Source organism: Ambystoma mexicanum, chromosome 1p (genome assembly GCF_040938575.1).
Source record: "Ambystoma mexicanum isolate Mex_15411 chromosome 1p, UKY_AmexF1_1, whole genome shotgun sequence".
Taxonomy (NCBI): domain Eukaryota; kingdom Metazoa; phylum Chordata; class Amphibia; order Caudata; family Ambystomatidae; genus Ambystoma; species Ambystoma mexicanum.
Window position 1 is genome coordinate 1496363636 of NC_090921.1, and position 975175 is coordinate 1497338810.

General features: G+C 47.3%; 1 protein-coding gene across 1 annotated transcript; it reads left to right on the plus strand.

Annotated features, from left to right (window-relative positions):
* Nucleotides 1-472067: 472067 nt before the first annotated feature.
* On the plus strand, nt 472068-974279 carry NDUFS2 (NADH:ubiquinone oxidoreductase core subunit S2). The gene is made up of 14 exons (XM_069607180.1): nt 472068-472272; nt 557209-557315; nt 565418-565608; nt 591246-591366; nt 610457-610569; nt 671640-671714; nt 710379-710456; nt 710569-710654; nt 763882-764001; nt 771683-771812; nt 809512-809607; nt 855146-855229; nt 889889-889946; nt 973990-974279. Exons 1-14 carry the CDS (start codon nt 472184-472186, stop codon nt 974025-974027), a joined length of 1386 nt encoding a protein of 461 aa, XP_069463281.1. The 5' UTR covers nt 472068-472183; the 3' UTR covers nt 974028-974279.
* Nucleotides 974280-975175: the final 896 nt, after the last annotated feature.

Sequence of the window (975175 nt, forward strand, 5' to 3'; positions counted from 1 at the left end):
AAAGAAAAGTCTAAGGCCAAAAGCCTTTAGACTGTTGGACCTTCTACAGAAGACTCCAACCCAAATCCTAGTATTAGGAGGGAAACTCCTAAAGTAGGTAAGGTTAGATCTAAGAGGAATGGGAAGCAGGTACATTGCCTAGCGCCAGCTCCTCCACCCAAGAGGCCTAAAACCCAACCTGCTTCCAACAGAGAGGTGGTGAGGAACCCTGGAGGCCCCTCTAGATCTAAGGGAATCCTTTATAAGCACCCCTTGAAAAAGCCTAACACAGGTTCAGGAGTTGTACTGGTTAACCAGATCCCCTATAGATTTAAAAAGGAAGATGTTTCTCAAAGGGTTTGTAGGTCATATAGCTTGCAAAGGAAAACCTTTGATGTCACCATTGAGCACAGGTCAGGATGTCACCACCAAAATGCTGATGGTCTCTCTAGGATGTTTATAACCAACTAGAGGTAAGAGACTCATCCAGCAGTGGATTAGATCCTCCAGTCCCTTAGTCTGGGGGGGACCAGTGTTAGGGAGAATTCTCATTCTATGGCTAATTTCCCTTACCTATAGAGTCCCCCAGCAGCTTTGCTGGATTTGAAGGGTTTGTTTTTTTCTCCTGCTAAGAGTGAGACTCTTTTTCCCACTCTTAGGCATTTTTGCTATGTGTGTTCTAGGCTATTTTTGTGTTTAATGTCTATGGGGTTTTTCTCACCTCCATAGGAACTATCTTTATTCACATGTGTTACACAGCACCCTCCCTGCAGTGACACAGGGTTGTCGTAGCGACTCCCAAACATAGACTCCATACCCTGGGACTGACTACTGTCTCCCAGGGCATGTAAAGTCCCAAATGACTTTACTAGTCAATTTTTATGAACTAAACCAGTACAACCCATCTTATTATGGAGGTACTGGAAAGGGTTAATAGTTTTTCCCTCATGTTCATTTTTGAGAAGCTACCGTATAGCCCCTCTCTCAAAAGTTTCTGGCTGGTGGCAGTGGTTACTACCGTAAATATTGGACCGCAAATATTTTCCTATGGGATATTCCCATTGTTCGAGGCTACCACATTTTCTGACAGCCTCTAACATACTGCCGGTGTATTTTTATATTAACTTTACTCCGGTAGGTTTTATTTGCCAAGACTTTAATATAACTTCTTTCTCGTGTCTTTCTCTAAACTCCTAACCCAGGTCGGGGATCCTTTGTTCGTCCTTTTGGTGTGCTTCTGCCAAGAAGCCCTCCTTTCGGCGCCACTGAGTCTGGGGTGGGTCCATTGTATGGGAGGGGGAGTAGGACCCCTGGACAGGGTTGCCTCAGCAACCCATGTCGCACTCTATCCTGATAGGCTGGAGGGTCTCCCGCCAAGATGACCACTCCACTGTGTGAGTTACAGCTAGGCTGTATGAATGGGGATCTTTTTGCATAAAAACAGGGTCCTGAGGACTGGAAGAGAAAGACGTCGCCACTGGAACTAAGAAGCCGAAGAGGAGAGAAGCCAAAGACATCTGCAACAACTGAACCACCGGTGAAGCACTACTGCAGCGTCTCACCACTTTTCTCCACACGACGAGAGAAGATCTTCATCTGAACAAGCCTTCTTCCCTTGAGCTGGTGGGGCCAACCAGTTTGCCAATCGCCTTCCTGGACCTGCCTTGGTCGAATCACCAGTACCCTGTACTTGGAGGCCGGATAACCAGGCACTAGTCCACCCGGACCGCGATTTAAAGGAGCATACCTTTTATTCATCGGGCAGCAGCGCGGCTGGTTTCATCCCTGCGTAGTGCAGTAACTTGAAACCTTCCTCCACGACGAGAACCTCTCTTCCTCTGCTGGATCCCTCATACTGCAGCCACTTCTTCATTTTAAAGGTACATTGTTCCGCCAGGCTGCCCTTTCTGCGTGGTAGAGCTAAAGGTGTTTTAAATCCTTTACCTATCTGTTGGGTTGGCCGCCCCTCTCTTTTAACATTGTCTTTCAGCTTCTGCATCCACCTTTTCAAAATCGTTAACCAAAGACTTGACTGCAACTACAAGAACATTTTGCTCCTGGGCCCTTGCCCTGTACCACTGACTCTGGCACAGGCCTACTGACTCTGGCTAAATTTGTTAGAACTGCCTTCTCTAGATTACTTCTCAACTAGAACTGAGTTGGTGCACCTACTTCTTATAACCACCCTTTCCTCCCCACTTTTAAACCTTGTGAAGTGCCATTTTGCTCAGTTTTCATTTAAGTATTTTCTATACTGATGTACTGCCTTGCTTAAACTGGTTCACAAACTTATGGGAAGTGTTGCTAGGGTGAGTTAGAAGATATTTCTGTATAACTTGTGCTTTCCCTCCCTTATGAGAAATTGCTAGAGTGCCATTTGTGTTTGGTTTTCACTGTGCCGTTTTGCTCAGTTTTCACTCTTGCTCAAACTTGTCTACAATTTAACTAGGGAGTTGTGGATACTTCCTTTGACCGAATTTAACTTGCTTAAGAACTGTGATAGATGTGTTTAACTAGAAGTGTATAAAAAAAAAATATATATATATATATATATATATATATTCTTTTTACTACAAAGCTTTGGTCAGTGTTTCCTTGTTCCATAGTACTGAAGGCCTATTGTGTAAACCCTGAATACTGCTCATCTCCCTCTTGAGATACGTCTGACTGCTCAGCCACAGCTATGATATTTATTGCAATGATCTTTAACACTTGTTTCGCAACATTATAATAAGAATCCCTATTTCATGAAAAGTACATACACATGTGATATCAACAGTGATGTCATCAATGACATTTGTGATGTCATCTTTGATGTCCTGGGTTTTAGTCTTAGCAGTGCATGGTGGTGGCGTGAGTTATGGTTGCTTAGCTTACCATAACTGGCGAATTTCAAGGGTTTTTTCGGTTTTACTTGGAACCATAACGTCCCTTTGACAAAGTTTTTTCACTGAATTTCATAGGTTTTTAGTAGCGCAACTTAACCATAACGTCCCTTTAACAAAGTTTTTTTCATAAAATTTCATAGGTTTTTATTAGTGCAACTTAACCATAACGTCCCTGTAACATTTTTTTTAACTAAATTTTAAAGGTTTTTATTAGTGCAACGTCACCATAACATCCTTTTCAATAGATGAAGACCACTAACATCTTAGGTCCTCAAAGTGGGAACGCCGGGTGGTAAAAAAAACAAAAAGAATTTCCTTCCTACACCGGGACGCCACCATAGAAAGGGAAGGCGGGGTGTATAAAGAACACAACAGGGCATGAGCGGGGGGTGGGGGGGGACAGGGGAGACACATGGGCATGAGCGGGGGGTGAGAGGGAACAGGGTACAAACGGGGCATGAGCAGGGGGTGGGGGGGAAAAGGAAGGAAACACGGGGCATGAGCGGTGGTGGGGGAACACGAGAGAGACACAGGGCATGAGCAGCGGGTGGGGAGGAACATGAGGGAGACACGGAGTATGAGCGGGCGGTGGGGAGGAACACGAGGGAGACACGGGGCATGAGCGGGGGGTACAGGGCACACACGGGACATGAGCGGGGGTGGGGGGAAAGGAGAGAAACAAGGGGCATGAGCGGGGGGTGGGGGGAACAGAAGACAGACACGGGGCATGAGCGGAGGTGTGGGGGGCAACAGGAGAGAGACATGGGGCATGAGCAGGGGGTGGGGGGTACAGGAGACAGACACGGGGCATGAGCAGGGGGTGGGAGGCAACAGGAGAGAGACACGGGGCATGAACGGGGGTGGGGGGAACAGAAGACAGACACGGGGCATGAGCGGAGCTGTGGGGGGCAACAGGAGAGAGACATGGGGCATGAGCGGGGGGGTGGGGGGTACAGGAGACAGACACGGGGCATGAGCGGGAGGGTAACAGGAGAGAGACACGGGGCATGAGCAGGTGGGGGAACAGGAGACAGACACGGGGCATGAGCGGGAGGGCAACAGGAGAGAGACACGGGGCATGAGCAGGTGGGGGAAACAGGAGACAGACACGGGGCATGAGCGGGGGATGGGGGTTACAGGAGACAGACACAGGGCATGAGTGGGGGATGGGGGGCAACAGGAGAGAGACACGGGGCATGAGAGGGGGGTGGGGGGAACAGGAGACAGACACGGAGCATGAGGGGGGGTGGGGAATACAGGAGACAGACACGGGGCATGAGCAGGGGGGTGGGGGGGCAACAGGAGACAGACACGGGGCATGAGCAGGGTGTGGGGGGCAACAGGAGACAGACACGGGGCATGAGCAGGGGGTGGGGGCAACAGGAGACAGACATGGGCATGAGCGGGGGGTGGAGGGCAACAGGAGACAGACACGGGGCATGAGCGGGGGTGGTGAACAGGAGACAGACACGGGGCATGAGCGGGAGGGCAACAGGAGAGAGACATGGGGCATGAGCAGGTGGGGGGAACAGGAGACAGACATGGAGCATGAGGGGGGTGGGGAATACAGGAGACAGACACGGGGCATGAGCGGGGGAGTGGGGGGCAACAGGAGACAGACACGGGGCATGAGTGGGGGGTGGGGGGCAACAGGAGAGACACGGGGCATGAGCGGGGGGTGGGGGCAACAGGAGAGACACGGGGCATGAGCAGGGGGTGGGGGGAACAGGAGACAGAGGGCATGAGCGGGGGGTGGGGAGAACAGACACGGTGCATGAGCGGGGGGGTGGGGGGCAACAGGAGACAGACACGGGGCATGAGCAGGGGGAGGGAGGAACAGGAGACAGACACGGGGCATGAGCTGGGGGTGGGGAGAACAGGAGACAGACACGGGACATGAGCGGGGGGTGGTGGGAACAGAACACAGACACGGGCCATGAGCGGGTGGAGGGAACCGGAGACAGACACGGGGCATGAGCGGGGGGGTGGGGGGCAACAGGAGATGGACATGGGGCATGAGCGGGGGGTGGGGGGAACAGGACACAGACACGGGGCATGAGCGGGGGGTGGGGAGAACAGGAGACAGACACGGCACATGAGGGGAACAGGAGACAGACACGGGGCATGAGCGGGGGAACAGAAGACAGACACGGGGCATGAGCGGGGGGTGGGGGGAAGGGGAGAGAGACACACAGGGCATGAGCGGGGGTGGGGGGATGGAGAGAGACACACGGGGCATGAGAGGGGGGTGGGGGGAGGGAGAGAGACACACGGGCATGAGCGGGGGGTGGGCGGTAGGGAGAGAGACACACGGGGCATGAGCGGGGGTGGGGGGGAGGGAGAGAGACACACGAGGCATGAGCGGGGGTGGGGGAAGGGGAGAGACACGGGGCATGAGCGGGGGTGGGGGGAGGGAGAGAGACACACAGGGCATGAGCGGGGGTGGGGTGAAGGGGAGAGACACTCGGGGCATGAGCGGGGGTGGGGGGAAGGGGAGAGACACACGGGGTATGAGCGGGGGGTGGGCGGGAGGGGGAGAGACACACGGGGCATGAGCGGGGGTGGGCGGGAGGGGGAAAGACACACGGGGCAAGAGCGGGTGTGGGCGGGAGGGGGAGAGACCCCCGGGGCATGAGCGGGGGTGGGGGGGAGGGAGAGAGACACACGAGGCATGGGCGGGGGGTGGGGGGAAGGGGAGAGAGACACGGGGCATGAGCGGGGGTGGAGGGGAGGGAGAGTGACAAACGGGGCATGAGCGGGGGTGGGGGGAGGGAGAGAGACACACGGGGCATGAGCGGGGGGTGGGCGGGAGGGGGAGAGGCACACGGGGCATGAGCGGGGGGTGGGCAGGAGGGGGAGAGACACACGGGGCATGAGCGGGGGTGGGGGGGAGGGAGAGAGACACACGGGGCATGAGAGGGGGTGGGGGGAAGGGGAGAGACACATGGGGCATGAGCGGGCGGTGGGCGGGAGGGGGAGAGACACACGGGGCATGAGCGGGGGTGGGCGGGAGGGGGAAAGACACACGGGGCAAGAGCGGGGGTGGGCGGGAGGGGGAGAGACACATGGCGCATGAGCGGGGGTGGGGGGAGGGAGAGAGACACACAAGGCTTGAGCGGGGGGTGGGGGGAAGGGGAGAGAGACACGGGACATGAGCGGGGTGGAGGGGAGGGAGAGAGACACACGGGGCATGAGCGGGGTTCAGGGGGAGGGAGAGAGACACACAGGGCATGAGCGGGGGGTGGGCGGGAGGGTGAGAGACACACAGGGAATGAGCAGGGGGTGGGGGGAAGGGGAGAGAGACACGGGGCATGAGCGGGGGGTGAGGGGAAGGGGAGAGAGACACGGTTTTACTCACCGGATGGGGAGTATACCAAATCGGTGGCCGGAAGGCGCAGGACTGAACTATTAATTGAAGAGCTAGGTCGGGGCCTCCAACCTAGCCTCCTCTCTGTGAGGGCACAAGACCTTTTTAACGATATGACTCTCTGCTGGGTAGGACCAGGCAGAGAGACTGATCGCTCAAAAGGGCGGGGAGGACACGCCGCCACGAACCCAGCTGTAAAGGAAAAACAAGAGGTGAGCAATTGAGAATAAAGAAAGATCCCTTTCCCTCGATACTTCTTTCTAGTAGTACCTGAACTATGCCCTCCCCTTGTTTCAAGGCAACCGGAAACCACCTACAAGTAAGAGAGGAGAATGTAACCTGTCCTGACTATAGTTGTCAATTAGCTAAGGAAAATGGATAACCATACAAAAGAAAACCCTTACCACTAATGTGCTGTTGAATCTGTAATGTCCAAAGAGTTCATGACAACGGAAGTGTAAAATAACAAATAGGTAGGTTAGTTAGGGAAACTGAACCCGGGCGGAACGAGGGCCGCACTAGAGTCGGGTAGGTGGACTATCCGCAAAGCGTCCCTGTGTACTACTGAAGAATGAACAATGGAAGTCTGATTGTGGAAAGAGGATGGTAACAGCAACAGCAAAGGACACAATTGAGTTGGAGTGTTGCAGGTGGTATAGTTCAGCGACAAGGTACAATGAGTACAGGAAATGTGCTTGTTAGCAAGTGGTGAAAAGAAGAGTCTTACCGATGCCGTGATCACAAGGTTCCAAAAGCGGCAGGCAAAAGCAGTCAGTGAAAGAAGAAACAGGTCTGGTACACGGGTAAGTAGTTTTCCAAAAGCGGCAGGCAAAAGCAGTCCGTGAATGAGGAAACAGGTCTGGTACACGGGTAAGTAGTTTTCCAAAAGCGGCAGGCAAAAGCAGTCCGTGAATGAGGAAACAGGTCTGGTACACGAGCAAGTAACGTAGGATTGAAGACGGAACTTCTAAATACCGGGATGCAACTTTAATCAGAAGCAGCGTTTCGCCCGGTTCTGAGGTTTAAATCGGGAAGGAGAAGGCGGAACCGGACGAAACCAAGGCTCACACATCATCGCCTCTGAGCTGACAGCGGGAGGCGGAAAGCTGGGAATTGTAGTCCAAAATTGCCGCGGAGTGCTGTGGAGTGAGCCGAAGCCACTATTCTCCAGGGCAGTTGCCAGTGGGTATAGAATGGGTTTGCGCAATGACGCATACCCTTACGGAGGGCAATAACCTTCCTGCGGGCCTGCCGAGGCGTGACACACGGGGCATGAGCGAGGGTGGAGGGGAGGGAGAGAGACACACGAGGCATGAGCGGGGGTGCGGGGGAGGGAGAGAGACACACGGGGGCATGAGCTGGGGTGGGGGGAGGGAGAGAGACACATGGGGCATGAGCGGGGGGTGGGGGGAAGGGGAGAGGGACAAGGGGCATGAGCGAGGGGTGGGCGGGAGGGGGAGAGACACACGGGGCATGAGCGGGGGTGGGAGGGAGGGAGAGAGACACACGGGGGCTGAGCGGGGGGTGGGGGGAACAACAGACACGGGGCATGAGCGGGGGGTGGGGAGAACAGACACGGTGCATGAGCGGGGAGGGGGGGCAACAGGAGACAGACACGGGGCATGAGCGGGGGGTGGGAGGAAAGGAGACAGACATGGGGCATGAGCGGGGGTGGGGAGAACAGGAGACAGACACGGGGCATGAGCGGGGGATGGGGGGAACAGGACACAGACACGGGGCATGAGCGGGTGGGTGGAACAGGAGACAGACACGGGGCATGAGCGGTGGGGTGGGGGGCAACAGGAGATAGACATGGGGCATGAGCGGAGGGTGGGGGGAACAGGACACAGACACGGGGCATGAGCAGGGGGTGGGGAGAACAGGAGACAGACACAGGGCATGAGCGGGGGGTGTGGAGAACAGGAGACAGACACAGGGCATGAGCGGAGGGTGTGGGGGGCAACAGGAGACAGACACGGCACATGAGGGGAACAGGAGACAGATACGGGGCATGAGCGGGGGGTGGGGAGAACAGGAGACAGACACGAGGCATGAGCGGGGGGAACAGAAGACAGACACGGGGCATGAGCGGGGGGAGGGGAGAGAGACACACGGGGCATGAGCGGGGTGGGGGGAGGGAGAGAGACACACGGGGCATGAGCGGGGGGTGGGCGGGAGGGAGAGAGACACATGGGGCATGAGCGGGGGGTGTGCGAGAGGGGGAGAGACACACGGGGCATGAGCGGGGGTGTGGGGGAGGGAGAGAGACACACGGGGCATGAGCGGGGGGTAGCGGGAGGGGAGAGAGACAGAGAGACACATGGGGCATGAGCAGGGGGTGGGGGGAGGGAGAGAGACACACGGGGCATGAGCGGGGGGTAGGGGAGGGAGAGACACACAGGGCATGAGCGGGGGGGCGGGAGGGGGAGAGACACACGGGGCATGAACGGAGGGTGGGCAGGAGGGGGAGAGACACACGGGGCGTGAGCAGGGGGTGGGCGGGAGGGGGAGAGACACACGGGGCATGAGCGGGGGGTGGACGGGAGGGGGAAAGACACATGGGGCATGAGCGGGGGGTGGGCGGGAGGGAGAGAGACACACAGGGCATGAGCGGGGGTGGGGGGAGGGAGAGAGACACACGGGGCATGAGCGGGGGTGGGGGTAAGGGGAGAGACACACGGGGCATGAGCGGGGGTGGGCGGGAGGGGGAGAGACACACGGGGCATGAGCGGGGGTGGGCGGGAGGGGGAAAGACACACGGGGCAAGAGCGGGGGTGGGCGGGAGGGGGAGAGACACACGGGGCGTGAGCGGGGGTGGGGGGAGGGAGAGAGACACACGAGTCATGAGCAGGGGGTGGGGGGAAGGGGAGAGAGACACGGGGCATGAGCGGGGGTGGAGGGGAGGAAGAGAGACACACGGGGCATGAGCGGGGGTGGGGGGGAGAGACACACACGGGGCATGAGCGGGGGTTGGGCGGGAGGGGGAGAGACACACGGGGCATGAGCGGGGGTGGGTGGGAGGTAAGACACACGGGGCATGAGCGGGGGGTGGGGGGAAGGGGAGAGAGACACACGGGGCATGAGCGGGGGTGGGGGGGAGGGAGAGAGACACACGGGGCATAGGGGGGGTGGGGGGAAGGGGAGAGAGACACGGGGCATGAGCAGGGGTGAGGGGAAGGGGAGAGAGACACGGGGCATGAGCGGGGGTGGAGGGGAGGGAGAGAGACACATGGGGCATGAGCAGGGGTGGGGGGGAGGGAGTGAGACACACGGGGCATGAGCGGGGGGTGGGGGAAGGGGAGAGAGACACGGGGCATGAGCGGGGGTGGGCGGGAGGTGGAGAGACACATGGGGCATGAGCGGGGGTGGGGGGAGGGAGAGAGACACACGGGGCATGAGCGGGGGTGGGGGGGAGGGAGAGAGACACACGGGGCATGAGCGGGGGGTGGGGGGGAAGGGGAGAGAGACACACGGGGCATGAGCGGGGGTGGGGGGAGGGAGAGAGACACACAGGGCATGAGCAGGGGTGAGGGGGAGGGAGAGAGACACACGGGGCATGAGCGGGGGGTGGGGGGAACAACAGACACGAGGCATGAGCGGGGGGTGGGGAGAACAGACACGGTGCATGAGCAGGAGGGGTGGGGGGCAACAGGAGACAGACACGGGGCATGAGTGGGGGGTGGGAGGAACAGGAGACAGACACGGGGCATGAGCAGGGGGTGGGGAGAACACGAGACAGACACGGGGCATGAGCGGGGGTGGGGGGAACAGGACACAGACACGGGGCATGAGCGGGTGGGGGGAACAGGAGACAGACACGGGGCATGAGCGGGGGGTGGGGGCAACAGGAGATAGACACGGTCATGAGCGGGGGGGTGGGGGGAACAGGACACAGACACGGGGCATGAGCGGGTGGGGGGAACAGGAGACAGACACGGGGCATGAGCGGGGGAGTGGGGGCAACAGGAGACAGACACGGCACATGAGGGGAACAGGAGACAGATACGGGGCATGAGCGGGCGATGGGGAGAACAGGAGACAGACACGGGGCATGAGCGGGGGGAACAGAAGACAGACACAGGGCATGAGCGGGGGGTGGGTGGAAGGGGAGAGAGACACACGGGGCATGAGCGGGGTGGGGGGAGGGAGACAGACACGGGGCATGAGCGGGGGGTGGGAGGAGGGAGAGAGACACACGGGGTATGAGAGCAGGGGGTGGGCGGGAGGGAGAGAGACACATGGGGCATGAGCAGGGGGTGGGCGAGAGGGGGAGAGACACACGGGGCATGAGCGGGGGTGGGGGGAGGGAGAGAGACACACGGGTCATGAGCGGGGGGTAGGGGGAGGGGAGAGAGACAGAGAGACACATCGGGCATGAGCGGGGGGTGGGGGGAGGAAGAGAGACACACGGGGCATGAGCAGGGGGTGGGGGGCAGAGAGACACACGGGGCATGAGCGGGGGGTGGGCGGGAGGGGGAGAGACACACGGGGCATGAGCGGGGGGTGGGCGGGAGGGGGAGAGACACACGGGGCATGAGCGGGGGGTGGGCGAGAGGGGGAAAGACACATGGGGCATGAGCGGGGTTTGGGCGGGAGGGAGAGAGACACACAGGGCATGAGCGGCGGTGGGGGGGAGGGAGAGAGACACACGAGGCATGAGCGGGGGGTGGGCGGAAGGGGAGAGACACGGGGCATGAGCGGGGGTGGGGGGGAGGTAGAGAGACACACGGGGCATGAGCAGGGGTGGGGGGAAGGGGAGAGACACACGGGGCATGAGCGGGGGTGGGTGGGAGGGGGAGAGACACACGGGGCATGAGCGGGGGTGGGCGGGAGGCGGAAAGACACAAGGGGCAAGAGCGGGGGTGGGCGGGAGGGGGAGAGACACACGGGGCATGAGCGGGGGTAGGGGGAGGGAGAGAGACACATGGGGCATGAGCGGGGGTGGGGGGGAGAGAGATACACAGGGCATGAGCAGGGGTTGGGCGGGCGGGGGAGAGACACACGGGGCATGATCGGGGGTGGGTGGGAGGGAGGTAAGACATACAGGGCATGAGCGGGGGGTGGGGGAAGGAGAGAGAGACACACGGGGCATGAGCGGGGGTGAAGGGGAGGGAGAGAGACACACGAGGCATGAGCGGGGGGTGGGGGGAAGGGGAGAGAGACACGGGGCATGAGCGGGGGTGAGGGGAAGGGGAGAGAGACACGGGGCATGAGCGGGGGTGGAGGGGAGGGACAGAGACACATGGGGCATGAGCAGGGGTGGGGGGGAGGTACAAGAGACACACGGGCCATGAGCAAGGGTGGGGGGGAGGGAGAGAGACACACGGGGCATGAGCTGGGGGTGGGGGGAGGGAGAGAGACACACGGGGCATGAGCAGGGGGTGGGGGGAAGGGGAGAGAGACACGGGGCATGAGCGGGGGGTGAGGGGAAGGGGAGAGAGACACGGTTTTACTCACCGGACGGGGAGTATACCAAATCGGTGGCCGGAATGCGCAGGACTGAACTATTAATTGAAGAGCTAGGTCGGGGCCTCCAACCTAGCCTCCTCTCTGTGAGGGCACAAGACCTTTTTAACGATATGACTCTCTGCTGGGTAGGACCAGGCAGAGAGACAGATCGCTCAAAGGGGCTGGGAGGACACGCCGCCACGAACCCAGCTGTAAAGGAAAAACAAGAGGTGAGCAATTGAGAATAAAGAAAGATCCCTTTCCCTCGATACTTCTTTCTAGTAGTACCTGAACAATGCCCTCCCTTTGTTTCAAGGCAACCGGAAACCACCTACAAGTAAGAGAGGAGAATGTAACCTGTCCTGACTATATTTGTCAATTAGCTAAGGAAAATGGATAACCATACAAAAGAAAACCCTTACCACTAATGTGCTGTTGAATCTGTAATGTCCAAAGAGTTCATGACAATGGAAGTGCAAAATAACAAATAGGTAGGTTAGTTAGGGTAACTGAACCCGGGCGGAACGAGGGCCGCACTAGAGTCGGGTAGGTGCACTATCCGCAAAGCGTCCCTGTGCACTACTGAAGAATGTCCAATGGAAGTCTGATTGTGGAAAGAGGATGGTAACAGCAACAGCAAAGGACACAATTGAGTTGGAGTGTTGCAGGTGATATAGTTCAGCGACAAGGTACAATGAGTACAGGAAATGTGCTTGTTAGCAAGTGGTGAAAAGAAGAGTCTTACCGATGCCGTGATCACAAGGTTCCAAAAGCGGCAGGCAAAAGCAGTCAGTGAAAGAAGAAACAGGTCTGGTACACGGGTAAGTAGTTTTCCAAAAGTGGCAGGCAAAAGCAGTCCGTGAATGAGGAAACAGGTCTGGTACACGGGTAAGTAGTTTTCCAAAAGCGGCAGGCAAAAACAGTCCGTGAATGAGGAAACAGGTCTGGTACATGAGCAATTAACGTAGGATTGAAGACGGAACTTCTAAATACCGGGATGCAACTTTAATCAGAAGCAGCGTTTCGCCCGGTTCCGAGGTTTAAATCGGGAAGGAGAAGGCGGAACCGGACGAAACCGAGGCTCACACATCATCGCCTCTGAGCTGACAGCGGGAGGCGGAAAGCTGGGAATTGTAGTCCAAAATTGCCGCGGAGTGCTGTGGAGTGAGCCGAAGCCACTATTCTCCAGGGCAGTTGCCAGTAGGTATAGAATGGGTTTGCGCAATGGGGCATGAGCGGGGGGTGGGCGGGAGGGAGAGAGACACACGGGGCATGAGCGGGGGTGGGGGGAGGGAGAGAGACACACGAGGCATGAGTGGGGGGTGGGGGGAAGGAGAGAGACACACCTGGCATGAGCAAGGGTGGGGGGGAGGGAGAGAGACACACGGGGCATGAGCTGGGGGTGGGGGGAAGGGGAGAGAGACACGGGGCATGAGCGGGGGATGGGCGGGAGGTGGAGAGACACACGGGGCATGAGCGGGGGTGGGGGAAGGGGAGAGAGACACACGGGGCATGAGCGGGGGTGGGTGAGGGAACGAGACACACGGGGCATGAGCAGGGGGTGGGGGGAAGGGGAGAGAGACACGGGGCATGAGCGGCGGGTGAGGGGAAGGGGAGAGAGACACGGTTTTACTCACCGGACGGGGAGTATACCAAATCGGTGGCCGGAAGGCGCAGGACTGAACTATTAATTGAAGAGCTAGGTCGGGGCCTCCAACCTAGCCTCCTCTCTGTGAGGGGACAAGACCTTTTTAACGATATGACTCTCTGCTGGGTAGGACCAGGCAGAGAGACTGATCGCTCAAAAGGGCGGGGAGGACACGCCGCCACGAACCCAGCTGTAAAGGAAAAACAAGAGGTGAGCAATTGAGAATAAAGAAAGATCCCTTTCCCTCGATACTTCTTTCTAGTAGTGCCTTAACTATGCCCTCCCTTTGTTTCAAGGCAACCGGAAACCACCTACAAGTAAGAGAGGAGAATGTAACCTGTCCTGACTATAGTTGTCAATTAGCTAAGGAAAATGGATAACCATACAAAAGAAAACCCTTACCACTAATGTGCTGTTGAATCTGTAATGTCCAAAGAGTTCATGACAACGGAAGTGCAAAATAACAAATAGGTAGGTTAGTTAGGGAAACTGAACCCGGGCGGAACGAGGGCCGCACTAGAGTCGGGTAGGTGCACTATCCGCAAAGCGTCCCTGTGCACTACTGAAGAATGTCCAATGGAAGTCTGATTGTGGAAAGAGGATGGTAACAGCAACAGCAAAGGACACAATTGAGTTGGAGTGTTGCAGGTGATATAGTTTAGCGACAAGGTACAATGAGTACAGGAAATGTGCTTGTTAGCAAGTGGTGAAAAGAAGAGTCTTACCGATGCCGTGATCACAAGGTTCCAAAAGCGGCAGGCAAAAGCAGTCAGTGAAAGAAGAAACAGGTCTGGTACACGGGTAAGTAGTTTTCCAAAAGCGGCAGGCAAAAGCAGTCCGTGAATGAGGAAACAGGTCTGGTACACGGGTAAGTAGTTTTCCAAAAGCGGCAGGCAAAAGCAGTCCGTGAATGAGGAAACAGGTCTGGTACATGAGCAATTAACGTAGGACTGAAGACGGAACTTCTAAATACCGGGATGCAACTTTAATCAGAAGCAGCGTTTCGCCCGGTTCCGAGGTTTAAATCGGGAAGGAGAAGGCGGAACCGGACGAAACCAAGGCTCACACATCATCGCCTCTGAGCTGACAGCGGGAGGCGGAAAGCTGGGAATTGTAGTCCAAAATTGCCGCGGAGTGCTGTGGAGTGAGCCGAAGCCACTATTCTCCAGGGCAATTGCCAGTGGGTATAGAATGGGTTTGCGCAATGACGCATACCCTTACGGAGGGCAATAACCTTCCTGCGGGCCTGCCGAGGCGTGACACACGGGGCATGAGCGAGGGTGGAGGGGAGGGAGAGAGACACACGAGGCATGAGCGGGGGTGCGGGGGAGGGAGAGAGACACACGGGGGCATGAGCTGGGGTGGGGGGAGGGAGAGAGACACACAGAGCATGAGCGGGGGGTGGGGGGAAGGGGAGAGGGACACGGGGCATGAGCGGGGGTGGGCGGGAGGGGGAGAGACACACGGGGCATGAGCGGGGGTGGGGGGGAGGGAGAGAGACACAAGGGGGCTGAGCGGGAGGTGGGGGTAACAACAGACACGGGGCATGAGCGGGGGGTGGGGAGAACAGACACGGTGCATGAGCGGGGAGGGGGGGGCAACAGGAGACAGACACGGGGCATGAGCGGGGGGTGGGAGGAACAGGAGACAGACACGGGGCATGAGCGGGGGGTGGGGAGAACAGGAGACAGACACGGGGAATGAGCTGGGGGTGGGGGGAACAGGAGACAGACACGGGGCATGAGCGGGGGGGTGGGGGGGAGGGGAGAGACACACGGGGCATGAGCGGGGGGTGGGCGGGAGGGGGAAAGACACATGGGCATGAGCGGGGGGTGGGCGGGAGGGAGAGAGACACACGGGGCATGAGCAGGGGTGGGGGGGAGGGAGAGAGACACACGAGGCATGAGCGGGGGTGGGGGGAAGGGGAGAGACACGGGGCATGAGCGGGGGTGGGGGGGAGGTAGAGAGACACACGGGGCATGAGCGGGGGTGGGGGGGAGGGAGAGAGACACACGAGGCATGAGCGGAGGTGCGGGGGAGGGAGAGAGACACACGGGGGCATGAGCTGGGGTGGGGGGAGGGAGAGAGACACACAGAGCATGAGCGGGGGGCGGGGGGAAGGGGAGAGGGACACGGGGCATGAGCGGGGGTGGGCGGGAGGGGGAGAGACACACGGGGCATGAGCGGGGGTGGGGGGGAGGGAGAGAGACACAAGGGGGCTGAGCGGGGGGTGGGGGTAACAACAGACACGGGGCATGAGCGGGGGGTGGGGAGAACAGACACGGTGCATGAGCGGGGAGGGGGGGCAACAGGAGACAGACACGGGGCATGAGCGGGGGGTGGGAGGAACAGGAGACAGACACGGGGCATGAGCGGGGGGTGGGGAGAACAGGAGACAGACACGGGGAATGAGCTGGGGGTGGGGGGAACAGGAGACAGACACGGGGCATGAGCGGGGGGGTGGGGGGGAGGGGAGAGACACACGGGGCATGAGCGGGGGGTGGGCGGGAGGGGGAAAGACACATGGGCATGAGCGGGGGGTGGGCGGGAGGGAGAGAGACACACGGGGCATGAGCAGGGGTGGGGGGGAGGGAGAGAGACACACGAGGCATGAGCGGGGGGTGGGGGGAAGGGGAGAGACACGGGGCATGAGCGGGGGTGGGGGGGAGGTAGAGAGACACACGGGGCATGAGCGGGGGTGGGGGGAAGGGGAGAGACACACGGGGCATGAGCGGGGGTGGGCGGGAGGGGGAAAGACACATGGGGCAAGAGCGGGGTTGGGCGGGAGGGGGAGAGACACACGGGGCATGAGCGGGGGTGGGGGGAGGGAGAGAGACACACGAGGCATGAGCGGGGGGTGGGGGGAAGGGGAGAGAGACACGGGGCATGAGCGGGGGTGGGTGGGAGGCAGGTAAGACATACGGGGCATGAGCGGGGGGTGGGGGAAGGCGAGAGAGACACACGGGGCATGAGCGGGGGTGAGGGGGAGTGAGAGAGACACACGAGGCATGAGCGGGGGGTGCGGGGAAGGGGAGAGAGACACGGGGCATGAGCGGGGGTGAGGGGAAGGGGAGAGAGACACGGGGCATGAGCGGGGGTGGAGGGGAGGGACAGAGACACATGGGGCATGAGCAGGGGTGGGGGGGAGGGAGAGAGACACACGGGGCATGAGCAAGGGTGGGGGGAAGGGAGAGAGACACACGGGGCATGAGCTGGGGGTGGGGGGAAGGGGAGAGAGACACGGGGCATGAGCGGGGGATGGGCGGGAGGTGGAGAGACACACGGGGCATGAGCGGGGGTGGGGGAAGAGGAGAGAGACACACGGGGCATGAGCGGGGGTGGGGGGAGGGAACGAGACACACGGGGCATGAGCAGGGGGTGGGGGGAAGGGGAGAGAGACACGGGGCATGAGCGGCGGGTGAGGGGAAGGGGAGAGAGACACGGTTTTACTCACCGGACGGGGAGTATACCAAATCGGTGGCCGGAAGGCGCAGGACTGAACTATTAATTGAAGAGCTAGGTCGGGGCCTCCAACCTAGCCTCCTCTCTGTGAGGGGACAAGACCTTTTTAACGATATGACTCTCTGCTGGGTAGGACCAGGCAGAGAGACTGATCGCTCAAAAGGGCGGGGAGGACACGCCGCCACGAACCCAGCTGTAAAGGAAAAACAAGAGGTGAGCAATTGAGAATAAAGAAAGATCCCTTTCCCTCGATACTTCTTTCTAGTAGTGCCTTAACTATGCCCTCCCTTTGTTTCAAGGCAACCGGAAACCACCTACAAGTAAGAGAGGAGAATGTAACCTGTCCTGACTATAGTTGTCAATTAGCTAAGGAAAATGGATAACCATACAAAAGAAAACCCTTACCACTAATGTGCTGTTGAATCTGTAATGTCCAAAGAGTTCATGACAACGGAAGTGCAAAATAACAAATAGGTAGGTTAGTTAGGGAAACTGAACCCGGGCGGAACGAGGGCCGCACTAGAGTCGGGTAGGTGCACTATCCGTAAAGCGTCCCTGTGCACTACTGAAGAATGTCCAATGGAAGTCTGATTGTGGAAAGAGGATGGTAACAGCAACAGCAAAGGACACAATTGAGTTGGAGTGTTGCAGGTGATATAGTTCAGCGACAAGGTACAATGAGTACAGGAAATGTGCTTGTTAGCAAGTGGTGAAAAGAAGAGTCTTACCGATGCCGTGATCACAAGGTTCCAAAAGCGGCAGGCAAAAGCAGTCAGTGAAAGAAGAAACAGGTCTGGTACACGGGTAAGTAGTTTTCCAAAAGCGGCAGGCAAAAGCAGTCCGTGAATGAGGAAACAGGTCTGGTACACGGGTAAGTCGTTTTCCAAAAGCGGCAGGCAAAAGCAGTCCGTGAATGAGGAAACAGGTCTGGTACATGAGCAATTAACGTAGGATTGAAGACGGAACTTCTAAATACCGGGATGCAACTTTAATCAGAAGCAGCGTTTCGCCCGGTTCCGAGGTTTAAATCGGGAAGGAGAAGGCGGAACCGGACGAAACCAAGGCTCACACATCATCGCCTCTGAGCTGACAGCGGGAGGCGGAAAGCTGGGAATTGTAGTCCAAAATTGCCGCGGAGTGCTGTGGAGTGAGCCGAAGCCACTATTCTCCAGGGCAATTGCCAGTGGGTATAGAATGGGTTTGCGCAATAACGCATACCCTTAAGGAGGGCAATAACCTTCCTGCGGGCCTGCCGAGGCGTGAAACACGGGGCATGAGCGAGGGTGGAGGGGAGGGAGAGAGACACACGAGGCATGAGCGGGGGTGCGGGGGAGGGAGAGAGACACACAGGGGCATGAGCTGGGGTGGGGGGAGGGAGAGAGACACACGGAGCATGAGCGGGGGGTGGGGGGAAGGGGAGAGGGACACGGGGCATGAGCGGGGGTGGGCGGGAGGGGGAGAGACACACGGGGCATGAGCGGGGGTGGGGGGGAGGGAGAGAGACACAAGGGGGCTGAGCGGGGGGTAGGGGTAACAACAGACGCGGGGGGTGGGGAGAACAGACACGGTGCATGAGCGGGGAGGGGGGCAACAACAGGAGACAGACACGGGGCATGAGCGGGGGGTGGGAGGAACAGGAGACAGACACGGGACATGAGCGGGGGGTGGGGAGAACAGGAGACAGACACGGGGCATGAGCTGGGGGTGGGGGGAACAGGACACAGACACGGGGCATGAGCGGGTGGGGGGAACAGGAGACAGACACGGGGCATGAGCGGGGGGTGGGGGGCAACAGGAGATAGACACGGGGCATGAGCGGGGGCTGGGGGGAACAGGACACAGACATGGGGCATGAGCGGGGGGTGGGAAGAACAGGAGACAGACACAGGGCATGAGCGGGGGATGTGGGGGCAACAGGAGACAGACACGGCACATGAGGGGAACAGGAGACAGATACGGGGCATGAGCGGGGGGTGGGGAGAACAGGAGACAGACACGAGGCATGAGCGGGGGGAACAGAAGACAGACACGGGGCATGAGCAGGGGGTGGGGGGAAGGGGAGAGAGACACACGGGGAATGAGCGGGGTGGGGGGAGGGAGACAGACACGGGGCATGAGCAGGGGGTGGGGAGAACAGGAGACAGACACGGGGCATGAGCGGGGGGTGGGGGGAACAGGACACAGACACGGGGCATGAGCGGTTGGGGGGAACAGGAGACAGACACGGGGCATGAGCGAGGGGGTGGGGGGCAACAGGAGATAGACACGGGGCATGAGCGGGGGGTGGGGGGAACAGGACACAGACACTGGGCATGAGCGGGGGGTGGGGAGAACAGGAGACAGACACAGGGCATGAGGGGAACAGGAGACAGATACGGGGCATGAGCTGGGGTTGGGGAGAACAGGACACAGACACTGGGCATGAGCGGGGGTGGGGAGAACAGGAGACAGACACAGGGCATGAGCGGGGGGTGTGGGGGGCAACAGGAGACAGACACGGCACATGAGGGGAACAGGAGACAGACACGAGGCATGAGCGGGGGGAACAGAAGACAGACACGGGGCATGAGCGGAGGGGAGGGGAGAGAGACACACGGGGCATGAGCGGGGTGGGGGGAGGGGAGAGAGACACATGGGGCATGAGCGGGGGTGGGCGAGAGGGAGAGAGACACATGGGGCATGAGCGGGGGTGTGCGAGAGGGGGAGAGACACACAGGGCATGAGCGGAGGTGGCGGGGAGGGAGAGAGACACACGGGGCATGAGCGGGGGGTAGGGGGAGGGGAGAGAGACAGAGAGACACATGGGGCATGAGCGGGGGGTGGGGGAGGGAGAGAGACACACGGGGCATGAGCGGGGGGTGGGGGGGCAGAGAGACACAGGGGGCATGAGCGGGGGGTGGGCGGGAGGGGGAGAGACACACGGGGCATGAACAGAGGGTGGGCGGGAGGGGGAGAGACACACGGGGCATGAGCGGGGGTGGGGGGGAGGGAGAGAGACAGAAGGGGGCTGAGCGGGGGGTGGGGGGAACAACAGACATGGGGCATGAGCGGGGGTGGGGAGAACAGACACGGTGCATGAGCGGGGAGGGGGGGCAACAGGAGACAGGACACGGGGGCATGAGCGGGGGGTGGGAGGAACAGGAGACAGACACGGGGCATGAGCGGGGGTTGGGGAGAACAGGAGACAGACACGGGGCATGAGCGGGGGGTGGGCGGGAGGGGGAGAGACACACGGGGCATGAGCGGGGGTGGGGGGAGGGAGAGAGACACAAGGGGGCTGAGCGGGGGGGTGGGGGAACAACAGACATGGGGCATGAGCGGGGGGTGGGGAGAACAGACACGGTGCATGAGCGGGGAGGGGGGGCAACAGGAGACAGACACGGGGCATGAGCGGGGGTGGGGAGGAACAGGAGACAGACACGGGGCATGAGCGGGGGTTGGGGAGACCAGGAGACAGACACGGGGCATGAGCGGGGGGTGGGGGGAACAGGACACAGACACGGGGCATGAGCGGGTGGGGGGAACAGGAACAGACACGGGGCATGAGCGGGGGTGTGGGGGGCAACAGGAGATAGACACGGGGCATGAGCGGGGGGTGGGGGACAGGGACACAGACACGGGGCATGAGCGGGGGGTGGGGAGAACAGGAGACAGACACAGGGCATGAGCGGGGAGTGTGGGGGCAACAGGAGACAGAACACGGCACATGAGGGGAACAGGAGACAGATACGGGGCATGAGCGGGGGGTGGGGAGAACAGGAGACAGACACGAGGCATGAGCGGGGGGAACAGAAGACAGACACGGGGCATGAGCGGGGGGTGGGGGGAAGGGGAGAGAGATACACGGGGCATGAGCGGGGGTGGGGGGAGGGGAGAGAGACACACGGGGCATGAGCGGGGGTGGGGGGAGGGAGAGAGACACACGGGGCGTAGGGGGGTGGGGGGAAGGGGAGAGAGACATGTGGCATGAGCGGGGGTGAGGGGAAGGGGAGAGAGACACGGGGCATGAGCGGGGGTGGAGGGGGAGGGGAGAGAGACACATGGGGCATGAGCAGGGGTGGGGGGAGGGAGTGAGACACACGGGGCATGAGCGGGGGGTGGGGGAAGGGGAGAGAGACACGGGGCATGAGCGGGGGGTGGGCGGGAGGTGGAGAGACACATGGGGCATGAGCGGGGGTGGGGGGAGGGAGAGAGACACATGGGGCATGAGCGGGGTGGGGGGAGGGGAGCGAGACACACGGGGCATGAGCGGGGGGTGGGGGGGAAGGGGAGAGAGACACACGGGGCATGAGCGGGGGTAGGGGGAGGGAGAGAGACACACGGGGCATGAGCAGGGGTGAGGGGGAGGGAGAGAGGACACAAGGGGCATGAACGCGGGGTGGGGGGAACAACAGACACGGGGCATGAGCGGGGGGTGGGGAGAACAGACACGGTGCATGAGCAGGAGGGGTGGGGGGCAACAGGAGACAGACACGGGGCAAGAGTGGGGGGTGGGGGCAACAGGAGATAGGCACGGGCTTGAGCAGGGGGTGGCGGACACAGGACACAGACACGGGGCATGAGCGGGGGGTGGGGAGAACAGGAGACAGACACAGGGCATGAGCGGGGGTGTGGGGGACAACAGGAGACAGACACGGCACATGAGGGGAACAGGAGACAGATACGGGGCATGAGCGGGGGATGGGGAGAACAGGAGACAGACACGGGGCATGAGCGGGAGGAACAGAAGACAGACACAGGGCATGAGCGGGGGGTGGGGGAAGGGGAGAGAGACACACGGGGCATGAGCGGGGTGGGGGGAGGGAGAGAGACACAAGGGGCATGAGCGGGGGGTGGGAGGAGGGAGAGAGACACACGGGGCATGAGAGCGGGGGGTGGGCGGGAGGGAGAGAGACACATGGGGCATGAGCGGTGGGTGGGCGAGAGGGGGAGACAGACACGGGGCATGAGCGGGGGTGGGGGAACAGGACACAGACACGGGCATGAGCGGTTGGGGGAACAGGAGACAGACACGGGGCATGAGCGGGGGGGTGGGGGGCAACAGGAGATAGACACGGGGCATGAGCGGGGGTTGGGGGAACAGGACACAGACACTGGGCATGAGCGGGGGGTGGGGAGAACAGGAGACAGACACAGGGCATGAGGGGAACAGGAGACAGATACGGGGCATGAGCTGGGGTTGGAGAGAACAGGACACAGACACTGGGCATGAGCGGGGGTGGGGAGAACAGGAGACAGACACAGGGCATGAGCGGGGGTGTGGGGGGCAACAGGAGACAGACACGGCACATGAGGGGAACAGGAGACAGACACGAGGCCTGAGCGGGGGGAACAGAAGACAGACACGGGGCATGAGCGGAGGGGGAGGGGAGAGAGACACACGGGGCATGAGCGGGGTGGGGGGAGGGAGAGAGACACATGGGGCATGAGCGGGGGTGGGCGAGAGGGAGAGAGACACATGGGGCATGAGCGGGGGTGTGCGAGAGGGGGAGAGACACACGGGGCATGAGCGGAGGTGGCGGGGAGGAGAGAGACACACGGGGCATGAGCGGGGGGTAGGGGGAGGGGAGAGAGACAGAGAGACACATGGGGCATGAGCGGGGGGTGGGGGAGGGAGAGAGACACACGGGGCATGAGCGGGGGGTGGGGGGCAGAGAGACACAGGGGGCATGAGCGGGGGGTGGGCGGGAGGGGGAGAGACACACGGGGCATGAACAGAGGGTGGGCGGGAGGGGGAGAGACACACGGGGCATGAGCGGGGGTGGGGGGGGAGGGAGAGAGACAGAAGGGGGCTGAGCGGGGGGTGGGGGGAACAACAGACATGGGGCATGAGCGGGGGGTGGGGAGAACAGACACGGTGCATGAGCGGGGAGGGGGGGCAACAGGAGACAGACACGGGGCATGAGCGGGGGGTGGGAGGAACAGGAGACAGACACGGGGCATGAGCGGGTTGGGGAGAACAGGAGACAGACACGGGGCATGAGCGGGGGGTGGGCGAGGGGAGAGACACACGGGGCATGAGCAGGGGTGGGGGGGAGGGAGAGAGACACAAGGGGGCTGAGCGGGGGGTGGGGGGAACAACAGACATGGGGCATGAGCGGGGGGTGGGGAGAACAGACACGGTGCATGAGCGGGGAGGGGGGGCAACAGGAGACAGACACGGGGCATGAGCGGGGGGTGGGAGGAACAGGAGACAGACACGGGGCATGAGCGGGGGTTGGGGAGACCAGGAGACAGACACGGGGCATGAGCGGGGGGTGGGGGGAACAGACACAGACACGGGGCATGAGCGGGTGGGGGGAACAGGAGACAGACACGGGGCATGAGCGGGGGTGTGGGGGCAACAAGGAGATAGACACGGGGCATGAGCGGGGGGTGGGGGAACAGGACACAGACACGGGGCATGAGCGGGGGGTGGGGAGAACAGGAGACAGACACAGGGCATGAGCGGGGAGTGTGGGGGCAACAGGAGACAGACACGGCACATGAGGGGAACAGGAGACAGATACGGGGCATGAGCGGGGGGTGGGGAGAACAGGAGACAGACACGAGGCATGAGCGGGGGGAACAGAAGACAGACACGGGGCATGAGCGGGGGGTGGGGGGAAGGGGAGAGAGGATACACGGGGCATGAGCGGGGGTGGGGGGAGGGAGAGAGACACACGGGGCATGAGCGGGGGTGGTGGGACGGAGAGAGACACACGGGGCGTAGGGGGTGGGGGGAAGGGAGAGAGACATGTGGCATGAGCGGGGGTGAGGGGAAGGGGAGAGAGACACGGGGCATGAGCGGGGGTGGAGGGGAGGGAGAGAGACACATGGGGCATGAGCAGGGGTGGGGGGAGGGAGTGAGACACACGGGGCATGAGCAGGGGTGGGGGGAAGGGGAGAGAGACACGGGGCATGAGCGGGGGGTGGGCGGGAGGTGGAGAGACACATGGGGCATGAGCGGGGGTGGGGGAGGAGAGAGACACATGGGGCATGAGCGGGGGTGGGGGGGAGGGAGCGAGACACACGGGGCATGAGCGGGGGGTGGGGGGAAGGGGAGAGAGACACACGGGGCATGAGCGGGGGTAGGGGGAGGGAGAGAGACACACGGGGCATGAGCAGGGGTGAGGGGGAGGGAGAGAGACACAAGGGCATGAACGCGGGGTGGGGGGAACAACAGACACGGGGCATGAGCGGGGGGTGGGGAGGACAGACACGGTGCATGAGCAGGAGGGGTGGGGGGCAACAGGAGACAGGACACGGGGCATGAGTGGGGGGTGGGGGCAACAGGAGATAGGCACGGGCTTGAGCGGGGGGGTGGGGGACACAGGACACGGGGCATGAGCGGGGGGTGGGGAGAACAGGAGACAGACACAGGGCATGAGCGGGGGTGTGGGGGACAACAGGAGACAGACACGGCACATGAGGGGAACAGGAGACAGATACGGGGCATGAGCGGGGGATGGGGAGAACAGGAGACAGACACGGGGCATGAGCGGGAGGAACAGAAGACAGACACAGGGCATGAGCGGGGGGTGGGGGGAAGGGGAGAGAGACACACGGGGCATGAGCGGGGTGGGGGAGGGAGAGAGACACAAGGGGCATGAGCGGGGGGTGGGAGGAGGGAGAGAGACACACGGGGCATGAGAGCGGGGGGTGGGCGGGAGGGAGAGAGACACATGGGGCATGAGTGGTGGGTGGGCGAGAGGGGGAGAGACACACGGGGCATGAGCGGGGGTTGGGGGAGGGAGAGAGACACACGGGGCATGAGCGGGGGGTAGGGGGAGGGGAGAGAGACAGAGAGACACATGGGGCTTGAGGGGGGTTGGGGTGAGGGAGAGAGACACACGGGGCATGAGCGGGGGGTGGGGGGAGAGAGACACACGGGGCATGAGCGGGGTTGGGCGGGAGGGGGAGAGACACACGGGGCATGAGCAGGGGGTAGGCGGGAGGGGGAGAGACACAGGGGGTATGAGTGGGGGGTGGGCGGGAGGGGGAGAGACACATGGGGCATGAGCCGGGGGTGGGCGGGAGGGAGAGAGACACACGGGGCATGAGCGGGGGTGGGGGGGAGAGAGACACACGAGGCATGAGCGGGGTGTGGGGGGAAGGGGAGAGACACGGGGCATGAGCAGGGGTGGGGGGGAGGTAGAGAGACACATGGGGCATGAGCAGGGGTGGGGGGAAGGGGAGAGACACACGGGGCATGAGCGGGGGTGGGCGGGAGGGGGAGAGACACACGTGGCATGAGCGGGGGTGGGCGGGAGGGGGAAAGACACATGGGGCAAGAGCGGGGGTGGGCGGCAGGGGGAGACACACACGGGGCATGAGCGGGGGTGGGGGGAGGGAGAGAGACACACGAGCCATGAGCGGGGGGTGGGGGGAAGGGGAGAGAGTCACGGGGCATGAGCGGGGGGTGGGGGGAACAGGACACAGACACGGGGCATGAGCGGGCATGAGCGGGGGGTGGGGAGAACAGGAGACAGACACAGGGCATGAGCGGGGGGTGTGGGGGGCAACAGGAGACAGACACAGCACATGAGGGGAACAGGAGACAGATACGGGGCATGAGCGGGGGTTGGGGAGAACAGGAGACAGACACGAGGCATGAGCGGGGGGAACAGAAGACAGACACGGGGCATGAGCGGGGGGGAGGGGAGAGAGACACACGGGGCATGAGCGGGGTGGGGGGAGGGAGAGAGACACACGGGGCATGAGCGGGGGGTGGGCGGGAGGGAGAGAGACACATGGGGCATGAGCGGGGGTGTGCGAGAGGGGGAGAGACACACGGGGCATGAGCGGAGGTGGCGGGGAGGGAGAGAGACACACGGGGCATGAGCGGGGGGTGGGGGGGAGAGAGACACACGGGGCATGAGCGGGGGGTGGGCGGGAGGGGGAGAGACACACGGGGCATGAACGGAGGGTGGGTGGGAGGGGGAGAGACACACGGGGCATGAGCGGGGGTGGGGGGGAGGGAGAGAGACACAAGGGGGCTGAGCGGGGGGTGGGGGGAACAACAGACATGGGGCATGAGTGGGGGGTGGGGAGAACAGACACGGTGCATGAGCGGAGAGGGGGGGCAACAGGAGACAGACACGGGGCATGAGCGGGGGGTGGGAGGAACAGGAGACAGACACGGGGCATGAGCGGGGGTTGCGGAGAACAGGAGACAGACACGGGGCATGAGCGGGGGGTGGGCGGGAGGGGGAGAGACACACGGGGCATGAGCGGGGGTGTGGGGGAGGGAGAGAGACACAAGGGGGCTGAGCGGGGGGTGGGGGGAACAACAGACATGGGGCATGAGCGGGGGGTGGGGAGAACAGACACGGTGCATGAGCGGGGAGGGGGGGCAACAGGAGACAGACACGGGGCATGAGCGGGGGGTGGGAGGAACAGGAGACAGACACGGGGCATGAGCGGGGGTTGGGGAGACCAGGAGACAGACACGGGGCATGAGCGGGGGGTGGGGGGAACAGGACACAGACACGGGGCATGAGCGGGTGGGGGGAACAGGAGACAGACACGGGGCATGAGCGGGGGGTGGGGGGCAACAGGAGATAGACACGGGGCATGAGCGGGGGTTGGGGGGAACAGGACACAGACACGGGGCATGAGCGGGGGGTGGGGAGAACAGGAGACAGACACAGGGCATGAGCGGGGAGTGTGGGGGCAACAGGAGACAGACACGGCACATGAGGGGAACAGGAGACAGATACGGGGCATGAGCGGGGGGTGGGGAGAACAGGAGACAGACACGAGGCATGAGCGGGGGGAACAGAAGACAGACACGGGGCATGAGCGGGGGGTGGGGGGAGGGGGAGAGAGATACACGGGGCATGAGCGGGGGTGGGGGGAGGGAGAGAGACACACGGGGCATGAGCGGGGGTGGGGGGGAGGGAGAGAGACACACGGGGCATAGGGGAGTGGGGGGAAGGGGAGAGAGACATGTGGCATGAGCGGGGGTGAGGGGAAGGGGAGAGAGACACAGGGCATGAGCGGGGGTGGAGGGGAGGGAGAGAGACACATGGGGCATGAGCAGGGGTGGGGGGAGGGAGTGAGACACACGGGGCATGAGCGGGGGGTGGGCGGGAGGTGGAGAGACACATGGGGCATGAGCGGGGGTGGGGGGAGGGAGAGAGACACATGGGGCATGAGCGGGGGTGGGGGGGGAGAGAGACACACGGGGCATGAGCGGGGGGTGGGGGGGAGGGGAGAGAGACACACGGGGCATGAGCGGGGGTGGGGGGAGGGAGAGAGACACACAGGGCATGAGCAGGGGTGAGGGGGAGGGAGAGAGACACACGGGGCATGAGCGGGGGGTGGGGGGAACAACAGACACGGGGCATGAGCGGGGGGTGGGGAGAACAGACACGGTGCATGAGCAGGAGGGGTGGGGGGCAACAGGAGACAGACACGGGGCATGAGTGGGGGGTGGGAGGAACAGGAGACAGACACGGGGCATGAGCGGGGGGTGGGGAGAACAGGAGACAGACACGGGGCATGAGTGGGGGTGGGGGGAACAGGACACAGACACGGGGCATGAGCGGGTTTGGGGAACAGGAGACAGACACGGGGCATGAGCGGGGGGGTGGGGGCAACAGGAGATAGACACGGGGCATGAGCGGGGGGGTGGGGGGAACAGGACACAGACACGGGGCATGAGCGGGGGGTGGGGAGAACAGGAGACAGACACAGGGCATGAGCGGGGGGTGTGGGGGGCAACAGGAGACAGACACGGCACATGAGGGGAACAGGAGACAGATACGGGGCATGAGCAGGGGGTGGGGAGAACAGGAGACAGACACAGGGCATTAGCGGGGGGAACAGAAGACAGACACGGGGCATGAGCGGGGGGTGGAGGGAAGGGGAGAGAGACACACGGGGCATGAGCGAGGTGGGGGGAGGGAGAGAGACACAAGGGGCATGAGCGGGGGGGTGGGAGGAGGGAGAGAGACACATGGGGCATGAGCGGGGGGTGGGCGGGAGGGAGAGAGACACATGGGGCATGAGCGGGGGGTGGGCGAGAGGGGGAGAGACACACAGGGCATGAGCGGGGGTGGGGGGAGGGAGAGAGACACACGGGGCATGAGCGGGGGTAGGGGAGGGGAGAGAGACAGAGAGACACATGGGGCATGAGCGGGGGGTGCGGGGAGGGAGAGACACACGGGGCATGAGCGGGGGGTGGTGGGGAGAGAGACACGGGGCATGAGCGGGGGGTGGGCGGGAGGGGGAGAGACACACGGGCATGAGCGGGGGGTGGGCGGGAGGGGGAGAGACACACGGGGCATGAGCGGGGGGTGGGCGGGAGGGGGAAAGACACATGGGGCATGAGCGGGGGGTGGGCGGGAGGGAGAGAGACACACGGGGCATGAGCGGGGGTGGGGGGAGGGAGAGAGACACACGAGGCATGAGCGGGGGGTGGGGGGAAGGGGAGAGACACGAGGCATGAGTGGGGGTGGGGAGAACAGGAGACAGGCACGGGGCATGAGCGGGGGTGGGGGGAACAGGACACAGACACGGGGCATGAGCGGGTGGCGGGAACAGGAGACAGACACGGGGCATGAGCGGGGGGTGGGGGCAACAGGAGATAATAGACACGGGGCATGAGCGGGGGGTGGGGGGAACAGGACACAGACACGGGGCATGAGCGGGGGGTGGGGAGAACAGGAGACAGACACAGGGCATGAGCGGGGGTGTGGGGGGCAACAGGAGACAGACACGGGGCATGAGCAGGGGGTGGGGAGAACAGGAGACAGACACGGGGCATGAACGGGGGGAACAGAAGACAGACACGGGGCATGAGCGGGGGGTGGAGGGAAGGGGAGAGAGACACACGGGGCATGAGCGGGGTGGGGGGAGGGAGAGAGACACAAGGGGCATGAGCGGGGGGTGGGAGGAGGGAGAGAGACACACGGGGCATGAGCGGGGGGTGGGCGGGAGGGAGAGAGACACATGGGGCATGAGCGGGGGGTGGGCGAGAGGGGGAGAGACACACGGGGCATGAGCGGGGGTGGGGGGAGGGAGAGAGACACACAGGGCATGAGCGGTGGGTAGGGGGAGGGGAGAGAGACAGAGAGACACATGGGGCATGAGCGGGGGGTGGGGGGAGGGAGAGAGACACACGGGGCATGAGCGGGGGGTGGTGGGGAGAGAGACACACGGGGCATGAGCGGGGGGTGGGCGGAGGGGGAGAGACACACGGGGCATGAGCGGGGGGTGGGCGGGAGGGGGAGAGACACACGGGCCATGAGCGGGGGGTGGGCGGGAGGGGGAAAGACACATGGGCATGAGCGGGGGATGGGCAGGAGTTTCGAGAGCCACACGGGGCATGAGCGGGGGTGGGGAGGAGGGAGAGAGACACACGAGGCATGAGCGGGGGGTGGGGGGAAGGGGAGAGACACGGGGCATGAGCGGGGGTGGGGAGAACAGGAGACAGACACGGGGCATGAGCGGGGGTGGGGGGAACAGGACACAGACACGGGGCATGAGCGGGTGGGGGGAACAGGAGACAGACACGGGGCATGAGCAGGGGGTGGGGGCAACAGGAGATAGACACGGGGCATGAGCGGGGGGCGTGGGGTGAACAGGACACAGACACGGGGCATGAGCAGGGGGTGGGGAGAACAGGAGACAGACACAGGGCATGAGCGGGGGGCGTGGGGGGCAACAGGAGACAGACACGGCACATGAGGGGAACAGGAGACAGATACGGGGCATGAGCGGGGGATGGGGAGAACAGGAGACAGACACGGGGCATGAGCGGGGGGAACAGAAGACAGACACAGGGCATGAGCGGGGGGTGGGGGGATGGGGAGAGAGACACACGGGGCATGAGTGGGGTGGGGGGAGGGAGAGAGACACAAGGGGCATGAGCGGGGGGTGGGAGGAGGGAGAGAGACACACGGGGCATGAGAGCGGGGGGTGGGCGGGAGGGAGAGAGACACATGGGGCATGAGAGGGGGGTTGGCGAGAGGGGGAGAGACACACGGGGCATGAGCGGGGGTGGGGGGAGGGAGAGTGACACACGGGGCATGAGCGGGGGATGGGGGGAGAGAGACACACGGGGCATGAGCGGGGGGTGGGCGGGAGGGGGAGAGACACACGGTGCATGAGCGAGGGGTGGGCGGAGGGGGAGAGACACACAGGGCATGAGCGGGGGTGGGCGGGAGGGGGAAAGACACATGGGGCATGAGCGGGGGGTGGGCGGGAGGGAGAGAGTTACACGGGGCATGAGCGGGGGTGGGGGGGAGGGAGAGAGACACACGAGGCATGAGCAGGGGTGGGGGGAAGGGGAGAGACATGGGGCATGAGCGGGGGTGGGGGGGAGGTAGAGAGACACACGGGGCATGAGCGGGGGTGGGGGGAAGGGGAGAGACACACGGGGCAGGAGCAGGGGTGGACGGGAGGGGGAGAGACACACGGGGCATGAGCGGGGGTGGGCGGGAGGGGGAAAGACACATGGGGCAAGAGCGGGGGTGGGCGGGAGGGGGAGAGACACACGGGGCATGAGCTGGGGTAGGGGGAGGGAGAGAGACACACGAGGCATGAGCGGGGGAAGGGGAGAGAGACACGGGGCATGAGCGGGGGTGGAGGGGAGGGAGAGAGACACACGGGGCATGAGCGGGGGTGGGGGGGAGAGAGACACACGGGGCATGAGCAGGGGTGGGTGGGAGGGAGGTAAGACATACGGGGCATAAGCGGGGGGTGGGGGAAGGTGAGAGACACACATGGGGCATGAGCGGGGGTGAGGGGAAGGGGAGAGAGACACGGGGCATGAGCGGGGGTGGAGGGGAGGGACAGAGACACATGGGGCATGAGCAGGGGTGGGGGGGAGGGCGAGAGACACACGGGGCATGAGCAAGGGTGGGGGGAGGGAGAGAGAAACACGGGGCATGAGCGGGGGGTGGGGGGAAGGGGAGAGAGACACAGGGAATGAGCGGGGGGTGGGCGGGAGGTGAAGAGACACACGGGGCATGAGCAGGGGTGGGGGGAGGGAGAGAGACACACGGGGCATGAGCGTGGGTGGGGGGGATTGAGAGAGACACACGGGGCATGAGCGGGGGGTGGGGGGAAAGGGAGAGCGACACACAGTGCATGTGCGGGGGTCGGGGGAGGGAGAGAGACACACGGGGCATGAGCAGCGGTGAGGAGGAGGGAGAGAGACACACGGGCATGAGCGGGGGTTGGGGGGAACAACAGACACGGGGCATGAGCGGGGGGTGGGGAGAACAGACACGGTGCATGAGCGGGGAGGGGTGGAGGGCAACAGGAGACAGACACGGGGCATGAGCAGGGGGTGGGAGGAACAGGAGACAGACACGGGGCATGAGCGGGGGGTGGGGAGAACAGGAGACAGACACGGGGCATGAGCGGGGGTGGGGGGAACAGGACACAGACACGGGGCATGAGCGGGGGGTGGGGAGAACAGGGCATGAGCGGGTGGTGTGGGGGGCAACAGGAGACAGACACGGCACATGAGGGGAACAGGAGACAGATACGGGGCATGAGCAGGGGGTGGAGGGAAGGGGAGAGAGACACACGGGGCATGAGCGGGGTGGGGGGAGGGAGAGAGACACAAGGGGCATGAGCGGGGGGTGGGAGGAGGGAGAGAGACACACGGGGCATGAGCGGGGGTGGGGAGGAGGGAGAGAGACACACGAGGCATGAGCGGGGGGTGGGGGGGAGGGAGAGAGACACACGGGGCATGAGCGGGGGTGGGGGAAGGGGAGAGACACAGGAGGCATGAGCGTGGATGGGCGGGAGGGGGAGAGACACACGGGGCATGAGCGGGGGTTGGCCGGAGGGGGAAAGACACATGGGGCAAGAGCGGGGGTGGGCGGGAGGGGGAGAGACACACGAGGCATGAGCGGGGGTGGGGGGAAGGGGAGAGAGACACGGGGCATGAGCGGGGGTGGAGGGGAGAGAGAGAGACACACGGGGCATGAGCTTGGGTGGGGGGGAGAGAGACACACGAGGCATGAGCGGGGGTTGGGCGGGAGGGGGAGAGACACACGGGGCATGAGCGGGGGTGGGTGGGAGCAAGGTAAGACACACGGGGCATGAGCGGGGGGTGGGGGAAGGGGAGAGAGACACACGGGGCATGAGCGGGGGTGGGGGGAAGGGGAGAGAGACACGGGGCCTGAGCGGGGGTGGAGGGAAGGGAGAGAGACACATGGGGCATGAGCAGGGGTGGGGGGGAAGGAGAGAGACACACGGGGCATGAGCGGGGGTAGGGGGAGGGAGAGAGACACACGGGGCATGAGCAGGGGTTGGGGGGAAGGGGAGAGAGACACAGGGCATGAGCAGGGGGTGGGCGGGAGGTGGAGAGACACACGGGGCATGAGCGGGAGTGGGGGGAGGGAGAGAGACACAGGGGGCATGAGCGGGGGTGGGGGGAGGGAGAGAGACACACGGGGCATGAGCGGGGGGTGGGGGGGAAGGGGAGAGAGACACACGGGGCATGAGCGGGGGTGGGGGGAGGGAGAGAGACACACGGGGCATGAGCAGGGGTGAGGGGGAGGGAGAGAGACACACTGGGCATGAGCGGGGGGTGCGGGGAACAACAGACACGGGGCATGAGCGGGGGGTGGGGAGAACAGACACGGTGCATGAGCAGGGAGGGGTGGGGGGCAACAGGAGACAGACACCGGGCATGAGCGGGGGGTGGAAGGAACAGGAGACAGACACGGGGCATGAGCGGAGGGTGGGGAGAACAGGAGACAGACACGGGGCATGAGCGGGGGTGGGGGGAACAGGACACAGACACGGAGCATGAGCGGGTGGGGGGAACAGGAGACAGACATGTGGCATGAGCGGGGGGGTGGGGGCAACAGGAGATAGACACGGGGCATGAGCGGGGGGGTGGGGGGAACAGGACACAGACACGGGGCATGAGCGGGGGTGGGGAGAACAGGAGACAGACACAGGGCATGAGCGGGGGGTGTGGGGGGCAACAGGAGACAGACACGGCACATGAGGGGAACAGGAGACAGATACGGGGCATGAGCGGGGGGTGGGGAGAACAGGAGACAGACACGGGGCATGAGCGGGGGGAACAGAAGACAGACACAGGGCATGAGCGAGCGGGGGGTGGGGGGAAGGGTAGAGAGACACACGGGGCATGAGCGGGGGTGGGAGGAGGGTGAGAGACACACAGGGCATGAGCGGGGGGTGGGCGGGAGGGAGGGAGAGAGACACATGGGGCATGAGCGGGGGGTGGGCGAGAGGGGGAGAGACACACGGGGCATGAGCGGGGGTGGGGGGAGGGAGAGAGACACACGGGGCATGAGCGGGGGGTAGGGGGAGGGGAGAGAGACAGATAGACGCATGGGGCATGAGCGGGGGGTGGGGGGAGGGAGAGAGACACACGGGGCATGAGCGGGGGGTGGGGGGAGAGAGACACACGGGGCATGAGCGGCGGTTGGGCAGGAGGGGGAGAGACACACGGGGCGTGAGCGGGGGGTTGGCAGGAGGGGGAGAGACACACGGGGCGTGAGCGGGGGGTGGGCGGGAGGGGGAAAGACACATGGGGCATGAGCGGGGGGTGGGCGGGAGGGAAAGAGACACACGGGGCATGAGCGGGGATGGGGGGAGGGAGAGAGACACACGAGGCATGAGCGGGGGGTGGGGGGAAGGGGAGAGACACGGGGCATGAGCGGGGGTGGGGGGGAGGGAGAGAGACACACGGGGCATGAGTGGGGGTGGGGGGAAGGGGAGAGACACACGGGGCATGAGCGGGGGTGGGCTGGAGGGGGTGAGACACACGGGGCATGAGCGGGGATGGGCGGGAGGGGGAAAGACACACAGGGCTAGAGCGGGGGTGGGCGGGAGGGGGAGAGACACATGGGGCATGAGCAGGGGTGGGGGAGGGAGAGAGACACACGAGGCATGAGCGGGGGTGGGGGGAAGGGGAGAGACACGGGGCATGAGCGGGGGTGGAGGGGAGGGAGAGAGACACACGGGGCATGAGCGGGGGGGAGAGAGACACACGGGGCATGAGCAGGGGTTGGGCGGGAGGGGGAGAGACACGGGGCATGAGCGGGGGTGGGTGGGAGGGACGTAAGACACACGGGGCATGAGCGGGGGGTGGGGGAAGGGGAGAGAGACACATGGGGCATGAGCGGTGGTGGGGGGGAGGAAGAGAGACACACGGGGAATGAGCGGGGGTGGGTGGGAGGGAGGTAAGACACACGGGGCATGAGCGGGGGGTGGGGGGAAGGGGAGAGAGACACTCAGGGCATGAGCGGGGGTGGAGGGGAGAGTGAGACACACGGGGCATGAGTGGGGGGTGGGGGGATGGGGAGAGAGACACGGGGCATGAGCGGGGGTGAGGGGAAGGGGAGAGAGACACGGGGCATGAGCGGGGGTGGAGGGGAGGGAGAGAAACACATGGGGCATGAGCAGGGGTGGGCGGGAGGGAGAGAGACACACGGCGCATGAGCGGGGGTGGGGGAGAGAGACACACGGGGCATGAGCGGGGGGTGGGGGGAAGGGGAGAGAGACACGGGGCATGAGCGGGGGATGGGCGGGAGGTGGAGAGACACACGGGGCATGAGCGGGGGTGGGGGGGAGGGAGAGAGGCACACGGGGCATGAGCGGGGTTGTGGGGGAGAGAGACACACGGGGCATGAGCGGGGGGTGGGGGGGAAGGGGAGAGAGACACACGGGGCATGAGCAGGGGTGGAGGGAGGGAGAGAGACACACGGGGCATGAGCAGGGGTGGGGGGGAGGGAGAGAGACACACGGGGCATGAGCGGGGGGTGGGGGGAGGGAGAGAGACACATGGGGCATGAGCGGGGGGTGGGCGGGAGGGGCAGAGACACACGGGGCATGAGCGGGGGTGGGAGGGAGGGAGAGAGACACACGGGGCATGAGCGGGGGTGGGGGGAAGAGGAGAGAGACAGAGAGACACATGGGGCATGAGCAGGGGGTGGGGGGAGGGAGAGAGACACACGGGGCATGAGCAGGGGGTGGGGGGAGGGAGAGAGACACACGGGGCATGAGCAGGGGTGGGGGGGAGGGAGAGAGACACACGGGGCATGAGCGGGGGTGGGGGGAGGGAGAGAGACACACAGGGCATGAGCTGGGGTTGGGGGAAGGGGAGAGAGACACATGGGGCATGAGCGGGGGGAGGGAGAGAGACACACGGGGCATGAGCGGGGTTGTGGGGGAGGGAGAGAGACACACGGGGCATGAGCAGGGGGTGGGTGGAGGGAGAGAGACACACGGGGCATGAGCGAGGGTGGGAGGGAGGGAGAGAGACACACGGGGCATGAGCGGGGGTGGGCGGGAGGGGGAGAGACACACGGGGCATGAGCGGGGGTGGGAGGGAGGGAGACAGACACACGGGGCATGAGCGAGGGTGGGGGGAAGAGGAGAGAGACAGAGAGACACATGGGGCATGAGCGGGGGTGGGGGGAGGGAGATAGACACACGGGGCATGAGCAGGGGGTGGGGGGGAGAGAGACACACGGGGCATGAGCGGGGGGTTGGCGGGAGGGGGAGAGACACACAGGGCATGAGCAGGGGGTGGGCGGGAGGGGGAGAGACACACGGGGCATGAGCGGGGGGTGGGCGGGAGTGGGAGAGACACACAGGGCATGAGCGGGGGGTGGGGGAACAGGACACAGACACGGGGCATGAGCGGGTGGGGGGAACAGGAGACAGACACGGGGCATGAGCGGGGGGGTGGGGGGCAACAGGAGATAGACATGGGGCATGAGCGGGGGTGGGGGAACAGGACACAAACACGGGGCATGAGCGGGGGGTGGGGAGAACAGGAGACAGACACAGGGCATGAGGGGGGAGTGTGGGGGGCAACAGGAGACAGACAGGGCACATGAGGGGAACAGGAGACAGATACGGGGCATGAGCGGGGGGTGGGGAGAACAGGAGACAGACACGGGGCATGAGCGGGGGGAACAGAAGACAGACACGTGGCATGAGCGGGGGGTGGGGGGAAGGGGAGAGAGACACACGGGGCATGAGCGGGGGTGGGGGGAGGGAGAGAGACACACGGGGCATGAGCGGGGGGTGGGGGGAGGAAGAGAGACACATGGGGCATGAGCGGGGGGTGGGCGGGAGGGAGAGAGACACACGAGCATGAGCGGGGGGTGGGCGGGAGGGGGAGAGACACACGGGGCATGAGCGGGGGTGGGAGGGAGGGAGAGAGACACACGGGGCATGAGCGGGGGTGGGGGGAAGAGGAGAGAGAAGAGAGACACATGGGGCATGAGCAGGGGGTGGGGGGAGGGAGAGAGACACACGGGGCATGAGCAGGGGGTGGGGGGGAGAGAGACACACGGGGCATGAGCGGGGGGTTGGCGGGAGGGGGAGAGACAAACGGGGCATGAGCGGGGGGTGGGCGGGAGGGGGAGAGACACACGGGGCATGAGCGGGGGTGGGCGGGAGAGGCAGAGACACACAGGGCATGAGCGGGGGTGGGCGGGAGGGGGAGAGACACATGGGGCATGAGCGGGGGGTGGGCGGGAGGGAGAGAGACACATGGGGCATGAGCGGGGGTGGGGGCGGGGGAGAGAGACACACGAGGCATGAGCGGGGGGTGGGGGAAGGGGAGAGACACGGGCCATGAGCAGGGGTGTGGGGGAGGGAGAGAGACACACGGGGCATGAGCGGGGGTGGGGGGAAGGGGAGAGACACACGGGGCATGAGCGGGGGGTGGGCGGGATGGGGAGAGACACATGGGGCATGAGCGGGGGTGGGCAGGAGGGGGAAAGACACACAGGGCAAGAGCGGGGGTGGGCAGGAGGGGGAGAGACACACGGGGCATGAGCGGGGGTGGGGGGAGGGAGAGAGACACACGAGGCATGAGCGGGGGGTGGGGGAAGGGGAGAGAGACATGGGATATGAGCGGCAGTGGAGGGGAGGGAGAGAGACACACGGGGCATGAGCGGGGTGGGAGGGCAGAGAGACACACGGGGCATGAGCGGGGGGTGGGGGGAAGGGGAGAGAGACACGGGGCATGAGCGGGGGGTGGGCGGGAGGTGGAGAGAAACACGGGGCATGAGCGGGGGTGGGGGGGAGGGAGAGAGGCACACGGGGCATGAGCGGGGGTGTGGGGGAGAGAGACACACGGGGCATGAGCGGGGGGTGGGGGGGAAGGGGAGAGAGACACACGGGGCATGAGCAGGGGTGGAGGGAGGGAGAGAGACACACGGGGCATGAGCAGGGGTGGGGGGGAGGGAGAGAGACACACGGGGCATGAGCGGGGGGTGGGGGGAGGGAGAGAGACACATGGGGCATGAGCGGGGGGTGGGCGGGAGGGAGTGAGACACACGGGGCATGAGCGGGGGTGGGAGGGAGGGAGAGAGACACACGGGGCATGAGCGGGGGTGGGGGGAAGAGGAGAGAGACAGAGAGACACATGGGGCATGAGCAGGGGGTGGGGGGAGGGAGAGACACACGGGGCATGAGCAGGGGGTGGGGGGATGGAGAGAGACACACGGGGCATGAGCAGGGGTGGGGGGAGGGAGAGAGACACACGGGGCTTGAGCGGGGGTGGGGGGAGGGAGAGAGACACACAGGGCATGAGCGGGGGTTGGGGGAAGGGGAGAGAGACACACGGGGTATGAGCGGGGGGTGGGGGGAGGGAGAGAGACACACGGGGCATGAGCGGGTTGTGGGGGATGGAGAGAGACACACGGGGCATGAGCAGGGGGTGGGTGGAGGGAGAGAGACACACGGGGCATGAGGGAGGGTGGGAGGGAGGGAGAGAGACACACGGGGCATGAGCGGGGGTGGGCGGGAGGGGGAGAGACACACGGGGCATGAGCGGGGGTGGGAGGGAGGGAGACAGACACACGGGGCATGAGCGAGGGTGGGGGGAAGAGGAGAGAGACAGAGAGACACATGGGGCATGAGCGGGGGTGGGGGGAGGGAGAGAGACACACGGGGCAGGGGGTGGGGGGGAGAGAGACACACGGGGCATGAGCGGGGGGTTGGCGGGAGGGGGAGAGACACACGGGGCATGAGCGGGGGGTGGGCGGGAGGGGGAATGACACACGGGGCATGAGCGGGGGGTGGGCGGGAGTGGGAGAGACACACGGGGCATGAGCGGGGGGTGGGGGAACAGGACACAGACACGGGGCATGAGCGGGTGGGGGGAACAGGAGACAGAACGGGGCATGAGCGGGGGGGTGGGGGGCAACAGGAGATAGACATGGGGCATGAGCGGGGGGTGGGGAGAACAGGAGACAGACACGGGGCATGAGCGGGGGAACAAAAGACAGACACGGGGCATGAGCGGGGGGTGGGGGGAGGGAGAGAGACACACGGGGCATGAGCGGGGGTGGGGTGAGGAAGAGAGACACACGGGGCATGAGCGGGGGGTGGGCGGGAGGGAGAGAGACACACGGGGCATGAGCGGGGGGTGGGCGGGAGGGGGAGAGACACACGGGGCATGAGCGGGGGAGGGAGGGAGAGAGACACACGGGGCATGAGCGGGGGTGGGGGGAAGAGGAGAGAGACAGAGAAACACATGGGGCATGAGCAGGGGGTGGGGGGAGGGAGAGAGACACATGGGGCATGAGCAGGGGGTGGGGGGGAGAGAGACACACGGGGCATGAGCGGGGGGTTGGCGGGAGGGGGAGAGACACACGGGGCATGAGCGGGGGGTGGGCGGGAGGGGGAGAGACACACGGGGCATGAGCGGGGGGTGGGCGGGAGAGGCAGAGACACACAGGGCATGAGCGGGGGTGGGCGGGAGGGGGAGAGACACATGGGGCATGAGCGGGGGGTGGGCGGGAGGGAGAGAGACACATGGGGCATGAGCGGGGGTGGGGGTGAGGGAGAGAGACACACGAGGCATGAGCGGGGGGTGGGGGAAGGGGAGAGACACGGGCCATGAGCAGGGGTGTGGGGGAGGGAGAGAGACACACGGGGAATGAGCGGGGGTGGGGGGAAGGGGAGAGACACACGGGGCATGAGCGGGGGGTGGGCGGGATGGGGAGAGACACACGGGGCATGAGCGGGGGTGGGCAGGAGGGGGAAAGACACACAGGGCAAGAGTGGGGGTGGGCAGGAGGGGGAGAGACACACGGGGCATGAGCGGGGGTGGGGGGAGGGAGAGAGACACACGAGGCATGAGCGGGGGGTGGGGGAAGGGGAGAGAGACATGGGATATGAGCGGCAGTGGAGGGGAGGGAGAGAGACACACGGGGCATGAGCGGGGGTGGGAGGGGAGGGAGACACACCGGGCATGAGCGGGGGTTGGACGGGAGGGGGAGAGACACACGGGGCATGAGCGGCGGTGGGTGGGAGGGAGGTAAGACACACGGGGCATGAGCGGGGGGTGGGGGGAAGGGGAGAGAGACACTCAGGGCATGAGCGGGGGTGGGGGGGAGAGAGAGACACACGGGGCATGAGCGGGGGGTGGGGGGAAGGGGAGAGAGACACGGGGCATGAGCGGGAGTGAGGGGAAGGGGAGAGAGACACGGGGCATGAGCGGGGGTGGAGGGGAGGGAGAGAAACACATGGGGCATGAGCAGGGGTGGCGGGGAGGGAGAGAGACACACGGCGCATGAGCGGGGGTGGGGGGGAGGGAGAGAGACACACGGCGCATGAGCGGGGGGTGGGGGGAAGGGGAGAGAGACACGGGGCATGAGCGGGGGGTGGGCGGGAGGTGGAGAGACACACGGGGCATGAGCGGGGGTTGGGGGGAGGGAGAGAGACACACGGGGCATGAGCGAGGGTGTGGGGGAGGGAGAGAGACACACGGGGCATGAGCGGGGGGTGGGGGGAAGGGGAGAGAGACAGACGGGGCATGAGCAGGGGTGGAGGGAGGGAGAGAGACACACGGGGCATGAGCAGGGGTGGGGGGAGGGAGAGAGACACACGGGGCATGAGCGGGGGTGGGGGGAGGGAGAGAGACACACAGGGCATGAGCGGGGGTTGGGGGAAGGGGAGAGAAACACACGGGGCATGAGCGGGGGGTGGGGGGAGGGAGAGAGACACACGGGGCATGAGCGGGGTTGTGGGGGAGGGAGAGAGACACACGGGGCATGAGCAGGGGGTGGGTGGAGGGAGAGAGACACACGGGGCATGAGCGGGGGTGTGAGGGAGGGAGAGAGACACACGGGGCATGAGCGGGGGTGGGGGGGAGGTCGAGAGACACACGGGGCATGAGCGGGGGTGGGAGGAAGGGGAGAGAGACACACGGGGCATGAGCGGGGGGTGGGGGGAGGTAGAGAGACACACGGGGCATGAGCGGGGGGTGGGGGATATGGGAGAGAGACATAAAGCGTTCGTGTGCAGGCGGCAGATCCCACTCCTCGGCCCTCCGCTGGCCACCGTGTGCCGATGGCGTGAGCGGGGGGCTAGAGGAACAGGGGAGACACGGAGCATGAGTGGGGGTGGGGGGGACAAGAAGGACACACTGGGCATGAGCAGGGGTGGGAGGAACAGGAGACAGACACAAGACTTACTGTGCAGGCGGCGAGGAACAAAGATGGCGGGCGTCTCTGAAGCCAGACGCACTTCACGCTTTCACCGCATCCAATGAGAGAGCACGTCAGATGTCCACAGACATCACGCAAGCTGCTTGCCCAATCACCGTCCTGTCCGCGGAGCGAACAGGGAAGTGTGTCCGCGAAGCGAACACAGATATCACTTATTTTTTTCACTTACATTTTTGTCATTTTTTTAAAAACTACTGGACGGATTTACACCAAATAAAGCAAAGCACGCTTTCGGGACCAAGCCGCCGCTCCTGCCGCAAATTTGGTGTAAATCGTCCAGTGGTTTGGGCTGTAGGCGTGAGCAAAGATTTTTTCCATTATGTCTATAGGAAATAAAAAAAGTTTTGGGACCCCCCTATAACTTTGCCCCCCCCTGGCCGAATCCTCACCAAACTTTGCAAAAAAATTCAGAGTGACCCAAATACTTTTTTTGCAAAGTTTGGTGAGGATTTGTCCAGGGAGAGCAAAGTTATAAGCCGCCCAAAAACTGCTCTTCCTATGGAAACACCAACTTAACCATAACTACATGGCCACTACCGTGGCCATGTAATGTATAGTTGGTGCTTGCCGCAATCTATTTCACTATCAAGCATAAGCAAGCGTCACAATTTCTTTGCTTCTTGCGGTTTCTTGCATCTGTACACGTTTAAACTAACTGAATATCTTTATCGTGCATATGGCATATGTTTCTGCATCTTGACATCAACTGTTTCACTTTAGGCTCAAGATTTCACTTATCCATGGTATTTCGTCTCTTTGTCAGTATTCTTAGGTCATTATATCTTCTATATGTGCGTCAGTCTGATTTATTATGACGGCACCATTCGTCTTCCTTTAGTATCCTTTTGGCTTCTTCGGGTATTTCATTCTGACAAACGTCATTTTGTCTTGCCTGTAGATATGGTATTCTCAATGGGTACCTTACTATCAGGTTTTCTTAGGTGTCGGTACTTCAATAGGTGCTGTTACTCTGATCGGCCCTGGGCAGAACGCAACTGCAGCTCTCTGCTGGTTTATCTGTTCTCCATACGTCACATATTTTGGCGTGAAAGTACCTGGTACTTCGAAGGGGGCGGCAGGAGTGTGGATGGTGCTTGGCACTTCCTCTTCACTGGCAAGGTCAATCTACAAACAGAGGACACTGGCATGAGGCCTACCGATGAGAGACGGTAGACTAATTAGGAAAACAAGGGGAGAACTGACATTTCTCCAAGCACCTTGGTTTTGTTTCTATATACCTGCTGCTAGCGAGCCGAATGTCCACGGTTGGATTTGGGTTGCCAACCAATCAGAAAAGCCTGCCATGCACTTTTACATACAATGTTGTAAAGTATTATTCTGCTGCCATAATTTTTGCTGTAATCAGTGTGCTATTTATGTATAAGTAGCTCAGGGCGTGTCCTACAGACAAGGCACAGCCAATGAAAGACTAATACTCATGCATTCTATACGTAGATATGTTCCCCTAATCCAATTTCATCCCTCAATAGGTTTTTGTAAGATGATGTCATAGATGACACATATAGCATTATATAAACTAAATATAATCAAGAAGACATGTGATCCTGCATGAATCAATTTGATGAATGAGGATTAACTCTGCTTTCCTTCATTGAGATAAAAGCAGTATTTTAACATCTTCTTTGAGTCTGTCCGGGTATTTGTTCTGAGACATTTTATTGGCAATTCCATCTAATACAAACTAGAGCACATCACCACCAGTATACTGGGCCCGGGGCTCAGCTCTTGAAGACTTGCAGCCCGTGGAGGAAGAAGACGTCTCATGCACCCGATCGGCATGTTCATCTACCCGGAGCACCTTGAGAACCTCATCTGTTAAGGCATCTTCAAAGACAATGTTTCCTGCAAAAGGGAGCCAAAAGGTGGCCGCCGTTTGCGACCCCTCTGACTTCCAACCCCACAAAGGAGATGACAACTGGCAAAAACACAGGCCCCCATTGCCATGGTGGTGCCTCACACTCCGTCGAAGGAGAAAGCCGAAAGCAGGTCTACTTGCTTCTAGCACGTTAGCGAACACAGGTGCACAATCTGAACCAGCCTCACAGAGCACCAGATGGAAGCCCACATGGGCCTGCTTCCAAGCTGAGTCAGCCTTATGGTCCACCGGGTCCTCTATCGCAGTCATAGAGGACCGCCAAAATAAGGCAATATATCATATTTGTCCACAAATTCGGGGAGGAAGGAGTCACACCCTTAAACGGAGGCACATGTTCAGGGACCCACCATGCCCACCAACTCTTGGCCTGGAAGTCAGAGATCAGCAGAAGGCCCAATATAGAGATGGGTTTATACAGTCAGATTTTGGGATCAGAGGACCTATCCCCTTTGACAGGATCTGAGAAGCTCATGGAGAACCATACTTGAAAGGCCACAGCTTCCGCCACAGAACGGGGTGGGTACACCCCCTCAGCTTCATCATCCGAGTGGGCAGGACCTAGATCCCAACTACTTGCAAAATCTTGCCAGTCGCAAGAATCAGCCGGGTAACTCTCAACAACAACGGAAGGTTACTTTTTCAGGAAGTAGAAGTAACTCCTCTGGTTCTGACGGGGACTATTTCTGTCCGCCTTAGTACCCCCCATTCCACGGGTTCCTGCCTTTTTTAGGAGTCGGTTCATTTCGAGGCCCAGGCCCGGGCTGGTTCCCTCCGAAATACCAACAATGGGGAACCTACCAGAGGCAACCACGCCCCGCAGCAGGAACAGCAGACAACAATGGAGTCACTAAATCTTCCTATTTTTAATCTCTCGCAGACTCCGCTCTCACATACAGAAATGGCAATCCTAGCCAAGGGTTTGACGTTCATTCCAACTCACCCTACAGACTGGTTCATTGTGCAGACTGAGATCCGCAAATTCTTTACAGTCATTCTGTTTAAAATATTTTTTCAAGACACAGAGTATCCGCAAGATGAGGGCAACACAGGGCTTTGCCTCCAATCTATTTTTACACCGGAGGATAGTACTATGCCCATGGAACTACTTGCAAACCAAACACATTCCTATGAGATATAACCTCAAGGAACAAGAACGACAGGTGCTAAGTTCCCTTGCCAATAACCCCCAAATTGTTGCCAAACCGGCTGACAAGGGTGGGGGTATTGTCGTGATGAACTGTGAACAATATCACACTATGGTGATGGAGCTATTGAATTTACCAGGCAGTTATCACCAGCGGCGCAGAGATCACACTAAAGAAATTCAGAGTTTAATTCAAGAAATCACAAACTATGCGTGCAAATGCGCTTGGATCTCTCAGAAGGAATTTGAGTTCCTTAATAAAGCTCACGGATCGATTCCAAAATGTTATGCCATCCTGAAAAATACACAAGGATGCTGCAAATCCACCTGGCAGACCAAGCCTAGCAGGGTGTGGCACTATTCTAGAGCCCATCTGTCAATTTATTGACAAGTTACTGCAACCGATCAGTCAACAAACTGCTACCTACCTTAGGGACAGCACCTCAGTGATTTCGCTTTTTGAAAGTAAACGATTTGACCTCACAACTAGTTTGCTGGTTTCCTTTGACATTGTAGCGTTATATACATATATGCCCCATGATGAGGCCATTGATTGTATTTGCTCTAGTCTGACTCACTCGCTACCATCTTCCCAGGCACCAGTGGAATTGATAATGGAACTACATTATCTCTCACTAAAAATGTCTTTAAATACCAAGAACAGTTTTTTTAACAAACTCAAGGTACAGCTGTGGGGGCAGCATTTGCCCCGAGCCTGGCCATTATATTCATGGCATCATTTGAAGATACATTTATTCTTTCAGACCTCAATCCATACCATCAATATATTGACAGCTGGTGACGGTACATTGATGATATTATTTTCATTTGGCACAGTACCGCTGACAATCTCAATGCTTTCTTGATATGGCTGAATACATGCCACACCACAAAATTCACAATGACAACAAGTAATACTCAGAAATCGTTTTTGGACCTCCTCATTCAACATCAAGCCAATAAACGTATCTGTTTACTATACACTAAACGGACTGATCACAATACTTTGTTGCATTTCGACAGCTTCCACCCACAAAATCAAAAAGAAAGTCTTCCGTATTCCCAGTTTCTCAGGCTAAGGCGGAATTGCACCTTATTACCTGACTATGACCATCATGGCCATACTCTCAGTACTAATTTCAGACAATGGAGATATCCTAAAAAACAAATCTTACAAACGAGATAGGTTCACTCCCTGCGAAAGCTTTTTTGAACCTAAAATCATCACCACAAGACAAATCAGTATGTGCCTTGACATTTAGTCCACACACTTATATGATCAAAAAAACTATCAGGAAATACTGGCCTGTGGCTCAATTACTGTTACCTGAAGAACCACTGCTAATTTTTGCCATGAAAAGGCAGAAAAACTTGATGGACCAATTGGTCCATGCCTCTTCAAAAAAACTTTCCAGATCAATAACAAATAGCTGGGACCTACGAACCCTTATGGGCCATTTCCCTTGTGGATCCTGTTCGATCTGTATATTTGTGTACAAAACCCAAGCATTTACCTTTGATGGTAATACATGGGACCTTCGGCATCATACATATTGTAAAACACCCTGGGCCATATATTGCATTGAGTGTCCCTGTGGGCTCAAATATATAGGCAAAACAACACGGCCGGTTCATGCTCGCATTACGGAACACTGTTCTAGTATTCGATGCAAATCAATCAATTCGCCACTAGTAAGTCACTATATGCAATATGACCACTCAACGGAAGACTTACGCTGGTGGGTCATTGATGTCGTCAAAGATGCTGCTAATCCACACCAATCATTAACTAACAAGGAAGCACAGTGGATTGTTCTCCTTGATACAATTGATTGGGGCTTAAATGAAGCATTACCCATTTGGTAGCAGTCAGACCCTACTAAGCCATCTTGGGACTGTCTAGTCTGTGTTGGGCCACCAATGCGTTCAGACGTATTATTTCTAATCATATAAATTGCACTTTAATCACATTTTTCGAGCTCACTTCTTTTTATTCAATGGATCTCACAATTGGTGATCAGTACTTATTCCATTTATTTCTCTACATTTACAGGCATCATGTTGTACTTTGGTAGTTTTCCTTCATACTGCTCCAATTGGAGTCTTTGAGTTATCATTCTCATATGCCTTCTGTTCTTTGCTGAGCAGTTTATTCTGCCTCCTGAGTTGGCACGCTATGGGGGATCTTCACGTTCCAATCGTGACCTGTTTTCAAGCATTCATACTTGAATTTGATAACCAGTCCTCTTTTGCTGTCTGTGAATCGATCTACTTCCTCATTCTAAACCACCCTCAAACTGGTCTATCTCTCTACAGTTACTCTGTAGACCAGGAGCTTCCAATATTCGTGGAGTTTGTGCAATTGTTGCACCCATTCCAAAAACTTCGCCTGAGATATACACAGGTTAGTGTAATGTATTAATGCCGGCAGGACCGCAATTCCATGCGGTTACTATTTGAAATGTTTCTAGTCACTCGGGGCTCATTTCTAATTGGAACGCCCTGTTGTTTCTTTGACTTTCTTCCTGTTCACTCAGCGATCTTGCCCTGGGAGCAAATAGAGCAAGGCTTCCACTACTCTAAACTGCCTCACCATGAGGTACTAGTTGGAACAAATCTGATGCGCTTTACCTAGGTAAGTGTGTCTGACTGGCTGTTGTTATTCATATTTCAAATGGTTTATGCATGCAAATATAGCATCTTGCTCTTTTTCATTTCCTCATTTTTTCGTACAGCTAGATTAAAGTGATTATCCATGAGGCACGCAAGCACGCATTCTGGCTCATAGCAACTTTATCTTGAGGAGACAATATTCATAAGGCCATCATCGGACCCAAATGCTAAATGTTCCGACAATGATGTAGCGTCTTGGTAGGTAGTTCTGCAAAGTTTGTATTGTGTATCTTTGCACGTTCTACCTTTCAATTATACTTGATCAGTTTCTATATAAGGTTGGGACTACTGTGCAATATAGCAATATATTTTTTAAGCACTATTAAGTACATTTTTCACTCGTGTTGCTGCTACGCACTGAACACGTTGTTTCTTGTTTCTTATTTTTTACATCCGATTGGTGGTGGATGATTCTATTGCTGTTTAGTCATAGGATACAACCCCTGGGTAACCCTCTTCGGGGCATTGACTGCCCAGCTCCACATTTCAAATTATGATTGGTTTTGAGCTTGATACCTACTATATGATTATCTGACTTTATTTGTTTTTAAGTACATTATTTCCATTATTTGTTTTTAGGGGCTGTATAGAGTATTCCTCCTCCTGACGAAGGTGGTTCATTCTTCCTCTCTTACCAGCGAAACGCCAGTTCTGCCACTGTGCTAGCTTGGGATGTGAGAACACACCCTCAAGAAGAGAACGTGGCATTTCACGATCATAACCATCTACGACAGCGGATGGCATAGGCTCTCTTTTTTGCATCAGCCTCGTCTTTCGTTCTGACTTGTCCTGGTGAACACTATCCACGTTGCACCAAACTATTAGACGTTGGGCCTCATTACGAGTCCGGCGGTAACCGAGGCGGTTAAACTGCCTGGTTACCGCCGGACTCGTATTACCATTCCGCCTCCGTGACTCCCGGAAATACCAGGGCATTACGACCCTGGTGTCCCGGGAATTCCGGAGGCGGAATTCGGTAAATCCCCATTCCCATTGAGTCCCATAGGACTCAATGGGAATGGGGAAGTGGAAACACCGGCACGATCTCGTGATGGTGCCGGTGTTTCCACGTCCGCCTGCAGGCGGGCGGTGTTAAACCCGCCAGGTCAGACCTGGCGGGAACATCACCTCCCGCCTGCAGGACTCGGGATCGGGCGGTCCGGAATTAACAGTGGCGGCGGGTTTACCGCCACTGTTATTTCCGGACTGCCCGACCTGTAATGAGGCCCATTGTCTTTGTCAACTGACCGCATTGATGGACTGATGAAACCAATCATCATTTAGCCAGGGACATTTAGCTACATTTTGTAAGGTTAATGTTTGGTGCTTCACGTTCAATTCAAGTCTGCTGGTTAGAATTCGCACTATGAATGCATATGCACACCTGGTAAATATATGTTTGCTCAAGTCTAATTGCTTTAACTGAATTTTCTTTTTAGCATATTGTATGTGTTTCCGCTATCATCAGCTCCCCACCTGTGTTTTTTGACCCAGGTACATCTGCACATAAGTTTATTTATCTTTCTGTGCGTTTGTAAAATTTCGAAATACTTTGTCTTGAATATTTTTCTTAATTTTTTTTTATTTATTACATTTGTTACACGCCCAGACCCTCAGGTATCACGGCTAGGTTTCAGGAAGATTGTACATAATTATACAGTAATATTCACATTATTGCACAGTAGGTTTGATGGTTTCGTTTATTTTTTTTGGGGGGGGCAGTCAATCTAGCAATATGGTAAGCAACATAGTTACAAATTAATACAAATTAATACATAAGAAAAAAGTTACAATTCTATTTACAATCACTCAAGACTATTGCCCACTATATTAATTGAACAGCCATGTTTTGAGTGATTCTTTTGAAACCTGAAAAGGAGCCCTCTTCTTTGATGCTATTAGGAAGGGAGTTCCAGTGTTTGGGGGCTTAGTATTTGAAACTGCTACAACCCGCTTTGGTATTCTTGTAGTGAGGGATCTCAAGTAGTCGGTGGTTATAGGATCTGAGTGTTCTTATGAAGGTCTTTTTTTACAATACTTTATTCATGTATTTGGGTGCTGTGCCATCTTGGCATTTGTAGGATATGCACAGAGTTTTAAAGGTAATCCTGTCTGCCACTGGTAGCCAGTGGTGAGCTCTTCTGATCATCGAGATGTGCTCTGATTTTCTAATGCCGAGGGCTGCTCTAAGAGCTTTATTTTGTAAGAGTTGTAGTTTTTTTAGATTGGATTTGGAGGTGCCTAGTAGTAATACATTGCAATAGTCAAGACGTGACAGTATTAGTGCTCTAGCCAAAGTGACGCAGTTTGTAGGGGTGAGAAATTGTCTACTTAATGCAATTAGTTTCGCTGTATAGGAGGTGGTAGACGAGAGGCTGTTGATGTGTTTGTTCATGGTCATATTAGCATCCAGGTAAACTCCTAAAGTTTTGATCGAGACATAGTCAGGGTGGAGGGTGCAAACTCTAGGCTGCGAGTCCACAATGAGAATTTCAGTCTTCCCATCGTTGAGACAGACTATTTAAGGCCATCCAATTTTGGATGATCCCATAAATTCTGTTAATGATTAAGGTATCTTGAGTGTAGTTTCTTGAGAGAGGGTTGAGGATCTGGGTGTCATCCGCAAAATGAATGTAAATGACACCCATATCATCTAGTGCTGCGAAGAGGAGCTTCGTGTAAGCATTGTTAAGTGTAGGTGAGAGGCAGGAGCCCTGGGGCACTCCAATGAGGACGGTGATGGAGTCAGCGGCTTCCTTTCCCATAGTGACTCTGGAGGTTCGGTCGGCTAGGAAGGATTTAATCGACATAGTAGCATCCATGGAGAAGTTAAAGGGCCTCATTACACGGAAGGCGGTAAGGGTTAACGGTCACCGGTAATGCTACCGGTGACCGTTAACCCTTACCGCCTGATTACGAGGTCCCTTTGCAGGTTGGTACTTTAACGCCTGGCGTTAAAAACCAACCCGCAAAGGGACCAGGGTGCTAATTACGATACCGCAATGGGGCAAAAATGGGAATGGGGAAGGGCAATGGAGGAAGGGGGAATTACCGCCCCGCCAACCTTGGAATAGGGCGGTAATTCCCCTTTCCTCCAAGGTGGTGCCGGTATTTTACGGTATTTATTTTTAATAGCACCTTGGTCCACCGCCTACCGTGTAATGAGGCCCAAAGTCTTTTCCTAGCGTATTGCAAACTTTATCATGGTCCACTAGGTCGACCACTGCAGAAAGGACTAATAATAGGAGGATACATAGTTTACCGGAATCTCTGATGGCATCCATCTGGATTTTGAGGTCCAAAAGAGCCGTTTCTGTGCTATGGTTTGGCCTGAACCCGGATTGTCTTGAGCCAAGAAGTTGGTAACTTTCTAGATGAGATTGTACTTGATTATAAACTCTTATGTCAACGATTTTAAGTAGGAAAGGAACTGTCATTATTGGATGGTAATAAGTAGGTACTGTCGGGTCTAAGGTAGTTTTTTTTAGCAGTGGGGTGACCCATGCATCTTTAATACTCGCTGGGACCAGATTAGCTTTGAAAGAGGCGTTCATGAAATTGGTGATGATAAGTGTGAGTGTGTGGGCACATAATTTAACTATTTGTGCTGGGACAGAGTCTCCTTTGCAATTAGATGCTTTAAGTTTGGAGATGGTGTCACAGACTAGTTCTTGGGAGACTGGGCTGAAAGCGAAAAGAGGACTGGTGTTAACAGCGGTGTTGAGAGTCTGTTTGTCACTAAGGAGTTTACTTGCTAGTACATCCATTTTGGAGGTAATTTTAGATTGTAGCAGCTTGATTTTGGTTGCAAGAGCATTTTGTATGGTGGTGCACCATTCTTTGCTCGGTTTGGTGGGGTTAATGATTGGGATTGGGTTTTCCAATTCTCTTAAAATGGAGAATAGTTCTTTGGAATCGGACGCAGTGTTATTAATCTGTGTATTATAGGCATTCGCTTTGGTTGAGATTATGGCTGACTTGTAGCTTTTATTTGATAAGAGAAAGGCATTTTCTGAATCTGGCGTGGGGTTTTTCCTCTATATATATATGTTCTAGAGCATGTTTCTTTCTTCTAAGTGCAACCAGGTCCTCATTAAACCAGAAGCATGACCGTTTGTCAGTGCGTTTTGTTTTAGTGGTTATTGGTGTTACTGCGTTGATAGTGGAGGTGAGACAGTTTTTGTAGATATCGGCTCGGATACATGGGTTGTCACTAGTAATTGTCATGGAATCTAGTCATGGAGAGGGGCCAGTATAAGGGGGATGTCTGATTCGGGATGACTATTTAAATTAGGCACTCTATATATAACAATGAAGTCAATGGTGGTTTTATCATTAATAGCTAGTTTTCTATGAAGTCATTCATAGCCAACAACACTGTCAATGGGGCATGCTCTCATTTTGAGGTTGGTCCTAGCAATAATGGCAACTCCACCTCCCTGAGAATGAGTCCTGTCTGCTCTGAATATGGTGTATTCAGTTGGGATGGCAAGTGATAGAAGAGGGCCTGAGGCTTGGTGCAACGAGGATTCAGTGACGACTAGGAAGTCCAGATGCAAATCTAGTGTGAGATCATGAATTTCAGTGACGTGGGCTCCTAGGGATCGAGCATTAATAAGTGCACCTTTGAGGTTGGGGGTGGGATTCTGTTTAGGGGTGGTTGATTCAGTGAGATGCTTGGGGTGAGAGGTGAGGTGAGTTTGATTAGGTGAGATGTTGAGAGGAGGAGGATATGAGGAGCTTGGGATTTCGGTTGGCCTGTATGCATTACAATTGGCAGTGGTTCTATAACCATGCCTAAGAGTACAGGATCTGAGACAGTAGCATCTGATTTCACCCAAAATCGGGTGGGAGGGGTAGTTTCCAATATTAGGTTGGATTAGAGTTTGCTCTGTAGTGGGTGAATTGGATTGAGGGGTATTAGAATATGTACAGTCATGTAGGTTAGTGGTGCTAGTATGGGTGGTGACTGCTGGAAATGGTGGTGTGATAGGTAGAAATGGTGTGGGGCATGTGATTGGAAAGTGTTGGGGACAGGCAGGTTTGGATAGACCATTCTTGAAGGTTACAAACTGATTGCCCAAACAAAGTATTCTATTGTCAACGATACAGAAAGGAAACATGGTGATTAGAAGGCAAATTTGCATGGTGGATAGATATAGCACTATTAGCGGCAAAGCTAACATGTCCCTTAAGGCTACAATGAAGTACATCTGACTTCGAGGTACTAAATAGTAAGTAGGATTTCAAGACTGATTGAGGCAGTGGCTAGCTACTTAGGGGCTGCATAGGTGAGCGGCTAATCTGGCAATTGACACTGATAATATGCTCTTGGTACAAGCTAGTAACGCTAGTAGTAGGACACAGACAATAACATTCCTCAGTTAGCTAGACGTCTAAGCCTAACAGCAATACGGTAGTATCGGCCAGGAATATAATCAAGTTCAAAGTAAAGTATTTATGAGTTAGCTGGCGGAGCAGATATATATGAAATCCAGGTCACGGGTTCGGAAACAACGTACAATATTTATAAACACCAATTGGGAATCAAGATAAAAAGTGTTTAATTGAGCGATAATATACGCTTGTCTCCAATTTGGAGTAGCAATGAAAACCACAGTACTAAGCATGCACAGTTTAGCTAAAAGTAGAACGTATGTGAGGTGGGGGGCATGTTATGATCTGACGTTAGCTTAGTTCGTAGACACTTGTTTCATGATATATCACCACAGAGAATGAATAAGCTCTCTGGTGAGCGATTTTCCTTTTGATAGCACTTAATCAAAATATGTTGGTCTAAATGTATTTGTCAACCATTTCCTTTGTTTTCTGTGTTTAATACATGACATAGTGTACTCTATCACTCTGATAGGTATCAAACTTTCACAAAATTAAGTGATTAAATCACTGTGAGACTTGCTTAGTAAATGTTTTCTGTTTATTAATTATTTCATTAGTTCTGAACACCCTGTTGTTATATTTTCACTACTCCATATAGTTCCTGGGGTGAACAGAGTTCCTCTTTGTCTTCAAGGGAGAAGGTAGCCAGCATTGCTGACCCTGAGAGCACAGCTCGTAGCAATGGAAAGCCCAGAAGGAGACGCTGGAACGGTCCTCCAGCAGCCGATGCAACCCAAGAAAGACCCCCCACCCAAACCCGAGAGACAGGAGGAGGGAAAGCCGGTGGCCCCCAATCTTTAGAGTGAGCGGAAGAAGCCACCTGACAGAGACCCCAACCCCCCAGTCAGGCATGGTCACCACTGCCAGCGTGGCAGGCATTTGAGAAACCGGGGGAGGGCCTTACCAACCCCCTTCTCGCTTTATCAGGAAGGCCGATGGAAGAAGATGCCAGACTCCTGGACCGTGGGAGACACTAGCCCACCCGAAAAACCAGCCCGCAGAAGACCCAGCCAAGCACCTCTGGCAGAAGGAAGTCAGCTGGCAAACATGCGCAAAGCCGAGCGGAGGAAGCAACCTGACTGAGATCCCAATCCCCAGTCAGGCACAGCCACCACTACTGGAAAGCCGGAAGTAGAGAATCAGGGAAGACCATACCAACATCCTCACCGCTGTATCTGGAAAGCCGATGAAAGGAGAAACAAGGCTTCTGGACCAAGGCTAAACAGCCTGCCAGTGCTGCAGGAATCCACAGGTGGAGGGAAAGCAGGCAAGGACAGCACCCGAAGGAGGCCCTGTCTCCAGTCAGGCATGGCCACCACAGCCAGTGCCCACAGCCAGCATATGGTGAAGCAGGTAGGGCCTTACCAACCCCCTCTCTACTCCATCGGAAGACCTAAAGAAGTGGCCCAGACCTCTAGACCGTGGGAGAAAGTAACCCACCTCACGGACCAGCAAGCCCCTCAGGGGGCCTGAGGATGTTGCAGGTCCCAGGCTCAACCAGACCCCAAGAGCCACCACATTGCCAGATTACTGTCGCCGCCCTGCAGGAGGCGTCGCCCAGGATGGCACTGAACATCACTCTGCAGACCCCTGCTTCAAGGAGATCCAGTCCCTGTCAGAGACAGGCAAAAAAGAACTGGGAATTATGGGTAAGTAGGAGGTATATAGCTACAGAAGAAGAAAAAAGTTCCTGTATGGGAGGCGGAGTATCATAGGTAAGTACTATAACGAGAAAGAGTAGGAGTCATGAAGATTACTGGTAAGTAAGCAGAGCATTAATAACCATTTATGTATCTATCAAATGCATTTACTAGTAGTAATACGAATAGGTTAGTCTCCTTTAAAATGTATGTGCTAAATGTCCTAGAAAAAGTGAATATTACATTGTTATACAGTGCTTCATGTCGGATTCCTCATTTGCTGCATTGGAAATTGTTATTTGGACCTACATTAATGTACTCAATTTATCAGCCTCAGAACGATAAAGGGCTGAGTCAACCCTTTTGGAAATCGAATGATTACAGTGGCAGACCGCCACCCTAGCCTGATGAAGCACTTTATTCGCTGAACTATCCACCTCGATTCTGGCTGAATGATATGAAACAACTTAAAAAATGTGTGTTTAAAATTAACACAGTAGAACTATGTTGACACACACCTACCAACCAATCCCCTTGGATTTGAGTTTGTGAACTGCATTGAAGCCGCAAAACAGAGTTGGATATGAACATTCCCTTGAGAGTGAGGGTGAGAAGGGGTTAGTAAACAAAAGAAAACGCTTTGCGTCGTGGACATCCAGCTGGATTCGTATTAACCACACACAACATAAGAACTGTGAGATTGATATCTGGGTTACAACAAGCTGCAGTGCAGCACTCTGTTCAACCTCTGTATTCACACAACGAGAACCATATGTGCACTGATGCCTACACAGAACGGGGTGAGTTGAGGACGGAATGGCAGGCTCGCGGTACAAATTCCACATCCTTGACTTTTGTGAGCTTACAAAGGCAGACCTTTTCGTTATTTTAACATGAGCTTTGTTGGCCAACACTGCACAGGGATCATCAGACGCTGGATAAGTGCCGGTTGACGACTTGTTTTCTTTGGTTTATTCCGCTCGTTTTCGATATTTTTACATTATTCGTGCATTCAAGAATGTCGTTCTGTAGACTGATGAGCGGATAGATCAGTTACTGAGTGCACATCGGGACATTAGTTGGAAGCCTTCACTTCACAGCCAGCCCCATGTTTAAACTCCCGGATTGCACAACCGACTTCAGAATGGACGGGGAAAACACACTTCCAGTATCTGTGTCATGCTTTTTTTCCTCAATCAGTCTTCACGTTTGTGGTAATCAGGAGTCCAGTGCAACGATGCGCTTGAAGTCAGGTGTTGTTAGACTCAAGTAGAGGTCGTTTTGATCAGGTCTAAATAAAGCGGTCTGGGAGCTCCGTGGTATTAGTTCTCTCCCACTCTGGGGCCAATTCTGAGTTCACCATCAAGAGTGTGGAAATATGACATTCTCCACTCCAATTTCTAGCACCACCATTCTGAAGTGGGTGGAAGTATTGGAGGGGAGATGTCGTGCTTTCCAGCAGCAAAAGTTGCTAAAATCACTCATTAGCGGTCGCTCTACCAGCAACCTCAGCTTACTGTTTCCACCACCCAATATCCGTACGGGCGGCGGCAAAATGATAACTTCCCATTCCCATGGAGTCACATGACTCAATAAAGAAGAATAAAGACTTTAACATAGTAATTTTGGGGGTGTCTTCCTAATGTTGTGGGAGTCATCCTACTTCTTTGTGGTTGTTGGCGCTGTTCAGTACCTCTGGCAGCTTGCTTGAAACATCTTTTCTCATTCCTCGTGCATTCTCTTCTTCACTTATCTTGTGCTTCTTGTCATGCTGCTTCATATATGCCAACAGTCTGTGACCACAAATCTGTAGGAATCTTGACGTTTCCAAAATAATAATTAGCATAATGATGGCATCACAGGAAATGATGTCACATCAACTTGACCCGATGAAATGACAGGACATGATATCATGTCACATGAACTTTGACCATATGACATCTCAGGAAGAAATCAAACAAAAGGATTGCCTGTTGTGGTCTATCCCATCTCTTCAGCACATTACAAGAAAGACATTTACCAAATGAGTGACCTGTGAGCACTGTGAGCAGCTTCTTTCTCACTAACACAGATTTTCCTCTACTAACATACCAATAACAATAATATAATTCTCCATTAACTTTGGGATTTTAGAAGTAGTTGAAACCAGGTTAACAATTTATTAGATTACAAAACTTGTACTTCTTTAAGAATAAAACATTGTAATAGTTTTTCTTAAAACAAACAACATCTCTGTAAGTAAAAACAAGCAAATAAATAAAGTGATATTACTCTCAGTCAGTAAATAACATTTTGAATAAACTGTACCTTGGGTTCAATGAGATTTTCTTTTGCAGAAGACTAACAAAGCCTACATTTTTAACAAAAGACAAGTATAAGAGGTGTTAGAAAACCTAACTAAATAAATACGAATTAGAGAATTAGGCCCAAAATATGATAAAACAACATGTAAAACATATTGTGTATTAGAGTAGAGCACAAACAGGCCATACTATGTGGGAATTATGAACATGTTGGAATCTGTGAATCAGATGAGTTTGAAGGAGGGACACAAGTAGAAGCATCAAACACTGACAGTTTAGCACTGGTGCCGCTCGGTGAACGGTTCATTGGAGGCTAAAATAACATATCACTCAGTTGTTTAGACAGTCAGTACGATCTCACAAGATACAGATACACTGTCAGGATCCTGCAATAGGTCTTAACGGTGTCCCACAGAGACCTGTGGTAGGCCTGGGTAAAATGGGGTAAAAGAGTATCTCCTGAAACTGTTTATAGGAGAAATTGGGTATTATTATAAGTGTATTTAGTTTACAAAAAACCTTTTACACCGGAATTAAGCATCACCATAAAAATACAATAATAATACAATTCACTAGAAAAAAGTATGATACATAAAAGCAAAACAGTGAACAATAATACAATTAAAAACATAATGAAATTTAGATCAATCTTTCCACGTGATCTAATATATATAATTATTTAGCTTTGGTTTCTAGCCAAATATGGTGAGCTGCCACTGCGAGAATTAATATCTTTGCCAAAAACCACAATGGCCAAAACTGATCTGTTTGAATTTGTTCCAGCCCAAGAACATATTTGGTGTAACCTTTCTGATACATATTATTTCCTCTTATGCTGAAGTTAAGACATGGAGAGATGTTCCGATTTCTAAATGACAGAGGCGTTAGCGTCTTTGTGCGTAAGGCACCTTAGACCACTCCCCTGTTTGGGCATTAACGGGCAATAAGTTAAAAAGAAGTAAGATAATAAAACACATTAACTGTGGGTTTCTCACTATTAAAATATAATTAGATGGCTTACCCACTGGGAAACCCTGCTTAATATATTCCATGAAGGCACACTTAGCAGAAAGCTTATTCAAGTTAGTACTATAAGGACTCCATGGGAATGGGAAACCTGAAGCACCGGCACTGTTAGTAATGGTGCCAGTGCTTCAGTGAAAAGTACACTGGTAGAGGCCTGCACTCCTAGCAGGTCAGACCTGCCAGGAGTTCTGCGCCCCTACCAGCATACTTATAGTTTGTCAGCCCGGAAAAGGTGCCAGTACGTTGCTACTGGGACCTTTATTTCCGGATGGCCAAACTCGTGATGACGGTATATCTATTTCACTTTTAGCAAAGTTCAAATGCCAACATACACAGTGGTTTGCCCAGAAGTCCCTTGCCAGGTCTAGCACCCGGGTCTTTCATTGCAAATCCTGCACTAATGCTCTGATAACTTATTGGTAATCTTCATTGCTCCTAGTCCAACTCTTCTTTGTCGTAGTACTTATTTAAAGTGATCTTCCTTCTCATAGGACTCTTACCCACATTTGTTTTCATAGATGTAGCCCCTCACAGCCTGGGATATAAAGCACCTGTCACGTCCAATAATCTGCCTGTCTATGCCAAAGGAAAAGGGACAATCGCACCACTGGGGAGGGAGAGACAGGTGTCAGTATTGTGACGAGGAAGAGAAGCAATAGGAGTAATGAAGATTAACAGTAAGTAATCAGTGCATTGCATCCACGTCCCTCTTCCTCATCGTAGTACTTATTTATTGGAGTGTACCGAAGATCCAAGATCTGACTGGCACATACTTGTTCCGAAAAGGAATGGTCTTCTCCTGCACATCGGGAGCAGTGGCCATCCCATGGAGAATCATAAGCAACCTCCGGAGGTAAAAATGGGGAGTGTGGATGGCATCCTTCATGGAGATCAAGTGGGAACAGACCAAAGAGACGGGCACTAAGGATAGGCACAAATCCAGGCAGCTCAACAAGAATACTTCAGGTAATCCAAGGGTCCCTCACCAGGAGGACAACCCAAACCAGGGACAGCAAGAGAATAGCAAGTCCCAGGAAAACCTGGGAAGAAGACAAGAGGATTATGGGACATGTCAGGTGTTTTAAATTCCATGGGGAGGTGGGATTATGAAAAAAATTGTGAAAGCGTTCTTTTGTAAGTAGGTAGACCACCATCAAAAAGTACTGTTAAACCTTTCATTTCATGCACCACCCTTGCCTATCAGGCTTTAACAACATTTTGTTTTCTGGCTTGCATGTAACCGCTGTCTCCTCTACTGTTTAGCCAATCATAATCGCTTCTTCCAATGTTGGATTCTTTGCATTGATCTTTTTTTCTTGAAGCTTGAAGTCTTTTCAATAAGTCACTGATTCTGTCTTCCACAGTGTTTCTGAAGTTGCACAGAGTCACCAGTTCCTTTGGTACGACTGCACAGTCGTTGATCAATTCTTTCATGCCTTGTTTCTTGTGTAGAATCTAGTTCTGTGCAGCATTATGTTAGGCACATCAGCAAATCATGTTTGCATGCCGGCCTGACCACTGTAAAAACATCAAGGTTGGCGGGTGACTAGCAGACTTTTGAAAGGGCGGTGTCATTCCACGGCTAAATTGTTGAGAAGTATTGCCTTCTTCCGCTCTTTGGCATATTCTAACCCATCCATTGCTTTAATGTATACGTTGAATCATTTTATCCACCTGCCCATCGTATGGAAGGTGTGCCTGGACTGGGCAGAAATACTGCTGGGGCTTGGGCTCCCTGCATAATTTTGTTCTTACTGTGGTAGTTCCAGGTTAGGATGTAGATATCCCATCACTGGTCGCCAGAGTGGTGGTCTGCTTAAAAGTAATTCACCCACCTCAGTGAAGCTCCTGGAGTCAGCTCTTGCTAGAATAGATGTTTATTTAAAACGCCATCTCTTACTTTAACAGTTAAAAGGAGACAGCAGTTTTTATAATGTCTACATGAAGCAGGCCGAGAGAACCATTGCATTGGTGCTCTCCCGCTCTGTATCCTTTTTCCGTATGCACTTTGGGCCTCATCAGGAGTTGGGCAGTATACCGGTGGAAATTCTGCATAGCAGAATTAGCATTACCGCCGGGACCTGCAGCGCTAATTGCAACCTGGTGTGAACGCACACACCACTTCGGCAGTAACGCTAATTCCACCCAGTGAAATTAGCGACAAAACAAGGCACTTTGCCGAAATCCCAGCACAAATAGTGCTACCGCTGGCCCCTGTGGCACTAATAACGCTGGCACAATTAGCACCAACCGAAATAGCATCATCGCCGGAACAGGAAGCATGGTGGTGGCCATCTTTAAAAACTGATTCCAACCTGAATCATCCACATCCTGCAGCCATTCAACCCTAAAGGTCACTGGCAACAAGTCTCAGGCGCGGACCCAAAGAAAGGTGCCAGAAAACTGGCTCTGTAAGTCGAAATATAGTGAAGAAGAGCTCATAGTCCCCACAGATGAGGCAGTAGCACACTGCGAGGAGCTGTTTGGGAGCAGGCAGCGCAAAGTCTCGGGCCAGCGCAAAACCGCAATCTTGCTGGCAATAAGCCAGAAGGTAACCACCAGAAGGTAACTGCAGTAGGCAGTGCCCCGTGATGCAGAGGACTGCTGCAAGAGATGGAATGACCTAAAGGTTGGGGTTCGGGGACTCCTCTCCCAACACCGACAGAAGACCATGACAACAGGAGGAGGTACCACTGAGCCCCCAGTCTTCTCACCATGGGAGGAGAAGTACAGCAGTATCCATGACATGGAGGCTATTGAGGGAGTTGGTGGAGCGGAGGCAGGTACCAGGAAGCAGGAGGTGAGCCCCTCCCCCAATCCACACAGCAAATGAACATCCATAAATGTTAGCCTTAGCACAAAATGATGCAGTGGATAGGGACACTTGTCAACAGGCCCAGCTGCTGGGCCGGACAATCAGGGTGAAGTGCTGGGGTGCCACATCTGCCCCCTCCATAACAGCCTGGAGGGAGGGCACCAAACGCACCCCTGAGTGGTTGTGAAGTGTGAAGTTGTTGCAAGTGGCCAATCCAAGTGCAATGCACCCCACACCCCTGTTGGTGCTCTCTGTTCCAGCAGGAGTGTGGCATGTGAGCAAACACTACACCACGTAGTTGTCACACCAACATGTTGCAGGCCCACGTGCCCAGCCCCATGACAGTGCATGACCCCTGAACCTACATGGGTGCAGCAGGCCAAACACAAAACAAGACAGTGCACCACTGCTGGCTGCACAACAGTGTCCCATTGTGCCATGTCAGTGCCATAGACAAAGCCTCCATACCCACTCCCACAAGGCTTGTGTTGCCAGGCGAGGGGATGTAGGATCATGAAGACATATTACCGTCCCATGTGCTGCTATTACAAAGGATGTGCCTGTATGCTAGCACTTGACCATGAGAGCATGCCACAATATGCGTTACCCTGCAGGACCACATGCATGCATGGAATACCTAGTCGGCTGCCCCTGCATGGACATCCCTCCTTGACCGCACAAATAGCTGCGATCATTCTCACAATGCTGTGGGCCCACGCGAAGTCCCTTGAACAACCATGCCCATCTGGCCACATGGGTGGGGTGTCACTCTGTACAATAGCATATGTGACTTGCATGTCAATCCACGTGAACACACCATACCTGACAACATGTTATTTGTCCCCTACAGGCAGCTCTGGAAGAGTCCAAGTAGGACGAGGCGGCAGGCCCTCAAAGTCCACTACCAGCCCTGAAGGGCAAACCCATGCGATGCCGAAGCCACACCTTGCCCCAGCAAGACCAAGCCTGCTGATGGCAGCGCAGGCCCTGCACCAACCCCACGTGCCACCGGGAGTACCTCCAAAACAACTGCACCCACACAACAAGCTGCAGTAGCTGTGACTGAGGACACAACTCAGAAAGACTCCAGCCAAGTATCACAGAGTGATCTAGGGACACACAGCCCTGACAGCATGCATCACCGCTAGTGGGCCCAGACACCCCCTCATATGGCTCACTGTGCTTCAGCCCTGTATTCCGCAGAGTCCCCAACCCATCCCCCTATCTACACCAAGCCACTCCATCCTCCAGAGGCTGGACGACATGGAGAGGCAGCAACTGCAGATGAAGGCCATTGCAAACACACACTCACTCCAACTTCAAGCCATACGTAACTGTATACAGGGAGCGACCTGCAGAATCATCAGGTAAATGGAGCGCAACTGGGCACAGCGGCTGCAAGTACTGCCGCTCTGACCATCTAAGCCAGCGAGTCGGGGAGCTGACCGAGGGAATATCTGCTTTTGCAGAGTCCTTGCAACAGAGTCTTGAACTCACTCTGCAGCACATCCGGGGGCCAGGGTCCATATCCTCAAGTTCAGCCACACCCACTAAGGAACCATTGCCCAGCACACCAGGGCAGATGTCTGAATGTCATTTAGGCCCAAAGTCACTTGGGGCAGCCCTGAGGGAGAAGAGACCATGCAAGTGACAGTGTCCCACTTGTTGCCCACAGTGGGCATGTTGGTGTGTTGGTTCAGGGGTGTGGGTGGATAGTGTGTTGGGGTGTTGGTGTGGGGTGGGGGATGGGAGGATAGTGGGTTAGGTTGTTGGTGGGAGTTGGGGGGTAGTGTGTTGGTGTGGTGGGGGATACTGTGTTGGGGAGCGGATGGGGGATAGTGCATTGGGATGGTGGTTGGCAGTGGGGGATTGGTTTATATATTAGTGCACTTCAAAACATTAAACATAGTTAAACTTCATCAATGCAAGGACATTCCACATTGTGTCATTGTTGTGTTTATTCATTAACGTGAGTGGGAAACAGTGGTGCATGGTATGCGCCATGTCAATGTCTTATAAAGAATTGTCCATCAGTCCCTGGAGAGCCAGTCAGCCATCCCTGATATTGTCTCTGACAATGGGTGAAGATGCCTCTGCCACTGGTACTGCTTCCTCCTCCTCTGGGAGTGGCATGTCCATATCAGGGGGGTAGAAGGATATTCCTCTGGAGGCAGATATTGTGCAACATGGCGTGCACAAGCATGATTTTATCCACTTTTTCAGGTGTATAGATTAGGTCCCCTCCCTATGGTCCAGGTAGCGGAAACGGGCCTTCACGAGGCCAAAAATACACTACATACAGACACAGGTCCTGTTGTGAGCATGATTGTAGGCCAACCCCTGTGGTGTTCATGGATTCCGCACAGGTGTCATGGGCAAGGGCAGCTGCGGGTATCTGGAATCACCTGAATGGAGAGAGGCACAGCCAGGAGTCACAGTGTATTGTGTAAGGGTGGCCTTTCACGGCATATCCAAACCCAGCTGCAAGCAATACTGACGGAAATGAAAATAATTGCATAGCAGATTAACGAAACTAACAGCGCCATCCACGATATTAAACGGGACATACAGGAGGTACAGACCTGACTGAACGTGCAGGCAGAATGAACTACTGAAAATTAACAGTGCATCAGTACATTAGAAGGTAATTTTGACACGGCTGCCCCGATCTAGATGGCTTGATAAAAGAGGTGCAACGCCTGGGGCCAAAATGGAGGATTAGGAAAACAGGTCCTGGTGCAACAACCTCTGCCTGGTTGGCCTCCGAGAGCAAACTGAAGCTGCCAACCTGGAGTCCTACATCTGAGGCTTCCTGCAGGACACACTACGCATTGACAACCAGAGGAACTAAAGCCTTGAAAGGGTGCACAGGGCCCCTATCCTCAGCCCGCCGCTGGTGAACGACCATGCATCATAACGATACGCCTACTTAACTTTCAGCATAAACTTGCAATATTGAAGGTGTATCGGGCTGCTGGGACAGTGAGAGTGGCCAGCTTGGATATTCGGCTGTTGAACAACTACTCTATTGAGGTCTCACGCTGCAGGAAATTATTTAACCCCCTGTTTAATGCACTGAAGCACACGGAGTAGAGATTTTACCTAAAATTTCCAGCGGTCTGGTGTAAACAGCTCCATCGGCAGTGCCATTTCATTTGAAGACCTGCAAGAGTCCTGGTGCTTTTTGAAACAGCATGACTTGGTGACCACTGATTTTCCAAATGTAGATGATGGGGATGTGCAGGCGGGTGCGTGTCGCTGTATCTGCATTGCCAATTGTGGCCAAAAGGGAGATGGAAAAGAGTGGGCAGGGAGCCATCAGGCCCGGACCACAGATTAGAGGAAAATGAAATGAAAGCGCGATGGACCTGCATAGTGCATTGTGATCGGAGGGATATGGACGGCATGAAAGGGAAGAGGCAAGAGGAGGGACCACATGAGAGAGAGCACCCGATCGGAGGAAGACCACCTGAGAGGGGGTACCAACCGACCAAGCCGCGAGGTCAGGAGAGCACAGTCCAGATAATTAACAGTCTTGGGACCCCAAAAGACAGCATTAAGAGAGACGTGGACGAAAGGACACCGGCTTCCCACGCGGTCCCTTTCACAACACGGTCGAGGCCGTACACAGTGACGCGGAAGGCAGAGACGCGCTTCCGAGTTCACCGCCAACACTCACCTTCAGAAAGCGTCCCAGAGACCTCGAGGGTGCCAGACCTCTTCAAGACGGGGGTTCCTCGCGGGGTCCCGGACTTGGCAGGCCAGGCAGGCAACCCTCCTTCAAACCAAGAGAAAGGGGGCGGGGCTTATGGGGATATTTATAGAGAACCAAACCAAGTCCATGCTGATTGGCTACCTGGACCCCAACCCCTATATAAGGTAAAAACAAATGATGGACTGGGTGTCTCTTTGCCATTCTCTTCTAGGACTTCGAGAGAGAGAGAGCTGTGCCTGAGACGCTGTGGGCTTACGAGGACTAGCTGCAAGGTTGAGAAGCCACATCCATATTCCAAGAAAAAGAAGAAGCATTCTTGAACTTTTTGTTCCATTTGAATTCTGGTATTCTGAATAAAGGTTTTACTTAAGTTTCACTCCTGGCTGCCGTCCCTCATTCACACGCATTCTCGCTGATTACTCTGAACAAGCCTGAGATGATGGACTATGTGTAATTTGCCTAGCCTATTTCACTGCACAGGCTCAAGCGGGGGTCCCCGGACTGGCATATATTGCCGCACTGTAAGTGCCTTGCAGTCTCCATCTGATGGTAACATGATCATTCTGCTCTACATTCCCCTTTTTATTAAAAAATGTTCTCTGCACTGCGCACACAGGGATGGTACCCAGTGCACAGCTCACCACCCTCAGCCCATCTGACTCTCTCGCGGTTCCATAGTTCTCTCGTTCGGTAAGAGTGCCAACGCTCCCTTGACAGGACACTGGTATACATGGGGAAGGGAGACGATCACTCAATCCATCCCGGTAGGCCCCATGCATGGGCTATTCTAGCTCTGTATTGGGAGGTTCACTGATCCCAATGTTTTCTTCATTATGTTGGTTAGGAGGCGAATGCTTAGTTACATGCGGTATGTCCAGAGTGACATAATATTTTTGCAAGAGACACATCTTAATGCAGCAGAATCTGCAACACTGAGCCGTGGCTCGGTGGGAGTGGCGCATCACTCACCCTTTCATGGAAAAAGAGGGGTCTGCATACTAATCAGTAGGAGAATACTGTAAAGAATCCTATGGATCCCTCTCTGAACCCCTACATATAGTCTCCTCCCAGGTGACCTGAGGAAGGCAGACGCTTCTTGATCCCAACCCAAGGGGTGGTGTACTGCAGGAGGATCACCTGGGAGGTGACAGGGTCCGGAGTGGTGAGGAGATTCCGTGGGATGAGTATGTTTCCTCTAATAAAAAGATTCTTACCACTGTACCTAAAGAGGTTCTACACTGCGCAATCCTTGCAGCTAACTGTAGCAAGCTCCTAATGGACTTGCATAATGTTAAATTGGAGCGAAAGCTGTTCGTTATACCCAAAGTCTGATTAACAATGGAATAGTAGCAATCGCATATATCGTAAGAGATTCATACTTGCGTGAGAACCTAAAGTACTTGAAACCATTGTTGAAGTCTCTAAAGACTGTTACTGTATGACAGAGTGATCACGTGTCCCTAATTAACAAAAGGAAATGCTTCCTAAACATTACAGAATACCTAACATTGATTATATACGAGTTACAAGCTGCAGCGAGTGAAAAATAAATCAAAAGGCAGTTGCATGTGCCTGACTGTAATCCCCAAAGGAAGTTAGAACTAATCCTCTACCGTTATATGGGAATACAATTCATTATTCAACTTCAAACCTGAAAGACTGAACTCTATACTGTATCCAGAAGGGACATTCATCCTTGTTCTAAGAAGTAAAGAGTCTAAAGGATTGAAGAGAAGAAGAGAAGAACATGCATTGCCCAAGCCAAAATGTATTCCCTTTTCACAGTGAAGCCAATCTTGCCAAGAGTTAAAGAGCCATCTACCTACACTGTGAAGTTATTAACTGTCCAGTGGCATAAAAAAACAAGTACACCAATGTTACCTGAAGCTGAAAGAGTGGCACATAAGCTTCTGGGTAATTACTTGGGCTGATAACTGGGGGAAAAGTGGGAGCTAAGCTGGTGAAGGGGAACCACATACTTGTGAAGAATACTTGGAAGTAAAATATAACCTGTGGTGCCAAAGATGGCTGAAGCTAGAAAGGAGAGAGTCTTATGGGCAGAAGCAGTTTGTTTTTCTGGTATTCAATAAGATGCATGAGGCTAAGAGGCTGCCCCTTTTGAGAAAGTTATTAAAAGGAAGTGCCTTGTCAAAACCTAACTAATATTTCTGAGAAAGCTGTATCTCAAAGTGTTTGCAATGTGGAATCTTTGAACCACATGAGTATGGATGTAGAGCTTATCGGCCATATAGAATTCTGAAAGATGGGTGTGAAGAGGAAAAACAACCACTTTCTGAAGAAAGTCTGTCATCTGACAACTTATCTAAATACGGGAGGGGAGATCAATCAGATAACATGTTTTGTACTGGTAAGAAAACCAGTTACAGGATGCCTGTAGTATTTCAGGGTGAAACAATCTGGGCCCAGTTAGCTACCGGAAGTAAAAAGTCTGCTATACAAGCTAGTCTTCTTCTATCTAGTTGGAAAACTATTGGCTATAAAGAAATTAATTGTGCACATGGTCAAATAGAGGAACATTCATTAGCCATTCTTAATATTACCATTCTAGGGATGAATTCTCCAGTATTAGTAACAGTAATACCTAATCTGCCTACATATTTAGATTTTGGGTAGTGACATTCCATGCTTTAATGATTGGATTTTTCCAATAGCTCAAATGAAAGGAAAGGAAGGGAGAAACGTTTCACATTCCCCCTGTGATTCATGGGTCTGTGCAGATGTCTTTAACAATGATCCAGTCTGGGACTGGCAAGCTGGTGAACCTACTAAAAAGGCAGGGTAGGCAGAAGAAGAAGAGGAGGAACAGGAACCTGGACTGGGAGGTCAGGTCTTTAGAGGTAGGATGTGCAAAGAATCCTACGGCTTGTTCACTGAACCCCTATCTAAAGTCTCCTCCCAGGTGGCCAGGGCAAGGCAGATGCTTCCTGATCCCAACCCTGGGTGTGGCGTATTGTGGGAGGATCACCTGGGAGGAGACTGGGACCAGGGTGGTGAGGAGATTCCGTGGGATGAGAGACAGTATTTTTCCTCCAATAGGAAGATTCTTACCACTGTACCTAAAGAGGTTATGGCTAATTGTCATTTTATTGTCTCTCAACCTCATATGAGATCTAAAGTTCTGAACCCCAAAGTTATAAAATCAGAACAAACTATACCGAAAGAAAGATCCTTTTTGGTATCCCAAACTAAACACCTTTCTCAAACCCAAGGGTACAATGTAAAGGATTATGGAAATGTTGTCTTCACTAATACATCTTTCTCTGTAATAGCTAATTCTCACGGGCCTTCTGTTAAAAACCTAATGAGAATTAAATCTACCCTTATAAACAATGAAGAAGTTGAAAAAACTATCTTTTGTGGAAGAAATTACAAGTCCCAGAGTCCTAGAGGTACTGAGATGAGGAAGATGGTAGAAGAGGCATGTAGCTGTAGTAGTCAGGCAATAAAGCCTAGTAGCCATTGCAGTAGACAGGCAATTAAGGCTAATAGCCTACACATGAAGCCCATCATTGAACCTGTGAGGAATAAAAGGCCCCACCAGGAAAGGAGGAGTGGAAGGAGCTTGAATGAGAGCTGGAAGGCTGGCTGTAGCAGCAGTAGCACAGGAGAAGTACGAGGCTAGCAAATCACATGAAAGTGGAAGAATAGAAGGGACACCAGAGCTTGGAGACAGCAGATTTCACCTGCAAGCTCTAAGAGAGTCCTTTTTTTACCAAACTCTTAAGTGCAGAGGCTGTGCAATGGAAGATGTGCTGGAGGCTGAGTTTTCTCCATGTGAGCCTTGTTGCTGTGATTGCAGAGCCGTGGAAGTGCATGAGACAAAAGTCAGAAGCAGAATGCAAGCTGAGGGTCTGGGGATGAAAAAGAACTCTCAAATTAAGTGCCCGGACTGGAAGCACCTGTGCTGGAGAAGCGTGTGGGAATACCGATCTATGTGATTACTGCACCACGTTTACTGTGACCCCCCGAAAATGTCAACACTTGACCCACTTTTCACCCCATAAATAATCAGGTAGAAACCCCTGCAGCCCCCTTCTTCCATTATATACTGTGCCCATCCCCCACTTCTTCGGGGGTTGCAGTAAATGTGGCGCAGTAATTGTATAATACCGGTCCTCAGTGAGCCAGAAGCAGTAGAAGAGGCTGAGGAAGTCGGGAAAGCAGTACAACCCGTAACACCAGTGATTCTGAAGCCAGTGAGTGAAGCATAGCATTCAAATACAGTGTGCGAGCCTTGCATGTATCTGTAGCCAGCTCCTAATGGACTTGTGTAGTGTTAAATGTGAGTGAAATCTGTTTGCAATATCAAAAGTCTGATTAACAATGGAATTGTAGCTCTTGCGTATAGCTAAAGTACTTGAAATCATTGTGGAAGTCACTAAAGACTGTTGCTGTATAACAGAGTGCTCGCGTGTCCCTAATTAACAAAAGGTGACGCTTCCTAAACATTACTGAATACCTAACATTGACTATATACCAGTTAAAAGTTGCAGTGAGCGAAACATACATCAATAGGTCACATGTGCCCAATTGTAACCCTCAAAGGAAGTTAGAACTAATACTTTACTGTTACATGGGAATACAATTCATTATTCAACTTTAAACCTTAAAGTCTAATTGAAAGAGAGGTTGCATGTGCCCAATTTTGTTTTCACTTGAAAGGACTCTATACAGTATCCAGAAGTGACATTCATTTTGTTTCTCAGAAGTAAGTAGTCTAAAGGATTGAAGAGAAGAACAAGCATTGCCCAAGCCAAGAATCATTCCCTTTTCATAGTGAAACCAGTCTTGACAAGAGTTAAATAGCCATCTAACTACACAGTGAAGTTACCAGTCCAGTGGCATAAAAAACAAGTACACCATTGTTACTTGAAGCAGAGAGAGTGGTGCATAAGCTTCTGGGTAGGTGGGATCCAAGCTGGGGAAGGAGAACCAAATGTGTGTGAAGAATACTACCTGTGGTGCGAAAGACTGCTGAAGCTAGAAAGGAGAGAGTCTTCTGGGCAGAAGCAGGTTGTTCTTGTGGTAGTCAGGCGGCAGAGGCAAAGAGGCTGCCCCTTTTGAGAAAGTTATAAAAAGGAAGAGTGCCTTGCCTACCTGAAGAGGTTGAAGTGTTTTGTCAAAACCTACCTAATATTTCAACAGTACTAAGCAGTAGTGAACTATACTTGAACTGTGGTTGTCTATTAAGTTGTCAGCAGAGGTCACATTGAAGTGTTTTGAAGCAGTAACCTACTGTGGGACAAAGGTGCCTATTCTCATAGTACCAACAGTAGAAGTGTGGTTGTTGAAAATAGAAGCATATTACACCTTATTTTGAACTGTGACACATTATCTTGAAGAAGAGACAAGGTGCTATTATAACAAGGATTGCCATTGGTGCTATTTCTTTTCCTGGAAGTCGGAAAGGGGATCTTTTCATCTGAGAACAAAGTGTTGTTAGCAGTGGTTTTTAGTTTGATGATCTTTTTTCTTTTTCTTTTCTCTTTTCAAGAGTTGGTTAAAAACTTTTATTTTATTTTGATGGAGTTAACTTTGAATCCTGGGCAGGGATCTTACCCAGGACAGGAGAAGGCCATTCAGATATTGTATTTATATTGTTTAGCATGTTGTGTTGCTTTATAATTTCTTTTGTATGTTTGTTGTTTAATGTGAAGGCCAGTTTACCCATGCTAGAGAATGTTCCCTTAGCCTTTAGACTAGGTAGAGAATTGCGCTGTGGAGTGGGGCAAGCAAGGTATTTCCCTATTATATTTTTTCAATAAAATGGCATGAGAAATCTAGAAGCAGTTGTCTGCCTGGCATTACTGACCCGTCACAATACCTTTTCAGGTTCTTCACACACAGCCATACAGGGCGGGATGCTACGTTCGGGTCCAGGGCCACTTCCAACAACAGTCTATTACATTACTCACATTTTCTGCACCTAAAGCCGACACCCCCAGCCTTTTCTATGCATACTGGAACGTGCACACTATATGGGGGCTCTGACAGTGCTGGGGAGAGACTTTAATGTCATTTTGGACCCGATATTGGACCACCAGAGTACACACGTGGCCCCCGGCCATGCAACCCGCAAATGGGCCATCCTTAGTTCCCTCATTGACAATCTTATTCTACAGATGGGGGGTGGAGGGACTATACTTTGAATTCCAACCGACATGGTAGCTACTCTAGGATAGACTACTGGCTGGTCCCTTCAAACTTCACACACCTGATTCAAAGATGTTAGATCCTGGCCACGAACCTGTTGGATCACGCGTCGGTACTACCGTGGATAGTGTTGCCTCATGTCCCATGCCGACTATCGTCATGGTGACTGAACCTGAAAGCCCTGGGATACCCTGACCTTCGCGTGCACTTAGAGGTGGATGTACACCTCTTTTGACAGACCACCCTACTCCTAGAGTACACTGCGCATGAGTGCTGGGTGTAGCATTCAAAGCCTATCTGCGCAGACAATGTAAATCGCATCGGTCTCACAAGTTAAAGGTTTGGGGTGAATGGAAGAAGCAGTTAAGGGATAACATTCTGGACTCCCAAAAGCATCATAAATGCACCCAGGACACCCAAACCTACACACACCTGCTTAGACTCCAGACAGAACTTAAACAGATATCTCCGCCCGTGCCCAGAAATCTTTCACAAGCTGGTCAGAGACAATCTACCCGGAAGGAGTAGACCGTTGCACCTTATGGCACTTGCACTGTGGAAAGGGCAAGCGGCGCAAGTTATAGATGCAATTAGGGATCAGGGGCAGGTCTCTTGTGACAGGGGATGGCAACATCAACTCTCGGTTTGTGTAATACTATGGCACGCTCTACACTAACCATGAACATCATGGGGCGCAGCGCATTAGCACATTTCTTGCGACTCACACTCCCAAGGACCAGCGTGCCCCTGGCAGATACCCTTGAGGCTCCTATTTCAGCTGTGGAAATTATGCGGGCCATGACATCCCTCACAGCTTGCAAAGCATTGGGCCCAGACAGGCAGCCCGTCGACTTATATAAGGTGTTGGCGGACATACTCGCACCTATATTCTAATCAGTGTTTGCCAATGCTTGCGAATTTGGCAGACGCCTGCACACAATGTTGGCCCCTAATACCGTGGTCTTCCACAAAAAGGGTCACAACCCGATAGACTGCAGGTCATATCGGCCGTCTTCGTTGATCAATGCCGACACCAAGAATCTTGCAAAGTGTCTGGCACAACAAATAGAGGTGATCCTCCCACTTTTAATTCACAGGGCCCAAACAGGTTTTATGTGCCATAGACACTCTGCCGATTATGTGTGACGTTTGTTACATATCATAGCTGGAGGGGCTGCGGACGCAGTTCTAACATTCGACACTGAAAAGGCATTCGATAAAGTCCAGTGGGAGTTTATGTTTTTGGTGCTAGATAAATATGGGTTCCCGTCAGCATTCATAAGATTAGTTAGGCTTCTGTATACCAACCCAGCCCGAGGCCTCAGTGGTCACAAATGGGATTGCCCCCTTTGCCCTGCACACAGGCACGCATCAAGGCTGCCCCTTATCCCCTTCTAAAGGCCCTTACCATAGAACCTTTAGCTAGTAAGCTCCGTAATGACCCAGAATGGTCGAGCTTGCAGAGGGGGACGGAGGAGCATTGAGTGTCCCGATACGCAGACAACCTACTCATATACGTCAGTAACTGTGTAACCTCGCTCCCGCAACTACAAAGCCTACTCCAGGAATGTGGCCCTGTGGCTGGGTACAAAATCAATTGGGATACATTGGAGATCCTTCCACTGAGATCTGACATTCCATGGGACACTTGGGGGGGTCGTTCCGGTTAGGCTTCAAATGCAAAGCATCAAATATCTAGGGGTAAACATCAGCACCTCCTTGAATGAGTTGCTGGAGCTAGACTATCCCCAGACCCTGCATAAAATCAAGCAGGACCTGGCCAGGTGGGACACTCTGACCCTGTCCCTTACAGGTCAGATCTAAGCTTCCAAAATGAGCTCCCTGCCGAAGCTGGTATACTTGGCCATCATGCTGCCCGTGACTCTCACGCCGCCAATATTCAAAGATCTAGATGCACACATTTCTAAATTTGTGTGGAGGGGAAAGAGAGCGCAGGTTAAACTAGGAGTCCTGCAGACACCCAAGGGGCTTGCCCTACTTTCATGGAATGTGTGCTACCAAGCCACCCAGTTTTGATGGGGTAAGAAGTGGCTCAATCCGATGATGTGACCATCTGGTGGGTGATGGAACTGTCCTTGTTGGACATGTATTCCCCATAGGAGATCCTGGATATCCCGCCAACCGAGCTGCCAGACTGGATTAGTATGTTTTTCATTATAGGGCCAACACTCGCGCAGTGGCACAAGATGAGGTTGGCTTTGGGATGCCCTTTCATACTGTGCCAGCATGGGTAAGTATTAGAGCGCCCTAAGCAAGATACGATATGGCCACACGTCAGAGTAATGGATCTATATGATGGGGATACCCTGCTTTCCTAAGCAAATTCTGGGGATGGGGGACACTGATTGGCTCAGGTACAGGACCCTGTTGTCGGTGCTCAACACACACACTACCGAGCAGTCCCATCAGGCACATCTGACTACAGGCAAATCAGAAATGGAACAAAATGTGACTGATTTCCAGCATCTATGCACATTTTATGGCCTTTGTATTCCTAATAATGTAGAGAGGATTCACACACTATCTAACATGTGGCCTAGCGATCTCGAGATCACGCTAGATGCCGGAGATCTGTACAGTTTTTTCATCAGGATCCCTGAGGTTTCTTTCAATATTAAGAACAGGGAGATCAATTCAAGATGATTCACAGGATGTACTACGCGCCTAGCAAGCTATATAAGATGGGGTTAACACACACTCCAACATTCTGGCGGTGCTGTGAGGACCTGGGGGTTTATGGGGAACATCCTCTGGTCTTGCCAGCTGACAGAAACATACTGGAACATGGTTCACCGGCAGATAACATGCATTGCAGGCTCGAACGGGCTCCAGGCCCCGTGATTTGGAACTCAGAGGGATGAATGGCATGATGACCCCTTGATATACAAATGTATCCATGTGATATTGTTCACAGCCCGCAAGCTCCTGATCATTCAGTGGAAGTCTGATACTCCACCCAGAAAAGTTGCGTGGAGAGCCCTTCTGGCTAAATTGTGATTGAGGGAACGTAATGGTTACAAATGACTATCTGGCACTAGACATGAAGATCGCTTCTGGGAGATGGTTGATTCCTGTGTCTAATATGCTGGTCCTGGGGTGGCAGGGGGAGGGCACCGGCTCTTCGGTGAAACACAAGGCTGGGGTGGGTGGGATAAAGGATGCAGGAAAACTGTGATCTATTGATTCTGTTGTTGGGTCTATGATCTTTGGAGACAATTGGGATGCATCAGAGGACATCCCGAGCAGGACATGGCTATGGCCGTGGCTTAGTAGTAGACTCTGAACTCAGGCCTTCATACCCAAATGGGATTTGACACCAGGTATAGGGCGGGCCTGACCGTCAACTGTCTGCTATTTCTACCACACTGTAATCACTGCAGAGAGCATGTCCGAAGGTGAGAGGGGAGGACCTGGGGGTGTTTTTATTGGTTGTATTGGTTTGTTGCAGTGAGCACGGCATGTCTAGTAGTTCACACAAAACTGCCACATCATGGCTGCATGTTACTGGTTCACAATGTGAAACACCATGATGTTGTGACCGGTATCCGGTTCAATGCTCGAAAACATATTTCCGAAATACCAGAGGGACCCCCCATTTCTAAAAATAAAATGTAAAAAAAAAACTTTCGAAAAAATATTCTTCGGCTATTTTGTGCCGACAAAATGGCATTTCGAAAATATGGCATTAAAAAATGTCACTATAAACTGTTGTGATGATACTGCTGATTTGCTTACAAATTTTTTGTTATATGGTTTGAAAATAAAAAAAATATTAAATAAAAAAAGAGAACTAGTGCACGTACTACTTATGAAACTAATGGATTATGAGCTCAACTAGAATCAAACTGAGGGTCTGTCCAGCAGTATGTGCTGTGAGGAACCTGAGGGTGTCCTCACTTCTTTTTTCCCAAAATCCTCCTCTCAGATGGCCAGGGGAAGGCCATCGCTTTTGGATCCCGACCCTGGGGATGGATATGCTAGGCAGGATCACCTGGGTGCAGGGAAATTGAGGAATGGGGAGAGGGCATCCTTAGGTGAGACACAGTATTCCCCTTTCATAATGAGCCCTCTATTCCTAAAGCCTTTATGGGATATTGTGAACCCTTTTCCTTCTCCTTCCAAACTGTTTCCCAGAAACAACACCTTAGTACTGGGACGAATAAGAGACCAACGAGGTGATATGAAGGCATCATGAAGCAAGAGATAGACAACAGACTTAAAATAAAATGCAAACAAAAGATATCTATTAACTGAAATGTCAGGATGGTATAAAGCCTAACTTGCCCTATGCTAAGGTGGGATTTTCCTACCTGAACAAAACTAAGGAAAGTCTGAGTCAAAGAGTTCAACTTAAATGTCTGCCTGTATCCAAAACCTGTCCTTGCCAATAATGAAAGAAATAGTGATTAACACAAAGTTATGAGCTTCTTTCAGCTCTTAGCTTCCTTTTCAGCTCCCTCTCCCAAGTTCAAGAAAGTTCCAAAAACATTTCAAAATTACCTTTCTCACTTTCAAGGTAATACAGTTCCACACAATCCTCGTGGGTCCCCTTCCTCAAATTCCAAGCAACACAGTTCAAAAGAAAAGGGTCTTGAGGCTTTGTTCTCAAGACAATACTTGTACTTCCTCAGATGCCAGGGTTCCCTTCCCCAAGACTTTAACTTATACTTATTTTAGTATTTTCAAAAAGTGTAGCAACTCGAGGTCAACCTGACCCTCCTTCTGGATTGCATCACCAGTTCACTTGCAGTGCTTCTCCTTGGTTTATTTCACAGTGTCTTTGGTTCTCACAATTGAGGGCTCACTGGTCTAGACGCAGTTGTCAGGCCACATGGTCCACCCATCACAGGTTGCACAACCAGGATCCCTGTTTCTCTTTGTTGGCCTCTTGGCTTTATGTGCAGGGTTTACACTCCTCTGGCTTCTCCTGATTAGCCTCTTGGCTCTGCCAGAACGTGTCACACACCTCTTGCCAGTCTTTGGTCTTGCCACTCTGCATTTAATCATAAAGCTCACTTTGTGGTGGTCTTGTTTATGTTCCACCTTTCTATGGCACTCTTTCACACTTGCACTCTTTTGTATAGGTTGCTTTCATATGGGCACTTTCGGTTTGACTGTCCTCTGCTATGTGCTTTGCCCATAAAGGTGTACTTAATTCTGTATTCAATATGCTTAATTGCAAAGTTTCATTCAGTTCGGTATTCAACAGATGTTCAAGATGCTTAATTTCAAGTTTCCCTTTACTTCGGTTTTCAACATGCATTCGATATGCTGAATTTCAAGTTTCCCTTCAGTTCGGTATTCAATATGCATTGGATATACTGAATGTCAAGTTCACCTTCAGTTTGGTATTCAATATGCATTCAATATGTTTCATTTAATGTTTTTATTCAGTTTGGTACTTCATTACCTATTTGCAGCCTGCGGGGAGTGCCCCGGCAGTCAAGTGGCTTTTCCAGACACTCACTGGTCCTTGCCGTTGTCCCTCAGCGGGTCCTGCTGCTTCCTTTCTGCTCCATAGGTCGGCGGGCTAGCTTTGGCAAAGACCGCTAACATATCAGGCTGTCTTGCACAGGCTCGTAGTTCCGCAGCCTTCGCCCAGACGCGGATGGCATCCTCCTTTCTTCTGCTTGCTCGCAGCTCCAGCTGCTGGTTCCTTGACACTGAGGCTCCCACACTTGTGGCAGCCCAACAGCCTGACTTGCCTTGGGCTGTACAAGTTCTCTGGTCTGCTGGCCAGCGTCCTGGTTCCTCCACAGGTCCCACCACGGCTGCCTCCTTCAGAAAAGGGTCTCCTGCTGGTCTCTCCTCCACAGGCTTCCCTGTCGCTTTCTCTGCTGTTCTCTGGCTCTCTCTTTGTACACCTGCAACTACTTAACAGGTTGCAGGTGTAGATCCTCAATTGGGTTTGTCTGATTATGATTAAGGGGACATGCCTGACTCTCACAATACTCATCAGGCATCTTCTTCGCCCCATCCCAGAATGGTAAAAAGAAGATTTTGTGTTCATTACTCTCAGTCATCTCTTCCTTGTCCCAGTACTTTCAGAGGTTAAATGTGGGGCAATAAAGGGAGAGGTTTTGCATAGCCCATAAAGGTCAGGGGAGGGTTAGGTTGGTCTTCAATAGGGAAGTGGAAATACCATGTCTCGCCTATGGGCCCGACTCCCAATCCCCAATGATCCATCAAGCCAGGTGATCCTGAACCCCTAAGGTCAAGATTTAAAAGAGATGGCCTTTCCCTGACCACCTGAGAAGAAGATTATGGGGGAGTAGGCGTGATGTTAACCTCAGGTTTCTCACAGAGGACACATCCTCATTTCACTGGCACACACATATATATCAGAGACCAAACAGAGGTGCAAAGGATTCTTTTATTAACTCAGAGAGTTCCAAACCCCACTATGGTACTGAGACGAGGAAGGAAGCTATGGAGGCATATCAGAAACAGAGGAACAACCAGGCATGTCTGTCTAATGGAGTCTACCATAGTCAGGCAAAAGAACCTAATGGGCCATACCTGGGGTCACTTAACAGACCTGATGGATATAAAAATGCCGCTGCTCTGAGAGACAGCGAATGGGTTGGAGGAAAGGATGCTGGCGACCCAGGTAGCTGGAGCAGTTTTGCACAGGAGAAGGGGACGCCGTGGTCGGCTGTGCAAGGGTCCGGAGGTCCTGCTATTCGCCAGAGGGGGTATTTTGTTGTGGAGCACCCCTCGACCTCTGCCACCACAAAGGGAAGCCAGGAAAGTGGGCGTGCGCGTGGTGCAGACCACGAGGCAAAGGCAGAGTATGGAGAAGCCAGGAAACCACCAAAGCCTGAAGAAGCCCGTCGCAAGGGACTCCAAGAGGAAGAACGCTGCCGCGTGTGACCAGTGAATGTAAAGCCAATACACACTCCTACCGGGGCGCTCCAGTCATGTATAACAAAGTTCTTTACAAATATTGAACGAACAGCAAGTGATTGAAAGTACTGTTGAATAACAGAACAAGTATTGTCAAGATATCGAGTGAACTGAAACTGATTTAAAGTCCTTGTGAATGCTGCACAGAGAAACAAGTATTAAAAGCACTTGTGAATGCAGTAGAGAGTAAAAAGTCAATTGAACACTCATGGGTGAAGTAAAAGCTCAGTAATACATGAATCAGAAATCTAAGAATGTAATTTATGAAAGAAGTATTGCCAAAGTCAAGAAAATACCATGTGATGTATGAAAGGAAAAATATCTAGTATTGGCCCTAGGTTAAGAGGGGCCCTTGAAACAAATGTTAACAAGGTAAAGAAAATACCTAGAAGGGGGTACAAATTAGAGACCATGTGTCGGCCTGAATCAAGCAAGGGCCAATGAAACAAGTAGTTGTACAGCCCATAGAATACCAAGGAAGATATGAAGAGGACAAACTTAATGGTGGCCCAGAGTCAAGAGGGGCCTAGGCATTGCAATCTAAGAGACACTTGTGTTGAATAATAAAGTGCATAGGGGCTAGGCCAACCTTGGGACAGTGTGTGAAGAGCATGACACTGAAGAATCAACTAAACATCACTGTCAGATGGAACCAGTGGCTAAGTGTTGATGGAAGCAGTTTGAAGGGGTATTGGTTGCGTGACCTGTAATGGGTGGACCGTGTGGTCTGACAACTGCTCCTAGTATGAGTGCCCTATTTGGAAGAAACCAATGAAAGTAGGTTCGAAGTTAAGTTTCTGTGTTGCCACATCCCTGTGTGTGAAACTAAAGTTAAGACACAGAACTGTGTTATTTTTGAAAGTTTGAAGCTTTGAACCTTTTGGGAAAAAAAGCTTGACCTGGGAAGTGTCCCAGGGTACTGTGTTGATTTTGAAAGCTGGAAGACTTGAAGTCTTGGGTGAAGTAAACCCCCGACTTGAGAAGTTTCCCAAGGAACTATGTTATTTTTGGAAAACTGGAAGATTTGAACATCCTGGGGAAGGGAACCCCAACTTGGGAGGTGTCCCATGGAACTGTGTTATTTTTGGAAGCAAGAAGGTTTGAACTATTGGGGAAGGGAATCCCAATATTCGGAGAACTATGTTGAACTTGGGGAAGGGGAATCTAATACTAATCCAAGAGCTGTAGGGGACTCTGATCTTTCTTTTGAACACTATTCTTTTGAGGCTGACATCCCTACACAATGTACACAGTTAATTGTGAGGGCAAGTATAGGTTTTGGACACAGACATATACTTAAATGGGACATCCTGACACAGACTATCCTTAACTTCCGTTAGGTAGGGAAATCCCACCTTAGCCTAGAGCAAGTTAGGCCTTACTCAACTCCACATTTTAAGTTAAATAAACTTTCTTTAAGTATGAATTTCAATCTGTTGTCTGTGTCTTGCTTTGTTATGCCTTTACAGTACATGGATGTAATAAACAATGCCAATAAGGACTTTTGAGAAGATTGGGTAGTGAGCAGCAGTGTGGGTTACTAAATGAGGCTTCCCTTAGGTGGCTCAGTAGAACTGCAAACACTGTGCTATTGAAGGTACAACCGAATTTGGTATTTTCAGGATGATTGACAAGGAGGCTGAATGGCACACTAAGAGGATTGTGACAGTGTGACTTACAAAGTGGCAATAGATAAGGCAAGCCTTGGCAAAGCTAATAGTTCCCGCTTTTGCAGTTGTACATTATATTTTACATGTATAGGCAAGAATATGTCTCATGACATGAATATGTTATTATGTGAGCCATTAGCTTCTGTTTCTAATTAAATAATTTTGATATTTTACATCAGATGCTGCATCTTGAACAGCCGGCTACAGAGGCCCATAAAATGCTTTTAACCTCTTCAACATCTTACATAGCATCATCAATAATGGTAAAACACAACTTCTAGCCCCAATTACCCAGTGCCATAAATGAAGTACAGCAAAACAGCAAACTCCTCAACAATCCATTAACTACTGGGCCAAAAAGACCATACCACTCGGAAATAGAATACGGACCTCCATTATTTGTGAAATCATGTGTAGGTGTGAGTACCGGCCTTGACTCCAGTTACGAGGAAAACAAGCGGCTCATACCAGCCAGTGAGTGGAGGGGTGAACCGATAAGAGCCGGGCTGTGGTGAATGATAGACGCTGAATGGCAAGTTGAAATAAGTTCAGAGAACTACAAAAGTGTTGAGGGGAGACCAGCTGCAGAAGGAACCAGCACCACATGGGTGTTAACTCGAAAGACACTGCTCGATCCCCGTCTGAATCAACTACACTAACCAGAAGGCCGTAAGAGAGCCGCCAAGTTAGGTGAAAGTGGTCATACAGGAGGTCAAGCAAAATCCCCATACAGTCGAAAGCCTTTGACCTAAAAACTGTAAAGAAAGTAAAGGAAGTGAATCCGGCAAATGATTGAAAGCAAAGTGAATGTGAAGTTGGCAAGAGTGAACCCGGAAGAGGGATGCTAACGAGAAGGGGCAAGTTTAAAGTCCCAAGAAACAGTGTGTCGACAAACGTGAACCCCTATCGAGGGATGTCCACTGGAACTGTTTAAAAAGACATCAAACTTTGAGAATGGGTCCGAGCTCGAACAAGGGAGATCCAGGGGTGAAGCTATCACCCAAATGTTCATGAAAAGCCATGGTCAACCCGGTGGAGGGAAGCTGAAAGTAAAGAGGGGTCATCGCCTGGAAGAGGACGACCCGGGGTTGAAGAATCCTCACCCTAAGTGAAACGAGGAAACAAACTTATTTTGTTGAAAGGACTTTTGTTGATTGTTTTCGTGAACCTATCAGGCCCTCAGAAACAGAAGGCAAAACCACCAAAGGCCTTGAAACTGATAGGAACTGTTTTTGAGGGGATCTGACCCCGAAAGATGGAGATCCAGTGGTGAAGCCATCAACCAAAGTCCATTAAGAAAAGGATATGTTATTGATTTATGGAATACGATTTGTGAAGGGTCAGGGCCCGGAAGAGTGGAACCCAGGGGTGACACCATCAGCCACAGAAATCGTGAAAAGGAACTTTGTGATTGTTTGTTCGTTTTCTGATCCTCGAAGGCAAGACGCTTTTGTTGAAAAGAGACTTGGCCGTTGATGCTTCTAAGAAGTTGAAACCAGAACTGTCGTCTCGTGCTGGGGAAAGCTCGAGAATTGTGCTGTGCTCCAAAATCCCACCTTACCCTTTGCTTAGAACGTAGGGAAGGGAGACCAAAGCGAACTCATTCTGACACATTATTTGAGAACACTTCTTTCTTTTCTTGAAAACTATTCCACACCCTTTTTTTGTATTAATTGTAATGGTTTGGGAATAGGTTTCTTAGTATAGGCCCTTTTTATTTGAAACATCACCACTAGGACTGCCTTATTTTAATTTTATGGTCGACACTTGCTCACATTTTAGATTTAGGTTTGGATTAGGTGTTTATCCAACCTGCATACAGTTTAATAAACAACCTTGAAATGTGATCACTTGTGTCTGTCTTAACTGTTGCCACCATGGGTTCCTTACAGCGGGTATGTACTGCTTGATGAACATTGTTTGCAGCAAAATGACAATATCATGCTGTACGTGCAAGGCCAGCACCCAGTTTAACAGCCATGCCCATCGAAAAAGTGGGCATGAATATTAATTATTAATGATGTAAGGAGAATCCGATAATATGAGGGTCATATGCTCATTTATGGCTGAGAAGATTTGAGCAACATTCTTGTTCTAACTTTAACTGTTTAACGTTCAAACACAACCTAACAAGGAAGACACAAATTGCTTGGTACCAACTTTCTCTCATGCAGAAAATCAAGCCCTTCATCCCAGAAAACAACTTCAGAACTATGGTCCAAGCCTTGGTCCTCTCCCACCTGGATGGTGGCAATGCCCTTCTGGAAAGCCTTCCGACAACTACCGAGGCACCCCCGATATGTGTCCTGTATGCTGCAGCAAGACTCATCAAAACACTCTACAAATTTGCCCACATCACCCCGACCCTCGAACTGCATTAGCTCCTGCTGCAAACCTGTATCATCTTCACATCGTGTTGCATCATCTACAAGGCTGTCACTTTGAAGTCCCCAAGCTACCTCACTGAGCAACTCAGCATCTTCGGAGGCCTGCGATCCACCAGAAGCAAGAAAATGTGCAGGCTTGAACTCCTATGGTACAGAAAGGAAAGCTCCAGAAGACAAGCCTTCTCTGTCTATGCTCCAAGACTCTGAAACCTCCTTCCATCAACATAAGACTTGCCCCATCACTTCTACCATTCAGAAAAGAGCTCAAGACTTTCCGCTTCAATTAATGGCTCCTCCCTAACACCTACGTCCACACAACTTGCACTCCCCACCCTACCTGAGACTCAGTGATTTGCTCCCCACTGTATTCTAACTTGGTTGCTTGTAGATCCCTTGCTGCCAATTGTCCAACCTTGCCCTCCTCTGTGAGCTCACTACTCCCTAATCTCTAATCTCTGCTTCCCTCACTGTGCTCTTCCCCCTGTGATTGTAAAGCTCTCCATTGCTTCCAAGGCTAGGTCTGCACTCAATAAATTCCCTAAAAATAATGATAATAATAGAACAAAGGATGTAGACAATGGAATAGGGTGATGGAGAAGGACTAGGACTAAGGACTAGAGTAAGAGAATGACGAGGATTAAGCACAAGGATGACGTATAACAACTACCACAAATGAAAGGGGCTATGAAAAAGTGTTCTGATAATGACCTAGGATACAAAAAAAGAACTAGGATGAAGGAGAAGGACTAAAGACTAGGATGAAAAAGACGAACTTGGACTGATGGTATAAGACTAAGGACTACAATGAAGGAGGAAGGCTAGGACTACATTCTGAGACAAAGGACAAAGACTGGGATGAAGGACAAAGACTAGGATGATGAAGAATCACTCAAATTAAGGGGAATGGGAATGATTAAGAAATATAGACTACGACAAAGGACTAGAGTGAAGGGCAAGGAAGAAGGACTAGGATGAGGACAGGGATAAACGAGGAGGACTAAAATTAAGGACTAGGAAAAAGAACTACAATGGAAGCATATGACTAACATGAAGGGCTAGGATGAAGGAGAAGGATTAGAATGAATGAAAAGGACTAGGATGAAGGAGATGGACTAGAACAAAGGATAAGGACTAGGAAGAGGAACTGGGTTTATTTATACCTGTGGTGAAAAATGCTAACAGGTTAGGGAATAGTGAGTGACATGACACATAACATGGCAATCTGTGATGTATTTAATGCATGCCATTAGCATTGACAGTTGCTATGAAACCCGAATCATTGACTTCTTAACACAATTTCTCCCATATATCCTATCTGTTGCATTGTTTTGGCCACAAGATAGAGCTAAAGTACCAAAACCGAGAAGATGGTCAAGAGTAAAGCAGAGCAAAGGGAAGGCAGTAGAGTTCATAAAGTTGCCTCAGCTTGTTAAATTGTTAGACCAAACATGTTGAATGGGTATTATTGCATTCTACGGCATATCTATGTGGATATATGTGGGTATGAGACTTATCACAGTGGTGAGAGTGGGCAGGTGCACACTATGGAAGCTCTTTTTCGCTTGTCTGGTTAATAACAAACTAAAAAAGATATTAAGCGTAAAATATGTTCTTTTTTCCTAAAGTGCGGCCTACTTCCCATTCATTTTCCCATAGACAAACAAGGTCAATTTTTGTCAAAGGGCACAGACCAAATCACTGGATGGATTTGGACCAGGTGCAAAACAACTTGGGAAAGAAGAGTTGACTCACGATCCATGTGTGGTTTGGGGTTATTCCGAGCAGTAGTTATTTAAATATTTGACAGAGAAGGGGGTGCCCCCTTCTGAAAAATAGATAGCTATATCTCAAGGATTTACCCGAAACTGGGTTTTAAAAAAAATGAAATGACCGGCATCTTGTTTTTCTCTCGATGCGAGAGATATCCAAAGTTATCGTTCAGGATATGGGAAAATGAAATGCAGGAAAAAAGCTGCTTGCAGGTCAAAAAACATGCAAATGCCATCAGGCTAGAGGCGGAGGGAAGGGGGCCGGATAGAGGGCACCAAGTGAAATTTGGGAGTTGCAGGGGGTCTAGGGACTGAGTTTGCAACATTAATATTTCTGTAGCCTCGAATAGCCGACATCTGAAAGCAAACTGCGTTACAGAAACTGTATGTGTTGTGGGGGGAAGAGAGAGGACAGGGGAAGTGAGGAGACCATCTGGGGAGTGGGGGGGAGCTAGCACAGTGAGGGGGCACTTGATGAAGGCCTGGGGACCAGGAAAGCATTTTATTTTCCAGACGTTTTGCCGATATTCACGGCTATATTCGTGGCTAGAAAACACTACCGATTACAGCGGGCACGAGTCGTTCCGTGCCCGCGGCTATACATTTTGGGGTGTCTGTGTTTTATTTCTTTTTTAAAGTTATTTTTATAGGTATAGTGATGTCAGGGGTGAAAATCACTGTCCAAGACCAAAGGCCATGGTCAGTGATATGGTAGGTATTTGGGAGTCTTATGTATTTTGGCTGTGTGTTTTTAGACTTTCTTACATGTGCAGTTGAGCAAGTGATTTGCAATTTCCTCAAGAAAGTGACAATGTTCAATGCAACTTAGATATATCCCTGGTGTATATTTTATTCATATGTTGTAATATGTCAGTAGGATATGTAGTTGAAGATTCTTAAGCTAGTGATTATATAAAAATCAAACAAAACAGAACAAGTAACAAATGTTTATTTTTAACCAAACTGGAGTTTCTTAAATATGGGATGGACAAAGTATGAAATACTTAATCAATATGGAAACATTTTTGTTAGAGTTTTGTTTGAAAAACGATTTTCCAAATAATGTTTTCTTGGCTGCTGATGCCTTTGATGTTGCTAGCTCAGTGCAAACAGGATCCATTTACACTATGATGGCCCTTGTGCTTTTCATTGTGATTGTACTGTTGGTGTTATGCAGTAGGCATATGGATTTTGGGGCCCATTTTATCATAACAGTAGGGTCTATGCTCCCCATTTATTCATTTACTTTATTTGCCAGGTGTAGTATCTTTTTGGTTGTTCCCAACACATCCAGTAATTTATCTTGTTATGATTTCCAAGATGCATCAAGCTGTTTCTTCATAAGTTTAGTATATTTTCCCATGCGGTTGAGCATTATTTTGTCCTTTTTAGGTGTTTCAGCAATTTCTTTTGTCAGATGTGGTGTGGGATACTCATTCCGTAGTTTTTTTCTGGCTTTTTTGGCCAGTGGTTTTCTCAACCTCCTCATCAGGTACGCTTTTACTTTTGTTTGTGGCTTTCATTTTAATGACCTGGGATGAATGAGAGTGTCAGGGTGGAAGTTGTCTGCATTCTCCTTCTGATTTCACTCAGTCTTTGTTTTTTTTAAAGCTTTTTGATCTTTATCTTCACTGAAAGATGACAGAATTTCTGCCTTTTCTTCACTGGAGTGATCCTGCCAGTCAACCGAGCTGGGTGAGGATACTTTTTACGGTGTGCTTTCTTTTATCCTCTTTCTCAGTGCTTTTCTATTTTCACTTTTCTTTTTTTGTGGTGTAGTTGCGGTGTGTGGTCATCATGCGCCCTCTGGGCTTTCTTTTCACCCTTTTTCTCTTCTATGGCCATCCGTATTTCTGATCTTGTCAATGACATGGGAGAACTTTATCTAATTCTGCATGAGGGATAGATGCTGTGAACTATATCTGAAACTAGCACTTAATGCCTTCTGGATGGTCTGGCCCAAACTGGGCTGCAGCCTTTTTTGGCTTGCGTGTGATCTTACCTGTTCATTGTAGCTGTGAGCGTTTTTTGTGCAGAATCACCTCGACTCATTAAAGGTGCTTCCAGTGACAGCCAGAGTCTTGAAACAGATGTAGAAGTGGGGCACTCCATTCAAAGAGTCACCAGAAATGCTACAGAGGTGGCTTCATCATTTTTTGGCACTGTCTTTTTCCTTACCAGTTGGCCATTTTAACATGTCTAACCATGCAATCAGCAGCAGCAATGATGATACCATCTGGGTCCCCAATCCATCACCACCCAGGAAGAAAGCCAGAGGAATACAAATGCGTGTATACAGTTGGAGGTATTTAAGGTTAACCAACAGTGCTTTAAAAGGGAGCAGAGGATTTTCAGTGCATAGTGTGCAAGAAAATACTAAGATGTGGCCCTTCTGATGTTCCATCACAAAGATTGGGAACATCAATCATGATAAATCATCTGGTGCTAGTCTCTGGATGATGTGGATTATGCATATTGGAAATTGCACAAGCACCACAAAATAAAAAGGCTTGGAGCTCATGTATTACATTCATGGAAATTGGCACCACGTCCAGCAGCTGATTGCAGCAATGCGACACCACCAACACTGAATGAACCCTTGACTTCGGCAGCAGTGTCAACTTCACATGTTCCAATTTTACCGGCTTCCAATGTCTAAATCATGAGAGTCATGTGTGATCTATGCCACCAATGGGTAGCTGTGGGAGGTGGTGCAACTAAGGATTGGTCAATACTAGAATACGAGATTCATTGTTAGCCTTAATTCTTTTTTAAGAAGCAACTTTTTCAGAACTTTCAACAAAACAAAGATTATGTGTACATAGATGAAACACCTATGCATTACACATCATTTTATTTACATGTTCGGTTATAACAAAAATGTATTCCTTAATAAGAATGAAGGCTACGTTTGCAGAAGTCACACTGTGAATATGCTTACTGAGTTATTGATATAAACGTCTGTGGGCAAGAAGAGTTGACTCACATGTCAGTAAATATTTACAGCTTCATTTGCAGTGGAAACTCTGAGAGTGTTCATTTGTTGTGTTATTTAGAGCGTTCTTCATGACAAACTATTGTTTACCTTCTTACAGATTTCTATTTGCAGATTCACTAACATCTATATTCTTTGCATATTACTTGTCATTAAAAAAGAAAAATATGTAATGAAATCAATATGCACACAGGTTTGGGGAATCAGTGTATTTTCAGTCTAAGTGTGTAATATATTGCACATCTGTATTGCAGAAAATTATTATTTAACAGTAAATCCTGGGCGGGTGGGCCTTACCACATCAAGTAATGACCCGGGGCCCATAGTTAAATGTCCCACCAACGTGAGGGCTTTAATAAAGACTCTGGGGCATTACTTGACGTAGTCATGCCCCCCTGGCTCCGGGGTTATTGCTATTAGGACTGTGGCCCATTAGACTGGGGTAGTAATAGTGTGTTTATTTGTTTGCAAGACACACCAGCATTTTGAAACTGAAAGAGATTTCAGCCATGGAATGGTATACAAAGCCCGTTTACCCTTTCAATGGTTTTGACAACTCAGAATGTTTTTAGGCAATATTTCTGAACTTGTCCATTCCTTGGGAGGACGTAAACCAATTTGGCATTAGGGATAGATGTGTAAACTATATTTCAAACTAGCACCCAACACCTTTGCCCATAATGGGCTGCAGCCTTTTTTTGGCTTATATGTGGTCTTATATCTTCACTGCAGCTGTGAGCGGTGGTTGTACATGTTAGTATTTTAAAATATACAGTGGACATGGCCAAAAGATGTACAAACTGCTCATGGTCAAAGGCCATGCTAGTGAGGACCATTTATATATTAGAATATATAGTGTGCACAGTTAAAGATTGTGGCCACTGGTCAATATTGTGCTAAAGCCCATGGCTAGTGGCTGATTATTTTATATAATATTCAGTGAAAAAACATTGTTAAAGCGACGCTATGGTTGAGTTGCGCTGATAAAAACCTATAAAATTCAGTGAAAAAACTTTGTTAAAGGGACATTATGGTTCAGTTGCCCTAATAAAAACCTATCAAATTCAGTGCAAAAACTTTGTCAAAGGGACATTATAGTTGCCATTGGAGAAACACGTGTCGAGGGAATCAGTCACTAAGGACCTTACTATGAAGCAATATTAAGGATCCTATTCAAGTAACTACAAGTTCTCGCTTTGTGGAAACAACACTAAGGGAAGTAGCTAGCTACTAACTGGACCCTGAACAAATCAAGAAAATCAGGCAATAAGGACCTTACTATGGAGCAATATTAAGGACCTTGAAGACATTAATACTAACAAAGACCCCCTAACACTAAGGGAAGTAACCAGCTATTAACTGGACCCTGAGCAAATCAAGAAAACAATTAGGCAAGAAGGACCTTACTATGAAGCAATATTAAGAACCCTAAACAATTGAGTAATTTCAAAGACTTTTACGGTGGAATCAACAACAGCCAATAAACATCCATTCTCATTCACTTTGTGCTTCTGCTTGTTATTCCTAAACACATTTTTCCTTTTGAAATCTGTAGGCGCAACAAATAAGGTAATATACCTTTCTCTTTTCACTTTTCCCAAACATTGGGCAACCTCAATGACAATATTACTGTGCAGCCACAGCTACCTTACAACTTTAAAAGCTAACAATAGTGAGCTCGCTTTTAAGATTAGGTTGCAAACACTTTCATGGACGTTATAGTTACCTCGCACTAATAACAACCTAACCATATTATGGTTACAAGTAAAACTGAAGAAAAAAAAAGAAATTCACCAGTTATGGTAAGCTAAACAACCATAACTCATGCCACACAGTGCACTGCTAAGACTAACACCCATGACATCACAAATGGAGCTGTGCTACGACTACTGTGCCTGTCCGGAAAGTCCACCCATGTCTAGCGGACATCTGGGCTCATGCGCATCTCATCCCTGGGTCCTACGAACACCGCGCATTTTCGGAACTGTCTGCCGCACGTGTGTCGCACTTTTAATTAGTTTGGGGACTCCAACCCGATCCGTAGGACACCTATGCCCATGCACACAACGGATCCAGCGCAATAGGTGTCCTGCAGACAGCCGTCCCATTCGCGAACGTTTGCGGCATCACCATGTGACCGCACCCACGCTAAGCGTTGGTCCTTATTCAGGAACAGGGTCTGGGCCCCTGAACACCAAAGTGCTTTTTTGACCAATCTAAGGTGTTTTACTGTGAAACTACACCCTTGCAGAGGTACCAGACCAAGCCCCTGGTGAGCTGGACACTTTTTGAGCCCAGCTTGGTGTTCGAAGTGTACACGGGCTGCGCGACTGTCTGCAAAGTGCTCCCATGCACCCCTATAAAAGGCCATACCCCAGCAAGGAAAGTGCCCCCTACCTCAATGAGGCACACTCAACATCTTCCTTTCTCCATCTGCCCTTTCTTATCCCTGTGGTTGGTGCCCCTTTCCCTGCCCTCCCTACCTTTCCCTCCGTTGTGTGTCGTGTTTAAAAATAGAAGTGCCAATGAAATGGTGCAGGCTCTGCACAGTCTGAGATGTCTGCAGACAGCCCAGAAGTCTGTGGACTCCCAAAGGCATGCAGGGGGTGGCAGCAATTAAACCATTGCATTCATTTCCAGGACAAAGACATGGCTCTGAAAAGAGCCTTTTTGGGAGGGAGGGGTTTATGTTCTTGGAAGTTTTGAAGTGGCCAACACCTACTGCACACATGCTTCCTATGCTTGCAAGAACGGCTGCAAAGCATTTTGTATATTGCGCAAAAAAAGGTGATTGCCCGCATCAGTAAGATGGATGCCATCTCTGTGGAAAATGTTGGTGCTACAACATGTAATGTTTTCATTGTGGAAGGAAGGCATACCAACATCTCGCAAAAATACACTAACAGCCTTGTTAACATTGCGCCTGTCTTTCTCCATTTGGGAACTAAATGATGAAGAGCGTAGCCACATTTGTCTCTGGGCAATGCACGAAAAAATGACCAAGAGTTTGGAAACATGTCCATGACTTTCCCAAGTGTGCCTCCTTCATCGCAAAATGCAGAGAGATTCCAGTAACATGGCCTAAACTGTTCCCTTCACAATGAACAATACTAATGGCTGGATGATGCTGCATCACCAAAGTGGCACAAAGGGGAAGCAAATCCAGCCACTTCATGTCACTCACTCCATACCAGTGCACAGCCACATGAGGGAATCCAAGATGTGCAGTCACTCCACAGTGCCCTACATACACCTGCAACCAATATATCCACGAGTCCCCCAAAATCCACACACTCTGCCTCCTGAAAGACACAGCCATAGCCATCTGCACTCCTCTCAGCAAAACAGACCTTCTGCCACAGTCTCACCTTGCACACCACACCCAGGAAACCTCATTGACCAATCCCCTGTCCTCCACAGTCCCATTTCCATGACTGCCATCCACAAAAGCCCCAGATGTGGCACGTGCGATCCACATACTACCGCGATGTCCGCGGACATATCATGCAATTCACGGGGGTGGAGAACGAAATATTAACCTCTTAACCAGGGTAGGAGGTTTCCCCTTTCATGGTGGCTTTGAAAAGAGTTTCCTTTTTTTTCTTTTTTTGTAAAGGTGCTTGTAAACAAACACCTTTTATTTTGAACTTTTTGGGGGGGATCTCTTCTTTTCCTCCTTACTGCCTTACATCAACCTCTGCAAAGCATCCCTTAAATTCCGAAAGAAACCAGCGTTTCCAAGAATTGACAACCAAATGCCATCTGCACTAAAATAGCGCACACCAAGGGAGTCAATGTTGTCGCTGGAGAAAACAGACATCTCAGCACGCCGAAAAACTGTACCCATGCCTCTATTAACAATGCACCCTCCAACATTTTCCTGGGGATTGAAGACATTGGTGTTATTCCATTGTGCTCTTGGTAGTATTTCAGAAAAAAACAACTTTGCACCTGGGAAAGTGCAAAACTTTGCACTGATGTACCCAAAATGCTCTCTTCCACTGTGCACCACCAAAACATCAGGACTATGAAAGGGAGCCGTGTTTCTACAAAGAGCAAGCAGTGCCTGCAAATAACAGCAGAAAACACCTCTTGCCTTTGCCTACCTCTCCAGATCACAAACAAAGGAATCTCCCAGTATCCATCAATAACTCTAGCCATCTTCACTACACAACCAACACAGCAATGAAAAAAAGTATTACCCTCCCTTCCTGTAAAGCACACCCTTAACACTTGATTGGCTAATCCCCACAGTGCACTCCCATTTCCATGCCAGGCATGCTGAGAAGCCCCAGATGTAGCACGTGTGATCCGCGAACCACTGCGGTGTCCGCAGACCCTGTAACACAGGGGCAGCCCTTCTTCCCTTTCTACTTCACACTTTGCAGCACTCTCTCATTGGCTAGAGGTAAGCAGTCCCACAGCCATCCACCAATCACATTCAAGATCCCTACATCTAACTCTAGCAACTCAGTACAACACTGCAGATGTACTGTTCAACACTCAGAGCACAGGTCTCCTATGATTCCCAAGCACCTGCATCCAAAAGTATTGTAAAACTCTACAAGATTTCTACTTCCAGATTCATCCACATCTACACCCATCAACACAAACTACAGGTATGCATATGTTTTGTAATGTACATAGAAAATGAAAACTGCATGTATGTTACCAAAGCAAAGCAAGTACATAGATTGCATGCATATGAACCATCTCCTCACATCAACAGACAGTTCCTTACAATGCTGTTTGTTTTCTTGTACTGCCCAATAGCATAACAGCTGCAAACCACATATTTCAATTTCAGCACCACTGTCTGTGATTTTGTTAAATAAAATATCACATTGGTAACATTTGCACAGCACATGCAAGTGCAAGATCCTATGTGAAATGCCCAGAATGGACACAAAAAAGGGAAACTGCATGTATATTAGGAAAGCATACTAACACATGCATTGCACAATTGACAAAATGCACCATTGGGAGGAAAGCAAAGAAATGCATTGGAAACAGTGCTATCTGTAAATCTGGATACATAAATGCAACAACTGAAAAGAATGTCTGCACTCATGTAGCGAGCATCTAAGTGTGAGAAACTTAACACAATTCCACACACAGTAACATTCTCCTTTCCAATCTCTACATCTTTCTCCCGTTTTCTCACTCTACTATGACTTCCAGTATCCATTTCCAAAACAAATAGTGCAAAACCTTCTCACACACTTCATAACTGCAGCCCTATAGGGCACAGTTATTACTACAGCACTGGCCCCCATACCAACAATGCTAATACTCCCAAGGTCCCACTCGTATGCAGTGCTGTACAATTGCACACGCACACTAACTCTTACTGCCAACAAATCCTCCTACAATTTAAACAATGTGTCCCCCTACTGCTATTACTGTACCATTAACACACATACCCACTAACTTCCTTCTTTTGCAATTGCAGTGAAGAACCGCCTGATAAAAGCCAGTGCTGTCTCTCCTGGAAGATAAAACACAGAAGAACCCTACTCTTCACATCCCAAAAAGTAAGTACAGTACTGTTTGTAGTGGTCTGCCTGTTAATCGGACAGTGCAGTGTTGTTGTATTATAGCCTAGACAATGTTATCCAAGCCCACAGCACTCACTTCACGCTTACTCATTGCACCTTGCCAGGTCCACTGTTTCTATTGTCATCAGAACACCAGTATGTTAACACCCACTGGTTTCTTCAAGCACATTACACTGTCATGCACACTGAAGCAAACGTTTCCCACAGGAACAGACACACACATAGCATTACAACCTTCCCAACCAAAAGTAACAGCCCTTTGCACAATCACACTCCTCTATGTATACCTACCCTCATATTCATACACTAAAGCACAGTACACACAAATACATTGCACAACTTCCAAACCCACACTTTTCTTTTTTCTCCAACAGACACAAGACAATGGGCCTCATTACACGGTAGGCGGTAAGGGATTACCGGCACCGGTAAGGGCACCGGTGCCAGTAATCCCTAACCGCCCCACTACGAGGTCCCTTAGCAGGTCCCTACCCTAACACCTGGTTTTAGCAGGCGTTAAGGAAGGGACCCGTTGAGGGACTTCAGAGCTAATAGCGGGCCCATTATTAGCTCCATCCCCATTGAGCCCTATGGGGGCTCAAATGGGAATGGGGAATGGTTCCCGGAATGGGGATTTACCGGGTCCTCCAAGGTCGGAAAGACCCGGTAAGTCCCTATTCCGGGAACACGGACCCGGAATGCGGTAAGGGGGTAGTCATGGTGCTAATAGCGCCATGGCTACCGCCTACCGTGTAATGAGGCCCAATGCATACCAAAAAGCAACTCCATAGAAAACAATGCAGAAATCAGGGCAGATAAAACTCAAGCCATGCAAAATGGCCATCCACCTCTAGCAGACTTTGTACATATAGTTCAAACAAAACAGCTAATACAGTCACTAAGCAAAACGGAACCAGGTAGCAGGAAAAAAATTTGACTTCTCTTTCAAAATGTAAAACTGAAACTAAATATATTAAGAAGTATACAACTACCATTAGTGCTAACACTACTTCTACCAACGATAAAATAGCCACAAGTAAGCATTCCCAAAAATTAATTTTACAAAGAATTTTCCACCATAGAATCCTTCAGAACCTTATAAAAGCAGGGGAGAAATCAAACTCCTCCCTTAAAACTTACAGCAGAAAACTGATCCAGGAAGCTCTCATAGACAGTGCAATGCTGCTCAAAAGGAAATTATTTATATTAATTTTAAACAGAATGAAACCACTAACAAAATTCATTAGTAAACTACAAAAAGTACTTTGCAAAAGAGGCAATATCAGCATAGATAACTTTGCAAACGTCTGTGAAGGTGAGAGGATTTGATAGACCAGAAACAAACCTATAGTATGTATAGTATGTTGACCTGAAAACAATCGCATCATGTGACAAACATCGCAATCCTAGAATCACAATATAACCAGAGGGTGTCCATTTTGTAAAATGTCAGCCATTTGCTTTTTTCCTTTCTGTCAAAATGCTTTGCAAATGTATTCTATGCTTCGAACTGAGGCCACGGCATGAATGCTGAAATATTAACACAGACAGGAATGTCAAACTGTGCAGAAATATATTGATTTTCTCTCTCACTAAGTCCTTGAAGTCGAGCAGAAGCCGCACCTAATCAGTAGTCCAGGTGCCGGCTTGTCTTGCAAACGCTGTAGTAAAAGGCAGTTCAAACATGAATTGCATTCTCCTAGCGGTGCTCCTTCGCAGAGAATGGTATTTGCTGCTTCAGAACTGTCTGACCCTTAGCTCGTGAACCGAGACACACAGATAACGTAGTAAGGAATGTTTCCCTGCTAAGAACATGATATCTTTGCTGAGCTAAGAGCTCCATGTTCCCCATAACAGAAAGCTGTCTCTGCTGCTTTTGCTAGAATAACTATGTTTAGACTGAATGAAGAGTTGTCATAACATGTCATAATTGTCATGATTGTCAATCACTACAACATGTTTATGGGCCGATCGAATTGCCTTCGTAAAGATTATGGCCGTCATTACGACTTTGGCGGTAGCCATGCCGCTATTGGCGGCATGGCTGCCGCCAGAATCGGGTCCGGGTTCCCAGAATGTGGAATTACCGGGCCATTCCGAGTTCGGAGGGCCCGGTAATTCCTGCCTTCAGGAACCCAGGCCCGGACCTTTCCCATTCCCATTCCAGCCCCGTAGGGCTGAATGGGAATGGGAGAGGGAGCAAACAACGGGCCTATTACGAGCGGCCCGGTGTTTGCTCCCTCGCCCTCGCAGGACCTCGTAATCAGGCGGTATGGGGTTGATGGTGCCGGCACCTTTACCAGTGCCGTTAACCCCTTACCGCCTAACTTATAATGAGGCCCCATGTCTAATGTATATATATTGCTCCTTGAGCGTTGCTCGCTCTCTCGCATCTCACGGGGTCTGGGAACACACGTCGTGAGGTGTTGAGACCCAGTCGGCTGACTGACAATACTTTAAAATAAACCAGTCTTGTTTGGAAAACAAACCTCGTGTCTGACGTGTCACTTGAGTATATGGTTTTTGTGCCTTAGTTTCCATATGCAGTCTTTATGGCCTAGGAAATATGACGCCCGATTAGGGACCCTCCCACTAATGCTCTATCGTATATGTTGAAGTTGAAGAAGGCCAAAACGAGTCGAAGACTAAGCCGTCAAGCCGGGATCAGAAGGTGTTCGGGGCGCCCCTGTAGAAGTGATGTGAGACTCCTCCGCAGATCTGTACAGAGCCGATCCCTGATCGACGAGCAGCGCCCAGAGGGCATCAAGGTGAGGGTCCTGGAACGAGGCATATTGAGCCAGACACGCAGTCACAACGATTCTTGGTTGCATCTGTATACAGACGAATTGTGTCCTGAGTGACGAATTGGTTGATCAGGTGAGTCGTGCCCCGATTCTTAAACGTCCTGATATTGGTTGAGTGTTGCTCTTGCAAGATCAAACGCCCAGGGTAAGAAAAGGGTAAGAATTAACCATGCCTGGGAAATTGTCTTCCTGTTTAGTGAGTTTTTTTCACTGCGGTAGACAATCTTTGGAAACTGCCAGGTCGCGCCACCCGAGGGGTCGCCGGCACATGAGATGTACATAAAGTATTGTATAGGGGCAATAGTATTTAATGCAATTTGGCATAGGCAGACCAGACGTGTGTCAGACCTTCAGTGGCCTAATTATGGGAGCTTTGAATTAGCACGTATAGAACACATAGAATCTTGCTACGCAAAAAGGCCCGACCAGCAGCGTTCGATGTTGTAAGAGACAGGAGGAAGGAAGCTCATTTCCGATTGAGAAGTAGAGAGAATCACGCACGCAGACATAAAACGAATGTAGAGAAAGCGCTAGAGCATGATCAGCATCAGCAGACAGAAGCCATTAGGAACATGGACAGGGCTTTCCAATTAGATGTACAGAAAATATATCCTTCACAAGATTTACATGTATCGGATGAACTAATAAACAAAATATTGAATGAGTGAAGATGAACATCAAAGTACTTACCCAGTTGCACCTCCTCCTTATGTACCTCCCATTCCCGTTATTCCATCCGCAACTACAGTAAGCAGTTCCTCTCTCCATGTGCCTGTGACATTATTTCCTCCACCGCCTTCAGAGCATGAGTTAGCCACTTTAGCAGGCAGTTCTACAGGGATGGGGCCTGTGCAAGGAAGCAGTAGACAGACCCGTAGTACGATTAGCAAAAAAAGGAAAACAGTACTGAAAGAATGGGCAGAAACATATATTGATGATGGCAATGAAGTGGCTGTGCAAAGTTCCATATCTGATCATAGAGGCCTTGGTGAACAACAGGTATTGTTAGAATGCATGGGGAATTATCTTGTGAAAATATGGAAGGATTTGATCGATACAGTGGTACCACAAGAGTTGCGTGATTCAGTTGTCCTTTCGAATTTTCAAGATAATGCGAAGAAAGCACGAGAACACATAGGCCGCTTTTTTGTGTTTAAGCGAGAACTTGATCGATTGCACAAAGAATTAATGAAAAAAGATAAACTGCATATGTTGTATGTCCAGCAAAGGTTTTTTCTGCCGTTGAAACCTGTTAGTGAAGAAATATGAATTTGTACGCGAGATCCGCTTAGATGGATTACGGATGTCTCCATTTCCCCAATTGAAGTGCATGATACGTTTAGTCAGTATACACCAGAAATGCAGAGAAAGGTATTGCAGGTCATGGTAGTGTACCTACAGGATGATTGTATGAAGAACAGGATATGTTGTCCCGCTGATTTAATGACAATTTACAAAAGAGCATTTTCGCCTAAAACTGGAACGACTGCTTTTTCTCTTGATTTAGCTTTGTTGCTTAATAGGCGAACAAATGTAGAATCGCCTAGTTTGCAATTATCCATGAGGGAATTACCTCCCACGTTTGTCCCGAAAGTAGAAGTTGCTGCCGATGGAGCGACTCCAGCGCGAACGATAGAAGCTCATTATATCGCACAGTTTGTACATGTCCCTTTTTTGAGGCAAGAGGTAAATCCTATAAAGCAAACGATCCCTAATATTAGGAAGAACCCGTCAGGATTCTATAAGGAAATTGAATCTGTTTTGAATTCATCTGTTTTTACATTGAGTGACATTGATTTATTGTTTCCTGTGATTCTTCCGGTAGACATATGGAAACAGGTTAGAAATATAAATGATGCGCCGATATTAGGTGATACATTGGAGAATTTGACTGGAATTGATAGTGAGAGAAAGGCTGGAGAGAAGCCATTGCAAGTAATGTTGGCTCGCCATCGCAAATAGTAGAGAAATTGAAAACCTTGATACCCGAAAAGAGAATAGTTTGGGATAAATTGACTGCTTGTTTGCAGGGCAAAGAGGAAGGAGCGACAGATTATTTTAATCGATTTGAAGAAGTATTTGCAGATTTTAGTGGTCAAGATTTAAGTACTGAACCCGGGAAAAGATTGTTTGTTGATAAGTTTGTGCAAGGGTTCTTACCGAAAAGTTTAATAATGACATCTGAAAGTGCTTGGCAAGCAAAACACAAAGTGAAGTATTACATATGGCCCAGCATTATGAGAATAGAGTAAATTCAGAAATGGACAAGGAACTGAGGGACAAAGGGAATTTGAAAACAAGAGTACTGTTGCAGTAGCAAACAATAATAGAGGTGGTGGGAACGCACCGTCCAGAGTCCAATTTTCATTAGCATCCAACATGCAAGGTGGTCCAATAGGGATTAATCAATGTGCCTATTGTAGACAAGAAGGCCATTGGCGAGCACAATGCCCGCATATACAGGATCGAAATGGGACTTTACTGAGAAGACATAATAGAGGTCGTCCGGGAATACAAGGACAGAAAAGAAACCAAAGAGTGCCACAATTTTAGGATACCCAGGGTAATCAGAATCAGAACCAGAATCAGAACCAACAGAGAAACAGTACAAATGGTGGGAATATTTTTGGCAATCAGTCCAATGCATATTACTCTGGCGACTTTATATCTGACGATGTACTGTTCTACAAGGACAGCCCGAGACAAGGTTTGGAACCAGTATCTATTCCCATAGACCAGAAAGCGCCCTACATAGAAATGAAGGTTGGGAATAGGGAGCAAATACTTTTAGTGGACACAGGTGCACAAAAATGTTTGTTTGACCATCAGCGGGTTCCATATATACCACTGTCAGCGCATAATGATGTCTCAGTAGGTTTCTCAGTTACACCAGTAATTAGTCCAGTGTCACAACCAGTACCTATAACACTAGGTCCATTCACTCAATCCTGTTAATTTCTCTTGATGAAAAAAATTGCGGCGAAAATCTGTTGGGATTAAATTTGTTGAAGAAATTGAATGCAGTCATTTATTGTTCACCTGATGGAGTGTATTTGACAATTTCACCACAAAAGACTCCTGTATTGCACTTTTTATCTAAACCACTACAGACTGAATTGACGGCTTGTATATGGGCAGTGAACAATAATGATGTTGGTTGTTTAAAAGTAGAGCCAGTGAAAGTTGTTTTGAAAGAAGGTATTACATTGCTGCGTATTCCGCAATATAAAATTTCGGCCGAGGGAGAAAAAACGTTGAAATGCATTGTATCAGATTTGATTAAAAGAAACGTAATTGAAGAAACTTCTGGTAGTACTTGCAATAGTCTGATTCTCCCGGTTTACAAGAAAGGAGGTAATGACATATTGTACCATTTTATAATTGATTTTCGCTGAGTTAATAAAGTGGTTGATCCGCAATTTCCATTAGTCCCAGATGTAACTACGGTTTTGACTATGATCCCAGCTTCTGCATCGTACTTTAGTGTTGTAGATTTGAAGAATGTGTTTTTTAGTATCCCAGTGCATCCAGATAGCAGATATTTTTTCTGCTTTTACTCTAGGAGGCCGTTCATTTACATTTACACAAATTCCGCAAGGCTACACTGAGAGTACAAGCATTTAAAGTAGAGCATTAAAGGAACAACTAGATATACTAGAACTACCAGCAGGTTATGATTTATTACAGTACATAGACGATTTATTAATAGCAGCAGACACAGAAGAAATTTGTAAAAAAAGTACTGTTGCATTATTGACAAATTTAGCAGCACATGGACACAAAGCTTCGCTAAATAAATTCCAATATTGTCAAAAAGAAGTGGCCTACTGGGGCTACCTCCTTTCGAAGGAGGGAAGAAGATTGACACCAGAAAGGATAGAAAGCATCTCTGATATGCCTATCCCAAATATGCAGAAATAAGTCAGGGCTTTAATTGGCATGGCTTCATATTGTAGGCAGTGGATTGCAAATGTTTCTATGATCGTGATACCAATAGTGGCATTGACAAAGAAGGATGTTACCTTACCTTTGCCAATGAACATGGAATGTCAAGAAACATTTGACCTGCTCAAAGCTGCATTGTGTTCAGCTCTGGTTTTGGGCATGCCAAATATTGACAAGAGTTTTAAATTATTTGTGCATGAAAATAATGGATGTGCTTTGGCTGTTTTGACTCAGGAACAAGGGGGGAGTAATAGACCATGCGGTTACTTCTCTTTCACGTTGGATCCTGTTGCATGTGCTTTGCCGCGCTGCTTGCGAGCTGTTCCTGCAGCCGCTGTGTCAGTAAAACAAACCGAGGGTATGGTTTTAGGTCACGCTTTAACCGTCATGGTACCCCATTCAGTGGACGTTCTTTTAAATCGAACGCAGATGCAACACCTTACATCAGCCAGATTAACAAGGTATGAAATAGTTCTAATTGCACCACATATCCAAATTATGAGGTGTTGCGCTTTAAATCCGGCTGAGTTAATGCCCCCTCCCAATGACAAAGGGGGTGAAAAACAATTCCCCCATGATTGTTTAATGGTTACTGAACAAGAGACAAAAGGAAGAATTGACCTAACTGATACCCCACAGAAAGAGCCAGATGGAGAATTGTTTTGTGACGGTTCTTGTTTTAAATTACCAGATGGCAAATCAACTGCTGCTTATGCCATCACAACACTGAAAAGTACTATAGACAGCAAAATAATCCCATATAACTCAGCACAAGCTGCAGAAATAATAGCGTTAACAAGAGCATGTGAAATTTCTGTAAACTTCAATGTAAACATATATACAGACAGTCACTATGCCTTTGGGGTGGTACACAATTTTGGCCTATTATGGGCTGAAAGAGGTTTCCTGACATCACACGGAACCAAAATCCAAAATAGCACTTTTAATAGTGAGACTGTTGTCAGCACTTGCGCTTCCCAACCGATTAGCAATAATGAAATGTGAAGCACATAAAAAAGTAACATGTAACATTGGAAAGGGAAACGCATTTGCAGACAGATTTGTGAAACAAATTGCCACTGATTTACACACAAAAATGTATGTTGAAAAAATAGAAGAAGTACTCTACATGATAGAAAATTGAATTGCCACAGTTAAGGAAATGGAAGCAGAAGCTACTGTAGATGAAATAAAAAACTGGTCTGAGGGACCAGCAGAATTAGATTCTAAAGGTTGCTGGGTGGACAAACAAAATAACAGATGGATGTTGCCAAATGCCTATGTAATGGCTATGGTCACTATGGCCCACAGTCCAACACACATATATGCTAGAAAAAGGATTCAACATCTGAATTCTGAATGGCAGAATCCACACATTAGAAAAACAGCTGAAAGATTGGTTCAGAATTGTATGACCTGTTTCCAACATAACATTGGAAAGGGAACAGTTACGCCAGTAGGAAGTTTTGGCCCACTGTCTATGCCGTTTGAAGCCATCCATTTTAATTTCATAGAAATGGAGAGGTGCCAAATCTATATGTATGTCCTTGTGGTGGTCTGCGCATTTAGTAAATGTGTAGAGGCCTATCCCCTGAAAGATTGTACAGCTATGTCCACAGCTAAAGTCATGCTAAAAGAATACTTTTCCCGTTTTGGGCTACCCCGAGTCATATGGTCAGATAACGGCCCGCACTTTATTGCAGCCATGATATTGCAAATTTGTGCAGGTGTCCAGATTGATAAACGATTCCATAAGGCTAGACACCCGATGAGTGCTGGTTTGGTGAAACGTCAGAACGGTATCTTGAAAAACAAAATCAGTAAAATAAGTACAGGGAGCAATTTGAAATGGCCTGATGCATTACCACTAGCTTTGCTTTGCATGCGAAAAACTGTACAGGCATGGACTGGTCTCTCCCCTTACGAAATCGTGATGGGGAGACCAGCGAATGTTTGGAATGCCCCTCGGCCAAAACAGTTGAGGGATATAGAGTACCTATTACTTATTGATTACTGTAGACAATTGACTCAAAACTTGTGTTTGATTCATCAGCAAGTGCAAGAGGCTCTTCCTTTTAGATACACCGGCCCAGGTCATTGTCTGCAGCCTGGAGACTGGACGTTAATCAAGAATTTTGAAAGAAAATCTTCATTTGCACCACACTGGAAGGGGCCTTTCCAAGTGCTTCTGGCTACACAGACTGCAGTCCAAGTGAATGGACGCAAGTACTGGATCCACACAACACACATGAAAAGAGTTCTGTTCTCTTTGCCACATGAGAAAGAGCTTGATGATCGTTATGTCGAAAGAAAGACAGCTGCACTTGTTCACAAAGATATGATCACCAGTTCCCTGCCAGAAGTGCTTTCTAAGCCTGCGAAAGGGCCTGGGAAGATTGCAACAAAGATCGAAAGGCCAAAGGTGCCTCAACTTTGTCCGACTGCTGCCTCATCATCACGCAGTGCATCGCAAGCTGGCACTGATCCTGCATCTGGAAATGAGAGTGCATTGTTCATCGATCATACTGTATCTGCAGCTGTGAGGTACAATCTACGTTCACAAAATCGGAAGTGATCAGCTTTTGTTTTACCTTTGTTCCCAGCATGGATGAAGTGGGAACGGAGGCCTTGGGAAAAGGAGCGCATGAGCTGTATCAAGCTGGATCCATTGAATGCTCTGCCACGCGGTTTCCCGGTGCTACCATTGAAAGTGAAGGACCATTGCAACCTAGAACGGACAAGCGGGGGCATATGGTACCGACACTATCAAATTGATACTTGCTCCTGCCTTTTTGGAGCTCTGTGTAAATTCACATTAGCTTGCTGTCATCTGTTAAGCAGGCTACCCTGAACTGGCCTGAATGCTTTGCTGCTAACGTGTGTTGCTGTGGAGAACTTTCCTCGACAGACATTGAAAAACTTTTCCTTATATAAACATTACAGACAATGGCCCTCATTACGACCCTGGCGGAGGACCATGGTGCAATTTGCACCATGGTCCATGGCGCAAAGCTGCCAACTCCGCCATGGGGGTTGGCGGACTTACCGCCCCATTCCGACCTTGGCGGGGCGGTAAGTCCCCAATCCCCATTTACCCTTCCCCATTCCCATTTTTGCCCCATAGGGTATAATGGGAGTGGGGAAGGTGTTAATTACGCCACCGTAAATTACGGTGGCGTAATTAACAACAAGTCCCGTAGCGCCATGGATTTTTCCGCCTGCAAAAAGCAGGCGTGAAAATCACCATGGCGCTACGGGAACTCGTAGTCTGGCGGAAAGGTACGCCATGCTTTACGCCGGCGTAAACCCCTTTCCGCCAGGGTCCTAATGAGGGCCAATGCCTATATTTGCTTCTGTTCCCTCCTGTACCAATGCTGTTGATGATATAGAAATAGAGACTAAGCCTTTTCCTAGAAAGACTTGGTTTGGAAAGAATAATATGCTAATGATTATGATACCGCTTTGCATTTTGATTACACTGTTCCCAATATTTTGATATCAAGAAACTATACATCCTTTGAACTCTCTTTTGACTGCTACCAATGCTCCTACTACAAGCAGCCCAGTGCATGTGCTTTCTTATACTCTCCCCTCACAAGAAGTGAAACATAGAAAAGGGTATGACAATAATACATTGCTACTAATTATGAATATGACCCATGTTATCTTGAATAGGTCCAATTGTTGGGTCTGTTCCCATTTACCCCAGCACGGTGAAATAGGAATGGGTTGGTATGTACATCCTTTGCCACTTAATACTGCCTGTTACCCATCATTAAGAGCGCTATTCTTTGGAAAATGGAATGATAGTGTTACTGGTCAGTTTGATGGAACAACCATAAATGAATTTGAAAGATTGGTATTAGAACCGCTGTTCTGTATTTACAAGCAGAAGCAAAATAAACACGGTAACAGCAAGTCCAGTAGATAGGCTCTCTAGGCCTTACAAGTCCCTAATCACATTTAAAATGGCTCTGGTAGGAAACAAAGATGCTGTTCCTCCCTCCTATACTATTAATCATAGTCCACGTTCTGTCCCATTTTGCTTACGGAAGAAGGGTTCCCACCCAGTGGGAACATTCACTAGATGCTTGAATATTGCTGTGCTTGAGCAAGAAGAGAAACCATTAGATAGAGGAGGTTCTGTCTATTTTGTATATGGACATCAGGCCTATCCATGGTTACCTAGAACTTGGGAAGGGACCTGTTATTTAGGTATACTTTTACCTGGTGTATTTCTTTCCAAAACTTCTGAAATATCAAAACTATCTAGATCTCGGCCACAACGAGATGATACCGCAGGACAGATCGTAGGGGATATAGCGAAATCATTTATATCATTTTGGGCACAAGCAATACATTCATGGAATATAAGAAAACTGTCCAGGGTGTTAGAAAAAACGATAAATGGAGCTACAGATATACTCTATAATATGACACTGGAACAAAAAGCAATCAGATTCATTGCACTTCAAAATAGAATGGTGCTTGATATAATTTTGGCTGATCGTGGAGGGGTATGCAAATTGGTGGGGACAGCGTGCTGTGTATTCGTAAGTGACTCCTCCCCCACGATATTTGAAGCAATTAAGAAGTTGCATGTCCTAAGTTCTGAAATTCATGCTCCTACAGGTGGTTGGTTCACGAAAATTAAATAATTAAAGAATTTATGGCAATTAATATTTCTGATGACGATTACAGCAGTATGGGTAGTTCGGATTTGGACACGTGGTCCGATGAAGACGCAATGTATGGATGATGCTTTTGGCTTACGGCCAAAGTAGGGTTTGTTAGACCAGAAACGACCCTATAGTATGTATAGTATGTATAGTATGTTGGCCAGAAACCAATCACATCATGTGACAAACATCGCAATCCTAGAATCATCAATGTAACCAGAAGGCGTCCATTTTGTAAAATGTTAGCCATTTTCTTTTTTCCTCTCTGTCAAAACGCTTTGCAAATATATTCTATGCTTCGAACACAAACACAGTGCGAAGCCAAGGCCTGAATGCTGAAATACTAACAGACAGGAATGCCAAACTGTGCAGAAATACATAGTTTTTCTCTCTCACTAAGTCCTTGAAGTCGAGCAGAAGCTGCATTTAATCGATAGGCCAGGTGCCGGCTTGTTTTGCAAACGCTGTAGTAAAAGGCAGTTGAAACCTGAATTATGTTCTCCTAGCGGTGCTCCTTCGCGGAGAGTCGTATTTTCTCTTTCAGAACTGTCTGACCCTTAGCTCGTGAACCGAGACACACAGATAACGTAGTAAGGCATGTTTCCCGGCTAAGACCATGATATCTTTGCCGAGCTAAGAGCTCCATGTTCCCAATAACAGAAAGCTGTCTCTGCTGCCTTTGCTAGAATAACTATGTTTAGACTGAATGAAGAGTTGTCATAACATGTCATAATTGTCATGATTGTCAATCACTGAACCCTAGCATGTATGACATGTTTGTGGGTGGATCGAATTGCCTTCGTAAAGATTATGAGCCTCATCACGAGTTTGGTGGTAACCCTTAAATGCAGCAGTAGCGCTATTACTGCCGCATTTAAGGGTCTGCCAGATTATGACCTTGGTGGATTTCCCCCCAGCTTTCAGCTGGGGGGAAATCCGTGGCAAATTTGCCAATTTTTACCGCATTTACCGCCGGCAGGAAAACCGCCGGCGGTAATAGCGCAAATTTTCCCCATTGGGCCCAATGGGGAGTGAGGAATTCCCGAAGGGGCCCAATGGGGAATGGGCAATAACTGTTCTGACAAACCCGTGATCCGGCACTAATAGCGCCGGGGGTTTGGCAGTAGGGCTATTAGCGCCACCCAACTCGTGATGAGGCCCTATGTCTAATGTATATATATTGCTGCTTGAGAGTTGCTCGCTCTCTCGCATCTCACTGGGTCTGGGAACACACGTCGTGAGGCGTTGAGACCCAGTCAGCCGACTGAGAATACTTTGAAATAAAACAGAGTTGTTTGGAAAACAAACCTTGTGTCTGACGTGTCACTTGAGTATATGGTTATTGTGCCTTAGTTTCCATATGCAGTCTTTATGGCCTAGCAGATTCACAACACCAGCACAGAGCCATATTTCAATGAAGAGGCATACAAACAAGATCAAACAAACCCAATTGCCATACATAGCAGTCGGTGAGGGTATGAAAATGTAGACAATACCATTATGGGAGAAGAAACGCTGATTGCAAGAATATCCCCAGCAAACTTACAATCAACTCTCCATTCCATCGAACCAATCTGTCCCATCTGCAAATGGCTGTGCACCTCAATGTGTAACGTATGAAAACAATCTTTCAAATCTTTGCAGCAGTTCCTCAATCAGTATGTGAAAGCCAAAGACCAAATAAAATTTAAATTATTACAAACTATGGACTCCTGTCCAGTGCGCAAATACACAGGACTACGAGGACATTCATTAACCTGCATTTCCAGACCTGCTTGCAAAACCACCTTCTAACACATCAAAATGTTAGCAAAACACAATTCTACTGTACAAAATCTCATTCAGAGACTGTACTATGCATAAAGTCCTGTTTTAGCACTGGAGCATTTAAATGACATTCTTCTACATGGTACAGCCAAAGAACTGCTCGAAGAAGTAGACCACATCCAAAGCAAATATTTTGGAACTGAAGTGCACTTACAAAATACAGTAACTTTAGAAGAGAGTAGCGACAACCTTGCAGAGGCCAACCTTCTATTACACCAGGCGTACAAAAAAGAAATAGCCAAGTTTAAAAGTAGAAATGCTGAAGTACAAAAGCAAGTATGTATGTGTTTTGCCGCAGAAATGTTTATACAAAGAGCACCTGTAGTTATAACGTACAAAATAGAAGACAATGAGGAATCCCAATGATTCCAATTAGCTTTATATTTTATAGCAGAAAACAAATATGAAATTACTAACCCCTCAATACTTTGCACATACTGCACTGGAAAACTTGACAGTAGCCAAATGCCTTCACGGGCTATCACTAATAACTTGAAAATATTCCCACTCCCATAACCACTTGTAATCCAAACAGTGCACCCATTTCAAGCGATAATACGCCTTCAACTGAAAACAGCCAAGTTGCCTCCTTCTGAATTACTGAAAGGCATTCATGGCAAAGTAGCTTATATGGCATTAGTCCTTAAAGAAAATGTAGACACTGTAGGAGTGCACCGGCCAATAGATCAATCTTTGACTATCGTGGCAGCAACTAGTAGACTTAAACAAAGTTAGAGAAGCACTGCAATATCTTAACGAGTACAATGAATACTACAAAGAAATAAACATTTAAGAAAACCTGAGAGAAACCACTGAAATAATTCAGGTTTCCTCATCAACTGGCCAATTTGAATTCCAGATCCTACTACAGCCTCCAATATTTTAGACCAGTATACAATTCACCCACTGCACTCCAAAGACACCGTAGATGATGCACTAGAAACATATCAAATGCAGCAAGCCCAAGGATCTCCAATCAGCATATGGGAAAAAAGTGCAGAAGCACAAGCCTTTCCTCTACTTTTCCTACTGGAAAAGGTGGAAGGTACGATGAAAGATGCACACAAATAACAGCATCAGAATACCGCTCTTTACAAATGTATTCCATCATTGCTTTATTGCCATGCTGCACTTCATCTGTAATAAAACAATCCCCCCCCCCTTGGGGAAGTGGAACACCTCTTTTGGAGAAAAGAATATCAAGCTAGAGGAGCACCACACATCCAAATGCTTTTGTGGATTAAAGATGCTCCTAAATTTGGTCAGGACAGTGATGCCACTGTTTTACAGTTCATTCACAAATATGTCACTCATGAAATCTCTTCAGAAAGTGCACATTGTGACCTACATGCAAAAATTCTGCAGTTTCAAAGACACAAGTGTGGCAAGTATTGTGTATTGTCGGTGCAAATATAAGAACAAAGGCAAATACTACACCAAATGCTGGTTTGGGTTCCCTATACCAGTTTCAGCAAAAGGATAAGTAAACAGTTTCATGCCTTCTGTTAGACACAGTGTGAAAGGCAAATTGCCTAGGAACACATACTGCATAAAAAGAACCGAAGCATCGAAGTACATCAATGATTACACTGCAATCATTGCACTCCTATGGAATGCAAACATAGCTGTGCAGTACATTGCAGACAATTCCATTGCAGTTGCACAATATGTCACAGCCTAGTTAACCAAAGCTGAAAAATCAGAGCTCAAAGACCTCGGGGATGACATATCATCTGACAAAACATTGTCACAAAATGATACAGCTTTGGCATAAAAATGCTCTCCCATAGGGAATGTGGCTGCTATAAAGCCGCAGACCGTTTAACCGGCACAGACTTGTATGGGAAATCTGAAAACATAGTCTGGATAAACCTTGGTCCTGCTGCATCCAGAAAAAAAGTTCCCAAATCATACCATGGCATAGAAACAATAGCCAGAAAAACAACTTATTGGACACATACTAACCAAACAGGAGTACAGCTTTGGAAAGCATGTGCCTATACCACATAGCCCAAAACCTCTCATAAAAAAATAATATTAAACCAGATGAGAAAAAAGGTAAATTCATAGTCAGAAATTGTGAGGGCAGCCTGGTTAAACTTACCTAATGCAGCCTGATTAATCATATGAAGCTATCATTAAAAACTCCTCAACATAGAGAACTTTACTACATGTCCCTACTGCAACTTTTTAAACCATGCAGAAAAGAATATTTATTGTACACCCATGCCTCCTATGAAGATGCTTTGAACGCAAGTGAAAGCATTATAACAGATATAAACTTCACACAGTAAAAAACATATTGGACATTGAACGCCAACAAGAAGAAGAACTTCAAGCACAACTAAATGTAGACACTCCTTAGAGCAACCTTCTATTACAGGAGGCCAAGAACCACTTTGACAGCCACTCATAGCAAATGAGGCAGAATTAGCCATGACTGCAGAAGAAAACACCATGTGTCAGTATGAGCAATCAGAAGAAAACTTTGCTCTACTGAAATCACAACTGAACAATGAGCAGCGTAGCATTTTAGAAGTAACTAAAGAAATTGAACATGGTGTGCAGCACGAAACTAAAATGTGTAACTGTCAAAACTATAAACCTGTACTCCTTTATATAAGTAGTCAAGCTGGTTCAGGAAAAACATTCTAATTAAAAAATCATCAGCAAGTTCCTCCAACAATTGACAAGCAACAAGCGTTCAGCTGTTGTAACTGCCCCCACAGGTTTAGCTGCCTAGAACATACTTGGTGTTACTTTACACTGAATGTTACTCCTTCCAGTAGAACACCAAAACAAATTAGACTACTACCAGCTTTCTGCAGAAGCTGCTATGGAGCTACGCAGAGTTTTGAAACAAATGAAAATGCTCTTAATAGATGAGGTGAGCATGGTCTCCAAACTAATGTTGGCTTTGATTCACCTCAGATTACAAGAGGTCCTTAAAACAGACTACGAAGAACTGTTTGGATGAAGACACGTTATTGTTTTTGGAGATCTTCTTCAATTAACACCAGTGAAAGGTAAGCCTATTTTGAAAACCTTAGGACACAAACTGTGCCATAATATACTTGGCAGTATAGGAAATGTAAATCTCTGGCAACATTTCCAATACAGGGAACTAACTGAAAACATGCGTCAGTCTGCAGACCCCACCTATGCTAACATTTTGAAAAGCATTCAGATTGGTGTGCTTTCTAAGGAAGCACAGTCTACCTTAAATAGCAGACACATCCATGAGCTATACAGCCATAAAACATGTGCTACTGATGTCATGGAACAATTAGCACACAAAAATGTAAACTGTATGCACTTAATTCCAAACCCGTATGCAAGCTGTGCACAATTCAATGAAACAATGTTGAAAACGAAATGCAACCAATAGTGCAAATATACTCGACAGACAAACTGGACGTGCACGGTATGACAGTGAACAAGCCACAGTACGACTAAATATGTTACACTCACGAAGCGCTGGTCCCTTTGGTCTAGAAGCCGGCTCTGTGGCTCCATTCGGAGTGGTACCTTCAAGATGGTGGATCGCAGTACGAACGGTTCTGCTATCACCGTTCCAGTCCTCTCACGTTCGCCAGAGGTACGGCGTACCACTCACGTGACTCCTCATAGGACACTGAGACTTCCAGCTCTTCGCGTCGCTACTGTTCTAGCGGATGCTCCGTGAGTTCGCAACTAGGCAATCTCAATCCTCAGCAGAAACCTCTTACCTCTGACCATTACTAACCCCTCTTCTCTTAACTTTCCAGATTCTCTACTCAGCATTCTTTGCGGACACAAACCCCCCGGATTCATCTTGCGTCTCATTCTGAAACGCCACCTTTGAGTTCTCAAGCTACTGTATTCCGGGTAATAATAAAAACTCCCGTCCAAGTCCCTTTCTGAATCTTTCTTCGAGTATTGTAGGATTTGATTCTACGGGCTTACTCACCTTTACTTCCTTCTGACAGACTTGTGTTCCAGTCGCCCTCTCTGTGTCCCGTATTCTCGGCTTCTCTCCTGGTATTTCCAATCCGGCTGGTTAAGAGGTCAGGGGAATTAGTCTCTTTCCTGTTTTCCCCATTTCCCTTTCTGTACTTCTGCTATTCATCACTTCGCTTCTCATTTCTTCCCTCTCCAGAAGAAGTCTTCCGATACTCAACGCCACGATCGATTGGCGACATCAGCCTGCGAACCACACTCCAATCTTCGGATCCTGCGCTCGACCCGGGTTTTCTTCCCCAGAGGGTTTCCCTGACTGGCGCGTACCTCTGGCTCTGGGTTTTCCTACCAGGTAAGAGGCTGACGCGTTGGTCGGGGAGATTCTTGAGTTCAGCATTTGCTTCCCGTTGAACATATCAGTCTGCTCAGGTAAGACCTCCAAACCTATTTAATCGGGGGTTTCTTAAAGATCCATTGAACCTAGTCTAAGGATGCAGTAATCGTTAACAGTTAGCGACGCCCGAAATAAGGCTACGGCAGACTGATATTCAATGGAACAGCAAATGCAACAACTTATTGCCGCCATGCAAACAATGTCCCTAGAGATGCAGGCTCTCAAACAGGATAATGCTCAATTACGACAACAGGTTACTCGTGCCTTCTCAGACTCTCCCCCAGTAAGTTTGAATACAGGCAAGTTTGACGGAGATCCACACAAACTTAAGGAGTTTCTTGATAGCTGCACTGTGCAGTTTACCTTTAAGTCCCGCTTCTTCCCCACGGACAAAGATAAGGTTGGCTTTGTGATTTCACATTTGGCCGGACCTGCTTTGGCCTGGGCTACACCTTTAGTGACCTCTAATAATGTGATCTTGGACTCTTATTCTGCCTTCACCAACAGTTTGAAATCAATGTTCAGTAGACAAGAGATCTCAGTGTCCACGCAAGAAAGACTGTTAGATCTTAGACGAAGTAACAAAGACCTGCTTACCTATATCACACTCTTCAAACAGCTTTCCTCTGAGTTAGGATGGCCAGACGATGGGTTGCTCACCTTATTCCGACGAGGACTTTCGGACGAACTAAAGGATGAGGTAGCTAAGGTTCCGCGTCCGGCAAATCTAGCGGATATGATAACACTCATCATGCAAATCGATTACCGCTTACATGAACGTTCTTATGAAAAGAAGAAGACTAGAGGCATACGATCCCAACTCGATTATCCCTCCGTAACAAATAAACCTATTGCTTCTGCCGAGCCTATGCAAATAGGAACAGTGAGAGGACCCCTATCGGCAGCAGAGAAAGAGAGAAGAAAGAGTTTGGGATTATGCATGTATTGCGGAGCCTCATCTCATAAGTTACGAGATTGTCCTTTAGTTCCTCCCCGACGCACTCCAGCTAAGGGGTTGGGAAACTTCAAAGCCCTACCGCAGGGGGAACAACGGTAGGGGTGCAAGATTCTGATTCCCCAAAGAGAATCCCTGTAAATGTGGACTCGGTGGCAACCACTCAAAATATGGTTATTATTTCAGTTACTCTTGTTTTACACGCTCAGATGGTACAGAACGTACCTGCTCTGATAGACTGCGGAGCTGCAGGGAATTTCATTGATGATCAATGGGCCAATAAACAAGGAATTAACTTTATACCCAAAGCGATGGTCACTCCTATCCAAGGAGTTGACGGACATCCACTAAGTTCCGGTCCTATCCGAGAACAGACAGAACCTGTTGTCTGTCAAATTGCCTCACATAAAGAGACCATAACTTTCGATCTAATCAAGGCAGCCCATTTCCCCATTATATTGGGTCTCCCCTAGTTAAGGAGGCATAACCCCTTTATAAATTGGACAGCAGGTACTCTCTTCCTCGGCTCGGAATACTCTGTCAGCCATTGTTTAGCCAAGGAATCAGTTGGCATCTACATTCCGACTGAAAACTCGATCCCTTCACCAGAATCCTCAATAAACAACTTGGAGATTGTTCCGGAATGTTATTCTAAGTATCAGTCTGTCTTCTCCAATCCCCAGTTCCCTACTCTACCACCTCATAGAAGAGATGACGGTCACATTGAACTTCTTCCTGACAAACCCATCCCGTTTGGGAGAATGTACGTCCTTTCCCAACAAGAAAAGGTAGTCCTTAAAGAATATCTCCAAACCAATTTAAGGAACGGGCTCATTACTGAGTCGGTTTCCCCGGCCGGAGCCTCTCTCTTCTTCATCCCAAAGAAGGAGACTAATGAACTTCGACCTTGTATCGACTACAGGGGTCTTAACAAGATCACAGTGGCAGACAAATATCCTATGCCATTAATCCCTGACATCCTGGAGGCAGTTCGAGGAGCTTCCTCTTATACTAAGCTGGACCTTCGCGGAGCTTACCATCTCATCCGTATTGCCCCTGGAGACGAATGGAAGACAGCATTTCGAACCCCATTTGGGCATTTTGAATATCACGTCATGCCTTTTGGATTGGTGAACGCACCTGCCGTGTTCCAGCGTTTCATGGACCATCTATTCCCAGATATTCTATTCCATTTTGTAATCATCTACTTAGACGACATCTTAGTATACTCCTACTCTCAAGAAGAACACCTGATACATGTAAAAACTGTACTCGAACGACTGCAGTCAAATCAGCTTTACTGTAAAGCATCTAAATGTGAATTTCACCAAAGACAGGTAAACTATCTCCGGTTTGTGATGTCAGCCCAAGGCATTTCCATGGATCCAAAAAAGATCTCCGCGGTGGTTGAATGGCCTATACCTTCTAACGTTAAGGAGATCCAACGTTTTTTAGGTTTTGCTAATTTTTACAGGAAATTCATCCCTAACTTTTCGGATATCATTCTGCCCCTTACTCGACTGTTAAAGAAGGGAATTCCGTTTGTATGGGATAAATCCACCGAATCCGCATTTCAGACTCTTAAATCCTTGTTCACTTCTGCATCCTGTTTGATAACCCCCGACCAGAATAAACAGTTTTTTGTGGAAACTGATGCATCTCATCATGCTCTAGGCGCGGTCTTACTTCAACAAACCGACCAAGGAGATGAAAGACCAGTTGCATATCTTTCTAAAACCTTTAGTGCCTCGGAACAAAAGTATTCAGTGCTCGAAAAAGAATTGCTGGCTATAAAAAGGGCGTTTGAAGAGTGGAGACACTTGTTACTTGGTTCACCCTTTCCTGTAGTGGTACGTACAGATCATCAAAATCTCAGGGTCCTACAGAATGCACATACAACCAACAGTCGACAAGCACGTTGGGCATATTTCTTCCTTCCATTCCGGATCGAATTCACCATACTTCCAGGAAAACAAAACCAGAGGGCGGATGCTCTCTCTCGTAAGGACATTCCAGTCTCCCAATTCAGCTCTGAACAATTGTTTTCCAAAGCAAGATTCATCGCTGTCATCACCGACTTCTTAAGTGAATTGAGGACTGCATCGGTCTCTAACCTAGACACCTGCAAAAAGATAGCCAGTACTTACCATCTTAGCCAGAACGATTCTTTTTTCTTTCACAAATCACAAGTTTTTATCCCTACTTCAGAGCTGCAGCATGAAGTATTACGAATGTGTCACGACTCTCGGGCCGTTGGGCATCGAGGCGTTCAAGGTACTTTAGACCTAGTGCTAAGATATTTTTGGTGGCTAGAAGTCCACAATGATGTACAGGATTATGTAGCAGCCTGCATCGTTTGTTCCCAATCCAAGAATCCCAGGACCCCACCTTTGGGGCTGCTCACCCGGATGCCGATTCCAGAGAAACCTTGGCAAGTGATCTCTACCGATTTTATAGTAGATCTTCCTCCCTCACACAACAAGACCGCCATAATGATCACCATAGATTATCTTAAGAAATTGGCACATTTTACTCCCTTGAACAAACTGCCAGGGGCTGGGGAAATGTCTAAGATTTTTCTTTCGGAAATCTTCTCCAGACATGGCCTACCGGACACAGTGGTCTCCGATAGGGGCCCTCAATACACCTCCAAGTTTTGGGAAAGGGTTTGCCAAGTCTTGGGAATCAAGCGGGCTCTCAGCTCGGGGTACCACCCACAGATGAACGGACAGACGGAACGCCTTAACCAAACCTTGGAGACCTATCTACGGTGTTTCGTATCAGCAGCCCAAGACAATTGGTTGGACTTGTTGCCCTTAGCTGAATTTGCATACAACAATGCCCTTCATACAGCCCTTCATACTAGCCCTTTCCATTGTACTTATGGATTTCATCCGTCCTTTGTTCCTTCTGTCACCTTATCGCCTTCTAACTGTCCAGGAGTGGATGGCCTCATTTCCGAAATACAAGAAGGACATAAATTGGCTAAAGTCTCTTTACGAACGGCTCAAAATAGGGCCAAACGGACTTCTGATAAACATCGCCAAGACACCCCACCATTAAGCCCGGGAGATACTGTTTGGTTGGCTTCTCGCTTTCTTCCCCGGCACTTGGTCCCTTCTAAGCTATCCCCTAGGTTCTTCGGTCCCTTCAAGATCCTGTCGATGGTCGGTTCTGCGGCAGTCAAGCTCGATTTGCCCTCGTCATGGTCCCAGATCCATCCTGTTTTTCACCTCTCCCAGATTCGGTTGACAGTACCGGACCGATTTCACCGGTCAGACTGTACCCCTCCTCCTCCTATCTCTACCGATGCTGGCCCAGAATATGAAGTCGCCAGTATCTGTGACTCCCGTTATCGGAGGGGGAAACTACAGTTCTTGGTGGACTGGAAGGGGTACTCCCCTGCAGAAAGAACTTGGGAGCCAGCCTCAGGAGTTCATGCTCCACGTCTGGTCCGACGTTTCTTTAGGTTACATCCTGGGAAGCCAGGGTCGCCCCCCAGGAGAAGGGGGCATACTGTTACACTCACAAAGCGCTGGTCCCTTTGGTCTAGAAGCCGGCTCTGTGGCTCCATTCGGAGTGGTACCTTCAAGATGATGGATCGCAGTACGAACGGTTCTGCTATCACCGTTCCAGTCCTCTCACGTTCGCCAGAGGTACGGCGTACCGCTCACGTGACTCCTCATAGGACACGGAGACTTCCAGCTCTTCGTGTCGCTACTGTTCTAGCGGATGCTCCGTGAGTTCGCAACTAGGCAATCTCAATCCTCAGCAGAAACCTCTTACCTCTGACCATTACTAACCCCTCTTCTCTTAACTTTCCAGATTCTCTACTCAGCATTCTTTGCGGACACAAACCCCCTGGATTCATCTTGCGTCTCATTCTGAAACGCCGCCTTTGAGTTCTCGAGCTACTGTATTCCGGGTAATAATAAAAACTCCCATCCAAGTCCCTTTCTGAATCTTTCTTCGAGTATTGTAGGATTTGATTCTACGGGCTTACTCACCTTTACTTCCTTCTGACAGACTTGTGTTCCAGTCGCCCTCTCTGTGCCCCGTATTCTCGGCTTCTCTCCTGGTATTTCCAATCCGGCTGGTTAAGAGGTCAGGGGAATTAGTCTCTTTACTGTTTTCCCCATTTCCCTTTCTGTACTTCTGCTATTCATCACTTCGCTTCTTATTTCTTCCCTCTCCAGAAGAAGTCTTCCGATACTCAACGCCACGATCGAATTGGCGACATCAGCCTGCGAACCACACTCCAATCTTCGGATCCTGCGCTCGACCAGGGTTTTCTTCCCCAGAGGGTTTCCCTGACTGGCGCGTACCTCTCGCTCTGGGTTTTCCTACCAGGTAAGAGGCTGACGCGTTGGTCGGGGAGATTCTTGAGTTCAGCATTTGCTTCCCGTTGAACATATCAGTCTGCTCAGGTAAGACCTCCAAACCTATTTAATCGGGGGTTTCTTAAAGATCCATTGAACCTAGTCTAAGGATCCAGTAATCGTTAACAGTTAGCGACGCCCGAAATAAGGCTACGGCAGACTGATATTCAATGGAACAGCAAATGCAACAACTTATTGCCGCCATGCAAACAATGTCCCTAGAGATGCAGGCTCTCAAACAGGATAATGCTCAATTACGACAACAGGTTACTCGTGCCTTCTCAGACTCTCCCCCAGTAAGTTTGAATACAGGCAAGTTTGACGGAGATCCACACAAATTTAAGGAGTTTCTTGATAGCTGCACTGTGCAGTTTACCTTTAAGTCCTGCTTCTTCCCCACGGACAAAGATAAGGTTGGCTTTGTGATTTCACATTTGGCCGGACCTGCTTTGGCCTGGGCTACACCTTTAGTGACCTCTAATAATGTGATCTTGGACTCTTATTCTGCCTTCACCAACAGTTTGAAATCAATGTTCAGTAGACAAGAGATCTCAGTGTCCACGCAAGAAAGACTGTTAGATCTTAGACAAGGTAACAAAGACCTGCTTACCTATATCACACTCTTCAAACAGCTTTCCTCTGAGTTAGGATGGCCAGATGATGGGTTGCTCACCTTATTCCGACGAGGACTTTCGGACGAACTAAAGGATGAGGTAGCTAAGGTTCCGCGTCCGGCAAATCTAGCGGATATGATAACACTCATCATGCAAATCGATTACCGCTTACATGAACGTTCTTATGAAAAGAAGAAGACTAGAGGCATACGATCCCAACTCGATTATCCCTCCGTAACAAATAAACCTATAGCTTCTGCCGAGCCTATGCAAATAGGAACAGTGAGAGGACCCCTATCGGCAGCAGAGAAAGAGAGAAGAAAGAGTTTGGGACTATGCATGTATTGCAGAGCCTCATCTCATAAGTTACGAGATTGTCCTTTAGTTCCTCCCCGACACACTCCAGCTAAGGGGTCGGGAAACTTCAAAGCCCTACCGCAGGGGGAACAACGGTAGGGGTGCAAGATTCTGATTCCCCAAAGAGAATCCCTGTAAATGTGGACTCGGTGGCTGTCATGATCTCTGCTTCCAAAAGGTCAGGGTTTTCCCAACTCCCTTGGAAGCAGATCCATAACCCAGGTTCCGAGTGCCAACCAGTCCCAATTGGGACCTTTTGGACCCAGTCCTGGCGCCAGTGGCACCAGGCTCATAAATATGCCCAGTCCCAGCGCTGGAAGCGCCGGGCTCATAATGCTTGGGTGGACTTACCTGCAGCAGACCATGCTGCTTACTTGCCTGCCAGTTGAGCCTCTGATCCTCTTCTGTTTGGAACTACTTTTCCTGTTGGGTGGGGCAGGAGCCACTCCCTAGATTCAGAACACTGGAACTCTTCTGGAAAGCAGGAACTCTTTTCTTACCTAGGCGTGGCTGTGGAAGGAGACACCTAAGCACTACAGGAGGCTATTTAAACCACACCCGATGGATGAATCTTGCTTTGCGTTATTCTGCATCCTCTGCAGCAGAACGCTCATCGTGTCTTCTGCATCTGATCCTGGGCCTAAGGAAAAAGGCTTACCATCCTGAATCCAGTCTTCAGCAACACCTATAAAGACAAGAAAGAACAGGTTAGCATTACGGTCTTCAGTGAGAGCTCTTCACTTACCTGGTCCATCGGCTGTCACCAACGCCTCGCGCTGCATTCCGGCATCTGAAAGACAAAGGCTTACCTACTCTTCGTGCGCTCCGGAGGTCTTCACACTGCATTCCGGCATCTGAAAGACAAAAGCTTACCAACTCTTCGCACGCTCCGGAGGCCTTCGGCGCTGCATCCCGCATCTGAAAGACAAAACAAGGTGCGTTTAAAGACATTGGGGAACTTTAATACTCACGTGCCATTACTCCTTTCCACATCTAACCCAGTGGGTATTCCGGCACCCTGCAGCCGCTCCGAACTTGTACCTGCAAAATAAAAAGACAGTTAGAGCGCATCGTGAAGCAGGTAACAAGCGCTTACTTACGTGCTTCCAGGCGCTTCTATTCATCACACGGGCTCCATCTTCAACTCACTTCAGCCCGTCATCCGCCATCGCCGGAACCCTGCAAAACAAGAGACATCATTACTAAAGACTTTAAAGACATTAGAATTACTCGAAACTTACCGTTCGTGCAGTAAACGACGGACAGCAGTCCTCTGAAGTCAAGAGGCCTGCTCCCCTTATCCAGTGAAGAAACTGGTTACAGCACCCTGCCCCGAGGCAGATGGAGAGCACAGCGTTCACTTACCTAAGGTGAGAGCGTTAACCTTTGGGGTTCTACAGGAGAAGAGAAAGGGAAGAAGAGAGAGACATTCAATAACCCAGTTCCTTAATCCCATATTTTCTATCTGCAGACATCTTACCCTTCGAGTCAGACATACAGTGCACAGAGGTCCAGCCCAAAGAGCCAGCCGTGTGTTACACATCACCTTTGAAGATACGGTATACGCCCAGTCAAGACCGGCGCCTCTACGGGAATCAGGTGAGCGTTACAGAACGCAAAGCCTACCACAAAACTCCCGTCCAGGCGCTATGGAAACCTCGGATACCGACCAGCGAGCCCAGTTACTTGGGGAACTAAGGGCAGAAGTGCATGCAGCCCGTCAGGAAACAAACGCTCTAAGAAGGGAACTGATTATTTCCAAGGAGCGAACAGATGATCTCGCTAGACAATTGCTACAGTCACAAGCCGGACAGACCCCGTTACCCGCATCTGGGGGAAATCTTCCTTCTACATCCTCTATGAATCCAGTGCAGATCAACCTACCTGGGAATGTACCTCTGGCTCCGCCCGAACGATTTTCTGGTGACCCAAAGAGGTTTGCAGTATTTATCAGTCAGTGCCGGTTGCATTTCTTATGCCGGCCAGCAGCCTTTCCAACTGATCAAGCTAAAGTAGCTTTCGTGCTTTCGTACCTTAGTGGCAATGCGGCAGACTGGTCGATCCCTCTAGTAAATCAAGATGATCCGGTCCTCCATGATTTTCAAGCTTTTCAGCTCAGTATGGAAAAACTGTTCGCAAGACATTCACAGGGGCAGGCCTTGGACAATGAGCTTCTTTCGTTGCGACAAGGTAATCAAGACCTTTTGGCTTATATTGCGTCTTTCAACAGACTGATAGTGGAAACTCAATGGCCTGAGGACAAAAGGATTACGCTGTTTTATAGAGGTCTACGTGGAGAGCTCAAAGATGTGTTAGCCCAAGTAGTGAATCCCCCACAAGATTGTTCGGACTATATAGACTTAGTCATTCAAATAGATCACAGACTGCAGAACAGGAAGGCCGATCGTTCCAAGTTTGATGCTCGAGTATTTTCCAAACCGCCAACTCCTTCCAAAGGAGTAGACTCCGGGGAACCTATGCAAATAGGGGGTCTGAAAGGTCCTCTAACACAAAAGGAGCGGGAAAGGAGAAAACGGTTGCAATTATGCCTCTATTGCGGAAACTCAGGGCACTTTCTTCGAGACTGTCCGGTGAAACCTGCCAAGAAGGCAGTAGGAGCTGCAGTTACCAAAGTTACAAACTCTGAGCAGGGAAACGACCTCGCCCGACAAGAATAGAGGTCCTCTTGCCGAGCGTGAAAACCAGTTCCGTGACCTCGCATTTCGTGATACCTATGGTCCTCATTAGCCCTGATAATCCGGATCGATTACATGCAATTGAAGCTTACGTCGACAGCGGTGCCATCGGCAATTATGTGGATCATGAAATGGTTTTGAGGATGAATCTAACTCTTTGTCCCAAGGCTGTAAAGGACGTCATTACTACGGTGGATGGTACGGAGATAGCCTCCGGGCCAGTAACGCATACCACTCAAGAGGTGACGCTAGTAAGTCAAGATTGACACCATGAGAAGATCGTGTTCGATGTGATCAAGGCCCCTCAGTTTCAGATTATTCTAGGAATACCTTGGTTAGAGAAACACAATCCTCTGATCGATTGGCGAGCAAGAACGGTCCAGTTTCCAGAATGTGTCTCTACTTGTCACCCTCCACCTGGTGCTGCACTGGCAGCAATTTCTTCAGAGACTCCCCAGTTACCTCCCGAATACCTAGAATACCAAGATGTTTTCCGGAAGGATCAGGCTAACTCTCTACCTCCTCATAGGTCTTATGACTGCCAGATAGACCTTATACCTGGATCTACTCCTCCTTGTAGTAGAATTTATGCCCTCACCGAGCCTGAGAACCTTCACCTTCGACAATACCTGGATCAATACCTGGCAAATGGGTTTATTCGTCCTTCCAAGTCCCTTGCTTCTTCAGCTTTGTTCTTCGTTCCAAAAAAGGAAGGAGACCTTAGAACTTGTATAGATTGTCGCTCCCTGAACCAGATCACCGTTAAGAATAGATATCCGTTACCTTTGATCCCTGAACTCCTGGACCAAGTCAGAAAAGCATGCATATATACAAAGCTGGATCTTGGAGGAGCTTACCACTTGGTACGAGTAAAAGAGGGCGATGAATGGAAGACGGCCTTCCGCACCATGTATGGGCTATTTGAATATCAGGTCATGCCCTTCGGACTTTGCAATGCCCTGGCCGCCTTTCAATATTTTATGAACGATGTCCTCAGAGAGCTCATAGATGTGTGTGTTGTTGTTTACATTGACGACATCCTCGTTTATTCTTCATCGGAATCTGAACATCGGAAACACGTGAAAATGGTCCTCGAAAGATTGCGTCAACACAAACTTTTCGCTAAGTTGGAAAAATGTGTTTTCAACGTGACTGAAGTTGAATTCTTGGGATTCATATTATCACCTGGCGGAGTGCGTATGGATTCAAAGAAGGTCGATGCAGTTCTCAAATGGCCATCACCTTCCTCCGTAAAAGGTGTGCAAAGCATGTTAGGCTTCGCTAACATTTACCACAGGTTTATCCCCGAATTCTCTCGAATAGTCCAGCCCATCACTGCCTTGTTAAAGAAAAACAAACGTTTTTAATGGTCTACCGAGGCGGAACAAGCTTTCCAGGATTTGAAGACTAAATTTATCTCTGCACCAATCTTAAAACACCCTCGCCCCGAACTCCCCTACATCGTGGAAACTGATGCTTCAAGCCTTGCCATGGGGGCAGTTCTATCACAAAAGGACCCGGTAACCAATCAGTTGCATCCCGTGGCATTTTGGTCCCGCAAATTCTCGCCTCCTGAAATCAATTACACGATTACTGACAAGGAACTTCTGGCTATCAAGTCTGCCTTTAAGGCTTGGCGGCATTATCTGCTGGGGGCCCGACACACCGTTACTGTGATTACGGATCACCGAAACCTGCAATATTTGAAAACCGCAAAAGCCCAATCCTCTAGACAACTCCGTTGGGCATTATTCTTTGCCGAGTTTGACTTCATAATTACCTATCGACCTGGTACAAAGAACGGTAAAGCTGATGCCCTTTCTCGGATGGGAGTGGAAGAACACTTTATCAACCCTAAACCTGTACCAATCATTCCCGAACAAAGAATTCTGGGTGTAATCGCCACAGAATCCATAGAGGAAGTTAAGGATAAAGCCAGGCAACTTGTAACTCCAGCAGACATACAGAATTGGCATCTGCAGGGAAAGGACTTTGCAGTAAAGGACAACTTATTGTATTTCCAAGAACGATTATACCTACCCAGCACAGATTTACAGAAAAAAGTAATCTCTTGTTATCACGATTCTTTAATGGAAGGACATCCCGGTATGACCAAGACCTCAGAAAAGATCAAGCGCTACTTCTGGTGGCCGTCTTGGAAAAAAGATATCAGAGACTTTATAATGTCCTGTGGAGTATGCGCCCAAAACAAGAGTCAAAAGGAAAGACCAGCAGGCCTCTTACGCCCTATTGACATCCCACCTCGCCCTTGGCATACGCTTTCTATGGACTTCATCACCGATCTACCTCCATGCTCCGGATACAATACGATTCTAGTAATCGTGGACTTATTCTCCAAGATGGCGCATTTCATTCCGCTCAAAGGCTTGTCAACAGCAGCAACTCTGGCCCGAGAATTTCTCGAAAACATCGTCCGACTGCACGGTTTTCCTTCGGTTCTAATTTCGGATCGAGGTAGTCAATTTATTTCTCATTTTTGGCGAAGTTGCTGTCGGTCGGCTCAAATTGATGTGAGACTATCGACCAGTCACCACCCTCAGACCGACGGACAAACCGAGAGGACCAATCAAACTCTGGAACAGTATTTACGCTGCATGCTGCAACAAACTGAAAAAACTTGGAAAGACATCCTTTGGATAGCCGAATATGCCTACAATAACTCTGTCCATTCGGGAACTGGGAAAACCCCGTTTTTTCTTTTGTACGGCAGTCACCCTCGAACCTCGGAGTTGGATCCCCTCCAAGATCTTGAAACACCAGCAGTAGACTACCTGCATTCTACAATCACCCAAGCCTTTAAGGAAGCTGTTTCTCACCTTCACAGGGCTAAAGAACAATACAAGAAAGGAGCAGATCAACATCGGAAGGAAGCCCCTCAATATCAAGTAGGGGATCAAGTCTGGTTATCCACCAAATATCTACCTCTAAAAGGGCCACGCACATTCAACCCAAGATACCTTGGTCCCTATTCCATCACTACCATAGTAAACCCAGTAGCGGTCAAGTTGGACTTGCCCCCGCACATGAAGATACATCCGGTCTTCCACGTCTCTCTATTAAAACCCGTGCAACCTCAAACCCGACTAACTAAATCTCCAAAACCTATCCTAGTAGATGGAGAACTCGAGTTTGAAGTCAGAAGCATTCTGGACTCCAAGATCTCCAAATCTAAACTATTTTACCTAATTGACTGGAAAGGCTACGGCCCCCAAGAGAGATCCTGGGAACCTGCTGAATATGTCCACGCTCCTCGCCTAATCAAAAGATTTCACCGAACATTTCCTGACAAGCCAAAACCCCCGGAGAAGCCCGGTTTGGGAGGGGCCTTGAGGGGGGGTACTGTCATGATCTCTGCTTCCAAAAGGTCAGGGTTTTCCCAACTCCCTTGGAAGCAGATCCATAACCCAGGTTCCGAGTGCCAACCAGTCCCAATTGGGACCTTTTGGACCCAGTCCTGGCGCCAGTGGCACCAGGCTCATAAATATGCCCAGTCCCAGCGCTGGAAGCGCCGGGCTCATAATGCTTGGGTGGACTTACCTGCAGCAGACCATGCTGCTTACTTGCCTGCCAGTTGAGCCTCTGATCCTCTTCTGTTTGGAACTACTTTTCCTGTTGGGTGGGGCAGGAGCCACTCCCTAGATTCAGAACACTGGAACTCTTCTGGAAAGCAGGAACTCTTTTCTTACCTAGGCGTGGCTGTGGAAGGAGACACCTAAGCACTACAGGAGGCTATTTAAACCACACCTGATGGATGAATCTTGCTTTGCGTTATTCTGCATCCTCTGCAGCAGAACGCTCATCGTGTCTTCTGCATCTGATCCTGGGCCTAAGGAAAAAGGCTTACCATCCTGAATCCAGTCTTCAGCAACACCTATAAAGACAAGAAAGAACAGGTTAGCATTACGGTCTTCAGTGACAGCTCTTCACTTACCTGGTCCATCGGCTGTCACCAACGCCTCGCGCTGCATTCCGGCATCTGAAAGACAAAGGCTTACCTACTCTTCGTGCGCTCCGGAGGTCTTCACACTGCATTCCGGCATCTGAAAGACAAAAGCTTACCAACTCTTCGCACGCTCCGGAGGCCTTCGGCGCTGCATCCCGCATCTGAAAGACAAAACAAGGTGCGTTAAAGACATTGGGGAACTTTAATACTCACGTGCCATTACTCCTTTCCACATCTAACCCAGTGGGTATTCCGGCACCCTGCAGCCGCTCCGAACTTGTACCTGCAAAATAAAAAGACAGTTAGAGCGCATCGTGAAGCAGGCAACAAGCGCTTACTTACGTGCTTCCAGGCGCTTCTATTCATCACACGGGCTCCATCTTCAACTCACTTCAGCCCGTCATCCGCCATCGCCGGAACCCTGCAAAACAAGAGACATCATTACTAAAGACTTTAAAGACATTAGAATTACTCGAAACTTACCGTTCGTGCAGTAAACGACGGACAGCAGTCCTCTGAAGTCAAGAGGCCTGCTCCCCTTATCCAGTGAAGAAACTGGTTACAGCACCCTGCCCCGAGGCAGATGGAGAGCACAGCGTTCACTTACCTAAGGTGAGAGCGTTAACCTTTGGGGTTCTACAGGAGAAGAGAAAGGGAAGAAGAGAGAGACATTCAATAACCCAGTTCCTTAATCCCATATTTTCTATCTGCAGACATCTTACCCTTCGAGTCAGACATACAGTGCACAGAGGTCCAGCCCAAAGAGCCAGCCGTGTGTTACACATCACCTTTGAAGATACGGTATACGCCCAGTCAAGACCGCCGCCTCTACGGGAATCAGGTGAGCGTTACAGTGGCAACCACTCAAAATATGGTTATTATTTCAGTTACTCTCGTTTTACACGCTCAGATGGTACAGAACGTACCTGCTCTGATAGACTGCGGAGCTGCAGGGAATTTCATTGATGATCAATGGGCCAATAAACAAGGAATTAACTTTATACCCAAAGCGATGGTCACTCCTATCCAAGGAGTTGACGGACATCCACTAAGTTCCGGTCCTATCCGAGAACAGACAGAACCTGTTGTCTGTCAAATTGCCTCACATAAAGAGACCATAACTTTCAATCTAATCAAGGCAGCCCATTTCCCCATTATATTGGGTCTCCCCTAGTTAAGGAGGCATAACCCCTTTATAAATTGGACAGCAGGTACCCTCTTCCTCGGCTCGGAATACTGTGTCAGCCATTGTTTAGCCAAGGAATCAGTTGGCATCTACATTCCGACTGAAAACTCGATCCCTTCACCAGTATCCTCAATAAACAACTTGGAGATTGTTCCGGAATGCTATTCTAAGTATCAGTCTGTCTTCTCCAATCCCCAGTTCCCTACTCTACCACCTCATAGAAGAGATGACTGTCACATTGAACTTCTTCCTGACAAACCCATCCCGTTTGGGAGAATGTACGTCCTTTCCCAACAAGAAAAGGTAGTCCTTAAAGAATATTTCCAAACCAATTTAAGGAACGGGCTCATTACTGAGTCGGTTTCCCCGGCCGGAGTCTCTCTCTTCTTCATCCCAAAGAAGGAGACTAATGAACTTCGACCTTGTATCGACTACAGGGGTCTTAACAAGATCACAGTGGCAGACAAATATCCTATGCCATTAATCCCTGACATCGTGGAGGCATTTCGAGGAGCTTCCTCTTATACTAAGCTGGACCTTCGCGGAGCTTACCATCTCATCCGTATTGCCCCGGGAGACGAATGGAAGACAGCATTTCGAACCCCATTTGGGCATTTTGAATATCACGTCATGCCTTTTGGATTGGTGAACGCACCTGCCGTGTTCCAGCGTTTCATGGACCATCTATTCGCAGATATTCTATTCCATTTTGTAATCATCTACTTAGACGACATCTTAGTATACTCCTACTCTCAAGAAGAACACCTGATACATGTAAAAACTGTACTCGAACGACTGCAGTCAAATCAGCTTTACTGTAAAGCATCTAAATGCGAATTTCACCAAAGACAGGTAATCTATCTCGGGTTTGTGATGTCAGCCCAAGGCATTTCCATGGATCCAAAAAAGATCTCCGCGGTGGTTGAATGGCCTATACCTTCTAACGTTAAGGAGATCCAACGTTTTTTAGGTTTTGCTAATTTTTACAGGAAATTCATCCCTAACTTTTCGGATATCATTCTGCCCCTTACTCGACTGTTAAAGAAGGTAATTCCGTTTGTATGGGATAAATCCACCGAATCCGCATTTCAGACTCTTAAATCCTTGTTCACTTCTGCATCCTGTTTGATAACCCCCGACCAGAATAAACAGTTTTTTGTGGAAACTGATGCATCTCATCATGCTCTAGGCGCGGTCTTACTTCAACAAACCGACCAAGGAGATGAAAGACCAGTTGCATATCTTTCTAAAACCTTCAGTGCCTCGGAACAAAAGTATTCAGTGCTCGAAAAAGAATTGCTGGCTATAAAAAGGGCGTTTGAAGAGTGGAGACACTTGTTACTTGGTTCACCCTTTCCTGTAGTGGTACGTACAGATCATCAAAATCTCAGGGTCCTACAGAATGCACATACAACCAACAGTCGACAAGCACGTTGGGCATATTTCTTCCTTCCATTCCGGATCGAATTCACCATACTTCCAGGAAAACAAAACCAGAGGGCGGATGCTCTCTCTCGTAAGGACGTTCCAGTCTCCCAATTCAGCTCTGAACAATTGTTTTCCAAAGTAAGATTCATCGCTGTCATCACCGACTTCTTAAGTGAATTGAGGACTGCATCGGTCTGTAACCTAGACACCTGCAAAAAGATAGCCAGTAATTACCATCTTAGCCAGAACGATTCTTTTTTCTTTCACAAATCACAAGTTTTTATCCCTACTTCAGAGCTGCAGCATTAAGTATTACGAATGTGTCACGACTCTCGGGCCGCTGGGCATCGAGGCGTTCAAGGTACTTTAGACCTAGTGCTAAGATATTTTTGGTGGCCAGAAGTCCACAATGATGTACAGGATTATGTAGCAGCCTGCATCGTTTGTTCCCAATCCAAGAATCCCAGGACCCCACCTTTGGGGCTGCTCACCCGGATGCCGATTCCAGAGAAACCTTGGCAAGTGATCTCTACCGATTTTATAGTAGATCTTCCTCCCTCACACAACAAGACCGCCATAATGGTCACCATAGATTATCTTACGAAATTGGCACATTTTACTCCCTTGAACAAACTGCCAGGGGCTGGGGAAATGTCTAAGATTTTTCTTTTGGAAATCTTCTCCAGACATGGCCTACCGGACACAGTGGTCTCCGATAGGGGCCCTCAATACACCTCCAAGTTTTGGGAAAGGTTTTGCCAAGTCTTGGGAATCAAGCGGCTCTCAGCTCGGGGTACCACCCACAGACGAACGGACAGACGGAACGCCTTAACCAAACCTTGGAGACCTATCTACGGTGTTTCGTATCAGCAGCCCAAGACAATTGGTTGGACTTGTTGCCCTTAGCTGAATTTGCATACAACAATGCCCTTCATACAGCCCTTCATACTAGCCCTTTCCATTGTACTTATGGATTTCATCCGTCCTTTGTTCCTTCTGTCACCTTATCCCCTTCTAACTGTCCAGGAGTGGATGGCCTCATTTCCGAAATACAAGAAGGACATAAATTGGCTAAAGTCTCTTTATGAACGGCTCAAGATAGGGCCAAACGGACTTCTGATAAACATCGCCAAGACACCCCACCATTAAGCCCGGGAGATACTGTTTGGTTGGCTTCTCGCTTTCTTCCCCGGCACTTGGTCCCTTCTAAGCTATCCCCTAGGTTCTTCGGTCTCTTCAAGATCCTGTCGATGGTCGGTTCTGCGGCAGTCAAGCTCGATTTGCCCTCGTCATGGTCCCAGATCCATCCTGTTTTTCACCTCTCCCAGATTCGGTTGACAGTACCGGACCGATTTCACCGGTCAGACTGTACCCCTCCTCCTCCTATCTCTACCGATGCTGGCCCAGAATATGAAGTCGCCAGTATCTGTGACTCCCGTTATCGGAGGGGGAAACGACAGTTCTTGGTGGACTGGAAGGGGTACTCCCCTGCAGAAAGAACTTGGGAGCCAGCCTCAGGAGTTCATGCTCCACGTCTGGTCCGACGTTTCTTTAGGTTACATCCTGGGAAGCCAGCGTCGCCCCCCAGGAGAAGGGGGCATACTGTTACACTCACAAAGCGCTGGTCCCTTTGGTCTAGAAGCCGGCTCTGTGGCTCCATTCGGAGTGGTACCTTCAAGATGATGGATCACAGTACGAACGGTTCTGCTATCACCGTTCCAGTCCTCTCACGTTCACCAGAGGTACGGCGTACCGCTCACGTGACTCCTCATAGGACACGGAGACTTCCAGCTCTTCGTGTCGCTACTGTTCTAGCGGATGCTCCGTGATTTCGCAACTAGGCAATCTCAATCCTCAGCAGAAACCTCTTACCTCTGACCATTACTAACCCCTCTTCTCTTAACTTTCCAGATTCTCTACTCAGCATTCTTTGCGGACACAAACCCCCTGGATTCATCTTGCGTCTCATTCCGAAACGCCGCCTTTGAGTTCTCGAGCTACTGTATTCCGGGTAATAATAAAAACTCCCATCCAAGTCCCTTTCTGAATCTTTCTTCGAGTATTGTAGGATTTGATTCTACGGGCTTACTCACCTTTACTTCCTTCTGACAGACTTGTGTTCCAGTCGCCCTCTCTGTGTCCCGTATTCTCGGCTTCTCTCCTGGTATTTCCAATCCGGCTGGTTAAGAGGTCAGGGGGATTAGTCTCTTTCCTGTTTTCCCCATTTCCCTTTCTGTACTTCTGCTATTCATCACTTCGCTTCTCATTTCTTCCCTCTCCAGAAGAAGTCTTCCGATACTCAACGCCACGATCAAATTGGCGACATCAGCCTGCGAACCACACTCCAATCTTCGGATCCTGCGCTCGACCAGGGTTTTCTTCCCCAGAGGGTTTCCCTGACTGGTGCGTACCTCTCGCTCTGGGTTTTCCTACCGGGTAAGAGGCTGACGCGTCGGTCGGGGAGATTCTTGAGTTCAGCATTTGCTTCCCGTTGAACATATCAGTCTGCTCAGGTAAGAACTCCAAACCTATTTAATCGGGGGTTTCTTAAAGATCCATTGAACCTAGTCTAAGGATCCAGTAATCGTTAACAAAATACCTTAGAAAACTCTATCTCCAACACAGCTGGTTTGGAGAAAATGTTACCATTGTGTTTAAACTGTAAAGTAATGCTAAAGCGTAACCTTGACGTGGAGCAAGGTTAAGTTAATGGAGCACTTGGTACAGTTGTTGGCTTCCAGACATACCTACGTGACAACAGCATTCAGTTTGTCAATACCCAAGTTAAAAGGATAGGACGCACAACAGCCCGATTCCTTTTTTTCAATGACATGTATGTACGCAGAGAACAGTTTTCTCTGTCTCTTGCATAAGCAGTCACTATTCATAAATTGCTAGGTCTACCCCTAGATCAAGCAATAATTGACATTGGCAGCACAGACTTTAAAGAAGGCATGAGTTACGTAGCACTATCACGCCTTCGTACACTTGAAGGACTATTTCTAGTCAATTTTGACATTCCTTGCATCATAGAGTACAACAGACTACGTGCACTCTACACACCCCGTCTCAAAATGTACCCTGTTCCTCAAAAAGGCAAACTTTTAAAAGAAAACTAGTGCAAACACAACTTATACATGAACTCCCAACAGTACCACGAAAGAAATTAAAAGGAGCTGGTACTCCATAAATTACCACAACTACAGAAGGATGTACTGAAAAGGCAAATGCCTACCCAACTGCACAAACAAAGAGAACTACTTCTTCAAAGAAAACCTGTGGACTTCCATCAAATGACTCAGACACATAACTGTCTGGTCCATTCACATTTTCCAACACAACTGGTGTAAATTGCTATGCAAATGTAGCAATCAATGTTCTATTCCAATTGCCACCAATTGTTGAAAACATTTACTTAAAGAGCGCGGTCCAGTTATGTTTGCAAATGCTACTCCTTCAGAGAAATGCAACAAACAATCCTGACAACACTTACAGTGTCGCGGGAATAAGCCAAGAATTGGACTACTGTGCAGGAATGGTGAGATTCACTATAAACACACAAGAAGATCCACAAGAATGTCTAATTTACTTACTGCAAGTACTGTAAAGCAAAAACATACCTATAAATGAAATCTTCCAGATTTCATACATGTAGAAACATACATGCACTGTCTGCAGCCATGTGGTGCAGGAACAAGTCCCTAACAAGCGCTTTGTGGATGCATCCATACCTAACTGTGAATCCATTCCATTTCAACAGCTGGTACAAATGCAAACCATGGCATATTATGTACTACTTGCAATTCAGACAATCTTTCCACCTTACAGATACAATCACATAGACAATACGTAATAGTAATGCTTTTACGATACAATGAAGATGGTACCAAAAACAACTTCAAATTTACTAGCTTCACACACAGCCAAGTATCACTTGGCAAGAAAGCCTTCACAACAGTAGGCATAATCTACCACACGGGCACCACAACCAGTGCAGGTCACGCCTTCTGCGTACATTAAAAAGAAATGTGGTTGGTTATGAATGCAATGATACTTCCATTACTCTGAAGCGGAGATTACCAGAAAATATTGCAAATGCCTACTTAATATTCTTGAAACCAAAATGTACTCACTGATCTACAAAAGTAGCATAGCCTACTTCCCAATACCTACCATCACATGTGTAATTGCAAAAGAAAAATAACCTTCTACCCTCTAAAACTTGAACAATTTAGCATCCACCAACGGGGCCATGAAGACATCAGTTGCGCGGCTGTACAGTTTTTACCCCAATGATTATAGTCACAGAAACAACAACTGTACAAAGAACACATTAATATTGTTTCCCACAAAGTACTTAAAACGAAAAGTACTGAGTGTGAGGGTCGACAAATTGTCCTCATTGACCTGTGAAATGGCCAACTGGTAGAATAAGGCAACAACTGTCTAACAAGGCCATACCAATTCAAGAAATACGCAACTACATCTAACTACACCCATAGTACTGCAAAGGCACTTCACAATAGTGAAATATGTAAATCCACTGACAAGAATGAACGTGCTTGAAGACATTGGGCCTCATTACGAGAATGGAGGCAGCCATGCCCTTAATAAGGGCATGACGGCCTCCATACCGGGTTCCAGTACCGGGTTCATTCAATGAGAAATTACCGGGTCATTCCAACCTTGGAGGACCCGGTAATTCCTCATTGAAAAAACCCATCCCCATTTGAGCTCCCATAGGGCTCGATGGGAATGGGGAGGGAGCTAAAAGCGGGCCTGTTAATAACGGGCCCGTTATTAGCTCCCTGGTCCCCTTGCAGGACCCACTAAGGACGTCTGGTTTTACCAGACGTTCTGAGCGGGTCCCGCAAGGGAACCTCGTAATAGGGCATCCCGTAATGAACGGTGCCGGTCCCATACCGGCACCCTTCATTACGGGAGCGCCTGGGTCGTAATGAGGCCCATAACCTGCAAATCTGTGAAACTGTAAACAGTTAGAATACACCAACTGGTATCTAACTGCAACCATAATACTACAATATTACTTCCCATTACTACACAATTTGAAACCCACCAGCAAAAATGAAAGTTCTTCTGAGGAAACCCTTCAACACTTATTAAGTATAAACAACCGGAATACACCAACTGATATCTCACTGCAACAGCAGTACTACAATATTACTTCCAGTGGTCAAACTGCCAAAATCTCTCTCAGCAATCACAGTGCTACAAACATACCCACAACAACTTTCAAACTAGCAGCAGGTAGAATACGCCTACAGGTATCTAACTGCCCCCACAGTCCTGCAATATTAGTTTGCAATAGCACAGTACTTAGAAAACACCAACAGCCAGCAAACACAAACAAATGCTGCTAAAAAGAGGAAACAGATAAACAGTTAGAATATGCCAACTGGTATCTAACTGCAACCATAGTACCACCACTTCCAAAAGGAAAACCATACACCATTTCATTTCCTCCTACTGCAACAGTGCTTATAACTAGAAGACCACATATATATGCACCTTAAACATTCCTGTAAGTAGTGCACACGCCAATGACACAGAGTGTGCCACATAACAACAAATGGACGTAGAAGGTTTTTTTTATCCTGCATGGATTTTTTTTCCCACAGCACAAATGATTACGCGAAAAAACACAGGAACTGAGTACATTGCAAAGTACACTTGTTTAAAGCATAGTACTTGTGAAGTACTAATTATGGGGGTCCACAAAGCACACAAATGTCTGTAATTGAATGCAATACAACATTATGAAGTACCTACCCTAACATGTTATGTTTTCTTTTATCACAGACAATGAAACAATGATTTCTCCTGCATTTCCACATGCCACAATATTCAAATCTGCTATTGTCACTTCAACAGTATCTGCACTGTGTTAAAAAAAAAAGCTGCACAGTGCCTCAATACATACAGTGAGTATACCATTATTGGTATCATGCTTCTGTAATCCGCAAATTGCATGTTATGCACATATTTGTGCAATCCATATGCCAGTGTCACAATCTTGAGTGCATGCTGTATTATGCTGCCGTGGTTGTGGCCAGGCCCTAGACTCTTGAGTGTATGGCCTACAGCCTACGGCCATGCACCCAGTAGTCTAGGGCCTGGCCACAACCACTGCAGCATAATACAGCCATGCACCCAAACATCTGCCCACTGACCACAACCCACACAGATAACGCAGCCGCCTGAGGCCCTATCCACTTCAGTTCACATACTATTACAGTACTTCCAGCCAGTGGACAGATTCTTGGGTGCATGGCCACATCTGCCCTTGACCACAACCCACACAGATAACGCAGCCGCCTGAGGCCCTATCCACTTCGGTTCACATACTGTTAAAGTACTTCCAGCCAGTGGACAGGCTCTTGGGTCCATGGCCTTTGGCCATGCACCCAAGACTCTAGTAGCTAGCCACAATTACCACAGCATACTACAACCAAGGACCCAAGAATCTGCCAAGTGGCCACAACCCTCGGGCAGTCCAATAAGGCAGCTGCCACACACCCTGCCCACTTCTGTACACATACTATTACACTACTTGTAAACCAGTGAGCACACTCTTGGGTGCATGGCCTTTGGCCTTTGGCCATGCACCCAAGAGTCTAGTAGCTGGTCACAATCACCACAGCATAATACAGCCATGCACCCAACAATCTGTACACTGGCCACAATCCACACACATAAGCCAGCCGCCTGAGGTCCTGTCCACATCTGTACACATATTATTGCAGTACGTGCAACCAGTCAGCACATACTTGGGTGCAATAAGCCAGGCACCTGAGGCTCTGTGCACTTCTCTGCACATACTATTACAGTACTTCAAGAAGTGGGCAGACTCTTGGACTCTTGGGGGCATGGCCTCCGGCAGGTGTGCCGATGAGGAGAATCTCGGTCTTACTGGCATTAAGGCAGAGGTCATTGGTGGCACACCACTCCTGGATAACAGACAGACAGTCAGAGATGAGAGAAGGAGAAGATGTGGTGGAAGGGAGCCTGAAAATGAGTAGAGTGTCATCCACATAGCATTGAATGTTGGGGCAGAGAGCGGTAATGCAGTGGGCAAGAAGTGGCAGGTATTGGTTGAACAACCAGAGAGAGAGGTTAGACCCCTGGGGAACACCACAGGTAGAGATAGAGGAGAGGAAGGACCCAAGTTGGACCTGAGAGGGTCGATTGGAGAGAGGAAGGAGGTGAGCCAAGCCAGGGCCTGATCAGTGATACCCAGGTTATCACGGAGATGGTTGAGCAGGATGGTATGGTTGACCGTGTCAAAGGCAGAGTAGAGATCAAGTAAGATGAGGACACAGGGGGTGTTGGAGTCGAAGTTGGAGAGCAGGTCTTCACGGATGTTCAGGGGAGCAGTTTCCGTGCTTCTGGCAGCTCTGAAACCAGACTGATGGTTGTGGAGACAACCAACAGATTCAGTGTGAAGGTTAAGCTGAGAAATAGCCAGCTTTTCCAGGAGTTTGCCCAGGAAAGGAGTGATGGAGATTAGTTAGCCGGACAGGAAGGGTCGGCAGAGGGTTTCTTAAGAAGAGGGTGCACAAAGGAGTGCTTCAGGGGGGAGGGAAAGACTCCAGTGGCGAAGGAGTGGTTGCAGAAGTCAGCCAGAGCAGGAGCCAGAGTGTCAATGTGGTCCTTGATGGTTTTGGAGGAACAGGGGTGAATCTGTTTTGACGAGACTTTCATAGATTGGACTCGTCTAGAAACCTCATCTGGGGAGAACAGGGGAAAAGCAGAGAAGGAGGGAGGAGAGGTGTCTGCAGAAGGGCCAGAGGAAGAGCAGGGAGTAGAGGGAGAGGAACAGAGAAAGGACAGGATGTCCTGAGTTTTAGAGATGAAATGAGAAGCCAGGGCCGTGCAGAGGGCCTGGGAGGTGACAGGAGAGGTAGAGACTGCAGCAGGGTTGGCCAGCTCCTTGCAGATTTTAAAGAGTTCGGCCGAGTTGTTAGATGCCGCGGAGATGCAGGCTTAGATGTGGGCGCTCTGTTCTTGGTGTGGACAGCAAGCCGTTATTGTCTTTGGAGCAGGTGGCAGGCCAGTTTGTCAGAGGATGTACAGGAAGCACGCCATTTCCTCTCAGCCACCCTGCACTTGCATTTAAGGGTGGCGAGGTCTGAGTCATACCAAGAGTTGCACTTGGCTTTGGGTTTCAAGCAGATCCTCATGACAGGGGCTACTACATCAAGAGTATCAGATATGGCAGAGTGGAGCATGGAAAGAGCGGTGTCAGAGTGTGACTCAGCGAAAAGGAGAGAGAGGCATGAGAAAGTGGTGGCGAAAGCCTCAACTGACACATGCTTCATGGGTCGGATAACCGAGAAGGTAGGTGATAGTGCTGGAGTTGGCTTAGCCTGAGGGGTAGAGTGAGTTAGATGGGAGGAAAGGAGAAAGTGATCACTCCAGGAGAGAGGAGTGGTGAGAGGGATTGAGAGGGGGAAGTTTAAAGAGATCAGAACATCCAGAGTGTGCCCTGGAGAGTGAGTCAGGCCAGAGGGGAGAATAGAGAGTGAGAGAGAGTCGCAGAGGTCAAGAAAGAGTCCAGGGGAAGGATAGGAAGCATCCAGGTGGATGTTGAAGTCTCCAAGAAGGAGGAGTTCAGTGGTTGAGACCAGGAGGGAAGAGGGGAGGTCCGCCCACTCAGAGAGGAAGGCAGAGATCTGACTCGCTGGCCGATAGATGGTAGCCACAGTAAGGGAATGGCCAGGAGAGAGAGAGAGAGAGCCTGCAGATGAGGCATTTGAAAGAGGAGTAAGCCTGCATAGGAATGACAGAGGCATGAATCCACTCAGGGAAGATCAGGGATACACCCCCTCCGGAACGGTTGGATCCGGGAGCAGAGAGGATCTTGTAGCCATCATGGAGGAGTGTCAAAGCTCATGACAGAGCTGGCCGTGAAGCATGTATCAGTGGGACTGAGGGCATAGAGGTCAAGTTCCTCCAGGAGATGGCAGATGTTAGAGGAGTGTTTGACAGCAGAGCAAGAGTTTAGAGTGGCAATATGAAGAAGGTTGCCGTCCTTGAAAGACTTCCGGGGAGGGGTATCAATCAGATATATGGCCTGTGGAGGTGTAGAAGCAGCCCGAGGGGGGGCAGAAGAGGAAAGAGGAGAGGGAAAGGTAGCCAAGGAGGAGACAGCAGGTGGAGGCAAGGAAGCCGTGGAGGGGAGAGAGGGGACAGCAGGAGAAGTAAGGACATTGATGAGGCGCAGGAAGCGTCTAGCAAAGAGGAGAAGGTTGGCTTGGGGGCCTTGGACCAGGATGGTGCCATTCAAGTAAACATTAACGATGACCTTAGAGGAGTGGAAGGAGGTCACAAGGGCCTCCCACCGGGTGCCACCATTAATGGGAGAGGACGAGAAGGGGGAGAGCACATCGACGATATGTAGAGTCCTTAGGTCTGGTGACGGAACGACAAAGGGGATATCGGTGAAAGTTTGCCTGGAGGAGGCACTGGTATAGGAGACAGCGATAGGGAGGCCTGGGTTGGAGACCAGGATGTCCTTTTTAAACTTCTTGCTACCAGATTTAGTGAGGAGAGCAGAATAGTCAATAGAGAAGCAGTTAGAAAAGATCGGAGAGACAGGGAACACCATAGAGTAGGTAGGGAGAGGAGAGAAGAGGAAGGGAGTGGGAAGGGGATAACACTAGGGAAGTGTTACGCTCACCTGGTATCCACAGGGACGCCACCCAGCCGGGTTACTCGCTGGTATGCTTCTCAGCTTTGCCCTGATGTGGTCTGCGAGGAAGGTTCTGCCTGAAAACACAGGAGGAATGTGTTCAAGACTGACCGAGTGGGGTAAGTATCCTCCCTCCACCCCCGTATGATTTCAGTCCCTCTGGCGCCCTCTCCTCACCTTGTGGTAGAATTAGGCGTGCTCTCCGTCCTGCCTTCTTTGCAGGGGCGCGTTGTCTTTCATGGGCGAGTGCGGTTCAATTACTTCACTGACGCCGGCCCGTTTGATATTGTTCAGGTAGGTCTTATTGCTGTTCTTTAGTTTTGTTGCTATCCTGCATGCCTTTCTTTGTTTAAAATGTCTCTTTTTTCTCCCTTAGGTATGCAGAGCTTCAGCGCGGCGAACTGGCTTGGTTGAGCCCTGCTGGTAAATGATGGCGCATTAAGAGCGCTATGATGTGGTAAGTAAGTGCTATGCGCAGCGCTGAGATGTCTTGCCTTTGCTAACCTGTGTTTTCCTTCCTTGTAGGTCGCGGTGTTCTTCAGCGTGGGTGTGATGTCCGGAGTGGTGCCAGCCGAGAGACAACCAGCCAGATAAGCCTTTTGAGAAGTTCGTAATTTGTAAATGTCTCTACTGCTTTCTTTAATGTTACCTCTATCTTCCTCTTTCAGGTCGTTCTGTCCGGGAGGCGTGCAGATTCGAGGAAGCTGTTCTCAGTAGCTGCGAGTGTTTAAAGATGAAGACTGCAGATAAGATGCTGCTGCTAATGATGTTCCTTTTGCCTCCTTGCAGGTTCTGCTTCTCCGAGGTTCGAGGGATTAGCTGGACACGGTGAGCGTCACGTTGCAAGCTGCAAAGTAACGCGAAGCGTGTTGTCTTGCTCGGGTGTGGTTTAAATAGCCCCAACAAAATAGTCCAGGTAAAGCAGTCCCTGGGCTGCCACACCCAAAACACTAGATCGCATAGCTTTGTTCTTAGGAACCAAGCTATGTGGATGCCTCCATGTTGGCTGACAATACAATAAAGTAGTTCCCAAGCACATTGTTTTTCATGGTGTATGAGCCTGGTGCCATAGGCGCCAGGACTGGCCCCATGAGGGCTTTTGGAGAGGATGCCAGGCTCTAGAGGCCAGAGTCCTGACTCCACCTGGCCAATGGATTTGCCAGAGGGGGTTTTGGGTGAGGGTCGTGACAGCACTCCCCCCTAAGGCGCCTCCCATGGTGTTCCTTCTGTCTGGCCCAGGTTTGGTTGGGAAGTTCCAATGCAATTTCTTGATTAGACGTGGTGCGTGGATATTCTCACTGGGCTCCCAGGATCTATCTTGTGGTCCAAATCCTTTCCAATCGACGAGATAATTTAGCTTAGTCCTAGAGTATTTAGAGTCCAAGATATCTTTGACTTCGAATTCTGGTTCTCCGTCAACAAGTATGGGCTTAGATGGTGTCCCAATCCGTGTGCCGGGTTGCATTGGTTTCAGGAGGGACACATGGAATACCGGGTGGATGTGTAGATTAGGTGGTAAATCCAGTTTCACGGCTGCTGGGTTGATAATTGCCTTAATGGTATAGGGTCCTAAGAATCTGGGATGAAAGGTCCGGGTTCCCTTGATGGGTACGAATTTAGCGGCTAACCAAACTTTGTCTCCTACTTGATAATCAGGGGCCTTTTTCCGGTGTTGGTCGTCGAATCTCTTTTGTTTTTCTTTGGCATGAATAAGGTATTCCTTTGCCCTTTTGAAAGCCTGAGTAATGGTTGTGTGTAGAGTCTTTACCACTAGCATTTCCAAGCTGGCTGGAAGGTCTAGTTCAGAGGTACGTGGATGTCTGCCATAAAGGGTATAGAAGGGCGTTTGTCCCGTGCTTGAATGCAAAGAATTGTTATATGCCTATTCGGCTATCTATAGTAGGTCTTTCCAATTCCTTTCTTCGTGGTGCAGCATGCACCATAAATATTGCTCGAGTGTCTGATTGGTTCTCTCGGTTTGGCTGTCCGTTTGGGGATGGTGACTGGTAGATAGCCGAACGTCGATCTGCGCCATTGCACAACATTTTTTCCAGAAGGTTAAAATAAACTGGCTGCCTCGATAGAGACCACAACCGAAGGGAAGCCATGTAGCTTAACTTAACCACGCCCTCCAGGAACACTTTTGCTAAAGTGGGTGCGTCGGGAAGGCCTTTGAGAGGAATAAAATGGGCCATCTTCGAGAATAAGTCCACAACTACAAGGATGGTGTTGAACCCTTGGCTTGGAGGTAGATCAGTGATGAAGTCAAGGGAAAAAGTGTTCCATGGAACTGGAGGAATGTCCAATAGTTGTAGGAGACCAGATGGTTTTTGTTTCTGTGATTTATTTTGTGTGCAGACACCGCAGGACTGAATATACTGAATGATATCCTTACTCCAGGTAGGCCACCAAAAGTTCTCTTTCACCTTAGCTAGGATTTTGGCGATCCCAGGATGCCCTTTGATCAGTCAATCGTGATAGTTTGAAATAATATGCTGTTGTAATTCCTTCTTGGGTACATATAGGCAATCCCTAAAAAAGGGTAGAGGGTCCTTGATGGTATATTGTTCTCCTTGAGTTTGCCATGCGGGGTAGGCATCAGGATTCATTGTCCGTTGGATTTCTTTTCGTAGTTCTGCTTCTGTTAAGGCTGTCGTGATATCCAAGAGTTTGTCTTCAGCTATAATAGGTACTAGGTCTGGAGTTGTATATACTATTTCATCTATGCCCATGCGAGATAAGGAATCCGTCTTTCCGTTTCTGACTCCTAGTCGAAATGTGATTACATAATCATATTCGGCAAAGAAAAGGGCCCACCGTAATTGGCGCGAGGACTGGGCCTTGGCTGTTTTGAGATATTGCAGGTTTCGGTGGTCTGTGATGACTGTAGTGGTGTGTCTGGCCACCAGAAGGTAGTGCCTCCAGGCTTTAAAGGCGGATTTGATAGCCAGGAGTTCCTTGTCCGTGATGGCAAGATTAATCTCTGGAGGTGAGAACTTTTTCGACCAGAAGGCCACAGGATGGTGCTGGCTGGTTTCCGGGTCTCCCTGTGAAAGGACGGCCCCCATTGCGAGACTGGACGCATCAGTTTCAACGACATAAGGGAGGTCTGGACGAGGATGTCGCAGGATTGGAGCGAGGTAAACTTTTGTTTAAGTTCCTGAAAGGCTTCTTCTGCTTCTTCGGTCCAAGCAAACTTTTTATTGTTTTTTCGTAATAGTACTGTGATTGGGTGCACAACCTGAGAAAAGTCTGGGATGAACCGGCGGTAGAAGTTCGCAAAGCCCAGCATGCTTTGTACCCCTTTCAGAGACGTCGGTGAAAGCCATTTCAGAATGGCATCTACCTTGTGCACGTCCATTCTGATGCCTCCTGGAGTAAGGATAAAACCAAGAAATTCTACTTTGGTGACATGAAAAAGGCATTTTTCAAGCTTCGCAAACGAGCAATGTTGACGGAGCTTGGTGAGGACTGAATGAACGTGCCTGACATGATATTGTTCCGAGGCTGAGTGTACTAAGATATCGTCTATGTACACTAAGGCGCACACATCAATTAACTCCCTTAAGACGTCATTCATGAAATATTGGAATGCCGCAGGAGCGTTGCATAACCCGAAGGGCATGACTTGATATTCAAACAAGCCGTACTTAGTACGGAAGGCGGTTTTATATTCATCTCCTTTTCTGACTCGGTCCAGATGGTATGCTCCTCGAAGGTCCAATTTGGTATAAATCTGGGCATCTTTAACTTGGTCTAGCATCTCAGGGATAAGTGGCAAAGGGTAGCGGTTCTTCACTGTGATCTGGTTCAATGCGCGGTAGTCAATACAGGTTCTCAAGTCTCCTTCCTTTTTCGGTACGCAGAAAAAAGGACTAGCTGCGGGGGACTTCGATGGACGGATACATCTGTTTGCAAGGTACTGGTCTAAATAGGATTTCAAATGAAGGTTTTCTGGTTCTGTGAGAGCGTAGATCCTGCCGCAAGGGATTTGTGCACAAGGAACAAGGTTGATCTGACAGTCATAGGGCCGGTGCGGCAGCAATGTATTGGCTTGGTCCTTTTGGAAAACATCCTGGAAATCATGGTATTCACTTGGCAAGGTATTAGTTGCTCCCAGGGTTGATACTGTCGCTCCGGGAGTCATGGGGATACAGACATCGGGTTTCTCCTCTTGGTAATAGCAGGCAGTGGAGCAGTCACCGGGGAAGGTTAATTTTAGTGCCCGCCAGTCTATCAAAGGGTTGTGATCAACCAACCATGGCATCCCTAGTATTAGCCTGAACTGAGGTGCCTTGATGAGATCGAATGAAATAGACTCCCGATGTCCGTCCTGGCACAGCAAGGTTACCCTGGCTGTGCACTGGGTTACTGGTCCGGAAGCGATTTCTGTCCCATCCACGGTGGTTACCTTGTCCATAGTTGGCTTAGAACACAAAGGAAGCCCCATCTCTGCTGCAAGTTCTTCATGAATATAATTTCCAACTGCTCCGCTATCGATGTATGCTTCAACAGCATGCATTCTTGACGACTGTTAGTGGTTAATTAAGATCGAGCTTGGTAGTTTTCCGATTCCTTAGCTTCATCCTTCTCTGTGGCCCCGACTGTTCTTCTTGGGGGTTTGGACAGTCCTTCAGGAAATGGACAGTCCTTCAGGAAATGTCCTGGTTTCCCACAATACAAACAAAGCTGTTGTTGTCTTCTTTTGTTCCGCTCTTGTTTTGTTAATGGAGGCCGTATCCCTCCAATCTGCATGGGTTCTACAGCATTTTCAGGGACACGGGGTGTGTTTTTGTCGAACATACACAGTCCGAGGGTCCGTCTTAGACCGGTCTGCCTTTCGGTCCTGCAACCGGTGGTCTAGCTGCACGACCAGATTTATGAATTCTGCACAGTCTCTGGGTGGATAAGCCATCTGAACTAAGGGTCCTTTAATTCGCCTCATAAGCCTTGATGGAATAACGTGGTTCTTTTGTTTTCTGGCCACCTAGCTTCGGCAACCAGTCTGTTGAAGGTAGCAATGTACATTAACAAGTCCTGATTCCCCTGTCAGAGGGACAAGAGTTCATTGTCTACTGCTTGTATGGGTATGGCGAGCAAAAAGTGTTTCCATTTCTCTCTGGAACCCCCCAAAGTCATGTAATAGAGGATCGTCATGGGTTACCAACGGCACCAACCAATCTGCTGCACTACCACTCAGGTATGATAAAACAAAAGCTACCTGAGCTTGGTCATTTGGAAATGCTTCAGGCCTACAAAGAAAATGAAGACGGCACTGATTGATGAATGCTGCATACTTCCGTGGGTCTCCTGAGAACCTTTCTGGTGGTGCCAGGGGCACTGTTCCAGGTAACGTGATCTGTACCGGAGTGGGTGGTATGGCAGGGTTTTGCATCGTTGGATTGCTTCCAGGTAGAGGCATCTGTCCTGCCTGTGATTGCAAGTATTGCCTGCTAATCTCTTCAGTGCGTTCTTTGGTCACTATTAGGTCTCTCCGGAGGGCATTAGTCTCTTGTCGGGCAGAATGAACCTCAGCACGAAGCTCTCCTATTAATTGGGCCAATTGGACCATTTCTGATGACTCCATGGCGCCCAGGTGGATTTGTTATGGTATGCTTTGCGTTCTGTTATGCTCACCTGGTATCCACAGGGACGCCACCCAGCCGGGTTACTCGCTGGTATGCTTCTCAGCTAAGCCCTGATGTGGTCTGCGGGGAAGGTTCTGCGTGAAAATACAGGAGGAATGTGTTCAAGACTGACCGAGTGGGGTAAGTATCCTCCCTCCACCCCCGTATGATTTCAGTCCCTCTGGCGCCCTCTCCTCACCTTGTGGTAGAATTAGGCGTGCTCTCCGTCCTGCCTTCTTTGCAGGGGCACGTTGTCTTTCATGGGCGAGTGCGGTGCAGTTACTTCACTGACGCTGGCCCGTTTGATATTTTTCAGGTAGGTCTTATTGCTGTTCTTTAGTTGTATTGCTATCCTGCATGCCTTTCTTTGTTTAAAATGTCTCTTTCTTCTCCCTTAGGTATGCGGAGCTTCAGCGTGGCGAACTGGCTTGGTTGAGCCCCGCTGGCAAATGATGGCGCATTAAGAGCGCTATGATGCGGTAAGTAAGCGCTATGCGCAGCGCTGCAAAGTCTTGCCTTTGCTAACCTGTGTTTTCCTTCCTTGTAGGTTGCGGTTTTCTTCAGCGCGATTGGAATGTCCGGCGTGGTGCCAGCCGAGGGGCGACCAGCCAGGTAAGCCTTTTGAGCAGTTCGTAATTTGTAAATGTCTCTACTGCTTTCTTTAATGTTGCCTCTATCTTCCTCTTTCAGGTCGTTCTGTCCGGGAGGCGTGCAGATTCGAGGAAGCTGTTCTCAGTAGCTGCGAGTGTTTAAAGATGAAGACTGCAGATAAGATGCTGCTGCTAATGATGTTCCTTTTGTCTCCTTGCAGGTTCTGCTTCTCCGAGGTTCGAGGGAATAGCTGGACACGGTGAGCGTCACGTTGCAAGCTGCAAAGTAACGCAAAGCATGTTGTCTTGCTCGGGTGTGGTTTAAATAGCCCCAACAAAATAGTCCAGGTAAAGTAGTCCCTCGGCTGCCACACCCAAAACACTAGATCGCATAGCTTTGTTCTTAGGAACCAAGCTATGTGGATGCCTCTATGTTGGCTGACAATACAATAAAGTAGTTCCCAAGCACATTGTTTTTCATGGTGTATGAGCCTGGCGCCATAGGCGCCAGGACTGGCTCCATGAGGGCTTTTGAAGAGGATGCCAGGCTCTAGAGGCCCGAGTCCTGACTCCACCTGGCCAATGGGTTTGCCAGAGGGGGTTTTGGGCAAGGGTCATGACAGGAAGGACATAGGGCAGGGTGCAAGCAGAATGAGACAGAGACGAGACAAGTTGACAATTGGGAAAGACGACTGGCGTGTAGATTTAAATACTTTCACAATGAAACTTTAAGAAACAAGAGAAAACACACCAAAGTTTGAGAGTCCTGAATAGTGGGGAAAAAGGCCTAGGTTTCACAATGCAATTTTTTAAAAATACTTTCACAATGCAACTTTAAAAACAGGAGAAAACACACCTACGTTTCTGAGTACTGTTAGTATCCTGAATAGTAGGGAAAAGAGCCTAGGTTTCACAATGCAATTTTAAATACTCTCACAATGCAATTTAAAAAAAAGGAGAAAACACCCCGAAGTTTGAGAGTCCTAAATAGTGGGGGGAAAGGCCTAGGTTTCACTATGCAATTTTAAATACTTTCACAATGCAACTTTAAGAAACACGGGAAAGCACACCTAAGTTTGAGAGTCCTGAATAGTGAGGAAAAAGGCCTAGGTTTCACAATGCAATTTTAAATACTTTTACAATGCAACTTTAAGAAACAGGAGAACACACAGCAACGTTTGAGTGTCCTGAATAGTGGGGAAAAAGGCCTAGATTTCACAATGCAATTTGTTTTAAATACTTTCACAATGCAACTTTAAAAACAGGCGAAAACACTCCTACGTTTCAGAGTCCTGAATAGTAGGGAAAAGGGCCTATGTTTCACAATGCAATTTTAAATACTTTCATAATGCAACTTTAAAAACAGGAGAAAACACACCGAAGTTTGAGAGTCCTAAATAGTGGGGGAAAAGGCTTAGGTTTCACAATGCAATTTTAAATACTTTCTCAATGCAACTTTAAGAAACAGGAGAAAACACACATAAGCTTGAGAGTCTGCTATATGGAGAGGATTGCAGGGTTGAATGAGGGTCTAAAATCTTACCCGGGCCACTCCTACCTTCCTTAATAGCTGCTGGTTGATGGATGGCCATGGCTTCCCCTGCTCACACCTGCAGACACTGGCTGAAGCTGTGGTTTGAAAGATCACTTCAGCAAAAATGATCATACTTTTAGGCATAAACATGCAAAACACATTATCTTAGTGCAATTTTTGCTTTCACATTTTATTCTTAACCAAAAACAATGACCCTTGAAGGTCTGGGTAGTATCTCTATTCAGTTTTGTTAGTGATTCAAAAAATACCCACTTTACAACAAAATGTTACATGCAGTCTCGTGTTTAAAACAATTTTCAATAAACCAAACAATATATCCGTGTTTTCACAGCTTTTTCAATCCGAAAGTGTTTCTAATGTCTCTTTAAAACTCTTTCTCTTGTTGATCTTTACAGTTTAAAGTCCATAGTTCTCAAATGAAATCAAGGGACTATTGATCAAATAGTCTTTTATCTTTTCGTTGATGCGCAACGCGTTTCGGGCTCTCTCTTAGCCCTTCATCAGGTGCGACCAAATTCTATACTTCAATCTGATGTATCTGAAAGTTAAATATATATTTCTATTTAGACCCTCAGTTCATGTTCCATATAGCTTCACAATTTCTTTTGACTAAATAGACCAATGTACCTGTAATACTGTGGATCTCTCCCATCTGTCAGTCTCTAATACTTGTAACTTTCATTCCAGTATCGTTTATTAATCCACTTTTGTTTTTGTCTTGAATATTACGCCTGATCTGTAAAGAATGAATATGACGTGGTTTTTCTACATGAATTTTGAATGTTTATGAGCGGGTTTGGTGCTGGGAACAGTCGCTACATCATAGCGCTGTGCCCCAGTCACCCAACCCTAATTCAGCATTTTTCATGCTTTACTTTCATATCGTGTCCCCGTTGTCTCACCTGACTATGCGGACCGCTGTCGGCTACTTTCTTTGGCTTGCCGTACGTGCAAGCTCGTTGTCGTCCGCTCAGCACTGCCGCAAGCCGCTCGCGTTGCTGTCTCGTGCCGTTCACGATTTTAATTTTCTCCTTCCCTTGGTCCGCACTCTCCTGTTCCATTCAAAGCATGTGTGTCTCCTTGAGGTAGCTCCACGGTTGCCTTGATTGTGTTTCTTTGAACTCCCTAGATGAAGTCCCTTCTTGCTTTCTACCAAGCTGTCAACTGGCTAGTTTTCCGTAATTGCATGGCCACCATCTTGGAATAGTTTCAATAACTGTGGTTTAAATTCCTGTGGTGTGGTGGTTGCTTCTAGATCGTCGCTACAGAAGTCTAGGGATGTTGCTAAACATGATGTTTGTTATTTTAAGTGTTGCATGGCTCATTAGAGAGTACTCAAAAATGTTTTTTATTTTTTATTTATTTCATATGCATTTGTTTTGTACCAGCCCGATTTTTTACAGATACAATTCTGTACGCAGGGAGCTATTTAGATTCTTGCTGTCCGGTTGGTATTTCTGTGCTCTTTTATAGAAAGCAACTTAAATCCCAATCTGCGTTCATACCATTGGGTTGCATTGAGTTCAGTTTGTCGATCCAGTATGTTTCTCTTTGCAGAAGAATTTTGTTTAGATTTCCGCCCCTTGTTGATATTTTTATCTGTTCCAGAATGATGAATCTTATTTGAGAGATATTGTGTCTTTCTTTTTTGAAATGTTGAGTAACTGGTGATTTTATTGCTCCTGTCCTGGTGTTTGACTTGTGTTCGGACCACCTTATTTTCGCCTTCCTCATTGTCATGCCTACGTAATAAATTCCACATGGACATTTTATACCATAGATTACATTTTTTGAATCACAGGTTGAAGAATGATACAAATTAATTTTGTAACCTTTATGGGGGTGAAGTATGGTGTTGCCCGTTATTAAGTTATTGCAGTTGTTGCAATTGTGACATGGGGTTGTACCTTTATAGGTTTCCTGGGTTCGTTTTGCTGCTGACAAATCTGCTTTTATGAGATGTTCCCTCATTGATTTACTCTTGGAATAGGCAAAGAGTGGAGGTTCTGGAAAGAGTCTTTTCATCATTGGGTCTAAGGTCAAAATTGACCAATTCTTTTTGATAATTTTTTTAATTTTCGGGCTCTGTTGGGAGAAAGTGGTAACATATACAAGTTTCTCCTGTTCCTCCTTTTCTTTTGGTTGTTACGCTCCTTCTCTATTGATGCTGTTGGCTTTTTCAGCACATGTTGTGATAATGGATGGTTGATAACCTCTTTTCTCAATTTGTTCTTTTAATTCTGCTGTTCTTCTGGTGTATTCCACTTCTTCTGAGATGATGCGTCTGTATCTTAAAAATTGACTGAAAGGTATGCTTTCTATTGTCCTCCGTGGGTGGAAACTGTTCGCATGCAGTATGCTGTTCCTGTCTGTTAGTTTCGTAAATATTGTTGTTTCCGATTTGCCTCCTTTCTTGTATATTTGCACATCAAGGAATTCAATGGATTCTTTGCTCGTTTTAGATGTTAATTCAATCCTTGGTGCCATGTTGTTGAGATGCTGAAAGAATGCCAACAATTCATCATTTGAACCATTCCAAATCCCAAATATATCATCTATAAAGCGGAACATGCATTTCAATTTGTTTGTCCATCTTTCTTCATTAAAGATATTGGTTTCCTCCAAGTAAGCCATGTATGTATTCGCATAACTTTGGGCCATTGCGGCCCCCATGGAAGTTCCAGATATTTGTATATAGTATTTGTCCTCGAACATAAAGAAGTTATTTTGTAACACTATTTTGAGTAGTTTTAAAGTGAACAGCTTATCAGCTTCACAAACCGTGTCTGCTTTCAGTAGTAGCCACTCCATGGCTTCCAGACCTCCCTCATGAGTAATGTTGGTGTAAAGGCTTACCACGTCCATTGTGAAGAGGATATCTTGATCGTCATCTATTTCAACTTGATTTAATTTGTTCAAAAAATCATTTGTGTCTTTTATGTATGTTTTGAATTTATGCACTGAAGGTTGGATTGCCCTATTTACATATTGTGCCAATGGTTCAAGTAAACTGTTGTTCGCAGCAATAATAGGTCTCCCTGGTGGATGAGTCAGATTTTTGTGGACTTTCGGCAAAATATATATTATAGGCATCAATGGATGAAGATTCATTAGAAAGTTCTTGGTACGGTGACTTATTAGTTCATCATTTTCTGCTTCATCTAATGTTTCCTTGATTAATTTCTGTACTTTCTCCGTTGGGTTTTCAAAGATTTCAAGATAGGTATTGACATCTGCCAATTGTCTTTCTATTTCCATTTTATATTGTTCTACATTCATCAATACCAAAGCTCATCCCTTGTCAGCAGGTTTTAGTATTTAATTCGGATTTTGCCATAGTTTGTCAAGGACTTGTTGTTCTCTTTTTGAAAAATTTGTTTTCGATCTGTGCTTATATTTCAATTTTTCCAAATCTTTTAATACTTGCTTCTGAAACACATCTATTAGTGGATTCTGGATTGGTGGCATGAATGTGCTCTTAGGTTTCATTTCCAGATATTTACATTCCTGCTTACTTGTTGCCCATTCACATGTGTCAAAGAATAATTTCAATTTCATCTTGCGAGTCAATTTGAAAAAGTCCATTTTTTATTTCAACAGTGAACTGCTGTAGTACGGGACAAACAAAATACCTTTTTGTAGAGTTTTTTCCTCAAATTTACTCAGTCGGTAGTCTGAAATGTTGATTACTAACTTCTCTTTTGCAGAAAGTTCACTTTCCGAGATGGGTTTTTTCTTCTTGCTTCTTCTTGTTTTGCCCTGTCTAAAAAAGACGCAATGTTTTCTGACGGTGACTTCGTCGTTTTAGATGTCGATGGTGTTTGTTCGTTCCTTTCTAGTTGTTGTTCTTGCTCTTGTGGTTCTGATTCACCACTTGATGCCTCGGACGATGCACTTCCTGTTGTTGGAGTTCTCTTGTTATAAGGTGTTCTTCCACTTTTTGCGTTGTCTTTTTGCTGGTAATATTCTTTCCACGAATACACTATGTCTAACTTGTAGTCTAAGGTGTCCCTCCAGAATTTTATTATTTTTTTAGCTTCGATTTCCTTTTTGTATGAATCTAGTTTTTTGTTGGTTTCTTCCAATATAGTTACTAGTTCTTCTTTAGAGATTATTTTGACTAATGAAGTTTTTAATTTTTCAAGGTCCGCTTCTATAGTGATAAGTGATTTGGATAGTTCTTCAATCGTCAATAAGATTAAGTCCAATGAACATTTATTTAATATGAATCTCCACCTTTTCACAAATTCAGGATTTTCCTTGCAGGGCTAAGAGAGAGCCCGAAACGCGTTGTGCATCAACGAAAAGATAAGAGACTATTTGATCAATAGTCCCTTGATTTCATTTGAGAACTATGGACTTTAAACTGTAAAGATCAACAAGAGAAAGAGTTTTAAAGAGACATTAGAAACACTTTCGGATTGAAAAAGCTGTGAAAACACGGATATATTGTTTGGTTTATTGAAAATTGTTTTAAACACGAGACTGCATGTAACATTTTGTTGTAAAATGGGTATTTTTTGAATCACTAACAAAACTGAATAGAGATACTACCCAGACCTTCAAGGGTCATTGTTTTTGGTTAAGAATAAAATGTGAAAGCAAAAATTGCACTAAGATAATGTGTTTTGCATGTTTATGCCTAAAAGTGTGCACAGAGTATGATCATTTTTGCTGAAGTGATCTTTCAAACCACTGTTTATTCCGATTCTGTAGCCCAGAATCAAACTCTGTTTAGCACCTAAGTTTGTATTTAGTTCTAACAAGTAAGCATTTGAGTTTACATTAAGGTTCATAGAATTAAGGAGTGCTCCTCTACACCCAAATTGATCATTGTGATTTACACTACTGGCTGAAGCTGCCAAGTAGGAGCCGCCCTTTGCCTTGGGGCCCTTAGCCGCAGGGGCTGCTGGAAAGAGGACTGCCCCGGGGACGCCCAATCAGGGGGGGAGGGTGTGCTTGGAGGCGGGAGGGAGTGGGAACGAGGAAGTGGTTGCAAGGGGTGGGGAGAGGGAGTACAATGATATGATATGATATGGCATTTATAACGCACCTATACACAAGTGTTTCAAGGCGCGACGAGGCAGGGGGGAACAAGGGGAGACAAACAACGATCCCACTAAGCCAGGTGTCATTTAGATTGTGCAAGTGCAGGGTAGAGGGGAAGGGAAAAAGAGCAAGGGGAAAGGGAGAGGAGAAGTGCAGTATAGATTTAGTAGAAACAAGATAAATAATAAGGGCCAGCTGGTGGCAAGTGCAAGATAAGTGCAGACAAGTGCTGGGAAGGGGGGCTGTAGGGATACAGAGACAGTCCCACAGTGCAGGGGTTGCCAGGGAGGCAGCGCAGAAGAGAGTGGCTGGGCCACGGACCAGGATAGGTGATTGGCTCCGTTGCAGATTCCGTGCAGTTTCAGTAACATTAACATGGGAGAGGGGGAGATAAAGCAGAGGCAAAGAGGAAGGTTTTGAGGTGCTTCCGGAACCGGAGATGGTTCTCCTCAAGTTTCAGAGAGGCAGGAAGGCTGTTCCAGAGGGAGGCCCCTGCTGCGGAGAGAGATCTACCCCCCAGCTAGTTGCTTGGAGAAGCGGCTGACCCTGAGGGAGTTGGAGGTGGATGAGCCAAGAGCTCGAGAAGGAAGATATTTAGGAAGAGATGGTTAAAGGTATTTTGGCCCGAGGCCCCAGACGGCCTTGTGGACAATGCATAGGGTTTTTAACTTAATCCTCGCAGCCACTGGGAGCCAGTGTAGTGGTTTCAGTCCTGGAGAGATACGGTCCCTGGGCTTGAAGCCAAGGACAAGTCTCGCAGTCCTGTTCTGGATGAGTTGCAAAGGGCGGAGAGTAGAGGCAGGCAGATTTAGATAGAGGCTGTTACAGTAGTCCAGCTTCGAGAGAACCAGGGCTCTAGAGACAGTGAGCTTCTGGGGGAAGGAGAGGAAAGGAAGGATACCTCTGAGGAGGTGTAGCTGGTAGTGTGACTTCTTAGAGACGTCAGATATGTGATGAGAGAAAGAGAGTGTGGAGTCGAAGATGACCCCAAGGTGTTTAGCCTTGCAGGAAGGAGCAGGAAGAGGGCCAAGAGAGGCCGGCCAGAGAGCTGCAGGGAAGGAGGGAGTGGGTGTGTCGATGAGTAGAATCTCAGATTTACTGGCATTAAGGCAGAGGTCATTGGCGGCACACCATTCCTGGATAGCAGAAAGACAGTCAGAGATGAGGGAAGGAGAAGAGGAGGCCGAGGGTATCCTAAAAATGAGCTGGGTATCATCCGCATAGCACTGAAAGTTGGGGCAGAGAGCGGCGATGCGGTGGGCAAGAAGTGCCAAGTACTGGTTGAACAGCCAAGGAGAGAGGTTAGATCCCTGGGGGACACCACAGGTAGAGAAAAAGATGTCAGAGAGGAAGGACCCCAGTTGGACCTCAGAGGGTCGATTGGAGAGGAAAGAGCAAAGCCACACCAGAGCCTGACCAGTGATACCCAGGTTATCACGGAGACGGTTGAGCAGGATGGTATGGTTGATAGTATCAAAGGCAGAAGAGAGATCAAGTAAAATGAGAACACAAGGAGTGTTTGAGTCAAGGTTCGAGAGCAGGTCCTCACGCTTTCGAAGTGTGAAAAAAACAAGCCAAAAAACAATTATGGGGGCCCCCGAGGACCAGGCTGCTCTCAACCCGCTTTGGCAATAAAGAAGCGAGCGGGGAGTACAGCAGGTGGGTAGTCCTGGAGGACTAATCTCTTCCATCAATCAGGGGGGGTGGGTGGCTGGGAGGCTGGAGGGAGTGGGAATGAGGAAGTGGCTGCATTGGGTGGGGGAGAGGGAGCACAAAGCACAAAAAGAACAAGCCAAAAAACAATTATGAGGGCCCCGAGGACCAGGCCATTCTTACCTGCAGGGCGACCAGGCTGCTCTCAACCCGCTTCGCCAAAAAGGAAGCGAGCGGGGAGTACAGCGGGCGGGTAGTCCTGGAGGACACAATGGCAGCAAGGACCCGGGTAAATGTGACAGAGGTTCGCAGCTTCCTGGGCATGATTACCTACTGTGGCTGGTTCATCAAGAACCTGGCCATGCTGTTGAAACCTTTGAGGAGCCTGACGAGGAAGGATACCACCTGGCAATGGGGCCTCTTGAGCAGGTGACATTCGATTATGTGAAAGGGGCCCTCGCGGCTGATGATAAAATGGCATTTTTCGATCCGACCCGGCGCACCCATCGATGTGGTGGTGGACGACAGCCCCTTTAGTCTGGGGGCAGTCCTAATGCAGATGGACGTCAAGGGGCAAGTGAGGCCCATTGCTTATGCCAGTCGCGCTCTGTCATACACTGAGCAGAGGTACTCCCAAATTGAGCACAAGGCCCAGCAGTGCAGTGGGGGGCAGGAACTTTTTCGACTCTATTTGCTGGGGAGGCTGGTGATGGTGGTGACGGATCACAAGCCTATACTGCCCATCATGGCGGGCTCGTCCTCAAAGCCGCCAGCACGGATTGAAAGATGGATGCTGATGGAGTATGGGGTCTTGCTGTAGTACTGCCCAGGGGCAAACAACATGGCTGACTGTCTGTGATTCCACCTCCAGGACGGAGGAGATGGCATGGATACATCCAGCATCGAGGAGGCTTAAGAACAGGTGTAGCTTGTCGTGGAGTCGACTACCCCAAACTCAATGCCCATCCAGGAGTTGGAAAGGGCATTGGAAAATGATGAATGCTTCCAAATCCTCAGGGATGCACTGCAGATAGGGAAGTGGAAGTCAATCCTGGAAGGTTTGGGCAAGAGAACCCAAGAAGCTTGTATAACTCTGGAGCAGCTGTGGAGGTTCCGGGACGAGCTAACATTCACAAACTCAGGGTTACTACTTCAGAGAGACAGAATGGTGGTGCCTGCTCACAAGATACAGCAAGTGATTTAGCTGGCACATCAAGTTCACCAGGGGATGGCCAAGACCAAGGTCCGACTGCTGCTGAAGGTGTGGTTCTTGGAGAAGAGAGTGAAGGAGTTTGTGGGGGCCTGGGTCTGGAGCCAGGTGGCATCCCCTGTGCAGAGGGACCCCCCATTGAGTCCATGCCTCGAGGAACACAGCCATGGGAGGTGGTGCATGCAGACTTCGGGTCCACAGAAAGAGATGTCAATTTGCTGGTAGTGGTAGACCAGTGGTCAAGATACCCGGAGGTGTCATTCGATGATGTGGTGGTGGCACTGGCACTGGAAAAGATCTTCGCAACCTATGGTCTCCCACAGACTCTGTGCTCAGATAATGGACCGCCTTTCCAAGGGGAGAGCTGTGCCGAGTTTCTGAAGGAGTATGGCGTGCACCTCAGAAAATCACTCCAGTGTGGCCCTGCGCCAACGGCGAGGCGGAGCGATTCATGAAGACACTCAATAAGGTGTTTAGAATTGCCCATGGACAGGGTCAGTGCCTTCACAAGGACCTCTACCAGTTCCTCAGAGAATATCGAGCAACTCCTCACTGCTCGACTGGGGTAGCCCTGGCGGAAGCAATGTTCAGGAGATGCCCCAGGGGCCTATTGCCGGACTCAGGTGACCGTGAGCTGGCTGTAATTGACAACGTCCAGGTGGAAGAGGAGAGGAGGTCCCGTAATGAGGGCAAAAACATGAGAAGGGGGCTTCGACAGCACCAGTTAGACCCAGGGAATGAGGTGATTTTAAGGAATAGGCACCCCCGAGGGAAGCCATCAATGACATATGAGCCGAGCGCCATGGATGTTATTGCAATGAAGGGGTCGATGGTGACAGCCTCAGATGGGACTGCAGCGGTTACCAGGAATGCCAGTTTGTTCAAGAGACTGGGAGATGGCACATGGCTGGGGGCATCCTCGGGCAGAGATTGTGCAGAACAACCGCATGAAGGTGGTGGGGCTGGCTGCCCTCTGATTCCCCAGGACCTGCAAACTGGGAGGGGGGAGACCTGCCTGCCTAAATGACTATGTACTGGACCCCTGAGTCAAGCAGCCGGGAGCGGATGGAGACTGTGTTACTCGTCTGTCGTTATGGGTTGTTTGATTTGGTTTGCCACATGTTTGCGGTGGGTGGTGTTTTTTGTTAAATTGCTGTTTGTTGTTATGAAAAAGGAGGAGTGTGGTGTCCCTTTAATTATCACACGTGGCAGAGTGACGTAACTCTGTCGCGTGTGCATCTGAATAAATGGGGCAGGTCACGTGCCGTCATCAGAGCACACGTGGAGCCCGGACGAGACGCAGAGCCTCACTGGTCTGCTGTTCGCAGGGGAGGGAGGCCCACAGTGCACAGGGTGGCCTCCTACTAAGGGGCACCCTTCCACAAGAGTGTATCGTAGTCCGTTGGTGACTTTCGGACTGAGTGGCACAGGAATCAATCAAGCATACCGGCTAGATGGGCCAGGCCTACCACTTCTCTCTCCTACTTGTTGGCCCAGGTGGAACTTTCAAGGAAGTCCATGGTTGTTACACCTGTGGTATGGCAATTTTCCAGAACTAATGAAATTTGGGTGTATGGCCGATCTTTGTCACTCACTACAGAGTTTATATAGTTGGGGTATCAGGAATCTCCATCTTATAGTTCAAGGTTTTGGATTCTGTACATCCACGATTATATGGTCAATAAATTGCAGTCCTACAGTAAACCTAGATGTTTGTTTCAGGTAATCTTCAAGAACATGCATAATGAAGGGATCAGCAACCTGCTGATCTCCAGATGCTTGCCACTACAGTTCCCATGATTCTTCACCAAGGACTATGCTGGCCAGGGCTGATGGGGGCTGTTGTGCAAAATATTTGGAGAGCCAAAAGTGGCGGACATGTAACATATTGCTTGGGTCTATCTATATTTACATTAGGAATGGGACGAGGAAGCAGATAAGCTAATGACCTGATTGCATTCTGGTCATCGATATTTCTTGGATTCTGTCTCCCTTTTCCTTACTTTTCCCCCTCCTTTCCATCTGCTACCAATTCACTGAGATGTATGCCAGGTGCACAGGATGAAGAGTCCTTTGTGGCTACAGAAAGAAAGGTATTGTGAAGGTGGTTGCCTATCTGCAAAAGTGAACCCACCCCATAATGTACTGTGACGAGAACGAGCGAATTGGAGAAATGTATATTTTTGAACAAGTACTTGAGTCAATATTTTTTGTAAAAGGATATTCCAATTGAGTTCCTTAGTTTGGAGCTTGGACTTGTATCTTTAAAAGGCCAAGCAATGACTAAACTGGGGATGTTGTATCTAAAAAGTAATGTTAGCCCGAAATGCCAATTGCTTGCCTTGATGAGGACAACTAAAGGCCTGGGCAGGCTGTCCAAAGAAAAGGAATTTAACAATCTAATTGATAAGCTTTATATAAATATGGGCTAGACTCCAGACTTTAAACGTGGTACTATCCTTACCACCTTGCAATATATATAAAATAAAACTAAAACAGTGGGACTGGACCAACAACCATGCACACCTCTCAACCTTGAGAACTTATGCACATGCCATAAACGTTACACATTTGTATCTCACAGCACAAAGGTACTTGAGACCGTGCCCTAACCCTGCTGTTAGGTGGTTTGTGCTGAGATTAAGCATATTTCAACTACCTCTTTTTTCAAAGAAACAAGCTGGGGGTAGATCTCTGTCTTCGGCTGGGGCCTCCCTCTAGAACAGTCTCCCTGCCACTCTAAAACTTGAGGAGAACCATCTCTGGTTCCGGAAGCACCTCAAGACCTTCCTCTTTTCTTCTGCCTTCGCTCCCCGTCTCCCCTGCTGATCTGTTCTCTCTTGGCACTGTGCACCTGGCCATCCTCTGTCCTTCGGGCCCAGGTACCTGCTCACCCTGCCACCCTTCCGCACTGCCTCCGGGCCACCCCTTGCACTGGGGTCTGTATCTGTACCCAAACAGTCCCTCCCTTTTTCTTCCTGCACTTATCAGACCTACCCTGTCTGCTGCCTTAAACCTAGCACTTGCAAATTGCTGGCTGCATTACCACTGTTTGCTGCCTTTATTATTTATTTATTGTTATTTACCTGTTTCTCCTCTGCTTCGCACTTTCCACTTCTCCCTCCTTCCATGCTCTTTCCCCTCCCCCTCTCCCATGCACTTGCGCGTTCTCAATGTCACTGGGCCTAGTAAGATCGCTGTTTTGTTCTCCCCTGTTCCCCTGCCTTGCCTTGTGCGCTCTGAAACACTTGTGTACAACCTGGGGGGCACAGTGTGACATCCCGCTTCAGGATCGGACCTGTGGACCTGTCGCATTTGTAATAGCCGGGTCTCGCTTGAGACTGCTAAACACTTATTTACAGAGGGCCCTTACTTAGGTCCAGCTATCATGACTACGTTGGGTGGCTTTGTGCACAGTTATGAATCTTTAAAGCTGGACTCTTTGTGGACCTTCTGCCTCAATACAGAGAGCAAAAGGATACAGTTAGGTGTGCATAGACTGTGGCGTATCATTAAGAAATTGCTACCTAAGGATTCTCTTGGGGTCAACCTGGGCGTGATATTGTAAGAGATATTGATGTCAAGGATTCTCATAGCAGTTTTTAACAATTTTAATTAATTTTAATTGTACAAGTCCTTATTGACTCGTATTTTTTGTATTTATAATATTAAAGATCTTAAATGATACACATACATCAGGATTGGTTGCGCAGGGAATCCATATTAATTTTCATATCCTTAACTCTAATCGACATCCACGAAAGCAATGCTTATGATTTTTGTTCACCCTTTGACTGCAATTAGATGTACCTAGCATACTTAGGACGCCTGGTGACATGAGGGAAGGAGTTTACTGCTTGATTATCTAACATGTTGCTCCACTTGGTATGCCATATGGATAATATGATGTGCTATCCAATCTTGTATATTAGCTTGCTCTGATATTTTATTATCATGTGTCTAAATATGTTCAAATGATGTTTACATTTGTAAAAGTTTGAGTACTATATACAAATAAATAAATAAAATAAAAATATTGCATATGGTCGCTTCTCCAATAAGCAGGATAGCTGGAGTTTATGCAGAAAACGATAATCTCCCTCTGTGGGAAAAATGTATTTCACTTAACAGTTTTGGAAATGTGGAATGGTGTTTCGAATAATCCTTGTGACTTAATTTGTCTCTTTTTTTCTGAGCATGAACGTGCGGTACGCGAGAGGGTTAAAACCATATGTGTGCTCAAGGCCATGGTCCACCAACAGCATGTTACATAGTCCCTGGACACGAATCCGAGGTTGAAAGTAACCTTTCGAATAGCATCAGTACACAACTAGTTGTGACTCGTCTCCTGTCTCCGTTTTTATTTACCAGGTGATTTCCGAATGCATGGCAGTCTTCTGTTGCGCACAGTTCATTCCAGAAGGCTTTTGACAATTGAAGACGTTACTGGCTGGTGAACATCCGGGTGGATGCTCAGTCAAACTCAAAAAGCGTAATTGCCAAATGTGGAGCTTTTGGAAAATCTTTTAAACTGATCATCATATTTGCTGGAATACAAAGCATATGATTTATTGTGTGTAAAATTGCTCCCAAGTAATTTCTGCCCTTCAATGTTGAAGGAATGAAATGTTTACCATGAATTGACTTTTCACACTCAAAAAGGCAAAATATGCTGCGTTGTCACCTTTCCAGCACGTTGAAGGAGGTAGGCACATGCTGCTTAAATTTGACAAATGCAGCAATTTAAACTGTGCGAATGCTTCCTCCTTAACTATTTTCCTGAAGAACACCAAGCTTCGGCTTTTGTGACTGAACACCGCCCTCTTCAGTAAGCACTCCTTAGTTGCATGTTGTCTACAATACTGAGAAATTAAAAGACTTCCATACCCTGCAATTAATTTCCCAACTGAATTACCATTTTAAGCACATTTCATTTGTTAACTTTTGGTTGCCAGGAAAAAAAGAACCACACCCCAAATGCGAGATGTAAACTGGCTTCTGAGCGAACCTTAAACTGCGTTGACAAATAATGTTGTTTGGAAAAAAAATAGTACGTGAAATGAAAGTAACGTAGACATAGGAATTAATAAAAAATAACAGACTTGTCATACCATCGGATTGCATGAAATCGTGATAAGGGAATAACGAACCAATAGTGCCGGTGAGTTATAAACAATACATTTGTATCGTAGAACATGCAATATTCTACCAAAAATATTAAAAGTGAGGTGCTACCTCATAAGCACTACACCCACGTTTAGTTACGCTACAGCGGCAGGGCAGGATAGGGCCGGAACTCACCAGCACAGAGCTCCAGGAAAAGGCGTCTCGCCTAAATGACGTTTTGGGGAGAGCTAATCCATGCTTGCCAATTACTGCAAAACAGCAGGAGGTTGGAACACATGAGATGCAGGGGGTATCCAGTGGGCGGGTACTATGCAAAATAAGGTTCTCACAATCTTTGGCTAAAGGAGCTAGGCTCAACCAACTATCTTCATGGGCTTCCATGACCCACTCCGATAACTACAGTCTAGAGCATTTGCAACTGGTGAATTTGTCAAATGAAGGGGGCATAAATAATTTCCCTGAGTTGAACCCAGCGAGCATACCTAAACTGATCTAGTAAGGTTTTAGTATTTCTTTCCCTTATTTTAGTTATTTTTTTAAAATAATGGGTTGACGTGCATGTCATAGCAGAACGTTAAGAACATTTTTATAACAGGTGTTGATGATGGCTACCCCCAAAGAAAAAAAATAATAGGAAGCCTCTCAACAATATATGGCAGCATTTCCCCACTTTAAAGCAGGTTTTCCTCAAATCAGATCATGGGCACTGTCCCCTTCCATGTTTCTTGTGTCCATAGAAAGTAATGAGGCTGTTCTCAATGCATGCCAGCATTGCCCCTGTAAAACATGTTGATGCTGCTAGTGCCCAAACAAAAGGCATGTCTCAACAATATATGCTCACTCGGGCAACCTAGTGCCAAAATCAAACACTGCAAATAAACAGACTCCATAACCACTTCGGACATGTCAGAAGCCATCAGTGACAACATTATATGAGAATCAGGCAGGACATCAGCTGCAACCTCTTCAAGGACCTTACTGGCCAGTACCAGCCGTGGGAAAATGTTTTTACTGTATTTGAACATGTAGCACAGATGTAATATACCCTATCTTTGATGAAAGACAGAAAACATTTATCAAGCATTGTAAATAATGGTTGGGGAACGACAGAAAGTTGCTCTTGCACATGTCAATTTAGACGCAGTATTGGAGAAGTCTACAAGCTTTGGACCTCCAGAGGTTTTGCGTTACAACTTCCACTAGCCCAACCCAGCATAGGCAATGGTGAGGATAAATGGGAGTTATAGTCCAAAAAGGGTAGTGGAATGCCGGCTTCATACCTCGACACTAAAACCTTTACAACTTTTGATAATCAATTACATTAGCCACTCTGGTCCTGATTACTATGTGTCCTCACATCATGAAAGAGTTTAACAATGTTGACCCTTGCGGGCTACCCGCCCTAGCCTTTACTATTTAACATGGTCACGGCCTGCCATTTGATTTGTTATAATGAAGGAGTACGTAGTCTGTCATCTGTTGGTACACTGGCTTCAGAAATGCCCCTTATGATGCATGCTGTAGTCTTTGGTGGTTAGGGGTAAAGTCTCAATCAGACTACTCAAATGTCTTCTTTACATAGGGGACTGTTTTTAAAACCGAGTGATCAAGGTACTCATCATGGTGAATGCTCAATTAATACAAAGTAACTGATACGTAAGACTACTATGGTTGTAAATGGACAGTATTTTTTAATGCAAACTCCAACCAAGCTGAATGCACCCATATATGCAGCAAAATACGCTTTTTAAATTTGCATCTCTTACTTGCACACATGATCTGCTGTACCAGTGATGTCCCTAATGATGCCATAAGTGATGTTATGCGATTTCATCATTGGTTTAGGGTCCATGCAACAGGGGTATCAGTTAAGGTGGAGTATCTTACAGCGCCTGCTGAATTTCAGGGGGTTTGTGGCATTAAATTAGCACCTTAAGATCACTTCAACTAAGGTTTTTTCACTGAATTTCAAGGGTTTTGTTATGATATACGTTCAACCCTCTGTAATTGTAGATTTCTTTCAGATAACTTACCTGATGTCATATGATTTGTTATAAATATCTGTCCTTGAGCTATGCAAAATCAGGTTTATCAAGTATTTTACATTTCTTGTGTCTGCTAGATAAGAAGGGATTAATAATAGTGTGCTGTGACGAGAAAGACCAATAAGTGGTTATAGTGAAACTAAAGTGGGTAGTTGGGGATTGTGATGAGGAAGAGTGAGTTGGTACACACATATGCCTTAGCTATAAACAGAACTCCTTTTAAAGATGATCTATAAATAAGAAATGTATTGCCATTAGAATAATACACATATCGCAGTCTACAAAAGCACTGGGACGAGGAAGACGGATATGCTGATATGAGATCTAGATTCATGAACAGTATCCATAAAAATGAGTAAACACTGTATTAATTCAAAATTAATCACATGTATTGAAAACACTACTCATAACATGTGAAATTGTTGCTTTCTGTTTATGTCCACTTTAACCACTCATCACAAATCTAGATCTCATACTGATACAGACCTCTTCCTAAACAAGTACTTTAGTGGATCACAATTTCAATACAGCAACAACAAATAGTTTGCCAGCATAGCTGTCATACCGCCGAGTTCCTGGCGTCTATAGAGCCGCTGGCGACGCGGAACTTAGCTCCGTTCGCTTCGGCCACGCCCCCTGTTTCCTGGTTTCTCTTCCCCTGATTCTTATTGGTTGGGCGCTCCGCGGCCCGGTGTTTTAACCGGCCACTTCCGGGTCACGGATGCGTCGCAACGCTTCCTGTTTCGTCCGTTAGCTCTGAGTTGCTTGCTGCCTGTGGCTTTCTTCCGAGTTTCTCGCTTGTCTGCTGGTCGGGTCCTCGTACCCTGTCCGGCCCCTTCTTACCTCCTTCCCTCTTCCGCTAGTCCTATCGGCCTTTCTCTCACTCCTTTGGTTTTGCTTTCATTCGCCCGTCTCTCTTGCCCTCCTTCCAACTTGCTTACCCTCCCTCCTTCCCATCTTCACTTACCGCTTTTTCTCCTCTTGTCTGTTCGGCTTATTCCGCTCTTCTGTTTCCTTCTTCCTCTCGCTCTGCTCCGTTCCTTCCGTGTTCCAGTACCCTGCCTTGTCCTGTGGTCTTCCCTCGCCTACCTTCAGTATTGCTTGCTGTGACCTTCCGTGTACCAGACTCCGGCCTGTTCCCCTGGACTGCCTTTGCTTGCTGTATTTGTTACTTCCACTCCTAGCCTTGTGTACCAGATCCTCGGACCGCTTACTGGACTGCCTGAGTTCTGGAGTATTCACTCCACGTGTAGCCTCCAGACACTTTCCACCAGCTCTTACCTTTCAGGTATTCCTGGTTCCACGCCTCCAAGACACCCAACGATAATACAGGGGTTTTTTGTGCCTAAGGGCTTTTTCCCCTCTTGGTCGATCCCGGGGGTGGGGCCCCCTGGTCTCCCCTCTTGGGGGGGCACGGTGGCTTCCTTCCGGGGTCATCCCTATCTACATAAAAAAAAGGTGCCAGCTCGAAGAAAGGAAAAGAAGGGTTCTTGGAAGGAAGAAGAAGGTGAGGAGTCGGGGGAGGGGGAGATTTCAGAATCTACACTTTCGGACGAAGATATCACCGACACCGGTGACAATAGCCAAATTACATAAACATTGTATTACTCACTTACCTCCAATCACATGAAAATTAGTTTTATGCATTGTTTAGACTTTATGTAGTTGAGTATTGTGAGGGGTCAGAAATGTGAGACGGACAACTTGATGAAGGTTTTTCATAAAATGCCATTTTTATTAACTCTAAAGGGTTTGACAAATACCTCACTATCCCTACCCTGAAGAGGATTTCCCTATCAAAATAAACTTAAGGAAACACTAACAAAAGGAATCTGTCCCTCACACTTATACAGACATCAAACTCATAAAAGGAAATACATGACAATTAAAAGATACCAAATAAATTATATCCAACATACACCTATAACTGTAAATCCTTGTAACCTGGGTTCACCCCTCGCCCCCCCCTCCCCATCCCCCAATGCAGGATTTTCAATCACAAGTTCAAAATAGAAAAGTTCTGTTTTGTAAACAAGTTCTGATTATAAAGTTCTTCTGGCTCCAAATGTCTTCCAAATGGACTTTAACCAATAGTTCAGTACGACAACACGTCTTTGTCTTTCCAATTGTAGCAAAAAATCAACACTAACAATTCTACAATTCTCCTGTATCAACAACAACGTTTGCCAGGATGATTCCACAACAAATCATGAAAAACACTTTTGTGATTTTGCTACTACAAGTACTCTGTGCTAAGGTCGACTTCATATCATGAAGAAAGTAATTTTTAGCCACATGATGTTCAAAACTTTTTAGAAAAACATCGTAGAAGAAGAATAGCAGCCTTTGTGTGGTAAAAACAGGCGAGTAACTGGATTATAGTGGATTGTAGTTGGTTCTCCTTATAGTTGTTGGTGCTGCCTACATTTGTGCTTAGCTGCTCTGGGGCCTGCACAGGGCTCATAAAGTACTTCAAGGAAAGATGCAAACACTATTGCCAGGCGCTCCAAACAAAAATGTATTTTCAGTGTCTGTTGACTTCATAGATTAATTGCATTTTAATACTTAGCTTCTTGAGACTTTCATGTAATGCCCTCAACACGTATTTCCCCACTTTACATCAAGTGGTTCATCAGGAGGGAAGAAAGATTTTTACAATTGCTGAAAAATGAAATTGTGAACAAGAAAAAAGGAATTTTTTAAACAATGAGAAAATAGAATGTTTTAAACAATAGGAAAATGAATTATGCACCAGTTTATGCGATTGAGTAATTGTTCAACGGATATACATATCTTCCATTTATATGAGTTAACTGCATCAATGTGCATGCGGACAAATAGAGTTTCATCCTTGCAATGTATTCAAATTAAAGTGAAAAATGAACAGTTGCAAAATTTTAGTGCATTTGTTGTATATGCTGCAATTAAACTTTCGATTTGTTATAAATTGCCTGATTTTGAACCAGACAAACATTGTTCTAAAGAAAGGCAAACATAATCAGACATTGGGTTTTAGAAAAACCTTTTAAGAAAAGCCTACTTCATTGCGGTTTTGAAGACACATACAGATATATTTGTAGTATGCAGCTGTGAGCCATTGCTTTAGTTAGGAAGAAATAAGAAATGTGCTTTGGTCGGATCAAACGTACCTTACGGGTCCCGTTAGGGGACCAGGCCACTAATTACGGGCCTGCCATTAGCAGGCCCGTAAATAGCGCCTTCCCCATTCCCATTGAGCCCTATGGGGGCTCAATGGGAATGGGGAATGGCATGTTCAATGGGGATTTACCGGTCCCGCCAGGGTCGGTCTACACCGGTAAGTCCCCATTGAACTACATTGGTGCCGGACCCGTTATTGGTGGCAGTCATGGCGCAAATAGCGCCATGACTACCACCAATCTCGGAATGAGGCCCATTGTCTGTTGATATGTAGCTTTATATTATTTTGTGATCTTAACCAGGTAATCTACTGGAGTAGATATATAGGTGACATTCTTATGATATAATGTTGTATTTTACAGGAACTGTCCACAACTTTAAGAAACCTATGGGATACTTTTCATTGAAAACAAATGTTTTTAGAAAAACATGTTACGCATTCGTGCTGTTTGTTCCAGTCTTGGTTTTGCCACAGGCAATGAGGTTAAGCTCCTCTCCTCCTGAACACACTAGACAAGTAGGGCCTTTCTCCTGCCACTTCTGTTTTCCCACCTTCACATCAACAAACTGCTGATAATGTTTATTTCTTATACTTGCTTCTCATTTGGCTTGGGCAATGCTTCTGATCTTGCTTAACTATTTTCTCTTCCTTATTCTGGCAACAACAGTTACTATCTGCTTGCAACAATATTCTCTTGTTATTCAGCCAACATGATTTATAAACTTTTGAAAGTATTGCCCCCGCTTTACTTTGGCACGGCTGGTTATAATTTGGTTGTTTCTGTATTGCCCCTTCTTTATTTTGGCATTGGGATTTATAATTTGCTGGCTTTTGTTTTGCCCCATCTTTAATTTGGTAAAGGTATTGACTTTTAGAACGATGATTGTAATCTTTCTTTTCTTGTCAATTCACAAAGTTCATATGTGAAGCTAAGAACCTCGGGGTCATCTTCGACTCCACACTCTACTTTTCTCCTCAAATCCCTGACGTCTATAAGAAGTCAAACTACCAACTGAACCTCCTCAGAGGTATTATTCCTTTCTCTCCTTACCCCAGAAGCTCACTGTCTCTAGAGCTCTGGTTCTCTCTAGGCTGGACTACTGCAACAGCCTCTTTCTAAATCTGCCTGCTTCTACTCTCTGCTCTCTGCAACTCATCCAGAACAGGTCTGCCAGACTTGTCCTTGGCTTCAAACCCATGGATCGTATCTCTCCAGCACTGAAATCTCTGCATTGCCTCCAAGTGGCTGCAAGGATTACGTTCAAGACCTTCTGCATTGTCCACAAGGCCTTCTGGGGCCTGGGTCATCAATACCTCCAACTTTCCCTTTGTAAATACCTTGCTACTCAAGCTCTTCGCTCCTCCACCTCCAAGTCCCTCAGGGTCAGTCGCTTCTCCAAGCAGTGAGTTGGTGGTAGATCTCTTTCTTCAGCTGGGGCCTCCCTCTGGAACAGCCTCCCTGCCTCTCTGAAACTTGAGGAGAACCATCTTCGGTTCCGGATGCACCTCAGGACCTTCTTCTTTGCTTCTGCCTTCTCTCTTCCTCTCCCCTGCTGATTTCCTGTCTGATACTACACTGGTCACCTGGCTACCCTCTGATTTCGGGCCCAGGTCCTTGCCTGCCCAGTTGCACACCTGCACTGCCTCCCGGCAACCCTTGCACTTGGGTCTGTATCTGTAAATCTACAGTCCCCCTAACTGCACTTTTGGACACCTGCTGTCTGCACTTACCCTTGCACCCGCCAGCCGCACTTCTTGTTATTGTTATTGTTTTGATCCCATGTACAGCACTGCCCCTCCCCTCCCCTTTCCCCTGGCACTTTTCCCCTCCTCCTTCCCCCGCACTTGCGCAATCTCAATGTCACTTGGCCTTGTAAGATCGTTGTCTCTGTCCTCCCTCTGTTCCCCCTTCCTTGCCTCGTCGTGCCTTGAAACACTTGTGTATAGGTGCCATATCATATCATATTCCGCCAACATGCTTTCTTTATGTTAGTTCGGTATTCAAAACAACTGCTAGTGGTTGCATGGAGAGCGGACCGGGATTACCCTTCACTGGTAAACTCATAGGCTTTTGCACACACATCTGTCAAACTGCTGCCACTGCTGCCACTGCTCGCCCTGCTTCTTCTGCCTCTGTCTGCCCGGCAGGCTGCTTCTCGGTTCCTGCAACATGCGCTGAACAGGAACAGAGCTTCTCTCGCTCCTAGTGTGCACCGGTGCTCGCCTGCAACCGGGCCACCGCACGCCAGCAGGAGAGCCTCTCTGTCCGGGGGGAAAGTTTGCAGCAATGTTACTTCCCGCAACCTCTGCAATTTAGGTTATTAACCTGGCAAACCACCTCAGGACCGATATCCACTTCACAATTAGTGGCAGCTCCCTTCTTCCACTTCTGCTTCTCCTACAACTGCAACGGATGGTCTCTGCTATTCCACCCCCTTGTTCTAATGACCTGCATCTGAGGGGGCTTTATATTTATGTATTTTGTTTTATTTATTGGACATTGGTATGACGTTTTTATACACAAGTGTTTTCAGGTGCCACAAGACAGTGGGGTGGGGAGGGACAGAGAAGAAACAATAACAGTGTGGAATGATCCTACTAGGCCTTGTGACATTCGGATTGTGCAAGTGAAGTGACAATAAGTGCAGTTGGGAGGGGGCAGGTCAGGGAGGAAGAGATGGAATGAGAGAAGGGGGGAGAAGTGTGGGAAGTCAGGGCACCCAGATGCGGGCAAGTGAGGATGGGGCCCAGGAGGGCAAGTGTCAGGTGGAGCAAGGGGTGAGGGTAAAATAGTGCAGGAAGGGGTAGATCAAATACAGGCTGGTCAGGGAAGGGTGCCTGAGGGTAAGTGCTGATGAGGGGTACTGTGGTAGTCTGGATGAGGAGGGCCTGGCCCCATTAAGGCACATAAGGGTGCAGGCACCAGTCGCAGCAGCAAGGGGACAGTTTAGCAGGGGAGGAGGAGAGGGAATGAGGAGATGAAAAGGAAAGTCTTGAGAAGTTGCCCTATTCTTGATTAGTTGAAGAGGGCAAAGGGAGTAAAGAGGCAGATTGACGAAGAAGCTGTTGCAGTAGTTCAGCCTAGAGAGAACCAGTGCTCTGGAAACATTGAGCTTCTGGGGCAAAGTGAGGAAAGGAAGAATACCTCTGAGGAGGTGCAGCTGGTAGTGTGACTTCTTAGAGACGTCAGAGACGTGAGGAGAGAAGGAGAGAGTAGAGTCGAAGATGACCCCAATTTTTTTAGCCTCACAGGTGGGAGCAGGAGGAGGGCCAAGACAGGCAAGCCAGAGAGTGACAGGAAAGGAGGGAGCAGGTGTGCCGATGAGGAGCATCTCAGTCTTACTGGCATTACGGCAGAGATCATTGGCAGTACACCACTCCTGGATAGCAGACAGTCAGAGATGAGAGAAGGACAGGAGGTGGTGGAAGGGAGCCTGAAAATGAGTTGAGTGTCATCCGCATAGCACTGAATGTTGAGGCAGAGAGTGGCAATGCGGTGGGAAAGAAGTGCCAGGTATTGGTTGAACAGCCAGGGAGAGAGGTTAGGCCCCTGGTGAACACCATAGGTAGAGATAGAGGAGAGGAAGGACTCAAGTTGGACCTGGGAGGGTCGATCGAGAGGAAAGAAGTCAGCCAAGCCAGGGACTGATCGGTGATACCCAGGTTATCACGGAGACGGTTAAGCACGATGGCATGGTTGACCATTTCAAAGGCAGAAGAGATCAAGTAAGATGAGAACACAGGGGGTGTTGGAATCAAGGTTGGAGAACAGGTCTTCATGGATGTTCAGGAGATCTCCATGCTGCTTCTGGCAGCTCTGAAGCCAGACTGATGGTCATGGAGATAATCAACAGATTTAGTTTGAAGATTAAGCTGGGAGATGGCTCGCTTTTCCAGGAGTTTGCCCAGGAAAGGAGTGATGGAGATTGGGCGATAGTTAGCCGGGCAGGAAGGGTCGGCAGAGGGTTTCTTAAGAAGAGGGTGCACAAAGGAGTGCTTCAGGGGGGAGGGGAAGACTCCAGTGGTGAAGGTGTGGTTGTAGAAGTCAGCCAGAGCAGGAGCCAGGGTGTCAATGTGGTCCTTGATGGTTTTTGAGGAACAGGGTTGAAGCTGTTTTGACAAGACTTTCATAGATCGGAATGACTCCCTCTTCCTGGACTGGGTGGCACAGTTCTGGTTGCAAGTGCTCCACCAGCGGGAATGACTCCTTTCCCCTGGTTTTAGTAATTCGCAAACAAAAAAAGGGGTTACAGATCCTCTAACACTCTGCATCGGAAAGGTCAATATTTTGAATCCCTGGGGAATTACCCCTTCCCGTGGCCTATTGACTTGATCCTTCTTGCAGAAATGTTGACTTTTTGGCAAGGTCCATGATGTGAGGGTAGAAGGAGAGAGGAGTCGAAGAGGCTCCCAGGTTTTTTGCCTCACAAGTGGGAGATGGGAGGGGGCCCAAGGAGGGCGGCCAAAGAGTAGGAGGGGAAACAGGGAGCAGGTGTCCCAATGAGAAGGATCCCAGTCTTACTGACATTAAGGCAGAGATCATAAGCAGAACACCATGTATGAACAGCAGTCAGGCAGTCAGGTATGAGAGAGGAGGAAGAAGAGGTAGCGGAGGGAAGCTTCAAGGAGAGCTGTGTCTCATCAGAATAGCAATAGAATTGAGGAGAGAACGTGGCGATGGATACTACTCTTGACCTCATTGAGATCAGTATGGCTACTTGGAACCGCAATTAAGTCTCCTTTCACTATATTCAAAAGTCCCTCTCAGGTGTGGGTCCTCAGAACCACTAGACTGCATATTGCAGTTTAATGGCTCTGAGTTCCTCTTCCTCGTCCCAGTACTTAGAGCATTGTGGAACTTGAAGTCTGATTCTTTCTTCCAAATAACAAACGTCGACATTCATTTAACAGGCAGAGTACATTTAATAATCATTAGGGAGGAGTGTTAGAGGAGTTGATGTCTGGTTCAGATTTAAGGGATAGTTACACTTATCAGAAGTTAGGGTTTTAAAATCGAGACTCGCACTTATACTATTTCTCTGGTAGCCACAAGAGCTTTCGCTACCCTCAATGTGGACATCCTTGTGAAAGGAAGACTGACACTGACAACACTCCTTTACATATTCTAGTATTGTAGCAAATCTACCTTTCAGTAGAAGACAAATACTGCATCTCTCCTAACAGAATCCTCTTTTTCCCTTGGGACCCTTCTCCTCCCAGGGGATCCACCCAGCTAATACCACTGCTGGGTTAAGCTCAGGTAGCGGCTGCCTTCCCCTTGGTGGAGATTTTAGGTAGGGATTGTGTGAGGATTCATCAGAGTATTGAGATTGAGAATTAACAAAAAAGGAAAGATAGTAAGACACTATGTAAATCGAGAACCAGATAAAATAATGTTTTCTAAGTGTACCTTGCTGCAATCTGCCACTCAAATCGAAAACTCATAATGTTAAGAATTATTCAGATGATACTGAGACGAGGAAGAGTACATTGAACAGTGCAGTTCGAGAACCATGCACACACCCTATGACATAAAACAGGTTATCTCACTCTTCCATTCACTTTCCATGCGCTAAGAACAGCCTCTCGCATCCCAAGGAGAGCTCACATCACAGAAACAAGAAGGATCCATAAATGGCTCTCCATCAAAGACAGGATCTATTAAAAATTATTATCCATTACCAACAAATGCCTGAATAATGCCACACCACAGTACCTGAAAGACAAAATTGTCATGAAAACCTCATCCAGACCCTCAAAGACAGCCAACTTCTTTTGCATTACAGTCCCACGCTTCAACCTGAAAAGAGCTGGTGGTAACAGCTTCCCTGTGCAAGCAGCCCAAGCCTGAAACGCTCTCCCAGTTCATCTGTGCATGAACCAGTCTTTCGAAAATGTCAGGTCTAATGCCAAAAAATGGTTGTATATGAAGGATGCCAACAATCTAACTGCTCAGAGTTCCAGAATCCAACAAACACCACTCACGCTGTACTAAGCTCTTATCACATATGTTCCCCAGATGTATATTTCTATCTTCCATTTTTTTGATGCTTGCTCATGTCATGTTCATATCAACTACTTCCATTATTTGGATATATCTCTCATGTATTATCATCTGTATGTAACCACCATGTTCTTAAGCTGTCTTGTAATGCGCCCAGATACCCCACGGTGAGGTGTGCTTTATAAATCAATAAAAAAAAAAATAATACATTATGTGAAGGGCGAATGGAAACACTACATAAAACATGGATATTTGCACTCTTTTGGAAAAAGGTCAATAAAAACGGAGAAAAACACACGCTATTTTGCTTAACTTTGCGATTCAAACCACAATGTGAGCAGCACTTAAATCCGACATTAGATTCCAAAGTCACGATTTGTCAGAATAGTCATATAAGGAAAAACATACATAGAACATTCCTACAATTAAGTATTTGCGGCACCTGCTCTAAACAGCCAAATTGGCACTTAACCTATTCAAATATCCTTGATATAAAAAGAATAAAAACTGATTTTTACTTTTTGAAACATGTGTACAAAAACATCTGCCAACAGATGGGCCGAAGGTCATGTACATGGTATCAAATTCTAGCTCCAACTGGTTCATAGACACACCGATAGTGAATCACATATATATATACACTCCAGAAAACCTTATGCTTTCTCATTGCTTTGGAGACAAACTCAGATAGTCACAGTGCAAACTTTGACTGTCATGTTTGTACAAAGAGCACTTTGTCCTACCTTTTCACTGTTGTTCTCCCATTGTAGTACTTTGTGGGCTTCTTTTATATTAATTATTGTTATTCCCTTTTAAGGATTTTTTGATGCTTTTGTTTTTGTCTTTTGATTTGTCTTTTTGATTTTTTGCTGGAGATGGCAATAACCTCCTGAGGAACCCTCCAACAATAAGCAGATTGACCATGTCACTGTCCCAAAGCAGGCGAGTGGAAGAGACGCCACGAGAGATGGAAAAACGAACAGGGTTCACCAAATGACTGCAAACGAGCCCAAAACCACCAGGAAGAGCTGGTGATTCAGCCCAAAGACAGTGGGACCCCAGGGCATATCAGTGATCATGCCAAATACCAATAACAGTAGCAAGAACCACAGAAAGTGAGAAAGTGAAGATACTTACTGTAAACAGGGGAACAGAATTCAAACCCTTGTCCGTATGTGAATGCATGGAATGTAAATACATGGGAACGCCAAAGCAAAGTGTAGATCAAGAGGATATATTATCTAACCAAGTAAATAGACAAGTGTGGAAAAGGAAAGAAATCCCATGTGCATGCAAGAAACCCTGGTTGGAGAATATACTAAGCAATTACAAGTTTGTGAATACAAGAAGTCCTGGCAGGAAGGCATACCAGGCAATTACAAGAGTATGATAACTAAAAGCCCTGGCAGGAGAGTATACCAGTCAATTAAAATTGTAAAAGGAGCAGAAGCCCTGGCAGCAGAGTATACCAGACAATCGCAAGTGAATGAATCTTAGATGCCCTGGCAGGAGAGTACACCAGGCAATCAGAAGTGTGTAACTAAAAGACGCCCTGGTGGTAGATTACACCAGGCAATCACCACTGTGTAGGTTACACAAACTTCTAAATTGCATGGGCCCTATGATATAATAGAGCAGATCTCAAAACCCGACAGAATAATAAAGACTACCATGTAAATCTTTTTAAATAATTGAGAGATAATCCTATCGAAGATACTAAAGCAGTAATAACCAGTTTGTTCTCTCATGAATCAAGTAAAACTACTTTGATTCCCTCCGACCTGCCTCAAAACCAAAGTGAAGTATAATGGACCTCCTAGAACACTCCCATGCTTAAGACAAAGAAAGACCCAGGAGCCTTTTTTTCAGTTTAATGGGATATTACAGACGTCTAATTCCTGGTTTCTCATCCATCACGTCTTGTCTTACCCAAACTAAAATGTAGAACCCAAAAAGTAAAATGCTGAGAAGATCAATTGTGTTTTGACAAGCTTAACCACATTCTGTGTAGTGAACCTGTGTTGAAAGTGGCAGATTTCAACAGGCAATTATCTCTACAGACAGATGCTTCACACATTGACATGGGGGCTGTTCTTTCACAAGATCATGATGGCATTGAACATTCTATTCTCTACATCAGTAGGAAATTGATCCCACAAGAGAAGAACTATGCCACTATTGAATTACAGGCCCTAGCCATAATGTGGGCTATAACCTACCTCAAATACTATGTAACAGGAAGGAGGTTTAGGCTGGTCACTGATCACGCTTCATTAACATGGATGAGCATCTGCAAAGTCACAAATGCAAGAATCATGCACTGCTTCTTAGATTTACAGCCCTATTGATTTACAGTGGAACACAGAAAAGGAAGACAACAGGGTAACATGGACTTCTTTTCCTGTTTTCCAATAGGTGCTGAGAGAACCAGCGGCATTAAGGGAAGGGTATGTGATGAATCCAATGGAGTCACAGATCTCCGGGCGGTAATCTCCTCCCATGTGGCCAGGGGACAGCAGCCACTACCTGATCCTGACCATAGGGGCAGTTATATGAGGGAGGATCACATGGGAGGAGACAGCCTCTGGGGAGATGTCAAGGCTTCATTGGATGATACATGGTATCCCCCATTTGCCATAAAGACCTCTTGATACCAATACCCTAACAGTCTATTGCCACGCATCTATACCCCCTTTTAGGGAAAATAGAGAAACCTTTTCCCAAAGCCCTTTTAACCAAACATCCATCCCTGGACAAAACCGTAAAAGCTCCAAGACTGTCTTTTCCAGTTCTAAGTATCATCCTTGTAGAACTGGCTCATCATTTGGAAAGATCGCAAGTAATTTTTCAAGTAATTTGCATCAGTCAAAATCAATGTACTTCATCTCCCACAATTATCTAAGTACTAGGACGAAGAGGAAGAATAGAGCAAAACAAAGTGAAAAGAGCCTCACGTTCGATGAGCATGCCAGTTGTTTTCCCAATGCATCTGTGCACGGAACATTTAAAGATCGAAAAGGAAGGAGGTGGAGAAATATTGCACGACCAGGGCATGCTGCACACATGCCAGGAACAGAAGGAAGATGCCTTGCCATTCGGCAGCCGGAGAAAGCAATGCTTCACTTACCGGAACCTGAGGAAGGAAGGCAGGTATGCTGATTGGCAGGTGCGAGACGAACCAGAAACAACATCGAAGCAGTCCAAAGTGGGAAGGGGACGGCAAAGCTTAGCCACACAAGCACAAATGGGACCGGAGATGCCAGACAGAGCCATTAGTCAACCAAAGCAAAGTGGGGACCCCAGAGGGATTCCGCGACCGCGCCAAACACAAATTGTGAAACATTGAAACCACAGAGATATTAAAAAGAGTGTTTGGAAACCAAGAAGTGATATTGCAATGACGAGCCACAGCCATATATGAGAGTATAGCATGCAGTTTGGGGGAAACCAAGAGCAAATGTTGAAACAACCAGATATACAGAGCCAAAGAAGATATATACAACTGTGGAATTAAAAGAGGAACTCTTTACCTATGAATGTGAGAAGACCTGGCAGGCGAGTAAATCAGGCTGTCAAAAGTGCATAAAAAGTCCTGGCAGGGGAGTATATCAGGCAGTTGCAAATCTACAATAAGTCCCAAGAAAGGACTGTGTTTGTTAAATAAAAGAAGGAACTTTTGAAAGAAGGAACTACAAGCCTTTGCAACAAAAAGCATTGTTGAGCGCCATGAAAAACATAAAAGAACTTTTAGACCAAGAATCATTGGCATAATGTTGAAGAATCTAGGGGAAGAAAAATCACCCTCTGCAACTAAGGTTCTTGTACCTTGGAGAACATTTATGTTGGAGCTGTTCAATTTTTCCCATATGCATTATTTTTGCAATACCCAGGTTAAAGACATTTCCCTTTTCCCCTTATGATTTGGTTTGTAGTGTGAGGGTCAGGACAGAACGTTTGGACACAAATAATCAATCAAGGAAAGTTTTGATTTTGACATCCTGGCAAGGACAGATCCTTTGTTTTTAGTTTTAGGTAGGGGAAAAGTCCTTTCAGAGCAGTGTCAGAGAGGCATTTTCCAAACCCAGTTTTGTGAATAAAACTTTATAACCTAAAATATGGCACTTTTCTGGCTGCCTTTGATTCCTGACTCCTTACAATCACCTATGCATTTTATTTTACTTTCAATAAAATGCTAGTAAAAAATACTTTTTTAAAACAACTGCATTCAGGTTCACTTTTTCTACACAGGTTCCTTTTCAATACCAGTGTCTACCTGACGTAGTGTAAATGATCAGACTTACAGAGGAAAAGAAACAACCATTGCAATAGCCCAGATTGTAAAAAGTTTATACAAGTATTAAGCATGTTGCTAGCAGGTGGGGAATGGTAAAGTTTCAACTTCAAACTTCCTAGATTGGCCGAAAATACGGTTTACGGTTTGTGTAATAGGTACATTTGAAAACTATCTAAATGCCAGAAACTGTATTTATATGCAATGGGATTTTTCAATCCAGCATGGATTGTTTTTTCCCAATGATTACTACACCTTAATACAACAGTATACCGCACAATAATGCTGTATCAAACATAGTACATATAAGGGTCCAAAAAATTAAACATATGTGTTCAACTGCAGAAATTATATTTCATAATGTATGTTCTGAAACTAACTATTTTCTTTTGTTTAGAGACAGAAAAGCAAAATGTATACCCTTCTCACCATATTCAAATAACTATGTATAGCTACAACTAACATTATTCAATTTACAATATTCATATTCATTTCATATCGACTATACACAAATTACTGTGCCCATTGACAGTGTCCAGATCATTTGGGACATCGACAATATGGCCATTGTCCCAACAATCTAGACACTAGCCATTGCCCCAACTATGCCCTCAAAAATGTATACATTGACCATAGTCACAACTATACTCTTCAACCATGGTTTAACCTCACCATACACACAACTACACACTTTACCCATGGTAGAAACACTTTACACATTTGAGGAACAACTGATGTATTTTTATTCCAAACACAGATCTGTTACTCACACTATTTACTTACATAAAATATGTTCAAAAATACCTAGACACAGAACCCGTCTCAGTCCCAATGATGTCTGCGGACACATGTTTGTGTCCGCAGCTAACAATTTGTCCACGGACAGTAAAATTGTCCGCAAATTCGGTGGCACCCGCACAGCCATTTTCACATATAAAAACACCCCCAATTCCACACCCTTCCCACACACTCATTCATCCACAAAACAACCCCAAATGCATTTGCCAGAAATCTTTCTCACTGCGCTGTCTTGTCCATGGTCCGCGGATCCAATATGGTGTCAGTTTTAAAATGTTTGATGCAGGTCATGTTTTTCAATAACAATCAGCATGCGTGTTTGATGTCTGTGGACATCACGCCGACCCTCAATTGTCCCAGAGGTGCCGGCAGACACTGAATCAGGAAATAAGTCTGCGCACCGGATGCAAATATCACTAATTTTCGCACCTACTTTTGAACATTTAAAAAAAAACTACTGGATGGCTTCACACCATATTTGCAAAAGCACATTTTTGGGACCAGGCCACTGATTCTCTGGAAAATCTGGTGCAAATCCGCCCAGCGGTTTAGCCTGTAGATGTAAGCAAAGAATTTTTCAATGTTTGTCTATCCAAATTTCAAAGGTTTTGAGACTCCCCTATAAGTTTGCCCCCCCTTGACGAAACAACACCAAACTTTGCAGAATAATTCGGAGATGGGCATATACTTGTTTTGATGAGGAATAGTTGAATGGTGCCGAAGTTATAAGCCACCCAAAAACTGTTCTTCCTATGGGTTGAGCAACTTAACCATATCAACAGGGCTGCTACCGCTGACCCTGTAAAATATATATTACAGGGCCTGCGGTAGAAGCCCTTTAGTTATGGTTAAGTTGGTCAACTCATAGAAAGAACACTTTTTGGGTGGCTTATAGGTTTTCCGCTCCCAGACGGATCCTCACCAAACTTTGCAAATACAGTATATGGCCCGCTCAGAAAGAATATGTGTAGTTTGGTGCGATTTCGTCCAGGTAGGGCAAAGTTATAGGGGGTCCCAAAATGTGTGGAGATCCTCAAACGCAATGGAAATAATATTATGCTTGTGCCTACTGCCCAAACCGCTGGACGGATTTTCACCAGATTTGCGCCCGCAGCGGTGGCTTGTTCCCAAAAGAGTGCTTTTGTAAATTTGGCATGAATCCATCCAGTAGTTTTAATAAGAAATTGCCAAAAAGTAGGTAAAAAAATAATTTGTGACATCTGGGTCTGGTCCGCAAACTCATTTCCTGATTCGGAGTCCGCTGACACATCGGGACCAATTAGAGAGCAGCATGACGTCTGCGAATATCATATGCACCTGCTGATTGGCCAATTAAAAAACATGAGGCACGTCAAAACCATGCAACGGATGCCATGTTGGATTCGCGAACAGCGCCCGTAGTCCATGGACATCGCAGTAAAAACATATGAAAAGAAACAACATTGCACACTATCTCTGGGTAGTTGAGGGATGATGAGGATGCGATGGGATATGGCCATAAAAAGCCAGAAATCTGGTGTTTTTCCTTCTCTGATGTCCGCAAACCTCTCAGAGGGAGAAAATCTCGAGGGGGCTCCCAAAATATTTGAAAGGCTTATAAATTTGGTGTCGTTTGACGAATCTGCATAAAGGTTTGCAAAAAAGATTTTAGACCCAGATTTGAATGTCTTTGCAAGGTTTGGTGGGATTTTTTCAAGAGGGGGCAAAATTAGAGGGGGGGGCTCAACATTATTAGATGGCTTATAATTTTCTTGCCGTTTGACGAATCTGCACAAAGGTTTTCAAAAAGATTATAAACCGAACCTTGAATTTTTCTGCAAAGTCTGAATGGATTTTGTCAAGTAGGGGCTAAGGGGCTAAGTTATATGACTATTTCTTGTACCTATATTTTGACACTTTAATTAAAAAAAAACGTGGATGGATTTGCAGCAAACTCGTGCAAGGAGCTTTGCCATGGACCCGAAAGCATGGTTTTGCAAATGTGTCCGTGTTTTATTTTTTGAAAACGGTCATAAAGTAGGTACAAAAAATAGGGGTACACCTTTTGTGACTGAGATATAGCCTGTGGCCATGGGCATTGGTCAGGTTGTCCGGGTCATGCATGCAACCTGTAATAAAAGAATTAACAAGCACAGTCCATAAATGCTCAATAAGCATGTTAAGAAGTTCAACCATCCCAATGTATCTGAAGTGGGAGAGTTTCTTCTGCGGTTATTCGACGATATCCTTTGAGGGTGGATTCCCCTTAAGGAAGGAGCCACTCGCCGAAGAGATCCTTGAGGAAACTTGCAGTGATACAGCAGCCTAGACCTTTGCAGTGCTCTTCAATGATCGATTGTTTCCTCAATGGGGGAAGTCGTGGGAAGATGAGGTGTGCAATAGGCCTTGATGCAAAATGTTCACTGCCGTCATCAAGACTCTGTGGACTCTAAAGACTTTCGATGATGATCAATGCATGCCCAGTCAGCGGTCCTCTGGCCTGTCAGTGCTGCAGACGCAGCACGTACCTCGGGATAGCTTTGGCAATCGGGACTAGACCACAGGCTGGACCTCGTTTTTTCACTCCATTAGCATCCTCGGGGCGTCTTTGTTGGCTGTTGGTGGCGTGAAACCCACCAACAGACTTTCCCCAGCAACCAACGACCTTCTACTTTCAAAAGCGGTCAGCGGTGATGGCAAGGGAGCACTCTTTCAAATGTTCTTATGCAAGGTGGAGCTTTCTTGGTTTAGGGCATTGAGCAGCATGGCGTTGAGGTATCCCTGCTTCTGGGTGACATGATTCCACTGGGCTTCCAGCGGTCACAGAAATCTTCCAACCCCGGTTGATGCCAATGGATTTCGACGACACTCAATGTCCAGAAGCTCTCTTCAAGATTCTCGGCAGACCACTTCTTCGGACGTCAGACCCAGGGAACTGGCTTTCAGGGTGCTTTGATAAAGAGAAGAAGTTTCTGCACAATGGTCCCTCATAGCTCAGGGAGTGGTTTCCTAGCCAGGTCTTGTCTGGATCAGTCCTCAACAGATTCGACAGCTTTTGGATTACATCAAAGGAAATTAAGCAGCAATCTTCTCCTCCAGCTGAGTTTCAAGGATCAGCTTCAAGTTTCGACTTCAGCTTCTGAACAAATTAGTAAGGGAGAGGTCCCCAGATATACACATCTGTCCCACATTGGTTCACAGACATTGAGGCCATTCACTCCACCCAGATACAAGGAATGTGGATTGGAGCAAGCACCCAGCCTTTCAGCACACTACACTGCATTCATGTCAGTTTCAGTCAGGACTGTCTAATTCATTGTGTCACACACACACACACACACACACACAGAAACCAGACACCCATAACATGGAATGCATATTGGTCACACACTCCATTCACACAGGTACCACCCGAAGGGTATAACCACAACATACAGTCACTGGGAAGGCTGCAGCCAGTCTGGCCTGGACTTCCCCTCAAGTAAATACATGGTTCTTCCACCAAACAGCCAGTCAGGCTTACCAAGACTTTCAGAAAACAAGGGAACAGGCAATAGAAACCGAGAGTCCCCAGGGGCCATCTTGCCCTCTATCGGGAATCCCCTGATTCCTATGGCAGGGTCTGGGTATCCCAAAATGGAGGATACTTCGAGCTCCTGTCACATCAGCATGAAGCTGCCACTAGTCCATACCCTTTCTCTGTGGGCAACACACAGGTGCCCAAAAACATACACTAGCGGTACAGGGTTGTACTCCCACCCATGGATGCTATAAGGGTATCCCAAGGCTCTTTGTTCACCACAACCAAAAAGAGGAAGAGCTGCACTGCCAGGGGTCCCAACTGGACTCCTGTGCAGAAAGTAACACAGAACACACATGATAAGGGAGTACAGGTCAAGTACAGGGAGGCCCTGTCCTTCCAATGCATTTCCAGCATCACATCGAGTCTCAAGCCCTAGGCAGTTCAACCATGACATGCATCCCCAGCATGCGCTGCTGATAACGACACACATTAGTATGCATTTAAAATAATATGTTTCTTAAAGGAGGTTTACAGTTTTCTAATATATGTTAAAGGAGGCATTATTAATAACTTATATACAGTGATGTAACACAATTAAATGAAATTCACAGAAAAAAACGTTCTTAAAAGGAAGTTATGTTTACAAGTAAAACCGAAAAAACATCCATAAATTTGCCAGTTGTGGTAAGCTAAGCAAGCATGACTCATGCCACCACCTTGCACTGCTAAGACTAACACCCAGGACATCAAAGATGACATCACAAATGTCATTGATGACATCACTGGTGACAGCACTTATCTGGGCCACTTGCTTTTGTTCAATGAAATAACTAAGCCAGGCGGTTTGGTTCACTGACAGTCAGAATATGAACATTGAAAAGGTGCTATATATCTAGACGTTAACCTTATGTGATGTTCTTAAAGTACTTTCTGTAGGGTTTGGTCTCAGCTCATAGTGCACTACCAATAGTTCATAATAGTGGAGGGAAACATCTTTAGTCAGTGGACAAAGTGTATGAAAATAAGTAGTGGAACTATGTTCCTTGCTGGTCTGCACCCACTCCCCACAAACCCTATAACCACGCACCCTCCCACACACAATACCAACGCCCAAACACATTCACCTTCTGTTTAAGGGAATGTTCTGTGCAGTGCTCTGAAAGTGCAAGTTCAACTTCTTCCTACACTTTTATTTTGAAAAGAAACCATTATGGAAAGGTTTATTTTTAAGATAAAAGTATAGGAACAGTAAAACTTAATTTTAAAAAGTAGGGGAGCACCGCTCCCGCTCACTTCGATCACTGTCTTTAGTTGAAGGCAGTGGTAGACAATAGGAGTTACCAGTCAGTAGCATAAACTGTGGGTTACGGACACCTGGGTTAGGGCGGCAATCCCACAAGAAGCAAGAGAGGAACAGCCACAGCACCACTTCTCAAACTCCTTTTCCATCTGGTGCCTTTCCTTAACCATCTCACATTACACAATTTCAACCATATTCAGAAGAAAAGTCTTATACCTGGTTCTGTAATCATAATATCTGTGAAACCTTCTGTGGGACTGAGTTATTGATATTCTAAAACAGGTCTTTCGGGATCTCTGGATCTCTGGTCTAAAATATTCATGTCATCAATGAAGGTCACTTGCTGTGTGTCATAAGTAAACAGTATCAACACATTATATTCTGTATGTGGCCATTTGAATTCCTCTTCCACAACCTCAACATTAACAAAGCACAAGCTTTATCTTTAGCATCATCATATTTTTCTCAAAAAGCACCAAACACCTTTCTCCACAAATAATTTGAAGTTCTCTAAGATATGGACCTTGAAATATTGAGAATTCCAAACGTTCTGCATATTTAATAATCTGTTAGATCTGGAAGGCTAAAAATAATTAATCAAGACAAATGTATACTGCATATTGCGCACCAATCCCCAACGTCTAACCCAGCTCTAGGGGAAACTGTTATGCTCACCTGGGATCCACGGGGACGCCACCCAGCCAGTTGGTCATTGGTGCCCTTGCCAATGATTCCCTGGTGTGGTCTCGGTGTCGATGGGATTCCGCCTGGTTCTCGGAATCGGTGGGCTCTCCGTCCTGCTCTCTGGGCAGGGGCACGTTGCCTTTTGTAGGCGCGGGCAGTCCAGTTACTTCACTGACTGCTGCCCTTGTAGTGTCTTTCAGGTAGGTCTTACTGCGATTGATGGCGTCGTAATTCTTGCATGCCTTTTCTCTGTTCTAAATGTGTCTTTTTTTATCTCCCTAGGAGCGCGGAGTGTCCGCTTGGAGAAATGGATATGCTGGTTCTCACCGGGAGATGATGGCGCGCTAAGCGCTATGATGTGGTAAGGAGGCGCTTTGCGTAGCGCAGCAATGTCTTGTCCTCACTGACCTGTGCTTTTCTCTTTTCGTAGGTCGCGGTGAGTTCCCAGCGCAGATGGAGTTTCAGACCTATGCCGGCCGAAAAGCAACCAACCAGGTAAGTCTTTAAGCACTTTGTGGTTGTAATGTCTCCACTACCTCCTTTAATGATGTCTTCCTCCTTTTCTCAGGTCCTTCGATCAGGGCGGTGAACTCGACCAACAGAGCTGCTCAGGAGCTGCGAGCAGTAGAGGATGATGAATACAGGTAAGATTCTGCTGCTAAAGATGTTCTTGGTTTTTCTGCAGGTCCGGAATTCACCAGGCTCGTGAGAAAGCTGGACACAGTGAGCGTCACGTTGCTAGAAGCAAAGTGACGCGAAGCATGTTGTCTTGTTCGGGTGTGGTTTAAATAGCCACTATAAAGTAGTCCAGGTAAAGTAGTCCCTAGGCCACCACACCCAAAACACTAGACCGCATAGCTTGGTTCTAGGAATCAAGCTATGTGGATGCCTTCATGTGTCAAGGAGTTCCCCCTTTCTCACCTGGATCCGTTCTTTACCGGTGTCCTTGGACACTGCCTTCTTTCGGAAGGAACGGGTTTTGAAGAAGGCGGCCCGTGTCTCTGCCGAATCCAGAATGCGTTCAGTTTTCCAGGAGGCCGAATCCAGGAATCCAGGAATCCAGGAGGCAAGGTAAGTTTGTTAGAACTAGAATCCAGGAGGAAGAAGAAGGGGGGTTCAAGGAAGGGAAAGCGTAGTGGAAAGGAGAAGAACCGCGAGCTACGGAGCACACGTCTGGTCGCTACTTCGCAATAGCATTGAGACGCGCGGAGCCGCGGAAGGTGTGGTCTAGAAATAGAGAAAGGTTACGTCCAACGCATGGAGCGAGAAGGGAATGCGTTGGATGGCCATATTGGAGGTATTAATGTGTATAAGCCCATTGTGACAGGGACCATGAGGCCCAAAGGGGGCGCACCCTACGATTCATGACAGCATGCCTCCTCCGAAGACCCTTCCCTCCTGGTTTGCCCGGGTGGATGAGGTGGAACCTTCTGAGCAGCCGTGGGGCCTTGATGTTTGAGAGAGGTTCCCAGGTTCTTTCGCTAGGAGGATATCCTTTCCATTCAACCAGGTATTGAAGCTGGCCCCTTCTATACCTGGAATCACAAATCCGAGATACCTCATATTCCAATTGGTAATCGACCAGTATGGGAGGAGGTCTGGAGGGTTTTTGGGAGTATGGATAGTGGGGTTTCAATAAAGATGTATGAAAGACTGGATGTATCTTCTTCCAGGATTCAGGCAACTCGATCCGATAAGAAACAGGATTTATAATTTCTTTAATGAAAAATGGACCATAGTAACGAGGGGCCAGTTTACTAGGCCGTAGTTGTCGGGGTAGTAATTTTGAGGACAACCAGATCTGATCACCGACTGCATAAGACAGGCCAGGTCTTCTTCTGGAATCTGCATATTTCTTGGTCTGTTTCCTGGCCTTCTCCAAAAATTCCTTGGCTTCTTTATGTATGTTGACAAGGGTTTCGATCCAGGAGTCAACTGTAGGTACTGGTGTAGATTGGGGAAGAACAGAAGGTAGGACTGACGGATGAAATCCTTGACTGCAATAAAAGGAGCTGATCTTAAGTGCCGAATGGTCAGAATTATTGTAAGCGAATTCAGCCACGGGTATCAGGAGTGACCAGTCATCCTGGACCTTGGTGGCGAAGCATCGAAGATACTGTTCCAGGGTTTGATTGACACGTTCTGTGATTCCGTTGGTTTGAGGGTGGTAACCTGACGAAAGGGCACGTTGGATCCCTAAGAATTGACAGAGATGTTTCCAGAATTGTGAGATGTATTGAGGTCCGCGATCCGAAATGATCTTGGAAGGGAGTCCATGCAAACGGAATATGTGTTCCAGGAAGATTCCTGCTAGTTCAGAAGAGGATGGTAATTTACGCAGGGGCGTAAAATGAGCCCTATGAGTGAACAAGTCTATGGTAACCATGATGGTGGTGTACCTAAGGGAAGGTGGCAGTTCCACAATGAAGTCCATAGCGATAATCTCCCAAGGCCTAGTTGGCAATGTAGGTTCTAGTAGAAGGCCCGCTGGTTTCTTGTTATTGTGTTTATTTTGGCTGCAGACAACACAGGATTGAATGTACTGCCGTACGTCGGGTCTCATCCTAGGCCACCAGAATTGCCTTTGTATCAGACGGATGGTATTGGTGACACCACAATGTCCGGAGTGTAGGGTATCGTGACAGAGATTCATTATTCTCTGTTGTAGTCTTTTTGTAGGGATGACCAACAGATTGTCTTTGAACAAATAACCTTCCCGGACCTTTACATTCCAAGGATTTCTTTTGGATTTGTCCTTCCACAGATCAGAGGATTGGGTTTGGGCTTGGATTTCTTCGAGGAGGTTGACTGCCTGGGCCACAAAGATTGTGGGGGAAAACATCTGAGGATATGCCTTGTCTTCAGTGGGCTCGTAGTCAGGTCTTCGAGATAAGGCGTCGGCGATCAGGTTTTGTGATCCAGGAACGTAAGTGATATGGAATTGGTACTGGGCAAAGAAATATGCCCAATGCGCCTGACGACTGTTCCTACACTCCAAAGACTGTAGAATCTGGAGGTTCCAGTGGTCAGTACGGACCTGAACTGGATGTTTAGCTCCCAAAAGTAGATGTCGCCATTCAGTGAAGGCTTGGCGAATGGCTAACAATTCTTTTTCCAGGACTGAATAATGTGTTTCACTAGGAGTCAGAGTTCGTGTGAGGTAAGCAATTGGGTGTTCCAGTTTATCTCCTAATTCTTGTTTCAGGACTGCGCCAATGGCATAATTTGAAGCGTCCATTCCTACCAGGAAAGGACGGCTAGTATCGGGTTGAGCCAAGATAGGAGCTTGCGTAAACTCAGTCTTTAAACGCTGGAACGCCATATCTTGTGGTGTTGACCAGAGGAAAGGAGTGTCTTTCTTCAGGAGAGCAACAATCGTTTGAATTATCTCAGAGAAATTAGATATGACTTTCCGGTAGAAATTGGCAAGTCCCAGGAAAGATTGAATTTGTTTCATGGAAGTAGGAGCGGGCCAGGTCAATATGGCTTTTACCTTTGAAGGGTCCATACCAATTCCTTCTGGGGTAAGAATAAACCCTAGGTAGTGAACGGAGGTCACATGAAACAAACATTTTTCAGGTTTGGCCAGGAGTTTATGATCTCGGAGTCTCTGCAAAACTGCCTTCAAGTGCTCTTCATGTTGTTTAGGATCCTTGGAAAAGATCAGTATGTCATCCAGATATACAATAACAAAGAGAAACAGCATGTCAGAGAACACCCTATCCATAAAGCGTTGGAAAATTGCCGGGGCGTTAGCCAATCCGAAGGGCATGACTAGGTACTCAAAATGGCCAAAGGGTGTTCTGAAGGCGGTCTTCCATTCGTCTCCTTCCCTGACATGGATCAAATGATAGGCGCCCCTGAGATCCAACTTGGTGAATATCACTGCGCCTCTCAGGGCTTCCAGGATATCCGAAATCAGGGGTAACGGGTACCGATCCTTGAGGGTACATTGATTTAGCCCGCGATAATCAAGGCAAGGTCTGAGTTGCTTGGTATCCTTCTTGAGAACAAAGAATAGAGAAGCACCAGCAGAAGATTTTGAAGGTCTTATGTGCCATTTTGAAGGTTGGTATCCAGGTATTCTCTTAGGGCCTTCTTCTCGGGTTCGGAAACAATGAACATCCTGCAGAAGGGAATCACTGGAGAGGGTTCTGTATCTATTGCGCAGTCTTCAGGTCTGTGTGGGGGTAAGGCCTGGACAATGGCGGTCGAAAACACATCAGCATAAGCTTGGTAGACTTCAGGAACTTGCATGACATTGGATACCATTAGTGGTGTCTGTTGTTCCTTTGTTGGTTCCTTAGGGTGTGTTAATGGAGGTTCTAGGGATAGACAATGAGACATGCAAAACTCCGAGCCTAGGAATAGAGAACCCGCAGATCAGTTGATATATGGGTTGTGTTCCTGTAGCCAGGGCATGCCCAATACCAAGGGGTAATGAGCTGACTTAATAATGTCAAACCTGATCAGCTCTCAATGGTGATTTATTGAAAGCTGGATCTCCTTGGTCTGAAGGTTTATGGGTCCTGATGTCGATAGCCTCCACAGGCTGCATGGTGCTTCGTGTTTCGTAGGGAATCCGAGGTTTATCAACCCACTCATGATGGATGACTATTCCCATAGCTCTGCAGTCTACCAGGGCCAAAATGGAATAGTTTGTATTCTTGGATGGTGATAAAAAGGCCTGTAGTACCACCAAATTGTTTTGTCCAGGAGAGTTCAAGGATGGAATGGATGTGGAGCAAACATCTCTCTCCCGAAGCTCTGCTCCATCTAGGATCGGGAGCTGGCATTTCCCGAACGCCGAGGGGGTGCTAAAGGACACTCCCTAACCAAATGCTTATCTGAGGCGCAGTACATGCACAAGCCCGTATGAATTCTCCTCATTCTCTCTTGTGGAGATATGGGTCCACGAAAGGCCCCAATCTGCATGGGTTCAGATTCTGAGACTGGGCTTGGGTTGATTTCCGGTCTGCGGGTACCCTCAAATGATACCTTGGAAGGAGTTCCCCTGGATTTTTTCTTTTCTGACTTCCTTTCCTGGATACGGAAGTCAATCTGCATGGCAAGATCCATTAATGCCTGGAATGAGCTTGGTCGTGCCACTCTGGTCAGCTCATCCTTAATTTCTTCGTTCAATCCTCTCCTGAACAGGGTAAAACTCGCCTAAGTGGACCAGTCAGCTTCCTTTGACAGTTGTTTAAATTGGGTCACATACGTGAGCATATCCTGGGCCCCTTGCTGAAAGTCTAACAAGCGTTCTTGTGCGCTGTAGACCTGCTCAGGGCGGTCAAACATGTCTTTTAGGGCCCGTATAAACCCATCATAATCGTCCAGGAGGGCATCACTAGAGTTAACGAGGGGAGTGGCCCAAGTCAAGGCATTCCCGGAAAGGTGAGAGATTATAAAACCCACCTTGGCCCTCGGAGTCGCAAAATAGTAAGGCTTGAAGGTAAAGTGAACCAAGCACGAATCTAGGAATGCACGAAGGGTCTTTGCTGAGCCGTCGTATTTATCCACGACTCCGCCCAGTATAACACTCTCTTTTGTAGCAGAATACCTGGATAGGACCAATTGTTTGAGAGCGGCGTTCTCCGCTTTCAGATTCTGTACCTCGGTTGATAGTTCCTGCATACGACGCATCAAGTCCTGCAGGGCAACCTCCATGTCGATATCGCTTTTGATTGGGTGCCGTCTCAAACTTTCAAGGAGTTCCCCCCTTCTCACCTGGATCCGTTCTTTACCGGTGTCCTTGGACACTGCCTTCTTTCGGAAGGAACGGGTTTTGAAGAAGGCGGCCCGTGTCTCTGCCGAATCCAGAATGCGTTCAGTTTTCCAGGAGGCCGAATCCAGGAATCCAGGAGGCAAGGTAAGTTTGCTAGAACTAGAATTGAGGAGGAAGAAGAAGGGGGGGGGGTTCAAGGAAGGGAAAGCGGAGTGGAAAGGAGAGGAACCGCGAGCTACGGAGCACACGTCTGGTCGCTACTTCGCAATAGCATTGAGACGCGCAGAGCCGCGGAAGGCGTGGTCTAGAAATAGAGAAAGGTTACGTCCAATGCATGGAGCGAGAAGGGAATGCGTTAGACGGCCATATTGGAGGTATTAATGTTTAATAAGCCCGTTGTGACATCGACCATGAGGCCCAAAAGGGGCGCACCCTACGATTCATGACACCATGTTGGCTGAAAGCCTAAATAAAGTAGTACAAGTGGATACCAGGCCTTATTAGTGATCTGAGCCCTGATTCCACCTGGCCAATGGGCTTGCCAGTGGGGATCAGGGCTGAGGGTCGTGATAGCACTCCCTCCCAAGGCCCATCACAAGGTGTGTCTCCTGCCTGGTCCAGGTTTAGTTGGGAAGTTCTGATGAAACTTCTTGATCAGACGTGGTGCATGGATGTTGTCACTGGGTTCCCAGGATCTATCTTGAGGCCCAAACTGTCAGTAGCGCTCTTGCCCTCGTAGTGTAGCCGAGGAATTCTTCTCGCCAATCTACCGAACTAGTTGATACAATGAACAACCAGAACAATTGATTGGCGGAAAGATGGAATGCCAACGAAGAACCCAGAACCGCATGGAACAGGATACTGGGACGAGACGTCTTCTCAAGGTGTACAGGCAAGACCCCCAGACAACTGCAATAAGAGTAACAATCACAATGGTGCAATTCTATGCCAAAATGCAGACACCAAAAGAGAAACCAACCACTAACCTGTGCAGTTCTTCAGAGTGTCAGAATATCCCCAGGAAGGAGAAGAAGTAATGTGGAAGTGTTCGTGGCAAACCCGAATACGAAATGACAAGGAATCAACCAGAAGTGAAGGCAAATCAGGAAACAGGAGGCGGATCCAAGCAGATGTCCAAAGAGCAACACCTAACCCGACGGCACGAGGACGCCTAAAGGTACATTTAAGGCAGTCTCTAGTCCGTGTACCAGTGGTGCAAAGTTCCAATGCAGGAGTGGAAACCGTAAGCGAGAAACAGTACAAAAAGCTGGCCGGCAAGGTATAGTAAGTCCAGTGGCGGTCTGAGGTCGAAGAGCAGGGCTGGCAGCAAAAGTACAAAGGAGCAAGCAAGGCAGGTCCGTTGACGGTCCGAGGTCGAAGAGCAGGGTTGGCAGCAAAAGTACAAAGGAGTAAGCAAGGCAGGTCCGGTGGCGGTCCGAGGTCAGGGAGCAAGGCTGGCAGTAAAAGTACAAGGGAGTAAGCAAGGCAGGTCCGGTGGCAGTCCGAGGTCGAGGAACACGGGAAAAACAAGGCAGAAAAGACAAGAACCTGGATACGAGGAAATGCAAGCCGCTAGAATACAAGATTCAGAAGCGCCGGCAAAACGTACAGGCGTGGCTTAAATAGGAATCACATGAGCACAATACGTCCTTCAGCGTGCACGGTGAGAACTGAAAGCCGTGAGAGGACGCCATCGTCTCCATGCCAACTTCCAAGCTCCCGGCAGACGAGGTCTTAAAGGGACCGTAACCACCGTTCGTCGGCAAATACGAGATCCATAAGTATTAGGTCTCGTGGAAGCCGTGGAAGCCGGATAATTACGGCGTCCTAACACCGATGAGTTCTGCCAATACTTGACACAAACCCCTTCCAGTCGACGAGATAGTACAACTTGGCTCTAGAGCACTTAGAGTCCAGGATGCCCTTGACTTCGAATTCTAGTTCACCATCTATTAGTATAGGTTGAGGTGGTGTCTTGATTCGTGGACCGGGTTGCATTGGTTTTAAGAGGGACAAATGGAATACCGGATGGATTTGTAGATTAGGCGGTAAGTCCAATTTGACGGCTGCTGGGTTGATAATTGCCTTGATGGTATAGGGTCCCAAATATCGAGGATGGAAGGTCTGTTTCCCTTTGATGGGTACGTAATTGGCGGCTTACCAAACCTGGTCTCCTACTTGATAGTCTGGGGCCTTTTTCCGATGCTGGTCGGCAAAGTGCTTTTGTTTTTCTTTAGCATGAATAAGATGTTCCTTCGCCTTTCTGAACATCTGAGTGATGGTTGTATGAAGAGTCTTTACTGCAGGCATTTCCAAGCTGGCAGGAAGGTCAAGTTCTGATGTACGTGGATGTCTGCCATACAAGGTGTAAAAAGGTGTTTGGCCCGTGCAGGAATGTACGGAGTTGTTATATGCATACTCGGCTACCCACAGTAAGTCCTTCCAATCTCTCAATTCATGGTGCAGCATGCACCGTAAATACTGCTCGAGGGTCTGTCTAGTTGGTCCTCTCGGTTTGGCCGTCTGTCTGGGGGTGGTGACTGGTGGATAGCTGGACGTCAATCTGTGCCATTGCGCAACATTTTCTCCAAAAATTGGATACAAATTGGCTGCCTCGATCAGAGACCAGAACTGATGGAAAGTTATGCAGCTTGACAATGTTTTCCAGAAATACTTTTGCTAGGGTGGATGCGTCCGGGAGGCCCTTGGGAGGAATAAAATGTGCCATTTTTGAGAACAAATCCACGATTACAAGAATGGTGTTAAAGCCTTGACTCGGTGGCAGATCAGTGATAAAGTCGAGGGAAAGAGTGTGCCATGGAGCGGGAGGGATGTCCAGTGGTTGTAGGAGACCCGATGGTTTCTGTTTCTGTGATTTATTTTGTGCACAGACGCTGCAGGACTGAACATACTGGACAATGTCCTTACGCCAGATAGGCCACCAAAAGTTATTTTTTACCTTGGCTAAAGTTTCAGCGATTCCAGGGTGTCCTTCAATCAGAGAGTCATGATAACCTGAAATGATATGCTGTTGTAACTCCTTCTTTAGCCGGTCCCTGAAATAAGGTAACTGATCCTTGATGCAATATTGTTCTCCATGAGTTTGCCATGCGAGGAAAGCATCCAGGTTCATTGACTGTCGAATTTTGTTTTGTAATTCGACTTGTGATAACGCTGTTGTGATACCCAAGAGTTTGTCTTCAGGTATGATGGGTACCGGGTCTGGAGTTGTATACACCGTTTCATTGATGCCCATTCGAGATAAGGCGTCAGCTTTCCCATTCTTGACCCCTGGTCGAAAGGTGATCACGGTAGTCATATTCGGCGAAGAAGAGGGCCCACCGTAACTGGCGTGAAGACTGGGCTTTGGCTGTTTTGAGGTATTGCAAGTTCTGGTGGTCTGTGATCACTGTAATGGTGTGTCTAGCTCCCAGAAGATAGTGTCGCCACGCCTTGAATGCGGACTTGATGGATAGGTGTTCTTTGTCCGTGATAGCATAATTAATTTCCGGGGGTGAGAATTTTTTCGACCAGAAGGCCACAGGATGCAGCTGGCCAGTTTCTGGGTCCCTTTGTGAAAGGACCGCTCCCATTGCCAAACTGTAAGCATCCATTTCTACGACATAAGGGAGGGCTGGACGCGGGTGCCGCAGGATTGGAGCGGAGGTGAACCTTTGTTTCAGTTCCTGAAAGGCTCTTTCTGCTTCCTCAGTCCAAGCAAACTTTTTATTGCTTTTTCGTAGCAGTACTGTGATCGGGTGCACAACCTGAGAGAAGTCTGGGATAAACCGGCGGTAAAAGTTTGCAATGCCTAGCATGCTCTGTATCCCCTTCAGAGATATTGGTGATGGCCATTTTAGAATAGCGTCAACCTTATGTACGTCCATTCTGATGCCTTTTGGCGAAAGGATGAAACCAAGGAATTCTACTTTGGTGACGTGAAAAAAACATTTCTCCAGCTTTGCATACAAACGATGTTGGCGGAGCTTGGTGAGGACTGAACGAACATGCCTGATATGATCTTGTTTTGAGGCTGAGTAGACCAAGATGTCATCAATGTACACTAAGGCGCAAACGTCAATCAGTTCTCTCAAGACATTATTCATGAAATATTGAAACTCTGCGGGAGCGTTACATAAGCCAAAAGGCATGACTTGATATTCAAATAAGCCATATTTGGTACGGAAAGCGGTTTTCCACTCATCTCCGCTTCTGACCCGGACCAGGTGGTATGCTCCCCGAAGGTCTAATTTGGTATAGATCTGGGCATCTTTGACTTTGTCTAGCATTTCCGGGATAAGAGGCAAGGGGTAGCGGTTCTTCATGGTTATCTGGTTTATTGCGCGGTAATCAATACAGGTTCTCAAGTCCCCTTCCTTTTTCGGTCCGAAGAACAAAGGACTGGCTGCTGGGGACTTAGATGGGCGGATAAATCAGTTTGCAAGGTACTGGTCCAAATAGGATTTCAGGAGAAGGTTTTCTGGTTCGGTAAGAGCGTAGATCCTGCCGCAAGGGATTTGTGCCCCAGGAATAAAGTCAATTTGACAATCATAAGGCCTATGCGGCGGCAATGTATTAGCCTGGTCTTTTTGGAATACATCCTGAAAGTCACGATATTCATCTGGCAAAGTATTTGTTACTCCCAGAGTAGAGGCTCTAGTATTGGAAGTCTTGGAGACACAGGAGTCGGGTTCTGGGTCAGGAGAGTCGCAAGTTAAGGAGCAGTTGCTGGAGAAGGTTAATTTCCGTGCCCGCCAGTCTATCAAAGGGTTGTGAGCAACCAACCATGGCATCCCTAGTATCAACCGGAACTTTGGTGCCTTTATAAGATCGAACGAAATACACTCCTGATGTCCATCCTGGCACAGCAAGGTTACTACTGCTGTGCAGTGGGTTACTGGTCCGGAGGCGATTTCTGTCCCATCCATGGTAGTCACCTTGTCCCTGGTAGACTTAGAACACAAAGGGATCCCCATCTCTGCTGCCAACTCTTGATCTATATAGTTCCCAACTGCTCCACTGTCGATGTACGCTTCTACGGCATGCATCTTTGACAATTGTTGGTGATTTATTAATATCACGGGTATCGCAAAGTGTGAGGTCAGTGGCTCTTTCTCATCACTCGACAAACTAACCTCTACGGTTGCCGAGCTTGGTTTTTTTCCGATTCCTTAACTTCATCCTTTTCTGTGGCCCCGACTGTCCTCCTTGGGGGTTTTATTGGCCAGTCTTTCAGAAAATGTCCTGGTTTTCCACAATAGAAACAAAGTTGCTGTTGTCTTCTTTTATCCCGCTCTTGTTTTGTTAATGGAGGTCGTATCCCTCCGATCTGCATGGGTTCTACGGCGTTGTCTGGCCCCCATGGCGCATTGTCTTTAGGCCGAACATAAACTACTCGAGAGTCTGCTTTGGACCGGTCTGCTTTTCAGTCCTGCAACCGATGGTCTAGCTGCACGACCAGATTTATGAATTCGGTACAGTCTTTGGGGGATGAACTACCTGGGCCAAGACGTCCATTAATTCGCCTCATAAGCCTCGATGGAATAACGTGGTTCTTTTGTTTTCTGGCCACCTGGCTTCAGCAACCAGTCTATTGAAAGTCGCAATGTATGTTAACAAGTCTTGGTTCCCCTGCCGGAGGGATAAAAGTTTGTTATCCACTGCTTGTTCCTGGGTATGGCGAGCCAAAAGTTTTTCCATTTCTCTCTGGAACCCCCCAGAGTCCTGTAACAACGGATCATTATGGGTCACCAACGGCACTGACCAATCCGCTGCACTTCCACTCAAGTATGATAGGATAAAAGCTACCCGAGCTTGGTCATTTGGAAATGCCCCAGGGCGACAAAGGAAATGAAGGCGACACTGATTTATGAATGCTGCATACTTCCGTGGGTCGCCCGAAAACCTTTCTGGTGGTGCCAGGGGTACTGTTCCAGGCAGCGTGATCTGTACTGGTGTGGGGGTATAAGATAGTGAGATGGGATTTTGCATCGGTGGATTTCCTCCAGGCAGAGGAGTCTGCCCTGCCTGCGATTACAAGAATTGCCTGCTGATTTCGTCGGTGCGCTCCTTGGTCACTATTAGGTCTCTCCGGAGTGCATTAGTCTCTTGTCGGGCTGAATGAACATCAGCACGAAGGTCCCCCAACAATTGGGCCAATTGGTCGATTTCTGATGTTTCCATGGCGCCCAGGTGGATTATTTATGTGAGGCTTTGCGTTCTGTTACGTTCACCTGGTATCCACGGGGACGCCACCCAGCCAGTTGGTCTTCCCAATGATTCCTTGGTGTGGTCTCGGTGTCGATGGGATTCCGCCTGGTTGTCAGAATCGGTGGGCTCTCCGTCCTGCTCTCTGGGCAGAGGCGCGTTGTCTTTTGTGGGCGTGGGCGGTCCAGTTACTTCACTGACTGCTGCCCTTGTAGTGTCTTTCAGGTAGGTCTTACTGCGATTGATGGCGTCGTAATTCTTGCATGCCTTTTCTCTGTTCTAAATGTCTCCTTTTTTATCTCCCTAGGAGCGTGGAGTGTCCACTTGGAGAACTGGATATGCTGGTTCTCACCGGGAGATGATGGCACGCTAAGCGCTATGATGCGGTAAGGAGGCGCTTTGCGTAGCGCAGCAATGTCTTGTCCTCACTGACCTGTGCTTTTCTCTTTTCGTAGGTCGCGGTGAGTTCCCAGCGCAGATGGAGTTCCAGAGTTATGCCTGCTGAAAAGCAACCAACCAGGTAAGTCTTCAAGCGCTTTGTGGTTGTAATGTCTCCACTACCTCCTTTAATGATGTCTTCCTCCTTTTCTCAGGTCCTTCGACCGGGCAGTGAACTCCACCAACAGAGCTGCTCAGGAGCTGCGAGCAGTGAAGGATGATGAATGCAGGTAAGATTCTGCTGCTAACGATGTTCTTGGTTTTTCTGCAGGTCCGGAATTCACCAGGCTCGTGAGAAAGCTGGACACGGTGAGCGTCACGTTGCTAGAAGCAAAGTAACGCAAAGCATGTTGTCTTGTTCGGGTGTGGTTTAAATAGCCACTGTAAAGTAGTCCAGGTAAAGTAGTCCCTAGGCCACCACACCCAAAACACTAGACCGCATTGCTTGGTTCTAGGAATCAAGCTATGTGGATGCCTCCATGTTGGCTGAAAGCCTAAATAAAGTAGTTCCTCAAGCAGATGTCTTTCCTTACTGATGAGCCTGGAGCCAAATGCGCCAAGACTGGCCCCAAGAGGGCCTGAAAAGTGTATGCCAGGCCTTATTAGTGATCCGAGCCCTGATTCCACCTGGCCAATGGGCTTGCCAGTGGGGATCAGGGCTGAGGGTCGTGACAGAAACATAGCCTTCCTAACGACTGATGCATACAATTTTAATTGAACAAAAGGAAAGCTATAGTATATGTGCCAATTACAATCGAACATGGGAAGAGCTAAGAGGTGGTCTTAAAATAATACAACTTCACTCGAATCAAGTAGTATTAAATATCCAGAAATCATCAATTTTATTGAACAATTTATGACACTGTTAGTATTTAAAAAGACAAAATCATAGGTAAAAACAGTTACAATACATGCATATATAATCTGCAAATGTCTAATTGTACATTCCTACGTATCAAACAGTCTCAAAGACAGGATAGTATTAATATATACTGGTTTAAATCCTGACTATGGAGCGCAATTCAGATGATCCAATTTTAAAACGCTCTTGTCTATGCCCAACCTGAACAGGTTTCTGTCCTTAAGGGCTCAAATCTGCCAGACATTCATCATACTTAATGGTCTCTTCCATTCAGGGAACATCAGGAATTCCTGATGTCTGTGCTTTACTGATTCTGTCCAAAGCTGCACATGCATAATAATTGCATACCTGAGTTGAAATCACAAATCTAAAAATCTTGTATTTTAAATTATTTCTGTTGCAAATACATGTCCATGATGAGTTCAGCAAGCTTAGATCGAGGAGAAAAATTGAAGAATTTACACAAACCATTGTCAGCATACAATTGCAAACTTATTTTCCTTGTATTATTAATGGACTACATCAGAGCACAAGATCAGGTTGGACATTCTAAAAGGTGAGACTAAAATAATGCTTGGCATACATACTTCAGTAAAAATTCACCAGAACCACAAAATCCTCTTGCGGTGGATGTTGGTTTTTATAATGGAGAATTTCTCTTATGAAGTCCTTGACACAACAACTAGCTATTGTTGACTAAATTTGACCACATTATGGTTACTAGAAGAAAAAAAACATCTGTTTAATTAAGAAATTTGCAAAAATTCAGAACTTATCAGGAGTACAATGGGTTGACATCTCTTTTGCGTGTTAGTCCAGGAAAGCACAAACATACAGTAGTACATGAAGTAGATGCATTGCCACAATATTTATAATACCTGTCACAAGGACAGGAATGAATAACCAGGCCAAGACAGAAAATGTAGTTAATTCACTGTCTTTATTTGTGGGATTAAAATTCAATGTGGCCAAAACAATAGGGTTTAAACCTTGGCCTTAAAGTGTTGCTTTTACCCTGCGCACCTCTTCCTAGGATAATCCTTTCTTGTAATTCTCAGTATAATGTATCATAGGTTCTCACAACCTCTCCTTATAATCTCCTTGGGCTATTCCTCTTGTTAATTCTAGTATCAAGGTAAAACTGTTCCTCCAGTAGGTGTCACTGGGTCTGCACCACAAGTTCTACATAGCTGGGCTTCTCCTCTTCTCTGATTTTGGTTTATGTGGCTATCTCTCCTTTTTATTTTTGGACATTGGATGGTGCTTGCACCACCTATAAGTTGAAACTATTGCATCAGAGTGCAGATAGGGAGAAATTATGTATGAAGAGTGACACAGCTGGTAGGTGGTGTTTGGTTATTTGCCCACCCATGGACTGGCCCTGGCCATGCTAATTCCTATGTCCATTCCAACCCAGTTACTGCCCTCCCCGCCAAAACACCTCCTTGTTGTAACTCAGAGTTTGCTTTAATCAAGCTTTATCATCAAGTGTTGCACTCAAAGGCCTGCCAGTGTTTTTTTCAAAGCAGTCTTCTTGTAGTTAATGACTTATTGGAGATGTAAAAACGCAACTGGTGTAATAAAAATGCCTTAACCAGGTTTTCCTCCAGTCACTCGATGTATAAGCACTATGCATGTCCTTCACTGAAGTCCTATTACAAACAAGCCCTGCAAAGCCAACAGTTTTGGCTTGTGCATACGAATCAGGCATTTTCTTTCCAATGCCTACATAAAAGCCCAAACCTTTGTCATTGCCAATGCTCGTTTTCCCTGAATGATGGGGTTTTATATGGGCCACCAGCACTTCCCTTGCTTATGCTCCTGGCCTCTTCACCACCTCACTACTGTTGCTGTTCTGGCTCACTGCCATACCATATGCTCATACCTCCTCCCACTATGGCCTTCACAGCTTCTTAATAGTGGCTCAGCCCTACCTCACTGTTTAGTTTATTCCCAAGCCCATTTTCTGAAATATCCACAGAGTGCACCCATGCTTCGTAAATGGAAGCCAAAGATGCTGAAAATAACCTTTAGGTTTTCTAGTTATTTGAGTAGACAAGCGAGGAAATGTAAAAAGCCTGCACAACATGCTCATAACGAATTCTCTGGAAATGCGCATGGCTTTTGAATTTACACAAAAATGTTCAACAACCCGATGCTATTTTCACCCCATCCTTTCTTGACGACCTCCTAAAAGCTAATGCATCACTTACATAAATCAGACACTTCAACCGCATATCAGCCTCAATGATTAAGCCCATTTTCCAGTCAACAATATTTTTCCGACTCTACCATCTCCCTTTCTCTAGAAGACAAGGTGAATTTTCAAGTGCATGAAGATTTACCAGGTAAAACCCATTCTCAAAATGTTCACCGACTTCTGAACTCAGCATCTAAAACCCTAGTTCAGGCCTAGAATGCAGGGAACAAATGGTGAGCACCTGGTCATCATCCAGTTCTCCAACTTTGCACAGGCGAAAAAGCAAATGGGTGACCAGCAACAATTCTTCTGACTGACTGGTAGCACAAGGGAATAAAACACTCGCCCAGTCATTGATAACGCACTTTTCATCATGGACAGAATAGCCGCATCTGCTTAAACTCTTCAATTTCTTATTATTGTTCATACCATCAACCATGAGAATATGAAACTGGAGTCCCTAAATCCTTCCAGATTCTTGTGATTTATGGGTTTTAAGGGATACTCTCAGGTTTTATTTTCTTAGCATACTTTTAATATCTATATACAATTCATCTGAACATTGATTACACGACTATGCATAGCAGTTCACTCGGTTGTAGACAATTTAAACATCTGAACAGTTTACCACTCATCTTGCTATATGGAAAATGCAGAGAATTGGACGTCACGTTATCAATTAACTAAATACTTCTAAAACGTATATTTTGGCATCTCTATTCACCCTCCTCTCCAATAATGTAATACCACTTCAGGTTAAGCAGAAGCACTACAGATAAACACAAGGTAGTGTGCCCAGTCTATTCCAGTACCCGAGCCATTTGCAAAATACAACGGGAAAGTGTCCCAGATTTGATCTCAGAGGAGAAACACGATGCAGACTGATGCAAGCTGTGTGGTTGAGCAGCAACATTAGCATTGTATACACCCCGATTTTGGGGTGACTTAGGACACAGAACTAGAGCTGCTTCGGAATGGAATCCAAGGTAGTGCCTACATTGTACAATAGCTATAAATCCATTGAACTGGCAGACGAGAGCAATCCTGTCATTAACCAATGTAGAGAAATTGCTTCTTATACATTTAAGAGTCAATTAGGGGAACCAGGGGAGGACACGCCCCATTCTAAAACCCAATACCAGGTCCTGGGGAGACCTGTTGTGAATGACAAAGATCCAGAAGTCTGGAAGAGATCTCCCTGGTTTGGCAAAGTACCAGCCAGTGGGAGAGACAGAACCGTGCAGCAACGGGTGGGGGGGGGGGGGGGGGTGACCAAGCAGCAACGAAGATGGCAGCTTAGGTGCAGAGTTCCCTTGAACAGAGAGACAACAACCTAAACATGGGCACTTATCGCCTCAAACATTATCTTCGAGTTGTAAATAACAGCAGGTTGCCAATATAGACCTTTCCGAATCTGTACCAACAATAAACACTCTTACCATAATAGCGGTAACCTCTCATACGAAGCGGCGCAACAACCAAGTCTTCTCGGGTGTCCTTCAACATCATACATCTCCGAATTCTGCTGGTTGGCTTGCCGAGGTAGTTGGAGGGGGAAGTTTGCTGACATCCAGCCCAGCTCCGACACAACCTTCATGCCGGTAAGAATCATGATGTATCCATGAGGTGAATTCCTCCTTAACTTTGGTGCACTACATATGTGGCAGCCTCTCAATCGCCTCCGAGCCACAGCACTATCGTGAATGCTTTTTTTTGTCCTACCGGCATTGTTACAGCATTTCTGGGCCAGCTACCATCGCATACATCGGTTGTTGGAGCCCCTACCCCTCACACGCAGCTGTTTCTTTACCTCACGTCACCCAGCCCAAAGATCGTGTTACTTCCAGGCTTCAACTGGATATTGGTGGCCTACTCGATCCTGACGCTAATAGCACCATGGTCCATGCCAGTAACTTACCGACTCTGCCATGGAGAAAGGGGGAATTACCACCCCATTACAAGGTTGGCGGGGCGGTAATTCCCCCTTCCTCCATGGCCCCTCCCCATTCCCATTTTTGCCCCATAGGGCTCAATGGGAATGGGGAAGGCGCTAAGTAAGGTACCACAAATTGTGGTACCATACTTAGCATCAAGGTCCCTTTGCGGGTGTCATGATGCCTACCCCCGGAGCACCAGGCCAGGCCCAGCACCCCCGGGAGCAGGCATCACGCCCCCGGGTAAAAGCCCAGCGGCCCTTTATAGGGGCTCTTTGGACTTTGTCGTGGCACCGTTGGCGCCAGGCTCATGTTGAACATCAGTCCTGGCGCCATAGGCGCCAGGCTCATAAGGGGAAGTGTTTGGTGCACTTACCTGAAGCAGACCATGCTGCACACTCACCTGATGCAGACCATGCTGCATGAAGAACCAAGCCAAATGAGGCTTAGGAGGGACTATTTCTCTGAAGGAACTATTTTGTTACTTGGGTGGGGCTGTGGAAGAATACTCACCTGGAACTTCTTCCAAGGCTATTTAAGCCACACCCGGACAGCCACACATGTTTCGCGTTGTTCTGCATCCCAGCAGCTGAACGCTCACCGTGCCTGCTCCTGCACCTGGACTCCAGCCACGCCCGCCTCGAACCTGGAACACCTGTAAGGGAATAAGAGAAGAAAAAGGTGAAAACCAAGAACTATTTTAACCTTCTTACCTGCATCCGGAATCTTCACGCCAGCATTCCTGAAGGAAGACTTCCATTTAAAAGCACCGCGTTGCTCGCTGCAGCGCCGCGCTTCACTCACCTGTTCCCGAGACGCCGCCCGGCTCCATCGCGGCTCTCAGTGCCGGTCGCCACATCTCTGCACCGCACCTACGGGAGAGAAGAAGAGACAAAAGGTGAGCAAGGGAACACAAGAGGAAAGCCGGATTTTCAGCCATATTACTTACTGCCTATTCTTGGTGAGCCATTCCACATCTCGGGTCGGCGCCGGATCTCTGGCAGGTACCGCACCCCGGCCCCTATGGGGAAAGGACAAAAGACATTACTGGGGAATTATAAAGACATTTAGAGGGGTCGCCCTCAACTCTAACTCACCTGATTTTACCCCGGCTATTTAACCCCTCAACGCATCGCCTTTGTTCTGCACCTGAAATAAAGGACAGAAAAAGACAACATAAAAGGAGGCTCACACTTGAACTTTTGCATCTTCATACTTACGGCGTATCGCTCAGTAAAGTCAAGTGGATTTGCCAGCGCCATTCTGAAAACCAGTGAAGTAACTGGACGAACGCGCGCCCCTGCACCAGAAGCAGGATGGAGAGTTCATCCTTCCAAACCACAAGGTGAGCTTAAACCGGGGATTTTGGAGGAAGTCAGAGGAGAACGAAGGAGGATAGGGGGGAGCAAGCACATTATTCAGCAGACAGTTAATCCCCTTTCTCATCTGCAGAAGGATATTCCTACGGGCCAGACAAGCAAGATTTGGGGGTCCTGTTCAATCGGTGGTCCGAATTCTGCGCATCACGCTTGAAGAGGCCACAGCAACCCAGACCAGACCAGCGCCTCCGTGGGAGCCAGGTGAGCGTTACAGAACGCGAAGCCTTCCTACAAATTCCCACCCAGGCGCTATGGAAACCTCCGAGACTGACCAGTTGGCCCAACTACTGGGGGAATTACGGGCCGAAGTACACGCCGCTCGTCAAGAGACTAATGCTCTCAGGAGGGAAGTGATTGTAACAAAGGAAAGAGCTGATGACCTGGCTAGACAGCTTTTGCAAGGTCAAGCTGGACAAACTCCTTTACCCGGTTCCGGAGGGAACCCCGCTCCTGTGGTTTCCAGTAACCCGGCGCAGATTAATCTACCTGGAAACATGCTGCTGGCCCCACCCGAACGCTTTGCTGGGGACCCCAAACGATTCGCCGTATTCATGAATCAGTGTCGTTTGCATTTCCTGTGCAGACCTGGGGCCTTCCCTAATGACCAGACCAAGGTAGCCTTTGTATTGTCATATCTCAGCGGCAGTGCTGCCGATTGGTCAGTTCCACTGGTAACTCAAGATGACCCGATTCTTCGTGATTTTCAAAGATTTCAAGCAAGCATGGAAAGGTTATTTGCTCGTCACTCCCAGGGGCAGGCTCTAGATGACGAACTTCTATCTCTGCGACAGGGCAATCAAGACCTCCTTTCCTACATTGCAACCTTTAATAGACTAATTGTGGAAACTGGGTGGCCAGAGGATAAAAGAATCACGTTATTTTATCGAGGTCTACGCGGAGAACTTAAAGATGTCCTGGCCCAAGTTGTAAATCCGCCCCAAGAGTGCTCAGAATATATAGACTTAGTGGTCCAATTGGATCACAGACTGCAAAACAGAAAAGCAGATCGGTCCAAGTTTGAGACCCGGGTGTTAGTCAAGACCCACGCTAAACTCAAGGGGGCTGAAGCCTCAGAGCCAATGCAAATCGGAGGAGTTAAAGGACCTTTAACGCAAAAGGAGCGTGAAAGAAGACGGCAGATGCACTTATGTCTTTATTGTGGATCCTCTGGACACTTTTTACGAGATTGCCCGGCAAGGCCACCCAGGAAGGTGGTAGGAGCCGCTGAAAAAATCCATGAAACCTCTGTATCGAGAAACGACCCCGCCCGACAAGCGTAGGGGTCCGCTTGCCGAGCTTGAAAACAAACTGTAAGACCTCGCATTTCACTGTGCCAATGGTCCTCGTAGATCCGGAACAGCCTAAGCGGTTGCATGCAATAAAGGCATATATCGATAGTGGGGCTATAGGAAACTACATGGATCATGAATTGGTCTCCAGGATTAACCTCCCCCTGCGTCCTAAAACCAGCAAAGATGTCATCACCACAGTCGATGGAACCGAAATTGCTTCGGGACCGGTAACACATTCCACAACTGAGGTAACACTTGCAGGTCCGGACGGCCATCGGGAGGCAGTTGTGTTTGATGTAATCAAGGCTCCACAGTTTCAGGTTATACTCGGAATCCCTTGGTTAGAGACACATAATCCTCAAATTGATTGGCGAGCGAAGAGAATAACCTTTCCAGAGTGTGCACAAACCTGCTACCCAGAAAATCTGAAGGTCAGTCTAGCATCAGTAACCTCTGTCTCCATGCAACTACCTCCGGAATACCAAGACTTTTAGGACGTTTTCCAAAAGGAACAGGCCAACACGTTACCTCCTCACAGATCGTACGATTGCCAAATCGACCTGGTGCCCGGTGCACAACCCCCTTGTAGCAGGATGTATGCCCTTACTGAGCCGGAGAATCTGCATTTGAGACAATATTTAGATCAATACCTAGCCAATGGTTTCATTCGCCCATCAAAGTCTCCGGCATCCTCGGCTTTGTTCTTCGTGCCAAAAAAAGAAGGCGACCTTAGAACTTGTATCGATTACCGCGCATTGAAACAGATAACTGTTAAAAATCGTTACCCTCTGCCTTTGATCCCTGAACTCCTTGACCAGGTGAAGGACGCTTGCATATACACCAAGTTAGATACGGGGGGCTTATCATCTGGTACGAGTTAAAGAAGGCGACGAATGGAAGACGGCCTTCCGTACAAAATATGGACTATTCGAATACCAGGTGATGCCTTTCGGGTTGTGCAACACGCCTGCTGCCTTCCAATTCTTCATGAACGATGTCCTTCGGGAACTCATTGACGTCTGTGTTGTCGTGTATATCGATGACATTCTGGTGTACTCCTCTTCGGAATCTGATCACAGAAAACATGTCCGGGCCGTCCTTGAGAAATTGCGCCAGCACAAACTGTTTGCAAAAATGGTGGTAAAATGCGTTTTCCATACCACCGAGGTTGAATTTCTTGGATTCATTCTGACACCTAAAGGGGTCCGAATGGACTCACGGAAAGTGGATGCCATCCTCAAATGGCCAACACCTAGTTCGGTGAAAGGTGTCCAAAGCATGCTTGGTTTTGCCAATTTTTATCGCAGGTTTATCCCAGAATTTTCACGGGTGGTGCAACCCATCACTGCACTCTTGCGGAAGAATAAACGTTTTGAATGGACTGAGGAAGCTGAGCAGGCCTTTCAGGAATTAAATGCTAAATTTACGTCCGCACCTATTTTGAAACATCCGCGTCCTGATCTCCCATATATAGTCGAAACCGATGCATCCAGCTTAGCCATGGGAGCAGTCCTGTCTCAGAGTGACCCCGAAACCAACCAACTGCACCCCGTAGCATTTTGGTCCAGAAGGTTCTCGCCGCCGGAGATAAATTATGCAATCACCGCTAAGGAATTATTAGCCATTAAGTCCGTCTTTAAGGCTTGGCGGCATTATCTTCTTGGCACCAGGCATACCATCACCATGATCACTGATTACCAAAATTTACAATATTTAAAAACTGCCAAGGCTCAGTCTTCACGACAGCTCCGATGGGCTTTATTCTTTGCTGAGTTTGATTTTGTAATCACCTACCGTCCTGGCTGTAAGAATGGCAAAGCGGACGCGCTATCTCGAATTGGAATGGGAGAAATGGACACAAACTCAGAACCTGTGCCGATAATTCCCGAACAAAGAATCTTGGGGATAACCACTTTACAAACCCTTGAAGACATTCAAGCACGGGTAAAACTATTCCTGGACTCTTCAGCCTTGCACAATTGGATCAAAAGGGGGTCTGCCTTTTCAATCAACGATGGCTTACCTTACATCCAAGGACGTTTATTTTTGCCAGAAAAGGAATTGCAAGAACTGGTTATTTCCCGTCATCACGATACTCTGATGGAAGGACATCCTGGCATTGCCAAAACAGAGGAACAAATTAAACGACAATTCTGGTGGCCGTCCTGGCGAAAGGATATTAAATCTTTCGTGATGTCCTGTTGAGTTTGCGCCCAAAACAAAGGTCAAAAAACAAAACCCGCCGGTCTTCTTCAACCCTTAGACATTCCACCAGCACCTTGGCACACCTTGTCACTAGATTTTATCACGGACCTGCCCTCTTGTAATGGATACAATACTATTCTGGTTGTGGTGGATTTATTTTCCAAGATGACCCATTTTATTCCGTTGAAAGGATTAACTTCAGCTTTTGTTCTTGCCAAGGAATTCCTCGAAAATGTCATCCGTCTACATGGATTCCCGTCCATACTAATCTCCGATCGGGGAAGCCAGTTCATTTCTCGTTTTTGGAAAAAGTGTTGTCAACTGGCACAAATCGACGTAAGACTCTCAACCAGCCATCACCCACAGACCGATGGTCAGACGGAGAGAACGAACCAGACCCTTGAACAATATGTACGATGTATGTTGCACCAATCGGAGGGTAATTGGAAGGACATTTTATGGGTGGCTGAATACGCATACAATAACTTGATACACTCTGGAACTGGTCAGAGCCCCTTTTATACCCTATATGGACATCACCCTCGTACTTCAGACCTGCACTCACCTTTGAGCCTCGAAATGCCCGCAGTGGACCATTTGCATTCTACGATTACTCAAGCCTTCAAGAATGCTACTGCACACTTACAACATGCGAAAGGGAAATATAAAAAGAATGCGGATCTGCATCGCAAGGAGGCGCCTCCATACCAGATAGGGGATCAAGTATGGTTGGCTACCAAATCGCTCAAGGGACCTCAGACTTTTAATCCAAGGTATTTAGGCCCTTACTCGATCAAAGCTATAATTAACCCAGTGGCAGTCAAGCTAGATCTACCAGCTAACTTGCGGATTCAACCCGTCTTTCATGTGTCGCTTTTGAAACCAGTGCAACCAGGAACCAGATTAATAAAGCCACCAGAACCAATCCAGATAGATGGGGAGCCTGAATTCGAGGTGAAGAACATTTTGGACTCTAAGATCTCAAAATCAAAACTTTTATATCTAATTGATTGGAAGGGGTACGGGCCTCAGGAAAGATCTTGGGAACCCAGCGACCACGTACATGCACCTCGGCTAGTAAAAAGGTTCCATCGGAATTTCCCGAACAAACCGAAACCTCCTGGGGAAACGGCCTTGGGAGGGGCTTTGGGGGGAGTGCTGTCATGATGCCTACCCCCGTAGCACCAGGCCCAGCACCCCCGGGAGCAGGCATCATGCCCCCGGGTAAAAGCCCAGCGGCCCTTTATAGGGGCTCTTTGGACTTTGTCCTGGCGCCGTTGGCGCCAGGCTCATGTTGAACATATGGCGCCAGGCTCATAAGGGGAAGTGTTTGGTGCACTTACCTGAAGCAGACCATGCTGCACACTCACCTGATGCAGACCATGCTGCATGAAGAACCAAGCCAAATGAGGCTTAGGAGGGACTATTTTTCTGAAGGAACTATTTTGTTACTTGGGTGGGTCTGTGGAAGAATACTCACCTGGAACTTCTTGCAAGGCTATTTAAGCCACACCCGGACAGCCACATGTGCTTCGCGTTGTTCTGCATCCCAGCAGCTGAACGCTCACCGTGTCTGCTCCTGCACCTGGACTCCAGCCACGCCCGCCTCGAACCTGGAACACCTGTAAGGGAATAAGAGAAGAGAAAGGTGAAAACCAAGAACTATTTTAACCTTCTTACCTGCATCCGGAATCTTCACGCCAGCATTCCTGAAGGAAGACTTCCATTTAAAAGCACTGTGTTGCTCGCTGCAGCGCCGCGCTTCACTCACCTGTTCCCGAGACGCCGCCCGGCTCCATCGCGGCTCTCAGTGCCGGTCGCCACATCTCTGCACTGCACCTAAGGGAGAGAAGAAGAGACAAAAGGTGAGCAAGGGAACACAAGAGGAAAGCCGGATTTTCAGCCATATTACTTACCGCCTATTCTTGGTGAGCCATTCCACATCTCGGGTCGGCACGGGATCTCTGGCAGGTACCGCACCCCGGCCCCTATGGGGAAAGGACAAAAGACATTACTGGGGAATTATAAAGACATTTAGAGGGGTCGCCCTCATCTCTAACTCACCTGATTTTACCCCGGCATTTTAACCCCTCAACGCATCGCCTTTGTTCTGCACCTGAAATAAAGGACAGAAAAAGCCAACATAAAAGGAGGCTCACACTTGAACTTTTGCATCTTCATACTTACGGCGTATCGCTCAGTAAAGTCAAGTGGATTTGCCAGCGCCATTCTGAAAACCAGTGAAGTAACTGGACGAACGCGCGCCCCTGCACCAGAAGCAGGATGGAGAGTTCATCCTTCCAAACCACAAGGTGAGCTTAAACCGGGGGTTTTGGAGGAAGTCAGAGGAGAACAAAGGGGGAAAGGGGGGAGCAAGCACATTATTCAGCAGACAGTTAATCCCCTTTCTCATCTGCAGAAGGATATTCCTACGGGCCAGACAAGCAAGATTTGGGGGTCCTGTTCAATCGGTGGTCCGAATTCTGCGCATCACGCTTGAAGAGGCCACAGCAACCCAGACCAGACCAGCGCCTCCGTCGGAGCTAGGTGAGCGTTACAGCGGGTCCCTACTTTAATGGCTGGTGTAGACCAGCCGTTAAGGTCGGGTCCCGCAAAGGGACCTCGTAATCAGGCACTAATGGGTTAACGGCGCCACAGCCTTTTACGGCGCTGTTAACCCATTAGCGCCAGGGTCGTAATGAGGCCCAGTAACTATAATTCATGTCTATGGTCCCAAAGCCCCAAACCCCCTTTTTCTGCTCCAATTTTAATCTAAAGCTTGCACAGAAGAGTTCAGATAGATTTGTCTTACATGGAGATGTCAAGCAAGTTTTAGATTTTACCCTTGATCACAAATGTACTTCCAATTTTGTTAATTCCAAATCCCGTAATAGTTTTCTCAATTTGCTACATAATCTCAATCTGATTGACTCATGGCACTTTTGTCCCCCAGATACAAAAGACTCATTACACGGTAGGCGGTAACCATGGCGCTATTAGCGCCATGGTTGCCGCCGGTATTTTACCGTGTCCGCCTTGGTGGATGGCGGAATTACCGCCCTACTCCAAGGTGAGCGGGGGAGGTAATTCCCCATTCACCAAGGCACTTCCCCATTCCCATTTTTGCCCCCATAGGGCATAATGGGAATGGGGAAGGAGCTAATTACGGTACCGTAATTAGCACCGAGGTCCCTTTGCGGCAGCCTACTTTAACGGCTGGTGAAACCAGCCGTTAAGGTCGGGTCCCGCAAAGGGAACTCGTAGTAAGGCGGTAAACCCTTACCGCCTAACGTGTAATGAGGCCCTATACTTTCTATTCTCCCCCTCCCCATTCCTTTTCCGGATTAGATTAGATTTTTGTAAATCCTTTGTTAACCTCTACTATTATCAATTCTGAAATTGGTTCCGTAACCATTTCCGATAATGCGCCTGTCTCCACCACTCTAGAATGGATAACTATACCTAAACTGTCCCCAAAATGGAAATTTATCTCATTCCTCCTTAAAGACAGATCCTTCATTAACAAAACCAATTCTTTCATTGGAGATGTTTTTCGTCATAATCGCCCATAACATACTTCCATGCGCAATAATTGGGATGCTTTCAAAGTCTCCCTTCGTGGGTTTATAATTCAATTCTCAGCTACAAAAAAATGACAATCCGAATCCATTCATGACACATTATTAGCCTCAATCAAAGATCTTGAAAGGTTGTACTATGCTAACCCAGATCCTAATGTTGCAAAAGCTTTCATGAATAAGCGCATTGAATTTAACAAACTATGCACTGATAAAGCTGCTAACTCTATAAATCTAAATTATACAGTGGATCCAACAAAGCTGGAAAAATGTAGGCATCCTATCTTAAAAAGAAAAAAGAAAAATCACTCATCACTCATATCACCTCTCCCGATGGCAACAGACTAACCAACCGAAAGGATATAAATGGAGCCTTCCTAGACTTTTAATCCAACCTATATTCCTCTTATCCCTCTATAAGGACATTCAAAATCCATTCTTTTTTGGAAAAACAAGAAAAGCTTCACTGATCCCCTTGACCTTTCACCTCTTAATACACCTGTATCCTTAACAGAAATTAAACAAGCCATATTAGATCTCAAACCTAATAAAGCCCTAGGTCCCGATGGATTTTCCATTGACTTTTATAAAAGGTTTATTGAGTCTATTTCACCAAAACTCTTAAAATTATATTCTTACTTTGCTGAAATTGGTCAAAGCCCTGGTTCCTTTGGTGAAGCACTTCTTGTACTATTTCCCAAATCTTATAAAGAACCCTTGCTAGTTAAAAACTACAAACCTATTTCTCTTATCAACTCTGATTCTAAAATCTTTACTAAACTCCTAGCTAAACGTCTAGAAAAACATCTTCCTAAAAGTATACACATTGACCAATCTGGTTTTATCAAAGATTGTTATGCTTCTTCTAACACTAGACTACTGTTTAATATTCTATCTCACTCCCAGAATGTTAATGACCCCTTAGCCCTCGATGCTGAAAAAGCTTTTGACCATGTGTCTTGTAGCTTTATGTTCCATTCCTTAAAATGGCATGCTTTTTCTCCCTATTTTAACAATCTGATGTAAGTCCTATACTCCTCTCCTTTGACTCGAATTCTCATTAATAATTCCATCTCTCCCTCTGTCCAAATAAAAAGAGGTACTCATCAAGGCTGCCCACTCCCACCCTTATTATTTAACCTTGCTCTAGAACCCCTTTTACAGAGTATATGAACAAACACTAACATAAAAGGTATCTCCATTAATAACATAGAAATCAAATGATCTGCTTACGTGGACGACATCCTACTCTACCTTTCAAACCCTGCCTCCTCCATCCAGCAGTTAATATCTACCATAAATAATGTCTCCATTGTCTCAGGCTACAGATGGAATCTGAAGTTATGCCTCTCACTTGCGTTTGTACTTTAATCATTACTCCACTATTTGGATTGTTATGGCTATCTTCGTATATCAAATATATAGGACTCCATATTGTTAAAGACATTCATACTACAATTACCCTAAATAGCAACCTCATGATAGAAAAAGTAACTAAAATGCTCTCAGGATGGTCACCTCTTTTTTCATCTTGGTGGGGACGTCTTGATTCCATAAAAATGGTGATCAGCTCCATTATCTTCTACTCTTTATCTATTATCCCTGTAGCAATTCATACCAAATTCTACAAAGAAGTTGACTCCCTACTTCTTAATTTCTTTTGGAATCATAAAACACAAACTAAGACTCCCTAAGCTTTTCCGTGGAGTTACATTTCCCAACTTTCAACTGTATCATTAAGCCTTTGTACTAAAACAATGAACTACTTTTAAACAATATGGGACTCATCTTGAGGACGCCCCTTTATGGATCAATATAGAAGCTAATATCATTGGCCCGCTCTCACTTCTTAGTTACATCCTCATTGCCTAATATAACCTCATTTCATTGACTACATTTTTTCAAATCCATTTGGGATAAATTCTCTACCAACTCTTTCTCTGAAACTGATCTAGGTGACATCTTCCTCTGGTTCAATAAACACTGCTCTATCAAATCTGACCCCACTAATATTTATTGATGCTACTCATCAGGCATCATATTTATCAAGCAATTATTTCATAATTATGTAGAAATCCCCTTTGCACAGATTTGTATACAATAGCCCTGAATCAGATTTCATCTTTTACACATCCCTCCTCAAATCATTAACTAAGTCCTCACCCTCACTAATTCAAAAATCCTCTTCCCCACTTCTGACTTTTTTGATCAGTAATCCTTCTTGTATTATTAGGCAATGGGAGCTCGATTGGAACTTTCAACCTACCTCAGAAATGTGGGCTCAAATCTGGAAACTGTATCACTCAACGGCTATAGCTGCCAATCTTATCCAAACTCATTTTCTTTATTTTACACCATGCATTCCTTACACCCCTCAGAATTGCCAAAGTAGCAGATAACTCACCAAACAATTGCTGGTCTTGTCATGAGCCAGATGCCGATTTTCTTCATTTAATTTTTAATTGTAAATATATTTATGTATTTTGGACAAAAATCTGGTCATACCTGCAAAAGATTTTTCACTTTAAAGAACCTTTGCAATTTGCAATCTTATGATTGGCTCTACTGTTAACCCTTTTATACGCCAAGTTGAATCTCCTGCACTATTTAATGTATTCATCAGTATTGCTTATCATAATGTCACCTATAACTGGAAAAATACTTCCAACTTGTCTTATAACATCTGGTGGAATTCTATTTGCTGCACTCATCGGATTGAAAAATGTCATGCATTCTGTGTTGATTGTTTATACAAATTTAACGAAAACATTTATTCAATACCTTAACAATCCTGAATAAGTAAAATTAATTCTAGATCACTAATGTCCTCTCCTTCTCCTTTCCTATTGTATTCTGTCTCGTTTGTCTCCCCCTGTTTGTCTCATTATTTAATCACAAAAATATTTATCATCATATTTATCATCATATTTATCAGATTATCTTGTTTCATCAAACTTTATGGTTTTACAATTTATGTTTATAATACCTGTTAATGAACTTACCTAATCAAAATTATTAAACAAAAAAAAAAGAACCATGCAGCAAAAAACACTGTAGAAATGAAAAAACAAAAAAACAATGCAAGCTGGAAGACAAGAGGCTGGAAGACAAGATTCCCAAGACCTGTGAGAGGTCAAGAGGTGCTTTGAGAAAATAGGAAGACTGAAAAATGGTCCAGTCTGAGTAACCCTCAAAGAGACTTCCCAGTTTTGTCTCAAGTGGCCCAAAAATCACAAATCCTTAAAAGACGGTCCATTGGTTTTATTTGTATTATTTTAGCCCTAGGGCCATCCCTCACAGTTTTGTCTCCCTTATAATCCCCTACCTAGCCCTGGTGTTCCTAACTCCGGTTACTGCTACTGAATGGTGATCCCTACTATTTAATATCTGCATGGTCATCTAATCTCCCACAGAGACTTCCTAACTATCCCTGCTCTATCCAGTTGTTAGTATTCTGATGAGAAATTGGTATAGCACCTTGCACTTAAGTTAGCCAGGCTGGTTCACTCAATCCCACCTCTACTCTTATTGTCCCCGCGTCCACCTTACTCCACCCACCACTTTCCGGTCCCTCCAATGTATCACTCCACCTAACTCTTGCCTCTACCCTATGATGTTATTTCTCAGTCAGCCCAACAGCTCCCCTCTTCTTCACTGTTCCTCTGCTACTGTACACTGCTCATATGTACTACTCCTCCCCCCTTCTCTATCCCTGCCCACTCCACTCCACTCCTCCATCCCCTCCCACTCCACTCCTCCACTCCTCCACTCTTCCACTCCTCCACTTGTCTACTCCTCCACTCCTCTACTCCACTCCTCCACTCCTCCATCCCCCTCCACTTCACTCCTCTACCCCCTCCCACTCCACTCCACTCCACCACTCCCTCTCACCCCCTCCACTACACTCTATCTCCCCCTCCAACCCACTCCTCCACCCCCTCACACTTCCACTCCTGATACTCCTCCCCCCACTCCCAATACTCCTTCCCCCACTCCTGCTACTCACTCAAACACCCTTCTTTTACCCGGTATCCGTTAATTCACATTCACTCATTACACTAACGTCTACTCACTCGTTCTCCAAACATGCAAACTCACTCTGCAGTAACCTTGCATTGACTAAGCCAACACCTCACTTAACCACTGCATCCCGCCACCCTCAGCCACTCCTTACTTCCCCCTGCTGGTCTCTTTGTCCACCACTTCCACCTCTTCTGACCTCGGGCGAGCAACCTTCAACTTCCTGTTTCCTGTACCTTGCTTTATACTTCCCTGTGATTGGTCAGCTCTCTCTGACTAATCCATTTGACCCTACCCCCCGCCTCCAGAGGAAGTGTTACAGAGCAAGAAAAGCTTAAAAAGTCATTTTAAGCCCCACTCCAATCTCCATGTAGGGCCTCTGCTGGCAAGAAACATCGGTTTCAAATGCCCAAGTCTCTCTGGGGGGCTGGAGGGGGCAGACATGTCCACCTTCCCAATGTTGAGATTCCCCAAAGGGGGTCTTTCAGTCCCATGAGATGGTCTTTGGTGGTCTAGTGGTTCACTGGTATCCAGAGGTGGGTTTCTGCTTTAGTACAGGAGCGAAGTGTGAATGGCTTCTATGCTGTGTCACTGTTGTGGCTTATAGGCTGCCTCTCTGGACATGCTGTCTACCACTGCTGCTTTACAGCTAACAAGATCACAGGGATGGTTGTCCTCTATCGAACTGATTTTGGTCAACCCGGCTTCCTCTTGCCTCACGTTGGGCACTGATAGGCTAGTCTAATTCTTCGGGCTCCCTTTTTGAGATTTCCTGTAAAAGATAGACACATTCTGGGTAGCATTTCATTTTGAGAGGTATTGCGTGAGAGAAGGGTGTACTGCAAGTCAACATTCAGGCCGGTGCATAATGGGTATGAACTGGAGTCTCTTCAGGTACCCTCATCCCCAGGTTTGGGGCAGGCTCTGGGCCATTCCATAAACCTCCTGCCACCTTTCAAGAGGGGTTTGTGTCCCCCATAGACAAGGCTATGGCTATGGCCTGGGCACATTGTTTTCTATGTGCCACCAAGAGTTCACAAATTCCATTCCGAAATGTTAAGCCCTGGTCTAAAGACCTGGAACATTTGTGTTTTAGGTTAGAAGAAAACAGGAGGCTGAGGACTTGTTAAGATCAGGTTTTGGCTACAGAGCCGGTCAAGTGGCACAGCGAGTAGGGCCAAACTCAGCCTTTCGTCCTTCCGAGGTCGATAAATGAGCACCACACACCGTGGGTAATAATAAGCAGCGCTCAGATATCTGAGGGTTTGTAGCGCTATATAAATGCCAAATTATTATTATTACTTTGGTTGGCTACTCTTTTGAACCTTGATCTGTAGAATAAGGTGTCTCTGGATGGGCAAGCACTGCGAAGACTAGGTTATAAATTGTATGATTTGAAGAACTCCCACTAGAGTCATGGACACCAGAGAAACAACCCACTTGTGTTGTCCCATCCCTGATAGTGTTTTCATTGGAAATGCCCTTATATTGGGTAGAGCTTTCCCTGGTTCTTTTGATCCAACCACCACTTTCCTGACATAATGCAAAATAAACACTTTGTTAAACGGCAATCCTCGTGTCAAGATTATCATTGTTCAACCTTGCTACATATTGAGGAATAATCAGTCACATTTGGGAAATCAGGGTGTCATGAATCGCTGGGTGCGCCCCTTTTGGGCCTCATGGTCCTTGTCACAACGGACTTAAACAACTAATACCTCCAATATGGCCGTCCAGCGCATTCCCTTCTCGCTCCATGCGTTGGACGTAACCCTTCTCTATTTCTAGACCACGCCTTCCGTGGCTCTGCGCGTCTCAATGCTATAGCGATTAGCGACCAGACGTGTGCTCCGTAGCTCGCGGTTCTTCTCCTTTCTACTCCGCTATCCCTTCGTCGAAGCCCCCCCCCCTTCTTCTTCCTCCTGATTCTAGTTCTAGCGAACTTACCTTGCCTCCTGGATTCCTGGATTCGACCTCCCGGAAAACTGAACGCATTCTGGATTCGGCAGAGACATGGGCCGCCTTCTTCAAAACCCGATCCATCCGAAAGAAGGCAGCCTCCAAGAACACCGGTAAAGAACGGATTCAGGTGAGAAGGGGGGAACTCCTTGACACAGGGGAGACAATGGACTACCTAATTAAAACCTTACTACATAATCAATCTAGTGAACAGGTGTACAAAATACAGAGCTATTCTAAACAAAGAGGTACCCTTTGCATTCCTCCATGATGAAACATTGGATGTTTATGAAAAATCATCTTGCTGTATGGGATCGTCCAGAACAAACTTGTGTCATCCACTTTACTTACTGCAAAAATTCTCGCTTATAAGGTGTAAAGACTGGAGGGGGTTTTCTGCACTCCTGCCCTCTATATGGCAGAGTAGAAGCACAGAGCACCCCAGCCAAGATTCCGTATGCAGTAGCAATGGGCGAGCAATCAAGGCTTAAGCTCTCAGGAGGTGATGCTGGCTGGTTCCTAAGTACAATGTAGTCCCCAAGCCACCACAAAGGAATGTCCACACACTATGTTATGTGATAACACAGTTCTTTATATAAATAAGGTTCAATATATATACACAATCAACAGGACACTTTGTACTCTGGACTTAGCCCCTGCTATGTTCCATGGCAATAGAGAGATTGTAGAGGAGGAGCTCAGCACACCCACCTCAACCACTTCGCCCATATTGTATATAGGTTGGGAGCCAGTGTGAGACACCTGTGGTACCAGTGAAAATACAGATACCAAGGAGAATCCTGGAAGCAAGGTTCCCATTGAGAAAACCATACCTGCAAACGAGACAGTACGATGGCCATTTGAATGAAATCCCGGACGCAACAGGACAAATAAATGGCAAAGATGAATGGTGACGTCATACATAGCCGAGCTGACGTACATAGAAGAGATGCAGAAACTAGAGAATGCAGATATTCTATAAGGCATCAAGAAAGTTTTGAAGATAAGTGGGATCTTGGGTAAAAGATGAAGAAACGTAAGCTACAGGAAAGGTGAATATATCAAGCTGTTTTATATGTTTACAGATGCAAAGAAACGCAAGCAGACAAAACACTCTTGCCGCTAGCTTTATAGTGAATAGATTGCGGCATTCGCCAATGTGTACATATATATTGGAGTCAGTAAAGAATGGATGTTTCCACTACGTGTTGTAATAGAGCAGAGCTAAAGATGGAAGGCTTTTTTTCCAAAGCAGTTAGAAATCAAGTGAATTAAAAGTGAATCTCAGAAAGACGAGCCTGGATGAGTCAAGAAGCCAAGGCCGTATCAGGCTGGAATGAGCAGACATTGGATACAAATCGTGTGAAACGACGAAGCTCCTGTTCAGGAGGCACAAACAAAATAAGGAAGACGTCAGAGGTCTTGTAGTAAATAGTATTTTAAGACACTCGAAGCTCGAATTTGTGTTCTTCAGTCAGGTGGAGGGATGAAGTTGGACAAACATGATGGCCACACCTACGCATGAGGGCAGAGCGTGCCTTCACTTCCCTGAATTCCATATAGCAAGAGAACACTCCCAAGGACAAGTTCAAAGCCTTAATTGACAGCAGACCACTGAGTTGATGATGGATGAATATGCTAATTGGTGGGAAGCTACGGTCAAAACTAGCTCACCAGCACCTGGAAGCCCAGCCTGCGTGCTGCTAACGTAGGTGAAAAAGTACTGATGGATGTTAGAAGCCAACCAATGATAGAGGGCCGCATGATTAAGGGTCCCATAGTTGTGTAGCCAATGAGACGTTGTCTATTTAGTGATGTTCATAGTGACCTGTTTAAGGGCAGGGCTTAGTTGCCCCACCTAATGTTAGGAAACAAATAACTTTTTCACTGCCTGGGACGAGTATGGATCGTATACTTAGACATTCCCTTAGACCCTATCACACTTGCCACTAGGTTTTTGTAGTTTGTCATGTAGGATGGCGTTAGTAATACGTAGGTTGACGTCACCTATAACGATTTTTTGTTATAAAAGCAAGCTTTTTTTAGAATGAATTGACAGAGAATTTACGCTGAGACGTCCGTTGTACTCCCTGTTTTAGATAATTGATATTAAAACAGTTATCCTTTTGCCAACTACCTGAGTCGTTTCGATTGTTGATGTTTGAATAAATTCTGCATCTCCATCCATCTCCACGGTAATGCTACCTCATCTTAAAGGGCTGGAAGCTCCAGTTCACGTGGTAGCAGAGAGAGGACCCATCGAGAAAGTAGGCTTTGGGGTCCCGGAAATATTGCACAACCTCTGCCATTCGGCTGAAAGGACGTGAAGCTCCCTGTAGATAGCGGATTAGAGTAATGCAAGTCTTGTACCAGCTGGGTTGGACAGGTCTCTTGTTTTCAGGCAGAAACCCCTCCGGCGTCTATGGGAAGCTGAGTGGAAGGAAGGTTGGAGAGGCTACTGACGAGTCGTACGATCCCAAGAGTCAGAAGTTGAAAATACAAATGGTGAGTAAAAACTGAGTGAGGTGGCAAAAGCGTGAATGGGCAGTGGGTGAAGAGAATGATAAGGGGAAAATAAGTAACAGAGGAAGGCTGGGATAAAGTAACTTGAAAAATGATGAGCGTTGAATATTGAGTAAAATTGACTTGAGGAGAGACCAAGCAATTAAGAGGTATCGCGAGGTGAGACGACGATAAAGAGTGCGCCCTATATATCTGCGTTTTAAAGAACGGAACAGAAGGAATCGAACTTAGAGCCCTACTTAAGGGTGACATAGGAGACAAACTAGTTTAAAGACAGTTTGAAGAAGTTGATTCACATCCCATTGGTATATTTTTAGAGGGTTGGACAGTCTTAGAGAGAAGACTGAGAGATAAATGTGGCCGGTCACGTTTGTCTGTTTGTTTTATGTGAATTGAATATGGTGAAAAAACAATAGAAGAATTGATAGACGCAAAAAAAAAAGAACACGAGAATTGTGAATTAATTACTTATTTGTTGGTTTTGAACTAATGATGTTTAGTGAAAACATAGATTAAAGTGAACATTGTGATATAGAGTGTTTGGAGCCTGCGACGATTGGTGCACGCTCATATTGTGTTATTTTTCTGAAACGTACTTATGAATTTTGCAAAGAGTAAAGGACAGGAGTATTGACAGTCAAAAAGTGACGTGTCAAAATGGAGGATATTACTCAGCTTATACACCTCTGCAGGCAGTTACCCAAGCACGCACCCAAGCTTAGACAGTACAGTGCAGAGTGGGTTAAGGGTGCCAGAGACATAGGGGCTGATTCATGGAATTATTTGCACCAAAAAACTGTGATTTGTGCGCCATTCTGCCTGCAAATCCCTGTTTAACAAATGGGGATTTGCGGGCAGAATGGCGCACAAAGCCCCGTCTTTCGGCACAAATAATTCAATGAATCAGCCCCATAATGTTCATGCCACGGCCACAATGGGGATCACTATCGAAGGCAGTTTTGCAGCATATGATGACATATTTGCATGCTGCATATATGGGAAAAAAAAGTTAGAAAAGCAACTAGTGAGCTTAGAGCTCTGGAAGATGTACTAGGAGAAGAGTGAAGACCTGCCTCCTGTAGATTGGATACTTAATGTATGCAAAGAGGGGGTGAGGAGCCTTCCGCTCCACCCGACACGCCTGAAGCAGACGGCGATAGTAAAAAAGAGCAGGGGCTGTACCCATTAAGGGAGCTCTAAGCAGCAACAGGGAATACCCAGCATATGAATCGCCTGTGTAAAGCAGCGACGAGGGCCCAGAGAAATATATTGAGAGAGATGTAATCTCTAAGGTCCCGAGGGACAAGGAGAGACGTGATAAAGTGAAGAGTGAACTACCAAGTTCATCCTTAGACATAGGACGAGAAATAAAGAGATGGAAAGGAGAAAAAGATAAGACTGATGAGTTAGCACTTGTACAGAATGAATGGATGGATGGTCAGATTTTGCTCAAGCTTGATGGTAAGAGCATCAAGGACATGAGGCAAAGGGAAAATCGAGAGGAACAGAAAGTAAGAGACAACCAAATGCAAAGATACCGAGATGAAGCATTAGATAAAGAAGTAAAATGGTTGGATTTAGACCTCCCTATATCTCGGACGTCAGAAACATTGACACGGCTAAATCGACCTAAAGAGCGACCCCATGGTCAGAGGGGTGACATGCCACCATATGTAAGCAAGCTATGGTCGCTGCCAAGTAGAAGGCGGTGCAGAACCATTGTCCCTGCTATGGATAGGCAAATAATGGGTGACAAATGCAAGTTTGGGAGTTTACAGTTTCCTTTGTTAGAGAAGGAAGGTGCTAGGCCACAGTATATACCTTGACCACAGACAAGAGAAGGATAATTTGCGGTGCAGAACTCCCAAGTTGAATTTTGGCGCTGGGAAATGGGTACATGAGTTAGAGAAAATGACAGGAGAAAACAAGTTAGCTGTAGGGGACATTAAAGGTCTCCTGATTGCCATCCTTGGGGAGAGGGCTAATGACGTTTGGTCAAAGAGCAGGATATGCCAGTATTATTACAATAAGCACTGCTTATGATGGAGGACCCTTCAATAACTGTAGGGCGGCGGTTTGGAAAGCGCTTAGAGTATTGCATCTGGACATGTCAGATATGAATGCTATAATTATGCCAAGTGCTGCCAGACGCAGTACAGAAGCAGCTCATGAAATTGGTGGGCATAGAAGCAAAGTCGTAGTCAGAAATACAGCTGACTATTTCAAATTACTGCAGGCTTTTGCAAGTGAAGAATCGAAAGAATGACGATGCTAGGAAAAGTGAAGAGGCAAAGATAGTGCAGAAAAAACTATCCAAGTATGCCATTGAAGGGGAAATTGTGACTAGTGGAGATGGGTTGAGTTGACAGCAAACTACAAACATGCCGCAGGTAAATAAACAAAGGCAGTTTGATCAAGGTAATAATGATTTGCACCACGGGGTAGGTGAGGTTTTCGAGGTAGAAACATCCAGAATAATCAAAGTGGGTGTTAAAACACGCAGAGCAATAATCAAGGCATGCAGGAGGGGCAAATTAGAAGACCTGCGCCTATATGCTGGACAGGTGGTCTTGCACGTGTAGAAGTCTAGGAGTTGTGCAAAATGGGTAATTCTCAAGGGGAGGGGTTACAAACCGTACTCGCAGCAGAATGGTGATCGGTTTGTTCAGAATCAAACAGTGCAGAAGACACAAGCGCCGAGAGTGCAGGACAATTTTCAAATACAGCAGGCAACGATGACTCTGCCACAAGTGTAGTCACAGCAGTCACTTATGCAGATACAGCAGAGCCCAAATACAGGAAAATGAATGACTCCTAGAATAGGGGGTGTCACTGTTGATGGAGGGAATCCTTTCGCAGGTACAAGGATGAGAATATACCCACAAAAAAAAAGGACAGCTCATTGGGAGACTTGACGTGTTTGATACTATTGGTGACACCCATTCTTCAAGAGGAACCAAGGGTTGAGGTTAATATAAGAGGCAAATCTTTTTCTTTTTAGTAAAGACATGGGTGTAACACGCTCATGTATACGAGAGGGGACATTTCCGATGTCTGTGAATGTCATGAGTACTCAAGGGTTTACAAGAGCTATAAATAGAGTTCCTTTTTACTGACGCATTGCCAGTCTCTATAAGAGCGTGTTATGTCTGTGTCGTTGTTATAATCAAGACAGACACCTGTCAATGTATTAAGATGAGATTGTAATGACCAAGTTAAATTTGAAAAATGTATTCGCTGATGAAGGCATAGTGTGTTCAACACTAGGAATGCATTGTTTAAACGTGAGTGAATTTAGTTTGGCTTTTACAGGAGAGGTAGCTATACGAGGAGTGCCATTAGAACCAGAGATCTTCATTATGGGACCCACGCCCTTTGTATATTATAGTGAGATTTTAAAACCAGCGATGAGAGGTCACTTTCCTTGCAAGACATATCTTTGGCAGCTGCTGTGTTCGCCACTAAGAAGGCTGATAGCATAGTGATGGGATATTCCATGACTTTATTTGTTGAGCCTGCATTATTTGCCATTTTGGAGAAACCTAAAGGCACAATGACATCTCAAAGGGCTTCTGCCTACGAGGTGGTCCTTTCGAATCCAGCGATTAAAATAGTCAGATACAGAATAGTGAATCCTGCCATGTTTGTAGCGGAACCACTGGCAGAATGCGAGCAGGCACATGATTTTTCATATTATGAAGAGTTCTATGATGAGCTCCGTAAGGTGAAGAAAAAGCCTTGGCAGCTGGGAAGATTCTTTTTATTGATGGTTTCTGGAGAATAGATCAAAAGAATGGACAAAGATATACAGGTGCCGATATGGTAAGGCACATGGCCAATGAAGATTTTGGAGTTATGATAAATGCATGGCTACGGTCACCCTTTTCGGCATAGGCTGCAGAATTAGTGGCGCTGATTATTGCGCTCGAGAGACACTTAGACCAGGAAGTGAAGGTGTACAGTGACTCCTCCTAAGTGATGTCAACAGTACATGAAGGATTAGCATGTTGGAAGAAGAGGGACTACCTCCGAGCGGATGGTCTGCCAGTGCAACACATAGACTTATTGGACAGACTCATTAGAGCTCCCAGTAGCCATCGCAGTTGTAGAGTGTGTAGCTTATATTAAAAGGGTAGATTTTATCTCACGTGGAAATCAAAAACCAGATAAAGAAGCAAAATGTGTTGCATACACAGAAGTTATTATGTTGTTTGATGCACCTGACATGAATGGAAGCATGGTGATGATGAGTGTGCTTAACTGTTGTAATAATATGTTTAGGATTTAGTCGGGAGAGGTTCAAGGGGAAGCGCCTTAAGACAAAAAAGACTTGTGGACACGAAGAGTGTGTTCTTTGAACCCCTCTGAAGCATTGTGGCAACAAGACAGTACTGGTAAACCAGTGATGCCTGTAGCCTTATTAAGGGTGGTGCTGGAACAGCTACACTACCCTGCTCCCATTATTACAGAGAACCTCGCTGCAACGAGTGCAGAAGATTGGTTAATTCCGAATATAGCAGAACACATTGCATTTTATGTCCTAAAGCATATCGTAAGTCAAAAGTTTACTGATGGGCACATATTGCGCAGAATTAGAGGATTTATTCTGAGACCTAATGGTTCCCGTCAGCATTTGTATATCGACTATGTCGATATGCTGCAAGTATATAATGAACGTAGAAATATGACCAAAAGTAGTATGTCCTTTTTCAAGGTGGATTGAAGCTGGACCGTGTACACACCCAAACGCCACCTGTGCAGCCATTTTTTGTACGAGAAGTGTTTTCTAGATGGAATATGTTAAGTATTATGGTCAGATGATGGCCCTCATTTTGTACATGAAGTCATTGAGCAAATAAACTTGTTGCATAGTATAAAAAACACATTTTCATTGACATACAACTAGCAGACAAATAGGGTCTGTGAGAGACTCAATGGCCTGCTTAAGGAGAGAATAGCCAAATTAAAACTTACCCTGAAGAAAGGATGGTTATATTGTCCATCACTGGCATTGTATGCGTTGAGAAATCAGCAAGGTTCAGACCACCATCTTATCCCCAATGAGAGAGTGACAGGGAAGCGAATGAGGATACCTCTCACACCTCCATCTAGAACTAGAAGTGATGCCCAGACAAGAGCAGAATTTTTAGGAAAGGAGCTACGTGATTACCTTACATGTATGACTTCAAGTATCTCTGTCATTTCAGATCTGCTCAAGCGGCAGGGGTGTGGGGCAGCGCAGAACACAGAAGGAGAAGCTACAACAACCAGGGCTGATAAGTTTTGTCTTCCCAAACTTTTCTCCCGAGATGCAGTGTTAAAATTCACAACTTTACTAGAAGGTGGCACGAGCCTCGGTTTAACGGCCCCTTCATAGTAGAGGACGTTACACCGTCTGCAGTCAAAGTGCAAGGCAGACCACTTGGATTTTTGGAGACGTGAAGATCTATACTGGAGAACCCCCATCTCCCCACCCCTATCGGAAGCAAGCATCGGGGAAGAACCACAGCACGTGCAGACTAGCTCTAGGACGAGGAAGAAGGATGCAGAAGCTGGTAAATAAAGAATAAAGAGTATACTGGACTGTGGCTTATTTCGGGACACTCTTTTCAGTCACTAAAAACGAGGTTAAGAGAAGCTATTTGTTCTGGAGCCACAGGAGTTTTGTTGACATTGGACTGAGACATGCTTAAGTCTTAATCATAAGGGAGAGTATGCCAGATTTGGAATTTATTTTTGACGACTGGAAGAGGGAGCAGTACTCCAATTCATTTCTAACTGACTTTCTTTTCAGAGGTGCCTATGGTGGTGTCCAATGACAACATTTAACGGATCTTTCTTGCTGTTTTCCTGTTCATATTGCGCTCTTACCCTGCGCATGTGGGCAAAACTACTAGAGTTCATCTGTTCTTGCAAGATCCTAAGAATGGTCCATTTGCGAGAAGATTGCTCGCGGCTATTATTGAGCAGATCCTCAGCTTCCTGAGTTCAGTAGGGGAAACACAAATGACCCTGTCACCGGATAGTGCACACAGACTGGTCAGTTTAGTATTTTACTATCTGGTTGAGGAATGTCGACATCTTGTTGGGGTACAAATTGATGTCAGAACGTTCCTGAGAGACCTGAGAAACAATGCACCGCTTAATGAAATACTGAGAAACATCATAATCCAAGTGAACGGGTACTCTGAAAGAACACTGAGGACTGAAGGAGACTTTCAAGGAAGAAGGTCCAAAGGTCTACTGATTGAGGAACTTTGTTTCATGCTGACAGAGAATCTTCATGTCGTCTGGTCAAAGGCCAATTCGTGGCTTCCACTGGGAATTTGTGTTCATCATCATATAAGCCAGTTGAAGCAGATTAAGGAACTCTTTGAGCCGACTCAGCAGATTCCAGAAGTAGTGCATGATGTTGCCCCATTAAATATAATTTTTTCCTTCCTTAAAAGTAAAATGGGCAGCATCAGTAGCAACTTTGTTATGGCAGAACAAGAGAGACATCCACGATGTGCAAAAAGTTTGTGCTGCAAGTGGTCCTACCTATGTATAATCTATACTTGCATTGAGTTCATAGTGGTATCACTCTCACTTACAGTATGCACCGCTCACTATGTAGATACACATGAAGTTAAGATTCCTGTGTATCCTCCTGTACAAGAGAAGGGTGCAGATGTGGCAACTACTAGGCAGTCAAGACTTCCTGTAATTGTCCTTACTTTAGAGGAACACACAAGAGCACCTGGTCCAGTGATGCATAAACCTAGGTTACCTTTTAGAAAGAGGTCACATATGGAGATTATGCAAGCCATTTTTCTGCCTAAATCTTATGTGGATAGGATGACACTTCTGGAATATTCTCTTACACAGATAGCACATGTAAAAACACCCAGTCCACTGATTAATGTTTCTATGATTGGTCTAGTAAAGAAGAACTATGCTGACATGCTGCATGGGATGGTTAAAGAAGCTCGTAAGAAAAGAAGAGATCTACGAGAAGTGCTAGGGAGGATGATCATGAGCTAAATGATTACCTAGACAGTACAGTACATTTGGGGAATAACATTTGGTAGCAGCATATGAAGGAAGTAGGAAGAAGAACCTCGAAGGAGGAATGCTTTGTATGTGCCATCATGCTTTATAGCATGGGGAATTCTAATATCTTCATAGCTATTGAGATAGATGTCCAGACAGCACATTGTCTTTCACACATAGCACTCTGTCATACAAGAGGTCAGTTCATGAGCCGAGAAGCCTATCACATATGGGCAACTTAATGGACAGATCCAGATGAAGATGATTATATCCAGGATACAAAGACAAGGAATAAGGCGCAAACCTAGAATCTTGTGATCAGATACAAAAAGCCTGGAGTGAAGGAGCTGAAATCAGACAGGAAGTAAACAAAGAGTCCAGGAAAATCTGCAGAAGAAATGTATAGATAGTAGAACACAGGCCAGATGCAGATTTGGGGATCAGTGTTATCACCAGATGGCTGAGAAGAAGGAGTGGTTATCTGCAGAGCCTGGGTGATGATTGGTTGTTACCAGCCAGTCATTGACATTGTGAAAAATGGATGCAAGCCATTATGGCCGACACTTGCTAAACTACTGACCTGGGTTGAAGATAGAGGAGGACCCTTGCAGATAGTGCCTTTGGAGAGTGCAATGGTGTGCTTCAGAAACAATGGCACAAGAAAAGTTGGAGAGAATCAGAACTGTGGTCATATCTTTGATGTACCAGGAATGAAACTGAGAACAGCAGTGATCATGGATGATTATTGGGCATGCAGATCTAGAGCTTATATGAAGCTGGCCAAAGATTGGTGAGGACGATGTTCACTGGTGAATGTTCATGTTCCAGCGTTGGTGATTCCTAAAAGTGATTTGAATTTTGACAGTTTCCCGAAAGCAGATGCTCACCTGTCAAGATACACAATAATGGGGAAGAGAGGTCGACACTCTCCCCCGAACCACAGAAGCCGAATGAAGTTGAACCTCCCACCGTGGTTGGCACAGGTACCTCATATCTATAGTAGACAGAACACCACGTGGCAGCCAGTGGGGGGAAGAGGGTTAGGGAGAGGTTGTGGACAGGATAGGGAGTTTTAGGAACACCGGATAGAGGGTAAGGGGAAAATCTAGTTTGGATAGGACTGGGGAAGCAAAGGGGAAAAATCTACACTTACAAATAACTTGTAGCACCATCACCTGTGTGCTTTTCTTGTAGCCTACCATATACCCTGAAATGCTCTTATTACTTAATACCATACGCATTCAGTACTACTAGTTACCTTCCAAACATATCTCTTAAGAACACCTTAATACCTGTACCTCCGTTACCCTATGACATGACACATAAGCATTGTAAGTAGGATGTCACATACAATGGGAATGCTCCCAGGATGAAGACATAACACATGGCCCCCTGGGCTGGCATATGCAACACTTACAGACAAGAACATAAACGGTAATTAACATACAGAACATACAGATTTGCCAAGTGCTTTCTTTCAGCATGTAGTTTTCTCTACTAACACCCAGTTAGCAGCCCATGTCGGTTGGGAGTAATGTTGGGGATAATGTGGATTCTCACGTAACCCATGCGTAATTCACAACCCAGAAAAAACAAGGTTTGTGCTTCAAAATGGGGACTGCCCCGACCATAACAAGCACTAGGGCCTTCTGTTAACATGCTCATGGTCAGTGGGTGCATTCTTCAATGAAATAAAACCCTTCCCGCACTTATATTATGTCCGGGAGGCTCCTGAGCCTTCCCGGATGTTGAATGCAGTAGCCCGTAGCAGCCGCTGTGATCACTTCTCTCACCGCTGCGAAAATGCTCACGCCCGCCGCCTCCGCGTCCCTGCAAGTTTCATAAGCAAGCGGCTCCTGACTTCTCTGACGCAGCTTCGTCCTCCGAAACAAAATAAGCCACACCTGCCGTGCGCCGTGGGCCCCTCATAAACCGTTGGTAATCAAGATCAGCTGGCCCCACGCGCACACGGCAGTAAACTACCCAGCCTCCAAGGTACTGCTGGGGATTGTAGTCTTTGCTGTCTTCTCAGTGCTTTAGCCCTTTTCTGAGCCCATGATACACACGCTTGACCTTATTCCTGACATCACCTGAGGAAGAAGAGATCTGTGGAACTGATAAATCAAATGAAGAGAGAGACCTATTTCTCTGCCAAGTCAATAGAAGCCTTTGACTCCATCCCATATGAGCACAGACTGTTCAGCCAGACTTCGTCAGTATTCACACGTTGATCTTTATGCCGAGAATCAAGGTTGGAGCAAATACCAAATGGCTGCAGATTACCAGATGGGAATTGCTCCAGACGATCAGCACAACCATAAAGGTATTCAATGCTATCAGAGAAGAGATGAGAGCCATACACCTGATGACTCTTAAGAATAGATATGTACTGGACATTATCACAGCTATGGAGGTGTTTGTGCAAAAATCAGATAATCATGTTGCACATTCACACCTTCTCATGACAACGAGAATGGCACCTTGACAGAGGCCATACAGATGTTAACAAAGCTACACATCCAGATGATAGATGAAGTAGAAGACATTGCTGATGACAGCTGGTTCGGATCACTTTTTTCTTGGGTTCCACAATGATTGGCAGACATGTTCAAGTTCCTTGGAGCCCTGATCATGTTGGTGTTGCATGGATTCTGTGTGATCAATATAATAATCACACAATGCAAGAAGACAGCAAAGAAAGCCATAAGGATGAAGATCATGATCGATGTTGAATAAGGATGGACAGCCAGAGACTTGACAGATGAAGAAATCAGAGACTTTGTGAAGGCCAGTATCCATGCCCCTGAGTGGACAAAATTCCTGTATCCAAGGAACCATAACAAATGTGTGGGAAGATGGATCTATTGCAGTCCAAGTGGACAGTGCATACTCATGACTTGGAACAAGGATGAGCATGTGAAATCAGCTGAATGCCTGAAGGGAGTCATAAAGATATGGATCCTAAAGAAGAATTTCTTCAGACAAGGATGTCTAGATGTGAAGGATGATGGGAGAGTGGTTGATGAATCGCCCAGAGGAGGGAGTGTAGAGTAGGAGCTAAGCACCCTCACCTCAACCACTTCGCCCATATTGCCTATAGGTTGAGAGCCAGAGTGTGAGACGTGCAGTACCAGTGAAAATACCAATACCAAGGAGAATCCTGGAAGCAAGGTTCCCATTGAGAAAACCATACCTGCATACTAGACAGTACAATGGCCATTTGAATTAAATCTCGGAAGAAACTGGACAAATAAATGGCGAAGATGAATGGTGACGTCATACAGAGCCGAGCTACGTACATAGAAGAGATGCAGAAACTAGAGAATGCAGATATTCTATTAGGCATCAAGAAAGTATTGAAGATAAGTGGCATATTGGGATCAAAATGAAGAAACTTTTGCTACAGGAAAGATGAAGATATGAAACTGTTTTACACGTGTACAGATGCAAAGAAATGCAAGCAGACAAAGTACTCTTGAGGCTAGCTTTATAGTGAATAGATTGCAGAATGTGCCAAAATGTACATATATATTGGAGTCAGTAAGGAATGGATGTTTTCAGTGCGTGTTATAACAGAGCTGAGCTAAAGATGGAAGGCTTCTTTTCCAGTGTGTCGCAGTTAGAAATCAAGTTAATTAAAAGTGAATCTCAGAAAGGCGAGGCTGGATGAGCCAAAAAGCCAAGGCTGTATCAGGCTGGAATGAGCAGACAGTGGATACAAATCGTGTAAAAGAAAAAAGCGTCTGTTCAGGAGGCACAAGCAAAATAAGGAAGACATCAGAGGTCTAGTAGAAAATAGTATTTTAATATAGTAGAAACACACAGTCATGGGTTAAATCCCCCTCCTAGTCCGCTGAAGTCTGCTGCCGTCTGGATTGTCACAATCCAGACGGCAGCAGCCCTTCAGTGGACTAGGAGGGGGATTTAACCCATGACTGTGTGTTACACCCAATTGAAACCTTTTGACTTGAGATTTAGCTTTGCCACTAGCCCAGATTTGAAAAAGACACTGGTGTGTCGAAACACGTGTCATCTGTAAAGGGCATTTTTCGATTTAATACAATAAATCAACCTACCCAAATACACAGTGTGGCACTCATTTGAGGTGTGGAGAAGCCTTTCTAAACTTTTGCTCTAAGGGGTCGAGGTCACTATTGTCCCCTTTCATGCTCCACACAACGTGCGACACCTGCTTGAATTAAAACAATAATCAGGCGCATGGTAACCAAGTTGGCACCGATCAAAAAACCCCCGAGTTGTGGTACACCTTGAATGGCATGTGTTCCCTGAATGGGGAAATACCGGGTCCCCCAAGGTTGGAATGGCCGGTATTTCCCCATTCAGGGAACCCAGACCCGGTATGCCATTCAGGGAACCCAGACCCGGTATGCAGTATGGGGGTAGCCATGCCGCAAATAGCAGCATGGCTACCTCCAACCTTGTAATGACCCCCATAGACTTTCTCTCCTGTCTACTTGGTAATTCACAAGGGTAGCCTGCCTAAGCCTCTGTTCTGACTCTGGTCTTGACAGGTCAATAATTAGACGATTAGGGTCAACAAGATTTCCTTTTTTCTCCTTCCACCCCACACTCTCATTTGGTCATTGCAGCTCATCTAGAGTGCCACCCTCTATATACAAAGGATACCATGAGTCATGCAGATGGCACATTTCTTCCTTTATATCCTCAAACACATTTATTTCCTTCATTGCTAGTATGTCTCTACAGTATATTATGCACATATGAAAATGTGGGTTCACAAAACAAAAACGAACCTTGCACCCCTTGCAGAACCTACAGTCTGATAAGATACGAATGTTCGGAATAGATTAAACAAGATCACACGTAGGGCCTCTGATAAAACCTTTGCCAATGTTCTTTTATAGCCATTTTTATTACCGAGCGTGAGGCCCTTAAAGCAACAAATTCATGTTCCTCCATCCTGCCACGGGGTCCATAGGGTCCTCTTTGTTAACTTTTTCCTCCGCATGGGAGCAAGTAGATTCCTGCTGTCCGAGATGAGTTTGGGTCAAGCTCCCTGCTTGAGCTGGTCTTTTACTTTTTCCTACAGTTTGTTCTTGTTTGCTAATTGCTCTGTTATTCGCTCCTTCTGATGTTCTAGAGTGCTGTAAGACATTAAGATTTATTTTCTCCTTTTCATTCAGGAGTTTAGTCTCTGTGGTTACTCCTGCAGTTATTCCTTCATCCCCTTTGATTTTCCTTAAGCCCTCCTCTGGCTCCGACATTGATGCTGCCACTCCCTCTGCCTTTAGATTACCCATGGGTCCCTTAGGCGCGTGTGCGCCAATATTATCAGACCTCGCCTTGGCCCCCTTGGTCGCAGTGCTGTCCCCTGCCAGTATATTTGTCAAACATTTTGCCAAATTACTAATAACTCCCAAACATGTATCCAACTTTTCAGCATCCCTTTCAGACCTGTCCAAGAGCTATCTATATTAATCTTTCAGCTCCAAGTATGCATCAGAAAGTCTGTTTATGTGTCTTGAGAAGTATAACATGTTCTCTAAATTTTTGCTCATGCTCGGTACTTCAAGCTGTTCACCTCCTAGGATTAAACTTGAATCATGGGAGTCTGCAGTAATATGATTCTGGGAGGCAGGGTGACGAGGCAGACCAGACAGGCGTAACACCTCCTCTACCATTTACCTATTTTGACAGCCAATTATACCATCTACATACACCATACCGGATGAATTGCCAAAAGGTTGCCCGAAAGGCTGTCCCAACCGCAGGCACCCCAACAGTGTGTGTCTCAGTCTATCCACTGCGTACGCACATGCGGTGTAGTTACACAAAGGAACCCCGATTATCGTAGGGATAGGTGGAAGCTCTATCAGATGTTTTCTCAACCACCTATTGCTTCCCCTCTTGTTCCCCTCATCATCAGCATCTATACGGCCAACCAGGGTATTGACCAGTGTCGACATTGGCTCCATGGTTGAGCTAACCTCCAGATTAACCATATCTATGTCAGTCTCATTCTCTGAAACAATCATACTTGCTCTTTGGGTTTGACACTCCACCTTATCCACCCCTATGCCCTGTTCAGACAGTTCTCTGCATAATAGCAGTCAATTGAGCACTCCAGTGCTGCCAAGGCTGACTTGCCCAAGTAACCAGCAACGGCCACCACAGCTGCCAGATGCTGCACCCAGTTGGAAACCACGTTATTTTGCTGGACCACTTCAAAAGGGCTGCATTTGCATCATTGATGTTGTGTCAGGTCAGCTGCCACATGTTGTACATCAGTAGCTAAAATTACTACAGGTAGCCCTCTTCTTGGAGGCAGGCTCTCTTTCCCACTTACCCTCATCACCACCTCAGACCCATTTCTGTGGGCTAGACTCTCACCTTCATAAGTCTGTGCTTTTACCACAAGATTGGACATTGCTTTGCTAGCCTCAATGACACCAATAGCATTAGTGGTATTACCCTGCCCTCAGCGAGATCAGATACCCCACCCGACACTACATAGCCCTGGCACATAGCATGGCTCATGGGGTCACCTCTAACCTTCTCGCTTCTGGCCACACAATTAATCGTGGCTTGCCTAGACTGTTTTCCAGGTTGTCTGATTGAAGCGACTCCCCTGTGTGTGATGGTCTTCCGTACACAGAGAGTTTTGCCAACATGCTGCGTTTCTGTTTTTGGTTGCAGCCTTCTGTCAACTCCCAGCTGCCAACTGCCAACACAGCAAACACAGGAATCCCAACCATCAACAAGCTGGAGTGGGTGGTAACAGATAAAGGTTAAGGAGGAATGAGGGATGAGAACGAAGGAGGGTTCAAAAGTGGGATTTATTTTTAGGACAGCTGCCACTAGTCTTTGCACAGTTTTTTGGCAGGTAAGGAGGTGGAAATCCCTGTTTTCCATTAGGGTGTTGCTTTGCTTGCACTCACTGAGAGTCACCCAGAAGCCAATATCCCCCACCATCCAACCCTCCACCACTTTACCGCAGCAGCAGCAGCACTCAGGCAATGGGACCTCCACTCCGTTCACCCCCGAGCCACTCCTTTTCTCAGCACCTTGGCACCAATGTGTTCAGCAGTCCAAAACCAGCCTCAGCCTAGATGTTTACTGGCTCATTTCCACTTTTCTGTGCCTCTGTGAGGCAGCATGGAGTGTACACGAGCCTGCAAGGTGAAAACTAGAGGAAAGGACATACATCAAGCCGCACTGCAATCAGGAAGAACCAGGAAGAACCACAAAAAGCCGCTTCCGACATCAGTGCCTTTAGCTTTGGGTTTCGGTTATCTACTCTCAGCTGTCTCTTCCTTCCCTTTAGATATTACCTCATATATTTTAGTTGCCTGTTCAATTATCCATTCTAGTGGTTTTGTCCCTGTCGAATTCACAGATTAGCGGAGATATGATATCTCGCTGGAGCCCATAAAAGTAAGCAGTCTTGAATTCTACTGAATGAGGGTTAAAGGTCACACCAAAGCGTGAGAATACCCTTTTTAATTTAAAAAAAAATTGGCAAAGTGAATCATTTGGCTTGGGTGTCATACTACAAGCAGCCCTTTTGGCCTGTTGATTGGAATGATAGGGTGAGATTTGCCATCTAATCTCTTTCTCAAAATCCTCCCAGGACAAGTTTTGTTGCTCATTGAGAACTCGAATGAACCTGGCAGAGGCACAGTCTAACGTTGTCCCTTCTAACACTCTTTGACTCCCCCTTCATCCCTTGTCTCCCATCTCTCCTCATCTGAGATGCTTGGGTTGAGGCTTAAGGTTGACAGGTTTCGTCGGGCGGAGTAGTCCTTCTCCTTTTTCGCTGACAATAGCCTGCCACGGAGGGAAGCCACCGCGACTGCTGAAGGCACAGCGAGTCCGTGGCTCCCTCTCAGGGATCAAGCCGTAAGCAAGGGAAAAAGCCAGATGGCGGAAAAAACCCTTGTCAGGCACGACGATGCGCTCTGTTCCACTTCCAACTGGATCTGGTGTAGAGGTGAGTAGCTGAAGTGAAAGTTTGTAGCTAGAGGAGACGTGAACTGGAGCAGGAGAGGAAGAACTGTTCCGGACTGGGAGCAGGAAGGCGTGGACGGTGGAGAAAATCAACAGCGGCTGGACTGAGGAGCAACAGGAAGAGGAGAGAGAAAGAGAGAGAGAGGGACGAACCGGGAAACCAAGAGCGAGAAACCCAGAAGGGAGATACGGGCCCCCGAAGGAAAGAGAGGACTCGATCGGAGGACCGGAGAAAGTTGGTAGAAAAGGGGTAGCAAGGGAAAAGTGAGCTTTGTAAAGATACGAAGCCCGAGAGGGAGAGGAAAGGCACTAACGTTCCGGACGGAGTGTCAGCTGAGCGTAAACCCAGAAGTAGAGGAAAGAATCCACAGGGGTTGCAACACAGGGTTGGCTGGGAGAGGGAGGAGTAAATACTCCGGCGGCAGGGCGTTGAGAACAACTAGAATGGCAACTAGAGCCGTGAACAGAGAGGAAGGTATACCGACCTCTAAACCTCCGCTGCCACCGATAACGCGGAAGTATCTGCCAGTCACGGCGGTGGCCAATGACAAAAGTAAGGTGAAAATAGAAGCCATATTGTGCCCTAGAAATTTGAAGCATCTGAAAAATCGCGTTCATGACTTGAAGATGATCTTCAATACAGCTATCTGATCTCTTTTAAAATGGTTTGATCAAATCCTTGATAGACTTCATTATTTTTAATGCATTATGCAGTATATCATGGGATGTGTCATTCTCCCCTCCCTGTTCTCTTGTGGGAGAGCATGTGGGTGAGCAGTTGTGTGGTGGTTCAGTCTCGAACACTGGATAATAGCCAGGCCTTGTCGAGTAGACAGTTGCTGGCAAGTTTCCCTGACTAAAGCTGCAGTTAAATTTAGCTTCAGTGAACGTGGTGCCCTGTAGCTTTTCTTGGGATTCAAAATTTGAAATTTGTCACTTCATTTCTCTGCACTGAGCATGAAGCACTTTAGTGATTACCCCTTGCAGTTCATTAACTTGTGTCTGGTAATGATCAACTGTTTTGGTTTTTAAATCATTTTCGTTCAACAGATTAAATATTTAATGTTCCATTGCTTGCAATTCCATAGCTTTCCCACTGCCATCCTTCCTAAGTGTTTGAATTTCTGAAATTGCCACGTCTCTATATTTTCTGACACTGTCTAACACAGTTTTCACTTGTATTAATTCTTCCTCACTCTCTGCAAACTGTTTGTCTTTCAGAATCAATTATGCACTGAGATCGTTACATTTAGTATGAAGCTGCTTGACCAACTCTCTATGTTCCAAATCTGATTCCATCTGTTTCAACCGTTCAGGCCCTGCATCCAAACTACACTGTAGTTTAGCAATGAGATCAGAATCTTTTCCTTGCAGCCTAATAAGCTTGCACAAGATAAACCACAACTTTCCACATGACCGGATAATGTAGTCAACCTCTTATTTGGGTTCTTTTGCTTGAAATATTCAAAGAAGACATGTTTGTACAATACCCCCCTTTTCAGAAATCAGTTTTGGGGGTTTCTTTCTCCATTTCAGTGTTAATCCTGTTCCACCAAGTTAACACATTTTCAGATGACCATGCATTAAAAGCAAAAAATTTTGTCTCGAGATAACTAGACAAATCCTAAAGCCCAGCTTTTATTTCCAACATGTTGGGACCCAATGCCAACAACACAATAAAAAGAAATTCTGTGATCGGCCACCAGGGGGCGCGCGGATGAGTCGCCTCTCCGTGTGAGCGCTCTACACAGGGTCCGGAAAGTGGCAGTGAGCCCCCACTTCGAGACCCCCCCCAGAGCTGATTTTTGACCAAGAGACGTGGGAAGGTGTCCCCCCCACCTGAGAGAAAACCCGGAGAAAATCGGAAGCGGCATCGTGGTGAAATTAACGCCGGCGCTTTGAGGCCTTCGGCGCGGCGTGAGTTCCGCGGAACTCCCAACCCGGGCCTGCGTATACGCGGGAAGTGCCGCCCTCTGAGTCTGATCCGGCGCACTTCTCGGTCCTCCGCGTGGAACCGGCTGCGCACCTCTGCCAAGGGCGGTTGATACCCCCACCGCGACACGGTAGGCGGACCCCTCACCCCCCCTGCAAAGCTCAGGAGGCCCTGGTGGCTTGGTCCTTCACGTCCCCCGCGTTGGCGGGTGCTAACGTCGCTTCACGACCCGGATGCTGTGGGAGGCCTCCCTTTATGGACCCTAAAACCAGGCTAGCGAAATATACGTTTTCACCAATTGCCAGATCCCCAGGGCCCTCCTTGATTTCTATAATGTCGACTGCAGGATCCGAGGCCACCGCGACCAAGGCGGATGTTGCTGATTTGCTTGCCGAAATGAGGGGCATGCGAGCAGATATTGGCAATAGGATAGACAAGATCACGCAGAGGATCGACAAAATGGACGATAGGCTCGAACAGGTTGAGCACAACCAAACATCTCTGAATGTGCTGGAAGCACAGATGGATCACCGAATCGCAGATATATCGGACAGAGAGAATGAACTGCGCCTTAAGGTCGATGACCTCGAGAACAGGGAGCGCCGGAACAATATCCGAATATTTGGTCTTCCTGAGAAAGAGGGCGAAACCGAACTGGACCTGAAGCAATCGTTGCATGCCATCCTGAAGCTCCTATACAACGATGACTCAATTGACGCGCCTAAAATTGACCGCATCCATAGGGCCGGAGGTAGACCGGGGGCCCCGAGATCGGTCCTGGCCCGATTCCATAACTATGCGGACAGAGCGCGAATCTTGGACAAGGCCAGAAGCGCCCCACAGCTGTCCTTGGAGAACTCCGTCATTTCACTTTTTCAGGATTTGTCATCCCTCACGTTGGCGATGAGGAAAAAGTGCTCTCCGATCACGAAAATGTTGAAAGACAAGGGCGTCAGGTATCGCTGGGGGTATCCATTTTCCCTCACTTTCGAATGGGAAGGCTCGACAATGAGACTTGTCTCGGAGAAAGACATTGCTGACTGTACGACGGATCTGCTGGGTGCGCCGGAGGGTGCTCCCTCTCATGAGGATCAAGGATCATCTGGTGGTGAATGGAAAGCCAAGGCTTCGCGGCGAAGAAGGATTCCAGGCTCTAGAAAATACAGAAAAATGAACACCTCCCAAGATATGGAACATTGACAGGGTGCCTGAGGTACTTTGACATACTATTTGGTTAGAGGTAAACTGGGAAAATTACTCCACCACGGAGGTTACGAACTCTCATGTGCGAGTCGACCTCCCTATATGTGACTGACTGTGAAAGGTCGCCTCCTCCAAGTGTGAGGTATTGTTAGCTCGATGTCTCGCAGATGTTAGAAATGTGATAAGGCATAATATCTCTGCTCCGCTAGCTCCTGGGGGAGGGTAAATGTCTCTGTTACTGAATTATTGTTATCGTTAAGTGCACACAAAAGTTGGGGGCTCACTGATATATATTATCCTATTATGATAGGACCGCCTGTTTTGCGGTCTTCACGGGTGGTCCGAGTTCGGCTGGGTGATGTCAACCTGGGCGAATCGGGCGCCGAATGTGTTGGGGACGGGGAGGGGGGTGGGGGAGGGGGTGGTTGGGGAACACACTTCTCACACTGATTTTGACACGACGTACACGCAGACACACCTTGCGCACACCGAGGCCCACGATATGCTCCAGACGAGTTGGTCGTCGGTCTCCATGGGATTCTCTGGGAACCAATCCCATCACGACGACCCATGCATAGCGATGGCCGACAGGAAATGTGCCGTGGCACAGAGGGAATGGCCGCCCACGATCAACAATTACACTCAAGATGGCACTCACACCCCGTAGGGACACATTACGCATTTGCACACTCAACGTCAAAGGCTTGAACTCTCCCACAAAACGGTCGATGGTGGCCAGGGAATTTAGAAGGTCGAATGTAGACATCTTGTTCCTTCAAGAAACGAGATATCGGAAGGGAGAGGAGAAAGCCATCCCATCACGTGATATCGGGCTCACCTACTGGAGCTCGGGTATACTCAAAAAGGCAGGGGTGGGAATTCTGGTTCGTAAATGCCTCCGAATGACAACCCTTGACATATGGACGGACAATGAGGGGAGGGCGATCACGGTTGTGGGCAATATAAGGGGCACGACGATTACTCTGGCCACACTCTATGCACCCAATCAAGGGCAAAATCGCTTTCTCCATAGAATCTCTGAAAAAGTCTTCAATATGGCTAAGGGATACACGGTCCTGGGCGGAGACTTTAACATATGGATGGATAGCTCTATTGACAGACAGACCAGGGCTGATGCTTTAGACCCTCCCAACACTCGAACTGAGGCTGAAATTAAGTCTACCCTTGATCTTTATGGCCTTGTAGACAGCTGGCGACATCTACACCCGTCGGAAAAAGGCTTTACCTTTCACTCCCTCCCCCACGACACACTCACACGCATCGATTATATCTTTCTCTCTAACGATCTTCTACGTGTACTGCAAGCTGCCACTATATACCCCTCCGCTTGGTCAGACCACGACATGGTCACAGTTGACATATCCTGGGGTGAGCTGTCGCCGCGCAACACAAAATGGAGGTGTAATGACTCCCTCTGGGCCGACCCGGTCTTTAGAGAGACCTTTGAGATAGAGATTGAGCAATTCTTTCCGACTAATGATACTGGGGAAGTAGGGAAGGTAGCTGTATGGGAAGCAGCCAAGGCTACTTGGAGGGGTATCCTTATAGGGGAGGGGGCCCGAAAGAAAAGGGAACGTACAATATTAGAAAGGGGCATCAGGGAGAAGCTTGCTGTGGCACAGAATCTGGCGCAGACCACCCCGGCTGATAGACCAAAGTACTTAGCTGAAACTAAGCAACTTAGAGAAGAATTGAGGATTCTTATTGCTGGCAAAACGGCCCAGACCTTGCAATACCTTAAACAGAAATACTATGAGAAGGGGGACAAGGCAGATGCTCTCTTGGCGGCCCGCCTCCGTGCGCAGAGAGCAGAGAGATGGGTCGACCAAATTGAGAGGAATGATGGCACCCTGATAGATACAACGGTCACATCCCCGAAGGACATACAGGAGGCATTTGCCTACTTCTATGAGGACCTATATATGTGTGACCCCCCTCCCCCTGTGGGGAGCGTGGATGCATATCTTGTGGGGGCGTGTCTCCCCGCCCTCACGGGCGCGGAGGCCGAATCTCTAGACGCTCCGGTCACTGGGGAAGAGGTGGAAAGTGCCATCAAGAGGCTGAAAATAGGGAAGGCCCCGGGGGAAGATGGATTTACACCGGGTTTCTATAAAGCATTCTCCACCCTCCTTGCACCCTTCCTAGCATCCTTGTTTAATCACATTCTTGACACTGGGCAGGCCCCTCCGTCCTTTTCTCGGGCCCTATTGGCTGTAATTCCCAAGGAAGGCCGAGACCCTAAACACTGTAGCTCTTATCGGCCCATCTCACTTCTTAACATCGACGCCAAGGTGTATGCTAGGGTCATCGCGGCTCGGCTCGAAACATATCTCCCTAGACTGGTGCACTCTGACCAGGTTGGCTTTGTTCTAGGCAGGCAGGGCGCAGATACCATGCGAAAAACACTCCACTTATTATACGAGGCACAGGGAATGGAGGGGGACCCATTGCTCTTATCACTTGATGCTGAGAAAGCTTTTGATAGGGTGTCCTGGGACTTTCTAGAAAGAGTATTGGTCTCATATGGGTTGGGATCCAGACTCTGCCGTGCCATTAGAGCATTGTATGCCTCCCCTACGACATCGGTGGCGGTGAATGGGGGATACTCACGTTGGTTCCCCCTTGAAAGAGGTACGAGACAAGGCTGTCCACTGTCGGCGATATTGTTCGTCATGTCCCTTGAACCGCTGGCGCAGAAACTAAGAAATGACGGTAGAGTCAAGGGCATCACGGTGGGAGAAAGAGAGTACAAACTGGGGCTATATGCGGATGACATCTTGCTTCATTTGACCGACCCCTTGGCCTCAATCCCAGCTGCGCTTGAAATAATTGAGGAATACGGCGCGCTGGCCGGCCTAAAAATCAATACGGAGAAATCAGTCCTCCTCCCGATTGATAAGAGTAGAGATTCTGAGATCGCACGCTTTGCCCCGTTGGGAGTCCAAGTCAGCCTCACTACCCTCCGTTACTTGGGCGTTAATGTTACCCGTGACTTCGATTCCCTATATGGTGCTAACTTCCCCCCACTGCTACTTGCCTTACAGAAAGATAGCCAACGGTGGTCTAAACTCACAATCTCCTGGATGGGTCGTTTAAATGCCATAAAGATGGTCTTTCTCCCCAAGATATTATATTTGTTCCAGATGCTCCCCGTTAGGTTGCCCCCGGAATATTTCGTAGATGTGCGAAAAATGTTTTTGTCCTTCTTGTGGCAGGGCCAAAGACCCAGAATCCCAAGACCCTTACTCCAGCTCCGCAAAGACAACGCGGGAGTAGGCCTCCCGGACATGGAAACATACTACAGGGCGGCGCAACTTAGAGTCCTTGTCCCACACTTTAGGCAACGCTCGGAACCCCAGTGGATAGCCTTAGATAATTACCACCTTCGTCCCTTTATTGTGCCTGAATGGTTATGGGTCCCCAGATCCCAGTTACGTGAAAGTGTTAGATCTCACCCTATCCTAGGTACATTATGGGCTATTTGGAGACCAGGCAAGAAAATGGTTGGAGTCACGACGTGGCCATCCCCCCTGGGTCACCTTTGGTCTCCAGGGATCCGTGACGCCATACCGGAACCGGGAAGCTACGAAACATGGTACCAGGCGGGGCTGGAAAGAGCAGGCCAATTATGGCGTGGGGGAACCTTCGTAACTATACAAGAGCTCCAGGAAGCGCTTGGCATAGGAGCACTCTCGGTCTTCCTCTATCTGAGACTCAAAGGGGTGATGACAAGGCCTGTATGGAAAGACCAGCTGCAGAGGGACCTTACCTCTTTTGAGGCGATCCTTGATCGATGTACAGGCTCCAGTGGTCTGATCAGTGCTATGTATTCGGCCATGATCGAGACTGACATCTCCCCTTCTTTGGTGCTCAAGGGCAGATGGGAGGCGGATATGGGCAGACAGATCTCCGAAAAGCTGTGGCTACACATCTGCAGACGCACTGCGAAGTCCTCAATATCCTGCCAATACAAATTGCATGCTATAAAACTTTTGTATAGATGGCAGTATGACCCGATCAGGCTCGCCAAAATGTACCAAGGTGTTAGTCCATACTGTTGGAGGGGTTGTGGGGAGCGGGCTGGCTACTGGCATATGTGGTGGGGGTGTACCATGGTCCAGACTTACTGGTCGGAGGTTCTTAGCTGGATCAGGGACCTGGATGATGAAGAGAGGGTGAAGCAACCAATGTTTGTCCTCTTCGGTCTGATCGAAACAGGAGACGACGTTGTGAAAGCGCCTAGGATGGTGCAGGGCCTCCTGATGGCTGCGCGAGCTTGCCTCACCATGGTTTGGAAGCGGCCCAAGCTCCCTAGTAAAACCGAATGGCTTGGGGTGGCACAGAATCTCTACAGAATGGACTGCCTGACCGCTACGTTACGCGGAGATCGTACTAATGTTGAAAGTGCCTGGTCTGAGTTTAGAGCCAAGCATGCCCCGTAAAGACAAAGTGTGCAATACATTGTTGTGATTTGTGCCAATAATAGTAACAAATGAAGATTTTTGTTGTGGCGGCTCTCTGAGTTGCGTTATGTGTAATGGTCGGTCATCATACTCATATTCGAAGTTCTCTGGTGTTGTCTCGCTGTGCAAGGAGGTTTCCCAACCATTTATTTGGAGATATTAGAGAAGGGGGGGGAGGGGGGAGGGGGAGGGGTGCGACTGGGCGTTGTTGTTCTTGTTCACTATACTGTTCACTTTTCAGGAAATACTGTACAGGATTTATGTTGATGATACTTCTCTCTTGTGCTCTTTCTACTTATACACTGAAATTTCTTCATCGCAATGTAAGTGAATGTTCAACTTGTATAAACTCAATAAACTTTGAATTTAAAAAAAAAAAAAAAAGAAATTCTGTGTGAACACTGCATGATCACTGCCACAGGTCAGGTAAAAAACACACAATATGACTATGCTATACTATGAAAAGCCATGCCCACTATGCTTTATCACTTCCCGGCCAACGCACCATAAATATGTTTGGGTATTTTGTGAGCCCCAAAGACAAAGGACTACCTGGTGTTATTCCGATATTGGGACCATGAGTGGCAAGCTAAAAACCGGACCTGGTGCACACTAGGGTACAATTTCTTTACCTTAGTGGTATTGCATTGGTGGTATTTTATTGGTGGTATTTCATTGGTGGTAGGGGCTCAGAATAGACTTACCAGGTCGCCTGGAAACTGTACTATGGGGAATCAGCTCTCTATGATTTGTCCAGTTCACAGTGTTTTTGGTGTACCTTGCTTTTTACTGTTGGCAGTAGTAAAACTACCTCCTTAGCTTTGTACCTGTCTATAGACCAGCACAAGTGACTAGAACACACAATAAACAGACCAAAGCTGTTCTAATTCGTCTCAAGTACTTTATAAGCAATTGGGGTTTATGAGTAATACAGAATGACATGTATAATGCAAGATGTTAATTATGAAATTTTATGCAATACAGAAATGAAAGCGTACATTGCTATTTCATATTTTCCCTTTTGCAGTGATGGCAGATTGTATTCTTCAGGCTAAAACATAGCTACAAGCATATTTCATAGTAATGTTTCCCCCGCGATAAAGAGTTTTTTCCCACAACTTCAATCACCCTTTAGCGATAGTTGGCTGCTATCTTTGGCCTTGAAACTTAGCATTTGTCTTGGCGGCTTAAAGCCTTCAGATATGTTTGAAATCTGCTTTTTGTACAGTGAGGAAAAACACATGGAAATAGCTATGTTTGTAATTGCAAAAAGCTACACACACGTCACCACTTGTACTTTAAGCTCACCTAAAGAATGCTTGAAATATTCACACCAGCAGACTCAGTGAGGAACAGTTTCAGTGTGCCCTCTGTCTCAGAATGGCTGTCTCTTTCTCAGCACACCCTCCTTCCTCTGCAGCAGGACAAATGCAGCAAAACACTCTCCAGATCCTCAGTCAGCCAAGGCAGCATGATCCTCTGAGAGACATTCCTCTGATTCTCGCTGAACTTCCCTTTTTAAAGGCCTCTCTCTGTGATCTGCCCCTTGATGTATGTTTTCCTACAGAAAGTGTAAGCATTGCCTGCCCATGACTGTAATGTCACATGCCAATCAGGCACCACCTCCTCTGGCCAAACCTCTAGAATCTTCCAGAGAACACGTGTTTTGCCTATCACATTTCTACAGAGATTCAGGACAGCAAACGGGTGCCAAAAAGTCAAATTTCTCTATACTGGCCTCCTGCAACAGAACATAAACAACTGAGCTACATTGAGCAACGTGGCTTTTCACATTCCACATCTTCATTGCAGAAGCAGCTTTACTTCTTGCATTTTTCAAGCAATGCCACATAGCCTGTGCTTGCGAACCCATGAATTGGGACAATTTGTCCCAATGATCTGCACCAATGTTTTGCACCAATGAGCTTTAGACTATGAATATTAGCAAGGTATTAAAGATTACTAGGTTAGGGGTTATTAATTGTTACTCTTATGCTTCATTGCAACTCAGTCCATGCTTATACCATGGTGTGGTACACTATGCTACGCTATGGCTACCATGCAAAGCTAGGTTCACATTTTTCTTTTCACAGTACTGACGCACACCAGACGCACACCAGAGTCTCACACGTCTTGCTGTCAGAGTCTGAGTTGTTGATGAAATTCTGTCCTGGTTGACATTTCGAGCCTCTTATTCCCTACAGAGCATCAAAAGAGATCTATGAAGCAGGGCAGTGTGGGTCCAGGTGATGTTCAGGGATGAGAAGGTAACTTGAAACCAGGGGAGGGGTACATTGCAGCAGAGAGCAGAGGAAGATTGGGAGCAGAGGAAGATTGAAACAGGAAGATTGAGAGTGGGGGAAGATTGAAAGCAGAGGAAGATTGAGAGTGGAAAAGTTAAGGAAAGTGTAGGAGAGTGAGTTAATGCAATTGGTAAGGGGAGAAGACAAGGGCAAGATGGTGGGAGGAGAGGAGAGGAGGAGGAATAAGAAAAAGATGGTAGAGATCAGGGTAAGCAATACACAGGCATAAAATGGAAGGACAAGTGCCACCTGGGTAATTGGAAGCCACCTATTCCAATTGCAAAGTCTATTTTTATGTTTGTGATTCCTGCAGAGGATCCACCTAGACAATCCCAGAGGGAGACAGGTAAATAAAGCATTTGTCTTTAGGCCATTACAAGCAGCCAGTCGGCTACGAGAAAGAAAGGGTCACTGAACTCTACTGACCATCTTGCCATATAGGGACACCTCAGCTAGGGAGGGAACAGCCCACAAGAGACAAGAGAGGCAGTTTTCCTTTTTTGCAAGCCCATCTGCAGCCTTTTAATAAAAACCCTTTAACCTCTTTGGGAGTTGGTGTTTTCTTGTGGCCATCTGTGACACATAATGTTGGGTTTGTTTTAAATCTAGTAATATACATACTTATGGGGGAATACGGCCTTTGAAATCTCTGGTACTTAGCCAATAATATTCATTTGGGTGGACATAGTTGTGTCAATGCTAGCTTCATGGGCTTTCCCTTGCCTTGAAATGTTTAGTGCCTACTACACCCTTGATGCAATCGTAGGCCGTGGATTAGCCCAACATAATTGTACAGTCACAACTGTGGTTTAATGGTTAGAATGATAACTCTTAGGCAGTTATTGAACAAGAAGCCACAATTTGCCTTTTTTACCTACTCCAATTGTGGTGATTAACCAAATGTACACACCACGAATTTAACATGGATTCCAGAGAGCAGCAAGCCTTTCTGCATATTTAAATTGTACTTAAAGAGCTACAAACGAAGGCATTGCCCTGTGTGCACTTTCTGCAACATTTGTAATATTGCACTTTGTTTGATCCATTCCTATAATCATTTCAGAGGCAGTCCCTTGTAAAATGTAAAATATAACATCATGATTAGACACATTTTTAACTGGAATCAACCCAGAAAGAGTATTTCAAATAAATAGATGCATGATTGCACATACATTTGGACCCATCAATACGACTACGTGCATTCATGTCTGATCAAAGCTACCATTAATGTCCTTGAGGAATTTTGTTGAAATTACTTCCTCTCACAATCTGAGATTTCAGAAGTGCTTTATTTTTCTCTCACTAATAAAAATGCATTCTACTTAATGCTAATATAATTAGAGAACTGAACTCTGTTTCAAATACGTCTGTGTCACATCATAAGGTTTATTAAGTTAAAGCTATAGTAGCACTTCTCAGATATATGTCCTCACTATGAAAAATTAGGCATATAAAATGCCTGGAAGCATAATGTTGTCAGAGGCTCTGCCTTTCACTTGGTTGTGTTCCAGGGGACTTTGCTTACCACAGCAAAATAGCAGGGGACACAGCTGTCCCCTCCAATAAAGGTCCTCAATGCATGTCTCTCGCCCAAGCGGAGACACTTCACCTTGAAAAATGGCTAAGTAGGTTGGGGAAAATGGACAACTTAGTATTTTCTTTCTGACCAGCTCAATTTAAGAGTTCCATGTGTTAAACACGTGGCAAAAATGGCCGTTTACACAAAAAAGTGGTGGTTTTGCCGCTGCAATCCATGTAATGAATGCAGTGGACACCCCTGCAACCTCTGACCCATTCTACCATTTAAGGGTAGCAAGGTTCCATTCATAAACTACACACATTTTCTTCTCTTCACAAATACATTGTTGATCAATTTGGCCATTGACTTGGATCCAATTGGTCTGCTTTTTTTCTTTACTTTGAAGTGTGTGATGATGCTCTTGATTAAATTTGTAAACATGGTAACCACTGCTTGACAGTGTTCTGCTGCCTACAATTCAACAAATTGGCATTTGTTTTCTGTTGCCACCTTCTGACCTTCTTCCCACGTGACATCTCTCATATGACACAGGTCCTGCTTGTTACCAATTAAATATACTACTTATTCGCAATCTCTAAAATTGAATTGAAAAGAGATTGAAACGTTAGAAATAATATTGGAACTGTCAACTGATATTGAATTATAGATTTAAATATCACTAACCTGGGCAGACTGCAGTCCACAACAGAGACAAATGGCAGAAATTGGAGAATCCCCCGTGGGAGTCTTGCTCCCTCTCTCCCTGCAAAGAATGCCAGTGAGGAGGAAGGCAAGACCCCCAGGGAAACCCTCTTGGGGAAAAAAACCCTGAGTGGCTGCTACTCTCCGGACAGGACTGTAGAGGCCTGGACGGGTCCCTCTAGGCGAGCTGGAACGCGAAGAGGATCGGAGACCTTTCCAAGGAAACAAGACAGAACAGGTAAGGGCCAGCAAGAAAGACTGCGAGGGAAGAAGAGCATTGAGTATTGGAGATGTGACGTACAAGGAATTCAGAATGGGGTCCTTAACGTGGTGTGGATACTCTTGGAGATGTCCGGATATCCAAGGAGTCTGTTCAGTTTTGTTAGAGCTGAAGTGCTAAAGCGAACAGAAATGGAAAGGAGAAAGTGTGAGGTACAGCGGGTGAGAGAGGGCTGGAGGGGAAGTAGAGTTTAGTTGCACTCACTGACAAGGGCGGAACTCCCGACACAAAACTAATGGTGAATGCAGAATACGGCCAGAGAATATGCCTATGGGTATGAGATGCATCGAAAGGGCAGAAGTGAGATATAAGAAGGTAATGAGAGTCTGGAGTTACAGAAGGTGGAAATCCTAGAGGCAAACTTACGGAGCGTCGGTAAAGGCAGTAGCGACGCGTATGCTAGCAACACTTCCTTCCTTATCAGTAATCACGTGAACAGGTACGGGTACGTCAGATGTACGTGAAACAACTGGACCGTTGTCTTCCATATGAAGAACCGTCGCTTTGGGAGTCTCCATGATTACGTTATGAGCCGTTCTTCCTATTCTCCTGCTCTGCCACCATGACCAACGTTGATAATGTGTAACAGTATGACCCTTCCTCAGGGGAGGTGAACCCGGCTTTCCAGGATGAAAGTGATAGACCTTTCTCACCAATTTGGGGGCATGAACCCCCGAAGCAGCTTCCCACGTCCTTTCTGAAGGTGAGTATCCTTTCCAGTCAATTAGGAACTGAAGGCGACCTCGTCTGTATCTTGAGTCACAGATGTTGGCCACCTCATATTCCGGACCTGTCTCAGTGTTCACTGGTGGAGGGTGAGTCTTAGGTGTCAGAGCAAAGCGGTCCGGAATAGATAACTTGATCTGGGAGACATGAAAGACTGGGTGAATTCAAGATCAGGAACAAGGCAGCTCTAAGGGACTGAAAAACCGAGGAGACAGTTTGGAAGGAACCGTATGTTTGGGGAGAAAACGGGAAGCTAGCCAAATCATTTCTCCCTTCTGAGGTGAAGGTATCTTTCAGCGATGACGATCCGCATATCGTTTGGCTCGATCTTGGGCTGCTTTCAAAGATTGGCGGGCCAGTCGATGACCTTCCTGGATGTCACAAACAATGCGGTCAACTCCCGGGCAATGCGTTGAAGGAGGAGAGATGGAGGATAAAAAGGATGGGTGATACCCATAGGAGCAGTAGAAAGGGGTAGAGTTCAATGCAGAATGATACGCATTGTTGTATGCAAATTACGCCAGTGGATGTAATCCCAACCAGTCATCTTGGGCTGAGGATACAAAGCAGCGAAGCTACCCTTCCAACGTTTGATTTAAACGTTCTGTCTGACCATTGGTCTGTGGGTGATATCCGGAACTGAGGGATCTCTTTATTCCCAATTCACGACACAAATATCTCCAGAATTTAGAGGTATATTGGGGACCTCGATCAGAAACAATCGTGTCCGGAAGACCATGTCGGGAGAAGATTGCTGCTAAAAACACCTTTGCCATCTGTTCTGCACCGGGAATCTTGGTAAGAGGAGTAAAGTGAGCCAATTTAGTAAGATAGTTAATAGTTACCATAATAGTGGTATGTTGAGACGAGATTGGTAGATCAACAATAAAATCAGTAGAAATATACTTCCATGGTTGATCTGGGATAGGCATTCGGGATAATAAGCCGTAGGGTGGAACTCGAGGAGTCTTGGACTGTTGACATACTACACAGGCAGAAACATAATCGCGGACATCAATTCTTACTGTAGGCCACCAGAAATGTCCAGAGATCAGTTCCAAGGTATTTCGAAACCCTCGATGTCCAGCAGCTCTGGAGTCGTGGCACATTTGGGGCACCTCTTTTTGTAAAGAGGCGGAAGGAACAAGGACTTGAGCCTTGTGAAAGTAATAGCCTTGAGTCAACTTAAGCAGGTGATGTCCCACTAGTTCTTCACAAGTCTGTCTATTCTGTGACGTTGCATGTTTCAGATCTTAAAGAAAGTCAGTTATCATAGCTACAAATTTGGCTTTAGCGAATAGGGGTTCTGGGGTGAATTTGTACGGGGAGAAATCTTTGCGTGAAAGAGCATCTGCACGGAGGTTTCAATTCCCCGGGAAGTAGGTTAACTCTATCCTAAATGGCAAAAGAAAATGGGCCCATCTCGCTTGTCTGCTGTTAGTCGTATAGGCTTGCTGCAGAACCTTGAGATTCTGGTGATCTGTGCGCACCTCAACTGGGTATCTTGTTCCCAATAACCAATGTCTCCACTCTTCAAAAGCTGATTTAATAGCTAATAACTCCTTTTCAAGGACAGAATAATTATTTTCCGAATGGCTAAATGTCTTGGATAGGTAAGCTACTAGTTTCGCATCTCCTTGATCATTCTTTTAGAGTAAAACCGCCCCCAGCGCTTGGTGGGAAGCATCCGTCTCCGCCACAAAAGGTCGATTTTGATCTGGGGTTGCCAATATCTCTGCTGAAGTAAAAAGGTGTTTTAGCCTTTCAAAGGCTTTCTGTGCCTCTTCATCCCAATCGAAGGAGATCCCCTTTTTTAGCAGCCTAGTGATAGGTTGAACTGTTTCAGAGAAACTGGGGATGAATTTGCGATAGAAATTTGTGAAACCCAGAAATCTCTGGATTTCTTTTATGCACATTGGTGGAGGCCAATCCAACACTGATGATACCTTTCTAGGATCCATAGAAATCCCTTGAGGAGACAGGACAAATCCTAAATGTGTTACTTGTCTTTGATGAAATTCGCATTTGTCTGCCTTGCAATATAGTTGATTCTCTTGCAGGCGAGCCAACACCAAATTGACATGACGGATATGTTCTTCTTTGTCCTTGGAGAAAATCAAAATATCATCGAGATATATTATGACAAAGTGAAGAAGGATATCCGAAAATAGATGGTCCATGAATCTTTGAAAGATTGCCGGTGTGTTGACCAGGCCGAAGGGCATAACATGATATTGGTAGTGTCCAAAAAGAGTACAGAAAGCCGTTTTCCATTCATCTCCGGGAGTAATTTCTGATGAGATGATAGGCTCCTCTAAGGTCCAGCTTAGTATAGAATGAGGCCCCTTGAACTGCCTCCAAGATGTCGGGAATCAGCGGCATGGGGTACTTGTCTGGAATAGTGATACTGTTCAGACCACGGTAATCTATACACGGTCGTAATTCTTCTGAATCTTTTTTTGGAATGAAGAATAATGAAGCTCCGTCAGCAGAATTGGATTCGGAAATCAGCCCGTTTTGGATGTTTTGTTGAAGGTACTCCTTCAAAGCGGCCTTTTCTTTGTGGGATAGCACATACAAGTGTGGGACAAACAATGAGAGACACAGTACTCGGAACCTAAAAAGAGAGTACCTTCTGACCAGTTGATGAAGGGATTATGTACTCTTAACCACGGGAGACCCAAGATAACCAGAAAATGGGCCGTTCTGATGAGATCAAATGCCATCGTTTCTTGGTGAGTACTCACCGAACAGTTTAAAGGTATGGTTTGTTCCCGGATGTGACTGGAACTCAAAGGAGTCCCATCAACCCCTTGAATCGGAGTGGCTAGGGGTTTGGTTACTCTAGGAACCCCTTTCTTGGTTGCCCATTCATCGTCTAAAAAGTTCCCAGCCGCCCGCCATCAATAAGTGCAGGGACATTCTTTAGGATAGTATTCTGGAGGGTTATTGTCAAGGAAATCACTACCATAGGTTGATCAACAAACCCAATGTCTGCGAAAGATTCATTTCTAGTAGGGGAACCCTGTTTAAAGACTCCTACCGTGGTTCCCCCTATGGTAGGGGTTTGGCGTTTCCCGAAACCTGGGATTGGTTTCTACAAGGTGGTACTAGGGGGCAGTCTCTTAGAATGTGTACTGAGGAACATCTATACATACACAGTCCTAAGGTCTTTCTCCTCTCCCTTTCTGTGTTGGATAAAGGACCCTTCATAGTCCCAATTTACATGGGCTCTTTAGTAGAGACTGGCTTTGTGTTTCCGGGAAGAAACTCAGAATGGGCTTGAGGGCTCTTACCCTTCTTTCTCTTATAATGGCGTTCTTGTAACCGGTAGTCTATCTGCATGGTAATAGGAATCATCTCGGTCAAATTTGCTGGTCTAGGAATCTACTGACAGCCCTCACCGAAATAAAGTGATAAGACCATAATCTGGCCATCCGATCTCAGAGGGCAATTGTTTAAAGAGCGTTATATATGAAATGAGGTCTTTTGATCCCTGTTTCAAATTGAGTAACCTTTCTTGTATGGAGACCGAAATTTCTTTTCGACCAAACATGGTCCTTAAGCTATTAGTAAAGGCAGGGTAGGAATCAAGGATGGCATTTCCCGAGGTAACCAAAGGGGTAGCCCATGCTAATGCTGGACCCGATAAATAGGAAATAACAAATCCCACCTTATCTTTCTCTGTGGGAAAGAATCTGGTTTTAAATGTGAACTGAATAGTACAGCTGTCAAGAAACTCTTTCAACTTGAGCGGGTTTACGTCAAACATTTCAGTGTGAAATGTTGACGGTGAAGTTTCAGAAAAGGCATGATCTATCTGCTGTTTTAATTGTGAATTATCTTGTTTTAGGGTCTGCATTTCTAATGACATGGACTGCATTGCAGCCATGAGTTGTTGCATCTGTTGCTCCATTGCTGATCGCTGTCCGCAATGGCAAGCCTATACCTTAGGGCATCCGTATCTGTCAACTGATATTGAATTATAGATTTAAATATCACTAAGCTGGGCTGACTGCGGTTCACAACGGAGACAAATGGCAGAAATTGGAGAATCCCCCATGGGAGTCTTGCTCCCTCTCTCCCTGCAAAGAATACCAGTGAGGAGGAAGGCAAGACCCCCACGGAACCCTCCTGGGGAAAAAACCCTGAGTGGCTGCTACTCTTCGGACAGGACTGCAGAAGCCTGGATGGGTCCCTCTAGGCAAGCTGGAACGCGAAGAGGATCGGAGACCTTTCCAAGGAAACAAGACAGAACAGCTAAGGGCCAGCAAGAAAGACTGCAAGGAAAAAAAGCACTGAGTATTGGAGGTGTGACATACAAGGAATTCAGAATGGGGTCCTTAACGGGGTGCGAATACTCTTGGAGATGTCCGGATGTCCAAGGAGTCTGTTCAGTTTTGTTAGAGCTGAAGTGCTAAAGTGAACAGAAATGGAAAGGAGAAAGTGTGAGGTACGGCGGGAGAGAGAGGGCTGGAGGGGGAGTAGCGTTTAGTTGCACTCACTGACATGGGCGGAACTCCCGACACGAAACTAATGGTGAATGCAGAATACGGCCAGTGAATATGCCTAGGGTATGAGATGCAGAGAAAGGGCATAAATTAGATATAAGAAGGTAATGAGAGTCTGAGTTACAGAAGATGGAAATCCTAGAGGCAAATGAATGAAGAGTACTACTCCATTTTCTTGTTGCACACGTCAGCAGAACTTTTTGGAATATAGATATATATTTTTTTTACAAACCTCTTCATAAGGCCCAGTAGATCATTTTCGTTTTTATTTTCTGCCCCCAAGTAGTTGTGCATGCTATCCTGTGATTTTCCTTTGGGGATATGGGCAAACAAAATTACGCTGGAAACACATAACAACTTTTGATTTGGAGGAGTCATCGGTCCCATATTTTGAACTCTGATATTTTTACTAGATACGGCTCAATTCGCCTCTTAATTGTACCTTCCAAGCAGTGGTCAACCTAGTGTACAAATGTTACGGCATGGACATTACCGCACAGCCTGCAATCTGTGATATTCAAAGCTAAAGATGTCAATACCTGTACGTTTTATCCTATCTGCACAACAATCAATGCCTTGGCTAGATTATTTTACCATATGAACGTTTTGATTCCCAATATGCGGCAGATACCCTTAAGGAACATCCCTGTCATTCCATAATCATTTTATAAAGATATACAAAATAAATTGGATAAAGTTGCTATCAATGACTTCTCTGCAAAATTAGGCACTGTGTCAATTGTGTACCTACAGTACTTTCAAATGAGATCATTCTTCTTACCTGATGGTCCACATTTCCACATGAACCACACTGAGTCGACCCATTTTTTGACATAAAGTCATCAAACCTATGGAAGCCTGAACTCCTTTACCCATAACTTCAAAATTAAAATGTAACTCTTCCCACCAGGAAGAATACATTACTTCATCCCCCCTCTTGCATAATTCCCTGTGACATCTACTAGAAAACCTAACATCTCCTGCCGACCATCTCGACCTGCCCATGGTCTGATCACCACACCATCACCTTTGACATCCTGTTGGGCAAAAGGCCCTCCTTCTGCCACACAATGGCAGGAGGAGGGCCAAACACCCTTTCATCTTCATGCCCTTTATGTCCCACTAGGATTAAAGATGAACTGCATTTTTATTTTTCATTGTCCCACAAATTTCTTTGAGATGTCCCATTGGCGTAAACCAATGTGGTTAATGACTAAGGTAAGAACTATCTATGCTGCTCTGAAACTCATGAAACAATTTCCTTCCCATGCAATTTTTGAGGCAGTTGTAACCTTTTTTAAATTTGCTTTTAATAAAAGAAGGATTATTTTAAAGTAAACTGTAATGGTACTAGTTATGCTGTATCATGGCACATTGTTTATAACTGCCACAATTGCCACCTTCTATTTTATAGGAAGCTATGTCTTTTATCTGCTCTTACAGATCCCTTGAGTGTGTCGATTGAATATGTTTTTACATTTGTATCCATTGTATTGTTACATGATTGTATGATATGATTTTATTATGGCGATTGTTTGCTAAAATAAAGAATATGATGATGATGATGATGAAATAAATTACATATCTGCATCACTTTAAAAATAAAATCATTCAACTGAAAGAAAAAAGAAAAATACCTGCTCTTGAATCACTGTTGGTCTTAACTGGCACCACATATGACCTTAAAGACATTGCCAAAGTAGTTGAGAAATCTCCCTAACATTCCATGTCCATTTATGCAGAGTTTATCATCCATAACTGGTAGTGGAACTATCTGTGCTAGTACGGTTACAGACAATGGGCCTCATTACACGGTATGCGGTAACCATGGCACTATTAGCGCCATGGTTGCCGCCGGTATTTTACTGTGTCCGCCTTGGTCGATGGCGGAATTACCGCCCTACTCCAAGGTGAGCGGGGGAGGTAATTCCCCATTCACCAAGGCACTTCCCCAGTCCCGTATTTGACCCCATAGGGCTCAATGGGAATGGGGAAGGAGCTAATTACGGTACCGCAAATTGCTGTACCATAATTAGCACCAAGGTCCCTTTGCGGGCCCGTTCCTTAACGGCTGCTAAAACCAGCCGTTGAGGTCGGGTCCGGCAAAGGGACCTCGTAGTAAGGCGGTAAGGGTTTACCGGTACCTGTGCCCTTACCGGTACCGGTAAACCCTTACCGCATTTCCGTGTAATGAGGCCCAATGAAGCATACCTATTGATCTAAAAGACAGTGTCCAAAATCAATCAATTTCATGAGTGTGTCCCTAACAATTATGTTCCTGAACATATGGGCCACGCAGTGCATCCATTAACTAGAACCTTGCATCTGGCATGCTATTTTCAGAAGATCGGACACTGCTAATATGCAGAATAATCTACCCTCAATTGTACAACCTAAGGAGAACAAATATTTCCAAAACGTTCTATGCCATAAAAAGCATAATTTTGAAAGCAGAGTGCTTTGCACGGAGACATCGAAGCAGGGATACCTTTCATATCCTCATAATGTAGGCATTGTTGCAGCATTATTTTACATATTAGCTACAATGCCAATGAAGGCATAATGTCAGAGGATCTAAATTAACAAGAAAATATGCTTACATTTGAAATACTGAAACTGGGCTCTGGTCCCATCTGTAAGGAACTCATGGTAGCAACAGTAAAGACAGACACAAGTGATCACAGTTCAAGGGTGTTTATTAAACTGTATAAATGGGTTGGAACACACCTAATCTAAACCTAAATCTAAGATGGGGGCAAGCTACGACTATCAAATAATAATAAGGCAGTCCTAGTGGCGTCTTGTCGTCAAATAAAAGGTCCTATACTAAAAAGAGTGTGGGATAATGTTCACAAGAAAAGTAAGCAGTGTTCACACATGATAAGTCAAGATGTTATAGCCAGGGGTCTCCATTCCCCACGGTTTTGGCACCGGACAAGGCAAGACCTTTGAACACAGCACACTCCTGGGCCTCACCAGCACAAGGTAACAGTTCCTTTCAACAATGCCAGGACCTTCTGGGGCCAAGTCTCTTTCCAGCAAAGTCTCTTGCCTTAGAAGGCCTGCTGAACCATAAACAATAAACAAAACAAAAGTTCAGTTGGTAATCTTTCATGCAGGGAGATTGCTCTACGCCCCTTGGATCCCCCTCAGCCGGGCTCCGATCCTTCCTGCAAAGTTGGCCTCCCTCAATCGGGTTCACTATGGCCTTTCACTCAAAATGTAACACACAACAGTCTCACTTTCTTTTCCAACAACTATTCATTGCGGGCAACCCTCAGCCGGGTTCACACTTGTCGCCACAATGTTCAACAAGTATACACTATATAACACTGTATACTCCCAATTTGCAGGCATCCCTCCGTCGGATTCACATCTGCCAATTTCACAGTTCACTCCATTTTATCACAATGCAGGATTTACTTCTCTTAGCTTTTCCCTTGGCATGCCTCCGTCGGGTTCACATAGCCATTCTAACACAGTTCAGTTTTCCTCTATGTGTCAAAGACTTTTGAGTGTACGAGGGGTTTTGCTTGACCACTTTGACACGTCACACCCGCCTCTACTAAGGCTTCCTGGTCTCTGTAGTTTCTACCAAACACAACCCAAAAGGGATTCAGTCAGAGTCCTTCGAATGAGCGCCCTGTGACGCCCGACCAATCTGCTTCTGAACCTTTTCTAGGGTTTCTTTAAAGTCAAATTTACTCAAGTTCATTGTTCAACAAGATTGTCGCCTGCAACCTTGGGTCCAGCACAGTTAGTTTTTATTTTCCGTCTTCTCCGACTCATCGGCTGTGCTGAACTATTGGAGTTTTCTCGTCTCACGAGTCAAAGACAGCACCACGGCAGAAATCGCTTCTTCCCGCTTTGACTATCATTGTGGGAGGGCCCTGTGTGCCGCTGATACCTGTCACACCACACCACACGCCAGCTGGACTTCACAGTCTTATGCTTTCCCTTTGGAGGCTTCGCAGATCTGAGTTGCAAAGGGCAAGGGCAATTCCCTCTTTGTCGTCCCACCAGGTCTCTCTGCCTTTCTCCTCTGCTTGAACTGCAGGTCCGGAACGGCTGCTACCTCGTGCATTCGACCTTGCTCGAATGCAGAGGACCATGCTCCTCTTTTTATCTCTGTGAGGAAGGGAAAGGGCTGTCAGGTGTGCATAATTATTGTTAATTGCCTGACTCTGCCTGACCCTTGGGACATGTCAGGTAAACAGCCCTGGTATTGGTCTGTTGTGTGTCTCGGTGTTGGAAAGTGTTCATGCTAGAAAGGCAAGCAGTAGAACTTCTGAGCATCCTATGAGGTAAGATGGGGAAAAGGTGTTATAAGAAAGGGGGTACAGCGTCTCACATGTTGGTGTCCCATTACCACTCCCTAATGGCCCCTCATCCAGCAGATCCTGCTGCATTGGTCCCCCTCCAGGAACTGGATCCAATAGCGATTGCCGTGTCCTGGCCACCTGGATGACAGATACCCGGGGACTAGCAAGTGAGAACATCATCAGGTTTCTCACAGTACACCAACAAAACTATTACCGCCACAAATTTGACTAACAACAGGGTCGGATTGGCCCCTCGGCCTTTCAGCCCGTGACCGGGCTGAAATCGTCCCTGGGGATTGGGGGCCGGTTTCTGGCCATGCCTGGGCCGGTTTGGAAGAAAAGAAAAATAGAAAAAAAAGGAAAAAAAATCCATTTTTTTCCATTTACCATTTATTTTTTCAAACAGCCTTTCATCCTTCTTAGTTTGATAAATGAGTACCAACACAGCTTGGGTGATATTGTATGCATATTTGTTCTATAAAAAAGAACTTATGCGTAAGTGCTACACAATAACATATCATTTGGCCTTGGACGTCTGCTTGGATTTACAGTAACTTAGTGTACTTAAGAACAATGCTATTTGATGCCACTTCCTGTTTTGTCAAGGGGTGAAAGGTCGTTTTTCATCGCTTCCCGGGATGTCACTTTGGGGTAGGGTCAAATGACATCACTTCTGGTGATGTCATCAGAGGTCAAGGGTCGTGAGGCAAGGGGTGGGACACTTTTTTGGGGTGACCGGGCCTATTTCTTGTCCCAGTCCGACCCTGCCTAACAACCTTTCTACCCTCATTATATTGGCCTTGCCTATATCAGACCTAGGGACTAACAACCCTATCAAACTGCTCTCAACCTGCCCCTGATCAACGCACGCTCTATCTCTACCCCTACCCACGCTCTGGGCATCCATGACCTTCTATCAGTGAACAAACTTGATGCCCTAGCAATCACAGAAACATGGCTACATGCCATTTCAGGCCTGGCCTTATCACTAGCCACCCCCCAGACTATACTATCTTCAGGAGCAATAGACCTAACTCCAGAGGTGGTGGAACTGCCATAATATCCAAAGGCCACATACACATTAGGCAACTTGCCTCTGTGTGTGCTGCCGCCCTGCAACATGGGGTGAGATCCATGTTTATGCCCTTGAATTGACTCTTGCCTTTGTATATACGTGCTGCCACCTTTGTAACATCAGGTCAGACTCTACAAATGTATTTACCTTGAACTATCTCTTGCACTGCATGTATTGTTTTACTTCTACATGATCCTTCATGTTGTTATTACCATATGTGCTTCCCTTTCTGTATCCTAAAGCACTTTAACCACTTTATTAAATAAAAGCACCTAGATACCCCTGGTGAAAGTGCATTATACAAATAAATAAAATAAACTAATACATTGCTTAACGAACCCTGTGACATCCCCAGCAACACCATTACCATTACTATTCATATTGTCTATGGCTCACCGGCCTTCTCCAGACATTAGGCCACAACATAAAGCTCTCCTCACAAGTGACCCTCCTAGGTGATATTTATCTCAATCTCAACAACATTACTGACCTACATGCCACCTCTCTTTCCAACTCATTAACTGCCCTAGGCTTCTGTCAACGCATCAACAACCCTACATACTTTAAAAAGTGAACTCTTGACTGGCTAGCAGTCCTCAACTGCAATATCTCTATTGAATCCAACACTCCCTGTTCTTGGTCTGACCATCACATCATTGCCTTCTCCGTGCCTCTTGCAGTGCATACCAAACCCCCCACCAAGCGACTACCGCCGTCTCTGGCCCACAATTCTAGAAAACTAACCAAAGAGAATCTAATACCTCTCCTTGACGCTCTCATACTCGAATCCCTTAACTCATCATATCCACAAATCTTAGCTGATCTTTACACGAGCACACTAACTGCTGCTATTGACACTATTGCCAAATTACCCACCCCTGGAGCGGAGACAGTTTAAGTTTAAGTTAATGTTAATTTGTTGTGTAAATGTTGCTGTTCTGTCAAAAAAGGCATAATTTCAGTGAATATGTCGGCCATTCTGCGCTAAGAACCCGGCTGTAAACATTGCATGATGATTGTACCTATAAATGCCAATAAACACATTTTAAAATAGAAAAATTGACACTATTGCCAATCTAGTCCCTAAAATGCGAAGCCTAAAACTCACGTTAACTCCTGGTATTCTCAGGAGCTCGCAGACATCAGAACCAAAAAAAGATCTGCAGAATCTTCCTGGAAAAACACCCCAACTAACGTTCTCAAACAGAAATTCACCAGTCTGGCTAAACAATACATAAAAGCCATCATTACCGCTAAAGCCTCCACCTTCAACACCAAAATAGCCAATGCCAACTCAGACACCTGAGAACTATTCACCATCCTCAGAGAACTGGAAACCCCAGTCCACCAAGTCTCCACCCAGAATAAAGACTCTGGGCATCATTACACGGTAGGCGGTAACCATGGCGCTAATAGCGCCATGGTTGCCGCCGGTATTTTACGGTGTCTGCCTTGGTGGATGGCGGAATTACCGCCCTACTCCAAGGTGAGTGGGGGCAGTAATTCCCCATTCACCAAGGCCCTTCCCCATTCCCATTTTTGCCCCCATAGGGCATAATGGGAATGGGGAAGGTGCTAATTACGGTACCGCAAATTGCGGTACCGTAATTAGCACCAAGGTCCCTTTGCGGCACCCTACTTTAACGGCTGGTAAAACCAGTCGTTAAGGTCGGGTCCCGCAAAGGGAACTCGTAGTAAGGCGGTAAGGGTTTACCGGTACCGGTGCCCTTACCGGTAAACCCTTACCGCCTACCGTGTAATGAGGCCCTCTGTCTGGTGCAACAGCATACAGAATGCTATGTTATATAAAATAGCCATGCTACCGAAAAGAATACTTTCCAAACAAACAAGCCTTATACACTCCTGCCAGGACACCACAGCCTACCACGTCACTACACTCGATACCCCTGACACCCTGTGGTTCAGCGTTGATAAAATATCCACCCACGATACCCTGAACATCCTGAAAAGCCTTAAGCCCTCCAGATGTAAAGGGGATGTATGCCCAGTCCCACTCATCAAAGACTGTGCGAAAACACAGGCCTGAATAATCATTGAATTCATCAATGCCTCTTTCGCAACAGGCAAGGTCCCATCTAGCCTTAAAGAATCTTGGGTTTTACCTCTACTAAAAAAAACTCTTTTGACCCAGCCATACCTAATAATTACAGACCCATCACCGCAGTACCATTCCAATTGAAAATACTTGATAGAGAAGCTTATATCCAGATCCAACGTCATCTAGAATCAAACCACATCCTAGGAGTCTGCCAGTCGGGGTCCCGCCCGTTCCACAGCACTGAGTGTGCACTCCTCGATCTCAAGAACCAAATGGACAAGATCAGAGACAAGGGTAAGCCTGCACTTCTGCTCCTTTTAGGCCTGTCCTCAGCTTTCGACTTAGTCGACCACAGCATACTATGCCATCACCTCACCTCAGCAGCCGCCGCCGCGCCTTCTCCACAGAAGCTGCATCATGGATAAACTCCTTCCTAGAAGGTAGAGTTATGAAAATGTTCTCTGACAATGCTTGTTCAGACCCAGCACCTATCAATTGTGGATTTCCCAAAGGGTCATGCGTATCTCCTACACTTTACAACATCGTCACTAAGCCTCTTTTTGGCCTCCTGGACTCTTAGGGCATTGTATATACCAACTACGCTGATGATACCCAAATTCCTCTCCCCCTCTCTGTCACTTACACCAAAGACGCCGCCTTGCTTAACTCCACATACGCCATCATCCAAGCGTGGATGGTTACCCATGGCCTCTGCCTTAAAGACAGAACTTCTCCTAATTGGGCACCATTCTGTGCTAAAAAACTTGACCCACCTTCAGAATCGATGGCACCAAGATCTTGGTCTCACCTGCTGTAAAAACTCTAGAAGTCTATTTAGATGCCAATCTGTCCCTCTCCCGCCAAGTAAATGCCATATCCTCCTCAGCAGTGTACTCCATCAAACACCTCGATGTCACCAGAACTTATCTCTCAGCGGATACCTGCCTGACAATCGCCTGGGCAGTAGTAGGCACAAAGCTTGACAATTGCAATGCCCTCTTTCCTGGCACATCCTCACACAATATACGAAAACTTCAGACTTTTCAAAACAATGCCCTACGAGCTGCTTTGAACCGAAAACACATATCTGGTGCCCGTAACGCAGTACATTGGCTGCCTATCCATCAAAGAATCCTATTCAAGACACCATCACACACAGATGCATCTCAAAATCAGCCCCTCCTTATCTGTCCCAAAACAATGTCATGCACCAAAAGGATAGGCCAACTAGAATGCCATACACTCACAGACTGGTGCAACCCAAATTGAAGCTCACTGGAGCTGGAGGCTCCAGCTTTCCTGTCATGGCTGCAAAACAATGGAGCACTCTCTCCCACTGGCTCTGAGAGCAGAAATATCCTACTGGGCCTTTCGCAGAGCTCTCAAAACCCAGCTGTTTGATTAATCTCTACCATGATGGTTGACATCCTGCCCCTTAAACCATGCACCCACTCTGTAACCAGTGGTCGAAGTGTATGAAATGAAGTAGTGGAACTATGTTCCCTGCTGGTCTGCCCCGCACCCCACAAACCCCATCCCTGCGCTCCCTCCCACACACAATCCAAACACCCAAACAAACACAGCTGCTATTTATGGGCATCTACAGTGCAGTGCACTGAAGTGCAAGCTTGAACTTCTTCCTATACTTTTATTTTAAAACTAAACCATTCCAGAACGGTTTCTTTATAAAAGTATAGGAACTGTGAAACTTAAAAATAAAAAGTATGGGCGCACCGCTCCCGCCCACTTCGACCTCTGTCTGTAACTCTAGGCCACTGAATTTCCGTCTACCATATGTAACATCATCTCTGAGCTTTGTAACCTGTATGCATTGATTATGATTCTAAGACTTGTATTTCGTTAGGTTCTTTTAACTTGTACTCTTCTTGTCTATGGGTCACAAGTAACTGGTTTCCACAAGCACCCTGATGCCCAAGGGTTTGTGTGCGCTCGATAAATGCAAAAGTAAATAAAAATAAATAAAAGAACAGGCCAAATCATGCTGTAGACCAATCTAAAGTGTCATTTGCAATGAGCTCTACAAACTACTGTGAAAAACCAGAAGGTGTCTCACTCGCTAGTCCCCGGGGATCTGTCATCCAGGTGGCCTGGACACAGCCTTCACTTTTGGACCAAGTTCCTAGGGGAGGACCAGTGCGTGAGGATGACCTGGGTGAGGGGTCTTCGGGGAGTGGGACACTGGATGGCAAGAGGCGCTATCCCTCCCACTGTAACACCTTTACCCCATCCTACCTGGTAGGATACATGGGAACCTTGCCCCCCTTTCCCTTCTCCAACACTTTCACATAGACAGCCCGCTCTGGGAGAAAACAGACTCACACCCAAGCAGTGTACCTGTCATGTCCCGATACTATGGTCAGGTGAAGTCAGGCAATTACTGGCAATCACTCACACCTGACTTTCATTAAACTTCGACCCAGAATCTACCGGTACCTACCTAGCGCAGAACTACCCTGGAACAGGAGCGAGAAAGGAAGGAGCTATATCTCCAAGGTTATGCCGCACCCGGCTGATCACGCACAGCCGCTGCAGGAAGACTGAAGACACTCAGGGAGTCATTACAAGTTTGGAGGTAGCCATGCCGCTGTTAGCTTTCCCAGCAGAAATGTCCTTGACTGCATAACAGGTTTGGAAAGCATGTTTTCTTCAGCATCGTGAATCTAGCTCTTAGCAAAATGAGCGCAGCTTTTCACTGATGCATCATGTAAATATCCATCATGTCTCCGGGCGCTCCCAGAATGCACTGCGCACCAGCGCCATGTTTTAGCTCAAGCATAACACTTGTTTTGATGAGGCTTTTCATAGATCGGACTTGTCTAGCAACCTCATCCGGGGAGAAAAGAGGAAAGGAGGAGAAAGGGGGATGGAGGGTGGCTGAAGAAGGGTCAGCAAGCCAGGAGGGTGAAGGGAGAGGAGGCAGCCAGAGGAGAGGGTGGACAAGATGTCCTGGGTTTTTGGAATTGAAAAGTGAGAAGCAGGGTTGGCCAGCTCCTTGCAGATTTTAAAGAGTTCAGCCGAGTTGTTAGAGATGCAGACTTCAATGTGAGCTCTCTTCTTGGAGCCGACAGCGAGACGTTATTGCCTTTGGAGCAGGCGGCAGGCCGGTTTGTCAGAGGATGAGCAGGAAGCCCTCCATTTCCTCTCAGCCACTCTACATTTGCATTTAAGTGTAGATAGGTCCAAGTCATACCAGGAATTACACTTGGCTTTGGACTTCAAACAGATCCTCATGACAGGGGCAAGAACATCAAAGGTAGAGGAGATAGAGGAGTAGAGCAGGGACAGGGCTGGAGGGGAGAAGGTAGCAGCAAAAGCCCTGATTGACACACGCTTCATGGGCCGGATGTCCGAGAAGGTGGGTGGCAATCTTGGGGAAGACTTGGCTTCGGGGGAACAGATGGACAGATGGGAGCAGAGGAGGCAATGATCACTCCAGGATAGAGGAGTGGTGAGGGGAATAGAGAGGGGGAGGCCAGAGAAGATCAAGACATCAAGTGTGTGACCAGCAGAGTGAGTCGGGCCGGAGGGGAGCATAGAGAGGAAGAGTGAGTTGCAGAGGTCACAAAAGAGCATATATGAGGAGCAGGGAGAGTCCAAATGGATGTTGAGATCTCCAAGAAGGAGGAGTTGAGTGGTTGAGGCCAGGAGGGAGGAGGAGAGGTCTGCCCACTCAGAGAGAAAAGAAGTAATTTGACCAGGGGGCCAGTAGAGAATTGCAAGAGTGAGAAAGTGTCCAGGAGAGAGAGAGAGAGAGAGAGAGAGAGAGAGAGAGAGAGAGAGAGAGAGAGAGAGCCTGCAGACAAGGCATTCGAAAGACGAGTATGTCTGAATGAGGATGATAGAGGCAGGAATCCACTTGGGGAAGATCAGGGCTACTCCCCCCTCCAGGCCAGTTGCATCTGAGGGTGGAGAGGATCTTGTAGCTGTCAGGGAGGAGAGTGTCAAAACTCGTGACAGGTTAGACCGAGGACATCAAGGTCAAGTTTTTCTAAGAGATGGCAGATGTCAAAGGAGTGTTTGACAGCAGAGGAAGAGTTGAGAGTGGCAATATGTAGAAGGTTGCCAGCCTTAAAAACCTTCCGGGCAGGGGTACAAATTAGGGGTACGCCCTGCAGTGGTTTGGAGGGAGCTAGAGAAGCAGCAGTGGCAGAAGGAAAGGAGGGCAAGGTAGCCAAGGGAGGAGAGTAGGTCTCACACTTTGTTTGAAGGCCCCTGTCACCCACCTCCTCCTCCTCCTCCTCACCTGTATGTCCGTCGTCGGATGATTCATCTGTGGAAATGTCTCTCCTCTCTCTCCAAGCTGATTCAGGCTTTTTGTTGATGAATTTAGGATGGGCTCCTCTGGAGGCCACCTTGCCTTGCGCAATTTCCCGGCAGTGGGACCCCCAGGGAGACCACCCCACTATCAGGGAAAAGCTTTGCCGAAAAATCCTGAGTTGGTATTTGTAGGGCGTAGATGTAGAGTCCTGGAATCCCATTTGCACTTGAGTAAACAGTTGACAGACCGATGAGTGGGGAACTGCATTGCCCAGCATGCACTGGTGATGAGAGCAGCTCCGGTGCAGTATTCCGTGCAGGAAGTATCCGCTGGGTCTATCTGCTTGGCAGTGGATGGTAATCCAACTTCAGGTATGAGGACCATGCCTGGGAGGCGATGAAGATGAAAAAGGTAATTAGCACTCCCAAGGAATCAATACTTCCGGATCGCTCTGGGACCCAGAGCAAGCAGCCTCACCGTATGTGATACCGCAAGTAGAGCGGTTCAGAACTCAGAAAACCCGAGTAGCAGACAGTGAACAGAAAGGAATGAGGTAGCGTTCCGAGGAGCGGAACAGAAAGAAAGAAAAAGGGAACAGGATGGAAGGCGAGAAGGAAACAGGTAAGGAACCGTAGAAGGAAGGGGGGAACACTCGAACAGCGTGTAAACCCAAAAGAACGCAGGGTTGCAACGCGCTGAAGGAATCTTCCGATGCGTCTAAATACATGTCATAAACAGGAAGTGAAAACACTAGAATGCTGCACACGCTTCTACTCGATTGTGAAACAGCTCAGCCCTTCCTCCATTGATTCCACAACCTCTATGGTCTGCAAACCATGACAGTAGGGGACAGCTGGAGATGAGAGTAAGTTGATGAGGCGAAAGAACAGTCTATTAAAGAGGAGATTAGCCTGAGCGCCTTGCACCAGGAAGTGCCATTCAGGTAGACATTAATGATGACTCAGGAGGAGTCAAAGAAAGCCATGAGGACTTCCCAGCGGGTGCCATCATTAATGGGAGAGGAGGAGACAGAACAAAGCACAGAGATCATATGAGGGGTCCATAGATCAGGTGATGGAACAAAAAAGAATGTCAGTGAGGGTTTGTCTGGCAGAGGCACTGGAATAGGTATCAGCGATGGGGAGACCTGGGTTGAAAGCCAAGATCTCCTTTTTGAATTTCTTTTTACTAGACTTGGTGAGAAGGGAAGGATAGTTAATAGAGAAGCAGTTGGAGTAGATAGGAGACACAGATAATGCCATGAATAAGTAAAGAGAGGATGGCAGTATGAGGAATATGCAAGAAAAGCGGTAAGGAAAAGTCACTGGGCTGGCAGGTTACAATTGAGGCCACAAAAGTAATGTGAACATATTAGGCAGAATCCTGTGCAGTGCCCTTAGGGACCACTAAACACAATTAAGTCTACAAGTGGTAATACAAGTTCACCTTTGGTACAAGCCTGTACTACGATGTTAAAGTGGTAGCAGTAGTGGAGCAGCCAGGCTTATCTCAAGAGTATATGAGCAGTAGCAGAGATTACACAAAGGGACCACAATTACTGTGACTCAAGCAAAAACTGACTCAAGGTTTCAGGTAAAAAAATATAAGTACATTTATTTTTAAACCATCTGTAAACCACAACACTTCTATAAATTCAAAACCACACGTAAAATACACTACGAACAACCAATTCTCTCGGCATAAAATAACTCAAGGTAAGTACCTTATGTTTTGGCAGAACAGTGTTGTGAAACAAAAACAAAAATCGTTACCGGGAATACATATGCAATCACTTTTGACAGCTCGGTCGTATTAAATAAAATGTTACCGAGGCAAAAAAACACTTAGTACATGGGCTAACCAGCGAGAGTTTGGGTCAAAAATCATAGGCAATACTTTTGTCAAGGCAGACAGAATCAGAGAACACTCGCTGACAGAAATACAAAAGTCATAGACCGGAGCCAGTGTCAAGTAGAACCGGGTTCCTGTTGTCGAGGATCACACAGTCAGACAGTTCAAGATTCAACGTTGCCAGGAGTACTTGGATATTGTCAACAGGAAGCAAAAGTTATAAGAGGGAAGGAAGACAAGGGCAAGCCTTGGAGGAGGAGAAAAGGGATTCACCCTAGTTCCTCGAAACAGAACACAGTACCTTATTCAAGGAAAAAGCTGGGGCCACTGCAGTTGTTCCCAGTAGTTTCCTGCAGACCCCCGGTTCCTGGTGCTTCGGTCATGGAGACGAGAAGGAGGACATCTGGAGGGGTGTGCACCACTCAGGGATGAAGCCAGTAGCAGCGACGGTGAATTAAAGGTGCGCTCCTTTAAAACAGGAGAGGCTCTTCAGATGGCTATCCGGACCACTACAGCAGTGTACAGCGATTTCGACCACGAAGAGGATGCTCTGGCTGTGGAAGATGAGCTGGTTGACCCCACCAGGCTCAAGAGAAGAAGACTGCGGACTGGATCTTCTCTGGTCGTCGAAGGGTAGATAGCTCAGGACTTCAGCAGGGCTCCACCGGGACAGGGTAGTTGCAGCAGCCATCTTCTCCGCTTCTCTTCGGTTCCTTGTAGTTCCAGTGGTGACTCTGACTTCCAGCCCAAGAGTCCTGCCTTTTATGCGAAAATCCCCCATTCACACAGCCTGGCTGTCAATCATGCAGCAGTGGTGTTGTCCAGCCCAGACAACCACCTCAGCCAATTGTGGCAAAGTGCGACTTGGGTTTCTTAGGATACCCTGTGCAGGGGGTGACTACACCCCTCCCTCACATTCAGCCCACCTAGACACCCAGGCCCCCAGAGGAGGGCTTCTTGGCAGAAACCTGCCAAAAGACGGTGAACAAAGAAGGCAAACCTGGTTTGCCGCGCAAAGTAAAACACAAGAAGGACTTTAACAAAAAGAAATAGCGAATAAACCCGACCGTTGCCAAAAGAAAGAGTATTTGGTCAAGCGGGTTTATGTTTGAGGCTAATATAATAGCCTAAAACAGTAACACTTTTATATAGTATAATCGCGGTAGAACAGTTAGGGTAGATACCACTGCCACCAGCCAAGTCTAAATGTTAAAAGAGCAAAACAATGCTCCAGGAGGGACAGATAAAAAGGGCTAAGGATTAACCCTTTCCAATACTCCATGTAAGATGGGGTGTACTGGATCTGTGGTTATTTGACTATGTAAAGTTAATGGCAACTTTACCCTTTTCTGGGGGACAGTAATTTGCCCCAGAAATGGAGTCTGTGGGATGTCTCACAGACAACCCTGTGTCACTGCACTGAAGGTGCTCTGTAACACAAAAAAGAGTGGGGCTACTGAAGTGGTGCGCTCCAGAGTCACAATCACAAAAACAGATGAGATACACATTGCAAAACACAGGTAAGAGTGGGGGAAAACCTCACACTCTTACCAAGTGGAAAAAAGTAAACTCCAGAAATCCAGCAAAGCTGCTGAGGGACTCACTAGGTAAGGGAAATTAGCCATTGAATGAGAATTCTCCCTAACAGAACACACCCAAGTTTCAAATACAAAAACATATCCAAATTTGACTTTCAAGAACACAACCAAATTTCAATTACAAAAACACATGCAAATTTGACTTTCGGGGCAAAGCTAAGGCAACATAGGTGAAAGAAAAGAGGTATGAGTTAGAGGCAGGTGCTAGGACGTGGGCATTAGAGAGCATACAGGGAGAGCAGTTTGAGCAAGCAGAGGGAGGAGTGAAGATCAATGAGGGAATAAGAAAGGGTAGGCAGAAGGAGCGAAACTATCTCATGGAGAGGGAAGAGCAAGAGTCTTGGCAGTGCAGTTCAGAATCATGGCTGAGTGAACTGGCAGCACCCTGGAGGGGTGTGGTAGTAGTTTCATGTTCATGTAGCGTCCTGTTAGCGGACAGGGAGTGGACAGGGAGCACAGGGAGCAGACAGGGAGCGGACAGGGGCCTTAGAAATGGGCTTTTGAAAACAGGCCGGCTCCACCCCTCCCAGTCCCACCAATGGGAAGTTCTAGACAGGGGCAGCCAATCAGCAGGGCTCATCAAAGTCAGCCAGCATAGGTAGCGGAAAGAATCAGGCAGCCATTTCGGAGTGGTTGCCGGGTGCTGCATACGGAGGTCACAGGCACTCTGCACAGCAAATCAGGGGCACACAGCAGTGATGTATGGAATGAAAAACATGTGCTTAGCAATGTCCTTCTCTAATAAACATGAGGCTGCAGGTTCCGATGTGCAACAGAAAATGCTACTTTCACTTCTTTAAAACTTTCTTTTCTTTTTAAATTCTTCTATTATCTTAAAAACAATGGTCTTTCTTTCTTCTTTCAAACTCACAATAAACAGGGGGGCCTGTGTGTGTGCCTCCAGGTTGTGGGCTGGACTGTCTAGTTCCAATACACATCCTGGTGTCAGAGAGTCTGGTATGCTGGCAATGACTGGGACCGCTGTGGTCTGTGATTGGTCCACGTCTGGTGTGCCTGTATGTGAGCTGATCTCCCATTGGGTCGTCTCCGTTTTGGCGCAAAGGAGATTCTCAAAGAGAAGGCTCCAAACAGCCATACTAGGTTGATCTCTTGAGTTCTCACTGAACCTAGGATAGGATCCAAGTATCCTGAAACTAAGAAGCTGATTCTAGGAACCGCTGGTGACCCGCTGGAAGGTTTGGCACCATGAGCCCACTGTTGTCCCACGGGACCCCTCTGCATCGGATCGAACCAGGTCTGCAAAGGCGCTTTGACCCATTTGAATAGTGGGATCAACTATTCATGGCACCTACATCTCAACCTGCAAGCGAACCTCATCAGAAGTGTTCCTGGGCCACCAAGTGAACTGACCAGCTTGCGCAGGACCTTTGCTCTGAAACCGTCGCCGTTTTGAGTGGACACTTGAATCTTTGTAGATCATAAGCTCTGTCCTCAGTAACCTCTGAAACCACCAACTACTAGAATAAGGCAACAACAGTCTAACAATGCCCATACCAATACAAAAAATACACAAATATTATTAGGTACACCCAAAGTGCTGCAACGGCACTTCACAATATTGAAAAATGTAAATGTACCAACAAGAATGCACAAGCTTCTAAACATACCCTGCAACAATGGGAAACTTTACACAGTTAGAATATGCCAATTGGTATCTAACTGCAACCATAATACTTCATAAGGAAATGCAGTAATGGAATAGTGGAAAACCGATGGGACCAAAGAAGAGGAATCCTAACCTGGGAGAGCGAGAACAGGAAGGACGCACCAAGGGAAACATACAAACAAAGCTCCCCTTCGGAAGCACTGAAAAGCAGGGCGACGGGGGAATGGCACTCATTAAAGAGGACCTCCTCGCGGCACTGTCCAAATTCAAGGTCAAACTCACTGAAAGAGTCAAGGTGGAGGGGGCAAGTAAAGGAGATGAACTATTGTAAGCTATCACGAAAAATCAGAATGACATTGGGCCTCATTACGAGTCCGGCGGTTGCCGCGCCGGAGTAACCGGCAGGCTGCCACCGGACCCGAAATGCCATTCTGCCTCTGTGATTGCCGGAATCACCAGTGCATTACAACCCCAGTGACCCGGTAATTCCGGATGCGGAATTCCGTAAATCCTGATTCCCGTGGAGTCCAATAGGACTCCATGGACTCCATGGTCCCATAGGACTCCATGGGGATGGGGACAATGGAAACACTGGTTCCGTCTATGACAGAGCCAGTGTTTCCATTTCCACCTGCAGGCGGTGGCGTTACTCCCGCCAGGTCAGACCTGGTGGGAGTGACACCTCGCACCTGCAGAACTTGGAATCAGCCGGTCCGGAAACACCGGTGGCAGTGGATTTACCGCCACCGTTGTTTCCGGATTGGCTGACTCATGATGAGGCCCATTGACTCCCTAGGAGAGCGATTGATGGTGATGGAAGAATGCCTGACTGGATTTGACACAAAGGAGCCCAAATGGACGCAACAAGCAAAGGAGACAGAGGAGAGAGTAAGGGCTCTAGAAGAGAAGTGCGAGGACCTGGAAAACAGGTCAAGAAGAGATAATGTACGGATCAAGAACCTGGGGAAAGGAGTGGAGGACTCTAATCTGGAAGCTTGCATCCGGGAACTGTTTGAGAATCTGGTAGAAAGAGAAATGGCCCGAAATATGGGACTAGAGAGAGCACACAGTGGGCAGCCGGAGGATGGACTGAGGGGCGAGACCTCGGGATATACTAGTCAAAATGCACAACTACAATGACAAGGTGCAGTTGGTAGGGACGGCCAGGACAAAGGGGAAGATCCGAGTGTGAGGATGTGAAGTACAGCTATATGATGACTTGTCCCAAGCTACGCTGGCGAGGAGACGCTCATTCAAACCGCTCACAGAGGAACTGAACAAGAGGAAGCTGAGATATTGATGGCTCTTCCTGACACGGCTCCAATTTCGCATAGGCAACGTGGAAAGTACCGTCACCCAGGTGGAGGAAGGTCTGAGGGCCCTGGGGGTGGCCCACAGGGAGACAAGAAATGATACCATGGAAAACCAACCAGGAGAAACATCGGCCAAGGCTCGGCCCGGGCCGCAAGGATGGACACCAAAAAAGGCAAAAAATATGTGAGGAAGAACAAGTGAGTGGACGCTCACAACAAAAAGAGCTCAAGGATTAGAATATAGCCTGATGTGTAGTAAAAAATTGAGGAAAGGGCGGGCGGGGGAGGTGCAATGCCATATACGGTCCACCAAGAGGGGACCACGTCAAGAACCTGGGCATGGATCCAGGGACACCTACAAGATGGTGATATACAACCAGTTCGGAGAGTGACAGGGTTCAAGGGGGTAAAGGTTCGGTCAAGCAGAGGAAACAGAAGGTGCCAGAGTAACCAGGGGGAAATACAAGTTAGACTGGATGTATAGACTAAACTCCTGGAACGTAAGGGGGCTGAACAGTTCTAACAAGAGGGTAGCAGTTCTGAGAGAAATTGATAATGAGGGACCTGAAATAGTCTGCTTCAAGGAGACGCACCTAATGATGGAGGATGAGGGGTGCCTGCGCAATAGGAACTACCTACTGCAATACCATGCCACTGCAGGAACTAAACAAGCGGGGGTCGCAATTTTATTCCATAAAGTGTACGAATCAAAGGGGCCAAAGTTAAACGCGATACAGGAGGGAGATATGTGATGGTGAAAGGGAGAGTGAGGGGCCAGATGTATACACGGTCATCAGTATATGCCCCCAACCAGGGAAGGGTTCCTGGGAGGGTTCCTAGAAGAACTCGGCAAGTTCTGGGAGGGGGAAATTATATCTGGGGACCTCAACATAGCAGCTGATCCCACCTGACATAGGTCAGGGGGCCTGAGGGAGCAAGCAACTGGGACGATGTCCAAACACTTGCTGGGAAGGTTTAGAGAAGAGGGGGTCTGTGATGTGTAGAGGGCACACCACCCGCAAGAGAGAGACTACTCCTTCTACTCCCATGTCCATAAAACCTACTCCAGGATAGATTACATTATGGCAATATAAGGGATAGCCCAGGCAACAAGCAAAATACAAATGGGGATAATGACATTGTCAGACCATGCGCTGGTCACACTAGAGTGAGAGGGAGGGAACATGCAGAGAGGGATGGGAGGATGGAGACTAGAAGACTATCTGATTAGAGATCCCGTGATGTGACAACAGACCAAGAATGAGATACGCAAATTCGTGGAGGATGGGGGAGATGAAGTGAGCAACCTGGGAGAGAGATGGGATGCGGTGTCCGGACATTTCATTGACAACAATTGGTCGACAGGACATTTGGTCGACGTAATTTTGTCGAAAACCAAATGGTCGATTTTTTTTTATATTTATATATTTATTTTTAAGGTTGTAGTTTAGGGAAAAAAAGGGTTTTTTAGAAAAAAAGGGGGTTGGGGGGAACCCCCCCAAAAAAAAAGGGTAAAAAAATTTTTTAAAAAAATTCGACCAGTTGGTTTTCGACGAAATTGGTTCGACCATTTGTCCAGTCGACCAATTTTTTTCGATGAAATGTCTGGTAACCATGGGATGCGTTTAAACAGCACATAAAGGGATACTTCATAAAGGCTGAAAAGAAGAACAGTGAGGAGCGGGGGGAGGCAGAGGAGGGACTAGAGAGAGATATGGGAAATTGAGAAGGGGCACAAGGAAAAGGGAACAAATAATAATATCTAGGAAACTAACTCATGTGAGAAGACAGCTGAGGCAGATGTCAAACAAGTCGGTGGAGAGTACCCTCCTAAGGAGCCGGCAGAGGTTCTTTGAACAAGGGAACAAAGTAGGGACAGCATTAGCGAGATGGATAAGGGCCAGAGAACAGAAAGTATTCATAGACACCCTAGAGGATAGAGATGCATGTTATAGATAAGGAGGGGAGAGGGTCAGCCATGCCCACAAGTTTGATGATGCTAGATGCCGAGAAGGCATTTGACCGCATCAACTGGGCCTTTATGGAGCAAATACTTCAGAAGTTGGGACTAGGACCACACCCTTTGAGAATGATACAGGCTAATTACCAGCACCCACAAGCCAAGGTCAAAGTGAATGGAAGGCTGACCAACCCATTCTCAATAAGGAGAGGAACAAAGCAAGGGTCTCCGCTCTCACTACTCCTTTTCGCCGTAGCGATGGAACCCTTTGCACACCGGATAAGAGAGAACAGGAGATCCGAGGGGTTAGATGGGCAACAATGCACCATAGAATAGGCCTGTTTGCCGATTATGTGATCTTGATGATCACTGAGTCGGAGAAATGACTACCAGCGATAATGGAAGAGATAAAAGCCTTCTCGGCGGTGTCAGACTTTAAAGTGAACTTTGGGAAGGCAGAAATTCTAAACTTATCCATAGGGGAGAGGGAAAAGAGCCAACTGGAAAGAAGCAACCCATTTAGGTAGGCATCAGACCAGTCAAATACCTCAGGGTGACCTTAACCATGTCTATTAAATAAATAATGGGGGGAAACTATCACCCACCACTGAAGCAACTCATAAGAGACCTAGCAAGAGGGAAGGGGTTGTACATATCATGGTTTGGAAGGGTGGCAGTGACCCAACTGAATGTACTACCCCGGCTCCTATATCTCTTCCAGGCAGCTCCCCTACCAGTCCACGTGAAGTTAATTAAGGACATCCAGGAATGCATCATGAGTTTTATTTGGGGAGGGAAAAAGCCAAGAATAGGCAGGAAAACGCTATTCAGAAGTAAGTCAGAATGGGGAGTGGCCTGCCCCAACATAATGAAATAATACCAGGCGGTGCAGCTAAGGGCAATGGCAGAATTGGGAAGGTTGGGGAACCAGAAAAACGGAGTCGGTATGGAACAAGCGGTGGCAGGAGAGCACCTTTGGAACGTGTTGGGATTAAGGAAGGGGGACAGGCCGGTGGGGTTATTGAGAAATCCAAACACAGGAAATACTTTAAAGGGCTGGGAACAGTTGATTGAGAGGCTCAATCTATCTCCCTGGCCATCACCGCACACATCCATATTTGGAAACCCCGCCTTCCCACCAGGCAAAGAGTACACCAGGTTCAAGCGGTGGGTAGAGGGGTGGATAAGAGAGATAGGGGATCTCTATGAAGGGACACAATTCCAGTCATTTGCAGACTGCAGAAGAGAATTGGGCCTAAAGGAAGGTGACTGGTTTGAATACCAACAACTGAGACATTGGGAAGGAACCCCCACTATGATGGAAGGGGCCACAAGGGAATGCACAGAGTGGGAGAAGCTACTGGCATCTGCAGAGAGCAACAAGGAACTGATCTCAGCAATATATAAGATTTGGATAAGAGGGGAGAAGGAGGGCGAAGGGGCACTGAAGGGCAAATGGGAGAAGGTAATAGGGAAGGCGCTAACTGACAAGGAATGGGGCGCTGCACTAAGGAATTGGTATACCTCGTACACCTCGGTGCAACACCAGGAACTACAATATAGGCTCCTACACCAGTTGTATTACACCCAGGAGGGACTACATAAAATGTTTCCCATAAGGTCTGCAGAGTGTTGGAGATGGTGTGGGGAAAAGGGAACGATGGAAGACTTCTGGTGGGGATGTCAGCAGCTGAAGCATTTCTGGCAAGAGGGGAAATTTAAAGTGCTGGAAATAATGGGAGTAGACAGGGAGTTTGAGGGAGCGGAGGTACTCCTATGCACTGTACTTGATAGACAGCAAGGCGTCGGGGGAAGTGCCGGAAGACTGTGGGCAAATTTAATGTTAGCCCCAAAGAGATGTATAGTTAAACAGTGTAAACAGAAGGAACCACCATCCATTATGCAATGGTACTATGCAATATGAGACACAGTGGATGTGGAGAAAATGACAGCGACAATTCGAGGTTCACTGAGGAGATTTGGTAAAGTATGGTTTCCTTTCAAAAATGATGCAATTAGGGACACTGCATGTCTATACATCCCGAGGAGACTAAAGGCACTGGGAATTTTAGAGGAGGAAGAGGAATGAGCTGATAAACGAGCAATAGGACTGAAAGACCTGCTTATAGGAACTAGTGGGGGGAGGGGGAGAGGGAAGGGGGAGAAGTTATTGAGAAAGTATAAGATGTTGACTAAAATGTACTATACAGCACATTACAAAGAGGCTAACTGAGCTGAGCAATAGAGATTTGGTTATAATATAATGTAGATTGATATGACTACCCATATGATATCAACAAGGATCATTTCACACAGGTCCAACATTTGTTAACAAAACTGTTCAAGCACTATTGGTAAGCATTACCTGGCATTCCAACGCACAGAGAATAACATTGAATGCCCTATCACTGACCTGTTAAAACTAGATATTCATATTTATTCATTTTATTCATGTTATTGGTTATTCATAAAAATGCTTGTATAACAAGACAGTGGCCCTCATTACGACCCAGGCGGTAAGTTACCGCCTGGGCCGTGACTTTACCACCATGGCGTAAACTACGTTTACGCCATGGTGGTTGGCGGACTTACCGCCCCATTCCGACCTTGGCGGGGCGGTAAGTCCCCAATCCCCATTTACCCTTCCCCATTCCCATTTTTGCCCCATAGGGCATAATGGGAGTGGGGAAGGCATTAATTACGCCACCGTAAATTACGGTGGCGTAATTAACTCCATGGTCCCTTAGCGCCATGGATTTTAACACCTGCTAAAAGCAGGTGTTAAATCCGCCATGGCGCTAAGGGACCTCGTTCTCAGGCGGTAAGGGTCGGCGCTGTTTACGCTGCCGTAAACCCCTTACCGCCTGGGTCGTAATGAGGGCCAGTGTATTAAGGCGTCGCAAGGCAAAAGGAGAGGGATACAAGGGAGCAAATAAAACATTGAAATTGAGCGTGCAAGTGCAATGGAGAGAAAGAAAAAAGGGGGGTTGGATGGGGGTAAGTAATAATAATAATAGTGCTATCAGGGTCCCCCACGGAGGGCAGGAAGTGCAAGAGGTGCCTGTTGAAAGGCAAATGCTAAGTGCATGGGGAGAGATGTTCCAGGAAAAGGAGAAGGTCTACCGCCGAAAAGGTAAGTGCTAGATGAAGGCAAACCACCCAACTGGTGGGTGTGGGCCCCAGAGGGCAATGCAGGCATGGTGCCTGTGGCGATTGGGTAGGGGGCAAGGATCCCATTGGACTCTTAAGGGATCAGGCCGCCAATCTCAGCGGCAGCGTGGATGGTTAGCAGAGGAGGGGGAGAGGGAAGGAGGGGGACAACAGAAAAGTCTTGAATTGTTTGCAGAACTTGAGGTGGTCCGGTTCCAGGCAGAGAGAGATAGGGAGACTGTTCCATAGGAGGGAGCCAGCGGGGGAGAGGGATCTTCCCCAGCTCACTGCTTGGAGAAGCGTTTGACCAGCAGAGAGTCGGAGTGACAAGATCATCGGAATCTGGAAGGAGAGTATTTAGTAAGAGAAAGCTGCATGTAGTGTGATCCCAGGCCCCAGACAGCCTTGCGGATGATGCAAAGGGTATTAAATTGTATCCTTGTAGCAACCAGGAGCCAGTGAAGAGATTTTAGTGCTGGAGAGATAAAGTTCCTGGGCTTGAGGCCAAGGATTAGTCTTGCTGCTCTATTCTGAATTAGTTGAAGAGAGCAGAGGCAGGAAAGAGGCAGGTTGAGAAAAAGGCTGTTACAGTAATCCAGCCTGGACAGGAACAGAGCTCTAGAGACATTGAGCTACTGGCGGAAGATGAGGAAAGGGAGAATGCATCTAAGGAAGTAAAGTTGAAAGTGGGCCTTCTTCGCAAGGTCCTAGATGTGAGTAGTAAACGAGACACAGGAGTCGAAGATGATCCCAAGGTTTCCGGCTTCAGTGGAAGGAGAGGGAGGTGAGCCCATAGAGGCTGGCCCGAGTGCAGAAAGGAAACGGGCAACAGGTGTGCCGATAGCAAGAATCTCTGTCTTACTGCCATTAAGACAGAGATCACTGGGGGCGCACGACTGAATAGCAAACATGCAGGCAGGAATGATTGAGGTGGAAAAGAGGAGGAAGAGGGGAGCTTGAAGAAGGGTTGTGTCTCATCTGTGTAACACTGCAAATGAGGAGAGAAGGCAGAGATCAGGTGTGCAAGAGGTGCAAGGTAGATGTTGAAAAGCCAAGGCGAGAGGATGGAGCCTTGGGGAACACCACATGTAGAGAAAGTGATGGTGGAGAAGGAGCCCAGGAGCAATCAGTGATGAAAGAGGTCAACCAATTCAGTGCCCGGTCTGAGATAGCGAGGGTCAAAGACGGAGAAGAGGTCAAGGATAATGAGAAAGGCAGGAGAGTTAGAGTCAAGATCTGCAAGCAGCTCTTCATGGGTGTTCAGGAGAGCAGTTTCTGTGCCTCTGGATGCTCGGAATCTTGATTGATGGTCATATAGACAGCCAGCTAGCACAGTGTGTTGGGTCAGTTGGGGGAAGACCAACTTCTCCAGAAGTTTCCCAAGGAAGGGTGTGGTAGAGATAAGGCGGTGGTTGGCCGGACATGAGGGGTCAGCTCAAGGCTTTTTTATGAGGGGGTCACAAGGGAGTGCTTGAGAGTGGAAGGTAAAGAGCCAGGGGCTAAGGAGTGGTTGCAGATGTCAGAAAGAGCAAGGGAGGAGATGTTGTCCTCAATGTTCCTGGAGGAGTAGGGCGATACCTGTTAGGATGAGACCTTCATAGAGTCGACTACTCTAGAGGCCTCAGCCATTGTGATGGGTGAGAAGGAGGGTATAGTAGGTGGGGGTGGAAGAGAGGCCATGGGAGGCAGGGGGTATGAAGAGGATTGGAGGAAGGGGAAGGAGAGAGAGAGGTCAGAATGTCCTGCAGTTTTGGAGGTGAACTGGGTGGCCAGTGCAGTACAGAGGGCTGGAAGGGAGAGGCGAGGTGGAGACTGCAGATGGATTCCCTAGTTCCTTGCCAATTTTGAAGAGTTCAGTCGTATTGCTTGTTGTCCCAGAGATGCAGGCTTGGACATGAGCCCTCTTTTTGGAGCAGATAGAGGGACGACATTGCCTTGGAGTAGGCGACAGGCCAGTTTGTCAGAGAATGAGACTGAGGTCAGCCACTTCCATTCAGCTACTCTGCATTTGCATTTCAGGGTGGCTAGATCGGAGTCATACCAGATGTTAGGCTTGGAGGCAAGTTTCAGGTGGATCCTCATGACAGGGGAGAGAATGTCAAGAGTGTTAGTTATAGCAAGATGAAGATTGGTGAAGGACAGAGTCAGTGGGGGAGGAAGGAGGAGGGGCGGGAGGAAGGATGTAGGTGAAGCAAGGGCGGCAGCTGATACTCGTTTCATTGGTCTGATGACCGCAAAGGACACTGGCAGTGCTGATGGAGCTCGGTCAGCGGGCCGAGAGGTCCCAGAAGATTATGATTGGTTAGTTATAACGCACTTAATAACGGGGCGTGGCCTGGAGCTCATGGCGAGTGGAAGCTGAGTCGCCGTGCTCCGGCCGAGGCGCCGTTTCCAGATCCTTTTGCCTACTTAAAATCGCACCTGAGATAGAAAGAATCGGTTCCGAGGGGAGGGGAACCGACCCCGGACACGCTGCAGAGGTCTTCCCCTGGATCCGGGCCCCCGAGCCCACGGATTTGTCCCGATAACGGTCCCCCCCCTTGGCGGGACCCAAGATGGTGGCCATCTTACGAAACTAATGTCGCAGGAGAACGCCGGCCGCTCTTGCAGCCAAACCGACCTATCAACTTCTGCTGCGACTGCATCGGGGGTGAGGAGCCTCTACCTCTATCCGGCCCTGCTGAGTTGAACCAACCAGAGCCCCCGGCCGGGGAAACCAAACCGGGGCTCAGACCCACACCACCGAGCACGGCCCCGGCCATCGACAACAGACGACGGTGGCGGTGGGGAGAGCGCCGGGCATGAGCGCGAACGACCTGATAAATATCCCACTGCACACCCTCTCGAAAACTTGAGCCTGGACCACCCTGCTTCCGACAAATAACCCCGGCGCCTGTCTCCACACGATTGAGTGGCGCCTCCCAATATGGCGTCCAGGAACAAGACAAAGACAAGCACCATGGACACCTACGTGTCCGCTAAAGCGAAGACTCCTCCGCAGCCAAGCGCTTCCACTCCTGAACCCCCCCGAGCGCAACCAACAGGTTCCCCAGAAAACCAAGCACAAGTACTCGAGGCGATTGAATCATTGCGTGCGTTCATAGACATGAGAATTGGGGAGTTCAAATCTGAGCTGCAGCTTGTGCGCCAGGACGCCCGCAACTTGACGGAAAGGGTGACCTCCGCCGAATCCACCATTAAAGAGACGTCGGGAGACACAACGGAGCTGAAGGCCAAGGTGACGGACCTAGAACGGAAGGTACTCACACTTGAAGCCAGGGCCGAAGTGGCCAAGGGCCGAGCCAGACGCGCCAACATCCGAATACTGGGGGTACCGGAGGGAAGCGAGGGCCCGAATCCGACGGCCTATGTGGAATCCCTGATACAACAGGAGGTGGGCGCAGGAAAGCTGACGCAGGGATTCTCGATTGAAAGGGCGCACAGATCGCTGCAGAAGAAACCCCCGCCGGGCTCGCGCCCTCGCCCTATAATTGCCAAAGTTCTGAACTTCCGAGATAGGGAGATTATCCTCCGACACTCCAGAGAGGAGGGCCCTATCGAACGCAACGACTCTAAGATCACGATCTACCCTGATTACACCCCGAAAGTTCAACGGGAGAGGAACTCATTCGTGCCGATCAAGGCTCGGCTCAGACAACTAGACCTAAAATATATGTTGCTCTACCCCTCCAGACTAAAAGTGATCCACAAGGGCAGGGCGATCTTCTTGGAATCCCCGGCAGCGGCGACCATGTGGCTAGAGGACAACAATCTAGCAGCGGACAATGACTCTCAACTTTCCGCGAATTGATGAACCCCCTCGCCCGATGCGAAGATGTCATGCCTCATATACTCAACTCGGACGTTAGGCACACGATCTAAGAAGAAGGTAACATCACCCAACAGTTCGCAAAGATGAAACGGCCCTCGCTCGGCCCCCGCCAGGCACAGGGCCCCACCCCCCACGAACAGAATAGGTCAGGCCAGTTGCCTGCCCGACCTTCCTCATGCCCGATACCCGGATGGGTCCAGACGGTACGAGAGCGCCTGAGCACCCGCAAGACTCTGTCGTTGCTGGGCGCACCAGTTTTAGTTTTGTTATTTGTTTTTGTTCACACCACAGCCCTCAGACTACTAATGAAGCAGAAAAATGGGACCGGAGGCTCTTGGGGGCGGCGGACGGGACGTCGCCAGACCCTGAGGGGGAAAATGTACCGCCCGGAGGCGGGGGAGGCATGGAAGACGAGGCTGAAACAATAACTCCATGGCGTCCCAAATCAAGGTGATGACGTGGAATGTGAGGGGCATGGGCACGTACATGAGGAGGAATCGGATACACTCCTATCTGCGTAGGAAAAAGATATCAATAGCAATGCTCCAAGAAACCCACCTCACGGACGAAGCAACGGCCAAACTTTCCGATAAGTGGGGAGGTACTGGGAAAGGGGCGCCTTATTCCAAATTCGCCAGAGGAGTGTTCACGTGGGTGAGCCCAACTGTCCCCTTCCACCTGTTGGGCCACAAAGCCGATAAGGAGGGCAGATATCTAATATTATGGGGCACCATCGATTCCATACCGGTGTGCCTGGTGAACTCATATTTCCCGCAACAAGGAATACCCTCACACCTCGCAATGCTCACTGCCAAAATCATTCCCAGGAGAGAGAGCGCTTTCATATGGGGCGGCGACTTCAATTCCGTCAGGAACGGCGCTCTGGACAGATCGGACCCCCCCTGTTCCCTGAACAACCTCGCGTCTAACGCGCTGAACACGGCAATAGAACAGCTCGACCTGGTGGATATCTGGAGGGAACAACATTGCATCGAGAGGAGCTACTCCTATTACTCGGCCCCCCACAAGGTCCACACGAGAATAGACTATCTGTTCATTGATCGTGCGCTGGCTCAGCAGGTGGACGACACACTTTACCTAGGTAGAACCATATCTGATCACTCACCGCTGATCATGCAATGGACCCCTAGAGGACCCAGGCCACCAATCCCGCTATGGAGAATGCCACCCGCAGCACTCACGGACCACGCATTCAGGGAGGAACTGGGTACCAAACTTGAAGATTATCTCGACATTAACACAGGTTCAGTATCACACTGGAGCACACTTTGGGAGGCCATGAAAGTTGTCACAAGAGGCGAAGTTATATCAGGTGCCGGAGGTATTTGCAAGCAACTGAGACTGAAACTGGAGAAATTGGAAGACAGGATCACCCACCTTGAATCCGAACTCAATAATGCGCCCGATGCCGAAACAGAGTTGAAGGACATCCGGGAGGAGTGCCTATTGGCATGGAACAGACTGTCCAAATTCGACTACGCGACCTACATAGCCAGAACTCACAAAGAAGCGGATAAGCCTGGTAGAATGCTTGCCTGGCTGTGTAGGCGCGAGTTCCCAAGACACCTCCCAACCGAAATAACGGATGAAAGGGGGACGACTCACCGGACGCAACGAGATATCAACTCAGCTTTTGCGGCCTTCTACTCCAGGTTGTACGCCCATGACGCCAAAATACCAGTGGACGACATCAGGACCACACTGGCCGAGATTGAGCTCCCAAGTCTGACGGAGGCCCAGAGAGAGTCATTGGATGCAGAGATCACCGCTGAGGACGTGACATATGCGATCCAGTCGCTGACCACTTGTAAAACCCCCGGGAGCGATGGACTCCCGTCCGAATTCTACAAAGCCTACGCAGCGACCCTTGCCCCGACACTCCACAGGGTCTATATGGAGGCATTTGAAACTGGGACCTTACCTGACTCCATGAAAGAGACAATTATTATGCCTATACTCAAACCTAACAAACCCGCCAACAACTGCGAATCATACCGCCCGATTGCCATGCTGAACTACGACTGTAAAATTCTGACCACAATTTTAGCTAAAAGGCTGGCGAGGGTGATTGGAACCTTGATCCATGAAGACCAGAATGGTTTTGTGCCAGGTCGCAACACCACTGCGAACCTGAGGAGGCTCCAACATATCATGGCGGAGACCCACGACCGAGATGAAGACCTCGCTGTACTCTCTCTGGATGCCATAAAAGCTTTTGATTCCATCTATTGGGAGTGGTTGATTGAAGTACTAAAGGAATTCGGCTTTGGAGCGAGCTTCGTGAGGTGGATCGAGGTACTGTACAACACCCCGACAGCGAGGGTGAAGACTGGAACGACGATGTCCGAGGCCTGGCCGATACAGCGCGGCACCCGACAAGGATGCCCACTATCCCCAATGTTATATATACTGGGCCTGGAGCCAGTGGCTGCCTACTTCAGGGCACAACATTTTGACGCGGGCATCGGGCTGGGCAGGGACTATGCCATAATATCCATGTATGCGGACGATGTCCTCCTGTACTTGAATAACCCCCGGCTCAATGCACACGTCGCGCTCGATATCCTCGACAACTACTCCCGATACTCCGGAATAACATTCAGCAAACTGAAGTCTTGTGCGTTCCCGCTGGCGAGACTTAGGGGCCTGGCTGAGTCAGACCTCCCAGACGTCGGGATACGATGGCAACTAGAGCACTTTAAATACCTGGGAATTGACGTGTGCCATACCCCAGCTCTCACACATGACCATAACACGGAAAAAGCTGTTAGGACCCTTCGCAAATCCATGAACTTTTGGTCGAAGCTACCACTGGCGGTAATGGGCAGAGCCGCAATAGTCAAAATGATAATTCTCCCCCGCCTCTTGTACCACTTCACGAACGTATGCTTCTACATCAGGCCGCCTTTCTTCAAAAAACTGGACTCTCTCATCAAGGACTTCATATGGGGGTCCTCCAGACACAAGATCTCCATCCCCACACTCACGCTCCCGCACAAAGAAGGTGGGATACAACTACCGGATCTGCAAAGGTACTATCTGGCCGCACAGCTCAGTCACACAACGAAATGGCTTTCTGATGAACTTTCATCGGAAACGAAGCTCCTCCGTAACCCGACTTCCAAGCTGTTCCCCAAGGAGATGCTTTGGAACCCGATGAAACAAGCTTCAGGAGTCCCCATGATTGTCACCTTGGGCCGGCAGGTGTGGGCCAGAACCGGCTTTCTCCGACACCTGGAGCACCCCTACAATCCCAGTGCCCCCATCCTGGCTGACGTGTGCAAGACCCACGCAGACTTAGCGACAGCGAGACAATGGGAGAGAGCTGGAATCTACACATGGGGAGATCTGTTCGAAGACGGCATGTTCAGAGAACTCGAATCCTTACAAGCCAACGAAGGCATTTCAAACGCCCAGTTCTTGTGGTACCACCGCCTCAAGCGGACGGCAAAGGCACAATGGCCCGTCTGGCCAGAGGAACCCCCACCGGACCCCCTTCTTCAGGAGATGTATGACCTAGCAGATGGCTGGAGACCGGTCTCCCGCTTATACGCCAAGCTGAACGACAGACCCAACCCAAAAAGCGCGCCCCTGAGACAAAAATGGGAATCCGACCTAGGGGTCCCGCTCACCGACGGCGAATGGGAGCGAATACTTCTATACCCCAAGGAGGTGTCGAGGAATACCAGATTTAAACAAGTCCAGTTAAATGTCCTATACCGGACATACATGACTCCGCTAAGAGTTGCCACCTTCAACAATCGTGCACTCCCGCACTGCCCCTGGTGCGGTAACGACAAGGCGGACTTGATCCATATGTTTTGGACCTGCACCAAAACTGCGTACTTCTGGTCCATGGTGGAACGTACATGCACTGAGGCGGGGCTCACAAGATACGAGTGGAACCCAAAGGAATGCCTGCTGGGAGCCCATCCCAGACCCAGCAAACACAAGCATCAGGTCAAATTAATGGACCTTGCTTGCATCCTTGCGAAGAGGTCCGTAGCGATGGCATGGAAATCCCCAAGGGGCCCTAGACACGGACGTTGGCTCAAAGACCTGGAAAAGTGGACGGAGGCGGAGACTAGGGCCTGGCAGGATGGTATCCGCTCGAACGATGACGACTCCAATGAAGCTCTGGACTCATGGAAGGCCCTGGTGCGTGACATTCAATTTGCCTCCGACCACAAACCCCCCTGAATTTTCGCTCCTAACAGAATACCGCCTGTGACTGGTTTCCAAGAATGGCCAACCCCATACCCAGCCCCCCACGACCACGGATTTGCTGCACACCGACCCCCCCCCTCCGCCCCCCATCACGGACGATACATTGCTCTATGAAGGCTGTGTAAGTTAAGTAGTTAATTAGTTAATTTGTTTTAAGTTGTTTGCTGAGTCACTGTTTGTTGTTTGTTTCGCACTTTTACAAATGCCAATAAAATGTTTTAAAAAAAAAAAATAAATAACGCACTTAATAACGAGGGGTTTGTAAGCGCGGACCTGGGGATCGAACCTGTGTTGCTCTGCATCGTCTTGCTTCCAAGGTGAGCGCATTGCCCCTGAGCTATCCTCCCGAGACTTCCCGAGATGAGAGGAGAGAGTGGTCACACCAGAGTGTAACACTCACCTGGTATCCACGGGGACATCACTCAGCCTATTCTGACCTCTCACGACCTCGAACCCTTCCCTGGAGTCTACTCGACTGGAGACTGGGCCTTGTTTTCTTGGAAAGTGTGCTCTCCGTCCTGCTTTCAGCGCAGGGGCGCTTTGATTGATGCGGGCTCGTTGCTGCCTAGTTACTTCACTGGCAAGAGTCTGACAGGTAAGTAAAATGAGTCTTTTTAACAGTTCTCTAACTTCGTTCCTTTCCTTCCTTAGATGATGTCCGGCGTCCGGGGATGGCGACGTGCTGCTGAGATGAGTAGCGCTGAAGGTGAGTGAGACCGCGATGCGCAATGCGACCCTTTGTATTTGTATTGAACTGAGTTCTTTTTCTGTGTCTTTTAGGTGCCGCAATGTTTTCAGCATGGATGCCGGTTATGAAGAAGAAATGCGGTGTGTAAGCGCGGTATACGGCGCCTCTAGATGTTTCCACGCTAACCTGGAGTGTCTTTTCCCTCTTGTAGATGGATGAGAGGTTCCGGAGACAGAGTTCCCCCAGAGCAGCTGGAATTCAGGTAAGCGTTTGAAGCTCGTACAGTCTTTAAAAATAAGCTAAGATTTGCTGAATGCTTACTAATGCCTTTTTTCTGTTCTTTTCTCTTTTCCTTAGGAAGCGGCGTGCCGGGATGGAATGACACCGCCGAAGATGACCACAGAACAGAAGGAGTGATGAATGATGGGCAGAAGCGCCGCAAGGTAAGGCTGTTCCTAACAGTGTTCTTGTTCTTGCAGGAGCTGAGCGCAGAAGAAAGATGCAGGCCTACTGGAGACCGATCCGAACACGGTGAGTGTCACGCTGCAGGTGCAGAAAACACAAAGCATGTTTCTCAGCCTGGGCGTGGCTTAAATAGTTTCTGGGTATCCCAGGTGTCTCTGGGCTGAACCACACCCAAAAGACTAGACTGCACATGCAGTTCTGGGAACCGAAATATGTGGGGGCATCCATCTTGTCCCCATCAATGCACTACAAGTCCAATCCCCAATGTTATCCTATGGCAGTGAGTGAGTCTGGTGCCACAAGCGGCAAGTTTGACTCCAAGTGGGTCTTTGGAGGGATGGAGAGGCCCTTGAGGGCCATGTAGGTGATCGTGGCCTGGCTCCAGTCTGACATCTTGGAGGGCTGGGGACATGAGGGGCCGGAATCATGACACATAGAGAGGGGTGGTGAGAGGGTTGGGAAAAGGGAGATCAGTGGTGATGAAGGCATCAAGAGTGTGTCCGGCAGAGTGGGTAGGACCATAAGGGAGAATGGTGAGCCGGAGAGAGAGGTACAGAGATCATAGAAGAGTATAGAGGCAGGAACAGTAGAGTCAAGGTGGATGTTGAAGTCACTGAGGAGGAGGAGTTTAGAGGTAGAAGTCAAAAGATGGGCCCATTCAGGAAGAGGATCTCTTCTCTGACAAACCGTCTGCATAAGCTTGAACAAAGTTGGGTATATTTTTTATCTAACCACACCACTGGCCTTACTGAGGAGATCCATTGGCCATGGCGCTGTTTTGTGTCATTTTTTCATACAATATGGCAACCGGGTAGAGCCTCGGCACTGCCGGAATCAATGGTCTAGTTTCTAAGACAAACTGTCTAACCGGTCTCCGATGCGAGCTGTGTAGTTTTTTAATGCACAAAGTTATCTGGATGTGAGAAACAGGAGCAGACAGGTACAACTAAAGCTAAAAATAAACAAAAAATATGCACCAGTTATGTTTTTCCATGCAGTTACCAGATAAGTTGAGTGAATTATGCAGTGTGATACATTTTATTTGCATACACGCTTGGAAATTCACATTAGAACAGATGTCCGTAGTGATAATATCAGAAGATGGTTAGTTGTTGGGCGATAATTCATATTGGATGATTCTTCATAAGAATGACAAAGCTTCAGATTTGTAAATAGTATCAAAGAGTTTGAGATTGGTTCCAACTTGTTGTGGTCCTACCTGTTGTGGGCAATGCCGCCGGGCCGCCCCAGGCGAGACCCGGTAACTGCTTTCACATGGCAGCAGGTTCAGGAGAGGGGCAGCAACCCTCCCCCTAGGGTCAGCTCCCCTCTCCTACAACGGATAAGGGAGCAAGCAGTCTCTGGCGCTTCAAAGCGCAGGAAGGATGAGCTAATAAAAATACCTCACTCTTCCACAAAACAAATGGGTGCATTGCACCCAGGGGAACCAAGAACAACCTGCCAGGGAAAGTACAAAGAGATGCCCCCTCCCCTGGGGGCGGAGACAGTCGGCCCATGGCTGGCCTGGGGTCTGGCCTCGTAGCCCCCACTGATGTACTACAAAGACCCAGGGGCTACCCTGGGTCCCATATAGTGAACTGCTTTCAGCTCAGGAAAACACAAACTGTTTCTGGACCCTGCACGGGGATCCAGACACTTTAAGGAAGTTTGCTGTGTACTCAGCATCGTCCTGCTCTTTTTCTTTTCCGCAAACCCTCCCACCCTAGAAAAAGGGGAGAAGAGCAATGGAAGGAAAGACAGGACACTGTACGGTGGCCACAACAAGTCGTGGGACAAAGAAGGCGGCACGGGCCTGAGGGGGTTACCTCAGGACTCGGTGCCCAAAAGTATTATATTATTATGATATGCGATTATTGTTTATGTTCCATAACCATATATGTAACAATAAAAACCTACGGCCTTTTATTGCCAACACATGACCAACTGTTGTGGTGTAATATTTCATGGGGAAGTTAAGGGTCGTTGAGACATGACACACACATCCCAACACAATAAATGTAAGTTGCATGCATATGGGTTCAGCAGTTATGACTAAAGCACGTCACCACGGGTCACGTGTGAATTGCTAGATATAAAAGCGGCAAGCGGCAAGCAGCTTCCTGCTTGCCTGTTGCCACCCGATTCCAGCTCCAGCAGAATTATTGCAGCACCACTTGCACAGCGCGTGCCATGCTTATGGAGCTGCCGCTCTGCCTCCCAGCACCCATATAACCATGTGGGCCTGGCACCCCCAGGCCCTAAAACAACTGAAAACAAGGATTGAATGGGATGCGGACCTGTGTCAATCCCGGCCATAGAACCAACCACTCCCTGCATTGTGGAGCCCCGGGGGCAAAGCCTACCCAGTGCATTGCAAAGCTTGCTCCTGGAGTCATGCGACCCAGCTTTGGAGCATGGCACCTAAGGGGCCAGAGCCCTCACCATTGTTGTCCTCCCCGACGTGGCGCGCTACACCGGCCTCGCCGGCATACACTCCTTGACTGCTCTCGACTTGAGGAGCCCAGACACAGCGTCGATCAGTCCACTGCAATCAGCTTCCCAGGCTGCCGAAAAATAGCATTACTTGCTGAGCCAGTGGGCTCCCTGCCTGCCTACCGCCTACGCCTACATCGCCCAGACCCCCGGTGAGTGAGAACAGAGGTTGGGAATAACAACAACAACAACAAAAAAGTGGACAGCAGTGGGACCCCAAAGCCTGCTCAGGCAGTTCATCTTGGCAGGGGAGTGAAAAGAGTATCCTCAAGTGCGCCAAGAGCGGGTTCAGTGCCGGCAGCGCAATAAAGCCTGTGGGCTGGCCCTCGGCTGCTGGCATTCCCTGCTGTGACTCTCGGTCAGAGGGTGCTTGTGGGGTGGGGCAAGGAGTCTGGGGAGGAGGACCCTTGAAGAGGGGGAGTCTCAGCATGGTGTTGGTTGGGCACTGCCGCCCGCCCCACCTGCATGGATGGGGAAGCCTGAAGTGGAGCGGCCCGCGAGCCCTTGCCTGCAGCCTCCAGCCACTTTGAAAATAACTCCAGCCTAGGGGAGTCATGAACTAAGGAGCGCTGGTGAAACTTTTGTCCTGCACGTATCCCATGCTTAAAATTGAGTCAGGGAACGAAAGCATTTATCGTCACTGTCAACCCCCCACAGAAGGAACACTTTGACCCCGTCACTGCTGCCTCTTCGACGCCCCACGCAGCAGATTTGGCCCCCGTTGTACCTGGGTGTGGCTTTGTCTGCATTCAGAGTGAGCGCCCTTCACATCGTTGTGGTGCTGGCCCTTTGAGGGACGCGAATGCGGCGGTGTGACGTTGGGCGTTCCCAGCCGCGACAGTGCGACCAGGGAGCCGAACTGAACGGACGTGTGTGTGTGTCTGTGAGGTTGGGGGCTCACGGGAACGCTGCATGGGTCACAGAGAGATCCCCAACAGTGGCGACGATGTCGGTGCGTTACCCAGGCCCGGCGGTGAAGAATCTTTAAATTTTTGACACGGAACGGATGACTTTGAAGATTCGTTTCACGCCATAGGCCGTGCAGATGCCACGCGGCAGGTGGCCATTTGGGATTCCTGGCAGGGGATACTCGCGGAGCTCCGGTAGGGGCCGTGAGGGACATCCATGCCTAATTTTTGGAAATACGGAAATACTGATAGCAGGCAGCTATACTTGCCTACACATGCCCAAATTTTGAATTTCTTGGATTTTTGGGTGAACTGCATCGAGTGAAGGCGAGGAAAAGGGGGAAAGATGGCTCAATTTTTGGGACATCCATGCTGGGAAACAGCACTTTGCAGCTGAGGATTCCCATCCCCATTGTCATCTTCATCATCATGGTCAACTGCTGTGCGTGTGTGTGAGGCACATGTCAGTCTGGAGTTCTGCCACCCATCATCATCATCATCACCAGGTCTGGACTTGTGCTTCCTGTGTGTCTGGACTGGTGTCATTCAGGGCCCCTGGTGGGGACCGGACTGTGTTGGTGGGGTGAGTTGCGGCCCCCAGTTCACGCTGGGGGTGCCTTTGCGCTCTAACCCATGAATGTGCCTGTCGACCAGGACGGTGGGCAGCCCGCGGACCTGCAGCAGCCTCAAGCTAAACCCCAGCCTGTGGCGCAGCCTCAGGCCCAGCAACTGCCTCAAGCTCCACCTGTGGCGCAACCAGTCATGCAGCAGCCCCCTCCAGTCATGCGGGCCCTGGCAGCGCTGCAGCCTATCCCGGAGTTCGATGCCTCAGGCCCACCATCCAGCCTGGGGCCCAGGTGGAATACGTGGATGGACCGTTTAGACATGTACTTCAGGGCCACTATGGAAACGGATGATGACAGCAAGCTTGCGACCCTGCTGTATGCGGCTGGACCTGCTGTGCAAGAAATCTTTGAGTCCCTCCAAACAGCTAACGCCTCATATGCCGCAGCAAAGACTGCTCTTCAAGATCATTTCTTGCCTCTAGCCAATGCTGATTATGAGAGGTTCGTAATGGTGTCAGCACGGCAGAAGGAGGACGAGACGCTGGACACCTTCTATGGCCGCCTCAGATGCCTGTCGTTGGCATGTGCCTGGGTTGATGCAGAGGACATGATCAGGACTATGCTCATTCAGGCCTGCTCGTCAGGTAAACTCAGACGACAGGTGCTGAGAGAACCAGGTACTACACTGGCCCGCATCCTTGAGCTGGGGCAGTGCCATGAAGTGTCGGAGGCCGGGCATCTACAATGGAAGCTGGTTCGCACCCGGTAAAGACTGAGGAGGTATGCGCCATGTGGCAGGGTTGCAGAGGAGTCAGAAGACCAGGTACTGGCCCCCGTGACAGGGGCGGGAGAGCTGGTGAGTCGTGCCAGAAGTGTGGATATGACTTACCCCACCCTGCTGAGTGCCCTGCGGCAGGGAGAACCTGCAGAAGGTGTGGTCTCGCAGATCACTACTCCCGGGTGTGCAAGGTGGCCCTGCTAGTGATGGTGCCCAGAGGCCCGGTGCGGTCGGGGTTCCTCTGTCAAAATCGCCCCCGAACGTGGCCCAGGCTGACCAGGGCAAGGAGAGTGCCCACGCAAAAGAAGAGGAAGAGGGAGAGGAAGATAACATCATTTTCGTGTCTAGTGTGTGGGTCCTCAAGTCAAAGAACAGAAGATGTGTGTGGTAGAAGTGCACAAGTCGCTGGTCCCGGTGCTCGTGGACACAGGGGCCTCGGTCAACGTGATGGCCCATGGACATTATGATGCGATGGACACACCTCCCAGGCTGGTCAGCCCGAAGGCCCACATCTTTGCTTTCGGTGGGTCGGAACCCATTCCTTTGGACGGTGCTTTTGTGGCAAAGGTGGAGCATGATGGCTCCAGATCACGGCCCGCTTCTACGTCACACCGGTGAGCACAAATAGCCTCCGGAGTTGTGCCGCGGCAGAGGCCTTAGGCATTGTCAGCTTTGCCTACTCGGTATACCTCGGGGACATTCATGATCTGCTGGACAAGTATTCCGCTTTGTTGCACGGAATTGGACAAATGTCCGGTGACCCGGTGAGGCTGCATATTGATGAATCTGTGCAGCCCATGGCCCTGAAACATCGGCGGGTGCCGTTTCATCTTCGGGAGCAGGTGGACAAGGAATTGGACAATCTAGTGAATCTGGACATAATCGAGAAGGTGGAAGGTCCGACACCTTGGGTCTCACCTATCGTGGTGGCAAGGAAGCTGAAACAACCTGACTCTGTCTGCATTTGCGTCGACATGAGGCTACCCAACAAGGCCATCAAAAAGGAGAGACACCTGACCCCAACTATCGATGATATCGTCGCGGAGGTACAAGGTGCTTGTTTCTTTTCGAAGTTGGACCTCCGGCCCGGCTATCATCAAGTAGTCCTGCACCCGGAGTCAAGATACATAACCACGTTCACCACCCATCGTGGACTCTACCGATACAAGAGACTCCGTTTTGGCGTGTCATCGGTAGCGGAGGTGTTTCAAAATATCATCAGAGGTGCTCTCTCTGACCTGGATGGCGTCTTAAACATTAGTGATGACATCCTAGTGTTTGCCAAGACTGAGGTGGACCATCTGCGCAAGCTGGCTAGGACTTTTGAAAGACTGCAATCCCTGGGCCTCACGCTCCACAGGAAGAAGTGTGAGTTTCTGTGCCCGACCATCGAATTATTTGGGTTTGTGTTCAAGGAAGGAGGTGTGTCGTCAGATCCGAAGAAAGTGCAGTACATTAAGAAGACCCAATCACCCGAGTTGGTGTCAGATGCGAGGAGTTTCCTCGGTATGGTAACGTACTGTGGTAGATTCATTCAAAACCTTGCGTCCAGATCTGAGCCCATGAGGGCCCTCACAAAGAAGGAAACGACCTGGGATTGGGGCCCTTTCGAACAGGCTGCGTTCGAAGACGTTAGGAGTGCCCTCACGACTGAAGACACTATGGCGTTCTTCGACCCCACCCTGCCATCAGAAATCATCATGGACGCCAGCCCGTTCGGCATAGGGGCCGTGCTGACACAGGTTGATCGGGATGGCGGCGTTCGCCCCGTGGCCTATGCCAGCAAGGTGCTGTCCGACACAGTGCTGTGGGGTTGCAGGCACTTCTGGCTCTACATCCTGGGCCGCCCGGTGACTGTCGTGACAGACCATAAACCCCTGCTGCCCATATTGGCGGGGTCCTCGTCCAAACCACCGGCGAGGATAGAATGATGGATGTTTGCCCTCCTCAAGTATGGTGTCACCCTAGTGTACAGGCCGGGTGTGAACAATGTGGCGGACTATTTGTCCAGACATTCCGGGGTGGACAGCAGAGAGGAGCAGGACACTTGTGCCGTGGAAGCGGACGACCAAGTTCGCATGGTGGTGGAAGCTGCAACCCCCAATGCCATGCCCCTCGAAGATCTGGAGGTTGCAGCGTTTTAGGATGAGTGCTTCCAAATGCTGAAACATGCGATGCAACAGGGCTCATGGAAGACTGTGCGGGAGTCCCTGGCTGGGTGCACACAAGAGGACAAGGTGGGGCTAGAACGACTGTGGGAGGTAAGGGAGGAGTTATCGTTCTCGGCATCCAGCCTCCTATTAAGGGGTGACCGGATAGTCGTGCCTCAATCAAAGATCAAAGAAGTGATCACTCTGGCCCACCACAGACACCAAGGCGCTGCCAAGACCAAGGCCCGGCTATGCCTCAAGGTGTGGTTCCCTGAGCTGGAACAGAGGGTCGATGACTTTGTTGCTGCTTGTGTCTGGTGCCAGGCGGTGTCCACACTGCAAAGAGAGCCAGTGATCAAAGCAATGCCCCGGGGGACGCACCCTGGGAAGTGGTGCATGCAGACTTTGGATCCACCACACTGGGCATACATTTTCTGGTGATCATGGACGAGTACTCCCACTATCCGGAGGTCGAGTTCGTGGACTCGGTGGCTTTTCAGCACGTGGTGGTGGCCATCGAGAAAGTGTTTGCCTCCCATGGATTTCCCCACACCCTGTGTTCAGACAACGGGGCGCTGTTTCAAAGCGAGTGCTTCTCGGAGTTGATGGAGAGGTATGGGGTCCAACATCGGAAGATCACCCCACTCTGGCTGCGGGCCAACGGTGAGGCGGAGAGGCTGATGAGGACGTTGAACAAGATGTTCCGGATAGCGCAAGGCCAGGGGCAGTGCCTGCAGAGGGCTCTCTACTAGTTCTTGCGAGTCTATCACACCACCCCCCATGCCTCCACGGGTGTTGCGCCAGCTGAGGCCCTGTTCAAATGGTGCCCCCGTGGGCTGCTGCCGGAGGTGGGGGAGAAGGAGCCCGGAGTGATTGATGATCAGCAGGTGGAGCTGGATCGCCGACTGCGGACGGAACAAGAGAACGCAAGGAGAGGACTCTGCCCGCAACGCCTGGAGCCGGAAGATGAGGTGCTTATTAGGAACAGGCATCCCCATGGAAAGCTCTCTCTCCCATATGAACCTGAACCACTTGATATGGTGGCCGTTTACGTGGTCCATGGTGACGGCCTCGGACGGGAGGTCGGCCGTCACCCGGAACATGAGCTTCTTTAAGAAGCTAGGGGACCCCAGGACTCAGCCTCCCCTTGAACTGGACCGGATGGAAGTACCAGACGAGGGTAGAGGCCACTCCTCCATGCCCGCATCCCCAGCCCGGGGAGTACCACCAGATGGACTGCCTGTGCCGGAGGTAAGCGGGAGGTACCCCCAGAGGGCTAGGCGAGGGAAACCCGCTTACCTCAATGATTACCTGCTGGGACATGTTTCATAATTGCCCTGTGGGCCTCCTGTGTTAGTTATGGGGATACAGGGTGGTTGTGAATAAAGGGGTGTGTGGGGAGTTCATCTTGATATTGTTTTGGTGATTGTTGTTGTCAGAGACTACTAGAATATTGTTGTTTGTCCTCATGGAAAAGGAGGAGTGTGGTGCCACCCCCTTGAGGGACGCGCACGCAGCAGCGTGACGTTGCATGCCGTTGCGTGCATCATAAATAAAGAGGGCGTTCCCTGCCGCGACAGTGCGACCAGAGAGGCCGAACTGAACGGACACGTGTGTGGATGTCTGTGGGGTTGGTGGCTCACGGGAATGCTGCATGGGTCACAGAGGGACCCCCAACAATCGCGATAATGGATTAATAAAATAGACCCAGTCCCAATTAATGTACTTTTCTGCTTGTAACAGTGTATGTGCCCCGATGCTACAAATAGGCTCACTCTTGGCTTATGTGTGCATTTTCCCTTGTGTCCGTGAGCAACAATGCATGTGTCAGACTGATGTCCTGCAGATTTGTTCATGCTTAAAATGGACCCTCTGCACCTGTTTCCATATACATGATCCAAATATATGGAATGTTGCATATGGTCATTGTTTTACCTTATACCCCTGGCATGGGATGTGACTACAGCACGTCACCACAAGGGTGTGTGCTGGGTCACATGTGAATTGCTAATAAAAGCGGCAAGCAGCTTACCGCTCACCAGTTGCCGCTCAATTACAGCTCCAGCAGCAGCATTGCAGCGCCTCTTGCACAGCGTGCGCCATGCTTATGGAGCAGCCGCTCTGCCTCCCAGATCCCCTCTAACCACGTGGGCCCTACAACACTACCATGTGAGCCCGTTTGGAGGCTCATTATTAAAAACTTTTGAAAGAATAACGAAAATGAAGGATTGAAGCAATAGAAGTCTGGTCCATCTTCAGGACTCCTTTAAATGAAGGTATGTGAACTTAGCTACAGCTATTACTTTTTAGTATTTCATAGCATCCATTTGAAAATCAATATATGTTCTGAGACAACATTACTCTTTGCTGTTTAATTTTAGATCTACCTTTGAACTAGAACATAGCATCCAGAAGTGTTGTCTCGCCCTGAGGAAGGGTGAGCCACGGAATGAATTGGCTAACTAGGACAAAACTGTATTGAGAAGTTTACAAATGTTTAGTAATTAAAATTGTCCTATTAATGTGACTGTAAGATATATATGAGAATTAAATGCCACCAGAGGTATACAAATCATGATTTATAAAGGATTAGTGTGTAAAAGCATGTCGCTTTAAAACATTTTTTTACAATTGTATTTTATTAAGTTCACGCTTGAGCTGTGCCATCCTTGCACAACAACAAATAACAGAATAAAGGTTGCATTACACTGAATATTGTCATTAGAACAGTATCAGCACAAAGAAAAGAAAAACAAGCGCCTTGTGTCCAGGATATTGATATCCCATTCGGTTAGCACTCCTCTACCTCCCTCGCCCAACCTCCGGGTGCACTTTTGTAGCTGGAGTCAACAAACAGAATCTTCTTCTGCTCTTGTTGATTACGATCATTATTTCAGCACTCCACCTGTCACATCCTGAAATGAAAACATACATCCACGGCCTCATCACGAGTTGGATGGTAAAGCCGGCGCTATTAGTGCCGGCACTAATAGCCCTACCGCCAAACCCCCCGCCGGATCACGGGTTTGGCGGAACGGTTGTTGCCCATTCCCCATTGGGCCCATTCGGGAATTCCTCAAAATTTGCGCTATTACCGCCAGCGGATTTCCTACCGGCAGTAAACGCGCCGAAAATCGTCAGATTTGCCGTGGATTTCCACCCAGCTCAGAGCTGGGGGAAATCCACCACAGTCATGGTCTGACGGACCCTTAAATGCGGCGGTAATAGCGCTACCGCATCATTTAAGGGTTATAGCTAAACTCGTGATGAGGCCTCCTGTCTAAGTCGTAGCTTCCCTGGATCTTCACCTTCTAACAAATTTAATGAGCTGCATGATCCCTCCTCCCTTCGGCCCTTAGCCTTTCAGCCCTATAATATTCTATAAATGGGAGCCATTTCATGCCCACATGTCCGTGAGATTCCAACTGTGAAGCTTTCCATCTTTTCCATCTCGATTGTTAGACACTGGTGTAATGGGGGCCTCTGCAGATACTGTGTTGTGGGGGGCCCCATGCCCAGCAGGAGGGGTGAGGGGGTAGTGGCGGTGAGGCAGGCACCCTCAGCAGGGCTTGCAGGGGGTGCCCCCACTGTTTGTGTTATGCCACTGTCGTTAGACCAACACTGGCAGCTGTTCCTCGGCGTGTGGGACAGCAGTTGTCAAATCTGTTCACATTGTAATACCGCACGCACTACTACGAAGGTTGATTTCAATCCAAAGAACTCAACATCCTCTCTGCTGAAGGCAAATCAACGCTGAATAAACGTTCATAGCAGTGCGTGCGATATTACAATGTGAACAGATATGACAGCAGTGTATTCTCTTCCTCCCTTCTTTCCAGCCAAAATAAGACCAGTTAGAGGCGTACTTATCCCATCTATGGCTTGTATCCACCAGAGGGCTTCTTTCCAGGAGCACCGTACCAATGGGCAGCCACACCACATCTGCAAATAATCACTCACTTCATCACAATTCCTCCAGGAACAGGGACTTACTCCTGCATACATTTTCGAGAGCTGTTTGGGAATAAGGTGCCATCTAACCCGCAATCTACAATTATGCATTTTGTGTTTAACTGCAATTCTGGAGGATCACACCGACCTGCAAATTGATGTCCACACTTCTGCTTCCTCTGGTAGCCCCAAGTCTATCTTCCAACGGTCTAGTGTTCTAGGTGTAGCCAAGTGGCCCCTGTCCAAGAGAGAGGCATATAACTTGGAGATAAGCCCCTTTGATCCCGGGTAGGAATTGAGTGTATGATCAAAGCGTGCTGTAGTAGAGTGCCCCATTGTGCATTCTGCAATACACCCTTCAGCTGCAGTTATGTTAGTGGCAGTATTGTGTCAAAATGCAGGGCCTGTTCTAGCTCCATTTTGGTTTGGAAGCCACCTTCTTTCCACAGTTGCCCACTCTTACTAACCGTGCCTCATAATATAGTTGAAAGCGATTGGGATCTACCATCAGGCCATGGATAGGAGGCGCCCAGATGCAGCTAAGGGGCGACGGCCGCGTTGTCACTCCTTTAATATACCTTGAGTTCCGCCATAGGGACCAGAGTACAGAAAGAACTGGGTGTGTGTGTGTATCTTACGTGGCAAACACCTATAAGGAACCCACAACCATTCCACTAAAGTCACTGGGGTGAAGAGAACATTTTCTAAATGCACCCATTGTTTCTCTGGGTTCTCCCTGCCTCTCTACATTTTTATTTATGTTGTGTTGAATTGTCTTGAACGTTGTTTGTTTTGTATAGTGTAATACGAATGGTTTTAAATCTCTGTTTGTAATTGTTTACAGAAACTGTATTCTAAGTGACTGTATTTATGAGTTGGGAATTTTTGATAATAATTAAAAACGTGTTTTATAATAAAAAAATGTTTAGGAATGTTTGTAAAACTGAATGAATTTCTATTTTAAAACGAACATAATTGTTCTTTTGAGAATCATAACTGTTAAGATTTGTAGAAAAGCTTCATGACCATCTACTCTGTTTATTAGCACTCTGCCATAAAAACCTCTTTTATCTGGCATCCAAAATGTGTTATCTGGCCGTTCCTTAGGTGCTATTACCAGAAACAGACGCTCCAAGTTATTAGTGTGTTTCAGTTAGCAAATTGCTGGATAATAAAGCTCCTTCTCCAAGTCGATTTTCTTTTGAGAAGAGGCAATTGAGTGTATTCATTGGGCGTGGCCTGCACCCGTGTAAATTATTCATATGAATGGCACAGGGCTCAAGTTGAGGGCACACACGGACAGAGTACCCCCACTTTTTTATAGGGCACCTTGATATGCTAATTTCTGGTGACACTGTAATCAATTGCTATGTTAATGAGTCCCGCTACTTTTTTTTAAGGACTTAAGCCCTGGACTTGCAGTACAACTCAGAAGCGGTTTGGCCTCCTTGCACACATATATTACACACCTACATTACTCGCTGTACAATGAGAAAATGAGATTTTGTCTGTACACTGTATCATGGGTAGGAGGGACGTCATTTCACCAAAATGACTGGGGTAGCGGAAGTGTCATCACATGACCCTTGACCCCCTGATGACATCACAGGAAGTGATGTAATTTGACCCCGCCCACATATGACATCACAGGAAGTGATGGCAAACAACCTTCAGACTTTTTAGATGCATCTAGCACCCATGTTTCCAGGTGCTCTCATTTCAGCCAGATATAAGAACTGAGGAACAGAGGAAGGCACGATTTGTCCACGATTACACATTTGGTGAAGGCCATTTACCGGATTCGACGTGGGGTCTATATGTAAAACATACATAATGCAGTATTTCTAACAGGGTAACCAAAATCTGTAACACAGGCTACAACTAGTGTATGAAACATCTATAGATCAATGGACACAGAAGTATGTGTTATCGGTGGTGTTGCTGTGTTAAACAAGCCAAAAAAGCACCTACCTGGGGAGGCGTGCGCTGCTGTTTTATTAGGAGGAAAATGCTGCACGTGCAAGGCCTGAAAATTAAATCAATCGACCAGGATTTTGTATCAACAAATGTAAATATGAGTCAGCTACCATTATGATAGAAGAAACCTATTAGACTGGTCTGCTTGCACAGAGGGACGTTCTCCTGATAATGTTATCTTTGCTGCAGTACAATACCTGGGAACGTTTCTTTCAATATACTCTAGACCCCTCATAGTTTTTATTATGAAAACGTAATACTGGGTGCCAGATGACTTTTAAAAAAAGCTTCATTTAATGTAATTCATTGCTGCACACATAAATTTGATAACACTCACGAGTTATCAAAGTTATCCTCACCCAGGGACTGACTGCCAGACTTCAAGGCAAGCACTGCACACTGTCCCGTTGTCAGACCCAGTGGTGCCCAGTGGCATAGCACAAGATTTGGCAGCTCCCCTGTGAGCCATGCTGTGGGGGCTTCCCCCAAGCTCCTTAACAAAGCACAGGGCACCCCACACCCAGGGCCGGTCAGGACCACCACGTGTACGGAATGTCCATGATGATTATGCCGCTGCAGGGGCCTGCACTACTTCAAGTGAAAGAAGTAAATACATTTTTCAATCAAAGTTTAAATCATTAACATAACATAGAGAGAGAAGGGGGCGGTGCCTTGTCCACAAATATACCAGCCACCAGTGGTGGCTGGTGAGATGTTTTTTTGGAGAGTGTAAATATTTGCCACAAGTATGTGATGGCCACTGAGCATAGCAAGGGAGCCCGAACTAATAAAAATGGGTTGGGGGGTCAGGGGGATTCTTCTCCCTCCCCAGAGTAAAGGTTTTGAATAATGAGTTAAAATGGTGCATTACAAAGCACACTTTCTGGGAAAATGTGAATAAAAGGCCAGCAATGTGGGTAAAATGCCAACAATCGGTTTTGTAGGGTGTAGGGTAAATCGTGAACAAAAGTACAATAGATGCAAGTCACCAAAAGTGCACAGGGCAGTTCCCAATGCATTATCATGCCGGTCCCTGCAATATATGTCAGTGTAAAAAACATTTGTATGCTGGCCATGCCCATACATTTCCATGCTGGCTCCAACAACATATGCTAGTATTTCCATATAAGGTCATACTTATGTTCGCTTTAAGAAATGCTTCTCTAGTATCATTACTGGCACTGGGCAAAAAACTGGCTCTGCCAATATATGCCAGTAATCCTATGTAAGTACTTCTATTGGTTTGGCCATTAAAAGTGGCATGCCACAATATGAAAACCTGTCCAAACTGGTTCCAATGTAAGCCAGTTTAGACCCATAAGAACACTTATCTTGCTTGATTCATCATAGATGCTCAGTTAATAAAAAGTTATGCTACATCAAAGAATATACAGCCTGCTACACCAAAACATCAGTATAACGAGGTAACACTACTTATCATGCTTGCTTTTTTAAAGTAGCTGAGTAATAAATGTCATGCCACAGTAAGCGATGGCTAGACTGTGACTGCACCAAAATGCCAGTCTAGCCAGGGAATGGTGCACAAGAACTTGCTGTTGCCCAAAAATACCAGTAAACATGCAGTCAATAAAGGATGTGGCAAAAATGCTCAAGTGATCCTCAGTCTCCCAGGGCCGTACACAAGCATGCATTCCCTTTTACCCAGCGGTCACTCGTCCATACATCTCCTCTTGCACTCACTCACACTGGATTTACCACACAGGCACACATCAAACCCCACCCAGAACATTCAAACACACACTACTGCATTTTCTACACAGGCGCTGCTACCCCCTCCACCCTCCCAGAACATTCAAAAATAAACCATCACATTCATACTCATTCACCCACCAGTCACTCACACACACATTCTCTTACATCCACTCATTGCATTCGCTACACAGGCACAAACCCACCCACCCAGAACATTCAAAACACACATCATATCACTTCTCATTCACCCACCAGTCACTCACACCTTCTCTTCCATCCACTCATTGCATTTTCTACACAGGCTCACACCCACCCACCCAAAACATTCAAAAACACACATCATATCACTTCTCATTCACCCACCAGTCACTCACACTTTCTCTTACATCCACTATGATATGATATGATATGGCATTTGTAACGCACCTATACATAAGTGTTTCAAGGCGCGACGAGGCGGGGGGGAACAAAGGGGAGACAGACAACAATCCTACTAGGCCAGGTGTCATTCAGATCGCGCAAGTGCAAGGGTAGAGGGGAAGGGAAAGGGAGAGGGGAAAGTGCAGTACAAGGTTAGTAGAATACAAGATAAATAATAAGAGCCAGCTGGTGGCAAGTGCAAGGTAGGTGCAGACAAGTGCTGGGAAGGGGGGCTGTAGGGATACAGAGACAGTCCCGCAGTGCAGGGGTTTTCAGGGAGGCAGTGCAGGGGAGAAAGGCTGGGCCAAGGACCGAGATCGGTGAGTGGCCCAGTTGCAGATTCAGTGCAGTTTTAGCAGGGGAGAGGGGGAGAGAAAGCGGAAGCAAAGAGGAAGGTTTTGAGGTGCTTCCGGAACCGGAGATAGTTCTCCTCAAGTTTCAAGGAGGGAGGAAGCTGTTCCAGAGGGAGGCCCCCGCTGCGGAGAGAGATCTACCCCCAACTCTTTACTTGGAGAAGCGGCTGACCCTGAGGGAGTTGGAGGCGGATGAGCGAAGAGCTCGAGAAGGAAGATATTTAGGAAGAGAGAGTTGAAGGTATTTTGGCCCAAGGCCCCAGAAGGCCTTGTGGACATTGCAGAGGGTTTTGAACTTAATCCTCGCAGCCAGTGTAGCGATTTCAGTCCTGGAGAGATACAGTCCCTGGGCTTGAGGCCAAGGACAAGTCTCGCTGTCCTGTTCTGGATGAGTTGCAGAGGGCGGAGAGTAGAGGCAGGAAGATTTAGATAGAGGCTGTTACAGTAGTCCAGCTTCAAGAGAACCAGGGCTCTAGAGACAGTGAGCTTCTGGGGGAAGGAGAGGAAAGGAAGGATACCTCTGAGGAGGTGTAGCTGGTAGTGTGACTTCTTAGAGACGTCAGATATGTTAGGAGAGAAAGAGTGTGGAGTCGAAGATGACCCCGAGGTTTTTTGCATTGCAGGTAGGAGCAGGAGGAGGGACAGAGAGCTGCAGGGAAGGAGGGAGTGGGTGTGCCGATGAGTAGAATCTCAGTCTTACTGGCATTAAGGCAGAGGTCATTGACGGCACACCATTCCTGGATAGCAGAAAGACAGTCAGAGATGAGGGAAGGAGAAGAGGAGGTTGAGGGTAGCCTGAAAATTAGCTGGGTATCATCCGCATAGCACTGAAAGTTGGGTCACAGAGCGGCGATGCGGTGGGCAAGGAGTGCCAGATACTGGTTGAACAACCAGGGAGAGAGGTTAGATCCCTGGGGGACACCACAGGTAGAGAAAAAGATGTCAGAGTGGAAGGACCCCAATTGGACCTGGGAGGGTCGATTGGAAAGGAAAGAGGTCAGCCACGCCAGAGCCTGACCAATGATATCCAGGTTATCACGGAGACGGTTGAGCAGGATGGTATGGTTGACAATATCAAAGGCAGAAGAGAGATCAAGCAAAATGAGAACACATGGAGTGTTAGAGTCAAGGTTCGAGAGCAGGTCCTCACGGATGTTCAGGAGAGCAGTTTCCATGCTTCTGGCAGCTCGGAAGCCAGACTGATGGTCATGAAGACTACCAACAGATTCAGCATGGAGATTAAGCTGGGAGATGGCCAGTTTCTCCAGGAGCTTGCCCAGGAAGGGAGTGATAGAGATTGGGCGATAGTTAGCCGTGCAGGAGGGGTAGGAAGAGGGTTTCTTAAGAAGAGGGTGCACAAGGGAGTGCTTGAGGGGGGATGGGAAGACTCCAGAGGCTAAGAAGTTATTGCTGAAGTCAGCCAGGGCAGGAGCCAAGGAGTCAATGTGGTCCTTGATAGTTTTGGAGGAACAGGGGTGAACCTGTTTTGACGAGATTTTCATAGATCGGACTTGTCTGGAAACCTCGTCAGCAGAAAAAAGGGGAAAAGCAGAGAAGGAGGGAGGAGGGCTGGCTGCAGAAGGGCCAGATGAAGAGCAGGGAATAGAGGGGGGGAGGTTATAGGAGGAGAGTGAGGACAGGATGTCTGGAGTTTTTGAAATGTAGTGAGAGGCCAGTGCCGTGCAGAGGTGTGTGCCTGTGTAGAGAATACAATGCGTGGATGTAAGAGAAGATGTGAGTGACTGGTGGGTGAATGAGAAGTGCTGTGATTGCATTCTCTACACAGGCACACACCCACCCACCCACCCACCCAGAACACAAAAACACACATCACAGCACTTCTCATTCACCCACCAGTCACTCACACCTTCTCTTACATCCACGCATTGTATTCTCTACACAGGTACACACCCACCCACCCAGAACACTCAAAAACACATATCATATCACTACACATTCACCAATCCAAAAGTCATGCACACCTTCTCTTACATCCACTCATTGCATTCTCCACACAGGCACACACACACCCACCCACAACATTCAGAAACACACATCACATAACTTCTCCCACCATTCACATACATACATCTGACAAGCACTTCACACATGCAAAACACACATCATATTACAAAATAAAAGCCTTGTTACCTTTTTCTTGCAGATTTGGTGCGTCCTCTAGGCCCCCTTGCCTCCTCCATGCTGCTCACAAACAGGCATCAGGAAGCTGCGAGAACCTCCTGGTTCCTGTGTGCGAGCTGCAAGGAATGAGGGAGAAGGGGTGGGAGCTGAACGTGGCATGTGACAAGTGCCACATGTCACGGTCAGCTCCAACCCCTACTGAGTGCCTCTATGGCCCAGCCGTCACCCTGATGGGTGAACACTGGGCCGGGGACATACCAGACCTGGAGTAGTGGGTCCTCCCGTGCCGCAGGAGGGCCCGCTATACCAGGAGCACCCATTTCTTTTGGGGGAGCAACATTTTTTATTTTTTGTTCAATGTTATTATTTGATTTTTTTAAGTTGCAGTCTCAAGGGAGTCCCAGGGGTTGCAACTGTGGCCCCAGGGCTGCAGTTGCGACCCCTGTGTTCCGTAAATGATGTCCCTGGCTTTTTTAAGTGTGCATGAAAGTGTGGCAAGTGTGTTTAGGAGAAGGTGTGTCAGTGGTACATGTGAAGTGTGTGTGTGTGTGTTTTGTGTGTGTGTGTGTGTGTGTGTGTGTGTGTGTCTGTGAAAGAAGGGTGTCTTAGAAGAAGATAGGGAGGAGGGAGTTGTAGTGCAGAGGAGGGAGTTGTAACGCAGAAGAGGGAGTTGTAATGAGGAGGAAAGAGGAACATGAAACTGGGAGAGCGAGAAACTAGGGCAAGCAGGAGAGAAAGGAGTAAGCCAGAGCAAATCAGAGTGTCTGAGCGGCACTATTCCCAAATACCAATAAAGATGAACTACTGGATAGTGTACAGAGACTTAGGAAGTCCCAGAGTTTCTGGTGGGTGAATGACAAGTGATGTGATGTGTGTTTTTGAATGTTCTGGGTTGGTGCGGGGGTATCTTTGTAGAGAATGCAATGAGAGGATGTAAGAGAAGGTGTGAGTGACTGGTGGGTGAATGAGAAGTGATATGATGTGTGTTTTTGAATGTTTTGGGTGGGCGAGTGTGAGCCTGTGTAGTGAATGCAATGAGTGGATGTAAGAGAATATGTGTGTGAGTGACTGGTGGGTGAATGAGTATGAATGTGATGGTTTATTTTTGAATGTTCTGGGGGCGGGGTGGAGGGGTAGCAGCGCCTGTGTAGAAAATGCAATGGGTGGAGATAAGAAAAGGTGTATGATTAATTTACTGGTGGGTGAATGAGTATGAATTTGCTGACGTGTTTTTCAATGTTCTGGGTGGGAGGGTGTGTGCCTGTGTAGAGAATGCAATGAGTGAATGTAAGAGAAGGTTTGAGTGAGTAAGTGACTAGTGGGTGAATGAGCATACATGTAGTAGTGTGTGTAGGTAGATGAGGCCTTTGGGAAGGTCCTATCCAGCATAAGGACGCCTGGGTTAGAGTGGTATTGTGATGTGTAGAAGAGAGACATAGGGACACACCGATGGCCCAGAAATAATTAAAAATAAAACCACTTGAAATGTCTCCAAGCATCAGAGTGTTTCTTAAGCAATCTGTGACAGGATTGATGGGCTTAAATCCGACAACTTGATGTTTGGAAGTTTCTCTTCTCTCTCAGGTTCTGCACTCTATCTAAATTTTACTTATCATATGGAAGTATGATATTTTCCAAACAGACTCTATTGACCGATTTTGCACCATCAAAAGAAAGACACATACATCAATACGCATTAGCACATGAATATATTCAAAACAAAACTTTCACATCTTAAAATTGTGAAGGAAGATCTTTGCAAAGTGTGCTCTTCCCACGTTGTGGACTACAAGGTCACGCTATCTCACTTGGCTTTTCTCACAGAATGTTTTGCCTGGTTTCTGCTTTAATTAATCTTGTTCTGCATGGCTTCTTAAAGGAACACTATTGTATGTTAATTACGCAAGTAAACAATCAACGCATGTGTGGGCCCATAGCACAACTTTTAACAAACAGAATAGTGTGTTATTGTGGTGCCGAGATTCCGGTACCCATTTTCACACTAAGTGGACAAAACTGGGCGGACCATTGATGCATTAAAATTTGTAGAAACCCTGTTGATGGACATACAGGTCTGAAGTCTGCAGTCGAAGGCCCTAATGGCGGAGAGACTAATAGCCTAATTGACTAATTGACTAACGACTAAAGTTAAGCAGGCTTAATTTGGTATATGTTAAAGGTTGAAAACGTGGGGCGCTGTTGCGCACGAGGAAAATGGCTGCCTGATTTCGGAGCTCCCGCTCCACTGAAATATCCTGCACCAATTTATCCTGTTGGAGACTGCCTGGGAGGCTGAAAGGCTGCTCCGCTGGCAGCCCGGACATCCGAGCACATACATAGAAAATCCTGGGCAGCTACGGCCCATGCCTGTTGAGATACGGCCTTGGAAAGATTGACCGATACCCTGCGCTGCGGCGATCCGGTGAACAGAACCAGACAGAATCACCCGCTGGCCGAGGTCACAGAGTGGAAGAAGGCCGCAGGGGGGCGGAGCCTTCAGATGAGGCTCACGCCCAACCCGTTACACAAGTACTGACTATGCCGAATTGGAAGTCGGCTTCGTCCCGTACTAGCAAGCGGACCCGGTACAGGACTGAGACTCGTATGGCACCCCGGACACCAGAAAACGAAAGGCGCCTTTGTTACCTTCTCGGATGGCACAATCGAGGGGACTCTGCAGTGGCTCCCCGAATGCCACTGCAGCCGCTGTGGCTCTCCGGGGCTGATGCGGCGCACACGCGCGACTCCAAGTGAGCGAACGAGGGAGATTAGCTCCGGTTGAGTGTGGGGCTTGCTGATGCTGCCGGCCCCCGCCTAGACCGAAGCTCGGCCTTGCGGCTGCGCTGGCCGCGCGTATTATTGGTGGCAGAGGACGGCCATCGCAGGAGCCTGCAGTGGGGACATTAACAGAGCAGAAGGGTGGTAACGCGGATCTATAATTTGGAAAGGAAGAGATCCTTATTTCCTTGTAACTGCCGAACGTCTGGGCCCTGTAAACTATAAAATATCCTAACATGGGGCATACTGCGTTTCCCTGAACCTTTTGAACGAGGCTATGCGGACCCCCGTGGCAAGCACATACGTGTCGGCCTGCACTCATGAACATTGTGTGGGTGACTGCAACGCTCACCTGACTCCCACGGAGGCGCTGGCCTGGTTTGGATTGCTGTGGCCTCTTCTAGGGTGATGCTCAGGACTCGGAAGATGGAATGGACCGAACCTCCAAATCTGGCTTGTCTGGCTCGTAGAAATATCCTTCTGCGTGTGAAAAGGGGGTATTAACAATCTGCGGGATAATGCCTAGGCCTCCCACTTCCCTTCTCACCCTCCACGAAACCCTTCTGCGATTCCCCGTGAAGTCTCACCTTAGGGTCTGAAAGGACAAGCTCTCCATCCTGCTTCTGATGCAGGGGCGCGTTGTTATCCAGTTACTTCACTGGATCTCGGATTGGTGAGAGTTCAAGTTCACTTGACTTTTCCGGTAAGGTACCGTAAGAATTCTGTTGCAAGTTCAAGCTTTAAATAACCATTGTCCGTTTTCTCTATTTCAGGTGCTGAATGAAGATTCCGAGTTAGGAAATGGAACCGTCGAGGGAAAACTCTGGTGTGTTTTTGATGAGTGGTTCCTGTAGTATTCTTTCATTAATGCACTAATGCTTGTGTCTTTTTCCCCTTAGGGGCCGGGTTTCGGAAATGCCGAAGATACGGCGCCGACCCGAAGTGAGAAGAGATGTCCCAATAGATATCAGGTAAGTCTTTGATGAGCGTTCCGCTAATGTCCTTGCATTTGCTCACTAATGCTAATGTCTTTTTCCCCTTAGGGGCCGGGGTGCGGAAATGCCGAAAAAACGGCGCCGACCCGAAGTGAAGAGGGATTGACCCAACAGGTAAGTCTTATGGTGGAAATTAAGCCTTTCTTATTCTCTTCCCTAGCTCACCTTTGTTCTTGTCTTTTTCTCCTTTAGGCGCTGAAATGCGGCGGAAGATCCAGATGATCGCTGATGGGCAAGAAGGCGCCTAGTAAAGGTGAGTGGAATGCTGCGCTGCAGTGAGCAATGCGATGTGCTTTTAAAAATGAATGTCTTCCCTTTAGGATCGTCGGCGAGATGACTCTGGAATGCGGATTAAGCAGGTAATGTCTCTTCTTTCTCTTGTTCTCCTCTCTTTTCCCTTTACAGGTGTTCCAGGCTGCTGTCGGGCATGGCTGGAGTCCGGATGCAGGAGCAGACACGGTGAGCGTCCAGCTGCTAGGTGCAGAACAACGCGAAGCGTGAGTTGCTGCTTGGGCGTGGCTTAAATAGCCTTCAAAGTAGTTCCAGGTATGTATTCTTCCTCTAAGGTATGTATTCTTCCTCCGGCCACACCCGTGTGGTAAAGTTGTCCCATAGGTAAAATACTCCCATTCAGGCCTCTAGGTGGCCTGGATGTTGCAGCACGGTCTGCATCAGGTAAGTTCACACAAAGCACTTCTTCACACAAAGTCATCCTTTATGAGCCTGGCGCCCATGGCGCCAGGACTGTTGTCCAACATGAGCCTGGCGCCAAAGGCGCCAGGACTGAGTGCAAAGATCCCCTACCTGGGGCCGCTGGGACTTCCCTCGGGAACATGATGTCTGCCTCTGGGGTTGCTGGGCCCGGTCTGGCTCCTTGGGGGTAGGCATCATGACAGTTACGTAGTGCACCCGGGGAGACACACTATAATTTAAGGGTATGCTGACGCCTCCAGTTGTTTGCTGGGAGCTGACCACAATACTGCTGGACGCAAGGCATTGCAGGTTGGTCGCCTGGAGAAGCGCAAGGACTGTCCACATGGCCCTGTGTTGAAACACTAGATCTACACATAGAATCTGCGAGACAGGAAGGAACCAAGGGCCAACGAGCAATAAGAACTAAATTAACATTGAGAAGGGAGACACCTGAAACGCACACGGGTCCCACGGGAGAAGGCTGAATTAAAAACTGCGTGATAGTACGATCACAATATCACATACATGGGAGAGCACAGTCCACTTGTGACCAATACGCATTGGTGACCTGAGGCTCGAAAAGATACACGGGCATACCTGTAACCTCATCCCTTGCAGGCCACGCAAAACACAAGACAAGGAAGTGAACACCTATAAGAATCCTTGCCTTGAACATCGACAGGGGTGCAGCTGTGAGTGACACGCTGCCTTGCGACGAAATGGGGAATCACATAAAACAGGCAAGGCAGCCAAGACCCCTGGAAGCAAGAAGAAGGGACCAATGGACACTTATACAAGTGCCCAGAATCAAAATGTGACCGTTGAAATGCACCCGGAGCCCAGTTTAACTAGCGAAGAAAGTGTGGAGAGAGAGGACAAACTGGAAAAGTTGATGCAGAATGGGTTCCTGGCAGTAAACATGAAACTAGATGAGATAGTGGCCACTATAGGCTCCATGAGGGCCAGAATAGATAAGGAGAGTGCACATGTCACCGAAACAGAGAACATAATAAGTGTAAATGAAGATAGTATTGCTCATCACGGTCGGGACATTACTCATATCAAAGAAACAATGAGCAAGTTTCAAAGCAAATGTGAAGATCTTGAATCCAGGTCAAGGAGGAACAATGTTCAGGTGGTGGGAGTAGCGGAGTCCTTTGGGAAGGGGCAAATGGAGAAACAACTGGAAGCACTATTCAAAACCCTGTTCGAGCCTGCGGCATTCTCCGAACATTTCCTGGTGGAGAGAGCACACCGCACTCTTGCACCGGTACCCAAACCAGGCGCACCACCACGTACAATAATTGTACGTCTCCTTAACTTCAGAGACAGGGACACTATCCTATGCCTGGCAAAAGAGGCTGGAACATTGCAATATGAGGGCAACCGCATACATATATACCCAGACTTCTCTGCCACAGTTCAGGCAAGCAGACGATCTTACGAACCAGTTAAGAAACTTCTGAAAGCACGCCAGATCTCTTATGCCCTGATTTTCCCAGCCAAATGAGGATTCAACATGCTGGAAGAGCACACTTTTTTGAAAATCCGACTGAAGCCTTATCGTATATAGAGTCCTCTATGGCCCTTCCTCCCAGAGGGGACAGACCGGCACAGAACAACAGACCCCGTCCGGCAGACTAATGACACGGGATAAATTCAACTGTATTTAAGCTACCAGTTTTTCCTTTTTTGGTTCAAGGCGAGGCTGAATGGTGCCTAAGACGGCCTCTTGATCCGTTGATAGGTGGGGCGGTGGGAACCGGAATTGGCGGTCATGTGAGGCAACATGACTACCCCTGGAAAATTCCACAAGTTGAAGTGGGAACATTGTTAAGTTGGGGATGATGATGAGAGAGGGTGGTTGGTTGGAGGGTATGCAGCATGTTGTGGTTGTTACACAGACTCATGGTTTGAGACGGTAAATGGGCCCAGCGTTCAGGAGCCCCATCCGGAGGTAAGGACGAAAGAGGCAGAATGTTTGTTAATGGTTAAACCAGTGGTTTCACAGATGCTAGCACTACCCGCACTGTACAGACAGTATATTTCTAGGATGCATGGTGTCATCGAAACGTCTCTCCATGATGCATTGGTGATGGGCTAAAAGTGAATCTGTTGTCGTAGAATGTAAGGGTGCGAAATAACCAATTGAAAACTAAAAAAGTGGGCAATTATGTAACCAGACATGGTTCCCAGATTGTTATGTTACAAGAAACACACACGATGAATGCGAATAACGAGCACATATTGCCCAAGTGGGGCAAATTGAGATTCCATACTAATTATTCATCCCAGTCCAGGGGGGGTCATTGCTCTTATTCATCCACGCTTGGGGTTCAAACTGTTGGGCCAAAATATTGACCTGCTTGGCAGAATTGTACTGGTCTGGGGTAAGGTCACGGGTCAGCAAATACTACTGGTAAATACATACAGTCCTAATATTGATGACCCTTCCTTTTATACATCTATATATTAGTTGATTGTGTCAATAGATGTGCCCACCATACTGTGGGGAGGAGATTTTAATGTTGCCCTTGACCCCAGATTTGATAGATCAGTACTGCCATCAGGTCGCCTAGCAAAATGGTTGTTACCCTGAAACACATTCTACCACAGCTTTTGCTTGAAGATGCCTGCCATTTTCTGCACCCGAATAGAAGGGGATAGACGTATTACTCCTCAGTTCATGGCTCTGAGTCTAGAATCGACTACTGCTCGTCTCCCCTGCTGTGAACATTGCATTGCAGGCATGCAAAATACTATCCCGCACACTGTCTGATCATTCCCCTGTGGTGATGGAGGTAGACTTTCGTAATTGCCCCAGACCCGTCAAAAGATGGAGAATGCCGGGAGGAATATTGAGCGACCCTGGGGTTGTGAAGGAGTTACACATAGAAGTCAAAGAGTTCTTCACCAACAATATAGGATCAGTCGACAGATACTCTACTGTCTGGGAATCCTTTAAGGTCTGGGTCAGAGGAGCCTTAATATCTAAGTCCGTGGAGCTCCTGAAAGTGGTCCGATCTGAATAAATTAAAACTGAATGTAGACTAGGGGAGCTTGAAGAAACCTACACTTGCACACAAGATAAGGCAATATTGGCTGAAATTCAGGCACATCTTCAAGAATTTGGCAGGTTGGCCACAAGAGAGGTGCAGTATATGGCGGCACCGGTCCGCGCCCCGTAGATATGGCGATGGGAACAAAGCAGGGAGGACACTGTCCAACTTGCTCAAACAAGATAGACAAACTAACCAGATTGCAAGTATACAAACATCACAAGGGGAGGTACTCCTGGAGGAGCAAGATATCAACAATGAGTTCACTAAATTCTACCAAGTCTTATATAGCAACAAAGACACCAAGGCAACCCCCGAAATCAAAACCTACTTAGAGGCACTGGCAATGCCAAAACTCTCTGAGGAGGCCCGACTGGCAATGTAACAGCCGGTCACCGCTGAGAAAATCGCTGAGGCGATTAAAGCATTGCCTCGGGTAAGGCTCCAGGGTCTGACGGATTGGAGCGGAACTCTACAAGGAGTTCTGTGAGGAGCTGGCGCCAGTTCTGTTGCGTGTGTGGTAGGAAGCACTACAGAGCAACATACTAGCCCTGACAATGAGGGAAGCCATAATAACCGTACTCCCTAAACCTTGTTGCCCACCTCAAAATATATCATCCTATAGGCCCCTTTCTCTTATAAACACCGATGCCAAGATATTTGCAAAGGTGCTGGCAAACCGTCCATCCCGACCAAAATGGGGTTATCCCCAATAGATCCACGGCCCTTAATCTCTGTAGACCATTTGGTATTATGGCACAAATTGACCCCGAGAGGAACGCACTGGCCATATCCCTAGATGCCTAAAAGGCCTTTGATTCGGTGTCATGGGCTTATTTGTTAGCGGTACTAGAAACATTTGGGATGGGCCCGAACTTCATCATTTAAGTGGAGCTGTTATACACGGAACCTGGGGCACAAGTGTTGACTAACCGAACCATCTCTGAGCTGTTCCTACTGGGGAGGGGCACCAGGCAGGGATGCCGATTCTCGCCAATATTGTTTGCATTGACAATAGAGCCAATGGCAGTCGCGATTAGGCTGAGACACTCAGGTAGGGGGATACATTTGAAAGGCTCGACCCAACTAATCTCCCTATATGCGGATGATACGCTCTTGTAAGTCCGTGAACCAGAAAACAATATTGCACCCATTTTGGCAGAGATTCAGAACTTCACAGTTTACTCCGGATATACTATAAATAAGACCAAATCTGAGATATTCCCACTTACTCCGGCAACTAAATGTCCAGATAATCTATCTGGATTTAAATGGTCTGAACAAAACATTAGATACCTGGGGATACTGGTCTCTAGAGACAGACATACACTATACACAGATAACTATGAAAGCACACTACACACCTTAAGTACCAAATTGTTGATGTGGGGACGCCTTCCGATATAACTGCATGGTAGTGTCGCAGTCCTTAAAATGATAATTTTGCTCAAACTGCTGTATTTTTTTGTCAATATCCCTATATGGCCGGGACGACGCTTCCTTGCTAGGCTTCAATCCATGGTGGTAACTTTTCTGTGGAATGGTAAGACTGCAAGGATAGGATGGGAAAAAATGACTGAACCATACTCCTCAGGCGGCATAGCGGCGCCCGATTTTGAACTGTATTATTACGGTGCCCAAGCCCAGTTTGTGAAATACTGGTATGGAGAGACTGATGGCCCCCCTCACGCGTTGATAGAAGAATACACCACACACCCCACGAATATAAAGTCTGTAATTTTTGATACACATTATAGAGACACAGGTGATTATAACCCAGTGAGTTGTACGGTTGGGGCATGGAAGGCTATATTTAAAAGACTGGGAGTCGAAACCCCCTATAACCCAGAGGTACCCCAACATACCTCCAACACACGATTGTAACCTGCGGGAAGCCTGGGATCCCAATGAGGAAATGAAACTGGGTGATATGTTTATCGACGGGAAATTTGCGACCCTACAAGACACATTGAGGGCGCTGGGCGGGGACCACTCAAAACACTCCAATACTATCACATGAAATCAGCTTTTCAGAAGCACTGGCCAATCTTCCCAGATGAACCCCCCACACATCGATGTATAAAGCTGATAACGGCTGGGAACAGCCTGGGGATCTCCAAACTGTATATGGAGACAAATGGGAAAAAGATCTGCAGACCCCCATTGATGATAAGACCTGGGACATATACTGCTCGCTTACCAAAAAGGTATCCTTGAATGCTGGCTTACGCTTGATCCAGTTTAAGATCTTAAACAGATTACACTACACTCCAGCCAAAATAGCCAAGTTCACGCTGGTGGGTTCGGGTGAATGTCCCAAATGCAAAGCACCTCAGGTGGGTGCATTTCACATGTACTGGGGGTGTCCGGTAGTTGCGGACTTCTGGAGGGAGGTGGCGGTGATGTTGGAGGAAATCACACAGGTTCCCCCGGCGCTAAGGCCACAAAAATACCTATTTGGTGACATAGGCAAATGCTCTGAAAAAATCAGGAGACTGTTTAACATCTCATGTGCGGTGGCCAAAAAATTTATTTTGCAAAATTGGAAGAGTACTGCCCCACCCAACATGAAACAGTTCCTTCAAGAACATATGTAAATGAAACAGAGGAACAGTTTGTCCTTACCCACCCAACTACAAGTAGGCCCAAAGACATCTGGGGTCCCTTCAGAATGTACTTATGTAATGACTAACATCCAAATGAGATGTATATCATGTGCTTGTTGTATGCTGTGAAAATGATGTGATAAGTGCTGTGTATCTTTTGTGACCACTAATAAAAAGAGTTTTTAAAAAAAAGGTTGAAAACATGATTAACCAATAAAAAAAAATAAAAAATAAAAAAGAATGTTCACACTATCCACCTGCTTGCTAAATGTTGTGCTGTTGAGAACGCTTTGTAAGCATTTTATGAATCTTGCAGTCCAGAAGTGTTGACAATCGCAGGCCCGGCTTCCTTTTTATGTCAGCTAATTTGGTGTCCTCTTTCCACACTACAACCTGGCACATTACCCCCCTTATTGGTTGGAGAAATCTGTTCATTCAAGCCATAATTTTTCTTTTTTTCCCCTCTTTTGATTTTCAAAGTTTAGCATCTTTCAATAGCATGCTGAGCACAGCAAGAGGAATCGGTTCCTTCTCTCCCCCTTCTGCTTTCCGCTCCCAATCGTGGCCTTATACTGGGGTACCTCTTTTCCTTACACTTTGCATCCGTCATAATTCTTCCCTCAAACAAACTCTCCTGTGATCAGTGCAAATGCTCAGGCAGGTAAGTCATATGGAGACATAGCTTCTGCTGCATTCTCTGCATCACCCCTATCTTCTCAGAGGTTACATAGCGGCATGGACGCATGATCGTGAGAACCCTGCTCACAACTGTAAAGTATATCTGACCCAACACATCAATACTTAGTTTACATTAACTCAGTTTACATTCATTCATAGGTGCTCTAAAAGGACACCAGATATGATGCTTACATATACACAACCTATTGAGCATTCACAAATAATTGATAGTACTAACATATAGCATGCTAAGTCGTACAATCTTTGGTTCCCCTGTCCCGTTCTACATTGGAGAACCTCTACATTACATGAAAACATCAATGGAGAACCTTCTACCAACTTCCGTCTGTGCTCATGGAAATTTGACAAAGCAGATAGTTTCACAATGTGTTTGCATAACATCTTTTAGCAGGAAAAATCCAACTCAAAACCATAAAAGTTCTGTCTGTCACAGTCCTGATGTTCTTCCTCAAATGGGTTGTATAACACAGAAAAGAAAATACCAGTTTGACTCGCTGAGTATGTGACATGCATTCACTGCCTGTTAATTCCAGACCCCTTCAGCGAACTAAAATAGACCAAATGTCTGCATGTCCATACACATAGCTATCAAACCCAACAATAGCTAGCGACACCAGGTGGTGTTTTGAGGGACTTTTTAAAAAGTATTTCACCTCAATGTGTCTATCAAGGCAGAGTCCGGCGGACTGTTATGGTTTGATTCTCTGTGGCGCCACATAGGATTTCAAGAGGAGTAGTTTTTAAAGTGGTTTTTTAATTTATTTTTTAGTTTGGAGCAAAGTTTATTATAATACAGTGAGTATTTGGCGTGGAACCTGTCCAACCACAGTACTACTTGTCTGTCAGTAACTGACTGAGCCGAAGGACTGCACCATAATCTCAATTGGTGCGGTGTGGGAAAGGGGGGCACCAAGCTCCCATGAACTAACTACCAGTCTACATCAGGCTACGGTAGACTTTCTGAAATTCTCTCTGAAGTCTCAATCAGGCACCCAGGGTCAATTATTCCACGTGGAGTGTATTTAACCCTAATTTAATTTTATTTATTTTATTGTTTATTTATAAGTGCTTCCTACCAGCGAGTAGTGTCTAAGTGTGGGATCTGTGATCGAGATTCGAACCGTGTTGTACCATGTTAGCTTGTTTCCGAGACAAGCACATTGCCCGTGAGCTATCCTTCCTAGACAGTAACAAATACTTGTTTCCGCACATCTGAACTCTTTAGGTGACATTTTTATTTTGATGCTCCATAAGGGAAATTCTTCACTTCAGGCTTGGCGGAAGCATTTTCAGGAGACCAAGGCCTCTTCATTTTGCTTGAGGCCTGTTTTTTTAAGCTGTTCCATTTCAAGGGGTAAAGCGCCGTCAGTTTGATCACTTTCTAAAAGGGTTAATGCTTGTATTGTTGTACTTAGAGGATGGTGGCTAACTAATGGTTTACTACTATTTTAATGCTTTGAAGTTTTGGGCTTATGCAAACCTACAAGTAGCAACACTGATAACAATATCACTATGACTAAAGGGATGGCTAAGCTATTTCCTGCCCCTGCTAAAAAAAAACATTGTTAATATTCAATGCATTGGCTTCCAATATTGAGTGTTCATTGAGCAATCTGTCAGGTGCACAAATATCAGGTCATAGCAACATAACTTCTAGGTCTACCGTAAAAGGGCATTGTATAAAAAGGGGAGCCCCAATTGGTAGGATCAACCCAAAATGGGATGCCATCTGATAATGGGACTGGGAGGGTTTCTTTAGTTAAACCAGTTATGACCTTAAGTGCTAGAAAAACACATTGGAAGCTGCCTGTTTCAGGCAAGGCCACTAAGCCTAATGTGCAAAGCTTTGGAGAAAAGCACCATAAAGATAATGTCCCAGGTTTTCCCAAGAGATTCACATAAGGAAGGTAGTCACATTTTAGGGATCCTCCAGTGATTGATTCAGCCATTGAAGATCAGATTAACAGGCAAAGTTCAAGAAAACATAACATTGTTCCTGCCAGTTCCCATGAATCAAACAATGGTATGGGGGTTGCAACTGCTTCTACAGCTGTAAGTAAGCTAACAAAATACCACAATGTTATCACTACATTGCAACCCTGCACTCAAAATGGCCCATCCTGGGTCCAACACATCCTTATCTGTGAAAGCATTGGAGGTGTGTTCATCCGGCTCGCCCAAACATAAGGGCCTCTTTCCTTTCTTTCTTTCAAATCATCGAATGCGTGGGCAGACCCACGCAGGCGCTTCCCCATCCAAAAGGATGATGTGCACCTACCCCACCAATCTTACACACAGCCCTCCCATTCTCATATCTCCTCCCACCGCCCCGTCTGCTCCACAAAATCTAGCAGCACACTGCTCCTCTCCCTGCCTCTCACCCCGACTCCTCCCAGCAAAGCCTTCCCACTCAGTTCAGCCACTCCCAGCGCAGACAACCGAACCCTCATCAACTCTCTCTTCTCAACATGCCTCTCAAACGCAAGCAAAAAATGTCCCACAGTCTCAGGCACCCCACACACCGTACAGTCCCTCGACTCACGCTTCCCCACTCGAAACAGACTGTCATTCAGCCCCAGATGCCCTATCCTCAACCGGTTCAGCATCACCTCCTCCCTCCCCCTCCATTCCAGTTTCCTTGCATCCACCTTCACAGACACTTTCTCACAAACACCAAACATCCACCTGCCCTTCAACCCACTCTCCCACCTCTCCTGTCACTCATCCATAACCCGCTTCACCACCACAGCCTTCACCTCATTCACACTCAAAGGTATCCTCACATCAACCGCTCCTCTCCACATACCCGCACCCGCTGCCAAATCCACCAACTCATTACCCAAAATGCCACTGTGATTGAGAACCCACGCCAACTCCAGATCCATCCCCGCACGCACATACCGATCAATCTTCCTCCTGATGTCCAAAATCACATCCTTCCTATCACCATCCCCTGCCACAATCGCCTGCAACCCACTCAATGAATCCGAAAACACCACCACCTTCTCAAACCCCAACTCGCACACCCTATCAATCGCCAATGCAATCGCCACCAACTCATTCGTCAGTCGCCCCACTTTATACTCCCCAGTGCTTTCCAGATAATACGCCATACCCACTCTCCCAGACACAGGATCCTTCAAACCATCCGTGAACACCTTACACCCTTTCCTTCCCTGCCACATACGCCTGACCCAAAGCTTTGATCTCACCCCGCAAACCCTGCTTCTTCGACACCACACTCGCCAACTCCAAACACACCTTTGGAGACCCCATCATCCACATTGGCCATCTCACCAAATCCGTACCCGTCACAGCCAACAACTCGCCCACACCCCATTGCACCCCCTTCTCCCACATGTGAAACCCCAATGTGCCCCCCTTCCACCTCCACCGGTCCCTATAATAGTCAAACCTCCAATTATACAGCAAACATTCACGCACCGGATGAGCCACACTCTTCGCACTGCACTTCACCCACCACCTCATATTCAACGCATCCCTCCTCAACCCCAACGGCATCTCCCCCACAAGCACCTGAACCGCATTCACTAGAGAAGACCTCATCACACCCGAACACACCCTCAATGCCCTCGCCTGCACCCTATTCAACCGCAGCTTCTGACTCGCCGTGAAACCCACTGCCACCTGACATCCAAAATCCATCACACTCAAAATCAACCCCCAACATTCGTAAACACTTCTGCTGCGCACCCCACACTTTCCCAGACACTGCCCGCAACAAATTCAACCTACATTTACACTTATCCACCACACCATCCACCTGCGAATTCCAGTTCAACTTCCTATCCAAAATCACCCCCAAGTACCGAAACTCTTCCACGCTCTTCACCCTCACTCCTTTCAAAACCAAGTCCAACTCCTGCTGCACTCTTCTCCTCGAGAAAACCATACTCACACTTTTATCCACAGACACCGAAAAGCCCCATTTCCCACACCACTCCTCCATTCGCACTATCGCAGCTTGCAGCCGACTCTGTACCAACAACAAACTCCTCCCTCTTACCCATACCACACCATCATCTGCGAAGAAATCCACCTGATACCCGATACCCACCATAGCCCGAATCAATCCATCCAGCATCACATAAAACAACATTGCACTAATCACACTCCCCTGCGGCGTCCCATTCTCCATCTTCCAAACCTCAGACATCACCCCCCTCACTCTCACCTGAAAGGTCCTATCAGCCAAAAACGCCCTAAACCACCGAAACATCCTCCCCTTCACACCCATCTCCAACAGACTCACCAACAACCCACTCCTCCACACCATATCATACGCCTTCTCCAAATCCAAAAAGAATGCCCCACCAGCTCCCCATCACACAACGCCTCCTCCACACCAGTCACCAACCTCACTAACGGATCTGCCACCGACCGATTCCTCCTGAACCCACTGTGAAAATCACTCAAACACCCATTCGACTCCAAGTAAAACCCCAATCGCTCAACCACCATCCGTTCCATAACCTTACACAGCACAACAGTCAGCGCAATCGGCCTATACGACTTACACTCCGTAGCGACCTTGCCACCCTTCAAAATCGCCACCACAATCGCTCTCTTCCACAACCTCGGCAAAACTCCACCCTTCCAGATCTCATTGAACAGAGCCAACACCTCCAACTTACATTCCACTGGCAACTTTTCCAAAAATACATACATGACCCCATCCACCCCTGGACTAGACCACTTCCCCTTCCGAATTTCCCCATCCAACTCCACCATAGAAAACGGAACCTCATACTGCTCTTCCCAAGGCCCAACATCCGCCAACAACTCCCGCATCTCCTCCTCAACCACACCCATACCTAGCCTCACCGCCTCCGGGAAGTTCCCTGAACTGTGTACTCCCGCAAAATACTCCCCCAACAAATTCGCCTTCTCCTCATCCTCACTGACCACCTCCACCCCTTTCAACAACACAGACATATGACCCTGCAGCCTCATTAACCCAGACATCCGCTTAAACTGCTTCCAAACCTCACCCACACCAGAATTACTTCCCAGGGACCCACAATAGCCTCTCCAATATCCATGCTTCCTTTCCCTAATCACCCTCTGCACCACCGCCTTAGCCTTCTTATATGCCAACAAATCCTCCAACATTCCCGATCTCACAGCACTGGCCCTAGCCTTCATACGCGCCACCACAGCCTGTGAACATTCCACCGACCACCAAGGAACCTCGACCTTCCCACCCTTCCCCTTCACAACCTCCGGAACTGCCGCCACCGACGCCGCTCTCATTCCCTGCACCAAATGCTCATTCCATTCATCCACCCCCCCATCCCTATCCCGAGGAACAATCAATTCCTGACACAATCTCTTATACAACTCCCAATCAGCCTTCCTAAAGTTCAACCGGCTCCCAGACATCCGTGGCCTGATCCCTACCTCACCCCTCACTGTCACCAAAATACCAGAATGGTCACTCCCCATATCCCCATCCTCATGCACCTCCCAATCACATTCTCCTGCAATTGCAGCAGACACCCAGGTCAAATCCAAACACGACAACTTCCCAGTCCTCACATCCAACCGCTTACCCGAACCATCATTCAGCAAAAACAGACACAACTCATCCGCCATGTCCTCCAATAGTTCCCCATTCGCATCTGTCCGATCACTACCCCACAACGTGTTGGCACTGTTAAAATCGCCACACAAAACACAAGGTCCCACATGCCCCCTTATCACTTCAGACAGCACATCCACCTCCACCACCTCACACAGATTATAATAATTTAACACCAAGACTTCCGATCCCCCTACCCGAATCCCGGCCCCGATAGCCTCCACAGCTCCATCCACCACAATCTCTCTTACAACCAACCCCTTCCGAACTGCCAGAGCCACGCCCCTCCTCTCCCCTCCAACCTATCCCTACGAAACAACTCAAAACCCGGAATCACAAACCTCAGATCACCCCTTAACCACGTCTCCTGAATACAAACCACATCAATATTCAATTCCCCACACAGCGCCGCTTTCAACTCCTGCCCATTCCTCAACAAACTTCTTGCGTTCCACTGCAAAATCCTCAGGCCGACACCACACTCTGCTTCCGCACTTTAGTAACCATCCTGAACACATCCTTTTCCAACACATCCACAACATTCAAAAACCTCCTCCTTGCTTCCACCACTCCTTTCGTAAGATCCGACACACTGACTGACAAATTCCCCTGAACCAGCCCCAGCACACTCACTATAAAGCACATAAACTCAGTTTTCGGTACAACCATCATTTCTACGCCTTTCACCTCTCCCACCACTCTCTTCCTTCCCGCAGCCTCATCCACCACCGGCTTTCTCCCACACACCTCATTTACTACTCGTACCGGTTTCACCTTTGCCACTGCCTCCGCATAAGACAAACCTTCTGCCGCCCTCACCTGCACCACCTCTCGCGCCACCCTATGGCTCTCACACCCCCTAAACGCAGTAGAGTGCCCCCCCCCACAATTAACACACTTCTCCGGGGTCTCCACCTTGCATTTCTTAATATCATGATATCCTCCACACCTCACACAATGCCTCTCATTCCTGAACACTCTCGCCACATGTCCAAACTGCTGACACTTATAACACCTCAACGGCATCGCTACATAAACTTTCACACAGAACCTCTGAGAACTCATCTCCACCACCTCCAGACACTCCGTTCTCGCAAACCTCACTGCCACAGTCGTTGACACCACATTCCCTGTGCATCTCTCCTCCCCAGCCTCCACGCCTCCACTACCCCCACATCCGCCAGCTGCTCCTCCACCTCAGACATATTCATGGACACCGGCACACCATACAACACCCCCTTACACGACACACCACTTTGGTCAAACACTCGCACTGCATGTCTACCCAGACAACCCACCTCCAGAATCTTAGCCTTGCTACCAGCATCCGTCCCCTCCACCAACAACCGGCCCCCAGCCACCACTAGCACCCGAGTAACATCCCCCACAGCCGCCTTCACCCATCTAGCAATTTCCAATGGATTCACCTCCAGAAAAGTCTTCTCTCGACTCTCAGGCTTCAACACCACCTTCCACACACTATCACCCTGGATCTTCTCCTCCACAGACCCACCGCTCTCTGAGGCTTCCAGCGCTTTCAAAACACGCTTTTCCTGAGTCACCTTTCCAGAGTGGCCCCGGCCAAGCCCCCGTCCATCATCCCTCCGTGGAGACCTGCTACGATGGCGCTCTTCCCTTTCCTCTTTCCCCCCCTCCACAGGTGTAGACTTCACAGTCGGCGTTCTCTCCCTCTCGAAAACTGAGTTTATGTGCTTTATAGTGAGTGTGCTGGAGCTGGTTCAGGGGAATTCGTCAGTCAGTGTGTCGGATCTTACGAAAGGAGTGGTGGAAGCAGGGAGGAGGTTTTTGAATGTTGTGGATGTGTTGGAAAAGGATGTGTTCAGGATGGTTACTAAAGTGCGGAAGCAGAGTGGGGTGTCGGCCTGAGGATTTTGCAGTGGAACGCGAGGAGTTTGTTGAGAAATGGGCAGGAGTTGAAAGCGGCGCTGTGTGGGGAATTGAATGTTGATGTGGTTTATATTCAGGAGACGTGGTTAAGGGGTGATCTGAGGTTTGTGATTCCGGGTTTTGAGTTGTTTCGTAAGGATAGGTGGGAGGAGAGGGGGGGGTGTGGCTCTGGCAGTTTGGAAGGGGTTGGTTGTAAGAGAGATAGTGGTGGATGGAGCAGTGGAGGCTATCGGGGTGGGGATTCTGGTAGGGGGATCGGAAGTCTTGATGTTAAATTATTATAATCCGTGTGAGGTGGTGGAGGTTGATGTGCTGTCTGAAGTGATAGACAGTAGGATCATTAGGGGGCATGTAGGACCTTGTGTTTTGTGTGGTGATTTTAACAGTGCCAACACGTTGTGGGGTAGTGATCGGACAGATGCAAATGGGGAACTATTGGAGGACATGGCGGATGAATTGTGTCTGTTTTTGCTGAATGATGGTTCGGGTACGCGGTTGGATGTGAGGACTGGGAAGTTGTCGTGTTTGGATTTGACCTGGGTGTCTGCTGCGATTGCGGGAGAATGTGATTGGGAGGTGTGTGAGGATGGGGATATGGGGAGAGACCATTCTGGTATTTTGGTGATAGTGAGGGGTGAGGTAGGGATCAGGCCACGGATGTCTGGGAGCTGGTTGAACTTTAGGAAGGCTGATTGGGAGTTGTATAAGAGATTGTGTCAGGAATTGATTGTTCCTCGGGATAGGGAAGGGGGGGTGGATGAATGGAATGATCATTTGGTGCAGGGAATGAGAGTGGCGTCGGTGGCGGCAGTTCGGGAGGTTGTGAAGGGGAAGGGTGGGAAGGTTGAGGTTCCTTGGTGGTCGGTGGAATGTTCACGGGCTGTGGTAGCGCGTAAGAAGGCGAGGGCCAGGGCGGTGAGAACGGGAATGTTGGAGGACTTGGTGGCATACAAGAAGGCGAAGACGGTGGTGCAGAGGGTGATTAGGGGAAGAAAGCGCGGATATTGGAGGGGCTATTGTGGGTCTCTGGGGAGTAATTCTGGCGTGGGTGAGGTTTGGAAGCAGTTCAAGCGGATGTCCGGGTTGATGAGGCCGCAGGCTGGTATGTCTGTGTTGTTGAAAGGGGTGGAGGTGGTCAGTGAAGATGGGGAGAAGGCGAATTTGTTGGTGGAGCGTTTTGCCGGAGTGCACAGTTCAGGGAACTTCCCAGAGGCGGTGAGACTAAGTATGGGAGTGGGCGAGGAGGAGATGCGGGAGTTGTTGGCGAATGTGTGGCCTTGGGAAGAGCAATATGAGGTTCCGTTTTCTATGGTGGAGTTGGATGGGGCAATTCAGAAGGGGAAGTGGTCTAGTCCAGGGGTGGATGGGGTCATGTATGTATTTTTGGAGAAGTTGTCAGTGGAATGTAAGTTGGAGGTGTTAGCATTGTTCAATGAGATCTGGAAGAGTGGAGTTTTACCGAGGTTGTGGAAGAGAGCGATTGTGGTGGCGATTTTGAAGAGTGGCAAGGTCCCGACGGAGTGTAAGTCATATAGACCAATTGCGCTGACTGTTGTGTTGTGTAAAGTTATGGAACGGATGGTAGTTGAGCATTTTGGGTTTTATTTGCAGTCGAATAGGTGTTTGAGTGATTTTCAGAGTGGGTTCAGGAAGAATCGGTCGGTGGCAGATCCGTTAGTGAGGTTGTCGACTGGAGTGGAGGAGGCGTTGTGTGATGGGGAGATGGTGGGGGCATTCTTTTTGGATTTGGAGAAGGCGTATAATATGGTGTGGAAGAATGGGTTGCTGGTGAGACTGTTGGAGATGGGTGTGAAGGGGAGGATGTTTCAGTGGATTAAGGCGTTTTTGGCTGTCAGGACCTTTCAGGTGAGAGTGAGGGGGGTGATGTCTGAGGTTTGGAAGATGGAGAATGGGACGCCGCAGGGGAGTGTGATTAGTGCGATGGATGGGTTGATTCGAGCTTTGGCGGGTTTCGGGTGTCAGGTGGATTTCTTCGCAGATGATGGTGTGGTATGGGTAAGAGGGCGGAGTTTGTTGTTGGTGCAGAGTCAGCTGCAAGCTGCAATAGTGCGTATGGAGGAGTGGTGTGGGAAATGGGGCTTTTCAGTGTCTGTGGATAAAAGTGTGAGTATGGTTTTCTCAAGGAGAAGAGTGCAGCAAGGGTTGGACTTAGTTTTGAAAGGTGAGAGGGTGAAAAGCATGGAAGAGTTTCGGTACTTGGGGGTGATTTTGGATAGGAAGTTAAACTGGAATTTGCAGGTGAATGGTATGGTGGATAAGTGTAAACATAGGTTGAAATTGCTGCAGGCGGTGACTGGGAAAGAGTGGGGTGCTCAGCAGAAGTGTCTACGAATATTTTATAAGGGGTTGATTCTGAGTGTGATGGATTTTGGATGTCAGGTGTTTCACGGCGAGTCAGAAGTTGCGGTTGGATAGGGTACAGGTGAGGGCATTGAGGGTGTGTTTGGGTGTGATGAGGTCCTCTCCAGTGAATGCGGTTCAGGTGCTTGTGGGGGAGATGCCGTTGGGGTTGAGGAGGGATGCGTTGGATATGAGATGGTGGGTGAAGTGTAGTGTGATGAGTGTGGCTCATCCAGTGCGTGAATGTTTGAAGTATAATTGGAGGTTTGACTATTATAGGGACTGGTGGAGGAGGAAGGGGGGCACTTTTGGGTTTCACATGTGGGAGAAGGGAGTGCAGTGGGGTGTGGGCGATTTGATGACTGTGACGGGTACGGATTTGGAGAGATGGCCGAGGTGGATGATGGTGGCTCCAAAGGTGTGTTTGGGGTTGGCGTATGTGGTGTCGAAGAAGAGAGGATTGCGGGGTGAGATCAAAGCTTTGGGTCAGGCGTATGGGGACGATTGACGAATGATGAGTCGATCTGTACGCCTGAGTAGGTGGCGATTGCATTGCCGATTGATAGGGAGTGCGAGTTGGGGTTAGAGAAGGTGGTGATGTTTTCAGATTCATTGAGTGGGTTGCAGGTGATTGTGGCAGGGGATGGTGACAGGAAGGATGGGATTTTGGACATCAGGAAAAGATTGATCAGTGTGTGCATGGGGGAATGGATTTGGAGTTGGCGTGGGTCCCCAGTCACAGTGGGTAATGAGTTGGTCAATCTGGCGACGGGTGAGGGTATGAGAAGGGGAGCGGTTGATGTGAGGCTGCCTTTGAGTGTGGATGAGGTGAAGGCTGTGGTGGTGAGACGGGTCATGGATGAGTGGCAGGAGAGGTGGGTGAGTGGGGTGAAGGGCAGGTGGATGTTTGGTGTTCGTGGAAAAGTGTCAGTGAAGGTGGATGCGGGGAGTCTGGAATGGAGGAGGGGGAGGAGGTTATGCTGAATCGATTGAGGATAGGGCATGTAGGGCTGAATGACTGTCTGTATCGAGTGGAGAAGCGTGAGACGAGGGATTGTGCGGTGTGTGGGGTGCCTGAGACTGTGTGACATTTTCTGCTTAGATGTGAGAGACATGTTGAGGAGAGAGAATTGATGAGGGTTCGGTTATCTGCGCTGGGTGTGGCTGAGCTGAGTGGGAAGGCTTTGCTGGGAGGTGACGGTGTGAGAGGCAGGAGGAGGAACAGTGTGATGTTGGATTTTGTGAGGCAGAAGGGGCGGTGAGAGGAGTTGTGAGTTTATGTGAGACAAAAATTGATTGGTGGTCTGGTGCACATCATCCTTTAGGATGGGGAAGCGCCTGCGTGGGTCCGCCCACGCTCCCGATAATTAAGAAGAAGAAGGAGGTGAGGCCCTTCTGTTTGGGCGAGCCGGATTAGCACACCTCCACTGCTTTCACAGGTAAGGCTATGTTGGACTCGGGATCAGCCATTTTGAATACAGGGTTGCACTGTAGTGATAACATTGTGGTATTTTGTTAGCTTACATACAGAAGTAGAAGCAGTTGCAACCCCCATATGAATGTTTGATACATGGTTACTGGCAGGAACAATGTTATGTTTTATTGAACTTTGTCTATTAATCTGACCTTCAATGGCTGATTCAATCACTGGAGCATCTGTAAAAATGTGACTACCTTCCTTATGTGAATCTTTTGGGAAAACCTGGGACAATATCTTTATGGTGCATTTCCCCAAACTTGGCACATTAGGCTTAGTGGCCATGCCTGGAACAGGCAGCTTCCCGGGTGTGATTCTAGCAGAAAAGGTCAAAACTGGTTTAACTAAAGGAACCTTCCCAGTCCCATTATCAGATGGCCTTCCATTTTGGGTTGATCCTACCAAGTGGGGCTCCTTTTTTTTATACAAACCCCTTTTACGGTAGACCTAGAAGTTATGTTGCTATGACCTGATCCTTGTGCACCTGACAGATAGCTCAATACGCACTCAATATTGAAAGTCAATGCATTGAATATTAACAATGTTTTTTGTGAGCAGGGGCTGGAAATAGCTTAGCCATCCCTTTAGTCATAGTGATATTGTTATCAATGTTGTTACTTGTAGGTGTGCATAAGCCCGAAAATTCAAAGCATTAAAATACGATTATTTTAATAAGTAAACCATTAATTAGCCGCCATCACCTAAGTACAACAATACAAGCATTAACCTAGTCAGAAAGTGATCAAACTGATGGCACTTTGCCCCTTGAAATGGAACAGCTTAAAAAAACAGGCATGAAGCAAACTGAATAGGCCTTGGCCTCTTGAAAATGTCTTCAGCCTAGTCTGAAGTGAACAAGTAAGCTCATAGGGCATCAAAATCAAAATGTCACCTAAAGAGTTCAGATGTGCTGGAACAAGGATGTATTACTGTCTAGGAAGGATAGCTCTGGGGCAATGTGTTTGTCTTGGAAACAAGCTAACATAGTGCAACACAGGTTCGAATCTTGATCACAGGTCCCACGCCTAGAAACTACTCACTGGCAAGAAGCACTTATAAATGAACAATCAAATAAATAAAATCAAATTAGGGTAAAATACAGAATTTTGTACTATGTGGTTAATTTGTCAGCCATTTTTCCTTCCAAAATGGTGGCTGTCATGTTTTAATATTATGAAAAAATTATTTGACTTGATTGATGCTTTAAAAAATATTTACGGAAGAGTTTCAGTTATGTTACGTATTGTAGTGTAGTTTGCAATACAAATAAACAAGTTACTGTTATAAATACGTTTCTGGCAAAATGTCTGTAAAAATGTCCATGTACCTATTTTTGGGTGTGTGTCCAGTGTATTCTGATGAAGGAGTACCTGATTGGATATGCAGTGTGATGTCACTATGATTTGATTGGTTGGATAGTTGTGCTTTTTTGCCACACAGCAGCCATTTTGTTTCACTGAATTGGCCGATCTTCCATGGATAGATGCGGTGGTTTACTCCTGCACCACCCCTGCTCATAGAATGCTCCCTCCACTTGGGACTTTCCTAAGGAGGGCTATGCAGCTTCATTGGCCGGGACAGCTGTCTAGGAGCTGCGGCTTGGAAGTCTCCATGCAAGGGGCACGTTCCAAGGTTCAGGTGGGGCTGGCACATGCCTGTTACTCCTGGGTGATATTACCATACAAGGCACCACCCCCAGTGAACTGTCACTGGTACATGGCAAAGAGTCCACAGTCAGGTGAGTAACGATTCAGAAGTTTCAAATCCTTTTCAATAGATGAGGGCTGGAATAGGCAGCATGGAGGGATTATGCAAGTTATCCACGGGTTAATGGATAGGTAGACACTCATGCTTAACTGTGAATGTGGTATGAGAAGGCGTTTCAGGACTAACACAGCGTTTGTTGGCCCCCCTCGCTTTTTTTGCATTGTCACAGAAACGCTTCAGCGTAAAAAGAAGACTTGGGAACTCTCCTATGACTTTATGGATGTAGGAATCCGAGTTTGGTTTAAAATGACTGCAAGTAAAAGTAAACAAAGCAATGTTCAAGCCAATCCGCAAGGGGCAGATTGCGAATTGTACAGAATTGTTAATCCGTTTACACAATAAAGCACAAATTCAAACAACCAGTTCCTAGGTGGAAATTAACTCTGCGGCTCGATGGTAGTACAGATTACCAAAACCACCCTGTTGTAAGCATGCATGCTAAGTGACTTTCGCTCACCTAAGGGAGCAATAGTTAAAGAGACGAAGCACACTTCTCCAGAGGGGAGTGGTGCAACAGAAATATTTTATAATATGCGGAGAAGCTCGTCCTGCAACCACTGTATACAGTGCTGATGTTTAATCCTGTGTGGCCCTTTAAAAACCTAGTTTTCCTAGTTCCCTTGCAAGCTGCTCTTCCGGCTTGCACAGGGATGTCCACTGCGCTCCGAGACAGGGTTTGCGTTGTTGCCCTTTCATAGGGAACACCCTGGTGACTCCCAGAGTATTTTATCTAGATAACCTTATAGGGTTCACTCCAGTAATCCCCCAGAAACCCATTTGCTTTATTTTCTTTTGGGTTGCGGTAACCCACTCATGAAATTCGGCCACGTAAAAGAAAACTTTCCCTTATCTCCTTCCTTTCACAGCAACCCATTGACATGGCCGACACACCCTTAATCGTTTTGGAAACCACCAGTGCAAAGACAATGCCTTTTTTATGTTTATGCAGTTGTTAGTCCTTCATGGGCGATGCGTGTGTTTTCTAGGAGTGAATCCTCTTGTTTGCGCAATTGTATCATAAGAAGTGCAAGCTCTTTCTTGGGTACAATCAGTATTCATTACTGAGGACGTAAGGCCTCATCCCAGAGGCACTGGTTGTAGTTGCGGGCATTGCTGCACTGCCATGCCCAAGCATGGAGCAGTTTCCATGCTTCATGTTTCCATCTTTGCTGGGAAATGAACGATTCAATTGGGCAGAACCGTGCGTTGAGCTTGACACACTGCACTGCAGCTACTGCTCATCTAAATCCTTTGCTCTGTGAATGAGGGAGGGGTGAGAGAACATGCCCGCCTGCCAGCCCCATAAGACACAGCCAATCATCACATATCAGTTCATGTTTGGCCTGAGGGAGGCTTTGCTGCACTCTCGTGTGGGAGTTTTTCTTGTGTCAGCCAGTCCCACGTATTCTGTTAATATTTGCTCTGAGGGGGTGGGGGGTTTGCTTCTTTTGTGAGGTGGGCACACTGGGCATCATTCGCCTTATCACTCTTCTCCTGAGACCTCTTTGTTGGTTCTCTCAGGGGCTGCCCTTGCAATACGCTAATACGGCGATAAGTGGCACACAGCGTGGCCTCTGCCCCACCCTGCGCACTGGACTTGTGTTCAAGTACTTCATGTACTTCAGTTGTGAACAGGGTTCTCACAGCTGTGCTGCTATGTAACCGCTGAGACGATAAGGGTGAACCGGAGAATGCAGCAGAAGCTATGTCTCCATTGGGCTCACTTGCCTGAGCATTTTCAGTGATCACAGGGGCGTTTGTTTGAGGGAAGAATTATGACGGATGAAAGGTGTAAGGAGATGAGGTACTCCAGTATAAGGCGACGATTGGAAGTAGAAAGCAGAAGGGGAGGGAAGGAACAGATTCCTCTTGCTGTGCTCAGCATGTTATTGAAAGATGCTACATGTTGAAAATCAAAAGGGGAAAAAAAGACAAATTATGTTTTGGATTAACACATTTCTACGACCAATAAGGTGGGCCGTAGGGCTGGCGGAGGCTAATGTGCCAGGTTTTAATGTGGAAAAAGGACACCAAATAAGCTGACAAAAAAAAGGAAGCGGGACTGGGTTTGTCAACACTGCAGGACCTCAAGATTCATTAAATGTTTACGAAGTGTTCCCAAAAGCACAGCATTTAGCAAGCAGATGGATAGTGTGAACTTGGGAGTATTGATGTATGTGTCTTTCTTTTGATGAGGCAAAATCGGTCAAAAGAGTCTGTTTGGAAATTATCAGTTCAAATGACATAAGATAAGTAAAATTTAGATAGAGTGCAGAACATGAGAGAGCAGAGAAACTTCCAAACATCAAGTTGTCGGATTTAAGCCCATCAATCATGTCACAGATTGCTTAAGAAACACTCAGATGCTCTGAGACAGTTCAAGTGGTTTTATTTTTAATTATTTCAGGACCCTAGGTGTGTCCCTCTGCCTCTCTTCTACACGCCACAATACCACTGTAACCCAGGCGTTCTTATTCTGGATGGGAAATTCCCAAAGGCCTCATCTACCTAGCGTCCCTCTGGGACATCCTAAGAATCTGTACACTATCCAGTAGTTCATCTTTATTGGTATGTGGGAATAGTGCCGCTCAGACACTCTGATTTGCTCTGGCTTACTCCTTTCTCTCCTGCTTGCCCTAGTTTCTCGCTTCCCCAGTTTCATGTTCCTATTCCCTCCTCATTAGTATTCCCTCTTCTGCGTTACACTCCCTCCTCTGCACTACAACTCCCTCCTCTCTACCTTCTTCTAAGACACCCTTCTTTCACAGACACACACACACAAACTTCACATTTACCACTGACACTCCTGCTCCTAAACACATTTGCCACACTTCAAGCACACTTACAAAGCAGTACAACTTGCACTCACTAACCAATACCTCAACTCCAGAAATGGCCACCACACACCAGTGCCCCTTCCGTCCTCCTGCTGGTCCATGGACCTGCCTACTCCTCATCTAGAACAACCCACTCCTTCTGGCTTCCTGTGACCTCCTTTATACTTTGAAAAATAAAGCAAAGGCTGTAGGTGCAATGGGAATGCGCCTCCTCATATTAGTAGGGTAATATTGAAGAAGTGAGTCGGAATGGAACAGCTATACTCCCGTTACCCCAGCACACAACCTAATACTGGCACTAATTCGTAAAGATTAAGGTTTTTCACATAGCAACAAAAGCGCTCTCTCCAACAAAAAAATAAACTATTGTAACTATTTTGAAGTCATTTTATCACTTGTGAGTAAAACGTACAGAGGTTACGGTCTTGTGACTCTTTTCAAAGTTCTTGAGTACATACATCCATTATTCACCATTGTTAAGTTTGCTCAATTATGTAGTTATTGAATCAGTTATTTGTTGTTAGATTAATAAAGTGTCAGATTAGCTAATCTGAATGCATCCTGGTTAGCCGACTCTACGACCATGAGTTTCGCCCAACCTGATGCAATAACTACAGAATTGAGCAAACTTAACAATGGTGATGTGTGGATGAACTCAAGAACTTCTTTATACACTGTCTCCTCTTGCCATTGCACCCTTTTCCCTGACCAGGTATTCCCCACCGTGGGGATGTGAGAATCAGCAAAATGTGCAAATAGTGAGTTAAGCCCCACCCACTTTCTCCGCGTGGGCCCGCCTCGGAATAGGAATGGGGGCCCAGAAGGGTTAATGTTCAAGTTCGTGTTAGGGGGCTTCAATCCCAGGTCTCATAGGGTAAATAATGTTTGTTTAGGGATCTAGGTTCTCTGTCTGCAGTTGCGTGAAATTTGCCACTTCTACTGAGGAGTGTTCTGCAGCTTCCCCTGCTGCTGCCTCAGGGTTTCTGATGCTAGGCCCCTCTTTCACTTTCTTTCCGGTGTATGAAATTTTCTTGTGAGGAATGCCATTGAGTTGTTCTCACTGGGCAGTGGACCTGGCTTTTCCTGATGTCACGGGAAGCATGTGGCAGAGCAGAGCTGTTCTACTTATGCTAGTGCTTGTTCATAATAGGTGCGCTGACTTTAGAAAAAACAAAGAGAGTCTTGTGAGTTTTTTGTTTCAGAGGCATAGTGAGAAAAAGAAGTACTGCACATATAGAAGTTTGTACAATCTCAGGGGTCCAAACAAGACTGCACCCCTTCTCTCTGACAGACTGCAGCAACCTACATAGACAAGTAGGTATCTATAGGCCTTCCTGTATGGCAAACCTGACAACTGGCTCCCCCTTCCAAGATGGCCACTGACGTTGCTCAGGCCTAACGCTTACCAAGATGGCTGATAAGTACAGCCCTCCTGATGTCATACATGATATCCCCAAACCAGGATCGCCGCTGGACACCACAGAATGGGTGTTCATGAATTGGACAAAATTTCAATAAACAGATGCACGACATGCGACATCAGCGTCTCGTAATCTGATTTGGTGATCAAGACCGGTCATCATTGTTTTTTCTGGCTCACGTATTTAGGTATTTAGCAAGGTAAGTGGGGGGTTCACTGTTCTATTATTCTGTTTGTTTTGGGCATTTCTTACTTATATCCTCATAACCCTCATCTCCCAAGTCCATACAAGACCCAAGAGTTTAGGCACTTCCAAGTTGGGTCACTTTTTCCAGCGCACAGAGACCATTAAGATATTAGTATTCTTCTCCTTTAGAAACAAAAGGTTCTTCCCTCTGCTCTAACAAGGGATACATGGGTACATGGGTTAAAGCCCCTCTCTGTAATGTAACAGAGAAAAAATCTGTCCAGGTGGTTTCTGCAAGATTTACAAGAAGCACAGGTAAGCTACAATACATCTACATTTGAATACAGTGGTATGAGGGTATAATGTATTGTGCTTCCTCATCCTCTGCGGCTCCTGAGCCGGTAGCCTGAGATGCCTATTATTAAGGGGTGCAACTAATAAGTCACCCATGACTAATGGGCATTTTGCTTCTTCTTGTCCATCTGAACTCAGGAAGGGGGTTATGTCTTCTGGCATGTAGATGGACGCTACTCTGTGACACCTAAGAGAACCTCAACACTCCCTCAGCCTAACATACAGGTGGGTGGGGGGAACAATAATTGGGGCCACTGCATCTTCCACTGTCCTAAGGGATGTGACTGGCTCTGAATGGGTCCCTGGCAGTCCACCCAGCTCCAGCTGAGAGAGGGGTTTCCATTCCCTCTTGATAAGACAACAGCACTGGCCTTGTCACAAAATATATATATATATATATATTCAAGGAAAACACATTAGTTGAAGTGCAGTTAAGGTGGGTAAACGTAACGCAACAAAACCCTTGAAATTCAGCACATTGGAAAAACCCAGGACCGGCTTAACTCTGTGCCTTCCTGTTGATCTCTCCCATAATGCCAAATGCCATATGCCCCATAATGCCATTTTGTATGGCATTGTGCATTCCTCTCTTATAACATATATATATGTGCTCTTGGACTTTACAATGGGAACACGCTCAGTTAAGCCAGTCCTGAGTTTCCTAATGCGCTGAATTTTAAGATTTTAAGTTTTATTGCGTTCGTTTACTCACCTTAACTGTAATTCAACTAAAGTTCTTTCATTGAATTACAAGGGCTTTGTTATATAATCGTTTTTTTTATATTCATTTATTTATAATATATGCATGAATACAGAAACATCAAACAATTCGCCAAACTACAGTACAGAAATGCGTGAAGAAACAAAAAAAACAAAATCCAAAAAAAAACTAAAAGAAATCGTTAAACACGTTCCAGATCTTCTCATATGCAGACAATTTACCTTTCAGTTTGTATATCAATTTTTCTATCCTTGACAGATTGTGCATTTCTTGGATCCATTCCTCATAGGACAGAGGGACCCTACCTTTCCATCCACAGAGAATTAATCTCTTGGCCACAATGAATGCCCTATAGATCCACTTCATCAGGCCAGAGCAGACATCATCCAAGCCTGAATCATCACATAGGACAACCGTCCTAAAATCAAGACCAGACCCTCCACCAGTAAACCTTCCACAAACCTCACAGACCTTATTTCAAAAATCTCTGACCCTCACACAGCTCCACAACATGTGTTCCAGTGATCCTACTTCCTGAATACAACCCCAACAATCTGCATTGTCTGACATACCTCTTTTATGAAGTCTTTCAGGGCACCAGTACACTCGATTCAGAATCTTGACTTGGCGAGATCTCTCACTCAAGTTCAGTGAACACAGTGAGACATTACTACACATATTCTGCCAAGCATCAATATCTATTTCAGACCCTATTCTCTCACTCCAAACTCTCCTCAAATTGTCATTCTTCTGATAATGTGACACGATTAACTTGTACAATCTACTGGCCAGACCACCTCCCTTCCCATCTGATTCAGTCAGAAAAGCCTTCACATCCCAAGAGTCAGACCAGTCCATTTCACCTACCGCCCTCTTCAGGCGTCTATATGCCGAGTCCGATAGTCCAAACAAAATTCCATCTCTCCCTCATCTCAGCAGCAGTCAACCACCAATCTTCATTCCCCAAATCAGAAACCAGTTTAATATCCATCAAAAACCATTCAGGCCAAAAAACTGTCCTCGAATTATCCCTAATCCTAGGATTCAGCCAGATCGAGGCACTTCTGCACTTAAATGTGTCACGACCCAGCAATGACAAGACTTCCATCCATGAATTGCGCAAAAATGACATAGTCAACAGACTGGCACCAGGAATCTTCGTATTAGTGGTCAACAAGGCCTCCGGACCCAACGGCCCATATGCTCCTGACTCTAAAACCGCCCAGCTATCCAGCTCACTTTTCAAAAATGGAACAAAAGAACGAGCAGAAAAGGCCAAATGATAGGCCCTAAAATTTGGAACACCTAAACCACCTAAATGAACCGGAAGCTGTAATTTCCAAAGACTGAGTCTCCGAGGTTTTCTGTCCCATAAAAATTCTTGAACCAGACGATCCAAATCTTTCCAGTGACTACTCCTAATTTTCAACGGGAGCATGCTAGATATAAAGTTAATTCTAGGTGTCAAATTCATTTTCAGGGCATTAACTTTACCCCACAGCAAAAGATTAAGCAGTGAACATCTTTCCAAATCCATCTTGCAATCCCGAAGTACTACACTCATGTTTTCATCAACCATAAGGGAGACCGGATATGTAAGCCAAACCTCCAAATAGCGCAATCGCACATCACACCAGGTAAACCCTAGCCCCGTAACCAGAGTCTTATCGCACCTGTTAGACAGGGGTAACACTTCTGATTTCAAGCGGTTAATCTTGTATCCAGAACAATCGTGATAATCAGACAAAATCCTCACTAGACAGGGCAGGGACACTTCCAAATTCTGCAGCTCCAACAAAAGATCATCCGCATAAAGCCAAGCTTTTTGCATAACACCCCAACAATGAACACCTTGCAAATCCGGTTCATTTTTGACGCAAACTGCTAAAGGCTCAATCGCCGATATGAATAACAAAGGAGAAAAAGGGCAACCCGTTATATCATCGTTTTTAGTTTTGGCTATCAGGTGGTGCTGAAAGCACTTCCTATAAAGAAGAAACTATTGTCACTAAAAAAGAGCATTAACATGAGAACTTGAAATAGGGGCTTTGAAGGTAGGTGTGTAATGCTTTTCAATGCAGAAAACATATGAGGATGGATTTATGTAGTTTTGCATTTGACGCCAATCACTGAGTGAAGTATATAGGATTTTCTACCATTCCCACCCATTTTCCCTCCAACAACACTTCTTTTTGCACTCTTGGGCAGAATTCTGTACTATGTGGTTAATTTGTCAGCCATTTTTTCTTCCAAAATGGTGGCTGTCATGTTTTAATATTATGAAAAAATTATTTGACTTGATTGATGCTTTAAAACATATTTACGGAAGAGTTTCAGTTATGTTACATATTGTAGTGTAGTTTGCAATACAAATAAACAAGTTACTGTTATAAATACGTTTCTGGCAAAATGTCTGTAAAAATGTCCATGTACCTATTTTTGGGTGTGTGTCCAGTGTATTCTGATGAAGGAGTACCTGATTGGATATGCAGTGTGATGTCACTATGATTTGATTGGTTGGATAGTTGTGCTTTTTTGCCACACGGCAGCCATTTTGTTTCACTGAATTGGCCGATCTTCCATGGATAGATCCGGTGGTTTACTCCTGCACCACCCCTGCTCATAGAATGCTCCTTCCACTTGGGACTTTCCTACGGAGGGCTATGCAGCTTCATTAGCCGGGACAGCTGTCTAGGAGCTGCGGCTTGGAAGTCTGCATGCAAGGGGCACGTTCCAGGGTTCAGGTGAGGCTGGCACATGCCTGTTACTCCTGGGGGATATTACCATACGAGGCACCACCCCCAGTGAACTGTCACTGGTACATGGCAAAGAGTCCACGGTCAGGTGAGTAACGATTCAGAAGTTTCAAATCCTTTTCAATAGATGAGGGCTGGGATAGGCAGCATGGAGGGATTATGCAAGTAGTCCATGGGTTAATGGATAGGTAGGACACTCATGCTTAACTGTGAATGTGGTATGAGAAGGCGTTTTATGACTAACACAGCGTTTGTTGGCCCCCCCTCGCTTTTTTTGCATTGTCACAGAAACGCTTCAGCGTAACCAAAAGGGGACGTGGGAACTCTCCTATGACTTTATGGATGGAGGAATCCGAGTTTGGTTTAAAATGACTGCAAGTAAAAGTAAACAAAGCAATGTTCAAGCCAATTCGCAAGGGGCAGATTGCTAATTGTACAGAATTGTTAATCCGTTTACACCATAAAGCACAAATGCAAACAACCAGTTTCTAGGTGGAAATTAACTCTGCGGCTCGATGATAGTACAGATTACCAAAACCACCCTGTTGTAAGCATGGATGCTAAGTGACTTTCGCTCACCTAAGGGAGCAATAGTTAAAGAGGCGAAGCACACTTCTCCAGAGGGGAGTGGTGCAACAGAAATGTTTTATAATATGCGGAGAAGCTCGTCCTGCAACCACTGTATACAGGGCTGATGTTTAATCCTGTGTGGCCCGTTAAAAACCTAGTTTTCCTAGTTCCCTTGCAAGCTGCTCTTCCGGCTTGCACGGGGATGTCCACTGCGCTCCGAGACAGGATTTGCGTTGTTGTGCTTTCATAGGGAACACCCTGGTGACTCCCAGAGTATTTTATCTAGATAACCTTATAGGGTTCACTCCAGTAATCCCCCAGAAACCCATTTGCTTTATTTTCTTTTGGGTTGCGGTAACCCACTCATGAAATTCGGCCACGTAAAAGAAAACTTTCCCTTATCTCCTTCCTTTCACAGCAACCCATTGACCTGGCCGACACACCCTTAATCGTTTTGGGAACCACCAGTGCAAAGACAATGCCTTTTTTATGTTTATGCAGTTGTTAGTCCTTCATGGGCGATGCATGTGTTTTCTAGGAGTGAATGCTCTTGTTTTTGCAATTGTATCATAAGAAGTGCAAGCTCTTTCTTGGGTACAATCAGTATTCATTACTGAGGACGTAAGGCCTCATCCCAGAGGCACTGGTTGTAGTTGCGGGCACTGCTGCACTGCCATGCCCAAGCATAGAGCAGTTTCCATGCTTTATGTTTCCACCTTTGCTGGGAAATGAACGATTCAATTGGGCAGAATCGTGCGTTGAGCTTGACACACCGCACTGCAGCTACTGCTCATCTAAATCCTTTGCTCTGTGAATGAGGGAGGGGTGAGAGAACATGCCCGCCTGCCAGCCCCATAAGACACAGCCAATTATCACACATCAGTTCATGTTTGGCCTGAGGGAGGCTTTACTGCACTCTCATGTGGGAGTTTTTCTTGTGTCAGCCAGTCCCACGTGTTCTGTTAATGTTTGCTCTGAGGCGGGGGGTAGGGGCTTTGCTTCTTTTGTGAGGTGGGCACACTGGGCATCATTCGCCTTATCACTCTTCTCTTGACACCTCTTTGTTGGTTCTCTTAGGGGCTGCCCTTGCAATACGCTAATGCGGCGATAAGTGGCACACAGCGTGGCCTCTGCCCCAACCTGCGCACTGGACTTGTGTTCAAGTACTTCATGTATTCGATATGGAAAGCTTTTCCTTATGTGAAGACTCAAGGGCTTAACACTGGTGCCAACTGGCTAGTGACTATTGTCCCCGATGTCTTTGTCACCAAAATGGCTTTTTTGTTTTTTGTTTTGTAAATGAAATATTGACGTTTTCAAGCTAGAGAGGACAAAAACGTAAATCATTTTCCAGACCGTGACGATTGTGAATATTGTTAGTATTACCTACCCCTTCTTCTGCCCAGTCACTAATTATGAGGATGTTCCTCTGGGCACAAGACCGAAGAAAAATAGCATTGGCAATGTCAACAGTTTGGGCTTTTGTGAAAGGCACTTGCCAGGCACTGCCGTGGTTGTGGCAGGTGCAAAATAGTGTGAGTACCTGGACATCTAATAGCGCCTGCCAAATGCCTAATATTTATACGCAAGCCATAACTGTTGGCTTTGCCAATGCTTGTTTTTCATGCCCACTGTATCATTTTCAGTGCCACTATTCATGGCCTTCGGCTGTGCCCACTGTAAATTTTTCGGTGCCACTGCACATGGTTCGGCCGTGCCTACTGTATATTTTTCAGCACCACTGTCCATGGCCTTCAGACGTGCCCACTGTATTTTGCTAAATCACTCCTTGCTCAGTAGCCATGACCTTCAGCCATGGCCAGTGGCCATGGCCTTCGATCGTGCCCACTCTCAATTTGTTTTAACACCACAGCCTTCTGCCGTGCCTACTGTCTACATTTTCTTAACACTAGCAGGCCAGGGCCTTGCCCACTTCAAATTTTTCAACACTGCCAGGCGTTCAGCGGTTTAAAACGCTACCAAGCCAATGGTGTTTTTCACCCATGATGTCACTGCATCTGTAAAAATACATAATTTGTTTTTAATTAAATTTTTTTTTCTATAGCCGCAGGTACATTACAATGAACTACAGATGCCCTTGGTTATTTGTAGTCATTATACCCCCAGTTATCAGGAAAACTGTGAAAGTAAATGCTTACTTGTCCTCCTAGACCCTCACCAAGTGCCCCCTCGTGTGCCTGCTCCCCCCACTCTCCTGATAGCCTCCTCAGCTCCCCTGCCCTTTCCCATTTCCCCAAGAATCGTCCTTTCTGTGACGCAGTTTCAGTTAAAATGTCGGGTAGCCGCAGTTATAACCGAGGGTATGTGAAAAATGCTTGAGCTTTGTTTTGCAAACCTGGTCTCTAGCCCCCTCCAACTCCTAAATTTCACTTTGTGTCCTCTTTGCCCCCCAAATCCCACCTCTAGTCGGGTGGCTTGTGCATGTTTATTTACCTGCACATGGCTGTTTTTCTGAATTATTTTCCCAGGATGGGAATAACATGAGGTATAACCGCGGCTATCACTCAAATTGAGAAAGAAAAAAGATGGCGGCTGTTTCATTTATAAACACCCTAAATACTCAATGTATCCGGCCAGATATAGCTTGATATAAGTATCGGGATAGAGAATAAACCAGGAATTGTTTCAGGGACCTCCATAATAACATCAGATACATTACACTCAACATTAGATAATACCGGTCTAATTTCAAGTAATCCCATGATAATATTAAGTGAGTCGCGATGTCTTGTAGTCTGATTATGTTTTTCTTCACAGATCTTTACCAAAGATGTCAACAAATAGTCCAGAGCTTAAAACTGTGCGCTAGTAACCAAAAAGTGGCCCAGAATATTACTCACAGTAGTACCCATCAACTCATGATTAATAGATTGTGAGTTGGTAGTACTATTAACGTGTTCTAAGTTCTTCTCACAAGAGGAGTTCATAGGAACTGAATCATGGAGTAGTTCAGCCGAGTCAAGTGCTTCTTCCTCCCCAGATAGAGTGGAATTCATAATTCAGAGTTGTGGAGTACAAAGTAGACTTTTACCAATAAGTTCCCCACTCGTATGATGAATATCTAATTCAGCAGTTATCATAGTCATTTCACATGGGTCTAGACGTGGAATGCAGTCTTGCCCATCAATGGCCTGTACTGTGGCAGTAGTGGGGATTGATGCAGCCATCTGTTTGTTGTTAATCATAAGAGGAGGAGTAATGCTGACATCATTGCTAGCAATGGCAACCATGGGAGAAGGCCCAGCAGAGTCTGTTGATATTAATTGAAGTATTGATTCAGTTCATTTAGAACCTAGGCATGCTGTTGAAGTGGCAACCTGTTCGTCATCCTCAAGAGGTTAGCACGTTTAATCAGAGATGGATCAGTTGCCACAGGAAAGAAATTAGTAAGTTTCCCTGTGTGTGTTTGTGGAGCTTCCACGTTTAATCCCTTTTTACTATCTTGATGGAAGAATATCTGTGATAAAAGACATCATATGGTTGGTCAACATCAGTTGTAGTGTATCAATTATCTCTGCTCACCTTAGATTGTTCTTTGTTCTGCTTAGGAGCATGGAACAATCCATGTCCCCCCTCGCCTCCAGAGAAGGGGTTTGAATGCCTGTGACATACTGAGCACTGTAATTATGGATGACGGCGTGATGGTTCTCCGCTTACTGTGCTCTGCATGTGTCGCTGGTGCACTGCATCAGCGTAGGTGGCTACTTTAAACAGGTGGAGTGCCAGCTGCGTCCTGCAGCATGCAATAAGGTGAAGCTGAAAGGAGAGTTTAATCTCTCCCATATTCACCTTCCCTTGAACTAGGTTAGTGCTATCTAAATTTAAAGAAGGGTCTTCTCCGCTCCACAACAGCCAATAAAATGAAACATGCTGCTTCAGTGCATGTGGCCGCTTTAAACAGGTGGAACCCCAGCAGAGTGCTGCAGCATCCAATAAGGAGCGGCTCAAAGGAGAGTTCAATCTTAAAACTGAGTCTTCTCCTCTTTGCAACATTCAATAAAATAAAACAGAAGTTGGCTAAAATAATTGTTAAAAAGATTGTTAATGCAGGATCTAGAGGCAACCTGCACCCACAGCATGATATTTCAGAAGCCTTGTGGTTAAATCATTTTCAAGGTGTCATTGGTAACAATGAGGACAAGTCCTTAATCGGATCTCAGCTTTTTTGAGAAGAGACCAATGAAAACAAGATATTTCCTATAGAAAGCAGCTCATATGTACCTTGATGTATAACTTTTATGTTCTGTAGATCAGAAATAGGGTAGGCTCCTGGATTATATTGTATTCCCGTAGAGCAATTCAAGGATGAACCAGCAATTTCAATACTATTTATTATCAAATTCTTTAACAACATGGGTGTCAATTTGTCTTATCAGCCAACATAGAAAGGCACCAAAATCATCCCACACTTTTAAAAGGGTGACAACAGTTATCTCAAAAATTATAATCACATCTCATTGTAATAATGGTAATCTTTATTGAATCAGATTCCTCCACGAATACCAAATACTTGCACATTAATATATAAACAACATCAATACATATATAAACCCCCCCAAAGAGATAACGCCTACGAATAATCATTAAGACTTCATCATAGAATTAAAATGCACCCTGAAGAGTGTAGTCAAAACTATCAGCCTTTCATAATACCAAAAAAGGGCATAATTCAAGTTAATTTAGACCAACGGAATCAGGGTTCTCTTATATTTTGAAACAAACTGAAAATAAAATATGTATTATTGTAATTCAAAATTAAAAACAGTTCTTCTGTGTAAATTCTAATATTAAATGTAATAAAGTAGGGCTCTCACAACTTCTTTCTTAGATCAATGTATATTTTACAAAGTAGGAAGTGGCCCAAATCTTCATTAGCTCCCTTTTCGCAAGAGAGAGAGCTTGGAGAGAAAGCTGCCCATGCCCATGTCTTTGGGCATTTAGAGGGAGCATGGTGAGTCTAGTCATCAAGATTAATCTTCTGCAATCCTGCGAGTCAATTTCACAGACTACACCTTTTACATTCTGAGTTTGCTGCATGGAATTGTATAATGCAAGTGAGGGAAGATTACCCACCTTTCTCCTTTCCACCTCCCAATCTTGCACAAGTACTTTTTCTGGTAAATCCTTTTTACCTATTTTATAATCACAAATGTGTATTTCTTTAACTTGTCGCAGACCACATTCCAGTAAAACTTTGCTCCCTTCATTATACCATTTGTAATTCCTTTTGGCGTCAGAATTGACAATTTCTCCAAGGGCATTGTTTATATTAAAATTCTCCAGACCAACTACATGTGTCTTCAGAAAAAAAGCACTGAATTGCAAACATGTCATGTCAAATCGCTCTACCATATAATACATCGAGGGCGAACCACAAATTTGTGATAGAATTTATTAAACCTCCCATTCGAAGTGGAGCTTTCTCAATGCTGATTTTTTCATATGGGTTGCCCATTTCCCGGTCTTGGCAAACGTGAGGTCATGGTAGCACTATGACTCCACAACATCTATTCTTTCTTTAATTAGGTTCTGTGTGTAGGCAATTTTCACTTTCCTGAAAAATATTATTTTGTTTTTATTAAATTTCATTTTGGCCCATTGTTTCGAAAAGAATTGATCTGCACAATCGAGAGTTTGCTGAAGGCCTCCCGGAGTCAGATCTAATAGCACTGTATCATCAGAGTATTAATGTGAGCCATATGTAATATTCTGCTAGGTCGGTGGAAACACTCTGCTACCACTGGATAGAGGATTATGATCTGCCACAAATAAATTGAATAAAAGTGGGGCCAGCGAACATCGTTGTTTTACCCCTTTATTTGTCACAAAATATGCAGAGAAGCTACCCACCTGTGAACATCGCACCGCCGTATACATATTGGCATATTGAATTTTTTTTTAATTTTTAATTATTTGTAACGCGCACCTAACAAACTAAATCGTAACTGGGCGCAGATATATCAATTGACATTTGTCTGTGAATGGTCCACTGGATCTTATGAGAATTACTTAGCAAATGTACTCAATCAGAAGCCTAACAGAACAGATAATTCTTTACAGCCCTCCGGAAAGCCGAGAGGGTTTTAATGTCGCGGATTTCTCTAGGTAGTTTGTTCCACGCTCTAGGACCATAGACAGAGAATCTGCTGTGCCCTTTGTTCACACATTTAGTGCCTGGTATGCAGAGCAGATTTTGGTCTGCGGAGCGCAGTTGTCGGGTAGGAATGTACCTCCTGATTTTATCTGATAGGTATGTTGGTCCTACCTTATTCACGCCCTTAAAGACCAGGCAGAGGACCTTAAACTTTATTCTCTCTTTTACAGGCAACCAGTGCAGACCTTTTCTCAGGATAGAGATTGAGGCTGATTTTTTTGCCCTGTACACCAGTCTGACTGCTTCATTTTGGGCCAGCTGCAGTCTACGCAGTTGGTACGCTGGAATACCCGATAGCAATGCATTACCATAATCTAGGTTTGAGTTAACCAGAGTCCCAATAACTACTGCTCTATCCTCGTTCGCAAAAAAAGGTAAAATGTGTCTCAGTATATGCAATGAATAGTATGCTTCCTCCACCTTCACACTCACCTGCGCTCCACTTTCCATATTGTCCTCCCAGATACAACCTAAATTCTTGATTTCTTTGGAGAAGTTCATCTGCGTCCCCAATAGACAGGGTGGGTGCAGTTTCTCCTTCTGTAGATGCTGTTTTGAGGCGAATACGGATACTTCAGTTTTGCTAGCATTCAGCAATAGCTGATTTACACACATCCAACCCTGTATCTCTTGTAGACATCGTTCCACTATCTCATATGTTTCCTCTTGATTCTGTATCCTCAGAAACACCTGAGTGTCATCCGCCTATGAATAAAACTGTATACCATGCTTTCTCAGGACTAGAATACTTGAATACGATTTAAAAAGCTTAGAGGACCATAGGAGTGCTGCCAATTTCTTCCTGAGTGCGTCTCTGTAAATTGAGTCAAATGTTTTCTCCAAATCCAGGAAGGCTACGTACAGCTTCCTGATCTAACAAGGCATATTTTTTAATTAAGGTGTTCAAAACAAAACAGTGGTCTAATGTGGAGAAGTCCTTTCGGAACATTGCATGGGATGAATTCAACATATTTTTAGAGAGGGCCCAATGTTCAAGTTTGTGCATTAAACATTTATTAAAAATCTTGTGAGATCAGGCGGTGGCAGTGCGGTAAATCAGTATAACTCATTTTTATAAAATATAGATACTAAGGCTGCCAATCCCAACCTACAAAGTAGCATTAAAAAGGCAAGACACGACCCGAGGCCCACCAGTTAGGACACCATTTAAAAAGGTCAGAGCGAAGGCCATCCAGGCATGCCACTTTCTCTAGATGCATGTTTTTAATACATAGCAGGATTTCCTCCTTGCATAAAACAATATTATTATCCTTAAAAAGCTTAAGTGTATCAGCTTCAGCCCATGCTGAGTTGAAAAAGAGTTCCTGAAAATAGCTTATCCAATTATTTGGTGTAATAGTTCCTTCCATAATCTTCAAAACACCCAGAATAGTTTACAGCCCTTCCTAAGGACAATCGCACCCAATAGATCCTGTTGTTTGGATGCGTACTCCTTTTTATCCCTCAGCAGTTTTTGTATATCCTCTCTATCATTGTTGGAAGCTCTTTCAAATGTTTTTGTTAATTTATTTTTGGCATACCTGGAACAATGATAACACAAGTCCACATTTTTTATTCATTTACAGGCTGGATTCTAGAAAGGTTTATCCACAATAGATCAGGTTGCCTTAACCGCCTCCTGTAGAAATGTTACTCTGGAGAGGCAGTCTTTATGGATTTGAAAGCAGTCTTCGATAGAGTCTCGGGAAATAAATTATCGGTTGTCGTAAAAGATATTTATGTTTCCTATGCCTTATTGAAGGTGCTATGCAAAAGGTGCTATGCAAATTGTCTTCAGACACATATGCAGCTGAGAGGGGAGAGAACACAGGATTATTCTGCACTCATGGGTGTAACTCAGGGTTATGTCATGGACCCTTATTTTTTACTTAGATTTAACTGCTTAATCTACCTCAAAGTTGGAGGCGGCTACTCACCAGTTCTTTCATTAAACAAATCTGCATTCTAAGCTTTGAGGATGGTGTCAATTTAATTTCAAAAGACACCACACCCACAAGAGCACAGTGTCAATGGAATGTGTACATTAAAATTTGCAACAACAAAGTACAATGTTTTGACCTGTCACCCTCAGGGAAAAATCTAATTCATGCTAACCTCAGGTGGTAAGAGGATGGAACAAACATTGTAATTTGGCTATTTAGATGTGAGAATTACGTTAGTGCTGGTTAGAGTGATCAAATAACCAAAAGCAGCTTGATTTTGGCTCAGCAAGATCCTGGGGGTTGGGGAGGTAAAAGAGCTTAGTTGATTGATTTGGCAGTAACAGTATTAAAACCTGCTGTCCCGCTGCATATGGCACAGACTGTTGTGGCTGTCATATATACAGCAGAAATTTGGGGTGCTATTCCTAGCACGGCTTTAGAAATAACGGAACAAAAGGTGTACAAAAGTTGCTTACTTCCATCTGAAAGAGCACCATGCGATCTTATGTTTCTGGTATTAGAGTACCTAGGTACATAACTTTATATCAAATGTAAAATCCTAGTTTACCGGGTTATCTCAATAAAGACGAGCATTGGCCAATTTCTTTGGGACTCATTGATCCAAGGACTGCCATGGTTTAAACTAGCGAAGAGGCTGCTTGCAATGTCTCAACAGTGGGAGAATCCAGCTTTAATCAATAAGCAACAAAAATAGAATTGATAACTGCTCTCAAAGAGTAGTAGACAATGGACCAATTGAACAATATGTGGTCAAAAGGAGGTTCCAGGATATGAGGCATACCTGGATCGCATTTAACTAGCATTCTGACAGTCTGCTCGTCAAATCTTGTATGGGCATTTTGATTCTTTCCCATTTTACTTCAATATGGCTTCAGTCAACATGTCCGTTCTGTTCATATTGCAAGAAGACTATAAAAAAAGGTATTTTATGTTTTTATGTTTTTATGTCCGCTTTTTGAGAGAACATGTAAATGTTGGAAAAGACCTATATTATGCAAACTTGCTGTGGGCCCCCTTGCGGGCGCTCTTATTGTTTGTAAATCATCAAACAATACATCTGTGACTTATGGAGCACCTAAACACGATATAAGCTTGGAAACACAAGACCAAGAAGAACAATTTAGGCTATTATATGTTGTTATCATCATATACCTTTATTCGACTTTGGAGTCGTCGGGTACAAAATAAGATCATAAATAACTATTCATAAACGGCATCTGGACACAAAATCCTGTAAAATTGACATCCAATATAAAAGTCAAAATACAGAGAGTTAGTCTTTTAAGCTAAAAGATAAAAGCAATAAAGAAAAAATAAATAATTCGCTCTATGATAATGCTAACATGCTCCTTCTTAACCATGCCCAATGTTTGTGTTTTGGCACAGTATAAACCACATCCATATTGGACAAGCATATTCAGAGTTCCATAGCTTCTTACAAGGTGCACATTTTGTAAACATAAAAGGTTTAAGACATGCAATTCTCAACTGATGTAACCCATCACATAAAACTTACAATGCCTCACATCCTCCCTCTGTGCACCACACATTGGACAGCTTGGTCCTGGCATGTTTTCTCGCTGACTAGTATGGGCCTCTACCTTCAAACAGTCAATTCTAAATTAGATATAAAGTGCCCGTGCAAAGTGGGTTCATGTTGTCAAGGTAATCTTCAAACCCATGGATATTTCTTGAATTTAGGTAGTCCATGCCATGAGGTAATGCATGAACTTTCCATCTTTCTATATTTTTTTATTTATTGTGTTTGGTTTATTTCAAACATTTGAATTCCATGCATAATACAGAGGATAAAAAAGATAATCATAGTGTCACAGTATCATCCAATCCAACAATTCCAATTCCCAAATGGCAAAACAAAATTAGAATCACAATCATAAAATAAAAAAGAAAAATGAAGAATTCATGCTCTGCATTTAGCTCCTAGCTGTCTCCCCATTGAGATTCAAAGCCTAGTCCATACATTTCATTACCCATATTATGGCCGGTTGATTATCACCTATCAGGAATTTAGACCACCATTCTTTTGGAGATATGTAGTTACAATCTTTGACTATCCCCTCCATATGTTTCGACCTCAGCTCTGTCAAGGCTTTACAGTCTAAAATCAGGTTTTCAAGTGACTCAGTCCTTGACACCTCGTCACAAAATCTGAAGTCAGAAGAAAGTTATTTCAACATCATTCTTTGTCCCTGGACCTCTCTAGTAGGTAGAATATTCAACCTCAACCTCAATATCTCGCGATATACCTGTCGCGATATCTGGGACAGGGACATTTTATCAAGTATCTCGGTAGCTCATTTAAGCCTCTACCTTCAATCTCCAAATTCACCACCAACTTATATGTCAATCTCTGGGTCAGTGTGTCGATCCAATCTTGGCATGCAATTTGGTCTTTCATTTTCCCAGGATTTTTCAGCAAGGTCTCATTGGAGCAATCTAGGTCTCCCATCCAGGTCTTACAAGACTGATTCCAATCTTTTAGGCAGGCATCCCCCTCCCAATCAGCCTCGGGCTTCAGGATATCAAAGGGTAAGGGAGATTTGCTACCTATACATTTTGCATGCAGTGCCATGGTCCTCCACTTGATCATTGTATGCATAGATTGGAGCCCCAATTCAAATCTGATCATACCATTCAGTAGAAGGTTTGGTAGTCACAAAACTCTTTTCCAAAAGTAGCCTTTGAGGTACTTGCACAAGTTTATTGGCCAGCTTTGTATGATTTCGGCCACATAGATCAGAATAGGCACCACCTTTTGCTTAAAGAAGGTCACCACTGGAATTACTGAGAATTTCATTTTGCAAATCTTTCATGGAGAATAATCCCCTGGGTCATGTGCTGTTTACATTTAAGTTTAACATTCTCTATCCATTACTTCTCACAGGAGCTATGGTTTACCAAAACCCCCAGATAAGGTAGTGAGTCAACCTGTTCCAGGATGTCCTTACCCATGCACCACCTAAATCTCGCTGCTCTTTTCCCCTTTTTAGATTCCAGGATCATGATTTTGGTTTTCTTGGCATTAATCTCTAGACTAATCAGCTCCAGGTATTTGACCAATTCATGGAGGCGACGTTGGAGTCCAATCTGGGTCTGGTCTAAAATGACAATGTCATCTGCATAGAACATCAATGGGACTGATTGATTATTTATTTTTTGGGGGAAGTTCTAATCACTTCCTGCCCCTCTGCAATATCACCCAGACAGAGATTGAATAAGGCAGGAGCTAGAGCAACCCTGATTCAGTCCTCTAGAAGTAGAAATTCCCTCAGAGCATTGGCCTTTAGTGGTGAGTCACATTTGTATATTAGATTTCGAATATAGAGCCATACTTGGTGGTAGCAAGTCTCTGGGGCAGCCCCAGGCCAAGAGTTTCCTCCATAGCCTTTCTTTGCCTATGAGGTGAAAGGCCTGTTCAAGCTCAATAAAGGCCACAAACAGCCTAGAGTTTGTCTGAAATGTTTTGGAATTTAGAAGATTCAGCAGGAACAAGTTAAGGTTGGTTCCCACTCCCTTAATAAATTCTATCTGCCTTGGATGGAGGCACCCGGCTTCTATTGCCCACTTGAGTTAAATGCCTAAGCAAAATGGAAGATAATAATTTCCCCAGACTGTCTAAAAGGGCAACTGGCCTGTGATGTATTGGGTCGTCCCTACTGCCCTTCTTGTACTTGTATATCGGGACTATGAGGGATGATTTCCAGTATTCTGGGACCTCTCTATATTCTAGGACTTGATTGAACAATAAGAGGCCGAAATCAGCCCACCACAATGGGTTTTGTTTTAATATTTCATTATTTAGACCATCTGGTCCAGCTGCCCTAGACCTGTTCAGTTTTTTTATTAGGACCACTATGAGGTCTTTATCAAAATCAATGTCCCACTTAGACAGTCTCAGTGTTTTCTCGAGGATCCTTATCTTCCATTTGTACCTCCACTGAACCAGAGAGGCAATGCCAAACAGAATCTGTCTCCCTTTCAAGCCTTTTAGCAAAAAGTTGAGAGAAATGTTTGGACCAGTCGGTTTCCGACACTGAAGGCAGCATGGTGGCCAGTTGGAAGATCTCGTTATTGTCCAAGAGAGCCCATAGATCTCTAGTATTTCTTTTCACAATACCTTTGAGTATTCGCTGCATCTTGCTGAAGATGCAAGGCACTTGGCGAGAGCACCCAGTTGCGATATTGTGGTTTCCTTTTTTTTCTCGCTTTCAGTCTCTCCTCCATCCCTAACCGACCAAGCTTTCTCGAATCAGCACAGAACAACTTTTGTTGATCTACCAGATTTTTATTATAGAAAGGGAGTCGAGTAACCCCATGGCTCGGCCTGAATTGTTTTTAACTCGAAATTTTAGGAGTAACTCCTCATAGTGCAAGAATACTCCTTCAGCCGTACTTTCCATTTTACGTCTTATGCATTCTGCACAGGGCTTTTCAATAGCAGCATCAGGGGAAGGGTGTCATTCCCCCTGGCTTGAGAACTTTTTGGACAGTTTTCAAGAAGAATTGTCAGCATCCACCAGAAGGGAGAACTGTTGTAATATTAGATATCCTTAGTTGTAGAGTGTAAGGGCTAGAGATAGGTTTGGACACAGGACGGTGAGTGTTTGATGGACACTCTGACAGTTCTTTTAGTTTTGGTTGAGGCAGGAAAATCCGTCATAGTGATAGGGCCAGATAGGTTTTTCTTTAACATCTCAATAAATATTTGTGAAAATTGGCAGCCCTGTGTCAGCCTCTCCCTCCTGCACCCTTACATATGGTCGCAGGAGTGGGATTGGCTTAATTGATACAGGTTGAGGAACCATCAGAAGTGTATGGCTAAAGCAGAAAGATACCTACCACCTATAGGCTCTTTAGGAATAAAACCCAGTCTAAGAAGATCCTCTAATAGACGACCTCAACCAACTGAAAATAAAGTCCCCCTAAAAAAATTATATTTGGTGGTTCTGATATCCTGCAATCATATTGTTTCATAACAATCTGCATTGTGTCAGAAAATATTAAATTCCCTACTTGATGGTTGGTAATTGTATTTAAATCCCCACGTATTGTGTGGGATGATTTTCAGATTAACACTGAGGTGCTGTTCATAAACATACTACGAGGATAATGATATTCAAGTTTATAAGGGCATGCCCTTTGATCACCTAGAAGTCAAAATCCCACTGCTGCTCAGAATGACAATGTTACTTTCTTGGAACTACCTTTGCAGTGCTAAGAACCAGACTTACTAGTTTATAATATGTTTACAACAAATAGTGCTTACTAATGCAGGGAAATTCATGCAGGGGTTACCAGGGCTGCTGTCAAATGTTATTTAAGTCACCACATGTATGTGTGAAATGATATCAAAGTATCGCAGGGATGCTGACAGATAATATTTAAAACACTTGTATTTTATTGCTTGTGGTGCAAACCTAGCTTAAGAGCAGTGGAGCGCTTTACAATAGGAAGGATACCACCATTGGGATTTGGCATTATATACAATCGTGCAGTACTGTTGGAGGAGGGGACTGCAGGATTTGTATTCATCTTGCAGGTATTGTTGAAAAAACTGTTTGGTGTTTGCACAGAACTGAAGGATTCATTTTGGGGTCATTTTGAGCATCTGCCCAGATTCAGTTCCGGATGATCAGGCACAGCAGGAGATGGTGTATTTGTGTATTAAAATCTCCACAGAGATGGTGTTTGATAACATTACGGTCCCACAGGGATGGGATGTGTTCACATAGAAATACCCACAGGAATAGTATGTAATGATGCTGAATGATGTGCTCATAGAGCTAGTATATGATGTTAGTGTGGCCCCAAAGATGTGGTCTGTGGTGAAGTAGATTTCCCTGCAGGGATGTTGTTTGATCATATAGAGGTCCTTATAGGGATGGTGTGTGATGAGACAGAAGTCCCCGGAGAAATAGTATGTAATGATACCAAGCCCCATAGAGATGGAATGTGATGATATTGAAGCCTCCAAAGGGATTGTGTGTGCTGAGGTTGAGGTCCGCACAGGAATGGTGTGTGATGATATTGAAGTCCTCACATGGATAGTGTTCGATGATATTGAAGTCTCCTTGGGAAAGGTGTATAATGCTATTAAAGCTTTTAGATATGTGGGCTCTTTGACATTAAATGCCTTACTAACGCATATATTAATGCTGCTGAAGTTCCTTCTAGGAAGTAAATGAGACGTTTTGTGAAGATGTTGAAGTCATTCAAGAAAGTATTTATAGAACTGAGTGTGTTTTGTGTTAACTTTAACTCATGGAATATTAAGGTAAATGTCAAGCTCAGCTTTGTACATGGGCAAATCGGGAATCAAACAGAATCTCACCTCACAATATTTCATGCACAACTGTGAGGTCTTCTGCCACATTTCACCTACTTCACCATGCCCATTTATCTAGTACAGCATGTTGTAGGTATTTGTTCTTTGAACAGGAACACTTTACACATGATCATAAAAAGAGAGAAGGACTCTAAATTCAGGATGCTTTACAATAGAGAAGCTATGAATATGTGGATGTGTGGATGAGACATAAACCTGGAGTGGGTATTGCGACAGCATTGCAAACTGAAAATCCCATTTTAGGCCTGATGTCACTGAGGGAGGACAAATGGTATCAAGGCTATACCAGTCGCTTACAGAAGAGATACATAAAGACACGACCAAAAGAAAACAGACAATGGGAAAAGATAATAGACAGAGAGATCACAGATAAGAAATGGACAAAAGTGAAACTCTACCCTAATAAAATATCCAGGAACGCCACACTAAAACAATTACAATTCTACATACTCGACGGAGCATACTTGACCACGGAGAAGATATCACGCTTCCCAGGCGCCACCACACAAGCTTCTCTCCAAAAGGTGCAGAAGAGAACGCAGACATCGGACACATGTTCTGGTACTGCCCAAAGATTAAGAAATACTAGCGAGAAATAAAGAAATGCTTGGGAGAGAAAGGGATACAAGGAATGGACAATCCAAGCCTGTCTCCTAGGTCTATACAGTTACCCAAACATAAACAGAGCAATGAAAAAGATGATAAATTTAGCCTGGGCGCTAGCTAAACAACGAATAGCGATGATGTGGAAAGCCAAAGACGGACCGAAAATGGAGACGTGGTGGAAGGACCTAAAAAGATGGACCATAGCAGAGACAGCAGTTTGCTATGAGGCACTATGAACAGAAAGGAGAGAAAGCTCAGTGGACATAACATCATGGAACACAATAGTACAAGAACTGTTCACCTCCCCGGACGATAGGCCTCCTTGAAAGCACACTATTAGACAAGAGAACAAGTCGAAACGACCAAGAAACACTAAGAAATCTAATGATCACCAATACACATCACCCTCCTCGACCTTGACCTGGAGCACCTACAGCCTTGGAAGCAACACCTTGTGACCTAGTTTTTGTTAAAGTTGTGGTTATGGAGGTACTGAGGGAGGGGCGGGCATGGGAACCTAATGGACAACAATTTAAGCTATAATGTTATGTATGTCTTTATGCACTTGTAAAACCTAATAAAACATATATTTGTTTTAAAACCTGGAGTGGGTTGATGGAGCACTGAAAGGGAATGGTACTGACTGGCCTAGATTTTGTAGGAACCATAAACAACACACACTATACAAGATCTTCAAAGTAAATACAAATGTAGAAAAATGGCTGTAGTTTCTGGATTTGTTTTGGTACTGAAGACAGTCCGGAAAGATGAACATGTATTTGTTTCTATGTATTGTAGAGGAACAATGTGCTTTGACAAGAGATCCTTAAAGAGTGAAGATCCAGTAATACCTGTAAGTGGTAACAGTAGGAGCTGCCACTTTCTCGTCTACTACCTTTGCTTGGATTGGCCTCCACAAGAGTGTTGTCAACATATACCCTTGACTGACGATTTTTGACTGAACCTGTTCTTCTGCCTTACACTGCTCATCCATCCTTGAGGAGAATGCAATTTTAAGAAGCCCACAGGAGACCTTCAAGATTAGAAAAGCCAGCAGTGTTTCAGGCATTTTTATCTAGCGGTTCTTTACACAAAATAAATATATTGGATTTAAAAATACAAGTCACAAGTCCCTGTCCCAAAGCCTACATGGTCAGTTGGCTTGGGAGCTCTTGTGATGGACAGAATGCTAGTTTTGTCTGAAAGTCTTAAAAAAATTATCGAATTAAATAAATGTAAAGAAGGAAAAACATTTCAAATCAGTGTTCGTCTGGAGGGGAGAATTGTCTCTCAAATAAATAGCTTTAAAGTATATCCAGGTCTCTCTCTGGTAACCCTCACTTTCTTAATGGGTCTTCATTCTTCCAGCTGTCATTGAGTCTTCCGTGGACATGTCAATTTCTGCTGCTTTGATTGTCAAGTGGCTTTTGGCCTTTGTGTTTGATCTTTGCTAGGGTTTCAATCAGTGTTGCAGCCCAGTTCACAGGGTTTGTCAAAGAAGTGATCACCAATGAACTTTGACCAGTTTATGAGACTTTTGTCAGTGTAGCTTGGCTGAGAGGTTCCGTGGGCATTTTCCTGTGCCCCTGATTACCTCAATGCGCACAGGGCCTGGTTCTCTGTTCCAGCCTTCCAATCTCACTTTCCTCCTCATTGCCCAGATGAATGTGTGTTCCTTAGAGACCTTCAGCTAGTCCCTTTATATCCACTTTACTATATGTAAATCCCTGTCACACATTCCTTATGCTTCACCATATGCTTGTTCCTCCTTCCAGCTCAATCTCAGACCCTGAGATGTAGGCTGCCTGTGTCCCTATCTTTTCTTCTGTCTCACCCCACTCGAACCTCATCTCAACATCTTCCTCCTCAACAAACACTCTTTCAAATACTTTTACCAATCCCTTAGGCGCATCCTGTCAGCACCTCCTCCTCAGCTCCTCTCTCACCACCTCCTCCTCGGCTCCTCCTGTTACCAGCTTTAGTCTGCTTCCTTCTTTGAGCCTCTCATCACTGCAACATTTCCTATATCACTTTTCCTTGATCTCTAAATGGCCAGGAACACCTTATTGTTCTTCATGGTTTTATAGCCCTCTGTTCCCTCCCCAGGGCTCAGCCTCTCAATGGTATCGACACCATAGTATTGATTTTTGTCCAAAAAACATGATAGGCTTTTCACAAAAGTACTAATCTCAGGTGTTGTGTCATTAGCAGTGCATGCCTGCTGCAGTACAAACTGGGCCCATAAGAAGCATAGCTGCCCTCTTCAATCATTTCTACAACTCTCAAATGCACAAATATGGACAGGTCTAGTTTTGCTTAAGCGAAGAGGGCGTTGCCAGCTGTGCATTTCTCTGACAGCCACCTTTGCTCCTGCTAAACGGTGGTGGAGTCATTTGATCTACTCTGTCATTTCTGACTACCTCTCAGGTTAAAACGAATGCAGGCCTTTCAATCTGTCACTCGCCGTTCAATCTGTCACTCTCGGAGTAGGCTACATCTTCCATCTTCGGCTTTAAAGAGACAGCAGCAACAATGTGACAAGCACCAGCCACCCACCTCTGGAATTGAAGGGAAAGCTAGGGGATCCTTCCTATGCCTTACAAGACTCTGGGTGCAGGTGAGGTGTCTTCATCACAACACACCAAGCACCATTTATGGTGCTGCAAAAATAATACATAAATGTTGGGAATATTGGACTGACCCCCAAATTTTCATCTTCCAATATGCGATCCACTGAATTTGCTGCAAGGGGATAGCTGTTTTCAGACCTTCGTGGGGCAAATTGAAAAACATCACACATCTGCAAACACACCACTGGCAGAAGCAAAAGCTGCAAGAATGTGGAAGGTACCTTCACGGTAAATTACCATTTTCCATATTGTGCTTAGGCACCGACATTGTACCGTTGCCTAGTTAGGCAGTCCAGGGAAATGTCCTGTATCGCTGATGAGGTTCTGTTCAGTTGAGCCTGTGTATGGCTCTCTGCGCCTTGCTAAATATTGCAAATTTCTGATGGGTAATATCTAATCCTTCCCTTTCTGACATAGATTCACTTTTGCCATTTTGCATGATTGGGTGTCAGACAAACTTAAAATGGTTCTCAATCATTGACAAATGTGCTCCCCTGTAGCTCAAAATGGGGCTATGTGTAGTACTTTTGACTAATTCATACAGGTTAACTAGGTAAAGAGACTTCCCACATGTCACTCAATCACTTAGGCAGATAGGTCCAAATGTTGCAGGCGTTATACCCTTTGTGGAGATAATGTGTCCTGAACATATTTCTCTCCTAGCTAGGAGTGCTGATGAAGAAAATGGTTCAAATTCCTCTCTGCCAAAAGATTGCCATTATTTAAATAGTTTGTGGCCATTGTTTATCCATTTATTTTTGACTGTATGTCACACCTTTCGCCCATTTCAGCATGCCATGCCATTGTGCGAAACAGGGGTGTTGCTAGGTTTGTAAAAGATCCGGGGCTAAGCTAATGTCGGGACTGTCAGGACTTTGGGCTAGCTAACCTTTTGGTTGTAACCCCTAAGCTTCTATCCGGGGCTACAACCAAAAGACCCGGGGCTATAGTCCCCTCAGCCCCCGCCATCCCAGCAACGCCTCTGGTGCGGAATAATTACATATATGAGGTTCCAGAACTGAGGTTGGTCTAGCATGACAAGTTGATATTGAATGCTTTAGCCACTGCATTTACCTGAGAGTTGAAGGATTGTAAATCATCCAAAAAGTATAAGCACGTGTTTGGGTGTGTTAATGATGAACTCTTAACCTTGTTCAGGTATAACAGACTTTTCTTCACCCAGAACATGGCTCTTCAATCAGAGGGACACAGCTGTATGCCAGGGGAACTCTAGTCCACCACAATATTGTATGTAGATAGTTAGCCCCTTTGGGGATCACTATAGTTTTGTTTGCTCTTGTAAAGAGGGTTCAGTGAGACAAGGCTGTGCTCATCGCCTGACATCCAGACGTGTTCTCAGATTGGAAACAATGCACACCATGGAGCACCAACAGATAGGTGATGGTGCTCCCTGATCCATAGGCCAAATGGAGTCTTCACCAGCTTTTCCCATCTGACCCTGTGAAATGATCCCCTTTGCATGGAACAGGGGATCTTTTCTGGAGAAGGCAAGCAGACAGTACTCCAGCCCTTGTGATGATGCCACCCCACACGGTCTCATGTAGCTTTGATGCTCTCTGACTGTACCTTGCAAATAAGGCAATGCCAATGGAGACAGAACACTATTGGCTTTTAATCCATGTACATTAACTACACTGTTTGCCATGGGCACTGTTAGGGATTCAAACCTTTGAGATTTGAGTGATAATCCAAAAGCAGAAAGCTACAGGGTAGCATTGCAGGTTACGTGACTGTAGCTGTACAGAGCTGCCACTAAATCCTATTTTATTTTAAAGGTCTTCAGTAAAATGTGATATAAAATGCACCATTCTGACTAAGGAAGGGTCTGCGCTTGGTTGCTTGCTCATATTCATGGCAGGGACATTTATTTTCCTATTCTATGTATGGTTTGAGCAATTTACTCAGAAATCAGGATTGGATTAAAAGGTCAAGTAATGATACACTTCCAGTTTTTAACTATATATCTACAGAGCATCTTGCCTTCTGAAAGAAACATTTCTACAAAATCCTGCAATGTGTCATTAAGAAAGGCCTGTTTCCACTGTCCACAGAATTCAAATACATTTGCATAAAAACTCTCCCTTTTGCAGTTTCTTCAACATCCCTGACTATGGTGCCCCTTGGTACCCCCTGGGCGTCCCTCCAACAAACGCTCAATCAGAGCCCTATGGAAATGGTGGTGCCAAAACCATTACCAAACTAAGATCTCTCAGCGTAAACCATAGGATTCTGATAAACTAGGCTAAAGCTGCTTACTACTCTACCACCATTGTGGCATCCTCTGACAGGAGAAAAGCCCTCTTTGAAACATTGCACCAAACCCTCATCCAACCCCAAGGTGCCAGCAAAACAGGAAAGAATTGATGGAATCAACTACTTTTTTATAAAAAGAATAGAATCAACTTCCCACAGCGTTAGGTACTCTGCACTCCAGCACACACACTGTCCCTCTGGAATGAATTCTCCTCTCTCTCTCCTCCTGTCCTCCTAAAAACTATTGCTTCCCTCAAGCCTTCTTCTTACCGACGATATTCAACCAGCTCTATCATTAAAAAATTAATGGGGCCGATGCTCAACACACTCCTCTGCATCATTAATGCCTCCCTCACAGAAGGATCATTTCTGGATACCCTCAAGAATGGTCTCATATGACCTCTTTTGAAAGAGCCAACCCTACACCCAGATGACCTTGCCAACTACCGTCCGATTACGAACCTGGTAGAATATTGTAAAAAGTAGTCACTACATACCTACTCACCAGAATCGAACAACTACACCTCCTAAGTGACTATCCATCTGGGTTCTGTCCCAATTGTAGCATTGAGATAATGCTCGTCAAATCACTGATAAGCGTACTCATGCCCCCTCAACCACCTTGACTTCTCGGCTCCCTTCAACACTGTCGACTACCGCATCCTCCTCTCCCCCCACGCTGAAGGGATAGGATTCTCGAACTGTACTGAATTGGTGTACCTCCTACCTCTCAGGTAGACACCAGGCCATCCAGATAAACATGTTGCATTTTTGCTGACTCCCCTCTGCTGTGGAATCCTTCAAGGCTCAATCCACTCACCAATCCTTTTTTAACTTGTGAGGAACCTGGGTGCGTCCTCACTTCTCTCTCCCCATCATCCTCTGCTCAAGTGGCCAGGAAAGGGCCATCACTCTTGGATCCTAACCCTGGTGGTGAAGATGCGAGGGAGGATCACCTGGGTAGGGGATACTTGGAGAATGGTAGGGGGACGTCCTTGGGTGAGACGCGGTATCCCCCATTTCCATTCCATGATGAACCCTCAGACCAGACGCATTGATGGGACTTTGCTTCCCTCTTCCCTCCACCCGGGATAACACCAGAAGACATCATCATAGGAAGACATGGTATTCCCATTTTGCTTGTGAGAACCAAATTCACCCTCCCCTTGCCTTTATAGGCTGTTCCCCTCATTCAGACCATTATAGTACTGGGATGAGGAAGATGCGATTAAGAGTAGGTTTTAATAAGATTAGATAGGGTGCCTCTCCGATCCAGCCTGATTTTTATGTTGGTATTGGTGTGTAGATCTTTAATTGCCGCCAGCAGGCTACTCGGACAGTTCCACTTGCGCATCTTCTCTCATAAGAGCTCACGGTTGATGCTGTCGAACGCATGGCATAGATCAATGAATGCTAGGTAGACACATTTTCCTGCCCTTATAGCTTCCATTTTCATGATGTTCAGGATGAGAAGGTTGAGCCCACAACCTATCCCTTTCACGAAACCGGTTTATCTAACGTCAAACCCCCCGGTAGATTTAATCCAGGCCAACAATTTCTGTTGTAGCAGTGTGGCATAGACCTTGCCCAAAAAGTCCAGAAGAGCAATTGGTCTGTAATCCATGGGATTCGACCTGTTGCCCTTTTTGAATATTGGGACAATTGTAGCGGAATTCCATGATGCTGGAGTTGATTTTTCTCTCACAATCTTTGCAATTATTAGACCACACAGCTCAGCCCATTTTTCGGGATGTTGTTTAAGGGTAAAGTTTGTCAAACCATTGGGGTCTGGGGCTCTTGACGAACTTTCTCTGTTGATGATACCTAAAATATTGTGTTCATCAAATGATATATCCCATTTGTCAGCTGTTAAATCAGCACAGTTAACTAGATGGCCCTTCTTGGCATAGAGCTCAGTATAGAGTTGATCCCAGTCACTTGCAGTTACCATGTTGAGTTTCAATGCAGAGTTAGGACAGGACTCTTCCTTTATGATCCTCCAAAATTCGTGAGCGCCTTTGTTTGCAAGTCTCGTAGCATGGCTTCGGCATCTTGTTGTTCGAGCAGAGGTTTGTGGGCTTTCAACCAGTTCTTATATTTCTATTTAGCAACTCCTGCTTGTATGAGTCGTTCGGGCAGCTCTAGGTGTACACATTACCTGAGTTCATGTCGGAGTGCTCTTTTCCTGTGCGCAATTGTGACATCAAACGCGTGTTTTGGTTTAAATGCAAGATTTCGCAGCCCTTGGTTCCACACAGTAAATTGTTTTAATGAATTAACGTACTTAAGTTGTTTACTTGGGATCTGTACCTGCTAAGTTTATCGTGACCAGGTTATGATCACTCTGCAGTGTGCCCTGCCTTACTTATGCAGACAATACAGTCCTGATTTCTAGAACCCCAATAGGCCTCCAGTATACCATGAATAGGCTTCACCAATATGCGATAGATAATGGCTTAATTATCAGTACTCGCTAAGACCAAGATTCTTATTTTTGTCAAGCAGGCAGTGAAGGACAAGAGCTTTGCATGGCGCGTAGGCGATTCTGTGGTTGAGCAGGTGACTTCATACAAGTATCTTGGCATGTTGTTACCTAACAATCACTCCTTTAAGCCCCTCTCGGACAGCATAAAATCCAAATTCTGGAAGAAATGGCTGGTCATGAGAAAAGGCATTAATAGGCAGGCGGCTCAATTGAGGGGATGGTACAAGCCTACAAGATTGCAGTGGTACTGTACTAATTATATTATATGCCCTAAAGGCTTTTCCGGAAAATGCAATAAATTGGCTTCAGCCCCTGGAGGGCAAACTTTTTAAGATATTTACTTTGTGTATCCTGTGCCACGCAGGTAGAGGCCATTAGACTAGAACTTGGCGTTTCATCACTAATGGCCCACTGGAAATTGACCACTTGCAGACTGTGGCCTAACATCACATTTTCAGATGAAACCGATAATCAACTGCTGAGGGGTGCTGTGGAACATCAGAAGAGGCGGTCCCACAGCTCTTGGTTCTCTGTACTCGACCACACTGGTCAACCATTTTCGTGCATAGTTTCTTTAACTATCAACCTTTATTGAGTTCCATCTGTCTGGTTTGACAAAAAAAAGGTGGATTATGATTGTCTTAATTCTTTGCCTAAATGTGCGGTTAAGCCTGAATATGAAAGTTCTACGCACCCTGGTGGCTTTAATAATAATCCAATAAAGTATCTGATCAAGTCCCATTCCCCGCCATTGATTTGCTTCATTGTATACCTTTGTTCTGATCTTCTCCCTCTATTTTGCAAAAAAGGAGCCTGGATAGGTATACCGAGAGAGGAGCTGATTCGTAGAATCTGCAGTAAGGAAGTGGAAACGGCTAGACACGTACTGACCAAATGTGGCCCATTGGTAGAGTTCTATAAAAAGGGCTACGCCCCATTTGTGATCACATCTCAGACCAGTTTTGGAGTGCCCTGTACGGCGCTGAATGACTTGTGGTCACATCAGCCGCATATCACATATGGAATAGTTTTAGGGGCAGATTATGTAATTTGTAAATTCCTTTTATTCTGGTATTTTAAGATCATCCTAGTGGTGGATTAATGAATTTATAATCATACGATTTGAATGGGGCCTTTTTGCTCTCCTGCATAAAGTCCCAACATTTCTCAAATTAATTACGAGAGCTGTATTACTTTTCATGGTTTTAAAGTTTTTTATATTGACAGACTGTTATGTATTAATGGATCATCTATTTTAATTGTTGCAGTCTTTTACAAGGTGATTGGTAGTGTCATTTTGTGTAATTTTGTAAACATTTCTGTATTTGATGAATGTTCCTTTATGTGCAAAGATTGTATTACGAGTGGCACAAATAAAATAAAATTAAAAATTGTTTTTTAAAAAAAGCAAAGCAAGAATTGTATGAAGTGAAAAGCAAGTATGGAATATTGCTGAAAAGTATGAAAGCAAATGTGGTTAAGGAATGAGAGTACCACCGAGTGAGCTGGATGGGAAAACACATTGTGGCAAAGCCAATAGGCTGACAAGGAAAAGCCAAGTGAGTGTGAATTATCACACAGGTACAGATACAGAAGAACCTGTGTGGGCTAGAAGGCTTAGGATTTCAGGTTGTGTGACCTGCAATGGGTGGACTATGTGGTCCGACAACTGTGTCTAGACCAGGGATACCCTACTTGTGAAACCCAAAGAACTGCATCCGATAGCAAAGGCAAGTGGATGAAAAATTGCTGGAGTGAAGTAAAAGAAAGCAATCTGTATGAACTGTCAAAAGGGCAGACGTCATGTAAAGTTGATCTGAAGCTAGTTTTGAATATTGAGAAATCGAGACTAAGTACAAGTCGACAAGCTGGAGTCTTGGGGAAGGGAACCTGAGACTTTATGGACTTTGATGCTGTCTTGAGGAAGGGAACCTCGATGCATCTTGTTTGGAACTGTGTTGTCTCCTTGGGGGAGGAACCCCAAGACTTTGTGGCTAATTGGGAAAAGGAACCCAGGGATCTTTTTTGGAACTGTGTTATCTACTTGGGTTAAGGGAACCCCGAGACTTTGTGGAACTGTCTTGAACTTGGGGAAGGGGAATTAGAAAGTAATCCAGGAGCTGGAAGAAGCTCAGAACTGTATTTGGAACACTATTTCTTTTATGGCTGACACCCCTAAACATGGTTCAGCTTTAGTTGTGAGGGCAAGTATAGGTTCCGGATGCAGACACACTTTTAAGTTGAACTTACAGACTTTCCTTGGTTTCTTTAGGTAGGGAAATCCCACTTCAGCATAGGGCAAGTTAGGCCTTCTACCATCCTGACATATAGTTTATAAAACACTTTTGATTGAATTTTTAATCAGTTGTCTGTGTCTTGCTTCATGATGCCTTCACAACATTTAGATGAGGCCAATGGGCGCACTCCTCAAAGAACCCGATATAGAACCACTAATACATGGAAGATATTCAGCTGTACATGAAAGTAAAAAGCCCAAAGTACATCAGTCATCTCTGTGATTACCCAGCGATCACGCAGTCATGGATGTCGACTGCCTACCTCAAACTTAACCCATCCAAGACTGAATGTGTTCTCATCGGTCCCCATGCTAAAAAACAATGTATCCAATAATGGCCTAATAATATGTGCTTAGAAAACTTTGATCCGCAACTCTTGGATTCAGCAAATGCTTAGGCTTCATCATTGACAGCAGCCTGTTTTACCAGAAACACATATCAAGAAGGCCCAAACGGCATGACCCCAAATCTCCAAATTCAAGCTGTTCATCCACTTTTAGGACTTCTTGACCATAGTGCGAGTACTTGTGGTCCTGCAGCCCTCCTGACGGGGCTCCCAGCTGCTCACTTGGCTCCCCTAAAACAGTCTACCATGCTGCAGCACATCTGATTATGGGTGCACAGAAATTTGATCGAATTACCCCATCCTAGACAAACTACATTGCCTTCATCTCTGTGCCAGGATACTCTTTAAGACTGCGTGTATCATATACAAAGCAGTCAAAAGTAGCACACCAGTGTATCTGGTGGGTAAGCTCCACAAATCTGGTGGCATGCCCTCCTTGGACAGAAATTCGTCCAAATTGCTCGAGTCAGAACTCATCCGCAAAAAGTGGACCCACATCCAATCTTCTGTTGACACAAATCCACCCTCTGGAACTCTATCTGCTATAGTGTTGTAATGCCCCCACAATTCTCCAGTTTCGCAAATCTCTCAAAACATGTATTTTGCAACAACACCTGACATGGGACTAATACCAATGGATGCGCATACCAATTTACAGACCACAACTCGGAGTACTGCAATACTTTTAAAAGATACTGTTCAGCGCTTTAAATAGATAAAATAAAAAAAAAATTAAAAATTGTGGATAAAATAGCCTCACTATATATCGCCTCCTTTTTGAAAATATCTTATCAGTGTCTTCATTCTAGGGAATAATTGTCAAAATAATACATATTTTCACAAAGACAGCATTTGGGGCTTCATTATGAGTTGGGCAGTGCAGCTCCAAACAATGGTAATGTGGTGGTAACCAGTAGATGGTGTATGATGATTGTGAAGTCCCCACATGGATAGTGACTAATGATATTGAAGTCCCATCCGTGATGATTGTGAGACACCGGAAGGTGTCTCACCTGCTAGTCCCCGTAGATCTGTCATCCAGGTGGCCAGGCCATGGCCATCGCTTTTGCATCCAGTTCCTGGGGTGGGCCAGTGGTGGAGGATCACCTGGACAAGGGGTTTTCGGGGAGTGGAAGTATGACACTGAAGTTTGAGACACAGTACCCCCTTTATTTATTTATTCATATTTGTAGAGCGCACAACAGCCCGAAAGCATTGATTCTTGTAACACTTTTTCCCTGTCCTACCCTGTAGGCTATTTGGAAGCTATACCCCACCTTTTCCAACATGAAAACCTTCTTAGACCGTAAAAGACACCAGAGCCATTTACCTGACATGTCCCAACACATGGGTAAGGCATAGTCAGGCAATTGACAATAATGATGCACACCTGACGGCCCTTTACCTTTCCCACAGGAATATTGATATTTTATTCGTAACGCGCTCGTACGCCAGTGTTTCAGAGCGTGACGGGGCAAGGGAGGGGGAAAAAAGGGAGGACAAATAAAGATCTTACTAGGTCCAGTGACATTGAGAACATGCAAGGGCATGGGAGAGGGAAGGGGAAAGTGCAAAGGAGGGGGGACAAAAGGAAAGTGCTGAGCAAAGGAATACAAATAAAATAAAATAAAAATTAATAAAAATAGAAAATAAATAAATAAACAGCAACAAGCAGTGGTAGTGCAGCCAGACAGTGGCAAGTGCTAGGTTAAAGGCTACAGACAGGGTGTGTCTGATAAGCGCAAAAAAGAAATAAAAAAGAGGGGGGGACTATAGGGTTACAGAGCAGGTACCTGGGCCCGAAAGTCAGAGGGTAACCAGGTGCACGATGCCAAGACAGAACAGATCAGCAGGGGAGAGGAGGAGCGAAGACAGAATCAAAGAGGAAGGTCTTATGGTGCTTCCGGAACGAGAGATGGGTCTCCTCAAGTTTCAGAGAGGCAGGAAGGCTGTTCCAGAGGGAGGCCCCAGCCGAAGATAGAGATCTGCCTCCAGCTCGTTTCTTTGAGAAACAACTGACCCTCAGGGAGTTAGAGGCGGAGGAGCGAAGAGCTCGAGAGGGAAGGTAATAAGGAGGGGCAGCTGAAGGTATTTTGGGTCTAGGCCCCAGAAAGCCTTGTGGACAATGCAAAGGTTCTTGAAATTAATCCTTGCAACCACCAGGAGCCAGTGGAGAGATTTCACGGCTGGAGAGATACGATCAGAGGGCTTGAGGCCAAGGACAAGTCTAGCACAATGGTCGAAGTGAGCGGGCGCAGTCGGGAGCGGTGCTCCTCTACCTTTTTAAATTACCTTTTACAGCTCCTATACTTTTATATTAAAAAGAAACCTTTCCGGATAAAAGTGTAGGAAGAAGTGGAAACTTGTACTTTCAGTGCACCGCAATGAACATTCCCTTAAACAGTGGGTCTAAGTGTTTGGGTGTGTGTATTGTGTGTGGGAGGGGAAGTAGTGATGGGGTTTGTCGGGGGTGGGTGCAGGCCAGCAAGGAACATAGTTCCACTACTTCTTTTCGTACACTTCGACCACTGGTCTCGCAGTCCTGTTCTCAAAAAGTTTCAGAGGGCGGAGAGTAGAAGCAGGTAGATTTAGAAAAAGGCTGTTGCAATAGTCCAACCTAGAGAGAACCAGGGCTTGAGAGACAGTGAGCTTCTGTGGGAAGGAGAGGAAAGGCAGAATACCTCTGAGGAGGTGAAGTAGGAAGTTAGATTTTTTGGAGACATCAAAGATGTGAGCAGAGAAGGAAAGCATGGAGTCAAAGATGACCCCGCGGTTCTTAGCCTCACAGGTGGGGGGTAGGAGGCGGGCCAATGGAAGCTGGCCAGAGAGTGATAGGAAAGAAGGGTGATAAAAGGCGGAGCACGAAAGCACAAGACGAGCAAGGCTGAACGCACAAGGACACAACTGTACCGTACTGACAGTTCAAAAGGAGGAGAAAGGTGGTGAGACCTGGAAGGAGGACGAAGGAGGAATGGCTTTTGCCAACTTAGACCTGCAAAGCCTCTGAGGGAAATCATAAGACCAGGAGTTACAGCTGGCGTGAAGGGGGGCCTCCCGCATTGAGAGCACAGGCAGGGAGGTGTGCTGGCTACCGTGGTACCGTCCTGACTCCAGAAGCAAGACAAGCCAATGGGTTCAACACAGCTGGTTGGTAGGAGGAAGCTGATGGCAAACCAACGTGTGTTGAGCCCAAGGTTGCAAGTGGCAACATTAGATGAACACAGGAACTAGAAACAAAGAACTTTTATGTGTTTGAACTTTTGTGAAAGCCAAGAGAGGGGCCAGCTGCAGAAAGGTCAGGTGCCGCTGGAGTGCTCAGTCGAAAGACTCTTGCTGGCCCCTTTTGTGTTGAAAACTGAAAGTACCAGAATGCCCTAGCAAAGGGCGATGTCAGATGTCAGAGTGGTCCTACAAAGGTCACTTCAAATCCTTTGTACAATCGAAAGTCTCTGACCCATGGCTGAGTAAAAGCTAGCAGAAGGGCACCCCACTTTCTGATAAGACTGTGAACTGTGAAATAAGAAAAGTATGAACCCGGCAGAGGGATGCCTGCGAGTTGGGGTGAAGAATAATACACCAATTGTGTCGACGAGAATGAACCCGGTCGAGGGTTGTCCACAATGGTGTTTTCTTAAAAGGACATTAAGGCTCCTGAATGATATGAACTGTATTTGAAAGGCTGTTGTGAACCCAATGGAGGGAGACCCATTTTGCAAGCAGGCTCCAAGCCCGGTGGAGGGAGGTCCTAGGGGCCATGAGTCATCACCCAAGGTGCAAGACCACCGAAGGAACTTCTTTATTTGATTGTTGTTTTGAGGCAAGAGACTTAACCCCTGAAGGTTCTGGTATTTTTGAACTGGAATTGTGAGCCTCGTGCTGGAGAGGCCCAGGAGTATGCTGTGCTCTGCAGTTTAGCCTTGTCTCATGCTTGAAACTTGTGGAAGGAAGACCCAGCTAAAACCACCTTGACTTATAATTTTGAGAACACTTCTTTCTTTTCTGGTGAACATTATCCCACACTCTTTTTTGTATCTTAGTCGTAAGGATTGGCAAAAGGCTTTTTAGTATAGGCCTTTTTTATTTGACAAAACACTACTAGGACTGCCTTATTATTATTTGTGGTCATAGCTTGCTCCCATCTTAGCTTTAGGTTTAGTTTTGGTGTTGTTCCCACTCATTATAAAGTTCAATAAACACCCTTGAACTATGATCACTTGTGTCTGTCTTTAAGATTGCCACCATGAGTTCCTTACATGATATGTAATGACTTAGAAGTCCCATGGGACTGTGATACGGAATATATGTTTCCCCATGGAATGTTGTGTTGTCATATTTCATGTGTGATGAGGCCTCTCCCAACATGGAACGTCGGTACATCTGTGCTGATGTTGATGATCCCACGGGAATAATTGTTTGTGATGATACTGAATCCACGAATCTGTGGTGATGGATTAAGAAACCTTCAAGGATAAGTGTATATATATTGTTATATTAACAGGTGTTTCATGGGAAGATATCAAGGTCAACACACAGGGTTCATGATAATTGATAATGAACATTAATATAGCAAGGGGGTCTGAGATGATATTGAATTCCCCAAAGGGAACATTTTAGATGTCATGTCCCCAAAGAGAGAACGTGGTGTGATTTTCTAATCCCTAAAAGCATGGTCAGTGATAATATTGAATTCCCTGCAGCAATTGTGAGTTATGATGTTGGATTCCCCACACGGATGGTCTGTGAGTATATTGAAATCCTCAAAATTATGTTGAGTGACAGTGCTCAATTGTACATAAAGAAGGTGTATAATAATCCCCTACATGGATTGTGAAATGGTGGTGGAGTCTCAACAGGAAGGGTATGTAATTATATTGAAGCCCTAAAGAGATGTTTTGTGACAATGCTGATGTCCCTGCAAGGAGAATAGGTGAGAATATTGATGTCCTCACAGAAATGGTGTGTGATGATACTGGAGTCCACACATAGATGTTGTGTGACAAGCTGCAGTCTATTTAAGAATGGTGTTTGATTATGTCATAATCGCATCAGTGAATGTATGATGATCACTTTTCCAGGTAAGATTTTGAATTGGGAGTATTTTACTCCCTAATTTTTAATGCTGAGAGTAAAATGATTTTAGGGACTAACTGAATAAGTCCCATTTTCAATTGGGAGTATTTTATAAGCAAGCACAAAAATTTTAACTGTAAAACAGAAATGTGTTTGTAATTAATAGTTATTTGCACCTTTTTATTCATCCACGTAAGAAAATGCACAACTATCTCTTTTGATCAGGCAGTAATAATAGAAGTGTGTTCCTGTTGCACTGTACACACTACTGTTGCTGACATATTTATGGAGCTATATGGGTGAAATTTGTGGGACAGACTTCTATGGCCCTTATTCACATAGCGTTTTCCAATGGGCTTTTGACACTTTAAAATGCATCTGTGAATTAGGGCCTGTGTATCTATTTCCTATTTTTGTATTGGGAGTATGTTTACTCCCTATGTTTCTTCTTTGGGGGTATTTGCCTATTTTTAGGGAGTGAAAGTGGCTGATACACCCCTTAAAATTAGGTCTGGTGATGCTATTAAAGTTCCTCCAGGAATGTTGTGTGAAAATAGTGAAATATCAACAGGGATGATGTTGAGAACTTGAGAGGGATATTATGTGATGTGAGAAACATGAAGGTGTCTCACCCGCTAGTCCCCGGGGAGCTGTCATCCAGGTGGTCAGAACACGGCCATTGCTTTTGGTTCCAGTTCCTGGTTGTTAGGGAGAATTCTCTGTTCAGGCTGAATTTCCTAACCTAGTGAGTCCCCCAGCAGCTTTGCTGGATTTTTGGGGTTTATTTTTTCTCCTGCCAGGAGTGAGACTCTTTTACCCTCACTCCTGGACATGATTTGAGAGTGTTTTCTGTGACTTGTTATGTGCTTATGGGCTAGGGGGTAATTTTCCCCATAGGCCATCATTGGTTTTTGGAATGAGTGTTACACAGCACCCTCAGTGCAGTAACACAGGGGTGTCATAGAGACCCCCAAACATAGACTCCACACCTTGGGACTGACTACTGTCTCCCTGGGTCAGTAAAGTTACCATTAACTTTACTAGTCTAAACTTAGGAACTTAACCAGTACAAACCATCTTACTGTGGAAGTACTGGTAGGGGCAATTAGATTGCCCCTGGGTCTGTTGTCGAGGGGGTACTGTCCCGTCCCCCCTCGCTGAGTTCTGGCTGGTGGCAGTGGATACCACGGAAATATTCCGCCGGAATATTTCCCAATGGGATTTCCCATTGTTTTTAATGCACCACTTTTTGGTGCAATGTTAAAGATACCGCCGGGTTATTTAATTAAAATAAATTCACCCGGTGGGATTTTTCGCCAGAACTCGCCACCAAAATGGCGTCTAGGTTCACTTCAGTAACCCTGAACCCGAGTCGAGCCTTTGTTCCACTTTTGGCGGGCTTCTGCACAGAAGCCCTCCAAAGTGGTGCCATTCTGTCTGGGTACCACAGGGGGTGTGGGTGGGGGTTTAGGCACCCTGGACTGAGTTGCCTTGCCAACTCATGTCGCACTCTAGTGTGATTGGCCCAAGTGGTGAGCCACCCCGCTCACCACTTAGCATGTTTGAGTGACAGCTAGGCTGCATGAATGGGGGTTTGCTGCATAAAAGCAGGGTTTTTGGGACTGGTTCTTCGGAAGTCGCCACAGGACCTAAGAAGCCGAAGAGGGAGAAGCTGAGCCGACCTGCCAAGATGACACCACCGGTGGAGCCCTGCGGAACCGTCTCACCACTTTTCCCGACGACAGAGGAGATCTCCCGCCGGAGAGTCTTCTTCCCTTAACTGGTGGGGACAACCAGTTGCTGCCTTCTTTTCACCGTCCCGAAGCATCTCGTGGCCGCCTGGCCTGTGCCAAGCACTCCGGCAATTGGGATACCACTTTTTACCTCAACCGCGAAAGAGGGGTAAAATCCTTTTGTGCGGAAAACTCCACGGCTGGCCTCATCCCTGGTAGTGCAACGACCTTCAGCTTTCCTCCACGTCGAGATCACCTCTTCCTCTGGACGACGCCGCGACTTGCACCCACTACCAGGAACGACTACCACCGCTGGAGGATCCTTTCCACTTTTAAAGGTACGGTGTTCCGCCTGGCCTCCCTTGCCACCGATTGTACGGGGTAGATTTAGTCCTCGGCTCTCGACCCTGGTTAGGCCTGGGACACCCTAACTAAACTTTTCGGAAACGTAGTAAAACCTTTTCTACTCACCTGTAAAGACTTGAGACAGTGTGTGATCTTGGGCATATTTTCGCCTGGCTCCCTCTAAAGCGGCCCGAACTAAATTTCCTTGTCCCACCATTGTCTGCCTTTGCTAACCTTATGTGAAAAGTGTTTTATCGTACTGCTCTCTTTATTTCTATCTTTTCCCTCCCTTTTTTAATAACTTGTTGGAGTACCATCTAACGTTAAGCGCTCACCTCTGGTTGGAAATAAGTGGTGTTAACTTAGAACTGTCCAACAAATGATTAGGGATGTACATATGAGTAATAGTAACTGTGTTTTGACCTTCTTACCTTTTCTCTGTGCTAGTGTAATTTATGAGTGTGTATTTAATAAATAAGTTTATACTTTTACACCTAGCTCTGGTCAGTGTTTGTTTGTACTACTGTGCCTCTGTAACTATTGTGTATCCTCTATATACTGCCTAACTCTTCTTGAGGGAAGTCTGACTGCTCAGCCACAGCTACCACAGTGAATCTGTGTGGTGCAGACTGCTACCAAGTGGGTTTACTGCCAACGCCTGTAGTCTTAAATCTTTTGCAGTGGTCCCAGAGGGAACTGCACAGGTTTCTGCCTAACACTGGTGGTGGACGAGTGCAGGAGGATCACCTAGATGGGGGGTCCCCGGGGAGTTGAAGTGGGACACTGAAGGTTGACACGCGGTATCCCCTTCCTTGTGACACCTTTTCGCCATCCTGCCTAGAAAGATACGTAGAAACTCCATCTCCACACACCCCTTTTCCAACACAAACACTTTCTCACAGTGTGAACGACACTTGACTAATATCTGAGCCATTTACCGGACATGTCCCAACACAAGTGTCAGGCAGAGTCAGGCTATTACCAACAACTACACACACCTGACTACCCTTTCCCTTCCCCATAGGGATAAAAAGAGGAGCACTAGAGCACACTCCGAGCAAGGCAGAATGCACGAGGATGCAACCATTCCAGGACGGTAGTTCAAACGGAGAAGAAAGGCAGCGAGACCCGAAAGGATGCCAAGGAGGGAGTTGTTCTGGCCCTTTTCAACCCAGACCCACAAAGTTTCAGATGAAAGGAACATAAGACCAGTGGCAGCTGGCAGGTGATGTGACGGATGTCAGCGGTACATGGCCCCCTCCTGCACTGATCACCATGGTCGGGGAGATGAGGTTGCCATTGTGGTACGGTCCTTGACTCATGTCGCAAATGAACCGCCAACGAGTTCAGCACAGCCAGTGAGTCGGAAGAACCTGATAGTCAACGGATTGTTTTGGGCTCAAGGTTGCAGTGGTAACTTTAAGAAGATAAATAGAAAGGAGGTCTTTTGGGAACAAACTTGGTACCAGAGATAGAGTGGTCCGCCACCACGTGGGCGCTCAGTCGAAGGTCTCTGGCTGGTATCCCTTTCCTGCACAAAGACACTGTGTTGAAACACTGTGGATAAAGAAACTACAAGTACCAAGAGGCCATAAGGAAGGCTGGTATAAGGTGATCATACAAGGGTTGAGTCAAATCCCTTGTACAATCGAAAGTCCTTGTCACATTACAGAGGTTTTGTTATTGTGGAACTGGCATTTGCGCCCGGCTGAGGGGAACGCCATACGAACTGTGATGATATGAAGCCTGCGCTTGCTGTAGGCTAACAGAGTGATCCAGTGAGACGACATAGCCCTTCGGAAGTTGCTGTTTAAATCAGCAAGCGTTCTGGTTGGTCTGAGCCCGACTGAGGGAGTCTGACGGCTGAGAGAAGGATCGGAGCCCAGTTGAAGGGGGATTCAAGGGTGAAGGGTAATCACCCTAAGTAAAGGTTAAAAGAAGGAACTTTTGTTTTGTTTTGTTGTTTTGGCATTTCAGGCCCTCTGAAGCAAGAGACTTTGCATGAGAAGAGACTTGGGCACAGTAGGCCTTGATACTGAGAAAAGGAACTGTAAGCTTGTGCCGGAGAAGGCCAGGCGTGTGCTGTGCTCGAGAGTCCCGCCTTGTCCCGTGCTATAAACGTGGGAAGGGAGACCCTGGCCATAAAATCTTGATTTATTATCTTGTGAACACTTATTTATTTTCTTGTGAACATTATTCCACACTCTTTTGTAGCATAGCGGTAAGGATTGGCAATAGTTTTTATTCTAGTATAGGCTCTTTTTATTTGACTAGACTCCACTAGGACTGTATTATTATTATTTGATTGTTGTAGCTTGCTCCCATCTTAGATTTAGGTTTAGATTAGGCATTTATCTCACCCACTTTACAGTTTAATAAACACCCTTGAACTGTGATAAGCATTGCCTGTGATTAGCTTGAAATACCCAGATATATTTGTGATGATATAGAATTCCCCACAGGGTCTGTATGTGATAATGTTGCAGTCCCAACTCGAGTTGGTGTGTGATGATATGGCAGTCCTCCCAAATATGACAAGTGATGGCATTGAAGTGCCAACAGTAATTGTGTCCGATTATATTGCCAATTTTCTAGCAATTGTGCAAAAACTGAAATCCCTGGTGAATGGTGAGTGATAATATTGAACTTCCTCCCAAGATGGTGTTTGATTATACTGTAGTCTTCATGTGACTTTTGCACACTTATATTAACAGTCATACAGGGTTCATATGTATTCATATTTAACATCCCGCAGGGATGATAATGCAGCTCACACTGAAAGGTTCTACGATTACATTGAACTCACTATACAGGTGGCATTAGATGATATTACATTCCCCTCATGGATTTTGTATTCATATTAAGGCACTTATAGGTATGGTGTATATATTCGATATTGAATGAAGACCCCCCCCCCTGGAAGGTTTGCATTCTTTGCACTAAGTACTATTACACAATTTGAACCTCATCAATTCCCATGTACATTTGCATCTTGTGCATTGATAATGTCCAATGACTGCCCATTAACCATGGGTCAAGAGCTTAGCTTGAAACTCTTTACCTTTGAATATCATATCAGATACATTATAAGTACATTGATATTAGACATTTCCCCCTGACCCTATACGTTTTTGCAAAATGGTGAAATCCATGTTTATAAAAGTGTCCGTTAAACTACATCCTTATCAGAGCATTTCTCTGTTAAAGGGTGACTGAAGGTCAGATTACAGCTACAGTAAACCTTTTGTGATAGAAATGCAGTATCATCATAAGCAAGAATCTCTTTTTGCTGCCAGAAGATCTTATGTCTCAGACAAAAATGTGAGGGGCCGTCTAAGGAGAGTATGGACAACTAATATGATGCAATAGAAAGAAGGAACATATATATAGGAGTGAGGATGAACTAGAAGATAAACAAAAGTAAGGGTGGGTGCAAAACAGAGAACATCATAGAAGAAATTGGTAATGTATATGAACACAGTGCTGAAGTGCGAGGGGGGTGAAAAAGAGCCCAATAGTGAAATCTTGCAAATGAGGGCGAGTTGGGAGAGGTATGCTCAATCATCCTTCTCGGTGAACTTGGCAGTGTGTAAGCTGTGTAACATGTCGGACCTTCTCTGACTCTTAAGAGCCACTGTGCAGAAGATGAACAGCCAGTCCATCTCCACTTTCACCAGATAGTGGCACGTAACGTTTCTCCATTTGTGTCTGTAACACTGCCTAGGGTGGCCGGCCATCCCATATCTAGCAGGACTGGCCAGTTTTTAAATTAACTACTGTATTCTAAATAATGCCTGAGAGTGATGGACATAACCCTCATATAGTTACCATTAGCTCTGTGTGACCCTTTACAAGACATCTCACCTCTGTTTACTTTTTTGTAGCACTTAGCCATCTGTGCTAGCTTGACCCTCAGCTCCTCTAATTCCTCTATATGTGCAGTGCTGTTGTTTCATATGCACTGGATTAGGACACTGCTGCTGTTGTTCCTGCGAATGCTAATATTTTTTATTTACTTACTTACTTGTGTGTAGCCAAGTTTTGGCTTTTACAAGGAACGTTGAAGAATGCACATGTAAAAAGTGGGTGCTGTGGCTCGTGGTTGTTTTTCATGTTTAAGTTTGTAGTGCTTCAATTTTCTTAAATGTTTAAAATCTTTGCCGTCGGGATAGTCCGTCTGGTGTTTTCTCTGCTTATTAGGCGGGCCCACCATACTTCTTCTTCGCGCAGGTCACGGTCTAAAAACAGTGGGGATAGGTATGCGCCTCTTGCGTCACATGTTGCTGAACAAGATGTCAGTAAGTGCCATACGGTTTCCAGGTGATGTTCTTCAGGGTATAGTCGGCATTCATTCGAAGTCGACAGGGATCTTATTTTCAGTATTTCATGTGTTGGAAGAAGATTTAATCGTGCTCTCATGAAAGTCCCTCTTAGCTTTTTGTCTGGAAATTTAGTAATGTAAGCCATGGTGTCTTTGGCTTTTCTGGTCGTTGGAGGTAGGTGGCGCAGCAGTTTATTGCTTGCTATCTGATTTTGTGTATTAATCCAGTCCTGGTCTTCAATTTTTTGTTTCACTCTTTGCGGGTTCAGAATTAGATCATCTTCTGTACAGACTACGAGTTTTAGTTTCTGCTTTTTTGTATCTGCCCAGGTGTTTAGCATGCTGCAGCTTCCTTTTTTGATTTCTTTGTCGATCAGTTTATATACTGAGGGGGTCTCTGTTATTAAAGTCTTTCGGTAGAGCTGCATGCTGTTATGGTCGACCATTGCTTCTAAAGAAAGCAGACCGAGTTCAAGCCGAATCGCTGAGATAAGTGTTGATTTTGGTATGTTGAGCACAGATCTCCACAGGGAACCCTCTAGCTATGGTCAAATAGTTGCCGGGATGGCAGGGCATGCATCCATTCCATAGACAATGGCTGGTATCACTTTTGTTTTGTAGAATTGGATAGCCGACAACAGTGAGAACCTTCAGAATTTCTTGTTGATTGCTCTAGTTTGAGCTGTTAAGTTATGCATTTTGGCCCAGAGCGCTTGTTGCATTTGCACATCTGCTTTAGGGCAGTCGAGCGTAACTCCTAAGTACTTGAAGTATGCAACCAACTCAATCTTGGACCCACTTAGGGCCCAAGTTGGTTTCTCACATTTCTTTGGATATTTCTCCATTATCAGAATTTTTGTTTTGGTCTTATTGATCTCCAAGCTGTTTTCTTCAATGTAGGTCACCAGATTGTTCAGTTGCCTTTACAGGCCGATCAGAGTTTGGTCCAATAGGATCAAGTTGTCGGCGTAAAGGAGCTGAGGGACACTGGAGTTTCCGATTTTTGGTGGAAATGATTGCACAGTGGTTGTCGAATTTTTGTAGTCTCCAAGGAACACAATGAACAGGGCGGGTGCCAGGGTGCAGCCTTGTTTCACCCCCCTTTTCGAGGGGATTGACCTTGCTTGCTGAGTCTTACTTGCATACTTGTGTTGGAATGCAAGGCAATTAGCGGGCCCAGGATTGAAGGTGGACATTTCCAAGCAGCTAGCTTTTGCCAGAGTTTCACACGATCTAGTCGGTCGAACACCTGGGTTAGATCGATGAATGCCAGAAAAACTCTAGGAGCACCCGCTTTGATCTTACTTTTAATGATGTTAAGCAGCTTGATATTGACTGATGTATTTGCGTTCTTCCTGAAACCCGTTAGAAATGAGCCGGCGCAAGGAGACAGTCTGGCCCAAGATTGGAATTTTGCAAGAAGAAGAGATGCAAAGACCTTGCCAATAATGCCCAGTAAGGCGATCGGCCAATAGTTGCTGGGGGCTTCCCTGCTGCCTTTCTTAAATATAGGCACCACCACTGCCATGGTCCATGACATTGGAATTGTTTTTGCATCTTGACAGTGGCTTATGATCTGGCTGATGAGGATTGTCCACTTGTTAGGATGGGATTTCAGATCTATGTTCATTAAGCCGTGGGGTCCGGGTCTCAGAACGATTTCAGTATCTGGATGGTTCTTTTGATCTCATCATTATCTGATAGGTCTTCCCAAGTGGTCGTGGACACCTTTCTCGTAGTCTGATTAATTCCAGTTGGAGAGTCAAAGAGTGTTGAGTGTTGAGAAGTATTCCACCCATTTTGCTTCTCCCACTGCGTTTGTAAGGATTTTGTCGGCTTGGGGTTCAGTGCTTCTTATTAGAGTCCAGAATTCTTTCGTCTTCTTGCCAATCCCTGCTTTCAGCATTTGTTCAGAGTCTTGTTGGTAGAGCTTTGCTCTGTGATTCTTGAGCCATGATTTGTACTTCTGTGTCTCTGCTGCTAGGGCCGATCTAGCCTGAGGCGTCTTTAGTCTTGCTGCCAACCTTTTGAGTTTTCTCAGGTGCCTCCTTCTGTCTACCAGGGCTTTGTTGTAGCCGTGGTTTCTCGACGGTCTAGATTGTGTTTTCATGGGTTGGGCCATTCTTTAGGTCAATACCAGAGGTTGGTAGTTGATTGCATCCGCAATTTCTCCATCTGATTTGGTTGCGACTTGAGATTTATATTTTTTTGTTAGCTTGCCAATGTTCATAGCCGATAGTCGCAAACAGGTTTGTTGTTAATTTGTTTCGATACTGGGCTTGTAGAATTGGATTTGAAAGCACCTTGTATTCCACTCCATGGTCAGTAGGTTGTGATCGCTTTCTAGTGTTTTTTTTCACCTTAAAGGTGCGGATAGAGGGTAGTAGAGAGCGGGAGACAAAGATGTAGTCCAGAGTTGCAGATGTATTATCCCTTTCCCACGTCGTGATCTGCGGTCCAACATCCTCAATTTCTGCTACGTTGTAAAAATTTCGAGTGCTCATGAGGTCCGTCCATGCGGCCCCTTTTTCCTTGGCGGAAGATCTGATGTTTTCCATTCTAGTCGCTGCTCCAGTAATTGGACATTTGGCGTTTAAGTCGCCGCAGATGACGATATCTGATACCTGGTGTTCTGCACGTAGCTCATCTATTGCTTCAGCCACTAGCGTACAGAAGGAGATATTTGATGTTGCTGAGGGTTCCAGTACAGGTTTATGATGGCTAGCTGGGTAGGAGCCGGTTTCGTGCCCCCCAAGTTGTTATGTACACAGGACAGGAGTGTCACCAGGTGGCCGTAAGACTCTGATATCTTCTTTTTGATGTTGAGCCCTGTGCCGGTGCGCACAGCCAGAAGGAGACAAGATGAGGGTCGGCCTAAAGGACCTTTTACCACTGCAGAGATTATGACCGAGAAGCCATCAAGTATCGGTGGATCTTCTAGCCATGTCTCCTGTAAACATAAGACATCTGAGGCCCCTAAATCGGTGCTTCCAGATTGAGTTAGATGGATATGACCTCTCGTATTCCATGATCCAAATTTTTATGTTGTGGTTACAGGCGGATCAGGAGTGGATCTGATGTCTTCTCTGTGCTTCTCAATTTGGTTGATTGGTTGCTATTTCTTGGATTTAGTTGTAAGGGCTTTTGGAAGCCATCCCCATATACCTTTCCTCGTACTTAGGATGTCCTTTTGTGCCGTCTGGTCTCTTTCTTGTTTTTTGGACTCTGGATCGATATTTTCCCTTTCTAGGTTCATCGAGGTCGTTTTCGGTTTATGTCTTTCCTGGAGCTCACTTGGCCTGTCGGCTAACGTCGTCACTGACGGCCCGCAGCTTTGTCTTTGGCTATCACTCTCGTAATGGGATCTTCAGAGGTTCTTAAAATTTTGGTCGTTCGATAATTGATGGGTTGAGCTGTGTTTTTGGTCTCTTTCAGATCGGTAAAGCTTAACCCATCTTGATGTTTTGTATAAATCTTCTGTTTTTGAGATGTATCAGGTCTTTTTTTTACGTGGCCTCAATTTTGGTCCCACCATCGGCACTCCTCAATGGTGGCTGGTCGACTTCTGTGAGCAAGAAACCCATTTGTTGCAGTTCACTGTAGACTGTATTTGAGAGATCAAGCAGCTTCTCTGCTTTTATATGTAGGTAGACCTTTGCTGTTTGCTCCCTATGATAGGATTCGATTAGTGTCAGGTTGTCTATTCTCAAAACTCTTAAACTTCTGATATTTGTGAGTAGGTCTAGGACAGTTCTTCTGTTTAATATCAGGTCCACCTTGTTAGATGGCGCTTGTTCTAGTTTGAAAATTCGAATCCTTCTTGAGAAAGTGTGAGATGATTTGGAATGTGATTCTAGCTTTTGCCTAATCGGCTCGACTTCAGGCCTGTGCGATGTTCTATGTTGCATGATTTGTGGGTCTTCTGCTTGATCGGATATGTTCCACCTATTCTCACTGTTTTTCCGTGGTCTTTTAGTACCGATTTGGTCTTTGTGCTTCATTGTAGATGTTTTTCTGGGGGGCTTTAAAGATTGGTCAAATGCCAAAGGCCTTTTGGGTTCCCGTGTCGTAGGAAGTGATTTTGGGGGGTCTTTGTGCGTTTTCCGTGACTTCCGTTTTGGATCTCCCTTATCCCAGCACACTTCTTTTATTTCCGTCGTCCGTGGAGTGGAGGAGTCTGCTGATTGGTTATCAGAGTCTTGGATAAAGTGTACTGTCAAATCCATTGAATCTTTGTCTGCCAAGAAATCCTCAACTGTTATTGGGGATTTAGGTAGATTTAGCACTTCAGTCTCAGAAACGTATTTTTCCTTTGATAGCCCTGGCTTAAGTGCCGCTTTGCGGGTAGTCAAGGCGCTGGCCTTCTGATCGAAGGTGTCGATATCTGTATCAAGAGTTTTCTTTGTGGCCAATCCTAACATCACTTGTCTCCTTTTTGTGCTGTCAGCTTTGGTATTGATTATGCTAATATTGTATGTATGCTTTCACCATGACTTTTGACTTAGACTGGTAATGCTTGAATGTGCTGCACGTCTTAGATCTTGCCTCTTTAGAGGTTTCTGGAAGGACTGTCACCCAACCCAGTGCTAGCCATCTGTCAAGATGGGAAGCACGAGAGGGCTGCGTACCTGGTTTCTTGGTCTTTGATCTTGCCGGGGTCGCCAGTCTGTATCCAGTTGAAAGATGAGCTTGTGGCACGAGAGACCAGCCCCTCCACCACCCAAAAACTGATACTGGGTGGAGGATGGGCCGATTCCCAATGTCACGGAAGGCACTCTCCTGATTAACGTGACGAAGGGACTGTGCAAGCACAGGCAGGAGAGGCAGCGGTCTTGTAACAGATTATGGGCCGGGATGGAGTCCGTAGGAATAAAGTCCAAAGTACGTGAACTGAAGCGTAGGTCTTAGATTCCGGTGAGGCAGGTATCTTCTTGGTCCACAGGAATGAATGAAGAAGTAAGGCTGGACAGGAAAGGAAGGAACCAAGACAGGTCTGGATATCAAACAGAAGGAGCCCGAAAGGAACTCTAGTGCAGCAAACGCTGGGAACCCTGGTTAGAGGATGCGGGCAGACCTAGGATGGTCCAGGTAAAAGTATGCCGACAGAACCTGAGTATTCTGGTAAATAATGACAGGGCCTGGGGAACCCAGATATGGAAAGCTGGCAACCCCAGGGAGAGCCCAGGTAAGGTAGCTGGATGGCCCCGGGAGGAACACTGGAAAGGTAAGTTGCATGCCCAGGGAACAACTCAGGTAAGGAATTAGGCAGGCCCAGGAAGGGACTCAGGTAAGGTAACAAACAGGCCCAGGGAACAACTCAGGTAAGGAATCAGGCAGGCCCAGGAGGGGACTCAGTTAAGGAATCAGGCAGGCCCAGGAAGGGACTCAGGTAAGGTAACAGGCAGCCCAGAGTGGGCTCAGGTGAGTACAGGCGGCCCAGGTAGGAAGTTCGCAGAACGAAGCAAACCGCGTTGAGACGCGGCTTGCCTCGAACTGCGACCTCCTTTTATGGGTCGCCGGCACCCGTGAGGCTTGGAACACAAGCCGCTTCACCTCCGGGCGCCGGCGTACCCAAAGCGAGTCCTGGAAGGGAAGCCCTTCCTAGGGCTCGAGCCCAGTCCATGGCGCATACGCGGAACCGAGACAGAGGTCTTCCGCGCATGCGCCGTAACCCTCCGATGCCCAGCGCTCTCCCCCTGGCGAGCCCCCAAGTGCGGAAGTGCGGGTAGACTCGCCAGGAGGTGAAGGGACGCGCGGGCGCGGCGGACCCCGGTCTCCAATGTGGCGTGACACTATGCCCCCTCCCAGGAAGGCCTGGGGCCCCGGGTTTCCAGGGAAACTGTCTATAGAACGCACGCACCAGGCAGGGAGCGTGAACATGCCGATGTGGTTCCCAAGTACGATCTCAAGCTGGGTACCCTTTCCAATCCACCAAGTAGTGGAGCACCCCCCTGCGATAACGAGCATCGCAGATCTCTTGAACCTCAAATTCTGGGACGCCGTGCACCATGACTGAGGTTGGACGAGAGCAGGAGCGGCCGTAGGTATGACTACATAAGGTTTTAACAAGGAGACATGGAAAACTGGGTGTACACGCCAAGAGGGGGGTAACTGGAGACGAAATGCCACTGAGGACAGCCGTTTTGTAATAGTGAATGGACCAAAATAACGGGGAGCCAGTTTGGCAGGCAAATTGCGAAGGGGCAGGTTCCTAGAGGATAACCAAACCTTGTCCCCGACTCGAAAATCTGGTTCTACACTCCTCTTCCTGTCCGCCTGAGCCTTCATCCAATCCTTGGTTTCTCTCAGGACCTTGCGTGCCAACTCCTGTTGCTGTTGGATGCTTGAGACCAGGGCATCAGCAGATGGAACAGTACTGGTGAGTACGGGATGGAAGGGTAGTACTTTGGGATGTTGACCAGTTGAACAGAAGAATGGACTGACCCCAATGGAGGCATGAACAGTATTGTTATAGGATACTTCAGCAAGGTCTAATCCAGCCTTCCAGTTGGACTGAGTAGCGTTAGCAAAACAGCGGAGGTACTCCTCCAAAGTCTGATTAGTCCTTTTGGTGAGCCCATTGGTCTGTGGATGATAGCCCGAGCTTAGAGCTCTATGAATTCCTAGATGGCCACACACCTTACTCCAAAAGGAAGAGATGAACTGGGAGCCACAGTCTGAAATGATCTTTTCCGGAAGGCCATGTAATCGATAGATGTCATGCAGAAATGCAGAAGCCATTTGGGTCGCTGTAGGAATCTTGTTAAATGGAATAAAATGAGCTAATTTGGTGAAACATCCACAACAACCATTATGCAGGTGAATCCTTCGGAAGGGGGCCGATCCACAATGAAATCTGTGGCGATGGTATGCCACAGGTAGGGTGCCTCTTCAGTAGGTACCAGCAATCCCAACGGCCGTCTTCTCGGAATCTTGCACTGGGCACAAACAGGACAGCTTTCGACGTATTTCTGAACTTCGGTAGCCCATCCAGGCCACCAAAACTGTCGGGATATCAATTCTCGAGTAGCTCTCATTCCTCGATGACCTCCGATGGGTGAATCATGGAATCCATGCAATATGCTTTCTCGAATAGTTCCCTTAGGAATGTACAGTCGTTTCCGGAAAAACAAGAGCCCATCATGTTCGTACACTGACCGTCGTCTAAGAAGGACCGACCTTTCAGGATCCGTCCGGGTGGCGTCAACGATTGACTCAAGGTGAGGTGACAAGGTCAATAAAAAATGTTGAGGGGAAATCAGTGGTTGATTCAGACAGGCCGTCTCTACCTCTTTCTTCAGGGATCGGGAGAGAGCATCTGCTTTCAGGTTGGAGGTTCCCGGAATGTACGTGACATGAAACACAAATGGAGAGAAAAAGAAGGCCCACCTGGCCTGATGAGGCGTTCGACATTGTAAGGAGCGTAGGTACTGCAAATTGCGATGATCCGTTCGAACCTCCACAGAAAAACGAGCTCCGAGTAAATGATGTCTCCATTCCTCAAACACGATCTTAATAGCCAATAGTTCTTTTTCAAAAACCACGTAGTTTCTCTCGCTGGGATTAAATTTACGAGAAAAATAGGCTACTGGGTGTTCTACTGACGTTGCTGGATCTTTCTGCAGGAGAACAGCTCCGACGGCGAAGTTGGACGCGTCGGTCTCCACAACATAGGGTAGATCATCCTGTGGATGGCGCAGAATCGGAGCTGCCATAAAAGCTGACTTCAAGGTGTCAAAAGCCTGAGAAGCAGGGGAATCCCACTTGAAAACCACTTTACTACTGGTCAACCTGGTAAGGGCCGCTGAGATCTGAGAAAACTGTGGAATAAAGCGCCTGTAGAATTTGGCAAATCCCAGAAAGCGTTGAAGAGATTTCACGTCGTGGGGTGGTTTCCACTCTTGTATTGCTTGCACCTTCTTAGGATCCATCTCTATCCCATCCTGGTTAATCACGAATCCTAAAAACTCGATACTAGGTTGATGAAAGCAGCATTTTTCCGCCTTAGCGAATAGATGATTAGAGGACAACGGGCGAAGGACCTCCCGAACGTGTTCCACATGCTCTTCAAAGGATTTGGAGAAAACCAGGATATCATCCAATACACCCAGACTGACAAACCAATTAGATCACCAAAGATGTTATCCATAAACCGTTGGAAAATAGCGGGGGCTTTGCATAGGCCGAATGGCATAACCCTATATTCATAATGCCCAAAAGGTGTCTTAAAGCCTTTTTCCATTCATCTCCACTCTTAATGCGAACCAAGTGGTAGGCCCCGCGTAAGTCTAGTTTGGTGAAGATCCGAGCTGTGTGTAAAGTTTCCAAGATACTGCGAATCAATGGTAATGGATAACGGTCCTTAGCAGTTATGTCATTTAGTTGCCGGTAATCCACACAGGGTCTCAAAGTACCTTCCTTTTTCTTCACAAAAAACAAGGGAAATCCTACGGGAGACTTGGACGGAATGATGTAACCTTTCTGCAAGCACTCTGACAAGTAATCCTGCAGAACTTGTCTTTCATCCCGGGTTAAAGCATACAGCTTCCCATGTGGAATAACACAGTCCGGTAACAACTCGATGGAGCAGTCGAATGAACGGTGTGGCGGAAGAGGTATGTCGCCTGGTTCAGAGAATACTTGTTCGAAGTCAGCGTATTCCTGTGGGATCAAAGAAGTAGTACAAAGACGGATCCCACTGCCATATGTTTCTAGAGTGGTTGAGAAAACATGGTTAGGAGCTGATAATTTGCACTTCTGGGCGCAAACTGCGGAGGAAAAGGTCAAGGTCTGTGTTCTCCAGACTATAACCGGGTTATGGTGTTGTAGCCAAGGTAACCCTAGGACCACCTTATAGGTAGGAGACTTGATGACATCCAAGGCGAGTTCCTCAGAATGACCGGCGATCTGGAGGATTAGGCCCACAGTAAACTGTCGGACAAGCCCGGAGGACAAAGGAGTCCCGTCAATGACCTCTACTGGTAGGGCGGTGAGTCTAGACAAGAGCGGAATCTTGTGACTGGAAGCAAAGGCCTCGTCAATGTAATTACCAGAAGCTCCGCTGTCCAACAGTCCAAACACTTCCAGATTCTTATCAGGCAACTTAATTTGGATTTTCAGGGTCTGTAATACCGCAGGTTGCATGGGAAGAAGTATAGAACAAAATGTGGAAAGGTCTGAAGATGGAATAGGACCTGTCGCTGCCCTTCCATTACACGACAGGTCTTTTAGTTTCCCGCCTTCTTCTTCTGTGGTCGTAAAGGACACATACCCAGATAATGCCCAGCAGCTCCACAATAAAGACATAGGCGTAATGTTCTTCTCCGTTTCTTTTCTTCCTCAGACAATGGACCTTTCATGGCTCCCAACTGCATTGGCTCTGGTCCTGATTCTGTAGGACCAAATGATCCGGCGGGTAAACTGGTCATTCTGGGATTGTTTCTTTCAAGCCGGCGTCTTTCCGTCTTTCGCTCGGCTAGCCTCTGATCAATGCGGAGCACCTGATCAATCATATGTTGGAGACTCTCTGGTTCAGGGATATGGAATAACTCGTCCTTGTACTCCTCTCTCGAGCCTCGACGAAACAGGGTCTTCTGCGTGATCTCAGGCCACTGAGAATCAGTTGCTAATAGACGGAAGCGACTGATATATGTTATGATGTCGGTGCTTCCCTGTTTGAGATCCATTAGTTGATTCTGTGCTGCAGAGGCCAGATTTGGCGTTTGGAACACCTCCAGGAATGCCTTTTCAAAGGCTGCAAAGTCATTCAAAATTGGACTGTTTGAAACCACAAAAGGGGTTACCCAGGCTAAGGCATTCCCAGTTAGGTTCCCCAAGATGTACCCGATCTTGGCCTTATCATTGTTGAAATGAGTCGATCTGAAAAGAAAATGAATTCGGCAATGGTTGCAAAACTCCGACACCCGTCTAGGGTCTCCATCAAACTTGATGGGTGTTGTATGAGCCAAGGAACCCTCCGCCTGTGAAGTACTTATTGCTCCTTGGGTTACCATTTGACGTAGCGTCTGATTCTCCTGACACATGGCGGCCATCTCAGCCCTGAGTGCTTGTAACTCGTTCCGCAGGTCTTGCGAATCCTCCATCTCTATGTCTGAAGGCAGGCGTCTCAATCTGTCAAGTTGGGAAGCACGAGAGGGCTGCGTACCTGGTTTCTTGGTCTTTGATCTTGCCGGAGTCGCCAGTCTGTATCCAGTTGAAAGATGAGCTTGTGGCACGAGAGACCAGCCCCTCCACCACCCAAAAACTGATACTGGGTGGAGGATGGGCCGATTCCCAATGTCACGGAAGGCACTCTCCTGATTAACGTGACGAAGGGACTGTGCAAGCACAGGCAGGAGAGGCAGCGGTCTTGTAACAGATTATGGGCCGGGATGGAGTCCGTAGGAATAAAGTCCAAAGTACGTGAACTGAAGCGTAGGTCTTAGATTCCGGTGAGGCAGGTATCTTCTTGGTCCACAGGAATGAATGAAGAAGTAAGGCTGGACAGGAAAGGATGGAACCAAGACAGGTCTGGATATCAAACAGGAGGAGCCCGAAAAGAACTCTAGTGCAGCAAACGCTGGGAACCCTGGTTAGAGGATGCGGGCAGACCTAGGATGGTCCAGGTAAAAGTATGCCAACAGAACCTGAGTATTCTGGTAAATAATGACAGGGCCTGGGGAACCCAGATATGGAAAGCTGGCAACCCCAGGGAGAGCCCAGGTAAGGTAGCTGGATGGCCCAGGGAGGAACACTGGAAAGGTAAACTGCAGGCCCAGGGAACAACTCAGGTAAGGAATTAGGCAGGCCCAGGAAGGGACTCAGGTAAGGCAACAAACAGGCCCAGGGAACAACTCAGGTAAGGAATCAGGCAGGCCCAGGAGGGGACTCAGGTAAGGAATCAGGCAGGCCCAGGAAGGGACTCAAGTAAGGTAACAGGCAGCCCAGAGTGGGCTCAGGTGAGTACAGGCGGCCCAGGTAGGAAGTTCGCAGAATGAAGCAAACCGCGTTGAGACGCGGCTTGCCTTGAACTGCAACCTCCTTTTATGGGTGGCCGGCGCCCGTGAGGCTTGGAACGCAAGCCGCTTCACCTCCGGGCGCCGGCGTACCCAAAGCGAGTCCTGGAAGGGAAGCCCTTGCTAGGGCTCGAGCCCAGTCCACGGCGCATGCGCGGAACCGAGACAGAGGTCTTCCGCGCATGCGCCGTAACCCTCCGGCTCCGACGCCCAGCGCTCTCCCCCTGGCGAGCCCCCAAGTGCGGAAGCGCGGGTAGACTCACCAGGAGGTGAAGGGACGCGCCGGCGCGGCGGACCCCGGTCTCCAATGTGGCGTGACACCATCTTGAATTCAAAGATTGTGTCCACTAAATACCTAGTCATATCTTTTGAACAAAATATAATTACATTTCTGTTGAATGATCGATAAACCATTAATAAGCATGAACAATTCCTACAGTATAATACACAAACAGTTAAGAAGATCAAAAGAAAATGTCAGCAGCTTATTTTTTCCACTTAGCCAAAATAATCACCATCATATCAGATTCTAGCTAAAAGCATAGAGATAATTTGTTATCTTAACCACCATCTACACAATTTAGTTAAACTTTCTTGGGTATCTGCAGATATCATTATTTTAAGTACCTTATTGTGGCTAAGTTTAACGATATCTGTGCATTAAAAATGATTTCACACATACCTTGCTGTGATAATATTCAAAAATCCCAAACAAAGAATGTATAAAAACATCCATGGCTTAACATTTTCAAGCTATCACACTCGATAATTAAATATTTCAAGGTTTCTCTATGTTCAGATTTGTTACAGAAGCGGCAATTTGGGTCTGTAGTTCATTTTGATCTTGAAGCAAGCAATGACTTAGTAGGCCACAAATCAAATCTAAGTCTCATGATGTCTGATCTAAATGCCTGATCAGGAAATGTCATCAAGTATAGCGGAATAGTATTACATTTTTAAACAGGAAAACCACCAGCAATGAAAACCTTGTACTTACAGCACTCATTCCATGCGTTAATCCAATCATTATTCCACAGTTTCATCTTTGCTTTGCCCGGGTATTAGTAAATCTAAGTCTATAGCAGCATTTCTCATTGTCTCACAACATGCATTATTCCACACAGCCAACGGTTTATTTATACCCAAACTCGATTCAATAGCAGGCAGTAATGATGCAGAGTTTTGATCTTTAGTTTTACACTTTGATAACAACATTAGGGGTGTTCCAGGATACTATTGCTTTTAATGAGGTCAAGCCAAGTTCATACCGAACTAATTGAATCAGAAAGGACGTGGGAATAGGGAGCAATGTTTTCCAAAAATAGCCTTCCACAAGATTTCAGTCAGGATGTCTCTCAGGTAATTTAGCATGTGCTCCATATGTTACCAACGTCACAACTTTACCTTTCTAAAATGTTATTGTAGGTATGTAAGACAATGGGCCTCATTACACGGTAGGAGGTAACCATGGCGCTATTAGCACCATGGCTACCCCCTACCGCCTTCTGGGTCCGGGTAGGCGGTATGGGGACTTACCGGGTCATTCCGACCCTGGAGGACCCGGTAAGTCCCCATGCCAATTACCATTCCCATTCCCATTTGAGCCCCCATAGAGCTCAATGGGAATGGGGAAGGAGCAAATAACGGTACCGGTATTAGCGGTACCGTTATTTGCTCTGAAGTCCCTCAGCGGGTCCCGTCCTTAACGTAGTCTGACCACACGTTAAGGACGGGACCCACTGAGGGACCTCGTAGTACGGCGGTAAGGGATTACCGGCGCCCTTACCGGTGCCGGTAATCCCTTACCACATAACGTGTAATGAGGCCCAATGTCCCATATCTTGCTTGCACCATTTTTGCTTGTGATACCAATGCCTATGTTTTGTACCGTAAGTCATTTTTATATCGCACACCACTTGAGCCAGATATCTATAGCCATGTGCTATTTCCATACACATCCCGCCAGTGTTCCACTTGAAAGAATTTAATAGGTTTTTTATTTATACATTACCATTTCATGATATTGAACTTGTTGACATTCATTGAGAGCATATTATCCTTAGCGTACCTGGTTAGACTAGCCAAATGGCTTTGAAGGCCTATCTGTGTACGATCCATAATAACAAGATCATCTGCATAAAACAAATGTGCTATTGAATTAGATCCAATTTTGGGGGGAAAGTGTTTGGATTATTAAACAAGGGATTCATGTCTTTGATATAGAAATCAAATAACGTGGCTGCCAATATGCAACCTTTCTAAAGGCCTCGATTGATGAATACTGGTTGCGATAGTAGCCCCTGTTGAGTTCATTTAATCTGGATTGATGTGCCCGAATAGGACTGTTGCAGTGAATGTAAAATGTAATCCGGGCATCCGGCTTCAGATAATTTTTCCCACATTATGTTTCTAGATATAGGACCTCATTCCGAGTAGAGTGGTAAGGGATACCGGGCACCGGTAAGGAGACCGGTGCCGGTAATCCCTTACCGCCCTACTACGAGGTCCCTTAGCGGGTCCCTCCTTTAACGCCTGGTCTGACCAGACATTATGGACAGGACCCGTTAAGGGACTTCAGAGCTAATAACGGTACCGCAATTTGCAGTACCGTTATTAGCACCTTCCCCATTCCCATTGAGCCCTATGGCGGCTGAAATGGGAATGGGGAATGGCTTTTTCAATGGGGATTTACGGGTCCCGCAAAGGTCGGACTACACCAGTAAGTCCCCATTGAACGAGACCAGTGCTAGACCCTGTATTGGAGGCAGCCATGGGGCAAATAGCGCCATGGCTACCTCCAATCTCGGAATGAGGCCCATAGAGTCAAAAGTGACTCTAAAGTCAATGAACGCTAAGTAGACAGGATAATCATAAGTCTGAGCTTGTTTTTTTAGTGCGGTCAAGACTATAAGGTTTATTGTAGTGCCTAGGTAAGAAACAAACCTGGATTTATGTGGGTCTATCAGATTTCAAGATACTATCCTCTTATTCAAATCCCTAAGGATTAATCTAGCATACAGTTTTCCAATATGTCCAGAAAGGCTAATGGCCGGTAATTTGATGGAAGGCTCGTGTCACCTTTCTTGAATATGGGTACAAGAATAGATTGCTTCCACAAATCTGGAATCATGCCAGTTTTGGCAATTCTTTTGAACACTATGGGCCTCATTACGACCCAGGCGGTAAGTTACCGCCTGGGCCGTGACTTTACCACCATGGCGTAAACTACGTTTACGCCATGGTGGTTGGCGGACTTACCGCCCCATTCCGACCTAGGCGGGGCGGTAAGTCCCCAATCCCCATTTACCCTTCCCCATTCCCATTTTTGCCCCATAGGGCATAATGGGAGTGGGGAAGGCGTTAATTACGCCACCGTAAATTACGGTGGCGTAATTAACTCCATGGTCCCTTAGCGCCATGGATTTTAACACCTGCTAAAAGCTGGTGTTAAAAGCACCATGGCGCTAGGGGACCTCGTAATTGGCGGTAAGGGGTCGGCGCAGCTAACGCTGGCGTAAACCCCTTACCGCCAGGGTCGTAATGAGGCCCAAAACATAAGATGTCAGCCCATTCATCAGGTTTTGCTTTTAATGGCACATTCCATAACCCATTAGGTCCAGGTGCTCAATTTTTTAATAAGATGTTTTATTTCTAATATGTCACATTTTAATGCACTCCGGTCAGCTAGAAGAGAGATAGAGCTAGATGTATGATTAGAGTCTGCATAAAAGTTTGAATAATACGATACCCACAAAGATTTGGATATCGAATTTAGCATAAAAAGGCACATTACTATTTCTAGGATCATCATTCAATAGTTTCCAGAATAGCGTGCTAGATTTAGTAGCCAACGCTACTAGTTTCCAGAATAGCGTGCTAGATTTAGTAGCCAACGCTATAAGCATGCTTTCATTGGGCCTCATTACACGGATGGCGGTAGGGATTTACCGGTACCGGTAAAATACTGGTACCGGTAAATCCCTACCGCCTTACTACGAGGTCCCTTAGCGGGTTGGTGCTTCAACGCCTGCTTTTTGCAGGCGTTAAAAACCAACCCGCTAAGGGACCTCGGAGCTAATTATGGCACCGCAAAATTGCGGTGCCGTAATTAGCGCCTTCCCCATTCCCATAGAGCCCTATGGGGCAGAAATGGGAATGGGGAAGGGCAATGGCGGAAGGGGGATTTACCGCCCCACCAACCTTGGGATGGGGCGGTAAATCCCCTTTCCGCCAAGGCGGTGCCGGTATTTTACCGGCATGAGCCATGGCGCTAATAGCGCCATGGCTCACCGCCTTCCGTGTAATGAGGCCCATTGTCTTCCTGGTTTTTCTGAGCCTTGCACTGAGCAACAAAGTTTCAATATTTAGTACGCATATTCCTGGCAATGCTCTTATGTTCAGGAAACTCGATTATTTTTATTTGTCTTAATCTTTCCTTAATTATTTTTTGCCTTATGGATGATTTGATTACACATATATTTATGTTTATGAAATGTACACATACCCCTTTTCTGATTTACAAAAATAACATACTTTTTTCATTCCTATCAAAACACCAGCCATAGTCTCCGTCTCGCTTGTTTGCTTGCCGGAATCCAGCCGATATCATGGTCAGGCCATATCGGATTTACAGAAAACCAGGTTTCCTGAAAAATTATTATATCGTATGCCGTTAGATGGTGCGAGTCATTAAGATCTATAAGGTGGGCAAACCCTCTGGTATTCCACACTGCAATCAAATATTGCGGTGTAGGATTTTCCTGGCATTAATGATTCGGTACACTTTTTTTTTTCTTTAAGGGCATTTCTAAGCCAAGCTCATGATACTTGATGATCCTATTTTGAGCAGTCATCTTTAAAGCTTATAGTTCGATTGTAGGCCCCTTCATCCACACCACTGACAAGATCTCTATTTAGTGATCTAGAGGGAGGTTTTGTGTTAGCAAGTGACAGCGTAACTCCTTTCCGTTCTAGAGTGTCTCTTTCGTTTCAGATGCATTCTCTCAAAATTTGAGATGGAACCCTCAGAGATACCATATCTAATTTACATGATCTTAAAAATCGAACACTCGCGATATCTCGGGATTCCACTTTCATTAAATTCTTTATATGTTTAAATACTGTTAGGATAGTGGTCCTATTTGGGAAGGGATCTCCCCCCCATTTTCTGTCCTTCATCAAAAGATTTAAGCTGTTTTGAACCTCAATTGAGTGCCTGATTTTTGTTGGTGAATGGGTTAGCTGGGTGTCGTTATTTTTTTATTTGAACTTAGACTTGCCCCCTGAAAACATTGCAGATATTTCAGAACTTTAACATCTGCTATCTAGACTATGTTGTACACGTATAGATATTGCTCTGCCAAGCTTGTTTGCAATATTAGGCTTTAAGCTGATAAGGTTTGCAGGACCCCATTTACCATTGTTTAAAGTGACCATTCTCTTTTGTTCTAATGTCAAATAATTTTCCTTCAGTTTGGTTAGGCCCTTAACATTATCATTTATGTCAACCGCTATGCCCCCCTCACGACATTCAATTTCTTCAGAAATCTCAGGCAGCATGGAGATGGAATATGTCGAGAAATGTAGGCAATTTAGTTAATCAATTGCGTCTTCTGGTTTATCAATCTCTATTTGGAAGTTGTTCATTTTCCACGTCAGTTAGGTCTTTTATAGAATCATTTTTCTTTTTGTGTTTATTTTTATTTGTATTAGTGGGCATTGTTAATGCTTTAACAAATGATTTAGAATGTGTTTTGGGAATTTTCCCTGATTCTAGGTTTTTAGATTTTTTCTTTTGCTTAATCAGCTTTTTTGGTTTAGTAGTCTCATTAATTAGCCTTCTTTTTTGAGTGTGTTGTTTTGAAAACTTTGAAAAGTTGCTCTTGAGGAGCACCTTCCAACTCACAAGGAACATCCTGCGTTTGGGAGAGGTTAATCACAGATATCTGATCTGGTGCGTTACACTCCATTCATATGATTGACGTTATTTGACACATGCAAAGAAACGTAATTTACAAAATCAAACTAGGTGACATCCATCTGAGCCAAACTTTCAAACTGCATATCAGATGCTGGGGCATTCAAAATAGCCAGGGGCATAAAAGTCTTTGGGCCTCATTACAAGAGTGGCGGAATGGGTTAACAGGTGCCGCAAAAGGATGCGGACCCGTTAACACCATTCCGCCACATTACGAGGTCCCCTCGCGGGACTCGCTTTGCACGTCTGGTTCACCAGACGTGCAGAGCGGGTCCCGCGAGGGGAAGAGGGAGCTAACAACGGGCCGGTCGTAATCGGCCCGTTGGTAGCTCCCTCCCCCATTCCCATTCAGCCCTATGGGGGCTGAAATGGGAATGTGGAAGGTCCGGGCATGGGTTCCTGGAGGGAGGAATTACCGGGCCCTCCAAACTCAAGAGCGGCATGGCTATCGCCAAAATCGTAATGAGGCCCTTTGTCTCTTTAATGCTGGACGCTAAAGTGTCCAATTTCTCATCAATATTTACTAAGAAATTCTGTTGATTAACAGCTTTTTTTAACAGAGCCTCATATAGCATTATTAGAGTATAACAATGCTATTGAGAGCAATAGGTATGGGTTTATTATTTGTTTATTGTAGTTGTTTAAGGCCAAAGGATGGACGAGGAGTAGGTTTTGCAAATGACAAACTGGTTAAAACAGACAAGTTCGCTGTAGAACTTATCAAATCAGGATACAAAATAGGTAAATGTGACAGATTTAGTTCATGCGAAGTTGCGGGTTCACTTTACTTTACTTTAATATTTGTACCACGCTTCCAGTTACCCGTAGGCTTAAGGGCACAACACAAAAAGAGACATGACATACAGACAGATTGGAGTGATTGTTAATTAGACTACAAGTTGCTGTACTGAATTTATTGGTCTTAGCAAAACAGGAGTGTTTTCAATTCTTCTGGAACATATTTGTTGATTGTGTTTCTCTAATGTCCAGTTGTAGTTTATTCCAGGACAAAGTGGCAGCTATACTGAAAGCTCCCTTAAGAGTTTTAGTCATTTTGCAATGATGAGTTTTAGCAACGTTGTGTTGCTAGATCTAAGCTGTCTCTGGTTCTGCTTTTCTACTATGCACTCCTTCAAATATGCTGGCATTAAGCCTATCAAGCATTTGTGAGTGATCAGCAACATAAAAAACCAAGATCTTCACTGATATCTTCTTCTCTATCCCCTCTCCAGAGCTATGGACCCCCATCTCATCTCTGCTCTCTCTCATTCCATATCCTTTCCCATTAACGGCGGAACAAAGTGGGAAGTTCTCTTGGCCAGCTTCTCTTTTTCGCGTTGCTTCGTTAATGTCTATCACACAGGCACCATCCTGGTCCAGGATGGAACTCTGAAACACATGTGTATGAGCGTGATACAAATAAAATATCAATGTCAGGGCCCTCAATCCAACCTCCTTCTCTTTGACCAAACCCTGCCATCTGTCATTAACTTCCTTCCATCTCCTGCATCATCCCTACTAATCTCTCTCTCCCTCCTCTGACTGGTGTAACACGCCCCTGTCCCCCACCTCAGAAAACCTTCAATGGAAGAAACCACCTGGCGACTCTTAACACCCACTCAGCCAGCAAACACTCTGACGACATCTGCCTCCTTCTTGAAGATATTTACATTCTTGCTCTTACTGAAACATGGTTCAATGCCAGCCCAGTCACTGCTTTTTCCTCCCTCCTCCATCCTCCCTGACTGCTTTAAGACCATATCCAAGCCTTGACCTCACTGTGCTGGTGGTGGAGTTGCCTTAATCTTCCCTGAGTGGGTTCCTTCTTCCATCTTACCCACCCAGCCCCACTCTTCCTTTGAGAACCTGGTGTGCAAGTTGGTCATCTCTCCCTCCTCCACCCTGACCATTTCCACCACTTAACGGCCTCTAGGCTCTACCACCCTGTTCTTCTCTGTTCATCCTTACTTTCATCCACCTCCAATCTCCTCCTCTTGGGTGATTTCAACATCCAATTGGACTCCCCTGTCACAGCTTCCACTCTTCATTGACCTCTGCACCTCTCTGTCACTCTATTTTCCCCTCCGGTCCAACCCACTCAGCTGGTCACACTATTGACGCCCGCATCCACTCTGACCTCCCTCTCTCTTCCCCACTAGTCACCCCTCTATTCTGGTCAGATCATTCTCTCCTTTCCTCCCACATGGGCCTCTGGGGCCCTTTGACCACACGCCCCAAATCCCCACAAAGCCCTGTCAACCTCGTTCACTCACATCGGCCCGATGGAACAAGTGTCAGCTGCTGCCTTCGCTTCCACTTTCACTTCTAACTTGGATTCTTCCACTGATTCTGCTCTCAGCAATCTCCATCTGGTCATCACCAATACCCTTAACACCCTGGCTTGAGTCATAAGAATTCACCTGCAACCTGCCTCTAAGCGTAGCACTTGATATGACTCTGATCTTGCAGCTCTGAAACGAAAGTGCAGAGCGGCGGAACGAAGTGGCAAACCTCAGGCTCATCCTCTGCAAACTGTCCTGCCATCTGCTCCAAAGGCAATACAGACTCTCCCTCCGTGCCAAGAAAAGAGCCCACATACAGGCACGGGTTTCTAGTGCATCCAACAACACGGCTGAACTTTTCAAGATTTGCAGGGAACTAGCCAACCCTTCTGCAGTCTCCTCCTCCCTGTCTCCCCCCAGGCCCTCTGTAAAGCACTGGCCACACACTTCACCACAAACACTCAGGACATCCAGAACTCCCTTGTCACTCACCCTCCCAACCCTTCCCACACCCCCATGCCTCCCTTGGCCTCTCGCCCTCCTCCGTCCTCCCTATCCCCATCACATAAATTGAAGTTACCAGAGTTGCCCCCTCCATGAAGGTCTCTTCTAAAGAGGTTCCCCTTGCTCATCCAGAAACATCAAGGACAACATTAGTTCTCTTGCCCCCTCGCTTGCTGATTTCTGCATTCATTCTTTTGCCACTGGACCTTTTCCCTCCCCCTCAAGCACTCCCCCTCCTGAAAAAACCTACAGCAGACCCTTCCTGCCCTGCCAACTACCGCCCTTTTTCCATCACCCCCTCCACAACCATCAATTTGGATTCCGAGCATCCAGAGGCATGGAGACTGCTCTTCTGATTATTATTTGATGGTCGTAGCATGCTTCCATCTGTAGATTTAGGTTTAGAGAGGCGTTTATCATCCCCTTGTGAAAGTTCAATAAACACCCTTGGACGGTGGTCACTTGTGTCTGTCTTACTATTGCCACCATGTGTTCCTTACACAAGTCAGCCAACTTTACTCCATCTTGTAAAGGGCAATAGGTTATGTACCAAGATCTTGGTTAGATTCTCCCCATTGTCGGTCGATGAAGCTATGCCAGAATAGGATCGGTCTAGAGCGAACAAGATCCACTGGGAATATTGAAGCAGTTTCCAATTGAGCCTTGTAGACTGAAGTGGACTGCGGGTCCCACAATAATCTGGCCAGAAATAGATGGTCTGATTTCTGTAGGCATTCTAGATTCCTGTATCCCCAAATTTGGCTCCTGTGCATACCAGCTGGCCTCTATGCATTGCTAGCATTTGGTCTACAGGGTGATGCAGGACCATTTTGGTGAATCTAGAAATGTGACCCGACACCTGCCTTATTTAATCACTGACTTGGCAATTTTGACATCCCACGTTAGTCTGGTGTTAAATCTCAGACCCAGATAATCAAAGTTATCACAAACCCTCAGTCGATGGCCATGCATACATATTCTGGGTTTTAATATTCTTTTACTCAAGATACACATTATTAGACATTAATCATGTTTGACTTTTAGGCCCCTAGCAGACATGTAGCTGGTGTAGCTGTTAACCAGCATTTGAAGTGATTTGGGTGTGGTTGCCAGGAGCACCACATCATCTGCTCAAAACTGGAAACCTCCTGCTATCACACCCTGTGATATCCACATTGGTAGCTATTACACAATTCCAATGAATTAGTATATAAATTAAAAAGAAAGGGGTGCAGCACGCATCCTTGCCGCATCCCCTTTCCCACCCTGAGTTCTGATTACATCTTGTTCTTTATGGTTCAAAGTTATATGGTCTCTCCCTACCCACCGCCAAACGGTCAGTGTTGTTGATGGGTGCCTTTAAAAAAGGCAACCCCTCAAGGCAAAACACCCCTGTGTCTTATTCTACAGGAGTTTCCTGAAGCAGACAATAGGATTTATTTTATTGGCAGCTTGAAGGACTCGTAGACTCCAGCAGACCAATGTTGGATAGAATAAAGATCAAAGTTCTGACTAGTGCAGGGGAAACATACTGGTCATGGAGTTTACCCAACAGCACTACTGCCACTTGTTTTGTAAATAATCAGTACCCCTAGCACAGGTAGGGGCAACAATGCAAAGTTGAAGGTGTGTTTGTTCAGGAAGTTAAGCTGGGAGCACAGGGAGAACAGGGATAATGTACAACTCGGGAGTGAGGGCAAACAGCACAGAGCAGAAAAACACATAGTGGTTGTGAACTAACTTCAGCCGAGCTCTTAATCACTTTAACCCAAAGCGGGCCCTTGACTTAAGGAATGAGTGCACATTTGTACATAAAAATGTGTATTGTACAATCATCTGGAGAGCAGTTAGATGATGCAGTGGAATCTAACTAACCCAAGTCTCACTGCACCACATAAGTTGGTACATTATATACAGTTTTGCAACAGTTAAAACACCTGCACATATTTTATTAGTATTGACCTCCCAAATGTGGTTAGACAAGACCTCTTAAAAAAAATCCCATCTTTCTCCAATTCCCACATTCTCATTGGTTGCCATTGCCCTAACTACCCTCTTCAGCACATATGTAAAACACACCGCCTTTTAGGATGTGTCTATGGGAGGTCAAGACCTCATCAGACAGTTAAACATGTGTGTGCAAACATAATTCATTACTAGTAATAACTGACCTGAGTCCTTTAGCCTTAACTCTTAATTGCACATGGTTCACATAAATACTTCAGGCTATATGAAGAAGCCTGAGTAAACAGGTTCTCTTTGAACTGGTGATAACTATCTGTAATGCATCAGCCATGGAAGATATGGGGCCGATGGAGACACACCTAAGATGGAGTAAGAAGTGCCATTCAGCGGTCTATGCTTCAGTTCCAAGATGGCCGCCGTGACGTATATACATGGCACGCACCAGATCACTGATGCGTTGTATTGTCCTTTTTCTCACAAGAACTTCCAACGCTAGTTTCCTGTGACTTAGCCAACTTTGTACTAACTTTTCTCTTCCTTCCTTATGGCCTGGATTCTGTACTTTCATTTCACTCTCGAGGTGTCATCTCATTTCTAGGGCGCGGTTATATCGAGCGCTGCTTAGTTTTCACTGAGGAGGTAAGGGTTCTCTTTCTCATCCTTGTTTACATACCTTGCTACCCTTGCTTCACTGTTCTTTACTCCGTTACTTTCCTCAGCCATTATTCCACTTTGATTTCTAGTTAGCTATCTAGTTCGATCTTTTCCTGCTTGCTGTTGTCTTGCTGATTCTGTCTGGTGAATTAGCTCATCCCATGAGCACTCCATCTCTTCCCCAGTATCCCGCAAGACACCTTACCTTTACGTCTTGCTGTTCTTCACTCTTCGCCAGGCAGCAGATTCCCGCGGCTGCATTTCTCCTTAATCCAAAGACTCCTGTGGCATAGTTTCACTGATCCTGTCTACCTCCTCCGAATATCGTCTTTCAGGAGCTGGAGTTAGTTAACCTTGTCCAGAAGACAATATCAAACAACTCTTGGAACTTATACTTACCAACCTTCAGAATCTCAGCCATCCATAAAGAGGATCATTCTCCGCACTCAGGGTTTTTTCAGCCAACCGGCTTTTTCCCTGACTTAGGACTGGCTCCTTGGGGGTCCCTGGGACTTGGTTCCTTCCGGTCACGACGGCCTCTGAGGAGCCAGGCCCCTATTTGCATCACAAGAAAGAATGGGTGGAGCAGAAGACAAGGAAGCTCTGCAAAAAGAAGGAAACTGAACAGTCAACGGACTCAGCAGAAGTAAGAGGTGAGGAGGAGTTAAGGGAAGGGTTCAAAGGTCTTGACCAGCTTGACACTATCTCATCCCCTGGTTCCCCATCTCCATTGTAACATTCTAATCATTATAACTGCCATTTCATGCACACGGCACATTTTGAGAATACAATTGAAACTCCTGGGTTTCAATCACTTTAGACTCTAGCATTGATTCACCTCAAGCTTTACTGCTGGTCAAAAACAAATGGCAAAAACCCTCTGTCAAACTCCTATGCATTCAAGAGATTACATATGCTTTCTGTGATACTATCAGACCATAAACCTATGTCCTATTCAACGGCTGACCTTCTACTGTATTACCTATTATTTCTCAGTCATCCTCAAGCCTGCAAAACCAGAACTTCCCAGCTAACTGAAATTCATCGCACAAACTGCTAGCTGCAAAGTCTGAATAAATTTACAAAACCCCACTAAATGCAGATTTATAGAAACTCCCTTTGTATGTTCCGCAGTGCGCATGTATGATACATATTATTTCTCTTTTACCATGGGTTTTCAGCACAGGACCCTACTTCACATGCGCATTATAAAAAAACATCCTCCAGTTTCTACGTACTTTAAAGCACCCTTTCTGTGGATCGTGTTCATGTTACATTTGGTGGTTTTAACATTTTATCTTTCTGCGCTCATTCCATTGCAGAGTCCTGTGATGGCATACGATTGCCTAGTAGCATAATTACAGCACCTATTTTCAGTTTTAGCTCATGATGAGGCATTCATCCTACACCGTTTTGCTCTTTGGATACTACAAGGTTGAGCCAGTAATTAACTGCTCATTGACAATGGAACCGTTGTGCCCTGTGTGATGAGGAGTCGGGTGGAAATAAGTAACTTGAGATTATTCTGAATGTTTGCGATAGTGATAGGTGAAGGTTTTCGCATATAACCATGCTTTCTGTTTGTTAAAATGATTGATGTTGTAGAAGTGGGTGCACTTTGCCATGTGGACAGCAAAGGGCATTGTAGCACTGACAAATTGCATCAGCTGACTACACAAACATACCCAACTGTTTTATATAGATATAGTTTGGAACTACTGCACATTTGTATCAAGCAGTTGATTGTATAATAGTTGTAATCAGTGCTGTGCTCACTTGGGCATGCCATTTGTGCTGTAGCACCAATAGCTCCGTGAGGCATTGAGGGTTGGAAGCATATGTGTTGAAGGGAGATGGAAGATGCACAGTCTTGTTGGACTAAGGTGAGGGGGCTGTTTGGGGTAGTGTAGGGATTCTATTGTTCCATCCCCATTAACTCATTAATCTTATTCTTAGTGTTCTGGGTTGTTCATTGTTAGGGCATATTTTCTTTTTGCTGCTTTCCTCCTATAACCTTTAATGGGACAGACTCTAGTTTTGCAGTTGTCTGTTTCCTGACCTGACTTTTTGGAGGTATGATAATTCCCTGGCTTACTTCCTATGCCTTTTGCTCACTTATATGGGGAAACTGATCAGTCCCTATGACCTTCAGTACTGGGAGACCCTGCCTCCTTTGGTGACATTTTTGTATTTTTTAAAGCTGCACACATCGCCCTAAAGTAAAGTGAGGTTAGAATACTTTGTTTCCCTATAACCTTTTATTTTGCATTTTACTGCATAATGTCAGGTGGAGTACCATATACTTTAAAATGGCAGTACCACATGTTTTTCACCTATCCTTCAGTCATTTTGTATCTAGGCCTTCTTGCTGCTGTGAGAAACCTGAAGCTGTCTCCCTGACTAGTGCCCGGGGATCTGTCATCCAGGTGGCCAGGACACAGCCATCGCTATTGCGTCCAGTTCCTGGGGGTGGACCAGTGAGGGAGGATTACCTGTATCGGGGGTCTTCGGGGCGTATAAATGGGATACAGACGGGTGAGATACAGTATCCCCCTTCTTACAACACCTATCCCCATCCTACCCCATAGGATTTTCAAATACTATGCCCCCTGCCCCCTTTCCGACACAGACACTTTTGCACACCGCGAAAGACAGACAAACACCTGATCCGTTTACCTGATATGTCCCAACACAAGGATCAGGCACAGTCAGGCAATTGACAAGAATCACACACACCTGGCGACCCTTGCCCTTGCCCACAGGGATAAAGGGTGAAGCACAAGAGCACAATATGAGCAAGGCAGACCGCACAACGAGACAGCTATCCAGACACAGCCGTTCAAGAGGAGGAGAAAGGCAGCAAGACCGGAAAGGCTGACAAGGCTGACAAGGGGAGAAGCGACCTTGCCCTTTCCAACCAAGGCCTGTGCATCCACCAGAGAAGGAATCGTAAGACTGCGAACAATAGCCCAAGTGTGTTGCAGCAGATGTCAACGGTACACGGAGCATGCCTACGCTGATAAGCAGGATAGATGGAGACGCCTGCTAAGCAGTTCATCACAGCCGGTGAGTCGAGGGGCGAACCAATAATGAAACCGAACTGTGTTGAACAAAAGTAGCAAACGTCTGATTGCCGAAATAACAAAGAAACTGTTTATGTGAAAGGCGAAAGCCACCTGCAGAGGAGCCAGGCACCACATGGGTGCTCACTCGAAAATCTCTGGGCAATTACCCGATTGTTGAAACTACTGTTACCAGAAGGCCTTGGGACAGGTGAAAAGTGGGTCAAAGTGGTCATACGCGAGTCTAGTAAAATCCTCTGTACAGTCGGAAGTTTTTGACCGGCAGATGATTGTAAAGCTAAGGAAAGTGAATCCCAAATTATAAGAAAGTGGAAAGAATAGTGTGATGACAAGAGTGAACACGGCAGACGGTTATCCACAATGAACTGTTTAAGACATTAAGGTTCATGAATATCAAAAAGGAAATTGTGTGAAAAGCCGTAGTTAACCCGCCAGAGGGAGGCAAACATTCGAGAAGGGCCTGAACCCAGAAGAGGAGGATCCAGGGATGAAAAGGCATTACCCAACGTACCACTTCAAAGGAACTTTTTGTTGTTATTTTGAACACATCAGGTCCTCAAAGGCAAGAGACTTTTTACAGAGAAAGATACTTGGCCGTCGACGGTCCTGACAGCTAAGAACGCAACTGTAGTCTTGTGCTGCGGAAGCCTGAGCGTGTGCTGTGCCCCAGAGACCCACCTTGTTTCATGCTCAAAACGTGGGGAAGGGAGATTACGATTACTGCATCCTGACTTATCATTTATTAATTCTTCTTTTCTTTCTTGTGAGCCCTATCTCACACTCTTTTGTATTTAGCGTAAGGATTGGCAATAGGTTTTTTATTTGTATAGGCCTTTTTATTTGACAAGACACCACTAGGATAGCCTTATTTTGATTTGATGGTCGTAGCTTGCTCCCTTCTTAGATTTAGGTTTAAATTAGGTGTTTTTCCAACCTACCTATAGAGTTTAATAACCACGTTTGAACTGTTACCACTTGTGTCTGTCTATTCTTGATACCATGCCTTCCCTACATTGCCCTCTTGGGTCAGGAATTGCCATATATAGAAAAACATTTCCCGGGCAAAGTTAGCGATCATTGTATGTGGCTAGATGTGAGTGGTGGGTCTGTCTGGACACAGTCCACATCCAAGCCACAGCGTGTCTATGGCTAGGCAAATGTGTTGGCCACAGGCTGTCCATGGCTGAACAGCCTCTGCCAGTTTGAATGGTGCAGATCCTTACCATTGTTGGGATTGGCAGTTACTCCAGTCCAAATCCTGGATAAAAGGACAATACTGCAGCCATTCGACACACAATTGTTGGAGCCAAGACCTGTAAGAAGAAGATGAGCCAGCTGATTACCCAAGGACTGTTACAGCTGATCAGTATTGTCTCCACTACTTAGCCTTCTGAAGTGTCCCTGGACTGACCAGCTGTCTTATCATCTACCTCAATGCAGACATTGCCGTTTGAAGTTCATCCTTGGATCTCAGAAGATCTTAAATTTCTGTAACAAGTCAATTGCTGCTGCAGTTTCAGCTTTCCAGACCAAAGATAAGGCATGCAGGGCCTGCTCGTTTGTTTGCACCTCAAGGATTGCCTGTCATACCTGATCAGGATCTATGTGATCACTGTGACCCCTATAATTGCTACTGCTGAAAATGTCAACTTTTTAAAATTTTTATTTAACCCTCTTTACTCCACATATATGTGCGGGGGGAGACCCCCTGCAGCCCTCTCATTACTATAATATCACATACCCTCCCACATATATATGTGGTGTAAGGGGGGTGTTAAAAAAAAAGAAAGTCAGACATTTTGGCCATCGCAATTATGAGGGCGACATTTTGGGCCATTACCCCTGATCATGCTGTCGTACTGAATCCTGCCTTGTTCATGTCCTTTTTCATGTTCAGTTGAGGTCTTCATCTCATCGTGCCCATGGGGCCAGCTCCAGAACCGTCTTACAGGAGCCCAGAACCACTAACTAGCTGGACCCAATCCTGATGCCAAAAGTGACGTTTGCACCCGTGGCACCTGGACCTCCCATGAATGGACAAAGTCCTGAAGTAATTGTGCCCAGGGGATTCAGGAACCCCTGATGGTGTTGCTGAAGGAATAGGAGTAAGGGGGGTGCGTTTGCATATATATATATATATATATATATATATATATATATATATATATATATATATATATATATATATCCCTCCCCCACCCATCATAGGGTTGTATGGGCGCAAAGACCTACCCCTCCCTTGTTTGACTAAGATTGGTGGTGATTTGGCCAAGGATCCCCCCTAGGCTTCCCCTAGAGTGGTGCGATTATGAGAGAAACGTGTAAGCTGTTATCCTCAGGAGAATCCTGAGACTTTCCCCTCATTCCATTGTGGAAATGATTTATCTTGAATTTAATTTCCAGCCGATTATGGTGAAACTTTATCTGAGCTTTTTGATTACCTATTGGAAGATTGTTAATGCCCTGGAAGACGCCCTGAATAGGCTGCTGCAGGGAACGCTTTTGAGCAGGTCACATCTCGTGCCATCAAGCTCCCTTGTACAGATCAAGCTCACTGTTGATAGATGGTTTGCACTTGCTCCTGAGAATGTCCTTTCAATGCCTTTTTCTCATTACAAGAAAATTATGAAGGCACTCTTATTTTCATTAGGTAAGGAGCTGTGGATTGTTGACTTATCTACCAAATCTAAGGTGACTTACTACATCGACCATATCTAAGACAGGGTACTAACTCCCAGGGATATACACCACTTCCTGGGCAACTCGATGGTCTGGGACTACCTAAAACTAACATTTAATTCAGTGAGATGCCTGGAAATCACTGGGGCATGGTCAAACGTTCCTAGGAAGGAAAGACACTGTTCATTCTGTGGGGAGGTCCTCTTGGAGTCTGTTAAGCATCTATTCACTGAGTGTTCCTTCTTCCTGAACTTCCGGTCACTAGCATAGACACGTGCCAATATGGAGGGAGTGTCACTCCAACACACTCTGGAACATCTTCATGAGTCGTAACTAGGAAGCTTGTATCATCTATTTTACTATACTGTGTAAAAGGAATTCTACCGTCATTGAAACCATTAAATGAATGTGATGGATATTGGGCCGGGCATGTAGGGCATGCCTATGCTATTAGTTAATCCAGTATGCAAATGCATTTCACTTGTTGTATTGTTTTACTGTTTTAAATTCTTTGCTTCAGCTGATGTTGAATTTTTGTTTTTTCTTCATAATGGTAGTATTCAAAGTTGACAACGTCAACTATTTAAAACTATAATAAAATAATATATTCAGTGAAAAAGCTTTGTTAAAGGGACGTTATGGTTACAAGTAAAATCAAAAAACCCAGAAATTCACCAGGTTTGGTAAGGTAAGCAACCATAACTCACGCCACCACCGTGCACTGCTAAGACTAACACCCAGTACATCAAAGATGACATCACAATTTTCATTGATGACATCACAAATCCGGTTGCTTTTGTTCACTTCCATATCTAAGGCAGCCGGTTGTGTTCACTGACAGGAAGAATTTATATATATATGTATTATATATATAAATATATATATGTATATATATATGCATATATATATATATATATATATATATATATATATATATATATATATATATATATATATATATTTATTTGTTATGGTTAAGTTGCTGTTTCCATAGGAAGAGCACTTTTTGGGCGGCTTATAACTCCGCTCCCCCTGGACGAATCCTCACCAAACTTTGCAAAAAAAGTATATGAGGCACTCTTTTTTGCAAAGTTTGGAGATGTTTGGGGCAGGAGGGGCAAAGTTATGGGGGGGTCCCAAAATGTATTTTTTTCCCATAGAGTGAATGGGGGAAAAACTTTGCGCACGGCTACAGGCGAAAGTGCTGGACGGATTTTGACGAAATCTGCGGCAGGTACAGGGGCTTGGTCCAGAAAGCGTGCTTTTGTAAATTTGGTCACTATCCGTGCAGTATGTTTCTTTATAATTATGAAAAAGTAGGTCTGAAATAATTAGAGATATCTATGTTCGCTCCGCGGTCACACTTTCCTGTTCGGGCGACGAACAAAATACCGATTGGCTAAGGGGCTGGCGTCATGACCGCGGACAAGCAACGTCTCTGCCCATTGGCTGCTGCAAGACGTGTTCTGCGTCAGATGGTTTGGATGCGCCCGACATCTTGGATCCTCGGAAAGCAGAGCAACAACCAGGGTACACATGCTTTTTTCATGGAACTATTTTGCTGTGTCACAGAGCATTGGGAAAGGTTCGGACAGTAAGGCATGGATGATCAATGCATTTGTACTTCGGTCGTTATGATGTAATTTCTATGGACACCTTGTACGCACAGTAAATGTGTGGTGTAATATCGATAGCACTACAATCCATGTAGTGGGCAGGACATTTCTAACACTTCAGTCCATGTAGTGGGCAGGAAATTTGTACTTGTTGAAACCACATGCGTATTGGTAGGCAACATTGAAATTGACAACATGCCGTGAATGCATTATTTTTTTAAATGGCTATTATTATATTCATTAGTACGCCGCCATGGGTGGCACATGCTACGGTGGTTGTGGCCAGGGCCTAGAGTCTTGGATGCATAGCCATCAGCCGAAGGCCTTACTTCCAAGACTGTAGGCCCTGGCCACAACAACCGCTGCATGTGCCACCCATGCATACACCCGTAGTGTTGCGTTTTGATTGACAAGTTGTGGGGAGTGCGTGCAGGCTTGGGTGCATGGCCCAAGGCCATGCAACCAAGAATAAAGTGGTAAGTACTAGACGTGGAAGACACTGCACACCCATCCCATGTAAGATCTGCAGACATACAGCTAGGAGGGAAGCCTCTGGGCAGAGGTACTGAAGAATAACACACCTATAGAATAACCCCCACTACCACACATCACCGAGGTGGTTGTGGGGAGGCCCTGCACTCTTGGATGCATGGCTAAAGCCCATGCATGCAAGACTGAAGTCATAAGCAGTGGAGTTACAAGTGAATATGGGTGTGGTGGAATGTGCTATTTGTGTTGATGCCCTAGTGTCTTAACTTCATGGCTGCAGACGATGGTCCGAAAAGTTAATTTATAAGCAGCTTATTTACAAGGACCATGGTTTCCATATGCAGCAATGGTTGTGGATAGGAACTATACTCCTTGTACCTTGGTTGTAAGGCGTATGTGGTAGGTTACTCACTGAAGATGGAAGGGCAGCCTACAGGCACTGCAGCATATTAGTACCATAGATTAGACGTGTAGATTCCCATGTGTAGAAAATGCCTGCCAATATACTTACTCCTTACTTTGTTCAGTATCCATATACTTTTTTTTATTTGGCTATTGTACTTGGCGGAAGTATAATTTTTTCATTTCTGTGATGAAACAAAAAGGTGTGTTAGTGTTTGCATTTTTTAAAAATTTACTACATTGCATAATAGACAGTTAACATTTTTTTTTTACCCTGATATTTAGTTTACAAACCAGTGTACTGTGCATTGCGCTCAGTTTCTGTGTTTGCTTTTCTAATCATTGGGTCTGTGGAAAAAAATCCTTGTCGGATTAAAAATAACCTTCATTTCCTATCGTATGAACTACTTCATTTTTTCCTTTCAGTGTTTTCTTCATCTTTCTGATCAATGTTATGTTTGTTGCCTTCCTGCCCATTTTTCACAACAGTTAGATACCTGTAGGCGTATTCTAACTGTGCATTTGTTCCTACAGATTTGGGATACTCATTCATTTGTGTCGCTGTTATATCTTGTTTCCTTCACCTTTCCCATTAATGTTTTCTTTGTTGCCTTCCTGCCGATTTTTAACAACAGTTAGATACCTATAGGCATATTCTACCTGTGCATTTGTTTCCAATGATCTATGATAATCATTTATTTGTGTCATTCTTCCATCCTGTTGGGTAGTTAGATACCAGTGGGTGTATTCTAACTCTTTGTAGTATTTCACATACTTTGTTGACAATCTTGAAGTACACATTATTTCGTAACTTTTGGCTTCAAGAACATTAAATATGCATTTGTTAGGTTAGCTGGCAACCTCTGCTTTAGAGTAATGGTGTAAGCCAGGGGCGTTGCTAGAGGGGGGCTAAAGGGGCTATAGCCCCTGATCTTTTGGTTGTAGCCCCGGATAGAATCTCAGGAGCTACAGCCAAAAAGACTAGCTAGCCCCCAGTCCCAACAGTTCCGGCATCAGCATAGCCCCGGGTCTTTTCCAGACCTAGCAACTCCCCTGGTGTAAGCATTACATTCAAACCATCCAGAACTATTTTTAATGTATGCAGTATCTTGTTTCAGTATCAGCGATCTAGAATACCCACGTTAATTAACTGTGGGATTGTGTTTTATATGAACGAAGTGGTCAGAATAATATGAAACCTTGTTATGTAATTTTTGTGTATCCCTCTTCTTTGATGTTCGATTGTTGTGCAACGCATTTGTGTTTGAGATTTACAGCTTTTTAATCCAATGGCAAAGTGCTTAAAATCTGTATTATCATGTATTTGGCACTTAGTGCCTTTTTAAAGTTATACAACATGTGAAAATAATAAATTTCAAAATATTTTTGTAAATATTGTATACATATTGGGTTCATGATTTTAGATAGTGTTTGGTGTAATTGTGGCTTCATTTTAGAACACTGGGGAATGGAAAGAGGGGTACCAGACTCACTTTCATGTTTCATATTGTGCTCGTCTTAGAGCTAGTTCCCTTTGAGTCTTGGTCCCCCGATAAATAAGTTGGGACCCTTACCTGTTTTTCGGTAACACAGTATCTTGTTTCCTTCATCTTTCCCATTAATGTTTTTTTTGTTGCCTTCCTGCTGATTTTTAACAACAGTTATATACCTATAGGCGTATTCTACCTGTGCATTTGTTTCCAACGATCTGTGATAATCATTTATTTGTGTCATTCTTCCATCCTGTTGGGTAGTTAGATACCTCTGGGTGTATTCTAACTGTTTGTAGTCTTCACATACTTTGATGACAATCTTGAAGCACACATTATTTTGTAAATTTTGGCTTCAAGAACATTAAATACGCATTTGTTAGGTTAGCTGGCAACCTTTGCTTTAGAGTAATGGTGCTATCATTACATTCAAACCATCCAGAATTCTTTTTAATGTATGCAGTGTAGTGACCTGCATTGGTTGTAGCTCCTGCATGGTAGATTATTCCTACTGTTGTAAAGGCTTTCTTTCCAAGTGACACTTGAGTGTGTGTGAATCCAGTTAGTTTGCAGTTGTGTTTGGTGCCATCTGCATTAAAACGTAGAAGCATAAGTATTGTGTAGGCACTATGTGATTGTATCAATAAGGTGGAGCGATTGTCTGAATTGCAAATACTACATAATCTGCCAAGGTTTGCATTTTGTATAAGTTGCTGAAATGGAAAGCTCACTATTTGGTATGGAAATATATACAAATCGCTCATTTGGGATTTCTTCTTGTATCACTTTGCTACAGAGAGTGCATGTATGTTTCCACATGTACGAAATTTGGAAGATTTAATTTACAGGTATGCTTTTGTTTTCCAATACTAATAGTATGTACATTAGAAATTCTTGTGGATCTTCTTGTGAGTTCATAGTGAATTTCACCATTCCAGCACAGTCATCCAATTATTGCCTTACTCCATGAACACTGTATGTGTTGTCAGGATTGCTTGTTGCATTTCTATGCAGCTCTAACATTTGCAAACACAATTGGTCTGTACTGTGCAGGTAAATATTGTTAACAATTGGTGGCAATTGAAGTAGAATATTCATTGCTACATTTGCATAGCAACTTACCCCACTTTCATTTGTAAATTTAAATGGGCCAGCAAATTCTGTATCTGAGTGCATTTTTCGTTTTTTCTGTTGCGTCTTTGCCGACGTGCCTGATTTACATTCCCTAATAGGTTCTTCTATGTTTGCGGCAATTGATGTAACTTTAGCTTCTTTTCTTTTCTTTGAACTTAAAGGGTAAGTCAGACCACAAAACCGTTGCTTTGCAAATAATCCATCCAGTTTGTCCTCCACACCAGTGGAGGTGCAGCGTCTAAATTGTACAGTCCATATTTCCGATTTCAGGGATCAGGTGGAGACCCAACCTCAGAATCAAGCACCATGGGAGACCCCTGCGCAACAGGAGACACAGAATCTTCCCTCCCCGACTGACTGAGAAGGTGGTCGAAGGTTTCTGATCATGCAGCCCACGTCTCTGTGCCGTCTGAACCAGTATTCCTTTGTACCACGCATGTTTGCAAACAAATTTGTTATACTTGATTGTAAAACCTCATCTTTATTCTTGTACTTTTTGTATTAACTGCGTAGCTGACATATTTTGAAAGTGCGTTCCAGATTTAAGAATGTGTGCAACTCCATAACATAGTGTTGCTAATTTACTTTCATAGAGTAGGTGGAATATGTATTCCACATTTTGTCTAAATCTGGATCTTGCGAATACATTCGTAATGAGCAGTATTCTGATGCCCCAATCTGAGTGGGTGTATCATTGTATCTGCCACCTTTGCCAGTAGGAAATAGCAGTGGAAAAGCATGTGCTTCTATACTTTTTTCCAAAATACTCATTGGTGACCCTTTGGTTTGTCGCATTTGGTAAGTTTCTAGTGCATCATCTATGCTTTCATTGGAATGCAATGGATGAATTGTGTAATGGTCCAAAAGAGTGGATACTGTAGCTGGATCCAGAAGTTTGAATTGTCCAGTTTCTGATGGCTCTTGAATTATTTCAGTTGTTTGCCTTAAGCTTTCATCAATATTTATTTCCTTTTAGTACTCATTATTGTCTTTTAGATATTGCAATGCTTGTCTAACTTTCTGTAAGTCCACTAATTGTTGCCAAATTGTTTTGTCCTTTGTTGGTACTCCATTTACCAAGACTATTAAAGAATGCTCTATTGAACGTTTCACTCCTAGAGTGTGTACATTTTCCGTTAGATCTATGGCAAGTAAACTACTTTGCCACAAATGCCTTTCACCAATTCAAAGGAAGGTAATTCTACTGGTTTTGGATGAAGGTGTATAATTGCTTGAAATGGGAGAACTGTTTGAATTATTATGCTCTCATACAAATTGAGCTGCTGCAGGATTTTTTGTAATGGAAACAATTCCAAATTATTTGTAATAGCATGTGAAGGAGTGTGGTTATTGTCTAATTTTGCAGTACAGTAACTGCAACATATTTGGCGTTCAGTTATTTCATATTTGTTTTCAGCTAAAAGGTACAAAGCTAATTCAAAACATTTAGAGTCTTCATGGTTTTCTATTTTGTATGCTATGTCCAGATTTTTTGTGTTTCTTTTGTAAAACGTTCTGCGGCAACACATACACATGGTTTGGTACTTCAGCCGATGACCTTTTAAATTTTATTATTTCTTTTCTGTATGTGTGTAATAGAAGGTTGCTATGTGCAGAATTGTCGCTACTATGTTCTAAAACTGTTGCATTTTCTACGTGGCTCTCACTTCCAAAATACTTTTTCTGAATACGGTCCATTTCTTCTTGTAGGTATTTGGGTGTCCCATGCAGAAGAGTGGTATTGAAATTGCCTAATTCTGAAGCTGGACTTTTTGCATAGTATATTTTATACACTAAATTTCTTACATTGTAATGATGTACTTAAATTCTTTTGATATCATGGAAGGTACTTTTGCAAATAGGCCCAGAAATGCAGGCTAATGAATGTCCTTTTAGTCCTGTGTCTTTCCGCACTGCACAAATATCCATATTTTGCAGCACTTTTATTTTACTTTTCTCTTTACCTTTTACATATTGACTGAGGAACTGACGTAAAGATTTGAAAGCTTTGTTTGGAATGGCACACATTGATGTGCATGGACATTTGTATACTGGACGGTGTGTTCTGATGAATCAAGAGGTAATTCTGAATTTTCAGGAGATAGTTTTATAAGCAGTGTTTCTTGTTCCATGATGGTAGCATTGATTTTCTCATACCCTCGTCCACTGCTATGGATGGCAATTGTGTTTGTTTGATTTTGTTTGTATGCCTCTTCATTAAAATATGGCTCTGTGGTTGTTGTGTGACTCCATTCACCACCACAAACTTGCAAGAAATTACTTTTGTTCACATTCCGTCTATTGCTGAGTTTCTTTTGTAGTTTGGTACTTAGTTTTGTTAGTGCTTTCATCCTATTTAATACTAATATGAGCAACTTAGTTTTGAGAAGGATTGGACTGTCCACGAGTGCTTGTAGAATTAACTTTCTACGGTATGTTTTAAGGGTTGAGGATGATTTTGGTCCTCTTCTTAGTAGATTCTGAAGGACTCTGTGATGAAACATTTTTGCTAAAATACTTTTTTTTACTACGGGTTCTTCTTACACTATCAGGATTATTAGGAACATTGTTAGCTGTACTGGCAGCATTTTTTTTTCTGTGTTTTGTGACACTTTTTGATGGATGAGGTACAGTTTCAGTAGTTGAGACTTTCTTTATTATGTTACCCAACTGCATTAGCTGGTTTGTACCAAGATTCTCTACAAACTCTACAACAGGTGGATGCTTACATTTTTTCTTTGCTCTGATTCTGCGTTCCTTTCTACGGAGTTGCTTTTTGGTAGGCATTCTTTGGTGTCTGTTGAGAAAAATATATACTTTGGTCTGTTGTTCAATGTATGTGTGCTGTGTGCATGTGTGCATAAGTCTGATGGGGAAGCTCTTTGTCATGGTGTGTCAACGTACAGTGAACACTAACAATCATTTGGTAAGGCTACTTTACTGTTTGTATACTACTACAATTTGCTTCAGATGAGAGTACAAAGTGGCCTACTTGTGACGAGAACCATTATAAATAACCGAAATACCCAAAACGTGCTACAGCAACTTCTTTTCACAATCTAACCTTCTAAGGATTATCTATGTTATTTCAGTACCAAACACACAGGGATTTGTCTGCCATTCTGCCTGTTATTCTTTGTTCAATAAATGGATATTTGTAGGTAGAATGGTTTACAAATCTATGCTTGCTTTGGTGCCCAAAATAAATAAATAACCCACTCAGCCTCTTTAAGGAGTGGTTACAATATAAAGGTTGTACTGTACTTACATTTTTGTGCAAGATGAGCAGGTTTCTTCGGATATGTCATCTGCAGTTTAGATGCTGTTGATTCTCAGGAGAGTAGTCTTCACTGCGATTCAAAAAAACAAACTCAATTACTTTGTGTGTTTGCAACAGTGATGATACTGCAGACATTACTTGTGCTTCTTTCGTCAGAGGATTGAACTTTCATATTTCAACCCAGTGCACGTGCACATTTCACTTCACTCTGTGCAATCTTTCCATAGTACTTGCAATATGATACTTGAAAGTCCTTCAAAACAACTAAATCTTTTAAGGGTATGTAAATGCCTTGTTCTTTACAAAGTGTACTATGCATAGGAGAGAGGTTTGTAAGCGATAGGGCAAAGTACTAGATGGGGAAACATTTTGTACTGTTAATGAAAAGCACGATGTCCAAAAATCGGGAGACCCTCAGAAGAAAATGTCAGCACTACAATCGGGAGCGCTTACTAATCTCATACGATCACATTGCAAGTAGCATTACTGTAGGCCGTACAGAGTACAGAACTCTGACATTTCACATACAAAATTGAGGTCTGCCCTAAATAGGCATGCTTGCAACGTATGTACACTTTATGCGGAAGACAGTAAGCAGTCGTGCGATTTGTGAATGACAAATCGGCAATCTTGCACTTTAAAGGGGGAGTGTTGTTATGTATTCCCTATGGACATTTAGCGGCATTATTTTGTCTAATTTAAATCATAAGGCTTCCACATGTTCTCTGATTAAAATATACATACCTGTACTCTATACTGATGCATGTGGACATGTATGGAGCTGTGCGTAGACATTTTCAATCCTTGCACAGTAGCTTGTGAAGTAGGTGCTTTGCAATGGTATTCGACTTCCATTCAGAATCATCAACAGTAATTTTGAAGTGCGCAATGTTGATGACAGAGTTAAAATTAGCGATGTTCTATCTAATTGGTGGATGATTGTGCGACCGCTTAGTTGTGTCCAATGAGGGACTCACTTTGGTACCGCTGTAGAAAGGGTGGAAGGACTGGGTAAGAGTTACGTGCCGCACGTAAGCAACGCTTGTCCGCTGGTAGGGCGTGTCACATACGGTTTCTACAGAAATTCCTGCATCGAAAGGCGACTGTAGGCATCTGCAAATCAGATGTTCACATTACTCTTTTGTATGGAAAGACGGTGCACACACTGAAGATGGCAGAGGTGGAGTGGGTCAGGGTGTTGATGCTTGGAGATATTTTTATGCATGGCTTACAACACTATGCCGAGAGTGGTCATGTGGCACACCATTTCGATGTGCGAGGAATGGAGATGGTGTCGAGGGCTGACACTGATGCCAATGCTGCGGCAATTCTGCAAGTTTGCAGAGACATGCGTAGAATGACCACGCCTCATGTGGTAATTTTGCACTACGGTGCTTGCCATTTGGGATACCTGACTTCAGGTACTTTGTTGGTTGAAGCACTCACGACCATCTTCCCAACAATGAAAGTATTTTTTTCTGCTTTACTCCCGAGAGTACAATGGAACAACACTTCTGTTTTCTGTCCAAATCAAAGCATCGGGAGGTGTATCATCAATTGCGGCATGCGTGTATTCATGCTAAGAGTTGATATGTTTTTTTGTAGCCACGATAACATTGTTCCAAGCAATGCGCATTACTTTGAAGGAGATGGTGTTGCGCTATCTTCTTTGGGAAATGCGATGTTCTTCTGGAATGTAAGGCTTGCTTTAGAGAAGGTTCTGTAATGTTTGCAAGAGTAAAGCAAGGACAAAAAATACAAAAAAATACATAAAATACCAGATGTCTGTACGGTATCTGGCCAAAAATAAAAAATAAAACGGCTCTTTTCAGAGCCTACCTTAAAGGGGAATAGTACTTTAATGTACCGTCATCATGCTCTGATCCTGTACATGTTCGCGAACATGCCGGTAGTTAGCAGCCAGCACATATCACCACCGGGGATTCAAGGTTGGAGCTGCATGTAAATGAGAATGAGCGGAGCTAGGGATTGGTCCATAAAGTTCAGTAGGTGTGTTCTGACTGACGTACTTTAGTAAGACCGTCTTCTCCCTCACAGGAGACCACATAGCTATGGCTTTCCATGCTCGAAAATCGATTATCTGGATTTTGGGAGATTCATGGATACATTGGTTGAAGGTGCATGTAGAAAGGTGCAGTTTATCTACAAATCTCGGATTTCCACATGCGGAAGTGCACTGGTATGGCGTGCGTGGCATGAGATGCCTGGACTTGGTACCTCTTTGTGTTCATTTACTGACAGAGCGTCCTCGGGATATACTGATCATTCATTGTGGAGGAAACAGTTTAGGCCATGTATCTGGAATTTCTTTGCAATTTGCAATGAAGGAAGGACTCGCGAAGCTCATGGACATGTTTCCAAATTGTCAAATACTTTTTTCCCGTATTGCCCAAAGACAAATATGACTGCGTTCTTCTGCGTTTGGCCCACAAATGGAGAAAGCGAGACGCAATGTGAATAAGGCTTTGTGTGCATTTTTAAGAGATGTTGGCATGTCCTCTTTCCACAATAAAAACATTTTGTTTCGCAGCACTTTCATTTTCCGCAGAGATGTAGTCCACCTCACATATGAGGTGGCCCATTGTTTGGGATGTGTGAAATTACATTTTTACACTCTACAATACTTTGCCTTGTGTCTACAAGTTCATTTGTATTGTTGTGGAAGCACACCAACCGCGGAAATTAGTCCCCACACTCAGTTTAGCTGTGGTCACATGATGACGTCCTCAACACATCCGCCCCAGTAATGAAAGTCCCCTGGACAGCAAATGCAAAGTATCAAATGTGCGCATGCGCACAAGTGTCCTACGGACAGTGTTCGGTTCTAAAACTACTTCAAAGTGCGACACAAGTGAGACGGACAGTTAGGAAATGGCGCGCTGTTCGCAATACTTACGTTTCTACTGTGCATGTGCACGCATGCTATGTTCACTGTACGGACAGTTCCAGTGTCCTTAGGACAACTCCATTTTGTTTGCCTACGAACTTGCCGGCCACCGTGCCTGTTCTACGGATGGCACCATTTTGGCTGCGTCCGATACGGACCGCTATACTGTTCTTCACACACTCCCATTTTCCTCATTTACATCCATTCCAGACCTCTGGTGTTTTCTACGAACATGTATTATCTCGTTTCCAAGTGTTCGGGTTCTAAAACTACTTCAAAGTGCAACACAAGTGAGACGGACAGTTAGGAACAGGCGCGCTGTTCGCAATACATACGTTTCTACTGCGCATGTGCACGCATGCTATGTTCACTGTACGGACAGTTCCAGTGTCCTTAGGACACCTCTTTCTGCTTATGTACGCACAATTTCAACAGATGGTGCAGTCACACATCACATCCGTCTTACTTGACATTAGACAGCACACACATTCCATTCCTTGCGGATAGGTCGAACAGGCGCGCTGTTTGCGAACATTTTACGTTTAAACAAAATAATAATTCTACACACATACTCTTTCTCTACAACTACTGTACAAAAACATTTCAAACACACACACACACACACACACACACACACACACACACGCACACACACACATCATTCTAAAGAAATACCGGGGGAAGCGGACACTGAAACAAATATGGGGGAATTAGGATTCAACACGGGTTGGTTATGAGAAGAAGATTTCTGAGGGGAAGAAGGGATGGATATTTCGTCAAAACGTCTATTTTCCTGTTCAAGGTTTGGGGAAGGTTCACTAGGGAATGGAGAAGCAGGGCAGGTGCAGGTAGGGCAATGATAACGAACTTTTCCTCTCACACAGTCCTCCACAAACTCCCGTAAACTTTGAAAATTGTCCCTCAATATGTCCGTTTTCTGCTCTATCCTTTTTATCCTGTCTTCTTCTGTCTCGTTTGTTGCCCTTTCTTCTTTTCTTTCCTGGTCTGTTCAAACCAAAAAAAACATACGTTGAATGCCTCTAAAATACTGGTCAGTATTTTGCATATGCAGAGCACTCTGTACCAGTATTGTCGCTGTCTTCAGACATTTCCCCATGCAGGAAATACTCCTCCAACCACTCCAAAGTACTAGCCATTTCTGATTCAAAACAACAGAAAGAAATTATTATTTCTGCACCACATACCACAAAAAACATCACCCATATAAAAAAATGACCTACACTCACTCTTTTGCTGTAATGTCCCTTCATCCTACTGCGTCCGTCCACTGTCGTTCCAGGCTGCCGACTTGCTATGAAGTAATTACGCTGGAGGCATCCTTTCTTTTTTATGGTACCATCCACTTTATTCTACGTGGTTTATTAAATGTGTCATTTTCTTTTCCCAGCTTCAGGTTTGCATATTTACATATTACTACTTATAATATCTTTATGTCCTTCTTCTATGTTGCACATTTTTTGTGTCAGACAATAGTACATTTTCAGCTATCCCCCACCTCTTTTGGTAATGTTGATCCTGTCCAACCTCGTCCCCAAACAGGCGCTCAGTCCGTCCCTTTCCAATATCAATATGGAGGGGGTTCTGTATGTTCTATGTTAAATGTATGCCAAGTACGTAGATTATACTACATATCTCTCAAAATCACATGATTACAGTGTATATTCTGCCCAACGACTTCATTGCCACAATTTCATGCTTACGTTCCACCTTCCAAAAACCTATGCAATTCCCTACAAAAAAACTTTGTTACGGGGACGTTATGCTTAAATTGCCCTCCCAAAAACCAGTGAAATTCACTACAAAAAAAACTTTGTTGAGGGGACGTTAGGGTTAAGTTGCCCTCCCAAAAACCAGTGCAATTCACTACAACAAAAACTTTGTTGAGGGGACGTTATGGTTAAGTTGCCCTAACAAAAACCTGTACAGTTCACTACACAAATACTTTCCACCTCCCCTTTATGCTTCAAATTAAAACCGAAAAACCCCTGAAATTCGAAAGTTATGGTAAACTAAGCCCCCAACCCTGCCACCGGCCCTGTGCACTGCTAACACTAATACCCAGACCATGAAAGATGTCCTCTCAAATGTCAATGATGACATCAATGACGAGATCACTTGTTTAGCCCCTTTCTTTTCCTTCCCTGACATACATATATATGTACATTCAGTAAAAGAAATTTCACCAAAGGAATGTTATACTTCACAGTGCAACCAAACACCACTGCACATTCCCCCATTATAGTGAGCAAAGCAACCATAACTCGAGCCATTTATGTGCATTTCTAAGACTAACACCCAGGACATCAAAGATGAGATCACAAATATCATTGATGACAGCACAGGGGTTACCTTTCAATCTTGTATCCTGATCCTGCAACGGACAAAGATATATGCATGAAACAACAATAGATAAATGTACTACATCCAAAAATAAATATTTATAGTACATCTGTACTTCAAAAACCACAAGTGTGTTTTCATGTAGTGCACAATATAATGGAATGCACCATGCACAATGTTTAACTGTACACCTCACAGTATCACCTCAGTGCAACCTTGCTTACAGACTGACAAGCACCTGGCACTTATTTTGGAAGAATCTCTTTGAAAATAGTAATTACACTGTATTTCTTTCTGTATTTTTATCATTTGTTATGTATACATAACTTATAAGAAATAGCACTATTGTTTTCTTTTTACAGAAATGGCAAGCACACTGGAATGGCTAGAGGAATATTTCCCCAAAGACAAAATGACTGAAGAAAACCGCTGTAATAGTATACAATGCATTTTTTTAAACTTTGTTTATGAAATGGTCATGTCATTAATCACATTTTACAATAATGTACATTTACAGTGCATAGCATTTCCAACAGCAAATAACCAATTGGAGATTTATACATCATGGCGTAGGAGCAGGAGAAGTGTCATTGTCAGATACCATATCACATAAATAGCTTCTGAAAGGGGCCCAGATATCCTTGGGGCGGTTAATTACAGGCATTAACAATACACATTGTTCTTCACATTAGTTTACAAATGTTAATTCTCAGAGAAAATTGTTAATTCTAGGTGCATATTTGGCCTTCCAACATTTTAATATACATCTCTTCGCAACGGCACATGTCACATTAAAAAAGTCTTCTTGTGGTTTCTGCAGATTTACCATTGTCTCTGAATCAGTATTTAAGGGGGGTAAGAGAGGATGGGATTTGTGTAATATCTTCAATGATTTCAGCCACACCGCCCCAAAACACAGCAACCTAGGGACAGGCCCAATACATATGAAAAGCGTCTGCTTGCAGGCTACCATATTTCAAACATTTGCCAGTACAGTTCTCGACAAATTTAGCCATTTTAGCAGGGATGTAGTGTAGCCGGTTGAGGAGTTTAAACTGGATTAGGCGTAACCCAGCATTTAAAGACAAAGTTCTAGTCAAATGGCAGTACTTGCGCCATTGTTCGTTACCCATTGTTGTTCCCACATTTGTCTCCCATTTCGCTTTAATAGTGTTCTGGGACTGGGTATGTGATTGTATTAGGCCGCACAATTTGGATATGCCTACTTTCGTGCCATCATTGGATATTATAGCTCGTATATATTCATGTGTGTCAGGTTCCTCTGGGAACATCGGCCATCTCCCACTAAAAGCAGTCCTCATGTTATAATACTGTAATAACTTCAGCTGCCCGCCCCCAATGCTGGAGAATGTCCTTTCAATGTCTTTTTTTCATTACAAGAAAACTATGAAGGCGCTCTTATTTTCATTAGGTAAGGAGCAGTGTATTGTTGACTTATCTACCAAATCTAAGGTGACTTACTACATCGACCATATCTAAGACAGGGTACTAACTCCCAGGTATATACACCACTTCCTGGGCAACTCGATGGTCTGGGTCTATCTAAAACTAACATTTAATTCAGCAAGGTGCCTGGAAATCACTGGGGCATGGTCAAACGTTCCTAGGAACGAAAGACACTGTTCATTCTGTGGGGAGGTCCTCTTGGAGTCTGTTAAGCATCTGTTGACTGAGTGTTCGTTCTTCCTGAACTTACGGTCACTAGCATTAAGACGTGCCAGTATGGAGGAAGTGTCACCCCAACACTCTCTGGAACATCCTCATGAGTGGTAACTTGGAAGCTTGTATCATCTATTTTACTATACTCTGTAAAAGGATTGCTACCGTCATTGAAACCATTGAATTAATGTGATGGATATTGGGCTGGGCATGTAGGGCATGCCTATGCTATTAGATAATCCAGTATGCAAATGCGTTTCACTTGTTGTATTGTTTTTCTGTTTTAAATTCTTTGCTACAGCTGAAGTGAATTTTTGTTTTTTCTTCTTAATGGTAGTATTAAAAGTTGTCAATGTCAACTATATAAAACTATAATAAAATAATATATTCAATGAAAAACCTTTGTTAGAGGGACATTATGGTTACAAGTAAAATCAAAAAACCCAGAAATTCACCAGGTTTGGTAAGGTAAGCAACCATAACTCACGCCACCACCGTGCACTACTAAGAAGAACACCCATGACATCAAAGATGAGGAATCCTGTAGGAATGTTTATGGCGTGCGCTGAATATAACAGAACGTAGATCAGTGGGGGACGCTGCACATCTCTCCAGTGGTATGTGTGGAGCAGTGTCATCTTGATAATGCCAATGTTTAGCAAATTGGGCTTGTGCTGCTAAGTAATAGAGCTCGAATTCGGGTGCACCGAGGCCACCGCTGGTATATGGTCCAACGATTTGTCCCATTTCATCCTTGCAACCCCAGCTCCCCAAAAGAATGTAGTGACCAAGGATTGTAGCTTGGAAAATAATACTCTACCTGGCCACAGGGGGACATTGCCATAATAATATAAGAGTTTGGGAAGGACCACCATTTTCAGGAGTGCTATCTGTCCGTAAAGGGAGATGGGAATTTTAGCCCACAGTTGCAGTTTCACAGTCAGCAACTGTAGGTAAGTTTCATTATTATCAGCATATAGTGTTCGTCGCTCCCTTGACACACTGATGCCCAGGTAGCAAACTCGGACCGATGCCCGCTTGAATCCGCTAATATTGTATGGGCATTCGGTAGCTGGTGTGAGTGGGAATAGCTCTGATTTAGAATTATTTATTTTATATCCTGAATATCGTGCAAATTCATGAATGTCTTTCATAATGGGCTCAAGATTTAGCTGGGAATCTCGGACTTAGAGGAGTGTCTTCCGCGTAGAGTGATATTATTTGTGGAGGGCCTCCCATCCTAATCCCCGTGTCCATGTATTTTACGCACAAAAGCGGCCATAGGCTCAATTGTTAGGGCAAAAAGTATTGGGAGAAGAGGCAGCCCTGTCTAGTTACCCTACCAAGGAGTAAAAATGCAGATAAGATATGGTTTGTACGCTCCTGGGCTAGTATATAGGAGTCGAACACATCGTATGAAATATGGACCCATCCCAAAACAGCCAAGCACCAACAACAGGTATTCCCAGGACACAGAATCAAATGCCTTTTTGGAGTCTAGGGCGACCACCACAGCCTTCGCTTTCGGGCTCTCCTGTGCCATTGCCCCAAATAAACATTGGAGATTGAGGGCAGTTGATCTCATGAGAATAAAACCAGATTGGTCTCGATGAACCAATTTGGGCATGTTAGGGACTAACCTAGTGGCAAGGATTTTGGCAAATATCTTTGCATCTGTATTAATCAAGGAAAGGGGTCTGTAGGAGGCCATGTCTTGCGGGGGATGGTGTGTTTCAATAGTACTGTTATGATAGCTTCTTGCATCGAGTCTGAGAGTATACCCTGTTCCATAGCCTCCTCCCACACGCTCAACAGGATAGGACCAGTTCTGCATGGTATTCTTTCTATAATTCAATTCCCAGGCCATCAGATCCTGGGGCTTTCCCAGATGCCAGTGGCTTAATGCTGCCCACTTTATCTTCCCGAGTGATTGGTATGTCTAGAGAGAGTTTAGCCTCGAGTGGGAGCACAGGGAGACCCAGTTTACTTAAGTATTTCAAAGTCTCATCCACTGTCATCTCGTCTCGATTAGAGTATAACGCTGAGTAGAACTGTGTGAATTTGTCATTTATATCTTTATCCTGAGTCACCACCGTGCCGCTCGCTGACTGAATACCGGCAATGGGGTTACAGTGATTTTCTGGTTTCAACATATTAGCTAAGGATCTGCCCACTCTATCCCCCCCCCCCCACCGTATCTGCGAGCCCTCACGAGGGTGGCCATGTATAGCACCTTCCTATCAGCTAGCTTCTGAAAATCTCTTAATAGTTTGTTAATGGCTGCTAGGGTCTGTTTGTTGTGTTTAATACTGTAGCTCTTTTCGCGATCCCATAACTGGGCGTTCGACCTGGCCCAGGACCTTCCTAACAGTTTTGAGTAAACTAATGGTTTTGGCCATAAGAATACCCTGACCCAGACCTTAAAGGTATCCCAGAGTGTTCCTTGGGTATTGACAGAGTCTTTGTTAATTACGAAGATTTACGCAATTTCTATATGCAGTGATTTGGACACATTAGGGTCTCTAAGGATAGCAGAGAGCATCCTCCAACGTTTAGCGTGTGGGGGGAATCATGCAATTCTAGACACAATGAGACCGGAGAATGATCAGAAAGTGTGTGTGGATGAATATTGCAGTTTAGCACCATGTTTGACCTGCCGGGAGTTCAGGCCCCTACCAGCAGTGTTTCCTCTGAAGCTCCAGCACTGTTAGCAATGGTGCCAGTGCTTAAGTGACCCCATTCCCGTGGAGTTCTCAGGGACTGCATGGGAACAGGTATTTACTGTTCTGTCGCTGCTCATGATATCGGGCAGCGGAAACAGTGTTACGGGGGCGGCGGTTGCCCGCTACTTACCGGGGGGTTCTACCGCCGACCTCCTAATGAGGCCCATTGTATCCATCGGAGTGTCTGATTCATTGAATGTCCATTTTAAATTGAGAAATTACTTCCCTGGTGTTCTGAATAACATTTTAACAATGTTTCCATATCAGTGCCTACTGAAGAAATATATTTCCCGTAAAGGAAAATGCTGCTTTTTCTATCCTGAGCTGGAGATTTGTTTAAAAGGAGCTACAGGAGGCTTTCTCAGTTGTAAAGGTGGTTGCTTATTTTATTTATTTATTGTATTGAGCATTTGTTAGGCGCTTATACAGCAGAAATGTGTTTTTAAGTGTCAATTAATGTTACTTGCCGATTAATCCTTTTGATGAGGGATTACTCTGTTATGGCTGGTCTACCCCAATGGGTTAGTGGGCGAGGAGATACTGGACCCCTGAGACTGGCGTGGGATGAGGCCATGTGTCTGCCCTCTGCCAGAAACTAAGGCAAAGTCTGCCGGACGCTATCTCCTTTTCCCGCCAGTGTTATTCTCCTTATGTTAGCAACTCTTTTACCCACAAGCTCCCGTTGTTCACTCTCACCCCTTGATATCATAACCTTCTCTTTGACCCTCTTAGCTCTCCATTGCTTCCACTCCTCCATGTTCTTCTTTCTCACCAGCCTCTGCTTCTTCCTAACTCCTGAATTATGCAAACAAGAGACTCATGCTCTGACAACCAACACTACCTGACTAGAACTGTTTTTTTAAAAATATATTGCACTGCCTCCTACCCTGGTTCATTTTTCCAGTGAGGGTGTGCACCTTTTCCTGATAGTTGTGTGAGACCTGTGATCGGAAGGCACCCCTTTTAGGCCCCTGCGGTTGCTTTAGGCTCAATGGGGTTGGGTCAAGCATATATTTCGGTCACCTCTAATCCTAGATCTTTCTCCCTCCTGATTCTCATGGGTGTACTCTTGGCTGTCTTTATCTCCCCAGTTTCCTAGAATGGAGCCTACTGGCTGGGAACACCCTTGGTGAGCCCTCAAGTCCTCCCCTTGTTGATCCCCAGTACAGGGCAGGGGACTACATCACAGCCACTCTCAGATATGTGTAACCCCGCTGGTAATTTATTAATTTCTGCAGAATCTTTCGCACAGGCTACATAAAAAATGAATACGTCAACATAGGTTGAGAGCCCTTCTAACATGTACCCAATCACTTAAACAAAGGTTCACCCTGGTAGATTCTCTGTCTTTTATGTCTTTTTGGGATAATAAAACAAAGCCACTATCCCCGTTTATCGAGCCCGACTTTGGGGGCATCCAACGTCAACCTATGGATTGAACGTTTTAATTTACTTGTAGGATTGTTAAACAGTGTCTCCTAATGTGGTATATTGCTGAGTAGTCAGCCAACCTCCTGCGCATAATCCCTACCATCTATTAGCACAATGCCACCCATTTGTTAGCAGTTTTTATTGTTATCATCTTTTCTGATTTGAGACTGTGCAATCATTCTGTTTCTGCTGTAGTCATAGGCTTCCTGCACAGTTTTCATTGCATGGTTTCCAAATGTGAATATTTCTGTGGGTACAGAGGAAGCGGTAGAACCAAAACTCGACAAGAGATTTCGTTTAACCCTGTGGCACTAGAAGTACCTTGACAAATCCTGCCAAAAAAGATCTTAGTTAAATGTAATGTTCTGAAGAAATTGTATAATTAATTCTCTGTATACAATTGATCAGCTTGCTTGGTGGGGTACAAAGCTAAGACCCTTATTCAAAAAGCTGGTTTTGTTGGTTGTAAGATCATGTTTTGATAATGTTACCATCTCAGCGTTGCAGGTGAGCGCGGCACTCCTGAGACCCGGCACCAGGCCCCGTCTTTGTGTTTGCCCCCAGGCCCCTGCCCCAGTCCCCAATCATCCCGTGCTCCTCGGTTCCCCTTCCCACCTCCGCCCACCTCCCTGCCCAACCCCATCCCGTGATTGGCTGTGGGCAGCCAGGCTTGGATGGAGTTCGCCTGCGCTCCCTGCACGCCTGATGTTACCATCTCGGCGTTGCAGGTGAGCGCGGCACTCCTGAGACCCGGCACCAGGCCCCATCTTAGTGTTTGCCCCCAGGCCCCTGCCCCAGTCCCCAATCATCCCGTGCTCCTGGGTTCCCCTTCCCACCCTGCGTCCGCCTCCCTGCCCACCCCCGTCCCGTGATTGGCTGTGGGCAGCCAGGCTTGGATGGAGTTCGCCTGCGCTCTCTGCACGCCTGATGTTACCATCTCGGCGTTGCAGGTGAGCGTGGCACTCCTGAGACCCGGCACCAGGCCCCGTCTTAGTGTTTGCCCCCAGGCCCCCGCCCCAGTCCCCAATCATCCCGTGCTCCTCGGTTCCCCTTCCCACCCTGCGTCCGCCTCCCTGCCCACCCCCGTCCTGTGATTGGCTGTGAGCAGCCAGGCTTCGATGGAGTTCGCCTGCGCTCCCTGCACGCCTGATGTTACCATCTCGGCGTTGCAGGTGAGCGCGGCACGCCTGAGACCCGGCACCAGGCCCTGTCTTAGTGTTTGCCCCCAGGCCCCCGCCCCAGTCCCCAATCATCCCGTGCTCCTCGGTTCCCCTTCCCACCTCCGCCCACCTCCCTGCCCAACCCCATCCCGTGATTGGCTGTGGGCAGCCAGGCTTGGATGGAGTTCGCCTGCGCTCCCTGCACGCCTGATGTTACCATCTTGCCATTGCAGGTGAGCGCGGCACTCCTGAGACCCGGCACCAGGACCCATCTTAGTGTTTGCCCCCAGGCCCCCGCCCCAGTCCCCAATCATCCCGTGCTCCTCGGTTCCCCTTCCCACCCTGCGTCCGCCTCCCTGCCCACTCCCGTCCCGTGATTGGCTGTGGGCAGCCAGGCTTGGATGGAGTTCGCCTGCGCTCCCTGCATGCCTGATGTTACCAGCTCAGCGTTGCAGTTGAGCGCAGCACTCTTGAGACCCGGCACCAGGCCTCATCTTAGTGTTTGCTGCCATGCCCTTGCCCTGCCCCAGTCCCCAATCATCCCGTGCTCCTCGGTTCCCCTTCCCACCCTGCATGTGCCTCCCTGCCCGCTATCTTCTTTCCTCTTCCTTTTCGTACCTTCCCTTTTCTTGGTTCCAGTCCTCTCTTGGTTCCTCTGCTTTCGGTTTCGGGGCTCTCCCAGTTTGCCTCCTCCTGCGAACTGCTTCCGGCAGTTCGTGCATTCAGCTTCCTTCAGCTTTCTTCTGGAGTGTTTCTCTTGTCATCCTCCAGTACTACCATTTCCATTCTGGGTCTCCCGCTTCTTCCATCCTCCGAACCCAGCAGCCATCAGGAGACCTGCCGGATCCTTATCTTCAGTGGGGTTTTCTTTGCCAGTACTTGGCTTTTCGTCCCCTTTCTGTCCCCCCGGGGAGTGGGTCACGGCCAGGGCGTTTTTTACCGCTCTCACTGTGGCTTCCTCTTGCGGGAGACTCAAGCAGCAAAGGAAAAAAGAAAAGTATTACCGAGCTCATTGATTTCTCAGCCCCGTGGAGGAGGACTCAGATACTCCAGGTGAGAAGTTAGAGGAGGGAAGTGGGGATAACAACATAACATCAGGGAAACCGGTTGACAGATTGCAACGGCCAAACCTTTAGGATGGCAACCCCTGAGCAAGTGCAGGAGTTAATCGCAGCGGTACAGAATCTTTCCATTGAGATGCAAAACATGAAGACAGAGAACAATCTTCTTAAACAAATGGTGACGGCCCGCAAGCCCCCTACTGCGGATTTGCCCCCAATGTCTTTGTCATCAGGGAAGTATGACGGATCTCCCAAGACTCTCAAGGTATTCCTTGACGCCTGTAGGGTGTACTTTTCCTTCAGAACCCGCACCTATGCATCCGACCACGCCAAGGTTGGCTTTCTGATATCAAATATGACCGAGAATGCCCTTGCTTGGGCCACCCCTCTCGTCACAGGAGCTGATTCAGTGCTTCAGAATTTTGTTGCCTTTGTGAATTTAGTGAAAACCACCTTCGAAAGACCTGAGATTTCCATGGCAGCAGGTGAAGACCTGTTGGACATTTCGTCAGGGTCAAACTGACTTATTATCTTACATTTCTTCATTTAAAAGATTGGCGATGGAAACTGGTTGGTCCGAACAATCACAATATATATTTTTCCGCCGCGGTCTCCGGGAGGACCTAAAGGATGAATTGGCCCACTTCCCTCGTACTGCATCACTACCGGAACTGATGACTGCAGTCCTTCAGATGGAATTCAGGATGTAAGAAAGGCGTCAGGAGAGACAAAAGACACGTTCCCCACTTCCAAGAACCTCCTCTCCTCCTTCACCTACGCTCAAACAGCACGACGAGCCTATGCAGATCGGCTCCACTCGTCAATCATTGACTCCTGAGGAAAGAAAAAGGAGAAGAGAACAAGGTCTATGCGCTTATTGTGCTTTGGATCGTCACACTGTTCGAAACTGTACTGAACTGCCCCAAAGGCTGGCGGAAAACGAGAACCCTCGATCCTAGAAGGGATGGGGTATTGAGGGCCGTCTTCTAGTCCCTATGTTACCATGTCAATTGATTCCTCGGAGGCGGCCGAAGACTCCCATCTCATGGTCTTGTCAGTAAAAGTTGCCATTCATGGTAACCAAGTAGAGACCTTGGCACTCCTGGATTGTGGGTCCACAGGAAACTTTCCTGATACCCTCTGAGTGGACAAGGTTGGTGCTAAACGCATTGACCGCAGACACGGACAGAAGGTTGAGCAGTGGATGGTAAACCCCTGTGTTCCGGACCGATTACTCAGACCACTGAACCTCTGCCACTCACGATTCTCCAGCATTCAGAAGTCATCACTTTTGACATAATACGATCGGCTCACTTCCCTTTGATATTAGGGATCACCTGGTTGCGTCAACACAATCCCAGCGTGAACTGGAAATCAAATTGTATGCATTTCAATTCTGATTACTGCCAAACCCATTGTTTTCGAGACACACACTACCAGGAGGTAAAGGTTACATCTACCCCTCTCCACACGGCCATTGGGGTCCATTCTCTTGACAAAATTGTGGACGATTACTCTACTGTATTTTCTGAAGGTGTTCCAATGGCATTGCCCCCTCACAGATCAGAGGACTGTGCCATAGAGTTAATTCCCAATGCCCTAGTACCCTTTGGCAGGATGTTTGCACTGTCCAAGACGGAAAAGTAGGTATTACGGAAATATTTGGACGACAACTTGTGCAATGGTCTCATTAGACCTTCAAAGTCTCCTGCGGGTGCCCCCTTGTTTTTTATCCCCAAACGAGACTCCAAAGATCTCAGGCCATGCATCGACTGCCGGGGATTGAACAAGGTTACTCTCAAGGATAGGTATCCCATGTCGCTCATCCTGGACGTTTTGGAAACCGTCCAGGGTGCAACAGTGTTTTCTAAATTGGATCTCCGAAATGCCTATCACTTGCTCAGAATACATTCTGGAGACGAATGGAAAACTGCGTTTAGGACACCTTTTGGACTGTACGAATATCATTTGATGCCTTTTGGCCTTGTGATCGCTCCTGCCATCTTTCAAAGATGTATCGACCGTATCTTTTCGAACCTGTTGTTCGTGTCAGTGGTCGTATATCTTGACAATATACTTGTCTATTCTGGGACTATGTCAGAACATCGGCTTCATCTCACAGAAGTACTGAAGCTCCTTAAAGAACATCACCTATTAGCCAAACGAGAAAAATGCATACTTGGTGTTTCTTCGGTACCCTATTTAGGGTTCATTCTTTCATCTCAAGGCATTCAAATGGACCAAAAGAAGGTAAATGGCATTCTCCAATGGCCAGCCCCTACCTCGGTCAAAGAAGTGCAACGGTTTCTGGGCCTGGCAAATTTCTATAGGCGGTTTATACCGAGTTTTTCCAACATCGTTTTGCCCATCACAGGGTTATTAAAGAAATCATCTAAACCATTTATTTGGAGCCCTCAGGCTGAAGACAGCTTTCAATTCTTAAAGAACAGTTTTTGTAGTGCTCCCATTCTACGCCAGCCAGATCAAAACAAGCCTTTTATCCTAGAAACAGACGCCACAGCAGCATCTATTGGAGCCATACTATTGCAAGAACATGATCATAAAGAACACCCTGTAGCCTATCTGTCAAAGACCCTCACAACAAGTCAACAAAACTATTCTGTGATTGAAAAAGAACTCTTAGCCATAAAGAGGGCCTGTGAAGTATGGAGACACCTGCTGCAGGGGAGCCACCATCCTTTTTTGATTTGGACGGATCATGAAAATGTACAAGTTATGCAGTCTATGGATTGTATCAATTCCAGGCAGGCACGATGGGCACACTTTTTCTCTCAGTATGATTTCCACATCACTTACATCCCGGGAAGCCAGAACACCTTGGCAGATGCTCTGTCTAGAAAGACGCTTACCTCCCGTGAAACCTCTATTCACCCAGAGAAACTGTTTCCTAGAAACCGAATTATAGCTACAATCTCCTGCTTTTTTCAGCAGATCAGAGAAGCTGCTGCAGCTCACTCAATACCACCAGGCATGACTAAAAAGGACAGCCTGTTTTTCAGGAATCAGAAGATAAGGGTCCCTTCCAAATCTCTTCATGAAAACATCTTGTCTTGGTGTCATGACCACAAGACGATGGGCCATAGAGGGCAAGCCGGTACCCTGGATTTGGTGAGAAGAGCCTTCTATTGGCCTGGCTTACCTGAAGACGTCAAACAATATTTTCAGACCTGCGGAGTCTATTATCAAAGTAAATACAGCACAAAAAGACCCATCGGATTGTTGCAACAGGATACCATCCCTGATCGCCCGTGGAGTTACATCTCCACTGATTTCATTGTGGATTTATCCCCATCTAAAGGGTGCACCTGTATAATGTTAACTGTGGATACTTTCACCAAGTTGTCTCACTTCTCTCCGCTCGCTGGCCTCCCGACAGCAAATGGCATGGCATTGGTTTTCATTAAAGATATATTTAGGCTCCATGGCCTTCCGGACAAGATTGTGTCTGACCGGGGAAGCCAGTATGTTTCCAAATTTTGGAGATCACTTTGCACCGCTCTCAACATCCAGTGGGCATTATCGTCTGGCTATCATCCTCACACTAATGGCCAGACGGAGCTTTTAAATGCCACCCTGGAACAGTACCTACGTAGCTACACTAACTTGGAGCAGGATAACTGGGTGGATCTGTTGCCTATGGCGGAATTCGCCTATAACAATGCCAGTCATTCGGCAACTGGGATGTCTCCTTTTTTCTGTTCATATGGGTTTCATCCCCAAGCCATTATTCCTCTCACTTCTTATCAACCTGCACTGCCGGCAGTAGAAGAAGTACTGTCCCGGATAAAGGACACCCAAGAAAAGGCAAAGGTAAACCTGATGGATAGTCTTAAGGCCTATAAAAATGAGGCTGACCGACATCGGCAGATTGTCCGTGATTGGAAGGTGGGTTCGAAGGTATGGCTTTCCACCAAATACCTTCCGAGATGGTCTCACCCATCTAAGCTGCCTCCTAGGTTCATTGGGCCGTATCCTATCACCGCTAAAATCAATCCGGTGGCTTTTCGATTGAAATTGCCTCACATTCTAAGGCGGATTCACCCCGTGTTTCCTGCCTCTCTTCTAAAGAGCGCCGAACCATCTTGCAGGGCTAAAGCCTTACCGATTCTCTCACAGTCCCCTGATACCCCGGAGTATGAGGTTTCCCAACTGCTGGATTCTAGGTACCGTAAAGGGCGCCTGGAATACTTGGTGAATTGGAAAGGATGTTCTCATGCGGAAGACTCTTGTCGCACATCCATGCCCCGGTTCTTCTTAGGAAGTACCATCGTTTGCATCCCGGTAAACCGGGAGGGTTGCACCTTGGTGGGGGGCATACTGTCAAGCGAGGCATTCCCAGCTGGCGTCTGTGGCCCCGAGTACGTTTTTGGACTTCCAGAGTCCTGTCACGCTCAGCAGCTATGTGCACTCGACGGTCTAGTCTTTCTCCGTTTGAGTACACGAAGCGCTACTTAACCACGCCTCCTTTTCAGTCCTACGCTTTGCGACATCTCACGGTCAGCTGTGCTCCCTTGCTGCCACGGTTTTGCTATACGCTGTTGTTTGCTACTCTGAGCATTCTCTATCTTCTTTCCTTTTCCTTTTCCTACCTTCCCTTTTTCTTGGTTCCAGTCCTCTCTTGGTTCCTCTGCTTTTGGTTTCGGGGCTCTCCCGGTTTGCCTCCTCCTGCGAACTGCTTCCGGCAGTTCGTACATTCAGCTTCCTTCTGGAGTGTTTCTCTTGTCATCCTCCGGTACTACTATTTCCATTCTGGGTCTCCCGCTTCTTCCATCCTCCGAACCCAGCAGCCATCAGGAGACCTGCAGGATCCTCATCTTCAGTGGGGTTTTTTTTGCCTCTTTCTGTCCCCCTGTGGAGGGGGTCACGGCCAGGGCATTTTTACCGCTCTCACTGTGGCTTCCTCTTGCGGGAGACTCAAACAGCAAAGGAAAAAAGAAAAGGATTACCAAGCTCATCGATCTCTCACCCCCGTGGAGGAGGACTCAGATACTCCAGGTGAGGAATTAGAGGAGGGAAGTGGAGATACCAACATAACATCAGGGAAACCGGTTGACAGCCCATGCATACTTAGAAAGATTTGTAACCACCAGCCTGATCTTATCCATGACACTCTTTGAAATGTTGACTTGCACTGCATCCTAACATACTAGTCAATGCTACCAAAGATCACACCTGGAGGGAATTGTGGACGCTGGCCTGGGTCACATCTGGGTAGGTTTATGAATGTCAGCATTTGCCTCACTTAGATGGAATTAGGAAGGCTAGCATACACCACACTTGACAGAACTCCGATAGAATGAGATTGGAAGCATGCGCCACACAGTTAGAATTCTTAGCTTTGGCCTGCCTCGCATCTAGATGGGATCACAAATGTTACCATGCACCATACTTAGATGAAAAATGTAAATTTTAGCATGTGCCACACTTAGAATGAATTCCTAACTTTGGTCTGCTTTGCATCTGGATAGGATGGTGAATGTTAGCACATGCCACACCAAGATGATATTATATGATAGGATATGGCATTTAGGAACTTGAATGTTAGCAGGTGCACACACAAAGGGAATTCTTTAGCCTAACATGCGCCACATCTAGATGGAATTGTGAATTTAGCATGTGCCTCAGTTGAATCCTCAACCTCGCCTGCGTCGCATCTGAATAGAATTGTAAATGTTAGCATGTGCACACATAGAGGGAATTTGTTAGCCTAGCATGTGCCACATATAGATGGAATTTTGAGTGTTAGCATGTGCCTCACTTAGTTGGAATCCTCAACCTAGCCTGCGTCACATCTCAATAGAATTGTAAATGTTAGCATGTGCATACATAGAGGGAATTCGTTAGCCTAGCATGCGCCACATCTAGATGGAATTTTGAGTGTTAGCATGTGCCTCACTTAGTTGGAATCCTCAACCTAGCCTGCGTCGCATCTGGATAGAATTGTAAATGTTAGCATGTGCATACATAGAGGGAATTCGTTAGCCTAGCATGCGCCACATCTAGATGGAATTTTGAGGGTTAGCATGTGCCTCACTTAGTTGGAATCCTCAACCTAGCCTGCGTCGCATCTGGATAGAATTGTAAATGTTAGCATGTGCACACATAGAGGGAATTCGTTAGCCTAACATGCGCCACATCTAAATGAAATTGTGAATGTTAGCATGTGCCTTACTTAGTTGGAGTCCTCAACCTAACCTGTGTCGCATCTGGATAGAATTGTAAATGTTAGCATGTGCACACATAGAGAGAATTTGTTAGCCTGGCATGCGCCACATCTAGATGGAATTGTGAATGTTAGCAGGTGCGTCACGTAGTTGGAGTCCTCAACCTAGCCTGCGTCGCATCTGGATATAATTGTAAATGTTAGCATGTGCACACATAGAGGGAATTCGCTAGACTAGCATGCGCTGCATCTAGACAGAATTGTGAATGAAAGCATGTGCACACATAGAGGGAATTCTTTAGCCTAACCTGTGCCACATCTAGATGGAATTGTGAATGTTAGCATGTGCCTTACTTAGTTGGAATCCTCAACCAGCCTGCGTCGCATCTGGATAGAATTGTAAATGTTAGCATGTGCACACATAGACGGAATTCGTTAGCCTAACCTGCGCCACATCTAGATGAAATTGTGAATGTTAGCATGTGCCTCACTTAGTTGGAATCCTCAACCTAGCCTGCGTCACATCTGGATAGAATTGTAAATGTTAGCATGTGTACACATAGAGGGAATTCTTTAGCCTAATATGTGCCACATCGAGATGGAATTGTGAATGTTAGCATGTGCCTTACTTAGTTGGAATCCTCAACCTAGCCTGTGTCACATCTGGATAGAATTGTAAATGTAAGCATGTGCACACATAGAGGGAATTCTTCAGCCTAATATGCGGCACATCGAGATGGAATTGTGAATGTTAGCATGTACCTCACTTAGTTGGAATCCTCAATCTAGCCTGCTTCACATCTGGATAGAATTGTAAATGTTAGCATGTGCACACATAGAGGGAATTTGTTAGCCTAACGTGCGCCACATCTAGATGGAATTGTGAATGTTAGCATGTGCCTCATTTAGTTGGAATCCTCAACCTAGCCTGCATCACATCTGGATAGAATTGTAAATGGTAGCATGTGCGCACATAGAGGGAATTCTTTAGCCTAATATGCGCCACATCTAGATGGAATTGTGAATGTTCGCATGTGCCTCACTTAGTTGGAATCCTCAACCCAGCCTGCGTCACATCTGGATAGAATTGTAAATGTTAGCATGTGCACACATAGAGGGAATTCTTCAGCCTAATATGCGGCACATCGAGATGGAATTGTGAATGTTAGCATGTACCTCACTTAGTTGGAATCCTCAATCTAGCCTGCGTCACATCTGGATAGAATTGTAAATGTTAGCATGTGCACACATAGAGGGAATTTGTTAGCCTAACCTGCACCACATCTAGATGGAATTGTGAATGTTAGCATGTGCCTCATTTAGTTGGAATCCTCAACCTAGCCTGCGTCACATCTGGATAGAATTGTAAATGGTAGCAGGTGCGCACATAGAGGGAATTCTTTAGCCTAATATGCGCCACATCGAGATGGAATTGTGAATGTTAGCATGAGCCTTACCTAGTTGAAATCCTCAACCTAGCCTGTGTCGCATCTGGATAGAATTGTAAATGTTATCATGTGCATACATAGAGGCAATTCAATGACTGATATATTACTCTCCTGCCTAGGCTGGACCTAGCGTGCAATCATGAATCAACCAACCTACTAACAACTCCACTCCTCTGCATACACCTCTCAAACTCGAACCAAACACAACCACAAGCCTTAAAGCAGCAAACCGCACTAACTTCACTACACTGCAACAACAAAACTAACCACACATGACTTGCACAACAGCACACGACGACTACTGACCCTAAAACACCCCAAGCCCAGCCAACGGACCCACCAGGCTGAGGATGCCAACAGTATATCACTGCTATCTTGCACTTCTCCAGCTCATTCCCACTACCTCACCCCCCTCCTCCCTTTTTTCAGAGCCGCCAGAGCGCCAGGGGACCACTCCGGTGGTGATAGTGCGTGGTACAAATATCCTTTAACATTAACATTAACATGATAGGTCCTAGGGGGCGCTGTTGCGCACAACAAGATGGCCGACTAGCCCGTGAGCTCCGGCTTCGATCAATCCTGAAGACCGACCATCCTTGCTCAGGGCCGCCCTAGCAGTACAATCAGCACACCGCTGTGTGGCGGACGGTCGTGGCCCCCACTCATCCAAATCTGGGGCTTCAGCACTGGACCGTGCGGTAGATATACCCGCCAGAAAATCCGGCGGCTTGGAGCCGCATCGCTGGCCGACTGCGGGCTCCATACATAATCCATTCGGAGCCGCGGGGGAGGGGCCTCACACGGCTACTCATCCTGTTTGCACGGAGCGCCGGCGCCGGCACGACAGGAGGACCTGGCAGGGCCTGACGGGGCCTGGCGGACGCGGGTGCTCCCTGCTAGCGCCGAGTCTCGACCCTGCGGACGGGGGGTCTGAGGCGGCGGCGGGCGCTGCTGGCGGTTTCGCGGGAAGGAGGCGACCGCGACGCCGCACGAGATAGCCCGCGGCTGTGCCGGCCGCTGGCCCTACCGGATGATTGCCTCCCCTGCCTTCCCTCAGACTGCGTGGGGCCCGGAACCCGTGGAAGACACCCGCGGTGACATCTGCTGTTTCTGGTTGGGCGAGGGGCCCCCTCCCCAGAGGAATCCCGCCACAAGTAAGGTCGGGTGTGGTGGCTGGTGGGGAGAAGACCGTCCTTGATAAGGAACTGGCACTGGAGGGTGTGATCACTTTCGGGGAGGCCTCCCCCGGACAATAATTCTTTTGGAAATCGCGGGGCCCGGCTGCCGCCCCGTACATAGCGTGACACTTTGGGGCCAGGCCTGCTCACCACAGATTGCTTCCTTGGTGCGGGCTTGAGGCCTTAGGCAGCTGGGGCACTAGACTACGCGCCACAATATTATCCTTGTGCCTGAACTTGGTGGTTGCACACAACGGCATACACTGTACTGTTGACCCTGAAGGTCTGGTCGCCTACCCACAACTCCTCCCTATAGGGGCCACTGCCACCTTGCCTAGCTGGTGCCCATTGCGGCCCCGTTGGACTCACCCTCCTGAATTGTCACACGGCGACTGAGATTAACACACTACCTACCCTATAAAGCACCTCTACAACACGCAGATACAGGAGACACTGGAGGTAGTAGAGATTCCGGCCCACTTCCTCTTGCATATGGGCCACCACGATCAGAAGGGAGTACGCTCCAAGAAAACAGGCCCAATGGACTCCTTTGCAAGTGCTCAGCCCAGTGGGTCCGCAGATCCACCGTCAGAGCGGGCAGTTGGCTCACCCGAGCTGCCAATGGAGGAGAGGGTGGATAGACTGATGGCTATGGTCCAGAGTGGCTTCTTGGCGTTGAACACAAAACTGGATGACATTGGGGCAACAATTAGTTCCCTTAAGGGGAGGGTGGACAAGGAGAGTGCTCGCACTACTGAGGCCGAGGGTAGAATCGCTACCAACGAAGACGCGATAGCGCAACATGACCGCGATATTGCCCAACTGAAGGGGGACCTCCGAAAAACCCTTGATAAGTGTGAAGATTTGGAATCTCGTTCAAGGAGGAATAACATACGGTTGGTCGGGGTGGCCGAAACCTTTGGTAAAGGAGCCATGGAGCGCCAAGTAGAAGCCCTTTTGAAAGATCTGCTGGGCCCGGATGCATTCTCGGACCACTTTCTGGTTGAGCAAGCACACCGCAGATCGGCAGCTCCGCCCAAACCGGGCGCTCCGCCTCGTACAATAATCGCCCGCCTCCTAAAATACAGGGACAGAGACCCTATCCTGCGAATGTCCAGGGAAAAGGGCACCTTACTACATGAGAATAACAGGATACACATATATCCAGACTTTTCCATGAATGTCCAAACACTAAGAAGATCTTATGAACCCGTCAAGAGGCAATTAAGGCTGCACCAGGTCCCGTATTCACTTGTTTATCCGGCGAAAATGAGAATACAGCATGGTGGCCGGGATCACTTTTTTGAGAATTCAACTGAAGCCATGTTGTATGTTGAGGCCTCCATCCCGTTGCCGGCTCGGGACCAGGCTGGGGGTCGCGAACTGCCGCCCCGGGGTGTAGCGGAACCCAATGTCCCCGAGGGTTGATGTGGTTCCCCTGATGTTGCACCACTATAATGTTGCAGCTTGTTGGCCATTGGGCGGCCCTGAATGTTAATGTTTGGTTTAACGAAGCTATGCAGATCTCTTGGGCTGGAGGCCGTGTGAGTGTCGCTCATACCCCCCAGGAGTGTTCCTAGGTTATGGTTCTAAGGGAACATCGTCCAGTTGGGGTTGATGATGCGGGTGGGGATTGGGGGTGGAAAATTGGTATGGTTAGGCCAGCGTTTATGCCGGTCCTGTTTGAGGAATGTACTTTCAGAGTTGTTATAATTAAACCTGAGAGCAGTTATACAGCAGGGCCTCCGTTTCTCTTGCGGGGAGGACGAGAGTGTGGGCTTCCACTTGATTTGTGGTATGAACATGACACGGGGCAATAAAGGACTAGACGTCAAGCTCCTTTCTTGGAACATCCGGGGGTTAAATAACCCAATTAAGGCAAGAAAGATCACAGCGTATGTGGTACGACACAACCCCCAAATACTGTTTATGCAGGAAACACATGCGCTTGGACAGGTCAATGTAACATTTTTGCCTAGATGGGGATCCCACAGGTATTACACTGACTATTCGGCACAATCTAGGGGAGTGTTGACTCTTATACACCCTAAACTGTGTTTTAAATATCAGTCCAGCAAAATAGACCCACAAGGTAGATACGTGTTGGTATTGGGGGAGTTGGCGGGGCACCAGACGGTCCTGATAAACACATATGGCCCTAATTTAGACGATCCACAGTTCTATTGTGCCCTAACGGAGATGTTAACCTCATTTGGGGAGGTGCGGGTCATCTGGGGTGGGGATTTCAATATGATACTAGACCAATCCTTAGACCGCTCGTCAACGGTCCCCAGGACTCCCACCAGGGCGCACTAGTGGTTAAACAATTGATGGAACGGATGGGCATGTTTGACGCATGGCGGGTACTACACCCGAGGGAGAAGAAATATACTTTCTACTCGTCGGTGCACGATTCTCACTCGCGCATTGATTACTGGATCATTAGTCAATCCCTAGCTGGGGCTATCTCTAGGTGTGATATACACCCCCGTGCCCTTTCTGATCACTCACCGATAACACTTGACATAAACTTGAGGGACGCTCTCCCCCTGGCGAGAAGATGGAGGATGCCATCCACAATCCTAAGAGACCCTAATGTATGTGAGTCGCTGCATGTTGAGATCGCAGAATTTTTAGAAATAAACGAGGGTTCAGTTCCAACTTATGCGACTCTGTGGGATGCATTTAAGGTCTGGGTCAGGGGTAATATCCTGGGCAAGTCGACGGGTATGTTGAGGTCGGTGCGGGAGGAACTGGGCTCTACTGAGGTGAAGCTTAATTTACTACAGACTGAATACAGTACTACACAGAACAAGGAAACCCTTTCACAACTGCACACAACACTGGGAGAATTCCATAAACTGGCTCACAGAGAAGTCCTGTACATGGCCGCACCGGCCAGAGCGCGACGATACGGGGAGAGTAATAAGGCTGGGAGATTCCTCGCCAACATGCTTAGAACTGACAGGCATCACAACCCGATCCCGAGTATACACACCCCTAATGGTACACTGGTGAATGGAGAACGGGATATCAACTCTGCATTCGTGGAGTTTTACTCCTCTCTCTATTCTAATCACGATCAGAAAAATAAAGAGGATATGTTCCGATACCTGGACAACCTTGACCTTCCCACACTGACCACTGCGACCCGGGGGGCGCTAGATAGACCTATCACTGTGGAAGAGATTGTTGAGTCCATAAAAGCTTTATCGAATGGTCGCTCTCCTGGCTCTGATGGCCTGCCTGCGGAACTATATAAAGAGTTCAGTGATGAGTTGGCCCCGCTGTTGTTGAAGGTCTGGGGGGAGGCGATGGACCGGCAGGTGCTTCCGGAGTCAATGAGGGAGGCAATTATCACTGTCCTTTTGAAACCTCGCAGACCTGCACAAGACATGGCGTTTTACAGACCCTTATCCCTAATTAATACTGATGCAAAAATGTTTGCAAAAGTGCTGGCCACTAGACTTCTCCCGTACATGTCGATTCTCGTCCACCCCGACCAGGCGGGCTTTATTCCAGCTCGATCTACTGCTCTCAATCTGAGGCGCCTCTTTAATGTTATGGCACAGTTAGACCCGGATGCCAAGGGGCTGTGGTCGCATTAGATGCCGAGAAGGCGTTTCATTCAGTGTCCTGGACCTATCTTTTTCTGGTGTTGGAGCGGTTTGGCCTGGGTCACTACTACATCAACTGTGTGCGTTTATTGTACACACAGCCGACAGCTAGGGTTTTGACTAACACCACTCTCTCCCCCGCTTTCCGCCTATGCAGGGATGCCCCTTTTCACCCATACTTTTTGCCCTAACTATTGAACCAATGGCAGAATACATACGCCAACACCACGCACATAGAGGGCTTAGGATGTCTGGGCCTCAGATAATCTTGCTATATGCGGACGATACCCTGTTATACGTCCGAGACCCCATTGAGAACGTAAAACACATCATGGCAGACATACAGGAATTCTCGGAAAATTCTGGATACAGAATTAATGTCCCCAAGTCTGAAATATTCCCCCTTACGGATAGCACAGGGGACCTGGCTGGTGTAGAGGGATTTCGTTTTGCCCCCTCCAAGGTGAGGTACCTGGGGATACTAGTGGCTAGAAATAAGGACCTGCTATACGTACACAACCATGGGGAATTGCTGTCAACTCTGGTGACTAAGCTTCAGATGTGGGCTAACCTGCCACTATCATTATACGGGAGGGTGGCGTTACTAAAGATGGTGGTTCTCCCCAAGCTCCTTTATTATTTCAATAATATCCCTCTCTGGCCTGGTAAACCTTTCTTCGTTAAACTTAAATCTCTTGCTTCCTCGTTCATTTGGAATGGGAAAACAGCTAGGATGGGTTGGGATAAAATGGTGGAACCTTTTGTTAAGGGTGGCATTGCTGCACCGGACTTTGAGTTATATTATTTATGTGCACAAGCACAATTCGTAAAACACTGGTTTGATCCTGAGGACACAGCCCCACACATACCGATTGAAAGACACTCGGTCCGCCCAAACGACATACGTTCAGTCCTCCTTAACCCGCGCTATGGTGGCATATGCCCATTTGACCCAGTATATACAACCACTCAAGCATGGGCCAAGATATATGGAAGAATCGGCGTGGAATCCCCCTATGACCCGGAGGTTCCCTTATGGGACTTCTCTGGCATTTCCCCCACATTTGATCGGGCCCTTCAGCAATCCTGGGATCCTAACAAGCTTTTTACACTGGGCGACATGTTCCCTGATGGGGAGTTCTGTGATCTCACGGATTTCATTGCAGTGGTGGGCAGGGGTCAACTTAAACACCTTCACCTACTATAGAATGAGGGCGGCCTTTTTGGTGAGATGGCCAACATTCCCACAAGAACCCCAATCCCATGAGTGTATTAGGTCAATGGTGTCCACGGATAATTGCGGCAAGGGGGTCTCCATGCTATACACCCTGGTTCAGGCCCACTCCCCGTCACGCAACACGATGAGAGAGGTCTGGGAACGAGACACGGGCACCCAGATAGATGAGGTCCGTTGGGCCCGGTACAGTCAATTAACCCGATCGGTGTCTATGAACTCTGGGTTACGACTAATCCAGTTTAAAGTACTGAACCAACTCCACTATTCCCCCTCCAAGGTAGCTAAATTTGTGAATACTTGCACGGGCGCCTGCCCTAAATGCGATTCCCCTGACGCAGGCCCTTATCATATGTACTGGACGTGTCCTAGGGTTACTGAATTCTGGAGGGAAGTGGCAGTACTCCTTGAGGATATCACAGCCATTCCGGCAGATCTCTCGCCCCTGAAATATCTTTTGGGCGACATAGGAAAGGTAAAGGAAACCACGAGGAGGTTATTCAATATATCATGCATCATCGCAAAACATTGTATTCTTAAATGCTGGAAATCCCCCACTGCCCCAACCAGGGCCTCCTTCTTGAAGGAACTTTGTATGGTAAATGACGATGAGGAATTATTCATACTGTCAGTGCCATCGCCCTCTCGTCCCAAGGACATCTGGCCATTGTTGCGCTTCTATCTGTGTGACCTGGACTCAGACTCAGATGTAGCATCTGAACACACACCTTGATCTGTAATATCTGCTTACCTTGCAAGTGATGTTTTTGTACTTACAATTTGGATGCTGTGGCGTCTTATTTCTGAATGCTCCTTCTCTGTATGTTAATGGAACTGTATATATTACTGTCGTGCTTATGAACTGCTCTCTTAATAAAAATATGTTTAAAAAAAATAAACATGATAGGTCCTACCAATAGGGCCCATCTATATTGTGCACTCTGTTTTGCCTGTTATTACATTGCCTAACAGGTACACATTTATCTGAAGGGGTATATCTTCTCTTATTTCTGTCACATCGCTCCCTCTTTAACAAAATATACTATTGGACTTGGGGTGCATAGCATATGGAATAATTCAGTTCTCTCTATGGGTTTTCCAAATCGCTTCCACTGAAGGTCTTTGATATTTTAGAAAAAGCCAAATACTTGTTCCTCTGGTTGTAATTCCCATTCAGTCATTGGTTTTGATGATTGTGAGCATTGTGCTCTTGGAAGGATTCAGGGCCTAGGTATGGATATGCCTTCCCCCCTTTGTACAAACCTATATTTTTTCTCAATTTATGTTATTCTCTTAAGTCATTTGTTTGAATTTCCATTTGGCATCTGCTACTATCTTTTCCTTTTCTTGTAACTGTGCATACTGTTTCTTACACTCCTCTTTAGCAGTGTCAATTATGAGTTTGATCCAGTATCTGCTACATTTATTAGCAACCACGCCCCAGTTGGTGTCAACTCCAGAGTGGTTAATATAAACTGTAAGGATATTGCACACTATAGTGAGCTGTCTGAACACCCCATTTTTATATGTGGGGGAAGCAAGTAACCAAGGCCTCGGCTGGTCCAGCTGCTCCCCGATATCCTCCACAGAGGGTTGATGAGGAAGGATCCCGCCAGCTCGCAGCCCCCTTCAGAAATGCAATAATACACCAACTGGTGCTGCACCCTGAATATTGGCCTGCAGCACTCCAGCTCTCACTAAGCCTCGCAGTATGCACATGAAGGGGAGGGACGGGTTTTTATGGATAACATTAATTCCGAGAACTTTACCTGAGGAACATAAAATAAAAGAAGGCTCACATATTCGGCCTTCTATGCTCTTGCCATAGCCTGAACTTCAGCAGAGGGGAGGATGTGCGAAACGCACCATAATGGCTCACTGTGTAGGAAGAGGTTCCAAGATAGGGATGCAGAAATCCTAGCCGAGCCAAGGGGCAGGTACGAGCTGTTGAGAATTGTGATCATTTTGAGGTTTTGGAGAAAACTGCTATACCCCTGAGAAATCAAAGGGCAGAGAACATCCTAAAGGTGATCGTTAAAAGGCTGAGACAAAGCCTGAAGACCAGAGAATCACAAACCGGTAAATTGGGAGTGGCCTTGAAATGCAATATGAAAGCAGAGAGGGATGAAGGAGAGACCCGCAAGTGAGTAACTGCCACAAGAACCTTCTCAGATTAATACTTCTATTTTTGTTGTATTATAATGAGGTTGTACTTTGAAGGCCAGATTTGTGAACTTTTGCTCTTGGACAAAACCTTAGAGCATTTGGGTTATTAACTTAGGCTAGCCAGGAGACTAAAAACGTATTACGAATAGGTGTTGGAACTTTCTGTTGCCAATACATTTGGAGACTTTGCAGGAAAGGGCAGCTTTGGGAAAGGCAAGGACTTGTAATAATGTTTTAAGAACTTTATAATTAGAACCAAAACCATGTAATGTATTAAACAACTACATGAAAACCGCACATTGTGCTGATACAGCCTTTTTGCTGTTTACTTTAGGACAATCCCGATTGTTTGTAGTTTTTCTGCTAGAACCCTGACTCAACTTAAGTCTACTAATAAAACCATTCTGTTAAGCCACCATAAGTCAATGTGACATGTGTCATTTCTCATCCCTACAACAGTAGAAAAGGCTTTAAGGAATTACACAGACCATCAGATACTCTGACATACATTTCCTGTGTAGCTCAGTTCTAAGCAAAGTTTTCTTTTTTGTGTGATGAGATGTGGATCATCTCCCCCATTGCTGTTATCACCTGCTGTAGTTTCACATAAAAACATTGTTTGACACTAATTATATGTTTGTGGTGGTCATCGGATGAAGACAATGCAGTCATTACAGGTTTCACAGTATCGCGCCGGTAATTCTGGTGGAATACCCGGAGATGGACCTGCCGTTACCAGTGCCTGATATCCCATTTCAATGTTATAAATTTGCTTTTTGTAGGTCGTCAAACAAAAAGACTGTTTTTTTTCTACCCAATTTTGGGCGGCCTACAAAAAGCGAAACCCCACTTTGCCTCTAAACCAAACACCCAAACCCCCGACCCGCACCCTACCCGACAGCATTTAGTCAAAATCAGGGGTTTAACCACTGATCTCTCCTCCCTCAGCATCCCAACACCCCCCAAAGGTAAACACGCACGCACACGCACGCAAGCACACACGCACACACGCACCCGTTCTCCATCGCAGCCGCTTCTGGGTCCTTACATGCCTGTCAGCCCCTGCATGCACTCGTGTGCGTGGCAGGGGCTTAGAGGTCGATTTAGAAAGACCACTCTGTGTGATCTCAGAGCGGTCTTTCTAAATTGTTTATCTTTTATTCGCTTTTTTTAAAAAAGGTCTATTCACCTAATACCAATATCCCAGTATTACCAGGATAGTACAGGTGCCGGCAGCGGTGGTCTTTTCCCATTCCATGGAGTACGAAAGGGTGTGCGGGTTTGCTGCCAGGATGTCAACAAGGCTATAATGAGGCCTATTGTCAGTGTATAACACCACTTTGTGAGTAACGCTGTCATGCGAGAACCCTTGGATCCGGGGATGGAGATGAATACTCTGGGCCAGTGGCTGCATCACCAGGGTGAGCATTAGGGGAGATAAAGGGCAGCCTTGCCTGGCTCCTTTCTCCAGATTGATCAAGGAAGACCACTGGCTATTAACTCTCGGTTTGAAAGTTTGTGATGAAATACCTGGAGAAACGTGGGCCAAACCCATATGCCGTCAACAGCAATCCCAGGTAATTCCAGGACATACTATTGAATGCATAATGTGCATCCAGTGATAGGATTGACAGTCTAACTTGAGCCTGTGGAGCCAAGGCAATATGATCAATTACCCTCCTGATATTATTGTGCGCCCCCTATTTTTGGTCGCTAATACCCAGAAGTGGGAGAACCACGCTCAGCCTGGTAGCTAGCACTTTGATGTACATTTGTTATCAGTATTCAGCAAGGCAATGAGGCAGTAAATTGAGCAGTCCTCGGGGTCTTTCTCTGGCTTCAAGAATAGGGAGGTAGCTGACATCGCCATGGAGTCTGACACTTTGCCTGTTTTCAAAAAATAATTAAACAATTTGGTAAGATGAGGGATCAGGACATGCACAAATGTTTTATGCAATTTATTTTAGAAGCCATCAGGGTTGGGGGCTTTCCATAGTGGCAGTACATGGATTGCTTGGGCGACCTCTTGATCCGTTAAGTGTGATTCCAGAAAATCATGTTCTTCATTGGGGACATGGAGGAGGTCCGCTAGGGCAATAAACTGAAGGGTTTGGGCCAGATCACTCTAATGTTTAGAGAAAGCCCTGCTAAAATACTCATCCATAATCTATATCTCACCTGCTTTGTTAACCAACCAACACCTTTTTATATCCTTCAGGGACCCTATACAGTTGCAAGTAGCGGTCTTCCGTAGTTTTCCAGCCAGGAGTTTATTAGCCTTGTTGCTCTTAGAATAACAGTCTTTTGTGCGCTGGATGGGATGGGATGCCTTTTCTACTAAATGGCCTTCTAATGTCTGTTTTGCTATCTAGAGGTCTTGCAGAGACCAGTGAGTTTCCTTAAGTGTTTGCTCACTTTCTTTGTCCTTGACCTCCCACTCTAGAAGAGATTGGTAGGTCCAAGAGCAGTAGATTGCTGTATTATGGTTTCCCTGATCACTGTATTCCCAGCATCCAAAATCGTCCTGAAGTCCAGTTCCCCGTCTCATTTTCTTGGAAATAATTGGTCAGAGAAATGTGAGCTTTCATGGCTATATCCCTGAGGAGAAATGTGTTCAATACCCAAGGAGTTCTGGTATGGGGTAGTGCAGCACCAAGGTCCAGAGCTAGTTTAACTGGGGCATGGTCTGAGAGGGCCTTAGGGTGTATGTCTATCCCTATTACCTCCTAAATTAGGGTTTTCGCTATAAAAACCATATCCAGCCTTGAGAAACACTTAGGTACAGCTGAGTAAAAAGTGTACCCATGTTCCCCTGGGTGGAATAAACACCAGGTCTCGATGAGACAGTGATCCTGCAACAATTTAGTCATTGACTGGATGTTACTTTTATCGTTGGCTGTGGGTGCCAGGGATTTATATATAGTTGGGTCTACAACGCTGTTGAAAGGCCATGCCAGTATCACTTCCCCTTCTGCAAAGCCTGTTAACACTCTACAGAAATTGGTGAGAAAAGTATATTTCCCCTCATTGGGAGCGTAAATTGAAGCCAATGTGACCCTGTGTTCATGTAACAAATATTGACTTACTCCATCCCTCAGCGTATTCAAGATTTTTAGGGGGGGTTCCCTTACGGATCATAATGGCAACTCCTCATTTGTTAAGACCACTGCTCGTGAAATAGATCCTGGGATACATTTTATTACAGAGCCTTGATTCATCTTTAGCCAATAGGTGGGTTTCCTGAAGGAAACAAAAGGCTGCGTCAAGGGAAGACAGCGTATGCAGGAGCATTTTTCATTTAATTGGTGAATTAATATCCTGAACATTCAGGGTCACAGAAGATATGTCAGGAAATGCCATCATGAATCCCGTTGGGACGACAGTGGATCGTGACTACCCCCAATGCAACAATTCAATTCAGGCTTAGCTCATTAGTAGAGAATTGTGGGAATCAGCTCAATCGTGAAAGTAAATGTGAAAAACTCCAAAACAGAAGAACTGAGAAATAATTCTTATGGGAGAACAGCATAAAACCCATTTTGAAGTTCAGAAACCGGGCGCTAATCCCTGGGGCACCCCATGCCCCATCAGATGATTAAACTACTCAGAACTAATGAACCATGAACATTGACAATAGAAGGAACCAATAAGTGAAATGCACCTAGTAAGCAGGGCTGTGTACAATTGCCTAGCTAACTACGAGCCAGACTCTCAGTGCGGTCCTTAGGCATCGAGTCTAGTTTTTTCTTGGATAAGCTTTTCATGTCAGTCCGTCTCCCCTTCAGTTTCTTGGACAGTTTGCAGGCGGCAGATCTCGAACAAGATGATGAGTCTGTCTCTTCTTCCTCCGACCCAACTGCATATTGCTGATTCTGGTATTCAAACAGGAATTTGCAAGGGAACACACATCTGTACCGCACCTTGTACGATTGAAGCCAGGCTGTCACTATGTCAAGCTTGCGTCTGTTAGCAAGGGTTTGTGCAGAGAGGTCCTGGAAGAAAGTTATTGTTGCCCCGCGGAACTCAATAGGTTCTTTCTTTCTTGCGACTGCCCTAATTAACGATTTTTGCTGGAAAAAATGCACATTCCCGAGAGCACATCCGGAAGGAGGTTATGACGCTGCTGAAAGGAAGGGTAGACCCGGTGCGTCCTATCTTATGCAAACTCTTCAGAGTCGGGGAGGCCAAGAAGGCATCGGAATAAATTGCTGACAAAGTCTCCCAAATCCTTATCCCGAAGGTGGCGCGGGACTCCGATATTGTTCCACCAAAACCTGTTCTCTAGGTCCTCCTTTTTGGTCCAAACCATTTCTTTCTGCTCTACAAGACGAAACACCCAATACAGGAGCTCTGCCTGGTCATGGGCATATTCGCATGCCATGACCTCGACTTCGTTCACTCATGATTCCAACCCTAATATGTGAGTGTTCATTTCGGCTATGGACTTAAATAATGTATCACTAGAGGCTTCTATTTCTTGCGTAATGTCCCACTTGACAGTCGAGAGCATTCTTAAGAGATCCCGCTTCGTGATCAGAGTATCTATAGGGTAAAACCGTCAGAGGAGGGAGGGGAATAGACATCTGCCCTGATTGCCTGGGAGTGCTTGGTCTTGCTGTCCTGCATGGTTAGTAAGGCTTTGATGTACGCAGATTTGGCTTTAGCTGAGGATTTGGACATGCTAGGGCCAATAGGATATATCCCCACAGTGGTGTGTGCTAGCAGAGACTTAGGTGTTTCAGGATCAGTCTTCAGGAGTTCCTAGTTACATGGTAGGCAAATGATGCAGGGAGGTAGGGCTAGGGATGTCTTAGTCACCTCGAAATCAACCATAGGATCAGGCTATGAGCTGTAGGAATCCATGTACCTGAAATCATGTGACAGAGATAAAAGCACAGTTTAGGGAATATTCAGGAAGATGAGAGGCTGTGAATACCGGTGTGTGCCTCAAATCTTCATCTGGTGGTTTCTGTGATGAATCAGAGATGATTCCCAGAGAAAACCTGGCCTGGGACCCTTCTCATGTTGCCAGAGAAAGGCAGACGCTTCCTGATCCTGACCCTAGAGGTGGTGTTCTGTGGGAGGATCACATGGGGGGAGGGGAGCAGGTCAGGAAGAATGGGAAACCCCCTTTTATAACTTCCCTAAAACCCTATCATTCTAATTGCTTATTGTAAAATTGAAGCTGTGGAAAAAGAGGATCTGAACATTGTGGACTTCAAGACCCACAATGCCCAAAGTACTGGGACGAAGAAGAAGGCTGCAGAGGCACAAGACTGCAAGCTGCAATCTAATAGGGTTAAAGACCCACACCTGAGGGAGATTGTGAGGCATAAAAGCCCCCTCTCATGTGAAGGTCATGGAGAGTGGTAGTAGGAGGTGGAGTGATTGTTGTAGCTCCACGTCGCAGCAGAAGCACGAGCTAGAGGAGAGCAGAGACGCCGGGACCACTGTTGTGTGCTGAATGGATGCCGTTCCTGAGGGGTCTCTTTCTCCAGAGACCTTGATTGCAGAGGTCTCAGCGGGAAGCGTTGGATTTGGAAACTTTCCCCTTGAAGACCGTGGCTGCAGAGGTCACCCGGCGGGGAGCGTGAAGTTTAAAAGTGTTCTCCCTAGTGAGTTGGGCTCCGGTGGCAGGTGAGCACTAGAGAACCTGAGTAGTGCTCCTTTTCTGACTGGCGCAGGCTGCGGGGAACTGTGAAAAGCAGGTTGGTGGGCCACTCAGAGCAGCAGAAATTCCGAAGGCAGCGGGTAAGCAGACGCTCACGCCAGACTCGGTGAGTTCACTAGTGTACTGTGACACCGGAGCGCTCCGTGATCGCCCGCTGGCCAAGTCTGGGGGCATTAGATACACAACTCTTATAAGGAAAGTGAAATGGCAAAACTTTTAATACTTAACTAATGTAAACAGAAAAATAATTCTTTTAAGAACCAAGCAGAACCAAAATGGAGAAAGTATCAGAAATAAAAACTTGAGAAATGAATCAAAAGGGGGTCATCTTATGTATGTGGGTCAGAATAATTGCCAGCAGCAAGAAAGGGAAATATTGTGAAAATTCAATACCAACATTTATTGCCAAAGCCAAAAGATAATAATATCAAGGCAAGTGAGAAAGAACCAACATTGTTAAAGCCAAGAGGGAGCAACTGAGAATCAAAGGGTTTGTAAATCTCATTAGCCAATTGTAAAAGAAGCATAATGAGGAACTGGCCTAAATCCACATTGCCAAAGTAGAAGAGGTGTAAGAGTAAGAAAAAACCATTAACAACATAGTGGGGAAACAAGTGTGGCGGGAAAGCTACCCTAACAGAGGATAGTCAGGAGGAGAAAAGTATTGGTTTACAGTATTAAAGAAAAGGGGAAGAACCACTAAAGTATTTTTGTGAACTGTTGCAGAATCACCCTGACAAAGAGGTTTTTGATGATCGTAATTAACTATGGAAGTATTGTTGGTTTATGAGAAGAAGTTGCTTTGAACTCTTTATCACAAGTGGAAAGTTGAAAACGCGTAGAACATTTTGAACTGTTGGTTGAGTTCAAGTTGGAACAAAATGAACTGTATTGGAACTTTGTTGCAAGACTGGATTTCCTTATCCTTTTGGAATTGTTGATTGAACTCCTGTTTGAATCTCGGGAAGGGGAACTCACCCAGGTTCTAAGTTAACAGGTTTTGAATACAACAGTTATTTCTGTTATATTTGAAATGCAATGTATTACCTTGTTATGTTGTTGTATGTACAAGTGTGAGGGACAGAAACCTGTTGTTGGAGTTTTTCCTTTAGTTTATTTTGATAGGCAGGTAAATCCGCATCAGGGTAGGAATAGTGAAGCGTTTATCCAAACATTTGAGCTAATAAAATTGCATCTTTTGAAAAACCTTCACAAAGTTGTCCGCCTCACATTTCTGACCACTCACACTTCCCTGCAGCTTCTGATACTGTTGGCGAATCATGCTGCTGTGATATGTGCCTGGTGTTTATCATGTGGTGGATACTGCGAGGTGCCCTCCACTTCCCGCTGTTCTCTGCCTCACCTGCTGTTGAGAGGCGAAACGTAGATGTTGTTACTAGCCTGCTCGAGCAGCGGGCCACTCGGTCCACTGACTCTGTCGGACACAGTCCAGGATGAGGGGAGGAGTGCTCCCAGGCGCTACGGCACACAAGGCATTGAGGCGATAGCCCTCCTTCAGGTCACAGGCAGGGACAATGAAGCCTCAGACCTCTGAAAATAAAAATCATACCCTGCAGTGAATAGGAGCACACGGACGGAGCCACTGCTATGGACTCGTCAGTGAACGAGGCACTGCTGTGGAAGTCCACCTCCAGATCTCAAATGGTGGGTACAACTACCATGATGGCAGAGCCAGCCGCTCTGTGTCTCCTCGGCGGGATTCGCCCTGGAGTCATTCCGCTCATCCGTTCAACTGGGGATGACAATCGTATGCTTGATGGGGTAATTTAAGGCATATTAACACATCTTGGGGAACAACAAGATGCCGACCAACGAGCCTACAGCAGGAACGCCCTCATCGCTTTCCACCTGGCCACACCCACAAATTCTTTCATTTTTAATGACCCTTAATGAATTACATAAAATGGTATGTATAACTAGAGGGACTGAAACATGATTATGTCATGAGGGAAATGAATGCTTAAAAGTTAATCAAAATAGCAAACCTGATTACCAGTTTCTCTAAACTTCTTTTGATGAACGCGTCTTTTGTACATTTTTTCATAAGCAGTACAAAAAACACTACCAAAATATTGATCCATTCCTTACTTGTGTATTTTGGTATATGCTTTTGTGATACCTGGCATGTCAGCATTGTGAAACAGGTACCCTCTTTTTTGTTTGATTCTGAAGCCCAAGCGTTTTCCCCTTGACTGCCAATGTTCTGCACATCCGTGAATCAGGATCTAAGTCCCTGGGCGCCCAAGTACTTACTGTATTATGTTATAGCTCATAAAAAGAGCATTTAACATTTAGCACGTTGCTGAAATGGAACCATAACAGTATTTTATAGCTTGTTAAATTATTGAATACTGTAGAAAGAAAATGCCTGTTATGCAAATTTATTTTTTGCAGCAATGGCATGTTAAGTGGGTTCCTCTTGAATACATGAAATAATACATTTCAGGGCAGCCATTCATGTCTATTTGGGATGCAACAAAAGTGAAAAGGTTGCTGGCAGAATGGAAAGAGCCACTTATCTACACTATACTACCAGGCTGCAACGGAAAGCTACTTGCATGAGTTAAAAAAAAAAGAAAATGAAGTTACTGCACAGACGTTAGTACAATAATAAAAGCGGGTGGGCAAATGCCTCTTTGTCCCTGCACTAGAGGTATTTCCCTACCAAAGCTAAGGGACTGTTGATGTCATAATGTCCAAAACAAAACCGTCCTGTGTCCAAAGTACTATTCTGGCCCTCACATTCTAATAAAATTAACTCGAAGGTGAAAAGAGTAACGTCTTTGGCTTTGAGTCGTTTATAAATGTACAAAATGAAAAATGCGTAACAACAACACAAAAGTTCCAATAGGGTAGAGGTCTTTGTTCCAGAGGGTGGTTCCCTTCCCCTAGATTTCTCTTCCCTCTGTTGTATATTCAATAAGCAGTTCCTTAAGTTTCTCTTCTTCCATAACATTACTGATACACAAAACAACATGACTCTTTGTCCTGTTAGGATACCTGATGTACTGCCCTGCTAGATTTCCACTCCTCCTTTCTTTGGTTTTACACAGCCTTGGACTAGTCCTAATAAATCCTTCTCAGGATCTCTTTTGGCAAAGTAGTTTTTATGCACTGCGCAGTTTGTCTTTGCCTGATGTATTTCCCGGATCTACGTGAAACCTTTGAGTAAAAAATGAACGCAGAGGATTAGCGTGAAGTGTATGCAAAGCCGAAAATGTCCAATCGAGTGTATTTAATTTTAAATAGGTTATGTAGGTGTATTAAATTAGGTTTTGTCAAATATAATCACAAATAATTTGAGTGTAGACATCATTGTAATGTAGATGCAATAGACTGACTTGCATGGAAATAAGTATCATAATCACATAGTTGTTCAGAATCAAGCAGTCTTTGAAATCAGAGACTCATTTGAAAAAGGGGAATTAAATAAATGGTTAAAATCAAGTTTGCTTCATGTATATAATTGTATTGTTGTTAGAAAATATTGTTCGAAATATGACAACTTATTTTATTAATTAAAATGTTGGCATTTATAAATGTTTGAATTAGTCGGTAATGGTCCGTTATTTGAAGCAGACAAGAGACTTATTAATGTGTAACTCGTTTACTAAGCAGGTTATTGGAAGGCTACTGGACACAAAAAAAGGAAAAGATGCAAACAAGAACTGAACATTAGCTGGAAAATGACTTGCATCGAGAGGTAAATATTGCATACGAAAAAGGTAAGCGTACCAAGTATATGGAATGTTTGAACTGTAAAACTATGTAAACGAAAGCGGTTGAAAAAAGTTAAATATAATTAGAAAGAAAGGATATTATTGCATTAATGTGTGAATGTACCACTAAAACAGCTTCCGTGCGCAATATAATAAACAAAATAAGGGCACTGCCATACATTTAAACCCTGTAAGAGAACAACATTAAAAAAGGTTTAAAAGCATTAAGAGTGCATCGTCAAACATTCGATTTTATCCGGCACTAGCCGGGGTACCCACCATTGCCCATGTCCTGATCAAGTGGTGTCTCATGTGTCCTGGAGGATATTGCTTTTGTTCCCTTGTTGGCAAGTCTTGCTTCAGTTTCCTCTGTTGTCTCATGTGCCCATGAGGATGTTGCTCTTGTCCTCATGTCAGCAAGTCTTTCTTCAGTTGACTCTGGCATCTCATTTGCCCTCGAGAAAGTTGCTCTTGTCCTCTGGTCGACAAGTCGTGCTGCTGTTTGTTGTTGTGTTTCAGAAGTTCTTGATACTGATTTTCGCTGTGCATCAGGTGGAGGTTTTCCAAGTGACGTTCGTTTTTTGTGCAGCATGTTTCGGTCACTCAATGGCTTCAGCACATTAGAGAAAGTGTCCAAGAAAGATTGCTTGATTGTACTCTCTTCTTCTGAATTAACTTAAGAAAACTGTAACCTTGCCATTTTGAATATCTGGAGTGGCGTGATAAAAGAAATGTTAGATTTTTTTTCTAATTCCCTTTAAAAATTCTTTAATAAACATTTTTGAACTATATATAGTAGTAATACATTTCAAAGGAATAACCAACACTTAAAACATTTTGCTTCAGACACTTTGCCAAATTTTGCCTCCTTCTAGTACCTACTGTAGTGAATCGGGGTAAGCATCAGTAAATGGGTGTCTATGGAGTGATTTGTTTCCATCCAAACATAGACTACAATCCTGCCCCAGATAAATGAGTAATCCATGCAAAATTTGGTATACACACATACACACACACACACTCCCCTCTCTGTATATATAATAATAATAATAATAATTAGTTCTTGGTCTTTTCCGCTCTGCATCACTCCACTCATCTTTCTCATCCCAGTATTCCCGTGGTTATGGGAATGGAAGTCCATTCTGGATGTTTTACATGGAAAGTCTGGATGAGTGCTCTGAGAAGTCTTTAAGTGCAAGTTAGTTCTGAATAGCTTGTAGGAAGAGTCTGAGGAGATCTGTTTTGGAGGGTAAATCAGATTTTGATGCTTTACATATAGATTTTGTTAGAAGGTCTTCAGCGCCTTTCCTAGGGGGATGAGGGCAGGTGGAACAATATGCCATTTAGGCATTGGTTATGCATGGGGTATCCTCAAGAGAGGAAGAGGAATACCATATCTTGTCCGATGGTGCCCTGCTATTCCCCCAGAGGTTGTCTTCCCCCAAGTGATCCTCCCACATATAGCCATCCCCAGGGACAGGATCATTAAAAATACAGCACTACACGAGAAGCCTATCTACAAATCCCCACCCGGGCGTTATGGAAACCTCAGAAACCAACCAACTAGCCCTATTGTTAGGGGAACTTAGGGCAGAAGTGCACTCCGCACGCAAAGAGACTAATGCCCTCAGGAGAGAACTGATTGTGTCAAAGGAGCGCACTGATGATCTTGCTAGACAATTACTGCAAAACCAAGCTGGGCAAACACCATTACCTGTACTCGGGGGGAATCCAACTCCTGTTTCATCGAGCAATCCTGTGCAAGTGGTTCTACCAGGGAGCATTCCTTTAGCTCCACCAAATGTTTTGCTGGGGACCTAAAAATGTTTGCCGGGTTTATGAACCAATGCCGCTTGCACTTTTTATGCAGACCTGGAGCTTTTCCAAACGACCAAACCAAAGTAGCCTTTGTACTATCATATCTTAGCGGCAGCGCAGCAGATTGGTCAATTCCATTAGTTATCCCTGATGACCCTCTTCTTCGGGATTTTCAAGGTTTTCAATTGATCATGGAAAGACTATTTGCCAGACATTCACAGGGACAGGCCCTGGATAACAAACTTTTATCATTACAACAAGGTAACCAGGATCTACTTACCTATATCGCCACTTTCAATAGGTTAGTGGTGGAAACCGGATGGCCAGAGGTAAAACGAATTACATTATTTCATCGTGGACTTCGGGGTGAACTCAAAGACGTTTTGGCCCAAGTTGTGAACCCACCTCAGGATTGAACGAAAGGTGGCACCCCAGGAGGATGTATAGACTTAGTGGTCCAGTTAGACCACCGACTTCAGAATAGAAAGGCTGATTGAGCTAAGTTCGAGAATCGGGTATTGGTTAAAACCAATGTTACCCTCAAAGGAACAGATGTATCAGAACCGATGCAGATCGGGGGGGTCAAGGGACCCTTAACTGAAAAGGAAAGAGAACGAAGACGGCCGATGCAATTGTGTCTGTACTGTGGGGCCTCGGGACATTTTCTACGGATTTGCCCTATAAAAACATCTAACAAAAGTAGTCAGAGTTGCTGATAAAAATCAAACAGAGCCTGATTCGGGAAACGACCACAACCGACAAGCGTAGAGGTCCGCTTGCCGAGCTTGAAGAAGGATACTCAGACCTTGCACTTCATCATACCAATGGTCCTTATAGATCCAAGGCAGCCATCACGTATGCACGCAGTGAGGGCATACATTGATAGCGGGCCTTAGGAAACTATGTGGACCACAAGTTGGCTTCTAGGATGAATCTATCTCTCTGCAAAAAGACCACTTCGGATGTCATCACCACAGTTGATGGAACTGAAATTGCCTCTGGGCCTGTAACTCATTCCACTGAAGAGATGACACTATTGGGTCAGGATGGGCATCAAGAGACTATTGTGTTTGATTTAATCAAAGCCCCTCAGTTCCAAATAATACTGGGGATACCTTGGTTGGAAACACATAATCCTTGTATTGATTGGCGAGAGAAGAGAATAACCTTCCCGGATTGTGCACATACTTGTTACCCAAGGCCTGGCCACAGTCGCTACTCCAGTCGTGCAGTTACCTCAGAAATATCAAGAATTCCAGGATGTTTTCCAAAAGGAACAGGCAAACACCCTACCACCTCACAGATCATACGATTGTCAAATCGATCTCATACCCTGTTCACAACTTCCATGTAGTAGGATCTACGCCCTTACGGAACCCGAAAACCTTCACCTACGACATTACTTGGACCAATACCTTGCTAATGGCTTCATTCGTCCATCCAAGTCCCCTGCATCTTCAGCTTTGTTCTTCGTGCCTAAAAAGGAAGGTGACCTCACAACATGCATATATCACTGTGCATTAAATCAGATCACGGTTAAGAACCGATACCCATTGCCTCTGATCCCCGAATTACTAGACCAAGTAAAGGACGCTTGCATCTACACTAAATTAGATCTCCGAGGGGCATATCATCTGGTACGTGTAAAGAAAGACGACGAATGGAAGACTGCTTTTCGCACTAAGTACGGGTTATTCAAATACCAGGTGATGCCCTTCGGGTTGTGCAATGCACCAGCAGCCTTCCAGTATTTTATGAACGATGTCCTTCGTGAACTCATTGACGTCTGTGTTATTGTATACATAGACGATATTCTAGTGTACTCCTCTTCAGAATCAGACCATGTGAAGCACGTTCGTGCAGTCCTTGAGAAACTACGCCAGCACAAGTTATATGCAAAATTGGAAAAATGTGTTTTTCATGCTACGGAAGTTGAATTCCTTGGATTTATCCTGACTCCAAAAGGAGTCCGAATGGACTATCGAACAGTGGACGCAATCCTCAAGTAGCCATCACCCAGTTCAGTTAAAGGGGTACAAAGCATGCTTGGATTTGCTAATTTCTACCGCAGATTCATTCCGGATTTCTCACATGTTGTACACCCTATCACAGCACTTTTGCGAAAAAACAAACGCTTCTTGTGGACCGAAGAAGCTGAAAAGTCCTTCCAAGAGCTGAAAGCGAAATTCACGTCTGCACATGTCTTAAAGCATCCACGTCCAAACTTCCATACATAGTTGAAACTGATGCATTCAGTTTAGCCATGGGAGCTGTCCTGTCCCAGAAGGATCCTGAAACCGGTCAACTTCACCCAGTAGCATTTTGGTCCAGAATGTTCTTGGCACCCGAGTTAAACTATGCGGTTACAGATAAAGAATTATTAGCCATCAAATCTGCCTTCAAGGCTTTGGCGGCATTATCTTCTCGGTGCCAGGCATACCATTACGGTAATCACCGATCACCGGAACTTGCAGTATTTAAAAACAGCCAAGGCCCAATCGTCGCGACAACTTCAATGGCCATTGTTCTTTGTCGAGTTCGATTTCGTGATCACTTATCGACCAGGTTGTAAAAATGGGAAGGCAGATGCCTTATCCCGAATAGGGATGGGAGAAGCATATGCGAACCCGGAACCAGTGTCTATAATTTCAGAACAAAGAATTCTTGGCATAACCACTCTACAGACACTAGAGGATATTCAAGTAAAGATCCAACAACTCTTCGATCCAACAGCCCTGCAGGACTGGGTGAAGAAAGGCCCGGACTACTCAGTCATCAATGACCTACCTTATTATCAAGGGCGTCTATTTCTACCACACAAGGAACTACGAGAACTAGTCATCTCCAATTATCATGACACCCTGATGGAAGGGCACCCAGGTATCGCAAAAACTGAAGCTAAAATTAAGAGAAATTCTGGTGGCCCACCTGGCGAAAAGACGTAAAGTAATTTGTAATGTCTTGTGGCATTTGCGCCCCAAGACAAAAGTCAGAAGACAAAACCAGCTGGCCTCTTACAACCTTTGGATATTCCACCTACACCATGGCACACCTTATCGTTAGACTTTATTACAGATCTACCTCCATTTAATGGCTTTAACACCATTCTAGTTATTGTGGGTCTTTTTTCCAAGATGACCCACTTTATTCCTCTAAAGAGATTACCTTCTGCTTCAATTCTGGCCAAGGAGTTCCTCGAAAACATTATTCGAATACACAGATTTCCTTCCGTATTGGTCTCTGACCGAGGTAGTCAATTCATTTCACATTTTGGAAGAAATGTTGTCAACTGGTGCAAATCGACGTGAGGTTATCAACCAGTCACCATCCCCAGACCGATGGTCAGACAGAGAGGACCAACCAGACCCTTGAAGAGTACCTACGTTGCATGCTACACCAGCCCGAAAGTAATTGGAAAGATATTTTATGGATTTCCGAGTATGCATATAATAACTCTGTACATTCAGGAACCGGACAAAGCCCCTTTTATACCATATATGGACATGACCCTCGAACCTCAGAATTAGATTTGCCTCAGCATTTAGAAATGCCTGCAGTTAGTCATTTGCATTCTACCATTACACAAGACTTTAAAGACTTATTATTATTATTATTATTATTAAAGAGGCAACAGAACATTTGAAAAAAGCAAAAGAGAAATATAAGAAAAATGCTGATCAACATAGAAGTGAAACTCCACAATACCAGATTGGGGATCAGGTTTGGCTGGCTACAAAACACATACCTCTGAAGGGAACTCAGACTTTTAACCCTAGATATTTGGGACCTTACACTATTAAGGCCATTATCAACCCGGTAGCCCTCAAATTGGAATTACCCTCTAATATGCGCATTCATCCTGTCTTTCATGTTTCACTTTTAAAACCAGTTCAACCAGGAACAAGATTAACCAAACCACCCGACCCCATCTTGATAGATGGAGAACCTGAATTCGAGGTAAAAAATATCCTGGACTCCAAGATGGTTAAATCAAAACTTTTTTATTTAATCGATTGGAAGGGCTACGGACCACAAGAAAGGTCATGGGAACCTAGTGACCACGTCCATGCACCTCGGTTGGTGAAAAGATTCCATCGGAACTTCCCAGACAAACCAGGGCCCCGGGGAAGAGCAACTTTAGGAGGGGCCTTGGGGGGGAGTGCTGTCATGATGCCTACCCCCAGGCATCTGGACCAAGCCCATCAGCCCCGGGAGCAGGCATCTAGACATTTAGTAAAACCTCAGCAGCTCTGGCTGGGAGCTATCTGGGTTCAGTCCTGGCGCCTTAAGTGCCAGGCTCATAGTAGGAATCAGTCCTGGCGCCTAAGGCACCAGGCTCATAGTCATTACTTACCTCAGGCAGACCATGCTGCAAATTACTCTAATCCAACATGAAGCCTGAAAGGGACTATTTTTCTACAGGGACTATTTTTTACTCGGGTGTGGTTCTAGGGACTTCTTACCTGGGACTACTTTTGAGGCTATTTAAACCACACCCGAGCAGCAACACACGCTTTGCGTTATTCTGCATCCAGCAGCGTAACACTCACCGTGCCTGCAGTCTGCATCCAGTCTTCTGCCAGGCCCGCCTCGAATCCGGAGCTCCTAAAACAAAGAGGAAAGAAAGGGACAAGGTTAGAAAACGAACTTATTTCTATTCCACACTTGATTCTGGATCCATCTTGTCTCCGGACCTGTAAAGAACATCATTTCTGCACGCGCCGCACCTCCAGCTGCAGCGCCGCGCCATACTCACCAGTCTTCACAGCATCCTTCGGGTCAGCGCTGCCTCCATCATTTCTTTGCCGAACTTCGGCACCTAGGAGACAAAAGAAAACCACAAGGTGAGCCGAGCGAACCAACAAATATAATTCTTACCAGTATAGACTTACCTGATTTACCACCGGAGGCATCCTTTTGTGACTCTCCATATTTTCACGTGCCGCATCTGTAAAGAGAGACAAAACAACACGTTTTCCTCGTGCAACATTTACCAGACAGCGCCAGGTAATACAGACTCTTACCTGAGCGCCACAAGCTGCCACAAGAGCATCTTTTCATGAGCCAGCTGCAAGACAAGAACGGAAGGGGGGAACAAGAGTGAACATTGGACAAATTGAACTCTATGAACTTAATACTTACTGGTCCTCACCAGGAACCTCAGAGTCAATACTCTCTGGAACTCTCCCGAGCCTTCAAACCAGTGAAGTAACTGGAATCGACGCGCCCCTGCAAATCCACGCAGGATGGAGAGCTCATCTTTCAAGAATATAAGGTGAGATTGCTGTGAGGGCATTTCGGAGGTGTTTAGTTGGGGAGGACTGTAGGGGTGCCATCACTTGAATCCACAAGTGGCTAAATCCATCTCTCCACTTGCAGGAGAATATTTCTACGGGTTAAGCAGACAAGATTAGGAGGGCAGATGCAGTCAGTCATCGCTGTACTACGCATCACGTGGGTGGTGACCGCAGCTGTCCGGGTCTGACCGACGCCCCTGTGGGAGCCAGGTGCGCGTAACAGATACATATTCCTGTAACAGCGCCTTGATGCCCCCGGGCTGTATGAGTGCTTTAAAAATGCAAATTAATTAAATGAATTTTATAGAATGATCAACTACTTTTTATTCATTTATGTATGTATTTATTTATATATACAGGGAGGAACAATACTTGTTGTATCACAAAAGAGCGTACAATAGATAAGAAATCAAATTTGAAGGGAAGCAGTGCACTTCTTACATTGGGGTGAGTTTGAATGAAATTCTGGCAAGGCTATGGGGGGGAGTAAACTAAACAGCCACCATGAATAATACATGGAAGGACAACCAACATTAGACATTTGTAAGTGCTGGTAGGCGGTATGACCAGCTGTGTTAGGGATGTGACCATGATGGATGAAGTACTAGAGTAGAGGCAGAGAAAGTGAGGGACTAAGGCAGGTTAAAGGTGAGTGTAAAATGTTAGCTAGAAGGCAGATGTGAGGTAGGTTAAGAGAGTAACTCTGAGGCAGGGAGGTGGGCTTTTACTTTGGTTTTGAACAATGCGGTGTGGACTGTTTCTCTGATGTCCGGAGGAAGAGAATTGCATGCAATTGGAGCAAGAAGAGCGAAAGCACAGGGAAGGTCAGGTGCCACCAGGCTAGTTGGGGAGGCAGAGCGGAGATTCAGAGATGGATTGTAGAGTTGGATAGAGAAGGAAAGATACAGGGGTGCCTTAATGTGGATATATTTGTGTACCAAGAGAAGGAATTTAAAAATGGCACTCTGTTGCATCATCTGCCATCCAGTTTGTTGACGGTACAAGGAAGTAGGCATGAATTGAGGGAGTTCAAAGAGTTCTGGTAGTGAAGTTAATCATCTTGTCGAGAGGACAGAAAGCATAGTTGGGGAGACCAAAGAGGATGCTAGCACATTAGTCTAGAGACAAGAGTGGTGAAGAGATGCTTGGCAGTCTTGAAAAGAAGGAGGTGCCCCATTTCCATAATATTTAGGAGGTTGAGGTGAGCCGCTTTTGCAGTTTTGGAGATGAAAATAGAGAAGGTGTTAGAAGGGTCATAGGTGATGCCAAGGTTTCTAGCTGAAAGAGAGGAGGGGAAAGTGTCAGGTGGAAACTGGATAGGCAGGGGAAGAGATGAGAGAGGGTATTTGGCAGGGAAGAAGAGCACCTCTGTTTTGGTAGAGTTTAACATCGGAGAGTGAAGCCATTCAAGATTTAATGCCTGATAGACTGTTTGAAATGTTGGTAAAGATATCAGAGGAAAGTTCAGGAAAATAGAAGATTTGGGTATTGTACATGAACAGTAGGTACAATAACCCAATGGAGGAGATTAGAGCCATTAGAGCAGAGGTATAGAGTGTAAAGAAGAGAGGACCCAAGACAGAGCCTTGTGAAACACCAATAGTTAGAGGAGTGAGTTCAGAAGTGTTGTTCATCCAGGAGACCAAGAATTGCCAAGGTGAAGTTATGATTCAATCCAGACAAGGGCTTGATCGCGAATCCCAAGAAGAAAGGGAGTATTCAACTGTGTCTAAGGCAGTGGAGAGGTCAAGGAGAATTAGGATAGAGGATAGGTTGAGTACTTAGCAGAGGAGATGTATTTGGAGACATTCATAACAGCAGTTTCTGTGGAGTGACAGGAGCAGAAACCTGCTTGTAGGGGGACTGGAAGGTTGTGGATGTCTAAGGAATTGGTATGACGGTTGAACACAAATCTTTTGAGCACTTTAGCCTAGTGCGGAAGGAGAAACACAAGGCAAAAGTTAGCCGGGAGGCTCTTGTCAGCACCTTGCCTTTTTTAGGAGAGGGAAGACCGTGGTCATTTTGAAAATAGAGGGAGAGCAAGCAGAGGGAGATGAGAGGCCACTAAAGGGACAATAGGCTTGACTAGCTGAGGAGCTAGAGGGTCTGATGGGGCACAAGCGGGGTTAGCCTTCATCAGTAGAGATAGGACTTCTTCAGTATTAGCGTGATTAAAGTGGGAGATACAGGCAGAGAATGATGGTAAAGTAAACAGTGTGAATTTTGCCAGGAGAGAGTTTCTAATTTTGGAAATGTTTGCAGTAAAGTATTCAACTAGGTCGTTAGCTGTGGGAGAGGAGTTGATATTCATAGGTTTAGACGGAGTGAGGAGAGAGTTTAGGGTGCCCTGCAGCTGGCAAGGGTAGTTGGAGTGAAAGTGAATGAGGGTGAGGTAGAAATCTGTTCTTGCTCTATCAAGAGAGGACTTGAGAGAGTTCAGGACAGAGAAGTAGACGTGCAGGAGTGATTATGCCTTCATTTGCGCAGAAGCCGAAGCATGTCTGTGCGGATATAGCATATGAATAGGATGACCAATGGTTGAGGATGCTGAGATTTAGGGGTGAAAGTTAGCAGTGGGAAGAGAATGAGTAATATAGTAAGTACTGGAAGACAGAGAAGGCAGTTGTAATATGTTGTGTAGAATTGCTCTGTGTTCCGTGTTCCATATGTCACTGCCCACTTAGATGTGAGGTAGGTGGAACATGGAACACGGAATGCAGAAGGAAAGATGCTTGGGGAACCTTTGAGCTGCATTGATTGTTAAGTAGCTCCAAGAGCCGGTGGGCTTAAGAAGATACTTGAATAATCCATCATTCACCTTCAATTGGTGTGAGCCTCATCATTTCAGTGGCGGCGAGGATGGGATCAATGAACGGCGGCCCACTGAGTAGCTCTTCATCAATGAAACAGAAAAGGCACTGAAACCGTCCACGAAAGAATTTAATTCCAGGCCTGCCTTGAAAACTGCTTGTGAGCCCTGTGTCAGCTGTTCGCGCTAACATACTCCACAGAGGTGAATTTACACTGATAATTGCCGGATCTCAATCGTTTTAAAGAGACAATTTGGAGTCAGCAAGGATCAAGGTGCCGGGCAAAGTGTGCGGCAACACCGCGACTAGTGAAAGTAAGTTCAATGCGCCAGTTGCAGACACTTAAATAATTTCATATTTACAATTGAATATTTGCACCCGCTTCGTTAAAAGTCATCAAGAAATCCACACCTTCGTGAAGTAAACCGCATCTTTTGAATTATTGACTATACATTCACGTGCACCTCGTTGAAACTGTAAATGAAGAATGTGGAATGTCATGTCATACCTGAGATTCTTGCGTCTCCGTAACAAACTTCAGCTCTGTGTGGAACACTGCTTCTGAATGCGAGCCTCGCTCCACACCATACGTGCGTGTCAAGCAGAGTAAAGGACCTTATCATGTCACTTTGCGTGCCTCCATTTTGAACGTTTATGACAATAAAACCAATACAAACGTACGCCTATCAAACCTAGTCATACACATACAAGGCAACAGTGTTTCAGCAATCCTTATCCAATTAAAACTGTAAAATTGGACATTACGGAAACTAACGCCACACATATTACAACTCAAGCGTCTGATTCCAGACAGGCATCCATTACCCAATCTGAGATGTTGGGAACTATTAAGAGTGCCAAGAAAATGAGTACCCTAGATTTAAGATCTGCGTATAATCAGATAAAGTTGCACCCTGCATCTAGGACCATCACAGCTTTTATCACTACAGAAGGGTTATGTCAATGTAAAGGGATGCCTTTTGATCTTATTTCTGCAGTAGCTGTTTTTCAAAGGATAATGTATCGGCTGTTCAATCAGATGGAGGGTGTCTTATGTTTCTAAGACGATGTGCTAGTCTATGGGGAAAACCAAGAACAACATGACAATGGGATCCATAGAGTTTTAGACATTTTTAAAGATGCAGGTCTTTCTCTCAGCAAGGCAAGTGCAAATTCAATAGGTCATGCATACAGTATTTAGGTCATGAAATAACAGACCTAAAGTAGAATTAGTGAACACCATTGTAAATTTTCCCAGTCCTACTAGTGAGGAGAAATTGATATCCTTTTTGGGCATGGCAGAGTAGTATGCCAAATTCATTCCCGATTTAGTGAGCAAAACATTCAATATGAGGAAATTGGTCAAGAAAAACGTGGTGAAGTTTGAGAGGAGTGAACAATGTGAATGTGAATTCAGTAAGGTAAAGGTGATAATGCTCCCTCCCCGAAGTCATTTGATCCCAACAAAAGGAGCATCAGTACCACAGATGCCAGCAATCATGGCCTAGGGGCTGTGTTGTCTCAAATTGAGGGAGGTGTAGAATATCCCATTGCATTTGCCTCAAGGGTATTGATAGAGGAAGAGTGCAATTATTCAACCATAGAGAAGGAATTGCTAGCAGTAAAATGATCCATTGCAAAATTAGGAACATTTATTTGGGCTACTAAATTTGTTGTAAGGTCGGATCCCAAACCCCTAAAAGAAATAAATTCTCATGAGCAAATGTTGGATAAGGTCTCTTCCAGGATCAGAAAATGGGTAGCAGGACTACAGGAGTATAACTGGGAGATAGAATATGTTCCAGGCGCGAAGAACAGGTCTGCTGACTGCCTTTCAAGGTTAACAAATATTATTGATGATTGCGATGATGATAAGAATGAGGATGAACAGATATTAATTGAAAATCAGGAGATAGTGTCAGAGGAAGAATGGATGCAGGCAACGGCATCTGATGGAGTTTTAGAGAAGGTGAAGGGATATTTGATGAGTGGTGTAAAGAGCAATGAAATCAGGAAGGGAAATATTCCTGAAGCTGTTAGACATATAATTGATGAGATGCATATTGAGAACAATGTAGTGTTCAGAGGTGACAAAATCTATCCTCCAGAATGGGTAAGGAAAAGGATTTTGCAATTGGCGTATGAAGGTCGCCAGGGTATGGCAAAAACGAGGCAATTTGTTAGACAGGATTACTGGTGGCCTGGTATTGATCTAGAAGTGGAGAGACTCATAAGAGAGTGTTGTGAATGGGTACCTAGCATTCCATGGGAATGTGTTGGGTTGGACATTGCTGGTCCAGTGAGAAGTGAAGGGACTTTGAAGTATTGTATAGTGCTCATAGAAATTTTGTCCAGATGGGTGGAAATTGAGTGGGTGAATAATGTGTGTTGCAAAGACATCATCTCATTTTTGGATGTGATTTTCAGAAGGGAAGGATATCCCACCACCATCATCACCGATAATGGGGTACAGCTAGTGTCAGAAGAGATGAAATTATTTCTTAAGTGTAATGGTATTGAGCATAAAACTAGTTCCATATATCATCCTCAAATCAATGGAATTGTTGAGAGGTTTAATAAAGTCATTAAGAACAGCATTAGAGGAGATTTAGCAAGGAATGGTGAAAGGAAAAAAGCTGTGGAAGACACTATTGTTGCACATAGGTTCACACCACATTCTACCACATGTATATCACCATTTGAGATGCTGAGAGGTAGGAAACCCAACACAAGGGTTTGTCCTTCATGGTTTGATAGAGCTCAGAAAAAGGATATTGACTTCAAGGATGTGGAGAACAAGATAATTCACACACAAGAAAGAAATACAAAATATTTTGATGTTAGAAAATCAGTAAAGGAATGTAATGTAAAGGTAGGTGATTGGGTGAGAGTGAAATTTCCCCAATTATCTTCTAGTAGTCATGTGAAGTGGTCAAGACCCATACAAGTCATAGAGAGGTTTCATAGTTCTGTGAGTTTCTGATGGAAGGGTAAGGGTATGCAAAACTAGTAATCCATCTTCTATGAGAGTTAGTTAAGGTAATCGGAACACAGGTCATGGAGGGAGCAATGAGAATGAAAAGGGAAAGGTGTTACAGGAGACAGTAAACAAACATATGAAACGTGTATGTGGTAAACCCTCATATTTAAAAGACTATGGGCCTCATTACGACCCTGGCGGAAAGGGTTAACAGGCTCCGCAAAAGGAGGCAGACCCATTAAACCCGTTCCGCCAAATTATGAGGTCCCCTCGCGGGACCCGGTAAGGACGCCTGGTAAACCAGGCATTCTTACCGTGTCCCGCGAGAGGAAGAGGGCGGAAACAACGGGCCACTCGTGATCGGCCCGTTGTTTGCTCCATCTCCCATTTCCATACAGCCCTATGGGGGCTGAAATGGGAATGGGGAAGGTCCGGGCCCGGGTTCCTGGAGGGAGGAATTACCGGGCCCTCCAAACTCGGAATGGCCCGGTAATCCTCCATTCTGGGAATCCAGACCCGGACGCGATTTCGGCAGCAGCCATGCCGCCAATAGCACCACGGCTACCGCCGAGGTCGTAAAGAGGCCCAATGTGAGTTAAAATTCTTTACTGTTTTGTAATGTTCAGCAAGATCTTGTATATACATGTTAGAGATGTTGTACTCACATTGATATACATTTCCATCAGTATATAATCAATTTTTAGTATTTATTTCTGTTCATTTGCTTTCTCTATTTCAGCTATTGTGTTAGATATATAGTACAGGTGTTCAACAACGTTCAGATCATTTTGTTTGTTGTTTGTGAAGAAGGGAGGTGTGTAATATCTTGTTGTAGAATTGCTCTGTGTTCAGTGTTCCATGTGCCACTGCCCATTTAGATGTGAGGTAGGTAGAACATGGAACACAGAACGCAGAAGGAAAGATGCGTGGGGAACCTTTGAGCTGCATTGCTTGTTAAGTAGCTCAAAGGGCTAGTGGGCTAAAGACGATACTTGAATAAACCATCATTCACCGTCAATTGGTGTGAGCCTCATCATTTCAGCAGTGTTAGTGGAAGAGCCCTCAGGTGTGAATGAGGAGTTTGAGAACTGTAGATCCAAGAGAAAGGGGGCAATGGCTGAAGGCAAGTGGTGAGGGCTAGGTCAGAGGGTGGAAAGGAGATGATGGTGGAAACAATGGAGTTATCAGATAGGTATGGTGGGACAGTAGTTTTAGTGGCTGCGAGAGGGATAGGTGAGATTAATAAGAGATCCACAGAGTTACTCCCAATGTGGATAGGGAGGTTATGAATTGAGTGGAGAGCATGATCACTCAGAAAAGACTGAAATTCTGATTTCTGAGATGTGGTTGTAGAGGGAAAGTTAAAGTCACCTAAGAGAATGCAGTGATGTTTAGTGGATAGTGAATCAAGGGGTTGCCCAAGTTCATCAAAGAATGGTCCAGTGGGTCAAGGAGAGTGATAGATGGAGATGGTGTGAACTGAGGAAGGCAGAGCAATAGTGAGATGGTGAACTCCAAAGAGGTAGGAGAGGGTGTGGCATTGGAGATTTGTGAGGTGGTCAGGTGGGAAGAGAGTAGGAATCTGACGCCTCCACCTTTTCCAGTCAGAAAAGGAGAATGAATGAGGAATAGTTTGGAGTCATGTAGAACCACTAGGGTGACCGTGTCAGGTGGATACATTCAGGTTTATTTGATAGCAAGGAGCTCTAGGGGAGCAGAGCTGGCATGAAATTAGTCAATAATAAAGAAAGTTTTCTTGCATACAGACTGAGCATTCCAGAGTGTAATGTTTAGTTGGTGCAGTAAGCAAGAGTGGTGAAGTTGAGTCTCAGAGGAAGAGAGGCAAGGTCGATAAGTGTTAGGGGAGGCATGCTTAGATCATCAGGTTGGTTTGTTGGAAGTAGATGAGGGAGATGGGGTAGTGGGAGTTTCGAGATGTGTGTTTTATGATAGGGATAGGAAAGGAGGAAGTTGTAGCATGATTGGAGAAAGCTTAGGTAAAGGTGAGTAGGAAGAGCAGCAGCAGCGAATGCATTGGAGCACATTAATTAGTAAACTGGAGTACTCACGGGTGCAGAAGGGAGGAAGGCAAAAGCAAAGGTGCACAGGCAAAGAGGCTGGTCAATAGCTGGACATCACCCTTCACTGTTCCACCGTGAACCGGGATGTCCCTGGCTTGACGCCCCTGCAGAGTTCAGAGGTGATGACACAAGCTCTTGTCACCTGATCGTCTAATCCATCAGTTGTTGGTCTCAGATTTTGTACCTGGTGTCACTGGGATTAGGGAATCAGCGGAAAAACCATTGGGATCAGTGGGAGGGGGATATGGTTATCAAAGTAGGGATGCATGTTTCTCAAATATAATAAACAATTGATAAGCATGAGAGAAGGACTCAGGAGAGTACAGCCCGGTTTAGAGCAGAGTTTTATTGTGAGGGCAATATCTAAAACTGATGAAGTATGGTAGTAAATGTAGTTCGTTGGTGACCATTATGGACAGAGCATGCGTGTGCAGGCATGATGACCCTGTTAAATTGAAATTGTTGAATGACAAAGAGACACCTAATGATACATCTATAGCCAATGCCTTAGGTACCTTAATCAGCCAAATCTGTGGGACATTTTAAAGCCAAAATAGTGTTGATCTCTACTGATAAAACAGATGAGAAATAAAGAGCATTGGATCCAAATGTCTTTCTGAAGTAAAGTAAGCTGCTCAGAGCTGTCAAATCAATTTCTATGATGACTGCTTATTTGCACATGTATAAGCACTAGACTAGCCAGATACTGGTCTAGATGGGGTACAGAGGGGATGGCAGAATTTGCATGCAACAAATGTTACACATGATTTACTTTATTGATCTCCGGGGCTGCCTCAGCGTGGGCACTCAAAGTACCCCTAAGGGGATAGCCACAGCAGTTAAGTGTAATGGATTCAGGGCTGTGACCCCTTTACAGAACACTCTTTACTTACCACATGAGCTGAGCCAAGTTTGGAAAATAAATGGAGTCAACTTCCCCGTTACTAAGGCATTCCAATGATCTCCTCATCACAGTTCTTACAGAATGAGGCTTCTATGATGCACGAGACAGGACCTCCAGAATTTCTAACCTAATTAGGTTCCCTGACTGAGGTGACCCTGGTCTTTTCACTGGAGCAGGAAGGTGAAAAAGCTTCCACCCCCACCGATCAGTCTGTTTTTTTTCAGTCTCCCGGCAGGCACTTCTGGTAAGTTTCTAAAAAGTTTTTTCTTTAGCCTCTCTAGGTTTGGCAGAGGAACCCCTTGTCTCTGACCTGCTTTTAGCTTAGCCAGATTGCAGGAGGAAGTATGCAGTTATGAGGTTAGGGAATATTCTTTTTATATTTAAGGGTAGTGGAAGGGTGGGGGGCATTGGGTCGATGTACGGGGAGGCCTGCTGTCATACAAATGTTGCAAGAAAATGCCGTGAAATGGCTGCGGTCAGTTGGCCCACTTCAAGCACCACACAATCATGACGTATGGAGTGAAAATGTCTTTTTCTGTTCATCGAATACAAAAAAAATACCAATTTAAAAAGACCGCTCTGTGACCTCACATAGCGGTCTTTCTAAATCAAACTTCCATGCCGCTGCTACACACGAGTGCGGGCAGGGGCTGGCAGGCACATCATGGACCTGGAACAGCTGTCGCAGAACAGGTTAGTGTTTGTGTGTGTGTTTGTGTGTGTGTGTTTATGTGTGTGTTGTGTGTATATGGGGTCAGGGAATTCTTGGGTGGGAGGGAGGCGGTGGTGGCTGAGGAAGGAGGATTTGAGGGTGGGGGGAATTCTCCAATTTTGAAGATATCCCACCAGCGAGGGTGGAGGTCAAAGGAATGTAATTTTTTCACGTTTTGCCTGCCGCCGAAAATCAGCTGGAAAAACATCTGTCTTTTTGCCAGGCGACCTACCAAAAGTGGAAATATCAAATAGAACCGATCCTGATTGTATACCTGAAGCTTACAGTTGGTATGTTTCCAGTTCCTAAGACTGACCTGCTTGTGTTCCAAAGTATCTGGGACATTATCACTAGTCAATGGAAGGAGCCAGAGAAGGCATCGGTCTCAAGGGGATGGTTCAAGTTCCACCCTTTCTAAAGTTTTAACCAGGAGTTTCCAGGTGTCCTCAAAGTTGACTCCTTTCTTCCTTCATTCGCTGGCCATGCCTCCGTGGCCAATGAGGTGCTGCTCTGTCAGACCACATTGATTGGTGGGTGGAGCCAGTGCTGAAGAGGAAACAAGGGACTGCAAACTTTGCACTTAGGGCAGGTGCATATTCTGGGTATGTCACAGATTCTTTACTCAAGGATTTTCAGACGATGTTCCCAGCTTTGGAGGATGAACATGACTCTGAGGGCCCTCTACAAATCATTAAGTAGGAAATCATGGTTGCCTAATACATTTGCAATGACATCAAGAGAGCTGTTTCTCTAGGTGATATCTTCATGATATCTGCCATGAGGCACTACTGGCTCAGGCCCTGGAAAGGAGAAACCTCTAAAAAGGCCATCTTGATGTTGCTGTCTTTCCTGTGCCGGAAACTGTTTGGCTCCCAAATTAATGAGCCAGACAAGCAATACTAGGAGGAAAACACTGTGTCTGAATTTCTTTGCAGGAGGACCTTCATATAAATGAATATAATAAGCCCATTTCCCCGCCCCTGCCATTGATGTCATTTTATCATGGTGCCTAGGATTTGTATTAGTCCATCTCAAAATTGCCATTGGCAATGCTTGATTGGACTATTGACCCATTTACGTATGTACATTAGGGTGGAGGGCTGCATATCTCTGACAGCCCGGGGTACTGGGACAAGGTTGGCAACCTTTGCACAGGGGTAAAACCTGTTTTGCACCAGATTGGACATTAAGGTGTTCATTGACACTGGAACTTGTCAGGGGTTGGAGAGCGAATGCTCCTCGGCTGAGAAGGTGATTCCAGACACAATGAGGGAGAGTGTAAATGGATGCCCCCCATCTGGGATCTGCTTGACCGGAAGGCATCACCATGCACCATATCCAGTAATGGACAGTGACAAAGGATTAAACATTTGTGAATGGGGGCACTGTTTCGTGGGAGGCGGTATGAGGTTGCTGGGAAACCTGGCAGTAAGGTTCTTGAACTTTCCATAGTCAGGTAATCAGTGATCTATAAAGGTATGAGGCCTGGAGGATGAGTCAGGTCAGTTAGGTGGGTCCCATTAGATGCATGGTGATGGTTTCCTTGACTTTCAGGCCAATTAATAAATCACCTCTGTTTAGCATCACCCGAAATTGATGCATTATCCTGTTTTTTTATAACACCAATATCCTAAAACCCTGATAGTTTACTGTTTGCCTAAAGTCTGCAAAAAGATCTGTACAACACCTGGAAGACCGATCGTTTCACAATCAAAAGCATTTTTGAACCACTATCACAAAATGTTGACTATTTTCTTTAACAACTATTCATTAAAGACCAAAAATATACCAAAGGCATGACTGATTTCATAAATTAAGTGGAAGGTTTCATGTTAAAGGTGCCAGATTCCTTACTGGTCACATACGATGTAACCTTCTTATATATGAACATTACACAAACTAGCAGCATCGACCACATCACCTTTTAAGTAGCCCAATTATACATTTCTCAGAATGTTGCTAAGTATAGTTTTAAAGAATAATTTTTTCGACAAGAGAACAAATTTACAAGCAAATCAAAGGATTTTAAATGAGGTCAAATTGTGTCCCTAATTTAGTAAACATAGTTACGCAAGATTTTGAAAACAAACATATAATGTCATCTGAAGCCTTCTTGGCTATCATGTGCTGCACATAATATACTAATAATCAATTTTTCTTATGATAGAGTAATCACAATTCTTTGAAGGAATGTATAGCATTATAAATTCATGTTATCTAAACATTCCCATGACAATGCAGTCATAAGATTATGAAATTATTTTTGGTTTCATTTGGTATACAAGCAACAAGGGGGTTTAGCTTGCAAGCAATATACTAAACCAGCTGATTGGGACATTGTTTCACTACACCATATTCTTCTAATTTCATTGCATCATTGCTGTACTCACAACCTAACAAATATGTAGAGAAGTACATCTTTTTTTTTTATTTACTTGCGTATAATCAAAAACATTTGATTTTTACAAGACGTTAATAAACAGTAAGAAAAACACATTGGATATAAGTAAAAACGAATCAGCAATTTAAAAGAAGATAAAGAGAAAAAGAAGCGTAAGTAACCAGAAAACTAACACTGGACCAAAAACACGTGATAGCCAGAAGAAAAAAAAGGATCAGAGAACGATGTTCATTGAATCACGCTTGAATGGATTGTGGATTCTGGTTTAAAGTCAGAGCCGCTTCTAGAATCTTTACAGTCGCTATCGACCACCTAGTTCTGTCTCCTGCAATCAGACGGCACCACCATGTGTTTTCCTCTCGTAGTGATACGTCGTAGAACAAAGGGAGCAAGTAGGCTTCCCGCAAAAACGTGGTTCTGGGGCAGGTCATGAGTAAATGCCTTAGAGTTTCCACTGTTTCTGGGTTTGAACAGAATCTACAGGTTTGTACTTTGGTTTTCGTACGAATTGCTATAATTTCTTGCGTTGGTAGTTGATTGAATCTTATTTTTATAAAGGTTTTCTGCATTTTTTTGTTGGGAAATTTTATGCAGTAGCTCATTGGTTGATTAAGTTTATTTGTTGTAGCTGGTAAATGAGCCATGAGCTTGTTTCCTGCTGTTAATTCTCCAGTTTTGATCCAATCTGCTTGTGCTATTTTTTCCTTGATTCTGTTTGGATTCTCAATAAGATCTTCTACTGAACAAGCCAGATCTACTAATATTTTTGTAAGTTTTTGAGACCAGTGGTTTAATGCTCTACAACATCCTTGGCTGAGCTCAATCTGAACCAGTTTGCAAATTGGGAGGGTATCTGGAAGAATAATTTTCTGATAGAGTCGCATCCGACTTTGATCAACTGATGCTTACAATGACAGTAAGCCCAATTCGCGTCTAACCGCTGCAATTGAAGAAGATTTCGGCAGACCAAGCACCGCTTTCCACAAGTAGCCTTCCAGCTTCGTCCATATGGTATGGTCGATGTTCAACGCAGCGTCCATTCCATAGATTATTGATGGCACTACCTTTTGTTTGTAGAATTGGATCGCTGGGAGAAGCGAAAATTTACCATATTTTCGATCTACTCATTTCATTTGGGTTGTCAGGCTTTTGATCTTTAACCATAGTGCTGAGTGGGTCGCATTTTCTGACCTTTTTGACTCTATCATAATTCCCAAATATTTTATAGTAGACACGGTTTCGACTTTTGTGTTGTTCAAATACCAATGGCCTTGAGCTGTGGTTGCTTGGCGGCTTTTCCCCATCGTCAATATTTTTGACTTATGAATGTTTATCTCCAAGTCGTTTTCACTGATATAATTGGCCAAGTTCGTAAGCTGGCGTTGGAGACCAATTTGGGTTGATCCATAAGGATCAAATCGTCGGCGTATAACAGTCTGGATATTGCTGTGTTACCCACTTTGGGCGGGAAAGCTCTGATCGCTGGTTGTGTATGCTGAAAGTCTCCTATATAGGCGATAAATAGAGCCAGTGCGAGCGGGCAGCCCTGTTTTACGCCACGCTCTGATGGAAATTGTTCCGATAACATCCCTTGCTGATTTAGGCGTACTCTAAGTCTGGTGTCCGTATGTAAAGCAATCACCGGGCCTAAGATCTTTGCCGGACAATTCCACGTTGTTAATTACGCCCACATCTTTTGACGGTTTATCTTGTCAAATGCTTGTGTTAAGTCAAAAAACGCAATGTGAACTGTTGGAGCACCGTTCTTTACATTTTCCTTTATGATGTTCAGAATAAGGATGTTGATACTGGTGCTTGCGTTCTTGACAAAGCCCGTTTGAAATTTGTCTAAACATGGCGCCAGTCTCGCCCAATTGTGGAATCTAGTTAATAAAAGAGTAGCAAAGATCTTTCCCATGATGTCAAGGAGGGCGATGGGGCGGTAATTTGCTGGACTTTCTCTATTTCCCTTTTTAAAAATAGGTACTATTATCGCCTCTGTCCATGATTTGGGTATTTGCCTAGTGATAGTACATTGCTTGAAAACTTTTGTAATTAGGGATACCCATTCCTCTGGATGTTGCTTAAGGTCTACGTTGGTTAGACCGTCGGAGCCAGGTGCCCTAGAAGTTTTTAATTTCAAGATTGTCGCCAAGATTTCGTCATGGTCCGCCAGATCTTCCCAAGACGATGGGATACAACATAGAGAGTTTCTAGAAGTTTGCGAAACAGGGGCGAATTGGGCTGAAAAGAAGGTTATCCACGCCTGCTCTGATACGGCAATCACGAGTTGGTTGTTTGTTTCGTCATTTTTATCTTTGATCAGGGTCCAGAATTCTCTTGGATTTTTCATTGCTAATGTCTTCAACATTTGCTCTGAGTCGTTGCTGATTTATGCTGTCTCAACCAAGATTTATATGATATTGTCGCCGCTTTAGCAGAGTCCATTTGTTCCTGGTTTTTGGTAACTTTCGCCAAGCGGTTCAATTTGCGCATTTGTTTACGCTTCAAAACCAGTTCGACATCGTACACGTGTACCCCTTTTCCTTTGGGTCGGCTACACCGACCCTTTTCTTTCCTATATGGCAGTAGCAAGGGCATTTAGTTTGGTCTATTCATTAGATCCGTAGAAGTTGTACTCAATGCATCAACTTTCTTGATAATTTCCTTGATGTTAGTCGCTGTGAGTTGGATTTGAGACGACTTTCGTGTTACTTCTACGTCGAATGGATATACTTACTTAGTAGTTGGTGCGGACTCAAAGGTCATTACTAAAGGATTGTGATCACTAAATTGAGTTCTGTATACCTCGAAAGAGTCAGCAAACAGGGAGAAAAGAATAAGAAGTGTAAATGTGGTTCAATGTTGCTGACGTTTTGGCTCGTTCCCAAGTTGGAATTCGGGGGAGATGGCCTCGAGCTAATGCAACATTGTAAAATTTTCTGAATCCATAAAGTCAGACCACAACCCACCTCTCACAGCAGAGGGGCAGAGATAGGACGTAGCAGGAAATTGGTCGACTCTGGCGTTCAAATCGCCGCAGATTATAATGCAGTCTGTTGCCTCTTCAAAAAGGAATTTATCTATGGTTTCCGCAATGTTATCACATAATTCAGTGTTGCTTATTCTCTGTGGATTCCAATAGACATTGATGATTGCAAGATTTGATTTCGTTTTACTGCTCAATGATGTTTCTATGTGGAGCCATTCAGCTAATAGAGCTAACATACCATACGATTCAGCCACTTTCTTTCTAATAGTAATTGCCGATCCAATTTTGACTGCCGTTAGGAGACCTGAAGAAGGTCTTCCAAATAGAACTTTTACTGCTGGTGATATGTATGTATCATATCCTTCGAGCACTGGTAGTTCCGTAAGCCATGTCTCCTGAAGACAGATAATGTCAAAGCAGCTTAAGTCGAAGGCGTCTTGCTTGGTCAGGTGATCGTGACCCCTCGTGCTCCAAGAACACATAGAGCTCTTTTTTTTGCAGGAGCATTCCAATGGTAGAGGTGCGGTGGATATCGCTGGATCTTTTAGTTGTTAATTTTGTGCGTTTGGTTTTAGCACCTTTTTTAACCATTTCAGGGCCCCGACGGTTCACGTTTTTTGTTATGAGCCCACTCAGCACTTTCATCCGTGCCCTCTGGACGCCTGTGATTGTTCCCCCGTCTGTTGTTTGAGCTCCAATTTCCTTCATGTTGCACTTTTCGGTAGTTTGTATTGTTGTTAGACGAATGGAGTCTCAATCTAAATCTCCCCCTGCCAACTTCGGGTTTTTCCCTGAAAGCGACTCTTCTGTTGCCTACTGACCGATCTGCAGTATTTGGCTGCTTTGCCGTCGCGTTACTTACGTGTGGGACAATCTTGTCCCGTAATTCTGACGTTGTAATTTCGTCCAGCAAAAAGCCCATTTGATTTAAGGCCAAGGTTACGTCATCTTTGCACGTTAGGACCAGAGGATTTTTCACATGAAGGTAGGATTTAGCCTTCCCACCTCTGTGATAAGGTTCAACTAATGCCAAATCCCCAGTTTTTACAAATTTCAGTGCTGGTATACTATTTAAGATTTTCAGAACCGTCTTTCTGTTCAAGACTAGGAAGTTTTTCCCCGGTACAAGTTGTTGCATTTTGTATACTTGATTTGATGTTACCTTGGGTTCTGATCGAAGACTTGGCTCTGAGGGTACCTTATTGTCACAGCTTCTGGTTTTTGTCATTTGTGAGGAATTTTCATGTTGTTTGGGCCGAGGAATTTGTTCTTTTTCAGATAGACCCACTGCTACTTTTTCCCCCCCTTTACACATAGAGATTTTTGTTCTGTTTATTTCTGAGGGCGAGGAATTGCATGCCGTTTGAAGTTTGTCTTCATCATTTGTGTTTAACTCTGAGTTCTGTTCTTCGTCGTTCAAGTGGATGGAAAGGTCGAGGAGTGACGAATTCCCAATTGAACCCAGTTCAGTTGACTTAGAGTTGTCAAGTTCAATTATGATTTGTTCAGTTTCTAAATTGTCGCTTACTGATGATTGGGGCGCCATGTGCGTGATTAAGATCTTTTCCTGGATCAGAACAGTTGCTTTAGGAATTTTAAAGATCAATGGCACTTTTTGAGTTTCTTTAGTTTTTTTGCCAGTTTGTGGAGTGGACTTTGGTCGCTGGTTTTTTTCAGGTTGGTTGGCCTTCACGCCTTTTGTTTGAATGGCCTTTGGATTTAACACAGGCGAGTGCTCTGGCTGGCATTTATGTTGATTTTCTCCGGAGTTGCTTGCGATGGTTATTGTGGTAATCAAGCCGATTGAGCTTTGTGTCCCATTGTCTTTCTTTCTCAGCATTCTGCTGGCTTAAAGCCGTGATGAAACCTTCCAAAAATGTTACTTTAGCATTTAATGTTGAGACAAGAGTTACTGAATCCTTCATTGAGTCGTTAATTGATTCATACAATTTCACAAAGGGCGCGAGGCCCACTGTTATAGCCGACATGATTGTGACTAAGTCAGGTTTTTCTGTTGGTGTGTCTTTGGGTAGCTGACCTACCATGTCACTGGCTCTTCTGTATCTCATCGGTGTTGAGGTGTCTTTGGGGGAATCATTATACAGAGACTGCTTTGTGGATGGAAAGTCCGATAGAGTTGTTTTTTCTCCTGTGTAACCTGCACCGGTTGGGCCACTTTGAGAAGGGGCTTATTTCTTAAGTCCAGTTGGGCCAACGTTGCGGATGGTAGGTTTCTTTGATTTATTTCAATCGTTGAAGGGGGAATGGTTGATGGCATTAGTAAATTATTCCCCAGAACACCTCTCTCCGATCGGTGGGAAGGCACATCCACGTCGAGCAGGTTTATTGCCTCTGTTCTGGCGCCCGCTCGACAAGGACTAGCCACGTTTCCTTGCACTTCCCTATCACAACGACTGATGGAAGATGAAGTATCTAACAGCCCGCCCTGGGCGTCTGCTACATTCCGGTCGTTGGCCACTACTTTTCCTTTTTGTATCAGGGCTGAAGATACTTCCAACGGGACATCGAGCATTTCTGAGTCGGAAAGTTCGGTGTCTGTTTCTAACGTCTTCTTTGATTGTTTTGAAAAAAATTCTTTAAGAGTGTGCGATGACGGAAAATTCTGGAAAGTTGATTTCACTGAGTCACATTTTTTTTGTTTCTGGTGAGTAGTTCTTTTTACTTGGGGGGGACCGTGGTCTGGATGCTCCCCCAACTCCTTTTCAATCCTTCTTGATGATGCTCTTTTTTTCAATAGAGCCATTGCAATACCTCTCTTCTGAGCAATAAGCTCACTTATCGCCGCATTTGGTGTGTTTACCACCATTTGACGGTCCGAGGCCACATCCAAGGACCCATTTTCAGGTGAACAGGTGGATTCAGACGCCAAGTCGATCTGTTTTCCAGATCCTTGGCTTTGCCGAGAGATGGCAGCAGAGAGGAGCTCTGCATCTCTGTCGTTGATGACTGACACGGGCTGTGCCTGAGAGGCAAGAGCCTCCGCCTGTGGAAGCGACTGGCGGCCCGAATGACCTAGATCCTCGATGTTAGAGGCAGGAAGCCCCGGCGCTCTCACTCTCACCGAGGGAGAGAGAGGCACAGAAGAGCTCGCTGTCGGCAAGAAGGCCCGGGAGCTGAGGTTTGCCTCGAGGGGTCCTCCGACTCCGCAAGGCTCACTCGCCACGGCGGAGGCCCGCGGGACGCCTGCAGCCGACGGCCCGGAGCTCGAACAAGGAGCGGCTGCGGAGCAAAGGCCATCTCCACGCCGATCCTCGGCCCGTTGGCCTCCAGGTGAGTTTGGAGATGAGTGGGAACGAGGAAAACTATGCGAGTTAAAGGCAGAAAGCTCCGAGTGTACCGGATGTACCGGAGCCAAAGAATCGAGTGTTTCACAAGAAATGTTCGTAGAATTCATAGAGTCCTCCTCCGAGTTTTCACCCGTTTCACCCTCCAGAGCTTCATACAAAATGTCATTTGGTGCACTGGATACAGTTCGGGAACTCCCGACCTTACGGGTTGGATTTTCAAGGGGGTGTTCAAAGGGGCTGGGAATTGTTGGGGGCGGGGACACCAAGGAACGCGAAGATATCATTTTTTCCAATGGAGTAATGCCAGAATTGACATTTGTCCCCCAGTTTTTTCTTGCCGTGTACACTTTGTGGAGATCCTTCTGCTTTTCTAGGCAAAGGTATTTGCTCCTTAATACCCTGCCAGATGGACTTTTCACTTGGGGATGAGCAGAGGAAAGTTCAGGATTTACCGTGGCAGGTTCCTGTCTAGAGAGCAAGGGGAGCAAGGGGTCTGTTTGCAAGTTCATACCGCCTTACCTCCTAGCCTCAGTAGAATCGCACCTCAGCGAGCCAACTCCGCGTGTCCACTCCGCGTGAGGACTGGGCTTTTCACCACAAACACAGTAGAAGGACTGCAGGCAGGCAGGAAAACGGGAGGGACTGCAGTTGACTGCTCGCACCTCAGCGAGCCAACTCCGCGTGTCCGCTCCGCGTGAGGACTGGGCTTTTCACGACAAACACAGTAGAAGGACTGCAGGCAGACAGGAAAACAGGAGGGACTGCAGTTGACTGCTCGCACCTCAGCGAGCCAACTCCGCGTGTCCGCTCCGCGTGAGGACTGGGCTTTTCACCACAAACACAGTACAAGGACTGCAGGCAGGCAGGAAAACAGGAGGGACTGCAGTTGATTGCTCGCACCTCAGCGAGCCAACTCCGCGTCAGTACATTTGAATGCAGTATTAAATGCAGATGTGGCGTTCAATCACAAAAATTCAGTTCAGAATTAATCAAAGGTCTGCGAATGACACCATAAATAAATAGCACTCACCCACTTTTGGTGTCAGTTTACTCACCTGCCACTCCAGGTGCCCATCCATATGCGATAATGCTAAGATTACTTACAGTTAATCTTCATTACTCCTATTCTTCCTTGTCAAAGTACTTAGCTCTGAAGCCTTGCCGCCACTCCAGGAACCCCTTTTCACTTTCTTTTCTTCGTATGTATAATACCTTCCACATACCCATGAACACCAGTTAACAATATCCAAGTCGGAGCGTGGGGTTCTCCCCGCAGGATGGGAAAGGAGTGTCATCAGTACTGTGATGAGGAAGAATAGGACTAGGAGTAATGAAAATTACCAGTAAGTAATCGTAGCATTACCTCCATGTCCTTCTTCCTCATCCCAGTACTTACCTCTGAGGTATACCAAAGCAAGGTGTTAGGACTCTTTGTAATTCCTGGTCCTTGTGGCAGCATTGGAGGCGCCGATATCCTAATGGCGTCTTAACGCCTCAAGATGGCGTTTGATTAATGGGACTTTTTGCACTCCAAGCAGCTTTCTAGCCTTTTTCCAAAATGGACGCTGCAGTCCGTTTTCCAAGCAATGGTACGTGTTGTATACAGTACTAAAGCAGACCGGGAACGTAGCCCGCCGCGTTGCTTCGCCCTGCTTGGCCCTTGCTCCACCCTGCTGTTGTTTCGATTGAGCTTCTTTCTTTGTGTCGGCTCCTTCATCACCTCCTGGCTTCCCGTGCACTCGGCCTCCATGCCAGGCCCCTGCTCGTTGATACCACCTACCTTGGGTCCCGGCTCCTCCGGTACTCTCTCCTTGCTCCTGTTGCTTCTCCCTTCTCACAGCCGCAAGCTTCCTTGAGTCCGGCTCCTCTGGCACTCCGCTCTTGCATTTCCCCCCTTTTTCTGCATTGCTGGGCCAGGCTCCTCCCTTTTCGCTGTCGTTGTCCTTGTGATTTGTTCTCCCGCTCTGGACTCTTTTCTTTCTTATGCTCGTTCTTGGTTTCCCATTCTAATTCAAGGGTTCTCTGATCCTTCTCTGGCTCTCGCTCTGGTTTCACTTCGAATTCTCTTTGCTCCTTTCACCTACTCTCTCTCCTTGTTACATTTATGCTTCATATTCACTTTGGACTTTCCTATTGTTCCTTTGTTACATTACGGATATTCTACATTTCAATTACGTCATCCGGACTGCTACCAGACAGAGTTTTTTTTTTTTGCCGCAGTGGTTTTCTCCTACTTTCTGGGCTTGGCCTGGTGATTACTACCCTTCCCAATGTATCTTTCGGAAGGCAAGTGGTTACCAAGGCCTTTTCTGTCATCATCATCATCATCATCATCACTCTGTCGAAATCTCACTCGACTCCTTCAGACCAGGTCAGTCTAATTTGTCGAAGTTACATGGTTTGTTAGACAAGGCAACAGGGAGAGGTACCAATGAGACACAGGGAGACAAAAAGTGCATCAACACCAACAACACCACACCAACCCCCCAAACGAACAGCGCCAGCCCACATACCCATCCCAGGGGTCACACCCAGGAGCCCACAAAACCCGACAGGGCGGCCCAAGCAGCAGCCCCGAAAGACCCCTGCAGGAACATTCCCAGAAGGCATCTCAGGAGGAAACCAAACAATGGAACCACCCAGGACAAGTCCTAGGACAAGTAACCCAGCCGACACAGGCTCTACAGTGCGTTCGTGAAGTGTGAACAGCGCAAAATGTGAAATACAACTCGATTGGAACTGCAACTAATGACAGCAAGGAACAGCAAGCAAAATCTGGATGCTTGGGGCATCAGGAGGGAGCCCAGCAGGGAGGAGGGATGGGATCCAGAGGGCAATCACTGTGACCAGTTTCCCAGTGGCGTGGGCAAGTGCGAAAGTGTGGCCTGAGGAGAGCAGCATGGTGCCGGATTGCGGAGCACAAAGTAATTAATCTGCTACCATGCCTCAGCCCCACGAAAAGGCAGAGCGGGGAGAAGCACAGTCCCAGCGAACCACCTGAGACATTGAGAACCAGCAGGAAAGCAAGGGCGCTAGGCCTGCGTAGGCTGGAGCTGGCCCACCACACCAAAGCTGCACCCACAGGGAGTCTGGGGGAGAGCAACAGCTATACATGAGATTCTAGGGCACCTGGGAGGGAGATTGTGTCAGAGAAATCAGGAGACATATATTTCCCCTAAGTAATACAATTGGGCTAGAATTATTTTAGGCAGGAGAACGTGAAAAATAGCAATAATTTTCACTGAAATATCGGGAGGGTTGGCATGTATGGCAACCACGTCTCACCTGGAAGCCCTGGAGCAAAAACATAGGAACATCGAAGCCCACCACCGCTCAACTGGAACTCCAGCCCCGCAGTGAAAACCAGGAGTGGGCCCCCATAGGACAGGAACAGAAGCCCAGCCAAGGGACCCTCCAGGGGGGCAGCAGACAGTGCTCCCTGGCATAGCGCTCAACTCACACGCTTTTGGCGGGTGTCACCCGCCTTGTAAACAGCTGACTCACCCGCCTGTTAGCTGGTCCACACCGTTGTGTGGGTGGGCCGCCGTTGCGGTCTTGGTGCTAGACATCCAGGACGTGATGTCAGGGGAAGGGGAGGGACGAGGGGAAAGTTGCGGCAGTTGCCGCCTGTAAATGAATAAAGCAGGTTGTGTTCTGACCCCGGTTCCCGCGTATCATTGGCCTAGCGGCCTGCGCGCCCGAGAGGCGGGGATCCAACAATGGCGACGAGCAGGCAAGTGACCCACCAGCGAGGTGTCGAGGTCTGCAGCCGAGCAGTCTAGCGCGTCGGCGCGCGTCAGACACGTCCACAGCTGGCAAGCCGCGCACCGCCTCAGGTTCACGAGACACCGCGGAACGGCGCAGTGAAGCACGCAGCCGTCCGGAGGGGCCCAGGAGATCCACGCCCGCTCCCCAGTGCAGAGAGAAGCACCCACTTCCCAGTGTGGCTCAGCACACCAGGAAAGCACGCGCAGCGCAGGGAGCTGCAGGCCAAGAGGGCCAGAAATCAAGGCATCACGCGGGTAAGCACCGCCCATGCCCAGCGACTATCGTGCGCTCCGCCCAGCACAAGGAGCCTGCCACTCATAAGGCACGTGTAACTCGCCCCACGTGCGGCCCAACAAGCAGAGAACCGGCACGGGCAGAGTAGGAGACCGAAGCCCCAGCCCATCAAAGGCGGGGTGGAGAGAACACGAGGAATTTAAACCCATAACTCACGCTCTCAGAAAGAGGGAAACACACCGAAGCATGCCACGAGAGGCAGCAACCACCCACCACCAGAATACAGGGTCTCAGGACACCGGCCATAATGTCGGACTCGGCAAGCACCTCATCTTCAGGAGCAGCAGCAGCATCATCGGGAGGAGCTGATGCCACACAAGGCAACAACACACAAAATGAAGGGGGCTCATCACAAGTGATGTACATGCCAAACCCCTTTGAAATACGGGGCATCGCAAATCTAGGACCCCGCTGGACCATATGGCTCCGGGATTTCAAATTTTACGCTGGTGTCATAGGTCTAACAGATGATACAAGACTAAAGAATACACTATTTATGGCAGTGGGACCGGCAGTGAGAGTCATTGCGGGCGAATTACTTAATGTAGACACCATCACATATGGAGAACTACATGCCAAATTGTCAGACTATTTTGCACCACACACGAATGTTGATTATGAACGCCACATATTCCACACGACCAGACAAGAAAGAGGAGAGTCCATAGACAACTTCGTAATGCGCCTTCGCATTAAATTGAAACACTGCGAATTCCACAAATACTCCAATGAAGAAGCGTTCAGATCGCAAGTGATCGCAGGATGCCTCTCACAATCATTCCGCAAACAACTACTACAAAAACAGAGATCCCTGGAAGAAATCCTAGCACTGGCCCACATGGGAGCTGCAGTTGACTCACAACTGGACAACCTAGGCAAAGTGTCCTTACAACAACACGTCGAAAACAATGAAACAGTCAACAAACTTTACTCGAACCCTACTCAAGGAGGAAAAAGCCCCGAGGCCACATACTACAAATGCGGGAACGAATACCCCCATGTTGGGGAATGCCCGGCCATAGGACAGCAATGCGCCGCATGTGGGGGCATGGATCACTACAGGGCCATGTGCAAAAATGTACCGATACACACACCAGGCAAACCCCGAACTCAGGACAGGCGCAGATACATCCGCCAGAGCTCACCCAGGTCCAGAGGGGAGACCGACCGAAAACCCAGAAGGAGAGAAGGCAGCGACCGGAAAAGCCACTACACTCGGGAGGATGACGCTCGTACGAGGACACAAGACGCTCACACAGAAGGCGTTTCGTAAGATACATTGAGACACGGTCCCTCACCAGCAGCGACACCCATCATCAGAGGAAGATCAAAGGAAGAAGGGCTACGTGTGGGCCATAAACGACAACACCGCAGCTACCCAACACAGCCCCATACTGACACTACATGTGAATGACACCCCGCTAAAATTTCTGATCGACACCGGAGCGACGGTCAATATCATGAGCGAACAAGCATATGAATCGCTTGCGCCGCAGCCAAAAATCAAGAAAGCCGCGGTGGACATCTATCCCTATGGCTCCACGACACCTCTGCCGTGCAAAAGCACGATCACGGCCTGGTGCACTCATAAGGAACACACAGCAAGGATCCTGTTGCACATTCTAAAAACTGAAGCTAACAGCGGGTGCATTCTAAGCTTCAGAACAGCTGTAGACATGGGACTGGTACACATCTTAGACCAGCTGATGGCTTATAAATATTTCGCTAAACCAGAAGCGATTGAACAATCTTTCCCGAAACTATTCACCGACCTTGGGAAACTAAAGAACAGGAAGGTACACCTTCACATAAATCCACTCGTCAAACCCGTGGCCCAACACTACCGAGGGATTCCGTTCAATATTCAAAGGCAGGTGGAAGAGGAACTTGACAAACTAAGAAAAATGAACGTAATTGAACCCGTATCAGGACCCACACCCCGGTTTTACCCATCGTCCCTGTCCCCAAGAGGTCACCGGATGGGTCCATACGCCTGTGTGTCGACATGCGCAGAGCCAACATCGCCATTGAGAGAGAGAGAGGCACCAGGCACCCAGGATCACGGACATGATCCATCTCCTGCACGGAGCAAGAATTTTCTCAAAGCTAGTTTGGCCCAAGGTTACCACCAAATTGAAATTGCGCCTGAATCTCGATATATCACCACGTTTGTAACCCACCTTGGCCTTTTTCAATACAAAAGACTCCGTTTTGGCATCTCCTCTGCCGCTGAAATTTTTCAAGAGGGGATTCATAAAGTGATTCGACATGTCCCAAACTGTTTGAACTATTCAGACGATGTTCTAGTATACGGCAAGACACAAGAGGAACACGACATGGCACTACACAGAGTGTGTCAGGCACTGGAGGAAGCAGGACTAACGCTAAACAAAGCAAAATGTGAGTTCTCAAAGGGATCACTAAGATTCTTTGGTCATATTTTCTCGGACAAAGGAATGAGACCAGATCCGGTAAAAGTCCAGGCACTCAACTCAGCCACCCACCCCCATGAACACGACGGACCTGCGCTCATTTCTGGGCTTGGCCAGTTACTGCTCCAGATACCTGAAGGCCTACACCACTGTGAGCAACCCATTACGCCTGCTCACGTGCAAAGACACGCTATTCATATAGTCAAAGGAGTGCCAAGAGGCATTTGAAGCGATCCGAGGTGCCATATCTCAGGCTGAAGACATGGCATACTTCAACGCCAGCCGAGACACCAAAATAATTGTGGACGCCAGCCCCGTAGGACTCGGCGCCATACTGACCCAAAAGGACCCAGAAGAACCACGCAACATCCACATAGTGGTGTATGCCAGCAGAAGCTTGACGACCACAGAACAGGCGTACTCGCAGGCGGAAAAAGAAAGCCTGGCAGTAGTATGGGCCTGCAAGTATTTTCATCTGTTTCTGTTCGGCAAGGAATTCACGATAGTCACCGATCACCAGACACTGCTCACCATCCACGGCAACCCCAAAGCCAGGATGCTGCCAAGAATAGCCAGATGGGCCTACGGTTACAAGACTATAAATTCACAGTAAAGCACCGACCTGGGAAAGAGGAACACCCTGCGGATTACCTCTCCCGTCATCCAACGGCCTCAACCGCGTCTCAACCATCCATCACAGACGCATACATAAACAATGTCATACACCACCTACAACCGCTGCCAGTCGGATGGGCGGAGCTGTCAGTGCAGTCGGAATTAGACCCAGCACTCTGAATCGCAAGGCACTGCCTGCAGACAAACAAGAAGACCCTCATGAGAAAGCAAGCAAGGGCAGAAACGGACACGACATGGGAAAACGTCAAGTGGCTCGACCAAGTCCGAGAGGAATTAACGGTGGTAGAGAACAATGTACTACTGAAAGGCTGCCAAGTTGTCATCCCAAGAACTCTCCTGGAAAGGACAGTACACCTGGCCCACGAAGGACACCGAGGGGTGGCCGCCACGCAACGCCTTCTCCGCCAAAAGGTTTGGTTCCCGCAGCTTGACCGCCTGGTAGAAACCATTGTGGGAGTCTGCCACATCTGTGCACAGGTAGCCCCACCTCCACACCCAAATCCCTTACAGACGTCACCGCTACCGAACAAAGTGTGGGAGGAGCTTGCGGTAGACTTATTTGGACTGCTGAGCGATGGCACACACGTGGTTGTGCTCATGGACGAACACTCACGATACCCGGACGCGCAGATCGTGGAAAGCAGTGCAACATCAAGCGTCATCCCAGCACTCGATTGAATGCTATTAGCGTACGGAATTCCCAAGGTCATAAAGTCGGACAACGGTCCCACCTTCATAAGCCACGACTTCCAAAAGTTTACAAACTATATGGGGTTTCAACATCGACGAATAACCCCTCGCTGGCCACAGGCAAATGGCATGGTCGAAAGATTCATGGCCAGTGTCAAGAGGACCTTACAAATTGCCCATGTTCAAAACAAACCATTCAAGCAGGCTCTCAACCAACTGCTCAGGGAATACAGACACACACCCCATAGCACGACGGGAGTATGCCCTGCGGACCTGCTATTCCAAAGGCCGATCACCACAGGTTACCAGAGGATCCGAGACCAAAAGAACCGACAACTCTGGAACAAGAGGGTAAATGATGAAGCGAGCAAGGCAAAAACAAAGGAAGTCAGGGACAGGAAGAGACGTGCCCGTGAGAATTTAATGCAACCAGGTGACGAAGTATGGATCAGACAACCAAAAAATTGAAAGGAGGAAGCCCCCTTCACACCCACCCCCCTCATCGTAACACACAAGAAAGGCACCATGGTTACGGCACAGAGGAGTGACTGCTTGTCGGTGACCAGGAACAACTCGCATTTCAAACGCGTCATGCCGCACCAGGGAGATCGTTGGGAAATAGACATAGACAGTGAAGACGACAGAATCCATGAAGAACCCTACCACAGAGACGGGCAAGAGTCGGGAAGTGAAGCAAACACCTTGACACCCGCGATGGAGAGGATGACCCCGAGCAAGTCGAGGTGTCCCCAGAGGAGCCGCATGAAACCACTTCGCCTCATGGAAGAAATGGGGTAAGAAGAAAGACAATGGCCTTGCATGTTAAAAATGGGGGAGATGTTAGCTGGTCCACACCGAGGGACGAGGGGAAAGTTGCGGCAGTTGCCGCCTGTAAATGAATAAAGCAGGTTGTGTTCTGACCCCGGCTCTCGTGTATCATTGGCCTAGCGGCCTGCGAGCCCGGGAGTCCCCTGGCGGGGATCCAACACCGCCAAGCCTCCTGCACGCCCATTCGTTTCAATAGGTTCTCACCCACCAAAACCAAAATCGGGTGTTTTCACCCACCTTTGCGACACAAATGGTTGAGAGCCATGCCCTGGTGCTCTGCACCACAAAGAATGGAACTTGGCTGTAGAACAGGAACATTTTCAATGGTTTTCATGGGTATGTGGGAGGTATTGAAGAAAAAGAATGTGAAAAGGCGTTCCTGGAATGGAGATGGTGCCTAAGAGGTAAGTACTGGGACGAGGAAGAGGGATGTGGATTTTGACTTGATGTGGAGGTAATGGACTTCGAACCCACACGAACAAAACCCTCAAATCAAAAGGTTGACAGATGTGTAAAATTATACGGAATAGGAGAAGAAAGCCTTATTTAAAATTTCACCTGTAGTGGAGGTTGATAGTTCAAAAGTACTTTGATGAGGAAGAGCAAGACTAGGAATAATGAAGATTACCGGTAAGTAATCCGAATGTTTTTGACTACACAAATATAATATGGGTCAGAAACGTGACTAGCCCAATGACTCTTTGATCTACCAGCATGGCGTCCACGATGGAATCACTGTATGAATGTTAACTCTCTAGTTATTTACTAGAACCTCCCCTAACTAACATGGCGATCTGTCATTGACGTTCTGTGCGTTCATCCCGTGACCCGGAAGAGAAGCTACAGTGATCACCCGTAGCTTTTCTCCAATGTCAAGTCAAACCATGCAGTGAGAGTGCGCAGGTTTTGGAAGTGCGAGTGTTGTGTTGCGTTGGGGCGGGCACTTCGCGAAAGATGGCGGCGCTCAGAGGGCTTTTGAATCTGCGGGCACCTTCAGGGTTTCTCCATGGGATGCGGCTGAGACCGCCACAACAACCGAGCAGGTGAAGAGTTGAAAGCCACACTTATACCTGTGAATCTTTTAGTGCCTTCTTGGCATGAGAGTTGGGGGGAGTAGAGACGTCCCTTATAATAGTGGTAAAGTGACAGCAATAAACCATCTCAACCGAAGCCTTTGGGTTGCAGAGCGTCAAGGTATTTAAATCTCTGTCACTCCTTATACATCCCTGAACAGTTGCCGGTTAAACAGTCGCTGAGATTGTGACAGCTTTGAGGATTACGTCCTGTCATAGCACAGTCATAAGTAACCGTGGGAAGCAAAGTGAATTGACAGAACAGACCCTGCACCCACCCCCAAACGTCACCTACAATTAGTTTTAGGTACGTGTAATTTCTCAGTATGAGACCGTGTCAGATTAATATGGCATGTATGCAATTGCACTGTTAAAGGGGTAGGTGGGGAAGTTTGACCTAACTATGATGAGGGTATATAGTTAACATGGTCTGAAATACTACCCCTCATCTCGCCTGCATACGTGTCACGAGTTTAATGTACATTTTTAAAGCAAGTGGTAGTGCAATCCGTAGCCAGGGCCGGCTGAAAATGAGTGGGGTGAGAGTGGGGGGGAGGGGGCTTTGGCCGCCCCATCCTCTCTCCGCATGCCTGCAGCTGTGCAGTAGGCGTTTGGCCCGATTTGCGCAGATCTCTCACGTTTCTCATGGACATGTGAGAAGGCAAACCAGTCAAATTTTTCTGGGTATTTTCGCCTACATTTTGGAGGTCGCTTCAGGAGAGATGTGGGTGTTTAATCGGGGCAGTTTCTAGCCAACTTGGGTCCTGATTCACAAAGCGTTTTCCAATGGATTTATGCCATTAGAAAATGCTTCTGTGAATTCCTCCTCAATAGGAATAAATACTTGCTATATAAGTTAAGCTCGTTTCATTACATTGTAATGCAAGTACTTTACAGATTCATTCTGATGTGAAAAAACAACTGTTGCTGCCAAAGTAAATAGTTTTTCTGTCACCTGCTCTTAGGGAAGGCCTTGCCTTAATGCAGCTTTAAACTGTCCATTCTGGCACACTGCGGTGGGACCAGCCTAACGGGGTCTGTGTTCTGTTAGTACTACCTCACTTGTATTTCTCAAGGGGCAATGCTAGACTAACCGTATGAATTATTTTCTGATGGAAAGTCTGGTACACTTTTATTGTACTCGTTCAAAATACCGAAGAGTGGGAAAGGGGACAAATGGCACCAGTGAGAGTTCCTGTATGATTTACATTAAATCACAGAACATTTTAGGACAATACTAGTGATCAGAGATCTCTATATTGGATAAACAAGTCTGTGATAAAAGGATTGTATGAGTGAATCAATACATTCATAACAGATGCATGGCTTGGCGCTCATATCACTGTTCACAACACTCACCCTAACATTAAAATGTTTGTATCCAGGAATCATACATACTCATTTGGACAGCTTATACGTTTTTGGTTGCGAGTATTAAATGGCTGGAACATCAGGACTCCATTGTGGTACAAAGGCGCTTTTGATTCTTGTTTCTGCAGAATTTGGATTAGGAAGGGCTAGGTCTCGTTGTGAGGATGCTCAACCCCCAATACAGAAACATCTTTTGGGAATGATATCGGGATACTGTGGAAGAGACCAATAAACAATGCACAGAAAGGATACACAGAAAAGAGTGTACCTTTTCTACAAACGTTAGCCTGACCAATAATAAACTGATGAAATCTTTTTTTTTTTTTAAACTGCTTCTAATGCATGGTAAAGGGTCCACAGTTCCTCAGCCACTACCTCCTCCTTGGGGGTTATTTCGGCATAAAAGAGCAGGCCCATGCTTTATTTAACAGAGCTGGCATCAAAATCTCTTATTAGTGCTGGTATGCAGCTAGTGAAAATCATGGTGTGGCAGTGTAGAAAGGGTGTGTGACCTAGTGGATGTACAATTTGAGTCGACGACTTTGATTGCGTTTAAGTGTGGGCACAGTATAGCATGCTCGTCAGCCACATACACAACGTTCCAGTATGCTATTGTATGGACATCGGACACCTCGGGCATATGTGCTGTTGCATATGGGAGCGCCACATATACACCATTAACCAACAGGGTGGTGGCTTGTGCAGCGCACAAAACATTGCTGCACACATCACTGCATTGATTTGCCATGGTCTACTGTCTGCATGGTGACGCACAATAAACTACTTTCCTAATCAGGGTGCCAAGTGACACTGAGTTGCCATCTGGTACGCGTGCTAGGCAGTGGCTGCCTTGTTTAGATGCTGAGCAGATGCATTTAGTCCATTTCCCAAAGCAGCCACTAGAATACTTAAAGGCATGGTCCAGTAAAAAATGTTATTGTCCCTACGGGTCGGCCATGTTTTTTTAAGCCTAAGTGGCTCGATTTTAGAAAAATTTCCTATGGACCTTACCCGAGTTTTCGTCCATTAAATGCACGCGAAAACAGGCACCTGGGAGCCGCCTAATCCTTTCACTTGCCGCATCGCCCTGGCTGACCTGCTTCTGCGGCACTAAATCAAATCCCCCGCCCCTGAGCCTGACATTATCAAAACATTCATATTCCCCGCCTCTCTGTGACGTTACTGTGCTGCGTAGGCAAACGCTCCCAGTCGTCTTCCACGCAGAACCCGGAAACCAACACAGACCATCTCACAACACAGCGCGCCACAATTCGGAATATGAAACTGTACTTTAAAATCAAACAGCAACACGGTACATTTGGTAAAGTACATTTATTTGACATTAAATGTTTAGAGAATATTCAGCAATTGCCATATGAACTCCGAAAGCCATTTATTTTCTTTTATCTGTATCCGTATAAGTTTATATTGAGTCACGCGCTGTTCCTTTATGGTACACAGGGTGTTGCTTTTCGTTATAAGAAGCACTTTGGAAGCACGGTGAACCGCAAGGCTGTTCCATCAACTAGGCACTAGTCCATCGTAAAGGTTGATATGTTGCTTCTAGCCACTAGTACAGCGTAAGGGCATGCAGGCCCTTGGCGATCGTCCCATAAAATTGTCAGTGTGCTCCAATTGTTCACACGAAGCTGCAGGTGTCTGTTGAAAAAACCATCTGCAGGTGTCTCAAACCGATGACAGTAGCAGAACTGGATCAAATACCTGTTATGAAAACAAAAAAAATATTTTATTTATTACGGCCGATCAGAAACTATTTGCTTGCAAGAATAGTTCAATGGAGTATGTTCGGCTCTAAAATCAATGCAAAAGTAACAAAATAAATCGAGGCCAACACACAATGAGAAACGACAGTTTGTCTACATGCGTGTGGAATGATATGATATATGATATGGCATTTGTAACGTGCCTATACATAAGTGTTTCAAGGCGCGACGAGGCGGGGGGGGGAACAAGGGCAGACAGACAACGATCCTACTAGGCCAGGTGTCTTTCAGATCGCGCAAGGGGAACGGGAGAGTGGGGTAAAAGTGCTGTACATGGTTAGAATACAAGATAAATAATAGGGCCAGCTGGTGGCAAGTGCAAGGTAAATGCCGGGAGAAGGGGCTGAAGGGATACAGAGACAGTCCTGTAGTGCAGGTAGGCAGTGCAGGGAAAAGTGGCTGGGCCAAGGGCCGAGATCGGTGAGACCTGTGGACCTGCATGCCCATGTGTCCACTACGAACACGTTTTCTTTGCTTTTCCTGGCTCTTCATTCATTCATTTATTCATGCATCCATTCATTAATTCTTCATTCCAGTATAAAAGCCTCTAAAGATTTACACACATTATATTTGAAATTTCCATTGTGTCTCTGCTTAATGCAGTCTGTAAATCCGACCGTGCTCTTGACAACGATTTTTCGTATACTGAACTAAAATGAAACTCTGTCTAGTTTCTGAATTTTCTGCCTTATCGTCTCTTAGGTTATTGTGCACCCCCTTCAAATGAAGTTCTTTCGGCATGGTCCCTGTCTCAAGGTAAAAAAACAATAGACCCTTATACTTCCAGTGCGACTTGTGGGCCTCTTCTGGGCGCGAGCTGAAAATCAAAGCCGCTGTCCTTCGCATTCTTGAAGTTTAGAATCCCTCTATGTAGTGCGCCACAATGTGCAAATGCGAACTGGCTTCTCTCCTAAATGCCACGGCCCGCTTGGCGCGTTCTAAGGCCCCCAATTTTGTCCCCGTTGTCTGCAAGCTTTGCAGCTCTAAAGAATCATAACTATGGAGGCATTTAATTTTTGGCGGAAGGTCAGGGAAAGTATAAAGTACCACAGGAGTTGAGTTAAAAGTGAGATTTATTGTTTGTTTGTTTTATTATTTGCAATACGCAAGCCTCCCCTCCGTTAAGTGCGCAACAGTGCGCTACATTTACATGAGATGAGACATGAGAAAAATATATACATACACCTATGAGGTGAATAGAGAGAATTCAAAGATGACATCCAGCTTGTTCGCCATCCATGATGGTGAAGGTAGGGGTTAGGGTTACAGGTACACTGTACAATAACATTTATTTACAAAAAGACAATCGTATTGCAATTATTTAAACCGGGATTTGTACTTCACAACCAGCTGTGCTTCGGATGGACATGGCACAGTTGCAATGTTCGATGGCAATGGATCACTGCTCTGCACAGAAACGTCCAAAATTCCATATCTGTGCTTCTCTAACACAGCAACAATAAGGCCTTTCACAAAGTCGAACTGCATTTCATCATAGACTGGTTTGATCACCCATTGCTTACTTAGTTTTGAAAACACCTTAGTGTAGCAAGGCATCCTTACTTTACCCGTAGTCCTAGATTGTTCACGTCCGACATTGCTGTTATGGCTCAAGACCACTAGTAGAGTACGATGTTTCATGCCCTGAAAGCTAAAATGCAAGTGCTTTGGCCTGTACTTTAGGCACATATTGTGGAACACCTCCAAATCTCCTGTGTGACAGAATTCTGTCAGTCCTCTCAAATCTCTTGATAGAGTTTTGTCGAAAACAATCTTCTCAATGGCTTTGTGTGTCGGTGAAGATGGAATCAGCCACTTCTTCTTCCTTGCCTCCTCTGGGGACAAAGGGTCATGTTCACATTGGTGGAAATGTAGGTTTTCTGACCAGCGGTGAACGTTGGTACAGTGGTGCAGCAGTGACCGCCGTTTTTCAAGTAGTATTTCCACTGACCCTTCACAAGTTTTTGAGCTCCACCAAAGATAGTTGGTGATAGACTGGGACCACTGCAAAATACTTTCAAAACCTTTACTTTTTCCTGCAGCCGAGATTTTCTTACTGATTGATTTAGCAAGATGCCATACGTCAAATTGATGATTAATAAGCGGGAACTGCTCTCTCATTGTCTTGGCAATTGAAACGTGTCTGTCCGTGGCTATGAGGTCGATGTGCATTCCCCTTGATTGTAGATATTCCACTGATTTTATAAATCCTAGTTTCTCCATGGCCACTGACGATGTACATTGTGTTACCTGCACGACCACCAAACTCACAATTTTCTTACTATCCATGTCCTGAAAGTGGTAGGTGCAGTACTGGGCAGAAAATCCAGGGCTGTCGCACTGTCCATCGCCGGCTAGCCTGAAACGTTTCCCTTCAAATGTACTTGCTAGAGACAATTGTTCAATTTTCCAAGCATCACTAATGGCCGGAAACAGATAATCATGTTGGTATATGTAGTACAGCGATTTAGAAATGAAATGGAGTCCCACAAACTGAAAGAAAGCCTCTAACTTTCTAAAACTGGAGCCACTAAAAAGTGATGCAGCTGCACACAGTAGATTGCCTGCTGGCATTTCCCCAGCATCGTTTGTGCAGAGCATGAGAACCTATGATTTAATCGACAGGCGGCATTTATTTTGACATTACTGCCTTTTATTTGGCGAGTCACATTAATCAATGGCTTCCCACATACTTTCCCTCTAACTGAATGCCCACATTTCAGCATACTTATAATTTCCATCAAACAACTGTTGAATACAATGTATTTGCTCTCTTTCATTAGACTGTCATCCTGCGTCAACGTTGTTTCGGCCTGTGACGTTGCGGACATTTCAACACATTGGAAAGTAATATCGCTGATATCAAGTTCTGATGCGTCTATGAATGCTGCGGCTGGTTCATTCTGTCATTTCGACATCTGCTACTTCAACATTGATGGGAGAACACAACAATGTCGACATGTTTTTGGGTGGCAATTTTTTGGCGGGTGTAGATTGTGTGAATTGATCTGCAACTACTTCAGAGCTATCTTCAATACATTCAATATCATCTTCTTGTGGCGGTCGCAATGTAGCAATGGTCCAATGCAACTTTGCTGTATTCTCCAAACACGGTTAATTCTGGCCATTGGACATGAGCATCTCGAGCCTGAACACGCCTCGCCTCAATTAATAGTTCCTCCATAGTGTACATGGTCTGGCAAGCAACACCTCTCATTCGCTTCACTGTCTGTGTATGCATAGTTCTGACACCCACGGGTAACTAGAGGAGAGATTGGAAAAGGGATGTTCAGTTTAAACCCAACATAAAGTGTAGTCCAATTGACTGGAAAAAAAACATAAAATAGTCCCCAGCACAACATTTTTTTTAAAGTTATGAACTGTTTGTAACTAACCTTTTTTTTCTTTGCAACTTTTTTGACTCGACCTTCAACATCTGCAAGCTGTAGCTCCGATTCGTTTCCACATGTCCTCCCTTCCTCTTGCGCTGCAATGACTATATTTTCTGTATCCGCATAGACCGCACGGAATGAGGCTCCATCGTCTCCCTGAAACATAGTACTTTCATTACTATGCATCAAAATATTGTTAGCATAAAACACACGTGAGGACGAACACACAGGTACATCTCAATAGCCAAACACGATTTAAACATTGTGTGCAACAATCAAACGACAAGTATTCGACCTGTGATGATCTATTTCGATGGAACTGCCAGTATCCATACCTCTGGCTCTGCATGGACTGCCATGAATGGTTGTATTGGAGAGGAGGCATCAGCATCAGGGTTTATATTGGCAAAATGAAACTTCGCTATTTTGCAAGGGAGCAAAATTGACATGAGCTAAAAAAAAATCCACACGAAAACAGACCATCTTGCGTCTTCATCGTCCAACAAAGTAGCTCTTTTTAAAAACAATTGAAAACTGTAAATAAAGGAATGCTGTTACTGACAAAAGTGCCCATTTGTTTGTCAACATCGCTGGCCCTCAAATGTTGTATATTAGGAGAGACTATTGATATGCAGATACACAATCAAAGTTATACCACTTCCGTACACTTCTAATGGGAAATCTCAACATAATTACATATGCCCCTGGCTGTAATACTCAGTAGATGAGTATATGTAATTTTCTGTTTTCCCATGACCAAATGGAATAGGATCTAGTTTGTGGTAAATAAGCCTTTCACAGGTGCATAGTGACAGCATGTGTGCATATAATAAACCGGACCCCAGATTTTATTCTCTCTGCATGTTAAGAATAGATGATTTGATACTTTTTTAATTGTCCTCAGAAGCAATAAACACCATGCATGTCCTGCCAATAGCCATATCTTTGACTTGGATATTAAAAACAAACGCGGACACATGCCCTAACCCCTGGAGCAGAGCTTTCTTCAACCCACTTCGCTTTGTTGACATCATCATTTTGTAAGTTAAGGTGTATTAGATACTGTTGTATGTATCCTAAATGTCACACTATCATTTGCTACTGATATGTAGACAAATGTTTTTTTTTTTTTTGTCCAGATTAGTCAATTTATCAAATCCGTAATCATGACATATCAGTGTAGCTAATTTTAATACGTACTTATTTCCCTTCCTTGATTTGTCCTTTGGACACACACATACACTTTTTATCCAGAATCTTTGCTAGATTGCCTTTAATCATTTTGCAGATTCACATTCTTAGCTGAGCTCTTTTGCACTTTTAGAGGGGGAATTGTACTTTTTTTTAATGTTGATTTAGCATGTGGTTTGGTGCATTACAAGTCTGCTTTATTGACCACATCCTACTAATGTAGCTTTCGAAATTCCACCACATCCTACTAATGTAGCTTTCGAAATTCAACAATGCACAAATCATTGAACGTTCATGTACAACTAAAGATGGGATGGAAGCAGAGATGGAAGTGTAATCTAAATACTTTTTACGCCGTACCACTAGTTTTTTTTTTTAGGAGCATACTTTTTGTTCAAATGCTAAATAAAAGCGCCCTTGACGCTTCGTCATTCTCCTAAGCCAGTTATAAAATTTGGCACAGGCCGGATATTGAAGCACTGCCAGTTTCCCAAGCCACAGATGGGCATTCACACTCACTGACTTAATTGCCCCTTAGGGCGTGAGTACCTGCCCACCCCCGCCCCCGACCCTAGGTAGGGCTGTGTGGTGTGTGCACGAAATCAACAGTCTTAAGTTATGAGGAGAGGCGCCTCAGGAGTTCGGCCTAGCGCTTTGACAGTTCCCTGAGTGTTTACACCCCTTGTCACAATTGACAAAAATACAGCCAGAAAATGTTGTGTAGTTTGTTTTGACTCAGACTTTATTATGAAGCATTACTCAAAAATATGAAGCTGACACTTGAAGGTAGCAAGTCAATATGTTTAATATCACTTCTGTTCTCTACCAGCTTTGATCATCATTAAACCTGCCATGATAACAGCAATAATAATGTAACATACTATCATATATATAGAGGGCGTTATTGCATAAGTTAAAAGCATGATTCGCGTCTAGCAAAGATTAAGTACAATTCATCATTTATAAAATGCCAGCTTGAGCAATCATGGAGTTCATGTTATGTTTGCCTAAGCTATGCTATGGTATGATCAGGAGTGGAGTGACATAATAAAACACGCCTTCAGTCTCATATATGCCAAACAATTCCAGCTGCACATTTAAACTCACGCTTTCCAGGCCTTGCTGTTCAGCATGCAAAGTGACCATGACTTGCTGCTCGGACCTGCAATGGAAGACTCTACCCAACCCCAGAATATGGTTCCTTTTTTTGCTCCGTTTGTCTGTTGTACTCAGTGCTCCAGATAAGATTTTGAGGTGGGAGTATTTTACGCATGATTTTTCAAATTAGAGAGTAAATGCAAAAACAAGAGTAAAAATGAGTTTTCACCTCTGCAAGAGAGTAAAACGTATCCAACACATATACCCAATGCATATGTAAAATAAGACCCGCAGACCAGAAGAGTTGTAGATCAAAGTTGTCTTGCTTGCGCAGAGCCCTTCACGTCACATGCAAATGGCACATCCTGTATGAGCACATAGTAACAGCACATCACTCCACTTGATAATGGCATATATCCTCCCTGAACATGTTAGCAACGCATCTCCTCTTGACACATACTAACGAGTACGACGCGTACTCTGTGCACATGGTAAAGGAACATCTCCTTTCAGCATTTTCAGATATGTGCTGTTAGCATTTGAAGAGCAAATTTGTGTCATTTGCATGTGTAAATTGTACCTTTACATTGTGTGCATGCTAACAAGCACATCTCTATGCATATGCTAATGGCAGACATTATTTTCATGTATTGCTAGAACACGTTCTGTTTAGCAAGCCCGATATTTGCACATGTTGACAGGACATATCTCTACCCGTAGTGACCTCAAATCTCTCTGCGCATGCTATTGGCACATCTCTTCTCATCTGCTGATGGTGCATTGTCTCTGCGCACATACTAGTGGGAAAGCTCTCTATACATGCATGCTAATTGCGCGCATGTGCACAGAGGAGATGTGCATGCTAACTACACGCCTTCTCTATGCATATGCTAATGGGACATACCCTCTCTGCACATGCTAACTGCGCATCCCATCCCTGTACGTACTAACTGCACATCCTGTGCAGCGACGGGATGTGCAGTTTGCATGTGCAAACTCCACATCATGTCTCTGCACATTCTAACAGCACATTCGGCACAATTGGCGCATGCCAATTGCACTTCTGTTCCATACTAATGGCACATCTCTTCTTGGCACATACAAATGACACATCTTTACTAAGTACGTACTAAAGGACATTTCTTCTCTGCGAGTGCTAACGTAGCATCGCCTCTGCTCCTGCAATAATGGCACATCTCCTCTCTGCCAGTCTTAATGGCAGGGCTCCCTTCTGCACAGGCTAATGTTGGCAAAGCACATGCTAACGTTGCATCCAAAGAAAGGCTGGAAAGCTACCGGGCAGGAGGGCGGCCTGCACTTCCCAAGTTCCAATTACGTGGAGGGCTGACGCAGCCTTGATGGGTGTGGCACAGAGGGAAGACCTCAGAGGAGTCGCTTCTTTCTTAAAAGACATGCAATAATGAAGAATAACCGTTCACATAAGTTACTATCGGTGCTGGAAATGGACAAAATGTACTGGGGCCAAATGTACCAGATTTTCTTTTTCCTCCCTCCCCTTTCCTTATTCAGCCTGACTCGAACACTTCCTCACCAGCCCCCGCCACAATGACCAACAGTGCTCCCCTGGCATTCTGCTTGGTTTTGCTGTAATACAATTCAAACTGGGATAATAACTGTTACCACAGTGCTTAAAAGCTGAAGGAATTTTGCTAAAAGCGCTATGTAAGAACACATACTCCCTTTCCACATGTTATTGGCATAGCCTCTGTACACATGCAGCAGCACATCTCCTCTCTGCACATGCTAACTGAGCATCTGTTTTCTGCATGTGCCAGTGGCACATGGCCTCCCTGCATGTGCTAATGCAAATATATTCAGTTCCCGGGCTGCCCTACATCCCTTTTGCAGGGTAATGGAACCGTTCATTCCTGCATGGGGTAACGGCCCATCCCTCATGGTATATCCCACCAGCAAGCGCATGTCTTACTACAGCCAGCTTAACTTTATAAATTATACATTACAGAGCAGGTTTGCAATGGGCCATGGTGCCGCAAGTAAAGGAATTATTGCAGATGTGTTGGCTCCCGCCCCTTTATTTCAGCACTGTGAGGGGAGGGGTGGGGGTGGCTGGTGGCCGGTGGCTTGTGAGAGTAAGCCGACCTACCTGACCTCCCTCCCATGCATGGGAGCAACAAAACCTACATTTTGGGGGCCGGGGGGGATTATGTCGTGATGGGAGGGGCCACTTAAATGGGCTCAGCAAATTTGGAGGCTCTGCCCCCACTGTTCTACCCACCTGCCCCCATTGTCTGGTGTGGGGACCAACTATCGATTAGTATATTTTAAAGCGCAATATGCAGAGAGGTGATGGAGGACTTTCTTGAAAGTAACAGCTTTAAAGTTTTACTGCATTTGTTCAAGTACATTTTTCTGAACAAACACAGTAAAACTTTAACGCTGCCAGTTTCGGGGAAAGGCTCACCTCTCTGCCTAACAAAATGCAAGGGCACCCATCCAGGAGTGCACCTAGCCTAAAATGTAAGGGTGGGCTAACCCTTCAAATTTTGGTAGAGGCACTAAATTCAGAGACTGTGGAGGAGTGGCAAACTTACTTGTGTAGGGGCATCTACCTTCATTAACCGTTGTAATAAGACTATTCTAGTGCAGCTTCAATGTTACAATCAGTTACCTGCTCTCTCCTTTGAGTCTGAAACATCCACTTCTTGCAGATCCTGAAGGTCCTAGAAAGTGTGAAAATGGCAGATGGTGTGCAATGAAAGACTCAATATCATAGCAAAACAGGACAATGCAAAGTGTGGGGCAGTACTGTGCACGGCCCACGCAACTTTAGTGGTTGGGAGCAACGGGGGAGAAAATGTAATGTTGGTTCTACCACAGTCCGCTATAGTAGAATCTCTGGTGCACTGACTGGCTGGTGAGACTGTCGGCCTGTCAAATACAGTGTTACAAGACTGGGGGAAGGCTAGTGCAGCAATAATGCAATTCTATGCAGCAGTATTGGAGCCACTAGCAGAGGAGCACCAGGATACACCAATGTGTCCCTACACTTAAAACGGTCCTCTTGTAAAGGTGTAAATGTTATCATTTATAAGCACTCCAATTTGTGCAACTGAAGTCATGGTGAGATTACATTATTTGCCCAGGATCACACAGTTACGCTAAACAGCAAAGCTTTGATTTTAACCCACTCTTTCAATTTGGGAACAGCCACCTTCTTCCACGTTTTACTTGGAACATAAATGTAAGTTTTGGGTGTCAAGACCTACAATAATGCTGGCCTAATAGAGTTTACTTGCAAAATAAACAAATTGCATAGTAAAGCATCATGACAACATGTAAATCCTTATAGCAGCATGTTGGGCCGTAATAATATCACTGTACCTTTTTTTTTTTTTCCACATCCTGAATGGAAAATAAGATGCAAAAGGTAAAACATCCCGATTTACCCACTTTATTTTCAGCGCTTTAAAAACACACAAAAAAATAAGTTCTGCCATAAACTCACTTAGGTTTGGCGATTCATCACAAAACTCCACCGTGTTATGAATGGTTAAAGAACATTCAACTAAAGACATCGAAGTAAACTTTACTTTTTAGCATATGAAGCTATTAGACATTATGTTAATGTTAAAGGATATTTGTACCGCGCACTATCACCACCGGAGTGGTCGCCTGGCGCTCTGGCGGCTCTGAAAAAGAAACAGGGAGGAGGGAGGGTTGAGTTAGTGGGAGTAAGCTGGAAAAGTTCAAGAGCTGTGATGTGCTGTTGGCGGCCTCAGCCCGGTGGGTCCGTTGGCTGGAATTGGGGTGTTTTCCGTTCGGTAGCCGTTGTGTACTGTTCTGCAAGTCTGTGTTTTTTGTTTTGTTGTTGCTGTGTACTGAAGTTTGTGCGGTTTATTGTGTTATAGAGTTGTGGTTGTGTTTGTTTAGAGTTTGAGAGGATATATGCGGAGGGGTGAAATTGTTAGTGAGTCAGTTATTGATTCATGATTGCATGGCACGCTTGGTCCCGGCATGGCCTGCGAATCGTATGGCAATCATTGAATCACATTACTATCTAGATGTGACGCAGGCTAGATTTAGGAATTCCATATATGCGCGGCACATGCCAATAATCACACCTCCATCTAGATGTGGCGCGGGCTAAACTTGAGAATTCCAATTTAAGTGTGGCATATGCTAACAATCATATTTCTATCTAGATGCGACGCGGGTTAGGCTTGAGGATTCCATCTAAGTGTGGCATGCTAACAATCGCATTTCTATCTAGATGCGACGTCGGCTAAGCTTAAGGATTCCATGTAAGTGTGGCATATGCTAACAATCACATTTCTGTCTAGATGCGACGTGGGCTAAGCTTGAGGATTCCATCTAAGTGTGGCATATGCTAACAATCACATACCAATTTAAGTGTGGCATATGCTAACAATCACATTTCTATCTAGATGCAACGCGGGCTAAGCTTGAGGATTCCATCTAAGTGTGGCATATGCTAACAATCACATTTCTGTCTAGATTTGGCACAGGTTTATCTTTGTGGTTCTCTCCGGGTATGGTACTAGTTAACATTATACTGCAGGCAATGTTTGCTATCCAGCTATGAATGGGTTTAGGCTGGTGGTCACATATCTCTCTAATAATGCATGGTGTAGGTCTGTAGCAGTCTAGGCCATTGAAAGGTAAGTTAGAGTGGCAGGAGCTTTCTGGAGTAGAGTAATTGCTCTACCCCAACCCATGCCAAGACTTACAGTTTTGTCGGTGTCTGGTGGCTTCATTGGCTTCCCCCTGCTGACACCTGCAGACACATCTTGGGACCGCCAATGTGGGAGCCGCCCTTGTCCTTGGGCCCTTAGCCGCAGTGGCTGCCGGGCAGTGGGCTGCCCAGGGAGGAACAGCTAAGGCCAGGGAGGCAACCATTTACGGAGGGGGAGGGCTGGGAGGCGGGTTTAAGGCCGGGAAAGAGCACTTTGCAGCACTCATGAGTCTCTTCTGTAAGCAGTCAGCTCCACAAAGCGTGGATTGCTTGTAATAATGTGTGACAACTCTGCTTCAAAGCAGGATACTGCCAGCAAGATCTGCCCTGAAGCCTGCACAGCAACACACATTTCAGCAAACAGACATTTTCAGTACACTCTGACATGGGTGTCTGAATATAGTAACAGCCAAAGCCTCACATGCTTGTAGCTGTCCTGCAATGTAGAGACATTTTCTTCTTAGGGTGAGTAGTGTGACTAATTAAAACTGCAAACCCCAACTTCCATTATTCTCTCAAAAAGGTTTCTTACTGAATCACAATAAGACATGTTTCAAATTTAAAATTCTGGACATACTTATATTCCCATAATGCTTTTTGCTTTTATGCAAATCGCTAGGATGGGATTCTATGAAGAGATGCTGCATTGCGTTACCTGGCCTGGGCCCATGCCCCTCGGCCCTGCCCACTCCACCCCCAAGGCCACACCCCATAAAGGAGGAGAGGGTTCCCCCAATACATGTTTCCCATTTCCTGCACTGGCTAGGGAGAAATGGCATACGAGGAGGGACACTAAATTTGTAGGTGGTGTTTGGTTATTTGCCCACCGATTGACTGGCCATAGCCATGTTAATCCCTATGGCCATTCCTACCGGAAACATCTCCTCATGGGAACTCTTTCACCTCGCTTTAATCAAGCCTTACCATAAAACTCTGCACTTGAAGTACTTGTCAGTGTTTTTTCAAAGCAGTCTTATGACAGTTAAGGACTTAACAGGAGCTATAAAAGCTTTACTGGTGTAATAAAAATGTCTTAACCAGGTTGGTCTTCATCTACTTGATTTATAAGCACTATGTGTGTCATTCACTGAAGTCCTGTTAAAAACAAGCATTGGCAAAGCCAACAGTTTTGGCTTGTGTATAATTATTAGGCATTTGCCAGGCACTACACTTAGATGTTGAAGTACTTGCAGCTTTTCGCACCTGCTACCATCGATGGCCAATAAATACCACTATGGCAGTCCCTTGCAGGTGTTTTTCGCACACCTTCACAATAGGTCAAACTGTTGGCATTGCAAATACTTGTCTTACTTAGCGCTGGGAAGTTTAGCTCTCGCTCGAACACCGGAAGTAAGGATCAGAGAGGATGGGAATAGGTTCAATACAGGTAGTATATCAGGAAGTGTAGGGTGCTTACAAGTATGTTTGTTTTTCTTCTGTCACTGAGGGTGCACAGCCACAGGACAATCCTAGCTGACAAGAAATGATGAATTGGTTTGGCAGCCGTGAGGATTACCAGCTCTGGAGGTTCATGCAGGTGCAATGGGTGTTCTTACCAGTTACGCCTCGGGGCCATTTAACCTTTTCAGTTGAAATTGGCCTTGAGCTCTGGGGGTGGAAGGGCCGAGCAGCTGTCCCATGTTGGCAGTCTTACTCCACAGAAACCAACTCCTTTAATTCACGACATTAAATGTGCGCAGCGTGCACCTCGCAGGCTGCCTTTGCTGGCTATCGCCTCCCTCTGGCAGTTTAAGGCAGCATGCCTAGCGCCTAATTGCCTATTAATTCAGGTTTCCCCGACATTAGCACCGCGCTGGCAAAGAGCGATTGATAGCTTTTCAGTGGACATTTAAAAACTGCACCAAAAAAAGGAGCAGGCCCATTCTCAAAGGGCATCTGAATGAGCGCATTTTAGATGCACTCATTCAGGTGGTCTTTTTCACCCCTTTGCACATTTGCACAAATCGGGGAGCATTTCTGAGCATTTGAAAGTGCATCCTGAATTCCCAAACAGGATGTGCTTTTAAATGCCCAAACATGAGGGTTATCCCGCTGCACCAATGAGAGCAGTATTCGGGGAGGGGAGGGGGGCGCAAATCATGATAGGGTAACTGTCATGATTTTTTTAAGTGTGACACAGTGGTTTAAACCGCGACTGTTGCACTAGAATTTCCATCCCCCAAACTGAGATGGATATGCTTTTGCTTTTTTTCAAGCATTGCATCGAGAGGAGCCCATCTCTGTGAAATGTGCTCCCAACAACCACGTGTTGGCTCTCAGCACTAATGCCCAGCCCCTCCTCACAGCGCACCTTTGCTCTGTGGACTCCCCTCCACCCACTAAAATGCTCAGGTCAATAAGGGGAGCAGAGCCTTTCCGACACTAGTGCAAGTGAAATGAGCGCATTCTCTGTGCCTGTCATTGTGCTACTTTTTCCGAATCTGGCCCTCAGTGTCCCCCACCATCCTCAACACATCTGGCCCTCAGTGTCCCCCACCATCCTCAACACATCTGGCCCTCAGTGTGCCCCATCATCCTCAACACGTCTTCAGCCGGCCCTGAATCTCACCCAGAAGGATAGTCTGATTCCTCAGCTAGAGCGGGGTGGTCTTGGTAGTGCTCCACACGGGGTATGGAAAGTCTGAAAAGCTTGAGGAACAAGGACAGACGTTATGGGAGGTGTGGGGCCTATGCGTGAGCGTTTACGCAGCTCACGCTGGCTTCCAGCCCCCGCACTCTTAGAACCCTCGTGCCCCGATGTCAGCTGCAGTGACCGAGCCACCTTTTCCCCTTTAAATTCTGGCACTTGCCATTTTTCCTTTTACATTTTTCACCAGAGGCAGAAAATAGCCGGTTCGATAGCACAGCGAGTAGGGTGCTCGCTTTGACATCTGTGCAGAGCCTGCAGATGCAGGTTCGAATCCCGGCAGGGCCAAACTCGGCCTTTCATCCTTCCGAAGTCGATAAATGGGCACCACACACATTCATAAGCAGCGCTCAGATACCTGAGGATTTGTAGTGCTATATAAATGCTAAATTATTATTATAATAGAACGCCAACCGTGGGTTCTGGGGAGTGTAGATTTCCATAGATGTCCACTTTACGCTCCATGTCCCACTAAACTAAAGATGCTCGTGAGTGTTATATCTTTCCAGCTGTTCTCTGCTTTCCAGCCTCCCATTCTCCAGATGCTGGGCTGCCAGAAAAGGGGAGGGGCGCATGCAGCACTTGTGGAACATGACATGAAGACTGCGGGGAGGCCCAGGTGGGAAGGGCCACCAGACCCCTTCCAGGCTTCACAAATAAGAGCCCCTTTGTTTCAGCGAATAAACACATGCGGGGACTCTGCTGCAGGAGGCCCTGGCTCATTGCCCAAAGCCCCCCACCCACCTCAGTGACCTCCTCTCACTGCCACGTAGTGTGCTCGGGAAGCAAGTTCAACGGCAGATAATCGGGGGGGATGGAGGGGCGACAAAAAGCACGACGATGCGATTCCCTTTTAAGATTGGGGCCCAGTTGTCACTTCACATCAGAGCTGCTCCTAATGATACAGCGCGGTGCCGCTATCTGGCGGCAGGCTGCTGTACCAGGGCTGCTTATGGCCAGGCCCGGTCCACTATAAATAGCACAGCACTGGCACGGTTCCACAGGACTGCTAACCTTTTGCTGGGCAGTCCCGACACCTCTCTGGTGGCAGGTATACTATCCGCAGCCCAGACTGGACATGAGTACTGGCACTCACCAGTAGCAGAGTTACCATCTCGATATGGTATGACCACATTTTAAAAGGGTGCATGCTTTATTGTGTTACTCTTTAACTGTCACACATTTGCAAGGGGACTCGTGGTCTTTCAGTTGGAAATTATCATGAATAAATAAAGCGTACACGGTACGCAGTTGAAAGTGAAATGATCTGTATTGGCTACAATTAGATGCGTAAAAAGGAAAGATATGCACCTTATCTGGAGGGCTGGTTGTACTTTTATATTACAAACCTGACCTAATCTGCATAAACTATGTGCGTCATTTCCTCGGCCTGGAAAGAACACCTAGAGACTGAACCTGCTTTGATTCGTATTGCGTATATGGTGCATCTCTGTAAAAAAATCAAATGACACGTGCTGCTATTGACCCTTGATTATTTCCATTAGAATGAATGGGCTTCCGCTTGGCGAACAAGCAAAGCGTGTTGTTCTCTCCTAACCTACTTTAAAATGCCATTATAGTGAAGACCTTTCTGAAGGGGCTAAGCGCTACAATTGCTTTTTGGACACTTTAACCGCCCATGTATATTTTGAAATCATGCTTGTTAAAAAGCAGGTTCCAGGCTCTTTAAGATTTCTTCAGGTACGTTTATTTCCAAGTTCTTAGTTACATATCCACATGAAGACATAAAGGACATAAGCTGTGACAATACCGTCTCCCATCACCCAGGGCCAGCCAGCTGTAACCGCCTCTACACAGAACACTCACTCAGAATATTCCATCATCCACACATAACATTCCACATGACATCTCAAGCTACCTCACCTCAGACAGGCACAATACAACACACCTCCCTCCTTTACTAAACCATACATGCACAGAACAAGTCACATACCAGAACAACACAACTACCACCTTCCAAGATATACGCACACGTAACACTCAACTGGCAGACAGACACTTCCACGGCCAAACCCAACCATCAAAACATCACACCCTGACAAACTACATTCCATGTACCAATAACAAAAATAGTGTAATCCATCTGCCTGTTCCTGCCACAAACAAGCAATTGGGCTCTCACCCCAGGACCTGGCCAACCCTGAAACTGGGCTACTTCACCTACATTCCTGAACAACCACAAGACTGCTACACCTCCTACCACCTGCCCCCGCCTACAACAACGCGGGTGTCCAGGCTGCCACCCTGGAACCCCAGCAGGCCTCTAGACTGCCACTCTAGAGAACTGAGACCTCAAAGCCTCCAAAAAGACCATCACAACCTCACTCCAACAGGGATTGACAAAATGGAAACCTACAACATCACTGAGATCACAAACACCCATGGTCTTAATACCATACTCATTACACCAGACCAGGATGTACAAGCCTTCCAAACACATTGGGAGTGGTGGCCACGCACTCCCAATGCCAACATCAATGACTGGTAAAAACTAAACGGTTTTATAGCAAGGAAAACATCCTAACCCAAAACAAGCTGTTGAACCCATGGATACAACGAAATCCACAATAAATAACCCAAGTAACATAGAAAACAATTTACTCATCATCTCAGGACTTGCCACACTCAATACCGACGCATCATTACCAGGACCTCTCAAGCTACCTCACCTCAGACAGGCACAATACAACAATGCTTCCTGTCCATGGCTGCTTATCAGCGCAGAAGTATCTCTTGACTCTGCTACGAGCTCATCTAACACAGGAAGCTGCCACTTGTGGTTGGCTTTCTTCTGTTTGAACGGGAAACTGTTTGCCTTTAGCTGACCCTAACGGCAAGTGTTTGTGAGTTTGCAGCTAGTGTCTGATTCTGTCTTTTGAAAGCCACGCTTGCATTGTGTGTGAATGCATGCTTTTCGCCCAAAGAACATCCATAGCTTATTACTATGATGGTGTCAAAACCACGTGTATTCGCAAGGAATTATATTTTCCTACCGCAAGTGCCTACATGCGTCTATTGCCACTAACTCGTGCATTTCCTGCCTTTGGCCTCTTATCTAATTTGCCAGGTGCGAAACCTAGCAGTTGAAGACAAGAAGCTGCTATTCTGTGGTTAGCAAGAGGAATTGATCATGTCGAGTTCATTGCAAGGAACAAGCTATACGTTTGCTCTTTGCTGAACCCACGAGTGTTATTCATCAACAGCAATGTATCAGATGCCTACCTTTGTCGACACTAGCCCTCGCCTTATGTGCAACCGTGTACTTTGTATTCACTTCACAGTAGTGGTCATTTGCTGTTGCCATTACTGTGGCTTAACTGTCTTAGCTCGTTTGTAACATTCATAAATCATGACATACCCCTTTCAAGGTAGTTTGACATAGATAAAAGATCTGTAGCTCTGTGAAGTCATGAATGCGCTTACTGGGAGCTTTAATTACATCAAGATTGCCTCTATTGGTGGCAAAATGTATACATTCATATTTTAGTATATATCTGTTGCATGCCAGAATCAACATGAGTTGCTTGATAAATTGCATAGCGCCTACAAGCCTGTAATGTGTGCTATACACAATAATAAAAAGATAACATCAACAGCCTCATCACATTTTCAAAGGGTTAGCACTACTTGCTAACATTAGCCTGAATGAGAGTATCTATCCAACATTCAGGTATTCAGCGTGACTCTATTATATTGTCACTGTTCCTAACTAATAATGCATGCATTTACAGTGAGGTATTTAGGTTTGTTTTGACCCAATGCACTGTTGAGCTTGTGATCTTGAGCACATTGTCACATGCATAAACAGTTAATAGTCTGAATTGGTGTCCTTGGAAATAAACCAATATGTGAGTGACTTTGTAACTCACAGCGATCAGCACTTGGAGGTCATTCAATGTGTATGTTTGCTTTGCATTCAAACTTGTATCTTGCGGTAAAATTTGATAAATCTTCAGTTCTTTGCTGTTTGACTGAGAAGCTTGCTCAGATGACATTGGTTGAATATCGGCTGAATTCTGTATTAAAATCAAATCTCTTTCTGAGTTATGTCAAGAAGCATAGAGGAGAAGGGAACAGAATTCTCATGTCATCACAGCGCACTGTCTTGGGCATTTTTTCCTTCTGTCATGTATTCTTGGAACCAGAGAAATCCATCATTTGCATAGTTTGCTTCCCTAGTTGCTTTGTGGTTAGGTTTTGGGAGTATGTATCAATCATTCTGTGACTTACTTGTGTCCGTCTGTGAGGCAGAGGGACCAGGTGCTTCCTTCGCAGCGATGTTGGGGGTGCTGGATGCATTTGACAATAATCGCTTTCGTCGTTTCTCTGCGCAGTTTCTCTTGCTCTAGCATGCCCCCATTATCAGGCGTGGTTTCAGGGGGACTCTTAATGAACTCAACATTTGGGAAGTACCTCTGAATCCCACAAATGTCTCTATGCACAGCCAATGTCCTGGAGATTCTATTGCACCACAGTGGCAATCTAGAAGGCGATGCTAAAACTCCCAAGTTCTTTGCCAGCAGTGATTCTTGGTGCCAGACTCAGCATTTAGAGATGGCTAATACCGTATATTTCTTCCTGGTTAATGACAAAATAAAATGCTTTTGAAACAATGAACACTGCTCATATCCTATAGATCTCCACAGCTCTGTTCTGTACCGGAGATGGGTTGCTTCCAGGGCTGTCATTCTGTGGCTTGTCATAATTTTCAGTGTCTACAGCAAAATCTGAGAAAGTCCAGGTATTATCAACAGCCAGCTGTACCAAGCACTCGACGAAGTCAATGTTCTAATGACTTGTGTCCAAAGAAATCAGCCCTTTATGTGGGAGACGTGAAGCTACTTTAGTGACTGCAGAAAGGGAAGTATTGGCCCCATTAAACTGCGAGCTGTCAATCAGAGAGTGCAAGGCTTTGTAAATTGAAGCAGGCCAGACTAATGATTTCAATTGAAATCATCTAGGTGGATCCAAAATGAACCCACTGCATTTAACTTGTGTGCCTACGGTGATCAGAGTTGGTACTCCTATTGGGACATGACGGCAAGATTGGTTGAAATGCACCAAATATGTATTATTTTGTAATCTATGTGCTTTACAGTAGAATAAGTCAATTGGTGCAATATGCAGTGTGCATTTTGAGTTACTATGACAGGAATTCACTGGCTCAGCATGTTTACACATTATTCTAGTAGAACTTTTGCATTCATGTAATGAGTACAGCGTTAAGTCAGGCCTAGCTGGTGACACACATGCATGTGAATATGGTACTACATCGTTTTCTCTGATCCACGTATCATTCACCCAATGTACATTACCCCAAGAGTGCAATTCTTGACATATGATGGAGGGTGCCATTTGAATGGGAATGTCTAGTACCCCGTGCACTATCCAGTTTGTGGAACCCAACCCCCAAGCAGGTGCTGCCGCTACACTCTTTGCTAACACACCAAGCAATAAGAAAGTGGAGCCGGATATTGCCTGGCATGTTGCTACCTTGGACAAGTTAAGTGCCTGTATTTGTTCTGGCCATGAAATCGCATTCCAATCTGGGACTCCTCTGCTGAGTGTCCAAAAAATGAGTTAATTACAGAAAGACTCACTGAGGCCTCTTGGTCATTTCTAATGATAGATGAGTCATTTTGAATCAAACACACAACATCTGTTATGATATCTCTTAGCGCATAGAAGCCTTGTTGTAGCGCTTGATCGTTGGCATCTGAAACATGAAATCCTCGCTGTACTGCCTCACTTTCAGTTTGCAGGATTTGCATTATTGCTTGTGACCAAGTGTACGTTTTTCCTGTTATGGATACTTGTCCCACCTCACAAGGTACACCAGGGTCTGAGGTGGTGCAGGTAGCTGCTCTCCTGACATGCCCACTATGGGTGCGCCTCAGATTAGTAGCTGACTGCATGATAGCTGTCCAATTCTCTTCCGTTTATGAGGTTATCTAGAGAGATTGTATCACCTCACTCAGGTGATATTATGAAAGCATTCCCTTGCACAGCCTACCTATGGATATAGCTTGTGTCAGGGAGGTCTTATGGGAGTTCCAAGCCCTATATGGACCCACACGGAGTCCTGCTTTTCTTTTATTGCATTAATTTGCTTATACCGCCCATAACACAGGTCTCCCCGATGCATAAGTAATATGCTTGGTGCCATTGCCTTCCTTTGCTTCTCTATAGGACGCACTCCAGAACTCCCCTTCTGTTTTCTCCCACTCAGGGTAGAAACTCGGGTTCCTATTGCTGCAAGTGGTCAGCAACTGCGTATAATTTAAGAAATACATTAAATGTGGGAACCTACAAGCCATACCTAACGCGTGAACCCCTTTAATTTGCCATATCTGTTTACCCCAAGTAGACCATAGCGGGACGGTTCCCTGCCATGTTTGTTCAGTCCTGTTTGCAAAGATGACTGAATCTGCAACATACATATGTTGTGCATTATGTGGCTCAGGAGGGAATTTGTACTGATTTTCAAACGTTTAATCAATCCCCTGCTTGATATGGTGTCAGTGAAATATATGGGAACTGTGCTTTGAATTCAGGGCTATCAGTTTGGAACGGCAATGCACAGTGTTCCCAGAATGTGTATTTAGGCCACAGAATTGGCTCGCGTTTGACAAGTAAAAAGGCATTGTAATATCGCACATAACACACATCGGTCCCCGTTTCATGGCCGGTCCTCCACATCATCAAACACATCAAATAATGCGTTTTGTGCAAATGTCTCAAGCCTAGTTCTGAACAGTTCTCTGTATGTTCTAGACATTGGATTACTGGGTGCAAACAGTCTGGATTCATCAATCACAGAAAAGGTCTGGACTTGTAGCTGTGTTGCTGGGACGTTGTAGGTCTTGAATGATGGCATCCACACGTGCCCATAGTTTGAGGAAACATCTGTATCGAGACTGGAGTTCCTGCCTCTTGGAGCCCTCTTTTCTCTAACATACGTGACGAACTTAAAGGCTTTAGAACAACTTATTTGCTTACAGGTGGAGTGGAAACCTTGCTCAGAAAATGCCAGATTTCAGTCAGATGAAGAATAAAATAAGACTGAATCACAGTAAGAGAAAATATACTGCCAGTAATTTATAACAATGTTTTAGGAAGTCTGTCCAAAGAATTCTTTCTTCACTTTAGCAACTGGGAGGCTTTCTGTTTCAAAATTGGCAGACTTGCAGTACTTTCCTGAATTGTGGACGTGTAATCAAGATTGGCATATTCTTCCTCATCTTATACCCCTATCATCATCATTTGCTGGATCTCCATTTCTCCAGCATGGGGTCTGGCATGGATTCACATGCTCATGTATATTCCCCGTCGTCAGGCTGTTAATCCTCGGTAAAGGAAAAAATCAGTATCAGTTTCGTTTCTGATCTGTCTTTCGTAGTAGTCACCAATCACTGATCTCTGCGTCATACTGACCACAGCCAATGACTGCCCTCCACCTAAGGCCCGCCTCTGGCAGCCATCTTCAGATTTTTACCGCACGTTCAAGTGTTGGGATCCTCGTGCTATTGCTCTCGAGCGTTAGTGCTATTTTTCACGTTTTTTCTCAGAAAATTTCTCTTTTTTCGGTCAAAAGAGCCTCCAGCTCCACCGTTTCTTCATCCGATCAACGGGGACCCGTGTCGGATTCGTCTACGCCCCTCAAGAGTGAAGATTTCGTCGAGCCGCGCTTTTGGAGGACTCCAGAAGTTTCTCAGGCCCATCTCGGACATGGCCCAGGAGAAGGGAAGCTCGACGCCCGGAAAGCTGTTCAGGGTCTGCCCTGGATGCCAGCTTCAGAATGTCTTTAAGGAGGACGAACACTCCCTTTGCCTTTACTGCCTACATGAGGACAAGACGCACGTGGAGAAGGACTGTGCGTTTTGCGGCAATATGTCGGAGCAGACCATGAAGGACCGCCATCAACGTCTCGCCAACTGGCTGGAAGGAAAGAGCCCGTCAGGCGAGAAGAAGAAAAAGAAGTCCGAGCGGTCTTCTAAGACCTTTGAGGGCGCCCCGGCGACAGGGGTCCAACAGAAGGCCAAGCACCGCGAGTCCGCTGGCACCGGGAGCGCCGAACGGTCGGGCTCTACGGGCGCCAGGCAGGGCGCATCCTCCCCGGCGCCATCAACCACGAGCCAACGCTCTGGCTCGGGTAAGAGGAAGGCCGAGCACCCGGCGAAACTCCTGGAGAGACCTCGGTCGTGCCCTAAGGCCCCATCGGAGGGGGAGCGAGGTGGTGACCCTCCCCCCCAAGGAGAAGGCGGTGAGCGCACCTAAGGTGGTGAAAGCCTTGATCCATCGGCCAAGGCTTCTATCGAGACAGTCGCGGCGGCCCTGGCTCAGCCTGTGGAGGCTACACCAGTGGTGGCGACCCCGGGGCCCAGAATCTCCCTGCCACCGCAGAGGGAGTCCTCTTTCATGTCCATCGACAGGACCCCCGTGAAACCTCCGACGGAGAAGAAAAAGGGGGGGCAGGAGGTCGTCGTGGGCTCGGCCTCAACTTCTGAGGAGGAGCTGATCGAAGTCTTAGACCACGGCTCTGGCGTGGAAGAAGGCCATCCTGTCGGGAGGGACCCCGACGTGGAAGACGACGAGGGCGTCGATGATGCCGACGGGGCTCCTGATCGCCCGTCGGATCTCCCTCAACCAGTGCCGCAAGACAACTCGGCGGCCATTTTGTTGCTATACAGTCCTTATGCTCGGAGATAAGGACGAGACTGCCGTTACCACCAACGGAGGAACCGCTCCCGACGGGGAACCCGGAGCCAGGCCCTTCTGGGAGCCCTCCCCCTAAGAGAAGAAGGATTCACCCTCCACCTCCTTTTCAGCCATCGCGCCCTGTTCAGCCCTCCTCCCCGTCCATGACACGTGGGGATGATACAGGGACTGACACGGCCGCGACGGGTACAGACGACGAGGTTTACGACGAGGATCTCCCGTCGTCACCTCCCACCCGGGCTTCCCCGCCCGACGAGATTGGATCGTTTCACTCCATGATCGCCAGGCCATCCGAGCTTTTCCAGCTCTGCCCGGAAGAGAAGAAGGAAGGTTTCCTTTATCAACGGCGCGAGACCAAGAGGAAGACGGTCCTCGCTGTACCTCTACTAGACGATATTTGGGATGAGGGCCTCGCCCTCCTCAAGAACCCATCTACGACGCCGGGTAGAAGGGACCGGTACGAGAAGAAGTACCGGGTCCCGGACGCGGCCCCCTTGTGCCTTCGGGCACAGCCGACCCCGGACTTGGTCGTCTCCGCGGCGGCCAGGAAGAAAGCGGGGGGTGGGCGCGGCCTCTACATCAACCTCCCCGCCGGACGGCGAGGGAAAGAAATTAGACACGATGGGACGCAGAGTCATCTCGTCTGCAGCGACGACGATTAAGGCTGCCAACGCCTTGGCTATCGTAGCCCGCTACGACAGGGAGTTGTGGTACAAACTGGCCCCCCTGCTGGACTTCCTACCGGACGACAAGAGGGCGGAAGCCCTAGAGATCTTGCAGGAAGGAGAGGTGGCGTCGGACCACGCCATTACGATTGCGACAGACATCGCTGACACTGGATTTCGCCAGTTGGGCAACGGCGTGTGCCTTATGCGGCGTGGATGGCTCGAGGCTACTGACTTCCGTCAGGACGTGCAGACCAGAGTCTTCGACATGCCGTTCGACGGAAACAACCTGTTTGGGAAAACAGTGGACGATTCCCTTCAAGCCATCAAGGCAGACACGGAGACGGCCCGGGCTCTTGGGGTTCTCCAGCAACGGCGGCCGCCCTTTCGGAGCGGCGGAGGCAAACAGGGTGCCTCCAAAGGTTCCAGCGATGGATTTTCCACCTACCGTCAAGCGGCCCGTTCGTCGTCACAGGAAGCTTACAGGGGACGAGGCAAGTCAGGCGGACCCCGCCGTCGTCGCCAAAGAGGACAAGGCGGCAAAGCCTCGTCGAAGCAGGACTGAACCGGCCGTGGGGTCGGGCCCCCACCGAAGCACCCCCGGTGGGAGGCCGGCTGGCGAGCTTCGTCAGCGTGTGGGAGTCCATCTCCACCAACCATTGGGTGCTGGACGCCCTAGCTCAGGGTCACGCGCTCGAGTTTCTAAAGAGGTGCCCGCGCATCCCCCCTGTGGCCAGGAAAGAACATCACGTCCCTCAACTTCTCTTGGAGGTAAAGGCGATGCTCAAGAAGGGCGCCATCGAGCTTGTCCCAAAGAGGCTTCGGGGCTCCGGAGTTTACTCAAGATACTTCCTCGTGAAGAAGAAGACGGGAGGATGGCGTCCCATCCTGGACCTACGACAACTGAACAAATTCATCAAGGCACAGAAGTTCCGGATGGTCACCCTCCAACACTTCCTGGGTCAACTGGAGGAGGGCGATTTCCTGTCGTCGTTGGATTTGGAGGATGCCTACTTCCATATTCCCATCCTAAAGGGACACCGAAAGTTTCTCAGGTTCGTGGTCCAAGGGCGTCACTACCAGTTCAGAGCCCTTCCCTTCGGATTGAAGTCGGCACCCAGGGTGTTCACCAAGTGCCTCGCACTGGTGGCGGCGCAGCTGCGCCGAGAGGGGATCCACGTCTACCCCTACCTGGACGACTGGCTCATCCGAGCAAAGATGAAGGAGCTCGCCGTGGAGCACACGGCAAGGACCGTCCAACTACTCACGGCCCTTTGATGCTCCATAAACTACGCCAAGTCCCACCTGGTGCCCGCGCAAGACGCACTGTTTCTGGGAGCGAAGCTCGACACAGTGTCGGTTCTGGCCTCTCCTTTGGAGGAAAGGACGAGGGCCATCTTGGGCAAGGTGCAGCGGATGCTGGTTGCGGACGCGGCCAGGGTGAGGTCCATCAAGTCCCTCCTCGGAATGATGTCTTCTTGCATTTATCTCATCCGCCTGTGCAGGCTCCGGATGCGCCCGTTGCAGGAGTTCCTGGACGCGTGCTGGATCCAGACGGGCAGCTTCGAGGAGAGGATCACACTCGACAAGCGATCCGGTGGTGGGGCACCCGCGCGCATCTGACGGCGGGCATGGACTTCCAGACCCCCGGCCACCAGGAGACAGTGACCACGGATGCCTCCCTGGAAGGGTGGGGAGCGCACACCGAAAATCTGCACGCGAGAGGCCTTTGGCTTCCGACGTAGAAGCCCCTCCATTTCAACGTCCTGGAGCTCCGTGCAGTGTTTTGGGCCCTCCGGTCCTTTCTTCCGTCCCTCAAGGGCAAGGTGGTGAGGATCTTCACCGACAACACCACCACCATGTTCTACATCAGGAAGCAGGGCGGAACCAGGTCCCCAGCCCTGTCCAAGGAGGTGCAGGATCTGTGGCATTGGGCCGTCGGCCAAGGGATGTTTCTGGTGCCGTTTCATCTGGCAGGGCTAAAAAACACCGACTCGCTCAGCAGAGAGCTGCGCTCGTGCCACGAGTGGGAACTACGACAGGATCTAGTGGACCGCCTCTTCCAATGGTGGGGCACACCCCAGATCGATCTGTTCGCGACGCCGACGAACTCCAAGTGCCTGAGGTTCGCCAGTAGGTTTCCCCAGCTGAGGAGCATGGGCGATGCTTTCTCGTTCCCCTGGGAGGGCCTGTTTCTATACGCGTTCCCTCCATTGCCATTGCTGATCTGGCTCATCAACCAGCTCAAGAGGTCACGGTGCAGGATGATCCTCGTCGCACCTGCGTGGCCGAGGCAGATATGGTTCCCGGACCTTCTGGACTTGTCAGCGTCCCTGTCAATTAAGCTGCCAGTGGACGCGGATCTTTTCTCCAGGGAAGGAGCCGCCATCCTCCATCACGACCCGAAGTCGCTGAACTTGCAGGCCTGGCTCCTGCAGCGTTAGAGTTTGGAGGATACGACATACCGGCCGACTGCAGAGAGGTTCTTGCAAAGGCCAGGGCGTCCTCAACTCTTAAATGCTATGGACACAAATGGAAGAGGTTCTCGGTCTGGTGCCACGCACAGAAGATTAACCCTCTACGGATTACGGCTCCCCAGGTACTGCCGTACCTTCTGACGCTGGCCAAGGCTGGACTGGCGCACGCGTCCATCAAGATTCATCTTGCTGCGATCTCCCGATACACCAGAACCACTGGGCGGACGTCTTTATGGTCTCATTGTCTGGTGAAAGAATTCATGAAGGAACTGTTCAGATCGTTCCCGCCGGTGAAGGCTCCGGCCCCGGCGTGGGAGCTCCGTGGGAGCTCAACGTGGTGCTGACCAAGCTCATGGGATCTCCGTTCGAGCCTCTGCACTCGGCTCTGTTGAAGTTCTTGTCGTGGAAAACAGCGTTTCCTGTGGCCATCACCTCCGCACGAAGAGTGGGAGAGATCCAGGCCCTTTCCTGCAAGCCCCCGTACTTGACTTTTCACGACACGAGGGTAGTGCTCAGGACGCACCCCTCCTTCATGCCCAAGGTGCCGTCGGACTTCCACCTCAACGAACCCTCGGTGTTGCCTGTTTTCTTCCCGTCGCCTTCGTCGCCGGCCGAAACGACTTTGCACTCGCTGGATGTGGCTAGAGCGCTGAAGTTTTACGTGGACCGCACAAAGTGTTTTCGGAAGACGTCACAACTTTTTGTGAACTTTGGACCTGTCAATCAGGGGAAGGCTCTCTCAAAGGCCTCCATTTCCAGATGGCTCTCCGGCTGTATCATGTACTGTCATCGTTTGGCAAACCGACCGCTGCCTGGCCGTCCGAGCCCATTCCACCAGAGCGATCGCAGCTACCACGGCGTTCCTATCTGGTGTGCCCTTGCTGGACATCTGCAGGGCTGCTACGTGGAGGTCGACGCACACCTTCACGAAATTCTACTGCGTCGATCTGGATTCCAGGGATGAGTCCAGGGTCGGCCAAGCAGTGCTGTGCAATCTGTTCGCCTAAGGTGAGCCGGGTGAGGAGGTAAGAATTGCTTAATGTTGAGTTTGATGTAATGCTTAATGTTGAGCCTTTGCCACCTCCCGTGGTTGTGCATGTGTGTACTGCTATGTATTCTATATTCATGAGCATGTGAATCCATGCCAGACCCCATGCTGGAGAAGGAACAAGTTACTTACCTGTAACTGTTGTTCTCCAGCATGGGTCTGGCATGGATTCACATGCGAACCCTCCCGCCTACCCCTCTGCGCTTGGTCATACTGCCACTTCACGTGCTACCAAATCTGAAGATGGCTGCCAGAGGCGGGGCTTAGGTAGAGGGCAGTCATTGGCTGTGGTCAGTATGACGCAGAGATCAGTGATTGGTTACTACTACGAAAGACAGATCAGAAACGAAACTGATACTGATTTTTTCTTTACCGAGGATTCCCAGCCTGACGACGGGGAATATACATGAGCATGTGAATCCATGCCAGACCCATGCTGGAGAACAACAGTTACAGGTAAGTAACTTGTTCCTTCCTCATCTTCTGTGGGCTTCTCACTTGGAAGAGGAAGATTCTGTGGAATCATCGCGGTAACCATCTGGCAACGGTTTCAGGTGGTCCACAGAGACTTGCCTAGTACCTCTCTTAGATGGTAGTGCGGGTAGGATGGCAGTTCTGGAACCTTTCACTCTGATTACTTGCACTGCTGGTCTCTAAGACGGGCCAAACAGAGTCTTGTCATGGATCTTTTCCAGGACCCAATCTCCTGCTTTGAGTGCTCTTAGGACTGGCCTCAGCAGCTTCCACCTGGAGGGATTCCCTCAGCACAGCAGCGTTGTCGCCAGCAGTTGTTAGTTCATAGGTATGGGCCTGGGAAGAGCATGCAGGTCAGGCATGTACATCTTTATCCCAAACAAGAGTTCAAATGGGGTCTTACCGTTGCATAGAGACTGGCGTGGTAAATTTACACTCCTGATTACTAATGGCACATGATCTAACCAGTAACCCCCACAATAACTGAATTCTTTTAGTCGGGCCCGTTTTTACAGACTGGTTTGCCCTCTCCACAACTCTGTTCGATTTCGGTGAAAATGGATTCGAGAAGTGCAGCTCTGCTCCCCATACCTCTAATGCCTTCTTCAGTGCCTGCCCGAAAAAGCTGGACCATTATCAGCATGGAACGTTTGAGTCACTGTCATGGCTACTACAGTCCTAAGTGCCTGTATGACTGATTTGCAGTCTGCTTTCTTTTGAGGAATCATCCAGGTAAACCTAGTGCAAGAATCTACTATCACTAGAATGTACTTACTGCTGGTAGTGGGCCTCTGTGATCTATCTATTGGATCTCGCGGGGCGAGGCTCCCTTTCTCAAAGGAACCTCCTTAGGTTTTTTGCTGTGGTCCACAGTTGTCTGTAAACGTGTTACAGTTTGCAGTATATATTTTCACCTGCTGTTGAAGCCCTGGCCACCAGAAGCGATCAAGGAGCAGCTGTGCAGTTGCACTCGCCCCAAAATGGGCAGATGCAAGTCCAGTGTATGTGGTTGCAATCAGCATTTCCCTGTCTGTTCTATTTAGTATTAATCTTTGAATAGGATCCCCTTTTTTCATAGGGATGGTGACTATTGCTCTATTATTTTCAATGTCCTACATATAACTACTGGGGAAACCTTTTGGCCTAGGTACAAAACCTAAACAAGCCTATTTTATTTCCTCATCCATTGCAGTTGCTGAGGGAGTTATGGCTGCCATTGTTTTTCTCACTGTGTGCTCTTTGGCATATTTATCTGCCAATGCGTTGCCAGTGCTGTGAATGTACCCCTCGGTATGTGCTCTTGTGTGCATTACCTATAGTAAAGGGCAAGACTGTTTAAGGTCCCAGAGCTGCCTGGAAGCAATAGTTTTATGTCTAATGTCTTTGAAGTCATTTTGCATGTTATGTTATGTTATTTTGCACTTATATAGCGCCTTATATACCGTTGGTATGGTCGGAAGGCACTGGTGGGTTGAACGCCCTTGGGAACCGAAGCTCAGATCAGTAGAGAGCGTAGGGAGAGTCAAAAGGTGCGTGTGAGCACCGGGTATGTGTGCAGCTCGTGCGGTACTCGTTTAATAGCTGCTTCTTAGCAGTAGGTGTGGTGGTTGAGAGATCAGGAGAATGTGTTCGTTCTGGCAGGATTTATCCGGAACGTATGTGGCTGCGTTAGGCCTGAGGAAAACGCCTGGCTGGGGGTGTTAAACCAGCAGTGTTTACATAGAATGATGTGGAGTAAGCGGCGGATGTTGATATGAGAACAGTTATACCGAATGGTGTCATAGTATCTCTGTGTTCTAGTTGAGTGGTGATGTAAAGGAGAGAGTAAGCGTGGTGGTGTGATATGATGGGTTATATGCTCTTTCAATGAGCACACTTCTAAATGCAACTTTCCCAGAGAGGATACTGGGCGAACCTCTAAATACAATTTTCCAGAGAGGTTACTGGGCACACTTTTAAATTCAATTTACCAGAGAGGCTATTAGGCAGAGGTCTATTGGGTACACTACTAAATGAACATTTTCACAGAGCGTCTACTGGGTACACTTCTAAATTCAATTTCTAGAGAGGCTATTTGGCACGCTTCTGAATGCAACTTTCCAGAGTGTCTATTCGATACACTTCTATAATAAACTTTCACAGATGTTATTGACAACACTACTAAATGCAACTTTCACAGCGTGGCTATTGGGCACACTTCTAAATGCAACTTTCACAGCAAGGCCATTGGGCACATTTCTAAATTCAATTTTCCGCAGAGAGGCTACTGGGCGCACTTGTAAAATCAATTTTCCAGAAAGGCTATTGGGAACGCTTCTAAATTCAATTTTCTAGAGAGGCTATTGGGTACACCTCTAAATGCAACTTTTACAGAGCGTCTATTGGATACCCTTCTATAATCAACTTTCACAGATGCTAATGGGCACACTTCTAGATGCAACTCTCATAGAGGCTACTGGGTACACTTCTAAATTTCACATAGTGTCTATTGGGCACACTTCTAGATGACTTTCACAAAGCGGATATTGGGAACACTACTAAATTCACAGCAGGGTTATTGGGCACACTTCTAAATGCAACTTTCCAGAGTGTCTATTGGGCACACTTTTAAATGCGACTTTCGCAGACGATCTTGGGCACACTTCTAAATTCAATTTACCAGAGAGGCTATTGGGCACATTTCTAAATGCAACTTTCACATGCTAACATTCACAGTTCCATCTAGATGCGACGCAGGCCAATATTCACAATTCCGTCTAAGAGTGAACATGCTAACATTCACAATTCCATCTAAGTGTGGACATGCTAACATTCACAATTCCATCTAGATGCGACGCAGGCCAATATTCACAATTCCATCTAAGAGTGGACATGCTAACATTCACAATTCCATCTAAGTGTGGACATGCTAACATTCACAATTCCATCTAGATGCGACGCAGGCCAATATTCACAATTCCATCTAAGAGTGGACATGCTAACATTCACAATTCCATCTAAGAGTGGAAATGCTAACATTCATAATTCCATCTAAGAGTGGACATGCTAGTTTTATGGCACTCTATGTTATTGGTAGGTAAGATAGAGTGGCAGGGTTTTTTGGAGTAGAGTGATTGCTCTATTCCCCACCCATGCCACACTTACGGTTTTTGTTGGTGTCTGTTGGCTTCCTTGGCGTCCCCTGTGGACACATCTTGGAGCCGCCAATGTAGGAGCCGCCCTTGGCCTTTGGGCCCTTAGCCGCAGGGGGCTGCCGGGCAGAGGTCTGCCCTGGGGATTTCAGATTTCTGTCAAGTGGCCAATCACGGGGGAGGGGGGGGCGGGAAAATAGCATGGAAAGCTGGTCGGGAGGGGGAGAGGGAACAGAGCTGCTCGCGGCCAGCTGGGGCCGGATAATTATGTAAAAGGGCATTGTGGGGGGGGGGGGTTTAACTTCGCACACGGCGGACTAACTCACCTGCTCCTACGATGGCAAATAGGAGCAGGTGCAGGGAGCGGGTTGCAAGACCAACGCTGCCTCGGCCATACAACCAATCGGGCACAGGCCTAAACACCAATCAGATGCGGGGTGGGCGGTCCGGGGGGCGGGAGGGCGGCGAGACCAGGAAGCGGGTGCGGGGAGGGAGCGGACAGCGTGGAAAGGGGTGTAGGGGCCTGGGGGCTCGCAATACTTTCTTTACTGCAAATTTGAGCCTACATTTTTGGATTACCTGCCGAGCTGCTTCAATGGAAAATCTGGTGGGGGTGGGTTAGTCTGTGATGTGCTGTTGGCAGCATCAGTTTGGTTAATCCTGTTCGCTGAACCCAAGTGTGCTTTTCGGTAGGTTGCAGTCATGTGCTGTTGTGCAAGACTATGTGTGGTTTGTTTTGTCGTAGCGGAGTAGAGAAGTGCGTGCGGTATGTTGTGCTTGGTTGGAGTACAAGAGGTGTAGGCAGAGGGGTGAGATTTTTTTGTAGGGTTGGTTAATGGCATCTCCATATAGATGCGACTCAGGCTAGTATTACAGTTCTGTCTAAATTTGACGCAATACTAATCTCCATAATTCTGAGTGCAACGCATAGCTTAACTTCACCTGGACAGTGTGAACACCTAAATTGGAGGCACAACGTGCAAAACACCTATATTTGAGGTATCTGGATAGAGGGAGAACGCCCAAGTATGGTACACAACAGTAAATTAGACAACTGAATGGTTGGCTGACAGCAGTGATATGGGCATTGTTTACTAGCTGGCTGATTTTCGTAGTCTATGTTGTGTAGGTAAGAGACGGGGCTTTTTGGAATACAGTGATTGCTGTACTCCGCAGCCAGACCACACTTATCTTGTTAGTCGCTGCTCATACTGGCTTCTCAGGTAAACATGGGCAAACAGTCTGGAGCAGCCGTTCGATTTGGGGCCCTTAGGCGAAGAGGCTGTACAGGCAGGCTTATGTGCAAGTTAGATTTGCATACACTATGTCCTCCCGACTGGTTCCCCGAGCATTGGGGATGCCCGATAACTGGCTTTAATTCCTGCTCATTTGATCAAAATTGCAAAACCTGTAAAGGATTGGTCTATGAAGTTGTATACTAGAACCCAGAAAATAAAAAAGGGTGTATCGGCCACTTTTATGCCATAAAAATAAAATAGAAACAGACACATAGGAAGGACCCTATCAACCAGCTTTCACCCACATATCTGTATGGATTGGTTCAGATCAGTAATGCATGTAGTGCCACAGGAGAAAACGTAGCTCATTGCTTCCCAATCTTTAGAGGTACAAATGTATCTTTCAATGTGGATGAATATGTGCACAAGCATACTTATTGCTGTAGTGTTGTACAGTTAAAACATACATTGGGAATGGGACTTTACCTACTGCCCAATCCACCCCACCCCCAACTTAAACAATACTCTACTAAATATTAGCTGGAGCCCTGCTAGACACAAACAGTGAAGCCAAAGGGAAAAGGATTTTTAAGTAACCGATGGGTCAGGTCCCTCATTGGCAGTAAAACGCCCAGGTCTGCCCAATTCACCTACATGTGTTTTTCTCTGTGTGGATGTCACTTATAAGTATATGGTGGATTGAGCATTGATCGGAACATTCGTCCGCTGAGTCAGCCCCATCAAAGACACCAGGGTTGCACTCGAGTTGATTTAGCAGCAGTGTGTGGTCACAGTTTAGTTTCGTTTATACCGCGTGCCGAACCCTGGGATAACTGGGCACTGGAGACATAGAGGAAGTTACAGCAGAGTATATACATAAAGGTTGATAACAGTAAGAGCAGTTGACCGCCATACATGGTGGTTGGCACAGAAAACGAGTACATGTGTCAGATAGCGGTGGGATTCTTGTTGGCAAGCCAAGACTTTGTTTTGGCTCTGAAAGTCCAAAAGGAGGGTTCTGCTCTAAGGTTCAGCGGTATAGCGTTGTTTGGCGGATAGGACAGGGAAGCTGGAACCACCCGCTTTTTTTTTTTTTTTTTTTTTTTTTTGGGAGAATTTGGGGATGGAAAGACAGTGATAATACAACGTCCTATTTGGTCCGGTAGAGGTGCGTTTGATGAACTTGTCTGCCAGGTATTTGGGGGCGTCATTGGAGAGGCATTTCTGGACAATGACGAAGGATCTGAGGGTGATTCTATCTCATACAGGGAGCCAATGGGCATCTTGTCTAAAGCTTGAGATGTGCGAGTGTTGCGGGATACTCAGAGCAGCTCTGAGTGCATTATTCTGTAGTACCTGCAGTTTATTCAAATTGCGTTCTGAGGAGCCAACAAAGTATTAAAGTAGTCAATTTTTTAAAGCACTAGTGCTCTGGCAAGTGTAATGCAGCTGGAGGGCCAGAGGAAGGGTTTGCAGGCATTGATGAGCTTATTCGTATAAGCTGTGGAGGCGACTGTGGCGTACACCTGTTTTTTGAGCGATAGTGTGGAATCTAGATAGACCCCTAGAGTGTAAATTTCTTTGGCCACAGTGATTTGGTTACAGTCTATGTTGATAGACAGCGGGGGTCCAGTTTGCTTAGCCCTGGTTGGGAGCCGACAAAAGAGCTCAGTATTCTCGTCATTGAGGCATATGCTGTGTTCTGCCATCCAGGCTTGAATCTCCAGGTAAAGGTTGTTGATCCATGTGGAATTCTCTTCATAGCAGCCTGATAGGATGATGAGAACCTTGCTAGCGTCAGCATAGTTTATCTGACACCCAGGTTATCAAGCTGGTCAAACAATCGGTTAGTGAAGATATTGTATAGGGTCGGCAAGACGCAGAACCCTTGGGGGACGTCACAGAGGATGGGGATGGGCTGAAGCCCCCGGAGAGAAGACCCGGGTGGTTTGGTCGGCTAGGAAGGATTGGACACTTTCCCTCCAAAGGTAGTTGAGAAAACGTGCCCCATTAAAAATGTATGTTAAGAGAAGTGCAGCAAAAATACACATTATTAATGTACTGCTGACACTTCCATGCTAGCATTGGCCTAGACGTCTTGTTTTGTGGCAATGCCTGTGAGCGCAATATCGTTTACAATGCTTTGTGTGTGCCGAAGAATAATGAAACAGTTTTCGAATGGGATTTACTGACCGTGCCGGTGGTGTCCTGCCAGCACGCTCCTGCCAACATGGTACACGACTACATTGCCTTGAATAGGATGGCGAAGACACTTGGTGCGAAGTTATCATGTAGATTGAACAGTATTGATAAAGTTCCGGAGCCGTTACATGACCCAGAAGGTTTAGCGTGGTCGGGACATACATTTTATAATGGCGTTCGTGTTACTTGGTAAAGAAAGGGCGAGAGTACCGCGCGCTGGAGAACCTCGGGCTATGATAGTGCGGGACTTAAGTCTATAGCCGCTTGTGATCTTTCTGCCGTCCCAAAAAGGGCCTTAGACAGACAAGACGCATGGTGAGAAAACAATTTCTATGGGGCATTGCCTTGCACATAGACAGAGGGTAGTTCTTAAATTGGGATAGTGGCAGACCGACAGTTGAAATCACACCTCCCTTCTTTCTACTCACCAAGCGGATGAAGCCAAAGCCACGGTCGCGGTTGATGAAAACCTCGCTGGGCTCGCCATATTTGACGAAGAGCTTTCTGAAATCTTCCTCAGTCAGATCCGGGGGGAGGTTATCAACGAAGAGGCGGCAGCGCTGCGTAAAGGGCTTCTCGCCGGGCTTGAAAAGATTCTTAATGTCCAGAGTGATGGGCACATGCGGCTCTTCCTCAACCTCCTCCTCCTCCTGCGGCTGCTCGATCTCCTCCTCGGGCCGCCGCTCCTCCTCCTCTTCGGGCCGCTGCAGCATGGTCAGCCCTGGGCCACGCTTACCCCGACCACCGCCGAAGTTGTAATCATAGCGGCCCTGGTTACGGCCAGCTGGAGCGCCTCGGTACATTGACATGACGGGTGCGTGGAGTATGGTAATGGACAACAGGAGGTCGGAGTAACACAGGCTCTGCTGCGGCTTCAATGGCGCAAACAGCTCTCTACCAATATGGCGATGAAAAACGAAGGAAGTCAGCCACCAATGCCAAAGTCAGTGTTGTAAGCCCTGACAATGTAATCTGAATCTGAATCTGACACTACTAGTGTGGGCTTCCCTGAATCTGCTTGGCGCAATGCAAATAGTAGCCCATACAATTCAGCAGTCTGGGCAGACATGTCTCCCAGATGATTGGTTGCAATATCAGTATGTATAAATTCTTCTTCATGTGCGAAGTATCCTATGACTGCTGCGCATGCGGCAGCATACTTGGACCGTGTCCCTGCTGCTGGAATAGCTGACCCATCTGAGTAAATTACTTGGAAAAAAAATCAAACAATAGTATGTCAGGCCTTGAGGTGTCTGGCTCTGTGTCCATTGTCCAACTCAGTCTTTGCCTTATAATGGTACTTTACATCTGGAGCATGTTGAGATACTGACCATTGAATCCATCTAGTGGGTAATGCCCTTGCATTTGGCATGCTAGCTTTTGTGGCAGCTTCACGTTGAGCTAAAGGTGTGTTTGTATAGGGTTCTATTTGCTGCCAGAGGTATCTCTTTTTGAATAATCATCTGAACTGAAGCCAGAATGTCCTACTCGGGTGTAAATTTTAACTCGGGTGTGGAATATACATGTAACTTATATGCAATTGGTTTAGTTTTCCCTAGATTGCACACTGTGTATGTGAAAGCATTGTCTCCCACCACAAGGTTTATCTCTAAGTCTTTTCTGTATTCCTGTCCTGCAAAGGACCAGTGTGAGTCATTAATGAATATACCTGGTGCAGAATATGAGTGTGTTCTGGCAGCCAATGAGCAGCCTTGAAACTTGGTTTTATCAAAGCATAAAATGGTTTTACTAGCTCAGCAAAATTAGAAACATACGATCTGCCAAAATTTTACAGCCCTAGAATGGCCTGTAACTGCCTAAGCGTAATGGGCGGTCTTATATTGGCACACTTCTCAAGAAAATCTGCTTACAACCCCCTACCTCATCTGAAAGAGCGAATCCCAGAAAGTTTACCTCACAATGAGCTATTCGTCTATTAGTAATGTCTGCGAGTAAGCTCTGTATTCTGCTTGAGAATGTGCTAGGTGAATTATTATACCCCTGCATTATTCTAGTGAACTGGAAATGTGCTCCCTTAAACGTGAATGCAGTGTACTTCTGGCTTTCTCCACTTAAAGGTTGCGTGAAAAACCCATTGCCTAGATCAAGATTTGTTTTATATTTGTATCTGTGTAAATTAGCTAGTAATCCAGGACTGTGTTGGTTCTGGACGGCCTCTGTCTTGCAATGTGCATTCAAAAATCTACAATAAAACGGTAGGTACCATCAGGTTTTAAAATTGGGAGCACAGGACTGTTATGTGGGCTAGCTTGCTTTATGATTACTCCCTGGTCCATTAGCTGGTCTTCTATGGTTTGCATGTGGGCAACTACCTGTGGTGTAACTGGATACTGTCTTTGTTGCGGGGGTGGTTTCCTTACTGGAATCACATGTGCTGGACATTCTTTATCATGCCCTACATGATTTTAAAACGGCTGCACTGCTACCAGCGCTGACCATTTTCTTGCATATTTTTGCATTAGTTCCCCTCTCACCCCTTTTGAAAAGGCAGGCATTACTACTTCTTCACCCCTTGGTGCTTGCCTTACATACAAAGGTGGCCAGTCTTGAAATGCTAACAGCCCTGTATATCGAATGTGTAGCTGTGGCCAGAATAGTGTTTCAATCTTTTTGGGGTGTTCACATTCTAGCTGAATTGTTACAAAATACACTTCATTATGAGCCAATGTCTGCCCGGTGGGAGTAGTGATCGGTCCATTCCTGTGTGCCCTTGTGTGCTTCAATAGTGCCTTGCGGCTGCATTCATATATGGAGATGTCAGACCCAGAGGCTAATAGGACCGCAATCCAATCTGTGTGTCGCTTAGTTTTGGGGACGATGTGATGAGTGCGTGGACTCTGCATTCTGTGAAACCTGTAGTGCTGCCGTGTGTTTCTTTTCGACTTCGCTTCCTTCCGCTCAGCCTTAGAATGGTCTGGTGTTCATGCCTGCTGGGAGGGAGACGAAGTCTCATCAGTGCCATACTTCTGGGGACTTCATGTGCTTCCTGTCTCTAAAATCATAATCAGGAGGTCTAAAATGGGACTGGCCCCTGGTCTTACCCCAGGACCGTCGAACCCCTGTGGTTACCTTGCCACTCTGCCTATCTCCTGCAGATTTCTCATTTTTATGTCCATGCTCTGGATATTTTTCTTCCTCTATGGGTGACAAATGCTGCCTCTATGGCTTGTTGCTTTTTTTACCCTGGAACGATCCCCGTCCTTTCGAGGGCCTCCCTTCATGGTGTGTCTCTTTATCTGGCTTAAGATCCTTGTTACCCTTTTTATGTGTCTCTGCTGGTCTTCTGCCCAAGTGAACCCAGCCCAACAATTGTTAGGTGGATGTACCTATGTCTCCAAATTGCTCCCTTTTTCTTTTTCTTGCTCATTTAATTGGGCTCATTTTCTATTGACTTCTAACCTTGCAGGCTCTTCTTTTATAAGGGTAGGATTATGTTCTCAACCATTTGATAATTGTTAGATGCTATAGCCGGGCCTAGATTCATGGCTGTGGCTGCGCCTTGTTTTCCCATGATGTCCGCTAGTATTAGTGCTAATGATCTGATGGACGGCGTGCCTATCGACTGTAAATAAAGCCAGCTATAGATTGACATCCAGCATTCACAGCTTGCTAGAGGCGGCATGCAGCCAGATGGAAGAAACATAGCTAGGGCTCTGTGTCTGTGCTGGGGAGTTACTTGTGGATAGGCAGCTTGCAATTGTCCTAATTTTTCTGACTACCACTTAGGAATGTCTTCATTCTTGGATGGACAGGATCCCAATATTATTCTCAATGTCTGTAGTTGTACACCACCTGCATCCATCTGTCCTTAGGGTTGCTGTGCAGGTGCTATACCCTGCTGAGCTGCATATTGCACCGCAATGTTTCGCACTGTGTCAAAGTGGGTGGCTAACAATTGGTAGTCAGCCTGCAAAAAACAGACCTCCACGGTTTGGATGAAACCACGCTAAGAATTATAGTGACAGATTGGGTGTAGCTAATGGGTCATACCTTGCACCTGTTTGTGGGTAAACTAGATTACCTCCAAACCAGTTGACATGTTTTGTATGTGTAAGAGCCAATTCAGGATACTGGTATGGGCAATACAGAATGGTGTCTAAGTCTCCTCTTATTAGAAGAGTTGCATATACATTATTTGTCCTGTTAGCTGAGGTCTTTAAGTAAGTAAAGAGTGATTCTGCTGGTAGTCCACCAAGTTGTGCCACTGCTACTGTGAAATTTCTGTTCACTGCATGACCGTGTGCAGTTCTCAGCCAATCATATACAGCTATTCTGCAATGGATGGGAATATTGATTTCATTGTGTGCCATCTTCTGTATGCACTCTAACCTCTCATTTTAAAAAAGCTCTTTAGAAAAAAAAATATTCTGCCCCGTCCTTCTCCCGTGATTGGGACAGGAGGTTATTTAAATATTAGTAATGCTCTGGTCAACTTTAAGACGTCGCATCTAATGGGGTGTCACCTGACTTCCCCCTTAGGGCGTGATGTCCTGCCTGCCCCCCTCAACCCTAGCTAGGGCTGTGTGGTGTGGGCACAGAATCAACAGTCTTAAGTTATGACGAGAGGCACCTCAGGAGTTTGGCCTAGTGCTTTGACAGTTCCCTGAGTGTTTGCACCCCTTGTCACAATTGACAAAAATACAGCCAGAAAATGATGTGTAGTTCATTTTGACTCAGAGACCTTATTATGAAGAATTACTCAAAAATATGAAGCTGATACTTGAAGGTAGCAAGTCAATATATTTAATATCACTTCTGTTCTCTACCAGCTTTGATCATCAATAAACCTGCTACGAGAACAGCAATAATAACGTAACATACTATCATATATAGGGAGAGCGTTATTGCATAAGCTAAAAGCATGATTTGTGTCTAACAAAGATTAGGTACAATTATTTTAAAGTGCCAGCTTGAGCAATCACGGAGTTAATGTTATTTCTGTCTAGGCTATGCTATGATATGATCAGGAGTCGAGTGACATAATAAAACATGCCTTCAGTCTCATATATGCAAAATAGTTCAACCTGTACATTTAAACTCACCCTTTGCAGGCCTTGCTGTTCTGCATGCAAAGTGACCACGACCTGCTGCTCGGACAAGCGATGGAAGGCTCTTCCCAACCCCAGAATCTGGTTCCTTTTTTTGCTCCGTTCGTCTGTTGTGCTTTTATATTACAAACGTGACCTAATCTGCATAAACTGTGCGTCATTTACTTGGCCTGGAAAGAACATCTAGAGTCTGAACCTGCTTTTGTGCTTTGGTTCGCATTGCTTATATGGTGCATTTATGTAAACAATCAAATGACATGTGCTGCTATTGACCTTTGATTATTTCCATTAGAATGAATGGACTTCCACTTGGCGATCAACCAAAGTGCGGTGTTCTCTCCTAGCCTACTTTAAAATGCCATTATATTGAAGGCATTTCTGAAGGGGTTAAGCGCTACAATTGCTTTTTGGACACCTTAACCAAAAACATGTATAGTTTGGTATCATGCTTCCTGTCCGTGGTGCTTGTCAGCGCAGAAGCATCTCTTGACTCTGCTACGAGCTCATCTAACACAGGAAGCTGCCACTTGTGGTTGGCTTTCTTCTGTTTGAAGGGGGGAAACTGCTCGCCTTTAGCTGACCCTAACAGCAAGTGTCTGTGAGTTTACAGAGAGTGTCTGATTCTGTCTTTTGAAAGCCACGCTCGCATTGTGTGTCAATGCGTGCTTTTTGACCAAAGAACATCCATAGCTTATTACTATGATGGTGTCAAAACCACATGCATTTTCAAGGCATTATATTTTCCTACCGCAAGTGCCTACATGTGTCTGTTGCCACTAACTCGTGTGTTTCCTGCCTTTGACCTCTTATCTAATTTGCCAGGTGCGAAATGTAGCTGTTTGAAGAGAAGAAGCTGCTATTCTGTGGTTAGCAAGAGGAATTGATCAAGTCGAGTTCATTGCAAGGAACAAGCTATGCGTTTGCTCTTTGCTGAACCCTCAAGCGTTCATCAACGGCAATATATCTACAGCAAATGCCTACCTTTTGTCTGTTGACACTAGCCCTCCTTATGTGCAACCGTGTACTTTGTATTCACTGCACGGTAGTGGTAATTTGCTGTTGCCATTACTGATCTGTGGCTTAACTCTTAGCTCGTTCGTAACATTCATAAATCATGACATCACTCCCTCCCGCGGCTCTTGCACATCTGTGCTAGTTAAAGTGAGCAACACAAAGCGCCCATTTAAAGATATGTTTATATCCATGATGTCTATTTTGATATACACCACAATAAAGTTGCTTTAAGTCACTAATCCAATATTTTCAACATTATGAATAACAAAGTTCTGAACGTTTGTGACACAGAATGTGCCTATCTATCTTTGTTTATTACACAACTTCTTGTATGTCTTAAGTCACTGAAAGTACCTGGTGTTAACTAGATTTTTCAGGTTGGCATTATCTTGCATTCTGGGACTTATAGTTTACCATTGAGGATGTGAAAATTAAAGCCACAATGATATTCTTTTGGCTTAACATGTTGCTATAAGGATTTACATGCGGTCATGTGCCTTATTAGTTTTTTTTTGTTGTAAGGAAATGCTAAATGACATCACTGAAGACCTTGAAATCCAACTATTTGAGCCAAAGTTAGTGATCCAACCATCTGCCCCCCTTGAGAACCCCCCCCACCTGGCCATCTGTCTGACCATCTCGCTCCCTCCTTTTTGGATGCAACCAGAGTACCACAAGTTCCTTTTTTCCACAACCACCCCTGGATGGAAGGAGACGTGAAGGGATGTATTTCAGACTGAACATCCTGCAAATGTAGGGCAATACTACAAATTATCTCCAGGCACACCAGTCACAGTGATATAAATCAATTGCTTCTTTTAAAATTGCATAATACAGTGGCTGTTACCAACTCACCATACTCCCATTTTTTGTTTGGCCCATTGCATAGCTTGTTGGAGTGGAGGGATTCAGACCCACCCCCTATGCCATTAAGTAAGCTACTCCTTTGATCACAGAATCCAAATGGGGAAATAGGGACTGGATGGCCTTGTCACGCATGGCCACAGTGCTCTGTATATGTTAGGACCATTATTGCAGCTGTATGAACATCCCACTTCAAAAAATAAAAACATTTATTTATTGTGTGCTTGACATTACAATAGCAGCGTTAATTAGTGCGATAATTTCCCATCCGTAAGTTTGTTTGCTTTTACGGCAATTAATATATCAAAAAGAAATGCGGCCAGCATCCAAAACACAAACTGTAATATTTCCAATCGGTACAAAGCAGAAACTAAAGGACAGTCTATTGAGCCCTCAGACTCTTTCACTTCCGTTCATTGACAGCAAGTAATTGCGGAAAGGAGGCCAAATGTCAACTGGACTACAGCATGTCTGCTGCAGCGAGGACCACAGCTCTTCCTGATCAGAGGCCCATGTCACAGTTGGCAGCCCGTGTGTTACAGATGGGCTAGCAGGCTTTAACCACAGCACCAATATACATTGCACAGCAAGCAGCATACAAAGGCTAGCCAGTCTGTGGAAACCTGGACGGAGTGACTCGAATTGATGGAATAAACGGGCCATAGCGTTAGGTTCAATAGTACAATCCAACATTGTAGACATAGTATCACAAACTCCCACCCAGAAGTCTCTCAGCCTCAGGCAGTTCATAGCATAAGAAGGTACCCCGCCTCATCCGAGTGGCATCTTGGACAGAGGGGAGAATGAGCGGGTGAGAAGAGATGCAATCTGGCTGGAGTGCAGTGTTGTCTCGGGACGATAGCTCAGCGGCAACGCGCTCGCCTTGGAAGCAAGATGACACAGAGCAACACAGGTCTTTGGGTCAGCGCTTAGAAACCTCTGGGTATTAAGCGCGTTATAAATAACCTATCATATCATAATCTATGTAGACGTTCAAACTGCATTAGACAAAATCTTGAGTTAAATGACAGTGAGAGTCTGTAAACACATAGCCTCCCAGGTCTCGTCACTGATGTCTGTACCCAAATCTCTAGTATTGCAGAACTTAACTAAGGGCTTGTTGCTGCATACCTGCAGTAGGTTGTATATTCTGGCCACACAGCCGCGAGTTGAAGTTGCCACCATGATGAGGCTGAGTAATGGTTAATTTGGGGGTAGTACAGGGAATCCCAACCAAGCACTCCTAACCGCACGGCGGAGCCCAGCATATTGCAGCCATGGCGAGGGTTGCGTCCGTGGGAGACCCTGTAAATCTTGTAGTGCAATAAAGGAGCCCATATCATAGATGTCTTTCAGAGTGATGCATACTATCTGTTGCCCACTTACACACCACACCCTTGCTTTGCTTAGGGAATGTCGGGAAGATGTTCCATAGCAGAAGGCTGCTGTGAAACTGGCAGGGGGTATCTAGCAGGTTCCATATCTTATCCCACGCTAAAGCTGTCATGCTGATGGGGTCAACAATAGCGGTGGTAGGACCGACGAGTGTAGGTCCTGAGCATTGGCCGCCCTGAGCACTGACCGAATGTCGCTCAAGCTTTACATGCGGGTGAGGGGGTATTCATATCAAACCAGTAGGCTGCATATTGCGCTTGCGCCGCAATCCAGTACTTTCCAATATCTGGGCCTGCGAGGCCCCAACAGACTATTATCTGGTCAGTGTGTCCCATTTTAGCCGAACAGCCCCTGCCTGCCATATAATGTTGTTGATCGCAACTTTCAACGTATTGAAGAATGAAGCTCCTGGCCACAGTGGTATAATTAAAAAGTAATACAGCAATTTGGGGAGGATGCCCATTTTGAGAAGCGATACTCGCCCGCCATATTGAGCGTGAGCTTCGCCCAACAGTGGAGTTTGTCTATGAGCTGATTGCTATAGTAGCGCTCATACAGTGAGGTTGGGTGTCATGTCACAGTGACCACCCAGGTATTTTATCCCAGTGGGGGACCAGACAAACCCCATAAGGTTCTGCGGTACCATTGTCTCATCGGTCAGTCGGAATAGCTCCGATTTGGTGCAATTGACACACAGTCCAGAAAGGATATCCTGCATAATCGGAGCAAGGTGTAATTCGGGGCACTGCAAGAACAGGAGTGCGTCATCGCCATACAGTGAGATCATCTGTGGCAGACCTGAAATTCTGATCCCCGTGTGCGCATGTCTGAGGAGGATACAATCTGCCAAGGGTTCCATCACCATGACAAATAGTGGCGGGAGCGGGCAGCTCTGCAGGATCCCCTTGTGAATATCTATAGGAGTGGAGAGTAACACATTTTTGCTGTCCCTTTCTGTAGGGAAAGGACTACAGGAGTCGTACCCATCATGAACAGAGGTCCAAAATTGCATTTCTCCAGTACCACCCACATAAAATGCTACGAGACAGTCAAAGGCTTTTTGAATATCCAGTTTCGGCGCAATGGCCGGTGTGTCTGGGTCTATATGAGCGAGAATGTTGAAAAGGCGCCTGAAGTGTCGTTGATCGCCCAGGGACAAAGCCGGATTGATCAGGGTGATGTGTCCCATGTAAGGAGCCAGACGAAGGGCTAAGGTCATCGCAAATATTTTCACGTTGGATTTGATGTGTGATAGTGGATGGTAAGATCCATGCTGCTCAGGCGGCTTACAGGTTTCAGAAGTACAGTAATGACTGCTTCCCGCAGTGTGTGGGGGGGCCGGAGGAGTACTCTCCATGCACAATATTGCTCCCATAGGGCAACTAGCTAGCGTACTAGTCAGGCTTTGAAATGTACATGGTCAGCCCATCGGGCCAGTGACCCTACCGGATGGCAGGACCTCGATGCCACAGGAAATCGCCTCTGCCGACATGGGGCTCTCAAGAGTTTTTATAGCTTGACAGGACAGCACAGATAGTGGCAGGATGTCGTCGAAAGATGCCATATCCTTGTTAGCTTAGAGAGTTTCATAAAAAGAGCGGAATACCTGATTTACCTTGGGCGCAGTATGCACCAGCATCCCAAGGTTGTCTTGCACTAGTGAGATATGGTTGTTGCTTCCCGCACTATCTTGGCCAACAGTTTGTCAGGGCGCTCGCCTTCGCCATACTTTTGCGCCAAGCCCGGGCCCTTTAGGAACTTCAGTTCCCTGTCAGCGTGAGACCGGAATTTGTCAAGTTCACACTTGATGTCTCCCAATGTGGGGGTAGTTGCATATTGTTCCTCGAGCTGACACAGTAGTTTAACTGACTTTCATATCCTGACTTTCATATCCTGTTGTATCACTTTGACTATTCCAGATACCTTACTCGGGGGCCATACCACAAACGGTTGTAGGTCAACTGGTCGAATCTAAATGGTCGACAGGTCAAATGATCGAATTTTTTTTATTTTCACATTTTTTTTTGGGGGGTCCCCCAACCCCCTTTTTTTTATATAAAAAACCCTTTTTTCCCTAAACGAAAACCTAAAAAAATATATATAACTAAAAAAAATTTCGATCATTTGTCCTGTCGACCAAATTGTGTCGACCATTTGTCTGTCGACCATTTGACTAGACACCACAAACGTATGCCTTAAAGACGTCCCATAACGTTGCACACTGCTGACGGAGCCTGTGTTTACCTCAAAGTACTCCCCTATACATTTCCCCATTTCAGCCTTGAACACAGAGTCCAGTAATGCCTGGGATTAAGGGCCTGATTCATGGAAGTGTTTTATAATGGCACAATTAATAGGAAAAGGTTCCAAGAATCAGCCCCCAAAGTCCACGGGTGCCTCCCCCTTCATCTCCCCCATGCATTTCCCAGTGTGAGCGACGGAGTGATTGGGCAGTGAAAAAGTCCTGGGAAGAATGATGGTCTCATTGTGGCATCCAACCAGAGCATCGGACACTAGTCACATATCGATGCACGAGTGGGAACACTGCACCGTGAAATAGAATTAATACATTCTGGATGTTGGGTTAAGCAGTCTCCAGGCATCCACAACCCCCCAGATAGGTCAAACATTCTCGTATCATATGGGCAGCTTTGGTCAATTGTCGAGCTTTACTCCCAGATCTGTCGAGGTTTGTATCAATGATTGTAGTAAAGTCCCCTCCCCGGAGGATAGGCACTAGGGGATATAACGCCAATAGGTCTATTACCTATGCATACAAATTGGGATCATATATGTTCAACAACACTATTTCTTGACCCTGTAGCCCACCATACAGTAAAAACTATCATCCGAGCAGGTGCAGGTGTACCATTTGTGTATTGTATCAACTTGTGGATGAGGGTCATAACTCCTCTGCATTGGGTAGAATATGTCGTGTTATAGCGTTGCAGGCCCCAGTTCTAGCAAATTTCTCACATCCTCCTACCAAGGCATTTGTTTCTTGTAAAAACAGAACACTTGCCTTGCGTCGCTTAACTTATAGTTGGATATTTTCGCATTTTCAATGGGTTACCCAATCCCGCACATTTCAACTTGCACACGGCAGGGTCTGTCGCCATGATGGTGGTAAACAACATAGGACCTCTGCCCAAATCGAACAAGTACAAAGCATTTTGTTGGGATTATCACTAAAGATTGCCTTCCGCTAGCGATACATGTCAAGCGCATTTTCCATAACTATTCCGAAACTACCAACCCTCACCCCTATCCCAATCAGAGGAATGAATACCCCTCCCACAACAACCCAATAACATTAGTGGCATTGCATAGGGGCTATCTGCCGACAGTAGCCCATATATCAACATGGCTTTAATATTCCATATATGAAACAAATTTGAGGTGCTTGATTAAAACTTGGCGGCCCCCTATCGGTAATTCTGCAGTATCAATACAATTTGACCATAGTCGGTGTCACAATAGTGATCAGATGACTAGGGCAACAAAGCTTTGGGACTATGTAGTCTAGGCCTACCCTGGGAAGTGGTAATCTAGGAATTTCATGGCCTCTTCGGGAATGGTAAAGAAGTATACCTTGCCGTCCTTTTAGATCCTCAACTTGGCACAGTATAACATTGCGTATTTAACCCCTAAGTCTCGAAGCCTCCTTTTTATGGCCATGAAAGATTTGCGCCCCTGCTGCACAGCAATTGAGAAGTCTGTGTACAGGATGACCCTGCTGAAGCTCAATAGTAATTCACCCTTAGCCCTCGGAGCCCGCAGCAGTGCATCAGTCCCAGTAATTGAGTACCCGGGCAATTATTGGTTGGGTAGGAGACACGGGCTTAGACCTAGGGGTGAGCATGCGATGGTCACGTTCTATTGTGAATTGTGATAATTCTGGGGTCGTCAGCAGGCATAGCAGAGTGCGTTCCACAAAATCGTCCATGGAGCCATCGATATTTCCCTCCGTAATGCCTATTATGCGCAGGTTATTATGCCTTGAGCAAGACTCCCAAGTCGTCATTCTTGCTGATGGACAGCACCTGTCTTGAGAGTGTGGTAATGTCTGCCCTGAGTGCAATGACCTCATCTGATCTGTAATGCAGACAGCAGTTTTATCCATATAGGACTTTATGTAGCTAATCGTACCACTCGGTGTCGTCCAGTTTGGTGTGTATAGCTGTGAACCCCTCTCGCATACATTCCATCATGCGCTGCTGTTTGCTGGGATCATCCGGCTACCGGAGAGCCCCGCGGCACCATCCGCCCCCCTCCGCGGCCTTCGGTGTAGCCTTGGCATACTTATTAATTGCGCTCTGTTTCTTCCCTGCTCCCTTAGTAATGGTGGTACAGCACAGAGACAGACCAAAGGAGCAAGAGCCGCAGGAGCGAATTTAGACTTCCGACTGTGTATAGTGGGGATCGCACACTAAGGTACCAGAATGGAAAGGTATGAACACCAGGGTCGCCCCGCAGTTGCAGCAGTCATATACTCACTCCAATGTGCTGTGTAGTGTGCAAGGGCATTTCAGTATGAGTCTCGGTATCGGGAACGTCGCCAGGCAGCGCAAAGGGGGATGCGGTGCCACAAGCAGATGATATTGACTTCAGAGGGGGCAGCAAGCCCCAGGCGTGCCCATAGGCCGCAGCATAAGAGCAGTGAAGTAAGGGGAGGGCACTTCTCCTCAGCGCAGCCCCAAGATTGGGTGGTAGTCGCCCGGGGGGGGGGGCAGCAGTCACTCACCGTTGTAAACGCCGTGCAGAAAACAGGATGAATACGGGCATCAGGACCAGTTTACGTCTGACACTGCAGATCCGGCAGATTATGCTCCAGGGCAGGGAGAATGTAGCCCTTCGTGTCAGCTCGCTGGTGATTGCGTCAGCGACTTCTCGCTCACTGCTCCGGCAGCCGTGTATTCCAGGCCTCCTGAAGTCGAGGCAGATCCATCTTCCAGGGAGCCGGGACAGTCTGTTGCTTCGGGACGAGATCGCCCCCAGCAGAAAATGCCCTCAAGGAAGCTGGATCAGAGGTCCGAGGTCTCAACCAGCCGACGTGTGGCATCTGCCAGCCAGGCAACAGCACAGCAAGAGACGGGTCGTGCGGAACAGGTTGATTCGGCAGCGGCAACAGGCACACAGCTGAGTGGAGGCCAAGAGGCAGCACAGTAACCTCGCCGAGGCTCAAACTACCCTGATGATAGTGGGGGTGTATCATGAGAAGGGCAGCCCAATATTGTAATTCTGTGCAGCCATCTTCATTCGTGCGCAACAGACCCCCAAAATCTCAGGTTTTGTTAGTGATGGATGTGATATGGAGCTTGACATATATATTTGGAGCTACATATTTTGCGATGGTGTTGAAGCTGCCACCAAGTACCCCCTTAAAGGTTATAAGGCTGGAACTTGGGTTAGTATCATTGAAGTTTTTGGCTATTATAAGCTTGTACGAGCAAAGAATACTATTACTAAAATATTTGGGATATTAGCCGATTCTAGAAACTTGGGTTCACATGAATATATTTTTGGCGTAATGCAACAGTTTTGTAAAAGGATTAATAATATTGGAAGATGGAACTCTTTGGAGTTGAAGTAATGAACAACATTTAAAAAAAGCTTTTTAGTGGGATAAACATCAGAACTATTTGTATGTAGAAGCTTGTTTGAGTTTTCTTTAAAATGGTAATTTGCAATAGTATTTGACTTATTGTCCAAGTAGACCTGTTGCTAGATCTTACCTGCGATTTTAAACAAAATTTAATCGAGACACACAATTATTGACCTTTGATTGGGTATACCTATGTGGACTCTCAGTGGGGAGGGGGGAAAAGGCAATATAATATAGACCATGATATAGACCATGAAACACTGTAGTTTGAAATAAAGGATCGATTATTTACAGTGTTTCATATATAGTATTGAGCTATTACATTTGTTTTAAATCACTTCTCAGCCCCACCTTGTGACTTCATTCATGACAAAATTCTAGATAAAGCAATAGCAGGAGGGGCGAGAAGCTGTAGATTTTCACAGGACAGGTGTTTTGGCATCCGCTTTGCACAGAGTTGAAACCTTAAATTACCATTTAAGGCTATCAAGCTCTGTCAGAAAGGAGCTAATGTAATCAAGGTGTGGGCAGCTGGATAATGAATATCTGGAGGGAGCGGACGGCCTGCGCCAACAGAGGCAGTCTGTAATGTACAGAGTTAAAAAAAAAACCCAACATGGGGTTTAGAGGTTCTGGGTCCCCTGCAGGCCCATTTAAACTGAAAGAGTTGGCACTGGCATAATCTCTTTCCACACCTGAGAAATTATGAAATGCAATATTCCCACATTTTGAGAAGGTACTTCCACCGCCAGGTCAGATTCAAGACTATAGCACCTGGGAGAAGAAGATTGCTTCCCGTTCAGCAAACCCTGCATTTCCACCTGCCCCATCATTATAAAAATCATTCAACTCAATGTCACACTTCCTTGGCCCAGTAGTTATTTTAAAGCCCCAGCCTCCATGATGGGAAAATTCCTTCCCAATTAAAGTGTTGCTCCCCACCCTCTTGAAGATATAACCGTCCCCTTTACTCAGTTACAATGTTCCTGCCCTCCAGACAACGACCTGTTCTCCACTTGCTTCTTGGCCTCGAGGGGCAACATTGGGCGACACCTGATAGTAACATACCTTATGCTGGGTTCAAGGGATGTGGAAGATGGAGAGGACTCCCAGGCCCCTTGCTTGTGCAAGGGGGTTTGATAGGCTGGTTCCAGGCACCCTGAAATTTGTTCATGGGTGGAGCTATGTGCTCAGGACTTAGACAAGGAAACGGCGCAGAGGCCTATAAGGTGACTGGGTGGCAGGAGGATCCCGCCCATGACTTTGGTTTATCCTATGCTGCAGCGCTCGCAGTCTGGAGTGGGGCTGGATGCTTGGTTGGTACATAACTGCTTCTTGGTGACCTTGGTACGGAGCTGGCAGTGGACGGCGGAGTAGCACCCTGACCGATTTGTTTTATTTTTTTTTGTTTTTTCTTTCTTTTCTTTTTTAAAAGTGAGGTGTGGGGCTGCATACCTGCTGTCCTTGGTAACTTGATTACACACTTCTATTGCATAGGAGCTAGGCATTAAGGGGTGAGGTGTGGTTCTAGTGCCTGCCCTAACACAGGCTACTGATAGAATACTTGGGGCCAAATGGCAGCAATCTGATGTGCTGAATTGCTTCCTTTTGTGCTAGGGATACAAAGAGCTTGAGTTTCAGCCTCTTGTGTATCCGAGTTGCTGGTATACGGTGCGGGAGCTCTGCTGCTGAGTCTGATTCGTTGGCCTGTAATGGGCACTTTAGCAAAGACCAACTGGCAAAATGTACTTTTAGGGGGCACAGTGAGAACTCCCATATTGATTACATTCTTGTCACATGCTTGGACTGGTCGAGGGTCGTTGACTTTGAAGTGCTTGGGAGAATGGAAAGTGACCATCTTCCATTAACCTTAAGCATGAGGGGGTGAAAAATCTGGGTCCCCCCCTGTACCAACATCCACTCTCACCCAGTGGTCATGCTCGTAAATCCATTAAGTGGTCTAATTCCATGAGGCCCAACTTCAAGCCTAACCTCTATAATTCTATCCTGGAGAATCAAGCCATTTGTGAAGGAAATATCAATGCTGAGCAGATCTTAGTTGAATATGAGCTTTTAACAAACTCATTCAACATATTCCAGTTCCAGGTAAGGTGATTAAAAAACAAGTACTAAACAAACCTGGTTGGTACGATCGTTTTTGTCGCCAGGCAAAGGCTGAAATCCTCAACTGTACAAAATCGAGCTTGGGGGTTGACAGACAGAAACTCAGTGAGCAACGTGCAAGATACACAAACCTAACGCTTATTAAAAAAATAAAAGGGAGATTATTCAGGGGAAATGGGATGCACTTCAAACAGGGGACCTTTTCACATTTTTGGATGCTGGTTTCGACAAACGACCTGATGGGTACACAGCCATTGCTTTGCCAAATGAAGATGGTCGGGGGTCGCATTTTGACATTGTTTCAGACCACAGTACCATGTGTAATGTCAACCACCTCTGCTGGGTCCGCTTCAGATGCTGTTGCCCTGATAGTGTCTGTTGAAGAGGTGGTAACAGCTCTGAACTCTCTAAAAAGAGGTAAAGCTGCAGGCCCATATCTCATTCCTATTGACCTGCTAAAAGACTAAGTGGATATCTGGGCCCCATGTCTTTGCAGGGTATATAACGCCATCTTGTGCAGGGGCGGGAATACTACATTCTTCGAGGCGGGCAGTGATCTTACCAATATACAAAGAAGGTGGCAGAGACCTTCCGGGAACTATCGCCCAATATCACTTCGAGATGGCATAGGAAAACTGTTGGGAAGGTCATTTTAAATCACCTGCAGGATTGGGTTGATGAGGAATCTATTATCCATGACCTTCAGGCTGGTTTTGGAGAAAATGGAGGGACTGGACAATGGTTCATATTTTAAAAATTTTATTACAAAAATATATATTTTTTTAAATGTCTTATGTGGCTTTTGTTGATATAAAAACAGCATTCGACTGATTATAGAGAAGCCCTGGAGCAGATACTTAATGTACGCAAAACTCCCGTTGCCCAGAACATAATACATCAACTTTATACTGCTTCTTGTTCGCTTCTGTCAATTTCCTGTTCTTGTATCGTTATCAGATGTAATACTTCCCCTTGCGAGGTCACAACAGCTGCTCTCGGATAACACATAATGGCGTGAAGTCAATGCTCACACCTAGTGGTGTGCAGTTAAAACAGGCAGTTGGCCATCATTTGTGGTCTGCTCATCTGCCAAAACAGGAGAGCACCACTTCCTGGACCTCAGTGTTCTTGCAGAGCCAAAGAATATTTGTTCAGCAAGTGTGCACACTTAAATTCTGTGTTAAAGTGTGCTGTATGTTTGACGAAAATGTTTCGGCTATCAGTGGCTGCAGGTCGCATGAGATCTGAAAAGCTGTCTTACATTAGGCTTGGTTCATGTCACCGCCCCTCAAGGCAGTTGTCATAGATCAAAAATCTGTAACACTGTGAAGCTATCACTAACTCTTCTAGGAGCTATATTGGCAAAACAGGCCGCCTATGTTGGTGGCAACAATAAAGCTTACACACCCTAGCAATGGTGAGTTATGATTACTGTATGCAAAAGTAAATGAGTTGCTTGGTGAATACATGAGCGCCTAGAAACATATTGTAGTTGCTACAAAAAATCTAATGAATAAATGCATCACATTTCGTAACAATTAGCGGTTATGGCCAACACAAGCATAAATTAATACATGTATTTAGCAGTGAAGTATTCACAATTAGTCCAATATATTGTTACTGGACCTAGCTAAGAATGCATGAATTAATCTATGTATTTAATGTGAGGTATTTAGGTTAATTCAAACTCCTTACTGGCAATAGTTTCAAGGTAATACAAGGGATTCTTTAGAATTCATTAGCAATTAACCAGCCTAGCTTGACTCTGACTTTCTGACCCAATGCCCTTTTTTATAGACTGTGTGATCCTGAGCATGTGACCACAGTCCACAGTTTAAATTGGTGTTCCTTAAGGTAGACCAAAATGTGAGTGCCTCTGATACCTACAGTGATTTGCAAGTGGGGATCATCGAATACGTACATATGCTGTGTGCACAAACTTGTACCTTGAGGTATAATACAGTATATTTTCAGTTCTGTGGAGCCGAATTGTGATTCCAGCAGTGGCAGATTTTGTAAAATTTCAGGCTTTCTGAATTCAGGGTTTGCTGCTAATCTTCTTTTAATGTGCGTTAGGAAGAAAAATGGTTAAGGAAACAACATTTGCATGTCGCTTTCTGCAAGGACATACACATTGGCTTATTATGCCTTGCACTCCTGGAACCAGAGGTATCCATCACTTGTCTCGACTGTGGAAGCTCCCTGGGACTCTGGGTTTGAGAGTAGGTGTGTTTCATCTTGTGTCTGGATTGAATCCGGCTTTGCGACTGGAGGCTCAGCTGTTTCCCTTACAGGTGCGTTGGTCTCACTGGAGACATCTGGACATAGTCATCGCTTTCGTCGTTCTCTGAGCGGTTTCTTTTTCCTTGACATGCTCCCATGGCAAGCCGTGGCATTTGCAGCATAAAAGGGAAAGTCCAAGTATTAGCAGCAGTCCACAACACGAAGCACTTGGCGAATAAGTCTGTTTTTTAATGATCGTGTCCAGCGTGGTCGGCCCTTTTTGAAGAGCTTTTGTGGCAGCCATTGTAACCACATAAAAAACTAGTATTCATGCCAGTTAACTGCGGAGCTGTCAATTAAAGAGTGCATGGCCTCTTTCATTGTATGCTCAGGCTAGTAGAGATGCAATCTGTTTGACCACTGCGGAGTGTGCTTCAAGATGAGACTCTTCACTGCTGCATACTTTTAGACGCATTTTTTGCAGTCGTGCCATATGTAAATTCAATTTTGGAAATTCTAATAGTCGTAACCTGAGACTGGGCCAGTGTAGGGATTTGAATTGTGATGGCCTGGGTGAATTCAGAATAAACCCATGGCACTTAACTTGTGTACTCACTTTAACTAGGGTTGCAACCCCAATGGCAACACGACAACAGGACTCATTGAATTGCACCAGATTTGAGCCATTAGATAAGTTGTGTACTTGACTGTGAAAAAAAATGCTATTGGTGTAACATGAAGTGTGCATTTAGTGTTACTGTCACAGGAATTCACTGGCACAGCATGCGCACAAGCTATGTGAGTCGAGCCTTTCCATTCACCTAATATGATATATGGTATGTCCACAAGGTTTTCTGGGGTCTGGGACCTTCCTACCCGCAACATTGCCTACCTAAATACTGTCCCTCACCAGCCCTCCGCTCATCTACCTCCAACCTTCTGCGAGTGAGCCTGTTCACAAATAAGAGATTTGGAGGGAGATCCTTCTCCTCAGCATGTGCCTCCCTCTGGAATGCCTCCATGCCGCCCTTTGTCTCGAGCCTAATCTTCTTAAGTTCCGGAAACTCCTCAAGACCTTCCTCTACTTCTCTTCCTTCTCTCTCCTCCTACCCTGCTAACCTATCTCTCTGCTCTTTCCCTCTCTCCCTTCCAGCTTGCTGATTGGCCGCCTGGTGTACCTCGGAGTCTCAAAGGTCCTAGGCACCCCCGCCAGTCCTCTTTCGCACTTGCCTCAGGGCCGTACATCCCACCCACCTTCACTGCATTTGAGAAATAACCCAAGAGTGGCTCTCTCTGCACTTACCCAAGTCTTCCACAGACCGGGTGCACTTGGACCTCCACCTCCCTGCAACCGTCTGTGCACTTGAATGCACCTTGCCTGAAGATAGTCTCTGTTCTCCCCTGTCTTCAGCCTCTAATTGCACTGGTAAAACTGCAGAATCACCGTCGGGCCCATTTGCTGTGTCTCAACTGTTAAATGTATTATACGCACTTACTCTGCCTGTGCAGACTATTCTCGTCTCAGAAATTCAAGGGCTCTGAGCGACTGTTTTTTTTTCCCCTTGTTCCCACCGTCCTTGAGCGCTTTGAAACACTTGCCTGTGTATAGGCACTTTATAAATAAACAATACCATATAACATCCCTACAAACTACCACCCCATAATAACCGCCCGCTCCTGCTCAAAATACTGGATCGAGCAGCATACCTGCAACTACAAAAAACATTTCGAATCCAACTTCTGGGTCTCTGCCATTCAGGCTTCCGATCAGGACATGGTACTGAAAAAGCTCTGCTTGATCTAAAAATTCAAAGACAACGGCACGTCAGCACTCCTCCTCGACTTATCAGCGGCCTTTGATTTAGTTGACCACAACATACTCTGCAATCACCTCGCCTCAGCAGCCCATTTCTCCACCAATGCCATACTCTGGACACAATCCTTCCTCTCCAACAGAACCATGAGAGTATTCTCCCCTTCTGCATCAGCAGCCCCCAGTCCCATGCCTAGTGCTGCAGGGATCTTGCGTCTCGCCCACGTTATACAACATATTCACAAAACACTGCCTCGATGACTTCGGTGTTACCTACACTAACTATGCGGATGACACCCAAATCCTCACACCTCTGATCGGCTCCTAGGACCATGACTGAAAAGTGCTAAACCAAATCTACCAAACAATCCAGGCATGGATGGCCCAACACAGCCTATGCCGTAACGATGAAAAGACAGATCTCCTCCTCATCGGATCTAAACTCTGATTACAAAAAAACTTGACCATTCCTTCACGATAGATGACATTAACAACAAAGTTTCAAAGGAAGTAAAAACACTAGGTATCTATCAGAACGAGACAAGTCAACACCACAGCCACTGCAGCGGTCTACATATCCAAGCTCATCACTGCGTGCAGATCCTTCCTATCCCCAGCCAGCTGCATCACCCTAGCTAGAGCCCTCATCCTATCTAGATTGGATTATTTTAATGCCCTCTACATAGGGACTATCAAACGCAACATAGTGAAACTACAGTTAATCCAAAACAATGCACTAAGAGCCACACTGAATATCCCCAAAAAGAATCATATCCGCGAGACTAGGCGCTCGGTTCGCTGGCTGCCAGTTCACGACCGTATCCTTTTCAAAACACTCTCCCTGACACATAAATGCATCTTGCAATCTGCCCTCAAATACCTCTCCAATAAATGTTCACTTAACAAACCCAACAGACCGACGTGCAGTGCATATACACATCTACTCGCCATTCCCAAATACAAACTTCAGAAAGCAGGAGGCAATAGCTTCTCAGTGCTCGCAGCTAAACACTGGAATGCCCTTCCAACAGCTCGAAGATCTGAAGCCTCCTTCTGGACCTTCCGGGAAAAAAAACCCTGAAAACCCGACTATTCACACTTGAGCAACATACCTAAACTAGCCGACACAGCCCACCTTCCATAACTACCATGAATCCTGTTTGCCACCCCATCACAATTTCACTCTGCCTTCAGCTACGCACTGCATCTTTAACCCACTGACTAATGTTACCAACTGTTTCTGACAACTTGTATGCAACTCAGTGATAACATTGTGTACGTACCACCCAAGAATCTTCAACCATGTGTTCCACCGCCGAATGTAACCAAAAGTTATATGCATGCCACATAATGATGGCATAATATATGTAACTATGTACTTATGACTTGATTGCCCCTTAGAGCGTGATTCCCTGCCTGCCCCCCTCGACCCCTTAGGTAGGGCTGTGTGGAATTGTGACAGAATCACAAGTCTTGAGTTATGATGAGGCGCCTCAGGGGTTTGGCCCAGCACTTTTGACAGTTGCCTGAGTACTGCACCCCCGGTCATACTTGACGAAAATACAGCCAGAAAATATTGTGTAGTTCGTTTTGACTCGGAGACTTCATTATGAAGCATTGTTCAAAAATATGAAACTAACACTTGAAGGTAGCAAGTCAATATATTTATTAACACTTCTGTTCTCTACCAGCTTTGATCATCATTATGCTTGCTAGAATGATAGCAATAATAACATAGCATACTGTCATATATATGGAAAGCGTTATTGCATAAGCTAAAAACATACTTGGCGTCTAACAAAGATTAAGTACAATTCATCATTCTTAAAACACCTGCTTGAGCAATCATGGGGTTCATGTTATGTAGTCTAAGCTATGCTATGGTATGATCAGGAGTGGAGTGACATAATAAAGCACACTGTCAGTCTAACATATGCAAAAAAAAGTTCAACCACAACACTCCAACTCATGATTTCCAGGTCTTGCTGTTCGGCATGCAAAGTGACCACAGGCACCTGCTGCTCTGACCTGCTATCGAAGCCTCTTCCCAGCCCCCCCACAATCTCGTTTTCTCTCTGCTCGCTTTCGCGGAGTTCCCTCAGCCTAAGTCTGTTGTGCTTTTTATATTAACACGCGTGACTTAGTCTACATATACTATGTGTGTCATTTCCTTGGCCTGGACAGAACGTCTACAGTCAAACCATGCTCTTGAGCTTAGCTTTGCAATTGCACCCATGATTTTCCTATGTGAAAACTCAAGTGACGGGTACTGTCTTTGCTTCTCGATTATTTCCATTAGAATGCATGGGCTTCCGCTTGACGACCAAGCAAAGCGTTCTGTTCTTTTCTGGCCTATTTCAAATGCCATTATATTGGATACATTTTCTGAAGGGGTTTAAGCGCGACAATAGCTTTGGACACTTTAACCGCATATCATGCTTCCTGTTCAAAGCTGCTTATTGGCGCAGAAGCATCTCTTGACCCTGCTACAAGCTAATCTACAACAGGAAGCTGTCACCTGTGGTTGGCTTATGTGCACCAGTATACTTCTATTTTGGTATGGTGTTCCCTGCCTTTGGCCTTTTATCTGATGTGCCAGGTGCAAAACATAGCCGTTGAAGACAAGAAGCTGCTATCATGTGGTTAGAAAGAGGAATCTATTATGTCTTGTTAACCGCCTTTGCTAAAACCACGGAACAGGCTATGCGCTTGGTCTTTGCTGAAACCACAAGCGTTATTTATCAATGACAATATATTGTCTACAGTAAATTTCTAACTTTTGTCTTCTGATACTAGCCCTTGTGCATCCGTGCACTTTGTATCCTGTGGCACAGCTGTCTTAGCTCGTTCGTAACATTTGTAATTCATGACACTTTCCTCCTAAGAATTTCAGCGTCCAGATGCCTCAGGGTTAGGGGTGCTTTACAAATGCCTAAATAAATAAATGATATGACATTAATTACACACCTATACACAAGTGTTGAGTACAGTGTTGTTATTTCAGGACTTGAAGGTGACATACATGCATGTGAATATGGCACAACATAGTCTTCCCTGATCCAGGTGTCATTAACCAAGTGCACATTACCCTAGGAATGCAGTTCCTGACATACCATGGAAGCTGTCGTCTGAAGTGGAATATTTAACACACCATGCAGAACCCATTTATTCAAGCCTGGTACCCAGGCAGATGATGCTGCAACACTCTTTGTCAGTACACTAAGCAACAAGAACATAGAGCCTAACCTTGCTGGGCGTATTGCAACCTTGAACAAGTTAAGTGAATTTATTTGTTCTGGCCATGAAATTACATTGCAATTTGGGACTCCTGTGCCAAGAGTGTCCAGAAAATCTGTCAATACAGAAAGATTTAATGCGGCTTCTTGGTCACTTCTAATCAGAGACAGGTCACTCTGAACCAATCCCACTACATCTGTAATGGCATCTCTTAGCGCATAGAAGCCCCGCTCTAGCGCTTGATTATTAGAATCTGATGCATGAAATCCTAGTCGCACTGCCTCACTTTCAGTAGCTGACTGTATGATAGTTGTCCAATTCTCTTCTTTTATGAAGTTATCTAGAGATTGTATCACCCCACTCGGGTGATACTGCGAAAGCGTTCCTTGACACAGCATACCTATGGATATAGCTTGTGTCGGGGAAGTGTTATGGGAATTCCTGGCCCTATGTGGGCCCACTCTGGTTCATGCTGTTTTATTGCATTCATTTGATTGAGCCGCCCATAATACAGGCTTCCCTGATCCATAGGTAATATGCTTGGTGCCATTGCATTCTTTTTCTTTTCTATAGGCCGCATTCCAGAGCTCACCTTCGTCCCTCTTCCAGTCAGGGAAGAAGCTCAAGTTCCTATTCCTGCAAGTGGTCTGGAACGGCATATAATTTAAAAAATGCATAAAATTTGATGATGGGTTATTTATAACTCTATTAATACCTAGAACTTTCTAAGCGCGGACCCGGATCAAACCTGTGTTGCTCCGTGTCATCTTGCTTCCAAGGTGAGCCCGTTGCCCCTGAGCTATCCTCCCGAGAATCTACATGCCATGTCTAACATGTGAGCACCTTTGATTTTCCATCTCTGTTGACCCCAAGTAGACCACAGTGGGACAGTTTCCCGCCATATTTGTTCATGTTTGCAAGGTATTCTCTGTCAAAAACTACTGCATCTGCAACATACATCTGCTGTGCTTCATGTGGCTCTGGAGGGAATTTATGCAGATTTTCGAACCTGTAATTCCCCTGCTTGGTATGGTCTCAGTGAAATATATGGGAACTGTGCTTGGCATTCAGGACTATTGGTTTGGAAAGGCACTGCACAGTGTTCCCAGAAAGTGTATTTGGGTCACAGGATGGGCACACGCTAGACAAATAAAATTGCATTGTAGTATCGCACATAACACACATGGGACCCCATCTCGTGGAGATCCCCAACATCATCAAAAACATCAAACAGCGCATTTTGCACAAATGTCTGGAGCCTAGTTCTTGTTCTCTATATGTTCTGGACACAGGATTTCTGGGTGCAACCCGTCTGGATTCATCAATCGCAGAAAACGTGTTGACTTGCAGCTGCTTGGCTGGGCCATTAAACTTCTTGAATGATGTCATCCACGCATGACCCATGGTTGGAGGAAACATTTGTATTGAGGCTGGAGTTCCTGGCTCTTGGAGCTTTCTTTTCTCTAACCTGTGTGAAGAACGCAAATGCTTTAAAATAACTTCTTTGCTTGCAGGTGGAGTGGAAAACTTACTAAAAAAAATTGGTATCACTACATATTATCCCCACCAAAAATATCGCCGAATATATGATCGTCAGGAACGGCCATAGGCAATATTTTTTGGGTGGGATGATTTTTGCGGTTTTTGGGAGCGGGTGCTGCGGGGGTGTCCCCCACTCCTTTAAAAATAATGCAGGGGTGACCCCCGCAATTTCCATGTCTTAATAGCGGCAATATTTTTGTATGGGGATATTAACACATGGAACCAAAAAATGTCCCGAAGTCAGTGAGATGAAAAACGCAGTGAGGCTCAGCCACAGTAGAGGGCAATATATACTGCCAGCAATATGATATGATAGGTTATTTGTAACGCGCTTAATACCCAGAGGTTTCTAAGCGCGGCCCCGGCGATCAAACCTGTGGTGCTCCATGTAGTCTTGCTTCCAAGGCGAGCATGTTGTCCCTGAGGTATCCTCTTATCCTCCCGAGACATACAATTATATAACAGTTTCAGAAAGTCTGTCCAAAGGAATTCTTTCATTACTTGAGCAACCAGAACAGCTTTGTTTCCAAATTGACCGACCTCTGCACTATTTCCCTGAATTGTAGAGTTGTAGTCTAGTCTTCCTCATCTCGCACACCAATCATCATCATTTGTCCGATCTTCATCTCTTCTTCTATGGGCTCCTCAACTGGAGGAGGAGAATTGCATGGAAACCTTGCAATAACCATCTGGTGCAGGTTTCAGGTGATCCACAGAAATGTGTCTAGTACCTTTCTTGGGTGGTATTGCGGTCAGGACAGCAGTTCTGGAACCTTTCAATCTGATTACTTGCACTGCTGGTCTGTAGGGTGGACTGAACTGAGTCTTATCTTGGATCTTCTCCAGGACCCCATCTCCTGCTTTGAGAGTGGTCACGGGACTGGCCTCAGCAGCGTTGTCGCAAGCAGTTGCAGAACATGCATAAATATTTTTCTCCCAATTAAGAGTTCAAATGGAGTCTTACTCTTGCACAGAGACTAGTGTGGTAAATTATTTAAACTTCTGCTAACTAGATGCACATGGTCTACCCAGTTACCCCTGACTAAAAGGATGCATTTAATCGGGCACAACAGTGGTTTGCCCTTCCTATGAGCCCACTTCATCTCTGGATAATGCAGGTTTAGAAAAGTGCAGCTCTGATCCCCAAGCCTCTATGGCCTTTCTCAGGGCCTGCCCTGTGAAAGCTGGACCATTATCAGCGTAGAACGTTTGAATTGCTGTTATGGCTATTACACCCCGGAGTGCCTATATGAATGACTTGCAGACTGCTCTATTTTGATCAATCATTCAGATGAACCTAGTGCAAGAGTCTGCTGTTACTAGAATATATTTATACTTATTTATTGCTGGTAGTGGGCCTATATGATCCAGATATTGAATCTCAATGGGCGAGATTGCTTTTCTTAAGGTAGCCTCTTCAGGTTTTTTGGTTATGTGGTCCACAGTTGTCTTCAGACGTGTGTCACAGTTTGCTATGTATACTTTAACCTGTTGCCTTAGTCCCGGCCACCAATACCTGTCAAGGAGCAGCTGTGCAGTTGCAGTAACCCGAAAATGGGTAGATGCAAGTGCAGCATTTTTGGCTGCTATTAGACTTTCCCTGTCTGCTCTTTTCGGCATTAATCTTTGAATAGGATCCCCTTTTTTCATAGGAATAGTGACTACTGCTTTATTATTCTTTGTCATAAATGCAATTACTTGCGGAACCTTTCGGCCTTGGTAGAATACCCAAACAAGCTTCTTTTATTTCCCCATCCATTGCAGTTTCTGAGCGAGTTATGGCTGCTATCATTTATCTCACTGTGTGGTCTTTGGCATATTATCTGCTAATGCATTGCCAATACCATGAATGCACTCTTTAGTGTGTGCTCTTGTGTGCATCACTCATAGCAAAGGGTAATTCTGTTTATGGTCCCATCTTGTTTCCAGAGTTGCCTGGAATCAATAGTTTTATGCCTAATGTCTCTAGTCATTTTGAATCCACTAATGCAAGTCTGTGTTCTAAGCCCAATGTAATCTGAATCTCAGACTAATAGTGTGGGCTTCCCTGTGTGTGCTTGGCGCAGTGCAAGTAGCAATCCATGCAATTCAGCAATCTGGGCAGACATGTCTCCCAGATGCTTTGTTGCAATATCAGTTCATGTGTAAAATGACCTAGCACTGTTGCACATGTAGCAGCGTATTTGGAACGTGTTCCAACAGCTCCTATGGCAGAGCCATCACAATAATTTTGGAAAAAAAATCAAACAATGGCATGTCATGCAGTAAGGCATCTGGCTCTATATTAATTGTCCATGTCGAACCACTTTCTTTGCAATTCTGCTTTAAAATGATTTTACATCAGGAGCATGTGGAGATGCTAACCATTGCATCCATCTAGTATGTAATGCCTTTGCATTGGGCAGGCTAGCTTTTGTGGGAGCCTCAAGTTGAGCTAAAGATGTATGTATGTGTATAGTTCTATTTCCTGCCAACTGCCGTTCCTTCTGAATGATCATCTGAACTGAAGACAATCTTTTCCTCAGGTGTAAATCTTAATTCAGGTGTGGAATATACATGTGACCTATATGCAATTGGTTTAGTCTGCCCTTAATTTCAAACTGTGTATGTGAAAGCATTATCTTCCACCAACAGGTTTAATTCTAAGTCTTTTTCTGTTTTTCTGTCTTGCAAAGGGCCAGATTGAATCATTAACGAGTACACACTCTAAAATGTGGTTTTTATCAAAACATACAATGGTTTCACTAGCTCAGCAAAATGAGACACATAAAATCGGCCAAAATTCGAAAGCCCTAAAATTGCTGCAATTGCCTTTTACGTGGCCGTATCCTAGCACAGCCTCTTCCCTCATTTGAAAGAGTGAACCCTGAGAAGGTAACCTCACGATGAGCTTTTATTGAAGTTAATTATGTGTGAATGACTGTCTACTTGTGTTCACTGAGATTCTCATGGGTGATTTAAATGTCATGTACATATTGCCAACAGTTGAGAATGTAGGCCAGCAAACTCTGTATTCTACTTGAGAACGTGCTTGGCACGAATTCTTATACCCCTGCATTATTCAAGTGAACTGGAAATGTGTTCCCTTTAAAGTGGATGCAGTGTATTTCTGGCTTTCTAAACTTAAAGGTTGTGTGAAATACCCATCACCTAGATCGAGGTGTGTGTTCTTTTTGTATCTGTGCAAATTGCCTAAAAGTCCATAACTATGTTGCTTTTGGACTCCATCTGTCTTACAATGTGCATTCAAAATTCTAAAATCCACAATAAAACGATAAGTACCATTGAGCACCGGACTGTTCTTCGGGCTTGCTTGCTTTATATTTACCCCAGGTCCATTATTTGGTCCACTAGGTTTGCATGTGGGCAATTGCTTGTGGCTTGACTGGATATTGCCTCTGGTGGGGGTGGTTTCAGCATTGGAATCACATGTGCTGGACATTCCATATCATGCCCTACATGTTTTTGGAAACCGCTGCACTGTTTCCAGTGCTGCCCAGTCTTGCGCATATATTTGCATTAGTTCCCCACTCACTTTTTAAAAAAAGGCCCGCATCGCTACCTCTTCACCTCTTTGTGCCTGTCTCGCATACAATGGTGGCCAATCTTGAAATGCTGAAAGTCCTTTTATATTGGATATGTAAATGTGCCCAAAACAGTGCTTCAATATCTTTGGGATGTTCACCTTCCAGCTGAATGGTTCCAAAATACACTTCATTATTTGCTAATGTTTGCCCAGTGGGTGTGGCAATGTGTGCATTTCTGTGTGCCTTTTGTATGTTCCAAGAGTGCCTTGAGGCTGCATTGAAATATGGAAATATCAGACCCAGAGTCTAACGGGGCCTCTATCCAGTCAGTGTGTCGCTTAGTTTTGCGGATGATTTGATGAGTGTGTGGACTCTGTATTCTGTGAAACCTGTAGTGCTGCAGTGTGTTTTTTTCTCAACTTTCGCATCCTTCCCCCTCAGTTTTAGAATGGTCTGTTCTCTTTGCCTGTGAGGAACGAGATGAACACTCATCAGTGCCATACTTTTGTGGACTTTTCATTTGTCTTACGGCTCTAAAATCATAGTCGGTAGGTCTAAACTGGGACTGCCCCCTAGGTTCACCCAAGATCGTCTACCCCTGTGAGAGCCTTGACACTGCGAGGCTTCCCTATCTCTTGTAGTTTACTCATTCTTTGGTTCATGCTCTGGCCATTTGTCTTCCTCTGTTGGTGTGTTCTACCATCCTTTTTACCTTGAAACGATCCCCTTCCGTTTGAGTGTCTCCCTACCTGGTGTCTCCTTGTCTGGTTTACTCTCCTTGTTGGCCTTCCTGTGTGTCTCTGCAGGCCTCCTGCCTAAGTGATCTCTGCCTAGTGATTGATAAGTGGATGTCACTATGTCTCCAATTTGCACCTTTTTTCTTGCTCATTTAACTGGAAGAATTGTTTTAATGAATTTCTAACCTTGCAGGCTCTCCTTTCAATAAGGGTAGAATTATGCTCTCAACAATTTGATAATTATTGGATGCCAAGTTCATGGCGGCAGCAGCACCCTTTGTTCTCATGTCTGCCAATATTGATGCTAATGATCTGATGGACGGCGTGTCTATGCGTTGTAAATAAAGCCAGCTATAAATTGAGATCCAGCTGTCACAGCTTGCTAAAGGCGCTGTGCAGCCAGAGGGAAGGAACATGGCTAGTACACAATGCCTATGCTGTGGTGTAACCTGGGGATAGGCGGCTTGCAGAGTTAGCTTTTCTGAATACCACTTGGATATGTCCTAATTTTTGGAAGGGCCTGACCCTAATATTCTCAATGACTGTCGCTTCTGTAGCTGCACTCCTCCTGCGTCTATCTGTCCTTGTGGCTGCTGGGCAGGCACTATGCCGTGCTGCACAGCATATTGCAGTGATATGATATGATAGTTTATTTATATAGCGCCTATACACAATGCGTTTCAAAGCGCTTCAAGGCAAGGGAGGGAACAAGGGAAAATACAATGACATTCTTACAGGCCATGAACAGTAAGGACGTGAAATTAACTATCGTACTCGGCCTGAAGACATTTCAGATAGTGCAAGAGCTAAGACATAGATGGGGGAGAGTGTGAAGGAAATGGAAACACAGGCAACTACCGTACTAGGCCTGACGGCATTTCTGGTAGAGCCGGAGAAAAACAAGAGGTGGGGGAGAGGGGTGCAGAATGGGAGGGGAGGAACAAAACTAGCGACTATCATACTAGGCCTGACAACATAGTGCTGGGGGAAGGGTGGGGAGGGAAAAAAAACAGTAATGGGAGGGGGGAGCAGACAGACAAGGTTGCTATCATACTAGGTCCAGGGACAATTCTGATAGGGTAAGTGCATAGAAGAAAGTAAGGGGAGGAGATGGGAAAAGGGAGAAGGGGGAACGGAGGAGAGAACTGAGAGTTAGCAGTCAAAATAGTGGAGAAGGAAGAGGGGAGAGGGACTACAATTGCAGAAGTCAGTAGTAACACATAATGTTGCAAGCCAGGATACAAGAAGAAGATGGGAACAGAATGATTCAGGGCCACCATGAGTACAAGATGCAAAGGAAGTCCAGCATGAGAGTTGAGAAAGGGTGACGCACTGTGAATGAATGAAGTCCATAAAAGTCAAATCCAGCATTGGCCACAATACAGTGATGGTGAAACCAGAATTTATCAGGACAGACTGCTGCAGAAGTAGGCTTGAGGGGGGTAAGAGGGGAGCAGGGTAGAAGAATCGAGCAAATCAGGCAACACCTGTGTGCGAGAATGGTGGGGGCACAATGGAACATCACGGGAGGGGACCAGAGGGGGTGGGATGGCCTGTGGGGGACAGAGGGAGTAACACATGTTGATGCATGCTTATCTGCTGTTTGAGCAGGTGGTTGGGCCCTGGATCCTCCTGGTCCGAACAGGAATTGCCCTTTTCTTCGTCAGCCCTTCACTTAGGATGCCCGGGCGAGAGAATGATCTAATAGTTAAGAACAGGAAGGAAGAGGCGCGGCTAAGAAGGTGGGTGGTGCTTAGGCCAGGTGACCAGTGTCAAAATGTGCAGCCAGTAGTTGATAGTCTGTTGGTAAGAATGTGTGTCTCTGCGGTTTGGATGAAACCTGGCAGGTTGGGTGTGATTAACAGCCCATGTCTAGCATTTGTTCGTGGATAAACTAGATTACCTCCAAACCATTTGACATGATTTGTATGTGTTAAAGCCATTTCAGGGGACGGTTATGGGCGATATTGGATGGTGTTTTAAAAAATTGAACATGCTTGACATTACAACAGAGAGCACACGCATCAAAAAATGAATCGACATATGACAGAGAAAAAAAAGAAAAAATAAAGGATCATAAATGAGGACAACAGGACCACAGTAAGTAACTTGCGAGCATTACATCATGCTGATTATAATTTAACCATTCATAGCAATGCTGTCGACTGGGTCCGGGGTGGTGGGGTCATCATTGTCGTCACTATCGCCAGAGTTCAGGGAGGATAGGTATGATCGAAAGGGAGCCCAAACGTCTCTGGGCCTCCCGGCAGCAGGCTGCAAGAAGGACCAGCCACTGGTCGAAGGTGGGGGACCTAGGTTGCAGCCAGATTAGTAATATGCATCAGGCTGCGAGTAGCATGCAGAGACTAGCCAGCAAGGTCGCGGTCATTATGTGGGAACTTGTGGAATAAGCATGTCATTGGTGAGGGAGCAATGTCGTGGTTGAACATCGTGGATACCGCCATGCAAACCTCCTCCCAGAACGAAGTTAGGTGTGTGCAGGACCAAAGCATGTGGATATAATCTGCATTGTCAGTTTTGCACCTCGGGCACTCAACAGGTCTGTCACCCGCCATCCGGTGTAGTCTAATCAGAGAATATCTATGTAGTATTTTTAGTTGAATCAGTTTGAACCTGGAGTTAAAGGAGACTGCCTGGGTGCGCATACACATATATATTCACAAATCTGGTGAGTCACCTCCAAACCCAGATCTCTACCCCACGTTTCCCAGAGCCTCCCCAAGGGGAGCCCTGCCCTTCATGAGGCCGTACAACCTGCCATCCCCGCACCCCTTCATCGTTGAGCCACTCACCTCAGACAATAAGGGGAAATCATGCCATCTACCTTTTATTTCTCGGTGAAGCCCGGCGTATTGTAGCCAACAAGGGGTTTCTCCTCTCAGGGATTCTGGAAGGTCCTACCATTCAGTGAAGGAGTTTTGAGTGAAAACATTACGGATAGTGTCAAAACCACCCTCTCCCCCTAGACTGACCATTTTACCATTGACGGTGGGCAGCTCGGGCAGAAAGTTCCAAAGGGGGAGGTCCCCGTGGAAGGGATGGGGAATGTCTACCAGTTTCCAAAGCCACCTCCAAGCCAACATCGTGACTCCAGTAGGGTCTAAGGGTTCCAGCCTCTATTTGAAGGGAGGAAAAACCAGGGAACGAATATCAAGGCTCTCAGACGCCAGGCGTTCAAGTTTAACATGTGGCGGGGCTATCAGCAGGGTCAAACCAAAATGCTGTGAAGTGGACTTGGGCAGCAGTTCAATATCGCTCGAAGTTGGGAGCTGCAAAGCCACCATGCGAAAAGGGAGCAGATAATGTTTTGAGTTTTAGGCGTACAGCACCGGAGTGCGAAAGAAATGAATTGATAGTTTAAGTTAGTGTTTTGAAGATTTCACTACCAGGTCAAAGTAGAATATTCAGGAATCTATGTAAGAAGTGCGGGAGGACAGCCACCCTCTCGGCCAGTGTAATCGGGAGGGTACCCCAGCCCTCAGCTTTCCGGGCCAGGAGAGGGAGGTAATTCCTATAGTTACAATCGTAAAGTGAGGGCTGTTGCCGAGTAACGACTTCCCCTAAATATTTCATCTATTGAGACCAGGAGAAGCCGTGAAGGTCACAGGGAGTCAAGGTAGCATTGGTTAACGGAAAGAGTATAGACTTTGCGAAGTTGAGCTGAAGTCCGGATAGGGTGCCGAAGAGAATCACGTCTTCCAGTATTGGTGCCAGATTTTCCTCTAGGAACATATATACAACAGGGCATTATCTGCATATAGTGAGATTTCCGGTTCCCTGGAAAATCTAACACCCCTCTGGGCATGTCGTTGGTGGATCCTGTCAGCCAATGGCTTGATGTCCAATGCGAATATTAGGGGCAAGAAGGGACAACCCTGACTGGTACCTCTATTTATCCTAAACTGGGAGGAGCACCAGTCCTCAGCAACAGGGGTTGAGTATAGTAATTTTACCCATGATGAAAACTGAGTGCCAAAATTACTCTTTTCCAGTACCAGCCACAGAAATTTCAAGTATCTTAAATATGTGCCGCAAGTTAGTGCTGTGGAGCGACCCGCGATGAATCCAGACTGGTCGGGATGGACGATAAACGACATGTATGGTGCCAGTCGGAGGGCTAGTACTTTGGCAAATATTTTAACATCACAATTGATGAGGGAAAAGGGGCTGGTATTGAACACACTGTGTGGGTGGTTTGTCAGGTTTCAGTAATACTGAGGTAATTGGTTCCCTAAGTGAGGGAAGGAGTCTACCGGTCAGGCATGCTTCCTCCCAGACAGCCATCAGTCGAGGCACCAACCGCCCCTTGTAGCATTTATAAAAGTCAGTGGTGAGTCTGTCTGTGCCCAGAGCTTTCCCAGAAGAGTGAGTCTATTGCCAGCGATATCTGCTCATTGGTTATTGGTCGATCTAGTGTTTCCCTTGTCTCTGCAGACAGCACTGAAAGTGGGATATTGTCGAGAAAGATTTCAATCTCTGCTGATGAGGCGGTGCCTACATTGGTGTAAAGTGATCAATAAAAAGAGCAAAACCTGTTAATTTCTTGGGACAGTGCAAGGCTGCCATCAGCTTGTTCAATGGCTGGAATATGGGAGATCCCCCTTTCACGACTAATTAGTCTGGTCAGCAGGCGCCCACGGCGTTTGCCTTCACCATATCTTCTGGCGACCTGAGGGTCATCCAGGAACTTGCATTCCCGGTCAGCTTGAGCTCGAAAGGTGTCTAACGCTGTGACCATTTTCTAAGGGTATCAACTGACGGGGATGAAGCATATTGGGATTCTAATTTATTGGATGGTGTTTAAGTCTCCCCTTTTCGGGAGTTTCATACATTATTTACCTTGTTGGCTGGGGTTAAGCGAAGAGCGATTCAGCGGGCAGCCCTTCCAGTTGCCCAATCGCCACTGTACAGTTTATATTAACTCAATTACCGTGTGATACCCTAAGCCAAACAAACACTGCCATCCTGCAACCTCTTTTGATTAAAAAGCTTTTTAGAAAACATATTTTTGCCTGGTCGGTTTATCGTGGCTTGGGCATGAGGTTATAGCAATGCTACGATCCTCTCCAAGATGTCCCATCTGTGCAGGGTGCCACCTGTCTTGATATCCTATAATTTAGGCGTGACCATGAGCCTCTGGTCATCAGTCATTCATGTCAACCCTCACCCTAGGCTGTCTCTCAGCGTTAAAGACAGGCCTGCCTAGGTTCATGTGCTTATCAACATGATTAAATTTATACAGCCAGGAATTGTAAAGTTCTTGGACTCGGAGGTAGCACTCTTGACACATTAATCCTGAATCATACACTTGACACAGGAGTTATGCATTTAATATGACCCCCTATCTTTTGAGGGCTCTTAATTTCACTTAGCTAAAACAAAAGCAGATCTAACACATCACCTATGAACAAGATTGCCGTGTGGGCAAAGAGCATGTTTGAAAGGATAAATAATAGAACAAGTGGTGGTTTTAGTTTAATAGCATGTGTAACCTTTGATGTTTAGCGCAAAGTGTGCTTCAAATGAAACGGCTCCTTCTTGGGTTGCTGAGTTCTGCTTAGCTGGGCCTGGCAGTCTCAGTCCGATGCTGCTGCTGCTCTGCACTCCTCCCCAGCCCCTCCGTCTTCAGTGGACTGGCAAGTCTGCTGGACTTCCTTATTTCCCTTTTTGTGCTTGGGCTTTATATCAAGTAACATGGTTCCCATGCATGTGTACGTTGTCGTATCTCCTATTTTGAACAGTGAGGCCTAGGGCTTGGTGTCACGTTGAGCTTCCTATGTATGGGTGCGATATAAATAAAATATATCCTATACTGCAGCAGTCTCTTTCTCAATCTTCCTATTTCTACTTGACCTCTTTAACTTATCCAGAACAGAACCGCAAGATTTATCCTTGGCCTCAAGCCCAGGGACTGCATCTCTGGCGCTGAAATCTCTTCACTGGCTCCCAGTGGCTGCAAGGATCAAGTTCAAGTCCCTCTTCATAGTCCACAAGAATTTCTGGGGCCGTGGTTCACACTACCTATAACGCTCTCTCCCTAAATACTCCCCTTCTAGAGCCTCCCGCTCGGCCTCTTCCAACTCTCTGTGGGTGAGCCGTTTCTCCAAATTGAGATTTGGGTGTAGAACCGTACCCTCTGCAGGTGCGTCCCTCTGGAACAGCCTTCCTGCCTCTCTCTGTCTTGAGCCAGATCTCCTCAAGTTCCGGAAACGCCTCAAGATCTTCCTATTTCTCTCTCCCTCTCCCCTGCTTTACCCCTTTCTCACCTCTCCTGCTTTCCTCCCAAACTCTGGCAAGTCATTAGGCCTAGGACGACCGCTTGATTGTTTGCTCTTCCCCTCTCCCCCTCCCCCCCTTCTGTCTTGTCATGCATTTGCACTGGTAGAAATGCCTCTTGCCTAATATGCTGGTTAATTTTGCTAGATCGTTCCGAAACTTCAAGGCCTAAGACTGACCACTGTTTTCCCATGTTCCCTTTCCCCCTTGAAGCACTTTGAAGCACTTCACTTGTGTATAAGCGCTTTACAAATAAACAATTGCAGTGTAGCAGATTGCTTCCACAGGAGTAGATCTACACCACCCTGTTATCGTTCTGATCCCTGATGGCCCTGAATATGAAATGCATCCAATCTGTCACTCACTACAAAGCAGTTGGAAGGATTACGGTCCCTGTGATAGATCCTGAGAACCGATACCAATGTCTATGCTCCTTTTGGTTCTATGTCGCTTTTAATGCCTAAATCCAGGGAAGCCTGGTCCATCGTGGCCGGGCAGGGGTCATGCTGTTGTACATCCATGCACAGGACTCTGTCTAGTGGCGTTCTCTTCATTGGATTGGAGCCTGAACGTCATGGGCCATGCCCCATGCCCCATTGAAGATGGCAACTGCTGAAGGACATCGACATGCCTCTTTCAAGATGACAAACGGACACTTGCTTACCTGCTGCGCATGCCAAGAGTAGAGGCTTCAGTACCGTTCTTATCCTGCACAGCAATCTGCTTCACTCGTCACTACGCTCAAGATACCGCGTTTGAGGACGCTTCCGTGTGAGGAGTTTCTTGTTCTCCAAAGTTGCTCCTTGTGCGTCACTAGTTATTCTCTGGCTCCTGCCCTTTGGTCCTTCTATTGCTTACCTTCCACTCTCGTGTTGCCTGGGATTATGTTTTCCCTGCCATCATTGAAGGCCATGATTATCCGTTCTCTGCCATCCTCCTTTTAAAGCATGTTATCAAGCCATTAGAATGTTACTTCCTTGTATTCCACCCCCTCAAGGGTTTTCCCTGGGCAGTTACCCCAAACTTCAACTACCTCCCTGTTCTATTCGTATGGTTTGTGTTTGGAGGAGACTGGCCACTTCCACCTACTGGTGCTGTTTGTTCGTAAATAAATTATTTGCAGCAAACTAATTAAAAAAAAAGTGCTTGCATAGGAGATTAGAACATCATTTAGCTTGTAATAGTTATGATACCCCGTTGCGTGTTCGGTTTTTGATGAGCGGTGCAAGGAACTCATGGTGACAACAGTACAGACAGACACAAGTGATCACAGTGCAAGGGTGTTTTATTAAACTGTTCGATTTAGGTTAGGCGTTTTTCCACCCTGCACTAAGACCGGAGCAAGCGTTGATCATGAAATGAAAAATAAGGCAGTCCTTGTGGCGTCTTGTCAAGGTAAAAAAGCCTATACTAAAAAAGATTTTTTTAAAAAGATTGCTATTTCCTTATAGAAAGGATAGAGTATTCAAATAAAGGAACCTGTGTTCAAAGAATAATTCAGGATGTGAAAACCTTGATGTCTCCCTTTCCTACGTTTTTAGCATGGGACAAGGTGGGACTCTGGAGCATAGCATATGCTCGAACCTTCCCAGCACGAGCTAACAGTTCTGTATCAGGTTCTTCGATGGTTGAGTCTGTTTTCAATAATTCTCTCGCCTTCGAGGTCTGATCCTCTCAACAAACACACAAGTTCTGTTCTATGAATACTTTGGGTGATGGCTTCACATCTGGGTCCCCCTCTTCTGGGCGCAGATCCCTCATTGTATTTAACAAATTCACATGACTGTTCCCTTCTCAGTGAACTTTGGTTAATAGCTTTCCACCCCTGGATCTCCTTCGGCTGGTCTTGGATCCCAATTGACATGGGGGGACACTTCCCTTCCCCTTGCGATAGTTCTTGCTTTCACAAATCTTAATGTCTTTTTAAACAGGTTTTTGGGCTTTGCCCCTCGTTGTCTGTTTCCCTCTTCTGGGTTCACTCTCGCTGACTTTTTGGTTGTCTGCTTCTATCGGCCATGTTCACTCTCGCTGACTATTACAAACAATTAATCACAGAACTTTAGATTCCGCCCCTTCTCATTAGCATCCCTCTGCCAGGTTCATTCTTGCTAATCTTTACAAAATACAGTTTCATGTACTCGGGAGGATGGCTCAGTGGCAACGTTCTTGCCTTGGAAGCAAGAGGACACGGTGCGACAGAGGTTCGATTCCCCCGCCCCGGTCCGTGCTTGGAAACTTCTGGGTATTTAGCACATTATCAATAACCTATCATATCATAAATACTAGTTTTCACCATGTAGGATTCACTTCCCTTAGCTTTCGTAATCATCTGCCAGTCAGACTTTTGACGGTACAGAGGATTTTACAAGACCCCTGTATGACCACTTTGACCTTTTCTTCGCCATTCATTCCCAAGCTCTTTTGGTTACAGTAGTCATAACCGTTGGGTAATTGCCCAGAGTTTCCTAAGTGAGCACCCACGTGGTGCCGGACTCGTCTGTCACTGATTTTCCTCCTTCATTACTACTGTTGCTTGCTTTTCAATGTTCGATTTAGCTCTTGTGTTACTTTTCGTTCAGCACAGTTCGGTTTCTTATCGACACCCCCTGTCTACTCACCGGCTGTGATGAACTGCTTGGCTTTCTTCCTCCTTGGAGTCAAGGTTGGTACCACAGACAAGCATCTCTCCTCGGCTTGCTAATCAGCAGAGCAGGGTCTCATGTACTGTTGACATCTGCTGCAACACACGTTGGCTATTGGTGACTTATCATGCCCTCTGCGGATGTTCCTTAGGCCCTGGTCGGAAAGGGCAAGGTCGATTCTCTCCTTGTCACCCTCTCTGTCTGTGCCGTCTTTCTCCTCCTCTTGAACTGCCGTGCTGAGTTGACTTTTACGTTGTGCGGTCTGCCTTGCTTGTATTGTGCTCTCTTTCTCCACCTTTTTATCCCTGTGGGTAAAGGAAGGGGCTGTCTGGTGTGTGTGTGTGTGTGTGTGTGTGGGGGGAGGGGGGACTGCTAGCGGTAATTGCAGGGGTTTGCACAGTTGGATCATTGACTGACTGCTTCAACATATTTGACAAGAAAGCATTTGTTCTCTAGGCATATTTGGTGGTTCTTCACGGACCATATCCTTTTCTAATCATGCACCAGTGTTCTGTGAACTGGATGTTGCACAGAAAGAACTCCAACCCTTCTTCCCCCAGGATCATTGTTGCAGACGATCCTGCTGAAGGACATAGAGGACGTACTGAGACAATTGCTAGTGACCAACAATGGCTCAAATACGGACCAGGAGTTCCAATGTGATGCTTGTAAAACCACATTGAAATGCTAGTTGATGGAGAACGTTTATAGGCTAAAAGGATGAGGGTAAAGAAGCAGGATCAGCTAGAAGAGAAATCAAATCATAAGTGCGGCACCACAGGACATTATCTTTTGGGCTTTTCAGAAACCTACAGGCTGCCATAAGTCGATGAATGAGACCAATCGAATAAGTTATACTCCATAGAACAAAATGGCTATACTGTGAGATGGGTAACAATCTGAACGGCCTCTAGGTGAAGTCCAACGGATGTTTAAGCTCAACTATGAATTAGGAAGTGCGTCTGGGGGTGGGGCGGGTGAGAAAACGAAGATTCTTCACTGGGTGTTGAAATCTATAGTTTACCGCAGAGTATCAGAAAGACCAAGCATTTATGACTTTCTTTTACAGGATTCAGATGCTGCATGCCCTTGTCTTCGAAATCTATTTTTCAAGAAGCTTCAGCAGCACCTTCTGGGGCCATGGGGAGCCTGTGTAACTTCATAACGTGGATATGTATGATTACACCCCCCTATTAGAGAGGTAACGGCATACTTCCTACCCTAAGTGGATACATGCCCAACCTCTTGCTTGTCCTCCAAGACGTTAATGTCTTGAATTTCAATTCTAAATAATTTTGTAAAGACCTGATAAATAAGTTTGGTAAACATGTTGCCTTAACTAGACTGGGTGGACCAGAATTTGTATTTTTTAATTTCTTAATTTTTTTAAACGGGGAGGCAGCGGTTGAACCGCACCTGCATAATTGGTGACCTAGTTGACATTGCTCCCAAATGCAAGAAGATCTTGGTTGTCGTGTTGAATAGTGCTTTCTTTGGGGTGAGGTTTTTTTTTGTGTAGGCTGGCAATGTGTGAAGGGATTACGTGTGCCGTAGTAGCTATGTTCTTCACCCAGATGAATGAATGACTTCCTTCCTTGCTTTTCACCCAGACGATGGGTACTTGCCTGGGCATGTCTTGTAGTCTTTATTCAAGCTATTGAGGAAAACCCAGATATCAAGCCAATAGATATTCAGGGGGAGCAACGCAAAACGTCAATTTGGTGATATATATAATACTCTCTAGCACACCCTGTTGAATCAATCACCATTTTCAGCCTTGGGACCCACTTTGGATTTCAAAATCACAATAAAGCAGTTATTGAATGTTACTACTACTGCACCCCCAACTGTCAGTTCTAAATGCAATATCCCCATTTTGAAGAGGGCTTTCCCCATTTAGGTACTTGGGCAATATCACATCCGAGTGTTATATGCTGTAACTTCCTGCCCTAGAGAATGAGGTAAAACGTCATATTGTGGAAGATACTGGTACATTCATGGCTAAGCAGGATCTCATTGATTACATTTCATGTTTTACGCATGAGTCTTTAATAAATTCTGACTTTGCCTGTACCTGTCTCAGATAAAATATGGGAAAACTGCAGCTGGAAATCATGACCGTTTTTTGGGAGACATCTAAACTTTAGGGATTCTCATCACTCACCGTTGGTCTTCTGGTTACTGGTCTTATGGTTCTGATTTCGAGTGCATGGTTCTACCTTTGGCACTGCAACAGTGTCTTTCTGCAGGCTTTTCAACTGCATCTTTTTACATTCACATCTTGGATTCACCCAGGCAATGTTCCTTTCAGGGCCTCTCATTTTTCAACTCTTCGTTTATTTCGCCTTTAGAGGGGTTCATCAGCGACATGTGCCCGTAGATTGCCTCCTCCGTTACTCTCCCCTTCAAAGTTAGTAACCTTTGAAAGTTATTTATTGTATAACTGTGCAGTGCCTTTTGACATTATTCTGTTTCCTATTGCAAAACTTGGAAACTACTATAAAGTTTCCTAAGCTTCTTAATCTCTGAATAATTGTAAACAAATTTGCCTGGTTTGTTTTTTAGTGTTTTATAACCTTTTACCTGCCATGGGTCCACCCCTAGGCCCCAGTGCCAAGGCCTTTATTGGTGATTTGGGTATTTCGCCATTCATTGTCTTCTAACGTTTTCTGTTTCATTAAACACTTAGTGCCAAAGATGAGGTATCTCGTCCGTGGCAACAGGGAGGTAATCCCAAGGACGAGATACCTCGCCCTTGGCACTTAAGGGGTAAGGGTCACTTTGTTGTTTCTGATGCTGTACTGTAGTTCTAGTTTTAAATATCCTGGCCGCTGGCGATACACACATGGCAGACTAAAAATGTGATCTCTCTCAATCTGAAACGTCAAAGTCCTCCCTGGGGGACAACATGAAGAATTATTAATTTTATTTTTTTTTGGTCAGCTGGACTATCTTTATAGATTTCCTGGAGCAAATATTTCATATGCCCGGCACACCCATGAACTCTGGGTAGTATGAGCCTTTTCGAAGAAATCTTAAAACTGATTCTCTTCACCCCTTTACTTCCTATCCTTCAGTAGAAGGTAAATGCCCAAGTGCAATTATGGGATAGACTGCCTATTCACGTTTGTTGCACAATGTTATTTGACAATTTGTGTATGCTTTTCCTGTGATCATGTTCTTACTTATATGTAAGTGCAAGGCATAACATAAACAGTGTTGCATAGCAATTTGCTATGCCATTCTGTAGGTTTGCTAATTAAATTGATACGTGTAGCAAAGCTAGCTATTTAAGTTAACCTGTTACCGTGTTCAATGAAAGCACAGCTCGCCCTGCATTCCTCTTGCCCTCAGGGGCTCACCCCACCATCTTTCCTTTGTTCACCATCAGTTCAAAGGGGCTAAGAGTTAGTGCTCTAGTAATCGTCTCCTCCACTCTTAAGTGGCAGAGGCCTGTGTGGGACTGCTGGTCAAGAATGTGTTTATTTTTCAAATATTTGTTAACCACAATTAAATCGGGATGATGCTTTTATTAAGCCAACTATATCATGTCTGGCTAAGATAATGACAATATTCTAACTGTAAGACACTGTACTGTCTCCATGCTTTACAGTAAAGTTTAGGTTAGTGTGTCTAAATCTCAGTGTTAACTATATTTCATTTTCTTGGACAAGATGCACCAGATTGCAGAGCAAACCATTTTTTTAAATTGACATAATCACACAGCCAAATGTTTTTGATGGCAAACCTGGTTCTGTGACCTGCTGCTTGCATACATCTGAAACTGTTGCTCAACCCATTAGCTAATCTCAAACTCCTTGATATTCTCCTTGATCACCCTGTTGCTTTACAGCTACCCTGAAAATTAGGTGCCTGCAAAGTGCAAACTACAATATTCCACTTTGTTTGTCCAGTTCACTGCCTGCTACACGATCTACTCTCCTTACTCTTACTTTCTTCCCTCTTACATAAGGAATATACAAAGCTAACCAGATTTTTATACAAAGTAGTGCGTGACCTGACTGTAAATCTAGAGATCAATTGCAATACCATAAACTGTACTTGGCCTCCAGTGGTCGCTTTGCTTTGATTTGATTATGATTGCATTATATATTAGCACCTCTGGGAGAGAGCTGGCCAAACTGTTTTCAGAGCCTTCTTTTATCATATTTATTTGTTTGTGTCCATTCATGCAGTTAACCTTTTAGATTTTGCAGACTCATCCATGGCTCACAAAGTCAGAGCAGTACCATTTGCAGGGGATGCTTTGAAACATTTACTTGACATTTACTTTGTTTGCACTTAATGTCAAATACAAGTGTCCGTGTGCATGGCTTGCCTCTGGGTGGCCGCAGTGTGGCAAACATAAAGTGGGTTTGTGGTGACATGAACAATTTTACAGAAGGCACATTTAAATTTTGTATCAAAAGTTGCCATGCAACACGTGCATTTCTCTTAGGTCGAGTAGGTAAGCTAAGTTACTGGACCTGCAGTTCTAGCAGAACTTCAAAGAATTTGCACGGCCCGACTCATCTCACTAATGTCTTCCTTCAGCAGTGGATAAAACTGCATTGCTGCTCATTTTGTCTTGGGTATAAATAACCTCAGCTGACATAAAAAATGAGTGCAACATTGCTAATCAAATCGGTATGTTTGCTAATCAAGAACATTTTAATTAGTAAACTCTGCTAATCATTTTTTGATAGCTAATTTATGACTTGTAAGTGGCAGAGGTAGGAATGCGTGCGCCACTGATAGAAAAAGAGTCGTGGGAGTTATCTGGTTCACCTTGTGGTTTATTTTGATGGTGTATATTATTCCTATTCAAAATTCAATAAAAACTTAATACAAGTAACATTCGCTGGGGTATAGAGACCTAGAAAGTAAGAGGTAATGTGTAGTTTCGTTTTTTCTTACCTACTGGCTGTTGTTAATAAAATATTTCATTTGACTTGCTATAACAAGTACGAGTGCCTGATAGTGCAGGCGGAATGGAGTGAATCCTACCCATTATTGGAAATACCAGTCTTTTACTCTATCTGAACGTGTATTAACTCAGCCACACATTCCGACACAGAGCACTCTGCATGAGCGCCTGATAGAGTGCAGGCGGTTTGGAGAATCAATGGGAAGGCAGAAGCGGATCTCCCTGCAGTGAGGACTATTCTACCCTGGCAAAGCTGAAAGAGCATATTAATCCGAAGAGAGTGCAGGATCTCTCTGCCCTTGAATACTGATTGCGATAATATGCCCGCTACGGGTAGCAAATATCAACTGAGTAGTACAGCGAAAGCTGCTTGCAATAGGACATTATACTCCAAAAAAGCAATTAAGAAAAACAAAAGACAAACTCCGACTTCTGGAGCAGTGGGCATTATCACAGAAATTAATGAGAAGGGAAGGCTAGCTAACAATAAAGGCAAAATAACAGCATTTGTAAAAGCACGGTTGCAGAGACTACTTGTGACATCATAGCAGAAGACTTGGTAGTAGCAGGTGCTCCTCTTATGCAGACCCCGGCTGACCTATCGGCAGAGCCCATAGACCATAATTCCCTACTCGACCTCTGCTTGAGTCTCCAAAAAGAAACCCCGACCATGCAAGCCACTGGGGGTCTGAAGGATCAGTTGGGTGACTTGGAAGGTAGAATGCAAGTAGTTAATGCTACGCTTGAAAACTTTTCTAGATTCCCTGATTTGGTGAGGATTGCAGAAAGTGTTTACGTTTCTCACCGGTCCATAGCTCATCATTCACCTCTTCTAACTCGTCAGATGAGGAAGTACAGTAGGAGACAGATGCTTATACTACTGAAAGCACTTTGTAACTGTAGCCATAAAGAACAACAAACAATTAAACAGAGGCTACAGTATTGTAAGCTAAAAGCAGGACCCATATATAAGCGGGTGAAGGCTACAAAAGAGTGTTTATGACGTAGTTAAGAATGTTCAATCCTATATAGTTAGCATCCACTCTAAGTCCTTGGCCACTCTGCAGAGATGGGATGAATTATCACTGAGAGAGGATAGATCGAACTCTGTCCTAGTGAAGAATGGACGGCTGGGCGAAATCCGCCTTGAGCCATGCTTGGCGAAAAAGGTGTGGCAAAAATAAAGTGACAACGAATGATGACCATTTAGGTGTAGCAAAGAATAAAAAGATAAAAGTATGCCAAAGAGGTTACTCGCACATATATCTTCCAATGCAGAGAAACAATGGACAATTTTGAACTTGATGCAAAAGAGACCACCTCGCCTTCGAAGAGAGGCCTCGTGAAACCTGCACAAGGCACATTACCAGATGTTTGGGTCCGGAAAAAGACTAAAGTCACTGCCCCTAGGATGGTAACGCAGATGAATGAGATGGCCCAACTGAGAACTAACATGGAGATAAAAACGTGTAGCGAAGTAGTAGAGTATGACGTCCCCTCAAATAACATTAAAAGCTGTGGACATTGCCAAGAGTCCCACTTTCAGCTCTTCCTTCTCAAAGGTAGTGTCTCTTTTCTCACTTTCGCCCAGAGGCTGTGTTAACCGATCCCTGGTTCTATCCATGCTTGACTACTTCAATAGCCTCCTGAATCTACCTTCTTCCTCTCTGCAACCCCTCCAGCTAATCCAGAATAGGGCAGCACGACTTATACTTGTCCTTAAACCCAAGGACCACATCTCTCCCACCCTAAAAAGTCTTAATTGGCTCCTGGTTGCTACACAAATTAAATTCAAATCCCTCTGCATCATCCACAAGGCTGTCTGGGCCCGGGGACCACGCTATCCTCAACTTTATCTCACTAAATAATCTCCCTCTAGACCATTACGTTATCTCACTAAATAATCTCCCTCTAGACCATTACATTCCTCTGGCACTAACTCTTTGTGTGTAAAGGGTTTTGCTAAACAGAGGGAAGTTGGTTGATCGCTTTCCTCGGCTTGCTCCCTTCTATGGAACAGCCTCTCCCTGACACTGCTCCTTGAGCATCACTTTCTTAAATCCCTGAAGCTCCTCAAGACATTCCTGTTTACCTCTGCCTTCTTTTTTCCCTCCTCTGCTAATCCAGCAGTTTCTCTGACTGGTGTTCGGGGCCCTTATGCATCCTCTGGGCCCCTGACCTCTCACACCCAATCGGCCCATCACCTGTCTACCCTCAGCATTTCCCTGTGCACTCCTTCTGCCCTTAAGTTTTGCACTTACTCCTAAGGTGGCCCCTGGCAGTGCAGTACTGAACAACCCTAGCATTGATCTGTGGCTCACCCTTGAGCTTTGACTCTCCAGCACTTACCCCCGTACCCTCTTCCTTGCGGCACTTGCACGTTCTGAATGCTCACAGGGCGTCGTTAGTTTTTAAATATTTTGTATTGTATTTCACTCCCTTGTTCCCTCCCATCACCATCTGGGTGCTTTGAAACAGTTTTTGACCTGCTGTTTAAGTGCCTAACAAGCAAACACATAAATAAATAGCAGACTCCCACGTACATGTCCTCTACAGACCCGTGCATTGCTGGTTGGTACAGCTACTACCAAATAGTTGGAAGAGGTTGATCCTTATTCCCATGCTTAAAAAGGGTGCCTGGGAGGAGCCCGAGAACTTCAGAATTCTGGCCAGGGTAAAGATCTCATCTTTTCTGCCTGCAAGAGTTAACAGCTGGATAAAGGAAAACATCCTAAGCAAGCAACAATCAGTATTTAGAAGAGGAGTGGAACTCTGGCCAACTTGTGGTCGCTGATGTACCTGGCCCGTGCCTCTCTGGCGAACAAGAAGATTCCCTTCTATATCTGTTGCATAGACTAAGGTAAGGCCTTTGACAGAGTTGATTGTCAGACTTTGGGTGAAATTGGAAGGTTGTGGACTTGGTCCTGTTCTCCCCACCCCCCGTTTATTAAACAACTATAACTATACTCGAAGACCAGTGTGCACGTTAGGCTCACCCACGGGCGTCTCCCGAGTTTGATTGTAAAAATGAAACGTGGCCTAAAGCAGGGCTTCTCCATGGTGCCAGTCCAATTTAACCTTTTTTATATGATCGATCAAGCGAGACTAAGTGCAGTAATTCCACCCCCACCCTTGCAGGTCGGCTGATATTAATTGTCTGGCAATCTTATCCTGATGACAAATCCAAGATAATGATCATCAACTCGAGCAGAAATAAAAATAATGGCACTTTCAAATGGAAGATAAATAACAAATTGGTAGCGGTTATTAAAAAATACCTATATTTGGGCATCCCCATTACTGACTCCCTTAACTCAATAGTCTTATCCCAGGATGTTATGGGGACAGTCCAAAGAAAATGTAACGTAATCAAAAACCTTGTCTCCAAGCGGTGTGGTTATATGGTGGAAGGGCTATAAGTATATAGCACTAGTGTTGGGAAGGGGCAGCCCCTCCACCCCCAGGCGCTTTAAAGTGAGGCGAGATGCATTCAAGGCACTCAAGGCACTGTAATGAAAAAGGGGTTGGGGCGTCAGTCAAAGGGGCGCTTTCACGCCCAGCGGGACCCCATGCTAACCTCATTTATAGTGTATTCATATGGTGTGACCCAAGGTGCGGGCGGCATTGCTATTTTGCATAGATATTAACATTCCTAGGTAGAAGAGAAGGCTTGTAGAGTAAAGGCGGTAGTGCATGCACTAGGCCCAAATCCACGAGGCAACAGAAATCTCTAGTCATGCCCGAGCTCCCATGTGGACAGTTTGCACCCCCACTCACTACACTGTTTGTTCATTGTTCTTGAAAGTGTTGCGAAGATGGGTCTTTCACCCAAGAGCAATGTGCATTACAAAGTTGCGTTGCCTGGTGTACATGTTATCAAAGGCTGACCTGGCCCATTACAGAGTGACCACGAGTTATAGCCCATATAAAACACTAAACCATAAGATCCCCTAATTCCATGAAACCAGGTGCCTTTTGACCATCAACCCCAAAGTAACAGGTCCTGAAATGTTCAAAGAGCATGGAGAGGATGGATTGTTGAAGCGACAATCGTGTGATTTATATTGCGAGGTGCTGGGAGGGATACATTCTAGTTCAGAGATGGGGCGGAGACCTTGAGTTGGATGGTGTGGAGGGAATGAAAGAAATGTGTGGGTGAACGTTTGAGTGCCTGGAACCTCCTGTGTGGCTGCTTTGAAGTCTGCCAAGTGCATGGTATGAGTGATAAACTGGATAGTAGGAGTATCATTAATTTGTTATCTGACCTTCGACGTGAGAAGAAGCTGAGCCCCACAGCGTCTACGTGATGGAAGACGGACGGAGACCAATAAACTGCCATCCCATAAAGGCAGCACCTGTATTGGGTCCATCCAATAAGCCGCGCGGGTTGTCACCACATATATTGCATCATTATGACAATGTTTTCACCTTAAATGTTTCAGCTTGTACCTCTCTTTGGCAGAACGTTCTTGGCAGCAGAGTATTTTGCTGTTGCTCTCAACTACGCATGAGATTAAACTTGTTGTCCTTACAAGATCGACTTGGGCCTTTCTTCCGTAGCGGGTTGTATTTTCTCTGGTGTGAGCGTTCAAGGGCTTGCTTTAACTAGAATCGTTGCATGTGCATTGTATGGATTAGAAATGTACACAAACTCAATGGTTCTCAAAGTTAGAGGGCAGACTATGGCAACATACTTTATTTAGGCCTAACTAAATCTAGCCTGATCGAGGCCATAAGAAGTGAATTGAGTCTCATGCCGTTACTGACTAGGAAGATAACGGCTACAGAAATCAATCTGTTGAAAATGCTTAATGGAAAAATAACTGGCTACCGCGATGCACTCCAGCTTCTCAGAGGTATTGGAAAATAGTTGCCCTAAAACAAAAAAAAACGAAAACCCTGGGTGAGGGATGTCAACTCATTCCTTAACGAGATAGACTTCAAAATAAGCTCCCTTTTAAGTTGGGCATCTCTGAGTGAAATTAAACAGAAGGTGCTAATCTTGGACAAACTACAATATGGTCGAATAGAGTAGGAAGTACTCTTTTAATAAACTCTGTTCAACAGAGTTTCCTGTTGGGAGCACCTTTCAGATATGTTAGGAGGTTTATAGTCCAACTAAGGCTAGAGCAGTGAGAGTGTGTAGGTGTTTGGGACCATATTCCCCTTCCCCTCGACGTGAGCGCTTATGTAGGTTTTAAAAAGTGAAAATGGAGACAGCAAGACACTTCTTGACTAGCTGGTATTAGCTCAAATAACTTTACAGTAGGGGAAATAAAGAGTACATAAGCATATTACCCAAGCCTACATAATTTGTAAAGTTACCAGGCGTGGAGATGTATTCAGGGGGTGGTTTTTAATTTTAGTACTTTTTTTATTTTTTATTTTTTTTATATTTGGATATTTTTAAACAAGACTATTAACAAGCATGTTTTGTAATAATGAATTAAATATTGAGACTGAGATGGCTAGTTTTATGTGATCTGATGTGCGAATATGAATTTTACTATTGTGATAAGATGTAATATGTTTAATGTGAGTGTTTTAAGGTTATATTGTAACTATAATAATATATTTAATATATTATTTAATATATAATAAAAATATATTTAAAAAAGTATGTTTGAATGGCTGGGGATACTGCTAATGAGGAACCAGTTTCTTATATTTCCCTTCCTGTTCTTTTTATCGACCTCAGAACAGCGAAGCAATGGCAGCCAGATGTGGAATGGACTGAGCAGTATGCTGGTGCTGTCATGTACCCCACCCCAGAAACTGCAAAATGGAAACCTGCCCCATGGAACGGTGAGTCAGTAAAACGTTTATCTGTTGGCTTACTTGGATAATGTTGCGGTTTAATACTGTGTTCATGTAAATCTGCTTTAGTCATCAGTTAACATTAAGTCAAAATAAAATAGAGCATTTAAAAGTGTGAATATTCTACTATGAAGGACAATATAAAAAAAGCAACTACAGCTTTTTCCATTTACTTTTTGCAGCCTTAGCTTCATGCCATTGAATCTACCTGCATACTTTCACAGCCTATCAGTTTGATATAAAGCTATGGGTTTTGCATGCACAGGTTTGCAAATATTTATGGTATTGTTTGTATGTATGCTCTGTGTGTGATGTGCAATTTGCTGACTAAATATGGCTATGGCCAATGACCATTTTTAGTTGTGGCTTTTTGGTTGCGCTGAAAGCGCTACCTATAAAGCCAAAACTATTCTCATTAAAATAAGAGCTTTAACATGAGTGCTTGAAATAGGGGCTTTGGATGCAGGTTTGTAATGCTTTTCAAAGCAGGTTGAAATATGAGGATGGGGGTATTATGTAGTTTGGCTGTGTCCCACCCATTTAACGCCAATCGCCAAGTTAAATTTATAAGATTTGCCTCCCCTTCCCACTCATTTTCCTTCCAACCACACCCTGTTTTGCACTTTTTGGCTGATTTTTCTAATGTGTGGTGAATTTGTCAGCCATTTTTCCTTCCAAAATGATCTGTGCAATTTTTTAATGTTATTAAAAAGTTATTTGACTTGATGCTTTAAAACATATTTACTGTAGCTTTCAAGTTGTTACATATTTTACATTTGTTATTAAAAATAAACAAGCTAGTGTAATATTTTTTTCTGTTTAAAATAGCACTGGAAAAGTACATCTACGGATTTGTGTGGTGTTTGTGTAATGTTTTTGATGTAAGCAGCACCTGATTGGCTATGCAGTGAGTGATGTCAGTATGATGTGGGTGGTTCTCCAGTCTGTTTGTTTTTACTCACGGCAGCCATTTTCTTTCACCAATCGACAATAAGTTATTTGTATTGGATGTCTTTCACCACAAATCTGCTGGACAGAAAGATTGCTCTAATGGCAGTTGGCCAAAAATAAATCCATGTCTGCTTGGAGGTCGGTTGGTGCGGGCTGGAAGCGGGCTTCTTGTCTAGCGTGTGCATGGAGAGATGCACGCGTGACCTGTAGGTTTCATTTGGACCTATGAAAATGAAGCGCTGATCCTTTTCTGTGTTCCCTTTTAAGGGAATACCTCTGTACAAGCATAACCATTGTTAACCAAGAGTTCGTCCTCTATGTCCACCATCGAACGCTACCATCATAGCGTTTTTTTTGTTCCTTTTGTTGTGGGTGCATCAAGCACTGTGTAAGGAATTCAACATCTGGGAAATCATGAAACAAAGCCTGGCAGAGAGTGGTAAAAGGCTCCCATGTCTTGGTGGCTGTGGCCAAGGCGTACTACTCTTAGCTCCTGAGAAGTCAGTCATGTACAAGCTAAATTCCAAATGTTCATCTCATTTCTATGTACTATTCTTAACAAAAATCCTTTTGTAAAGGTATGTAAAGAACATTTAGTATGCGATTAGCCCATTCTTAGATGACTATGCAAATCTGTACTTTCAATTCTAATTTCCTTCCATATCTTCCTATTCCTAGTCTCGGGGTCAGATTTACTGTACTTCTTGTCTATATAGCATTTGACCTGAGCCATCTCGAATATGATTTTAATCCTGCTTTCTAGTTCATGATTAAAAAGAAAATGATTTGCCAATTTCACAAGGCAGTCCTCTAGAGGTTTGTCGTAAACCTCCTAATGCCCTATTACATGTATTTGTATTCTGACTAAACAGTTTTTTTTTGTTTATTTGCTCCATTTTATCCAAGAATACCAATATCATCTTAGTTCCCAAATTTACATCCAAATTTAAAAATATGTAATTATTATCACTCTGATTGCACTTGGGAGAGAAAGGAAAATAAACAATGAAGAGAAGGAAAGGGGCAGTCCTACTAGGCCTTGTGAGGCTTCAGAGTGCTCAAGTGCAAGGGTGCGGGGGGTGGTAAGTGCTAGGAGTCTAACTAAGGGAGTGCTAGGCAGTAGGCTGCAAGTAGTTAGTGCCTGGCAGAGATCACTTGAGTGGCCAACTGCCAATAATAAATGCAGGCCAGTGGGTGCCCAAAGTAAGTGCTGGAAGTGGGCAGAGGCTATTGCTGGGGCTGGGGACAGGACCCGGAAGGATACACGAGTGCCCTGGCCTCCAATCTCAGCAACTGTGGTGTTAAGCAAGGGAGGGAGAGGGGGGGGGGGAGATGAGGTGAAAAGGAAAGTCTTCTGGCAATTTGAGGAGACTCTGCTCCAGACGGAGAGCAAGAGGGAGGCTGTTCCAGAGGAGGGAGCCAGCCAAGGAAAGAGATCGGCCACCAACTAGTTGTTCTTAGAAACAGTTGACATGCAGGGAGTTGGTGCCAGACGATAAACGATCTGGAGGGAGAGTATTTGGTGATGGGCAGTTGTAGATAGCGTGGCCCCGGCCCCAGCCAGCCTTCTGAATGATGCAGAGGGATTTGAAATTGATCCCTGTAGCAACTGGGAGCCAGTGGAGATATTTTAGGGCTAGAGAGATTTTAGGGCTGAAGAGATGCTGTCCCTGGGCTTGAGGATAAGTCTTGCAGCCCTATTCTGGATAAGCTGGAGGGGAAATCAAAAGGAAGAGGCTGGGTTAGGGAAGAGGCTGTTGTCATAGTCCAGCCTAGAGAGTACCAGTGCTCTAGAGACATTGCGCTTCTGGGGGAGAGGGAGGAAAGGAAGGAGTCCTTTGAGGAGTTAGTTAAAAGTGTGCCTTCTTGGCAAGGTCTTGAATGAGAGTAAGGGAAAAGGAAAGTGAGGGGTCGACGATGACTCCCAAGGTTTCTGGCTTCGGTTGAAGGACAAGGGACGGGATGCAAGAACAAGTTACATTGGAGCAGATTTCTGGAGGAAACCTAAATGAAAGTCCGATTGTAACATTTAGAAGGACCAAGTCTTCTTCCGTTCCATGATGGCCTGTCGATAAGCAACTGACAGCATTTTTGCTTTTGTGGAGTCCAAGTCCACTCCAGATGTAATTCTTTTCAGAGACTTTTCATAATTACCAGTTTAATTCATTCATATCTTATGCAAGTACGCCATGTTTTATGGTGAGAATGTCTGCATTGCTCCAGATATGATTTTGAGAGGAGTATTTTACTCACTTTTTTATAATTGTATAGTAAATAACATTTTGAGAGTAAAACTATAGATTTCTCCTTCACAAGAGATTTAAAATGATTTCACATCCATCCAATGTGTTTATAAAGTTAAAACTGTATAGGAAACATTAGAAACAATACAGGAGATGTACATCAATGCTATTTCGGTAGAATACTTGTGGCAAATGTTCCAGGTGGTAGGGTAGTAGGGTAAGTCTGCACACCTCCGCCTATGCTCAAAACCTGCACTTCCTCCTCCGCCACCTTCAATGTTTGGCTACCATTCACCCAGTACAACGCAGTAACTTGTAGGTAAGCCACACATATGCTTCATGATGAATTGAACAACCCGTGTTAACTTGGGTTCCATTTAAAAAAATAAAATAAAAATAAAATAATGTTGGGGGAGGGGGATCTTGGGGGTGAGGGAGGAGAGGGGAATGTATGGCCGGCTGAGGTAGCATGGTGACTATTCCCACGGGAGCTCTGAAGCCTGACCTAGTGAATGCTGCAACAGCCCAGGTTATGGATTGGATTAATGAGCGCCTCAAACACGACCAGAAGCATTATTCCCTGGTAGCCAAACATTGAAGGTGGCGGAGGCGGAAGTGCTGGTTTTGAGCATAGGCGGAGGTGTGCAGACTTGCCCTACTACCCTACCACCTGGGTAAGGCCAGAGTGTTTGGGCATAAGAAGCAGGGTTGCGGCAAGAAGACTTGAGCAAAATCAATGTGTTCTCTGGAGACATAAAAGCCATGATACAAGCTTAGCAAGGACTGAAGCTTAAAATAAGTGCAGGTACAGGTTCTACTAGGGATACCTGGTTGGAACCCCGAAGGTAGCCCTTGGTTTATTGTTAGATAACCACTATTGGAGGTTGCAGGGGGCGGGTGGTGCTTGGTTATCCTGGTTGGGGTTTGTTTCTGGGCTTGGTTTGACCACGATTGTCAATGTTATTTGGGATTGGCAACATTGGGTGGAAGATCAAGAGGAGCATGAGTTCAGCATGCGGGGAAAAGGCTTCACCGTGGGTTGCAAGAAGTAAGGAAGGATGGTGGATGACCTAGGCTCTGTGTTTTTGAATTTGCAGGGCCTCAGTTCCTTCTCCCTACCCCCCAAAAGGTATTCCATTGTCAGGAGATTGAGGGCGGGCGGAGGTGATTGGAAAGGGGGAGGGGCGTGTAAGTCATCAGTGGTGTTTCTCCAGGAAACTAATTTGCTAGTGGTTGATGAAAAACAGGTGAGAAATGGTGCCTTCCCACAACAATTGTTTGCCTCCAGTGGAAGTAGGAGATGGGGAGTGTGGGGCGGGGGCATATTGATCGGCAATGGGGATCTCATTCGATAAGCAGTTTGTATAGAGGGATTTGGAGGGTAGGTTTCTTATTCTCTGGACTTTTGGGCACTCGGCTTTGTAGATTGGTCGTCTCTTATGCTCCCAATGAACAGGATCATTACGTACGGACGCTTCTTTCAGTATTGGGTGGGCTGTGTGAGGGGCAGGTGGTTATAGAGGGACCTTTAACTGCATGATGGACCCAGAGATGGATACAACACTGCCTCCCATCAGGAGTGATGGCAGTAATCCTCAGGACTTGGTGCAGTTGCTTAGGGAGCTATGGTTAATAGAAGCTTGGAGGTTCTTTTGACAGCTGTAAAGAGAGTAATCACACTTTTTGGCGGTACATAGGGGTACTCGCGGATTGACATGATAATGGCTTCCACAACCCTAGTTCCCTAGGTTGACATTGGACTCTGTCATTGGACTGATTATGCTCCTGTGGTACTTTGGTTCCAAGTGGAGGGTGCTATCGGAAAACAACGGGTACAGTGGTGTTTGAATGAATGACTTAGTGCTCTGGGATTCCGCAGTTCGAACATGTATAGAGGGGGTCATTTGTATATCCTTTCCAGAAAATTATGGGTGTGACTCATTCGAGGTTTATTTAGGATACCAGCAAAGCAGTTTTCCAGGGCAAGCTAATAGGCCAAATGGCAGCTTACGTGCAGGCCCATGTGAGCCCTGGAAGGAGCGTTGGCTGTAGTAGATTCTTCCTATAGGAGCAAAAGGTTGATGCATGCTTTGCAGGAACTGATGAAGGCATGCAGCTTTCTAGAGGCGCACCTGGCCGATCCGTGCACTTAATATTATGGGCAAAACAATCATTATGTGCACAGGAGCAAGGCAAAGCGTTTTCTGGCGGTCAAGTTGCGCAAAAGAGGTTGGCAGAATTTTATTGCTGAATTGAAAGAGGAAACTGGTGAATCAGAGGTTGGGGAGTGGGAAGATGCAATTGCATGAGACCTAGTATACGAAACTGGTGAATCGAGAGGCTTTAGATGGGATACGTCTGGGGGCCTTTTTATTTAAGGCTGATCTCTTCACTGTCACAGAGGAGGATACAGAAAAGCTGGAGGCTCCTTTTTACCACGAAGAGGTGGGGAGGGCTATCAACGTGTTGTTCCGCAATAAGGCCCCTGGGCCAAATGGTTTTGGCAATGGCTTTTTATAAAAACCTTCAAGGCCTAGCTGGGACTACCTGCAGTGCATGCTGTAAGAGTTTGGGCCCAAGTTCATTCGAGAGGTGTTCGGAGTATGATAATCATTGCGTGATCAGACAGGATCCATTAGCGGAAGGGATACAGTGCACAGTGGGAGGGGTGGGGTAGCTCATAAACTCACATTATACGCAGATCTGTTCCCCCGGGTCCTAAATAAACTGCGTAAAATCTAAGGCTCTCAAAATTTTGGAAGACCTGAAAGGGGTGCTGGAGTAGGGTAACGGGTATTCATTAACCTGGGTGCACGATTTCGATGGAATATCTGAGTGTTCAATTAACGCTAGACTACGCAATATTATATAAGCCAAATATTCCCACCCTTATGGAATAAACCTATGAAAATCTTAAACACTGGGACATGCAGTCTCTTTACTAGGGGGGAATAATTAGCTTCATATAGTTTATCGAAAGGGTTTGTTATAGTTATTCTTAGCAGTTTGATCCCTTCTCAAGCCCATCCAAACTGTGTGCAGGATCATAGAAGCGGTTGGTCTTTGGGGGAGAGGGAAACGGGGTCTCTTGCAGGGGCTGTAGAAGCTCAGGAAAGTGGGTAAGACAATGAAGAACAAGTTCCCACTGTTCGTGGAGGGTCTCCCCAAGAGGGCAGAACAGGTTCCAGTAGTTTGGATTGGTTCGATAGCACAGGCTATCAGTGGAAAGGAGCGTGGCCCTCAGGGAGCACTTGTGTATAAAAGTGGGTAAATGCGCTAGGGGCCACCGGTAAGGGTTGCAGGTACTCACCGACTCCTGGCGCACTCCGGGCCAAACTTCAGTAGTCAAGTCCACTTCGGTTGCAGGTTAAAATGCGGCAATTGTGCGGCTCTGCTGCTTTCAGCGGCGAAGTTACAGCGTTGATTCCCATACGGGACAGTGTCGATTTCTCTGCTCCCAGTGGATGGATCAGGCCAGTTTCACTGTAGCACGCTTCAAGGCACATAGGGGCACAGCAGCAGGGCACAGCAGCAAGGCACCTGCACAGTTCTTCAGCACGGCTGGGCGACACAGTAACCGCGTGTACTCCGGTTCGGGCGATCTTAGTTTCAGACCTAGGAATGCCAAGTGTTCAGAGCTTGCGATGTACCAACTTTCAAGGGTCTCCTCGAAACGGCGGCGATGTCGGCGCAAAGGTCCTACGCAAGCTGGTTAGCCCAATGGTTGGCCCAGGGACACTTCAGAGAAGGCTTACTTGCAGGGTTTGATGAATGTGCAGAGACTAGTTGGTCCCACTACTCTAATGGGTCGAAGCATCTTCGCAGCCCTTCCAGTTCGATCAGATGCAGAGGGGTCCAGCGGGACGACAGTGGGCTCAGGGTGCCAAACCTTCCAGCGGTTCCTCGACTCGACTTCTTAGTGTCAGAATACTTGCATCCTATCCTAGGTTCAGATCCTATCCCTCTTTCGTGCGCGCCCACCCCCCCTTCTCTCGCGACCCCCTGTTAGTTTTAGTATGGTTGGGTTAGCGTGCAGGGTGAGTTAAAAGGGGCTCGCTTGTGTACCTTATGGTTGCTTTGCACCTCTCGACATTTCACTCAAATTCTGTAATTGTGTGAGGGTCTCTGGCAGTACCATCAGTCTCAAGGCCTTGTAGGAACAAACCATGGTCCTGTAATAGAAGACATTTTGAAAGGCAGGCCTAAGAGGCACACTGCTTTCTCCTTGACAATCCCCAGGTGCTCGCAGCTCTGGGCAGCTTTGAGAAATGCAAGATTTCTCAAGGCTTTTTTTGATGGTCAGGGTAGCATAAATGGACTTAAGTTGCCTATCCTCTGCCCAACCATGGAAGCAGCTATAATCGTTTACTCTGTGTACACAGCTTTTTGTGCTCCCGGTGAATGCAGGATGTTGTGCTTTCCCTAGGGTATCTCCTGCCTATAACCCAATGTCAGATCCCTAGCGACCACGGGAAGAAAAGGGGGGGAAGATCTTTCCTTTCTTTGGGAGGAATTCACAAACCACATATGCCATTAGTCCTGTGGGCAGGGTTTTGTGTGGTGAGGGTAAAATAACAGGTCTACCTGCTTTAACTTTCTTCCTTTTGAAAAGATCACTTGTGGCATGTGCCATGCTGCTGTTCACATACTGCCCTTTCTCTGCGGCCACCACTGAGTTCAGGTGTGGTGTTGCCTTTTCTAAACACAAGGCTTCTATCTGTTAAACTGAAGTGCAACAGTGTCCACCTGCAGGATGATAGGAGAAAGTCACATGATGCTGTGGGGGCTGGTGTGTGTGTGAGTGTGTTTGTGTGTGTGTGTCTCTCTCTCTCTCGTTGGCATGACACAAGAACGTAATAATGTAACTACCCTTTTCTCAAATATTTTGCAAATTAGACAAGGATCCACCTGCCCAGAAGGGTGTATCGAACCTGACCATTAACTTCGGCCCCCAGCACCCAGCGGCTCATGGTGTTCTGCGGCTTGTCCTGGAACTTAGTGGAGAGTCTGTAAAGAAATGTGACCCGCACATTGGTCTCCTGCATCGGGGGACTGAGAAACTTATTGAGTACAAGACCTACTTGCAGGTAATCTATTCCTTCCCTCCTTTTCATGCTAGATATAGTGCACTTTGTTTTTGTGCCCACGTGGTAGTCTGTGCCACGTGCATTTGACTGCGTTAACACTGCCTGATCGTGTGTAGAGGGAGATAGTCTATTCTGCATTAGTTGCCAACTATGCAACCAAGAAATCTGAGTTCCAATAGTTGCATTGTCACTTGACCAAGATTTGTTACACATTTTCTTTCCTTGTGCATTGGTTTTGTCGTGTATCAAAATGTAGCACTTTGTAAACCTGAACAGCTTAACCTTTTATGTTTGCCTAAACCTCCTAAATTTTGTGCCAGTTAATACCAGAATTTTGGGATTTTGTGATGCGAATAGGATTTTGTGCCCTCCCACATCCTACTATTGAGACTGAGTTCCCCCAAAACAATCTTTTTCAAGGACTTTGAGCATCTGTCATTGCAATTGGAGTCATGGGTCAGTGAAATACAAAATGGATAACAGAAGCAAGGGGTACTTGCGAGTGTTGAGGCAGAAAGGAGGCAACTGGAGAAAGAGTGAGTTTGAGGAGGTGGTGGAGGTTCCAGAATGTGTGAAGTGGGTATTAAGATGAATTTCTAGTATCTGGGTTGGGGACCACCCTAGTTGTATTGAACGGGAACACTGGGAGGTTAGGCAAACCAAATCAAGTTAAGCGTGGAGAGTGGTCAAGGCTGCGTCTCGGGAGAAAGTGAGTGGGGTCGGGGGATGATGATGATGAATCCACACAGTGAAGCACAGAATTCAATTTAGACAGGAAGTACTATGTTATAGGCCCAAACAGCGCACACTAGAAGTGTATGTATCAAACGGACAGTAAGATCACAGAATACTCAATTATCAAACATATGTACGGTGGTCACCTTAGGTTTTAAGGAATGCTTACAATAACTTGGACAATTAAAAGGTGGTCAATAGTGATGCAGTAGAATGAAACCAGTTCACAAGAATTGTGCTCTAACTTTATAAATCCTATCCCTATGATGTATAGGGCTTTGAGCCCAAAAGTTACAAAGTGTCTTAAGAGAGGGGTTAGGTGTAGTAAGATTTCTTCTGATGGTGAAAATGTTCCTGAAGAGGTACATAAAGTTACCGGTATGTCAAATATCATTCCTATCTTTTAGATACCAGCTTTTAGAACTGATGATCAAAAATAGATATAACACCAAATCACCACGATTCATAATTGCAGGATGGAATACAAGAGGGTTTAACCACTTAATAAATGATAAGACCACACCACTACTATCGCAAGATATCATCTGTCTGCAAGAAACATGATTACAATCTACTCCCATTATGAAAAGGTATGCTGTATTCTTAAATCCCGCCAGAAAAAGGCCCTCGAATAGCATTGCAATCAAAAACTCATTAAACTTCAATGCAATCAATTCAAATAATTTGAATCTTCATACTCTATGTGTAGTGGGTACCATGCTAGACACCACTCGGAAGCGATTTAAAACTATTGTTTTATTAAATCTATATTAGAATCTGGTAATAAACACTGAATAATTTTCCAGAATTGATCTCATTATATATAGATAAACTGCGTGAACAATGGTTGAACCCCTATTTCATTATTTGTGGTGATTTTAATGCTTTCTATTGGAATGACGATGGCTATGATACAGATGACTCTTTAGTCACATCGGCAGCGAGAAAGAGGCATTGCATGGAGACGGCACATGTCACAAAGAAATATCAGCATTTTAACTGATAACCTGGATAAGGACAAACCAGGTACAGCCACATGGAGAGGAAAGAAGACCAATAAAATCCTCGATTATATTTGTACTTCAGAGAATGTTATGTTACTTCAAACTACAATGCAGGTATTTGTGACACCCATGAGTGACCATCATCTTCTACAGATGGAATGGTCCTGCCAGCCAGAACATTTAACAGACATTTACACTAGTCAACTGGATGTGATGTCAGGACGGAATCGTATAAAGGATTCCCCCTGCTAAACTAATGGTCTTTTATGAGAACTTTAAAAGGCTGATTATAAACAGTGATTCTTAACAACTTGTGGTAATTTTGTCTTTTCAACACTATTGCAGATGTTTGAACCAAAGAACAAAAATTTGAAAAAGCCTTGATTTAAACATAAGCACTGTTTTTAATCAATTAATGGCCTCACAAAAGAAAAAACAAATGAGGTGAAACGAGAAATATATAATGGACATCTATCACACCAAAATAACATTAACAAAATCAAACAAAAATTCCATTATTGGAGAAAACGCCATTTAAGATCACTAATATTAAATGACGCTGAACAAATGCTGAATTATATATCATCCAAAAATGCTTCCCAAATATGGACTATGATAAAACACTTGGATACACCTCAAAATGCAATTATGTCAAATCCCATTTCCGCATTAAGCTGGTGCAGTCACTTCCCAAAATTCTTTGAGAGCTTACAACATATGCCTGATCGAAAAGAAAAAGGCTGCAATGGGGACGTATTTGACTTTAATACCCTGACTGTGCAACAAGCAATAGGTAAACTGAAGAGATCCCGTGCCCGGGACCAGACGGCCTGACAAATGTTCTCTTGCAAGAAAACATCACACAATGGACGGAAATCCTGACTGCTCTATTTAAGCTAATGATAAACAAGAAATCGTTATTGTGGGGAAAAAAGCAATTGCAATACCAATTTTAAAAAAAGGGCTGAGATCTAGTCCATAGAACTATAGACCAATTGCTTTACTCAATGTAACGGGGAAGTTATTTGCTACCTTTGTCTTTAAAGCACTCAGTCAATGGAGTATGGAATACACCAATCGTGACATCTGGCAAAGCGGGTTCGTATGAGGCCTGGGAACAACATTGAATATTTTTATCTTAAACATCTTAAAAGCCCAGACAGATGAAATAAAGGCAAAAAAATGTAAGCTGCCTTTATCGATCTAACTGAAGCATTTGACCAAGTCTACTGACACACACTATGGCAGAAGCTAAAATTGAGGAAATGTCCACAGGCAATTGTTCAAGCAATTCAAGAACTATATTCGAACACCTCGATTCAAGTGCGCCTTGATCGGGATGGGAAATTAACAAAACCCATACAAACCAACAAGGGGTTAAAACAAGGATGCCCTTTGGCGGCCGATCTGTTTAACTTTTTTTATAGCAGAAATTGAATATGCTTTCCAACACATTAGATGATCCCCCCCGCCCCCCAAAAAAAATTGGAAGCACTTCCATGAATCGTCTTTCGTATGCGGACGACATCGTCCTATCAGATCGAACTCCTGTAGGATTTCAAAGGCAATTGTGAATGCATTCCATCATTATATGCAATCCAATGGGCTCCAAATTAATCGGACCAAACCCAGAATAATGGTCTTTGGCGCAAAAATCATCACCTCGAGAAAAAATGAATAAGTGGACAATCGATGATAACATCCCACAAGTAACTTTGTTCATCTACCTGGGGATATGTTTGAACACAAGTCAGAGTGATGAACCAACACTTGACCAACTAAAAAACAAAGCTATTAATCTAGCTACTCAAGGTAGAAATCTATTAAAACGGTATTGTGAATTCTCCCTCAGACCATTGATCGTTTTTTACCGCTCAAGTCATACCCATACTTATGGTGCGGAGACAGTTTTCACATTTCATGAGCACAACTGGACAGTCCTGGAAGGACTTTTTGGGAAACAAGTGCTCAGTCTTCCGTTGGGAACGCCAATCCAAACTTTACGCATGAAACTGGGCCTGACGTCTCTCCAAGCAATCATCTTATGGAGATCCTTGCCATTGGACCGGAAATGTGTTGACCCGCCAAAAAGTAGTGGATTCACAGCAATAAACAAAATTTTAACATCTGATCAAGAACCCACTTTACAAGAATGCCATCAAATATGTCTGGAAACTTTGATCGACCTGAATGAAACTCAAAATACATTGTGTAAAAACCCAGACAAAGTTATGTAGAAGCTATATACTAGAGACTGGATCAAGACACAAAATGATCGACAAAAACTGACAAAATATGGTGGACCGTTTGTGGATTGTCAGAAGCTGAATACAATCCCAAAATATCTAGAAACTTTCCCGAATGCCCTATTGAGAGACCAATATCTAAGGTTCTGGTTGAATCTCTTCCCTTCTCGTGACATTATCAACGCAAGATCCATAATTTACCAGCAATGCAGATTGTCACTCACCAGAAACAAAAGAATCACTGAAACATTTAGTCTTGTACTGTCCAGCAGTGAATAATACAAGATGTCAACTGATGTTGGAAATTACTGCAAGTTATGCTAACAAATCTGCTGAAGAATGGTGGCTGATTTTGCTCAAAGGCCAACTTCTATGTATTACCCTAGCTTTGGTGAAATTTGTTGGCTATCTTCAAGAAAATTAATGATGATTGTATTCATTGATAGATACTGATATTTTCATAAGTACTGTCTGAATATGCATTAGGTCTGCCATTAACATCGAAGTCTTCATGTATGATTTAAAACTAGCAAAGCCAAGCATTTTTGTGTATGATCAGCCGTTTTTCTATTTTTTTTAAGGCAAAAGGTTTATAATTACTAAACCAAATAAAAGCCTTATACATTTTTTTTAAACGATAGATGGAATAACCAACGTTTATTCTAAGGTTTATTTGCAAGAGAACAGGGGTAGGTGAATGCGTTGCAATTACATACACCCCTGACTCTTATCCCATGTGACTAGGTATATCGACTGGGGGTCAGTGGAGGTACGTTTTCCTGCCGTTGGATCCAGTAGAAGATTCCAAGGAGCTGCAGGTGCAAGTATTTTTCCAGCTGGTTCCAAGAGCAGAATGCACCCCTTTGTGAAGAAGAAATGCAAAAGGCACTGATGCAGACCTCTTCAGGACACTTCACCAGTCGGGGGCAAGTGATTTCCAGCAACGGCCACTGCGCAGAGCAGGTGTCTTTTCATTCATGGTTGAAGCCCTTCCAGAGCAGGATCCTTTGATGCTGGGAAGCTGAAACTTGGCAGGAAGGCATGAGCCTAGACTACTGAAGTTCCGGTGACGAACACGTAACGGCGGCGATTCTACCGAGGTAACCCACTAGAGAGTTGGTTAGTCCACTGGGAGATCAGGTAGTCCAGCAGGGCTTCGACACGACAAACGCAGAAAGGGAGGCCATGCCTCTTTGGGAGTTTTCCATGAATCTTCAGTCGACTGCTCTTCTACACCGGATGCTTGGCTACAACGCAGATCTAAAGAAATGGCTGCTGAGTTTTCTTATCTGAAATCCTGCCTGGAAGCAATTCCAAGCCCACCAGTGGTATAGATCTGCAGCATTCGAACAGCCAGTAGTGATCCAGTCGGGGACCACTGTGGATTTCACTCATGCCCAAACTCTGGCACCACAGATGCGGATTGGGACCAGACAGTCCACCCACTTCCTGGGCCACATACACACAGGCATCACTAGCTTGCGTAAGCAGCAGCTTTCCTGGGCAAGTGCATGACCTTATATGGGATTTCCTGACCTGAGCACAAAATCACTTTGCATGGCCATTTTAGGGCACTAGCCACATGTAGTAGACATAAGTTGTAAACGTGTATGTGCACACAGAAAATAATGCAAAAATGGTAAAAACTATTGCCCCCAACCTGTCTTCAGGCACATATGATCAAATATCCCAAGTGTAAAAGACAAGGGATCCCTGCTGCACTACATTGTAAGATGCTGTGTGGATTGTTAAAAAGTTAACAAAAAAGGGAAACGAGTTCCCACTACTGATAGTTGAAAAAATGAACAAAAGGCCAGGGAAGTGAAGCTGAAGACTTCACCTTCCTGTAAAGCCAGGACCGGTTCAAAAACAAAGTTTTGGGCGGGGGGGGGGGGGGATTTCCATAGAATATGGCTGGAAAGTTGCCTAAAGAGATATTTTCTTACATTGGAACTGGCTTATGCAACAGTTGGGGGGGGGGGGGGGTGGGTAGGGGTGGAGCTGTTTGAGACATTGGCAGTGTACAGACACTGAAAGGTTAGAGCGTTAAACGAACTGGCAGGACCCGGATGGGCACCAGTACATGTGCAAAATGGCACATCTGCTGAACAATTTTGAATAGTCAGAGTTTTGGAGCAGATGAGCTTTGGCTTATGGTAGCAACAAGAGCGTGCGAGAGGTCTTGAGAGAAAATGATCTAATAGTTCTGATACAGACGAAGCGAGTAGCGATGAAGACCCTGAATTGCTCATTTTAGGTGAGACTGTGAGAACGAGCAGAGGAGCAAAGAGCGCATTAGTAATTTTAACGCAAAGCCTAAGGTAGAGACGCTGAAGATGAATTAAAAGAATCTTTTGAGGCATAGCCCATAGAGAACACATTTGTTTATGGACATTGTGGTTCCAACAATTGAAGGGGTGCAGACAGGCTATCCAACCAAGGAAAAACTGGAAGGTATTTGTGATCCCAATACTACAATGAGTGCAGTGGCGCCAACCTGACAAGGGGGCAAAGAAGAACTGACGAATGCAGAGGTGCTAATAAAGATAAGTGAGGCCACCAGGCAAGTCCGGTCTATGAAGGCCTCATCCAAACTGGTGGACCTCTGCTCCTCTAAAACTATTAAGGCCAATATTGACACCCTCACCCCAGCCAAATCTCTGCAATCTCTCCTTTTCGACTGGAGTTTTCCCAACTGCCCTTAAGTACTCCCTTGTGCACCCTCTGCTCAAGAAACCCCCTGCCGACCCCTCCATTCTGGAAAACTACCACCCTATCTCCATCACTACCTTCTTGGGAAAACTCTTGGAGAAGTTGGCTATCACTCAGCTGACGCGCCACACCTAATATATTGGCTGCTTCCATGACCTTCAGTCTGGCTTTAGAGCATCCAGAGGCACGGAAACTGCTCTTCTGAACACCCGTGAAGACCTATTCTCAAATCTTGACACTAACACTCCATCTGTCCTCATGCTCCTTAAACTCTCCTGCCTTCGACACGGTTAACCTCAACATCCTGATTGCACGTCTTCATGACACCCTGGGAATCACTGGTCAGGCTCTGGCGTGAATTATCTCCTTCCTCTCCGACCGCCCTTACCAGGTGGAACTTGGAGCCTTTCTCTCGACTACTGCTTTCGCAACCTGTGGCGTTCCCCATGGATCTAAGAGCTCCCCTTGGTTCTTCAACGTCTATATGGCTGCCTTGGCACGTGCGATTGCCACTTTCACCCCTAACTTCCAATGTTACGCGGATGACAGGCAATTATCTTTCAGGCTACCCTCGGTCGCCGCCTCCTCCTCGGTCATACTAGACTGTCTGCTATTCAATCATGGTGTGCTGCAAATTACCTCTGCCTCAACACCAGTAGGACTGAGATTGTTCTCATTGGGACCCCTACTCCCGCTTTCCCACTTTAGCTCTGGCCGGCCTCCCTTGGCCCTGCGCCTGCAGCCACCTGCGAGGAAAAAAACCTTGGGAGTGCTCTTAGACTTTTTAGAGATGTCAGAAATGTGAGAGGGGAGTCAATCAGCTACACCTCCTCAGAGATACTCTTCCTTTTCTCACTTACCCCGAGCGGCTCACTGTCTCCAGCGCCTTGGTTCTCTGCAGGCTGTACTATTGCAACAGCCTCTTCCTCAACCTCCCTTCTGCCCTGCGTCCTCTGCAACTCTTCCAGAAGAGAACTGCAAAACCTATCCTTGGCCTCAAGCCCAGGGACTGATCTCTCCGGCTCTGAAATCTCTTCACTGGCTCCCCGTGGCTGCAAGGATCAAGTTCAAGACCCTCTGCATTGTCCACAAGGCTTTCTGGGGCCTGGGACCTTCCTACCTGCAACGCTGCCTACCGAAATACTGTCCCTCACGAGCCCCCTGCTCGTCTACCTCCAACCCTCTGCGAGTGAGCCAGTTCTCCAAGCAGAGTTTTGGAGGGAGATCCTTATCCTCAGCAGAGCCTCCCTTTGGAATAGCCTCCCTGCCGCCCTCCGTCTTGAACCTGACCATCTTAAGTTTTGGAAACTCATCAAGACCTTACTTTTCTTGTTGCATTTGAATGTACTGTTGTGTCTGTGCTTGTTGTTTGCATAGGCGCTTGCTATGGTTTCCCTTGTGGTGACTGTGGTTGCAGCGGAATCTGCTGCGTTTGCAGCACATTTGTCTGATACTGTGTGAGATCTTGGGCACAACACTCCGGTGGTTCTGTATTTTACTGTGGGAAATAACCAGTCCACCCTCTTGGAGCTTGCCAGTTCTGCTGCATGCCCCCTCCACACGTTCAGGCAATATGTCCTGTCTTCCCACTATTCCAACACTGTTACGGTTGTCCTACATCAAACCCCCCTCCGGCCGCCCCTTGAGGGTTTTGAAATCGCCTCCTGGAGGCCCATTCCCTCTACCACGTACCCACCCGGATCTACGGTGTACCCTATATTGATTAGCTGCGTAGGCGGTAACTCTTGTATGAGCACTCTTTGCCGCTCGTCAGTACTGCTCCTTCTATAGCATGTTTCGACAACTTCTACTGAACTATCTTTGCTTCCTCAAGCTTTCCTATTCTCAGCTTTTTTCTTAGTCTTCTCTAATAACAAAACAAAGGGGGGTCTGGGAGTCTCTCTGCCAGCACGAACACAGCCCATTGACCTGTCCTTGGGTGGATGGCCCCTGAGAGAGTCTCAACCAAGTCTTTAGGTCGCTGTCCCTTTCACAGAGGAGAAATATCCCAGCATATCAGTCTTTGTCCTGCCCAGGGGCAGTCCAGCACCGAAATTCTAGGCAATTCTCTCTGAACAAGAGTACCAACAGCATCCCCATACACATGTTTCAGCCTTGTTAGGCATCATCAGTGAGGTGGGGCTGTGCCCTCTGAGAACTGTGAGCAAGGGGTCCACGTCTGGATTCCCCATGTAACTTAGGGTGAGACCCAAAGTTACTTAATATGCAAATCAAAGGGGGGGTCTGGGAGTCTCTCTACCAGCACAAACACAGCCCATTGACCTGTTCTTGGGTGGATGGCTCCTGGGAGAGTCTCAACCAAGTCTACCTCACTGTCCCTTTTACAGAGGAGAAATATCCCTGCATATCAGTCTTTGTCCTGCACTGAAATGCTAGAACAATCGACAATAATGTACGATAGTCAAATGTATTTCTGGCCATGGCTTTGCTTCCATTCCTCCCAGTTTTCATCTGCCATTGCACTGGCTCAGGCAGTCGCTGACATGAAATATGATAAAATAACGCTACGGTTTTATCCAACCATTCCCTCGTCTCAAGACTCCCAACTGTCTTGAATCGCCTGAATATAAGCAACATGATCTTCGTTCTCTCCCATTTTCCATGTCATAATCTTGGCCATGTCTGACGTATCAAGCTACTGTACTCCATTGTCTTCTCTGCAAATATTAAATGGCGCTCATCATGTCCTGTTTTGTGCTGTTACAATCGCATATCCCGCTCGTCTCCAAATGTCTTTCAGCTCTCGCCCCTAGAATAGCTGCTAGTAGGCCTTTTATGTCACCCACTGCTAATGTAATTCCCGCTGTGATTCTTTCTAACTCATAAATCCATTTACACACTCCTGAAGTCAAACTGGGTAATTTACACTTTAAATTATCTTTATCCATCTGCAGTTAGGCTATATATTGTGGTCGTCCTCCCCCTTTCTCTAATAATGGAAACTGTGTAAATTGTGTTCTACAATCTGATCCACCCATGCGTCTTGTCTTCCAGGTTGGGCTGGTTTCGCCTGCTCGTCTTTGTCGTGGCAATTACCTCAGTCTACTTACTTTAGGCGGGGACATTCCCCTTACATTATGCAACAGTCTTTGTGGGCGTTCGGGATATGATCTAGGTTCTGCTGTTTTTTCTTCCAGTTCTCCTAAATCTGACCACTTTTACCCCTCCTATGTTTGGCCCTGTCGAGGAGCCACATGCACGCTCTCATTTTCTTCCCTATCTTGTTCTCGCATACCCCAACTGGCATGGCTGTTATCCCTTTACTCGTCAAGATCTAGTCTGCTTACGTCATCTGATCTACCTCTTGTTCTCCAGCATGGGGTCTGGCATGGATTCACATGCTCATGAATATTCCCCGTCGTCAGGCCGGGAATCCTTGGTATAGAAAAAAATCAGTATCAGTTTAGTTTCTGATCTGTCTTTCTTAGTAGTAACCAATCACTGGTCTCTGGGTCATATTGCCAATGACTGCCCTCTTCCTAAGCCCCGCCTCTGGCAGCCATCCTCAGATTTTTACCGCACGTTCAAGTGTTGGGATTCCTCGTGCTGTAGCTCTCGAGCTTTTGCTGCGTTTTTGCACTTTTTTCAGGAGATTGTTCTCATTTTTTCGGTTAAATAGAGCCTCAAGCTCCACTGTTTCTACATCCGATCAACGGGGATCCGTTTCAGAGTTTTCTACGCCCCTCAAGGGTGAAGGTTTTGTCGAGTTACACTTTTGGAGGATTCCAGAAGTTCTGAGGCCTACCCCGGACATGGCCCAGGAGAAAGGGAAGCTCGAGGCTCTGGAAGCTGTTCAGGACCTGCCCTGGATGCCAGCTTCAGAATGTTTTCAAGGAGGACGAGCATTCGTTATGCCTCTACTGTCTCCATGAGGACAAGACGCACACGGAGAAGGACTGTGCATTTTGTGGGAATATGTCGGAGCGGACCATGAAGGATCACCACCTCCGTCTCGCCAACTGGCTGGAAGGGAAGAGCCCGTCAGGCGAGAAGAAGAAAAAGAAGTCCGAGCGGTCTTCTAAGTTCTGTGAGGGCGCCCCCGCGACGGGGGCCCAACAAAAGGCTAAGCACCGCGAGTCCGCGGGCACTGGGAGCGCCGAACGGTCGGGCTCCTTGGCTGCCAGGCAGGGCGCATCCTCCCCTGCGCCATCAACCACGAGCCAACGCTCTGGCTCGGGTAAGAGGAAGTCAGAGAACCCGGCGAAGCTTCTGAAGAGGCCCCGGTCGATCTCGAAGATTCTGGCAGAGGGGGAGCGAGGCTTGGACCCTCCCCCCAAGGTGAAGGCCCCAGGCGTACAGAAGGTGACGATGGCCTTAATTCACCCTGCTAAGACCTCGATTGAGGATGTCGCCACGGCCCTGGCTCAGCCTGTGGAGGCTACACCAGTGGAGGCGACCTCAGGACCCAGAGTCTCCCTGCCACCGCGGAGGGAGTCGTCTTTCAGGCCCATTGAGAAGACCCCCACGAAGTCCTCGTTGGAAAAGGTGGGGGAGGGGCTGGTGGCCATCGTGGATGTGGACACTACCTCTGAAGAAGAGCTCATCGAAGTCGTGGAAGAGGCCCAGCCCATCGGGAGGGATCCTGACGAGAGCGACGGTGTCGCCGACGAGGCTCCTCAAGAGCCCTCACGCCCGTCGTTTCCGGCGCCGCAGGACACTTCGGCGGCCATTTTGTCAGCGATTCAGTCCTTATGCTCGGAGATACGGACAAGGTTGCCCCTCCCCCCGACGGAGGTACCTGAGCCAGACCCGACGGGGGAACCGGGGCCAGGACCTTGGGAAAGTCCACCGCATAAGAGGAGGAGGACGCATCCTACGCCACCTCTCCCACCTCTGCGGCCTGCTCTGCCTTCCCCCTGGTCTACTACCCACGGGGATGATACAGGCACAGACACGGCTACGACGGGTACAGATGACGATGGAGGCGACGACGGGATGTGTCCCTCGTCACCCCCTGCTTGGACGTCCCTGCCCGACGAGATTGGATCCTTTCATGTCATGATTTCCAGGGCATCCAAGCTCTTCCAGCTCTGCCCAGAAGAGAAGAAGGAAGGGTTCCTTTACCAACGGTGCGAGGCTAAAAGGAAGACGGTCCTCGCCGTACCGCTTCTTGATGACATCTGGGATGAGGGGCTCACCCTCCTCAAGAACCCTGCCACGGCGCTGGCAAAGAGTGACCAGTACGAGAAGAAGTACCGGGTCTCCGACGCTGCCCCCTTGTGCCTTCGGGCGCAACCTACCCCGGTTTCGGTCGTCTTGGCAGCGGCAAAGAAGAAAGCTGGGGGGGGCATCGGCCTCGACATCAACTTCCCCGCCGGACTTCGAGGGCAGGAAGCTGGACACGATGGGACGACGGATCATCTCATCCGCAGCAACGACTATCAAGGATGAGATAGTCCGCTACGACAGGGAGTTGTGGTTCAAAATCGCCCCTCTGTTGGACTTCTTTCCAGAGGCCAAAAGGGCTGAGGCCCTTGAAATCCTACAGGAAGGTGAGATTGCTTCGGACCACGCCATCACGGTGGCAACGGACATCGCCGACACCGGTTTCCGTCAGTTGGGCAACAGCGTTTGCTTGAGACGACGAGGATGGCTCAAGGCCACGGATTTCCGCCAGGACATACAAACCAAGGTTTTGGACATGCCCTTCGACGGGAACAACCTGTTTGGGAAGGCAGTTGATGAGTCCCTTCAGGCCATCAAGACACAGAGACTGCCCGGGCACTGGGAGTGCTCCAACAACGACAGCCATCGTTTCGGAGTTCCAGAGGCAGACAAGGTGCCTCCAAGGGATCCGGCAGTGGCTCCTCCACGTACCGCCAAGGGGCCAGATCTTCGTCCCAGGAAGCCTACAGGGGACGCGGCAAGTCAGGTGGTGCCCGTCATCGACCGGGAGGTCAAGGAGGCAAGGCGGTCTCCAAACAAGATTGAACCGACCATGGGGTCGGGCCCCCGCCAAAGCACCCCGGTGGGAGGCCGGCTGGCGAGGTTCATCAGCGTGTGGGAGTCCATCTCCACCGACCGTTGTGCGCTGGACGCCCTGGCCCAAGGGCACGCCCTCGAGTTTCAGAAGAAGTGCCCTTGCGTTCCACCCATGGCCAGGAAGGAAAATCACGTCCCTCAACTACTCTTGGAAGTAAGGGCGATGCTCAAGAAGGGTGCCATCGAGCTCGTCCCAAAGAGGCTTCGGGGCTCTGGAGTTTACTCAAGGTACTTCCTTGTAAAAAAGAAGACGGGAGGATGGCGCCCCATCCTGGACCTGCAACGACTGAACAAGTACATCGAGGCACAGAAGTTCCGTATGGTCACCCTCCAGCACGTGCTGGGACAGCTGGAGGAGGGCGATTTGCTGTCGTCGTTGGACTTGGAGGATGCGTACTTCCACATCCCCATTCTAAAGAGACACCGAAAGTTCCTCTGTTTCGTGGTCCAAGGGCGGCACTACCAGTTCAAGGCCCTCCCGTTCGGATTGAAGTCGGCACCCAGGGTGTTCACCAAGTGCCTCGCACTGGGGGCGGCGCGGCTGCGCCTACAGGGGATCCACGTCTACCCCTACCTGGACTACTGGCTCATCCAGGCAAGGACAAGGGAGCTCGCCGTGGAGCACACTGCGAAGACCGTCCAGCTGCTCACGGACCTGGGATTCTCCATCAACTTTCCAAAATCCCACCTGGTTCCGTCGCCAGTCGCCCTGTTTCTGGGAGCCAAGCTTGACGCAGTGGCGCGGCTGGCCTCGCCGTCGGAGGAAAGGACCAGGACCATTCTGGGCAAGGTGAAGCGTCTGCTGGCCCCGGACATGGCCAGGGTAAGATCTATCAAGTCCCTCCTCGGGATGATGTCCTCCTGCATTTATCTGGTGCGCCTTTGCAGGCTTCAGATGCGCCCCTTACAAGAGTTCCTCGACGTCCGCTGGGTCCAGTCGACGGCCAGCTTCGAGGACAGGATCCCTCTCAACGAGACGTTGCGTCAGGCGATCCGGTGGTGGGGTACCTGCTCCCATTTGTCGGTGGGCACAGACTTTCAGACCCCTGCTCACCAGCTGACTGTGACGACGGACGCCTCCCTGGAAGGTTGGGGAGCGCACTCCGGAGATCTTCACGCGAGAGGCCTTTGGCTCCCGGAGGAGAAGTCACTCCACATCAACATCTTGGAGCTCCGCACAGTGTTCTGGGCCCTCAGGTCCTTTCTTCCGTCCCTCAAGGGCAAGGTGGTGATCATCTTCACTGACAACACCACCACGATGTTCTACATCCGGAAGCAGGGCGGAACCAGGTCCCCGGCCCTATCCAAGGAAGCCCAGGATCTGTGGCATTGGGCTGTCGCCCAAGGGATGTTTCTGATGCCTCTTCATCTGGCAGTAATAAAAAACACGATCGCCGACTCACTCAGCAGGGAGCTGCGCTCCTGCCACGAGTGGGAACTACGCCAGGATCAAGTGGATCGACTCTTCAGACGATGGGGCGAACCCCAAATCGATCTCTTTGCGACGGCGACGAATTCCAAGTGCCGGAGGTTCGCCAGCAGGTTCCCCCAGCCGAGGAGCATGGGCGATGCTTTCTCGTTCCCCTGGGATGGCCTATTTCTTTATGCGTTCCCTCCGCTGCCGTTGCTGCTCCGGCTCATCAACGAGCTCAAGAGGTCCCAGTGCAGGGTGATCCTCGTCGAACCGGCGTGGCTGAGACAGATCTGGTTCTTGGACCTTTTGGACTTGTCAACGTCCACACCAGTCAAGCTGCCGACGGATGCAGACCTTCTCTCCAGAGAAGGAGGCGCCATTCTTCACCACAACCCGGAGTCGCTGAACTTGCAGGCCTGGCTCCTGCAGCACTAGAGTTTGGAGGGTACGACGTCCCGGCCGACTGCAGAGAGGTTCTTGCAAAGGCCAGGGCGTCCTCAACTCTCAAGTGCTACGGACATAAATGGAAGAGGTTCTCTGTCTGGTGCCGCGCACAGAAGATTAACCCTCTGCGGATTACGGCCCCTCAAGTACTGCCGTACCTACTGTCGCTGGCCAAAGCTGGACTGACTCACGCCTCCATCCAAAATACATCTGGTTGCAATTTCCCGATATACCAGGACTACGGGCCGGGCGTCCTTGTGGTCTCATCGCCTGATGAAAGAATTCATGAAGGGACTATTTTGATCATTCCCGCCGGTGAAGGCTCCTGCCCCGGCGTGTGGTGCTGACCAGGCTCATGGGGGGCTCAATTCGAGCCTATGCATTCGGCGCCTTTGAAGTTCCTGTCATGGAAGACAGCTTTCCTCGTGGCCATCGCCTCCGCACGACGAGTGGGAGAGATCTAGGCCCCATCTTGCAAGCCTCCATGCTTGACTTTTCATGACACGAGGGTGGTGCTGAGGACGCACCCCTCCTTTATGCCCAAGGTGCCGTCGGACTTCCACCTCAACGAGCCCTTGGTGTTGCCAGTCTTCTTCCTGTCGCCTTCGTCGCCGGCCGAGAGGACTTTGTACTTGCTGGATGTAGCTAGAGCGCTGAAGTTCTACGTGGACCGCACCAATAGTTTTTGGAAGACGTCACAGCTGTTTGTGAATTTTGGGACTGTGAATCAAGGGAAGGCTCTCTCGAAGACTTCTATTTCCAGATGGCTCTCCGGCTGCATCATGCAATGTCACCGGTTGGCAAACCGACGGCTGCCCGGCTGTCCGAGAGCCCATTCGACCAGAGCGATTGCTGCTACCACGGCGTTCCTGTCTGGTGTGCCCCTGCTGGACATCTGCAGGGCTGCGACGTGGCGGTCAACGCACACCTTCACAAGATTCTACTGTGTCGATTAGGACTCCAGGGAGGAGTTCCAGGGTCAGCCAAACAGTGCTGCGCAACCTGTTCGCCTAAGGTGAGCCTGGTGAGGAGATGTTTAATGTTGAGTTGTTGTATTGCTTAATGTTGAGCCTGTTGCCACCTCCCGTGGTTGTGCATGTGTGTACTGCTATGTATTCTCTTATTCATGAGCATGTGAATCCATCCCAGAACCCATGCTGGAGAAGGAACAAGTTACTTATCTGTAACTGTTGTTCTCCAGCATGGGTCTGGCATGGATTCACATGTGAACCCTCCCTCCTTCCCCTCTGCGGCTCTTCACTTGGTCATACTCCCACTTTACGTGCTACCAAATCTGAGGATGGCTGCCAGAGGCGGGGCTTAGGGAGAGGGCAGTCATTGGCTGGGGGCAGTATGACCCAGAGACCAGTGATTGGTTACTACTAAGAAAGACAGATCAGAAACTAAACGGATACTGATTTTTTTTCTATACCAAGGATTCCCGGCCTGACGGGGAATATTCATGAGCATGTGAATCCATGCCAGACCCATGCTGGAGAACAACAGTTACAGGTAAGTAACTTGTTCCTTTCTTCCAGTGGAGATCCTTTGATACTCCCACTGGTCTCCTAACCATCTTTTCCCCCTCCTCTGCCTATATAGCTCCCCAATCCTTTTCCCTATGCCTTCTGCCTCATGCTAATCAGGCCATGTTGATACGCTAGATATATTTCTTGCATCTCCCTGCAGGGCTGTTGTGACCTTTCCTTCCTCCCATCATTCTCGTTCACATGGTATTACACATCTATTAACGATTGATATATTTCGCCATCCCTTTTTCCTTTACTCCTTATTTCCTTTTTTCTTTTCTTCTCTGTAATCTTCTTACTTTGAATGTTTGTTTCTATTTCTTCCCACTTCTTCTCTTCTTTTCTTTCCTTTATCTGCTCTTTATACCTCCTTCGTTCCTCCTTTCGTTTCCTTCTCATTTTTGTATGTGCTTTTCCATTCTTTTTCCTTTCTTTCCTGCTCCTCTATCTTCTCTTTCCTTAACATCAATACCCTTTCCGTCTAATTTGATTAATCTCTCCTCCCATCCACTCATTCTGTAAATTTGTCAGTTTGCTAGCTTTATCTTTCTCTCCTTTTTGTCTCTTGGTCTATCCCGATCAGTCTGTCCCTTCTCTCATTACGCTCTTCAGATTTACTGCGGCCAGACACACATTTGCATGCTTTAATCTCTCTACTGTACTATCTTCACTACTATAAACGGGGGTGCATATATCGGATTGATACACCCCGCTGCTGCTTTTAACTCCTTTGGAGAAGGAATCTATCGGCAGTTCACCTAGCTGAAGAGAAGAACAAGGCGGCGGACGCTCTGAGTAGGCAGAGCACAGTCTCCCACGAGTGGGAACTAGCTCAGGAAGTCCTTCAAGAGATCTTCACCATTTGGCGAACCCCTTAAGTGGATCTGTTTGCTACCGAGGTGAATCGGAAGTGCGAACAGTATTGCTCAAGGGAATTTCCTCCAAGAGGCGCTCTAGGGGACACATTTGTACTGGACTGGGAATTTCCACTTCTATACGTGTTTCCTCCAGTCCCCGTGATTCCTCATGTAATCAAGAGGTTGAGAAAGTTCAGGAAGACCATGATGCTGATTTCCCCAGATTGGGCCAGGAGAAAATGGCACTCAGACCTTCTGGACATGTCCATCTGCCCTCCTATGCGTCTTCCACAAAGAGAGGATCTCCTCTCGCAATAGGACGGTCGAGTTCTCCATCCAGAGGTCAAAACGCTGACCATTCACGCATGGCTTCTAAGAGGTTGAGGTATAAGGATTGGGACCCCCCGGATGACGTGATGGAGATTTTGCTTTCTGCCAGAAGGCCAGCAACAAAGTCCTTGTATAATACTCCTATGGTACTCTTTCCTGTTACTTGCCCAATTTGGGGCTCCAAGTTGGCACTATAAAGGGATACTTGTCAGCGCTTTCTATTTTCAAGCGCTCCTCGGAAGTTATCTTATTTTAAAATGCCCTTGGTTATTCAATTTCTGAAAGGGCTCACAAATGTGTACCCTCCAACACTCTTTCAGGTTCCCATCTGGGATTTTAAATTTAGTTCTAAGATTTCTCACATGTATCCCTCTTGAGCCATTACATTCTTGCCCGTTAAGGCACCTTACTTTGAAGACAATTCTGCTAGTGGCAATTACATCAGCCCGCAGGGCGAGCGAGTTGCAGGTGCTTTCTTGTAAGCCTCCTCTCACCATTTTCCATGGGGACAAAGTTACTCTTCAGGTCAAACCTTTTTTTTTTTTTAACCAAAAATATGACTTCCATTGGTCACGGAAAATTACCTTATCTTCTTTCTATCCTCTGCATGCAAGTAAGGTGGAAGAAAGGCTACACAGAAAGGACCCGAAAAGGGCTCCGTTTCTATATCTCCATAATGGCTAAATTTCGACAAAATGACCTGCTCTTTGTTGGGTATACTGGACACAAATTGGGTCTAGCGGTATCAAAATAGACGCTGTCCAGATGGATAATTTTGGCAATTAAGGAATGCTATAAATTGGCTGGTAAAGAGCCTCCAAAAGGGCTAAGGGCCGACTCAGCTAGAGGCATGGCGACTTCAACGGCTCTTCAGAGGGGTGTCCCGGGGCAAGATATTTGTGCAGCGGCCACCTGGTCATCAATGCACACCTTCGTGAAGCACTATTGCTTGGACTCAACATCATCTCAAGGTGGCCTTTTTGCAAAAGCCGTCCTTCACACGGTTCATGAATAGCCTTTCTGGTACTCCCTCCCCCGAATTCATACTGCTTTGGGAGCCTATCTAAGATGAGGTACGTGGGAGGACACAATCCATTCGAAGAACAAGTTACTTACCAACTGTAACGTTGTTTTCGATTGGATGTTTGTCGCACGTATAGCTCATCGACCCTCTGAGCCTACCCCGCAATACAGTTTTTGCTAATTGCTCTCTAAATTCCTTAAGAGCTGGCGGTCAATGAATGCCTGGTCATCTGATGCACTTCATCATATCGTAAAAACATAACTGAAGCCAACGGGCGCAGCTCGAGCCCTTTATACTGCGGATGACGTAGACACTAGATGGCAGCCCTTGGGGGATATCGACACTGCGACCTCCAGCACAGCGCCCTCTGGTGGAAAAATGTTTCAGAAGAAGCAATGCTGGAAGATACAAATATCTAAGATAATATGTGGGAGGAACATCCAATCGAAAGAACGTTACAGTTGGTAAGTAACTTGTTCGTCTCTGTGGTCGTACTTATGTCTTCATAAGGACAAAGGAGCTGAGGGTATTGTGACCTGCCCTACATGCTGATTAAGCATGCACTCCTTTTCTGGTGGGATTTATTTCTCTCTGTGATACGTTTTCCATAGCTCTAAAATAGCTAAAGTTTATTTGTAACTTTTTCTCTGTTTACGCAGCATGCAATAATGTTGTGTTGCAATAATGTTCTCGATAGGTAAGCCTCTTGAGGCCATGGCATGAACATTTTGTCAGCTGTGCCTTTTACCCATCCAGCATGATATTTCCTAATCTTCAAGTGTGTACCTCTCTAATGTTTTGTTTTTTTTTATTTTTTTTATTCTGCAACTACTTCAATCGATTAGTATTATCTCAACGTTCTTATTTCCGTTCTTTCACAATACTTTATGTATCAAAAACAATTCGGGCAAGCATCAATTGCTGCCCATTCCTCAAACGATTTCTTCAAACAATTTTCAAGCCTACACAATAATATTCTGTTTCTTCGTTACAGTTCTATCAGTTCTAACTATCCTGTTTTATTATTGGCAATCTTAGACTCTTACCTTGCTATATTTTTTCTCCAGCTGTTACCCTCCTTGGATTGGCACCAATTGCTGTTTTTAGGGTCTGATAAAAAGCCAAATTATTACTGTTACTATATTTCCAGTTTACAACCTAAATTATCACAACTAATCGAAACCACATGTCTTTTTCAACCAAATCAACTTCTTAATTTAACATATTCATAACGCCAAACAAATGTGCACAACAATTTCTACGATCGTCTTTCTTTCTTTCGCTAGTAAAAGTATCTCTCCATTTTACCCCATTTTGGAGTGTGAAACACATCCTTCATATTGGACTTACCTCGGGTATCCGTTACTTAATATTCCATTTTTAGCCTCGAAATTTTGGTGGCACAAGATAACGACCTATGGTAAATGTTGTATCCGCCTCCAAATTCATTATATCAAGACGTTTGCGCAATGGTCAAAAATCAATATCCTACATCTATACAACGCTATGTGAGAAATATGGAAGATCTTCTATCCTCCATTGCCATGGACCATAAGGATCTATATGAACGATCTACAGTGGTAAAAAGGAAATTCTTTCAAATGGACTGGTCCAAGATTATTGATCTCAATGCAAAATACAAATCCTTCCAAGATAAATACTGTTTCTTTCATAAACAATTACCAAAAATGCAATATTTTTCCATGTCCAAAAGCCAGAAATGCGTACCTGAGATTTAAGTTCAATGTCATCAACACAGGAGAAAGAACTAAGTACTGGTCCAAAACCTATGACATTAAAGAAGGGGGTACTTTGTAGATTCTGTAATAGTAAAGATACCCCAGAGTCGCTAAAGCATCTTGTGATATATTGTACTGAATTTGAAACAAATCGTAATTTCTATATGGGCCAATTCTACGATGGTAATTCGGCATCCTCTAGAGAATTGTTGTGGAGTCAATGCATGTGGGGAAAATCTCAAAGATTAATAATAGCCTTAACACGCTTTATTGTAGTAATAGAGCAAAGAACACTAGACCTTGGATAAATATGTTGAGACGGTTTGTGACTTGTGTAAAGTAATACTCGTGATTAAGTGATTTATGTTTAAATGTGATTTTTATCAGGCAATTTACTTCTATGCACATTTAATGACAGATTTTATGTTGTATGTATTTTTTTGTTCTTTTTTCATACATGTTTTAATGTTTTCTCATCAAATATTTGTAAAGGTGCATTGACCCAAAAACAAATTAAAAAAAAAAAAAAATATATATATTCTATTTTGGAGTGTGATGCATTGCCTTCTATCACCTTGAGAATGGGTATCTCTTCTTAAATCAATCATGTTTTCCCCACTATATATATATTTACACATGCAATACAATCCCTCCCTTTTTATTTGCCTTTTTCGATGGTCTACTTGGGTACGTTGCTCAATTTAAGCCCTTCGGTAAGGAGACTTCCCCAATCAATCACTTTGCCTTTAGTCCGCGGGGTGCCCGTGGTTCGGGGCATGAATTTCTTCTGAGGTCCCTGCCAACCGCCTCGATTTACGTGCATGATGCTTCCGCTATCCACAGGAAAATCAACGATCTTCCGGCTGGTGGCGGAAGATGTCAAAAATCCATGTGTCCGAATCTGAATCATCTGTACCGCTACCAAATGTTCAGTAGCACATGGAGCATTCCAAATGCTGAATGATATTGCCACAATAAATGGGCCGAAATAACCAGACAGACTTGAGGAATATGCCAAAATACTACTTTATTATCAGTGCAATAAAGTATGGAAACCTGGTGAATAAGCAGATTGCAGCTCACACACACTAATGCATTTCGTTACACAAGGTTTTATACCTCGACATACGTCCGTTACGTCATCCTACATGGCTAAAGGTAAAAACCCACTGGTTCGAGGGATTGCTTAAGAGAACATAGTTTGTGTAAGTTTTATTATCATCATTGAATGCCTCTTATCGGATAGGCATGCCTTGGACCACCTCAAACTACGTAAAACACAAATAATAACCATACCAGCAGCAGATAGGCCCATGCAACAATGTATGGTCCACCATTACATAGATGCTCATAATTGGTTGGTGCACTCTTACCAACCTTGGATATTCAACTTGTTAGCAGCACGTAAGCAACGAACCGCAGGTGCAAGGGAACAACGTCAGACAACTGTCTTTCTTAGCTAATTAGCCATATTTCTTCATTGATGCCCTAAGCCAAGGCTGCTTCTTTGTAGTTGACCTTGCTGACTGTTCTGTTCCTTAGAAGTTTAAAGGTTGTGAAGGTACATTTCTATCTTCGCCTGGAGCTTTATGAATAGGCCTTGTTTTCCGGTCCTGAATCACGTGTGAGGAGACTATGATTTTGTCAGTTTTTGCCCTTCTATTCAGTGCTATTTAATTCAATTATATTGGATGCATTTACTCTTTGGCCTCTGCAGACTTGGTTGCTCCATTCTGCATTCGCTTTCTGCATCTTTAATTTGACAATACTTGGCACTGACAGTTGTTCACTCCTTTTCTTAATCTAAGAGAGATGTCCTGCGTACGTAGCTTATCCTCTTCAACTCCCTTCGAGCCATGTATTTGCTCTTGCTGTGGCATTCTTGATTCTGAGCCAAGCAAATACCCTTTGTTGCACAAATTTGTATTCCAGTGCATGTCAGCATTGCTGCCTTGGTTTTCCTTCTTGCCTACTATCATGTGATACTGACGTTCATTTCTTAGCATGGCTGCTTTACTAGTGTTAGAAGTTTGCTGAAGTAGCAAATCCATATGTCATCTACCTTGCGTTTCTGCACATATATATTCATCACATATCTTGTCACTTATCTTTATGGTGTATGTCTGTTCTTCATATTCGCATATATGTTTATCACTTCAGTCGCATCTTTGCTCTTTAGATATTCATACATCGAGTTCAGTGCGTCCACGTATCTTCTCTTTAATGGCGTCCCTTTACATCTGTCAGACTTTACTTATAGTTCTTCTATGTCCAGTGGTGTTTGTAGGCTCATGTCTACCGAATCAGTTTGAAGGGCACGTTCGATACAGTTGTTTGAGCGCATAATGTGTCTCATACCTTCGATGGGGTATTGGGATGATGCAAGGTGTCGAGCACAGTGCTTACTTGTTCTTCCTGTATGACTGAGGTGTGGGGGTGGGCTCTATAAATGTTGTGTACATCTGCCTCTCTACACTCCCTGTAAGAGTTTTGACTCAAGTGGATGTCTCCCGGGTTCTGGTACTAACAAGACTGGACCCTTGCCATGCCTTCTGCAGAGTTAACTGAACAATCTCTTATACTCCGGCAACTGGTCCTGTGCCGATCAACAGGGATGGTCCTCTGTGTCCGAACTGTCAACCACATTAGGCCTAGGCGCAATGCACTTTATTGGCCGTCTATAAAAGTGAGCATAACACTCAAAGTGCTCTGTACCAATCTAGCCTATCATGTGATACTTGATTCAAAGAACTCTGGTAATTTTCACGCGTCACTATATAAAAGGCTTCCGAGAGGAGGCTTAAAGCTTGAGTTGATTGGCCCCAAAGTCTGCAATGACCTTAAGGACAATCTGACCCATTCTGAACCACTTCCTCTTCAGTAAAGAAGCCCATCTCGGCTACAAACGTGCATGCATATGGTATTTCAGGATTTTGATCAGTTTTCCCCATCTCCACAAACCATGTCAAACCCACAACAAAGATCTGCTCCAGTGACTGCGACCTATCCCTGGGACATCCACATCACCAGAAAGCTCTTAAACTGTAAAGGCTTGCATTGAATGTTACACATTTTTTTACTGCCTACTCCAATCCCTCACTGCATCTCACTAGTGCTCTGAAGCAGTTTGTTTTTGTATAGGCAGCTGTCAGTGATAGAATTTCACTACCTGCTCCCTGGTTAAGGAATGGTGGGGGGGTCATAGAGGGCAGCTATCTCCTTCCGTACGCCCACCTGCTCTGAATTGTCTGAAGAGTAGAAGAAAGAAGAGCGCAAAATGAAATTATGGATAAAGGAGGGAAACATGGGGTAGAATTTGGATACAATTGAGGGCAGTGTGCAGTTTCATGATCAACCAGTCTTTTGCATGCAAGGCTATACCACTTAACATGCAAGGTTGTATCTCCCCTGACGCGTGGCATTCCCACTGCAAGGTTCTCTACCGTTCCCCAAATGGGAATTGGAATCGTGAGCATTTATGACTCTTCACGAACTTCAGGGGATAGATCTATCAAGCCTGTAATCTCGGTGCCGGTATTAACCAAGGTTTTTTTAATGTAATTCTGGCCACTGCAGCAATGTCAGCTGCTTGGAATGGTGCGTTGATTGTTCCAGTCTTACAGAAGGGTGAAAGGGCTGCACTGTCAAAACTACTGCCCTATCTCCCTCCTCCACGCAGCTGGCAAAATATTTGCCAAATCCATTTTTAATCATCTGCAAGCATGGGTTGATGGTGCCTCCCCACTGAACTATCTCTAAGGGGTTTTCAGGTGTGTATAAGCACGGTGGATCCGAGCTTTAGGCTTCACCTGATATCCAGAAGCATCTGTTGATCACTAAAACTAGGTTGCATGCAGTGTTCGTGGACGTGAAGACAGCCTTGGATGGTATCCCCAGAGGGCTTAGGTCAGAGGCACTTCAGGCCAGGGGCATTCCTGAAAACTCTTTCATTCCAATACAATGCTTGTACTCTAATAGCACTGCAGTTGTACAATGGAGTTTGGCGGGGGCATGACCAAACCTGTCGACGGGGGTGTGTGCCAAGGATGTGTTTTGGTGCCTGTGTTAATTTGCATTTATATAGACTCTATCATTAGGCTGTGTTGCTGTCCACGTCTTTGATGGGGCTGCAACAGGCATTGGACTGCTTTGAGAACAAGTGTAGTGAGCTTGGGCTGGAGATCAACACTATTAAGAGCAAGTCGATTATCTGCAGCCCAAGGAATCCCAGTGGCAAAAGCCTGAACGCCATTGTGAGAGGCATTGTATTGGAGCAGGTACAGTGGCATGACTATCTGGGCCCTCGCTTTTCATTTGGTGGCAGTTGGCTGGCACAACTTTCGAAGGCCAAGACCACGTTGGAGAAAACTAGTGGGGCTTTAAAAAGTTATTACTTTGACATGGTGGAGGAGCAGTCAAACCAGTCCTTGTAGTGTACCATGCGCATGCAAAGGCATCTGCCATCTTTGGGTCTGAGGTTTGGGGTTATGTGAATCTTGCCCCTTTATCTGTGGTGGTGAGTACATTTCTTAAGAACGTGTTATTCCTCCCACAAAGCACTCCAAGTGCAGCAGTGCGGATTGAGTGCAATGTATGCTTTATTGGTGACAAAGTGGAAATGAGATCTGTTTTTTACTGCCTGAGCGTATGGGGCAATCCTGAGGCGGTTAAGTACAGAGATGCTCTCTCCTATGTGATGTGTCTGAGGAGATATTATAAAGTGCCCTGGTTGTTTCACGTGAGGAAATGTCTTTCTGTGCTGGCCTTAAGTATGTATTGGGAAAACCCTCTAAACATGCACTGAACTGCTAAACTACTGGTCAAATTGGCCTACTTCAGGCACAGGAGAAACAAACTTTAACCTAGCTTGTTCAGCACTGGTTAGTGGACCTGAATATTTGAGCTGTGAAATGCTACTAGGCTATGAAGAGACTAGCTGGATGTCATAGCTCCACCCTATGCCAGAGCATTATTTATCATGTTTCGTTTGGGCACATGCTGCTGAGGTCCGTCACTGCCAGTTGGGACAAGAACCAGAGCAAAGGTGGCCCAATCTATGATGCTGTGAATGAAAATGTAGTGCATTTTGTACTTTTTTGCCTGGGTTTGAAAGATCTTGGGAGCAAATATCCGGTTCCAGTGTTCACTCTTCATGGGCTGAGAACTATTATGGGGGCTATGTATCATTTTAAATCACTTGAAAATACTCTATTTGCTGTTGCCTTCTTTATTTGATACAAGAGGATGCCGACTCTTACAAGCTGAATTTTATCTGTTGCCTGCACTATGACTTTTCAAATGGTTATATTTAGTGGTTCGCGCCATATGGTTTTAACTTGCTTGAATGATAATGTGAAAACATGTCCTTTTGTTTGCTTTATGGAGTTTCAAATTGTGTTTTTTTGTGTTTTTATGAACGTTTGCATTTGTCCTGATGGCTTACGTAGAATAAAGATTTTCAACCTCATATACCACTTACTGTAGGCTTTGCTCACATCCTAAATAACAGTTCTGTGACCGGCGACTAATGATGCAACTTCAAAACTTGAACATTCATGGAAGTATTTAATGGTTGTTTACTGCAATTTCTGTGTAAACAGGCCTTGCCTTATTTTGATCGCCTGGATTATGTGTCTATGATGTGCAATGAACAGGCCTATTCTTTGGCCGTTGAGAAGCTGCTGAATATCCAGCCGCCACCAAGAGCACAGTGGATCAGAGGTAAGAAATGTTTCCCATTTTCTAATATATCGCAACATCTAACAGTACTGCCTTAAAGATGCAGAAGATTTTCTACCAGTAAAGTCTATGGTCTTTCCACATCGGCATACCGTTATAGATTTTTCGGCATAGTTGGGTTGTGTTTCTGACACACTAGTTGTACTGTCAATACGACAATTTACATGTCAACTAAAAATAAAACTGTAAATTAGGAGCTTGTGGCAGTTATGAGCAAACGTGCAACCTTCTTTTCCTGTCCATAGCAATACATGGCAAATTTGCTGTTTCAGTCTGTCATAAACATGCTTTGTGCCGCCTACACTTCTTTTCTCCTCCTGTCATCTCCTTTGGTTTTGTCAGTTTACACTCAGATTGTCCTGGTAAGCTGTTCTGATCCATGTTTAAAACACCTACCTGTTGAACATTTCAAATCCACTTCGTAGTATTTACAAGTTGGCAAAGTGTATGCAAATAATTTCTTTTCAACAATTTTATTATTTTTTTTTTCAGAAAATAGACCTCAGCATCACATGAAGCTTAATTGCAATACAGTTGACACATACACGGGAGAGCATTTGCAACTCGTGGGATTTTCCCACCGTGGCAAACCCAGTTTCTGCAGCTCTAGAAATCTCTGACCTTATGTGGTAGTTAGTTCTAGGCCCTATGTGAGCCAGCGGGTGTTGGGTGGGCGGCGGGGTCAGGCCTGGGAATTTCTCTGCATATTCCATGAAGTGGGCCCAGATGCTTCTGAAGGCAGTGACGTTTCCTGGGCACAATGCAGTGATTTTTCTCCGACACCACTATGTCCCAGCATTTTGTCCACCACATGGGTACTGATGGGCCGTCTGGAGGTTTCCACAACCGCGCTATGGAGATCTTGGTGGCTGTAAGGAGGTGGGTGATTAGCTTCGCTATCTGCCCTATTAGTGGGAATGATCCACCCCCGGTGTCTCCCAGTAATACTATGCCCGGATCCCAGGGGATCGCTAGGCCTGTGATGATCTTAATTTGTTCCAGTACCACCTGCCAAAATTCGCTAGCTTTTGGGCACGTCCAGAGCAGATGAAACAAGGATCCTATGTCTGTGCATCTCCAGCAGCTGGGAGGTATCGCGGGATTACTTTTGTTGAGCAGTTCGGGCGGTCTATAGTACCTATAGCACACTTTGTATTCCCCCTCTCTGTTAGTGATGCATTGGCTACTTCTAAGTAGCCATGTCCATATTCTGTCCCAGTCTTCTATTTCTAGTGCGCGCCCCAGGTCTTTTTCCTAGGTGAGCATTTTTTTCTCCTTACTATTTGGGTCTGTTTTGTCTAACAATCGATATAGCAATGAGATTTTACCCTTGGGTGAAGATGCTGTCAGAGTTTGCTCAAGTGCTGTAACTTCCCTCCCACCTTTCTCTTTAATCTCCCCATGTGATATCCAGTGTCTTAATTGTGCGTAGTGGAATCCCTCGGCCTCTGTGACATTGAATTTTGCATTACATTCTACGAATGTTAGGGGGTTCCCATTATTTAGGAAGTCTCCTATTCTTCTCAGGCCGCCCGCCCTCCAGTTTGCAAAGCTATTGGGGGGGATACCCGGGGTGAAGTCTGGATTATCCCAGATTGGAGTGAGGGGGCTTTGTGTGTGCCCAAGCAACCCCATTTGCGCACTGCACTCCTCCAGTTTGTTCAAATGTTTTTCATGGCCGAGTGGGGTCCAGTATTTGAGGGTGTGTAATATGTGGAAGGGAGGATAGTGGTGCGGAGCAGCATGCTTCCTCAATTTGCTTCCAGCAGGGCTGTTCTGTTGTGGTATCCCAAGCAAATGCATTTGAGAGTTGAGCAGCTCTGTTATCTAGCTATATCTGGGACCCCTAGACCGCCTAAGCTTCTGCCGTGGAGCATAATGCGTTTAGCTATGCACAGTATTTCTCCATATACATTTTAAGTATGCTTTTCTGCAATTTCAGTCGGTCCCCCCTCTGGAATGTGTACTGGGAGCGCTGCACAGTGATAAATTACTCTTTGTGCAATATTCATTTTGACCGCTGTAATACTCACTAGCCAAGAAATTTCCTGTTTCTGCCAGTGCTCCGGGTCCTTTTGAAGTTCCCGAAACAGCAGAGGGAAATTGCATTGATCTATTTTCTCCAATTTCTGAGGAATTTGGACTCCCAGATACCCAATAGAGGGTTCTGCCCATGGGATGGGGAGATTAGGGGCTAGTGAGTCCTTCTGTGCACGAGAGATATTAATAGCTAGGCACACTGATTTGGCATAGAAACCACCCCAATGTCTTCATTTCTTCCCACAGGCCTTCATGGACTTTCTATTTGTATTATTGTGAGGAGGATTTCCTCTGCGTACATGGCCCTTTTGTACTCTTGCTTGCCCACTGTAAGGCCCTGTATGTTTGTGTTCTGTCTGAGTTTAAGGACGAATGGCTCCATTGATAGGGCGAATATTAACCGGGAAAGTGGGCAGCCCTGACGTGTCGTCCTGGGTATGTATAGCTTGTCTGATCTGACCCCATTAATTCTTAAATATGTGGACTGGTTCTTGTAATTGTACATTGCCCAAGTTAAAAGGTTAGGGCCAAACCCAAAATGGGCCAGTGTTTTTCTGATATATCCCCAGTCTAAAAGGCCAAATGCTTTGTGGGCATCTTGGGAGATAACTGCCGTCGTCTTCTCTCCTGTTCTGTAAGCAGATTCGATGAGATCCATTGTGCGTCTGTTATCTTGGGTGCATCGACCGGGGATGAAGCCAGTCTGATCTGGATCTATTCATTTTGGGAGGGCTGTGCTCAGCCCAGTGGCGAGAATCTTGGAAAATATTTTCATCAATGTGATTGGTCTATAGGAGGAGCATAGTGCTGGGTCTTTGCCTGGTTTAAGGGTCAGTATTTTTAGGGATTCCGCCATGGACAGCGTGACATGGAAGAAGAGCCCATATCCAAGGCCGCATCTCTGCAGCATCCAACAACGCGGCTCAACTCTTTAAAATCTGCAAGGAACTGGCCAATCCTGCCGCAGTCTCTACCTCTCCTGTCCCTTCCCAGGCCCTCTGCATGGCACTGGCTTCTCACTTCATTTCAAAAACTCAGGACATCCTGTCCTCACTCTCCTCCTATCGCCTCCCTCCCTCTATTCCCTGCTCTTCCTTTGGCCCTTCTGCAGCCAACCCCCCTCCCTCCTTCTCTGCCTTTCCCTTTTTCTCTGCAGACAAGGTTTCTAGAAAAGTCAGATCTATGAAAGTCTTGTCGAAACAGGTTCACCCCTGTTCTTCCAAAACTATCAAGGACCACATCGACTCCATGGCTCCTGCCCTGGCTGATTTCTGCAATCACTCCTTCGCCACTAGAGTCTTCCATCCCCCCTGAAGCACTCCCTTGTGCACCTTCTTCTTAAGAAACCCTCTGCCGACCCCTCCTGCCCGGCTAACTATCGCCCAATCTCCATCACTCCCTTTCTGGGCAAGCTCCTGGAGAAACTGGCCATCTCCCAGCTTAATCTCCACACTGAATCTGTTAGTTGTCTTCATGACCATCAGTCTGGCTTCAGAGCTGCCAGAAGCACGGAAACTGCTCTCCTGAACATCCGTGAAGACTTGCTCTCCAACCTTGACTCCAACACCCCCTGCGTCCTCATCTTGCTTGATCTCTCTTCTGCCTTTGACACTGTCAAACAGGCCATCCCGCTCAACCGTCTCCATGATAACCTGGGTATCACTGGTCAGGTTCTGGTGTGGCTGACTTCTTTACTCTCCGACTGACCCTCCCATGTCCAACTTGGGTCCTTCCTCTCCGATATCGTTTTCTCTACCTGTGGTGTCCCCCAGGAATCTAACCTCTCTCCCTGGCTGTTCAACCAATACCTGGCACTCTTTGCCCATGGGATCGCCGCTCTCTGCCCCAACTTTTAGTGCTATGCGGATGATACCCAGCTCATTTTCAGGCTACCCCCCAGCCTCCTCCTCTCCTTCCCTCATTTCTGACTGTCTGCATCCAGGAGTGGTGTGCCACCAATGACCTCTGCCTTAATGCCAGTAAGACTGAGATTCTACTCATCGGCACACCCACTCCCTCCTTCCCTGCAGCACTCTGGCTGGCCTCTCTTGGCCCTCTTCCTGCTCCCACCTGCAAGGCTAAAAAACCTTGGGGTCATCTTCGACTCCACAATCTCCTTCTCTCCTCACATCTCTGATGTCTCTTAAGAAGTCACACTACCAGCTGCACCTCTTCAGAGGTATTCTTCCTTTCCTCTCCTTCCCCGAAAGCTTACTGTCTCCACAGCCCTCGTTCTCTCTAGGCTGGACTATTGTCACAGCCTCCATCTAAATCGGCCTGCCTCTACTCTCCGCCCTCTGCAACTTATCCAGAACAGGACTGCGAGACTTGTTCTTGGCCTCAAGCCCAGGGATCGTATCTCTCCACGACTGAAATCTCTGCACTGGCTCCCAGTGGCTGCAAGGATTAAGTTCAAAACCCTCTGCATTGTCCACAAGGCCTTCTGGGGGTGCAATACCTTTAACTCTCTTCCTAAATATCTTCCTTCTCGATCGCTTCGCTCATCCGTCTCCAACTCCCTCAGGGACAGTCGCTTCTCCAAGCAACGAGTTGGTGGTAGATATCTCTCTTTTCGGCAGGGGCCTCACTCTGGAACAGCCTTCCTGCCGCCCTGAAACTTGAGGAGAATCATCTCTGGTTCTGGGAGCGCCTCAAAACCTTCCTCTTTGCTTCTGCTTTCTCTTCCCCTCTCCCCTGCTGAATTCCTGACAGAAATTGCACTGGTTACCTGGCCACCCTTTCTGATCTTGGGGCCCAGACTCCGCCAGTTGCCCACCTGCACTGCCTCCCTGGGAACACATGCAGCTGGGGACTGTTTTCTGTATCCCTACAGTCCCCCTACCACCACTTATGTCTACACTTACCTTGCACTTGCCACCAGCTGGCCGTTTTTATTTATCTTATTCTACTTTCCCATGTACTGCACTTCCTCCTCCAAACCCCCCAATCACTTTTCCCTTTCCCCTTTCCCATGCACTTGCGCGATCTGAATGACACCTGACCTAATAGGATCGTTGTCTGTCTTCCCTTTGTTCCCCCTCCCTTGCCTTGTCGCGCCTTGAAACACTTGTGTATAGGCGCGTTATAAATGCCAGATCATATCATGCTGCTCATGGTGAGAATTGAGTTGAATAGGTCTGTGAGCTGTGGGGACAGGATCTGCGAGTAAACCTCAAAATATATCTGTGAGACCATGTCCCAGGGCAGAGTTTTGATCGCCTCAGCCGTTTCCTCTACAGTGATTGGGAGCTCTAGGGGATCCAAGCGGACCTCCGGGGGAGGCTTGCTGATGGAGTGTAGGTATTGTGCCTGCTTTTCAGATGTAATAGGGGGACCAGCCATGATTTCCCTGTGGTGTTCGATCATAATTTCCATCTTTTCCATTTCAGCAAATCGCAAGCTGCCATCAGCACCCTTGAGTTTTAAGATGTTGCTCCTATTGTGTATCTTTTTTAGTTTAGCGAGGATGTGATTAGCTTTATTCGCGTTAACGTAGAAGTGTTGCCCAAGCCGATCTATCTGCCCAATGCATTTCTAATACCTTCTTGGCTTTTTTGAGGTCCCTCTCGATTTTCCTAGTCTGATGTCTTTTATAGGCTTTTTTTAACTCTGCCACTCCGTTTTCCAGTTTAGACCCCTGAAGTCGTGAGATCCTCCTTTGTTCCGCTACTGCACTCATTAAAGTTCCCCATATGACTGGCTTCAGAGCATCCCAAATCATGGCCCTGGGGGAATCCCTTGTTGTGTTCGCCCTAAAATAATGGTTCAGGGGTCTCGCCCACTTCCCGTTTGACTAGCAGGGTGGCGTCCTGTAGTTTCCAATACTTTTGGGGGAAGGGAGGGGGATGGAGATCCCTGTATTCGGGGGTCTGCTGTGACCGGTGTATGGTCTGATAGGATTCGATGTATTTGAGCCTTTTCAAGGCACAGAAATAGGACACTTGCCGTTAAGATTAGATCTATCCTAGAGAAGCCTTTGTGTGCGTTTGAGTAGAAGGTAAAATTGGTAGCTTCCTTTATTTGCTAATCACCACACATCTACTGTCTCAGTTTTTCTAAGAAGCCTAGCAAGACCCAAGGACCTGGAGAAAAGGAGGCAGTGTTTTGTAGATCTGTGGGTCTGGGACTACATTGAAGTCCCCGTCGATCAGGAGGTGGCCTTCAGTGAATTTCAGAATAGTGTGGATTAAATCGAGCAGGAATTTTTCTTGCCCAGTATTTGGACAATATATAGCTGCTATGGTGAGTAGTTGTTATAGGAAGTGTCCCTTTATCAGGATTAATCTACCCCTAGGATCCCGTTTTACTGTGTTTTGGGTCGAAGGAACATTTTTGCTAAGCAGGATCGCTACCTCACATTTTTTTTTCTCCCAAAGTGGCAAAGTTGGATTTCTTGAATCTTTTGAATTTGACTCAGATGTTTATCTGCCTGCAGCAGGTGTGCCTTCTGTGGGCATACAGTGTCCCCTGAGAGTTGGCCTAGCCTCCGTTCTACTGACCTCCTTTTGCCTGGAAAGTTAAGCCTCTGAATGTTCCATGTAATCATGCGAATTTCACACTCGCTGTCAGACCCCATGACTCCCCATGATATAGATGCTACTGTTCAGGATTTATATGGTCCCCTTCCCAACTGGCGGGGGTTAGGTTACTCGACCGTTTAGGTCTGTATTGGTTCCCGATGTTGATGTTTTGTTCACTTTTGTCTCCTGAGTCCGTACAATCACCCCCTCCCTCCATCCAACTATCATGGTGGGGAGCAGCCCTTAACCAACGGGGTAACCATCTCAAACCCCCCACTGACCAAAATGTAGGCCAACGGGGCCAATTGCAATTTTAACAGCATAACTCCAAACGTGGCAAACTGCACTTCCATTTCTCTTAGGTGTGCAATTTCCTATACTTTTTTACCTTAGGCCGACTCTATCTTCCGAAGGGACACCAAAACCTTTGAGGAGGTGTTCTTGCAGGATTGGCTGATCTCTCTCCATATCATACTTGTCTGTATTGATATTTCCGTGATACAGGGGACCAAAAAGGGCGAACAAACCTTGTCATGATCAGATCCCATTTCACCTTTTAGTCCGGGGGCTTGTTGTTTTTCCGCTGAGGGCCGCTCAGTCTGCGCCTCTAGTTAACTCTCGTCCAGGTGTCTTTAATGGGTTTCTCTGTCAGTTCCTGTGAGGCTGTTTTACTCTCAGATCCTCAGCTTTCTTCTCCCGACCCCAAGAACGTCTCTGCTTCTTTCAAGTTGTGTATTTGCCTCGGAGTGCTTTCCTGTGTGAAATTTAGTGAGGTCGGGAAACACCAGCGGTATGGGCTTTTCTTATCTCTCAACCATTCCGTAAGGTGTTTCAGCGCTTTTCTCTTCAGGAGGGTGGTGTTTGCCAAGTCCTGGTATACTAGGATAGTTGCGCCTCTAAATTGGATGCGCTTAGAGTTCCTGGATTTCTTCGTTATTTCCTCCCCCACTTTAAAGAGATGTATTCTTGCTAGAACATCTGGTGGGGTGGTGAATGTTTGTTGCGACCTGGTTCGATGAACTCAGTCGATTTCAAGAGGGGCATCATCTGGCAGAGTAATTATAAACCTAAATGAGTCTTTTGTGTAGCTTTCCAGGTGTGCATCAGTGACTGAAGCGGGAATACCCCGCAGGCGGTTATTGTTTAGTTTCGAGTGGTTTTCCTCGTCCTCTTGTTTAGCTTCCAGTGCCTCGCATCTCGCCGCTAGGGCGGTTATTCTGCACATGTCATCCTAGAGTTCGAAAGCTTGATCACAGAGGTTGTTTTCGATATCAGTTGTCCTGTTCCACTGTCTCTACTCTACGTGTTTGTCTAGGGTAGATATCTTACTCATAACTTCCACGGTCCCCTTTTGGAATTCCCTCGTCATGGCAGCTAGCAGGTCTTGCAGATCTGATTTTGTTAAGGATTGCGTGGATGGGAGGCTGGCTGATGCTCCCTGGGATTCAGCAGATTGAGGCTCTGCTTGATCTCCCTTCTTCCCTTTCTCGGAACTAGGATGGCTCATTAGTGTGGAGATGTTTATCTGCTTGGTGGTTTTCCCGCTTTTCGCCATGTTTTCTACCAGTTTGTTTGGGGAAGGATTTCTTTGCTAGATGCCTTCTGTCTGCTGTGCCTTAGAGGGACTCGGAAGCAGGCTGGGGCTGCTTATCGGGCCGCTTTGCTTACCCAGCGGCTCCTCGGGGGGGTTGACTGACCACGGCTTCTATCGCTTTAGTGGGGTGTCAGGGGTAAAAGAGGGGCGGTTACTTCTGCCTTGGTCTCCACTGTGGACCTCAATGTTGCCCCTCCCTACCCCGCGTTGTAAAGTCCAGTTTGAAGCGGCGTCAGCCTCACCATTCCTTCAGTTCTTGTGTTTACTCTTCCCACCAGTTGGTTTCCTAAAGTAATACATGGCTGCTGTGCTGTAAATGTAATGTTCAATGTGCCTTTGCGTTGTTGCTCCCCCGCAGATCCCCGTGTCTAGGTGGGTACAGTTGGATGTGGTGTCCTTGCTCTGAGCACCTTGATCTTGCTGGATGTGATGCCATACAGTTGACGTTGCACTGTGTAGGGAATTAAGCTATCTCCCGTAGCCAAATCAACACACCCTGTGCTCCCCACTCTTGCAGCCAGGCTGAGTTGGTTGCTCCTGCCTAGGGCCGGGGACCCCCCAAGGCGCCTGTTGTTGTCCCGCCAAGTTGCTAGTAATCACTTCAATGGGGGGGGGTGAGGCTCCGAACCCCGCATCCACCCCCCCCATCTCCCGGCCTGCAGAACTTTCAGCGGGTCGCTGTTATGCAGTCTGGACGGCTCCTTTTGATCCCTCTCAAGGGCAACCTTGACTAGTTTCTATTGGCCCACAATATCATGGAATTCAAGCCCTGCTCTTTTCCGCATCATGGGTGTAAGGTCAGTTGGCCGGGTCGCGGTCTCTAGGTTCTTGCTGCGTAATTGCTTGGGAGCTTGGGTCCCGGACTATGTGGCTGCTGAAATACTGCTCTTATGTTTGACTTGGGCGGTAGCCCTGCTGAATTAGGCAGTGGACTTACTGTGCTTTGACGGTTCCATGGAGAGTGGGGAGCCAGTTAACTGGGGGTTGCTGCAGCTCATTTCAGGCATGTCAGTTGTTCAAAGAGCTGGGTGGGTTCTGCCACCTCCGCAGGGATTAAACAAACTCCTGCGTCATTATCTAGCCACGGCCCACTGCTAGGCTGTTTGGATTCTGTGGGTCCCGGCTTCGAATGAGGCCAACATTCCACTCCGCCCCTGCTCCTTGGTGCAGGCTCTGCACACTGCAACCGCTGTCAGAAGAACCGTAGAACACCAGTTCACCCAGGGACCACACCGCCTGCCCTGCTGGTGAATATGCGATAGCGGTTGTTCATTTGCTGAGGGTCGGAAGATCCAAAAACGGCCAGGCTATTTCACCCATGTCAGCTCCTCCCCTCTCTGACTATGAGGGGCTCCGGAGCACCAGGACGATCGATGCGGCCGCCATTTTCCCTGCATCAGATCCGCCAGATCTCGGTGCCTGGGACAGCCGTCCGTTACTGGTGACAGGAGCGGTCTCAAGCCCCGCTTTTGGGTCCAATAACGCACTGTTCGTTCCTTACTGCACCTGCAGCTTTTAAGGGTTGTGTGTGGAGTTAAGTCGGCGTAAATGCTGTCGCAGTTTCCATTGCAAACATAACAAGAGCAGGTCACACAATTTTAAAACCCCGGGATTCCATGTTAATAACCAAGGTAATAACATGTCAAATGCGTCCTGGGTCATGGCTGGGGGGGGGGTTAAGACATTTCAATATATAAGCATTGGAGATTTCTCGAAGCATTAGAAATTCCTTTAAGGCTCTTTGCAGAAGAAAGTAAAATTGCATAAAAAGGCAAAAGAAACCTGTCAAACATTTCATGTTCTAAGCATACTGCCTCACTGAGTAACATACTAGATCCAACCTTCTTAAAATCGTTCAAGTTGGCTTCTAGGTACTACTTAAGGTGCAATTCCACAAGACCACACATCAGATCCATCTGAGCAAGTGTCCTACCCACTGGATTCCATTGGGATGACTGGTTCAGTTAATTGTTTTATATATATATTTCTGAGGCTTGTGGAATCTGCTTAGATCACATGCTGTGCATAGGCCGACATCTAGTGGAAGCTGCGGAGTATTACAGTTTGTTTTTCGAAGTCGAAAAATGGGCGTCGACACAGGGCGTGCCAGTAATACTATCCCTAGTGTGACGTCCACTGTACCCATGATCCCTCACGCGTCTAGGATCCCCAGATTGTTTTTTTCCGCCATTCTGGTCGGAAGCACTTCATCGGAGTTCCCTGGCTTTGCCATATTTTCACTAAAAATAATTATAATTTGCCCCGTTTTGTCAACCTTCGTCGATCAACATCTCGACGCCGAACCGGGGAGGAGATCAACGTCGAATACCGACGGATTGGGCCTTGAGGCTTCCGCCTCGGCTCGGGCCTGGGCCGCTGGCCTCGGCCCTACAAGTAGGGAGAGTGGGGGGTGGTACACTTCCACACTCGGCTATATAGATATATATATATAGACACCTTATTACCTACACACACTTGCCCGCTGCCCACGCATGTGTGCAGAGTTCCTTTCGGCGTAAAGCCTTTATCTACTTTCAATTATGTTAGATTTCTTCCTATCCGTTGTACTCAGACCGACGCTGGTGAGTATCGGAGAGACTTCATCGGAGATTGCTGCAAAGGACGTTGGCCTTGGAAGGCCACGCCGGGCCTCGGCCCAGTCAGTAGGGATAGTGGGGGGAGGTCATATAGATTATATTCCCCTTTTCCTACATATTATTTGCCCCTCTGCCATACCTTGACCTTATGGAGAGTACTCCATTTAAATTCTGCCCCAAGTGTAACAAAGTTCCCTTGGCTAGATTAACTTGTAATTGATTGAACCTTGAACCAAGAATCCCCAAAAGAGCAGTCTGCTGATGATCCGAAGAATTCCTGAAGTGGCCCAGCATCCCTCCCACTAGCCAGCAAGCCTGGCGAAGCCCTGCTCCTCTTTACACTATAAGATTTTGATACACTAACCTAAACTTTACCGAAAATAAACCTAATCTTCCATAACCGGGGGGGGTGGAGGGGAGAGACACTCCAACCACCCATGCCCACATACCGCTAGTCCACAGAGGAAACTTAAGTAGGTAAGGATCCCACAGAAGCAGGGAGGCAACCAGAATCCTCTAACCTAAACGCAGGATAATTATAGATGTTAAGCGCAGAAACGCAAAGACAAAGAGGTAAGGAAAACCCCCAAAAAAACCTGCCAACCCAACTCTAAAACATCAACTCTCTGCATACTCGCACAACCACTTCTCTGCACAACAATACGCATATACTTCTCCACATTGCAACAACAGACTAACGCCACATAACCCGGCACAACAACACATGGGAATTTGCACCAATCCGAAAACCGCACTTGAGCTCAGCGAATGGTGCAAACTGAACTGAAGCTGCCAACAGGACATCCCAACTCTCACTTTACTATTCCCACTAACCCCCTTATCCCTCCCCATCCCCTTTCACACCCTCCTTTTCAGATCCGCCAGAGCGGCTGGGGAACACTCCAGTGGTGACGGTACGCAGTAAAAATACCTTTAAATTAACATGATCTGAAGACCATGAGCTGTGCTTTAGCCCTTGGGTTAGTGGGACCCGCTATTCTCGACGCCTTGTCAAGTATTCTTCCCTTCTGAAATATCCATGGTGGACTGACCAGCTATGTTGTGCGTTACCTCACCAGAAGTGTTGCTGTTCTGCGTTCAGAACTTACGTGGTCACCATTGTGTGGCACTAGTAGCCTTCTCCACAATTTTCAGCTTCCACCTTGAAGCAGCTGCTTTGAGCACGATTGAAAGGACGCCCGTCGCCTGCGTGTGGAGACAGTCACTGGAACTCGCCCTTCTCCAACTGGTGAAGTGTACTGAAAGGACAACATCAGTGGATTCTGTGTTTCTTCCCCGAAAAGAGTTACATCTTGCTTTTTCCATTCAACCGGATGAATCCTCAAACCTGCACCTACTGGGCACCTCACGGCCTCAGACGATCCACAGTCCCCTGGGAAAGTCTGATTTTGGGGTTGGGGTGGGGTAAGTAAGCATAGAGTTCTGTGTAGCCCGCGCCCCGACCATCCTGCATTGGATCACATTGGGAACAAGTCGCTTTGCTCCTTATTCCATACAGATTTTAATTGGTTTGGAAGAAAGGTAAAATCTCTTAAAATTGTTATAGAACTTTAAAACTAGCACCAACACAAGCCTTCGGAATCCTGACTACAGAGACAACATTCTGGTGAGAAACATTGCGACTCCTTTGACTTTTGGGCACAAGTCCCCATTCATACTAAGGTTTAGACGTCTTTACTGGATCTAAAATACTTACCTGCTTTGTTTAAGAGATTTGATGTATATTTGAACCTATGGTGAATGTATATATTTTATCCCAGTGTTGTGCAATACTACCTGTTAGATTGATTCTCCAGTGTGATCAGAAGGCCTACAATAAATGACTGTATTTTTATACTGACTGTCTAAATTGAATTGTGCCATACTGTGTTTATTCATTGAGGGCACCTGATCACACTCTAAGCAGTGACTGCTCATCACCTACCTTAATTGGGTTTATTGCGTAACCTTCCGAGTTCCGTGTTTATTATAACTAGCGTGGCCTTCTTAAAAATCAATTTTAACAGCACAGATGGGCTATTATGGAATTGATTTTTCAACTTTGATTACTTGCTGGCAAAGTGATGGTTCAAGTGTTTCTCACTGTTAAGCACATTAATTTGAACTGCTCTATACTGTTGGATATATTCAATGAGAAACACAGGCAATCAAGTTATTGTCAAATGTACTTTATTTTGATTTTCTTAAGCCGAATTAGGCTTGGGAAAGGCAAAACATTTGGCATGATTTTTAGGGTCATGTTTTTACACAGAACAGAATGACTACTCTAGTTGCAATTATTTCGAATGGATTGTGTCCTCCCACATATTCCTTATCTTTGATATTCCCATATCCAGCTTGCTGCTCTGGAAACTTTTCAGTAGAGGGCGCTGCACGTCGATGACTGTCGAGTCGATGTCTCTAGAAGGCCTCCATCTAGACGTCATCACTGGTATAAATAGTTGTGCGCAGCGTCTGTTGCTCAGTTCTTTTTTTCTGCGCTTCGGGAACGTGACGCTCGGTTCTGTGAAGAGAACAAACATTTTTGACTTTCTGTCAAAAAATCCTTTGAATACTCGAGTCGAGATGGCCTCTTCGTCGGCTCCATCCACGCCCCGATCCGGCTTACATTTATTTTGAGATTGTAAGGCAAAGTTGTCCTTGACCGATCCCCACAGGGTCGGTCTATGGTGCCTAGGGGCAGAGCATCCCTGTTCGGAATGTGAGGAGTGCCTTTCGATGACAGCCAAAGCCTTAAGGGAGTGCAGAGGGAAGCTGGAGAGAGGTAGGCCTACTAAATCTATTCCCCCTACCAAAATTACCTCAGACGAGTCGAGACCGCCATCTGCTCGTCGAAAGAAACACTCCCGATCAAGGTCCTGGAGCGGATCACATCATTTTCATCCGCTTTGAGACACACCAAACAAAGGTGTCGCAGATCGCCTTCCACATCATCCTCCGGTTCACCGGAGAAAGTAACATGTCTGACTAAAAACAACTCCCTGGCTCAGTGGGAGGAATTTCGAAAAAAAGATGGTGTTCGAGATCGCGTCTTTGCCTCCCTCGAAGACACCTAGAGGCGATACCCCCAGGAAAAAAACCTGGTCGAGATAAAAGCCGCGAGTCGTTGACTTCGGCAAAACCCACTCCTCGAGAGCGTCATGGACCCTCGAGACTAGCCAAAGCCTCTTCCACGCACAAGATGTCAGCATTGTCTACTCATACATCGACACTGATAGCTGCGTCATCGACGCCTTCGGCACCTTTGATGAAAGGGGAATCTTCCACACCTCAAATGTCAACCCTGTCGACGTCGATCACTTCGACATCCTCAACGCTTTCGTCAAAGACATCGAAGCCTTTGTCAATTCTATCGACATCATCAAGGCCAGTTATTAATCTGTCGAGGCCATGACTTCTACATCAACTGTGACCAGTCCGTGTAATGACTTCTATAGCTCCTCCCTCTTTGGAAAAGAGCTACACCCCACTACCACTCTGATTATTTCAGAACTCTATCAATTTATGAGGAGAGTGAGGATTCAGACTAGAAAGAGTTGGAACCCACACTCCAGAAGAACTCATTTCTGAACAATTGAGGTTGAAAGATTTACAAGATTCCTTGCAGGAAGCAAGTGGAATAGATACCTCCTCTGACAGATTTTTGCAAGCCTGAACCAGGGGAACATGCTGAGTAATTGTAGGTCTTTCATGAACAGAGTCATGGAATATATGGGATGGGCGAGACCTGCACCCATATACGAGCAAGATTACCTCACAGACATACTTGAGAGGACCACAAGAGGACCCTATAGTTCCTTTTCACAAAGCTTTGCAGAAAAGTGTCCAGCAATTGGGAAACGCCGGAAGTCATTCCAGCAGTTAGTAAGAGGTTGTCTGCGAAATATAGAGCTTCATCTGCAGACACACCATACTTGTCTAAACATCCATCCCCTGAAAGCTTGGTTGTTCAAGCTAACATCGTCAGGAAGACAAACCGCATATCCCACAATCCTGCAGTATCATGACGATAAAAAGGTTCATGCCCTGGACTAGAAAGTTTTCTCGGCATGCAGCATGGCGCTAAAGCCTGCAAACGCCACGTGCACGCTGGCAAGATTCAGCCACACCCTTTGGGAGTGTGCTTCGATGGCGGCTGACAGTCTCCCAGAAGGGGAGGAACGAGACAGTTTCTTGAATATTATCAAAGACGGGAAGGATGCGATGTGTGAATCCCTCCAAACAAGTCTTGACTCTGTTGACAGCATCAGCAGAGTCATGGCGGCTAGTACCACAATCCGAAGATTTGCATGGTTGCAGAAGTCTGGGTTTGCTCCTGGTGTGCAATCAAGACTTCTGAATATGCCCTTTGACGGCACCCATCTATTTGGTAAAAAAGCTGATGACAGTTTGTTGAAGTTGCAAACTTCCAAAGCCATGGCCAAATCCCATGTAGCTGCAATTAGACAAACTCCAAACCGCCCCACAGGTACGCCCTGGAGGTAGGTCCTTTCGCTATTACTCCGCATTCGGAAAAGGCACAGGACAGCCAGCTCAAAGGTGCCAGAAACAATTTACCTGTGGTTGATGGGGCAAGGGTACTAAGTCTGCATCTGCAGTTTCTTCTTTACCCTCCACATCTGCTTCAGTGGCCCCAAAACCCCTCTGAGGTCTTGCATCACAAGACCTCAATAGGACGCAGGTTAACTCAACATCTGACAGAATGGCAGGCTATTACTTCAGATGCTTGGGCATTGGAAACAGTTGCCCAAGGTTACTGCCTGCCTTTCCTACACACACCTCAGAGTCATCCACCGGGGAACAACTCTTTGATGTTCCTTATGCAGGACATTTTGGACCTGCTAGAGAAAGGTGCTATAGAACTGGTACCTGCGGCGGAGAGGAACAAGGGTTGGTACTCCTCATATTTTCTAATTCCGAAAAAAGGACGGAGGAATGGGACCCATCTTGGACTTGAGAGAATTGAACAAGTTCCTAAGGAAAGACAAGTTCAAGATGGTTAAAATTTCTCAGATCCTTCAGGCCCTCCAACTCCAGGATTGGTTGGTATCTCTGGACCTTCAGGATGCTTACTTTCATGTGCTAATACATCCGAAGCACAGAAAGTACCTGAGGTTCTCCATAGGCAGCTCTCACTATCCGTTTCGGGTTCTGCCATTTGGGCTAACCTCCGCCCGAGGGTCTTCACCAAGCTAATGGTGGTTGTGGCAGCGAGTGTCAGGAGAGGGGGGATTCACATTTACCCCTATCTGGATGATTGCTTGATCAGAGCAAGTTCCCCGGAACAAGCTCGGAGTCATCTAGATATTTGCCACTCCCTCCACAGGCTGGGCTTCTCCCTCAACTTCAAGAACTCCCATATGATACCATCTCAGAAACTCCAGTTTATTGGAGCAATCCTTACACATCCCTGGGAAACGCCTCGCCACCAGAGGTGAGGGCTGAAGACATTTTACAGATGGTGACAAAGTTCCAAAATGCCCAATATCTTCCAGCCTTTGATTTTCTGAGGTTGCTCGGCCAGATGGCATCATGCATCTTTTTGGTGCCTCAGGCCCGTCTGAGATCCCTCCAGTGGGCTCTCAGGACCCAGTGGCACAATTCTCAGGAAAAATGTCAGATCTCCTTCAAATACTGAGCAGAGTTGTTCTGGACCTTCAATGGTGGGCTTCTCGAGAAAACATCTTGAAGGGAGATCACTTTTGGCAACCATGGCCAGAGATACCAGTAGTGACGGATGCCTCACTCACGGGGTGGGGACCCCATACCAACGATTTGACCATCGGCGGTCGTTGGTCTCCATCGGAGTCCAAACTACACATCAACCTTTTAGAGCTGAAGACGATCAAACTAGCGTTGAAGGCCTTTTTGTCCTCTGTACGGGGAAAGAATGTCCTGAGAATGACAGACAACACAGTGGCCATGTACTACCTCAACAAAAGAGGGGGTGTAGGTTCACTACCACTGTGCAGAGAGGCAATGCAGCTCTGGTTTTGGGCAATACAAGAAGGAATCTCTGTCGGCAGTTCACCTAGCTGAAGAGATGAACATGACTGCGGATGCTCTGAGCAGGCAGAGCGCAGTATCCCACGAGTGGGAACTAGCTCAGGAAGTCCTTCAAGAGATCTTCACCCTTTGGGGAACCCCTCAAGTGGATCTGTTTGCAACGAATGCAACAGGAAGTGTGTACTGTACTGCTCCAGGGAATTTCCCCCAGAGGAGCTCTAGGAGATGGTGGACTGGGAATATCCACTCCTTTATGCATTTCTTCCAGTCCCCGTCATTCGTCATGTAATAAGGAGGTTGAGAAGGTTCAAGAAAACCATGATCCTAATTGCCCCGGTTTGGGCCAGGAGAACTTGGTACCTGGACCTTCTAGGCAAGTCCATCTGTCCTCCGATCCGTCTTCCACAAAGAGAGGATCTTCACTCACGAGAGGAGGGTCAGGTTCTCCTTCCGGATATCAGGACTCTCAGCCTTCATGCATGTTTTCTGAAAGGCTGAGGTACAAAGATTGGGACCTCCCAGACAACGTAATGGAGGTGTTGCTTTCAGCCAGAAGGCCATCATCTAAATCACTATACCGCTGCTGTTGGAACAAATTCTGCAGCTGGTGTAGAGCTACAAATGTGGACCCTTTTTCATGTAATAAACCAACAGTGTTATCTTTCCTTTTACACCGTGCAAATTTAGGACACACGATCGGTACAGTTTAGGGTTACCTAGCAGCGCTGTCCATTTTTAAACGCGCTGCTGAGGAAACCTCATACGTTTCAAGTTTAGTTTATTTGTAAAGCGCAGCCAGGCCCCTGGGCAACCGGGCGCATAATTCTTAGATACAGGTTACAGTATAAACAATATAAATGAAATGCAATTTACAAATTATAATAAAAGTACATTATAACGTTTATACACAGGTGAGATATAATACGGGTCGATTGCAAATCTTAAATGAAGGAGCCTCATAGGTTCTGCGTGAACAGCCAAGATTTGGTATTATTCTTGAAAGTTAGGAACGAAGGCTCGGCTCTGTTGGAGGTAGGCAGTGAGTTCCAGAGTTTTGAAGCTAGGACAGGGAAGCTCACACAACCCCCTTTTTGAAGTTTAAATCTAGGCAGGATTAGGCTGTGAGTTTGAGTTGATCTTGTGGGTCGAGAAGAGGTGTGGAGTGTAAGATGAGGGGAGAGGTAAGTGTCGACGTCGAGACGGAGGCCTTTGGGGGACATCGACTCGACAGTCATCGACGCGCAGCGCCCTCTACTGAAAGGTTTCCGGGGAAGCAAGCTGGATATGGGAATATCAAAGATAAGGAATACGTGGTAGGAACATCCAGTCGAAAAAATGTTACAGTTGGTAAGTAACTTGTTCTTTTCTCTCTGGACTAGCCCCTTTTTAGGGCAAAGACATTCCAATCTGTTTACTCAGTGCCAGGTGTTTACTCCTTGCAAAGAAGTAATAGGTTCCTCATTACCAGCATAACACATCAATCGAGAAACCTTTTTTTTGTAATGCTTTCCTTTTCATGCAGCTTTGTAGCACTATAATTAGCAAATGTTCCTTTTATGTGACTGAATGTTTCTCATTGAATTGTTCTCTGGTGGATAATAATAATAATAATAATAATAATAATTTGGCATTTATATAGCGCTATGAACCCTCAGGTATCTGAGCGCTGCTTATTATTACCCACGGTGTGTGGTGCTCATTTATCGACCTCGGAAGGATGAAAAGCTGAGTTTGTCCCTTCCCAGGATTCGAACCTGCGTTAGCAAGCTCTGCACCGATGTCCAAGCGAGCGCTCTATTCGCTGTGCCACTTGACAAACCAAATCAATCTCCTAGAAATCTGAACTGGTCATGTGCAGGTAGTATAGCTTTTTCTGAAGCTGAAGTTACAGTGTGCTAATAACCTACTAAGAGTGAGAGACTAGTGTTGGCACAGGGGTAATCTCTAAAGTGGTTAGTCTTTAAGCCCAGTCAATCTGGTGCCTCTGCAGCTGCCTACATTAATTTATAGTTGACACTGGGTTAATGCCAATTATGGCAAATTAATCTTTGGTTACTCCTCTGTTGGTGAACGTGGCAAAGCCCCTTCAATACTTGATCTTATCATGGAAGAATCTTCATGTGTTTGACAAGGAGTGTACAGTTTCTGTGCTGCTAAAATAGTTCAGCAGAGGTCTTTAATCTGTAGGTCGCAAGTTTGAATTCTGGCAAGGTGATGCTCAGTTTTATCCTTCAGAAGTCCAGAAAATAAGTATCAATTTAGTTGAGTGTTAATTCTTTCCTCTTTCCTCACAGTATTGTTTGGGGAGCTGACACGTATTGCCAATCATATAATGGCAGTCACTACGCATGCTTTGGACATTGGAGCAATGACTCCTTTCTTCTGGATGTTTGAAGAACGAGAGAAGGTAAGCTCATTCTGTCTTGTGTATTTTATTATTGGATTATTGTGTAGATAAAATGCTCGTTTTACCAGACTGACTAGCCCACCTCTACGTTGCCAAAGAAGCATTTTCGGTGTGCCTGTTTTTTTAAGTCCAAACAAATGGAAAAACCAAATTGAATTATTGTAGTAAAAGGGTATATGCACAATGGAAAGGTGAATCACAGTCGCAAGAGCTAAAGTTAAATGCCTACTATGCTTGCTGTTCAGGGGTTGACCTATCCTTTAAAGGGGCAGTGACACCATGCTCCTTTCCCTTGCAGACTCTCATCCAGATTACAAGGGGTTGGAGGTCTCTGAATGCTCGAGTGACGTGTTGAGTTTGATTTTCACATCAGGCAGTTCTATACGGTATGCTATACTATAAATCCGTGATCTGCCAAATGACCGGAGAGTATCTTTGTCCTGGAAGATCCCTGCCCTACAGTTTTCCATGGGTCTCGTGCCCGGTCTGGTCTGAAGGTGCAAGTCTGGTTTGGCGATGCCATGACTGCAAGGCTCAAATTAAAGCCTGGCAGCTATTTGCAAATGTAATAGCTAGGTTGCAACACTTGTTACATTTCTAGATTTTTTTAAGTCACTGGTGCTCTGCTGGGTATGTGTAAGCATTGCTACTAATGCCTACAGAAGTCACATTTGTGTTTGGCAGACAATTTATTTCTCTGTTTTGTGCACCCCTAAACTAGTACTGCGGGGCTGTCCCCATAAGCTTGCAGCAGTGCTTTTGTAATCTGAGAGCCCATCAGATACAAGATTAGAATCTGACCTCTTGACCAACATGCTAAAGTATTGATGCAAGCACGTGGTGTAAATAAAATTGTCTCTGCTGCAACCTGGGCAGAGGGATGGAGGGGTGCATTTTCATGATGGTGTTGCTAGCAGTGAATGTCAATTTTCTACAAGTCTTGGAGAAAATTGACTCGCCAGACATGTTCATACGGTTTATGCCAATATATGCTAGTATCCCTAGAAGAATATACTCCTGGGTTCTTTGCCCATAATACTAGTTAATTATGCCACTAAGAAATCATGTCTATAATAGCGGCTCCAATGGAGACCAGTATGCTTGTGTAAGAATGCTTTTCGAGGGGATTGTGTCCTCTGACGTATTCCACATCTATGACAGTAATGACCACAGCTGTGCTGCTTCGGAACATTTTTCGGCGTAGGTGTCCTGCGTCGATGACATCGATAGGCTGTCCCTCGAGGGTCGACGTCACCGGATGTTATATATAGGACGCACGGCGCCCGTAGCCTCAGTTCCATTTTTCCTGCGAACGCGTTCGCTTCGGAATCTCGGCGCGCTTGTTTCTTCTACTTTGATTGCGATGTCTTCATCATCGTCTACCCCGAAGTCAGGTTTTAAAAAGTGTCGGGACTGCGGTTCCAAAATGTCCATCACGGACCCGCATGTCTGCCTCTGGTGCCTCTGCAAAAGCCACGCCACTGACGACTGCAATGACTGCCAGTCCCTGACATCGAAGGCCTTGCGGGAGAGGACGAAGGAATTAACGGTAGGTAGGGTATCTAAAACCCGTAAATCGAAATCTGCTGGGCTTTCGACCACCGACTCGAGGGGCGACTCTCTGTGTCAGCATAAGTCCAGGGGGTCTCGGAGTGGTTCCCGCCATTCCTCTGCCTCTTCTAGGCATTCTCGGAAGCGCCGTCACCGGCCGCCTTCCACATCCTCGTCGGAGGACTCCGCCAGAAGGCGGGTGACTTGTCCCACAAAGTATTCGTCGCCGGCCGAATGGGACGCATTCCGCCAGCAGATGCCGATTTTCGAATCGCAAGGCACCGTTCCGTCCATGCTTTTGCGAAAAGCCGGCAAGGAAAGAGCTAGAGCCACCACTCGCACACCTTTGGGCTCGGGCGGCGCTATCATCGGGAGCCGTCGAGGTCCCGAACGGACAAGGTTGATCGCCAAAGCTGAGCCAGATCCAGGTCCTAGTCCTCGACGCCGTCGAGACCATTTGAGCCTGTGAGACCTTCCAAGAAGGCATCGATGCCATCGGCGCCGAGGTCGTTGAAGGACACTCTCGGGGCTCGGGCCTCGAAGCAGTTGTCTAAGTCATCGGCGCCTCGGTCGATGTCGATTCCATCGTCACCTTTTTGAGGAGAATTTGCCGGAGGTGCCTCGGAGGGCTGTGCAAACTCTGAGGAATGCTCTCTGTAAGTCTGTGAGGCCCGTTTTTGAGCCCTTCTCTGCTCCCCCATCCAGAATGGATTTATTCCAACCTTTGGATTATATTTCAGAAGTGGAAGAAGGTTCTGATGAGGAGAGGGTTGTGCCTCCTGGTGGTCCTGATGACCTGTTGTCTGGTCACAGTCAAATGGAAGACCTCCGTCAGCCCTTGCATGAGGCCAGTGGTCTTGACACCTCTCAGGAGGTGGAGTTTGGCAGGCCTGAGCCTGGTAGGCATGCCGAATCCTCGTATAGGCATCTCATGTCGAGGGTGACTGAGTACTTGGGGTGGTCTGCTCCATCTGTTGATTTTTCTTCAGGATGATCTGACGGATTTCCTGGACGAAGGTCCACCCACTGACCCGGTATTGCCATTTCATATGGCTTTGCAAAGAAGGGCGGCAGCGGCTTGGACTGCTCCGGAGAGTCTCCCAGCAGTGAATAAGCCGCTTCCGAAAAAATACCATCCAGCAAGTGGTGACCCCTGCTACTTGTCAACGCGCCCTACTCCGGAGAGTTTGGTGGTGCAGGTGGCTACAGCCCCAGCGAAGCAGGCTGCGTACCCTGCCATCCCTCCTGATAGGGACGACAAGCGCTTTGATGGTTGGGCGAAGAAGGTATTTTATTCTGGGGGTATGGCTTTAAAGGCATGATTCACTCGCACTGTGTGTAATTGTGCATCTTTGGCGGCTGAGCATATTCCCGAAGGGGAAAAACGGGATGGTTTTCTAGCCCTCGTGCAAGACGGCAAGGATGCCATGTGTGAATCCATTCAGTCGGGTCTGGACATTGCAGACTGTGTCAGCCGGTCCATGTCTGCGAGCACCGGGAGACGCATGTTTGCGTGGTTGCGGAAGTCTGGGTTTGCTCCTGATGTGAAATCCCAGCTTCTCAACATGCCCTTTGATGGTGTCCATCTTTTTGGCAGCACGGCTGACGAGAGCCTTGAGAGGTTGCAGACCTCCAAAGCTGCAGCGAAGTCTTTGAGCGCTGCAGTACGTCAACCTCCGCCTTTTCGTCTTAGGGGGCAGCAATGGAGGGGAGGTTCCTTTCGGTACTACTCTTCCTTTGGTAGATCTAGAGGAGCTGCCAGTCAAAGGGGCCACCGTAGGAGTACCAGAGGTGGAAAGCAAGGTACTCGAGGTGCCAAAGCCACTCGGGCAGTTGCCTCTTTGCCCTCAGGCATGAGGCAATGTCCCATGGTTCGCTGGTTGGGGGCAGACTTGCGCAGCATCTTGGAGAATGGCGAGCCATTACTTCAGATGTGTGGGTTCTGGAGATCATAACCCACGGCTACTGTCTGCCCTTCCGGCAGAGCCCTCACGACAATCTACCGGGGAAGCTCTCTTTGAAGCGTACGGATCCGCTCCCTGCTGGAGAAAGGCGCCATAGAACTGGTGCCTGTAGCGGAGAGGAACAAGGGATGGTATTCCCCTTATTTTTGCGATCCAAAAAAAGACTGGGGATTGAGACCCATCATGGACTTGCATTGGCTGAACAAGCTCCTCAGGATGGACAAGTTTAAGATGGTAACTCTTTCTCAAGTCTTCCAGGCCCTTCAACTGCAGGATTGGTTGGTGTCTCTAGACCTCAAGGATGCTTACTTTCATGTGCCGATTCATCCAAAGCACAGGAAGTACCTGAGGTTTGCGGGTTGGCGATTCGCATTTTCAGTTTCGGGTCCTGCCGTTCGGATTGACCTCCGCTCCGAGGGTCTTCATCAAGCTGATGGTGGTGGTGGCAGCATATCTCAGGAAAGAGGGGATTCACGTCTACCCCTACCTGGAAGATTGGTTGATCAGGGCGCGTTCTCCCAAGCAAGCCTTGGATCATCTGTCCGTCACCTGCCACTCCCTTCACAAGCTGGGCTTCTCCCTCAATTTAAAGAAGTCCCATTTGACACCTACACAGCGGCTCCAGTACATCGAAGCAGTGCTCGACACATCCCTGGGGCTGTGTTCGCCTCCCCAGGCGAGGGATTATCACATTCTTCAGTTGGTGGCCACATTTCAAATTGCCCAGTGTCTCCCGGCGTTCGATTTCTTGAGGTTGCTCGGCCTCATGGCATCCTGCATTTTCCTGGTGTCCGAGGCCAGGCTGCGGATGAGATCTCTGCAGTGGGCTCTCAAGATGCAGTGGTCGCAGTTCTCCGGCAGGATGTCGGATCACGTTCAGATTCCGCACTCGGTCGCACAGGATCTTCTGTGGTGGGCAGTCGAAGGCAATCTGATGAAGGGTGCTCCATTTTGGCAACCGTGGCCGGAGGCGACGATCGTGATGGACGCATCCCTCACGGGTTTGGGAGCTCATGCTAACGAGCTGACAGCCAGAAGCCGTTGGTCTCGGTCGGAGTCCAGACTCCACATCAATCAGAGCTGCGGGCTGTCAGGCTAGCCCTGAAGGCTTTTCTTCCATCTGTGCGGAGGAAATATTTCCTGATTATGACGGACAATACAGTGGCCATGCACTACCTCAACAAAAAGGGGGGGCAGGGTCACTCCCGTTGTGCGGGGCGGCGATGCTACTCTGGCTCTGGGCCATCCAGCAGGATATTTCAATCTCGGTAGTTCATCTGGACGGAGACGAAAATGCGGCGGCGGAGGCTCTGAGCAGACAGAGCACGGACTCTCACGAGTGGGAGCTGGCTCAGGAAGTTCTTTAGAGATCTTCGCTCTTTGGGGAACCCCACAAGTGGATCTCTTGGCCACCAGTATCAACCGGAAGTGCAAGAGATTCTGCTTGCAGCAATTTCCTCCTAGAGGAGCCTTAGGGGACGTGTTCGTAGTGGAGTGGTCCTTCTCACTGCTGTAGCGTTCCCTCCAGTCCCCGTCATTCCGCAAGTGTTGTGGAGGTTTGGTTCTGGGATGATCCTCATTGCTCCGGCATGGGCCAGGAGATCGTGGTACCCGGACCTTCTAGACATGTCCATCTGCCCTCCACGCCGTCTTCCCTACCGAGACGATCTGCTCTCACTGGAGGGGGGGGGTTGAGTTCTCCATCTAGAGGTCAATTCTCTCAGCCTTCATGCTTGGTATCTGAAAGGCTGAGGTATAAGGATTGGGACCTCCCCGAAGACGTGATGGAGGTGTTGCTTTCGGCCAGAAGGCCCGCAACTAAATCCCTATGCCGTTGGAGGAAGTTCTGCGACTGGTGCAGGGTGCAGAATGTGGATCCGTTCAAATGTTCCATTCCTTTGGTTTTGTCTTTTTTGCTTTCTTTAGCCCACAAGGGCCTGCAAGTAGGTACCATTAAGGGTTACCTTCGGCGCTGTCCATATTCAAGTGCTCGTGTGAGGAATGTTCTTATTTTAAGATCCCTTTTGATTTCTCAGTTTCTAAAAGGGCTAACTAATGTGTTTCCACCGTCGCCGTTCCAGGTGCCGGGATGGTATTTGAATTTGGTGTTAAAGTTCCTAATGCGACCTCCGTTTGAGCCCTTACATTCTTTCCCGTTGAGACTGTTGTCCTTTAAGACTACATTTTTAGTTGCGGTTACTTCCGCACACAGAGTGAGCTAGTTGCAGGCACTTTCCGCCAAGCCACCTTTCACAGTGTTCCATAAGGACAGGGTTGTCCTTAGGGTTCGTCCTTCTTTTCTTCCAAAGATTGTGTCGGAATTTCATTTAAGCCAGAAGGTGATTCTTCCGCCATTTTATCCTCCTCCGCATCCTGGTAAGGAAGAGGAGAGGCTCCATAGGTTGAATCCTAGGAGAGCTTTCAGTTTCTATCTCTCACGGATGTCTCGGGTCAGAGTGGACGATCAGCTCTTTGTTAGTTATGCTGGAAGGCGTTTAGGTCAGGCTGTTTCCAAGCAGGCCTTGTCCAGAAGGATCATTTTGACGATCTGTGAGGGTTACCGTTTGGCGGGTAAGGACCCTCCAGTAGCCTTAAGGGCTCACTCTACTAGGGCTGTGGCTGCCTCCACGGATCTACAGAGGAGCGTTCCGATTGGCAGTATTTGCGATGCAGCACCATGGGCTTCTGTCTATACCTTTGCGAGACACTATTCCCTGGACTTCATCCATGGGCAGGATTTGGCCTTTGGTAAGGCAGTTCTATAATCAGCAATTTGATTGGGCATTCTAAAATTCTAAATTTGTAAATTCTTGTCCCGCCTCCATACATTGGTACTGCTTTGGGAGTCTGTCATAGATGTGGAATACGTCGGAAGACACAATCCCCTCGAAGAACAAGTTACTTTTCTTACCTGGTAACGTTCTTTCGATGGGATGTTCTTCCGATGTATTCCACATCGAACCCGCCCAGCCTGCCCCTCTACAGAATTTCTTATGCGATTGCAGCTTACATTTCCGCAAGCCTTTCTGCAGTCATACTGGCAGGAGATTGGTGCCACACGTTCTGGGAAAAAACTACAACTGAGTCTACGGGTGCCGTGCGTCCTATATATAACATCCGGTGACGTGGACCCTTGACAGAGGCCCTCGAGGGACAGCGTATCGACATCCTCGACGCAGGACGCCTACGCCGAAAAAAATCCCGAAGCAGCATAGCTGTGCTCATTACTGTCATAGATGTGGAATACGTCGGAGGAACATCCCATCGAAAGAACGTTACCAGGTAAGATAAGTAACTTGTTCTTCTTGGCTTTGTCCATAATGCCAGTAAAAAAATACTTTAAGGAAACCTGTGTGTGCCACCTGTACCAATGTAGCACCCCCACTTAAGAACACCATCTTATTGGCTTTGCCCATAACACCAGTAAAAAAGGTGTGCCACTGTAAGAAAACACGCCAATGCTGGCTGCACTAATGTATCCCATCCTGCCCCCGATCTGTCTCAATCCCCAGCCTGTATGCCCAATCAAACATTCTCATGCACACTGTCACATAACACTGCTCACTCGTTCACACATGTACCCATACAACCTACACCCTGATTTCACTCCCATTAACACCACACTTGGACACAAATCCTTACATGCATGCTAACGCATACTAAAGGTTTTTCTTACCTGCTCCATTTCTGGACCGCCACACACTGCCAGTATAGCCCTCTGGCTCCTATGCACCAGGCAAAAGGAACTAGAAACCAGGAATAGCTTCTTAATATGTGTAGTGAAGCCGGAGTGCCAACATCCTGCAGTGCCAGGGCTACCTAATGCATGAAGTTCACAGGAGCACCCTCTAGACACACATCTGGCCCTGTAGTACCCAGTCTGCCTTCCAAGTAGGCCATGCAAGGCTGTGGAAGGAAACTCCATCGACAATGCATGATCTAAAAGCAATGCGCGTCTGGGGTACTTTACTACAAGCAAAGGGAAAGTGTTTTACTACAGTAGAAAGCCAGCCCAGAAGTGTGTCCTCTGCCTCTTACTGCAGCTCAGGTTTTGCTCTGTGTTTTGACTGGAATGGCTTGCTTTGTTGGGCTCCTCCATAGGGGTTGCGGGTCACTATCCCTTCTCTGATTGACGAGCTGCCACTGGATTGGACCCTGAAACCTCAACACCATTCCTACATCCAGGCAGATCTGGTCATGGCTACTCTGAGCTCTCAATTGCTAAGACTTTCATCATAATATGTATAATAAAGGGCTAAATGTATGTTTATCCGAAGCCATCCTTCACACTGCAAGGGGGAGCTGTTGCCTTACGCATACGACGACGACTTCAAGTTCATCTCCCAAGCGAACAAAATGGGTATTTCAACAATGATGACATACAATTGGCTGCAGAAAAGGGCCAAGACAGGGATACCACTTTAACACCATACTTCAAGTTGCATAAGCTAAGAAAATATATACTTTAAAAAAATAACGTATAAACAGAAATGTATTTAACAACTATTTCTCCAACAAGATAACTTTTTTCTTTTGAATGTACTGATGTATTATGTAATTATTAATTTTAATATTTCTTATGTTTTATTTCTAATAATCTTCGGGTACTTTTTATTTGACTTTAATTTACTTTTTTATGATCTCATGTCTGCTTCGAATCCTACTTCTCATGAATTGTATTTGAAATTAATTGTTTGCTCCCACGTATTCCTCATCTTTGATACAAGTCTACTTGCAGCTTGCTTCAAAATTTATTTTACATCGAATTGGGCACTGTGTCGTTGATTCATGACCTTGACGACCTCCGTCCTGTCTATGGCTGTGACGTCGATGCTAGTATGAGTAGCACGCATGGCGACCGTTGCCTCAGTTCAATTTTTCCGCATGCCAGCATTCCTGCCTCAGCCGAATTCTTCTGTGTATTCGACATGTTTTCGACACCCAAGACCGGTTTTAAGCAGTGCGCCCACTGTGGGGCAAAAATGTCCATTATGGATCTGCAACAAGTAGGTTTGTGGTGCCTGGGGGTAGACCATAAAGTCGATTGGGGTCTTGTCAATCAATGACGGTCAAAGCCTTGCAAGAGAGGAAGGGGGAAAATTGAAGCCTTTAGGCCTTCTCCTAAATTTCCCTCCATTACCCTTTAAAAAGAAAATCCTCTGACTCCAGGAAGATGTCCCCTGAGAAAAGGCACTCGAGACACCAGAAGCACTCATGGTAGAGGTCTCAACACTCGTCCTCCCATAAGAAAAACAAGAAGTGACATCACAAGTCTCCATCGACTTCTTCCTCCTCAACTGATGCACCCAAGACCCCAATACCACCAGTGTCCTCCCCAAATATATCCACACCCTGTGGGATTTTGCAGCTTTAGCAGCAGACCACATCCCAGAAGGTGAAGGAAGTGTTTCTGAACCTCTAGTTCAAGAAGGCAAAGACTCCATGAGGCAGTCGCTGCAATCCAACCTTGAGACAGTGGACTCCTTGAACAGGGGTATGTCAGCCAGCACAGTGACAAGACATTTGGTGTGGCTTAGAGAATCAGGATTTACGTCGGATGTGCAGGCACATTGATTAGATGCCTTTCGATTGGACCCATCTATTTGGTCAGAAAGTTGACTGCTTAGAAAACTGCAAGCTTCTAGGGATGCAACAGAATCTCGGAGTGGGAGCGGCAATCAGACAACCTTCCAAATTCAAATCTTCTGTGCAGGGATGGAGAGGGCATCCCTTTTGTTTCTGTTCTTCAATCTCACGTAGCAGAGGCCAATATTCTCAGAGGTCGGAGAACACCTGGTGGGTCCAGAGGTAGAGGGGGTTAAGGACACCCCTCTCAGCTTCTTTGGCCTTAACCTCTGCTGCAGCTGGATCTCTTTGATTCCTTTACCCACAAGACTGTTGTGGGGTTGGGGGGCAGTGGCGGGTGGTCTCAGCATCTCAAAAGTTGGCGGGACATAACCTAGGAAGCGTGGCCACTTCAAAGAATGGCCCACGGCTATTGCCTCCCATTTCTGACAACACCTCCAGATTTCCCTCCAAGATGCCATTCTTCGTCCGCCCCGGATTCGCTGCTTCAAACAGGAAATTCTTGCCCTGTTAAAGAAAGGTGCGATCGAATTAGTACCTGCAGTGGAGATGGGTCGGGAATGGTACTCTCACAATTTCTTAATCCCCAAGAAGGACAGAGGAGTGCGACCCAGCTTGGACTTGACACGCTTTAACAAGTTCCTCAGGAAGGACAAGTTCAAGATGGTAACTCTTTCGCAGATCCTTCAGACCCTTTGACTCCAGGTTTGGTTGGTGTCATTGGACCTTCAGGATGCTTACTTTCTTGTGCCACTTCATCTGAAGAATCGAAAGTACCTGAGGTTCGGAGTTGGTGGTTCTCATCAGTTTTAGGTCTTGCCTTTTGGCTCGCCTGCTCCCGAGGGTCTACACCAAGCTTATAGCAGTGGTGGCAGCAAGTTTGAGGGAGGGGATTCACATCTACCCCTACCTGGATGACTGGTTGATCAGAGCTGGTTCTTCGGAACAAGCGCAGACTCGCTTTAGTCGCACTTGCCACTTCATCCTCAAGCTGGGCTTCTCCCTAAACTTCAGGAAGTCCACCATGATGCCATCTGGGAAGCTCCAATTCATTGGAGCAGTCCTGGATTCAGCCTCGGGGGGAAAAGCCTCGCCACCCAAGTTGAGGGCTTAACATCTCTCGCAGATGGTCTAAAAATGTCGAGTGCCCAACATCTTCGGGCCTTTGACTTTCTAAGGTTCCTCGGCCTCATGGCATCCTGCATTTATCTTGTGCAAAAAGCCTGTCTGTTAGGGGCGGTTTCCTAAAGTCCACTTGAAGTAAGACTTCAAAAAACTATCCTAATGGTATGCAGGTCCCCAAATATCCATATGTACTACGCGCCTAGAAACACTTATGTATAGGCGCGCTATAAATGCCATATATCATATCATATATACTACTCGTGGAACCTTGGTGGAGTGGCAGTGCAGTCAGGCTTATCACAAGAGCAAGATGTGAGCTGTAGGTAAGTACTCTGAACCTAGTTAGTAAAGCAGACCAAAGAAACACACAAATAAATGTATATTAAAATATATTTTTATATTTACACAAGGAATGTTTCAAAATGCTTAGATAATTAAACCAACATACTTAGCAATACTTTTAAAGGGCCACTGCTTAGTTGGTTATTGCTCGCGGCTACAATTGTTGCAGTGCAGAGTTTGACACTAATGACAGTTCTACAATACTATCGGTAATAACGCACACTTGTGCACAGGCAAACTGTATACAGTAATTGTACTTAGTTAGCAAACCCACATAAGGACGTTTTTTGGGAAGGAAAACAGTCAAACAGCAGCAGAGCTTAAGGTTCTAGAGGCAGTTTTAGCGCAAGATAACACTTTTGAAGTCCAATCCCTAACTATGTAAAAGTCTCAAGAAGCAGCAGAACGGGAGAAATTCCTGTGGATACTTTCAGCCTCTAGATAAGGATACTAGAAGAATAACTCAACAGTGGAGTCCCTGTTAAAGGACTCGAAAAAGGGACACAGAGTGCTCAGCGCACACTCCAACTCTCTGGAGCAACTTCTTGGATTAAGATAAGCAATACCTTTTCTCCCTACAGTACCTTAGGTTTGAAGAAATGTTTGTTTGATTTTTCCTTGATGTAGCTGGCTGGACCCGAACTCCAGATTGCAGCGTGTTGTACTATATTTGGAACAAACCAATCCACTGCAATAGTTGCGGCGAGGCTCTCTAGTAACGTGCGCAGGATAGTGTAGCTGTTCCAACGCCACCCTTAATAAGGCTGAAGGCATCACCGGTTTAGCAGTGCTGTCTTGTCGCCACAATGCTTCAGAGGGTTTTAAAGAACACCCTCTCCGCGTCCACACGTCTTTTTTTCGTCTTGAGGCGCTTCCCTTTGGATCTCTACCAATTGAGTCCTAGACAAGTTATTATAACGCTCAGACACACTTATCACCACCATGCTTTCATTCACATCAGGCATGCCAAATGACATAACTTCTGAACATGCAATTTGCTTCGCTTCCTCATCTGCTTTTTGATTTCCACGTGAGATAATCTGCCCTTTTAGTGAGAGCTGCGCACTTAACGACAGCAATGGCTACTGGGTGTTGTAGTGCTCTAATAAGCCTGTCCAATAAGGCTGCGTGTTGCATTGGAGTGCCGTCCGCTCGGAAGTAGCCCCTCCTTTTCCCATGTGCTAGCCCTGCGTGTTCTGTCGACGTCACATAGGCGGAGTCACTGTACACGGTTACTTTCTGGCCTGCGTATCTCTTGAGCGCGATAACCGGAGCCACTAATTCAGCAGCCTGTGCCGAAAAGTGAGACGGGAGCCGTGTACTTGTCAATACTTCAGTCTCTCCATTGGCCTTGTGCTTCACCATAGCAGCATCTGTTTCTGATGGTTGTTAATCTGCTTAGAATCACATGCTGTGCATATGGTCCGACATCCAGTGGTAACCGCGGAGTATTGCATCTTGTCTTTCGTGGACTGAAAGGGGACGTCGGCATAGGCGTGTCTGTAACACTATCCCTATCGTGACGTGTGTAGTACCCAAAATCCCTCACGTGCCGAGGTCCCTCATGTTTTTTTCCGCCCAGATAACGTCTCCCTATAGCAGAGCTCTTACTAGAGAAATTGTTTGTTACCGAATTGTCGGTTTATTCCCCGTTAAGTCACTTCGCCAATAAGAACATCTTCGAAGAATACGGGGGAATCATCTACGGCTGTGGATTTCAGCACCTAAGATCCGGCGGACGGATTTTTTCACGTGGTCGTGCCCTCTGACCGACCTACACAGTAGGGAGAGTGGGGACGGGGTGGCCATATTGTTTAGTATGCCTGTCCTCCTTTCCCCTCTTTTCCCTTTCGGTCTGATCATCCTTCCCTTTTGCTGTGCAAAGGACTCCTTTTAGATTCTGCCCTAAGTGTAGGGTCAGATATCCTTGGAAGGACGAACACAGGACGTGTAACGCCCGTCTCCCCCTAGAGCACGACGAGAAGCGGTGTGCGGCGTGCAAACTCCTTTGGCCCAAGACCATTAAGGATCGCCATGTAAAGCGGTGGGCCGCGTATGGCATGCCACGCATGGAGCCTCCCTCCCCCACCGCCACGCCAGCCGAAAGTAACGGGGGTACTTCGGATGACCAAACGTCCAACGCGGATGTTATAGACCTTGAGACGGACACTTCTAGGTCCACCACGCCCGTCCCCGAACCTCCAGGCTCGACTCTGGTCTTGTTACAGGGACTACACCCGGCGACAGCGGCGTACAAGCGCATCGCATAAAGCACACAACCCCTACGCCAATTTCGACGCCTTTGTCGAAAAAGATTAAAGCGCCTACGGGAACGCCGAAAACTTCGCCGGTTCCCTCGGATCGTTCAGATCCAACCCCTTTCCACAGCAGCGTATTGCGTCTGGGCAATCAAAACAAACCAAGGGCACTACTCCTAAATCTACACGCGTCGAAGTTCGGGAGCCCAACGCTTCAACGATTTCCAAGGCCTCAGTAGGCCCTAAAACTACGGCTAGGCCTCTAGCCGGAAAACCGACCGCTAGGCCTCCTGGTGCCATGGACGGTATTTCTACTGCCGACAAATCATTGGAGCCTTTGTCTCACGACGATTCAGTGACTATCCAAAGTAAGAATTGGAAGAATCGCAGCGGCGGAGGCCCTTATTCCGGTTCCGCCTAGAGTGATGGGCCAAGCCGCAGATAAGATTTAGGCGGATTTGGTCCCCGATTCCGATGACACCTACGTAGATAGCCAAGAGTCTCTCTCCGACACACTGAGCGGTTCCTTACGACGCCACAGTGCGGAGAACGTAGTTTCTCCTCACGTAGGCCCGCTTGGGTCTTCTAAATGGACTACAGAAAAGTTTGAGGGTTATATGGATCGGCTGGAGCAGATTATGGGTTCTTTTGATCATCCTCCCCCGAAAAGGGCTCGGGTAGACCCTAACCCCCAAATTCAATAAGTCAAGTCTAATGGTTTCCAACAAGAAGACGTGGTTCATATGGACACATATAGAGACATCTATAATGAAGAAGAATCTTCTTTTCTTGAAAGTTATGAGGAAGATCAACAGGATATGACGGACAACTGGGAAGAAACCCAGCAGGAAGGTCAAGACCCTTGGACACAGCAAGATCAGGACACTGATTGATATTTTGTGCCTACGCTCTCCTCCGTCCACCCCAGCTCGCCAGGCTTCCCCTGTGGATGACCAAATGGCTTTCAACTCCATGTTGAAAAAAAGCAGCTGAATACTTCAAAATTGCCACTCAAGAGGTGGTACCTGAGCAGGATTTTGTGGAGGACATTACTAAGGAAAAACCTCAGGCAAGTCAATCCATCCCCCTCCTTAACTCTGTTAAGAGACGGGTAGCTCCCTCATTGGTCACACCTGCTCATGGGCTGTGAACCTGAGAGCCGAAAAATTATTTCGGCCTTCTCCCTCCGACCCTCTGTATATAAAAGGGCACACCATCCCAGACTCACTGGTAGTGACTACCACTCGAAAGAGGGCAGAGGTACCCCTTGCCATGGGAGAATCGCCACCGGACAAGGAGTCTAAAAGGTTGTATGCCCTGGGCAAACGTGTCACATCAGCAGCTGCATACACCATTCGGGTTGCTAATAATATTATGCTATTAGCAAGCTATGCTGATGCCCAATGGAACTTGCTCCAATAAGGCCTCCAGGAGGTTCCTGAACCCGACAAGACAAAGCATTGTTGCAGAGGGAAGACTTGTTAACCAGAATGTGGTGAAGAACACCCTCGAAACTGCAGAAACAGCAGGAAGGTCTCTTACACAAGGGACTCTTCTGAAAAGACACGCATGGCTGCGTACATCGGGATTTAGACCTGAGACTCACGCCTCCCTCATTAATAAACCCATTGAGGAGGCTAACCTCTTCGGGAAAGCAGTGGATGAAGAGTTGGAGATAGCCAAGAAGGAGCATGAGACTACAAGTCTCTGCACCAAAGTACAGAGAAACCCTCATCCCGAAAGGTAATAACTCTCGGCGGTCCTTTCGAAGACAAGCCTGTGCTGGTCAAAACAACTACGGCACGGGTAACTTCAACACAAATAAAACATCTGGAAGCCCCACTTACTACCCCTCAAGGGGTCAGAAACTTGGCAAAGGTAGAGGCAGAGGCCCCAATCCCAGAGGAGCCACAGCCTCTGGTCAGAAATGACCACCAAGTCCAGGTCCTCTCCCATGTCTCCCCGGTTGGTGTTGATTAACATCTTTCCTGAAGGCATGGGAGGGGATAACTTCCGACCAGTGGGTCTTAAAGACGGTCGCCCACAGTTATTGTGTGGAATTCGCCCAACCTCCACAGTTCAGACCGCTGCGCTCACAGCGCCTTTCACCAGACCATCTGGAGATCCTGATCCAAGAGGTGGAAGCGCTGCTGGGAAAGGACACCATAGAAGCCGTCCCTATTCTTCAGGTAAACAAGGGTATTTATTCAGTGTACTTCCTTGCACCCAAAAAGGATCTCACCATGTGTCCTGTTCTAGATCTGTGCCCAGCGAACAAGTTTATAAAACCCCAGAAGTTTTGCATGGTAACACTACAGGAGGCGCCAAGGGTGTTTACCAAAGTCCTGGCAGTGGCAGCAGCAAACCTGCGCAGACTATCAGTCCCAGTTTACCCTTACCTCGACGACTGGCTCATTACGGGGGACTTGTTCAACGCTTGTTTTTCGAACATCCAAAAAACAGCAGATCTCCTCTTCAGTCTGGGATTTTCAATCAACGAAAAGAAAAGAAATCCAACTTATTCCCCAGCCAAGTAAAACAATTTCTGGGAGCGCTAATTCGGACGGAAGACGGTCTTGTCTTTCCCTCCAGCGAGAGGGTTCAGAAACATGCGCTCTCAGATTCCTCTGTGTACCCAGGCGGGAGGTGACGGTACGGAAAGCCATGCGTTTGCTAGTGATGATGGCGTCATGTATATACTTGGTAACCCACACGCGGCTGCGCATGCGTCTCGTGCAAGTGTGGCTGAACAGCCAGTGGTGTCAGGCCAGCGGACAATGGGAAGATCTGGTAGTTGTCTCGCCAGCCCTTGTTCTCTCTGCAGTGGTGGTCAAGAGAAAACCTCTTGAAGGGGAAGACCTTCACCACCCCTGCAGTGGAAGCCACTCTCACGACAGATGCATCTCTCACAGGGTGGGGGGGCTCACATGCTTCAGCGTCCAACCATATAAACTTACTGGAGCCATTAGCGGTGTTCAAAGCAAGCCTTTCAGGTGCAACTGCAAAGGAAGACAGTGCTGATCCTAACCGACAGCACTACAGCAATGTATTACCTGAACAAACACTCTCCAGGGCTATCTAAGCTGTCCCAAAACATTTGGATACGGGCTCTCAAACACAATATGTTTTTGTTGTCCCAACATGTTCCAGGGGAACTCAATCTTCTGGCAGACCTACTCAGCAGAGATTTTCCTCTGCCAGAAGAGTATGAATGGCGACTGCACGAAGACATTGTGTCCAACGTCTTCGCAGAATGGGGTTTCCCAGAGATCGACCTGTTCGCTACTCAGGGGAACGCCCAATGCCAAGACTACGCCTCCAGGTACCCCCAGAACCTATCCAAGGGGAACGGTCTCTGGATAACTTGGTCGGAGAAATGTGTCTACGCTTCTCACCCCCATCAACCCCCTCCCCCCGACCCCCCTTCTCAACAAGACAGTGCACAAGATGCACCAGGAACCAGTTACCATGATACTGGTGGCCCCCATGTGGGCCCGCCAACCCTGGTTCGCTCACCTGATGGAAATGTCCCTCTCCCCATCAATCTGCTGCCCTGCCCGTAAAACATGTTGTCTCAGGACAGGGGGGAGACCCTACACCCATGCCCACAAACTGAATTTAGCAGCCTGGCTCCTGAGATCATAAGGTTTGGACACCTGCAACTCCCTCAGAGATGCATGGACATACTCAGGGAAGCGAGGAAACCTAATACACATTATTGCTATGCCAGCAAATGGAAACGTTTTGTCATCTGGTGCAATTCCAAGGGCGTCAATCCCATCGATTGCTCACCCTCACACATATTGGTGTATCTAACCCACCTGTTGGACTCTGGGTTAGTCTTCAATTCCCTAAAGGTGCATCTGGCTGCTCTGTCAGCCTACATCACATCACATCAAAAGGTATTGTGGTGGAAGATACCGGTGATTAAAGCCTTCATGGAAGGAGTTAAAAGGATTTATCCTCCCATCTCTCACCCAGCCCCTGGATGGCATCTGAATGTGGTTTTAACCAGGCTCATGGGAGCTCCTTTCGAGCCTGTGCATAAAGCAAGTCTGAAAGACCTGACTTATAAGACAGCCTTCCTAGTGGCTATCACTTCTATCAGAAGGGTTAGCAAACTATAGGCTCTTTCTGTTTTAGACCCCTTTGTGACAGTCCACAACGATAAGGTAGTTCTGCACACACATCCCAGGTTTGCGCCTAAATTCATTTCGAAGTTCCATGTGAATCAGTCAATCGAACTACCCACTTTCTTCCAGAACCCTACTAACATGGCCGAAAGAAGCCTTCACACGCTAGACGTGCGCAGTGCAGTCATGTTTTATCTGGAAAGAACTAAACCACTAAGGAAGACTAAACAATTCTTCATTTCAGTGGCAGCTGGTAGAGAAGGGGATCCTGTCTCTTAATCAGCTATCTCAAGGTGGATTACCAAAGGGTTCACACTATGTTTCTCTCTTGCTAAGAGAGAACTGCCCTTCAAGCCTAGAGCACACTCTACTCAAGGCACTGGGGCATCCATAGCATTCATTGCAAATGTTCCTCTTTAGTCCGTTTGCAAAGCGGCAACCTGGAGTTCTGTACACACCTTTACAAAACACTACTGCCGAGGCACTCATTCTAGGTCCGATTCTCAGGTGGGACAAGCAGTACTAAGACATCTTTTCTCTACTGTGCCTTCTCACAACCCACCTCCAACTCCGGGTACTGCTTGCTAGTCTATGCACAGCATGTGATTCTAAGCAGATTAACAAGCATCAGAAGACATGCATTACTAACTGTAATAGCATTTCTGATGATTGTATCTGCTTAGATTCACATGCACCCTCCCTCCCTACCTCCCGCTCGGGGTGGAAGGAACATAGACGTCTTACTACTTTCTCTCTTTATGTACTCACTCACTATATCCTTGGGCTCCCTCATGGCAGAAAAAATACAATCGGAGGGACCTCGGCGCGTGAGGGATTTTGGGTACTACACACGTCACAATAGGGATAGGGATAGTGTTACAGACACGCCTATGCTTGACGTCCCCTTTCAGTCCCCGAAAGACAAGATGCAATACTCCACGGTTACCCCTGGATGTCGGACCATATGAACAGCATATGAATCTAAGCAGATACAATCATCAGAAATGCTGTTACGGTGAGTGATGCATGTCATATCTCTGTCCATCATTTTGTTTGATTCTCGAAGAACCGTCAATAAAGAGAATCTCCCCAGCTGCCAACGCATTTTCCTTCACCCTCTGGAGTTTATCATAGAATTCCTCATAGTTCGAGCAATCATATGTGTGCTCGTCCTTTACCAGTGGTTCTGCTACAAACATGGCAGGATTCACTATTGTACATCGGACTATTTTAATCGCCGGATTCAATATGACTACCTCATAGGCAGAAGCTCTTTGAGAAGTCAACGTGCCCTCAGGTTTCTCCAAAATGGCAAATAATGCATGCTCAACAAATATCAGAGAACACCCCATCACTATACTAGAAGCCTTCTCAATGGCAAATGCGGTGGCAGCCAAAGATTGTTTGCACAGAAAATGACCCCTCATTACTGTCTAGAATCCCTCTGTAATATGCAAGGGGCTTGTACCCCAACGTGGTACTTTGCGTGAGTACAGCTGTCATAACAGTGCCTTCCTGGTGTTGAGCACACTATGCCTTCATCAGTGAACAAAATCATCATGTTCAACTTGGTCATTAAATCTCGACCTAATATATTGACAGGTGTCTGCCTTGAATACAAATGGCACATATTTCCTCCATCAGTGACACCCACTATTCTAGCAGTCATTAATTTACTGCCTTTGTGTTCTGTTGTATCTGCATAGATGACTGCTGTGACTGCCCTTGTGGCAAATTCATTGTTGCCTGCTGTGTTTGAAAGTCTTGCTGCACTCTCAGCTTTTTGTCTGCTGCACTGTTTGATTCTGAGCAAACCCATCTCCATTCTACTGTGAATATGCAGGCTTGTTTGTAGTGCCCCTCCACCCCCCTCTTGAGAATTTCCCAATCTGCACGATTCCTTGACTTGATTATCGTTCTGCATGTTTTGAAACCCACTTTGATTATTCTGAAGTTTCCCTGATTATTCCGGAAGCCCCACCTCAAAAGCCTCCCCTTCCCTGTGGTGCAAATCCACTATTATTTTGGTCAAACTGCCTTTGGTTATTCACCTGCGGCATGTTTGCTGCTTGCTGTGAACCCGCCCTGTCTCCATTAATCAACATTGCCCCTTCAATGGCGTACTTGGATAGTGTTTTCTGCACTAACTTTGCCTCTTCACCTTTCCTAGCATCATCTTTCTTTTGATTCTTCTCTTGTAAAGGCCTGCAATAATGCGCAATGGTCAGCTGTATTTCTGACCACGGCTTCACTTCCATGCCCACCAATTTCTTGAGCTGCTTCTGCACTGCGTATGGCACGCCCTTGGCACAATATCTGATAAAATACAGGTATAGATTTTCCCCAAGCTTCCCTCGTCTCCAAGGTCTACTGCTCTTGGAAAGTTTGAGTGTAAACAAGCAGTTCATCCCCTTCCTGCATTTAGCTCCCATATCTGACGTGTCCGGATACAGTACTCTTTCCAGACCGCCGCCCTACAGTTCTCCAGCATGGGGTCTGGCATGGATTCACATGCTCATGAATATTCCCCGTCGTCAGGCTGGGAATCCTCGGTAAAGAAAAAACCAGTATCAGTTTCGTTTCTGATCTGTCTTTCGTAGCAATAACCAATCACTGGTCTCTGCGTCATACTGACCACAGCCAATGACTGCCCTCTACCTAAGCACTGCCTCTGGCAGCCATCTTCAGATTTTTACCGCACGTTCATGTGTTGGGATCCTCGTGCTATTGCTCTCGAGCGTTAGTGCTATTTTCTTTCGCTTTTTCACAAAAAACTTCAATTCTTTCGGTCAAAAGAGCCTCAAGCTCCACCGATCCTACATCCGATCAACGGGGACCCGTGTCGGATTCGTCTGTGCCCCTCAAGGGTGAAGATTCGTCGAGCTACACTTCGGAGGACTTCCAGAAGCTTCTCAGGCCCGGTCTCGGAGATGGCCCAGGAGAAGGGAAGCTCGACGCCCGGAAAGCTGTTCAGGGTTTGCCCTGGATGCCAGCTGCAGAACGTCTTTAAGGAGGACGAACACTCTTTCTGCCTTTACTGCCTTCATGAGGACAAAACGCACGTGGAGAAGGACTGTGCGTTTTGCGGCAACATGTCGGAACGGACCATGAAGGACCGTCATCAACGTCTCGCCAACTGGCTGGAGGGTAAGAGCCCGTCTGGCGAGAAGAAGAAGAAATCCGAGCGGTCTTCTAAGACCTTTGAGGGCGCCCCGGCGACGGGGGCCCAACATAAGGCCAAGCACCGCGAGTCCGCTGGCACCGGGAGCACCGAACGGTCGGGCTCTACGGGCGCCAGGCAGGGCGCACCCTCCCCGGCACCATCAACCACGAGCCAACGCTCTGGGTCGGGTAAGAGGAAGGCCGAGCACCCGGCGAAGCTCCTGGAGAGGCCCCGGTCGAGCTCTAAGGCAGAGGAGGAGCGTGGCAGTGCCCCCTCCCTCAAGGATAAGGCGGTGAGCGCACCTAAGGTGGTGAAGGCCTTGATCCATCCGACCAAGCCCTCTATCGAAACGGTCGCGGCGGCCCTGGCCCAGCCTGTGGAGGCTGCACCAGTGGTGGCGACCTCAGGGCCCAGAATCTCCCTGCCTCCTCGGAGGGAGTCTTCTTTTGTGCCCATCGATAGGACCCCCGTGAAACCCTCCGTGGGGAAGAAGAAGGGGGGGCAGGGCGTCGTCGTAGATTCGGCCTCAACCTCAGAAGAGGAGCTGATCGAGGTCTTAAGCCACGGCCTAGGCGTGGAACAAGACCAGCCCGTCGGAATGGGCCCCGACGCAGGTGACGACGACGACATCGTCGAGGATACCGACAGGGCCCCTGCTCGCCCGTCGGATTCCCCTCTGCCAGCGCCGCGAGACAACTCGGCGGCCATTTTGTTGGCCATACAGTCCTTATGCACTGAGATAAGGACGAGGCTACCGTTACCGACGGAGGAACCTCTCCCGTCGGGGGATCCAGAACCGGGACCTTCTGGTGTTCCCCCTACCAAGAAAAGAAGGATCCATCCTCCACCTCCTTTTCAACCGTCGCGCCCCGTCCAGCCCTCCTCCCCGTCCACCCGAGGGGATGATACGGGGACTGACACGGCGGCGACGGGTACGGACGACGAGGCATACGACGAGGATTTTCCGTCGTCGCCTCCCACCAGGGCTTCTCCGCCCGACGAGATCGGATCTTTCCACTCCATGATCTCCAGGGCTTCCGAGCTTTTCCAACTCTGCCCTGAGGAGAAGAAAAAGGAAGGCTTCCTTTATCAGCGGCGCGAGGCCAAGAGGAAGACGGTCCTCGCAGTGCCTCTGTTGGACGACATTTGGGATGAGGGCCTTTCCCTCCTCAAGAACCCTTCCTCGACGCCAGCTAGAAGAGACCGGTACGAGAAGAAGTACCGGGTCCCGGACACGGCCCCCCTGTGCCTCCGGGCGCAGCCCACCCCGGACTCCGTCGTCTCCGCGGCAGCCAGGAAGAAAGCGGGGGGGGGTGCGGCCTCCACATCGACTTCCCCGCCGGACGGCGAGGGAAAGAAATTGGATACTATGGGACGTAGAGTCATCTCGTCGGCAGCGACGACGATTAAAGCGGCCAACGCCTTGGCTATCGTGGCCCGCTACGACAGGGAGCTCTGGTACAAGATGGCTCCCCTGCTGGATTTTCTGCCGGACGACAAGAGGGCGGAGGCCCTTGAGATCCTCCAGGAGGGTGAAGTGGCTTTGGACCACGCCATCACCGTGGCGACGGACATCGCCGACGCGGGGTTCCGCCAGCTGGGCAACGGCGTTTGCCTTCGACGTCGTGGATGGCTCAAAGCTACGGACTTTCGGCAGGACGTCCAGACCAGAGTCCTGGACATGCCCTTCGACGGGAACAACCTGTTTGGGAAGACGGTGGACGATTCCCTCCAGGCCATCAAGGCGGATACTGAGACGGCCCGGGCCCTTGGAGTCCTGCAGCAACGACGGACGCCCTTTCGGAGCGGCGGAGGCAAGGGCGCCTCCAAAGGTTCCGGCGGCGGTTTCTCTTCCTACCGTCAAGCGGCCCGCTCGTCGTCGCAAGAGGCCTACAGAGGACGAGGCAAGTCTAGCGGACCCCGCCGTCGTCGCCAAGGAGGTCAAGGCGGCAAGGCCGCGTCCAAGCAGGATTGAACCGGCCGTGGGGTCGGGCCCCCACCGAAGCACCCCGGTGGGAGGCCGGCTGGCGGGCTTCGTCAGCGTGTGGGAGTCCATCTCCACCGACCGTTGGGTGCTGGACGCCCTGGCCCGGGGCCACGCGCTCGAGTTTCAAAGAAGGTGCCCGCGCGTCCCCCCCGTGGCCAGGAAAGAACTTCACGTCCCTCAACTTCTCCTGGAGGTAAAGGCGATGCTCAGAAAGGGCGCCATCGAACTCGTCCCAAAGAGGCTTCGGGGCTCCGGAGTCTACTCGCGATACTTCCTCGTCAAGAAGAAGATGGGAGGATGGCGCCCCATCCTAGACCTGCGACGGCTGAACAAGTTCATCAAGGCGCAGAAGTTCCGGATGGTCACCCTACAGCACGTCCTGGGTCAACTGGAGGAAGGAGACTTCCTATCGTCGTTGGATTTGGAGGATGCCTACTTCCACATTCCAATCCTAAAGGGGCACCGAAAATTCCTCAGGTTCGTGGTCCAAGGGCGTCATTACCAGTTCAAAGCCCTTCCCTTCGGACTACGGTCGGCACCCAGGGTATTCACCAAGTGCCTCGCACCGGTGGCGGCGCAGTTGCGCCGCGAGGGGATCCACGTCTACCCCTACCTGGACGACTGGCTCATCCGCGCCAAGACGAAGGAGCTCGCCGTGGTCCACACAGCAAGGACCGTCCAACTCCTCACGGACCAGGGATTCTCCGTGAACTACGCCAAATCCCACCTGGTGCCCGCGCAAGTCGCACTGTTTCTGGGAGCGAGGCTCGACACAGTGTCCCTTCTGGCCTCCCCGTCGGAGGAGAGGACCAGGACCATCTTGGGCAAGGTGCAACGGATGTTGGTGGCCGACGCGGCCAAAGTGAGATCCATCAAGTCCCTCCTCGGGATGATGTCTTCCTGCATCTACCTCATTCCCATGTGCAGGCTCCGGATGCGCCCGTTGCAAGAATTCCTGGATGCGCGCTGGATCCAGACGACGGGCAGTTTCGAAGAAAGGATCAAGCTCGACGAGAGTTTCCGACGAGCGATACGGTGGTGGGGCACCCGCGCGCATCTGACGGCGGGCATGGACTTCCAGACCCCAGACCCCAGCCCACCAGGAGACTGTGACCACGGATGCCTCCCTGGAAGGGTGGGGAGCGCACACCGAAAATCTGCACGCGAGGGGACTCTGGCTCCCGACGGAGAAGTCCCTGCATATCAACGTCCTGGAGCTCCGTGCAGTGTTTTGGGCCCTCAGGTCCTTCCTTCCGTCCCTGAAGGGCAAGGTGGTGAGGATCTTCACCGACAACACCACCACCATGTTTTACATCAGGAAACAGGGCGGAACCAGGTCCCCAGCGCTGTCCAAGGAGGCGCAGGACTTGTGGCATTGGGCCGTCGCCCAAGGGATTTTTCTGGTGCCGTTTCATCTGGCAGGGATAAAAAACACCATCGCCGACTCACTCAGCAGGGAGCTGCGCTCGTGCCACGAGTGGGAACTACGGCAGGATCTGGTGGATCGCCTCTTCCGACGGTGGGGCACACCCCAGGTCGACCTGTTCGCGACGGCGACGAACACCAAGTGCCGGAGGTTCGCCAGCAGGCTTCCCCAGACGAGGAGCATGGGCGATGCTTTCTCGTTCCCCTGGGAGGGCCTGTTCCTCTACGCGTTCCCTCCCTTGCCTCTGCTAATCCGGCTCATCAACCAGCTCAAGAGGTCACGGTGCAGGATGATCCTCGTCGCACCTGCGTGGCCGAGGCAGATATGGTTCCCGGACCTTCTGGACTTGTCAGCGTCCCCGCCGATCAAGCTGCCGGCGGACGCGGATCTACTCTCCAGGGAAGGAGGCGCCATCCTCCACCACGACCCGAAGTCGCTGAACTTGCAGGCCTGGCTCCTGCAGCGCTAGAGTTTGGAGGATACGACATACCGGCCGATTGCAGAGAGGTTCTTGCAAAGGCCAGGGCGTCCTCGACTCTTAAATGCTACGGACACAAATGGAAGAGGTTCTCTGTCTGGTGCCACGCACAGAAGATTAACCCTCTTCGGATTACGGCTCCCCAAGTACTGCCGTACCTGCTGACGCTGGCCAAAGCTGGACTGGCACACGCGTCCATCAAGATTCATCTTGCTGCGATCTCCCGATACACCAGAACCACGGGTCGGACGTCCTTGTGGTCTCATCGTCTGGTGAAAGAGTTCATGAAGGGACTATTCAGATCGTTCCCGCCGGTGAAGGCTCCGGCCCCGGCGTGGGAGCTCAACGTGGTGCTGACCAAGCTCATGGGACCTCCGTTCGAGCCTCTGCACTCGGACCCGTTGAAGTTTCTATCGTGGAAAACAGCTTTTCTTGTGGCCATCACCTCCGCACGACGAGTGGGAGAGATCCAGGCCCTTTCCTGCAAGGCCCCGTACTTGACTTTCCACGACACCAGGGTAGTGCTCAGGACGCACCCCTCCTTCATGCCCAAGGTACCGTCGGACTTCCATCTCAACGAACCCTTGGTGTTACCTGTGTTCTTCCCGTCGCCTTCGTCGCCGGCTGAGAGGACTTTGCACTCGCTGGATGTAGCTAGAGCGCTGAAGTTCTACGTGGACCGCACGAAGGGTTTTCGGAAGACGTCACAACTCTTTGTGAACTTTGGACCTGTCAATCAGGGGAAGGCTCTCTCGAAGGCTTCCATCTCCAGATGGCTCTCCGGCTGTATCATGTACTGTCACCGGTTGGCAAACCGACCGCTGCCTGGCCGTCCGAGAGCCCATTCCACCAGAGCGATCGCAGCTACCACGGCGTTCCTATCTGGTGTGCCCCTGCTGGACATATGCAGGGCTGCTACGTGGAGGTCGACGCACACCTTCACGAAATTCTACTGCGTCGACCGGGATTCCAGGGAGGAGTCCAGGGTCGGCCAAGCAGTGCTGCGCAACCTGTTCGCCTGAGGTGGGCCTGGTGAGGAGGTAAGATGCTTAATGTTGAGTTGATGTGTTGCTTAATGTTGAGCCTTTGCCACCTCCCGTGGTTGTGCATGTGTGTACTGCTATGTATTCTTTATTCATGAGCATGTGAATCCATGCCAGACCCCATGCTGGAGAAGGAACAAGTTACTTACCTGTAACTGTTGTTCTCCAGCATGGGTCTGGCATGGACTCACATGCGAACCCTCCCACCTACCCCTCTGCGGCTCTTCACTTGGTCATACTGCCACTTCACGTGCTTCCAAATCTGAAGATGGCTGCCAGAGGCGGTGCTTAGGTAGAGGGCAGTCATTGGCTGTGGTCAGTATGACGCAGAGACCAGTGATTGGTTATTGCTACGAAAGACAGATCAGAAACGAAACTGATACTGGTTTTTTCTTTACCAAGGATTCCCAGCCTGACGACGGGGAATATTCATGAGCATGTGAATCCATGCCAGACCCATGCTGGAGAACAACAGTTACAGGTAAGTAACTTGTTCCTTATTGAACGGTGCTCCTTCATGAGCAGTTTTCACTGTGGTAACACTAGAATACCCTGCTCTTGACCAAACATCATCCGCCCTTTCCCAAAAGGATAGCAATTAGGAGAATTGTAATGCCCCTATAGCTAACTTGTTTCCTCCTGTCATTTTGTCTAACTCATGTATCCATTTCCCAGGCCCAGGAGTTAAACTCAGGAGTTTGCACCTTAAATTGTCCTTATCCATCGGTGTTCAAGGTCAATGTTGCTGCGATTATTCATGTGCCCAATGTTTTTGTGATTGCTCATGTGCCTATAATTATAGCAACTGCTCATGTGCCGAACCCTGCTATTCTGACATCAAGTTCCCCCATTGCTTGATGTCATTTGAACACTCCTGCGCTGCCACTCTGACTGAGATATTCTCTGACTAAAGTGACTTCTATGCACCTCATCATACCACTATCACCAATGTATCCATTGACAAATCCTCAGGCTTCCTACATGCATATGCCACACAACACACATTTTACCAAACAAACCCGACACCTGACGCAAGCTCTAGTGCTTGCCATCCTCATCTACTTCAACCTTGCCCTCCATACAACACAGTACTCCTACATGACCCCTGCACCCCTTACCTACTCTCTGCAAGCCCACCCGGCCTCTCACATGGGCCAGAATTACTCAACTTGCAGCAGAATCGCACACCCTATGACATCCAGGCTCTTCAGGCACAGGTCACGCACTAAACCGACACCACTCCTGTCTCCCCCCAGACATACGGCCACCAAAAATGTAATACTTAGCTCCTGCACACATCGCACCTATGCCACACACTGCTTTAATGCCAAAAAGGCGCTCGTCCTGCGGGATACATCGCCTAAGACACCTCATCTATGCACTCTCACACCCCCCCAAACACCTCCACATGAAAGCCCAAAACTTGCACCCAGCCAGCCAATTCACCACCCCCACCCCCACTTACTTCCCGACCGCATGCTATAGCCTCTCCCTCCTCTCACCCTACCAAGGATAGATCTCCCCCTCCCCCACTCAAATGTGCACTCATCAATGTATGCTCTCCCCGCCCACGCGCTGGAGATACATGACCTCCTCACTGTGCATGATCTTAGACCTACTTGCGATCAAGGAGACTTGGCTCCATGAGGCTTCCGGTCCTGCCATCACACTAGCTCTCCCACCTTGTTACTCCATCCTCCGACAAGACTGAATGCTATCGAAAAGAGGAGTAGCCATTAAAACAAAAGGTGCCCGCTTCATCAGGCCGTGCAACACCACCAGGGAAAGCAACGCTGACATTATCTCCGCCAAACTCTCCCTGTCCCCTAACGGTACCATAAACATTCACCTCATCTACCGGCCACCAGGCCCTACCGTTGACTTCCAAGGACGACACCTCCACAGACTAGGCGAAAAAGCTCCACCAAATCAATCCTACTCAGAGACCTTAATCTAGGTCTTCAAAGATAAAGCGGCATCAGCCCTAGCCCAGGAACTCCTAGACATGCGGTTTGTTCACTAGCATGACTCGCTCTAAAGGTCGCAGACCACAACTGTCACACCACCATCAATTCCAACTCTGCATACCCGTGGACAGACAACAATTGCATTCACTTTTCTATTCCCACAACTCCAATCACTAAATCCCTCATCTATGCCTCTCCAGCTCAGGCTAGAATCTCTAAAAAACTAAGGACAATCTTCTTCCGTACTTGGCATGCCCTGAACTCCTGCCCCCGTTCTCTAGTGACCCCAGCATATTGGCAGACATCTACGCATACACCATAGCAATCGACACAATGGCCCCCATCAAATGCAAAAAAGACAAAATCCATGCAAGTGAACTCATGGTTCACGAATGAACTACAGGTCCTACGCACCAATAAACGCAAAGCCCCATCTAAGTGGCAGTCCAACCCTACTGACTCTGCCAAGGAAGACTTCAAAAGGCTAAGCGTACAAAACAAAGAGGAGGTAATTGAAGTCGAGACCAAATTTTTCAGTTCTCGGATCTCCAAAGCCAGCTCGCAATCCAAGGACATATTTTCCATCTTCAAAGAACTACTCCATCCACCACCTCTGACGTGATTGTTAAAGATAGAGTGGTGTTCTAGCATTCCAGCAGCCCTGCTTAGCAAAATAGAACAATCTCTCAACAGGGATAAAACCGAGATCATCATTATCGGACCCAAAGAAACACTTTCCAAACTTGATGACCAGTACGGCAACTTAAGCATTGAGAAATCCATCATCCCCGTCTCATCATCAGTTAAGACCTTAGGGGTTTACTTAGACTCAACACTGTCTATGACCCGACAGGTCAGCGCCATTGGGTCAGCCTCTGCCCACACCGCAAAGCTGATAAATGCTGTAAAACCCTTCATCTCCAAAGAGAACTGCCTTTCAATGGCAAGAGCCACCAATGGGGCCAAACTAGAGACAAAAAACCGAAGTCACACAAAACGATGCCCTTAGGACAGCTCTAAACATCCCTAAAAGAGACCATATCTTACAGGCTAGACGAGCCGCTCATTGGCTTCCAGTCAAGGACTGCTCACCTTTTAAGACCCTTACTCTCACTCATAAGTGCCTTACTCTCACAGCCCCGCCATATCTATCAGAAATCATCACTAGAGATGCTTCCTCACGTCCCAAAAGATCCTGCCATGCCAACCAACTACGTGTCCCCTCAATGAAAAGGGCCAAAGCATGTGGGATTGGGTTCCCTCATATAGCACCCAAACTATGGAACGCCTTCCCCAACTCCATCAGAGCAGAGACGTCCCTCACAGCCTTCCGGAAAATGCGGAACCCTACACTCTTCAACTAACGCATCCCTCCCCTCCTCCCTCCTCATGTAACTACCCATGTCTAGCTATAACCAAGAACACGGTCTAGCTGCAACTAAGAACTCTGCCTATCTGTAACCAAGAATGCTGTTTTATAACCACGCCTTCGTACATTTTTACCATGTAACCAGTATGTATGTAAGTTTGCTGTCTTGTAACAGCGCCATGATGCCTTTGGGCTGCTGCACACTCTATAAATAAATATACTGTGGCCTCACTCCTCCCTTTTCTAACAAAGGAAACTGTGAAATCCCAACCTCACATTCGTCACCCATGGTCTGTCTGTCCATAGCGGGGACAATGGTTTTGCTGTGCCTTCTGCCTGACAGCGACCTTAGCCTGCTCATATACGGTGGCGAGTCCGTCCTCTGACCATGGGATCGCACTTTAGGTCGATTTAGCCGCGTCAGTGATTCTGACGCCCGAGATTTTGGTAGGTCTTAATTCGACCATCTTACTTCCCTATCCATTGAAAAACATCCTTCAGGGCCACATGAGTCACCTTCCTCTTCCCCACGGAACGTTGCACTGTCTCCTCGTCTGACATATCCTGTCCCTAACTCATGCGACTTCTCGCCTCTTCATCTCTATTCAGTCAGTCTATCTAAAGACTGCTTCTTTGGCTCAAAACTACATGAGGCCCCTTCTTTGTCGAATAGCTGCATACTCTCGAGTCGATCATTTGTACCCTTCATTTGCAGCACTTTCTTAGTCCTCATATCATGATAGACTTTATAGATAGCATCCCCAATGCTTCTCGAGTCAAACTCATCCTGCAGATTTGCTCTAGACAGACCTGCTATTGGCTCATGTGCTGGGAAGAACTCTTCTATGTCCTCCCATGACACTACTGGATTAGGATGCATTATCTCCTCCTCCATACGTTCAATATCGTGTGCTCTTGTCTTCTTTCGGTCTAATTCATCGTCAAATTCCCTTTGCTTTCTTGCTTCCTCTTAAGCTTTCCTCCTCTTTTCTCCTCATGTCTCTTCTCTCGTTTGCCCTTTGTATTTCCTCATCTCTACGTCTTTGCTTTCTTCTATCCATTAATTTCTGTTCCTCTTCCTCCATTCTTTTTCTTTCTACTCTTTCTAATGGACCTCAGACGACTTCCTTGTTTTGTTCATGCCTCCAGAACAGGAACTTTGTTCTTTCACACGATTTGTAGCCAATGTCTGCACACCCCAGCCTGATGTGGCCTTGGCTTCTTGGCTCATCCAGCCTTGCCTTTCTGAGGTGCACTTTGCTATTCACTTGTTTTCCAACTGCGACACACTGGAAACGAGGCCTTCCGAACACATGTGTATATTTTGGTGCGTGCCGCAATCTATTCACTATAAAGCTAGCCTCAAGTATACTTTGTCTGCTTGCGTTTCTTTTCATCTGTAGAAGTGTAAAACCGCTTGACATCTTGATCAATTCTGTAGCATAAGTTTCTTCATCTTAATCCCAAGATGACACTTATCTTCGATAACCTCTTGATGCCTTATAGAATATCCACATCCTCTAGTCTCTGCATCTCTTCTATGTATGTCAGCTCGACTCTGTATGATGTCACCATTCGTCTTGGTCATTCATTGGTCCTGCTTCTTCTGGGATTTAATTGCAAATGGCCATCATACTGTCTCGTACGCAGGTATGGTTTTCTCAATAGGAGCCTTGCTTCCAGGATTCTCCTTGGTATCTGTATTTTCACTGGTATGCACGTGTCTCTCACTCTGGTTCCCAACATATAGGTAAGATAGGTGAGGTGATTAAGGTGGGGGCACTTAGTTTCTTCTCTATATGACTTTGACACAGTGTACCTACCAAAAGTAGGTGATACAGGATGTCCGATGAGGTGCGATCTTGTTTCAAGACTGAGGTCAACAAGATGTTAGGTATCTTGGGCTGATTAAACCCTCCAGTAGTTCTTGGTCCAGCCCTGTGGTTTTGGTTCCAAAAGCAGTTTCCTCTGAGTTGAGGTTGTGTGGATTACAGGGCTCTGAATGCTGTCACCAAGACAGATGCACACCCCTTCCCTGAGCTGGTGGATACTTTGGGTGCCTCCAAGTACCTCACTGCAGGGTATTGGCAAATAGCCCTAGCAGAACATGCCAAGGAGAAGACTACATTCTCAACTCCAGAGGGCCTTTACCAGTTCAGGGTAATGCCTTTTGGGTTTAAAAATGCACCTGACACTTTTCAGAGGCTTGGGAATCAGGTCTTAAATGGGTTGGATGAGTTCTGTATTTCTTGCAAATCTGGATGATATAGCAGTTTTCAGTGCCACCTGGGAGGATGATGTGAAGCACCTCAGAATTGTGTTGCAGGCTCTTCAGAAGGCCTACCTGACTATAAAGGCCAGTAAGTACCAGATTGCTCAAGGATCAGTGGTCTACCTTGGACCTGAAGTAGGTGGAGGGAGGATACAGCCTCTACCCAGTAAAGTACAAGCAGTACTCAAGCTCTCGCAACACCCAAGAAGGTCTCTTGGTCTGAGGATTGAGAGAAGGCCTTCAATGGCTGTGCCAGGCCCTGTTCTCAGGGCCCCTGATTACCAAATACCTTTTATTGTGCACTGATTACCAAATACCTTTTTATTGTGCAGACAGATGCCTTTGACACTGGGATAGGAGCTGTACTATCACAAGTAGATGAAAAGGGTAAGGAACACCCTATTGGTTTCATCAGGCACTACCGCCCTGCACCTGCTGGACCCATTTGATGCCTTTGACGCGGTCGACCACTATATTCTCTTGGAATGGTTATTTCTGATGCTTGTTAATCTGCTTAGAATCACATGCTGTGCATATGGTCCGACATCCAGTGGTAACCGCGGAGTATTGCATCTTGTCTTTTGGGGGACCGAAAGGGGACGTCGGCATAGGCGTGTCTGAAACACTATCCCTATCGTGACGTGTGTAGTACCCAAAATCCCTCACGCGCCGAGGACCCTCAGATTGTTTTTTTCCGCCCAGATAACTGGTCGCCCTATAGCGGAGCTCTTAATGAGACATTGTTTATCTTACCGAATTGTCGGTTTACTCCCCGTTAAGTCACTTCGCCTATCAAGAACATCTTCGACGAAGACTACGGGGGAATCGTTTACGGCTGTGGGTTCCGGCACCTAAGGTCCGGCATTCGGAACTCCACGTGGTCGGGCCTTCTGGCCAGCCTACACAGTAGGGAGAGTGGGCTCGGGGTTTGCCATACTGCTATGATGTCTTTCCTCTTTTCCACTTCTTTCCTTTTTGGTCTGGTCACCCTTTCCTTTTACTGTGGAAAGGACTCCATTTAGATTCTACCCTGTGTGTAGGGTCAGAAATCCGTGGAAAGACGAGCACACGTCGTGTAACGCTTATCTCCCCCTAGAGCACTAAAGCGGTGTAAGGCATGTAAACTCCTGAACCTAAAACCCTTAATGAGCGCCGGTTGAAGCGGTGGGCCGCGTACGGAATGTCACGCGTGCAGCCTCCCTCCCCTGCCGCGACACCAGCCGAAAGTGACAGGGGTACATCGGATGACCAAACGTCCAACGCGGACGTTATAGACCTTGAGGCGGACTATTCTAGAGCCGCCACGCCCGTCCCCGACCCTTCAAGGCTTGACTTCGGTCCTGCTACAGGGACCACACCCGGTGACAGGGGCGTACAATCCCACCGCACAAAGCACACAACCCAAGCGCCCTCCTCGACGACTTCGTCGAAGAAGGCGAAAGCGTCATCGGATCGATCTGATCCGAAGCCTTCCCCACATCCGCAGCAGTGCATGACGACTGGGCTTAACAAACATAACAAGGGCGCTACTCCCCAAGCTACACACGCCAAATTTTCTGATCAAGAATCTTCGACGGGTTCCAAGGTTTCCATAGCCCGTGCAGGCCCGAAAACTACGAGTAGGCCTCTTCCCGAGAAGCCATCATCGGAGGCGTTGTCTCCCAAAGATTCAGTGACCATCAGTAAGAGCATCAATAGGATTGCTACGGCGGTGGGCCTAGTACCGGTTCTGGCCAGAGTTATGGGCCAATCTGCCAAAAGGTTTTCCACGGATTTGGAAGACGACCCCGAAGACTCTTACGAAGAAAGTCGGGTATCCCTCTCAAGCACCCTGAGGAGATCCTCTCAATGCCTTAGGGCGGAGGACCCGGTTCCTACTCAGCTGGGTCCATTTGGGTCATCCAAGTGGACCACGGAGCAATTTGAGGGGTGTATGGATCGGCTGGAGCAGTTTTTCAGGGCTTCTGATCAACCTCTGTCGAAAAAAGCTTGGGTAGACCCTAACCCTCAAACACAAGTTGCCCAACTCCTAGATGTCCAACATTATGTTGACTATCAAGAAGATGTCCAGAAAGACACCTATAAGAGACATCTATACAGAAGAAGAGGAGGCTTCTTTTCTGGGCAATTATGGGGAAGATCAAGGCTCAACAGACAACTGGGAGGACACCCAGCAGGATGATCACAATTCTGATATTGTTTGCCTCGACTCTCCCCCATCCACCATGGTTAGACAAGCTCCCCGGTGGGTGATCAAATTGCTTTCAACAACAGGTTGAAAGAAGCTGCGGAATTCTTTAAAATTGCCACGCTTGAAGCCTTGAACGAACAAGATTTCGCGGAGGACATTATTAATGACAAGCCTCCGGCAAGCCAGTCTAGCCCTCTCTTGAGCTCTGTAAAGAGACGGATGGCCCCTTCCTTACTCACACCCGCTCAGACTAGGGCTGTGAACCCAAGGGTCGAAAAACTTTTCAGGCCCTCCCCCACCGACCCGCTTTATATCAAAGGGCACACAATCCCAGACTCGCTGGTGGTGACCAACACTCGCAAGAGAGCAGGGGTTCCCCCTGCCATGGGAGAGTCACCCCCGGACGAGGAATCCAAAAGGTTGTGTGCCTTAGGCAAACGGGTCACGTCGGCGGCGGCTTATACCATCCGGATTGCCAATAACACGACGTTACTGGCAAGCTACTTCGACGCTCAATTGAACCTACTCCAGGAAGGCCTTCAGGAGGTTCGGGAACCAACCAGAGCCAAGCTTCTTGCCATTGTCTCGGAGGGCAAACTTGCCAATCAGAATGTTGTAAAGAATACTCTGTACTCCGCAGAGACAGCAGGCAGGTCTCTCGGACAGGGTATTCTCCTAAAGAGACACGCGTGTCTGCGCACGATTTGTGCTTCAGGCCTGAGACCCAGGCATCCATTATCAACAAACCCATCGAAGAGGCCAACCTCTTCGGGAAGGCGGTAGACGATGCGTTGGAGACAGCCAAGAAGGAGCACGAGACTATTAATTTGCTGCACCAGATTTCCCAAAAACCCTCTTCACAGAGGGGCAGTAATTCTCGGCGGTCCTTTCGAGGACAAGCCCGCACCGCTCAAAATTATTTCGGCACAGGCAACTTCAACTCAACCTGCTTCAAGCCCCACTTACTACCCCCAGAGGGGTTAGAAGCGCGGAAAGAATAGAGGCAGAGGCTCCAATTCCAGAGGAGCGTCAACTTTGGGTCAGAAATGACCACCAAGTTCGGGTCCCCTCCCATGTCTCCCCGGTCGGGGGGCGATTAACATTTTTCCTCAAGGCATGTGAGGGATAACTTCAGACCAGTGAGTCTTAAAGATGGTCGCCAACGGTTACTGCATGGAATTCGCCCGACCTCCACAGTTCAGACCGCCGAAACATCGACGCCTTTCACCAGAATATCTGCAGATTCTGATCCAAGAGGTGGAAGCGCTGCTGGGAAAAGACGCCATAGAAGCCGTCCCGATTCTTCAGGTAAACTAGGGTATCTATTCAGTGTACTTCCTTGTACCCAAAAAGGATCTCACCATGCATCCTGTTCTAGACCTGCGCCCAGCGAACAAGTTCATAAAGCCCCAGAAGTTTCGCATGGTAACACTGCAAGAGGTGATCCCATTGCTAAAACAGGGGGACTTCACTACAACATTGGATATGAAAGATGCATACTTTCATATTTCAATGCTGCCAGCGCACAGAAAATTCCTAAGGTTCGTGATTCAGGACAAACACTACAGTTCAAAGTACTCCCCTTCGACATAGCCTCAGCGCCAACGGTGTTTACCAAGGTCCTGGCAGTGGCAGCGGCACACCTGCACAGACTTTCAGTTCCAGTTTACCCTTACCTCGACGATTGGCTCATCACGGGGGACTCGTTTGACGTTTGTTTTTCGAACACCCAAAAGACAGTAGACCTACTGTTCAGCATGGGATTTTCTATCGACGAAAAGAAATCCAGCTTAGTCCCCAGCCAAGTAAAACAGTTCCTGGGGGCTCCAATTCGTACGGAAGATGGTCTAGTCTTCCCTTCCAGCGAGAGGGTTCAGAACATGATCTCTCAGGTTCCTCAGTATGTAGCCAGTCGAGAGGAGACGGTACGCAAAGCTATGCATTTGCTAGGGATGATGGCGTCATGCATATACTTGGTTCTCCACACGCGGTTGCGCATGCGTCCCATGCAAGAGTGGCTCAACAGCCAGTGGTGTCAGGCCAGCGGACAATGGGAAGATCTGTTAGTTGTCTCGCCAGCCCTCGTTCTCTCTCTGCAGTGGTGGTCGAGGGAGAACCTCTTGAAGGGGAAGACCTTCACCACCCCTGCAGTGGAAGCCACTCTCACGCTAGACGCATCTCTCACAGGGTGGGGGGCTCACCTGCTTCAACAGACAGCGCACGGAGTGTGGTCCCCTCAGGTAGCGTCCAACCATATAAACCTACTGGAGCTACTAGCAGTGTTCAAAGCATTGAAAACCTATCAGGAGCAACTACAAGGGAAGACAGTGCTGGTCCTAACTGACAGCACAACAGCAATGTATTACCTGAACAAACAGGGGGGCACTCACTCTCCAGGGCTATCCAAGCTGTCTCAAAACATCTGGATATGGGCTCCCAAACACAAGATGTTCCTGATATCCCAACATGTTCCAGGGGAACTCGATCTTCTGGCATATGTACTCGGCAGAGATTTTCCTCTGCCAGAAGAGTACGAATGGCGACTGCACGAAGACATTGTATCCAATGTCTTCGCAGAATGGGGGTTTCCAGAGATCGACCTGTTCGCGACTCAGGAGAATGCCCAATGCCAAGATTACGCCTCCAGGTACCCCCAGAACCGATCCAAGAGGAACGGTCTCTGGATAACTTGGTCGGGGAAATTTGTCTACGCTTCCCACCCTCCCCCCGGATCCCCTTCTGAACAAGATAGTACACAAGATGTACCAGGAACCAGTCACCATGATTCTGGTTGCTCCCATGTGGGCCCGCCAACCTTGGTTCGTGCACCTGATGGAAATGTCCCTCTCCCCACCAGTCAAGCTGCCCCTCCTGTACAACATGTTGTCTCAGGACAGGGGGGAGACTCTGCAACCATGCCCACAAACTCTGAATTTAGCAGCCTGGCTCCTGAGGTCATAGAGTTTGGACATCTGCAACTCCCTCAAAGGTGCATGGACATACTGAGTGAGGCAAGAAAGCCTAACACACGTTATTGCTATGCCAGTAAATGGAAACGTTTTGTCATCTGGTGCAGTTCCAAAGGCGGCAATCCCCACCGATTGCTCGCCTTCACACATTGTGTTATTTCTAACCCATCTGTTGGACTCTGGGTTAGTCTTCAATTCCTTAAAGGTTCACCTAGCGGCGTTGTCAGCCTACACCACGTCAATGCAGGTGTCGTGGTGGAAAATACCTGTGATTAAAGCCTTTATGGAAGGGGTTAAAAGAATGTATCCCCCCATCACTCACCCAGCCCCTGGGTGGGATTTAAATGTGGTTTTAACTAGGCTCATGGGACCCCCCTTTGAGCCTATGCATAAAGCCAGTGTGAAAGACCTGACTTACAAGACAGACTTTCTAGTAGCTATCACTTCTGTCAGAAGAGTTAACTAACTACAGGCCCTCTCGGTTTTGGACCCCTTTGTTACAGTCCACAAAGATGAGGTAGTTCTGCGCACTCATCCCAGATTTGCGCCGAAATTTATTTCGAAGTTCCATGTGAACTAGTCAATCAAACTACCCACGTTCTTCCAGAGACCTACTAACATGGCCGAAAGAAGCCTTCACACACTAGATGTTCGCGGGGCAGTCATGTTCTACAAGGATAGAACTAAACCACTGAGGAAAACTAAACAATTCTTTGTTTCAGTGGCAGCTGGTAGAGAAGGGGATCCTGTCTCTAAATCGGCAATATCAAGGTGGATTGTCAAATGCATCACACTATGTTACACTCTTGCAAAGAGAGAACTGCCCTTCAAGCCTAGAGCACATTCTACTCGAGGCACTGGGGCATCCATAGCATTCATTGCAAATGTTCCCCTAGAGTCCATTTGCAAAGCGGCAACCTGGAGTTCTGTACACACCTTTACAAAACACTATTGCCTAGACACTCATTCTAGGTCTGATTCTCAGGTGGGACAAGCAGGACTAAGACATCTTTTTTCTACTGTTCCTTCTAACAACCCCCCTCCAACTCCAGGTACTGCTCGCTAGTCTATGCACAGCATGTGATTCTAAGCAGATTAACAAGCATCAGAAGACATGCATTGCTTACCGCAAAAGCATTTCTGATGATTGTATCTGCTTAGATTCACATGCGCCCTCCCTGCCTCCCCGCTCGGGGTGGAAGGAACATAGACTTCTTACTACTTTCTCTCTTCATGTACTCACTCAGCTGTCCAGTCATTTGGTCAAAAGACAAATAGTCGACGGAATTTGGTCGAAAGCCAAATGGTCGAATTTTTTTTTTAATTTTTATATATATATATATATATTTTTTTTTTAGGTTTTCGTTTAGGGAAAAAAAGGGGGTTGGGGGGACCCCCCCACCCCCCCCCCCAAAAAAAAGTGAAAATACAAAAAAAATTAGACCATTTGTCTTTCGACCAAATGGTGTCGACCATTTGTCCTGTCGACCTTTTATTTTTCAACCAAATGACTGGTAACCACTCACTCACTATTGCCTTGGGCTCCCTCATGGCAGAAAAAATACAATCGGAGGGAACTCGGCGTGTGAGGTTTTTTGGATACTACACACGTCACGATAGGGATAGTGTTTCAGACACGCCTATGCCGACGTCCCCTTTCGGTCCCCCAAAAGACAAGATGCAATACTCTGCGGTTACCACTGAATCTCGGACCATATGCACAGCATGTGAATCTAAGCAGATACAATCATCAGAAATGCTTTTATGGTAAGTAATGCATGTCATGCGGTGTCTGGTTAAGGCCTGGATTGGTTTGCGTCTTTTCTATCTGATTGCTCCCAGGACCTTTCTCTTGCCCCATTTATTTCATCGACCAAGTCTCTCCGATGTGGAGTCCCTCAGGGCTCTGCCCTATCACCTCTTTCATATTCAACCACTTGTTCAGTTGATCCACTCATTTGGTTTCCGGTCTTTCTCTTATGCTGATGACATGCAGGTTCTGGTGAGACTAGATCTCTCCCGCGCCGCCTCTGCTGAATGTTTTCGCTCTTGTCTGCTAGCCATTCATTTTTGGATGAGCCAGAATCTGCTGTGCCTTAATGGTGCAAAGACTGAGATGTTAATAGTGGTTCCTCACTGGGAACTGTGGGCTAGTCCTCGGCTTTCTGGTCTTCTGAACTTGGTCCCGTGCCCACGCCTTCTGTGGTGATGAAGAACCTGGCAGTTAGGCTCTCAGACTCCCTTTCTATGGAGTCCAAGGTTATTGCTCTCTGTCAGTCGATGCATTTTAAACTTTGTGTTGTTCGACGGGTGCTCCCTTATCATCCTGTTAATTTACGACCTATGGTGCAAGCCATTCACGACGGGATCTATCGACTATTGAAGCACTCTCCATCTTGCTCAGCCAGCCTATCTTACTCGGCGGCTGCAGGTGTTCCAGAATTCGGCATCTCTTCTTGTCGGTGGGGCCCCCATCTCAGATCTGTCAAATGGGTTGTGGGAAAATTGCACTGGCTCCCAGTGGCAAAGCGCATTGATTTTAAAACCTTGTCTAGTTCACTGTGCCTTCTATGGTCATGTCCTGTTTTTTTGCGGGCTAAATCCCAACCATTGGTAAAGGTCTGTACTACACAAGTTGGTAGAGTGACTGAGCAGCCAGACTTATCTCAAGAGGGGTCAATGTGAGCTCTAGAGGTGCAACATATAGGTTCACAGTGATAAGTATTCAAATAAAAACTTCCACACGAGGATTCTTATTAAAATAATTATTTATTAATTTAATAGTCCGTCTTAAAATAAGCCTCCTTTGGAAAGGGCAATATGCAACAATAAAATACACTTCAAAAATGCACTTCAGTTTCAGTTAAGTAGATGGACACCCTTTTGGGATGTCCCACACACACACACTTCCTACACCATGAGGTGACTTCAATACCTAGGACACTGTGGACATTAATATCACTTTTAGCACTTAAATGCAATACTGAGATTGTAGCAAAACGAAAAGGTTCGGGAAGAAAACAAAGGTTGGCAAGTTCTCTGAACAGGTAAGTACTTTACACTCCTCCATTGAAATACAGGTTAACCCTTTCCCAGCTATACAAGTAACTTATGTATGACTTTTTGAGGGACCGAGGAACACAGAGGGTCAGAAGAGTCTGCTAGGAGCCGGGACAGCCAATGTCAATTGAGTACATTGAACAAAGTCTAGGGGAACTGAGGCACTTCTTGAGACTAGCACAAAAGTCATGCACAATGTTATATAAAGAGTTTGTAGAAATTAATCACTGCTGGGAGGCTTGTGAAAAGCAAAGAGGCAAGCAACTCTGCAAAGGGCAGCAAATGCAAGTCTCCAGTGAGAGCAAGCAAGCTACACACAAGGTAAGTATCCCTAGTTAGACAGGACCTTAGGTCTGAAGAAAAGGGTCCAGCTGGCTTCTGTTCCTGTTGCAGTCCTGCAGATCCTGTGTTCCAGTCGTGGGGACAAGAGGGAGGATGTCTCCCCTGCGGTTTGAAGGTCGGCGGCAGCAATTGGATTACTCCAGATCTGCGGTACTTCGCGGTTTTAGCTACTGGCAAATAGCACCACTGTGGTTCTTGGACACCTCGTGGGCTCCCCTTGCTTCTGGGGCCAGCACTCTGTTGAGGTGGCTCAGGCTTGGGTCACCCTGCTTCAGGAGGGTCCTCAGGATCTTCCTGGAGCTCGGGTCTGGCTTAAAGGCGATGCACTCAATTCTGGTGTTCCTGTCCCATGGCACTCGGTTCCAGCAGCAGCAAAGGAGGACAGCTATCAGGGAGAGGGGTTCCAGTCAAGTTCATCTTGGGGTAAATTGGTCCTACCAACCCAAGGGAAGAAGTCATCCGTACCAGGCTTTTCTAGTCAATATGAAAATTTGAGCTTCAGCAGGGCTTCTCTGGGCAAACCAGTGGTCCAGGAGGGCGCGGCAAGCTTCTCTTCCAGTTTCTTCTTCAGTTCCTTCGTCCAGTTGTCCACTTTGCCTTCCTTGCAAAAGACCTCATTCATTCGCAACCTAGCTGTCACTCACACAGCAGGATGGCTTTCCTTCAAGGACAGCCAGCCATCCAGCCAATCGCCTTTGGGTGCATTCCTATAACCAAGGAGATGAAGGTCAGGGAGTTTTGGCAACCTCCCTCGAGTCTTGCCCTGCCAGACAAGCTGTAGCCAGAGGCGGGTTTCAGCACTGAAGCCCGCCAAAGAACAAACAAACAAAGGGACCAAAACTGGTTTGGTGCGCAGAGTAAAACCCAAGAAAGACCTCACAAGCAAGAAATGGTGTCAAAAGAAGAACTGGCCATTTTGAAAAAATGGGCACCCATGGGTGCAATACTGCAGCTGAGTATTCATCCTGCGGTAAAAATGCACAATGGTAGGAACATTAAACCACTGCCACCAGCCATTAATTGTAGTGAGGGTAACATTAAAATGTTACATGAAAAAGTAGGAAAATGGGCTACGAAGTAACCCCCCGTACTTCCATATTAATGGTTTGTATTGGACCTACATAGGAAAAACTGGTAAGTAAAGTCAATTTCACTTTACTACTCTTGGGAACAGTAGTTTACCCAAGAGAAGGTATTTAAACCTTAAGATAAATTCAAAGTTATTTTCTGTGACACTGCAGTGGGGGTGCTGTGTTTCACAATACAAAAAGATAATGCCTATGGAGTTTGTCGGACTCCAAAACCAAAAGAAACGGAGTCCAAATCAGATGAAAAAGGTCTCACTCACTCCAGAATAAAAAATTAAAAGTCCTAAAGTCCAGCAAAAGAGCTGTGGGTCTCTAAGGGGAATTAGCACAGAAATGGGAATTCTCCCCAACAGTCTTCCTTTAATTTTTAAGGCCCTAGACCCCTCAAAGGATTTTTCAGTAGAAGTACAAATTTGCCTTGGACCGAGCTGCCATAGCTTTTTAACCCTTTTCTTGTGGTTCATATCACTTTTACCGCATCTGGACCAGGACGGTGGCTTGGCCCCAAAATGGCCGTTCCACAAGGTCCTTGGCCAGCTTGTCCCTTTGCCTTCCCCAGGTCGAGCAGACCCATGAAAACCCTTATTTGTTCATGCAAATCCCTGCACAAACCAAAGCTTTCTGCATGCCTTGTGTGTGTGGGCCTCCAGGATGTTGGCTGGACTGTCTAGTTCAAACACACACCCTGGTTGCCAGGATGTCTGGTGTTCTGGGAATGACTGGGACCACCGGGGTCCGTGATTGGGCCGCATCTGGGATGGCTGTATGTGAGCAGATCTCTCATTGGCTCCTCTTCGGTTTGGTGCAAAGGAGATTTGCATAAGAGAAGTCACCATTGATCTCTTGAGTTCTCACTGAACTTAGGATAGGAGCCAATTATCCTGAAACCAAGAAGCTGAGCTGAGGAACTGCTGGTGACCTGCTGGAAAGTTTGGCACCTTGAGCCCACTGTCGTCCTGTTCGACCCCCTGTTTCTAATCGAACTTGGGTCTGCAAAGGCGCTTCGACCCATTGGAATAGTGAGACTAGCTATTCTCGGCACCTCCACCTTAACCTTTTCGGAAGTGTTCCTGGACCGCCAAGTGAAGTGACAAGCTTTCACAGGACCTTTGCCCTGGAACCGCCACCGCCGTCTCGAGTTCACACTTGAGCATTTGGAGACTGTAAGCGCTGGGTATAAGGCACTCTCCCGCTGAGTTTCGTACACCTAGCATTCCTTGATTTGTAATTAGGAGAGCACGCCTGAACCAGAGTGGACGCAGTCACTGTGAAGCCCAGCTGTGGTGATGAACTTTATGGGTGCCTTGCTGCTGTGCCCACCTGTGCTCTCAGATCTGCTGCAGCGGAATTGGCCTGATCCCTTCATCAGCAGCAGAGAAATCGCCACTGTCCTGCCACAGAATCCTCCCTGGAAAGCAGCCCCTGAAAACCACAGAACCGCACAACTGCAGGATTCGAACTCACAACCAAAGTTGACTCGACCGCCGAAGTTTGGTCCGGAGTGCGCATAGTGTCAGTAAGTACTTGCAACCCTTACCGGTGGCCCCTGGCACATCCATCCATGTTTACGCACAAGTGTCCGCTGAGGGCCACTCTCCTTTATCAAGGGATCCTGTACTACTGAGCTATTCCCAACTCTTGGATCCTGTTCTGCCCTCTTGGGGAGACCCTCCTCGAATAGTGGGAACTTACTGCCTCACCCGCCTTCCTGAGCTGCTACAGCTCCTGCAAGAGACCCCCCTTTGGCTCAACCGCATGATCGCGTACATCGGCAAAGAGAGTGCTTTTGAGCACAAGGCTGCACTCATCGTAGGGAATGGACTGCCTCTTAGTTAGGGTTGGATAAGTGAAGGACTGTCTAAATTATATTTGCACTGTTTGCTCCCTTTCTTCACAGGTTGCGGACCCTTACTGTGCACTATTCCTTTAGGCCATTGGTAACTGTATTTCTGAGGCTTGTGGAATCTGCTTAGATCACATGCTGTGCATAGGCCGACATCTAGTGGAAGCAGAGTATTAGTTTTTGAAATTCGAAAAGGGACGTTGACAGGGTGTGCCAGTACTACTACCCCTAGTTTGACGTCCCCTGTACCCATGGTCCTTCACGCATCAAGGTCCCTTGGATGGTTTTTTCCGCCATCGTAGACGGACGCTATTTCGCAGAGTTCTCTTTTTTGGATTATTATTACCAATTAGCGATAGTTTTTCTTACTATCCTTTATGTTCACTGACTATCCAGACCATCCGGCAACGGTGAAGAAAAGAAACAACCGTTGAAGACTCCCGTCGACGGGACCACGTCGAGGGTAACTGTCTAGCGTGTAGACTCTTCAAACCCAAGACATTGAAGGACGGCTTAACTCAATGCTGGGCCCAACACGCCAGGCAGCGCAAGGCCATGGAAGTGGAGCGGACCTTCAGCGACTGCAGCAGTGCCACAGTATCTGACAGCGAAGGCGACAGGGTTACTCTGGTTTCCCAAGCGCAGGCCCCCGACCCCAACAGACAAGCCGGCGGCATTGTCACGGGGACGAAACCCCGGCGGTCGAAAGCGCTCTCACAACCCCCTCCACCAAACACACAACCCACTGCCAAGACTCAACGTCTAGGGAGAGGTCTGTTGAATTTCTGTCCTCTGAGCACTCCAGATCGCCACATGACAGGCCCCGGCTGTCGAAAGACCGAACAGACGTCATGGATAAAAACATTCCCGATGATCGTGAGTCAACTGACGAGACTTCAGATTTGCCCGTAGCCGAGATTCGACCTTCTGCGTTGATAACGGTAAAAAACCCATACAGGTAGAATTAGCCCATTTAGTTAAAAAGCATGTCACAGAAGGCCTTGTTAAATCAAGGGAGTCTTGGAAGAGCTCTTCTAAGACCCCTCATAGAGATAAATCAGAAAGGGATAGGTCCCCTCACAAGAGTAAGGAGCCTCAGGTACAGGATTCCCGGTCTTCAGCCTTGAAGAGAAAGGCTGCACCTTCTAAGTGTCATGCTGAGAACCTGGTGTCTGCAGAAGCTGCTGAACCCCCGACAATCCACCTAAAATGTGGCACTCTGAGCTGACATAAATATAACTGCTCAGTTTACCTCACTTTCAGGGGAAAGGGGGAAGGGAAAAAGAAACAAACACCAGGCTGGAAGCTATCAACTCGCTGGTTCTTCACCTGTAGTTAAAACATAAACATGCAATATACCTCATTACTCATGGGTTACTATAACTAACCTTAAACTCTAAATCCTTTACCAAAATAGTTTAAAAACCATACCTGGTACTTCTCTTCAGAATGCCCAGAGAAGTGATAAGCGGACAAGACTTCCTTACTTGTGGACCAGAATATTATAGATCATTCAGCCTTCTCAGTTGGTCCATGAATGTAAATTAACTTTGTAGTTAGTCTGCTCAACCCTAAGATTCTTGAAAAAGGTCTTCAAGTAAGTTTAAAGAAGTTCTTTTAAGTTCTTATATTTGTTTTTAATATTTTCTTTGTAGAGTGTCTTTTTCTCAGGAACGAATTTAACTTGCGATGGAATCTTCACGTGGAAAGCCAGCACACACGCTAAAATCCAAAACCGCAGGAAAAAATCACACACGCCTTTCTCCAAGTCGCGGGAAATACGCACATGTGCAAAAAACTAAATCGCGAGAAAAAAACACACGCGCTTATTTTATCACGCAGAAAAAAACCTCGCGCAAACGAACAGTAAACGCAAGTCCAAAGTTCATGCTTGCGCTTCACTCTCACGCGCAGATACACACGTGCGGGCTCAAAGTAACGGGAAAAAACTCACGCGCTAGTTTGAATTGACACGTAGCGATAAAAACAAACGTACGCGCTTCAATCTTTTTAGATACAGATTTGCGATTTCAATCCCTTAGATAAATATAACCTTTTAACAAAGTTCAACAAAACTGGAAAGTCACTTATCTTGTGAATGAGACTTGAAAACTTCTTTTCTCAGAAAATTGGAAGTTTCTGACTCCTGTCCTGTGTCTCCACCAAAATCCAAACACGACTCCTGTTGTACTTTCAGATCTTCCGCTCAACTGCTAGAAACTTGTCACCCTTGACAAAGTTAAGCAGGAGCTACAAGGCACACGACCTCTCAGCTGGGCAAGGACAATGAAAGGCAGTTTAGAATGTTCATTGTCCTCCCTATAAACAATCTCCAGCCAATCAGAATTTAGACTGAGAACCTCCATCTTGGCTTGGGGCAATCTCCATAGACTGCAATGAAGGTTAAGGGCAAAATTGGCTGTTTAAAAATATAACCCATAATAACTTCCTAAAACCTTTCTATACTAAATATGTGTCTCCCCTGACCCAATGTAAAGGAGTATATGATAATAACTTCCTAAAACCTTTCTATACTAAGTATGTGTCTCCCCTGACCCAATGTAAAGGAGCATATGATGTTTGTTAATCTGCTTAGAATCACATGCTGTGCATAGGTCCGACATCCAGTGGTCACTGCGGAGTATTGCATTTTGTTTTTCGTAGTCGAAAAAGGGGACGTCGACAAGGCGTGTCTGTAACACTATCCCTATAGTGACGTGCGTTGTACCCACAATCCCTCACCCGTCGAGGTCCCTCAGATTGTTTTTTTCCGCCCAGCTTCTGGTCGCCTTACTCGGAGCTCCTAGAGAGACATTGCAAATACTTACTACGGACCTCGGTCCTTTATTATACTTATTATATTGTTAAAGATCCCTCCCCTCAACGTTAGCTCTGAAGCTGTTTCTCCGCCGAGCAAGTTTTCGACGGAGGGGAAGAGACGGAGGAGATCCTTCGGCGCTGCCGAACACGTGGCCTGGCCTCGCCGGCCAACATACAGTAGGGAGAGTGGGGGTTCGAACTTTTATCTTCTCTTTGAGAATGTCTTTCTTTCTCCCCTATCTTTCACTTGGGGTTGTTATCACCAGTTATTATTGCCTCAGCTATGGAGAGGACACCTTTTAAGTTGTGCCCACGCTGTAGGGGCAAATACACTTGGAAGGACAAACACAAGCTCTGTAATCATTGCTTGCCCCTCGATCATAAGGAGGACAGCTGCGCGGCCTGTAAGCTCTTGAAACCAAGAACTCTTAAAGAACGAAACGTTAAGAGGTGGGCGGACTACGCTATGTCGAAGTCAGTTTCCTCACCCGCCGCTGCTGTTACAGAAAGTGACGATGAGGGTGATAACTCGACGTCCGTTACGGAAGTCATTAACCCCCAGAAGGAGCGCTTGCGCTCCTCGACGTCCGTACCCGGCCCGACGGGCTCGGCTCACGCCCTGCTTATGGGGATGAACACCCCGGCGACAAGGACGCACATAGACCCCATCAGCGCCGAAGGGGACGCAGGGCACTCCGGCGTCTACCTCAGACCGTAAGGGTCTCAACCCCCACCCCCAAACGCAGCCGCGATTGGGCTTTCATCAAACACGGGCGCTACCTCAAAATCATCCGACGTAACGCTCCATAGAGCGGCCGTCGAGGAACAACACGTAACGCAGGCAACGTCGACACCAGAGCCCTCTATTGAAAAACTCGTTGTCGAGAGCCTGGCAAGAATTGTTTCCGAAGACAAAGCGGACGACGAAACAAACGTCGAATACCGCACAAAAAGCTATGGAAACGCCGAAAAAGCGCAAGAGTAGCCAGGAACTGCCCCCTTCATCTAAGGGCACTTCTGAACTACCGGAGGGCTTTTCAGAGGGCGACGGAAACCTTTCTTCGACGTTGTGGGAGCGTTCTAAGCATTTTGAAGGTGAAGACACTGATTTCCCCCCTCTAGACTATTCAGGGGTCCCCCATGAGACCCTTGAAAGACTCCATTCTTGTATGGAGAAAATGGAAAGGTTTTTGGGAAGCCAAAACCCACCCACACCCAAAAGACCAAGAGAATGGCCCTAGGATGACCCTAGGGTCAAGATTCCTAGGCTTTTTCCCCCTTCTACAGACGCATATGACCTCACTGAAGAGGAGCAATACCTCCAGGAAGAGGAGTGTTTGGGTGGAGAGGAAGAACATGAGGAAGAGGGGTTTGAAGAAGATCCTTACACTAGTGCAGGAGCTTTTGAAAAAGATACAGCTACCTCGCAGTCCTGGCAATCCCCATCAGTGCAGCCTTGGCAATCCCCATCAGTGCACTCAGACCCTGATGTCTTTCACCCTTCTCCTCCCAAGGATTCACCTATTGGAAACACTTCTCCCATAGATGACCAACCTTCACTTAATGCACTATTGCGCAAGGCAGCAGCGCATTTTGAAATAGACACAGGGGAGACTCTTCCTGACATAGACTTTGTAGAGAAAGTTATTAAAGAAAAAGCCCCTGTTAGTCAGTCTATTCCGCTCCTGCCTTCTATAAAGAGAAGAATAACTCCTTCCCTTTCCAATCCGGCCTTAGTCAGAGGGGTCAACCCTCGGATAGAAAAGCTATTCAGCCCTTCGTCCTCTGACCCTTTGTACATCAGAGGACATTCTATTCCGGACTCCCTCGTAGTTACTAATACAAGAAAAAGAGCGGGGGTACCACTATCCACTAGTGAGGCACCACCTGACAAAGAGGGCAAGAAGCTCTATGCACTTGGGAAGAGAATCACAACCTCTGCCGCCTTCTCAACTAGGATTGCAAATAACAATTCCCTACCAGCTAGCTACGCAGATGCACAGTGGAGCAAGCTGCGCAGCGAAGCAGAGGACGCACCAGAACCCCTGCGTTCACGCCTGTTAGCTATAATCTCAGAGGGAACTCTTGTAAAACAGGGCATCGTAAAGAACTCCTTAGATGCCACAGAGACGGCTGGCCGTTCCCTGGTTCAGGGAATACTTCTCAAACGCCATGTCTGGCTGCGCAATTCGGGATTTAAGCCGGAAACCCAGGCTTCCCTGATAAATAAGCCCATAGAACAAACACATCTGTTTGGGAAAGCAGTTGATGAGGCCCTAGAACGTGCGAAGAAAGAGTTTGATACCATCAAGACTCTTGACCAAATTTCTAGGCCCCCTAACAGACGCAGCTATGGCAATAGACGTTCCTTTCGTGGCCAATGCCAGCAGCAAAACCAACAGCAATTTTACTCTGCTACCAACTGGCCCTCTAACCAGGGTAACACCCAGTTCAGTCAAAGAGGCCAACGCCGTGGCAAAGGAAGAGGTCGCGGCTCCAGCCCCAAAGGTTCCACACCCAATACCAACAAATGACCCGAAGATTCGGGTCCCCTCCCATGCATCAACGGTCGGGGGCCGGCTAACATCGTTCCTTTCAGCATGTGAGGGAATATCGTCAGACCGCTGGGTATTATCCACCATAGCCCACGGATACTGCATCGAATTCAACGGTTCCCCGAAGTACAGACCCCCACGGAACCGACGCATGACACCGGAACACCTCACTATTCTTCTTCAAGAAGTAGAAGAGCTACTGAAAAAAGAAGCTTTAGAGGCTGTCCCCCTATCTCAGGTAACAGAAGGTATTTATTCAGTGTACTTCCTTGTACCCAAAAAGGACTTAACCATGCGCCCTGTATTAGATCTGCACCCAGCGAACAAGTTTGTCAAACCCCAAAAGTTTCGTATGGTGACCTTGCAGGAAGTAATCCCACTGTTATCACAGGGGGATTACATGACAACTCTAGACATGAAAGATGCATACTTTCATATTTTAATGTTGCCAGCGCACAGAAAATACTTCAGGTTCAAGATAGAGAACAAACACTACCAGTTCAGAGTACTACCCTTCGGGATAGCATCTGCACCAAGGGTATTCACGAAAGTACTGGCAGTGGCAGCGGCCCACCTGCGCAGGTTATCCATCCCGGTATACCCTTACCTCGACGACTGGCTCATAACAGGGGATTCTTAAGAAACATGCTTCTCCAATACCCAAAAGACCGTAGACCTTTTGTCCCAACTGGGCTTCTCCATCAACGAAAAGAAGTCCAGCTTAGACCCCAGCCAAATCAAACAATTCCTAGGGGCTCTAATTCGAACAAAGGACGGCCTCGTCTTCCCCTCCAACGAGAGGGTCCAAAACATGCTGTTTCAGATCCCCCATTATGTGGCAGGTCGAGAGGTGATGGTACGCAAAGCAATGCGCTTGCTAGGGATGATGGCGTCATGTATTTATTTGGTACATCACGCGCGCCTGCGCATGCACCCTATGCAAGAGTGGCTCTACAGCCAGTGGTGTCAGGCCAGCGGACAATGGGACAATCTAGTGGTGGTCTCGCAGACCTTGGTTCTCTCGCTATGGTGGTGGACAAAAGAAAACCTGTTATTAGGGAAAACTTTTGCCACACTCGCAGTGGAAGCCACTCTAACCACAGACACATCCCTTACAGGATGGGGGGCTCACCTATCCCATCAGACTGCTCACAGAGTGTGGACTCCGCGCTTAGCATCCAAGCATATAAACCTGCTGGAACTACTAGCGGTGTTCAAAGCACTGAAAGCCTTTCAGGAACACTTACAAGGAAAGACAGTGATGGTCCTCACAGACAACACCACAGCCATGTACTACCTCAACAAGCAAGGGGGCACTCACTCTCCAGGACTGTCCAAGCTGTCCCAGAATATATGGAAGTGGGCTCTCAAACACAACATGTTCCTACTATCACAACATGTACCAGGGGAACTCAATCTGGTAGCAGACAAACTCCGCAGAGACTTCCCCCTGCCCGAAGAGTACGAATGGCAATTGCACGAAGACATAGTCTTAGACGTCTTCACGCAATGGGGATTCCCGGAAATAGACCTGTTCGCAACTCTGGAGAACTCACAATGCCAAAGTTACGCCTCCAGGTACCCCCAGAACCAGTCCAAGGGGTACGGTCTGTCGATTCAATGGTCAGGGAAATGTGTTTACGCCTTTCCCCCGACTCCCCTTCTCAACAAAGTGGTGCACAAGATGCACCAGGAGCAGGTTACCATGATACTAGTGGCCCCAATGTGGGCCCGGCAGCCATGGTTCACTCACTTGATGGAGATGTCCCTATCTCCCCCAGTGAAACTTCCCTGCCCGTACAACATGCTGTCACAGGACAAGGGCAGGACACTGCATCCATGCCCTCAGACCATGAACTTAGCAGCCTGGCTCCTGAGATCATAGAGTTTGGACATTTACAACTCCTGCAGAGATGTATGGACATCCTCAGGGAAGCCAGAAAACCTAATACTCGCCGCTGCTATTCTAGCAAGTGGAAAAGATTTGTCATCTGGTGTAGAGATAAGAGCATCAACCCGGTTGACTACTCTCCCACTAACATTGTTCTGTACCTGACCCATTTACTGGATTCAGGTCTAGTGTTCAATTCCATTAAAGGCCACCTAGCGGCACTTTCTGCATACACCACTTCCCAACTTAAAGTGTCGTGGTGGAAGATAACAGTTATCAAGGCCTTCATGGAGGGGGTAACGAGAATACACCCTCCGATAGCTAACCCAGCTCCCGGATGGGACTTAAATGTGGTACTTTCTAGACTCATGGGCCCTCCTTTCGAACCCATGCACATGGCAACTCTTAAAGACCTCACTCTTAAGACTGCTTTCCTAATAGCTATCACCTCCATTAGGAGAGTAAGTGAACTACAGGCTCTTTTCTGTACTAGACCCCTTTGTAACAGTTCACAAGGATAAGGTGGTTCTACGCACACACCCAAGGTTTGCACCAAAATTCATCTCGAAATTTCATGTAAACCAGTCAATAGAACTACCAACGTTCTTTCAAAACCCTTCCAGCTTGGGAGAAAAAAGTCTGCATACACTAGATGTACGCAGAGCTGTCATGTTCTACATGGAAAGAACCAGACCACTGAGAAAGACTAATCAGTTCTTTGTCTCTGTGGCAGCAGGAAGAGAAGGAGATGCAGTTTCAAAGTCCACTATATCTAGATGGATTGTTCAATGCATCACTCTCTGTTACACTCTTGCTAAGAGGGAACTACCCTTCAAGCCAAAAGCACATTCCACTCGAGGCACTGGGGCTTCCATAGCGTTCATTGCAAATGTTCCCCTTGAGTCCATCTGCAAAGCGGCTACCTGGAGTTCTGTGCACACCTTTACAAAACACTACTGTCTAGACGCCAACTCCGGGTACTGCTCGCTAGTCTATGCACAGAATGTGATTCTAAGCAGATTAACAAACATCAGAAGACAATGCATTACTTACCGTAAAAGCATTTCTGATGGTTGTATCTGCTTAGATTCACATGCGCCCACCCTTCCTCCCCGCTCGGATGGAAGGAACATAGACATCCTTTTCTATATTTCTCTCTTTTCTGTACTCACTCACGTCTAGAAGGCTCCCTCAGGGCAGAAAAATACAAACAGAGGGACCTCGACGAGTGAGGGATTGTGGGTACAACGCACGTCACTATAGGGATAGTGTTACAGACACGCCTTGTCGACGTCCCCTTTTTCGACTACGAAAAACAAAATGCAATACTCCGCAGTGACCACTGGATGTCGGACCTATGCACAGCATGTGAATCTAAGCAGATACAACCATCAGAAATGCTTTTACGGTAAGTAATGCATTGTCATATGATAATAATAACTTCCTAAAACCTTTCTATACTAAATATGTGTCTCCCCTGACCCAATGTAAATGAGTATATGATACTGTATGTAAAGAATATGTCACTCCAACCTGACAGTACCTGACACTAAGGTAGTCACACCCACTGCAGAGGATTTAGGTCTCCCACCTCAACCAATGGTCATTCCTTGTTCTGCCCAATGGTCAGTTAAAGATATAGATGGGGTCATGAGAAGAATGTCCTTCATGGCAAATGTTTGTCGTGCCTTGAAACACTGGTGTATAGGCGTTATAACTGCCATATAATATCATATATCATGAGAAAGACCCGGACTACTTCACGAGTTTTCACTCCACTCCCCCCACAACAGCGGCCTCTGGGTCTCAGAACCCTGTTCAACCTCCTGCTAAGAAGTCTCGCCCCGGTGAGCAAGACCCCACCCTGACACTGATCACAAAGACCTCTATGTCCAAGAAGCTGCAGACCATTATTATGGGGATAATGAGGACAATGAGGGTGATCCAGATACAGACATGTACAACATCGACTCCCAAGTTAAGGACCCCCCTGTTGTAGACTCACCCATAGATAATCGGCCTCTTTTGAAAGAGGTACTTATCAAAGCAGCTGAGCTTTTCCAAAAGATCTACCCAAGAGAATCCACAGGACAAGGATTTTGTTGACGAAATCTTGGGAGGTAAAAAGGCTGTAACTGAGTTTATTCCCCTACTAAAGTCTGTCCAGTGAAAGGTACAACTCTCGCTTGTAACGCCCAATTGGACGCGGGTCAGTGAACCCATGCATAGAGAAACTTTTCTGACCTGCACCATCAGACCCGCTGTACATCAGGGGGCAGCTAAAGCCTGATTCGCTAGTTGTTACTGCAACAAGGAAAAGAGCAGGTACTCCCCTAGCCTCCTCTGAGGCTCTCCCAGACAAAGAAAGTAAGAGGCTGTACACAATGGGCAGGAAGGTGGCCTCTTCCGCTGCATTCCAGACCAGGATAGCTAATAATTCTACTTTATTAGCTAGTAAAAACTGCCATAAATGGGATGAGGTCTCAGCTTTACTCTCAACAACCCTGAAACCCCTCAAGACTCAATTAGCACTGGTGGCTGCAGAAGGAAGGGCAGTTCCAAGCTGCTTGCTAAAAATCAGTCTTGACACCACAGACAACGCCGGCAGAATCCTAGCTGAGGGATCCATTATTAAGCATCACGCTTAGTTACGCCAAGCCGGGTACGCCAATCTGGGTTTAAGCCAGAGACGCAAGCCACTCTCATTAACTTGCCCGTCAAGCCCAATGTACTCTTTGGCAAGGCCGTCGAGGACGCCTTGAAGACAGCCAAGGAAGAATATGATGCCCTTAAATCATTGGGCCAATTAACCAATAAATCTCCTGGCCAGAGGGGAAACAGCAATTTTTCTTGCATACACAGACAATTTTCCCAGAGGGGTTCCAGCTATAATCAAAATCGTGGAACGGCCTGGGGGAACAATCAAGGCCAAGCCTCAGAATTACCAGAGAGGGCTGTGCAGATCATGTGGTCGGGCAAGGGGTCCCTCCTCCAAAGGTGGTACCCCACCTTGGAAACCGTGACATCCCACTTCAGGTGCCCTCCCATGCCTCTCCAGTAGGAGGGCTCATTTTCAACTACACCCAAGCATGGGAGGGAATCCCCTCAGACAAATGGGTGCTGTCCACCGTAGTGGGTGGATATTGTATAGAGCTCCTTGAGCAACCTCGGAATCACCACCCACTTTAGAAAACCCACTCCAAAGAAGACGGCGCATCCTCCTCGAGAAAATCGCTGCGCTGCTCCAAAAGGACGCTATAGAAATCATCACGGCCAACCAGGTAAACAAGGGTATTTATTCAACTTACTTCTTTGTGCCAAACAATATCTAACAATGCACCCAGTATTAGTTTTATGCCCTGCAAGCAAATATGTTAAGCCACAAAAGTTCTGCATGACTACGCTACAAGAGGTAATATTCCTCTACTAAAAAAGGGGGATTACATGGCAACACTCGATATGAAAGATGCCTATTTTCATATTTCAGTGTTCCCAGCGCACACAGAACTTGCGTTCCAAGATAGCGAACCAGCACTACCAATTCAAAGTGCTGCCCTTCGGATTTACATCTGCTCATAGGGTATTCACAAAGGTACTGGCGGTGGTGGCAGCAAACCTGTGCAGGGAGGCAAGCCCAGTGTACCCCTACCTGGACGACTGGTTGATTACAGGGGAATCTCCACTAATTTGCAGGCGAAACATTCAAAGAACTATCAAACTTCTCTTTCAATTGGGCTTCTCCATCAACAAGAAAAAATCAAGCCTAGTGCCATGCACGACCAAACAGTTCCTAGGAGCTGTTATAAACACAGAAGAGGGGTTTGTCTTTCCCTCAGAGGAAAGAGTCCAAAACATGTTACTGCAAATACTGCATTATCAAGCCGGCCGCCAGGCGTTTAATAGACATGATGGCATCTTGCATTTACCTGGTACCGCACGCGCACCTGCGACCCATGCAGGAGTGGTTGGCGGAACGGTGGTCTCAGGCAAGTGGTCAGTGGGACGATCTAGTGGTCGTTTCGCCAACACTAGTACAAAATCTTCGCTGGTGGACAAGAGAAAATCTGTTGACGGGAAAACCCTTCCACAATCCGGAAGTACAAGCGATTGTCACGACAGATGCCTCACTCGCCGGGTGGGGGGGCTCATTACCTTCATCAGAGCTCAGGTGGTCTCATGCGGCGGCACAGAACCACATCAATCTGCTGGAACTACTGGCGGTATTCTAGGACCCCCAGGTATTCGAGTTTCACCTAGCGACCAAATCGGTGTGTGCTGACAGACAACACTACAGCGAATTTTGACATCAACAAACAGGGGGGCACACCTTCTCCAAATCTGTCCAGGGTTGCGCAACAAATTTGGAGATGGGCACTCAAACTGAAAAATATTCCTATACACGCAGCGCGTTCCAGGGGAACTCAACTCTCTGGCAGATTCGCTGAGCAGAGATCCCCTACCAGAAGAACACAAATGGGTACTACACGCAGGAGTCGTAAAGCACCTCTTCTCTCAATGAGCGTTCCCCACAATAAACTTGTTCGCTTCAAGAAAACAGTCAATGCCCAGACTTCACATCCAAGTTCCCCCAGCCAGGCTCCAAGGGTAACGCCCTATGGATGAACTGGTTGAACTGGTCAGGGAAATTTTCTTGTGCTCCCCCCTCCCTCTTCCCCCCGGATGCCTCTCATGAAGAAGGTGGTGAACAAGATCCACAAGAAACAAGTGACGTTCATCTTAGTTGCTACTGTGTGGGCAAGACAACCGTGGTATCCACATGCGCAAATTGGCGATGTGCGGTCCCATCAAGCTCCCGTGCCTGACCAATCTGCTCCCTCGGCACAAGGGATTAACAGTGCACCCGCAACCTCACTCACTGAACTTGGCAACATGGCTCCTGAAGTCATAGAGTTCGGACATCTTAACCTGCCACAGAGTTGTATGGATATCCTGAAAGAAGCATGAAAACCTAACACTAGACGCTGTTATTTCAACAAGTGGAGAAGATTTGTAATTTGGTGCCAGTCTAAACAAATGAACCCCATAGAATATTCTCCATCCCACATTCTAAATGATTTGCTCCTCTTGGTAGACTCTGGGTTAGTATTCAACTCTTCAAAGGTCAACCTGCCAGCCTTGTCAGCATACACCATCTCCCACAACAAGGTCTCATGGTGGAAGGTGCCCGTCATCAAGGCTTTTATGGAGTGAATAATGAGACTCCACCCTCCCATTTCAAACCCGCCACCAGGTTGGGATCTCAATGCTGTCCTCGCCAAGCTCATGGGACCCCTTTCAAGCCTATGCACAAGTCAAGTCTTAAACACCTGACTTACAAAACTGCCTTCTTAGTGGCTATTACTTCCATAAGAAGAGTTAGTGAAATACAAGCTTTCAGTGCAGGATCCTTTCTTTATCATACATAAAGACAAGCTGGTTTTACATACCTGGCCTAGGTTCTCACCCAAGTTCATCTCTAAATTTCACGTAAACCAGTCTATTGAGGTACCAGCTTTCTTTCAGAACCCCACCAGCTCAGCTAGGATAAAAAATTCCACACACTAGATGTGAGGAGGGTGGTCCCTTACTATGCAAACAAGACCAAACCGCTAAGAAAAACAGACCAACTGTTTGTCTCCATAGCAACAGGCAGAGAAGGAGACCGCATTTCCAAGAATGCCATCTCCAAATGGATAGTCGGATGTATACAATTGTGCTATTCATTATCAAACAAGACACTGCCTTTCACGCCTAGAGCTCACTCCACAAGGAGCACAGAAGCCACACTGGCTTTCATTGCATATGTCCCTCTAGACCAGGGGTCTCCAACCTTTATGTTGGCGTGTGCTACTTTCAGTTGGGGGCCAACAGCGAGAGCTACTTGCGGGCGATATCAGCGGTCGGGGTTGTTCATAAACATTGGAACTTTTTTTTTTTAGCTGTAATTTTCCCTTCATAAATATAGGGAATAACATATCCCTTCATGTTTATGTTAAGTTCAAAAATCTCTTTATTGCATTCTTTTTTATTAGAAGTTCTCATAAAAAGACTTTCACAATGTAGGAAAATGAGACATTCAGTGTGAAGGTTGACACTGCATGTCATCCACCAGCGCTCTGTAGTCGGGGGTATAACTTGATACAGCAACTCGGATGGAGTCACTAAGATGCTCATCGGTCAGGCGGGTTCGAAATTTCGATTTGGTGAAGTTCATATCTGAAAATGCAGATTCTCAGAGATAGGTGGAACCAAACAGAGAAGTCACTTTTAATGCTGCTGTGCAAATGTTACTGTACTCCTTGTGATCAACAAGGCTCCAGAAATTGGTGTGAGATTGTCTGCTTTTCAACAGAATGTCCCCTTTCAGGCTGACAATCTCCATTTCCATAGCACAACTGTTCAGGTTAAACAGCTCACCCATTTGTTCTGTAAGTTCACAAACATTGACTTATATGAAGGGGTTTGCGATGAACATCACACACGGTTCAATCCTTTCGAAATCCCTGAACCGGTCACTGAACTCTTCCTTAAGCCTGCTCAGGAGACTGCTGTATTTGTCTATGTTCAGGAGTTCAGGACTAGCTGAATGCTCTGTCAGCATTTGCATTACAGAAGGGAAATGATGCATTTTCCTTTTCACCACTTGTTCAGTGAAAAGGTTATGTTTTGACTTAAATGTCTTTAGTGCGCTTATCATGTCAGCAATGGTTTTACCCTTTCCTTGTAGTTCATGGTTCAGAGTATTTAATATCTCGGTAACATCTGCCAGAAATGCCAAATCAAGTAGCCAAGAAATGCTGCATAATTGGCTGATGTCTTCATTTCTTGACCTCATGAAGTCTTTGATTTCTGGCAAAAGTGAAAGCGACGTAGTATTTTCCCCTGCTAAGCCATCGGATTTCCTGTGTAGCAACAGATCACTATGTGCGGCAGATAGTTCTTCCAGGAATATTTTGAACATTCGGTGCTGTTTGGCCTTTGCACAAATTGAATTAATAATTCACACAACAGGTGCCATTACGTGATCAAACCCCATCACTTTGGCACAAATTGCCTGCTGGTGGATGATGCAGTGGTAGTGCAGTAATGGAGGAAAATCAGGGTCTGCTTTACAGCACGCAACAAAACCAGAATGACGCCGGTCATTGCTGGTGCACCATCAGTAGTTACTGCTACCAACTTGTTCAATGGAATTTTTGTTTTGACAAAATAATTCTTCACCTCATTGTAGAGAGGAACACCTCTGGTTGTGGATTTCAGAGGCAGCAAGGTCAAGAATTCCTCTTTGTTGGTGAAGTCTTCAAACACCATTCGAGCAAACAGTGCCAGCTGGGCAGTACCACTCGCATCAACTGGTTCATCACACTGAATGGAGAAATAAAAGTGCATATGCCCAAATCTTTTTCTAATTGCCCCATCACATTGGCAGATAGTGCAGATACCCTCCTTGCCATTGTGTTTGCACCTAACTGCACATCTGAAATGGCAGACATAATGTCAGGGCATTTATTTAAATCTTTTAAAACTGACTCAGCCACGAGAGCCATCGCACCTTTCACAACTGCACCATCTGTAAAAGTGTATTTGTGTTTTGCCAAATAATGTGCAACTTTGAAGGATGCCTCTGTTGCAGCATTTGCTTTCTTTGCAGGTTGGGTGAAAAATGCTTGTTGCCACACTATTGTTTTCCAAATCTGCATCTAACACTTTCATAGGAAAGAAAATAATTTCTAAACTCAAAAATGCTGCTTAAACTTGCATTCACGGTTTCTTTTTTTGTCAGACTACCACACAAATACCACGTCATTTTTGTGCCCCTTCCTTTGGGTTTTATCACAGGTTACATTTATAAAGATGGTATACGCGTGACAAACTGCTTAATTACATATAAATGCTTCTGTTATGCTGACAGCAGTTATTAGGAAAATAAAAACTGTGGGTTCATGGTGCCAACTTTTGATTTTCACTACAGGGGCAGAATACCCCACCCTCCCTCTCCCCTGACCAGCCCAACCCATGCCTTGGCCAAACATTTTATAGGAATTGCAAAAGTCATACGATAACAAGCAGTTTTTTTTATATTTAACATCTCGGCAACAGTCTCTCAACCTGCTGAGCTACCCTGGTAACCTTCTACTGTAGAGTGTGTCTATTGATCCCTTAATGTACACAAAATGACTATATTACCAACTGTTTTTTGGGTGCACCCCAGCCAGGGAAGTGATTTAAAGTGGAACTGATGCAGTGTGGAGTTTGGAAAGAAGCAGCATGAAAGGTTGCCCCATTTTAAAACTTCTATTTTGCCTGGGATCAACAAGGCTGCAGCTATTAATCAAAACGGCAGGGCTCTAAGCACACATAAATTGACTTATTCCATCACTGTCTCACAACTTGAAGATCTAGTAAAGTTTCTGGAACTCCAGAAGCAGATGATACATGCAATTATCTACTCAAAATGTAACCCACTGCCCTTGACTGACTTCCAGTTATGCGAGTTACTATTAGAAACGCAGGGCTCTGGCAAGGAAGTCCCGAGGGGGCTTGCCCACCAGAGCCCTGCCTTCTAAAAATAGCTCAAAAGACTGAAAATGAGCACAGGGGTGAAACAAAAATGAGCCCAGCATGTACAAGCATGCACCGGCTGCACTAGTGGTTACCATTAAACAGGAATGCATACCGAAAATCCATGCTGCATAGGGAAAGAGTTAGGGCCAGCCACCATCCCTACAGTGTTGGCTGTGCTCTCAGCAATAGTCTTGTGAAGTTCAAACCACCTAGCATCACATTTATGAACAATAGCCCTTAGTTGACAGTAATATCTGGCACTTCTATCTTCGCTAATCCTGTAAGTTGAAACAGGGCACTAATGTTACCCCAATATTACACCAGCCGATGCGCAACTGGAGAAAAAAAAAGTTGTCACTACCACATTACTGCCACATTGGAACGATAGACGTCTTTTCCTGCGTATTAGCCCTCACTTCTCGCTAAGAAGCTTATAAGTTTTGATATCAATGATTGGATGTACTAAATGTGCGTCATTTACAGTGAGTCCAATGTGGCAAACCCATAAGCACATTGGTCCCGAGGAGGCTTGCTCGCCAGAGCCCTGCTCAGGGGTGGACTGGGAACTAAAAGAGGCCCTGGAAATAATTACTGGGGACCAAAAGAGGCCCTGGAAATAATTGTCAAAGTGGCCCCATATGACACATTTTCAGCAAACCCAATGCTTTTCCTATGTAAACATTAGGAAATGCCACACAAAAGAGGCCCAGGGTGCAGAGGCCCACCGGGAAATCTCCAGAGTTCCCTATAGGCCAGTCCACCCATGGCCCTGCCTTCGAAAAATAGCTGAAAAGAGTGCCAGGGGTGGACTTGGAACTAATAGAGGCCCTGGAAATACTTACTTGGGACCAAAAGAGGCCCTGGAAATTATTTTCAAAGTGGCGCCACATGACACATTTTCAGCAAGCACAATGCTTTATCTATGCGAAAATTAGGAAATGTCACACAAAAGAGGCCCAGGTTGGAAAGGCCCACCGGTAAATCTCCAGAGTTCCCTATAGGCCAGTCCACTCATGGCCCTGCCTTCGAAAAATAGCTGAAAGGATGAGCCCAGGGTCGAAACTGAGGCATGCAGCTATCATGCTGCATGTCTCCGCTCGCCCTGGGCTGACTGCCAGTTATGCGAGGTACTATTAAAAACGGCAGGGCTCTGGCGAGGAAATCCCGAGGGGGCTTGCTCGCCAGAGCCCTGCCATCTAAAAATCACTTACATGACTAGAAAGGAGCACAGGGCGAGCGGAGAGATGCAGCTAGCATGCTGAAAGTCTCCATTTCGCCCTGGGCTCTTTTGTCAGTCATATGAGTTGCGTTTAGAAACGCAGGGCTCTGGTGAGTTAGTCCTGAGGGGGGCTTGCTCGCCAGAGCCCTGCCATCTAAAAATCACTTACATGACTGGAAAGGAGCCCAGGGCGGACGGAGACAGTAATCAAAATAGCTGAATACTCTGTTTCACCCGGGGCTCCTTTCTGCCAAGCTGCCCACCCCTCCTCCGACAGCACAAACATGTGCACACATGAGAGGAGGGGCCGCAGTTCGGCGTGCACAGACACAAAGTAAATAAAATAAAAACATCTCAATTCACGTCCCCCGACCCACCTGACCTCACCTCACCTCAAAATACACTCCAGGCAGCCATGTTACCTCAGTCCACACTTCCAAACGCCAGGAGAGCTCCAAAATAGAAAAAAAAAATACCTGCGCCACGGTGCTTTTAAAAGAGAAACCCGGGGATTTCTCACACAGCACAAAGGAACTTGCTCTGGCCAATCACAGGACGCATTGCATATGCTTTACAGATTTGCAGGCCTGTGATTGGTCAGAGCACTTCCTTGAATCTTTTTATTTTTCTTTCTGAAAGTCGAACGCGAGCTACTTCAGAGGCTCTGGCGAGCTACTGGTAGCTCGCGATCGACTGTTTGGAGACCCCTGCTCTAGACAGCATTTGCAAAGCAGATACATGGAGCTCAATACACAATTTCACTCCATTACTGCATTGACACTCATTCCAAGACAGATGCACAGGTGGGACAAGCGGTTCTAAGACATCTGTTCGCCCATGAACCTTCTCACATCCCACCACCTTCTTCTAACACTGCTCGCTTATCTATGCACAGCATGTGATCTAAGCAGATTCCATAAGCCTCAGAAGGGATACATTACTCACCCTAATCGTATTTCTGATGCTTGTATCTGCTTAGATTCACATGCGCCTACCCTTCCTCCCCTCGGAGAGAAGGCGCATGGATGCTTATGAGCTTGTCTGATACGTATCTGCTTGGATACAGCTGTACTCACGCTACACTTCATGTCAGAAAAATAACAATCTGAGGGACCTCAACGCATGAAGGGCCATGGGTACAGTGGACGTCACACTAGGGATAGCGTTACTGGCACTTCCTGTCGATGTCCCTTTTTGAATTTCGAAAACAACTGTAATACTCTGCAGCTTCCATTAGATGTATGCCTATGCACAGCATATGAATCTTAAGTAGATGCAAACATCAGAAATACGGTTGTGGTGAGTAATGTATCCTATATGTTTCATGTTTCATAGAAGTGTTATGTTGGTTTAGTTATTACTGCGATTTGCTTTGCTTGATTTGAAAGTCCTTTAATGTATATGTATTTTTCAGATGTACATCTGACCGAGAGTAATTTCTAGTGTTTGCTGTGGTCTCATTGTGGGCTCATTGTAGACTGCCCTTCTGAACCTATGCCCGCTAGGTCAGAGTTCAGAAATCCAGTTATTACTCCTTCACGTAAAAGGAGCGAGATCCTTTACTCATTCTTTTTTTTTCTATTAACATAAATTACGTTAAACTACACCACATAATAAATGTACACTCTGAATATGTCTTCCGTTACGCACATTAGCAGTGTTTACAGGTTTTTCCAATTGTATTGGTGTAAAGAAGGTTCCATGGTTACAGGGTTACAGGATAAATGGAGGTTCTGTGGAGCCTCTCTGGTTTTGCAGTATAATACAGATATTGGTTGCAAAGCATGCACAGTGTATGTTCTTACTTTTTGCCCTGCTTTTACATTTTTCAAAACTGTTCAATTTGTCTTGATTTATCTGTAGATGTTTGAGTTTTACGAGCGAGTCTCTGGTGCAAGAATGCATGCAGCATATGTACGCCCAGGAGGAGTACACCAGGTAAATAATGAACACCTGTTAATTGCCTTCGGCCACTTAATCAATCTGGAAGCTGCCCAGGTTACACTGCAGGCAGCACAGAAATGTCACAAAATGATACAAATTATTTCATAAGCATTGCCAATGTTTTGTCTGTTGGTCTTCTTGGATTTAGAAACCTGTTTTTCACCTGTCTTGTGTAAGGGTTTTCCTCAAACTTGTGTGTGTAGGGTGTGTGAAAGACCTACCCACGAGTAGGCTCTCTCAGATCTATTGGACTCCTAGTGGTAAACCAGACACAGCAACTGTCACTGAACTCTCAGGGGGGGGGGGGGGGTAAAAGGTACAGTTAAAACACTTTCTTGCCTTCAATAATGGAATGTGCACCACACAGTAGAAAAGTACGACTATCTTATGCAGGAAACATTACAGAGCACGTTTACTGGCAGGTAACTGTAAAATAGAGTTCACTGTCTTTGGTAAGTGACCCTGCTAGTTAAGTTTGTGGCAGAGCTCAGGGTCTACAGGGGCCTCTGAGAATGAAGGTTGACCAGTTAGGGTTCTTGTCGGGGATATTTTTCTTGGGCTTTATTTTAGAACCCATATGTATCAACCACCTTCTTGGCTGACATTGTTTCTTTTGAGTTTCTAACCCCAACCACGAGGAGGACCTCTCTCGCCAAGGGAAACCCTCCAGAAGGTGAGCTGCTTTAACAGTACAACAAATCTTTTTACACATGAACGAATGGTCCACACAATATATCTGTACAAATATGTGCCTTATAATTCAGTTGTGCATATGAAATAACTACAGAATGTACACATAGTTAACATAGTGAAATAACCTTTCGAAGGGATTGTGTCCTCCGACGTATTCCTTATCTTTGATAATACGTTTCCAGCTTGCTGGCCTCCGAAATTTTTTCTGTAGAGGGCACTGCGCGTCGACGTCCGCCGAGTCGATGTCCCTCGACGGCCACCGTATCGGCACCGACGTCACCATGCCCATAAATAGCCACGCGCTGCGTCCGTTGCTCAGTTCCGTTTTTCTGCGCTTCGTGGGGCCTCGGAACGTCTTTGCTCAGTTCAGTCAGGTTAACTATCTATTTCTACTCGAATATACCTTATCGTTCTCGATGGCTTCTTCATCAGAACCGGCGACGCCGCAATCCGGCTTCAAGAAATGTTGAGACTGCGGTAAAAAAATGCCAATAACGGATCCAGACAGGGTCTGCTTATGGTGCTTAGGATCCAAGCACCATTGTTCGGAGTGTGAGGACTGCATGTCCATGACGGCGAAAGCCTTGAAGGGAGCGCAAGGGGAAGCTCGAGAGAAGTAAGTCAGCCAAAACCTCCTCGAAAGTTTCGTCGGCTGAGTCGAGGCATTCGTCTCCTCGCCGTCGAAAACATTCCCATTCTAGATCTCAAAGCAGCTCCCACCATTCGTCGAGATGAAGACACTCAAAAAAAGAGACGTCGAAGGTCCCATTCCTCGTCATCTTCTGTGTCCCCAGAAATAGTCTCCTGTCCCACCAAACACAGTTCTCAAGCTGAGTGGGAGGAATTCAGAAAGAAAATGTTAAGCGTCTTCGAGAACGCGGCCTCGACCCCCTCGAAGACAGATGAGGGTGATACCCTGGGTGAAAAAACATCATGAATCACAGCACCCGGCGAAACATTCCACCCGAGAGCGCCATGAGCCATCGGGTAAGAAGGCACCGTCTTTGACGCCGTCGTCGAGGATTCCTTCGATGCACGGATCGGCACCATCGACGCCGTTGTCGAAGGGTTCCTCGACGCATCGGTCGATCGACTCAACGCCATCGTCGACGCCGATGAAAGAGAGGACCAAGGCCACCCCACAGCCAACGGTGACTTCAAGGGCCTCCAGCACGACGCCGAGACCGTCGTCGATGCCCTAGAGTAGGATCCCGATCCTCTCGAGTTCTTAGAGACCCCTTCCAATTTTTTCGACGCCGTTTTCGGCGCTTTCTAAGCCTGTTACATCGGCGTCGACGACATCGACGTTTTCTCGTCCAATAACGAGTTTGGCTCCTTCTGCCTTAGGAATGGGTTTTACTCCATTTCAGATGTCAGAATACCAATTTATGAAGAAGGGGAAGATTCTGACCAGGAAACATTCGGATTACAGAGGACCACACTGCCCACTGCAGAGGATTTCACCTCTGAGGAAAGAAGGCTGAAGGAACTACAGGAGTCACTACTTGAGGCAAGTGGGCTGGACACTTCCCCAGAAGTGGAATTTGTTAAGCCAGACCCAGGGGAACATGCCGAAACACCATATAGAACCCTGATGGCAAGAATAATTGAGTTTATGGGTTGGTCTGCGCCTTCACCTGTTTTCCAACGGGATGACCTAACAGATATATATATTGGACGAAGGCCCACAGGAGGACCCGGTGGTCCCCTTACATGCAGCCTTACAAAGAAAAATTGCATCTAATTGGGAAACTCCCGAAGTTATCCCTGCAGTCAATAAAAGATTGTCAACCAAGTATAGGGTAGCGGCTGCTGACCCTGAATACCTGTCAAAACACCCGACCCCAGAGAGCCTGATGGTTCAAGCGGCAACTTCATCTAGCAGTAGGACCGCTTACCCTACTGTCCCACAGGATAGAGATGACAAGAGGTACGACTCTATGGCAAAGAAAGTCTTCTCTACCTGTAGTATGGCGTTGAAGTCCATCAACGCCACCTGTACGCTCGCCAGTTTCAGTCGCACACTATGGGAGTGTGCTTCATCAGCGGCTGACTGCATACCCGAAGGAGAGGAAAAGGAAGCCTTCCTTAAAATTATTAAAGATGGCAAGGATGCCATGTGCGAATCAGTTCATACTGGCATCGAGTCCGCTGACGGTATCAGCAGGGCCACGGCGGCAAGTACAACAATTCGCAGGCATGCGTGGTTGCGAAAGTCGGGCTTTGCCCCTGATGTACAGGCCAGACTTTTGAATATGCCCTTTGACGGCTCTTCATTATTCGGGAAAAAGGCTGATGACAGTCTGGAAAAGTTGCAGACTTCTAAAGCAGCAGCAAAATCCTTAGGAGCTGCTATCCGCCAAACTCCTTTTCGCCCCTCAGGAACCTCTGGGAGAGGAAAGTCCTTTCGCTATTATTCCGCATTCGGGAAAGGCAGAGGACAGCCGGCTCAAAGAGGCCAAAGGAGATCCACCCGAGGTGGACGGGTCAAAAGTACTAAGACCGCAGGAGCAACAGGTGCCTCTTTACCCTCGGCATCTGCATCAGCCGCCCCCAAACCACTCTGAGGCCTTCCCACACAATACACCTATAGGGGGCAGGTTAACTCACCATCTGACGGAATGGCAGGCTATAAAGTCAGATGCTTGGGCATTGGAGACAGTTGCCCAAGGTTACTGCCTACCCTTTCTACACATCCCTCAGAGTCATCCACCGGGGAACAGCTCTCTAAAAGTTCCAGATCCGCTCCTCTTGCAGGAAATAATAGACCTGCTAGAGAAAGGTGCCATAGAACCGGTACCTGTAGCGGACAGGAACAAGGGCTGGTACTCCCCCCTACTTTCTCATACCAAAGAAAGACGGAGGACTGAGACCCATCCTGGGCGTACGAGAATTGAACAAGTTCCTCAGGAAGGACGAGTTCAAGATGGTAACTCTCTCTCAGATCCTTCAGGCCCTCCAGCTCCAGGACTGGCTGGTATCTCTGGACCTACAGGATGCTTATTTCCATGTGCCAATCCATCTCAAACACAGGAAATACCTGAGGTTCGCAATTGGCGACTCTCATTATCAATTTCGAGTTCTGCCATTTGGGCTGACCTCCGCCCCGAGGGTCTTCACCAAGCTGATGCCGGTAGTGGCGGCGAGTCTAAGGAGGGAAGGGATCCACGTCTACCCCTACCTGGACGATTGGCTGATCAGGGCCGTATCTTCGGAACAGGCCCAGCTAGATTATGTCTGCCTCTTCCTTCACAGACTGGGCTTCTCCCTCAATTTAAAAAAGTCACAGATGATACCATCACAGAGACTCCAGTTCATTGGAGCGATCCTGGACACTTCCCTCGGAAAAGCCTCGCCACCAGAGGTGAGGGCTCAAGATATTCTACAGATGGTCACCAAGTTTCAAAATGCCCAACGTCTCCCAGCCTTCGACTTTTTGAGGTTGCATGGCCTCATGGCATCCTGCATCTTCCTTGTGCCAGAGGCTCGCCTGAGAATGAGATCTCTTAGGTGGGCACTGAGAAGTCAGTGGTCACAATTCTCAGGGAGAATGACAGATCTCCTCCGGATTCCGGAAAAGGTAGCCCGCGACCTTCAATGGTAGGCCTAGCCAGAGAACATCTTGAAAGGAGAACTGTTTTGGCAACCATGGCCGGAGATAACAATAGTCACAGACGCCTCACTCACGGGGTGGGGAGCCCATGCCAACTACTTGACCATCAGCGGTCGTTGGTCTCCATCGGAGTCCAGACTACACATCAACCTATTAGAGCTGAGAGCAATCAGACTAGCGCTGAAAGCTTTCCTGCCATCAGTACAGGGGAGAAATGTCCTGATAATGACGGACAACACGGTGGCCATGCACTACCTCAACAAAAGAGGAGGCGTAGGATCACTGCCACTGTGCAGAGAGGCAATGCGGCTCTGGTTTTGGGCAATTCGGGAAGGAATCTCTCTATCGGCAGTCCACCTAGCCGGAGAGAAGAACTTGACAGCGGATGAGCTAGCGCAGGAAGTCCTTCAAGAGATCCCCGCCCTTTGGGGAACCCCTCAGGTGGATCTGTTCGCCAGAAGCACCAACAGGAAGTGCGATCTGTTCTGTTCAAGGGAATTTCCCCCGAGAGGAGCACTAGGAGATGCGTTCGTAGTGGACTGGGAGTTTCCACTCCTTTACGCGTTCCCACCAGTCCCCGTTATTCCTCAAATGATCAGGAGGTTGAGAAGATTCCGGAAAACCATGATCCTAACTGCCCCGGATTGGGCCAGGAGAACGTGGTACCCGGACCTTCTAGATATGTCCATCTGTCCTCCAATCCGTCTTCCACTCAAAGAGAATCTTCTCTCGCAGAAGGGAGGTCAGGTTCTCCATCCAGACATCAGAACCCTCAACCTTCACGCTTGGCTTCTGAAAGGTTGAGGTACAAGGATTGGGATCTCCCTGATGACATCATGGAGGTGTTGCTTTCGGCCAGAAGACCAGCAACAAAGTCTTTATACCGCTGCCGTTGGAACAAATTTTGCAGCTGGTGTAGGGAACAGAATATCGACCCTTTTTCATGTGGTACACCAACGGTGTTATCATTTCTACTCTATTTGGCAAACTCAGGCCTTCAAGTGGGCACTGTAAAAGGCTATCTGGCAGCGCTCTCTATCTTCAAGCGCACTGCGGAGGACCCATCGTATTTCAAAATTCCTCTAGTGGTACAATTTCTCAAGGGACTAACTAATGTTTACCCCCCAAAACCATTCCAGGTTCCCTTATGGGACTTAAATTTAGTCTTCAACTTCTTAATGGGCACTCCATTCGAACCACTTCGCTCTTGCGCGCTGAGATTTCTCACGCTTAAAACTGTCCTATTGGTAGCACTAACATCTGCTAGGTGGGTGAGTGAGCTACAAGCTCTCTCCTGTAAACCCCCACATACAATCTTCCACAAGCACAAAGTTGTCCTACAGGTGAAGCCTAATTTCCTCCCAAAGGTGGTTTCTGAATTTCATGTTACTCAGAAAATTACAGTACCTTCATTCTACCCTCCTCCTCATCCGGGGAAGGAGGAGGAAAGGCTACATAGGCTGGACCCTATGCAGGCTCTCAGCTTTTACATCAGCAGAATGGCTAGGATCAGGCAAGCAGACCAACTGTTTGTAGGTTACTCGGGTCAGAAGTTGGGACTACCCATAACAAAACAAACCATCTCCAGGCGGATTATTTTGGCCATCCTGGAATGTTATAAACTAGCAGGGAAAGAGCCACCCCAAAATCTCAGGGCTCATTCATCCAGGGGTATCGCAGCCTCTTCGGCTCTCCAAAGAGGGGTACCGGTCCGGGACATATGTGCGGCTGCCACATGGTCGTCCGCACATACATTCACAAAGTTTTACAATCTGGATTCCTCCACTGCTCAAGAGACCAGATTTGGCAAGGCTGTATTACATTCGGTCCATCCCTAAAGGGATACTTAACACTATCACTCCCACCTCCAGTTACATGCCACTGCTATGGGAGTCTATCAAAGATAAGGAATATGTCGGAGGACACAATCCCTTTGAATAACAAGTTACTTCTTACCTGGTAACGTTCTTTCGACGGGATGTTCCTCCGACGTATTCCTTATCGCCCCTCCCAACCATCCCCGCAGTGATAACTTCCCTTGTGGTTGCAGCTTACGCTCCTTCAAGGTCACTAACCAATTCAGGCATGACTCTTCTTATGCTACAAAACGGAACTGAACAACGGACGCAGCGCGTGGCTATTTATGGGCATGGTGATGTCAGCGCCGATATGGTGGCCGTCGAGAGACATCGACTCGGCGGACGTCGACGCGCAGCGCCCTCTACAGAAAATATTTCCGAGGCCAGGAAGCTGGAAACGTATGATCAAAGATAAGGAATACGTCGTAGGAACATCCCGTCGAAAGAACGTTACCAGTTAAGAAGTAACTTGTTCTTTTAGAATATGGTTAAACGTACAGAAAGTGGTCTTGCAGGAGCATATAAGCTGAAGCATCGGCCTTTGAAACACAAGTGCCCTCGAGCCCCAATGTTATGACCTTATGCCCCTAGGAAAAAATTAGCCACTTTTTCCATGGAGAAAAGAGGAAAAGGAAGTATTGGAAGGTGTGGGGGCAAAGGTGGGCTCTGCAGAGTATCTTGCACGAAAAGAAGAAAGGGAAAACCGACCCACCCGAAGTAGACAAGTTCTAGAAATTAACTTGCCCATCTCCAGTGCAGGATATTGCAGCAGTGGGTAGAGTAGGGTAGTGTGGTAACTGTTGAGATGGATTTAAAAAATCACCCCTAGGGGAAGATTTTGGGTGACGGCTCTATTATGGTGAACAGGATCAGTAGCTGAGTGGAAATGCTTAGTCTTAGGGTTGAGAGTGGTCTAGATCTACATGAGTTCACACAACTCCAATAATTCCAGTTATGCAGGCTAGTTAAAAAATCTTTGATATAGGCACTAATCAATAAACACTTAAGTCCAGTTTTGTCACACTAACACTATATAAAAGGATTTCTGATATTTGACTCTACTTAGAACCCATGCTGTGCATATAGTCCCACATCTAGTGGTAATCAGAGAATTGCATCTTTTTTTTTCGAAGTTCGAAAAGGGACGTCGTCATGGGCATGATGGTAACACTATCCCTAACATGATGTGTAGTCTAGTCGGTTGTGCATAATTCAGAGCTCCTAAGAGTTTTATATTGCCGTTTCATTTTTTTTCTTCGGCGGTTTGCTTGCCTTCAACGACTACTCGACGTCTGTTCAACGCCTGATTTTGTCCACTGATCCATCCATTGGCTGCTCGGGGACCCTCCGACGGAGCCTGTAATATAAGAGTTGGGGACCCTGTTCGTACTGTCTTCTCTTGAGAATGACTTTTCTTCACCCCTTCTCTCTCCTTTCCTTTGGTCTGGCTGCAGTTTCCCTCTGCTATAGTCAGGACACCTTTTTTAAATGTTTGTTTTATTCGTATTTATATAGCGCACAATAGCCAGAGGACATCGTGGCACTTGTTACAGTACAAAGCTTAGTTACTTAGTTACATGGTCATTGGCAATATATAAACAGGTTGCAATATAGTGACAGTCATTAGCAGTATATATACAGGTTACAATATAGTTATATTACATTTGTGTTATATTACTATATACATGGCAGAAGTGGAGGAGGCAGTCCTCCACTTGCTAGTTGAGGAGAGTGGCCTTGAGGTTGTTGCGGAAGACAAGTTCCAGCTATTCTTGCAACAGCAAATTCCCCTGGAAAGGCATCCATTGCCTCTCGCGTGATCACAATAAGCATAACTGTAAAACAGTAAGCCCTTTCAGCCCAAGAATCTGAAAGACAGGCGTATGAAGCGGTGGGTGGCCTACGTTATGCAGGCTAAGAGTCACTCTCCCACCGTCACCTCAGTCAAGGGGTCTGTTGGCAGCCGCAAATCCGATTTTGGGACCATCAACCTTACCGAGGGTCCTTTAAGACGAGGTAATAGTATCTGAGATGGATGATGATGCAGATCTTACTCATAGATCAATAATCGGACTGACTCAGGAAGTTGGCAAAATCAAGGCTGTTTTAATAAACAGTACAACAGACATCAACGGACGCCACACAACTCGCTCAAGTTCTTTCTCAAACATTTCATAAAAAACATTTACAGGTCTGGTGGCGGATGGGGCTTCTGTGGCTGAGAGGGAGGGAAATGGTTTAGTTGGGTTGGTGGTGGGTGTGTCCGATGACGGAGCATGGCAATGGCCAGTGCAGCGTTGGAAACTTGTGTTGCATGCTTCAATGTCTGGTGGGAGGAAATTGATGTGGGGGTGGAGGGGAAACGAGATGCCTGGTTGGCAGTCAGCTCAGTCAGGGTGTGGTGCGTGTTTTTATGAGCAGTACATTGAGCAGTTTGCTTTGTCTGGTGAATGGTGGGATGGCCTTGTATACTTGTGAAGGCTTCACTGGTTTACATACTGCAAGTCTCTGCTGACAGGCATGCAGAGGTAGTGGGAGATGTCTGTATCCATGGCGCAGGGCGGTGGGTTCTGCTGGGCGGCCAGGTTAGCATGGTTGTTAGGGGAGTTTTCCCAAAGTCCTACTGGTAGTAAGACTTTAGTAAGCTATCCCAGTGGTTTGTAGATCCCCAACTCTTAGTATCAGTCCCTACTAACTCAGGACCTTGGTAGAGTGGCAGAGCAGTCAGGCTTATCTTAAGAGGAAGATTTGAACACAAGTTAAGTACACTGAATCTAGTTAGACTGGCACAACAAAGAAGCACTTACACTTGTTATATAAAAGTATATATTTATTATATTTACACCAGAATCACTTTAAATACATCAGATGTTTATACTAGAACACTGAGGAATACTTGATAATACACTTCCAAGGTCACTTTCCCTTTTGTGTTAGTTTGCGGTTCCATTTGTAGCAACGTTAGAAAGGGAAAAGACAATATTATTGCATTATTGGTTATTGCGCACTCATGCGGTTTTCAACGGTTTATACGGTAATGCATTTAATCTGCAAACATATATAGTAAAGTCACTTAAAGGGAGGAAAATGGTTGGTAAGTGTATCTTACTTCAAGGTTCTAGAGACTGTTTCTTAGCATAGTAAGTCTTTTAAGACCCAAAACGCATCCCTACCTAAAGGCAGGTTAGAGAGGGCTTGAAATCTTGACAAGCAGCGAATTATGAAGAGTTCCTGTTTTCTTCCAGTCTTTGTTATTGAAGCAGCAAATGAACTAACAAGGGAGACCTTAAAACGGACCCCCGAAGGGGACACAAGCAGTGGCTTGGGTCTGAAGTAAAGGGTGGTTGCCCTGGACAACTCTGTGGGTTATAAGAAAATGTGCTGGATGCTCCGCAATGTTGCAGCTCTGGACCTGACCTCAGGATTCCATGGTCTGATGACTGAATTCAGGACAATGGACTGGATCACTCAGCAGCAGTCTGGAGGGAGGACCTTTTAGCATGATTTTCATCAACTTTTTTGGTTCACATAGCGCCAACAAATGACATGGATTTCCCAGTCAATCTTCTTCGCTTCGTGCAGTCCCACGCTCCGAGGGGTCTGGGCGAGTTGGATCAGATCTGTGGCGTGTCCTTACAGGTTCAGCAAAGATTTAGACCGATTCGGCCTTTCCACAACGATGCACTCGAAATGGGCAGCAGTTCTCCTGGTATTGGGGTTTCAAAGCTCTGGAAACTCCTAGGACCTCGGGAGATGGCGTGTTTCAAAGTTCATCTTGGGAATGGTAGTTCCCACAACCCAAAGGGAAGGTTTGTCCTCTTCGGAGCTCTGCTTTCGTACAGAAAACAGGGTCAGGAATGCAGTGGTCTCTTTACGGTGTTGCAAACGGTCTGCAGGCGTCTCTGGTTGTCTTCTTCGGTTACGTCAGCTTCCAGTGGTCAACTTGCTTTTCACTCCAGAAGCTCCACCTTTTATACAATTGAGCACACACTCCTCTGCAATCTCTCTCAGCATTTTATAGAAAGGGGTGTTCCAATCAGGACAGCCAGACCCCCTGTGGGAGCTGGACCTATTCAAGCACTCCGACAGGGGGGTGGAAAACTCCTCCCCCCACTTCCTGTCTGCCCAGACACTCTGGCGCCTAAGTGGGGTTCCTGACAAAGGCAAAACACACACACAGGCCTCCCCCTCTTAGAATGGTAGAAGGGCTGAAAAAGAACTATGCTACTGGCTATGGACATCTAGCTTACCTGCTATTGGTATGTATATATTATAATTTGTGGTTTATGCCTTGTGATTGACGTTTGATACTAATACCAGCCTTGAGAGACCATAGGTCGAAACATGTGTTGGCTGGAATGTGCTTATGCCAATTAAATATTTTGATTTGAAGTTTAACCATCTGCATTGTATTAATTGCAATGGCTTAAATTTGTCAAATGCACTTTTAATGCATTTGGTGAGAGCAGAATGCTGGCAAAAACCCATAGATTCGTTAATTTCCATTGGGCCTAGGGTAAGGCCCAATCTTACCAGTACTGCAGCACTCCTGAACAGTATATCTCCATCAAATTTTTAAGCTTGAGCGCACTCGCAAGCAGCTTACCCTTAGACTATCAGTTGGTAGAACATGTCCATTGCCACCAGCCATAACTATGTGATTGTGAAAAGTCACTGGAGCAGAGAGAAGGGGGGGCACTAGGCATTCCTTTGGCACTCCACTGAAGGTTGTGTGTGCCAATCTCTGACTAAGTTTTGGGAGAGATGCAAGGTATCTTGCTAACGGTAAGATCTGTTACTTGGGGATATTAAAAAATAATCTTAAAGGAGGACCCTAAGGGTCCTTTAACACTGCCCATACAGATCTGTGTGCTGCAGTAGGAAAACACAGATGTCTTTAAGAACTATGGAGCAGACAGAAGCCATAGTGCAGGTAGAACACAAAGAATAGATAGAATTCCAAAACACAGCACCCACAAGAATGAATGAGTGGGAAAGGCTCGACTTATTCAGGATTGAAAGAAAGAGATCCAGAAGTCCAGCAAAAAGTTCTGGGGGTCTCACTAGGAGACGGGATGAAGCATGCAAATAATAAATCTCGCTAACAATGGTAAATGTACTTTTGGCAGTCTTAGATGAAGAGGATGTTTTGCCAGTCAGGAGTGGCATGGTGGACTGTTGCGGTGGAGAATGGGAAGCATTTGCTTTAAGTGAACCTAGCTTGTGTAGTGCTGTTGGAATGGTGTGGCTGGAGGGGGTGATTATAGCAGATTCCTCCTGTGCTGCTCTGGTTGCCAGTGGAATGCCGGGGCTAGATGCTGCGGGTCTGACACACAGGGGGGTTTGTTGGGTTTGCGTGACTGACTTGGACGCCTGTTCAGAGCACTGCTGGTGAGGCTCTGAGTGCATGAGGCAAGTGCAGGGAGCTCGCTGAAGGTTTCGTGGAAGGCGGTGCATTCAGGAGGCAAGTAGTGAATACAGGGGCATGATTATGCAAACTGTAGTGGCCCGGTCATAGAGTGGGGACGAAAGGGGTGGGTCTGACACCGTAGGCTTACCTTAGAGTTTGGCTGGATCAGGCAGGCAGGGCGGGGGGATCGCTGCAGCACGGCATCACCGGCGGAGACCGGCAGAGACACTGACCCAAGGCCTTAACTTCAAGCCTTCACTGAAGGTTCGGCTGTGCCTCCCGGCTGGGAGGTAGGGTCAGAGATGAGACGGCCATCCACCATCTGGCTCCTTGGTCGGCAAAGCTGGCTGTGAGCATGGTAGTCCTTCAAGCATGGCAGCGGCCATCTTCTGAGGGTTTTGTCGCTCCAGTGTGCAAACGGGGGTATTGCAGATTTCGAATCTGGGCATAGTTGGATGGAGAATGGGACCGGCAGGGACACGGACCCAAGTAAATTTCTTTTGGGAAGAGGCACAACCAATTCACAGGTGAGTAAAATAACCTTACATATACTTTTCAGAATTACATAACCCGTATTCAAGGTAAGTGAGAACTTTTGTAACTAATGAAAGTGAGCAATTCCCCCAAAATAGATAACCAAAATAAACTCCCAATGAGATTCAGTAACAGACACACCCCAGTAGGGAATGAGACCAAGATCAATTGCGGGTGAGATTGAGTTTATCTAGATAAGATGGGGCATGCAGAGAACTCTGCTTACTCCGAGAGCGCTCTGCCAAACAATACACTGTCATTGCATTAAAAAGGGTTACAGCGTCATCAGTGACAAAATCATATATAGTACAGAGGTTAAATTTCAATTGGTGAAGCTGCAGATCCAGTATATCTTCATAGGGGCCGCTCCCATGCAAGTGGATGGCTGCTTGGCGGGAAGGCGGACATCACGTGTATCGGCCAGGCTGGTCAGTGCGGGGTGAAGGGCATGTGGTTCTGGTTGAGGTGATTGATACTAACTCTCTAATCTAAACATTACTTGAAAGTGTGCAATAAAAAGACAATCGTTTGCATTCTGACAGGTGGGGAGAAAACCATATATTTCACATGTTGCTTTTATATACATTTGTCCTGAATCACGGGTCAGGTGAAAGGTATGGGAGGGTGTCATCTCTGTCAGGGGGCATAGGGGTGAACACTCTGTGCGGGCCCAGTGGAAGGATGAGAGGATACATTTGTTGCACTGAGACATCCGTGAGAAATGGGCCTTTAGCAGCCTAGTCATGAGGACAGAGCGAATAGGTGGGGGCCTTGTGCGCGGCGCTGCCCGGGAGGGAGAGAAGGCCCCTGTGGCTGTTAGTGTTGCCTAGTTCAAATAATTAAGTTAGAAATATACAATAAAATGGGAGTTTGAGCAGGTTTTTCATGGCCTCTTCTACAATAGGAAGGGGATCTACAATGGGAAGGGGAGGGCTTTAGACCATATCTTCATATATGAAAGGTACATGGGTACAATAATGTCTGCTCTGCTACAGGATTGCTCTATTTACGTCGGCTCCATGGTCCACACATTTTACACCATAACACATGATTATTTTAAAATCTACCATCTTCACATGTACATACATTAATTGCGTAAAGGCAATTGACCTACATCATAAAACAAAGATGCGAGGGCCCAAATATCTTATCTACTATAATCAATTATCTAACACATTCGTCAAACATCCCTTTAGATATTATAAAAACAGCTTTCACACGTGAGTACAAAAGGAAAATATATGGTCACAGGCGGGATTAGTATTGGGTGAATGTGAGTGGCACGCAGTTGTGGGGCAGGCATCTCTTACATCAAAAAGGAGGTGAGGGTAGAGGTTGTGTGAGTAGTATATCCTTTGAGTAGGGTCTGTGGGTGCGGTGCAGCTTTGTGGAGGTGGATGGGTTTTTTTCCAAGACCAGTCCTTGGCCCTGTCATTTGCAGGGCATTGATGCTGGCAGGAAGGCGCAAGATACAATGTTTTGTTTGTAACCTTTCGTGCCCAGCTTTTCGTGGGAACAGGACAGTCGCAGAGACACCGGAGGGGAGGCTGTGTGGGGGGGAGTAACAGGCTGATTGTGCGCGGCTCCAGGAGAGAGGTGCAGGCCTGCAGGCTGCTGTTGGTAATCAGACTGCTTACAGATGTTGCACCTGTCTGTGTCGTCCCGAGGATGCCTGGCACCTTTGGCCAGAGGTGCATGGCAGGCCGGGGGACGATCATAGTGTGCTTTTGGGGATGGGAAAGGAGGGGAGGGGGCCCAAACGACATTTCATCCCACACATTCCCCCCTATTTGTTACTTAAGTAACAAATATTGTAGTTCTCCTAACCTTTGGCGCTCTTTTTCTTCTGCTGTTGCTTCATCCCGTGCAGGTGTTCCCTTTTGTGGCATCCAGGCCCTGCATACTGCCCTCAGGCTTCCCCCTGTCCTGGCATATTCATCTGAGGTGCAGGTCATGTAGATGCAACCCCTATCTCCCAGGTCCACCTAAACTTCGTCGTACTATTCTAATTCCCGGGGCTCCTTGATTGTTGTGTGATACAACCAGTCTACAATATACCCTGTGTTGTATATTGCTGTCATTCTGTACTTTGGCTCTGAGTCATCCCCTGTTTGTACTTCTGCCATGTGTGTTATCTGTACCACTCCTTTTGCACGGCCCATTGTCACAATCATCATTGCACTGTTAGGTACCGCATTTGCGCAGCACCTAAGGCCTAATTGGCACGCACACAAAATTTAAAAGGAGAAAAACGATGGTGGGTATCTATAGCTTGACAGTCATTCCGAGCCAGGACGGAACCCACGAAAGCATGTTGTTGAACCAAGTGCTGGGCTGCACCCCTCCTTCTTTCATTCGCTCGCCAAGGTTATGCACGGCTGCTATAATGTGAGATAATGTTCCATTGTCCGCATCTGCAGAAGGTACGAACGTGCAACATGCGCTCCCGATCTTTCGGCAAACACCTCCATCCGTTGTTGTCAACAGGTCTAGAACATACCTGTTCTGCATTGTCATTAGCCACAGGGCTCTTAGCTCCACTTTTATCGCGTTGAACCCCTCTTCTGTGTCATTGGCCAGTTGGATCAACTCCCAGCGAGTGATCTGGAGCCATTTTGCGTTGGCCCGTGCCTGGATGCTTGGGACGAGAGACTCGAACGTCTCTGCGGATGTGAACAGCCGAAATCGATCAGGAATCTGTACCAAAAGTTCAGAGGATGCCTTGGAGATGTAGTTGGATGATCTTTGTTTTCTCAATACTGTGCTTTGCAACCTTTCCTCAGAGAGGGCATATACGGGGGTTCTTCAGTTGTTGGCAGGGGCTCTGGATACTTGGTTGTAGACAGCCCCTCCACTCCTTGAATATGACTTTCAGGTATCACCATCAGGACAGAATGCAGCGTTGCCAGAGTGAACGTGCCCCTCCAAGACTGTGGAAGGTGCAAGTCACCCAGCTGTTCCTTTTTTCATATCTGGGATGATGAGTTTTACTACAGTTCTTGTTTGTGCCCAGATGGGATCTCCCTTCTCCATGGAAACACAACTCATACGGGATTTCTTTTTGTAGCTTGAATGGTTTTTCAAGGGCTGTTACCCATGTGAGTTTTGCAATATGTTGTGTCCATATCGGGGCGCATGTTCTTTTAATCCACTGCAATTTTCTTCCGGCAGTCCTCGCGGAGCTTCTGCTTTGCATGTTATTTGCTCTTCTTGCCATTTATTGTCCAAAAATAATGGGCCCTTTATTACCAAAAAAGGCTCTTTTAGGCATATCACCCCATGTGGTTTGTGGTAGCACGTCTTCTCGATCTGCAGGATTTCAAATGAAACAGTGTGTGCTTGAAAAGTGTTTTATTCTGCACAATGCGAGATTGAGACATTGGGCCTCGGCAGTAGAGTACCCGAGGCATGGGGTATTTAGGAGAATACATAACGGCTCTCATATGTAGTTTGTTTCGCTGTTGTGCTCATGTCTGCATACGATTTGTTAGACTGATGTGGGTGCTGTGGATTTCTATAGTGTCCAACCCTAGCCCATGATATTCATCATATATTTCCCCTCCCGCCCCCCTTTTCCTTCTTCTTTTCCCCCCTAGGTCGTGTAATGTTGTTCTTTTAGCGCCATGTCCTATTGGGAGCATTCCACCCCCCCCTTCCCCACTTATTATACATTGCAACATATTTCTCTATAGTTTCGGAGTTTGCATCGTTTATACTTATTTGACTGAGGTAGATTGGGTAGTTGTATGGAGTTCATTGTTCCACCATAAAAATTCAGGGGCATCTGTCGTCCTTCTCACGGTTGTTGAACACAGAATCATTATAAGAGGTCATGGGGTCAATTGATCCAGGAGCGCTGATTGTGTAATTTTCACTGGGCGTGTCATTTTTATGGGCCCCGTCTGCCCAAATCAATTTAAATCATCCCATATGAGATAGGTGCCCTCTTTTAATAATTTCTCCCCACCTCCCCCCTCCTTTATATCAATAGATATAAAGGCTATTGCCCAATACAGTGCAAGACCAAACATCATGAGAAGAAAATAATCGCACAACAAAACAGGCCGCACTCATAGGAATAATTTCTTAAATTATTTTCCCTATTCCTATCTCTATCTATATCATTAGTGTTGTCATTGGGGCGGGGGGCCTGTCGTTGCCATGGATGATCCTACAGAGTGACGTATACAAAGGAGGTTAAGTACATATCCTTATAAATATTCTTTCAACATTTCAATGTCATTTATAACTTGTCAATTTCAATTATAATTTTACCCATATAACTTCTATCACAGCATGTCAATTGCACATAAACTATACAGCTATACAGCTCCCTTCTTTGTTCCAAATGTACACCATGATAGAAGGGGACAGATAAATAGAAAGAGAAACTTTTGCATTTTCTGTTTCCTTACTCATTGTTGGTATTATCTACATCGTTGCATCTTTTACTTGTATGTACATATTGTCTCTTAATTTACAATAGTGTTTCTTTTAGTACTCCAGTTTGCCTTTCTTCCTTTATGTTTGTGTTGTTTTTTCTGTGTTGTGTTCCTCTTCTTGTGTTACACTGTCATAGGCTTTGCGCACATCGGACAAATGTATCCAATACCTAAGGCCCTTCATCTTGACCGCAGTGGGGGTGCAATATACGCCTTCATAAGGGCCATGGAACCTGGGCGCATTCCACTGATGCACAAAGCTACGTACATCGTCTCCCCTGGCATCAACTGGCTGTTTGGGATGTCTGTGGCCGGTGTCATTGTGTCCCTCTCATTCTCGAGTGTGAAGGGTGCTGCTTACATTTGCTATCATTCTTTCTGCATTTGTCAGTTTTCTCAAATAATCCAGGGATTCCTCCCCCAGTATTGTGGCGCTTCTGTGTGCGTCAGACGGCCGTCTAAGTGGAGAAACTGCTGTGTGCATACACCTGCCTGTTACCATCTCATGGGGGGACAAGTTGTGGTCCTTGCTTGGTTGGTTCCTTAATTTGAATAGTGCCAACAGCAAGCAGTACACCCAGTTTTTCTTTAGGGTGTGGCATAATTTAGTCAGTCTACTTTTCAAGAGGCCGTTGATTTTATTCTACAACGCTGTTGGCCTGCGTGTGATAAATCGAGCATAATTTGTGCGTAATGCCCAGCATTGTTGTTACTGCTTTGAAAAGAGCATTCACAAAATGCCTCCCGTTGTCGGAGTGTATGACGCCACATATCCCCCAGCAGGGGGAACACCTCTCACTAGAAATTTTGCAGCACATTTTGCATCTGGGTGTGTGCAAGGACCTGCTTCCACCCAGCGTGAAAACCGCAGACCACCACTATCAAGTAGGTCAATGTGCAGTTCACGGAATAGCCCAGTGGGTCTGGGCAGTGTTCCTCTGTCTCCTTAACGTCATCGCAGAATTATACATTTGACATGTTGTACACTCTATTACCATTTTAGACACCTGCTTGTGTAATCCTGGCACAAACCAATTTTCTTGTATCTCTACAGCTATGTGCTGTTTTGCATTGTGGGCTGGGAAGTGGAGCTGCTGAAATGCTATCTCTAATAATTGTACTGGCATTACACCTTTACCCGTGTTATTCTGTCTCCATTGGAGGTCCATGGATGACTTGCTACATCCCCTTTTTCCCCACAACTCCTTTTCTTCAGGTGGTGCTTCTTGCTGCAGTTCAATTATTTGAGATATTGGCATTGCCCTCCCTCACATTGCCCTTCCTCTGCATTTTCTTTGTAAAACAAATTCTCCTGTCATTTCATTTTTGCTGCGTTTCATAGCGAGATGACGTCACTATTGTTTGTGTGAGCTTGGCACTTAACTAGTGCTACCACTGTTGGTTCCTTCAGAGCCTCAATCAATTCAATCAATAATTCAGCGTGCTGTGAAGGGTACCCATCTGCCCTCCTAAATCCTCTTTTCCCCCATTGTGCTAGTCCCCCATGTACTGTGGTTGTCATGTAGGCAGAGTCTGTATATATTGTTACTGTGGACCCCTTGGTTGTATGTAACACTTCAATCAGGGCAACTAACTCTGCTGCTTGTGCTGAAAAATGTGAGGGCAGTCTTTTTTGTACGATCACCTCATGTTCCCCTTCCTCTAGTCTGACCACTGCTGCCTCTACATGCCTTTCGCCTGTCTCACAATTTATTGATGCTGACCCATCCACGAAATATACCTCACTCACTGAGAGTGCATTTTCACATGCTATGGGTGTGTCTTCATCCTCGCCCCTGTAAGTTGCGCAATCATGATTTTGTATGTCTTCCACTGTACATGCTTCTGTGATAAACGTGGCTGGGTTTACCGTCTTGCAACGTACTATATATGTATGTTTGCGCCGCACAAAACTATTTCATATGCAGTAGCTCTCTGAGTTGTTAGTGTACTTTTTGATCTCTCAAGTATTGCAAACAATGTGTGCTCCACGAACAGGGTCACTGAGCCATCCCATCACAATCGTGGCACTTTTTTCAAAGGCGAACGCTGCGGCTGCGAGACATTGTTCGCAGGCGAAGTGTCCTTGCATAACTGCATCGAGGATGCCGCTGTAGTATGCAAGAGGCTTGTGGCCTAGTGATGTTGTTTGTGTTAGTACTGCTGTCATTAACGTTCCATTGCAGTGTGAGAACAAATAGAATTTGCGATCATAATTGTGTGTCGCTAGGACGGGTGCTGCGGAAATCAATTCTTTGAGTATTTCAAAAGCAGTGTGCATTTCTTGTGTCCACACTAGAACAGTATGTTCTCTCTGTGCCTCTTTGAGTGCATGGAGTAAGGGTTTTGTGTAAGAGGCATAGTCTAATATCCAGGCATGGCACTAATTGCATATACCAAGAAATGTCTGCGTCTCTTTCACTGTTTTGGGCTCGTTGACTGCCTGTAAAGCGGCTGCCCTGTCTGGGATTATGCGTTTGAAATCTTTTGATATCAGTTGACCCAGAGATAGTACTTCAATTAGGCAATATTGCAATTTCTGTTTGTCCACTTTATATCTCTTATGTGCTAACAAAGTAAGTAGTGCTATTGAGTCCTTTCTACATATGTCCTTATTCACACCACAGACCAACAAATCATCCACATACTGAATAATGGTGCTCTCAGTATAAACATTCCGAAGATCCTCATGTAGTACCAGTTAAAAATGCTCGGGCTTTCACAATATCCCTGGGGCAGCCTGCAATGTTCATACCTTTTAACGCCCAGTGTAAATGCTGTCAAATATTGTGATTCGGGTTCCAGTGGTACTGAGAAAAAAGGCATTTTTCAAATCCACTACTGTGAAGTGCGTTGCTGTTTTTGGAATGCTGCACAAAATTGATGCAGGGTTTGGGATAAGTGGGAATTCCTTCTGTATGACGTCATTGAGGGGGCGTAGGTCCTATATCATCGCCCACGCCCCTCCCTTTGCCTTTTTAATGGGGTAAATACAAGTATTAAAAGGGGAATTTGATGGTACATGATCCCCTGCTGTAACAGTGCATATATTGTTTGTTATCCACTCCTCTGCTTCCCGGGACAGGGGGCATTGTTTTACCCGGGGTAGTAATGCTCCGGGTTTGAGTTTTTTTTTACAGGTGTCACTTCTCGCAACAGCCCTACATTATGGGGGCCTGTAGTCCACAATATTGGTGGTACTAGGTGCATGTCTTCGTTGAAATACTCTGGTGACACGCTAATTATGGCCATAAGGGGCGATAGGTACCTGTCTGTGTTGGATCATTTATTTCCTTAATTATTTCCCCGTCGGAGTCTGCATCTGTAAACAACTCTCGATCAGAAAAATCTCGTAATGCTATGTTGGCATTGATACATAACACTGTGCGCCACTCACATCCATGCTCAATCATGCCAATTACTGCAATTCTTTTGACACCTGCACTCCATGTAAGTCTATAGACATTACTGATTCCGCTAATATCTCTGGAGGTGCCACGGAAGACAAATTCTGATGGCACTTCATGCGCCAGCACTTTTAGTCCCTGTATGAACATATCTGGATCAACTGGTACCCCACGCACTTGTGCCGTGGCCTGGGTGTGTATTGTTATCACAGCACGCATAGCGCATATTCCTGGTGTGGAGCACACTATTCCTCTCTCTCTCTGAAAAATATTGTCATGTTCAACTTACTAAGGAGGTCCTTCCCTAATAAGTTTATGGGTGAATCTTCATAGTACAATAGGGGTGCTCGCACGGTCTTCCCTCCTACTTTCACCTCCAATTCTTCTGTGTATGGAACCTCGACCATCGCCCCAAAAAACCCCAGCATCTCAATTTTATGATTTGACAAAGGAAATCGGCCTTCTATTAGGCATGATTTTTCTGCTCCCGAATCCACCATGAAAATGAATTATTTCCTATCTCCGCCCCTACCAGTGGTTCCTCGGCTGCATTGAGGGTCATTGATAGTACTGGACACGCAAGTGCTCTCTGTGGGCTGTCCTATGCTGAATATCTAGTTTTTTCACAATTGTCAAAAACATTGCCTCCTACCACTGCAGCTCGTCTGAGAGGTGCTGGTGCACCATTTGCTGTGGTGACAAAAGGATTTCCGCGGGCCGGGGATATTTTTTCCCTTTATTGTGTGTTTTGTGGGTGTGCCCTGTTAGTCTGCGTACCGTTGATCGTCTCTCCTGGAACCACCCATAGGTAATCCATACTGGCTACCTGGCTGGGGGTGACCATACTGTTGCTCATTTTGATAAGGGCCCATGGGACGACTCGACATTCTCTTGAAAAATGTCCCCACCTCCCGCAGTTCCAGCATGCCGCTTGTCGTCCTCCTGGGGCCTTGTCCTCCACACCCATTCCCTCTGTACCCACCTCTTCCTCCTCGGGCACTCCTTCCGTGCCATTGTGGCCCTCCATATATATTGTTCCTCACCAGCCCATTGCTTCTGTCTATTTCCTGCCGAGTTCGCTGCCATCCTTGCCTGTATAGCTATTGGCCCTTCCTCCTCCTCCCTTTCTCTGTGGGGAGGGTGGCTTCTGCTGCTGTGACCTTAACTAGTTTTGTCTGTATTCATTTGACCTCATCTGCCAGTCTCCTTTGGGTTATCTCATTTTCTCTTTCTTTGATCCTTTTACAATTGTGCACTATAATACTCTATCTCTGGCCAGCCCTTGGCTTCTATCCCAGCTATTTTATCAAGAGCCTTCTGCACCTCCTTCGAGAGCCTTCTTAATTATAAAATAAAACAGGGAGGTAGATTGATCCCAAGCCGTGCCTGTCTCTGCTCTTCACATCTCCTGCACCCGGAGAATGTAAGCCATCGCATCTTCCTCCTCCCACATTGTGCTTTGCATCACTGACTGTAAATCTGGTGTATCCGGAAAAGTCTCTCTCAGGGCATCCCATACTCTTGCTCTTACTGTGTTAAATGATGCCCCATCGTGACGGTCACAATATAGTGTTATTCCAGGGAAATCCCGCCTTTGCCCACACCCTGTTAGCTTAGTCATCTACCGCAGACACCAACAGACATTTGACATCACCGATTGCTAGGGGGACCCCTGCAGTGTTTTCCTCGAATGCATATATCCACTTTCTTGCTCCTCCTGAGAGCAGGGGTAACATTTTTAACAGATTGGCTTTGTCCATTTGGGCCCAAGGGACGTAATTTGGCCTTCCCGCCTCTCTGTGTATCAGGGGTAGTTGTAATTTATTCTTTATCGTTCCTGTACTTATCTTTACTCCCTTCTTCCCTAACACTGCCATCCTTCCTGTTCTATTCCTGCAGGCCCTCCACCTGTTGCACTCCCCAGTCCCCTTTCCTCTTCTTGCTCTTCTATGTCGCACCAGTATTCTTCCTCCATGTCTGATGCCGTGTCCCCACCTTCTGCACCTGTCTCACTGGCCACTTGGTCTATTTCTATTATTCTTGTGGGGTGTCATTTATTCGGAACAATATTTCTCCCTTTTTCCAACTTTTTCTGCTCTGGATGTGGGTGAGCAACTTTGTTCTCATATTCCTCTTAGTCGGGACAATTCTGTTCGGGCCATTGTTAATCTTGAGTCAAGGTCTTGAGTGAACTGCTCTGACTATAGCTGGGGTACGCACCTGCTCCTCGGAGATCATATGGGGGCGGTGCTGGGGCTGTTGGTAAAGGTGCAGGGGGTGACGTGGGCTTTGACACATACACTGGGTCACTATATCCCTCAGCTGGCGCTGGCTTTGGCAGGAGTGGGTACAGCTGTGCTACCTCCACCCCCATCTCCTTGTTTTCCCCTTCCCCCTCACTGCTACCTGCTGCCCGGGGAGATGCACCCTGCCCTTTCATTTTGTTCGGGGTACAAAAAGTCTCCACAAATCCAACATTTCTCTTGGGTTTTGGAGTTGTTTTCCTTTGTATTTTACGAACAAACATGTTGCTACCATATCTAGAACACTTTTATGAAATGACCCCCCCCCTTGGGGCCGTATCTGGGGCAAAACTTCCCCCTTCAATTTTGTGATCCACTAGTCCTGATACTTGTTAATTCTGTCTGCGTAACCTGGCAAACTTTGACAGATTTGTGAGGGTGGTGTTTCTGCACCCATTTTTATTCCATCAATACCTTTCTTTTCTTTGTATGTCAGATCTAGACAATCGATCAATAGGATACAATACTTCCCCACCTCTTATATCACCCTTTATGACAATACCTTTGATTAGACGCTGTCTGTTACACTATCTCTAGCAATGCATGTTTCAAATCATCTTTGTAATTGCACCTTTTTCAATACTTGGTCACAAAACAGCGCGCAGCAAACATTAAACAACATATATTATACACCACGGGACTTGGACACATCACATTTAACATGTAAACAAAAATCCTCCCTACTTGTCCCTCTACCCATTAAAATAATCTCCCCTCGTACCGCCGCTTGTACCCTTTCTTAGTCCCTTATGGATCCCCCCCCGAGAAAAAAAAGAGGAAGCTTTTCTAAATACTATTCCGAGTCGTCTCCTTAAATAAGACTCCTCCTGTTTCCACTTATTTTCCTCATTTTATCCTGTACTAGTCAAGATAGTACTATGCGACGCCGCCTTCCACCCCCTCGCGGAGCTAGGTTACTGTACCCCCTTTCACCTTGTGATTTCCTTAGCTGTCCTAATGGCCATATGCAGAAAGAAATAGAATCGAATTAAACCCAGAGTTCCCCCTATATTCGATGGACCGTCTCCCCTTTGTTTCCTCTGTTCAATCCCAAATGTCCTTTTACCACACTCTTTAAACTACCGTTTGTCTCCCCGTACCCCTACTGTCTTTTAATGTCACTCGCACTTGATACATGTCCGTCTTGATCCGAGATCCTCCGGACCCGGTCTGTCAAGGCGCCGCCCCGCACTCAATGGCCGTGCCCCGCTACGGCGAGCGGTACGGTGGGTATTTGCAAAGCTGGGACCTGTTGACCCTCTCGTCCTATTGCGTGCGCACGTCTAAGGTGTACCGGTTGCCCTTGTCGGGCAGCTCTTGAGGGTGTGCACCCTGGGTCTCCGCTGTGGCTGGGGGACATCTTGTGTCAGAAGGAACGGAAAGATGCAATCACGTCCAGGGGTCACCAAATGAAAGTGAGCAATCCCCCAAAATAAAAAACAACCATAATAAACTCCCAATGAGAGTAATGGACACACCCCAGTAGGGAATGAGACCAAGACCAAGTGCGGGTGAGTTTAAGAGTTTATCAGAACTCTGCTTACTCAGAGAGCGCTCTGCCAAACAATACACTGTCATTGCATTAAAAAGGGTTACAGCGTCCTCCGTGACGAAATCATATATAGTACGGAGGTTACATTTCAATTGGTGAAGCCGCAGATCCAGTATTTCTTCATAGGGGCAACTCCCATGCAATTGGATGGCTGCTTGGCGGGAAGGCGGACAATCCCGTGTATCAGCTGGGCTGGTCAGTGCGAGGTGAAGGTGATGTGGTTCTGGATGAGGTGATTGATACTGCCTCTCTAATCGAAACCTTACTTCAAAGTGTGCAATAAAATGACAATCATTTGCATTCTGACAGGTGGGGAGAAAACCAAATATTTCACATGTTGCTTTTATATACATTTGTCCTGAATCACTGGCCAGGTGAAAGGTATGGGAGGGTGGTCATCTGTCAGGGGGTATGGAGCTGAATGCTGCACGTGGGCCCAATGGAAGGATAAGAGGAGACATTTGTTGCATTTAGACATCCATGAGAAATGGGCCTTTAGCAGCATAGTCATGAGGACAGAGAGAATAGGTAGGGGCCTTGTGCGCGCTGTGCGCGGCGCGGCCAGGGAGGGAGAGAAGGCCCTGTGGCTGGTAGAGTGTGGCCTAGTTCAAATAATGAAGTTAGAAATATACAATAAAATGGAGTTCGAGCACATTTTTCATGGCCTCTTTTACAATGGGAAGGGGAGGGCTTTTGGTTATGACCCAGACCATATCTTCATATATGTAAGGTGCATGGGTATAATAATGTCAGCTCTGCTACTGGATTGCTCTATTTCCGTCAGCTTCATGGGCCATACATTTTACACCATGACACAAGATTATGACGCATGATTATTTTAACATCTACCATCTTCACATGTGCATGCATTACGTAAAGGCAATTGACCTACATCATAAAACAAAGATACGTGGGCCCAAATATCTTACCTACTATAATCAATTAGCTAACACATTTGTCAAGCATCCCTTTAGATATTATAAAAGCAGCTTTATCACACGTGTGTACAAAACGAAAATATATGGTCAAAGGCCGGATTAGTATCAGTGGTGATACTGAGTGGTACGCAGTTGTGGGGCAGGCATCTGTTACATCGAAAGGGAGGTGAGGGTAGAGGTTTTGTGTAGTATATCCTTTGAGTGGGGTCTGTGGGTGCTGAGCAGGTTTGTGGAGATGGATGTTTTTTTTCCAAAACCAGGCCTTGGCCCGGTCATTTGCAGGGCAGTGATGCTGGCAGGAAGGCGCGAGATACAATGTTTTGTTTGTAACCTTTCGCGCCCAGCTTTTTGTGGGAACAGGACAGTCGCAGAAACACCGGAGGGGAGGCAGAAGGGGGACTAACAGGCTGACTGTGCGCGGCCCTAGGGGAGAGGTGCAGGCCTGCAGGCTGGCGTTTCTGTGAGGCCTGCTGGAGTATTTACAAAATGGAGCCGATGCTCATACAAAATGGAGTTGGTAATCAGACTGCTTACAGATATAGCACCTGTATGTGTCGTCCCGAGGCTGCCTAACACCTTTGGGCAGAGGTGGATGGCAAGCCGGGGACGAATATAGTGTGCGTTTGGGGACAGGAATGGAGGGGAGGGGGCCCAAACAACCTTTCCTCCCACACACTGCTCACTCCGAGTTGGTTACCAACCAACTCCTTTACAAGTAAGTACACTTGTAAACACTCTTTTCTAGGCAACCGACCCAATCCTTAGAAATGCTTGCCCTTATTCTTGGAGCATGAGTGGTCTCAGTGGCAGAAGGGGGTGGAGGGTCGCTAGGTCTCTAGTATCCAACCAACAGACAGTTCAGGAAGACTCAAATAAGCAAACGTCTAAGTAAGACTGTTTAATCAGTTGAGTATTACACCAGAGAGGTTGAAAGAGTCCAGGTACATCTGAGAAGACACCCTTGGAGGATTCCAGCAGTGGGCCTGAGTGAACTGGATGAGAGGACTCCCAACAAAGCTACACAAGAATCACAAAGGCATAAGGTGAGTAAATACCCCAGCCAACACAGTACCTCAGCACAGAAGAAGAGTTGCTGCAGTGGAAACTTCAGGATCTGCAGCCAAAAACCTGGTTGATGGATTCCTTTGTCAAGAAGACGGAAGACGGGACTTTGGAAGGGATTTTGCACTAAGGATCAACAGGAAAGGTCCTTCTTGAAATTTACTTTGTTCGCCAAACCAGGTTTGGTCCCTTTGTTCATTTTGTATTTGGCGGGATTCACAAGTGAAGCCCGCCTATGGCTCCAGTATGTCTGGCAGGGCCAGGAAGTGAGGGAGGTACCCGAAACTGCCTGTGCTTCATTCCCTTGGTAACAGGAATGCACCGCAGGGTGATTGGCTGGCTGGCTGTCGGGCAAGGACAGCCACCCTGCTGTGTGATTGACCGCTTGACTGGAATGAATAGGAGAAACCTGCATAAAAGAGTATTTTTGGCTTGCAAGACAGTCGACCACTGGACATAGGAATCCGAAAAAGAACTTGGAAGAGATGCCTGCTGCAACTCCTGGACTGTTGGTTTTCCCGGTGAAGCCCTGCTGCTGTTCTGAAGCTTTGAATTCGCCTCGACTGGAGAAGCCCTGCAAGGACGACTTCTCCCCTTGAGTTGGTGGGACCAATCAACTCCAAAGTGAACTTGTTTGGACATCCTCTCAAAACTGGCTGTACTTCTGCTGCTGGAGCCGAAGTGCTAGGGAGAGGAACACCAAATCGAGTGGATCGCTTTTAAGTCCGACCTGAGTGCCAGGAAGAACCTCCGGACTTCCCTGAAGCAGGACTGACCAAGCCTGAACTTCCTCAACAGAGTGCTGGACCCCAGAAGCAAGGAAAGTCTGAAGTGGTATCCGAGAACTGCGGTGTTGCGATTTGCTGTCAGCCGCGAGGAGCTGAAACGTCGAAGTGACACTGAATTGAAGCTTGCCCTTTGCTGTCGCAGACCACCCTGTTGTGGTGTGGAAGTTCCCAGAATGCCTCCCTCTTGTCCCCACGACTGAGACACAGGATCAAAAGGATATGCAGAGCCACACAGGAACACAAGCCAGCTGGAACCATTTCTTCTAACCAAAGGTACCGTACAGTCTAAGAGAACTTACCTCTTGTCTTGTAGCCTTATTTGTTCTCAGTTGCGACTTCTCCTAGTTGCTCCTGTAGAGTTGCTTGCATCTTCTACCCCTCACAAGCCTCCCAGTTTGTGACCTTACATTGATTCTACTTTTTCTACAAAGACTTCTAAAAACATTGTGCAATACTTTTACCTACCTGCACAAAGTGCTTCAGTTCACCTAAACTTTTGCCCTATTGACATTGGCTGGCCTGGCTCCCTGAATGACTCTTCTCTCCTCCGATTGTGTGTTGGTACCTTCTTTCCAGGAAAGGGGTACTTTGCTTTGGGGGGTTTCAAAAGTACTTACCTGCTTAAGAATATATGTGTGATCTCTCTCTTATTCTAAATATCTCTTTACTTTGACACCCATCTCAGTACTGCTCTAAATGTACCAGTGATATATTAATGCCCTAGCTATTTAAATCACCTGAGGGTGTAGGAAGTGTCTGGGTGCCATCCAAAATGGCTATTTGCTGATTTAGAGAAACTGAGTGTGTGTATTTTGGAGTGTATTTGTGTTACTATCATATTGCCCCTTTTGAAGGCTTATTCAAACTGACTGTTAAATTAATAATTGTTTAATCAAGAAACCTTGTGTGTAAGTTTTTATTTGGATACTTGTCACTGTGAATCTCTGTGTAACCACCCTACTGCTCACATTGACCCCTATTGAGATAGGCCTGGCTGCTCAGCCACACTACCAACCTATGTAGTACAGACTTGTACCAAAAGTTGGCTTCCTATTGTCAGGAGGCCAAGGTTGTTGTAGTGCACCCAAAGGGTACTGCACCAGATCTTGCCTTACAAGCAGGATGCCACAAAGTTTCAGCTCAATTCTGAAGACCATGTACTTCACTATAGCACAAGGTCCCAGGGTATTGGGGGTATTGCAGCTCCAAGGTTGCAGCACGACGTGGGCTTGCTCAAACTGCAGCTCTTCTTCAGGCTAGTGGATCTCACCAGGCTCTGGTTAGGGATTGTCGTTTTCAGAGTCCCCAGGTCACTTGGAAGGAAGATGTTGGGGAGAATTCTCAGAAATGTGCTAATTCCCTTCTACCATAGAGATCCCCAGCTCTTTTTGCTGGACTTTAGGACTTTTAATTTCCAACCTGGAGAGAGAGGCCTTTTTCCCACTCTCTTGTATTTTTCTGTGATGTGAACTCTGTGTTTCTTTTGACTTAGGAGTCTTACAAACTCCTTGCGCATCATCTTTACATTGTGACACAAAGCACCTTTAGTGCAGTGACACAGGGAAATCTCTTAGATGTCCCAAAGGTTTATATTCCTTCTCTTGGTGAAACTGTTTCCAAGAGCAGTGAATTGAAATTGACTTTACATCTTGTAACTTTTTAGACCCAGCACACACTATCTTAAAATAGGGTGCTGGAGGGGGTTACTTAGTATCCCCTTTGTATAGTTTCTCATGTAATATTTTTGTTACCCTTTCTACAATTAATGGCTGGTAGCAGTGGTTTACTTTTTCCTACCATTGTGTGTTTTTACCGCGGCTGCAATTGCAGTTGCATTAACACACCCAGGGGGCCCATTTTGTCAAAATGGCCCTGGTCGTCTTTTTTCACCATTTCTTGTTGGAAAGGTCCTTGAGATTTACTCTGCGTGCCAAACCAGGTTTGGTCCCTTTGTTTGTTTTCTCTTTGACAGGATTCACTAATGAAGCCCGCCCCTGAATCCACCGGGTCTTGCAGGGGCAGGAAGTGAGGGAGGTGCCCAACACTCCCTGTGCTTAATCCCCTTGGATGCAAGAATGCACCCAAAGGTGGTTGGCTGGCTGGCTGTCCATCAAGGACAGCCACCCTGCTGTGTGATTGACAGCTAGGCTGCAAATGAATGGGAGAAACCTGCATAAAAGGCAAGGCTTTTTGCTTGGAAGGCATAATCGACCACTGGATGAAGGAATCCGATGAACTTGGAAGAGACGCTTGCTGAAACTCCTGGACCGTTGGTTTGCCTGGTGAAGCCCTGCTGAAGCTCCGAATTCGACTCGTAGAGAAGCCCTGCAACAGAATTCTCCCCTTGGGTTGCTAGGGCCAATCAACCCCAAAGTGAACTCATCTAAACATCCTATCGGAGCTGGCTGTACTTCCGTTGCTGCTGCAGGAACCGATTGCCAGGGAGATGAACACCAGAATGAGTGCACTGCCTTTAAGTTGGACCCGAGCTCAAGGAACATCCTCCGGACTCCCATGAAGCAGGACTAACCAAGTCTGAGTCACCTCAACAGAGTGCTTGAACCCAGATGCGAGGAAAGTCCATTAAGGTATCCGATAACCGCAGTGGTGCTGTTTGCGAGAGCCACAAGTAGCTGAAACCACAAAGTGCAGCTGATCTGAAGTCTGCCCACTGCTGCCGCTGACTTTCCCTTCGTAGTGCAGGAGTCACCAGATGTCCTCCCCCTTGTCCCCACGACTGAGGACCAGAAACACAGGATCTGCTGACCTACACAGGAACGGAAGCCAGCTGGATCAAGTTTTCTTCAAACCAAAGGTAATGTAAAACTTAGGGGACTTACCTCTTGTTGTGTAGCTTTGCTAGCTCTCAGTTGACTTGTCTTGGTTGCCCTTGCAAAGTTGCTTGCAGCTTTGCCCCTCACATGCCTCCCAGCGTGTGGCCCTACAGTGATGCCATGTTCTACAAAGATTTCTAAAACGTTGTGCAAGGCCTTTTACCTACCTACAAGAAGTGCTTCAGCTCACCAAGACTTTTGCTCAACTAACATTGGCTGTACTGGCTGCCGGAAAGACTCTTATCTCTGACTTTGTGCTTTGCCTTTGAGCAGGAAACGGTTAAATTACTTTGCATTGGTAGGTTCAAAAAGTACTTACCTGCTTAAGAATATTTATCCAATATTTTCTCCCTCAAAAATGTTTCCTTTAATCTCCCACTCAGTATTGCTCTAAATGTGCCATTGATCAATGTCCACAGTGTTCTAGTCATATAAGTCACTTGAGGGCATAGGAAGTGTCTCTGTGCCATCCCCAATGGGTATCGACTGATTTAGTGAAACTGTGTATTTATTGAAGTATATTTTGTGTTATGATTGCTCCCTGCAAAAGGATTATTCAACTGACTGTTAAATGAATTAATAATGATTTAATCAAGAAACCCTGTGTGTAAGTATTTATTCGAATAATTGTCATTGTGAAAAACTCTGTTATAACCTTACAGCTCACGTTGGCCCCTCTTGAGATAAGCCTGACTGCTCACTCACTCTACCAACTTGTGTAGTACATGCTTATACCAAAGGTTGGGTTAACTATTGCCAAGAGGCAAAGTCTGCTGCAGTCTCCCACAGGGTACTGTATACAATCTTGCCTAATGGAAGGGTAACAGCAGGCCCTCCTGGTCACTGAAAACCATCTCAGCTGCGGTTTCTTCGTCTTCCACTTCGGATACAGGTCCAGTGGTCGACTACCACTTCAGCTTCCAGAATCAGACTTTTATGCACTAACCCAGCCAATGAAACAGACGTGCAACATACAATCTTAGGGGGTTGGCCGTCCTTCAGGACAGCAAGCCTCCCAGTTTGAATTGGATTCTTGCAGGAAGGTTGGGAGACAACGTGCTGCAGAGTTTTGGACTCATTCCTTGCTTCCTGCCTTCACAAATGTTGGGCAAAGTACCCTCTGGGACCACTACACACAACTATGACTACAGGTGTAAGCAAAACCAACCTTTGGTATAAGTCTAACGACACAGTTTTTGGTAGCGAGCCGAGTAGCCAGGCTCATCTCAAGAGGGAATGTGACCTTGTAAGGGTGTTACACAAAGGTCTACAATGACAAGTATTCAGATAGACACTTATTAGTTACTTTAAAGCAGTGCAAATAGTTTTGAGTACACCAGAGAAGTTGATTCAATGCAATAGGTAGGCCAAAGTCAATGGGCTAGTGTCTTGTATAAGTAAAAACGGTTCTGGTATTTAAAAAGGAAAAGTCTTTGCCACGGTTCTTAGAAGTAGTTAACGGAAGAAAGGTTTGTTGGGTCACAAGCTGACTAGGACTGCAAGTTGCCAAAGTTCCACAAACTTTGGCAATGAGACATAAGTTCTCTCGGTCTGGTTTTCACAGTACCTTATTTTGAAGGAAAATGATGCAGCTGAAGACTTCTGTTCCTGGCAGTTCCTGCAGATCTCTCTGTTCCTGAGCCTCAGTCGTGGGGACAAGAGGGAGGACGTCGGGGGACTCCTGGACTGGTCGCAAAGCTGGCAAATTGGCAAATCTTCAATTCCAGTTGCTGTCCTTCAAGCACCCATGCTGGTGTCCTTCCGCCTGGTTAATCCGAACAAGCACCGAGAATGGTATCCGGATGGCTTACGAGTTGATTGGTCCCACCAACTCAAGACAGAATTAGTCCTTAAACGGGCTTCTCTGTCGAGGTGAACTTGGTGATTGGGACCAACTCAAGACAGAAGTAGTCCTTAAACGGGCTTCTCTGTCGAGGTGAACTTGGTGATTCGGACCTGCAGCAGGGCTCCACCGGGCAAACCAACGATCCAGTAGTTGCAGCAGCCGTCTTCTTCCAGCTCGTCTTTGGTTCTTTCGTTCCAGTGGTCGACTCTGTCTTCTAGTCCAAGAGACTAGCCTTTTAAACAGTTTTCTCACATTCATTCCAGCCTACCTGCTACTCGCCGAGCAGGGTGGCTGTCCTTGCCGGACAGTCAGCGAGCCAATCATGCCAGAGTGCATTTGGGTCTCCTAGGAGACTAAGCAGAGGGAGTTTCGGGCACATCCCTCACTTCCTGCCCACCCCAGACACTTGGGCGCCAGAGGTGGTCTTCAGCCCTGAAGCCTGCCAAAGGTGTAGCAACAAACTACTGGTGTTTGCGGTCGGGATAAATCATGGTAGTTCGATGTAAAACCACTGCCACCAGCCATTTCGATAGGAAAGGGTAGCATTTGACTGCTACACAAGTTTCTAGACATGGGGGATACTAGATAACCCCCACCCCAGCACTCTATTGTAGGATAGTGTGTGCTGGGTCTAGGATTTTAAAAAGACTAGCAAAGTCAATTTAACTTTACGTTCGAAGGGATTGTGTCCTCCGACGTATTCCTCATCTTAGATATCTCCTTCCAGCTCTGCTGGCCTCGGAAATTTTTTTCTCTAGAGGGCGCTGCGCGTCGACGTCCTCCGAGTCGATGTCCCTCGACAGCCGCCGTATCGACGTTGACGTCATCCTGCCTATAAAGGCCGCGCGCAGCGTCCGTTGCTCAGATCCGTTTTTCCACGCTTACTCAGTGCCTCGGAATACCGTTGCTCAGTTCTTAGTCAGATTAATCCTATTTACCTCGAGTTACTCGATGGCTTCCTCGTCGGAACCGACAACTCCTCGATCCGGCTTCAAGAAATGTCGAGATTGTGGGGAAAATATGTCGTTGACCGACCCTCACAGAGTTTTTCTGTGGTGTTTGGGAGCTGAACACCATTGTTCGGAATGCGAGGACTGTATGTCCATGACAGCTAAGGCCCTGAAGGAGCGTAGGGGGAAGCTGGAGAAAGGTAAGACTTTTAAAGCTTCTTCTTCGACGAAGTCGAGACATTCGTCTCCTCGTCACCATTCGCGCTCCAGGTCTCGGAGTGGGTCTCATCACTCCTCGAGATCGAAGCACTCGAAGAGGAGACGTCGAAGATCCCCTTCTCCGTCTTCCTCTTCCTCTGTTTCGCCAAAAAGAATCCCTTGCCCCACGAAACATAGTTCCCGGGCTGAATGGGAGGAATTCCGAAAAAATATGATGAGCGTCTTCGAGAAAGCGGCCTCGCCCCCTCGAAGACTGCCGAGAGCTATGCTCTGGTCGAAAGACCCGAAGGTCAAAAACGCTGCGAGACGCAGTACCCGGCGAAGGAAACCTCTCGAGCGCGTCCCTCGAGTAGGACTATGACCCCCAAACCTTCCTCGAAGGTTCAGTTGACGAGGGTTCCGTCGACGTCGATGTCTTTGACGCCGTTGTCGAAGGGACCTTCGACACACGGGTCTGTCGACTCGACACCGTTGTCGACGCCAAGAAAATTCACGGTTACCACACATCCAGTGACTATCCCCAGGTCCTCGACGTCGATGGCGTCTAGATTGTCGAGTAGAATTCCAATTCTGTCGAGGTCTTCGAGGCCTCCGCCTTTGTTTTCGACGCCACGCTCGAAGCCTTCGACGTCGACGACATTGACATTTCGAGGCCGATAATGACAAGTTCGGCACCCTCTGCCTTGGAAATGGGATTTACTCCCTTTATGAGTTCAGAACAACTGAGAACTATGTCCTCAGTTTTGGAAGAGGGTGAATTGTCTGAACAGGAAGACACATTTGAGTTACAGGGACCTGTAACCCCAATTAGAGAGGAGTTTTCCTCTGAAGAGCGCAGGTTAAAGGATCTTCATGATTCCTTACATGAGGCAAGTGGGTTAGACACTTCCCCTGAGGTGGAGTTTGCTAAGCCAGATCCAGGGGAGCATGCTGAAACCCCCTACAGAGCCTTAATGGCCAGGATCACAGAGTTCATGGGGTGGTCTGCACCTTCACAATCTTTCCAACAAGATGACCTCACGGATATTCTTGACAAAGGGCCACAGGAGGATCCTGTGGTGCCTTTTCATAAAGCTCTTCAGAGAAAGATCATGACAAACTGGGAAACCCCAGATGTAGTACCAGCAGTAAATAAAAAACTGTCTACAAAGTACAGGGTATCTTCTACAGACCCAGAGTTTTTGTCTAAACAGCCATCCCCAGAAAGTCTGGTGGTACAGGCAGCATCCTCTACCGATGTCAAGACGGCTTATCCTACCGTCCCACAGGACAGGGACGATAAAAAATATGATGCTATGGCAAAGAAAGTCTTTTCAGCATGTAGCATGGCGTTAAAATCTGTTAATGCTACTTGCACCCTTGCTAGGTTCAGCCATACACTTTGGGAGTGTGCTTCTACAGCGGCTGACTGCATCCCAGAGGGAGAAGAAAGGGATGCGTTCCTGAATATTATACAGGACGGTAAAGACGCTATGTGTCAATCCCTCCAGACGGGCATTGATTCGGCTGACAGTATCAGCAGAGCAATGGTGGCAAGTACATCAACCAGGTGATTCGCTTGGTTGAGAAAGTCTGGTTTTTCCCCAGATGTGCAAGCCAGGCTCTTGAACATGCCATTCGATGGCTCTTCTTTGTTCGGGAAAAAGGCGGATGACAGTTTAGAGAAACTGCAAACTTCAAAAGCAGCAGCAAAATCCCTAGGAGCTGCAATCCGTCGGACTCCTTTTCGTCCCTCAGGAACCTCTGCGAGGGGCAAGTCCTTTCGCTTCTACTCCGCATTCGGAAGAGGTAGAGGACGACTGGCTCAAAGGGGTCAAAGAAGAACTACCCGAGGTGGACGGGGTAGATATTCAAAAGCCGCAGCAACAGCAGGTACCTCTTTACCATCGGCATCTGCCGCCCCAAAACCACTCTGAGGACTTCCCTCACAGGACACCTGTAGGAGGCAGGTTGACTCAACATCTGGCGGTATGGCAGGCTATCACGTCAGATGCTTGGGCATTGGAAACAGTTGCCCAAGGTTACTGCCTGCCCTTCCTACGTATACCTCAGAGTCATCCACCGGGGGATCAGCTCTCAGAAAACTCCAGATCCGCTCCTCTTGCAGGAAATTTGGGACCTGCTAGAGAAAGGTGCCATAGAACCGGTACCTGTAGCGGAGAGGAACAAGGGCTGGCACTCCCCTTACTTTCTCATTCCAAAGAAAGACGGAGGACTGAGACCCATCTTGGACTTGCGAGAACTGAACAAATTCCTCAGAAAAGACAAATTCAAGATGGTCACTCTTTCTCAGATCCTCCAGGCCCTTCAGTTCCAGGACTGGTTGGTATCTCTGGACCTTCAGGACGCTTATTTCCATGTGCCTATCCATCTCAAACACAGGAAATACCTGAGGTTCGCAATTGGCAACTCTCGCTATCAGTGCTGCCATTTGGGCTGACCTCCGCCCCGAGGGTCTTCACCAAGTTAATGTCGGTAGTGGCTGCAAGTCTAAGGAGGGAAGGGATTCACGTCTACCCCTACCTGGACGATTGGTTGATCAGGGCTGTTTCTCCGGAACAAGCTCAGATGCAGCTAAATCACGTGTGCCACTTCCTTCACAGACTGGGCTTCTCCCTCAATTTAAAGAAGTCACAAATGATACCATCGCAGAAACTCCAGTTCATAGGAGCGATCCTGGACACTTCCCTGGGAAAAGCCTCGCCACCAGAGGTGAGGGCTCAAGATATTCTACAGATGGTTACCAAGTTCCAGCATGCCCAACGTCTCCCAGCCTTCGACTTTTTGAGGTTGCTATGCCTCATGGCATCCTGCATTTTCCTAGTGCCAGAGGCTCGCCTGAGAATGAGATCCCTCCAGTGGGCACTGAGGACTCAGTGGTCACAATTCTCAGGGAAAATGACAGATCTTCTTCAGGTTCCCGGCAGGGTGGCTCGAGACCTTCAGTGGTGGGCCTGTCAGGAGAACATTCTGAAAGGAGAACAGTTTTGGCAACCCTGGCCGGAGATAACAGTAGTCACGGATGCCTCAGTCACGGGGTGGGGAGCCCACGCCAACGACTTGACCCTCAGCGGTCGTTGGTCTCCATCGGAGTCCAGACTACACATCAACCTGTTAGAGCTGAGAGCCATCAGACTTGCGCTGAAGGCGTTCCTGCCAGCTGTACAAGGGAAGAACATCCTGATAATGACGGACAACACGGTGGCCATGCATTACCTCAACAAAAGAGGAGGCGTAGGATCACTACCCCTGTGCAGAGAGGCGATGCAGCTCTGGTTTTGGGCAATCCAAGAAGGAATCTCTCTATCGGCAGTTCACCTAGCCGGAGAGAAGAACTTGACAGCGGACGCTCTGAGCAGGCAGAACACAGTCTCCCACGAGTGGGAGCTAGCTCAGGAAGTCCTTCAAGAGATCTTCGCCCTTTGGGGAACCCCTCAGGTAGATCTGTTCGCCACCAGCCTAAACAGGAAATGCGACCTGTTCTGCTCAAGGGAATTTCCCCCGAGAGGAGCTCTGAGAGACGCGTTCATAGTCGACTGGGAGTTTCCGCTTCTGTACGCGTTCCCACCGGTCCCTGTCATTCCTCAAATGATCAGGAGGTTGAGAAGATTCCGGCGAACCATGATCCTAATTGCCCCGGATTGGGCCAGGAGAACGTGGTACCCGGACCTTCTAGACTTGTCCATCTGCCCTCCAATTCGACTTCCACTCAGAGAGAACCTACTCTCACAGAAGGGAGGTCAGGTTCTCCATCCAGACATCAAAACCCTCAACCTTCACGCTTGGCTTCTGAAAGGCTGAGGTACAAGGATTGGGACCTCCCTGATGATGTTATGGAGGTGTTGCTTTCGGCAAGGAGGCCAGCAACAAAGTCTTTATACCGCTGCCGTTGGAACAGATTTGGCAGCTGGTGTAGAGAACAGAATATCGACCCTTTTTCATGTGGTACACCAATGGTTTTGTCCTTCCTACTATATTTGGCAAATTCAGGCCTTCAAGTTGGCACCATTAAGGGCTATCTCGCAGCGCTATCCATCTTTAAGCGTACTGCGGAAGAACCATCCTATTTCAAATTACCCTTGATAATACAGTTTCTAAAGGGGTTAACCAATGTTTATCCCCCAAGACCATTCCAAGTTCCCCTATGGGTTTAAACTTAGTACTAACCTTCCTGATGGGTACACCTTTCGAACCTCTCCATTCTTGTTCCTTAAGATTCCTTACCCTTAAAACTGTTTTATTAATAGCACTTACATCTGCTAGAAGGGTGAGCGAATTACAAGCTCTTTCTTGTAAACCCCCCTCATACAATATTTCACAAAGACAAAGTTGTCCTGCAAGTGAAGCCTAATTTCCTCCCAAAGGTGGTTTCTGAATTCCATATCACTCAGAAGATTACCCTACCATCTTTCTATCCTCCTCCTCACCCGGGGAAAGAGGAAGAGAGGTTACACGGGCTAGACCCTAGGAGGGCTTTAAGTTTTTACATTCGTAGACTAGCCAGGATAAGACAGGCAGACCAGCTGTTTGTAGGTTACACAGGTCACAAGCTGGGGTTACCAATAACTAAGCAGACCATTTCCAGATGGATCATTCTAGCCATTCTGGAATGTTATAAACTAGCAGGGAAAGAGCCCCCTCAAAACCTTAGGGTTCATTCGACCAGAGGTATTGCAGCTTCATCGGCCCTCAAAAGAGGCGTGCCGGTTAAAGACATATGTGCGGCCGCTACATGGTCGTCTGTCCATACCTTTACACGTTTTTACAATCTGGATTCCTCCTCCAGTCAAGAGACTAGGTTTGGAAGGGCTGTACACCATTCTATTCATCAATAGAAGACGGCGTGAAGTCAGTACTCCCTCCTCCGATAATAGAATACTGCTATGGGAGCCTATCTAAGATGAGGAATACGTCGGAGGACACAATCCCTTCGAAGAACAAGTTACTTCTTACCTTGTAACGTTCTTTCGACGGGATGTTCCTCCAACGTATTCCTCATCGACCCTCCCATCCATCCCCGCAGTTCTGCTTCCCTTGTTGTTGAAGCTTACGCTCCTTCAGGGTGATTAGTTAGTCCAGAAAGTATTATTGTGGGCTACAAAACGGAACTGAGCAACGGACGCTGCGCGCGGCCTTTATAGGCAGGATGACGTCGACACGGCGGCTGTCGCGGGACATCGACTCGGAGGACGTCGACGCGCAGCGCCCTCTAGAGAAAAAAAATTCCGAGGCCAGCAGAGCTGGAAGGAGATATCTAAGATGAGGAATACGTCGGAGGAACATCCCGTCGAAAGAACGTTACAAGGTAAGAATTAACTTGTTCTTCTCTGGAAAACTGTAGTTTATCCCAGAGAAGGTATTTAAATCTTGGGACAGCCCAAAAGGCTTCCCTGTGTCACTGCACTGAGGGTGCTGTGTAACACACATGAAAAGATGATGCCTATGGAGTTTATCTAAAAACCCCATAATCAAAGAACACAAGAGTAAAACACACATCAAAATACATGAGCGAGTGGGGAAAAAAGACTCTCACACTCTCCAGGTACAAAAAAATCAAGTCCTCAAAATCCAGCAAAGTTGCTGGGGGTCTCTAAGGTGAAGGGAATTAGCAGATTTATGAGAATTCTCCCTGACAGACACTCTGGAGCCTGGACGGGCTTGACCAAGGTCACCCATAAAGATGGTCTGCGAGTGGAAAAAGGTACCCACTCACTGAGGTATAGGGAACAATAATCTACCCGTTCAGCAAAAAGTTCTGAGGTTCTCAGTATATTTAGCTCTAAAGTTAACATTTGTCCTAATATTGTTATACTGTTTGGCATGCTTTCCATCCATCTTCAGGTTTTGACTTGCTTTATGCTAATGCGTTTATGATTACTATTTAAGATACCATGACAAAGAAGGTAATGTTACCTGCTTTTAATACTAGTTATCCATCTTGTAATTCTCAATTACAAAGAGAAGCATCCCTCCCCTAACTTCTTGAGAGATTGTGAGTCAACTAGGATTATCAGAAAATTACTTTTCAATCTCCCTCGATGTGCTTGTGATGCTTAAACAATGATACCCGTATTTGTGAGTTTGAAATTTCTGCACTGCTCAGATCTGTTTTGTGGTACAATTTCCATTCCTGACGTGCAGCCGTTTGCTTTATCATTGTGTTTAAATGAGTTCTATATTCCAACATGTTTTTTTTCCCCTCTCTCAGGATATGCCTATAGGCCTGATGGATGATATTTATGAGTTCATAAAAAATTTCTCCATTCGTATTGATGAAGTAGAAGAGGTAAGGACTGAATCTGAAACTTTTACATTTTGTTTTTGCTGGATTAGGCCATACAAAACTGTTAGTTTCCATTCACACTGAGCACAGTGATTATTCTTTTTCATTTAAAAAGATGCTGACGAACAATCGGATATGGAAGAACCGGACAGTGGACATTGGAGTTGTAACAACAGAAGATGCTCTGAACTATGGCTTTAGGTAATTTAATAGCAAAGGAGTTTTAAGTCAGTGCTGCTAAACATTGCCAGACCAAGCTCTAGCACTCCTCCATGCCTTTAATGGTCCAGTGGTTTGTTGTTCCAAGTTGAGGTATCCACAGCATGGACCTGTTTGAATGCAAAGGACCCATTGGACAAGTCTGCCGCTTGCTAAAGAAGTTTGCATGACTGAAAGTCTTAATCTTTACCTCTGGCACAAGACCCTAGGGGGTTTTCTTGACTTGTTTACCAACTATTATACTGATGTCTTCATCAAGGGCTTTATCACAAATGCAAATTGTTAAGATGGGCTTTAAGAACTAGCCCTGGGGAAGGGTTCTGAGAGGCCACCCTATTTGTGAACAAGGTTACATACACTTATAAGCCAAACATAATCAAAGTAGTGTAGGCGTGTAGAGGGACAATGTATTGGTACAGTGAGAAATACAGAGCACTCAAATCCAATTAGTAAGTATAAACATTCTTTATGACATCTTGCATATAAAGTCGGTTATGTATCATCACCAAAGCAAATCTTTGTACATCTATACATCCACAGCTGGAGATTGCCCCAACAAATGAAATCTGAAACTGAAGGCAGTAAAGTGAATGTGAAACTTTGTAAGGCAATGTAAAAGCAGTGGAAAAAGTTGCTGCCTCTTAAAATAAGGTCCCTAGCACTTTAGAATCCCTTCACTGCTAAGGTAAGTAGGCCTAATGCCACTAAGAGTCACAAGCCCAAACCTCCTGGGTGGTGGGGTATTCGCTCCAACATCACCAGGGGCAAAGGGTTTCAGAACTCCCAGGAAAAGGTCACCATGGACGGCTTCCCTGGGGGGGCTGGGGAGCCCAAACCGGATGTATGCACGCCAGAGGCCAGGGGCTGCCGAGGAGAATTCTCTCCATATAAATATACTGGAGCTACAGGCAGGGTTCTGGGCCCTCAAGTCGTTCCTTCCGTCTCTGAAGGACAAGGTGATGGGGATCTTCACAGACAACACCACCACAATGTTCTACATCAGGAAACAGGGGGGCACTCGATCCCCAGCGCTCTCCTAAGAAGCCCCAAGACTTGTGGCATTGGGCCGTCAGACAGGGAATATTCCTTGTTCCTCTTCACCTGGTGGGATTCGAGAACACCATTGCTGACTCCTTCAGCAGGGAATTGTGCTCCTGCCACGAGTAGAAACTTCGGCAGGACCATTTGGACCGCATCTTCAAGTGGGGCAGGTCCCAGTGTCGAACGGGAAATCATATTGTGTCTCCTGTACTATATGAATATATGTATATTGGCCTACGCCAAGCTGCTTACAAGCCACTTAAGAAGAAATCCGCGTTGCAAGGTCTTGACCTCAGATCTGAGTAAGCCACCATTTTAGGTCTATTCACCATTTTAGATTCTCTCTCTAAAGTCACTCTGTGTTCCAAAATGGTGGTGAGTGTCATTCCGAATGTACCATGGCCGTCTTGACCTCTGTGTACAAACTAATATGTAACCTGCCTGCAGGCCACATGTTAGGGTCATGAACTGAGACCTTGTCCTTCGCTGACCTGTGTGTAGGGGATTACCTGTTTCTCCAGCATGGGGTCTGGCATGGATTCACATGCTCATGAATATTCCCCGTCGTCAGGCTGGGAATCCTCGGTATAGAAAAGAAATCAGTATCGGTATCAGTTTCGTTTCTGATCTGTCTTTCTTAGTAGTAACCAATCACTGGTCTCTGGGTCATACTGCCCCCAGCCAATGACTGCCCTCTCCCTAAGCCCCGCCTCTGGCAGCCATCCTCAGATTTTTACCGCACGTTCAAGTGTTGGGAGTCCTCGTGCTGTAGCTCTCAAGCTTTTGCTGCGTTTTCGCGCTTTTTCAGGAGATTTCTCATTTTTCGGTTAAATAGAGCCTCAAGCTCCACCATTTCTACATCCGATCAACGGGGATCCGTTTCAAAGTTTTCTACGCCCCTCAAGGGTGAAGATTTCGTCGAGTTACGCTTTTGGAGGATTCCAGAAGTTCCCAGGCCTACCACGGACATGGCCCAGGAGAAAGGATGCTCGACGCCCGGGAAGCTGTTCAGGACCTGCCCTGGATGCCAGCTTCAGAATGTTTTCAAGGAGGACGAGCATTCGTTATGCCTCTACGGTCTCCATGAGGACAAGACGCACACGGAGAAGGACTGTGCGTTTTGTGGGAACATGTCAGAGCGGACCATGAAGGATCGCCACCTCCGTCTCGCCAACTGGCTGGAAAGGAATAGCCCGTCAGGCGAGAAGAAGAAAAAGAAGTCTGAGCGGTCTTCTAAGTCCTGTGAGGGCGCCCCGGCGACGGGGGCCCAACAAAAGGCCAAACACTGCGAGTCCACGGGCACCGGGAGTGCCGAACGGTCGGGCTCCTTGGCTGCCAGGCAGGGCGCATCCTCCCCGGCGCCAACAACCACGAGCCAACGCTCTGGCTCGGGTAAGAGGAAGTCCGAGAACCCGGCGAAGCTTCTGGAGAGGCCCCGGTCGATCTCGAAGATTCCGGCAGAGGGGGAGCGAGGCTCGGACCCTCCCCCCAAGGTGAAGGCCCCAGGCATACAGAAAGTGACGATGGCCTTAATTCACCCTGCTAAGACCTTGATTGAGGATGTCGCAGCGGCCCTGGCTCAGCCTGTGGAGGCTAAGCCAGTGGAGGCGACCTCAGGACCCAGTGTCTCCCTGCCACCGCAGAGGGAGTCGTCTTTCAGGCCCATTGAGAAGACCCCCACGAAGTCCTCGTTGGAAAAGGTGGGTGAGGGGCAGGTGGCCATCGTGGATACGGACACAACCTCTGAAGAAGAGCTCATCGAAGTCGTGGAAGAGGCCCAGCCCAACCGGAGGAATCCCGACGAGGGCGACGACGAGAGCGACGGTGTCGCCGACGAGGTTCCTCAAGAGCCCTCGCGCCCGTCGTTTTCGGCGCAGCAGGACACTTCGGTGGCCATTTTGTCAGCGATTCAGTCCTTATGCTCGGAGATAAGGACAAGGTTGCCCCTCCCCCCGACGGAGGTACCTCAGCCAGACCCGACGGGGGAACCGGAGCCAGGTCCTTCAGAAAGTCCACCGCATAAGAGGACGACGACGCATCCCACGCCACCTCTCCCACCTCTGCGGCCTGTTTTGCCTTCCCCCCGGTCTACTACCCACGGGGATGATACAGGCACAGACACGGCTACGACAGGTACAGATGACAACAGAGGCGACGACGGGACGTGTCCCCCGTCGCCCCCTGCTCGTGCGTCCCCGCCCGACGAGATTGGATCCTTTCATGCCATGATTTCCAGGGCATCCGAGCTCTTCCAGCTCTGCCCAGAAGAGAAGAAGAAGGAAGGGTTCCTTTACCAACGGCGCGAGGCTAAAAGGAAGACGGTCCTCGCCGTACCACTTCTTGATGACATCTGGGATGAGGGGCTCGCCCTCCTCAAGAACCCTGCCACGGCGCTGGCAAAGAGTGACCGGTACGAGAAGGAAGTACCGGGTCCCCGACGCTGCCCCCTTGTGCCTTCGGGCGCAACCTACCCCTGATTCGGTCGTCGCGGCGGCGGCAAAGAAGAAAGCTAGGGGGGGCGGGCATCGGCCTCGACATCAACTTCCCCGCTGGACGGCGAGGGCAGGAAGCAGGACACGATGGGACGACGGATCATCTCATCCGCAGCAACGACTATCAAGGCGGCCAAAGCCCTGGCTGTCGTAGCCCGCTACGACAGGGAATTGTGGTTCAAAATCGCCCCTCTGTTGTACTTCCTTCCGGACGCCAAAAGGGCTGAGGCCCTTGAAATCCTACAGGAAGGTGAGATTGCTTCGGACCACGCCATCACGGTGGCAACGGACATCGCCGACACCGGTTTCCGTCAGTTGGGCAACAACGTTTGCCTGAGACGACGAGGATGGCTCAAGGCGACGGATTTCCGCCAGGACGTACAAACCAAGGTTTTGGACATGCCCTTCTACGGGAGCAACCTGTTTGGGAAGGCGGTTGAAGAGTCCCTTCAGGCCATCAAGACAGACACGGAGACTGCCCGGGCACTGGGAGTGCTACAACAACGACGGCCATCCTTTCGGAGCTCCTGTCTGCCTCCAAGGGATCCGGCATGGCTCCTCCACGTACTGCCAAGCGGCAAGATCTTCGTCCCAGGAAGCCTACAGGGGACGCGGCAAGTCAGGTGGTGCTCGTCGTCGTTGACAGGGAGGTCAAGGAGGCAAGGCGGCCTCCAAACAAGATTGAACCGACCGTGGGGTCGGGCCCCCGCTGAAGCCCCCCGGTGGGAGGCCGGCTGGCGAGGTTCGTCAGCGTGTGGGAGTCCATCTCCACCGACCGTTGGGTGCTGGACGCCCTGGCCCAAGGGCATGCTCTCGAGTTTCAGAAGAAGTGCCCTCGCGTTCCACCCGTGGCCAGGAAGGAAAATCACGTCCCTCAACTACTGTTGGAAGTAAGGGCGATGCTCAAGAAGGGTGCCATCGAGCTCGTCCCAAAGAGGCTTCGGGGCTCTGGAGTTTACTCAAGGTACTTCCTCGTAAAAAAGAAGACAGGAGGATACCGCCCCATCCTGGACCTGCGACGACTGAACAAGTACATCAAGGCATAGAAGTTCCGGATGGTCACCCTCCAGCACGTGCTGGGACAGCTGGAGGAGGGCGATTTCCTGTCGTCGTTGGACTTGGAGGATGCGTTCTTCCACATCACCATTCTAAAAAGACACCGAAAGTTCTTCAGGTTCGTGGTCCAAGGGCGGCACTACCAGTTCAAGGCCCTCCCGTTCGTATTGAAGTCGGCACCCAGGGTGTTCACCAAGTGCCTCACACCGGTGGCGGCGCGGCTGCGCCTACATGGGATCCACGTCTATCCCTACCTGGTCGACTGGCTCATCCGGGCAAGGCCAAGGGAGCTCGCCGTGGAGCACACTGCGAAGACCGTCCAGCTGCTCACGGACCTGGGATTGTCCATCAACTTTCCAAAATACCACCTGGTTCCGTCGCAAGTCGCCCTGTTTCTGGGAGCCAAGCTCGACACAGTGGCGCGGCTGGCCTTGCTGCCGGAGGAAAGGACCAGGACAATTCTGGGCAAGGTGCAGCGTCTGCTGGCCACGGACATGGCCAGGGTAAGATCGATCAAGTCCCTCCTCGGGATGATGTCCTCCTGCATTTATCTGGTGTGCCTTTACAGGCTTCGGATGCGCCCCTTACAAGAGTTCCTCGATGCCCGCTGGGTCCAGTCGACGGGCAGCTTCGAGGACAGGATCCCTCTCAAGAAGACGTTCCATCAGGTGATGCAGTGGTGGGGTACCCAATCTCATCTGTCGGCGGGCACGGACTTTCAGACCCAAGCTCACCAGGTGACGGTGATGACGGACGCCTCCCTGGAAGGTTGGGGAGCACACTCCGGAGATCTTCACGCGAGAGGCCTTTGGCTACCGGAGGAGAAGTCACTCCACATCAACATCTTGGACCTCCGCACAGTGTTCTGGGCCCTCAGGTCTTTTCTTCCGTCCCTCAAGGGCAAGGTGGTGAGGATCTTCACCGACAACACCACCACGATGTTCTACATTCGGAAGCAGGGCGGAACCAGATCCCCGGCCCTATCCAAGGAAGCCCAGGATCTGTGGCATTGGGTCGTCGCTGCCCAAGGGATGTTTCTGGTGCCTCTTCATCTGGTAGGAATAAAAAACACGATTGCCGACTCACTCAGCAGAGAGCTGCGCTCGTGCCACGAGTGGGAACTACGCCAGGATTGACTCTTCTGATGATGGGGCGAACCCCAAATCGATCTCTTCGCGACGAATTCCAAGTGCCGGAGGTTCGCCAGCAGGTTCCCCAGCCGAGGAGCATGGCCGATGCTTCTCGTTCCCCTGGGACGGCCTATTTCTTTGTGTTCCCTCCGCTGTCGTTGCTGCTCCGGCTCATCAACCAGCTCACGAGGTCCCGGTGCAGGATGATCCTCGTCGCACCGGCGTGGCCGAGACAGATCTGGTTCCCGGACCTTCTGGACTTGTCAACGTCCACACCAGTCAAGCTGCCGACAGACGCAGACCTTCTCTCCAGAAAAGGAGGCGCCATTCTTCACCACAACCCAGAGTCGCTGAACTTGCAGGCCTGGCTCCTGCAGCACTAGAGTTTGGAGGGTACGACATCCCAGCCGACTGCAGAGAGGTTCTTGCAAAGGAAAGGGCGTCCTCAACTCTCAAGTGCTACGGACATAAATGGAAGAGGTTCTCTGTCTGGTGCCGTGCACAGAAGATTAACCCTCTGCGGATTACGGCCCCCCAAGTATTGCCGTACCTACTATCATTGGCCAAGGCTGGATTAACTCACGCTTCCATCAAGATACATCTGGCCGCCATCTCCCGATACACCAGAACTGCAGGTTGGCTGTCCTTGTGGTCTCATCGACTGGTGAAGGAATGTATGAAAGGATTGTTCCGATCATTCCCGCCGGTGAAGGCCCGTGCCCTGGCGTGGGAGCTCAACGTGGTGCTGACCAGGCTCATGGGGCCCCCATTTGAGCCTATGCATTCGGCACCGTTGAAGTTTCTGTCGTGGAGGACAGCGTTTCTCGTGGCCATCACCGCCGCACGACGAGTGGGAGAGATCCAGGCCCTATCTTGCAAGCCTCCATACTTGACTTTTCATAACAAGAGGGTGGTGCTGAGGACGCACCCCTCCTTCATGCCCAAGGTGCCGTCGGACTTCCACCTCAACGAGCCATTGATGTTGCCAGTTTTCTTCCCGTCTCCTTCGACGCTGGCCGAGAGGACTGTGCACTCGCTGGACGTAGCTAGAGCGCTGAAGTTCTACATGGACCGCACAAAGAGTTTTCGGAAGACATCACAGCTGTTTGTGAACTTTGGGACTGTGAATCAAGGGAAGGCTCTCTCGAAGACTTCCATTTCCAGATGGCTCTCAGGCTGCATCATGCACTGTCACCGGTTGGCAAACCGACGGCTGCCCGGCCATCCGAGAGCCCATTCGACCAGAGCGATCGCTGCTACCACGGCGTTCCTGTCTAGTGTGCCCCTGCTGGACATCTTCAGCGCTGCGACGTGGATGTCGACACACACCTTCACAAGATTCTACTGCGTCGATCGGGACTCCAGGGAGGAGTCCAGGGTCGGCCAAGCAGTGCTGCGCAACCTGTTCGCTTAAGGTGAGCCTGGTGAGGAGGTAAGAGATGCTTAATGTTGAGTTGTTGTATTGCTTAATGTTGAGCCTGTTGCCACCTCTCGTGGTTGTGCATGTGTGTACTGCTATGTGTTCTCTTATTTTGAGCATGTGAATCCATGACAGACCCCATGCTGGAGAAGGAACAAGTTACCCAGAGACCAGTGATAAGTTTCTGATCTGTCTTTCTTAGTAGTAACCAATCGATGGTCTCTGGGTCATACTGCCCCCAGCCAATGACTGCCCTCTCCCTAAGCCCCACCTCTGGCAGCCATCTTCAGATATGGAGGCATGTAAAGTGGCAGTATGACCAAGCGAAGAGCCGCAGAGGGGTAGGCGGGAGGGTTCGCATGTGAATCCATGCCAGACCCATGCTGGAGAACAACAGTTACAGGTAAGTAACTTGTTCCGTCAACGAAGCTAATCCGCCAGCACATGTTGAACACAATAGATTCAAATACTGAAATATGAACATTTGTTTAACTATATTGTACAGAAATGTATGAGAAGGCTTAACGAGGAATCCTAAGACCTACTGTTGCCATTGTGACTTGTTGATGAATGTATTAAAGGTAAACCCTAAATTTATAGATGCATGAACTCGGGGCGAACCCTAGATCTCTGATGTATTAACGTGTATTTGAAACTGTTCAGTATAGAATAAAGAACTTTGTATCTTTCTTTGTAACCCGCGTATGGTGTATTTCCTTTTGGGGTACTCAGCCTCAACCTCTTCTTCTTGATTTCACAGATGGCGCCCGAATAGGGACCCTCAAGATTGATGCCAGCTCGTTAAAGGTTGACGCACGCTATCGGACCGGGATCGGACGGTGTCACAAAAAGGGGCCCCTTTCTGAAAGTGACGCAGCACCTCAACAGCGCTGCACAGCCCAATCCCTGGACGATGAGCACACGGTCCGAGTCGGCATCTTGACGAGGGTCCACTTATCGAGGCGGCCAGATTTGCCGAAATCACCAAACACAAGTTAAAATTAGTTAGAAAAGAATTTTGTAATCCGATCAGATCTCCTTAGTATTGATCAGGTGAGTTGTGACCTGAATCTTAAGTATCCTGATAATTTTTTTTGGCGCATTGTATCTGCAACTAAAATTATTGACCAGGTAACACCAGTGTTCTGATATGCCTGGGAAATTGTCTGCCTGCTTCAGGGCGTTATTCCGCAGCGATAGACAATCTTTGGAATTTAGCCATCCGGCACCACAGGAGTGTGGTAGTATAGTGTTTAATGATATTTGGCACAGACAAACTAGACATGCTTCCGAACTTGAGTGGCTGATCAATAGTAGTTTTGAAATCCCTCGTATTAAGTATTTAGAGTCAATTTTATTAAAGAAAAAGGCTAAACCTGCAGCATTCAATGTTTTACAGAATTGGAAGAAAGAAGCTTTGTCACAACTTAAGAGTAGAGAAAAACATGCACGCCGTCATAAGACGAACGCTGAAAAAGCGTGTGTATGTGTGTATATATATATATATATATGTGTATATATATATATTCTGAGTCAGCTAGGAGTATGGATAGGGCTTTCTCGCTTGGCATTCAGAAAATCTATCCTTCTAAAGACTTTCATGTTTCCGACGATCTTATTGACAAATTGTTAAATGAACGAAGGCCTGGTGCCATTGCGCCGCCTCCGTATTTCCCTCTTCCTGCTGGTTTGCCTCTTCCTGCTGTTCCTCCCATCCCCCCTGTTGTTCCTCTTCCTCCAGTAGTTGTTCCTCCTTTTGTTGCTGCTCCTCCACCTTTTCCTGTTGTACCTGTGATAACACTTCCGTTGAACATGCCCACTCTCCCTCTTCCAAGTGGTACTGCACCGCTTGTAGTAGATCAGGGAGCGGGATTAAGGGTTGTCACTCGCAATACTGTACCTCCAGAGAAGAAACGTAATTTGATTGCGTGGGCTAAATATTGTATGGAGAGAGATGATCGAGCTAATGTTTTTTCTACATTTCTAATATGGACAATTTTCCTGGGAAAAATGTTTTTGAGGGATTAGGGATTCACTTATGCGTAATGTAAGACAGATTAAACAATACAGATCTCCCACAAGGGTTGAGGGATCTGAACACCTTAGCACTTTCTAGAGACACTGTGGAGAAAGTACAAGAGCATGTTGAGAGGGTATTTGAGTATAGAAAGGAGTTGGAAAGGTTACAAGATGAAGATGAAGATGAGGATAGTATGTATGTACAGAAATGGTTTCTTCCTTGTCGTAAATCGATATCTGAGGAAACAAGAATTTGCATGAAAGACTAGATTAGATGGATCTCAGGCACGTCGATAACTCCAGTTGAAGTATATGACACTTATAGTCAGTATAAGCAAGAAATGCAGAGAAAAGTGATACAGGTAATGGTAGAGTACCTACAGGATGAGTGCGTCAAAAGAAAGATGTGTTGTTCCACAGAGTTAAGTATTTATAAGAGAGCTTTTTCTCTTAACGCTTCTTCGGCTGCTTTAGCGCTCGATTTGGCTCTGTTGCTTAGTAAGCCTTCGGAGTTGCCTACTTCTCAGTTGCCTCTGAGAGAGGTTCCTTCGACATTTGTCCCAAAAATTGAGATTCCCGTTGATGCTGCTGCAGGTACACCTGCTCGAGATAGTCCCGCACATTATGTGTCAGTCTGTTCACGTCCCGTTCTCAAGACAGGAAGTGAACACTAGTAGACAATCTATTCCCGACATTAGGAAAAATCCGACCGGGTTCTATAAAGAAATAGTCTGTTTTGCAATCCTCATTATGCACCTTGTGATATTGATTTGTTATTTCCTGTACTGCTGCCCGTAGATTTGTGGAAACATGTTAGGACTATAGACGATGTAGCAAGGTTAGGAGATAACATGGGCTAACATAATTAAACTCGATGGAGAAAGGCCAGCTGGCGAGAGAACGCCTCAGGTGATACTAACTTTGCCTGACATAATTGTTGCGAAATTGAAAACTATGATTCCCGAAAAGAGAATTATTTGGGACAAGCTTACGGCCTGTGTCCAAGGGAAGTCTGAGGGTGCGACCGAGTTCTTTAATCGGTTCGAACAAATATTCTCGGATTTCAGTGGACAAGACTTAGGCACAGAGTCTGGGAAAAGATTATTCATAGACAAATTTGTGCGTGGATTGCTGCCTGACATCCAGTCGCAAATTATGTCTTCTGAGAGCGCTTGGCAAGCAAAGTTTCAATCAGAAATACTGCACATGGCTCAGTACTATGAGAATCGTGTCAATAATGAAAAGGAAAGAATCGAAAAGAGAAAACGTGATTTGAAGACAAAACTATTATCACAACAAATTGTTGGAGGCCCAAGAGGGGGTAATTCGCAGTTTAGAGGTCAATATGTTCCACAAGGAAATGTGCCCTTGGGTCCTGTAAACATTAACCAGTGTGCCTATTGTCGACAAGAGGGTCATTGGCGTGCACAATGCCCGGTCCTTCCACAAAGGTCAAATAACACATTTGGAAATATGGGTAGACCATCCAGAGGTCGCCCGGGTGTAAGGGGCCCTGTTAGGGGTCAGTTTGCACAGGATCTGCAGCAACCTTTTTCACAGGATAATCAGGTACCAAGTGTGGATACTAGAAACATATTTGATCATCCTTCTGCTGCTTACCTCTCTAAAGAACTTCCTTTTGCCGATATTTTGTTTCGCTAGGATTGCCCGAAGCAGAGTTTGGAACCTACGCCTATTCCCGTTAATCAGAAAGGCCCCTATGTTGAAATGATAGTGGGAAATAGGAAACATCTGTTCTGGATAGATACAGGGGTGCAAAAGTGTTCCATTGATCATTCTCGGGTTCCAAACAATTCAATGTCAGGGCAAAGCAATGTTTCTGTAGGGTTTTCTGGAACTCCAGTTGTTTGTCCGGTTTCTTTGCCGGTGCCTATCTCTTTGGGTCCGTTTACGGACCATTGTCCATTCCTTTTGACTTCGAATTGTGGAGAGAATTTGCTGGGGTTGAATCTGTTGAAGGAATTAAATGCGGTAATTCATTGTTCTTCTGAGGTTGTGCGTTTGACGATTTCACCACAGCAACTTTCTGTCTCTCAATTCTTGACTAGACCTTTACCGCCAGAATTCAGTACAAGAGTGTTTATGGGCAATTGATGACAATGACGTCAATGTTTTGCAGATCGAGCCTGTTAAAATAGTCTTGAAACACAGAGTAAAGCTGCCACGTATTCCACAATATAAGATTTCAGTTGAGGGTGAGTAAGCTTTGAAATGCATAGTCTCTGATTTTGTGCATCGAGGGGTGATTGAGGAAATTGCAGGTAGTTTGTGCAATAGCCCGATTTTGCCTGTGTGCAAAAAAGGCGATAATGCAATTCCATTTCGTTTCATAATTGATCTACGTGCCATCAATAAGATCGTCGCTCCACAATTTCCAATTGTGCCTGATGTGACGACAATATTGACTATGATCCCGGCTTCAGCTACTTTAGTGTTGTGGATCTGAAGAATACCTTCTTTACTATTCCTATACACAAGGACAGTAGATATTTGTTCACGTTCACCTTAGGGGGAACACTCGTTCACCTTTACCCGTGCACCGCAAGGTTACACGGAAAGTCTTAGTATCTATAGTAGGGCTTTGAAAGAACAGCTTGATACCCTTGAATTGCTCTCTACTTGTACGCTGCTCCAATACATTGATGACTTGCTTTTCGCTGCTGATTCAGAGATCGCTTGTAAGGAGGGCACTGTGTTATTACTTATACACTTGGCTAAACATGGACACAAAGCTTCGCTTAACAAGTTTCAATATTGTTGTCAGGAGGTCGCCTATTTAGGCCATCTCCTGTCAAAGGAGGGAAGAAGATTGACACCTGAACGGATAAAACTAATTTCTAGCATGTTTGTCCCAAATACACAGAAGGAAGTCAGCGCCTTGATAGGAATGGCTTTACTGTAGGCAGTGGATCCTCAGTTTCGAGGGGATTGGGTCCTCCGACGTATTCCATATCTATGACATGTAATCACCACAGCTGTGCTGCTTCGGAAACTTTTTCGGCGTCCTGCGTCGATGACGTCGATGCGCCGTCGTCGAGGACCTCGTCCGACGTCATCCGATGTGATAAGTAGGACGCACGACGCCCATAGCCTCAGTTCTGTTTTTTCCACGAACGTGTTGCTTCGTGTTTCTCGGTTTAAACGCCTCGACTCTTTGGAGTTCTGTTCTATCTCGGTTCTTCGAACCTGTTCGTTTGTGAAAATCCTTCTGAAGATGTCTAATTCGTCTTCGACCCCGCGTCTGGGTTTCAAGAAGTGCGGGGAGTGTGGGTCCAAGATGTCGGTGACGGACTCGCACAACGCCTGCCTCTGGTGCCTCGGGGAGGCCCACGACACGGATGACTGTATCGACTGCCAGTCGCTCACGTCCAAAGCCTTACGCGAACGTAAGAAGAAGTTGTTGGTAGGTCGGGTGTCCAAGCCCCGGAAGTCGAAGTCTGCGGGGCTTTCGACGGATGATTCGAGGGGTGACTCTCCGTGTCATCGTCGGAAGTCTCGTGGGTCTCCTTCTAGGAGTCGGTCTTGCCACTCCTCAGCCTCTTCGAGGCATTCTCGGAAGCGCCGTCACTGGTCGTCTTCCAGGCCCTCTTCGGAGAGCGCCTTGATAGGAATGGCTTCTTACTGTAGGCAGTGGATCCTCAGTTTCTCACTAGTGATTAAGCCGATGTTGGGTCTGAGGAAGAAGGGCATTTGTCCGCCATTGCCGTGGAACATTGAGCACCAGCAAGCATTTGATTTGTTCAAGACTGCATTGTGCTCGGCACCGGTTTTGAGCACACCAAAGGCCTGTGTGTTGTTTGTGCATGAATGTGATGGATGTGCTTTGGCTGTGTTAACGCAGGAACATGGAGGGAAGAATAGGCCATGCGGTTACTTTTCTTCCACCCTTGATCCTGTAGCATGCGCTCTGCTAAGATGTTTGTGAGCTGTCGCTGCTGCTGCTGCGTCTGTAAAACAGAGTGAGGGAATGGTCCTAGGCCATCCTCTAACCCTGATGGTGCCTCACTCTGTAGATGTTCTATTGAACAGAACTCAAACGCAACACCTCACGTCCGCACGGTTGACGAGATATGAATTGATCTTGTTTGCTCCTCACATATAAATTAAGAGGTGTTGTGTCCTTAATCCGGCTGAACTCTTACCTTTCCCGCAAGGTACTGCTTGCAGTGACGAAGAGTCACATGATTGCCTGTACACTACTGAACAAGAGACAAAGGGTAGAATTGATCTAAAAGACACTCCTTTGAACAATCCACAAGGGGAGCTGTTTTGCGATGGCTCCTGCTTCAAACTTCCGGATGGTACATCCACAGCTGCTTATGCAATCACCACATTAAGCACGGTCGTGGAAACCAAGAGAATCACGCATAACTCTGTGCAGGCCGCAGATATATAGCATTGGCCCGAGCTTGTGAACTTTCCAAAGGGCTTACAGCAAACGGATATACTGACAGTCGGTATGCCTTTGGGGTGGTTCACAACTTTGGTAGACTTTGGTCAGAAAGAGGGTTTTTAACTTCACATGGTACAAAGATTCAGCATGGCTCCCTAATAGTACAACTGCTCTCAGCCCTTGCACTCCCTACTCAGCTAGCTGTCGTGAAATGTGCAGCACATCAAAAGATTGTAGATGATACAGGGAAGGGGGACGCCTTCGCTGATCAGATAGCTAAACAGACTGCCACCGATTTCTCTGCAAACGTATACATTTCAAGGGAGACTGTAAATGCCTATGTAATGGATGAGGGTGTTGACTCTGTAAGAGACATCCAAGCCGATGCCACACTAGAGGAGTCCAAGAAATGGGCTGAAGGCTTGGGGAAACTCGATGATGATGGGTGTTGGGTGGATGTAGTTGTAGGGAAATGGCTACTTCGTGACACATATATAATGATGTCCGTCATGGCTCATGCCCCTACACATATATGTGCCCGGAAGCTTACAAAAATGTTGGAGAAAGTTTGGGCAAATGACAAAATCTCTAAAATAGCTTAGCGATCTGTTCAGGACTGTATGATCTGTTTACAGCACAATGTGAGAAAGGGAACATCCACTCCCAGGGGAAGTTTTGGTCTGCCTTCTGTCCCCTTTGAGGTCATCCACTTTGATTTTATAGAAATGGAACAGTGTAATAACTTGAAATATGTGTTAGTTGTTATCTGTGCTTTCAGCAAATGGGTTGAGGCTTTTCCTGTTAAAGACGCTACAGCCATGAATACTGCAAAAACTATGTTAAAGGAGTACTTTCCTAGCTACCAAGAGTCATCTGGTCGGACAATGGTCCACATTTTGTTGCTACTGTAATTCTGCAGATATGTGCGGCACTACGAACGGTTCCGTTCGGCCAGACACGCTCAGAGTGCCGGATTAGTAAGACACAACGGCATCATCAAGAACAAGCTTGCTAAAATGTGTGCCGGCACCAAACTAAAATGGCCGGACGCCTTACCGATCGTGTTGCTAGCCATGCGTACATCCTCTCAAACTAAGACTGGGCTCTCTTCATTTGAGGTGGTAATGGCGACACCTGCTAATATCTGGAACCTTCCAAAATGCCGGTGTTTGAGAAATGTTGAAAATGTACTTCTTTCAGACTATTATAGCCAGTTGACTAAAAACCTGCATTTGATTTATCACCAGGTGCGAGAGGCTTTACCTGTACGATACAAGGGCCCAGGTCATAGCATTCGGCCCGGTGACTGGGTGTTGACAAACACATTTGAGCGATCCTCTTGCCTTGCACCTCGGTGGTGGGGCCCATTCCAGGTCCTGCTGGTCACACAAACTGCGGTGCGGGTCGCAGGCAGGAAAAACTGGATCCACGCGACGCATGTCAAGAGGATTCCACACCCAGTGCCATATGGTACAGAGAAACAGAACCCCTCACCAGTACTGCAACCAACGATCCCGAAGCAGTAAACAGCATTGAGTGCATCAGAGATTCTCTCTGAGCCAGTGAGGCCTGGGGAAACAGCCATCTTGTCTCCACACTCTCCAAAAGTTTTGCTTCCGGAAACTGTTGTTCCGGATCTTGGATCTTCACTTGCTCTTGATATGTCGCTTCCAGCGGGAAGTGACGACACGTTGTTCTTGGATCAATCGGTACCAGGGACAACAAGGTACAATTTGCGTCCAAGGAAATAGACTTACGGCACGGTTCGGCTGTGCATTCGGAGAAGAAGAGAAAGATCATCAAGGGCTTGCTTTTGGCCCAAGTAATTGTTCGGAAAAAGGGGATTCTGTTGGCTAGGGTTGTGGAAGGACTAAGAAGTCGCTCGGCCCGGGAGGTCGCCAGCCAAAAACACTGGGGTTTTTTCATTTGAAAACTGCAGTGCCTGCAACCGCTACGGCTCGTACAGGACTGATAAATGATCGTGTGACCAGCTATGAGAATGGACAAACTATTTGGGCCCCGAAAACGTACTGCTGTCTTTTTATAATGTCAATTGGTTTTATAATAGTAATTGTTTTAGGCTTTTGGTACCTGGAAGAAGTGCATCCATTCGAAACCTTGTTACCAACTGAAAATGTACCCACTGTCTCTACTCCTTTCGTGCATCTGCACACTTTATCTCCTAGAGATTCTCAGCATAGACAGAGATATTACAATAATACATTTTCTGATGTTTGTTAATCTGCTTAGAATCACATGCTGTGCATCGGTCCGACATCCAGTGGTCACTGCGGAGTATTGCATTTTGTTTTTTGTAGTCGAAAAGGGGACGTCGACAAGGCGTGTTTGTAACACTATCCCTATAGTGACGTGCGTTGTACCCACAATCCCTCACGCGTCGAGGTCCCGCCGATTGTTTTTTTCCGCCCAGCTTATGGTCGCCTTACGCGGAGCTCCTAGAGAGACATTGCTAAACAATTACTACGGACCTCGGTCCTTAATATATACTTATTGTTAAAAGATCCCTCCCCTCGACGTTAGCTGTGAAGCTGTTTCTCCGCCGAGCAAGTTTTCGACGGAGGGGAAGAGACGGAGGAGATCCTTCGGCGCTGCCGAACACGTGGCCAGGCCTCGCCGGCCAACATACAGTAGGGAGAGTGGGGGTTTCGAACTTTTACCTTCTCGTCGAGAATGTCTTTCTTTCTCCCCTATCTTTCCCTTGGGGTTGTTATCACCAGTTTTTATTGCCTCAGCTATGGAGAGGACACCTTTTAAGTTTTGCCCACGCTGTAGGGGCAAATGCACTTGGAAGGACAAACACAAGCTCTGTAATCGTTGCTTGCCCCTCGATCATAAAGAGGACAGCTGCGCGGCCTGTAAGCTCTTGAAACCAAGAACTCTTAAAGAACGGAAAGTTAAGAGGTGGGCGGACTACGCTATGTTGAAGTCAGTTTCCTCACCCGCCGCCGCTGTTACAGAAAGTGACGAGGAGGGTGATAACTCGACGTCTGTTACGGAAGTCATTAACCCCCAGAAGGAGCGCTCGCGCTCCTCGACGTCCGTCCCCGGCCCCGACGGGCTCGGCTCACGCCCTGCTTATGGGGATGAACACCCCGGCGACAAGGACGCACACAGACCCCATAGGCCTAAGCACACAACCCACGGCTCTTCTTCGTCCAGGACGAAGGATCCAGCAGCGCCGAAGGGGACGCAGGGCACTCCGGCGTCGACCTCAGACCGTAAGGGTCTCAAGCCCCACCCGCAAACGCAGCCGCGACCAGCGATTGGGCTTTCATCTAACACGGGCGCTACCTCAAAAACATCCGACGTAACGCTCCATAGAGCGGCCATCGAAAAACAACGCGCAACGCAGGCAACGCCAACTCCAGAACCCTCGACTGACGAACTCGTCGTCGAGAGTCTGGCGAGAATTGTTTCCGAGGACAAACGTAAGCGGACAACGAAACAGACGTCGAATACCGCACCCAAGGAAATAGAAATGCCGAAAAAGCACAAGAGTAGCCAGGAACTGCCCCATCCATCTAAAGGCACTTCTGAACTACCGGAGGGCTTTTCTGAGGGCGACCAAAACCTTTCGTCGACGACGTGGGAGCGTTCGAAGCGTTTTGAAGGTGAAAACACTGATTTCCCCCCTCTAGACTATTCAGGGGTTCCCCATGAGACCATGGAAAGACTCCATTCTTGTATGGAAAAGATGGAGAGGTTTTTGGATAGCCAAAACCCACCCACACCCAAAAGACCAAGAGAATGGACCCAGGATGACCCTAGGGTCAAGATTCCTAGGCTGTTTCCCCCTTCTACAGATGCATATGACCTCACTGAAGAGGAGCAATACCCCCAGGAAGATGAGTGTTTAGGTGGAGAGGAAGAACTTGAGGAGGAGAGGTTTGAGGAAGACCCTTACACTAGCGCAGGAGCTTTTGAAGAAGATACAGCTACCTCACAGCCCTGGCACTCCCCATCAGTGCAGCCTTGGCATTCCCCATCAGTGCACTCAGACCCTGATGTCTTTCACCCTTCTCCTCCCAAGGACTCACCTATAGGGAACACCTCCCCCATACCTCCCCCATAGATGACCAGCCTTCACTTAATGCACTATTGCACAAGGCAGCAGCGCATTTTCAAATAGAAACAGGGGAGACTCTTCCGGACATAGACTTTGTAGAAAAAGTTATTAAAGAAAAAGCCCCGGTCAGTCAGTCCATTCCGCTCCTGGCTTCTATAAAGAGAAGAATAACTCCTTCCCTTTCCAATCCGGCCTTAGTCAGAGGGGTCAACCCTCGGATAGAAAAGCTCTTCAGCCCCTCGTCTTCTGACCCTTTGTACATCAGGGGACATTCTATTCCGGACTCTGTGGTAGTGACTAACACAAGAAAGAGAGCGGGGGTACCACTATCTACTAGTGAGGCACCACCTGACAAAGAGGGCAAGAAGCTCTATGCACTGGGGAAGAGAATCACGACCTATGCCGCCTTCTCAACCAGGATCGTGAATAACAATTCCCTATTAGCTAGCTACGCAGATGCACAGTGGAGCAAGCTGCGCAGCGAAGCAGAGGACGCACCAGAACCCCTGCGTTCACGCCTGTTGGCTACTATATCAGAGGGAACTCTCGTAAACCAGGGCATCGTAAAGAACTCCTTAGATGCCGCAGAGACAGCTGGCCGCTCCCTGGTTCAGGGAATACTTCTCAAACGCCATGTATGGCTGCGCAATTCGGGATTTAAGCCAGAAACCCAGGCTTCCCTAATAAATAAGCCCATAGAGCAGACACATCTGTTTGGGAAAGCAGTTGATGAGGCCCTAGAACATGCGAAGAAGGAGTTTGATACCATCAAGACTCTTGACCAAATTTCGAGGCCACCTAACAGACGCAGCTATGGCAACAGACGCTCCTTTCGTGGCCAACGCCAGCAGCAAAGCCAACAACAATTTTACTCTGCTACCAACTGGCCCTCTAACCAAAGCACCCAGTTCAGTCAAAGAGGCCAACGTCGTGGCAAAGGAAGAGGGCGCGGCTCCAGTCCAAAAGGCCCCACGCCCAATACCAACAAATGACCCAAAGATTCGGGTCCCCTCCCATGCATCACCGGTCGGGGGCCGGCTAACATCGTTCCTTTCAGCATGGGAGGGAATGTCAGACCGCTGGGTATTATCCACCATAGCCCACGGATACTGCATAGAATTCAACGGTTCCCCGAAATACAGACCCCCACGGAACCAACGCATGACAGAAGAGCTACTGAAAAAAGAAGCTATAGAGGCTGTCCCCCTATCTCAGGTATCAGAAGGTATTTATTCAGTGTACTTCCTTGTACCCAAAAAGGACCTAACCATGCGCCCTGTATTGGATCTGCGCCCAGCGAACAACTTTGTCAAACCCCAAAAGTTTCGTATGGTGACCTTGCAGGAAGTAATCCCACTGTTATCACAGAGGTATTACATGACAACACTAGACATGAAAGATGCATACTTTCATATTTTAATGTTGCCAGCGCACAGAAAATACCTCAGATTCAAGATAGAGAACAAACACTACCAGTTCAGAGTACTACCCTTCGGGATAGCATCTGCACCAAGGGTATTTACGAAAGTACTGGCAGTGGCAGCGGCCCACTTGCACAGATTATACATCCCGGTTTACCCGTACCTCGACGACTGGCTCATAACTGGGGATTCTTACGAAACATGCTTCTCCAATACCCAAAGGACTGTAGACCTTTTGTCCCAACTGGGCTTCTCCATCAACGAAAAGAAGTCCAGCTTAGACCCCAGCCAAATCAAACAATTCCTAGGGGCTCTAATTCAAACAAGGGACGGCCTCGTCTTCCCCTCCAACGAGAGGGTCCAAAACATGCTGTTTCAGATCCCCCAATATGTGGCAGGTCGACAGGTGATGGTACGCAAAGCAATGCGCCTGCTAGGGATGATGGCGTCATGTATTTATTTGGTACCTCACGCGCGCCTGCGCATGCGCCCAATGCAAGAGTGGCTCTACAGCCAGTGGTGTCAGGCCAGCGGACAATGGGATGATCTAGTGGTGGTCTCGCAGGCCTTGGTTCTCTCGCTACGGTGGTGGACAAAGGAAAACATGTTATTAGGGAAAACTTTTGCCACACCCGCAGTGGAAGCCACTCTAACCACAGACACATCCCTTACAGGATGGGGGGCTCACCTATCCCATCAGACTGCTCAAGGAGTGTGGACTCCGAGCTTAGCATCCAAGTATATAAACCTGCTGGAACTATTAGCAGTGTTCAAAGCACTGAAAGCCTTTCAGGAACACTTACAAGGAAAGACAGTGATGGTCCTCACAGACAGCACCACAGCCATGCACTATCTCAACAAGCAAGGGGGCACTCACTCTCCAGGACTGTCCAAGCTGTCCCAGAATATATGGAAGTGGGCTCTCAAACACAACATGTTCCTACTATCACAACATGTACCAGGGGAACTCAATCTGCTAGCAGACAAACTCAGCAGAGACTTCCCCCTACCCAAAGAGTACGAATGGCAATTGCACGAAAACATCGTCTTAGACGCCTTCACGCAATGGGGTTTCCCAGAAATAGACCTGTTCGCAACCCTGGAGAACTCACAATGCCAAAGTTACGCCTCCAGGTACCCCCAAAACCAGTCCAAGGGGAACAGTCTGTTGATTCAATGGTCAGGGAAATTTGTTTACGCCTTTCCCCCGACTCCCCTCCTCAACAAAGTGGTGCACAAGATGCACCAAGAGCAGGTTACCATGATACTAGTAGCCCCAATGTGGGCCCGGCAGCCATGGTTCGCTCACTTGATGGAGATGTCCCTATCTCCCCCAATGAAACTTCCCTGCCCGTACAACATGCTGTCACAAGACAAGGGCAGGACACTGCATCCATGCCCTCAGACCATGAACTTAGCAGCCTGGCTCCTGAGATCATAGAATTTGGACATTTACATCTCCCTCAGAGATGTATGGACATCCTCAGGGAAGCCAGAAAACCTAATACTCGCCACTGCTATTCTAGCAAGTGGAAAAGATTTGTCATCTGGTGTAGAAGTAAGAACATCAACCCAGTTGACTGCTCTGCCACTAACATTATTCTGTACTTGACCCATTTACTGGATTCAGGTCTAGTGTTTAATTCCATTAAAGTCCACCTAGCGGCACTTTCTGCATACACCACTTCCCAACTTAAAGTGTCGTGGTGGAAGATACCAGTTATCAAGGCCTTCATGGAAGGGGTAAAGAGAATACACCCCCGATAGCTAACCCAGCTCCCGGATGGGACTTAAACGTGGTACTTTCGAAACTCATGGGCACTCCTTTCGAACCCATGCACAAGGCAACTCTTAAATACCTCACGCTTAAGACTGCTTTCCTAATAGCTATCACCTCCATTAGGAGAGTAAGTGAACTACAGGCTCTTTCTGTACTAGACCCCTTCGTATCAGTTCACAAGGACAAGGTGGTTCTTCGCACACACCCAAGGTTTGCACCAAAATTCATCTTGAAATTTCATGTAAACCAATCTATAGAACTACCAACGTTCTTTCAAAATCCTTCCAGCTTGGGGGAAAGAAGTCTGCATACACTAGATGTACGCAGAGCTGCCATGTTCTACATGGAAACAACCAGATCACTGAGAGAGACTAATCAGTTCTTTGTCTCGGTGGCAGCAGGAAGAGAAGGAGATTCAGTCTCTAAATCCACTATATCTAGATGGATTGTACAATGCATCACTCTCTGTTACACTCTTGCTAAGAGAGAACTACCCTTCAAGCCAAGAGCACATTCCACTCGAGGCACTGGGGCTTCCATAGCATTCATTGCAAATGTTCCCCTTGAGTCCATCTGCAAAGCGGCTACCTGGAGTTCTGTGCACACCTTTACAAAACACTACTGTCTAGATGCACACTCTAGATCTGATTCCCAGGTGGGACAGGCAGTATTAAGACATCTTTTCTCTACTGTTCCTTCTCATAACCTACCGCCAACTCCGGGTACTGCTCGCTAGTCTATGCACAGCATGTGATTCTAAGCAGATTAACAAACATCAGTAGACAATGCATTACTTACCGTAAAAGCATTTCTGATGGTTGTATCTGCTTAGATTCACATGCGCCCGCCCTTCCTCCCCGCTCGGATGGAAGGAACATAGACATCCTCTACTATATTTCTCTCTTTTCTGTACTCACTCACGTCTAGAAGGCTCCCTCAGGGCAGAAAAATACAAACAGAGGGACCTCGACGCATGAGGGATTGTGGGTACAACGCACGTCACTATAGGGATAGTGTTACAGACACGCCTTGTCGACGTCCCCTTTTCGACTACGAAAAACAAAATGCAATACTCCGCAGTGACCACTGGATGTCGGACCTATGCACAGCATGTGAATCTAAGCAGATACAACCATCAGAAATGCTTTTACGGTAAGTAATGCATTGTCATTACTCATCATGAATGCTACACATGTCATTTTTAATAAGTCCAACTGTTGGGTTTGTTCGCATTTACTGCAACACTGGGATAAGGGGTTAGGTTGGTATATTCATCCTTTACCTTTGGCAACTGCTTGTTATGCTTCTCTTAGAGCACTGTTCTTTGGCCGGTGGAACGATAGCACCTCGGGGAACTTTGACGGTACTAATTTGAATAGTTTTGAGGAACGTGTTCTTACATCCCCGGGATGCTCACTTTTTGTGAATAGGAGCAAGCTCAATGTTGCTTCTAATAGGCCTTCTGATAGACTGTCTCGTCCTTTTCAATCTTTGATTTCTTTCAAGATGGCTCCTATAGGCAATAAGGATGCCACTCCTCCTTCTTACACTGTCAACCATAGTCCAGATTCAGTTTCTTTCTGCATACAAAAGAATGGCACTCAGTCAATGGGAAATTTTAGAGGTTGCGCCAACGTTGCAAATTTGACTGGGGAAGACAGACCTTTGTATGTAGGCGAACCTGTCTACTTTGTTCGCGGTAATGTAGCATTTCCATGGTTACTCAGAGATTGGCAGGGAACTTGTTATTTAGGGATCTTGTTACCCGGAGTATTCATAGCCAGTACTGTAGAGGTTTCAAAGGCTCGTCCACGACGAGACGAGACGAGAATGGTGACACTCCGGCACAGGTTCTGGGAGACGTAGCGAAATCCTTTGTGCCATTCTGGGGACAAATAGCAAACTCTGAAGACATCAGGAGACTAGCGAGAGTACTGGAGAGAACCATGAACCGGACCACAGACATACTCTATAATATGACGTTAGAACAGAAAGCAATAAGATTAGTAGCACTTCAGAACCGAATGGCATTAGATGTCATTCTGGCTGAACGTGGTGGAGTGTGTAAATTAGTGGGGTCTGCTTGCTGTGTTTTCGTGCCAGATTCCTCCCCAACTATTTTCAAGCCAATACAAAATCTGCATGTCCTTAGTTCAGAAGTGCATGTTCCCGAAGGAAACTGGGATCTTAGCGCTTGGTTCTGGGACTTCTTGCGATCTTGGGGTTGGAAGGTACTTTCGGTCTTTCTGATCATTTTGGGAATTTTGTTCCTTTGTTGCTGTATATAGTGTCTACCTAGTATATGTTTGATGCTAGGGGGATGCTGCGCACAGGCGATGGGTACATTAGGACACAAGGTATATGCTCCAGATAAGAACTGCAAAGAGTATGTGTTGAGATTCTGACAGCTGATCTAATGGCAATAGATATTTCCGATAGTGATTCAGGGTGTATGGACGCTGAGATGTGGAGTTGTTCGTAAAGTGACCAGAAGTAGTTTAGAGCTTGGCATAGGCCAAAAGGAGGGTTTGTCGAACGGTAAATCATATTGTGTCTCCTATACTATATGAATATATGTATATTGGCCTACGCCAAGCTGCTTACAAGCCACTTACGAAGAAATCCGCGTTGCAAGGTCTTGACCTCCGATCTGAGTAAGCCACCATTTTAGGTCTATTCGTCATTTTAGATTCTCTCTAAAGTCACCCTGTGTTCCAAAATGGTGGACAGTGTCATTCCGAATGTAACATGGCCGTCTTTAATATGTAACCTGCCTGCAGGCCACATGTTAGGGTCATGAACTGAGACCTTGTCCTTCGCTGACCTGTGTGTAGGGGATTACCTGCCTGTGTCAACAAAGCTAATCCGCGAGCACATGTTGAACACAATATATTCAAATACTGAAATATGAACATTTGTTTAACTATATTGTACAGAAATGTATGAGAAGGCTTAACGAGGAATCCTAAGACATACTGTTGCCATTGTGACTTGTTGATGAATGTATTAAAGGTAAACCCTAAATGTATAGATGCATGAACTCGGCGCAAACCCTAGATCTGTGATGTATTAACTTGTAGGTGGGCTGAAAATCATTTTTCGACTGCATAAAAGGCATGACTATTATAATGTACAGCCCCACTCACTGAGTACACCGAACCGAGCTGGAGTTCGCTGTGTTGTATTGAGGGCTGATAGCTATCTGTTGTTTTGTCCTTTGAAACTGTTCAGTATAGAATAAAGAACTTTGTATCTTTCTTTGTAACCCGCGTATGTTGTATTTCCTTTTGGGGTACTCGGCCTCGATATCTTCTTCTTGATTTCACAGATGGCGCCCGAATAGGGACCCTCAAGATTGATGCCAGCTCGTTAAAGGTTGACGCACGCTATCGGACCGGGATCGGACGGAGTGACAAAAAGGGGCCCCTTTCTGAAAGACGCGGCACATCAACAGCGATGCACGGCCCGATCCCTGGACGATGAGCATGCGGTACGATTCGGCATCTTGACAAGGGTCCACTTATCGAGGCGGGCAGATTTGCCGAAATCGCCAAACACGAGGTAAAATTAGTTAGAAAAGAATTTTGTAATCCGATCGGCCCTCCTTAGGATTGATCAGGTGAGTCGTGACCCGATTCTTAAGTATCCTGATAATTTGTTTTGGCACATTGTATCTGCAAATACAATTATTGACCAGGTAACACCAGTGTTCTGATATACCTGGGAAATTGTCTGTCTGCTTCAGGGCGTTATTCCACAGCGATAGACAATCTTTGGAATTTAGACGTCCGGCACCACAGGAGCGGTCGCCGGCTTGTACTATGTACTGTGTAAGCATGGCATTGGTAGTATAGTGTTTAATAATATTTGGCACAGACAAACTAGACATGCTTCCGAACTTGAGTGGCTGATCAATGGTAGTTTTGAATTCCCTCGTATTGAGTATTTAGAGTCAATTTTATTAAAGAAAAAGGCTAGACCTGCAGCATTCAATGTTTTACAGAACTAGAAGAAAGAAGCTTTGTCACAACTTAAGAGTAGAGAAAAACATGCACGCCGTCATAAGACGAACTCTGAAAAAGCATTGTTACATGGCCAAGAAACACAGCGAGCTAGGAATATGGATAGGGCTTTCTCGCTTGGCATTCAGAAAATCTATTCTTCTAAAGACGTTCATGTTTCCGACAAACTTATCGACAAATTGTTAAATGAACAAAGGCCTGGTGCCACTGCGCCACCTCAGTATGTCCCTCTTCCTTCTATTGTTCCTGCTCTTCCTGCTGTTCCTCCCATCCCCCCTGTTGTTCCTCTTCCTCCAGTAGTTGTTCCTCCTTTTGTTGCTGCTCCTCCACCTTTTCCTGTTGTACCTGTGATAACACTTATGAGACACTGTGGAGAAAGTACAAGAGCATGTTGAGAGGGTAATTGAGTATGGAAAGGTTACAGGATGAAGATGAGGATAGTATGTATGTACAGAAACGGTTCCTTTCTTGTCGTAAATCGATATCTGAGGAAACACGAATTTGCACGAAAGACGAGATTAGATGGATCTCAGACACATCGATAACTCCAGTTGAAGTATGACACTTAACATATGGCTCGACATCCGCACCAACCCTATGACACACTCTCTGGTTGACGGTTTAGATGCAATTGATCTCCAACCCCACATAAACGGCCCGACTCACTATAAAGGACACACTCTCGATGCCATCTTTAGTTCCAAAACCCTGATTCATCTAAAGCCACCCACCCCTATCATCTGGTCCGATCATTTCATTCTCTCGTTCGCCATCCGCTCACCCGACCCCCTTCCCGTACTCGCATCTGAACCTCCGAATCTACGCAAATGCTGGAAAAAACTAATAATCACCCCGGACCTAGCCGAGGCACTCCTCCAGTCTCCACCACCTACCTGCCGTCTCGACAACCAACTAACCCCTGAGGCCTTTGATTCATGGCTCAACGCATCACTGATGCGGCTCACCCCCCCCCGTGCAAACCATCAACCCGCCGTGGCCTTTTCCCCAGATGGTTCACTCCTGATTTGAAGACCACTAAACGACAATACAAATACCTAGAACGCAAATGGCAGAAAGAGGAAACCCACGAGAGCAGGACCACCTTGGCCCGACACCTGTATCGGTACAAGGCCGAAATCCGGAAAGCAAAAAAAGCCCACTACAATACCCGAATCATAACCTGCAAAAACCCAAGCAAAGAACTCCACAAAATCATCTCCGAATTCACCAATCCGTCCTGTAACACAACCGTCCCGACCCCGTCACAATCACTGTGCGACTCACTCTCCCTCCACTTTTACACCACGGTTATCGAAAGGAGAAAAACACCAACCACCAAACTGGCTCTCTTACAGCCACCAGGCAATCCTCCACCCGTACCGGCCAGCCCATCAGCTGAGACCTCTACGCAACCAACGTTCGAATCCTTTAGTCCAATATCACCAAAACAATTTCTCAAACTTCTATCTGCCCGCAAACCATCTGGATCACCACTGGACCTTTGCCCAGCCACAACCCTTAAAGAAATGTTTGCTTCCACCTGCGCAGGAGAACACGCAAGATCAATCATAAAGGCCTCCCTCTATTCCGGTATCTTTCCCGACGCATTCAAAATGGTGCACGTCAAACCTCTAATTAAAAAACCTTCGCTCGACCCTCTCGAGCCCAAAAACTACCGCCCCATCTCAAACACCAGGTTCCTTGCCAAACTCATTGACCAAACCGCCTACTCTCAACTAAATGCCTTTGTGGAAGCCAACAATCTCCTAGACCCCGCCCAATCAGGTTTCAGAACACGTCACGGAACTGAAACTACCCTAACCTCGATCTGGGATGACCTTAAAATGACAGACTCCACGGGATGCGCTGCACTAATTCTTCTCGACCTATCGGTCGCCTTTGACACGATCAATCACTCAATCCTCCTAGACCGCCACCACTCGCTAGGAATTCGTGGAACTGCTCTGAAATGGATAGCTTCATTCCTCAAAGACAGGCACTAAATAACGACACTCTCCAGCTTTACCTCCCAAGCCCGACCAGTCGACATGGGAGTCCCACAAGGAGCATGTCAATACGCCCTCCTGTTCAATCTCTACCTGATCACCCTCCCACCAATAATTCGTTCACACAACATCCTGTGTCACAACTACGCCGACGACACTCAACTAATTCTAAAATTCCTGAACTCGAAAACCAACTCCCGACCTGACCTGGCATCTTGCCTCCTTAACATAGAACTCTGGATGACCCAAAACCACCTCTTGTTAAACCCCTCCAAAACAGAAATCATGGTTTGCGGCAACTCCAATCTTCTTCCGCACCCACTACCCTGGCCACCCGGCATGGGCAACTCACCGACACCCTCCAACTCCGTGAAAAATCTTGGATGCGCCCCGGACTCTGACCTAACACTCTCGCGCCAAGTCAACAATGTCTCAAAGTCCTGCCACTTCCACCTCAAAACCCTTAGGCGCATCTTTCCATATCTCTCATTTCCCAACAGCCTCTCCGCGGTCCAATCAATCGTTATATCAAGACTGGACTACGCAAACCCCATATACCTCGGAATCCATGCCTACCAACTGAATAAACTCCAAAGGGCACAAAACGCGGCGGCCAAATTGCTACTTGCGCTCGGTCCAAGAGACCACGTCTCCCCAGCCCTTAAGACACTGCACTGGCTTCCTGTAGCCCGTAGGGTGGCTTTCAAAACCCTATGCCTCTCCCATCGAGCACTGCATAAAACTGGACCACAATATCTTCAAGACAAGCTAATACCTTATCATCCCACTCGCACCCTAAGATCAAGCTCAGCCGGCCTCCTAGTAATTCTAAGACCAACTCAGTCAGGTAAGAGGGATCATCATTCTCAGCCCTGGCCCCAACCCTGTGGAACTCGCTACCACCCCACATCCGCCTAACTGAGGATTTAACGTCCTTCCGCAAACTACTGAAAACCTGGCTCTTTCCCTAAAACCAACCGGTTTTCCAAACTAACAGCACACAAAAACACCACCCAACAAATTACCTGATGTGAGAAATCGACAGCTAATAAACTTGAATGTAAACTAGAAAGACAAACAGAACTAAACAAGTAATGTAGATCAAAACAGTGAAGTGGATAATATGAATAAATCATTTGGAAAGTAAAGAGATCTAAACTGACGAAATGGACATAATGAGTGACGAGGCAACGTAGTGAATGACAAGGATGAAATAATTAGAATGGATGAAGCATATAGAACTGATTGTACTAATTAGATGAGTGCATGTGCGGAAGAACAGACAACTAGAAAGATCAAATGAGTACTGAGATCGGATGAGTTTATAGATTAGATGAACATACTAAAGTCAATGTGTGTAGAGTGATTCGGTGTGTAGAGCGGACGAGCGTGTAGAGATGAGTACGTGTAGAGTTGATGAGTATGTAAATACAGAGAAGCGAATAGAATGTGGGAGGGCGTAGAACTGATGACTATACTGAACGGACGAACGTATAGACCGGGTGAACGTTTAGACCAGATGAACGTGTAAGAGCGAACGAGCGTGGAGAACGGATGAGCGTGGAGAGCCAATGAGTGTGGGGGGGCGGCTGAGTGTGGGGGGGGCGGCTGAGTGTGGGGGGGCTGCTGAGTGTGAAGCGGATAAATACGTAGAGCGGACGAGTACGTAGAGCGGACGAGTACGTACAGCGGATTGGAGCGGATGAGTGTGTGGAGCGGATGCGTATGTGGTGCCGATGAATGTGTTGAGCAGGTAAATGTATGAAGCGGATAAATACGTGGAACGAATGAGTGGGTGGAGCGGATGAGTGTGTGGAGCGGATAAATACGTAGAGCAGATAAGTACGTAGAGCGGATGAGTGTGTGGAACGGATGAGTACGTAGAGCGGACGAGTAGTATGTCAAGCGGACGAGTAGTATATTGAGCGGGCGAGTGTGTGTGAACTGGACGAGTGTTGTATGTGGAGTGGACGAGTGTTGTATGTAGAGCGGATGAATGTATAAGGGACGGATGAGTATGTGGAGCGGATGAACGCATGGAACGGATGAGTGTATTGAGCAAATGGGTATGTAGTACGGATGAGTACGTAGAGCGGATGAGTAGTACGTTGAGCGGATGAGTATGTGGATCGATGAGCGTGTAGATCGGATGAGCGGATGGGTATACAGAGCGGATGAGTGCGTAGGCTGACAGGAGTAGATGCACGGGGTAGACTGGAGTGCATGCGCGTGGAAGACAGGAGCGCATGCGCATGGAATACATGAGTGCATGCGTGGGGCACTCTGGAGAATGAGGGACAAACTAGAGCACGCAAGGTGGACTAGAGTGCATGAGTGTGTCGAGCTGACAGGAATGTGTAGGGCTACCTTGAACGCCTGAAATGAATAAAAATGCATAGAACGGACCTGATTGCATAGAATTGCGTGACGTACATAATATGCTTTGGAATGCAGGGAACATTTGTAAGAGCATATATCATACCACACCCCACGCTTACTCTCTTCTTTACACCACCACTCAACTAGAACACAGAGATACTATGACACCATTCAGTATAACTGTTCTCATATCAACATGTCCCGCTCACTCCCCATCACTCTAAGTAAACACTGCTGGTTTCACACCCCCCAGCCAGGCGTTCACCTCAGGCCTAACGCAGCAACACTCGGTCTGGATAAATCCTGCCAGAGCGAAAACATACTCCTGATCTCCCAACCACCACATCTACCGCTAAGAAGCAGCTACCACACCAGCTGCACACATACCTGGTGCGCACACGCACCTTTGGACTCGCTCTACTCTCTCTACTGACCCGAACTTCGGTTCCCAAGGGCGTTCAACCTACCAGCGCCTTCAGACCATACCAATGGTATATAAGGCGCTATATAAATTCAAAATAACATTACATAACTTAGTCAGTATACGCCAGAAATGCAGAGGAAAGTGATATAGGTAATGGTAGAGTTACCTACAGGATGAGTGCGTAAAAAGAAAGATGTGTTGTTCCACAGAGTTAAGCATTTATAAGAAAGCTTTTTCACTTGACGCTTCTTCGGCTGCTTTAGCGCTCGATTTAGCTCTGTTGCTTAGTAAGCGTTCGGAGTTGCCTCCTTCTCAGTTGCCTTTGAGAGAGGTTCCTCCGACATTTGTCCCAAAAGTTGAAATTCCCGCTGATGCTGCAGCAGGTACACCTGCTCGAGATATTCCCGCACATTGTCAGTTTGTTCACGTCCCGTTCTCAAGACAGGAAGTGAACACTATTAGACAATCTATTCCCGACATTAGGAAAAATCCGACAGGGTTCTATAAAGAAATAGTCTGTTTTGCAATCCTCAGTATTCACCTTAAGTGATAGATTTATTTCCTGTACTCCTGCCCGTAGATTTGTGGAAACATGTTAGGACTATAGACGATGTAGCAGGGTTAGGATATAATGGGCTAATATAATTAGACTCGATGGAGAAAGGCCAGCTGGCGAGAGACCGCCTCGGGTGATATTAACTTTGCCTGATAGAATCGTTGCGAAATTGAAAACTAGAATTCCCAAAAAGAGAATTATTTGGGACAAGCTTACGGCCTGTGTCCAAGGGAATTCTGAGGGTGCGACCGAGTTCATTAATCGGTTCAAACAAATATTCTCGGATTTCAGTGGACAAGACTTAGGCACGGAGTCTGGGAAAAGATTATTCATAGACAAATTTGTGCGTGGATTGCTGCCTGACATCCAGTCGCAAATTATGTCTTCTGAGAGCGCTTGGCAAGCGAAGTCTCAATCAGAAGTACTGCACATGGATCAGTATTATGAGAATCGTGTCAATAATGAAAAGGAAAGAATCGAAAAGAGAAAACGTGATTTGAAGACAAAACTATTATTACAACAAATTGTTAGAGGCCCAAGAGGGGGTAATTCGCAGTTTAGAGGTCAATATGTTCCACAAGGAAATGTGCCCTTGGGTCCTGTAAACATTAACCAGTGTGCCTATTGTCGACAAGAGGGTCATTGGCGTGCACAATGCCCGGTCCTTCGACAAAGGTCAAATAACACATTTGGAAATATGGGTAGACGATCCAGAGGTCGCCTGGGTGTAGGGGGCCCTGGTGTAGGGGTCAGTTTGCACAGGATCCGCAGCAACCTTTTTCACAGGATAATCATGTACCAAGTGTGGATACTAGAAACATATTCGATCATCCTTCTGCTGCTTACCTCTCTGAAGAACTTCCTTTTGACGATATTTAGTTTCAATAGGATTGCCCGAAGCAGGGTTTGGAACCTACACCTAGTCACGTTAATCAGAAAGGCCCCTACGTTGAAATGATAGTGGGAAATAGGAAACATCTATTCTTGATAGATACAGGGGTGCAAAAGTGTTCCATTGATCATTCTCAGGTTCCAAACATTCCACTGTCAGGGCAAAGCAATGTTTCTGTAGGGTTTTCTGGCACATCAGTTTGTCCGGTTTCTTTGCTGGTGCCTATCTCTTTGGGTCAGTTTACGGACCACTGTCCATTCCTTTTGACTTCAAATTGTGGAGAGAATTTGCTGGGGTTGAATCTGTTGAAGGAATTAAATGCAGTAATTCATTGTTCTTCTGATGGTGTGCGTTTGACGATTTCACCACATCAACTTTCTGTCTCTCAATTCTTGACTAGACCTTTACCGCCAGAATTCAGTGATGTACCAGAGTGTTTATGGGCAATTGATGACAATGACGTTAGTGTTTTGCAGATCAAGCCTGTTAAAATAGTCGTGAAACATGGAGTAAAGCTGCCACATATTCCACAATCTAAGATTTCAGTTGAGGGTGAGCAAGCTTTGAAATGCATGGTCTCCGATTTTGTGCATCGAGGGGTGATTGAGGAAATTGCAGGTAGTTTTTGCAATAGCCCGATTTTGCCCGTGTGCAAAAAAGGCGATAATGCAATTGCATTTTGTTTCATAATTGATCTACGTGCCATCAATAAGATCGTCGCTCCACAATTTCCAATTGTGCCTGATGTGACAATATTGACTATGATCCCGGCTTCAGCTACTTTAGTGTTGTGGATCTGAAGAATACTTTTAGTATTCCTATACACAAGGACAGTAGATATTTGTCCGCGTTCACCTTAGGGGGACGCTCGTTCACCTTTACCAGTGCACCACAAGGTTACACGGAAAGTCCTAGTATCTATAGTAGGGCTTTGAAATAACAGCTTGATACCCTTGAATTGCTCTCTGCTTGTACGCTGCTCCAATACATTGATGACTTGCTTTTCGCTGCCGATTCAGAGAGCGCTTGTAAGGAGGGCCCTGTGTTATTACTTATACACTTGGCTAAACATGGACACAAAGCTTCGCTTAAAAAGTTTCAATATTGTTGTCAGGAGGTTGCCTATTTAGGCTATCTCCTGTCAAAGGAGGGAAGAAGATTGACACCTGAACGGATAAAACTCATTTCTAGCATGTCTGTCCCAAATACACAGAAGGAAGTCAGCGCCTTGATAGGAATGGCTTCTTGCTGTAGGCAGTGGATCCCTAGTTTCTCACTAGTGATTAAGCCGATGTTGGCTCTGACAAAGAAGGGCATTTCTCCGCCATTGCCGTGTAACATGGAGCACCAGCAAGCATTTGATTTGCTCAAGACTGCATTGTGCTCGCCACCGGTTTTGGGCACACCAAACTATGAAAAGGCCTTTGTGTTGTTTGTAGATGAATGTGATGGATGCGCTTTGGCTGTGTTAATGCAGGAACATGGAGGGAAGAATAGGTCATGTGGTTACTTTTCTTACGCCCTTGATCCTGTAGCATGCGCTTTGCCAAGATGTTTGTGAGCTGTCGCTGCTGCGTCTTTTAAACAGAGTGAGGGAATGGTCCTAGGCCATCCTCTAACCCTGATGGTGCCTCACTCTGTAGATGTTCTATTGAACAGAACTCAAACGCAACACCTCACTTCTGCACGGTTGACGAGATATGAATTGATCTTGTTTGCTCCTCACATACAAATTAAGAGGTGTTGTGTCCTTAATCCGGCTGAACTCTTACCTTTCCCGCAAGGGACGAAGAGTCACATGATTGCCTGTACTCTACCGAACAAAAGACAAAGGGTAGAATTGATCTAAAAGACACTCCTTTGAACAATCCACAAGGGGAGCTGTTTTGCGATCTGTAACGCTCACCTGATTCCCGCAGAGGCGCCGGTCTTGACTGGGTGAATGCCGTATCTTCAAAGGTGATGTGTAACACACGGTTGGCTCTTTGGGCTGGACCTCTGTGCACTGTATGTCTGACTCGAAGAGTAAGATGTCTTAGGTAAGTGAACGCCGAGCTCTCCATCTGCCTCGGGGCAGGGTGCCGTAACCAGTTTCTTCACTGGATAAGGGTGCAGGCCTCTTGACCTCAGAGGACTGCTGTCCGTCGTTAACTGCACGAACGGTAAGTTCTGGGCACTTCAAATGTCTTAAAAGTCTTTTGTAATGATCTCTCTTGTTTTGCAGGGTTCCGGCGATGGCGGATGGCGGGCTGATGAGAGTTGAGGATCGAACCCGCGTGAGGAATAGAAGCGCCTGGAAGCACGTAAGTAAGCGCTTGTAGCCTGCTTCACGATGCGCACTAACTGTCCCTTTTAACTTGCAGGTACAAGTTCGGAGCTTTAGAGAAGCTGAAGGGTGCTGGAATACCCACTGGATTCGGCGTGGGAAGGAGTAATGGCACGTGAGTAATAAAGTTGCCCAATGTCTTTAAACGCACCTTCTTTTGTCTTTCAGATGCGGGATGCAGCGCCGAAGGCCTCCGGAGCGTTCGAAGAGCTGGTAAGCTTTTGTCTTTCAGATGCCGGAATGCAGTGCGAAGACCTCCGGAGCATGCGAAGAGTAGGTAAGCCTTTGTCTTTCAGATGCCGGAATGCAGCGCGTGGCGTTGGTGACAGCCGATGGACCAGGTAAGAGATGCGCTGCCACTGAAGACCGTAGTGATAACCTGTTCTTTCTTTGTCTTTACAGGTGCTGCTGAAGACTGGATTCCAGGATGGTAAGCCTTTGTTCCCTTAGGCCCAGGATCAGAAGCAGAAGACACGATGAGCGTTCTGCTGCAGAGAATGCAGAATAACGCAAAGCAAGATTCATCCATCGGGTGTGGTTTAAATAGCCTCCTGTAGTGCTTAGGTATCTCCTTCCACAGCCACGCCTAGGTAAGAAAAGAGTTCCTGCTTTCCAGAAGAGTTCCAGTGTTCTGAACCTAGGGAGTGGCTCCTGCCCCACCCAACAGGAAAAGTAGTCCCAAACAGAAGAGGATCAGGGGTTCAACTGGCAGGTAAGTAAGCAGCATGGTCTGCTGCAGGTAAATCCACCCAAGCATTATGAGCCTGGCGCTTCCAGCGCTGGGACTGGGCATCTTTATGAGCCTGGTGCCACTGGTGCCAGGACAGGGTCCTAAAGGTCCCAATTGGGACTGGCTGGCACTCGGAACCGGGGTTATGGGTCTGCTTCCAAGGAAGTCGGGCAAGTCCTGATCTTTTGGAAGCAGAGATCATGACAGCACCCCCCCTCATGGCCCCTCCCAAACCGGGCTTCTCCGGGGGTTTGGGCTTGTTAGGAAATGTTCGATGAAATCTTTTGATTAGACGAGGCGCGTGGACATATTCTGCAGGTTCCCAGGATCTTTCTTGGGGACCGTAGCCTTTCCAGTCAATCAGGTAAAATAGTTTAGATTTGGAGATCTTGGAATCCAGGATGCTTTTGACTTCAAACTCGAGTTCTCCATCAACTAGAATAGGTTTTGGAGATGTAGTTAGTCGGGTTTGAGGTTGCACGGGTTTTAATAGAGAGACATGGAAGACCGGATGTATCTTCATGTGAGGGGGCAAGTCCAACTTGACCGCTACTGGATTTACTATGGTAGTGATGGAATAGGGACCAGGGTATCTTGGGTTGAATGTGCGTGGTCCTTTTAGAGGTAGATATTTGGTGGATAACCAGACTTGATCTCCTACTTGATATTGGGGGACTTCCCTCCGATGTTGGTCTGCTCCTTTCTTGTATTGTTCTTTAGCCCTTTGAAGGTGAGAAACGGCTTCCTTAAAGGCTTGGGTGATTGTAGAATGCAGGTGGTCTACTGCTGGTGTTCCAAGATCTTGGAGTGGATCCAACTCCGAGGTTCGAGGGTGACTACCGTATAAAAGAAAAAACGGGGTCTTCCCAGTTCCCGAGTGGACAGAGTTATTGTAGGCATATTCGGCTATCCAAAGGATATCTTTCCAAGTTTTTTCAGTTTGTTGTAGCATGCAGCGCAAATACTGTTCCAGAGTTTGATTGGTCCTCTCGGTTTGTCCGTCGGTTTGAGGGTGGTGGCTGGTCGAAAGTCTCACATCAATTTGAGCCGACCGACAGCAACTTCGCCAAAAATGAGAAATAAATTGACTACCTCGATCCGAAATTAGAACTGAAGGAAAACCGTGCAGTTGGACGATGTTTTCGAGAAATTCTCGGGCCAGAGTTGCTGCTGTTGGTAAGCCTTTGAGTGGAATGAAATGCGCCATCTTGGAGAATAGGTCCACGATTACTAGGATCGTATTGTATCCGGAGCATGGAGGTAGATCGGTGATGAAGTCCATAGAAAGTGTATGCCAAGGGCGAGGCGGGATGTCAATAGGGCGTAAGAGGCCGGCTGGTTTTTCCTTTTGACTCTTGTTTTGGGCGCATACTCCACAGGACATTATAAAGTCTCTGATATCTTTTTTCCAAGACGGCCACCAGAAGTAGCGCTTGATCTTTTCCGAGGTCTTGGTCATACCGGGATGCCCTTCCATTAAAGAATCGTGATAACAAGAGATTACCTTTTTCTGTAAATCTGTGCTGGGCAGGTATAACCGTTCTTGGAAATATAATAGGTTGTCCTTCACCGTAAAGTCCTTTCCTTGCAGGTGCCAATTCTGTATGTCTGCTGGAGTTACCAGTAGCCTGGCTTTATCCTTAACTTCCTCTATGGATTGTGTGGCGATTACACCTAGAATTCTTTGTTCGGGAATGATAGGTACAGGTTTAGGATTGATCAAATGTTCTTCCACTCCCATCCGAGAAAGGGCATCAGCTTTACCATTTTTTGTACCAGGTCGATAGGTAATTATGAAGTCAAACTCGGCAAAGAATAGTGCCCAAGGGAATTGCCTAGAGGATTGAGCTTTTGCGGTTTTCAAATATTGCAGGTTTCGGTGATCTGTAATCACTGTAACGGTGTGTCGGGCCCCCAGAAGATAATGCCGCCAAGCCTTAAAGGCGGACTTGATAGCTAGAAGTTCCTTATCAGTAATAGTGTAATTGATTTCAGGAGGCGAGAATTTGCGGGACCAAAATGCCACGGGATGCAACTGATTGGTTACTGGGTCCTTTTGTGATAGAACTGCCCCCATGGCAAGGCTTGAGGCATCAGTTTCAACGATGTAGGGGAGTTCTGGGCGAGGATGTTTTAAGATCGGTGCAGAGATAAATCTAGTCTTCAAATTCTGGAAAGCTTGTTCCGCCTCGGTAGACCATTCAAAACGTTTTAACAAGGCAGTGATGGGCTGGACTATTCGAGAGAATTCGGGGATAAACCTGCGGTAAAAGTTAGCGAAGCCTAACATGCTTTGAACACCTTTTACGGAGGATGGCGATGGCCATTTGAGAATTGCATCAACCTTCTTTGAATCCATACCCACTCCGCTAGGTGATAATATGAATCCCAAGAATTCAACTTCAGTCACGTTGAAAACACATTTTTCCAACTTAGCGAAAAGTTTGTGTTGACGCAATCTCTCGAGGACCATTTTCACGTGTTTCGGATGTTCAGTTTCCGATGAAGAATAAACGAGGATGTTGTCAATGTAAACAACAACACACACATCTATGAGCTCTCTGAGGACATCGTTCATAAAATATTGAAAGGCGGCCGGGGCATTGCAAAGTCCGAAGGGCATGACCTGATATTCAAATAGCCCATACTTGGTGCGGAAGGCCGTCTTCCATTCATCGCCCTCTTTTACTCGTACCAAGTGGTAGGCTCCTCTAAGATCCAGCTTTGTATATATGCATGCTTGTCTGACTTGGTCCAGGAGTTCAGGGATCAAAGGTAACGGATATCTATTCTTAACGGTGATCTGGTTCAGGGCGCGATAATCTATACAAGTTCTAAGGTCCCCTTCTTTTTTTGGAACGAAGAACAAAGCTGAGGAAGCAGGGGACTTGGAAGGACGAATAAACCCATTCGCTAGGTATTGATCCAGGTATTGTCGGAGGTGAAGATTCTCAGGCTCAGTGAGGGCATAAATTCTACTACAAGGAGGAGTAGATCCAGGTATCAGGTCTATCTGGCAGTCATAAGACCTATGAGGAGGTAGAGAGTTAGCCTGATCCTTCCGGAAAACATCTTGGAATTCTAGGTATTCAGGAGGTAACTGGGGAGCCTCCGAGGAAATTGCTGCCAGTGCAACACCAGGTCGAGGGTGACAAGTAGAGACACATTCTGGAAACTGAACCGTTCTTGCTCGCCAATCGATCTGAGGATTGTGCTTCTCTAACCAAGGAATTCCTAGAATAATCTGGAACTGAGGGGCCTTTATCACATCGAACACGATCTTCTCAAGGTGTCCATCTTGACTTACTAGCGTCACTTCTTGGGTGGTATGCGTTACTGGTCCGGAGGCTATCTCCGTACCATCCACCGTAGTAATGACGTCCTTTACAGCCTTTGGACAAAGAGTCAGATTCATCCTCAAAACCATTTCATGATCCACATAATTGCCGATGGCACCGCTGTCGAAGTAAGCTTCAATCGCATGTAATCGATCCGGATGTTCAGGGCTAATGAGGACCATAGGCATCACGAAATGCGAGGTCACGGAACTGGTTTTAACGCTCGGCAAGAGGACCTCTATTCTTGTCGGGCGAGGTCGTTTCCCTGCTCAGAGTTTGTGACCCTGGTAACTGCAGCTCCTACTGACTTCTTGGCTGGTTTCACTGGACAGTCTCGAAGAAAGTGCCCATAGTTTCCGCAATAGAGGCATAATTGCAGCTGTTTTCTCCTTTCCCGCTCCTTTTGTGTTAGTGGTCCTTTCAGGCCCCCTATTTGCATGGGTTCCCCGGAGTCTACTCCTTTGGTAGGAGTTGGTGGTTTGGAAAATACTCGAGCATCAAACTTGGAACGATCAGCCTTCCTGTTCTGCAGTCTGTGGTCAATTTGAACGACTAAGTCAATATAGTCCGAACAGTCTTGCGGGGCATTCACTACTTGGGCTAACACATCTTTGAGCTCTCCACGTAGACCTCTATAAAACAGCGTAATCCTTTTGTCCTCAGGCCATCGAGTTTCCACTATCAGTCTGTTGAAAGACGCAATATAAGCCAAAAGGTCTTGATTACCCTGTCGTAATGAAAGGAGCTCATTGTCGAAGGCCTGCCCCTGTGAATGTCTTGCAAACAGTTTTTCCATACTGAGCTGAAAAGCTTGAAAGTCATGGAGAACCGGATCATCTTGATTAACTAGAGGGATCGACCAGTCTGCCGCATTGCCACTAAGGTACGAAAGCACGAAAGCTACCTTAGCTTGATCAGTTGGAAAGGCTGCTGGCCGGCATAAGAAGTGCAACCGGCACTGATTAATAAATACTGCAAACCTCTTTGGGTCACCAGAAAATCGTTCGGGCGGAGCCAGAGGTACATTCCCAGGTAGGTTGATCTGCACTGGGTTCGTAGAGGATGTTGAAGGAAGATTTGCCCCTGATGCGGGTAACGGAGTTTGTCCGGCTTGTGACTGTAGCAATTGTCTAGCGAGATCGTCTGCTCGCTCCTTGGAAATAATCAGTTCCCTCCTTAGAGCATTTGTTTCCTGACGGGCTGCATGCACTTCTGCTCTTAGTTCCCCAAGTAACTGGGCTAGCTGGTCGGTATCCGAGGTTTCCATAGCGCCTGGGTGGGAGTTTTGCGATAGGCTTTGCGTTCTGCAACGCTCACCTGATTCCCGCAGAGGCGCCGGTCTTGACTGGGTGAATGCCGTATCTTCAAAGGTGATGTGTAACACACGGTTGGCTCTTTGGGCTGGACCTCTGTGCACTGTATGTCTGACTCGAAGAGTAAGATGTCTTAGGTAAATGAACGCCGAGCTCTCCATCTGCCTCGGGGCAGGGTGCCGTAACCAGTTTCTTCACTGGATAAGGGTGCAGGCCTCTTGACCTCAGAGGACTGCTGTCCGTCGTTAACTGCACGAACGGTAAATTCTGGGCACTTCAAATGTCTTAAAAGTCTTTTGTAATGATATCTCTTGTTTTGCAGGGTTCCGGCGATGGCGGATGGCGGGCTGATGAGAGTTGAGGATCAAACCCGCGTGAGGAATAGAAGCGCCTGGAAGCACGTAAGTAAGCGCTTGTAGCCTGCTTCACGATGCGCACTAACTGTCCCTTTTATCTTGCAGGTACAAGTTCGGAGCTTTAGAGAAGCTGAAGGGTGCTGGAATACCCACTGGATTCGGCGTGGGAAGGAGTAATGGCACGTGAGTAATAAAGTTGCCCAATGTCTTTAAACGCACCTTCTTTTGTCTTTCAGATGCGGGATGCAGCGCCGAAGGCCTCAGGAGCGTGCGAAGAGCCGGTAAGCTTTTGTCTTTCAGATGCCGGAATGCAGCGCAAGGCGTTGGTGACAGCCAATGGACCAGGTAAGAGATGCACTGCCACTGAAGACCGTAGTGCTAACCTGTTCTTTCTTTGTCTTTACAAGTGCTGCTGAAGACTGGATTCCAGGATGGTAAGCCTTTGTTCCCTTAGGCCCAGGAACAGAAGCAGAAGACACAATGAGCGTTCTGCTGCAGAGAATGCAGAATAACGCAAAGCAAGATTCATCCATCGGGTGTGGTTTAAATAGCCTCCTGTAGTGCTTAGGTGTCTCCTTCCACAGCCACGCCTAGGTAAGAAAAGAGTTCCTGCTTTCCAGAAGAGTTCCAGTGTTCTGAACCTAGGGAGTGGCTCCTGCCCCACCCAACAGGAAAAGTAGTCCCAAACAGAAGAGGATCAGAGGTTCAACTGGCAGGTAAGTAAGCAGCATGGTCTGCTGCAGGTAAGTCCACCCAAGCATTATGAGCCCGGCGCTTCCAGCGCTGGGACTGGGCATCTTTATGAGCCTGGTGCCACTGGCGCCAGGACAGGGTCCAAAAGGTCCCAATTGGGACTGGCTGGCACTCGGAATCGGGGTTATGGGTCTGCTTCCAAGGGAGTCGGGCAAGTCCTGATCTTTTGGAAGCAGAGATCATGACAGATGGCTCCTGCTCCAAACTTCCGGATGGTACATCCACAGCTGCTTATGCAATCCCCACATTAAGCACGGTCATGGCAACCAAGAGAATCACACATAACTACGCGCAGGCCGCAGAAATATAGCATTGACCCGAGCTTGTGAACTTTCCAAAGGGCTTACAGTAAACCTATATACTGACAGTCAGTATGTTTTGGGGTGGTTCACAACTTTTGTAGACTTTGGTCAGAAAGAGGGTTTTTAACTTCACACGGTACAAAGATTCAGCATGGCTCCCAAATAGTACAACTGCTCTCAGCGCTTGCACTCCCTACTCAGTTAGCTGTCGTGAAATGTGCAGCACATCAAAAGATTGTAGATGATATAGGGAAGGGAAACGCTTTCGCTGATCAGATAGCTAAACAGACTGCCACTGATTTCTCTGCAAACGTATACATTTCAAGGGAAGACTGTAAATGCCTATGTAATAGATGAGGGTGTTGACTCTGTGAGAGACATCCAAGCCGATGCCACACTAGAGGAGTCCAAGAAATGGGCTGAATGCTTGGGGAAACTCGATGATGATGGGTGTTGGGCGGATGTGGTTGAAGGGAAATGGCTTCTTCCCCGCGCATATATAATGATGATGGTCGTCATGACTCATGACCCTACACATATGTGTGTCCGGAAGCTTACAAAAATGTTGGAGAAAGTTTGGGCAAATGACAAAATTTTTAAAATAGCTGAGCGATCTGTTCAGGACTGTATGATCTGTTTACAGCACAATGTGGGAAAGGGAACATCAACTCCCAGGGGAAGTTTTGGTCCACCTTCTTTCCCCTTTGAGGTCATTCACTTTGATTTTATAGAAATGGAACGGTGTAATAACTTGAAATGTGTTCGTTGTTATCTGTGCTTTCAGCAAATGGGTTGAGGCTTTTCCTGTTAAAGACGCTACAGCCATGACTACTGCAAAACCTATGTTAAAGGAGTACTTTCCTAGGTTTGGGCTACCAAGAGTCATCTGATCTCTCTGCAGATCTCTCCTCTTCTTTCTAGTCTTATCCTTCTGTTCCAGGGGTCAGCATGTCTTCAACCATAGGATCCATGCTTTTTATGCAGGAACGCAGCCAATTGGCACCAATGCCATACAAACGCTGAGTGGCGGCTGTCCTTTTAGGACAGCTAGACCCCCCGGTTGGAACTGGTTCCAGGAAGGAACACCAGAAGACAAAGAACAGAGATTCAGAGTCCTCCTCCATTTCCTGTCCTCAGGCAATGGAGCCTTGGTAGGCTTCACAAATGATTCCCGGTGAAGACCAAAGTCAAACCAGGACCTCCCCCACCCAGCACGGCAGAAGGACCAAGGAGGGACAAGCTTACAAGATATGGTGCAAAAAGAATACATTCACCATTTTGGGTCAATAACCCTTCTGTGCACTACTGCGGATGTGAGTGCAGCATGCAAGTAAAAACTGCAGAAAAGTAGCTAGGATAAAATGTGCCACCAGCCATTCAGGTTAACCTATTGCTCTAACCAAAAAGTTACAGGAGATGTGAGAAAGGGGATACTGTGTGGCAACTCAGCACTCCACATAAGGTGGGGTGTGCTTATCTCACAATAAGAAACAAATATCCCCATAACAATATTTAAAGGGAAGCCCAAAGGGCTTCCAGCAACACTGTATACAGAAAACGTGTAGGTTCTCACCTTAATGTATGGCATTAATTCAAAAACAGTTCAAATATAATCAAGAAAGTTTGGGTGCAGGGGAGGTAACTCAACCATGGCACGAGGTTGGAAGTACAACTGTCACTGAAAATTATTGGATACGCATCTCCCCTGCACACCACATTTCAGCCAATGTTAGTAAGGAGTACATAGTTTTTCAAATATATATATGAAACATCCTTTGATTTCACACTCCCAGCAACACTGCACAGTGTGTTGTGTGATACCAAAGTCGAAAGACAGAAGCCATACAACTTGGATGAAAGTATAACTCCAAGAAAAATATATAAGAAGAAAAAGTATCCCAAAATATAGGCTAAAAGAATTGAGTGTGGAAAAAGGGTTCCACTCAAGCAGGGAAACCAAAATCCAGTAGTCCAACATAAAGTGCTGTGGGACTCGCATGTAGAGGACATTGTGCATAGAAATGAAGGGATCACAGTGAGGGACCACTTTCATTCCTTTTACTGACTCAGTATTTGACCTTGCAGGTGCTGGTTTTATCGACTGTCCCATGAGGCTGTTCTTCAAGAGGCCTTGATTAAGGCAACACTTATCTGGGTGGAGGGTAAAGGCCTGAACATGGCATAGGATGTTAAGCAACTCTGCAGGAAACCTGTGAATGATACCTTTAAGGATATCGAAACCCATAAAGACTCAACGAAAGTTAAGTGAACGCAGGCCTTTTTATGCTTTCTTTGATCGATGGGCAGGTTCTAATAGTTTTCCTATGACCACTCTCAATCTTTCACACCTTGTACATCAAGGTAACAGCAACAATAGTCCCCCCCTGCCTATATACCTCCCAATGCATCAAGTGAGGATCTTGATAGTCTGGTTCACGGATCACCAAGGAAAATTGCAATTGCTGTGCAACCTCCTCTCATTCACTGGAGGATGGTTTCAACACTCTTCAAACATGGTGCATACAATCAGACCCCTGGGTTCTTGAGATAATAGAGCGCACACACATACCTTGGTTTATTCAAGGCCCAATTTTAAACCTGCTCAAACCAAGTAGTCACTATCTGCATTTCTTGGTAAGAGGTCTAAAATTAGTGCAATGGGGAAGGTGGAGTGTCCTGCCTTAACTGAGCCGGGAGTTTTATTCCCATTACTTTTTTGATTTGATTTGCTTGAAAAAATAAATCCTACAAAAAGCAATCTTTCAAGATCATCTCCTTACAACAGTTCATACCATGAATCCAGGCCGTTGGCTACATGGTCATAGTAGACCTCGAGGATGCCTACTTCCACATCCTGATCCACCCTTCTCACAGAGGTTTTCATGTTTTAATTGACTGGTGCCCACTACCATTTTTAACTCCTTCCTTTTGGGCACATGTCTAGCCTCAGAGGCAGTGCATCTTCACAGATAGACCTGCCATATCTATCCCTGTCTGGATGACTTTTATATCAAGGGTACGTTACTGAACCTAGTTGTGGACAGCCTGCACAGCACCAACAAATTAATGGACTATCTGGGATTTTCCATAAACTAGGAAAAAGTGTCCCCTTTATCCCCATGTGCTCAAATAACCACCTTCAACACTACTGTTCCTCTTCTCAAGCACTCCAGAGAAGAGGATCAACAAGCTTGTGAGTGTGGCACAAGACCTCGAAACTGTACTAGATTCCACACTGAGGATATTCAGATCCCTCATGATAATGTCCGTTTGTATTCTGTTGGTACCGAACTGCAGGCTTCGAATGTGACCATTGCAGTACGTTACAGACAGTGGGCCCAGGTAGTGGTAATCTACTGTCTATGAATGTGGTGTGCAAATCTTCTCTGCAGTGGTGGAATGGGAAATACAATTGTTCAAGGATCTGCCCTTTCAGAGCCTGTTATCTTCGGACACTCTAACCTGTTCGGATACTCAGACCTGTTGAGGTGGTGTGCCTATCAAGTATCCCAGTGCCAAGTCTTCACTGCCAGTGATCAAAGGATCTATAGTAACAGTACAAATAACCACAACCTCCTTGCGCTGTGAAATAAATAGGGGTGGCATGAAAATGGCCCCTTTTCAGTTATTTGTATAATTGAAATCAGTGCTGGTTAGGACAGATTTCTCTTTTAGCAACTTTCTCCATCATTTTTATGGACCCCCAATCTTTTTGCTTTGTTAACCTGTTTGACTTTTTTGAGGAGGTAAAGCCTCCAGCTTCACTTCCCCTGTCTTTTGCTCATTTGTTAAGAGCAAACTGATCAGCCCTTCAGACTATATCAGTATTGGAAAACTGTTTCCTTTTTGTCTTTTACTTCCTGTACATTTTTAACATTGCACACAGCATCTTGCAATGCAGTGCAAGAGGTATAGTTTGTATCACTCTAGCCTTTTACAGTTGGGATTTGTGGTTACTTTGTATGTGCCATAAGACAAGCTAGTAGCAGCTATTATATTTTGACAATTTGTGTTATTTATAGTGTGCGCATTTGTGTTTCATGCGTATGTGGCTAGAGTCTTAAAATGGCCACGACACAAGATTATTGCTTGTTCTTTGTCCACATTGTTGTTTGGCCTGCAGCTTTCCACAATCCTCGAGCCAGATTTTCTAGGTGTGGGGCATGTGTCAAACCAATAGTTGTCATTTATTTGACAACTACTGGCTGTTTGCTTGGTGCAGATACTTACCATATGTTGGCTCTGATTTCCTTCCACGCTAGATTTTGGATGAGAGGACTCTGCAGCCATTTCTTGAGATCAGCATTGGAGCCAAGAATCCCTCATACAACAGCTGACTGAAGATCCAAATAAGACTCATGAAGAGGCCCAACATCCCTTCGTGCATCTGGCCTGTTGAATCCCTGATGGACTACCTGATCTGCAAGCAGCCTGTGAGGTGCTTCAACCCCCGGACTGGTGGGACCGACCAGTCTCGACATGTTCATCAGTATTCAGCCGTCCTCTGCCTTCAGCAGTGTTCTTGGACCACTCAGTGGACAGACCACCTCCCCAATGGGCTACCTCAGTAGAAGTTACAGTTCCACGTTTACAGCCGGAAAAATGGTGGTCGCCTGTATGTGGTATAAGTCGCCTTCCTGATGAATTTCAGCCTCCCAGCATCAAGGGATCCTGTCTTGGAAGGACTTCTACAACTGTGTGGTGGCTGTTGTTGGAACCCGCCTTCCCCGGTCCTGTGAAGGGAGCGAACGAGTGCTGAATCAGTGCATTCTGTATTTCATTCTGCTTCTAGTCCTGACTGTAACGATCCTTGTACCCTCAGCTCCTGCGCACCTCACCGAAACCACAGGAAATCCAACCTCCAGCATCCTGCTGAATGCAAAGTATTTGTCTCTCTCTGTTCTCCATTGGGTACCATTGAGAGCAAGTCTCTTTGCATCCTTCCATTGCACTTATTTTTGGTCTTTCGAGCCGGAGTAGTAATATTTTACTTACCTAGTAACTTTGTTATATCTCTTCTTTTGCACAATCAACACAAGTAACTTACCTGCTTCAGATGCATTCTGGGGAGAAGCATTGTGATGTTTGGGCACAAGGCCTCACTCTTCTTAGGGATTGGACTGCTAAAGCTAGGGAGTAACACTTGTGGCTCAGTTCCATCTTACTGCATCACTTTATTTGCTTTGTTGATTTAAGTCATTGAATGCATTTTGAGAAACTATGGTGACTGTATATATATTTCTGATGCTTGTTAATCTGCTTAGAATCACATGCTGTGCATAGTCCGACATCCAGTGGTCACCGCAGAGTATTGCATTTTGTTTTTCGTAGTCGAAAAGGGGTTGTCGACAAGGCGTGTCTGTAACACTATCCCTATAGTGACGTGCAGTGTACCCACAATCCCTCACGCGTCGAGGTCCCTCAGATTGTTTTTTTCCGCCCAGTTATTGGTCGCCTTTATGCGGAGCTCCTCGAGCGACATTGCGAAATAATTCCTCGACCCTGGTTGTTTACTATAGAATACCATATACATAGATCTCCCCCCCCCCCCCCTCGACGTTGAAGCGTTCTCCACCGAGCAAGATCTTCGACGGAGGGACGAGCCGAGGAGATCCTTCGGCGTTGCCGAACACGTGGCCGGGCCTCGCTGGCCTAACACAGTAGGGAGAGCGGGGTTGTGTGGTCATTTCTTTGTTTCACTCTAAGAATGCCTTTCTCTTTCCCCTCCCTCTCTTTCGAGGTCGTAATCACATTTCATATCCTCAGCTAAGGAGAGGACGCCCTTTAGGTTTTACCCGCGCTGCAAGGGCAAATTTACCTGGAAGGACAAGCACAACCGGTGTAACCGTTGCTTGCCCCTCGATCGCAAAGAGGACGGCTGGGCAGCATGTAAGTTATTGAAACCCAAAACATTAAAAGACCGCAGGGTTAAAAGGTGGGCAGCCTATGCGATGTCTAGGTCTGACTCCTCGCCAGCTGCCGCCGTCGCCGAATGTGACGAGGAAAGTGATTACACGACCTCCGCTACAGAGGTTGTAGACCTCTCGAAGGAGTGTTCCCGCTCCTCGTCGTCGTCCGTCCCCGGCCCGACAACCCCGGCTCACGCCCCGCTTATGGGGATGAACACCCCGGCGACAAGGACAAACACAGAAAAACACACAAGCACATACCCCACGGCACGTATACGTCGAAGACGAAGGCAGCCATAGCGTCAACGGAGGCGTCGGGGTCCACCGGCGCCTTCCGCCGACCGTAAGGGTCGCAAGTCCTCCCCGCGACTGGGCTTTCTATAAATAGGGGCGCTAACCCCAAATCATCAGGCAGCGCGCCTCGCAAGAGTGCGCACGTCGCCAGTAAAGACTCGACACTGCCTAGCTCGACAGCGCGTGATCCCTCGATGGAGAAACTGCTCTCCGAAAGCCTTGCGCGTATAGCTTCGAAGGACGGCCAGCGACGGACGGCAGATAACACATCGAAAACCGCTCACAGGGCCAAAGAAACGCTAAGGACGCCGGAGGGTAGGCTGGGACAGCTCCCACCGTCGACAGAAGACCTTAACCAGCGAGAAGGTTTCTCAGAAGGCGAAGGGACGCGATCTTCGACGCTATGGGACAGAACTAGGCAACTGCAAGGAGAGGAACCTCCCTTTTCACTCCCAGACCGCTCTGGCCTACCTTACTGGACTGTAGAGAGGTTCCAGTCATGTATGGACAAGCTAGACAGGTTCATGGCCATCCCAGAAAATAGGACACCCAAGAGGCCAAGGGAGGTACCCCAGGAGGGGCCAAGGGCTAAATACCCGAAGCACTTTAACCCCCTACAGGAAGACATGGACTCTTACGACCTCACTGAAGAGGATCTTCACTTCCAGGAAGAGGATGAGTTTGTGTATAATGAAGACCTACAGGAGGAAGAAGGTTTTCATGTAAGTGAAGAGAGCTACGGGGAGGACCCAGGTGAAGGTGGCGTACAGCCATGGCAGTCACCATCAGGGTCTACAGACCCCGAAATTATAGACATTCCTTCTCCTCAGACCACACCGGTCAGGAACCCATCTCCAGTAGACGATCAGCCCACCTTCAATGCGCTACTGAGGAAGGCAGCAGCGCATTTTGAAGTAGAAACTGGGGAGGTCACCCCAGATACTGATTTCGTCGAAAGGATTATTGAGGAAAAACCTCCCACTAGTCAAACCATCCATATCCTCGCCTCAGTTAAAAGACGACTCACCCTATCGTTGTCCACCCCCGCGCTGGTAAGAGGGGTCAATCCAAGAATAGAGAGATTGTTCTCACCCTCTGTCAGACCCATTATATATCAAGGGTCACTCAGACCCAGACTCCTTAGTGGTTACTAACACAAGGAAGAGGGCTGGGGTTCCACTGTCAACCAGCAAGGGCACCCCCAGACAAGGAGGGGAACATACTTTATGCCCTGGGCAAAAGAATTTCCGCCTCGGCAGCATTTTCAATTAGAAATGCCAATAATAATACATTGTTGGCAAGCTACGCCGATGCTCAATGGGGAAAACTCACAGGACATCGAAGAATCCCCTGAACCTCTAAGAACACGCCTTTTGGCTACAGTTACAGAAGGAGCTCTGGTCAACCAGAGCATCATTAAAAACACTCTTGATGCGGCAGAAACTGCTGGCCGCTCTTTGGTGCAGGGAATTCTACTGAAGCGGCACGTCTGGCTTCCCAATTCCGGTTTCAAGGCAGAAACGCAGGCGTCGCTCATTAATAAGCCAATATAAGAGTCTAATCTCTTTGGAAGGGCAGTGGACGACGCGCTGGAAAATGCGAAGAAGGAATTCGACACCATAAAAACCTTAGACCAAATCTCAAAGCTTCCAAACAGGCGAGGATTTGGAAAAAAGCGCTTTTTTCGTGGCCAACGCCAACAGCAGCAACAGCAATACACTTCGGGCAACTGGCCCTCTAATCAGGGTTCCAGTAACCAATATAACCAAAAAGGACAACGCCGTGGCAAGGGCAGAGGCCGGGGCTCTAGCCCCAGAGGCACCCCGGCAAGTAACACCAAATGACCCAAAAGTCCAGGTCCCCTCCCATGCGTCTCCGGTTGGGGGCCGGATAACATCATTCCTATCAGCATGGGAGGGAATAACATCAGACCGGTGGGTATTATCAACCGTAGCCTACGGGTACTGTATAGAGTTCAATCGGTCCCCCACCTACAGACCTCCAAGGGGAAAGACGCCTGTCTCCAGACCACCTCGTCATCCTCCTGCAAGAAGTAGAACAGCTGCTACAGAAAGGAGCAATAGAAGTCGTGCCCCTATCTCAGGTAATGGAAGGTATTTATTCAGTGTACTTCCTTGTACCCAAAAAGGACCTAACCATGCGCCCTGTACTAGATCTGCGCCCAGCGAACAAATTTGTAAAACCTCAGAAATTTCGTATGGTAACATTACAGGAGGTAATTCCCCTGCTATCTCAGGGGAACTACATGACAACACTAGACATGAAAGATGCATACTTTCATATTTTAATGTTGCCAGCGCACAGAAAATACCTCAGGTTCATGATAGAGGGCAAACACTACCAGTACAGAGTGCTACCCTTCGGCATAGCGTCTGCACCAAGGGTATTCACGAAGGTACTGGCAGTGGCAGCGGCCCACCTGCGCAGATTGTCCATACCGGTATACCCTTACCTCGACGATTGGCTCATAACAGGAGAGTCCTACGAGACATGCTTCTCAAACACCCAGAAGACAGTAGACCTTTTGTACCAACTGCGCTTCTCCATCAACGAGAAAAAGTCCAGCTTAGAGCCCAGCCAAGTCAAACAATTCCTAGGGGCTCTAATTCGAACAAGGGACGACCTCATCTTCCCCTCCAATGAGAGGGTCCAAAATATGCTTTTTCAGATCCCTCAATATGTGGCCGGCCGAGAGGTGACGGTACGCAAAGCAATGCGCTTGCTTGGAATGATGGCGTCATGTATTTATTTGGTACCTCACGCGCGCCTGCGCCCAATGCAAGAGTGGCTCAACAGCCAGTGGTGTCAGGCCAGCGGACAATGGGACGATCTAGTGGTGGTCTCGCAGGCCTTGGTTCTCTCACTACAGTGGTGGTCAAAGGAAAAGCTGGTAATAGGGAAACCATTCGCCACCCCCGCAGTGGAAGCCACTCTAACCACAGACGCATCCCTCACAGGATGGGGGGCTCACCTATCACATCAAACTGCTCACGGAGTCTGGACTCCGAGCGTAGCGTCCAAACATATAAACTTATTAGAACTACTTGCGGTGTTCAAAACATTAAAAGCCTTCCAGACACACCTACAAGGGAAGACAGTGATGGTCCTCACGGACAGCACCACAGCCATGTACTACCTCAACAAGCAAGGGGGCACTCACTCTCCAGGACTGTCCAAGCTGTCCCAGAACATCTGGAAGTGGGCTCTCAGACACATGTTCCTATTGTCACAACATGTACCAGGGGAACTCAATTTGCTAGCAGACAAACTCAGCAGAGACTTCCCTTTGCCCTCAGAGTACCAATGGCGATTACACGAAGACATCGCCTTCGACATTTCCACACAATGGGGCTTCCCAGAAATAGACCTCTTCGCAACTATGGAGAACTCACAATGCCTAGATTACGCCTCCAGATACCCACAGAACCGCTCCAAGGGGAACGGTCTCTGGATACCATGGTCAGGGAAATGTGTTTACGCTCCCCCCCCCCCCCCCCCGACTCCTCTGCTGAACAGAATAGTGCACAGGATGCTCCAAGAATCAGTCACCATGATTCTGATATCCCCGATGTGGGCCTGCCAACCATGGTTTGCGCACCTGATGGAGATGTCCCTATCCCCACCAGTACAACTGCCCTGCCTATACAACTTGCTGTCACAGGACAGGGGCAAGACACCACACCCATGCCCACAGAACATGAACTTAGCTGCCTGGCTCCTGAGGTCCTAGAATTTGGCCATTTACAACTCCCTCAGAGATACATGGACATTCTCAGAGAAGCTAGAAAACCCAACACTCGTCACTGCTATTCTAGCAAGTGGAAGAGATTTGTTATCTGGTGTAGAGGTAAGAGCATCAACCCAGTCCACTGCTCTCCCACACAAATTGTCCTTTACCTGACCCATTTACTGGACTCGGGTCTAGTGTTCAATTCTAATAAAGTCCATCTAGCGGCACTTTCTGCATACACCACCTCTCAACTTAAGGTGTCATGGTGGAAAGTCCCAGTTATTTAAGCCTTCATGGAGGGGGTAAAGAGAATACACCCTCCGATAGCAAACCCAGCTCCAGGCTGGGACCTTAATGTGGTACTTAACAGGCTCATGGGCTCACCCTTTGAACCCATGCACAAGGCAACTCTTAAAGACCTCACTCTTCAGACTGCTTTCCTAATAGCTATCACCGCCATTAGGAGAGTAAGTGAACTACCGGCTCTTTCTAGTCTAGACCCCTTTGTAACAGTTCACAAAAATAAGGTGGTTCTATGCACACACCGAAGGTTTGCACCGAAATTCCATGTCAACCAGTCAATAGAACTACCAACGTTCTTTCAAAACCCTTCCAATTTGGGAGAAAGGAGCCTGCATACACTCGATGTGCGCAGAGCTGTCATGTTTTATATGGAAAGGACCAGGCCACTGAGAAAGACTAATCAGTTCTTTGTCTCGGTGGCAGCAGGAAGAGAAGGAGATGCAGTCTCAAAGTCCACTATATCTAGATGGATTGTTCAATGCATCACTCTCTGTTGCACTCTTGCTAAGAGAAAACTACCCTTCAAGCCAAGAGCACACTCTACTCGAGGCACTGGGGCATCCATAGCATTCATTGCAAACGTTCCCCTCGAGTCCATTTGCAAAGCGGCAACCTGGAGTTTTGTACACACCTTTACAAAACACTACTGTCTAGATGCTCACTCTAGATCTGATTCCCAGGTGGGACAAGCAGTATTAACACATCTTTTCTCTACTGTTCCTTCTCACAACCCACCTCCAACTCCGGGTACTGCTCACTAGTCTACGCACAGCATGTGATTCTAAGCAGGTTAACAAGCATCAGAAGACAATGCATTACTTGCCGTAAAAGCATTTCTGATGGTTGTATCTGCTTAGAGTCACATGCGCCCATCCTTCCTCCCCGCTTGGATGGAAGGAACATAGACATCTTTCTACATCTCTCTCTCTCTTTTCTGTACTCACGTATAGAAGGTTCCCTCAGGGCAGAAAAAATACAAACAGAGGGACCTCGACGCGTGAGGGATTGTGGGTACACTGCATGTCACTATAGGGATAGTGTTACAGACACGCCTTGTCGACGTCCCCTTTTCGACTACAAAAAACAAAATGCAATACTCTGCGGTGACCACTGGATGTCGGACTATGCACAGCATGTGAATCTAAGCAGATACAACCATCAGAAAAGCTTTTACGGTAAGTAATGCATTGTCTTATTTTTGAGTGTTGTGTGATATCTCCTCAGGGATCAAAATTAAGATTGGATAAGCAGGAGCTAAAAGCAGCCCCTCAGTATCTAGCATTAACCATTGACCAGGAGCTACCATTGGGGAACAAGGAGCTAGTACACAGCGTTTAACAAATCTAACTTCCACATACAATGCAAACTTATCATTTTGTCCATTTATTTATGACCACTTATGCTTTAAAGGTTGTGTAGATGTGTCCTAATGTGTACTTGCATATTGTCCCAAATGCAGAGTTGAATTCAGATGAGACTGCAAGTTCGGCATTAGTTGGCCTGGTGAGCCAAAAGTAGCTCCTGGTTGCTGCTGAGGTCAAGCTCTCCAGGCTCTTCTAGGCTACAAGCAGGCACTTAAAAGCTTCCAGCGCACCTCAAATACGAGCCCTGTCGCATGCTTGTTTCCTTTCTTTTGTTTTTTAAGGCCTAGAATAAATACTTTATTTTTATACATTCTTGTTTAAATTGAATTGTGTTCTTCACTGTGTGGACTCATTGTGGACCCTAGCCCCATTCTCACTCCTCAGAAAAGCCTTGACTGCTCTCTATTGTTTACTTGATTGGGTTTTGGCTAACTTGCCGGAGCCCCCCTGTTCACTAGAACTATGGTGGCCTCCTAAAATCTTTCTACCATGTCAGATTCTAGAAAGCCAACTTAACTGTAACAAATGGAACGTCTGTGACACCATTCTTTGAGTTTTTCAGATCTAGTCTGCTGTGCAGGTATTTCCAACCACTTGTGAAAGAGGATGAACTAGGACAATTAGTAACAGAAGCACCATTGAAGTAGTGATCCCTTTTTAGTTTTGGGCATTAGATGGTGCTCCATCTATAATCCAAAACGATTGCATTGGAGTACAGCTAGGGAGAAATGGTATACAAGGAGAAATGCTAAGCTTGTAGGTGGTGTTTGGTTATTTACCCAACTATTGAATGCCCATTCTAATCCATATGGCCACTCCCACCCATGTCCTGCCTCTCCCCGCCCAAAACACATCCTCCGGGATCTTTGAGCTATGCCTCTCAAGCCTTACCATCAAACATTGCACTCGAATTGCCTTCCAGTGTTTTTCTTTTTTAAAGCAGTCTTCTAAAATTAATGACTTATTTGAAGCTGTATAGGCGCTATCAATGTAATAAAAATGGCTAAACCAGATGTGCCTTCAGCCACTCGATTTAAAAGCACTGAAGTCCTGTTAAAAATAAGCACTGGCAAAGCTAACAGTTTCAGCTTGTGTGTGTATTAGGCATTTGCCAAGCACGGTTATATGCCCATGTACTCTCGCCATTTTGCAGCTGCTACCATCAATGGTCAGTTATTACCAATAAGGCAGTGTCTGGCAAATGCCTTTCCCATGCCTACACAAAAACCAAAACTGTTGGCATTGCCATCCTTGTTTGACCTCCTACCAAGGCAGTGTGACTTTTACACTTTACAGATCTTCCACTTACATGTTTCCTTCTATCTTGATAGTGGCGTCTTGCTACGAGGCTCTGGCATTCACTGGGATCTGCGCAAATCCCAGCCCTACGATGTGTACGATCAGGTGGAATTTGATGTGCCAATTGGCTCAAGAGGAGATTGCTATGACAGGTATGTTATTGGCTATGGACACAGCAACATGTTTTCATTGATGGCATCCTTTTAACTGTTTTGAAACCTTTTAATGCATGTGAATTATATATGCACTCTTCTTTAGCCTTCTACTTTATTGGATGCTGCTTGTAATATTTTCAGAACCAGAGGTCTGAGAGGCCAACCTAACTGGTGAATAAGGTTATAGACACCTCGTCTAGCCAAACCCTTCCAGTTGGTGTTGGGTAAGATTTTCATGAATGTGATAAATCCTCCTGACCCAGAACTTTTTGCATGACTTTGTGATTATTTTTCTCTTGTTGAGATGTGAGCAGGAATCTTTTTCCCTTCTCACTTTTATCTTTTACTCTTTTTCTGAGTGGCCTTTTAATGTCTCTCCATAGTGTATGTATGGATTTATAGTTCCCATTTAACTTTTGGGCTGTATATAATATACTATGGCAGCACACAGCATCTTATGTGCAGTGTTGCTGGGTTGCCTTTTTAATTTATCTTTATATCTTGGGTGAACTACTTGTTCCCAAGAGTAAAGTGGGATTCCCATCCCATTTACCTTTAATATGTGAGACCAGCATACCCGCACCTTAAATAGAGTGCTGGGGAGATGCACTGTATCCCCTTTCTCGCTGTTCTGGTAACATTTGTGTAACAATTACAAGTTAACCTGAATGGCTGGTAGCAGTGGTTCTACCTTAATGACTTTTTAGTCTTATTACTCGCAGGCTGTCAAATCAGCTGCAGTAATGTACTGGAGGGTTGCCATCCTGCCAGAATGGTGGTTCCTTCTTGGTTGCCATTTTTAAGTATCCTTGTTGTTTCTTGGGTCTTATAATGCCGTCCTAGGCGGGAAAGATCTGCGTTGGAGTTTTGCCTTCCGCCAGAGCCCTATGTGTTCCCCGCCGAGGCTACAGAGTGTCTGGAAAGGCAGAAAGCAAGGGAGGAGTCTGAAACTTCACTGCCATTTGTCTTAATCCATGCCTGAAAGGGAACAACTCCCAGTGGGGGGGGGGCTGGCTGTCCTGATTGGACAGCCAGACCACCCATTTCTGTAAAATGTGGGCAGAAAATGCAGAGGCTGTGCTGTAGTTCCTGATAACTTTTAACCTAGAAGCTGCTGACCAGTCGACCACTGGAACCAAAACTCAAGAGGATGATGAAGAAAACGCAGCGGAGACGATTTCCAGTGACCAGAGAGCTTGCAGTGTAACCAGAGCCTGATGTTACCCTTCCTTCCAATCGACCTGGGGATCCCCTATCATACGACTACCGACCTCGAGCCTGGTGAGACTCGCTAGACTTAAGACCTGTATTTTGAGCCATCGCACGTCGTGCTCCAATCTTCCAGGGCTGCAATACTCCAAAACCCTGGGACCTCGAGCCATTGTGCGGTGCATGGTCTTCCAAATCTTGCTGAAACTTTGTGGGCATCCTGCTGGACCTCCAGAGAAGTGAATCAAGTCTGAAAGGTCCCCTCACCAGAGTGCTGGACCTTGCAAACAATGAGAATCAGACCAGCGATATTCTGTCTTCGTCTGTGCTCCTAAAAAGGGGCAAAATCCACAGAGCCGTGTCCAGCCACGCAGAAACCCTTGCCTGAAGCCTTCTGTGTCGGTCTCTGCTGAAAAAGCTCATCCAGGGTCCTGTCCTTCTTACAAGGAATGCGGCGCCTGGGTTTTTGGCTACAGATCCTCTTGTGTGCTGAGATACTGTGCTGGCTTGGGTATTTATTTACCTTAAGTCTCCTGTAATTTCTGTGTAGTTTTGTGGCGTTTTCTGTGATTGGGAGGCCTCACGTCCATTTCAACCAGGCCCACTGCTGGAATCCTCCTAGGGTGTCTTTTCTGAAGTCCCTGGTCCCTCAACTAACTCTGAAGTAAAATACTTTCTTGTTTAAAAAGTCTCATTTGGAACTCTGAATTTTGCCTGCAACAGAGCCCTATCTCTCACCCTGCCTGCAGCTGGCTCTTGGACCACTAAGGTCCCTCTTCTGCCTCTGAGAGAACTCTTTTGGAGGGCTGGATACTTAAAAGGCTCTACCCTGAAAAGTAAAATAAGTGTTGAAAAATGTACTTACTTGTAAATGAGTTGGTAGGCAACTTTAAACTCAAGAGTGAATAGTTAAAGTTATTACTTACCTTAAATATGTTCTGCCATTCTGAAAAGTGTATATAGGATTAATTTACCTTGAATAAGCTGTGTGCCTTCTTAAATAAGTATTCAAAGTCTTCCTTTCCTTAAACTGTCTCGTCATTCTAACAGAAAGTAGATAAGCTAACTTACTCACCTGTGAATTGGGGTCCCTCTTCCCAAAAGTAATGCTGTTGGTTTCACTTTATTATTCATGTTAATATAAGAGTGTCCCCAATTGGGTCTTGCTTCCGCTGACTTGCTGTTAGCCTGTCCAGAATAAGTCTGCCTGCGTCATACTTACCTTTTAGGTTGCTGGTAGCTCCTTGCAAATGTATACAGGTTTTACTTACCTTGCATAGCTGTGTAACATCCAAAAATAAGTTGACAAGTTATTGCTTCCCTAAGTCTGTGAACATGCGCTGCCCTGACTCATCCCTCCAGCACCACACCTCAGTCCGCTTTTCTGCATCAACGGGAACAGGCCGAATTCACCAGCGCTCCTGGGATTCGTTTAGGCCATGTAATTCCACGCGCGGATACTTCTTCTTTGTCTTTTTTTGTCTCATCTATAATTCAGATACTCTGTCCTCAGGCGTCACACTCCTCCCTGGCGCATGTCGACTTCTACAGGGTTCAGCAGGTGTCCATCCTGCAACGGACTCTTCCCAACTTCAGACCCCCACGCTCTCTGCCTACGTTGCCTTGGCTCAGACCACGGTTGGCAATCATGTTTGGCGTGTGACTCTCCGTCCTCAAACGCTGAAGAACAGACTAGCCAGGTAGAGGGAGCTCTTCCAGAGGTTGCCTCCAGAGGATCTCAAGAACTCGAACCAGTCCCAAGGTAGGGCCGTTATTTTCCAGCACACCCCGCAAGGGAGATTCCTTCCCAGGGACTCTCCCGCGTGAGAGGGACCGGCCAGGTCCTTCTACCGACACATGCATCGAGGCTGCTACAGCTAACAGCCTTTGGGTCGAGGGGTCCTCGGATCCTCCCAGGCACAATGTTGAGGGACCGGAAGGTTCTTGTACCGGGCCTACAACCGAGGGGCTACGCCCTAACACTGGCAATATGTCAGAGGGGGCGCCTAAATGCAGCTCTACCGACCCCCGGGTTGAGGCTGTTACACCTACCAGGCCGAGGCCCTAGGAGCAGGGTAGGCCTCTTGATCCGCAGGCAAGAGTCTTGGATGAGGCCGGGCCCAGCGGGCCGAGCAACACGTCGCAGGCATGTGACTGGCAACTCGACAAAATGGCCACCACGCCAGAAAGGGGCACCCGTCCGACGCTATTCCACGAATTCGGCGAAGGAGTGTCAAGGTGGGACTGGCCTCAACCAGGTACGTGGCCTACAGTCTACCCTTCATTTGTGCAGGGCAACTTTCCCTTGCGTCCATATGGACAGAGTACGCAGCAGCTCCAGCAGCCCCCCCACTACCCTGTAGGTACCCCCTGCCACCCCTTTGGCCAGCGAGGGGGTGCTCTTTGAGAAGTTTCTCGCCCTCATGAGGTCCGCTCAGATGGGGTTATCATCAAAGATGCAGTCAGGGAAGTCCTCCCCGCCATGTTAACGGCACCACAGACTCCTCCATCGGGCCTTCAGTCCCTGGTGCAGCCGCCTCCTCCGGCTCCACAGACAATTCCGCAATCTCTGCCACCTCCTCAGTCTCCGGCGCCATCTACTCCTCCTCCGCAAGATCCTTCAGATCCGCAGGATACAGACAAGGGGGAGGATCTGGACACTCCTTCCTCATCCAGGGCCTTCCATGAATGTCTTGCTGCCCTGGCGGAGTACCTGGGCCTCCCCCCAACCTGAGGTCGAACAGCCGGCAGAGGGGGTTCTGGCTGAAGTCCTTGCAAGACGCCCCCCTGCCAACACAGGGATTCCACTGCGAACCAATGTAGTCTCCCTGGCCAAGAAGGGTTGGCTCAAGCCCCACTCGGTCCAGCCGGTCAACTGACGCATGGATGCCAACTACAGGCAGATGGAGGGGGATACACTTTTGCTCTCGACCCATCTTCCGCCTCACTCCTCAGTGATCGCTGCAGCATCGATATACTCCAAGCCTCAGTCGTCCTCAGCCTCCTCCTCTAAAGCGCTGCTAGGCAAGGAGGAGAAGATCTTGGAGGCGTACGGCAAGATCTACTCCAACGCCTCCTTGCATCTGTGTCGGGCCAATGCAGATGCCATGCTGGCTGCCGCCAACCAACGGTTATGGTGGAAATTTGCAGACTTCCTCCTGGAACTCCCCACCCAGTGCCAATCACGCTTTAAGGCGGGGCTAGCGGAAGCCAAGCTCCTGGCGCATGACCTCATGGAATCCACAGTGGCTCATATCAATACCTCAGGCCGTGCCATCTGCATTGCCATGGACATGAGAACAGCCTGGCTCAGGGCAATGAAATTCAACCCGGATGTCCAGGAGCGTATTCTAGATCTACCGTTCGAAGGAGGGGAACCTTTTCCACTCCTCTACGGACGAAGAGCTAGACCAGAAGAATAACGGCTCACAAACGGCGAAGTCTTTATCCATTCTTGTAAAGACCACGGCCAAGTCGTACACCCAATCCCAGCAGCACTCGGAAAAGGGTCGTACATATGGAGGGTTCTGCGGCTTCCAGGAATGCAGATCCAGGCAGCCAGACGGCTCGCCGTCTCAGGAACTGCGCAAACAACAAGTAGGGGGATCTGGGGGGGGGGGGGGGGGTAAGGGCTTTTTCCAGTCCCCCTCCTCAGAGGGAAAGAAGGCATGACACGCCCCTTTGGGTCCACGTGTCTCCAGTGGGTGGCAGGCTTGCGCTCCAGGCACAATTTAGGCAGAATTTTGCGGACCACTGGATCCTCTCTGTAGTATCCACGGGATACCGCCTTCCTATCCCAGCCTTTCCTCACTCCTCTCCTCACTCCTCCCCTCCATTCCCACAGGTTGGGACAGCAACTCTGGTGGAGATCTGGTTGCTTGCAGAGAGCCAGGGAATGGAGGACGTTTTTGACGATCGAAGAAGCGACACCACTGTATGGATGTGGACTGGGACTGGACAGTTCACCCCCCTTACTGGGTGACACATTCGCGCACACACTCGCACATGCATGACCATATAAAGGATTTCCTGTCTTGGGAAGGCAGGAAAAAAGCCAAACTATAATACGGCCAAAGAACCAGCGAATAGCTTTTGGCAGTCATTTTAGGGCACTAGCCACATTTAGTAGTCATACACTGTAAACCCAAATGGTCACAAGAAAAATAAAGAAAAACTGTTAAATAGTAACCGCCGCCACCAGCTTGTCTTTAGGTACATATAAAAGTAACCAAAAATCCCAAGTGTAAACGGTTAGGGTGATATAAAGGTATCCTCATTGCACTGCAGTGCAAGGTGCTGAGTGCAAGGAAAAAATACAAGAATGTCAAAGTTTCCCAGTAGTGATAGTCTGAAGGGCTAGTTGAATTTCCCATAAAAAAATAGCAAAAGAGATGTGAAGCCAACTGCTACTTCCCTTCAAAAAGTCAGGATAAAAACAAAGCAAAATGTGTGGGGTTCCATAGAAAACTATGAAGGGAAAGTTGCAAAAAAGAAAATATTTCCTAACGGTTCTTAACCTGCACTGTAGAGATTTCCTAATGCTTGACTTTATGATGTTTATTTGTTAATAAGTATAATGTGGAGACTTCAATTGTGCAATTGTGTGCTGATGTGACTAGCCCTAACTCAAAAAGGATACATGTGATTACAGGTGTGAACTGAAAAAATATCCAGAGGACTCTTCAAATATAACGTATCAAAAATATGTATTTCACTTGATACAGTATTTGCAAAGATGAATCAATCATGTATAAATCAACACTCTAAATCACATTTAGGTTGCAGGAATAACAAGATTTAAAACATTGCAAATAACCAAACTCATTTCTGCAATGAAATGTTCCTTCATTCAACATACATTCTCATAAACACATCTAAATACAAAAATACATTCACAAAAGTGTGTTTTATATGTAAAAAAACATTCAAATGACTGCATGAAGAAAATTTCATAACATTTCAACAGTTTAAGAACATGTCCTCAAATATTGGACTGGATCTAGATAGTAATAGCTGCAATTGCAGCCCGCGGTAAAAACACATAATGGTAGGAAAAAGGCACCACTGGCACCAGCCATTAATTGTAGAAAGGGTAACATAAAAATGTTACATGAGAAACTAGACCAAGTAACCCCTCCATCACTGGGTCTAGAAAGTTACAAAATGTAAGTAAAGTCAATTTCACTTTACTGCTCTTGGAAACAGTAGCTTCACCAAGAGAAGGTATTTAAACCTTTAGGAAATCATAGAGACTTCCCTGTGTCACTGCGCTGAAGATGCTGTATGTCACAATGTAAAGATGATGCCTATGGAGTTTGTCAAGAAACAGTGTTCAAATCCTAGAAAAATACATGAATGGGAAAAAGGTCTCTCTCTCCAGGTTAGAAAGTCCTAAAGTCCAGCAAAAGTGCTGGTGGTCTCTAAGGTAGAAGGGAATTGGCACATTTCTGAGAATTCTCCCTTACAGCCATGCTTTTAACCCCACCCTGAACCACCCCCACATTTTATAACCCCTTACCCCGACCACCGCTATGTTTATTTTTCAGTATTTCGTTTGTTTTTTCTTTTTGTTATAATCACTGCATACCCTTAAAAATGCCACCCCTTTACTCTTGTGAGAGTGAAGGCTTACTGTTCTATCACATTTATCCTTGTGAGAGTCATACTTGTGGTTACTTGTCTGACTCCCTAAAAATAGGGATCTGCTAAAACCATATGTGGAGGACCCGGAGTGTCTTTTAAAGTGAAAGTGTCAACTGCACCTCCTGCTTCCTTTTTTAAATTCTTGCATAACGTTGTACCCAGTAAATGTTGTCTAATGAGTGGTATGTAGAAGAGCTCAAAAAGTACTTCTCTGATGCTGACTTGATTGCAGGTGATTTTGTGGTATGCCCGTTGTTTCACTTAGTTGATTAGACTTGGGGCCTCATTATGAGTCTGGCGGTAACCTGCCGGTGCTAGCAGTGGGTTGCTGCTGGACTTGTGACACTGTTTTCGCCATCTGAGATCCCGGTGCCACTGGGACATTACAGGACATTACACATCCCGGCAGCCCATGATATAAGGCAGCAGAGTGTTAGTCCCCATTCCCATGTAGCCCAATAGGACTCCATGGATATGGGGACATGGAAGCATTGTCACCATTGCTAATAGTGCCATTGCTTCTGTGACAACTCAGTTTACCGGGGCTGTTGCACTCAGCAGGTCGGACCTGCCGGGTGCAACGGTCCAGGAACGCAAAGTTGTGGTGTGGCGTTCCGGAAAGGGTGCAGGCACGGTGCGACCTGCACCCTTATTTTCAAACCGCCACACTTGTAATGAGGCCCAAAGTGATTAAATGGTTTCATGCTTATGTTTAAACAGAGTGAACCTTGCATATTTTACATGCCTTGCTGCTCTCAAAGAACTAGAAAAGTTAAGCGGCCTTCTACCTACCACCGTCTACTTCATCTTTGTTATTATTCACCAGGTACCTCTGCCGTGTGGAAGAGATGCGCCAATCCATGCGTATCATCTTGCAGTGCCTCAACAAAATGCCAGAGGGGGAGATTAAAGTAGATGATGCAAAGATATCCCCTCCCAAGCGATCAGAGATGAAGGTAAAATCTGGTTGTTATTTGTATATGTTCATAACCACTCTAAACAATTTATGTAAGTGTTAAGTAGATCTACACTTTAATTACTGTCTGCTCCGACTTTGTGGACAGTGTTTGCAATAAGACCAATCCTAGAAGGATTACAAAGATTGCTCATAGCCCCCATCTCTCAATATAAATGTTTAGACTGCAGCATCTTATTGTAATGGGTCTACCTAGATATTGTAATTTTTTTCATATCTTTATTGAAATATGGAACCACATAAAGGTGAAAATACTTGAAGGGGGCCAGAGAACAGCTAACAAAGTGGCTGTAACCTAGACATGCTGCCAGCGGTTGCACATCCACTGTCAAATATCCTGCTTGAATGTTTGAGAAGACCCACTTAACGGTACCCATACGGAGTAGGTGCGTTACAAAAAAATGAGAACGTGGATACAGTACCCCTGCAGGTACAGCCTAAGGTACTGACCACTGCTGTTCAAAGAAACTGAGTTGCAGTAGTGAGGATGAAAAATAGCCTCACATATCCCTGAGTTTAGAATCACAAGAGCAGTCCCCAAATACACAGTGGATACTCCTAGAGTGAGGCTATAAATGGGTAACAAAAAGAACAGTTTTCGGACACTCATTTTAGAGGAGCTACAGGGGGGGTAGTGGATGGGGACGCAGGTCACCACCTGAGAAGGTAAGACGTGCAAAATGGGGCTTGGACAGGGTTCACTGCTAAGGTTAGGACCTCAGGTTGACAGAGGTCCCAACCATTGTGAAAGTATCTGCATGGTAGCCTGCAGCATTCCGTGCAGGGGTTTGGGCACAGGTTTCTTTTTCTTCTGTTTGGTCTACCACCTGAGCCTCAGGAGTTGGGCAGAATTCCATGAACCCCTGTACATTTTGCATTCTATTGTAATCTTGTTCGGGAACTATCACCCGCCTGTATTGAAGTGCTCTGGAATCGGCAACTATATATATATTGTGAATATAAGGAACACAAACTGCTGAGAAACTAAAGAGACCAGCAAGAAATGGGTGTCTGAATTCTTTATTTTGCCCCTTGAAAAGAAGCTGTTACTTACCGGTTAGTTTTGTTTCTCCTAGGGAGATTTATCAGGGTTATCATTAATCCCCTCGCCTCGTAAGAACCCCAGCACTTTTTGCTGAATGGACCTTTTTCTTATCCGGAATGAGAGCCCCCCCCCTCCCTACTCCCCGCAATTCATTCTCTCTTGCCCTGATAGTGGAAACCCTGGCCTGTATGTTTCACTTATTTTATGAAGTCATGCTTTTCTCCATACCCTTTCTAAAGGCATCTGTGTTTCACTTTTGCAGCACACGGCACCTGATGTGCAGTGTTTCTTGGATCCCCTTGGGCTCTCCTTTTTATATTCCTTAAGAACTACAGTTCTCAAGGTGAGGGGAATATTTTTTATCCTCCTTCGCTTTTCCTTTTGAGAGAGCCGCACAAACCACCCTATGTGGAGTGCTGAGGGGTTACCAAGTATCCCCTTTCTCCCAGCTTATGTAACAATTATGTTACACCTTTGCGATGCAGTAACCACAAGTCGCACAAGAATAGATCTGAACTGCTTGCTGATGCTAAATGCAACTAACGTGAGTGGGCATGTAGAACAAGATGGAAGCCACAGCTGCATTGAAGTAAATGGAAGGCACTGAAAGGGCTTGAGAATACAGAAAGCGGCCTGAGACACGGATTCCACAGAGCAGCGCAGTGCAAGCTTTGAGTGCAGCCACTATGCATATTCTTGCGAAGGACACTGAGGGAGAGAAAGTTTCACATTGGCAGACGAAATGGGACACCTGCATGAGTAAAAGCTGAAAATCCTTATAAATGTGAGAAGGAAAATAGTTTGTGGTCTCTGCACACGTGATCTGAAGAGAAGGAACAGAGCAGAGCCTATTAATACGAACCAGACGGACCACTGTTCCCATCCAATTGATGACAGACGATACAAAATTAATACCAGGATGAAAGCTAAATGTTCTGTCCCAAGGCTTAGATGATCGGAGATGGTAACCTTTTTCAGTACAGCCAGCAACTTTGAGGCTGTTCCCACCACCATGAATAGTTGCTTATGGGCTATTAACTGCCCAAAGTTCCAAGGCTGAGAAGACTCTCTCTGACCAAACCCTATTCGCCTTCCACGCTAGCTCATACTTTGTTGCAAGACCCAATGGTAGTGCGGTAACCTGGCATGCCTGTAGTTTCAATAATGTAGGTGGTGGGCACAGGAGGAGCCACCAGATACTGTTTAGCCAATAAAAAGTACTAACCCTATATGTAGCCTACCATGCTAACCAATCCCATTCCACCTTAGGTTTTTGTATTGTATCATTTATTTTGTGACGTCACTCTACCTTAAAACTCAAGGACGAGCCTGTAACCAGTGAGAGATCCCTGTTTTCAAAGCTTTCAATAAGAGTTTTTTTTCACATTTTTGGACTCTTCCATTTTTAGTGTGGGGGATTTCCCCTGAACCAGTTGTTCTTGCTTGTATTTGGGGAAATTAACAGACCCAGCCTACTTCATCCCCCTAGCCCACCAGCCATTCCCCAACCCCTCCCGTGCCTTCCTCAAGTATTCCCAGCCGAGCCTCACTTCAGGTTTAAAGGCTGACCTTGTAGGACAGTCCTTTTTGTTACTTTTCTGGGTCATGTGGGATTTTTTCTGGCTTGTGGTTCAAGCCTTGGGGCACTGGATACTGTAAATCGCACCTGAAATATCCTAGACCAGGTGGATGGTACCTATCACATATAGGCAAGGGGATAGGAGGGAAAGGATCAAGATATTTGAACCAGTAGAAAAATATAGTATAAAATCCACAAGGCCCATGTCTGCACTCCACATTAATTCTGACCCTCTGTGGCATAAAACTAAAAATAATAAAAATGCACACATGCTAATTGAAAATGGTTCTATAGAGTAGGGAATATTTCAGAATCAAAGCAAACTGCTGTTAATAATTTGGGATACATTTTAGAAACATTTTAGAAAGGTTTACTTTGAAGGGTGCAGCTCCAGTGCCCTGTAGCCAGGCACCAAATAATGGTATTAATGGAACAGTCTCACTAAAACAAATTCTGATGGCGGTGTGCAGCGGAAGCATGGGAGCCTAGTCTGAGCTCAAATCCACTGCTTTCAGCGGAACAGGCTCTTCGTCTTACAGGCCTGGTGAGCATGTGAAGATCAAGATGGCAGCCACGTGGAGACTGTGCTTCAGCAGAGCCTATTATCGTACGGGGTGCGACGCCCTAGAATATTGAGCCCAAGTGGAGGCCTTCGGAGAGGGTGTGCTGGATCGAGGTGCCTGCATTTGTCCTGCTCTCAGCTGAAGGAGTGGTGCAGCCCAGATCCAATGGGCGGCACACTGCAGCTCTTTGGGATCTCTTTCGTACAGCGGCACCAAACCCAGGTGGTTGGAGAGCCTGCTATGTTGTCCAGGAGCTGAAGCGGAGGAGTGAAGGGGAAGTCGCCCTCCACCAGTGCAGTAGCAGGTCCCGGCTGAGCTGGAGGACCCCAGTGTGGTCAAGGATGGAGGCAGGAGGGGGATCAGAGGCTAAAGCTGGACCTCAAAGCCTGAAGACAGGCAGGGTTGGTGAGGTGGTGACTACCTGTATGTGTGTTATGCAAGTTGAGACCTGGCAGTTGTTATGAGCACCCCCTGCCCCCCTCTGATTTTGCATGGGATTTACATGGTCCACCCTAAACCCAAAGGCGGGAGGCATTCTTGCTCTGTTAAATATTTGTTGCAGCCATCTAGTTGGGTGGGCGGGCTCCAGACCCCCAAGCCTCTAGAGACTCCTCTATTCATGAGGAAGAAATGGAACTTGCCTACCAAGTAAAACATTGCCAATCTCCTTCAGGCATTGAAGTATGACCTGGTCACATCATTGCATGACCTAAAGGACTTAATCCGAGAGCTTAATCCTAATGTCCAAGGGATTGAGTCGAGGGTGGAGGAGTTGAAGACAACCTTTTTATGATCACTCGCATACTCTAGTAAGCCTTGAGGGCAGAGTGCCCACATTGGAGAAGCATCAACACTGCATTGACAAGAAGCCTACGGCATGTAGTGCCCTACAAGAACTAAAATAAATACAAATAAGCTTAAGGATGGGGAAAACTGTTCACACTGTAATAACGTGTGTGCAAGGGATACCCAAGGAGGTTTCCAATGCAGATCTGTAGTAGTATGCTCAAGCATTATTCACCTCTATACTGGGTGACTCCCCAACACTCGACGTTGCCCTCGACAGTGCCCACAGAGTATATACAAGCCTTCCGCAGAACAATTGTTGGACCTGGATGTCCTAGTGTGGTTAGACTTTCACATGACCAAGGAAGCAATCCTACAAAAAGCCAGATCTCGGCCTGGTCCCATCAGGCTTCCTGGCAGGAGAGCGGCGTAAGCTCAACACTCCCTCAATGGACAGAAGAGAATGCAGTAAAGATTCCCTGTATCCTACCTGTCATTATGTTGTTCTCATACTCTGTCACTAACTGAGCCCACCTCTCCAAGTGCAGAGTCATGGGGGAGGTTGGTTCGCTCATATTCATGGTTAAATTGGATTGATGTTGGTGCAGTTTTATATGCATAAGAAGAGACAGTTGAGCACTTGGGGATTCACATAGCACTTGAGAGATGGACCTTAGGCTTGGCGCACCCCAATTAGGATTACCTAATGAATTCCCCAAAAGGGGCCTGAAAACATCCCATTAGGAATAAATGATGCTTTGGTCTGATGTTTATGGTTTTTTTGTTGACTTACTAATCTGGTGTAACGCAGTAGAGGAAGGGTCAAGTGGCGCGTGTTGCTGGAGCCGATTTTGGTCTTAAGTTCAGTGGTTTGGTCATCTCAAGCTAAAACTAGTTTTTTGAGGTGGGGTTCCCTTTAACTGAAGCCCTGCTAGATTTTATCCATGCCCATCCCCTTCTCCAGTGTTGAACCTTAAATGCTTATCACTAAATGTTCAGGGCCTAAATTCTCCCATGAAGTGGAGAAGTATTCTAAGTAAGAATCAGGCGCTGGGGACCGATTTCCTTCTGCAGGAGAGCCATCTTCTGCAAAGGCACTGTTGCTGCCAGAGATCATGATGGTTTGTGTTAAGATGGACTTCTAGAATCTGCCTTGGTGGACACATTTTAGTAGGCCATCCTAGTTATAATGTACATGGTAACTCAGAGGTTAGCCAAAACCCAATCAAGGTAGCAGTGGAGAGCAGTCAAGGCTATTCTCATAGTGTAATTGCGGTCAAGAGTCCACAATGAGCCCACAGAGTGAAGCACACAATTCATTTTAGACAGTACAGAAATACTATATTCTAGGCCCAAAACACCACTAGGAAACAAAGGCAGTTGATATTACACAACACAATTAAAGACCTATTTACAGTCACCATAGGTTCTTATAAATGCATTCAATAACTTATTTAAACAAAGAAGGTAAGTAATGCACTAAAATGGAACCAAGTCACAGGAAATATACCCCAACTTTTAAAAGCCCAGTGCCCATGAAGAGTGGGGCCTTGTGCCCAAGAGTAACACAGCTTTTCAGAAGAAGGGTCGGATGCAGGAATAGTTCCTGTGTTGGTGAACGTTTCCTGAGAAAATATTCAACAAAGTTACTGGTAGGTAAAATAACGTTCCTATCTTTCAGGTTCAGCTGCTTTTAGACATGGTGTGCAAAAAGCGATGCAATGGAGTAACCAATTGTATTCTATTTACTTACCCTCCTGATTTCACTTTTCCCAGAGGACTTGATGGGTCGACTGGGGGACTCTGTAGGTAGGGCTTCCCACTGTTGGTTCTAGTGAAAGGTGCTTAGGAGCTGCGGGTGCTGTTATTTAAGATTTTCATATTTATGATAAATCTTCCTCGCCTATGTCAATCCCAGAACTTTTTGCTTGTACTTGGTAATTATTTTACCTCGTTTCTAGGTGAGTGGAAATATTGTTGCCCTCTCACCTAGTCTTTTACTCTTTTTTTTTTATGGTTGACCTTTTGAGTATGCTTGAAGTTAGTTTCCTATAACGTTGGACTGATGGTAATGGCCTATGGCCGCACACAGCAATTTAAATGCACTGGCTTATTTTTTAATTTGTATTTCTTGGTTGAACGCCTGTTCCCAAGAAGTCAAGTGGGATTCACATCCCCTTTACTTTAATGTATGTGAGCCAGCACACAGTACCTTATGTGGAGTGCTGAGGGAATATAATGTATTCCCTTTCTTTCTACTAGGTAATGTTTTTGTTACAATTGCAAGTTTACTTGAATGACTGGTGGCAGGGGTTTTACCTTAGTGACGTTTTAGTCTTATTACTCGCCGCTTGTAAATTTGCCTCCGAAATGCACAGAAGGGCTCCCATTCTTCTAGAATGGTGGGCACCTTCTTTTTTCTCCATTTCATGTTTGCTTGTTGTTTGAGGTCTTCCCCTGCCATTCTAGGAGGGTACAACCTCAGTGGAAGTTTGGTCTTCGACCGGAATCTTATGTATTCCACGTGCTCCAGAGTGTCTGAGGAGGCAGGAAGCGATCGAGGAGTCCAAAACTGTGCAGCCGTTTCTTTCACCTTGCTTGAAAGGAACCATGTCCCAGTGGGTAGGGAGGGGGCTAGCTGTCCTGATTGAACAGCCAGACCACCCTTTTCTGTAAACTGCAGGGAGAGTTTGCAGAGGTTGTGCTGTAGTTCCAGATAAATACTCAGAACCTGGAAGCTGCGGACAAGTCGACCTGATGAAGATGAAGAAATGGCACCTGTAGCGATTTACAGCGACCGAAGAGCCTGCTGTGTAACCAGACCTGCTGTAACACTTCCTTCCAATTGACCTAGGGGTCCCAAATTAGACGACTCCTACCCAGAGGCTGATGAGATCCACTAGTTTCAAGAAGAACTTCATTTTGAGTAGTCCCATGATGTGCTGCAGCCTTGTTGGTCTGCAAACCACCAATACCCTAGGACCTCGAGCCTTAGTGCGGTGCATGGTCTTCCGAAGTCCGACTACACCTGAAACTTTCCTACTAGATCTCCTGAAACCCGATTCGAATCCCTGAAGTCCCCTCACCAGAGTGCAGGACCGCGAGAGCGATGGGAACTCGACCAGCGTTATTCATTCTTCATATGGCTGCTGTGAAAAGGTGCCAAACCCACAAAGCCGCGAGAAAGCGTGAAGGGTCCTTTGCTGGAAGCCTCCTCTGATGACTGCTGCTGCAAGTTCCCGTCCAGTTCTTTAGTCTCCAGACCAAGAATCCAGGGACCGAGTTCTGTGGTGCCTCATCTGGAAGGCATCCACCCAGGTACTGTGCGGGCTTGGGTAATAATTACCTCCAGTCTGGTGTGTATCCTGTGTGTGTGATTTGTGTGGTTTTGAGTTTGCCCATACCACTTGATACGGTAGTGTGTGTTTATATAGCGCCTATACACAGGCAAGTGTTTCAAAGCACTCAAGGAGCGAGGGAACACGGGGGGGCAAAACAGTCGCTCAAAGCCCTTGAATTTCTGAGATGATAACGGTCTGCACAGGCAGATTAAGTAAATATGATACATATAACAGTTTAGATACAGTAAATAGGCCTGATGGCAATTCTGCGTTTTATTCAAGTGCACATTAAGATGTGAAGACAAGGGAGGACAGACAGAACGATCTTTAGGCAGGGCTGTATACAGATCGAGCAAGTGCAAGAGCACTTGTCCAACCCTAATGCTGGAACACATATAGGGAGCCTTCTGTGAAGTCATGACCACTTTAACGAACTCTGAAGCAATTACTTACTTGTTTAAGAAGATATCCTCTGGAACTTTGACTTTCCTGCAACTGAACCCTGTCCCGACTTGCCTACAGCTGGCACCTAGACAACAAGGGTCCCTCTTCTGCCGCCGAGAAAACCCATGCTATATACTATGGAAAAACTTTATAAAATAAGGATTCTGTCTTAAAATAAGGATTCTGTCTTGAAAGTATAACAAGTGTAGAAGTACTTCCTGCTGAAGAAGTTAGTGTGGCAACTGTATCTCTGTGAAAGAATGGCAACTTGAGGCTGGAGCTCATGTGTCCCAAGCTTATCTCCAGCTGCCACAATGGCTGATCCTACCACTGCTGAGTCTTCTCAACCTGCCAAGCGGCAAAAAGGCGGAGATGTTTAGACTAGGGAAGATGGAAAGAGGGAAGACAAAATCCTGTAACTTTTAACCAAGCTTACCTCAGATATAGCGGATATTAAAGCAAAACTGTTTTCTTCAGTGGAGAGATATACTGAGTTATCCATTAAGGTTGACCCTATGGAGAACCATCTGACTTCAGTGGATGAACGAGAACAGAGGATTACTGAACAGATAAGGGATTTACAGCTGCAAAATGAGAAATTAACACTCAAAATCTCTGAACAGGAAAACATTTCTAGGAGAAACAACATCCAGATAGCAGGATTTCCTGAAAATGCTGAGAGGAACTGCCCTGTGGATTTTCTGGAGAAGAACCTGATAAAGCTGCTTAAATTGGACCCTAAAATACCTCTTCAAATTGAAAGAGTGCATAGATCCTTGAGTCCAAAGCCAGCCATGGGACAAAAGACCAAGGCACTTTATAATAAAGTTCCCGAGATTTCTTGTAAAGGAATTGGTTCTTAAAAGAGCTAGAGAAATGGTGGATCTCGCTTGAGGAGGGGTGTCACAAAATCATTATTTTTGGTAACCTAAGCAGGGATATCCTTGAGAAGCGCAATACTTTTTTAATTTGGCAAAAGTGAAAGCAAAGAATAAAAACTTAAAATACTACATGACTTATCCGGCAATTTTTAGGGTGGTGATTGATGGACAGGTTCACTCTTTCAGTGAACATAAAGGAGCTGAAGCATTCCTATCTGATTTGGATCAAGAGCCTATGGAAGAATCAGCAGTTACATCTGGTCACAAAAACACTGGAAAAAAGATGATTGTTTTCACCAGCTTTTGTTATGCCATTAATTTACATCTAGTGTTGTTTGAATGTGGTTTATGTTGAATATAGTTTATTCATACCTCTTGATTTTTTTTTGTTTATGGAAACGTTACATATTGGTAAAGTATTAGTTGGAAACTGCTGGTGCGTTTGCTTTTGTTTGAAAGATCGATATGCAGGCGGTTTCGAGTAAAGGACTTCATTGAATGTGAAGCGTGAGCACGTCATCCAGGAAGTTGCTTTGTTCATCCAGATGATACACAGTATGTGCTGGAAGGGCCTGTTTGATAATGAGAATGCAGTACATTGTTGGGTAACTCGTGTGGGTCTCTCGATGTCAGAGGTTTTAATTCGATGGATGACATTTATGCAATGACTGCAGCAGTGAGTGGCGATTAAACAGCATGGGTACCTGGAGACTTGGAGCTTTCGCGTGGTACATATGCGGGCATTTTACTTGCCTATATATGTCCAGCTTCAATATTGAACATGCATTTATATCGTGGGTACACTGATCTTGTCAATCTGCATTCCGTGATGTGAGAGGGAATGAATGTGCATGCGCACAATATTCCAAGGAGTTACTGGTGCAATACCAAATGAGATGTAATTAATATGGTTTGCTTGCATGGATTAGATAATTTCTGAGCTTGTATTTCTATCATGGGTATGATGATTTTGCTAATATGCATTTCGTGATATGAGATGGAATGTATATATACGTGTGCAATATTCTGGAAGCTACTGTTTCAGATGCAGGTCCTGAGCGTGGGCATAACCAAGAACGAGATGTATTTAATATGGTTTGCTCAGCGTGAATTAGACCATTTGGGGCTTGTTATGTAAAGGGTATGCGTTTGTACTGTTGAGGCATGATTCTACCTTGGTTTTTTTTGTTTACTCCCCTTGTTTGGTATATTTTCTTTGGCTGCTGAGCAGGTATGATGGGTGACTGAACCTGCATTGGGAAACGTGGGAGAGATATATGTAACTTTTTCATAGTAATCCTGCGGGAGTGGGTGGTTGGAACATTTGCGGGATGCTCTTCGAATTGTTGGTTGGGATACACTGATACCATGCAGTTTGAAAGTGGGTTTACATGTATGAGCACTTATTGTCTTTGTGACTACGGGTCTGAATTGCAAACAGACAATGAACAAATGCTACATGTGTTTTTTAAACTTCATTGGGCAGAAGTGGTTTCAAATTGGCACAGTATTATCCTTCTCTAAATATTTCCCTGGTAACACAAACAATATATTATACTGATTGGGAAAGGAATTTGTATGTTTTGGTTGGGTATATTATTGGATGGCAAATGCACATTAAAGGGTTTATTATTGAAATTTAGAGAGGGAACCTATGATATTTTTAGACTGTGCATAATATTAGAGATGGATTTGATGGTGGGTGGGGAAAGGTTAATAGATACTGCTGAATGGATGAGGAGACTTGGAGTGTAAACATTCACTGTAAAATATGGTATCCGGATTGGATGGTGGGAGGTTATAAGGATTTGGGATATTTAATTACATTTGTAACATAATTTATGAAATATAGGGATGCAGTATGAAAAGAAATATGGATGAACTTCTTTCTGATAATGGACACCGTTAATTGGGAGTTAAAGGTTTAGAACAGAGTTTGACAATTCATGAGAATACGCTTAGATGGTTCTGTCTTACTTGGACGGACATTGGTCAAATCTTTTTCAGATTTATTTTCTTTTTTTGTTGTAATGTACTGTCTGTTTTATGTGTTGGTTGTATGTTGTAAGGTAGAAGCATGCAAAATGGAGAGCAGTGTAAATAGGATGCACATGAGGATTTCACATATTAACAAGAGATCATTCACTGACTGATGTGCGAACAGATATTTACTTAGCTCATGTTGGGTTGCATATATGTAAGGTGCTTGTGATATAATGGGTGACTTAAAGTTTGTGTCTTGGATTTGTTAAGGGTCTAAATTGCCCAAATAAAAGGAAAAAAGTGATGGCTAGATTATGGAGAACAAAGGCGGATGTTGTGCTTTTACAAGAAACTCACTTATTGGATGAATCTAGGAAATATCTGACCAACAAAAAGTATCCTTGTGAGATATCGAATTGTTGTGTTTCACTATCAAGTGGAAGTTGGTGTCCTCTTTAAGAAGGGACTTATTCTTAAGATTGAGAAAGTGGTGATGGATGGAGAAGGTAGGATACTTTTAGTTGACATTTTTTATAGTAGTAAGGTTATTACAATTGGATGTGTCTATGGTCCATGTCCTCCAAATAAATTATTCTTTGAGACTACTATGCAGTTGCTACGTGATATGCAGGGTGACACAATTATAATTGGTGGAGACTTTAATTGTGTTCTTGATCATGCTGTTGATCGATCAGCAGTGTGCAGATTCACGAATTATGGGATCAGTGAAGAGTTTGGTTTGTTCCTTTATAGATTCAATCTGGCAGATGTATGGAGGATTATACATTCCTCTAGTAGAGAATACTCCTATTCGCCAATGCATGATTCCTTTTCCTGGATTGACTATATAAAGATATCAGAGAGATTGGTTAAGTTGCTGAGTGCAAACATTTGGGAACGTGAAATGTCTCACCATGCTTTGTTGAAAATAAGGTTGGCAGTAGGTTGAGAAAAATCAAACTTCTTAAAATGGCGCATGAAAGCAGGTATATTAAGAAATGACATTGAAGTAAATCAGATGTTTTTCAAGGAAAACATAGGTTCTACGGATATTCAAACTGTGTGGGATAGTTTTAAGGCTGCCATAAGGGGTGAATTAATTAACAGGACCTCATACTCTAGGAAAACAGGGTTACAGGAGATACGTAAATTAGAGGGGGAGTTCGCTGCTCTTCAAAGGAAATCTGCACGAACAAAAAAAATACGGAAGATCGCCTAAAGATATCTCGTACACAGGAAGAACTGAAACACAAAACAAATATGATGGCTGAAAAGGGTATCATTTTATGAAGCAAAAGTACTGGGGAGTGGGGATAAGAGCGGTAGATTTCGAGGGGATTGGGTCCTCCGATGTATTCCATATCTATGACAGTAATCACCACAGCTGTGCTGCTTCGGAAAATCTTTCGGCGTCGATACGCCGTCCTCGAGGGGTCACTGGATGTTATAAGTGGGACGCACGACGCCCGTAGCCTCAGTTCCGTTTTTCCTTGAACGTGTTCGCTTCGTAGATCTCGGCACACCTCGATTCTACTGAATCCTGTTCTTTCGCTTCTTCAAACCGGTTTCTTCACTGCTATCGAATATGATGTCTTCGGCTTCTTCCACCCCGCGGTCCGGGTTTAAGAAGTGTCGGGTGTGCGGGTCCAAGATGTCACTGACGGATACCTACAACGCTTGCCTCTGGTGCCTCGGGGAGGACCATGATACGGACAACTGTGCCGACTGCCAATCGCTCACTGCGAAGGCCTTGCAGGAGTGTAAGAAGAAGCTGTCGGTCGTTAAGGTGGCCAAGCCCCGGAAGTCGCGTTCCACTGGTCTTTGGACGGACGATTCGAGGGGCAACTCTGCATCATTGTCGTGAGTCCGGGGGTTCTCGGTCTGGGAGTCGGTCCCACCATTCCTCTGTGTCTTCGAGGCACTCCAGGAAGCGCCGTCACAGGTCGCCTTCCCCGTCCTCTTCCGAGGACTCCGCCCGTCGGTGGGTAGCTTGTCCCAACAAGCATTCCACTCCGGAGGAATGGGATTTGTTCTGAAAGGAGATGTTGGCGATTTTTCAATCGCAGGGCTCCAGTCCGGCCGCGCCGCCTGAGGACGCTGATCGAGGCCGCGCTAGAGACACTGCTCGTTCGCCTTTTGGGCTCAAGCAGTCATCGCGACCACCGGGCGCCTTCAAGGTCCCGGTCGGACAAGGATGGTCGCTCTAGGCATGCCCGTTCCAGGCCCCGGTCCTCGACGCCATCGAGACTCTGTGAAGTCTTCGAAGAAGACATCGACGCCAGGGGGCCGAGGTTGTCGATGGGGGCGGGGCCTCAAGAGAGTCCGAGGAAGTAGTCAACGCCATCGACGCCTAGGCTGTCGAGACACACGCTCGGGGCTCCGCCCTCGAGGCCTGTGTCGACGCCATCGAAGCTGTTGGCACCGTGCTCGACGTTGATGCCCATTCCGTCGAAGCCCTCAATGCCTTTCGAGGCAGCTTTGTCAGAGGTACCCCGTGGCACGGTGGCACCCCCAAGAAAGGCGATGGCTAAGCCTAAACATGTCTCTGTGCCGTTTTCTGTACCCTCTTTCCAGCCTCTAGATTATATTTCTGAGGTGGATGGAGGGGTCTGAGGAAGGTGAGGTTCCTGCATTGGTTCCTGATGACATTGTTTCTGGTCATAGTCAACTTGAGGACCTGTGTCAGTCGCTGCACGACGCCAGTGGTCTAGACACCTCTCCGGAGGTGGAGTTTGGTAGGCCGGAGCCCGGCAAGCATGCCGAATCTTCATATCAGCACCTCATGTCGATGGCCACTGAATACCTGGTCTGTTCCCCCCCCCCCCCCCTCTGGGGATTTTCAGCAGGATGACCTGACTGATATCTTGGACCAAGGTCCTCCAACTGACCCGGTGCTGCCATTCCATATGGCCTTGCAGAGAAGGGTGGCTGCGGCTTGGACTTCTCCGGAGAGCCTCCCGGCAGTGAGCAAGTCCTTGCCGAAGAAATATCGCCCAGCCAGTGGCGACCCCGGCTACTTGACAACGCACCCTACTCCAGAGAGTTTGGTGGTGCAGGCGGCTACGGCCCCCGCAAAGCAGGCATCGTACCCTACCATCTCTCCTGATAGGGACGACAAATGTTTTGACGGCTGGGCGAAGAAGGTATTTTCTTCTGGGGGTATGGCGCTTCGGGTTACCAACTCCGTTTGTGCCTTGTCTCGTTTCACGCACACTCTGTGGAACTGTATTTCACTAGCGGCTGATCATATTCCCGAAGGGGAGGAACGAGATGGTTTCCTTGCTATCGTGCAGGATGACAAGGACGCCATGTGTGAATCGGTTCAGTCGGGTGTGGGCATGGTTGATTGCGTCAGCCGGTCCAGGGCTGCGAGCACCGTAATGCGCAGGTTTGTGTGGTAGTGGAAGTCAGGTTTTGCTCCGGATGTGCAAGCCCGGCTCCTCAACATGCCCTTTGATGGTGAACATCTTTTTGGCAGCAAGGCTGACGAGAGTCTTGAGAGGTTGTAGACCTCGAAAGCTGCAGTGAAATAGTTTGGCGCTGCAGTTCGACGAACCTCTGCCTTTTCGTCCTAGGGGACTGCAATGGAGGGGAGGTTCCTTTCATTATTACTCATCCTTTGTAAATCGGGAGGAGCTGCAAGTCAAAGGGGCAACCATAGGAGTGCCAGAGGTGGAAAACGAGGTACTCGGTGCCAAGGCCGCGCGTGCAGTTGCCTCTTTGCCCTCAGGCACTGCTGCAGCCGCTTCAGCTCAGTCATGAGGCCCAGCTTCTCCGGTTGGGGGAAGGCTGGCGCAGCTTCTTGTAGAATGGCGTGTCATTACTTCAGATGTGTGGGTTCTGGAGATCATAGCCCACGGCTACTGTTTTCCTTTCCGGCAGAGGCCTCATGACAATCCACCAGGGAAGCTCTTTGAAGAGTCCAGGAAATGTAATCCCTGCTGGAGAAAGGAACCATAGAACTGGTGCCAGTAGCGGAGAGGAACAAGGGATGGTATTCCCCTTATTTTTTGATTTCGAAGAAAGACGGAGGATTGAGACCCATCATGGACTTGCACGGTTTGAACAAGCTCCTCAGGAAGGACAAGTTCAAGATGGTTACTCTTTCTCAAGTCATCCAGGCCCTTCAACTTCAGGACTGGTTAGTGTCTCTCGACCTCAAAGACACTTATTTTCATGTGCCGATCTATCCAAAGCACAAGAAGTACCTGAGGTTCGCGGTTGGCGACTCGCACTTTCAGTTTCGGGTCCTGCCATTCGGATTGACCTCCGCCCCGAGGGTTTTCACCAAGCTCATGGTGGTGGTGGCACCGCATCTCGGGAAAGGGGGTATTCACGTCTACCCCTACCTGTACGATTGGTTGATCGGGGTGCGCTCTCCTGAGCAAGTCCTGGATCATCTTTCCGTCACCTGCCACTCCCTTCACAAGCTGGGCTTCTCCCTCAACTTAAAGAAGTCTCACTTGACGCCAACTCAGCGGCTCCATTACATCGGAGCAGTGCTCGACACGTCCCTGGGGCAGTGTTTTCCTCCCCACGTGAGGGCTCTTCACATTCAGCAGATGGTACACAAGTTTCGCCATGCCCAGTCTCCCGGCGTTCGAGTTCTTGAGGCTACTCGGCCTCATGGCATCCTGCATTCTTCTGGTGCCAGAGGCCCGACTGCGGATGAGATCTTTGCAGTGGGCTCTCAAGGTGCAGTGGTCACAGTCCTCCGGCAGGATGTCGGACCCCGTTCAGGTGCCACCCTCGGTCGCTCAGGACCTTCTGTGTATTAGATGTGCAGCCGAAGATGGTGCAGTGAGAAGTTGTGTAGTGTGGCCACAGGATGCAGTGTGAGTAATGGGAGTATGGAAGTGGGTATGGTTGAAGTGTAGCTTATATGTGGTTGGTTACTCTGCTGTGTGCAGATGTATTGAAGTAGGCCCAATGTTGTGAAGCTGTTGTGCATAGGTTGTCAGTGAGACAATACTTTGTGAATGGCAGTGCATAGCGGTGGTGCATGCTGTGGTATGTTTGTGGATTCTGCTAAGTGAGACACGTTTTTGTGAATGGGTGTTTAATGGTGTTGGGGAGTTTGGTAGAAGTGTCGCTACATATGTTACATTTGTGCGTAATGTTGGGTGCCCACATGGTTGCTTGCTTGGATGTATAGTGTTGTGGTGGGTGTGGAAAGGGCTCTAATGTTGTGTGCATGGCCAAAGGTGTGCTGGGTACATCTTAGGGTCTTTGTGGATGCTGCAATCTGCATTATTTAACAGAGGTTTCTGGTGAAGGGGCTTTGCAATCGAACGGAACGTGTACTGAGAGTGTTTAACGGTAAATATGGAGTGGTGTATAGAAATGACAGTGTGCAATGCAGAGCTTTTGTATGTGATTGCTGCATGCGTGTTTGAAAATTTGACAGCACCCAATGGGGGAGTGCTGCAAAAAGGGACAGTGCAAAGGGAAGAGGTATTGTGTGATCTTTACTGGGCCGTGGCCCTCATTGTAGATGGGAAAGCGCGCATGCACAACTTGCCATTATGAGCTGGGTGGAAAGGCAAATGGAATTGTAGGAAATGGGCAAATAGGAGTTCAGGGCATGAAGGGGCAGTACCATTTTGTCCCAATACTGTGTCGTGAGGGTGGTCGAGATGGAGAGACGCTCAGTGCTTATCATCGGTGATACCTTTGCGCGCCATCTGCACAGGTGTGTGCAAAGAGGCGTTGCGGGTAATTTTGGGTTGGATGGAGTGGACACTTTATGGGCCTGTCGGGGTGACTGCAGTTTCGGCGGGATGGTTCACTTTTGCAGATATTTGGCGTCAGTCACCAATGTTGACTTTGTCGTGCTGCACTATGGAAGTCTACATTTGGGTTACATGTCGTGTGGACAATTAAACCGTCACCTGAAGAGGTTGCTGACTACAGTGATGCATATTTTTTCTACTGCCAAGGTCCTTTTCTCATGCATAACACCAAGAGGAGTATGGGTCCGTGAAAGTGTAATTTGTCTTCAGCCAGAAGTCGGAAGGTGTGCTATAAACAGAATTATGCGCAAGTTTATGCAGACTGCTGGTATGTTCTCCACCCACTATGAGATCATGAGGTCGCAAAATATGCAGTGGTTCCATAGAAATGGCATTTATTTGAGCGTCATTGGCATTGCAGTTTTCTTTTACGCTGTGCAAGAAGCATTGACCAGAATGTGGTCAAAAATGTGAGGGGCAAACAAACGCATATAAAGAGAAAATACAACAGAAAATGCTCGCACGCATGAAAAAAAAGACTTTATACATGTACGATGGAAGACTGAATCCCCTACACCCACTTTGATATTGTTTATCCCCCTACCCCCCACTATGACGAAAAGGTAGTGGATTATGCAGTACTTTCAGGATTATACGTGCCACATCCTGGGTGGCTATGTGGATGGAGAAATCGTGCATACGTTCATTAAACTTTGTAGTGAATGTGCTTTGGAATGGCACTGTATTTGTACTGTAAATGTGTAATGGTTAATTTCAAGTGTTGTACAGGAGTGACGGTGTTGGATGATGGTGGCTTCGATGCCATTGGTGGATGTGTTTGTACCCATTTACGCGTAACCCAATGAAGTAGAGCTGCAGAGAAGATAGCAGTGCAAAGGGAAGAAGGACTGCTCCAGCATTACAGGGGTGCGGCCCTCGCGCTACTTTGGGAGACGCATGTGCCAAAATCTGCCCTTTACACCACCTTGCCCAATCACCATGGCAGTGTGGGGATTAGCTATTCGGGTAGTGTGGGTGTGGTTAACAGGAAGGGGAGGTGAAACTGTTGTACATTATACTCTGCGTACTGAGGGTGGCTGACATGGCGAAACGCATTGTGTTGACTGTAGGTGATCCCGTTGTCATAGATCTGCACAACTATGCCCTGCAAAGACACTTTTGACTGCAATTTTGGTTTGGAAGGGTTGGACGCATTGTGGAATGCTGTGTATGAGGGCAATTTCGCCGATATGCATGCACTTTGCAAAGACCGCACCAGTTTTCCAGTAGTAGATGTTATGGTCATCCATTACGGCGGCGTGCATATTGGTAACCTGGCGTGCTTAGATTTGTTAGGTAGACTGAGGAGATTGCTGGATGTCGTGGTATGGTTTTTCCCATCGTCAAGGTGCTTTTATCATCCATAATACCACAGAGAGTATGCCCCACTGCTCTTGGATGTTCCGACCGATGCAGGACGGTGTCATTAACAGAAGCATGTATTCTTTTTTTTACCGCTCGTGGAATGTTCTTCTGCAACAATGACCTGATTAGTTGTGGAAATGCAGAGTTTTTTCAAGAAAATTGCATTTTATTGTCACCCATTGGCAACGCAATTTTGTTTGCTCGTCTACAGGATGTGTTGGAGTTTACTCTACTAATGTGAGCACAAGAAAACACAAAAGCTTATAAAAACCGGAAGCGTTTCTGTAGAAGCACCTAAACAAAAAGAAAACAGGCTCTTTTAAGAGTTGCCCCTTACCACGAAGTCCCCCAACCCTGGTTGCAAGTTATTCCTGAACGCCCGCATGCAGCGCAAAAGCCACATCTGGGGATTTTGCTGGTGGCGGCCACGAAAATGGAACTGTGGGGACTGTCCAATCAGATGCTTGGGGTGTGTGGCAATAGGAAGAGGGACTCCTGCTTTACTCGGGCAAGGCCCTCCACATACTTGGGGACTCTCACATGCCACATTTGGCGCTTCTCACCATGCTGGCCTATGGAAATGTCACTGTAACGATTGTCCTATCAGGTAGTGCTCTGTGTGTGCGTCACAGGCAAGGGCATCATTCCCTTTTTCCATTACTTTGTGTACTGCGCCTGTCAAACATGGCAAGACGCACAGTTTTCGTCGTGGGTGATTGCTTTGTGGAAGATCTGTGCTTGTATGCTCTCCAAGAAGACTTGTCTGGCCATTTCCGTTTGGAGGGAGTGGACGCTATGTGGTGGTGTCGAATCGTGCTGTTTCGGCTGACTGCTTGTAGAACGTCGACGCGTGGCCTCTTCAGCAACTGTATATTTTGTGATTGTGCACTTTGGAGCCTTTTTCTTGGCTTACATGCCTTGTTACTGTGTGTTTGTCAACTGAAGATTATGATGAAAGCAGTGCAGCACATTTTTCCTTCTGCCAAGGTGCTTTTCTCATGTATACCCCCGAATAGTGTGGAAGTATTCCAATGATTCCTGTTGCCAGCCAGAGGTCGGAAGGGGTCTTATCAACAGAAGCATGTGTGATTTCTTGAGTGCTGCTGGCATGTTCTCCTTGGTTCACGATACATACACCTTTTCAAGGCAAACGGCATGTCTTTGTCGCACAGTGGCAATGAAATGTTTCACAATCTACAAACTGCACTGAAGACCCTATTGTAAGAATGTGAATTGATGTTGAAAACACATTTACGTATGGAAACAGCAAAAAAGTGTTTCGAGGGAAGCACCTTTAAAAAAAAAAGCCCCCCCAAGGCTCTGAAGAGCCACCACAACTAACGACGTCGCTCCCTTGGTGGAAAGTTATTCCCCCACTGGTGAGCACAGCATGAAAAGTCAGCGAATATTGCGATAGTTGCAGGGTGGCACTTGTTACATAGGCCCCTTTTGAAGATGACGGCCATAGAAATGGCTACGGTATTGGGCAATAAAGTTTGTGGGTGTGGTGTGTATGGACAGACTGTGCTACAGTGTATTTGTCGACAGAAATGCAGAGGGTGCGGTTCTGGCTTTGTTTCACGTGGCTTTAGGGGATTGCTACATACATTGCCTGAAAGTGAATGGAAAACACTGTGCGGTGGCTACTCATTTTGCAATCTAAAATGTGCATATGTAGTGCATTGGAATAGCTACAATGAAGGACCTGGTTTTGGTTTCTCTGTGTGACACTTTGGTGACACTCAATCATGACGATATTATTATTGCTCATTGTAGAGGGAAAATTGCACAACATGTTATACAAGTTTCAGTGCCGTTTGCGATGAAGGGAGGCACTTGCCCAGTTCATGTGTTTTTTTTCTGATGTCTTGCATACATTTCTATCGCATTATGCAGCCATCGATGTGGCAGTGTCATTTTCTATTTGGTCTGTGAATGCAGACCGCGCGGTACATTGCAAAGAAGTGTATTTGTGCCTTTGTTCAACATGTGCCTATGGCATACTTCGCCCATGGGAATATGATGATTCACAGCACGTATTCTTTTCCCCAGCTATAACGTTCATCTTACTATGCTAGCCATCCCGATTTCTGCACACCCCATCTAATTTGGCTTGGTGCCCTTCTTGAAAGTAGATTTCTTTTGTAGTACGATTTGCGCACGGACTCTCTTGAAAACGTTCTGCAACACATAAAGAAACCTCTTTGTACAGTGACCCCCTTTCTAACCGATTGAACTACATTGTTTACCACACTGCCACGCCTTCTGCCCTGCATGCGTGCCTTGGCAATTCAGTTGTTGATCTGTGATCTTTATTTACGTTTGTTCCCTTTAACAGTTGATTTTCATTTATTGTGGTGTTCTCACACATGCCTCAGAAGGAACAGAAGGAAATGTCAGTTACAGAAGGGGCAGCTCTTGTATGGATACTATAGGGGACGTGCCGGGAGATGGGATTATTGGGTGACCCTCACCTACATAGGCAGCAGTCATTGTAAGGCGCCCGTAAGGACCATTCCCATGCATGTCCTTCCCTCTGCACAATAGCGCATTGTAGTGTATGCACAATACAATGCCCTTTGCCGGGTATAAGGGTCTGTAGCGCAGCATATGGATTGCAAAGGTTGTTTTACAGCTCTGGTGCCCTGTCGGAGTGCCCCTCTTGTTTTTCACAGCAGATGTGTCAAATGCTGTACATGAAAGTACCCTATGTAATTGTTGGAAGGGCGGTAGCCTGCCCACTGTTTCCTTGTTCTTTCATTTCAGTTGTAGCGACATGCAGTACAGTTTATGCTACGCCATTAGTGTTAGGGGTAGCAATCACGGATATACATACATTGTGGAATACAAGAATGTTTACAACAACGCGAAACAGAGCTTCATTATGTGCAGCAGGAAGCCATTTATTGTGTGCGACCCATGCAGCTACAGTGCTTTTGTAACCACCACTAAGATTGTTTGCGCTCTGCATATTCTGCTGTTTCCTTACTTGCCTTTACATCCACTAGTATGTGCGTGAGGAAGGTGCACCAGCTTTGCCATTTTGCAAACTTACTACAAACTGTCCCACCTGCAGTTATGTTTTCTTCAACTGTACGACCGGCAGGCGACCTCTTGATACTTTGTCACACTGCTGATTGCAGATAAAATGTATTTGTTTCATGGGTCATGGAAAGGCAAGCAGCAGGTAAATCAAAGTAATGTGACATTTAACACGCCCAACAAGGCGTTCAACAAGTCGTTGACTAAGAAATACCGCCCATCCAGTAGTGAACCCAGCTATCTATCCACACACCAAACTCCTGAGTTTGGTGGTTCAGGCGGCCACGGCTACCTCGAGGCAGGGGCGTGTTAAGATGGATTTCTGAACTCTGTCCTGGCGGCGCAGAAGTTCAGAAGGCCAACCTAATTACTTGGAACAGGGTAACCTCTGGACAAGCCAGACCAATCAGGGTAGCGATCACGGCGGTCAAGACTAGGTCTCAAGAGGGGTGAGGGTGACTGAAAGCCCGCAATGAGCACACAAAGCAAGGACACTTACAAACTACTCCAAACAGGTGTTATAGTAAAAAATATATACACATTTATTCCAAGGCCTTTAAAACAATGACTGTAGCGAGAAATCACAATACAACTCTAGTAAACCAACACATACCATACCAATACAATATATATATACAGATACAAACAAGTCTCAAGCGTTAGATGCACGAAATGTGTAGTCCACCTGTAAGGGAAGGAAAACAGGCAGTGCGAAATAATGCTTAGACCCAGTCCGCCTTCAGAGGCACCTAACTAAAAGGAAGTCCGAGCCCTACGAAGAGTTGGAGCCTTGTGCTCAAAAGTACGTGCACACGCTGGTGCCAATGGGCAAAAAGGGGAGTCTCTTTGAGGGAAATCAGGCAGTTCAGTTTAGTGCACAAATGAAGAACAGAGTTCCGTGACTCAAGCGCAGCCTCCACTGTGGGCAGAAGCAGAGCGCGAGTACGGAAAGGCGTGGTGTTTTGACACAGCAGGGAAAAGCTATGGGCTCCTGCAGGAGGGCGACCAGTTCCTAGCTATGCTACTCACCGGTCCCCGATGCAAGCAGACCCAGGCTTCTCTGCGTCAATTTCAGTCGCTGGCAGGTTCAGGAGAGCAGGGGACGTCTCATCGTGTTGATTCTGCAGCAGCAGAGTTGTGTAAAAGGTGTCCCAAACGAAGTGAACCCGCACAGTTTGTTAACACAGCAGGGCAACGGAGCGGCCGTGTGTATCTCAGTCAGATGTACACTACTCACTTCAGACCTGGGAACGCCAGGTGTACGAATCGTGTGAGAGTGACAAGGACTAGAAATACTACACAACCTGGCGGCGGTTACAGAGCAAGACTCCTGTGTAGGCTGGTCAGTCTGCTGGATGGCCCAGAGACACTTCCGAAGGCTTACGAGCAGGAGATGGTGAAGATGCCGAGAATAGCTGTTCCCGCTATTCCAAGGGTCGAAGTACCAGTACAGGCCTTCTGGTTCGATCAAAGGTAAAAAGGGTTTCACAAGGCGACGGCAGTGCAGAGGAGCAGTCCTTCAGCGGGTCACCAGCGATTCCTCGGTTCAGCCTCGTGGTTGCAGAATACTTGGCTCCTGTATTCCTTCGTTCGTGAGAACTCAGGAGATCGACATGGTAGTGGTGTTTCCAGCCCCCTCTTATCCACGGTTCCCTTCGCGCCAAAACGGAGGGGACCCAATGGGAGATCCGCTCATCAACACTCACACCATTCGTGGACCTATCACGGACCACGGTGGTCCCAGGCATTCACACCACCCTAGGCTCTCTGGCACCCAGGATGTGTATTGGGACCAGACATCCCAGCCCACATCCTGGAGGCACACACAAGGCCTGTAGAAGCCCGCGAAAGCATCCGTGTTTCAGGGAAAGTACATGCCCAAATGAGGAAGGCCCCGGGTCGGCTCGACCTGGCGAAGGTGAAGGGAGCAAGACAGTCAGCGGACAGGACAAAGGAGCCTCGTGGTCTGACCATTTTGGCCTAAGCGCGAGAAATGCGCTTAAAACGCCAAAAGGAGCTCAAAACACAAGAAACGATCGCTGCCACCATTCCCGTCCGTGAATCACTTGCACCGATCAGTTACAATCCAAAAAGAATATCTAGGGCCTGTAGAAGGCTAGAGACCCAAGAGAACAGTAACTTAGCTTACAGTGCCCTCTTGTGTCATGTTGCACGAAAGCCGCAACATGATAAAAGAAACTACGGAAAACAGCGTTTCCCAGTACTGACTGTCTTAAGGGCATGTCAGTTTCCCCGTAAGAATGGAGCGAAAGCCCAGAGGAGTGCGGCAGAAGGCTGCACTTCTCTGGCAAAGTCGAAAACAAGGTGAAAAACAACAGCAAAAAGTTTAGGGTTTGCCACATGGAAGCAAAATTACCCACAATTACGAAATCTTTCCTAACAGGGAGTACCCTATCATCCCTCCTGATAGGGATGATAAGCGCTTCAATTGTTGGGCACGCAAGGTATTTCCGACTGGGACTGAAATCGACCAACTCCACCTGTGCCTTGGCAAACTTTCCCACACTGTGGAATTGTCTCTGGCGGCTGAGCATATTCCCAAAGGGGAAGAAGGGGGTGGGTTTCCTGCTATTGTACAGGATGGCAAGGATGCCATGTGTGAATCCCTTCAGTCTGGGTTGGACACAGCTGATAGTGTCAGCCGGTCCATGGCTGTGAGCACCGTGATATGCAGGTTTGCGTGGCTGCGAAAGTCAGGGTTTGCACCGGATGTGCAGGCCCGTCTTCTCAACATGCCCTTTGACGGTTCTCATTTGTTTGGCAGCAAGGCTGACGAGAGCGTTGAGAGGTTGCAGACCTGCAAAGCAGCTGCTAAATCTTTGGGCGCGTCTGTGCGTCAACCTCTGCCTTTTCGTCCTAGGGGACAGAAGTAGAGGGGTGGTTCCTTTCGTTACTACTCCTCTTTTGGTAGATCGAGAGGAACGGCCAGTCAAAGGGGCCACCATAGAGTTCCTCGTGGCGGATGGGGGAAGAGGTGCCAAAGCCGCTCAGGCTGCTACCTCTTTGCCTTCAGGCACTGCCGCAGCCGCTCTAAAACAATGAGGCCAGGTCACATTGTTCGCCAATTGGGGGCAGACTATTTTAGCATCTCGAAGAGTGGCGAGGCATTATTTCAGATGCGTGGATTCTGGAAACAAAAGCCCACGGCTACTGCCTACCCTTCCTAAGTCGGCCTCACGGCAATCCACCAGGGAAGTTCTCTTTTAAGATTCTGGATCCGCTCCTTGTACAGGAAATCTTGACCTTGCTGGAGAAAGGCGCTATAGAACTAGTGCCTATGGCGTAGAGCAACGAGGGCTGGTATTCCCCATATTTTTGGATTCCCAACAAAGACGGAGGACTGAGTCCCATCTTGGACTTGCGTTACTTGAACAAGTTCCTCAGGAAGGACAAGTTTTAGATGGTCACTCTTTCTCAGGCCCTTCAGATCCTTCGACTTCAGGATTGGTTGGTGTCACTGGACCTACAGGATGCTTTTTTTCATGTGCCGATCCATCCAAAGCACAGAAAATTCCTGAAGTTTGCGGTTGGTAACTCGCACTTTCAGTTTCGGGTCCTGCGATTCGGGTTGACTTCCGCCCGAGGGTCTTCACCAAGCTCATGGTGGTGGCAGCAGCGTATCTCGGGAGAAGTGGGGATTCACGTCTACCCCTATCTGGATGACTGGCTGATCCAGGCGCGATCTCCCTAACAAGCCTTGGGTCATCTGAGCCTCAACTCCCTTCACAAGCTGGGCTTCTCCCTCAATTTCAAGAAGTCGCATGTGACACCTTCCCAACAGCTCCAGTACATCGGGGCTGTATTGGACACATCCTTGGGGAAGTGCTCGCCCGCCATGGTGAGGGCTTGTCACATTGTCCAGATGGTCCACAAATAACAACATGCCCAGTCTCCCGGCTTTCGAATTCTCAATCCTGCATTTTTCTGTTGCCAGAGGCCAGACTGAGGATGCAATCCCTTCAATGGGCTCTCAGGACACAGCGGTCGCAATTCTCAAGCAAAATGTCAGATGTCCTTCAGATTCTGCTCATGGTCTCACAGGATCTTCTGTGGTGGGCCAGCGAAGGGAATCTGATGAAGGGAGAGCCTTTTTGGCAAAAGTGGCGGTAGGTGACTGTAGTGAGAGATGCTTCCCTCACAGGATGGGGAGCTCACGCCAACAAGCTGACCACCAGCGGTTGTTGGTCTCTGTCGGATTCCAAACTCCACATAAATCTTTTGGAGCCGAGGGCTATCAGGATAGCCCTAAAGGCTTTTCTGCCATTTGTGCGAGGGAAGAGTGTCCTGATCATGACGGACATCACAGTGGCCATGCATTACCTCAACAAAAAGGGAGGTGTACAATCACTCCCACTGTGCAGTGAGGCGATGCAGCTCTGGTTCTGGGCGATACAGCAAGGAATCTCACTCCCTGCAGTTCATCTGGCAGGAGAGGAGAATCCGGCAGCGGATGCTCAGAGCAGGCAGAGCGCAGTCTCCCACGAGAGGGAGTTGGCTCCATGTCCTTCAGGAGATCTTCGTCCTTTGGGGAACCCCTCAAGTGGTTCTGTTAGCGACCAATGCCAACCGGAAGTGCGAGAGATATTGCTCAAGGGAATTTCCTTCGAGAGGGGCTTTAGGGGACGTGTCCATCATGGATTGGTCATTCCTACTTCTGTGCGCGTTTCTTCCGTCCCCGTCATTCCTCAGGTTCTAAAGAGGTTGCAGAGGTTTGGGTTCCACATGATCCTAATTGCTTTGGATTGGGCCAGGGGAGAGTGGTACCCGGATCTTCTAGAAATGGCCATCTGGCTTCCACACCGTCTTCCCCACAGAGGATCTTCTCACGCGCGAGGCAGATGCTCTCTATCCAGAGGTCAAGACTCAACCTTCACACATCTGAAAGGTTGAGATATAAGGATTCAGACCTCCCGGATGACGTGATGGAAATGTTGCTTTCGGCCAGGCGTCTGGCAACCAAATCCCTGTTCCATTGGCGTAAAGTTTTGTGACTGGTGCAGAGGACACAATGTTGATCCTTTTCAATGTTCCATTCCAATGGTTCTTGCTTTCTTTGGCCCACAAGGGTCTTCAAGTGGGTACCATTAAAGGTTACCCGGCAGCGCTGTCTATTTTCTTTTTTGTTGTTTAAACCATGTTTATTTGTGGTTCGAAAGCATATAGGTAATTACAACATAACATTTGCAAACAATAATCACTTAGGTTCTGCATTTACTTATGTTCATGTCTTACAGTTCATAGGAGTTTGCATTACCTTCGAGGATTTTCGGTTTTCGATTCCTTCCCCCCTCCTCCACTCACCCTTTCCTTTTATCCCCTCCCCCCCAACTTTAAGCACTATTTTACACTTTAAAGTCCAGACTATTTAGAATTGTACCCCGCTGACATTAGTATCTCAGTGTCTGTGTTTGGGAGAGTTCAGATTAAGTTCCGGAGCAGACAGGGTTTGAAAAAAAGGCCTTCTCTGTCCCGTACATGTTCATGGAATGGGTTCCAGGTAGTTAAGAATCTTAACTATTTACCAGTACTGATGGCGCATATCTTCTCCATAGCCATTACTCCCCAGATCTTAACCCACCAGCATGCTCAGATTGGGCCCGCTTTGTTTTTCCAATTTTGTGCAAAGGTCATTCTTACTCCTGATAATAGGTGAGTAATAAGCTTGGCTGTCGTTCCTGACAAGCGCTGTCTATTTTCAAGAGCTCGTATGAAGAATGTTTTTGTTTTAAGATTCCTTTGATTACCCAGTTTCTAAAAGGGCTCACAGATGTGTTCCCGCCGTCCCCTTTTCAGGTGCCGTTTTGGTATCCGAATCTAGTCTTGAAATTCTTGATGGGTGCTACGTTTGAACCTTTGCACTCTTGTCCTTTGAGACTGTTGACCTTCAAGACAGTTTTCTTGATTGCAGTTACATCTGCTCACAGAGTGAGCAAGTTGCAGGCCCTTTCATCTAAGCCACCCTTTACTGTGTTGCACAAGGATAGGGTTGTACTGAGGGTACGTCCTTCCTTCGTACCTAAGGTAGTGTCTGAGTTTCAGTGGTACTTCCTGCTTTCTATCCTCCTCCTCATCCTGGTAAGGAAGAGAAGAGAATCCATAGGTTGGACCCTAGGTGAGCTTTGAGCTTTTATATTTCTAGGATGTCCAGGGTCAGAGTGGACAATCAACTTTTTGCAGGATACACTGGACACCGATTGGGCCAGCCTGTTGCCAAACTGACCTTGTCCATGTGGATTATCCTCACCATTGCTGAATGTTACAGATTGTCTGGCAAGGACCCTCCTGAAGGTTTGCGAGCTTACTCCACAGTCCTGCAACAGGGAATTCATGTTAAGAACATTTGTGATGCTGCAACGTGGTCTTCCATCCGCACCTTTGTCCAGCATTACTCCCTGGATACTTTCCATGGTCAAGATATGGCCTTTGGTAAAGCAGTGCTTTATTCTGACATCTGATTGGCTACATCTAAATTCTTCTCCCGCCTCCAATCACTGATACTGTTTTGGGAGTCTGTCAAAGATGTGGAATACATTGGAGGACACAATCCATTCGTACATGAAGGAACTTATGTGCAAACGTAGCCATTGTCTGCACCATGCCTCATGGAAGCGTAACCTTCAAAATCTTTCCATGTTACAGAGTGAAATCATGAATGCATTCGTTTTAGAGTGTCAGGTACTGTGAACCGTAAGAAGTAGCTGCCATTGCCTTTATAACTAAATCATTGCTCTAATTCGGCCCCAAATGCCCCAAATGCAATAGGAAATTTCCCTGGGTTGATAAACACCTAGTCTGTAACTTGTGTCTCCCGAGAGACCACGTTGAGGGTTTTTGTGGGCCGTGTAGGCTCTTCAAGCCCAAAACTTTGAAGGACGAATCTACCAAACGCTGGGCCCACTATGGCAGGCAACTCGAGGCCATGGAAGTAGAAGGTGCTTTCAGTGATGGCAGCAGCGCCGCAGTTTCTGACGGCGAAGGCGATGAGGTAGCTTTGGCTACCCAAACGCAGGCCCCCGACCCCGGAAGACAGGCAGGCGGCCTTGTTATGTGGACAACACCTGGTGGCGGAAGCGCTAACACTTCATTCACCACTAAGCACACAACCTGAGGCCGGGACTCGACACATGTGTCGAGCGGACGGCAACGCATGACGTCCAGGGAAAGGTCTGTGGAAACTGTCCTGTGGGAACTCGTTCGAGATCGCCGCATGATGGTCCCGACCGTCGAAGGATGGTACAGACGTTGCGTGAATAACTCCCCCCGAGGCCTGATCGTCCCCGGACTATGCTCCGGTACAGTCTGAACCTGAAATTCGTTCTGCGTCAAATCAGGTGCTTGGCCCCAAACAGTCTGTTAAAGAGCCCAAGATGAAGTCCTCAAAGACCCCTCATAGGGAGAAAACCCCTCAATGGGGGAAAAACCTCAAAGGGAGAGATCTCAGGGGGCTAGGGCCACCCCTCATTATGAAAAATCTCAAGAGGCTAGGCCTAAAGATCCTATATTACTTCCTCCAACAGATGAAGAATTAAGGCTCCCTTCCCAACCATTGGTCATCCCTAGCTCGACACAATGGTCGGCAGAGGATATAGACAGGGTCATGAGGAGGATGTCCTTCATGGCCAACTTCGATGAAAAAAAAGACCCTGCTTATTTCCAAAGTTTCCAGTCCACTCCCTCCACTACAGCCCCCTTTGGGTCCCAGATCCCTGTTCTACCTGCTCAACTTCCTGCTAAGAGGACTCGCCCCAAGATTCCAGTGCAAGGTACAGTCATTGATCTCTATGACCCGGACTCTGACCATGAAGACCTCTCTATCCAAGAGGCAGCAGACCCTTACTATGAGGATGTTGCAGCAGACCCTTACGGGGATGATGAAGACTATGAGGTTGACCCCGAGGCAAATATATATCTCATAGACTCACCAGTTGATCAGGACCCCCCCACCCCCTGTCATTGCCTCACCAATTGACAACCAACCCCTTCTGAATGAGGTTTTAGTCAAAGCAGCAGAGCACTTTCAAATAGAGACTCAAGAGGTACAACAAGATAAGGATTTTGTAGAAGAAATCATTGGGGATAAGAAGGCTGTTACACAGTTTATCCCACTCCTCAAATCCATTCAGCGAAAAATACAGCCATCGTTGGAAACCCCTAATCTTATGTGGGCAGTGAACCCCTGCATAGAGTAACTGTTTAGACCTGCCCCTTCTTACCCACTGTATATCAGAGGGCAACTGAAGCCCGATTCATTGGTTGTAACTATAACAAGGAAAAGGGCTGGTAGTCCCCTAGCTTCCTCTAAGGCCCTCCCTGACAAGGAAAGCAAAAGAATGTACACAATGGGCAGAAAGGTTGCTTCCTCTGCGGCTTTCCACACTAGAATTGCTAATAATTCTACCCTGTTGGCCAGTTACAACTACCACAAATGGGATGAGGTCTCGGCCTTACCATCATCGACCCCAGAACCACTTAAATCTTAGCTTGCCTAGGGAGCTGCAGAGGGCAGAGCAGTGTCAAGCTGCTTATTAAAGACCAATCTTGACGCTGCAGACAACGCAGGCAGAATAATAGCGGAGGGTACTAGTATCCAGTTTAATGCTTGGTTGTGCCAATCGGGTGTTAAACCAGAGACACAAGCTACCATTATCAACATGCCCATTGAGCCCAATGTGCTCTTTGGCAAGGCTGTCGACGCCTTAAAAACACCCAAAGAAGAGTATGAGACTCTCGTCTCTAGGCCAAATCACCAATAAACCCACTGGCCAGAGGGGAAACAGGAATTTCCATCGCTTTCGCAGCCAAAATTCTCAAAGGGGTTCGACTTATAGCCAAAGCCAAGGTACTACTAGGGGAAACAATTTGGGACTGTCCTCCCAGTGTTACCCAAGAGGAACACACAAACCCTGCGGACGCCAGAGAGGCAACTCCTCCCGAGGTGGCACTCCACCTCAAAAGCAGTGACTATCCGCTCCAGGTGCCCACTCCAGGTGGGTACTGTCCACTGTAACAGGCGGATACTGCATAGAACTCCTCGAGGAACTCCAAAACCACCCACCACGACGAAAGACCCATTCCAAGGAGCACCAGCGCATTCTCCTGGAGATCGCCACGCTTCTTCTAAAGGACGCCATTGCGGTTGTCCCGGGCAACCAGGTAAACAAGGTTATTTATTCAACCTACTTCCTTGTAACAAAGATCTAACAATGTGTCCAGTATTAGATTTGCGCCCTGCGAACAAATGTCAAGCCACAAACGTTTTTCATGACTACGCTACAAGAGGTAATCCCCCCTACTAAAAAAGGGGACTACATGGCAACACTGGAAATGAAAGATGCCTATTTTCATATTTCAATGTTCCCAGCGCACAGAAGATTCTTGTGTTTTCAAGATGGCAAACCAGCACTACCAATTCAAAGTGCTATCCTTTGGAATAGCATCTGCTCCAAGGGTATTCACAAAGGTACTGGCGGTGGTGACAGCACACCTGCACAGGGAGGCAATCCCAGTGTACCCTTACTTGGACGACTGGCTGATTACAGCGCAGTCTCCCATAATTTGCAGAAAAAACATTCAAAGAACAATCAACCTTCTCTTACAATTGGGCTATTCCATCAACGAGAAAAAAATCAAGCCTAGTGCCAAGCACAACCTAGGAGCGGTCTTAAACATTCAAGAGGGGGGTTGGTCTTTCTGTAAGAGGAAAGAGCCCAAAACATGTTACTGCAAATACCTCATGATCAGGCCAGCCGCCAGATAAGGGTGCACAAAGCTATGTGTTTGCTAGGCATGATGGCATCTTGCATTTACCTGGTAGGTCACGCGCGCCTGCGCATTTCACCCATGCAGGCGTGGTTGGCAAAACAATGGTCTTGGGTGGTCAGTGGGACAATCTAGTGGCCGTTTCGCCAATACTAGTACAAAATCTTCGCTGGTGGACAAGAGAAAACCTGTTGAAGGGGAAACCCTTCTACGATCCGGAAGTACAAGCGATCGTCACAACGGACGCCTCACTCGCTGGGTGGGGATGCTCACTACCTTCACCACACAGCTCAGGGTCTGTGGTCTCATGCGGCAGCACAAACCACATCAATCTACTAGAACCTCTGGCAGTATTAAAAACCCTGCATGCGTTCGAGTCTTACCTAGTGAACCAATCTGTGCAAGTCCTGACAGACAGCACTGCAGCAATGTTTTACATCAACAAAATGGGGGGTCACATGTTCTGCAAATCTGTCAAGGCTTGCACAACAAATTTGGAAATGGGCACTCAAACAGAAAATATTCCTATCGTCACAGCACGTTCCAGGGGAACTCAACTCTCTCGCAGACTCATGGAGCAGAGATCCCCTACCAGAAGAACACGAGTGGCGACTTCTCGCAGGAGTCGTAGAACACCTCTTCTCTCAATGGGGTTTCTCCACAATAGACTTGTTCGCTACAAATGAAAACAAGAAATGCCCAAACTTCGCATCCAGGTTCCCCCAGCCAGGCTCCATGGGCAACACCCTATGGATGAACTGGTCAAGGAAATTTGCTTAAGCGTTCTCCCCCCAACTCCTCTAATGAGGAAGGTGGTGAACAAAATCCACAAGGAACAGGTGACGCTAATCCTAGTTGCTTCTATGTGGGCAAGCCAATCCTGGTATCCACATCTGTGCAATCTGGAGATGTGCGATCCCATCAAACTCCTGTGCCCGTACAATCTTCTCACTCAGCACGGGGGCCTAACAGTGCACCCTCAACCTCACTCGATGAACTTGGCAGCATGGCACCTGAGTTTGGACATCTTAATCTGGCCCAGAGATGTATGGATATCTTGAAGGAATCAAGAAAGCCTAACACTAGGCACTGTTATTTTGACAAGTGGAGATTTGTAATTTGGTGCCAGTCCAAGCAAATTAACCCCATATAATGTACCCCTTCACACATTCTAACCTACATGCTCCAATTGCTAGATGCAGGGTTAGTATTCAACTCATTATAGGTCCACCTGGCGGTTTTGTCAGCCCTATACCATCTTTTCATGGTGGAAGGTACCTGTCCTCAAAGCATTCATGGAAGGGATAAAGAGACTCCACCCTCTAATTTCAAACCCGCCGGCAGGATGGGAATCTCAATGTTGTACTCGCTAAGCTCATGGGACCCCTTTCAAGCTGATGCAGAAGTCTAGTCTCAAACACCTGACTTATAAAATTGCCTTCTTAGTGGCTATTACGTCCATAAGAAGAGTTAGTGAAATACAAGCATTGTCAGTGCAGTATCCTTTCTTTGTTGTTCACAAAGACAAGCTGGTTTTACGTACTCACTCTAGTTTTTCCCCTAAGTTCAGCTCCAACTTTCATGTAAACCAGTTTGAGCTACCGGCTTTCTTCCAGGAACCCACCAGCTCAGCTGAGGTAAAACTCCACACACTAGATGTGCGGAGAGCGTTCATCTGCTTTGTAGACAAGACCAGACCGCTAAGAAAAACAGATCAACTGTTTGTCTCCATAGCGCCAGGCAGAGACGGCGATTGCATTTCAAAAACATTGGATAGTCAAATGTATACAATTGTGCTATTCCCTATCAAACAAACGAGGAGTACAGGAGCCACTCTGGCTTTCATTGCAAATGTCCCTCTAGATAGCATTTGCAAAGCAGCTACATGGAGCTCAATACACACTTTCACTCAGCATTATTGCATTGACACGCATTTCCAGACACACAGTTGGGACAAGCGGTTCTAAGACATATGTCCGCCCATGAACCTTCTCACATCCCACCACCTTCTTCTAACACTGCTCGCTAATCTATGCACAGCATGTGATCTAAGCAGATTCCACACGCCTCAGAAGGGATACATTACTCACCCTAATCGTATTTCTGATGCTTGTATCTACTTAGATTCACATGCAACCCACCCTTCCTCCCCAAGGCACATGGATGCTTACGAGCTTGTCTGATACGTATCTGCTTGGATACAACTGTTCTCAAGCTACACCTCATGCTACATCATGTCAGAAAAATAACAATCTAAGGGACCTCGTTGCATGAGGGATCATGGGTACAGTGGACTTCACACTAGGGATAGTATTACTGGCGCGCCCTGTCTACGTCCCTTTTCGAGTTTCGAAAACAACTGCAATACTCTGCAGCTTCCACTAGATGTCGGCCTATGCACAGCATGTGAATCTAAGCAGATAAAAGCATCAGAAATATGATTATGGTGAGTAATGTAACATAGAAATATATGCATATATATATATTTCTGAGGCTTGTGGAATCTGCTCGGATTTCCGCAGAGGGTAGAGCCGTGTCTGGTTGCATTTTGAAAGCAACCTTCGACGCTGCGGACAACGCAGGCAGATTGATAGCGGAGGGCACTGTTATCAAAAGACATGCGTGGTTACGGCAGTCTGGTTTTAAGGCAGAAACCCAGGCATCATTGTTGGACAAACCAGTGGAAACCGATCTGTTGTTTGGTAAGGCGGTCGAAGACGCACTGAAAAATGCCAAGGACGAATACGAGACACTCGAGTCCCTTGGCCAGTTAACCAATAAACCCCCTAACCAGAGAGGGAATGGTAATTTTCGTCGCCCACGCGGCCAAAATTCTCAGAGAGGATCTAACTATTCCCAGGGGCAGGGTACACAGTGGAACAACAACCAACAGTCTACCCAGGGTTACGGCAGGGGTAATAGGAGGGACTTGAGTGTCTCGTATTCGTCCTTGGCATTTTTCAGTGCGTCTTCGACCGCCTTACCAAACAACAGATCGGTTTCCACTGGTTTGTCCAACAATGATGCCTGGGTTTCTGCCTTAAAACCAGACTGCCGTAACCACGCATGTCTTTTGATAACAGTGCCCTCCGCTATCAATCTGCCTGCGTTGTCCGCAGCGTCGAAGGTTGCTTTCAAAATGCAACCAGACACGGCTCTACCCTCTGCGGAAATCCGAGCAGATTCCACAAGCCTCAGAAATATATATATATGCATATATTTCTATGTTACATTACTCACCATAATCATATTTCTGATGCTTTTATCTGCTTAGATTCACATGCTGTGCATAGGCCGACATCTAGTGGAAGCTGCAGAGTATTGCAGTTGTTTTCGAAACTCGAAAAGGGACGTAGACAGGGCGCGCCAGTAATACTATCCCTAGTGTGAAGTCCACTGTAAAGGCAGAGGCAGCCCCAGCAAGGGAGGCGGGACGTCTCCACCAAAGCAGTGACGCTCAGTTCAGGGTCCCTTCAAGAGGTAATCCCCCTCCTAAACAAGGGGGATTAAATGGCAACCTTGGATATGAAAGATGCTTAATTTCATATTTCCATGTTCCCAGCGCACAGAAAGTACTTGCGCTTCAAGGTGGACAGTCAACACTACCAATTCAAGGTACTGCCTTTTGGGATAGCTTCAGCACCAAGGGTATTCACCAAGGTACTGGCGGTGGTGGCTGCACACCTATGCAGGGAGGCAATCCCGGTGTACCCTTATCTGGACGACTGGCTCATAACGGGGGAAACCCCAGGAATTTGCAGGACAAACATTCAAAGGACTATCGACCTCCTCCACGGGTTAGGCTTCTCAATCAACGAGAAGAAGTCAAGCCTGGTGCCAAGCACCTCAAAACAATTCCTAGGAGCAATCCTGGGTACCCAAGAGGGGTTGACCTTTCCTTCAGAAGAAAGAATTCGGAATATACTACTGCAAATTCCGCATTATCAGTCCGGTCAACAAATAACGGTACGCAAAGCAATGCGTTTACTGGGCATGATGGCGTCATGTATTTACCTGGTCCCCCACGCGCGCCTGCGCATGCGTCCCATGCAGGAATGGTTGGCGAAACAGTGGTCTCAGGCAAGTGGTCAGTGGGACGATCTAGTGGTCGTTTCGCCAACACTGGTACAAAGCCTTCACTTGTGGACAAGAGAGAATCTCGCGCAGGGGAAACCCTTTTACGATCCCGAAGTACAGGCAGTAGTCACTACAGATGCATGTCTGACGGGGTGGGGAGCTCACCATCTCCACCACACAGCTCAGGGTCTCTGGTCTCACTCAGTGGCCAAGAACCACATCAACCTGCTAGAGCTTCTGGCAGTATTCAGAGCGCTGCAGGCGTTCGAGCCCCACCTACTAAACCTGTCACTGCAAATCCGGACGGACAGCACAACAGCCATGTTCTACCTGAACAAGCAAGGAGGGACTCGCTCGCCAAATCTGTCCAAGCTTGCCCAGAAAATCTGGATATGGGCACTCAGACGGAACATCTTCCTGTCATCACAACATGTTCCAGGGGAGCTCAATTCCCTAGCGGATGCTCTGAGCAGAGACTCCCTCCCAGAGGAACACGAATGAGTTCTACACAGAGAGGTCGTAGAAGATATCTTCTCTCAGTGGGGTTTCCCCACTATAGACAGACAATGCCCAGGATTTGCATCCAGGTTCCCCCAACCAGACTCCCAGGGGAACGCCCTGTGGATGAACTGGTCAGGGATGTTTGCGTACGCTTTTCCACCAACTCCTCTCATCAGGAAAGTGGTGAACAAGATGAACAGGGAATCGATGACGCTCGTCCTAGTTGCTCCCATGTGGGCAAGACAACCGTGGTTCCCACACCTACGCAGGATGGCGGTGTGCGAGCCCATCAAACTTCCAGCCTGGTACAACCTACTGTCCCAGCACCAATGTCAAACAGTGCACCAGCAACCCAACTCAATGAACCTGGCAGCATGGCTCCTGAGGTCATAGAGTTTGGACATCTCAATTTGCCACAGAGGTGTATGGACATCCTAAAGGAATCTAGGAAACCAAACACAAGGCACTGTTACTTTGACAAGTGGAAGAGGTTCGTTATCTGGTGCCAGAGTAGACCAATCAACCCGGTTGATTGCACTCCTTCCACAATTGTCACATACATGCTCCACCTGCTAGATGCAGGATTGGTTTTTAACTCACTGAAAGTACACCTGGCAGCCCTGTCGGCTTACACCACTTCCCATAGCAAGGTTTTGTGGTGGAAAGTACCAGTAGTTAAAGCCTTCATGGAAGGAGTAAAGAGACTTCACCCTCCTATTTCAAACCCACCACCAGGGTGGGACCTTAATGTGGTGCTAGCCAAGCTCATGGGCCCCGCTTTCGAACCCATGCATAAAAGGAGTCTCAAACACCTGACTTATAAAACGGCCTTCTTAGTAGCTATTACTTCTATAAGAAGGGTCAGTGAAATTCAGGCTCTGTCAGTGCAGGATCCCTTCTTTACTGTCCATAAAGACAAACTGGTTTTACGCACACACCCTAGGTTCTCACCTAAATTTATATCAAAATTCCATGTAAACCAGTCCATCGAGCTTCCGGCTTTCGTCCAGGACCCGCAAAGCTCGGCTGAGGTGAAACTACACACCCTAGATGTGCGTAGGGCGGTCCTCTACTATGTAAATAAAACCAGACCGCTAAGAAAAACAGATCAACTGTTTGTCTCCGTAGCTACAGGCAGAGAGGGGGGATCGCGTCTCTAAAGGTGTCATCTCAAAGTGGATTATTAACTGTATCCAGCTGTGTTACTCCCTCTCTGAAAGAACTCTGCCTTTCACGCCAAGAGCCCACTCTACTAGAGGCATTGGGGCCACTCTGGCTTTCATTGCAAATGTACCCCTTGACACCATTTGCAAAGCAGCTACTTGGAGCTCTATTCACGCTTTTACTCAGCATTACTGCATTGACACCCATTCCAAGGCAGATGCACAAGTGGGACAAGCAGTTCTAAGACACTTATTTGCTCATGACCCTTCTCACATCCCACCGCCTTCTTCAGGTACTGCTCGCTAATCTATGCACAGCATGTGATCTAAGCAGATTCACAAGCCTCAGAAGGGATACATTACTCACCGTAATCGTATTTCTGATGCTTGTATCTGCTTAGATTCACATGCAACCCACCCTTCCTCCCCTCTGAGAGAAGGCACATGATTGCTTGTAGTCTTACCTTTCTGTCTATCTGCTTGGATTATCTGTACTCACGCTACTCCTCATGTTACCTCATGTCAGAAAAAATACAATCTGAGGATCCTAGACGCGTGAGGGATCTTGGGTACAGTGGACGTCACACTAGGGATAGTATTACTGGCACGCCCTGTGTCGACGCCCATTTTCGAGTTTCGAAAAACAAACTGTAATACTCTGCAGCTTCCACTAGATGTCGGCCTATGCACAGCATGTGAATCTAAGCAGATAGAAGCATCAGAAATACGATTACGGTGAGTAATGTATCCCATATATATATATCAGGCATATATATATACTCCCTGAGTGCCTGATGTTAGGACAGTTTTTCTGAAGTACAACTAAGGGCAAAAAACTAACTGTCCTAACATCAGGCACTCAGGGATCCTTGGTGGGCTTTCCAAGGGAACCTGCCAAAAACAAAAGACCCACCCAGGGAGGAAGACGGCTCACGATAGACCAAGTCATCAAGAACAGTGCTTTGGACAACTGCAGCCACCATTATAGGCAAATGGTGACACTTGTGTTCCTTACAGCAGCTGCAAAGGCAGCCTGCGACAAAAGTCCACAACAGTTTGTGCAAAAAGGTACACTGCCCACCAGCCTGTCAGATTAACTTGGAACTGTGTTAGAAGTTTTACACAAGTTACTACTGTCTTATTAATGGGTTTGCTAAAGAAGGCTAAAGTACTTGATTAATGATTTGCTTAGCTAGCGCTCTTGTCTTTTGTTGCTGAATGAGGTCCGATTGATTCCTTAATGATTGTTGTGGATCCTGAACAAGGTCTAGATGAAAGTATAGTCCTTGACTGGACATGGTAGTCTATATAAATTCATGTCATCCCTCTCCTTTTAGACTTCCATGGAATCGCTGATTCACCATTTTAAATTGTACACTGAAGGATATCAAGTTCCGCCCGGAACCACCTACACAGCTATTGAAGCCCCTAAGGTACCACATTTACATTTTCTTGGCCATTAAAATTGAATGTTAAGCTTAAGCATTCTCCCCACACTACTAACAGTTACTTTAAAGTGAGAGCTCACTGCCTCAAAGTCAAAGCATGGTGAGTTCCTTTGCTCCTCACAAAGGGAATAACAAACTTGTTTTCTGGAGATTTTAATTTTAGGGTGCGTGGTCTTAAACTACTACGATTTGTTCATTTATATTTGTGTTTTAATGAGAAATTCAATTGCCATGTAGTCTTGTAAGGATTTTCCAAAATCTAAGCCTTCTGCACGTCCTTCCCTTAATACTCATTACCTCTACTGCCAACTTGCCTTTTGTTAGTAGAGTTTTTTGCAGTTGGTACACGAAATGGGATTTGGAATAAGCCAAACTTTGGCAACAGGGTTGTCTAAACCATTGTTTTTCTTAACCACTCCCTTGATGGTATGATTGGATTGAGTAAGAAGGGGGATACTGTTGAAATGTAGTTTAAGCCTGCAAAGCTGACGTTTTTCACACCAAGGGCCTTTTCATGAAATTATAGCAAAGTACAAATATTCTATTTATATAAAACGCACAGTTTTTCACCCCACTATGAATGATCGCGACTAAGAGGACCCACTTAGCAGCACTCTTCTTCGTCCAGGAAGTCACATTGTCGCTCCTGCTACATCGATACTGACTCTGCAAAGGTATAACAACTTGCCTTGTTACAGGTACTTTTCTCCACCACCACTCCTCCATTCCAGGGCACTAGTAGGAATTCAGGAGCAAAATGCTTGACTTTTAAGTCAAGACAAAGGTGGCTTCAATGCTAATAGTTAGGTCGGAACCCACTGTGCTTTCTGAGGCAGGCAGAGTCCTCTCTTTGGCCTTCAAGTGCATGCCTGTGAGCTTGGTTACAACTCAAGTTCTGAAGAATACTCCCCTCCAGTGCTGCTTAGGTCTGATTTCCAGAGTTAAATTATTGATCGTAATCCTATCCCTTATGCCTTTGAACCCATATCTGGGGTGGTTGACTACCTTGCCTTCAGATTTATGCGACACCAGTAGTTTTGACACCTCACTCAGATTCTAATTTATACCGGCCTGTGCCTAAAGCCCAGTGTGTCATTTCAAAGCACTTTTTCCAAAGCCATGGAGCACTTGCATAGTCTGATTCTTTGATGCCGAAGGACCATTATGACCAGAGATCCAGGAGCATGGCCCTCTAAAGAAGACTTTTCTCCCCTTCAATGCTGCTGCTGACTTATCAAGGCGGTATGGCTGAAGTCCACCTCGGCTCCAGCCATGGACCGGGATCTTTCTAAAGAGCATCTTCATACTCAGCCAGATTTCTTTTTTTTGTTTTTTCCCCAGACAGCCCAGCACTAAGAGTCTGGTGATTTTGGCCTCCACTGCAGAGTCTAAGGTGACTATTTCTTCTGTCTGTTCACCAGACTGGAAAAGTGAGAGGTTTAATGCCCTGGAACAATCTGACAGTTGAAATGAACTGGCTGTTCACTCGACTTGTGCCTGGCTAAATACACCCATACTGTGTGGAGTGTTACTTCTGAAGTAGCTAAATATTGGTCTATACCTGGAAAAGCAGTTTCACCAAGTTTGTGATCGATGGCAAGGAAGCAGCATGCCAGATCATTCAGTCAAGTCTAGACATAATTGATTGTGTGGCCTGTTCAATGGGTTTTGAGACATTACTCTAAAGCAACTCATGGTTGGAAATGTCTGGGTTCTCCCTGGATGATCAGACTTAGATCCTTTGCATGCCTTTTGTGGGAGGCCACCTCTGGATCCAAGGCATATGAGTCGTTAAGACCTTTGACAATTCTCTGGAGTAATCCTTCAGCAGGCATATGCATAGTCATTCTGGGTCTATTCAATTGTCCTTTCGCTCTCCGGACCACAGTGGCAGAGGTCAAGAACTCTCTGGAAAACTTCCACCAACTCTAACCTATTCCCTTACCCCACATACATAGTTAATTAAAATTGTACAGAAATTCCTAAAGAATTTCTAACAAAGCATTTCGGTCAATTTGGAAAATGTCAAATGCGCCACAAGGAAGTATGCTAATACCTGGAACACAAAACCAATGGTGTTTCTTGGGGGAGGGGGGAGCACCAAGAGGTGCACCCCCCCCCCCCCAGCTCCACAAAACTATGTTCCAAACCCTCTTTTATTTGTATTATGACCATTCTTTTCCACTGAGTGGGGTGCGGGGGAGGGGGGAGAAATGTGCCTGTATGTTCTGAACTAACAAAACCTCTGTGCGGCTTATAGGCCATCCAACAGGGCTACTGTTAAGAAAGATTTTCTTTTTGCACCTTTCCCTCCATACGTTCCTATGGAGCCCCATTCTTTTTGCTTGTTTTGAACACTGTACTGACTTTTTGAAGCTCAGTAAAGTCACTTCCCTTACTTGTTTTGCTCATTATTGTTGGGCAAACTGACTAGTCTCTAAAACAGTCAGTACTGGAAGACTGTCTCTTTATGAATTCTTGTATTTCTTAATTTCTTACAATTGCACTCATCACCTTACAGTGAAGTGCAGTTTGGATACTTTGTATCCTTATAACCTTTTATGTAATGGTGTTTTGGTTACTTTGACAATGTAGCTAAAGCAAGCTTTTGGCAGCTTGGTAATTTGTACTGTTTTTGTGATAGTTTTCTTGTACACTTCTCCTCTGCATTTAACGTGAATGGCTGGCACCTTAAGGTGGTTGTGTCGAAAGATGTTTTGCTTGTTCTTTGCACATATTATTCTTTGGCCGCCTCCCGGTCTTCTCAGATCAGGACATGCCTTTTATGGAAACCCCCCTTGCGGGCTAAAGCAGTGGCTTTCCTAACATATACCCACAGATCAGCAAATATGGCAGCTATCTTAAGTTCTCCAGCATGGGGTCTGGCATGAACTCTCACATGCTCATGAATATTCCCCGTCAGGCTTGGAATCCTCAGCCAAAGACAAGTTTTTTTTTGTTTCTAAACTTTCTCCTACAAACCAATCACTGAGCTCTGGGTCATACTTATCCTTGCCAATGATTGCCCTCTATCTAAGCCCCTCCTTTGGCAGCCATCTTCAGATTTTTACCGCACGTTCAAGTGTTAGGCGTCCTGGTGCTTCGCTCTACAAGCTTTTTTTCTCGTTGTTTGCTTTTTGAGAGTTAAACTCTATTTTTCAGTCAATCGAGCCCTTGTGCTCTATCGATCATCTTTCCGACTAAAAGGGATCTGTTTTACGGCTTTTTCAGCGCCCCTCAAGGGGTGTTTTCGTCGATTTTTCTTCTTTGAGGAGTCAAGAATATTCTTCAGGCCTACACCACGTGGATCATGTCGGACGAGAAGGACGGCACTTCCCTCTTCAAGCTTTGCTGCGGTTTGCTGAATGTGTACATGGACAACAAGCATTCCAAGTGTCTGTACTGCTTGCACCCGACGCATAAGAACAAGGATTGTGAGTTTTGCCATGGCTTCATGAAGCACATGTTGAAGGATCGTCGTCCAAGAGGAAGTCAATTCCCCCAGGGAAGTTGAGAGAGAATCTGGAGACGGCCAAGCAGGAGAAGACCAGGCAGGGTGCGGTGGCCGACCACCCTCCGACGGAGAAGGCCAAGGTAGACAAGGGGTCTGACAAGGCCCAGAAGGAGAAGGCCAAGCAAAACAAGGTGTCCGACACGGCCAGGAAGGAAAAGGCCAAACTGGACAAGGGGACTAGCCTTTCCGTGAAGGCCCAAGTACACCCTGCAAAAGCGAAAGCATCGCCATCCCTTGAGGTAGTGGTGGCATTGCTTTCAAAGTCGTAAGGGCGGACCTGCAGGGTACCCCGACAATGGCCCGGGTGTCTCTTCCTCCCAGGAGGGGAGGCTTCGAACAAGCCTGCAGAGGAAAAGCCAGAGAAGAGGATGCCGAACCTCAGCCCGAGACCGACTCCTCTGGACCCGGAGGGGCAGGGGGTTGTTGAAGGCCTCCAAGGTATGGACATGTCTTCCGCTGATGAGATCAATTCTATCCAGACCGTTTAGGAGGGAAATGACGGGGGAAACGACAGAGGCTCACCCCGCTATGGGGGCAAGTGCAATGACAATGGGACTACCATCTATGGAGGCGACGATGAGGGGGCCCCAGGACAACGAGGTCCCGGAACCCAACGCTCCTACACCCTAGATACTGCCTAGAGACCTTTCACTGGAGAGAGGTGCGGGGGGGAACAATCATCTTGACCCTTCACACGCTGGTGTCTGAGATATAGAGTAGGATGCCGGTGAGCCCACCGCCCACACCTCCCACGGCACCAGTACCGGCCCCCCTGTTGATACAAGGGGAACCGCCGGCCAAGAAGATGTGGCACCTTACACCTCCATGCCACTCATACCCTCCCTCTTCAATGCCCCTCTCCCCCCAAGGGAGACTGAGTCGGACACAACGAAAACAGGCACGGGTAATGATGGCGGCGGGATGGGGGATCTCGCGTCACCTCCACCGGATGAGGTGGGATCTTTCCATGCGATGATTGCCCGATCGTCAGAGCTTTTCCAGCTCACGCCGGAGGAAAAGAAGGAAGGCTTCTTATAGAAGCGCCGGGAGGCGAAAAAGACGACCATCCTTTCGGTACCACTCCTGGACAATGTTTGGGACAAAGGGCTGGCTCTTCTGAAGAACCCCTCTACAGCCCTTGCAAAGAGGGACTGATTGGAGAAGAAGTACAGGGTGCCGGGCTCTGCTTCCAAGTGCTTACAGTCTCAACCGTCGCCGGACTCGGTGGCCGCCAGGAAGAAATAGTAGAGCTCGACTTTGCTCCTCTTCCTCCACCCCTCCAGACAACGAGGGGGAAGAAGTTGGATTCTATGGGTTTGAAGGTTATCTACTCGGTGGCGATGATTGTCAAGGCTGCCAACGCCCTTAAGATTGTGGGCAGATACGATTGGCAGCTTTGGTTTAAGCTGGTTCCCCTACTGGACTTTCTCACCGATGACAAGCGGGTTTAGGCTTTGGAGATTCTTCAAGAAGGAGAGATGGCATCGGACCACGCCATCACAGTGGCCCTGGACATTGCCGACACAGGTTTCTGCCAGGTGGGAAACATATATAGGCCACCAACTTTAGACAGGAGGTCCAGACAAGGGTTTTGGACATGCCCTTTGATGGGCTCAAACTGTGTGGGAAGACTGTGGATGAATCCCTCCAGGCCATCAAGACGGACACAGTGACGGCACGTGCCCTAGGCAATAACGACTGTCCTTTCATTCTCAGGAGGGATGTCTATCTGCTCTTTGAAGGGGCTTGTGGGGGGGGGGCTTGTCCTCTTCGACCCAGGAAGCTAATAGGGGTCACGTCAAGACCTTTGGGGGGCGTACGTCGTCATCGACCGCAAGGTGGCCCGTTGACCTCCAAGCAAGATTCAATCAGCCAGGACGTCGGGCCCCCCACCCGTGCACCTTGGTGGGAGGCCGGCTGGCGAACTTAGTCGGCGTGTTGGAGACAATCTCCACCGACAGATGGGTGCTGGATGCTCTCGCCCGCGGACACACCTTAGAATTCCAACGAAAGTGTCAGTAAATACTACTGGTGGCCCGGCAAAAAAAACACGTCCCTCAGCTTCTGCGGGAGGTTCGGGCCATGTTACAGAAGAGGGCGATGGAGTTGGTTCCACTGCGACTCTGGGGCTCCCGAGTATACATAAGGTACTTCCTCATAAGAAAGAAGATCGGGGGCTGGAGGACCATTCTCGAGATCCAACGGCTCAACAAATACATTAAGTTCCAGAAGTCCAGGTTGGTCACCCTGCAGCACGTGCTCGGCCAGCTGGAGGAGGGGGGGACTTTGTGGTGGTTCGATCTGGTGGACGCAAACTTCCACGTCCCCATACACAATGGACACCGCAAGTTTCTTCACTTCGTCGTTCAGTGGAAGCATTATCAGTTCAAGGCCCTTCCATTTGGGCTGAAATCGGCACCCTGAGTCTTCCCCAAGTGCTTGGCGCTAGTTGTAGCCAACTGCTGCTGCAGGGGATCCACGTTTATCCTTACCTGGACCACTGGCTCATCCAGGCCAAGTCAAGGGACACCACCGTCGAACCCACGGAGCAGACCGTCAGTCTTCTGACAGATCTGGTGTTCTCTGTGAACTATGCATAGTCTTGCTTAACTCCATCGCAGGACGCTCTGTTCCTAGGATCCAAGCTCAACACAGTGTCATGCCTGGCATCACCATCGAAGGAAAGGATATCGGCCATCTTGGGCAAGGTGCAGCGGCTGTTGGCACTGAAGATCGGCATGTTGAGGACCATCAAGTCGTTGTTCGTTATGTCGTGCATTTACCTGATTGGACTCTGCAGGTTACGGATGCGGCCTCTACAGGTGTTCCTTGAAGCCGTCCGTTGGTTACAGGTGTCCAGAATCTTCCAGGACAGGATTGCGCTCGAATAGGAGTACCAACGAGCGATCAATGGTGGGGCGTGCACTCCAATATCGCCGGAGGCACAGATTTCCAGAGCCCCCCCCGCACCAGGAGACGGTCACGACGGATGCGTCTCTGGAAAGATGGGGAGCCCACATGGACGTCTTCAGGCGTGAGGTCTATGGCTGCCAGAAGAGAAGACGCTACAGATAAACGTACTGGAACTACGGCAGCGTTTTGGGCCCTGAAGTCATTTCTGGCGTCCCTCAAGGGCAAAGTCGTGAGGGTCTTCACGGACAATACCACCACCACGATCTTCTACATCCGGAAGCAGGGGGGCACCAGATTGCCGGTGCTTTCCAGGGAGGCGCAGGACTTGTGGCATTGGGTCGTCGTCCAGGGGATGTTCCACATTCCATTCCACTTGGCAGGAGTAAAGGACAGTCGCTGACTCTCTCAGCAGGGAGTTACGCTCTTGCAACCAGTGGGAACTCCGGCAGGACCAAGTGGACAACCACTTCGACAAATGCAGCAATCCCCAGATCGATCTATTTGCGACGACGATAAACACCAAGTGTCGGAGGTTCGCCAGCAGGTTTCCCCCAGCCGAGGAGCATGGGGATGCATTCTCATTCCCTTGGGACGGCCTGTTTCTGTATGCATTCCCGCTGTTGCTTCTTCGAGTCATCAATCAACTTAGATGGTGCTGGTGCATGATGATCCTCGTTGTGCCAGCGTAGCCGAGGCAGATCTGGTTACCTGGACCTTCTCAGCATGTCAGCGGCTCCTCCAGTCAAGCTGCCAGTGGTTGCGGATCTTCTCGCCAGGGAAGGAGGCAAAATTCTGCACCACGACCCAGGATCCCTGAACATGAAGGCAAAGCCTGGCTCCTGCAGAATTAGAATTTGAGGGTTATGATCTTCCAGCAAACTGCAAGGAGGTTCTCTCCAAGGCAGGGCGTAGTCTACTTTGAAATGCTATGGGCTCAAATGGAAGAGGTTTGCAATTTGCTGCTGTTCCCAGATAATCGACCCTCTGAGGGTCACGGCCCCTTGGGTACTGCCATATTTGCTGTTGGCTCAGTCGGGCTGGATCATGCAACCATCAAGGTTCATCTGGTGGCTATCTCCCGCTACACCAGATCCCCAGGACGACCCTCCTTGTGATTGCACTGGTTAGTCAAGGAATTCATCAAGGGACTATGCCGCTCGTTCCCGCCAGTGAAGGCTCCGGCCGCGGGAGCTCAACGTGGTACTTGCTAGGCTCATGGGAGCCCCATTCGAGCATATGCATTCTGTTCCACTCAAGTTTCTCTCATGGAAGACAGCATTTCTTGTGGCCATCACCTCTGCATGACGAGTGGGTGAGATACCACCTAATTTGCCTTTTCACAAGACGAGAGTGGTGCTGCGGACACTCCTCCTTCATGCCCAAGGTGCTGTCGGACTTTCATCTGAACAAGCCCTTGGTGTTACCAGTGTGTTTTGTGGCCCGCACTAAGTTTCCGGATAACTTATCAGCTTTTTGTGAACTTTTGTCCTGCGAACCATGGGAAGGCCCTGTCCAAGGCTTCCATTTCCAGGTGGCTCTCCGGCTGTATCACTCACTGCCACCGGTTGGCAAACCGACCGCTGCCTGGCCGTCTCAGAGCCCATTCTACCAGAGTGATTGCTGCTACTAAAGGGTTCCCGTCTGGTGTTCCCCTGCTGGACATCTGCAGGGCTGCAACGTGGAGGTCGACACACACCTTCACGATATTCTACTGCATCGACAGGGATTCCAGCGAGGAGTCCAGGGTCGGCCAAGCAGTGCTGAGTAACCTGTTCGCTTGAAGGTGAGCCTGGTGAAGAGGTTGGAGATTGCTTCTGTTGAGCCTTGCCATCTCCTGTGGTTGTGCATGTGTGTACTGATGTGTATTCTGTATTGATGAGCATGTGAGTCCATGCCAGACCCCATGCTGGAGAAGGAACAAGTTACTTACCTGTAACTGTTGTTCTCCAGCTTTGTTGTGGCATGGATTCACATGTGAACCCTGCCGCCTGCCCCTCTGCGGCTCTTCTCTTGGTCCTACTGCCACTTTATGTGCTATCAAATCTGAAGATGGCTGCCAGAGGAGTGGCTTAGGTAGAGGGCAGTCATTGGCTGGGGCTAATTCCTTTCAACCTTCGAGACCCCCATCTCTTTTGCTGGACTTCAGACTTTTTAATTTTTACCATGGAGTGAGTGACATTTTTCTCCCTATCATTTGTTTTTACCTGATTTGGATTTGTGTGTTCCATAGGCATCTGCTTTTTATATAGTGATACACTGCACCTTCAGTGCAGTGTCACATTGAAATCCTTTTGGAATTCTCATAAGATTGTAATACCTTTTTGTTGTGTGAAATTGACTTTATCCAGCATGGGGTCTGGCATGGATTCACATGCTCATGAATATTCCCCGTCGTCAGGCTGGGAATCCTCTGTAAAGAAAAAACCAGTATCAGTTTCGTTTATGATCTGTCTTTCGTAGTAGTAACCAATCACTGATCTCTGCGTCATACTGACCACAGCCAATGACTGCCCTCTACCTAAGCCCCGCCTCTGGCAGCCATCTTCAGATTTTTACCGCACGTTCAAGTGTTGGGAGTCCTCGTGCTTAGCTCTCGAGCTTTACTGCGTGTTCCGCGCTTTTTCAGGTGAATTTTCACATTTTTTTCGGTTAATCGAGCCTCAAGCTCCACCGTTTCTACTCCCATTAACAGCTACCCGTTGCGGGATTTTTCCTACGCCCCTTAAGGGTGAAGATTTCGTCGAATCAACTTCTTGGAGGATTCCAGAAGATTCGCGGCCTACTTCGAGATGGCCCAGGATGCGAGTTCGTCGCCCAGACCGAAGCTGTTTCGCAGCTGCCCTGGATGCGGGCTGCAGAATGTGTTTAAGGAAGACGAACATTCGCGATGCCTCTACTGTCTTCATGGGGACAAGACTCATGTAGAGAAGGACTGCCAGTTCTGCAAGAACTTGTCGGAGCGGACCATGAGGGACTGTCGATCCCGTCTCGCCAGCTGGTTGGAGAAGGGCTCAACGGGTGAGAAGAAGAAGAAGAAAGGGTCCGAGCGGGCCTCTAAGTCCTGTGCGGGCGCCCCGGCGACGGGGGCCCAACACCAGGCCAAACGCTGCGAGTCCGCTGGCTCCGGGAGCGCCGAAAGGTCGGGCTCTTCGGTCGCGAGGCAGGGCGCACCTTCCCCGGTACCGTCAACCACGAGCCAACGCTCCGGTTCGGGGAAGAGGAAGTCCGAGACCCCGGGTAAGCTTCGGGAGAAGCCCCGTCCGATCTCGGGAGATGGGGAGCGAGGCGTCGCCCCTCCCCCTAAGGAGAAGGCCCAGGACGCACCTAAGGTGGTGAAGGCCCCTACCCAGCAGGCAAAGGCCTCTATCGAGGCGACTCTGGCCAAGCCGGCAGAGGCCCCGCCAGCGGAGACTGCCTCCGCGACTAGAGTTTCCTTGCCGCTAAGGAGGGAATCCTCTTTTCAGACCATCGTCGTGGCCGCCATGATGGAAGAAGCAAGGGGGGGCACGGTAGCCTCCTCGAGCTCGGAGTCAGCCTCGGAGGAGGAACTGACCGAGGCCGTGAGGAACCTCGAATTCGAGAAGGTTCGATCCCATAAGGAAGATCCTCGGGAGATAACCGAGGAAGACGACGATGGTGAGGAAGAGCAGCCTTCCCTTCCGGCACAGCCGGAACCTAGGCCTCAGGATGGCTCGGCAGCCATTTTGTCTGCAATCCAGTCCTTATGCTCTGAGATAAGGACGAGATTCCCACGGCCCAGGCCGGAGGACCCACAACCTGGCCCGTCGGGAAGTCCTCAGAACAAACAACGGAGGACCCAACCCTCTCCTCCGCTCGCCTCCGTAAGGCCTACAGTTCCCTCCTCATCCTCCCATGAGTCGGGAGATGACGGTGCGTTGGGCTCGACGACGGGTTCTGAGGGCGGCGATGACGGAACGGGTCTCCCGTCGCACGGGCCTCGCTGCCCGACGAGATTGGCTCATTCCAAGACATGATCGCCAGGGCGTCCGAATTGTTCCAGCTCTGCCCGGAGGAGCAGAAAAAGGAAGGTTTCCTCTATCAGCGCCGGGAGGCCAAGAGGAAGACTGTCATCGCGGTGCCTCTAATCGATGACATCTGGGAGGAGGGCCTGTCGGTTCTCAAAAACCCCTCTACGGCACCAGCCAAATGGGACCGGTACGAGAAGAAGTACCAGGTCCCCGAAACCGCTCCCCTGTGCCTCAGGGCCCAGCCAACGCCAGACTCGGTCTTCTCGGCGGCAGCGAAGAAGAAAGCGGCGGGGTCTGGAGCCTAGACGTCGAATTCCCCGCCGGACGGCGAGGGAAAGAAGTTGGACGCCATGGAGCGGCGGGTCATTTCGTCGGCGGCGACGACGATCAAAGCGTCCAACGCCCTGGCGATCGTGGCCCGTTACGACAGGAAGCTCTGGTTTAAGCTGGCCCCCATATTGGACTTCCTGCCGGACGACAAGAGGTCCGAGGCCCTGGAAATACTGCAAGAGGGCGAGGTGGCGTCGGACCACGCCATAACGGTGGCAACCGATATTGCCGATACCGGGTTTCGCCAGCTGGGCAACGGTGTTTGCCTACGATGACGGGGTTGGCTCCGGGCGACCGACTTCCGTCAGGACGTCCAGACCAGTGTGTTGGACATGCCGTTCGACGGCAGCAACTTGTTCGGGAAGGCGGTGGACGGATCCCTCCAAGCCATAAAAACAGAGACGGCCCGCGCCCTAGGAGCCCTTCAGCAACGACGGCCCTTTCGGAGCTCCGGAGGCAGACAGGGTGCCTCCAAGGGATCCAGCGGTGGCTTGCCGTCCTACCACCAGGCGGCACGCTCCTCGTCTCAGGAGGCCTACAGGGGTCGCGGCAAGCAGGGAGCGCCTCGCCGCCGTCGGCAAGGTGGCCAGGGCGGCAAGGCCACCACCTCCAAGCAGGACTGAACCGGCCGTGGTCTCGGGCCCCCACCGAAGCACCCCGGTGGGAGGCCGGCTGACGAATTTCGTCGGCGTGTGGAAGTCCATCTCCAACGACCATTGGGTGCTGGATACCCTGGCAAGAGGACACACTATCGAATTCCTGAAGTGCCCTCACGTTCCACCTGTGGCCAGGAAGGAAAATCGCGTCCCGCAACTGCTATTGGAAGTATGGGCGATGCTCAGGAAAGGCGCCATCGAGCTCGTCCCGAAGAGGCTCCGGGGTGTACTCAAGGTACTTCCTCGTCAGGAAGAAGACGGGCGGCTGGCGCCCCATCCTGGACTTTTGTCGTTTGAACAAATACATCAGATCACAAAAGTTCAGGATGGTCACCCTCCAGCACGTACTGGGACAGCTGGAGGAAGGTGACTTTCTATCGTCGTTGGACCTGGAGGATGCATACTTCCACGTTCCCATCCTCAAAAGTCACCGAAAGTTCCTCAGGTTCGTCGTCCAGGGACGCCACTACCAAGTCAGAGCACTGCCGTTCGGATTGAAGTCGGCCCCCAGGGTCTTTACCAAGTGCCTAGCACCAGTGGCTGCGCCTGCAGGGGATTCACGTCTACCCCTACCTGGACGACTGGCTCATCCGCTCAAGGACGAGGGAACTCGCCGTCGAACACACTGCGAGGACCGTCCAGCTACTCACAGACCTGGGATTCGCCATAAACTACCCAAAGTCCCACCTGGTGCTGTCGCAGGTGGCCCTGTTTCTGGGAGCGAAGCTCGATACAGTGAGGCGCCTGGCGGCCCCGTCAGAAGAACGGACGGAGACCATTCTAGGCAAAGTGCAGCGCCTGCTAGTCACGGACGTGGCCAGGGTGAGGTCCATCAAGTCCCTCCTGGGGATGATGTCCTCTTGCATCTACCTGGTGCGCCTCTGCAGACTACGGATGCGCCCTCTTCAAGAATTTCTCGATGCCCGTTGGATGCAGGCGACGGGCACCTTCGAAGACAGGGTCCCCCTCAACGAGGTGTCCCGGCGGGCGATTCAGTGGTGGGGCGTTCTAGCGCACCTCACGTCGGGCAAGGACTTTCAGACGCCGGCGTACCAGGAGACGGTGATGACGGACGCCTCCCTGGAAGGTTGCGGCGCCCACACCGGAGATCTCCACGCAAGAGGCCTCTGGCTCCCGGAGGAGGAGAGGCTCCTGCACATCAACGTCCTGGAACTCCAAGCCGTGCTCTGGGCTCTCAAATCATTCCTCCCGTCGCTCAAGGGCAAGGTGGTGCGGATCTTCACGGACAACACCACGACAATGTTTTACATACGGAAGCAGGGAGGCACCAGATCCCCAGCCCTATCCAAGGAGGCACAGAATCTGTGGCACTGGGCGGTCGCCCAGGGGATGTTCCTGGTTCCCTTCCACCTAGCAGGAGAAAGCAACACCATTGCCGACTCGCTCAGCAGGGGGCTGCGCGCGTGTCACGAGTGGTAACTGCGCCAGGATCAGGTGGATCAACTCTTCCGACGATGGGGCAAACCCCAAATCGACCTGTTCGCAACAGCGACGAACTCGAAGTGCAAGAGGTTCGCCAGCAGGTTTCCCCAGCCGAGAAGCATGGGTGATGCGTTCTCGTTCCCCTGGAACGTCCTATACCTGTATGCGTTCCCTCCGTTGCCGTTGCTGCTTCGACTCATCAGCCAGCTCAAGAGGTCCCGGTGCAGGATGATCCTCGTCGCACCGGCGTGGCCGAGGCAGATCTGGTTCCCGGACCTTCTGGACTTGTCAACGTCCCCTCCCATCAAGCTGTCGGCAGATGCGGACCTTCTCTCCAAAGAACGAGGCGCCATCTTCCACCACGACCCGGCGTCGCTGAACCTGCAGGCCTGGCTCCTGCAGCGCTAGAGTTTGGAGGCTACGATATACCGGCCGATTGCAGAGAGGTTCTTGCAAAGGCCAGGGCGTCCTCGACTCTCAAATGCTACGGTTATAAGTGGAAGAGGTTCTCTATCTGGTGCCGAGCACAGAAGATCAACCCCCTACGGATTACGGCCCCTCAAGTGCTGCCGTACCTGCTATCGCTGGCAAAGGCTGGGCTAGCCCATGCCTCCATTAAGATTCATCTGGCGGCGATCTCCAGATATACCAGAACCACAGGACGGACGTCCCTGTGGTCCCATCGACTGGTAAAAGAGTTTGTGAAAGGACTGTTCAGGTCGTTCCCGCCGGTGAAGGCCCCGGCCCCGGCGTGGGAACTTAACGTGGTGCTGACCAGGCTCATGGGGCCCCCATTCAAGCCGATGCACTCCACACCGATGAAGTTTGTGTCGTGGAAGACTGCATTCCTGGTGGCCATTACCTCCGCACGACGAGTGGGAGAGATCCAGGCCCTATCCTGCAAAGCACCGTACTTGACTTTACATGCCTCGAGGGTGGTGCTTAGGACGCACCCCTCATTTATGCCCAAGGTGCCGTCGGACTTCCATCTTAACGAGCCCTTGGTGTTACCTGTTTTCTTCCCGTCTCCTTCGTCGCCGGCCGAGAGGACTTTGCACTCGCTGGATGTGGCTAGAGCGCTGAAGTTCTACGTGGACCGCACGAAGAGTTTCCGGAGGACATCACAGCTGTTGGTGAACTTTGGACCTGTGAATCAAGGGAAGGCTCTCTCGAAGTCTTCTATTTCCAGATGGCTCTCCCGCTGCATCATGCACTGCCACCGGTTGGCTAACCGACCGCTGCCAGGCCGTCCGAGAGCCCATTCGACCAGAGCGATCGCTGCTACTACGGCGTTCTTATCTGGTGTGCCCCTGCTGGACATCTGCAGGGCTGCTACGTGGAGGTCGACGCACACCTTCACGAGATTCTACTGCGTCGATCAGGATTCCAGGGAGGAGTCCAGGGTCGGCCAAGCAATGCTGCGCAACCTGTTCGCTTAAGGTGAGCCTGGTGAGGAGGTAAGAGATGCTTAATGTTGAGTTGTTGTATTGCTTAATGTTGAGCCTTTTGCCACCCCCCGTGGTTGTGCATGTGTGTACTGCTATTTATTCTTATATTCATGAGCATGTGAATCCATGCCAGACCCCATGCTGGAGAAAGGAACAAGTTACTTACCTGTAACTGTTGTTCTCCAGCATGGGTCTGGCATGGATTCACATGCGAACCCTCCCGCCTACCCCTCTGCGGCTCTTCACTTGGTCATACTGCCACTTCACGTGCTACCAAATCTGAAGATGGCTGCCAGAGGCGGGGCTTAGGTAGAGGGCAGTCATTGGCTGTGGTTAGTATGACGCAGAGATCAGTGATTGGTTACTACTACGAAAGACAGATCAGAAACAAAACTGATACTGATTTTTTTCTTTACTGAGGATTCCCAGCCTGACGACTGGGAATATTCACGAGCATGTGAATCCATGCCAGACCCATGCTGGAGAACAACAGTTACAGGTAAGTAACTTGTTCCTTATTTACCTTTTCTCTTTGTAGGTCCAGCACACACCAGCTTATGTGGAGTGCTGGGGGATTACCTAGTAGTCCCTTATCCAACATTCTCATGTTACTACTTTAAATGGCTGGAGGCAGTGGTTTACTTTTTCCTACCATTGCCCTTTTCTACCGCAGGCAGAACCGTCCGCTGCAGTACCTCACCCATGGGTGACCATTTTGTCAAAATGGCCCCCGTCTTCTTTTTTCGCCATTTTCTGTTAGTGAGGTCTTTCTTGGGTTTTACTCTGGGCGTTGAAACAGGTTTTAGCTCTTTGTTTGTCTTGCCTTTGGCAGGCTTCAAACCTGAAGCCTGCCCCTAGCTACAGTGTGTCTGGAAGGACAGGATGTGAGGGAGGGTCCCGAAACTCCCCTGTCCTTTGTCGCTAGAAATGCCTGAATGCAACTAGTCCTGATTAACTGGCTGGCTGTCCTTTCAGGACAGCCACCCTTCTGTGAGTGACAGCCTAGGCTGTGCATGAACCCAAGAAACCTGCTTAAAAGGAGAGGGTCTTCGGACTACAGGCAGTCTACCACTGGGAGAAACACACGACGACGAAGAAACCATGAATGAAGCTTGCTGAAACCTCCTGGACCTTTTAATTGCCCGGTGAAGCCCTGCTGCTGTGCTGAACTCCTTTTTCACCTCAACAGGGAAGCTCCGGATGGAACGATTTCTCCCCCCTGGGTTAATGGGACCAACTAACCCTGAGGCGAACTCCACTGGACCATCATCCCTGACTGGCTGTGCTGCTTCGTTGCTGTAAGAACCCAATGCCAGGGATCGAGGGTCCGTAGTAGAGTGCAACGTCTGCCGCAGAACGAATCCGGCTAGAAGCTGAAGGAGACTTCTATGGGCCATCCCAAAGCAGGACCTCCAGATCCATAGTCCCCTCAAAGGAGTGCGAACCAAGGGATTAAAGAGTCCAACCGCTAGACAAGATCTGCAACAGTGCTGTTTGCTAAGCGCTGAAACCGCAAAGTGCTGCTGAACCAAAAAAAGCTCATAGGTGCCAACGACCTCCCAAGTACCTCTGCAAGAGCCCTCCAGAATTCCTCCCTCTTGTCCCCACTACTGAGGCTTTGGAACAAGGGTCTGCAACGCTGTAGCAAGACGGAATCCAGCTGGACCACTATTCTTCAAACCAGAGGTACTGTTTAGGCATGGGGTATTTACTTTGTCTTTTAGCCATGCTCCTCTTAGTTGGGAATTGCATCTCCTTACATTGTAGAGTTGATCTCAACTCTCTTCTCACAGGCTTAACAGCTTGTGACCCCACAAGTGATTTTCTTCAAACTCTCTAACTTTGTGCAAGACTTTGATCTAAGAAGTGCAACAGATCCTTAAGACTTGTGTCCCAATTGACTGTGGCTGTCCTTATTCCCTGAAGACTCGTGTCTTGTGTCCATTGACTTTGATACGTTTTGTCCCTCATAGGTGGTAGCTTAGTGTATACTGTTACTGCTGTGAAAGGCTCATCTAGATTTAATTGGAAGATTTAGTTGTCCTCACATATACTGAAAAACAGTTTAACCTTTTTCCTTCTCTAACCTTTCCTTTTTGCAACCTCAGAATCTGCAAAGTATAACCAGGGTGATATATAAATGCCATTACTGTCCTTGTGATTGAAGTCTCCTCGGGGTGTAGGAATTGTGTAAGAAGCACATCCAGAGATTGTCCACTAACTTATTTTGATCCTGAAAAGTAACTTTAAAGTATATTTACATTGTTACACAAATTGGCTTTTTAAATAATGCTTATTTAAAAATGTATGTGAATTAAATAACTATTTATGTATTGCATTCGTCTTTGTGATTTTCTAACGATGTAATTTAATCTGCTTTAAAAAAGTTGAGTTTACTCAGCTAAATTCAAATAAACAGAAAAAAAAACTATAACAGAAACCTTGAGTGGAAGTGTTACTTCGCTACTTGTATTTACGGATTTCGTTTTTACACTCACATTTACCCCTTTTGAGATAGGCCTGGCTTCTCAGCCACACTACCAACTTGTGTAGTACAGACCTATACCAAAAGGTGGGTTACCTAATATCAAGCATATATTTTTTTAATTGTAATTGGTTTTATTAAACCTTTACAAAAATTAACAGTAAAAACAGAGCAAAAGAAATTACCTCCTAACATATTTATATACATATTTACATCATTTGCCATAAGAACAAAACAAGAAAACATGTCAGTCAAAGCAGAAGAAAACAGGAGTAAAAAAGAACAAAGGAAATAACTCCCCCCTAATTATCTGGGGCGGTCTAAATGGAGGCCCATAAGGAAGCCAGAAAGAGCCAGACCTCCTTACGTGTTTTGTATGCATAAGCAGCGTTGTCAGACTAGTTCCATGGGTTGAGCAGAATATAAATCCTTCAATAGGCCTATAAGAGTGTCTCGGATCATTCAGGTATGGGCAATATAGAAAGAGATGTTTAGCCGTTTCATGTTGTGACAAAATCTACATAGACTATCCACCAAATTAATTTGGTTTCTTCTTAGCAGGATGTCATAGGTGGGAAGAATATTCTATCGTAACCTCAACAAATGGGCACGATGGATTCTCTTGGGGAAGAGGGTTAGAATATTGGAGAGGGATCCTCTTTTCTTATGTTCATGAGAGAGAATACCAAGCATATGTGTTGTGTATACACAGTGTGTCTGCACCAATTCTTATCCAACACTAGGCTTCACCATCCACCTGGATGCTACCAGCCCTTCTTCAGGACTCTTTTGCGACCTCTGCGATGCTCTCTCTTGTTCTTTCTCTTTCTGTCTCTCCGTCTGCCTGTCTCCGTCTGCCTGTCTCCACCTGCCTGCCTGCCTGTCTCTGGGTCTCTGTCTTTCTCTGGGTCTCTGTCTTTCTCTGGGTCTCTGTCTGTCTCTGGGTCTCTGTCTGTCTCTGGGTCTCTGTCTGTCTCTGGGTCTCTGTCTGTCTCTGGGTCTCTGTCTGTCTCTGGGTCTCTGTCTGTCTCTGGGTCTCTGTCTGTCTCTGGGTGTCTGTCTCTCGGTCTCTGGGTGTCTGTCTCTGGGTCTCTGGGTGTCTGTCTCTGGGTCTCTGGGTGTCTGTCTCTGGGTCTCTGGGTGTCTGTCTCTGGGTCTCTGGGTGTCTGTCTCTGGGTCTCTGTCTGTCTCTCTGTCTCTGTCTCTCTCTCTCTCTCTCTAACCGCCACCCTACACTTGCGTTTAAGGACGGCGAGGTTGGAATCGTACCAAGAGTTGCACTTAGATTTGGGCTTCAGGCAGATCCTCATGACAGGGGAAAGGATATCTAGAGTGTTAGAGATAGAGAGATGACGGTTAGAGAGGGCTGTGTCAGGGTACGAGTCATCCAAAGGTGCAGGAGAGAAAGCCTCAACTGACATGTTTCCAAGGTCGGATGACCAAGAAGGTAGGTGGCAGTGCTGGAGTCGGCTTGACCTGAGGGGTCAGAGAAGTGGGAAGAAAGGAGAATGTGATCACTCCACGAGAAGAGTGGGGAGAGTGCTAGAGACTGGAAGGTCTGAGGAGATCATAATACAGAGTGAGTCTGGACAGAGGGAGAGAGAGACCGAGACAGACAGACAGACAGAGAGAGAGAGACAGAGAGAGAGAGAGAGACTGAGAGAGAGAGAGAGAGACACAGAGAGACACCCAGAGACCCAGAGGCAGACACCCAGAGACCCAGAGACAGACACCCAGAGACCCAGAGACAGACACCCAGAGACCCAGAGACCGACACCCAGAGACCCAGAGACCGACACCCAGAGACCCAGAGACCGACACCCAGAGACCCAGAGACCGACACCCAGAGACCGACACCCAGAGACCCAGAGACCGACACCCAGAGACCCAGAGACCGACACCCAGAGACCCAGAGACCGACACCCAGAGACCCAGAGACCGACACCCAGAGACCCAGAGACCGACACCCAGAGACCCAGAGACCGACACCCAGAGACCCAGAGACCGACACCCAGAGACCCAGAGACCGACAGACAGACAGACCCAGCAGGTCGACAAGGAACCGGAGGACACCACACCTCTGCCAACGCAACCGATGCCTCCACCGACAGATAGGTCAGAAGACCTCTTGCTAGCACTGCACACCCTGTGCACAGAGATAAAGCAAGGTTTTCCTTGCCTCCGGCGGACGATTTAGCGGCGCCTGGACCGTCTGGAGTCCTCCAGCCAAGCAGAGATGAGTCCATTCGCCCCCACCCTTCCATCCTTCACCTCCATCCCCTCAGCCGAGGGATGAGACGGCAAGGGACGACGACGGCGGCGGCGATGATGGAACAGCCCTTCCACCCTCCCCCCCTTCCCTCGGCTTCTCCTCCCGACGAAATTGGCAAGTTTCACGCCATGATCGCCAGGGCCTTGGAGCTTTTCCAGCTATGCCCCCGAAGAGCAGAATAAGGAGGGATTCCTCTATCAACGGCAGAAGACCATGCTCTCAGTCCCGCTCTTGGACATCTGGGACGAAGGACTGTCCCTTCGGAAGAACCCGTCCACGGCCCCTGCGAAGAGAGACCAGTACGAGAAGTAGTACCGGGTCCCAGACTCCGCTCCTATGTGCCTCAGGGCACAGCCGTCCCCGGACTCAGTAGTCTCCGTGGCGGCCAAGAAGAAATCGTCGGGGGACACGGCATCGACTTCCAATTTCCCACCTGATGCCGAGGGGAAGAAGCTGGACGCCTTGGGACGTCAGGTCCCCTTGTCGGCAGCGACGACCATCAAGGCGGCCAACGCTCTTGCTCTTGTGGCCCGCTACAATAGGGAGCTGTGGTTTAAGATCGCCCCCCCCCCTCCTGGACTTCTTCCAGACGACAAGAGGGTGCAAGCTCTTGAAATCCTGCAAGAGGGCGAGGTGGCTTCGGACAACGCCATCACGGTTGCCACGGACATTGCAGACACCGGGTTTTACCAGATGGGCAACAGCGTTTGCCTTTACCGGCGCGGTTGGCCCAGGGCCACAGACTTCCGTCAGGACGTACAGACCTGGGTACTGGACATAACTTCGACGGGAACAACTTGTTCGGCAAGGCAGTGGACGAGTCACTGCAGGCCATCAAGGCAGACACTGAGAGGGGCCCTGCCTTGGGCATGCTTCATCAGCAGCGGCCGTCCTTTCAGACCTCCGGAGGCAAGTCTCAAGGTCCCTCCAAAGGATTCAGCGGCAGCTCTTCGTCATACCATCAGGCGGCCCGCTCTTCATCGCAGGAAGCCTACAGAGGCCGCAGCAAGGCCGGTGGACATTGTCGCCAAGGGGCCCAAGGTGGCAAGGCCTCTGCAAAGCAGGACTGAACCGGCCGTGATGTCGGACCCCCACCCGAGCACCTTGGTGGGAGGCCGGCTAGCGAACTTCATCAGCATGTGGAAGTCCATCTCCACCGACCATTGGGTGCTAGATGCCTTGGCCCATAGGTACACTCTGGAGTTCCAAAGGAAGTGTCCCCACTTTACACCAGTGGCCAGGAAAGAAAACCACATTCCACAGCTACTTCTGTAGGTACGAGCGATGCTGGAAAAGGGCGCGATAGAGCTCGTCCCGAAGAGACTCTGGGCCTCCGGAGTATACTCACGGTACTTCCTCGTCCGAAAGAAGACCGGCGGCTGGCGACCCATCTCAGACCTCCGCCGCCTCAACAAATACATAAAATATAAAAATATTCTGGATGGTCCCCCTTCAGCACGTGCTGGGACAGCTGGAAGAAGGGGACTTCCTGTCGTCGCTGGACCTGGAAGATGCATACTTTCACATCCCCATACACAAAGGACATGGAATGTTTCTGCGCTTCGTGGTCCAAGGGGGGCACTATCAGTTCAAGTCACTGCCCTTCGGTTTTAAGTCCGCACCAAGGGTCTTCACCAAGTGACTGGTGGCGGCTCGGCTACCCCTATCTGGACTTTTGGCTCATCCGAGCGAAGTCAAGAGAACTCGCTGTCTACCACACAGCGAGGACTGTATGCCTGCTTACGGACTTGGGTTCTCGATAAACTATGCAAAGTCCTGCTTGGTGCCATCGCAGGACGCCATGTTCCGGGGAGCCAGGCTTAACATGGTGGCTCGGCTGGCTTCACCTTCGGAGGAGATAATAAAAGCCATCCTGGGCAAGGTACAACGTCTGACTATGGAAGTTGCCAGGGTGAGGTCCCTCAAGTACCTGCTCGGCATGATGTCAGGCATCTACCTTGTGCGACTGTGCAGGTTGCGGATGCAGCCGCTGCACGAGTTCCTCGACGCCTGTTGGATACAAGTGGCGGGAAGTTTCGAAGACAAGATCTCCCTCAACAATGTTTTCAGTCAAGCGATCCGGTGGTGGGGCACCCGGGCGCTTCTCGCTGCGGGCATGGACTTCCAGACCCCAGAGCGTCAGTAAACTGTGACGACGGATGCCTCCCCGGAGAGATGCGGTGCGTACACCAGAGATCTCCACGCAAGAGGCCTTGAGCTCCCGGAGGAGAGGTCGCTGCACATTAACGTCCTGGAGCTCCGAGCCGTGTTCTGGGCCCTCAGGTCCTTCCTTCCGTCCCTTAAGGGCAAAGTAGTACGGGTCTTCACTGACTACACCACCACGATGTTGTACATCTGGAAGCAGGGGGGCACCAGATCCCCGGCTCTCTCCAAAGAAGCGCAAGATCTGTGGCACTGGGCCGTCACCCAGGGGATGTTCCTGGTACCTTTTCACCTGGCAGGAGTGAAGAACACCATCGCCAATTCACTCAGCAGGGAGCTGCGCTCCTGCCATGAGTGGGAGCTTCAACAAAATCAAGTAGATCTCCTATTTCGAAGATGGGGCAATCCCCAGATCTATCTGTTCGCGACGGCAACGAATGCCAAGTGCCGGAAGTTCGCCAGCAGGTTTTCCCAGCCGGGGAGCAAGGGGGATGCATTTGCCTTCCCCTGCGACGGCCTGTTGATTTTTGCGACTCACCAGTCGACTCAGACAGTCCCGGTGCAGGATGATCCTCGTCGCACCGGTGTGGCCGATACAGATATGGTTCCCGGACCTTCTGGACATGTCAGCGTCCCCTCCAGTTAAGCTGCCGATGGATGCAGATCTTCTCGCCAGGGAAGGAGGCGCGATCCTGCATCACGACCCAGGATCGCTGAACCTGCAAGCCTGGCGCCTGCAGCACTAGAGTTCGGATGCTACAAGATCCCGAAGGACTGCAAGGAGGTGCTTGCCAAAGCCAGGGGTTCCTCGACTCTCAAGTGCTATGGGACATAAATGGAAGAGGTTCTCTGTCTGGTGCCGTGCACAGAAGATCAACCCTCTATGGATTAGGGCCCCTCAAGTGCTGCTGTAATTGCTTTCGCTGGCCAAGGCGGTGCTGGCGCATGCATCCATCAAAATTAATCTGGTGGCTATCTCCCGCTACACCAGAACTACGGGGCCGACGTCGCTGTGGTCTCACCGCCTGGTGAAGGAGTTCATGAAAGGACTGTTCCGCTCGTTCCCGCCGGTGAAGACCCCGGCATGGGAGCTCAATGTGGTGCTGACGAGGCTCATGGGCCCTGCATTCGAGCCTTAGCATTCGGCGCCGCTGAAATTCCTATTGTTGAAGACGGCGTTTCTTGTGGCCCTCCCCTCCACACGACGAGTGGGAGAGATCCAGGCCCTCTCCTGTAAGCCTCTGTATCTGAAATTCCATAAGACAAGGGTAGTGCTGAGGACGCACCCCTCCTTCATGCCCAAGGTGCCGTCAGACTTCCATCTCAACGAGCCCTTGGTGTTACCTGTTTTCTTCCCGTCGCATTCGTTGCTGGCTGAGAGGACTTTGCACTCGCTGGATGTGGCTAGAGCGCTGAAGTTCTACGTGGACCGCACAAAAGGTTTTCGGAGGACATCATAGCTGTTTGTGAACTTTGGCACTGTGAAACAAGGGAAGGCCCTCTCCAAGGCTTCCATTTCCAGATGGCTCTTCGGCTGCATCATGCACTGTCACCGGTCGGCAAACTGACCGTAGCCCGGCCGTCCGATAGCCCATACAACCAGAGTGATCGCTGCTACTACAGCGTTCCTCTCTGGTGTGTCCCTGCTGGACATCTGCAGGGCTGCTATGTGGAGGTCGACGCACACCTTCACGAACTTCTACTTCATTCCAGGGAGGATTCCAGCGTCGGCCAAGCAATGCTGCGCAACCTGTTCGCTTGAAGGTGACCCTGGTGAGGAGGTAAGAGATGCTTAATGTTGAGTTGTTGAAATGCTTAATGTTGAGCGCTGCCACCTCCCGTGGTTGTGCATGTGTGTACTGCTATGTATTCTTGTATTCATGAGCATGTGAATCCATGCCAGACCCCATGCTGGAGAAGTTACAAGTTACTTACCTGTAACTGTTGTTCTCCATCATGGGTCTGGCATGGATTCACATGAGAACACTCCCCCCAACCCCTATGCGGCTCTTCTCTTGGTCCTACTGCTACTTTACATGCTACCAAATCTGAAGATGGCTGCCAGAGGAGGATTTTAGCTAGAGGGCAATAATTGGCTGGGGCAGTATGACCCAGAGACCAGTGATTGGTTATTAGTAGAAAGACAGTTCAGAAACAAAACTGAAACTGATTTTTTCTATACCGAGCATTCCCAGCCTGATAACAGGGAATATTCATGAGCATGTGAATCCATTCCAGACCTATGCTGGAGAACAACAGTTTCAGGTAAGTAACTTGTCCCATTTTCTCCACAGCCTCAATCCATGTTAGCTTTGTGATATGTTGAGTCCAGACCGGTGCCCACACTGCTTCCACTTGTCCTAGAACCCCTTCTTCATATCCTATTCGACCCTCTGCCATGCAGCTTACAGTTTCTTTCCACTTGTTATTTGTGTATTTCAGTCCTTGTATCACCAGGTAGGGTCTCCTCATGCATTTACCACCTTACGTATTTGTGCCGCATTGAAGGCTGTCCCGATAAACAAGTTCGAACCTTTGTGTACCTAGAAGGTGCCCCTGAGACTAGTGCAGGATGTAGTAGCCATTGCACCTCTAGAATTGGTACGTCCTCTGGCACTAGGTCCTTGGGTGATCTGATGCATGCGGTCACAACGAACATCCAACAGCTGCCATTCACTTTATTTCTCTCCACCAAGCTCATGTCCGTATACCAACTATTGGACATTTCCAGGTGACTCACATCTTCTCGGTCGAGGCCAAGCCTGTGATGGGCATCATACTTTGCCCTTCGTGCTTGTCGCTTTGTACGTTTGGGGGCACCTATATATCCATTGATGACACGAGCGTTATTATTTCTGATGCTTGTTAATCTGCTTAGAATCACATGCTGTGCATATGGTCCGACATCCAGTGGTAACCCCAGAGTAATGCATCTTGACTTTCGGGGACCAAAAGGGGATGTCGACATAGGCGTGTCTGTAACACTATCCCTATCGTGTTGTGTAGTGTACCCAAAATCCTTTGTGCGCCGAGGTCCGTGAGATAGTTGTTTTCCGCCGAGATAACTGGTCGCCCTATAGCAGAGCTTTTACATAAGAGATATTGTTTATCTTTAGACCGACTTTGTCGGTTATTTCCCCCAAGTCACTTCAACGGCAAGAAAGAACTTTGACGATGACTACAGGAAATTTCTACGGCGGTGGATTTCAGCACCTAAGATCCGGCGGTTGAGGCATCCACGTGGCTGGGCCCTCTGGCTGGCCTAAACAGTAGGGAGAGTGGGGTCGGTGTGGCCATATCTTTTGTTATGTATTTCCCCCTCTTTGCCCTCTAGGTCTGGTCATCTTTGTTTACACCTTTTGCTATGGAAAGGTCTCCATTTAGGTTCTGCCCTAAGGTTAGGGTCAGATACCCGTGGAAAGACTAGCACAGGCTGTGTAATTCTTGTCTCCCCCTAGATCACGACGAGAAGCGTTGTGCGGCTTGTAAACTCCTTCGGCCTAAGACCCATAAGGGGGTAAAACGGTGGGCCGCGTACGGAATGTCGCTGGCAGAACCCTCTGCCTCCACCGCCACACCCGCTGAAATTGATGGGGGAACCTCCGATGACCAAACATCTGTAGCAGATGTTCTAGACCTTGAGGCAGACACTTCTAGGTCCGCCACGCCATCCCCGACCCTTCAAGGACTGACACAAGTCTTGCTTCAGGGACAACACCCGGCGACAGAGGCGTACAAAGACCACATCACACTAAGCACACAACCCCTCCACCGATTTCGACGGGTACGTCAAAAGGTGAAAGCGCCAACGGAGGCGTCAAAAATTTCGGCGGATTCCTCTGATCTTGTAGATCAGCAGCCTTCCCTGCATCCGCAGCGTCTTGCTACTGGGCATTCCAAAAACAAGGGCGCTACTCCCAAATCGGGTTTACACGTCAAAACGCGGACATTTGATGCTCCGACGGTCCTTAAAGGCCCGGTAGGCCCAAAACCTACTACTAGGCCTCCAGGCGAAAAATCTACCCATAGGCCCTCTAACGCCGCGGTAGGCGGTAAATCTACCGACAGACCCTCGGACCCATTAACTCACACCGCTTTGGCGGTGATTGAAGACAGTATTGCGAGAATTACTTCAGCAGTTGGGCTGGTATCTACTCCGTCGAAACACATGGGGCAGGCCGCGGACAAGTATAAAGATGCGCCATGTGCCCCGATAATCGCAAAACCCATGAGGACTGTCAGGAGCCTCTTTACAACACCCTTTGAGACAAATTTCTACGCCAAAGGGTGGAAGATGACGTTTTTCCACCTGTAGGCCCTTCTGGTTCCTCTAAGTGGACAAGGGAGAAATTTGAAGGGTGCATGGATTGTCTTGAAAAGATGATCTCTGTTTCTGAACATCCTTCCCCTAAAAGATCTTGTGGAGAACCTGTTTTTAATTCGGCTTCACGTATCCAAGAAAATCTGGACTCTCAGCCCTCGGTCCCTGTCCACCATGAAGACGTCGTCCAGATGGACACTTATAAGGACATCTACAGCGAAGAAGACCCTTCCTACCTGCACGACTACAATGAGGACCAGGCGGATGCCATGGACAATTGGAAGGAAACCCAGCAAGTGGAGACGGAGCCATGGACGCTCTCCACGCAAGATCAGGACACTGATGTTCTATGCCTGGATTCTCCTCCATCCACCCCGGCTCGCCAGGCCTCGTCTGTAGACGACCAAATGGCCTTGAATGCCATCTTAAGGAAGGCAGCAGATCACTTTCAGATCACTACTCAAGAGGCGGTACCCGAACAAGACTTTGTGTAGGACATTCTCAAGGAGAAGCCCCCCGCCCCCCTCAAGCCAAGCCATTCCCCTCCTTAATTGTTTTAAAAGAAGATTGGCCCCCTCCCTGGTGTCGCCAGCTCAGACCCGGGCAGTGAAACCAAGAGTGGAAAAGCAATTCCGACCAGCTTCTTCGGACGCCCAGTATATTAATGCCACACGGTCCCCGACTCCTTGGTAGTGACTACCACCCAGAAACGGGCAGGAGTACTCCTTGCTACTGGGGAAGCACCTCCTGATAAGGAATCCAAGAGGTTGTACGCCCTAGGTAAGCGTGTTACCTCGGCAGCTGCATACACCACACGCATAGCGAATAACACCACGCTGCTGGCGAGTTATGCAGACGCTCAATGGAATCTGGTACAGGAAGGTCTTCAGGAGGTTCCTGAACCCGTTAGGTCCAGGCTTCTCACCATTGTGGCCAAAGGCGGGCAGGTAAACCAGAATATAATAAAGAACACTCTGGACACTGCTGAGACAGCAGAAAGGTCTCTGGCCCAGGGCACTTTACTGAAGCGACACGCTTGGCTTCGTAACTCTGGCTTCATGCCTGAAACACAAGCCGCTCTGATCAATAAACCCATAGAAGAGTCCAATCTCTTCGGGAAAGCGGTCGACGATGCCCTGGAAACGGCCAAAAAAAGAGCATGAGACTAAGTCCCTGCAACAGATTACTCAGAAACCTTCCCCCCCCAAAGGGAAGGTGGTTCTCGTTGGTCCTTTCGAGGGCAGTTCCGTGCAAGTCAGAACAACTACAGCATGGGAAACTATAATGCTGGACAAACTTCAGGAAGCCCTGCTTACGACCCACCAAGGGGGCAGCGACGCAGCTTAGGTAGAGTCCCCAATCCCAGAGGAGCCGCAGCCTCTGGTCAGAAATGACCATCAGATCCAGGTCCCCTCCCATGTCACCACAGTCGGGGGGCGTTTAACATCCTTCCTCGCGGCATGGGAGGGGATAAATTCAGACCAGTGGGTTATACAGACGGTCACCCATGGGTACTGCACAGTTCAGACCACCGCGCTCACGGCGCCTCTCACTGGACCATCTGCAGATCCTGAATAAAGAGGTGGAAGCGCTGCTGGGAAAGGACGCCATAGAAGCCATCCCTATTGTTCAAGTAAACCAGGGTATTTATTCAGTCTACTTCCTTGTACCCAAAAAGGACCGCTTCATGCGCCCTGTTCTAGACCTGCGCCCAGCGAACCCATTTATAAAACCTCAAAAGTTTCATATGGTAACGCTACAGGAGGTGATCCTGCTGTTGAAACAGGGGGGACCGCATGACAACATTGGACATGAAAGATGCATACGTTCATATTTCAATGTTGCCAGCACACAGGAAATATCTAAGGTTCATGATAGAGGACAGGCATGACCAATTCAAAGTGCTCCCCTCCGGCATCGCCTCAGCGCCAAGGTGTTTACAAAGGTCCCGGCAGTGGCAGCAGCACACCTGCGCAGACTGTCCATCCCTTTTTATCCTTTCCTCGACTACTGGCTCATAACAGGGGACTCTTACGACACATGCTTTTTGAACACCCAGAAGACCGTAGACCTTCTGTTCAGTCTAGCATTCTCCATCGACGAGAAAAAAATCCAGTCTAGTAAAACAATTTCGAAGGGATTGTGTCCTCCGACGTATTCCTCATCTTAGATATATCCTTCCAGCTCTGCTGGCCTCGGAAAATTTTTTCTCCAGAGGGCGCTGCGCGTCGACGTCCCTCGAGTCGATGTCCTTCGACAGCCGCCGTATCGACGTTCGACGTCATCCTGCCTATAAAGGCCGCGCGCAGCGTCCGTTGCTCAGTTCCGTTTTTCCGCGCTACTCGGTGCCTCGGAATACCGTTGCTCAGTTTCTTAGTCAGATAATACCTATTTACCTCGAGTTATTCGATCCGTACTCGATGGCTTCCTCGTCGGAACCGACAACTCCTCGATCCGGCTTCAAGAAATGTCGAGATTGTGGTAAAAAGATGTCGTTGACCGATCCTCACAGAAATTGTCTGTGGTGCTTGGGAGCCGAACACCATTGTTCGGAGTGCGAGGACTGTATGTCCATGACAGCTAAGGCCCTGAAGGAGCGTAGGGGGAAGCTGGAGAAAGATGAGACTTTTAAAACTTCTTCTTCGTCGACGAAGTCGAGACATTCGTCTCCTCGTCACCATTCGCGCTCCAGGTCTCGGAGTGGGTCTCATCACTCCTCGAGATCGAAGCACTCGAAGAGGAGACGTCGAAGATCCCCTTCTCCGTCTTCCTCTTCCTCTGTTTCGCCAAAAAGAATCCCTTGCCCCACGAAACATAGTTCCCGGGCTGAATGGGAGGAATTCAGAAAAAATATGATGAGCGTCTTCGAGAAAGCGGCCTCGACCCCCTCGAAGACTGCCGAGAGCGATGCTCTGGTCGAAAGACCCAAAGGTCAAAAACGCTGCAAGTCGCAGTACCCGGCGAAAGAAACCTCTCGAGCGCGTCTCGAACCCTCGAGTAGGACTATGACCTCCAAACCTTCCTCGAAGGTTCCGTCGACGAGGGTTCCGTCGAGGTCGATGTCTTCGACGCCGTTGTCGAAGGGACCTTCGACACACGGGTCTGTCGACTCGACGCCGGCCTCGACGCCGAGAAAAGTCACGGTGACCACACATCCAGTGACGATCCCCAAGCCCTCGACGTCGATGGCGTCGATATTGTCGAGTAGAATTCCAATTCTGTCGAGGTCCTCGAGGCCTCCACCTCTGTTTTCGACGCCGCGTTCGAAGCCTTCGACGTCGGCGACATCGACGTTTTCGAGGCCAATAATGACAAGTTCGGCACCCTCTGCCTTGGAAATGGGATTTACTCCCTTTATGAGTTCAGAACAATTAAGAACTATATCCTCAATTTTAGAAGAGGGTGATTTGTCTGAATAAGACACATTTGAGTTACAGGGACCTGTAACCCCAGTTAGAGAGGTATTTTCCTCTGAAGAGCGCAGATTAAAGGATCTTCATGATTCTTTACATGAGGCAAGTGGGTTAGACACTTCCCCTGAGGTGGATTTTGCTAAGCCAGACCCGGGGGAGCATGCTGAAACCCCCTACAGAGCCTTAATGGCCAGGATTACAGAGTTCATGGGGTGGTCTACACCTTCACAATCTTTCCAGCAAGATGACCTCACGGATATTCTTGACAAAGGCCCACAAGAGGATCCTGTGGTGCCCTTTCATAAAGCTCTTCAGAGAAAGATCATGACAAACTGGGAAACCCCAGATGTAATACCAGCAGTAAATAAAAAACTGTCTGCAAAGTACAGGGTATCTTCCACAGACCCAGAGTTCTTGTCTAAACATCCATCCCCAGAAAGTCTGGTGGTACAAGCAGCATCCTCTACCGATGTCAAGACGGCTTATCCTACAGTCCCACAAGACAGGGACGATAAAAAATATGATGCTATGGCAAAGAAAGTCTTTTCAGCATGTAGCATGGCGTTAAAGTCTGTTAATGCTACTTGCACCCTTGCTAGGTTCAGCCATACACTTTGGGAGTGTGCTTCTACAGCGGCTGACTGCATCCCGGAGGGAGAAGAAAGGGATGCGTTCCTGAATATTATACAGGACGGTAAAGACGCTATGTGCGAATCCCTCCAGACGGGCATTGATTCGGCTGACAGTATCAGCAGAGCAATGGCGGCAAGTACATCAACCAGGAGGTTCGCTTGGTTGAGAAAGTCGGGTTTTGCCCCAGATGTGCAAGCCAGGCTCTGGAACATGCCATTTGATGGCTCTTCTTTGTTCGGGAAAAAGGCGGATGACAGTTTAGAGAAACTGCAAACTTCAAAAGCAGCAGCAAAATCCCTAGGAGCTGCAATCCGTCAGACTCCTTTTCGTCCCACAGGAACCTCTGCGAGGGGCAAGTCCTTTCGCTTCTACTCCGCATTCGGAAGAGGTAGAGGACGACCGGCTCAAAGGGGTCAAAGAAGAACTACCCGAGGTGGACGGGGTAGATATTCTAAAGCCGCAGCAACAGCAGGTGCCTCTTTACCATCGGCATCTGCATCAGCCGCCCCAAAACCACTCTGAGGACTCCCCTCACAGGACACCTGTAGGAGGCAGGTTGACTCAACATCTGACGGTATGGCAGGCTATCACGTCAGATGCTTGGGCATTGGAAACAGTCGCCCAAGGTTACTGCCTGCCTTTCCTACGTATACCTCAGAGTCATCCACCGGGGATCAGCTCTCAGAAAGCTCCAGATCCGCTCCTCTTGCAGGAAATTTTGGACCTGCTAGAGAAAGGTGCCATAGAACCGGTACCTGTAGCGGAGAGGAACAAGGGCTGGTACTCCCCTTACTTTCTCATTCCGAAGAAAGACGGAGGACTGAGACCCATCTTGGACTTGCGAGAATTGAACAAATTCCTCAGGAAAGACAAATTCAAGATGGTCACTCTTTCTCAGATCCTCCAGGCCCTTCAGTTCCAGGACTGGTTGGTATCTCTGGACCTTCAGGACGCTTATTTCCATGTGCCTATCCATCTCAAACACAGGAAATACCTGAGGTTCGCAATTGGCAACTCTCACTATCAATTTCGAGTGCTGCCATTTGGGCTGACCTCCGCCCCGAGGGTCTTCACCAAGTTAATGTCGGTAGTGGCGGTAAGTCTAAGGAGGGAAGGGATTCACGTCTACCCCTACCAGGATGATTGGTTGATCAGGGCTGTTTCTTCGGAAAAAGCTCAGATCCAGCTAAATCACGTGTGCCACTTCCTTCACAGACTGGGCTTCTCCCTCAATTTAAAGAAGTCACAAATGATACCATTGCAGAGACTCCAGTTCATAGGAGCGATCCTGGACACTTCCCTGGGAAAAGCCTCGCCACCAGAGGTGAGGGCTCAAGATTTTCTACAGATGATTACCAAGTTCCAACATGCCCAACGTCTCCCAGCCTTCCACTTTTTCAGGTTGCTAGGCCTCATGGCATCCTGCATTTTCCTAGTGCCAGAGGCTCGCCTGAGAATGAGATCCCTCCAGTGGGCACTGAGGACTCAGTGGTCACAATTCTCAGGGAGAATGACAGATCTTCTTCAGGTTCCCGGCAGAGTAGCTCGAGACCTTCAGTAGTGGGCCTGTCAGGAGAACATTCTGAAAGGAGAACAGTTTTGGCAACCCTGGCCGGAGATAACAGTAGTCACGGATGCCTCACTCACGGGGTGGGGCGCCTGTAACGCTCACCTGATTCCTGCAGAGGCGCCGGTCTTGACTGGGTGAATGCCGTATCTTCAAAGGTGATGTGTAACACACGTTTGGCTCTTTGGGCTGGACCTCTGTGCACTGTATGTCTGACTCGAAGAGTAAGATGTCTGCAGATAGAAAATATGGGATTAATGAACTGGGGTTATTGGGTGCCTCTCTCCTCTTCCCTTTCTCTTCTCCTGTAGAACCCCAAAGGTTAACACCCTCACCTTAGGTAAGTGAACGCCGAGCTCTCCATCTGCCTCGGGGCTGGGTGCCGTAACCAGTTTCTTCACTGGATAAGGGTGCAGGCCTCTTGACCTCAGAGGACTGCTGTCCGTCTTTAACTGCACGAACGGTAAGTTCTGGGCACTTCAAATGTCTTAAAAGTCTTTTGTAATGATATCTCTTGTTTTGCAGGGTTCCGGCGATGGCGGATGGCGGGCTGATGAGAGTTGAGGATCGAAACCGCGTGAGGAATAGAAGCCCCTGGAAGCACGTAAGTAAGCGCTTGTAGCCTGCTTCACGATGCGCACTAACTGTCCCTTTTATCTTGCAGGTACAAGTTCGGAGCTTTAGAGAAGCTGAAGGGTGCTGGAATACCCACTGGATTCGGCGTGGGAAGGAGTAATGGCACGTGAGTAATAAAGTTGCCCAATGTCTTTAAACGCACCTTCTTTTGTCTTTCAGATGCGGGATGCAGCGCCGAAGGCCTCCGGAGCGTGCGAAGAGCTGGTAAGCTTTTGTCTTTCAGATGCCGGAATGCAGCGCGAGGCGTTGGTGACAGCCGATGGACCAGGTAAGAGATGCGCTGCCACTGAAGACCGTAGTGCTAACCTGTTCTTTCTTTGTCTTTACAGGTGCTGCTGAAGACTGTCTTTACAGGTGCTGCTGAAGACTGGATTCCAGGATGGTAAGCCTTTGTTCCCTTAGGGCCAGGATCAGAAGCAGAAGACACGATGAGCGTTCTGCTGCAGAGAATGCAGAATAATGCAAAGCACGATTCATCCATCGGGTGTGGTTTAAATAGCCTCCTGTAGTGCTTAGATGTCTCCTTCCACAGCCACGCCTAGGTAAGAAAAGAGTTCCTGCTTTCCAGAAGAGTTCCAGTGTTCTGAACCTAGGGAGTGGCTCCTGCCCCACCCAACAGGAAAAGTAGTCCCAAACAGAAGAGGATCAGGGGTTCAACTGGCAGGTAAGTAAGCAGCATGGTCTGCTGCAGGTAAGTCCACCCAAGCATTATGAGCCCGGCGCTTCCAGCGCTGGGACTGGGCATCTTTATGAGCCTGGTGCCACTGGCGCCAGGACAGGGTCCAAAAGGTCCCAATTGGGACTGGCTGGCACTCGGAACCGGGGTTATGGGTCTGCTTCCACGGGAGTCGGGCAAGTCCTGATCTTTTGGAAGCAGAGATCATGACAGTGGGGAGCCCACGCCAACGACTTGACCATCAGCGGTCGTTGGTCTCCATCGGAGTCCAGACTACATATCAACCTGTTAGAGCTGAGAGCCATCAGGCTTGCGCTGAAGGCGTTCCTGCCAGCTGTACAAGGGAAGAACGTCCTGATAATGACGGACAACACGGTGGCCATGCATTACCCCAACAAAAGAGGAGGCATAGGATCACTACCCCTGTGCAGAGAGGCGATGCAGCTCTGGTTTTGGGCAATCCAAGAAGGTATCTCTCTATCGGCAGTTCACCTAGCCGGAGAGAAGAACTTGACAGCGGACGCTCTGAGCAGGCAGAGCACAGTCTCCCACGAGTGGGAGCTAGCTCAGGAAGTCCTTCAAGAGATCTTCGCCCTTTGGGGAACCCCTCAGATAGATCTGTTCGCCACCAGCCTCAACAGGAAATGCGACCTGTTCTGCTCAAGGGAATTTCCCCCGAGAGGAGCTCTGGGAGACGCGTTCATAGTGGACTGGGAGTTTCCGCTTCTGTACGCGTTCCCACTGGTCCCTGTCATTCCTCAAATGATCAGGAGGTTGAGAAGATTCCGGAGAACCATGATCCTAATTGCCCCGGATTGGGCCAGGAGAACGTGGTACCCGGACCTTCTAGACTTGTCCATCTGCCCTCCAATTCGACTTCCACTCGGAGAGAACCTACTCTCACAGAAGGGAGGTCAGGTTCTCCATCCAGACATCAAAACCCTCAACCTTCACGCTTGGCTTCTGAAAGGCTGAGGTTCAAGGATTGGGACCTCCCTGATGATGTTATGGAGGTGTTGATTTTGGCAAGGAGGCCAGCAAGTCTTTATACCGCTGCCGTTGGAACAGATTTTGCAGCTGGTGTAGAGAACAGAATATCGACCCTTTTTCATGTGGTACACCAATGGTTTTGTCCTTCCTAATATATTTGGCAAATTCAGGTCTTCAAGTTGGCACCATTAAGGGCTATCTCGCAGCGCTATCCATCTTTAAGCGCACTGCGGAAGAACCATCCTATTTCAAGTTACCCTTGGTAATACAATTTCTTAAAGGGTTAACCAATGTTTATCCCCCAAGACCATTCCAAGTTCCCCTATGGGATTTAAACTTAGTCCTAACTTTCCTGATGGGCACACCTTTCGAACCACTCCATTCTTGTTCGTTAAGATTTCCTTACCCTTAAAACTGTTTTATTAATAGCACTTACATCTGCTAGAAGGGTGAGCGAATTACAAGCTCTTTCTTGTAAACCCCCTCACACTATCTTTCACAAAGACAAAGTTGTCCTGCAAGTGAAGCCTAATTTCCTCCCAAAGGTGGTTTCTGAATTCCATATCACTCAGAAGATTACCCTACCATCTTTCTATCCTCCTCCTCACCCGGGGAAAGAGGAAGAGAGGTTACACAGGCTAGACCCTAGAAGGGCTTTAAGTTTTTACATCAGTAGACTAGCCAGGATAAGACAGGCAGACCAGCTGTTTGTAGGTTACACAGGTCACAAGCTGGGGTTACCAATAACTAAGCAGACCATTTCCAGATGGATCATCCTAGCCATTCTGGAATGTTATAAATTGGCAGGAAAAGAGCCCCCTCAAAACCTTAGGGCTCATTCGACCAGAGGTATTGCAGCTTCATCGGCCCTCAAAAGAGGTGTGCTGGTTAAAGACATCTGTGCGGCCGCTACATGGTCGTCTGTCCATACCTTTACACGATTTTACAATTTGGATTCCTCCTCCAGTCAAGAGACTAGGTTTGGAAGGGCTGTACTGCATTCTATTCATCAATAGAAGACAGCATGAAGTCAGTACTCCCTCCTCCAATAATAGAATACTGCTATGGGAGCATATCTAAGATGAGGAATACGTCGGAGGACACAATCCCTTCCAAGAACAAGTTACTTCTTACCTTGTAACGTTCTTTCGACGGGATGTTCCTCCGACGTATTCCTCATCGACCCTCCCATCCATCCCCGCAGTTCTACTTCCCTTGTTGTTGCAGCTTACGCTCCTTCAGGATTATTACTTTAGTCCAGAAAGCATATTTGTGGGCTACAAAAAACGGAACTGAGCAACGGGCGCTGCGCGCGGCCTTTATAGCCAGGATGACTTCGGCGTTGATACGGCGGCTGTCGAGGGACATCGACTCAAAGGATGTCGACGCGCAGCGCCCTCTAGAGAGAAAAATTTTCCGAGGCCAGCAGAGCTGGAAGGATATATCCAAGATGAGGAATATGTCGGAGGAACATCCCGTCGAAAGAACGTTACAAGGTAAGAAGTAACTTGTTCTTCTCCAGCGTTGGTATCTTTCATGGATTCACATGCGCCCGCCGGCCTCCCTTGAATGCAAACCTGGTATTGCCTCTACTTTGGAGGTATAAATCTGAAGGGAGACGCGGGGGCGAGGCTATTTATACCTTACGTCCTATTGGGTCATGCGTAAGTGTCCCAAAAGGACATCGGTAGGACACAAAAGATACCGAGGGTTCCCGGCCTGACGACAGGGAATATTCTAAGCATGTGAATCCATGAAAGATGCCAACGCTGGAGAAATGGATTTGCAGGTAAGAAACTACTCCCTTCCATTTGCAGGATGTTTTTCTTGTCTGTGTTAAGTTTGTTTCTTTGAACCTATTTCTGCCATGACGATAGTGGTACTGCAATCCAGTAGGGGTTTGATCAATTAATATCAGGCCATCAGCGTAGAGTAAGTAAGATACCTTGTGTTTTCCAATGTTTGGAGGGGAAGGAGTTGCAATTTTCTAGATCTATGCCTATATCACTTATTAAAAAAAAAATGAGTGTAGCTGCAAGTATGCAGCCTTGTTCCATTCTGATTTTAGTAGATATAGGTTCTGACAGGCGCCCTTTATTGTCTAGTTTGATTCTGATGCTAGTACCCAAGTAGAATTGTATGATAGTACTTAGTATTTAATTTGGACATTCAGCTTTCCGTAATTGGTACCACAGTTTCTCTACATACAGAATCAAAAGCTTGTCGAAAATCAAATGCAATACAGAAAGTGGTTGGCGATTTTGATTGTTCGTTTTAATATGGACATAGTTATTAGGTTGGCACTAGTTCCAATGCCCGCTATAAATCCAGATTGGTATTGATAAAGATGAGATGTTTTGATATTAGATCTCTCAGCAAAATCTAGCAAAAACTGTTCCCGTAATTTGTGGGGTTATTCCTGTCTTTTTTTTTAATATGGGAATAAGAATTGATTCTTTTCATATTGGTGGTATAACTGGTTTTTAGTACTGATTGGTAGATGTATTAGAATACTTCTGCCCATTTTTCTGGATGTTCTTTTATTACTCCATTTGAAATCTCATCGGGCCCAGGCACTCGCAATGTACTTAATTTCTTTATTTCTATTTAAACGTTAAGTCGATCTATTTTTAATTCAAGTAAATTATCTAAGTTGTCTGTTCATGTAACTTATTTGTATTTTGAAACAATTTGTTGTAATGCGCTAGCCAATTCTTTTTGCTAATTGCATTTAGAAGTAGTGATTTGTTTCCATTCCTCTTTGCATTCTTTAACAATTGCCATATTCTAGCATTTGATTTCGAACATAGTGCTTTCAACATGTTTTCATTATTTTCTTGTTTTGATATTTTTTATTTGATTTTTGTACTTTTGACTATCTTTTTTTATTCTTTTGATCGTATTCCCTCCAGCATATGTAATGTTTTTCTTAGTTTCAGTTTCATTTGTGATTTTAATATTTAGATTTTTTGGATCAGCTATATGTTTGACTAAAATCCGGTCGCTTGTTGGGCCAAGTTTGGTTGTGAAAGAGAGCTAAAAAATGATTATATGGTACTATATCAGTTGGAGTCACATCTGTTAAATGTGCATTTTCCTGTATGAGCTTTAGCAATAATTGATCTATTTTTGCAGGGGTACATTTCAATCTGTTTCAGCCGTTGTTTAAAGTTATATTACCGGTGTACATTGGTCTATCCATTATAGGCATATAATTCCAGATTATTTCAATCACTCTTTGAAGGCTCTATTATTTTAAATGAGTGGATTTCATTTAAGTGTTGAGAGGATATAAATGCATAGTTGATTATGGAATTAGCATCTTTTCTTTTCCATGTGGGTTTTAAACTCGATAATCCAGAGACCATACGATTAAGGTTGATGATATTTCTCTTTCATTAATTCCATTCAGATTTTCCCTTCCCGGTAGTAAATTGCAATTCTTTGCCAAACAGGTTGTTTAAATCACCAGCAATAAGTATTGTATATAGTACCGGTTCATTTTGAATAATATCTAATATTTCCATCGTGCTTTATAAAGGTAGCATCTGGAATTATTGAGGTGTTTCAATATAGATTTAAAATAGCAGCATGATTGGTTAAAGGACGATTTTTGTGCTCAAATTCTATTTTGACAACTTTTATGCACGGGTGAGGTGTTAGCCACTGGGTTATAGTACCTCCAGAGTCAAGGCACAGGGACACTATAAGACGCACCATTGGTCTTGCTTTACTTTGTTTTATTGCTGGGTTCCAGCATATTTCATAGTTTGCGATTGAAGGCTGCAATGTGATCCATGTTTCTTGTAGCAGTAGTAAATTGTAATTTTCAAGAGGACCTTCCGAATTTGTTCCCAGTAGATGAGTAAATCCTCTTGTTCCATATAATGACTTTGATTTTACTTGGCTTTAGTGCTCACTGTCATGATTCGTTTTCTCAATGGCTCTTTTGAGCCATGACCATTTTGACATGAAGGTCTGTCTTTGATTGGGGCTAAGTAGACTTCTCTTTGTAGATTTCCTTGTGAGCCTTCACAGTGTATTCACAGGTGGTGTTCTCTATCCCTCTCATCATCATTCCTCTCCATATTGGGTTGATGGGTTTCGTCTGTTATATATGGTGGTGTACAATCTTTTGGCACATATCTGGAACCCAAGTGCAGTCATAGCATCTTTGCACTTCCATATGTTTGCCTTTACAATTAGAGAAGGGATAGTCAAAATTGCTGTCCATTCTTCTATTATTTTTAATATATTTCCTGTCTCATGATTGAATTAGTCTTAATTCATCTCTCTATCAAAAACCTGTCAATATGCTGGTTCGATTTGGAAATGGATAATTTCTAGCTCTATCATAGTTATTCTTACGATATCAGCCCTGTTAAATTTCTTCAATTCTTGTGAATCTGATGCGTTAGCGTCTTTTTCTTGATTCAGTTTTTTTTTGTTTTTTGTTGTTTGAATAAATTGCCAAGTTCTTAGGCTGAATTGTTTCATATATTTGTGTGGCCTTTCCTTTCGTCTTTTTGTTCGACTATGAAAGCACTCTTTGGATTGGCTTTCACATTGCAATTTTCCAGTTTTTCAATATTTATTTTCTTTTCGGACTAGATCTTTCATATTCACTGTCATCGTTAGAGGAATCTCTCATTTGCACATATTTCAAGGATTGTATTTGTAGACTATATTGATAAATTCATGAATTCTTCATTTAAGGGAGCGGTGAACATGGTAGTTTGGCTTTTATTTTTTTTTTTAAACCTCTGAGCATTCCTTTCCATCTTTTATGTTGTTGTGACTTATTCTCATTGCAACTTGATGCTGATATCTCCAATGTATATTTTATTTACAAAATTCTTTGTGTATGAGCTCATGCTTTTTTCATTGTTTTTTTTGCTTTTATTTTTGTTCTTGCTCTGGCTCACTTGTAAAAGACTCTGGGCAGGAGCACTTTTAGCTTTTTTCCTCTTTGGAACATACAAATACATCATAAAGCGTATCAGTTTGAGCAATGTTGTTCTCTTCAATCTCATTGGATTCAAATGGTGTTTGTGGTATTTGTATTGCAGTTTTCAATGACTTCCACACAAGCAGCGGGTTCGACCATGCTAACATCTTCAAAGATGGTAGGCTCTACATCGATCGCAGTTGCAATCTCGCTGTTTTTAGGTTGGTGAGACAGAGGAACACTAAAGCTAACATTTGATTACATTTCTTTGACATATCTTGGCAGAGTGACCGTTGATCGCTCATTGATTTCTCCTCGAACGCAGTTTGTTCAAATGATAAGGATTCTATTGGTTCTAATCTTCAACATTATAGTTATTTCGTACGATGGATTCAGAGATGGTTTTAGCCCAAAGGAAGGCCTAGCCACTGGATTAGCAAAAGTGATTTTAGAGTGTTCAGCTGCTGTTGAAGGTTACATTTGGATTTTCAAATAATACAGGTGATTGAGATAAGTTAGAATTTTGTAAACTCATAGAAGAATTTTGCATCTCATGATCAGGTTGTTCTGGTAGAGAGGCAGAGTCTACAGTGTTAAGTTGTGTGGGTGATAGATTACAGTTCACATTCATGTTGTTTCCTTCCAATTCTAGATTGATTAAAATGTGAGGTGTTGCAATTTAGATCAGAACTTGACTGGTATTAAATTAGCAACAGCGTTGTTAGTTACCAAAATCAACGCTTTTATTGGTTCCATGAAACTGTTTCTTATTATTGTAGAGTACAGGGGGATATTTTGAAAAGATCTACTTGTGCGACAAGGATCCATTTTTGTATTATGTATTGAAGGTGTAACAGCTGGAGGCTGGTGTTTTATGAATTCTGTCGACCGTGCCATTTCAATCTGTGAATTACAGGTCAGTATTTCTTCATCTGTGATAGCACATTCGAAGTTATTAGGCGCTGACACAGGTTGATTTAAGGCAACATTTGAATCTTGCTGTGACTGCCTCATTCAAAGGTTTTTTTAGAAGCAAGTTCATTGCCATTTTGATTAAAGGACCAGAATTGTCTGTCAGTCATTACAGAAGCAGAACAATCCATTTTCTGATGACTTTTGGTAGTTTTTCCAGCCTGGGGGTCGCAAGGGAAGTCAAGAGGCGGAGTTTCCATTTCGATTCCATTTTCTCTAGTATTCAAAGGCCTATTTGTTTTTACGGTGCAAACATACATCAAGATAAACTAAATTGCGTTACTCCAGTTGAGCGGATAGTTTCACTATGCAACCAAAGGGAGCCTGTCGAGCGCTGCTCCAGCCAAACAGCACTTGGCAGGCACTCTTGCCGAAGCATGCACGCCCGAGAATTTGTAGGTGACTGTTGTCAGTGGGCACAGCCAACATTCTGCAATTTAAAATGCGTGGTCTATTCACTTTGTGTTGCCTTTGTGAGTATGTTAGAGGTGTTACATTAGTCAGTTGATCAACATACCGCTTTCAGAAGGTGCAGGAATCTCAGAAATTGTAGTCTTCTATAATTTGAGGAGCAGCTTTTGAATGATGTTTACCAGCGTTCCTCAGCTGAATAGCACTCTGCAGGCACTCTTGCAGAAGCGCGCACGCCTGTCAATGTATAGGTTACTGTTGTCAGTGGGTGGAGGCAACATTCACTTTCAGAAGGAGCAAGAATCTTGGCAATTGTAGTCTTCTATAATTCGAGGAGCGGCGTTTGAATGAGGTTTACCAGCATCCCTCAGCCGAACAGCACTCGGCAGGCACTCTTCCAAGGGAAGGGAATTAGCACACAAATGAACATTCTCCCTAACCAGTACCTATTTTGACTGTAGATATTTCTTAATGTTTGACTTTATAATGGAGATTAGTACCCGGCGAGGGTCAACCGAAATGTAACCAACATTCTGATTGGCCCTCGCCCGGTCCATACCTCGCAGAGAATCCCTCAAAGCTTTAGCTTCGTTGACGTCTCTGGTGGGGGTGAGGGGTGGTAGGGTAATCCCTGCTCCTAGCCTCCACAGGGCTGGAGGCTGCCGTCTTCCCCCGCCGGGGATTCAGGTGAATGTTTTGGCCACCCCCCCAACAATCCCCTCCTCGCCCTCCCAATCCAACTTACCTTGTTTTTTCAAGAGCGAACGCGCTGGAGACGTCCGTTCCCGATGGCTGCCATGGAAAGGGAAAAAGGACGGTTTTCCCTTTCCTGGCAGCCATTATTTTATTTATTTATTTATGCCTGTTCCGAAATGCTGCAGCATTTTTGGAACAGAAAAAGATTACTATTAGTACCCTGGTCTTGCGGGCCAGAGTACTAATAGCAATATGCCCCTCGGCAATGGACCCACGGCTTGGGGCATATTGCTTAAATATTTGTCAGTAAACAGAGTATGTAGATGTGCGTGTGTATACTGTTCCTTCAGTGCCATACCACTTCACTCCTAAAAGTCTTGCTGCTCTGCTTACTGTTTATTGTTAGAGTTTGGTCCATCATGGTGCTCTCCCTGCTTTAAGCCCTCCACCTAGTTCGCTTGGAAAATCAGCCTAATAATTAAACGTTTTACTACCTGTAAAATCCTACCAATTTCCAAAAGTTGGGAGTAAATTACCCCCACCTCAAAATGTTTTAAAGACCCTGGACTATAATGACTCTATTCATTTCAGAAAGTACAGTTATAGAACTTAGTTCATTACATGTTTCTTTGTTTATTCACTTATTACGCGCACCAGACCTGGAGGTAATAGGGCGCGACAGAAAGGCAATGCAAGCCTTGCATAGTTATGCAGTAAACCGGTATGTACAAAAATAATGCAAAGGCTTCAGTATTTACAGGCACAAAATTAAGTAAAAATATAACATCTATAGTAATATATCATGTACAAGTATACAAGTTGCATAAAACTGCACTCTGTGGAACTGCAAGAGTGTGCTAACTAAGATTACAGCAATATGCAATGGTCAGATATGCAGATTATGGAAGGTAGTACTCCTTAGGATACTTAGATTTGTAGGTGAGCAAGATTCCACTTGCGTTACAGGGGCTAATTTGTTTGGACAGAGAGGGGATGAGAGGGAAAAGTAATTAAATCTTCATGTACAGAAGCGTTGGGAGATTATGGGTCAGACAAGATAATGTGTTTTATGACATTTTTCCTAAACAGTAGTTATGGTTGGTCAGTTCGCAAGTCTTGAAGTGAATTCCAGGTTTTTGCCGCCTGTACAGGGAAACTATTACCACCAATAGTGGTGAGCCTATATCTAGGTATAGCTAGGCAATTAGTGTTGTCGGCTCTAGTAGGTCTAGAAGAAGTTCTTCTCTGAAGTTTATCTGTCAGGTAGCTAGGGGCAGCGTTGTTGAGAGCTTTGTGAGTCAGAGACAGTGTCTTCAGCTGTATTGTGTTACTTGTAGACAGCCATTTATGTTGGCATCTGATGGAGGAGATATTAGTTTTTATTTATGCCTTGGGCTGCTCTTAAGACATTAGTTTGTAATATCTGGATCTTTCGGATAGTAGTTTTATTGGCACCAAAATATAAGGCATTACAATAGTCCATTCTAGAGAGGATTAAGGCTCTAGCCAAGATCAGACAGCTATCATCTGAGAGGAATGGCTTACCTGCTCTTAACAACTTACAGGTGTAAGCTGTGGATGACGTTAAAGACTTTAACTGTTTGTCAAAAGATAATGTAGAATCCAGGTAGAAACCAAGGGTTTTTACTTCTTGGAGACTTTCATAGTATTACCGTCAATGTTAAAGGAGGAAAACTCCTTACCTAGTTTTCTGATATTAGCCTGTGTACCAAGGATTATCAACTCAGTCTTGTCGTTATTTAAACATAGGCCATGAGTGGCCGTCCATGCTTGGATGACGAGGTATATTTTGTTCACCAACTCCGAGGCCTTACTATGATCCCCAGAAAGCGGGAGGAGAATGAGTGTCATCAGCATAATTTGTGTAGGTGATACCCAGATGGTACAGATCATCGAACAAGGGTTTGGTGAAGATGTTATAGAGAGTTGGCGAGACACATGATCCCTGCGGAACACCGCACAGGATAGGGGTCGGGTCAGCAGCTGTCGAGGGGGATTCAATCCATCTGATAGCCTCGGGAGAAATGGGCAGCAGTGTCAAGGTGTCTACAGAGGACCTTGTGGTCAATCTGGTCAAATGCGGCTGAGGCTGAGAGATCGAGTAGGAGCAGTACTGTCCTTCCTCTGTCTCTCAGCTCATCTATTTGGGTTTTTAAGTCGATTAGAGCTGTTTCCATCCCATGTAATGGGCGGAAACCAGAATCGTCTATTACCTAACAGTTTGTGCAATTCAAGGTGTTTTTGAATTTGAGTATACACGGCTTTGTCCAAAATGTTTAGTAAAAATGGAACCGTAGTAATGGGGCGGTAATTAGTGGGGATGAGGGGATCTAGTGTTTGCTTCTTGAGTAGAGCGAGTACCCAAGATTGTTTAAGGTTAGCAGGGATAGCGCCTGTAGAAAAGGAAGTGTTGATCAGTTTAGTGATGAATGGAGATAGTTCTCTAGCAGCATTCTTTATTAGTTGTGCTGGGCAACTACCGCCTTTGCAATTAGAAGGTTTCAGTGACAGGATTATTTTCTCAACTTTCAAATTAGACATTTTGGAAAAGTGGAAAAGATTATTGTGTGCAGCTGGTGATACACGGCGAAGGTTTTTTGGGCGAATGCAGTAAATTCAGTGCTGCTTTTTTTGCTGTATTTTGTTTTGGAGCATGTTGATTTTGTTAGCTAGCGCCTGTTGGATGTCTGTACACCAAGATTTATCTTTAGTGCAGATATCAGTTATAGCTATTGGGGACTCTAGTTCTTTTAGAATGGAGAAGAGTTCTTTCATGCTAGAGTTGGATTTGGCGATGCGTTCATCATAGGAGTCACGTTTGGCCCGACAGATTTTTTTCTTATAATGCGAGTAGAGTGAAACTAATTTGTCTGTGTTCTCATTAGTAGGGCAGAGTCTCCAATTAGTTTCACTCTTTCTCTTCAAGATGCAAAGGTCTTTAAGTTGTGGCGTAAACCATTTGTTTAAGTGGGCAATTAGTTTACTGGATCTTGGTTTAAAGGGGGCGATTTTATCCAGTGTGGTGAACATAATCTTATTATATTCATGCACTAAGATGCTGGGATCAAGATTTTCAGACAGTGCGTTCAGGGTAGGGAGTACCACAGGGATTACTTTCTCTGCTGAGATACTTCTTTTATTTCTGGTGAGGCAGGGTGGCGCTAATGGTAAAGCTAGTGGAGTAGGTCTTGTAGTGGATAGGTAGGACACCAATGAATGGTCTGACCATGAAAGAGGCATGATCGATAAGATAGTGACTGAGCAGTTGTAGTCCGCTATCCAATCCGCTGTTCTGCCTTTTTGATGGGTTGGTTTATTAACTTTTTGAGTGAGTCCTATTGAACTGATTAAGTAGACTATGTCAGAGGCATTTGTGTCCATTTGGTCATTAAATCCTATGTTAAAGTCCCCTAATAGGAGTAATTGTGAGGACGGTTTGAGATTATTCATGAGTAGGTTATGCAGATCCTCCTCAAAGCTACCAAAGGGACCAGGCGGTCTATATATTAACTGAATAGTGAGAGTTTGTGAGTTATTTGGAGTTTAAAGGAGAGAATTTCACATGATTGTGAGGTGTGGGTAGGGGCTAGTCTTAGAAAGAGACATGTTTTAGAAATAATGGCAATGCCCCCTCCACGAGCACCATCGCGGTCCTGTCTAACTATTGTGTACCCATCTGGGATAGCTAGCATAAATGAGGGACCTGCTGCGTTGTGAAGCCATGTTTCAGTGAGTGCAAGGAAATCTAGGTTGCCTTCTGAGATTAGATCAGCTATGTCAGTGGCATTGGCGACAAGCGATTAAGGGGGAGAGTCTGACTAGCTGCTTTGACTACGATGGGTTTGGCTAAATTAGTGTCATCACATTGGGGGACAGTTATGTTGGAAGTGTCCAAAGGTGGCGTCTGTTTAGAGTGGCTAGGTTTCACACTACACTTACAGTTCGTTTTCAGATTAGTAGGTGGAAGGGATCTTCTCAATGGTCCATATACTTTAATCTATCTAGCACAGAGTCTAGTGTGTCTATTAGTTGTAGTACAAGGTATAGAAGCATGAGTTTCTGTCTCGAATGCACTAAGGGAATTGTTAGTTACTATCTTGGTCAATATGGGGTGATTGTGGTCAGAGAGTGGTGCAAGTGGGGACTGTATAGCAAATACGTGGGTCCTGGTGCCAAGGTGTGTGGTGGCAGCCATGGTACAGAATATTAATGCTAAGATTAACATCTTACCCAATTAGATATCAGGGTATAATATTATTCATGGAGATACCTAGGCAATGTTAAATAGGCTATCGCAAAAAGACTCTACTGAGCAGCATACAAGTGGGGATACCGATCATTCAGCTGGTGACTAGGCATAGTTAGGCATCAATGGGTAAGGCAGAAGCATCTAGACAATAATATTGTTATCAATAGTTACTCAATAATTACTCCAGTGGCATAGGAGCAACAGCTAGGCGCCTGGGTCATGACATTGCAGTAGCAAGCAAAGCAGTTAACAAGCGAGTAACAAAGTGTGAGGACAGGGTTAGCCAGTTAACAGTTGGCTATAAGGAGCAGTAGAGCGGGCAATTATACGTTGTGGCTAGAACACAGTGATGCATCCGTGTTGGGCATGTGACACTTTCAGGTTTTGTACAACCATTGGTCACCATTGACCCAGAGTGTCGAAACACAGTAGTGTTTTTACGTTTCATGTCACTTTTCAAGTCATGTGCATTTCAGACGCTTGTGCAGATGTCTCCCCAGCACCAGTCACTTAAGATTTCTGCAGCACCGTTACTTGGGTGGCTCGCTGAATGGAATTTGCTTAGGTTTCAGTGAATCCATGCTGCTCATGTTTTTAAGTAATTCCTATTACCATAGGCAATCTTCACTATGATATCCCCACTTCTATTAATGTTCAGCAGATGCCCCTAAAGCCTATGGAGTCTGCATGTCCAGTGTGTGTGTGTGTGTGTGTGTTTTTTTTATTTTTTATTTTATTTTTGCTAAAGCTGTCCAAATTGCTTATTTGTCTCAACAGGGTGAATTTGGTGTATATCTCGTCTCGGATGGCAGTAGTCGACCATATCGCTGCAAAATTAAAGCTCCAGGTTTTGCTCATTTGGTAAGATTGCTTTGGATTGTGCTTTTATTTTAAATGTCCTGTTCAGAAATCTGCAACACAACCTTTTCTTCTAAGCACTTATTGAAGTAGTGTAAAGATAATTTTTTTGTTTGGACTCTGCTGTTACAAAACACCCATTATTTCAAAAATAACATTATCAAATATAAGACGTTCCACAGCTGATCAAGTTGAGTTACAGATAATGTTTAATCTGTGAGGGGATATAAATGTGTACCTCAAACCCAATTCTAGCAACTTGACATTGCTAAAAATGCTAACACTTTATCCTTCAAAAATATCAGTTAGAAAGGCAGGCCTTTGGAAGGGTGGGAGAAATGGCCAGTCAAAGAGGCCAACAACAGTTTCCTTGTGGTGGACGAGGTAGAGGTGCCAAAGCTGCTCAAGCAGCAGCCTCTTTGCCATCAGGCTCTGCTACTGCCGGTTCAAAACCGCTTCAAGGCCTTCGGTCACAGCTCACCGGTGGGGGGGCAGGCTGTCGCAGCATCTGGGAGAATGTCAAGCCATTACTTCGGATGCTTGGGCTCTGGAAACAATAGCTCACGGGTACTGCCTTCCTTTTTTGCGGAAGCCTCACGACAATCCACCGGGAGTACTCTTTGAGGGTTCCCGATCCGCTCCTTGTGCAGGAAATATTAACCCTGCTAGAGAAAAGCTCTATAGAGCCCCCATGCCTGTAGCGGAGAGGAACAAGGGCTGGTACTCCCCTTATTTTTTGATTCCCAAGAAGGACAATGGACTGGGACCCGTCTTGGATTTTAGAAGGATGCAGGAAGTACAAATTCAAGATGGTCACTCTTTCTCAGATCCTTCCAGCTCTCCAACTCCAGGATTGGTTGGTGTTATTAGACCTTCAGGGTGCTTATTTTCATGTGCCGATCCATCTCAAGCACAGGAAATACCTGAGGTTCGCCATTGGCGGCTTGCACTATCAGTTTCGAGCCCTGCCATTCAGATTGACCTCCGCCCCGTGGGTCTTGGCCAAACTGATGGTGGTAGTGGCAGCACATCTCACAAAAGGGGTGGATTCATGTCTACTGCTACGCCTACCTGGAGGATTAGCTGATCTGGGCGCATTCTTCCAAACAAGCCTTTGGTAATTTAAACGTTATCTATCACTTCCTTCACAGACTGTGCTTCTCCCTCAATTTCAAGAAGTCCCATATGACACCTTCCCAACAGCTCCACTACATAGGGGCTGTCTTGGACATGTCCTTGGGGAAGTGCTCACAACATTCTCCATATGGTAACCAAATTTCAGACCACCCAGAGTCTGCCGGCCTTCGAATTCTTAAGTTTGCTTAGCCTCATGGCATCCTGCATTTTTCTGCTGCCAGAGGCCTTTCTGAGAATGAGGCCCCTTCAAGGGGCACTCACGACTCAATGGTCCCAATTCTCAGGCAGGATGTTGGATCACCTTATGGTTCTGATCAGGTTATCACAGGATCTTCTGTAGTGGGCCTGCGAGGAAAACAACCTTTCTCCAGCATGGGGTCTGGCATGGATTCACATGCTCATGAATATTCCCCGTCGTCAGGCTGGGAATCCTCGGTAAAGAAAAAACCAGTATCAGTTTCGTTTCTGATCTGTCTTTCGTAGTAATAACCAATCACTGGTCTCTGCGTCATACTGACCACAGCCAATGACTGCCCTCTACCTAAGCACCGCCTCTGGCAGCCATCTTCAGATTTTTACCGCACGTTCATGTGTTGGGATCCTCGTGCTATTGCTCTCGAGCGTTAGTGCTATTTTTTCGCGCTTTTTCACAAAAACTTCGATTCTTTCGGTCAAAAGAGCCTCAAGCTCCACCGATCCTACATCCGATCAACGGGGACCCGTGTCGGATTCATCTGTGCCCCTCAAGGGTGAAGATTTCGTCGAGCTACACTTCGGAGGACTCCAGAAGCTTCTCAGGCCCGGTCTCGGAGATGGCCCAGGAGAAGGGAAGCTCGACGCCCGGAAAGCTGTTCAGGGCCTGCCCTGGATGCCAGCTGCAGAACGTCTTCAAGGAGGACGAACACTCTTTCTGCCTTTACTGCCTTCATGGGGACAAGACGCACGTGGAGAAGGACTGTGCGTTTTGCGGCAACATGTCGGAACGGACCATGAAGGACCGCCATCAACGTCTCGCCAGCTGGCTGGAGGGTAAGAGCCCGTCTGGCGAGAAGAAGAAGAAATCTGAGCGGTCTTCTAAGACCTTTGAGGGCGCCCCGGCGACGGGGGCCCAACATAAGGCCAAGCACCGCGAGTCCGCTGGCACCGGGAGCGCCGAACGGTCGGGCTCTACGGGCGCCAGGCAGGGCGCACCCTCCCCGGCACCATCAACCACGAGCCAACGCTCTGGGTCGGGTAAGAGGAAGGCCGAGCACCCGGCGAAGCTCCTGGAGAGGCCCCGGTCGAGCTCTAAGGCAGAGGAGGAGCGTGGCAGTGCCCCCTCCCTCAAGGATAAGGCGGTGAGCGCACCTAAGGTGGTGAAGGCCTTGATCCATTCGACCAAGCCCTCTATCGAAACGGTCGCGGCGGCCCTGGCCCAGCCTGTGGAGGCTGCACCAGTGGTGGCGGCCTCGGGGCCTAGAATCTCCCTGCCTCCTCGGAGGGAGTCTTCTTTTGTGCCCATCGATAGGACCCCCGTGAAACCCTCCGTGGGGAAGAAGAAGGGGGGGCAGGGCGTCGTCGTAGATTCGGCCTCAACCTCAGAAGAGGAGCTGATCGAGGTCTTAAGCCACGGCCTAGGCGTGGAACAAGACCAGCCCGTCGGAATGGGCCCCGACGCAGGTGACGACGACGACATCGTCGAGGATACCGACGGGGCCCCTGCTCGCCCGTCGGATTCCCCTCTGCCAGCGCCGCAAGACAACTCAGCGGCCATTTTGTTGGCTATACAGTCCTTATGCTCCGAGATAAGGACGAGGCTACCGTTACCGACGGAGGAACCTCTCCCGTCGGGGGATCCAGAACCGGGACCTTCTGGTGTTCCCCCTACCAAGAAAAGAAGGATCCATCCACCGCCTCCTTTTCAACCGTCGCGCCCCGTCCAGCCCTCCTCCCCGTCCACCCGAGGGGATGATACGGGGACTGACACGGCAGCGACGGGTACGGACGACGAGGCATACGACGAGGATTTTCCGTCGTCGCCTCCCACCAGGGCTTCTCCGCCCGACGAGATTGGATCGTTCCACTCAATGATCGCCAGGGCATCCGAGCTTTTCCAACTCTGCCCTGAGGAGAAGAAAAAGGAAGGCTTCCTTTACCAACGGCGCGAGGCCAAGAGGAAGACGGTCCTCGCAGTGCCTCTGTTGGACGACATTTGGGATGAGGGCCTTTCCCTCCTCAAGAACCCTTCCACGACGCCAGCGAAAAGAGACCGGTACGAGAAAAAGTACCGGGTCCCGGACTCGGCCCCCCTATGCCTCCGGGCGCAGCCTACCCCGGACTCCGTCGTCTCCGCGGCAGCCAGGAAGAAAGCGGGGGGGTGCGGCCTCCACGTCGACTTCCCCGCCGGACGGCGAGGGAAAGAAATTGGATGCCATGGGACGTAGAGTCATCTCGTCGGCGGCGACGACGATTAAAGCGGCCAACGCCTTGGCTATCGTGGCCCGCTACGACAGGGAACTCTGGTACAAGATAGCTCCCCTGCTGGATTTTCTGCCGGACGACAAGAGGGCGGAGGCCCTTGAGATCCTGCAGGAAGGTGAGGTGGCCTCGGACCACGCCATCACCGTGGCGACGGACATCGCCGACACTGGGTTCCGCCAGCTGGGCAACGGCGTTTGCCTTCGACGTCGTGGATGGCTCAAGGCTACGGACTTTCGGCAGGACGTCCAGACCAGGGTCCTGGACATGCCCTTCGACGGGAACAACCTGTTTGGGAAGACAGTGGACGATTCCCTTCAGGCCATCAAGGCGGATACTGAGACGGCCCGGGCCCTTGGAGTACTGCAGCAACGGCGGACGCCCTTTCGGAGCGGCGGAGGCAAGGGCGCCTCCAAAGGTTCCGGCGGCGGTTTCGCTTCCTACCGTCAAGCGGCCCGCTCGTCGTCGCAAGAGGCCTACAGAGGACGAGGCAAGTCTGGCGGACCCCGCCGTCGTCGCCAAGGAGGCCAAGGCGGCAAGGCCGCGTCCAAGCAGGATTGAACCGGCCGTGGGGTCGGGCCCCCACCGAAGCACCCCGGTGGGAGGACGGCTGGCGGGCTTCGTCAGCGTGTGGGAGTCCATCTCCACCGACCGTTGGGTGCTGGACGCCCTGGCCCGGGGCCACGCGCTCGAGTTTCAAAGAAGGTGCCCGCGCGTCCCCCCCGTGGCCAGGAAAGAACTTCACGTCCCTCAACTTCTCCTGGAAGTAAAGGCGATGCTCAGAAAGGGCGCCATCGAACTCGTCCCAAAGAGGCTTCGGGGCTCCGGAGTCTACTCGTGATACTTCCTCGTGAAGAAGAAGACGGGAGGATGGCGCCCCATCCTGGACCTGCGACGCCTGAACAAGTTCATCAAGGCGCAGAAGTTCCGGATGGTCACCCTCCAGCACGTCCTGGGTCAGCTGGAGGAAGGAGACTTCCTATCGTCGTTGGATTTGGAGGATGCCTACTTCCACATTCCCATCCTAAAGGGGCACCGAAAATTCCTCAGATTCGTGGTCCAAGGGCGTCATTACCAGTTCAAAGCCCTTCCCTTCGGACTACGGTCGGCACCCAGGGTTTTCACCAAGTGCCTTGCACCGGTGGCGGCGCAGCTGCGCCGCGAGGGGATTCACGTCTACCCCTACCTGGACGACTGGCTCATCCGCGCCAAGACGAGGGAGCTCGCCGTGGTCCACACGGCAAGGACCGTCCAACTCCTCACGGACCTGGGATTCTCCGTGAACTACGCCAAATCCCACCTGGTGCCCGCGCAAGTCGCACTGTTTCTGGGAGCGAGGCTCGACACAGTGTCCCTTCTGGCCTCCCCGTCGGAGGAGAGGACCAGGACCATCTTGGGCAAGGTGCAACGGATGTTGGTGGCCGACGCGGCCAAGGTGAGGTCCATCAAGTCCCTCCTCGGGATGATGTCTTCCTGCATCTACCTCATTCCCATGTGCAGGCTCCGGATGCGCCCGTTGCAAGAATTCCTGGATGCGCGCTGGATCCAGACGACGGGCAGCTTCGAGGAAAGGATCAAGCTCGACGAGAGTTTCCGACGAGCGATACGGTGGTGGGGCACCCGCGCGCATCTGACGGCGGGCATGGACTTCCAGACCCCAGCCCACCAGGTGACTGTGACCACGGATGCCTCCCTAGAAGGGTGGGGAGCGCACACCGAAAATCTGCACGCAAGGGGACTCTGGCTCCCGACGGAGAAGTCCCTGCATATCAACGTCCTGGAGCTCCGTGCAGTGTTTTGGGCCCTCAGGTCCTTCCTTCCGTCCCTCAAGGGCAAGGTGGTGAGGATCTTCACCGACAACACCACCACCATGTTTTACATCAGGAAACAGGGCGGAACCAGGTCCCCAGCGCTGTCCAAGGAGGCGCAGGACCTGTGGCATTGGGCCGTCGCCCAAGGGATTCTTCTGGTGCCGTTTCATCTGGCAGGGATAAAAAACACCATCGCCGACTCACTCAGCAGGGAGCTGCGCTCGTGCCACGAGTGGGAACTACGGCAGGATCTGGTGGATCGCCTCTTCCGACGGTGGGGCACACCCCAGATCGACCTGTTCGCGACGGCGACGAACACCAAGTGCCGGAGGTTCGCCAGCAGGTTTCCCCAGACGAGGAGCATGGGCGATGCTTTCTCGTTCCCCTGGGAGGGCCTGTTCCTCTACGCGTTCCCTCCCTTGCCTCTGCTAATCCGGCTCGTCAACCAGCTCAAGAGGTCACGGTGCAGGATGATCCTCGTCGCACCTGCGTGGCCGAGGCAGATATGGTTCCCGGACCTTCTGGACTTGTCGGCGTCCCCGCCAATCAAGCTGCCGGCGGACGCGGATCTACTCTCCAGGGAAGGAGGCGCCATCCTCCACCACGACCCGAAGTCGCTGAACTTGCAGGCCTGGCTCCTGCAGCGCTAGAGTTTGGAGGATACGACATACCGGCCGATTGCAGAGAGGTTCTTGCAAAGGCCAGGGCGTCCTCGACTCTTAAATGCTACGGACACAAATGGAAGAGGTTCTCTGTTGTCTGGTGCCACGCACAGAAGATTAACCCTCTACGGATTACGGCTCCCCAAGTACTGCCGTACCTGCTGACGCTGGCCAAAGCTGGTCTGGCACACGCGTCCATCAAGATTCATCTTGCTGCGATCTCCCGATACACCAGAACCACGGGCCGGACGTCCTTGTGGTCTCATCGTCTGGTGAAAGAGTTCATGAAGGGACTGTTCAGATCGTTCCCGCCGGTGAAGGCTCCGGCCCCGGCGTGGGAGCTCAACGTGGTGCTGACCAAGCTCATGGGACCTCCGTTCGAGCCTCTGCACTCGGCCCCGTTGAAGTTTCTATCGTGGAAAACAGCTTTTCTCGTGGCCATCACCTCCGCACGACGAGTGGGAGAGATCCAGGCCCTTTCCTGCAAGGCCCCGTACTTGACTTTCCACGACACGAGGGTAGTGCTCAGGACGCACCCCTCCTTCATGCCCAAGGTACCGTCGGACTTTCATCTCAACGAACCCTTGGTGTTACCTGTGTTCTTCCCGTCGCCTTCGTCGCCGGCTGAGAGGACTTTGCACTCGCTGGATGTAGCTAGAGCGCTGAAGTTCTACGTGGACCGCACGAAAGGTTTTCGGAAGACGTCACAACTCTTTGTGAACTTTGGACCTGTCAATCAGGGGAAGGCTCTCTCGAAGGCTTCCATCTCCAGATGGCTCTCCGGCTGTATCATGTACTGTCACCGGTTGGCAAACCGACCGCTGCCTGGCCGTCCGAGAGCCCATTCCACCAGAGCGATCGCAGCTACCACGGCGTTCCTATCTGGTGTGCCCCTGCTGGACATATGCAGGGCTGCTACGTGGAGGTCGACGCACACCTTCACGAAATTCTACTGCGTCGACCGGGATTCCAGGGAGGAGTCCAGGGTCGGCCAAGCAGTGCTGCGCAACCTGTTCGCCTGAGGTGAGCCTGGTGAGGAGGTAAGATGCTTAATGTTGAGTTGATGTGATGCTTAATGTTGAGCCTTTGCCACCTCCCGTGGTTGTGCATGTGTGTACTGCTATGTATTCTTTATTCATGAGCATGTGAATCCATGCCAGACCCCATGCTGGAGAAGGAACAAGTTACTTACCTGTAACTGTTGTTCTCCAGCATGGGTCTGGCATGGATTCACATGCGAACCCTCCCGCCTACCCCTCTGCGGCTCTTCACTTGGTCATACTGCCACTTCACGTGCTTCCAAATCTGAAGATGGCTGCCAGAGGCGGTGCTTAGGTAGAGGGCAGTCATTGGCTGTGGTCAGTATGACGCAGAGACCAGTGATTGGTTATTACTACGAAAGACAGATCAGAAACGAAACTGATACTGGTTTTTTCTTTACCGAGGATTCCCAGCCTGACGACGGGGAATATTCATGAGCATGTGAATCCATGCCAGACCCATGCTGGAGAACAACAGTTACAGGTAAGTAACTTGTTCCTTTTGGCAATCATGGCCGACCCTAGTGGCAGATGCTTCCATCACAGGGTGCGGTGCTCATGCCAACAATCTGACCATCAGCGGTCGTTGGTCTCCATCGGAATCCAAACTGCACTTCAATCTTTCGGAGCCGAGAGCAATCGGGCTAGCACTGAAGGCTTTCTTTCCGTCTGTACAGGAGAAGAATGTCCTGATGACGACGGACGACAACACGGTGGCCATGCATGACCTCAACAAGAGAGGTGTAGGGTCACAACCACTGTGCAGAGAGGCGATGCAGCTCTGGTTCTGGGCAATTCAAGAAGGAATCTCCCTAGCGGCAGTTCATTTGGCCGGAGTGGAGACCACAGAAGCAGACGCTCTGAGCAGGCAGAGCGCAGTCTCCCACGAGTGGGGAATAGCTCTGGGAGCCCTTCTAGAGGTCTTTGCCCTTTGGGGAACCCCGCAAGTGGATCTGTTGGCGACGAGTGCCAACCGGAAGTGTGAGCAGTACTGCCCAAGGGAATTTCCTCCGAGGGGAGCTCTAGGTGATGTGTTTGTGGTGGATTGGGAATTCCCACTCCTGTACGAGTTTCCTCCAGTCCCCGTCATTCCTCAAGTTCTCAAGAGTTTAAGACTGTTCGGGTCCCGCATGATCCTAGTTGCTCCGGATTTGGCCAGGAGATTGTGGTACCCAGATCTTCTGGAAATGTGCATCTGTCCTCCGATGCATCTTCCCGAAAGAGAGGATCTTCTCTCGTGAGCGGGAGCTCGGGTTCTCCATCCAGAGGTCAAGACTCAACCTTCAAGCATTGTTTTTGACAGGTTGAAATACAAGGATTGGGACCTCCTGGATGACGTAATGGAGGTGTTGCTTTCGGCCAGGCAGCCGGCAAAAGTGTCTGTGCCATTGGATTAAGTTCTGTGACTGGTGCAGAGAAAAGATTGTTAATCCTTTTCAGTGTACAACTCCGGATGTTCTGTGCTTTTGGCTTTATTTAGCACACAAGGGGAGACCAATAAAGGTTACCTAGCAGCGCTCTCAATCTTTAAGCGCTCATCTGAGGAATGCTCTTATTTTAAGATTCCTTTGGTTACTAAATTTCTAAAAGGGCTCACAAATGTTTTCCCGCCTTCACAATCTCAAGTTCCGGTTTAGGACCTTAAACTGGTCTTAAGGTTTCTGATGGGTGCCCCATTTGAACCATTGCACTCCTGCCCATTAGAGCTGTTAACCTTTAAGACTGTTCTGTTGGTTTCTCTTACATCTGCAAGGAGAGTGAGCGAGTTGCAGGCACTTTCTTCCAAGCCACCCTTTACTGTATTCCACAAGGACAGGGTTGTGTTGAGTCAGACCCTCCTTTCTACCCAAGGTGGTTTCGGACTTTCATTTGAGTCATAAAATTGTGCCACCTGCCTTCTATCCTCCTCCGTTTCGTAGGAAGGATGAGGAAAGGCTTCATGGGTTGGACCCTAGGAGAGCTTTGAGCTTTTATATTTCCAAAATGTCCGGATGTGCTCAGGGTTGTCCAATCCAATCCTGACGATCACTGGCCATTACGTCCATCCAGAAACAGACTTTCCGCTGCCAAGGGATGTGGACTGGGACCAGTAACATACACACAGCCCACTTACTTGCGAAAGCAGCAGCGTTTCACCAGGAAAGGGGCTACCATATATGGCATTTCCTGACCGAGAAGGCAGGAAGAAGGCCAACAACATGATTGAACAAGCGAAAATCTTGTGGCACAGTCATTTTACGGTGCTTGCCACATTTATTAGCCAGTCGCAGTAAATGCAAGAGTGCACGAGAAAAGAAATCACAAAAAACAGTAAAAATCACATTGCAGCCACCAGCTAAAAAGTCATAGGGATACAAAATATCCTAACTGCACTTCTCTATAAGGTGATGTGTGCAATTGTAAAAATACAAGAATTCCAAAAGACAGTCCCTCAGTTCTGACATTAATAAATTAAGTCTGCGGGTGCCATAGGAATTCTATGGGGGTCAAAAAAAGAAAATCTTTCACCTCCCCCACAAACCCCTCCAGACGAGGGGCAGTGTATTCTAATCCACCCCCGGATGGGTTTCCTGTTCCCATTAGTTATAATTCCAGCACAGTGTATTAACATTGCTTTGTGGAGTACCTGGCCTATGTTCATGCTCAATTGTGAAATCAGGCTTATGGACCACCTCAGGGAGCCTCTTCCGTCATGTTCATCAGCCATTTTAAGGGCTAATGGTCAGTCTGTTCAGTGAAGTGAGACCCAAAGAGGTAGAGACGCAGCTTCCCAAGGGCCTGCACAAAGTGAAAATGCTCCTTTTCCACTGTGGCCTACCTTGAATCTGTCCTTGTGATGAATTGCCATCTGGCAAGAGTGTGAAAGCCCTGGCTTTTTAAAATTAATTAATAAGATGATGCAGGTAATCCCATCTCTGAAAGATCTGCTGATCCGATTCCCCTATCATTAGCACCATGCCAAAAGCCGAATATGTACCTGTGACCTGCTGAATCAGTATCCTGAGCTGCAGTGCTTGCTCTACCACTGGCACAGAGGGGGTTGAGTTCAGTGTCCCATTTGACTGCTGCAGTGACAGCCAAGTCTCTGCAGCACTGGGGCTGCATTTAAGATATTCGCCCAATACAAAAACTATGATTATAAGTACCCCATACTGGTTGCAGGGTTATCTCTAAATATAAGCAATCCAGAGTATGAGCAGTGCCAGGCACCATGCCTTAAATCATTGCAGCCACATCAAATTGATATTGCATGTGTCAGCTGTGTAGGCCCAGTTCAGCTGTGACAGAGTTGTGTATTCTCGCCAGACAGGCTGGACCGTGCCCTACTGGCAGGAAATAACCAGGGGGTATTGCCTTTGTAAGAGGATGTAACGCCTTTTCTCAGGGGCAGCCACTCCACTGGAAGCTGACCTGGGAACAGGAATCAAAGGGCACACCCATTCACTAAAGACTTGGCCTCGCACCAGGTGTTTAGATGGATTTCTAAAAGTAACCCAGGAAGTGTGAGGGGATCTGGAGGGGATTTAAGCAGGCTACCCTGGCTATGGTGAACAAGGAATCAGTTTAGCCAAACCCAATCAAGGTACATGGAACCGCAGTCAAGGCTTCTCAGAAGTGATTGTGTATGGTCTAGGGTCACAGAAAAGCACACAATAATTCAGCTTAAGACGGTCAGTATATACACATGCAACTATGAATTAGGCCTTAAGAACACCCTAAGAAACGAAACTAGCCGGTAGTAATACACAAAACCATATATCCCAAACATATAGCAGCCTGTAGCCATTGGTAAAACCTCTTGCTGTTCTTGTGTATTGATGCATTCGTTTCCTTCGTTGTCATCTGGAATTTCTAATCCTTTGATCCCATCAGTGTAGAGGCATTGAAAAAAGACACACTGTCCCCAATGATGAATTTCGTGATTATCTTTAAATCTGGCATTTTTAATACATTGTCGATTTTGGATGACCCGGTAAGATCGTTAAGGAAGGATGTTGCATTGTTAAGTGCTAGTGCTCCTGATGGGCATTGTTTGAAGTGTGCTTTTTCAGGAAAGTCGGATGGCGTGGGGGCCCTAAGTGGCCAAACAACTCAAACTTAAGGGGGGGCTAGGTAATGAGGGTTACTATCCATATCAGTGATGTCGGTAGATCTCTTCCTTCCAACTTAGATCTGTGTCAATATTTGCCCCCCCCCCCTTATTGCCTCCCACTTCAGCCTTACCTCCAAGACCCTGACAGCCTCCAAAAACGGATCAGATGTTACTAAGAGAAGTGCCATCGAGGACATTGTGAAAAGTGGGCACGAATCATAATTCTTTACACCTTTGCCTTTAGGGAGAGATTCTGAACGGGCCAATGTTAAAGGGTGGGGTCCAGAGAGGAATGTAGTTCCCTGATGAATAAATCAACTCAGTGGATTAATACCAATATCCAGGGTAGACCCATTGCTCCACATCTAATTGCCCAGAGAGTCCCGTGGGTGGGACTCACCAACGGGTCTATAGTTGTGGACTCTGTGGTGGTGACTTTTAAGCATCCAGGTGTGATGTAGTTGCTTCTAATCGAAGTCTTCCAGGACCTAAGCTTGGGGCATGGATGGTGCAGTTGAACCATTTCTATCCTTGTGGAAGGGGGTGGGAACCGACTGGTCTGGTTTCACACATTGTACACAGATGTCTGAGATACGTTCGACTGCTATTCCTGTAATTGCTCAAGTCCTTCGTGGCCCTGGGCTAAACGAGCGGGGTCCCAGAGGTAGATTGGCCAATGATCATACCTCAATCCCCCTCTGAACCAGTTTGCTTGTCTTAGCAAAATGGGTGCTATTGAATGACTTTTACAGTCAGGGCCAAGTGTTTGCTGTACCTCCGGGGCCCATACAGGTACTCCCCATGGACTCATAAATGCAATATAACAAGTTGAACAAATGTCCTTCCTGTCATGGAATGTGGCAGGAGTTAAAGCAAGGTTAGCATGGTTGGAGATGCAGTCCCCATTTTAAAGCAATGGATATCATCTTGTTGCAAGAGATGTGGTCTCAGGATGAAATTTGTGTGATGGTTATGATTCGTATCTGGAGATGGCCCAAAGAAATAGGAGAGGGCAGAACCATGGAGGTCTGTGTATTTTGGTTAAATCTAATCTGCTGAGTTAGTTGGTGGTGAAGTCCCCAGTCCCCTTTCTATTAATGGTAAAGATCCTCAGACCTGGTACAACAGTCCGCGCGCGCGCACACACACTATGGAAAAAATGGTTTACATGTGCTAGCCTTGGTACTAGAGGTTTTTATTTCACAGATATCCTCAGAAAATGTGTGTTTGGTGCTGGGGGGAAGACTTCATTGCAAAGCTGGGAGGAGGCCTGGGTAAGCTACTATATGATTATATGGAGGATGTAGTGGCAGGGATCCCGCCTCCTATTATGATGGATCCCATATTATGTGCGTAAGGGCAGAGGTTATGGCATTATCTATATGAATGGGGGTTGCATGCTGTAAATGGTTGATTTGGTGTGGACATCCCAGGCAGGCTAACCTTTTCAAATGCGTTGGGAAGTTCCACTCTCGATTATTTTTGCCTTCTCATCAAATTTTGGGGCAAACTGGTGGGGTTTAAAGTGGTAAATATCTGTAGTTAACACTTCCCTATCAGGCTTCATATTCGACTGGCACCAAGGGATGCTCCCTCTGGCCAGGCCTACCTCTCTGAAGTGTCTTTGAATGCCCCCACGAAAACTCAGGTGGAGCCATGATAGGAAGGAGGCTCTAATGAGGATGCTCCCTCTGGCCAGGCCTACCTCTCTGAAGTTTCTTTGAATGCCCCCCACGAAAACTCAGGTGGAGCCATGATAGGAAGGAGGCTCTAATGAGAAAGGCAATGCAATCCAGCCCACGAGAACTGGAGAATGTGTTGTGGTCTAAGGATCATACCCTTATCTCCAGAGAGTTTGTCGTCGTTGTCCAAACTGTCCTTTGTCTTCTCCCACGCTGCAGGTAAAAGAATAAAGTCAGTGAAGGTTGGTTGGTTTGATTCCAATTGTACTAAAGCCAAGTCGCATTTGCTCTGTTGTGAGTTATCCACTGGCCTCTAGAAATTCTATTTTCTACAGCATGGGGTCTGGCATGGATTCACATGCTCATGAATATTCCCCGTTGTCAAGCTGGGAATCCTCGGTAAAGAAAAAATCAGTATCTGTTTCGTTTCTGATCTGTCTTTCCTAGTAGTAACCAATCACTGGTCTCTGGGTCATACGGCCCCCAGACAATGACTGCCCTCTCCCCAAGCCCCTCCCCTGGCAGCCATCTGCCAGCCAAGCTCTCGAGCTTTTACTGCGTTTTCGCGTTTTTTTTCAAAAGAGATTTCCAAATTTTTTTGGTTAAATCGAGCCTCAAGCTCCACCGTTCTACTTCCAATCAACGGGGACCCGTTTCGGAATTTCCTACGCCCCTCAAGGGTGAAGTTTTCATCGAGTTATGCTTCTTGGAGGATTCCAGAAGATCTGAGGCCTACCATGGACATGGCCCAGGACAAGGGAAGCTCGACACCCGGATCCAAGCTGTTCAGGAACTGCCCTGGGTGCGGGTTACAGAATGTTTTCAAGGAGGACAAGCATTCGAGATGTCTCTACTGCCTTCATGAGGACACGACGCACGTGGAGAAGGACTGTGCGTTCTGCAAGAACCTATCGGAACAGACCACAAGGGATCGTCGTTCCCTCCTCGCCAGCTGGCTGAAGAAGGGCCCAGCAGGTGAGAAGAAGAAAAGGTCTGAGCGGTCTTCTATGTCCTGTGAGGGTGCCCCGGCGACGGGGGCCCAACAGAAGGCTAAGCACTGCGAGTCCGCAGACACAGGGAGCGCTGAACGGTCGGGCTCTAAGGCTGCCAGGCAGGGCGCGCCTTCCCCGGCACCATCGACCACGAGCCAATGCTCTGGTTCGGGGAAGAGGAAATCCGAGAACCCGGGTAAGCTTCTGTAGAAGCCCTGGTCGATCTCTAAGGATTCGGCCGAGGGGGAGCGAGGCGGTGACCCTCCCCCAAAGGTGAAGGCCTCAAGCGTGCCAAAGGTGGCGAAGGCCTTGATTCACCCAGCTAAGGCCTCTATCGAGGGAGTTAGGGAGGCCCTGGCAAAACCTGAGGAGGCTACACCAGTGGAGGCGATCTCGGGGCCCAGAGTTTCCCTGCCGACGCGGAGGGAATCCTCTTTCCAGCCCATCGACAAGACCCCAGTGGAAAAAGAGGGGCGGGGGGGCGGTGGCCATCACGGACACAGATTCAGCCTCTGAGGAGGAGCTGGTGGAAACCGTGAAGAACCTCAACGAGAGGTTCGAGAAGGTACGATCCCAAGGGAGGGATACCGAAGAGGTAGTCGAAGAAAGCGACGGTGGCGCTGACGAGGCCTCAGTGGAGGAGCAGCCATCCCTCCCGTCGCAGCCATTGCCCGAGCCTCAGGACAGCTCGGCGGCCATTCTGATGGCAATCCAAACCTTATGGACGGAGATAAGGATGAGATTACCACGAACCCCGGTGGACGATCCAGAACCGGGCCCGTCGGGAAGCCCTCAATACAAGTGGAGGAGAGTTCATCCCTCCCCGCCCTTCATGCCCCCCCTGACCCGCAGAGCCCTCATCCCCCTCACCGGACCCCAGGGATGACACGACGATGGATACGACGACGGGGACGGATGACGGTGGTGACGACGGGATGGACCTTCCATCACCACTCCCTCGGGCTTCCCCGCCCGACGAAATTGGCTCCTTACACGCCATGATCGCCAGGGCATCCAAGCTCTTCCAGCTCTGCCCGAGGAACAGAATTAGGGTTTCCTCTTTCAACTGCGAGAGGCCAAGAGAAAGAAGGTCCTCGCTGTACCGCTACTCAATGATATCTGGGACAAGGGACTTGCGATCCTGAAGAACCCGTCCACGACGCCTGCCAAGAGGGACAGGTACGAGAAGAAGTACCGGGTCCCCGACGCCACCCTTTTCTGCCTCAGGGCTCAACCTACGCCGGATTCGGTCGTCTTAGCGGCGGCCAAGAAGGCGGCGGCGGGGGCGACAGCCTCAAACTCTACTTCCCCACTTGACGGCAAGGGTAAGAAATTGGACGCCATGGGGCGATGGGTCATCTCAGCGGCGACGACCATTAAGGCGGCCAACGCCTTAGCGATTGTGGCCCGTTACGACATTGAGCTATGGTACAAGATAGCCCCTCTACTGGACTTCCTACCAGAGGACAAGAGGGCGGAGGCCCTGGAGATTCTGCTGGAAGGTGAGGTGGCGTCGGACCATGCCATAACAGTGGCAACGGACATTGTCGAACTGGGTTTCGCCAGTTAGGCAACAGTGTTTGCCTTCAACGACGAGGCTGGCTCAAGGCGACAGACTTCCGTCAGGACGTGCAGACCAGGGTTTTGGACATGCTGTTCGACGGCAACAACCTGTTTGGGGAAAACAGTGGATGAGTCGCTGCAGGCCATCAAGGCCGACACAGAGACGGCCTGAGCCCTGGGAGTCCTTCAGCAACGACGGCCCTTTCGGAGCACCGGAGGCAGACAGGGGGCCTCCAAGGGATCAGGCGGTGGCTCCTCTACGTACTGCCAGGCGGCCCGCTCCTCGTCCCAGGAGGCTTACAGAGGTTGCAGCAAGCAAGGAGGATCTCGGTGTTGAGGGCAAGGCTGCCTCCAAGCAAGATTGAACCGGCCGTAGCGTTGGGCCCCCACCGAAGTACCCCGGTGCGAGGCCGGCTGGTGAAGTTCGTCAGCGTGTGGGAGTCCATCTCCACCGACCATTTGGTGCTGGATGCCCTGGCCCATGGGCACACTCTCGAATTCCAAAATAAGTGTCCCCGCATTCCTCGCGTGGCCAGGAAGGAAAATCACGTCCCTCAACTTCTGTTGGAGGTAAAGGCGATGCTCAAGAAAGGTGCCATCGAGCTCGTCCCCAAGAGGTTCCGGTGCTCCTGAGTATACTCAAGATATTCCTTTTCAGAAACAAGACATGCGGTTGGCGCCCCATCCTGGACCTACGTCGGTTAAACAAATGCATCAAGGCTCAGAAGTTCAGGATGGTCACTCTCCAGCACGTGCTGGGACAGCTGGAGGAGGGTGACTTCCTATCGTCGTCGGACTTGGAGGATGCTTACTTCCACATCCCCATCCTAAAAGGACACCGAAAGTTCCTCAGATTCGTAGTCTAAGGACGCCACTACCAATTCAGAGCTCTGACATTCGGACTGAAGATGGCACCCACGGTGTTCACCACGTGCCTAGCACCAGTGGCGGTGCGGCTGCGCCTGCAGGGGATCCATGTCTACCCCTACCTGGACGACTGGCTCATCCGTGCAAGGACAAGAGAACTCGCCGTCAAGCACACGGCGAAGACCGTCCGCTTACTCACTGAGCTGGGTTTCTCCATCAACTACCCGAAATCCCATTTGGTTCCGTCGCAGGTGGCACTGTTTCTGGGAGCGAAGCTCGATACAGTGGAACGATTGGCGTCTCCATCGGAGGAAAGGACGAAGGCCATCTTAGGCAAGGCGCAGCCCCTGCTAGCCACGGACGTGGCCAGGATGAGATCCATCAAGTCCCTCCTCGGAATGATGTCCTCGTGCATCTATCTAGTGCGCCTGTGCAGGCTACGTATGCGTCCCCTACAGGAGTTCCTCGACGCCCGCTGGATGCAAGCGGCGGGCAGCTTTGAAGACAAGATCCCGCTCAACAAGGTTTTCCGTCGGGCGATTCAGTGGTGCGGCACCCGTGCACACCTCACGGCGGGCACGGACTTCCAGACCCCGGCACATCAGGAGACGGTGACGACGGAAGCCTCCCTGGAGGGATGGGGTACGCACACCAGAGATCTCCACGCAAGAGGCCTTTGGCTCCCGGAGGAGAGGTCCCTCCACATCAACATCTTGGAGCTCCGCGCCGTGTTCTGGGCGCTCTCCCGTCCCTCAAGGGCAAGGTTGTGAGGATCTTCACCGACAACACCACCACGATGTTCTACATCCAGAAGCAGGGAGGCACCAGATCCCCAGCCCTATCGAAGGAGGCCCAGGATCTGTGGCTTTGGGCCGTCGCCCAGGGGATGTTTCTGGTTCCCTTCCATCTGGCAGGAATAAAAAACACCATCGCCGACTCACTCCGCAGGGAGCTGCGCTCGTGCCACGAGTGAGAACTATGCCAGGATCAAGTGGATCGGCTCTTCCAACGATGGGGCAAACCTCAGATCGACATGTTCGCAACGCCGACAAACTCCAAGTGCCAGAGGTTCGCCAGTAGGTTTACCCAGCCGAGGAACATGGGTGATGCTTTCTCGTTCCCCTGGGACGGCCTTTTCCTGTATGCGTTTCCTCCGTTGCCGCTGCTGCTTCGACTCATCAGCCAGCTGAAGAGGTCCCAGTGCACGATGATCCTTGTCGCACTGGCGTGGCTGAGACAGATCTGGTTCCCGGACCTTCTGGACCTCTCAGCGTCCCCACCAGTCAAGCTGCCGACGGACGCAGATCTTCTCTCCAGAGAGGGAGGCGCCATTCTTCATCACGACCCGGAGTTGCTGAACTTTTAGGCCTGGCTCCTGCAGCACTAGAGTTTGGAGGGTACATTATCCAGGCTGACTGCAGAGGGGTTCTTGCAAAGGCCAGGGCGTCCTCAACTCTCAAGTGCTAAGGACATAAGTGGAAGAGGTTTTCTGTCTGGTGCCGTGCACAGGATCAACCCTCTACGGATTACGGCACCTCAAATGCTACCATTCCTTCTGTCGCTGGCAAAAGCTGGGCTAGCTCACGCTTCCATCAAGATGCATTTGGTAGCGATCTCCCGATACACCAGAACTGCAGGTTGGCCATCCTTGTGGTCTCATCGACTGGTGAAGGAATTTATGAAGGGACTGTTCCGATCGTTCCCGCCAGTGAAGGCTCCGGCCCCGGCATGGACGCTCAACGTGGTGCTGACCAGGCTCATGGGGCCGCCATTCAAGCCTTTGCATTCGGCTCCGTTGAAGTTCCTGTCGTGGAAGACAGCGTTCCTTGTGGCCATTACCTCCGCACGACGCGTGGGAGAGATTCAGGCCCTATCCTGCAAGCCTCCATACTTGACTTTTCACAATACGAGGGTGGTGCTGAGGACGCACCCCTCTTTCATGCCCAAACTGCCGTCGGACTTCCATTTAAACAAGCCCTTTGTGTTGCCAGTTTTCTTTCCGTCGCCTTCGTCGCCGGCCGAGAGGGCTTTGCACTCGCTGGATGTAGCTAGAGCGCTTAAGTTCTACGTTGACCGAATGAAGAGTTTTCGGAAGACATCACAGCTGTTTGTGAACTTTGGACCTGTGAACCAAGGGAAGGCTCTCTCGAAGGCTTCCCTTTCCAAATGGCTCTCTGGCTGCATCATGCACTTTCATCGGTTGGCCAACCGACCGTTGCCCGGCCGCCGAGAGCCCATTCGACCGGAGCGATCGATGCTACTATGGCGTTCTTGTCTGGTGTGCCCCTGCTGGACATCTGCAGGGCTGCTACGTGGAGGTCGACGCGCACCTTCACGAGATTCTACTGCGTCGACCGGGATTCCAGGGAGGAGTCCAGAGTCGGCCAAGCAGTGCTGTGCAACCTGTTCTCCTGTAGGTGGGCCTGGTGAGGAGGTAAGAGTTGCTTAATGTTGAGTTTATGTAATGTTTAATGTTGGTTTAATGTTGGTCCTTTTGCCACCTCCTGTGGTTGTGCATGTGTGTACTGCTATGTATTCTTATATTCATGAGAACAGTTACAGGTAAGTAACTTGTTCCTTCTCCAGCATGGGGTCTGGCATGGATTCACATGCGAACCCTCCCTCCTTTCCCCTCTGCGGCTCTTCACTTGGTCATACTGCCACTTTACGTGCTACCAAATCTGAGGATGGCTATCGGGGAGGGGTTTGGGGAGAGGGCAGTCATTCGCTAGGGGCAGTATGACCCAGAGACCAGCGATTGGTTACTACTAGGAAAGACAGATCAGAAACGAAACTGATACTGATTTTTTCTTTACTGAGGATTCCCAGCCTGACAACGGGGAATATTCATGAGCATGTGAATCCATGCCAGACCCATGCTGGAGAACAACAGTTACAGGTAAGTAACTTGTTCCGTCTGTGCTAGGTCTGATTATAAGAAGGTCCTCGCTAATAGGAAAACGACCATAGAAGATGAAGCGTTGAACACATGGGTTGGTGCTTCTAGGGACAACAATGCAAAACTTTCGAGAAATTGCACATCATGGTCCGTTCTACTAATGTAATCGGGAAACTCTGATCTGTAATGTACCATAAGGCTTGGCTGGGTCATTCCTCTTCCTTTTATATAGTGCGTGTAATGGGGAAGTGCAATGTGGTTCTGCAACGTTGGGTAGTATGGGGAATTTGCTTGTGGGGAGCGATGTTGATACTAGGATTGTATTCACGGTGGATGAGATATTGAAAGCTATTGGCTGTCAGTGCTGTGATCTGGCACCAGGACTGGATAATGTCCCGGCTGATCTGTTTGTTATGGCTCCAGATCCTTGGGCTCCTGTAGTGACTCAGTGCTTCAATTCCATTTGTGCGGGGGGCATGATACCTCCATCATGGTCTTGTGCCGCCATCCAGCAGATTTATAAAAAAGGGGCCACAGGATTCTCTTGCCTCATATAGGCCTGTATAGTTATTGGATTTTCTCTTTAAAATTTTGGATCGTGCTATTCTTGCTAGGCTAGAGGAGTGGGTCACGGGCATTGGGGTTCTCTCGTTGTTTCAGCTGGGATTCTGGCCTGGTTTGTGTACGGCCGAGCAGTCTATCTGATAATAGCACATTCCCTTTATATAAACGGAGGAACCTATTTACTTGTTATTCATGGACCAGGTCAATCGTACAAGGTTATGGGACATTATCTGATCCATGAACTGCTCCCCGCACTGGTGAGCCTTTTGGTCAGATTGCATAACTCAACAAAGGCTGACTTTAGGAGTGATTATAAGGGGCGTTGTATGGGTTATTTTGCATTGAAACTAGGAGTGCACCAGGAATGCTTTGTGGCGCTTCTTCTTTTCTGCCTGTATATCAATGGTTTATATGAACATCTACTGAGATCCTCCCCTGATGTACCTAGGATGGGTGGACAGTCTCAGCAGGTTCTGCTTTATGCACATTATACCGTTTTGATTGCACGTACCCCGCAAGCTTTGCAGAGGCTTATCTCTATTTTATGGATGATGTGGACATACTGGTAAATGCTGAGAAGTTGGCGATCATGGGCTGTTGCAAGGGGAGGCGTTCGGTTAAATTCAGGGCTACGTATTGGCTGTATGTTATGGTGCCAGCATAATGAAAACCACTAAGTTATAAACCATTTATTGGTCATTCAAAATTCATGAAGCCTTTATAGTGAAACTCCAAAATGATGTGATGAAGAGAAAAGTTCTCCTTGGTTGAATTTCTTCTTGTCTATTTTTAGTGAGTGAAGACGTGACAAGCGTCTTGTACTAGTTCCTTATAAATCATGTGTTTTTAGCAAATTATTCTCTTGCTTGAGTTCTTATAATTGAAGCCTCTTAGGTATATTGCAATATATCCTCAAATAGTAAAAGTTTTAAATTGGTTCCTCGTTTGAAAAAAGTAAATATCTCAAATTCCTCATCAGGAGGGATGACATGTTAGTTAGCAGCTAAAGGGTTCCCATGTTTGAAGTTACTTGCTGCTTATTTATTTGTGGTTTAAAAGAAGGAAATGAAAATAAAAAGGAACATTTAAAGGATGTGGGTAAATTCCTGCCGTTGCGTTAGTGCCATTTATAATGTGCACGTTCACCCCAAAGGGCATCTTGACGCGAGGATTACGAGCTCGCCGCTCAGAGCAGGAGGCTAAAACAGGAAAGTTCCGTCAGAAGAAGAGATGATTTTCCATTCCTCTCAGCGTCACCAGCAGTTCATTCCAGAATTTGGCGGCTGCAAATTAGAAGGCAAGGCCTCCCACACGGGGAAGAAGAATTTTGTAAATGACTAGGACATTGGCTCCGGGATCTAGCGGTAGAATTGTTCCCTAAGGTATTCCACTCCCTGAACCAGGCAAAAGGATTTGAATTTTATTCTTTGGGCTATCGGAAGCCAGTGCAGGGCCCGTAGCACAGGACTGATGTGGGCTCCGTACTGAGAGTTAGTAGTACAGTATAGTCCCCATGCCCCCACAAAGGAATGTCCACACACTGTTGGTGATAACACAGTTCTTTATATAAATAAGGTTCAAGTTATATGCACAATCACAATAACACACTTTGTGCTCAGGCAATACTATAATGATAAATATATGTGGTCTCTATGTGGTACCACAATTACTCTTGATTCCATTAAAATGCACCAACTGCTGTCCGTTTCAAATGACATACAAATCAATAGCAAAAGCTATCAACAATAGACTTGGGAGGAAAACAAGTTGGTTAAACAATTGGCAGAATACTGGGCCCCTACCAATAGGCACAGTTCTGTTTGAGGATCGCCCCACCTGGGCAACCTGTTAAAAAAATAAAAAGTATATTGACAAGCCCAGTCCATGTATTGTTTAATATGATCTTGGTTCATTCGAAAAAGGTTCTACTACCCCAATGTACCTGGTTTATCAGAGTTAGTCGACAGATCCTTCTTGTGTGAACTCCCTTTAAGGCAGGAGCCACGGATCGTCGAGTTTCCTCGAAGAAAGGGGTGAACAATGTTGTAGAGGCAGCAATTTAGGTCCTTGCGGTGCTCGTCAACGATCGGTTGTGGATGCCTTGAGAAGATGAGGCGTGCAGTGCATCTCAACGACGATAGTTTGTTGCCGCAAAGAGTCAATGAAGAACGTAGGCCCAGCAAGGGCGTTGGGTCTTCGGCGGTTGGTGTAGGAGATCGGGACTCCATCACAGCTAGCTTTCGGATCTTCATCAGCTTCTTTGAGGACTTCAGGTGGCGGGAAACCCACCGGTGGATTCTCCTTGGTTCCTCAGCGACCTGGACTTTCTCCAGCAGGACAAAGCGGTCGACGGTGATGAGCAAGGGAGTCCTTGATTCAAAGGTCTTAGGCAATAGAGCGTTGCGGCTCCGGTCGACTAGGTTACAGCCGTCCTCTAAACCTTGGTCGATGATGATGGACTTCATTGTCTGGGCGCTTCACTTCAGATTCCTCTTTAGTCCCCGTCTCCAGTCGGCAGCCTTTCGAGGACTGACTTCCAGGGAGCCTTGGCGAAGGTTAGCTGGTGCTTGATGTTCCCTCGTAGCTCAGGAAGAGGTCTCCTAGCCCGGCCCTCTCTTGGATCAGTTCTTGGAGGCACGACAGCTTTCGTATTGCGTTGAAGGAAAGAAGCAGCAAATCCCTTCTTCCAGATGGGATTCAAGGTTAAGCATCAAGTTTCGACTTCAGCTTCTGAACAATTCCAGTAAGTGAGAGGTCCCCATATATACTGTTCTGTCTCTCATTCACACTGCTGAGCCAGGCTCAGTCAGCCATTCATTCAGAAGGGCATTCAGCAGGCAGGCAGTCAATCGGGCTCACAGTGCATTCAGGCTATTCTTTACCATCCAGACACTCACAATAAGGAATGTGGATTTGGACAAGTACCCAGCCATTCAGCACTCCACCCTGCATTCATACTAGTTTCGGTCATTCATTGCGTCACACACCAGAAACCAGACACCCATAACATGAAATGTATATTGGTCACACACTCCATTCACCCAGGTCCCACTCACACCATACAGTCTTTGGGAAGGCTCCTGCCAGTCTTGCCTGGACTTCCCCCACAATACCATATATGTAACTTCCATCCAACAGCCTTTCAGGGCTTCCCAAGACTTTGGGATAACAATGTAACTGGCAATAGAAAGCAAGAGGATACGGGCCATCTTATCTCCTATCAGGAATCCACTGATTCCAACGCAGGGCCTGGGTATCCCAAAGTGGAGTATATAAATACAGCATGGAGCTGCCACCTGCCCATAACCTGCTCTCTGGGCCACACACAGGCCCCCAAAAACCTACTCTAGGGGTACAGGGTTGTACCATACCACCCATGGGTGCCATAACGGTATCCCAAGGGTCTGTTCACCAAACCAAAAAGAGGAAGAGGTGCACTGCCAGGAGTCCCACATGGACACAGAACACACATAATAAAAGGACTATGTGACAAGGATATGGAGGCCCTGTCCCTCCAATGCATTTCCAGCATCACACACCCAATCCAGTCTGACAGTAGCTCCTTAACCCATGGGAGCGCATGAGGCAAACTAGCCACTGAACATAGATGTTAAAGAGCATAGAGGACAAGGCAGAGCACTGCGGAACACCACAAGTGTGAACATGTGCCGACGAAAGAAAATGTGAGGGCAGCTAAGCCCGGCTCCTCCTGCTGCGTGTTTGTTACCTAGTATTTGTATACCCCAATGGGGGTTGTTTGCCAAATGTCTCAGAGTAAGGTTTAAAGGGATCCCCTGGTCAGGTAGGTGTCCCTACAAGATTTATAGACCTAAGGAAAAATGGGTGGTTGTTATAGAAAGGGTATGTTGTACTCTGCAACTGAGTTAAAGCTATGTTGATGTTGGAGACAGCAACTTGAAAATGCATTAACTACAAGGGCTACCACAATTAGTGCTCCAAGAAGTTGTAAAAACTAATGTAGTTCTAGTTTTAAATAGACTCCCCTTGAAAAGCAATACTGGATTGTTACTCCAGAGTTGAGTTGCTCGAGCGCGGATCATGTGGGCTACAGCATTCTAGAATGCTGCCCTTTTCTATGAAGGAGACGTGTGATGTCATTACGCATGCATGAATGGCGCAATGATGACGTTGCGTTACTAAGCATCAAGCAAATGTTGGTTTGCAAGAAGGTCCTTAATGGTGAAGACAGTAAGTGGACTAGTGCTTCAAATTTAAAGTCGGCTGTGACCCTTTCCTTACTGTATGTTTAAGGGCATATAAGCGATCATGAACACATACCTGTGTGTGATGCTTTTTGACTCCCTGTTCAAATTAATTGATATGTGTGAATAAAACTGATAGAGCGGTTGATTATGTAACAGATGTATTGTCTGTTAAATAGCCTCACGGGTCATCAGTGTTCAGACCGTTTACTTGCCCCAAAGCAAAAAAGCATTTTGGACAGTTATCACTTTTATAGCTTTATATAGGGAGCTACATGACCTGGTGAGTCCGCATATGGCTGGGCTGGCGCTCCGGTAATCTGAACCGGTTTCACCCTTTCCCTATTATAGGGAGGTGAGGGATGATAAGCCTGTGTGCGTACAGGTTAGTATTGCTTAATAACTGGGAGTAATAGTTAATGGATCAACTTTGGAGACAAACTAATATATTCAATTCTAATTTCGATATATGGAAGTTGAGTGTCTCATTTGTTGACAAAACTATCAGGTGGTCTGACTTGATTCTGACCTCAAGGATGACGTTTTTGGGTAAAAAAGCACATTTCTTGGCTGGATGGTCTTAAGGGTCGTATAATCTTATGGAAAAATTGGAACATAGTCTTGTTAATTCAAGAAGTTGTATAGTGTGTTGTCTTTATTTAGGCGCAAGAAGCAGGTGTCAATAGTGCTGATCCATCTTGCCTCTTTCTGTCAGAGTTGTTCCCTATTCCCACCTTTTGGGTGTTTGTCTATCTTCTCCAGCCCTGTGCATTTGAGATCTAGCGGGTTGCAATTTGGGTGTTTTTCATTGAAGTATGCTGCCAATGGATATTTGATGTCTCACTTGAATGGTGCTTAGGTGTTCCATTATCCTAATCTTACATTTCCTAATGGTGCTACCTATGTTGAGGATATCGTCATAGAGGATCATGAATCTTCATATTTGGATGCTCCAGATAGGGTGTCCCCACCGGATGAGGTGGGATCGTTCCAGTCAATGATCTGCAGAGCCTACGAGCTATTCCAACTGGTGCCCGAGGTAACCAAGAAGGAGGGCTTCTTGTACTAGAGGCGCCAGGCCGAGAGGAGGACTATCCTGGCGGTGTCCGTTCTGGAAGATATTTCGGATGAAGGCCTGGACCTCATGAAGAACCCTTGCACAGCCCCAGCCAAAGGGGATAGGCTGGAGAAGAAATATAGGGTGCTGGACCCTGCACCCAACTGCCTGAGGTTGCGGCCATCACCAGATTCGGTGGCATCAGCGGCTGCGAGGAAACAGTTTGCCAACCCATCCTCGTCTTCGGTCCCTCCAGACAGTGAGAGAGGGAAGGATGGATGCCATGGGAATGAATGTGATTTACACCACTGCGTCCACTATCAAATCAGCCAACGCACTGGCGATCATGGCCAGGTACGACAAGGAGTTGTACTACAAGCTGTGTCCGATTCTGGTGTTCCTCCCAGACGATAAGAAGATGGAGGCAATCACTGTCTTCCAGGAAGGGGAAGTGTTGTCTGATCACGCCATTACAGTGGCATTGGATGTCGATGACACAGAGTTCTGGCAAATGGGGAACAGTGTCTGTCTTCATCGCCAAGGTTGGATGAATGCAACACATTTCGGTCAGGAGGTCCAGGCGAAGGTATTGGACATGCCCTTCGATGGAAAGAACTTGTTTGCGAAAGTCGTTGATGAGTGGTTATAGGTTGAAGGTTCGAATGAAAAGGTTCGAATGACAAGGATCGAATGACAAAAGGGTTGAATGACAAAAGGGTTGAGTCAAAAGGACCGAAAAAAAAGGGTCGTATTTTTTTTATTTTTTATTTTTCTCCAGCGGCACTGCGCTTCTTTTTCGCTCCTCCAGTGGAAAGTCGAGCAGGTCCTCTAAAGGTTTCTCAACTGACAGCCTTCCAGATCCACAACCCAGGAAGGCTACAAAGGCTGTTCCCAGTCCTACGGTAGCAGAGGACAGTGTCAGTCGCCCGCAGGGCAGCCGCCGAAGCAAGCCTGAACCGGCCGGTACGTCAGACCCCAACTCGTGCACCCCGGAGGGAGGCCAGCTGACGAGGTTTGTCAAAGAGTGGAGAAAGATCCACAGATCCCTCCGGCTATCTGTCAGGGGCAGCACATCCCTCAGCTCCTGGAAGCGGTAAGGGTCATGCTGCGAAAAGGGGCGATAGAGCTAGTTCCCCAACGGCTCCGGGGCACCAGAGTTCATTCCAGATACTTTCTGATCAGAAAGAAGACAGGGCATTGGAGGCCCATCCTAGACCTATGACGTCTGAACAAATGCATAAAGTCCCAAAAATGTAGGATGCTCATGTTGCAACATGTGCTCGGCCAACTGGAACTTCTTGACGTCATCGGACCTGGAGTATGCCTACTTACACATCCCCATTCACAATAAACATCGAAAGTTTGTATGATTTGTGGTGCAGGCACAGCAGTACTAGTTCATGGCCCTACCTTTCGGCTGAAGTCAGCCCCCAGAGTGTTCACTAAATGCCTGGCACCAGTGGCAGCCCATCTACGTCTACAGGGCATACAAGTATAGCTGTACCTAGCTGTTTCGCACTTGCTTGCGGGAGCTGGCCGACAGATGCAGAGGTGACCATCTGGCTGCTAACAGATCTGGGATTCTGTCACCTATCTAAGGTCCTGCTTAACACCATTCTTAGAGAGGCACAGATCCACCCTACTGATGAGGTCCAACGAGACCGAAACACGTGTCTGGGGTTTCTGTTGGTACTCTTGTTCAGAGAAGAATTGCCTAGCATTTCAGTGCTGGACTGCCCCAGGGCAGGACAAAGACTGATATGTTTGGGATATTTCTTCTCTGTGAAAGATAGTGAGCTAAAGACTCTGGGTAAGTCTCTTGTAACCAGGACTAATGTCTGGCAGAGGGACTCCCAGGACCCCCCTTGTTAATTTGCATATTCAAGTAACTTTGGGTCTCACCCCAAGTTACTAGGGGAATCCAGACGTGGACCCTTGCTCACTATTCTTAGAGAGGCACAGATCCACCCTACTGATGAGGTCCAACCAGACCGAAACACGTGTCTGGGGTTTATGTTGGTACTCTTGTTCAGAGGAGAATTGCCTAGCATTTCAGTGCTGGACTGCCTCAGGGCAGGACAAAGACTGATATGTTTGGGATATTTCTTCACTGTGAAAGATAGTGAGCTAAAGACTCTGGGTAAGTCTCTCGTAACCAGGACTAATGTCTGGCAGAGGGACTCCCAGGACCCCCCTTGTTAACCTGCTTAACGCCATCACAAAACGTGCTGTTCCTGGGCGCCAGACTCAATAGTGTCTTGCTTGGCATCACCCTTGGAGGAGAGGATAGCAACTATTCTAGGGAAGGTGCAACAGCTGTCGTTGACTAAGACAGCCACTGTGCGGTCCATTGAGTCACTATTGGGAATGATGTCCTGCATCTACCTCGTTGGGCTCTGCAAGGTGCAAATGCAACCCCTCTAGGATTTCCTGGACGCCCTTTGGATACAGGTGTCTGGAAGCTCCATGGACAAGATCTTGCTCAAAGACTAGTTCCGTCGGGCGACAGTATGGTTGGGCGTTCGCGTCAACATCGCCCAAGGTACAGGATTTCAAAGCCTGCGATAAAAGGAGACTGTCACCACGGACACCTCCCGAGAGGGAAGGGGAGCGCACACCGGATGTCTGCAGGCCAGAGGCCTGTGGTTCTCGGAGGAGAAGGATCTCCATATCAACATCCTCGAGCTACGGGCAGTGCTGTGGACCCTCAAATTGTTCCTCCCATCTCTGAAAGGCAAGGTGGTGAGGATCTTTACTGACAACACCACCACCATATTTTAGATCAGGAAGCAGGGGGGCACTCGATCTCCGGCGCTCTCCAAAGAAGCGCAGGACTTGTGGCTCTGGGCAGTAGGACTGGAGATGTTCTTTGTCCCTCTCCACCTTCGTCCCGCTCCACCTGGCGGTAGTCAAGAACACCATTGCATACTCTATCAGCCGGGTAGTGAGCTCCTGCCATGAGTAGGAGCTTCGTCAGGATCAGGTGGACCACCTATTCGTCAAGTGTGGCAGACCCCATACCGATCTGTTATCACCGGTGGCTAACTCCAAGTGCCAGAAGTTCGCCAGCAGATTCCACCAACCTTAGAACCTGGGGGACGCATTCTTCTTCCCATGGGAAGGACTGTTTCTGTAAGCTTTTCATCCGTTCCCTCTCCTGCTACGAGTCAATCAACACACTCGGTGTCAGTGCAAGATGATATTCATTGCCCCGTCGTGGCGGAAGTAGATTTGATACCTGGACCTTTTCAGCCTGTCCGCGTCGCCTCCGATCAAGCTGCCAGTGGTTCCAGATCTTCTCACCAGAGAAGGAGACGCGATCCTTCATCACGACCCAGGATAGCTGAACCTGGGGGCTTGGCTCCTACAGCCCTAGAGTTTGGAGGGTATGCGTTGCCAGCGGCTGCAGGGAGGAACTCGCCAAGGCCAGGGCATAGTCAACCTTGAAGTGCTACAGTGACTAGTGGAAAGGTTTTGCTATGTGGTGCCGGTCACAGAAGATTACCCCTCTGAAGGTCACAGCCTTGTCCAAGGCAGGACTGGCACATGCCTCCATCAAGGTACATCTGACCGCTATCTCCCGCTACACCAGATCTTCACTTTGGTCCCACTGACTCGTCAAGGAGTTTCTCAAAGTACACTTCAGATCTTTCCAACCGGTGAAAGCTCTTGCTCCGGCGTGGAATGTCATTCTGACGAGGATCATGTAGGGGGGGGCCTTTGAGCCTTTGCATCAGGCCCTACTTGAGTTTATCTAGTCGAAAAACTGCTTTCCTTGTAGCCAACATCTCTGCCAGAGGGGTAGGTGAGATCCAGGCCCTATCTTGCAAGCAACCGTACCTGACTTTCCACAAATTGAGGGTGGTGATGCGTACGCATCCCTCTTTCATGCTGAAGGTTCAGTCGAAATTCCAACTCGAGGAACATTTGGTGTTACCTGTTTTTTTTCAGAAAACTTCGTCGGCAGAAAGGGCCTTGCACTCGCTGGACGTTGCTCGTGCCCTGAAGTGGCAAGCATGAAGGATTTTCGGAAGACTTCACAACTGCTTGTGAACTTTGGTCCTGTGAACCATGGCAAGGCCTTGTCCAGGGCTTCCATTTCAAGGTGGCTCTCCAGCTGCATCACTCACTGTCATCGTTTGGCAAACTGACCACTGCCCAGCCGTCCGAGAGCCCACTCCACGGAGTGATCGCTGCAACGACAGTGTTCCTGTCTGGTGTTCCCCTGCTGAACACTTGCAGGGCTGCTACTTGGAGGTCCACGCACACCTTCAAGAAGTTCTAGTGCTTCGACAGGGATTCCAAGGTGGAGTCCAGAGTCGGCCAAACAGTACTACACAACCTGTTCGCTTGAGGTGAGCCTATCGGCAAAGGCCCACTTCTAAGGCCCCTGTCTGCCCCTTGTCCGCTTCCGGAATGCTAATTGGGGTCCTCCCTGCACCTTAACCACAATGATGCTGCCACCTCACTTCTCTAAGAAATCCAGACTGCCTTGACTTTGCCTCCTCCAGAACTATGGGTTAGTTCCCTCCTTATGGACTCACTCCTACCGCCTTTGACTATCACTGTTCTTTCTGCTTGTCAAACTCATGTTGGCATCCTGATGCGCAGTGTTTCCTAAAACCCTTTGCTAACATCCTATTCCAAGATTGAATTGTCAAATCTTGCTGTTTTTGCTTTGTTCTAAAAAGTCAAATCTTGCTGCCCATTGCGAAATTTTCTGTATTTTGCTTGCATACTGTTTCTTCTCTGTAACTTGCCAGCCCAGTGACCTCACCACTCTCTTTTGTCCCACACCTACCTGCCTTAGCCCCCCCAGAATATCCATCCTCTCCTTGCTTCCACCCCAATGGTGCTTTCTGTTTCTCCTATCTTTTCCAACTGCTTCTCCATTGACTATCCTTCCCTTCTCACTAAGTCTGGTAGGAAGAAGTTCAAAAAGGATATCTTGACCTCTAACCCTGGTCTTCCTATCGCCAACACCTCCAATGCTTCCGCTAGACAGACCCTCACCGACATCCTTTTTGTCGTTCCTTTGCCAGATCTATGGACTCCTCATATGGTCTCTGTGCGCTGCCCTATCTCCTCCTCTCCCATTAATGGTGGCACTCGCTGGTAGGTTCTCATGGCTTCCTTTGACTACTCTAAAGTCATCATTAATGTCTACCTAAATGGCACTGTCATGGTCCAAGACCCTCAGGCCAATCTCCTCCTCTTTGATAGGCGCTTCCCTCACCTCATAAATTTCCTCTCATCTGCTGCTGTCCCCTCCTCTCCCCACCTTGGCTACCTTGCCCTCTCTCTCCTCCTCCTCTGCCCCTCCTGGGGTTCTTTCTCCTCCTCAGGGCGTACCTCTGATCTGTACCCCTCCCCGGAAGGACTTTAAGGCTGGCAACCTTCATTTTGCCACTCCCAACTCTCCCTCTGCTGTCACACTCCTCTGACAGCTGCCACCTCCTTGAAGAACTAGACCTTGATGTCCTTGGTCTTACTGAGACATGGTTCACAGCGAGCTCTGTCACAAGCTTTGACACTCACCTCCCTGATGGCTACAAGATCCTCTCAGCACCCAGATCCTCCCGGTCCGGTGGGGGGATGGTGGGGTGTAGCACTGATCTTTCCGGAGTGGATTCCTGCATCTTTCATTCCCACTCAGACCTACTCCTCTTTTGAATGCCTTGTCTGTAGGCTTTCTCTTGCCTACTCATTCTCTTAATGTGGTTACCATCTACCGGCCTCCTGGTCAAATCACCTCATTTCTCTCTGAGTGGGCAGAAAACCCCCATTCATCAGTCCTAGCTGTCACTCAAACATGCTAAGTGGTGAGCTGGGTGGCTCACCACTGGGCCAATCACACAAGAGTGCGATTTGAGTTGCTGAGGCAACCCAGTCCAGGGTGCCTAAACCCCCCCTCCCACACATCCTGTAGACCCAGAGAGAGTGGCACCACTTTTGGTGTCTTCTGTGCAGAAGCCCGCCAAAAGTGGAACAAAGGGCTAGACTTGGGTTGGAGTTGCAGAGGCAAACACAAACGCCATTTTAAAACAGAGTCCTGGCAGAAAGACCCAACCGGGGAAGAAATATTAAATCAATAACCAGGCGGTATCTTGAACATTGCACCAAAAAAAGTGGTGCGTTTAAAATGAATGGGAAAATCCCATAGGAAATATTCTGGTGGAATATTTTGCGTGGTAACCACTGCCACCAGCCAGAAACTCGACGAGGGAGGGACTGCACAGTGCCCCCTCGAAAAACAGACCCAGGAGCAATCTAATTACCCCTACCAGTACTTCCACAATATGATGGTTTGTACTGGTTCTGGTCACAATTTAAGACTAGTAAAGTCAATGGTGACTTTACTTGCCCTGGGAGACAGTAGTCAGTCCCATGGCATGGAGTCTATTTTTGGGGGTCACTAAGACACCCCTGTGTTACTGCACTGAGGGTGCTGTGTAACACACTTACCAAAAACACATGAAACCCTATGGAGTAAAAGACCCCATAGCCCATAAACCATATTACAAAGTCAAAGGATATCTCAAATCATGTCTGAGTGGGAGAAAGAGTCTCACTCTTAGCAGGAGAAAAAAATAAACCCCAAAAATCCAGCAAAGCTGCTGGGGGACTCACTAGGTTTGGGAAATTAGCCTTAACAGAGAATTCTCCCTAACAGTGCTTCAGCCCTTTGACTAGTGGGACCAACTAGTATTGACACCTCCTTGAGGATCCAACCCCTCAGAGGTGGACTGACCAGCTATCTCGCCAGAAGTGCTACCATTCTGCGTTCACTGACAGAACTTTGGTAGTCGACCAGCTTGTGCCACAAGTCACTTTATCCCTGAATATCAGTTTCCTATCTTCAAGGGAACCTGTCCTGGAGCAACACTCCTTCCTCCATCCGGTGAAGTGTCCTGAAGAGGTCTGCATCTTTGGAATCTGCATTTCTTTATCAACAGGGATTGCATCTTGCAGTTGCACCTGAACTGAAGAATCCTCAAACCTGCAACCCCATATCACCCTTCACTGGAACAAAGGATTGAATACCCCAACCCCAGTCGACCCATCGTGATCCCTGGGGAAATCGGAGCCAAGGTTTTAAGTAATCATAAATGTGCTTGTCCCCCCTGTCCTCCATAGGATAACATTGGGAAAGATTTCCTTTGTCTTCGATCTCCCATTTGCTTATCTTTTTGGTTTTTGAAACTGGGTCGGGTATCCTAGCCTTTGGTGTGGAAGAGAGAGGATACCTTACCTCTCTTCTGGTACATTTTTGTTGAACCTTTAAATAGTTTGAAACTATTCTGAATCACCACTACAAGTCAGTTGCATCCCAAGTACATAACTTTGAGAATCCTGTTACAACCTATGACTTTTATGCACTAAGACCAATACATATTGGGGTTTGCACTTCTAAAATGTAGGGAATTGAACTTGACTGGTTCTCATTTAATCTGCACTACTTACCTATTTAACATAGAAAGTGATTTGATGTATAGTAAATGAACATATTGGTGATTGTATATATTTGTATTATCGAATTTTGAGTGATAATACTACCTGCTAATTTTATTTTTCAATGTGTTCTAAAGGCCAACAACATTTTTTTTTTTTTTTATAAATGTCTACGCTAAATGATTGTGTTTTATCCTGCGTGGACTCATTGGGGGCCCCAGGAGACACTAGCACTCTCCGGAGACTAAGCTTTGACTGCTTTCCACACTACCTTGATTGGGTTTTGGCAAAATACTGAGCTCCCTGTTCGCCAGAACTAGGATGGCCTCTCCACCACGGCTGATTTTAGAAATCCATCTCAACATATGTGTAAGGAGCAACTCTGCCTCCGGAAGATGGGCAGATGAGTGAAGTCGGGGGGGGGGGGGGGGCGTTAGGGTGTCCCTCTCACTATGTCCTGGCATCCTTGTGTAGCTGCTTTTCTTTGTGAGTTTATGGGAGTGCGGACGGGTCCATGGACTCCTTTCTTTAGAAATCAGGACCCGTACTGCGGACACAGAAACCTCAAACCTCATGGGGCCCACAAGAGGAGGAACCAGGGCAACTAGCTAGGGAGTCCTTTTAGTGTTAAGGACACCAGAGTGGATTTTGAGTACCCAAACTTGGAAGGTGTTAAGTTGTAGAGGTTGATGCATCTATCTTATGGCATGCCAAGGGGTTCCTATGGCAGGGGACTTTGTCGCAATACATAGATAAAAACCTGCTTGTGTGGCAGAAGCCATTGCATATATGCCTGGAACATTGTTAGGAAAGAAGCACTTAATGGACACGTAGAAAAAAAAACAAAATCCTCAATGTGTGTCAGAAAAGGTGTTCATAATTTTCAATACTTCTATTATCTCTGGTAATCTGGTAATAGCACAAAATAGCCATAATGTTAACAGTTTTTCTTATATAAACAGATGAGATGGAGCTTCATGAAAACCCAAAACAGGATATAGTTATGGTCAAAGAAATGTTCTTATAATCTCGGCATTTCCCCTTTACGCAATAACTTTGTTTTTCTTTAATCGGGGTTGTACCTAAATTGTGTGTTTTAGCGCAGGAAGATTTTATGCAGGACCTTTTGTGTCCTTCTGATTATACTTAATTTTAATGTTACAGAAATAAACCCATTGACCCAAAATACATGTCTCGCCTATAAAAACATACAATCTGCTTTCCTTGGTTAACAGCATGTGGAGTTGTAATGGCAGCATTGTGTTTGTGCATTCACTACACAAAGATGTTGTAAATAGTGTTGGCATCTGAATCCAGCCTATAATATAAAGTCATAAGTGATGTTTTTGTGCAACGTTTTTGTGCAATGTTTCAAATTGGCGTCATTGTATATCCTACAGACATGGGTCTGGTGTCATTCCGTTCAACATTTCGCTATTTAAATGGTATACTGTCCAAACTGCAATTCCTAAAGCATTTGAAGTCCATTCACTGGAGTTCATTCACTGATGAAGTTGTGTATAAGTGACGATTTTGTGTAACGTTTCATATGAGTCTGGTGGCATTCGTTCCATATGCATTTAACTTGGATGGTATACTGTCAGAATATACAATTCCTAAGGCGTTTGAAGTTTATTAACTGACATTCACTGATGAAGTTGTGTGATGAACTTGTGTAAGTGGTAAGTGACGGTCCCGTAATGCTTTCATCGGGGTGTCCTAAAGATATGGGTCTGCTGTCAATCCGTCCCACATTTCTCCAACTTTGCTGATATACTGTCCAACTTTCCAATTCCCTGAAGCGGGGGTGCGAACAAAACAAGCCCTTGGTGCAGTATCCCTACAAACTGCTGAGTTCAATGCGCAGCAGTCGCTGGGGGGGATAAGCGAAGAGAGCCCCTTGGGGGGGTGGGGGGGGGTTTTGGGTGCCGAATGCGCCAAGGGGGTCTGGATCCCTTGGGGTCGGTCTAGTCTTCATATAAAAATGAAAGCTTAGTTTTGTTTGGTTCCTTAATAGAACATATTGCTTTCTTTTTCAAACTGATTAATGTTTCAAGGCCTTGTTGAATCACATGGAAGAACAAACTCAAATTTTCGCCATAATTCCCATACACGTACATTGCTGTAACTGTATACTGACATGTAAATTATATTTATTCACAGGCCGGCTTAGACAAGATGGCCCAAGGGCACATGCTGGCAGATGTTGTGGCGATCATCGGTTGGTAACTTTTTTTCGGTTGATAATTTGTTCAAAATCTTAGTTGAATTTGAATGTAAATAGTCTGTTCTTTAATTGGGTATTGAATTGTCTGTGAAGAGCATAGTTCCAATTTTAACAATTTGTCAATCACTAGAGCTATTGCTTGTAGTCTTATGCATGCACATGCTTAGAATATTCTGCTCCCTGCTCCCAGAGCACAAGAGATTACCACACATTATATAGATGAGATTATTCACCAGTGTCATTTCCTTTTTACATTTCAAAGCAAGAATGATTTTCCTTAATGTATTCTTGTTGCAATGTACTTGAAAGTAAATGTTTCTGATGCTTGTTAATCTGTTTAGAATCACATGGTGTGCATATAGTCCGACATCTAGTGGTAATCGGGAAGTAGTGCATCTTTCTTTCGAAGATCGAAAGGGACGTCGACGTGGCTGTGACTAACACTTTCCCGAATGTGACGTGTAGTGTACCCAAAATCCCTCGCGCGTCTAGGTCCCTCAGATTGTTTTTTTCCACCCAACTAGTTGGTCGCCTTATGCGGAGCTCGCAAGAGTTTATATTGCTCATTAATTACTTCTCTTCGATGACTGGTTTGTGGACTACCGCCGCCATAGACATCCACTGCTGTTAGGCGACTGGTGCATTGATCGACATCTGTCGACCGTGTGGCCTCGGCACTCCAGCCAGGTACTTACACTAGGGAGAGTGGGGGCCCTGGGTAGATATTTGTTTTTTTTTCCAAGCATGCCTTTCCTTTTCCCTTCTCTTTCCCTCTTTGGTCTGGCTGCCGTCTACCTCTGCTATGGAGAGGTCACCATTTACATTGTGTCCGTTGTGTAACAGAAAATTCCCATGCAAAGACGCCCATCGCCGTTGCAATATGTGTTTACCTAGTTACCACTATGAGCGTTCTTGTAAGTCCTGCAAACTCTTTCATCCCAAGACGTTAAAGGGTAGGCAAACGAAGCAGTGGGCAGCCTATGCAATGCAGTCCGAGAGTCATTCCCCTGTTGGCGCTGTCGCTAGGAGGCCAGCAACAACCATGGCTCCGATCTCAAAGCTATAGACCTTTCGGTAGAACCCACAGGTTCCCAGATGCCTGGCCCCAGCAGACCGACCCGCATTTCTGTTATGGGGAGTTAAAACCGGCGACAAGGGCACACATGCACCACCCAAGCCAAAACACACAACCCCTAAGACCTCCTTGACAAACATGTCAAAGAAGCGCCAAACGCCAGCAGGCCTGCCGAAAACGTTGGTGTCTGCTGAACCTCGCCGCGCGGCGCCCTCCCCGCAACAGTCTTCTCGGAATGCAACTGGGCTTCCTTCCCATAAGGGCGTTCCCACAAAAAAGCATACGAGTGCCGACACGGCGTCCAAGGGTGCGCCAGCACCTAAGGCTCCGGCAGAGTCAACAACCGCGATGATTCCTACAGGTGTGTCGAAACCCAGCATTCAGCTGCCAAACTTACGCGAGAGTCTTGCGGCTATTATTTCGGCAGCAGAAGAGCAGAGGCGTACTCGGACTACCCCCCCCCCCCCACCCCCCAGTCTCTCAAGGGCATTATCAGGTAAATCCCCCCCATTCTGAACAGCCTTTTCCTCCTCCAGATCCCTCTGTTTCATTCGGTTCCATGTAATAATGTCGCCCCAAAAATCTCGCCATGCAAAAATATTGCTGGAACATTGCCGTTTTTTCTAGCGCTCACCTTGATCCAAATATTGTCAATTTGCCATGGTTTCCCATCCTATGGGAATGCATTTTTTTGCGATTTCAGTCACCCCTCCTTTGCCCCCCGCTATCATCTTGTTGCCTGCGCCTTTTTAGTTTGTGTATACCTGCTCTAAAGATCTGTTGACCTAGTCTTGATTTCTCTATAATGTTGACCATGTTTTCTTTATATGAGACAGTCCAGAAATTAAATGCATTGCTGCAGACTTGATGATTAACCATGAAGACATTACAAGCTCTTGTGACATGTTGGGGTCCTGCTTCGGCATACATCTGAGTCCTATCTTCTGTATGTGATGTTAGTTTCTGTTACAAATTAAACCCATTCTTTGTTGTATGATAATGCAGACACCCTGGATTTTATTTTTAATGATAAATATTATCTAGTTCATGAACAAAATATTCTGATCTTAAAAATGTACAGCTGTGGTTAAACCATTAACTCTCAGAAGACTGCTTAGAGAGAGAACACTGGCAGGCCCTATTCAGTACAATTGTTGATGTTACTGCTTAATGGAGCAAGCTCAAAAAGATGCAGGGGCTGTTTTTTCCTTGGGGAGTGGCAGGTAATAGGTTGCAATGCCCATAAAGAATAGCATGGCCATGTGCTGTCAGTGGGTGGGTAAAAAGCCAAATGACACAGACATGCTATGTCCCTTCTCACATCCAATTGCCCCCATCTGTACCCCAATGCAATAGTTTCAAATTACAGGTAGTGCTGAAGCAAAGGTTTTCCCAACAAAATACAAGGTACATGCAACTCAGCAGTTACTTCTGGCAACACAGTTCATTTACCCCATATTATAGCCCTACAGACAAATTGCACCATAATTGTCTTTCTGGAAAAATGTTTTTTTCATACGAGGTTGCTTAAATTCATCTGGTCATTCAGACTGAAAATAAACTTACCGCAAATGAAATTCATATTCTTTGTAACCATATACCTTCAGTCGTTCACCAATTCTAAACTTCTGCCTCTGATATTTATTTCTGATCACCATCAGGACTGATATTTAATCACATCACACCATCAAATTGAAGAACTGAGGACCCTCATCAGCCCAACTTTTAGGTGCTTTTTCATCGCTGCTATGATATGGTCTGGCCCCAAAATAGTATTTGCTTTTGATGTAAAGACCCATGGATCCCTTGGACACTGCCAATTTTCGAACTCCCGCTCTCTATTGTATGATCATAGCTTCTAATAAATAATTTCGTCCCACGGATTTCTTGTGTATGATCCTATGCACAGCAGAGCTGTTCTCCACTGTCGGGGGGGGTGCAGCACGGCTCTATATCTGCTCCACTTCGCTCTATGCAGCCCAATGCTGGTCATGCCGACAGGACCAGTATATATTGAGGTGCCGCACCCTGTGACCTCAGCTCCTGCTTTCTATGCACTCCGTTAGCTTCTGCATGCACTGGTTATCGGGAAAGATTTCTCGTTTGGCAACTTTCCTTCCATAGTTCTGTGGCCCCCAAACGTTTTGCTTTCGTTTTTTAATCTGTGCTGAATTTATAAAGGGAAGTGAAGCCTTCAGCCTTGCATTTTACTAATTTTCTTATGGGGAACGATCAGTCCTTAAGACTAACAGTACCGGGAAACTAAGTTTCCCTTTTGACTTTTGTAACTTTTTAACCTTGCACACAGCATCTCACAATGAAGTTCAATACAGATGTTTCTGTATCACTGTGATCTTTTACACTTCAGATTGTTTGGTTACTTATATGTATCTAAAGAGAAGATGGTGGCAGCAATGATATTTTTACAAATGTTATTTCTAGTGTGCACATTCATGTTTACTGTTTTTGGCTACTAAACGTGGCTAGTGTGCTCTGTGTACTGAGCATGAACCGGCTGATCCCTCTTGTTCACGTGAGGCCTCACTGACCTCTCGAGCCGCTTTAAGGTGCGTTTGATGCCTCTCATTGTTCGAATCCTGCCTCACCCAGAAACTGTACCCACTCCCCATCTTCCGGGCAGAGAAGTAATCATCTGCTGCAACATTTGGGTAAGGTTCCCTTGGCAATAAAGGTATGGTTTCACTCAGGGCCTAGATAACAAGGCTTTCAGAATTTCTGTAATACTGCATTCTTCCACAGCTCAATGCCCACCACGACTTCAGACCTTAACCTTGCAGGTCTTTACTAAGCCTAATTACACTGCATTGTACGTCTCCCCATAGGGCAGACTGGACAGAAGTCTGCCTACAACCCATAACCGATCACTGTATCACCATTGAGTGCTCCTCAACTCGAGACACCCAACTCTAGCCGAAAACCCAGCTACCTCAGCAAGACCATTGCCACCATATGGCAGCTTTGGGCAACCAAATGGACCTTGGATCAAGCAAGGGTCTCCAAAACGAAACAATACGAAAAAGGAAATTCGGGGGCACTGCATTCTTATGTCTAACTGCTTATCTATGGAACACAACACTGAAGTAAATTAGAACAGAAGATCACCTCAACTTCAGAAAACAACTGTAAACATGGCTATTAAACTCCCAATAACCAGCACAACATGGACACTGCCAGAGATGCCAATGGGGACAGAATGAAAGCCACCAACTCCCTGCTTACATCTCCTCACCATCATACCCCACACAATCCTTTGAATGAGTACAATTCCCACTGTAACACACAACCCACACATCCATCACAAAATTAACTGCCGCAAACAAACACCCACTCACTGGACACTGCCCACCCGGACACAATAATAGCCCCAGGGCGCACAATCCAAACACACCTAGAAACCAGACCTGCACGAGACGCCAGTTCCTCCTGGTTATACAAGCACCACCAGAAAAACACCTCTATCCTACTCCCTATTCCCTCGCTAACCGTCCCAACCCACTTTCTTACAGAACCACGGGAGCGCCGGGAGACTTGCCAGTGGTAATGTGCGCAGTACAAGACAACTCAACATAACGAAAGCCACAAGATTTGGTCTTTGGCCATATTATTGCTTGGCCTTCTTCCTGCCATGCCAGGTGAGGAAATCCCATATAAGGTCTTGCACTTGGCCGGAAAAGCTCCAGATTTCGCAAACTAGTGAAAACTTTGGGTGTGGCTCGGGAAGGGGGTGGGTCTGTCTGGTCCCACTCCACATCTGTGGGGCCTGAAAGTCTGGGTCAGGCTGTGGGACACGAGTGAAACCAACAGTGGTCCCCGATTGGATCACTGCTGGCTGATTGAATGGTGTAGTTCTTTATGGTTGGTGGGCTTGGACTCCCGCCCAGCCAGGATTTTGGATAACAGGATTTCTGCAGCCATTTCTGGAGATCATCGTTACAGCCAAGAATCCTGTGTAGAAGAACAGGTGACTGAAGAACCAGAGAAGACTCTTGAAGATGCCCAGCATCCCTTCCATCCTCTAGTGTCCTAGAATGGCTGTGCCGTGAGACTGTCACGAGTCCTTTGGTCATATTGGAGTTTGGCCTTCTTCCTTCCTTCTGAGCTCAGTAAAGTCCTTTATAAGGTCATGCAATTGCCTGAGAAAGCTGATTTCTCGGGCTAGTGAGACTTTGGGTGTGTGACCCAGGAATGGGGCTGTGACTGTCTATTGTCAGACCACATCACTGATGCCAGAAATTCTGGTACTGGGGGTGTGTATGTGAAACCAGTAGTTGCCACTGATTGGACAACAACTGGCTCTTTGCATAGGACAGATCCTTATCATTGGTGGGTTTGGACTTGCTTCAAGCTCGGATTTTGGATAAGAGGAGGACTTCTGCAGCTATTATTCAGATCAAGGTGTTCAGCCAAGAATCCCTCGAAGATGACCAGACCATTGATGAACTAGAGACAGTTCCTGAAGTTGGCCCACTTCCTCTCCACTATCCGTACTGGCTAAGCTCTGCTCATCTGTCTGATCTCCGAAGACCCTTGTCAATGTCAGCCCAGAACTGTCACTGTACTGCTTTTGGACCCAGAACATAGGTGGTCGCCAGCTCTGTTTGAGCCCCTCCATTCGTGTTCTACTGGATTGATCACCCTGAAGATGGTTTCCCTGGTTGCCATTGTGGGATGTATTGACCCACTGTTGCACTGCTATGCTGCATCACTCTGTTATGATGGTGCCAGAAACAGCAAAATGGCCACAAAACCCTTGTGCACGCCAAAGCCCCTGAAAATTGCACTCTTTCCATGCACAAAAAGATGGCTGACTAATCTGCCACGCATATTGGCAGTGGTGGAACAGAGCTCTCACTACTGAAATGTGTCACTGGACTCCACCACAATTGAAAGTGGCGTGCAGAAGGAAAAAGCAGTGTTTTGATAAAGGAAATTCCAAATCTTGCTTTAAATGACTTTTTCTTTGCTACTGAAACTTCAGAATGCCAGCACAAAACACCTTTCAAAAATTCAAAATTCTTGCTGGGTGCTACAATTCACTTAGTTTAAGGAATCATTGTGAACTTACGAGGTCCTGAAAAGCTGGGAGCATAAAGAGATTTCCACAGCAAAAGCGGCCTGCCTGTGGATCTGTCAAAAATCTCTGTGCAGCAGAGGGCTGCTGTGATGACAGCTGTCCGGGGCCTGCCTGATTAAACTTTAACATGTATAAACTGAAAGTCAAATGTTTTCAAACTAAGAGGCCTGTTACTGATAAAAACCCATATTGTAATTGTTTGATCTCATGGTTTAAAATCTTGAATGAGAATTCTAGCTGTATTTGATATAACACGTTTGTTTTGTGCTAAGGAAAAGGCCACAGAATTTAACAATTAATTGAAACCTGGCTGAAGCTGCAGAACTTGAATAACAGGTTTTCTCACAGAAGGAAGGGCTCCCCCCACCCCCATCAGGAAATCACACATAGGTGTTAATTACAGGGTAGGAAAGAACCTGGTCTACAGAGGCAAAAGGAACAATGACAAGCTGCAGAGCAGGAAATTCAAAGTGTGAGGACAGTCGTAAATGGCCTCTGCAAGGAACAAACTTGGGGGATGGCTCCTGGGCGAGACCAAACAACCATTTGTTGCTTAACAAGGACAAAGAACACATTTTAAAAAGACTGATAACTTTCTATTTAAAATTGTGAAAAATATAAAAATAACAGAGTGTTAATGTAATTTCTGGCTGCACGGATGAAGAAGCGCCAGAACTATGTGGCATGTTCTGGACAGCAATGGCAAGAAATGTGATTTTACGCAAAATGTATTTCCGCTAGAATTGTGAAACTTTATACACTTATTCCCATTTTAAACATGCACACTTGTAGAAATTTGCTTAAAAATTGGACATTGTGTTCCTAGTGAGAAGGGCAAAATTCTGTGAAAGGCGGAGACACGATCCCACAGCTACAGGGTTTTGAGGAGTAGCTGCTATGTAAAATATGTAATCTGTATGTGATTTTTATAGAGGTTGCACATGCGGAAATATGTATTTTGCCAAAAGTAGATTTTGTGTTCCAGGGACTACGGGTGGATTCTCAGCCTCATAAAATCACACCATAAAGATGACACTCTGTTTCTACTATCAAGGCAGAGAGTAGACTCTCACCCAATCACCGTTCAAAGGGGCAAGCTTAGGCTAAACCGGCCCACACACCATCTTTACGATGTCATTTCATAGCATACATAGAGACAGCTCACCACTCATAAGGATAGACAGATTCACTCACTATCCTGATGCTGGCAGAGCACCCTGCTGCTGAACTCTACATCTTCCTTGCTCCAGACTCCAGAAGCTTGGCAAAGCAAAAAGACCCATTGCAGAGCTGAACCATTCTCAGCTAGGCCTCAAATTCCAGAACATAACCCCACAAGCCTAAGGGGAAGCAATATAATACAGCCGGGCTGTGCTGTTACTGCTTGCCTACTGAAGTGAAAATAAATATCCTCAGAACCAAGAAGGGCAGATCCGATCCAGTCATGTGTCGTGCTGTGACCAGAGCGCCTTGCTGACCCTGCCCAGTATTATGTGCCCAGCCGACTGTCCTAAACCATATCCAATTCCCTGACCAGAATTGACGGTTCCATTTAAAAACATATCCAGTGAGTATAAATGGTAAGAATTGTGTCACTACCATATGTACTTTGCATAGTCTTAGTCCTATCTTAGACCCATCCTATCTTGTATTCAAAACCTGTATTGTTAGGAGTATCTTTGCATTGTCTGAAACCTCTCTCCAATCCATTCCATCTTCCTCCATAACCAGTATTGTTAAAACTACCTTTGCGCTGATCCTTTTCTCATCTGAAGAAGGCGAGTTTCCTTAGCAGGCAGTCACCCTGATCATGTGACTGTGTTCCTGTGTGGTATTCGTTTTGTTCATAGTCATCCTCTAGTGTAAGCAACCCATTTGTCATTTTAAAAGTGCATTCCTGTTTTCCATTCTTGCGCCTATCTTGAAAAACGACCTCTACTAAAACGTCTAACTCCCTCAAATTTCACCTTCTGCTTGTAGCTAACATCCATATCTATCCATCGCACCTAAAGCCGCATTCCAAATCCATGCAATTCTCCCATTATATATTGCGCAGTGAAAAGTTTGCCACAAATTAAGTAGTGAGCATTTTACACGTGTAAAACAGCTTTTAATTGCTTCTGGCTTGAATTTTAAGATTTCAAATGTTTTCTTTGGATTAACTCATTGCTTGTGTTTGTGTGCAACTATCCAAAGCGGCTCCCATAATAATTTATAACAAATTCAGTGATTTTGACCCTATTTGGTGTTTTTGCCCAGTTCATTCTAAGGATCACTTCAAAAGCCATTCTGACAGCTTGACAGTCAATTCTGTTTTTCTCTTGGGTTAGAAAGGGGGAAAGTGGGATTGATATTCTGTTTGAATTCTGACATTCCTGAATACCTGCGCTCTCCTCCTATATCTTTACATTACCTATTGGGGGTTGAGGAGTGTGCAGGGGGAACCTATAACCACAGTGCTATCTGATCTGAACCTTCACAAAAGTAGTATTTTCTGTGCTGATTTGTTTTGCTCACTACTTACTCCTTGTGTATTAAAGAGATTATTCAGTGTTACATCACCCCATGAGTGATTGTTGTGTACCTCTTAAGACATATTGTGATTCATTTTTAAATACATAAATAAATATTTACCTTTGCAAACCAGCCTGATTCCTGGTTCAGTGTGAACGGGGGGGTTCCAGGAGAAGGGTGTGATATGAGTGGTATATCGTCCAGAATAAAGAACTTTTAGACAAAAATAAATAAGGATTTCAGTTGTGCACTACATGCTAGGCGTTGACTTGGACGTGTGTTGGATTGAAATCACTTTCTGTAAAAACATCCCTATCTGGTTGTCTCTAAAGAGAAGATGAATGAGAGTGAAACGGTCTATACTACCAAAAGTGGTCTTGGATTTTCATCTCTCAAAAGATACATCTTCCTGTGTTTTTTCCTCCACCTCATCCTACTAAGGCAAAGGAACGGCTAGACCCGGCTAGCTACGTCTCTCGGATGGGAGAGGCTAGGAAAGATTACCAGATTGTCATTGGTTACGCTGGGCTCATGCTTGCGGAGCTGTGACTAAACCAACCCCATAAAGGTGGATCATTCTCTGCATTCCTGAATGCCATGATCGGTCTTGGAATGATGCGCTTGAGGATCTCAGAGCCCATTCTACCAGAGGAGTGGCTGCCTCTGCTGCCAAGTAGAGGGAGTCCATGCCCTGAGCATCTGCCAGGTGGCAACGTGGGCTTCGCTGCAAGTTTGCTAAAGATTAATGCCTGGATACCTATTCAGGCCAGGACGTCACTTTGGTAGGGCGGTCCTCCAGCATTTTCTGCTCCCTGTGCTGTCCTTGCTCTCCTCCCTCCTCCAGATGTCCGTACTGCTTTGGGAGTCCGGACTCCCAAAGAGATGAGAAATTCGTGGGAGGAAGTAATCCATTTGAAAAACAATTTCTCAAGCATCGGATCTTCCATAGATTTACATGCTGTGACTAGTCCCCCTCATTAGGCTGGGAATCCTCGGTAACATAGAGCAGTTTAAACTTAAACTGAATTTCATTCACTTTTGTGCTCTAGTATGGTCACTTTTGGGTCATACTGCCCACAGCCAATTTGAAAGGTTCCCTTGGCTCAGGGAGACCCAGATGTTATAGTGTTCCTTTGGCAGAAACACCAAAAACTGGAACATGGACACGAGAGGTTTGAGGAAACAATGGATAAAGTGTCATCCTTTGTTGATTTCATACACATTCCCTATCCAACAAGACTGTAGATCGGTTTTGTAAACCCATAGGGCCTACTCATCCCAAGCGCACTCCATCACCCACTCCTTACCCTACCATCCTGTCCAGAGATGCCTCTCAGCATGGACACATCACCAGGACGACCCTAATAGGATCCTGACGATAATTACAAAACCAATATGACCCTGATATAAGGATTATCGACCCAACTGATGCCAGGGCAGTCGAGAGTGGTCATACCTCACCCATATCTGACCAGCTATTATAATTACCTGCTGAAAGAGCAGCTCACCATTTTGGCATACAGAGGAAGCAGCCCCTGACCATACTGATTTTGTAGAAGACATTCTAAACGAGAAAAAACAATTAGTCAAGCTATTCCCTTACTTCAATCCCAAGAAGAGCGTTTCACTGTCTTTCGACTCCTTCACTCACTGGGGCAGTGAACCCAAAGGTGGAAAACAATCTTTAAACCATTGCCATCTGATCCTCTCTATATAGAGGAATTGTGAAGCCACTACTACCAGGAAGAGAGCTGGCGTTAAACTCTCCACCCCATAAGCGCGCCCTAATAAAGAATGTAGATGGCTTTACACATTGGGCAAGCGTATTACTACCTCTTGCGCCTATATGGACAGAATATCAAACACTACGTGTCTCGCCAGCTACAACAGCACCCAGTGGGGTGGGGTCATCCGGAACCTAGACTCTGTGCCTAAACCTACAAGGTCACACTTGTTCAAAGTGTCCAGAGAGTAAGCAGGTGTCAGAAAAGATTCTCAAAAATGCTATAGGCTCTGCTGACATTTTGAAAGAGTTATCGCAGAAGTAACACTCCTCAAAGACATTCATGGCTTCAGAACTCAGGTTTTAAGCCAGAGATGCAGGCAGCCCTCAATGTGCCTAATAAAGTGGCAGTCCTTTTTGGGAAAGCTGTGAATGAACAGCTGGAAACTACCAAAAAGGAACACGAAACCATCAGGACACAGGGTCAAATTTCAAACAAGCCTTTTGTACAAAGAGGAGTATTCAATACACGCTGGACATTTCGCACATGGTTTCAAGAGATTTAACCAATCTGGTTCAGGCACATCTGGTACCTCCTTTTACAACCACCATGGTCCATCTACATCTTGGCAATATCAGCAGAGGAGGTTATTCTGTGGAAATGGGCGTGGTAGGGTGGCAGCCTCTAGGCTCAGCAACCCCTGCCGCCAAATGACGGGCCGGTTCACATTCCCTCCCATCTATTTCGAATCTGGGTTTGCATAATACCCTTTGCCCAGCAATGGGAGGGAATAACTTCAGATCCCTGGGTATGCGACACAGTGACTAAACGATACTCCAGAGTTACTAGAACCACTGCACCACCATCCACCTCATACGAGGAAAATGTCCTCAGAAAATGTTCATATGCTACAAGAAGAAATTGAGATACTACTTCAAAAGGAGCGATAGAATTGGTGCCCTTTCTGGAGGAAAATCAAGGTATTTATTCAATGTACTTCCTTGTTCCAAACAAAGATAATACAATGTGCCCTGTGCTGGACCTGTGCCCTGCAAACATATTTCTGATGCTTGTTAATCTGCTTAGAATCACATGCTGTGCATATGGTCCGACAACCAGTGGTAACCGCAGAGTATTGCATCTTGTCTTTCGGGGGATCGAAAGGGGACGTCGGCCTAGGCGTGTCTGAAACACTATCCCTATCGTGACGTGTGTAGTACCCAAAATCCCTCACGCGCCGAGGTCCCTCAGATTGTTTTTTTCCGCCCAGATAACTGGTCGCCCTATAGCGCAGCTCTTCATGAGACATTGTTTATCTTACCGAATTGTCGGTTTAATCCCCGTTAAGTCACTTCGCCTATCAAGAAAATCTTTGACGAAGACTACGGGGGAATCGTCTACGGCTGTGGCTTCCGGCGCCTAAGATCCGGCGTTCGGACCTCCACGTGGTCGGGCCTTCTGGCCGGCCTACACAGTATGAAGAGTGGGCTCCGGGTTTGCCATACTGCTATGATGTCTTTCCTCTTTTCCACTTCTTTCCCTTTTGGTCTGGTCACCTTTTCCTTCTGCTGTGGAAAGGACACCATTTAGATTCTGCCCTGTGTGTAGGGGCAGATATCTGTCGAAAGACGTGCACACGTCGTGTAACGCTTGTCTGCCCCTAGAGCACTAAAGCGGTGTTCGGCGTGTAAACTCCTAAACCTAAAACCCTTAAGGAGCGCCGGTTAAAGCGGTGGGCCGCTTACGGAATGTCACACCTGCAGCCTCCCTCCCCTGCTGCGACACCAGCCGAAAGTGACGGGGGTACATCGGATGACCAAACGTCCAACGCGGATGTTATAGACCTGAGGCGGACTATTCTAGAGCCGCCACGTCCGTCCCTGACCCTTCCAGGCTCGACTCCGGTCCTGCTACAGGGACCACACCCAGTGACAGGGGCGTACAATCGCACCGCACAAAGCACACAACCCAAGCGCCCTCCTCGACGATTTCGTCGAAGAAGGCGAAAGCGCCATCAGATCGATCTGATCCGAAGCCTTCCCCGCATCCGCAGAAGCGCATGACTGGGCTTAACAATAAACATAACAAGGGCGTTACTCCCCAAACTACACACGCTGAAGTTTCTGATCAAGAAACTTCGACGGGTTCCAAGGATTCCAAGGTCCGTGCAGGCCCGAAAACTACGAGTAGGCCTCTACCCGAGAAGCCATCGTCGGAGGCGTTGTCTCCCGAAGATTCGGTGACTATCAGTAAGAGCATCGATAGGATTGCTACGGCGGTGGGCCTAGTACCGGTTCCGGCCAGAGTTATGGGCCAATCCGCCAAAAGGTTTTCCATGGATTTGGAAGACGACCCCAAAGACTCTTACGACGAAAGCCAGGTACCCCTCTCAAGCACCCTGAGGAGATCCTCTCAACGCCTTAGGGCGGAGGACCCGGTTCCTAACCAGCTGGGTCCATTTGGGTCATCCAAGTGGACCACGGAGCAATTTGAAGGGTGTATGGATCGGCTGGAGCAGTTTTTCAGGGCTTCTGATCAACCTCCGCCGAAAAAAGCTTGGGTAGACCCTAACCCTCAAACACAAGTTGCCCAACTCCTAGATGTCCAACGCTATGTTGACTATCAAGAAGATGTCCAGAAAGACATGTATAGACATCTATACAGAAGAAGAGGCTTCTTTTCTGGACAATTATGGGGAAGATCAAGGCGCAACGGACAACTGGGAGGACACCCATCAGGATGATCACAATTCTGATATCGTTTGTCTCGACTCTCCCCCATCCACCCTGGTTCGACAAGCTCCCCCGGTGGATGATCAAATGGCTTTCAACAACATGTTGAAAAAAGCAGCGGAATTCTTTAAAATTGCCACGCTGGAAATTGCCCGAACAAGATTTCGCGGAGGACATTATTAATGACAAGCCTCCGGCAAGCCAGTCTATCCTTCTCTTGAGCTCTGTAAAGAGACGGCTGGCCCCTTCCTTACACACACCCGCTCAGACTAGGGCTGTGAACCCAAGGGTCGAAAAACTTTTCCGGCCCTCCCCCAACGACCCGCTTTATATCAAAGGGCACGCAATCCCAGACTCGCTGGTGGTGACCAACACTCGCAAGAGAGCAGGGGTTCCCCTTGCCACGGGAGAGTCACCCCCGGACAAGGAATCCAAAAGGTTGTATGCCTTAGACAAACGGGTCACGTCGGCGGCGGCTTATACCATCCGGATTGCCACTAACACGACGTTACTGGCAAGCTACATCAACGCCCAATTGAACCTACTCCAGGAAGGCCTTCAGGAGGTTCCGGAACCAACCAGAGCCAAGCTTCTCGCCATTGCCTCGGAGGGCAAACTTGCCAATCAGAAAGTTGTAAAGCATACCCTGGACTCCGCAGAGACAGCAGGCAGGTCTCTCGCACAGGGTACTCTCCTAAAGAGACTTGCGTGGCTGCGCACGTCGGGCTTCAGGCCTGAGACCCAGGCATCCATCATCAACAAACCCATCGAAGAGGCCATCCTCTTCGGGAAGGCATTAGACGATGCGTTGGAGACAGCAAAGAAGGAGCACAAGACTATTAAGTTGCTGCACCAGATTTCCCAAAAACCCTCTTCAGAGGGGCAGTAATTCTCGGCGTCCTTTCGAGGACAAGCCCGGGCTGCTCAAAATAATTGGGGCACGGGCAACTTCAACTCAGGTCAACCTGCTGCAAGCCCCACTTACTACCCCCAAAGGGGTCAGAAGCGCGGAAAGAATAGAGGCAGAGGCTCCAATTCCAGAGGAGCGTCAAATTCGGGTCAGAAATTACCACCAAGTTCGGGTCCCCTCCCACGTCTCCCCGGTCGGGGGGGCGATTAACATCTTTCCTCAAGGCATGGGAGGTGATAACTTCAGACCGGTGGGTCTTAAAGACGGTCGCCCACGGTTACTGCGTGGAATTCACCCGATCTCCACAGTTTAGACCGCCGAAACATCGACGCCTTTCACCGGAACATCTGCAGATTTTGATCAAAGAGGTGGAAGCGCTGCTGGGAAAGGACGCCATAGAAGCCGTCCCGATTCTTCAGGTAAACAAGGGTATCTATTCAGTGTACTTCCTTGTACCTAAAAAGGATCTCACCATGCGTCCTGTTCTAGACCTGCGCCCATCGAACAAGTTCATAATGCCCCAGAAGTTTCGCATGGTAACACTGCCAGAGGTGATCCCATTGCTAAAACAGGGGGACTTCATGACAACATTGGATATGAAAGATGCATACTTTCATATTTCAATGCTGCCAGCGCACAGAAAATTCCTAAGGTTCGTGATTCAGGACAAACACTACCAGTTCAAAGTACTCCTCTTAGGCATAGCCTCGGCGCCAAGGGTGTTTACCAAGGTCCTGGCAGTGGCAGCGGCACACCTGCGCAGACTTTCAGTTCCAGTTTACCCTTACCTCGATGATTGGCTCATCACGGGGGACTCGTTCGACGTTTGTTTTTCGAACACCCAAAAGACAGTAGACCTATTGTTCAGCCTGGGATTTTCTATCAACGAAAAGAAATCCAGCTTAGTCCCCAGCCAATAAAACAGTTCCTGGGGGCTCTAATTCGTACAGAAGACGGTCTAGTCTTCCCTTCCAGCGAGAGGGTTCAGAACATGCTCTCTCAGGTTCCTCAGTATGTAGCTAGTTGAGAGGTGACGGTACGCAAAGCTATGCTTTTGCTAGGGATGATGGCGTCATGCATATGCTTGGTTCCCCACGCGCGGCTGCGCATGCGTCCCATGCAAGAGTGGCTCAATAGCCAGTGGTGTCAGGCCAGCGGACAATGGGAAGATTTGTTAGTTGTCTCGCCAGCCCTCGTTCTCCCTCTGCAGTGGTGGTCGAGGGAGAACCTCTTGAAGGGGAAGACCTTCACCACCCCTGCAGTGGAAGCCACTCTCACGACAGACGCATCTCTCACAGGGTGGGGGGGGCTCACCTGCTTCAACAGACAGCGCACAGGGTGTGGTCCCCTCAGGTAGCATCCAACCATATAAACCTACTGGAGCTACTAGCATTGTTCAAAGCATTGAAAGCCTTTCAGGAGCAACTGCAAGGGAAGACAGTGCTGGTCCTAACCGACAGCACAACAGCAATGTATTACCTGAAAAAACGGGGGGGGGTCACTCACTCTCCAGGGGTATCCAAGCTGTCCCAAAACATCTGGATATGGGCTCACAAACACAAGATGTTCCTGATATCCCAACATGTTCCAGGGGAACACAATCTTCTGGTAGACGTACTCAGCAGAGATTTTCCTCTGCCAGAAGAGTGCGAATGGCGACTGCACGAAGACATTGTATCCAATGTCTTCGCAGAACGGGGGTTTCCAGAGATCGACCTGTTCGCGACTCAGGAGAACGCCCAATGCCAAGATTACGCCTCCAGGTACCCCCAGAACCGATCCAAGGGGAACGGTCTCTGGATAACTTGGTCGGGGAAATGTGTCTACGCTTGTCCCACCCACACCCCCGACTCCCCTTCTGAACAAGATAGTACACAAGATGCACCAGGAACCAGTCACCATGATTCTGGTGGCTCCCATGTGGGCCCGCCAACCTTGGTTCGCGCACCTGATGGAAATGTCCCTCTCCCCTCCAGTCAAGCTGCCCTGCCCGTACAAAATGTTGTCTCAGGACAGGGGGGAGACTCTGCACCCATGCTCACAAACTCTGAACTTAGCAGCCTGGCTCCTGAGGTCCTAGAGTATGGACATAGTGAGGGAGGCAAGAAAGCCTAACACGTTATTGCTATGCCAGCAAATGGAAACGTTTCGTCATCTGGTGCAGTTCCAAAGGCGTCAATCCCACCGATTGCTCGCCTTCACACATTGTGTTATATCTAACCCATCTGTTGGACTCTGGGTTAGTCTTCAATTCCTTAAAGGATTCACCTAGCGGCGTTGTCAGCAAACACGACATCACAGCATAAGGTGTTGTGGTGGAAAATACCTGTGATTAAAGCCTTTATGGAAGGGGTTAAAAGAATGTATCCCCGCATCACTCACCCAGCCCCTGGGTGGGATTTAAATGTGGTTTTAACTAGGCTCATGGGACCCCCTTTTGAGCCTTTGCATAAAGCTAGTCTGAAAGACCTGACTTACAAGACAGCCTTTCTAGTAGCTATCACTTCCATCAGAAGAGTTAGCGAAACTACAGGCCCTCTCGGTTTTGGACCCCTTTGTTTACAGTCCACAAAAATAAGGGAGTTCTGCGCACTCATCCCAGATTTGCACCGAAATTTATTTCGAAGTTCCATGTGAACCAGTCAATCGAACTACCCACGTTCTTCCAGAGACCTGCTAACATGGCCGAAAGAAGCCTTATCACACTAGATGTGCGCAGGGCAGTCATGTTCTACATGGATAGAACTAAACCACTGCGGAAAACTAAATTCTTTGTTTCAGTGGCAGCTGGTAGAGAAGGGGATCCTGTCTCTAAATCAGCAATATCAAGGTGTATTGTCAAATGCATCACACTATGTCACACTCTTGCAAAGAGAGAACTGCCCTTCAAGTCTAGAGCACATTCTACTTGAGGCACTGGGGCATCCATAGCATTCATTGCAAATGTTCCCCTAGAGTCCATTTGCAAAGCGGCAACCTGGAGTTCTGTACACACCTTTACAAAACACTAGACACTCATTCTAGGTCTGATTCTCAGGTGGGACAAGCAGTACTAAGACATCTTTTTTCTACTTTTCCTTCTCACAACCCCCCTCCAACTCCAGGTACTGCTCGCTAGTCTATGCACAGCATGTGATTCTAAGCAGATTAACGAGCATCAGAAGACATGCATTGCTTACCGTAAAAGCATTTCTGATGATTGTATCTGCTTAGATTCACATGCGCCCTCTCTGCCACCCCGCTCGGGGTGGAAGGAACATAGACTTCTTACTAGTTTCTCTCTTCATGTACTCGCTCACTATAGCCTTGGGCTCCCTCATGGCAGAAAAAATACATTCAGAGGGACCTCGGCGCGTGAGGGATTTTGGGTACTACACACATCACGATAGGGATAGTGTTTCTGACACGCCTATGCCGACGTCCCCTTTCGGTCCCCTGAAACACAAGATGCAATACTCAGCAGTTACCACTGGATGTCGGACCAAATGCACAGCATGTGAATCTAAGCAGATACAATCAGAAATGCTTTCGGCCACTGGGGAGGACTAAGGAGGCACTTCCACGCTCAGTTCCCCATCTTAAGAATTGCCTCACCAACCACTGAGCTCTTCGACGTATATGTGTGGAAGGACCCCACCACCTGCCTGAATTAGACCACGGATCAGGCCCGGACACGTCCCGGCACTAGATTGGGCTGAGGAGATCAGTAAACCCAGGGAGGGGTGGGCCCCCAAGATTGGGGCATGTGCCCTCCTCCCAACCCCACCAGGGACAGTGAGCACTCGTCATCCGGGAACTGCTGAGCACTGATGGAGATGGTGTAAAGCTACCATTAGAGGCCCTCAGTACCAGGGGATTCCAAAGAGTGGCAGTAGGTCGGCACCAACAGGAGTGTAAGGAGGTGTGACTCAGGCGAAGGGAGATGGCCTGAAACCCTACCCCTCTCACCCTCCAGACCCTAACTTCAGTTGTTTGGGCCCCTGACATAAGGCGTGTGCCCACCACAGGGTTGCGGTGGACGAATCACAACCAAGGAAGGCCAAGGGTCATTGAAGGATAATTTCAACAGAGACGGCAGTAATGCGTGTGCCTGCCACAGGGGCAGAGGTGTTAAACACGAGGCCAAGGAGAACATCGGGCCAGGGGAGAAAGCATGGCACTAGAGGTGGCAATAATTAAGTAGAGCGAGGCTGCAGCGTTCGAGAAGACTTGGAGACCACGCACAGGTCAACAGGATGGGGTGCACGGAGGTAAGGCGGAATCTGGCCACCTATAAATACACCCCAAAACGACCCGGGCTGGAGACCCCGAATCAGACAAATGGCAGAGACGGAGGAATCGGCCGCAACCAAAGGAGACGTGGCGGTCTTGATGGAATAAATAAGGAGCATGAGGGTGGACATCGGAGGCAGGGTCGACAAGATTACACAGAGGATAGACAAGATGGAGGAGCAACTAGATGAAGTCGAAAATAATCAGATCTCATTGAATAACCTAGAAACACAAATGGACCAAAGGATAGCGGAAATGGAGAGTCGGAACGAGAAATTTGCTTTTAAAGATGGAAGATTTGGAAAATCGTGAAAGACTGAAAAACCTGAGGATCTTCAGCATCCTGGACAAAGAAAGGGAGACGGAGCTGGACTAGAAAAGAACACTCAATGAAGTAATTTGATGATGACTACATTGATGAGGCGAAGATTGAGAGGATACACCGAGCCGGGTAGTCCGCCGGAGGTCCCAGGACTGTCCTAGGCCGGTTCCATAACTACTGCGACAAAAGCAAAATCCTGGAGAAAGCGAAGCAGAAGGGTCCAATCACCCACAGCTTTGCGAGAGTGATGATTTTCCAAGATCTATCCTCACAGACCCTGGCTAGGAGAAGGATGTGCATGCCCCTGACGATTTGGCTACAAGAAAAAGGAGTGCCATACAGATGGGGCTTCCCGTTATTCCTCACATTTGAACTTGATGGACAAAAACAGAGGCTGAGGACTGAGAGAGACATCTGCAGATGCATGTCCGAGCTGTTGAGGGACCCCGAGAGTTGACCGTATTGGGATGAAAGGGCGGACGACGGGGAATGGCGCATCCAGGGTCCGAGACAGAGGTCCATACCGGGCTCCAGGAAGTACAGGAGAATGAACGCTTCGCCCGGGGGTGATCTCTTGAAACATACTGAGTACACGTAATGTTATTAAATGTGATTGAAGTGGTTGTTGAAAGGTTTACCCTTGGCTGTGGGGGCCCTCTGAGAGTACCAAGGTGATTAAATGTTGAACAGGTCCAATGTGGGAGATTAAGGGGCTACAGAGGTTTGATGGGGCTCTGTAGCAACTTGGCCTAATTGGGGGGAGGGGGCTCAGTGGTTAGGAGGTTGTGCAATTGAGGGACCGGGGAGGTGGACGGTCTCCCCTCTGGTGATCAGAGTTCGGCCTGGTGATGGTAGACGGGCCGTATCGGATGCCTTTCAGGTGTGGGGAGGTGGTAGGTTAGGAAGGGGGCAGGTATGAGGTCTTCCTTAAATTGAGTGTAAGTGGCAGCATAGAGGTGGAGGTAGAGTTTGGGGTTTGGCTGCCCGTAGATGGAAACAGTGACAGGGCTGAGGAAAAGCGAGAACGGCAGTAAATTCAGGCGTGGAGCGGGGTGATCTTCTTAATGTGGGCACGCTAGATGCCAAGGGAATGAATTCACCTACAAAGAGGTTGTTACTGGCAAGGGAATTCTGTAGAGCTGGCCTGGACATGATGTACTTTCGGGAGACCAAATATGCCAGGGGGGATGAACGAAGGGTTCTCCGGGGGGCTGGGACAGGAATACTGGAGCTGTGCTCACTGGCGGAAGGCGGGGGTCCGTATTCTCATCAGGAAAGGCCTGAAAATGGAGGTGACCAAGGTATGAGCAGATGTTGAAGGCAGAGCCTTGATGGTTGTTGGCTCGGTACAGAACGTGACTTTCATGCTGTCTATGGTGTACTGCCCCAACACAGGCCAGTAGCGTTTCTTGTGAAAGACCATCCCGGCCACGTGATCTTGGGAGGTGATTTCAACATATGGGCAGATATTAAGATGGTTAGTCAGGTGGAGGGTCCGGAACACAGGAACTGCAGGGGAAGGGGTGCGCGGGGGAAATGGAGATATTGGGGGTAGGAGGGTGTACGGGCTCAAGGATGCATGGGGGTTCTACCATCCAAATGAGGAAGGGTGTACCTTTTATTGCCCCCCCCCCACTCCCTCCCACAGTACTTTCACTAGCTGCAACCAAGGAGTACCCATCATGCAAGTCGTGTCTTGGGTGGAGAAAATGAGGAGCCCTTTCGGAAGGAACAGTCCACTGCAGAACCTTTCCCGCCCATTTGATCATGGCGCTTTCACTGCATTAGTCAGACGGCCATTTTGCTATATTTATCGCAACAGATTTTTTAGGCATGGGTGTGGCTGCACTAAATATGGATTTTTGGGGTAGAGGTTGGGCCTGCCCCCATCAAAAAAAAAAAAAACTGAAAAATACAGCAGTAATACCAGCACAATCGGGTGTCCCTGATCCATGAAGCACTGCTGCAAGAGGCAATGCAAAGTGTTCCATGACAGAGCAAAGTTAATGCATAGAAGCAGCAAGCGGTACCAGCAAAGCAAAAGATTCAACTTTATTCCAGTGAATCCAACAAGGATAAGACCTTTCTAATGGATGTTTTCCTCTCTCGGGTTGTTGATATTTTGAAATGTCATCCAAGCACAAAAACGGTTTGGTAATTTTTCTAACAGCCAATAGGAGGCAACAGGTGACTTTGTGCTGACTTGTTCATGGCATTGGTGGTACCTCTTGCGTCAAGTGACTTCCTTGGTTCATATATAGAGCCAAGTGTGCCCTCTTATCTCGGATCCTATTTTCTTCAGTAATATTTGCTGTGTTTTTGGAACAGTCACTGTTCTCCTTTTGAAACCTCCACCATATCTACACCCAGGTAGATTTCAAGCCATGAAAACACTGTGGAAGACAGATCTGTCTCTGAGCTGTGCACTTGCTGTGTGTGCTACTCTGTGTAAGAACACATTACAGAGCATTCTATCATTCTCTGCACCCAAAGGCTGCACGGCAGCAACATCGTAAATGTTTTTCTGGCCCTCAGAAATACGATTCTAGAGAATTCCATGCCGAAGACCCATACTGATCCCTCTGCTCCAGAGTATCTGCCCAGAACTGAGTCGAGGAATGGAGCAAAATAAAACTACTCACTTGTGCCCACAATTGCCTAAAGCCTGGGCCCAGAGTACATGAAATTGGAGCCTATACCAATGGCTTCAGCACCAGTCTCCATAATCCAAAAACTGTGCCCTAACAGTTCTGGTGCCATTGGTCTGCAATGTATTTGGGCAGGAAAGCACACCTCTGTCTCAATTGGGATCAATTTTTGGACGGGCGAAAGAAGTTTGCCCATTTTGGCCTCAACATCAGGAGGTTAGGGGGTCTTCAGTCTGTGTGGAATTCCATGTAGACAATACTTTAGACTCGTATCTGACCACTCGACTCACCCGGACATGGAGCCTAAGAACTTAAGTCATCGTTAATTGTATGTGGCTACTGAGATTGACCAGTATATCCCATCCATCATTCAAGGTCCCTTCCATTATATGGTTTGGGATGAGAAGAAGACTGCTAAGCAGATCCTCAAGATTGGGCTGGACACTATGGGTTACCTGGTGAGTTCCATTTGACTAATACATTTGAGGATGTAGTCCTCTGGTTTTGCTCAGAATGTGCAGCCCAAGCTCAGGGACGTGACGTTTGACATGGCCAATCAATTTGACGCTTGGTCTGATGGTAGCTTGGAGAAGCTGAAGGCACCGAGAGCTACAGTGAAGAACCTTGTGCTCTTGGACCCCTCTAGCACCACTTCTCCTGCTCTTTCAGAGAACAGGAGTAGCCATTGGTGGATAAGCAGTAGAGGAGCCAATTGGGGAATGTTATTCACCACAGATCCCTAGCTGCAAAAACTCTATCAAATTGTCCTTTGTTTGTCTTATTTGTCACCTGCGAAAGCAGAGTTGGGCTGTTCAGCAAGGAATTGGAGCTGATAACTGACCATTGTCATTCAGGTCCTCTCTGTGCTAAAGTCTCTTAATCCTGCATGGACACCAACCCAACCCTTTCATGTGTTTCCATTCTATCTCCTGAACTGTTATTCTTAGAGCACAGGGGCTAAATGTGTACTCGCCACTAGCAATTGGCTAGTGATATTTGACACATGGCGAGTAAGAAGCGGTGTGCTGCGTGTATGTCTAGAATTGAAGTGGCAAGTTACTTTTTGTTCATGGTTGGCCAGTAGCTTGCAACTTGAATTGTTGCCCCCCGCCTCCCATTTTAAGACGAAATCACTGTTTTTCCTGAAGGGAAATGTGGTTTGTACCATCATCAGAAGTCAAAAGGGCGGTTATTCTATTTTTTCCTCATACCCAGAAAGGATTTTGGGGCGTGGCTCGGGCCATTCCGGACCTGAAGCTTCTCAGAAGGACACATTCAAAATGGTGACATTGATCCCACATCCTCTGGGCTCCGAAGCTGCAAAAATGACATGTTTTCTGTAGCTCTCTAGGGTGCATATTTGTTTGTCCTGATGTGCCAGAAGCATCATCAGTCCTTTCAAATCTTTGTGGGGAGCACTTGATATCATTTGGGCTGTTGCCCTTTGGCTTTATTACAATCTGAGTGTTAAGGTATTGGCTTTGGTGACGACCAGTCTTCTTGGAGTGAGTGTACATTTCGAAGGGATTGTGTCCTCTGGCGTATTCCTTATCTTTGATAATTCGTCTCCAGCTTCCTGGCCTCAGAAATGTTCCCTCTGTAGAGGGCGCTGCGCGTCGACGTCCGCTGAGTCGATGTCCCTCGACAGCCACCGTATCGGCGCCGACATCACCATGCCCATAAATAACCATGCGCGGCGTCCGTTGCTCAGTTCCGTTTTTCTGTGCTTCGTCGGGCCTCGGAATATCGTTGCTCAGTTCAGTCAGATAAACCTTCTACGTTTACTCGAATATACCAACTCGTTCTTGATGGCATCTTCATCAGAACTGACAACGCTGCGATCCGGCTTAAAAAAATGTCGATAACGGATCCACACAGGATTTGCTTGTGGTGCTTGGGAGCCGAGCACCATTGTTCGGGGTGTGAGGACTGCATGTCCATGATGGCGAAAGCCTTGAAGGAGCGCAAGGGGAAGCTCGAGAAAGATAAGTCAGTCAAAACCTCCTCAAGGTTCTTCGGCTGAGTCGAGGCATTTGTCTCCTCGCCGTCAAAAGCATTCCCATTCTAGATCTCGAAGTAGCTCCCACCATTCGTCGAGATGGAGACACTCAAAGAAGAGACGTCAAAGATCCCCTTCCTCGTCCTCTTCTGTTTCCCCAGAAAGGGTCTCCTGCCCCACAAAACACAGCTCTCCGGCTGAGTGGGAGGAATTCAGGCGGAAAATGCTAAGCGTCTTCGAGAAAGCGGCCTCAACCCCCTCGAAGACAGCTGAGGGTGATACCCCAGGAGAAAAACCCAAAAAATCGAACCGCCGCGAGTCGCACCCGGCGAAAGATTCCACCCGAGTGCGCCAAGGGCCATCGGGTAAGAAGGCACCGTCTTCGTCGTCGAAGATCCCTTCGCATGGATCGGTGCCATCGACGCCGTTGTCGAAGGGTTCTTCGACGCATCGGTCGATCGACTCGACGTCATCGCCGACATTGACGCCAATGAAAGAGAAAACCACGGCTACTTCACAGCCAGCGGTTATACCAAGAGCCTCTCGACTTCTTCGAGGCCTCTTCCAGTTTTCTCGGCGCTGTTCTCAGTGCCTTCGAAGCCTGTCACATCGGCGTCAACGACAGCGACGTTTTCTCGCCCTGTTTTTCAACAGGATGACCTGACAGACATATTAGACAAAGGTCCACAGGAGGATCCTGTGGTCCCCTTCCATGCCGCCTTACAAAGAAAGATTTCATCTAATTGGGAAACTCCTGAAGTTATCCCTGCAGTCAATAAAAGATTGTCAGCCAAGTATAGGGTAGCTGCGGCTGACCCTGAATACTTATCAAAACGCCCGACTCCAGAGAGCCTGGTGGTCCAAGCGGCAACTTCATCAAGCAGCAGGTCCGCTTATCCTACTGTCCCACAGGATGGAGATGACAAGAGGTACGATTCTATGGCAAAAAAAGTCTTTTCTGCTTGTAGTATGGCGTTGAAGTCCATCAACGCCACCTGTACGCTCGCCAGGTTCAGTCACACACTGTGGGAGTGTGCTTCATCAGTGTCTGACTGCATACCCGAAGGAGAGGAAAGGGAAGCCTTCCTTAATATTATTAAAGATGGCAAAGATGCCATGTGCGAGTCACTTCAAACTGGCATCGATTCCGCTGACAGTATAAGCAGGGCCATGGTGGCAAGTATGACAATCCGCAGGCATGCGTGGTTGCGAAAATCTGGCTTTGCTCCAGATGTACAGGCCAGACTTTTGAATATGCCCTTTGACGGCACTTCTTTATTCGGTAAAAAGGCTGATGACAGTCTGGAAAAGTTGCAGACATCTAAAGCAGCGTCAAAATCGTTAGGAGCTGCAATCCGCCAAACTCCTTTTCGCCCCTCAGGAACCTCTGGAAGAGGAAAGTCCTTTTGCTATTATTCCGCATTTGGGAAAGGCAGAGGACAGCCGGCTCAAAGAGGCCAAAGGAGATCCACCCGAGGTGGACGGGTCAAAAGTACTAAAGCCGCCGCATCAGCAGGTGCCTCTTTACCCTCGGCATCTGCATCAGCCGCCCCCAAACCACTTTGAGGTCTTTCCACACAAAACACCTGTAGGGGCCAGGTTAACTCACCATCTGACGGAATGGCAGGCTATAACGTCAGATGCTTGGGCATTGGAGACAGTTGCCCAGGGTTACTGCCTACCCTTTCTACACATCCCTCAGAGTCATCCACCAGGGCACAGCTCTCTAAAAGTTCCAGATCCGCTCCTCTTGCAGGAAATCATAGACCTGCTAGAGAAAGGTGCCAAAGAACCGGTACCTGTAGCGGACAGGAACAAGGGCTGGTACTCCCCCTACTTTCTCATACCAAAGAAGGACGGAGGACTGAGACCCATCCTGGACTTACGAGAATTGAACAAGTTCCTCAGGAAGGACAAGTTCAAGATGGTATCTCTCTCTCAGATCCTTCAGGCCCTCCAGCTCCAAGACTGGCTGGTATCTCTGGACCTACCTTCAGGATGCTTATTTCCATGTGCCATTCCATCTCAAACACAGGAAATACCTGAGGTTCGCAGTTGGCGACTCTCATTATCAATTTCGAGTTCTGCCATTTGGGCTGACCTCCGCCCGAGGGTCTTCACCAAGCTAATGTCGGTAGTGGCTGCAAGTCTAAGGAGGGAAGGGATCCACGTCTACCCCTACCTGGAAGATTGGCTGATCAGCACTGTATCTTCGGAACAAGCTCAGATCCAGCTAGATTATGTCTGCCACTTCCTTCACAAACTGGGCTTCTCCTTCAATTTAAAGAAGTCACAGATGATACCATCACAGAGACTCTAGTTCATTGGAGCGGTCCTGGACACTTCCCTGGGAAAAGCCTCGCCACCAGAGGTGAGGGCTCAAGATATTCTGCAGATGGTCAACAAGTTCCAAAATGCCCAACGTCTCCCAGCCTTCGACTTTTTGAGGTTGCTAGGCCTTATGGCATCCTGCATCTTCCTTGTGCCAGAGGCTCGCTTGAGAATGAGATCTCTTCAGTGGGCACTGAGAACTCAATGGTCGCAATTCTCAGGGAGAATGATCTCCTCCGTATTCCGGACAAGGTAGCCCACAACCTTCAATGGTGGGCCTATCCAGAGAACATCTTGAAAGGAGAACTATTTTGGCAACCATGGCTGGAGATAACAGTATCCAGACGCCTCACTCACGGGGTGGGGAGCCCATGCCAACGACTTGACCATCAGCGGTCGTTGGTCTCCATCGGAGTCCAGACTACACATCAACCTATTGGAGCTGAGAGTGATCAGACTAGCGCTGAAAGCTATCCTGCCATCAGTACACGGGAGAAATGTCCTGATAATGACGGACAACACGGTGGCCATGCACTACCTCAACAAAAGAGGAGGCGTAGGGTCACTGCCACTGTGCAGAGGGGCAATGCAGCTCTGGTTTTGGGCAATACAGGAAGGAATCTCTCTATCGGCAGTCCACCTAGCCGGAGAGAAGAACTTGACAGTGGACGCTCTGAGCAGGCAGAGCAGTCTCCCACAAGTGGGAGCTAGCTCAGGAAGTCCTTGAAGAGATCTTCGCCCTTTGGGGAACCCCTCAGGTGGATCTGTTCGCCACATGCACCAACAGGAAGTGCGATCTGTTCTGTTCAAGGGAATTTCCCCCGAGAGGAGCTCTAGGAGACGCGTTCGTAATGGACTGGGAGTTCCCACTCCTTTACATGTTTCCACCAGTCCCTGTTATTCCTCAAATGATCAGCTGGTGTAGAGAAGGGAATATCAACCTTTTTTCATGTGGTACACCAACGGTGTTATCGTTTCTACTCTACTTGGCAAACTCAGGCCTTCAAGTTGGCACTGTAAAAGGCTATCTCGCAGCGCTTTCAATCTTCAAGCGCACTGCGGAGGAACCATCATATTTCAAACTACCTCTAGTAATACAATTTCTCAAGGGATTAACTAATGTTTATCTTCCAAGAACATTGCAAGTTCCCTTATGGGACTTAAATTTAGTCTTAAACTTCCTAATGGGTACTCCATTCGAACCACTCCACTCTTGTTCGCTGAGATTTCTCACACTTAAAACTGTCCTATTGGTAGCACTAACATCTGCTAGGAGGGTGAGCGAGCTACAAGCTCTCTTGTAAACCCCCCCCCCCCCCCCCACCCCCATACAATTTTCCATAAGGACAAAGTTGTCCTACAGGTGAAGCCTAATTTCCTCCCAAAGGTGCTTTCTGAATTTCATATTACTCCGAAAATTACCTTACCTTCATTCTACCCTCCTCCCCATCCAGGGAAAGAGGAAGAAAGGCTACATAGGCTGGACCCAAGGCGAGCTCTAAGCTTTTACATCAGCAGACTGGCTAGGATTAGGCAAGCAGACCAACTGTTTGTAGGATACTCAGGTCACAAGTTGGGACTACTCATAACAAAACAGACCATTTCCAGGTGGATTATTTTGGCCATTCTGGAATGTTACAAACTGGCAGGGAAAGAGCCACCCCAAAATCTTAGGGCTCATTCAACCAGGGGTATCGCAGCCTCTTCGGCCCTCAAAAGAGGGATACCGGTCCGAGACATATGTGCGGCTGCCACATGGTCGTCTGCGCATACGTTCACAAAATTTTACAACCTGGATTCCTCCGCTAGTCAAGAGACCAGATTTGGAAAAGCCGTATTACATGCGGTTCATTCCTAAAGGGGATACGTGACATTATTGCTCCCACCTCCAATTACATGCCACTGCTATTGGAGTCTATCAAAGATAAGGAATACGTCGGAGGGCACAATCCCTTCGAAGAACAAGTTACTTCTTACCTTGTAACATTCTTTCGATGGGATGTTCCTCTGACGTATTCCTTATCGCCCCTCCCATCCATCCCCGCAGTAATACTTCCCTTGTGGTTGCAGCTTGCGCTCCTTCAAGGTCAATAACCAATTCAGGCATGACTTATCCTATGCTACAAAACGGAACTGAGCAACGGACGCCGCGTGTGGCTATTTATGGGCATGGTGACGTAGGCGCCAATACGGTGGCTGTCGGGGGACATCGACTCGGCAGACGTCGACCTGCAGCGCCCTCTACAGAGAAAAAATTTCGAGGCCAGCAAGCTGGAGACAAATTATCAAAGATAAGGAATACGTCGGAGGAACATCCCATCGAAAGAACCAAACAAGGTAAGAAGTAACTTGTTCGTTTAGGGCGAGACCTGAAGACCAACCAGTCAAAGACCTCAGAATAACTTGTTTACTACTTTTCATTTCCTGGGCTTTTCCCTGAATCGGAATAAGTCCTTCACGACCAATTCCAGGCCCCTCCAGTTCTTAGGGGCAGTTCTGGGTGCAAACTCCAGCATGGCATATCCTCTCTCAGAAAGGGGTTTTGAAATATTGAACCACTGCAGCCCTTGAATTCAGACGTCCCGGCTTGGATTTTCCTCAGAATGCTCTGCGCTGTGGTTTCCTGCATTTTCTTAGTTCCAAAATGCATACAGTGCGTCCAATCTCTGCAGTGATTGCTGTGGGACCCATGATCTCTGTTTACAGATGACCTTTGAAATACCCGAAATATTTAACTGTTTCTCCCTGTCCAGTCCTTTTTCGAGGATCTCCATTTCATCAGCCAGGCCCTTCAGTCACCAAGTGAAGGATGAATTCTTAAGGGCAAGTGGAGTCCATCTTCTCAAACCTTCAGAGTGCTGTCTGTGGCAGAGGCAGTTGAGATTGTTTCAAATCCTTCTAGAGTGCAGTTGAGCTAGAATTGTGACCTTTCTGGTCATCAGTCCGTTTCTACTGACCATGTGCTGACCATACCATCACCTTGCATTACTTAAGCAAGAGTGATGTGAGGGTCACGCAAACTGTACTGGGAATATAGGAGTTTAGTTTTGTGTATACTTTCCCACTATTTTCACTGATTACTCTGGTAACCTGATCATGATCTATCTAGGATGGGCTCAGATCATTGTACCCAGCTCTTTTGGTTAATCTCTTGCTACAATATATTTCTCCCCGTTTCCGGAAAATCTGTCTTTTCATGTTTCCTAAGGAAAGTCTCCAAAATTGGGACCTCTTTGTGCTTTGTTGCCAATCCATCTACGCTTATCCTTGGCACAAATTATCCATTTGGTACTTTGAAAGCGACAATGACCCATAGTTGTGTTTCATCTCCTTCACCAGAACCAGGTCTACCATCTAGGCTATCAGTTGTTAATTCGCTTTGCTGGTTCTCGAAAAGGAAGGGAATGATATTTGAGATGGATTACCTTTTGCATGAAAGCCACCAATGAGTTGGCAAACAATTTCAAAATGCTTAAGAGCCCATTCCACGAGAGCAGCTACTTTCACATTGCAGAGAGGTGTTCCATTATTGTCAGGCGCAACAAGACTGTCTCTTGGCACTTTGGGAAAGTACAATTATTTTAACAATCTGGCTGATCTGATGAAGCTTGAATTGGACGTTCTGTACTTAAAAACCTTTTGGTGTCAGGTATATATATATGTGTATATAAAATATATATATATATAGTAAAAAAACTTTGTTAAAGGGACGATATGGTTAAGTTGCGCTACTAAAAACCTATGAAATTCAGTAAAAAAACGTTGTTAAAGGGATGTTATGGTTCCAATTAAAACCGAAAACCCCCAGAAATGTGCCAGTTATGGTAAGCTAAGCAACCATAACTCACGCCACCACTGTGCACTGCTAAGACTAACACCCAGGACATCAAAGATGACATCACAAATGTCATTGGTGACATCACTGATGACATCACGTGTCTGACTCGCCCTTTTTTCCTTTACTGATATATCTTGGCCTGTAATAGTTAGGAACAAAAAATTCAAAAAGTACTATATTTGTAGGCTTATACTTCAAATATGTTCTTACAAAAGTTTACTTGGGGTCCACTCACAGCATATGAAACATATACATAGGGAAAATAAACACTTGAAAGACAGCAATGCTTTCTGTGTATGAAGATAAATCAGTAAGGTTATCAACACTTTCTTATTGTTCTGCTGTTTTTTTATTACTGTACTCTCTCTGGATATGCTCATATTTGTATTTGCTTTACTTTCTTTAGGATCAGTCACATCATGTGATAATTATAGATAGGGAAGTAGTAGCTTTGAAGCAGAGCAATCATTTCTGTGCATGAAGAAAATCAATTAGGTTATGAAGATTGTCTGGTTATACAGCTGTTTTTTTGGTTACTTGACTTTCCTTGTATATGCTCATATTTGTATGGGTTGTCTTTTTGTGTTTTGTTTGTAATAATGCAATTATGTAGTAAGTGGGTTTTATTAGCTACTCATTACATGTTTTGCAGTACGCAAAACTCTAATAAGAAAGCATTTATAATTTGAGTATTTAACATGGCAAGATTATTAATATGAATATTACACCTCCATCATGTCTGCTGCACACTATGCCTATGTTCCTACATGTGTACCTTAGTATAATGGAAAAAACATCATCATAGAATGCCATTTGGATTAATTCATTGTTTTAATGCACTACGTACCTCATATTTACTCCAATGATCCTCGACACTTACATTACAATAAGAATCCCTTGTACAGACGTTTCATGTAAAGTAAATGCACATGTGATGTCATCAATTACATTTGTGATGTCATATTTGATGTCCTGGGTGGTAGTCTTAGCAGTGCAGGTTAGTGGCGCGAGTAATGGTTGCTTATCTTACCATAACTGGTGAATTTCTGGGGGTTTTCGGTTTTACTTGGAACCATAATGTCCCTCAAGTGTTTTTGTTTTTGTTTTTTTTTTTTACTGAATTTCATAGGTTTTTAGTAGAGCAACTTGACCATAATGTCCCTTTTAACAAAGTATTTTCAGTGAATTTCATGGGTTTTTACCAGTGTATGCTATTTTCCTACAATTTACCAATATCATACTTACCCAATATAGCAATATGTGTGTCCAATTTACAAAGTTCACCTTAAAACTCTGCCATTGCCCACCTTCTAGAATCATTTTTAACACTTCTGTACACTTTCTGCAACTATTTCAACTAGTTTTCTATTCGTAGATGTCTATGAACATCTGACTTCATTGCAGACCTTCCAGACAGTGTCACATGACCATATGCTGTTGCGCAGCATGACGACGTGTCCGAGAACCCGTTCACATTTCACGATAAGATCTGTGCTTCGCGGACAATTCAGAACTGCATTTTCTACTGATCTAGAAACTTTCAACTTAAAAATGTCCATTGCAGAGCTCCAACACATATTCCTACTCATTATCCATTAACAATCTAGTACACAGTACCTACTTTTAGCAAAACTGCTATTTATCTTAAAATGGCATCAGCCATCCCTCCTAACCAAGAGCCACCACCACTGCTGTAATCAAGGAGCATGAGAAACATTGCCCCCTACCTTAGAAATAGCACACGCACAACATTTTCCCCTGTACGCCTGCCCCCATATTAGTGTTTGGTGCCTCTTCCCTCATTTCCCTCTCTACTTTTCGTTCGAAGCTCTCCTGCCAAAAAAAAATAAAAAATCTGAAAACAACAAAAGAAATGTTCCTTTAGAAACCACCTTTCACAGTTAAAAAATAGAACTAAAAAGAAACCGTATAGATTCCATCTACTCCCACCCAAGTTAACAGCCGAAGCGAGGGTGGATAACCAAGTCTCTGGACCATTACCACCCCATTCCAGCCCCTTTAATGGGGGATGAAGGCCATTAGCACCCTAGGTTCCCAAAGCGGGAACCCGGGTGCTAAAAAAGATTTTTCTTCCCACATCGGGATGCCTGCGGCGTCCCAGTGTAGGAAGGAAAATCCTTTACAAAGATGGCCACCGTGGAAAGGGAAGGCGGGGTTCCATACAGGGCTCCACTTTGCTTTCCATGGCAGCCTACAGAAGGCAAAAAGAGAACTCTATGACCATATTACCACAAGCACATTTTTCTTCCTTTTGAAATCTATTCCAATTTCGAATAACTTTACCACAAAGCCAGTCCCAGGAGGACACCACCTTAACCCCATTTTTTGTCCCTCATGGTCATGGCCAGTTGCCAAATTGACCAGATCGTTAACTTATTCCTTGACATGGACAATGTGGCCACTGCCCATGGCCACAGGCTACACCTAAGTCACCAAAGGTATATCACTATTTTTTTACCTACATTATGACACTGGTCAAAAAATAAAACCATGCTTTCAGGTCCTTTTTACACAAGTTTGCTGGAAATCCACCCATGTTTTATGCACAAACAATCGTCATACAACCTAACCCCCACCTGACAAAATCCATTCAGACTTTACAAAAACATTTATATCTAGATCTATAATCTTTTTGCAAACCTTTGTGTAGATTTGTCAAATGGCACCACATTTATAAGCCTTTACAATATTTTGGGGACCGCCCCCCCCTCTAATTCTGCCCCCTCTTGACAAAATCCCACCAAACTTCTCAAAAACATGTATATCTATGTGTATTATCAGTTTCCCAAATTAATTGTAGATTCGTCAAATGGCACATCATTTATAAGCTTTTACATAATTTGGGGACCCCCCCTCTAGTTTTACTCCCTCTTGACAGAATCCCACCAAACTTTGCCAAGAGCGGGTGAAGTAGTTGTGCGCGGTTTTCGTTTGCTCGTGTCACCAACTCTTGCAGTTCCCAAACATGCAGTGGATTAGCCTAGGGCACAAGACAAGCCCAAGGCACCACAACAGGCACAAGACAAGCCGGCACCACCACATCTTCGTTCGTAGGCATTATTTCAACAAAACAAGTCAGGAAGGCAACAGTTGAAGAATACATCATAAACACATTAAACAAATCTATAAAAAAGGACCACCAACATCCGGTCATCACATATAAAAATGACACAATGCCTCATAAATTACTTACATTTTATTTTCTGATAAAAAAAAAATGTATCCTGCTCCTTGCACCTCTTTAAACAAATCCTCCAAACCCATTTCAGATAACTGGTTGCAAAAACAGCAGGCATGTCAACGGTGTTTAGGCACAGAGCCATAGCTTTACCGGTAGTGAATGTGGTTAGTAGGTGACAGTTATAATTTATCACACTGACATACTGTTTTCAAGATATTTATCGTATTGCATTTTGGGGGAACACACTGGGAATATACAGCATAAGGAGAATACTTATGCTACAAAAAGACACAGTTTTTCAGATGTCTGCGGGATGTCTACATATGTTTCGGCTAACAGATTTCATCAACACCGTCCCTGGTGTTCTGCTGTTTCTGTTGTAGCCCTCTTCAGGACAGTTCATTGCTTTAACAGGTTGACAAAGAGTTCAACAAATCCCCAAATTTTCACAATTTTTGTCGGATACTGCAAAATAATGGAAATGTAAAATATATATTAATGGCTGGTCTGGAAAGGGTCAAATTTCTGTACCCAACTTAAAAAGCATTGCAGTGTTAAAACCTCTTTTGGCAAGGTTCATGTGTAATGGGCCTCATGTGTAATGGACTTTTTACTTTTCTCTAATTGTGAGACTAATTTTAATGTGTGAGGTGCCTTGCGGAAAGCACCCACTACATGTTTGTGTTGTGAAAAATTTGATTAAAATGTGTTTTTACTTTGTTTATTCTATGGAAAAAAATATTTGGTTCATATGTATTTTGGTTAGATGAAATAGATAATCTATCCTAATTCCTTTCCCTTCACCAGTCTCTGAAGTGGACTAAGAGAGGGGTAATTGAACATCCTATCTTATGATCAGTATCAGTGTTTGCGTTTCTCGTATGCTAACCATGCTAAAGTGAACATGGGTCTTTGCAGACAGTAATAAGCAAATTGAGGAAAGGTCACGGCATGTGCTTTCCTAAACTCGCTCACTCAACGCACATGCTATAGAAGTCAATGATCTTATCTGCAGTCAGGACTTAGATATATTAGCCATAACAGGCCCTACCATCAGCTTAGCCCTACCCTCAGGCTACTCGATCTTAAGACAGGACAGGGAGGTGGGGTTGCACTAATCTTTAAAGATACCCTTACCATCAGACAGACTCCCCACCCCCATGGGAAAGATAAGATTGACATCCTCTCAGCCAAATGAGCCCTCTCCCCTAAAGACATAGTAAACATTCAGGTCATCTACAGACCTCCAGGTCCCCATAGTAGCTTCCCAGGTACTCAGAGGAGCCTGAGAAACTCGGAAAGAAAAACCGCAGCGTTTTCCAACACAACCGCGTTGTTTCTGCCTGAATCTGCTTTACCATTTGGGGCTCTCGGGCTCTCCACGGGGAGCCCGAGAGCCCCAAATGGTAAAGCAGATTCAGGCAGAAACAACGCAGCATTGCGGAAAACAACCGTGTTGTTTATGCCTGAATCTGCTTGGGAAAGCAGATTTAGGCAGAAAACGCAGCATTTAGCATTTCCCATTTGGGTCTCTCGGGCTCCCCACGGGGAGCCCGAGAGCCCCAAATGGGAAAACAGCTGCAGGTAGAAACACTATGCGGCATGTAAACATAAAAGCCGGAGCCTGAGGAGCCTGAGAAACTTGGAAAGAAAAAACGCAGCGTTTTCCAACACAATAACGTTGCATTTATGTTTGCGGTCGCTTCAAAAGCAACCGCAAACATAAATACGTTTTTAAAGCTGCGGTTTTATTTCTAAGTTTTCCGGGCTCCTCCAGCCCGGAAAACTTGGGGGAAAAAAACGCAGCTAGTGCTTATTTAAAAAAAAAATAGCACTTACCGAGATTCAGCTGCAGCTTTCCTGCTCTGGTCTCCGGTCCCCGTCCTCTGCCTACAGCACTAATGAAGGGAAAGCCACCCAGCGGTAGCCTTTGTTTACTACAGCTGGCTGGCTTTTCCTTCATTAGTGCCGCAAAAGCAAAAGCCAGCACAGGAGGGCCTCCATTTCACAAAATGGATGCACCCATGTGCTTGCTTTTGCGAATTTTGAGCTTGAATAGCTCAAAATTTTACATAGGAAGTTTTAAAACGGAGAATGCTAGTATTTCTTTTTTTATGTTGCCTATCTATTTTTTAAATAAAAATTTTTACTAGACCATCCCTTTAAAATCTTAGAAAAAGCTGCACATATGCAGATCCAGTCTTATCTTGAAAACAACTCTGTCCTAGGAAAAAGGCAGTCGGGTTTCTGCTAAGGTCACGGTACTGAAACCGCATTACTAGATTTGAAGAACCAAATCACCCAAATCCTAGATAACGGCAAGCCGGCCTTCCTGCTCCTCCTAGACCTCTCAGCAGCATTTGATTTGGTTGATCAAGCCACCCTCAAGAACCATCTCACACAGGCTGTGCACTTCTCCAAGCAGGCATCGAATTGGATCACCTCCTTCCTCAAAGGAAGAGTGATGAAAGTGTTCTCCAATATAGCAAACGCAGAGCCTACCATCATCCAATGTGGGGTCCCACAAGGCTCATGTACGGCTCCTACCCTCTATAATCTTTTCACTAAACCTCTCTTTGATAAGCTGGACACACTTGGGATCACCTACACAAACTACGCTGACGATATCCAAGTGCTCCTTCCGCTTATTGGACTCTACCATCAGGACGCTGCCACCCTCCACCATATCTACGCCACCATCCAAGCATGGATGGCCACGAAGGGACTATGTCTTAACTGAGACAAGACCGAAATCCTCATCCTTGGTCAAAAATCCACTCTCACCAACCTTGACACACTCTGCTCCAATTTCTGCATAGACAATTGTCATCCCAGTTCTACCCTCTGTTAAAACTCTAGGAGTCCATATTGACGCTTCACTCTCCATGTACAAGCAAGTCAACTCCATTGTTTCTGCCTCTGCCTTTAGCACCAAGCTCATTAATGCCATCAAACCATTCCTAACCCAAGATAACTGCCTAGCCAGAGCAACCATTGGAGTCAAATTAGATTATTGTAGCACGCTATTGGCCGGCACCTCCAAAACAAACCTAAATAAACTCCAAACGACACAGAACAATGCACTTAGAGCGGCGCTCAATATACCAAAAAGAGACCACATCACGCAAGCCAGAAAATCGGCAGATTGGCTACCAGTCAAAGAGCGTATTACATTTAAAATTCTTACTACTACACACAAATGTATCAATCTTTCAGCCCCCTCTTACTTGTCGGACACTCTGGCCAGATCACACTCTACCAGACCTACTAGACGATGCCACACCAAACAACTAGGGGTCCCACGCATCAAACGAGCTAGAGCAGGTGGAATAAGTTTCCCCTACATTGCCCCTAAGCTATGGAATGCACTACCCGGCACGCTCAGAGCAGAAACCTCTATCTCTCTGCCTTCCGCAAAAAACTAAAAACAACACTGTTTAACTAACACATTCTTCCCTTCTCTCAGCTTGCTCTTTTTTCCTCTTTCACATCTGCATTTGCAGTATGCCTCTTGTAACTACGCAATGACTTCTCTGTATGTTAAATAAGTCATTTTCAACTTCACTAACAAGCGCCACGATGCCCACGGGCTGCCTGTGCGCTAAACAAATGTGAATAAATAAAATAAGCTACTTTGGCGAGTGTTTCCTATGGAGCTCTAGTCTGCTTGGTATATAAGCAAGTTTCATGTGTACATGATGGAAATTAGACACGTTCCTACTTTTTCCTGTTTGGTGAACATTAAACGCACGCGCACACGCGCTCTCTCGCTCTCTCACTCTCTCACACACACACTCTCTCTCTCTCACACACACACACCCACACACACACTCTCACACACACTCTCTCTCACACACACACACACACACACTCACATACTCTCTCACTCTCACACTCACACACTCTCTTACACTCACACACACACACACTCTCTCTCTCTCATGGCACATTAAGAAGAGCGCTGCTAAAAGTCATGTTTATGTTGCTAGCCCACTGGGCCATGTGTCTTGTTTTTTCACCACAGGGAGCTCCCCTTGTTTGTGTCATACAGCTTGATGTCAAAACCATTTCTTGCATTGTGGTCCTCATAAGCTGTATGTTGGGTGAGATGTGACGACATGTTTCATGTTAGTCAAAACTTTGTCACATGTGCATTTATGTTTGACTATTCTGATAAAGCAGGTGTTAGGATTTATAGGTTATATAAAGCGGCATGAGTGAGACTGGAGTAGGAACTAACAGGCTTTGTAGGTTAGGTTTAGGAGTACAGGTTTTGGAGTAGGCTCACTAGTATGCATATGCATGATTTTTCTTCCCTACCTTTCCCTTATCTGTCCACAACCTTTCCCTAATCATCATTCCCCCCCCCGCCCCATTGGCTGCCAGATGGTTACCTGCGTTATCAATATCCAGGCGCCCATGCCAACCACGGTGGGAGGGTCGAACTGTTTGGCTTCTGTGGTTCGGGAGAGGTGGGTCGACACTCTTTCATCCCTTTGAGTTTTGACAAGGACAGGCCCCAGACTATGCCCCTGTCTGCCTTTGCACGCAGCCCAGACCTGATTCAGTGGTAGCAGCAGCCCGCAAGAGGTCAGATAACTCGTCCTCCTCATGCTCAGGTCCTCCTCATGCTCAGTTCCTCCAGACAAGGACGGTAAGCGTTTAGTTGCGAGTGGTGACAGCTGCTACCACAATCAAGGCGGCTCATGCCATGGCCGTTCTCACCAGATGTGATCACGAGCTATGTTAGAAGCTGGGCCGCCTGCTGGAGTTCCTGCTGGAGGACAAACGCCGGGAGGCTATAGACATTTTCCATGAAGAAGCAGCATCAGAACATGCCATACTGTCAGTCAACATTGTTGACACAGGATGCCATTAACTCGGAAACTGAGTAGTGTTAAGGCTGCAAGGCTGGCTCAAAGCGTCCAACTTCCGGCCAGAGGTGCAGTCATAGGTCATGGCGATGCCCTTCGGTGGAGTCAGCCTTTTTGATAAAAGACCCTCCTTAGGCACAGTACAACAATGGTGACAGGCTTTTCAGACGGGGAAAGTCTAGTTTAGCAGGACATCATGGGACTATTGCCCCACATACCAATCCTCCTGCCTAGCCTCTTCATACAAGACACTTGCGTAACCTCTAACTGATCAGTAAAAAGGGAGATCCCAATCTTAGAGGCACTTTGGGGCACCATGGCTCCCCCCAATCCAGGGGCCAATCTGCCAAGCAGCCCTAACTCCGTCAGGGTCCCTCCGTCCTACTTGAGCACCCCAGTGGGCGGAACACTATTGCAGTTCATCGGATGATTTGGAACAAATCACATCTAGTGAATGGTGACTTTCCCTCCTCCTGTAAGGCTATTTGCTTGAATTTGTCAAAACACCCCCAGACATTCCAAGAGTATGTAAGCCGGAAAAGCATCTCCATCTCCCGTATCGGGAGGTGCAAGCATTAGAAGTCAAGGTAGTAGTGGGAAAGGTAAAAAATGCACAGCTGGCATCAGGAGTTTGCTATTTTCTGTTAAGGAAAAAGTCAATTAGCAAAAAGCCAGGAGGTTGGAGACCAATCTTAGATCTAAGGGTGCGCAAGTTCCTCAAAGCACAAACCCTTCGTATTGTCACAGTGCAGCATGTCCTCTCTGTTGCAATAGGGAGACTTTCTGGTGTAGAGGAAGAGCCAAGTACCCCTACTCCACCTACCCCGCCTACATTACCTGAAAAGTATGAACAAAAGCATGTGACGTATACTACACCAGTAAGAAAGCAAGAAGAACGACTCTGTGCATTACCCATAAGAATACCTATACCTAAGAGAATATGGGAAGTAAAGTACCCATTGAGGAAACCATACCTACATTCAAGACAATATGGCCATTTGAACGCGATTCCTGATGAAACAAAGAAACTGAATGACCAGGATGGATGGTGACATCATACGAAACTGAATCGACCCCATATAGAAGATAAGCAGACCAGAGAGGCAGACGATTTATGAAGAACAAAGGATAAATGAGATTTTGGAATCAAGATGAAGAGACTTATGCCATAAGCATGATAAAGATACTTAGAAACGCAAGCAGCAAAACAATCATGAAGCTAGCCAAATGCTTATAGTGAATAGATCACGGCCAGCGCCAACATATACATATATACCTCATAGATAGATATGGATTGTATAAAGAATGCATGTTCCACTACGTATATAGCAATCTTGAGCAACAACGAAGGCCTCAATTCAGTGTCTTAGTTACAAAAGCAATTGAATTAAACAGAATATATTTCAGCTAAGGAGTTGGATGAGCCAAGAGAGCCAAGGTCTTATCAGAACTAGAATTGGCTGACCTTACATACAATAAACGTGAAAGAACAGAAGTTCCTGTTCAAGAAGGTCAAGTGAAAACAAAAGATGTCAGAGGACCAGTGGAGAATAAAATCAAATAAACAAAGTCTCAAATCGTGGTATCCAGTCAAGTGATGGAAGAAAGATGGACGCCTGAGGGAATCGCACATACGCACGGAAGACAGACAGTACCCATACTCCTTAAAAAAGCTAAGAGAACTGTACAGACTCAAGGCCAATTTCAAGCACTAATTGACACTGAACCGTTGAGGTGATGGAGTGTACTTTTAATTGGTGGGAAGCTGGTATCGAGACAAGCTCAACCGCACCTGGTTTTTCAGTCTGCATGCTGCTCACGTAGGTGGAAAGTTACTGATGGGGCGGGGGGTTAGTAGCCAACCAATTGTAGAGGACCACGTAATAGGGGGTCCTATAGTTTGTGTAGCCAATGGGACGTCGTACGTTTAGTGACGATCGTAGTGGCTGTTTTGAAGGGAGGGCTTAGTTTCCCTACCTGATAAGTATCCAATGATGTCTCTTCAGTACTCCATACAGATATAACACCTATGCTTAGTTATTCACTTAGAACCAATCCCGCTTCCAGGTAGGTTTTAGAAATTTGCCACATAGGATGACGTTGGTAATGACAAAAGTCAACACGTCAGCTGTGACCAATTTCGGGTTTAAGAAACCAGCTTTTTTAAGAAATGATTGAGAGTTGAATATAGAGCAATTGCTGATATACGTTGTACTCCCTGTTTTAGTTACTTGCATTAAAACAGACAAACCTTTGCCAATCTATTTGTGTCTTCTGAATTATTGATGTTTGATTAAAATCTGCATCCCCCATCCATCTCAAGGGTATTGCTACTCATCTTAAAGGGCTGGAAGTCTCCAGTTCACTTGGTAGCAGAGGATGGTTAGATAAGATGCCATGGGCCGTCAACCTAAGTCATTTTCGGGTATCTGCAAAATCGCACGACCTTTGCCATTCGGCTGATGGGATGTGAAGCTCCCCGTAGATTGTGGTTAGAATAGGACACAAATCTTGGAAGAAGGGTGTGACGGGACCCCTATTTTGACATAGGAACCCCTCTCACATCTACGTGAAGTGGATCGGAAAGCAGCTCAAAGAGGCGGTAATGAAGGCAATGATCCCGAGGGTCCAAAGACGAAAACATGCGACCGGTGAGTGAATAAGACCGAAGAGAGTGGCAAAAGGGATGCATGAGTAGTAAATAACAGAGTAACGGAGGGAGACGGGATAAAATATAATGCAAGAGTAAGAGCATAAAATATATGTATATGGGGAAAAGATATTGGCTTGAGTGTTGCCAAGTAATATGTGAGGAAAATAGTCGTGAGGTGTAGCCACACTATAAGGATACGCCCTTTTCCTAGACTTTAAAGAGTGCTAGCAGAAGCTTTAATTCAGAACCCCCTTTATGAGGGACATATAGAAGACGAGATAAGTTTAAAGACTTTCTTAAGGGAATTGGCTTAAGTTCCAATCGGAGCAACAATTTAGAGGGTAAAACGAGTCCTAAAGAAAGGATTGTGTGGTGCACGTACATGTGGCCGGTGAAGTTTGTCTGTTTTGTTTTATGTGGTTGAAAAGTCTGATGTAAGAGTTGAAAAAAAAGTTTTAAGTCGTAGAGAAACGTGACGTTAAGATGCGAAAAGTGTTTATTTTAAGATTAAAGTTTGATGGTTGTATTTTTAGCAAGATTAAAGTAAAAAAAATGCTTTGTGACGGGATTGGAGCTTGTTCATAAGTGCATGTTGATTGAAATACAACATTGAAAACTGTAACTAAAGCATATACGAAGTGGTAATAAGAGAAGTAAAAGTTAGAAATGGAAGAAGTTACGTCATTAGTGCATCTTTGCAAACCGCTACCAAAGCACGCGCTTAAACTTTAACAGTACAGTGCAGAATGGGTTGAAGGGACCGCAGACAAAATGTTTATGCCATGGCCCCCAGGCGGGTCATTATCAACAACGGTTCTACAGCATATGAAGCCATATTTGCATACCGCATACACAAGAAAAAAGTTAGAAAAACACCAAGCAAGTCTAGAGCTTTGGAAAATGTATGAACATGAGGAGGAGCCTCCTTTAGATTGGATACTTAATATATGCAAAGACAGGGGTGAAGAGCCTTCTGCTCGGCCCGCCCCGTCTGAAATAAGAAAGACGCAGGGTTATACCCATTAAGAGAACTTAAAGCAGCGACGGGATATAGCAATCCATCATTCGAGTCACTACGCAAAGTAGTGACAACGGCCCAGAGAAAGACACCGAGAAAGCATCCCCTCCAAAGTCCCAAGGGACAAGGAGAGAAGCGCTAAGGAGAGCAGTGATCAAGCAAGTACATCTCTAGACATAAGGAGAGAAATAAAGAGATGGAAGGGAGATGAGGATAAAACTGATGACATAGCGCTCGTACAGAACGAGACAAGACGAACAAGATAGAAAGGACAAAGAAAGGGAGGAACGATTGAGAGATGAAGGAGCACAAAGAAAAGATAGACAAAGATGAGAAAAGTTATATCAAGATGAGCAAGCTAAAAAACAAGAGAGCTGAAGAACAAATAGTGATAATAAAAGAACAGCTGATGAAAAGGAAAGACTAAGAGAAAAAAGAATAGAAGCTGATCAACAGGAAAGGATAAGAGAAAAGAGTCTGAGCCATTTCCAGGCACGTCTAAAGTAAATCTAGAAGATGAATTTGACTCGCAAAGCATTGGGGAAACAATCGATAAAGTATACCACGAAATGCAAGCCCAGAAAGAAATGCAAATGACGGGAAAAAATGATTCTTGAGAGTAATCAGTTGTATGACACAGAGGAAGCCTCCTGTAGTACGAGATGGAAGGTGCTGTCTTTAGACTAGTTAACATTAAATGGAGATGATGAGTTGCATGAGTTGGGCACAAGAGGTATGAGACGAGGAAAGGGCAAACTACTCGAGGGAGGTTGGGAGTTTTATATGTGAGCTAGAAGAACAGCCGCCTTTGGATAAGGAAGTAAGATGGTCAGATTTAAAATTACCTATGTCTAAAGCATCAGAGCCACTGACACAGTCAGACTGACATAAGGAGGGCAACCCCATGGTCAGAGGGGGGGAGTCCGCGCCCTATGTAAGCAGGCTAAGGTCGTTGCCAGGTAGACGGCGATGTGGGAATGTTACTCCAGCAGTAGATGGACAAATGATGAGAGATGAGAATGTGTTTGGAGCTTTGCAGTTCCCCTTGTTAGAAAAAGGAGGAGCCCGGCCACAGTATATACCATGGCCACAGATGGATAGAGAAAACTTAAAATGTAAACTCCCAAATTTAACTTGAGGCGCTGGAAAATGGATACATGAGTTAGAAAAAATGACAGGAGGGAATACATTAGCTATAGGGGATATTCAAGGTCTTCTAATCGCCATGCTTGGTGAAAGAGCTGATGACGTGTGGACACGGGCAGGTTACCATGGTGGGACTAAAGTCAACACTGCGCTTGGAGTGCCTTTTAATAACTGTAGAGCAGCTATTTGGAAAGCGCTTTGAGTGCTATATCCGGACACGTCCGATATGAGAGCTATAATGCCAAGAAAAATGAAAGGAGGAGAGTATCTTGCTTTATATTCAAAATTTTCAAGACGCTTGAATCACGTGAGGCTTGGGGGAAATCTATACGTGTATTTCATCATATACTATGCCAGGGGGTGCCAGAACAAGTGCAGAAACAGCTCAAGAAATTAGTGGGGATAGAAGCAAAATCATGGTCGGAAATTCAGTTGACCATCGCACGTTATTGCAGGCTCCTGCAAGATGAGAATCGCAAAAAGGACGATGCACGTAAGGGTGAAGAAGCAAAGTTGGTGCAGAAAAAGTTATCCAGATATGCCATTGAAGGGGCAATGTTAACTAACGTGGGCGGATCAAACCCGCAGCAAGAAGTACCTATGCCGCAAGTAAATATCCAAAGACAGTTTGATCAGACAAATAATGGATATGCTCCAAGTGGAAGGGGATATCGAGGGATCAAGGATATTGGCAGAATAAACAGGGACTTTTTCAGAATAACCAACAAAGGTTTCAGAATATGCAAAATGATAATCAAAAACATGCAAAATGGGCAGATAGGAAGACAACTGCTTGTATGTTGGACGTGTGGAATGACACAGCACATAGCTTGTATGTGTAGGAGCCAAGGGATGGTACAGAATGCTCAGTTTTTAAGACTGGGAATGCCAAATCCACCTGCATATTCGCAGCAGAGCGGAAATGGAATTGCGCAAGATTCAACCGTGCAGCAGCAAGCGATGAGTGCAGCAAGGCTTGCAATCACAGCAAGTAACAGGTAATCAACCGCAAGGACAATCACAGCAATCTCCTGTGCAACTTCAGCAGAATAAAAACACAGAGCAACCTATGACGCGTAGAAAAGGAGGTGTCACTGTTAATGGAGGAAATCCATTCACAAGTGATGGGGTGTGGCTGTACCCACAATAGGACAGCTCACTGTGGGAGACTTGATGTGTTCAGTCCTATCTAGTCTCCAGCATGGGGTCTGGCATGGATTCACATGCTCATGGATATTCCCCGTCGTCAGGCCGGGAATCCTCGGTAAAGAAAAAATCAGTATCAGTTTCGTTTCTGATCTGTCTTTCTTAGTAGTAACCAAACACTGATCTCTGGGTCATACTGCCACCAGCCAATGACTGCCCTCTCCGTAAGCCCCTCCCCTGGCAGCCATCCTCAGATTTTTACTGCACGCTCAAGTTTTGGGAGTCCTCATGTTTAGCTCTTGAGCTTTTTGCTGCCTTTTCGCGCTTTTTCAAAGAGATTTTCTCATTTTTCGGTCAAATAGAGCCTCAAGCTCCACCGTGTCTACATCCGATCAATGGGGACCCGTTTCGGATTTTCTACGCCCCTCAAGGGTGAAGTTTTCATCGAGTTACGCTTCTTGGAGGTGTCCAGAAGTTTCTGCGGCCTACCCGGACATGGCCCAGGAGAAAGGAAGCTTGACGCCCGGAAAGCTGTTCAGGTTTTGCCCTGGATGCCAGCTGCAGAATGTGTTCAAGGAGGACGAGCACTCAAAATGTGTCTACTGCCTTCATGAGGACAAAACGCACGTGGAAAAGGACTGTGCGTTTTGCGGGAACATGTCAGAACGGACCATCAGGGAACAACACCTTGGTCTCTCCAACTGGCTGTAAGGAAAGAGCACGTCAGGTGAGAAGAAGAAGTAGTAGTCCGAGCGGTCTTCTAAGTCCTGTGAGGGCGCCCCGGCGACGGGGGCCTAACAGAAGGCAAAGCACTGCGAGTCCGCGGGCACCGGGAGCGCCGAACGGTCGGGCTCCTTGGCTGCCAGGCAGGGCGCATCCTCTCCAGCGCCATCAACCACGAGCCAACACTCTGGCTCGGGGAAGAGGAAGGCCGAGAACCCGGCAAAGCTTCTGGAGAGGCCCCGGTCGATCTTGAAGGATCCAGCCGAAGGGGACCGAGGCGGTGACCCTCCCCCCCAAGGTGAAGGCCACAGGCCCGCAGAAGGTGGTGAAGGCCTTGATTCACCTGGCCAAGGCCTCTATCGAGGAAGTCGCGGCGGCCCTGGCGCAGCCCGAGGAGACTACACCAGTGGAGGCGACCTTGGGGCCCAGAGTCTCGTTGCCACTGCGGAGGGAAGCCTCTTTCAGGCCCATCGAGAAGACCCCGTGAAGACCCCGGCGGAAAAAGAGGGGGGGAGCCGGTGGCCATGGTGGACACGGACACAGCCTCTGAGGAGGAACTGGTTGAAGTCTTGGAGGGCCTCGACGAGGGCGTCGAAGAGGCCTGGTCCAACGGGAGGGATCCCGACGAAGGGGACGACGAGAGCAACGGCGGCGCCGGAGAGGTTCCTAGTCAACCGTCGCTTCCGGAGCTGCAGGGCAAATCGGCAGCCATTTTGTTGGCAATAAAATCCTTATGTTCGGAGATGAGGACGAGATTGCCCCTATGCGGAGCCGGAACCAGGCCCGACGGAGGAGCCAGAGCCAGGCCCGTCGGGAAGTCCCCCAAACAAGAGAAGACGGACCCATACAGCCCCACCTTTTCAGCCCTCGCGGCCTGCTCAGCCTTTGCACACGTCCCCCGTACCTGGGGGATGACACGGGAACGGACACCGCCACGACGGGTACGGATGACGACGCCGGCGGCGATGACGGGACGGAGCTCCCATCACCTCCAGCCCGGGCCTCCCCACCCGACGAGATTGGGTCTTTCCACGCTATGATCGCCAGGGCATCTGAGCTTTTTCAGCTCTGCCCCGAAGAGAAGGAAGGTTTCCTTTACCAACGACGCGAGGCCAAGAGGAAGACAGTCCTCGCCGTGCCTCTGCTGGATGACATCTGGGACGAGGGTCTCACCCTTCTCAAGAACCCGTCTACGACGCCTGCCAAGAGGGATCTGTGCGAGAAGTACCAGGTTCCCAACGCGGCACCTTTGTGCCATAGGGTGCAACCGACCCCTGACTCGGTCGTCTCAGCGGCGGCCAAGAAGAAAGCAGCGGGGGGGCATCGGCCTCACGACGTCAACTTCCCCTCCAGACGGCGAAGGAAAGAAGCTGGATGCATTGGGACGACAAGTTATCTCGTCGGCGGCAACAACGATCAAGGTGGCCAACGCCCTCGCGATCGTGGCCCGCTACAACAGGCAGTTTTGGTACAAGATCGCCCCCCCTGTTCGACTTCCAACCGGATGACAAGAGGGCTGAGGCCCTGGAGATCTTGCAAGAAGGTGAGGTGGCGTCGGACCACGCCATAACGGTGGCAATGGACATTGCTGACACAGGTTTCTGCCAGCTAGGCAACAGCGTTTGCCTCAGACGACGAGGGTGGCTCAAGGCAACGGATTTCCACCAGGACGTACAAGCCAAGGTTTTGGACATGCCGTTCGACGGGAACAACCTGTTTGGGAAAACAGTGGATGAGCCCCTCCAAGCCATCAAGGTGGACACAGAGACAGCGGAGGCCCTGGGAGTTCTCCAGCAACGAAGGTCATCCTTTCGGAGCTCCGGAGGCAAGCAGGGTGCCTCCAAGGGATTCGGTGGTGGCTCCTCTACGTACCGCCAAGCGGCCCGCTCCTCCTCGCAGGAAGCCTATAGAGGACGAGGCAAGTCGGGTGGATCCCGCCGTCGTCGACAGGGAGGCCAAGGCAGCAATGCGTCCTCCAAGCAAGATTGAAACGACCGTGGCGTCGGGCCCCCACCGAAGCACCCGGTAGGAGGCCAGCTGGAGAAGTTCGTCAGCGTGTGGGAGTCCATCTCCACCGACCGTTGGGTGCTGGACGCCCTGGCCCAGGGGCACGCTTCGAATTTCTAAAAAAGTGCCCCTGCATTCCTCCCGTGGCCAGGAAAGAAAACCACGTCCCTCAGCTGCTGTTGGAGGTAAGGGCGATGCTCAAGAAAGGTGCCATCGAGCTCATCCCAAGAAGGCTCCGGGGCTCTGGAGTATACTCAAGGTACTTCCTCCTGAAAAAGAAGACAGGAGGGTGGCGACCCATCCTAGACCTGCGACGACTGAACAAGTACATCAAGGCACAGACGTTCCGGATGGTCACCCTCCAGCACGTGCTGCGACAGCTGGAGGAGGGCGTTTTCCTGTCGTTGGATTTGGAGGATGCATAATTTCACATTCCCATTCTAAAAGGGCACCGGAAGTTCCTCAGGTTTGTGGTCCAAGGGCGGCACTACCAGTTCAAGGCCTTCCCGTTCGGATTGAAGTCTGCACCCAGGGTTTTCACCAAGTGCCTCGCTCCAGTGGTGGCGCGGCTGCGCCTGCAGGGGATCCACGTCTACCCGTACCTGGACGATTGGCTTATCCGCGCAAGGACAAGGGAGCTCGCTGTAGAACACACAGCGAAGACCGTCCAACTGCTCACGGACCTGGGGTTCTCCATCAACTTCCCCAAGTCCCACCTGGTCCCCTCTCAAATCGCACTGTTTCTGGGAGCCAAGCTCGACACAGTGGCGTGTCTGGCCTCGCCGTCGGAGGAAAGGACAAAGGCCATCCTAGGCAAGGTGCAGCGTCTGCTGGCCACAGACGTGGCCAGAGTGAGGTCCATTAAGTCCCTCCTCGGGATGATGTCCTCTTGCATTTATCTTGTGCGCCTGTGCAGGCTTCGGATGCGCCCTCTACAGGAGTTCCTCGACGCCCACTGTATTCAAGTGACGGGCAGCTTCGAGGACAGGACCCCTATCAACAACACCTTCCGACGAGCGATCCAGTGGTGGGGCACCCACGCTCATCTAGCGGCGGGGACAGACTTTCAGACCCCAGCCCACCAGGCAACGGTGACGACGGATGCCTCCCTGGAGGGGTGGGGAGCCCACACCGGAGATCTTCACGCGAGAGGCCTTTGGCTCCCGGAGGAGAAACTGCTCCACATCAACATCCTGGAGCTCGGGGCAGTGTTTTGGGCCCTCAGGTCCTTTCTTCTGTCCCTCAAGGGCAAGGTGGTGAGGATTTTCACCGACAACACCACCATGATGTTCTACATCCAGAAACATGGCGGAACCAGATCCCCGGTCCTATCCAAGGACGCCCAGGACCTGTGGCATTGGGCCGTTGCTCAAGGGATGTTTCTGGTGTCGTTTCATCTGGCAGGGATAAAAAAACACCATTGCCGACTCACTCACCAGAGAGCTGCGCTCGTGCCACGAGTGGGAACTACGCCAGGATCAAGTGGACCGACTCTTTCAGTGATGGGGCAAACAGCGACAAACTCCAAGTGCCAGATGTTCGCCAGCAGGATTCCACAACCGAGGAGCATGGGCGATGCTTTCTCGTTCCCCTGGGACGGCCTGTTCCTATATGTGTTTCCTCCCTTCCCGTTGCTGTTCCGACTCATCAACCAGCTCAAGAGGTCCCGGTGCAGAATGATCCTCGTCACACCGGTGTGGCCGAGACAGATCTGGTTCCCAGACCTTCTGTACTTGTCAGCGTCCCCACCAGTCAAGCTGTCGACGGACGCAGACCTTCTCTCCAGAGAAGGAGGCGCCATCGTTCATCACGACCCGGAGTCGCTGAACTTGCAGGCCTGGCTCCTGCAGCACTAGAGTTTGGAGGGTACGATATCCCGGCTGACTGCAGAGAGGTTCTTGCAAAGGCCAGGGCGTCCTCAACTCTCAAGTGCTACGGACATAAGTGGAAAAGGTTCTCTGTCTGGTGCCGTGCACAGAAGATTAACCCTCTGCGGATTACGGCCCCTCAAGTACTGTCGCTGGCCAAGGCTGGACTAGCTCACGCGTCCATCAAGATACATCTGGCTGCAATCTCCCGATTCACCAGAACTACGGGACCGGCGTCCTTGTGGTCTCATCGCCTGGTGAAGGAATTTATGAAGGGACTGTTCCGATCGTTCCCGCCGGTGAAGGCTCCTGCCCCGGCATGGGAACTCAACATGGTGCTGTCTAGGCTCATGTGGGCGCCATTCGAGCCTCTGCATTCGGCGCCATTGAAGTTCCTGTCGTGGAAGACTGCATTTCTTGTGGCCATCAGCTCCGCACGACGAGTGGGAGAGATCCAGGCCCTATCCTGCAAGCCTCCGTACTTGACTTTTCACGACACGAGGGTGGTGCTGAGGACGCACCGCTCCTTTATTCCCAAGGTGACGTCGGACTTCCACCTCAACGAACCCTTGGTGTTGCCAGTTTTCTTCCCGTCGCCTTCGTCGCCGGCCAAGAGGACTTCGCACTCGCTGGATGTGGCTAGAGCGCTGATGTTCTACGTGGGCCGCACAAAGAGTTTTCGGAAGACGTCACAGATATTTGTGGACTTTGGACCTGTGAACCAAGGGAAGGCTCTTTCGAAGGCTTCCATTTCCAGATGGCTGTCCGGCTGCATCATGCACTGTCACCGGATGGCCGAGAGCCCATTCGACCAGAGCGATCGCTGCTACCACAGCGTTCTTGTCTGGTGTGCCCCTGCTGGACATCTGCAGGGCTGGTACATGGAGGTTGACGCACGCTTTCACAAGATTCTACCGCGTTGACCGGGATTCCAGGGAGGAGTCCAGAGTCGGCCAAGCAGTGTTGCGCAACCTGTTTGCCTGAAGGTGGGCCTGGTGAGGAGGTAAGAGTGCTTAATGTTGAGTTTATGTAATGCTTAATGTTGCGCTTTTGCCCCCTCCTGTGGTTGTGCATGTGTGTACTGCTATGTATTCTTGTATTCATGAGCATGTGAATCCATGCCAAACCCCATGCTGTAGAAGGAACAAGTTACTTATCTGTAACTGTTGTTCTCCAGCATGGGTCTGGCATGGATTCACATGCGAACCCTCCATCCTACCCCTCTGCGGCTCTTCCCTTGGTCATACTGCCACTTTACGTGCTACCAAATCTGAGGATGGCTGCCAGGGGATGGGTTTAGGGAGAGGGCAGTCATTGGCTGGGGGCAGTATGACCCAGCGATCAGTGATTAGTTACTACTAAGAAAGACAGATCAGAAACAAAACTGATACTGATTTTTTCTTTACTGAGGATTCCCGGCCTGACGATGGGGGGAATATTCATGAGCATGTGAATCCATGCCAGACCCATGCTGGAGAACAACAGTTACAGGTAAGTAACTTGTTCCTTATGCCGAATCCTCGTGAGGAGCCAAGGATAGACGTAATTATAGGCGGCAAATCTTATTTGTTCCTTAATGGACATGGGTGCAACACGCTCATTTAAACGTGAGGGCACATTTTCAATGTCTGGCGATGCGATGAATACTCAGGGCTCTATAGGAGCTACAAGTCAAGTTCCTTTTACAGAAGAATTACCAGTCTCTATAGGATAATGTGATATGAAGGTGCCACTGCTTTATTCAAGGCAAACACCTGTCAACATATTTGGGCGAGATTGAATGACAAACATGAATATGACCATTTCATTTACAGACTATGGTATAGGGGCATTAGAGTAATGCAAGCCCTGATTTGAAAAAGGTCTCAGGGAGACCGAAACACGTGTCATCACTTAAGGGCACTTTTTGGAAAATAAAAAAATCTCTTCGAACAGTTGGGCGCAGTCTCCTTCCGGATTATTCATACTTTATACTTATGCCCAAGGGGGGTTTTCTTGGCTAAAACCGGAATCCATTTTGAGAAATACCTAATCTCAACAAGGCTAATGTCGCCATGTTAGACGAAACAGCTACAGCCAAGAGTTTTTGAGAAATTATGGCATAGTATGCTCAACACCGGGAATGCATTATTTAAACGTGTGCGAAATGATCAGGGCATGCGCAGGACAAATAGCGCCTAGAGCAATACCATTGGAACCCGAAGTGTTCCATACTGGGATACGCATTCTGTTAACATGGCTGCCAAGTCTAGTAGGCAGAACCATGAGCATACCAGATGAGTTTCTGTTTAGACCACAGATACCTATGGATGAAGAAGAGGGGCGAATTTTCTATCTATCTATATTAGTTTTTATGTAGCTCAAAATCACCAGAAGGCCCCAGAGCGCTCACAAAGACAGACATTACATGGAATGGAATATGAGGAGGCAGGACATGAAACCCAAAAACGGGCTGTATAAATTACTCGGTGCCACCATCAAACAACCATGTCTTAAGTTGTTTTTTGAATATACTGATGGATAGAGTTTTTTTAGTGACAGCGGCAGTGAGTTCAAAATCTTTGGTGCGTAAAAGGTAAACCTGGTACTACCAGTTCGAATTTGACGGGGTTGTAACAAATCAAAGTTACTGTTGGAACGCAATTGTCTCCTGATGGGTGCTTTCTGTATTTTATCCAAGAGGTATTCCGGAGCCATCCCAGACGAGCACTTGAAAACAGTTACGACACTTTTAAATTTGATTTGTTGTCCGACAGGCAGCCAGTGTAGGTTTCTCCTGGCTGCTGATACCTTGGAGTATTTACTTAATCCATTGACTGCTCTAACAGCTCCATTTTGGTTGGTCTGCAATGTTTCTATATTGGACTTTGAAGTACCCTTCATCAGGCTGTTGCAATAGTCAAGTTTAGAGTTAATGATTTCACCAGCTATTACAGCAAAGGTAGGCTTGCATAGGTACGGAGGAATTTGCCAGAGAAGGTTGGTGAGGAATGCACATCTAGACTAGATTTTAGATAAGATGGGTGTCTTTTGTAAGAAAGATGAGTCCATATAGACCCCAAGGGTCTTCACATGATAAGAAACCTTGATGGTGCTATTTTTGATTTTAAGATACTTGTCATCAAGAAGTTTGAGTCTCTGGATGACACCCACAATCATTAACTCCATTTTGACTTCATTAAGAGCCAATGAGTTAGATGTCATTCAGGTTTGTATCGCTGAGAAGACATCTCTTACTCTGAACGCATATTGTTCATAGTTTCCAGATAGTGTGAAGACCAGCTGGGCGTCATCAGCGTAGTTAGTAAAACTGACACCCATAGAGCGCAGCATGTCAAATAGAAGTTTGGAAAAGATATTAAATAGAAGAGGCGACAAACAGGAGCCTTGTGGTACGCCACACAAGAGTGGGATAATTAAGGAGAAGTTCCCCTTAACGACAGCTGCTGATCTAGTCTGCTGCGGCCTGGAAGCATCTACCTGCTGAGATGTCTTTCGGCCAGGAGGTCATGGTTGATCAGGTCAAATGCCGAAGAGAGATCCAACAAAAGGAGAGCCGGATTGCCATTCTCGAAGATGGACGCAATATTGTTCTGAGGGTCCAAGAGGGCTGTCTCGGTGCCATGATTTCCTCGGAACCCAGACTGTTCCTCCGCAAGAATATCATTTCTTTCTACAAAGGTCTGATATTGTTCATAGGCAATATTGTCAGTGATCTTCAATAGGAACGGTACATTTGTAATGGGTCTGAAATTACCCGGTATCGCCTGATCAAGATTCTTTCTTTAGTAAGGGAGTGATCCAGGCCTCTTGGATGTTAGGGTTGTATGATTCTTCAAAGGACTGATTGACGAAGTGTGTGACCCATGGAGCTATGGTGGTGGCAAAATCTTTAAAGAGATTAGCGCGGAAGGCATCGTCTTTACAGGAAAATGGCTTCCGTTTATGAATAATCTCCAAAACTTCCAGTTCTGATACTTTAGTAAATGAAAACCATTCCAATGGTAGATTAATACCATGGGTCAGAGTCTCTAGTACTACAGGATTATTGGGAAGAGAGTTGAGTTGTTCTTTGATGGCATGTTGGTATTCTCGGTTTTGAGATTGAAGCCATCATGAATGGCTTGACACCAAGCATTGCTTTCTTGTGGTTGATTAGTGACAAGGGGATTTTTTTAGCTCCTCTAAGATGGAGAAGATTTCTTTGCTATGGGATTTAGCCTGATGAATTCTGTCGTTAAAATGGTTGGCTTTGGCATCAAAGATGGTTTGTTTATAGCTTTTTACAGCTAGTTTATAACACTTAAGCTTTTCTAGGGAGGGAGCTTTCTCCACCATCTTTCAGCGGTACGTTTAATGCGTCTTGCTGTCAGAATGTCTTCGGAAAACCACTTATTCTGATTGGTGGATTTATTCGGTTTCGCAGGTTTAAGGGGGGCAAGCTTGTCAAAAACTGTGTTATTGGCTAGCCTTAACAATTTGGTGAATTCATCAAGAGAAAGGTGTTCTTGAAGAGAGGGAAGAAGAGGAATAACCAATTCTTTAAAGGCTGTGTGAGTCACGTTTTTTGGTTATGCCAAGTCTTCAAGGGAATGTTTTTGTTCTTAGTGCATGTTATTTGGTCTTCGATGGCACATTCAAAGGTAATGAAATAATGATCGGACCAGATACATTCCGTAATAGTAGAGATACTAGTAGGTACATTTTTTGTAACAATCCAGTCGAGTATATTGCCATGTTTATGGGTGGCACTGTCAACTTGTTGTTGGAAGCCAATGGATTCTAATGATTGGGCTAAGTCCCGGGCAACTTCATTAAGAGGATTATTATACCAAAAATTAAAGTCTCCAAGGATAATAAAAGGGGTTGAAATGTTGCCAATAGTGGCCAAGAGTTGTTTATTCAAACTCAATGGATGCTCTGGGGAGCAATATAACAATAGTACACTAGTGGAGGAAGTGACATTAATATCTAATTTAACCATGAGAGCTTCACTGTTCTCTAGATTAGGTGGGTTAGTAGTATGTACCTTCAGATGTTTGAAAATGATAGCCACTCCCCCTCCTCTGTCATTTTCTTGCATGGTTTGGGCATTAAGGTAGCCTACAGGGGTGGCCAGTAGCATAGCATGATGTGTAGCCTCAGACATCCAAGTCTCTGTGAGAAATAGAAGAGGTCCAATTCCAAGATTTTATCTCCAATTTCCACAGAGTGCTCGACAAGAGAACGACTGCTCAAAAGTTAGCACTTTAAGTCCGATTAACCAATATGTGTTGTGGAGTCATAGTTATCTATAGTGCTACCAGAGAGAGAAGCTCGAAGGGCCGAGGTTGGTTGAGGGGAGCCAGGTTTCAAACCATTGACCTCTTTATTCATCAACTTTCCAGGGACCAGCGGTTCTATCAGGAGAATTTTCACAATCTCCTCAGTAGGGGAGGAGGTAAAGACAACCCGGGTTGTAGGAGAATGGGCAGAATAAACATCCAGCTGGTTCATACATTGTACACTTCTTACCTCAGAATCCTGTTTTGCCTGGTTGATGGTGTCCAGAACTTCTTGTGTGCCCATTTTTTGACAGAGTAGACGGCCGTACTTTGTACCTTCTACAGACTGCCGCCGGCGCTGATGCGCCTGTCGTGTCAAGAAGTACGGGGAAAGCTACAATCCTGAAGGGGATTGTAGTCCAAACACACTTCGGCTCAACAAGGAGAGAACAACACAGTCTCCTGATTCAAAGATTGCCAAAATGATGATATGTTTGTTAATGCAAGCGGCGCAGTTTAAAAGAACATAAATCAGGTGAAACACTAGCAATCACTAAAAATAATGCAAGAAATAATCCAATTACCTAAGCTTCACAGGACTTCAAAGGACTAGGCACAGATTTAAAATTAACAATTGTATACAATTCTACGGGATTCTAAAAAGCAGGTGTGCTAAAATAAGTATTTTCCCCTTAACCTTAGAAGCAGCTATAGTCCGAGTAAATATGGCTTTGCTTGATGCAACGGATGACAAAGGTAGATGATGGTGCACAGTAATTGTCATTGAGGAAGGCCACAGAGTGGCTGACGTCACTGATGAAGATATGTTTGGAGATGACAAATATGATGATTTTGTGATATTTGAAATGTGCATTACATGGGTCAAAGCGATTTGAGAGAGGTCCTGCAGAGAATGATGCTAGCAAAGAAGCGTCCTGAATATTTTGATGAAGATATGGCAAAAGTGCCAAGTTCAATTTGGACCACTGGCCCCTATGACGTAGGCTTACTGAAAGGAGTTGGGGAAGTAAAGATTAAATTGAAACCAGGAGCGATTTTCCCTCGAGCGCGGCAATATCCTATGTCTCGAGAGGCAGATGACTGAATTTTCAAGACGATTTCCGCCATGATGGACCAAGGTATCTTCTGACGTGGGAGTCACTGTGTAATACGTCAGTTAATCCTATTAAAAAAAATCAAGGGGGGGGTCTTGGAGACTAATTCAGGATTTACGCCCAATAAACAAGATTGGGGAGGCAGAGTTCCCTATAGTTCCTAACCCGTCCACGATTCTATGTAATATACCTGTTGATGCACTATATTTCACGTGATTGACTTGAACATTTTGTTTTTCTCACTCCCATTGCACAAAGACTCACAATATTTGTTATTGTTCCCTTTTAGACAAGTGCGATTAAAAAAGCACAAGCCTACCCCAGGGGTACTGTGTGTCCCCATCAATTTTTACCAGAGTCCTCCAGGTGGACTTGAGCAATATTGCTTTAGAAAGCGTTGTGCTGCAATACATAGATGACATTTTAGTTTGCAGCACCACAGAGGAAGAGTGCAGACGCGATTCTGTTCAGCTAATGATTATACTTGCTGACAAAGGATATAAGGCTAACAAGGAAAAGTTGCAATATTGTCAACAAAAAGTATTGTACGTAGGCCAATTGATTTCACATGAGGGAAAGAAAGTTACTCCTGAAAGAGCTGAGGCCATTCTAAAAACAGCTAAGCCACACACAATAAAACAGATGCAGAGTTTTCTAGGACTATGTAATTGTGCCAGAGCATGGGTCTTTCACTACAGCTCGTATACTAGGCCGCTCTTACAGGCCTTTAAGAAAGCACAGACAACACAAGAGAAAATCGTGTGGACTGAGGCAATGGAAGAAAGGTTTGACTAATTGGAAAAAGCCATTTGCACAGCTCCAATTATGCAGAGGAATTATTTTTATTCTCTTACAGAGATGGTACTTTTATGACAGCAGTACTCGGACAGAGAACTACATTGGGGTACAAAACCCTTGCATATTACAGTGGACTTTTGGACCCAGTAATGGGAGGTCACTTTCCATGCGAACAAAGTTTAGCAGCCGCCACGTCGCCATAGAGAAGGCTACAAACACAGTGATGGTGATGGGATTCTCCATGACATTATTTCTTGAACATGCATTATTTGCAATTTTAGAGAAAGCAAAAGGCACGTTGATTACTCAGTGCTTCTGCCTATGAGGTAATCATATTGACTCCAGTGATTAAACTAGTCTGATGTAAAATAGTGAATCCAGCTATGTTTATAGCTGAGCCTATTACCGAAGGAGAACATCTACACGATTGTGCAAACTATGAAGAGTTCTGTGATGAGCTGCCTAGAGTAAAAGAAAATGCACTTGCAGGGGGAGAGATTGTATTAATTGACGGTTCTTCTAGAATCGATCAAAATGACAGGCAAAGATATACAGGCGCTGCGGTAGTGAAGCATTTGGCAAATGGAGAATTTCGGGTGCTCGTTAGTACTTGATTGCCATTGCATTATTCAGCGCAAGCTGCAGAATTATTGGCGTTAATACTCGCAGTCGAGAATCACGCAGACCAGGAAGTGACAGTGTACAGCGACTATGCCTTTGTGACGCCGACAGTGCACTGGGGATTAGCGCGCTGGAAAAGGAGGTGCTACCTCTGAGCAGACGGCGAGACAGTGCAGCACGCAGCCTTATTGGACAGGCTCATTAAGGCACTACAACTCCCAGTGGGCATAGCAGTCGTCAAATGGGCAGCTCACACGAAAGGGACAGATTTTATCTTGCGTGGAAATCAAGCATCAGACAGTGAAGCCAAGCACATAGCAAATACAGATACAGAAATGATTAATGTTCAAACCATTGATGTAAATGAAAGAATGACTGTAATGACCAGTGTGGACGAGGGATACAATCGTATGCCTAAAACGCAGATAGTAGAATTCCAAGGGGATGCAGCGCAAGAAGAAAAGAACTCGTGGAACCGAAGAGAGTGTTCTTTAAACCCCTCTGAAGCATTGTGGAGACAAGACCGCACCTGTAAACCAGTAATGCCTATAGCCTTATTAAGATAGCGCTAGAACAGTTACACTACCCAGCGCATACTAGAGAGAATCTTGCTGTAACAATTGCTGAGGATTGGTTTGTACCGAACCTAATGGAACATGTTGCATTTTTTATGGTAAATTGTATTATTTGCCAGCAGTTCACGCTTGGCATACACTGTGCATAGTGAGGGTGGTCAACCAAGACACAATGGCCCTTTTCAGCACTTACTGTCACGACCCTCGCCCAAAACCCCCTCTGGCAAACCCATTGGCCAGGTGGAATCAGGACTCGGGCCTCTAGAGCCTGGCATCCGCTTCAAAAGCCCTCATGGGGCCAGTCCTGGCGCCTATGGCGCCAGGCTCATACACCATGAAAAACAATGTGCTTGGGACCTACTTTATTGTATAGTCAGCCAACATGGAGGAATCCACATAGCTTGGTTCCCAAGAACCAAGCTATGCGGTCTAGTGTTTGAGGTGTGGTAGCCTAGGGACTACTTTACCTGGACTATTTTGTTGGGGCTATTTAAACCACACCCGAGCAAGACAACACGCTTCGTGTTACTTTGCAGCTTGCAACGTGAAGCTCACCGTGTCCAGCTATTGCCATGAACCTCGGAGAAGCAGAACCTGCAAGGAGACAAAAGGAACATCATTAGCAGCAGCATCTTACCTGCAGTCTTCATCTTTAAACACTCGCAGCTACTGAGAACAACTTCCTCAAATCTGCATGCCTCCCCGACAGAACGACCTGAAAGAGGAAGATAGAGGCAACATTAAAGAAAGCAGTAAAGACATTTATAAATTATGAACTGCTCAAAAGGCTTACTTGGCTGGTCACCTCTCGGCTGGCACCACTCCGGACATTCAACTCGCGCTGAAGAACACCACGACCTACAAGGAAGGAAAACACAGGTTAGCAAAGGCAAGACTTCGCAGTGCTGCACATAGTGCTTACTTACTGCGTCATAGCGCTCTTAATGTGCCATCATTTACCAGCGGGGCTCAACCAAGCCAGTTGGCTGCACTGAAGCTCTGCATACCTAAGGGGGGAAAAAAGAGGCATTTTAAACAAAGAAAGGCATGCAGGATAGCAACAAAACTAAAGAACAGCAATAAGAGCTACCTGAACAATATCAAACGGGCCAGCGTCAGTGAAGTAACTGGACCACACTCGCCCATGAAAGACAACGTGCCCCTGCAAAGAAGGCAGGACGGAGAGCCCGCCTAATTCTGCCACAAGGTGAGGAGAGGGCGCCAGAGGGACTGAAATCATACGGGGGTGGAGGGAGGATACTTACCCCAGGCGGTCAGTCTTTTGAACACAGTCCTCCTGTATTTTCAGGCAGAACCTTCCTCGCAGACCACATCAGGGCAAAGCTGAGAAGCATACCAGCGAGTAACCCGGCTGGTTGGCGTCCCTGTGGATACCAGGTGAGCGTAACACTTACATATAGACCATGATGACATGATACACGTTTGTAATGGATAGAGATACCTGTTAGTTGTAGTATATCCTTTCTCCAGATGGATAGAGGCAGGTCCATGTACACACCGAGACTACCTCTGCAGCCAAGTTCTTGGTGCGTGAGGTATTTCCGAGATGGGGAGTGTGTGAAGTAATGAGATCAGATAATGGACCTCACTTTGTTAACACAGTTTTCGAGCAGATCACCTCGCTGCTGGGAATAAAACACAAGTTTTATTCAGCTTATCACCCGCAAGGAAATGGTATCTGTGAAAAGCTCAACGGCTTGTTAAAAGAAAGAATAGCCAAGTTGAAGCTTACTTTGAAAAAAGGGTGGTTGCACTGCCTACCACTGGCATTGTATGCATTGAGGAACCAACCAGGTACTGACCACCATCTATCGCCGCATGAGATTGTGACAGGCAGGAGGATGAGAGCGCCATTAATGCCTCCATCCTGAGTTAGAAGTGATGCTCAGCCAACGTCAGAAGTGTTGGGACTTTAATTGCAAAACTACTTGAACTGTTTAACATCTAGTTTTTCTGTGATTTGAGGACAGTTGCAGAGACGAGGGTTTAGAGCAGTACACAACACAGAACAAGATGCTTCAACAATCCAAACTCCCGAATTTCATCGTCCAAGAACCTACCCAGGTGATAAGATCCTGATCCGCAATCACAGAAGGAAAAAGTGGGACAAGCCCCGCTTTCACGGTCCTTTCATTGTTGAGGATGTCACGCCATCTTGGAAGGTATCATAATCCAGGTAGCAGTCTATTCTGAACGAAATCAGAGCGGTGTAGAAAACCTTCCTACGAGGGACAGATCAAGGAAGTTGTTAAAAACTAAAACTTTGTTTATACTGACAGGGAAGCTACAATGTCATCTGGACTGAAGCAAATTTGAGGCATCAATTGGGAACTGGTTAATGAAGCACAATGTATAGCAGCTTGCAGAAATAATCTTTTTTCACGATAAAGGAACATTTGCACCGCAACTGGTGGACAAAGTGGGCCCAGAAAGCAGCTAGTTGATCGAGGATTAATGCTGACAAAAAACAAGAAGCTTCCAGAAACAATCTAAAATACATTGTCATTAAAGAAGTGGTTTTCCTTCCTTGGCATCAAATGATCGGGATGGGCAATCAGAACAGCAATTTTGTGTTCCCCAAGAGGACAGACGAGCAAATTGCCCCAGAAGCAAATGCTGCAAGATCTACCACTGCATTGTATTCATACTAATATTGCTTTCACTGACAGCAAGAACTGCTTTCTATATAGGAGCACATAATGTAAAGGTTAGAGCAGAAAGAATAGGTAAACATGGCAACTACAAAGCAACCCAGGCCATTCATATTAATTCTCGTCCCTAGAAAAAATAGACAGATACCTGAGATTTAAATGGATGTTATTGGTAATACATCACACACAGCACTTGTTTTAAAGCACTACTTTTGAACGCTGGAGACAGAGTCGGTGGAACAAGCAAAATAAGGGATTAACGAAGGTTGGGCCCACACAGATAATGTATGCTGACACACATGGTCTAGTGACAAGAAGCCCAAGCACAAGTCTTGCAAGTCAATCGCGTGCAGAAATAATAGCAGAATCAGTATGGCCGTTCTTAGCCATTGGCAGAAAAAGACAGAGGGATAAAGAAAGACTTGCTGCACTTTCTTCTGCACAGATAGCCCAGATGGATGTTCCTGCAGATCAACCAGACAGATTGTTATACTGATGTATTCAGCGATGTGGTTATAGAAAACTACAGGAAGACCTTGAGAATTAAAAGAAGCACCCAAGAAGACAATTATGAACTGAATGGTTATCTAGACAGCACAGCACCGTTGGAAACAACATATGGTACCAACATATGAAAAGTTGGAAGCAGGACATCAGATGAAGACTGCTTTGTATGTGCACTCCTGCAATACAGCATGGGGGAAGTCAAAGATCTTCATTGAAATTGATGTCCAGACAGCTCATTGCCTGTCGCACATAGCACTTTGCAAAACAAGAGGTCAATTTATGGGAAGTGATGCTATGGGCAACTGAAAAGACAGATCCTGATGAAGATGACTGCATACAAGATATAAAGACAAGAAACAGAGCCCAGACAAGAAATCATGTGATCAGATAAGAGAAACCAGGAGTGAAATGAGCTGGCATTAGATGGGAAGTGAACAAAAAACTTGATGTCACAGGAAAATCTGCGGAAGAAGCTCACAGATGGAAGAACAGAGGACCAATTCAAATTTGGGGAACAGTACTAGCACCAGATGGATGGGGAAAAGGAGTGGTGATCTGCAGAGCACGGGTAGTTATTGGCTGTTACCCACCTACTATTGATATAGTACAGCATGGATGCAAGCCATTATTACCAAGACTTGCTAAACTACTGACATGGGTCGAAGACCGGGGATGACCACTGCAGATAGTACCATTAGAAATTTCTAAGTTTTGCTTCAGGAACAATGGTACACGAAAAATGGGGGAAAAATCAAAACTGTGACGAATATTGGATGCACATGGGATGGTGCATGGAACAGCAGTAATCATGGATCACTATTGGGCTTGTGGATCAAAAGCCTACATCAGACGGCCTAAAGATTGGGGATGAATTTGCACATTGGTGAATGTCCATGTTCCTGCATTGGTGATTCTTAAAGGTGACCTGAACATTGATAGTTTTCCAAAAGCAGATGCTCATCTAAGAAAGAAGAGATCTGTGGAACTGATAAATCGAACAAAGAGAGAGAACTACTTCTCTGCTAAATCAATAGAAGCCTCTGATACCATCCCGTATGAACGCAGACTGTTCAGTCAGACCTTATCAGTGTTTACAATGATCTTTATGCCAAGAATCCAGGTTGGAGCAAATACTAAGTGGTTACAAATCACCAGATGGGAATTGTTGCAGACAATTAACACAACTATAAAAGGATTCAATGCAATTGGAGAAGAACTGAGAGCTGTAAGACTAATGGCTCTCCAGAACAGATATGTCCTGGATATGATCAAAGCCATGGATGGAGGTGTTTGTGCCAAAAATTGGAGAATCATGTTGCACATTTATACTTTCTCATGATGACGAGAATGGAACTTTGACAAAGGCCATAGACATGCTGACGAACCTCCATGGTCAGATGATAGAAGTAGAAGATATTGCTGATGACAGCTGGTTTGAAAATCTCTTCTCATGGATTCCACAATGGATGGCAGACATGTTCAAATTTCTTGGAGCCTTGCTATTATTAGTGATGCTTGGATTTTGTGTGATAAAGATAATCTTGCAATGTAAGAAAACAGCAAAGAAAGCCATAGGGATGAAGATCATGATCGATGTTGAACCAGGATGGAAGCCTAAATACTTGACTGATGAAGAAATCAGAGACTTTGTGAAGTCTAGTATCCATGCACCTGAGGGAACGAAGTTCCTGTATCCAAAGGACCACAGAAAGTATGTGGGAAGATGGATCTACTGCTGTCCAAGTGGACAGTGCATGCTCATGACATGGAACAAGGATGAGCATGTGAAGTCAGCTGGATGCCTGAAGGGAGTCATAAAATTATGGGTCCCTAAGTGGCACTTCTTCAGACCAGTTTGTCTAGGTATAGAAGATGATGTGAGAGTGGTAGATAAATCGCCCAGAGGGGGGAGTGTAGGAGGAGGAGCCAAGTACCCCTACTCCGCCTACATTACCTGAGAAGTATGAACCAAAGTATGTGACGTATAATACACCAATAAGAAAGCGGGAAGAAGACCAACAACTCTGTTTAGTAATACCTATACCTAAGAGAATATGGGAAGTAAAGTAGCCATTGAGGAAACCATACCTACATTCAAGACAATATGATGGCCATTTGCGATTCCTGATGAAACAAAGAAACTGAATGACCAGGATGAATGTTGATGTCATACGAAACTGAATCGACCCCATATAGCAGATAACCAGACCAGAGAGGCAGACGATTTATGAAGAACAAAGAAGTACCAAGGATAAGCGACATCTTGGGATCAAGATGAAGAGACTTGTGCGATAAGCATGATAAAGATACTTAGTTAAGTTTAAACATGTACTGATGCAATGAAACGCAAGCAGCAAAGCAAACATTAAGCTATCCAAATGCTTATAGTGAATAGATTGCGGCAAGCGCCAACATATACATATATACCTCATAGATACATGTGGATCGAATAAAGAATTAATTTTCCACTAGGTATATAGCAGTCTTGAGCAACGAGGAAGGCCTCAATTCAGTGTCGCAGTTACAAAAGCAATTGAATTAACAAAATATATTTCAGCTAAGGAGTTGGATGAGCCAAGGTCTTATCAGAACTAGAATTTGCTGACATTAGATATAATTAACGTGAAAGAACAGAAGCTCCGGTTCAAGAAGGTCAAGTGAAAACAAGACGTCAGAGGACCATTGGAGAATAAAATCAAATACACAGGCTCAAATTGTGGTGTCCAGTCACGTGATGGAAGAAAGTTGGATGCATGAGATCACCACACATACGCACGGAAGCCAGACAGTACCCGTACTCAAAAAACCTCAGAGAACAGTACAGATTCACGGTCATCTTCAAACACTAATTGACACTGAACCGTTGAGGTGATGATGGAGTGTACTTTTAACTGGTGGGAAGCTGGTATAGAGACAAGCTCACCCGCACCTGGCTGGTCAGTCTGCATGCTGCTCACTTAGGTGAAATGTTACTGACTGGGGTTAGTAGCCAACCAATGGTAGAGGACAACGTAGTTGGGGGCGGGGTTCTTTAGTTTGTATAGCCAATGGGACGTCGTACATTTAGTGACGTTCATTGTGGCCATTTTGAAGGGAGAGCTTAGTTACCCCACCTGATAAGTATCCAATTATGTCTCTTCAGTACTCTATACAGATATAACACCTATGCTTAGTTATTCACTTAGAACCAATCCTGCTTCCAGATAGGTTTTAGAAGTTTGCCACGTAGGATGACCTTGGTAATGATGCAGGTCATCACTTCAGCTGTGACCAATTTCGGGTTTAAGAACCCAGCTTTATGAAATGATTGAGAGTTGAGTATTGAGTGATTGCTGATGTTCGTTGTACTCCCTGTTTTAGTTACTTGCATTAAAACATACAGACTTTTGCCAAGCTATTTGTGTCGTCTGAATTACTGATGTTTGATTAAAATCTGTATCCCATCCATCTCAGGGGTATTGCTACTCATCTTAAAGGGCTGGAAGTCTCCAGTTCACTGGCATCCCTAGATTTGGAGGACGCATATTTCCACATTCCTATTTGACCCTCACAAGCTGCTACCTGCGCTTTGTGGTGGCTGGGGTGTATTATCAATTGAAGGTTCTGCCCTTTGGGCTCCGTTCAGCACTGAAGTCTTCACAAAATACTCAGTGGTAGCTTATCTGTGAACATGTTTACCCAGATCTCAACTGGTTGGTACGAGTGCTGTCTTATACTATGGCAGCAAAACGCACAGCATTGATGAGTCACTGTCTTCAATCCCTCTGGTTCTCCATACATTTCCCCCAAATCTTGTCTTGTGCCAGTGCAACAAGTGCTATACCAGAGAGCACAGCTACACACACGTTCCTGCAGAGCGAGAACATCGCCAGAACGAGTCACCACCCTCCTCAGCAAGGTGCCCCAGTTTAGCCAGTTGCCAGCAAGATCAGTTTGCAGCTACAAGTCCCTGTTGGGCATGATTTCGTCTTGCTTCCCTTTAATCAGTCACTGCAGACTATACATGCGCCCCTGAAAGAGTTTCTAGACTATCGCTGGTTATAGATTTCTGGGTCCTTGTAAGGCCACATCCTGCTGACCCTGCAGTCCAAATGCAGCTTTTGGTGGTCTGTACAATCCCACCTGACGGAAGGCGCTTAGTTTCAGCTACCCAATCACCAGATCAGAGTGATGAGACTTTTCTCTGAAAGGCTGGGGAGCTCACCCACAAGATCTCCATGCCAGGGGTCTTTGGGCACAGGAGGATTAACTTTTTTATAAATCAACCGCCTGGAGCTGCGGGCAGTTTTTTTGGACCCCCTCTGCTCACCTGAAAAGTGTAGTGGTGTTGTCTGTAAAAAATCGGCACCATTGTTCTATATCTGCAAGCAGGGAGGTGCCACATCCCCTCAGCTGTTAACGGCGGCACAGTCCCTATGGCACTGGTTGTTGCAACACCGGATGTTTCTGCTGCCTTTCCCCCTTCCGGGTATCCAGAACACCATAGCTGATTTTCTCAGGAGGGAGCTCAGTTCTTGCCACAGGTGCTAGCTGTACGGCGATCAACTTCACCAGGTGTTCCAGTGCTGGGACATTATATCTCTTTGCAACCTACGAGAAAAAGAGGGGCAACGCCTTTGCCACTAGATTTCCCTACCCCAAAAGCCTAGGGGGATGCATTTGTACTTCCATGGGAAGGCAAGTTCCTATATGCGTATCCTCCAATCCCTCTAGTATCACAAGTGATCACCAATTTCAGACCATCAGTGCAATTAGTGTCCCCTGCGTGGCTCAGACAATTTTGATACTCGGACCTTCTTTACCTTTGCTCAGTGACAATCAAGCTCTACCCAAACAAACGCTGCTATCTAAGAACGACAGAGCTGTGCTCCATCATAACCCTGGAAACACTTTTGATGGAGACGCCATACAAATGCTCAAATACATTTTTAAAAAAACAGCCTCACTCAATCCGACTGCCTTACTCCGGCGTTTAGTTTAGTTCACTGCTGTTACCACAAGCCTGCCAAGACATTCTTGCCCATGCTCCCTCCTTGTTGGCTGCTATAAGAGCAAATGAAAGCGTTTTCAAGTTGGGTGCAGTGCCTTTAACCTGCAACCCACGCTGTCCATCCTCAAGATATTCTTCCTGACTTATTGTCCGTTGCGATCAGGGCTAGCATACTCCTCCATCAAAGTGCACCCGGCCACCATCTCCAGATACATGTGCTCAGCTGGCGTGACTTCCCTCTGTTCGTACAGGTTGGTGAAGGAATTTTTGCAAGGCCTTTTCAGGTCTTTTCCACTGGTCAAACAACCAGCCGCGGCATGGGAACTCAATGTTGTCCTGTCGAGACTGATGAGACCAGCCTTTGCACATGGCCTCTCTCAATAATCTCTCCTGGAAAACTGATTTATCTTTGGTGGCCATAACATCCGGATGGGCAGTAGGGGAAATTCAAGCATTCTCTATCCAAAGCATGATATCTGTCATACTCCCACGTTTATGCCTAAGCTGCCATCAACATTTCACCTCAATGAGCCAGAAATACTTGCGTTCCTTACTTTCTTTGGACATGGTCCGGACTTTCATTTATTATATCGCCCGTACTAAATTATTCCCGCAGACTTCCCAATCGCTTGTAACATTTGGACCATCTGGTGCTGGGAAGGTTCTACCAAAACCTTCAATTTCCAGGTGGATTGTGGCATGCATCGCCTTCTGCCAACAACAAGCTGGCAAGCCTCTTCCTGTCGGTCCCAGAGCTCACTCCACAAGGACAGTGGTGGCCATTACTGCTTTCCTCTCTGGGATCTTGCTGCTAGACTTTTGCAGAGCAGCTACCTGAAGGTCAGTGCGCATGTTTGGCAGGTTACTGTGTTAACTGTAATTCTGCTGCAGAGTCCAGTGTTGAACAGTCTGTTCTCCGTGACCTGTTTGCGTGAGGTTAGTAAGGCTCCAGTGGCAAATTACTTCAAGGAGCTTGCGGCCACCATTTTTTCTGGTTATAATCCTGATTTGTAATCCATTTTTGGCATGTGAATCTATGAAAGATCAAATTCTGGAGAAGGGCTAAGTTACTTACCTGTAACACCTGGTTTCCAGCATTGTTATCTTAGTCTACCCCGCATGCTGCTCTTGGCTCATACTGCCACTTGTGTGCTTGCTAAAATCTGAAGATGGCCAACAGGGGTTGAGCTAAGGGAGCTGTTCCAGTTGGCTGTGGGCAGTATGACCCAAAAGTGACTACATTAGAGCACAAAAGTGACTGAAGTTTTCAGTTAAAGTTTAAACTGCTCTGTTACTCAAGAGTCCCAGCCAGCCGGGGAATATTCACAGAATGTGAATCTATGAACGATACCAATGCTGGAGAACACAAGTTACAGGTAAGTAACTTATTCCTTACAAATTACTGAGCACTGGGATTTGCTGGACAGGGTGGTACAGGAAAACCATATAAAAGAGTTTTGGAGCCTTGTATCCAAGGGCTTTAGCTCTAATGAAAGGGAGGACACTTTTTTTTAACTGTGCCAAAGATATGTGAAAACGATTTTATAATAATATATCATAATATATATTAATGCAGCAGACGTTTCCCCATTGGTCTTCAGTCCAGAGGCGATTGATGTTGCTATACATTCCATTAAGGCAGCATTTGCCTTCAATAGCATTGCAGGCAAATGGGTGTGCCCTGGGTTATGGAAAAATAGTGTGATTGTTCTGGTTTATACGAAAGGCTCACCCAGTGATCGACTCTTTACCAACCAATTTCCCTCCTTGGTGCCTCCTGCAAGATCTTTGCAACATGCCCTTTCTTATGATTTGAGGAATGGGCTGTGGAAAAGGGCATCCCGTCTGTCTTGTGGGCTGGATTCAGGAAAGGCTTTCTGGCAAAAGTGTTTTATCCTTAGTACCATTCCGTAGAAATATGTTCGGATCAGACGGGCCAGTGTACACTACCTTTTTAGATTTGGCCAAAGACTTTGATTGCCTCAATCTTGTAATTCGAATGGACGGTGTCTCCCCACGTATTCCTCAACTTTGATATTGGTATCATGGGCTTTGCTGCTTTGGAAAAAAATAATCCACACCAGAGGGCGCTGTGCTCGATGTCACGGCATCTGTCCCTCGAGGGTTGCCATCAGCGTCCACCTCATTCGCAGTACAAATGGCTCGAGCTGCGCCCGTTGGCTTCACTTCTGTTTTTCCGAAATCTTTTGCTTCGTGTGTTTGAAACAGCACTTGTTTTTCATCAAGATGTCTTCATCTTCTAATCCTTCAACCCCAAAAACTGGTTTTAAAAAAATGCCAGGATTGTGGGAAGAAAATGTCCATCACTGACCCCCATCGCGCCTGCCTGTGGTGCCTGGGTACCAACCAACGGACCGATGACTGCGGGTCCTGTCAGGCCATGAAAGGAAAAGCTCTCAAGGAACATAAAGTTAAATTGGTGGTGGGGAGGGAAACTTCGAAGGCTGCCTTGAAGAGAAATAAAGACTCCGGGCAGTCTAGGGACTTGTCCCAGTGTGAGTCAAAGTCTCGATTAGGGAGTCGTTTGAGAAAATCTTCCTCTGCTTCGAAGAAGGCAAAGAGGCGTAACCGATCTCCTTCGTCTTCTGTCTCTACAAGGTTTATCACTTGTCCAACTAAACATGATTCCCCTAGAAAATGGGATGCTTTCAGAGCCTCAATGATGCGAATCTTCGAGAATGTGGCCCGACCCCCTCGAGGTCGAGCGAAGACCATTCCCCAGCTCATCCTTCGGATGACAGAGGAAGGTCAGACTACTAAACGCTCTCAATCCGGCAAGAAAACGTCAGGGGTACCGTCTAGAGAACCTTCTCCGATACCTCAGAAAAAGAGCAACCTGACAATCCTATCGGTGCATAAATCGAAGGCAACGCCGGAAAAAATGGCATCAGGTTCCAAACCTTTGACACCAGTGCCAAGGTTTTCGTCGACACCAGTGCCGAAGGTTTCATCGACACCATTCTCTACAACGCCTTTGTCTAAGGCACCTTCGACTTAATCGAAGCCAGCATCAACATTGACGCCTCTGTCGAAAATAGTGTCAATTTCTGTAGCGTCATCAACGTCCTTGGCGAAACCAGTGCTGATGCCTTCATTACCACAACCCATGGGTAGGGTTTATACCCATTTGCCAAGGAAAGACTTTCAAGTCTGACTTCTATTTATGAAGAGGAGCAATCCTCTGAGGATTCTTCCCCATTTGGGTTGAAATATGGAAGAAAGAATGCTGATTGACCCAGAATCAAAAATGTCTGACTTAATGACTGCCTCCAATCAGCTAGTGGCATAGACACTTCGCCTGAATTGGAGTTTGACAAACCTGACCCAGCTGATCATGCTAATTCAGCATACAGGGATATTATGAATAGGGTTGTGGAGTTCATGGGCTGGAGCAGGAATTCTCCTACCTCCGAACAAGAGAACCTGACCGATATTCTGAGCCAGGGTCCTCAGAAGGATCCAGTACTACCTCTTCATACAGCCCTTCAAAGGAAGGTCATGGCCAACTGGCAAACCCCAGAATCTGGACCTCCGGTAAACAAAAACTTTGGCAGAAAATATAGACCTTCATCCTCAGATCCAGATTATTTAACTAAGCACCCTACGCTTGAAAGCTTAGTGGTCCAAGCAGCTACCCTCTATTTCCCCAGATAGGGATGACCAGTGAATTGATGCCTGGTTTTGCAAGATTTTTTCTTCGAGCAATATGGCTTTAAAGTCAACCAATGTTACTTGTACCCTTGCAAGGTTTACCTACACCTTGTGGGACTGTTAGCATGATGGCTCAGCAAATTCCAGAAGGCGAGGAACGAGACTGCTTCCTGGCTATTTTGAAAGATGGAAAGGAGGCAATGGGAGAATTTCTCCAGTCAGGACTGGACACTGCTGAGGTCCATGGCTTCTAACACCGTGCTATGCAGGTTTGCGTGGCTGAGAAAGTCGGGCTTTGCCCCGGATGTGCAGGTCAGGCTACTCCATATGCCCTTTGACGGCTTGAGGTTGTTCGGCAGCAAGGCGGATTAGAAGCTTTAGACCACTAAGGCGGCGGCTAAGACACTAGGCGCTTCTATACGACAACCTCTGCAGCACTCCTACTCGGGCTCATCTTCCCAGAGGGGTCGTCCTTTTCGTTTCTATTCCTCATTTGGAAGGGGAAGAGGACAAGCTGGTCAAAGAGGACAGAAAAGATTGCCTCGTGGTGGACGAGGAAAGGGTGCTAGATCAGCCCCAGCAGCGGCAACTGTTGCCTCGAAGCAACTCTGAAGTATTGACCCACAAGACCCCGGTGGGAGCCAGAATCTCTCAGCATCTGAACGAATTGTGGGGCATTACTTCAGATTCTTGGGCACTGGAAACAGTAGCCCAGGGTTACAGCCTTCCTTTTCAGAAAAGGCCTCGGGATCATCCACACAGATACAACTGTCAAAATTCCTGATCCGCTCCTTGTGCGGGAAATTTTAACCCTTCTAGAGAAAGGTGCAATAGAACATGTACCTGCAGTGGAAAGGAGCAAGGGTTGGTATTGCCCCTACTTTCTTATTCCCAAGAAGGATGGAGGATTGAGGCCCATCTTGGTCTTAAGAAATTTGAACAAATTCATCAGGAAGAACAGATTCAAGATGGTAACGCTTGCTCAGATCCTTCAGGCTCTCCAACTCCAAGACCGGTTGGTATCATTGGACCTTCACGATGCTTACTTTCATGTGCCAATCCATTTCAAGCACAGAAAGTACCTGAGGTCCGCGGTTGCCAGTGCTCATTTTCAATTTGAGTTCTGCCATTCGGGCCGACCTCCGCCCAAGGGTTTTCACCAAACTGATGGAGGTAGTGGCAGCAAGACTCAGGAGAGGGGGGATTCACATCTAACCATGCCTGGATGATTGGTTGATCAGGGCTCGTTCGCCCCCAAACAGGCACAGGAACATCTGAGAATGATCTGCCACTTCCTACACAGACTGGGCTTCTCCCTCAATTACAAGAAGTCTCATATGATACCATTCCAAAGACTCCAATTCATCGGAGCAGTCCTGGATACCTCCTCAGGGAAAGCCTTGATTACCGAGGTGAGAGCTCAGCACATTCTGCAGATGGTAACAAAGTTCCAGTATGCCCAGCATCTGCTGGATTACGATTTTCTGAGGTTGCTCGACCTCATGGCATCCTGCATTTTTCTGGTGCTAGGGGCCAGATTGAGAATGAGATCCCTTCAATGGGGCTCAGTGGTCCCAATTTTCGGGGAATGTCCGATCTGCAAGCTCTGACCAGAGTGGCTCTAGATCTTCTGTGGTGGGTTTGCAAGGACAATATTCTCAAGGGAGAATCTTTTTGGCAACCATGGCCTGAGATAACAGTAATGACAGACGCCTCATTCACGAGCTGGGGAGCCCACAGCAGTGATCTGACAATCAGCAGCCATTGGTCTCCATCGGAGTCAAAACTGCAGATCAACCTTTTGGGGCTGAGGGCAATCAGACTAGCGCTGAAGCCTTTATGCCCTCTGTACGGAGAAAGAACGTCATGATAATGATGAACACCACAGTGGCCATGTACTGCCTCAACAGGAGAGGAGGCGTAAGGTCACTACCACTGTGCAGAGAGGCAATGCAGTTCTGGTTCTGGGCAATACAAGAAGGAATCTCTGTCAGCAGTTAACCTAGCAGAGAGAAGAGCACGGTGGCGGACCCTCTCAGCAGGCAGAGCAGTGTCTCCCATGAGTGAGAACTAGCTCAGGAAGTCCTTCAAGAAATCTTGACCCTTTGGGGAACCCCTCAAGTGAATCTGTTTGCGACCGAGTACAATCGGAAATGCGATCAGTACTGCTAAATGGAATTTCCTCCGAGTGGAACTCTAGGGGACGCGTTCGTAGTGGACTGGGAATTTCCACTCCTGTAAGCGTTTCCATCAGTCCCCGTCATTCCTCACGTAATCAGGAGGTTGAGAAAGTTCAGGAAAACCATGATCCTAACTGCGCCAGATTGGGCTGGACATGTCCATCTGCCCTCCAATACGTCTTCCACAAAGAGAGGATCTTCTCTCACAAGAGGAAGGTCGGGTTCTCCATCCAAAGGTCAAGACACTCAGCCTTCACGCATGGTTTCTGAGAGGCTGAGATATAGGGATTGGGACCTCCCAGATGATATGAGATTTTGATTTCGGCCAGAAGGCCAGCAATCAAATCCTTGTACCGGTGTTGTTGGAATAAGTTCAGTAAATGGTGAAGGGAAAATAATGTAGAGCCATTCCTATGTGGCACACCTATGGTGCTTTCTTTCCTGTTACATTTAGCCAATCTGGGACTTCATATTGGCACAATAAAAGGATAGCTAGCGACGCTTTCTATCTTTAAGCGCTCCTCTGAAGAAGTGTCTTATTTCAAGATACCATTGATTGTACAATTTGTGAAGGGTCTCACTAACGTGTGTACCCCCAGTCCCATTCCATGTCCCTTTTTTGGGATCTAAATTTAGTATTAAAATTCCTTACATGCATTCCGTTCGAGCCTTTGTATTCTTGTCCCTTCAGGCTCCTCACATTGAAAACAGTCCTACTAGTGGCCATCACATCAGCCCGCAGGGTGAGTGATTTACAGGCTCTCTTGGAAGCCTCCTCACACCATTTTCCATAAAGATAAAGTAGTACTCAAAGTCAAACCTTCATTACTACCCAAGGTAGTCTCAGACTTTTATTTGTCTCAAAAAATTTCTTTGACATCTTTCTATCCTCCTCGTGCAAGTAAGGAGGAAGAAAGGCTTCACAGGCTGGACCCAAAAAAGGCTCTCAGCTTTTATATTTCTAGACTTGCAAAGTAACCTTTTTTTTATTGGATATACCAGGCATAAATTGGGCCTAGCAGTAACAAAACAAACCTTATCCAGATGGATCATTTTGGCAATCAGAGAATGTTAAAAACTGGAAGGTAAAGAACCTCCAGATGGGCTAAGAGCTCATTCCACTACGGGCATGGCAACTTGGACAGCTCTTCAAAGGGCTGTCCAAGTGCAGGATATCTGTACAGTGGCCACCTGGTCATCTATGAATACATTCGTGAAACATTGTTTAGATTCAACCTCATCTCAAGGAGGTCTTTTTTCTAAGACCGTTCTTCATACGGTCCATGAGGAGGTTTAATTGGTAATACCCCCTACACATTTTCACTGCTTTGGAAGTATTTCAAGGATGAGGAATACGTAGGAGGACACAATCCATTCAAAGAACAAGTTACTTACCAACGGGTAACGTTCTTTCGACTGGATGTTCCTCCCACATATTCCTCATCGACCCTCCCAGTCTACCCCGCCGTACAATTCACGTAAATTACACTCTGTGTTCCTTGAGAGCTTACGGTCTAAGGGGACGCCTGGTCAACTCCTCAGTTGAGGATAGGAACTAAAGCCAACAGGCGTGGCTCGAGCTATTTGTACTGCGGATGATGTTGGTGCTCTACGGCAACCCTCAAGGGACATTGACGCTGCAACATCGAGCACAGCGCCCTCTGGTGTGGATTTTTTTTTTCCAAAGCAGCAAAGTTGATGATACGAATATCAAAGATGAGGAACATCCAGTCGAAAGAACGTTACCAGTTGGTAAGTAACTTGTTCTTGTTTGGCATAAACTGCACACGTTGGACGTCCCCAATATGCCTGTACTCTGAAATCTCAGCCTAGTACGTTGAGCTGGGACCGATAGTTTCTCTGCTGGTTTTAGCGCAAACAAGCTGTCAAGTGGGGCTTCCCGCTAGCTCTATTATTTATCTGTTTTCTTGCAGATTTTAATCTGCATAATTACTCTGCTAGAATATACCCATCTGCCCTGAAAAGGACTAGTTTATCCTGCCTTATACACAGTTTACACACTCTTGATGGACCTTCACCAGGGTGCTTAGAACATAGTTTGAAGGATGCTGGGAGGATTGCTCAGAGGCAACATGTTTGTCTTGGAAGCAAGACAACGCAGAGCAGCACAGGTTTGATTCTCGGTCCCACGCTTGGAGACTAGTATATTGTATTAAGCGCATTATAAAAGAGTAATCAGTTATGCAACCAGGTATTTTGAGCAACACAGCCTGGTCCTGAATCTCTCAAAGACCAAAACTGTGGTATTTGGGAAGGACACACAAACACCTGTATGATCTATTAATAAAGTGAAGTCCAGGACTTGTACAATTTACCTGTGCATTTTGTTTTCTAAGAATTGTAGTTGGGCACCCCATATCAGAATGGTGGCAAAAGGGTGTGAGCAAGCCTTGGTTCAGGGGTGGTGAGTGATTAACTAGAGGTTAAGACGTATTCTTAGGCTCTCTATGGCAGTGTAATATGGAGCCACACTAACTGTGCAACCCTGGATCAAATTCAAAATGGATTTTTGAGGAAGGCGCTTGGGAGATGGAATGCAGCTTGAATTGGGAGTTTGCAGTATTCTCCGGCGGATAGATCAGGGGCAACGTGCTCGCCTTAGAAGCTAGACTACAAAGAGCAACACATGTTCGATCCCCGGGTCCACGCTTAGAAACCTCAGGGTATTAAGCGTGTTATAAATAACCTATCATATCATTGCTGTTTTAGGAGATCATCCATTTTTAGAGTTCTTTTTGAAAACCCAAACCTACAAATCTAACAGCCCTATCATCATAAATGCAGTAGGGAAAATATTGTCCTCAGCACCCCATGTTAAATACCCATGGCTTAAAAAGGGTAAATATCTGAGAAAATGGGGTTCTGATCTTAAGCTGGTTACTAATGGTAGTCAAAGCAAAGTGGCCCTTAAAAATAGAGCAAACATTTTTACTAATGCTATTACGTTGAAGCGTGTCTGTAATCTAAGCTCTTACAATTTATGTAGCCTTGCCCGAGATGGTACCACAAGAAAGTGCTCTAATCAACCGGAGGTCCCCTGAGCATAGGAGGATAGTTCATATGATCAGACTGAATGTTTTACAATTGAAGGGCCGAATGAGCTGGCTTGGAACTTCTAAGGCATGTGCCTGTCGATCAGGCTCTGCTGAAGATTTACTTCATTTTATGTTGTTCTGTGCCACCTGGACTGACCTTAGGAGACATTGGCTCAGGAGACATTTAATTCTCTGTAATGTGAGGGCTCCAAAGGAGGCTGTCTATCCTAATGAATTGTAATTGAAAGTACCCAGCACCTTGGCAAATTTGTATACAAGAATGTCTGCATTGAAGCCCATGCGTTTTGGATATGTAGCTTTTCTAGCCATTCGGTCTCTCAATATTTTAAGATTTGTAAAATATATAACAATGATTAACTGCATCTTCAATATGGAGCGTAATCTGATGAATTTGATGAATGTGTATAGTTTTGAATATATATTTTTCAGTGTAATTGCTGATTTTGTGAATTTTAATGGCTTGAAATAGTATGTGAAAGGTGTTTATTTCAAATCGATGCACAATAAAAAAAATACTATTTCACAGTAGATGTTTAAAATGATGTATTAGCAGCTTTTAAAAGAAATGGATACGTTTGTCAACGTGGTATTTTATGTGCCTTTATAAGTTTCAGTAAGGAAAAGTTTTACTTATTGTGAATTATGCTGTATGTTCTGTATCATATGTTAATGGTGAAAGCCGGATAAAAATAAGTGTTCCTTAGACCAATCTTCAGATTGTCCATCTTGAAGTTGTATAGCCAAAGATTCTGCAGCCACATTTGTTGGGCATGCTGGTGGTGTTAAGCTCAGATTTATAAATGATAGCGAGTCCATCACTCTGATGATACAGCACTTTTAGGTATAATTGTAGCTACTAGGTGTGAGCTATGAGTAGATGATGAGAGTATCATCCTAAATCCATGTTTCTATAAAAAAAAAGCAGATCTAGGTCTACATTAAATATATATTTTTAACTGTTGATCTGGCATTTTATAATAAGCATTGAAGGTCTTTCAAACCTTTCTTCTGTGAGCTGTGCAGTGAATTTAGAAGCGTATGCGCGTGCAGGTTTCTCAAAAAGTAATTTTCAGAAAGTGGAGTAGGTTGGTAAAGTTTAAAAGATCTCAAGCAGCAGATGGTATCATCCTCCAAAGAATTATGTGAGGAAAACATCGAGAATTTCAGATAAAAGTGAAATTGAATCTGATGGAATCTTACTGTAAGGGTCAAATTTTAGATTTGATAAGGATCTAAAAGCAGCCGGGGCCCGGCCATTGTCTTTGGATCCAGACCCTGGGGGTGGACCAGTACGGAGGATCACCTGGGTGAGAGGTCTTCGAGGAGTGGGGTTGAAGCAACCGATGGTGAGACGCAGTATTCCCCCCTTCTCCTGCATGGGGTCTGGCATGGATTCACATGCTCATGAATATTCCCCGTCGTCAGGCCGGGAATCCTCGGTATAGAAAAAAATCAGTATCAGTTTCGTTTCTGATCTGTCTTTCTTAGTAGTGACCAATCACTGGTCTCTGGGTCATACCTGCCCCCAGCCAATGACTGCCCTCTCCCTAAGACCCGCCTCTGGCAGCCATCCTCAGATTTCTACCGCATGTTCAAGTGTTGGGAGTCCTCGTGCTGTAGCTCTCGAGCTTTTTGCTGCGTTTTCGCACTTTTTCAGGAGATTTTTCTCAATTTTCGGTTAAATAGAGCCTCAAGCTCCACCGTTTCTACATCCGATCAACGGGGATCCGTTTCAGAGTTTTCTACGCCCCTCAAGGGTGAAGATTTCGTCGAGTTACGCTTTTGGAGGATTCCAGAAGTTCCGAGGCCTACCCCGGACATGGCCCAGGAGAAAGGAAGCTCGACGCCCGGGAAGCTGTTCAGGACCTGCCCTGGATGCCAGCTTCAGAATGTTTTCAAGGAGGACAAGCATTCGTTATGCCTCTACTCTCTCCATGAGGACAAGACGCACACGGAGAAGGACTGTGCGTTTTGTGGGAACATGTCGGAGCGGACCATGAAGGATCGCCACCTCCGTCTCGCCAACTGGCTGGAAGGGAAGAGCCCGTCGGGCGAGAAGAAGAAAAAGAAGTCTGAGTGGTCTTCTAAGTCCTGTGAGGGCGCCCCGGCGACGGGGGCCCAACAAAAGGCCAAGCACCGTGAGTCCGCGGGCACCGGGAGCACCGAACGGTCGGGCTCCTTGGCTGCCAGGCAGGGCGCATCCTCCCCGGCGCCATAAACCACGAGCCAACGCTCTGGCTCGGGTAAGAGGAAGTCCGAGAACCCGGCGAAGCTTCTGGAGAGGGCCCGGTCGATCTCGAAGATTCCGGCAGAGGGGGAGCGAGGCTCGGACCCTCCCCCCAAGGTGAAGGCCCCAGGCGTACAGAAAGTGACGATGGCCTTAATTCACCCTGCTAAGACCTCAATTGAGGATGTCGCAGCGGCCCTGGCTCGGCCTGTGGAGGCTACGCCAGTGGAGGTGACCTCAGGACCCAGAGCCTCCCTGCCACCGCGGAGGGAGTAGTCTTTCAGGCCCATTGAGAAGACCCCCACGAAGTCCATGTTGGAAAAGGTGGGGGAGGGGCTGGCGGCCATCATGGATACGGACACAACCTCTGAAGAAGAGCTCATCGAAGTCATGGAAGAGGCCCAGCCCATCGGGAGGGATCCCGACGAGGGCGACGACGAGAGCGACGGTGTCGCCGACGAGGTTCCACGAGCCCTCACGCCCGTCATTTCCGGCGCCGCAGGACACTTCGGCGGCCATTTTGTCAGCGATTCAGTCCTTATGCTCGTAGATAAGGACAAGGTTCCCCTCCCCCCGACGGAGGTACCTGAGCCGGACCCGACGGGGGAGCCGGAGCCAGGACCTTCAGAAAGTCACCGCATAAGAGGAGGACTCATCCCACGCCACCTCTCCCACCTCTGCGGCCTGCTCTGCCTTCCCCCCGGTTTACTACCCACGGGGATGATACAGGCACGGACACGGCTACGACAGGTACAGATGACGACGGAGGCGACGACGGGACGTGTCCCCCGTCGCCCCCTGCTCGGGGGTACCCGCCCGACGAGATTGGATCCTTTCATGCCATGATTTCCAGGGCATCCGAGCTCTTCCAGCTCTGCCCAGAAGAGAAGAAGGAAGGCTTCCTTTACCAACGGCGCGAGGCTAAAAGGAAGACGGTCCTCGCCGTACCACTTCTTGATGACATCTGGGATGAGGGGCTCGCCCTCCTCAAGAACCTTGCCACGGCGCCGGCAAAGAGGGACCGGTACGAGAAGTAGTACCGGGTCCCTGCGCTGCCCCCTTGTGCCTTCGGGCGCAACCTACCCCAGATTCGGTCATCTCGGCGGCAAAGAAGAAGAAAACTGGGGGGTCATCGGCCTCAACATCAACTTCCCTGCCGGACGGCGAGGGCAGGAAGCTGGACACGATGGGACGACGGGTCATCTCATCCGCAGCAACGACTATCAAGGCGGCCAACGCCCTGGCTATCGGAGCCCGCTATGACAGGGAATTGTGGTTCAAAATCGCCCCTCTGTTGGACTTCCTTCCGGATGCCAAAAGGGCTGAGAGCCTTGAAATCCTACAGGAAGGTGAGATTGCTTCGGACCACGCCATCACGGTGGCAACGGACATCGCCGACACCGGTTTCCGTCAGTTGGGCAACAGCGTTTGCCTGAGACGAGGAGGATGGCTCAAGACGACGGATTTCCGCCAGGACGTACAAACCAAGGTTTTGGACATGCCCTTTGAAGGGAACAACCTGTTTGGGCAGGCGGTTGACGAGTCCCGTCAGGCCATCAAGACAGACACGGAGACTGCCCGGGCACTGGGAGTGCTCCAACAACGAAGGCCGTCCTTTCGGAGCTCCGGAGGCAGACAAGGTGCCTCCAAGGGATCCGACAGTGGCTCCTCCACGTATAGCCAAGCGGCAAGATCTTCGTCCCAGGAAGCCTACAGGGGACGTGGCAAGTCAGGTGGTGCCCGTCATCGTCAACAGGGAGGTCAAGGAGGCAAGGCGGCCTCCAAACAAGATTGAACCGTGGGGTCGGGCCCCCGCCGAAGCACCCCGGTAGGAGGCCGGCTGGCGAGGTTCGTCAGAGTGTGGGAGTCCATCTCCACCGACTGTTGGGTGCTGGACGCCTTGGCCCAAGGGCACGCCCTCGAGTTTCAGGAGAAGTGCCTTCGCGTTCCACCCGTGGCCAGGAAGGAAAATCGCGTCCCTCAACTACTGTTGGAAGTAAGGGCGATGCTCAAGAAGGGTGCCATCGAGCTCGTCCCAAAAAGGCTTCGGGGCTCCGGAGTTTACTCAAGGTACTTCCTTGTAAAAAAGAAGACAGGAGGATGGCGCCCCATCCTGGACCTGCGACGACTGAACAAGTACATCAAAGCCACAGACGTTCCGGATGGTCACCCTCCAGCACGTGCTGGGACAGCTGGAGGAGGGCGATTTCCTGTCGTTGTTGGACTTGGAGGATGCGTACTTCCACATCCCCATTCTAAAAAGACACCGAAAGTTCCTCAGGTTCGTGGTCCAAGGGCGGCACTACCAGTTCAAGGCCCTCCCGTTCGGATTGAAGTCGGCACCCAGGGTGTTCACCAAGTGCCTTGCACCGGTGGCGGCGCGGCTGCGCCTACAGGGGATCCACGTCTACCCCTGCCTGGACGACTGGCTCATCCAGGCAAGGACAAGGGAGCTCACCGTGGAGCACACTGCAAAGACCGTCCAGCTGCTCACGGACCTGGGATTCTCCATCAACTTTCCAAAATCTCACCTGGTTCCGTCGCAAGTCACCCTGTTTCTGGGAGCGAAGCTCGACACAGTGGCGCGGCTGGCCTCGCCGTCGGAGGAAAGGACCAGGACCATTCTGGGCAAGGTGCAGCGTCTGCTGGCCACGGACATGGCCAGGGTAAGATCTATTAAGTCCCTCCTCGGGATGATGTCCTCCTGCATTTATCTGGTGCGCCTTTGCAGGCTTCGGATGCGCCCCTTACAAGAGTTCCTTGACGCCCGCTGGGTCCAGTCGACGGGCAGCTTCGAGGACAGGATCCCTCTCAACGAGACGTTCCGTCAGGCGATCCGGTGGTGGGTTACCCAATCTCATCTGTCGGCGGGCACGGACTTTCAGACCCCAGCTCACCAGGTGACGGTGACGACGGACGCCTCCCTGGAAGTTTGGGGAGCACACTCCGGAGATCTTCACGCGAGAGGCCTTTGGCTCCCTGAGGAGAAGTCACTCTACATCAACATCTTGGAGCTCCGCGCAGTGTTCTGGGCCCTCAGGTCTTTTCTTCCGTCCCTCAAGGGCAAGGTGGTGAGGATCTTCACCGACAACACCACCACAATGTTCTACATTCGGAAGCAGGGCGGAACCAGATCCCCGGCCCTATCCAAGGAAGCCCAGGATCTGTGGCATTGGGCCGTCGCCCAAGGGATGTTTCTGGTGCCTCTTCATCTGGCAGGAATAAAAAACACAATTGCCGACTCGCTCAGCAGAGAGCTCCGCTCGTGCCACGAGTGGGAACTATGCCAGGATCAAGTGGATCACCTCTTCCGACGATGGGGCGAACCCCAAATCGATATCTTCGCGACTGCGACGAATTCCAAGTGCCAGAGGTTCGCCAGCAGGTTCCCCCAGCCGAGGAGCATGGGCGATGCTTTCTTGTTCCCCTGGGATGGCCTATTTCTTTATGCGTTCCCTCCGCTGCCGTTGCTGCTCCAGCTCATCAACCAGCTCAAGAGGTCCCGATGCAGGATGATCCTCGTCGCACCGGCGTGGCCGAGACAGATCTGGTTCCCGGACCTTCTGGATTTGGCAACGTCCACACCAGTCAAGCTGCCGACAGACGCAGACCTTCTCTCCAGAGAAGGAGGCGCCATTCTTCACCACAACCCAGAGTCGCTGAACTTGCAGGCCTGGCTCCTGCAGCACTAGAGTTTGGAGGGTACGACATCCCGGCTGACTGCAGAGAGGTTCTTGCAAAGGCCAGGGCGTCCTCAACTCTCAAGTGCTACGGACATAAATGGAAGAGGTTCTCTGTCTGGTGCCGTGCACAGAAGATTAACCCTCTGCGGATTACAGCCCCCCAAGTATTGCCGTACCTACTGTCATTGGCCAAGGCTGGACTAGCTCACGCTTCCTTCAAGATACATCTGGCCGCCATCTCATGATACACCAGAACTACGGGACGGGCGTCCTTGTGGTCTCATTGACTGGTGAAGGAATTTATGAAAGGATTGTTCTGATCATTCCCGCCGGTGAAGGCCCCTTGCCCCAGAGTGGGAGCTCAATGTGGTGCTGACCAGGCTCATGGGGCCCCCATTTGAGCCTATACATTGAGCACCGTTGAAGTTTCTGTCGTGGAAGACAGCGTTTCTCGTGGCCATCACCTCCGCACAACGAGTGGGAATGATCCAGGCCCTATCTTGCAAGCCTCCATACTTGACTTTTCATGACACGAGGGTGGTGCTGAGGACGCACCCCTCCTTCATGCCCAACGTGCCGTCGGACTTCCACCTCAACAAAGCCCTTGGTGTTGCCAGTTTTCTTCCCGTCGCCTTCGACGCCGGCCGAGAGGACCCTGCACTCGCTGGACGTAGCTAGAGCACTGAAGTTCTAAGTGGACTGCACGAAGAGTTTTCGGAAGACATCACAGCTGTTTGTGAACTTTGGGACTGTGAATCAAGGGAAGGCTCTCTCGAAGACTTCCATTTCCAGATGGCTCTCCGGCTGCATCATGCACCGTCACCGGTTGGCAAACCGACCACTGCCCGGCCGTCTGAGAGCCCATTCGACCAGAGCGATCGCTGCTACCACAGCGTCCTGTCTGGTGTGCCCCTGCTGGACATCTGCAGGGCTGTGACGTGGAGGTCGACGCACACCTTCACAAGATTCTACTACGTCGATCGGGACTCCAGGGAGGTGTCCAGGGTCGGCCAAGCAGTGCTGCGCAACCTGTTCGCTTAAGGTGAGCCTGGTGAGTAGGTAAGAGATGCTTAATGTTGAGTTGTTGTATTGCTTAATGTTGAGCCTGTTGCCACCTCCCGTGGTTGTGCATGTATGTACTGCTATGTATTCTCTTATTCATGAGCATGTGAATCCATGCCAGACCCCATGCTGGAGAAGGAACAAGTTACTTACGTGTAACTGTTGTTCTCCAGCATGGGTCTGGCATGGATTCACATGCAAACCCTCCCGTCTACCCCTCTGCGGCTCTTCACTTGGTCATACTGCCACTTTACGTGCTACCAAATCTGAGGATGGCTGCCAGAGGCGGTGCTTAGGGAGAGGGCAGTCATTGGCTGGGGGCAGTATGACCCAGAGACCAGTGATTGGTTACTACTAAGAAAGACAGATCAGAAACTAAACTGATACTGATTTTTTTCTATACCGAGGATTCCCACCCTGACAGGGAATATTCATGAGCATGTGAATCCATGCCAGACCCACGCTGGAGAACAACAGTTACAGGTAAGTAACTTGTTCCTTTCCAGTATTCCTGCCCCATCCTATTTTATGGGATTCTCCAATGTCCCAACTCAAACCCCGCCCCCCCTACCATATCCCATTTCTGCACAAATACTGGGCCGAGGAAGAGGGTGTGACTGAGGGTAAAGAGGCTACCCCTTACATATCTCATTGGACATAGCCTGCTAACCGGGTCATGCAAAGTCAGGCACTTGACTTTAATCACATACATCAGATAACCTATAGCTATCCCTGCACGGATAAAAGGCAGAACATACACACACTCGTTGAGCATGGTGGAACATGAGAAGGAGCAGATCTTCCGGGACAAATGCGAACCCACTGGAACAGAACAACTGATTGAGGGATGAGAGGAAAGGGTAGGGCAACCCAGGAGATGCCTGAAGGAGATCTTTGCCTCCGTAGAGCCGTGAAAGATGCGCAGAGAAGTGCAAATCCCAGACAAGAAGATTGCATTGTGTTTCATGAACACCAATGACCCTCCCGGGTGAACGACTGAGTTGGTGAGGTGATTCCAAGCATGTGGTATTAACTGACTTGTGAATTAAAGCCGCAAAGACAAAGGAATGCACACAGCCAGTGAGTTAGCGAACAACATGAAATGTGTAAAGGAAAGATTGAAGTTGCAACAGAATATCTCACGATTTTAGGCTGTGCACGTGCTGATGAGACACGAAGGAAGGCAGACCTGTGGTGAACTTTAATTTGCTGAGAACTGTGAAGCCAGTGATACAGAGTAGCGGAGTGGTTCGGCGACAGGAAATAGCCCACTCTAGTCTCTGCGAAATAAGTGATATCTTGTTATAAAACAACAAAGTGAACAACCTACTTTAAGAGAAAGATTTCTATGAACATTTGTACTTATAATACTGAACTACCAAGAGGCATGGGGGTAAATAACACAAGCGTGTGAGCTGAAGAGAAAGTCAAAGTGGTCCTGCAGAGGTCTATAGTAAAAGCCTCACACATTCGAGTCATCGACATCTGTGAAAGGTCTGAGCCCGACTGAGGGAGATCTATGTTGATTCAAGTACTTTTTGGCTGAAACGTCTGAACTGAAAGCTGGAATAAGTGACTTCATCGAAGGCCAAGCAGGCCACGATCCACGTTTTGAACTGCCTTTGTTTTGAGAAACTGAGCCAGGGTCTGTCATCCTGTTTACAGGGGCTGCCTTACTCAGTGCTATCCAACATGGGAAAGAGCTGATTTAGCCACATTTATTCTCTGTTATAACACATGACTTTCCTTTGCATACATATTCCCCTTTATTGTATAAGAGATGGGGCAGGCATTAGGTGGTGTTAGTATAGGTCATTTTTATTTGACATAGACTGACTAGAACTGAATTTTCTTTCTTGATGCTAGAGACTACTCCCCTCTTAGCTATAGGGCCTTGTAGGAGTTTCTCCAAACCTCAAAAAGATAATAAAGGATTTGAAATGTGTAACTCGTGTGTCAGTGTCATACTTGTGATACCATGCCTCCCTTACAGATACAAGAAGGTGCTAAATATCGCCTAGTTCCGCTCAATTTCGAACCCTCTACTGATGGAGTCTGGTTTTTGGCTCCATGCTGTCTTGGTGCAGACAGGCTTGCCTTGGGGCGTGCCTTTGGCACAGCTGTGCATTTCACAGCTGATGTGTTTAAAAAATAGAGCTAGAAAGGGGACAGCCGCAGATATGAGCATAGATTATAAGAGCTATTCAAGTCAAAGACATCACTCTTGAGAATGTTTACCTTGTTTTAATCTGGTCAGATAACTTAAGTTTGCATGAAGCGGAATTTGAGACGATGCACTTGTGTACTAGTGAACTGTATGTTTATATATTGGTGTTGAATTCAGTCATTTATTGTTATGCGAACATGCATAATTGAATTAATATGAAACGGAATACATTACATACAAGCAGAAATAAGTATCAGTTTGTCTAGAATAAAGTACATTTAGTGCGTACACATACATATGTTAGTCAATGATTCATTTAAGCCAACCGGAACACTCCATTGTATTGTGTAGCTTCAGAAGCTACCATGTCATTACTAGATATGGCTTATTTTTACAGCTTACCATGCCACCAGGCGGCTGGGGTGCACAATTATTTTGTTTTTAACTGGAGATGCAAAAGATTAAAAAGCTACCTCTGTCTGTTGGAACTTTGTGTTCCAACAGCTGCCGGTATGCAAATGTGACCTTTGACTCTGCCCTGCTGAAACTACAGGGCAGTTTCACTGGTGATATCAGGAAACTTCCATAGCAAAGAGACATGAGTTCACTATGATTTTGACTTTATATCATTTTGCAAAAGGGAGGGGTTCTGATTAGCAGGCCTCCCTTTTCTTTCTGTAGGTGCTATGTTTAATGTATGGTGTGAATTTGTATCATTCGTGTTGCTACGTTCTTGGGGTTTAGGAATTAACATGATTGTGTTCTCCGCTTGTACATTGAGTCCTAGTCCTGTTTGTGTATGGTTTAATTGCTTCCGTTTGCTTATACGTGTGTTATGCTGGACACCCAGGTAATTGCTAACGCATTTAGTTTAATAGCGGGTTGAGTCTTACCTGACCACTACAGTTTCCATACATACGCTGTTATTACTGTGGGTTTTGTTTACCCCGAGATACTTATTTAACCTAATAGATGTTCGATGTGTGAATTTAGTATAGAATGTATTTTTCAGCACACTAGGGTGGTGTATTATTTGGGGTGTCAGTGGTTATTAACTGTATTTTACTGCCAGTCTGAAACAGCTGATAAGAAACGCAGTTATACGTTTAGGTAAGATGGTTTCACAGCCCCTCACGAGGGCATTATGCACAAATCTCCCCACTTCATAGAACCCATTCGGGTTGTGCTTTTGTGTTTTGTCTACAAGTTCCACTATAATCCATGTTACTAGAGGATGCATGTGATGCTTAAAAAAAAAAAACTAATCCACAACCCTTTTCTCTCTTCCCCGTTTGTTTCATCTTCCCCACCACCCTAATGTCTTCTGCAGGCACTCAGGATATTGTGTTTGGTGAAGTGGACAGATAAGCCGTGGCTCTAATGCACAACAAGCAGTGGCTCAACCGAGGAAAAGTGTTGCGGAATGTACAACTATGCCAAAGCACTGTACTTTTCTGTGTGCTTATGTTGCTTGCAGCTCATTCAGCATCCAGTTTAGATTGAGGGAGCATGTTTGGTCCAGAAACGTCTTATTTAAAATGTGACTTAGAGATTTCCAATTTCATTAGTGCTAGGAGATGAATGGGGACAAGAAGGTAAATAAATGTATTTTTCAATGTGCCCTTTTGTTTTTATTTGGCGTTATTTCAATGGCATTTGTGTAGCACTTGTAAGCTGTATTGAAAAACACGTGGTTTTAGATAGAAACACCAAGAAGTAAAAACCAAATAATGGAATCGTAGCTGCACTGGTGCTAAGCACCTGTCATTTTGCCTTTTCTTCCCAACAAAGTGATGGCTCCTTGTCACCTAAAGGATTCAGTGTCCTACAGGACGTTAAGTTTTATTTTAAAAAAACCTTTGCTATAACAAACTTAAAAAATGCTCAGCCATATATAATGTACACAAATCGCACCATATCCAAAATATCTTAGCTTGGTATTCTTTACAATTGTGGCTTGATTCTGAGTACATAACGCATTCTAATATTTGTTTTCAACTGAAAAGTGTTTGAAATGGAAGCATGACCAAACATATGCATATGTTTCCTTCAAACAGAATGACCGTTCTTTATTGTAAGAGTTCTAGTAAAGCTCTTACCTACATGTAATATTACCAGAAAGACTAACATTCTTTTATTTTATGACAAAATGCTCAGGAGCAAGCATATTTTCATTAATTAAAAGTATAAGGCTGGCACTCGTGTCATAGCAGATGCTCAATGTCAGGAGTCTGTACCCAAGTGTCATACACAATACGTCAATATATGGCATCATACACAATACGTCAATATATGGCAGCACCTACTTAAACATTTTCCTGCTTGGTAGCATGCCTGTCCCAGCAGATGTTGGAAGCAAATGTGGTGCAAAGAGCCATGTGCAATACATGGTCCGCATCTGCTGGATAGATTCAAGAGATACTGAGAGAATGTTGTTAGAAAATACTTCTGCTCCTGATGATGCTGTGTGCCAGGAGTGATTACACTACATGATCCGCAGCTTCTGGGAGAGGAAA

What these genes read in the sequence shown, in the direction of transcription:
- NDUFS2 (XM_069607180.1), top strand. Translation starts at nt 472,184, where the DNA reads ATGGCGGCGCTCAGAGGGCTTTTGAATCTGCGGGCACCTTCAGGGTTT. An exon ending in AGTACAAGACCTACTTGCAG is followed by an intron (nt 565,609 to 591,245) that starts GTAATCTATTCC and finishes CTGTGTAAACAG; the next exon opens with GCCTTGCCTTATTTTGATCG. An exon ending in CAGCTATTGAAGCCCCTAAG is followed by an intron (nt 809,608 to 855,145) that starts GTACCACATTTA and finishes TTGTCTCAACAG; the next exon opens with GGTGAATTTGGTGTATATCT.